Here is a 1,030,459-nt window from a genome sequence, read left to right on the forward strand (position 1 = left end):
TTAAATGGATGACAGCACCACAAAGGCATAATCCTGGCAGAAGCCTACAGATACTGGAAATCAGAAAGAAACATTGATCTGAAGTTACATTAATCTAACAAGCATCTTGAACAAATAAGCTGGTCCTGTTGCTTTTCAGTGGTCTCAAATGCACAGTTGACTAAGAGGCTCCTTTGGTTCCTTACTGGTCATTTTGCTGTAGCAATAACAACAGAGCAAGAAAATTAGTGACAAACTGACCTGAACGTGCCAAATGAAGCTGGTCGTTCATCCCTTTGCTGACTCACTGTGCACCTGTGAGTAGGCCACCAAGTCACTGTAATCTAACAAACAGAAGTGCTTACAGCAGGCTGCCTCACACTAGGAAGAAAAAATCCATTCACTCAGTAGGCAACAGAGTGAGTAGTGGTACCGTCCCTCCGGTTATTTGGGCTTTAACTCTTGTTTGGTTCTGTCCCCCTGTTAGTAATGGCTTGTGGAATTAAAAAAAAAAAAAGAGTAAACATTTAGAGTTAAGTTTAAGAACTAACTCTTATCACTGAAAAGCACTTTACAAGTTGGTTTTGGAACAACAAAGCACGCCTGACACTTTCATCTATAATACTGTTGTGGAATATGTACAAATAATTTATTAACCTCCTCAAACTACTGTTGACTGTAAAGGCTATTTGCCTTTCAAGACACAAGTCCTCCCCATTCTCATCCGTATCACTTTATTGACTTGTCTAGTCTCTCCAAAATGCTTGCAGACCATATATCCATAATTCTGACACTGCAAGAGCAGGCTGAAAACCAGCTTGTTTACTTTGCATTGGTAACAAAGGATCACAAATCAGACTGTTCTCAGAATTCTGTCTAGTCAAGTATTGAAAAAGGCGCATGACAAGTTTTTTAACAACATGTTGACACTAAGGCCCTGCATGATTTTTGCCCTTAAAGCCCCAGCATTTCTAACAGCGATACACTCCTGGTTGACTTAAACAAGGTGAAGTAAAGCATGAAATCAAAGGAAATTACGAGGGACCATTCCACGGTCAAACTGCATGCCATCTACGTACACACACTATACACAATAGGTTTTTAATGCATTACCCTTCTTGTAGCTCACCATCCCCTTACAGCAATTGAGTAATTGTGCAGTGCAGACTGTACAGTATTAAGTAGCTATGCTATAACTGCAAACAGGCAACATTGAACAGAAAACAATTGCTTACAGAGTACAGACACTGTTACTGTACCAACAATTAACAATACGCAGCAGTGAAGTTACCTTGTGACAGCTCACAAGGCTTGCATTTGGCAGTTAGCCCTGAGAAAACACTTTAATCAATCATAGGCTCAAACTGAAACCCTAGCACAGAATATCCCCAAACTGCACTTGCAGTTTTCACAGATTAATGACACTCCTTGACAGGAGCCTTGCCTACCTTGCCTCAAGTTCAAGTATCCTTAAAATAGGAACAAGAAGCAGAAAGGAGTTCAAAAATCCATATCTGAATTACGCTAGGGCATGAGAGGGAAGGTAGTAAACCAAAAAGGAACTACTTAAGACCCTCTTTCTTGTTATTTCACCATAATCACGTCATATGGTGCTCTAATTAGGGTACACAGAATACATATCCCAAAGAGGAGTTAAGAAAGCATATAAAGAAACACGCTTTTCAGCTGACTCTAGTCCTACCTGCTAGGCATGTCACATCATCAGATGACAGCTCCAACTCAGATTGTTCACTAGCTGTAAAGACACTGCGGGCCAAAGGCAAGCAATGTTCTGCTAACTCAGATTCCTGGAAAGGGCTTCCAAGGGAAAACTTTCACTGGCAAGAAAGATGGTTGAAGGTGAGTATGTCCTCCATGTTCCCCTACAGCAGGAAGGAGGCTCTCACGGAGCCTGGTGTACCTACCTGAGTCATACAGAAAAAAAGGCATATCTGTAGCAAGAGATGTGGACCAAGCACAATTTTATCCACTGTGTAAGAGCAAAACATCACACCATTCCTTCTTGAGAAGCCAAATAGCCCAAAGTCCAGCTGTAGTTGTGGCACATTTACCAAGTCAATAAAGCCGAGATGTTACCCCCTAAAGACTCAGAAATTATGCAGGGATCAAATGATTAAGGTCTAGATCTGCTACTGTCCTAGATACAGCTTTATTTTTAAGGACAAGACCACATATAGGTAAGGGGAAAAGACACTAAATGGATACTAACTTCTTCAGGGAAGGGGAGAGAAAAAGTATTTCCTATGGTCACATGAGAAAAATAAATCTGGCAAAGAAGAAAAAGTCATCATAAACGGAGGACAAAGGAATGCAGACAATCTAAAGACCTAATTCCGCCTACCTTCAAGGAATGGACCACGAATTAGACTTCAGCAAACAAGACATTAACCCATTGCAAGGTCACCTGTCACAGAATTTCATCCATCTTCACGTAAGTGGGGACAAATACCTGTCACTATTAATGCTGACTAAATTCAGCATTTGTTGCCAAGCCTGAGAAGTAGCAGTAGCCAATCCCCCCCCAAAAAAAAAACACAAAACAGCTTCTCAGCTACATAAAGGACATTTCTACACTGGAAGAACTCTAGAGTAGGCAGCTGCCTGGCAGATAGTCTAACCTGCACTGAGCACATGTGTTGCTGGTAAGGGTTTGGACCCTAGAGAACACGTACTCAACATGAAAAAACAATGGTTAACTGAAGTCAGAGGGAATTTGAGGTGGCTGTGACCTCTGCTCTTTCACAGGTTTTCTGCTGAAGTATCTTCAGAATTTCTGAGCCTAAGTACTTTCCCCACACCTGGAATAGTGACCAAGCTAACAAAATTGCACTGGGAATTAATTTTTCTAGCTTAATGGTAAATTAACAAATCTGGGGCCACCAGGGCTCACTTAATCTCATATAAGGAAAAACTACTTCAAGTCTACCCACCACAAGGCAGGAAAAAGAAAACATCATCATCTCCTATCTCACTGTTTTCCTGTCCTTGCTCAGCTACATTTCCATAGGATACAGCTCAGAAACAAGATAAATAGCTCCAGAGACCCAGGGTGGAGTGTGTTGAGACAGATGTGACTAAATGAGAAGGCAGCATCGCCACACAGCTCCTCTTTCTCACAGCTGCGTGTGAGTACTCTCTTTTTTCCTGAGAAAAGACTGGAAACTTCTGAAACTACTGACCTGTGGCTCATACCACTGAGCCGCTTGTTTGGTCGATGTCAGTCTGAGGCGAGATTCCCTGGCTCTTCCTGCATGGGCTCTGCAGCTGCTGGAAGACAACTCTGACAGGGTCTGTCAAATGGAAGCAGCGCAATCTCTGTATAAGGACTAGAGCAGGTAAAACAATCAAAGAGAAAGTTTCGAGCACAGTAGAAGAAAATGGGTATTGCTGTTTCTTTTCTCTTACACACTTTATGGGGACTACACAAAAAGCGAGCAAGTACACTTCCCTATATATTCCATTCTAACCTCACTGTAAGCAGCTCCACTGTATTTCCTCAAACCGAAGATACTGGTGACAATGTTCTCATGCTCCTGATGTATTTTAATTGCAAGAGTCTGAAAACTTGCCCGTTCAGGGTCTAAGTGTAGTGGAAAGGAAAAGATTAGACTTTATTAGAAAACTCATTTTTTCTCCAAACTACTTTCCCAGTTCTGAACATATAAGAACCAGAGAAAGTGCTCCAGGAACCTTGACCTTCCAGAGATGGGGGTGTCTGTCCTTTCAAAAGCTTGGACTTTTGCTCAATAACGAACAACTCACAACCAACACAGAATTAGTTTGAAAAACACAAAATTTAACACATTCTTACAAGCATCAGCATTTATAATTAGCATGTAACTAGACAGCAGAACACCTTATGGAGGTATACAAAGGGCTCTAAGGAGATACTTAAATAGTTGTACAATCAAAAGCACAACCTTGATTACTCTTGCTGGCCTGTGTTGTAAAGGAAGAAAACCAAAGGAGCCTGTTCATCTGCTTTGCCCTATTTAGTTAACTTTCTTAAGAGCATCATTGAAAAGATCACACAGGCATACATTTTTAGCTTGCAGAAACTAAAAGCTCCCTATTGCCATTGCTTAAATCCAAGTAAGAAGCAAAACTATATTACCAGTGAGACATTAAGATTCTTAACATCCATCAATTCTCTGATTACCAATTTAAAAAACCCTGAAATTTCTGTGCTTATGTGCTTACAGACGGCAGTAGCCTTTTAAATTTCCTTGGCACAAAAATAAAAGCTTTCTAAAATTAACTTTCTGCAACACTGTCCCTACTGCATCTCTGAGATAGTCCACCAAATACCTCTTAAAACTCGTGGAAGCACACCACTAGTCCTTATCAATTACACCAAGTGCGAGCAGCTACTGTTTTGCATAAGGTTTTGGAAATACAGAGCTGCCGTCACCACACGGTATTGCTGCTGTCCGCACTGGAAGAGGAACCCAGAGGCTGGCAGAAGAGTAGACGCTGCACGGGATGCCCCAGGCCACCAGCTCCGCTCACGCCCCTCACCACCCAGTCAGCACGTACCTCAGCCTCTGCAGAGACACGTCATTCTCAGAGCAGTACCAGGCAAAAAACTTTTGGCTCTGGCCACCTGCCTCGTGCTGGCGGCTATTTCCCAAGGCAAGACAGCTAGCTAGCAGCTCACAGGAGCTCCCACTGACACAGCTGGCCAGTTCCATCGCTGTCAACATCACAGCAGAGAGAAGAGAGAGTCAGTCTAAGAAAACGAGTGTTTAATCAGGAAACGAGAAGAGACAAGGGATAAGAAACTGATTACAGGAGAGTAATACCCCAGCCAAAAGAAACACGATTGTACAACTCCGAACGACCAGGATCAAAACGTCCTAAGAGCCAGGAGTGCCCAGTGAGGGACACTCTTGAGAAAGAGCCTGAGCACTTCTGGCAGCCTCCAGGCAGCTCAGAGCAGTCTTGGACTTTGACTGCCCCAGCTCCAGCCTCTGCCAGCAGCAGCTGCTGCAGAAAGCTGCAGAGGTGGCCCCGGCCCTGCTACTCCAGTCTCAGCTTCTCTCAGCAGGAGGTGCTGAAAGGAATGGAGGGAGCACTGGCTGTGCACGGCAGTCCCAGCCTCTCCCAACAGGAGATGGTGTGTGGAGTAAGAGAAGCCCATACAAAAACAAAAAAAAAAAGTTTACATATTTATAAATGCCAAAATAAATATTTAAGACAGACTCCCCCACCCCTCAAACACGTGCGTAATCACACTGCAGACTGCTCGCAGGACAGCCTCCAGGGGCTCAGGGAAAAAAGCAGTGACTACACCACAGGGCAGCCAGCTCGACTTCCTTCTCATTACCTGATGCCTCTGAAGCCTGCAACCCACTGGGAAGGTGGAGGAAGAGCGAGCAAAGCAGAGCGCCAACACGCAACAGTGCTGGAGAGGAATGTTATGGTATAAATACATCAAATCAGTGGTTTCCAACAAGTTAAAACTAAAATAAAAAAGACACCAGAAGGAAGGATGGTGTAAATGGAACTACAACTATGCAGGGCAAAGGGTTGTGTGTCCGTGGAGCTCCGCCCGCTGTCATGGTGAGAAGGTGGTCATTTCCAGAGACACCCTTTGCCACAGCTCCTTTGTCTGCTTGCTGCGCTTTAGGTTCTGGAGAATATCATTAAACTGCATCATGCCCACGGGAGTCAGGCAGAAGGCGCTTCTGGCGCTGCGGATGGCATTCACAAAGTCATCGTAGTCAGCTGGAATGAGATGGATCAGCCGGTGATGGATGTACTGGATGGGAACAGGGAAAAAGCCTTAAGGTATTTGCTCACCACCCGCAAGCTGGTGACATTCTTAGCAGGACTCAAGAGCTCCAAAGGTGATACGTCACGCGCTCACGTTACCCTGCGAGAGGTCCCGAGACTCAGAGGCTCTGACAGAGAGGAGAGTTAGCTCAACAGACAGTAGTGTTGTATCTTACATCCTAACGTGGCCAAGGCAGCTGCTGACCTCAGAGTACCAAATGCACCACACAGCATCAGCAAGCACTCTCTTCTTCATGAGCACCATTTGGTGGCGTAGTACAGAGCAAAAGGGTCAGCTAAAGCTCTGCTCCATTGCCCAGCAGCACCCAGCCCTCACACTGTTCGTTCTGCAGGTTACATGTGGGGACCCGGCACAGTCACTGGACATCATCTGCACTGAGGGGTATGGCAAGAGTGAGGTTTGCACTAAGTTGCTACAGAATACCTCTAGGGCCAGCACTCTGTCGTCACCTGCTACTTCCATCAGTTTATCAACTCAGGCTCCAAAATTGCCAGTCCAGCCTTTGAGAAATCTGTTTCCCTAATGGAGCTCAGTAAAACAGCTCAAGTGAAGAAGCTGTCATTGCCAGAAATACCAGCCAGGTGATAGGACAGCTAACCAAACCTGGACAGCATGTCTACAGAACCACCCTTATGGTCACTTATTCAGAGAAAAGGGTGTATGGAGGGTGTCCTGTTTACACCGTTTTAAGGAACAGGCAGCTGGCTCATGGAAACACATTTATCCTAGTAAAAAACTTGTAAAACCTGAGCTATCTCATCTGTACTGGTAGGTGACCAAGCTACTTCCCCTATTCATGCCAGCACTGGCACACCAGCCAGCCAGGGCTTTGTGATGTCGTGAAGACAGACTACAAAAGAGGAAAGAATAAAAAGGCTAGAAAGAGTTGGATAGGTGTCTTGAAAACAAAGCAAGGAAAAAGTTAAAAGACCTGTGTAGCTCTTGGAGTGAGAAAGAAAGAGGACAGGGAACGTAAAACCACTCCATCCAGTGTGGTGAGTGGCCTTAGAAGAATCAGCAGTGTGGCCCTCTGTATGCAGCCTCCACACAGGCAAGCTGTGCCCGCTGCAGTCCCTGCTGAGGGCGAGGCATGCATCAGGCAGCGCACCAGTTCAGCTACCAGTAACCAAGGCCCCTTCCCCTCTCTGCATGTGCACACGCGGACAGCTCCTGCAGGGCAGGCAGCTTTGCAGGGCAGGAAGACAGACCACAGATTACCTGCAAGTAGGCCTGCTGGCACCTCTGCACCAGCTGGTGGAAGGCTGGGGTGCGCAGGTGGTTGTGCACATGGGCAGGGTTGAGCCGCTGTAGAGCTTCCATGATGATCTCCTGCAGCACGAAAGGGCTCAGCACCCCTTTGGCTGCACCAACACAAAACTGATGCACGTAGTTTACACCTGCACAGGAAGGAGAGGTCAGAACAACGGTGTTAAGGTGAGAGACACTCAAAAAATCATGCACTTCCCAGCAAGAACCTGGACTTGGAACACCTTCTTCTCAGTGTAATGTATCCTCCCAGCAGGCTTAGGGAAGAGTCTAGCAAACTCATGGGGATAAGAGATTATTCTGATGCATCCATCAGGTCTGAGTAGAGACCAAGTACCACTCAGTCACTGATATTCCCAGCTGACCTGTCTTTAAAAAGAGATATGAAAGAAAACTGGTGTGGCAAGGTAACTACAGAGAAAAGAATGCACTGCACCTCCTCCTATCTCTTCCAGCCTCCCATCTAGGAAGCACCTGCAGCACCAGCACCCAAGTCTTGTGGATGCTGGAAGGAGATTCAAGCTTCCCCACTGCTGTCTGCAGTGGAGCTCCCTTGCAGCAGCAGCAGCAGTCATGCCACTAAGCAGGCTGTTTGTAGAGTTGCTTTTAAGTTCTTAGTGCTGATGAAAGAATTAAGAACATAAGAAGGAAAAAAAAAAGATCCAAGATAAAAGTGTAAGTAAAACAAATTCCCCCAAAAAAGGAAAGGAAAACCCAAATGTTTGGTGGGTTAAGCATCTATTCCTATAAAAGGTCTTCACAGAAGGCATAAATGCACACAAAGAAGAAAAGAATACCTCTGAGATAGCGGAAAGGGAAAAGAAAAGGTTATTGTTACAGAATGGAAGTTCTGAGCCCCGTCCAACCCCATGCATCCAGTGCCTCAAAATTCAATAGCAAGCCTACAGAACCCAAAAAAGGGAAGACTGCCAGGGTGAAAGAGCAGCAAGGATCTTCTGAAACCCTCAGAAATGGAATCAGACAGCAGGCTCACCCAGTCTTTGAAGTTCCACTCTTAGGAGAGCTTTTTTCCCCCCCGTGGTCCAAATCCCAAGAAGTGGATTTCTGCTGAAGTACTGCTCTGAGCCTTACCTAACTTTGCAGCTAACCCAAGGAGCCATTTTACATCCTCCGTGTAGGGTGGGCTGCGGGAGAAGTTGTTGGGATGGTCGTTGTGAGCTCTTCGGCCAAGCATCTCCAGAGCCAGCATCCCTGTGAGAGAGGGGCAGCCAGAGTCAAGCAGCACTTCTGCCCTGTAAGACTTAGTCTAGCACTTTACTCACTGCAACACCACCTCATTGGCCTGCCCTTCTCCAGCATAAAATTCCCTGGCTGCAAAAAGTCCACAGAGAAACAGAAGGCCCATCTTGGAGACTGTCACCAAAGGAAGCAGCTGGGTCTGCTCCAGGCTGGGAACGTGCACAGCCATCACAGCTCACAGAGCTGCCAAGAGACGCTCCACTGGGATCTACAGCAGGGTCCAGCTCCAAAGGCTGCACTACAAAAGTTGTCCGGAGAGCAACAGATTTGCTCCAAGTTTTGCAACAGAGAGGCTACTCAAATCAAACTACTTAGCTGCAAAGACAACAGGCCAACAGGGAGCTGCAGTAGCGTCAATCTGCAAACTTTTCACTCATTCTGTTACAGTTCCTCACACAAACTCTCCCATTTAAACAGCTTTAAAATACCGGCAGGTGCTATGTAATGCAAAAGCCTGTCTTGATCTTCCAGATCCTCTTCCCCCATCCCCTATTCTGTTACTTGGGCTATTAAATGCCTTTTATGGCTTACTGCTTACTGCTATGATGCTTCCCATGACATCTGCACCCCTTCCTTACTCAGACTTCCTTCTGACTCAGTACTTCCTTCTCTAGCTTTCAAAAAAAAAAAAACTCAGGCAACATCCAGGCAGTTTTTCTTCCATTTTCTTGCTGTTTCACTTCTTTTGCTGTCCTGCGCTGGCTTTGCTTATCCTAGGAGGCTTCCTCCTCCCTCCCCAAGTACCTGCTGGGTTGGACTGTGACCGTATCTGAGTAGCTCCCTGCAGTCTACGCTCAATGACAAACCCCACGACTGACTGACAGCCCTGTACCAGCGACACTGTAAGGCAGAGACAGTTTCCTCACAACCAGTGTGGCTGTGAGAACACCATTACATCCCCACGCTCCGTGTCAGTCTTCAACAACCTAGTTGGAGAGGCACAGGTCACATCCCTCTGTGCCTCTGAAGACTCAACTGGTGTTAAGTTAGAGGTGTGCCTGCACCATCTGTGAGCAGCAGGAACTGAACTCCACTGTTTCACACTGTCACAACTTCCACAACCACATCCTCAGAACGCCCTCCAGACTCCTTTAGAATACATCAGCTGAGAGGCAAGACTCTTCCCCGTTCTAACCCACTGAGCTTTCTCTTCTACTCTCATAGCTCTCAGCAGCAACTTTTCAACCTTCATAGCAAAGGAGGAAGGATTGCTATGCCTCCCTTATAAACTGGCTTTCCCCAGGTAGCTAGGATGCCATCGCCCCCAACAGGTGCAGTAGCGAATTACCAAACAAGAGTGAAAACCTGCAGCCCTGCCCTGAATCCCTCTGACGGGGCCATAGAAACCCACTTGGCCATCCTTACCAACTCGGTATGCGGAGTGGAGGTAGTGCAGACCCTGGGGGCTCACAGGCTGACTGTGCTGCTCATCCTCGGCAGGAAAACCCCCTGTAACAAGGGAGTTGGGCTGTGAGGACAGAGTTGTCAAGGAAGCCCCCTGAATCGCTGGGAACGTTGATCCTGCATGGACACTTCCTACTGAAGAGAGCAAAACAGCAGCATTAGGACCCACCACCAAGCCTAGGAGAAGGTTTACTTGGGCCGTCATCTCCCTCAACTGACCACCCCCTGCCAATGTACTGTCCTGTTCCCCTAAACAGAACAATACAGCAACTGAAAACCACAGACTTAAAACTGAAATACAAGGGGCTAAGAATATTTCTATTTTATTTGCAAGCAGGGCCTGAAGGGGGTCGATTTACACACTTGCCCATCTCTTCTGCAATATACCATGGACGTGCATATCATCCATGTTTTACATGTAAATAGAGGTATTGACTCCAAGGCCTTTGCTATTACTAAATGATGTTTGGTTCTGATTTCTTGTCTACGGAAACACACACGTGCACATCTACATCTGATGTGAAACTGCTGAGGAAAATCCCTGAGCCAGAACAGTATTAAGTCTCTCAAAGAAAGTCTAACATTGCAAAGTTCTTCCACTCCTGTTTAAGTCAGCTATGACTCCATCCAGATACTATGTGGGAAGAACATTACTGGAGGCTAGCTTCCAATCAAACCTTGTAAAGAACAGCTGTTGCACACACTGGCAGCAGTTATCTACAGTAAAAACTGCAAGGGAACTTGAGAAGGTTCTGTCACGTTCAGACAGTGAACTAATATGGGCAAATTCAAGGGAAATCACAGGAAAACCCATTACACATTGTACTACACAAGCTTGTATAGACAGCAGCTAACACTGAGCCAGTAAGCTGTATTCTGACAAGGGACTCGAGTTAATCTTTCTCTCTCAAGAAAGGCATGGAGAAGGAAAAACAAGGTTTTCTTGAGCATTTCAGAGCAGAGATGCTATTAGGTGGGTGCACATTGCCACTTGTATTTCACAGGTTCTCTGTGGTACTATTACACCATGGTAGTGGTAGTTCTCATGTGGTGCTACTACACATTTGGGCAATGCTCCAAATTCTGATTTCTCTCTTCCCCTGACCCCTCCAACATTTTTTTTAATGTTTACTAGTGAACAGCTGAATAACTGAGAACAATGTGCCTCCCAGGACAGATCTGTCTGACCTCCTCAGCCAAGCAAACACACAGTGCCAAACAATCCACAAAGTGGGGCAAAATCCACGCTGCATTTGACGTCTGGCCGAGGAGAAAAACCCACAAGAATGAGCTAAGCTGAACTGTTGCCAGAGCCTGAGCGTCACCATGTGCCTATGTACTCCAGGAACAGCAAAACCGTATTTTAAGAATTGAAAACAAGTTTCTGAAAACCATAAACAATGGCAAGTGGGAAGGGTGGGGTTGTTTTATTCTTTTGTTAGTGTAAGTGCTCTAGGATTAGTTAACACTTCTAGAAGATTCATAACTCTTACAGAAATGGCTTCTCATTGCTAAGAGTCACAGCATCAGCCTAGGACTAAGGCTGTCAGCAAAAGATACTCTTTATATCCTGAGGCCTTCAGGACTCTTGTATTTCCTTTTGCGGTGTCTTTTGGCATTGAAATTAAAGATAGCGCGCTTAAAAGTAACTGAAAAGGAATCCCCTTTCTCTTGATAATCTGGATATGAAGGAGGCCAGCACATCTCTTAAGTGTTTTCCCATATGCCAAGTTTTTAGAACCTAGTGAGTTGCAACACACTGATAGATAAACAAATTCATAAACAGACACATCATAGCCACTGCAGTTAGGGCATAACAGAGCCTGGGTCCAACCACAACTTGCTAGTGCAGAACCCCGTGGCAATGAGAACACGTCCACAACTCAGTCAACATATGCTGTTCCAGTGCTGCTCACTGCCTGATGATCTCCACCACCACTCAAGCCCCAACACAACGTGTGAGCAGTCGTTCAGACTGCCATTGCCATGACTGCCAAAACATCTGTCCTCTCTACAGAGGTTCCACGTTTCAGGTACCGGCTGCCTCAAATTCCTCAGGGCATGAAAGACACCTATTAATGCTACTGCCTGTTCATCTGATCCAAAGGAACCACTGCTCAAGATCATCTATGCTCACCTTGTCTTGAGGAGAGGCTGCTGAGGGGGAAAAAAATAACAAAGAGGGCTAAAGCTCTAGCAAGTTAGAGGTCAGAAGGGCCAGGACACCTCCAAACAGAGAGCTCAGTACTGGAAACGTATCTACACAGAAATTAAAGCTCCACTAGCTGAATCAGGCCCCATAATGAACCAGTACCCCTGAGCATGCACATCTTTAGGCTGGGGTGGATTTGTTCAGAACTTCTCAGAGCAATAACTCTGGTGCCAACCAACCAATGTTGGTGAGGAGCAGGACGTGGCTGGGGTACAGCTGTGAGGCTGTACCTCCTATGCTACGCCCAGTCCAGGGCTGTAACACTTACTCGCTACATTGGAAGACAGTGACAGTCCCGTCTCGCTGTGATAGGGATGCACCGCAATCTGCGTCATGGATGGGACTGGCACACCAGGGAATGACACTGCTGTAGCTGCCAGTGATGGCGTTGTTACCGAGTAAGGGTATTGAGCTCCTATGAACGCTGGATGGACACCCTAAAAAAGAAGATGAGCAACAGTCATGTCTACTCTATTTGACCATTTAGAAGTTCAAAACATGATGTCCCCACACAAAACCCAGAGCATGGGAAATCCAATCGTACAAGGAGGAGGAAGCTCAGTAAGCAGCACAGTAACTAACTTGCACCACATGACTATTACATCTGCTTGCTCTTCCTCCATTTAAATCTAATCTTTCCACAAACACATTCCAAGAACTTTCAAAAATAGGCAGAGGTTAAAATAACTTTTTTTAATTTTCCCTCTGTAGTTTCTATGTAGTGTCAAGATGACAAACTTTCTGTCAAGTGCCTTGCATATTCTGAGAAACTATAGGGCAATTAAAATTAAAAACTAGTGATATGTTATCTTTTGCTTTTTCCTGAGACATTACACGCGCCCACAGAAGGCTCCTTATCACCTCAAAAGCCAAGCTGGGAAGTCTAAATAGGTATCACAAATCAGCAAGTAAGTGAGCACAGAAGCCAGATCTCAAGCCACAGCAGGTCCTGCCCCACACTCTCCCCAGCCACAGATACTTCTGGCAGCAGTCACACAAAATTACTGTAAATAAACAAGCTACAGGCAAAACTCACCTGCGGGTATGCTGAGCCAGGCACTGGGAAGACAGCTGGACGCGGCATGTGCTGGATAGTGTGTCCGATATACTGGGGATTACAGGGAATGTGAGTCTGAAGGGTGGTGTAGGGGTGGAGGCCCTGCGTGTGTGTGTGCGCCATCGCCGGCCCTGCCATTGTGTGCTGCTGGTACATGGTTGACCCCACAGAGATCACTGGCATGACCGTTGCTGCTGCAGTCACTGCAGCTGCTACTGTTACAGTGGTCGGCTCAGTGGTCACCCGGTTGTCTGTCAACCCTCGTGTTGTTTCGGAGGCAGCCCGTGCACCGCTGGCGCTGCAGCCCGTGGCGCCTTCTCTCTGGGCCGGGGTCCCACCGACAGTCTGTTCATACAGCCAGTACCACTGGTGCGCTACTTCAAAGAGGACTTCTGGGTACACGCCACCTCCCTTCGCTGCCTCTTCTACTGCCATGCAGGCCTTTTCCAGCATCAGATTGTCCTGAGGGTGGTGAGAAAAAAGCAAAACCAGAGGTGAAGTGAAGAATGCAAACCCAGAAACAGAGGGCAAAACTACAAGCAGAGAGAAGTACAAGGCACTCTAAAATGACTGATGCTAAGGGGAGCAGCTAGATCACAACTATGCAGCAGAATAACCTCAGCTATTTATTAAGACAAACCCACAGAAATAAGACTAGGGCTATCCAGTAGCAGAGAGGGGCCCCCAAGTAACAGTATGTCCCTGATGCTGGCAGTCAGCTTGTGCTAGGTGGCCCCGATGCAATGCTCACCTGTTCCTTGCACTGCACCAGAGCCCTCTGGATCTCATTTGGGTTCAGGGCATGGGCATGGGGCAGGCAGCTGAGCGCCAGTTCAGCAGCCGCCCGCACCATGTTGGAGTCTCTGGCCCGCGAGGCTCTGTCTGCCAACGATGCCACCTCTGGGGGGGTCAGATGTCCATCCCAACACTCCACCAAGATGTTCAAGGCTGCGCTACCAATCTCCATAGCCTGCCCTAAGAGTACAAGAGAAGACTCTCACACTACTGACCGTACCCAACAAAATTCCTGCCAGCTCTCCCTCAAAAGGAGATGCACTCATTACTTCCTTCAGTACCAGCAACAGAGCCCAGTCACTCTTCTCACACTTCAAGTCAAATGTAGGCTCTTCCTCCCAAAACGCAGGGCAGGGAAGAGCTCTTGATAAGCCAGCAGAAAGTGAGGGTGCCATAATCAAAGTTAAGCTAAAGATGCATTTCAAACAGTGAGAGGAACTTGCTATAGTTGATTTTAGTACCCAGAAACCACAGCCTGGACTCTTGCTCTATTTCTCTCATGTCAGGAAAACGTGAATTTTCAAAGGTGTGTTTTTCAGGCTCTGGAAACCATGTGGGTAGAAAGCAGGCAGTAGGTCTGGGTACAAACAGGGAGGAGGAAAGTGAAATGCTGAACACAGTCAAAGAGCACACTCAAACTTGACAAATATCTTTCTCTTTGGCAGACCCCCAAAGGATAGGTTAAAACCAGTCTGTGTACCTCCCTTTCCAAAAACCTTCTGAGAAAGGTCTGTGGCTCGGAGGACTGAAGCAAAACACTGTGTATGTAAATCGCTGGTGCTCAGCTTGTGCTGCCAGCTGTGCCAGCAGCTTACACAACTCCCATAGCACATCATCATCATCACATTTGGGAATAAGCTCGTCCCCCACCCCTTCCTGCCCAAAAGCAAGCTTCCCGATGAAGTTCTGCTGTAACCTGTGATCCAGGAGACATGGGAGGAGTAAGTTCGAGAAAGCCAGTTGGGGGACACGAAGTTGTGCAGCCCTAGCGCATACAGCCCGATCTCAAAGGCGCAGAGGTGAAGGTTGCGGTGTGGTCCCTGGTGCCCACCACTGGAGGAAGGGTGGGTGAAGATGGAGGTACTGCTGTTTCCACCAGCTTTGATGAGGACTGTCTTGGCCAATTCAAAGTAGAAGTGAGCAGCTGCCTCTGACGGCTGGTTTGGAACATGAGGAGCATGGCTCTCCAGCCGCCTCCCTTTATACCTAGGGGAAAGGCACAGAGGAAACTTTCAGATAGCAACAATATTCCAAGTTCACTAACTTGGGTGCGGAGTTCCTATTTTAGGGTCCAGAGGAGACAAAGCAAACTCTCCCAAGGAAGTACTTCCTGATGCACACACGCCAGTTCTCTGACATCAGGCCTAGAGGTTGATTCTGTGCAGTGACACCACTCATTACCTGCCAACTTCCACAGTCTTTGCACGGGCTCCCCCACTGGCTCTCCTACTGCCACTGGAAGAGGAAGATCCCAGCGAATCACTCGAAGAACTGCTGATACTGTCACTGTCCTGTCCTCTGCCCCACGATGTTGTTGCCCACCCCCCACGTAGTGGTCGCCGACTGAGCGTTGGAGAACTGTCAGAGGTGGTTTCAGGAGCGCTGCTGTCAATGCTAGCCATGCCTACAACACCAGAACAAACACAGTACAGTCAGCAGGTAAACTTCTACCCACATCACCTACAGTCCCAACTAAGATCAGTCATGTCAGTGAGCATTTAACTTTGCAAACTAAAAGAGATTAAATCAGCCAGTTTGGCCACAGATAGCACTGACGTTTTACAGTTCTTGGACTAAAAAGCAGAACAGTCCAAGAACAATGTGTTTATTTCCTCCTTCGCATCGTCCCAGCCCCTCACTCCATCTGCCAAGCTTTATGGCAGAGTATAACAACAAGAAACAAATATACATACAAAGTTAGGTTCTACAGGTACCCTGCTGCAGAATTTATACAAAGATTTTTCATATCCTCTAGCCTCTAACTTACACCCTTCTGAAGAGGAGTGTGAGAGGCAGCAACTCCTCTGAATTTGTTTCTGTACACAGGAGGACAGTGCTCTGCTCCCAGAGCCCAACAAACATTCTGTTCCAGATACCTAATCTATCACCCGGAGTACAGCTGCTGTGAGAAAAGTATGCACATGGTAAACTGCAATTCAGAAAAAGGTGGGGAGGAAATCTATGGATCAAAACCTGTTCTGCCATACCAAACATCTCAGAGACAATCCTGTAGTACAGGAAAGGCTGAAAAGTGGAATGAAGTAGCAAGGGAACAACTGAAACCCCAGAGCAATGCCTAGCACGGCACTAGATGCTGTACGAATTGTCAGTTCCTACCTGTGTGTTTCTTCTTCTGTCTAACAGGTGAACCCCAGCATCTCCCGTTGTATCCACCTCGGTTTCCAAGGGCCAGACGACTGGGCACCTTTCCCTCTTGCTTCAGGACAGCAGACTCACCAGCTGGCTCACAGGGGGGCCTCTGAGAGCTCTCTGCATAAACAGGACAGTGACATGGTAAACATTATGGTTTGTTTCTGCATCTCTAAAACCAGATGTGGTCACTTCAGAAGTATAAATATGAAAAGAGTAATGCATTTTTAAAATGAGTGGTATTTATGAATAGGATTATCTCAATTTTCTTTCTTTATTAAGCATTTCATCAGATACCAGGCCAAGAACACTTAAGCTTAAATCAAGATTTGGAAAATTTGCTGCAATTGTGGACAAAGTTTTACAAGAAAAATGCTCCAGCAACCCTAACCTTATTGCATTTATCCTCAGTCATAACTGATCTTTTTGGGAACAGTTAAGAGAGCATCCACTTTCCAACAGATGTAATGCTTGCCAACGAAGAGCAAGCACAGATGGAAGAAAATCACACCCCATTTATCTCCTCTAATGACCTTCAGCAATCTTAGTTATTTATTTTGCATGAAGGCACCTGACTCAGTATGTGACTTTTTGAACACTGCACCTCTGATACAAACCTAAAAGATGGAAACACGGTAGTTTCATGGTAACTGGCTTACACAGCTGGGTCAAGATAGGAAAGCCTGAAAATTAGCTTGAATTTCTACATGAGTACAGAAATGGATTCAGCCAAACAACAGAGGAATGACAGTCTAGTAACTACCAAGCAGCCAGATGGTAACATAAAGTACATAAAGTCACTCTGACTACTTCTCAATACAGACAAGAACATAGCATAGCCCTTATAAATCACATCTTACCCTGTGCACTCTTCTCCACAAAGTTCTCAGGACTGCTCTGGACTGCTGGGCTTACACCAGGTTGCTGAGTGACAGAAGTCCCTGGAAGCTGCTGGATAGCTGCAGTGGACTGGGCTGCATGTTTGGAAGGAGATTTTTGATTTGCTACTGTAGGCTTGCTGGAGGAGTAGAAGGAACTCAGAGTCTGTGGCTTGTGAGTCTGACTCTCTCTGTCCAGGAGCTTGTCTAAAATCTTTAACAGCAAGGAAAAAACAAAGAAGAGCTTTCCAGGCAGGTAAGAGAACAGGCATTACACTACAAAATAGTGGGAAAGTATCAAACCAACTTCCAGGTGGACAACAAACTCCATTTGGTTGGAGAAAAATGATTCCTGCTTTCAAGAGAATAAACATCTTCTTGCACTAAACATCACCTATGCACAGTTGACAGCCATGTGGCCTGCACTGCTGAGGAAGCAATGCTTCATTTGTACTCAGTATTATCCCCCTTTTCACTTCAAAAAGCCATTGGCTTTATTTGGAAAGCATCCAAAACTCACAATACAGAAGTAATTCTGGCACATCAAGGACAGAACAGAGGACTCTATATTTAGTGCCAGTCATTATATGTTCTTGTTTAAGTCACTAAAATTCCGTGCTCATCATCCAAAAAACCCCATCATACCATTACTGAGGAACTGGCAAAGCTTTTTTAGATTTTCAAACACTAGAGAAATTGTTTTCCACTAATCTACAGTAACACTTTCTTATCCTTATTAATTACAGAATCGGGGAACAAGGCATGACCATGTATTTTAGGCTTGTCCGTTTCTACTGTTCACTTTCTACATGAAATAAACATCATGAGTGTGACAGAGCACTTATTTTTAATATTTAGTATCACAGTCTCCCTGTTATTCACTATAGCAGAGAAGACTAGCAAAAGAGCTTCTCCTTTAGGAGACAGAAAGACATTAATCATATTCTTTCCGGGTAGAAGTGCTTCTGAGTATAAAGTATTAAAAAAAATAATCCTGAAGCTTCAGCAGTTTTTGGTATTTTTGTTTTTCCTTTGGGGCATGGGGTGGGGAGGAGGGGCAGAACGGTACTCTCTCTTGTATGGAAAATTAAGGCACAGGTGGATTGAACTTGTAAATAGAAGAGGTGAGAGATTAACAAACAAAGGTTTTGCTAGATACACTGTTCAGCAAGGCAACATCCCTGCAGCAAAACAGAATCAATCCCCATACAACACACAGAGAGCACACGGAAAGCCCCTGGGACAAAGGACTTGTTTAGCAGGTAAGCGAAAGCGTTAAATACAGTCAGAAAGCATCCCTCAGCTGGAGCTTAAGAAGCCTTTGGTAAGAGTGCCTCTTCCAGGCCAATGCGCACTGTGCAGTCAGATTTTGCATCAGTGAGACAAGAAAAACACAATGTGGCTTGTAAACCATCAGTACATGACATAGCGACTTATGCTTACTGGAAAACTCTGCAATCCATCAAAATCCAAACATGGTTTGCTCTGCACCTCCCTCTCCCCTTTTAAAGGGAGGCTCACCTTCTTCAGCTTAGACTGATCATCCTTGTAAGTAATCATCAGGGCTAGTGCCAGATCACCTTTCTCCCTTCGGGTGCCTTCACACAACAGAGGATGTTCTGCTTCACTGACAGTTGTCTTCATGCCTACAGGCCAGAAAAGAGAGGGATGAAAAGACAAGTGAGCCCATGGGACTACACCACATCCTTAGCACTAGATATACACCTCAGACTATTTTATTCACCTCACTGTCAGGCAAAAGAAGAATTTTACCTATTCTACTGTTAACTTCAAAAACAGGTCATGAATAAACAGGAGCTGCTGTCTGTCCCCAGAATGCTCAGCTTGCTACAAGCGTCAGAGCAACCTGATCATAATATGCCATGAAAAAGAGCCCAGGTAAGTCCACTTCATCTTGAAATAAACTTTTCCAGTTTCTGCAGGTGTTACAGGCCAGCATTCCCTCACCATACAGAACTCATCTTTGCCCTTTCAGATAGGAGGCAACAGAGGGACAGGCCTTGTTTAACCCGTTCTACTCCTTCTTTTGCATGCAGCTTTAAAACAGGCATATACTATTATCAACATAATACATATAACCACCGCTTTGTTGCTGAAGCTGCTAAATGAGAGGCAGGAACCCAGTACATGATAATACTTGAGAGTACTTCTGCTAGTCTTTCACCATCTTTGTCTAACCTCTTCTGAAATGATTGCCTTTTGTTCTTTGAAACTACCCATCTCCATCAAAGCCTAGGCAATACTTCTTCCACAACAAAAGAGAAAGAAAGCTAAACTACACTCACTGCTTTAACATTCAAGTTCCTGTCCCATATCACCCCTCCATTTTTTACAGCTTTGCAAAGACACCTCAAATCTGATGTACAGAATTTTTCTGCATCTTGTTCTGATAAACTGTGCAAACCTTTAATTTTTGTACCAAACTGGAATAATCTCTCACCATCCAAAATGAGGCAGGATGCAGAACATGGATGAGGAAAAAACTTATATTGTAAAAGATTCTTACCAAGAGCAGCAACAGCTGCTTCAAAACCAAGCTCTTCATCTCCAGGCATTTCATTATTCCAATTACGACTTGGGGGTCTACAACCTGTAGGAGAAACCACTGAAAGGAGACAAGAGAATTAATGCTCAGCTTTCAGAACTAGGACCTCAGGGCAAAAGCTATTTCTGAACTCTCTGAATTTGCAGAGCTTCCAGTGGTCCTATTCCTAATCCTTTTATCAGTTCCAGAATCACATCACTGCCTTGTTCCCCCCCCCAACACACACACACTTTCTCTCTCTAAACTCAGAAGCCTCCAAACTAGCCAGGTATATGCCAAGTAAGTCATGTAATCCAACACTGTTGGGTTCTTTTTTTTAAATACTAGATTCATATTATCTTCCTCTGAATATAACCAGCATAAGAGCAGAAAAGTTAATCATTTTAACTATTTTACAAAAGCACACAAACAGTGCTGAAATATGCTAAGTTTCAAATGTAGGCAGAAGGAGAGAGAATTCTTATCTCCAGAGAAACATGGAAGGAAGAACAAGCAACAGTGTGGGAAGAATCACGATTAGGTTGCCTTATCCTGGAGACAGTTTCTCTTTGAAATCCTCTCAAGACCTGGAATCTCAGAAGGTTCCCTTTGCACATTCAAACCAATGCAGACAGTACCTGGAGTGCACAGGACATCAAATATAAAGCTAGCCAACATAAGAGGCAGGACTGGACGATAATCACATAATGTTCCTTCTCGGAGTTCTTCAGCTCTTCCTCGAATAGTATTCATCTCATTAGTGACCAAGGGAATCTTCTTCAAGAGAGCTACAATCTCAGACTCCTGATAAGCCAGCTTCACCTGGTTAGTATCCACAAAGAAAGAGAAGAAGGTGTCATCAGCGCCATTCTTCCCTATGCATATGTTGAAGTAAAACGATAGTATTGGATTATTGAATTACAATAGCTCTTAGCACCCAAGCCACCTTAACCATTCCCTCCGCAGTGAACACAGACATTCAAGTTTAATGCAAGTCTTGCCTCAGATTTATGCACAACCTCTGTTTTTACTCAAATTATTCATTCTTGAGCTGCATACAGAAAAATGCATCAGCTTTCATAGGAACATCAGGAGAAGTATTTGGCTAAGTCCCCGGAAAAGATGACTCACAATTATAGGAAAAAGCATGCTAAGTTAAGTAATACACCCATTAGAGACGAGGGATTGATTAGCAGCTGAATGGCATGGGGTGACATCGATGTGTATTAGCACACCAGGATGAAGACCTACTACATTTCACTACCCTGTGTCATTCCTGCATTCTCTCCATTTTTAACGTGTGAAAGTGATTGTTTTCTCTGCAACAGCTTGGGTAGCTAGTGACTGCCAATCTCACACTTAATCTTCTAATCAGACTGTAAGAAGTAGAGATAATCAGTGGAACAAGTGTACTTGGTGGATTACTAGCAATAATACACATCTCCAGGGACTGCTCAATCCTGCAAGGTGGCTGCAAATCACATAGACAAGGTCTTAATTGGACACTTCTCTTTCTAAACAGGAAGCCTAGCAGTAATCAGGCAGTGTCCAAAACAATATGCCTGCGCTGTGCACGTGCTCACAGGCCAACAAATGAAGTATCAGGTAAAGCAACAGTTTTCAAACATGAAACAATTACTCCAGTTCACCCTAAGGAATACACTTCAAACCACTTCACCAACACAAATACATACAATTCAGTTTACAAATGTCTTTTTCTTCCCTAGATTAGCTAATAAAACTGGAAACGTACATGTGTTTGAGATAACAACAACTAAACTGCTCCAATTGAAATAAAATATTCATAGAAGATATTGCCCTCATTTATTGTTCTCACATCTGTAACTTTGTTGAAATCATAGGCCTTTTGGCACTGAGGTCTGATCTTCCTTTCAATGGAGATAAACCCAGATGATATGATATTAGATAGATATTTCTAATATAGATATTAGAAATGATATTTCTAATCAAGTTTCTGGCAGATCAACGTGTGCTTGGGATTTGTGAACACCCCCTTTTGTCCCAGTGTACTCAATTTTAAGGAAACATATAAAAGCATAACCAAACTTCAATAGTTAAAATGGGAACCATATAAACATAAGCACTTAAGCAGCACAATATTTCTTATGGATACTGCCTTTTCAAAATGTTTTGTACCTCCAGAGCCTTGGTAGAAGCAGGTGGTCTCTGCAGCTCCAGAGCAAACATTCCTATTCGAAAGGCCAGGTTGTGGTACTCCAGCCGCTCACTCAACACAGTCAGCAGGAAAGCAGCTTTGGACAAGGTGTTGGTTGCCATCCAGGTCTGCTTGCTGGTTGATACTTTGTTCTTTTTGCCCTGTTTGAGGAGGGATTTGTAATCAAGATCAGGCACACGAATGACACCCAGAGGAGTTCAACCCAAAATCAGCATCAATAAAGGGCCTGGAATCACAGTAAATGCGAAATGCCTGGGAATGGTGTTGTACCCATCCCACACCTTCCTTCTACGTTACCCTCCACCCTTGAAACTAGACAAGTATTCTCTCTACCTTAGTTGGTGGCTGCTCCACTTTGAGATCCGGAGGGTTGGCTAACAAGTCCCTGGCAAGCTCTACAGTTAAGCGACATGCTTCATTGCTGTATCCATGTGCATACAGGGCCTCTGCGCAGGCAAACAGGATCTGTGAGAAAGAACAGATGGTAATATTCAAACCACATTCCCCCATGCTGGAGCCAGCCTGCTCAAACCACTTGTCTCAAAGCCTTTGCAAATATAATTCACAATTAACCTCAGCAGCGGGTGCTCCCAGAGAACTCCTTCCTCGGTCTTCACCTCTATACTTTTACAAGCTGACCTAAAAAGCCTTATCTCACATGATTAGGTCCCATCTTCCCTCCAATACTATAAGAGATCAGAGAATAACTCAAAGAATAGAATTCACATTGACTGACAATAACTGTTTCCATGCATCTCCATTTTGGCTGCTTGCTTATATAGGTGCAAACCCTAAACATATTTTGAGGTTACTACAGAAATGTGATACCATCTATTTATATCATCTCTTGCCTTCCAGAGAACTTCTGCTTACATAGCTGGATTTAATTTTTTCCTGCTGGGCATGCCTCAATCTTACTCATTATGAGTTTCAGCTCAGTCTTCACAGAATCACGGAATGGCTGAGATTGGAAAGGTCCCCTGGAGGTCACCTGGTCCAAGCCCCCTGCTCAAGCAGGGGACACCTAGAGCAGGTTGCCCAGAACCAGGTCCAGGCAGGTTGTGAAGATCTCCAAGGAGGGACACTCCACCAACCTCTCCAGACAACCTGCACCACCACTCAGTCACCCACAAACTATAGTGCTTCCTGATGTTTAGACAGAACCTCCTGTGTTCCAGTTCATGCCCACTGCCTCCTGTCCTAGCACTGGGCATCACTGAAAAGAGCCTGGCTCCATCTTCTTTGCACCTGTCTTCAGGTATTTATGGACATGGATAAGATCCCTCCTGAGCCTCCTCTTCTGTAGGCTGAACAGTCCCAGCTCTCTCAGCCTCTCCCCAGAGGAAAGGTGCTGCAATCCCTTCATCTTCATGGCCCTCCACTAGACTCTTTCCAGCATGTCCAGGTCTCTTTTGTACTGTGGGGGGGTGGGGTCCCCAGGCCAGACCAACACTGAGGAGAGAGGAAGGATCACCTCTCTTGACCTGCTGGCAATACTTTGCCAAACGCAGCCAAGAATATTGTTAGTCTTCTTAGTGACAAGGGCACACTGCTGACTTGTGTTCAACTTGGTGTCCTCCAGGACTCCTCAACCATATTCATAAAACTGCTTTCCAGCTGGGTAGCCCCCAGCATGAACTAGTGCCCAGGGTTGTTCCTCCCCAGCTGCAGGATTTTGCGGTTCTCCTTGCTAAATTCTGTGAGATTCTTGTCAGCCCACCTCTCCAGTCATTCAAGGTCCCTCTGGATGGCAACACGATCCTCTGGTTTACCCTGCACTACCCCTGTTTTCATGTCATCTGTGAATTTACTAGGGATGCACTCTACCCCATCATCCAGATCATCAATGAAGATTTTGAACAGGACTGGACCCAATACTGGCCTGTGGAGCATTATTCTACCATTTCCAAATGGCTAGAGGAAAAAGCAAGCATGTTTTGCGTACATGTGTAAGTTCTGGAGTGCGAGATGGAGCAGCTAAAACTGGACACATTTGGAGTGAGCACAGCAAAAGGGAATCAAACTTGAGAGAAACAGAGAAATGTGGTATCAATACATTAAGACTGTAGATAGCTTATGATAAAACGGGTTATGATGACTTTATAGTTAAGCACTTGCTATAACAACAGACTAGGTTAAGTGTGACAGTTGGGAGGATGGCAAGAACGTGATGTAATCAATACATGGAAAAATAACACAAAACAATGTTTTGAACTAGACTCAGCTCACCTCCATCCGGTTTTCCTGCTCCAGAGGCTTTATACCAGCAAATATATCCTGCTCCTCTTCATTTCCCCCTTCAGCTTTGTCATCATCTTCCTTGGCTACCTCTTGTGGATTCAGATAGTACACCTGGTAATCGTCTTCCTCTTCTCCATCGTCCCCTCCCCCTGCTGCACCATTCTCTCCTACTTCTTCTGGCTTCAGGCTCATACCGCCATTCTCGTCTGCAGAAGGCAGATCATCATCACCACTACACATTTCCCCCACAGGATCCTTGGTTGATTTCTTGGCTGTGGACCTGACACTTGGCTCAGGTCCCTCGGAGAAGTACACCCCGCCGTCCTCCTCAAAGGTATCCCTGTAGCTCCTGCTCAGAGGGCTTTCTGTAAAACTAAACGTGTTGCTGGCTTCTGCCCCCAGAGCCAAGCTGCTGTCATCCAGGCTCATCTCTGCTAAGTCTGGCTCCAGGGAGCTGTCCTCACTGCTCATGCGCCGTTTCCCACTATGTTTACTGGTCAAGCCTTTGCTCACTGGCAATTTGGCTTTTCCCACTGCAGTCTTGTACACAGCTTTATCACCTTCTGCTGAAAGTCGTCTCAGAACCCTCTGTGGCGTTTCAGACACAACTTTCCGCTTTCCAGTGAGTTCCTTTGGACGAACCGCTGGCTCCTGGGGAGAGGGCCGCAGCCGGTCCCCAGGCTGCAGACATGATCCCCCGGGCTCCTGTCCATGGGCTCTACCAGCCTCACAAGCAGTTTCTGCACACTGCAACCGGCAGCTCCTCTGCTGGATGGCCTTTACCCAACAGAATGAGTTCTTCTTGTCAGAGCTGCTGTAGGTGATCCCAGGAATGGGATAAGCTTCCTCCCAGTTGAAGTAACAGGCTTCCACAGCTGGCTTGAAACCCTGGAACAGCTTCTCCAGTGATTTCTTGTGCTGACCCCTCTTAACATTATCTATGACTTTCAGCTGCCACTGTCTGAGCTGTGAGCAAAGGTCCCTGCGCCTAAGAGAAGAAGTAAGAGGACAGGTTAGAAAGCAAACACAAAACACACCACCACCAAACTACCTCTTCACCCACAAAACACCTCCTCCTTTTGATCAGAAAACTCTTCTGCTGAATTGACTATAAACAACATTAATAAGAAGACAAGCTAAAAAAAGGAAACAGGTCTACTAACAATGAAGTCCTGAATAGGCCCATGACATAGAAACAAAATGCAAAGAGTGCCATCATGAAAACATGATACAATCTGGAAGGTTTAAAATGAAATGCCATCTGCCCTGATTATCTGCCTCAGATAGGGCATTAGTGATGTGAGCCTCAGCAGTCTCAGACCAGCAAGTGCCACAAGAAACTGCTGCAGGAATCATTAACTGAACTCAGCACAGGTGTGGCCTCACCTCAAGTACAGCATACAGTTTTGAGCACCACAATATAAAAAGGACATAAAACTATTAAAGAGCATCCAAAGGAGGGCTACCAAGATGGTGAAGGGTCCAGAGAGGAAGACATACGAGGAGCAGCTGAGGGCCCTTGGTTTGTTCAGCCCCGAGCAGAGCAGGCTGAGGGGAGGCCTCATGGCGGCCTGCAGCTCCCTCATGAGGGGAGCGGAGGGGCAGGTGCTGAGCTCTGCTCTCTGGGGACAACGACAGGACCTGAGGGAACGGCATGGAGCTGGGATGGGGAGGGTCAGGCTGGGGGTTAGGGAAAGGTTCTGCACCCAGAGGGTAGTCGGGCACTGGGACAGGCTCCCCAAGGTACTGGTCACGGCACCGAGCCAGCTGGAGTTCAAGCAGAGTTTGGACACTGCTCTCAGACATGTGGTTTGGCTTTGGGGTGGTGCTGTGTAGAGCCAGGAATTGGACTCCATGATCCTTGCAGCTCCTTTCCAACTTAGAATACTCTATGATTCTGTGACAAAACATTTTGCAGCAGCTGCGAAATGGCATTGTGAACAAATCCAGTCAAGACATTCAGAAGAACAACCTATACAGCCTGTCCAGAGAAGTACTATGGCAGATAGGATCACGTAATCTACCTCCTAGGCATGTATCTTTCTTCCCCGATACGCCTATCTAGAGCCCAGCAATTTAATTTAGGCTGTAGCAGGCTGTCCTCTGGAGACTGAACTATTGCAAACCATAGGCACAAAACAAGCAAAACAAATACGTAATTGATGTTTAAGCAACCGAGGAAGAAGCAAGCTAGAAGGCTTAAATTCACTTAAATTACACAGCAGGTAGTCCCATGTCCCATATTATCACAGGAAGAACAAAGCATTTCTGCATTTCACAGCTCTGAATCTCACATACGGCCTAAGCATACAAACCAGATAGTCTGAATGGATAACAATGTTTAGACAAACTAATTCAAGAAGTTTCTAGAAAGTCTTTTAGCTCTGCACCAAGTGTCTCAATCAACTGCCATGTTGTTTCTGTCACATCTAAGAGATTTGAGGTACAAGTCCAACACTTCAATCCACTCAGATTTCCTATCAAAAGCTAAAGAAAACCAAACAAAATCAAAATGGGGTGACCCAAATTAGGTGAAAAGGGTATTAGAACAAAATAAGCTCAACAGAATAGACTGCTTCTAGTTATCTAAAGAATTTAATTCTCAAGGGAGCAGGGCAGTGGGGCTTAACTGAGGAGAGAATTTTCAGAAGGAAAAAGGAGAGGGAATTATTCAGGAAAGGTAACTTAAGGTGGAGTACCCACAATGAATTCGGATTTAGGTAGCAAGTCTTCATATGATTCAATGGAAAGAACAGCAAGGATGGATAGAAGAAGGTTCTTTTGGTGACTATTAAAATGCCAAGAGAATAGGAAATCAAGCAGAAGTATTTCAATTATACATGAGCTCAAGTAGATCTGAGCAAATTTGAACTGCACCAGATAACTGGAATGTGAATGTATGTAGCACTATTACATACTTTATTAAAAGCCTTTTGTGGTTTTTCTATATGATTTGATTGATGTTTGTGTTTATTTTAAACCTCATTCCCAGTTTCCTACAATTTTTGACTTGTCTTCATCTGCTGTATTTACCTACTTCATACCGTAAACTTTACAAGACAGAAACTGCACATATTTAGTGTCCCTGGTGTACCTTGCAAGGATACGGCACTGTACTAATGTTATGCAACAATTCACCAAAAGCAAATGCTGTTCACGTGTGATTGTATTTAAAATACCATCCTGTTTTCATCTGTTCTGAAAAACTTTTTCTGACCATATATTTCACATTAGACTTTTTCAATATATTTAGCACCCTACACTTCACAGACTGCGTGTACTAAAAATATTATCACAATGCTGACCACAGTTTTTCAACGTGAGCCATCAATATCTCAACTGCTATTCAAGTTGTGCTACATAAAGTTGGCAGTGATTTACCAAGGCACAATCTGGTTCAGAAGCCTGCATAAGCTTGTCAGTATTTCCTCAGATGATTGAAAACACTGACAGAAAATAATACACCAGTGACACTGTTTGTCAATACACTGTAGAGAATAAGCTCCGTAAGTACACAGAAAGCAATAAATGGTTCATCTTGAAATAGACAATAGCAAAATACATTAAATTGCCAAACAGTTAAATTCAAAAAGCATTAAAATTTATTAGAAGCCTGTATTACCACTCAAATAAATGTTCTCCACTGGGACACTGAAATGCAGACATACACTCATGTGTAAAACAAAACTCCCAGAAAACAACAAATTATTCACACTACATGATGTTGCTAAAACTAAGCAGCAAAAGCAATTAAGTTAAAGGCAATCACAATGCTCTTCAGCCTTATATAGCACACGCTCCAAAAGGACTGGGTGACAGTTGAACAGTCAATGAGGTAATGATACAAACACAGGTCATCTACAGGAAAAAACTCCTGAGTGTATTTGCACGTGACAAAAATAAACGAGGACAGTATCCATTGGTTAAAGAGTTCTAGCTCCCATTAGATTATCTGACGTTGGTACTCACCTCTGTGGACTAATAGTTGGGTCTAGGACAGCCAGCCTCCAAAGAACTACCATCTCATCACACATACTCGCACAGGCATGAGCAGCTACTTCTGACTGGCCATTGCTGCGCCCAGTGTGGCCGCTAGCACTGCTGTGTGATGCAGACGTTCTCACACTGTACCACCAGCCGGTTATCTGCAGAAGAAAATGTTCAGTGGAGCTGTGTTGTGGTTAACATCCCACTCCTTGTTCTCACTTAACTACAATACCCACAAGGAAACAGAAGCTGAAGTTAGTACCATGTTTTCATTTGACTTCAAAATAGCTGAGAACATTAAAGCTGTATTGGTTTGTGAGAACTAAGGGCCTCATTTTTTTTTTCTGTTTGGAAGGCACATGCCCACAGAACAAAACAAAGCACTTGCAGGAGGTTCTCTTGCTAGAGGCCTTCACATCTGGAGGAAGAAAAGTGAACAAATGTAATAAATGAAGCATTTCCTTTCTCCTGCTTGAAGCTGAAGTATGTGATAAGGTAATAAGGAAACGTGCACTGCATTTTATATTAGAGTGAGATCAGTGTCCTAAACTGCCAAAGAAAACATTTTTCCCAATATTAATTACAAAAATATCAAAAAAATCACTACTTAGACCCATCAAAATATATTATCTACAACAACAACCAAAGAACTTGAGGTTCTATCACCCAACACATTTCTTTAGGCTTTATGAAAGTGACAGCTCATATGTGATGTACTTGTTTAGGAAAAAAATCATTACAATAAATCACCTTGACTGGCAGAAATCAGAACAAATTTGCGGAACAAAACAGTTCAGACTCCATATATCGGTGTTAAAAGGGTTGAGGTATTTCAGGGATACAGTGTTGCTGGGGCAACACTGAGCCAGAGCAAGAGCAAGCTACAACATAAGTTTAGTGTGGAGAAATATATGCCCATAATGAATATAGGCTGTTATCAAAAAAGTTATTTAGAGATGGATCGTACAGACATGTAGGATCAGTCATTGACTCAGCCTGATTCCCCAGAATTTTTTCCTCTGTAGCAAAGAGGCTCAGATACCTGTTCATAGTTGAGACACTGGTCAGTCAGAATCTCCAGCAAAGGAGCAGCATTGCTATCCCGTCTCTTAAACATCTCCCGCACGATAGAAAGCAGGTTCCAGATTCCCTCAGGCTCTCTTCCTCGCAGGGGACGCAGGAGACAGGCCCACTCAGCAGCAGCTGGTGGCTCCGTGGAAGAGAGGTACATTGAATTCACATCACTGTGGATAAAATAGAAGCGCAGGGATGAGAAAAAAATGAAATCAAGCAAAGTCACACAAAATCCTGAGTATATGCTATATCCAAAAGTATATTTGCATCTTAAATGGGACAGATATGCATAATTTAGAAGAGAGGACACATAATGAGACTGAGAAAACCGCACCATAAGGTACTGTGCAAATACAATGTGCTCTACTGAAGTAACACTGGACAACTGATGCAAAAATACAATCCAGAAAAGTTACCTCAAAACTAAGCATCCTTCATGCCACAGAATTGCGTAAGGGTACATACTATACAGTGAATAAGCTCACAGATTACATGAATATTACATTTTCCCTTCAGTAGGAAACAATTTACCTGAAAACAACAGGAGAGGGTCCACAGAATTTATGAAGGGTTTTCTTTATGTTGTCACTCAGAGTAGATTCATCTAAGTACCAGGTGCTTTGATCTGATGCAGAGGGTCCAGCAGTGGGATCTTGACACAAGAACACATACAAAGGTTTTGCAGATTTTAAAGAGATTCTCCTCTGTTGCCCAACCACAGAGATTATGATGAGCATACAAGCAGTGTTACCCAGTTTATTTCACCCATTTTCGAACTCACTATTCAGAAATATCTCAAAATGTTATTGTTACATTACCTGAACAACTGGCAACACTTACACAGGAGACGTGACTCCCATTTTAAAAAAAGCACAGCTAGCCAATTCAATGAACTTATTTTATCCCCCCTCTGTTCATCACTGCTAAAGCTACACCTGAAATACTGTATTCAGTTTTGAATCTTTCAGTCCAGGAATGATACTGAGAAACCAGATAGGAGATAGCAGAGGGATATGAAAACAGTGGGGGGAATGGAACACTGATCTGTGAAGACAGGCTGGGACTGTTCCAACTAAGAAAAAAAAGGTGAAGGGTTATCATTAACATCCTACAACTACTTGGAGTCACAAACTCTTATTAGCAGTGCAAGATAATAAAAATGGGGTACTTATAGTGGATAGTAGGAAAAAATTCTTGACCATTAGAGTAATGCAGTAGTACTGCAATACTCTGTAACTTCTCTGGTAACCAAGACTTAGCTAAGTTAGCCCAAGACCCATTTGAGGGTTGCCAATAATCTTGTTTCAAGTAGCAGGCTGGAGAAGTTCACTCCAACCAGCATTTCCAGGAGTCCATAATTAACACAGAGCTAAACAGAAAAATCTTCTGTTAGAAAAGGTGCACTGCCTGATGCTCCCTTCCCCTGCATATACTCCAAGGAGTCCATCACACTAACAATTTCTGGTAGCTGAACCACATGCATGCTTGTACTTACCCCTTTTACATGTACTTTGACCTCCACCTGCAATCCCAGGTAGTTTGTAACCCATCATTTCAAAAACTCAAAGCAATGGAAATACATCTGCTTCCTATCTTTAACACAAATTACTGAAATAACATATATCAAGGTTACCTGGGGCTCCACACACTGTGTTGATGGCAGTGGACTGAGAAGATAACAGCTCATCGAGCAAGCGCTGAGCAGTTGGAAGAATCTGCAAACATGAAGGAAACTTTCAATATATACAATATGCATAGTGTTTCTTACCCCAATATATGCAGCCAAATATTTGCCTGGATTTTCCCAACTGAAGGACTCTCACATCAGAAGTATCAAATACACAGTCATGTTTTCAGAAAGGACGGTAGAGGGTGCTAAAGATAATCCAACAGCAAACTAACTGTTAGACTTCCTTCTCTCCTTTCTCAAAGCAAACCTACATGCAAGACTTCCTTTCTATGCTCACACTCTAAGAAGTAAACAAAAGCATTGTAGGTTATTAGTTCCTTTCTCTTTTCTTGAGGAGGAGACAACGTACTGTGCTACTGCAGCCAGTTCTGGGCGATATGGAAGTGACTGTAGTCACGATCACCGTTTTCCTACACTTTGAATGTTCTTTATTTCATGTTCCAAAATTCATTTCACTAAAATAAACTAATAGGAACAGAGGAACAAACTGTAAGTTACATCTATACATAACTTTTCAGACAGCCTTTAGCTCATTTACCATGCCTTTAGCACAGAAACCACATACATGTATATATGGCTCAGCAGTAAACTAATAGAATCTCAGCACTAAATACCATCATAGCTACCGGCCAGTTCATAGCATAAGCAGATGAGACTCGCACCTGACAGCAAAATCCTGAGTAGACATACACATAATTTGGCCTTTTTGAAAGAAAAATGCATAGCAGAAAACAGTTCTTCCCTCACTTTCAATCTAAGTCTGGGCTGAGAGACCTTGGATCCATTTAGTCCGTATCATGCACACACTAACAACAGGTTGGGCATATAAAATAGTTCGGATTTAAATGACTTGCGGCAGAACATCCGATAACCCCCCACCTCTCCCTGCACAACTGTGGTTAAAGATCACATTTACTGTAAAGCAAGGAATATTCAATACACCATCATATTTGCAAATAACATGGACGCATCCAAACAGACAGAAGAAAACATTTCAGAAGGACATTTTACATTTCTACAAAATAGAATATAGGCCTTCCAATACCCAAAGGGGGCCTACAAGAAAGTTGGGGAGGTACCCTTTCTCAGGGAGTGTAGTGATAGGACAAGGAGTAATGGCTTTAAACTAAATGAAGGTAGATTTAGATTAGATATAAGGAAGAAATCCTTTACTCAGAGACTGGTGAGGCACTGGAACTGGTTGCCCAGAGAAGTTGTGGATGCCCCATCCCTGGAGGTGTTCAGGGTCAGTTTGGATGGAGCCCTTGCCAACCTGATCTAGTGGGTGGCATCCCTGTCTATGATAGAATGGTTGGAAATAGATGATCTTTAAGGTCCCTTTCAACTCAAGCCATTCTGTAACTCTGTGATGATCAGAATATATGAAGAATATATGTAGACAGAATATATGAAAGCATTATATCACACGCAATTCTCATGATCCTCAAGAAACTAGTAGTACCACTATGAACCTTTTAAAACCCTCCTTTTCAAACAGACTAGTGACATATGACTTTCAGATCTTAAGGAGAAAAGAAAAGCTTTGTCTTTTATGTAACAAAGCAAGAAGCACACACTGTTGGTGTTTAAATTTCAGCAACAAAAAACAGTTCTTTTCTTTTTTTTAATCATTTTCATATTATACGATCTCATAAGAAGATTACTATTTCTGTAGGAAAGTCAGGGGATGTTTTAGCAATGCAATATCTTAGTGTCCCAGGCACACTGTCATAATACAAATTCTAGGTGCACACTGACAGTATTGTAAGTCTTAGACATAATTAATACACACACTACCGAAATGTGACAGACTCATGTAGGCCAGCGTTTCTCAGCCTCATTTGGTTGAGCCATCATAAAAAGTTCCCAAACCCTTATATTCTTAATTTTAAAGCAAACATTTTGCAGTTACTTGTGTAATTTTATGCAATTTGAGCTAGCATTTTAGGCAGATTATAGAAATGACCTGACCTTAAATGGTGTAGATATTTAAGGAATAATAAAGCAGATTTTGCCTTTGACTAACAAAACATCACATCTATTACTTTGCATAACCCAAATGATTCTTTTGAATCAAGAGGCTGCATTGGGCAAAGTCAAAAGGTCACCAGTTGGGTACATTAGAAAGTACCTACCTAGGCTATGTATATACAGTGCATCCCTAGTGTAGCCTTCTCCATTTATCCATCCATAAAACACAAAAAGAATAACCTGTTTTATTCTGACCCATGTTTTTCACAACTGTGCTTTATTTTACTGGGTTCGAACTTTACTTCCACAAGCTAAGTGCACATTTATGCTAACATGAATCGACATCACTCTTCTTTCTTCTTTTAAGACACTTTTAATCTTTTATTTGACAACAGACAATTGTCAAATAATAGAATGGCAAGCTTGAAAAGGGCAAGAACTAAAAGCTTTTCCGGCAACTCACAATCAAATAGCATAACTGGTGATCTTGCAACAAAAGACATCACATAAATTCACCCAAAATAGCAATAACTCAATTTAACAAAAAATCAGTCCTATTGATCGTCCCAATTTACCTGTTGTGGAAGTTCGCTGATTAGGTACTGAGCAAATTTTTGCAATTGGTCTCTTTGTAGCCGAGACAAGGACTCAGAAACAGGTGCTCGTAAGCATACCGCAGATGCCTTAAGAAAGAAAAGGAGATATAAACTGTCATTACCAGGTCAGACATAATGAACCTGTGCCCAGTGAGCAGATAAAGTGTCATGAACAGTGGCCATGTTGATGCATATCATGCTTGGCCTTGGCAGACAATTCTTCCCCCCTGTAATTATGTGGAGTGTAGCAGATAAGATGCAAATAAGCTGTCTAAGTTTTATCAAAACTGTTTTTAAGAGTTTCTTGTCAAGGAAACTGCTTTAACAGCTGTGCTTAAGATCTGTTGTTGCTAGCAATTGCACAAATACTGGCAGGAATTTCACAAACAAACCTCTAAAATAGGACATTATTCTTTAAGCTTCTGGCAAAGCAACCGGCTCTGTAGGGGACCGTTTCACAGAATCACAACTGCCTCATTTATCTCATTTGAGATTTTGACTTCAATCTTAAAATCGCTCCTTCTCCGTATCTTAAAACAATAGATCATAAAACGAATACTAGTTTCTTAACCTTTTTCGATATACAGAAAAAAAGTACCCAAATGAAACACACATAAAATTTAAGCTGGAATCAGGAGAGAGCACTTTGGTAATAAAGATGCTTCTGATATTGATTTGTCTACCCAGAGCAATATCCCTTGGCTTGTATCTCACTAGTGTCAGCAGTCAGAATACACAAACATGAAAATGATTTCACTGTCACTTTCAGGTGGAAGAAAGGATCAAGGGAAAGGGTGATTTCTGTCTTACAGAGGATCCAAACTTTCTGAACATAAATAGTGTAATTTAGAATTTGTTTCCTACCCTCACTTTTAATATCCACTTTTTATAATGGAAGTCTTTCAAAGCAGAACCTATTTTTTTTGCCAATTCTCCTGCTCTGAGTACAAAAAGTATACTGATATTTGAATGAGACTACATCCAAGTATTAATTTAATCCTATTATGATTGTCCAGTGTGAAATGTAAACAAGCTTCAGGAGGTTATCAGCACTCATTTAAGAATCTGGAATTAATCATAAATAACCATGTTAGCTATAAAAGGTTCCGTAACAGCAGATAATCTTCTGTTTCCTTCAATCAACCAAGCTTAATCCTTCCTTAAGATATATTTCTCATTGCTTCCTAAAGACTGAAGAAATAAATCTGCATGCAAGTCTGAACCCTCAACTTCTGTGTCTCATGTCAATTCCACCTGTTTTCACCTGGAGTCCCTGCGCAAGAAGTACCTATTTTTCACTCTATGCAAGGCCATGCAGAATGCTAGCAGTCAAGTAAAATTATAAACGTACTGTTTGAAATCTACAAGTAAAAATGACACTTATCTGTCTCACTATGTGTGTAAGTGAACTGGTGGACATAAAGGCCAATTGTGATCAAAATGACTTCTTCTGCACTCTGAATGATCAAACAACCTCAAGAAAGAGCTTTCAAATCCCACATTTCCCAAGACTTTTAATAAAAGATTAAGTATTGGTGACCTTCCACTCCTGCAGACTGAAGAAAGAATGAGTAATTTTTGCATTGAAATGAGAAACAGGAAGGGTCCAAAAAGGACTCTGCATCTACTCCTAGCAATTTGTACATTATCAAAGGACATTCTGCAGTTTAGAGCCTCAGTCAATTCACACTGCAGACTGCAACTGTGAGTGCACATTTCCACAATCTGTAACCAAAAGGAGTGCCAAAAACAATTTCCCTAAAGAGAGTGCATGCTGCATAAAACGGTAATGACAAGAGACTCAGAGAAGAGGATACCTAGGGGAGAGTAGAAGTGTATTTAAAGGCCTACATTGTGTATCCGGAAGAGGCAGAGCGCCACGACGTGAGCACACCACTTGGCCCCAGCTCCGCAGGTACAGCTGCATGACGTGATCCTGCATCGGTCAAACATCACTGCCACGTTGTATGCACCTTTGGGTGGCACCATCTGTGGGGGTACCACAGTGGCGCTCAGATGGAAACCTGTTAAAATTCAAAAGTCAAAGGTTACTATACTGGTGCCTGGAAAACATATTCAGATAGCATGGAAATTTAGGTATGTGGCATTTAAACAGCAAAACTCTATGTCTAGCAATGACACCTACAAGTTAGTCTCTAGCACTCCTTTCTTCCCAATCAGCTGTGTATTAGCAGAAAAGCAAAACACATAGTAAAAGGTTTAAAATTACCAGATTTTAATATATTAATTTATATTTTACAAAGACAAGCAGGACCGGATAAAGCTAGCACTGGAAAGTGGGACTTTTTGATCACAGGGTCGAAGTCAGACTACACATATTTTAGGCATGATTACCACGTTTATGAACTCTAGCAATAATGCAAAAGAACAGGTTAGGTGGCTTCTTCAGAATTAGTTCCCACTCTATTAATTTTCACAATTCTGCAGTGAACTAAAGAAGGCAGCACTTACACCTGAACACTTACTGTCAAGTTGTGGCTTCACAGGCTACCAATTTCTCACAAATTATATACCTACTTGAAATTTTGCAAAACCCCACTTTTACAAACCCTGCACTCAGAAAACATACAAACAACACTTGCTTAGACTAAAATACCAAAAAAGGAAAATTTCAAAAATAACACTTAAAAGAATCCAGCCTCATTCATTTGTGATCAAACACACAAATTACGAACCTCATCTCAGGCAGGATAACAAAACACTTTAACAAGACTTGGCTTCGTATAACCTCATGTACAGTGCATACCAGTGGTACTCAAAACGAGGCTTCCTCTGCAGATATGATTATCCAAAGGCACACATATTACAAGCAGGAAAAGGCCATCAGGAGAATGAATCTCCTGTTTGTCTTTAAGGTTCCAATCACCAGTTCATCATCATTTATAGCAATGAATATCAGCCTCAAAACCTTTTCACCAGTCTTAAATTCAGTTTTAATGCAGCATGGAAAGCACAAAGCGTATCAAAGCTGCAACCAACATTCAGTCCAACAATCTACTTTAAGTGAAAAAATACGGCTTGTGACAAATGATTCAAACAGTTTCTCCATCATCAGCACAGGCAAGTACATTATCAACCCACACTACTGAACTTTTATTACGATATTGCGAGAATATTACAGTAACAGTGTTAAGAGTGCACATGACCTACTAAATCTCATTTAAAACAATGTGCAGTATTTCCTCCTCAAAATACAATCCCCATGCCAATACAAACTTGCTCTTACCTTACTTAACCTTTCTATTTCTCTTGTTCACCAGAATTAAAATCCTCTTCCTGATGTGGGTGATTATTTTGATTAGTACACATAATGCCACCCAAATTCTTCAGCCATTTTAGCAATTGGAACAGAATCAAAACAAAAGAAGGCATTCACCACAAAATTACTGCACTGCTTATTACTAGCTACAGTTCTATTTTGTATTCCACACTTGGATAATAGAACCCAAACAGTTCAGCTAGTCCTTCTGGTATACTAGAAGCATCTCAGACTAATGCCAAAATGCCCTAATTTTCACAAAAGCAAATTAAGCACTTCACAAATTGTAATTGCAGCAATTCTATTTCACCAAGAAAAAGAAGTATTCTAAAGGTGTTAGAGAAGAGTGGGTCACAGCTATGCACTCTTCTCAAGCTCCTACCGTGATTTTTTTATTTGCATATGAAGACAGCTAACTGATTAAAGGCAAAGAGGGAAGAATTAGTATAAAGAGAGACAAAGAAAACTTCAGGGCTTCAGCATGACCTATCACAAGCTTCAACTCAAACTGTAGCTTAATGAACATGTCTGCCACTGGCAATGCCAATTCAAGCAGATCCATCTGATCCCTTTGCACTGCCATGTTGCTGTACTGAACAACTGCTTGGGGGATGGCACAGGAAACTAATACCACAATTCAGTTCACTGCACAGCTTATACAAGTCTGAACCTGCAGAGACTGAAACGGTGGCAGTGAGGGAGACCATTCTGGACTCCCTACTCCAAAACTCCTGTTTAAAGAAATGGCCATCAAACTGTACTTGTTTACAGTCAAACTGCAACTATTTGCAGATCGCAGCTCTTACTTGCCTGCTTAAACATGAAGACAAGAATCATGCTCACTGCACCATGCACTTACTGACCCAGTTACCCCAAGGAGGTCACAAGGCCAAGGAGTGTTCTTCCCTCCCATTCACCCCCTGCACTCTCTATCTGGTACCAGCTTATCTACTCCATGCATAGCCGTACATTTTTAAAAACTGTCTAAACGTACCAGTAGCATTCATTCTACAACTGCACATAGCCCACCAAAAAAAAAAAAAAAAAAAGAGATGTATTTATTTCTATTCTTAGCTAGCTCCACTCCAGAAGACCTCACAAATGGGCTGCAGGCCAGAGGAATCGCTTTGTCACGAGTGTCACTACCATTTTTCTTAAATTCTCTGCACAGAGCAAGATTAGCGCTTCTGTGAAAGCATTTAGGCTTCTACACATAAAGTGCATCTTAGACTTCTTACAGGCACAACATTTACTACTTATAGAATCATTTGGGTTGGAAAAGATCTCTGAGATCAAGTCCAACAGTGAACCTATGCCTAGACCAAATTTGTCAAGCAGCCAGTACCAGCACTTCAGAAGGTATTCAGCTAGGATGCACTACACAACATGCCAGGAGCAATCTACTGCACTCATGAAGCAGGTCTTAGCACAGTGAAGAGGTAGCAGCATACTGTCGTCCGTGATATTCAATTAAGACACATGGTTTGATCAAACAGAAAAGCTAAAAAAAAATCAGCTGCTACCCAGACTAGGTCCCATGAAACACAGATGTCTTTTATTTGCTCCCCAGCTCCCTGGGCTGGAGCTGCAGCCCGTGGAGAGAATCATAGAATAGAATATCCTGAGTTGGAAGGGACCTATAAGGATCATCAAGTCCAACTCCTGGCACCACAACCCACACAGAGGAGCCCACACAGGAGCAGGGGATCTGGTGGGAGTTGTTGAATAGACAGTTCTCTGGGAGCTAAGGAGACCCTTTCTAGAGGAATCTGTTCCCAAAAGACAGACCCCATGGTATGGACCCATACTAGAGCAGCTCTTGAAGAGCTACAGCGTGTGGGAAGCCCACACAAGATCTGTTTGGGAAGGACAGCATCCCATGCGAGGGACCCCACGCTAGAGCAGGGGCCAAGAGTGACCCTGAAGGAGCAGCAGATGACGTGTTATGGACTGACCACAGCCCCATTCATCTGCACTGCTTAGGATAGGAGATAGAAGGGGGTAGATATAGGGGGGAAGGTGTTTTTAGTTTGCTTTTAGTTATTGCCTATTAAGAATTATCTCCTTACACATAGTCTGTTTTGCCTGTGACAGTAATTTGTGAGCAATCTCCCTGTCTTTATCACAGTCCTTGAGCCTTCTCCTATCGTATTTTCTCCCTCTCTTCCTTTGAGGAGCAGTAGCAAAAGAGCACTTGTGGTGAAGATTAGCTGCCCATCAGTGAAACCACCACAGAGAGAAGAGCACAAAGCACATTTCAACCTTTGTCCAACTGATCGTAAAATCACAATACACTGCTGACTCCTCCCAAAATCAAATCCCCTCTCAAATGGTTGCTTCATTTCCTACATTTATTTTAATGTTTGTCCATATATGAGATTCAAACTGCAACCACACACTGTAAAATCATTTACAGTAAACAAGTGAACTGACATCCACCCAACACGTACTGCCTCTCTTCTGAGCTGCTATTCAGAGAAAAAAATCCTTCCTTAGACAAAGTTCCTCTCCAAAGGAGGAAACAATGCTACTATTTAAACAAAGTTACTTCCTTCCCTTCCACACACAATCCTTTGTTAAGAAGTTCAGTTGCTGTATGCGTGGTCAAGAAGTTCCTCCCTTGTGTCGTTCACCACCCCCTCTTTTTCCTACTCCTTTCCTCCTCCCCCAAGCATAGGTTTTGAACTAACATTCCCAGACTTTGTTCATTTAAGTTTTTCCATACCTCCTTTCAATTTTAATTTATTACTGAAACAGGTTTTAAACACAGTCTTAGCATTGTGTATTAAATATTTTGCTCTTTTCCACTATTAAAGTCCCAGGAATTACTGAATTTCTGCCAGTTTCATTGTTAAGTCATTTTGTCTCAAACATTTGTCCTCCTGAAGTTCAGCCTTAAAGGGCTCTTACAGCATCTCAGTCCTGACGTCGGAGGTCTATGTAGGCAAAATTCAATTTTATTCTATATATCTCAGTTTTGTTGATGATGCAAAATTACTACCTGGTCTTACTGACAACTTTAATATACCTTAGGTATGAGGAAGTACTTCGCTTCTATTCCCAAGATGCCTGCTATCATTATTAGAGTTGCCCATTTCACATAACTCCTTCCTGTCTTATAGCTGTCACTAGAAAAACTAACTCAACATTATTCCTCACTTCAAAGGATTTCATGAAAAATCCAGAGTCCAGTTCCTTGTTTAAGATAAAATTAGTTTTCATAACTGTAAAATGTAAAATGAGCAAGGTAAGTGAGAAGGGATAAAACTCACTATCCAGCAACAGGGTTTTCTTTCTGCCTTAGTACTACAAGAGTAGCTGTATTATAAATACAATTCTTTTGCTATAAGAATAATATTTAAGACTTGTAAACTTCACTCTGCCATACATACATGTTAGGCAAGGCATTAATTGTATCAGACTACCAGAAAGCCAAGTTCCCTTTATTAATGAGAAATTTAAGCATTATGGAGACAAAAGCATTCTATTAAGTTTTTCCCAAAATGCTGAGGCAGATTAAGGATCTAATTTGTAGGACATTTCTGTCTTTTCACTCAATTTTACAGTTGAGTTGATTGATACTGAAATAAACATACTATTTTGCTCAACGCATTACAAAAATACATGTAGCACAGGGTCTAGGATACCAAAAAAGCTAGTTTTGAGACATGGTCATATCACTGGAGATATGGTTTGGTGAATCTGAAATGTATTGAGACATGAAACTGTAGAATTCTTACCTATCTGGAGAGGGTCTTTGACTGCCCTCACCCGGAAAAGCTGTTCCCCTCGTTGGAACTCATCTGCACTGCCATTTGCCAAACATGAGTACAACCTGTAAGAGATAAACATAACATATAAGATCATCTGTTTTTGAGAAGCTTCACATTACTATACTTTTGCATTTCTAACTTAGCTTTCAACAAATACTTACTATCTTCATCTTTAAGGTGAAATCTAGCTTTTTTTCTGTCATTTCTCTATTACACTTCAACCATAAAAACCATTAGTCTGTTCCTAACCAGGTTTGCATACAGCCACTGACATTTCTAGTAATTTCAACCTAAAGACTCTGGAATACAAATACATTCACAACCTAAAATCACTTCAGGGTCCAATGTTAGCAAGCAAAAGTAAAATTCCTATTTCTGGATGAGTTACCCACATGATCATCTGAGACTTTTACACCTGTGCTCATCAGAATAATGAGCATGTACAACCAGCACCTGGCTTGCTCTAGTCCATCACAGGTGATCTTCATAATTCTTTATATATCAGCACTTCTGACACCACCTCCCCCCACCTGATACCAGAATGTTAGGCACAAAAATCTAAGAATTATCAGGATGATTCTTTCCAGAAGACAATAATACCATACTTTCCCACAAAATTATGGATGCACATTTACACAGGTAGGCATCCTATAGTTGTTAAAAAAAAAAAAAAGCTTCAGCAAGTTACATTGCTAAAAGATCTAATAACAGAGTTTTTTTTGACTACGTGCTCAGACAATTTATGTGGAAACATAAGAAATATGATCATCTCCCTGGCTATATTCACTCTAACCACTGATGTACTCGGCAAATTCCTATTCTCCTACTTACACCAATAAAAAAGCTTGCACAACATGTAGAGATAGCCTTCCCCAATCATTTCTGAGCTCAGTTAAGTTCTAATTCAAGAAACAGATTCAAACTGGACAGAACACTACATAAGACTTATGAAAGGACAAAACTTTACAAACAGGTTTTTGTCAGCAAACTAAAGTGTGCATTTACACACAGAACATGCACGTGTATGTTTTCTTCCTGGGAAACATGCAGAGCAGCTCACCCCACAGTAAAAATCCGTATCATGGCACATCCCACATTAACCCATCCACATTTTACAAAATGCACATACCAACAGCAGGAGCAGTGGTCATACAGGACATTAAATGGACAGTAATTCTCTAGTGAAGAGAATTTTTCCATAAGACAATGAAGCAGAAACAGTATGCATTACCTAATATCTTCCTCATTTTCAGGGAAACTCCAGAAGGCGATCCGAAGCTGCAGTTGCTCAGGCACTGGAGGATAAACTTTCTCCACGACCTCGAATGGAATGTGAAATGCAACCTGCTTTGCAGACAGTTCCACCAATGGGATCACCAGCCCATCTGGCAAGACAAGAAACAAAATGCAATTAACCATTGAGAGAACTGAACTCAAGAGAGGCTAAAGAGATTGGAGCAGGCAGCTCTTCCACTTCCTCTCTTATCTCACCAAAGACCAATTTTGATAATACAGTAAATGCAGCACAGAAGTTTTCTGAAGAACTGCCTGCCAACTTTGTGTTTGTTTTCAGCCCCTACAAGGCATAGGTAGGAACACACTGATGAATATCCAGTCCTTCATCAGGACAGCTGCACTAGCCTGTATAGTGGATGTTGGTAACTCTAACTTTGTCTCCTGACAAAGCTAAAACCATTTAGTAAGACTTGTGGCAAGCAAATACTTCACATATTTTACAATATGGCAGCCAACATCCTGTGAACACCACATGATTACACAGAAAAGAACTAGTACAATGTATATGCACAAGAGAGCAATGGAAAGATTGTCCGGGAACCTTAGTGTTGACTTTTTGGTTACGTCCAGGATTTTGCTATTTGCAAGGCTTTCATTTAAAATAGAATTTTTGTTTTCACCCCTCTCCTCTACCTTTCTTCTATCTGTCTTTATATTTCACGTTCTTTACAAAAGCAACTGGGAATTCACATTTGTACACTGCTGACTACAGTGAACTTCTGAGGATCTTAACTAAGGGCATAAGAGCCTTCTATAAATAAAATTCATCACACTCTTTCTACCAAATTACTTTTTACATTTTTAAGCACAGATAAATATTTCTTATCATGAGGCTAAGGGAACCCTATGTTTCTGTTTTGCTCTGAGCTACATTACACTCTATAATGAAATACCAGGTTTATGTTCATAGAATCATAGAGTATCCTAAGTTGGAAGGGAGCCACAAGGATCATGGAGTCCAGTTCCTGGCTCTACACAGCACTACCCAAAAATCAAACCACGTGTCTGAGACCAATGTCCAAACTCTGCTTGAATTCTGTCAGGCTCGGTGCCGTGACCTGGGGAGCCGACTAGGAAAGGGGCCCCCCAGATGTGTTGCTTGTTAACAGAGAGGGTCTGGTGAAGTGGCTACTGGCAGCCATCTTGTGCACAGTCACCATGCGGTGGTTGAGTTTAAAATCTACCCTGGGGAGCCTGTCCCAGTGCCCGACCACCCTCTGGGTGCAGAACCTTTCCCTAACCCCCAGCCTGACCCTCCCCTGTCCCAGCTCCATGCCGTTCCCTCGGGTCCTGTCGCTGTCCCCAGAGAGCAGAGCTCAGCACCTGCCCCTCCGCTCCCCTTGTGAGGGAGCAGCAGGCCGCCATGAGGCCTCCCCTCAGCCTGCTCTGCTCAGGGCTGAACAAACCAAGGGCCCTCAGTTGCTCCTCATACGTCTTGCCCTCTAGGTACTAGATGGGTAACCTTATCTTAAAGGAAATGAAGAAACTTGAAGGAAATTTAGTTCATTAAACAGGACTTTTCCCCTCATCAACATGTGTTGGCTGTGACCAATGACCGCATTGTCTTTCAGGTATTTTTTAGTGACTCCCAGAATAACTTTCTCCATAACTTTACCAGGAACAGAAGTGATACTGACAGGCCTGTAATCATCAGGGTCTTCTTTCATGCCCTTCTTGTAAACTGGAACAATGTTTGCCAGCTTCCAGTTGACTGGGACCTCTCCAGATTCCCAAGACTCGGTAAGATCCGCCAGCTCTCCGAATAAGCTGATATGAGACCTATCGGGCCCCATAGACTTACGTGCACCCACCTAGAGCAGCAAATTTCCCACAAGTTTAGTGTTGCCTGCGAGTTTACTGTTCCCATAGTCACGGTCCTCCAGCTCAGGGCTCTGCCTCCTATCACCACAGATGTTAAACTCAACCACCACATGGTGACTGCGCACAAGATGGCCGCCAACCACCCCTTCACCAGACCCTCTCTGTTAACAAGCAGCACATTTGGGGGGGCCCCTTTCCTAGTCGGCTCCCTCAGTACCTGTACCAAGAAGCTATCACCAAGGTGTTTTAGCAATCTCCTGGGCCTGTTTTTATCATATCTGTGGGACATTCCCAGTTCACATCTGGCCAGTTAAAATCATCCATCAGAACAAGGTATCTAGAGGTATCTCATCTCTTAGTTCCTTTATGATTAATTTATTGGCATCATCCTGGCTGGGTGGCCTACAGAAGACTCCCACAACAACATCCACTTTATTTGCTTGTCCCTTAATCCTTTTCCACAGGCTTTCAACCATGCCATTGCCAGCAGCAAGCCCCTCCATTACACGCGGTGCCAACCCATGCCTCGCCTGCCCTGCCTGTCCCTTCAGAAAAGCCTGTAACCATGCATCCTAACACACCAGCCACAGCACTCTTCTAAGTTTTGCTTATGCCAATAACATCACAGCTCTCCATGCAAGGACCCCACTGCTTTACTGAGATCACCTCCTGTCCTACGGCAGCCTTGGTTCCCTGGCTTCCCGACCCTGTTGCCAAAAGCCTAATTAATAGAGTTTCAGGCATTCAGTGTTACATCTCTTCACCTCCCTAATCAGCTTCTTACCCACCCTTAGAAGCCAGCATGTAAACCAATCAGTCCCTCAGCTTCCCCTCTCCACTGGCCTCCACGCAACATATCCAGGGAGAGCTGCAGCCCTGATGTCGGCAATGCTTTCTCGCCCACTGCCCAGAGATGCCCTCCAGTCAGAGCAGCTGCAAACCAGAGAGGAAGGGAGAGGGCTTTGAAAATGCATGCACGCAGCAAAACAGCCAGCATCTCCCCCAGTACTGAACAGACCTGTCAAACAGTAGGATTACATAAATATGGAAAGAACATACAGTTTGCAAAAATCCACTTTTGTGACTTTTTGGTTGCAGTGAAATTGGATTCATTAGGCAGCATTCCCTTCTCACAGATAGAGTCTTTTACCTTCACAGCATTATTTCTCCATTGCCTGTGTTTTTTATTCTACATTCTATACGGAGCCTCTATTTTTTTCTGTAATCCCATCCACAAATGTGAAAGCAGCAGAATGTAAAATGAACAGTGATGGTAAAGTGGATTTTCCTTTTCTTTACAGCAAGGAGATAAAAAAGATCTGGTGGACAAGTCTTCTTATTTCCACTTTTGACAGCCAATGCACGTCAGTAAAATAATCACTATTTTTAATTAGTACAACACAATCATCTTAAATATCACTGCTGTTACTGCAGCAGTAGTAGATACAACAGAAGGTGCAAACTGAGGCACATTAATCCTTGAAATAACTCTGAGCAATGAAAGGAGAGGTAGTTTTTGTGGGTTTAACCACACTTTTTGTATAGAGGCACTTTATCCAAGTCTTTCATTACACAGTACTAAAAAAGAGGTAACGCCTACATGACCTCTACCCACAAAGGTATAACAATTGAAAAAAAAAGACTTCAGTATCATGTGAAATGTCTGTGCATTTTTTCAAAGAGCTGTATGACTACAAGTGGATGGTATTCCTTTTTACAGCTATTTGCTGCGGGTTGTGAAGGTCAGATTAGAAATGCTAAAGTCAGACTGGGTTGACAGAAAAACAGCAAAGCAAAAGCATTCTGCTTATTATTCTATCAGTATGCCTTAAAATACTCATGCCTAAAAATACTTTTCTTCATAGTTGCAATGGACTACTGCATACAATCAGTTACTAGGTCTCAGTAGTGCTAGCAGAGGAATAGTAGTACTAGGAGCACTAGTACGATCACTGCAATTACCCTCCACTCACCTCATTACACAGCATGACTGTTTTCTTTCAATCTAAACTAGCTCAAGAAAAATACTTTGACAACCATTACTGAAATTACCCCTCCTGAAAAAACATCTGTATTCCAAGTGGGAAAGAGAGATTGCTACTACACATAAGAAACACGTGCTTTCTGACGTATCAGACAACTTTGTAGCCCCTGATCTAACAATTTTCAGGACCTTTCTGTCAATAAGGCAGTAGTACTCAACCTCATCACAAGAACCCCACAGTGATTTCTTGCTGCTGCACGCTATGTCCATTCCCTGCCCACAGGGTACCTCACCCCAAAAAGGGAAGTCAAGAGTGAATAACCATCATTAGAGCAATTTATGTACTACATAGTGTACTTACAACTCTCATCTTTTCTCAAGTGCTTTTCAGACACCAGCAGGGAGTAGGATGGATAAATAGTCCTGACACCAGCAGGACCCTACTTCCAGCTGCTACTTTTCCCCACAGATCCCTGCCTCCCTCTCACAATCACATTATATATTAGCAAAAGGCTCCTTTGGACGAAATAACTTCCCCCTGTAGCCAGCGTCATCTGTTCTGCATCGTCTATCAAGATTTCATACTATGAGAAGAAATTGCAGCTTTACTGAGGAAGATGACTCACTTCAGCAGTGTTGTGTCAGCTCACAAACTTATATGCCTGCAAAACCCCTTGCCATGGTAGTCTTAAATTGATCACAGATGACAATGACTTTGGGACAAAAAAAATCCACTGTAACTGTATGGAAGTCAGCCCTATTTGAGGAGTCTGTTGAATTTACTCTGTAAGAAAGATACTGGGGGTGGTACCAGGCATCCCAGCACAAGTAGCACATGACTTTTAGAGCTTTTCTCTTCCTTGTCAAACACTTGTGCTACGTTAAGTGAAATGGACAAGTAGGAAAAGAAGACAGAGTATAGGAAATACAACTTAAGAGTTGTGTGTGAAAATGCAGAATACTGAAGCACTTTGGAATAAATCATAATGCTGGAGTATAACCATTTATAAACATGGCAGAGAATGGATATGAAATAAAATATTTTAGAGTGCTATGATGGGTAGACTCAGTCAAAAACAGTAAGACCAAAACAGATGAGACAATGTAGGCTAAACCAGATGCCAAACACACTTAAGTATTAATCTTTTAGAAACCTAATCAGGAAGAAAAATTCAGATGCTGTCATGGAAATCAGCAGTGGGGGAAAAAAGAAAAAAGAATTGAAACCTAAGCAAGCCCATTTTCTTCTAAGGATGGCCTTGCATATGACCAAAGAATTAAACATTGTGCTTTGGGAAGTGAAAATCATGATTTTCACAGAAGAGTCAATGGACCAGACAACAAGAGACCTCCTCATCTGCTCCAGTACAAGTCAGCCCATGACTTTAACAGAGTTACACAGTGAATTAAGGTAACCAGTTCACTCTGCATTGACCTCAGCTTTGTCAGCTGTTCTGTGTCAGTAGTAATCTGCAGAAGACAGCAGTAAACTAACCATCATAACATTGCTTCAACATGCATTCAGACATTCAGAGCACACAGCTTAGACCTCTTCAGAAAAAGGTGAAAGCATTAACACCTATTGGGGAAAAATAATCTGAAAAGCAATAGTCTTATATGTAAGGCCATGAATCTGTCTAAAATGGTTAATTTTCTATAAGGAAAAGAGCCATGGAGAACAAAGGGTAGAAGGTAACTGAAAAGTAGAAAATAAATTTTTAATGATACTTTCAGAATAGGTGAATTCACAGTAGCTAAGCTGGCACATACTGTGACTACTAAAATTGCAATGTTAAACTGCCCTAAGTTTCAAGGGGGGAGTCCCTAAGGTGAGAGAGACACTTACCTAGCACATGATTAGGCTTCCTGTGAAATCAGCTGGACAGCCCCAGCTAAGTGCTTAAATTAGACTCTGAATACTTTCTTTTGAGTCCTAAACAAAACGTTTTCCAAAAGTTTATCTCTAGATACACACATCTACTACTGGCGAATTCACACCTGCTTGTATCAAAAGGTATTATCAATAAGACAGACAAAAGGTACTCTCAAGTACTACATAAATACGTTTTGGGCAAGAACAAAAAATTAAAGTCTGCTAGCAAAGAAAAGGAGAAAGCATGCACTCAGAATGCAATGATAAAGACAGCAAAGAAGATTGCAAACAGTGTAAAAAATGGATACAGTAATGAAATCAAAGATGTAATGGAACATTGACACACTTGAACGATAAATCTACCTGAGGGAGAAGACTATTTTAAACTGTGAAGCACAATAGCAAGAATCTCGGCTTCCTCTTGGGAAGCAGACATGATTGCCCAAGCAGAACAAAGGAAACTCTTCAAGTCTTGGAAACATAAGCAACCCTCATCAATTCTGACCTACACATTAAATGACTATCAAAACCCAAAGTCCAGGTCTAGAAAAAAACTTGAGAGATCATCTAATCTGTACATCCTATCTGAGAGGCAGGACCAAACACATCTAAACCATTCTGAATAAATCACATCCCATCCATCTATTGTCATGTGAAACATGAGAACCATCCCACACTTTTTGCTACTGTTTCATGTGAATTACAGGTTTGATTTTTATCACAGTTTTCTAATAGCTATTATTATTCCTGCAGGGACAATAACAGTAACAGTAAAACCAACAACAAAACACAAAACAAAACAAAACAAACCCAGCCCCCAAACAGCTAATACAAGCTATTCACACACACATGCATTTTCACCAGTGGAAGAAAATTCTGTACCAGCAGGACTTACTGACACAGGTGTGCTACATTGCTTAACCTTTCCTAGTATAGGCAAGGCTGTAGGAATTGCAGCCAACACTTTTCATAAAAACTGATCATGTTCCAACTAAGCTATGTTTTCTTCAGTACAATAATAGAGTTTGCATGTCAAACAAGGAGAGGGAGAAGAAACTGCTTGAATAATCAGCAAAATAGGACCAAAGAGAATACAAAAGAGTTATCAAATGGAACTGAAACAAATTCAAGTTGGCCAAGCACGGAATGTTTTGTTATCTAATTACATTATTTCCATTGGGTTACTTTCAGTTGACACATGACCCTAAAAATAAACTATACGTACAAGTGAATAAATACAAATGCAAGTTAACAAATCTCGCAGTATGACATAAGACAGCACAAAGACAAGACTCATTGTCTTTTTACATATACCTTAAAGAAAATAGGGTGGCATTTTTAGCAGAACAAGTAAACTACATCATACGACATCTTAGGCTGCATTATCTTTTGAAAGATCAGTCTACAGCTTGATTTTATAGCTATCCCTAGCCCACATCTCACATTTCCTCTCACCTCTACCATTGGCCTCAGTCCAAAATGTAACACAGTGGAACAAAGTAATCCAACTATAGATAGAACAAGGAGATGGGGGAAATGAAGTGAGGCACTTCTGTTATCAAAAGAGAAAACGAGAAGAACAGAAAAACTAACAGAAAAAACAGAGTGCAATCTTGACTGGTGAAGGAGGTGTGTGTGGGCCCATTATAAAACTTGTTTTACAAACCTCTTTTTTTTTTAATGGTAAATATTACTTTCCTTTTTACAGGATTTGTCACGTAGAAAGATAAATCTGCCACTGTGGAATGCCACTTAGGCATTTAACTAAAATAAATCAAGCAGAAATACACATTAGTAAAGTGCCCCTTGACTTCAGGCAGTGACATAGTCTCTCTTATACCCCTTGAAACCAAAAAAAGTGCTGAGAACTCTCAAATACAGGCCAGCAGAGCAAGCCTTGCATTTACCTATAACATACCTAAAACAAACCTCTTCAAAAATGTTTGGTTTCTGACTGTTTTCTGTACATTTCTTTCCAAAATTCTGCTGTTTGTTTTACTTTAATCTCTATTTTTGCTTTCTAAAAATTTATTCTTGGTGTTAATATCTTTAAGAAGTACGTGCAAAGTCAATATATTCCTTTCTGTCTCCAACTTTGCAACAAACATCAAAAAACTCTGCCTTTGTCTTGAACTCTGTAATACTCTATGGTGAATGCTTTGAATGCACAGCTTTCCAAGGTGAACACTGCAGAATGAAACATGACCACTGAAATTAAAAATTTCTCTTCATTTTGAATAAAGGTTAGACCCAAACTATTTAGGCTATTAGTTATACTTCTTTCCTTATTATTGTTCCATTTTTCTGTATAATCAACACCCTACAAAAAGCAGGATATATGTATGTTGTTTTTATTTTAATAATCAAAATTCACTTCTGAACTGAGGATAAAACACACGGTACATTGCAAATGCCTGAAAACAGGATATATTCTCTTCCTTCAAAAGCATTTCTCATCCAAAGCTCCTTCCACAAGGCCCAGTTACTTTAGTCCTTTTTCCAAAGAAAAGGCATTCAGGTAGGAGCAGAACAATCTCAATGAGTAACAAACACACCACCACCACCACCACTCAGTTTTCTGTCACATTAACATTGTGCCCAAGCAGATCCCAGCCCTATAAAGTCATCAGAAAGGGAAGATCAGAAGTGTTGAACTAATGTACTTGCAGCCCACGGAAGCAGTAAGGATGCATTTCTGTCAGCTTGCTGGTTTGTGGCTTTCAATCACACACTTGTGAGACACGAAGCCAATACCTGTCCTGTACAACATCCAAACTTGAGGTCACACTATTAGAAAATACAGCACATCCATAATACGGTAGTACAGCACACATACAAATGGTAGAATATTAAGAGCATCCTGGAATAGTCTTGGGATAATGATCTTTGAAGCAAATTACCTAAGCACAGTTAAATGGAAGCTTCATGACTCAGTCACAAATGTAGCAGCTATGTTTCCAAACGAAAAACGGAAGAGTTCTTCTCCATAAGAGCTGAAGAGGTATTGCAGCCACTCTACTCTTTGCCAGAAAGACTTTGTGAAATATGAAATATTTGCCCACAACCACCAAGCTCCAAAAAAAGAAACTAAATATTTACAACATGATGCAACCAAAATAGCTAATAGTTTTAAACATATAGAAGAGAGAGAGGTAACAAACAAGCATTTTAAACAATAGCATTATTCACCTTTAAAAACCTATGCCAAAATGTGCCCAAGCTGGGGGAGGGAGGATTTAAGATAAAAGAGTTTAAACTAAATTGAACCGCTTGAGAAAATTTCATTGTAAAGGCTCAGAGGCAAACTGCTGGAGCAGCTATAAAGCTGTAATATGTAGTAAAAGAAAGATTAGTTAGACCTGTGCTTAGAATAGGCTATCTAATAAAGCACATTAGATAAAAAAGAAAAATCTCACTCAAGATGCCCTCTTTCAGGCTCATATGGTGATTCTTACAATTAGGAAGTCATTTCCCTCAAAAAATCACCACACTTTGCATTGTAATGACCTTTTGGAACCAGACAGCTGGTGTCTGGGCAGTTCACAGTGGACACGCACACACACACATCACGGATTGTTCCAGCACAATTGGAGCAAATTGGTGTTCTCAGTAGACATGCCAAAGACTGATCAAGCACAAAGAGTGTAACTTCTTGCCCCAAACAGCAGAGAAGAAACACAAACTGGCAAGCCGAGGGGTGTTGAAGCTGTGCTGTATTGTCACCCCACAGATGGGGCAATTCAGACCCCAAGACTGAACCAAGACCCTGCAATACCAGACCTGGACAACTTAATGGACACAAGAGGCTCCTCCACACACACCTCCCCACCCTAATCCAGGTCTAGCTTGACTACCTACGGCACGACGCAACCTGAGAAGCTGAAGATTCAGCATAATACTCGAATACTGTCTCCCCGCTGTCTTCAACTGGCATTCCCCTGTTTCAGATTAACAATTCCATGCCATCTTATGCAAAGGGGAAAAACCAATGTTGTTGCTTGTTGAAACCAAGCAAACCATAATATTGCTAAAAAGTAGGGGGTTCTTTTACTTACAGATTAAGAAACAAACGTGAAAATGCATGTTCCTGGCTCTTAAGCCAGTCAAGCAGTGTCAATCTTCAGAAAATAAGCAACTCCTTTACACTAGAACAGCTTTTATACCAAATAAAGGTTCAGCAATTTGTTTCTCAGATACTGCTTCAAACCAATTCTTCTGCACAACACCTCAGCATTAACAAGGCAGCTGCCTTGTTAATGCTGGATTTCTCCACTGGATTTCTGTTGAATAAGTGTTTTGTTAATATAATAATTTGTTTTGTTTTCAAGTGTCAGTAAGTTTAAACCTGCTAAGTCCTGCAGGTCTCCTTCTGGTCATCTGAATTATTAAAAAAAAAAAAAAAAAAAAAAAACTGACAAACTTACTTTACAATCATTTTTTATACTCGCTCTGCATGCATACAGAGCTAAATAAATAAATAAATAAATAACGGAGAGCAGCAGACTCTGGAAGAAACTCTTCAGTGGAATTCATCCATGCAAGTTGTTCAGATGCTGAGACAGAACAAGAAGGTTAGATGAAAAAATAGGTTTTAAGTGATGGAGAAGGTATGCTACAAACACTGCTGCTGATCGTTAATCAAGCTTGCTCAGAAAAGATGACTGAAAGGAGCATTCTGATTTGAGGGCCCCTTTTGTTTTGTTTCATTTTGAAAATGTTTTTGTACTTGTTAAAATATCCACATACTCAGAACAGGTTAGCAAGTGCAGCTAACATTTTAAAACCTTAATGGGATCAGTGTTAATAAGACTTTCTTATACCTCTCATTTCCCCCACCTAGAGTTATACAGCTCTGTCTGGTTTTCATAACCATTTTTTAGCAGTGAAATTACACTGAGAATAATGTGGTAGGGTAGCAAATGAGGAGATATATAACACCATGCTGAAAGCAAAAAGGAGAATTTGGGTGAACCTACATCAGGCTGAAGCCACAGAATGACATTTTAATGTACTAAATATTTGAGAAGTGGAACAAGTAACAGAACTTTTTCATTAGGGCATACTACATAACAATCAAGAGATCCATAGCCAAAAGCTTTTAAAAATACAAATAAATCCCAGATGGGCAGATTATGGTCAACAACTGGAAACCTCACATTTAACTGACAAACTGCAGCAACTATTACTATACTAATTTCATTGCAACCACAGTAACATTTTAAGAATAGCTATTTATTATTTTATCCAAAGCACAGGCTAATTTTATCACAAGAGGGTGTCCAATTCATCCTTAAAGTCTCTATTATCTGCAACAAAAGCCATAGCACAAAGTCAAATCTCAGCTCAATTTGGTTTCTGAAAATTGCTTAATACTGTGTCACAAACAGCTCATATAGGTAGCAAACATGCTACAAATATAAAAAATACCTGATTGCTCAAACTACCTTTTTGTTCCTGTATTCACACCTCATTTCAAAATCAAGTAAGTATATACATGTAGTTTGGCTAAATGTATAGACATATCCTGACAACATGACTTCTGTCTCTATGATTAGGAAGCAAGAAAGTATTTTTTCTTTAATGCAGATCTTAAAATACACCTGAACACCAAAAAATAACACTTTTGTTTGTTTTGCACATTCTAATAGATTTGCAAAATACAATACTCAATTACACTCTGGATTTCTGTTGAATAAGTGTTTTGTTAATATAATAATTTGTTTTGTTTTCAAGTGTCAGTAAGTTTAAACCTGCTAAGTCCTGCAGGTCTCCTTCTGGTCATCTGAATTATTAAAAAAAAAAAACAAAAAAACTGACAAACTTACTTTACAATCATTTTTTATACTCGCTCTGCATGCATACAGAGCTAAATAAATAAATCAATAAATAAATAAAACAGCTGACTTAACTTTGCTGTCAGAGAAGTAACATCACCACTGTCCTAAGACCAAATATAGAGACTGCAACCCAAAAAAAAAATTGTTAAAGAAGCCAAGAACCTAACTAGGTAGGGACCCTACATGCTCAACTCCTACTCATATTTGGAATCCTACATATTCTCCTACTTATATTCAATTCCTACTGGTGGCTGTTTCAATATTGGAGTGAGTTAAGAAGTATTTTATCTTGAGGTTATTGTTTTTAAAGTTACATCTTTGAAATCGTAAAGTGTTCAAGTATTAGGCCAACTCCTCAAAACACTTCCACAAGATTTCACTAAGCACAAAAAAAGCCAATGAGTCTTTATAATCCTATCCCATACCTGATAAGAGAACTAAACCTTAGAAGATGCATGATGTTTGTGTAAGGCCCAAGAGTCTGAACCTACTTCATGTCTAAATCAGTAAGAGTATACCAAAAATCCCACAGCCACGTCTCAGCTTCCCCTATAGAATTCTTCATTTCTCCCTGCTCTACAGCACCATCAGTCACCACCCACTGCCATATAAAACGCTTGTGACTTACCTTCAGAGCATTCTTCTGAGATGCTCTAGTTACCAGTACCCCTGCTTTTAATGCTAAAACAATGCTGAGAAGAACAAGCAACCACAGATGAATGCAGCGCCTACTTAGAATTGAACAGAACAATATAGTTCAGTTGGAAGGGACATAAAAACATTGAGTCCAACTGCCTGACCACTTCAAGGCTAACCAGAAGTTAAAGCAATTTATTGAGGGCATTATCAACATGCCTTTTGAACACTGACAGGCATGGGGCATCAGCCACCGGTGTTTAACCACCCTCAAATTTCTGTTGAATTTCTTGAGATTAGTGGGAAAATGGCTCTTTCTTCCTGCACTCTTTTCAAATTAGCCTTCTCCCTTGAGAATCAGAGTCCTTACCTCTGTGTCACACAGATGAGAGAACTGGAGAGACATGGACAGCAGGTTTAACATCCTCTGCCAGATCAGCTACTCAAATCATGTTGTCAGACATCCCAAACACAATTTTGCTTGAAACTTCCACAAAATGATTCAGAAACATCATCTCATCCCACAAAATATAGTGTCTACCATAATCCTACTGCAACAACAACCAGAGCAGTGACTGCTACTCTTATCACGACTTAATTAGAAGAAATTACAATTTAACCAAGTCATGTAGTACTGGCATTACCAGGGAAGATCTGGGGCAGTCTTAGGACTGCTGAACAGACCTAAACCAGAAGAAAAAGGCTGATGCTTTCTGCTACAGGACTTTTTAGAAAATGATGCAAGAAGCAGCTCCTCACAAGAAGAAGCTACAATGTGCATGAAGATGGAGACAAGCTTCTCAACACACTGTTTTGGAGCAGCTTGTTCACTTCTACCCCTCCCAACTTCATCTGTAGCTTCCTATGTCAGGGAGAATACTTTCAGAGACAAAATACCTGAAGGAATCCTCTCTTCAGGGCACTATGACATGATAATAAGAAAAATAATCACTTCTGTTCTGTTATTCCTTTTTTCACCACTAGTGACCTTGACTAAAGAATTCAGTATGTCCAAGTAACCTTTAAACGCCCTCTTGCACTTTCTAGGCTGAAGAAGAGCCACACATATGAAAACTTTTTCTACACTCCAAGGGTCAGCTGGCTGAAGAGCATTTACTTTCCTTCCTTACTAACTTGCCCTCATGTCCTTAAAGCATCATAGTTACACACTGTTCATATATTGGAAACCAGACCTCTAGGAAAGAACACTTGATTCAATCATCAGAACCTCTGGACAAGGCAAAGGTGGAAAGCTACACATTATATTTAATAACCAAAAAGATGTTTGATAGAGAAAGGGAGAGAGATAAAGGTGAAACCAAAATCCATGATTTCTAAACTCCAGGACAGAAAAACCTGAACTTTTCTCCATCATTAAAGTCGAACTCCTAAGATTCTAGTCACTTCAGTTCTGCCTCACAGTTCACAAACAATTTTGTTGCAAAAACATACAAAGTACCTAGAGAAAGCATCTGCTCTCAGCATATGTCAGAATCTCTCCAAACTCTCTCAAAACCAGATCAGAAAGGAAAGCTGTATTTTCCACTTAATTCTATTGCTTCACCTGTACAATGACTGTGAAAATCTTGTGCACAGAGCTGCGCTGATGAAATTGGAGTATCTGATGTTATGCTGATGCCTTGTGCGAGATTAGATCTATTTGTCTCTCCATAAGCTCTGAATCTCAAGAACAAAATGTCAGCAAGCTCTTTTCTCAACTCTCACCCACTCTAACATGATTGAGGTCCAAAAACTGTAATACCAGCATTAGGCAGGCAATGCAGCATTCACAACCTGACAACCTCCTCTGGAAATGCAGACAAGTAAGTTCTTAATCCAATCACCCATCACCCTTCTGTTTCCCTTCCTAAAGAAAAACGAAAAAAAAAAAGAACTCATTTCAAAAAAAGAGCAGCCTGGGCAAGCAACTGACAGCTGTTAGAAAACCTAAAATGAACAGCAGATTTTTGTAAAGAAAGACAGACAGTGCTACAAAACACTGTATTCATGCCAGTGCTGGCCAAGGTTTCACAACAAATTGGGCAGCTCGCATTCAGAATAACTCCGCAGCTGATGAAGCAGATCAGCTGCAGGCTGAGGCATTTTCCCGGCGCTGTTCCCCCTCGCGCCCCATGCAGAAGCACACTGCATAACCTGCATTGTGCATTCAGAGCACAGAGATCAAACGCCTTCTGTTTCCTGAAAGGAAGGCTCAGTGCCACCACTTATTTCCACTTCTGCCCCGCACAAAGTATTTTATAATCTCAGAATTCAAAATTAACCACTGCGGCCGACAACAAACAAGCAAGTTACAAAGACCACCAGGGAGCAGCTATTATGCTGAACACAGACAGTGGAAGACAAACACAAATCAAAAACCCAGACTGCAGCCCAGCTGAGCATCTGTACCCAGAAGTATTGATAGGTTTTCTAACGCTGCAAGGATGTCACACAAAACACCATGCAGCATGCAGCACTTAATGTGTTGCTCTCTACCATTAGCATCCATCCTGAAGTATTACATGCAAAATTAATCTCTAACCAGCTTTCTCCTATGCCTAAATCCCAGAGCGGTATCGCTTGGCCTCCAAACAAATGCACTGGCAAACACTGAGGCGCTACATTACTGAGCATTATCAGAATGAGATCAGGCCAATTTTATTGGGCTTATGGGAAAGTTGTTGGCTGAAAAGAACAGATCAAGGATGAGGCAATCTCATCTCTAGGGTGAAAAAAATTAATTAAACGTCTGTCAGAACTTAAAAGAAGACACCACCTTTTAGTATCACCAACGCAAAACCATTACAGGTTTAAAAAACTGTTTCCACAGACAAGAGCCAAAAGAAGTTAGATACCTAAATGTTTCAGAAAAACTCTCACCTGACTCCTATTTTTACCTCCTTTGGTTTTGTTAAAATCTCCCCCAATTCTAACCTTGGGTCTACAGCTTTATGGGAGGTTACAAAGCCCACTCAGTGCTATCCCTCAACTCTAGGGTCTCCCTCTGCAGCTGAGAGGTGCGGCACAGCAGCCCACGGCCGGCGCAAAGTGCTGCTGCAGGACACAAGCCCCCAAAGGCAGCAGCCCCCAGCCTTCCTCAAGCTCTCCATCCCTCAGCATTGCCATTTTTTTTCACTAGAAGTAAGGCATCTGTCTGATCATTCCTTGGTATCCTGCGGTTGGAAAAAGTTCCTCCTCTAACAAGAAATGACTTCTCTTCCACTTCCCTCCCCTCCCCTGGAGAGGGAACAACAGGGCGGAGAGGCCGCCTCGACACAAAGCTGAGTCTCGAGGAATACAGGAACAAGCCAGCAGCTACACAGTGTGCACAGAGGAACTAATGACAAGTACATCTATCATTTTCAGTACACAAAAATAATGACAAATGCAACACAAGAAAGCTATGAGGCACTGATTAAATACAATCCACTGCATGAATTTGCTTAGCCAGATGGGCAAGACCTTCCAAGGTATTTCCAACATCACAGGACTGAAGCAAAGCCAACCACCTTCTGAAAATGGCTGCAGAAGTCCTGAAGCATTTGCTGCTCATAACCAGTAAGGAAACACTAACTCCCTGCCCTTGAGAAGGTTAAGCAGCTTAGCTGACCCCGCACACGACCGCTTTAAAAGCAATCCATTAGTCAATGAAAACTTCCAAAGGCATTCAGGGTCACATACAACTAACGTATCCGTGTCAGATCGCCTTCCCTTCAAACCATGCACGAAAGTTATATGCAAGCATAAGCTGCAAATATTTTCACACCTGGCCCATCCAGCTAGCTCCGGCAAATGCATTTACAGCTGCTTTTCCCTTTTTCTCCCATCTCAGCATCTACTGACCTAAATATGAGGTAGCAAATGTAATTACACATAATATGCAGCAGAAACTGTAAACAGCTCAAGAGAATTATTAAGTGATGCCCTACAGACTTCACCAAGGTATTAGAGTCTCATAAGAAGTAGTCATTTCATTTGTAGAGCTATTAATTACATCTTTACTTACCAGCAGGACTACAATGAAGCTTAAATGTCAAATACTTAACAATAATTTTTACATCAGCCATCAGTGCTTCCTAAAAGCATGAAACTTAGGCATTCAAGCCATCATCAAGCTCTTCAATTAGCCTCTAACACGGATTAACAAGGATTCGTGTTTGTACACTCTCCAGAGGATGGGCCAGATGCAAATTTATCAAGTAAGAATTCCAGTACAGGGATATTACAAAGGAAAAAAATAAATAAAGGGTAAGTCTCAAGAATAACATTTTGTTAATACATGAAGTCAGACAAATTTGAACATCAGTTGAAATCTGTAAAAGCTGAAGCCCTTCAAACACAAGAAACAAGACATGGACAGATTCCGTAAGGTCATACAGCGTTCAATGTTCACAGCTTCAGCACATTTTTTTGTATTTCAAGAAAGAATCTGTCACATCCATTGGCAAGATGCCAGTAATAACGGTTCGGCTACACGTAGGCATTGTTTTAACGAATCCATCTAGAAGAGTCCAGATGGTAACTTGGCTGCATTCACTTTAAGGCCACCTCACTTTTTCCATTCTTGAATTCTGGCCAAGGAGACATGCTCAAAGCTGGATCTTTAATGATCTTTAGCCTCATGAACAAAAAAGCAGCAATTAACTTTTTGCACTAGTTTATCTGGAACAAAAAGTAAAACAGTAAGTCCCATACTAATTAGATTTTAAAATATCAGTGTTTTCATTTTCAGAGCTCCACAGTGCATTAATCCTATTTACCAGCACTTCTGGGTGGCAAAGAATGATCATCACCTACTCACATTTTTCCCCTCTCTAAATGAAGAGGAAGCCAGAATTGGTGGTGCAGGTGCTCACCAGCCCACCTCAGTAAATGTCTTAACTCGTGAGGTCTAAATATGGCTGGATGCCCTCCTGTAAATATTCTCATTGCTTGCAGACAAATTCCGTGTAACACTTCCTTTAGCACACAATCTACATTTTTGTAAAAAATGTGCACCTTTCTCCTATTTTTGGCAGGGTGTCTCTGACCTCCTTTTTCATTTTGTTGAATCTATTCTCCCTTCTCCTGCATGACAGCATCCAGATTTTCTCCCACGGGCAAACAGGATTTCTTCTGAAGACAGATTTTTTCATCCTCCCCCTATCTTATCCTTTCCCTTTCTCATACATGCCAATCTCATACCAAAAAAAAAAAAAAAAGGAGCTTGAAAGCTCTACTATTTGTCCCACAGCCACAAACTAAACCAAACTAGTGGACCAAAGAAAGGCATAAAAATCATCGAGGCATCAGGAAATAACAGTTGGGTCTGCTGCCTGCAGCAGCCAAATGAGGGTGTTACACATTTCTGTAAAGACACTATTCCTGCAACCTTTTCAGGATTCCCTCTTCTGTGAAAAGAGAATGTCTTAATTTCCAGTTTTTTTCAGTGCTGCCAATTTAACGACAGACTTTTATTTAAATAAAGAAAAATCAGCACAAAGATTTGCCCATTGAATATAATGCATCTTAAACATGTTTGACCTAGTTTATACTGTTCGATACTTACATTTTCTCCTTTTTTATGTTTTGTTGGAACAACCTAGGAGCACTAATAACTCATAAGACCAATACTATTTCATTAAAAACAGACACTTTTCACAGCATCATTTTTCTCAAAATATGCAATTCCAGACAAGTATAGCCTGAGAGTTCCTTTGTTTCATTATTTTAGAAGACATTATGTTTCCAGCTGTATGTAAGCAAACATAAATGAATTAAACATACCAAAACCAACAGACTTTCCATAAGCCCTGCCCTTAACTTTTAAAGCACCATCAAAAAATGTGGTCAAAGATACCAGTTTCAGTGTTTTCTGATACAAATGTCGGAAAACTAGTGGGCGACACAATCCATAGCCTTGCCAGAGTGTTACTGCCATTCCACAGATGAAGAAACCAAAAAGGACACATCAAAAACCACACAAATTCAAAGGAGTATGAGAATCTTCTGGTTGGTAACCCTATGCTTCTGGCCCCAGACTACAGGATCAGAGGAAGAAACTTAGAAAAGTGTGATATGGTACTTTAAAATTAGAACTATCATTTTAAATATTTTGTATATTACGCATCATTGTTCCTTAATCTTAAAAAAAAAATAAACCCAAGTGTTTTAAAGAGTTGATATATATGTGCTTTCAATTTTACTATTGGAGCGTTTAGACGGGGGTCGCAAAAGGGAAGGAGGGAGGAAAGCGCTTAATACAAATAAAGTGCATTAAAATAAAGTTGAAAATTAACATTTAGCCATGACACTTTTAAATTACCTTTACAACTGCTTTTTAGTCTTACATTTGTATAGGTGACAGAAAAAAAGCTGTTGGTAAAGAAAAAAAAATATCTTAAAGAGATGTCTACACTTTAAGAGCTAAAGTATAAATTTGTTTTGACTCTTTAACTTTTTACTTAAAGATATGAAAAAAAAAAGCATATCAAAACTAATTATAGATATTTTAAACAGACAAACATTTACTCCAAAACTTCATTAAAGTATGTAAAACATCTTTTGAAGCTGTACATTCCTTTCTTCCCCTGGAACAAAGTACTGTAACTAGGACACCAGACCATTAAAAGGAGACGGTTTCTGGTCCCAGTTTTACAACCGGCGCACAAAATGTTGGTCAATCACTGACGTCCATTTCTATTCCCTCAAAGGTATACTGCAGGAAGGGAAGAGGGGTTTTTTATCTGTTTATATAAAGATTACCCTATGACCCTTGCCATTTACTTGTATTTATTTATTTCGGGTTCATATTTATTAACATTCAACTGTGTTATTTTTTTCTCAACACACTGGAATAAGTTGCATCACTCAGCAACCACTGACTATCAATAACTTGCTATGGACAAGAAACCACTCTCCCACTCACTAAACCAAGTCACAGTAATATGTACACATTTCCCTTCAATTCTGTGCACGTTTAAAACATGTAAAGACACCTTTGTTACACTTGGGAGCTTGTAGAGTAACTTAACTCTTAACAAACTGGGCATCAAAACCAAGCGAAGGTTCATAAAGTAGGCTGTACAAAAAGCAGCTTTCTCAGTTACTCTGAAAATGAATATCCATTTAAGTATTTAAACCATTTCTAATCTGCTACCAAACTTTCATAGCTGTAATTACTGAATTTACGTTTGCTTAAAAATGAACTTTACCATAGTTACCACACAAGTTCATTCTTTTCTCACTTCTTCTTTTCTCACCAAAGACCCAAGAAATTTACACAGCACAAAAGGTGCTATTTTTCCATAAACAGGCTATGTTATGACTTCATTGCTGCTCCCCAAACAGAAGTGCAATTCCAGACTTGTAAACCTGCATATTAAACTACATTTAACCGGTGCCTCTTCAAACATAAAGATCATGCCACTATATTAAGCAACACCACTACAGAGTAAGAGGTGCATGAAGCTGACGATAGCCGAATGCAATTTATGAAGCTACCAGGCCACTTCTGCGTAGTGAACAAGCCTGCCTGGCTTCTGAAAGCTCCCACTGCTTTCTGAACTCAGCAACTTGCAAAAAGATCTCCAACGGTCAAGTGAAGAGTCACAAGGATTCACCCCCAGTGTGGGATGTTAACTCTTCAAAAGCAGACCCAGAAAATGCAGGTTTTGAAATTGAGTCATCTGCCTACAAATGAAGATGCATCTTGTGAGTAGCCAAGCTCTAATTTTAAATCTCCCAAGGTTTACATTAGGACAGGATTTACATCTTCTCCTGTACTTTTTAAGAATTATCAGGGGAAAAAGAAAAATCTGGTCTCTTTTGCTCCTGATATAATCAGCAACACTGCAGAAGCAGCAGCAACATTTTCAGTTTCATTCCCCACAGCTTCTCTGACGGGTGACCCCAGCCACACAGAGGGGGCATGGCTCAAAGCACCAGGCTCATGCAGTGGCTGTAAGGCACACAAAATTAGTCTCCCACTTGCTCTGCTTGCTTGCAGCACCAGATCATACAAATATTTAAACACATTAATTTAATGAAGAAAACAACTTTTGCTGTCAGCATTCAAAGATGTGACTTATGCAAGAAACACATGTATAAGCATTAAAAAAAGATGCTGTTTTAACAGCAGTTCTGGGTGAGGGCATTGAGTGCACCCTCAGTAAGTTTGCAGATGACACCAAGCTAGGTGTGTGTGTCGATCTGCTCGAGGGTAGGAAAGCTCTGCAGGAGGATCTGGATAGGCTGCACCGATGGGCTGAGGTCAACTGCATGAAGTTCAACAAGGCCAAGTGCCAGGTCCTGCACCTGGGGCGCAATAACCCCAAGCAGAACTACAGGCTGGGAGATGAGTGGTTGGAGAGCTGCCAGGCAGAGAAGGACCTGCGAGTATTGGTGGATAGTTGGCTGAATACAAGCCAGCAGTGTGCTCAGGTGGCCAAGAAGGCCAACAGCATCCTGGCTTGTATAAGAAGCAGTGTGGCCAGCAGGGCTAGGGCAGTGATTGTCCCCCTGTACTTAGCTCTGGTGAGGACGCACCTCAAGTACTGTGTTCAGTTTTGGGCCCCTTGTTACAAGAAGGTGCTCGAGAGAGTTCAGAGAAGGGCAACAAAGCTGGTGAGGGGCCTGGAGAACAAGTCCTATGAGGAGCGGCTGAGGGAGCTGGGCTTGTTCAGCCTGGAAAAGAGGAGGCTCAGGGGTGACCTTATCACTCTCTACAGGTACCTTAAAGGAAGCTGTAGCAAGGTGGGGGTTGGCCTGTTCTCCCACGTGCCTGGTGACAGGACGAGGGGGAATGGGCTAAAGTTGTGCCAGGGGTGTTTTAGGTTGGATATTAGGAAGAACTTCTTTACTGAGAGGGTTGTGAGACATTGAAATAGGCCGCCCAGGGAAGTGGTGGAGTCACCATCCCTGGAGGTCTTTAAAAGATGTTTAGATGTTGAACTTAGCGATATGGTCTAGTGGAGGACTTGTTAATGTTAGGTCAGAGGTTGGACTTGATGATCTCGAGGTCTCTTCCAACCTAGACAATTCTGTGATTCTGTGAACATGCATTGTTCTGGATAAAATAATCAATAAAAGACATTTGCAATTCATCGTCAAATGAGTTTGTCCAGATAACCACATACTTCAAACATGAAGTGTAGCTTGAGGTGTTTTTGTCTTCACTTTGTTTTTTACCTCAGGAAAGAGCTAGTTACTTACAGGTTAAAAACAAATAAAATAAATAAATAAAACTCACCCTCTGGCAATAAAGAACAGGTCAAAGAAGAATATGGTGGGAAGGATGTTGGATATAAAGACATGGATAAGAAACAAAGGAAGAGAGCATGATCCAGAGTCTAGAATCAAAGCTGAATCCTTGTCATTGCTTCCCTGGAGGTGAGCATGTCACAGAGAAGAACCCCTATAGCTTCAGTCCACCTGAAATTCAAACAGAGCATCTGGGATCTCTGGTCATTCAGCAACACAAGGTGAAAGGAGGGAGAAAACGAACACAAAAAGAAAAATCCATGGGAATCAGGAAGGTCTCCCAGTACAAAGATGAGACATTAAAATATGGAAAGAATGGGCAAGACTTCTCATGAGGAGAAGCTTATTTAAAGGAAGAGGTCAGAAGACAGCAAGAGAATTACACCATTTAAATTCGGCCATTTAAAATTGCAGTAGTAAAGGTACATCTTTTCCTGATAGCTTCTTTACGTGGATTCCCCAATTCCATTCCCGAAGAGAAGGGTACACACTTGCAGGTATCTCGAAAAGGCTCGGGAAAATGCAAAATAAGTGGCAAATGTGTGAGAGTCATTCAGCTTGTCATCCTTCCAAAAGGCAGAGGTATCACTGCTTTATGAAACAATCTTTTTGTTTAGTAGAAACTTCTAGACAGCTTCTGAAATCTGCATCCCCACTCCGAAGCAGTGCATTTAATTATGCCAATCAGTCTTGATAAATGGCAGTCTCCAGAGTTTCTTCAGCACCTTCAGCTCTAATGAATTGACATCACTTCTGCACCTTGCACAACCTCTGCACAACCCTCAACTTGGAACTTTTGCTGCCGCTATACAGTGAGTCAACACTACCAACCACTATGCATAATGGAATGGAGTACAAAAACAGGTGAAATCCACTTACTAGGGTGAAAAAATATAGAAAAACCTATTTTCTACTAAGAGCTAAGCCTTCACTTTCATGTTACCTTTCCTCTTTGGACAGCTGATCTCCACTCTTTTCATAAGCATTTGCAATATCTCTCACTAACTTTCAGATTTTTAATTCCTGTGAAGGAACTCATCAGGCAGCTATACACGTACAATACTCTTGCTTAATGGTTATTGTTTGTTTGTTTGTTTTTTTTTTAATGTTACCAGCGAACTTGGACATATTATAACAGATACTTGAGCTAAAACAGATTTGTCACATTATTTTACATTAAAAAACTCGCACAAATAAGATGCATTACATCTGTATCTCCCAGAAGTACAAGCTGATTACATAAGCTCCCTCTCAATACCAGAGGCACAAATAAAGTAGGAAAAAAATCAATTGTAGCTATAATACTCAGTAACAGTCAGCAACAAAACTGCAGCAAACCATGGAGTGTTCATTTCCAGCTTCCTCAGGCTCTGAGTGGATACTCTGGATGACACCAACACTCTTCTCAACAAAGAACAAGAGTCTGAAGAGCACAGTATAAATTTGAAAGAGAGTATGTTTTTTTCTTGTTTTGTTGTTGGGTTTAGTCTTTTGGTTTGTTTTTGATTTTGAATTGCTCTTTGAGCAAGGGTTAATTTTAATTTATTAAGCTGTTATTGGCAACTCTGAGAAAGAAGTATTGCTCTCTAAGCTGTTTATTCTTTATCCTTATAAATGAATGAAAATCAGTCGCTGCCATTTTTCCAGTGCAGACACTGTCCCAGCTTTGATCGGGTTGTCTCTCTAAAGTGATCACACCCTTACCTCAGGCTCTGCCTATTCTCTGCCAACCTTTCCCTCACTATGGCTTGTATTTTTGAGGCACTGTACCTGGTACTTAACACTGTGGGCATTCCTAACAGCTTGGAAGTATACAAATTTTCTGGGGCTGGATAACAATATTTTGTAGAAGATTACTGCCTGCATCAGTTCTTAGTGTAGTTTAAGAGGTTTTTGCCATACAGTATGCAACAGTTAAAGGAAAGAAAGAAAGATCAAGCTTTAGCACTATAATCACTATTGATTACAGTTTCAATGCAACTCATTATTACACTTCCAGTGTAAGCCAGTGTGAATAAATAAATGCAAACTGAGCAGAAAGTATTGTGAACACATTATTTAGCAATCCTACAGTATTTACAGCAACTTCTTAAGTGTTTGGTAAACATTGATGCTTCAGAAACTGTAAAAGACTAAGGGTGGGAAAAAGCTTAGACGCTTTCAAGAAGAAACAAAGGCGTGGTAGGTTTGGAGCGTACTTCAACACGCACTCTAAGACCTCTGTTGCAAAAATACTTATGTAATCACAACCGATGACAAAACCTTTGCAGGTACACCAGGATGACTTCAATTGCCAATGAAAAAAATGCAGCTATTTTTAAAAGTGAGAAGGGCAATCAGACAACCATACTGCCTCTCAGAATGGTTTCCAGGGAACAAAAGACTGTCTAGAAAATTGGGGAAATGGCAAAATCATTGGCAGAAAGGTGATAAATTGGTGAAATGTAGCTTGATATGGAAGAAAGTGAGTTAGAGCCATAAACCAACTTGAGGAAGCAGGCGCTTCTGAAAACGCTGCAAAGACATTGTTCTTCAAAACGTCGGTTCACATGAACTTCGGCGATGAATTCAGTCCTCCTGTTACTTTATTCAGGTAGTACAACTGCAAGCTTCTCATCAATGATGTATATAGTCAAATATATTACTAGAATTATCTCACTCAAAATGAAAACAGACAGGGTAAAAACAAGCAATCAAGGAAGCCTAGTGTGAGAAGAAGTCATTTCTAAAGCAGAGATACAAAATTATTTAGTAAGTTTTAAACGACTCTTGGTTTTCCCAGAACTGATATGTTTCGCTGAAATCTTGCCTGGGATTTCAGTACAGGTGAACCCATGGAAATTGTGAGGAGTCTCAAAATCCAAGGACATTAAGTGGACACAATGCATTCATCCTGTATATTATCAATCCTACATTTAAAAAGAAAACTCCTCTATAAAGTAACATGAGGAATTTATCACAAACCGGTAAAAATCAAGTTGAGGAAAAACGACCAGCTACAGTCCTATTTTTCTGACACAACTACTCAAGATACTTGATTTTACAAAGAATTCAGTTCCAAGGATCATATTAGAAAAAAACAGACATTTTTCATTATTTTCATTATAAGACCTTTCATTATTTTTTTCTAGCACATTGACAGAGTGCCTAACAAATAAGTAAATAGCTCAGCAGTGAACACTGTCTCTATTTGCAACAAGACTTATTGTTAAATTTGCTGTAAGCATAACCATAACACAGAGAACACTCAAGCACAAAGTAAAATGTTGCAAAAAGTAAAAAAGCTGTAAGTGGTGTGGATGGTGGTTTGTTAGTTTGTTTAAGAAGAATCCTCAGCCAGCAGCGCTTCCTTCAGTCTCAAGGGGATTCTCTTTGAACTAATTACAGAAGAATTGGACTCTCACAAAGACAAACTCAAAACAATTGAAAAAGCTAGAAATTGTCTCTATTACATAACTTGTCTGACTGATTCCAAATCAAAACACAGGCTGAGTTCCAAACTGGAGGAAAAGGCTAACAGATTATAGTTCCTCTTACTTTCCTGTAGCTTTTAAAATCGAAGCTCTCTGTGTCTAACCTCATTTCATGTTTGCATAGGCAGCTACATCACAGGCCACTGCAAAATGGTAAACTGTGGAAGTAAAAAACACACAAGCTGTACTTAGAATTATCACATTTTAGAAGACTCACTACAACTGACAGCCCCAGGATCCAGCAAGTTCTTGACAGAAACTATTTTTCTGACTGCAAAAAAAAATATCTCAAAAAGAGGTGTTAAAAATAGTTAAATTTGTACAGGCTTTCTGGAATCCAAACAGATCCCAGATGATGAAAGATTCCAAGCCAGAACGGACTCACTGGCAACATGCTGTGTATAGTAAAGTACCTGCATATTAGTAATACCATATGTGAACCCATAGAGTGGACAAATAATTATTTAGGTAGCAATCCATGTTCACACACCTCTCAAAATAACCCTGACCAGAGCCCTGGGACCGCCAGCAAATGCCTCAATAGCAGGCAACAGCATCCCTTCAGAATGTCTCTCTTGTTAGAGCAAAACTTTAGCACAAAGAAATTAAGTCTCCCTACAGATAAAACCTAAAAAGTATGAACCAAATACAAAAACCACAACCTTTGCCTACACAGGTCTGCAGAACCTGGAACAGCAACATCTCCACATGGTGTAAATAATGACAAGTATCACAACAGTGATGTTAGCTGCTTAGTTTCCCCTGTCAGGAAAGAGACCAAAGACTGCAATTATCTACAATCTATTGAAGCAATTTTCCATTTTAATGCAACAACTGGATGACAGTAGATAGAGGAATTGCTGCTTGCTTTTAATTCGGTCAAGAGAGCTAAAGGAAGTAGGCCAGGACCTAGAAAAACACAAAATCATACACCGAAGCACTGGAGAGCAGCCAACTAAAAGCACCACCACCTTTCCAAGTATCATTCTGACCTGCTGATCTCATACAAACCAGTTTCATACACCTCTGTTGAACTACAGATTTTCCGCAGCAGCACGTTGTCAAAACTTCAGCTCTTTTCAGACAAGTTAATATACACAACAAGGCTTAAAGCAACGCGAAGTTTACTGTGCCTGTCCCTTCCTTCTGCATCTCAGGATTTACACCTTTAAGAAAACAAACACAGTTCCAACACTGCTCACCCTCTTTACACCGTTAGGATGTTCCATATGAAAACCAGTGCAGCCCACCAGCAGGAGCAGATACAGAGCACTATTCAGCATTTCTCTCTCTCTTCCTTCCCCCCCCCACTTTTTTTTTAAAAAAAAAAAAAAAAAAAGTTTCCATCCCACCCTGAATTCTACTACTGACAAGTTGACAGATGCAGACAGTTTCCTATCTAGGAGCTGGGACAGTTCTAATCTTTATTAAAAATTTAGAACTTAAGCTACTCTGGAAAGCCTATGGTTAATGCAAAGTGTACTTTCTGGTCCTAATCCAGTGACAAGTGAACGTTTGTCCATAGCATAGCACTGCCAGATTTCAGCACAATTCATTATAAATTGCACTCTCTGTTCATGGAAGGCCAACATTCAGAAGAGAATGAAGCTTTGCAGTTCAGACAGGGAGATATTAACAAGGCAGCTGATGGTCACGAAGGTCAGCAGTAACAGGAAAAGTACTGATGCTGGACTGAAAAAAAGGCAGGAGATAAAAGGAAGAGCAGAAAGGGCTCGTGTAACTTCTGTTCACTGTATGTCTGGCCCTTCTGAGTGTAAATGCCACCTGAATTCTAGGGTCATAATGCATCACAATAAAAGACAAATTACATTTCAATTTAAATAAATAAATAAATAAATAAAATATTTAGTAGCTATACCATAATTATTTTTTTTTTAATTTCTAATGCTGTATATTTTTGTCTGCTATTAAAAAGACTTGTCAAAAAAAAAATAAATAAAACAACCGTTTTGAAGCTGACACACAGCAGTTTGCTCATTCCTTTGTCACAGACGTAAGGCCCTCTTGCTTTACTACAAAAGAAAGTTTCGAAGAAGATAGAAAAATAAAGAATGAGAAAAATAGATTGCTCTATACAAAGATGCCTGTACATGAGTAGTTTTACAGCAATTATAAAGACCTCTGTGAAACCTTTGTGTAACGCAATCAGTGCAGTTGGGAACCAACCTATGTATAATTATTTCCAAATATGTTTGTGGTTTGTTTACAGAAGGTTGTTTTTGGATTTCTGAGAGCAAGACAGAAAATCAACTCAGAAAAGCAGAAGTACAATCATACGGAGAAGAGGCAGATGAAGTCACCCAAAAGACTACTTTTTCGTAAGAACCCCAGTAAATTCCCAGTTTTGGTCTTTGTTCAAAAGTTAGCCTCACAACTAGCCTGCGTTTGACTTCTCTTTGCACCGCTGGTACTTCTGCAGATCTCCCAGCCCAGCAACGCCCCCTCACCCCACAGCTCCCACACGGCCAGCGCACAGCCCGGGGGCACCGTGTGACCTCACCTTTCATTTTGACAGTGGGAGAATTGGGTCCAGCTGATTGCTTCCTCCATCCTCTCCAGTTCTGGCAAAGGCTCTCGGCCTCAGAGATGAAGGAACAAAGAGAGTCCTCTTCAAAGTGATCAGAGTCTTCAAAGGAAAACCTCTCCCCGTCCTCCCACTCGGCAAACATGAGTTCCATCACATCCGACAAGCAACGTGGGGGAAAAAAAAAAAAAAAAAAAAAAAACAAACAGAAAGAGAAGTGCTGGCTTTAACAGGTGGATGGGCTGGAGGACTCGGTACCGCTGAAGATCTCGATCCCGTGCAGATCCCCACGCTACGGTTCCAGCAGAGACGGAGCGAGTGCAGTCTGGCCGCGGGAGAAGCAGGCAACCATCGCAACGTAACGGGCGCGTGTAGAAAATCCCGGGAGACAAGTTTCGTTTGGTTTAAAAAAAGTTGTTTTTTAGAAAAAAAAATAATAATAAAAACAAACACGAAGTGTGTGTCCGCGGCGTGTACGAGCCCGGCGGGGCTGCGCGGAGCCGCCTCAGCGCGCCCCGTCCCGTGCCCCCCGCGCCCCTCAGCCGGTGCCTGGCTCACTGCCGGGCCGCCCCGAGCCCCCCGGCAGCCCCGGGCCGGGGCAGCGCCGCCTGCGGGGCGGGGGCCAACTTCCCCCGGGCCGCCCGGCGCCGTTCAAACGCCCGCGGGGCGGGGGCGGGGGCAGGGGCAGCGCGGCCTCGGGGCGCCTCAGCACCGCCACCGGCACCGGCGGCCGTTGGGCAGCGGCTCCGGCCTCATGGGGGCGCGGGCGGCGGGCACAGCCCGGAGATAGGGGCCGGGGGGAGGGGGGGGGGGGGGCGGCCGCCGCCGCTGCCGCTGCCGCGCCCCGCGCTCCTAGGGGCCCATGGCCGCCGGGCCCCCGCGCGCGGACGCCCCCTCCCGTGCCCGGCCCGGCGGCGGCTCGCGGTGCTGGCGCGGTACCGGCGGCGGCGGCGGCGGCGGGTGGGTGCCCGGCGCGGGCACCAAGATGGCTCCGCGCTTCCCAGCTTCACCTGCGACACCCCCCCGCCAGCTGAGCCCCGCTTCCGCCGCCGCGCTTCCGGCTTCCGCCGCCAGGCGGCCGCGCGCGGCATGACGGGGGGGAGGGGGGAGCCCGGAGTGAGGCGCCCCTGAGAGGGTCCCGCGGTGTGGTGATGGGGGGGCGGGGGTCTCCTTTTTGCTGTTTTCCCTCTTTTTAGACAACCAAAGGGGATGGGGAAGCGCAGCTTGTGCTAAAACACCGCCTGCCCCCGGCATAGACCGCAGCTCGGGCACCCGAGGGGGAAAGGGCAGCCCCGCTCACCTGAAGGGAGGTGGGGGAAAGGCGGAGCCACGGGGCGCGCTGCTCCTCACACACAGCTGCTGGGAGAGAAAGCTGAGTACAGGGAAAGGAAATAAAACGTGAGGGGAGAACCGCTCCTACAGGAATAAGGAGAAGGAGCTGTATTGAAAAATAAAGAGTCAGACTGCACTGGGCTCTTGCCTCGGGCTAACACATCCCCGTTACCCCCAGCACAGCCCCGAGGGAAGGAGGCAGGGGGCTGGGGGGTGGGGGCGTGGAGCCTGAGCAACTCGGAGATTAAAAATAAAATACCGCCCAACCCAGTTACACGAGGAGTTAGGCTAGGTTTATGCATCATACCGGCTTTGAAAACAGGTCTTACAGTGAGCTTTTTCTAAAATTCTATTCTATTTCGGAGACCTATGTAATTGTTTCATTGTGAGAGTATGCTGCCGTCAACCCTAACGGTAAGTTTTCTCTATAAAGTGAGAAAGCGTCAGCTGAGCAACTGCAGGCTGGACCTGCATTTTCCTTCCTGTATTTGCGTGAGGAGAGGAGAGGAGAGGACTCACAGGAAAAAGAAGAGCTAAGGGAAACAGAATGAAGTATTAGGAAACTATTCCTAGAGCTAAGAGAAACTGAAGTGCTTTGTCTGGGAACAATTAGCATGTCACTCATCTCAATTCACCATAGTCCCTGATCAAAACATAAATAAATAAATAAAAATAGTTGATGAATCCTCATAGTGGGTCTCAAAAGATACCCCTTGGACCTGAAGGGAAACTACAATGCTTACCAGTATAGTATTTAAGATCTTGTACACAGAAATGTGCATTAATAAATGTCCATCAGCTGCAAAAAGTATGGTTACCTGTATAAATGTCAGATCCTTCAGTGCTTCCTACCAGTAAGGCAAAAGGGAGCAGTCCACAGTTTCTTAATCCTCAAATCTTTCTCCTAGAATTCATCTGACTTAATATGTTGCTTGTCCAAAGTGGCTGTTCTAAAAATACTTGCACAATTCCTTTAAGGGATCTTCCTGAGGAGATATCTGAGTTAACAGATACATGATAAATGTAGTCACTGCATGTCTTTTTACAGAAATCTTTTTTTTTTTTTTTTTTTTTTTTTTTTGCTAAATAAAGTCTTACAACACTAGTAGGCTCCCTGTTCTTTTTTCTCTGATTTTTTTTTTTTTTTTGCCAACAGGCTGCCTGTAAACATTTTTATTTCACAGGAAGAACTCATTCATAGTCATGCATACATGCATATGGCATATCTGAAGGATGGTATTATCCCTAATAGTCTGTTACACAAGAATGCATGTATTAAAACCTGTTAAAATCAATTCAGGAGCTCTGAAATTCACCTTTTGGGAGGGGAAGGGGTGTGGAGCCTAGAACCTGTTTTTCAGCTAGCCAGAAATACTATTAATTAACTATAGTTGCTGTAATTACCCTGTGAGCTAATGACAGTCAGTCAGGTAGTTAGGTAATTACTGTCCCTTTTTACGGTGTGCAGGGGCAAGCAGAAAATGCTATTCTTTAGAACCTAGTGATTTAGAGCTTCAAGCAGAGTAAAATGCTTTGCCCCTAGTTCTACAAAGTCAAATGTTTAGACCTTGGCTCCATAAAGATAACAATGACAGGATACTTAAACACAACAGCAGGGTGTCAAACACTGACTACTGATAAAAAGTTGTCTGAAGGAGTATCTTTATCAGTGTGACCTAGCTGGTACCCTATTCTTCTCCACGAACCTGAACATCACTACATCACTTCTCTCTCTCTCTCTCTCTCTCCTTTCTCTCTCCCTCTCTTTTTTTTTTTTCTTTTTTTTTTTTTTTTTTAAGTATCCTCTCAATTAAGAATTTACCAGAGCTGGGGCTTTGTTAAGCTCCTAGCACTCCTAGCAAATGACTTCCATTAAGACTAGCTGTCTCAAAATGCGATACAATAACTAGCCATTGAAAAAAATAAATAAATAAAACAATGCTAATCAACCCAAACCTGGCCTAAGTCATAGCCACGCTTGAAACAACAGTAGGTCACAGTGCAGAGTGCAACTCTGAAGATTTTCTTCAACTGTCTGATGAAGGATAATTTTCCTCAGACATAGCCCACAGCAATCTTACCAGACAGAGGTACCAGAGCTGTTTGGTTTGGGGAGGAAGGAATTCCCATGCATGGTCCAATATGACAATTTGCAGAAAGATACAGTTTGCCACAGACTCTGTGCTCGGATGCTTGTGTGGACACCTTAGGGACCTGAACCAATGCAGAGTACTGGTTCTAAGCTGGGCTCACAAGAGTACTGTCAATAATGAATTACTTGTACTCTGTTTCATGGCATGAGGAAGATTATCACTTCTTAAACTAAGATGCAGAAATAATTCCTAAATCCAACAGTATGTGGGTCTCCCCAGGTTCAAGGACAATTTGCATTCTCCAATGCAAAGAAAGAGGAATACCATGACAGAAGAGACTATAGAGGGGCAGAATCATACTTCCAATGTCAATTATCTGAATCAGATGCTACAAGAAGATGCTTAGCCTCTAGAAAGTATGCATACCACTACTCCAAGCATAAAAGCCTTGCTTAGTGGGTCCCTTCATTGATTTGGGAATTTGGAATGGTTCTGTTTTGTCTTGGTTTGTTTCTGGGTGTTCTGCCAAGCACCAGGCTCTTTGCCAAGCAGCAGCTCTCAGGCTCTTCACTCCCACCACTTCTGTCTGAGTGTGTACTTCTCCTGCATGCCGTGCTCCCAGGCTGGTGTCACGGCCATGGCTCCGCAGCCTGTCCAGCTGGGCAGGGCATGCCCACCACGCTCTCTCCTCAGCCTTGGTATGGCATCCAGTGCTGCCCTGCCCCAGGTGTTTCACATACCTTCTGTTGAACTTCCTGTGGCTGCTGCAGCTGACAACTCTTAAACAGATGAACAGACACATACACAGAAAGGACAAACTGAATTTCTACAGTAGGCACAACATTTCATATAACAAAGCAATGCCCTTTTACCACAGAGTCGCTGCCTGTTCCTCAGTGCTGAATACAGACAGAAAACAGAGGTAAAAATGACTTTTCCTCTTTTCACCATGTTACTGGCTGGTCAGACCTGGATATAAATGGCATCCTGACAGTTTTGGTGCTTCTCCCAAGACTTTTCCCCACATTGCAGCTAACCTTGGTGACAGGTTCTTCTTCCAAGGGACCTACTATACACATCCCCACAATGCAACAAAGCCAATGTCCCGTAGAGCGCTTGGCAGAAGGACAGAGGCAGGACACCATGCAAGCCAGGAACCAGGCAATATGCTGTACCACGTAACAGCAAGTTCTGTCTCATATGTCCCTTGCTAATCTGACAGAAAAGTTGTTGTGCACTGATACGCAGACAGATCAAATTTGTACTGCCAAATGAGCTGTTAGTGCACAGCATCAGCAGTAATTAGAGACACACACCTTACTGATAATGGCAGTTCTGATGGTTTACATCAAAAGCAGTCTGGGTCATGAGCTTTGATACACTGCAGAGAATCTCTGCCCTATGAGAAAGCAGAAATACCTGAAGGTATCACAATATTTTGTTGATTTTCATTGCATGAAAGAAGGGTTTCATTGCATTGCATGAAAGAAGGGTTTGACCTCCAGGAACAGTGCTTCACTAGTGAGGAAAAATGATTTAGAAAACGGTGGGAGTTAAATAGAATCTAAAAATACAGCTGAAATTTTGAAGTGTGTTTTGACAGCTGAAAGGAGATAAAAGTAGAGCAAACTAAGAAACTAAAGATTTTGTCCACAGAATGAAGAGATAACTAGAGGGAGATTCTGCACCCTGACATGACCTGTTGTAGGACGTGAAATAGCATTAATAGGCAGGGACATACTTATGGCGTAAGCCTAGTACTGCTCACTGGTATCTTTTGTCAACATTACATGCAACACAACACTATTAGCTCTTACCAGAATTCAGTAGAAAACACTAGTTGCAACAAGAAAAGACAGAGGACAGAAGACATGGTAAAAGCTTTACTAATGTGATGTACTTCAAATTATAAGGGGGCTTCAGCACATTATGTTTACCTACGTTAAACTGGAGCAATCCTAATTCACATTCCTTCTCCTTCCAGCTTTCATGTATCACAAGTTGCAGAAATTTCCAAATAAATCTTGTTTCCACTTTCTCAAACATCACAGGCTGAAAGCATGAAAGAGGTGATGAAAGTAGTGAGGCAAGCAAAGCAGGCAAACAAATTTGCACTTCTATCTTAAAACGTACATCAGGAGACTGAAAAAAAATATGTCTTCTGGCCTGTGCAGACCAGATTTGGGTGTGTTCTTTCTCTGGCCAACATGAGGGAATGCAGGGGTGATTGCTAGCTTCTCCTCGTCCTCAGGGCTATGGCTTGTAAAGGCACAGTTCATAAACACTCATTCATCTTTTTCCAGTCAATGTATTGCATGAGACAGGCATGCATTTTCACTTGTGGATCTCCCAAAAGACAGAAGCCATAGTCACTGCTGAGGAGGCCATGAAAAATAGTATCTGATGATTACATCAGTGCTCTGCTAGGACAGAAATTCAATAAGAAATTCTGCAGAGATGACAAAATTGCAACTAGGATGTTTTTTCCTTTACAGGGGTAGTACTTTTTTTTTTTTTTTAGCTTCCTTTTTGATTTCAGAGGAGTGAAATTACTGTTCAAAATTCTTTTGCATCTATTACATGCAATTTTCAGAATGCAGCATCTCATATTAGAAAGACAAGCACTCACACATACCCTGAAGCAGAATTTACATTTACATTTGTTTCCGGTCTTAAGGTCTCACCAGAGACTGAAAATCAAAGAGTCTGTGTTGCACCCCAGAACTGTCTGCTTTTCACTGAGTCACGTGGTACCCTACCAGTCACATCCAGTGTGTTTTTATTTCTCAATGCACAGAAAGTAAAACACATCCTTGGTATGGCTGGAATCTAACAGACTCAATAACAAATAAAGCACTCTTGAGATTTTATCACTGCTAATGCAATGAGACCCAGCTGTTCAGCTACATTCTGAATCTGCAAGACTTCATTGTCTTTCCACATGCAGCCATGCAATCAGAAATGACAAATAAAGGCAAATTTTTAAAGCACACGTATGGTTTTGTTTCCAAGTAAAACACTGGTTGTGCAGAATTGTGGTTCTTGTGCTCTGACATCATGACTGCAGATAATTTTTGTATCTTAAGTTCCTGTTCCTTGGAAAGTAACGGTGGTAGGACAGCAGTCTGCTTTGAAAAATTGCTTCTCCTACAAGATCACTGCTTCATGATATACCAAGCACTGTTAATAATAAATATCGAATACCTCCAGAGAAATCACAACCAACCACCATTATTATTTATTTCAAAGCATTGGGACTGGAGAGCAGATAGAACAAATATTGTTATAATACAAAATAAGGGACAGCGCACAGCCCATTCTCATTTGATCTGCGTTTAACTACACAAGTGCCTGTGCCAGAAGGACAGAGCTTTCTCAGACACTGAATACAGAAAAGCTGAAAGCAAAACTACCCTGAGGAATCAGAAGCACTGGAAAACAAGTTCCCTCCATTTGGATTGAGCAGTTTCCAATCTTTAGTTAATCCTATTCACAGGAGAGTTTGAACTGATAGCATCATAGGTTCTCTCTTTGAAATTGTATATAACGGGAACATATGCCTAATATTAAAGCCGTATTAAAAACGAATTCAGTATTTGTGAGATGAGTTACTGCTACATACATGGAAAATGGAGTCATTAGGGGGACACTTTGCAACAGCTGTTAACATTATTGTTATAATGCAGACTACAGTTGTGACTGAGGTCTCATGTACAAACTATTAAGCTTCAGAAAGCATAAGATGCTGTTTATAGATAATGATGTCTGTAAGGATTACTGAGCATAATTAGGCTGGCCTCTTGTATTTCAAAGGTTAGAAGTATATATTCCTCTTTCCCTTAGAGTAACCTATAGGAGCATTTGTTTTCTTTTTCACACTTTGTTCATTCTTCCACCATTGCCCAAACTGTCTGGTAGGATCTAATATGCAATGTAAATTCACAAATAAATTAAAGAAGCAGCACCGAGCTAAAAGGAACCACAAAGAGATGTTCTCCATTTCTCAGAGAAAAACAACTGTTAAACTGCTAGTTTGTTTGTTTTTTGTTTTAGACCACATTTGTATGTTTCCCCAGCAAAAGTGAAAAAAAAATGTGAAAGCAATAATCTCTCTGCCTTTTGCGGCTAACACATTTGATACCTCATTTATAGAAATTTAGCAATTGATAATGCAGTTTGTCTAGAGAAAGTATTACCCTAGCTAGTAGCGTTACATACTTGAAAGCTTCTTAAGTACTCTGAAAAGCAGGCATTAAGTCCCTAGCTTATTTTGATTTCAGTCTGCTGAGAAATGATCAAAGTTCCTAAATGTGATATTCCTTCTCTATCAACCTACAGTGTTTGAAATGAAAAATGTTAGTAAAAGGAAGAGGTGCTACATTCGGTGATTCTCAACATGCCTTTGCTGCAGATCTCACGTTTCTACATTTGTTGTTGAGGGTACAGACAGCTGACTAGTAAGTAAAGTCTTACTGTTAGGGAGACAAAGGATGTCCATTTATTCATATCAAGCCCAATATTCACTATTCTGCTATATATGTAAGCAAATCTTGGCTAGCAGAAATGATCCAGCAAACTTAGAGTAACCTTGCTCTACTTTATGTGCTTCTTAGATCTTCAGGAGAGGAAGCTTTCCACATGCTATGAAACCTGCTACTTTAGATAAAAGTGGCCATAGCAAAATTTGCACTGTGGGTGTCTCTCAGCACTTCAGTCTTTCAAAATATAAAGATTAGACACCTTAGTACTTAAATATTGGAATAACAGATGATTTTGAAGTGAAAGAACAGCACTATACAACATTAAATGGGTAGTAGCCTGTCCATTTCTGCACAGATATTCCTCAGGAAAATAATCTAACCTCAGAGTTAGTGATGTGACTTTTAATTTAAAAAATGTAATTAATGTTATATCCCATCAGAAGTTTAAGAAGCCAAGTCAATTCAATGTAAGGTTTTCTCTTAGTAAAAACGTTGTCTCTATGACCACATACCAGTACTCCATTTAAGAAAAACATACTTCAAGTTTTGTATTCACAAACACAGGTGAGGGTCAGTACTTTCTATGCTATGTATTGTTTAACTGGCCTCTTTTATGCAATGTTTGGGGGAGACATTAATACAAATACTGTGCAGTACACGATGACTGAAAATTACCTGGGCTGCTGTACCTTGGACCTCAGTCACTTTTCTGTTTCTGTAAAAAGTGAGAGAGAAAACATATTCCTTTTCTTAGACCTACTTGACAAAGCAGGATCTACTGCAGGGTGCTCAGTAAATACGAATCAGTTGACCTTTAAAATCATATGGATTCTTACAAGTAGAGTGCTTTTCTTTCTTTTTTACCTGCAAATGTCATAGACCAGATCCATTCAAGAAGCAAGCTCTTTGAACTAGATTTCTCCTCCATTAAGAGACTTAGGGAGCCTGGATTACATCAGCTGCTTCTATTTTCAGCTTTCTTCTCTAGGTAACTGACCAGTCTGTAGAAGGTACTGAAGGCTGTGAGCTGACTCAGAGTCTACTATCCTTTTTAGGCAGATCTTCCTTTCCAGCCATGTACCTGCAAAATGTCGTGACAAATTCCTGTAAATTCTGTCCAATAATTTAATGCATTTCCCAAAGTAATTTCACATCTTCTTGGGGTAATAAAAGTAGATTTGTAAAATTCTATTATTGCAATTGTCCTCTCAATCGGTGCTAAATCTAGCAACCTATACTTATTGAGGATAAATAGTAGGAATTTAATGAATAGAATCATGTGAATTGTTTATTTCACCAGGTATCTTGTGTGAGTAGACACTCCTGTTTCAACTGAGCAGGGTGCCCCAACTGAAGCAGCACATTCTGCACCCCTCCACCAAGTGTCAGCAACAAAATTGCATCAATTTAAACAAATTGGTAAACCCCCGTAACTACAAAGACAAACCCTGTATGACAATAAAGATTTCTCAAGTCTTAATCAACCTAGCTGTAGTTTAAATATTTGTAGAGTTGAAAAGGTTTCTGTTGAGACCTCACTATTTGTGCTGAATCACAGGACCCCCCTCTCCTTAGTCTTGCTGGAGATAATGAAATGGTCAGCCTAAAGTAAGAGAGCTTTTCTCTGGCGCGCTTGGTTACTGGTTCTATAAAAAATAATCAAACACCAAGCGTGCAGACATCTGAATAGTTCACTTGACCTCTCCTAAAGAGGTCTCTATCCCATGATTGGACGTTATAATCCTATTTGATCTCCAGCAAGCCTGTGCATGCAAGGGGGAGTGGAAAAATAGCAAGGAAGAAATAATCTTTAGAAGTACATTTTCTTCTTTGCAGCCAGCTCAATTTTATACAGGGCAGATTAATTAAACCACAAAGAAGAAAGTGTTTATTTTTGTTGTTGTTCAAAGGGCTTTTTGTTCTACTTTTGGGAAGGAAATAGCACAGAAATGTAAACTTTTTAAATGGTTTCTGCTGAGCTGTCCAGCTACATTTCCATCAAAAATCTCTCCCAAACTCTCTCCCATGACAGTGAGGGGCCTCACTACCAGGCTAGCATCCCATGCAACTGGGACAGCAAGTCACTGCTTGACCCCTCCTCATGGAAACACCTGACAGCTACCTGCTGCTGGCCTGGGAGCCACAGGGCTGGCATGGGCTTGAGTTGTCAACATGTTAGCCAGGGCTTCACAGCAGGATTAATTCGTTGCAATTTTAATTCCTGCCAGTTTGTTTCTCCCATGGGGCAGCAAGTTGGTGTGAGCCCAGCACTGAGCTACACCTGTTTCCAGCTCGGCCCTTTGAGCCCAAGCTGCCATAATGACTGTGGGAAGGCCAGCACAGATAGAAACTGAAGAAACAAGGCTTTTTGTTTGGCTGACAGCGGAGTAGCACAGCTTCTCTTCTGGTAAGGCTGATTCAAAGCAGCTGCCTCTTCCTTTCAAAAGACAGGGTAGCTTTGAAAATCTGTAAATGTAAAGGTGCCCTTTAGGTTTTGGCACAACGTGATGGATTTGGAAAGCGGGAAGGGAAAGATCAGGTGGTAGCATCAGAATTTCACCAAATGGCTAGGATTTGTCTGTCCTACTCCTGTCCCTATCAGCACCTCTTAAATTCAAGGTTTTTCTAAACATAAATGATTCTAGATGGATCGTCCACTACTTAAAGACCCACGTTGCCAGCTCTGCTTCCTCTTTTCACTTTCACACAAACACAATCCTATTGCAAATCCAATTCTCTTACCAGTGCTAGGTACTCCCCCCAGGGAAATGCCAGGTTTGTTAAAGAGTGGCACAGCATCCAGCCCAGCAGTCCAAGGTTGCCTGAGCAGCATGCCATCTTCCTCCATTAGAAAGAGGAATTAGTGTTCAAGATTTTTTTATTATTATTTTAATGTCAGTGGTAAAACCTGAATTCTTGTCTTCCTCCCTTAGTAACTCCAGTAGCTACGGTAGCTATCCTAGTTAGAAAACTGCATGTACTAAAGCCCTGTTTTCTCCTGATTTCTTACATTATTTTTGAAATAAAAAGTACCTTATAGCTGACGATCTGAAATGAGTATCCTCCTCCCAAGCCTTTGTACAACCTGAAGGCAAAAGTCAAGTTCTTTAATACAAAGTATGAGACCTGACAGACTTGGAACCTTAGCTTCAGTTTTGACATTGTTTAATTCCAAGCAGTGACTATGTGCTTTGGAACTTACTTGGTGAAACAGCTCTCACTGATGTTTGTAAGGCCGTCTAAAATGCACCCGACTCTGCTTCACCACTGATATGCGCCAGCTATTCTTGCAAAACCTCAGCCATGAGCTCTCAGCTTCTCACATGGAAGAGAGTAAATACAAGTAGGTGTACAACAACCCTAAGTACAAAATGAAGCAAGGGAGGTGTTAACCACAAACAGCTCTCTCTTCAGTGAGTGCCTACTGGTTCCCAACAGCAAGCTAAAGATGGTATGCACAAAAAATTATACGCTATAATACTTAGAGTCTGCAGGCATTGCTACACCAAGCCCCAGTCTAATCATAATGACTTGGGAAAAGTCACTGTAGCAGTCGGTGAGTTACTTTTCAAAGCAGGCGTTTTACACAACAATACAGATTTCAGCTTTTGCAGGGGGAGGACAACAATGTTCTTGCATCAGTGTTTCATTCAAATTGCATTTTGCTTCCATTTTTCCAAAGTTTGGCTTTGTTCCTTCAAGTGGTGATATATGAATCCTACCCTGGAAGGAGACAAGATCAAGTTTGTTCAAAACTAGTATGTAAAGATAACAATAGCAATGAATTATGAACCTGATACATAAAACTGTGTTGAGTTTTAAGTGCAATTAATTGCTTTGCTGATACCCTTCACTTGTTCCAAATGGCCATAAAACATGGCATTCAAAGAGCTGTTGCATTTCATTTTTATGGTAGCTAATATGATACTGACTTTATAACATTCTTACACATATTAAAACTATACCAAAAATAACATTAACACAAATAGTTAATTAGCATAATTCAGTGCTGAAAAAGAAAGAGAAAAAAAATATAACACCAAAAAAAAACACAAACTAAAACATGCCCTTGGAACAGGTTCCTTTATTAAAAATAAGACAGAGCCCCACACAGTCACAGTATAATCCATTTATTAACATATCTCATGAGCCATTGGTGTTGATCCAAGGGACTCAACAGTTTTGGCAACAGCCTGATTTTAGAGGTACTCAGTCCCCAGTTAGTAGAAAGGGGTTTTAATAGGACTGAGTGGGCTGAGTGTTCCTCCTCGATGTAGGGAATTAAACATTTTCTTGAATAATTAAAGCCCAAGACATTGGTCCAAGTCACAATGCCTCATTGCACAGGGAGCTGTCCCCAGCTGGTAACCACCAGGGGCTCTTCTGTTCCTGTGTCCACGTTCTCTAGGTACAAGAAACTCCCAGCAAATCTATCAATATGGTGTCACTTAAATACAGTTCATCTGCCAAAAGCTTTCCTCTGATTGTTGAAGATACACATAAAAAGTTGTCTTCAAGTGACTGATGGATCATCACAACTTCAGGATATTGGTTTCAGAAAGGAAGGCAGATAGACAAAAAGCAAGCCTAGTTCTCCTACCCCTGAGAACGCAAATATCCATGTTCCCGTCTCCTAACCAATCACTCCGCTAATACCTTTGAGGAACTGATCTACTATTCTCTGCTATAAAGGTACAAGGATTACAAGAGTAATTGACATTCTGTCCAGGTTCATAAACAGCTGCCTGATTAATTATAGCACAGAACAACTCCTAGAAATCCTCTGAACAGCATTCAACTGCACGAATAGGTTAAATCTTTAACCCAGCTTCAGCTGGCCAAAGCCTGGGTTGGTGTCAAGACAGGGCAGACGAGGGTACCCAGGTAGGCACTACAGGTCAGGGCAACACCAGCACTGGGTCAGCCTTCGCAGAGCACCAGGGCATTCTCTTAGGAAGAGGGGTAACGGGAGCATTAATAGCTGCTCCTTCGACACTTAACATACACACTACCTAGTCACCTGTCTTTCTCACACAGCCAGTGTGTACCACGTTGCTACAGGAACTTGTCTCACACAGCGTTCCCATGGCACAGTGCAGTTGCCAGAAAGAGTAACTGAGCTGTCAGCTCCTAGGAGCGCTGCCTCATTCCACTGACTAATGCTGCTAAGACAGACTGCCTCTGTCCTACAGGTATGTCAGCCAGGGCAACACTCCACACAGATCAGCAGGTGTTCTCTGCCCAGAGCTGCGTTATGCTCCACAGACATACCTACAGCAACTGCTCTGAGCTTAGAGGTGCTGCTGCACCTGCCAGAGACACAGGGTAAATTGACCTTGGCTGGTGTGCTCCCCATTGTAGCTGCCACCAAAACTATACCAGCAAGTTTAAAGTTATCTCCAGTATACATACGTAATATACATACAGTGCTGAAATCACTTACAGCATTGCCTACTATAGAAAACAGTACTGAAAATCATCAGCAGATTATTTTCTCAAACTGTATTCAGTTCTGGCTACCAAAGCTTAAACACCAGCAGAAAGAGAAGGCATGGAGAGATAGTTAGCATCTTATCAGATAGATGGACAGTTTGAGTTGAAGAGAAACAGAGAAGCCACAGTTTTAGGAAGGGAACTATCTGTAGAGTAAAAGATGACAATATAAAGCAAGGCCCCTTATTTCCACTTACAGCTGAGAACACATGGATAGATGGGATTCAATGAAAACAAAAGGCAATTCATTCTGGATCTATAAAAAGAAACAATGTGCTACAGAGTATAAAATGATATTGGTTCTCATTGCCAGAAAACACTGAGGCTTAGTTGGATTAAAGAAGAGATTAAACATTTATATGGAATATGAAATTTGGTTAGATTAAACATTTTTTAAAAAGTTAGGGAGATGAACTCTGACATTTAGGAAAATTTAAAAAAAATAGTGCACAGTGTTTGTGCAATACCTAGAAGGCTGAGTACTTGCACTTTTATTTTAATCATGATAGCAATGCAAGTGATTAACTTAAACGGGCCACAAAATTTCCCAAAAGAGAAGGCTGTTAAAACTTGCTCAGTAAAAATGCACACGCACTGTCCTTTGAAATGTCTGCTGCTGGGCAACATTAGGTACAAAATACAAGCCTGAGTGGCTGGGCGCTACTCATCCAACCAGACAATTCAGTAAGCCCAGCGGCAAAGTACGTTGAGTTTGGCTTGGGCTGCAAAGAGCGATAGTGGTGTTCTGAAACAGGTCAGGACAACTGAGGAGAGTATTTGCAGGCTTGCATACAGAACAAGTAAGGTGCAAAATTAGATGGAGATAAGATACTTCCTTCCCTCCTCCTGGCTCCTGCAGGACTCACAGAACATTAGCTACAATGATTCTCACAGCTTTCACGGTGACAAAATCCAAGAGAAATATTTTGGGTTGGAACATGGGAATCTCAGGTTACACTGCCAGGCCTGTCTCATACTTGTTATACGGTCATTTTTAATAACTCCTGAACGGCAACCAGTAGGCTTAAGGAAATAAACTTACAGTTTCAATCCTTTCTATATTTCTATGCCTCTTTGGGTTATAGGCATGAGCTGGAAGATCAAACCAGGTTAAGCTAGAGGTGTGACAGCACTCAAGGCACCTGCAGCATTCTGGTTTGGGAAGCTGACAGTTAAAGCCAAATCCCTTTCTATTCCCAAACAGATACTGCTACTGCTGGCGTGGAACTTGGGATTTAACGCCCTGCAAGACAAGAGGTCTGTAATGTAATTGTCCTCGGTCCTCCTGTTGTTTTAATTCCTGGGTGATAAGGAACAGTCTTCAGCTTATTTCTTAGGGACTCTCTGCCAGCAGGTGTAGGACAACTTAGCCAGCACGGAGCCAAGCAGGGCACTACTGAAGGACCAAACCTGGCTCTTCAGACAGGGTTATCAGCACAAGCCAACTGCAGACATTCAGCCCCACGAGAAGAGGCACCAACAGATCAGATCAGTCTCAAGTGCCAATTTGCAGGGGTTCTTACACTGCATGTTTTAGAGATTCCTATAATTCTTTTTCAAAGTAAAGTTTCCAAGCAGGATATTTAAACAGCCCATTGCAGCAGCTGTAACCCAACTGCCTTGTAATCTACTGGAGAGAGTAAATGCAACTGTTTGGTTTAACATTCACGCACAACAACCAGATACCTCGCCAGGTCAGCACCTTTAGATTAAGCTGCTTTATAGATGACAGATTAAAACTTTAGGCAATCACTGCTAGTTGAATCCAAGACAGTTTCTAGGATGCTGTCACCACCCGTCCAGTGAGATGACACGGCTAATCCACAGGCTGCACTCTGCCTTCCGTTCTCGCCTTGCTAATCCCTAGGTACCGAACACCTCGGTGCCTGGAGTCCACACCTCCCAGACAGCAGGCCAGTGTCTGACCCAATCAATGCCCACACCACGGTGCATGAGGGAGCCCCAAACATGCACATTTGGCACAAGTTCCACATGTCCCATACCATTTTATTAGGCCATGTTTGGATCATCAGTTATGCAGCAAAGCTGCTCCTGAACAGACTTTTCTCTGGCTTGGCCACACAGCTAGAACACACTGTTGTGCATTGCACAGCTGTTAACACACTTAGCCCCTCTATTTGTATATTTCTCTACGCACTCAAGAACAATAAGTTAGCTTCCAAAAGTAAGGAAGACCTAAGAGTAGGAAACTATTCACTTGTTTTGATAAGAGGGAAGGAAGAAATTGAAGTATTCAACAACCCCTGCTTTCTCTCAGTATTTTATCTGTTCAGGCTGAAAGGTCTGAGCCTAAACTATAGCTTAATGGCACTGCTCTCATACTCTTCAACCAGTTTACTTTCTCTGAGAGGAATGAGAAGAGAAATAGTGCAGAGAGAAGAGAGGAAGCATAGTCCAAAGGTTGCAAGAATAGCACACACTTCAGAAAAGCAGGAAGCTGCTTCGCAGCACACTTACTGTTTTACACCTCAAGCAAATTACTCACTCCTTGTGTTTGTTCTGTACCTATACCCCAGCGTATTCCCATGTTTCACGGGAGAACTGTGAACACAGAGATGTTAAAGACTAAGAGCACAAATAAAGGGCAGTTAATAACTATGATGACTAAGGTACCAAGAGAAAGTCCCTGCCATGCTGTTAAATTGTGTCAACACCTGTTTGAGATTAACATTATATTTGGATTTAAAGGAAAGTAACATGTCTTTTCAGCCTTTTGGGGTCACATTTTTAAATTATTCACAGTAATCATGAGGGCAAGAAAGCTGTTGTCTCTTAAAAATGAAGATTTACTCTCAAACAAACAACTGATTTCTGGAGACACTACTTTATGGAAAAACAAACAAACACCAAAGAATCACTATATTGAGAAAGCAGCAACAAAACCATAGCATCTGACAACCAGAAATGTGTGGCACGGGATTACAACTGGAGGGATAAGCACCTCTTAGGAGGGACAGACACTAAAGGAATCATGTTGCAGAGGATCTGCTATTCAGAAGTGAAAAGGTTCCCCCTAGAGATCTAACAAGGAAGGAAAAAGAATCCAACTGAGCCTGTTGATCAGCTCAGGTCAAATCTTCTGATTCCTGCAACTGAAGAGAGACACTTTATGAAAAAATATCTGAAGATTTCCACTATGCCAGAGCCTGTTGCCATCTCCGAGCATCTCACCTCCCCTTTCAGTGTTTTTCAAATGTTAAACATAGAAAAATTGGGTAATAGGTTTACTGAGACAGGCATCTCCAATTCTACCTTTTCTGTGAGCCAGGGCAAAGGAGTAACTGCAACTGCCTTACAGGACTTGGATGGTCAGAGCAACACAGACTTATTTGCCCTACCAGTGTACACCTGCTTTCTCTGCTCAGATATTTGGGAATAAAAGGAAACCAAAGAAAGAATCATCCATAACTGGTTTTCTCCCAGTTCTATATTAAAGTCTTTTCCCAGCGTCCAAATGACAACATAAACCTCCACCAGTCACAGGCCAGAAGCCACAGCCTTCAGCTGCTGCAGGGCAGAAGAACAGTACATTGAAGTTCCTAGGGCTCAGACATTTTCATTTTAGCTTGGTCACTTTCTTGATCCAGGGTACGTATTTGCTGACCTTTGTGTACACACCGGGGGAATCCTTTCGACCACAGCCATAACCCCAGGAAGTGATTCCCAAAATGATCCAACGTCCATTTGACCTCTGACACATGAGTGGGCCTCCACTGTCACCCTGGCAGCTGTCCACCCGTTTATCTTCAGAGAGGTTCCCGGCACAAATCATGCGGTTAGTGAACTTCTGTCCATAGCGGGCCTCACAATCTTCCCGGGGGAGAAGAGGCACCACCCCCTGCAGTAGTGTTCTCGAATAGGACTTCCCTGGAACAGAACAGATCAGCCAAACCAATTCACACATAGACAAGACGCAACCAAGAGCAACAGTTCTCAGCACAAAACCAGATATTTGTACATTTCGTGTCAAGAACGTGGCACAGAAATAGGCCAAACTCAGCATCTCTGAACCATCAGAACTTCAGAAAACAGTACTGCAAAGCCAGACCACAAAAAAGAAATCTAAGATCAAAGAAATGGGGAAGAGGTTAGAGAAAGAGGTTAGATCAAAGGATGAGTCTTACTCCTGGTTTTGCCAACAAGTAACTTGAACCTTGTGTAATTTATTTCACCTCTCTGAGCCTCCATTTCCTCCTCTATAAAACAAGGACAGTGTTTTCACAAGGGAATAAATGCAGTAACATTTGTGATGTGCTCACTCCTCAGATAAGTTTTGGAACATGTTTCAGAGGCATCCAAATATTATTCAAAGGGAGCTTACTTCATCTTTGGCCAGGCTTGTCTCTATTTGCTCTGATCTCTTTATTATCACAGACTTGGTCAGAACGTAAGGATCATGTGCTATATTACAGTATAAACTTTCTGTACCCAAGATTTACAGTAATTTACAGACTTACTGTAAGTTCACAAGGTAGTAGGTGACTCGTTTGGAAAGCTGGGTTTGTTGTGTGGGAGGGATTCTAGCCAGTAAGTCCCAGTACAGCTTAAGGGAGTCACATGGCTAAGTTGCTCCTTGATCCTTCCCAGGCACCCCAAAATGACTCCAAAGGCAAATGTATATTCTCAGTTAAACACTTGAGTAACAGCTAGAGAAACAGCTGGAAAGGATGGGTAAGGCCAAAATCAACATACAAGCCCCTGAGGCTATTTGCTTTTTGGCAGCAAGTCCTTCTAAACACAAGGATTTTCTCCAGTTACAGCAGCCCTAGAAAGGCCTCCTTTCCTAAATCCGTGTTTTGCATCTATGAACCCCAAGTGTGGAAGGACTGCTCAGCCAGTCACAAAGCTTTGTTTAGTGTTTAAAGCAGTCTCCAGACGAATGCATCCATGTAAGGACACCACCAATCCCAGCATTTTAAAACATCGCATTGAGAGAGCTAAGGATTTAGTAATTAATACTGTTTAGAATATTTCCTGCTTTCTTTTACCTAGGAAGCGTCATAGCAATGCAAGATGGCAGGCACAGGCTGTCTCAAACCTAGTGCAGAAACCAACATCAGAGCCCAGCTGTCCCTGGAGCAACATCCAGTGAGATTCAGTGACCTGGCTTCCAAGGAAGGTCAGCTACTGCACAGGAAGAACACTGTCTCAGGTATCTCCCCCTGCACATGCTCTTTATAAACAAGGTGGTCTGAGAAAGATTCTTTCCATTGCTGAGCTCCCACTACAACAGCAGGAGGTCATGGAAACACGAGGGCCTCCCTGAACAGTAGACAGGTTTTGTGCACCAGCTCTGCACAGGTTGTTGTCTAAAGGTTTTACAGTGGGTAAAAATGCATGTAGAAGAGGGGAGAAAGAGAGTACTATGACCAGGTGGCAGCATTCCTCTCTCCCACAACTTCAGAAGGATGCTATGGCTACTAAAACTTCCATCATGGGCAGATCCAAGACAGCTTCAAAAATCAGAAAACAGTGATCACTGCCACAAAAATCACCTTATTTCCTGTTCCTTGACACAGACAACAGGAGCATTAAGAACCTGGCCTTGGGTTGGGCAGATGTAAATTAATAGTGCATATAGACTCCTCAGTCCAGAATCCCCCAACCATCTTGCTCCTCAAAGCCCTGTCACTTACCTGTGTCTCCCCAGCCAGAGATGATGCAGGCTTGCCTGTTGACGTCAGACTTCTCTTTCCTATCAGGAAGGCAGACAGGCAGAACGTGGTGATTGAAGGAGAGACAGTGACCTTCTCTGCCCCGCATTCGGACCAGGGCAATGTCGTTATCATTGCTGCCGGCCCAGTAGTTCCTGTGGAGGACAATCCTCTCCACAGGCAGCTCCCTCTCAAACTCATCCTTCACACCTGTGTGGTAATCGCCTACCCGCAGCAGGTAGCGTCGTACATCAACACCAAACCTAGAGAAAAAGACAGGCAAGACCTTGATACTCTTACCAAGAGAGAAACAGACTGATCCAAGTCTCAATTGCTTTGAGACTGAACCACCTCCTCACAAACTGATAAAGCAGTGCCAGGTTCAGAACTGTGGGATCTCTTTAGCTGATGTGATAATGCCAGCTGTTGCAATCACTATCTACTACACACTGGATTTTTTTTTCCATAAAAAGGGCTACAGCAGTTGCAATAGGCTTACAGTCTTATCTTTTCACAGTTCCTTAAACCACAGGAAGAATGACAAAATGTTGGTTCCCTTTAAGTGTAAAACCTTGAAGTTAAGAAGGCAGGTGTAAGCAGTGAGGGCTAAAGCAAGCCTGTCATAAGACATCCCTGTAAGAGCTCCAAGATCACACATAACATAACCTGAAGGTTTTGGTTTAGAAACTTTTCCCATGTAGTTCCAGTGCACTGGGAGGTTAACCTCATTAGAGGTTATCTTGTTTGTCTTTGAGAATTCCTCAGGGCTCCCCACTCACAAACACACCTTTTGAAGCAGTGGGCTGCAGTCACTACCCAGCAGCTGCTGATCAGTGTTGCCCCACACAGCAGTCGGGTATCTCTATGAAAACCCTTCAGCCGCAGTGAGACCTGCCACGGCCAACCACCTCTGAAGAAGAAACAGAAGAATAAGCATCACATACACAGGAGCTGTTTTCTTTTCCCATTTGCTCTGCCCTATCTGGGCTCAGTTGGCATGCATTCTCCTCTAGATGGGCCCATTGGTACAAATGAAGTTCAAAAAGTCACAAGGGAAAATGTTTTAATAAATTCACCATCTGCCAGGCTATTTCCAGAGACTTTAGGAAGCTGGAACCAGTTCTAGCTTTTTCAGCAATTACCTGAGAGCCTTGTTTCCACCTATGATCCTTTTCTTGCGACGGTGAAGCAGACGCATGCCACACACACCAGACTCTGGACCTGCACAGCAAAGTTAGAACAGCTGGGTAGGTATCTTCAGCTTAAATATCAACAACTGCTGTCAAAGAGCCAAGATATCATTCTCCTTCCCTGAGGGCATTAATCTTCCTGGTAGCTGTCTGCATTGTGCTGTGCAAAGGAATTTACAGATTTGTTCCCAAAGCTTTCCTCAGTTTTAGTGGAGGTGTTTACCTCCAGTATTTGTAGTCTTATGCCAGGAATGGGACATCTACAGCTATTTCCTCGGTGCTCTAAAACCCAAAGTTTGCTTGTAGTTACTGCTCTAGGAAGGGTGTAATGACATAGCTCAAGGGGAGTTCTGAAGGGCCAAAGACCTGACACAAGGTAGAGCTCCTGAGAGTAGGCTGGAGCACTCTGTGCTTCTGAAAAGAGACAGCGAAAAAAAAGAAAAAAAAGAGTAGGAGGTGCAGGAGACTACATGCTTATTTTGTAGCTAAAGCTTCAGGGAAAAAAAAAAAAAAAAAAGAGAGAAAAACTACAGTGCAAAAGCATGCACAGATCCTACAGCTCAAGCTCCAGACTTCTCTGTAGAAAAAATGGGCATATCACCTGTTCTCCTCATATCTTGGACCTTCTCTTCCACATAGTCACAGATCACACCAGCATCTTCACTGTGCCAGCAGCCGTGAATCCCAGTGTCAGGCCTGCCACACTGTCCCAGGGTGTGCTCCACGCCACTGCATTCTACATTGTTCAGATGGATGGGCCCTTGGCCTTCACCAAAATAAGCCATTGCCCTGGCTTTTGCTGTACCACTGCAATGAGAGAGAGGGTGGCTAACCTGCAATAAGCGGGAGGCAGGTGAAACTCAGCACGTTTTAAGAGAAATGATATTTGTAGATCACTCCACACACAGACAGTAGCCCAGTACCTGCTGAAGGCAGCATGAGAATAGGATTCTAATCCCTCAAGCAGATACAGGTCTGCCAGAACTAAGAAATGAAGCTCCTGGCAACGGGCCCAGAAAGACACCGTTCCCCCCAAGAGTTATTTCTATCTGTAAGATGTACCTATCAGATCTCTTACCTGAAACCAAGTTGCCTGCAAACTACTGCAGCATCTCTGTCTGTCCAGCCATCATCACAGACGCTGCCCCACTGCCCATTCACAAATACTTCAACCCGTCCCTCCTTGGTGCTTTCTCCATCCACTAGCCGCACAGGAGGCCCTGCAAGAGAAAACACAGGGGTTGTTGCAAGCAAAAATACCAAAGGACACAAGGTGTCTAGAACTTGGGTTCTACAGGAAAAAACAAACCCTAGAGATCAGTAAGCTTAAAAAAAAGGGTGGTGTTGGAGGGTGGAGACCATATATGAAAACTATATCCCTCATTTCACCTTCTTGCTAAATCAGTAGACTGCATGCATATTAATTTATTTAATACACTCTGTAATTCATATTCTGAAAGCTGAGTAAAGACAAGAACAAGAACAGAAGGAAAGGTATTAAGTGCTTAGGCAAGAATGGACAAGCTTAAACATGCCTTGGAAATAAATCCATTAACTGATAAAACTACTGCATTATTCAAGGCAAGAAAAGGAGTTCTATGTCCAGGAAAAACAATAACAAAAAATTAGATGCTGCATATTTCAATGAAAAACAGCTGACAAATTGCAAAGTCTCCTGCAGTAGACAAAGCAAAGTCTATCAGGCCTCATAGAAACAAAATGTACAGTGCTAACTTAAGATAAATTTACAATTTGAATTAAGAGGGTGCCATCCAAAGAAGAGAGTGCCAGTAACCACACAACAGCCCCTAACATCTGAAGTCCTCTTGCCTTGACAAGGTGTGACAGTAGTGTAACTACATCAGTTGCCTGATGTGTCTAGTCAAAGGGTTCCCATGTTTCCATAGACATGGGGCTGAGGCATTTCATCAGGGAGCAATAGCACAGGAAGGCAGCCACCATTCCTCAGTTTCTCAGGTTTGTATTAGAGGCTGCCAACATAATTCTCTCCAGTTTCCATTTCTCTACAGGTCTGGCTGTACATCTGGTAGCAGAGCCACAGCTCTGTGGCTCTGCCCCCGAACAGCCAGGGCTCATTCCTACGAATCCTTCTCAGAAAGCAGTCTTCTCATTGAGCCTGCACAGGGAAAAGTCCCATATCTGCCAGAGTTTCCAAAGGAACAAACCAGCACGAGATACTTTCTTACTACCCAGAGCAAGATGCAAGACAAGTTACCCAGGCTGCCATCAGCGACTGTGTTGCTCTCAGGGGAGCAGCGGACCCCCACGTCCTCAGCGTGCGAGCAGTCGTGCTGCCCCCAGTTGCTATGGGGACAGTCCAGGAGGGAGAGCTCTGTCCCCACACAAGCCACATCATCCAGCAAGATCAAGCCTTGGCCAGCAGCGTAGTCCCCTTCAGAGGCCAGGGTAGCAGGACCACTAGAGGAAAGAAACAGAACACGACATCAGATTCATTACAACTAGCTAATCCCACAGAGGGGCCCAAGTTCAGACCCAAAGGGAAGCCAGGCAACTCCCCTACAGACATCAGCTCTGGTACTGGTGCCCTCCCTACCTAAGCTACTCAGTGACACACCGGCTGGCAGCCAAGCAGCTTGCACATCTCACCAACATCAGCTTTCAGGAAGGCCCAATCAGGCCATTAAGAAAATCCTTAACACTACACTTTTTTGTCCTGATGGTCTTCATTCAAGCACTGAAGCAGTTGATACAGTTTAGCTACAGAGCAAATGGGTAATAAAGTTTAGCTGACAGAGTAGACAGGCTGGGAGTGCTGAGCTGATATATCTGGAAATTTAAGGAGCCATAAAACAGTATCAAGCCTGTTATCTGCTTTCAAAACAGGTCAAAACAAGAGGTAACAAAGGTATCTTTTTCCTGGGAAAGTACGTGGACACCTAATAATTTTTCGTGAGTAAAACTGCATAATGGTAATAACCCTTCCACCAAAGACAGAATTCAAGGAAGTAATGTCTAGCCAAACCCATTAAAGAGACATGGAATCTAATCCTTGAAATTAGGAAGCACAGATACTACAAACACTCGGTCCTACCTGAAGCCCAGCTGCCTGCAGACCACCTGGGCACCAAGGTCTGTCCAGCCGTCATCACACACTGTGCCCCAGTCTCCGTTGTAATAAACTTCCACCCTGCCTTCGCTGGAGCTGCGACCACCAGCCAGCCTGACAGTACCCTCTGCAAGGGGTGGGAGAACAACAGACCAGAGCTCAGTAAGGGAGAAAAATAGGCTGAACCCCACTTCTGAAAACCCTCTACAGCCCACAAGAGGAAGAAACCAAAAGGCACAGATAGTTGTGGGTACTCAAAAAACAGACATCCCTCAGCCTTTCCATGCCACCTGTGGGAAGCAATGAGAACACCACCTAGGCTGGCTCTGATTCATTCCCACCTGTGTAATATGGCAGTAAGGCTGCATCTGGATGGCACAGAGCTGTAGGTATGTACCTGTGAAAGGGTCACAAGAGACCCCAGCATCTTCAATGTGGTCACAGTTTTGTTGTCCCCAGTCACTTTTCTTGCACTGGTCAAGTGAGAGTTCATTGCCTGAGCACTCCACTTCATCCAGCAGGATTGGGCCAGATCCCTGCCCAAAGTGAGCCCATGACAAGGCTTTTGGGTTCCCACTGCAAACAATATACACACATACGCTCAGTAAGGAAGGTCACTAGACTGACATCCTTCCATAAGTAATGTGTATTTCTGGCACAATGGTGTTGCCAATTGTTAACCAAAATGCCTTGATGGAAAGTCTTGTGATGAGACCTCCCAATACATAAAAAAATGTGTCCGTAACAAGAATGGTTCAGATACTTGAGAAATTCTGAGGACAACAATGCCTCAATCTCAATGACAGGAAAAACTGTCAAAGTTGGAAGGATTTCAAATTTGACTTAACTATTTTTAAACAATCCTGTGCCAATTTGGTTTTCAAGATTGCTCAGTATACAACAGCTCCCATGTTAAATGCTGGATGGCACAGAGAATGAGGCGTTCTCTTGCTTTCCCTGACTGAAGAGGATAGGGGCAGTCACTGAAACTGAAGATATTTAAACTTAATGACTGCAGTTCACCTATGGAAATCAACATGACAAGCTATCAATGAGGCCAAGAAGATATGCATTAGGACATGTATGTAAAACTCAGGAACAGGGATCAACACAAACAAGCCTTGGATAGGGATACACCAACTCTTTTATACAGCATAAACCCACAAAACTGACTGATTTTATACTGAATTAAGTACAAAATCCCTTTATAGGACGATTGAGGTTTTGTACCCTTTTCATAGAAAGGGCTGGTGCTATAGTGAAAGGAGATGCTCTCACATTCTTTATTCAAACTACTTCTGCTACTTCTGTTACCACTCCATGATGAACAGCAGGGAAATTACCTGAGTCCCAGCTGCCTACAAACCACTTCAGCATCCCGGTCATCCCACTGGTCATCACAGATGGTACCCCACTTGCCATCATGGTAAACCTCCACTCGCCCTTCAAAGCTCTCCTTTCCCCCAACTAAACGCAATGGGACACCTACACCTGTGTTGCAAAAAAGAAAAAGAGATCAAAGCAGAGCAAGACAGAGACAAAGCACATCCAGCAGTTGAGGTTGTAGAACTATTCACAAGCCAGAGGATCTGTTAGGATGCTCTCATCCCACCCTACCACATCCTCCCCTCCAAACCCCCCAGAAGCATCCATGACTGCATGCCACAGCATGGGGTGCAACTGGTCCACAGATAGCTCTTTAACTGGCTCCTACAATGACAAGGATGTTGCTATCTGAAAAAAAAATAATAATAATAAGAGGGGATGTGCTAATAAGCAACTGCTACGTTGCAATGATTTTAGAAGTGTGCCCACTTTGAGTATCTGGGATTGAGAAAAGAGAGATCATTTTCCACTGTAAGGAAATAATCTGCACAGCAGGTGAAAGTAGAACACGTTCCAATGATTTGCTCTCCACAGCTTCCTGACCTCAGATTTAGCATCTGATCAGTAACAGTGGATTTCAGGTAACATACACAGAAGAAACAGGTAATGAACCTCCCCTGGAGATTTACCTTCTGGAGGGACGCACATTGCCATAGCGCTTCCCTGGTTACAAGTTCCTGACACAGCTTCCTGATAGCCACATTGCAGCAGGACTTTCTCATCCCCATGGCAGTTTGCTGACTGCAGGTGCAGGGGAATAGGCCACAGTCCAGGATGACTCTTCTTTCCAGCTGTGCCAATCTCACTGGAATGGAGAATGCAACAGGATGATGAAACACTTATATTGCTTAAGTCACACTGTTTTCCAGCCCAGCTGTGGCATTTCACATCCAGTGAGCCCAGTTGACTGGGAGTGCATAATGGAGCGTCAATTTTCAGTCCAGTGGAAAAATTCAAACAAGCCCAAAGCAACTCCCCCTCTCCTTCCCCATGTAATCCATTCTGTCTTCCCACTTACAGCAGTGGAGTTGAGCTCAGAAACGGCACCCTCATTTGAGACTGAATGAATGAAACAACCTATCAACAGATTGTAACATGTCAGCACATCTAAATACCTGAATAAACTTTTTCTTTCTCTGTTAGTCTCATCTCCTTGTTGTTTGGAAGTTTGAATAAGTCCAAATAAGAGATTCCCTGAGAAGGTTCATAGTCTCAAAATCTCTAATAGATCAGTACAGTAATTCCAGCTTTTAATACTAAAAAGGGAATATGGTCACTCATCACAGACTCAAACACAAAGTTTCAGAAACTGTTTTAAAAAGTTCTTGCAAATGCTGATTGGGGTTGGGCAAAATCATGTGGAAAAAAAAAAAAAAAAAAAAAAGAAAATCTGGTAAAGGTCCTTGGTAAGCGGGCAATCAGCCCACAAAACAAACTTCTCTCTCAGCCAACGTATTATGCCAGAAGAACAGTAACAAAAGAGGTTGTTCTCTCAGAGACTGTATGTGCATGTAACACTTGCAACCATAATGAGGTTCTCACCTGAGACCTAGTTGCCTGCAGACAACACTGGCATCCCAGTCCGTCCAGTGGTCAGCACAGATGGTGCCCCAGAGTCCACCAAAGTAGAGCTCCACACTACTATCTTCAGCCAACCGCACAGCACCTTCAAAAAAAATAAATAAATAAAGGTTTGGACTTGGGTGTAGTTGAGCTGAGCTAAACCTGACTTCTCTCATTCTTGTTTTGGAGTGCTGTTACTGAAATGATCTGTATGTGCAGAAAGTGGCACCTCGACATGAGCACACAGCACACCTACACCTGTATCCTTCACTTTAACGAAGCCAAATTTGAAAGCACTTAATCAGGCGAGGGAAGAGACTTTGCTATTTCATTTATTATCTGTTCTGCAAAATGCAGTTAAAAGAAGGAGCATCAGAAAACAGGAGGACAAATGGAAGTGTTGCTCGTGAGTTGGTATATGGAGAGAGCTCAGCTCCTCCGCATGCCTCAAGATAAGCAGCAGTCCTTGTATTGGCACAGCCAGGACTTTTATAGTAAGTCTAGGACCCACCTTGCTGCAGAAGATTTACAAACCTGTCCACAGAATATTTGTCCTTGTTTTATTTGAACTGCTGCAATTATATGAGGAGAGCTCAGATATGGACACTTAAGGAGTAGGAGAAGGTTGTTTTCCACATAACTTCAACTGCTTTCAAAATGGCATAAGAAAAAGAAGTCTCTTTATATGAGAATTAAAACATTTATACAAGGCATTATGGCAGCTTAAATCAATTCCATACTATATACAGATGTTTTTCTCTCACACAGATTTGTTTTTAGTCCTAATTCATTTGACAATTTGGGACACTTAGTGTACTGTGCTTCTTTCATAGGGTATTATTTTATCTGCTACTTGCAAGTCTGTGCAGCACCCGTTTCTGGCCTGAACCCCTTGAGACAGTGTAGCCCAGGCTCTGGCAGAGATACCAAGCAGCTCTTACCCTGGTTACAGTCACAGTTAGCCCAGCCAATAGTCCCTGATGCAAGCCGGTAGAAGCACCAGGGTGTAGTTCCCCCTTCTGGGTTCCTGCAGTGGTTGTGGTCCCCTAAGCCACGGTCTGGGTACTGCTGCACATAGTCAGGGAAATCTGCCCAGTTCAGGCACTCTGCCCCAGCCTCAGTGACCGCCAGCGAGCCGTTGTAATACCCAAGAGGTCCGATGCCACACACGCTGGACACTGGGCACAGAAAGGAAGCTGTTAGCATAACATAAGGCATCTCACATGGAGGCACAAACAACACTGGACATACTGGCTGATTTCCTGAACCTCTTTTGTGTCTACAGTCTTGACTACTACTTGTGTGTTTGATTTCAGTTATATTGCTCTTTAAGGCAGCTGCTACAAGGATGTTTATATATACTATCTAAAACCCAAGTTGATCTGTAAAAAAAAAAAATGCATAGACCTTTAAAACATGATAAGTGTGGGCCCAAACATGGACTATTTGAAATAGTTCCCATTACTGATTATTTCAGTAGAGGTATTCCCTTTCTCTGGGCCAGCAGATGAGCCTGGCAGACTCTTTGCCTCTACCTGCTTTGGTACCTGAGTATGATACTCTTAAGTTTGATCCTAGGCTCTTCAAAAGATTTACTGCCTGTCTAAACTGATTACAACTAAGAAGAGTTTAAAATTATCTGTCATTTCTATAAAACAAGAAGGTGGGTACTGTACTTCACTGTATGTATGTTCCTTCTACATATTAACATATAACCTGGCTTGTCTGAACTTATAGGAAAGGAAAGGGAAAGGGAACCACTTTCAGTGGGGAGTGTAGAAGCCAATATTCTAGGCCAGTGCCTACATGAATTATCTTATGCAAAGAAACCCCAACAAATAATTAAATATGGTCGAGAGAGAGAGAAAGAAAAGAAAATTCATTATTCATGACCCTGAAATAAGAAATAGGGAAACCAGAATAAGATTGTGTGTGAAGGTGTGCTTTTTAAGTGTGCATAAAATGGGAAAAGACAACTCAGAAGTTGGTAACAGTTATAGTTCTATTCATTGAATATTCACTGAATAAACAAAAAGATTTCAGGAAATCCTTCTGCTGTAAAGACATGTAAGGCAAACAGCAGGAGTAACTGACAGCTAAAGGTTAGCTACAAGGGACAAAAGTGAGAGTTCCAGTTAGCTGTCTGGAAATCACACCGTGCTTCTTGGACTGACTGGGAACCTAAAAGGAGGGCATATGACAGGACAGTACTTACTAGGAGGAGCAAGCATGTAGAAAAGACTAAACAGAAAAACAGATGAAAGGAAAAGAATGTGGTAAAGGAAGAAAATTGCAAGAGTATTAGACATGAAGAAGAGAAAGAAGTCTGACCAAACCGGTGAAAGAGATAAACAGACATTGAGTTACACAGGAAAAAAGAAATGGCGGAAAGAAAGCAAAGAAGCCAGATAGCAGTGGTTCATCGTACCTGTAGTCTCAGCTCACCACTGCAGAAAAGAGTCTGCTTGATGACTGAATTAATAACTTCTTGTTCTTACCTGCACTCTGCAAATGGTTTTGGCTGGGCTGGGATCCCAGGAGAGCCTGGGAAAAGAAACAGAGCAAAAGCAGAGAGATGATTATCCGATGAAATAAACATGGGCATGTTCTGAAAGCAGCTCGGCCTTTTGCTGCTTTAGGCAAACACACCTTGGTAACCAGCCTCTTCCCTGTTCTCCCTATTGCTCTTCTTCAAACCCAATCACAGCTCTGCCCACTAACAACAACAAAAAAAAAAAGAATAATTACTGGCCTACAGAGATTTACCCTTGATCTAAGGGTAAATTTCATTTACAGGGCTCTGCTTGCTCTTTCCAGGGTTTCAGCCCCAATGCTCTGAGCAAACAGAATTGGAAGTCAGACTGAGATGCCTACGGAAAGAAAAGGTGGAAGAAAATCGTCGTTACCAGTAAGAAAAAATGAACAGCCATGCATTCTCTCTCCATGTAAAGGGTAAGCCATCTATGACCACACGAGTAAACAGATATATCTACCTGATGGGATGATGCTCCCAGGAATCCCTGTTAAAATAGTAATAAACATCCATATACGGAGTGGGAAGCATGTAAAGAAGAAAATCCAACATGGCTTTTTGAGGATTTTGTTTTTACTACATCAAAGTACGATACGTCCTATGGGATTATTACCCAAAGGTAGTAATATAACTAAAAACAAAGAATATGGAACAAAGAATTCCAGCATCCTGCCCAGCCCCAAAACTGCATTTCCTCTTGTAGGCAGTGTTTTGGGTGATTATAACTTGACTGTTGGTTGAGAGATAGGGATCTCCACTTCAACACCATTACATGGTATGCAGGCAGGTGCAGGATCTTCACAGACCCAGAGTGAAAAGAAGGAACTGTACGTGCTTCTGCTAGCTCTGTGTAGTTTAACTCTTTTCTAAATGCAGCTGCTTATGAACACACTTCTAATTCACAGAACAGAGGTGTGCATGTAAAGAAAACTGGCTATTGCAAATAGTTCTGTTTTTCTTCAAAATGCTGTAATTTTGCTTCTTTCAGCTTCACTTCTCCTTGGAAAAGGCTAAGAGCAAACTTTGGGAATTAAACCAAATCCACCTCTGGAGTAAGCCAGGACAGTCCCAACAGACAGCACACACCTCCTCATGGCTGATTTCATTTACAGATCGAGCTTATGAGTAACGGTCCAGCAGGTGTTGAGAACCACAGCCAAGCTTCACCATCATCCTCCAGAACTCAGAACGTGACACTGCATATTGAAAATGAATTCCTGACGCAGTTCAGGAACTGCACATCAGACCTCAGGTGCATGCACGCGAGGGGATGCACAGATAAAACAGTAATTAACTGCCAAAAGCCTATTCAGCCAAAAATCCATCTGTCTTCACGTATCCAGCTATTCTGAACCTACATTATGTTCTGTAAAACAGCAATGCTGAAGGACTCATCTGAGAATCTCAAAGCTCTCTGTAAAGAGAGGAAAGTGAGCTAAACTATGCTTTTGTGACTGTCCAAGATCACGCACAAGACAGGTGATCGAGGCATAATCCGGGTACCCTGACATCCGGCTTCTAGTGTACACTCGTACACACATATAAGCCTGCAAGAGACAGAGGGATTAATAACTGCCTATATGAACAACCAAACATCCTCTTCGTGGAGACTGACCATAAACAAAAGAACCGCATTCCAAGTAATATGCTTCTCTTTTAATTAAAAACTAGTTGCCAGTTTCTGTAGCAGTTTCCAAAATCCCTCAGTAGTCATCATCACCAAATTTTAGTGCACGCAACCTGTGCTGCAGTCACTGCCCCAGGTCTGGGTGGCTATAGATCATCAGTCCACAACAGCAATAGGGATAATCAGTCCATCAGTGAAGAACAGAAACAAAGGATCCTTCCTGCCAGGGTCACTGCAGTGCTTGAGTAACGTGGGGAACCTGAGCCAAAGCATCTGCAAGCCCTTGTGCATCTGCTTTGTTTCCTTTCCTGAATTTCATATGCAAAATGAAATAAATCCCTCCCCAAATCCTCAACCCTTCCCAGAGACCACAGCTGCCTAGATACTTGAGAAAACATATTCAGTGAGAACATGATCCACTCACAGTGATGATATTAAAAAAAAAAAAGCCATGTGACTTTTTACAAGCAGATAGAACAATAATTTCTTACCTCCCTGCTTCTGAGACAGGATAACAGACTCGAGAACTCTACCAAGAGCGTGAGTACTTTGGGAATCTTCATCCTTCCTGTTCAAAGTGGGCAGAAGCTCTTTCAAGCTTCACAGTCTCATTTTGCCGCTGGGCTCAGCTGCTGCCTCCTCTTCTTGCTCTCCAGCTCGGTTTCCCCAGGTGCAGGGCACTAGCTGCTACACATCGGAGGTAGTGGGATGCCTCTTTCATTTCTGCGTGGGGAAAGGGATGGAAGGGAAGGAATCAAAGTTCCCAAGAGCATCTTAAAATTTCACTGTCCTCTTCCTCTCCCCATCTCTTCTGCTTGATTCTTCTCCTCAGAAAGGGAAAAGGAAGGGAGAGAAATAAGGGAGGAGAACATGCCCCAGAATTTCTCTATCACCTTTAAAAACAGCAGGAGGCAAGCGCAGACGGGTAGGGCACAGCCCTCAGCTTGCTCCCGCACCTCAGCTGTCCCCTCCCTTTCGCTCGCTGTCCCAGCCTCTCGTTTTGCTGTGGGTATGCATTTCTCCTGAGTGCCAGCCTCCGCCTCTCCACTGCTGTCTGCCCAGCCGCTCTCTTCTCCTGAAATTCCTTCTTTCCACAGCTGACTCTTCCTTCCCTCCCGTAAGCACAAAGGCTGCAGCAGCAGCAGGGATCTGGGGCTTCCTCCTGCAACAGCTCCAGCAGTGAAACTGAAAAAGGAAACGGCTCGTACACGCACATTTGCCAGAGATTATACTTGTTGGAAGGAATCTGGACTTTATCCCCCCTCCGCTGCCTCCTTGATTAGCTGCTTGCAGCTTCCTGAGGTCAGACTTTCCTCAGGCTTGAACACAGGTAAACGGGTCCCAGAAAATTATTTTAAGAAGCTTCCAGATTTCCCCAGGAGAAAAAAAACAAGTGTCACAGCCCTCTCTAGGATGCATTCCCACTTTTCAGCTCTGCATCTTGTCATTAAGGGTATTGCCTCCAGAGATCTTTTTCATCAAGTGTCTTCTTGACCTTGGACTGTAACATGATTTTTTATTTGATTGGCTAGGGTGATTTCTAGAGGATTAATCATTATTTTATTGCTACGAATAATCTTATTTTTTCCAGCTTACTGCTCCTTCATATAAATTAGAGCTAAAGGCTATAACGGAAGTTTTAAACATTATTAAATCTAAGAAGGCTAATGCTCAATTTGAAGCTGTTCAATTTTTGATTTATATATTTTTTTAACATGTTCCCCATGCTGCTCCTCAGCTCAGTCTAATGAACATTTCCTACATTTATATTCTGATTATGGAGGGATTAACTCTTAGTGTTCTGCAGCATAACCCACAAAGGTCACCTTAAGAAATGAGCTCACTTCTGGCCAAACCTGCGGAAAAGCATTTCCAAAGACACCTTCAGCATAAAAACAAGAAACAGGCTGATACAAATCCATTGGCTTGATGAAAAGCCTCTTTTTTTCTTTTCCCACTTATTGCCCATTACTCACTTCACATGACAGTTTTGTGTTGCCTCATCTTTAGTCACTCATCAAATGCAATGAAATTCCACTACAGCTGGATCTTTCACAGGAGGACTGAGCAAGTGGTAGGAGGGAGCAGTTTCTTGAGTGGATTTGTACCACAGTGCATTCTGGACACGGTGGATTTGGCCAAGAATTACACTCAGTTAATTAGAAGCAAATCTCCTATATCCTATGATCCTCGTAGCTCAGGAGGCAGATGATCAGGTCAACAGAAGATGGAAATAGCTTAGATGCTATAGCATTCTGTAACTCTCAAGCAGCATTTGTAAAAAGGAGCAAAACAAAAAGCAAAGATGAGAATGTGTTGGAATTTTAGAACCACTTACTCCAGTGAAAACATGAGGAAAGGATGTACTACTAACAATAACAGAAAATCCACCAGCACTTAAAGAACTCCACTCCTTAGCCAGGAGTTTAGAGGTTTTTGATGCCACTTCAAAACTCACAAGATGATGCTCATCTATTTAACCCTTTAGAACTGGAAAGGAACAGATGCATTCAACCTCTATCTGACATGTACTAATTGAGTTTAGAACCTACAGCAAAAGCCTGTACTGGACTTCTCTCACAGTAGCTTGCTTCCCTCTTAAGTAAAGGCTTTTCTAGATATTTTGAAGTGATTTACTCAAAAGGAAAACACAGACCAGTGCACCAAAAGCAAGAGAAGTCCAAGTTTGTTATTCAGCGTCCTGATGAACAACAAACCATGCCAATATACACTGGTGTTTGCAGTAGTCTCCTCTATGGTGGGTCCTCTTTTGTAACTATTTCCTTCTTGCAAAGACCTCCCCCTGGTTTTCTTGCACTTCTAATGGCATTTCCTTGAGATGGATTTCAGATACAAAAAGAGCTTCTCATGGCTATGCATCTCTTCTTCTTTCCCTTATTTGCTTATACTCTGCTATGAGTCAAACAATATCAAAATATTTGCCTACACAGAAGGGTTTTGCTATTTAAGTGACCACAATTTTACATCTAGTTATACTGGCATCAGTTTTCTCTGGACTCTCTTAGCTTTAACAATTTCCGAGACACCACAAACTAACTTAGCCTTGTCTAAGACTGACCAAGAAGGAAATCATACCACTGTAACCATGGCACTTTAAATATGCTTTACTTCACCTCTAGATACATTACTTATTTAGAACTTTCCCATAAGTGCAAGTTTGAAGTAGCTGTGATTATCAAAGTCCACTAGTTAACATAAATCACCTTCTCGCCCTGATATAAGCATATTCTATAGTAACAATCTACAATTCCCAACAGTCTGTCTTTTTTGTTTGTGTTTTGTTTTCCAGATTATTCCATATAGACCCTTCCAAATCCAAAAAAAAAAAACAAAACACCTGCCTTCTAAAACAAATGTACATCTCAGGAATTAAACTCCTGAACTGGCAGGACTACTATTCATAGAACCCAGCTGAAGACCAAGTCTTCCCATTAAAGGTATATCTTAATCTCTCTAAGCTACAAAGAAAGTAATTTTGCTTGCCACATTAGGAATAAGAACAGGTCCAAGTCACTGACAAGACTGACTTGGCGCCAGGAACTGGGCCTTAGTGCTTTTGCTAGTCTCATAGCTGCATGTCCTCAGCGGAGAACGCAGGGCAAACATAATTAAGGATTAGAAACTGATGGAAGTGCACATCCCTCAACAGAGGTGGTTCTTTGCTTTCTCAAGTGATCATTTTAGTGAAAATGTCACTTATACAGAGCTGCTATCGGCTATTCTCTTGTGCATCTACTGAATTCTTGTTGGTAGCCAGTAGAAATTATTAATCCTTCTCAGCTTTGTTTGCAGACTAATTACAAAAGCACAATAAGTCTGTTTCTAACTGATAACTAAGGTGCAAATGGAGAAAGAAAAATATTTCTTAAATATAGAAATATAAACCTTATTCTGACCCTCTAAGGACATCAGGCATGCAGATACTGAAGGTTATCTGCTCAACAGAAAAACTAATCAATAGCCCATTTCCAACAGGAGTATTAGGGAGCAAAGGGTATTTTAAAAAGTCAGAATAATCATAGCTATTTTGCAAATCTAAGCAAACAAAACAAAAAATCAATAAATCTCCCTCTGGTTCTGGGCCTAGATGCCAGCCAGCCTAAAAAGAAATAAACAGTGGTATTAAATTATCTTTTTAAATTTCTTTGACTGTTAGGTCAAAAATGACAACTGCTTTAGATTAAATGTAGCTATTCTCTTTACATCTGTGTTTGTCAAGAGTTTCTGAAGATTTCCTACCCTTAAGCAGAGAGACTGAGGTCTGAAGTTCAGGAAAATCAAGAAAAAAAATAATCAGTATTTCCTCCGTAAGAGATCTTCAGTGAAACCCTAAAAGAAACAGCAATCATACACAGAGCTGGTAAAATATTCAGGCTATAAGGAACGAGAATAAGATCAAGGAATTCCAGCAGATTTGCTTCAATCCTGTAAATCCTACTTAGAAGGGTAGAACAGCTAGTCAGCTTTTGCATAATTCTTTCCCCACCATGCAGTCACGTACAGGTCTCCGCAGCAATTTTCTTAACCAGTGGGCTCAGCACCAGGAGCAACAGAACCTAGTTTTCTTTTATGACCCAGCAACAATATTATGGAGTGGTACAAGCCCTGAACTCAGAGTAGATGTTGTCACGTACTGCAGTTACACATAGTAACTATCAGTGGAATGACCCTAAATGTAAGCATGTCATGAAACATGTTTATACACCCAATATAAGCTTAACATGAGATGTGGAGAAACTGCAACTCAAATTACAAATGACAATCAGTAACATGAGTCTTTTTGGTTACTGCATGGGATTCTCAGCCAAAAGAGCTGCTTGAGTACTTTTTAAAGAAACTATAAAACCTGCGTATTTCAGATAAATGCATCTGAAAAGCATTCCCTTTCCTCCCTTCTTCCTCCAAATATACACATTCCTTTACTGACTGGAAAACCTTAGCATGGTAGTTTTAAGTTTACAGTAGGCATATAAAGAGTCAGGGAAAATAAAAACTGAACTTGAGAAGCTCACTGTGAAGCGGTAATAAACAAGACTTAGTGAGAATCTCAACTAGTGAGAACTGAGCAAAATTTCAGAAGTAAAAATACAACAAAAACGTATTACATTTGCTGTTACAGATTCTTACAAAATGATATGGTTCTCGACAGACACTACATTTGGTACATTTAGCACAGTTGCTAGCTTAAGAGGTGCCAAACTATACTTTATATTGTATTTTAATACAAAGAAAGAAAAGCTATCACCAATACAAGTGAATTTAGAATTAATTTGTTCCTAATTACCACCTTAGCTTGTCTCCTGCAAAAAGAAGAATTAGCAGGTAGCTCTCCTTCTCAGAGAGCATCTTACGGACTGAAAATACAATGTCATATAACAGAAGCATTTTCCCAAACTCAGGTGTGAATGTAATGTTCTTAGTGACCCCCGAGTCCTCCGAAGGCTCCATCTATGCCATGATAGCAACAGCACAGTAAATTACTCTCTGGGATAACCCACTAATGAACATTTAAGTAACACTCAATGGCAACTGCTTCAGTAACTTGAAAGCATACGCTTGAGCACGATTTACGTGATGAAGAGGTATAGACCTGGGGCTCCACAGAAGTCATCTTCAAGCCAACTACACATTCATAAAGTCTGCAGGTATCACATTCCCCATTTGACTGTTACTTTTTCTTTATGCTCCAAATAATTCATAACATAAATGGTTATATTGCTAGTTCTCTGGGGAACTGCATTTTTTTTTTAGTATCAATTGGGTACTGGTCCTTAAACTAGGACCTGTTTGCAGTTTTGTGTTACTTTAATGAAAAATAACAAAACTAACAGTTAATTATACAATTTCAGTATCAGTACATGCTTGAACTTTCCACATTTTAGCCATGCTGCCCCTCAAATAAACAATGGGGCATTTTGCTGTAGACTATTATTCACCCACACCGACCAACAGTCTTGTATTATTTTATTACAGTACAGACAACATTATCAATCTGACATGACACTGTACCTGCAATCAGAGGATCTAAATCACAAGCGTCTATATTAAAGCTATATTTCATCCTTACCAATATATTGTGTATTAGCAAGGTATTTTGCTGAAGATTTCTTTCTCGTTCTGCAGCCTTCTTGTACATCAGCAGGAATTAAAAAAATTTCAAGAGGAACCAAACTGTGTATAAATACCAGTACGAATATGAGTCACGGTGTTATTATCCATTTTAAGTTGGCCAAATCTCTGGGCCTGAATACTTACTGATAGCAGCTCCTAAGTTAGGCAAAAAACTTATATACAAAGAGAGGTCACCCTTTAACTTCAAAAATTTGTTTACACACATTCCTAGAAGATTTTATTTCACAGTGAGTACCTGACTCCACACTGCTGCTGGCTGGACAACTCACTGCAGAAATCCTTAAGACTGCAAGACCCAAGAACTTCATGCCAACAAACTCAGCCAATGGTCAAGAAGGCTGTTCTTCCACCCTGGAAACAAAGATGCTGTCGAGATCCACACAGCAGTGCTGACATATCACTTGATTTCAAACACTCACAGAACTGTATTTTTCACTTATTATCCAAAGACCCCATCTTTAATTGCTTGTCTGCAGTCCCTTTAAAAAAGCACATTATGCACAACGTGTGATATTAGGAAACCTCCTCAGGAGTTTGTTCACTTTGCTTGAAGTTAAGTTTCTCTGGGGTGACAGTGTCTTCTCATCCTCATTCTCCCTGCGCTCCTTCTGAAACAGGAAAAGAAAGCCCAGAATATTATCTCTGTTTATTTGCCACCTTAACACTCATTCTCATAGAGTGCTAATAATTGTATTGGAATGTTTATTTCAGAAGAACACTATTTCTTTAAGGAAAACGCATAATAACATTTGGCTAAATAATCACAAGGCTTTTAAAAAACAAATAGTCTTCTTTAAATTGTGAAATTAATAAATAACTAACATTTTGTGAAGATTATATCTTTCCATATTCTTAATTAAAAATATTATAATCTTATAATAGCAATACAAACATGTTTTACCTTTTACTTTCCAGTTTTCTATTTGTTTTTATTGTAATCTACCAAATAATTCAAGGACAATTTTTCATTTATGATGTCAAACTGCAGCACTAAAAAGCTATTTATTAAATGATGATCCTATTACTAAAAACATAAAAACTTGAAATCAGTTTAAGGACAAGTTTTGTACCTGTATCAACCTTTAGACTTTGCTTCAACAGTGTTGAAATTTTAGAGATTAAAAACTGGAGCATATTAAGAGAAATTAAGAGAGTTGGCCAACAGCAAATAAACTCTACTTCAAGAATTTGACAACACAGAAAGGACTGGATGTGACTATTGTTTTATCCCTAGTTATAACATACAAAACATCTAGTCCCCTCCTATGCTCCTTTATTTTAAGGAAATTCCAAATTCAAAAAGGAAGAGCTGTGTTCCTGATGTACATCATCCTGCATCTCTCCTACAGTTCAGCTGGCTTTAGCTCAAATCAAATTGTTCATGGAACACTTATTGTTGGTACACAAATACGACTTCTCTTCCTTTCCTACCACTAGCCCTAAAGAACACCAAATTGGCTTTAATTACTTCTGCCCTTGCCACGCAGTCATAGAACATCTGGATCTCCTTGGCGCAAGCTGTATCATTGAAGTCATTCTGCTTCCAGCAGGCCATCATTATTGACATCTCTGTAATGCAAGTTGCATCTAGAAGGGAAAAATAAAACAATGAAAGCTTAGGTATGCAAGATTTGATTCTAACATCCTCCACAGTACATAAATCTTCAAAGAGAAGTTTAAAATGAGGTAGAGGAAGATGAGAAAAAACAAAAGTGAAGTAAACAGCAGTATCTCATCATTGCTTCCATTAGAGAAGAAGTTCCTAGCACAAGGATTAACACAGTCAGAGCCATCTGGTTGTTACATTTTGATAAAGCATTTATGTTAACAATTCAAAGCGCTTTATATGCAGGACTTGCACATGGAATATTGTAAAATACAGACAGAGGGTTGGAGTAAGGGAAAATACTCTTTTCTAAACACCTCGTGCACAAATTCCACGGCACAAACTGGACCCCCTTGCCTGCTGAAATGCTCCTGGTCTTTTGTCCGACTTCCCAAGGGGATGCTGAACAGCTACCACACAATTTTTGTTTTGCGTTCTTCCTCTGCATTTCCTTAACGTTCAGCAAACGGAGCTATACCACAGCTTTCCCGCTGCAACATTTAGAAACCTTACAGAAGCGCCTCTCAGAGCACAGGGCGCTCCCCAGCAGGGGCCTGAGCACGCCCTGACACCACACGACCCTTCCCCTTCCCGGGCTGAGGCAGCGGGGCCACCTGCCAGGGACGAGGCTCGGGGACGCCGCGTTTTCCGGCCCCGCCGCCGGGAACTCACCGCCCGCCGTCTCCCTGCGGTTCGCCACCTGGTCGGCCAGCACCAGCGGCCGGGTGGGGCGGACGAGCGGGGGCCGCTTCTTCTGCCGCCACTGCCCGCTGACCCAGCGGCCCACCCAGGCCGGGTACGCGGGCGCCGCCATCTTGTGTGCGAGGGGCCGCCCCCGTGAGGCGGCGCAAGGCGGGCCCGTCACGGCGCCCTGAGGCAGGGCGAGTGAAGCCGCCTGTGGCGTGAGCGGGATTCTCCGTCCCAAAGTCCGTGAAAAAGTCAGCACCTCTTCGCAGTTTCTGTGCTACACGCTAACAGCTCCCCCAGTTCACACCTCCAACCCTTTTCGGCTGCAAACCCGCTGGGAATCATTTTTTGTGTTATTTTTAAAATAGTATTTTCTTAAGAGTCCAATTTTAAAAATACGAGAACGCATTTCCAAGTAAACATAAGTGATTTTGCTTTGTCCCCTTCAGAACCAGACTGGCATTTCTTCAGATCCAAATTCAAACACTGACTGGAAGTTCTGAAGCATTTTGGTAGGGAATATTTACATTTCTCTGCTTCCTTTTTTATTTTTTCCTGATAGTACAGGAAATGAGCTATATTTCTAGCTTGGCTACCAGTGGAAAAGAAAAACAAGCTGACACCTTCAAAACAGAGGGCTTGCATCCTGCAACTCTAAATGTCAGAAGTCTTTCAGCTCATCGCAGAGATGTCACTTCAGTGTTCAACATTCCCATTCTTGTGAGGTTGAGCTGCTCATATTTTGCCTCTTCTATTTACACCCCCTGATAAACACTTTTCTCTGCTGCATTTGACTGCTGTAATTACTAACATGCCTTCCACAAGAACAAAAGGGAAGCAGCAAATGTTAGGACGTAAGAGAAGTTGAGCTGCATTCACTGTAAATCAACCTCCCTTTTTCCAAATTACATTAGCTAATGGTGGCAGCACCTTCAGGTACATTCACCTTCAAAGGCTGATCTCTCTTTTAAATAATTTCAAGAAAAATAGGGGGGAAGCTGGGAAAGAGAAAGGCAAGCTACACAAGGAGAATTTTAATAGCTTCCTGCCACTTACTGCTCTCTGCATTATAAACTTTTTTCTTTTTTTGGCATTCAGCCTGGGAGTGGAGCATCAGCCTAAGAAATTCCCAAGACGCCAAAAAATGTATGCAATTGTCTGCACACCCCACACTGATGCGTCTGAAGCATGGCACAAACCTGCGTTTCAAAGGGAGAATGTAAAACCACAGAAGAGGCTTGATACCCAATAGCCAACTCTCCCTATAGCCTGTATTTTTTACAACTGTTATCACAGAGTCACAAACGGATGGAGCAGAAGTCCTGACTTTTCAGGAGAAGTCAGAAAAACAGTTATCTCAACAAACTGACCAGTGAACTCCACCGAAGTTTCACTGTGCATCCTGAGCACACACCTATAAAGAACATGTGAAATTCTAACTTTGTTTGCAGTTTTTCTTTACTTGAATGAGTATTATTAAAAGGTGAATCCTAGGCTGTGTTCCAGCTGAATTCAGTGTCAAAAACAAAATGAACCAGAGATGAAACTATTAGCACTAGATCTGAAAAGAAAATCTACAACACAACTGGAATAAGGGGCAGTTATGATGCTGCAATAAATGCATGCTAACAATGCAGTCCTAAAATACATTCAAGATATCATAACCACATCTTTCTGAACCGTTTGGATCCATCTTTCTTTGGGTAAATTTCTTGGGTAAATTCACCCAAGTTTACTCTTCCCATACAACCTCATAAAACCCTTGCCTATCACTATTTATTCTCAGTTATCTCACCCTGACCTCCTTAACCTCAATGTAAGCTGCCCTAGGGCATCTCAGTTTAATTGGAGGTGCCTTAACTTTTAACTAGCCCCACTAAGAGGTGCCTCACTTTAACTAACAGTAAAACTAACCAGTTTGCTAAGATTCCAGTCAGTTCAGACTTAGTCCTGTCCGCTGAGCTATTGTATTTGGATGTTACTAACACTTAATGCATTCATTAGCACAACGACAGAGGCAATTTCTTTCCTCATGTCACTCTCCCCACACTCCAATGCTAGCCTACCTTATCCTGAGCTATCTCAATCAGATCAGCCTCCCTGAACTACTTTGCTCACCTGATTAGATCTGAGCTGCCATCCCTAATCCCTGACTCCCAGACCTATTTTATTCCAGTCTGCGCTACTACAAGTTACCTGATGTCTCCTTATTTGCTCAGACATGTCTTTAAGTGTCATGGTCTGTTTTGATCCATTCCAAGATCCCCCAAGCCATCTCTAGCTGAGCCACTTCAGTATTAGATTGGTCTTTTCTGCAGGAAAGAGCGTATATAACAATAGAAATTAAGATGCCAGTCATGTCAGGGTTCTGGAACAAATCCTGCAGTTCCATTCCTCTCCACCCTTCCTAATCTTTTTGTAGGGCCATGTATCTCTCGCTGCCAGCTCTGAGACACTGAATCATAAGAGAAGAGCACTTTGTTATAGCTTGACATAGGCTTTGGCTCAGCTGGTCATATCACTAAAAGGATTTTGTCTCTGATTAATTTCAACTTGTCAGTAGAGGTCTCTGAGCAGAACTAAGGAAGTGGCCGCCCTGTATGTTTCCGATTAAATACAACTTCTCAGAAGGTGCCTGGAGATCCATCAACAACCTTAATTAAATCCAACCAAATTGATGACAGCTAATCATTAAGGGAGTGGCACTCTTGGGACAATGGGTGAAGAGTGGGTATGCAGGGATGGTATGGGGGACAGATGGCTGCTTGTCTAACACAGCAAAGCCTGTTTAAACAGTGATGTCCCCGATGGCAGTGTACCAATTCAATTTATTCTGTTCCTAGCCCTTAAGGAGTTATTTGTTCTTCCACCATCTACTGTTTCACAAGCCAGTTAAAATTACCTTCTGTCAAGATATGACTGGAGATTTTTTGCTCTGATTCTCCAAGCAGTTACATTTTGGAGACCATTTCCAGGCAAAACAGTTCATTCTTTTTTCTCCCCAAACATATACTTCCATTGTTGCTTGGCTCTTAAATTGTTTCATTCTACTTACCATCAAAAATGACCCATAAAACAGTTCAGTTCGAAAATTACTACAGTAAAAGAAATAGAAGTGTTTTTTTTTTTTTATTATTTTTATTTTTATTTTTTCCCTGAAATGGATTGCTGGATTTTTAACCTTCCATTGGACTTTTATTACTCCTTTCTCAAATTTCAAGATGCCATAAACTTATCCTACTTTTTCAAGTCAATTTTGAGACACAGCATCAATAGAATCTGCTGCTGTTTCATATAAGCAGTTACGAGGAGACAGCTATTTTTAGAACATTAATGCTAGCGAATAAAGCTGTCTTGGCAGCTTTGAAATCCTCCCTCTAGTCACACAGTAAACAGGCAAAATGCATGACAAGCAGTGAAGTGACTCACCCTGGCTGGTAGAGGCTTGCCAATGGGTTTACAAGGGTAATCTCTTTATCACCTTAGTATTTGATATCTTTGCTAAAATTCCTGATTAGTCTCAGTTGTGTTTTCATAAATATGGGCACCTGCACAGTAAGAACAGGATTAACATAGGGGGTTGTATACACCGCTCAGTCTGAGTATCATGTAATCCTCCTAGTAGTCACAACACAAGTGATGACATTCAGCCATTATCAAGCTGGTTTGGATTTAAAGCAGTGAAACGAGAAATCCACAAATAGCAGTCAAGAACTTACATAATACCTTTCTCCAAAATATTAATAGTTGCTGCAGTGACCTTCCTCCTTTACTGAATCCGGATATTTGCATTAGTAGAAAGATGACTAGGATCATAAACTGAATTCACTTTGGCTAAAGCTGGCAGTAGTCTTTAAATGTTACAGAACAATCCTTTCAAATGAATGATTATGTAAATCAATCTCAAATTCTTTATTCCTGAAATAATTCAGTCTTAAAGACACGCATTCTCAGAAAGAACACTTTGACCAAAGAGAAAGAAGAAAAAAAGAAAATAAAACCAGAAAAAAAAATATATCAAAATTAGAATCTAAGATTATCAAACAGTTACAAATATTGCACTTATAAGGGAGTATTTGTAGGGTAGTGGATATTCTTATTACAGTACTGGTGTAAGGTACAAGCAAAGTGGACAGTAACAAAATGCATATGCCCTTCTAGGCTATGAAAGCCAGATCCTCCTTCTGCCTCCTCCAAAAAAAAAAAAAGAGAGAGATGAAAGCAGAGTCCTGGTGGGAAGAACTACCATTATTCAGCATTTTTTAGTCCTTGGTGTCCAGAGAAGCAAAGGTTGGGAAGGTCAGTCAGCAGCCCAGAAAAGAACTGCAGCCACAACTCTTCAGCCACCTGGGAAGATTAGCGCTTCTCCTGCCACAGAAGAGTTTCCCTGGCAGGTACAGAAGTTATTCATACTACAAACTGGAAGAAGCATTTTAACCTTAATACTTGTGCACCACTTACAACAAATAAAAGACATTTAGTATACAAAAAAAAAAAAACAAACACTTTATAAATCACAAACATTAATTGTGACATATAGGAGAAGATACAGGTAGAACGATCTATTATTTCAAGAAAAATTCTGTAGGTACAAGAGAAACAAAGTTTGTGTGAATGTCATTGCTGTAGATTGGTACCTGATATTCATTACCTTCTGAGAAGTTCACCAATTGTGAGACTGCAAAAACAGTTAAATCTATGAAGATGGTGACTAAGAAGAGAAAGCTGTTGAAGTTGGCTTGTGACTAACACCTCTAAGTTGTATTCTGAAAGCTTTAGACAAAAAATAAGCAAACATTTGTAACAAAGTTACTTTATATCTATGCTACTTTTATACCAGCATTAGGAAGGAATGTTGCAATTAGAAATACTTGTCTTTGGCAACAGTCACAAAGCTCAAAGCAACAGCCTTCTGTAGAGGAAAAAAGACTGTAAAACAAAGAAACAAGCTTGTTGGACCGGGGGATACAATGTACTGAATACAGATAATAAACAATGGTGAAGGAATACTGGTGGTAAGGGTTTTGAATTAATTCATGAAGAAGAGTACCAAACAGTAGGTTTTTATCCAGGTTGCTAGCTACTCTTAAGTTTGTACACCGTATCTTCAACTTGACAATATGAAGATACTTGATCGTATCTTCAGTTGACAATAGTATGTTCATTTTGCTGTGAAGAAAGGTAAAGTGAGGGTATAGGACCTCGTTAATCAAAAACTAAACAAGTGTTATGATACACAGATGGTTGCTATTGATACTTAATACTGTTACTCCTGTAAGGACGATACATTAAATTCATCATGTCTAATTCTGGTAAAAGCAGAAAAAATATTAAAAAAAAAAAAAAAAACAGATGGGACTTGGTTGTTCGTCCCCCACTTCCAGATAATCTGCTTAAATTATAGGATAAAATAGCAAAAAGCAGAATGTGCTAGTACCTGGAATTTTTATTTTTATGTTTAGTACAAAAAGCAAGATCAGAATTTCTCCTCCTGCCTATCCCAACAAAACTTGGATCAGAAAGGGTTTTGAGATATCGGTAATTAAAGACAGTCAAACGGACCTGAATGATTTTCTATACAAATATGTGAAACAAAGAGAATCTGAAGTAACTCAAGACAAATTCAAACAATTTATTTAAATCTCACTAAGCTGTTCAGTAGAAGTTCCTATTCAGAACTAATGCAGCCTTAATTTGTTTTATCTTAATTTACTTCTCAAGCACTGTGACCACTTCAATCCTGAATACACCTATCTATAATCTTAATCTGATTTGAGTAATCTACTTTAAAAATTAATTCAGATAGATTCACTTAAGTATTCCTATATACCCTGAATACCTGAAAAAAGGAATATAAACTGGTGAAGGCATTTTGGCTGAAGAGACATTTCTTCTTATTATTATTATAGAAGGGAGATTGTAAAAAAGCAAATTTCTCCTTATTTTATACAAAAAAATCAGATGCATATTTTATGCTAAAGTCGTGCACTTTCCACATCTGCATGAACGCAGCAACAGTTGTAGATCTGCTCTGTCCCAGTGCCCATATTTTAACACTGCAACACTGTGGTATCATCTGAGAAGCACACACTGGGATGTATATCGTTACCTATGCTAGTATTGTATCTATACCTAGAATATTATGAATTTGAGAAAAAAAAAATAGATTAAGTGATCCATACACAGATAAGCAACAGATAATGGCTTAATTAGGGACAGAATGTGAATGCAGCCTGGTTCTCTACTTTTACTAATAGGCTTCAGGCTTGCCCTAGCAATGCATGAACTACCTTATAAAAATCAGCTAACAACATGGATTCTACACTTTCATTGCCAAAAATTTATCTTAGGCATGGATAAACTCTAGCTATTTAGTCAGTAGTTACTTCTGAACAGGGGGGGAGAAATGGGGAAAAAAAAGTACTATTGTGTCATTACAAACATTGCTGCAGTGTGACCTGTGATTTGAAATCCCTCACACTAAGGCAACTCATCTTCCTCCAGTGCAAAATCAATTTTTTCAGAAAGGTACCAGCATACCAGGGAACAGGGGATTGTATTTATTTTTGTAAGAGATACAGGCTATGCAGTAAAGAACATTTATGTGTCATCACTTACTTTTAGGAATTCCAGTCACAGACCAGGATCATAATGATTTAAGATTAGGTATAGATACAAAAACAATCTCACTGCTCTTGATTCTGATCATCCACCTCAGTACAGAAAGACTGCATGGTTTGTATCCAGACTGTAGAGACTATTGGAAAGGCACCATCCTTAAAAAGTATTTGTCTTTGCAGAAAGCTGCAGATACAGAAAAAAAAAAAAAAAAAATCAAAAGCCCCTGAACTGCTGGCATTAAGAAGAGAACAAGAAGTCAAGATTATAGCTGGGATTTCAGATTTTATGGAAACTTAGAAGCACCAAAGCATACTAATTCTACTGTGGTTCTGCACAATACCTTTCAAATACTTGGTTGAAAGTTGTGAGTTAAATAATTTAGTCTCTCATCCCATTTGTGTCACCTGGAAAGTTAGCAAAATAGGAAAATTAGCAAAATTAGCAGAAAGAAAATGACCTGCCTATAGGTATCCAGTTACCCTGAAAAAGCAGGAACATTTGAGGCACATTTACTTGGAGAGAAAAGTCTTTATTGCTGCAATTTCATAAGGCACAGCTGCTCTCCAAGGACATCAGTCTTTTATAATTCCTTTAATAAAAAAAGCTATTTGTTAATAGCAGGTAATAGTAAACTTTTATTGAGGAGAGTAAGTGGTGAAATATTTATTTAAAAAAAAAAAACAATGAGGATTTTGGATATAAAAAAGCCCCTGAAATAAGTTAGGGTACTTGAGCAGTCTGAAAACATGTTTCTCTGTAGTCACAGAAGCCACAGAGAAACTATACCAAATGCAAAATGAGAGTAAACTCTTCTTGTGCATCTTATGTAGACACCTGTACTTCAAGAGCACCTTCACACCACAGAGCTGAAATTCAAATAAAAGCAGTTGCTCACATCTCCAGAGATGAAATCCAACGACAACAGAGAACTACTCACTTCATGCACCAGAAAAACAGTGTCTGCAGGAGGCTTTTCTCCTACTTCAAGGCAAACATTTGGAGTGAAGTAAGAATTCTCAGTCTCAACTTTCAATGCAATTTTCAGATCAAGCTCTTATGAAGATGGGTCAGTGTTGCTTGGTCCTCTTGAGAAAAATCTCATGCATATAATCCCAAAATCTTCCCTGATGCGACTCATTCCGATGAATCATAGCAGTAAGGGCCTCACCCTGATCCAGGCTTTGCCAATAATCCTGCAGCCACATCTCTTTCCAACTGAAACACAAAAAGAGACATCACCATAAACCATTAAAAAAACAAAAGGGTCTGCAGCTGTAATAGCAGTAAGACCTTTTATTTTTTTTCTTTCACCTAGGAGGAAAACAGGCCCAAGGTCATGACAAAATGTGTTGTTTATGTGCCATTGTGCTCCAACTCACTTAAAGGAGCTTGCCATGAGAATTCACTACGAAAAACAAAGTTAATATTAGCTTCAGAGTATTTTAGAAATATCAGCAGTAACTGTAGAGTTAGCCAAAGCAACTAAAGTATTCATTGTTGAGAATAAAACCTCGTATTAAAATAAAATCTTACAGAGTCCTCATATGATTTTAAGAGTAGCTTTCCATGGCCAGTATGCATATTGCAGCAGTTAGACTAGGAATCACTCTTTTCGGACAAAACATTTAACAACTACAGAATTACAGCTAGTCATTACAAGCTCAGGTGATGCACGACAGAGAGAAAAATCTCCATGTCCCTCAACTGACTTTCTTCTTTATCTCCAGACCATGTGGCTAAATACATCATTTCTTTTTCAATGCACATATTCTTGAACATTTCATAGCACAGACAATGTCACAATTCCCGTCCCATTCATGATCTGGTGGACTACTGCTCTCATTTGTATTATATTGAGGTATAACAATAATTTAGCTAATAATTAATATCCTTCCTTCTTATGATTAACTGATTATCTTTTCTCCATTACAGCTGCTACCCAGCCATATCAAACCATCACATATTCCAGCAAGAAGGATCAAAGGTTATGTTCTTTTTAATTTGTCCATGAGAGTTGCCCAATACTTGTTAATTTATCTACAGAACTTTTGCTTCTCCTCCCAGTCACAGAAAAAAGTACAGCGCCTTCCACATTCACTCTAGACACCATATATTAAAGCAAGCATGACTGCACTGCCCAGAAGCAGATCTCACCCGTTATACTGGGAACAGCAAAAGAAATGCAGAACGCACATCAGTGGGACTTTCATTGTGAAGCAGCACACAACATGTATGCCATAGGAATTAGTTTTTGGGAGTCAACAGTGTCATCTACAGTGGGACATTTCTGCAGAGTACACCAACAAAGACCTCAAAATAAAGCTTTTAACATTGATTACCATGTGAAGGATCACAGACTGAGACTTACTTCTGCATACAAAAACGTCTGCCTACAGGTTCTTTTGTAAAATGAATCACTTGGACATACCATGAGATCACGCTACTTAACAACTAAATTCATTAACCTCTGTTCAAGGATTGCCAATATGAGTTATATGTTTTTTAGAGCACACATTAGGAAAGCAAGTATACTAGCATATGTCCTAGACACACGGATAAGAGGCAGCAGGTAACAGAAAAAATAAAATGTTCTGCAGCTGAATTCTATGGCAACACTGAAATAAATTCCAATATCCAAGTGAACACTTTGTCAAAAACATTAAATGAACACGACATTTTTCTTTTTACACTGCTCTTATTGTTTTTAAGAAACAAATTTTACTCTGATTCTGTAGCTTGAAAAAAAAAAGGTATACCAGGATGAACAGGACTGCACAAATATTCTGAAATTATCAACTACATCCACTGAAACACTATGACCATGAGCTAAGGATCTATCTTTAATATTGGTTGTTTTTTAAATTCTATTGCAAGGGACACCTTACACTGGCAAAGGTAATACCCTTCTAAGCTCTTTTTCTCTCATCCTAAATAAACTGTGACATCAACATAAAATAGAACTAGCAAAACTATGATGGTTTCAAAGTATTTCTTTATCAAAGGCACACTGGCTTCTCTGTTCTTGAGAGGATAAAAAAAGAAAGCGATACTGCAGATTAAAACTGTTTAGGTAACTAGAAAGGTGCTGTCACTTAGTCTTTTTAAATTTATCCTTGCAAATTCTCCACCTTTGGAAAATGAATCCATATCATGGAAACAAACAAAACATTTCTCTTCACAAAGGTGATGAGAAACCATTATCCAGTCCAAGAATAATTGCAGGTTCCAGTTCCTATTGAACAGATGTTCCAATCACAAGGAGCACCGGAACTCACTATTTTTTTGTACAAAGCAGACAAGAATTCAATAGATCATAGCTAACAACCTGTATCCTAACACATACAAATGGTTATTCCACAACATTTTTTACATTTATTTTGGTGTGAAGCCCAGAAGTCCAAACACAAGTGAGGCTGAAAGCATAAGGATCTAGGGAACACATCTCCACACTCGGAGCTAAGGACAGCAAGGTGAAGATAATAATTTGCTCTGGCTACATACTCTCAAGAGAGAGATTCTGTTAATTCAGCACATTTGTCAACACTAGAAACAAATTACATCCGTAAAATAAGAGTTAAAGCACATACAGATGTGCAGGGTAGCCATACTGTAATTAGGTACTAGTTCTAAAAATATAGAGACTTTAATTGCCTCTGTTATTTTCTGTTCCAGAAGCCTCCAGAGCCCAAAGTCACCCTGTATGTTTATAGTCAGACTTTATATATTGGTTATGAGACAGAAGCCACTGTACTTCGCTGGAAATCGTCTTAATCGTACCTCCGAAGGTACATAAACATTTACTTTTTTGGAGACATCTTATGTCTACAACGGTGGGAAAACAACATACTATGGTTCAGCGAGACACAGAAACCTCCATGGCATGCAGCTGTAGCTTCAGTTATGGACCAACTGTACAGAACTCCTTGCTGATAACGACTACACAGAACGATGGAGTATCTTAATTTGTACGTAAGTCACATAGACACCCATGCTATGTCTTCTAAGGTATTTCTCTACTGCCATCTGCTGCTCAAGGAAAAGAAAATTTATGAACAAGTAGAGAACACTCACTTTTATGGACTTTTATGGACTATGCAGGACACTGCACAGCACGTTATAAGGGAAAAGCACATTTTGCTATCAAAACTGAAAAAGGTATTGCTATATAAAAGCTCCAATAAATAAATCAGCCAACAGAAAACAAGAGATTACAAAGGCATTTATCAGATAATCAGAATTTTCAGGCCCTTTTTACCTACAAGTATAACTTATCAATTACTCAATATGGTAATTATTTGTATTGTGAAAAATGCTTTTTAGTGAAAGACATCACATGTTTTGTGGAATAGGAATTTCCTAAAACAAACAAACAAACAAACAAAAAAAAAAAACACCACCTGAATTACCTCTGTCTTATTTTCCTTTTTTTCATTTCAGTTGGCCATTTTTGAAAGCATCCAAACATATGAAGAAGCAGTTCCCTGCCCTTTCTTCTAATTACAAAATGCTTCATAATTTTGTGGATGGATAACCTAACAAAAACTTTTTTAGAGCTTTATATCCACGCAGAATTTATTTCTAGGTTACGGAGTACTTGAAATGATGGAGTCTACATTTTCATCATCTCTCTAACATTTTAATGCTCTCAAGTGGTTCAATACCTTGGTCTACAAAAATATTAACAAAGCTCTCAACTGATATAAGCTATGATAGAATATATTAACAACTTCTTTCTGGACAGGACATCAGATCTTTCCAGTATTTTCAAAAAGTCATTAATACTACAGTGGCACTAACAGCTGAAAATTAAAATCTTTGGTAACAGATTGGTAGCTATTGAACATACTGCAAGAAAGCTACAGCTGAGGGTTTAGCTTTATGATGGCTCAGAGAAAGGGAATTGCATACATTTGCATAATAGTCTAAAAGGACAGGAATCATTGCAGTTAAAGTGGAGAAAATGACGAACCTGGGGGATCTAGACATGTTATGCTAGTAATATGAACTATGAAAATCAAGTGCACTGTATTGGAAAATACTTGTCCTGGAAAACACTTGTCCTCCAAACAAACAAAAAGAAAAGGAAAGGAAAGCCAAAGGCAGACAAAGGATAACCAAATCACACAAGGTCACAGATCATTTGAACATATTACTAAGGGTCTCTCACATTCATCATTAAGCCACTAACCAACATTACCATTCAAGTCTCTTTTTCAGCTTCAGTGTAACACAACATGAGAACAACCATGCCACCCACAAGGCATAATATGAATTGTAACTGGAGATGTATTAAGAGATCCTTCAAGTGCCAAGCATCATTGAAAATTACAGCTGCTATTATTTAAAGCTTTTTTCTTCAAAAAGCATAATACTGGTACATTACCTGTCTCCTCCAGAGAGGTCTTCAACACTTCCAAACCCAGGGGTTGGCATAGGGCATCCCATGTGCTGGAAATGAGCTACACGAGGTCTAGGAGCTGGAACTTTCCCACGAGACTTTTTGTGTTCCTGCTCCTCTTTGATCCGGGCGTTCTCCCTGTCACAGACGAAACACTCGAAGCCATTCAGGTAGTTGGGCAAAGTCATGTCATTCACACCCCACTCCCGCCTCTCCAAGGTCTCTAACAAGAACTGGTTTTTGATTCCCCCGGGGTTTTTATACTCTAGATACTTCATGTATTCCTCTCCATTCTCATCCAGGAAATGAAGATACTTAGCCAGCTCTTGAGGGCTTTCAAAGTCATCTATAAGAATAATGGAGAGGTTGTTTGGCATCCAGTCCCGTACAGATGGGGAGCCTCGGTATACTGGGACAGCGCCCAAATGCATTGGACGCCACAGTTTTTCTGTCATGTAGTCATTACATATGGCATTCTCCAAGGCCAGGTGAAACTTGTACCTGGCAATAAAAGCCATAAATTCGGAATCTTCTGTAGTGGCTGTAGAAGTGTCTTTCAGTCGCTCACTGGGAAGCTCACGGTTATGCAGGCACTTCCCGTAAGAGTCAACCTAAAATAACAAGTCATCTTTACAAAAGGATTTTTTGCCCAGAGATTGTAGTCCTTATAAAATTCCTAATTTTGATCAGTTCCTAGCTACTTAGTTTAGCCTCACTTTCTCTCCAACTTCTTTCCGTTTTGAGTACTCTAGAGTCACAGTTGTCCTTTAACAGCTGTAGAAGAAAATGAACGCTCAGCTTCAAAAGTAGCACAAACTACACTACAGATAAGGCAGGGAGAAACACAGAAAAAAAATTAAAGAAAAATTGTACCTATTAGAGGATAGATCAGAAACTGAGAGATGAAGAAAGACATTCACCTTCCTCCATATTAATTTAAAAGTCATCTTTCTACTTAACAGAAATCCAGGGCTTTTCCAAACAGTGAATTCACACAGCTCCCTCAAATCCCAGAAAGTTGGCTAAAATATTTTCAATTTGTTAGACTGAAAAAATTTGATGGAGGGAGGTAGAAGAATAGCATCTAAAAATGAAAGACAGGATGCTTGATCTGGAGTCTGCTTTATACTTTGACAATGCAATTATATTTTTAAATGGTTTTGTCTTTTCTTCATTACTGAGCAAACGATAGAAAGAAATGAATCACTACCTTTGGAAACAGCAGAATTGGCTAGGAAAAGGATGTTTCAGATAAGGAGTAAAACCAGATGCTTTTTCCTTCATCTATTATCCTTCAGAATTTTTAAGAAAAAAGCATTAGACTTTTTCTACTTGAAAGAAACTGCATTATTTCAGTTCATGAAGCTACTCTCCATCAGCTGTGCCACAGCAGTGCAAATCACCATAGAATAACACAGTTCTACCAATGCAGGTGTGGAGCAGACTCTCAAAACACAGCAAATTTCTCATTACACGCTGATATTGTTAAATGCAAGCAAGGCTTGTAAACGGACAGCCTTCCTTTACACTAACTTCAAGCTCCTGGGATCTCAGGAACTTCTAGCAAGACTGATCTCATTCAGGCTTAGTACAACTTGCGACTGACGCCAAGTCTGGCCAACTCCGTGACTAACAACTACCATCAGGCCTACCTACTGCCATGCGGTGCAGTCTAGACCATGCTTTTGGGAGGCATACAACTAGTCTTTCTGTCCAGCTTGCAGTCGGCATGCTTCCCGTTACGACTCGCGTCTCGGCTAGAAACGAGGACAAACAAACCCCGTTAAAACGAGAACCTGCAGGCGGAGGGGGGCAGCCAGGTGGTGCCACAGCCTCCCCGCACGGCACCCACCTGGATGTACTTCATGAGCTCCCGCACGTAGCGGTCCCTGTCCGAGGGCACGTCGCAGTGGGACTGCATGTACAGCACGGGCCCGTAGCCCCGCCGCCGCCACGCGTCCTTCTCGGCCAGGGCCAGCGGCGGGCCCCGCAGGTAGGCGATGCTGGGCAGCCACTGCAGCGTGAGCGGGTAGTCCGACTCCCTGCGGAAGGTGGCCGTGTAGTTGAAGAGGCGGATGCCGGGCGGGTGCGAGAGCAGGTAGTTGTTCATGGGGGACTCCTCGTGGAACAGCGCCCACGTCTGGTGGGGCAGGCGGGGCAGCGGCGCCTCGTAGGCCCTGAAGTCGGTGCCGTAGAAGATGAGCGCCTTGGTGCGGCGGTGCCGCGCCACCCGCCGGCTGCGCGTGGCCAGGCAGGAGCCCCGCGGGCAGTCGATGCGCTCCGTGTCCCCGGGGAAGTGCGGGAAGAGGCTGCCGCTCCACCACAGCACGATGGGCAGCGCCTTGTTGCCCCGCGTGTCGTTGTTGCCCGGCCCGCGGTACGACGCCGCGGCCGCCACGACCGGGCCAGGGGGGCCGGCGGCCTGCGCCCAGCCCTCGGCCCCGCACGGCGCCTCGCCGCCCGCCTCCCCCTCCGCCGCCAGCACCCGCGGGCCGCCCCACGCCAGCGCCAGCGCCAGCCAGAGGCAGCCGGGCCCCCGCCGCGCCCCGCAGCCCCACATCGCCGCCTGCCCGGCCACGGCCGCCAGGAAACGGCCGCCGCGGCCCCGCCCGGAGCCGGCCTTCCGCCGGGAGCAGCGCGGGGAGCGGCCGCCAGGGGCGGCAGGAGCACGGCGGGGACCCGGGGAAGGGGCTGAGGGGGGCCCGCCAGGAGAGCTCTGCCTCTCGCAGCGGGGTGATGGGGGCAGCGAAATGTAAGGCCGGCCTGCTGAGGGTGTTGTGAAGCCTCCCTGCCTCCACCGTCCCTGCACCCCGCGGCGTGCTGCCAGCTCACCCAGCGATAGCAAAAACGCCTCCAGCTGCAGCTACGCGGCTCCGGCCCCAAGCAGGCACGCAGACACTGCAAGAAAGTACAGCGAGTGTTATCTCCAGCTGGCGGCCACAAAGGGCAAACAAAACATCGAGGAACAGAACGGCTGGCGGGGAGGAGCTACACCTCAGCGCAAAGGTCACTTAAGGTGCGCTTCTGTAGCAACCTGGGATAACTCGGTATTGAAATATTATCAAAATGGTAAATTTATATTTATATTTGGACTACATTATAAAAATCTAACAGAACAGTTCTAGATTTGCTAGTAATAGAAATGATAGAAGCTTCAAATTCGTTCCCTTAAGAGATAATTACAAGCATTGTGGGATCAGATCAAGTTTGATGTAGGCAATAAAGGACACCTATTAGTAGGGACACAAGCAGAGAAGCACTCTCTGTTTAAGGAACAGGCTAAAAATCCTGGAATATTCATGTTTTCTTTTGGGAAGGTTGGTCTTAACGCTGCTCAGACTTGATTCAGAAACATTATGGTCATCATATGGGTGCAGAAAGACTGCCCTGCATGCCACCCTCGTCAGCTCCACCACTCGCTCAGTCCCAGCACAACAGGGGCTCAATCCCAGTAGACATTGGCTCAGCAAGGCAATCTCCATACACACTGTACTACCACAAAGGTTCCTGCAAGCACAATTTACTCCAAAATTAATGTACAAGATGCACAAGGTCCATCATTATTGCAATGTATCTGTCCAGTAGTGCATTCTGAACATAATGCACAGTCTGTAGAAGAGACTAATCTGCAAAATATTCCATAGCAAACTAAGAAATTGGATGTTTCTAGCAATGACCGTCTTGTGCTTTCATACACACTGTTGCAAGGTTATCAATGAAGTGTACAGTATCAATGCTCTAGGCTACAGTCCAGTTGCACTGCCAGTTCAATCTGAACTTTATTTCTGCAATTAGTCAAAAAAAGAAGAAAAAAAATCAAACCCCAAGAAACAGGAGAAAAGAAAATCAGCTTCCCTGTTATCTTGACTCCAAAGTAGTAACTCTATTTCTCTGAAAAATGAAGACTGCAGAAGTCTTCAAGCTGGCCTTGTCACAAGGTAACAGCAATACTTTTCCAATTAGACAAAAAAAAAAAAAAGAACAGAAAAATGAAGTCTTTGCAAAATGAAAGTTCAGAAGGGGCAGAAAATTAAAACTGTTCATCTAAGCGAAGTAATACTGAGATTAAACAGCACCTTTTGTCTGTTGGCTCTTGCTGAATTTCTTACCGCCATTCACTGTAAATAAGAAAAAAAAGACTGAACCTGGTCAGCAGAAGATTGGATTGTAAAGGACCACTTAGCTAGACTTCAGCCCTTCCCATTTCCTCCCTCCCGCAAAATACAGGGTTTGGAAAAATAAGCAGTGTTTATTTACTAACAATGACATAAAATACATCTTAATATATTTTTATTTCTTTACAAATTAAAAGATGCATTGGAAAAAACAAGTGAAGAAAACAAAAGGTTCATTTATGATCTCATTTCCACCCCCACACCCCCCAATATTAATACTAGAAATTAGTATTTGTGGAAGTCTGTGGTTGCTGAGCCTTATATTCCTGGGAAGTTGTTTTTTCCCCCCCTCTGGTTAAAAATCCTCTAGATTTTGGGCTGGAGGCAACACATGGAGTAAAAAGTCAGCCACATTCATACAAAAATGAGGAAGGTTCTGTCATTTTGAAAGTTCCTCCATTACAATTTTCATACTCCCCTTTCTCTGTAGTGATGGGAGGGAAGACAAACTAGCAGCATTAGAAGAAAAATGGATTTATATACATGCTACAGTATATGGAACTAAAACCACAATCAAATATTTTTCTGATCTAAACAAGGACTTTCTTTTGAGATGTCAAGCCCAGGTCGTATCTCCTTTAATCCACCCACACTTTTTCCTCACACTTTTAGTACTATTGGTGGCTCAAACTCCTGGGTATTTTAGGAACACTTGGTAAGCGTTCAAGCTAAAATATACAAGCCCCCTTTCAGAAGTGAATAATCAAAGCCCTTAGGATTCTGAATTTGATTTACACTTGCTCCCTTTTCATAGGAGTCTTCTCATTCACCCTTGCAGAATGGAGTGGCAGAGTGGCCAAAATGGATGGACTAATCTGAGGTATTTTAGTTTAACAAACAGGCTTATAAAAAGGTTTTGTGCAAGCTGATCGCTAGGCTGAATGGGGGAGGGCATAAACATCCAGTGATGAAACTCTTCACTACGGCCCCGATCCTTTCCAGTAACTGAAATCAGGTACTTGCCATACCTAATACAGTACAGTCTAAATCTATTTTTGTATCCCCTTCCTTCTAAAACAGGGTCCAAAGCAGTCTCAAATTCGCATCAGTAAAACTCAAATTCCTGCTTGTTTGCTACGATTCAGAATAGCGTGGTTGAAAATGGCCATCTCCTTTTCATCCAGTTCCCACACATCACCTTGTTTAAAAGTATTTTCTGCTTAACCGTAAGAGGCTTTTGTTCCCACCACCATCTGGATAGACAGGTAAGCTCTGCAGAAGAAGAGAGGCCATGGAACATGGATCATGTAGGACATCACGGAGCTGTGCAATGAGAAGGAAAGGAGTCACCACTCACACCAACAGGAAGCTCTGACTCTACCCCTATGCTGTTCAGAAGCTAGTTATTGTTGTTCACTGAACTATTAATTCCTCCAGTACAGATCTGCACAGCAACTTATAGTACAGGGAAGATTGTGGAAAGAAATTTGCCCTCCTGCCTCCTGGCTTACCACTTATTTCTTTTTTCAAGGATTTCTGGTTCAGACAGCCACATGATACATTTGTGCTCTGCAATGTCACGTTTCCCTCTAAAAAGAAAAAGAGGCAAAATGTTTGGCTGCTTTAGCTACCATCACCTGACATGCCTCTTGTCCTCCCATCCTGCGCATCCTCTTCACACTTAGAGCATGCACACGCGCCCATACAAACACACAGCAACTACCAGAAATTTTGAAGAGTTATCGCTTTTTCACCCAATGTTGAATCATGTACAGTGAACTGAAAAAAACTACATTCATTACAACAGGATTAGCGAGCATGGGGGGGGGGGGTGAACTCCTGCCAAGCACAGGAAACAATTTAGATACAAGTAAAAGACCTGGTATCAAAGGCCTTTTTGTTTGTTTGTTTTTTTTAGCCCTCACCAGGAAAAAAGAAATTATCTCTCATATGGGACTGGGAAAGGTTGAAAGGATTTCTGCTTATGCAATGTGTATTAAAAATTATGGAATTGTACAGATTTCTACGTTGTCCTTTTTGAGGGCGCTGGGCCTTCTGATCAGGTCATTAGTGGAGGCTGAAATGTCACTGCTGAGTTCCAGCACCACTCCCTCCTCTAGCTCAGTAGCTGCCGAATCTCCTTGTGCATGTGACACAGGAAGTCCACATATGAAGCTCCCCCAGTCAGGCTCTTATCTTCCACCAAAAAGTGTTTGAAGAGCATTTCCAGCTTATCTTCTTGCTTCACAATTATTAACTGCAAACAAAAGCAATAGTGGATAGTTAACAGAACTAATGTTCCAGAGGAAAGAAAAAGAGAAAAAAATTAACTAGCTCAAAAAATCCAACAAAGATAACTAGAACCACTGCATATATTGCTTATGTGCTTTCACTTCTATAATTAAGTTGGATTAAGTCTCAGCCAAACTTAGAAGGAATTTACCGCATGGTATGTGGTTTGTGCAGTAGTATATTATGTCCGAAATAATTCTAGTTTCAGAACTACGTTAAACACAGAACTCCAAATCTAATACCTGAAGTTTTTTGAGATGCTTGAAAACTTATGTTTGAATCACAGTTTTAAGAGTAAATTCAGCATTAGCCTTTACATGAATAAGACTGGTATCACCTGCTCTGGTAAGAGTAACAGGGAAGGGGACTTAGAGCTATGAATGAGAGGCAACATTTTTACCTTCATGTAGCGGGATCTTTGCACCTGAAGCATGTCAACAATAGATCGTACTTTCTTTGAAAAGGGATTTTCCAAAACAGGCAGAGTATTCTGAAATTAAAAACATTCAATTCCCGTTAGACAAATAAATAGAGTGCAATTTAAAAGATCTCAGCAGTTTCACCATATTATGTAACATTACAAATATATTTACCACCACTAGCATACCATTTATTTGACCTCAGCTAATTAAAAGAAAATAAAACATAGCAACAGAAATGAAGGTCAGTTTTCAGTCCCATTTATGTATCACCTGTTCTCCTTACTGTCAGTGGAAATGTGGCTTGTCAAATAAAGCCAGCCAAAAAAATGTCAACATGCCCAGATGAGGGATGTCTCCATTAGTTTCACATATCTGCGCTTCTCATTATTAGTAAAAAGTAAATATCTTTAAATTTTTTCCCAACTTTCTTTCTCATTGTTTTAACTATTGAGTGATTATTATAGACAACATCTCCCACACTGTCACCCAGCTCACCAAAGTGCTGCTAATCTGACTGAAGGATGACACTCCAAAGAGGTTCTGGATCAGGCCTTGCTGCACATTCACTCCCACCCACACGAAGATGTTCAGCCCATTCTCCAGCAGGTATATGTCACCCTTGGAGAGACGTTCCTCTGAGTTGCGGATTGCTGCTGGTAAGGAGTCACTGTCAACATCTGCTTTGGTCTGTTTTAGAGTGAAGTAAAAAAAAGTCAAGGTTATAAAATAAAAACATTAAGTTCTGAAAATTTCTGCCACTAAGACCCCAGTGGTTTACCAATTGCTAGGACTCATAATACTGCAATAGCTCAGACTTAAGTATTCATTTTCTTAGCTTAGCTTTCTTACTGAACACGACACAGAAGCAGATTAGAAACTCTTGGTTAGCAAAAGAGAACAACAGATTGTTGTGAAAGTATTCTGTAGTTCCAATATTGCTTTCTGGAGCCAAATTGGTATTTACTGTTATTCCAGCAACTATGTTACTTAAAAGTGAGAATAGTAGGTGGATTTTCCCTGCAACAATTATAATTACTACATAAAATTACAAGATGGCTTAGGATTTTTGAAAGACTACTAAAGAATCAGAAGATTGTTGTCATGTGCTCACAGCTCAGAGAAGATCTCAGCAAATTCACAAGAGGCAGTAATGTACCTATCACTGAAAAGAACTAAATGACGTATCCCAACAGATGGCAGATCCCAAATACTTCTCAAATTACTTCCCACTGATAAAATACAAATGCCAGTCCTTAAGGTAAGTCAAGACAACAGCAAGTCTCCAGTGTTAAGAAACTGAATTACTCACCAGGGGCAAGAGCCTGGGGTAAAAGAAAACATTTGTTTCTGCCACATCCATGGATGTGACTAACTGGCGAATGTAGGCACGGTCATCTGTCGTGACCTCCGGACCAGGCTGAAGGACATCACTCTTCAACACACAGTTCAAGTACACAGGAAGCAGCTTCATGCATTCAGGGAGGATCAGCTGCAAGTCACAAGCAGACAGAAGTTGGCCAGCTCTCTTGCTGAATAAGTTTATGCTTGACAGAACAAAGCTTACATGAGCCAACAGTGTGGTTCATATGTGAGAAGTGAAACTGACAGTCTAATCATAATGTGGACCTGCAAAAATAGTGCAGAACTTCTCTGGAAGAAGCTTACAGTCCCTTTTAATACCTGAGCCCCTGGTTCAAATTTAAAGCATTAGTGTTTACCTGGCCAGCAGAAGATGGACTAGCACAGTTCTTTCGATAGCAAGCTAGGATCTGGGCACACTGGTTAATCAGTGCATCTCGGACAGTCTTTACTGGGCTGTTCAGAACTCCACGATATGCTGCACAGAAAGAGAGAAAAGAAATGGACAGCTATCAAAAGATGGCTCATGAACTGTAAAATAAACACTACTTCCATAAAACAAATCTAAGTTTTTGTTTTTTTTATAGTAATGAAAGAGATGAATTCCTACTGAAAACCTAAAGAAGCTCATTTACCCTCCTCTTATTACATATAGTTCTACTCTCCATCTCTCATATGCTTTAAAATACACTTAAAATAATAGGTACAAACAAGGTTAAGTAGAGTACAATACATACAAGTATTATATTTAACCCATATTCATGAACAAAGGCCACTGTTTCCTATTCTTTTGACTTCCCAATTTTTCCTCCAGGAATAACTAGACCAGTCCAAAAATAAATACAAACATGAATTCAGACAGCTTTCAATACAAACCTCTTAAAAATATAGATAAGATTTTGTAGGATGGATAAACCTACACCTTCTATCTGCACCTCTTGCCCTAAACAACAGTACTATGGGAAAGAGTACAAATCTGTGATAAGTGATTGAAACATCAGGATTGCCACCTGACACTTGATGCAAAAAGACTAAACAGGTGTCACTGAATGACAAGAGGCATTTTAGCACAGTTAGAGGTTATGTTTCTTGTTACCATATTTAGCCTTACCATATTTAGCCAAGTAATTGATGAGTGTGTCTGTCTCACAGTTTCGATAGAGGTCAGCAAGCTGTGTGCAACAGTTTAGTGAGAGGTTGTGAATGCGGAGTCGTCGCTGTCCGGCACAACTTGTATATAGCAAAGCACACTGCAAAAGACAAAAATGCCAAGATACAGGAAAGTGAGGTCCTGCTACGGTAAGAAAGGTGGGGTTTGAATATACTTCATTAAAAATCAGGATTCAGATGTCCAGACAAGAAAATTACGTAGAGGATTTGCACAATAACTTAAAAGCATATGCTAAGGATGAGTCAATGAAAGGTAACAGGCAGCAAATGCTAGCAGTTGTCTTCGAAGACAGATTGTGGATCGAAGCTGAGCTCTCAGGTCTCACTCTGAGACCGTGTATTCTGAAAGGTTAGGGATACAGGAAGTGACAGGAAGACTTTACAGTTCCTTGAGTGTCTAGTAATTCAGCTTTAGAGCGATAATCATCTGCAACTGGCACACTCCCACAGTTAGGCATTGGTTCTTGTTTTGACACATTCTTGTTGACATTTTTCAATTGTTAACTGCCTTCCTTCTTCTATGAAAGCCTTCACCCTCCCCTGCCTCACCTGAAGGAGTGCACCACTGTCTTCACTCAGTTTGTCATCATGCTTGAATTCCACTGTGATGGTTTTATCACAGTCCAAACCTGCCATCTCTACGTCAGTTGTGTTGCTCATATAGAAAGCTCCAAAAAAGTCAGTTGCTCGAATGCCTACAAAAGAAGGATACATGATAAATGAGCTGTGCTTTTCAACAGAATAAAAAGACAGCCTTTAGAGCCCTGAAAATCCTGTCACTAGGGACACTAATTATCTTGACAGATTTCAAAAGGAATCTTTGTTCAGTCTTGACAAAGTGCTTCAAGGTCAGAGCTTTAAGAGAGCTTTTTGCATAGTCTAGTCTCAAAAGGCTTAAATTAGGGGAAAAATCTGTTACTTCCCATGTGATATACTTGAAGTAGTGAATTTTTTAAGACTCATTCATGCTAACACCCACCTGTGCTTGTGCGTACTCTCATCACAGCATCAAATCCCACTTCTTTCTGGACATCTCTTCTCAAGTCATTTAGGAACCTATCCTGGTCTGTCTCCAGCTAAAACACAATCAGTAATTCAAGTTTCACCATAAATCACAATTAAAAAAAAAAAGATACACCACTTGCAGTTTTACCCTAAAAAATCAGCTCAGTGTCCTACTAATATAATGTCATGATAAAAGTTAACAGCATAGCTTGTTGCTCTTGTTCACAGAGATTGTGCAAAGACAAAGCTAACAAAATATTCTTGGTGAAAAACTCATTTTTTTTTTTTTTTTATCTCCAAAGAAGTATTTGTTTGCTATGATTTACACAACAAAAAAGAACTGGCAGCTAAAGAGCAACTTTTACTCAAATCAAATACGAGTCTGACTCAATGGAGCTCTTACCTGGAAATACGCATACTTATAAATGGAGCCTCCTGTCTGGTAAGTTACTATGCCTAGCGTTGCCACATCCAAATACTGGTTTGGAAATAGGAACAGATCCACACAGCAGCCTTGGGCCACACAGTCCTTAGCCAAGTTGTTGTAGAAGCTTGTCTGAGGTTGAAACAAAGTCTAAGAAAGGAAGTCAGATGTGAGATCAAAAGTTTGTGCTTAGAGAAGGAAAGCAAGAGGCAGATTATAATCACAGGAAAAAACACATTTAATGCTTCAAGTCTCCATTCTGCAAAATTCAGATTATATGACATCCTTCCTGACCCTGCCTTTGAAAATGACTGTAATGTCATAAAAATTACTACACATCTTGCATTAATCCTAAATTCTGCATGTTTACTTTAACACATCATCTATAGTACTTCATGCCGTGTAAGAATACAGATCTACTTCTTTTTCTTATACCAGAGCTATCCTTATGATATCAACTTTACACAACTGTGCCTGAGAACAGCCAATGAAGTGTAATGTTAAAAGATATTAACTGCGATGGTTACACTGCATGCTACCCTTGTCACTCTTTCAGTGATACTTCAGAGCTATTTTACCCTGTAAGGAGTATAATGTAGAAATGAATCAAAAGCATCATTATTACCTTCTCCTTATCTGTGTTGATTAGTTTCTTATCGTCCCTGTTCTTCAGCTTCCCTGGGGCCTCTGCAATGGGCAGAGAGGTGTGGAAAATGAAGAGCTTGCCAGCACACTCAGCTGCCTACAGAAGAGGGGGATGAAATTGCTCAAGTTAGAAACATTTAATAAAAGCATTTAGACCAAAATGTGATTCAAGGACACACATCCAAGCATCTTTATTACTTCATTTCTTCATGTCAAGAAGGTACTACACACAGGCTCAGTAATCACTTGGCTTTATCAATGGTACCCATCACAGAGAGCACAGCTTGATGATCTGTTACAGAAAAGGAAGTTTCAGTTCTACTGGACCTGTGCTAGTTCCATGGCAGGGAGAAGAGGTCTAGCTTCAAGGAGACAAAGAGCAGTAAATTCTCTAAAGGCAGGACTCAGCTACAAAAAGTTTTGCACAAATGAGTTAGATTGCTTTCAGCTACTGAATTTGTGGGAATAAGGTAAGTCACAGAAATGGAAAAGGATGTCATAATCTGACTTCCAAAAGATCATTAATTTTAAATCAATAGTCTATGTAGACTCCCACCAATGTTTAGTAGGTCATTTTTTCTGATACATAGAGTAAGCAATCAATTAGTAGTTCGAATTGCTTCTTGACTGAAGTAGTTACCAAACCTGAGTTTAGGGGAGACTTGTAAGGACTTATATGACAGACAAATGAAGTTGTAAGAACAGATTTGGTGGAATCATACAGGAAATCCATTCGATCAATACATACAAGTCTGAGTTAGATCACACATGCAATTACCTGAAGTACTAGAATGGAAGAACTTTTGGAAAATTTTACTGCTATATAATAAAATTTTACATATTGGTATGGACAACTTCAACAGATCGCACTCTCTCCTTTTATTTAAATTTATACCAGAGCTTCCAGCACAGGATTACAAAGACACTGTGTTACAGAACTCCTCCTAAATGATATGTGAAGGAGTTCAGCACCTGGTTTTAACACTGAAAGGTCTTTTCTGTAGGTTCTGGAAACTGGTCAAAGCAAAAACACTGCCATGTCACCAAGATTAGGCTTCATTTCTTGTATTCTCAGCAAAAATGCTTTAAAAAATTATATAGAGAAGAGATAGCTGGCTACATAGAACTGGAAGTACCTGCACTTTAATGGGCCAAGTAGAGAATGATGGAACATGAACTTCAGAGTACTCAGACTGAAAATTTGCTATGACAATGCATTTACCAACCTTCAATGCTTCCAGTCCTGCTTGAATCACAGGTCCAAAAACAGTTTCTGTTTCTCTTGTGTCTGCAAACATTTCTGGAATCTGGTCCAGCAAACTAGCAAGGAAAAAGGAGGAATTCAGGAAGAATCTATGTAAGTGGTAAAGCCACAGTTTTAGTTAGTTGTTGACCTGTGAGACTGAGGTGGTTTAAACACAAGTTCCTAACATGTATGTTTTCTGAAGATACTTTTTTTTTGTTTGTTTGTTTTAAACACAGTATTTGCCACCCATTGCTTATGCGTGAAAAACCTCATACTTCAATAGCTGTTTGTGCTCTTTTAATATATACCAACGCATATTGCTAGGTAAATTCTTAGGGAAGACTAGCAATACTTCACCTCTGTTTGCCAAACATCCAATGTGCTATTCAAAGATTAATAGACTTCATTCACAGATTTGTACTTGCTATTGTTAATGCACTACAGAACAGGCAGGCAATTTTCATTAACATGAACTGCGTCTAGTTCCCAAAACCTACTTAGCTACACACTATAGTTTAATTACAATTCAAGTGTAGTGTTAAATAGCTTGCCAAAATTTTATTAATTTCTTTCTTTCCTTCTAGATTTCACCTTTCCCTAACCTTCCCTAACCCTATTCAATTTTTCCATTGAACCAAAATCAGACACCATTGTTGTCTTCATTTATAATTTACTTGGGCATCTGTCTTAAAGATGACGATTCTGTATTCCTATAACTTTCATTCTCCACCATTTTGATTTTTTTTTTCCTCCCCTAGACAGACACTTCTGCACTAAATCCCATTAAATATAGCCTCTGCCAAGCTGGTCTGGAAGCCAAATAAACCCTTACACTCCATAAATTTTCCCATCCTCTCCTTTGTCGGTTTCATCTCAGAGAGTATAGACTTCTAGGCACTTAACACAACAAATAAACAGTGAACATGACACTTGTAAATGAAACACTTGAGTCTACCAAACAAAATGTTTACTCTGCACAACATAATTCAGTTTCTGTTACCTGACAATAACTGTCCTGGACTCGTTCACATTCACCAGGAAACCATCAAGGAGTGGCACAAACATGTCTGCCACATCTGAGACAACCATCATTTGCGGCTGCGCCAATGAGCTCTTCACGTTATAGAAGTGTAATACCTTGTTGTAAGTGACAAAGCCTACTCGAATGGCTGATTCTTCCATGTTTCCTTCTCTGTAAGAGACATACTTCTAAGTCGATCGCAAAATCATTACACAGAATACAACACAGTAAAGGGTAAAGGAGAAAATAAAAGGAAGGAAAAATCTTTCAGCTAGAAAAGTACTCAGATGTCCTGCTTGATCTCTTTGCAAACAAAAGCTTGACAGGGTTATCTTTTTTTTTTTATTTTTTTTTTAACCCCTGGCTTTTTTTAAAGGGAGAAAGTGAGTTTCCCCTGTTTTGACTGGCTACAATAGTACACATTATACATACCTGGGCAGGTAATCCAAGAGTGACTTTAATTCTTCACATATTAGCCTCACTAAGCCACTCTTCACAGCATTGTAAGACACATCAATCATGAAAATGAAAGCAGGTGGACTAGGAAATTTGTTATTCTGTGGAAGAAGGGGAAGAAGTCACATTAAGGTCATGTAACACAATCCACAACAGCTCTGTAACATGAACAAACAAATGCAGGTCAAAACTCTAACGGTACTCATATACTTTTCACTCATAAGTGATTGTTTCTTCGGATTACTTTCACATTCCTGCCCATCTAACAGAAATCTAAGTGCACTGTGCTTGAAATGCAGCGCTACCATGTACCCCGACAAATTTTGATATCTCTCAACAAACAGCAGATTACTTTAGTTTTTCTGAAAACGTTCGGGTTTTATTTAAAAGCATAACATAGTAATAAACATATACTACTGTACCTTGCAGTAGTCAACTGTTGCCAGAAACTCATAGGACCCCAATGATAACTCAGGTCGATCATAGAAGTCTACTCGCTTTCCCGTGTGATCCAAATGCTGGAAGTAGTGAGGTGGCACTGGGTAAGGAAAAAAACATGAAGTTCAGTGACAAACTATGATAAGCACTGTCACAGATGGTTCAAATAAAACTCCTGGAAAAATAGCTAGCTAGACTTCTGTGCTACCACGCAAGTATTACAAGAAATATTGATGCAATTAAGAGAATCATTACATCCAAAAAATAAAAATAGAAATAGTTCCTTTGGCCTTACGCACCAGGTGGCACATAACAGTCACTATTGTATTTTTCTTGAATCTTTTACATTCTGATTTTGTATTTCATATCAGAAAGGTCACTGCAACATGCACTTTGAGTTTTCCCGAGTGATTTAGTCCCAAGGAGAAATGTAGGTCTTGTAAAAGTACTAAGAAATGACTTGCAATAGCATTTGCAACAAGCTACAAGCTTCACTATTACTGAGACAGTTCAGACATACCAAAAAACTAAGCCCCTCTTTTTATTATGAGTTATTCAAAACAAAGTGCCAACAATTCAGAAGAACACTGTGATACTATTAACACTGTGTAAGTAAGCAGATATCACTCTCTACTCTCTAAGTACACATCCAGTACAAGCTAATTACTTGATTTCTTTTTCACAGAAAACAGGAATTGCTCTGAAGCATTAGGTACAACTACATTAGATTTTCACATCTCTTAAGAGGAAGCATGTTTTCTATTGATTTAGAAGAGCAGTGAAGATAAACTGGCATATATTGAATACTCCTATTCAACTGTAGCAGATTTACCTGCAATCTCATCTTTAAGCAGTGTCCAAACAGGCTTTGTGAGCAAGAAAAAAAATCCTAACTCATGCTACTAACTAGATATTCATCTCAATAACACAAATAATTTCTCAGAACACAATACATCATGCAACAAGTACCTCACATTAAAAGATTTGGTATGATGAAACTACAAAACGTAAGCACCTGCTTAATTTGAACATCATTTAATAACTGGGCAGTGAACGTGTTTTATTCATTTTTTTTCCCCAACAGTAAACACATTACAGCATAGCATACATTAGATATGACCGTAACATGATTAAGATTCATTTCTTCACATCTTTTTTTGAAGATCACTACAGTAGTGCCTATAGGATGGTTTTCAGAAGAAGCCTTACCCTCAGTGACACAGCTGCAGAAACAGCACTGGAACCTCCTTCCACCCTCAATAAACTGCATAAAAGGGCACATGTAGGCCTTGCACCTATTACACCGGACAGGACCAGATTCTCCATGATCTACTAAATAAGGAAGGGTCTGTGGAAACAGGAAAAAAAATCAAAAAGGTCACTTGATGATGAGAAAAAAGCAACCGCATATACTGCAAAGCTTAAAACTATTTCCTTGTAAATTGTATAGAATTTAGTATTTTTGGCAGCTGTGAGAGAGAATGCAGGGGAAGCCTAAACAAATATTTTACAAATATTTTTCAGCTCTAGCTGTTAACACAGTAGTTCCTTTGTGGGCTGCAGTCATTAACAGGCTATCCCACTTAGACACAAACAAGTACTCAGGCATGGTGCTGCACCACCTTACACAGTAGCCTGCTTGAGGAGCATGAGCTCTAGAAGGAAAGCCACGCTGCACAGCACAGATGGATCCCAAGTGAATACTGAAGACTGAAGCCATGCAAACAGTGGCTGTGATAACATCATGGGAGCGAACACCATTTCCACCTCACCCCAGGTTGATTTTTTTTAGAAGCAACTCTTTACCTCCTGTTTTTCCCTTGTAAAAAAACATTTTTTTTTGACAAAATAGAAGCCAGTCACTGCATTCCACAAATTCAAGAGTTTAAAGCATCTGGATTATCTTAAAAAATTTAAATGGTTAAAACTTCTTTTTCAAGTTCTCCATGAAATACAACATATCCGTATGTTCTGCTTGTCTTGACACCACATGTAATTTTAAAGGACTTGCTATCATTTAGTGATACCATTTCTCAACTATTACTGGCAAGATAGTCTTTTTGCAGCCAAACCAGAGGAAGATGCTTGGCAACTTCTTCAGCTTTTTAACCTCAGAATGAGCAAAAGCACTTTAAAATGATTAAGACAGAGCTTTCGCAAGCTGCAAGCTACATTCATAGTTCAAGACACCTTTCGGTAACTAAGAATCTAGCTCAAGATGTTTAATTACTTTTAAACTATGACATTTAAGGCGCCCAATCTTAATTCTTCCAGGCACCCTAAATCTCTGGTCATTTTCAACAAAGAATGTATTCCTTGAGCTTAAGTTGAACAAATGCCCTTGACACTTAATTCTTCTTCATGCTGCAGATGTATCAAATGTCTCATTCACCCCCACTAGTCATTTGTTGACAATACAATGGCTTTGCTGCCAGTTTGTCTCAGTTCCTACCCACTAGGCTGACCTCCTCTGAGGAAACAAAATTTCAAGTTTTCTGACTGCTAGGCAATATTAGTATTAAGTTTCCACACAATAAGCCTCTCCCCCTCTTACCCCCCTGCGAAAATAAGCAGTACTATACATAACTTGCTACTTACCACTTACTACCAGAAGGCACACATACTTCTTACTAGAACTCCCAAGTTTTGCTTTCTGAACTGTGCATTAACACAGGGCAAAAGCCCTGTATCTTGCAACCAGATGCTGAATTCTCGTAGGTTCTAGATTTATCCAGATGTTGCATTTTCAGCAGTCCTATTTTATTTATCCTCTTACCTCTGATACGTTAAACATTAGCTCTACTTACAGTCCTATTGCTCTCAGCAGCTGAGCCTACATATATCAGAAGGGCTCCTCCACAGGGAGTTTGCCCTTGCCATAAAAAACTTTCCACAATCTCCAGCACAATTTTCCAGTCCTAGAGATGTTTTTTCTGGATAATACAAGTGTTTGTTCAAAGCATAAACAAACCATGAGCGCTAATAGCTAGTTTGTGAAACTTGTCTGAAAATGCACCCCCAGGTTTCTCAAGTAAGATAACATTTGCCTATTGCTCTCCTTTTAAACTCCAGCCAAATACAGAAATTAATTTCACAACTCAGTTTTATCACAAGCTTATTTTCAGAATCCAAATCGTAGTTTAGGAACATTAGCCAAATGAAACAAAATCACCCTTAAACACTAGAGAATGTTCCTTCCTTCATGAGATGTTAAAGTCAAGTTTTACAAGGCAGAGAACACTGCAAACATACTAAAATTTCACAAGCATATTTGTCTTTATGTCACTGCTCTAAGTGAACTAATGCTACACAACACCCAGAGTATTTGCCATACTTTTAATACAGTTTCCAGCTCTCATTCTCAAAGCTTTTATCTATTCAGCAACCAAATACAGCAGGTAAAAGGCTGCCTAGCTAGCCACATATGACACCTAGAAGGAAACAAGCGGTGCACAGAGAAAGTGCAGAAATTCAAGTTCAGCAGAGCCTGAAACTCAGTCTCACGCTGTCTGCTATCCCACACAGTGATGTGCATGGACACAACATTAGGCAGCTTAACCAGCACTGCTTGATATATTCTCATCCAACTCCACAACTTGATATCCCAGAAAACACTATCAGTGATTTGTTACCATTTCAATACTGCAGACCAAGAAAGAAATTGAGATCAACTCAAAGCGCACACATTTATTAGCATCCTAGTATTTTGGTCATTTAGTCAGAATGATGCTTGACAGTTACTGCAAAAAAGAAAGCTGAGATTCTCATAGCAATCAAAATATTAAATGTTTTGAACACAACATTCTTCTGCCTTACAGATCTCTACCACACACTTGTGAAAGAACCAACATTTACCTAGACTTTGTTACTTAAACATGCCTACTGTTGAAAGTTAAACAAGGTTATCTGCAAAATAGCAACATCTAATAGCATTCTCCTGATGAGATCAGATTGCATACAGTGCGAGTGTGACTTCACAAACAGTTCTCACCTCATCTGGGGGTAGGGTAGCCAGCGGTTTTATGACAGCAGCTAGAGGAACTTGGGACTGTTTGGCCATATCTGACGTGCAGGGAATATTGTACGATGTACATCTTATATAGCGGGGGCTTGCGTTCCCTGGAGAACAAAGGAAAAAATGCCGACAAATTTCAGTAAAGTTTATATTAAGAACAGAAATCAAGATAGCTTCAGTTTTGCTGCTGAGTCACAGAATAAGAATGTATTTAAAAAAAAAAAAGACATAGAACTTAATTCCCAACCAAAAGCCTCTTTACAACTATGCATAATAAAAGCCTTTAACTCAAAACAAGTGAATTTGACTCCATATCAACTTAACATCTAAAGTATTCCCACCCCACTCTTTTTGCAGACTAAATCATACTATGGGCAAAGATCTCAACTCAGACATTTCTAATGTCTGATTTTGTAAGTCTGGCTGAAGAGCGAAGCACTTGATTACAGAATTGGATTCTGAAGTTTTAAGGGAGCTTAAGATCTCCAAATAAAGTCATGGGAAATAAAAAGATTAAATTCTTTCTCTAAAATCCATGAACCAAATAGCATCCCATACTTAAAAAAAATACACTGTTTCCAGTCCAACTCAAACAATACTACTAGTAAATTTCAGTTCTGACCTGAATGATTGAATGATTAAAGACAATTCCACCACTTTTTTAGGCTTGTGTTCATTGCTTGAATTCATTGTTAAAAATATTTTACCTTGATCCTTGACCAAGAAATTGGTAGTAACGAGCGGTGGGACCTGTCCTCTTACTCCAGTGACAAATGGTTCTGATCCACGGTTACTTCTGTCATCTTCAATCACTTGAATCTATGATCGAAGAAAACATCACACTGAAATCAAACCTCCAAAGATTAAAATACCATAAAATAACACACTTGCATCTGTAAGACAGTGGAAAGGGAACCTGAGGCAAACATCACTAGCTCTAAAAATAAGAGGTCTAAGGCAAGCAGGTTTTGTCAAGCAGTCACCTCTCAGTTGGATTTCAATTATTACTGAATGACTAACAATAAAATATAAATGGTATTTTCCCCAAGTATTGAGTAGTAGCATACTTTGTGTTTTAGGGAATAATCTGAACTCATAAAAAGCAAACTTAAGTCAAGAAAGGATTTTTTTGCTAGTGTTTCTGTTTACTAGTCCTAGCCAAATTAAAAACAGAAGCTTTTTTAAGCCTCAGGGTGAAGTTCTATACATGACCTGGATTTTCCTTTCTGTTGTGCTCCCAGTGCTTTTTCATAGCATGTGTTTATTTTCATCCACTGCAGCTCTCACCTGAAGACACGATTGCCAGCTGAACTGTAAATCTTTATTGCACTGTAGTGCTCAAGAATTTATGATTTGAATTCTGGGGATGCGGAAAGTGAAGTTTCACTAGAGCTGAAAATTATTCAAGCTTAAACTTCACAAAAGCAGAAAACAGCCAAAAAATGGTAAATTTCTTACAATTTCAATTTCTTCATTAATGCAAATGTACTTAAGAAAACAGAAATACATCAGTTTTACTTGACTAAAATATCCATAAGAACAGAAGATTATTCTTACACGTTTTTAACTACCTTTACCATTCCAGTGCTTGAATCTAAGCATGAAAGCCAGCAGCTGTCTTGCCACCAAACACACGTACCTTTGCTTAGAGTCAAATTGCAAAATGCAGAATTTTGCACAGCAAAACTTCTACCCTCTCACTATGGCTTCCAAGGAGCCAGCAAAAACACCACCCCCATAGCATGAGACTGACTTCTAGGATAAATCTAGTTCCATCTCAAAAGCCTACAGACTGATTGACATTTGTGACTTCACTGCTTGTAGCTGTTGTATGACCAAATTTGGTTAAACAAGGAAGAATTGATACAAGGGTCATTGCTTTTTTTTTTTCTTCCAATGCAAAAGGTAGCTGCTTTTTCTTTAGGTAGAGTTCTCTAGACATAACCATTCTATTTTCAAAATCAAAATGTAATGGTTATTTATGAGCACAGATAATGAAAGAATGTTTACGGCTCCCCGGACCTCATATTAGTCAACTAAGAGATTTACAGGAGTTAACATCCAAACAAAAATAGTTTCTCCTCAGTTTTAGAGTTTCAAAGCACTAGTCCAGTATCGGTATCAACACGAACTGTAATCAAGTTCTGCTTAGAACTGGTAGAAGACACGGCTACAAAGGCTCATGCTGTGTGTATGTTAACATGGCATGTGCTGTACGGACAATTATACTGATGGCTTACACTGAAAATGCCAGTTGGAATCTGACGGAGGTATTTTAAGGATCAGAAAAGTAAAGGGGAGACATTCTTCATGATCTGTTTCCGCAATGGTCTGCTTTCTATTGCCTCACCAGTCATTGCAGAAGAAAAGATTTTAAACAACCTCTTGTGGTGTTACGCTACTCATTTTGGTAAGGCAAACAGAAGACAGCAAGGAAAGGATAAAGGATTAATGATGGAGGGTTAGTAAGGTGAAAGTCAGATATCAGGCATGCACAGATGGTCACCAACACACAGACTACAATTGACATAGATACAGCACTTACTGGACTAGGAATTGCATCAGGGTCTATTCTGTGCCTGGGTTTCTGCTGGGGTGGCAGCTCATTAAGTTGCTTTATTTATTTATTTATTTTTTTAAATAAAGAGTGCCACAAAAAAAAAAAAAAAGAAAAGAGGAGAGAAGAGAAGAGAATAATAAAACAAAGAGTAACAGCGTTACTTCTCTCTACCCAAACTTGTAGCACTGGAATTAGGTATTTGGACATTGGTTCATGCAACAAGAAACACCACCTTCTGCAGCATTCACTGAACCTAAAAATGAGTCTTCAGGTTGTATTGGGCCTGGGCACCGAACACATTGCTAACAGACGTAGTGGCTCACGTGCTCACTTCGGTTAGAAATTGCGGATTTATGTTTTAAGAACATGCTGAAATGAAGGTAACTGATACAAGCCATTTGAGATTTCATTTAGTGGGAGAGAAGAGAAGCAGACAAGCAATTACAAGTTCATATATTCCACATAAAAAAATTTGCAGCCCCAAGCCTTGCATAAATCTGAAGTCTAAACAGCTCACCATTTCTGAATAGCAACAATTTTTGAACAGCAACAGTCAAGATCTCAGCTATAACTCACAACTACATTATTTTTTTATAGTTTTTAAGTAAACTGATTGTAAGCACTGTCCTGGAAATGCTTCCTGTTATCAAATGATTGTAGCCTTCTGAGACAACGGAACAGCATCAGGAGCAGTGGAAGGAAGAGAACAGCAGACTAGGGGCAACAATGCTCCCAGGCTTAGTATTACTCATCCTTGTCAGCCATCACACATCATTGCTCCTCTTTTCGCAGAGACTCCATTCCAAAAGATAGTTCTAATTTGAGAAGTTGCCCATATTTGACTGAAGCAGTGTCCTGACTTAATGACCCAAAGAAAGCTAACCAGATCTTTACAGAAAAAGGAAAGGAAAAGTACTACAACCATCTCCTATGAACCTTACTTTAAACCTGGAATATGCAGTTGATAGCTTGCCACCTCAAAAACAGCAATTAGTTCACCTTGGAAAGTAGTTAAGCAGGAATTCAGAAATGGTCAAGCAAGTATAATCAAAGCCCTGCAGGATTTCTAAAATATAAACCATAACATGGTACAGAAGACCAGCCGAGAAATTAGAGCAGTGACTTGCATATGCAATGCCTTTCTTTAGTCTTCTGGGCTTATTCATAACAAATGACTGAAGCTTGGATATACTGGAGAAAAGCAAACAGAAAAATATGCTGCTGTTCTTTGGAAGAAGAAACCTGCTTTCAGCTCTGGATTTTGTCAGTTCTGTTTAACATGAAGACACTATGGGAGAGTTCACACTTAAGAACAAAGTAGGCTTACAGGGCTAGGAATGGAATCTGGATCCAAGCGTTTTGGTGGCGGTGGTGGTCCAGGCTGACTTCCGTAATTTGGTGTTCCTGGATAAGCTCCTCCATAGTTTGGTTGGGGGCCCCTCACCTGTCCAAAGGAACCTTACAAGAAAGAGACAATGGAATCAAACATTAGCTAACATTAGGCAATTCCTCATCAAACACCTCCCATTTTTCCTGTCGTCATAAAAATAACAAAAAACAAGAAGCTACGACAGGAAACTACATGCTTTTCAGTCAATTAGGCTTAAATGCATTTGTCAATGTTTCAACTCAGTCTGACACAGTCTTCCTTAAAACCAGACGTAAAGAAACCTGTGTTTTAAGACAAACGTATCTAGTTTTAGAATATATTATTAAAGCATGCATTAAGATCATGTACTATGAATATTCAGGTTGAGCTGCAGAACTACCTAATAGAAAGTGCACACAGAACAGCCAAATAGCCAGCAGATGACCCATAATGCCTCAAACTCAAGTTATGCAAGGATTTCTCTCAGGCAGTTTTGTACTGCCTAAAAGCACAGTAGTAAGTTAGCACATGACAACTTCTTTTGTTTTGTAACTCATGGAAGTAATTTCACACCACTTTACACAATTCCAGTCAATTACGGAATAACGTCATGATTCACCCCACAAGTGTTTTTACAGTTCATAGCAATTTGGACAAATGTTTAAACAAGTAATTTACCTGGCCACTTGTGCAAGGCTGCACGTGGGGGGCAGGATTTTCAATCCTGACAGTTGCACATGATTACTTTATCCTAGCTATCTGAAAATGTTATTGATTAAAAATCAGCCAAAACTGTTTTATAATCCAGAAAGTTCAAATGATATTACTTCTAAGCACACAGGAATTGTAAAGGGTTTTACAAGGAGAAAAATACAGCTTTGTGAATTAAAGAAGAAAAAGTTGCAACTCCTTTTCAATGTATAACACCCCTCATACACAGTGTATATTCACACCCAGTGTGTATATTGTTAAAAACTATAATAATGATTTTCAGGATTTCAAATCTCTACTTTTGAAAGGACAAGGTTGCAGACATCAAATTTAAGTTTGTAGTACAAAAAATTGTGGTCCAATTGTAGTCTTATTGCACTAAGCATTGAACAATTTTTTAGCCAAGTGAACTAGTGTTCTTTTAATTTCATTAACCTGAATAAAACCTGCATGACAAACAGCTTAGAATGATAAATCCTACTCTTTGTCTTAGATTTGTCCTTCGCACCAAGGAAACGAGGGAAGCCCTGAAGTGTAGCCAGAAGCCTGCAAGTTACAAACCTGAAAGCTGTTTCTCAGTTTGCAGCACACGGAGAACACACCTAACTTACAATTCCTACCCTAGGAATACTCACCGTTCTGCTGCATTTGGTAACCTGGCTGAGGAGGATGAGTGGGAGGAGGTGGTCCATGGAGGCCACTCATGGGAGGCCCCGGGTGGGGCCCTGACAGAGTTGATGGAGGTGGTGGTGGTGAGGATACATGATTAGGCTGTGATGTTGGTGGTCCAGCAGCTGTCTGCCCAGGCAGCGGCGGGCCTGGCATGGTAGGTGGCCTTGGGGCACCTGTGGTAGGAGGATAAGAGGAAGGTCCAATCCCTGTAGAAGATGGAGGTGGAGCAAAACCAGGGACTTGAGTAGGCAGGCGCTGAGTTGATACTGGTTGACCAGAAAAGGGAGGCTGTGCCAAAGGAAGACCCTGAGACACACTGGGAGGAGGGGGTCCTTGGCTCGCAGTGTAAGGTGTGTAGAGACCAGATCCTGTTGCACTAAAGCTCCCTGAGACTGGGGGAACCGATGTTGGGGGACCTTTTAAGAAGAAAAGAGGACATTACCATCATTTTTTAATCCTCAAAATATTTAATTCCAAATAGATCACAGAAGACTCAAAACCCCTTCACTCTAGAGCATCTCAGCTGGTGCATATATATCATTTTCTTATCTTCAGATGGACATTCCGGTACTAACAGAGATAAACCTTAAGTAATCATACTCTTAAAATTCAAACAGCTAAGGGATCCGAAACTTGACAGTTCCTTCAATGCCTTCTTTCTCCCCCCTGCCATGTCCCCCACTTCAGAGTCTAAGCTGCGCATTTTCTATAACCTGAATGCATTTCGGGATTCAGGGACAGGAAACCTTACCATAGCCCAGTCCAGCTGGGGGAGGAGCAGAGGTTGAAGTACTGCCAATTGTCATCCCGGCCATGTGATTGCTGAGCTGCTGTACACTGGCTGGAGGGGGACCATATTGCTGGAACGTAGATGTCTGGCTGACAGGCACGGGTGCTGAGCCTGGCAGAAACGGCTGAGAAGTAGGCGGCCTGAGAGGGGAGAAGAGAATCTTCACTGGGTCCTCCATTATGCAAGCAGTTACAATTCCCCATGCCTTAGAAGTTGTTCTACCATATCAACACCAGCCGGTGTCAATAGCATACATAAACTAAAAACTGAGCACTATAGCTATGTTTCTGAAAAGTAATTACGTATTCTGCACGTGTCCAAACCCCTTTCATCATAAACATCTATTGTTTCTTAAAAACACAAAATTTATGTTTAAAATATTTTTTGTTAATTCCATTTTAGTTATCATAACAAATCAGAAATACTGCAAGGGAATCTACGGGGTAAGAAGCAATAGTGCCAGCACAGATATCTAAGAAGGCTCCGTTGTTCAAAGGATTTGGACTCTCCAGCCAAATCCTTTCTAGAAATCAGGAAATTCCTTATGGGAAAATGACTACCACAAAAAAAAGAAGTCTTTGGAGGAAAAGTGGCTTTAATCAACCAGTCACTGACCCATATCCTTCCATAAGCTTTTTATCTAAAAAGATTCCTATTTTCTATCAAATACCCTTCCTTACAGTAAAATGTTGATTCAAAACAATAAGAAAAAAAAGTCAATGCCCACCACAGCAAAAACAATGCATTTAGTTTGTTTTATAGCCTAAAAGGTCTAGACATAGCCTAGGTCTACCAAGGTAGGCCTTTGTTACAACTTTCTTTTCTTGTGCATACCTCTGCATTGGTGCTGTTGAAGCTGGAATCCCATTCTGCACATCTCCTTGTCCAAACGGACTGTACCCCAGGTGGCCAGAAGAAAGAGATGTTCCAGAGGTTGAAGGTGCTCTTACCGAACCTGCAGACATTAAAAAAAAGTCACAAATTATTCACAGAAACAAGGGCTTCAAACAGCTACCATGAAAAATCAGAGGAGGAAAAAAGCGCACAAGGAGTTTAGTGATGGCCAAATTGATGCATCAATATTCCTCCAGCAACTAATCATTTATACAACCATATTAGTAGAAGCAAAACTGAAAACAAGTATTTTTAGCCATTGTCACCAGTCACACCCCCACACAGATCAAGTACAAAATATGCACCATGGAGAGTTCTTCAAAAAAGAACTTCATCTTCTGACAAAGAACCAACCATGTTCTTGTCAGAAAGGCATTAGGTTCTTCCCCCTCCAAGTCCAGTTACTTTTTATCCAGAGTATGAAGAGTATTGTAGTGGTACCTAATGTTCATTACAGGTCAATTTTCTCTACTTGAGGGGTAAGCATGTTATGCAAATATTCAGTTTTGAAAAACTGAATTCTACCAGCTGTTTTTATACAGAGCATAGTGTGGGCCACCACAGGGGGCCAATCCCAGCCTCTTAAGGTTGGAGGGTAACAAGAATACTTCCTCATTTTTCAAAGTCAACTGGTTCAGTCACAGACCAAATGATTTGCTTCAGAATTAAGTTTCATCACTTTCAAGACCACACAATGCTGGATACAATGCCAAGAGATCAACAGCAGCATTTACTTCCAAAAAAAAAAAAAAAGAATATAAACTTCTATTTTAATAGTATTATATTAAAAAATGCTGTTAAATAGAACAGCCATGTGACCATGCCTGCTAACCACAATGGAACTTATTTCATGTATGGGGTACGGTTCAACACAGGTGACTCAAACACCTTAAACTGCGAGAAGACCAGAGCAGCCAATAGACACTGCTGTGTCTTCCAACAGCGTGACAAGTTCAGAAGGCACTCCGAAGCCTTCTTGTGAGGAACCATTATGAAATAGAAAACATGTAAGAGAAGCCAGTTCTCAATTCTATAGCATAAGTTACTCACCAAAGCATGAGGTTTCAACTCACATTTTTATCTTATCTGTTACATGTACATTTTAGGAAGCTTGTGGGAGTAAATTCAAGGAGTTAACTTGACTTTTTATGAATGACCAGTAGCTTTTGATTTTTTCCCCCTTTTGGTTTTAAGTTTTACTAAACCTCCTCCTGGTCTTCACTTTGAGATTCAGAACTCAATTTACAGATAAAATTATTATTTTTACATACCTTTATCTCATTAAACATTTTCTTTATATCACCTGTTAGAGCACAGCTGTCTTATTGTTCCTCTGGCCAAGCATCTCCTGATCCCTAACCATTTTTATGTTGTCACTTTCTGTGGTATTTGTATTTCTGAATGTCTTTTGTGACATTTTTTTCGTTAATATAATATACTTTCATTTGTTTCAAAACATTTCATTTCATAGTACATCTGAACTGTTTGGCATTGTCATCTTTTGTCTTCAAAAGCATACACTTTTTTTTTTTTTTTTTACATTAAGTTTACATACTTTTTCAGCTTTAACATGCATACAATTTGACAAACGCATGTTTAATTCAGAGAAAGTTTCAAAAGTCTTCTTTTTCTAGTCCTTGTCACAAACATACTCCTCTAACCATTAGCACAGACTGATCAAATAACCACTGGAAAAAAAATCACTTAAAGGGGTATGAATATCTAGTGGTTTATCATCTTAAGGTTCACTGCTCTTGAGGAATCTTGAGGTTCCTCTTCAATACCTTTGAGATACTGTCCTTACTCATCACAGACCTCAAAACAGAGGCAGATGACAGCATAACGGGAAATGCCTGTGATTTTACTCAAAGCCCTGAGACTATAAGAACTTGGCCCAGTTCTGCCTCCCTATTCTTCTAAACAAATAGACGCTGCTGGAAATAGCTCTTCCAAAATACCACTAGTTAGAAAGAAGGACAAATAATACGATTTCTTGAAATGTTTCTAGTTCTTGTATCTTCGTTGCTACCTCTGCAAAAACATTACTTTCTTCAACCCACAGCTTTTGAATCATAATTATTCCTAGCTTCTACGCTGTATCTAAAGAAGTAAAAACTTGTTTTCCCCTTAAGTTTAAACCCAAGCTATAGAGATCCCATGACTTTTAAGACCAAATTCCCCATAGCTGGGGAGATTCCTCATTTCTGCATTACAATGCTTTTATTTCAGACCTCACATTTTAGTTCTTTCCCAAGCAGGACACGACATTCTTTTAAACTAAGGCTTCTTGACAAAACCTGCAAGGACCAATTCAGGTTTTGAAATCAACCTTTAGAAAACAGTCACAAGTCAGTTTTTATCTATAAATCTGCAGGCATAAGGGATTTCTACTAGAATTATTTCTTCATATCCTATTCATGTTTTTGGAGTGCTGCCTACATATAGAGTTGGAAGAGTCCCATCCACCTCTGCCTGAATAATCAGGTACCCACACCTTTGAGATAAACATCCATGTTGAAAGGAAACTTGGCACAGAAGACAGTTAAGAGAACCAGAACCACCCCTTCCCCACAGTAGGAGTGGCACGCCACAAACGCTCCCACAGAAAGGACACCATTTACCTATGAAATTAGGTGCAAGAGAAGTGTCAGAGTTGAGAGAAACAGGAGAGCCCTTCGAAGGGAACCCCAAGGAAGGAAAATAACCTGGAAAGACAGAATACACCAGTAAATCAAGCCAGAGAGAAAGCACCGAGAGACAGTGTTTCCAATGCTGAGGACAGTCTGTTGTACAGAAAGCATCAGGTACACAAAATCCTTATCACATTTACTATTTATTCCTTACTCTATACTCCTCACTGTTCTACCACGTACACTACCAACACAGTTTATATATTAACATGAACACAAGTGTAAAAAGGATCATAAACTGAGTCTATGTATGATAATCCAGCAGCAACCTAACTGTCACTGGTATTCAGATAACTGTATTTGCACTTTCAACTGTACAGTCTCATCAAAAGCAAAACTGAGAGATTGAATGAAAAATTTGTGCAAAGTTGTCCTGGTTCTTCTCATAGCAGGAAGCTGCTGTTCTCAGCTAGCAGTGCAGTACTCCTCTTCTGTTCCTGAGCAACGCTAGCACCACTGGCACAACACTTCCATGTTTCCATCAGTTAGAGCTAGGGTTTGTCATGTAACTCAAACATGAACGCTCCCTGACTGAGGATGGCACCCGCTGCCAACACTTCGCCATTCAGTCCCTCCAAGCCCTTTTCACTGTGTTTTTTCCCCTCAAATACCCCCTTAAGACAAATATGTTGAGATCACAAAGTAGCATCAGCAGTTCTCCTTCTACCCCTTGGTGTTCTCTAAAGTCCTGTCACACTAGCACTTCTGAAATGAATTCTCTCCCCTCTACATTATGTAGTTACAACCCATTTTGCTGCGAAGACCTACAATGAACATAACATGATAAAGATGGGAGTAGAAACTGGCACTATCACCTGGCTGCTCTTTTTGTTTGTTAATGCACTGTTTGCCTCTTGTTTCTAGCTGAATCCTATATTCAGCAGCTAACAAAAGGTCAACTTCTGGTTATTGTGTTAGTGCTCAGAGTTTTACATTCCTTCCTTCTAAAGACAGGAATCCTGAATTTACAAGAGCAGGTACAAAATGTGCAACCTGACAACTGAGATTTGAGTCCAACTTCTCCCTATTCCTTCCATGGGGCAGGAAACACTACTTGGTTATTATCTACGCTGAGTGGCCAGAGTGCTCAAAGCTCTGCCTGCATCTTTCCAGGAAGCAGGATTTCTTTCCTCTGCCGAGCTCTGACTTTCATCACTTTTATAGGAATTCAAACCCTTTTTGAAACTAGATCAAAACCCATGGATTGAGAGTGCTGTTGGAAGAGATTCACCAGGAGAAGGGGAGGAACAGAATTAAAGAAAGAAGAGAAAGATGGAGCAAAACTGAGTAACACCAGTTCTTATGCATACCACATTTCTAGCTCCAACCAAAATAAAATAAAATAAAATCCAGGGTAACCACTTATCTCCCCTTGAAGTCTCTTCCTCAGTACACAAATTTTAGTCTCCCACTTGAGTTAGTTTCATTTCAGCAGTAGGCACTTTGGTTGTTCTGTCCTTCTCATTGACACAGAGACCATTAGCACACTCCTCCTTTCCTCAGAAAATCAATGCAAAAATGGACTATTTTCTCCTCTACATTTCTGATGTTAAAGTCACTGTTCATCTCTCAGTACAATTTAGGTACTCAAACACAAAAAACCTGAACAAGTGACACGATCCTGCAGAACCAAGGAAGTTCTGGAACACATTAGTATGCCCACATGTCTAAAAGCTTTCTATTGGTTTTAAAGATACTGGAGAAACTAGCTCTGAACATGCTTTCTATCCAGAGCTGTACATCTTAATCCTTCAAGACAGAGCACTAATCCTTCTACATGGTAATGTAACGAGGACTCTATTATAAATCTCTAAGTCATCAACCACTGCCCCTCAGCATGACCTCTTCAGGAATACTGTTCTGCTCAAGAGCTTCAGTACCATGGGGCAAGGACATGCAGAACAAAGCTAGGCCATGTTCCTCAACACGTTAATTTTATGAGTTATTAGGAAAAGAGTAAACCCCACTGAAACAGACAAGTGGCAGATCAATAACTTGAGCATATACAGAAAGAACACGATTTTTAACATCACGCAAGCTACATACAGAAGATAATTGCTACCATAAAAGCTAACAATAGGAATTATAAAGAAAAAATTCCACACGTAACAATTCACAGGTTATCAATCATTAAGTATTGACTGAGAAGTACCTTGTGGAGGGACTGGCTGTTGGTATCCTGGCACTGGACCATTATAAGCTCCATATTGCGCGTGAGGAACCCCTGGCAATGGCTGTCCTCCGTAGGCAGGCTGCTGGTATCCCTGATATCCAGGCTGAGGTTGCCCATAAGGAGGCCCTGTGTGAGTCTGCTGGTTTACACTCATTGTATTCACATCCCCAAACTAATCTCACCTGCAAAAAGGGGTGAAAAATGGCTTTTAGTAGACATAAAACCAAACTGGCCAACTTCTCTACTGTTTTCACAGAAATGAGAGATCCTGAGACACTAGTAATGTTAAAATGTTAACAGTAATTTACTCATGCACAGCAGTTTTTCAAGTAAGATAAATGCTTTATAAGAGCTAGAGAACAATATTCTCAGAGATTTTCCAACCAACTTACTCACTGTTCTATACTGGTTAGACTTCTGATCAACTTCTTAGAAAAAAAGATTGTCACTCCATATCAGATATTATCAAGCTCCCTCAGACACCTCACAAATTACTTCTGCCTCTAAAATCATCAGACCAACGAAAAACACATTTCATTACTTAGATGAAAGATTCCTTAACGTAACACTCCACGAGTTCACCCTTTAGCTCTATGCTACCCTGCTTCCTTGCTATAAGACAATATCCACACAGGCTGCTTCTTGAAGTGTTTGCAAGTACCTTGAACAGGGACAATGTAGAATTTTGAGATTTTTCAAACAGTAAATCATTTAAAGTCCTTACATACATAATTTTCAGAAACCTAGAATATTCCACAAGCAGCATGCTCATCTAAGAAAGATCTTTGAAATAGAAAAGCAGCACAGGCTAAGATGTCATTAAAGGAGTTATACGAAAGTGTAAGACTGGAAACAAAACATCAGAGACAGAAGATAAGTTTCTTAGCAAAGCTATGCAAGAGATCTTAATAGATGCATTCCCAAGCCCTCTAACTTTATAAAGAGAAAAATAGAAAGGACATTGGGAGACCCCAAACCAGGCAGGCAGTTCGTACAGCCATGGTACCAAGCAGACAGATAAGCTACAGGGCCCTTCACTTGGAAAGGGCCACACAAATGAGGCCCTCCGCTGGCAGGAGATTGCCTTGCAGTCTCAAGGACATTTTTGCATCCCCTGCTCTCCTTTGGATGCTCCATGTGTTGCTGTTACCCTTCAGCTAATGCTGTCTCTGCAGTAACAACGTAAACATACCTGTGTTTGGAGAGCAATTTGATTTATCAAAAAAGACTTCAGTTTATATAAAGACGCAAGCTTAAGTGAATAACTGTATTTGCCCCCAACCCCACGATGAACTTGCACATTAAAGATAAATAGTAAATCTTAACACAGAGGAGACAAATACATCTGCAACAGCCATCAGCCAATTGAGGTAAATCCCAGTGAGGAATCTGCAGCTTAACGCAAGCGGATAACAGACAGCCGAGCTGTTTTGCCTATTCATTGATTACAGGATGCCAACTAATGCTAAGGTTGACTTTTTACATTATCAAAAATATGATGCTTAAGTATTATTTCAACAACTGGCACAACAATTGTACACAAGGGTACTAAAGTAACTACAGACCTGTAAGAACCATCCATGTACAAATGAATTTTTTCAGATCCACATACATTATATGAAGAGAAAACATTTACATCAAAATCATCTATTTCTTTACAGAAGACAGCTAGCGTAATACCATGCATTCGATATTTAACCTCCCAGAGCTAGTAAATACAGTAAGTCTTAATGCTAAGCATGCCAATGCTTACTCTGAAAATGAGGTATTTAACTTTACATGAAAGGAAATGAAGTTTCATATCTGTTTTTCAAGCTGCACAGAGGCAGTGAGAAGGCTTTTGTCTAGAAAAACTTCTCTTTAATATTTAAAGGTAATTTACTGCTCAGAGTAACATATAATGCCATTTACAACAGCTTATTACACATTTTTTATCAGCCTGCCAAGTTTCTAAACATGCTTACAGCAAGCAAGAGGGTCACTGCTAAAAATTCAGGTTTCCCACTCCACCTTTGACTTAGTTCTGCAGAACAGTCTAACCTGAGCAGCCACGGGGCCACGAAATCTGGACTTTGGGACCAGCACCCTTCCCCAGCTCCCCTGAAGGTTAACCTCTTCCTCCCTGGGCAGGCAACTAGGACCAGATTGCACTCACACACCTACCCACATCCTTTTTCTGCCCACTGCAACCAGACAAGCAGGACAGCTCCTCCTGCAAAGCTGGGGGTTAAAGAAAGGGAGAACATGGCAGAAGATTGCTCTACCTAAGCAGCTCAGAACATATGGTCATGTTGAGGAAGGAGGGCTGCTTTCGCTTCTTCCTGCCCCTCACTATTTCTTTTTGGATTGTCTATGAGGAATTTGGCTTCCAGTCACTGTTCCTACAAACAGGTCCTTCTTCCAGGAAAAGCTGCAGTCTAAGCAGCAGCATCCTGCAGGACACCTCCTGAGCTACAATCATTAAGACACTCTACACATCACACTTACAAAACTCTGCAGGACTCAGCGTGGATATTCCTGAACATATCTCAGGGTTGCCCAAGCAATTGCAACAGGGCTAGAACAGCTCAATATTTAATTCTATTTCTATTCTAGCAAACAACTTCTGACTTTTTTTATTGTATTGTCTGCTTCTTGCTCTCTCCTCAGTAATACTGAAACCAAGAGGCAAGCTCATTTAATACAAACCTTCCAGAGAAAAACGTTTTGAGATAGACTCTATGTAAATTAGTACTAGGCAATTATCTCCTTTGTTGGGTTACAAAGTGCCCCAAATGAGAGGAAGGCAAGATACACCTCAAACCTTTAGCTGGCCACGTGACAGCCAGCACAGGCCAACCTCCACCACAACACAAGCTGACGCTTGCTCTGTAGCAGCAGAGGGTCAAAGAGGGAGCTGAACGGAAGAGGAAGACTCGAGAATTAGCTTGGTGTTGAAACTGCGGACAAGGCTGCTTCATTTATCTTGGCTGCTCAACCTGCTCTAAATGTAAGGCTTGTGGCACACTTGCTCATAACCGATGTGGAGTATCATGAAGGGCAGGGCCAGAAGTATCCACCTCTGAGAAGGCAGAAAAGAATTGTCACTGAATGAATCCATTTTCCCTCTCCCCCAGCACCAGTCATTTTTATCAAACAGCTTTCATTTTGCCTGCATCCAAAACTGTGTACATAAATTAGAAGCTGGTCACTCAAGGAGAAGTGGGAAAAGCGAGGATTTTATGCTCTATTTCTTATGACATGAAGAAAGGTGACAGAAAGAATGAAATACATACACCATACAGTGAGAAATGGAGAAAGCTGTCCCACTTGACGGAAGTACTGAGGACGTTCATTTGTACATGGTAACACATTACCAGAGCTAAGCCAAACGTAATGTTTTAAGATGCTATCGAACATCCTATTACTGCTCACAAGGTAGCGTACACAAAGATCCAATAACCAGGACTGATACGAGTGGTAAATACTATGACAACAAGTGGATGTTACTACAAATAACTCAAATAATTCTCTTGCAGAATATACAGCCGTCACTCTGCCATTTTCTTTTATTCCTCTGTACAAAGGCAGTTGACCATGCACATTTTGGTCAAAATAGTGTCAGTGCACACAGTCAAACTTTATACTGGGATACCGTTAAATAAGATTGACAACCAAAGCTGGTAAGCAGCAAACTGATGGGAGAAAAATACACAGTAATACTGGGAATAGATCTTACACTTCTGTAATGGTTTCTGTATTCCAAACAAAGACTACAGTTCAGTTTTTATGGCCTATTTAAAAAAAAAAAACAACTAGTGATTCACATGAGCGTTTCAATCAGCAAGTCTCCCCAGTCTTTGCAAACTGCAAGCTCATCTTTTTTTTTTTTGTTTGCATTCACTTAATTCCCTTTTGAAACTGAGATGCTTGATCTCATCAGTTCTTGACTGCTTTCTAAACCAAGTGCGTACAGTGAAATTCTTTTTCTCCAGAAAGATGTTAGTCCCTTTTTCACTGGTCCCAGAGAAATAAAAGCCTTGTTAGTTTCAACTTCTGGACTGACTTGATCTTTGTTTAAAAAAAAAAAATAAAAGAAGAGGATAGCACGGCCTGCTATGTTTTGCTGGACCTGAAGGAAATATGCCAACTTGATTTCTGACCACAGATACTAAAACCCCTTCCAGAAGATGGGACAGAAAGGCACAGTTGGCATCTCCACAGATCAATTCAGAGTATTACCTACAGGGCTTCTAAAGCATCTAGGCTGTAACTTTTTTGGAGACAAAGCAAAGTTGCACCATTCTCAGATCACTCTCCTGAAAGACAGACATCCTTCATTTTTTTCATCAGATACGATTTTATGATGTCCTCTACAAGCATTCACAGAACACTTGACTTCTCCTCAACTCCAAGAAGCTCCTGTCTTGTTTTTCTACAGAAAAACCTGGAAAAAAAAGTTCATATCCTGGAAACCAAAGACTGGCAATTGATCTGGAAGTACTCAGGCCGTTACAGCAGCATGCACTCCATACATTTGTCCAAAACAACCCAAGTGACACTACTGGAATTGACTCTCTGAGCCAACAACATGTGTTTTGACAGCTCACAAGAGGTGTAAGACATCTTGTTTTAAAAATAAGACTTTACAATTTAATGTCACCAGTGAAAGTCCAGAAGCCTCAGTATTCTCATCAAAGACTTTCAGGAAAACTAAAGAGAGTAGCTGCTAGAACCTCACTGACACAACAGGTTCTGGTGCAGAATTTTGGAGGCCAGTCCTTCGTGGACTGTTTTGAAAAGGTCTTTCAAACTATCATTCACTTCTGAGGTATGATCATTCCATGTTCTTCTAAGTAAGAGCCACCTTAAACCCTATTTTGTTAGATTGTTTCATCATCTTGGGCAAGGTCCAAGACAACATTTAAGTTACAAGAGCGCAGAAGTGGCTAAATATGGAATTTAAAAGTCTTAGTCTTTACCAGACTTTAAGCCTACCACTATTTCCAATCCCTATCATCATCACAAGAATTTTAAGTCAAAAAAAAATAAAAAATATATAAAACTGATTGAAGTTGAATGGTAGGACTGATTTACACCTCTACCTCTGGAATAAAGCCCTAAAAAAAAAAAAAAATCACAAACACTCAGTCACTGGCATTGCTCCTGAAAAGCAGTCCTGTAGGGGCAAAAGTCATTGGAAATTACACCTCAAAAAAAAGACGGTGAAAGATTTATCTCCTTCCTTAGCTTTAACTCCATGTACACGTTATGATGTGTGAAGTCATCTGACTCACTTTGGTGAACTCTGCACAAGTATAATCGATTAGGAAAAGTTGAAAGTTATTTAAAGTTTATAGAAGAGGCCAGAAGGAAGAACAAACAAACAGGTAAATAACTAGTAAGGCCAAAGGCTTATTATAATGGTGCACAACCTTTCTGCACATGCATTGTAACACTGCCTATTTTTCACCTAAAGCTTCTATACTCTGACTTCCTCTATGCAAACATGCATTACGCAATTCCCATCACTCGCAGGAAACCAGAAAATCTCACAATTAGCTTTTCCCGGTGCATGACTGCCCGGCTCATAGTTTAATGATTTCTGTGCTAACAATGAACCTCACTGAACACATAAAAACAAGCTTTCTCTTCATAACTCATTGCTGATGAAACCTAAATAACAAGAAACATCCACCTTGTCTGTTCTGTGAGACATTGTTGGTGATTATTTTCAGTCGTTCTTTGTACTTTGCCCTTCCTCAGCCAACTATCAATTCTTTCTTGGATTTTTGACCCTTCTGATAATAAATGTTACAGGAAGAAAATTTAGTTCTACAGTAAGTAGCAGAAGTAAACACTCAAAAAGGTACAAGCATTGAACAACTCATTAAAGAAATAATCCTCTACACATCTGCTCTCTGTAAGTATTCAGCTTTTAGCCACGACATTAGAACCTGTAGTGACTGTCCCAGCAAATTAAAAAGCAGTATTGCCTTCATCACCTTCCACTTCCCACTGTCTATAGCAAGAAAGGATTATTCTGAGTGGTGCAGCTTTAAGCAGAAAGGGGCAGTTCCAGGAGTGGGAACCTCTCCCACACAAAAATGGAGAGAGATGCTCGTACTTCTGCTGACAGCGTACAGCAAGCCTCCTCTAAGGGGGAGTTTTAGGCCAAATGTATTTCTAACAATCCCATAGCCAGAATACCTATTCTATGACAAGGGAAAAGAAAAAAACAAAATACATCAACCCCAAAGATCTGCAGGTCTATTCTGAACAACTCCACATTACTGAAGGCTAAGGCCTAAGACAGCACCTGCAACCAGCCACCTCGCTCTAGGGATGGGACTTGACACGGCACGTAAACGAAGCCTGGCCTTGTGCACTGTATGTCAGATGGCTGCTTCTCCCCTCTAACGTTTCCCCTAAACTTTTAGTGCAGTTTACTAAGGAACCCTGTGACAGAAAGAAACTAGAGCTGTTTGCTATGAAGCTACCATGTTAGCAGCTGAAAATTAATGCTGTGCATCAAACTGAAGATCTCTGTTTTTCGTGTTATTGTAAAAAACGATAACAACCCTGGCAGGTGCTCGTGATGTGGGTGCAAGCAGCCCACCCGTGCTCCTGCCGCAGCGCGGGGCAGCTCAGGCAGGGCTCAGGGCACGGCGTGAAGCTGCCAGGGGAGCCCCGCGGGTGCGGGCCCGCCACACGCACAAGCGGCGGATGCGGAGCTGCGGCCCGGGACCGGGGCAGCCGAGCCCCCCCCGCACCCCCAGCCCGGGGCAGCCCGCAGCAGCCCGGCGGCGGCCCGCAGCAGCCCGCCTCGGCCCGAGGCCCCGCCGGGCCGCCTCCCTTCCCTTCCCTTCCCTCGCCTCCCGCAGGCCGCCGAGCTCCGTCCCCGCGCCGCAGGAGCCCCTCAGCGCTGCCCGGCGCCGTGAGGGAGCGCGGGGCCCCCGCGGGAGCGCGGCGGGGCCGGGCGGGGCCGTGCGCGGAGGCAGCGCGGGGACGGAGCGGGCCCCACGCAGCGCCCCGCAGGCCCCGGCCCCGCAGCGGGGAGCTGTGGCCGCGCCTCAGGGCGCCCCCGCGGCCGCCCCCCGCCCGCCAGCCCCCCGCTCACCGCCGCTGCCGGTACCGGGGCCGCTGCCGCCGCCGGGCCCGCTTCCGGCCGCCGGCCCCGCCGCCCGCCGCCTGCCACGTCCGCACTCCCCGCCAACCCCCGGCCGCCGCCGCGCCCCGCCCGCCAGGGCCCGGATGCCGCGCACGCGCGCCGGTGCCGGCAGCGCGCAGGCGCGCGCCCCGCCCGCGGGCACGGCGCTGACGTCACGGCGGCCGCCGGGGCGCGGGGAGCGCCCCGCGATGGCGGCGGGCGGGGGGCGGCGGGGGCGGGGGGCCGGGGATGGAGCCGGGCGCGGAGCCGCTCCCCGGGCCGCGGGGCCGCGGAGGGGCCCCCAGCGGGCGGCGAGGCGCCGGCTGCCTGCCCCCGTTCGGCCTCGGGGCGGGCGCTGGCGCCTGCAGCCGCGGAGAGGTGTCCCCGAGGTGCCGCCCTGCCCCTGCCGCGGGGCTGTGCCGGGGGGCCGGGGACGTGAAGCGGCCGCCGAGCGGCCCCGTCCCGCCCCGCAGGTCAGGGCCGAGCTATTTTGAGCCCCGCTGCCGCGCTGGGGCCGCGGGCACGGGCTGAGATTGACGGCACACGTGTGCGGGACGGCGCTGGCCGCGGCCCAGCAGCAGCATCGGGTGTCCCGGCGGGGCGGGGCGGGTCCGGGGTGCGCGGAGCTGGGGGAGGCAGCGAGGAGAGGGGCTCGGGGGCAGCGGGGGGAGGCAGGGCCGGGGCGATGCTGCCTGCTGAGAGCCGCGCTCTGCCGGCGTTGGGGAGATAAAGGACCCGCAGCGCAGGAGCCATGGGAGCCGAGGAAGAAATGGTGATCACGCTGTCTGGAGGCGCCCCCTGGGGCTTCCGCCTGCAAGGGGGCTCTGAGCAGAAAAAGCCCCTCCAGGTGTCCAAGGTAGGACCGCAGGGTGCGAGCTGCGGGCAGGCTGTGCTCAGGGCAGCTGTGCCGAGCCGGGCAGCTCGCTGCCAGCAAGGACCGCGGGAGCTCCTTGCTGTGCCACAGCTCTGAAAGGGAAAACGGGGCAGTGGGCAGGCAGGGAGTGGGGTGGGGTACGGGTCCTGAAACGGTGCTACCGAGGCAGAAATAAAGAAGCGTCAGGGGAAGATCTGCTTGGTTTCTCAGGGCAGGTCGGATAGCGCACAGTTTGCACACAACCTGTGCAATGCCCCCAGTTGTCTGCAGAGATAGAGCAGCAGCGGCAGCCCAGGGAAAGGGCTCGCGTTCACATACAGAGGCTTCGGTGTTTGGGTAAGGCATCCAACGAAGTCAAAACCAACTGAAGTGAAAGCAACAGAAGCTGTATTTCAATGACACTGTCTGTAACACTTCATTATTTTCCAGCTTTCAAAATAGCTGTGCTTTTCTTAGGGGCTCTTACATTGCCGGAGCTTTCTCAATACAGTCTGAAGTATTTTTGATGCTCTAAGCAGCAAGTATGGGTTCACATTCAAGGACAGAAGGAAAACAGTTGTTTGGAAGAGTTGAAATAATAAAAAAGGAACAAATACGAACTTTGTGTTGCACTAATTTTGATTAACAGCTGTCCTTGTTTTCTTTACATAAAGATGACTGAGTAGGTTAAAAATTAAGGGAAAAAAAAAAAGTCCTGTGTTTATTAAGCTCCTAGCAGCTGCATTAGCTTTGACACAATGATATCTTGGGATGTCTCGCTGGAAGGCACCCAGCAGCAGGCATGAAAAAATGCTTTGCCCAGCCCTTTCTGTTTCCTTAAGTAGATTGTGGGTCTGACAGAGAATTTTAAAACGAAGTATTCTGTGCCCCCAGGTCAAGGAGTGTTCATCTGTAACAAACTGTTTGAATCCCCGCAGCTTGGCCCTGAAGTAGGCATTTCTTCCATAAATAAAGATTATCTGTAGGAAAACCAACATATTCAGAAAGCTTCAGGTGCTGAAGAGAAGGAATACCCTCGAAACAGGTATCTGGAATCGGTGGTTATTAGCAAAATGGGCTTTTCATTGGCCACATAAATTTTGCAGAATTGTTCTGACTCATTGTTTTCCTTCAATGGTCAAGAAACTGGAATTGGAAGAGGAAGGAGGTACTGAGTATCTTGTAAAGATTACTTGGGGAAGAACAGGAGCAAGAACTAGCCAGTGCCCAGACCAAGTTGCACCTTAAGGTGCCTGGAATATTGCTCCAGGATTAGTGGCACTTCCAGAAAGATATTAACTAAAACTAGCTTTCATCCCAAACTTGGTCTTGTACCTTAAGTCTAACAATGCAAATATATAAATGTATTTTCAATCTGAGGAAAAAAAAATGAAAATATAATTGATATAAATCCATTTGAGCATAAATCATTCTTCCTGTAGGACTGCTTTTATGATTATTGTTTGGGGCTATTATTAACCTGAATTTACTGGCATCCCAGTGACCATAAACACTCGCTGTTGTAGAGACAACACTGTTTAGTCAGTCTCCAAAGAAAGGCTTTATGGATGCTTACTGGGAACCTAGTAAGGTCCTATCTGATTGTAGAATGCTTAGAAGAGAATAAACCCCCAGAATTCAGGGCGTAGCCTGACTCCTCTGTTACCAGGTAGAGAGCTGAAGTTTGAATCTCAGGTTTTGTCTGAGTTGAAAGATCAACTCCTCATTCTTCTGCAGTTAGGATTCTGCTATTGACACCTGTAGGATGTAGCCTGGGCCAAAATGTTGACTGCAAAGCATCCGCCAAATCTCTAACATCATTAGCAGCGTCTGGATCTTCTGGGAGCCAAAGATGGGAATGGTCCCAGCACTAAGGAATCCTGACCAGGGACTGTGGCCATATGTTATCACACAGAAAAAGAGGGCGGTGTTGTGTTTGTTAAAGCTGTATTGGTTTGTTAGAGCTGGGACCCTTGAGTTGTGGATGTGCAGTTTGCCTCCATTCCATGATATCAGAGCCACTGCACAGCACTGGGACATGTGGTGTCAGAGGGAGGTGTCACTGAGACTGAGCCTGCCTCGCAGAGGTAAGGTCAAATAACAGAGTGTTTGTTAGCATGGTGAAGAACATGTTGTGCGTGCATGGAAAGACAGATTAGATAAATGAGAAGGGTCAATTAGTAAGCTAGTTGCTGTCAAAGAAAGGACTTGGGGAGAAAGAGAAGTTCTAAGCCAGGAAAACTTTGTCTTAGCAGAACAGAAATTGTTACTAGTGCTTTGGTTCTTAGAGCAAAATCTATTTGGACAGGATGGGGAAGAATAGAACAGGAACATGGATGAAACTGTAGAAAATATGAAAGAAGATGCAGACACGAATATCCTGGAGGTATCAGGAAACACTTGAGTGGATACAGTTGGGTGTCTCTGGGGATTCCAGTGCTGTCGTTTCAGGCAATTTCAACTTCTAGACTAGGAAAGTCACAGGAGTAGCACAAAGGAAAAATGCTTACCCTTGGATGTTGAATCAAATTGTTTCCCTATACCATTCTGGCTGAAGAAGAGCTAAGCAGATAAAAAACTTATTTGGGCCCAATGAGTGGAAATGAATCAGGTATAACAAGTTATATAGAAACGGTTTGCACTGTAGTTATGTAGAAATGCTGGAATTGCTATAACAGACAAGGTTAATGGGCAGTCCACCTCCTGCTTCCTGTCTCCTTTGTGTTTCTTGCAACACAGGTGTGTCAGAGGAAACTAAACTTCAGCAATGCACCTAATTTTCTAGTAACGCAATGCGGAGGAAAATTCTTTCACCCCCCAGCTGATTATCAGCATGCTCTATGAAGTACATGAGAATTGACAGTCCTGGTATTTTAGCCTATACATAAACAGATAATTATTTGTGAACAGCTGGTGTTACCTGTCTGATTAAATCTCAACTGTTTCCCAATGAAGATTCAATAACATCATGCAGTCAGACATTCCGAAGACTAAATGTTGCACAAAGTAGGATTTCCCATTTTGAGTCACTCTTTGTTGTATTACAAATCCATGGAAAACTCATTACCTTAAATGATCATTTTACACAGTCACAGTTCCTCTTGCCTTTCTTCTTTCTAATGTTTATATCATCATCTTGTTATTGTTTTTCCATATGGAAGATTATTATCAATCTGATTGATAGCAATCAAATGATCAATCACTTTAATTTCTGTTCTTGATATCTGTTATTTCTGAAAACTCTTTAAGCCTGTTGTATCCCTTCTCTTCCCTTCCCTTCCCTCAAGCCTCCCAGTGGGTATTGACGAAAAAGCTCAAGTTTAAATAACATAAGCAAGATTGAAATGCTAATATTATTTTCTACTGGTTACATGGTTCCAGATCTGTAACTGTGTATGTCTTTCCTTTTGTCATAAACTCTCCTACAAAAGCACACACTGAATGTTTTGTTCCACCCTAACAATCATTTGCAGTGTCTGTGTGCTAAAAAATGTCTGATGTGTGTATGAAGGATTGGTGGTACCATAACAGTTCAGTCTCGTAAAAACAGATGTGGAGATGTGGTAGTAGAGGGTGAGGCAAAAGAAGAAGCAAAAGAGAATTTATTAGTGTCTGGGGAACCCTCCATGGAAAAGAGTAGATGATTTTTAAATTAGAGTTATATTAAAATATCAACTTGGTAATGAGTAAGCTGAAAAAACAACAGACATTGATATGCTCAGCAGGCAGATACACAGCAGGATAAAAGATCAACAGAGGACATGAATAATTCTGCAGAAATTAGGAAGGGTTGAAATACGGGGAACTAGAGAAACAAATAAAGGGAAAATATAAGATTAAAGAACCCAAAAAGGAAAACAAAATCTCTATTCTGTTCATAGTTACAGCAATGTCCTTATAACTGAAATCAGTTGAACTACTGTGCTTTCACATTTAGCTTATTATCATTTGTAATGAATCTTTTAACTCTTACCCAGTGAAGCAGATAAAGGATAATGAGAATTCATGCTATCCCTTACCAAACCAAAGGTGACTTTGTATAGCTCAGTGGCTGTGTGGTAGCAACACAACACAGCAACACGACACAACAGATCTTTGGCCAGAAACAGTCAGCAGGGAAGAGAAAATAAGCTCAGAAGTAAGAAACAAAAAGTGTCCGTAGATGGTAAGATTTTTATTTTAGAAAAGCTGAGGAAAAAGCACATTTTCCTGAAATGCACAGCACACCTTGCGAGGGGAAGCCTTCATGATGAGAAGGTTCACCCACTCTGAAAAGAGCTTACAGTAATGGAGAGTAATACCATCAGGTCCTGGAGGATTTCTTTGCACTAACGGTATGTGCATCAAATGCACTTGAAACTAAATAAAATGTGAAATAGCTAGTCTGAGAAAAGTCGTAAGATACGACATAAGCATTAAATCCATCATCAGCCAAAGCAGAAACATAACATGGAGCTGTATTAGGGAAATGATTTTTAGGATCAACAGGGGTAGCTTTAAGATGGTACAAGTACATGTACTGCCTTTAGGGAGTTTTCTACAGAACAAGATTTATTCCATTAGAGGGAAACCTAGTTAATTACTATAAAAAGCAGCACGGAAGACACTTGTACCTCCAGCTTAGTCTGGTCCACAAGTACTACTGAAGAAATTAGTGGAAACTGGAAGCTTTCCAAGAGGTACTGATGGTAGAGGAGAGAGATCTGGGCATGTTAGTGCATCACAAGAGGATAACGAGCCAGCAAAATGATGCATTGCTGAGAAAAAGGCAAACGAGTGAGCCTCAGCTAAGCTGCATGTAACCAAAACATGAAGGCATTGATGTTGCTGTCTGATGTACGAGTGAGCATTCACTGGAATTACCACACCTATGGAGCCGGCCACTTTGAAAAAATATTAATTTCAGGTAGAGCAGCTATAGAAAAGGACAGGAGAGAAGGCTTCTTTCATCTAGCACAAAGGTTGAGAGATATGATTGCTGTCTACAAATAGATGTTGGGCAAACACCAGCAGCACTGTTCAAATATAGGACAGCATTGTCAACGATCAAGCGTGCACGGAAAGACCAGCAGTAACTAACCAGGGAGGCTCAGCAACAACTTTCCAATCCAGGCAAACAACTAAAAACCTCTTAAAATCAGGTTATGAGCTGGAGCAAACAGCCTGGCATGTGAAACAACAGAGGATTGGCCCTTTTAACTCAGGAGGCTTCTTTCAGTTCCCACTTCTGCACAAATACTCTGCAGCAATGGAGTGAATTGTTAGGGGAAGCAGTGGCCACGGGACTGGATAGCTATTAAAAGCAACAACTGTTTTGTCGTTTAAGAGCAGTTCATCACAACCTCCTTTTGACCTCTTTCTTACCAATCTCTACTTTCCTGTGTTTCTCTGCTGCAAATCCTCTGTCTCTACTGTCTCCTCTGCCAGACACAGAGAGCCCTGCTGCCATGTGCCGTGCCACTGCTCCCTGTGACGCATGGCCTGGCTGCTGTGTCCTGTTCGCCTTTGCTCGTGTGACATTATTCCTGCTGAAGGCTGCCAGCTCCATCCCAAATAGGGCTGATGGCTTGCAGACTCGCAAGCACTCTCTGCCTCTCCTCCGTACAGTGAAAGGTGGACAGGCAGGTCTATACCTGTTCCTGCAGACATTTAACGTCACATCCAGGAAGGTGTGGAAGGTGTGCCTGGCAGCCTTGCCTATAGCAGTCACTAATGCTGGCTTTGGAGGGCCGCATATGGCTGGCAGTGCTGTGGAAGGAGTTACTCAGGCAGTTTTGGGAGTGCTCCTGGACATGTTTTATGGCCTGTCAGTGCCTAGACAGGTGCCACCACTGGCTGCCAGTGAAGGAGAGCTGGCTGCAGCACTGGTGGGACTTTCAGAGGAGCCTGGCAGTCACTGTGTGCCCGAAGGACACAGGGCTTCAGGGCTGCTCCGCCGCTGAGGAGCTGCAAGCTCAGTGCAGCGCTGGGATGGCAGCAAGCGAGGTGCAGAGCTTGGAAGGAGAGCTCTGCCCTTCCCAGCATGAGGGGATAGGACCTCCAAGATAGTCATAGGAAGATGGCCTAAAGAGAAAATCATGCTATTGCAGCTACAAATCACCATTATTGATTTGTACATGTATCATCCAAGGATCTGATCCACAACTCCCTCTGTATCACCAGGGGCTTGGAGCTACCTGCAAGGAAGTAGCATTACACAGGCACTCCCTTTCAAACAAGCATGGAGAGCAGGCTGTGTGGATGGCAGGGATCACTGGTTATGCCATTCCCTACAAACTGTCTTTACTGTGGAGTACAGGATTGTGGTTTAGACCAAAAAGAGCTTTTATTCAGTGAAATGACACAGGAAATGCTAAGTGGCAGTATCTACTTATTTTAAAACAAGACTAGTAGGACTTCATAAATTCATTAACTTCACCCTAATGTAGGGTACTAGATATATCTTTTTCTCTCCAGAACACTAACTGAAAGATTGCTCTCCCATCTGACTGGGAAGCCTATGATAGTTAGAAAACAATTAGGAACTGAATTTTAGTCTACACTTGCTCTCAGCTAATCTTTAACCCTTGGTATAGTACTCCTCTCTCACTCCTCAAGCCATTTCACTCTGTTAAATCTTTTCTTTTCCCTGCGTACCTTCATGTTCCAAAAGGCATGATGAAGTCACACCTATGAAAAAATGGGATGTTGTCTTCTGGTCCTCCACACATTACTGTCCTGAATTTCTCCTCTGCCATGTGACCACAGCTGTGCTGCCTCATGCTTTTCGCTTTCACAGCTCATCAAAGACTTCTGCTTGAAGGACACTGTGACAAAAGCTTCCACTCTCCTCCTTGCAGAGATGAAGAGACTGGGCAGTTCTGTCCTTGCATCCTATTTATGCTGTAGCAGGCAGGAAGAATGTCTGTCAGATGACTGTCAGCAGCTGTGGGGAAACCACACGAGCTACACCTGTATGTGGTGTATTAAATGTGCCTGGGACTGCACTGGCACAGAGGCTTGCTGGTGTGGCATGGAGCAATATCTAGCAGTTAGAATTCTTCCCCTCTTCTGAATTGGGTGGCCACATGCAAGCTGTCCATAGGCAGTGCCCTGTTCTAGCTCCCAGACTGTGCCTGGGAATTGTTCAGGAGAGCACTACCTGGCCAGAGCCAAAGGTAGGACCAGGACCATTTCAACGGTTTGACAGTAACAGGCACTTTGCTGGCATTATTCAGCCTGCTACTGGTATGTTTCTGTGCCAAAGTCTCTCTGAATCCTTCAGGTGAAAGGGCTGCTTGTCTAATCCCTTTCTGTCCTGGCTGGTCCTGTCCTGGCCACAGAGCTGCAGAAGTGTGGTGCTCATCCGTATCAGACAACTTCAGAGAGGCTCTATTAAGGTTAATGAGTGCTGTCATTTGGTGCGGTAGCCCATACTTGAAAATACGATGAATGTTGTGTACAATAACTTCTTACAGACATGAGTTTTGACCTGGATTGTATCCTAATTCTACCAAAATAATAGCAGGTATGTCTTCTTCAAGTTGCTCCTACCTAAGTGTAATGCTTTGGAGGCATACATGTATTATACTTGAGACTGCAGCTGTTCAACAATAGACAGTAACTAAAAGTCCTCTGTTCTGAATAAGGGTTTTATTCAAAGTTTGTTAATCCTCACTGCACAGCACCAGCGCACAGTGCTAAGGTTGAGAGCATCTTGTTCTGGAGGACTGAAGCCATGTCTCTGGATGACTCTGCCCTGTGTTCAAGGCCCACTCACTCCTGTCCCAGCTCAGTGCCTGACACTGTAAAATGTTGGTAGCTGGATTTGCTTGTGAACATTTAATTCCCTTAGATTTCAATCCTAATATCTTTTACGTCATGAAGAGGAAGGTTGAACATCTAGAAAGAGATCTACATGAAATAGGTGAGCATGTTTCTTCTGAACACTCCCATCTCTTGTCCCAGCAGCTAGACATGAGCACCAGGACTCTTGCTTTTTGGTGTACCTATCTGTTCCTTCTGAATCCTTGCATCATACAAAAAAAAAAAAAAAAAACTTGATATCCTGCTGCTTCAGTCTGTTGAAAGCAAAATGCTTACCAAATACTTTTAGTATCTCTTGTAGTACATGTGGCATTATTCTTTGTCAGTGGTATAACACTTCACTCACTTTTCAGCTACTCTTCTATCAAGTAACAAAAGGCCACAGAGATAAAGCCTCTTTTTGTCTACCTGCAGTCAGCTCTGGTGAGGCACTTGTTCCCAGCAGCAAGCTCCACGCTAAACTCTGCTTAGGCAAAGAAGGTAGATTGTTTGGGGTTGTTTTCTGGTTTTCTCCCAGGTAATATCAGCACAAAATGTATTTTCAAGGTACTTGGTTTCAACAGACAGGCAAAACTAACAGCCCCCACTTGGCTGTGTTTGTTTTGCATCAGTTGTACCCACTGGTACAAATCAGAATTAGGCCCGGTGCACTGAAGATGTGTTCTCTTCCCAACACTAGGATAGCTATATCCTCACCAGTGCACTCCCTCTAGGTGGTAACAGACTAGAGGAGTCCTGTACACACTCAGTGGATTGTCTAGCACCAGCATCCTTTGCCACCACCAGGTTTCATCTCCAGACCCCTTGCCCAGAAACCACCCAATCTGTCCTTGTGCTCAAGATACCTTCTTTTACCACCCTGTCTTGCTGTATTTGTTTATCATTCCAGAAAATGTCTGTTTTCTCCCTTCTTTCTCTAGTTAAACACCTTCTGCTTAAGCTTCACTGTGGATGACCTTTGAAGTAGGTCTGCAGGGACAATGGACCTGCTTTACCAAGATGCAATGCAGTGGCACCTCTTAAACTGGAACAAGGTGTTAGGGCAGAAGTTATTGGAATGAAATAAAGACATGTAATTGTAATGGTTGGTGTAATTATAATAGGTTAGAGTAAATATTCTCCTCTAATAAAAATACAGCAGTAACACAAAGATGTGATGCTACTTGCATCCCTAACAGGCAAGGCATAGAAATAGTATCTTACTGGATCATTATGTTCAGATGGGCAGCTGAGAGAAAGAAATCTAAGAGTCAGAGCAAATGATTAGAAAAACCTTTTGATATCCAGGCTCCTGTCATTTACAGTTCAGTGTGAGTGTTTTCTCCGAGGTTACACAAAAACTCCTCCAGGCCTCCTGGATGCCAGTCTAGTGCCTTAACCACAGGGCTGTTTTTTTCCTTGCACAAATAAAGATTTGGCCCTGGCCCTGTAGGAAAACCAAACTGTTCCAGTAACCAAAATGATGTTAACACAGATGTGCTGAAAGAAGAGATGGAGGGTTTGCTTCTTCTCTTGCAGCTATCAGCTGCTGTGGTTGTGGTTCAGCTGAGCAGGAAGTGCTGGGAGGAGCAGACCCTGATGTTGCTTGGCTCTTCAGATCTTGCCTGAGTTCATTCCCCCTTGGTAATGCTTTGTATTGCTTCATACTACAACAAGGCAGCTCTTACCCCTCCTTGGGGACCCTGTGACATGACTACATTTCACTTCAGACTGGAAATAAAATGTGAATACTGCTGAATTGCCATAGGGTGCAACTACTCCGCTGTAGCTGCTGAGGGAAAGGGGGCAGCTATACAACTTGAGATGCAATCAGAGAGGGGAAGGAGAAAGACCACTTGTAGTCAACATCCAACTCTTACTTGGCCTGAGCTTGCTCAGCTGCTGCTGGGTGGATTTTAGTATAATGTAATTTGTCTTCCTGCTGTATGGATTGAGCTCTGCTGATGAGGGAGGTGTTGAGTGCCTTGGGGAGGCAAGGGCAAAGATGGCACGTACCTGTTAGATTCCTGAAAGGCACTGCGAACCACTTCTGATTACCCACAGCATCTTTCCTTTTTTTTTTTATGAGGAAGGGGTTGTGGCCAGTAGGGACGGTGGTTGCAGAGTTTCAGGACAGGTTCCCTGGGCTGTACTCAGGCAAGATGGGAAGCCACTGAGTTACTATCAGGACTACTCTATTATTAGCATCCCAGCGTGTGTTCACCCCCCACATACCACTACCTAAATATAGTCCATACTGAAGGACAGATGCTGCCGAGTTGCATCTGACCCCCTCCTCCCTTGCATTCCCGAAAGCTAGGCTGAATTCGCCCAAAACACGTCCAGTGAGCAGCGTGTCCTTTTGTCTCCTCAGGGCTGTGCTGAGAAAGCTCTGCTAGAGCCTCAGCCCAGTCCTAGCCTTCTCAGCCTCTCCCAGCACTGGCCTTCCCTTCAACACCATTTCTTCTTACTTGCTTTGTCATTTGTTGCTTTTGCTCTTCCTTTTTTGACCGCAGCTGCTTCTGTCCCTTCCCTCCTGTCTCATTCAATGTGATCAATTAGAGGAACAGGGCAATGTCATAAAGGCAAACAGGCATATATATGTGCACATACGTAGCCACTGTGGACAACCAAACCTCTCTGACAAGAGCTCTTCTGTCACAACAGAAGTCTTGGTGTGAGTGCAGGGAGCGGGACAATCTCCTGTGTCAGTGTATTTCATTACTTTGTCGTTCAGGTATTCTGTACTGTTTTGTATTTTGAGGAGCATGGATCAGTAAGGCCCTGACACTGGGATTCCTGAAACCCAGCTGAAACGTAAGCAGGACGTGTCTCCCAAGTGAGTCAAAGTGTGCAATGGGGAGGGGGTGGTGTCTACTGAGGTAAGGAGTGGAAGGTGTACCAGATAGGTAGGTAGAAGAGAATTTGTGGGGTTTTCCCCTACAAAGGGAGAGGCCAATCCTTGCAGATCGGGTAGTGTAATCCCCTGGAGCGACACCTTGCTTTCTCACAGTCCCTCACTGCTGCCTCTCACTTGCACAAGAAAGCGCTCAAGGGATCTGCTTCAGAAAGCAGAGAGGATTTCTCTTTGAAATCCCACTTGTCCCATCCCTACAGAAGGATTCCTTTCCCTCCTTTCCCCATCCGCTTCCACAGAGCTGCTGGGTGACACCGTCCTCCCTGTCTGCAGCCTGTGCAGAGCTCTGAGGCTGCTGGGCGCCCAGGAGAGGGCATCTTTCCGACATGGGCAGCGAGTGGCCGGGAGGGCAGCCTGACCTTCAGGGTGGGCAGCTGGCCTGGCCTGGTGCCCCGAGGGCTCACTGCTGCCCTCCCTGCGAGTGAGCCGTGAGCTGTGCAGGCTCCGGGCTGTCATTGAAGGGCTCCGCAGCACTGTGCTGGCACTCCTGTGAAGTAATGAAGCAGGCCTGCAGCCTGCTGACGTGGTTGTGCATTAGGTCCTGTCCTTTCTGTGGGGTGTGCTGTCTCCCTGCAGATTCATTCCCCTTCTGCCTTTAACCCCTTTGCTCTCCTCTCTGGCAAACGCAGTGGGGTGGGAGTTGTCATTAAAATGTGAGCAGGTTTCCCTCTGCCCCAGGGAAGCAGATTCACAAAGTTCCGGGGAAGGATTTATAAACCTGTGGGGACTGACAACCAGGAACACTGTCGTGCTATTTTCAGACTCTGAAGGTCTCTTCCTGGGCTGGACACTGGGCTTGTTTTCCCAAGGAGGAATGGGGACAGGGAGACCTCTCCTCCTGGATTACAGAGCTAGCTCGCAGCTCCTGCAGCAGCACTGCAGTAACTAGAGCTGCTTTCACCTGCAGACCTCCTGCCACCCTGGGAAAGGCTGAGCACAGACCAAGCCAGAGCTGCTGGGCCGGCACGTGTGCTAACCATAAAATACATGCACTGCCTGCCCACCTTGCTCTGCCCACATGGGGCAGCTAATGTCCCAGCAGCCTGCTCTGATCTAGGGGTGCTGAGGCACAGCAGGCACTGGCCTGGCAGTGCTGAGTGCTCCCGGCAGGTTCCTGCAGTGCCGAGGGACCAGGGGCTGGCGGGATGCTGGTGAGGCCGAGCAGCTCTGGGCTGGGTGGTCACAGCCCACGGCCAGCTGGTTTCAGTGAGCATGGAGGAGTATGATGGGATGTGAAGAATGCTCTCAGCACCTGCTGACAGTCTTTAACCCCCGCTTCCCTCGCTCCAAAACTGGGAGAGGTGCTCAGCAAGTGTGTTCCTATCCAGGGCTGAGCGCGAAGCACTTGGCGTGGAGCAGCAGTTGGCCTTCTGAGGAATACCAGGGGGACGTCTTCCTTCTGCCCTCCCTGCAGCCCCCTAACCCTCTGCATTAGCTGCGGTCTCAGTAGGCAGCACTGGAAAATGAGCCTGCTGTCCCCTCTCAGTTAGCAGCTGCACCTTGAGGGAGTGTCAGGAAGCAGCATTTGTACTGTTACAGCAGAAAAGTGGCTCTTCAGCAGTGGTTCATTACAGACCCACATGTTCTCATTCCTGGCTTTTATTAACAAGGAGGGAGATAAAGGCCTAAAATGACAGCGGCTGATGGATATGGCAGCTGGGATGAGAGAGTCCCTATTTTAAGCACAGAGGCAAAATTCGGGGTCAAGCTGGAGAGGCTACAGGGTGATAAAGTGCCAGTGAACGCACAGGCAACTCAGAGCATATCCCCCCTCTTTCCATCTTCTACCCCAGTACCTCCCAGTTCCGCTGACAGGCTGACCTGCAAGAAGTGCTGCTCTTGCCCCTCGGAGGATTAGGGCTGAGTCTGGTTGCTCAAGCAGCAAACTCTAAGATATGGGAGAAGGTGCCCTGCTGTGCATTACCTCTCTTCAGGGATCTGCGACAGTCTGTTCACTGCACCCCATTAAACAGCTCTGCACTGTTTAAGTCTCTCACTTAACTGTAAGATCTGAATAAAATTTCTAGAAGTATTTACAAAGTTAGTGCATTTAGGCCTGATTTGCCATCGTGCAGTGTTTTTCTCTGGAAATTCCAATATGCAAAATGAGTGCATTACGGGTGCTACAAGAAAACTGTCCTATTGCTACCTACATGGGTGAGCTCTGTGTTTTTGGGCTGAGTGGGCACTTGGTTTGCTTGCTTGCCCTAACAGAAACGCTAGACTGTGTTGTAGGTTTCAGTGAGTAGTTTAACTGAGATACAGGAGATAACTCGGATAACTGAGAACAGAAGGAAGAGGAAACACTTGGTATAAGATGGCCACAAGAGGCCAGGTTAGGGACGAGTCTGGAACTAGAGCCCCAGACTCCCTTCTCAGACAAAGCAACACATATCTCGCACAGCTCCTGTTAAGGCTAAAGATTTACTCCACATTTACTCTTGTGTAACAGGACACCAACGGCGTGATGCAGATGTCCAGAAATATATTGGCCAAAGCCGTTTGAGCAGGAATACCTGACAGCAGGAAGTGCCAGAAAGCCCCCTACTCTTCCTGATGTCAGCTTCCCCGAGGACGGCATCTACAGGGGCTGTTTGTGTGTCAGGGATCACACCACAGATTCACAGGAGGGGGTACAGCTGGAAGTGCTGACACGCAGCCACATACAGGAAAAGTCTGGAATAAGGAATTACCACAAGTGCAGATACTGAAAGGCACAGGGCCTGGTCCATCACAGTGGCAGCACAGTAGTCTTAGGCCTTATTTTATTCTTTCAGGGATAGAGCGACAAAAGGGTCAGCAGGAGACAAGCACCTGCACTGAAAAGCTGCTGTTCTTACTATCATCCCCATCCTCTCTGTTCTGTTTTTCCAGATCCGAAAGAGAAGCAAAGCATGCCGTGGAGGCCTGTGGGAAAATGATGTGCTAGTATCTATCAATGGCAAGTCGTGTGCCGGCCTCTCCCATGCTACTGCCATGCAGATCATCGACTCCTCCAACGGCACGCTCAACATCCGTGTGAAAAGGTAACTGCTTCCCCAGAGCCATGCTGAGACAGTGCAGGCAGCACAGCAGCTTCACCCAGCACAGCAGGCAGGAAGGAGGCAGGCAGGGAGCCTTTGGTTTCTCCATCCTGTGAGCCATCCTGGGAGTTCCCCATGGCTAACATGTGGCCAACCAAAAGTTCTCTGTGCTGCTCTCCTGAGTGCCTGGCAGTGGGGTTGAACTCATCCCGGATTTCCATGTCCCAGCCCCTTAGGCTGGAGGGAAATGCAGTGTGAGGACTGTGCTGCTAAGAATGAGCAATTTAGGCTACAACCAAACAGTTGCCATAGGGCAATTCAGCTCAGGAATTAACAGAGACACAGTTCATTCTGTAGAAATGGATTTGATGATGCATTGGATAACTGAGCCAAGACAAAGACAAAGGAAACACAGGCAGAAACACAAAGACAAAGGAAAACAAGAACATGTAGGCTCCTTCCCTTGGCTTCTGGGAAGGTGACGGTGCCTTCTGATGCGCTCTCCCTGTGCTGCTGTGATTAAGTGGGACAAGTGAGCCCTGAGCAAGGTGGCCAGAATAGCGCCTGGCTCCTTGCCGAGGCCTTATCTCACCCCACTGGAGCCCATCTGCAGCCTCAGGTGCCCCGGCAAATTCCTCTGGGCCAAAATCAGCACTCTTTGAATTAGCAAAGTGACAAAGGAAGGCTTCTCGTGGGGTGCATGGATCAGCCCTCGGGGAGCCAACACCAGATGGCTTGGGGATAACGTAGCTAGTCAATGAAGTTGGCTTCCTTCTGGGGTACTGGAGAATCATCAAATAGTGCTTCCTCATCACAGCGCTATTCTCACTCTACATCTACATTCCCAAGGAAAACACCAATTAGTTATTTTCAGAGAGGAGAGGTGGCTGCAGTATGCAGGGCTGTTGGTGTGGGATGTGTGTGAAGAGAGAAACAGAAAGATGGTGACCTGAACGGACAGGGCAGAACCACAGAAACTGGCTTAGAAGCAGCAATGATTTTCAGCTATTTGATCAAGTGTTTAAAGAAGAGGAAGGACTTCTTCGTTTTGCTTAGGGAGGTTTGTGTTTGCTCCCCAGTAAGAGTTCATAATACAAATATTATTTAAAAAAATAAACAGAGAAATTGTCCCACCCTTCGCTTCCAACAAGGCTTATACTTGATACACATATAAATTTTTCACAGTTCAGAGGCTAGATAAAAAAGAACTGGGATTCAAGTCACGAACTCCACAGCTTTACAGAGGCAATACTCTTCCTGGCTTCCCTGTATGCGTGCTCAAAAGGCAAATACGCGAGGCTCCCTTATAAACCCAACAAGCCCTGGTGACTCTGGCAAGGGCAGGAAGATTTTCCCCACCCCATCTCTGGGGTCCAGAATCAAACTGCCTTTGAACTCTGGGCTTGCTCCTGAGGAGAGGGAGGACAGAGCTGACTGGTTTCCCACCAGCAGAGCCAGTTCTCCCTCTGGCAGTCAGCAGTCGGACTGACTGCCCCAGTCTGTCCTGCTCCTACCCCAGCCGTCCTCCCAGCTGACTCACAGCATGGAGCTTGCTATGTCTAAGCCAAAGGCAAATGCCAGCACGGACTGGGCTGGCATGTCTGCAACGCAGTCGTCAAAACCAGACACTGGCAGCTAGCTTGTGAAGCAGCCCCGCAGTGAGCTGGCCACACATCTGACCTTTCTCACCAGCATGGTCCTGCCTCCACAGAGTGCTTGGCTCCTTTTCATAGAAGTATTTGCTATTTGCTCCCATCTAGAAGGCTGGGCAAGCAAACAGCACCTTCTTCCTTCAGATAACTAAACTGCTGGAGTGTTTTGGAGGATGCCCTGGTGTACAGAGCTGGCACAGCTCTAAGATGCAGTTCCAGCTGCAGGAGCAGCTGGGGAGCTGTGTGACGGCCAGGGCACCACCTCGCAGCCCTGCCTGGCAGGCTGAGTGGGCACGGCCAGCTGTGCTGAGGACTGCGTGCTGGGCAGGAATCTACCTCCCATGGAGAAATGCCTGGGAGCTGATTAAGCAAGCTGGGTAGATTTTTATGCTTTCAGGACGTTCTGATTTCCGAGTGTTTAACACCTGGTTTTCAAAGAGGTCATGAAGCAGAAAATCAGGATGAGAGCAAGTAGCTGATGTCAGACATGTGCCTGCCCTGTAGGTATCGATCTGTACCATGTGGAAGACACCTGAAACACCAGCTCAGCCCTTAGCCCTCCCTCTTCTCACGGCAGGGTTTTCTTCCAGCTCCCCACACCTCACTCACTGCTTTTCCTTCTCCTGCAGGATAGTTGGTGGGGACCAGACGGGCCCACGGCTGCAGCGCTCCCCTTCCCCGGGGCAGCGAGTGCTCTCCCCGCCGTCCCCGCTCAGCCCCCCGGCGCAGCTGCTGAGCTCCGGGCCGGCAGGAGCCCCGGCCACCACGCAGCCCCCGCAGCCCCGGAGGGCACCGCGGCACCTGGACAGCCTCACCTCCCCACCCGACAGCGAGGCCTACTACGGCGAGACCGACAGCGACGCCGACAATGTGGCCCAGGAGAAGCACCGCCGGGCCCGCAAGAAGAGCCCGCGCTCCCCGCCCGGCAGCACCAACAGCAAGGCGGACGTGCCCCAGGACGAGGTGTCCCTGTCCGAGCAGAGCGGCTACGAGAGCACGCCGGAGGCCGCCACGCAAGGGGGAGCTGAGGTGGCCAGCTCCGGCGGGGTGGCCAAGAGGGAGATCGCCTGCCCGCCCGGCAGCCGCACGGACACGCCGTTCTCAGAGAGCGATGGAGCGCTGCGGCCGCCCTCAGCCGAGGGCCGGGAGCCTTCCCCGGAGGCGATGCTCCTGCCCCATGCCACCAAGGCCATCCGAGCAGAGCGCCACCTCATCCCCATGGTGGGGCCCGTGGAGCACCCAGTTGATGAAGACCTGACCACCACGTACGCGGAGAAAGCCAAGCAGGCCAGTAAGTCCTCTGCACCCTGCCACTGCCCCACGTCCTCTTCCCGTGCTTGAGCTCCTTTCCAAAGCCTCACGCCTGCAAATGGCAAGTGGGTTAGCTCCTCAGCTTGGGAAGAAGCAAGAGTCGAGTCAGTCCTGCGCAGACAGGGGCCTCCTGTTGCAGCTTTGGCACCGGGGTCTAGATCACCCAAGGTGTCCCAAGCAACAGATGAGAGAAAGGGCCAGGGGTGCAGGAGTCACTTCTAGGAGCTGCAGCCACACAACTGTGCAGTGAGCCCTGGTAGAGCTGATGCCTTTCTAGAGGGGTACCCACAAGGGCAGGGGGGAGCTGGTCAGTCAGTTAATTCCAACAGGTCCTTGTAGGAAGTCGAGACCTTTCCAGGTGGGATAAAGCACTGAAGAATGTCATGTAGTACTTGGGTGATAGGCCTGAAGTGACCTTAACTGTGGATAGCTTTCCTGGTTTCTGCTACACGTTGTATTTCAAACCCAAACACGAAGGCAAGGTAAGATGTTATTTGACTTCACAGTTGTGAAGTCGAATATTATTGCTTTTGATTATGATTACCCAATAATATTAGATAAAAAGTACTCAATAGCTTTTGTCATAGGAGCATCTCAGTGCACGGTATGAGTGGCTAATGGACTTCTCTGAGCCTAGAAATAAAGCAGGTTTCAAACATCTGACTTAACTGAGGGACAGATTGGGAAGCTTAGGAAAGTTATCAGGCTGATTCAGATAAACCACCCAGATTCTCACTTCTCGTTCTCTGCTCCAAGTGCAAGGCATCTTTTCCCCAGACCAGCTAATATTGCAAGGCAGTTGGTAAGCCACTCCCTGCTCTTTTTCTTGGTTCTTTAGAGGTAACTTTCATACCCAGGCTGCATCCTTTGGGCAGGGCGCTGGCTTCCTGCTCTGCCCTGTACTGGGGGCACGGACTCAGCTGGGTGCCTTGCGTCAGGCCCCGCTAGGCAGTGCAACCGACCTGGTGCCTTGTGGGATTTCTTTCTAGTCTTCAGCACTCCCTTTCCTTGGGAGAGCAAAGAAAGCAGTGATTTCAGCCTCTGTGAGGATGAAGCTATTTTTTCCCCCTTTGAATAATGTACAAGCATGAGGTGAATGGTGAGAAAGGCATGTTCAGCTGCTCCCTGCCACCCGATAGTCCCAGCAGCGGATAAGCAATTGCTTTACATCAAGGCCTATTTCCATGGATAGCGTCAGCGCAGAAGGCTCCCAGGAAAGCCACGTATTTAATGCAGAGCATTTCTGATGGCAAAATAATACCCCATGGCAAAAGGTGATGCAACTCTATTGCCAGCTAGAGGTAGGGTTCCTAGAAGCATTACACACCGCGCTAATATTTTATTCTCCTATTACCCTTCCACCCCTCACCCCCCCCTTCTGGATTAGGTTTGGCCATGGGTGTCCTTATGTAAGAGCTGCTCTGTCGTGGATGGCAGTTCACATGGCCAGCTTGGCCTTTTCTTGGGTTAGGAATCTTGGCAGGAATGATGAAGGCAAAACTCAATGTCCTGATTGTGCTGGGGCACAGTACCCAATAAAAAAAAAAAAACACACAAAAGTGATCAGCAGCCAGTAACGCTGGGAAGGATGGAAGCAAGGAGAGAAAGATGGGAGGTGTTCGTTATGTGGGGAGCAGAGCTGAGGAGCACCTACATCTGCAATGAACCCAGGAGGGTGCAGGACCGAGGAGCTGCGCTGGCTCCTGGAGGGAGGCTGCCTGGTACCGGAGGTTCCCAGCACTGCACGTGGTGCCAGAAATTGGCCTTGCAAGGGTGCTGGGACATGCAATGGTTCCGCTCCTATGGTTGTGCCAGGCTCCCGCGGAGCCAGAGGAGTTTAAAGCTCTGTTTCTCTGCCCCTCCTTAGCAGTACCCAAAGCACAGCAGCCTGCTTGGGAGAGAGGGGCTCCTTGGTTTTGCTAAGCAGGAATGCAAAGCCAAGCTCATGGTTCAGAAGCTAAATAAGTTTTTAAAAACTGAGTCAAGTAAGGTAGGTGACTTGGACAATCGGTCATAGGAGCCCAGGACCTGATGTAGATGCAGTAGACAGGTGAGAACCATTCTGGCTACCAAATCAGATATCTGCCTTTTGGAGCACCACCTCTCTAAATATCCCAGTGCTCCTGCGCAGCACACCCTCCTTGCCTTGCCCTGACCTCCTCTTTGTCATGGCTCCCACCACTGCACCACAATATGAGTAATTCTTCTTGTTGGTTTGTTTGTTGGGAGTGTTAACTGGTTCCTCACCCTTTTCTTTCTGTAATGTACTCCTGCAGCTTTCTCTGCCTGCTGGGATGTTCTCTCCAATGCTAGGGGTATTTCTCTTGTCCTTTGTATTCACTCTTTTTTAACTTCTCATTGTCATTCCTAAGCTACATTCTCCCATTCCTACCTGTCCCTGCACCTCAGGCAAACAGAATTAGAGGTAAATTTCTGATCTGGGCTGATTGCCTACCATCCTTAAGAACATTAGTCAAACTACAAAATGCCCCCCACATTCCCCTCATTCTTTTTCCTGCCTTCACTATAAAGGACGATCAGTCTTTTATGGCCTGATTCTTACTGATTCCTTTTCTGTTAATTTGTGTCTGACTGACTCCAGTACACATCTTTTTCAACAAATCCACCAACTTTTGACAACTACAGTTGCTTTCCCTGCTTTTGCTAAGAGGATATAAATCACGTGGCCGTTGCCGGAGGTGACACTGATGTCTGTCACCTGCTCTGGCCTCAGTGCCACAGGAGCACACGGAGCTCACTCACTCACACGAGCCCAGGGTTTGACCCTGGGAGCAGAACACAGCATGGTGGCGAGTACAGACAGTGAAAGAGGATTTGGCAGTGGATGGGATGGAACAAAAGAAGCTCAGGGAGGAGGGGACAGCAGCTGATGGTGCCACCTTAGGATGCCCTGTGTGTAGGCAGCTGCTGTGCTGGGGCTCTCCTACCCTGGAAAGGGTGCAAGGGCTCAGAGCTCTTTCAGGCAACAGCCTGTGCAGTGAGGTGCGGGCCTGTCTCTCTCCAAAGTTCCTGCCCTCTCACAATTGGCACATTTTTGTTGACTCATTTTTTTCCATCGTGTGCGATAAGCACCTGCATCATCCCAGCTTCCCACAGGACACATGACTCTAATGTGCCTGCTCAAACCCACTCGGAGCATTGCTGATGCTGACTAGTGGGGCAGCGTGGGGAGCCACACACCTAAGTGGTGGGAATCTGAATGAGTTCCTGAAGGTCAGCAAAGAGCAGGGGGTTGTGGCAGGGAGATTCACACTACAGACATTACAAGCAATTGCTAGTGAGGACCCTTGGTTCCCAACAGCTCCTGCAGTGTCCCCCTCTGCACAAATGCTCACCCCCCTCTCAGAGGCTTGGGATCCTTCTGAAGCTAGGACCTCCTCTCCTCATCCACCCGTGCTCCTCGAGGTGCACTGTATTTTCACCCCCATCCCCAATCATCTGCAATGGGCTCAGATTTTCTCCCACCTGGCAATACCTATTGCTGGCAGAAGACAGGCATACCAGGACAGTGGTCTAGTCCTAACTTGCTATCACACTGTAGGAATTTGTGTCAGTGCAAGAAGTGCTTCAAAATATCTCAATTTAAACTTATCCACTGGACTATTTTTAGTTCCTAGGACTCAAGAGTCTTGCCATGTACGGCAAGGAAAGGGAGGGAAAAATGGGTGGGGAAATTTCCTCTTCTGCTTTATAAGGGCCTGGCTGTGGGTACACATTCATCAAAGTTACTACATTCCATATCAGAAAAGGAAATCCTTCTTGTTCAAAGCGGATGTATGGCAGCATCACTTGTGGAGATAGGATGCTTATAAATAAGTGGGCTATTCATTGGAGGGTCACACAGATTACCTCTTCTAACAGCACAGACACATTGCTCTGCAGAGTGTGCGAGCAACAAGCCAACTACCAGCCGATTACAATGCACACAGGCCACAGGAGCTGCGAAGAAGATAAAGTATCTGAATGGCAGTTTGAACTTACTGCACCACGTTCTCTACTTGCCTTTCACCTTTGACAACTGTGACTAATAACTGCATCGTTGGTAGGCTAGCTTCATGGTTTTGCAATTCACTGCAATGTAGAAGACCAGAAAGATCCCCATTCTACCTGCATAAAAGTAGAACAGAAAAACATTCTGCTCAGATCAGGAGATTAAAATTAATCACCTGAACTATTGATCTGACTGGAAGACTGTTGCTTGCAGTATGCAGTATTCAGTGCTGAATAACCCTTGGTCCTTGCTACTCAGTAAGCAGCCAGCCCCTAGGAAAACAAGAACAGCCTCTGTGGTTGAATCACGGATGGAGAGTCCGACCTCACTTCAGCATGCATTGAACTAGAAATTGCCTACACTTGGGAAATCAGTTCACATACGCTGGTGTATGCAATCTAGCTGCATGCCTTTCTGCCTTTGCTTATGAATCTATCACTTAGATCAGTCAGTTTTGAATTCTCTGCAGCTTGGAATGCTTGTATTAAAGAAGACAGCAGTGACATAAAGTGTGCATCTGGAGCTCCCTCCACCTAGTTTTAGGCTTGAGTATGTTACGTTTTCTACCAAAAGCACAGAGGTGATATTTTCAGACTGATGTATTAGTTGCTTGAGCAGAGATTGCCTGAAAATTTCTGGGTTCTGGGATTTTCAGAGCTCAGTTGAAAGAAATTGTAATGCAAACAGTCAACAAGAATTCCTCTCCCTGTCTAATTTTGTTTCGATCAGGTCTGAAAGTGATATGGGACTTGCTGAAAAGGTTGGGACAAGTAGGCAAAGCCACTCAGAGACAACACTGAAATGAGAAAAAATGATAGTGATGGGGGAGGGAGAAGCATTAAAGGGTGAGGCATAAAAGGACTTTGACAAGGGGTAATTAAGCAATAGGTCATTGCTCAACAAGAGTGAGAGAAAATTATAGTAGGAAGGAGAAAGCTGTGAACCTGACAAATATAATTCAGCAGTTTCCCTTAAATCCGTCGCAGGAAGGGAGATCTGTTTGTTGTGAAATCTGTAAAGCTGTCATCAGCGTATCTACTGCTCATGTTAACCAAGGATCTGGCCCTCAGTATACAAGAAAGAGGGGCAGGAATGAGGGGGAGAAGATTTGGCATAACTTGACACACTGAGTATACTGAAAAGGACAAGGCTGAATCATAGCCTCTGTACAGGTGAAATGTAAGGACTTAGTGAAAATTGTATTAGAACAACCCCCAGGTCTTTGTTAATACCCTGAGATAATGGGAAGGGACTCAGAAAAGGAGACCAAGAATAGCACCCTTCTTACAGGCATGGGCTGTGGAGATGACAAAAAAAAAATAAAAAAAAATTTAGCTTCAGTGAGGTGAATGAAGTAGTTCTTTTGAGCACACTTTGTGAGAAACAAAATGATCAGTAAAAAAAACATGGACTCAAAACAACAAAAGGACCCCGATCAGTGACCTGCTCAGTAAGGCAACATACTTTGTAGCTGAAAAACGAAGGTGGACACAGTGTATGTTGACTTCTACAAGATACCTGATATGGTTCTACATGACTTTTCCAACTAGAGAAATATGGGAGAGAAGGGACTACTGTAAGGTGACTACACAATTGGCTAAGTATAGAGCAGAAAACGTACCTATTAATGGCTCATGATGTCAGGGTAGCTAACTGGCTACGTTGGTAGTGGTGTTTCACTAGGCTTCTGAATCCAGTGGGACTACCTCTATATTTTCATCCATGGAGCTTTAAACACTAACGTATGTCAATCAAATGTCCTCTCCACCTCAATGTTATATGACTGGCAAAAAGACAGATGATTAAAAATCCCAACCCTCCTCTCTTCTGCCAGTGGATCTTGTCCTCTGGCAGCACCCAGACAGACCAGGCAGCGTGTGCTGAGGGGCACCCCAGAGCCCCTAAACTGCTGTTACTCAGAACTGGGACCTGGCTTGGACACCTTGCAGCTTTTCTCTGGTCTTTCTTCCCACAGAAACCCAGGTGTGTGGGGAACAGGGGGAGGGAGGCAGGTTATCTGGACTGAGGAGCTCAGAAGCGTTCCCAGGTCCACCACCATTGTCTTCGTATCTGCTTTTTGAACTGCAAATTCTTCCTAGTGAATCTTTTTAAATATTGTTGCTTCTCTTGAGTGTGTTGTACCTAGCAAGCAGTAACAGCAAATGGCAGCAATACCATTTTTAATGGATGGCCTGAGGATTCAGTGAGATTGCAGCATGTTAATCAGCAGATGACATAAAGCATGGCAAGTACGTACAGTTGTCTTGTGAAGGCTGGATTTTTAGAATGAGGTGGGAGCTTGACAGGGCACAGGAAGGGACTAAAATCAATTAGAAAACAAAATATATGACAAGTGCTACAGGACTAATCAAGTGCGCAGACCCAGATGGTGAACATATGCTTGCCTGTATTACCAGAGAGTGGATGCTGGAAATACTGAAGGACAAAGGGAAGATGAATCAGTACTGCAAACCTGCGAGCAGCAGAATGAACAGATCCTGGTGTCCTTTTAATTTATGTTTCATATTTGACATCTCATTCTCTCATGTCTACTAAATGCAAACCTGCCTGATGCTTCTCATATTCCAAATGGGAACTTACAATCTTTTCTGTGTGATCTTCAGTTTTTGGTGCCTAATGAAGACCACACTCTGGCTTTCTGCTTCCTATGGTGGGGTCTATCTCCTCTGTCTAGCCACCTATTTTCATGTAACTCATAGGAGGCTTCGTATCTTTGTGACTTCAGACTGAAATTAACAAATGAGCTCATAGGCGTCTAGGGTGAATCACATAAATCAAAAAACAGAGATGAAAACAACAACACAAAACCTGCAGTGTGACCACATAAACCTTTCTTAGGAAATCAGTCTAAAAATGCAAAGGACAGATTCACTACTACTTTCAACTTGCTGTCCTGGCAAAAAGAAAGCTCTCCTTTAGCAGTTTTGTTGTAGAAGGCTATGTAGGGAATATTCAGGGCCCAGGTGTGAGAGGGAAGCTGGCCATGTATGCTGCCTTTTGCTCTGAAGACACATTTCCCTCCAGCTCAGGAAAAAAAGTCAAACTCTCAATCAACTGAAGATTTTTTTGAGTGAACAAGCAGGATACCATGAGGCTAACACAGAGACAAATCGCTGCCATGCATAGCAATGTCTCTGAACCTTCTTAGCCTAGCAGGGTTCTTCAGTAGCAGTGTGAGAGTCAAAGAATGGCAAAGAATGGTAAAAAATCTACTAAGGGACTGAGCGCATTTTTTCTCATGGCTGTTGATTCCCCTGTTAAGAAGCTTGATTTCTGTCTTTCTAGCACCAGCAGATTGTAGTGGGGCAGTGTCTCACTAGTAACTCTTAAAATCAGTAGCCATTTAAGAAACTGCACTGGTTTCACAAGTACTTAACTGTACTTTTAACTCTAGCTACATGCTTAAGCGTTGCAGACTTCAGTACGACCACAGCATTTGTCTGTACTGTGCTAACTGGAGGTGAAGCCAGTATTCATCTTTTATATCATGCACAGCTTGTGTGACGGAAGTGTGCAAACATCCAAGAATGAGAAATAAGTTTTCTGTCCCAAGAGTTACAACGCTTCTTTTGAGTAAATGAATATATAGTCCTCTGCCATATTCTACAATTCAAACATTAGCTGTAGCTTGAAAGGCTGGCTTTCGACAGGGAAATACTTGGAAGGCCAATATAACCTATTCAAATCTTATTTTGAAAGGACTCCAGGTATGAAGAGCATGAGATGTCTATATCCTCTAATGACTTACTGAGATATTTGCAACATTAGCCATGGAAAAATGACCTTGCCCAACATAAATAGCTGGAAAAACAAAATTGAAGTTGATCCCATATGAAAAAAATAGTATTTCATCACACAGGAATAGCTTTTTTAATCTGAAATTAGTAACATGCTTATTTTCTGTGGTATTGGCTTTTCTAGAATTTGGTCTTTAGTAATAAAATTTACCAGCTTTATTTCCTAGTGAACATGAACAGTATCTGACATTGTGTAAGCCTCCTTGTTCAGAAGTTTTCTTGAGTATACATTACAATGCTTTCTTGTAGCGAGTCCTTATCTTCAAAAGTTTTTGCACTTCTCTTTACTGTAATTAGTAGCTTAGTTTATTCAACTTCAATTAAATTTAGTTAAATCAGTACATAGAAAAGTCTTTGAAGGCTTTGCCTGATGATTTTTGTGTGTGTGTGTGTGTATTACTTCAGCAGAATTTAATAGGAACAAAATTTGAGTGCTCTACAAATTAGCAAAAAGTTTTCTATAGAAATTGTCCACCACACCAGCAGAATGTAAGAGTTTTATAACCCTTCTCTTTACTCTCTTATCCATTCCATTTGAATGTTCTTATTAGAGATTTTTTCAGCACTGCAGAGCTATATTTTCATTTCCAATTGCATACTGCATGTATCAGATCTGACAAGGCTCTTTCAAAGAGACTGTATCCCTGTATGTGTAAGTTTTAACCAGGGAAGAAGCAACTGAGCCGCTTTCATTGCTCTTGCTGTAAAAACCTCTGTACGAGGCCTGTCAGGCCTCTCTTACAGCAACACTGCCTGCGGAAATTGGCTTTCTTGGCATTCAGCAGTGGTTAATGGATTTTAGGAGGCACGGTCAGACCTTCCTTTTTGTAGACTCACTAACACCTGAGATGGTATGCTCAAGTCCTGGGCTAAGGTACTGCTAGTGCTGTACGCCTGCTGTATGGGAGGATCACAGGACAGTGTCCCACAGCTGCAGCTCCGGGATTCGCTCCCAAGCCCTATTGCTCATGTACAGGAAGAGGCAGTAGGACAAGGCCTAGCCAAAGCATGGGAGATGCTGAGCAGCTCACAGGGCCACAGCTGTGGAGATGTGTAGGCTCCCAGCACCCTTTGTTCCCTTCCTCGTTGTCCACCCCAGTCCTTATTGTCATCAACTCATCTCTCATCACCGCTCAGTCTCCAGTGCTGGAGCGCTGCGTGGTACTGCCAAAACGCACTCCTTGCCTCCAAACCCTCTGTCGCCCTCCCTGGGCACAGCCACGCTCTTCATTATTGTAGGCAACAGCCTTTGCCACTTTAATTCAACTAAACCACTACAGGCACTGAGGATCCTAATGCTCCTCTGTTAAATATTCCTCAGTCCTGCCACACAACAGGAATCAGTGCCATGGACTGGTACTCCTCAGACATGAAACACAATTGATATACATAGGAAAAGAAAACCTCTCCTCCAACCTCTTTTGTTCTTTGTATTTGCCTGGAGCTGGGTGCTCTCTGAGGGTTTCAGAGAAGGAAAGTTGCTTTCCACTTGGCTGGGTTTCCCTGTTTACCACCCTGGACATGAGCACTGTGTTAGCCTTGTCTGTTTGCAGGACATTGAGGTGCTGCTTAGAAACAAAGCCTCTAACCTGAAGCTTGCACCACTGAAGCAGTAAGAGTAGAGATTTATTTTAATTTATTTTAAGAAAAAAAAAGAGAAGAGTTTCTCCTCCCAGGGAGTGGGGGAAAGAAGGAGGCTGTTTAAGTGCCAGGTGACAATGTCCATCACACTGCTCAGTGATGAAGCTAAGAAGGCAAAAATAGACCAAGTGACCTCATGGCTTTAGGCAGCAATGCCTATGAGACAAAAGAGAGGCTTTAAAAGGCTTGTGAAGCTGATAGCAAAGGGCTTGGACACCTCAGAGTTTTGGTTCTGCTCCAGCAGGGAACTGCTTTGCTTCTCTCTCATTGCCTCTCTCTGTTTATGGGGAGTTGTGAATTAAACGGGCTTTGTGACATGCCCAGCTCTCCAGGTCTGGACTCTGCCTTCTCAAGCTTGGATCAGCCTTATGCAGGTACAGATGTCTCCTCTTTCCTTTTTCTGTCCTTTTTTTTTATTTTCTTTTTCTTTTTCTTTTTCTTTCTTTTTTCTTTTTACTTTTTTTTTTTCTTTTTCTTTTTCTTTTTTTTTTTTCTTTTTACTTTTTTTTCTTTTTCTTTTTCTTTTTTTTTCTTCTTTTACTTCTTTTTCTTTTTCTTTTTCTTTTTTTCTTTCTCTTCTCTTCTCTTCTCTTCTCTTCTCTTCTCTTCTCTTCTCTTCTCTTCTCTTCTCTTCTCTTCTCTTCTCTTCTCTTCTCTTCTCTTCTCTTCTCTTCTCTTCTCTTCTCTTCTCTTCTCTTCTCTTCTCTTCTCTTCTCTTCTCTTCTCTTCTCTTCTCTTCTCTTCTCTTCTCTTCTCTTCTCTTCTCTTCTCTTCTCTTCTCTTCTCTTCTCTTCTCTTCTCCTTTCCTCTCCTCTCTTCCCCTTTTCTGTTTCCACTCCTCCCTTTTCCCAGTTCATTTCTCTATTCTGCTTTCACTCTCCTTTTTCTTCATCCTTTTTCTTCAGCAAGTCATTTTGGGACGATTTCTCTTTTCCTGTTTTTCTTAAACCATTGTGGGAGATTGTACCTTGAATACCATGATCATTTTTTCCGTTGGGAGAATGGGTGTAATTTGTTATGTGCTTTAGCCTTTATAAGAAGGGATGTAGGAAGAACAGAACAGAGAGGCAAGCTGCAGGTCCCAGAGGGCCTCAGTTTCCAGCTGCTTCAGAGCACAGAGTAGTTCAGAACAACTTGCTAAGGAAGCTGCACGTGGACATTAGTGCTGGGCCTGGCCCAAGAATTGGTTGAGGCATAACCAAGACCATCTGCTGTTCTATTTTCTCTAACTACAGTTGCTAGAGTTGGGCCCTTTCATGGCGCTCTGCTGCCAGAAGGGCTGCCCAGACACTCCCTTTGGACGGTGTAGCTCCCTGGATGTTAGCTCCTGATGCCAGAAATCTTCCTCTGAGTCACTCATGCAGAGTTGACATAGTCTGGACTTGATGTAGATTCTGTTGTGATGCTCTTCCTCCTTGTAAATTTAGAAGCAAAATAGGAGCCTGGTGAGGTGTAGTGACTGCATCCTTGTAGAAAGAAAGAAATCTCTCTTACTTCCTCCACTGTGAAAACCCCCAGACACAGGCATGCAGACTTCTAGGTGGAGTGGACAGACCTTCAGGGACTGGAACTCGTTTCCATCATGGGCAGCAGATCTTTGAGGGCAAGTCCTCAACTGTGCTGAAGAGCACTACATCTCCACAAAATCCTGAACGCTACATTCGTCTTGGTTCAGCTTAAATTTGGTATGTAAGGAAACTTTTGAAGACAGCCTTCACTCTCCAAGTGTAAATACAAATGGTGGGCCATTTTTTCAGGTCAGCACTGATTTTGCTTTTTCTTGTTTTCTGGGTGCAAAGGGGAAGAGCAGACTGAGCACCCAAGTAAGGGGATTTCAAACCAGAGAAGTCCCCTTGCTGACATCACAAGGCAGCAGCATGTGCTCTGGAATTGCTGCAGACCTTGAGACGAGTCTTTGTCTTTATCTTAAGCTTTGTGGAAGAATGACTGCTGTGCAGACCAACTCCTTATTTTTAGCATGGGGTAGGAGAGGGAGGCTATTTCTGCTGTGGTTAAGCTGGTGCAGTATGGAACAATGACATCTGCCACAACTGTGCAGCCCAGCCGGATTTTAGGGGACATCTGCAGCCCCCAGGAAAGCTGGTGTCCTTCCTAGCTAAGATCCCTCTCCCCTGCTGTCCCCAGTGCAAATAACTGCCACATTAGCTGGTCCCAATTGAATGGATGCTCTGTGATGAAACAAAATGAGATTCAAAGAGGACTGAGCAGCTTCCATCCTTTCTTGACCTAACCCCATCCACTAGCACTGCCTGCAGCTCTCCTATCCTGTCCTATCCTGTCCCGTCCTGTCCTATCCTGTCCTGTCCTCTCTTCCCCCCACCTTCAACAGGGCATAATTTTTTTCAGGGCAAGTGTAGTGCAAATTTCTCTCACTTGAACACCAATTCTAGGCAAGTTCCCGCTTTCCCTAGGGCAGCTGAGTTTGGTTTTCTGTTGAATCTTGCTCACCCCAACTTCCCTGCATGCCGGGCAAAGAACTCAGCGTTCCTCCCTGGGGCTTTAGTGTCCATTGGACTGGCAGAGCAGGTGGAAAATGATTATCCCGCCCTTTCATGCCAGCGTCCCAACAGGTGTTGGCTTTTCCAGGCAAGCCTGTGTAAGTGGATTCCTTCTGGCCTGGCTGATCAGTCGTGGAGGTCTGGGATTCTTGCTTGGGAGCAAATGCTCTGTTTCCTTGCTGGGCATGGGGCACAGGCAAGGGACTACAGCAAGGGTGAAAACCTGCCTCCTGCTGCTATGGGGCCGCTGCAGGGAGCAGCAAACAGCCCTACACACAGTGTTGCTGCAAGATAGTCACTGCAGGGCTCAGGCCCCGATTGTCCCTCTTGAGCTCTTTGTGACTCCAGTATCTTTGGAGTAAGGAGAGTTGACCTGTATGAACTTTTTTGACTGTGTTTTCAGGGAAAGAGAAAACTGAACATGGGTTTGTATCAGTAGGTCTTAAAGATACTATGAGCAAATGTTGGAAAGAAAAGGAAGGGCAGGGGGTGACAGTGTGCCTTCTTGTATGAGCACTCAAATACCTACAGCCGTATCGCTCTCCATCTCTGCCTGTCCAGCCTCTTGCTGAGCTCTGAGCTTGCCTCTCTTTGTCTCTTGCAGAGCTCCACCGCCACGAGAGCATCCAAGAGAAGAACGTGAAAGAAGCCAAAACCAAGTGCAGAACCATTGCCTCCCTGCTGACAGACGCACCAAACCCCCACTCCAAGGGGGTGTTGATGTTCAAGAAGCGCAGGCAGAGGGCCAAGAAGTACACACTGGTAAGCTTTGGCAGTGTCGACGAAGACCGCTCCTACGAGGAGGAAGACGGAGTTTTTCCAACCAGTGAGTCTGAATTTGATGAGGAAGGTTTCTCTGATGCCCGAAGCTTAACGAATAACTCAGACTGGGACAACACTTACCTGGACATTGAAAAGTCCAAGTCAGACTCTGAGCAGAAAGACGAGAAGCAAAAAGGTTTGAGTGAGGCCTCGGGTAAAGGAGCCCGCTTATTTGAGCAGCAGAGGGAACGTGCTGGGAAGTACACAGTAGAGAAAGTCCCTGCAGAGAAGGGCCCCCAGCTTGCCCCAGCTGTGCAGCCGCAGCCGGGCATGCTGAATGGAGAGATGCCTGTGCCCCAGAAGACAAGCAGCGTGCCCCTCAGCATCCACCTGGAAGGTGTGCCAGTGCTCAGCAAGCAGCCAGCCACTCTGCCCGCTCCGCTCCTGGCTCCCTCCAGCCCCACTGTCTTCCAGCCAGCCCCCGGCACCCCCGACCCCTTCTCTGCAAGCACAGCCAGTATGTTCAACAGATCCGCACGGCCCTTCACCCCTGGCTTTTCTGGCCAACGCCCAGCGACATCCTCCGTCATCTTCAGGCCATCTGCACCCAAAAAGCCCGCTGAAAGCCTGGGTGGGCAAAGCACGGCAGTTCCCCCTTTCTCGCCTCAGGCTCCAGGATCACCTGCCAGCGCCCCAGTTCCGGCACACCGCGGTGCAGTGAGCTCCTCCACATCTCTGTATATTCCCGCACCAGGAAGGCCAACACCACCGGTAGAATCACAGCCGAGAGCAGGAGGAAGCGCTCCAGAGGCTAAGCCTTCCACCAACACTGCCCGGACATCCACTGCCTCCATATTTCTATCAACTCCCTCAAAGCCAGGAGGGGAGGTGGCCTCTGCAGCGGCCCAGCCACGAGCCCCTGGAACAGCCTCCTCGTCTTTGTATATCAGCCCAGCGCCACCGCAGCACGTGGTGAGCAGCTCCCCGCTGCCAGCGCAGCCTTCTCCTGCCACCTCACCGGCGACGCCACGGCCTCCTTCCGAGCCCCTCACCTCCAGGGAGCAGAGGATCTCCGTGCCGGCTCCCCGCACAGGCATCCTGCAGGAGGCCCGTCGGCGGGGCAACAAGAAACCCATGTTCAGTAAGATTGAGGAGAAGAAGAAGAACTCACCCAACCCCGAGCTCCTGTCTCTGGTGCAGAACCTGGATGAGAAGCCAAAAGGTGACCACCCTGGGGCAGGCTTTGAGTCTGGGCCCGAAGAGGACTTCCTCAGCCTGGGCGCCGAGGCCTGCAATTTCATGCAGTCCTCTGGCCGCAAGTTCAAAACCCCACCTCCAGTGGCTCCGAAGCCTCAGCAGCAAGATGCTGGACTGGTAAATGGGGCCCACGACATGCCTCAGCTTAAGGGCAAAGGGGCAGAGCTCTTTGCCAAACGCCAGAGCCGCATGGACAAATTTGTGGTGGAGACAACGCCGAAGCTGGAGTCCAAGCCCAGGACCCCTTCTCCTTCCCCTTCTCTACCTTCATCCTGGAAATATTCACCCAACATCCGGGCCCCCCCTCCGATAGCTTACAACCCGATGCATTCCCCTTTCTATCCTCTGGCTGCCAGCAAGTCTCAGGCTAGCAAAGCAGAGAGCAAAGTGAAAAAGGCACCTGGCCAGAAATCAGGGCTCAAGGTCATCGATTTCATGCGCCATCAGCCCTACCAGCTAAAGTCAGCCATGTTCTGTTTTGGAGATCCCCCAAGCCCCAGCACGCAGGAGCCTCCTGCTCAGGCAGCCCCGCAGCCCGGCTCGTCCTTCCCTGCGGCTAAGCAGGTCCCGGTGAAAACAGCCAAGGCCCAGGAGATTCGTCGCTTCTCCACCCCGGCTCCCGCACCGGCCTCAGGCAGCATGGCACCCACCGTGCTCGTGCCCCGCTCGGCCACCACTCTGGATGAGCCTGTGTGGAGAACAGAAATGGCCTCTTCTGCCCCTGCTACCCCAGCGCCCTTCCAGGTGGAGCTCAGCCAGTCCCCTAAGCCATACCAGAGCTCCCCTGAGCTTGTTCAGGCGAGCCTGGGGCCTTCCCCAAACCCTGCCTCAGCCTCTCGGTTTCAGGTGGCCAGGCCCAAATTCTCAGCAGCCAGAACGGGGATGCAGGCCAACGTGTGGCGGCCGAGCTTTGGCCACCACTGAGGCAGGCGCTGCTACCATCCCATCCACAGCCCCACAGAGATAGTGCTCGTTTTGTCTTTCATGTCAGCTCAGTACATTGGGGTGAGTGATGTAAAATGAAGAAAAGAGAAAAAAAAAAATTGCTCCCCTTCTGCACCACCCTCTCCCCCAACCTCCCCTTGGTCTAAGATGGGCAGCTTCATGGCAAGGCTTACGGCTGTGGCTACAGATGGAGGAAGAATGTGGAGAGAGGGCACGTGTGGTACACAGGGACTGGGAACTCGACCGCACCAGCAAAACCCGTGTCTGGAGAGGGTGAATGGCAGGTGTGGTCTCAACGAGGACATGCAGTGGTTTCCTCCCAAGGTCTTTGGAGCCAACCCTGAATGGAGGGGCCTTGGCGGACAAGAGCCTTCCAGGAAGGACGGGTTGGAGACAGGATTACAAAACAGAAGTCCTACCTTCCCCATCAGACTGCTTTTCTGAGAGCCTGTGAGTCTGTACATAGGCACACCCCTACACACACAGCAGCAGTTAGCAGGGAGAGGAAGGAGAAGTGGGGCTCTGCCTTGGACACTTCTGCCAGATTTCCCTCCATGGGAAAGGAGGCAAGAGAGCAGAGTGGGGAGGTTTGCACATGCACAGGTAGGCAGTGTGTCCTGCACAGGAGGATGGTGATGTGTGCCTGTTCCTCTGGTCGCCAGGCGGGGACTGAACGAAGCAGTCATCCCAGCTGGTGCGAAACTCAGCCATCAGGTCTGGGAGCAGGTTGCCAGAGAGGTGTTGAATGGACTTGGTGGGGCTACCACAAATTCCCCACAGCAGGAGCTATCAATTTTTGGAGATACACAAAGGGCAAAGCTAAGCTCAGGCAGTGGCTGGTTAGCTCCAAGCAGTCCCTGCAGCATTAGTCTCACTGGAACAGGATGCAGATGCTGTAAGTATAAAGAAGGATTGTGTGGGAGAAGGTAAAGTTGGCTTTAAAAGGAGGCAGGATTGAATAAGCATTTGCATTTCAGCTTTTTGTTTAGTGGACAGAAGAGTGGCTAGATTGGAAATGGGTCTTGACATAAAACTTCCTGAAAACTCTCTGTTGAGCTGGAAAATGGAGCCCCTTTTACAGAGAGTCTCATCAGGAGAGTGGAGTACAGGGGAACAGAGTTACAAATGGAATTGCATGCTAAATGATTTAAGTATCCTCAAGACTGATTGATAAAAACGGAAGTGCTCTGAGATTCCCAGAGGATCAGCATTCTCTGACACACACATACAGAGCTCAGTTTGCTGGCAGTGCGGGGGAAGTAGGACTGGTTATTCTTTGATTGCCCCAGGCTAGCCTCAGACCTAATCCCTACACCAAAGGTATACAAGAAGAAAGCATTCCCTCTCCCAGGAAAGAATTCAGGATATCAGTAGGGCCTGTGCATGTGTGTGTGCCCATCACCTACACTCCAGTCTGCACAACCCCCTGACATTTGTTTTTCTGCCCTTGCTCCCCTTTCTGTGGAACCTCACAGAGTGGGCTGGAGAACCCAGCTAGCAACTCTAGTCCTGGACAAGCCTGAGAGGGAGGGAATGAGAGAAAAGGAAAAGCGATACACAATCCTGCCAGGTCCCTTTGAATCCTCTGTGTCTGGCTGGCCTCGCTCTGCAGGCCTGTGTTTGCAGTGCACATTGCTGGGAGCCCTGGAATGTAGGATGAGTGTGCTGGGCAGGGAGGAGGACAGCAGTGACACCTCTCTCGGAAGGCTATCAGCCATGGGAGAGGCTGGAGAAAAAAACTTAGGGCATGCCCTGAGTTAATAAGAAAAGGGGAGGTGCTGCACCTGGTTGTATGACAGAGGAGCAGTCGACCTCAAATGATGAGGTGACAGTCCATGTTCCTGGAAAGCCCTAGAGGGGAGGTCTTAGGAGACGTCATCACTGCAGAGTTAACTCAGATCACCAGAATCCACTTCACTGTGGGGGGGAGCAGCCACGCTACAAAACCTGACTTGGATGATTGCTTTCTCACTCATCCTGTGCTGCACTGAATTGCCATTGTTGCTGCACATATTGCCATGTGCTCTAGCAAGATGTCTGTCTGTAATTCTTCCCACAGAAAGAAGAAGGAGTCTTCCATTTTTCTAATTAACCTGTGGGGAGGAACTAAAGGACTGGCAGTGCTGCAAAAGTTTAGTCTGTAATCTCCTTGTGGAGTGCTGGCTGGCTGGCACTGACAGACCAGCTTGCCCAGGCTGAAAGCATCACTGAACTCAGGTGTAGAGAGGGGTTACGTGGACCAGAGAAAGGGTGTTCAGGATAATTCTGCAGTGAAGAAATAACCTCAGAAAGTCTGAATCTTACTCCAGTGTTCCTGACCCTCACGGACCTAAAAATCAAGTGTATTCAGGACCTGAGTGTCTCAGGAATTTATTCTGCCACTGGGAAGAAAAAAAATAAAATAAAATAAAAAATAAAATAGAGAGAAGTCTGTTTTTAGTATGTTCAGGAGATTGCATCTGGCCTGTATTTGGGTGGTGCTGCACCAGATCTCTAGGAGACACTGATGCAAGTCAAACAATGATGGCCAAACACTGTGGAATGTTACATGGCAGGACCTGAGTGCAGTAACTGGATTCGGCCCATAATTTCTGATAATGTAGTGGGCAGGAGATGAAAAAATGTTAGGTCTGATAGGAGAATTAATGCTAAACATCAGAGCAAGGAAAAGAATCGGGAGGCGAGGGATCCTGCATTTCACCTCTACCATCCTTGGTTCAAAACTAGGTTTGGAAGGAACGCTAGTTTGATGGCATCAGCCTCTCCCAGTCTTTTCTGGGTCCTGTGCTGAGGACAGAAGGGGCTCTGCAGTAGCAGAGGGTGCTGCAGATGAGGCCTACAGTGCTTGTGGAGTATCCCAAATAAGGCCTGTGGCTGCAAGTAGCATGAGATGAGAACTAATACTGAGATGCATCTGCTAAGCTATAGGGAAGAAACTTGCACAATTGCTGGCTTTGTGCAGCTCTGCTAGTGTCTGCTCATGAAAATAATGTGGCTGCCTGTTAGAAAGGTCACGGTTGAGGTTACAAGGAATACTTTTGAACCATCTAAGATTGTCTTGAGCCTCTCCAAATTCCTAATTCCTCAGCTGTTGAACAAGCACACATGTAAACAGTTGCTGGACAAGTTTTAGCTCCCACCTGCTAAGTTATGAGCTGCAGTGGTGTAGGCCAACCCCCAGTATCCCTTAGGTAAGCATTTGAAGACGTCTACATGGGCTCTGATTTAAAACGGCCTCCTCTCTAGCATGCTGCTGGTTCTACATTGCAGCTATGGCAATCCTGGGGGTTTATCTTGGCTTCTCTTCCCTCTGAATGTATGGCAACACTTGCCAGAGATAACCTCAAGTTCCTGTAGCAGCTGAGAGGAAGAATTTCGGAAGAGACTGGTGTGACGAGGAGTCACTGTTCACCAGATGCAGCACAGAATAACCCAAGATTGTTCCTCTGACAGAATTCACTCCCTTTCTGCTACCATCCAGCACACTCTACCAGACCCTCTTCTTAGAGGAGACTTGTCGGTGCTCTGAAGATGGGAGCCTCACAGCAGTGCTCTGGTGGAAGATGTGACCCCAGAAGGAGAACAGAGGTGGCGTCTCTGTTTATGGAAATACTTTTTTCCTTTTCTGTTTTGTCGTTTTTGCAATTTACAGTCACTTTCTATTTGTTTGTGCAGAAGAATAAACTTGTGATATGCACTTTACACGTGGCATTTTGTCACCTTCTTTGCTTAGCACTAAGAAAGGACTGCTGGGTACATCACATGCAGTTCGCCACCACCACAATCTATTACTACTGCTAAGACCAAGACAATATAAGGAGTCCAAAAGAAGATGGGATGTCCTGGTAATAAAAACACCTAAGCAAAACAATCAAAAATTAAGTGAGATATAAATTTTGGTGTAAAGGGTTATAAATCACTCACTGATAGGGCAAAGAAGAAATTTCCTTAGGGGCGGTGTCACAGCCTGGTGCTACAATCAGCTCTGCCCGTTCCTGTTCACCCTCAGCATAACCATTCATAGCCCTGCTCTGCTCCAGCCCAGTGGCTATGGCTAAAACAGAACAAAATCCAGACAGGAATTTACAGAGGTGCCAGCTAGAAACCTATCCCAACCACCTCTTCTTGTCCCAGTTATTGTGCAGATAGGATGTGTCAGTATGAAATCTGGCCCAGCAACCTGCTCTTGTCCTAGGCTGTCCCTGCCATAACAGTCCCTGTCCTAGCAAAAGATGGGTCCAAATTTTAACAGTGAAGGGATGGGACAAAACACCTAGCATAACCTAAAATTGATTTAGTCACCTTTTCCAGACTTAGCCTAAATCCTCATTTGTTAGCTCCTGAATCCCTGTTAAGGGATTCCTCTGCTATCCCCTGCTTATAAATCTGGTATTAACAACAGGTTGTCAGCTCCACTAAGTCCACATACAAACCCACATCGTACTACTACTCACTGTATTCTTAACATACTGAGAAATCAGGAAACCCAATCCAACAGAAAAACAAATACATCCCACTACATCCTCAGGCTCTAGCCCTGGGTCCTGAGAGGTTCATTGTGCTCAGTTTCAGACGAGTTTTGGCAGGCGTTACTTTTCCAGATGTATGTCACTCACAGATAGCAATTCCTGAGCATTGCAGGAGCTGCTGGGGTCAGCTGTAGGATTAGAATGCAGTCTGGACACTTGCCCAGGCACCGTTTTGGGGATGTTTCACAGATTAACTGCTAGGAGGCGTCCCTTACACAGTGTCTGGAGGTGGGTTTGGGGACTATCCAGCCTATTTCTGACTGATTTGTGGAAAGTAAAAAATGCAAAGGGGTAGCAATGTCTGCTGATACCAAACCTGAGCTTCAAGCCCAACCAGAAGTGCAGTTCCCAAAGAGATAAAACTACAGATGCACAAGCTGCAGATTAGGGCTGCATCTTGTTTTGCTTAATAAAGCTGACATAGTAGGATTACGAGCTACTCCAGATGGTTTGACACATTGCAGGACAGTTGTTGTGTCCAGGGCTATGATTAAATTCCATGTTAACCTCTACAACCTTCTCAAGTGAGAGTCATTTCTTCTCACAACAGACCGTGTCAGAAGGATCTGACAATCAGACTTTCAAATGTGGAGGGGGAGCCAGCCCTGAGACTACTGGCCCAAAGCAAAGCCAAAGGATTACTGAACCTTTGTTGGCAGGCTAGGGATGAACATGGACTCCAGTGAGCTCCTCAGAGAGTATTTTAAAAATAGAAAATAGTAAGGTGCCATGGGGGGGTACCTACCCCCAAAGACTTATGTTGGATGGAAGGAGAAGTGTCCAGCAAAGTGCAAAGCCAGGCAGGTATGTGACATGTGTGAAGAATAAGGATATTCCCAGGCACTACATACCTATAGCTGCAATGGCCACTAGATGTTGCCACTGTTCTCTAAATTATCCGGAGTTTTGGCATTCACCTGATGTGGTGTTAAACCTGGAGGGTTTAAAATCTTAGGGAATCCTTCCCTCCTAATCAACCTCTTTTGGCATTCACATATGGTGTTTCTTAATGCCACATACCAGAGGAGAAGACCAGTCTCATGCCGGGCAGTTTTGGCAGTGGGAGGCTTGCTGCGGCTTGGGGGGGATTCCTGGGTGGCAGCATGTGGGGCATGCAGGCAGACTGCCGGCGAGTAACACACCATAGGTACCCAGCTATTCCAACACACAGCTCTGTGATCAAATCCTACATCTTTCTGTCCCAGACCTATGCATCATCATCACCTAAGCCCATTTAATGGCAGGAGAGAGCTGGGTGTTAACTATTTGTCCTATTGTGTTGCTACAAGCTACTGACAAGTCTTCCTGCTGTCTGTGTAGAAGTGGAAGAGATTAGGCATATACAAAATATTTTAAAAGATCAATATATATATATATGTATTTCAAAATGAAAAGCAACCTCCCCCACAAAAGCCAACCCAAGAGCTTTGCATGTTCTTTTCAGGACAGATCAAATTGTGTTGAAATCTGCTGCTTACGAATATTTTCAGCACATAACAGTCCTGGGCTCCAGGGAGAAAGGGGAGCAAGGTGAATATTTAACTCCATATCTTTGGAAAACTAAAATGGTGAAGACTCTTTGCCAGACTGACTCTGCTTGCCAGATTTTCACATGATCAAAATGTGCTCAGGAGGCAGCCCTGCCGATGACTTTTGTCTTGGCTGCTACTTACGGCCATCTAGCACTATGGAATGAGACAGGTCTCATCTACTGTGCTTGAAATGATTTTCCAGACATCAACATTCCGAAGTTGCCTGTTTAAAATTAGGTGCATGGGAATTCAGCAGAAAAATAAACAACTTTTGAAGGTACAGGTCAGACAAAGCAAAGCATTGTGCAAGCTGTTCTTAAAGCCACTTAAGCAAAGCATATATTTGGAAAGAGGGAGGTAGTCGCAGTGAAATACAGACAGTCCCTTGTGTGATTAAAAACTCCTCTCTGAAGTGCTGAAATGTCCTGAAGGCAGGACAGGTACTATTACCACTGACCTAAGTGGAAGCTCCACTCTCAAGCAAGGACTGAATTTAGCCCCCATATCTCACTACAATCCAGGGGGAAAAAAAAAAAAAAAAAAGTAACTCATCAACCAAGTCTTGTAATGATTTACAAGCCTGAGCCTTGAGCATGAGTGGGTTACAAGATAAGAGTAAGAGCCCTACATTACTTCTTAGCTCTCCTGTTTTCATCCTATTACCGAAGGCAGGGCTATCAGACTGGGACAACACTACCCATGCAAAAAGCCACTGAACTGCTGAACCTGGCATCGTGGCAGGGCACAAGTGCCATCTCTGCTACGCCCGCCCAAGACATTTCTAGACTAGTGAACTACGTATTTCTATCTCTCAGGGAAACTGTGCAGAGAGAGGAGAATGAGCAGCATTTAGTTCTCAGCCTGGCAACTGAAAATGGAGCCATACGATTTTATTTGAAGCTAGAGTAGGAGGTGGGAATCTCAGTTAAAGATGTGCCTTGGTGCTTAAGTGTCAGACACAAGACTGCTTTATCCAAATCACCCTGTAAATCCTGGTGCCATACTAACAGAATAAACCCTCTCTTACATTCCCTCTGGGATCAAGGCTCCAGCTCCGTGCAGTACACACCAACAGCACCGTTAGGTCCCACACCTCACCCTGTGTATGGATACCTGCCTTCCCTTAACCCCACTTGTTTCTTACCCTTTGGGATGGGGATCCTCAGAGGAATCTGGTCTCCTGGAGGCATCTCATCCCGAATTGCCATCAGTGCCCAGTCCTTTCTGCTGGGCATGCCTGCCTGTATCCTGTCTGAGATTCACAGACACTGCACACCTTCCCTTCATCTCCTTCCTATTGCTTTTCCCTACTCTCTCTAGAGTTTTGTAAGAGGGTTTCCATCGATCTCCCACTAGTCTTGAGGCCCTCTCCTTCCATCCTGCACAGCTCTTCTGCATGCATCTGGACCATCTCTCCACTGGGATGGGAGGAAGCAGAGAAGCAGCAGGTCGTGCTGTGTGGTAGGGAAGAATAAACACATATTTCCCTGCTACAACATCTTCTAGAGCTACACCACGCCTCAAAACCCAACAGGTTTCCCTGTGATATCCATCTAGCACAGATTGTTCACCTAAGGTGTAATTTGTGCTCATGAAGGTGCTGGAGATGACTGGAGAAATAATATAGCAGCTAAAAAATGGTCTGAAAACAGCTGCTGGAGGCAAGCAGAGAGGAGGCAGAGTTTAGCATCGTTCCAGTGACTGCAGGAAGGTGCCGTATAATGGTAGCTGCACTTCTCAGCTTCCTACCTCATAATATAAATCACATTAATTCTTAGTTGATTACCAAAATGGAGGCAGAAACTTCTTAAATCTGAGGCAACTCTATCTCATGCCTTTGAGAAAGGAGAGGCAAAGGGCTGCTGATTTTGAGCAATTATCAGCACATCAAACTTTAGGCTAGGAGATGGCCATACGTGCCCTGATTCCAAGCAGGGTATAAAGGCAGTTTATTGCCCGTAGGTCCCTACTTCCTATTCACAGACAAAGGAGCGATGGTAGGGGTGTCGTTGGCATGCACAGAGCTACACAAAATGCAGGCAATCAACCCCATTTCTGCCATGAATCAGGAAATGAGTTTCCTTGCTCTCTGATCCTTCTGGGTCTCCCATACACATTGCACAGCTACTTCCTAAGACTCTCTAAATAGCTTTCCAGACTTTGTGGTTTTCTCACTACTTCTTGGTTCATGCATACGATCACTTTACTTCTGTGCCTTCAGATGCATTACTTGAATGCCTGGCATTTTAGGAATTGTGTATGAGAGCCTTGAGGAGGCCAAGCTGAATGATGGAGTGAGGAGGGGGCAGAAGAAACATGTAAATAAGAGCAAAACCCCAGAGAGTTTTTGAAGCATTGCTGAGAAACATGATATTGAGAAAGGATTACTAAAATGGAACAGGAGGAGGAAGAGGAATGCAATATTGATTTGAGTGAGGCACCTACGGGGTGCCTGGTCTTCCTGGGCACGGAGACAGCGACTGCAGGAGGCCCAAGGAGCAACCTTTTCCTTTCCCCTCTCCTCGGGGCCGGTGGCAGTGCTATCTGAGACCCTACGCTCCGGGCTGTCAGCTATTAATAACCGCAGGATGCCTGTGCAAGCAGACTTCAAGAGTCAAATTCACAGCACTCTGCATCAGCACTTTGTGCTGGGCAGAGCTTGCCTGCACCCAGGCCCCCTGGGCGAGCGGGGCTGCCGGACCAGCCTCCCCAGCAGCACCCAAGGACGGGCTGGGAGGAAGCAGCCCCCTGCCGAGCTGTGGGGCAGGCGCATGAGCCGAGCTGAGCGGGGCACTGCAAGCCTGAGGTGAGTTGACCTCGAAGCAAAATAGTTTAGGGCAGGGGCTGGAGAGGGTGAAAGCTAGGTTGCTTTGAAGCAAAACCAAGAAAATGACTGCTGCAAAGACTCATGCAGGAAAAGACAGAGGAGTTGCACTGAGGGATAAGGCTGAGGGGAGAAAAGGACAATTGTGGCCCTGGCTTTATGCATGGGACAGTGGGGAGGCTGGGGACTGAGGCTCCAGCAGCCTCCCCCGTGGTGGCGTAGCAAGAAGAGTCACGGTGTGGCTCTCAGCCCTGTCCATACTGAAGACCGTTGCCCTTTTCCTTACGTTAAACCACTTCCATGGAGCAGGTTTTCCACTCCCCAGTCCTGATGGACTAGTGAAGGACAGCAGAATGGGACAGCCTTGCCCTCACTGCTCCTCCGTAATGGGAGTGCTGGAAGGGCACGGCTCCCTATCAGTGCCAGCCCTTCCTCTCTTGCCCCAAGGAGACCACATTTGGGGCATGCAGATGATTTTCCCTGTGTTTTGGCAGTCTTGTGACCCATCAGATGGGCCATAACCTTCCAACCCCCCTGCCTCCTGGCAGCATTGCCCCTTTCCTGTCAAGCAGGGCCCGCTTCTTTTAAATAGCCAAGCAGATGTCCGTCTGCTCGAGGAGAATGTGCAGCACATGCTTTATGGCTGCACCTGCTTACGCTTGCTTTGGGAATACACCAGGATGGGCTCTTCTGCCATGTGAACTACATAGGCAGCATCTCAGGGAAAAGTAAAGCTTGGAAATCAGAAAGTAAAAATAATATCCATGAGAATATCTGCCAGTGTGATTGGAGCTGGTTTGGTGGGGCTGGGCTGCTTTAGCAGTTATCATCACCTCATCACATGAAAATCACGTTGCAAAAGGAGCAACAGTGGAATAAAACTGAAAAATACACAGAAGATAAAAATGTCTTGATCACATCAAGGGCAGCGCACAAGCTCCCAGAGCTAGTTGTTTGCTTGCTAGTTTATATATATATATGTGCTCATGGTTACATAAATATAACTCCTAGTTCAGTCTATTCAGTTCTGAAGTGTTAAGCAACTAAAGGTGCAAAGAGGCACAAGGATGGAGATGATCAGTTACTGTATTCCACTGAGGAAGCCAGTGGACCTTTGCTCTTTTTCATCTGTACTGCACTGTATTAGGTGAGGATCTGTCCCCCTGTATGCTGCTATTCGGGCACTGACAGTGCTAAAGCAAAGGCAAGACTTTGGCTCTACTCATGTTATGTGTGATAACCTCCAGAGGAACTGTGAAAAGCTGTCTGAAGTGAAATTGCTGAGATTTCTCCTAACTTTCCCTGACTTTGAAGCACACATCTTTTATCCTTTTGGGGACAAAGATGGAAAACAGTGTACCAGAAGAAATCTCCCTCTTCCTCTCCCCTACTCTCCAAAATGAAATGTGATAAGACCAATAAATAAGATACTGGTGCAAGTGACTTCAAACAACTTGGGTGAACAACTTTTCCTTCAACAAGCTTGCCTGTGCCTTCTTTCTCCAGCCCTTCTGTAACAAGTTAGAATTACATAGGGTTTCTTTTTTTTTTTTTCTTCCTTTTTTTTTTATTCCAATTTCAATAGAACTATCTAAACATCTAAACCAAACTAACACATTATTCAAAATGCTCCCAGATAACTCATGGGCAGACTCAACATCTTAATACCAAAGCATACATCACCACTGAATGATAACTGCCCGCTATTAGAGTATGTTATGGTAGTGAATTTTCAAACTGACGTTTTGTTACTCCAGCACAATGATGTAACAGAGCAGCACTGTGGCACACACAGGCTGGGAGACTGCTATGTTGTAATTATACTGTGTAGTTTGGATGGCAATGCCTCTGCTGTGACCAGTTGCCATATTTTGTGTCGTAATACTATGTCTCCAAAGAACAGCAGGATATTCTGCATAGGATGATACCATTTGCTACCTCTTCCATGTGGAAGGGATGGAAAAGAGCCTGTGTGTGAAATGAAGACCATGTGTCTCTTAACTGTAGATGGCAACTAAAAGAGAGGCAAGAGATAACTTCCAGTGTTTCATTCTCCATTTCCTTGTGTGTTTAGAGCAAAGCAGAGAACTCTTTGTGGGAATGCCCCTTGCAGGGACTCCTGCTCCTGTTAAAAGGAAAAAGTCCACTAAACTCATTGGGAAGCTGACACACGAAGGTAAGATATGCAAAACTGCACACATGAGAACTGTTTGGGTTCCAACTTAAATTTTAGCTTTCAAAATTTCACACCACATCTGACTGAACTCCTACAGCAAGATATGCATTGAACATACCAGGAGGTCACAACTATTACTAAAGAGCAGCCTTCAAGCACATCACATTCTGTAATGTTCTGTTAAATGTGTTGTATACACCATGTCAGTGTGAATGGAAAGAGAATATGATCATTTCTGGGCATCAATATTGCAGTGCCTGGTTATATTCTATGTTAATCTCTCTCTTGCAATCTTCGCCTCTTTTTCCTCTTTGTGAGAGAATTCCTTTGATTCCAGCACTCATTAGTGGAAAAAGGCAAAATCTCTCAGTGGGGTTAACACAGCAGGAAGAATATGACTTGGGACACTTCTCTTTCTACAGAATACATGTGTATTGGGTAGGGTGACTTTTAATTAAATGTGATATTTTCCTCTTTACTTTTAACAACATGGGAAAGGTTTTCAGAGGTTTTGTAAAGTAGTAATTCAGTGCTGGCCCTTTCTTCAGCTCCCGAAAAGGACTATTTAAACTTCTTTATTAGGGTACTTGTATTTATTTTTCTATTCATCCTAATCCTGCATTCATGTAAATGAGCAAGTAAAAATCCAATTTTCCATTAAAGGGCATTTCCTCTTGCCCTAGGACATAGTGTCAGATGTGACTGGCTTGCTTAAAAAAAAAAAAAAAAAAAGAAAAAAAAAGAGAATTTCTTCAAAGAACGTCTATTAAAATTAATGGGCTTATACTAATCTTATACCAGTTTAAGGAGGGAGATTTATTCTCTGTTGTAAATTATAAGTAGAGACAGATAAGTGGTCTTAACCTTACTTAATACAGACACATAATAAAAAAAAAGTAGAAAAGTTGCTTGTTTCAGGATGAAAAGCTTTAACCACATTTCTGCAAGATTTTTACACTGAAAATGTTTGAATCCATTGCTCTGACAGAGAATTGGGGGTACCAAATTATATGGAGAGGGACTTATCCAGTAAGCAGCCTATTGTCTTGAAGAGAAGGTCCACCACTTTTCCTTCCAGAAGTTCCCCTTAAAACAAACAAACATGATATAACTTCATTGAATCTTGCCATGGTTACAGAATAATGTTTAAACCAAAGCATGCCAGAATTGTCTTTGTTCACTGTGTGACAGCGTGATCTGAAGAGCTGACTGCCACTCATTTCAGTCCAGAGGAGGGGAGTATCAGGCAGTAACTGGATAAGCCAGGGGCACATTTTGAGGCAATACCAATAACTTCTGCTGCACTGAGGTGCTTCAGATGTGGCTACATGTAGAATACATGCACCCTTATGTCCTGATTCCAATCCACAGTAAATTTCACCCACCTATATAAAAAATTTCATCACTGCACAAAAAAAAAAAAAAAAAAAAAAAAAAAAAAAAAAAAAAAGTACATAGGTTATTTCCTAAAAACTTAATTTAGAAATTTAGAAGAGAATTTGGCTGCTTTGAAATCCCTGATGCTGGGAAGCAATGGACAAGAGAGCTGGACCAGAGCACTTCCTAAAGTGTCCTGTTTCATATGTTTTGTAGACATGCCACAAGAGGTATCCAAGCTGAACCTGGGGAAGAAGATCAGCATCCCCAGAGATGTGATGCTAGAAGAGCTTTCTCTCCTCACGAACAAAGGATCCAAGATGTTCAAATTACGACAGCTGAGGGTGGAGAAGTTCATTTATGAGAATAACCCTGATGCCTTCACTGACAATTCTGTGGTAGGTTGGAAATTAAAACCGCTCCATACCCCCAGGGGAAATAGGAATAGAAAGTGCCTGAGCTCGTCTCTGTCTGAATGCATGTGCATGGGCGAGGGGGGGATCCACTGGCAAAGGAGTGCAGAAAAATAAATATATATATAGGGACACACAAGTTTTATTTCCTTTTGGCAGCAGCATTATTTTCCTTTGGCAAATACTTTGGTATCACGCAGAAGCATGAGAAAAGCCAGTACTGAGTGAAGAGGGAGAACTGTGTGTACAGCAGGTGTTCATAGCTGCACAGGGCAGGACTAATTGTTGTTGTACACATTCCCTTATTTTTCTTTGCAAGATGGAAATGATCCAGTCAGGTCTGACTTCAGCACCAGTGGGTGCAGTTTTATTTTTAGCCTAGGATACACTTTTATTCTTCCTACTGTGCAGAGTCCTCTGCTCATTTTTGCAAGAAGCTCTGTAAATGAAAATTCAGACAGAAAGCTCTAAGATGATACTGCAGTATCTTCAGTTTACTTGCTAGAATCTATGGTTGTTTTTTTGTTTTGTTTTGTTTTTCTGGAGTATTTCCCTATAAGACATGGTATCTTGTTTTCCCCTTTCCCGTGAGATAGTTCTGTTAGCTAACCTTTGAACTTCTTTCTTCAGTAAGACCTTCTGAAGATACTTAAACGTTTACAAATGGAAACTTCCCTTTCATGTGATTGTCAGGAATTCAGTAAAACAAATAGAAAATATTTCAGGTTCACACACATTGTGATGCAGCATCTCATCTTCTGATGCTCTTTAAATTTTATTTGGTGTCGTTTTATCCCTTTATGGCATCTGTTTTCCAGTCCAGGGAAACTCAAGCAAAATAATAAAAGTCAAGCTGAAGTTAATGTTCTGTCAAATGAAAACATGCTATTTTTTAGCTCTCTGATGTTTTAAAAAGCAGCAAGTAGACCTTTGTAGTTGACTTCTAAAAATGACAATTTGGGAAGCAGGATGTGGAAAGATGCCTGAAATAAAAGAAATCATTAACATTGTCACAGTAGGTCAGACTGCAGATCAGGGATGACACACCAGAGATACAGCAAGTATATCTGGTGTTGTTGGACTTCGTGCAGTTTCTTCATCTCTTTGTGCCTTAGGCAGTTCCTCTCTTCAATTAGCTCCCTCCTAGAAGGGATGTCAGAATGACTGGTGTGTTGAACTTTGAACTCTCTGAATGAAAACCTTAGAGAAATGCAAGCTGTTTTTATAAATACTCAGCAATCTCAGAGCTCCTAAAATGTATGAGGGCCAACTTCATATGTCAGAGTCTGAAGACTGCAGTGAGGATCACAGGAGGAGTGAGAAAATAATAATGTATGGGAATAAAAAGGCTGAAATCAAAACGTTCAAAAAATTGAGAGTCCAATTAGAGAAATACAGTCAATGAGATGTGACAAACGAGCTCACTGGATATGCAAAACCGAGTATGAATAACTGGATATGCAAAAACAAAGAGGCCCTGAAGTATTAATAGAGACACTGGGTCCCTCCAAGACTTAGATTACAAAGGCTGAAGACAACCACTTACTCTCTGTTCACCGTTTTTCCTGTTTTGTTCTGTTTATTCATCCACACCTGACATTCACTCCATACCTGTTCTGTAGTGAACCTCTACATTTTTTTCTGCAAGAAAACCCCTGCTCCCCTGCTTTTTGAGCAAGACTGTTAAGACATTTTGCTGTGGAGATGTATTTGGGGGTTAGACAAGACCCTAGCAAGCCTAGGATTTTTTTCATGGCTTTGCTAAATGGCAACAACGGCAGAGGCTCCAAAGAGGAGCTGGTGCTCTGCTTTAGAATCCTCCATGACTCACTTTCAGGGCTCTCTTTTCTCCACACTCATGGTACAGGTAATGAATCAGTTGGTGCAGGAAGACTTCAGTCTGCCATACCGTCCTTGCACAGGGCCATTTTAGCAGGATTACAAACATGATTGTTACCATTTGCTGGCTGCTCTGTGTGCTCTGTGTGAGGGCTCTGCCAGGCTGCATCCACTGTTTCTGTGGATAACTGTTCTCATCATCACAGCCAGCATGAATTAGCACCTTTGCTGGCAGCCAGAGCAGCAAGAATAAAAGCTGAGAGATCTCAGCAACGAAGCAACCCCCTCAGAGGACTGGTTGCTATCAGGCAGCTAAAGGCAGCAGATCTGTGGCCTCACTGTTGTCTTCCAAACCATCAGGACAATGCCTGACCTTAGCACCAAATCACTTTATCAAAAAACCTTTTTGATTGCAATTTTTGATTAGTTCTCTATTCGTTTCCTTCCTTGCTCCTGGCTCTGCTCAAAGGAGGATACAGAAAAGAAGGCTTAAACAAAAAGGAACTGTGAGAGGAAGCTAATGGCAGAGCAGAGAATTCCTACTGCTTCTTCCAGTCACTTCCTCCTCTCAGTTAGTTTTCGTGTCCTTTGCTACCTGTCCCAAAGAAGTCCCTGTGCCTTCAAAGCTGTGGGACAGTGAAGGGATTTAAAGCTGCTGGTTTGGTTTTTGTTTGTATATCATGGATTCATTAACTGTCTGAAAAAGTTCTGAGGACAAAGCAGAGCAAGAAAGGGCTGGAATGGAGTACAGGTTGTTTCTTTCCCCCAGAAAAAGTAAGGTAATGTTATATAAAAACAGGACAAAGAGAAAGGTTATTAAAAATAATTCCAAACCATATAAGGGGTCCCAGAATAGCCTGTGCTAAAGCCATAAACCTTCCACACATGGGAAAAGATCTCAGCAGTCATGTGTCATTGATCTACCCTCCTGCTTCCCTCCTCCACCTCCTCCTCCTCCTCCACCCAAACAACCACCCTGGGCAACCAGGTCACTCTCCTTACTTGTAGCAGAGAAAACGTATGCATTGCATGTGCATAAATGCCAGACAGACCCACACAGAAGTGAGAACCTGCCACTCCCTCTCTTATCGCTGCTGTGGGCATCCAGTTAAAGGCAAACTGTAGCTAAATCCCAGTCAAAACAATTGAATGTTACTGATGTGAGCACAATGAAATGCACACAATGAATTGCTGTGTAGCAATTTTCAATATTGTCCCTCTTCTCTTGCAAGAATACAGTACAAGGGGATGTTTTTAGGAAGGACTGAGTCTGACACTTACAGCATAGTGGTATCTTGTCGAACAGGGAGAGTTCTTGTGAAGTTCTCCTTGTTTGGTACCATGAGCTGGGCTCTGCCTTGCCCTGGCTAATAACTAAAAGAAGGACTTCTTCTTCCTACCCCATGTTGTGCCATTCATATCGAAGAAACTGTGATTCAATCCATGCCTCTGAGGACATTATCGACCGCATAGTGGAGTTGCAAGATGCAATTTGTTACTGACTAAAGACCATTACAAAATCCTAGCTAGCTGTGGCTCTATTACTGTAGCATCTGACTGACCACAGCAGGAAGAAAATCACTACATCCATTTTTAAAGGTCAAACTGAGACATGGGGTATATTAATGAATCACCCAGTATCACAGAGAGGGGCTCATCTTACCTCTGGGTCTCCTAAATCCCATTTTACTGTTCAGAAATTAGATCAGTAGTTCACAGGCCTTTATTCCACTTCATAACACTAAGTTATTTGTTGTCAAATACATCAACATTGTGTGAAACTGCATTTCTTAGCCTTGTAGCTCCACTTGTTATTGCTGTAATTCATCTCAAGATCCCACTTGTGCTTTGGGAACCTCTGTCTAAGACCTTCCTGCTATCAGTTGATAGAAACTGAGAACAAAACCATAGTTATTCTTTTTGGATGTCGCTGGTATGATGTTTATCTTCTAGCGAGGATCCTTAAAAATAGTCTTTCTAATAGTCAAAATCTGTGGCCTGATTTGGGCTACATGCAGCAAACATCTTACAGAAAGACTTGATTTGTCTGTATTTTTTTTCTTTCTGCTTTACCTACCATATCTTAAATTTAAAGCACTAGGAAGGCAGCATAATATGTGAGGAGGCAATTATCAGCAGTAGTACATCAAAAAAAAATCAGCAACCACAAACAAAAAACCCACCTTGATACATTCTCAGAGTAGCCCACCAGTTAAACAGAGGCAGTTGCCATATCTTGGCAATGCTCGTAGGAAAACAAGCTGAGCAATACGTTGGTAGGTAATTTCTGTTGGACTTCAGGTCAGGAGGTCTTTTCAGATCAGTTAAGATTCCAAATGTGACACAAAACATAGGAAGTAAAAAACAGTTAACGAATTGGATTCCTGTTCTTCTGGACAATGGCGGGAGTTACTCTGCATTTTATTTTATTTTGCTGCTGAACAAGAACCCAGAGTAGTAAGCAGAAGTGGCAGGTAGAAAATGGAAGTGCTGAGGTTACAATGCCAGAAGTGGTGCATCACAACAGACAAAAGTACACAACCAACCTGCATCACAGATCTTACATGTTAAATAGCCAGACATGATACAGTATGTGAATGAGAGCATCCTCCATCCTTAGATGAAGGAACAGAAAAGTTATTGTGCAGTTATTATACTCAGTTTAAGGCACAAGCATGAGGTGAAAAATTCTTTCTCTAAGATTAAACAGCGAGTCAGAAGTAGAGCTGGAAATAGAAAGCAGGAGCTCAACCAACTAAACTATGCCTCTTGGGGGAACGTGATTAAAAAATAGCTTCAGATACTTTAACAGCTGAGATTACTTTTTATGTTCACCCTTTTTTAAAAAGTGAATCACAGGTTTAAGGTTGTGCAATGCCAAATTAAGGACCAATGGGCACTTCATTACCTTATTTTTGATAAAAACAGCAGGCACTCTTATGCAGTCAACCCTACTCTCATATTCAAGTGTCTGAATTTTAAACCACCCATCCCACCACTAAGGAACATTTGAGTGGCTGCTACTGAGAGGACGCGGTCATGGTAACTTCAGAAGTGTTAGTAACCACATAGGCATCAAGCCTTTGGGAAGCTCTTTATCGGTGAGGCGGAAATAGAAACACATTTGCTGGCCTCAATCATTTTCTTTAGGGCACAGTGAGGAGCTGACGGGGAGCACACGGTGTCTCCTCCTGGGGACTGCCTGCAGTGACGTCAGGGCCTTGAGATACTTAGAGATCTCAGCTCTATTAGCTGGATCATCTTTCATTATCTATTTTTCATGAGACACATGGAGCAGCCCTTGAGAATTCAGAATTAATCTGATCCAGGCACTCAGCCTGCAGGATCAGGCTCTTGCTAGTGATACCAACTTAAAAGACAAGAGCCCAAAATTTTTAGGCAAGCCAGGGGACTATGCATTACATGAACTTGCCACAACTGTTCTTCTCTTTGAGCAGATTTAGAGGTGTCCAGGGACTGACACTGCCCACTTCCTCCAGAAACACACAGACAAGGCAGACCTTACCACAGAGGGACAGCGATCTGTCCCCTGGGCAAAGTGGAGAGGGTTATCAGCCTTCTCAGTTGACACTCCTGGGCTCCTCTTCTGGGACTTCCACCAACAGGCTCAGTCAACCCCAACTGAGAAGTGGCTTTTGTGATGTGAATATGCATATATGTAAACCTCCACAACTTGTTACCAATGGCATGAGCCACGCATTCCACCCAAGTAAAATCTCTCTTCATTCCAAACACCCTGCCGAGAGGCATGCTGCAAATACCAAAGACAAAGCTGCACTTACCCAGCTTTGACTGCGTTAAGACTCCTGTTTGAGGTGCCGTTCCTGAGCAACACTGTCTTGGAGTGAGCTTGTTTGAAGCCAGCAAGGTTCAAGATTTCAAAAAGATGAATTTGCTGTTGCCTCCTGTTATATAAAAAGAGGATCTCTATGTAAATTAGTTAAGAAAATCCACTGTGATAGCCAAAAATAAAGAAAGCATGACTTTTATTCTAGCAGGTGAGTAGACTTGTGGTGTTGCATGGAAAACCCATGTTCCATGGGTCTTTCCTATCTGAATGGAAACGTCTCCTGAACATAGACCTAGTGGGTCCATGTAGAATCATGAACTAGGCTGAAGACCCAGCAACTGATTTCATTTGCAGCTAAATAGTATTTAAGTGTGGCTTTCCTGAGGCACACTTTGTGTTTCAGAAAAACTTCACTCCTGCTTAGTGATAATATTGCAATTTAAAATAACACAAGATGACAATGATGCCCCTTCCTGGCCACATCAAATACTGCTGTTGCACACAAGATCAAAGCAGCCCGTTTTACTGTAGCTCATGTTACGCTTATGCTTTGTGATTTATTCATTTATTTTTGGGGGGTGAAATTGAATGTAAGTTAGCAGAAGAAAAAAGAAATAAGTATTTAATTCTGAGGAATGGCACATAGCATGGGTGAAAGGAAAATAGATGCAAACACTGCCTTGAAATTACTGAGCAAATCAGTGGAAGCATTAACCTTCCACATATATTAGGCTTTGAGAATAACCTCATTCTGACCCCTACATGCCAACAACAACAAAATCCTTGTTTCAGGTTGCCTTTTTACAGTTACATGGCTCCCACACATAATTGAACAGATTGCCCTGCTAGATCCTGTGTACAGCTTAAGCTTCATGCTCACAATCCTCTCCCTTCTCAGTGCTTCCTGACATTCAGGGGAACATTATCTCCACTGTTCCTAAAAAGGGAATTCCCTGCAGCTAGGAGAAGGACAGACAGTCCCTAAAGGCCCTGGAGGCACCAGCTCTGCCACTTCAGCCTGCAGCTGGCTCCCTGCCTGGGTTGCAGCCTGGTGACCTGCTGTGAAACCCTGGACACTGTTGCTGGAGACACAGGGAGCAGAGGGTTAGATAATTCTGCCTAGAGCCTTGTGGGGTTTTCACTTCTCATCTATTTTTAGCTGACTGAACAGCTGGCCTTGGAAGCCTGTTTACAGCCTGGAAAGCTTCTTTTTGCTAAACTGTACTAGGTGTAAGAGCCCGGAGAAAGCCTTAACCCTTTGGGAGCCCTGAGATTGGCACCTCCCATAGACTGCCTGAGAGGAATTTAGAGAAGCAGAATTGCTGCATAAGGAAAGACAGATTCAGTCAGTTTCAGCTTTATTTCTGTTACATTTGTGTACCTATAGCCAATGCCCTAGTCCCACAGAAAAGACATAAACTAGGCTGCTATCTCTTTAGTGTAAATCTCAGCGTGTAAATACCTCTCTCTATGCAGACCTTCATATGTATGGAAGGCAGACATATTGGCAGTTACCTGGCAGGCTTTATGTTTTCACCGTTATCCCGTTGTTCTGGTGCCCTCTAACACTTAGCTCCCACATGAAACATTTTCTATTTCTTGTCCAGCTTGCTTTCTCACAGCTTGACCAATATATCTCTGCTTAGACCTTCAGCTGATCTAGCAAAAGCTGCATTTCCTTCCCTTGTATTTCATACTGATCACCACTGGGGACAGTACACAGAACCCCTCTTCTCACCCTGTTCATATAAAATGGCTATGAGGCGCGCATGAAAAAGTGTCCTTCAGTTGCCCTTGCTGATGTTCTGAAAGTGCTCCTATATTGAATAAAGAGAATAACTCACACAAAGTTCTGCCACGGGTTTTGTAATCAGGACAAGGCTGGTCAGACCACAGGGACTCAGGAGTACCAAGCCTGTAAGTGTGAACAGACTCTGCCCCGTAACAGTGACCTCTACTCTCTTTCTTTCTGCCCTAGGATCACTTTCAGAAGTTTATCCCACCGGGCGGGCATTACGGGGAAGATGCTGATAGCTATGCCCATGGGCGGATGGTAGGAGGAGTGACAGCAGGGCAGCACGGCTCTGGTAAGCAGCAATATTCCGCCGTTCCTGGAAGGCCTGGAAGCAAAGGAGGTCCTGGGGACGGCGAAGGGGAGCATGCAGGGGAATCAGCTGGAAGTGGTGGAGAAGGAGGTGATGGTACTGAGAAAGGCAAGTATCTCTCTGAAAGAGCAAGAAATAGATAAAGCTATCAGGGCTTGTGGCTGCGTTAATTTTAGGGACCAGTAAATGAATTTGAGTAACACCTCAATTCTTCCGAATTAAATTGCATTGCAAAGTCTAAAAAGTTGAATTGCCTTTAGCTTGACAATTTTGATTGCATGTTTCTGTGTTGCTCATTCATAAGCAAGAAGCAGAAATACCTGCCTTGGCTGAACAAAAGAAATGATGGGAAACTCCTGATTTGAGGTTGAGACAGCAGTACACGAGTAGGGAGCTCTACCTTCCCTTCCAAGGGTTTCATACTGACCAGTACTGGAGACAGTAGCAGTAGCTCTTTAGCTCAGCAGTCTGACCTGACGCATCAGTCGTGCATGTATCAATTCTAATTTCAAATCAAAGTTTTCATTTGAATGAACAGCACTTTGTGGATAATAGTAAGAAAGAAGCAGCAATATTTCTAAATGTTATCTGCTAATCAACACTAGTGAACTGAAGCAATATCTCTACGAGGCAGGGTATCTTTCACTGATTTTAGTCCTTGCATAATTTTACCTTCCATTTAGTTTGGCCAGAAGCCTCTGGAATCAAATCTCTTGTATGAAAATCAGCTGGTGAAATTGTTATTTTAACAGTTCCTATGGCATTTTAACAACAAAAAGCAAATTTGCTTGGGAACTGCGAACAGCTTCTGTAAATGACTTTGAGTGACTTGTAAAATCCAAGGTTTTTCATTTACATTCTGGAAGAGTGTGCATTTTATATCAAAATCTGCTTTGATATTTCGGGATATCCCCATGAAATATAAATCTGTGAAATGAGGTTAGCATTTTGCCTTGCATAAAAATTTCCCCTAAGGTAGCGGAAGAGATGATGTACCTAAGACATTTGTTCTTAGGGGAAGAGGTTTCTACCTGAGTAACCAGAGGGAACAATGAAAAACTAGCTTTCAAGTCTATGCTTTAATGCAAGTTCCTGGATGAGTGGCTCTTAGATTGTGGTACTTCTACTTTTGTGGATAATGATGGAAGTGGCCCACAACAGTTTCTTTTAAGAGAAATCTTACCATACATTCTGTGACTTGATCTAAGAGTTACAAAGGATCCAAAAAGACAAAGCTGATGTCCCAGTTTCAATAGTAGAGTATAGAAAGGTGTTGTATTTGGAGTACCTGTCATCTAACTTGAGTGTTTTACTTTCCTCTGTTTACAGATGGAAAGTCAGGAGGCAAAAAAGTCACTATATTTAAAACTTACATCTCCCCCTGGGAACGAGCGATGGGTATTAGCCCTGAGGATAAAAGTCAGTTGACCATTGACTTACTGTCCTACAGTCCCAAAGCTGATTTCCCCCATTACAAATCTTTTAACAGGTAAGTGTTCAGGGATATTGAATTCCATTTACTTTGCATGAAGAAAAACTACAGTAGCCCTGGACATAGCTCTCCTGTCTTGTGCAATGTAAATAAGTATTAGTTTCATGTCATTTTGCTTACTGCAATCTCCCGTGGATGAAAAGCTTGGAGGTCTACAAAGAGAAGACACGTTAAGAGCTACAGATTTGAATTCACCTTATGGATAGGAAGCCTATGTAGCAGGATAATACAACTTTAATCCTATTTCACTTTCTTTCTCCCCACATTTGACCAGGGAAATTTGGCATGCTACTACTTATTACTGCAGCCATTTAAATTTCAAGAGTTCAGGAAAAATACTTAACATCAGAAGCCATCAGTGCCTCCAGTACTTGAGATAAGAATTAGGATCTTCCTGCTGCTTCTGATAAGAATGAAAAGTTTGACAGATTTTCTAGTGCAGCATCAACTTTCTGTTAGCCTCTCTATTTTGCCACCTACTTACATAGCCTCAGGACATCATTACCCAGGACAAACCAAATTCCACTTGAGTCTGCAATAACACAGCCTTTGCCTCCAACATGTATGGGATACCAACAGGTGTGAAAGGTGTATGGTTTTACAGAGGTTGATGCAGCAGGGATTAAAGAAGTACACAGGAGCAGAGGGGATTTGTTTGTGGTTGTGTTTTTTTGTTTTGTTTTGTTTTTTAAATCATTTTTTTAGCACATAGGCAATGGTTATGTATGTATTTGGGTAGGATTTGTTGGCCAGTTAACTGCAACAGTTGTAAAATTTACATTCTCAATAAATTTATTTTCTAAGTCCCATTGTTTACCTATGTTCTGTGCGCTAACTCCATTTGTTTTCCTATGCCAGGACTGCCATGCCTTATGGGGGTTATGAGAAAGCAGCCAAACGGATGACTTTCAAGGTGCCTCAGTTTGATATTTGCCCTTTGCTTCCAGAATCTATCATGTTATATAATCAAAATTTCAGAAACAGACCCTCCTTCAACAGAACCCCAATACCTTGGATGCCTTCAGGAGAGTCCTCTGAGTATCATACTGAGGTCAATGTGCCAAGAAGTGGTGAAACAGAAGAGCTATAAATCCCTGCCCCCAAAGTCTTTCTGTTTATTTTTTTTTCTTCTTTTCAACCCTTTCTATTTGCAAGTTGATAGTAAGGAGGTGAAAAGTGCAATTCTAGTCCTGTGAGTCCTTCGTTTCTTTTGTCCTTAACCCTGACAAGCTCCTGGTAGCTTCTAAACTTAATCTTTGCTGTGATGTTAATCTGTATCAGAAACAGTTTAAGGGAAAGGAGCTTTTTATTCACCAGGGCATAAAAGGGCAAATTTAGAACAATTTTTTCTGTTTAGCAATGCTAAATGCTACCTGTCTGCTTCTTAATAAATTTGTTTTGTCATATATTAACAAGTAATAAAACATGAAGATGAAAAAAAAAATTTTTTTTCTCTTGAAAATACTGCTGAATCTATTTGGGGATTAGCAATAACAGAAGATTCAGTCTCACGAGTCTGCTGTCATGGGAAGAAAGATATGGGACTAACGGTCATAAGATAGGCAGGTATACATCAAGGTGGCTTGGATAAAGACCTTAAAACTGATGAAGAATGATTACTTTGTAAGGAAATGATACGGGTAATCATAATATCATCAGAGATAAACTAGCAAGTTGGTCTGTAAATGTAACAGACAGAATAAAGTATTCCAGTGTCACCTGAAATCTCCCAGTTCTCCACAGTATAACTCAGGTGATAGCTCAAGCACTTGTTTTTCATATAGACAGAACAAGAAGGCAATGGGCTGGGAGGAAACAGAGGCACACCCAAGTGAGATGCCTAAAGTTCCAGAGCAAGCAGTAAGAAGTCTTAACTACAACAGAAATACTTTGACACCCACTACAACCAATACTCAAATATGCAGCTTCAAAATCTATTCCATTTCTTGTAACAGTTGTATCGATGCCACACATACGGGCAGAAAGCCAGGCACTGTGGAAAACAAATGAAGAGCATTGTTTTTCTTCACAAAATGCTTTGTTTCATGGATTCTTGCATGGTGACACATAACATACAGACCACCGTTTTACCACTGTACCCTGGCTCAACCTGCACAGAGACTGGTTGGAATTTCCTGTCTGGATGTCTTCTTTGACTAAACAGCTGAACAGGACTAAACAGCTTATTTCCAGGGACAGTTTCCATTGAAGCACTTTTAATTTAGGAGTTTTACCCCCTTGTTTAGAAATCCATACAATTGGATATTTGATATTTATTTTTTGTATAGGTATGAGGTTGGGTTTATTACACCCCTCTAAAAGGGCCAGTCTGCCAGGGGTACCCTGAGATTTTTTAAAAATCATGCTAATGGCATTGAACTGCAGAAGTCATGACTGAGTACTTCCCCAACCATTCTGCTGAAATGGTTAGAGAACATTTATTATATGCCCTATTTAATGATTAAGACGTATCCATAACTCAGTTTTGTGATTAAATTTAAAAAGTGTTTAAGTTCCCCCAAAAAAGACTGAAAACAAAAGACTAAATTAAAAATAAGTAAATAAATAAGGAAGACTAAATAAAATAGATGCTCAAACATGCAGGAAAAGGTGAATGCAGAAATAGGACAGTGCTCTCTGGTGGTGTAGTTTCAAAGTTTTTGCATACAAGGGAGATGGCATCATTCAGCAAGTAGGTCAAAGGACTGGGTGTATTCCCAAAGCACTCTCTGGTTCATAAGGTTGGACAAGAATTTTTGTCTGTGTGTCTCTTTATCTCAAACCCTAAATGGAGATTGGAAGTGGCAATGTGCTCGGAATAAGTATTTATCATTACAAATTATTACTAATATTGCTGTAGTTCCTACTTGTAAGCTAAGAGGATCCTTCAGTTTTGGTAAATCAGCTTAATGAGGCATATAGCTCTTCTTTGCCAGAACACTTTCAATCTTAAATCCTGTCAAGCAGGATTTATGTGCTTTTGCTTCTAGTACAAAATGGGAAATCCTACACTTCACTTCTTAGAACAATTCAGACAACTACCATCTTGCTGTTTATACAGTTCAAAATATTCGCTAGTTTAGTCATTGTTCAAACTAATGCTAAAAGTGACAAAAATCAATAATCCAAATTCTGTCACAAAAATCATTGGTACATCTCTGTTAATTTCAGTGAGGCTTGCAGCTAATGTAATCAGTGCAGAAATTTGTCCAAAATGATCAAATATTTAAGAGAATGTAAGTAACTGCTTCTGCTCTTTGTTTTCCTTTGGCTATGATGTAGACTCAGGGGAATCTCCTATGTCAGAGAATTATTTATATGGGGAATAAGAGGATTTTATAAGATTTAATTACAGTGGATTTCCGCAACATACTGGAAGCTGCAGAATGGAAACTCAGTCATCTGATTTTAAGCAGGATCATAGTAGTCACAGACAAAAAAGACCTAACAAATTATTGAGCCCATCCTCTTGTACAGGCAGGATACGGTCCCCTCTTAGACGATGTACTGAACTGATTTTATCTTAACCTCATATTCCATGGAACGGCAGCCAAGAATGTGTTTAATAGAAAGGGGCTGACCCATGAAAAAAAGATTGGATAGAATTTTGTGACATTCTTCCATTTAGAACAAAAAGTTCTTACGTTTGTAGTTATTTACAGTGTCATTTTTAGGAATGCTATCTTGAAGTTTCCAGGCTCTGAAATGTTTCTCTCATGTAACACAACTTGTATGATGAAGAACTCAAGTCATACTGAAAACACATAAAAAAAGTAGTGCATACCTTTAATGTAGAAGAAAGGTGCTCAACGGATTTCAACGTTACTATCCACAAATATGCACTGATGTGTTTTAAAATCTATCTGAAGTTATATCTGATGGCATAAATTGTAAGGCAGGTAGTGGCACAGCTTTTCTGTGTTGAGCAGATCTTCTATTTGACTGCAATGTATTCCCTAATCAAAGGTTTTGCATCTCATAATAGACTGCCTCACATGAGCTGCTTGCCATTAGTGGTGATGATGAAATAATTTATACAACTAACATCTGGGAATTACATTTGATGCTGTTATTGACAGAGCATTTAGAGGAGATGGCTTTGTCATTAGGCTTAGGGGCTCTCAGATAAAATCTCGAACAGTTTCAGGCTGTTAGTAGAACACAGCTTTGTCTTGTTTGGCTTTTTAAAATCATCCTGTGAATACATAGTATGCATTCATTTTGCATTTATGTGCATACAAAACATTACATATTCATTTTACACACATACAAAATGTATGTATACATTTTACGCATTCACACCTCTTCTATACCGTGTGGGCATCAAACAGCGAGCCTGAAAACAATTGTTCTGCTATGGAGCAAAGAGGTTTACATGTGGCTGTCCCTGCACAGGGAGCACTGATTTGTGGTACAAGGCTTGAACATTCACTGCACTAAGGCTTTTTTCCTCCTCCATAGCTTGTCCTGCCAGAAGTATATGCTCTCTTCCACACAAGACTGACTGCCACAGGTGTGATCATCTGGCAAACATCCCACTTCCAAAGGACTGTCCCTTGGCACAGCAAGCTGCTGTGAGCACTTCTCTGGCAACTTATGGGGTCCACAGCTGCCCATCAGCAGCTTGTACGCTAACTCCTCTTGGATGCGTATTAGAAAAGTTTGCAAGCCAAACTGCTGGCTCAGAGCACATTAATACATTTATATGCAATCTCCTCCATGCCAAAGTCCTCAAATTGCAACTTACAAACTAGCTTAGACAAGTTGTGCGGTCTGTCTTGGAGGTGTGCCTGACTAGCACCACAGATAAGCAGAATTTGCAGACACATGCAGAAGCAAGATTGCACACATTTTGTGGAACCCTACAACTTTTTTGAACTGCTGAGTATATGGGATTCAAGACACTTAATTGTATTCATGGCATCATATATCTACTAGTAGAAGTATTTTCAGCTAGCATAATAAATTAGTAGCGCCTTTGCGGTGCAGCTCTTATTCTCTATGTATTTAACAGAGGGATTGTCATCTTCTCTCTGATGATCATCTCCTGCTTACAGTAGACCATAAATGATGCTCTAATGAGTCCAAGTACTTGCTCAGATATATATTGTGCTAATTAACATATGCAGCAAAGGGGAGAGAACCACATAAATCTCCCAGAAGGAATGCTTCTAAAGGCAACCTAAACTCCAGTCAGATTTAAAAAAAATCTCAGATGTAAACTCTCCCTTTAATTTTCAATTAAATGTTTTAGAAACATTACTTATTACATATCAAACCTTAAAATGTGTATTTTCTATTTTTTTTTTTTTTTCAAGAAAACATGCAGGCTGTTTTTCTTTTTTGTTCTGATTAACTATAAAAAATGTGCAAAGTTTTAGTTTTAAAAATCTGTTTTTAATTTAAAGCAAATTCCATCTGGTCTAATTTCAGAGAGAATTGGCACAGATAAATTTGCAGACAATGACCACTCTCCTCTAAAACCAAGAAAAGGTTAGAGGTATAGCTCCAGCCAAAGTTATAATGAACATTTTCAAAAGTCCACAGTGAACAAATAAATGTGTAAAATAAGGAGAGATTAATTTATGGTTATAAGTTATTATTTTAGCATCAAGCCAAAAGAGTTTTTCTTCTTTGCTTTTCTAACAGGACTTACTGGGAATGCTTATTTTTTGGAAATCTGAACAGGGAAGGCATGACATTATGAAAGGCTGATAAATGTCTAAACCCTTCCCTGGCGCAGACATGAGCCAAGGGCAGCACTGCTTTTTCACTCCAGGTCCCTACATTTGGAGCTGGGGAGAAGAAACAATACATGGAGGGCACTGAGGAATGAAAAAGGCTACCCACTAAGCAATGCTTTGTTTGTACCGCAAAGCATTTTTTGCATAACATCCCTCTACACAAAAGGGTAAATAAGGACTCTCCAGACTTTCCCTTCTCACTGGGGAAAGTTCCTGCCTTGAGCAGCAATCTCATTATACATCACTCACCACAGGGAAAACAAAGTGGCCCCTGGAAGGAGAATGAACAGAAAAATGAGAAACTGCCTGTTGGCCAGCCTAAGGACAATCTGTGGGCCATATCGCACAGGACCTCCCCTGCTCATAGATGCTGTACAAATTCAATTACACTGAAGAGTGCTTTAGTCTAACTCCACGGTGCCTGGCTCAGATGAATAATTACTTCCATATTCTATTATAAAAACAGCCATATTTTAATGGGCTGGAAGCTAGCATGGATTCAGGGCTTCATTATATCTGCTCTCTCTAAATGTTTCTCTTAATTATCTTTGGTCCCCAAGAGAGGGTTGAGGCCTTCCTTAGTTGCTCTCTCTACCAATATGCTTGGCTTGATTCCCAAAGCAAAAGACTGAAACGGGGTATAAAGTCACAACAAATAAGCAAGTATCTTTCCAAATGCATGAATATTTTTTGTATTATTTCAGTAGTGCTAGAGATGTCATGTTACCAATAGCAGACACCCGTACATACCATTCTAGTACACTCTAAGTGCAGAACAAAAAGTAGTTCCAGTCCTCCAGGCATACCTTATGCACCTGGTACACTATTGAAGGTATACATGAATTACCTGAAGTTGGAAATTCTGGCATACAGAAATAAATCTTTTAAATATATACCATTATGCATCAACTCACTTCTTACATGTAAAATGGGGCTCAACAACTCATTATAAAGAATTTCTTCCAGAACTTACAGAATTGGTGGCATGGCTCTGAGGACTGTTACAGCATCTCTGAGACCTTGGGAGCACTGAAATACAACAGCACAGAATAAAGTGCATTAGCCCTCATGTCTTTATGCTTCTTTTTGAGTAATTAATTACAGTTTATCCAGGTGGGTGTAATACTAGCATGGAGATACCAACTATTTGTGGGAACATGGACAGTTCAGGGACTGTCCACTCATTTTCAGTCTCTCTTCACACACACAGTCCTGAATTGATAGGAAATGAACTTGCTCCAGTGGGGTTGATATATTTTTTGGGTATCTCTGGAACTACTGCTGCCTCTGGCAGCATTTTACTGGTACGCTGTGGCGGTAACAGGAAAATCACATACCACAGCCAATGCAATCTGGTGAACGTGAGCTTAATATTAATCTTACACGTTGTCTAGTACTTAGAAAATCAAACCACAAATGTATACAAGAACTTATTTAAATTCTCCCGGACCTTGTGAAAGTCTAATTTACATCACTTGAATGGATGCTGCTGATGCTAGGGCTCTAACCTGTGAATAAATCCAGCTCTAGTGCTGACTACACCCAAACTTTTGGTGTAACTGGACGTTGCGGCCTGCTCCCTTCGGCCAGAGCCGCGTCCCACAGCGCTCACACACGGCGCTCCGCAGCCCCTGGGGGTTACACACGCTCTGCGAGCACGCTTATTTTCCCTCCACCAAGAAAAAAGCGTTTGTGCCCAGGCAGCTCTATGTAGCGAGCTCTGCTGAGGGCCCAGCTGTGAGGGTGAGGCTGCCCTGGACGTGACAGGAGCGGACGTGACAGGAGGGGACCCGCTGAGGGGACCCGCGGCCGCCGCCCCGTCCTGAGGGCAGGCGCCCGCTGCCCGCCGCCCCGCGGCGCTCTCGCGAGAGGAGGCGGCCGCCGGCGGCGCGGCCCGGGGCTGTGGCAGGCAAATGGCGGCTCTCGCGAGAGCGCGGGCGCGGCGGCTGCCCGTAGCTATAGCAGCGGGAGGAGGGCGGCCGGCGGCGGGGACGCGGCGCCGCCAGGTAGGGAGCGGCCGCCGCCAGGTGGGGACCGACCGCCGCCGGGTCCCGCTCGCCGCCCCTCAGCGGCTCCCCGAGGAGTTCCCCGCTCGGAGACTCGCGGGGTTCGCCGCCGCCTCTTCCTTCTCCCCCTGTCCCGTCCCCTCGGGGGTACCGCGGAGCCCCGGGGGTGGCGGCTCCCGCGGAGATCGGCACCCCGCTGACCGGCGGCTGCCGGCTCCTGCAGCCCGGGCTGGCGGGGAGGCTCTCGGCTGGAAGGCGCCGCTCGGCTCCGCTGCCCTGCTCGCTGCAGCGCAGCCCCAGGAAGGCGAAGTATGTATGATGTTTTTTTTTCTTTAAAACCAGCAGTTTTCCGCTTTTCCAGCATCTCATTTCGTTTGAAAGCCTCGGTTCGGCAGGAGGATTAGGGGTGGGGATGGGTGGGGGTTACCGGGGATGAGCGCCCTGCCGGTGCGCACACACCTCCTGTTGGCACCGGGGCTGCTGCCACATGGCACAGGGACCCGCGGAGATTTGGGGGGTTTGGAACAAATTCTCCCTGTTACGGTGCGTGGAGACAGCATGCGTGCCAAATTCGGGGCAGAATAACCATGCAGTTTGAAATAATGAAGTTTGTAAGGAAAACAAACCCCTCTGGGTTCGCGCTGCTCTTCAGGCTTTGGGACGTAAATCCCAGGCTGAAAGGGTTTGTGCTGCAATTCACCTAAAGTTCAATTGCAGTTTCGGGAAACAACAGCAAGGTAGAGCAGCGGGCTTATTTCTGGGAAGGAAAACGTTGCTGTGCAGAGAAGTCTGTTGAGTTAATATTTAACGGGAACGTGACAGCTTTTAAAAATGATGACCAAAATTGTAGTATGGACTCAAAAAAAATAATAATAATAAAGAAAAATGAGTCTTTAAAATCTATTCTTATTTAGAAAGTGGTGGAAATACTAATGCTTTTAGTAGACAGGCTACTCCTTAAATTCTGTTCCTTCACTTAATCGAGAGTATGTCTAATCAAGCACGCTGCGTATCGTTCATGCAGAACTAAACAGGAGGGTTTTCTTCCTCTGCTCTGTGGTGCCAGTCAGGAAGCCACAGGGTTCTTGGGGTGGGGTATGGGAGAAGGGTGTGCTTCATTTGTCCGGTACAAACTTAGAGGTATCTTAGAGAATTTAGAAATTTTACTGCTGATGACTGTGAAAGCATTTCAGTTCATCTCTTTCAGTCAGTGCAGGTAAAATTATATTGGTTCTTCTCTCTGTTCGGGGTTAATAGTCTATTTTGGTACTGTACTCACTAGTTCATTAAACAAGGGTAATGGGAATTTAAATCCTTCTTTATCCAGTCCTGATGTTGTTATTAGGCATTAAGCCTTCTTATGTGAATTTTCATGAAGAGTACATAAAAGAGAAAGTATTCTTGTTTTTCAGTTTTTGGTGCTTCATAAACAGCATTACTTAAAGATAGGTTATGTCCGCACTGATCAGAATTTAGGTTCCATTGTATCTGAGAGCTGGATAAGCATCAGTAGGAAGAACTGCTGTCCCAAATAATGTGCAGTGCAACTATGCAAAGTGCAGCAGGTGATACAAATGCAAACTGAGGCAGGAGGATGAAAGAGTAATAAAAAGCCACAGCTATTCATTTTTTGTGTGTGCATGACTTACTGTTCATAAAGAATAAAAGTGTGTCCTGTAATGGACATGCTTATTAACACTTGCAGAACTTATTAGTTGTTTCAGTTTTTCATGTAACATTCTGAAATGTAAATTACTTAAACGTTCTTCGGTTTCCTAACGTATATTCCCCTCACATTTATTCAAACATTTTTTTTTTTGTTCGCTGATATCCAACTTCTTGCCTTTGTCTAAACTTGGCATTTTAACTTCTTTCTTTTTATCAATAACAGCTGCAGTCACCCTTCCAACATTATTGTGTGTTTTCATCACTCAAGTTCGTTCTTGGCACAGATAACGCAGTACTTCATGGCAGAGAGGAGCAGCAAGAATCTTGCTACTGACTGTCAAGGAATTTTGATTTGTTTTGTACAAAAATCTCTCTATTGTTCCTTTTAACTGCAAGTGAAATTATAGGCTTAGTCTTTAAAATCTGGTCTTTATCTGTAGGGAGCCTCCTTTCCAAGGCTTGTACCCTGTGCGTGAGACTTCTATGAGAAACATCTCTTGGCTGCAGCCTGGACAGTTTTTAAATGATATTACACAACATGTAGGTCTCTTGACAAGCAAGTTGAGCAAGCAGTTTATTCCACTTCCATCTCTTCTCTGTGTTATATCACTTGATGCGTGGGATTTCTTGTGCTGTGTCCTGATGAAATTAAATTCTTAGGGGGATCTCACCAGGCCGTCTGTGGGACACGGGAGAAGTGCTTAGCTGAAATAGGGTCTCGCTTAGTTACGTGACTTTAATTTTGTAGCAGTGGACCACGTGCCATCTTCATGATCCCTGTGGGTCTCTTCCACCTCAGGATATTCAACTTGCTGAATTTAGATGCAGGCACTCAGTTGGGAAGTGAACTTCTTGTGGCTGTCTTAAAGTTAGTGGAAACATTCTGTTTCTGGAGTTGTTGGAAAAAGGAAGGAAAAACTTCAGTATGTTAGAAACAACTTAGTAGAAAACGAGAAGGCTGCCAGGAAGAGAGGAGGCTCTTTCATATGTTGATTTTTCAGCACTTCACAAGATCTGTGAGCTGTGCGTATTCTGTTACAGTCTTTAATGTACATGTAATGTTTTGTAAAAATTTGTAAAAATTCCAGTAGACTTTGTTGTGTGATACCCTAAATATTTGAAGTAAAGGTGATCATGAAGGTGCTACATTAAAACTTCGTGTCTATTCACCTCTGTAGCAGTTAGCATCCAGTAAACCTGCGGAGCACTTGCTGTGACTGTTGTCAAACTATTAAGAGGCAAAGGAAGAAGGGTTTTGAGGCTAAAAGCTTTTTTTTTTTTTTTTTTTTTTTCTTCAAATTATGAAAGCATGTGGAAAGTTATGCACTGTTCTGGACTAATCCGCAAATTTACTAACAAAGCTGTGAAGAAATACTTTAAAAACTGAAGTCCATGTTGTTCCTACAAACGTTGTTTATATGTTTTGGCTACAAATGCATTATAACAAAGTGGATGTTAAAGTTGGGATGTTCCTTTCAGAGGGCACTCTGACCATTTGCTTTGTAATCTTTAGACGTAGGAAATACATCTTTGAGTGAGATATCCAAAGAAATCTTTACGCAACACTAAAATTTTAGTTTCAAAGCATCCATGTTGGTGTGTCTTCTTCCTTGCCTTCTTCAGTATTAAAAGCCCTTAACACTGTCATAAAGAGGCAGTTATATTTGGGTGTCTGAGATGCAGAGGTTGTCTTTACCCATAGAATGATGTGCTACGGTGTAATTTTCACTGTTCCTCTGGCAATCCCTGCTCTGGAGATGGGGCCAGAGGAAGAAAGGTTACTTCTCTCTCTGTTCAAGTTTCAGTTACTTTGCTGGGGTGAAACTGTTTGCAAGAGTGCAAATTATAATGGTGAGTTTTGAGTTTGGTGAGAGCTGCACTAAGCCTGACAAATCAATTTGTAAAAGCCAGAGCTGTCGGATAGTAATAGCTTCCTTCATTACCAACCAGTTTAGTTTTGAACCAGTGACCCAGAGGTGAAAAGCTCATCATTCCATTACCCGCCCTCTGATCTATCCATATGTTCTCTTGTTTAAAGTCCCTGTAGTCCTCTTAAACACAACGTGCAGTAAATATCGAGCATCCTTTGCACTTGTGAATGCTGGAACACTGTCCATTCCAATTGCCTGCTGTGCATGTGAGGACACTGAAGTTAAATATAGCAACAATTTCTTACACTCTCTGGCTTTTCATGAGAAACCCTCGTACAAACCCAACCATATGGTAAAATCCAGCATTATCTTAAAACCATTAACAAGGAACCCATTGCTACCATTAACGGGAAAATGAATCCACAGTGCTAAGTGGCATCCTGGGAGTTATTAATAACCTCAGGCTGCTGCTAAGAAAATGAACGTAAATGAAATACATTAGCAGCTGAGTCATCACACCAGCACTTCTGCATGCTCTATACAGGTTTGTATTTATCTATGGAGGCTTTTTTCAGAGTGTATTATTGTTATTGTTGCATATCACCTTTTTTTTTTTTTTTTTTACTCTTCATTGAGTATCTACAGTGTGCTCAATGCTGTAAAAGCAGAATGGGGAAATGACTTCTGTTCCATAGATCTCATGAAATAAATTCTACAAAATGTTTGAAATAAGCGGATAGGAGAACGTAATCCATTTCCCCATTCATTCTGAGGTAAGGTGTTTCTAGGCAACCCACCTGATGGGAGGAGGTCAATAAATTTAATACTTGCCCATATTATTCTCATTTTTTAAGGCTATTAAAACAAGTTACTGTTTGTGGGTTTCAGTGAACTGCAGAAAGAGTGAAATTTACATTCCTCTGTATTTCAATTGTGTCTTTATCTCCTTATCTCTTTTCCTCCAGTCTTTAACCCCACTGTCTTCCATAACAAGAAACAGTGTTGTGGACATTCTGTACTGATTGAACTGCTGACAAATCAAATATGTAAGGGGTGAATTTTTCTACTTCCCCCTCACCAAAACTGCAAATTGGTTGTTTTTCCTTTACCTGACCATCAATTTTCATGTAGTCTGTAGGAATGTAATTACTTCTGTGATCTCTTGTTTCTTATTTCAAAATGTTGGAAATTGGATAATGGATTAAAGAGGTGTTGGAAGAAAACTGATACTGGTCAGATGTTCCTGCAGGCGAGAAAAATGTAATTTGCTGCCTCATTTATTACTGAAATGAGGCTTATATGATCATGTTGTCTAACATTTCCTTTGTCCCATTTGTTTTCTCCCTCTTTTTTTGGTCAGAGCACCCCACTTAAGAGTAACATCTTCCTCTTTTGCACAGCATTTCTGGTCCACAGGCTGTGATTAGTATCTGTTCTGTCACTTTTTGCCACTCCTTTGCATTTCACTCATTTTTTCAAGGTTTGTCATCAAAAGCAAAATGTCAAATGTCCTCTTATTTTTTTCAGTCAGAGGAATAGGGTTTTTAAACTTTAGACTTAAAACTATGAATGGTTCCTTCTTCTGAATGTCTCTCCAAGCCTGAAATGATACCATTTTATGTTGTGGATAAAACTTCACTGAATTGTAGTTGGCTGTAAAAGTGTGCCAGGCCATGAACCACAGTGATCTTTTCCTTAATTATTTTGCAGTATGCCCTGGCTTGTTATGTTCTGCCAGAATTCATTTGATGTGTGGATTTGGTCAAGCTTGCAGTCCTCAGATTTGAAGGCTGGAATTACTTTCCTGCTTTTGAAATTACTTTCCCCTGTCATCTGTAGCAGTTTGAATTTTTGGAGCTATAAAGCTCAGCTGCTTTCCCCGCCTGCTTAAATCGGGACAGTGAATGTGGGTTTATTGTAGGCATCTATTTTTAAAAAGTAGTTAAGCTCACGAAATGGTATAAACACCTCTTAGCACAAAGACTTTTCTTTTTTTTTTATGAGTGTGTACATTGCAAATAAGCAGTATGTAATTGCTGTTCCAAAGGTTAATTATACTAACGGCAGAAGCAGGTAGGATGATCTGTAATAAATAAAAAATGATCACGGATTAGTGTCTTGTCTAGAATTCTCTTTTATGGTGCAGTTTGGCTCATTCACATTTATACAGAAGCACGCGTCGCATACTGTGTGGGGGGAACAATTTGCAGATGAGATGTCTTTGGGGAAGAGGAAACTGCCTTTTATTTCTTTTTTTTTTCCTGTGCGCATGAAACTTGATTTGGCATTTCACACTCTTGAGCAGAGCCCAGCTAGTTTGTTAATTCTAACAGTTGGTAACATGTAAACTAGTATTTGTAGCAGACAATGTAATTCTTGTACGTTACACTTCTATGTGATTTATTACATTTTGACTTTTGAAAGTAATGAATGGGCTAAAAATATACGAGTGATTCAGATGTGGGAGACTGTTTGAAGAGGAGGATTCTCCTGTAAGTATTTCCACAAAATGTTAAAATAAATATATTCTGGGAAATAGTTAACCAATGAAGTGTCGCATAGCATAGCAAAACACTTTCTAATCCTCCTGCTGGTGTTCCTAGTGGAATGAATTTATAAATGGATCAATAAACAACAGCTAATGCACATTGGTACACGAGCTTTGCTATGACATGGAAACAGGTTAATGTCCTCACTAGATCTGCATGTTATTCAAGAAAATAGGTCACGGAAGGGAAAGAAAATAGGAATAAAAAATGTTAATTGTATATGTTGCCTGTTCTCTAAAGCTTTTTCATTATATTCTACCTGAGATGTGCAAATAAACACAGCGAAGTTTCATAAAACTTGCAATTAATAAAGTATAATGCTCTCTGTACTCTGTGTTCTCTATTATGAATATTATTATTGTTAGTAGCAAATCTATGCAGTCCTTATAGCGTAATAGATGATATCTGGAGAATTCATGTCAATATTGTTGAAGTATGGTTGTTTTTGTTTTTTTTTTTTTTTTTTAAAAAAAAAAAAGAGAGATGCCAATAAAGAACTTAGTTCCTTTTGATTCCGGATACTATGTAGATTTGAAATATAGATTTCATTACTTTTTTAAAAAAAGGAAACAGTGAAGGATGCAGTGTGAGCCTGACAGTGCTGCAGGATGAACAACAGTTTTTATTGAAATTGCTGTTTTTAAGGTCCTCCTAATTTGTTTAAATTCTCTAGACTAGACACTAATTTTTCTGTAAAGGCTTTTTAAAGCATTCTTTGAAATGCTTCTCTTAAAAATGCATTGGTTTAGGAAGGAATGGGCAGGTAGAGAATGTGACCTTCCTGTTAGCAGAAAGGTATTTATATCACTTACTCCTTTCAGATTGGTAGGTTTCAGACTGTGGGTTTGGTCTGGAAATAGTCATCTTTTGAGAAGAAATACATTTTGGTGTCTAAGTGCCTTTTCTTAAAGCAAAGGACTTCCTTTCTGGGAGACATAGAAAGGTAGTTAAACTTGGTAATTTAGTTCTGCAGTCAGTCCATTTACTGGTATTAATTTTCAGTTGTATCCGGCAATATCATTATCACATGAATCAAGCTGTGCTACTTCTCCATTGCCTTTCTTGGCTTGCTTTTTGCTTGTAGTCAGTTCTCCTCTGCCTGTCTGTCAGCTGTCACAGCAGCAGGCTGAAAAGATACCTGGGCAATTTCACTGTATGCATTCCTCTTGCTGGTAGGAACTGGCGATGTTCAGAGACAAAAGATGGTGGAGTCCTGTCAGCTCTACCAGAACAGAGAGCTTTTCTGTGTGAAGGGTACAGAGTGACATTTTCAAATTGAAGTTGCGTTGTCTGACTGTGTAGCACTGGGAATGCTTCTAGGTAGAAGCAGCAGTACTGGCAAGATCTTTTTCAGGAAAGGTATATGTGAGGTTTTGGGGGAGAAAAGGTGGAAAATATGACTCCTACAGTTTCATGCCCAACTGAATTGCTTCATTCTGCTGTAAAAGATACAGCAGAATTTTCAGCATCGGGCAATTTCAAGCATCAGTTACACATTTATATCACCTTTTTCTTCTGATAAAGGAGTTTGTGTACTGTTTGTACAGGAGTTAATCCATTGATAATGACATATCAATCCTTTAACCTTTGAGATACTGTATCTCATGTATGCACAGTAAATCAAGAAGTATGTAAGATTGTTTGAACAGGAATCCAAAGCTTAAAATAAGATTTCTAGTTAAACAAAAAATCTTTTAACAGCCGTGGATGCTTTTGTCATTTGGATTTTCACAGCAGTAAACATGAGATATCAGTCTACGTTGTTTTACCTCAGACTTAACTGTGCCTGGCTGGTTTGAAAATGGTATGCTAGTTGTGGTGCTTTTTCCTCATGTCTCTACCCGTCTGGTTTATTTTGATGGTATCACAACAGAAGTACAACAATACTGTAGGTTGTTTGTGGGCTTCCCTTCCTCTTCTTATTCCTGCTTGTCTGGAATTAATTTGAATAATGACATGAATGCTAAATGCCAGGGCCCATATTGTCATGCTAAGAGGTGAATTAATTACTATATACATGTTGTGTGGAATTGCTAATGGCTGTGAATGGCCTTAAATATTTAATCCACTCAAATTCCAGCGCTTACCTCAGTATAACAATGGCAACGCAGTTCTTGCTGAGCTCAGAGTTTTCAAAGGCAATTCCTGGTTTTCTGCATATCAGATTGACACTACTGTGTGATCCCTGCCCCTAGAGCTGATATGGGAGTGCCAGTAGGTCTCTATCTGAACTAGGACATAGCAATGTCTTCATTGGTCCAGTAACAGAGATAACCTCATTTGGTTTGAGAAAATTACTCCTGATTAGGCAGTAGGAACTTAGATCAGAAGCATGTGAAATATTTTACAAATTTATGAGCATAAACTAAAGCATGAGACATTCCAACTGGTAGTAAGAAACTTTTTTTTCCTCTTTTAGGACAATCTTGCGTTTTATTGAGAGGTGGTACAGTCTCCATCCTTAGCGGATTTCAGGAACCAACTGGGTAGCTTGATCTGATCTCATGCTCTGAGCATGAGCTTACCGTAGGCACTTCCTCTGAGGTCCTTTGTAGCCTTAATTGTTCTGTGATTGTGATTTACTTGTTCATCACATTCTTCTTTGGCTTTCTTATTACTGAACAGCATGAGCCGCTCATTTTGAGTGCTTGTTAAATTCTTTCCTGAAGAACAGACTCATGTGAGACTGGAAAATTAGAGGCACTGGCTGGGGAAGAACAGGAGTGGTGAGGAAGTATTGTACAACTGTCCTGAGTGGTGGCTGAGGCCATGGACAGATTAACTCCTGCCTTGAAGAATATTTTTGTGAGGATTTAATGTAGATTAAGCTGTTTTGCACACAGGATTTAACCAAACTATGAAGTTTCATGTTCTAGTTCTTAATAAATTACAGAGGAACCTGAGTGAGCAAACCATTTCTGTACAAGAACTGGAGGTTTCTGACACTTGGAACAAAATACTATTCAGGATAAATATCATCTGTTGGTCGGATATACCACACCATTGATATAGTGCACACAAAAATTAGAGCAAGAGACTCAGCACAATGCTTCTCCTAATAAAACTGAGACACAACTTATCTTAGGAGACCTATCTTAGGAGTTCAGCACAGCTTTTAAGCAGGGAGTCACCAAAGTACTGAATATATTTACCTGTTGCTGAGCTTGTTCCTTCCACTAACTGTTTTTTGGTATTAATGTTATAAACAAAGGCAAAAAGAGGCTAAAGATAATTTTTGTTTAATTGCAACCAGTTTGTGGGGAGACCTAACTGCAGAAATGTTCTGAAAGCATAGTGGTAGCAGTTTCTTTGCACTCCTTTTCAGATGGAAGAATTTAGATTTGTATTTAGAAAGTAACATAATTGATGTCTTTATAGTGTAATTATTACAGCTTTATGAAGAGGTTAATTCCAGCTGGAGGTTACAGAAGGGGTTGGGAAGGAAGAAACCTTACTTCTTCAGTAGTGATGTTTTTCTTAATGAAACTTGTCCTAGATTGACCTGAGGTCAGTTCTGTTCTAAGGACCCATTTTACATTTCAGCGTAAGCCTTTGGTGCTGGAGGCAGATCAGGTAGTTGGTTTTCACTTGGGCATTTTTAAGGGCAGCTCTAGGTTCAGGGCTTGTCTTTGCAGAGCTTTTGGTGCTGTGTGGCTGTGTTCTGCATGGGCACTGCCACGCGCATTGCTCTGCGGTGGGTGCTGGCGAGGCTTCCTGCTGGGAATGCGGACTGTGGTCAGGTAGGCAATAAATAGAATTTTAGTGTAGAAATTATTGTTTAAAACTTCCTGACTCTGCCTTTTCCTATTACTTAGGTGTGTAGTCATGTGGTTTTAATATTTCTGCCAAATACAAAGGGTATTTCCTTTGTTCTAAAAGTTAAAAAAAAATATATAAATAAATAAAAAAATATCCAACAACCTAATGAATGTGGAGGAGAGTATCATCAAACTAAATGACAACAACCTGTAAAGATAATTTGGAAAAATTCCTGGTCTTCTTCAGAAGGATGATAAACCCTCAGTCCATTTAATGAGAGATAGGATTTTACTTTGTCAGAGGTTCCCTGGCTCGGGACTTGACGGCTGTTACGCTGAGCAGATCTGTCCGTAACCATTCAGCTGACAAGCAGTTGTACTTTCTCGGAAGGAGCGCCGTGTGCCATGAGGTCCTTCTTGAACAAGGAGCCTGTTTGCAGCAGTAGCTGATAGGTAGCACTTCCCACTGCCCTACAGAAAGATTTTCTGTCCTCATGCTTCCTGAAAAATGTTGTTTTTTTCAATCAGCTTTCAGATATGATTTTATTATAGATCTAGTAAAATGATAATAATACTAATGGAGCACTGCACATGTAAGCCTAGACAGAACTAATGCTTCATCATTTGAATTCTGGCTTTTGAAACATGGGCAGTTGTACATTTCTATAATAATAGGATTTTCCTGAAGAAGCTAATGGTGAAATAGGTGCATGCATCAATTTTTTTTCTCATGTCTTTGCTTTTCAGAATAAATTATACCTGCAAAATCTAATTACTTAGTAGTTCTTGAAGTGCTCAGCACTATTTGCATGCTATAATTATCCAAATCACTTTAGAGAGGGAAAACAATATTCTTCTGTCTCAACAGCATTTACTTATGTCTTGATTTCTGAATTTGAAGGGAGAGGGGGAATTTGAGCATTTGTGTCTGTTTGCCTGTTATCTGCATTTTTCTTGGAAAAATCAATGTTAAATGCAGTGCCTTTCTCCAAGCTTGCTTGGACTTAATGTCACAACTTGTTTATCTCCTTGCCCTGTTGGCAGACTCTTTGAAGTCACGGTTTTGGAAATTGGAGTAAGAAAACTATACCAGTGCCAAAAACCGATGTGACATTTTAGTAAAGAAACATGTCTTCCTGAAGGAAATACCAGCATCTTTGTGTAGTTTCAAGGCAAAACAGTTTTGGAAATTCTTTTGTCATAAGGGAAATTTTTCCTGTTTCTCTAGGATTTCATCAGTATATACTGGTACTGGAGAAATTGTTTGGATTTTAAAGTAGGATGATGTAGAACAGCACTTGTCTTCTTAATGGTATCTGTTCTTCTGCTTGCACAGCTGGAGTACTCTCTGGTACAGCCAGAAGTTTCTCTGGAGAGAATTCCTTTGACATCAGCGGCTGTTGCAGCCTCAGACTACAACACGAGACTGGAGAAAAGGGTATTTTAATGGCTGCAGTCAGTCCTGTTTTCTTGTGCTGTGTAAGCTTCTTATTTGGGAATTGCCCACGGAATGAAGTAACAGGAAAATGCGTTTGCTGGTGCTGTCTGGCTTCTGGATGCAGCCAGGATGCCAGCATTGAAAGCTTTATGTTTGGAGTGATGTGGGTTTTGTGTCACTCAGCTGCATATATAGCTGCTATGTTTTGGTCAGAAATATAACTCTGCCCAGTAGCAGACCAAATCAGGTAGATTTGCTGGGCAAAGTATCAGCATGCATCTTTGAAATGGCATAAAATTGCAAGATGTACTAATAAAAAGCAACAATACCTATTACTTAAGTAACTGGGAGATAAGTTTCTGCACCTTGTGTGTTTGCACTTTATACAGGGCCTGCCTCTTTTAGGAAGCACGACGACATAGCTTGCTTACTGAGCTCCTCCAGACTCTTTGAAGTGAGGTGAAGAAAAATGCAGGGAAAAACACAGAACAACTTGTGTGGTATTCTTATTCTGGTAGTAGTCGATAAGGGGGTTTGGGATTCTCTTTCAGCTCACTTATTTTACATTTCTGAAGCTTTGAACTTGTACCACCCCATTTTATTCCCACTGGCTGCCTTCCAGTATCACTTCATTTTCTGCTTTTATGGGGTTATGTCCTCCTCCTTGCCCTTGGTTTTATGACAGAGTTGTAGCTGATGATTCTCTTAGTTTAGGTTTATGCTTGTTGCTACCAGGGTCCATATACTTGAACTTCATTTCATCCTTCCTTTATTGTCTTCCTGCATCGGTGAGCTGCTAGATGGCAACAGGGAGAATGGTTAATAAAGGCAGAAACTTTGCTTAGGGTCCCTGTCTGGTTGCCTTATTTAAAAATTTGTTCTTCGCCTGAGTCAACTCTTCCTTATTCTTTGTCCCCAGAAATCAATTGACAATTAATTCTTTCTCTTAGCTTTTATGCCTTTTTGTTTGCTAGGTAGTGTTTCTTATTATTTATTTTTCCAAGAAAGGCTTTTGGCTAGGGTTGCCTCATTCCTACTGGCCAAGCTGTATCAACTGTGACCTAAAGAAGTGCCTAGAGAAAGATTATAAAAACCAAGGCAAGTCTGGAATGTGTCTTCCGTTGTGTTTTGTTGTTGTTTGACTTTTAATCTTTCCAATGGGCAGTAGTTCAGGGATATCCTGAACTGAAACCTGCATCTAGACAGTAACTTGCAGTTGTTTCTGATGGGCATGTGCTCCATTAACAAACCTAACCTTTTTGATGCAAATGGTGTTTTGACTTAATCACCTTTCTGTGGTAGGGAATTCCACAATTCGTGATGTATTGTCAAGTTGTTTCTTTATACTTGTTTTTAAGCCTGTTACCTCATGACTTCTTTACTTTGCAGATTATTGTGAAATAATGCAGAACCACTCATAATTTTATAGGAAGGGAATCAGGAAAACAAATCTAATTCTTTTCATTTTCTTTTGCTATATATTTTTTGGCTCTATTTGAATATTTCTGGGCTGCGGTGGCAAGAATTATGAGAGAGCCAACCTTTAGAAGCATAGTGGCTTTATGCACAAAATACTTGTTAATTTTCTGTGCTCCAGGAAGGTCTCCATAAGGTCTGTATACAGGACTGTGTGATCTATGGTCTTTGATGCATACACATTTTTGCATGTTTATCAAAAGTGTTCGACTACAGCCTTGTTCTCTGTGGGGTAGGCCAGCCCTTACTGGGAGTAAATTTGTGCCTAATGATCCCGCAGTGCTCTGTGGGGTGGCGCTGCTTTTTAGGTTGCTGGTGGAAGGTGGTTTTAGCGAGACAGTATGTTGTCTAAGTTCTTCTGTCTTTGCCCTGGCTCCAGATTAATTCTTGCTGTGCCCAATTAAGCAGGGATAACGAACATCTGTGTCTGCAGAAGTAATAACACTGGCAAAAGTTGTTTACTCAGTAAAATATAAGCACATTTTTCAATAGAGCTATGGACACGATCTAATTTTCATAAATGCAATCAGTTTAAACTTTGCAGTTTCAAAGTATCCAGCTTTTAAGTTGCCAAACTGTTGACTCATCTAAGGGGAAGTAAATACAAATGAGAGCAGGTTGGCACCTTCGTTCATTGCTAAGCGCAGGCTCTTGCATAAGACAGGAGTATGCACTTTTTCATTTTGCTTTGTAATGCCTTTAGGTTCAGCTTATCTGTTCAAAGAACAAGTATGGGTGGGTTGATATTATGGAAAAGATGACAGCACTTAAAATTTTAGTGGAATGAAAACTGGGCCAATACAGCGTTAGTTTCCACTGTGTCTTTATTACCTCAGCTTCCATTCCAGCCTTCACTGTAAAATTGTGCCCTGCTGTTATGCAGGCTGAAATCTGATGGAATGAGAATCAGCTGTTTTCTATGGCACTGCTACGTTGTTTGTTGGGATGGATGATCAGAAACAAGGCTTTCCCCGGCGAGCTGGTGTCTGAGGATTTATTCGTCATCTTAGCTATGTAAGTAGGCAGCGTTCCTTTTACTGTTTGAAATTTCAAAGTAATTGAGATGAGCTCATTTCTCAGCATATTTTTCACCTTTTGTTTTTTTACTGTAATTCTGTTTTGAGTCTTTCAGTCCAGTGATTACAACAAATTTTCCTTTGGTAAGGTGTTACAGGTAGGCAGAACGGATGGACACAGAGGCTTGGCTTGTTGGAGGATATTACTGCTGAACCAGGAATAGATTTCAGGCATTCTGGCTGTTCCAGTGCTGTTACATCCCCGGTTCAGTGAGAACAGCATCCAGATCTTGCGCTGTCTGCCTTCTTACAGAAATAGTTCTAAAATCTGTTAACTTCTTCTTGTGGGGAAGAATGAAGTTCTTGGAGGATGTGCGAAGTAACATAATGAGACTGCATTACAATGAGTTCTTATGAACTAGCAGATAATTCTGCTAATGTCTCTTAAGAGCATATCTATACACAAGACAAGGTTAGATTTAATTCAGAAGGTGACCTGCATATTTCAGTCTTTTCAAGATATAGATTAATTAGCAGTGACTATTTCTTTTTACAGGTTCTGACTGCCTAGACAGGATGAAACTAAGCTACAACCAAGTGTAAACAAGCATTGTGAATACAGCTGAATACAGATAGTAGTACCCATTCCATTCCTGTTAGAGAATTGTTAAACTCAATGTGTATTTGGACTGAATTACGGTGCTGTTATGAATACAGCAGAGATGCTAATCATGAAGTAGATAGTGAACGAGATAGGAAAGAGCTCTAACGTTATCTTTAAACTTGGAAAAACATAAGGAGCCTGCATTGGTGTCTTTTTTGTTATTGTTATTTTTAATGGATGGAAATAACTGTGACATGAAGCAGCAGTGGAACTCACATCTGCAAAGTATGCCTCTTACCACGTTAATTTTCCTCAACACATTATGTTCTTGAGTTCCCAGTTGAAATTATTATGCTATGGAAGTAATAGAAATTCATCTATTTCATTTAAAAGAAAATCTAAACTGGTTGTTATTTAGTGTCACTTTCAAAATGTACTGAATGCCAGCCTAGTGCAAATTGGCCAGTACAGTGCTATCTAACAGTGATTAGTGTTCAATGTTGCTAGCAGGATCCATAAAAAGAACAGTTTCATTTGTAACATTCCTACTGGTTTCCAATACATTCATCTTTTTTTTTTTTTAGTGTGCCTCTAGCGCAAAAGAAAAAAACAACACACCAAATACCTCTAAAATCCTATCAGTGAAAGCCTGAATACTTGTCCTTAAAACATTGCTTCATTTGTCAAAATGTGGTTAGCTGTAAATCAGTGAACAGTTGCAATGTAAATCGTTTTTGGTTAGTATATTATCCAAAACTTCCCTTGAGCATCTATGCTCAGCTCACTAGTAGTTTATACTAACACATTTTGCTTCTCAGCATAATTGGACTAGAAGTGTATTAGTCAGTTCACACACTTGAGCTGATGGTCAGTGTCATGTTAAGTCATGATAAATCACTGTTTTAGCATCATTCTTCTGTGGTGGGCAAAACAGTATGTCTGGAATGGCTTTGTCCTCTTTAAAAGCATTAGTATTTGTACTATTAAATAGATAAATGAGATAATTCTCAAAAGTTAAATACTAAATTACCATCTTAACCTACACAGGTAGTTTTTTTCAGTCTTTTTCCTTTAATGTTAAACTTGTTAGATTCTCTGTGTTTTATGAATTATCACAAAACTATACAGTGTGCCAGATGAACTTTGGGCACCCGTTAGGAGAACTACGTAATGTTGAGATGCTTTTGTTATCCTAACCATTTTTATTAATTTACAACTGTGTAAAGCTGTCATACTTATTTTGTTACGTATGGCTAGGTATGAGTGTTTTTTTTTTTTTTTCAGTAAGGGGAACAACTAGAAGGTTTTGAGTGTGCTTAGTGTACACAGAAGACAACAAACAGTTCTCTGTTTTGTGTAATCATTGTATAACTCTTGTGAAAAGGAAATAAACAATTTGGGTGCATGATAAATACCCTACAGTACGCTTAGGAGAATGTAGGTATTAGTCATCTGGCAAAAATCAGCAGAGCTGCACCAGAGCTGCTGCTGTCTTTAAACTTTTTCTTCTTCTTGCTCTTTGTTGCTATTTTAAAATAATGAAATCAAACATTTAAATCTTAAGTTGCCACATAGCCATGTTCTATAATAAGACTCTATTATTATGTAGTTAGATTTTGGGCAATGACAGCAAGTAACATTTCTAAATGCAGTGGTGTAACAACGTAGGAATGTACTGAAGGCGCTCTGGTTTTGTGCACTGTGCTGTCAGAATAAATACATTGCTACAGCCAAAGCATCTGAAGTATCATCAGTGTCGGGTTGTAATCTGGTTTGTATTTGCAATCCTTGCTTTAGTATGTGTGTATGTGAATAAAGTACCCACACTGGCACATCCAGCCTGGCTGTGGGAGCCTAGTTAGGTGTACAGGGATGTTATATGGACACAAGCTATGCTGCAAATGGTCTGCTAATTGGGCTGCCCTGTAATTGGGCTGGTGTGGCTGCAGCTCTGGATTGCAGAGCTCTGGTTCTGTTAGTTTCACTGCCTTAATGCAGACTTTCTCTGGATGGCCTTTGAACTAGCAATTGCCACCTGGGCTGGAAGTACCTGCTGCTTGTTAAACCTTTGTGTGGGGCCTTTGCTGCCTGCAGACAGCTCTGCAGCACTGGTGCTTCGTGAGCAATCCTTGCCACTCGGTGTTCCTAGCTGCCTAAATATGCATGCTTCCGATGTGACTTTTATTATTATTTTTTTTGATAGGCAGCATAGTCATGTAAGATGAATGTGAGGCATGTACCATGAACGTGTTCTCAAAACATTAGCAGAAGAGGAACAGAAGTGAACAGCAGTTAGCACACGGAGAAAATAAAAAGCACAGAGGACGTTTAAGATGGATGGCAAGTCTGAAGCTAGCCTTCTGCATACTTCTTAGTATTTGGGTAGGTTGCTAGGTTGTACCTGATGAAATTCATCCTTTGACATATTAAAAAACAAACAAAAAAAACACACCACCCACCACCAAAAACATCCAAAAATTCGAACCCTCTTCCCCCCCTCAGTGCCCAGAGCTCCCTTAGTACCACTAGCTGTTATCTGAGATGCTGGAAGATTTGAAAATGAACAGGGCAGGCAGGGAAGGAGGAGACAGGAGATCATAGATTATTCTGTCTTCAGTGTTTTGAACAAATCCTTGTGCAGAATTCTTGCACACATTATCAGGCTTTGAGAGACAGCAAGAACATGAGTCACAACCACCACAAATATAGGAGGAGCAGATAGTTGTGCCAGTTTAATTTTCTTCTGTAACATGATAAGATCCGTGAATTGACGAGAAAAGAGCAAACATTAGTATTTTAATGTTTGTGAGGTCTCTGACACTGTTTCATGCAATAATCTTATAAAAAAGTGAAGAAACACGTCCTGAAAGGAAGTATGGTAGGGTAGGTGCGAGATGTGGATGACTGTGCCCAGTGGGTGGTTATTAATGATCGTCTGCCAGAATGAAATGGCTGTATTGAATGCGGATCCAGCACGGTCTGCTGGGTCTGTTCTCGTTCTGGTTCACTTCAGTGTTTTTGTTAATGACCTTGGTGATAGGATAGAAAGCGATTGTGCTTGCAAAATTCTTTCACTAAAAATGCCCCCTGAACTTGGAGGGAGTACAGATGGATAGAATACAAGTTTCCGAGTCAAAACCTGTTTGGAGGAAATTGAGAAAATCTTAGGAAATAAATAGAGGCAATTTGAAATTCTATGGAAATCACGAAATATGCAAAAATAGAGCAAGGAATAATTAAATAGAAGACAGCTCTCCACGATTCCTACTATTATAAGAGGACAAATGTTACATGAGGAGGGCTAAAAATAAGTACAGCCTGTAAAACATAGGAAATAAGCTTTTTATCTCAGAGAAGACCTCAGTTGAAGTATTGCAACTAGTTTGGGCAAACCCTTTGAGAAAATTCATTTCAGCTAAAAAGAAGCTGAGTAGTCAAATGATTTGAGGTCTGGAAAATGGGGCCAGATAGGAAAGGCAGAACTAATGAGAGTGGGGAAGAGAGAGGTGGTGCAAGCCCCAGGAAGAGAACTGCAGAGTGTTGCTGTTGTGTGTGTGTGTATAACATTATTTTAAAACCCATGCACCCTAGATATGGATGTTTCTTGACTATTTTTTCGTATTAGTGATTTAAAAAAATATTTTGTAAATGGAGATGACATACCCTGAGTCAGTATGCACCCGAGAAAGCTGTAGTGCAGCCAACCTGCCTGCTGCTGGTCTAACGCTTTGAAAGTCTCCCAAGTCAGTAGCCTTCATCTTGTTTGTGTTGGTACCTCATTCTGTAAGTACAAGGTATGCCATACAAGATTTTCAGCTCACTATTCCTACATTATGCCCTTGACAGGCATAGTTAATAGTTTTTTGTTTTTGTTTCTTCCTTATTTTCATAATGACTTCAGTTGTCAGTCCAGCACGTTGGGGACTCAACGTGTTATTATCATAAGAAAACGAGGAGTGTACTGTAGGTAATTGTTTTGTTTATGACAACTTTCCCAATATCCATTGTATATTTCTCCACTGAGAAATGAGCGCAGCCTCAGTTACCTGAGGCTGTAACATGTGTTGTTAGCATCCTTCAAGTCTGTATTTGCATTATTATACCCTAGAACACACTTCTTTAATCATCACAGTTGGAAATTACCTTGCTTTGCAATTTTAGTTCCTATTTCCTCAAAGAGGAATAAGCAATTGCATGAGTCAAAGCCAACAGCCTGTGTGCAGCATAGCAAGCCAAACCTGAATTCTGTGCCTGAGAGTGGAATTTGTGTCAGCTTCAAGCAATCTTTAATGGAGGTTTTTGTTTAAGTAAATATGAAGGAAATTCCATCATTTCAGTGTTTCTTCTCTAACTTACTATGTACTGCTTTCAGTTTACATTTTTGCCATTTTCATTTATGCTATTATTACTACGTTGCCATTTTGAGATGTTTCTGTTGTGGGAATGTGGAAGTTCAGACAGCTGGACAAGAGGTGATGAGCAGCCTTTAAATCACAGAATCACCTAGGTTGGAAGAGACCTCCAAGATCACCAAGTCCAACCTCTGACCTAACACTAACCAGTCCTCCACTAAACCATATCACTAAGCTCTACATCTAAATGTCTTTTAAAGACCTCCAGGGATGGTGACTCAACCACTTCGCTGGGCAGCCCATTCTAATGCCTAACAACAAGGGAGGTGTCTGACTGGGAAGCTTTAGGGGCCCAACATCTTGCAACATCCTATAATGTTTTTCCTTCTTCCCATATCTCGCTTTTGAAGCTGGATGTTTGTGTTCATGTTATCTGCAAAGGAAGTTATAGCTAGTATTGATTATTTAAATATGTTCATCACTGGCTTTCAAATTTCCAGACAAATATGTGGGGAAAAACTCACAAGTTTGTGCTTGTCCAAGCTCTGGTCATATTTAAATGGTATGCTTTTGAACCATGAAAACCAGCTTACTTTTAAGTCTTACTTTAAAAGTCTTACTTGAAATTAAAAATTTAGAGCTGCTTGTATGAATCTAGAAGTGATGTAGATACTTGGAGTGTGTGTGATCATTACTGTGGTGGAATGCAAGGTAACACCGTTTATTGCTGATGAACACTTGGTGATAAAAATTATCTTTGAAAAGTAAGCCAAAAAATGCTTAAGTCTCTGAGAATGCCAATAGTGTGTGCCGCTGGTATTGGAAGGATGAGACAACTATGTAGGAGGAATGTATAATAAGGATATACCATACTACAGAAAATGCAAGATGTTGCAACCTCATTAAGCAGCTCTAAGCAGCGCCGATGCTTCTGGGTGTGCGGTGGAAAAACAGGGCTAATGGAGGGGCTCGCGACGGCAGCGAAGGGTTGGTGCTGTGGCAAAGTTGTTCCCTGTGTTTCTGCCTCCCAGGCACCTAACCTAAGGGCAGGTTTCCATGCTTAATGTGCATTTTGGTGGATCAGTGAGGATATGAGATGGACAGAAATGCTAGTTGGTCAGAAAAAAAATGTTGCACTTATTAAAGGAAAAAAAAAAAAGGACTTAATGAGCAAATTCTTCTCCAGAACTCAGAATCCTTGCCAGTGTGAAAGAACAAATACAGTATTAATTGGATCCCAGCCTCTATTTCATTAAGCTGTATTTTGGAGATAGGACAACAAATAATTTAAGCATTTGAGTACTGTGGGACACACACGTGGGAAACCCCATGCTTTCACATTACCATGAAGACCTAAATGAGAAGCATAATTGCATGTTGCATCTCACCTATTGCTTTTGAAAGCAGGAGGAAATGTTTGTTTTAGCAATAGGTAGGTCAGAAAACTCAGGGCTTTCTTTTCAAGAGCTGGAATGCGGGTGCCTTAAATCATTTAGTTTTTCATGGAGTTGGACTTCTACCTCGCTTTGCTGCTTTAGAAAATCTCCCAAGTGAGCGCAGACCATCTGCCTTGTTGTTTGTGGTGCAGCATGTTGTACTTTCTGTGCTTAACTTAAGGAAAAGAAGGTAACTATTAACTTACGATTGACCAACTAAAGTTCCTCGCATCTCTCTTTGTTTGGGACAGGCAGGCTGCTGCCCACGTTGGGATGCTGGGCTAGGTTGTTGGAGGTTCTTTTCAACTACCTAGCATTTTTCTTTCTCTTTCTAGAGTTACAGCATTAAGATACATGATAGAAGCTTTGTTTGTAAGCATAAGTTAAAGTATGGTGTTATGAAGTCTCTGTTAGTACCATTACAATCCAAACATGCAATTTAGTGATGGCACAAAAAAAATCTCTTTTTTAAGCAATGGACTTGACTTCTGAATAAAATAGAGGAGGGCCAATGCTTAGTAGAGCAGAGGGTGCTGATACACTTCCAAAATGAGTTAGGCTTATTTTTGTTGTAAGTTCATTTGTTGTTTGAAAACACTGTAGGTGATTGATTGATTCATTGATTGATGTAAAAAATGGAGGCTAATGAGTATGTCCTGTGCAAATTGTTTAAATACTTGGAGTTTTCTAGTGCTGCCTGCTTTCTGCAGTACAGACCACAGTGCTAACCTCTACAGTTCTGTTACCCCTCAGCAGTATTTCCATGCAAGGATTTTTATGTGCATAAGCATGGACTATGAGACAGATACACCCATTTTCGGTGTAACATGGAGTTTGAACTCTCTCCTTGCAATAAAAGTAAATGGAACATCTTATGTTAGAAACCTCGTAGCTGGCGCTCTGAAATGGCATCTAATTTATTTAGGCTGATGACAGTTGGGAAAAAAATAAATCAATGTTCTTCACATAAAATTAGAATAAGGTCTATCTAGTAGTGATTTGGTCGTGATCTCGCTGTGCAAAACAGAGCCAAACTGTAATTTTAATTATTAAGATTTTAATATTAAGATTGCCAGTGGAAAGCTGTGTTGGATTAGAATACGTGTAATGTTGGTTTAATTTAATAGCTGCTTCTAGGGGAAAGCAACAGGAAGGCAACACAATGGTCTGGATAAGCAGGAGCACTGCAAACACGCTGCAGACAATAGCTGAGCTGTCAGCGGTGAAGAGCCGACTTCCAGGCTCCAACCCGAGCGGCGCAGCCGGCTGGGAGGGCGGGAGCTCGGTGATCAAAAGGACACCAGACAGGATGGGTAACAATCAACTGAGGTGGTGGTGTTTTTTTTTGTTTTTTTTTTTTTTTTTTTTTTTTTTTTTTTTTGTGACATTTAAAACTGAATAAAATGTATTTTAAAATGTATTTTCATTGAGGGTGAAAAATACAGCAATGTATTTAAATACATTTTGGACTACATTATCTTCAGAGGCCCCTTCCAGCCTTGGCCGTTCTGTGTAAATTCCACATTGAAAGCTATTGATAATTAAGGTAACTTCTTCTAAACATACTTAAAAATAAAACCTCGCTGCTTGTTTGCCACTAGTATTTCAGACAGTGAGATGCTGAATTGAAACCAGCACTAACAAATTACCAGCCTAGCTTTTGACAAGTGTTGTTTCTTGTAATTACAGTGTAGATGTAACAGTTTGATTGTGCCGTGCTGTTTCTCAGCTTAGAATGAAAGATGGAAAAGCAACTAAGGAAACTTTCTTGACTGTTTGAGTAATATCTTGGAGAGCTGAGGATGATACCTCCTAGTTGTAAAAGCGTTTAACATTTGGTGTTTACAACCAATACCTATTTAACTCAGATGCTTTAACTACTTAAAAAAATAATTAGAGCATTATCATATGACTTCTGTCCATGTACAGTCTGAAATTAGTATGGAAGGGAAATTCTGTTATTAGCAGACAGGGATGAACTGTTCTATAAATTCTATTTTAGAATTTCCCACACGTACCAATATTCCCATATCTTTTAGAAAAAAATTAGCATGAAAAAATGTTTAGACCTCTAAGTGCTTAAAAATGTCAGGGGAAAAAAAAACAAATAATATCTGTAGGGGGAAAAAGAGAGTTGAATGCCATGGGGGTATCTTACTAGGTGTATCTCTTCGCTGCACCTTCCCTGTTCCCTGGCAAGGAGCCGGGTTTCGGTGCGGGGCTGTGCTGCAGCGTCCCGAGGGGTGACCCCGCAGAGCCTGTACCTGCCCCCCGCCCCGCGGCCCCTTTAAGGCGCGACCTTCCCGCGCCGGTCAGGTGCGCGCCGGTGACGTCATGCAGCAGGAGGCGGGGCTTGCGCTGCCTCTCCCGCGCTCAGCGCGCCGCGGGAAACGGCGGCAGCTGCGCACGTGGGTGCGGGGCGGCACGGCCCGGGGCGGCCGCGGTGAGTGCGGGACAGGCACCGGGACGGGACGGGAGCACGGCCGGGGGCTGCCGGCGGCGGGGCGCGGGAGGTCCCCGTGTGGCTGCGGGTCCGCTGCAGCCTGGGTGGGTTTCCTCTGCGGCGTTACAGCGCCGTGCTCGCTGCCGTATCGCCACTTTCCTTACAACCGCGCTTTATTATTTGCAAACGTTTATTATTTGCGCGTTTTGCCTTCTGCCCGCACCTCTACCTGTTCCTCCGTACCGCGTCGGTTACGTTTATTTGTTGGAGCTGTTGCTGAGTTAGCAGGTGTACACCAGGCACTGCCTTCACTGCTGCTGCTGCTGCTCGGGGTGGTAAATCGTGCCGCGTACCTGCTGCCCTTGGTGGAGCTGCTGTTTTAACTACAGCTCACGGTACTTCGCTGAATGGAGGCAGTCCAAGATGCAGGAGTTTGGAGTACGAGGAGGGCTGTAAGGTGTTTCACAGCTGCCTCCCCCCCGTTGCCGATGGGAAGCTGGTAGGCTATTGCTGGAGGAGGTGATGTCTGTGCCCTCCACCAGCTAGGTGGGAATGCACAAGCTCACGCAGAACTCCCACCAAAGGAATCTTCCCGCGCCCAGGAGCTGCATTTGCTGGTTAAAGGCAAAGAATTGACAATGGCCTTTGTTGCGGCGTTTGCTTTTTCAATAAGGGCAGTAGGAACATTGAAATCTCTTTTTTAAAGATTCATTTAATCTCTGTGCTAATCAGACTCATACTCTACATCTTTCATTTCTGACCTCACGTGTTCACTTTTCACTAGGTATGTTTAAATTGCTGGAAATGAATACTAGAAAAAAATCTGCTCAGGGGAAATATTGGATGAAGATAAGTCTGGCAGAAGGACTTCTTATTGTCTTATGTAGCAGAAGGATGTGACAAAGTGAAGCAAGGCTTTCACAGATTTTTCTCTTGACTAGCTGAAGGTATCTCTGGTATTCTTATGCTAAAAATGTAGTCTGACTTCTCTTTAAGCCTTAAATTGAAAAGGCACAGGTCAGGTTCCAATCTCTTACCACATCTAATTTATTCCAAAGCAGACTTAGTTCCTAAATCTGCAGAGCAGGATTCTGGAGCAAGTCCTTATTAAAATAAAAATACTTTAATGTATGGCCACATGTAATTGTTGCAATACCTGCTATTTTTAGGTTTGGCCATATACCTAGGAATTCATCTTTCCTGCAGGTTTCTTTCAGCAGCTGCCTTGACAGTGTTTCAATCTAATCAGTATGCAACAGAAGATGTTTTTAGTGTCTATATTTAGCTGCTGATGTTCGTACTCTGCTTGGTATTCTGTATTGCTCTTTGCAGTGGGCATCCTGCACTGATAGATTGGCCTCATCCTGAGATCTACATTGTCCCAGTTGACTTGTATCAACAGTGGGCTTTCTAAGGGGCTAAGCATGTTAATCTGTCATGGTTTAAGACCAATGGAGTCTTTTTATTTGGATATATTAATGCATACTTGTGATTTGTGTGCTCCTCACATCTGGGGAAGAGGAACCTCTGAGTGTCACGTTGCTTTAGTGTTTAATACTAATTTTTTTACGCTACCTATGTAGAGAATACCGGTGTTCTGTCAGAAGCAGATTTGCAGTCTGAAGAGGTGATGCAATTTAGGTTGCCAGGCAAAGGTGAACAAATAAGTCATGCAGGACATATGAGAGGATTAGCCTACAGAGTGAAATCTGGTCAATTACTTTTCAACCTGAAAATCTCTTTAACTGCTAAGTATATTTTTTTTCACTACAGCACCTATTAGTGTGATGGATGTGACTTTCCATAGAAATTTGGCAAGTGGCTCATTGTTTTTTCTGGAAGCCCTTAGCCATTTCCCACCCTCCTTGAAAATGTTACTTTAAAGCTTGTTGATATTTCAGCATCTCAAGCCAATTTAATTTCACTAGCTGTGAAACAAACAGTAAAACTGTGTGGTTGTATATGCAGTTGGAAAAATCACTGGATTTTAAGCATCTGCAGAAGCTTTTGTAGGTGCATACAAATTGAAGAGATAGTGGCTGTTCTAATGAAACACATAGAAAACATTTCAAGATGGAAAGAAAGATAACGTAAATGCTGTTACTCCCTCTCTTTATAATAGCTCATTTTTTTATAGACGAATCAGTTTTATGAGTTGCAAATTACAGTTTGTTTTAAAATATTTATTCAGTGATTGGAGTGATTCCTGGAGTTGTATGTGTCATTGACTTGTTTTCAGCCCTTCAAATATTGCGTTATGGATTTGAATGCTTTGGGGAGTTCTGTGCCATACATCCTGACTGCGTGTCAGTCTGCCAAGGTTCAATTATAGGACAGACACTAAAAATAAGACACAGAGGAAAATAATTAGGGCAGGAAATGTAAAACAATCTAAGATAAAATTTTATGAGTCTGATTGCCTTCTTTGCAGCCACGTCTTTGTGATCTTCTCTTTTTCTGTTGTTAAAATAAGTGATACAAAAGTAAACTAATAAAGCCGCAGAACTAAAATATCAAAGGGAACAAACATGGAGGGTTTGCTGGAGAGCTTACTTTCTTTTTTGGTGTCATACGGATGTAAGTTCCCAAAGTGAATCTTCCACCTCCAATCTGTCATCTCCTTTTTTGTGTCAAATAAGAGCCTGAAAAGCATCAGTTTGAGTTGATGGAAGTGCTGAAACAATCTTGCAGAGTCTTCTTTCATAAGACATTTTTGCAAGCCTCAGTCAAGGACCACACCGTTGCAGAGATCCTGGTGTATCAAAGTTGGGTGCCTCAGTTTCGGGTCACAAACTTATCTAAGAACTTGATGCTGGGAAAAGCAGATATGGCTTTATTGCTCCATTTACTCTGAACCAATGCCATGTGCATGTTTTATGTGAGGAAAGGTATTTTCTCATTCCAGACCTGGTTAAACTGTAAATTAATTCTTTTGTGTCTCAGGGTCTTATCTACAGCACAGGAAATTCCTTTTCCTGTGAGGTAACAAATTTTGTGCCATGTCTTTTAGGTTGTAAAACAGTGATTCTTGTCTGCTCCACCTGTGCAGGTGACAGGAGGCTTGTCTGCGGCTTTGGTGTGGCATAGACTCATGCTCACTGAAAGGATTTGCTTGTGTGTTGTTAAAATAAAAATGGTTTGTTTGGTTAACAGGCATCTGTGAGCTAGTGTGTTGCTTCTTGTCGAAAAGACCTTTTACCATCTCTTTTTGATAGGATATTAATAAAATACTCTTTTGGCTCTGGTCCATGTACTGAAGTGGAAGTCGCAAAACCCAGGGTGGATTAAATGTAGCACGCTGCATTTTGCAGTCACTTAGATTAAGAGTGTAATGCAGTTGAGGTTTTTTTTTATTTGTTTTTGAGTGTAGTAGCAAGAAGAATGTAGTTATTTGTAGTATTTGTGGGGGTTCCTCGGTATCATAAGGAGTGGTACTTCGGTTCCTGCATGTGTTTCTTTAACCTTTGAACTGTGGCTGTTTTGTGGCCTCCCTTACCTCCCAGTGCTGCAGTTTGAATTACTGTGGAGCACTGGGTAGGAGTTCCTAGACCTAAGGATTTGAAGGATCTGCCAGCAGGGTCTGTTCGCTCAGAATGAGGTGCTCTGGCTATAATGCCAGAGCAATGTAATCCTGGTATTTCTTTTTTTCTTTTGAGTCATATGCCAAAAGGAAGACTGGTCTCAATGACGAGCTCTCTGCCTTCAACATATACACGAGAAAGAAGACAAGAGGAAAATATGAAGTATACGCAGACTGTTCTTAGGTTTAAAGTTGTAAATGGGCCAGCTTCATTAATCAAACGGTAAGCATCTGACAAGGAGTTGCAGTGATAGTGCTCTTGGTAGCCAAGGATTGGACTTGACATATCAAGGAATCCTTCCCGCTTCAGTGCTCCCAAGTGGATTTTTAAAGCTAGCTGAAGTTTTGGCTGAGACTACAGACAACAGTTTCTCAAACAATTCAGCTGGCACTACCTCTCTGAGGCATCCTACACAGATACTGTGAGGTGACGTAGGGAGCACTGAGGAACAGATATGACTGTATACAGGCCGGGGCCTGTATTTCCACCCACTGAGTGCTTTCCCTGACCTGGTTGTCTCCGGCCACTCGAACGCTTGTGTTGCCAGATGGGAACGGCTTGTGCAAGGATCAGAATGAGTGCTTGGGAGGCTGAAGGAAAGTGGAGGGCATAACAAGTACAGCCACACCTTAGCCACTCTCTGTATAACACGGTAGTCTTTCTGATCGTTTGTTGAGAACTACCAAAGCAATAGTATGCTCGATTGTTCTTCAGAAAAACTGAGGAACAGCAGAAAAGCTTTTTGTTCATCTTGCAATTTACAAATGACTTTAATAGCTCTAGGTAACCTGGTTTTAATAAAAGAATTGCTCAAAAGGCAAGGGAGAAAGCCATATGGGTTTTTATCAGTGACTCCGTTTGGCTTTAAGGCTATCTGACAGAGTAAACCATCCCTTTTTTTTTTTTTCCCCTCAGACAGTATTGAAACAGTTGTCCTGCCACGTGGAGAAGGTCAGCTGAGTCCAGCATATGTGTTTGCCTAATATTTTTGAACACATTGCCCTGAAGTTCGTTCAACTGTTGTTAGATTTTTCATTGGCTTTTTTCCTTCCTCTTGAAAAATGCACCACTGATACGGCAACACCAGCTCCCCTGCCTCAACCAGCCCTCCTCCCACCCCAAATAAATAAATCAAGAATTCTTGGTGGTCGCTGCTTTGTGTCCACTTCACTGAATTAACCTTTTTGACCTCTGCATTTTTCAATGAAGGGGGCAATCAGACTTCCTAAAATTCCAGGGGATGCATCCTGGAAGTCAACAAAACATTGGCTTGCTTATAACAAGGAGGCTGGAAAAGGTTAACCAGGGGGCTCATTTGCAGCAGTTGTTCTGAACTCATCTTTCCTGGAGAGCAGCTTGATGCTAACCTGATGCAGCTTTGCTGTGGCTGCTTCGGGAAGGGGCTGGGCTGGGCTGGGTGCTCTCCTCCCTGCTCAGCTGGTGCCAGGCTGCTCGCCCTGCAGGTGGCTCGCAGCAGGCTCCCTGCTGGTGCACTGCCTGGAAGCAGTGGGAGCGTGAGGCTGGGGAAGGTAAACAGCCTGACACCGCCTGGTGTTTCCCACACTGCGTGAAACCACCACACCTTAGTCTGTCACTGACTGCTGTGCAGGCATCCGAACGCAGATTGAGGAGCAGCTTTGTTATCTGGGTAAGGGAGTCTGACTGCAGGCCAATGCTTTCCATGTCTGTTTTCTGAATTCTGAGTGAACTAGCTGATGGAGGGAAAAAAAAACTATCATTCCTTTAGTAGTCTTGTGTTTTTTTCCGATTTTTTTCTATACTAATTTGTTCTGTGTACTGCTTAGCCTGAGCATAAGGGGATCAGAAGGGGCACGTGTTGGGAATGGATCCACCCTGGTAGCAGCTGTCAGGTTGGCATAGCTGTATCATGAAAACATGCTGTGAACTACCTATGCAAGAAATTAGCACGTTTCCAGGGTATCTTGACTGGTAGCAAAGATGATACGAGAAACTGCCCTAAGTCGTCTTTCTCTGTCTCTATCCCTGGCAGTTTGCTAGTCTCTGTTGGGTCAGTGAAGGCTGCTTACTGTAGGGCTGCTCTGTGTTCTGAACAACAGAAATCATAAAAGTAGTCCCCTTCAGAGCTTTATTTTCTAGTTATTTTTAACCCAGGATGTTCTCATGAAGCAGTTGGTAATGTGGTCCTATGCAGGCTGCCGTCTGCAGAACAGCAAGGCATGAGACCAGGATTGAGAGCTGTGAGAGGTGCTCAGGAACTTCTGGAACCAGCTCATGGAAGCCGGTCAGAAACTGCATCTGCAGCGTGGTGTGGAGTTCACTCCTTATCCTTCGCTCCTGACAAATGTCTCCATGTAGACAAACTTATGTTACTTAAACTATACTAAATGTGCTGACATTTAAAGCTCTACGAGTGGGAGTGCTGTGGTGGAAAATTTTTCAGGGGTGAAGGGAATGGCTAGCGTCGTCTTTGCTTGGTAGGAAGCAATGTGATCTGCGGTGGCAGAAGGGAGCTGAAATCCAGGGAGTTTGCAGATGCTGGGAGGAGGACTGTTCTCAGTATTCAAAATGAAAGCACATGCAGCTCTGTCATCTATACCTTGTTTCTAAAGATATTCTTTTTAACATATGCTTTTGTCGTTTTCTTAGACAATATCTGTTTATCTTGCCAACTGTGAATGGATGCTGCAGGCACACACATTTAATAGATGGGGTTGTCTGCAAATATGTTTGCTTCTCAGCTTATTGATCTTTAAAACAAACAGAAAAGCAAGGAATGGGGAGAGAGACTGTGCTTGTTTCTGTTGCTTTATCTTCACTCGTTTTCCTGCCTTATTTCAGTCTGAGGCAACTGTGTGGTTGACTGCATAATTGCCAGCATTGCTATCAGGTCTTAATAGCCCTAGGGTCTGCTATACTTGACTAGAGCTGTTTGAGGGTTTCTGTACTGTCCTAATTTAGGTGAAATGACATTGGAAGAGTGGGAACACTTTTTTTTTTCCCCTATTCTGTGCAGAAATATGGTAATTGCTATGAATTCCTTCTTTGTTTGGTGGCAGTGAGTCAGATGCTTAGATGGTATGTTTGGCAGAGCTCTTGCACTCCAGCGAGGGAAGTGTCCCTTGGCTTCTGGTGGGGCGTGGAACCCTGCTTGCTGCCTCAACTCTTTGGCCTCTGGCGGTAGGGAGTGAGGTCCTGGTTTCTGCCTGATGCAGAGGGATTTGTTCTAGCAGGAAAAGCCTTACCTGTTCCTTGCTGCTGCGCGATTTGTCAAGCTTGAGTTTTAGGTGTGACGGAAGCAGAAAGCAGGGCCGGTTCTAGAAATACTTCTCATGCTTTCTTTAGTTACTGAAACATTGAAGAACCGGATATTGTTTATATGGGTAACTGCAAGTTTCTGTGTAAAATGGCGTAAAAGTGGATGTTTGAAAAAGTCCTCAGTTTGATCCGTACTTCTGGTTGTTACTCAAGTACGTCTGGTCACTTGAAACATTTTAGGAGGAGCAGAGAATGGAGTTCTGGAATGATGGAGACTGAAGCTGAAACAAATTTGTAAGGACTGGTTCTGCAAATCCTTTGGTATTACAGATTTAGGTGCTCCTGCCGTGCCTTTTGGCCCACACTGCCTCAGCGAGGAAATCAGTGGAGCCACGTGAGGCTCTGTGCTCCGTGTGTGTCTGAGGAGCAATAGGCAAATGCTTCCTTCTGTGGGATAAGGAGGAGGAAGGGAACATAGAGACCAGTGTTTTCTCTGCAAGGGTGCTTGCCAACTTAAGGTCACTGAGCCCTGGACATGATACAGCTTAAGCAGATGGACTAGCTAACTCTTGGTAAGGAAACCTGCAGGTCCCAGTAATGGTGCAAGACACCAGGGAGGCTCAGTTGTTCTTCCCGTGTGATGAAAACGAGGATTTCTGGCTGGAAGAGGTCTGTGTTGATATTATAAACTGTACTTTTAAGTGTTTTGGCTTATTTGAAACAAGCTGTTTGAGGAACAAGTGCTATTGAGTTAACATGACGTACGCAACTGTAGAACATATTTTGAGCCCAGCGTGATTATTGAATATTGTACTAGGTTTTGTTCACAGTTGTGCCACTATTAGGACGCTTCAAAAATGATTTGGGATTTGCGTGGGCAAATCTAAAATCTGGGGGTAAGGAGAGCGTACAGAAGTATCATAAGATAAAACACTGCTTAGAGTATTGTGCTTTGCCACATATTTTTCCTTTCTTGCTCTTAATCCTGTTTTTATCTGACCAAACCTGCATCGTTATGGAATGACATAGTTAAAACTTGGCTCAGCCTATTCTATCCTGCAAGACTCGATTGTTTTTGAGGCGAAATGACTGAATTGTATTACAACTGCTTCCTTTTTACATTGTTTGTTTCTGTTAGGTAAATGGTCCCGGTGGGGATAGTATCTTCAGTACCTCGTATGGTCCAAGGCGTTACTATATTTCAATCTGATTCTGCTTGTTAGCATTATATTGTGCTAGGACAGAAAGACAATGGGGTGCATAGTTTTTTTTTGTAACATAACTGAAGTTTTCTTTTAAGTTGTTTTGTTATTGGATATGCACTGGAACTCCTCTTATCTGTGCTGTGCATGTGACCATGTCAGAAAAAGAAATGGATGCTGAATGTGGATGGCATCAGTGTCTCCCAGGAGCTGCGCTGTAAGAGTTTGAGAATCATCATGTAATGCTGATTCAGAGCTTAAGTAACTGAGCCTGTGGTAGGTTTCTGGGATAGAAAGCTGATTTTCTGGACAAGCTTCCTTTTTTTTTTTTTTTTTTCCTCTTGATTAACATCACTAGTTCTGAAACACATGAGATGGTTCCAGGAATTGTCCTGCAAGAATTGTTCTTTAAAAGACTGACTTAACGTTTGCATTGGAACCACGGTGCTCTAAACTGAGGGAACAAAGCTGATGCAATCTTTGAGTCCTCTCATTTGTTCTGTTCAATGGTTTCATGTCACTCCTGGTTATCAACCCCTCCTATGAGAAAACATCCTTCGTGTTTAAGTAAACAATTTGCAGGAACTTTGCCAGTTTGCTTGTCACATGCAGTTGAGGTGAGCCCTGCTTTGCAGAGGGTGCTGTAAATAGAAGTAATCCATTACAGCCCAGTCTCCTCTGCCTCCTCCCAGCCACATCTCTTTCATGAAGGGGGCTGTAAAACTTTCCTCCCTCTTTCATGGCCCTGTTTCCAAAGTGAATTGTTAGTAAGCAGGCTCTGGTCTTATCTCTGTTGGCAGAACTGCCTGCCTGGTAGGTGGCAGTGGGGGGGCAATGCTTTTCAAATGGGACTTTCCTGTGTTGACGGAGGCCCTTGGGTTTTTATGTTTTGTTTTAACAGCTTCCTATTGTTTGAATCTGCAGGTTGTCCCCTCCCACACTCTTCTAGCCCTTTCCTCCTCCCTTAAATAATTTTTCCATGTAAGTATTACTCAGAGCAGTTTCTCCAGTAGAATGTCCTCTGAGAGTTTTTTCAGCCTGCTCTGATCTCCAGCTTTTGTTGCAATACCGATGTGGAATTTACACAATAGAAACTGGCTTCTAAAGGTAGGTCTTCCTAATTTTGAAATCTGTTGTTTAAATTCAGCGTCGCCACTGTTGTGACTACTTTTTCTGATTAAATCTGAGTTTCACAGGAGTGCTCATCTATATATGCTACTGAGAAGTAGAAAATGCTGCTTTTCAGCGTGGACTGTCTTATTTCTGAGATGCAAAGAAGTAGCGTTGCTTCAGTTTGCCATTAATTTGCTTTTGAACATTCAGGCCGTACTTCCTAAATGCTGTTTCTATGTGTACATTTTACGTATGTTCTCAAGTGTGCTTGTCTGAAACGCACTCCCGAAGCCATAAGTTGCCTTGGGTCCATCATACCAGAGCTTTTGCTGACTAGTACTATCCGTAATAAATGCAAAGATGAAGCCAATCAAAATCCCTTTGCACCTTAACGTTTGTGGCAACTGGAAGGGATATTGGCAATTTGTTTCCTATGGTGGTTATTTTATAGTATAACTATGCCTAATCAGAAGCTCTTAAGCCTGCTTTTTTCATAATATGGATGCAGTTTTGTTTCCCACTACTCGTTAGCTTGAATTCTGTTTGAAAGAAAATTGGTAATAAAATGAGGTATTAAATATAGGTAGGACTTTTAAAATTATTTTTAATGTGTTGATTTGTGAAAGTAAGGACTTGCTTTGGCAGCTTTCCTGATTCCCTGCCTTTTGTTGAAGTGTCTCGTTTCCAAAATAAATACTAATTATTATGTGAATTCTGGAGCTCTACCATGATTGTTCCATACTTCTCATTGCTGCATCTTTCAGCATGAAATATATCTTTGTTTAAATTTGTAGATTTGGAGAATACACAAACCATTTTCATACATTTGGTGAGAGTAAACAGGCTTTAATTCCACCAAATGATAAATCTAGTTCTAAAATCCATCACTGGAGGTGGGGCAAACAGGAAAAAAAAGCTATATATCACTTCCACTGCTCATCATTCTTTATAATAAACAAATTCCAGTCTTTTTTTGAAGGAATACTTTTTTTTATAATCCCCCACATGTTTTAGGATGCCTGACATGGGTTGTAGCTGCTGAGGTAGGTCTCTGTTGGGTGGGTTGAGCTGATGTGGAGCTGAGCGTGGAAGCCTGTGCTCCTGCACACTGCCCGCTTCCCTTGTCCCCAGCTCCAACTTCTTGGCAAGGTAATTCAGCTCATTAAACTTGCAGGAAATAAAGCAAGCCCTTCTCCTCTTTTCCCATCCCCCTCAAAGTGCTTATTTTCTGAGCTGAATTTGCTCTTGTGATCCAGAGGGCAGGGATGTGGCCTGCCTGCCCATGAGCTCTGTGGTGGAGAGGGAAGTGTCCTCCCTGCTTTGGTGGCAGTGAGATTTCTGGTTCATTTGTCCATATAAAATGTCATCCCCAGAAGTCGCCTGTCCTCCCACAGATAGCAAGAACGCTGTATCACCACCTCTGGCTAATTGTACAGGAAGACAAGCATGAGCTTGCGTTTGATACAAGGTCAGATTTCCATTGCGTGATGAGCTGCTGAATGTGGAATTAGCCTGAAAGGACAGAGGCCAGCCCATCTGACGGTTTGCAGACTGAAGCACATCAGGGAGCTGCTTGCATTCATCTGCATTATTAAAAAGTTCAGTGGGTATTTCTTCCTAGCATGTTGGACTTCATGGGAGTTACAGAAGCCTTAGGAACGTTGTCATCGCTAATTATGCTTTTTCCTTGAAACAAAACACCAAAACCCAACACACTTTCAGTTCAAGAATCTCTTGCTTTAATGGAAAAGCATTCTGGACATAGTGTTTTATGTGTTTTGTCTTCATTTGTAATGTAGTTACACCTACAGGCTCAAGTCTCTGATTTAGGTGCCTTACAAAACAGAACAGGCTGATTCCAGCTTAGAGAGTTCCCACTGCAAGGCCAGAGAAACATGATAAACAGCTAGAAAAGTAAAGGAAACAGACTGTGGTGGCTGTCAGGATGAACAATGGCTTTGGCACACCTGCTGCCTAACTGCTGAGCTTTTCTATGCTTGGCAGGAAAGGAATGATTTGGAGGATAACAGAATAGCTTTGTAGATGTTTTTGGTATGTTTCCATCTTCTCCGGGGGAGGCAAAACAGAAGCACTTGCTTTTAAAGTCTAACAAATGGCTAGTGAAGGCTGGCATCATCAAATATGGGGGCAGGATTTAATCATGCTCTTAAAAATTGAGAAGTCAAGATTATGTTAGATGCAAAGGCCCTTAGAAGTGAATGCAGGGAGTGGTGTACTGTAGGAAGGGGGAATACTGCAATATAGTCAGAGCAGTGCGATGGAGAAAACTGTACTCTTACTGCACTTCTGAACAGATATAAACAGAAGGAAACTACTTTTATGCAAGAAAAAAGAGTAGGTTTCTTTAGTAATCAGGAAGCAAAATGAAGAGAGCTGGAACAAATGCATACGTGGGAAAATTTTTCAGTATGGCACAGTTCTCAGCTCTACCAAGAGCCAAGTGATGTTAATCAGTTGCTGTTAACTCCTGGGAGTTGTCACAGATGTGAGCTCTGGGATGAGATTACTTCTCCCAAGGAACAATGTGTCACAGCCATGGCATTTCACCCATTTTCCAGTTGCATCTTTTCATGTTCTGATGTTTTGAATCACAATAACAATCTTCTGATTGATGAATTAATACATGTATACTTCCACAAGTTTTCTTCAAGTTTTTAATGTACTTGGTTGCAGAAGAGGACGTATATTTCAATTCCTGTCAGTGAGTACCTGAGTCACCACAGTATATTGGAACTGGGGAACTTGAGGGGACTGGGAAGAAATGAGTGCTAAAAAGACAGAAGGATTTCTTTCTAGGCTAGCAGACAGAATGTACCCGACATCGCACATTTTGGATCAAGCTCAGAGTAGTTTAACTTCAAATGGATTGACTTTAGGCCTGCTTGGCCAGAAGTGTAAGAGTTTTCCAGGTCAGCCACTTGGTTGTGCGTGTGCATGCATATGTGTGTATGATTTATTAATCACAGAGGAAGGATGCACAGGCTCTTAATCTGGATAGAATATTTATGTTTTTTCCTGTGTCCCTTACAGGTGTGCATAAGGAAGCGGGAGATGTTGTAATGCTGGTGAAGCAATGCACAGCAAGAATAATGTTAAGTAACAGTGCGTGTGAATGCTTTCTTCTAGTATTGAAGGAGAATTCAGCAGTTGCGATTTCTCAACACAGCACTTATTGTGGTGTGATGTGGTGACTGAAAATACCATCATGGTGTGCTAACTCCGTGATAAGGGTAGCTTTTAGTAATGTTGCTTTTCCAGATGTCAGGTGATTGTTCTGTGAAGGCTGGTTATTCTGAGGGAGAGGGCTTGTAACAGAGCAGTATTTGTTTTTGCCTTTTCGCTGTCTTGCTGGTGTTCTGGATCTGCATTTGTTTTTGTATCAAGTTGCTAATCTTCCTCACACCCTGTTCTGGCAAGTGCAAGAGCCTCGTCCCCTCAGCAGCTTTTCCTCTTGCCAGCGTATTGTCTGGGGACTTGTGGGGAAACCGAGTTGCATTGTGCGGGTTACAATGCTTGGAGACCTGGGCCTGGAGCATATTGACGGGTCTTGTCTTAACAGGATTTGGCAAGAGTAGGTGTGGGCAACGTGAGGCTGAGCTGTTGGTGCAGTTGTGACTGGAAGGAGAAGGCTGTGCCCCGTGCCAGCTGCAGGCCGTGGGGCTGCTGTGGGCCGCAGCGAGCCCCAGGGACCACCATGGGCAGCTGTAGCAGTATGTGGAGCCCTCCGCAGGTTTGAGGGGCCTAAGCCTTCTGTGGAGAGACCCCAGAAGGATTTTAAGATTGACCAAGCCAAGTTTTATTTAAGTAAGAAATAGAAATTTAGCTTTTTAAAAAGAGAACTTCTAGGGAACTACACGGAGTAAAACAGAGCTGTGCTTGTTGTATACAACCTTCTTGTTGCCCACTGGCTCTGTTTCCTGGTCTGTCAGTCACTGAGTAGCCCCGTAGGTCTGTAAGAAATGCTGTGCTACGTCTGAGGCCAGCCCAGGCATCTCTGCCCTGTGGTACCTGCAGCCCCTGGAAGCCCCTCTCCTCTCAGCATCCTTGGTACCTCTCCCAGGGGGACAAGGCAAAACAGGGCTCTGTCCCTGCCCCTAAGGGAGCTGCATGGCACAGCCATATCTTAAAGGATCACAGGCACAGTTAGAAGCAAGAAAGTGAACACTTACATAAAACTGTGTCATCCCGAGACCAGACATGTCCCCGTCCCTTGCTGTGTGTGGTGGAGCGGAAGAGCCCTCGGAGCTGCTGTCGTGTCTTGCCTGAGCCCTTTCCCCAAAGCATCTCGTTCCCTGGGGTACTCTGAAGGAATGAGATGCCAGTTTAGGCTGGGTACTTCACTCTACAGGGGAGATAAAAGATGAACCCAGTACGCAGAATAACACAATTTAAAGCTCTGTGCTTCCTGCATTTCACCCATTCGGGGGTGCACTAAGAAAATGTGTAATCCTCTCTGCTTAACTTTGCAGTGAGGAGAGTGGTCTCTGGAAAGTTAGGGGGTTTCAGCCATGGGTGTTTTATTTTCAAAGTGATTTCATCAGTTAGTGTAGGATCAGTCTGAGGATATAACAGAAGTAACTGCTTGCTTTTCACCAAAAACCAAAGAAACAAAAACGCACTGTAGCAGCACTGAAATGGTCTAACCTCTCCTGAAAGAAGTTAAACTGTAACTCTTAAGGTCAGCATCCTTTTGTTTGTAGTCCAGGTTGAAATCTTGCCTGAAGTTCAGCAAGGTTGCGGTTTCCTCTAGCTCCTCTTTCAGCATTGAATTCAGTGGCTTAAAAACTTGTTGCCTGGGTACTTTGCAGGCCTGTAGGGCCAGGCCTCGCTTTTTTGTATGGGGGCACGTAATGTATCCTCAAGCTTGTTCTTTCTCATTGTGTTTTAAAATAACAATAACAAAGTTATTTAAGGGTATCTTTCCACAGCTATTGGTTGGTTAAAAGTATAACTTCTCAGGGCACTCAGAGAATTCTGTTTTAATTTCATATTTACCAGTTGTCTTTTAATTGCAAATGCAGGAACTTTTTAAATTGCCTCCTCACTTTCTTCTGCCCGTGCACAATCCACAAATAATGTGCAGAGATTGCTTTTGTGGTATCTACCTCCTCTTGAGCCCTTTCTGTTTTTTTTTTTTTTTTTTGTAGAGAGCTTCTGGTGCCACTCAGCAGTGTCATTTCGTTGCCAGGCAGAGCAAAAATAAATCAAAGCTGTTGACATCATTCTTCTTTTCCTCTACCCCAACACCCAACTAGTCTGTTCAGCTTGTGTTATAGTGCATTTGCACAGCTTCTGCTTCTGTGATCCATTAGGACAGAGCCTGCTTGTATTTTACAAGAGTCTCTTTCATGCTTTGTGGATCTCTCCAGGCCACAGCAGGACTCAGAATAATCCCTTTTGCATTTGGTAGTGTCACAGTATTTCTCTGGTAAAGATGAAATAATCTTTCAAAATGAAAAAAATAACATCTTCATGAGTCTATATTTGATGCAAGGTAATTTTCTCATGGTTTTTGTGTTTTAGAGAATGAACAGCGGCTTTTTTTTCCTGAGCAGATCACAAGATTCAAAGATGTTAGAATCTACAAGGGAAGAGTTGTATAAGTTTTTAAAATCTATGTGGAAGTAGTTACATAGTAGTAGCATCTGGTAAGGATAGTACAGATGATCTTAAAAATAAATGTATTAGAAACCTGAATTCAGATTTTTGCATTGAAGGAGGTTGGAGTTCTGTAAAAGTTTGTTTGGAAATCTTACAGCGTTACCTTGCTTCCAGTTCTAACATAAAATAAAGGAGTTGTGTGTCAGAAATCTTGTTTATAAGATATAATCTGTTTTGCACTCATAAAACCTTCATCAATGTGTGCTATTCATATTACGCAGTATTTTAGTTCCTGAAATGTATTTCTGACTAATATGCTATACGTGAAAGTCAAATAAAATAATTTGCCTGTTTTTTAGCCATCTACTGCAAATTTCACACAATGAAGTACATTAAACTGGATTTGAAGCTTTGTGTGGTTCGTTTTGTGTTGTTTTTTTTTTTTTTATTTTTATTTTCTTTACAACTGCTTGAGAAATAGATGCTGGGGCTTTTTGTCTTCCAAATATTTATTTTACTATATCTGTCAGAATGACTTATACCAGCATAAAGATGTTTTTTCACAAGAGGAAACTGCTGTGGGTATTATCGGCCAGATTTTTTTCATCAGCAGAATGGTCATGTTTTAAATGTGTTATGATTATGTTTATAGATAAGAAGATTTATACTAAGAATGCTTAGATCTGTTTTTATTGACCAGCTTATTAACAATCTATTATTTAAATTAATAGAATATCAGAATTTAGGCAAAATAAATTGCCTATTTGTAGGGCTTCTTAATGAGAGAAAAATTTCTGGTATTGGACATAGTAGTGCATCGTATTATACAGGGGCTCCTTTTCCGGGTTTGTGGGTATCATTGCATGACTTTGTATTTAGCTGCGAGTTCAGGGCTGTTGTGCATTCATTTGTCACTTATCCTCTGTTTTAAAACAGATCTGTGCAAAGTGGGCACTTGCTTTGAGACAGTAACAGGCAGGGCTGCAGCTGAAGAGAGGCACCACACGTCCATGACTGTCTGCTCAGGGGGCAGTGAGCCGGGCAGTTAGGCCTAATCCTGGGGTGCAAAGGCCTTGGGGAGAGGCTGTGTCAATGTATTGCAAATGCTCTGTTTGCCAGGGGGAGACCAGAGCCCTGTATGCAAGTTCTGAACACGAAGTTCGGAGGCTGGTTACGTCTACTTGCTTCCTATTTACAAAAGAAAAGAGTCACCAGCTTGTGAAAAGTGTCTTTTCCTCTGTAAATCCATCAATCAGATGTGTTATTTTGCTAGTTTACAGAAAACAGTGAATCAGGTCTCCTACTTTGATACAAAACAGTGAATCAGTCTTTGATTACTCCCTCTCTTTGCCTGTTCCAGACTGCTGGTAAGGTACAGGAGTATGTTTCCCCCAACTTGTTTGTTTGCTGTACTTTTCCCATATGCTAATTGCCACCAGGAGATGGGATGTTCTGATTCATTAGAAGTTTTTTCTTGTGATCTATTCAGGTGTTCTTCCTATCCAGGTTCTGAAGGTTTTGGTGATTTTTTGCAGAAAAATGCTTCCATTTACAAAGCGAAATCAAGCAAAATGGAATTTCTCTATTGTTAGTTATGCTTATTTCTCTAAACTAACAAATAATGATCTTAAAACCAAGTTAAGATTAAGTGCTTATGCATGTGCATGCACACTCGTGATTCTGCTCAAGTGTTATTTATAGTTCTACAGCACAGATGACTGCTTAAAAAAGAGGAAAAAGCAGCATATTGTGGATGCTGGGTGCATTGTTTTGTATCTATGTAGAACTACTAATCCATGCAATGCTCCGCAGTGCGGGAGCGCTTCTGCTTGTCAGTTTTAGCAAGGCAGGGAAAAAGATTTAAATGTTTAATACTGGAACAAGGCATAAACACCTTAAACTGCTGTTCTTTTTCTCCGCTCTGCTTATGCTTTATCTTCATGAGTTCCTCTGAACTGCTTCAGTTTGGCACCTTGGTATGTTACCAGTCCAGCAAGAAAGTGAGTGTTAGAAGCCATCCTGATAAGTGGTGACGGTGGGATGATTCACTGCATTTTGTGTTTCATCTAATAGGTTGAAAATAAGTATTACTTTAATATCCCAAACTATCCTGAGCTTAAGAAAAAATAGGGAGTAATTTCCTAAATGCATTTACTGTAAAGTGTGCTGCCTGGCCCCCAGCTGTTGATCGTGACAGAGGTGGGCATCGTGTCTGCCCACCCTCTGGAGATGTCCTCAGTAGGCAGTGGTGTCAAAAAGTCCATTGTGCCTCTGTACAGAGGAAGCAGTTTTCTTCCCTGGGGGTCTTTTTGCCTGAATGCTACCCGGGGAAGTCAGTGCCTTGCAGTGTTTAACTTTGAGGTTCTTAATACATCACTGCAAAGACTAATTTCCACCCAAAGGCTGTCCATCTGCCTGGTCAAAGTCTGTTGCTGCTTTCTGCATGTTCGTGCCTTTGCTTATTATGTGCTCTCTTTCCTTTGAAATTCAGCTGCTGGTGGTGCTGGAGTTTTTCTGCTTGCCTCTTTCCCTGGGAAGTACGTACCTTGCTTACCTGTGTTGGTTATTCTGTGTGAATGTATATGTATTAAGGCATTCATCTCTTTCAAACATTACTGGAATAGAGGTATAATGAAACAGGTTAGTGAAATAGAGGGATTTGTGGTGCTGTAATGTGAACAGCACGTGATTTAGGATTGATAGCTACTGACTTTTCCTTTAAGGAAGGAAAGGGGTATGAAGATTGATAGGAGAATTCATAGTTATGGCATGGTAGCTGTTCTAGAAAAGGCTGATTTTTTTCTGCAAATTTTTGTGGTGCTGCTTAACAGGAAAAGTCTGCAAGGTCAGGAAGAGTGGCAGCAGGGCTTTAAGATTTCAAGTTCTCAGTCATGAAGCCTTGTGTTACTGAATGCTATTGTAGGCACACTTTGGTCATTCTCAAGCTAGAATTTGCAAGTCAAAGCAGAAAACAATTGTTTTCCTGGGTCAGTAGTATTATTGGAAGAAGGATGAGATTATTTGCTTGTGAATAAAGGTGCCAAAAGACAAAGCTTTGAAATCTTGTTGCTCAGGCATATGGCTGTAAAACGCAGAATTTTGCAAAGAAAATTATTGTACTTGGAGTTTGAATTAAATACTGAATTAGTCTTGGAGTTCCCCCTTGGAAAGCCTAGGTAAAGTTTTAGGAGGGAAATAACTGGTAGCAGGAGGCTGTCTGGGCATCCGCTAGAATAAAACCCGAACTTTCCATTTCACCATATGGTTGACAGCTGTCCTGTTCCTATTTGTCATCATTTTCTATGTTAGACAGGATTGAACAGTGATGTTTTACTGATTTTTGAGCACTTGCATAACATTTGAAGCTGCTGCATTTTCCCTGCTTATCCTAACTCCCCAGATTCCATATGGAGTGGGATGAGAAGCTGGTTTCACTCTCCCTTTTCCGTTATGAAACGTCCAGCACCAAGTCTAACATGGATAATATAGGGCTTTTTTTTAAATGTAATCTTTGGGGAGTATTTATTTAGAAGGTGATATGAAACTTAGGGAAAGTACTTCAGAAATCCTCTTCCACGCAGTTGTATTCAGATGCCTGCTTTTCTTACCCTGTGCAGCAGTCTTAAAAGAGCTGGGCAACTGCAGAGTGAGGATCTGAAGGGAATGCAAATTATTCTGGAGTCTTATTTTGAAATTCTTTGGGTTTACTTCTGGCTAGATGACTTTGTTACCTATGTCTGTTCCTTCCCACTTCAAGTGTCAGAGAAAAGCTGTTGAGATAACAGCTCCTTTTGGTTGCATAAGAGAACGGGGGGGCAAGATGCTTCCCAAGGGGCTGGGGGGAGGACACCAAGCTGGGATCTGCCTGCCTCCATTCCCATCGGCTCTGCAGCAAACGCATGTGCTGGAAGTCCTGTGATGCATGAGATCACTGGTTATTAATATAGTGTTTTTGATATGAGTAAAGGTTTTATCTGGGGAGTGAAGTGTGTTTTGGCAATAAGCCCACACAAAGTAAATAACGTGGCCTTTGCGTCTCTGGCTATGACCTCACATCTCTTGTTGTTTGTCTTCCAACAGAAGCCCTTTATTGTTCGATTATCCCACATTGTGTTCCTAAAAACTGCAGTCTCTAACAAGAGAGGTGGTCCTGAAACTTCTAGATCATCTTGCAGGTGAAGTTGTATGTGAACAGAAAAGGCTGTGATGCTGGTTTTTATAAATAAACCCACAGCACTGAATACCTTTTTTATTGCAATATGCCTTTTAATGGTTGCCAGGTCTTTACTGGAAGGTTTTTAATAGCTTTTCCAATTGTTTGAGAGCCAGCTGATACTTTGGGTCCAGTTAACTGCTTTATGGAAGTCTAGACGTGGCTACCCTATTTTTCTTTCTCTGTAGCTATATGGGATAGATGCATATTTTTTCACTGTTTTGTACAGAAGTCTGCATGTTCCCAGGTTTGAACAGAAGACAGATGTTTCCCAGCTGATGTACTAATTCCAGGAAGGGCTGCAGAAATGACCACTGAGCCTCTGTAACCCTGCAGAAGCATCCCCAGGCAGCTGGGGATGAGCAGAGGATAGCTCCTTTTGAGCTACAGCAGGGGGAGATTTCCAGCCCTCCACCAACACTGAGCTGTCTGCAGTTCAAAGCCCATGGCTTTCTGCCACTTTTTTTTTTTTTTTTTAAACTAAGAGAGAGATGCTCTTCAAAGAGGTTTGGCTGACTGTTAGGCTTAAAATCAAATGGTCCGGATTAGATGAGTGTTCACAGTATTTCATTAGACTGTATTAAGACACAGTCCACTATAATTTTATAAAATGCTGGTAAGCACTTACGCTTGCTGCAAAGATTAAACCACCTTTATGCAATGTAAAGCTGTGCTTGACCTCAGCAGCTTGCAGAGTCTCACTTTTGGGTGTTTCTGCAGCACTCGGTCTCTCCACACCCCTTGTTGGTCTCAGTTGTTAACAGGAACATGGAGTGGGTTTGTTTTTTCCTGTTATCTGCTGGTTTGGAAAGTCAGTACAAGAATATATTTCTTCGTTTAAAAAGAGCACTCAGTTTTCTCTCTGTAGAAATATTAAGCTGTATTGCAGTGCAGAAATGCCAACGCTTCTGCTTCAGGGAGTGGTAATCCCAAGAAGCTTGGGCCCTTTCAGTGTCCTGCCTGCAGTTTCTTCTAGTGGTTCGTAGGCTGTACAAGTGGTAGTGCTTGAAATCACTGCAGTCTTTGTCAAGACCATACGGCAGCCTGGTTTGCTTGCTGTTCTGTTGAGACCCTTCCCCGTTGGCTTCCATTATCTTGGGGCAGGCTCTTGGATAAATGGCCTTCCTTGTGTCTGCTGAGAAACCTGCCGTGTTTGTCACGGCTTGTCATGCCCTCGTGCTGTAACAGAGCCCAGCTTTGAGTCTGGGGGAATTTTGTTTTTTATCTTTACTTGGAGATCATGTTGATGGCATTTACTAGCAAATTGTAGCCTAGCATCTGGGTAATTGCTGTGTATCTGGTAAGTGAACCACTTCCCTGGTGTCTAAAGGAACACTCATCTGAACTTCACAGAAACTCCCAATGTGTTTTCTGATGTGGTTCCTGGGAGCCAGCTGATACTCAGAGCTTTGTCATACCTTTACAATGCTTTGCAGACAAGGAATTGTGCAACAGCAGAATGAAAGATAAGAAAGACCGGTGTGAGTATGTCGTGGGCATCAGCTGTGCTGTCAGTTCCCAGTTCCACCCTGTAGGCAGAAGTAAGGTAAAGCCTTGTAATTAAGTTACCCGTTTAAGCGGAAGACTATAAAATGGGTGTAAGCTTGACAGCAAAAGCATTGCAGGCATTTTTCCTCTTTCTCCCAGCACAGCAATCAAGACTGAGGAAGAAGCGTGCATAAAGCAGAAAGATTTTTCTTTGTTGTCCCATTTGTGCTATCAGAAAGTTCTTGGGGATGGAGATGAATGGAAATGATTGTACTTCTCAGTAGTTACAGTATATCTTCTAGGTGCACAGAGAGATCTGCCCAGTATTCCCAGCTAGCTGCAGTTCTCAGAGAAGAGGCTCTCCAGAGGATGTGATCTCCTCTGGTACTGAGGCAGCTGGCTCTTCTCAGGGATATTAAGATCTCTGCACTGCTCACTCTTTACTTCATCTAGCCTTATGGCTATTAGGTAGTGAGTACTCAGTCTATCCCTCTTTTATCTCATCACCTTCAAGATTGAGCATAGGCTGAGGTACCAAGCTGGATATTTAGGGAGGTCTAACCTGTCAATGAAGGTCTTCATGTTGTTGAGCTCTGCGATTAAATATAATATAATTCATGTAGAAATTAGCCATTACTTGCATTGTTTCAGTTACACAGAGAAAGTTGCTGAGCCTCTGGTTGTGAGGGCGCTCCCCCTTGAGCCTTGGGATGGGGTAGGGGACAGGGGGCTGTTCCTCTGCATCTGCGCTGAAAGGGGACCCTGCTGGGAGCCAGCTGCGTGAGAGCTCCCACTGAAATGCATCATCTTGGACAATTATCTTCTGTGTTATGAAAACTATTGAAATAGGGGATTTCCAAGCCATTTTTCATCTGTTTATGCTTTCATAGTTGTTTTTAGTATGTGAAAGGACAGTTTATTCTCAACATGAGTTATCTGGTCTCTACTGCCTGAAAAGGTGGTAGGATCACAGGGGTGGGAAACACATTCTTTTCTGAAAACACCAATGTAGAAACACAAGTCACTAAAAATAAGTTCTGGACCTCTGCTCTTATCTAAGTGTGATAAATACTTAATTGGTGGCTTCAGCCGTACCTAGAACTAAATGGAAGCGTCTCCTTTCCTAATTTGGCTGTTTGAATTCAGCCTTGTGCCTGGAATGATTCATCGAGCAGGAGCCTAAAACGTATGGAGAGACATGAAGCTGAAGTAAGAGGAATGTGGCAATTTTTTATTTATTTTTTTTGCCTTAAAGCGAAGTAGAATAGTGGGACCACACCAGAGAAGGAAGGATACAACTTGAGATGCTACATTTGTGCGATGTGCAAATAAATATTAGAACGAATTGGGACCTGAACTCTTCTTTGGCACATCTGTGAGAGCCCTGTGCCCTGCTGTCCCAAGGACAGACTGTCAGGTTTCTTCAGGCCATAGGTACATGCTGAGCTGTGGCCAGCACTGCTCCGGGGGTAGACTGCTGGAGAGGCTACGTGAGTGCTGCTCCCATGCGCTGCTCTTGTCTGGGAGCCTGCTGCTGTCTGGGAGCCCTCCCTCCCTCCCCAAGGAAGCTCTTCCCAACAGCATGGAAGCTAGATGAATTTGAGGGAGAATTTAGAATGATAAGCTTCTGCTTTCTAGCTATATAATCTTTATAAATGATTTACTCTTTATTATAACAATTCTATTATGTCTGTGCAACTTTTCAGGGATCTAGTTAGCTTTACTTAATCATGCTGGCTGGATTACTTTTGTGCTTTATTCCAGTGAATAGCGTTCTTCATATGATAAACAAAACTCAAGTGCATTAGAAGCTTTTAGGCTGTCTGCGTCCATTCACTGTGTCTCTAAGATAACATTTTGAGTAATGAACCAAGAGCATCGTTTACGTTTTTGCATCTGGCACTCTTGTTTTGGTCATATTTCTGGACTAGTAAAGTTTCCAGCAATGAGAATCATCTGTTTTGTGTAGGAACTGTTTTCTCAGATCTGATAATGCCGTTCTTTTTTACTTCAAACTCACTTGCTTGGGGTCATGCCAGTATGCCACATGGAGCTACAGGTTTTGAGTAACTTTCATTTGTAATGTAAGAGCTATATGGAGCTGCACTTGTTGTGACCTATTATTAAAATGCTGGAGAAAGATGGGAAACCTTATTAGCAGTTGAGTTATAAGGGTTTTCCTTGTCCTATTAAAAAACTTTTCTTTTGTCCTTTGTAGGAGAACAGTTTTGCTCAAAAACTTCCTTAATCAGAAATAATATGTGAAAGTATTTTCTTCTCGCTTAACTATTCAGTTCTCTGAAGCACGTTGTGTGTATCATTGTGTTATTGTGATTTCATTTCAGAGAGTAAATTTGTTTTTCTTTAGTTTTGTGGTTGGGATCGTTTTCAAGCTCACACAATATCAGGGAGAAGTAGCGTGTTTGGAGAACACCTCTGCCTGCGGACAAGCTTGTGTGGCAGTGCCCTTCCGTTCCCTTACAAACCACTGGTGGTTTGTTTGTTGTTTTTTTTGTTTTTTTTTTTTTTTTTAATTATCTATTGTGAGTTGAAAATACAAGAGGCTTAGCTTTTTCTCTGGTGGTGGCTGTGTTGGTGGTGAAAGCAAAGCAGAATATTTTAATAGTGATGATTGCTCTTTTCCTTAAGTTCTTTTTTTTTTTCCTGCTTTTTGCTATCCTGTTTGTGATTTTCATGGTAGAACAGAGGATCCATATGAATATTGTCATACATATATTTTGGACTAATTAGGCTTCCATTTTGTAGCTCTTCTGTAGCGTTGGTAAGTTTATAGTGTTTGGTCAAGTGTGACACTGCCATTAATCTCCAGAGATGTGGTTCTGTCCTAACTGGGTGGTTACCTGATTACAGGCTTCCTGCTCATTCTCTTAGCTCTGCAACAGCCATCTAGCTAAATGAGCAGGCTGAACTTCTCCCTGTGAAAAATCACGGGGAAGGTAGGCTAAGAAGTCAGTTCTGCTAAGCCTTGTATAAATGTAAGAAGCTTGTGTGATTACTGCAAGAGTCCTGCCAGCTTGCAATACTCCTCTTGTGATGACAGGCAGAATACAAAGCTGCTAATTTGATTCTGGTCCCACAACAATAAAAACCAGTAGAAAAATGTATGCAGTTTGTAGTAACTGGACACTTTGGCTTGAAGACTTATAGCCCAGTTTGAGAGCAGAATCTTGAATTGAAGTTCATGAGTATTTACTCACTCCTGTGCTTCTGGGATGTCTTGTGGATTGTGTTTTCCATCTTCCCACAGGTGCTGTGGAAAGGGGATGGCAGAGTGCTTGGCTCAGGGACTTTCTGTGAGTTAGCACCAAGTCTGCCTACCTCAGCCCATTCCCAGGGCATCGTGCTCCTGGCTCTTGCAGCTCAGGCTTAGTGCTGCACCTATTGCAAGTAGCGTTGGTTTACAGAGGTTCTTAAATTGTTGCTTGAAAGTCAATTACCTCACACAGTGTGTTTGGCTCGTGATTCATTAAGGGATTGAGCAAAGAAAAGGGGGGTTGAGGCTGAAATTGCTTTGAAATGAAACCTGTATATGTTCAGTGCTCAGGAATGTTGCACGACTGGCATGATAATGGACTGTGTCTGCAGGCTTACAAGCACATCTGAAAATTTTGCATGGCATATTGGCAACTAGGAATAATATTCATCTGTATATTTTTGTTGTGTTACCTGATACCATGTGTTTGCCTGCCTTACAGCAACACTGAGACTTCGTTAATATTTGTAGAATTAGCTTAATAGAAGTACGAACAAAATATTACTAGCAGGGACTGGGTTAGGCTACTGTAAGACATCCATGGATGTTAAGGAAATCCTGTGTTTTGACAGAAGATGAATTACTTATCGTTGTGGTGAAGGTGAAAAATGTGCCTTTGCAGACACCCAGGGGTATATCTGTAAGGAGTTACACTCCTAATTATTTTTTGCTGATGCACAAATTTTGCATGTGCTTATTTTGTGGTGCAATTACTTCCTCAGAACACGTGGAATAGATCTGTCTTGTTCATGCTGGGTATATTCAGTTGTTCTGTTATTGATAATGGGGTAATCCTAAACCTCATTAACAGTGTCCCACAAAAATGCTATATGATTGGCTGTAAAGTAAATAGAGGTGGCAAAGAGGTGGGATACTCTTACAAGAAGTTTTTTTTTAATTACCATAAATTCTTGCAGTTTATAGGAATTTTTTAGAACAAATTCTTTTTTTTTTTTTTAATGTTCTCTGCAAGACAACGACAAAAGTGAGCTTAGGGTAGGAAGAGCAGTGTTTATTGAATGATGCTGATTTCTTCATAAGCATCAGTGTCTCCTAGAAGACATTGTATTATTCTGTGTACCTCAGTTAAGCAACTTTATATATATACGTGTGTGTGTGTATATATATATAAAATCATTGTCTATGGTTAATAAATCATGGAGAGTATTTTGTTTTGAAGACAGCTCTGGTCTTCTGAGTCAGTGCAGAGACTTGTCTTCATTTCAGTGTTCTATCAATGGAAAATCCCAATTCTAGTGTGGACAGTGTATTAACATCTATTCACAAAATACTCCCACTACTATCTGAAATACTAAGATCTTAAAGAAATATAATATTTAAGGATTGCAAAGGGTATGTATGAACACTGGCATGATAGTTGTGTGAATGTGTTTTCTCTTCTTAAATCTAACTTCCTTCTTAACTCTATTGACATAGGTCAGCCCTCCTGCTCTACCATGCTTTTCTTATAACTCTGCGTTCTTTTCCGTGTTATTTTATTTTTTGGGTGGAGGAGGGCTTATATTTTTTGCTTTGTCTCAGAAGATTCAGTGTATTGTGGGAGGTGAGGCAACACTGGTCTTGGCAGAACACCACAAAACCAAGAGAGTAATTAAATGACGCAAGCCTTTGATTATTTTTCTCTCTCAAGCTTTCTGGCACGGCTGGGCATTCCGATTGCAAAAGGAGGATCAGGAGGAGGAACTTCTAAAGATTGCACTCAGAATTAGAGGGACTGTATCAGACTCCTCGCTACTCTAAAGCTCGTCACTCTCAAGTTCTGGAGTTGCTGCTTTTTTCCTGTGAGGATAATGTCTCTTTCATCACCCAAGACAGAAGGAACTGAAAGGGAGCTGCAAAGACTTTGTTATGGTTTTGGTTTCAGTGCTCTCTTACTAATTGGATTTTTCCCGTCTTCTGTGGGAGGATTATAAAAGAATTAGAAAAACTGTTTTGGGGGGAGGGTGGAAGGGGGGCGGGAGGTAGCTGTTGTTTTTCTCCTCTTGATTCAGGGACCTCCTTAATCTGCCATTTGTTCCCTGAAGTCACTACCCACTTGGAAAAGGGAGAAACAGCATAACAGATGAACTTGCAAGACGATGGATTCCTTCCCTCTGCAAACTTTGTCTGTGGCTGCTTATAAAAGAGGGTTTTGCATATGTAAGCATCAAATGAAGACTAGCATCCTGGGCTGGATTTAAAAGAACCTGCTTCTGTCCTCAAGAAAAGATTAAATTGAATTTAAACTATAAATAACAGAATATTGGACGTTGTTCCAGTTCTGAATTTTGGTGAAAGAAAGGGAAGATCTGATCACGTGAAACACTGTACCAGCCAAAGCTTGTATGTTCTACAGCTAAAACTGGAAGATGTCTTGGAAAAGAAGTTACTTCTCTGTGGGTCGGGGGAATGTCCAGGGGATGTTTACTCCACGAAATACAACCTCAATAGCACCCAGTAAAGGTCTGAGCAATGAACCGGGACAGAACAGTTGTTTCCTGAACAGCGCGCTACAGGTAAGATCACAGAATGCAAACTGCTTTTGTCATCTCCTTCTGTCTATTGCAATACTTTCTGTGCTGTGCAGCGTGTACAGCCAGGCTTGACTGTGTAATTGTTTGTGAGTCTAGGTAGAAGAAAGCAAAGTTGGGAAATGCAGGTTAGCTGTGTTACAGACCAGCTCTGGGAATTTCCAGTTTTTCTTGGTGAAATTGACAGCATTTGTACAATCACATAGTGATTCCTTTCTGTGAAAACTTGTTATGTATCAACCAAAGGTGAACATGTGTAGAAAATTTATTTTAAAATAAGAGAATATTGAATAGGTTTCAGTATGTCTACTCCTAAAAGTAATTTTTTGATGACCCAAAGGGTTAATGATATCTGTACGGAATATTTTTACGCAGTCCAGTTTTCTTTAATTGCTGATTTGTAGTTTAGTTTACATATTTGAGTACTTACCTTTTGATTTAGAGAAAATAATTTTCCTCTGTCAAAATGTGGTGAAGTGGCTGCTCTGCTTGCATTGTCACTGTTTGCATATTTGGAATGGCTGTTTGAGTTTCGGCCCTTCTAGCTGAAGGGTTTCAAATCCTTTCCCCACTTCAGGCTCCTTCCCTTCATATGACTTGTTTGTGTAGCACAAGACTGGGTCACTGTGCCTTTTTCCATGAGAAAAATGAGCTGCTCAGATAGCTTCAGGCTTCAGGATAGCCTGGTGATACGAATAATACAAATGGAAACTCTTGTGACCCTCAAACAGCTTAATATGCCAGGAAGTACAGGACCGGGTACAAAGGAAAGTGCTCACAAGAAAAGTGGAGTTTCCAGTGATGTGCTGTATTGTTCTGTGAAGCTGTAAGGTGTAATCACCGGCTGCCTCCTGATGCTGAGTTAATCCGAGGTCAGAACTAAGCGGAGCCTAATGGCAGCCGCACAGCGTACAAGAAATAGCCAAGCCTGCGACCTGGCCTGCAGTGTGCTGCATAAGCCATTTCCTTCTGAAGCTCAAGAGAGATAGTATACCTAAAATATTTACAGTTAAAGCTGAATACAAATAAAACAGAAAACAAGATGATTACCATTTTGCAATAATATATACTTCTGTTTTTTCATCTTATTTTTAACATTGTGCGAGTCTGAGAGACTCTTGAATGTTGTTGCTCCTTACTATTAAGTATTTCTATAAACATTCAAGATAAACTCCAGAGGCAATTACATTTAAAAATTGGACTCGTTCCTAAATGTATTATTTCTTCTTTTTGTGAAGTCTGTAGTAGCTCTTCAGGAATGTTGTATGTAATCAGATGCTTCAAAGGTTTACATTGCCTCCCAGGCCCTTAAGTATTGGGAGAGTTTGAGTATAAACATACCCCTCACAATTCAGCAGGTTTGGAAACCTGACAGATTAAAGATTCTCTAAATGCATTGATTTCGTAATACAAGTTAAGGTAACATTTGGGTGCTATAACTTAGCTAACGAATTGTGAAAGCTAGCAACACTTCTTGAAAACAGTACAGTTTTCAGAATACTGCATTTTTCTAGTGCATTGTACTGGACCAGTTAATCAGAATTAGCTGTTTGGTTCCTCTGCTCCTGCTAACGAAGTGTTTAGTCAGTCACATGCCAGCCTCAACCTTCCCGTTCCGTCTGGAGCCTGGCACGGGGCGATTTAGGTCAGGGCTTCTTTCAACACAAGCCTCTGCCCCCTGCCAGGCTGGTGGGACTGAGGGCAGGGCTTGCAGGAGAGCCCAGTTGCTGTTAGCTGAGGTTGAAAGAGCAACCACGCTCAGCAACCACGAAGCTGACTGTGAAGCACCTCAAAGCAGTAATGTCACTTCTGTACATGTGGAAATTTAGATGCTTGCCCAAGGTTGCACAGGTTTGGTGGTAAAACAGCAATAAAGCTTGGTGCTATCGCAGCAAACTGCCTTGCACTGGTGCTAGAAGGGCGTACGAAGCCTGCTTGTTTTTATGTGCTGTGATCATTACCACAATAACTACCCACACTGCTTAGGGTTAGAAATCCACCGGTCATCAGAAGATGTAAATGCACTTAGTAAAGATAACAGTGGGCACAGGGAATTTTAGTCATTTATTGTTTTGATGTGGAAGATCTTGTTCATGTGTTGCTCCTTCTGACACGTGGCCTTTCTGCTCAGAACATTGAGGCTGCTGGGGAGGAGGAGTGAAGTGCCAAGGAGCTTACCTGCATGGCTGTTGGGGCTTCTGACAGCTCTGCTGAGGTTCGCAGTGTGGCCATGCGACTGCTCAATGTGGTCCAAGCACCAGGGAGCAGTCAGGGCACCTGCAGTTGGAGCCCGCAATGCCACACAGGCAAAGCAGCATGTTTTTAGCACGTGAAAAGAAACTGAGAGGTATGTCCTGCTCTAAATTAATTCCTGAGTATTACAGTTCTTGAGAAAGTAAGGTGAAAATACCAGCTTGCAGATAGCTAAGAGGCACACTATGTTAAAAGTGACATTCATTAACACTAATGTGCTTCTGGAATCGTTTAACATGCATTTTTAATCAAAGCTTTATGCAGCATATTCATAAAATCATTTGTGCTCCTCTTTGTGTTTCAGGTTCTCTGGCACCTGGACATTTTTCGTCGCAGTTTCCGACAAATCACGACGCACAAGTGTATGGGTGATTCTTGCATCTTCTGTGCTCTCAAGGTAAAGGTTGGAAATAAATTTCATTTATTTAAAAAAAAAGCGTAATATATCACCAATATTTAATTAACATGCATCTGTAAATTGGTGAGAGCAAAGGTGAATCTGATTAGTGGCTGGGTGATGATACTCATAGTGCTGTTCTTAAAATGTTCCACTACGTTGTGAAAATACTGTAGGTGAAGTTACAGATAAAAGGACTCTCATCAGTGAAGTGTGGATCATCATGAACCTCTGTGTTTGAAATGATCACTTCATGCAGAAAAACGTCTATTTTCTTTGTGTGTTTTTCTAATTTGTCATTTGGTTTATAAATATTTTATTGCTTATGGTTAATATGTTCTTCAGAATTTACCTTTCCTTCAGAGTTGCTTTAAATGTCAGCATGGAAGGCTTTTCTGTTCAAAGCTGTTGATTATGTAAGGCTAAAAGGTATTTTCTACTGTAAATATTGATGTTTGCATCAAAAGGCGCAACTCTTTGTGGTCTCAGTTTTAGAAAACATCAATTCTGGTTTTAAATGCTGATACAGTAACTGTCATAGATGCTGCCTGGACAGTCAGATATAGATACTAGTTCTGATTCCAAGTACTCTTGTGTACTTCCTACATCTCCCTTTGTTTCTACCCATTAATTTTTAGTGCTTCTGCTGTTTTGTTTTGGTTTGTGTCCTCTTAAATTCTGTAAACCCAGTGCTGCCTCTTATCTGGTGAGAGAAATGGACATAATCAAAACAGGATGAAAAAATCTACCTTTAGTTTTCCTGAGCAGTTATTTCTCTCTCTGAAATTGGTACTGAGATATTTTCTTTGATCACAAACGGATGGTAAAACTTAAGTAAATATTTAAATTCATTTTGGGAGAACTTAATGTAATATGAATTCTGTGTTCAGAAATGAAAAGGAGAGACAGCATGTCTTACCATATGGCAAAATAGAGAGTGCAAGGTTTAAATTAAGATCATTTGAAGTTCACAGGTGATGTACTATAACAGCTGTCTTGTTGCTGATAAGTGACTGTGAAGGTGAGAGACAGACTTGAAATGAGATATCCAGGAAGGTTTTTGATTGTTCTGAAGGGATTTTTCCATTGCAAAAGAACAGCAAAGAGGAGACTCTTAAGGCATGAAAGAGATAAGTAATTTCCTTTTGGAGGGGAATCTATATCAACACATCTGTTGAAATGAAGAGACAGGATGATATTTACAGTGGTATCTTCAGAAGAGGATGTTGTGGTAAGTAAGGAGCAGGATAGCACATCCAAAGTGAGAAATACAGCTATGCAGACAAATAAAAGAGATATTGAGTATATCCCCTTCCTTGTAGTGAAATGGCTGAGACAGACATGATCTGGTTTGAGTTTGTGAAGTTCAGCGGGATAAGTGATTTGAAGCTTGTTTTTTGGATCATTCCCTCAAGTATTGCCAGGTGATTGCTGGCATTCTTTGGTAGCTGAGGGCAGAGAGAAAAGGATTTGGGAAATGATGATCTCCGTAAATTTTTACTATTCTGGTGTTTAACCTAACAGTAGGATATGGCAAGGAGATACCAAAAGTCCGACAGGTTCTGTCATTTCACTGAAGGTCGAGTGAACTCTGAGGTGGAATTGCTTGGGCTAATAGAGATAGTAGTTGTCAAGTAGTTGTCAGTGCTCTCGTGTCAAGCCTTACTTGACACGAGAGCACTGAAAAAGGAGAGGAAAAAAGCCATGTGAAAGAGAAGATGAACATTTATCTATCTGGTATGGAAAAGTGAACTGTGAAACAAGATGCTTCTGGATTAGCAGTACCGGTACAAAAGAGCAAAGCACAAGCACTTCTATAAGACTGGAAGGTGGCAGAATCTCTGCAATATGTACTAAAAAGCATACATTGGGTCAGAACATGTTTCGTTTTGTTGATAAAATTCTTACTGCACATTTCAGCAAGACAGCAAAAGTGTGTCATTATAAACCTCTTAAGTGACAGGTAGAGCAGTAGAATTCACAAATCTCATGCCAGCAGCGATATGCCTACTTTGAAATTATGCAGCCTTTGAAAAAAATGCTGCTCTCTCTTCTTGCTCACAAGCATCTTTGAGGACTTTGGTTTGTTTCCTATCTGAAGATCCTACCAATGCCATCTTCAGCTGTAAGATGTTATAACACTTTAAGTTTTCAGCAAAGTCCTCGCATTGTGCTAAATCCCAAAGGTGTTTTTGCACGTTTTAGACAACTTAAATCGGGCTGCGTGTGGAATTGTAATAGCTCACAAAACTCGGTGCACAATGAAAACTTCTGAAGAAACGCATCAACAATCATGTGGACAAGTATTTCTGAATGTGGGCAGTAATGAGTACTTGACAAAGAAAAAAATTGAATTTCAGCAGGCTTTAATCCAAACCAGAATTATTATATATTTTCATCCTGCAGTCTGTTCTTTGTGGGAAATACCAGTGATCTACCCAAGCCTATTCTACAACCCTTTGAATGTTTACAGACACTTATTATAAAAGTATGCAAGAGAAAAATTGTGCAGGAATATGCTTGTAAGAAGTTACAGAACTGTCTTACTCCTGGTTCCTGTATGTTTATTAATTGAAAGCATCTCACAATTTTGTTTTTTCTCTGAGCAATGTGATGACAAGTTTCCACCGTAATTAAATTGTATAAAATGTTGATATTTGTACGTAAGTATTTGAAAAATTCCCTGATAATCAGTGTTACCAATTCAAATATTACAAAGATGTGTAATAAAGAGTGTAACTTGATTTGAAATTGGGGATGTAGCCCTCCCTCCCCCAAGAAGCAAAGAAAAGAACAACTACAGTACAATAAAACCTCCACTAACACCAGAGATGTTGCTTGTCTCACATGTGTGTAACTGAAAATGTGGGGATACTAAATAACAAAGGGATGCACCAGGCATAGCCCCAGACTACGGAGATAATTGCATTCATCTTCATAAACTCCTTAAGCAAAACAGTACATGAAAAACAAAAAATCCCAAAAGGCTGTTGAAAAGCATTTACTTGTCCTCTGCTGCCCTCTGGATAAGTCTTCTCTTTCTCTCCTGAAAATGTCAATGCTGCCTGGCACACACAGTACGTGTAAACTTGTATATGACAAATGGGATAATATGTGTAATACGTACCTATTACTGCAGGCATCACCAGGAGCGTTCTGTGTCCTGCTGCAGCAGGATCAGCCCTTCCCATCCTTGCTCATCTCCTCCCCTGCCCCGCTGTTCTTGCCTGCTCTGGAAGCCTCTAACTGTTGTCCTGCCAGGGTAATGGCAGCCTAGCCTCCAGCTCTTTGACATCCTGTTTCTCTTGAATCTTGCCTTAGGCTTTGCTAAGATGAGGGAGAAGATATGGCTGGATCCAGTGGGAAGCCAAGAATTTGGATCTCTATACCATGCGAAAATGTCCCATTAGGGTCTGGGGAGAGGTAACTAGCCTTGCATGCTATCAGGTGGAACTGCCCGAGATGCTGGCCAGAGCAAGCGAGGATGGAGCAGGACGCGTTTGCTTTTCTCCAAAGCATGCTGGCATGTTCTGATTCCAGCCTAGCTTGTGAAGGGGGCAGGACTTGGGGGAAATAGTCTATTTGCCACCCCTGCTCTCCGTTTGCCTTCGCAGGATACCTTCTGTGTTGGTCAGAGAGGGTTCGTGCTCCTTCCCCGATTGGAATGGTTGCCAAAGGAGACACTTCCCGTTGACTTCAGAGGAAGAGAGTCTTCACCAGGCTAAATTTAGCCTTTGAATAACACTAAAGTAGTTATTTTTTTCGTGCTTGCTTGGCTTGCTGCAGCTATTTCTAGGGATTCTGATGTCATGCACAGTATTTACTGTAAATGCTCAGCTAGTCCCATAAATATTATTTGATTTTAATTTACTTTATAAAATGAGGGATCGCAGGACAGTGATGTTTGTTACTGGATATCAAATCCCATTTTAGTTTTGTGCCACATTGAAGACATTTACTGCATAAATACTTGAAGTAATTTAAAAACTTGCTAAGCTACCTGGCTGTCTATGGCTACAAAGTGAGCCTTGAAATCCTTCCAGGCATCTGTTCGTTGGCCATTTTGAAGGAACATTGCATCAACGGCTGTAAAATACAAGGAAGAGCTGCAGAGACTGTACTGGAATCCCAAACACTGTTCCTTAAGATGTTGTGGCGTTATTCAAGGTTGTTTGTTTGTTTAGTACACTAGCTGTCCTTACCGCTGTGTCGTTTGCCTGCTGTAACACTGGAGCAGCTTTTTGATTTATTATTAATGTTGAAATCTACTGTGTTCTGTTTTGTTTTCCTTTTTCTAGAGCATGACTTTGCTGTGGTGTTTGTTTATTACAGCTGGAAGGGGGCAGGAAGGGGGAAATCCGTCCACTGTGCTGAGCATGCTACGGAGTTTGTTCTCCTTCCAGGGATTGTGCTGGGAGCTCTATAGTGCCAGGATATAGGACAGAGTGTTTTTTGTAGTTTGCAAGAAAGAATGCTCTATTGATTGATAAATTCCAACAGGGCTGTTCTTTTTTGTAATTCTGTCATGCAACAAAAACAGGAAGAATGTGAAATTTCTGCTTAGAAATGATTGTTTTCTAAGGCGAAAACTGAGAACAATAGGATATTGGAATGCTTAAAGAACTGGAATTGCAGTAATTCATGGGTCTGATTAGGTGCCTATTTGAAGGATTTGTTATGAAAAGTTCATGACATGACTGAGACAATAGGTTGGCTACAAAAATCTTGTTCTCTTCTTTTGTGCTTTTTTAGTATATCTTGGGCTACAGCAGTATCAAAAATACATATTGTAGAATAGACCATAAAAGAAAGGAATAAAGGAGGTTTAGGTTGATTGTTATCAGACTTGCAGGTTTTTGAAAGTGATGCAGAGACAAATAGGGTCAGAATTATTTGCACACCTGAAGGCAAATATAAGGAAATAATAAGGAAGAAGTTTGAGCTAGTGGAAATCAGGTAGGTGGAGGTGTATGTAGCTGGATGGGAGAAAAGGGAGTTTAGCAGCCAGAATTTCTGTTGAACCAGGTTGCTGTACTGAGCAGGAGGAGAGTGATGCTCTAGATGTGAGGTTAAGTATTGTAGACAAGAAAAAGCTTTAAAACAAAGAGCTTTCAATTGAGTTAGAGCAAGAATAGTATTGATATGTTGAGCAATGGGATAAGGATTGGCTATGTTAATATTTGTAGCTTTTACTAAAAGGCAGAACCTGTTAACATAGGAAATACTAAAGCATTTGGAGAGAATGTGTTTTGTTCTTTGAAACAAATGCGTGCTGCAGTGCTATCCACATCCAGAAGTAACTTCTGCTCAGTGCTGGAAGAGAATAATTGATTCTCAGAAGGCTGCCAAGGACAGGACTCAAATTTACAGTGCATGGACACTGATCTGATTCACTAGCTGTTGCCTGTTGTATTCAGTCATTAATTTATTTTTACGCCAGGCTGCTTCTACGTGCTGGGTTAAAAAGTCACTGGTAAACGTGCATCAAGTGGAGGGTTTGTTCCATCAGTCTGGTCAGATACATAGTGCAAATGTCACCGTACCCCCAAACTGAATACTTTGTTCCTAGGTGATTTCAATGATCTCTTAGACTGGGAATAGGGGGCAGGATTCACAGATATTTCAGCTTCACAACTTTAAAAATAAGTCTGAAACTTCAATCCCAGGGATTATCTCGAAGAATAATTACTGTCTTGTTTTCTAACCAAATGAAGCACAACTCATTTTATGATCTTTCATGCGAATTTCAGCAGTCTGAAACAAAGGCAAGTTTTAAATTCAGTAGTTCCATAATATCAGTTGTGTTCCTTATCTCAAGCCATAAATCTTCCTTTGAAGCTTTAGAAAGTTGGTATTGATCCCCAGACTTCCCAAAGTGGAGGAGGTGATTCCAGAAGATCACTGACTCTGCAAGCCCATGTTCTGACAGGTTGCAGAAGTGCAAACCTGTAGCAGAAAGGACAAGAAGCTTCCAGTTAGAAACTAGGGGGAAAAAAACCAAAACCCTTTTGAATGGCAATAAACCAGGTGAGACCTTAGAATAGATTGCCTGGGGTGGTTAAGGAATTTCCAGATTTGGCTGCATCTGACAGCAAGCTGGCCTAAGATCAGCTATGTGAAGAATATAGTTGATCTTGACTTAGTACTTGGGCATGGACCAGACGCAACGAGATGGGCTTCAGCAATTTATTTCTGTAAGGAACAGTTGTGCTTCCCAATTCTGCTGTCTGCGCTGTCCTTTCCAGACCTTTGCGGATCTGAAGGGAAGGAAATACAGAGAGAGACAGGCTTTTTTCTTTCTTTTTTTTTTAATAGAGACATCAGGAACGCAGTGTTACTAGAGTGCAAACTTCCTGGCTGAAATCCCTTTCTCATGCTCTTCTGTAATGGCTCATCCTAACATGCCAAGAACAGATCATCAGTATAAAAATCAAAGAAATGCAGTTAATTCAGTATTAGGAATTGCTCATGTTCTATGCTAAGCCAGTACATTTTTCTTTTTCAGTTCTGATGCCTTGATTTGTTTTCATTAAAACTAATAAAAATAGGAAAAGCTTAGCTTATTCATAAGGCTTTTAGTGGTGTCTCTTCATATTGTGGCTGTTAAGGATACTCTCAACTGTATTGGAATGTAGCCATTGCAAGAGAACTTTGGTGCAGTGAATATGCTAGTGGGGTTTTTGCTATCGGGAAGTTTGGAAGAGAATTAAGTTTGAATGTTTTGTATATGAAGCTATCATTAAGTTCCAGAAGCACTTGGAGAAAAGTTGTCATCAAAACTCCTGTAGCAGGACCAGCAGTGCTTTCCTGGTCTGCGCCCAGCTGGCTTTCAGACTGCATATGGAGCAAATGTTTAGTGGTTAACAGCGTAACTCGAGGGCAAGATCTGAAGTTAAGGAGAGAGATCCAACTTAGATAACTTAAAGTGATGAAACATCAGGAAATGCCACACCTGTCCATCTAAGGCTGAGAGACAAGACTGACCTGTTCTGAATAAAAGGGGAGCGAAGAGCCTATCTTGAAAAATGAAAAAAAGGGGAAACAACTCCCCTGTCTCCCTCTGCACCTCCCCAAGCAGAAAACAAACAAGACAAAAAAAAAACACCAAACCTTGTGCTCAAAGTGAGTTTGACTCCATTGCAGGTGCATTTAGGGCTTCCTACAAGCTGCTGTGTTGTGCTTCAAAGTGTTTTAAACTATGCTGTGCAAAGATAAAGTAAGATTTGATCATTGTTAGGTTACAATGCACAATTACTATTTTTAAAACATTTTAGTCCTCAAAATTTAAAGAAGACTATACCACTGAGTTCCATGTCATTACAAATCTTGAAAGACATTCTTCTATGTAGTCTTTTAGATAGCACTGGGAACTTCTGCAGCTTGATTTTATATATTAAAATTCTTTACAGCATTCTTTGTTACTGAATTATTTCTGTTCTGTGGTTGTGGTAACAAATTTCACAATTTTCTGCTATTGTATATAATGAAAGTTGTTCTGTTTGTTTTTATAATCTTTATTTTTAGTTGTGAAGGCTGCAATTTTGTAATGAAAAAAACAAACACCACAAAGCAGCAAAACTGCAGGATCTTATGGAATTAACTCTGAAACAGTTGCTTATAAGCATCAGGATCACATTTTTCTTTATTGAATCTGTGTTAACTAACAGGGTACGTTGCAGGTAAAAGTAGAGTATGCATTATTTTCTCAAAGATGGTTTTAGTCTGCTTGCTTGTTGGCTTCTGATCTTCCCTCATTAGAAGCCTGGGCTGATTCTCCCCCTGCCAAGCATTCAGAGTTATTTCAGAGCTCTCGTTGGAGCGAACGGGTCCTGTCCATCAGCTCCCCGAGTTAGGTTGCGTGCCAGCCGCTAGACAAGTGCATCAGTTTCCAGTTCTATGAAGTAAGACTGATGATAACCAGAATGAACATGTTTCTAAAGCACAGTCATGAATATTTTCAAGTGCTCCTAAATTGCTTAATGAAGTGTTCCAGTAGGATAGAACTATTTTTCACTGCTTTTGGTTTTTGAGGTTCACTGAAATGAAGAAATTTATTAAGGAAATGTGAAACTTGGCTCTGTTACCAGTGTGACAGAAATTGGAGTCAGGATTGTTACAGATAGAGACTGTCATTTTTGTATATGTGTGTATATATGAAAGGTAGCTGAGGAAAGGTGTTGTCTGTAACTCAAGAAGCGTGAGACTTCATTGCCTCACACCCTTCTCTTTGTTATCATTTTCCATTTCATTTTCCACTAATAAATGCAGTAATAGAAGAACAGCAGTCTTCAACACAATGGTCCCTCACCTATGAATAAGCACCATAAGCACTACCAAAATAAAATTTAAAATAAAAAGCAGTAAAGAGAGATGTGGGTTTGACCTGTGTGTCAGATCATGTCAGCGCTATAAATTGTGTGATTTCTACAGCCAGAGATGGAACAGACACAGAGGTTGGTTTGTTTGGGCTGTGCAATGACAGATGTGTTCTGCACTTTTTCAGCTTCTTCCAGGCAGATGAGGTGGCAGAGCTTGGCAAACCTTCTCGCAATTGACTATTCACTTTCTGATAAGAAACAAAGGTAGTTAAAGGAGAAAAAGGTTGAGGTTATTTATTTCCAATGAACGTTAATTCTCAGTATGTTGGGGAGAAGCTTTCCATAAGTAAGGGAAGTCCCCCAGGAATGAACATCGTTACAGATTCTCATGATCGATTTGAAAGAAAAATAAATCCTCAAACTGGTTTGAGACTAGCTTTCTCATTTTTGTTTGATTTGTTTAGAAGGTAGAGAAGCCAAGTAGTGTATAATTGAAGATGTTTTTTCTTTTTACTAGAGTAAGAGTAGTCTTCTTCTGAAGTCTTTAGGGAAGTTTTATAGGGGAATATTATAGGGAAATAGATGCAGAATTTTGCTACTGACGCTGCTGAAAATACTTGGTTGCCATATGAAATGAGGTAGGAAGAATAGAGTGTTGTAAGAGTAAGAATTGTCTGGAAATAAGGGCTAGAATTTTTGACTTAGACTGAGGATCTTGCATACAGATCTTTGTTTTTTGGGAGGGTGAAATGAAAATGAAATAACTGTTCAGAAGATCTCTTGGAGATTACATGTGCACACAGTTAAAGTGGGGTTTTAGTCAGCTGGGAATATGTGCTGGACTTTCATGTGTATAACCTGTGTTTAAGGTAATAATGCATCTCTATTAAACTACTTGTCCTTGCAAGTGATTACCCAGATGAGCTGTGAGTTGCGGGTATGAATATGCAGGTGTATGGCAGCAAAACAGCTGGCCATGTACTGGAGCTGCTATTCAGGTTGTGCCTTTTCTCCTCCTGTGTGCTGACCCAGGCATCATCCGATTCTTACTTGGGTAAGAATTTACTGGAAAGTAAATTCCTGCAAGATTACAAGCAACGCATTGTGGGCTGAGAAGTTTGGAAAAAGTTGAGTGAGAGGGAAACAGAAGTCACGTATAAGAAAGCTATTGGTGTGGAATATAAGAATCAAGAGGGAGAAATAGGAATAAAAAGTGTGGATGTTTTGATGTCTTGTATTTGCTCTGGGAGAAGGTCCAAGGGTGATTAATATAGAGGAAAATTTGCCCCTAGGCTCCCAACCCTTATTTCTTTGCAAATGTGCTCTTTGAAATGAAAGGAAGGGAAACACCACAGAGATAGATGTGGTTTCAAAGGAGAAACTCCTAGGACTGTCGCTTGTAGTCCCTGTGCAATACAAATACGTGTTGCTTGATCAAAGTGAGTTAAAGGTTTCTTGTTTCTTTTCAAACAATGTATTAGTCACGTGTTAGAAAAAATACCGTGACTAAACTATTTTTGTTTTTCTTATTAGAGTATCTTCAACCAGTTTCAATGTAGCAGTGAGAAGGTACTGCCTTCTGATGCCCTGCGTACTGCTCTTGCGAAGACGTTTCAGGATGAGCAACGGTTCCAGCTGGGCATCATGGATGATGCTGCTGAATGTTTTGTGAGTACAGTTGAAAGATGTTTTGAAGGCATAGATTCTTAATCAAATTGATTCTTAACCAAATCAATTCTTAATCCAAGTACAAGCATGCCAGATTTGCTACTGGATTTGAATCCTCTCAGGCAAAGCACCATTCAGAGTGGAGCCCTTTCTGTACATTACATCTTTCACTTCCTATACCTACCCAATTCGACAGTAGCACTGGAGGAAGTTATAGAAATGCTAAATTCATATAGCTGTTGTAGGTCTTCTCCTAGCCCTCTAACTGAGCTTATGATAACCCAAACTATCCCGTTTTGTAGAATACCATGACAGAGAATAATTGTCTAGAAAAACAGTATAGTTTAATAGGACTATTTAAAATGGAAATAGATCATGTCAATGAAACCTTGAAGTGAAATAAGGGAGGTGAGCCTATACAGGAGCCCCTGTCAACACAGCGGTGATAAATCTTTGTGTGTAGCCCAGCACATTAAAAGTGGTCTGTACATAGTAGAACATGGGAACTTCAGATTTTGTTCCTTTCTCGAGAAATCTAAATAGCCCATCTATTTATACAGGAAGAGTCCCCACAAGCATGTTAGGTTAACCATACTGGTACAAAGACATTTAAGAGTGGTAAGAGTTCTATTTTGAGGTTAAACTTTAAGGCAGAGATTATTCCATAGCTTTTCACTTGGTTAACGTTTTCAGCCCTAAGGACAGAGATTTAAATGGCAGAGGAAGAACTTAGGTATTAAAGTTCAAAGGAAGCAGTAGTAGGTCAGAGTTATTTTGCCTACCAATTAATTTTGACCTGGTTATCGAAGGCTTATCAACTATCCAGGCAACTTATGCTGGTGGTGGAAACTGCTGCTGGAGGAGGTGGCAGCAGCCTGATGTCACCAACAGATAATGTTGGCAACAACGGGAGGAGCAGAGGTCTTAGCGGAGAAGAAATCCTGGGAGCTTTAAAACAGGTGGAGTTGTCTAGAAAATGTTCAGAGCTTTTGTTTCATGTAGGACTTAGTCTGCCTCTTCATTTACTAGTTGTCCTTCACTTTTACAGAATGCAGATTAACCATATTTCAAACCCTTTGTGGAATACAGAAATTGGCTAGAGTTATTTGGTGTCGATGGGAAGTTATTTGCAACCAACTGATTTTAAAACTGCAGAGCTCCTGTACCTGTTACATTAGGTCATATCTACTAATTTTGATAATTGGACAGGATAATCAATGACAGAATCTTCAGAGGTACCTGTAAATAAATGGTTAACTGATACAGCATTTAAACTCAGATGTGGTAGCCATTTTCTCTTACAGCAAAGAAATGCCAAATCCCTTGTTTTCTAAGCAGGTTTGAAAAATTTGTCTTGTCTCTTTAAATAGTATTTATAACATTATACATTGCATCTGACGTGCTTTTGTGATTTATATTCTACTGATGTCTACATCTGAAATGACTTAATGCTTTTTCACTTCTCTCTTGGACTAGGAAAACCTGCTAATGCGAATTCACTTCCACATTGCGGACGAGACAAAGGAAGATATTTGCACTGCACCACATTGTGTTTCCCATCAGAAGTTTGCGATGACCTTGTTTGAACAGGTGAGGTGATGATGCATGTTGTATACAAATCACAAATTCTCAGTTTCACATTTTTCAATCCAAAGATATGCATTGCCATGGTATTAAAAAAAAAAAAGATGCATTTTCACAGCAATGCTCCCACTTGTGTTTTTAATCTTGTCGATATACTACTTTTTCATTCTCTTTAGTGTGTTTGTACCAGCTGTGGTGCCACCTCCGACCCATTACCTTTTATCCAGATGGTACATTATATCTCCACAACCTCACTTTGGTGAGTTGAGACTTTTTTTTTTTCACAGGGAAAAGAGCTTCTTATTTATACTAGTATTGTGATTTTATCTTTACCTTCAACACTAAATGTCAGGAATGTGGTTTGTTTGAAGTTGGAGGATATTTTATAACCATGATAAGGAGCATGAGGGCTTAGTGGAGCAGAAGTTATCAACTTAGGCATGGATCAGTGTGTCTTCTTGTTTACGATTCTGTATCCGACAACTCTAGTGCCAAGGACTCATGTATCTTTTAAAAGACCTTAGTATGTGAACAGGTGAGTTATGATAAGTGGGGGAAAAAAGCTGGAGAGGACCTTCGGATGCTTAGTCTGTCTTCCCATTCAAAACAGGGATAACCTCAAAGCCAAATCAGTCTGTTCAGGGTTTTGTTGAATTTGGGAAATGTTCGGGGACAGAAATTCCATGGTCTCTTCAGGTTACCTGCTCCAGAGCTTAACCGCTCTGTGAAACTTTTTCACTATTTTCCCCTTATCAACAGGGACAGTCTTCTTATGATAGGAGATAATCAAGTTGGTCATGTGTGGTTTGCCATTGGTAAATCCATGCTGACTGGTTTGACTTACCTTCTTGTCCATCTTATGCCTGGAGATGATTTCCAAGGGCATTTGGTCTACCTTTTCCCCAGATGGTAGAGCAAGATTGACCAGCCGTATTTAGTTCCTTGACTCCTCTTTCTTATTAATGTTGAAGATAGATATAGCACTTGCTTTTTAATAGTTGTTGGCATCATAACCTTTCATTAAAGGAGCTTTTGCTGCTCTAGTTCTGTTAGAATGCTGTTGAGTGAATGCTAGAAGAGATAAGTTGATTTTTCTCTTCCTTTAGTAAACTGCTCTTCAGTTACAGTCTGCCTAAACCTGATAGAGGTAGAATTCTGTTGTTCATTCCCGTCTCTAAATTTTGATTGGGATGAAAAACTGTGTGTGTTGGCCAGCATTAGAGAGCAAGCCTGAAAAGGTTGTCTTAAACTGCTAGTTGCTCTTCTCATTCAGATCTCTGTTAAAGGCTACTACTAGCAGTATATTAGGTGTAATGTAAAGCTAAGTTTCGTTCTCCCTTGTGGCTGCTACCTGCCATTCCACCGTGCTGTGCTTCTTTAAGTTACAGGCAGAGACTGTGTAGTAGAATATTATTTATTAGAATTGCATGAAAATAATTATGTAAATGGTATTCAGTGTTATATATAAAAAAATCTCAGTAACTCTTGAGTTGGATATTATTTTAAAAATACCAAGAAAAAATGTTTATCTACATCTTAAACTATGTTAGGGTTTAATGTCCTTTAACAGTCAGTCTTTTTATGTACTTATCTTTCTTTTAAACTGGACAGTGAAATCAATTAAATACTGTGCTATTTTTTGTCTAGTTTTCTCTGTAGGGATGTGCTTTACTGTGCTAACATCACTGTTGTGGTAGCCAAAGGGAAGCATTTTGAACAAATGCTTCATTTTGAAATTAAGTATTTCTCAAAATGCTAAAGCTTGTTTTTAAGGTGTAAATTTTAAGTCAAATCAGAAACCTTTTCTGTTTTTTAATATTTTTTTCTTCCATATTACTATAGCAAGTGACATAATTCACAGTTAATAATGGTGTTTTTTGTACTACATTAAATATAAAAAATGTTGTGTATTTTAAGGTTCTTCTTACATAATTTAAGGGCAACATTCTTGCTTAATGTGTTTTTTGTTCATTTTTATATTTTTGTTAACCTTTTGTTTCCCATCCTTTCTCTATACTAAAGCAATCAAGCTATTTGTATGCTGGAGAGACGAGAGAAACCCACTCCAGATATGTTCGGAGAGCTTCTGCAGAATGCCAGCACTATGGGAGACCTGAGAAACTGTCCAGTTAGTATGCTCAATTTTCTTATGAGGACAACAGACGGGACAGAAGAGAGTTAATAGATTACACTGACATATACCTTTTAATTCATGAGCATTTTCAAGATTTAGTTCATTGTAGTGATTGGGCTTGATTTTGGTACTTCTCAGTTACTCAACAAAGGAAATTAAAAACTGATGCTGTGTGCTTTCTTGTCTAGAGGTAAGTGCTAAGAATAGGCAAGGATATAGTGCTTGGATGGGGAATAAAAACAAATGTTTTTATTGAGCTAGGATCCACACAAAAAGGTGCTGAGAAAAACTTGGAAATGTTTACGTTGCCCACAGGGAATGTGCATGCAGTCTACTCCTGTTCAAGTCCGTATGGCTGCTAGAAGTACCTATAATATGTTTCCATTCAATCTCACTGAAACTTGGTGAGGACTCTAACACTAACATGAAGCAGCAATTGTCTGCTTTTATTGTATGAAGAAAGTTCTGGGATCTTATCTTAAGAAACAGAGATGACAAAGAATTTGGAAGCTGTATCTTTATATAGGAGATGTCTCTGTGTTGACAGTAGTTTAGATTATCTAGCTTTTTAGTAGTGTTCCCAAAATCTGTCCAGTTACTCTGGTGTGTTATTCTTTTCTGTGAAAGTAGGGTGTACCACCTGTAATAAGAGCATAGGAAAGAAAGTACTTACTTCTTGTAGAATCATCTCAGTAACACCATGCTATGACACAAATGTAACTACTCTTGTACCGGTTTTTGTAATTACATGTACAAGATTGATTGTTTTGCCTGGATGAAATTCCATTCAACTTCATCACTACTGTTCAGCTGGGATAAATTATACTGTTGACCACACTGTTGTTCTTGCATCATATAGCCAAAATGTTGGTCGGAGGCGAAGAGAAAAGAACAGCCACTTCTCACTGCCAGAGGATATTCCAACAGCAAGGGCTTGTAGGCTACACAGTGTACTTGCAAGAGCTATGTGAAAGGCAAAAACCACCACAGAAAATTTGAGGGAGTGCTGTTCTGGATTTCTGGCTGACATAATCCAGAGTATGGAGAAACTGACCAGAAAGCGTAGGTTATAGTTGTCATGAGTGATGATTGGAATTTAACTGACATAAATTCTTAAAAAGAATATGCATAACTGATAGCTATAGGTTACTGTTCCTAAAAATATTCCATTCTGCTATGCAGTAAAAGTCTGACAAAGTTCAGATGACTTAAGTCCTTATATCAGTTGGGTTGAAAAAAATACAAATAGTTTTGGGTAAGCATGAAGACATTTTTGTTTTTAAATCATAAGGGCTTGGTTTCTAAAACAGGAGTTTAATATTTTGTTCTACCTTCTAATTTAGGTATATTCAGATCTAGGGCATTAGGTAGTTATGCAAAAATAGTGATCATCAAACTTTTTTTTACATATTGATTAATAGGTAGGGCAGGAAACAGCTGCATAATTGCTGCTTTGTGTAATGCTACTGTTTGACATCTCAGGAGCCTGAAGTGAAGCAATACCAGGCTCTAACAGGAATAGCTTGTGTGCCTATTCCCTGAGGGTGGTGTAAGCATTTCCATTTTATGCCTGCCTGCCTCCCCCTTAGCCTTCTGTAGCTTGTAACTTTGAAACATTCACTTTTAGCCTCTATATAAATGTTAAATTCTGTTTTGGCTGTTGTCAAATAGTGGTTTACTTATGATTAAAAAAAAATAATAAACGCAAATAGATACTGTTTTATTGCTTAAGAGATTCACAAATCTTAGCTAATAACTAAAACAAGGAAAATTTGCTAGAAAGACATTCCTTGTCAAGGTGAGCTGCTTTGTATCTGAAATACTCAGTGGGGTAAAATTGCTTGCCAGCTGGCCCTTTCTGCCTCTTTGTTTCATCGCAAAATCTTATTGAGGCTTAGCTAAGGCTGGACTAATAAAGCTTCACTTGCATGACTTATTAGGATTCCATTACAAAAATTGCTTCTGTTAACTAGTTGAAACACAGGTGATGTCAATTTGAGCTGGTTTGGTTTTTTGTTTGGTTGGTTTTGGTGAGGTAATCCACAGGAGTGCTTGTACTTTATCCCTTACAAAACATGTGTGAACATAGTCATCTTAATATTAAAGCCTGATAAATACCTGTAACGTCAGTCTTCTACCCATAAAAGAAATGAACAAAAAAAAACAACCACACAAAACAAACCAAAATACCTCTAGCCTACTTTCTCATCATTGACTTGTCACTAAACTGAAACTTTTCCTTTTTATTTTCTTTTGGTTTTGCCTTTTTTTTTTTGATAATTGGGACTGAAATTCTGCTTACCTTTCTAGATTGTTGTGGGGAGGAAGCCTTTTGTGTTCTCTTCCAAAGTTGTAGTGTCAGGCATGACTATATTAAATGGTGAAACTGTTCCGTGCAGACATGAAAAACTATTCTCAGTAGGAAAATGTTTTTTCTGGAATCTTTTTCCAGAGGTGCCTGTATGACCTGCCATGGGGGGAAAGTGAGTTCTAAGAGACTTCTTCATAATTATCCTTAAAAATAAGACGACAATGTGCTCTTTGCTAAAATGACTGTGATAATTTCTTAATTCAGTAGGTGAACTTTTTTCATAATGCTTTAAAGATGCTGATAGTTCCAACAGATAATGGATAGGAAGGAACACTGAAGAAAATGTTAGCTTTAAAGGCAAATTTGTTAGCTTTAAAAGCAAGTTTCTCTCTGAAGAGCTTTTAAAACTAACAATATATTAAATAATGAGAATATAAAAATATATTCTTCATAATAAAGAATTGTTATAACTAATGTTATAATAAATGGAAAATGTTTATTTTCTATGTTTTTGTTTTAAATCCTCAGAGTAATTGTGGGGAAAAGATACGTATTCGTCGTGTGCTGATGAACTCTCCACAGATCATCACCATTGGCTTGGTTTGGGACTCGGACCACTCTGATCTGGCTGAGGATGTTATTCACAGTCTGGGCACTTGCCTTAAGCTGGGAGATGTGAGTTTTTTGTAATTTCACAGTGCCTAAAAGCATGCAACCTTTCTCGTGATAGTCTGTAGTGCTGGATTAAGAAAAATAAGTCACCACCTCTAATTTTTCAGCCTCTGAATAGAGGGCAGACCCAAAGATCTGGTCTGATTCTGAATGCTTCATAAAAACTGTGAAAGTACTAGTATAATCGCGTGTTTTCAGCTATGTGACATTAATGAGTAAGGTGCTTGAAAATAAGAGAAAATTACTTCAGAAAACAGTTCGAATTAAATACATAGAAGTGTGAGAGAAATTAGATTGCGGTTTGTGCTGGTTTCAATTAAAATACATTTGTACACTTTCCACTACAAAGAACAGAAGTTTATTACTTTTGAACATAAAATACAGTTTCTGTTTGTTTAAATCCTCTCTTTGTTTACACCTGTAGTTGTAACAAGGAGAAATAACTTATAACCAAGCAGTCTCTGAGAAATGGTGGGTGGCTGGCATTGTGTCACTGACTGATAGGTTAAATTAACTAGTGTATGGGATATGGAGCTTTATGTATCAGAGGATGCACTTATTCTACATCGGTTTGTTTTAGAGCTGAGTAATTCATATACTTAATCTTGACTGTGCCATATTCTAGCACTGAGATATTACATTAAAATACATGTACAGAAGAAGAAAACATCTAGTGCTTAGTGAACTAAAATCAGAGCAAGTTAATGGAAGTGTGGTTAAGAATGCATGGTACTTGCATAGTAAAGCAGTAACTCGCTAAAAAATGAGTCCAGTGCATTTTTAAATAAAACATGGTCAATTAGATTCAGAAAACGTTGTATGTGCCAAATTCTTTTGACCTACTGTTGTCTTCATTTCATCTTCTTTGCTTAAATTAAAATAAATGCCACTTGTTTACTGTCAGAACTGCTTTATTTCTACAAAGTGATGAGGAGTAACAGTCCTAAATGGTATTTCATATAATCAGCAAGCATAACAGAGTATATGGAGAATTTCTTCCAGTGCAGGGTAGTTTTGCTTGTATTCATTTTTAGAGTAGAACCACACTAGAAAATCTGAGAAGTTATCTATCACTATAAACATCTTTAAAGCATGGCCACAGTCTCCAAGACTGACTCAATTCTTGGGCATTTGGTGAGTTGATAGCAGTCTGTTCCTGGTCTGTGTCTCTAGGTTTGTTTAAACATTGATCTATTACTTTAGTCTTTGACTTGTTTTCTTAATCTAAGCAAAAACAACTGATGCCTCTCTTGTAGTACTTTAAGGCCTTGAGATGCAAAACAGTATATAAAATGCTGGGTATTTTATTGATTTCTGCTTTCATTTTTCTTATTTCCCTTCTTGAAGCTCTTCTTCAGAGTAACTGATGACAGAGCAAAACACTCAGAGCTGTATTTGGTGGGAATGATTTGTTACTATGGAAAGCATTATTCTACCTTCTTCTTCCAAACGAAAATCCGCAAATGGATGTACTTTGATGATGCTCATGTCAAGGAGGTAAGAAAGTAATGCTCAACAAATTCCTAAGAGATTATTTTTCTAACTAATTGTATACAAATCCATACTGTTCTTCAAAGATTTTGAGAAATCATGTGTGTTTTGCTACTCTAGTTCTCTAGCTCTGTACCTTTTTGTGAGCAAAGTAAAGCATTCACAGGAAAGCGTACCAGAAATCTCAGAAGCCCTATTCTTAGTTGTTCTGTTGGCTGCCAATCTTGCTTTCATGTTGTTGTTTGAACCCCCATTGTTTATTTGTGCACACAGTTGACGTGCTTCGCTTTCCCTTACTGATGAGTGGTGTTGCTATTTAGTGCCTGCTTTTGGAGTCGCTTGTTGAAGTATCTAGATGCCAGACTTCCGTGGTGGTTGCTGCCAACAACCAATTTTCTACTTGTTTGTCACTTTATTTTAATTCTCACCAAGCATGGGGTCCTTGACATTACAGATACCAGTGCTGGAATCTTGGCACAGTGTTACTACATCCCATTAGTTTGTTTTGCTTTACTTCACACCACTTTCCTTTTATTTCTTCTAGTCATGGAGGTACAAATATGAGAGAGGAAAACTGTCTGCTAGTTATGCCAAGTAGAATCTCGCAGGGAAAACTAATCTTTCTATTAGTTCAGTCACATTTATCTGCAGCAAAACTGCCAGGGATAGGTACTGCAGTGCTTCAGTTGAGTAACTGTGTATGGAGTAGATTTGTTAGAGCAGATGTTAAGCATATTAAGTGAAACCCATATTAGTATATGGGGAAGATTTTTGAGACGAATATGGCTATAATGATTGTTGCCTGGCTATCAGAATGCTTGTGGAGATTCTTCTAATAGCAGAACAGGTTCACACGCCAAAGTAGCTAGCTTTGAATTAAATTTGATGTCGTGTTGTAAATGCGATTTTTTTTAATTTTCATTTTGTTTATGCTGGTGGATGGATTAAGAAATTTTGTTAAATCTTTGGCTTTGACTGCTGCAAAACCAGAACAGTTCAAAGGACGAAAAGCTTTTTATTAAAAACAAAAATCCAACCCTCTAGAAAGGAAAGATTATTTTTGTGGTCATGTTTTTTTCAAAAATTATAATTTGTTTAGTCATAAGGAATATCTTGATTTTAGTTGAGTTGGTTCCTCTGTGTTCCAGATGTGTTCTTAGCTGGTGTCATAAATGGTGCCTTTTTTCTTAGATAAGGTGAGTCTCAGAGAAATGGAAATGCCTATTTTAAGAGGCAGTTTTGAGGTGTTTTCCAATACGTGACCACTGGTCAGAGCTTTCTTGATGATTCCTGTTCAATACTGGATATGGAAGGAGTTAAAGAATGTCAGAGGAGAAAAAATCGAACTCTGAAAGAAGGGGGGGAATAGACACTGTTATAGAAAACGTTGACAGTCTTTCTTGTGTTATCTTGTCGTTGTTTTCAAATCAGATTGGTCCAAAATGGAAAGATGTTGTGACAAAATGTATTAAGGGTCATTATCAGCCTTTGCTGCTGCTGTATGCAGATCCAAGAGGAACTCCCGTGTCAACACAAGACTTGCCACCCCAAGTGGATTTACAGCAATATAGCAGGACCTGCTATGATAGCGAAGACTCAGGTGAGCAGTCTGGACTGCAAGCTTATGCCTTATGCTGTAGTGTTGTGTGTGATCTATTTTTTTGTCTGTGTGTGTTTTTGTTAGTGCGGTCTTTGGTTGTCAAAGCTGATCTGAAGGACTTCCAGTATTTCACCTTTGAACTTCTCTTCTTTCAGTCTAAGACTCTGTTGATTGTTTGCGTAGTAAATGTTTCCAAAAAATGTTGGAGAAAAACTTTAAAAAAAAAAAAAAAAAAAAAAAAAAAAGCAGTGAAAGATCTGTTGTGGAGTGGAAGCAGAGAGGAACAATAAATGATGACTTCAAGGACTGGGTTCATAAATTCATAATCAGTTTTAACAGGAAGGGAATAATAGCTGAGTTGCACAAACTCATAGAAATGCAGAATTACTTTATCCCTAACTTCACTCCTGAATTTAATCTGTGAAATATGAACTGGTTTGTGGGAGACTAAAGGGAAAGGGATTGGTGAAGGCATATGCCTGTAGGTGATGATTACTTCTTAATTCTTCATGGTCTGTTTTGCATCAAAAAAGATTACAGCTGCAGATGTATAGCACTTTCTATCAAAGAGGCTTTCAACGTATCTCTGCTTCCTGAATCCTTTGTATTGTAGGTATTGCATTGAATCAGAAACGTCTGTCCTACTAAGGTGCTTCAGAGCTTAGACCGCTACCAACATGCTGAACAAAGTTCTGATGGGCTATTGGTTTACTGAATTTCTGTGATGGTTTTGGATGTTAAATGAGGCCTCTAGAGACGTTCTGAGAAAGACATGCAATTGCAATCTAGATAGGATGACGAATAGAAACTGGGTGTGGGCTTATTATAATGGTTTAGTAAAAGAATATGGTTTCTATTTTTGTATATTTGCGGAAAATATCCTGTGTCAGAGATGGGTTTACAGGTTGCCAAGAACAGCAAGGCAAGACTAAACCCAGAAATACAGTATTTTTCCAGAATTCTAGCCTATTTATACAGTGTAATTCCAGGAATATTTTATGTTTTTTGTGGACAATAGTTGACCAGGAAACATAAAATTAGCTAATCCGTAGAGAACATCTGTTATCTCCTTAGTTATGTGTTGACAATCTACTCATAATGAAGTAAATCTCCAACTCTTCTTAAAATAAATGCAAATAAAAGCAGAAGGAAGAAAACCTTCACTTCTTACTTGATGAGGTGCTTTACAATTCATAAATCTATCTTCCTGTTCTGAAGAAAACCAGGAAGTGGGGAGAGGGCCTTTGATGCTATCCATCAGTTGTGAGCATCTCTACAAGTATCAGGTCAATATATGCTATATATAAACTGACCTTGTGGTTCTGCTTTTTTTTTTCTCTCCATTAAATACCTAGCTAACACTACTTCTCAGTGTCTCCTCAGTATCTAATATTATTGTGTTCTAAAATGACCTCAGGAAGCTGAACATTAAAATACGTATACATAAAAAAAAAGTGCTTTCTTTCAAATTACAGTCAGAAGGTTGCAATGAGTAACCTGCTCTCTCATTTCAAAAACACTTGAGTTGCTCAGGCTTGCTTGTGTTGTCTGCAGTGCTCAACATCGATACAGAACTTCTGAAAGAATTTGTGAGATACTGTAGGTTGACGTGCCAGAAAAAATCATACTCTACATAATTCTCCAATCAAATATAAATGGATTGTTTTTTAGTCTCGTTGATATCCAGAGTTTTCTATCCTAAGCTAGCTTTTTAGAATGACCTTTTTGTCTCGCACTGAGTGTGAATACTTGAGGACTGCTCAGTGTTATCAAATATCCACAGCCCATAATTGAGAAATTAACTGAAATTGCTTATTCTTAAACTGTTGATCACAATATCGTACCTGAACTGTTGTTGATGGGTTCAGGTAAATGCATCTATTCACATCAAAATGTAATACCACAAATTGTGGAGGAAAGATTGTCGAAGATCCTGGTATGAAATGTGGAGCGAAGTCCAAATAATTTCTCTTAATGTTTTTGATTTTCTGCTGAATGGAGACTTCAGTTTATGAATTGTTCTTTACTACTCAGTTCCACAGCACTGATTCCTTTTTCCTATATTCGTTTTTCTTTCTGAAACTGTCATTTCCTGTAACAGGCTCTGTTCTGTATTTCCTTGGACTTTGAGATTTTTAACCAGTCAGGAAGTGGGGAGAATTTTGAGTGTAAAAGCTTTTACATTGCATGAAGTAGGACATCATCTTACAGGACTTGGTCTCAACAAAACTATGAGGCGGCCTCAGGCTTTGTGCAAAATGAACCATAATTTTCTTCTTCTTTATTTTTCTGCATTTTTTAGTTTCTCCACTGACAAACAAGTATGAAACAAACATTCTGTATATTCTGGAGTGTATGCAAAACATAAAATGGCCAACAGTCTCCCTGCTGTTCAGATTTTTACTTTTGTATAATGAAGGTGTTGGGAGGAGGTTGTCCTTTTCTTTTGTTTTAACAAATTTAAGTACTATACTGAAATTGAATCATGGTGGTTCATCCATTTCAGTATCCCAGTGGACCAGCACCAGCTTCTATAGAAGAAACAGTATGAAGTTCTAGATGGGCTTCTGCTTCATAATAGATAAAATGTTGTTATTATGACTTTTGGTGTTATTGTTATCTTTAATAATGTTTTGTTCTTGACTAGTTTTGTTAATTTCAGTGTGGTAGTAGTGTATACTTCGGTAGGCTAATTGACATAGTTTAATTTTGCATAATAAATAGATCTGATAAATTTCAAGTTACCAGAGAGAGAGAAATAAAGGTTTTAAGAGGTATGACACCCCTTTATCCTCCCAAAGGAGACAACTTTTCTGATAAGATGGGGTGTTCCAGGATTTGAACTTGTATATTAAGTACTCTGTTCTTCCAGTTAACTTATGTGTAGCTGCTTCTATTCTGTTCTGTAATTTGACATTACTTTCTTTACTAGGGAGAGAACCTTCCATCTCAAGTGATACCAGGACAGATTCCTCTACCGACAGCTATCCTTATAAACAGGCACACCATGAGTCTGTGGTCAGTCACTTCTCTTCCGACTCGCAGGGGACCGTCATCTACAATGTGGAGAATGATGCAGCTTCACAAAGCAGCAGGGATACAGGTAGCAGATACCATTATATCTGTGTAGTCATTGTCATTAAATATGATGAATACAGTGGAACCCCATGAAAATCTTTTAATGTAACCCGTAACAGAATAATGAGCAGTGCTTAGTATCCAGCATGGTTTTGGTTTGCAATGAACCATAGTATTGACAAAGATCTACGTAATTTTAACTGCTATTGACCTTTGTAGACTAGCATCTAGCCAGGTAAAAGTTTACAGATGCTATTTCTGTTATCCACTATCCACCTGCTCTTTGTGTCATACAAAATCCTGGAATCTAGAGTCTGTTGTGCAGTACCATTGTACAGTCTGGTAAGTGTTGTATGTGCGGTTAGTTCATTTCAGGAGTTGCAGCTGTCTGGGAAACGCACTTCCATCACCAGAATCTCACATACGTGGGTACTAAAGACTTCCTGTGTAAGTGGATGTTGTTAGTATTTACTGCACTAAGGAGGAGCATAAGATTTTCCTGTTCTCCTGCCTGTGCTGTGGAGACAAGTTGACCAAGCATTCACAATGGGAAGGAAGTCTGTCTTTATATTCCTTCAGGCAGCTGAACAGTCAGCCCAAAGACTAGTTGAAAAGAGGTTAGCTGGAAGTCTGAAGGCTTAAATCTGTATTACTCATGCCTAGTGACCCCAGTCAGTCTGTTCCTGTGTACGGTACTAACTTCAGTTCTCAAAAAGTAGTGCATGAGTCAAGGGCAGGCTTCTCAAGTGTCAGAAATGTGACCTACTAAATTCATTTGAAGTTATTTTATTGTGCCTTAAAAAAACTTTCTAAGATGACAAAACTGTTGAATCAGCAACTGTTGGTTGCAGCAGTGTCAACAGCTAACACACCACTATGTCCTTTTAGTTGCAAAATAGTTGCTGTCTTGTGATAATATATTTATCTTTAGTTCATTTGAAACCATCTATGTTGCAAGTATTTTTCACATCTAAACCTAGAAGAAAATGGTTTGGGTAGGCTTTCTTCAGTGCTTTTTCATTCTTCATCAAAAGTCTAAGCGATTGTAATTCATGGTTTTAGGTAATTTAAAGGTACTTTCAATGTTTTATGAAATATTTAGCACTGTAGGTTCTGGTATTTGTCCTCAGTAGAGTGTGAGAAAGAAGGGAAAGTTGAAGCAGAATTTGAGAGTGGTGAGGAAACACAATTTATGTTGAACTGAAGAGTTCTGAGAAGCCCAAACTGAAAATGCTAGCAGAGTGTTATTTATATAATCTATAAAAGTGGCAGGCAGTTGATTGAATTAGGTTCCTCCCTACAAAATTTGTCTCAAGCCTGTTTAAAAAAAAAAAAAAAAGACAGTAGTGAGATAGCCGCCAACATGTAAGCAAGTGAATTTCAACATATACCTTTGTTTTCTATAATTTTGTAGTAATATTCTCCTCTTTTTTTCTTTTTTCTCCTACTGATTCTGTCCTATGTTATTCCTCCAGCTCTAGCCCACCTCTCACTACCTAGTTTCAGTCATCCTCATCTTCCCTGATTCAGCCTTAGCTATAGTCAGTCTGTCCCCTTAGCTAGTCACCTGTCTGGACGTTTTTCCCTTTTATTTTTGCCTACCTAAAACCTTTCCAAAAAGCCAGTCTGCTGAATCATACAACTGCTTAGTCATCAAATGCTGATCTGTGGGGCTATAAAGAAGCCATCCACATTGACCTGTCAACTGTTGCTGCTATTGAGTAATTCTGGGCAAGAGCAGGATTCTTCATGTAATGGCCATTTACCCCACTACTGCAGCCCAGAATTTTATGGACCCTATCCCACATCGCCCTCCTGGGAAGGACCACCATTGGGTCTTATGACCTCAGACACCTGGGTTCTTCAGGATGAGGGCATGAAGAGTGGCTGCATGAGCACTCTCTTGCTCCTACCAACCTGTGCTGCTGAGAAAAAGTGCGTATTCTGGCTGCCCTATTCATGCAACTGAGTTTTGCAACGGAGTTTTTCTTGGGATGGAGTAGGGGACATTCTGTCTTAACCTGTTTGATTTCATTCTTTTCGCTTAGCATATTCTGTCCATTTTCCTCCTCACCCTCCAAAAACCAGAGACCACTACCACCAGAAAATGTTCCTTTGAACATTCCTTTGAATACCACTGTTTGCTTATAAAACTGTCCTACCCATGGAGGATGAGACATTTAGGAATGTGTTCAGCAATGGACACCTTTTTAGGTGTGTGATTAGGCACTCAGAAATCCTGGCCTTTTATTTTAATAAAAGAAATAAAATGTGTGAAGTTTTAGCTCATAGATCTGGTGCTACAATTCCTCTATTTATGCATTCCATTGGGTTTAGTCTTTGTTCCAGAGGGTCCAGGCAGAAACAACACAGTCAGTGTCCTGCAGACTTGTGGTTCTTGGTATCTCCTCTAAGGCTATAAAATGTTCAGTGAGAATATGACAAAATTTACAATTTATTAAATAAGGAGAAATATTTATGTACAGCAAGCAGCCTTTGTTCTGCAAGGCTAAGTTGTGTTCTTGCATTTGTCTGTGCAGACCCAAAGCTAACTCCAGCACCACTGAATATCTTTAAATAGTTTCTGTTACAGGACAAGAATACACTAACATAGTACTGGATATTAGCCAGTCATTCCTATCAGGTCGCAAACTTCGGGGAAAAATGTTTTGCTTCGGAGTACACAACTTCTCTAGTGAAGTGTAAGCTTCTTTTACCTTGTAGTGGTTCCTGTCAAGATAAAAGATACTGTTCTTTCAGTCCCTAGAAGAGGTATGACAGTACATGCTGTGGGGGGGGAAATTTCTCCCAAAGTGCTGACTGACTCATGCTCAATCACCTAAATGTCACACATCTTGTTTTCATTGCCAATGTTTCTCTTCTATTCCCTTAGTTCTTTTATGTATTCTTTTTTCCCCTAAAGATTTAGCTACAAAAATTACTCTCCAGTTTGCAAACTAATAGAAACACAATTCTTGCGTAGCTTGGTTTTTGTAGTCTGGACTCCTTCCCACTGATATTATAGTATCTCAATTGTAGTCAAAGTGAGTTATTTCTTCAACTGCTTAAAAGTATGATTTTTACTTTCAAAATCTGCTTTGAATATTGTTGATTTTTATGCTAATTTCTAGACAAGGGGTAGGCTCAGAAATGCCAACTGTGTAGTGTGGGGGCTGTTAATCCACTGTTGGGTAGTAGGGGTTTTTCTCTGCTGTCATCCTATACAAGGTGAAATTTGGTGATGTAAAGGCTAGAGAAGTCTTTGTAGCTTATTCATAAATTCCCTTCTTACCCTGCATCTCTGCTTGGGACTGCTCACGTGAGTAAAGCCATGCGTGTGTTTGTGCTTGCAGGCTTAGGACTGTGTGTGAGAACTGTAATGTTAAAAGAAATGGCAGTAGAGAAAACCTGTAATTAAATGTCATATACACTTAACTCACCTTTTATGTGAGGAAAAGGAGAACAAATTGTGTGCAAGAGAAAATGCTAGGACTTGGACACATGAGCAAGGGAGTAAGGGAACATTGTGTGTCAGCTGATTCGTGCTGATAATTTGTGTGTATGTTCTTAGTTTGTGGCAGATGTGAATTAGCTGGCGTAGCCCTTGAGAGCCAACTGAGGCTTCTTCATTGTGGCCTAAGCTAACTCAAATTACTTCTGCAAAGAGAACACAGTACAGAGAAGCAAATGGTGTGCAGTAATTTATTACTACATGCTGACTTGTTCATGTGTTTGAGCCTTCATTCAACAGACTAATGTCAAGCAAGCTGTCCTCAACTTTTTGTTGGTGGCTCTTAAAACTGACCAAGTATTCAGACAGCAAGAAAGTAACACCCTTAGAGTATTAGAAGACAAGGCATGCTCAACTGTTTCTGCTCCCTTTGGATATCTGTCACTAACCAGGGTCCTTGGAGGGGCTGTATTGTTTGTGACCTTAAAATACACCCCACCCGCAGGACAAAATGAGTAACTTCTGGATACGAAGTTATCCAAACCTGCCAGTTAGCATTGGAGCGTCTGCAGCTCCTAAGGAGGAGAGCCCTACTGTTTCAGCACAGAGAGCAATTGGTCCGAAGGCTCTTGTCATCTCAGATGTGTTCTTCTGTTCTTTCAGGGCACCTGACTGACAGTGAGTGTAATCAGAGGCATATTTCCAAAAAGGGCTCACTGGCAGACCGCAAAAGGAGTTCTAGCCGGTCTCGGCGAAAAGGAGATGAGGCTCAGTCATCAGGATACCACAGTGAAGGCAAGAAACATTATTTTATTTGAAATATCAATACCTTTCTAAATGTCTTTAAGATCCTCAGAGTGTATGTGCATTTCTTTTCTCGTTTTGTACATCATAGCATTTTGTCTTGTCTTTGCTTTTGTGTTTGTGTTTTTATTTTACTTTTCGAAGACTGTATGAAGATGCTGTGAGTAGGGCTGCTGGCTTAATCTGGAGTTATATTTGTGGCTGTTGCCCTCTCTTTTATAAAATGCAGGAGAAACCTTGAAAGAGAAACAAGCCCCCAGAGCTGCCCCCAAACCATCCAGCAGCACAAGCCGACTGAGGGAATTTAAAGAAACAGTGAGCAATATGATCCACAGCAGACCACAGCAAATTTCTCAAACCAACCAAAATTCCTCTCATGGAGGGAGTAGTACGGATCAGGCAGAAACACGGCCTTCAAAAAGCCTGTCATCTGCACATGCTCGAGACTGGGAAGTGGAGAGTACCAGTAGTGAGTCTAAATCCAGTTCATCTAGCAGGTACCGGCCAACCTGGAGACCCAAAAGAGAATCTCTGAATATAGACAGCATCTTCAGTAAAGACAAGAGGAAACATTGTGGCTACACACAGCTTAGTCCCTTCTCTGAAGAGGCAGGTAAGCAGTTGGAAAGAAAGATTTACTTACAAATATGTGGAATTTACGGTCTTCTACTCTTCCTTTTTAAGTTGAGAAGTGAAATTTTGAAGATGGCATGTAGGTTGGTGGTGATTCGTGTCCTTGAAGGCTAATTTCTCTGTGTATTTATGTTGCATGTGATATTTGTTTTCCGTGTAAAATTGTGTAAAATTTCACATATCGGGAAGTTTATAAGGGAAACTTTACTGTTCTTGCTACTTAAACAGACCCTGCGAAATATATGGAAGTTCATTGCTTGGAGTAGCTTTTTTATTGGTTATTTTTTCTGGCTCCTGCTATTTTAGCATGATTGCACAGGCTGGTGCAAGTACCTCATGCATTAGCACAGAGTTCCTTTTGTGAGTATAAGAGTAGCTAATGATGATTTATCTGGGACCATTTTGCTCTACAGCAAGTTCTGTAACTTGTATATAAAGACTTTGTCCTAGGCTTTGCAGGTTTTTTTGAAGGTAATGGAATCTCTTGTGAAACAATTTCAGGTATCTTTTGTTCCCCCTGCTTCCCTTTCCATGGTCTGCAAATGAATGTAACAGTTATTTTCCTCCTCTATCAAGAAGTGGATGCTCCTGAAACTGTAAAGGGTGTGGAGAGCAGGTGTTTACCCATTCCCACCTTTTATACTGTCATGCTACTGGAACTGCTACTCTCCTTTCTTAAGTGCTTAAAGGGGGACAGTGTGTGGATGAGAAGGGAGAGATTTGTGTGACTGGCAGCAGGATTGTGGTTAATGAGGACACCTGCAGAAATTCTGGAGTCTTGAGAGGGACAGGGACAACCGGAAGGAGCTAAAGGTTGAAAAGAATGGGGCAGCATGAAGGAACATCCATTTATAGGGAAGATGAAGGGAGAACACAGCTTCAAGAGCAGGAAACAAGGGGAGTAAACATGAGGCAAGTGGGAATGAAGTAAGATCAGCAAGGAAGAATTTAAAAAGTTTTCCAGTTGTCCTGTCCTACATGAATGACACAATGGATGAGCCTCATCAAATTGTAAATGGCAAAATGAAGTAAAAAGTGCAGCATCTGAAGTACATGTGACAGTACAATAACAAATATGAAGTGGAAATACTAAAGGCACAGTTGGGTATACTGTAAAAATGATTTTGGACAAATACGAGTTGTTACAGGGAGGAAGGGATTTTTCTTTCTGCAACTGATTGTTGCTTGGGGGGAATGTGGTAGCATTAAATGGGAGAGATTTGAAAATGAATTTGCTGAAGAGGTTATTGCTTCATGTTATCAGAAAAGTAATTTTTTTTTGATTCCTGTTGCTGATATTAAGTGATATTAAAGTGTTTCTGGTTTAAGTATAATTGAGAAGCGAAAATGTGTAGATGATTTGCTGTTAAGAAACTTGGATCTTCTACTAGGCTATATTCTTTTATCTCAACAGGTAAAGAGCTTATGGAGAATGAGGTGAAGGAACGTGCTGTTCAAGAAACAAGATCAAGCCAGTCAAACGTCAGATACAAACGTGGTGTACTAAGCCGTGGCACCCAGCATATGGTGGATCAACATCCTCATCTAATACAGAGAATGGAGTCTGGATATGAAAGCAGTGAGCGCAACAGTAACAGTCCAGTTAGTCTGGATATGCCCTTGTCTGAAAGCTCAAGCAACCACAGGTAGATTTTAACAAACTTCATTTTTGGAGTGAGATCTGTTTCTTTTTTGTTGTTACGTAATGACGTAGGACATTAAAAACAAAACAAAAGCAACAAGAAAGAGTGGTCTGAGCTTACAGTGCAAATTTATTGAGGCAAGGGAAATAAGCATCTGAGTGAGATTGATTCCTTTTCTTGTCGGTATATTGATAGCTTACTGCAAGTGAGGAGGAAATAAATGACGTTCAGTTGAATGAAGAATGTTAAAATGATGCATTTGAAATAGCCGTACAATTAGTCTCTGATTTGAAAACTCAAATATCAAACTTTGCATGTCCTTTGAACCATCTGATTGACCTTTTGATAAACCATTGTTTGATTTTTTTAATCTGTTTAGAAAATCAGAAATCAACAGTTGTATGACCCTGCCAGTTTGAAAAATTCACTGAAGTCTTGTAAGATATTTTGCAATATTTATATGCAAAAATAAATAGGCATCATAATGTGTTTCTCTCCTTGGCTTGGAGAGCTGATGCAGTCACAAACCAGGCATGTTTATAGCCAGAACAGTAGATTTTCAGCTGTTAAAAGTTGAAAACAGCTATCAGACCATGGTTTTAATATGCATTGGGTAGTCTTTGGAGTAGATTAGAATTATGGTCCCTTCCCCTTGTTTGCTTTCTCTTACTCTGTTTTTCCAAAGACTTTCCTGTGGTAGACTTTTTTTTTCCCCCATGAGGATATAAAAGTAAAATGTGAGTAAATATTTTTGTGATCATAGAAAATGCACACACAATTTCTCCTGAAGATAGTAGTAACATTGTGTACTGTAATTGTTCTCCTTTTGGAGGGATGTTCACATGAAACGGGCAGGTGGATTGGTTCCTGCTTGGCGCAGTATTCCCAAGTCTCATAGTAGCAGCATCCTGGAAGTGGAGTCTAATTCTTCAAGTGGGAGCTGGACAAACAGCGCACGCACCATTGGAAATGGTAGGATGTACATCTCAGTAGTTGTGGTTCCACAAGATAAATTGTACTGGAGTTGTTCTTTACTTTCTGGATGCTTTTCTTTACAGTGGAATTACGAGGAAGGGGAAATGAAACACTGAGCAATATAGCACAGTTTTACAAGATGTAACTTTGCTTTTCCAAAGGGGATTGTAAAAAACTTTATTGGAATATTCCTTTGATCATGTTGTTCTGGTATCTTTTTCAACAAAGATTGACTTAACTGATAAAGTTTTTTCCCTATTCTTTCCCATAATTCAGTGTTCTGCTGTCAGTGCAAAATGTCGTCTTGAGCATAACTGGTAATAACTACTGAAAAGAAGCTTGTAATGGTATACAGCATTGAAAATTGTCACAAGTGAGAGTGGATATTTACAGGATGTTTGGGCTAAAGCTGAGCTTTTCTGCAGATACACATTCTGATTATACTGAGCAAATACTTTATTCCAGAGAATGTCTGGGGAAGGGAGGAGGGGAGTTGCTTTCTGAACACAGGTCATAGTTGAAATGAGAGTGAAGACTAATTTCTTCTGTGCTGAGTAGAACATTGATAAGCTTTTTTTTCCTCCCATTTTTATCTGCTTCTGCACCTGGATGAAAACTATCTCAGTTGGAATCTGTTTTACTTTCTAAAGCTAATGATACAAATTACAGGCACAATAAAAAGTCTCAAGATTTCAGCAGCCATTTAGGGTTCTCTTCTGATGATTTGCTCTGTTCAAATTTGCTGTTTCTTGGGTCAGTGGATTAAAGAATGGACTGTGCTACAGGGGATCATGAAGCAACACTGCAATGATTCTACCAGAGTCACTGACGCAGAGAGGGGAATTTGAAACCGAATAGCTTGGGCAGGGTTTTAAAACTAAAATTTAACAAAGCAGAATTCATCTGAAATTCTGTAGCCTTCGTTTGGTCAGTATGCTATTTGCTAATGGCAGTTGTATTTTTCATTAACATTACTTGTCTGTTAATGGATACTTTGAGAGATTTTACTATCAAAAATATTTTTTTGGAAGGTGGGGAGATCTTTGGCCCTTTAAAGAGTGAACTGGATGAATTGCAAGAGGAGGTGGCAAGGAGAGCACATGAACAAGAACTGCGCAGGAAAAGAGAAAAGGAAATGGAGGCAGCAATGGGCTTTAATCCCCGTCCCAGCAGGTTCATGGATCTAGATGAACTGCAGAATCAGGGTAACCTTTTGAATGCAGTATATTTTGCAAGATTGTGGTGCTGAATTTTTTTTGAACCTTTGAACTTAATTTTCTACTATATGTCTCTCCCCACCCACCCAGTATTAGAATTTTGTATCTTCAGTTAGTGAAAGACCATCAATTTCAATCCTGTTGAATACAGAAAGCAATTTGTTATTTTAACCGAATTCTTTCTTGAATGTGAATATAACAAGATATTTCCTAATGTATAGTGTTTGTATATATTTACACCTTTACATTTTTATGTGTACTAGTGATACCTAGATTTAGCTATAAGGGTTCAACCAGCATCTTGGAATGAGCACTTTTTAGATGCCTCAGATCCACCTGCAGCGTAACTGGTTCACTTAGACCACCGTTTTGTTTTCGTTTCTGTCTGGTAGCACCACTGACCTAAGCAATTCTGCTTGTTTCTGCCCTTATACTTTCCACTCTCCCTCCCTGCTCAGCTGTGCAGCCGCAGCACAGGGGTGGGAACAAGTACTGGGGCAAGCTTATCTGGTCTAGTGTTGAAAATCTGAGCAGGGTTTGGCATACATACCTTTCAGAAGGGACAAGAATTGAGAAAAAACAAGAGTTAATATTTGGCTTTTTATTTTCTATTATGACTTTTCCAAGACTCCTCATGTTTCTGGCTGGGGATGGCAGCAGAAAGGGTTTAATTGGAATTTAATGGGAAGAATGGAACTGCAACAGAAGGAGCTTGGTGACAGGATTCACATGTAGCAACTTCTGTTTTATTCCTAGTTTCCATCAGCCAGTAAGGGGAGTCAGAGAAGATGGGGTGAACCAACTAGTGTAGCATGTAAGCATGGGGTTCTTGGTGGCCATCAGAGGCAAGGGGTCTGGTAAAATGCCTAGGCTCTGCCCTCCCAAACGACTGGGGCAATCCTACCAAGGCACTGTAGTCTCCTGTGTTGACAAGCTTCCTGAGACCCCTACGCTACTCTCCTACCTGGTGTAGGAGAGGAGAGCTAAGGTGCTGTTGTTGTACAGGACAGAAGTGAAGGATGGATAGGGGCACCCACAACAGTGCTAGCTGAGGGCACAATGCAGCCAGCACTCTGCAGCCCACGGCTGTGCCAGCTGCTCAGAGCCAGAATGTCACTGTATCAGTGGCAGCTGAAAAATAGGATCTTTATGAGAATGTCTCACTGAATGTTGTTATGGTTTGTGCTTTCAGTGAGCCACTAGGTTATCCTTTATGGTTCTGCTGTGACCTGCAAGTGGCCAGTTGACAAGTTATGATCTAACATAACAGATATCTTTTTATTAGTATAGTTTATTTTCGTAGCATAAATGATAATGATGTAAAAGTTGAAATGGGAACTTCTGTTCTTGAGCACGAGGATGTTGTCTTATTTGCTTTTCGTGCCCAAAGGGAATAGCACCGTTTTCCAAGAAACGGCCCCTCTTTGACCTCTTGTTGCATTAATTGGTAGAAGCAAAAATAGCTTGGGTTTTCATTGTTAGGAAGAAAGCGAACTAGAATAATGCTTAATCCAAAAAGACTTCAGTGCAATATTTGAGTTAGTTATTGACCTGAGAGCTGGGAAGGTATTCATTTGTTCCTTTTGAGCCTTTCCCCACCCCAGTCAGAGATGTAATTGCTTAACATTAACAGACTGCTTGATTGCCTGGAATGCTTGCTTGTACACAGAGCTCCAGAACACTTGTGACTCATTTTCCCCTCAAGTAAAATGCTAAACTCATGCAAAGAAAGCTAACTTTAGAATACTGGCCTTGCTTATGAGCCTCAGTAGCCTTGATTTTGAAACTGAATGTGCTGCTTAATTAACTCACTACTCTAACAGATCTCACTTCTCTCAGCAGTGATTGCTTTTCATAAGTTCTTTGGGATTTGCGTGTTTGCATTTGTACACAAGTGTGCTGGGGAGCAGGTCAGGCCATAGTGTGTGCTGTACAAGTTGGTCAAAAAGATATTGATGTTCCCTGTTGTAATGGAGACCTTCCAGAAAAGGAGCCCACCCCCAAATGAAACAGTCTATTATTGTTTTCTGTTTTCTCTGGCCTCATTTGTGTACGTTTTAGGATACAACTTGCATAATGTTTAATAGATGACACCAGCATGTCTGGGCATTTTCTCCTCTCAGAACTGGATGTTCTGATGCCAGGACACAGTGTCTCATCTTTCCCTGTTGTGTCTAAGGATGATTTATTCTTATTCTCCAGTGCTATTTTCTAAAGTGGTGTAAAAAGAATTACTGACTGATTTCCATATCTTTTCAGTTCCTTTCCCATGTTTTTCTTCTAAAGCTACGAGACCATTAGGTTTCCATAGTCTGTATGTCTCTTTCAGCAGTTGAGTGTATGCACTCGACACATTCATGGAACTATTTTTTGCATTCATACACGCATTGAAGTCTGAGTATTGTTCTGTGGATATCTCAGTAGGTTCAGTTTGAAGACATTTTGTATGGAAGTAATTGGATGTCTGAAGACACTGGATGTCTGATTTATTTTTTGATGAATTCTAAATTTAAGTTACTTCTAATTGATAGAAATCATCAGAATTAGCTCTGTAACATGTCCATGCTGCCTTTTTTTATACTAATTCAGACTGTTGAAAACAGTGTATTATGCAAATACAGGTCTCTGAAGTAAGCAAAGTTTGAGGGGAAAAAAAATGGCTTATATAGTTCTACTCTGTGTGTCAAGCATATCAGGGTGCTTAAGTTATACTCCTGCTTAGGAAAGTTTAGGTGTTACCATAGATGGCTTGGGATATGTGTAGCCCCTGCAAGAGGCCTGCTACCAATGAGTCAATGTGTGGAAGAATTTGACGATCACAAATGGGATGAGGGTAAACGAGGGTTCTGCACAGAATGAAACCAAAATGAAGGGTGCTGCCCATTGCAGGGAGGAATGATGACTTTGAGAAGTCCATGCAGGAGGCAGACTCAATCTTTGAAGAGTCGCTGAATCAGGAGCAGAAGGGGGATTGTGCTGCAGCTTTGGCTCTCTGTAACGAAGCTATATGTAAGTAACTAACCGCTTGAGCTATTGCGCTTTTGACAGTGCTAATATCTTAGAAAACTGTGAAATATTTAATCATGTTAAATTGTCAGGTTGTAATACAGGAATCCAGATGGTCTTTAGAAAGTGCTGGGTGACAAAATCTTTTTTTTTTTTCCAAGTATCTTGTTTTTGGGGTTGTAGTCCTATTCTTCTTCATCTCTGTATTTTCATGTTTGCATCTGTTTTTGTTGTTCTCTCCAGCGCTAAGGCGATAACAGCACTGGGATGTTGATGTGTCCTTTCTGGTGCTAAATGCTGCCTTTCAGCAAGCACCCCGTAGGTAACTCTTTGTGCCACTTGGCCCTCACTTAGCAGTTTTTCCCAATCCTCAGGCCAAATTACAAAGGGCATTAAGCTCCCCTGTTTCTCATGGAGGATGTAGCATAGGGAAGAAAACAGTAGCCTACTCTTTACATCCTTTGGATTAATAAAAAAATGAGCCTATGCTGTACCTAATGCTCAAGAAGAAAAGCAATAGGACATAGAAGTGCTTAAATGCATTGTGACCTTTGAGAATGTGTGCTATGTGATTTCTTTTTTTTTTTTTGGTCTTTTTCCATTATGACTGGCTGGCTGTCTCACCCCATGCTCCTCTCTGTCTGTATAGAATGGCTGCAGACAGGGTAGGCGGTTTCTGTGCATTTGTTGAAATTGAAATTGCCTCTTATGGGCTGCAGAATAAGGGGCAATATACAGCTATTGTGAAATCTCTCTTAGCTTTCATTCCAGCAAGGTATGTGCTGAATTTCAGATCCCAGCTTGGTATTCCTGCACATAAAGGGAGTCCCAGGTATGGAGCATACAGAAGGAGGAAAGATGAATGAAGCAGCAATGTGGTAGGGTTGGAAAGAGTCTGTGTCAAGGGGATGAGAAGTTGGGCTAAAACTTGATCAGTTTTTTCTTTTAACTTTATTTTGGTTTAGTTTCAATTAACTTGTTTGGACACCTGGCTAAGCTGAATGTGCATTAATGGAAACAGTAGCATCCTTGTGATCTCTTGTGTGGCAGTATTTGCATGGTCCATGTTTTATGTTTTGCTGCATCTTTTTTCTTTTTTTTTTCTTTTCAATTTTATTCCTTTTTTCTGTTTGTTTTTCTGCTATGTTTTCTTTTGCATTTTAGCTAAACTAAGACTTGCCATGCATGATGCCAGCTCTAGCACTCACAGCAGAGCCCTAGTCGATAAGAAGCTGCAAATCAGTATCCGAAAAGCCCGGAGCCTCCAGGATCGCATGCAGCACCAACAGCCATCGCAGCCGCTGCCGTCGCCAACCTGCCACCCACCACAGGGCGGCACCATGGCCCAGTCTACAAGGTAGTCCAAGTATATCACCTAGACCCAGATCTGAGCTGCACCTGAGCAGTGCAGTCTGAAAAACAGTAGCCAACTATATATATTCCCCTGGATAGTCCAAATCCTAGTGTTGTTCCTCATTACTTTATTCTTTAGGTTAAATCATATTTTAAGAGGGTCAGCTACCTTTTTTCTCCCCCTCCCCAATCTTTTTAGAATATAGTTCACTGTGCACGTGTTCAAAATGTGGGCTTTGACAGAGAATTGTAGCAGTCAGTGCCTTGCAGCATTGATTTTTGTGTACAGAGAGAAAGAATGTTAGATGATAACCTGGCCAGAGGGAGGGGTCTTAGGATATAACGTGCAACTCTTTACTATCAGGAGCACTTTGAGGGCCCAGTCAGTAAAAGACTGGACTATCATAGAAGTCTTGCTATAGCTGCTTTTATATTGGGAACAGTAACCAACATGTTATAGTGCACTGTAGTCTGAAAAACATCAGGTACACTGGTCTCTTCTTTCTAGTTCACTTCTGTAGTGGTGCTGTGGTACAGCTCTTGGATCTAGATCCTGATTCTGTCACCTTGACTTACTCTCCCTGATGCTCTGTCATTCTTCATTTTCCTTCTGTGCTTCCCAGCTTCCTGTAGCCTGGCCTAGCAGGCTCTTCAACATCTCTTCATGATTTTTTTCTTCCATATGAACTTCAACTCCAGCATAATTAACTCTGTGCTATAACTGATCCTTCTTACCCTCTTTAGCATGCAGTTTAACCCTTCTTTCTTCCCATGCCATTCCCTCCTAGCACTAGACCATCCCTGTCTTATTCTTAGGATGTTTCTTGAACTGTTACTTTTCTTTCCTTTCTCCTTTCTTATATGCTGTATTATCATAAACTTAGATGAAATCTCAGATGAGAATCTTTTCCTTTTCCTGTTTTTAAAATGCCACATACAGGTATATACTAAAACTCAATTAATTTACACACAGACAAGTTATAAATCATAATGTTCTTTTCCTGCAGTACCCAGATTGTATATAATGAGGGCTGATCATTTTGTCAATTAGGGGTCCCTTGTATTTTCCTTCAAATGAAAAATGCAGAGCCCCAGTTATGCATTTTGGCAGATTTTAAGAAAATTAAAAAAAAAAAAAAAACACAAAAAACTTCCTAAACTAATTTTGTTCATGTTGTGCTTGCTCTCTGCTGCGTTGTGAAAAGAACGGTACTTTTCCAAAAGTTGTATTGAACAAAATACTAATATCGCAGCCAGTGAAAAAAATCTACTCATAGCCAGAGTTTTGAACTCTTACTTTGATTTAAAAAAAAAAAAAAAGTTGTAGACAGTGCAAACCTTGCAATTAGTCGCAGACAAGGTCATTCTGCTATACACAACTAGGTCCTCATGATGTTAACTTCTATTTTATATGTCTCAAGGAGGAAGCAAAGCATTGATGTTACAGTTCCTTCAACTTCTCTGTTGGAGCTGTTTGTAGCCTATTGTCTCCTTACAGGGATGTGAACTTGGAACTGCTTTTTAGGTCTGCATATTTAAATGCTGAACTAAATGCAGAAAAATGCCAAGGACGTGTATGACCTAAGGACATAATTGTCTTACGTTGGTATATAAGAATACAAATTCTTATTTAGAAGTATACATAGAATGCAAATTATTGCAAAATAGTGGTTATATATTTAACATGAACTTTATTTAACCTGTTGGATATATATCTCAAAGCTGAGAATACAGTGATAACATGTGTGAGATTTCAACCTGTTCCTTCCATTTGTCAAGTTATTTTATGTGAAGTCACCTAGAGAGAGAGGACGTTATGGAAATATCAGTTCATACTCAGATCATGAACTTGTCCAAAGTATTTACCAAAAAATCTAAGATGTTAATGTTGGAAACCAATTTTATTTTATGTAAATGCTATTTTTACTATTCTTAAAATTATTCCTTCTCACACACTCAGTCTGCTGGTTAAAGTGCCTAGGGTGCTGTACAAGAATACTGTGAAAGTTTCTATAAAGCATAACTGTAGTAAAGTAATATTCAAAATATGAAATGGATTCAGCAGTTCAATTATAGTAGGAAATCAGACTTAGAAGCAAAGGACTAGCATGTATGTATCTACAGAATTTTAATAACAAGTCTTCATCATAATTCAGTTAGCAAAAAAAAAAAGTGTGTTTTGAGGAGTATATAGCATAGGGTAAGTTCTGCACCCTAGGGATAAACGTAAGCAATGACTACTGCTAATCATTTACCCTTCTGTGTGTTTTAGTGAACAGACTGGCCCGCTCCAAGTACTGCTGAGCCAGGAGGTACCACTGGAACCCAACAAAGAAGTGGAATTTGGGTCCAGTTCTTTCTTCCACCCACCTGCTTCCTGCCATGAATTGCACTCATCATTATATCCAGAGTCTTCCTCCCTGTCCCCTACTGAAAGCAATCCATCCAACAGGATATCTCCAAACTTCCAGTCTGCTTCTGCTGATTTTCATGACCAAGTTCCCTCTTTTCCCTATAGGCAAGGGTTGGCAGAGAGGCCTGCAAGAACTGAGAATGATGCCCACTATAGTGTGGAATTTATTGACACCACAGCCACAGGGCCAAAAGACTATAGGGAATGCTGCAGTAGCAGCAAGTTAGAAGAGGTTCATAGCATAACACCCATTCTCACACCTCAGTACAAATCCAAGGCTAACACAGTAAACTGTGGATCTTTGCCTACACTGTTGCACTGTCCACATCCACCACAAGCAGCATCTCCTGAAAAGGACAACCAGCGCAGTCCTTGTTCCAAACTTGCAAGCTCTCCAGTGCGACCCAGCATTGATCATTTAGGGGGCTATCATGCAATGACCCCTGCAACTTCATCCCCTTCACCGCAATGCTCCCTGGATCCTTTGCAGAAAACAAATAAGTACTCCAGAGCAAACAGCCATGAGATTTTATTACCCTCACAGGATGAACATGGCACAGCAGAAAGTTGCACATCTGAGGGTGTTAGTACAAAGGGACATGTTCGCTCCTTGGCAGAGCAGTTTCAGAAAATGCATGCAGTCTCCCAGAGAAAAGGTACTCATGAAAAAGGCTGGATTGCTGCAGTATGTCAGGATGAGAAGTCTCCAAAGTTAATACAAAAATCTTTCATCAACCCTTCACCCTCTGGTTACAGACAGCTAATCCATCAAAACCAAGAGAACAAAAACCAGTCTTCTGAAAAATTATATTCAACTGTGGATATTAGGGATGGGGTAGTTTCTTTGGAGGGTTTTAGTGCCCAGCATGTTGCTTCTAAGAGTGTTTGTGCTCACAGTGAAGAGCTGTGTAGAAGAGGTGGACAGAATATAGCAGACCCTGCATCCTACCTGGAAAGGCACTGTCATGATGGAGGAATGAAACAGGTGGATGATGGAGCTACTAGTAGCATGGTTGCCTCTATGCCTGTGGACCGTTGGGTGGATAATGTTACTAGGTATTACAGTTCTCAGAAGGATAATAAGAATACTGAATGGCTTCCTGTACCTGGGAGAAGTCCATCCCTTTCTGATCAGAGAGCAGTTGGAGATGACTTGAGCAGGATCCCAGTACATCTGCATCCACAGTGGAATCAAGACACAGAACAGGAGCTCTCAGAACTGGAATCTCTCTATCAGACTAGTCTGCAGGCATCTCAGGCCACTAGGCCTTTCTTGGGAAGACAGGACAGTGCTAGGTATCCATTTGACCAATCAGGTAAGAATGCTGCAGTTGTTTTTCTTGGTTGACCTGCCTATGTATTTCATTATAGTTGAAGGTGTATTTTTCAGTCAGTTTAATTAAAAGCAGAAAAATTTGTGCAAAGATGCAGAAAGATTCAGGTTGAGGATTCTGAAACCATTCTACCCATAGGGATAGAGAAGCACTGTGATCGTACTGTCTGGGGAGGCTGCAGTAGCTGTTGATCTTGCCAAGCAGCAATATCTGTTAGTGTCTTGTTATCTGGAAATAATCGATTCCTTTTTTCAAGTAGGGAGCCAGCTGTTTAGGTCAGGCTACTGAATTTTGCTGTTTGAGAATTCTGCATCACCTCTGCAATTCATTAAACTGTTCCTATGCCTGGAATGAATGTTCTCCAAACTTGTGAACTTTAACTGTAACTGTATTGTATTTGAGAGTTTAGTCTGTACATGGTTGAGGGGAATAACTTTTTTAGAAGTGTTACTAGGTCTATGAGAGTTGAACTTTTTTTTTTTTTTTTTGGCTAACGAACATATGCTTTAAGTTCTGGAAAAGGACTTGTGAAAGTGGCACTGAGGGTACGTGGTCTGTGCTAAGATCCTTGAGACCTTGTAGATGAGTTGGTACCAAAAGTAAACTAAGAGATTCTGGTGCTCTTGGTGAGAACAGCTCTGACATTGCTGGAGATACTCTGTTTGAGTGTGACGATAGCAGCCCAGTTCCACTTAAGCTGTTCTAATCTTCTGGGATAGGACAACATTGATTCTCGGCCTAGCACAAGTGAAACAAACTTCTTTTTGATCCATGGCTTTGTATCAGAGCTATGAATTTTCTGATCAAATGCAAAGCAGCCCAAAACTTGATGGATACCAAAGTATGTGCATGTACAAAATACATAGCAATATATACACAAGACAGGTTTCCCTATGCCCTGCAACTGTGGGGAGGGGTAGGAACCTCTGTTTTTCCTTGTAAATCAAGCCAGGCTGTGACCAGAGTGAATACCCTAGTAAGCTCTTGAACAGGCTTTTATACAACAGCTCAAATATTCCATGAAATTCTCATCTTACTTAGGATCAGGTCTGCCAGGAGAGTGTAAGCCATTTTTTTTTATTTTTTTTTTTTTTCCCAGAGTTAGGCAAGATCTCCCCACACAGATACTCTCTTGCATGGGCTTGGATTAGAAGGTCTCATGTGTTCCCTTTTAGCACACTCATTTGGGAACTTCTTTATAGAAACCTAGCAGGATAGAGTCCGCTTACTTTAATGTTAACCAGGGCCCCAGAATTCTGTCATGCCCTAGTTCTTATGCTAACACTTTTCTTGCCTGTTTTCCCACCACATCATGAGGGATGAGATACAGATATTTTTTTGAAGTTTGTGTTTGAGATTTTTGCTTCTTATTTGATGTGACTTTCAAATGCTTCTTCCTAAGCTCTGCAAATTCTGTTTTCAAACAAAATATCTATGTAATGAACTAGGTGAAAATCACCTGAGTAGATCTTGCACAGCGCTCTCTCTCTCTCTTAACTTGAATTACTTCTTCATTTGGAAATACAGTTTAAGCTTTCTATACCTTATCAACTGTTTTTATTAGACTTCTACATCCAAATTCACGGTGAAAATGCCGCTGAAGCTTTACTGGAGCTTTATAATGGAGAGTAAAAGCCCAAAGACCCAATCCTCCAAATGCCTCCCCTATGCAGAAAGGGTGTTGTTACCAGCCACCTCACTTTCCTTCCTTCATAGATAGATACCCTGTAACCATTTTTATTAGGCCATTGATCTACCTGTATATTTCTTGAGAAATCTTAGGATTATATCTGGTTGGCGGCACACTAAAATAAAAGTAACTGTAGTGATCTTTGTTATAAATAGCACTTTCAGCTGCTTAGCCAGAAGAATGAATGGCTGGCAAACTGTAGAGTTGGGTGGCCACAAGCAGATGGACATGTGGGGATCTTAAAAGATGGGTCTTGTTTATCCCAAGTAACTTCAGGTAACCATCTTGGTGGCTGATTTTCTGTCCATTGACAAAACCACAGCAAGGTTGAGGTGGGAATTGATCTCTCTGGAGATTTAGTCCAACCCTCCTGCCAAGCAGGGTCACCTAGAGCACATTGTGCAGGATGGCATCCAGGTGGGTTTTGAATATCTCCAGAGGAGACTCCCCAGCCTCTCTGGGCAACCTGTTCCAGTGCTCTGTCACTGTCACCCTCACAGTAAAGAAGTGTTTTCTCATATTTAGCTGGAACTTCTTTAGCCCCATAAACTATCTTACCTTTGTATCAACCAAGTACTGGTGTGCAGCTAAATCATTAAGTCTTAACTCTGTTAAATAGTTCAATTCCCTGTTCCCTAGAAACCCTGTAAAGGGGCAAATGAAACAGGAGTGAGTGTCTTGGACTCTCCCTTTGACAATGTTGGGAGTTAGCTTATGTATTGACCTTCCAGGAATTTGTGACTACTTCTCATTCTGTGTATTTAGCCTGTCTGTCTTCTGCCAAGATAGACAGAAATGTGACGTAATGTACAATTAAGCCCTGAGATTAACCATAACATTTTCTTTCCCAGTCTCTGCAAACCTGAATGTGAGGAAGCTGCATACTACAGCTGGCATGGGTCTCTCGAAAACCCCAACAGCAGAGATCGAGCGCAATCTGTATGGATCCGCTGTCTCTTCTGTCTCCAAGGTGATGACGTTTACTAAGGTGTGCTTAGGGAAGGGAAGGAAGCACTTTGTGCGAGTGAAAAAAGTTACAGTTGGGAGAAGTGGAATATATTTTAAAAAATAAAAGTAGTGGGATCATCAATACTAATATTAGAGAGAATTTTAAGTACAGTCTAGTTCAGAATTAATTAGTGGAAACATGAGCAATTCATGCTATGCGTAACTTGCATGCAATCACATTATCAAAATTCTGACTCCGAGATCACATACCCTCTGAGAAAACTTGAAGATCTAGTCTTTGAAAATGTTGGCTTTGTGTTCCAACTTAGGGTAACTTCTTCTGGATATTACCACTTACAGGGACAGAGTTTTTTTCGCATTTTTGACTGCGTCACTGCATGTTTTGATAGACAAGTGTTTAATGCTATATTTGCTGCAGTTGGTAGATGATCACCTCAGAGGGGAAGAAGATGCTTTTTTCTTTTTTTTTTTTTTCTGAGGAGAACCTGTTTAAATAACTGGCAGTTGCATATCAGTGTCTGTACATGAATATGTATTCATACAAGTATTTTGTGGGGGAAATCGTACTTTCTGTAGCAATTCCATACTCATTAAATGGTTTTGTTTATATAGAACAAGTGAAAAGAAAAAGAAAGAAAATAATCATTTTCCTTGCTAACATAAGATCAGTAAGCTTCCAGCACTCATCAAATAATCCTGGTGGGTTTTTAGTTATGAGGACTGTAGTACTTTACTGTATTTTGCTATAGAAAGAAATGGCTATAAAGGATAATATTTTTGATAATCAGATCCAGAAAGACCCAATTGCTTTAAGTTCTCAAGACTTCAATGAAGGATTTCAAAAGAGGAAAGGTCATGGAATTTCATTAAGCATTTCATTAAGAATTTCATTTCATAAGCAGTCTGTTAGATGTATATTGATCAATTCCCTATAATTATTACACAAAATTGATGTTACAGAAAGCCTTTTCTGAACTGTGTGATATTGTCTGCAGGTCACGTATACCAGAGAACATAGCAGGGAACCAGGCGAGGAGGAAATGTACAGTGCAGAGAATTTCCGTCGCATTGCTCGCAGTCTCAGTGGGACAGTTGTCTCGAACAGAGAAGAGACCTTGGTCTCTTCTCACAGTTTTGTAAGTAGAATGATGTGTAGCTTTAAAAAGAGGCATTATCTGCATGTACAGTTGCTGTTTTCTGTCTGTATTTAGTAGTTAATGAACAAGATGGCAGGCAACTTGAACAATAAGCCAAGGTGAAAGTTTGTCTTTGTGAATTTTGTTCTCTTTCTGGTAGAAGAATGAGCTTTTATTTAAATAACAAAGGCATTTTCTTCAGGAGTCATTGCAGAGTAATACTTGCTGTGGCTGGTAAGCACATGAGCTAATATTCCTTGCCCAGTATAAAAGGACATCCAGTATAATCTTTTCATTTGACATAGTAATTTTTCAATAACACTTCTAATAAAGCTTTGATCTTAAAAAAAAAAAAAAAAAAAAAAAAAAAAATTGCACTAGCCATAAGAAAGTTTTTGCTCTCCTGTGTGTATATACAGCAAGTGGCATTTTTAGCAAGCAAAGGTAAGCAAAAATGGGAGATGATTCTAGAATCGGTACATAACATGCAGCCAATTACATATAGGAAGTAACTAAGAATAGGTAGGGTTGATTTTTTTTCTCCTTTATCTCTGTTAAAGTAGTATAAACCAGTATAAAGTAGCATAACCAGCTATAATGTGAAGGTTTAGCTTGGATCTGTTTTTTGTTAAATATACTTAGATTTTTATTGGAAACCAACTGCAAAATAAATGTAGAAGAGTCTTAGTTGCAAGATCAGTCATGTAGACTGGCTGATGTGATTGTAACTTTCTGCTGCACACAGTAAGTTAAGCATATGTATGTAAAATTCTCAATGTTTGCTCCTCAGCATACTTTACTGAGATCTTTAATGCATACCTGGAGGTGCTGGCAGAAATGGTCAAAAACCTCTAGTTGTCCACCCCTCCCTCTGCTGAAGGTTTTTGTCCCCACAGCAGAAGAAGCCAAGAGGATGGCTGTCTGTCACCACTGTTGAAGTTAATCACTAGGCTCAAGTCAGTGGTGGCTCGTTATCGTGTTCAGTTACGCAATGATTGGGGAGAGGGTATGCATCCTATTTAGTCAGCACTGCTTTGGGGCGGGTAGCTTCTAACAGAGTGTACTGGTACAGTACTGGTAAATCCTTCAATTGCGCCAGGTAAATCTCTTCAGTCTTCAATCAGAGCTCTCAGTAAACCCTGCTAGAAAACAAGAAGGATCAGAAATACCCTTATTTGATTTTATGGCTTGTGTAGTATGGCATTTGAACTCTGACCTTCTGTTGATCTGTGGTTTCAATTTGCGAACCAAACCTTCATGATTAATTTGTGTGTTCTTTTTCTTCTTGGTATATTTCAATCTTGGTATATACCAAGTTTCTTTGACATATTTCTCCAGGTATATTCAAGTCAAATAGCTCGCCACTGCAGTAAAAGCCTTACTGGATTGGTGCAGATTTTATTTGTATTTCTTTTTCACATACAAATGCATGTCATTTTTTTTCCAGTAATTCATCCCTTTCCTTGGATCAGCACCATTGTTGCTTGATTCAGCCCAACTCTGTGTTTACTCATCATTTTGTTTTTTCTTCTCCTTTCTCATTTTATAAAAGGAAGCACCAAATATGAGGAAAATGCCAATGGAAACCAGCCACCGTTCTTCCAGCTCCACTTCCCTTCCTTTCCCCCACGATCCTCCTGTGTTTCCCTTTGATCCCCAGCACACCCCAAACCAGGTGCAGCACCTACCCCATGATGTACTGATGCCCAGCATGGTGGGCAAGGCACGTAAACCGTCAGGTAATCACAGGACTTTTCAACCTCCTTCATGATGAGAAATGTTGCTGAAATATGACTATGCAGGTCTTGTCTTTCATTATGATACTTCACCATCAGCCTGAATTCCTCCAGAAATTTGGAAGGATGAAACACATTCTTTTTCTCTTTCTCTGCCCTTGTGCATTGTCCACTTAGCACAGAATCACTGAACATAACAAAAATGAATTATCTTCATGGAAACATTATAGTTACTTTTAATATGAAATCATATTCACATTTTTGTGAGGAATTTTCTTTAGTGCTAAAATAGCAGTAAACCCCACCTTTTTTTGTCATGTATTAGAGTACTTCAACAAGCTGCTAGCTCCAGCAAATTACACATGTAATTGTGTTAATAGAAATAACTAACTCCTGCGTTTTTTTTCTATATGAATTAATTTCCCTGTGAAAGACATCAGAAACAATTTAATCTACCAGCATTGAGATACTTCGATGGGCTTCTCCTTGATGATGCAAGAGAGATGGCTATTAAAGAAATCTTTTGCCTTGTGAAGTTTCTGACGGTAACTGAAGTAATATAAGGAGGAAATGCAGAAAGGAAAGTGAATACTTAGGGTGCAATTAGCTTTCATTCAGAATTCCACGTCAACCATTAACTGGATGTATTACTGGTTTAGTTTATCTTCTGCTGCTGCATGTTGGCCACAGCTGGCAGTTCTGTGAGGAAGCAATAATACACAGAACGTAACTGAGCAACCTTTGTGTTTATTATCTTTCCGCAGGAGATCAGAAGAACGTCATCCAGAAACTTTTGGTTGTGCCTGACAGGGGTGAAGCTTTCCAAGGTGACGACTACCCAGGTGTGGCACTGAGCTACGGGAGTCTCCCTTGTGCACCCAGAGGCACCCTCTCCCAGGGGCAAAAGCCTCTTGTTAATCTGCCTTTAGGAGGTGGAGCATCAAATGTCTCTGGCCGTTGGCTGAACATGAGCTACCCTGCCAGACAAACAGCCACCTTACCAGATAAACGAACGGCGCTCTGGGGGAAACACGCCGGCCAGACAGGCAAGAGTTTACAGGAAGGCTTCTTCCAGCAGCCTTCGCAACATCAAATGCATGAGTCTTACGCCATCGGTTGCAGGCTGCCAGCCAGCACAGACTACAGCACTTTAAGAATGCCACATGAGCCTTCATGGGACCCCAGTGCCCCTCAAGGCTGTCCTGTGCCCCCTTCCTGTGTTAAGGCCCCGGGTCCGAGGAGAGTTGATATGCCCCCAGATGAAGACTGGCGACAAAACAGCTACACCCCTCAGCCGGGCAGAAGACGAATGCTGCCAGTGCATGTGAAAGATGGGACTTTTTCTTCTGCTTCGGAGACGCACAGAAACATGCTGGCTCGAGCAGCAACAGCTACTGGCACCATGCACAATAACGGCTGGTGAGGTCCTGTCCACTCTGTGCACCCTGATAAGTCACTGAACAGTCTATAGCTGTTGCTATAGTGTGGATTATGTGGAGACAGCAAACTCTTTCAATCAGTATCTGCCAGTTTTGTCTTAAAATGTAGCTATACGATATGTGGAAACTAATTGCACTGTATTTCTTTTCTGACACTACTGAACTGCTGTCTGGGTGGGGAATCTTAGCTATTATAGTCCTGGCCTCTCCTAGCAAGAAGTGCTGTAGGAATGGTAAATGTCAGGGGCACTGGTTTACGGGTAAGTTCAGAAGTATGTGCATGTTTTGAAGGAAGATGGCCATTAACGGGAAGACATTTTAAGGACTTTTTCATGACATGTAGCTTTGGTAAATTCTTTGTGTACAAAGCCAATCCTTTTGTTTTCCTCTCCTTCCTCACCTTGTTCCTTCATAGTGGAAAACAAAAACTAATCAACCTTCCAGGTTCTAGTAAATCTATGCTTGGTAGGCTGGCAGTTAGCAAACCAAACCTGATTTTCAGTGTGCTGAGATCTCAGGCAGAGATCACAGCTATAGCTGCTGCTGAGGAAGTGGTAGGGAAACATTGTTCATTGGTAAAACAGAATTTTCCCCACTTCCTTAAGGCAAACTAACAATGCTTCAAACAAAAGACTGTTAATGCTGCACGCTTAATTACACCATTGTAAACACAGAATAAGTTTTAACTATTTTAGTGTCAAACATACTTGCTTTTGTAAGTATTTTTCAAATAAATCTATGAAAATAGTTATATTCACCTGTTTATGAGCTTTATTTGCCTTTACTGATCAATTGGCCTGAAATTGCTGATTGATTTTCTTATACACTGAGTTACTTATTATACTTCATTTACAAAATGTATGTAATCAGTATTTAACTAGATTGAAGGATGTCATGAAGATGTAATTTTGTTCTAAATTTGATGTTTCACACTACTGTGCTTAACTTTCCCCTCATAACAGGCAGTAATTAACTGTCCTTTGAAAGGTGTTTTGAGATGTCTTGGGAGGGGTGTGGGGGGATGACAGTATAGAATCCGTACAAAATGAATGCACGTAGGATTCTTAATCTTGTACATAAGGGTCATTAGAAATGATTGGTGTAATGAGAAATCTCATTGTAATAAGAGTTGAAGTCATACTCTTGCAAATGCTTTCAGATGTAGTGGTTACAAGTGATGTAACAGTGCAAGTTTTAATACTTACATAAAAACTGGGACTGCAGACTCTGTCCTATCCCAGCCAGCCAGTGGAAGGTCTGGTCTGCCCTCTAGTGCATGGTTTTGCTCATCTGTTTTCAATGGTGTTCTAGGTTGAATCTTTTAATCTTCATTTCCAGTTAATTTCATGATTTGCACATGATACTTGAAATTTGATGAAATTTAATCTGTTCTTGCTGTTTAGGCTGAGATTGAGTTTCATTCACTTTACTGAATGTCATTTCTCAGTTTCTCCTTTCTAAATAATAGCTGTGATGTCTGTTATTGTTACAATTTGATGTAATTACATAGTTTTCAAGTGTGTGTTGGGGTTATGTGGTGCATTTCTCTTTACATAACTGCCCTCCACTAGCTTGGGGGCAGGACACAAACACTTCTTACACCCTACTATTCCTAAAACAAACAAACAAACAAAAAAAAACAACAAACAAAAAAACTTTTTCACAGAACATTTTAACCAGTTTAATATCTTGAAACTTTTGACAGTTCTACTGTTCTTTTTACTAATTATTTAAAGAAATGGAGCATTATTTTACTGAAACAGCTGTTTGATTAAGGTTCGTTTCCAAGCAGGTGGAACTGTTGGTCTCCTTGGCTCGACGTGGACACATGATAATGAGCTGCAAAGTTCCTAGCTGTAGAAGGTACAAGTCTGCTTATAGGAAGTAGCTCCAATGCAGAGGTGGATGGTTGCATCACACACAACTGATGGAAACATTCCTGTTGCAGCTGCAGCTTTCTTGTTGTACAAAGTTTATACAAATCATATCACTCTAGACAGCAGTCCCTGTTTATTTTCAGCTTTACTTATTAACCTTTAGCAGTCAAAGTTATAGTAGACCCAGGATCCAAATGAGGACATAGGTAGGTATTTGACACTTTGTGTGGTATACCTTTAAAAAAAAAAAATCAGGTCACAAAGTGAGGCTTAAGTAGCCTTGAACTCAATAATTACCTAAAACAGAAGTCCACTGAAACAAATCACAAAATCACACCTTAAAGAAGCAAAATGTAGAATGAAACATTTGCAAGTAAAGAAAATGTATATGCTTAGATTTTTATTAAAATATTATAATCCTAGCTACTGTGAAGGAGGAAGTACACTTCCAGATTGCTGTGCAGAATAATCCTGAGGTGAGGCAACTCATTTTAATCATACTACCACTGGTGTTATCCTTTTTTCTTTAAAAGGGAATTGTGTATTGTTTTTACTCTGTCATTGTAGTTCTAGCTACCAGGTTTCAAAATTGATTTGTAAATCACCTGTGTATATTAATTGCTTACTATGAAATTAACTGAACTAGAGGCCTGAAATGGACAAACTGGAACGTTAACCTCTGAAATATTTCCATATTGAGCAGTATGGTAATATATCAGTATAGAAACAAACTGAAGTAGATTCAGCAATACATTTAACCTGGGAGAGAACGTGAACCTGAAGAAATAACATCACTTCATTTGTAGCTCATGCCTGCAATCCTAGAGACATTAGTAAGTTAAGTGCAATTTGACTAACTGGTAGCTTTTCACTTTCTTTAGTGATATTTATTGGCTATTTGAACCCTACTAAATCAATTATGTATTAGTTAAATAGCTCATTAGAAATCACTGTTGTCCATAAGAAGGGTGAGGAGGAAGCTTCAACTAGGAATTCAGCAGCTATTTTGGAACAGTCCCTTAAAGCTTATAAACTTTGATGCAACGTAGCTGTGGTTTTCTTTCTAAAGTAACTGTCACTGGCTGCAGAGTAGGTTAGTGAATATAATTTAAGTTAAATTAAAAAAAACATCTTAAATACATATTTTGAAGTTAATTCCCATTCTCAAAAAAAAATCCTGGTATTTGATTTCTCAGTGTGTTGTAATTCATATGTAGACCTGGATTGTGGGGTGGGGAGGAAGAGCAAAACTAAAAAAAAACAGTGATTTGGTGTTATAGCAGTAGCAAATGTGTGTAAATACAGTTTTTTCTGTATGTGCAGAAGGAGCTACCTAGCAGTTATTTCTTTTCAAAGCAGCAGAGTATGTGCACGCTGTTTATAGAAATCATGTTCGGATCTGCTGAACATCTGATTTGTTCAAGTGGAGCATGTGCTGGAGGGACTTACCAGTCATTCAATTCAAGTGAACCGTGCTTTAGAGAAGTGAGCTACAGAAGCGTGAGGTATGTGCCTGGGCCTTCCTAAACAAAGGCTGCAGCACCCACATTAAAACACATGGTCTTTGGGAAGAGGGAAGGAACCGTTTAACTTTCTGTTTCTATTTTCTGTTTCTTAACACTGCTGACAGTGACGGTTAGGGAAAGAAGTATGAATAGTAGAGAGCGTTCCCAATGCATATTCTGCATTTCATGTCACTAACGCATTTACATATTTTTCGCAGTGGGCATGAACTCCACCTTTTTTCATGATTGACTAACCTGAACTAGGCACTGAAGTGAAGAATGAAAGGGAATATCTGTGCATCTTTTGGTGGAGGGGATCAGGGTGGAGGTGTGGGGAGAAGAGAAGGAAGGAAAAAAGCAGGGGTTGGGTGGATTGGAGATGGAGGAGAAATAGACGGATAGGTACAAGAACATTTATGCATTATGTCTCTTCACTCAGAAGTCTCCATCTTTTTGGAGAACACTTGGGCAATTCAGACAGACCCACTACTTTCTTTCAAGGGATGGATTCCTGGACAGAGCAGGTCCTTAGCACTGGTCTGCTGCTGAAGCTTTTGAGAAGGGAAGACTGTAGAGAGTAGGTGATGTTCTTTATAGGACTTTAATAATGTTCATGCAGCTGTAAGTTAAACTATGCAGAAACATATTACATACCTCTGCTGGATGTATAAATAGTCACTGGGCAAACAGTGTAATAATCAGGTTAGTGTTTATATCAGCTGAGGCAAAGACAAAATGTGCTTATATTTTTACAGATCCCTCACTTGCACTAGATGTGTTTTGGAATTGCCTATCACTGTGCTGTTTGCTGCTTAGCACTATGGGTAGCAAAAAGCAGAAGTTAGATTTCTATCACTGCATAGTTCAGAACCTTTTCAAGCCTAATTAGACATGTCTGCAGTGCTCCTTCCATACCAGTTCTACGATTACTTTCAACAATGGAATTAGCTTTTTAAAGCTTAGGAAATGTTTTAGAAGCACATTAGATTGGCTTTGTGTTGTTGTTGTTGTTTTTTTTTAATTATTTTATTTTTTTCATTAAATCCTATTGCACTACCATTGAAATTATTTTATATCTGCATCATTCTTCTATCAAGGAATTTTAACACTTGAAAATAAAGCCCCCTTAAAAAGTTTAAATATATATATATATATATTTAACTTATATATATATATATTTAATTTATATATATTTATATATATATATTTAATTTATATATATATATATATTTAATTTTTATATATATATATATGATGGAAAAATATCAGCTAAGACCAGTTACACAGTTGCTTCAGAACACTGCAGAATATGTTTTGTAGTATGTTTGTGGAAGCATATACAAATGGATGAGTTCAGCTGAAGAAATCTAAACTTCCTTAATGACATCAACAATTTTTTTTTTTTAGTATTCATGCTTGGGTGAGTGAACATTGAATAGACTGTTAATCTTCTTGCTCATTAGTGTATTTGTAAATTAACTTGAACTAGCTTTATTGCAGGATGTTTACCTTAAATTTAGGATGGCCTAGTCCCAGATAGAGAATCATAGGCTTTATGGGTGTATATGTTATTAATCAAAATAATTAAACATACCTGAGAAAAGTGAGTATAAATTACGCTGCATTTTAATAATCAAATCTGAGAATAATTTCATACTGTTAAAATGTAGTTTAACTTTTTTTTACTAGTCTGGCGAAGTGATTTTGATGATGGTCTACAGTTTCATATCATGTAATTTTTTTTACTCAGAATTTGTACTAATTGCTATGTGATTGTCTTTTGTGGGAATTCCAGACAACAACTGCTGATTAACTATACAAGGTTGCGTTAAGTAGATTAAAGCATATTAGAGCATGTGCATGTTAACATGCAATATGTGTGAAGTGTAAACAATATCTGAATGCAATTAACTTGCTTTGATTTATTAATCTTGACTTAGTAACTTTGGATTACTTGCTGAAATGCTGCACATAAAGCTAGTTTAATGAATGCTTGTTTCTTCCTCTCTTGTCTGACACGTTGATAAATATTTGTAGAGCATAGCTTATATGTTATTTGAAAAATTTCTGGGTTCTGCTTGCAGTGAGGCTACTTGTTTTATTACTTGAAAATAATTTGCTTTCAAAATCCAGTAATACCAACACAGCATACTAAACTTTTCAGTTTCTTATACAGGTTGACTGATTTTTATTTTTATTTTTTAATACAATATATGTTAGTTTAAATACAAATAAGTGTTATACCATTGAGTAAGCTACAAGTATTAGAAATCCAGTATGTATTCTTAAATATATTTAAGAAGAAATAACCAATTGTTCATGACCCCATGTATTAATTGTTTTGAATTGGGTGAAACAATCTGTAACTAAATTTTCCATTTGTTTTGGTAGTTCACAGTTTCTCCAGATAGATGAAAAAGGCTCCGTTGATGTTAAAGAACCATTTCAGCTCTATAGGCTGGTTTTGATGGACTTCCATTAGAGGCTTGAAAGAAGCGATGCTGTAGTTGATATAGCAGTTAGGTGTTTATGGTACCTTAATCATCCGAACATGGAGGAGGGTCATCTCAAGTGATTTTTCATAATAAACTGCTGATTTGAACACAATGATATAATTTATGTGAAGAGCCAAGACAGTGCAGATCAGAAAATAAATGTAAAAAAAATCTTCCTGCAGTTTGAAGGGGAAAAAAGCCCCTATCTCTTTAGTGGCTTTATAAATTTCTATTTGTATATAAACTTATTGGGACAAAATACATAGTAGAAAAGCTTTAATCATCATGTGGTATTATTCTGGGATATCCTTTTCTTCATTCATTTAACTATTAGTCATACCCTCAGGTTTTCCCATTTGTGAGGGTTATTTTTTGCACAATTTTATTTAAGCTATCCAGTCCCAATGGATCAATTAATTCTGATTAATGCATATTAATATTTAATGGTATTTGGTTTCAGTAGCTTGTTTAAAAAGTTGCAGAGGGGTAAGATGAAGGCATAGCTGCATGGGATTTGGGATTTCTCTTATCTATAGGACATCTTGTACATGGATCAACACGACTCATTGAAGTAGGAATTCTCAATTTTATATAATAGTTACATATTAAAACATTTTACATTATAGCTTACATATAGTAAAGCAAAGTGTTTTCTAATGATATTCTCCTATATGTAGGCCTGCTTACCTTTTAATACTTTGCCAGTTAAGTCTCATGCTTGTGAAGGCTTTAAAAAAAAAACACACCAGAGAGAACACAAAGGAGGGCAGCAAAAAGCAGAGTGAACTCAATTTTCAGAGTGAGTAGAGGTGACTGGCTCATAGTCTATTAATATCATCAAGGTAGTAAGATAAATGAAGAGAGGGAATTGCTTAGTCTCAGGTGGTAGGAGAAAGAGCAATAGCTTAAGGCTAAGGAAGGAAAAGTTTGAACTAGATAATAAGAGGGGGAAGGAATGCTTTAAGCAGAGCAGTTGAGCAATGTTTTGGGAAATCGAAGGAAGAGTTTGAGGTACCTTCACCTGAGAGGTGTGAGATTTAGAGTTGTGGCTGAAACATTTTGGTAAGAAAAACATCACCTAAAATTCTAGAGTCGAGCTATGCAGGTGGTGCAGGGTGGATTGCCTCAGCTTTTTTTTTATTTTGCATTTGTGATATGATGTCAAAAATGAGAGGGGCCTTGACCAGCTTTTAAAATGTAGCCTATTTCTGCAACCAGTTTATAGAGCTAACCAGAGAATGAAGGGAATGTGTAGGGAGTGCAATAGGCCAGAACTGTAGTAAAGTTGCTTGTAATTTATACTATAAAGTATCTGAGGACATTTTTTGCTTTTTAAGTCAGTGCAGTTTCTCAGTATCGGATGAACTGTAAAACCTTGTGGCCTTTTTTTTTTTTTTTTTTTTGGGGGGTGCCGGACAGCTACATTGCTGGCCAAAAAGTTTTCTTTGTCCATGATGACATACCATAGCAGCATGGAGAGGCCAAAAATAAAAAAAAAAAATCCATTCCCATTCCAAGTCATTAATTTGTCTGACATTGGCAACTAGTGTATTGCAGTGATGATCATTTTATGATGCTGGAGAAAATGGCCTAAGACTGTGCTTTCAGCGTTTTAGAATGATGCTGTTGTGTTATGGGCAATAAGGTTTGCCATAAAAACTGTCTTTGGACAGCAGGGAAATCTGATGTCTTCAGAGAAAACTTCACATTGAATACTTTACAGTATAGCAATGTGTCAAAATGTATTTAAAATGTGGCTTGTTCTGAGTCAGTCTCACAGTTTATATGAACCACAATACCATTTCTGGCAATTCAGAAAGGATGGTTTCTAACAGTCACTAGTGAGAGTCAACGAAATGGAACAACCTCTTAAAAGTTTTGAAGTTTCTCTTCATGTTATTCTCCTGCTTGTAGCACATCTTTCCTTCTCAGACCTGGTTTATCTCTGCAAGATTTGCTCTATGCATCTTTCTCCTGGGATCTGGAATATATCTCTCTCTCTCCTGTGATTCAATTTCTTTCTTAGAGTTTTCAAAAAGTCCTCGTTGGGTAATTAGATGATTCTGGGACATTGCATTGTGCCAGTTTTAAAGATATATGGCTGTTACAGTCAGAGGGGACTGTTCTGATCATCTGACCTCTTGCATGAGATGGATACAGAATTTCACAGTCATTTTTATGCCTAGCTTCTGTCTGAACTTAAACATCATTTGTTGTCTGAGGTGACTATTTACTTATTTTTTACTGTATCTTTTACTGTTTAGGTATCAGAAAATTCTAGGTTTTAATATAACACCTTTTTGTTTAACAAATAACTCTATTTCCCATGGTGTAGAAAAAGATGGATTGGCTTGATCTTTCCCTGTACTTCTTGCTGATTTTTTTTTTTTTCTCTGTAACAAAAGCAGTTGCTTAAAGCAGTAGTCCATTGCAGGCTAGAGGAAGATTTAGTATACCAGTTAGAATAGCAATTGGCCTTTTTTTTTTTTTAGGTATTAAAATGTGTGGAATGAAATGGCCACTTGGTGGCAAAGTGGAATGGGAAATAAAATGTAATTCTGTTTTTTTAGAAATGCTTTTGTCTGGCATTTATGAGAGAGATGTGGTAAACTGTTGAGTTTATAAAGGCACGTCGACTTTTACTTGCAAATCTGTGTTTCTATTTGTCATTGTGTTGCTAACTTCCTATAGCGATAACGCTATTTGTAGTTCATTGAAGACAAGCCATACAGAATCAAACAGCTTTGCTTTCACCATGAAGTTATGTTAGTTGAGCTAGGGCAATATGGATGCCCCTTCGAGAATCTCTAGCAGATTTAGAGATGACACAACATGAAAGCTTCAATGGTAAGCTAAAGGGCTTGGGCATAATTCTTTACTTCACAGAATCACAGAATTTCTAGGTTGGAAGAGACCTCAAGATCATCGAGTCCAACCTCTGACCTAACACTAACAGTCCCCACTAAACCATATCCCTAAGCTCTACATCTAAATGTCTTTTGAAGACCTCCAGGGATGGTGACTCCACCACTTCCCTGGGCAGACCGTTCCAATGTCTAACAACCCTTTTGGTAAAGAAGTTCTTCCTAACATCCAACCTAAAACTCCCCTGGTGCAACTTTAGCCCATTCCCCCTCGTCCTGTCACCAGGCACGTGGGAGCTTCTGTGTTTCTCACTAATACAGGTTTTGGCATTGTCCTAATGAAAAAGGCACTTCCTTTGTATTTTAATAAGGCAAGATGGAATATATTAAAACCAAAAAATGGACAACAATAAAAGCCCAAAGTAAACATGCTAGCTAACTTCTCTATCTGTTGTTATTCAAAAATAGTCATTCAAATTATTATTTTTAATGTTTTAAAGATACATGGTTTATAGGGAGACAATGCCATTCGTCAAGCCAACCTGATGTATTTGGGCAGTGGGGTACAGCAAGCTTTCTCTGGATGAGCCTTTTCCTCAGGTGCCAGGATAGCACTAGAAGCATTTCAGTTTGCAAGGCACTCTGGAAGCTCCTCCTGCCACACCATCAGAATAAAATAAAACTGTGCTAAGCTTTTTCCTCAACCAGTATTCTATCAGCTCCTTTTACTTCATACCCCAAGGGATAAAGAGGCATGTTGGCTGCAGGCTCATGAGAGAAGAGAGTAACTGAGAGGCATCTCTTTTTGCAGCAGCACTTCAGCTACAGAAGTAATTCCTGACAACACCCAGCAAGGTCTCAGGTTCCCTGTGTTCAGCATTGTATAGACAACTGAATTTATTTCAGCCTCTGTTTCACATTGTCAAACATTGAAACTGCATTTATTACTGAGCTTCTCTTGCTACTAAATTCACTGAACAACACTGAATTAATTCCCCCCCTCCCTCTTCCAGCAGATCTACTTTAAGCTAATTTTAAGTCAATTGGAGCAGTGTTTGCTTACTGCCCTTCCTCTCCTATGCTCTTGCTGCATATTCTGATCTTATGGGTATGGATGGTGCTGAAGCTAATGAGTTTTTTCCTATTTAAAAGCCATGCCCTTTAAATTGGTTGTACAATGACAGACATTTGCCAAACATGGGGTATGAAGTGGTAATTCCTACTACTGGAAAACATAATGGATAAATAATGGTTAAACGTAGAATAGTGGTCCAGGATTTCTTTTGTGATTCTCTGTCCCAGCTCTCTGTGTGCATGCACACATTTTACATGGAATTAATAAAGTTGTGTTTTCAAAAGCTGTGTTTTGAAGGCTTACATGTTCCATTAACAGATAAATAAGGACTATAATTGTGATTCTCTTAAATTTATCAACTGCTTCTCATGAGTGTGCCGGAGTGATTTGCTTATCAGAAGTTTGCTCATGTAATTTAAGAAAAGGAGGGGAGGGCACAATCAGATCAGCTTCCTGTATAAACTCTCAGTTTTGAGGTATTTTTGGTTGTCAACCATGAGCTTTTCATGCTGTACATGCCAGATACCTCCTGTCATCCTTGCTCTTGCCGTGTTCAGGTGGAAATGGAAAGCCCTCACAGGAGCCTGTTACTGATTTATTGTGTCAAGTGGGTACCACAACTCAATACATTTTACACATTTTCTTTATTAATAGTTCAAAGCAGCAACTCCATAGATAGAGAATGGTTTAAATCTTCCTTCCCCGTCACCGCTGCCCCCCTCGCCGTGCGGGGCCGCGGCCGCCTCACAAAATGGCTCCCCGCGCGCTGCCCGGCGCTGAGGGGCGGCCCCGCGGAGCTCTCCATGGTGGCCGCGGGGCCGGGCCGCGCCTCCCCTCCCCTCCCCGGCCCCCCGGCCTCGGCCTGGCCCCCTCGCGGCCCGCTGGCGGTGGCGGCGGGGGCGCTCCGTGCCGGCGGGGGCCGCGGCCGCGCCGCCCCTCCCCGCGGCGGAGGCGCCGCCCCGGCGGGGATCGTGCGGTGGCGCGGGGGAGTTTGGCCACGCTCCCTGCCGGCCGCGCTGGCGGCGCGGGGAGTTTCGCCACGCTCCCGTAGTCCCCTGGCGGGGCGGCGGCGCGGTGCATGCCGGGCCCGAGGCGGACCGACTGTCCCCTGGCTGCGCGAGGAGCTGCGAGCCGCGCCTGCCGCCATGTTCCGCCGGGGCCTGTAGGCGCCCCCAGCCCCGCCGCAACGCCCCGCGCCCCTCTCCCCGCCGGCCCGGGGGCGGAGGAGGCGGACGAAGGCGCCGCCGCGCCCAGCAGCAGCCGCCAGCGGAGCCCGGCAGCGCCCAGCGATGTCCGCCAAGGAGGGGAGCAAGGTGCTGCTGCTGCCGCCGCACGCCACCAGCGAGCGAGCCGTCAAGGGTGAGGCACCCCCGGCACGGCACCGGGGGGTGGGGGGGGGGATGGGGGACACGGTGCGGGGCCTCGGCCGGGGGTGGCGGGGGAGGCGGCCGCTGTGCGGGGCTCGGAGCCGCGCCGGGGCCTGTGGGGGCCGCACAGCCCGCGGGTGGGCTCCGTGGGCCCGCAGCCGGCCCCCCGCAGCCCCGGGGCCTGGCCCGGTTGTGCCCGCAGGCGGTGACAGCGCGGGGGGCAGGCGGGGGGGAGCCGCTGCCTCCGCTGCTGCTGCTGCTGCTGCTGCTGCTGGGTGTCGGCCTGGCGCTGCCGGTGCTGAGGAGGAAACTCGCCGTGGTCTGTTTCTTCCCGGCCTCCCCGGTGTCAGGGTCTCACGGGGAGGCGTTAAAGCCGAACGCTGTGCCTCGCAGAAGTGAAACGTCTGAGAGCAGATACAGCCCTGTCACACCAAGATGGTCATGGGGCCGTAGAACATGATCCGTGCTCCAGAGCATGCCGTGTGTCATCATAGCATTTTGAGGGGAATATTCCTTTGCACCTGAAGTGCTCTGAGCATTTCTTGCTAGGTCTACGTCTCCAGCAAAGAGGGTACCATTGGTTGCACTTTAAAGAATTCCTGGTTTTTGTTTACTCAAATTGCAGATATGCTCCCAGAGCTCTGATGTCACCCTGTATTTACCCATGACAGTGTGGACATCGGTGTGAGGCAGCAGACCTGGGCAATCAGAAATTCATGGCTGTATACAAAGCGGCCTGTTTTTCAGATCAGAATTCCAAAGAACACACAATCTAACCGATTTCACGGGAGAGGAGATCTGTTCGTTTAACTTAATAGGGGTTCTTGAGAAACAAAGAGGATGTTTTTGTCTTTAGCAAGGCTTAATCAGGGCCTTGGAATCCCATAGTATGTTTTGGAAATCAGCGTGTTTTCCAGTAGGCTGGAAACCTTCACTTGCAATAAGTTGTTACTCATTTTGGATTGCTTAACTTGTTGATTTGTTTGAACAAATTGCGAGAGTAAAAGTAGAAAATGGTAGAACTAGCCTACTAGGAGCTTGTATTAATTTGTGCTGTTGGTGTGAGACTGTTACTTTCACATACAGTATGGTGTTTGGACTTGCTGAATGCTTGTACCTTTACAGCAATCCCTTGTAACAAATCTAAGTTTCTCAAACAATGCAGGAGAGCTACTGGTAAGTGATTAGCTACTTCAGAGTGCACTGGAATACCTGCTGATTTCCCAAACCTTAATAGTTCAGCTTATTAAATGCTACCTATGCATCTGGTTGTTAAAAATGGTAGTTAAGACCTGCTTCATTCTGACAGGATTACAGCCTGGGGTTACAGTATTTCTTTGGACCTGGGTGTGTGGGATACAGAACTCTTGTAATCAGGCTTGATATCGTCATCTGACATAATTACAGCCAGTTAAACGTTCACATAGCACCATTTTTCTGTTCTTTCTGGTGACCTGTCCTGTCTAGAGCTATCATGCTGAATCACTGGTTTCTGGAGAAAGCCTGGCCAGCTGTGCGAAGCTGTCTGTGTTCCTTGTAGGAAGGACAGGTTTTTCCACCACCCCCCATGAGATGCAATGCAGTTTGAAATATTTTTTTAGACAGCAACCCCAGGGGTGCAAGATTGCAGGTTATGTCAGCGCTAAGCGGGAGTATCTATGCAACAGAAATACATTTGTTGAAAGCATGTTAAAATGTGACATCTCTGTTCACAAATAGATGTGTTACCTCTCACATACCAAGATATGTTCGCCATGCTCCTACCTATGGTATGGTGAACAGATCACAGATGGGCTGGTATGCTTTTAAAACAGGTGGGCCCTCTGCTTTTGTCAAGACAACGCTCTATAGCAGGGGACCTAAAAGTATTAATGTCTTTTAATGGAAACATGTGGACTGGGTGGGTTGCTGAAAGTGTTAAAGATGAATTTAAATGGTTAAATAATGCCATTTTACTTCTTGAATGTTTATAAATCATTGTTGAAATAGGTGATTTTTTTTCATAAGTATCAAGTTATTTATTGATAGGTACTGAAGAATTTATTTACTGTAATAAGTTTTTGAGATTCTTTTAAGGGAATAATTTTTCATCAAGAAAATAGAAAGCACTATAGGACAAAAATATATAGAGGTGTTCTGATTTTTTTTCATGCTGCCAGTTCTGTTTTCTGACTCTAGTTGCTGAGGCCTTTCATTTATAATATCTTAGGTCCTTGAGAACAGCTGCAGAACTTGGAAGACAAATGCGGTAACGTTACCTGGTGTGTCTGCGCCATAGAGTATTGGTCATTGTTTCAACTTTCATGGATTAGGTCTTCAACTTTCAGGTATTAGGTCTTCTGGGGAGGAAACATGAATTCAGGATTTAATGCTCACTGGTGTTTGCATTGTTTTATCTCTTGCTTTTATTTTAGCTTTATTTTTCTTCCTCTGTATTACTGGGAAAGGGGAAGAAGTAAGAAACCATCGAAGACAAGAGGCTGTGAGAAATTAAATCCTTAATCATTAATAATACGTGTTGGCAGAAATGAGCTAGAGATGCTCATCCAAGAAAAAAAATGGTTAAATTACTGTATCATCAGTAACTAATCTCTTCTAATAAGGAAGGGTAATAATTAGGATATGCCCTTCCCCATTATATTTTGACCTGTATATTTAGGTATTCATCAGAAGTGCGTGTGTCTGGAAGAGCACCGGAAATGTTATCAGGTATAATGCTCAACATTGGGCATATAGATAATAATATGATAATAAACATAATAATTATATGATAATAAATATAATAATGGTTTTAAATATGCAGTGTATGCAGTCTAGCTGTGTTGGGCTGGCATGCCTTCCACATACGAGTTGTATCATCACAGATCATTGGCTGCTTTTATTAAACGTATATAAAAAGCTCAAGCTGTCTCTGTTCATTTCTCAGTTAAAATGTAATTCGTACTTGAATTTTTTCTTACCAACTGATGGGTAGCTATAGAATTAAAATGTGTAAAGTCAGTTGGTGGCATTTGGTTCCCAAAAAATGTCTAGTGGCAAGGCTTTTGTTGCTGCCTTTAACAGAGATGAGGAAAGGTACATGTCTTCTGGATTCAGTGTTTTCTAAGGTGCCCTCTTCATCCTTGAAGAATGATGCTTAGCATTTCGTTGCCTTGTGGAAGTTAGCACTTTCCTCTATTATGTTCTGTCAAAATCACAGAAAAACCACCTTTTTAAACTGCCACTGATATTTAACTGCCGTATCTGGTTCTTTTCTTTTTTTTATGTTTTGTGATGATCCTGAAAATGGCAGGGGTGAGCCTTCTCTGGCGTTCCTTTGCATGAAAAGCACCTGGGCTTGTGTGACACACCTGTGAGTAGCTATGCGGCAACGTGGTGTTTGGAACACTGCTCTTTGTCTGCTAGAAATGTCTCACCAGGATTTGGGACACAATCTGGAGTGCCTTGTTGCTGAGCTTGTGGAGGTTTTTTGCTAAATTTGAAGATGGTGTCTGTTCTTCTGGAGACGGGAGGCTTCAGTGTTCCTTTGTTTTGGATAAAAGTCATGATGCAGTGTGGTTGGCAAACAGTCGTCGTAGTAACAAAATGATAACTTATTGAAGCAACTATTCAACGAACCCCTAAGAAAAGTAACCCATGATTTAGCCCTGAGCAGGATCATTAAGATAATTAAGATACCAATAGCTACTTTTTTTCCTGCTACATGGATGTCATTGTTAAAATAAATCACTGTAGTATTGAACTTCAAAATATGGAGTCTGAGTTAAAGAAAAAGAACCGGTAAAAGGATAAAGGTTTACAGACAACATGAAGACTGTTTAAAAAATATAGTAAAGGCACTTAGAGTGCCTTTATGCTGCTGGTTAGCAGTGATTCTGAAATAATCCAGGAAAGCAGGAGAGTAGAGAGAACATTAAGAAGTCATGCTTTGAAAAAACATCACAGTTTTTGGTCTGGGAGAGGAAATGGAATGGAACTGAATTTTGACAAGTTAGTGTTTGATTGGCCTTATACTTTCTTTTACATTTCCTGAGAGGGTAATTAGAGTGAATGAATCTTAAACAACAGCAACAAACTCAAACAAGCAAACAAACAAGAACAACATGTAAGCCTTAGTGTCAGTAGGGCCAGCTGGTGCTTGAGGTTTGGGACGGGAAGGCCGGAGCAGAAATCTGGCAGCTACTTTTGTCTGTGTTTGTTATGTAAAGACCTAACAACTCTTTCAGACAAGTCAATTTTTTTTTTTTTTTGCTGAATGGGACTGAAGAATTCTCACTGAAATGTAAGTGGTTTCAGAACATATCAACAATATGAGTGTTTAAAAAAAAAAAAAAAAAAGCCCAAGACCAGAAGATATTTTTCTAGTGGCACTAATGGAGTTCTTTGGGGTTTTTGAGTGCAAAATTGCTCATCTATTTTCCATAGCCTGTGGCATAACTCATCTTCTGAGTCTGAGAAATGGAGCACAGCAGCATTTTTAAAAAGCTCCAGATTGCGCTGAAGAGCTGTAGATCAGTAAGTTTAATTTAAGCAGACTCATAGCACTTGTGAAAGAGTAGACTAATTCAGTCCCTGGCGGAATATAGTATTAAAGAAGAGAAGGGATGGTTTTCATAGAAGGAAATCAAGAGAAATTGTTAGATTTTTTTTGCAGTAGCCAGTAGTCTGATTGATCCAGGCAAAACTGTTCATTGGGTACCCTCATCAGAGTCTTTAAAGTAAGCAAAAGAGGAAATGTCCTCTTTTGGATCAGAATTAATTGGGAAAGATAATAGGTAATAAACTTCCACGCTTGAGGGAGATTAACGTTTGTCTTCAGAAAACAGAGCAAATAGCAAAATAACACTTACTTGGGCTAGTTAACTTCCAGAGGTGTTTCAGAACGTTTTTGTTAGACCGAGTGACTAGGCAGCGAAGTTTAAGAGGCACTGTTGTGATAAACGCCAAGGAGCAGACACTACGAGGGAAAGAGCAGCCCTCGTTTTGGTGAGTGGGGAACTCAGGAAATAAATGGTAGGGTCCATATGGATAGTATTCAGAAAATACTAGCTTGGTGGCAGTTGAACAGGCTGATGGGAATTTAGAGTTTACTGGAAGATCATAGAATCAAAGAATGGTTTGGGTTGGAAGGGGCCTGAGAGCCCACCTAACTCCAACCCCCTGCCATGGGCAGGGACACCTCCCTCCAGACCAGGCTGGTGTCCCTGCCTATGGCAGGGGGGTTGGAATTAGATCAGTTTAGAGAAAGCACCATCATCAACTACATACATCTTGAGTTATATGTGCATCTTCAACAGTAGCGTGTAATTTTTGGTCCCCCTTCCTGCTTTTCTGCTTTTTCTAGAGGATATGTTCAGCAGAACAGAGTGTCTTTTATGCAGGGTGGAACTAAAAATTACAAATCTGAGACTTGGAAAAAGGGTAGATGAGTAGGGGGTGGTGTTGGATATTGCTTACATTGTGAGTGGTATTTAATGGAAAAGATTAATAGGTAACAACTGCTATTTTTGTCTCCCTGTGAAAAGGAGAAAAGCGGTACGTTTTTTCTGAAGTGAGTATAAAAGAAAGGTGAAACACTTTTTCATATAATGTACAGCTAAAATTCTGGAATTCATAGCAATTATATTCATTGAATGTGAAAAGTATAAATGTATCTATTGAGGGTCTGAGCAAAATACTGAAAAACAGTCCTACTTAGTGGTCATAAATATGATGACGCTTACCTCTAGAGGAAATCCTTAAACCACCCTGCTTGGAGAATGGAGTATGGTGAGGAAAAGCACTATGAATCCATCAGTGCCAGAATGACATTTAAGCACTAAATGGCCTTCAAGCATAGCACCCTATGGTCATTTTTATGGATTATCCTCCCATTAATGATACTCAGGCAAATAATATTTTTACTGAGATAAATTTTCAAGAGTATTAACCAAATTAATGGGAAAATTACACAGCATAGAAGGTATTATTATTAGGGCATATCAATTGTTTCATCTGAGACTTAAAATTTTATGGAACTTCTAAGGCTGCAAGTACATGCTATGTAGAAATAAAATAAATAGTGCCTGCGGTGCTTTTGTAAGGTTTCAAGGTTTACAGGGTCATTTTTCTTTGCTTTAAGAATTCTTGACATTGTAGCAAGAGACATGCCTTTAAAGAAACTTGAGTAAAGGGATAATTTTTGTGGCATTTAGGAATAATACCGTAATTCACGAGGAACTGACGTTGCTGAATCTGTGCTTTGTTGTTTGGGATGAATAGGGAAACTTGTATCTTTTGACGACTATTGATTTGAGCTTTCTGGTTCAAGTAGTAGATGGCTGCCCTGTGTTTGTGTTTAACTAATGTTTTCAAGGTTGCAGGTCCATAGACCATCTGGGATGTCTTCATGCCATTTCTTTTCAAATCTGTCCTGCCGAGTGCAAGAGGACAATTGGATCTATTCTGTCCTCATAGGAGTCATGGGTACTGCACTTCTTTGTTCGTTATAGATGTTGGCACAGAGGGGTGAAAGCTCCAGGGACAGGCTGGAAGATCATCTGGGAGTTAGGCTTTGTGCTTCTTCTGAATGTCAGTATGTAAATAGCCATGCTTTTATACAAACCAACACACGCACCTCTGCCACCCTTCCCTTCCCAGCCCCTCACGAAAGCCCACAGAACACAACCAAAGAACAGAAGGAAAAACAGGCTGTGGTGGTAATAAAACAGTTGGCAAAGTGAACGTTCCTGGCCCATCTTTACAGGACACCATAGTTGTGCCACTATGACGCATAGCATCCCTCTCCACAATCTGATACTTCACGTATACCTGCCACCAAGGCGTCGAGTTGTGTCCTTGCATTACGTTGGAAAGGCTTACACAAACACCGTGTCTGTGTTAGTAACCCTGGTAATGGGAACTGTGGCTTGATCTGTGAAACTAAAAACACTCTTAGAAAAATGAAAACTGGGCTGTTGGGCATGCTTTTACAGCCAAAGCTAGGTTTATGGAACATGTCATGGGGTCCTGATTATAGAGGAAAAATGGCTGGTTTTCTTTCAATGACAGAGAAAATAGTTCAGTTTTAAGGCCCAAGGAGCAGAAAATACTTTGGTTGTGGAAGCAGAGTACCTCGTACGGTTGGTCCCTGATGCTTTTTCCTACCATTTGTCTAGTGGCTTTGATCTCATCTTGTTTCATGAGCCTGTTCCAACAGAGTGCCTCTGATACAAGCCAGATTTAACCACCGTTATTAAAATGGGCATATGTATCAGTGTGCTTTAAATTTACAGTATCTACACGTTAGATTTTATTAGCAGCTACTGTTGTACTGTAGCAGTTACTAGGCAATGTGAGATCTGCTTTGGGTCTCGAAGTAGCGTGTTTGTGTTAGGTGCCATACTGCACCTCTCCACAGGGATTAGTATGTTGGGTGAAGTGCTATGCTAATGTAGCTTTGCTGCTTTTGAACCTCTTTACAATGTACTGCAAATATATCCATTCAGCTTGATGCTAACTCTTGAATCTATGTAACATGCTTTTTTGTAAGATAAAAACGTACCAGATGTTTCTAGAAAGTCTGCCTGTAGAATCAGGTTTAGAGAATTGTTTTTTTGCTTTTGATATCTCTGTTCTAAGTAGTACTGCAGTGTAAAGCAAGATCAGTTGTTTTCCTCTTTGCAAATACACGTGAATAGTAATAAAATAATCACAACCTTTTTGCTAACAAAAAAAGAAAAATTACCCACTTTTTTTTCTCCAGGTTTAGTGTTTAAGATTTTGAATCAATATACTTAAAATTACATCATCAATACATATTTTAAAAGCAAAATTGACTAATTTTGGCTAGTAAACAACAGTTTGTTTTAGAAAGTCCGGACTGTTGTTGTGAACCATGACATCACTGTTTTGACAAAGATCTCTACTTTTACTAATAGGACATAGTCTGTTATTTTGTACCACAGTGTGTACTGCTTTAGGGTTTCATCTCGAAATGCGTATCCATTGCTTAGCTTTGCAGGGAGTGGTAGAAGGGAATCCTTTAATGACCAGCACCATGTTATTTCCTTCGGGTAATTCCTCTTAATTACCATTCCGTTACAGTCCCAAGAGCACAGGTTATGAACAAAGACTTTGTAACATGGATTATATTTCTGTCTTGGAATACATCATGCTGCAATTCTTTTACCTTAGGCTATAACATTCTATTACTACTTCATCAAAGGTTTAATTAAACCCATTAGTTTGCAGAAATTGTCTAAATGCTTCAAAATTATCATACTTAACCTATTAAAATGTTATTTGTAATATTTTTTCAAAGGTGTGAGCTCTAATATATTAGCTATGTTAACTATTATTGAGACAAAAATTAAGTATGGATCTGAAAGAAATGTTTTTTATAGTAAGTCTTGCTGTTTTATTCCAGTTGGGTGGTGCAGATTAAACCTTTATTCTAAAAAATATCCTTCTTGAGCAATAGGAAATATATTTATATATATGTATATTGCAGAAAAGGATTCTTTTAAATTCGGAGGAACTGATTTTAAGACCGTTTTTTTCATGAGGCAAATAGAGCTTTATAGATGCCTAACTACTTCCGACAGTAACACGATTTGGGGGCATTAAGGATTACCGCTGGATATGCAGTTTTCATTTGAAATATAATTTCTGTAAATATATTAATTGAAATAATTTGATACAGTTTTTCCCAGACACTAGACAGAAACTTCTGCTTTCAGTGTCACAGAAAATGCAGCTTGCTAGTTGAACTCAACTACCAGTAGTTGTTAAAACAGAATTGTTTTTTGTGAGGATCTGATCTGAAAAATATTACGTGGACAGTAGAACTTTGTTAAGAGAAGAAAATTTCTCCTGCCTTGTGCTTAGAGCCCTTGCAGTATTTCACACCTGTCACAGGGATGACATTTCAGCACCATCTTCCTGAGTGCTGTGGCCGCTGGTAGGCCACAAATCCGAGCATTTTGCACAGGGGCAGAGAAGATCAGCTGGCCACAGGTGGTTCTCCCCCACACCCTGCTTCTACCAGAAGAGTCACCCAAAAGCGAGAAGGGTTGTCTTTCACTGAAGTAGGTCGTTATCCAGGAATGATGCTGGGACTAATGAAGCACAATTTCTGCAAAACTGAGTCTTTGTGTTGATCGGCTTTGGTCCTGGGAAGATACAATCTCTAATGCTTTTGTGACATTTAGGGCAGGAGAAGCCTACCTCATGAGTTGTCAGATATCTCATAAAAGGGTGAGCTCAACTTTGCGTTGCTGAAGGCACTCGTGGTCCCATCTCCTCAAAGGACCCGCCTGCTTTTATAAGCTTCCATGAACTTGACACCTGCCAACAGACGCCACGGCCCTGTTTTAGTAACTGGCTTTCTCACCTAGCGGCTCGTGTTGTGCGTGCTCGTTGGCACACATTCACAGCGCGTACGGTCGGGTACTCGCACCAGCTACGTTCAGGATGGACCTAGATTGAGAAGCACAAGTTCTCCGTCAGTCTTACGTGACTGGTTACCGGTGCCTCGTGTGACCTTTGTCGAGCTCAGCTCTCCAGGCTCTGCTCCTCCCTTTCTCCATCTGAACTTCAGAAAGCGTCGCTTCCTAGTTCTGGACAGTACTGTACAGTAATGGGCTCGTGCCAGTACCCCAGCGCTGGTGCCGGAATCCAGTCATGGAAACCATATCTGGCAAAACAAGAAAAGAAACAGACCTACTTCATTAGATAATACTTGATCTGCAGTTTACGTGGAGCAGATTTTGTGGCACAAATAGCATGTTATAGCACATGATTGTGGTACAAATAGCATGTTTAGAAAAAGGGGGGGAGTGTCTAAAAATAAATTGTGTTCAGATTAATATAAATTTCCAAACAGTAAAAAATAACATTAAGAGAATATAAAGATTGCAAAGTCAAGCTCAAAAAACAGTGGATGCTAGCATAGAGGTTGTATGGTCATAATTAAATGATGCTTCTAAAAGTGAATTACATTCCTGTCCTGCTGGAATGAGGGATTTCTCTTTTCAGAGACGGATTTCTGTTTGTAAATACTTGTTGTACATGGAACAGAAGTGGTTGTCTTCTGATTTCTTAAATACATTAAGCTTGTTAGCATTTGGGCTACATGGAATTTTAACACTTCCAAATGAAACCTGACTGATTACTAGAGAAGGCTGGAAGGAAAGGCATGCCGTTTACTTTTCTTAGTAAAATGTTTTATGTCCAAAAACAAAGTGCCAAACTTGTTCTACACTGTGTAATGTCAAGGCAAGTTTTTCAGCTTCTTCGGCTTATGAACCTCTTTATAAGAGGAAAAATAGACAATTATGCAGTTTATTTTCTAATATAATTTAGTTTCAGTGAGTATATGTATGTGATATATGCATCAGTTGTTTTATTGATGGATTTTTATTACAACAGAAAGGTAGCAATATGTTGCTAGTGATCTAGAAGTCAATTTAAATGAAGTCAGTGAATGCCTTAGTATTTAAGAATTGAATCTGGGGTGTAAAGTTTTACTTAAAAACTTAACTTTTACTAAAGTTTTACCCCCCAATTGTCTCCGACATTGTGTCTAGTATATGGACAGCCTCAACTCAGTTTAAATTCTTAGAGACAGTGCAACAGGAAAATAAAGAAAACAAGCTCAAAGAAGGATTTTCTATCCATAATGGTTATGCTGTAGGCACCCCAAATTACAGATTTTTCTGGTAGTATGAACTTGTTCTGTTGCTTAATCAGTGGTTTGACAGACCTTCAGGCTGTCAGAGTCCATCCTGCAGCCTTTTTGCCATTTGGGGGCTGAGGGAGTTGTTTTGCCTTCACCTTCTCCATTAATGCTGTCATACACCTCTGTTAGAGCCCCCCCCCCCCCCCTTAGTTTTCATGATTTTAGGCTGAAGAATTGTAGCTTACCTTATTCCTATAGCAGAAACCATTCTAACTTCTTGTTTTTCTTTGTTCTTTGAATATCTTTTAAATTATTCTTTCCCTTTTATAAGATGGGTGAGCCAGAAATACCTACTGGGCTTATCAGTGGCATAGTTGTATCTTTTGTTTTTGATTCCTTTGCTAATAACTGTTTGTTCTGTTGTTTGTTTGTTTGTTTTTTGACTTGTCAGTATAGAGTATTTTCATAGAACAATAGGAAGGACCTTGCTTTTGAATAGTAAGCTTATAATCTGTGATTTTTATGTGTAAGGGTATATTTGACTTCTTTCATTAATTCTCAATCATTCATATGTAATGTTTTTTTTCTTCGAGCCATTCAGTAGCATGATTTCTTCTGTAGGTCATCCTAACCTGCCCTATGCTTCATTGTCCAGACTATTTGTTGCCATCTGAAACCTGCAATCCTCCTCGAGTTACCTTTTTTTTTTTTTTTTTTCTCAGTGTAATTTACAAATATGTTAAATAGCACAAATCCTAGTGGGGCTAGGTAGTGAGCTTCCTTTCCATGTGCTGGCTATTACCTCCCTTTGATTACAGTCCTTTAAACAGCATTGTGTCCTTTTGTTGCTAGCTTTGCAGTTTTTCTTGTTTGTTAATTTGATTATTGAAGAGTCTTTGATGATGGACATATTTTAAAATGACTTTTGCAAGTCTGAGTGGATATTAAATGGATCTTATCCCCAATACTTGTTGAGACCTTCAGAGAAGGCCAGTGTATTTGGGAGAGATCATGTCTCTTTGAAAGGCAGTTTTGACTCTTCCAAATGTTATATATACTACTGTGCCGTCCAGCACAGTATATTTTATAGCTTCTATGAACTTGCATGTTATAGAGGTTAATTCTGTTAATACATACACAGATAATGCTATTCCGTCCAGCTTTTAATGATGTCATTGAGTTGATTGATTGAAAGACAAATTTGCTACTTTGCATAGCAGCTGTTCCATGATAGATCCAGTTCTGTTCCCTCTAGTTGGAGTATATATTTAGAATTGCATTGATATGACTAGTGTTTCTTCTTCTTAAATTTTAGCTGTCCCTTTTCCACCAACGCATCGCCTGACATCTGAAGAAGTTTTTGACACAGATGGAAAACCCAGGGTTGACATTTTGAAGAACCACTTGATAAAGGAAGGTCGAGTTGATGAAGAAATTGCACTTAGAATCATCAATGAGGGTGCTGCAATATTACGGAGGGAAAAAACTATGATAGAAGTTGAAGCTCCAATCACAGGTAATATTTCTAGATGATTTCGCTCATAATTAAATTAAAAAAACGGTCAGATTTTTTCACCAGTAAAATTTCTCTTAAAAATTGTTAGAATAAAAATTCTTTATAATCTTTTTGAATAATCTTCCACGATTTCATTTGCTTAGCAGTACTCATATGGTCTGAAAAAATATACTGCACATTATTGTGCAAAATGAAGGCATTAAACCTGTTAGGAAAAAATAGTGTAATCAGTATTATAATGACAAAAGAGAAAGTAGTTACATGCTGGTAAATTATGGATTTCTAATTCCTGTAATAGTGTAAATGGGAATAAGGACATCTCTGTGGAATAGAAAAGTGAGATCAGAATTATTATGAAATCTAAATACTTGAAGAGAAGCTAATTGCTGTTGTTTGAAGCAAATACTGTGACCTGGATTTCTGACTAAAAAACACACCTTGTAGTTGCCCTCTAGGTGAGAGTGACAACTGTTTGTAAAAGAGTTCTTCTGAGGGTAGTAGTTCTGGAAAGTATTGTAAGATTGTTTTGGCATCTTTAACACAACAGGACTAGACCCATTGTGATACAAAACTGCCTTTTGAGGTTTTGGGGGCTATTTTCCTAGTTGGACTAGTTCTGTTTCTGTTTGACCTGGATAATTACAGAATCACAGAAAGATGGTATTACTACTTTTATTTATAAATAATCCATACTTGTAGAAAATATTTTATATGACATAAATGTCAATTAAAATAATGCATGTAGATTTGATTTTTGTGTTCAAGTTGGCCAGTCTTTAGTTTGAATGTTATATCTTTGAAATGGACCTTTGTAAAATAAGTGTATCAAAAGCTTATTTTAGGGTATCAGCTTGTGTTAATTTGTTAGCATCAGGTAAATGAAAACATTTAAATAATAAGTCACTATTACTGACATTTTAAAGAAAATTAAACTGTTGAAATGGTAGAAATAACTAAATGAATGAACTGAGTCTCTTGATGCTCCAGATCATGCTCAAAAGTACAGTATTTTCCGTATGTTTAGAATTCTTATATTTCAGTTCATTCAGGTAGTTATCCTGAGTTACTGATGTATTGGAAGCTGAAAAAGGGGGAAAGTTCTTGCAGTGTTAGAGTAGAAATCTTAAGAAAAGTCACACACAAGAGGATATATTGTATTTGGTCTACTGTTTTATAGGTCACTGTGACAATTGGTTTGCTCCAAGGGAATAACAACCTTTCAAGTGTGCCATATCTGATATTTCTTTTCAAAATTAGAAGTATTTTTTCCCCCCAAATTTACTAATAAACACTGAGAAGTCAAAAGAGGCTGTTGGTAAGCTGATCAGTGACATTTTGCATCAACAGAAGGCATAGGCTCTTGAATGTCTGTTAATTGTTATCAGCAATACCTTCATGCAGAAACAAGAAAGTAGCTCCTGACTTCCATTGCACTGGAAATTCCTGTGGGAATGAGGAGTTAGGAGCACTTCTCTTCTATGTGATTATTTTCCTGATTGTGAGATGACCTGGCTTTGCTGCATGCTCTTCAAAGTCTTCCCATCTGCTATCTTTGGCACTTCTGCCTTAGGTTGCTGACCACTGATCTTGTCCTGTCTCATATTCTAAAAACACAAGAAAAGTCCACTGTTGAAATAGTGAACATGGTTATTTGAAGGAGAAAAGTAACTGAGCAAAGAGAAGATATGATGATATTAAAAGGTATGTTAGTCTGACTCAGAAACAAAGGCATATTCTCCCTGCTTTTTTCAGTCCCACGTGGACACAGCAAATTGTTGCAAAGCAGAGTCATAATACCTTTTTCAAATTCATACCAAGGCACATTCCTGAAGATAGATAAGGGGTTGGGGAGGACAGTAAAGAGCTGTTGACTGACAGCTTTCAAGACTTTGATGCTCAGTGCATTAACTGCTTTTGAGGAATATTCTGCAGTCAGCCAGATGCAAATCTGGTTATTATCTGTGTGGTCATAGGTAGTGAGAACAGTGTCTGAATGAAAAGCAGACGGTGAAGCTTCAAATCTTTGGTTATTCCTGTTTTATATATCTTTTTTCTCTTTATTAGAAGTACTTTGTAGCTGTTAACTATAACTTAGTAGCTTTTCTGTTAGATTTTTTTTTTTTAATTAATTTGAACAAAATTTTTGCTTGCAGTGTGTGGTGATATTCATGGCCAGTTCTTTGATCTAATGAAGCTGTTTGAAGTGGGAGGATCACCTGCTAACACAAGATACCTCTTCCTCGGTGACTATGTAGACAGAGGTTATTTTAGTATAGAGGTAACTGAATATATTAATCTGTTTTGTCCTAAATTTTTCTATAAGCACACCTTCATGGAGATTTTCAAATGAAATTTTAGGTCTGCTTTAACATGCGAATGTGTTCTTCTTTGCTGTGCTTTGTCCTAATACCAAGGCCTGCTTACAGGAGGATATTGACCAGCAGTTTGGACTGTCATCAGACTTACTCATTTTTCGTCCTATTTCTTTAGCTAGTTTTTTTTGTTTGTTTGTTTTGTGTTTTATTGTTGTTGCTGTGTTGTTGTTTTTTTTTTTTAAAGTTGAATTCTATAGCATTATTATACATAATTTTGTTTCTTTAGTAATATGCAGTAAGGTACATTTGTAAGTTTGGAGAAAGGTGAGTTATGACTGGGAGGTCTTTCTCTTTTATTAAAAATGTTTATCTGTACAAAGAAGACTCCTTTCACTTACATAATCAAATGTTATTTAATAATTATTAATATTTTTCTTTACTAAAATTCTGAGGGCCATTACAGATACTCCCGAAGGATGACATGTATCTGCCATTAAGATATGTTATATTATGGAGATATTCATGTATTCATACCAATTAGTTTCATAGCTATGATTTTTAGACTTTTCTGGAGCTAGCATGGAAATTTCCTTAGCTTGGGATCTTGTCAAAGATACCAGATCTATTAGAGTGGCTTAGCATTTGAAATAGTATTTTGCAAAGCATGGTGTATGAGACTTTATATTAAAATGGTACTGTTCTAATAATGCGTGTGTGTGTGTATACTATGAAGGACATGCACAGTATGTTTTGGGATTCTTAGGGATAGTAGACAGAAGATAGAGCAAGAATGATAGCCTCAGAATGTCATTTGTAAGGAAAAATTACAGCAGACATTCCCTATTTCATTTGATCCTCATGGCTTGTTCTTGATGATGACAAATAATGTAATTGTCCTTGAAAAGACATTTGCATAGCAGCAATGAACTATTGCAACAATGCAACAACTTTTCAGTCATTATAGTTAGGAAAAACTTTTGAGCGATGAACGTGCTTGAATATTTCAATAAGAACAGTCTCACTTTTTTTTTTCCTTCATGTGTTCATAATTTAATTTTTAATATAATATTTGGGATGCTAAATACACTTACAGAATACATAAAGATATGCTAAATATACTCTTGAAAACCCCTCCAAGGTTCTTAAAATGCTTGTCTCTCTTCGTTGGGATAATCTGTGTCTCTTTCCCAAAGTGACTATTGGAACATCAGTAAAGTACATGGCAGATTATCTGCATGAAGTTGAAATGCTGTAAGTACATGGAGGTTTGCATGTGCTTTGCGAACCTGTTGAGAAATTAAAAAATAGTATTCTAAAATCTTAAGGTCAGACTTTTGCCTCCAACTTTTTGCTTAAATAAAATAAGAAAAAACAAATCGTAGGTAACTTTTTGCTTGTTCATCTTTAACATTTATGAAATGTGAGTTAACCTCCAGGTTAAGTCTGAGACTGTTCACATATGGTCACTTCAGATTCTCTTTTAGTCCTTGGAAATGTAATACACTTTTGGTAAAATATTTTATTTTTCACAGAACAGAGAGGGTGAAACCTTCTTAAAATGTACAAAAACTGAAATTTGATTTTTTCACTAATAAATTCTTTAATCAGTCTGTTCTGAAACGACTTTAATTGCATTGATATTTTAGTAGTAAATAATTCCCAGTTAAACAAATGCCTTAACTCCTAATGGGAAGGATCACTTCGTGTTTCCATGGTTCTATAAGACGAATTGCTGGGACCACTATGAAGGTCTTCACATAAGTGTATGCAAGTTCTTTTTTTTTTTTCTGCACTGAAAGTAATGGATGATAAAGAACTCTGACATTAGTCTGTATGTAATAATAAAAGAGAAATACGTTGGTACAGGAACAGTTCAAAAATGGTCTTTGTTTACTTAGTAGGTATCATGCTTGAGAATATGGTAAATTTCAGCAATTTAATTAAATGTAGTATTTGTTTATTGAAAGGAAGGAACTGCTTTTCCACTCTTGTGTTACAAGTCTTTAAGGTTGCCAATATTTATAGTTTTTTCATACAGACTGACTCAAAACAGTTCACAATTGTGAAATTTGCCAAATTAGTTCACATATTCATCTGATGATAAGCAGTCATTTTATCACAAACCGATTATGCTTGCTGCTGGGAAATGGTTTTAAAGAGTCTGGGAATTTGCAAGACATCAAGATTTTGCAGTTACAAACACATTGGGGGAAAAATGGGTATGATTAGCAAAATAATTAATTTGCATATTTTTACTAAGATAAAAAATCAGTAATAGTTAATCTAAACTTCTCAATAGAAGTCATTGGTGTATTTGTATATATGTATGTATTGTTTTTAAAGTGTTCCTTTGTTTTCTTTCTTCCTTCATGTACTCATTGTACTACGCAAAAAAAGTTTGAAGAATGATACCTTCAGGGTTCTTGTATTGGTTGACAATATGGTAGTAATAACTTGTAGGTGACTTCAACGTGGTCCAGAACTACTGGGATTTTAATTTTTCTGTGCTCAGTTAAAAATACAAGTATCAAATTTGAAGATAAGAAATACATTTTGGGTGTTTAGGAATGACAGCGAAAACAAGCTCTAAACTTCAAAAATTGTGCGTGTTTCACAACACTGTTTGCTACTAATGTTGCAATGATAACAATACATGGAAACTTACATACTCCTTTGAATTTGGTGCTTGATCAGTGAATGAACAAGCAGCTTTCCAAGTTCTGGGAGGGTGGGGAGATCAACTCTGTCCATTCCTAGTTAAAAACACCCTAGCATGATGTTTTTTGTTCGTTTGTTTTCCTGTCTTTAGTAATAACTGTTTGCACTCCTTCTTACGCCAGTCTTTAGAATTATATTTTTGAAATCAGATTTTATGCACAAACACATACATTATCTAGATGAAGGAGTGTTTGGTAGTATAATTCTGTTGAATTTGACTTATTATTGATTGTCCAGTAAATACAAATATTTCTTCAGCATTCTGTGCATTGGTTCTTAGGAAAAGTAATAATTTTTGCAACTTGGGTCCAAAACCAGTGTGTTGATTCAGGGATGTAATGTTGTATTTCAGAATGGCACATTAAGGTGTACTTACATTTGAAGCTGTTAACATTCTTACTCAAAGTTCTGAGTAATAATAATTTTTAAAGTGTAATTTACTGTGTATCTTTGTTTTTCAACAGTGTGTGCTGTACTTATGGGTCCTGAAAATTCTCTATCCAAGCACATTATTTCTTTTGAGAGGCAACCATGAGTGCAGACACCTTACGGAGTATTTTACCTTTAAACAGGAATGTAAGTACTGTCTAAGAATGTACAATTAGCTTACTTCAAAGCTACTGATCTCTGGTCTCTCATTTTGCTTGAGAGGTGTTTGTTAGTTTAATCAAATTTTTGCAAACAAGTGGAATTACGTGAACTTTTACAAACCACTGACTTATGTAGAATTGCTTGATGGTAAGTAAGGCATTGGAGTGCAAGCATGAGAAGACTTGTATTTGTAATGATACATTATTGAGTACATTTTGATGCAACTTGTTTTTAAAATCCTTGAGAGAAGTAGGTTATTTTTTTTATCTTGGCTATAACCAGGAGCACAAAGTAAGTTGCTGTCCAGTATTGTGGAGCCAGCAAGAAAAATAACCCTGCTGCTGAATATTTTTTTCCATTTGGGAATTGACTTTAACTGTTCTTCTAAAATAACTCTTTTGGTGATGCAAGTTGCATCTTAAAATGCAACTTTAAAATATTTGTTTGTTTTAATATGTTTTAAGTGTTCATTTTGTGAGGTTGGCTCTTATATTTATCATCTACTAGATTACTTTTTCCATGGAACATGGAGATGAACATGGAATTCTTAACATTTTACATTTTCTTTCCTGCAGGTAAAATAAAGTACTCAGAAAGAGTCTATGATGCTTGTATGGAAGCTTTTGATTGTCTTCCCCTTGCTGCTCTTCTAAATCAACAGTTTCTTTGTGTTCATGGTGGACTCTCACCAGAAATTAATACACTAGATGACATTAGGAGAGTGAGTATTTTGTGCACTTGAAAATAAGTGGAAATACAGATATTTATGATGATATACAATTCATGTATGTGAAGTTGTCAATGTATTGGTTTCTGTTCTTGTCTGTTTTGACAGTGTAAATCGGGATCTGAAATTGAGACCAAAAGTTTTTAAGTATGATCCTGCTAAGCCTATCTAGCACATATTTCATTACTTGATCTCAGTTGGGACAGCTTAAACTGTTACAAAACACACACAAAAACCCTCAAAAATTCCACAGTCTCTTGAGATTTGTAGTGCATGTAAAGAGCTTCATATCCAATCTAAATAGTGTTTTTATTTCTTTCTAGATGAAAACTAGAGTTCTCATGGCTTTTAGAACTAAACTTGTAGAAGTTGTAGTCTTGAAATTGTTTGGTATATCAAACATCATATTTCATTTATGTTTCTTTGAAAAGTTTTTTTTTGCTTTTACTCTTTTGAACAAAAGGATTTTTCTCTTTTTTTGAAAGAGTATGAAATTGCAATATTTAGTAGAAAGTCAGATTGCTATTTAAAATGGTAAATTTGGCAGGCAATTAATTAACAGTTGTCGAATATTTTACATTGTAGTAAATGTGCTGAGTATATCACATAAATAATAATAATATATCACAAATAATAAGAATGAGAACAAGTTTTTAAAAATGAACAATGAAAACACTGAATAGTTTAATAGTAATTTAAAGGGAAGAAAGTTAGTGATGAAATAAGGTACCCATTTCTAATAAATTGGTTTCAGCTTGCATGGAGTGCTAAAGTCAAATGAAGATTGTATTGGATGCAAATTTTCAAGTTCAATTGCTTTTGTTTTTGTATAATCCTTTTCAACTTACTTTAGTTAACACAGCTGGCATCTTGAATAAAGGACACAGATCTTCTTCCAGGAAAGAGTATAGATATTTTTAAATTTTTGGAAAGCCGGCATCCAGCCTGACAGGAGTAATGTTTTGTTATATTGGATCTTATTTTCAAAATTTGGATTATTCAACGGGGGATAAAAAAAGATAACCAGGTGTTTGAGGACTGGAAATAAAACTGCTTGAGCAGAATCCCTGCCTTCCCTAGGTCATTCCTGCTAATGTCTTTGGAGGTCAGGTACTAGAGATGAGGGATGGGAGAAAAGAGTGCTTCATCTTATGTTGGATGAGTGCATGAGTGAGTTTTGTTTTCTTCCACGGTTCCTGGTGTGGAAAATATGTCGTGACGTATTTTCTAGTTTCCTAAATTCTAGGAGGAACTGTTGGATACCGGATAAGTTCTATTGAAAAACAGAACTTCTGAGGAGACCAAGAAAACAACAACAAAACTCTTTTGTCAGGCTTTTTGGACAGTCAGGTCTTACAAAACTTAAGATGTACACCTCTTCTGTAAAGATCCAGCTGCTCTAAAATCTTTATCGGTTGTACTGAGAACCTTTCCCCAAATATGCCATTGCTACTTGGTCAGAAAATGTGATAATATCTGTAATGGCTCTGTAGTCATTCAAGTACTGTTTCACTAAACAAAGAGAAATAAGAAAATTATACCTTCTTCATTAAAGATTCAAAAGGAAGAAGACAATAGTTTGTTTTATGTGTAATAGTAAAGATTGCTTTAGAACATTTGTGGGTATTCTGGTTTTAGATATATAGAGCAAGACCTCTAGTTAAGGAGTCTTGGTATAACTAATGATTTCCCATAAGATGACTTTTTCCCTACATATTGGAATATCTTCTATAATTTAATGAAGGAAATTGTGGTTTTAGTATATATGCAATATCTGAAAAATACAGAGAAAAAAGGGGCTATTGTGTTGCATTGTGTTCACAGAAGTTGGTTTTAGCAGCATGCAAAAGCAGAACCTTTTGAAGTGTGTGTCCAGTCTACAGTACATGACATTCTATCACCTTCAGTGGTTTGTTCTGTTGTAGATGTGAATTCACAGTTCTTTTACTTCATGAAATGAATTTTGGTACAAGAAACGGAGGCTATAAATAAAATAAAGGGTTGAAATTCTGAAAGTATTCCATAATGGGAAGTCTAATAGCTGCATTTGGCATAGATCTGATTAAGTTTTATGGCTTCCGTAAGATTATTAGTTTTATGTTTATGATGAACTTAAATGAAACTACTATTAAAAATAATCATAAGCCTTTTCATGCGCCGCTTATAGAAGATTTTACGTACAAAATGAGTTACAAAGTTCCTTTTGGCGAGTTGTGGAAGTTAAAATAGCTGCATCGTTTTCAGAAAAGGGGGAAGTATTTACAGAGTTCTAAAGGGAAGTACATAAGTTTGGAATCAAGTTTCAGTTTGCTGAATGAGTGTAACAAGCAAACTGTCCAGCAGCTGATAAACTTTTTTTGTAGACTTGAATAGGACATGAAATATGATTTTTGAAACTTAAACAGCAAGCATAACTTTATGCTTAATTTATTTTCTTTGGAATTATTTATCTGTGTCTGATCTTAATTGTTTTGGCAAGGTAGCTGGGAGTCTTGCCTGCTGTTACTCCTCTTCTACATAAGAGTGTACAAATAACAACGCTGCTATAGCAGTAGAGGGGTTTCTTACCAAGTCAGAATTTTCAAAAGCTGAAAGACAAAACAGAGTCTGAGTGTTAGAGAAACTTGTAATTTTGTATAAGCATTTTTCTGTTTTTCCTATTTTTTGTTCCTTTTGTGAGAGGTGTGAATGTATCCTTTGTATTTTGCTCCATGCATATCCAGATCAAGACCATTCCTGTTAGGATTAGTGACAGCTAAAGTGTAGTTGATAGCAGTTTAAAATATGAACAGTTGGTTCTAAGAAAATTTTGGAATTATAGGTGAGGATGGAAGAAAAAGTTTTATATGCATATGGAACAAGGTATGTGGAGGCCTATTTCAAAACGATGCAAATGTCAGAGAAAAGGGAAAAGTACATACCTAGTTTAGTTTCGTAGTATATAAATATTGATGGCTCCTTTTATTTTTTTCTGTCTTCATTTACTGTATTTTGTGTTTTCTTAGAAGTTTCTCTACTACTTGTGCTCCATTTTCTTTTTTTACTTCTCCCTTTCCTTGGAATTACAGGCTGTCCGGTTGTATCTTATTTTTAAATTCACCAGGTTTTTGTACTGACTTGGACCATTTCAGAGGCTGGAATGTCAACGGATTTCACTTAGAAATCTTACACAGCCAAGCAGAATGATGTGAGAAGAAAATGGTAGAAAAAGAGAGGAAGAATATTTACAAGCTCAGTGGTGTAAACGGCAAGATGTACTGAAGCAATTTGCATTTTCGAGGCAATATTAACATGTACAGAAATCTGTATGCATTGTGCAGAGAGAAGTGAGAAGGCAAAGCGAGTACATTGTGCCATTCTGAGGAGGTCTTAGCTCTTCTCACATTACAGATGAAAAGAAACATGGTCAGAGCTTTCTGGAAAGTAGCACAAATGAAACAAAGTCTGGAAAAACACTTTATAGAGCCACGTCCAATAGGATTGTGATTCATTTTTGTTTTAGTCTCAAGTCTTGCAACTAATCAAGTTTCAAAGTGTCAAGTAAACTTAAAAGGCAATTCTGTAGGGTTGGCCTGTACTTTTACAGGCTCTAGGTTACATTAGGATGAGTTATAAGCTTGTGTGTTTATGTGTGTGTGTGTATACATATATATGAAAATCTGCGTTGTATATTGCTTCTGATGAAAACCACGTTTATAAATGTAAGACAATGTTATTAGAACTGTTCCTAGGGCCATTTTTTGTTGTTTTTTAAAGAATCATCTGGTAACTCTTGGAAAAAGCAGTAGTCATCGGTTGGCAGCAGTTTCAGGAGCTGCATTAGAACTTGGCATACAATGATATTGTAAATTTATTTAAATTAAATAGGTGATGCGAAATGCTCGTTTTATATCTAGGAAAATACCATACACTTGTGATACAAGTGTGATGTGTGAAATGACTTCTGTAAACAACCAAGACAATTGTATACTATTGTAAGCCTTCTGGTTTATTAGCAGAAGTTCTTAATAAGGACAGATCTCCTCTGCAAACACGTATAGACTTCGGCTTCATCATCTGGCATAAGAACAGAAATCAGCATTAAGCAGCATAGGAGTCAACTCAAAAAAAAAAAAAAATCTGTATAGATGATTTTTTTTTTCTGAATGAAGTCTTATGTCAGTATTGACATTCAATAAGGTGATAAAACTACATGAATGAAATTATTGTTTTTGCTGGCGTACTCTTATTTACAGTAGAGGACAGCTGTCATAGTAGATATGACAGTAAAGCCTAACCAGCAAGATTGCTGCAAGTGCTTCTTATTTCCAAGAAACTGCAGGTTTATGAAACTTGAAGTAATCTGATTTTTATTCTCTGAAGTTCATTTACACAAATGTTATGTTTGTGTTGGTAGTGTGGTCACACATCTCTTTCAGATGTGTGACCGTCAATGTAGAGATTCTGTTTAGTTGATTTCATTTACACTGCCAAGACTACTGCTGAAACAGAATTCCATGGATCGTGACTCTAAGACTAATGATTGATACGAAAATGTCTAGATAAGGTTATCGGGTCTCTTAAAGAAGAGAGGCAAAGAGATTTTATTTTATTTTTTCCCTTTGAGTGACAAGATGATGGTAATTCTTTTGTTTAGTTCTTGTTGTGGCAGTAAGGCTTGATCAGTAAAGTGCCTTGAAATTTATGAGTGCACTCCTAGGCATCTCTTTATAATCCCTTACTTCTTTTCTGTGGTATTCTGAAATTTTCTTTTCTTTATTAATGTCTGTCTGCCACTCTTTACTGGCCTTCACATGATTTTTAGGGCTTTTAATATGTGATAGTTATCAGGAAAATTAGGTTAATTAAAACCTGTCTGTATCTTCAAGTATATGAAACTTCTCTGAAGGTCTTCTGCTTCAAAATTAAAGTATTTTTAATTTTCTGTTCCTTAATATATCTCCAAGGTTTTGCTATTCCTTAATTTGAGCATTCGTGTGGAGGTATGGTGCACTTCAGTATAGTAGCCTTGACTTCATAGTCCTAGTAAATTAATTTAGACTTAATTATTTTAGTGTGCATTAAAAAATGCTACCCATTTCTGTTTTAACACCAGATACAGCGATTGTTATTCTTGAATAAAATTGTGTCATTCTCAGTTACCTTAATCTTGCTTAGAAATATGTTAAGCTAATTTATATTGAGATTCTGCTTTGCTGTAGTCACAACATACTCAGAAATAGGTAATCATTAACAAGTGTTTTGAATTGACTTGTTCTTCATTAACTTTACTGCTGTCCACACTTAGAGAAACCTTAACCTGATTATTCTGATTTGATGTATGCAATCTGGGTTGAATAGAAGTGACATTTCCTTAAATTTTGAAATGTCTTGGGAAATATGCCGGTTTTTAGATGGTCTAGTGAGAGAGATGCTGATTTGATATGTATGTGAGTATATTTATTTTTTACAAGCTGACCTCCTTACTTCAAGAAATGTCTACATTATTGTTTCAAATGCTAAGAAAAAGTAGCTTGGGAGAGGTGTGTTGCTTGCAGCAGTGAAAACATTTTATTTATAATGTCTTCCTCTATCCATTTGGCTAAAGTCATAAGGAAAATCCTTGAAGAAAAACTCGAGAAAATTTGTTAGAAATGTTTTCTAGACTTTCAGCCTTCTACATTGCAGGAAACATCACTAAGCACAGAATTGAATCTTCCTTATTTAAATGCTTCTATTAGCTTCTAGACACAAATTTATTGCTGGAGGTTTAGAAACTTGATGGTTTAATCTACAGAAATTCAGGTACTTGCAGAAGTTGATGGACTGATTTCTTCAATCTGGAAGGAGTATTCCATGCCGGGTTTATCATCCAGTGTGCAAAATGTTAAACCACTGGACTTTTAATATTGAATAAATTCCAACAACAACTTCAGTTAATACCTGCCTTGCCATTATCTGGCAGGAATTTGTAAAGATCTGGACCTTTCCACTTATGTTACAGGTGGCAGCCTCGGGAGCTCTGATTTTCCAGGGCATGAGAGAGCTTGGCACTACTGCTGGTTCCATATTTGAATGGATTCCTATGGACCGTTAGACTCAAATTCACCAGGTGCTCACCAAACCTCCCTTCGAACCTGTCATGAAGAGTTAAGTGTTCTCTAGTACCATCAAAGTCATCTTCTTTGGTATGGGAGGTAAAGTGAGATAAATGCACTGTCCATCAAAGAACCGTTCCTACATTTCTTGGATAAAATCATCTTGTGAACAAACTCCAGCTACATAAAGATCAAATAAGCTTTACATTGAAACTGGGAAATCTCATTTCTGGGATGTCAAAGTTTGATTGAATGGTACTTAAACAGGGTATTTTCCTTTTACGTTAACAAATGTGCTGTCCTCCTTACCTCTGGCTCTTTTCACTGTGGTTACTAGTGATGTTACAGGCTGCTAGAGCAAGCATTTCCAAGTGGAAATCTGTTAAAAAAAAAAAAAAAAAAAAAAGGCAGCTAAAGGAAAGAAAAGCAAACAAACAAAGTCTCTCCCAAAATGCTTATGGCCCATTACAGCAGGGCTATATTTGAGAAATAAAGCCTGTATGAAAGAAGTCTAAGATGGCTATGTTAGTCATCTCTTCATTACATTTCTGAACAATCCCTTATGGAGATGGCTGTTTCAGGGGTTTGGTTTGGGTTTGAGTTTTTTGTATATATTTACTTTATTCTAGTCAGTGCTAATTATTCATGCTTTTCTTTTGCCATTCTTGTTTTCTGTACTGTTTCTCTTTGCTAATTCCTGGTAGTGTCTCCAGATTGGTAGATACGGCATGTGCATGAAAAAGGACCATCTAGTTCCTTGTCTGTAACTTGACTTTATATTACACATATCCATCAGTCTGGAATTTCTCTCTTTTCTCCTTACAACTAATAAATCCTATTGCTCTTAACAGGTTTGGTTCTTTTGGCATGCCTCTGCCTTATTTCATGACGAGGAGAGGAAAAAATATACAGAACCTATTTCTCTTTGATATGGTTGGGTTTTATTCTGTAAATGCTTGGTATTGATGGATATGTAGTCTAACAAATGTGTAAAACTTACAGATTTAATATTTAAAGAATCTTTATGCTCTTGCTTTTTCTCAAACAGTTAGATAGATTCAAAGAGCCTCCAGCATTTGGACCAATGTGTGACTTACTGTGGTCAGATCCTTCAGAAGATTTTGGAAATGAAAGTTCACCAGAGCACTTCAGTCACAATACGGTCAGAGGATGCTCATACTTTTATAGGTGAGAGTATACAAGGATCTATTTAATATGTTCATGCTAAGTCTTCCTGTGTATTTGATAGAGGGTTTCTTTTACTCACGATTGTTTTCATTTCACAGCTATCCAGCAGTTTGTGAATTTTTGCAAAATAATAATTTGTTGTCAATCATTAGAGCACACGAAGCACAAGATGCAGGGTAAGTACATTCCTTCAAGAAATTATTCACAGTGCAAAATATAAAAATAATTGCTTATTGCTGTAAGGTGTAAAATAATCTGTTTGGTTTTACAGTTATAGAATGTACAGGAAAAGTCAAACTACAGGGTTCCCATCATTAATAACAATTTTTTCAGCACCTAATTACCTTGATGTCTACAATAATAAAGGTAAGAACTTGTAATTAATATCTGTATGCAATGCTGAAATAAAAACGTGTTGTTAAAATAAATGTCTTACTACATAAGTCATCTAATGTCAACATTTTTCTGCCAGTTAAGAAATTAAAGGACCAAGAAATCCTGAATGAAAATTGTGTTGTGAAGTAACACACATGACATAAATTACAGTCTCATGTAAGAGTACCTTGGAGCTGACATGTGGGCAGAAGTTTCTGTTGTAAAAATTGTTGCTATTTAATACTTAAAAACGCATCACCTGGTGTTTTCCAGTCAGGCAAGGCTTTGCAGTGCTGTGAGTTTTCACTCCTCTGGTTGTCTTTAGTTTGTGAACTAAAGTAAGGAAGGGAGAAGGCACTGGTAAGTAGCATGTGCATGAGGTAGTTCATGTTGTGTATCATGGCATTTGAGAGTCTTTAATTATGGACAGAAGAAATTACATGTGGATGAAATCCAGGACAGTCAATTGTGGTAGGTACCTTGGTGAGGAAAGAGAAATGGACAAAACCCCCTGTGCTTATAAATAATAGGTAGTCACAGGGAAGAAAATAAGACATGGAAGATACATGTTCTGTGATCTTACAGGACAACAGTGGCTGTGTCTGGGAGATCAGGGAACAGCAAATATTGATCTAAATACTGATCACCTTTGGAAATGTTATTAGGGAGGTGTCAAACAATTTTTGTCCATACTCTGTTAGAGATGCAGTATAAAGTTGCACAGGAGACATGCTTAATAGTGCAGAGAAAGACATAAAAGTCAGAATTACAGAGAACTTAACTGTGAATGAATATTACTGAATATGATTTACTATACAATACATTGAATTTTCTCCCGCTCACCTCCGAAGAACTCTCACTCACCCAACCCATACCATTTATGTAGGGTGATTAACTGCATAGAGGGAAAGATGAGCTGTTGTTACTTGCATTTTAAAGTAAAGGAGCTTCAACTGTTTTTTTTTTTTTTTTTTTTATGTTTTTCCACCATCTTCGTGGATATCACTTTTTAAGAATCTTTTCCCCCTCAGCTATTCCCAGTGTAGTGCAAGCTTAAGTATGGAAAAGTGCAGTCAAGGCTTATTTAGCCTTGGAATGCTTTTTTTTTTTTTCCTGTTTTGTTTCTCTGCACTTTCTCCCTGATTTTTTTTTAGATTTCCCTGGCTTTATTCCACTCTGTAAGCCTGCATTCTGAGACTTCATGTTCCAGTGCGGGAAGACACATGCCAAGAGTAAAACCTGAGACTGGGCATGCTGCTGTTCTGAGTTAGGATTTTGTTTAAAATCCTTTTCAGGACTTCTTGAAATCATTGTTCATTGTAGACTTTTAATGGGATAGTACAGGACTAAACTGATAAGTAACAGTACTTTAAACTGCAGTAATCACAGTAAAATACAATCCAAAATTCTCCACTAGAAATCTATCATTTAAATACTGTGAAAGAAAGAGAATGGAGTATCTCTGCTTTTATTTTGTCTGTAGTATAAAAGTGTTTTTACATTTGTGATACTTGCAAGTTTTAAACAGTCTTTCCAAAATGTCTGAATTTTATTTTAGCTGCTGTATTAAAATATGAAAACAATGTGATGAATATTCGTCAGTTCAATTGTTCTCCTCATCCTTACTGGCTACCAAATTTTATGGATGTTTTTACATGGTCCTTGCCATTTGTTGGAGAAAAAGGTATGCAAGAGTTACACACCAAATTAATTTCTTTTCTGTATCTCCCAGTTTGTTGTTGTGAAGGGTTTATTTGTTTCCTTTTGTTTTTGTTTGGCTTGGGTTTTTTGTTTGTTTTAATATTTACCAAGTAAAGATTAATTTCATTATTTTTGTGAAGATGGTTATCTGCATTTGTCTTTATTGGGTAGACTTCCTGGATGCTTGATTAGGAAGAAAATTTGGTTGCTAAGCTGACCCTGATGAGGGTTTTTTTGGGACATAAAGATAATATGTGTGGGAAAAGGTAGACTGAAGTAAAACATGTCCTTCAGTTTTGGCTGTTTTCTTCAGCTGTTTCGGTCAAGATAACCTGGATCTAATAAAGGAAAAGTGTTAATACAAATTATAATTTCCATTGAGTGTATATATACCTGCATTGTTAGGATATACCTTTGAACTTCATTTGAAGTCAATATGAAAGGTGTTCATATTCTACAAAAGGCTAGGTTATATATAATAATTAATCTTGTATAGTTATAGGTGTAAACTATGTTGAGATGTTCCTGTAAAATTTTAATTTTATTAGGTAGCTATAACAGATTGACCTTCATTAAAATAACTCTTTTCAGTTATAATCTTTTCTTATAAAAGGTAATTTAGCACAGGTCCACTTTTTTCCCCTCTAGAGTTAATAACTCTAAATCTAGGACACTAGAACTCCAAGTAGTCCTCAGTTAAAAAGCAATGAGGTTAGAGGTTATTTGGGTCTATTTAAAATGTCTCCATGACAGGAACTACTCTTTTCATAAAGAAGATCTGGAAAGCTCTCTGTATTTCTTTGCAAAATACTCTAGAGATAATTCATTTAAGAGTCATACAGACCCAGGATTCTAGATTTGTTCATGTTGTCTTCATGTTGTCCTTAGTGAGCAGATACAAGCAAATAGCTTAGACATTTTTTATAATGGTTAGTCCTTTCAACATTTTTTTTGGTGATTTTTAAACTAAGGGACCTGATGTTTGAAAGGAGATTGTTTGTTTCTCTTGCCTGATGATGCAGTAAATAACCCTTTGCCATTGAAAATGTTAATGTTGTTTATTTTACTTTTGTATAATACTGGTAATGAGACACCAAGAACTATTAAGTAAGTTCCTCATTGCCCCACTGTATGCCTAAGACTGCTGGAATAATGGATCTTGTAATTTGTCATGATCTTTGGACACGTGCATACTTCAACTTTCAATGAAAGATATGGTGCCAATATTGTTTGGTCTACATTGAACAGATCAAAATAAGAATTATTTTTTGTACTTCTTCAGTAAAGTAGAGAGTAGCTTGCAAGAATGGTAACGAATAGCATAGCAGATAATGCCTGGACTGTATAAATTAGTCATGAATAAATGCAGACAAGAAATTACAAGGTTTTTAAACACCTGATTGAACTTCTGGAGTAAGTTACTAAGCCCTCTAGGAGGAAGGGGAAACTTAACTGTTTTAAGGAAAAGGCTGATGCATGTGTGAAAGATTGAGTGGTAGAATAAGGAGATTCCTGGAGGTAGAAAATGTAAGATTTTTGAAACAAGTTTGTGTATCCTCTATGTCAATGTTCAAGGAGAGTTTGAAAAGACACAGAGTTTGCACCATATTTATGCCATAATATTTTTCTGCTTCACTGCTTCTGCTAAATGCCTGCAGGTGCCAGAGATTAAATAGTTTTCACCTTTTATACCTAATTTTGAGCTGTCCAAATATTTTCCTATTTAAGTAAATTTTGCATAAAATTTACTTCAAATAAAGACTTACCCTGATGTAAAAATACTAATGCACAAGAAGAGAATTCTTATCTAAATGAACTCCTTGTAAGATAGGAGAGAAAGCTGTGCAGTGTTCTTTGGTAGGTGGTGTAATTTCTGGCTTTTTTTTTTTTTGTGAATTTTTAAAATTCTGTGACAGCGCACATCAAGAAAACCACATATTTTAGAGACTAAATTAGTGAGCAGAGTTTAGGAGGTGGGAAGTTCATTCACTACAGTTGCTGGTGACGAGTTACATCTTATATGCTTGGAAATATCTAAAATTCTTCAAGCAGTTAATTATTTTTTTTTCATATACAGTTACAGAAATGTTGGTGAATGTTTTGAGCATTTGTTCTGATGATGAACTGATGACAGAGGGAGAAGATCAATTTGACGGTAGGGATTAACTTTAGTGTTTTTTGGTTTTTGTTTTTTTAATGGAAAACACATGTGAAACAGTAATTGGCATAGTGGTACAATTTATTACCTGAAATTTGAAGAAAATTGCTGTCAAATTTTTCCTTAGGTGTTGAGAATTCTGGGGGAGGGAAGGGAAGGGAATTGTTTTTTCATGTTTGTCATCAAGAAGCAGTAATTGTATCCTTTGCAAAAAATCATACGTACTCTGTACTGAAAGCTGAAGCTTTGTGAAGAATTCCCAGAATTTGTTGGCACTTTATTTGAAAACATAACTAAACGTTAGTATTTAAAATGTACTAAACTTACTTTGCAGAACTACATCGTCTGATGTATACAATTAATAAACATCTAAATTGGACATTAATTATCTAGAATAAATTTATTATAAGCTCTTAATTTTCTTAATGATTGCTCTTCAGTGAAGAGTTGATAGAGGCAAAAACCAGATACAGTATTTCTTGTGGCAAAGTATATATAGACTATAGACTTGAAGTATGAAATGCGTTTAAATCTTGGTGTTTGAGCTTCAAGCATGATAGTTAGATCTGTGTGCATTGTATAACAAATATTCATGTAATAAATGGTAACATCTTGTAAACTATGATACAGTGGATTGTTAAGGAGATGTTTGCAATGAGATTAAGATGGTGATCAAGAGGTACATAGCATTGAGACAGTGCATCATACTTTTTTTTTTCCTACGGTAGTGCTTAACATCACACCTGAAAGTTTTTCAGACTTGCTTCATTCTGTCCAATAAGAGAATTAATTTGTTGGATGGTTTGATGACAGTGTAGGAAGAAGAAAAGTTTCAGCAGCCTTTGAGAAACACTAAAGATCATTTGTAAAGATATTAGAGATGTGGTCCAATTCTTAATGTTTAGCAGTTACTATGTTAAAATCTAGTAGCAGAATTGTGGTGTTCTAAAGTAGCTGTGTGTTTTATATAGGAATGCATTGGTTATGAGCCACTTGAACTTTGCTGTCATTTACATAAAAAATTAGAAATTGTTTCAAATGTGATTCTGCAAACAGTGAATTTGTTTTTGATGAAAGTAATCGTACTGAATTGAACATAAAACAATTATACCAAACATTTGCAGTATATAGTGTGTGGTGGTTTTCTGGGATGCTAGGATTTAGGTTGTCCAGTATAAAAGTACGCTCATCAGTTGATTGCATATGCCGTGTCTTACAGGCAATGCGGTACAATACAGTACAGCAGATGCAGTTTCCTAATTTGAATTATTTTTCTGTCTCTAACAATTTCTTTGCTTGGTGCGTATGTCTTAATGCCACCTAGGTACTGTCTATGCTTTATCTTTCTATGTGAATTATTTTTTTTAACTGTTGACTTTTCAAGCTTTCACTTGTTTATCATCAAATTTTAAAACACACTCTACAATTCCACTTCTTGTTCAAAGAAAACATTTTTAAGCGTTGCAATTTTCCATTTTCTTTTTTTTTTTTTTCACATTTCTTCTCCATTCCTTCCACTGCCAAGTTAAATATCTTTATTTTATTTGTCTCACTCACCTTTTTCTCCATCGTTCACTTCCTTTTTTTCTGGACTCTCCATCTGAAGAGCGACTCATATATGGCAATAAAAAAGGTACAGACCAGACAGAGTAGGAATGTTTTGAAATATGACTTCATAGAACCTGCTAGTACAAGTATTAATGCAGAAAATATCTTTGTGTTGAAAGACGTACAGCACTTTATTTTATTACCCGTTTTAATGGGATGTTTGTAAAGGTTTGTGAATTTTGTTATCAGAAGTCATATTCCAAGACATCTGTCTTTCTGTGCATGAATTTTTTCCTCCTTTCTTCCATTCCTTCTTTTTTTTTTTCTTTGTAGAATTTCATTCTCTTACCTATTTCTAAATCTTTATCTTTGGCCCTGCATGTGTAGGGAGCATTCAGTTGTCTGTCTTGATTTTTAATAATTTAGTTGTAAGCATTTTTTAAGATTGTGCATGGAATGTGTTTACAGTGTTCCAAAACCTGGCTTGTCTAGAACTTTAGTTTCCTTCAACTGAGATGTTAAAAAGATACTTTGTATGTGCAATTTTGAAAATGGTTTGATGCAAAATTTCAGAAGTTGTCTACTAATTTAAATTCATAGCATATCACCTGCTTTTCTGAAATCCCAGGGTAGATATTTAGAATTTTTCTGTGCAGGAAAATTCTTCTGACCATTACTTACCTAATAGTCAGTTTGCTCTCTGCATATATTTGCCACTTCAAGAGAGTACTTCTAGTATTTGGGAGTACATTTGGTTATAGGGATACTTGGAAAGTTTATATTAATTCTTTGGAGCATAATAGTATGAGCATTTCAGAACTTGTTTCTTGTGCAAGCATTAGGAATGGGCAATGGGAGAGTTCTTTGTCGGATCCCCTCTAATTTAGGGTGAGATCAAGACTTTCTTCTCCAGGCAGATGCTACTTGACTGTTCTCTGAACTAACCAGGATTCAGTGGCTAGATGTTGTGCAATGCTGCCTCCTGGAGTAATGCATTCTCCGTAATACCATAGACCAGCATTTCTCTTTTTATGGCATAGTGACCTGCCAGAGTAGAAATACGGGCCCTAGCACTGCCTGTAATCTTCTCACCCTGGATGTTACGGCTCTGCAGCAGTGTAGCCTTCAAGAAGTAGTTGTAGGTGGGAAGAAAACTGAGTGACTTGCATGGAAGGTGTATGGTCCCTTATCTGCCACTAACTTTGACAAAAACTCTGAAAAAGCTTTCTCATTCCAGATCATCAAGCTGTTATTTAATAGTGTTCAGAGAGAGAAAGTGAAAACATATAGAATATTAAAAAGTAACTTTTAAGCTGAGTTATTTTCAGTAAACATTGATTTTTTTTTTTATTCAGTCTATCCTCATTTTTTTCATTGGCTTCCTTTTTTTTCTTTTTTTTTTTTTGTTTGATGTCTGCAGTTCGTTAAAGTTGTTCTTTGTCTAAAAAAAAAAAATGTAACTCAGCAGCTTCTGGTTATATTTCATTTAAATGGATTAAGAGATTTGTTCTACCCCAGAATTCTTTCATCATGTTCATACAAAGGTCGTCTCTTCCTGTCTTCCTGCCTTTTTTTTCTTTGTCTCTACTACACGTTTTCCTTTTCGTGTGGATTTTTGTAGCTGTTGTTGTTTACCCCAATGTGCTCTTATCTTCTGTATTTCATTTGGTTTGGTGTTCAGGATTTGAAGTCCACTCACTCTTCTTCAACAGAAGGCCTTTTGCGTTCTTGAAGTGGTGGTCTGACAAGGTTGACTGTTGTGCTGTTTTGATATCTCCTCATCTGCCTATACTTTTTTAGGGGACCTGGGCTGTCCGCAAAAGGAAAGGAGGATGACTTTGACTATTATACATTGAACAAAACAAAAACCAGTGTTGAAGAAAGGCACTTCTGTTTTTATAATATCAGTGCAGGCAAAGGTAGCTTTCGTTCCAAACCCAAAGCCTCCTTTCAGAATTTTGTCTTCACTTTTATCTATCACAAATGGTATTTCTCTGCTCTGTGGAATATGCAGTATTTACTCCATATCTTTGGTATTTGTAATTTCTGCAAGTGATGCAAACCTAAGATGATATATAGAACATAGAATTAGTTGGTAAGGGAGGTAACACTGCAATTCTTTGGCATTTTATTTTGATTTTTAGTTCGTGCAGGTGTATGTTTTGGGAAGTTGACTTAAAAACCAGCAAATCAAAAACTGTTTTCTCATGGACAGCTGTGTAAGAATTAGCAACTATTTTTTTTTTTTGTGGCTTTAATATCTGGCTTCTGTATTGAGCTACATAGCTACGTCTTAATAAACACAGATGTCAGTGAATAATTTCATGCATAAAATTAGGCAGATGAATTATGATAGTTACTCTGTTGTAATGACAGTAATTTAGATGCTTGCTAGCTTTAGCAAATCATTGTGAACATCCTAAACTTTTTTTGTGTGTGTTTTGTGGACACAGAGGGTGATGATGGTTTTGGTGGTATTCTGAAGCCAGAATTTTATAATGTGGTGTTTTGTAAGTGTTTGGGTACTGGCCTCCTGTGAATAATACTGAATTTAAACAGTTGTATTGAATTTGATATGCTGTAAAATGGTGGCTTTGTAAATATCGATGAGCTTGAGACTCTCTCTTATTCCATTGAAAGTAGGTACAGCTGCAGCACGGAAAGAAATAATCAGAAACAAAATTCGTGCAATTGGCAAGATGGCAAGAGTCTTCTCTGTTCTCAGGTACTTGGGTGGTTTCTGCTTTCCTAAAACCCCTCTTAATCTGTATATTAGGAAAACAAATCTCTGTTCCACAGTAATAGATACCAAATGTTTTTCAAAGAGGTCACTGTGTATCAGAATCTTACTTTACATATCGATGCACCCCATCGATGTTGGTGTTTTTGTTAAAAAAATATTTTTAAGTTATTTTTGAGACATGCCCAGGCATTAACTGTAAGTGTTGGAAAGGCAACATACTGAAATCAAAAGTGTGAAGGAGAAGATCTGGGCTGGCTGGGAAAATTTCTGTCATAACTGAAAGTTCAGGACTTAGTTTGTTTGTGTTGTTTGTTGTTGTTGTTGTTTGGGGTGGGGGAAGGAGGAGGTTAGTTGCTGGTTTGGGACTCTCTTGTTTGTTTGCTTCCAGCTTTTAAAAATAACGTTTTCTCCTACTGATCTAGATTTAGAGATTTCATGATCACATTTACACAAAATAGAAGTAGTATGTTACAGTACGTGTATTGTGTGTGTGTGTGTGTAGCTTTCCACAGACTATAATTGTTCAAATAGGGATTATTTTTTTTGAAGTTGGTATCTCCTGAAGCACAGACACGTTCAGTGAAATTGTGGGTTGTTTTATGGCACTGAGTTATGCACAGTACCTCATGAGGCATTCAAAATTAATGGACCTGCATGCGAATAATTGCTTCTAAGTTATTTCAGAAGTAATCAGTGTTTATAACTCCTAGACAGGAAAGAATAGTATGGCATAGAAATATTTGTTGATGATTAAATTGAATTTGTTGTTGATTAAATTTGAATTCTTGTAAACCTTGACATGGATAAAGGACAGCAAAAACAGGCTGTCCCTTTCCCAGTTCCTTATTTTGCTTTAATACAGGTTTCATGAGCAGGTACTTAAGTTTTTTGTACTGTTTTTTCTTACACCAGGGAGGAGAGTGAAAGTGTGCTGACACTCAAGGGTTTGACTCCCACTGGAATGTTACCTAGTGGAGTGTTGGCCGGAGGACGACAGACCCTGCAAAGTGGTAATGATGTTATGCAACTTGCTGTGCCTCAGATGGACTGGGGCACATCTCACTCTTTTGCTAACACTACACATAATGCATGCAGGGAGTTTCTTATGCTTTTCAGTTCTTGTCTTAGCGGCTGAAATAAGCATAGTGTTATGTGTTAATCAGGCAATGTGAAATGGATACTTAACCAGGGTATAAAACTAAAAGCAATTGAGTTCAGCCGTGTCAGGCCACATTTTTCAGACTTCAAGCTTCCGTAGTTTACAATTTTTCAGGTGATGCAGATGTCTCAGGTGGAGTGACCTTATAAATCTGATATTAAGGTATTTGGTTGTTAAAGATACAAGAATTACAATGTAATTTTGCATCCTTACTTGTCTGCTTTCCATTAAAATGATTTTATTATGTATTAGTATTTTCATTGACGATATCAAATTCTCACTGATACTAATCTTAACAAACAACTACAGGCTGCAGAGTTCCATATTACACTCCATTGATAGATTGAAATGTGCTACGTTTTGTACCCTGGTAATTAATGCCAAAGTTTGTTCTCTATGTTGTTTGTCAAATGTTCTATGTATAATTGACCTCCCTGAATTGTCCTTGTAACATGCTGTTTCCTTCCTCTGCAGATGTAGCTGCTTTCTTAGATCTGTCTGTCTCTCTCTAGGTATAGATGTATGTCTGTATAAGTGTTAAAATTAAACCACTATCCCAGACACTTGTCTGTCTCTTGATGTAGAAGCAATGTTGTAGCACCTTGTTTTTGAGGTTTGCTGCATTTGCTGCTGCACATTGTCTGTGCATTTTGAACAATAATGTACTTGAAAAGTATTCAGTAATTGTTATAAAATCAGTTGAGAATAAAGGGATTGAATTTAAAACTTGTAAATAAATCAAAATAAAAGGGTGTTATTAAGTGTGCATATATTTTTTGCATGAAAATAAAAAGAACTCTATACAAAATATACCTGTAATCTGGCTCATTGAATATTTTGTAAAAGGCTTTTCTTTTTTTTTTAGTTTGTTGAATCATTGGATCATATTTTTCACAAGGCCCATAAACAATTAGCTAGGCTTAGGAAGAACACTGTGAGATTGTACCAAATATATTACAAAATGAAGTCCAGGTTTCTGTTCACAGCGGTGGATAACTAAAATATATCCATCTGAAACTGGACTTCCTATCAGCAGCACTCAACATAAATTATTCAATGACAAAAGATATATCAAAAGATATTTTTATTTGCCAATCTTAGGTTTTAATAGAACGTATAAAAATGTCATATTTGACCAATTAATTTTATAGCAGTTGAAAGACTGTGATATATTGATGTGCTGAATACCATTTTTTCCAAGAGTTGCTGCTTTTCTCATTTTGGGATTTAGGATATTTACGTGTATACTTTTAAATTTTCTATGTAGCGTTTTTTTGTTTTTAAACCCTTTCACTACATTTTCTATTAAACTATCAAAGCTGTTCTCTTATAGCTTTGAAACATGAATGTCACATTTTAAGTCATTTCTCAGTGGACATATAATGTCTGCAAGTAAGTTTATATGTCCAGTGTGTGTATGTGATTGTTTTGTGAATGTCTATAACAAGAAGTGATGTTTGTTTCCTAATTCATCCAACTTTTCCAAAAGCATATGTCCTAGTTTTAATTTTCATTGTTTAATAAGTTACTTTATATGCTTAAAAGAGTTTGTACTCCTCTCATTCATTTAAGAGATTTAAAACCATGTTGCATTGCAAATATTAGAGAGGATCAAACTGACTAGAAAATTTTTTTTAAATAAAACTTTGTACCGTTATTGAAAATGTGGGTCATTTGGAAAGTATGCAAAATGCATTTTGGATTTTTGTGGGTGTTTTTTTTTTTTTTTTACTAGAATTTTTAATGGCAATATTCCTTGAAGCATTACATTAATATACCTCATTTGTTTAATCATGTTGATTGTTCAAAATAACTCATGCTGTTAGTTCTCCTTAAATTGCAGTAACTTCTTTTTACCGATATGAATTCTACTGTCTCGTTTTTCAAAAAGAAGTTTTCAAATTTGCTATGCTCAACTGCAAAACTAAAAGTAAACCAAAAATAAAATAAAACTTTACTAATTGATACTTTACTAAGCCTTCACAATACCAGTGAATACATATTCTTGGCGAAATATGGTCACTGATAGCATAGTATGATTTTTGTATTACAAATTTTTAATTACTTCTTGAAGTATATTGTAGTGTGTTGATCAATATACTATCAATAACTTATCTCAAATCCCTAGATTTGGGAAAATAAATAATATTCATTGTCGTACTCTTTTTGCTTATCCTGTTTTATTCATGAAAAAATTCACGAAGATCTATGTGGGCTGTTTCCCAGTAAATCTCTAAGAAGCTGAGAAAGTTATAAGAAATTGGAGTGTATGTCTACATTCCTCTAGAGATCTGGGCGGAATTTTTTTTATCAGGCCAAAATATATGCAAACATTGCATATGTATTGCATTAATGGTGTCTTAGTTGCTCTGAATTGGATTATGTTCAGATCCAGCTTCATCTATTGGGGTAGTAAAATCTGAATTGGAATAGTATTTTATTTTGAAGCATCAGTAAGCACAATAAATTCTTAATGTCAATAACGTGTTTTGTGCTAAATCTTTGCCTATACCAATACTGTTTCAAGAATTTGTTCAACCATGCCTGCTGTCTTTGGTAAGATAGAGGCCATTCTCATAGGAGTGAAGCTTGTTGGCATTGATGGGATGCAGAGAAGGGCACCAAAAATGTTAATCAAATACAACTGCTTTATGGGAAATGGTTGAACAGATTCTTACTGCAAAAGAGAGAATTCTGAGGGTAAAATAGAAATTCTAACTGCAGTGAAAACATTAAACAAAGACAATTTTGAAAACCAGTGTAAAACTACATCCTATAGAAGGAGTCAATATCTGATTATTTTTTTTTTTTTAGAAACACGTGGATATATTTTTTGAAAAACAATCAAAAATTATTTCTAGAGAGCTTCATTTTACTAGGATAAAAATACACTTTGAGAGATTATAGCCTTTGATATGTCTCTATAAACTCTGGATTTATGGTTTTGATTAATTACATTACTTACGTTATAGAATCTCAAATGTTAATGACCACCCTTAAGTATCATTGCTTAGTGAACTATTAACTGAAATAATCAACCTTTGTTTAAAACAACAAAACCACCCTAAAAAGCCTTATTCAGCACGTAAAAAGCCACAAGCCTAAATTTAAAATTTTAATACTTCGACAGAAATCAGTTTAATTACACAAATACTTTTTGATCAGAGTCATTGCTAATGTTACTATTAGTCAGAGTGACAATGAGAATTTTTTTTTTGACTTTATATCAGATCTGTCTCCTAAGTAAAACAGGGCGAGAGTTGGAGTTGAGAATGGAAATGCTTAAAATTTGCTGGGAAAGTGAGAATTTTCAGAATGAAGAGTTCATGTTTATAAAATATATTAATATGATGCAGTATTTTTTCTAGATTTATGAGGATCTATCAAGGATATCATTTTAATTTAGAGGTACCTGCAAAAGAGAATCCAACAAAATTATATTCCAAATTGAGTTTTTACAGTGTGTTTTTTAAGTATTGTATTTTCCAGTCAGTTTGTTCTTTTATGTCAAGGTGGAAGTTATCTTTTCTTCAGTGCATTGTATATTCCAAGATATATTTTGGAGATAAGGTAGTGATAAAAGTAGAATGAATTAGGAGTAAATTTTAAAATCTGTATTATGAAGCTACATAATTTACAGAGATAAATTAGTATTCGTGATCTTTTCAGGAAAAGATTGAAAACAAAGACTTCACGGGTAACAGGAAATGGTGGAAAGAGGTGGTTTTTCTGATGTAGTTTTATATTTACATGGCAAATTGGTTATAGTATAAATATATGTATTTGGTAACTTTCTAAAATAATTATTTTTTACAAATTGAGAAAGCTTTTTCACTAATGTAAACATAAATAGTGATCTGTTCAAGTGGCTTTTTGATATAATTGGGATTCCCCTTGCCTCTTTAGATTTGCACAAGATTTTTTTATTTTTATTTTTTTTGGCAGCTGGGAATATGCAGTATGTAAAAATTAAAACACTGCATTACCCTTAACATATTCCATATTATTTTATTAGGAATTCAAGTTTTTTATTTTATTTTTTAGAGCATCTCAGTGGAAATGATAATTTGATGTAATAGGTTAAGGCAGAGTGTAGGCAGTTGACGATACATCTGCTGTGTCTGGTTTATGCTCAGTAGGAAACTAGAAGTACTAAGCTTTTAATTCACCTTAAAGAATTCTATTCTTCAGCACATACTAAGCACAAACCTAAATTTAAAATTTTCTTCTTATTAAAATTTTCTTAATTTAAATAGTTTGCCTAACACTTGCTTGAATACTCCTTAATGATATCCATTGTTATTAATCTGTATCAAGCACCACGCAAGTAGGTTTACAACTATGTATACAATTTTTTGTTAAAGAATATTATTTTATGAGATTAAGAGGCATGGTAAATAGTAGGGGAGGTAAAAAGTTGTTACCATTATTTAAATTTAGCTACTATTTAGATCTTAGTTATAAGTGGTTTATTTGTCTGGTCCAATAGAAGATGATTTTGCTATCCTAATAGCCTTATGTTATAGCTTTGACTTTAGATCTAAAACAATAAACAATGGAAAAATCTTACACCTACTACATTACAGCATTTGTCGTGGTTACTTAGTTCAAAAAACAGAGTAAACCAGGTTTTTATTCCTATCCACATAAAGTTATCCACCAAGACTGTTAAATCCAGAGCTCTTCCTGATCTAGACTTTGTTGTGGATTCAACTGAACAATTTATGAGGCTTTGTAAATATCACTTGCTAAATTTGTCTTTTATGGTTTGAATTTCACAGTTCAGTTCTCAGAGACACACATTTAAGCATAAAATACGGTGAGAAATTGAATGACTAGTTTAACCTCAGGGAGCTAGCCATAACAAGAAAAACATGTTATTAGAACACTGACAGTATTGTATTTATTGCATATTTCCTGGTAATTTAATGAAGCTCAGTAATATATTTTAATCATCAGAAAGGGTAATCTCATAGATTTTCTTTTTAACCATACCACAACTTTAACATTAGTTGAGATTTTATGTTGCTGCCTTTAAAATACATATATATATATATATTTTAGAAATGTGCATTTAAAACCATAAATGAAGTTCCAGTAATTAGTGTTTCTCTTGATATACTTTTAGTTGATAAATTGTAATAGTTAAAATGTAGGAGAAATTTCACTTTAAGATTAAAAACAACCCCCAAAACCTTAATTATAATTTTAAATAATTGTAATCTAATCTGGCGTAGCATACTATATTAAATTGATCATTGCCTTTTCTGCTATGCGATATTACACTCTTCATCTTTCTCATTCATTTTGCATGCATCTGCTCACTTCTGTACAGCCACTGTAGAGGCAATTGAGGCTGAAAAAGGTATGATCAGAGTCTTTGCCATTGGCAGAGATCTGTGGTGTCTGGGAGGGAATTCAAAAGTACTCTGTGTGGGTGTGTTTTACTTTCAACTTGCACAAGCAGAGATGAATCAACTGTATTGATTCATCCCTTTGACATGTAACATTCATTTCTGGCTTCAGGATGATGATTATCTTTTAATATTTTAGGGATATTCTTGGGGTTTGGGGTCTTTTGTTTGTTTTTACGAAATATGCAGTAGGTTTTGTATAATAGCATGTTGTGATATGTGGTGTTGTCTTGAAATCGTTAAAATGATAGTGTTTAGTGTGTTTTTTTTCTGCATTCAACTGCAAGGGTTTGTTGGAGGGGTGGGTTACCTGTTGAAGGAGGGTTATTTATGCATGCTTTTTTTCATAAAATCTATTTTTAATGGCTTTGAACGTAATTTTTAAATACTTCCTCTAACTGTTCTGGTAGTGCAAGACTTACAACTGTAATTTTTTCCCTATGGGTTTTGCACATAATTTGATGACCAAATTTATTTCCAGTATATAGGCTAACCTGCCAGTATAAGGCATATTAAATTCCATGGATTATCAGTGCTTCTGTGCTAAATAAGCTGTTGTATATACATCCTTTTTTAGCAGTGTTGAGTAAAATGCTATCCAATTATTTGGTATTCAAGTACTCAAATTCAGATTGTTGAAGTTTCTTCATAGACCCTTTAATTCCCTCTTGCTCTATATTCAATGAAGTGAATGACAAACAGCATAGCAATTGGGAGAGCTACCTTTGTGTGTATTCTGATTTGGTCACAAAGCACCATTTAATAACTGCATTGTTTGTTTTTTAATTAAGGAAGTCAGATGTCCAAAAATATAAACAAGGGCCATATTCTGTTCTCTCACACACGTGCAAGAGGTTCCGTTGTTGTGAGTGGAAAGCTGTACTTAAATCTCCAAAGAATTATTTCATCCCAAAGGCTTCAGTCTTACTATGTGGTCAACCATTTTCAGGTCTAAATTCAACTACAGACCTCATTCATTAAAATAATCAGTAGAAAAATAATGCCTATTTTCTATACGTATTTTAAATACATACGTATTTAAACGATTCCATTGTTTGAACAGAGTGCTAACCCAGTGATTGTGGTTGTGTCCATTTCCATCATCCACACGATTAGCACAGAATGTGATCCATATCCTGCAGTTTTGCCTGCATGAAAACTGCAGGATCAGGCCATCAACGTGTATGCAGGACATAAATCTCCTGGTACTTTTGTAACCCTTTGCTGCTTTGCCTCCACCGCACTTGCTGTGCTGCTTAGATCTTACTGACATTCCATTGAAGACAACGGGGATGTTAAAAGATGAGCCTGATGAACGTGGCAGCAGAAGCAATTGGTGCTTAGAGCTGGCCACACCAGGGACATGCAGAAGCAATCAAGTGGGCTTAAGCGCCTTGATTCCTACTTGCAGAATATTTGCCATACTTTGTTCTTTTTGTTATAAACCTAATGATAGCCATTGAACATATTAAGAGAGCAGATTAGCTTTTACCTAGTATAGATACAGAGCCACACATTTCTTTGGCTGATTTCTTACCTGTTTTTAAACATCATTTATTAGAAAAAGTATATGATTTCAACTTATTTTTCCATTACTGACATATCAAATTTGCATTTTGTTAAGCAATACGAGGATTCTCTCCGCAACATAAAATCTGCAGTTTTGAAGAAGCAAAAGGTTTGGATAGGATCAATGAGAGAATGCCACCAAGAAAAGATGCTCTTCAACAAGATGGTATTAATACTATAAACACAACAAATGCCAATGGAAACAATGGAACTGGCAACAACAATGCACAGTGACCACGTCAACTTCTGGTTTACTCACTTATGTCTTGCCTGAGAATTCCTAGATTACTGCTTTTTGATGTGACAACAGATGAAATAGCCAGGGGGATCAGCTGAAGCGACCACTTAGTAAGAGGTGGAAAACCATCTAACTTGATCCCGCTGAAGAAAAACCATCGTGCTTTTGAGACAACAGCCCCTCTCTTTACATGGTGACACGACCTCCTGGGAGCATGCTTCGTGGATTTACACACAGTCCATCGCTGGTTGCTGCATCTTCAGAAGAGATCTGAGGAGAGAATCGGGCTGTTATCACTAAAGCACATCTAGACTAGCATCTTACGCTTATTGTTGTCAACACTTTAAGTTTACAAATGGGATTTTCTTTCAGTAGAGGTAGCTCGTTTGTTTGTTTGTTTTTTTAAATCAGACTTTCAAATACAACCCTAAGAGCTAACTATTTATTAATGGACATCGGTTTCATGAAATGTCTTTAAAACAATAGATTAGAAAGGTCTTAAAATATCTGAGGCTGCAAAAACTGTATTTTAAATAGAAAAAAAATGCCAAAAAAATCTCAGTTGGTCATTCTGTAAAATGCTGACCTCAGGTTTACTCCTTAGATGTTGCTAATTCTATATTGTATTCACTGTATTTTTTAGTTACAGCTTATCAGAAGATTTCTATGTAGGAATGTTTATTACTTGAACACAGATTTTAAAAAATATTTAATTTAGAAACATTTTTGCCCAGCTTTTTCAAGACTCTTCCCCATCTTGAATTTTAAAAAAAAAATATTATATATACTAATTTTAAAAGTAAGAAAAATATGGAAGTGTTAATTTTAAGGTACTTTTAATTGAACTTTGTACATTGTTTAAGTAAATTTTGATTCATATCAAGTCTGTAAAGCTTGGCATTGTATTTTGTGTATGCATGTTTTCATTTTGCAAATATTTAATATATAGACCTATGATGTACATCTATAGGTTACGTAGATGTTATGGGTACTTTTACTTTATTGTGAGTATTACAGTTGCATAAATAGCTAGTAATCACTGGGCTGAATAGCTGCAAGCTTTTTATTATTTTTTAAGCTGCAAAGGAAATTGAAACTGTATTGGACATACTTTTTGTTCTAGGCAAAGCAGCGCGTAAGCAATTGCTCTGTTCAACTGCTAAGGCATTAGTGAAAGTGTAAACTTGAGACTGCATGTATTTTGATATCTACAGGACTGCTTGGTTAAAATAAAAATTGAAGCCCTGTGCTAATTTGTTCACAAATAATGGACTGTACTGATTGCCACTGTACTTTGTTACATATTTTGACATTTGCTACGTGTCCTTCTCATCCCCTGGAACACAACTTGAAACTTATGTCACTAGAGTTCATCTCCCTTTTTTTTTTTGTTTGCCATGAAGTACGATCTGTACATACCCCTGTCTAAGTTGGAAATTTTATGCATGTTCTGAACTATTCAAGTATTTTATAAACAGTAGCACACAATAAATTTTGTGCATGGGCTGCGGCTCTTATCATTGTGTATTGGTTTTATTTGGCATATTTAGGTCTAATCTGACTCTGACTCTGAAAATTGTTTTGAAATGAAATACTGTTCAAAACTTAAGCTATTGAAAATATAGCCTAGGAGGTGAGATTTAGCTTGCAAAGAACTAGTTTACCATAAATGCTATTTAATTAAAGTGTTACTCCTGATATTTTTTTCTTTTTGAGTTCTTTCTCATATACTAAGCACCTGAACATTTTCTGTGTGCTAGAGCAGACATCCATTGTTAGTTTGTACGGAGATGTAAGAACAGTGTTAGTTGTTTATAGAGAGGCTGTGAAGCACAGCCACATCTTGTATGTTGCTTTGACTTAGTGTTCAAGACACTAGTGAAGTGTGTTTGGACTGCTTTGGGGAGGGCTGTTTGTTTTGACAGTCAGCACAGTTATCTGATCTAGTCTTCTTGGTATATTGTCTTTGAAGTATGTAGGGCAAGCTGCTGAACAGGATGAGAATGAAGGTGAAAAAAATGTGACACTAGTGGGATTTTAATGTCTGATTTTACTTTATTGCAGATGTGTTCTGATTGGAAACTATTCTCAAAGTTTGTGTGCAGAAGATCAAGTCAAAAAATGGTAAGTTGTTTTTTTATGAAACAACCTCCATACTACTGAGCTGTACAGTCTATGTGTGATGTGATAGAGCAGACCAAACGCGAGCTACTGATGGCAAACATTATGATGGTACCTTCCTCCTTATAAGCACTAATGAAAACGTCTCAGCCTCACAAGACAGTATATCCATGATCTGATACTCAGATCTTAGTTCCCGTTACTATTCTGACTAGCTGGAATTGTGTACTCAGAAAAAATACAAATTCAGTCTGCGTGTGGAGCTCGCAGTGGTTGGAGAGAACAGCTTCTTGTCCAGCAGTCAGTGCTCTGATTCTCCAACAACAATCAGTTGTATGAGTAGTTGTTGCCAGGTATGAAGGCAGAGGTGCAGTAGAGGAAAATTTCTGGGCAATTTTTTTCAGCCTCTTCTCCTGCTGTGTACTTTTCATGTTGCCCTTTAAGCAAGCCCTCAGGTGACAGGATTGTGTCTGTGGACTTCCTCTGTTTAGGAAGCAAGTACTCATTTTTTGCTACTGTGTTTCTGAAAGGTGGAGCCTGCAGCTGTCTCTAATTCTTGTATTGTTGACGAGAAAAAAAAAAAAAAGTATCCTCCCTCCCAGAAAACCGTAAGTAGTTTTGCTTTAAATGTTTTCTGCTTTCGGTGTTTTAAGTGGGGGGAAGGCTGTGTGTGTCACCTGACTGTTCTTGGGTAGGAAGAGCAGAACGCTTGGAAGATAGCTTTGTGAGCTGAAGGATGCAAGCAGCAAAGTATGGCTGGTTCCTGGCTCGAGCTGGAGCAGTCACTGCTTTCCTGCTCCACTGCATGGGGCTCAGTGGGCACCCCCGGAGGGCCCAGGGACCTGGCCACGTCCTGCCCTGAGCTGCTGGATCTCAACAGCACCTGTAGTGCTGCGACATGCAATGAGAATTCACAGATGGCTGGGGACTGGGGGAGGTGTTCCGGCTGCTCTGAGAAATCTGAATGCATTTTAGTGAAACTGAAAAGCAGGCCTGAAAGTACAGAATGTGTTTGAGTGTGGTGTTCTGGGGTCATGCTAAAACAGGACTTGGTACTGTCGAGAAGCTTGCTGCCACCTGGTGAGCCAAATAGGGAAGATCAGCCTAATTTACATGCTCTGCTTGCATTTAGTTAAATGGTGAACATAATCTCACCATCTGAAATTACCTAGTGTTATATAATAGTTTTCCTTTCAAAGATAATTAAATTCCAAATTGTGAAATTGAAAAACTTAATTGTGAAGAAGATTGGTCTTTTTAGCAAAAAGACAAGTGTTTGGGATGGGGATGTTTTTTTCTTTGAGGTAGAATCCTGGTTTGAGTCTGAACAGTTTTTAAGAGGCATAGTCTCATAAATGGCTTTCTTTTTTCTAATGTTTAATCTTGAAACACCATTATGTTAGTTATATGTAAAAATTAGGCTGTTTCAGGGGCAGGATAGATAGTATTCTTCGTAATATTGTTCATTCTTCTCTTGCATCGCTTCATTCAATTTTTATTACCCATTTAATAATTCTTTATTAGTAGCATGTAAGGAAAATAACTTTTTGCCATAAAACATGTGAATGACATTAGGACATAGAAGTCTCTTCATCTGTTCATTTCCTTGTAGTGACAGCATGTATGATACAGATTGAATCAACATTCTGCTTTGCATGACAAATGCGTGGGGATATTTGAGTTGCATGAAAAGATGCAGGTGCATTAATACGCTTTAATTATTAAATTCAAAGTTTCTTCACATGTAAGGAAGTTTGCTCAAGATTAAAGAAACAAGAACCAAACCTCATGAGAGTCTTGGTTATGCTTGGAAGCCTATTGACATATAATTATATATAAACATATATATAAATTATATATATATATATATATATAAAAAACGTGTCTCTGTGTGTATATATATATACACTTGTATCTCACCGTGGATACTTGCACCAGTGATGACAAAAGTAATACGCAGTGGAATGTCCTTTAGTCTCCCCAAATCAACTTATCTGCGTCGTTCACATTTGGGTTATTTAGCTTTGATCTGACTCAGAAATTTTAAATGGGACTGTGTTTCTAAGTATAATATCAGAGAACACAGCTGTAGAGTGTTTTATATAAGTGAAGTACTTGAGTCTTTTTTTATAGTAGACTTGGTATCTGCCATTGTTTTGCAAAAACTTTTATGTACTTGGTGTGCATGAGTGAAAGGTTTTCCCTATTAGAATCAACCCTACTCTTGCTAGCTAATTCTGTTTGAGGACAACAAAAATAGAGCTATGCTGTTTATGTGAAGTTTCTATGTGTGTATATATATTTATTTATTTGTTTTACTTGATAAAGCATTGCTTAGAAATGTTAGGAAATACATTGTTAGCTGCTGGACTTCACAGCTGCCTGGGGACAGATTTGCTGTGGTTTTCGAAAAAACAAATGTACTGTCAAAGCTGTTTGTTTTTTTAATGCTATGAAACCATCCACATAGTCAATTGTATCATCTGTGTTGCTGTCACTTCCAGTTTGAATTTACACATGTTCTGTAGTGTTAGCATCTACTTACAGCAAATTACTGGACAATGAACAAACAGCATAACCGACTCCTTTACAAGGTGATTCTTCAAAATTAGGTTAGATTTTATTTTTTTTTTTCTGCCTTAATCACAATCATAACTAACTGCTAAACATAATTAACTTAAGAACTTAAATAGGGGGGTACAGTCAAATTCTGCTTAGGTACTTAAACAGTTAGTGTAATGTGACTTAAACTGAGCACTTGTTTTTTAGTATTAGCATGGAAGGACTTCAAAGAGGGCTTTTGTTAGAGAACCTGGCTGGGTTTTTGTAAAATGTTTTACGTCATCGCCTCAGGCTTTTTTGTAATCCATGGTTAGTTCAGCAGTTAAATTTAGATTTTTCAAGGAAGTCTAATTATGCAGGAGGTTGGCAGAGAGGAGATGGTTTTGTCTGGGCCAAAAGAACTAAGACTTAAGGCCAATAGACAAGATACATCTTTTATTATACAATAAAGAATATTATGTGCTGTAAATTTAAGGCAAGGGTAAGTGCAAAAAGCTTATTAAATCACCAAGAAGGCATCTTTGATTATATAATGTTTAAAATTACTCTTTTACGCCCAAGGGGTCAGTGTCTGCATAAAGCATGTTACATGTCCTCCAGTTTGTTTTAAAAATGAAAACCAACGAACAGATAATCCTCTTCTATTGACCAACAATTGCCAGTAGCAAACGCCTGTAATCACCACTTGTATCACTTGATATCATTGAAGCCAAAGTCTTCTGATACATTTGTGAGAACACCTGTTTAATTTGCACAAGATCGATCTGCAAAGAAAAAAAAAAAGCACAAAGCTTAAACATATGCATGATCTGAACTCTTAGACACTTACCCCTATCTCCCTCACAGACTATAGAATACCAGCCAAGGGTGTAATGTGCAACTGTGCACATTGTACAAGCCCTCAGTTCCCTCTACAGACAGATAAGCAGCTCCCAAAGCAGTCTTAACAGGTGCTCCTTGCTTTCAGAGAATCACAGAAAGGTTTGGGTTGGAAGGGATCTTAAAGTCCATCTGCTTCCAACCCCGCTGCCATGGGCAGGGATGCCTCCCACTAGACCAGGTTGCTCAAAGCCCCATCCAGCCTGGCCTTGAACACTTCTGCAACTCTCTGGGCAACCTGAGAACCTTACCTAACTTTGCTAGGACTGTAGTATCCTTAGTTCATGCAGTTGAACCTTTGGAGTTGAGATGCTTTTCTGCTACAGAGATGGGCAACCACATTTAGGAAGGTAGACATGTAATATCACTATTTAGCTAGAGATAATTAAACTACTATATGAAACCTGGCATTAAAACCAATTGTTTTGTTCATCCACATCTGAACCAGATGAAAGCTTTATTACAGTACATGATTTCTACAGCTGTGAAGGAGGGACTACATAGAAGGCTGGCTACATGTGAGGTCTACAGAGGAGAAAGTTTCTTACCTCGCTGCGAGTGACTATAATCCTGATGAGAGTGGAATCATCCGTGCCAGCTCCTTTCATAGAATAATAAAGTCTTTCTGCAAAAAAGGCTGGGCGATTTAAAGCACATTGCACTGCAATAAAGTATGTTTTTAGGATTAGTTCTAGTATAGTATGCTGTATGGTGATACCTAGCATGATGAAGTCAAGATTTATGCTGTAGACAGCTAGAGGTAGATATCAATAAAGATTCAATACTGTAGGTTACAGGAACTGCTTTATAAAGCTGAGTTTATTTTGTATCTGAACAAATCAGTTAACCCTTCACAAGAAAAGTTACAGTTATTACCAGTTAACTTGCCTAGAAGTGCTTTTGAAAGCTGGCTGAAACCTTAATTTACCAAATCTATGTACAGATCTTTTCTTTGGCTAGCTAGTACTAGGATATGAGGTATTCAACTTTTGGTCCATTGGTAGAGTCTCACTAGCAAAAGTACAAAGGTAAAAAGTTCTCATTCTCAAGTATCTGTGGAATTGATTTTGTTTCAGTTAGTTTCTTCCTTCTCAAAGCCTTTATTTTACATGATTTCAGAGGTGAATTTTTCCTGTAGAACTCTTTAGTAGAATATTATCTGGGAAGATTTTGTTTAATACAATAGGTTTTAATGGTTATGGCTGCAGAAATGCAGTCACTTTGTTAAGCATTGGTGGGACTTGGGCATGGAGTACTTGTTTCATTAGTAGTAAATCATACTGGTTCTCACTAACAGTGAATCATGATAAATTTGTAGTGCTTTAGTACAATAAGTCAGCAGGGAATAGCGAATAGCGAATTCAGAACAGCTATTCTATTTTGGTGACATTTGCTTTAGAAAATGCTGAACTTTTTGGAGTAGATGATGGTGGAGAAGAGAACTAGAAAGTAAATTGTGCCTAAAGGAGGTTCTTCTTGGTTCTGCACTCGTGTGGAGGTGGTTCAGCTGTCTGTGCTGAGGTGCCACACAACCAGCACCACTGCTCTGTTACACTGGTACTCACATAATTTTGCAGACTGCTGACACACACAACCACCAGCTCTAAACATTGACCCATTTCTGTGTAGTTACATGTCTTTCCAGAAAAGTGACAAGTAGTTTCTATGTAACCTTTCCTCATTTCAAACTGACTTCTTCAAACTAGATGCTTACTTTCTTCAAACTAAGTGCATAGTGAGTAATTTGAATAACTGAAGTTACTTTTGTATTAGTGGAGTCTCAGACTGTGTATCCATTTGCCATATGGACAGTGCTGAATTGGGTTCTTCTTCAATTACATTTAGAAGGTTTTATTGCCAAGGGATAAGGAGAGGGAAGAACGTATTACTTACAAATAGCCTTCAAGCCACGTTCCACGTTTCCAGAAAATTCTCGATCGATGCTGCTTAACAAATCACGATTAGCAATCTACAAATAAATTAGATTAACATGTGGATAGTGAAATGCAACAAGTGGAAACTTAATTCAAAAAATGCTGTACAAACTCATTTGAAATCAGTGAAGAACTCCTACCCTCGAGTATGCCTCAACTGTTGCTTTTAATTGGGGAAAACTTCTGCTTGCCAGAACCATATTAAAGCATGATTCATCAGTCCCAAGTTTTCCTTCTCCTGCTTGGTAAAGACGCTGAGCATCTTCTTGAGCTTTTTGATAATCCACATTTTGATTCTCATCCCGATTCCCCTAAAAGCAAAGATAGCAGATATTGAACATTGTTACATGGACAAGGCTATGTTTTAATTGCTTGAAGTGTAGACCCCGCACGCATATGTCCAAAGCTAGAAGTAGGGAGAGTAACACCAGTTTGAAATACATTACGTTGTTTTAAGGTTACGTTTTTGGTTTAATAATTCTTGTAAGTAGAAAATAGGACTTTTGGGCCACTTTTCTATCTGTAGTGTTTGGTTTAAGCTGTAGATATACTGTATACGTACTGGCACATAATTTTGCCTATACGTACCATCTCATAGGTCTAGTCTTTTTCAGGAGCTATGATCAATTCTCTGTTTTACTTAATAATGTAAGTTTTTCTCTTGATTTGTTTCTAGGCTTCAAGTTGCAAAGAATCTTCCCAAATGAACTAATGAATTATCTTACTGAATATGCACACCTGAAATATCTCAGGCTTTCTATTATATTTAGAATTTGCTAATTTCAAGTATGAATGTCTTTAAAAAGCACTTAGTATAGTTGTTATATGTCAAGTAGGGCTTGTGTGACATTTTATGTGCTTTGGGATTTGTTTGTTTTTTTTTTCTGCACAATGCATGGATGGATACTGCTAAATATACTGGCTGAGTAGGCTAAATACATGCTCTTAAATACTGTTGTGTCTGTAGCAGTTAATATTTAAATTATGTGGTTGTCAGTTACTGTAAAGTACTGGATTTATCGAAATAAAAATTAGCATGAGCTTCTCAAGCTTTGCTTTCTTGTGGATTTTGACTTTGTAATCCTAATACCTACTGAATAGCTGAACTTTCATAAAGGTAGAAGCAAACAAGATAGTCATAGAAATTCTAACAGCAAATAGGCAGACTTATCACAGAAATTTGGGAAGTTACATTTATTATGTATTTCTTCCTAAACTGCAACTTACTAATCTTCAACGCAAAAAAGAGCCCTATTAATGATACGAAATAAGCAGCCTTCAATGTTCAACTGAGTTCAGCAGCAGCACGTAACTAATTCTAGTTTTCTGAAGGGAGGGCTGCGATGTGACTTGGGAGGTAAGTTTTGGTTTACAGTGCCTCTAGGCTTGTTTGGGGGGTTCTCACAGATATTTTACCTACCATAAAGTTTATTGTATCAGTATTACCCAAATGATTTTGTTTATGCAAAAAAAGGAATAGTGTCTGGCTTTAACAGCAGCGTGGAACAATGGTTGTGCTATTTACAGTTTGATTGCATCTGCTCAGTAAACAAAAAAAAAAAAAAACACACACAAGTTCTCTGAGGTGAATAGGGTGCTCAATTAAGTCACTCAGATCATCATATAGAAAGGAAGCAACTCTTCCTTGAGGAGGGGCTGAGGTGTTTTGTCTTATCATTAGGGAATGTATTAGTAGTCTAGTGCTAAATTCTAACAAAACCTAGCTCTAGCTAAGCATGCACAGGCAATTCATTTACGGAGCAATTATAAACATATGCAAAGAGTGTATACCCATATCTTAACAAAGTAAGCAAGAAAAATTCAAGCTTACTTGGCACATAGATACAAGTAATCGTTCAAAGTGTCCAGAAGTGTCTGCTCTGATGTCTTGTTCGATATCCCTTCCAAATTCTGACTTATAGCAGTTCACTATGTCTCGTATTTCCTGGTTTGTCCTCGTGCAAAGGATCTCAATCAGCACTCTCTCCTGGGTGCCTACTCCCTGTAAGCAGAGGAAAAGAAGGTGTAACTGTAAAACGCCACCTACTTTTTGTTCTACTGTGGAGGAAGAAAAGCAGTCACCTGTAAATTTAAAACTCAATACAATCTACATTGTAAGAATGGTATTCTTGCAGTGTGAAAGCACCAAGTTTACTGTATGCTTACTTAAAAAGGAATGAAAATTTCCAAAACATTAAATTCTGCACTAGCTTAAGAAATACCCCACAACTGCACGCCCACAATGGTGACATCAGCCATGATAACAGGAAGAAGGTTTAGGAAGAAAATGAAGAAATTATTTGTCAGCCTTATTGTGGGAACATATCGGAGGAAGGCAGAGCCTTATCTCTTGCTTTAAAGGCTATTGTATGCATGTAAACCCTATCTTGATCAGTGTACAAGTGTGTTCCCCATTCCAAATGTGGCTGCTTCCTCAACACAGAGTGTCATCAGGAACTTTTCATAGATGCTTCCCTCTCAGGATAGAAATTAACTGGGTTCTGCGTACAGTCAGATCTTACTGGCGTGGCCCATTTCTATTCAAGCAAGGAGTAGATCTATGTGAGACTTCTAAGCAGTATTGTAATATAAATTAAAAAAAAAAAAAATAAAAGTTGAGTGCTTTTTGCCTCCAGTAAAGCTAGATCTCCATTTGTGCTCCATATTCTTTAGAGCTCCACATTCATACATGGGTTAAGTGACTTGTTTCCAGTAATCAGGCACTTGCTCGCTGCTGTAACTCAAGCAAGCAAGCTGGACATACCAGTTTACCTGAATGAAAAGTTTAATCCAAGTAGCTGATCTAAATTCCAGTGCAGTCTTAACACCTGAACGTGCATCACCTGACCTTAAGAAAATATTCTTTCATTTTTGTTCTGTTGAAAAACCTGAGATAATCCAAAAATATCTTTCTGTACCAGTGGCTTGTTCCCAGCAAGGAGAGGTATGTAAACTTCAATTTAAACAGTGGTTACAGCTTAAAAGCACCATGGCTCTTACTAGATTCTAGCAAAAAGTGACTAAGAGAGTGTCAGAGAACAAAATTCCATCCTGCAGCACTTCATCACCTGTGGTACATCTGCTGCAAATTGGCCAATCCTGCAAAACTTGGTCAGCACTGGGGCATAAAGCAGAAAATAATTTTAATCCCCAGTCTCTACATTTACTTTCCACCACAGCATTTTTCAACAATGCAGGGATCAGGTATTCTGTTCTCTTAGATGAGTGCTTTAAGATGGTTTTAACTATTTGTTCAGATGAGAACCGTACCTTCATCGCATGACGTAAACTCCAGGCGTCATAGTAGGTGCTAGGCATGAAGAGTGCTAGAATCAATTCTTCCACATTTCCACTTAACTCAGACTTCAGATCTTTAATTAAATCCTGTCCAATTATAAATATAAAAATTTAGTAATTATATAGTGTGGGGGCTAGAAAATATTTTGTGACACTGTTCAAGTGGCACAAACGTATCCCAAACCATCCACTTTGAGCAGCTGATGATCTTTTTGTGCTCCTGTTTGCTACAGCACATTGTTATCCCTACCATTCCCTATAAAGCACAGACATCGCTCCTTTCTATATGGATCATAAAAAAGGAAACAGGAGTTAGGTACCGGCCTGCACTTTTAAAATGAGCACAATGAGTGTAATAATGGCATGGCGCTGAATTACTCTAGCGAGCTAAGCCCTTGGTGTGGAATCACCACCATTCTCAACCAATTTCTCAGTTTGGTTCTTATGAGTGGAAAAAAAAATATTTTTGAGCTTGTTTGTGCACATGAAAAGCTCATTATTTTCAGACTAATACATAAACAGTTGATGCTTGATTATTTTCTTATCTAATAATCATAGCAAACTCAGAGAATCTGCTTGTTCAGTCAGGGTCCTAGCCAGACTCCCCTGTGCCCTCGCTTCTACCAGATATCAGAACAACACTGGTAAATAGCAGCTGTTCACCTGGTATGCAACAAAAAGTTAACCAAAAGAGGTGCATTTTAAAAGTGCCCCAAACCACTTCCCAGGACTAAAATGCAGTCAGGCAGTTATAGCAGCAGCTGAAAGTTTGTGGGTTTTTTTGTTTACTGATTCAAAGAGCTAGCAAACATACCTTGCCATACATAGTCTTGAAGGCTGCCTTGATTTTTTGCCTTTGATCATTGGAGCGGTTAGCTACAACATCGATGATAGCCTGCTCATCAGTTCCTTGAACACAGAAAGGCAATGTAAGAGCTTAATCATAGAATCCATGTGGTAATCCTTCCAACACTATGCATTTTATAATTGCCAGTTTGGGCATAGTTACCTAATACATGCATGAATATCAATTAGGTCAATTTACCAAATTTCCTATTTATCTTAGTCTATTAAATTGACCAAGTCATTTTGGAAGTGTGATTTTTGAGAAGATGAAATAGAAAATAAATAATAGAAAATAGAAAAAAAAAATACAGTAAAAACTGAAGCAAAAGACCAAATAGTCTTAGTAAGTTAGCCAAACAGAAATTTAAGTAGCTGTTGCTTACTTACCAAACCCCTTCATAGCTTTGCGCAGAATTTCTGCATCCCTGTTAGCATCAAAGTTTGGAGCAGCTTGAATTGTGCCCTGGGTATACTGAACCGTTGCTGCAGGCTGAAAATAAGAGCTGTGTTTAACTAGCTGTCCTGCACAATATAAATTAAAGTTAAAATCACAACTTTGGAGTCAGCGCTTCAGCAGAAATCACAGAATGGTTCGTTCCATGAGTTCACCATTTTTTCTAACCCAGAAGCAGGATGGCATTTAATTGTGTTCAACAGCTTGGGCCCACCAATGCCTTTATACAGTGGCATGGATGAGGATCGACATGATGAGTATACACAGGTACAGTGTTATGGTTTTGTTTGGGTTATATTCTGAGCGTAGCTGGGAGCTCTTGATGCAGAATACTCTGTACATTAACTTCATCTGCAAAGACATCTTTTTTGGTAAAGGACAGTTTGCTGCTTTCAAACCATTTGAGAATATAGGACTAATTTATACCCTTTCATATCAAACTCATTAAGAAAAGCTATATTAAAATGTCTGCATGCAAATATGCTTACATTTATTTTTTTCAAATTACAGAGGTGTAAATATGAATCCTATTGAAAGCAGTGGCAACAAATTACTTTTCTGTGTGGCCAAGATTGGTACTTTTTTTTTTTTTTTTTTGCCTTTAGCACAGCGTTCCTCTAAAATAACATCATGGAGGACCCAAATGCTGCAGTGAGTGACACAGTGCTTTCAGAACTTAATTACTTGAGTTTCCCCTTGCTCAAAATTGCCTCTCATAGCAGTTCTTCCTTGCATTATGGACAAGGACAATTATTGAACAATTGTTACTGAACAATGTGTAATGCTAACATCAAAATACATTTTCAGCCATCACATGTCCTTTCCTCTACGACATATCCCCAGCTCATATTCAGTCCTCCTCCCTACCCCCTGCCACACAACCAATTGTAAAGACACTGCTCTACCCCAGTAACAGCAAGGTGAAAAAAATACAGAAGCCACTTTAAGGTTGATTATAGAAGAAGATACAACACATACCAGACCAGGCATTGGTGACGGTGCTTGTCCACCACTATAGTCTATTGAAAATGAATTAAAGAACAAGATAAGAAATATAATTAATTCCTTTTATTATGTAAATGCTATCTAATCTGAAAATAAAGCCATTTACAGACTTGGTAAGTTACAGGTCTACCACTGCACAAAACCTGTTTGCTAAGGAACAGTAGTTTTAATGACCAGTAACTGAAGTTCTTGCCCTTGGGAACAATGGGAAGAAGTAATCACAGAAGCATTCTGGTATACACACTAGCAAGGGAATTCTAAAAATACTAAATTTACTGGTGGTGTGGGCGCTGGAAGGATCTCTCCTTATTAAATAGTACTATTCTTGACAAAAAACAATGTAGGCCATGCCAATGAAGAATGCATGTCCTGTGCTGTCTTGCAAAGTTGTATTACTCTGTTAAAATGTCTAACATATTAACAATAAATACTGAGAATTCATTGGTGCAAAAAGAACTGAAGGAATCTCATTTTGTGATCAAAAGCACTGTGAATACCAATGTTGCAACTACATTTATTATGCTAGAAGTTTATTTTTATCCATAGTACATATGTACAGTTATTTTTTTTAACAGCAGCTTAGTTATTAGAATCAGTGAAACAATGTTTAAAAGAAAGGTTTTGCTACTCTGAATTTCTTGCAGCCACAACTGACATGTTCTAGGATAAAAATGTTCTTAATGGTAACTGACTACTCAAAGTATAAAAAAAAAACTGCACTGTTTTTAAGCAATGGTGTGTATTCTCCTTTCCACTTCCCCCTCAATGCCCATGATCACCATGAACACAGAGCTGCTCAGATTCTGAAAAACACATCCATTTCTTTGAGATTAAGAGAGCAGCTAGATACTTGGTGAATGTTGCCTCTGGATTTCACAGTTCTGGTCAAATACTTGCAGTCTGAAGAACGACAAGCACCTAAATGACCACATCATGATCATTAACCAGTGACAGACGTCCCTTTTGGATGTAATGTATACAGATGGTTCTCATCTGCTCTTTACTGGTCTCATCAAGAAAGGTGGCAGGATGTGTACAGCATACAAACCTAGCTAAAAGTAGCAAAGATAAGGGCCTGTTTTGTTGCTACCTGTCTTGGGCTCTCCTAGTTTAACTTCGGATGCTTGAAGTATCTTAACATATGGCAGGGAAACAGCCACGTACCTGGAATTTGCGCTGGTCCACCTCCACCATAGCTTTGGACAGGAGGCTGGGGATAGCCACCAAAGGCAGGGCCAGCAGGAGGCACACCAAACCCAGGGCCTGCAGGGGCTAAGAGAAGATGGCAGATTTTAGCAAAAGAAATTTTGTAAGTGATTTCTGGCACAACATGAGCCAGGTTATTGAGCAGAGCTATGCAAGAGATTAATTTTCTTTTTCTGTGTGTGTGCAGTGGCCTAAAACCCAAAGGTATCAAGGCCCTGCTATCAGCATGCAAGTATTTATGCTAGATAGCAATCTGTCTAGCTGTCTAAATGCTGCTGCCTAAATTGATCACTGAACAAAGCTGCTTTTCATTACTACATCTACCAAGCACAAAGAACAGTTACAACAGAAATAACTCCCGAGTGGTGCTGTAACAAAGGACCTTACCTCCAGGGTAAGATGGCATTCCTCCAGCCTGGGGAGCTCCAGGGTAGCCCCCTGGGGCAGGATATCCCGCTGCCCCTGGATACCCAGCATTTGGTGGTGCCGCAGGGTAGGTCCCTCCTCCTGCAGGGGGGTATCCTGCAGGGTAGGTGTACTGACCAGCTGGCGGATAGACAGACTCCTGCCCTGTTGGCTGAAACACAAAGCCCAAAGATCTCTGTGTGCCCATTATCAGGATGCTAGAGTAAAAACTCTCAAAGTGTCCATGTATATAATGCTGTGATTAGATTTAGCTCTTAGGAACAGCATCAGTATTCCCTAAGCCTGGGTGTGGGCCTTCCGGATGGGTTCTCTTGCTCTTAAAAAACAGGTATTTAAAATCAGCTTTATAACACGTACCATATGGACTTAATACTTAGTGGAAACAGTCCTTACAAACAATAGAAGGGTGAGCCACACATTACGTACAGTACACACCCATTCTTGCATACAGAAAACACATAAAAAGCAAAATAGTAAAGTCTACCTCAGATGTTTTCCTCAGGTTTGGTTGCTCCAATATTTCTTAGCCCCAGATTACTGTGCCCATAGTACAGTGAGATCCACTTCCATAGCGGTAGTCTAACCTTTCTCAGCCTGACTCAACAAAAAGATTTTAATGGAATTTAAATTCACAAATCCAAAGTAAGGATCCCCAAAAGCCCTGCTGGGATGGCCATTATAGAAGGAAATCTTTCATATTGATTTTTTTGCACCAGTTATTGCTTTGGGCATCATGAGTAAGACTAGAAAACCTAGAATGACTCATCTAGCATTTAAAGGTTTTTTTTAAATTCATCCACTAAAGTTGGCTACATTTTAGATGCTAGCTTAAAAAAAAATAAAAAATAAAAATAAATCATACAATATAGTTAAAGTGGCAAGCAGGATAAATTACAGCTTTAGAGCTTTTCAGTATTTTAGCAGGATACAGTGAGCTCCATCCTTAAGTCTAGTTCAGTACAGCATAAAACAAACCATATAAAATTCCCACAATCACATTATCAGCACTGTACTAACAAAAGCATAGAGCTGCATCTAGCTTTGAAAAATGATGCAGGCATATCAAAAACACTGCAGTATCAGCCACACCTGATACGTTCCATCCGCCTGTGTTTTGTTGGAATATATAGTCCGTTCAGTCATGAGCTGAAGATGGAACAAAGTACTGTGGCTGAAGGATTGGGGGGGTCAAAGTCAAGCTACAGTGTCCTGTATCCTCAGAAAAATATTTACTTGGTGTTGTATGAAAGCTGCATACATGAGCTTGGATTGCTCAGCAGCTTTACTCTTCCTGAGTGTAATAGTCACTTAAGTTTGTTCAGCATCTCTGTAAATACTGTGATACGGGTACACATGTTATTTGGTAGAGACTGGTTCAGACAATACCTCTGATCCTGTACTTAAAGACCCTTCCATTTATGTAAGAACTACTGATACTTCAAAAAATTATTTGCTGAGATAGTTAGCTATAGAGAGAGAGAAAAAACAACCCACAAGACCAGGGCATCAGACCAAACCAGAACCAACCAACTGACCAAAAACCCTTCTGGAACAACAGGCAATATTAAAAAAATAGGTCATAAACTTCCTTCTTGGAATTCATGTGAGACAACTGTAGAGTCTCACTTGGGGATAGATATGTGGATGACAACAAAGACCATCATCTATAGCAAATACTTTATATGGACTAACAGCTGCTATTTACACACACACACAGCATGGTAAGAAGGGCTACTGACAGCACATAAATGCATTAGGAGTGCAGCACATTTAACAGCCATACTTACAGGATAGCCAGGGAAACCAGGGTAGCCAGAAGGGGGATAGCCTGGGTATGACATTCTGGAAAGAAAAAAAAAATTGTCAGGCACTGTAGATGAGTTTGCAGTAGCTATTTGCTGGCTAATTACCCGTGACATCACTTGAACAACGTGTTCAGTGCATTCGGTATTGCTAAGAGTATTTGTCAGCTACTAAACCACAAAACCTTTCCCTTTTCCATACACATGACAGCAGCAAGCAGGATTCCGAAGAGAACCATCATCAACTTTGCAATTAACTGCTGCCCTTAATTAGTGTCAAAGAGATACTGACACATGGTAAGAGACCTGACTCCCTAATAATTCTGAAATAGAGATTTTCAGACCTTGAAGTGCCAGCAGAAGGGGGCTGAGCCTCTGCCAGAATAGAGACGGAAGAGTCAGGCTAAAGTAGGTCTCAATTCTGTAACGCATCAAGCATTTCTCCTGTCAGCCTGCACTCCTCCATTCACAGGAATAGTTCTTGTGAGGAGAGTAGTTCCTTATCTATCCCAGAGAAAAGGATCATTCGATCATTTGTGGTCAACTGTTACCTGCTTTTGGCTATTCTGATCTGTGTGCACCGCTAAATGCAGACCAATGATTTAAAAGATCAAATAAAGTGATTAAAAATAACACACACAAAATTTACGCGAGCTGTTACAGGTATGACAGCAGGACAGCTTCACTATGCACATGTTAATGGCAAGCTCAAGCATGGGAGGACCATGGTGGTTGAGCAATCACAACTCAGTTACTTTGACCTTTAAGTCTCTTTCAAAATTCCACAGTTGTCTGACTCCTGCAAAGCACAGTGACTCAGACTTTCTGGTGTTGATGACATGGGACATCCTTTAAAATTAAACTGCACCAGATGCTGGTCAGTGCACCATGAAAAAGGCTTGCAAAGATCTAAATTTTTAGCTAAAATGAGTACTTAATGATAAGAAAGAAAACTCTATAAATGGAGGTTTATAATCTAAATGTTTTAGAATCATTAAGGTTGGAAAAGAAATTTAAAAAAAAACTATTAGCATAATACAAATTTACAGATAAGCAGTGCCAAAAAATGGGAGGAAAAGGTCAGACAAAAGAAGTAGCAAAGGTGCCTAGTTTTGAGCATGCATGCCTTTTAGTGTTTCATTGACTATTCTGCCAAGGAATGCCTCCGTGAGACATTCCTGTCTTGCATAAAGGTCGCTGAAGAAGGAAAGAGGCGGGGAACCTGCTGGAGGGGGAGATCCCAGCATGAAACCCACCTTCAGAGCAGCTCCTCAGTAACCCATGCATATCGTCACGTGTGTAAGAACTGCTTGGGCTGGGAAGGGAGGAAATCTTGTGTTTTTTTTTGTTGTTTGTTTTAAAATTGTTTAAAAATTAATTAAGCTGCTATTTTTAGAATTTATGAAGAGAAAGAGTGAATTTAGTCTCTCTACAAATACTTTATGCTGATGGAATTGTTTTTGTTTCTTACTTTAATACTATCGCCCTCGTGCTCAAACAAAACACCAAAATGAGGAAGCGTCCAGGCATGAGTTCAGCTTCCCAATTTCCACCACACATCATTTGTAATCCCTCAACATTATTTAATTTGTGTAGGAAATTTCTGTTTCCTGGTAGTAACTATTTGTTTTAGTCACATTTTTAATAGAGGGACCTGGGGAGTAGAAGCAGAACAGGCCAGAGATTGTCGACCATGTCCCCAACCAGTTGGGCAAGGAGTTTTGACGTCATTAGCCACACTACTAAACATCTACAAACTACTAATGGCAGGGGAAAAAATCCTGTTAATGCTAACGAGCCAGATTCCCTGATCAGGGACTGGGAGTTACTCCCTGCACGTTTATAAGACAGTATCTTAGCTGCATAAATCAAAGGAAATTGGATATATAACTACACATGTAATACAGTTAATGACTATTTATGTTTATAGTTACTTGGTGGCCAAAACAAATGGTTATGAAAGCAGTATTCCTACTGCATTGTACCATTAATTGCAGAAGAACTTATTGCCTGAAATATCTCAGATTTAATGTGGAAAACATTAAAACGTAGAGCAAGTTAGTTCAAACAAGAGCCAAAACAAACTTGTAGAACAGTACAACTATACGGTCACCTACTGATAAACTAGGATCATCTCTTAGAGGGGGTGAAGAACGGTATGAGGTGTACTTGTGGATCTATGCTTTGATCATAAACACCACTAATTGCTATTTGTTTCCCTAAGAGGAAACTCCTTAAACCAATGCCCGTACAGTATTTACTGCTGACAGCTATTTGAGTTGACTTTTGATTCTGGCTCTCAACAACACATTTCTTCTGGTATTTCTGTTACTTAAACACCAACTGTAACTCTATTCAGGAACAAGATGACTAGCAACACTTCCTCTGGATTTCAGTGCCACTCCTCTTGCTTAGAGGAAAATACTGCCCATAAAACTGAATATTAAAAAATAAAACCCCAAAACTTCTGTTTTTCAGCTTTATATAATTCAATTAAAGTTACACTGTTAGCAAAACAATAACACGTAAAACTTGAAGGTGTGCACAGTATCATTTCCCCTGTTATTACTTTCTTTGCTTTTCATAGTGCAAAATCAACAGCTGGTGACTGCAGGTCAGCTGTTTTGACAACTGTAAAAAGTTTAATTTGTATGTAAATGGGACCCAAATTAACCACCTGTGTACACTGATGACAAAGAGCACGCTAAAACTGCTTAACACCTTCCTTACTGTCACTGTTTCAGTTCCTTTTCTAGGATTTGGATAATTTGTGACCCAAATTCTTTTGGGAATGGCAGCGTTTCATTTAATCATCCCCCTCTACCCAGACCCCATCCCTATTTCTTATTTTGTGTTTGTAACTCAGGAGGACGACAAAATTTTTGTCAGTTTCCTTGATCGTTCTGGGCGGTACCTTCAGTGCCAAGCGGGGCTTTGAGACTCGCCTCAGGTACCCGAGTCTCTGAAGACCTTACAGTGCCCAGCCAGCAGTACTGACTGGAACAGCCTTCATACACACATGGAGAGGCACGAATTCCCTTACACAACACCAAGTACTTGATAACAAACCGCAGCTGCTCCCCTGGCTCACCGCCTCCCTCACAGCACCTGAGGCCGGGCCCGTTACCGCCCGCCCAGCCGCACCGCCTCAGCCTGTGGGGGCTCCCGGCACGCTGCTGGCCCAGCCGACCCCCGGCGTCCCAATTTTTGGTGTTTTTTTGGTCAGTTGGGCGGGGCGGGGGCGCTGCCTGCGCAACACCGGGCGGGCGGAGGAGGGCCCGGGGTGGGGACAGGAGGGGTGGGGACAGGGTGCGGGCAGGGCAGGGCAGGGCAGGGGGCTCGAATCAGCCCCGAACCCACCCCCGGCGTCTTTAAAGGACCCCCGGGGGCCGCCCCGCCCAGCTCTGCCCTGCCCTGCCCATGGGGCCAGGGGCCACCACCCGCCCGGGGCAGGGCAGGGCGGTCACGGAGCTCTGCGGGCTGCCCCCGGGGGTCCGCAGCTCCCTGGGCGCGGCGAGGCGAGGCACGGCCGCAGGAACCAGCCGCAGGTAGCAGCTGCTCTGGTTGCTCCTCCCGAGGAGAGCGGGGCTGCGGGGCGGGCCGGCTCCTTGCCCTGCCGAGCCCCCGAGGCTGTGGGGTCTCCCCGGGGTCCAGGGGGCTGATCCCGAGCCCGCCCGGAGGCGGCGGGGCCAGGCCGGGCTGCTGAAGGCGGGGGACGCGCGAGTCTCGTCAGCTGCCCGCATCCCACCCCCCCCCCCGCCGCCTCACCTGAGGGAAGCCGCGGAGCCGCCGGCTTCTGTCCCGCAGCCGCCCCGCAAAATGGAGGCTGTGGGGCCAGGCGGGGCCCGCCCCGCCCCCGCCACCGGGCCCGCCCCGCTGCCCGCGGGCAGGGCCGCCGCGCCCCGGCCCGGGCAAGCGGATCGCTGCGGTGCCGCCCCTGCTAACCCAGGACCCCTTTTCCCGTCCGTGCAGGCTCGCCCCGTGTCCCCGGAGGCGGCGGTATGCGCCCTCCTCCCTTGGAGCGGCGGGGAGGTAAGCGGCGGGCGGCGGTGCCGCGGGGGGGCTGCGTGAGGGAGGCGCTGCCGCCACACCTGAGCCCTCGGTCACCTGCCCGGCAGGCCGGGGGGGCGGCCTCGGAGCGACTTCCCCTTGGCACCGGTGCCGTGAAATCGCACCCTAGCGCGTGTGGCTTTGAAATAGGTCTGTTTGCTAGCAACACGAGAGGGTGCAGCTCAAATCGCTCGTCCGGTAGCTGGCAGTCAGTCAGCCAAGTCACCTAGACCCCCAGAACAGCGCAGTGGCAAAGCACAGCAAGGACTCCATCAGGCCTGCGGGAGTTCCTCTTTTCCTTAGAGTTACTCAAGATCTAGGTCCCAAGAAGGCATAAAGGTAGGACTGTCCTGACTAACACACCCCTTTCCCTAGGTGAAATCTCTATTGTTGTCACCTGTGTGTAACTAACTGCTGTGGGAAGTGCAGTCAGTGTTTTGTGTCTATTTTTAAGTCTATTGTAATGCTTATTCATATTATATTTAGCACAAACCCTACACACACGTATTCCTGTCTTTACCCTGTGGCTAATTGTAAGAGATTCTGACCAGCAAGGTACAGTTTATGAAGGATCCACCCATGCTGTTATGCAGTGGTTACTTGTGATTATTCAAAATAACTTCTTCCTACTCTTTATGATTAGCATATGTTAGCAGTTTAGAGACTATTAAAATGCAAACAATCTTATCCTGTAACCTTGTGTGGTACCTGAATGCTAGATGCCAAGTAAAGCCACTGTTCTCTTTGTCTGTAAAATAGCATTAGGTGCAGGCAGCAGAAAATAGGTGGCTAATAATTTACCATGCCTGCCCACTTCAAGTGAAAAGCACCTAAAAACATATAAAGAATCTAATATAAATGATTTATCTTCAGCAATATTGGGCTTTTATCTTCTTTGTCCAGAACACATCATGAACAGCTTTAAGAATTTAATCCTTACAGCATTTTTCAATTTATGCTTCTAGCAGATGTGTAGTATACTTTACCTCTGCTAAGCTCATTTCTTTCAGAATAGGTATATATTAAAATCCCTGTTTCCATAGGAACCAAACACACTTATAAAACACGATTCTTTATCTCTTGTATTTAGTGGACTGTTTGGATTTGAACTATTCAAGAAAGGAACCATCTGTTTTTACAAACAAGTGGGAAAAGAGTGAGAGAAAACAAAATAGCATACATCTGAAGAATCCCAATCTATGTTCAATGTGTTGCATGTGTGTTTGTTAACAGGAATATCTGGAATGACTTTTAAAGCATTGGAATGGGACCATTGTGGTCATCAAACTTCACTCTATATTCAAGAAAATCCATTGTCTTGTTACCACAGTTGGAGCTGTATGTATAGGAATGCTTCTTAAACTCCCTAGAGTCAAGAAAACCTCCCAGTTCTAGAAAAATCAAGTTCAGTAAAATAGGGAGACAAACTGTTGCTCTTCTCTTTTGTAATAGCCTTGCATCTTCTGCAAAGACATGATACTGGACAGAATTCTGGCCCAGAGGAACTTGTCTCAACTATATACTTGTACCGTGTGCTATCAGTACATACAAAACAAAACTCCCCCCCCCCCCCCAAGTAATTTATTGCCTGTAGCATAGGGCACTAAATGCATTGCTGCTTCTCAATGATGTGTATCCTGGTTGGAGTCCTTCACGCTTAATATAAAGCATTGCTTTTGATCTTATATTTTAGTCAGTACAGTTAAAGGGGAAAGTTTCCTATAGTTTGCAGTAAGCAACAAGATCTGGTCAGCTTTGAACCATGGGTCAAAGTATAACAAACCAACAGGATACTGCAGTGATCCAAGTCAAAGTTAAGTACTAAAGGTATTTTCCCTCTTACAGTACCTTGTGACTGCAGTAATTAAAATGCAGATAGTCGAAGTTAGCTGTTGAGTTAACCTCCTGTGTGAACAGGGAGCAGAGCAAGTGCAGTTCACTCCAGAAAATGTTTGGTTTGCTGAAATGAGAGTTACTACCCAGTGAGTCATGTTAGGACTCCACCCACTGTAGTCCAAACATCAGGGTTTCACGCAAACCTTACAACTGCCGTCAGGATCCGCAGTTCTGCTGGGTGGAACCACAGTAAAAACAGACACTTCATCCTTACTCAGAGCATGCAAGGAGAACAGCAGGTTGTTCTGCTAGATTACTTGAAATAGCATGTCCAACAATTTTCACCATTGATATTTTACTCCTTATGATTAAAACCATGTATTTCGGATTCGTTACTAATAAGTAGATGGCATCCATCCACAGGCTCAAAACATTTTGCAGCAGACTGAAGGATTTTGCCAAGAAACTTAAATGACTCAGCTGACATGGCAAAGTTAGTGACCTTCATCCCAGTATACTGAAATAATCAGCAAATGAAATTGTGATTCTGGCAGCAAGGATACTTTTTAAATATCAAATTGCAGATTACAAGTTTTATTTGTTACTTTCAACAACATAGAACACTTACTCTTATCTCCACTTTCCAAGGCTTACAACCAAACACAAAGATGTTCATGTTAAAGATGAATCACTGGACATGCTGGATCAGGCTGACACAACGTTTATTCTGAATGAGGAACTCAGTATAAGTCGCTTGGACTTGACAAGAAGAACCTATAATTAAACTAGAGAAGACAGAAATTAGCATGACCAAGGAGGAAGAATTTGAAAGTAAGCACAAAGGCCATGTTGAAAAAGGAATTTGTTGAATTCTGCTAAGTTGGTCTGGAATCAGTTCCAAGTTTTCTCTTGATGTGAGCACAGAAGTTCTTAAAAGTTAGGAACAAGCCAATGGTACCTGCGGATGAAACTGAAGTATCACCAATACTGAGAATAATCCAAACCAGCATAAGTATGGGGATTGTTGTAACATCTAGATTTGCTAATTAAGAAGTGCTGTAACGCCAGGTCATGCATTTAAACTAATAATTTCTATGGTAATTTGGAGTTCAACTTCAAGTGACAGCAGTGAAAGGATTAGGGTGGTGCTCAGCCATTGAAAATGACAGACACCAAGAGGCAAACAAGAAATTTCTAACAGGGAAGTATTATATATTCTTATATCCATTGATCTATACACTGATACAGGTATGGTCTGTACCAACAAGAAAGACTGAAAATAAGTTTAAAATGGGCAGCTAAATGAACAAAGCATAAACAGGGCAGGAGAAGAGAGGAGATGCAGCTTAATATGTTTAGTGTAGCAAAAGGAAGGCTGCTGCATGATGACTATCTATAACAGAAGATGTATAAATACCAGGAAGAATATGAAGTGAAATTTAATAAGGGCAAAGGGTATTTAGGTGTATTTAAAACAGATTTTAAGATGTGGTTGGTCAAAACAGGAAAGAACTGAATTCATGATTCGGGAAACTCCCTCTGAAGTAAAGCTAGTGGATACAGGGAACCAGAGGTGGCGACAATGAAGTAGTGGCTGTTAAATATACCACAACTAGCAACACAAACTTCTTTCTCTATTCAGAGAAATGCATAGCATTAGCCTTTTTCTTCCATCACGTGAATTTAGGATGTCAGACTGTAATTGCTTTTTTTTTTAGCCAACACAATGCAGTTCGCAAGGACTTACTTCAGATCTTAGTCTAATCCTACAGTCACCATTACTAGAATTGTTCTGTGCATCATCAGTCCTAAGTACTTTACAGATGTCATAGGAAACCTGACTGTTGCATCCTGCCTATCCACAAACTTCTCATGAAGAATCATCTAATTGTCATCTGCAAACCCTGCAGCATGACAGAGCAACAAGGAAGCTAATTACCATCATGCATCTGCGATTTCCATTGTGGTATACAACTTTTGTTTCTACTGCTGAAACTGTAATCATTTAAGAAATATTGTGGTTTTAATAAGGCATTTCTATTAGAGTTCGTCCAGCAAGTATTTATTTTGGTAAACTACACAGAGGACCTTCATGTGCTTGTGGATTTTACATTCGCTTGCTCAAAGAGGCAACCAAGCACAATCTTATACTAGGAAGATGTCAGAAAAAAAAAAGCATGTCTGTATGCTAATTAAACTGCAGGTTATCAGAGGTTACCATGCTCAATGAAAAGACAATTAACAAATAATTAACAATAAAATTAAAAAAATAATAATAACAATAGCTTTGTCAAAACTATTTGGAGAAATGCATCCTAAACAGAAAAGGAAGAAATGCCCCTAATAGATCCAAGGACTCAGTGATTTACAAATAATAGCAAATTAGAGCTTGAAATCCTTGATGTTTCTTGACTCCCAAGTTTTTTCCACCAGGTTACTTATGCAGTTTCAGGTTTTTAGATGAGATTCCCTACAGTGGAGCAATAGAAGACCTTTAGGATTTCTTGCCTAGATTTTCAAACTTCAGAGAAGGCAATGCCTCTTTCTTCAGCCTCCTAAGTAATAATGACACAGCACAGGCTTTACAATCAAGCAAAATGATGCATTACAATGTGCTTGCAATATTGTCCTTCACAAGAGTGGCCACTGAAATTTGAAAATTCTGCAAAGCAAGGTTTTTATTTGACTCACCCAGTAACTGAATGAATGGAATCAAATATAGCATTTTTAAGATGGCAACTGTTTTTCTACTCCGATTCTTTGTATTTGTCACTGTGACGTCTAGCATACAGCTGAACCTACAGATTATGGGCTCTTCTGACACGCCGGTTTTGCAGTGCATCATTCCACACAGGAAGAGACAGCTTCAATCCCTCGTAACGCATCATCGTTCATCTTCAGGTACTTGTAAAGACTGTGGCAAATTCCACAATATGTTTTCTATAAGTAATGATCACAAATTGATCTTTCTTCTCAGAACTTTGCATTTCGTACACAGCTGCTGACTAAATACAATAGCTGTTCAACTTGAAATCTTTCAACTCCGAATCTTTCTTACATGTTAATTTTCTTAACAGAGAATGACAAGAGTTTACTACAGAGGGACAGATCAGAGAAATAATATGCTTTTTTTCCTCTGCTTATTGCAATAGTTATCGGAGACCTATCCAGCTTTGCTGCTCATTCTTTTCCTCTATCTATTTCAAGGCTTATTTTAAAAAGAACACTGTGACCTGAAAAATGTGTGTAAGTGGCCAAAGATTGAATATTAAGCTTAAAGAAGAGAAACAAAACATCAGTGAGACCAGTAAAAACGAGGCAAGTTTTAACACATTTAATGCTCACTTTGAAAAGAGGTGAAATCTTTGCTGTGCTTTCAGTTTTCAGGTGCCTTGCCCTTGCAATTAGAAATTAGAATTTAGCACTGAACCACTCGGAATTCCCCAGATAGGAACAACTAGAACAGAATTTATAGATTTTTAATGGGTTTTTCACTTCTGGATGAATGTGGCAAATTTTGCACAAGGGTATTTGAGGTGAACACTGGTTTTGCAGCTTTCTCTATGATGTTTCTAATTCATTTATCAAAACAGACGTGTGCAAATGCATCAGAAATAGTCATTAGTACATAAGCATGAACAAGTATGTTGTAGAAGAGGGGTACTTCTACTGTATTAGGTGAATCCACTGCAGTACAGCTGAACAGACTACCAAAGATTTTATATTAGCTGAAATTGTAAAAAGTTACAAATCAGAATGGCTTTCCTTCTGTTAAAATTAATTCCAGGTGAAATAGGTTTGGGGGAAAAAATTGGAAGTTTCTGACCCAGCAGTACAAGGGTCATGGAACAGGGAATTCCTATTTGATGGCATCCCTCACCAAAGTATATTGCTGTGCTTTTCTTTTGCAAACAGGGAAATTCCAGTAGCAATGGTTTGTGAGGTTTTCTAGCCATATGAACTTAGTTGTTAGTTCAATTCTCCGAAGCCCTACTTTATGAGGGTGTAATTCCATTATACTTTATTTCCTTTCCTGAAGGATCAAATATGCATAGAAATAATAGAGCAATGTAAACTGAATCTGGTGTCTCATATCCCATCAATGAAGGCCATATATACAGCACCATTTATGAGCCAGTGACTGTTCTGTAGTCCCTCTGGAAAAGTGTATTATGTGCAGTGCAAGACGCCTCCCTGTGTGCTTTAAAAGTTAGGGGGAAAACACAGAAAGCTGCAGAATTTGAGATGACTTGCATCCACTTTAGTTTGCATTCCTGATACCATGTTATCCCCTCTTTCCTCCAAAAGGGGATTCATTATACAAAAAAAAGAACAGTTTTTTTTTCTGGACAGGTGTTCTTGCCAATAAAATTGAACCTTTATTTCAAATTCTTACAATAAAGCTGTATTTTGTAATACAAGTAAATAAACCCAGAAGACAAAAAATTCACTTATTCCATTTTAAGATTGTGGGCTCATCCAGTCTGCATGAGTTCCCATTCATTACCTGCACTGCTAGGGCTTTTTCAGGGAAGTAGAAATAAAGACATAAACCAAGTCATCTAGGTAATTAAGTTATGGTCCAAGGCAATTTGTACCACCACAGAAGTGATGATCTGCTCATTCTTGAGGCTTTTTGAAGGAAGGGTCGAGTGGCAGAAGTTTCTTTATAAACTCAGAAGTTTTTCATTGAGAGCAATCTGTGACTGCGTGAGGTTTGCCAAGTAGGTTACCATCAGCAGGTCCTGAGAGGAAGGGAAATAAAAGCAATGATCAGAAATATTAACAAAGATTATAGCCTATTATGGAGATGTGAATTTTTAACAGCTGTAAAGCAGTGTAAAATCAGCTACTGGAACTATTGCTGTCTTCAGTGTCCTGCCCTGAGGAATGCTTCCCTCACAGGAAGGAGGTTTTGGTATTCCTGGAACATGAGACACTACTTGTGAAAGTTTAACTCTGAGTTCATCCATGTTAACCAGGCAAGTCAAAGGGTATAAGCAAAATTAAAAATTATTTCTGGTCTTGCAGACTAAGGATGAACAACAGATTCAGAAACTTAGCCTTCTAAAAATCTGTGACAGAAATGAGGTAGCACACTAAAACCTTGCTCATGCTCTAAGTGTCATGTAATGAGACAAGAACTTCAGCTCAGGCAAAGTAAGGTGGCAAATCACCAATTATCCTTGAAATCTATAATGCATTAAGCTTGGTAATTCATATTTTCCTGCCACTCTAAAAAAACAATCAGCACTGCCTTTCAGATTACTTGCATAATTCATAAGTGCTTTTAAATTAATTCTCTCATTTGCAGTTGTCTTTAAATTATAATGAGCTCCTTCATCCACCTTCAGCTTTTAAAACATCAAATTAGAGACGAGAAAGGGCTGTATTTTCTATGAACATGTTGGTATGAAAGAGTAGTTTTGATCATAGACAAATCTGTGTCTGTAGGACAGATTTTCAAAATTACTGGCAATACACTGAAAAAATAAGACAACAAACTTACATTAATGTTGCTGTTTAGCATTGTCTCAAAGTCCTCTGCTGAAATCTTTGGCACCTGGTTAATAAGATCCATCAGGAAACGCCCAACAGTGTTGTCAGCAGCCACTTTGCCTGACTGAAATAAGAAAAAAAATTAGCGTAAGTAAAACTGTGAGTTTATGATCCAGAAAGAAAACATACAAAAAGAGAAAATAGATGTGTAATCGTATTATCAAACTTATCTGCTGGGTCATTAATAGTTGGCCTTACCAATACATCCTCTGCATACTGCAGCACCATAGTGAGGGTATCCTGAATCCTGGCTGAGGCTGACCCCACCTGTTGTAAATCACTGGACAAGCCAATCACTCGATTAGGGCTAAAACAGGTCTTCATGATAAGATCCACTGGAAGCAAAAGAAGGATCAGTAAGAAAACTGAATGCCACTGAAGAAAACTTAAATCCTTAACTTGTTGCAGATTTTTAGATGGTTAAGTAAGACTGTTTAATTCCCTGCGGAAAGGCAGTTTTACCAGGATTAAAAAAAGAAAAGTACTTGAACAGTGTCACAACAATGGTTAGAATCAAAATAGGAAGAAAACATTCACCTCCTATCCGCTCTGTATCATAATAAACATACTTCACTGTTAGAGGTGTGAACATCACGCCCATAGTTTTACCAGGGACTCCCATCGGGGCACTAGGAGAAAAGAAAAAGTTTTCAGTATTGACATATAAAAGAAAGGAAATATACTTCCATCCCAGTGATCTCTATTAGCACTGATGTCTGAGCAAGTGTTGGTTACTCATTCTCACTAAAATCAGCAATATGAAGACCCAGAATAAGTGAGGACAGAAAATCAATACAGGCGTATTATTAACTGCTCATTTTTATCTAAGAATATTCCTAGCTGGTCTGACATTTGTTGACATGACAACATGAAGCGCTAGGTGCTATCTTAGCCAGTTTCTTCTGGCTTGTACAGCGCTTATTTTTTCTATCCTGGAATACTCCATGCTCTTTGAGAAATCATTTAAGGGACAAACAAAAATTCAAGAACAAAACTCCGTATTATTATTGAGAGTATTTAAAGTTTGTTTATGCTTTCAGTATGGAAGATGTCATGGAACAGCTTTCTTTTTGAAGATGCACAGGCAGAAAGCAGAATGATTTCTGCTACAAGAAAGGCTGGGGTTTTATCTTGGAAGGAGGAGAGTTCTTCAACAAGTACGGGGAAGAACAGTGAGGTGGAATAGTTTCATTTCATAGTATCTAATCTCTATTATCAGTTGATAATTGCAAATGGAAGGGGATGAGGGGAAAAAAGACTGACCAATAAGATGTTCTTTCAATCACATTCTGATTGCACTAGAACTTGGACTGCTGAGCAGTAAGGCTCAGTGAATAAAGGCTAGCATTCAGAGTATGATGGAAGTTAATGACATTAATACTAGCTATATGAATCTTGTGAAGCGCCATGAATATGTTCAGAACACTGTTAATACCCAGTTTCCCACCCACAATGAGGAACCACCTTATGAAGGTTAAGTCTTTCAACGTATATACACTGGTCAAGACATTTCAGTGGGAAGAAAGCTATGATCTCTGGCTCAGTTATAGTTCAGCTACTGCACAGTATTGTCCAAAATAGAGGATGCTGCAGCCCACTAAGTTTCTCATTATTCTCATATGGTCTTTCTTGGTAATTCAGACAGCCCCTTCCCAGAGTACCTGACATAGGCTTTAATGCTCATGCGTGAATTCTGCAGACTTGTGTCCACAGTCAGGTGGATTGGATTGTGCGCTTCCCGGCTGTAATACTCGTGGATCAGGACAGAGTGTTCTGTGATGTCGTGACCTGTTGCATACCTTCAAAAAAGCAAACATTGAAGAGCCATTCTTCTAACATTCAAGTGCCCAGCATCTGGTATTTAACAGCTTTGTATCCTAAAACCCTAATTTCCAACCACTGAACTGCAGAGCGTAGTAAGTACAAGTGTTTTAACTAAGGAATTTTTAACTTTATGGCCAGCTGTCCAAGAGTTTTAGGATTCAGGCTGGGCACATGTATGCCCAAAATGTGCAAAGGTCTTTGTAGTACCATCCACAAGGAGTCCAGTCGTCATCAGACACTGAACAGTCAGTTATTGGTCACTATGCTCTGGACCAAACCTTTATTTCCTTGCAAACAGAAGCATGCCAAGCAAATTTGGACCACCCAAGTAGATCTTAAACAAATCACACATCTCTGTTCAGGAGGCAAGACTTGTTCATCTAGCTCCTTCAGCTGCTCTGCAATTAGCTTCCCACATACGCAGAAAAACTCCTGTCATTAGAAACGCACTTTGCCATGCCATTAAGAGGTTGCAGAGGAAGGTAGGAATTCTGTGCTTGCAGGATTTTGCTCCACAGGAACAGGATTAAGCTATTTTGTAGCATCAGAGAAGAGATGAAAAGCCTAACAAAGCTATCCACGCACACACACGCTTTGTCCCTATTGCACCCTACTGGACTTGCTTGGCATCACCAAGTCCTGCCACCTTTTCTCAGCATCCAGGTGCTCAGGGTGACATCAGACTCCTCATGAGGCCTTTGAAGCTAAACTCGAAGCTACTCTTTTATGTTCTTCACTCCAACCAGTCACCTCCCACAGTGCAGGCTACATTACAAGTGGCTAGGCAATAGCAGATCCACACAAGCATTCTCTTTATCACTTTTGTGATACTTTTTCTAGACCTAAGCAAAACCAAACCCTCCAGGACTCCAGATGTGTGTGTCCTGTTCTAAGTTATAGCACTTTTACAGCTGGCTGTCTAACAGGGGCTGTCCTGTGAGGAGGAGGAGGTATTTTGAGCAGCGCAGGGACTCTCTCAGAACTCACCAGCCCAGGATGATCTCGCTGGGCGACACCTTCTTGTGCAGCTCGTACATGTTCTTGGCGAACTCCATATCCACCGCCACCTGCAAAGCGGGACAGGGCCGGGTCACCCCTTTGCGGCCACGGGGGGCGCAGGGGGGGCAGCCCCGTCCCGCCCTACCTCATCCTCGGACTCGTTGTGCGGCACGGAGAAGCAGTTGGTCACCTCCACCGAGTGCTTGTCCACGGTGCCTGCGGGGAGAGGGCGCGCTCAGCGGGGGGCTGAGGGGCTCGGCGGCCGCCCCCCCTGCCCCCCTGTCCCCGTCCCCGCGGCGCTCACCCAGCAGCGTGCCGATGACCCGCGCCGCGCCCTCGTTGCGCCGCTCGAAGCTGTCGACGATGGAGGCGAGCACCACTGGGTGCAGCCGCACCACGCGCCCGCCGGGGAACGGGCCCGACAGCGCTGCGGACAGCGGCGGCGCGGGCTGGGGCTGAGGCTGGGGCTGAGGCGGCGGCGCCGGGGTTGGGGTCGGGGTTGAGGCCGGGGCCGGGGCCGGGGGGGCGGTGGCGGCGGCGGGGGGAGGCGCGGAGGGGGCGGGCGCGGCTGAGGCGGCTGCGGGGGGCGCCGCCGGCGGGCTGGGAGCCGGGGGGGCGGCGGGAGGCGCCGGGGCCGCAGCGGGTGCCGGAGCCGCCATTTTGCGAAAGAGAGAGGGCAGGAGGGGCGGCGGGATGGCGATTGGCTGAGCGGGGTGTCTGTCACGCAGCGCCGCGTTTCTATTGGGGGAACGGGTGCGCTAAGGACCGCCTTAGGTGAGGGTGGTGCTCCCGTTGGGGCCCAGCACGCTGCTGCGGATGGAGCATGGCCTTGGTCCCGCCCCCTCGGCGCCGGCAGCTTCTTTGATTGGGCCGTGGCTCGCGCCGCCTCCCTGCCCCTCAGCTCGCTCATTGGGCGGCGCCGCTCTTAACTCCCGTCCGTCAGCCTGAGGCACTCAGGCGGCGCTGCGCCAGCGCGCAGCGGCCGCAGGAGGGCGGGGGACGCGCTGCCGGTCCCTGGCCCGGCCCTATCCCAAGCCTGCCCCTGCCCGGCCTCGCTCAGAGCCTGCCTCACGCAGCCTCCGACGGCACTACGGGAACAGCAACAGCAGGTGGCTGCAGCGCTCGCTTTTCGCCCCTAGCGGTGCTTTCACTCGAGGCTGTTGGTGCTCCTGGGAGCGTCAGAGGAGCCAGCGGTCTCTCCCCCTGAATAAAATGCGCAGTGGGGTGAGGCTGTGCCAGCCAAAACCTGCATCAGCGCTCTGGCACTGCTGTGCCCGTCGTGTGGGGCTTTAAATAACCCAAAACATCTCCAGGGCGCTGTTCTGCAGGACAGAAGAGCGCAGAGGGGCTCCCACACCTCTGCTCCCTGTGGCTGGGTTCCCTCTTCAGCGCCTTCCCACATCACAAACTGTTTGAGCAGGGGGCTTCTCAGCTCCAGCTGGCTTCATTAGCTGAGGGACAAATCCCGCCAGGTGGTAAGCAGTTTCAACCTGACTACTGAAGCATATCGGGAGCAGCCCAATAAAAAGAAAATACTTCCTACTCATGCTAGCAATTTGGGGAACACCTGTAAAAGCCACGAAGGAGAGTAAATGCTAAAAACAAGCAGTTTAAATTTTTTCCTAAAAGTGCATCCCCTAGTGTGTGCACCTGTGAAAACTGGATCTCCTGTTAGGCTTTCACAGTGAACCCTTCACTTCCTATAGGCGTGCCCGGTCAAATTGCGTAAGGCGTTAAAACCTTCCTGCTCCAGGAGCTTTGGTGCGTCACTGAGAAGTTTAATGTGTGAGGCGTGCTTGCTAGAAAGCAGCTGTTTGATCTCGTTTTGTTTGCATCAAACTAAGCCTCAGCGCTTAATTTTGCATAGTCAGCGGAGAGTTCATGTGAAGTAAGCAAGTTCTTTAACATCTGCCCATTATATCTTCACATTGCCACCTTTAAAATTGGGCAACTTAATACACACCTGCAGCTGTGCTTTGAAACTGGCAACTGTGACACTCTTTGTTTAATACCTTGGCATCAAGCTGCTGGACAGCATGCCAGAGAGTGCATGTAGTGAGTTAGGATGGGTAGCCTTTATCTCCAAAGTCAAAGATCTGCGGTCGTGCAGAGCCTGCTTTGTACAAAGCTTGTATAAATCTTTCTGTCTAAGGGTAAGAAAATCAATCATGGGAGAGTGCTTGGAGCAAAGGCGTCCAAGCTATAAAACTGTTTTTCTTTGCTGAGTGACTGGTGAAAAATAGAGACCTTCATAATTAATATCGTTCTGTAAATGATCAGTGTACAGTCTGAGGGGAGCAGTTACCAGTGACGCATATTTGTGGTGCCAGTTGTTGAAAACCGTGTGTCCATCTCTGTGAGGCAATTAAGATGTTTGTATACCACCCCATTACAGTAAAATTAACATGTTTGTATACCACCCCATTACAATGAAGTCTGTCTGGAGGAGAACAGAAGACACATTGTCACATGAAAACGGATCAGTGTGATAACACAGGGCCTTCTGATTTTCCATTTTTCCTTGCTTGGTTTCCCTGCATCTGATTTTGACAATGAATATAATTAACCTTCTATCTAGCTTTCGTATGATTTCGCAGTCCTTATGTGTGACTGAGTCATGATTATTGCATATGCTGTTATGTCAGCTGCATTTTCACAGATGATATGTAATTTCTGTATCAGTGGCTATCTTCTCATCTTGCTTGTATTACTGGAAGCAGCAGCATCTCTTGCACTAGAGGAAAAAAAATATTGTGTTACAGGTAAAATAAAATATTTACAACTTATTTGACTTCTCATTTCAAGGCATAGTTTTATCTGGTTAGTTTCGTAGGATTAGATCTGGCACTTTTATTCTGCTATTAAAAAATAATTTTCTGTTGTGTCTAAGAAGTTAGGAGAGCCTTTCTGTCATTGCTGCCAAGAGAAAAGTCTGTCACTGAGCTTGACATACATTTCATGTAATCTTTCTTATTCTGGAAAAAAATAATATCAAATCTCATTTTCTGAATCGCTTTGGGGTCAAAGGAGGGAAGTCAGTTTTTCTTCTTGGGATCTCAAGTCTGTCTCCATCCTTCACTGTGCTCACAGAGCTCCCTCTTCACCTTCACTCACAGTCAAGTGGCCCCACTTGTGTTGTCTCTGGGTTATCTGTGTTTTTCAGGACCCAAATGTTCTACCATCTGTTCAGGCTTCCTTCTGTATAGGAAGTAGTGATGGGCAGTGGCCTCTCTTTGTTTAATTAAAAAAGGTAGTAGTTTTCTTGTTTAGTCTTCATGGAACATCTTACTCACCTGCTTCCCGTGCTTTTGGGATTGCTAGTAGATGAAAGGTGGTTGTTGGCAGCAGCCTAATTTCTAGCGTAATGGGTCAGCTGATTCATCTTTGTGTTAGCAAGAGGAATTCAAGCCCTTCCCCACATTTGCATAATGTTTTACAGGACTGCCTTAATTATCAGAGAAGAGAACAGGGAACTACTGAGGTAATGCTAGAGTGAAAACCCAAATACTACCAAAAAATAATGAGGTGTACTGTTAATTGCATACCACACTGATATAAAAATATCCCTTCTCTAAAGTTAGAGTGATAACGAAAGTTATCATCAGGTGTTCAAAAATAGCACACCGGAGACTGCTGTGTGCTTGTTAGTCACTATGCAGAAATACAGAAATCCAAGCTAAAATAGAAGTAACTTCACAGAATAACTGGCAGTGAAGAGTGACTGAGAGAAATGTATGCAAGCTGGCATATGTAGGGCAACAGATACTTTGTAGTTAGAGTTTTAAAGTCACTGAAGATGGGGAAATAGAGACACATATTGAACAAAGGATGTAGGTGGAAATTTAAAAAAAAAAAAAAAACAACAAAAAACAGAAACCCAAGCACTAGCAAACCCCGAGAAGTACAACATAATTGGCTGAGGCAAATGTTGACATTTTTAAATTGTAGAAATGTGTCCCCATGCCATTTATTTAGCTGTTCATTATTCTTGTATGTACCAAATCCTTTGCTTCTGATGGTGGGAGCTAAAACAAAACAAAACAAGAATATAATAAACAAAAAATAAGGTTGGAAAAGACCTCTAAGACCATCTGGTCTTAACTGTCCCCCAACCACCAATGTCACCCACTACACCATGTCCCTAAGTGCCATGGCCAACCTTTCCTTAAACACCCCCAGGGACAGAGACTCCACCACCTCTCTGAACAACCTGTTCCAATGCCAAACCATTCTTTGTAAGAAGAAATTTCTCCTAACTTCCAACCTGAAGAGGCTGTACAGTAACCCCCTCAGATATCAGTGAGAATATATCAGTAATAAGTTGGAGCAGGCTTTTCCTGAAAATAGAGTGGGTTTTGAAGTTTTGTTTGTTTGTTTGTGTGTACTTGTTTTTGTTTTACTTACTTATTATTATCACTTATTTATTATTTTATTTTATTTTTACATGATAGCCTGTTACCCAGGAGAAAAGGAAGTGGCACATTGTAGCACATTAAATTCTGACATGCAGGGTAAATGCTCCGTGTCTGGAGGAACAACCCAGAAATGAAAGAAAAAAGAAGGGGCGGGGGGAGGACCAGAAATACACTGAGAAAAATAAAAGAATCAACTGAATAAAAATGCAAAAAAGTGGAGAAAAGTAAAATGAAAATTTTTTTGTTAGTGAAAAACTGGAGGATTATTTAAAAAGGTTGCAATTAAATAAGAAATGACAAAGAAAGTTTAAAGTTTAGGAAGGAGAGACAGACAGGTATATGGACAAGAGAAATCTTTATTTATAGAAAGTGTGAGGTAACAGAAAATTCCAAGAAAATGGAGTACCTTCTGATAAGTGAGCGAGAAAAGCTGATACTAAATCCCAGTAAATGATTATAAACCTCTCATTTTCTAAATAGAGAAGGACATTTCAGAATAGCTGCCAAGGATAAATTCTGAAAAAAAAAAAATCATTTATTTCTTTGCCATATTTACATCTCTTTTGTATCAGAAAAAGATGCCACAGATTGCCTTGTTAAAAGGAGGAAAACTTGTTAAATGCAAAAAATAAAAAATTCTGAGCTGTTTCAAGGCACTGAAATGAGATGTAAGAAATTACTCCATGGCCCAGAGAACAGGAGCTGAGTTTGTAGGTTTGAGGGGTTCTGCCTCCTTGTTTTTTCTGGAGTTATAGTAAACCTAGTACTTCAATAAAGAATAGATTAAAAAAAAAAAAAAAAGTAATTTTGCACAATCAAATATATTCCTTGAATAGTTTAGAGAACAGTTCTCGTACTTTATCATCAGATATATCGTATCTTGAATAACTGCACTGTATTTTGAACTGTTAACTCTAATGTGTGTTGACTTTATCACTACACTTATCCCTAGCTGCGTTAGCTGCTTTTGCAAATGCTCTGAAATATCCTTAGATGGAGGGTCCTGGCTGTTTTAATGTCCTGGCCAAGACTGTATAATTCTCCAAGAATTAAGTCAAGGTGCTTAAAAGGGCAGTCTTTCATCCCCTCTTACCGGTGCTCTGTTCTGGCTGCAGGGTGTCCAAACACCCACGGCAGGCTCTAAGGCTGCTCAGATGGTGCTGGAGAAGCCAACAAGGCAGGATCCCTGCGCAGGCATTGCCCTGTAAGTCAAGTGCCATACCAGCATGTTGAGGAAAATCGGAACTAGTCAGTAGCGACACCCCAGCTTACACAGACACATTGCAAACATTTGCAGGAAGAGAGATGTTGCCAGAGCAGTTATCTGTGAGGCATTTGTCTTACTTTAGGCACTGTACAGACCATCATGAGGGCTTCAGATCCACTGAAGGAAAGGCACCAGGAACAGGCCTTGCCGTGTGTGCTGCTGCGCAGGCTTTGCTTTTGAGAATGCAGGAGAAGTGCCAGGAGGGAAGCGCGGAGATGCAACAAGGATTGCCTGTCTCTGCGTGTGTACAAGGGACAGGGAAGAGGAGCTCGGATTTGGGGAAGGTGAGGCTCGGTGGTGTACCCCTGCACCCTGCTGGCAGCTGGCCATGCCCATCATTGCTGGCAGGTGCTGTTTTGTCATCCGCAGACACCCGAACCACCACCTTTGTAATCACTTAACTCTGATTAATTAGTGACTTAACTCGGCCTGGTTTGAGGTGAGTTGTGTGAGTAGAAGTTTGTGCGTGGTGCTTTTGCCTCTCATATTTATTGTAGATGTTTCATGCCAGTTTCTTTCTTCAGTTTATAAAATTAAGGTAGGATCATGAGGTAGAATTAACTGAGGTGAAATTAATGTTTCTGTGGTGTTTCACAGAAAAATGGCACATGGGGCTGTAGGTATGGATGACATAGTGGTACAAGCCTGAGATGTGCTGTACAACCCCCGATTTAACTGAAATGTATGGTAATGAAAGGTATTTGGGGCCCTTGGTGAAAACACAGACTCTCCAGCTGCTTCAGGACATTCCAGCATCTGGATGATCTATGGCTGTGATTAGTTTCTGCTTTTGACTGAAATCATGCTCAGAGTCAGGTTTCAGGTCAGAGGCATGCTATCTACTGCTCGGGCTTAAAACTAAGAAAGAATGTGTTCGCACTGACCTCTCAAGGCAGTTACACACACTGCTTTGCAAGATCAAACTCGTGTCATGATATTACATTACATTCCTCCTGCCTACCCCCTGCAGTGAGAAGCAAAGAAAACCTAGATGTGATTCCTGGCTTTTCTTTTTTTCCTGTGTAACGCGGGGCAGAAGTGTGGCAGCGCTACTATCCTCGTGGTGTAATCGCACTGCGTGAGGCAGGCAGCCTTCAACACAGGGCCCCTTTGGCTGCTAACTTGCTGCTACTGTGCTTGGCTTGATCATGTTTGTAACAGAGCAGTGCCGGTGTCCTTGTGTACCTACTGACAGCCAAATAGAGTGAAATATAACGTCACTGATCGCAGATACGCATGGTAGTCCTTGTGCAGGCAGATTTCAAATATTAAACATTTTTCACACTTGTAACACTTAGTGCCATTTGTGGGAAAATGTAATCTCTTCCCTCCGGTCTCTTGGTTTTACAAAATAATTTTACAGCTCAGCTTTGCTTCTCTTATGAGCAAGCATGTCCTTTCCTTGGTGTCATTTACAGCTTGGGTCAAAGTCACCACTTTCCGTTCACTGGAGCCCAGACCAAAATCACACGTGACCCCAGAGGCCCTGAGCTGGGCCCTTGGGACTGGTGCTGCGAGCGGCGTCACTCAGCACAGCTTCTGCCTTGGTGTCTTGAGGTGGAACCTGCATACGAGGTGAAATAACTAGACTGGAAAATCTGAATTGCATTTCATGGGGTAGGGAAGCCTGCCTGGAGATGGAATGGCAAAAATCCTGCTATTTTGTGAGCTCCAAGGATTTTGTTTGCAAACTCTGAAGTGATTTTTACACCATTAATGTCTGACAGTGTTGTCTAGTTCCTTTTTTTTTTTTTTTTTTTAGTATAAAGCAGCTGCATCATGATAAATATGGGGGCAATGAGGGAGAAGGTGAGAAGATAATCATCTGCATACAGGAATGGGAGCTGAGGCAGTAAAATCTAGGGGACAGTTACGATATAGGAGCTTGGGAGACAGGAGGGCCCATTGCGTTTCTGTCACTGGCATCTTGGGTAGGAGCAAGTTGTCCATATAGCTGGAGCAGTGGCAGAAGCATGCTTTGGGCAGTATCCTAGCTCTTCTGACGTAGCATTTGATAACAGTTAGATAGTGTTATTCCGCTCCTATCTCTGCCACTGACTTTGGGGAAGTCATTTAACATTTATATCTCAGTTTTCCACTTCTGTCATACTGACTGATGATATTCGACTGGCTAAGTTTGCTTATAGGACACCCACAGACAGTCTTCAGAGGAAAGACAGGAAAGCCCTTGCTCTTTGAGGAGACAGCTTCGAGAGGAAGCTGGAGAGTGCATTTCCTGACCTAGAGACTGAACTTTGGAAAGGGAGGAAGCGTTCAACTAGCCTAGGGGAGAGGAGGAAAGTAGCTGTCTGTGCTGTTTTCTAATAATAAACAGAAGTAATTCTTTAGATGAGGTGAGTTCATGCTGCTGAGACCTCAGATATAGCAGCAAAATATGATTGTATTTTATATCAATCCTGTTCATCAGGAAAGCTGGGGCTGTGCTACAGTATTTGCAAGGGCTGCTTTTGCTAAATGCTGTCCCAGCCAATCAGTCTGGATCTGAAATGCCCCAAGCACTGGCATATAAATTCTCCTTCTATAATCTGTTTGCTAATCTGCCTTTCTGCATCAGAAAGCAAGATTCAGCACTGTCTGAGAGAGCTGCACAGGGCTGGTTGGACTGATCCGCACGAAGAGCTAAATTCCAAGCTGCTCAATACTCCAGCAGAGCCCCAAGCCTCTACCTCTCTGTTCAACCTGAGTTCCTGTGACAGGTAGAGGAGTACATGAACATAAGTAATTAGGCTGTTCCGGTGAGATATCCAGGCCCCTTCTGAAAAGTGAGATTTTGTTTGCAGATACAACTTCACAGATGATTTTGTACACACAGTGTAATTTGACCTGAAAACTTCATCATTTCCAGGGTGGGTTTTAGGTGTTCTGGGGATTTTCTGTTCTAATTCTCTCAAATATTTGCCATTTAATACTCTGGATTACATCCCTCTGCATATCTTTTTTGCATTGGAATAAATAACAAGAGCTGATCCATCACTGAAATACCAGCCCGGTCATTTGTTTCCAGAGCTGCCAGCAAGGCTGCCCTCTGCCAATGGCAGAATTTATGAGACATCCCTCTCCATGCCCCGTCATCCCTTAGCGAGCTCTGTCTAGAAATCTGTCCTTTTCATTCTCTGCCTTCTCAAATCTGCAGTGGATTCTGTCTCTCTTAAAAAATACTGTAAAACTTCCCTCCCGGATCCTTTTGTTGGTAGAATTTTTCCATACCAAATCTAAATATACTTCCCCACTTTAAAATGTGTTTCCAGGATCATACATTTCATCTGTATATGCCTTGGGATATTCTATGGAGCCTCTTAACAGATTGGTCCAATTTAGTAAGTACATGTTATCTGAAAGACCAGCCTTTTGCATTTACAATTGCTTGTCCCTTTTTAGCAAATCTGAGAGATAAATCCCTTCTTCATTTCTGAAACAAAAGATTTTTGAATGGTAGGAGAGGCCTACCCAGAAAAAGGCATTGTTTTGACTTCTTCATAAGGTGTCTCCCAAGGGCTCTGGATGGTAGGAGCATGTAGGTTTTGTAGCCTTGAGAAGTACTGTTTAATATTCATTCCTCTTATATCTCACTTGACATTTTAAAAATTGGGTAGCCAAAAAGTTACTAGGAGATATTTTTCTGATAACTTTAGGCCAAGGGACATACCATGGAATATTTACAGTTTATCTGTTTTTTAGATGACTGCCCATATCTGGAGCTTGGACTCCAGATATTCACTCCGTAGCCAGTGGTAAAATACGTACCCTCAGCAGGTGATTTGGGCACCTTGCTGCAGTCTAACGTAGATGCTCTCAGTTGCCCTCTGAAGGCAGTTGTCTTCCTGAGTGTTGGTTGTATGGAGAGTCTGCAGAGCCTACATGTCCGACGTAAGCATCCAATTGACCTGCTTCATACAAACTGTCGGAATGCAGTCCTAACCTGTGAAAAGAAGATTCCAGCATGAGACAAAGTACTGGGATTGCATAGACCCGAGGCCAGCTAGTGCTGGCCTGCAGGAGGGCAGCTCCATTCTGAATATTTGGGAAAGAGTGGGAGGCTGTGCTAACAGCTTGCTTTTCTGTTCTTGCTTCTGCACTCTGATCACCATATTCCAGTTCATTTATGCATTCTTTCTCATTCTGAGCAAGCCTGCTGCTATGGCTTCAAATGTCTGTAAAATACAGCTCAAAAAAAAAAAAAAGTATTATAAAAATATTATCTCTATTAATTATCTACTTTCGCAGGAAGGGTTTTGTTTGTTGCAATGTTGTTGTTTCCTTTGCTTATATTTTAAACAATTGAATGAGTGATTAGAAAAAGAAGAAGTAATGCTAAAGACTAGTTTTGAAGGTAGTATAGCATCTCTCCAGCAAATGAAAGTCTGGAACATTGGACAAGGAAACAGAAGCTCTCAGAGAAGTAGAGGTCAGACATATGTTATGCTCAGTGGAACTGAGTCAGATTTTTCCTCAGTCCCTGCACTCAGTCCCTGTATTGGCTGACATCACCTTCAGAGATACCTAGCGTGTAGGAAAAACTATGCTTAGGGGCACGGATGGAAATATTGGTCATTTGAATGTAGCCTGGAGTCTGTCTGCATCAGAAGAAGATATGGATCACAGCACCACCTTGCCTTGCAGAAGAATTATGGAGATAATTTTTTTAGTTTGTTAGAAGCTCAGATATTCTGTTCTGGGAGATATATGAGTACTCTAGATAAATAAAGGGAGTGAAAAAAGCTTCTCTGCAACATTTCTTCTTTAAAGCACTTCAGAGACTGGCAGTCTGCAACCTTTCATCAGTGTTTAAATTCAGTCTCTTGAAAAGAAAAGCATCTCGCTCTCTGTGGTAGTTTGCTGTTTCTCAGTTTGAAACCAACCCCCAGAGGGTTTCTTAAACAGCTGACCATTAAACACAGCAAAGAACAAAGATCAATTGAAAACACATTTAGATGCAGCTTCCTGGCCTGCTTTTAATTTATTTGAATGAGCACTGGGAATTATTACCATGGCTATTTTGGCCCTTTATTTGTTCCATAGTTTTTCATATAAACAATCAACTCCAGGGATGCCCAACCACTTTCTGGATTTATTTATTTTTTTAATATATATATTTAATCTTTTCCAAATATTCCCAAAGTTATCGAAGGATTATATTTTTAATGCAGAAAACATGTTAAATAGAAACATGTTACTGGAAACAGAACTATGCTTATGAGCCTAGAGGGACTTTGCAAGAAATTTGTTTTGCAAACAGAATTTGGGTTGTGGGACCTTAAATGTTCAGTAGCCTCCTGAGTCCGGGATCTGGATGATCATCTGCTCACCTGGAGCTCCACAGGCACGAAAGGATATATGGCTCCGAAGGGTTTGCAGTACAGATGGAAATAAGGAAGAGTCAGTGGTTTGCCTGAGTGTACTTGTGCCTATAGGGGGCAGGCAGGGAATCCTTAATGTAGCTTGTAGCAGCCTCTGGGCATGAAAACCCCTGAAGCATGTGCAGTTCTGTCCACGGCTGTTCTGAGACCTGAGCTCCTTTTGTTTAAGGTGTCATGCCACAGTATTGCCACCAGACCTGTGAGGCCAAACACATGGCTTTGTTGTGAGTCTTGCAATATTTGCTTGGTTTTGTTTCTGGGGTTTGCTTCTTTTTTATTTTTCTTTTTATTTTTTCCTTTTGAAAGGTTACAGGAATGCTAAAGTAAGTGATAATATTAGCTTTTAGATTTTTTATGGTTTTAATTCTCACCATTGCAAAGAAAATTATGCACATTATATCAAATTACTATTGCTTTGTCAATACGCAAAAACTTTCACACACTTCTTCAGATTTTAAAACCCCTTTCACAATTTTGGGGAGTTTTAGTTAGGATATTTGAAAACTTTGAAAGGATATTTGATATGTTGAAAGCTGATGGCAGTATAGCATCACTGTATCACTGTCAAGAAGAAAAAAACAACACACCAACATACATATGCAGTTAGACCAATGCATGGCAAATCCAGTGGAAGTGCAAGAAGCCCTAAGGCCATGTCAGCAGAGCAGCCTCTTTGGGTTAATACACTCTTCTCAGCGGGGCCACTTAATTTCTGTGCTCAGGCAGCTCTTATGTAGCGTGCCCAGGCTAACTTGCTCAACTAGCACAGCTGCCAGGTGATCCGTCATATACCATCTACAGCGAGTTTGGGGGCTGTGGACAAAAAGGGTGTGTATGGAACAAACTTCTTCATGTCTGTGGGAGCTTTGCACTTTTTTTACAGGTAGGCTCACAGAAATATGGATGTTGTTGGTTAAGACTGGCAGAGCTGTTGATGGTTGGCCACGGCAAGTTAGCAAAACTTTCCCTTGGTGTGCCTGTTACCCCTGGGTGCCTGTGGATGCCAGGACAGAGCTCTTCCAATTTTACTTAAGTTAGTGTTCAGTGTTTATCATCTTTGTACAGCATAGGAACTAGAATTATGTTTCCTGTGCAATAGTAGGCCTTTCCTAAAACTTAATTCTGACCACGGGTTCATAGCAGTACTGATTTGAGTGATTTAATTGTTGTTCAATGCATTTGTTTTGTCAGCTGAAGGCAAATTACAAGACACATGCTATGCAAACACAACATGGCTCTTAATTGTTTTAGGTGCTATGTCCAGCTGCTGTCACTGCAGGGGGAAATCATCTGGGTTTTGGGTAGAACTTTTGAAAGGTCCCAAGACTGCTCCAGTTAGGGAGAAATATACTGTCCTTTAATCAAATGTGAACCAGGGCTTCCAGGGACTGTAATAATGTCTCAAGTTGAACTTGGCTCTTTTGCAGCCCATCAAAAGAAGTCGTCCTTGACAAAAACAATATTTTAAATATCTGCTCACAAGCTCTGGAGCCAAAAGGTTGCTATTTCATTTGGCTAAATACCTTCCCAGGAACACGGCAGTCCTGAAGCTGAGCCAAAATAAGCCCCAGCAGATGCTTAGCCTAGAGAGCACTAGACTGAACAGCTAAAATTGTTGAAAGAATGGGAAGGACAGCCGGCCAGTTCTGCTCCTGATTTACCGTGTGGGCAAGCTTCATCTCTTCTGTCCCACTGCTCTGCCAGCTACAAGACTTCTCTGGTCTGCTTGCCACCTCACTTCAGCTTCTAGGGCTTAACCCAGTTCTTGCTGTAGTCTCCAACAGGCCTTCTGTACATGACAGCCGAGGAGTCCAATGTCATCCTTTCCTAATGGACTCTGTTTAGCTTGAATAGTGGGAACTCTTTGCATTAAGAGGTTCTGCTGTGGCTTTCCATTCCTGCTTTTCATAACGCATCTAACACTGGAGCTTGTAATAATAATAATCATCATCATCATCATCATCATCATCATCATCATCATCATCATCATCATCATCATCATCAGATGAGATTCAAGAACTGTGAAAGCTGTGCTACTTTGATAATTGAGATTGATCTACTTGGCTACACAGCTCTCCTTTCCTTCCCATTTGCTGGTTCTGGCCTTGTCAGTCCTCATAGGATGCTGTCTTTGTGCTCAGATCTGGTGAGAAACCTACTAACTTTCTTGGTGTGTTTTTTCTTAGTGCAACGTAAGGGTTTGGGACTCTGAGGCAAGGACAGAGCAGGACTGTGGTGGCCAGCAGCTGGATTGGTTTGGGTTGTTGTGGAAATACAGCCTGATGGTGCTATTCTAGGACAGTTTCTCTGAAACTGCAGCATAAGGACTTGGTCATTTACCAGGTCCTGGAAGTGAGGAGAGGTGAGGACAACCAAGCTGAACAGCTTTCCTGGGGCACAGAGATATTTGATCAATAACCAGAACTGTTCAGACTGGAGGCACAGATCTCACCAGGATCTAAGCAGCTAATCGCTGCGCTTCTGGAAACAGGCAGTCACTCTAGATAGCTTTGTTTGAGTTAAGAAATAGCAAGTGTCAGCGCTCAAGGCGAAAGCTAAATATATACTAGTTGTGCTTTGTGCTGCAACAGAGGCTGGGGCAGATTCTTATCTCGCTGACTTTGGGGTATGCTGGAAGAGGTCTTCTGTCTGGTGTAACTGATAGCAGGGTATCTTGTGAAATTGATGTTTTCTGGAGTTTGAGGGGAAGAGGAGTGGTGAGGAAAGAAGGGCAAGTGGCAAGGATACCAACCCTGTTCAAAAACATCTACATTCAAAGAAGCAGGTGGGTTTTGGTATGTGTGGCTCTATTTATTTAGACTAACTTTGGCACCGGGTTTCTTCCTCAGACAAAATTCAGAAGGAGCTTTGCCTTAACTGCTCCTGTGAAAGCTTTGCCCATGGAAATCGTATGTGATTAATGCTCCTTTATATAAACCCCAGCATGTCCGAATCTAAGGTAATCTTCCATAACTGTAACTCCAGAATCACAGAGGAGAATGGTGCTGGGAGAAAGACATAGATTGCTTCAAAATGGGAGTCATTTGCACTTAAAAATAGCCAGCGTATGCTTTGGCAGAAGCATGCTGTGCTCTTACAGGATACAACCAAAAAGAGGTTAGTGGCCAAGCAGTACTCATTGTGAACAGGAGATGTCCTTCAGAAGGTGCTGGCTCACCTTGTCTCCAGTAGCTTTTGTTGGGCAAAAGGGGTCCCAAAGGCACAGAGCTGGGGTTTTTGCAATCTGGGTAAATGAATATCCTGATAGTACTCTAATGAGGTGGCATAAGCAGGCAAAGTTCTCGGGAAGTCAGGACCCAGGGCAATACACTGAAAAGCTCAGCTTGACTAAGAGCATCTGACTCTCCTATAAGTCTGTAGTATGTAGCAGTGCTGGGTTACCAAGAGTGCATCTGAGGAAAGAGCCCTGCCAGAAAACTCTTGTTCCCTATGTTTCCTAGGGGTCAATTTGGGCACATCTTGAACAAGATTGCTGCACTGCAGACTGCTTGGTTTGTATGGTTTGGCTAGGGCTGCTGTTGGGGGATGTTTGAACTTTGATTCGCTCACTGGTCCAGATCTTGTGAGGTCTGGTAGAAGAGGTTTTCTCTGTCCTATGTTTAAAAAACCTTAGTGGTTTGTGGTAAAAACTGGAGTATTGGCTTCAGCTTCAAGTTAATGAAAGCGTAGCAACATGCCACAGGGTGCAGCAATTGACAGACGATATACTAAGAATTGTTCAGTTCCTGTGGAAGTGGGAATAAACCTCTGATACCTGGTATTAAAGAACTCCTACAAGTTTGGCTAAGGCTCTTCATTTAACAGTGCTGGGTCTAACACGTAAGTTAGCCATTCAGGTTCCATCTAGCAGAAGCTAGATGTGGTTGCTTTGGGGTAACTACAAGGAACTTTATCTTCAGAGAGGGACTTAACATAATCTGAAACCAGCTGTCTCTCTTTCAGGGTAGACAAAGTCACAACAAGAAAGAAATGCTGTTCATGGAATAGAAAATGCCATGGGGAAAAAAAAAATGTCTCAAGGAGCAGGCATGTCATTCTCTGTAATGGGATGCACATGTTTTTCCTCCAGTTTCTCTCTGACCTTGTGCAATATTTCAATTCAAAAAAAAAAAAAAAAAGCAACTCAATTGCTGAGATTAACTTCTTTGGTGTGTTTCAGGCAGTTTTGAGTGCTACCATGAAAAAGACATTCGCAATTCTCCAAGCACTTACTGCTGCTGTACAAAACCGGAGTACAAGCAATATTTATTCTTGAGCACTGTTAACTTGCAGTGTTTCTGGCACACAGGAAATCTTAGCTCATGCGTATACAAGTTCAGAATAGAACCACAGCTTGCAGCAATGTGAAAATCAGAAAATTTTACATGCCCCCTTGTAAATGGCAGCTGCTGACTGAAGTCACCTGTTTGCTTCTTACACAATGAGGTGCTGAGCAGCACAGAACAGCTGAACAGAATAGGGATGACTCCAGCTCTACCAGTGTCCTCTATGTCATTAATGTGATCTTACTTGAAGATGTGCTTGGGTTTCTCAGTTTTCTTGGACTTGAAATTGGCTCATAATTTAGCACAGATAAGTGCACTGGCAACTAGAAAGGAAATGGATGCAATAATACCTCTTACTTAGGACCTTATACCAGGGCTCTGTGATCCTCTTCTGCTCCCTTTTGTTGTTGTTGTGTGGGTTGGAAGTGAGAAGGGCAAGGACACAGATGAATTAAGAAACACAATGGCTGCTTTGTTCTTGCAGCTCCTAGCAAATTAGGGTATGCTTCTGAAAGTCTAGTATGACACAGATGAGACCAATTTGTTCTTCAGTTAAAGAAGATAAATAGCAAATGTTCCTGTAAGCTTTTTTTTCTGATCATGTTTATGCAATTTATCACATCTTTGTGATTTACAACCCTCCTGTAAGTGGAGGACAACATGTTTTAGGGTAGTGAAGTCCTTAGAGCTCTGGCAGCTGATTTTGATCCACCTAATAACAGAATTTCATCTGCTTTTGATTGATCCAAGACTTTTCCCATGTATGACAACGAGCTGCACTTGAAAGTCCTCAAAGCATTACTTCTGAAGTATTTTGTTTCCAGATAAACCTTTCTTTTTAAAGCTGGACTTACTCTTCTGAGTCTTCTAAGGTATTGATCAGGCTTCTGAACATGTTCTTTGAGCACTATACTAGTGAGAAAGGTAAAAGTGTTTTCTATAGAAAATTACACGATTATTTTTATCAAAAGCTGTCATACCTCCACCTGCCTGAATATGACATCAGGGTAAGTCAGCTGATGGTATAGCATTGAATAAAAAAACTCTTTCTTACTTAGGATGAATTGGAAGTGTTTGTTTTTTGTTGTTGTTGTTTTCATTTGTTTGTTTTAAATGGCATCATTTGTGTTGCATCCTCTGTTTTAGCTGAAGTTTCCTGTGCTTGGTTTTGCTGATGGGTTTAGTGGTATTTCTGTCCTACAGGAATAAATTAAAGTTTACCTCCCCTTATGATGTAAGTGGCCTCATGAGGTGGGACTTCAGGTCAGTATTAAGCTTTATTGGGAGGAAAAGAAGGTTGTGTATCAGCTCTTCAACTGCCTCTCCATATGACCGAGTCTGACTAGATGAAAATTGATGGCTTTATTTTGTAGTTGTTCTCAGGACTTCATGTGGGAAAGTGACCTTCTTTGTTGGGATTCCTTGCCTCTGACAGCTGTAAACACATAGCAAGTAAATATGAACTGCCACATTTAGTCGGTTTGGGTTTCTAGTCCAGTACCTTTCTCTCCATTAATACATACTTGCAATTCCTTCCAGGCCATTGCAAGGGGTGGGAAGACACTCTGCACCATGAAGGTGTCTTCCTTAAGGAATAAAAAAATGTTAGATGAAGAACCAAAACTAACATGAAATAACAAGCTCCTGAGTATGCCATCTGTTCCCCTTTCAAATAAAGGGATGTGGCTTAAGGACTGACTCCATGAGCATCTGAAGAATTGACAGATCCACCCTCAACCCAAACATCTCGGGGTGGTTCTCCTGTGCTCGGAGGGAGGGAACCAATTCCAGGAGAGCACTCCCCAGCGTGTTATGCAACCTGAGCATGCAGGCATTCAAAGCATTTCCCATAGGTGATCTTGATGTTTTCAACTCCCTAAGGAGGCCAGCCTTGGCCTCCACTTTGATGAACTCTGGCTGCCTTCCTGCTGTTTTGGGAGGTCAAGGGAGTGGCATCTAATCACTTCTGCAAAACCCTGTGTAACACCGTGGTGTGTGGCACTGTCGAGATCCCACAAGAAGGGATACTTGCACCAGATAGCAGTAAGGCAGAGCTGGCAAACAACAGTGAGCTGGAGGAGCTGGGAGTTTTGATCTGCAGCATACAGAGAGCCTTATGAGCTGTGCTTTCTGTGTGCAAGACTATGCTGTTTATTGATAAATATAGGTTTGATTTTTTAGGACAGATCTTGGAAGTATCATCAGATGTTTGAGACCACCAGTCAGCTCAGTGATCCTCATGTTTGTTGAGTGGGCATTTGATACAAAGATAAATACGGAAGGGCATTTACAGTGGAGAACACACAAGTGATAGTAGAAAGGTAGGGTTTTGCATCAACTCAGCATATCCGATACCATTGATTTGAAGATGTGTACCGTAGTTTTTCTTTCTAGCAGGCCGTCTGCCTTCTTGAGATGGAGAAGGACCCAAGTGTTTTCCAGAGAGCTGGGGGCTAGGAACAAGTCAGGAATTGGATGAAATGTGTCCAGTCTAATGGATAACTGATGGGGTGGGGGTGATACTAATGTTAAAACGTGAGAACTGAAGCATTCTGGGGATTGTCTGTAAAATTTCTGAATATATCAGGTGAGAAAAGCTCTAGTGGGAGGCCAGAGCAAAAGGGTAAGAAAAGAGATGAAAGAACTTGTAACTAATATCGCCTGTGTCTCTGGCTCCGGATGAACAGCAAGATCCAGATTCCATTGCTGTCGGGAATCTTTCAAATGTAAGAAAAAGAATCTGTGAAGAAGGAAGCACACAAAGCTGTAAGATGGTGGCATACTAAAATCCTTGCCACGGCTAAGAAATATGAAGTTGGTCTTAACATATCTACTTGCTAATTCCTCTTTTGAATTCTTGCTGCTCCTCGGAAAATTCTGCTTCTATCAATCAACTTCTTTATTCAGGAAAGCACTGTGTTTACAGTTCTGCAAAGAATTATCGTGGGTTTCCTGCAGGCTTGTAAACCAGCCATTTATTTCCTTTAGTCGTAATCTTATGCTTGCAAGAAAAAGGGTTTGGAGACTTGAAGTTAGGCTGAATTGTCTTCCTATTCCTTCAAAGCATGGTTGCAGGAGCTGTCTCTGCTTATTACTAGCTGACTGTGTTACCCTCAATGCTGTTTGCTTTGTCAGCTCTAGATGGGCTGCTCTTTCCCAGTTACTGTTGGACTGGAGATGGTAAGGGTCTGGCAAAATCACTTGAACAATGGTGTCTATTTAAATACCTGGATCTTACCACAAACTTCTCTTGATCATCTTGTAACCATAGGTCTGTATTTCCTATCTTCCCATCATATGCATAATTATAAGCTCTTTAGGATAGTGACTTTTCAGCTCATAAGGCTTTGAGGGCCACTCATGACCCTTAAGCATAGTATCAATGCTGTCACCAATAAAATGAACCGAAGTCATTGGCCACTGGCTCATTATTCAAGCCACGGAGCATGGTCAGAGCTGATACTTGCAGGGAACATATCCTAACTGAGCCCTTGGTGTAAAGCAAAGCACTATTTCTTGCTATTCTTGACATCAGCTCAATACTGTTATGGTGTGGTTTGTTTGTTGTTGTTTGTTTGATTGTTTTTCCAGCCAATATTATTTTGAAGGATGTTTCCTCTATTGTGTGTTTCATCACAGAGTACTCTGTTGCATTAGCAAGTCAAAAAAAAAAAAAAAAATCTAGCTCAAGTTTACTGTTCTGGAAATGCAATTTCTACTGGTATGAGCTAAAACTCTTCCAAAAATAACTGAGGGTTACATGGAATATACAGTTCCATATACAGTTCTGTTTTGACATTAGGTATATCTGGCATTATATGTTAATCTGAAAGATAACTGATCCAATTAAAGTAGCTCAACACCATCTCCAGCTGAGAGGAGGGAAAAAAAAAAAAACACACTATTTTTATACACTATAGCTCTTGGGCAACTTGGATTTGTGTCTTTTGGAACATTTTTTTTTTTAAGTTGGAGACCAGATGGAATTTTGGATCCCATTTGTTAAGTTTAAAATATGACTGAAAGGGCAAATCTGGCACGTAGGTTCTCTGTGTCTGCTGGTTCAGAACTTATTCATAAGAGTTCTTCTGAGAATCAATTCAGTAGCATTTTTGGAAAAATAATCTGATATTAATAGAATATTATACAATGAAACTATACATGGCTGATTCTGTACCTGACCGCTCCTTCATGCCCAGAATTTTTTTGGGCAATTGTCTGTGTGCTGAAATAACTGCCTGGAGAGGAAATTGGATAAATGTTTTCTGTCATGATACCTGTCTGAAAAGGGTCTGAGTCACTTACAGGGCGATATGGGACGCCTTCCATATAAATAGCAGTAGTTGCTGCAAAGCTGGTTGGGCATACTGGCAGGAGCTACGCAGTTAGGTGTGTTCTGCTGAGCACAAAATTGTTCAGAAAATCAAAGCAATTGCCGCAGAATGGAAAATTACTAAATAAGTGCACCATAGAAGACGTGAGGGTACAAACTTAGTATCTAGTCCTTCTCTTCATTCCTCATTTAATTTCCCCTTAGGGTGAGTACCAGTAAAGTTCAGTTTAAGTCATGAGCCCTAAATTTGTCAAAAGCACTTGAATAGAATATTCAATCAGTAAATATAGGTGACCTGAAAGACAGAGAAGATGGTTTGTGATAGGCATGTGAAAGGTCATATTGTTTAACCCTGCAATGGAGTTTGTGGTATTTGGGGTTGACCTTTCTCTTTTGGCAATGGAGAATATTTTCCAAAATAGGCACAAGCCAGAAAATTCCTACCCAGGAGCTCTCTGAGTTGAGTCCATTCCTAGCAAGGGCTCAGATTTAAAGCATCCAGTTTTGAGCTGTCTTGAGATAGAACTTCTTATTCTTTTCAGATGAGAAGTGGGGTTATTCTCTTGTAGTGAATTAAACAGTTGAAGAGAATTCTTATTCATATGTGTGTATATATATATATTTTTTTTTTCCTGGAGTTCTGAAGTCTATTGCTAAGTTGATGAATTGTCTCATTCATCCCCAATCACTTTTTCATTTCTGCCCTTCTCCACCACTACCCCTACCCCCCGCTCCCAAATGTCCAGATACTATTTTAATCATCATTTACCTAAAACCTATCTAGCTATGACCTTAGAAATACTGTTAGTACAACTGATTACAGTGCCAAACTCTGCAATAATTCTTTCTCCCTTCCCAGTTCAGATTAAAATAGGCAGTGCAGTGGCAGTGGGGAACATCTTGCATGCTTGACAGATACAGAATGGCATTTTGGTATGCTGGCTTACAGCAGGGCCAGGAGTTAACCTGGTTGGAATAATGGACAACCAGCAGAGTCAGAGATCCCCTTGATAGCAATCTGTTTCTGATGAAGGTCGTAAGGTTTTGCACGATACATTTGCTAAATAAATAAATAAACAAACAAATGCTGTGGCCCAATAGGCTGTTTGCTGCTTCCTACCACATGGAAGATTTGCATGCAGACTGCTTCCATGAGATAACATACAAGCAGAAAGAAGATGGTTTTCTTGTTTTACTCACCTTTTAAAAGCATCCTCTCAAGGGAATTATGGACGATGACTTTCAGAAAACAAGGAAAGCTTTGCTGCTGGTAGAAGAAATCAGAAGACAACAGATAGCAGAACTCTCTCATTAGCCAAGCTCAGTCTGTTTCTGGCTTTTCCCTGCATGTGTTTAGTCCTTGTCCCATTCTCTTTTGTCTCCCAGCTGTGGGACATGTGGGACTCATGGCATGACTTGAGCATTGATCTGAATACATAGTTCCCAGCCCTGTGTTCTTGTAAATCTGGCGTCCATTAACCACTGCCTAATGTGAGTTTTAATCCAGGACTGTAGATTACAGCCAGTGATAAACAAAATCCTTTCTCTTGGTGACTGGTAGGTAGTATTAAGTGATGGCAATGATACTCACCTGCTTGTCAAAAATAAAAAATAAAATAAAATAAAAATTAATCTTCTCTGTGGGCTCCTAACAGATGTAAATGGGGAATGTCTGGCTTGGTTGATATAATTACTGTTTGTTGTATAAACTCTGAAAACTGCTTATTGTTAGAGAAGAGGTGGGTGTAGCAATTATCCTCTAACAGGCTCTGTTAATTAAACAACAAAGATTTTGCCCAAAAAGGCAGTTAACAAACCAATACAAATGAGAAAGATTGGAGTTACAGGATCACTTCACTGTTTACAGCAAATATTTCTTAGCAGCAGAAGGTGGTGCCAGTGTCACTCTGTCATTTACGTTATGCAATGGGCAGCGCAGAAAACCGCCCAGGCTCAACAGGACCTGAAGCCATGGGTTCCTCAGGTGGCTACTTCTCTGCTGTTTGCTCCTCTGTCAGTAACTGGTTTGTTCGGTAGCACAGTGCTTTACGGGGCACGAAGCCAGAGGGTTCTCTGCTGCTTCCTGGAAACCTGATAGCCTGCGCTACTGACTTTATAGAGTTTGGTTCCTTCTTTTCTACACAGACTTCCCAACCATTTGTTCATTTGCATTCTGCCAGAAGATAACGCTCCTCCAGGCAGTTGAGACAATACTCTGCAGTGCGTAGTGCCAATGCAGAGAATGAGAGACTGCAGCTTCTCGTGAGCTGCTTTGGAAGAAGTCATGCATGTGTGTTGGAGAATTTTTACATTTTTGCAGGGAAAGGCTGTTGCAGAAGACCGCAGGACGCATCGCAGTACTCAGTGTAGTACATCACATGGTAATGACACTAAGTCATCACCAGATGTTTTAAGGTCTTCCTGGAAGACTGTTCCAGTGGTCTGTATATACTGCCTGAAAGGAGTTCAAAACCAGGCTGACAGTATATACATCTGAACTGCCCTTCTGCAGGCCAACATGAGTGTAAAATATATTTGAGAAGTAGCTTAAGTGGTAATTTGTTCTTGCTCTTTCTTATTTTTTCCTTTATCTTTAAGCTTTGCCTTATAAGTGTTATTGCAAGACAAAAACTGGAAAAGAAATTAGAAGGAAACACAGAAAAAGAGGCTAAGTGCTGAAGGTTGAGTAGCATTGCCATGCTGATTTCTATGCTTGCATAACATAGTCTGAAATGCTGGGAGCTGCTGTGTTCTTTGTGCTCTGTTTTTTTAACGTTGCACCTTGCGTAACAATATACATAACACGCAAATGCATAACATTGTTCATATACTGCAGTTTAAGGAAACTCCCATAGAATCGTGACTCCACTTAAGAGCAACAGGAATCCAACAAGTTGCTCTTTTTTTTTTTTTTTCCCCTCTCTCCCCTGTTTAACACTTCCCATAAAGGTGTTTAATTCTATTAAGAAAACTCTACCACTTGTGGATTTTTTTGATACCCCCTTTCCCTTTTCAGAGGGAAGAAGTAGCTGGAACTGTGAACACTTTAACTGATTACTGGTATGCAAAATCATCTCCTTTTCCCAGAAAAAATACTTGCAAACTCGTCATGCAGCATGAACTCCAGCTTGTTGTGATGGTAAAGTTGCCTTGTAACAGAGACGACCTTCTGTTCAATGGTTTCTACTGTTACCAGATTCAAGTATTTTTTACAGATTGAGGAGATGCTCTGCAGAGCCCTGAACTCCTAGATTTCTTTTTCATTCAAGGATCAAACACTTGCAGTATGTGGAGAAGGAGATTGACAGGGAGAGAAATGGCAATGTCAGACAAAAATATTTGTCGTGATTTAAATGTCAAAAATTATGTCAGGACTAAGTACTCCATTTAATCTACTGCCCATTTAAAATGATCAATGTCATTATTTTTCCAAAGCAATTGACCAGGTGGTTAAAGCATCATCTTGCTAAGTTCGCTAGCAACTACAGAATAATATCACGGTATAAAAGCACAAATTAGTGCTTGGCACAACAAAATTGATCTGCAAATTGTACATATTTATGAGGAATCATTCTCCTCACCCATCCCTAGTTCTGGGGAACATTTTTTCCAGTTTTGCAGTGCGATTTTGTCCTTGATTTTTGGTATTTAAATGACTGATGCTGCATGCAAAAATCTGAGCACAGAAATGTTGCTTTTGGAAGAATATCGTAGCTGAAATTGGAGAGTCACTGAACTAAAAAAGCCAGAGCAGACAAGGAAGGAACAAAACTGCTGAACCTTGGATTGGTTAGTGGAGTTTCCACTCTGTGCAAATAGAGCTGTCCCAGAAACTACTGTTCTGAACAGACTTCACAATGGGTCCCTACAGCTATAAAAAGGCCTGCGTGAAAAGCCCTGTATTTTAAGAAATATCTCTTATTCATATGCTAAATGAATGACTTAGCTGTTCAGTAGCTTGAACTTGTGCAGAAAAACATTAAGAAACATAGCTACTGAAAACAGTCTTCTCTTAGTGTGGATTTCAGCCTGAAAAAGTCTCATGTGTGATCTTAAAACTAATCATAACAAAGTGTTCCTCTTATGTTGTCTAACATCAATCATGGATGTCTTTGAGGCTTCTCTGTCAAAATTAAAGGTCAGGGTAGTATGTTTTGTACTTGTGACCCAGATAAGGAGATGGCATAACATGTACAAACTTCTGAAGAGGCTCTTTAATGAATATGTGAACAGCAGGTAGACACATATATCATAAATTTCCCAGGTGATAAGATGTCTGGGGCAGGGCTTGTTGGAGGCATGGATTTTCAATAGTTTCTCTGACTGGGCCAGAGTTTCAAGAGACCATCTTGAAATCTTTTGCCTGGGTCCAGAGGCTATCGATGGGAAAACTTTACCTCTGGGAGAATGGCTGGTACCAAGCCAACATGGTACCTGAGGAAAAGGTTTGGGGTGAAGTGGTAAAACTGGAAAATGAAATTGCGTTCTCCGAAGTCTGAGCTGAGCTGAGAGTCAGACTCTGAGGACACTCAGACTTTTACAGAAGTTTTGGAATGATGACATTACCGAATGTTTACTGAACCAAATGATGGAGCCTCTCTGGTGGCACTTGACTATGATCTCAAATTATAATTCAATTCACAAGCTTTAAATGTCTGGAAATTATGTGTGTGATGTCTATGTTGCCCCTTCTCCCCCGCACCCATGGGGATCTCTAAACCCTGTAGCTGAAGGGACTTTGAGTGTTTCCCACTAGATAGCAATATTCTTGTGCATTGGATAACTGCTCTCTACTTGCAGCTAAGCTCTTTAAGGATTAGTAAAATGACAGGCAAACTGTAATTATGCTACAAATACTAATTATTGGAAAAAATATGAAATTCTAATTTTAAGACTGCTAAATATTCAAAGCTGCTAAATATTGTTGTTGGGTTTGCTTTTTTTCCCCCAAGACTAAGCTTCAAATTAACTTCACTTTTAATTTAAGCAGCTTTATGAAACTGATTACATTATTTTGGAATTAAACTGGTAAGCTCTAATAGTTGAAAATAACTCATAGTTTGAAATCAGTGAAAACACTTGAATGGGGAGAAACAACCATAATTCCTTAAAGGGAGTACTCTTGCTGTAAAATATCCCCTAAAAGACGAGCGCTACCTTCTTATTTTTAAAGAAACACGCTTGTTTTAGAGCAACTGCTGGTGACTGACGTTGGTCTGGAGCCAGGCCTCAGGGAGCGCGGTGAATCCTTGTCTCTGCCACGAGCTCCCATGACCCCGGACTGCCAGCAGGTCCCTGGGAGGTGTAGACAAGCCCTGCCCACTGATGCTTCTTCAAGAAGAAAACGGGGAAAAGTAACAACAAACTACTGACCCCATTTACTTTTTAATTGTAGTTTAATGCTTTGCTCAAGTTCTGTTTAAAATCTTTGTAATTAAACACCACATGAAAAGAAAAGAGCCATATAATCCCTGCAACCCAGCAAAGCGCACTTCATATCCCAAAGAAGGAGACAACTGCATGTAAATTGATAGCCTATTAGGTTTTTCAAATGTGATCAGTAGCAGGAATTGGGATATAACCCATGTGGATTAACACTCCTGTCACCATAGTAACTTCAACTGAGTTTAGAACTGAAGCCTGCCCAAGAACACAGCCCAGGATGGTTCGTTAGCCTTGAGCCTTTATCTACGTGTAGTAGCTGTTCATAATGAATACGTGATGTGATTTCTTTTTGCCCTCCAACCTTCTATTAGCACTGCAAATGGGTTGTTTATGGTTTATTCTGCAGTTGTTCGAGCTGCTGAGGCTCCCTCCATACCAAAGGCCTGGTGTTGCAGGTATGATGTAGGGAGCCATAGGCTGCAATTCGGTATTTAGCTTTTGCTAAATGGGTTTGGTGGCCACTGCCCAACTTCAAGAATTCACATGTACCTAGCAGGTTATGCTCATTCATATACTGTTCATTCTTTAAAACTAATCTATACAACTGAGTTCACCAGCTACCACATCTCAGCTCCTAAACTGGATCTAGAGCTACCCTCTGTGCATAATTCAAAGGGTAGATGACAGCAAGAAGACCTTAAGTTTCTAGGATGGTGTTTTAAATCTTGTTGTCCTCTCATTGCTGTTTCTTCAGTGCTTGTTCAGCTCTGTGCATGTGCAAGTTAGATATCTACAGCTTTTGAGAGCGGCTACCAATATAGCATGCAGAGAAACATGTTGCTGAAGCCCACATTTATATCTGCCAGCTGGATCCTGGTGAGGAGGATGAAAGCCTGGTCTTCTACTCCCCTGTGGCGGGTGCTCTCTGTAGCCAGGTCTTTTGTCTTCAGAGCTGTTAACCTGATATGTCTTGTGCTAATGTCCTTTGACATAGAGATCTTACTGAACAGCTAGAGTATAAAACTAAAAACAAGTGGCTTAATGCAAGAGAGACTGTCAAAGCCTTCTTCAACTGAAAGTGAAGGGATATAAGACAGGAGTTGTGATGCAGACTGTAAATGGACCTCCAAGCCGCAACAAAAAAGTTATCCATAAGGATGTTTTATTCAAAACTTTGTTTAAAATTGCTATTTTAAGCAGTTTTGTCCTGGAGAAGCCTGAGACTTGGCATGAAAAGAGACAGCAAAATCTTTAAATGGTTACCAGACAGCCAGGCCTGGCTAATCCACATAGCTTTTAAAATCCCCTATTAGATTAATAGAAAAGCCTGTGTTGCTGACCTATTGGCTTGCTTACACTTTAAGCCTTTGGATACCTAAACATCTGGATGAGGCATCCTTGGGTTAATGAAGTCTCTGTGTAGTAATAGTTAACTGAATCCCTCTTTAACCTTTAGCCTGCTGTTTGACATATATCCGTGTGTGCCCAATACCTTGTGCTTGACCAAAATGTAATATATTTTTGAACTCCTATTAACAGATGTGAAAGCATATTTGAAACTGTACTGCCTTCTGCGCTGACTTCTCTGTCAAACTAAGTCTGATTCTTCAGTTTTCAGCATTTTGTGTCTTGTGAGATCTAGCTCTTTGCTGTTATTTTCAATGTGTACTTTTTCTAGGAGTGCTGTCTAGATTTAACTATTTATAACGGCCCTGTGATGTGCATTTTGGGTGTCCTTACCACTTACAGGAAACTAAGACTGGAGTATTATAACTGCATAACTGGTGCATGCAGTCTTGGGCTGTGTGCCAAAACCAAGAGAGGGCTGAGGGGCAGGGGGAAGCAGGAACGAGAAAGGTCACGTTCTCAGAATAAGTGGCTGCAAGCTGGCATAAATTTGGAAATTACATCTGCTTGTGCTAGTGATGAATTTGGCATGAAGTGGTTGCCAATTCTTTTCAATCTAGAATTTAGTTTTGTAGCCTTTGTGAATACCATGTAGGACTCCCATCTTGACTTCGTGAGTCTTACCTGCTTTGTTTCTTCAAAAATGATGGATTAAAAATGTTGGATGGCTAGGTTGGAAGGTTTGGAACGTGATTCCTTTGTTTAAAGGGGCTGAAATCCTAAAAACTCCTATTCTGGAGGTGAGATTTTAGTGTACTTGGTAGCTTTACTAGGGTTGTGTGTGTGCTCAGATTGCTGCTCAGACTGGCTCAGAAATAATAGTCACTGATGTAGTTCGGAAGTCCCAGCCTAAGAAGATGCCCTCTTTTAGGCACTCCATGAGCAGACATCGATAAGTTTAGGACTGTCTCTGTGATAAACCTGAAATGCTGTTAGGCTCTGAAGAGACTTCTGTGTCCTGAATAACGCTTCTCTTACAACACAGGAATTGGCTCGGACTTGGAGGTGCTTGGCATTTCACAACAAAGTGAAAATTAAGTGAATGAAACTATAGCAAGTAATAATTTAATAATGACTTTGTTTAAAAAAACAAAAAACATTGAAGCCATAGTTAACAGTTATGGTAGGAGATATCAGTCTGTTATGAGGCCATAGTTCCACCTATGACATGGACATGAGCCCAGAAAAAAAAATCAGGCTCCAGTATACAAACAATTGATGCAATTGAGTCTTTTTTTTCTTTATGGAGCCCTGCAGAAGACCTACAGTTTGCAAGAATGGGACATTGACTTTTTACTGTATGGAAGAGTTGTGACAGATATTCTCTTAGTACATTGCATCCTACTATTTACATGGATTTGATAATCTGCACAGCAGTAACAGTGGGTATTATGCATCCAGTCCTACTGGAGCTAGCAAGCCTGGACAAGTTTGTGTTGTGCTGTAGTTCTGCTGTGCCAACAGGAGAAGATTCAGAACCTTTTACTTGTCTGCAGTTGGGTTTCTTTCTCTTTTTGTCTTCCCCCCCCCCCCCCCCCAGCTGTTTAATTGACAGCCCAGCTGGTTACTGTGCCACAGAAGGGAATACAGTTCTGTAGAGCCCAGAACCCTACAACTGTTCCTAGACTTTATATTTGAATCCTTAGCAGTAGTGGAGTTGGGGTGTGAAGGGGAGTGGAATTACATAATTGCAAAACCAAAGATAATTGGAGTGACATTTCGTAAAATTATGAACTAGACTAATGGAAAACTGCAGATAAAAAAAAGGCAGGAGATGTACACAAAACCTGATCCCGTGGGAATCACTTTCCACAGTCCTCCCCTTTTGACAGTGCGTAAAGGGCAGGATCGTTGGTTGGTGTTAGTCATCCCAAAACTGGATCAGAAGAGCTGCAAAGATTGCCAGCTTAGGCTCTGACACAGCCCAGCTGCCTTCCAGCTTGCACTAGTGCCTGGCTTTGTGCAACTGATGCCACTTCTGTTAGCACAGGATATAAAAACGTGCGTGGCAGAAATAGGAAAATGCCACAACTTTCCTGCAAGAGTAAAGGATAGCACAAACAGACCAACAAACAAAAAAATGAACTGAAAAGCCTTGAATCTTACTGTACTTACTGTTTATTGGTATTTATCCTTTTGCTCACAAGAACGTTCCTGGAAAAAGAAGAATGAAATAATTGCAGAACGTGCTTGCTAGAGCACTTGTGCATGATTTTGTGTACTTGCTGTGGTTTGAGTCATGCAGTGAGCCACAAATGGGTACCATGTAGGTTAGGAGAATGAAAAAAAGATGGTGGGTGACTGACGTAAAACAGCCTCAAATTGGCTGCCTTAAAACTGCCAATTTATTCATGCTACTAGGAGCTCATGTAATGAATAAAGAGCACACTTCTAAACACAGTGTTCCTTTTTTATTTAACAATTTCATAAATGTTTGTTGGAGACTTCTGTTATAAGTAATTGCTTACATCAGTTTTCAAGCATGTTTTGCAAAATTAATTAGAACCATGACTTCACAGCGGAGTGCACTCAAAAATCTGAACCACAACAACTTTTGCAAATAGATCTATACTCTACATCTTCCCAATGCAGTTGATTGCTTTACAGAAATAGATTCACTGAATTAAACAGGTTCCTTTATAGAATAATGAAAGTACAGCCTAATGCTGGACTTCATTTAGAAAATGCTGCAAATGCATAGCTAGATACAGGCCTGGAAAGTCTGGTTGGGACAAGTGTTGCAAATATAAGGGGATGTGGGTCTGCTGAGGTCACTGGATCCCCTGCACTTACAACTTGCTATAAAACCTTTTTGTGCTGTCCATGCTTTTCACATAAAGTGCATCTAACAGTAGCATTACAAGCTTACTGCTACTTTGCCATCAGGTTGCTTCCTGACTGTAAAAATTGCTTTTAAATTCTCCAAAACTGCATCTTAATGAGAACAGACCTCTTACTTTATTTGGTCATAAAATATCTGTGCCCAAGAATGATGCAAAAGCTCTGAGAAAAATATTTACCTCCTTCATTGAGTTTCCCAGAATCTCATTTGCTTGCTCTTCTTTGCAGCTATGAAAAAGAAGCCTAAAAAAAGGGACATATTGTACTCAGCGCAGAGAAGAAAATTTCACAACAGACAAGGCCAGTGAAGATCAGTCACCATTTTTGTGCAAGTAGGTATAAACTTTGCCAGAATAAATGTGTGTTAGAGACTAAAAGAATTGTATGCTTCCTGTGGTACAACCTAATATACACGAAGTGGCAGCCACACAGCTCTTTACGGTCACATTGCTGGGCTGCTCCATGGTATTCAAAGTGTCCTTATCCAGCTCTGCCTGCAGTTGTGCAGCGTCACCCTTCCTTGCTTGGTCTTACACAAGCATGGCCAACTGCTTAAGATGATGTGAATGTTGCCTAGTAACATCCATGCATGGAGGAACTGTCAGAGTAGTCCCTGCAGGGATTACTGCCTTAAGGAGTGCTAGACTCAGGGAAAGCTTAAAGTGTGTGTTTTAAAAATACATGACTACATTAATATGCTTACTCATTCCTATACTTCTAACGTGAGGTAACACTGAGGTTCTGGTAACATGGAGATTGGCCTCATTATCTACAATATGCTGCTCAGATCGGCTCAGCAGTAGCAGTCACTGTATCATTATCTGTAATAAGGGTAAAATATTGGCTATTTTTGATGTTATCTTTTATTTGCAAAAGATGTTCAATCACTGCTATTGACATGAATCTTTAACTGCTGTCTTGTAGTAATTGCACAATGTAGTGGATTAATTTTTTTTTCTTGTCATCTGTAATTTTGCAAGTGGCAATTCTTTTCCCTGCTAAATGTGTTTCTAAGCATTTTAAATGTTAAAAAAGTGACTTGAATAAAATCCTAACTATAAAGCACCTTAGATTATCAGGTTGCTTTTTTCTGCTAAGCCATGATAATCACCTTGTACCACAGGATTGTCTCTCAAGAAGAAAATTATATTAAACATTTTGGCCTTGGTGAGTTCATAAGACCTGGCAGCTTGTGAAATTTTGTTAAACTGCACTTCAGAAAAAGCTTCTAAGCTGACCAGAGCTAAATTTTACAAAAAAAAAAACAAACAAACAGAAAAGTATAAAGTAATAGAAAAACTCTTCTTGGTATGATGAAGAAACAATTGAGGATTGAAAAGCTTGAGGAATTTTGAAAGGCAGATGATGACTAGATGAGGTAGCTGGGTTTAAAACCTACACAACTTTAACACTACTCTGTGCATGAGATATACAGTCAGTAATGTTTTCTAATCCATTGTTGTTATCGGGCTCTGAATTGGTCCTGTTTGTAGCCAGGCCATATCCTGCAGGGGAATTCTCAAGGTGGAGCCTCTGAAATAAGCCAGATTTTAGTTTCTGTCTAGCTCATGCAGCTGAATTTACCTCCTTATTTTAAAAATAATAATAATAAAAAAGGTTGTTCTTCAGCTATCTGCTGGGGATCCTAGTAACTGCCATTCAGAAATTCAATGAACTGAATATAGTTTTCTCAGTAAAACTGAGAATTTCTACAGTTAGTACAAATCTGGTGCAATTTAAAAAAATATATATGTGCTTATAGTTCATGGTTGTAGCTGAATTTGGCAGAGTGAAATATCTCACCATGGCAATGCAACCTAGATAGCTCAGACTAAAGCACAGACAGATAGTGGTGGTAGGCAGAAGTCAGCAAATTAAACTAGAAATGGTATGTAAGCTCTTAATGCTGTGAATAAATGAATGGCTGCAAAATGTGCCTAGAATGGAGTGAGCTTTATGTAGCTTGACATCTTTATATCATGCTTTCCCTCTAGTCCTCAAATAGTGAGTGGCCTCCTCCTCCTCCTGAGCAGTTCTTGAATCACAGTGGGAGAGCACAGGCCCTGTGGAAAGCATCATCGCTACCAGGTTAGGGGGTGCCAGCAGGTGGTCCCTGACAGGCTGAATCATCACAGTTGTGGCTTGGCTCTGGCAATTTTTCTTTGCCTAAATTGACGCTAGCCATGGGAAACCACACATTAATATTCTCGTTCAGCTTTGTGGTTTATCCCCAGCTACTAGCCTGCTGCCTCCAGAGGCAGATGTTCTGCAGTTGGAAGAGTAGGAGCTTAATGCACCTTTTGGAGCCTGCCTGTGTTTTTGTGCGACTTACACGCGCTCTGGGAGTCTTGGCCTCCAGCTACCAATAATGGTTTGTATCCAAAACACAGAGCAGAGGGCTCAGAACCATCAAACGAAGAATGCTGTGACTGATATGAGATGGGGCACCGGGGAAGCTGGCTGTGCGAGGCAGCTCAGGTTGCTCCACGGTTGTGCTTGGACACATTATGGAGAGGATGCAGTATGTGACGGAGGGGGGTCCTTTCCCTGGATCTGGTGGGATCAGGTTGGATGCCGTGGCAAAGATGCTGAAGCTGACTTTTAGCTCTCTCATGCTGTGGATTCTGGCTCTGATCCTCACTCAGACCCTTTGGACAAGTTCAGCCTATTAGTGCAGATTATGTTTAAGCTACTGGGAGTAAGGATTTTGTCTGCTGTCACTATGTTTTCCTTGCCTTGAACAGCAGTCCTGCAGAGAGCACAAATCCTTTTTTGTCTTGCTTTCTCTGAAACAAGATTACCTTTGTTTCACCCTGGGGTGAAGAACCTGACCCTTTTAAATGACTAATGGTGACCCAGACCTTCCCTTACCGGTACTTTCAGCATCTTCAGCGCTGTGTGCCATTTCCCAAACACCACACACACGGATTTACTAAATGTACCAAAGATGATAAATTTACTTGGGGAACTATTTCCAGCCCAGATCACAGTGTTGCTCTTATTTGCTGGTGGGCCTCTTTATTTCTTTGCCAACATTCCTGCATGTTTCTGGTTCTTATTTATTTATTTTTCTAATGCTGGTTTCCTCTCGTTAATCACTCCAAACCTATACAAAAGTGATTTTCTCGTGTTACGAGAAATCTCTTACAGGGCACGGACCTTATGTTACTTCCTGAATATTTAATAATCTCTTAATTAGACTATATATTAAACAGCAAAATACTTGCTTAGATCACTTACTATTTCTGTCTATGGCAAACTAGTATCTGCAAGCTGAGCCCTAGGGACTGATTCTGGCTAATCATATAGAGCATAAATCATAAGCAGCCTCCATGTAAGCTGCTTTGCAATACCTCAGTGTCTCAGCCTTGATAGGACCCTTCCCTGGAGGATGATCCAACACCTGCCTATTAAGTGTGAAAAGACAGGAGTATGTAAGGTAGATTCATTTGTCTCCCTCTTACCCAGCATAAAATGAGCTGGCAAGCTTAGATTTTTGGGAACCTGGTTTGGGACTAAAGATTTGGATTTTTTAGCATTTGGTGGCTGAAATACATGAAGCAATCCTTGCAGCAGAAATATGTCAGTTATAATTAAGCATCATCTGTACGTGTGTGGGGGAAAAGGACTGAAATGGGTGATTTAAGAGCAAGTTCCTCCCACACAGCATCTCCGAGTGAGCACGGGGGTGAGCTGTGCTGCACTGCAGTGTTTTTTACATCTTTTCTGTTTTGAGGACCCAAAAAGTGCTCAGGAAACAAATGAGAGTCTAACAGGAGGGGGGCTTGTGGGAAAGCAGTCTCAGGCCTTCTTATCCCACGCTGCAAATGTGTCAGTCTGTGAGGTTTGGCAAACTGTGTATGCATTGGGAGGATAGTCACTGAAATTTTGGGAACCAGTACTGGCAGAAGAGGTCACGTTGAGTTTTGTGGTTATTACTCAGTCATCTCTTTTTGAGGTTCTTGCAAGCAATTTTGGGGAGTAAAACTACGTTGCTTTTAAAATGCATCTTCTTATCCTTGAAGAGCAGGTATTTGGGGAAGGAAAAGGAGGAATATTGAGGGAAAGATCAATCTCATTCCCTTCACAAAACCTTCAGCGCTGCTTTTGGTTATGCCTGCTGAGCACTATGCACAGCGATTGAGTGTGCTCACTCCAGCTTTCAAGAGCAGAGAATAAACACTTGCAGCCTATTTACTCAGGAGGAACCTGTCTGCCAAGTGGAGCCACCTCCCTCCTTGGTTGTGTTTATGAAAACGCTGCTTAAATGGGGAGAAACAAGAGAAGAGCAAACAGATTCCTTGACCCACCCAGCACTTCTCCCTGCAGCACGGCCACTCCTGCTGTGTGGGATCCGTCACATGATGGGGAGATGCTGCTGGGAGCTGTTATTTTAAAATACTGGCAGCACATCCTCGGGTGGGACCACTCCGTCTCATATCTTCTTACATTCTCCTACTAGCTACTTCTCTTGTTTTATACCTCTTCTTGTTCTGGCTGTATGACCTATAACAACGTAATTCCTGCTTGTCCTCTGTCTGACTTTCTCATATGCCTTGAATAAGGGCTCTTGTGTGGATGGTGTGCCAAAGACCAGTCACCAAGTTTGACTCTTGTGAGTCTCCGGTACCCCTTCCTCCTCTGGCAAGGAAACAGTTACTCATCTCCAAAAGGCCTGGATGGCTTTCCACAGGGCATTAACCCACCTGCATGGGGCAGTCTGTGCTCAGCTGCATAAGGAGGCAGCGTAATTCCAACCGCAGATCATCTGTGCAAGGCGTGGTAAATGTCCTTGGGTGCCCTTGCTCCCTGGTACGGTAGCGTAGCCAGAACTTCAGTCAGACTGCAGGCTCCTGCCGCGTGCTGTGTAGCAGCTCGCAGTTCTCTCTGAGCCTGGCTCCAGGAGGTCCTGCCTTACCGTGTCCCCTTCCACTCACTGCACAGCAGCCTCCTTCCCTTTTATTGTTTGGGATGGCGGCTGTGTGTAGGCAGAGAAGTGACAAAGCATATGTGAGCCCTCACATTGTGTTTTTTCAGTGTCTTGCTGTTTTGAATGGTAGTTAACAATATTTGCAAAGCTTCTTGCTGTTACACAGGGTCGTTCCGTTCCAGTGAGGGACACCCACTGGTTCTTGCTGGGTGTTCAGAAACAATGCACTGGTCACAAAAGCATTTTGCTTTAGCAGTCGTTTCTGTTGGCTGGCCTGCTCGTGATAACATCTCCTGTCATGTACAAAGAGTGCTTGAGCTAAGGGCTTTAATATCTTGCGTGGTCAAGGTTTGTTTTAAGGGGTATAGTAGTTTATTTTTGGAAGGAACTGAGGAGCGGTCACATAGCATTGAACTCTCCTATCCTGTTTATCATCTCTGAGCCCAGCCCTTCTCCCAAAATGGGTTTTCAAGATGTAGCACTGTGCTTAACTACAAGATAAGATTTGGCAGGCAGTTTTCTGCCTTTGGAAAAGTATGGGTTGGCACAGGAGTTTGAAAATGACTAGAGGATAAACTACTTAGGCTAATTCACACCTAGAATCATATCACTGACTACTGAAATTCCTTTACAAGTGGATTTGTTCTCTTTTCCCCATGTGTTGCCATAGATCTGTTGGAGTGTGACTGCTCTGGCCAGGGAAAGGCTGATTAAGTCAAAGAAGGGCTGATTGATACCTTAGCTGAAAATACTTTTTTCTTTTTTTTCTTTTTTAATTGCTTGAATTTTCTTGTTCTTATGTATCTTGTCCTGTTTAGTGTTTTGCTTGCACTCATGGCAGAATCTCCTACACATGGCTTTTTCTGTAGTGCAGAAATGTGTGAGAGGAAGGTAGAGATAAAATTACTACTTGAGAGCTGTCTAAACTAGACTGATGGATACCAGCAACCCTAATTTGCAAAGTAATGGAGTTCAGAATAATCTAATTTAGTTGTCTGAGAACTATAATTTTTCTAGGCTCCTAGTTGTGTGCTCAAGCAGCACAACTTTAGGCTATAACAGAAACTCTGGTGTCCCTAAATGCCTTGCTTATATAGTTTCTCGAATGAATGCTGATAAGCAAGGCTGTAACAACCCAGGTGCTTAGGTCTATTGATGTTAATGAGACTTAAGGATGTTCTCAAGTGCCCTTCTTGAATTGGTGTCTGACTACTCCACAACTTTCCCAGAAATTGGATCCAAGTCAAGAGAACTAAGTAAACTCAAGTTGAGCAAAGCCTTACAACCTGCCTCAGTTGAGGGAGGGTGATGAATATTTATATTTGAGTGATGGGCCTAAGATAAGGAGTACAGAAGGCTGCAGTGTGTGCCCTAGTGCTGTAAAAGCATCTTTGAAAACATTACCAAAATCCCCTGCCCATCACTTTGACCAATCAATAGATATAGGGTAACCCTTTTGGTTTGGAGTGACAGTCATGCAGCATAAGCTAGCAGGGCTCCTCTTTGTATAGGCACATCTACAAATACTTATCTACAGTGTTTGAAATGGATCTTCCAATTTTTGAAGAAAAAAATCATTTTCTAATGTTCTAATCAAATTCTAGTCAAGTTTTGCTTCCCTTCTGTAGAAGATGTTGGCAAATGCATTTGAAATGGTAGTTGAGCTCTGTGCCAGCCACTGTGAACCTGTGAGCAGATGTTATCTAGCGAGGTTCTGAATTAATTGGACACCAGCTCTCTGAAAGACCTGTATCCTACAGGGCTGTTTTCTCAAATGTAATTAAGTGCTGAATGCAGATGGGAATAGGGCAGGAGAGAAGGCTAGGGTCGCAATGAACAAAGTGGTCTCCCTGGTTTGTGGCAAACAGTGTGCTAAAATTGGCCCAGCAAAAATTGTCTCTTTGTACCTTGCTCTAAAAGTTATCTGGACTGTTGCTGAGAACAGGAATTGTTGGTGTCCAGGCTTTGCTAACTTTCCCAGCTGCATTTCCGACAGGAGGAGCCGAGGAAGGAACAGCTGCAATTGTCCCATGCTGCAGAAGGATTCCCTCCCACAGGAGAAATCCCCTGCTGAGTGGATTCACTAGCATTTAAGCCTGCTTAGTGTCAGACATAAGGCAGCTGTAACAGCTTCAGAATTGGGTCTTTCAAAGATAACCCTTGGTGCAGAACAGCTGATTTCCAAGAAGTGGTGTCAGAATGCCTTTTTTGATGTTTGCCTTTCATGGATTTCAGTGTGTAGTCCTTGTGCATCCCATTAGGCATTACATATGTGGCTTGCAGTTGTCTATAATTAGCACAGTTAATCTGTAACCGTGAGGTTTCAGGGCCTTGTAAGTAGTACCATCTCTGACAGTAATGCTCTGCTGTCCCCAAAAAGGATTCATCTTTCTGGGTAGAGCGCTACATGAAATTACATCCTCTTTCTCAAACTGTATATCTAACTGTAAAGTCTCTTTCCATAGCTTAATGTACTGCCTTTGCCTTCTCATATCTTATGTGGATGTCGTATTCCTACCGGTGATGTAGGTAGCTAACCGTGCCTGCTACATGGGTATTTCACCTTGGTCTCTCCTTCCATCAGTCCCGGTGATCTCTTCTTTATTAAAAATAAATCGTATTGACTAGGTCTGTTTCACAAAGCATTAGCGAGATTACTGGCAGAAATGAAATGCAGAAGCAGTTGCTGTTTCTTCGAGAGGTCATGCTGGCCTGTTAGATGTGAGAAGCCCCCAGCAGTACCCTGTCATCCTTGCTGTTTAGGTACAGATCTTTGGGATTAGAAATGCTTAGCAGTGGCTTGATTTTAGGATAAGTGTAACTAAAATGAAAATATAAGGTTTATCCGTAGTGCAAAACTTCTGAACAAATCCACAGATTCTAGAAGACTGGTCAGAACAACCAAAATGCTGTGTTCTAAGTGCTGTAATTTTATTGTGGGTTTTGAACACCTAACATTTTACTGAGTCCTTGAACAACAGGTCATGTGGGTAAGAATTTTATCAACAAATTTCTGTTCCTTTTAATAAAATAAAACACTGTGGCATCTGTCCCAGCCAGAATTGTGGTAGTTGCTTTCCCTGCTGGAGGTCATCTTGTTCCATGAACAGAATATTTACTTAAGCATAGAAAATTCCTTCATGTTCCCTGATAGTTTGCCTGGAAAATAGCAGTAAAATCACAGTGCAAGCCATGTAATTACTGTGGTAGTAAACAGCAATATGATGCCCACACATTTCCTAGAATTTAATTCCTGTAAGCTTCTGATATGAAACACTTTGTAAAGCTGATCAACACATGCTAGATGAGAAGTTTCCAAACAGATGTTTGCTGTGACAGCACACGTAGCTATGGAAAGTCCACGGTGGATGGAGTCCTGGAGGCTGCGCTAGGGGTTACTTGGATCTGTGCAGGTTTTGCACAGTGTTCCTGGTGGCTTCATCTGAGAGATGCTGTGCTAGGCCTGGCCCAATGTGAAGGTCTGCAGGACAGTAAGTGTCATCCCACCTTTTGTCCTGTGAACTGTAAGGGAAACAAGCGTGGGGCAAAGGGACTTGCCTAAAGCCAGACTGCAGGTCTGTGACAACAATAAACTGCACATGGTGGTGGGAGAACTGCAGTGAGTCTCCTCTCCTCCTAGCTTATCTCTGAGATCTTTCATTACTGGGGGGGCGAGGGAGCAGATGGGGTTGCTATAGATCATTGGCTGCCCCGTTACCCAAACCAGTCAGCTTAAACACAGAGAGGGGACGTTTGGCTGATACAGCCACAGAAGTGCGTAGGAACAGCACAGCCAAGCTCCCAGCACAATCTGCTTGAAAGAAAGGCAGGTTTAGTGCTGAAGGTTTTATTTGGGCTGTATCTGTGCTAGCAAAATAGAAAGCTGTGTTCCTCTTTAAACAGCCTGACTAGGACTCCAGGTGTTCTTATCATGATGGTATCTAGCCTTATTTTGATAGCAGCATTGCTTAGGGCAACACAGGAAAGATTGCCGGTGGTATGAACTCTTATCACTGTTGAGCAGACCCAGGGTCATCCCTGCTGGGGAAAGCCATTCTCTGCAGCCTCCTGGGACACATTGCAAGAGGAAGAGGTTTGGTTTCTGGAACTCCCATAAAAGAAACTTTGCTAGCATTGACAAAGAGGTGTCAGACATCTCACCCTGCGGTGATTTTCTGTGTTGAAAGCCTCAGATGATTTTAAGCTGAGATTGAATATGCTCATTGGCAAAATTATAGAAGGTGTAGTGGGAAACTTCATGCCATCTATGCGACTCAGCAGTAACGACAGTCAGCTTATGTGGGGACAGATTCCCAGAGGCTCTATAAATAGCACAGCATTACATGGGCTGGAGCTGACTTACGCTCTCTGAGGATTTGGTTCCTTTTCTCTGGAAGACTGGGCTGTGAAGTTTCTGTCTAAGAGAAATTCTCTGCCTGTGGCAGCTGTGCTGCTGCAGCACTAACTTAGGCTAAGCAGTCACCTAGTAGCCCCTTGCGTAGGTGCAAGACACATTCACAAAGGGGAAACCCTGGCTTTGCCAAACCAGTACCTACCAGTTTGATGCACTGTAACCTTCACCTTCATCTCCCTCCACAGCTGATGCTGAAGCACCATGCACTGATGCATGAGTCAAGTTTCTTTTCCTCCGCCAGTTTTGAAATACTGTGCCAGTGTTCGTTCAAATTACTGCTGCTCTCATTCAGCTTGTGAAATTCACAGAAAATTTTAACAAATGCAAGCTTGCAAAGTGCTTTCCCCCCCCCCCCCGTCCATAACCAGCAGTTGGAGAACTAGGTTTCTTGCTAGGTGCTGTGCTAAGTATGGCTCATCACAAAGCAAACAGATTTGTGCTCGATCTGCTCTTCATGGCAATTGTTTTAGGAGGCTTGTGCTTGCTGTGAGAAGCCATGTTTGAGATATGACAGCTAACACAGTTTTTAAGCTGTCAAGTCCGGTCTTTAGGTGGTTTTTGGAATATAAAAGCATGTGTATAACAAACCTCTTCCCCTGAAACAAGATTGTATTTTAGATATTTATCTTTCCCATTCCTGTTGTATTTGAGAGACTTGTAGTCTTTACGTAGGAATTATCTGAGTGAAAACAAGGTGTGCATCCTGGAGATAGGTATGTGTGGCAATAGGCTGGGGGACTTTGCCTTTGATATTTGACTTCAAAATTAATTTTAAACCTGAGATGATGAAAATAGGCTAGCGCTGGAGCTTTCTAGCTTCTCAGCACTGGCTGAGAGATGGTACTATGAGACATGTGCTCTGCTTTCTCATCAAATGGCATTTCTGGGGAAGCTTCAATATTCCCCTTAATAAAAAGCTGCAGCTTTGTGTGATGTGACCTGAAGGCTGTGACAAGGCAACCCTTCACTCTGGCACCACCAGCTAGGGCTCTTATTGCAGCCTCCAGCAGAGGTGCTAATGAACAGAAATTTATTTCCTGAAGAACATTTTAGCACCTACCTTGAAACAGAAGAATCTGTGAGCAGAACAGTGTGTGAGATCTGCCTGTATTCACGGAAGGGTGAGAGGAAAGGAAAAAGAAGTGTCTGCCCCAACATTACAAGGGAGGGGTAAATCTTACCAGCATGATGCAGGGGGGGAAGTTGAGTCAGGGAAGGGCCTTTTCTGTTGTCACCCAAGAGGCGGTGGCAGATCAGTTTCATTTCCCTGTTCCACGTTACCTGTGCTGAACCCATCCTTGTGTGCTTTAAATCTCTCTAGTTACAAAACCAGGCAGGCCAAAATGTAGTTGAGATCCAGCTAAGTCATTCCCTTTGTCAGGGACACTAAATAAATTGAGAAAAATTGCTGAAGATGACTTCACTGATGTTGGGGTAGAAAAGAGGGGCAAAGGGAGAAAGTGAACATTTGGAGAAATCCTCATCCCTGATATTTTAAAATTAAAATCCGTATAATTTAACTATTTTCAAAAATTCTGCACACTGCAGACACTCAACATTTGTGAGGAAAGGCATACAAGTCCAAGAAAATTCCAACTGGGCACCGGCAATCAGCAGTCACTTAATCTTTACTCCTTGCATTTGCTGCTCTTCTTTTTCTTTTATTACTTCTTCCCCAGCACAGCTCTGTTTTTAATTTCCATGCTAGTGCATTCCTAATGTCATGTAAATAATGCTAGGGGACATGTTTCTACCTCACCACATTTAATTTATTTGACAGTTATGACACCGAGATACTTGATTTGTGCATTCAGAGTGTCAGTTTTAAATAAACATTTCTCATTTTAATACTTCGGAGAACGCTGTGAGTGTTACAACAACTCACTCACCAACACTGATTTTTGGAAACTACAGCCATCAAATTATCCCAATACACAGTCATAGAAAAAGAGCCTGCTATGTGCAATGATTTTTGCAAAATAAAACTATGAGCACATTTGGTTACAGTTTATGCTTTGCCTGTGTTTGCTGAGCTCTAGCTCAGGCTCACCAGAGCCTGCATGGTTTGAGGTTTGGGATCAGAGGCCAGGAAATACTTCTTGTAGCACGGCTGCTAGCTGACTGGCCTTGGACAAGTTTCATCTGCCTCTTCAAGGGCTTCCTTGTTTGTCAAGAATAATTAATAGATTCTTAGATTACCTGGGATTTCATGATTACGTGGAGATATTTGGAACACTGCAGTGACCTTGAGTTTTGAGGTGCAGAGCTAAGTACCCCTGTGTTTGTGTTTGGATAACAGGGATCTACAGCACTGACAACTTCTGAAAGAGAAAGATCTGATAACAGAACACAAAGAGAAGCCTACGTGTGATGGATCACTCGCACCTTGTGTGCTTGACCCTGCACCGTGTGGAATCTATTACCCTCTCCTTCTAAAGCAAAAAGAGCTCTCTGATGATGTTTAAGAAAAGAAAAAAAGAAAAAAGGAAAAAAAAAAAAAGGAAAAGAGAAAAGCAACCCCTCTGTGCTGAGCTCTTTGTGGATGCCTGGACGCAACAGGAAGAGAATGTAGAAAATGTTTGTCAGAAATGTGAATACATCCAGATGGCATAGATCTCATTTTTACAGGAATGGCAATCACACAGAGCAAGGGAATTTCCTTTAGGAGGGTCTGCAGGTAGATACAGAACAGTTTCTGTCAGAATAAAGGAAGTGCTGCTATGGAGAGCAGTGCTGTGAAAGAGCTTGTGTAAGGAAACCAGTCAGTGGAGGAAAGCAGACGTACCTTTTGGGACAGAAGGAAACCAGGAAAAAAAGAAAGGGGAAAGAAAACAGATGGAACATGGCATTTATATAAAAGCAATTAAGACGCTATCAGTTACTTGGCAACTGTATGGCTGTTTCTACTACAGGGAGGAAAAAGTGAGCACTTGCTGTTAGAGCTTTTCCCTTGGGATTCTTGAGGTTGTTATTACTTAAGTTCACGAACACCATGTGAGTTAGCAAAGGGGGCAGGGAAAATAGATGGACTTGGACTTTCAGGCACCCAGGACCTGCAAGGTCTTCCCTCACTGGAACTGGAGGGAGCAAATAATGTACGTTCCCCCAGGCTCCAATGAGTCTTTGGTTGTTCTGATTACCACACTAGTGCTGACTACACAGTAGTCAGAACCTCAGTCTTACTTCAATTCCAATAAAGTCCCTTAATAAATGTTTCTCTTAGCAGAATATCAAGTAGTAATAATAATAAAAAAAAAAGTAATATGACACACGAAAGCATGACAATTCTGTCAAGTAGAAATGTCAACAGCTTCTCTTAAATGCAAGTAAAACAAGCTTGCCAAAATTCTGATCACTTTATGGCATTAAAAAAAAAAAAACAAAAAAAAAACACCTTTGGATAAACACAATCTCCACAACTATGTCCTGACCTTTTCATAAAGTAACAGGACTGGTTTGCCAAGACTTCTTGTTGTTTTAGATGCCTTTGGTTTCCTGTCTTTTCTCGAGGGTAGAGCAAAAAGGTGGCATTTGAGGTGTGGAAGCTTTAGGCAGGATTCAGGTCAGGAATTTGTAGTCCTTGTGAGATGTGACTTTAGCTGCTTTTTGGTTCCAGGAAGAGAAAGTTGCCCTCAAATGAATCTTGGATTTTGTAGCACCTTGTAGTCTACAACTGGAAAAAGTATTAGCCATGTCCAAACTCCCATCTGACCCAACCTCAAAATAGCTGAGGGAGGGGACATTGCAGTTAGCATTTAGATTTACTCCATGGATGCATGGATTGCGTTACCAGTGCTGGCCTGGTTCCAGCTTGTGTGTGAGCCTTGTGCAGATCGGTGATGTACTCAGCAGGAGTTTGGACACACCAAACGGAGCAGGAACCTCCTGCTTCATACAACGCGCCCTGAATGCGGGAGAGAAGTGTGTGGGTTGGCAAAGCCCAAGGAGCTCCTGCTTCCTCCCACTCGTCTCCCTCCTTACAAGTGCTGAAGTCAGAGCTGGTCATTAACTAGCAATGTCAGATACCTGTTACTGGAAGAGTCTTTCTTGCCAGATCATTTCTACCGAGGCACTCCTTCTCTTCTTTGATTTTTATTTTTTTAAGGTAACGGTGTACCGTGGATATATTTCAAGCACAGTCGGCTTGTTTGAAGTTTCTCTTTGAAGAGCAGCACACTGCTCAAGCTGTAAAGCGTCACTTTCAGGAGTCAGATACATGCCCAGAAGCAGAATTTTTGTCTTGCAAAGAACAAGCTGGTTCTGTAGGTTAGCGTAATGCTGAAATGAGCCAGTGAGTGGCTCCTACAGCTGTGGTGTTTTATGCTTGGATTTTTATCTGCAATACATGGCAGTAAGGAGGGTGTGAAATTACTCTCCACCTGAAATCTAAGGAAATCAGTGAATAGGATTTTGCCTCCTCTTTCTCCACTGATGCAGAGAAATTGGGTGACAGTTTGCTAGATGGCCAAATGATACTTGAACGTCCTTTGATCACTCCCAGAGGCAGATGAAAGGCATGATGTCTGTCTGGCAGGCCTTTAGCAGGCTGGGACCCAGCCTTGGAAATTTGTCCTAGAACAGTGCTCATTGGGAATGTCAGATTTTGGCTTTTTAAACAGTAGGTCCTTTGGAACAAGCCTTTTCAGTGAACATATTTATTACAGAAGTAAGTAGTCTAAACATGTCTGTGTTTCACCCAGGACTTTATTATTCTCTGTAGTTATATTGCTGATGAGTTGAATGGCATAGTCAAAGGTTTGAGTCAGAGGGTCAGAGAAGGTAAATCCACTGTGAATGATGGAGTGTTTCTGCCAAAGACTTAGGAAGCAGACATTACCAGAAACTTGCCTGTTTTTTCTCACTTGTAGCAGTTAATTTACAAAGAGATATTATCTTTGTCTATAAAAGTTGCTCCAAAGGATTTTACTAGTAACCTAACTCCTAGCTGGGGTTTGGTAACCATTACCCATACTCAAACATGGTATTAGTGAAAGATACTATCTGGTTAAGTACCAAGTATTAAGTATTAAATTATATTGTATCAGATTGATTTCTCATGCACCTGGTTTCTTAACAATACATTAATATATACTGCTTTCATGGCTCTTCCAGTGGAAGTTGTTACTGTTTTCAGAACATGGGTGCTCATTGCTTCTTCAAGAAAAAGGAGGGAAAAAAAACAACAACCAACCAACCAACATGCTTGTTTAGATAGGATAAGTCGGAAAACATTTTGTTTTGAAAACAAAACAAAAATCATGTTTTACTAGAAAAATATCAGCTTTGGTACATATAACAAAGCCAGAGAAGCAATTTATTTTTCATAGCTAAAATTTCACCTTCTGTTTAATGCAATTACATTGGAATTCTTGTGTCTGCTTTGTACCATTGATATTTATCTCCTTGTTTGCTTTTTTCTGCTCAGGCACCTTTCCTATAGTGGGAGGGACTCCTTTACCGAACTTCAGCTACTCCCCAGCTGTCCTTCACAAGCCTCCTCAAGGCCTTTCTTTGCTGCACTGCCTACAAATCACTGTCACCTAGTAGCTTGGAGCTGGAGGCCATCTGTGACCATGGTGACTGCTGATTTATGGAAGCACACCCATCTTTGTTATTCACACCACCTTCTTGTACACATTTTCCCCTTAGTCACTGTATTTTTTCTTGTCTTGGGAACATGGAGTGCAAAGAGTCTGGGGTGGGAACTGCCTAAAGTAATGAATAAGAGGTGCAAAATAGATCAAGCAGAGCTTTGTGAAAAATATATTGAGAAATAATAATATGTTTGGAGTGCATATTTGTCAAAACAAGATTGTATCAAATATAATTACAGAGAAGGACATATCTACTGAGGTATGTAGGCCAGAATCACTGATCAAGCCAAAGACTGGAAGGACCATGGTGACATAACACTCACTATCATTAAATCTAGCCAAGCCTCAATCTAACTTGGTGTAGCCTTGAAGCCGTTCTGAATTTTCTTGTCTTTCATAGCTCTCAGGGTGCAGTTGTCTCCCAGGGCTCACCAGGGCTTTGACACTTTGGGACATGCATGTAAGCCCCCAGTGCTGGTAGCTGAGAAGAGGGCACAGTGTGACAGAGATTTCTCTGGTAGATTTGTCCTGTGTCTCCTCTGTCCTGGAGAATTCTCAAGGGACAAGTTAGAAGAGCTTTATGGCTGCCATGCCTCTCTGGAAAGAGGCCAAACATTTACCTTTTTATAAAACTATATTAAGGCAATCTAGGAATGGATGTAAGTGGGAAACACTTGAATCTATGTAAAAAAATACCTTGTTATATTCATCAGAAGATAAATAATATGGAAGACCCTGTATCTAGCAGGTATAAAATCAACTCATGTTAGTTCAAACATTTCAGAGATACATGCTATATTCAACAACGGGAGCCCAATCCTGCCACTGCTGAAGCAACAGTAGATGGTTGACATAGTCAGGACAGAATTCCCGAGCTGTTAAGTGAGGATTATTTATTTTTCATAGACTTATATGACATGTAATCTGTTCATTGCCCTTGTCCTGCCTTCTACATTTTTATACACCGTAGCATCAGTCTGAGATGATTTTGGTGGAAGAGGGTTTATATATGCACAGATCCGTGGCGCAGAATCAGCTTAACCTTTTTGATTTATTTCTCAAAGCTCTCCTGCATGTTTTCTGTCTTGATTTTCTTGTCAAAATGATTTAGTGCAAGTCTCTGGGGATGCCTGGTGCATTATGTGAAACTGGTGTTATTGTTGTCCTAGCAGACTCAAGCAAAGGACTGCTTTTTGTGGAACTGTTTCATGTTACATATGCTAATAATGTCAAACTTCTGAAGGAAATTCTCCTGGAACAAACTCAAGCTGCCTTTGCAAAGCAATCTCTTTAGTCTTCCCTGTAGTCCCCTTTTTTCTCTATTCCTTGCTTCCCCTGATGAGCTGTTTTTGGTTTGAGACTCTGCTGATTAATAGTTTCATCTCAGTGCTCTAATTTGAGCCTGATTTTCTAGCAAGGTGCTGAGTGCACTCTGTGAGTCAGTGGGAGTGGCTGGTATTCAGCACTTTTGCAAACCAGGACGCTTACCTCAATGCTTTAGTATGGTTTAGGAGCTTAATTTAGGCTCCTATTTTTATAAACCAGAATCGTGACATCCAAATATATTAACTGATGTGTTCTTTGAATAATTGCAGCTAGTATTTTTAAAAAAGGATGAAGTCACAGCCATTTTTAATGAGATTTGGATGTCCAGCTCCTGGAACTTCTCTGAAAATCCTGTCCTGTCCCTCTTGTTCCACACAGCTTAGGACTGGAAGGGATTTCTTTCCTCTGTGTATCAACTGAATATGCTGAATACGTGCTGTGTACCTCTGCTTGTCTGAAACTACCATGCCAGTGTAACTGGGACATGGTGATTGCCTTCAAATATGGGAACAATCAAAATGTATGGATTACTACAATTCTGGTTTCAGTATGTGAGTGTGCTGAATGTGCTTGGGAATGTAGAGGGGGAACAAGAAGGTAACAGTAAGGGTTTCCATGTTAAGCATTTCTCCAAGAGGTCCTGCAAATATTTGGTGCCACTGGCTCTCTCTTGCTGCATAACTCGATCCGATGAGCATGTCAGATCCTGAAACTTCAGCAAGCTTTTTGCAGGTGGTGGCTGAAGTGAGGTGCAAAACAAGACAGCCTTTGATAGGTGTATGAATTTGTAAGTGTATGAGGAACTGCTCACATAAATCCCTGTGCTGCCACAATGATTTATTATATGTGCAAACCTCAGAACATGGAAATGGAGCTGTCGCTGTGCTGGCTAATAGCTAGACCTGGAATGAATTAATACAATGTCATAATTCACTAAAGGAGCTCTGCTCATGCCACAGAACCAGAGAGTACAGTATGAGTGTTTTATTACCCAAGCAATGACCAGAGAGTACATAAACAAGCATGGAGTGTGTACAGCTCTTCTATGCACTGTCCTGCTTAATAATTTCTATGGCATTGTACTTCGGATTTAACTAAGTGCAATATAGGTGGTACTTGGATGAGAGATGTCAAGTAATACTAATTCATGCTTTATAGGATAACCTCTTCAAAAATAATGTTTGAGTTTTGTTTTAAATTACCTTTCCAGAGCTCTGCACTTCATACAAGTCCGTAAGTAAATACAACTATTTCCACTGCAATCCAGCTTTTGACAGCCCTTTTTGCCCTGCTACACAGAACATCCCACTTTTTTGCTCTGTCCTCAGCCCACTCCCTTGCCACTCAGACTGGACTCGCCCTGTGCCCCACCAGGAGCTGCTGTCCTGCCAATGACAGGGGACGCTGCTGGGTGCCAGGCTGGGGAGTCTGTTTTCTAAGGATGTCCTGTCCCACGCTTATACTTACAGTCTGGGCACTGTCCTCTCGAGCCATTTCAGTCGGTGCGGAAGCACTGCTGTCACACAGAGAAGGAGGTAGTACTCAAACTAATGAAAATATCCACCCTATGCAGCACTGTTCTCCATTAGTTGCAATTTCAGAGTGGTCTTTCACTAAGGTGTATTTCACTGGAGTGATTGCAATCCATCCTGGCTGAGAGACAGTGAATAATGTCTAAATTGAAAAGGAACAGCCTTTGCCCTTTGCTGCAAAAACTGATAAATATAAATGCCATTGACTACCACAACTGTTTGAATATGTCAAAGTAGACAAGAAGCTAAAAACATACAGCTAACTGCAAATACTAGTAGAAAAAAAAAAAAAATAGAAAGCAGACATAACTTCTGCCATTTCCTTTGACTGTTGTGTTTTGTTTTTTTTTTTTTTTTAATAATTATTTTTTTTATAATATACTATCATCTTCCCCACCTGAAGTGATGCACGTGGCCAGATGTCTCAAAATCTCTCCCATCTGAGCATTAGGAAAGCTGTATAAGGCAGGTGAAATACACAGAAACTCTGGAACTGGATGGCCTCATCATTCTTATCACAGCCACTAGCAGAGACAGTGAAGCGCTGTGGGCTGTGATGTGTAGAGAAGCTTGCCTGTGATATATATATTACTTATCCATGTATTTTCTACAGAGATTTTCAGGGAAAAAAAAAAAAGTATTTAATTCACAGTATTTCATACTTGGTCTGGTCAGGCAAAAGAAGGGAGAGAGATTTCAAGAATATTTCCTTCTGGTTTTAGGGTGCCCTGAGACTGACCAGCAGTACTGAATGATCTGTGAAGTAAAAGGCATAGGGCTGAGCTCTGCCTTCCAGTTCCCATGTTTATGTGGGGGGGATGGCTGCCTTGTGGGGCTGAGCTGGGCATAGCAAGCAAACTCAGCAGCTGTGAAAGCTCATCTTTTCTTCAGCTACACACGCACATAAACATAACACTTGGTGATACATGGAATAAGGACGTAGCAGGAGGAAGAAGACTACGATCAACAAGATGTGAACACTGCTGACCCCCAGCCTCATGTAGCATGTGATTCTGTACACATCTCTGTGTCCTTACACAGGTATTTTGTGGATGATTTGTGGGTATTTTTATGTGAAAGATGCATTCTGAAATGTTACATCACAGAATTCTGTGGGTTAACGTAAGGGATGGTATTTTTCTTAATCTCCTCTTATTTCTTTATCAAATACTGCTTGAATCTCTCTAATCTAGTAGTCCTGCTGTCAGTTTCAGAACTGCCATGAAGCTGATGCTTTTATGATGACCTTTCCAGATATTCTTATTTTTATTGTATTATAAATCCTGGTCATAATAAGCTCATTTAATTTGTTTTCTCTTACTTCTAAGAGTAGACACTATCTCTTTCTTCACTCTTGCAGTTGGTGTGAATGCATGATGAAACTGGAGAGGGATGCTTTGTTCTCCTCCATCCTGTGCCCCTTCCAAAGCTCCCCTGTGACTCGGGCAGTTCATTTATTTCCCAGTCCCCATTAATCATCGCCATGTGTGCATCATTCTGCAACACAAACTTTGGGCCATGCATGGCTGTTGAGCAAATGTGGCAGACAGACATGAGTTGCTGGTCATACTTCCCAGGGTGAGCAGACCACACACAGATACAACCGCCGGAGGCTGAGAAGTCAAAAGGGGCTGATAATATGGTATGGAACAGCTTTTTACAGTCCGAGGGAGAGCGGGAACTCTGACTCTTAGTTTTGCACAGAAACTGATTACAGAATGATTTATTTTAAAGAGAGATCAGGTCAGATCTCTGCTGATAGTATGTTCCTAGGAATCTATTTTAATGTGTAGCCAGCTTGAAGTGAACCTTATCAGTTTAAGTGGAGTTTCACAAGGGATTTGGTCTTTTGTTCTTTGAACTGAAGTATGCTTCACATAGGAGATGTAAATCTATCTACACATTCCAGGTTGTGTATAAGTAATGTTTAGCTGCTTTGAGATGTTCAGTTAGTTCCAGCATCTGAGTTGCTTAATTGTATGGTTCTTCTGGGTTTGTAATGTGCCTTGCTGCTGCAACAAAGAGGGAACAACAAAAAAAAACAACAAAATGCGGTGATGTAGCTATAAAAGAAATATATATATTATTTTTTTCATACAGCAAATATTTAAGGAGCAGAGCTTACTGTTGATGAATGTCACAGGTCAAGATTTAGCAAGATTGAAAGTGATGCTGGGTTTTATATGCCCCTCTATTACTCTGTCTAATCACAAAAACAGCAACAACAAAAATTATGAAAAGTTCCATGTTTCATGATGAAACCTGAAGTTTGTGACCATTTTAAGATGACAGCTAGTAAAGACATTAAAATACGAAGTTTTTACTAAACCTTTCTATGTTGCCAGTGATGGCTTGCCTGAAATCTGAGCCCTAGTATTTTCCTAGTACTGACTGTTTATTCTGCTACCACATCCCACTTACTTTTTATTTTCATATGTATATATTCCTGTCTAAGGGTTCCTGAAACCAAAGTAATAAATTTTAGTGAATTAAGCTTATATAAAAAAATATTAGCATTAACGTATCATGTGGCATGTCATCAATCCAATTCTCTATATAATTATTATTTGGAAAAGTTGTCTTCTCTTTCTCTTTCCTAATAGTAATAACCCAGATTGGTGCATGCATAAGAAGATATCATGTTTCATGAATATACACAGACTTATAAACATTTATAAAAGACAGAAAAAGGAATTTACAGAAGCATGCAGCATAAAATGAATAAGGAAGCGATAAAAGCTTTCCTAACTGTCAGTGCCTGCTTTGCATGCCTCCCTCGGGGCCTCTGGGGCATTGCAATTCAGCGTTGCCAAACTCTTACTTGTGGAGGGGCCTTTCTCAGTTTGGTCCCAATCCATCCATATTCTGAGATGAAGGTAACTCAGGTGCAGGGGTGATGTGCATAAAGCCACCAGGGACCTGTTCAGCACGTAGCTCGTGTGCTGTGTTGCGCCAGAGCAGCTTTGCCCAGTGCGAGCAGTTCCAGAGCACTGCCCTGCTTCGAGGCGTTATTAGCACTGATGGGATGTGTTCAGCAATGTCACGAGGTCTCTGCCAAGGACTGAATTGCATCATCTGTTGATTTTGTTGAAGACAAACCCAACACAGTGATCTGAAAGCACAGTTCACTCCTGTTCTGCCTCCCATGTCTCTGATGTGTTCGTTTTCCTTCTCCAAGCAAAGGCAGCTGTGCTGCAGTCTGTTTTGCCATAGCACGCTTGTTGGGGCCTTTGACTTTCTTGGTCCAGGTAAAAGAAACGTCTTGACTGAGCATCCCAAGACCTTTCTACACCTCAGGAACCTGGCCTGTTTGTATGGACACTGTTGTGCAGGCTGCCTTCTCTGCCCCAGCTATGCAGGAGAGCTCCAGTGCAGCTAGACATACGCAGTGTCACTCTGGTGTCTGCTTCCTCATGCTGTTAGAAGGAAAGGCAGGTCTTAAAACATGTAAGTTTGTACCCCACAGCTTGATCACCTGCAGTAATTATACCTTTGCTTTCTACAGCCTTTTTTTTTTTTTTTAATTCACTGTTGATAAAAGTATGGCTAGCTTTATGCCAGAGGTTTGGAAAACCTCTGGATGTCTCCTTTTCTACTTCTAGTCTGAGTTTTGAGACTTTTGGCAGCACAGCTTAGCCTACAATCCTGCTGCTGCGACTCAAAGTTATGACAGAAAACATTTCATAGCATAGTCATTAAGCGTGTTGCTAGCATCAGGTTTCAACATGTTCACAAATATTGCTCCATCAAAAATGCTGGCATCAGTGGCAGGAGTTGTACCTTGAGATTGAAAGATGATCTCTAGAGTAGCCATCAGATCACCATTCTTCTTTCCAAGGTGATCTTTTGTCCATCACATTTTTTCCTGAAAATCTTTGAAGTCTAATCCCCTAACACCTGATGCAGCAGGGTTTGTGTCATTGACAGAAGACAATTACCATCTAGTCCAGCAACTTCTATTTACGTGAAAAGTGCTTTCAAATTATGTTAACATCTGATATTTTCTGCAAACCACATACGGTGTGAACTGTTTCTGATTCTACTGCAGTAGTCTCTATTGCACTTTTGTCCTCCTGACAAAGACCATTTTTACCTGGTCAGTGAAGGCATAGGATGACTCCATGAATGCACCCAACTCACGAAGGGATGTGTAATTTTTATATTGTTTTGAAGCACTAGTAAGCTGGTAATAGACTTTCTCTATTATATGCAGTTAATTTTCCTTACCCACTGAGCACCTTTTACAGACTTTAGCTGCAATGAAATAACAGAGAAATGGATTAAATTTTCCAAGACCACATTTATTACAATCTGTTTATCATAACAGCCAACATTCAGGCAAATTAAATGTTCAGTAGAAGGCAGAGCAATTTCTTTAATCTGTGTAGCTTCAAGCATCACTAGAAGACAATGTTCACAAAGGATAATGATTTTTACATAATGCATTGTGTGCCTTGGGCATGAGAATATACATATGTACGTACATACTTGCATAGGTTTTTGCATAAGAATGTGTCTTGCAGGATTGTATTTCTCCATACCTTAGATTGTGGCTGTGCCTGGCTATCAAAATTGCTAGTAGCTGTGTCCTTATAGCAATCACAATAAAGCTCTCATAAATAAAAAGAAATAAATAAAGAAAAAAACAACGGTACTCTCTCTGGACACAGTGCTATAAACTGACATGTGGCTATGTTCTTAAAATGGTTGCCACAGCCAGTATGGATGCCATGAGTGGTCCTGATGCCATATCTGAATATATTTATTAAGTAAAGCCATATGACTGATGGTTTTAATATTTGTTGCATTTGCATATATTCACTTAGTTAATATGCAGAAGACAAAAATCTGTTCCCAAGCTTCTGGGCAATAGTGGCAATCAGACTACCTTGGCACTTGAGATTCATCATTGCAGTCCAGCATCTAAATCAGCACCCCAAGGCTTTGCCCAGCAGTCCCCAATGTTGTTATCGTACAGTCACTTCTGGAGTACATGTGCTAAAAGGTTCCTGGTCTGTTTGCCTTTGTCTGTCCCATCGGAGTCAGTCAAGCAAGGGGCCAGCTGAATAAGGAGGCTGCTTGTTCATTAAGAATGGTCTTGCAACAGTCTGAGCACAAAGGCAATAATACAAACACACCACTGAAATACTCCAGTAGTAACAATATCTGTCACTGTTTAACCCAGTGTGGTTTCATATCCATAATCCTTAGGTGGAAGCTCTATATTTCCCTCCTTCTGCTACGTTATGTTACATGCTTTAAAAAAAAAAAAAAATACAGTTTTATTTATCATAGATAAGGTTTGTCTTGATAACAGCTCGCGGACAAAAGCCTTAATACAGATAGGCTCGCAACTAATGGAAGTGCTGGGACTGTGAAATAAAACTGAGATTATACTAATGGCTTGCAGATAATGAGGGAAATTTTGAGGGTAATTCACATTTCTATTCACAAATTTTTATTCTGGAATATAAAAGCTGTCTCAATTTGAGTTAACAGAAAGGATCATGCCTTGCAGGCAGTGTCCACTGAAGAAGGGTTTGTGCACAGGACCTTAGACTGGGACTCAGAACAGCAGGGTTTCTGTCCCAGGTCTCTGGCTTGATTTTAGACTGTGCCAGCCATTTAATTTTCTGAGTCTCAGAAATAATGAGCTTTGCTTTCTGTCTGAAACTGCTTGAAAGCTACAGAGGAAAGGTGACTCCCAGCTTGGTCATTAAGGGTATCCCAAATTAAATAGCAGAAGTATTTCTATATGCTTATAAGATGCATGTCATAAAGATGTGGCTCTTTGATCCTTTGTGTGTTCAGTATAAAGCACTGACACTCCCAGTGGAGAGGTTTATTCAGTGAAAGCCCGGTGACTCAGGGTATGTCTTTAAGTAATTCTCCATAATTTGTATATGTTTATTTCAAACAAATGCTAGCACAATGACGTGAAATTAGCTAAGTATTTCAGAGCATTAGGGATTCTGTATACAGAGTGCATGTCTCACAGTTTTAAGCCTGAGATGGAGACAGACATAAATGGTGTAGCAGAACACAAATGTGAGGACTCAGAGTTTTGCTTGACCGCTTGTGAGAACCTAAAACATTGCTGCCCCCAGTTTCCCTTTTTGCCCCTCAGTTGGAATTAACTGCCCTGTAAAGGGGGTGCAGAGCAGGATGTGGGCTCTGTATGCATGAAGTATACCTCATGTACCACGGTCTCCCCTAGGACTCCAGTACTGGAATCCCAGCTCAAGCTACTTGGTCAGTCAGCTGCTGGGCCCATGCCTGAGGCTTGTGAATAACACTTAATTTACCTCAGAGGAATGGCGACTACTTGGAAGAGATGCTTTTTAGGACGTATGTAACAGATAGATTTAGGAATTAGAAGATAAAATGGATGAGTCAACAAGGCGTTACACTCAAATCAGCTGTGAGGGATGCAAAGGCCTGGTACTGAACCGAGTGCTGGAAGCGGGCTCCCCATGACGGGCTGGGGCACAGCAGGAGTTAGCAGCCCAGTGCTGGGGAGGTTTGTTGAAGGACAAGGAGCTGGAGTTACTCTTTTACCCTGGCCCTGGCATTGTGCAGGTTTCATGCTAAATGTCCACTCATTAGGATAAGAGGCTCTCCAAGTGGGAAGAGGACTATTTTGGGAGCTTAGGAGTGGAGAAGGGCTCTGCAGCGGGAAACAAGTCTCCCCGAGCATGTTTTGAGCTGGGCTTTTGAGTGAGGCTTTGCAGGTAGTGACTGTTTTTAGCCTAAGTTGTAAGGAGTGAGAGGGAGCACTCACGCCATTTTACTTCATTCTTTGACGGAAAAGAAACTAAAACAAACAAACAAACAAACAAAAACTGTCTCTCTAATAGCTGGGCTGTGAAAATTACCTCACTGATGACCCCAAAATGCCTTTAGAGCCTTTAAAGGAAAGCAGGATTATGATGATGATTATTATTATTACTTCAAATTCTGAGATATAAGTTTACCATTATTTATTAAGGTTCTTTATGCAAGATCAATCTGAACTTAGATGATCCTTAAGGGTCCCTTCCAACTCAGGATATTCTATGATTCTATGATAATGTTATATGCAAGCTGAAATTTCTATGATTAAGGAAAGATGAAGGAATCTTTTTTGTTTGTTTGTTTGTTTTGTTTGTTTGTTTTTCCTAACTTTTTTTTTTTTTTTTTTTTTTTTAACCTTAGGTTTATTTTGGGTTTTCCAGTCTGTATAATGTTCCTTCACACTGTAGATGTTTTAGGTTTTCTGTGAATGGAGAAAGATTTCCTCATTGCTGACAGAAATACAGTGAGAAAACAAATTAACTCCTAGCAGAGACTACTTTACTACTCTCTCAAACTGCATTTAAGACTCGAGTTTTCAAGTGGCAGTAGTGAAGAGTAAGTAAGCCTGGCAGTCAGTGCTGCTGAGTGAGAATCAACAAGTTGGGGCTCTGGGGATGGACCTTGGTCTAAAATATCACAAGCTTGGGCTGTCTTGCCATATGCATTTCCAAAGGCATTTAGATTCAGCACATCTCTTGGGTGGTTTCTGTTCGTACATTTGGGTTAAGAACAGGTGTAAAGAAATGCAAAGATGCAGAAATCCTAAAGGAAATAACAGATCTTTTCCAGATCTGTTCAGTTTAAGTTGTATTTATAATGAAAAATTAGGCTGCAGAATCTGGATTTGTATTTTATCCAAAGCAAACAGCCTTAAATGGTTCTGAATAAAGGATAAAATCTATCATCACCTGTACTTTTGCTCATCAATTTGTCCATGCCAACAACTAAATCTGTCTCTAAACCTATGTTCTTTCAGCAATTTCACTTTTCAGATGTGCCTGAAACAACACAGCTCGGCTTCTCATACCATTTTTATTTATTTATTTATTCACTCCCTTTCCCAGGGTGGATGGAGCAAGAAGGGACAGAAGAGGCCTTCCAGTTCTTCCTTGAGTGGAAGGGAAGAAATTGTCCTGAGTCACAGACAATTCCTGTTCTTTTAAGGTAGGAAAAATATGAAATCTTGGAAAGGGAGATCACAGGAAACACAGCTGATCCGACTGCATTTTTACAGGTAGTCATGGACATTGCACGGTCTTATTGATTGTTTTGCAGTTTCCTCAATATTGACTTTTGAGATCTGACACACTTGATGTATTGCCAAGCTTTAGTTTCTATCTAGAAAAATTATGTTGCTACCTTTAGAGAGGGAGGGGGAAAAGTCTTCTAACGTGAATGTGGTTGTTCCCTAGTTTAGATCTTATCATTCTTGAGGACTGGATTTCCCTATAGATTTTGAACAGAGATGAAAACATATCAGTTAAAGAAAAATATGTTTAGATTTCCTCAAACCAAATCCTGAAATGCACTTGGGCTCTCTTTGTGCTCTTTTAATGCTATTTATTATTATTTGCTCGCAAACATTCTGGTCGGTTGTCAGAACTATTCTTCACAACAAGCTGAAGTAACCATTATAATGCATTTATGGAAAGTACTTCAGGTTCATAAGTGATTACCATTTTTATGGAAAACCTTATTCTAAGCTTTATCTATATCTTATCAGGGAATACAACATTACCTGTTAAAATAATGAGCTGTGTTAAACTAACAAAGATGGCTTTGTATTTTGTGTGTGTACATGTGTATATATATTCATATATACAAATGACCCTGCACAGCCTGCCAGAAAAGAATCATTTGTTGAAGTGGTTTAATGATTAATTATGCCAGGCAGAAACATGCGCCCACACACCCTGTCACAACTGCACAGCAAGACATTGCCTTTGAGGAAGCATGGATTTCTTGCACATATGGTCTGCAATCAACTCAGCTGAATACAAACTTTCTTGAATTTCTGCGTTAGAGACAGGGAACATCTCTGTGGAAACTGGTATGCATGGCAGCCCTTGCTTGAAATGAAGGGGCAATGCCACAGGGGGGAGAAGTGTTTTGTACAAGGCTGTTGTCGTGGTTCCGCTCGAGTGGGCAGCCGAGCTCCACCACAGCCGCTCTCTCACTCCCCCTCCTCAAAGAGGAATGGGGAGAAAATATGTGAAAGGGGCTCAAGGATTGAGATAAGGACGAGAAAATCACGCAATAATTAGTGTAACGGGCAAACCAGACTCAGCATAAGAAGACAGATAGTAAGATTTATTGCTCATTACTAACAAGCTAGAGAAGTGAGAAACAAAGGACAGAAACCAAAAGCACCTTCCCCCCCATCCACCCTCTTCCACCTCCTCCCCCCGAGCGGCGCAGGGGAACAGGGGAATGGGGGTTATGGTCAGTCTACAGCACTTCTTCTCTGCCGCTCCTTCTCGGTCACTCTCGTCCCCTGAGCTGTGGGGTCCCACCCACGGGATGCAGTCCTTGATGAACTGATCCAGCGTGGGCTTCCCACAGGCAGCAGCTCTTCCAGAACTGCTCCAGATATGGGTCCGTACCACGGGGTCCATCCCTCAGGAGAAAACTGCTCCAACCTGGCTCCCCTACGGGCAGCAGCTCCTGCCAGATCACCTGCTCCTGCGTGGTCTCCTCTCCACGGGCTACAGGTCCGGCCCGGAATCTGCTCCGGCAGGGGTCTTCCACAGGCGGCAGCCTCCGTCGGTGCAGGGCCACCTGCTCCACCGTGGTCTCCTCCACGGGCTGCAGCGTGAAACCCTGCTCCACCGTGGTACTCCATGGGCTGCAGGGGGACATCCTGCTTCACCATGGTCCTCACCACAGGCCGCAGGGGACTTCTGCTCCGGCGCCTGGAGCACCTCTCCCCCTCCTTCTACACTGACCTTGGCACCTGCAAGGCTGTTTCTCACTCCCTTGACTCTCCCGGCTGCTGTGTGGCGCAGCGTTTTTTTTCCCTGTCTTAAATATGCTCTCACAGAGGCGCAAAACAACATCGCTTATTGGCTCAGATCTGGAAAACAACGGGGCCCTTCCCAAACATGGGGCGGCTTCTAGATCTTTCTCACAGAAACCACCCCTATGGCCCCCTGCTACCAAACCTTGCCACGTAAACCCACTACAGCTGTACACAGAAGTGATGGCAAAGCTAGAAACAGAGCAAGGTCTCTGAACACATAAGTCTGTATATCCTCCTCCATATCACCCTGTCTACCAGGCAGAGAGAGGAGTAGGCTGTGATGGTGGAAGCCAGTGCAGGAAAAGTCCAAATATCCCTCTGTTCAGAAGAAACCGTCTCAGTTGGCAGAGCCTGCTTGTTCCATTCACCTAGTTCCCAGCAAGAGAAGTGTTAAACCAGCACTGAGAGCCCTCATTCCTCCTGGGATTCAGCATATAACAACAGATGCCAAGGTTATCTTTGTCCTCTCTCTCCAGTGAGGCTCCAGAGCAAGCACAAACAGAACGTGGCTTTCTTCCCTTTTTCCTATCGATACCAACAAGAACCATATTTCTTTACTGTGATTCCATTTATATTTTGAAGAATAATGGTAGCAGAACTCTCTGGAGACTCTTAAATGGTTTTAAAGTAATTCTGAGTCTTTCAAGGACAAATAAGGGCTGCTAATAGAACAAGTGCAAATCTTTTTTTATAAGCATTCCTAGAAGACAATGGTATCTTTACTCTTCTCATATCAGCTGGAAGTCTGCAGCATTTATCATATCCAGTGCTGCAGACCACCAGGGTTGAAGACTGTGACACAAAATCCTTGTGTTGTTTGAGATCACCTCATAGGTGAGCCTTTCCAGAGAGCAGCTCCCCTCGTTAGTCTGTGAAAAATTGGTATAAATCACTGTAATCCCGATTTAATAATTTGAAATGATTCAGATGTAAAACCAGGGCAGTGCTGCGTAGTGGATACAAGGTGAGATCAGCATTAAGAAAGACTGGGATCACTGCTCTGCTCTGCCACTGGTTTGTTGGCTGGCCACGGTCATATTGCCACTCTGCCTCAGTTTCTCCATTTGTAAAAATGGAGGCAAGATTGTCACCTTACCTTGGCTCACCACAGATGTGGATGGAGGTCTATGATATAGATGAGGTGGATTCTGCCTTTTAATTTGCCTTTTATATTTGGGTCCTCACACTCTGCAGCTTTGTAGTTCACATCATCATTTCCTCCCTGCACTTTTCATACAAGACTAAATGGGAGAGTACTCCTCTTTTGATGGAAGCCCGTGTGCCTTAGCCAAGATACAAAGTCGACAGAAACAGCAGTGTGATGATGATCCAGGCCCATTCATCCTGACAGCAGAAACAAATGTGTCTCACTTTTGCTCTACCGTTCACTCAAGCAGAAAACAAAACAATAGAGATGGGAAAAGGTCTGAAAGAGCTGTCACAGAACAAGTGCACCATGCCAATAATTTAAAGGATTAAGAACCCCAAGCCACATGTACTGAGACAATAGCCGGGGCCATCCTGTTCACTGGGATCATGGATTAGAGGGATGTTTCATATCATTCTGTTTTTCTTTTCAGCTCTGATTGAACAAACATAGCCTGCATGCTCATAAATCCCTTGTTAGTAATGCAAAATTCAATACAATTTCCCTTTCACTACACTCTATGATTTTGCCTTTGGAAAATGTTGCAGTTGTTCTGTCTGGATGCCTTCACAGAATAAGCATGCCTTTGTGTCTGGTTCAAACAGTATGATGTTGAAGAGTAGCCCCGAAGAGGAGCCTGCTGTTGGTATACCTGCACTGAGGCTGTGAAGATGAGAGGCTGACCCTAGCTACATCACTTGATTCGCTTGTCTAAGCTGCTGTCTATTATGTGGGGTAGTTCACCTTCAAGGTGCACTTTTGCTCAGAAAATAGCTATGGAAATGTCATGCTTTGGGATCAGTGCTGTCAAAGATTTTGTTTTAAAAACATGTTTGTATTTTTAAATAATAAGATGTTTGTATTTTTAAATAATAAGATGCATGTTTAAATAAGATGGCATTCCGCTGTGCAATGTGTATATGGGTTTGAGTCAAGCAGGGATTTTTCTTCCTCTCCAATCACTGCCAGCAAGGTACTGGCAAGCGGTGTCCCGTCCAGTTCCCACTCAGGGCATCCCCCTCCCAGTACTTCATGGCAGCACTGAGCCTGTTTTTGCAAAGACCTGATGGGTGCCTTCTCCAACATAATCTAGAGGTACAGTTTGGGGAATGTAATGGTCAATCAGGTAAACCCTCATCATCATGATGATGATCACAAAAGTCTCACAGACTTCAATGACTTTGGAGTATTTGTGACTGTATATTTATCTGAATATTTATCATTTAGAAGGAACAATGATGTTGCATCTTTTGTGAGAGTACAGAAAAATTCAAGGGAGGTATCACAGCTCCTGCAACCTGAATGCAGACTCAAATGCAGATTCAGCTGTCTGTTGAATGTTTGTGTTTATATTTTTGTTCAAAAATTCAGAATTTCATTCTAAAAGGGGAGAAAAGCAAATGTGGTGAAGCTAAAGCCTTCCTAGTAAGAAAGATTCTGATCTGCTTTTGAGTGCTTTTTGTCTGTGTTGCACCGTAATCCGTTTATCTCTGTTTTCTCATAGCAGCTATTTAGCCATTACATTTATCTTGTTTCGGTGAGGGTATTTAGTTTAGAATTAAAATTCCAAAGCACCTGGGTAATGTCTCAAGGTTGCAAGTGTGGGACAGTCATTAAATTAGCACATGGGACAAACCCTTAAAAGAGCGAGATGGATGCCTGTCAGTTGGTGTCACCATGAAGACCATTAGATGTTTTTACAGGCCTTTAATTGAAGTATCAGTGCGAGCAGCCTCCTCCCTGTACTTGTCCTAGAAAGAAACCATTCAAGAGAAAAATAGAGCTCAGTCCTTGCCCTCTGGGGCAGTTTTACTGAAGATGGACATCATCACAGGGAATATTCATTCAGACTGAGCTGCCTCTGCTAAGCACCTTCAGACACTCAAACTCTATGACGAAACCTAGTGGGTAACCTCACCAGCAGCTTTATGATGAAAGATTCACTCCCTCTGCTAACGCAGCACCTCATGGGAAGAGCTGAGCTCACTTCCTAACAATTGACTGGCACTGCTTTGTACCCGCGTTCATGCTCTTTTCTCTCTGTGTCATCCTAGAAGTGAAATTGCAAGCTGCTAGTAACATAACAGTCAATGACAGGTCTTCAATACAGCAGGGGCACAAGCAGGAAGGCAGGCTTCCTCTTCCTGAGTGGAGTTTAGGGATGGGGCATTTCAAGAGACAAGCTTTTGCAGTTTCCAAAACTCTTAGCAGGTGGGCATCTGTAAATTAACCTGCTGACATCAGTAAGGTGCAAAGCCCTCTCCTATTACACAGGAAATGCTGGCTTCTCATGGACAGCCTGAATATATTTTGGTCTTTTACCCATATGAACTAAGTGGTGCAGGCTTGTTTTTCTGGGGATGCATCCTTGAAAGCTGTCTGCTCTAATTTAGGTAGATGTTCAGAAAAGCTTGACAGGTCTTGAAAACTGGGTTGTGTATGTAAGTATGCAGTCATAGTTTGTCCATGGTTTGACTTACAGCAGCCTGCTGCTGGAGGTAGGACGTTTGGTGGTCATTCCTCAGATGTCAGCGCTCAGCTCGAGTCCTAACAGACCTGTCTCCTCTGTTCCAAGCAAGAAAGACCATCACTCATGCATGCCTTGTGATCCTGTCATCTCATTTGTACTGATGCAGGTCCATAAAGCAGCTGTGTAATCTTTCTAAGGATTGTAGGAGTGTACACTGACAGTGAAGACACAAGGCCCAGGACCTCTAGCACTGAGAAGTGCTAATGAGGTAGAAGGGTATGGCCAGCTTCGCTTTGTGCCCCTCATGTATCTATCTGATATAAAGACCTGTCGTGTTTAGCACCTGTCTGCCTTCCCCACGCTGGAGCCTGTGACAGGACAGGTATTCTAGATCAGAGTTCGCATTCCTAGGTCCAGGGACAAACTAGCAAATTTACTGCTTAAATTGAAGGTCCTTGAGCTGGTCCATAGAAGCACTGTTTCAAGGCAGGCAAATAACCTTTACAGATCCTGACCAGGTCAAGAGAGATCAATGCTACAACAATTATCTGGCTGTATGTTGTTCTTGGGCTCACGCAAATTCACACATATTTTGCACTTCAGCAAATCCCTAAATCGAAAATGAGCACTTCAGGTGTTAGGTCAACCCCAGGGGGTTACCCTTGGGAAAATTCTCACAGACTGCTATCCCGACAACACAGGGAGTCTTTTGCAGGGGAGAGGGGGGAATCATTGAATAAAATCTCATCAGTTTTTTTCTCCTTGATGATATTCAGCGCGAGTACTGTGAAGTTTCGTGCCTATGTTGGTTCAATGGTTTTGGCAGGATGCCACAAATTTTATCGCCCTTCTCCCCATTGGGCGAGAGAGAAGCGGACAGGTGTGGCGAGCGCTTGCCCCGCAAGTTATTTTCTGCCCAAGCTGGATTTCAGATTTGGGATTTCCTGGCTGGCCGTCCTGCTCTGCGATTGCAGTCACGTCCCTCTCCCGTGGGGATTGCGAGAAGCGGAGGGCTGCTCAGCTCATCGCGGCAAACTTCCGCTCCCCATCTGGAAGGCAGAGAGCTTGCCTTTTGTATGGGTTCAGCTCCCTGAAACTAAGGAGATTTTTCCATCTGTCCTTGAGAGGTTAGTGGGCTTTTGAATGGGGCAAAGTCTGGTGCCGAACTTCCTTTGCATCTTCGGGCAATTGTAGCCAAAATACATTAGGTGTTTTCTCAGCTGGACAGATTGATGTCTACTTCATTTCTTCTGGCAATTGCTTTGAATTATTTGGGGATATTTTTGATTCATGGGTAGCAATCAAGTTAAGACAAGCTAGATTTCTGTACCTTTCAGCATATTGAAGGTAAAAAGAACTTTGAAGGAGAAAAAGAAAGAAAACAGAATTGTGAGTGCTGGAGAAAGGGATGCAAGATGTCATGGTAGTCTGGGGAAGATGAAATTCCCTCCGTGTCCACTGCGTTTCCTCCTTACACAAAGGAGCTCCAATCAGACCTAGCGTGGATTGATTCATTTCGGTGTTGTGTGCATGTGCTCTGCTCAGGACCGGCTGCCTTACCCTCACTTTAGGAGAGCACCTAGGCTGATGCCGTGCCTCTAAGCATGAACGGAGCCTAAATGGCAATACCGACCCTACGTAAAACAGGGTGAATGGGGCAGGGATCTGTTAGGGATTTCCCCTCTCTCTTTGATTTTTTATTTTTTTATTCTCTCCGGATGAAGCAGTCAGCAATGTACCGGTTCTCTCCTCGCCCTTCCTTCACCCCTTCCTCCTTGCCGTGTAACCCACATTAAACCCGGCGGCGGATGCACCGGAGCCCCCCTCACCCAGCACCGGTAAGCCCGCTCCTATCGCCCCCAGCCCCGCACCCCCGCTGCCCCCCCCGGCAACAGGTCGCCGGGGGCTGGAGCCCCACGGGTGGCTCTCCCCGCTCCCCAATTTTCATTTTAAAAATTTGATTTATTTATTATTTTTCCGACCCCCCCTCCCCTCCCCGGGTGCTGTGGCAGGGCCCGCTCGGTGCCGCGGGGGGGCGGAGGGAGGGGAGGCGGCGCCGATCGGCCCCCGCCTGCCGGGGAGAGCCGGGGCCGGGCCGGGCCGAGCCGGGAGAACCGAGGGCCGGGAGAACCGGGGACCGAGAGAGCCGGGACCGGGGGAGCCGCCGCCTGGGCTGCCCGGTAAGCAGCGCCGGGTGTCGGGCTGGCCGGGGGCGGCGGCCGGGGGCTGCCCTGGCTCCGCGCTTGCAATGTCTTTGGCTCCATTTTATTCCGGAGCTTATTTATAGCCATAAGGACTCGGTGTTCTTTAAAGGGCCGCTCTGCCGGGGGTGCCAGCCCCTCCGGGTGTAGGGCTGTAGATGTATGAGGTCGGCGTTACGCCGCGGGTTTTGCGCGCTGTGATTCACGCGGTGTTATTTGCAGGTTAAAGAGATCGCGGGTGCAGAGAAGTAGGTTTGGGAAGGACTTTCTCCTGCTTGAGAATTGAAACGGTATTCTTCCGTCGGTGGGAAGAGGGAGGAGAACGTAAGGCTGCCTTTAAAATTAAAGGCAATGCTCACGGGCATTTTTTGTGCGCCTTCGGACTCAGCAAACTGAGCGAGGCTGGCGTGGGGAGGCTGCGCCTCCTTGTCCCGGGAGAGCTGGGGCCAGGATGTATGCATTACAGTTGTTCATTCATCAGCGCCTGCGGATAATGCAATTACCAAGTCAGCAGCGCATGAGGGCTGCCCTGCGTGTGACACGCTGAGGGTACGGTACCTCGGGAACCCAACGCTTGCCATAGTTTGGGTAAAACAGGAGCTGGGGATGAAACCCTGGTGCTTGAGGTAGAGAAGCTGCTGGTTAGCCTTGGTCACTGTCACTTCTGAGGACTTGGATTTTGTGTGCTTCTATGCAGAGGTGTAAGTACCTTTTGTGATCTGCTCATAAGCAATTCAGGAGCAAAAAAGGATCACTGGCAGCTTCAGGTAGCCCCAGTGCTTGGTGAACGGTTTAGATGCTTGAGAATTCACAGTGGTTTAATTAAATTCTGTCACAAAAAGGGCTTCATTTGGCTCTCTGTTTTCTATTTACATTATCAGAGTCTGCAGCCCCGATATGGCTACCTCTCTCCTAAGTCATCTTGGAAAGAAAAAAAATCACCAGCATGATTGTCATGGACCTTATTTATTTATTAGGCTATTAGGGTAATGAAGAAAAGCCATGCATGCCCTGCTGTGCAGATCTCATTTCAGCAAAACTGCCTGTGCTCCTGCTGCTACCCATGTTTGATTTTTAACCAGTGAGTGCCCTGTGCTTGTGGCAGCGCCACGGCTGCTGTGCCTCCACGCGTGGCTACTGATCGCGGCTCCCTGGTCATGGGGATCAGAGTGGAGCCCACAGGATGCTGCTGGGGGTTGTTCTAAGCTCAATATGCTCTTCACCTTTCCATCCGAAAAGCAATGTTTGCTCGCTTGCAGTTTCAGCTTCTTTATTCTGCCCAGTACTGCTGTTCATGCTGCTGTTCCAGGACGATCTCTGGTACATTAGTAATTTGTTTTTATGAATTGTGCCACTGAAAGACTGCTCTCTTTGTGTCTGTTACTTCTGTGTCACAAAAAGGAAATGTTTGTCCTGGACAGCTTCTCTACCAAGAAGGTACTGGGAAGGCAAGGGGACGCTTAGCTTGCTCAAGGTTACCAGCAGAGGTACTGCCTCCTGAGTTGTAGGGACTGGACCATGTTGGTTCCGCTGCATATAGGTGCATACAGAAAACATACATATGTGTCACATTAGTGTCCCTGTTGACTCTCATTTCTTCTGTGTTCCTTTTTCTGGTACAGTAAGTATATTTATTACCTTAAAGATAATTCCGTTCTATAAAGCCAATAACATTGATAAAATCATAAAAAGACAGAAGTAGTTATATTTAGGCACTTGAAACACAGTGATTGTGCCTTCTTTGCAATGTATCAGATTTATTGCAAACATAAACACGCACAAACACACAAGCTCATGCCTGGCCTGTCTACAAGAAAGAAACAGTGCCCAGTAACTTGCACATGCCCAGAAGGCTAACCTAAAAGTCAAGAAGGTAAGAATTGTGTTTTCTCTGTGAATGCTATTTGCAGCTTCCTTTTTCTCCAACACATAGGTGGCTCAGAGAGTACAAATGTGAGGATTCCTCCAGAGGAAGGTCATGTGATGAGCAGGTCTCTTCTTGTGTTTTTTGTATGTAGGGGAGGGAAAGTATTTGGGGGGGTGTGAGGAAAAAGGAGAGCTCAGGGAAACTTCGAAGCACCTCGCAAATGTGGAGTGGCTGAGTTTACTGTTTTTGCAGAGGTTGAGTCTGGGAGAAAACCAAGAATGTTAAACCTTTGTCCAAGTTACATGTTCCGTGTTTAAGAATGTGCTCTGCGTATGTATGCTCAGGTGCATTCATGTGTGTGCAGGCACGCAGGTCTCTATTAAGAGATGGCAGCAGATGTTGGTCACAGAACGTATTTATTGATTGATTTGTTGCTATATCCAGTGTGATAATCAATTGATGAAACTAATAGAAAATGCTCTGTCTCAATGTTATCCTGCAGCAGAGAGCTATACCAGTTAATTACCTGTGCCTGTATGTTTCACGGGTGTTTTTTTTGAGTTTCCTGGTCTTTAACTTCATTAAATGCCTCTTTGTTCAGGTACAGAATAGGGCAGACAGGGAGACCAAAGCAGTGTTGTTAATGTTTTTATTTATTTTGTTTGAGCAAAGTCTGTGGTGTATGTCTCCTAAGATGGATGAACAGTCATTGTGAGTCCTTTGCAATGAGCCAGAGAGGTTCTGTTGGTCTAATCCTGAAGTCTTCAATCCCCTCCATAATCCCATTAACTTCTGTGGAGCTATATATGTGAATGAGCATTACGGAATTAGGTTGTACAGTATGTGTCATTTCTGGTGCAAGTGCTAAGACAGGGTCAACACTTTCATTGCTAAGCCTAATTTATGTCATAGCAGAGACTACCAGAAGAGTTGTAGAAAATGCTTGCACCTCTAAAAGTGAACAAGAAGTTTTCAACAGGGAAGCTTTTTTTTTTTTTTGTGAGATTTTTTGTTTTGGATTTATTTCCCACTGGGAAATGCACTGGCAGAAGGATAACATCCAGTGTTCCAACAATTATTATTTTTTTTGATTGAGGCCTTTGAAGTTCTTAGCCATGGGTAGGTTATTTTATTCATTGCTCTTATCATGCAAAAGAATATGCTGAGGCTTTTTCTTGCAGCTCAAGATTTCTGAAGTAGGAGTCTATCAAAAGACTGAGTTTTCAACAATGCTGAGTATCCAGATGCTTCCCTTCACATCTTTTGTTTTCCTTGAGTGATTGGCGCTTAATCTATATACCTAAATAGGCATTTATGAACCTGACCTTCAACTTCAGTGTGATTTCAGTCTCATTTCCTGTGCAGACCCTGTTCCTGTGCTGCTACCCTTCTCCGTGCAGGTTTTGGTCTGACTTGGTGTTGGGATCGGCTGGTGGAGAGGGTTCAGGTAATGATGATGCCATGTCTTCAGTCTCAGCTGAGACAGCATTTATCCAACCAAGCATGGAAGTAAAGGCAAAGGTGCTCCTGGAGATGTTCACAGAAGGCATTACACTACCACACACGCTCTGGTTCCTCAGAACTCCACTGTTCTTTCTGCATGAGGATTGGTCTCTGCCAAACTGCAGCATGGGTAGTGGTGCCTGGCCACACTGCAATAACACTGCTAACCAGGTGCAGTTATGCTTCATTCTGCTTCTTGCGTATGGGCGCTGAATGTTGCTAAAACGGACACTATGTGCCATCCCACAGATAAACGCTGTTTAAAAACTGGAAGGAGTAACACCTTTATATACATGTATACCTTCTCATGGTCTCACTAAGATGTCATGAAACATGATTAAATAATTTTGGATCCCCGTGTCATAGATGCTGTTCATTGGAATGTGCTTAGAAAAACAAATAGTATTAGATGAGAGTTATTAGGTAGAGGAACTGGTTTAGTGATGTGCTTTTCCAATCAGAAAATTCATATCTGAATTTGGGGTGTGAATGCCTATATGCCAGCCAGTGTCTTATTCTCTCTCTCTTTTTCCTTTACTTTCACACCTGTCCAATGTATACAGCGTAAACCCGTGTGTTTGGATTTCTTACCCATTCACAATAAGGGGAAACAATCTGAATTGATTTTCAAGTATTTTTGTCTTATATCCTGTGTTCAGTCCCTCTAGCATTACAGAATAGCACTAAATCTGTTTATCTACAGATGCCAGCATAGGCAGGCAACTTTGCCACCATTTTACAGCTGAGAAAAATGACATGTGGAGAGAAGAAGCAATTTCTACAAGAAATTATCTTTGATATCCACAGCCAATCTTGTAATAATTTATTGATGTTTGCCCTCTTAAAAAAAAACAATGCAAACTTTGAAGTGAGTAGGCTTATCTTAGAAAGCAAACTGTTGCTAAAATTATTCTTTGTTAGGATGACTACTGAAATAATTCCATTTCCTCTTATCCTGAGAACCAAGAGAAAACTACTCAGTGCTCTAATGGCTGGGATCTGCAATGTCTGTATCAAAATGAGTAAACAGGAAACACAGCAGCATGCATGAAAACAGTTTGCCTACAGGTTTGATTTATAGCTATTCTGGTCTTTCAAAGAATTGATTGTTTACATAATATCCATGAAATACACCCTAAGACCAGGAGACTCTTCTTGTCTTGAATAAACACAGTGGCACTCACTCACACAAACAGCAGAAGTTACCTTTCCTTAAATCAGAAGGAGCACAATTAAGCTGAAAGTAACTGTGTGGAAAGGGAGACTCATAAAAGAATGCAAGTCCATTTTAATTTGTTTCTATGTTTGTATTGATCCTAGCATGTAAAGATCAGAAGTAGCAGTTGTTATTATGGGTTTTGTGATTTCAGCCCACTTTCCAGAGCCCACAACATCTCTGTTACAAAGATCAGCAGCGGTCCTCTCACAGGAAGGCCAAGCCAAAGTCCTCACAGTCAAATGCCCTTTGCAATCATAGCCATGGCTCTTCCAGATCACGCAGGGCCAGATAGTCATGTGAGACCACAGGAGGGGAAGAGGCCAGATTTAGGGACTGTCTGCTTGGAATTTTGCCCAGCTGTGTCAATAGCAGCAACGACATGAAAGGTAGCCTTAGCCCTTGCCTAGCTCAGGTCAATCCCATAGTTCAGAAGAGCTGAAAAATAGCAATGATTCCTGTGTTGGAACAGAATCTGGTATGATGTGATGTCAGATTATAGCTATCATTATCCCAGAAATATTCAGATCAACTCATCCGAGAGTTTATACAGTATTTATGGTAGATCATGATATGTTCACAAAACTATCCCAGTCTAGGAAAATTTATAGGTATTAGCCATATATGGCTGGTGTTATTTAAACAACGGATAGTATTAGGTCATGCCAGGTCTGTTCTGCTCAACAGACAACTGTTTCCTACTCTTTGTGTTCATTTTTTGCAGTATGCTTTGAGCTAAGTGCTGTGATAAACTACTTGCAAGTGATTCTTCAAATAAGTTGTCTTTGCAGTGGTGGTTTTTGTAACTCTAATTTATAATTTTGTAGAATTTTGGGGAGGAAAGTGTTGCTCTTACAAATGGTTGCTTTTCTAAAATAATGGGTGGAATTTATTTGCACACAAACTACCTCTTATCCTTGTGGAAAGTCATTCTTGTGTTTGGGGAGGAGGTACTGAGGGAGCAACCAGTCATGCAGTACTGAGCTCCACAAGCACGTAGTGGATTTTGAAGTGTGGCTGGCTGTCTTTTGCTTAATTCCTCGTTGAGGCATGTTCGGTCATCATAAGAGGCAGCTCAGCCAGAGCTAGGTAAAAGGTGTAAAAATCAGGAAGACTAATGTGATCTGTCCATATCCACATTTTATGTTGGAGAATGACTGAGGTCCCAGATGCTGGGTAACCCGCCAGCACCAGGGATCTGACAATGCTGTCCCTTGCAAAGTCTGAATTCAGGGTGAGCTCAGGCTGCCTAAAAATCCTACCTGTCCTTGCTTCGGGTGATGTGAGGCTGAGGGGTATTTTCAAAGGATTCCCGCCTCATCTTACCCACCTGAAATCATTACTGCAAGGGTAGATGGTATGACTAGAGTCTGTACCACATCAGGTCTCCTCACAGTGCTGCCTGTGTCTGAGCTTTCTCTGGGAACACCAGCAGGGTCACTTGAGGCCCATCCTGAGGTTCCTTCCAGGAGGTGGTTTCACTGCTCTATACAACTACCAGGATACAATCTCTACCTCCAGAAGCCTTACAGAGGAACTTTGTATTAATTACAATGGAGCCCCCTCCCTCACGTACTGGGAGAGGTACTGCACATAGTATTCTGTACGTCATCTTAGACTTACCAGTCAAGTTTTGTGCTGCAAAGAAAATTATGATGAAATACTGCTTAGCACCCTGTACCAGCATAACGTGTCCCTGAAGAAGAAATCTTCTCAGAAATGCGTTGGGCACAAGTCAGCATCACAAAGACATTGGGAAAGAACACGTCACATGCTCAAACATGTTGGGTGACAGTTAAAAGCTACACATGCCCCAGACTTACAGCTTCAGAAAAAATGATTAGGTTTTGCAGTTTCTTCTGATGCAGTGTGACATTCAGAGGGCTAGAAATAGCACTCTGACAACACATTTTAATAGATGACTAGGTATTTAGTTTTATTTCTTCTCTTGAAAGGTCTGGCTGTGCTGTCAGTACAGCTAGTCTGAAAAGCTCTTGGGTTGATTAATTATTAAAAGAACCCTCTAAATATTTTACACCTTTATATTTTTTATCTTTTTATCTTATCTATTGATATTTTTCCTCTTCTAAGAGTTTACAACAGCAGAGGAAAACCTACTCACAGTATGCGCTAAGAACATGTGTGTCTCCCTATAAAAGATTCAAAAAGAACAAAGATTCTGTAAATATTTGTTTCCTTGCTGCATCCTTGCTTTAGTTTCTTCTTTCTCTCTTTCTGTACAGCCCCTCTCTGAGTCTGTTTTCTTGGGTAAGTAACCAAGGAAATGATTTTGTGGGTGGTGTTTTGTTTTTTTTTTTTCTAAAAAGAGATTTCTGTTGTACATTTGTATGTCCAGCAAAGTTATGCAAAGTGTTATGTGAATGTAGAATAAATGCAAATCCATGTGGCAGAAGAATTACTTTCTACAAGGTAAGATATACCAAGCAAGGGTGGCATGGTGTTGTAAGACCAGGTGAGACAAACATTCATGAAGAATTCTTAGTTTGGCTCCTCCCTTGCCATGCTGTTAGGCACCTGGCTCTTGGCTGTAGAGACTCACAACTCACATATATGCCAACTACACAAATGTGTGAAAAATCACAGAATCAGAGAACCCAAACCTGGAAATCACATTTCTTCAACATTGAGGATACTTGGAGCTGAACATAGTACCTTGTGCACATCAACAGCCTTTGCTTGCTGTTCTAGCATCTGGATTTTGCAAAGACTTGCACAAACTGTGTTGTGGTTCTCCTAAAAGCAGTGCTTGATTACATGTATTATGGCAGTGCTGTAACACAAACAACGTATGATTATAACTGTAAGGTGCTCTTGGTCTTTTTTTGCAGCAGGTCCTATTTTATTGCTTGGATTCAAACAGCATAGGCACCAACCAAGGGCAAAGTCCTCGTAACAATAGGCCTTGTGCAAATATGCCAGAGATGGCAACGAGCACACTTTTAGTCCAAATAAGTCAGAAGACTGGGAGTTGGAGGATTAGGAGGACAGAAGGGCAGAGAGCCATAGTGCTGCTGACATGGACTCCAGTGTGAGGACTGAGATGGAGCCTTGCAGGCTGATGCCTTTTCCTATCTGTGGCTTTGCAGCTTGACTTTGGTCTGTGACCTAGCATCCTTGGACAGTTTGTGTATTCAGTAGTGAGTCCTCTTCTGCCACAGACAGGTGAGACAAAACTAGCAGTAGAAAACCCATAGGCTTTCTGTCCTTTCTTTCTTATCAGTCTGTGTAGTTTTACAAGAGTTCTCCTATGAAATGAAGACTTTCATAAATAATACACGGCTCATTCAATCATGAGATACATTATCCATAGAAAAAATGACTGAAAGTACTTAGAAGAAGAAACTAACAACATCTTCACACAGAGATGGCTATCTGACTGTGAGACTGATACTCAGGATAGAACAGATCTTCAGGCCTGGATACACTTGGTCTTTATTAATGATGAGGTTTTTATTTAAAAAATTCTTAAAATATATATCATTTATAGCTTCAGTTTGCTGATCAATCTCTGGAAAACTATATTTAAAATAGCATCAATATTTTAATATTGATGCTATTAAAAATTATAGTGTTAATATTTTAATATTTTACTGAGCTTGTTTTATTAAAAATTATTTATATAGAGAAAAATGAAATGAAGAAAGCCCCCAAAGACTGTTTCATATTAGAGTTCCTGGGTCAATGTGTCTCTTTGTATAACAGATGGATGTGAATGGGGAAAATGACTGGCAATCAATCTTTTTGCTTATGATACTGAATGAGAGATTATTACAGTTACATCAGGCTGTTTATGTTTTATTTCTAATTAGCTGAGAAATGTGATGCACATATTTTTACGTGATGGTTATGATCTATAAAAATGCTAGTCTGTCTCTTGGTGCTAAAAACAAGCAGTAAGAATTCTATGAGAAATGGTATATCAAACAAATAAATATGCTGGAGATTCTTGGGTAAGAATCCATGGAAGGACAAAAGGGAATCCTGTTATTTAGCTCAGAAGGATGGAAAGTGGGATAGGCTGGGCAGTCAGGCATTCCACATAAAATCATTTTGTTAGGTGCAGGAAATGAAAGAGGCAGAGGTGTTCCTTCTCACTGCATCTGGCTTTAACTCGTGGCACTCCTGCCAGTAAGTCTTTTTCCTCGATTTACATATTTGGTACGTCTGTTTCTCTTTGGGTGGAATTTTGATTAAAAGGAACCCAAGTGTCTTGTTTTGCAATCAGGTTGCTGGCAGAATTAGGAGTACCTCAGCATCTCCACTTGACTCCTCTGTCTCCTGGCATCTCCTCCCTTGGAGGAAGGTTTATAACATTAATGGCTCTGATGTGCATAGTTGTGAAGTTGGGAGATAGCTGCTGGAGAGTCACCTGCTATTTTGTGAGGCCTTATTTAAGAGAGGGCAACAACTGTCTGCCATCTCCCAGCCTTCATTTTTGTTCTTTCTTGCTGTCTTGCTTTGTATTTTACTGGAACAAACAAGCTATGACAGCACTCAGATTTGCATATGTGTGCTCACTGAAAACCATAGTGTCAGGCATGCGCTCATTGTGTTGACCCAAACAAATGTTCTGCTGCTGATACTGCACTCAATAGAGCTCAGACACTGCGAGCTGTGGTGTGTGGTGACTCATGCTTCATCAGACTCTGCGAGCTGCCTTCCAGCCTCAGATTCTTCTTGCCAGCGCAAGGGACCCCAGACCTGATCCAAATGTACTGGAGTTGATGGAAACAATCTTGTTGGCTTCAGTGAACTAGATTCATCCAGGAAGGTTTTGGGCTGAGCCTCCGGACAGGATGTCAAATAAATTCTCCCTTTTGGTTTTTAAATTGGAATAAGTTGGCCTGGAATTAATCGGGAGTGAGAGAGAATGTAGAACCACTGCAGTGGCACTTCAGTTCTTTGTTCCTTTCAAGCAGTGCTGTAGGCTCAAAGGCTGGAAGCCCCTTACAGATGTCCCACAGTCGGCAGGGTTCACAGAAGTCCTGTCAAACACCACACCTCTGGCCCTGCGATTCTCCCTGATGGTGTGGAGGGCCTGTGCTGACAAGGGCTGGTGCAGGCAGAGTCCAGCCCGCAGGGAAGGCCCAGGCACCAGCGGTTCAGTGCTCGCTGGTGGTCTCAGGCCTCCACACATTCCTCAAGGGCAGTTAATGGAGGAGCTCTGGAGAGGGCCCAGGGCATTGCCAGCTCAGCACAGCAAGTGAGGACAATGTGGGCATCTCCACCTCTCCCTCCCAAAGCAAAGATGTTAGAAATTTCCCCAATCTTATTCTGTATGCACAACATTTACTTACTTTTTTGATTGTCACTAAAACTGAGTGGACTTTTGTTTTTTCCTTTTCCATTAAATATGAAGTGTCAGCTGTTTTTGTCAAATTTTGTCCTGCTTTTTTCTTAGATGCATTACTGTGTATTTTAGTTTGTTTGTTTTTAAAAAGGTAATTATTGTTTAAATTACAGAGCCTGGTATTCATAAAGACTCATAGGTCAGCCATATGAAATACTGTGACTAATTCATGGCATGCCCTTGTTCTCTTATTAAAGATTATAAGCCATTGGAGAGGAGAGATGATAGATGTTTCACTTAGTAGATTGTTCCTTTTATTTTACAGGAAGATTAAAATTTTATGACAAACGATTTCCTGTCTATCATAGTTTTTAGTTCTCTAGTAATATCTGTCAGTACTGTACCAGTTCTAGACCACTGGGTCCCCTATTTTTGTTACAAAGACAGAAAAGTCTGTAGGAATTTCAGGCTGATTATGGACTTTAATTGTGCACTAGTATGTTTCCTGTTACTTGAGGTAAAGCAAAATCACTGTTAGGGGATAGTTGCTCATGAATCTGCAATTGGATTCTGTCCAGGTTATATACACACATAAGTCAATTCAGAGAAGTTTTTACACGTGAAATCTAGCCATTGAAATGATTTTTTTTTATTTATTTATTTTTTTTTAAAAAGGGTAATTTTACATAGACTCATGACCTTCAAGAATATCATGCTGCTTCTCTGGCACATCAACTAAGACAAGAATTCAGTCACCTGGCAACAAAAGTCCTTCGTGAATCCCAAGGTATGAGTACAAGGGCACACCAGAGCCTTCTGCTCGCCTGCTAGCAGTGAGCGACAAATTCTGGCTTCTTGAGCTGCTGGATGCCAGAGACCTCCTTATTCTAGGCAACTTCTTGATGCTGAGTTAGTTAATGGCTGACAGTTAGCTTCTCAGACAAAACTTAATCCTGTGAAAAGTCTGCTTTACTTGGCATCCTGCCAAACCATGATCCGTCCTTGCATTAGTCAGAATTAATTAATTCTGTTTCTAATAGCTTAGTAAACTAAGGTCAAATCTGAGAATGCAATTCATTTTGTATTTGGGAAGGCTCCCACTGAAATGAAGACCATTCTGCATGAGTGAAGAGCCTTGGGATTATTGCCTTTCATTATCAAGGCTCTATCAGAAGTGAGTCACAGTTCTGTTACCTCCTCTTGTCATCACGTAGGTGCAGACAGAACGATAAAATTCATCTCCTGCAAGCTGTTGACTGCATGCAGGATAGATGCAGGGGAAAGCATTCGCCAGCAAGCCTAAGTGAGCCTGTCTCAGCACCCGTCCTTGTCTCCCCTTGACGTTATGCCCATGTTCTAGTTTGCACATGCTTTGGAACAGAGCTCCGTGAAGCACCTGTCATGCCTCTTGATGTGGTGTCTTTAATAGGGGAGGTTTCTATTTCCAGCTCTGTTACTGATATAGAGCAGGGTGACGGGTAAATTACACAACCTTCTTTTATGCTTCCACTCTCCCATCTATGATACGACTGGAGAATTTTTGCCTGCCAGTAAGTGTTGTGTTCTGCTGTACAGTAAGAACCTTGTTTTTTTTGTGCTGGTGCTCAAGGCTGTGATTTTTTGAGGTGGGCAGGGAGTGTTTTGTTCCATCGCTAATATTCAAATTTACGTGAAAACATAAATGATGCAGGAAGCAATGTTGATGGCTTAGTGCAAGGCAGTCCTGCTAGGTGCATGCTGATCGTGATACCATGATGAGTATGATGACTACATGGTGAGTAGTTAGGGAACTCATAAATGTGAGAAGGAGTTCTCACCATCTCTGCCTGGCACTTTGCAAGTGTACAGAGGCATTAATTCAGGTAATAGCCCATTTTTTGGATATGACATAGGGGCACAGTTCCCAGCATCCATTTTAACCTACCCCAGAAGCGTCTGGGTTCCCTGCAGTGAGTGGAGGAACTCCCCGCCTGTGGTTTGTGGGAGTGATTTTTGAGTCATTATAAGTGGAAAGTGCAGCAGATGTGTGAGACGCTATCTCCGGATTTAAAATTAAGAAAAAAAAAAAAAAAGTTGTCTTAATGATCTTCATTACCATAAGCTTCTGCTCTAAATATTGGAGCTTTCTACATTTTCTATTGTTCGGTCAGTATTTTATGCGAGTCCACTAATCACACGAGTTTTCAGAAGCCATGTGTGTGCTCTTTCATTTCTGTTTTGCTTTGCCTTCCATGAAGTGTTGAGATAAGCACTTTTATAGCCACTGAGTGGTTGTGGACCATATGTTCCTGTAAAAAGCTATCATTTCCCACTGAGGACTTCTGTTTCTATTAAGCCATTCTGGACGTGCTCTACATGCTGGAATACCTACTGACTTGACATGCTGCATTGTAACCCCAGCTCAGTACAGTACTGAGGCTGAGACTTCAACACAAAGCATAGCTCAAGTATTTAGAACCTAACCAAATCAGGATCTGAATCTGAATGAGGAAAAAATGACTTGTTTAGTTGTATGCAACAGAGAACACATACAGAAATTGTCCTGGCATGATCAAGGATAGAGGAGCATTGTTTATGCTCCTGAAACATCTAAGAGTGCAGGGGCACTGAGGCGGATACACAATGAAATAGAGGAACATCCATTCAGTCCACTAGATACCCTGGGTGTTAAAGAAATGAAATAACAGACTGTCACTTTCCCAAGTTGTTTTATACCTCAGAACACTTGCATGTCACATAAATGGCTTAAATTAATAAGTCCCATGCATCTTCCCAAGGTCCATATTGTTGCTATAGAAGAGCCAGTTTCATGAGTATCAGCCAAAGTGATTGCTAAGTTCACCCAGTATGCGCACAGCATTCACATCCTTCTGTGTGAATTACATGCTTGAGCCCTCCCAAAGTACCCATGTAATTTTACTCCATTTTTATTAGCATTATTCTAATAAGGGGTTACCAACCTATGCCTGAAAGGCTGTCTGCCTCTGCCTTTTTTTTTTTTTTCCCCCCAGCTAATTCAGAATCAAGCAGGGTTGTGGCTGTGATGGAATTAACTTTTTTTGTTGTTGTTGTTGTTGTGGCAGCTGCTTGCGTAGCATGTAATACAGATTTGGATTTACACTGAGGAAGGGGCTGTGCACAAAGCTCGCTCCAACTATTCAAGTAATGTGTGTAGTCTTCCTGCAGGCAAAATTGGGTTCTCGTGCATAAGAGCCCCAGTTATGGACGAGGAAACTATTGTGCTCTGTGCTGTCCCAACCAGAACAAAATAACAATCTGTCTTCAAAGAGTTCAGTCCAGGGACTGAACTGTCCATGGACAAGGAACACCAAAAAGATAAAATGTGTGTGCTTCTTCGTATTTCACTGTAGCCTTCTCTGGTTACTCTGATAAGTTATCCCAGCTCCATTTACTATAGAAGGAATCTACACAACAAGTCCTAGGTTGACTTTTGGATGCCCAAATTAGGAAAGCTGGAAGCACATAAGGCAAGGAGCACAAGGAAGCAGAAAACAAATACACTTAGCCTGGGGAGCAAGCAACTCAGCACACAGACTTCAGTCAGCTGATGTCTCATGCAACTGTTTTCTTTCCTTAATCTTAAAAAGATCAAAAGTGTCTAGGGTTTAAAATTGTATGTTTTTAGTCCAAAAAAATTTAGCTTGTTATGCAAATCTTATGATAAGTTCCCTTCATCCTACTTTAATATTTTATAAGATAACATAATTATGAATCTAACATTTGTATTTATCATATGAATGCAGAGCAGCTAAATGCCTGCTAGATGGTTGTCCTCAAGCAGATATTTTTATTTCTGTACCCCTTACTCCTCATATGCAAAGTGGATGAACTAAATGAATGAAATATTTAATGTCCTTCTGGGGATTTTTCAAGCTATCATTAAGTAATCTGTAAAGGATAAAAAGTACACGTGATATATTTTTTCCCCTGTTCAATATAAAAAATAGGCCAAAAGGGTCCCTCCCCCCCACCCCTTTTTTTTTTAACCTCTGGTCTTCTTCAATAGGAGAAGAAGCATTTCTCATTTCCTCTATTTATTTATTTGCTTCTGCCAGGGTGTATGATCATAACTGATTATCTGGTAGAATTATCTAAAGAATATTAAGAGAATGAAAACTAACTAACTGTCTAGGGAAGAGGTATTTTCATTCAGATTGCTTAAAAGTTTAATACAAACAAAACCCCCAAGCATTCAAGCACCTGAAAAAAAATACGGGAGAGAAGTTGTTCTTTTGTAGAATGTAATAGCTTGCTCAGATAGATGACTTAAGGAGCTCTAAGTCTACATCTAATACCTCTAAGGAAACTACAAAGTTCAAAATGATGATGAGATATTTTTAAATGAAAAGGGTAGGCAGCAAAAAAAAGTGTCCTGAACACTCTTTTGTCTCATTTTAAACAATTTTCAGACCCTTAAGTATTAGCAAAAGAGGATACAGAGCTTGAAAGGTCATCTTTTATGTATTTTACTGTAGAAGTCAATGTTAAGTAAATTAGACTGTTAAGCAAGATAATACTTATGTCAGTAAATATTAACTAAATATGTTGAACAAGTCTTTTTGTATGAAGTTAGTCAAGCCTCTGCTGTTTGCTCTAAGTGGAAAAAATTGTCTTTGAGTTGCAACTTTTTTTTTTCCCTCACCAGTCACACAGCTTCACAATTTCTGTGCCATTGAAAATGGAGGAGTTTAGAGAATATCCGTTTTTACTGCTGTTGATGATTTGTAATTACTCTGGCTTCAGGGAGTGATTCCATTTCTTTGTGTGTGAGGGTTTTCCTTTCATTTGATCAGGTCCTAATCATGGCACAGTGGTTGCTGTATAAAAGCTGACTTGAATAAAGGCTCAGTGCTTCTGTCGGTGTGCTGGTGTGACTGGGGGTGAGAGACGAACAAGGCTGGGAAGGAAGGGCTGGGGAGGCTGCTAGGCAGAGACTGTCTGGCAATACAGAGCAGGGTTGTTCTCCTTGCCTAGGAAACAAGATAAGTCATAAAGTCACACCCTGTCCTTTGGTTCCAGGCAGAAAACAAATGCTTGATTCCTGCTTTTCTCTTAGTTATCTCCACGTATCTTGTTAATGCCCTTGTGAATATGTCTTAAATCTTTCAGATTAGGTCTTTATTTTTATTTTATTTTATTTTTTTTTTAAGAAGGCTTCCAGATATATAGATTTGTTTTTCTCATTAGGTGTTTGGGATTGTGAAATACTTACAGTTTGTGATGGGCTGGTTTTGTGCACAGCAGCACTGGAGAGTTCAGGTTCCTGTTAAATACTGTATTGCGTTTGTATGTGGGTACACTCGGTACTCTGCAGGATACATGGGAGCCATTCACCTATGTATCCTAAGTTCTCTGCTGCCTTTGAAGTAGCTGCTAAGTATTCACTATCTCCTAGCTTAGGGATTGCTGCTTTAGGGGGAAGAGGGTGTGCTTGCCATCCTCACTGAGGAAGCACAAATGCAGTGTGCTGTGTTGCCCCAGGTAATGTGCGTGTTGTACTCAGCAAGGCTGCACAGTGTTACTGCACTAAGGTGCTCATTGTTTGCACAAGCTGTTGTTTTATAGATATTATGGGAAATATGTCTCTCAGTGTTTCACTGTGTGAGAGAAAGCAACTACAAGAAGATGACATTGAGAAGAATGCAGACTGCAAGAGGAGAATCCTAGATGAGTCTACAGCCTCAGCTCATCGCCAGATTGTTGATGCTTTCTTTTAAGAATGGATGAGGAGGTGATATGTTCTTCAGTAACTGGATCACTTTAAACTCAGGCTTAAGGTCCAGGCTACCTTAAGAATAGAGTTTTGACATGGATTTGAGCAAACTGTTCTCACTAGAGCTGCTCACACAGTAGTAGCAATATAGGTTGTTACTAACACTGGACCGTCCCAGCAAGGTGTGAATCTGAATTTCCTCTCCATCTGGGTTTGAGCTGGAGGTATCTGGAATAGTCAGGTTTAGATTTCATCCTTATAATTCTGTGTGTGTAAGTACCTGTTGCGTGAGACATGGGGTGTCCCACTGCATCAGTCAGTCCTTTTGGCCTTACAAACATTGTCATTGTGAGTTTGGAGTGATCATTAGTGTGTGTTTTCCTGTAGAATACAGTGCCTGTCCATTTTCTCTAAGGGAAAATGCTTTCAGTTATTTTTAGCTCATGCTTCAAGGAACCTTTGTATTCTACAGTATTGAAATATAGCCAATGACACCTGCAACAGAGGCAAAAAAGCCAATGTAATGCTAAAAACCTTTACATTTAGTTCGCTGAACCTGACATCATTTCACTCTGACTCATATTTCAAGATAATCAATCTATACTAGAATTTAAAGTCAGCATATTATTTGTATCGTCATGGTTTCTGTTTGGAACCTTAGGCATTGATTTTAGTATTTCCCCTCACGAGCAGGGTGCTGGTGAACTGTGAGGAGCTGAGTGGCAGTAAGAAATTGTTCAATGATCATGTAAAGTATCTACAGCAGTTCTGGACTTGCGTATGTGGGTATCTCCAGAGCTGATTCCCCAAAATGAGGTCTGAGCTCTCAGAATTCTCTGCTCTCAGAATTCCATTTTGTCTTCCTTCTTCTTTCACTAGCAAGGCTTGAACTAGCATCCTTCATCTGAGCATTTGCATTTATGTGGTATTTTAAAACTGAGATCAAAATTGGATGTCTCAGGCTCAAATGGTCAGACCTAAATTAGTTTATTAGTTATTGATGTTTCTCAGGCATTTAAAATGATTTAGTAGGTACTTCAGATGATTAAGTAAGGGTCCCTTTCTCCTACCCAACCTCCCTCTTAACTTCCTTGGAAAATAAAAAGTGAAGAGTTATTTCCATGGCAGTACTGAGGTGGTGGATTGTTTTTCCTCTGCAAAGCATCAGAGGAAATTTTCAGAGGAAAGCACCAAAATGCGATTTCTAAAAGCTTTGAACCCAAGAAGTAAAAATGAAATACTGATATATATATATATGTGTGTGTGTGTGTATTTTTCTCAGACAGGCTTATCAGTCTCTTAGCTATTACTCTGATGAATCTAGATGCAGGTTATTGAACAGATCCTGCTAATCATTTCCATGCATGCAGGTAGGCTTTGGCATAAAATGCCCACCCACTTTCTATCAGACGTGTTCTGTTGTGCCACAGCACGTGTTGTACTGTTTGCTCTCCCATGTGTTTCATAGGTGGCAATAAAACACGGGGGCTGGTGTTTAGAGAGAGGAGCTCTGAATCACTCTGTGCTTCTGATACCAGCTCTGGTGGAGTCCGACTGTCACATCGGACAAACTCCTTCATTCCTATGCCTCATGGCTCGTGAACCAAAAGTGCTGTGACAGGCAGGCGCCACAGGCCATGATGGATAGTTGTGGCGAAGCATCCCAGTTTCACGCCGTTGCTTGCTGCCTGAATTGAGACTCCCCAGCCCACAGGGCTGCTGGCATCCGTCAAAGGCCTGTGTTTCTGCTGAAGGCCACCCACCACTTTACGCTGTGCTTAAATCACACGTGAAACAGGGAGGAATGCTACCTATTCCAACAAATCCACCCCTGTGCCTATAGCATGAGTTGAAACACACTTCGATAAATGTTTGTGACGTGCTGTGGAGGCTTCAGCTACAACATGCTGCGGCAGGAAGCCCCAAGGGATGGGAATGGGTTCTAGAGGGTCCTAGAGGAAGGAGATGGATGTAGGGACAGGCTCTGTGGAGCACTGTGTTTCAAGTGGCTTTCTGTCTGTTTATTTTGGTGATTCTGTTTCTGTGTAAACCCACACAGTTCTTCTAGCAATTTTGATAGACTTATTTTCAGGCATTCAGTAAAGATTGTGAAGCAGAGCTAAGAGATATTTACAGTCTGTCTTTATGCAGTATGTTGCTGATCAACATTTTTCTTTTTTTTTCCCCCACTCTGCTCCCAGATAAAACGGGAATCGTGGTATACAGTGCACCAGGAAGTAGCGAGGGTTAATTACTCATCCCACAGTGCTTTCAATGTGTATAGAGTTCTTGACAGGGTTTTTATGTCTAAATACAGATTCTGCCTCTGATCTATGGTGAGGGCTGAAAGCAGGTACTCTGAAAAGCATCCGTCTGCATCTAAGTCATGCTGTCTGAGAGCTTTATGTAACTTTTGTTAAAAGTTTATTGCAACAACAGTGTGAGGACTTGAATCACCAGGGAGGTTGCTTGAAGAGTAGAAAGGGCAAAGCTATTCCACTTTTATCAAATGAGTAGGGCTGAAATTCTGCCTTTGCTTTGAGCGGGGCTCATGTTGTTTGGTGAAATATAAAGTAGATTATAGAAGTGTTTGTTATGAAAGATAAATTTATAATAAGTGTTGCATTCAATACATTTCCTTTTTAAGTAGAAACAATATAAAGAGCTTAATCCAGCACAGAATAAATCTCAGTTTTGTTGCACAGATTGTATAAAACTAGGCTGCTCTGCTCTACATTTGCCTTAAACTGTTTATGTTACCTAAAATGTCATTCCAGACGAGAGTTTGGCTTAGGACTGCAGTGAAAGCCATTTTATTCCATGTATGGACCTGGCCTCTCAAAGCTATTTTAGTGGGTAGCTAGAAAATGTTTTTTAGTGAGCCATAGTTTCATTTGTGTTTATGTGCATTGGCCAGTTTGATGAGGGAACTACATTGTTCTGCAATTCTGCTCTCTTTCAGGGAAGAGACAGGAATTTTCAGGTGCAGGCTGGTGTGTTTTTTTAAACACTTCATTTAAAAACACATTTCAAAATCACTGTGCTCTCAGTTTAGCTACTGAGGAATGAAACCCTTCTGTAACAAGAAGAGGGTATATTAAAAAACAACAACAAAAAAACACCACCACCACCACAAAAAAAAAAAGCTTAAATCCCCTGTTGGGGTGTTAATCAACATTGCCTTTAATATAACCAGACCATTTAAACCATTGCGAGCACTGGTTGCACCTTTCACATCTCAGCCTTCATAAACTCATTAATTACTCTTATTAGAACAAAATTATAAATGGGGTGAAGAATATCCACTAAACCAGCAGATACTCTTCATCAGTGAAATCGAGAGCCTTTATTTAAGCTGTTGTCCTTGTGATCACATTGTGGCACTTCTGCAGCAGTCCGATGTAAGGATATGGTGTAGATCTGTTCAGCTCCGGTAAGAGCAGCAGGGTATTTGCTCGCAGGACAGCTTCCCTTAGGGTGGATCCCCAAAGAGTGGTAAGGGAAGCCTATTTGTTTGACTGTATTTTTAATTCGGCATTATGCCATCCCAAAGAAATCATTTGGAGTCTTTTTATGGTCGAGGCATCATTCGGTGCTTGTTCAGAATACTTGTAGGTAATAACTGGTATGATGTGATCTTTTAACTTAGAGAAAATGTTTTAAAAGTGATGTATATGTATAATATTATATATAAGTATGCCACTGAATACTCATTTGAAAGTGCAGAACCAGCATCTTCTGCTGTAAGTAGCAAACAGCCATTATAATACAGCTACCTAGTTTTCTCCATATATTTTCTAATAGGTCCTTTATTCCTTCTGCAGAGGATTTACCTCTGGAATTAAAAGCCAAATTGCATGCCTGACAAGGCACTCAGGTGTTGCATTGTGACTACCAACCGCTGTCATCCGTTGTTATGATCTTTGTACTTTAAGTGACCTAGAGTCAGATTTTCAAAGGTATTTATTTGCTTAAGAGCCATTAGACTCTAAATGGGATTTCAGAATTGCCTAAGTAAATTAGGCTCCTAATTCACACTGTAGATCTGATTATGAGGCTCCATGTATTTGTAGGTGCCTAAACACCTTTGGATAGCTGCCTGCTGGATACTAGGAACTAGCCTGAAAGCAGGCTAGTTCCCTAGACTGAAAGGCAGTCCCTGAAGGCCATGAAACGTTGGTCAGAACGCAATAGTTTCAGATGGATTTTGAAATGAGTAGTATTTAAGTTACTGAAGATGTGAAAAGCTCTCGATTTTATTATTTATGTTTGTCTTCCAGAGCACTGAGTCACAAGCTTGAGTAAGCCCGTATTGTAGGGCTGGGCTGGAGTGAACGTGGGGCTGATAGGATGCAGACGTAGCCTATGCTCCTTCAGCATTAGTTGGTCTACAGTCTGGAGCCATTTCATGCTTCTTCCTATAAAAATTGATAAAGTCCTAGAAGAGGTGCTAGCAACAGTCAGAAAGATCCATGGACCTCAGCGTTCTTTATTGCCTTTCCTTGAATGATCACTTTCATTCAGCCTCAAGTTCCTGCAAAAGAAAGTTTATCCTTTGGATGTATGTTCAGTAGGCAGTTCTTTGGGAACTTCTGTTTGTTTCCAAAGAAATGTATTGAAAATGTTTTAAATTTATCCATTAAACCTAGTACTTCAAGTCATGTGGCAGTCTGACTTTTAAATATTTGGAATTAATATGATCATTACTGATTTCATATGTCTCAGAGCATTGTTACTAAGCTCTTAACAAACAATTAAGAAGGTTCTTGCACAAGAGAGAAGTTTCATTCCAAGCTCATTCTAAACTCAGCTAAGCAGTAAGTTGATCCAGCTCACCTATTCTCCGCTTCTGTGTCATGCCGACTTATATCAGTGTTGATATATGTGTATGAATATTCTGTGGGTTGAGAATCTTACGACCTACCTGGGATATCACTTTGGGCTATATGCAAATTCCAGTTATAGGTGTGCAACAGAGACATTATGTTACTGTCTTTCATAGATGGTATAAGGAGTTTTAGATAGTCTGAAATGCTCAGTGATGTCTTAAAAGTAAACGACAATGGACAAATTCCAAAAAACTGTTTTGTCTCAAAAACCAACTTTGAAAAGTCAAGACAAATTCCTTTCTTTCTTCAGCTGGGAATTTCACAGGTGCTGAAAGGCATGAAATTGTTGATAACAGTTGGGTTCCCAAATACCTTGAGCCTCTCTGAATATTTGGAGTAGGAGAAGTCAATAACACTCTTCTGAGAATGTACCAGATGGAGAAAATAAAACACCTGTTTTTGAACAGTGGTTTGCAAAAGGCTGCAAATAGAGCTGGGGAGACATTATTATACTCACAGTTGTAATGGCATGCTGCTGTCATTTGAAAATGCTGAAACTCTGTAATAAGCTGTTAAATGGAAGTCCATTAATATACCTTTTAAAGTTTTCCACTGCAGGTTCTTGAATGCGTCTGCCTCTTATTTTTTTGCTACAATAGGCAGTTTTTGTTTGTGCTGGCTTGAATACCAAGCACAGTTAGTTAATAAATATTTAATTGCCATTAATGCAGAGACTCTTGTTACATAGGAAATTATATTGTTCAAGAAAAGCCTCAGACCTGTCCTCATATTGGAAATGGAGTTCTAAATATTTATTCTAAGTCCACTTTTGGAAAGGTTGCTAGTTTATTCCAATTTAAATTATCTTTGAAATGGCTTGGTGTGAAAGCTCTATGTTCTACTGTGTTTTTCTTGTGATCATGATGGGAGTTGCCAGATTATTGAACTTGCTAAAAGGGGAAGGATCAAAATCAGGAAAAGTGTTGTGATGTTTGATTCTGTAAAGGTAAACAATCTCAAACCATCAGAAAAACTGATGTGCATCTTAATATCTAAACCCCCAAATGAATTTGTCCTTCAAGATGGTCGTTCTCTTCTGTATGCAGCAACAGGTTGCACTGTGGTTTGGCCAGTCTGGTTTACTGCTTAACAGGCATCAGGTTGCTTGTGGGTGTGGATAGTGAATTAGTGCAAAATCCCCACAAATAGGGCATTGAATGCTCAGACAAACAGTGTTTTGATAAATGACATTGTAGCTTGAGAGAAGAGTAACTCTGTTACATGAAATGATCTGTCCAATGTAACGATCTATCCATTTGATAGCATGCCTGGAGTGTCCTAAATATTATGTTTATTTGTTTGACAGGCATTTTGTTCTCCTACTGAGAGTTTGAATGGTTCATTGACAGTAGCAATTCATCTATGATAATCTACCTTGAAGCTGCGTGTGTGTGTGTGTGTGTGTGTTTTAGCTTTCATTAAAAATGAACTAAAATGATTTGTTGGGGAATCAGAATGAAATGCCATTTAGATTTAAAACACTTTAAGCAAAATTGCTTTTCATGCAAGTTCCTTTGTAATGTCTTGTTCTTTTCAGTGCTTTTTGTAGCACTATTCTCAGAGAGATGAGCTCACTAACAAACAAGAGACAGGGACTGTAAGATAAAAGTCTAAAGCCTTGATCAGATACCTCAGTGTGTGCTGTGGGAAATCTTTGTATCATGGAAAAAACTGTTTAAAAAAATAATTAAAAAAACCTAACACCCCATTGTTGTGAGATCTGTGGATATTATTCTTTGTGTACAGCCAAGAAAAAGATCCAGACTCAGGAAATGGTATTTAATTTTGTTTGTTGTCTTAGGATTTAAACTCCATGATCTTTTCTCAGCAGATACTGAGACAAAGGAAAGGAGACTAATTTTCAAAGTACCTTGTGGAGTTCCCTGAGACTGGTTTTCCCCAGGTCATTCAGTTTATCTGCTCTTTGACTAGGAAGACCAAAATGATAAGTTGTTGTCTACCACAGCCTGCGTGTTAACAGAGAGTGGGAAGGATGAAAAAATGTTGTTCCTCCTTTTTCTATATGGCTACATTTGATGGATCTAGCACTTCATAGGTGGGAAGAAAATCTGAAGTTATCTTTTAACTGCTGTTAAACAGTCAGGACCACAGATTCTATTCCTTAGCCTCTGAACAAAGGTAAGTTTAGTTTCTGCCCCAAAAAGCTTACAGTTCAACCAGACATTATAGGACATTTTATCTGTGGCCAAAGGAAAACGTCTTCGCTTACCAGTCTAGCTGAAGAATAGTATAATGAAGTGGCCTAAAACAATACAGTGTAATTCTGGCTTATGACATTGTTGAGTGCTTTTGCATACTCATAAACTATAGCAATGGCTGCTACTGAACCTCGCCTTATCTAATTTCGGCTCAGACATCTTCCAATTATTTTATTCTCATTTAATTTGACATATACATCCTGAATATAAGTCTAGCTACCTTTTGACCATCAACAAAGGCATTTCTGAATTAAAATGTTGTATCAGTTCACCAGTGCTAACTCAGCAAAGAAAGCTGTGTATATTGTGTGTCAAAAAAAAAAAAAAAAAACAAAAAAAAACAGCCAACCAAAAAAAAAATCTTTATTTGAAAGTCTTTTATCTTCTCTTGTTACCTTGGCTCATTTTGCAGTATATTTTGAGCATACATGTTACTGTGTGTGCATCCACAGTACAGATAAAATTATGGGTTGAAATATGGCTGTGCTTTTAGAATCAATTCTTCATGGCTTTTTTAAATGCCTCATTACAGGAAGAACATTTTAATTTCAGCTATGCGACAGATCTGTTCGACTTGTGCATACCACGGAAAAGACAGTAGTAAAGCAAAATGAGTTCAGGCCTCGTGGCTTTGAGAGCTTTCCGAGCAAGTGTAATGCTCCAGATTCTTGGTGCAGCAGTCCATGCTGAAATAAATAATGTTAGGAGGTTACATAAGGGAGGGTATTTCTTTATATATTAAATTCACTCAACAAATCACATTGACTTTGGGTTTCTTGTCAAATCACCAAACTTCTACAATGGTTTAAAAAAATGAGGAAAAATACTTTGTTAGAATGGCAGAAGTGTTATGTCCTAAGGAGTCAGGAAAAGCATATAAATGTTACATAATGTGTGTGGGTTTTTTTTAGCACTGTTACAGTAGCTTCTTCATTGTGACCAGAATTTGGTTATATCTTTCTAGCAAAATGCTAGATACGTTTCCACAGGGAATATGTTGTTCTTCTAACATTGAAGAAGCTTGTTGATTTTTTTATTTTTTTTTTAATGGAATAGCTGAGTCAGTTGTGGTTTAAATCCTGTGAAATGGTTGAAGCCTTTTTATTTGAGATATTGAACAATAAATGGCCCTTCTATTCAGATGGTCCCAAAGCAAAACATAGGAAATTCTAGCTGTGGTGGACTCCTGCCAAGCAAGGCACATACTAAAAGCTTTTTTTTTTTTTTTTTTTTTTTTTTTTTTTTTTTTTTAAATAAAATAAAAAGTTACCCAAATTTCACTCAAACCCAAATATCACTCACCAGAATGAACAATCTTAGCCAATGCATGAAACCAAAAATTCTTCTGACCATGAAAACTCTTCACATTAAACTTATAAATACTTTCTGTAGGTTAGATAACGCTGATGCACATTAAAGCACATTACAGTTTGTTTCCAGTGACTGCAATGTTTTGGAAAAATTCCAGTACAATATATTTAGCAAGTCACAAATTCCTTGAAATCGAAATGTGCTGCAGAGATAGCTCAACTTTGACAAAACGTTGACAGGATCCTAACTGCCAAACACATTTCCTGTCTGGGTGCCTGTCTGGTTCCTTGGTTGTCCATTTGCTGGCTTGCCTGGCCTCTGAGTCGCTGCCTTCGGGAGATCCTAAGTGTACCCTCTCTGAGCTCCAGGTGGCCAGGACCCCAACTTCCCCTGGACCTCTGCACCTTTTCTCAGAGAATGGATTAGGCTTGATACTCTTTCATTCTAAAGAAGAGGAAAAAATAATTCAAGATGGAAAATTTCCCTGTGAGTAAGAATTACCTTTTTGTGCACCGTTCTAGAAACATGCATCCTACTGGCACATAGGACAACTTAGGTATTGTATTCCTGCACGGCAGAATATTAACGCTATCCTTGCATTTTGGATTGTGGTGGGGGGGAAACACTGTGAAACAGAAAGATTTGTTCACATTGTTCAGAAAGCTTCCTTCAAAGGAAGCTGAACTCAGCTCTTCAGCCTTTAACGCTGGGTCACCCTGCTTTCCCTTACGAAACAAAACCGGTGTGATCTTCAGCACTGAAACCTTTCCACTGTATTCCTGCTGGCAGTCGTGGTGTTTGATGGTCTCTTTGGCTGTAATGGCATCGCTCATGTTGCGAAGTGGAACCTTCTTCTTCCCACTTGAGTGCTGGCTCCAGGTGCCCGTGTGGGTGTGCTGCTGCAGTTCTGGGTGATGGTATGAATTGTAACTAAATCAGAAGATCTGTTCCTGTGTACTTCAGCTATAAATACAGACATCTTGTTATGTGCTATGGTTCAGCCACATAATGCTCAAGAGAGGCAAGTGGGTGAAGTTGGGGGAGACTTCTACTTTCTTAGCTTTTAAACTAAAAACTGGTAGACTTAGATCGTATTTTCTTTATTGTTCTGTTTCTTATTTAGCTTTAACACAGCTTGGCAAAAACAGGAAACATCCACAGAAGTTGCTGACCTTATCTCCAGTAGCATTTCCCTTCCCTCAGCTGCACTAGTGCTCACAGCAGTTACAGCTGCTGATACTTTAATTGCTGCCTGGTGTCCTCTCCCTGTCAGCATGCTGGCATTATTATTCAGGAGTCCCAGCTGGTGGCCATGGGCCGCTAGGGCTAGCAGGAATACAGGCACAGCTGGTCTGGGTCACGTCCCTGCATCATTTAGTTTGTGAAAATTTCTGATGGCCTCCAGCTTGTGGTGGAAAGGATATAGCAGTTGAAAAGTATCTTTCATTATCGTAGACTAATTAGAGCTGTCCTGTCTTCCTGAGGGAATATGTACTAACACCCAGTAGTTACAGAAGATTAAAATCTGGCAGGAGTTATTGGGCTGAGGAGGAGGAGATGTGCTTGTTTCCGCCCCTATGTCCTTTAGCACCTTCTTATGCCTTAACGAAATGTAACTGGATGTAAAGAAAAGCTGTGAAAAATGAGAAAACATTCCCCATTCTTCAGAGTCTGTATAGCCAGCCCCCAACCGAGGCTACAAGTGTTTTCTTTCTCACTGTGGAAGTGTGATTACATGGCAGCCTTGCTCTTCATAATTTGGATATTTTTTTCCCTCCTTTTCTTCTCCTTCATTTTTATTTTGTTTCTCACTTGTGCTGCTGAGGCTGGTGCTATTTTGCCTGCATCTCTAGAGTGACAACAGGCTTTGCGTTTGTGCGCTCCTAATCGGAAGTGATGACAAGCCCTTGAACAGAGCACCGTTGCCCTTGTCCTCATGAAATATTTTATCCCCTCTGATATCATTGGACATGCAACCTTAATAAAGGCCAGTTTCTGCCATTGGATATGCATAGAAGCTGATCGCTGTTATCTTTGTGCAGGAACACCTCACAGTGACATCTGTGGCTGTGCTGAACACGATTTCCTCCATTTCATGGGAATAAGATGATGCTTGTGCATTATTAAAAGGGCCTAACAAGTTTCCTGGGGAGAGGATGTGAAGTGCAGTGTACAACAGTATTTATGTAATTAGCTCCTTGGGATTTTAATGAAAAATGCTGCTATTTTACAACCATAATTTTCATTTTCTGGCAGCCTCAGGGTAACAAGGAGACTGTAAATAGAACAGGGCCCCTAAACTGTTGTTTCTGAGAGGAAAAGTGGATGATGTTGCTGTCTTGAAGTGATGATTAGCTGCAATCTGATCAAGAGTTTAGTGTATAATTGTGAGGATTTATTGTTTTGTCATCACAGAGTCATTCGAAGGATGAGATATAGTGTGAAACTTTACCCTTGCCCCCCAACCCCCTTTTTCTTTCAGAATAGTTAAAGGAGATTCAGAAAATAAGCAGCAGGAGCTGAATCAGAATATGTATATTGCCTCTGACTTCCCACTGCACCCTTTTTCAAGTGGAATTAGGTCAGACACCTGGTCAGACACTGGGTCTCTTTTGATGGAGTGTGGGATTAAATCCTAAACAGACTTCGCCAAGGAATCTTTACATGTCTTACAGTATGCCTTGGACACTGTCATTATGTTATCTTCCACACATTTCAAATGCGTTGTGTGGTTCAGTCCTGTATGTTCTTCCTTCAGACCAAATTTTCAGGTCACCTGCAAAATGGTGACGATGGAGAATACAGGCTGAATGAGGCAGTCTGAAGGACTCCAGGGGGTTAGCTAAAACCTTGCTGGTGTCATTGTATTTTTTGACAAAGTTCTGTCTGTCTTGTGTCCCCAAAAGTCTGCAGGTGTGTTCTTGGCTTGTCATGATTGATCTGTTTTCCTTGAGTTGCAGCTATCTTACTGCAGCTTCGGAACAGCTTAGATCCTCTTGGTTCCAAGACAACTTCTGGGAGAGTTTCTCAGGTCAATGGCTTAGCGTCTCTTGCCCTTTTGCCTTCTCCCACAGAAAAGAAATATTCTAGTGACCTCAAAACTAATGCATTCCAGCATCTCTGGGTGGAGACACTCACATTTTTGGCAATGTAGTTTTGGAACGTTATTCTCCATTCATTCCCACCATCTTTAGGGATGCTTCTAGCAGAAGTTAGAACTTGGAAGCACCTGCTGGAAGCTAACTCCTCCAGAAACACCAGAGAGACAAATTTTGCTTTATATACCATAGTACCCCCAGTGAAGTCAAAACAGATTTCTGTCTGTACATAAAGGGAAAGCATGTCATCTTCTGACTAATTATGAACCTTTATCTGTACTGCCTTAATCAGCCCACTGAAGTTCATGTTTATTTATTGAAGTTTCTCATGATCTGTGGCTACTGCTATATGTCAGAAGTTCACAAACAAGTTTCACTGTGGCATTTCACATCTGAAATTTTCAAAAATTATTCTTTATTAAAAAAAAAAATGTTTGGCTTATTCCCCCTACATTATTGTAGTCTTTCCTTCCCAAATCTTTGGATATGATTATTGAGTTGAAACCAGTTCTTGCTCATACAAATAATCTTGCTTATCCAAATAAGTTGAATATGCCACTGTTATGAATATAAGGTTGTCTGCATTATCCTGGGATATATTTCATAAGGTTTGTTAAAAGTGACAAATAATTGGCTCTGCACTGAGATGGACAAAGGAATGTATTGGGTCTTGACATCGGTACATTTCCATTGCATGGGGTGAAGAGTCAAATCTGCAAGTTTAAGGTCCGGATTGTATAGTCTGTAAAGTATTCTTGTACATTTGTACTGAGTATTGTTTTACCTGAAACAATGTGAGGAATTGGACTAGTTACAATGCCTTATGTATCAAAGATATTGCATCTCATTCGTACCTACACTGATATAAATCTGGCGTAATACTCTTAGAGTGAAGGTGTTGGCTCCAGTGTAATGAAGATCAGAAGCTTGTATAGAATCTATCTGAGAGAAACTCAGATATATGAGGGCTTGAAATTGCAGTGCTGGTAAACAAAAGCAGATGGAAGTGAAGTAAAATTATGTGTTAGTATTGGTATTGTGGCATTACACTTTAAACTGGTGTAACACCATTAGCTTGAGAAGATACTTTCACTGTACCAGTTGAGGATCTGGTCTTTTGAGCCTATATATACTCCAATTAATGCTGCTAATATCATAATAAGTTATCTTAATTACTTCTAAAAATGTTATCTTCGTTTTCCAGATGGTGCCCTGGATATGATGGGAACTTGCCCACTCAATTTTGCCTTCCATGGGCTGATAACAATCTGTTTATAAAAGATTTAAAATCCTCTCTTCCTACATTCATGTTCTGCTTTGGCCTTGTTTATTCACAACTGAATGCCTCTGATTATTTTAGCTGTCATGTGCTCAGTATTTGATGCTTTGCATAGCAGAATTGGAATAAACTGACTGTGCTATAAGATGTTCAATGTATACTTAAAGCAATGGCCATTTAGCTATCTTATTTCCTTAACAATATTTTAAAGATTAATCACAGAGAGTGATATAAACCAAGAAAAAGATGGTGGAAATAGATCAGAAATTACATAGTTTTCCTGATGATGTTTGCTTGAAATTAATACTTTGTTAACTTGGTGCAGAATTCACAACAACCGCAAACAACTTGTTTTGTGATCAGATATGCAGGGCTAAACTTGCTGAGCCCATTTCTTGGTCTTTGATTAGTCTATAGCAAGCAGTCTAATGATTAATACCAGTGGCAGATGTGGCTATGTTTCCCTTGAGGTTTGAAGGCGTGGCTGCTCATTTGATAAACCCCAGACAGGGCTGGTGATTCAGTATTGTGTCGACTTCTAAGCAGCTCAACAACAGCCTCTGTCCCCCCAGTAGGGGACATCTGTGGGGAATCCCTGAAGCTCAGGCAGGTCTGCCTTGCCCATATGCAGCCTAAGACAGCTCCTCAGAAAGGGTTACCTGGTCACTGTGCAGGGGAGCAGACCTTTGCTGGGCCATGTTTATCAACAGTTATGCCTTGACTAAGTAAATAGGGCTTTTGAGCAAGGCTCAGATTTGATAACTGAAATAGTGCTGTTCACGCTTCAGCCTCAAGCATGAATTAAATTCCCCAAACTTGCACCTGAGAAGATGTCAGCAGATGAGTCTTGTTCCTGAAGGAATGGGTGTTGTCTTCTGTGCTATTTATTGTAGCACTTCGTGTATCCTCTGTACCTCCTTAGTTGTGTATATATGTTTTTAGTTACTTTCTAGGATGTATTTCACATTGCTTGGTCCTTTGTACATCAGCACGAAGAGATTAAATTTTGCCATTCTGACTGGGTGTTGTTCGGAGCAAGATGTACACTTGTTCCCAAGATGTACTCTCATCTTGTTCCCACTGGGGCGATTGTTTATACTGCTCACATAGTTGCTTGTCATTGTACCAAGAGATATGTAACTTTCTCTTTTTACCTAAAGGCAAAATTATTTTCTTACTGCATTACTTTGGGTAGTTTGGCTTTAGGTATAGATGTTTGATAACAGAGCAATTTTGGAACTGCTGAAATAAAAACAGTAAATAATTCGTAGCAGGTTTGATGCCATTGATTCCTGTTTTTCAGTGTTAAACTATTTGTTAGATAGCTTTAATTACATATAATTTTTCTATATGATGATTCATTTGTATTGTGATTGTTTCAGTCATGAGTCAAGATCTTCACATCCAGGCTTTCTACAAATGCAAAACAAACAGCCTATATTGCCCCTGGGGAAAAAAACAACCAACCAAACAAACAAACAAAAAAACTAACAAACAAAACCAACCAAACAAAAAAACTAACAAACAAAAAACACCTTAGACCTGCTTAGATCTGTCCTACTTTACATGTAGAACAAATGTGAAATTACTATTAAATACAGTTCCATTGGTTTTGAAAGTGGATTTTCATGCTAGCATCACAGAGAATGCATGAAGTCTGTTTTCTGTGCCATGTAGATATTCAGTATTACAGCCAGAGATGAGGAGACCATATGCAATGAACTGTCTGTCCCAGGTGACACAAAAGATTTCATTTGGCTGGGGGCTGCCTCAAGCCAACACAGGTGGTGTTCTTTCATTTACAATAGCTCCCTTTAAAATATAAATGATTGCATTTATAACATCAGCTCCTTTTCTCTCTTTAGAATACCCCTGCTCAAATTACATTACACATAACAAATGTTCTCACTCCCTTGAGAATTAGTTTAATTACTGATATAGGTGGGTAAAGGATATATTGTGTCTGAGATATTAATTTTACCATGCTTTAATTAAGAGGTCAAGTGTGAAAGGCTGCAGAACATCTTCAATTTAAAGGTGCTGAACAGAGTGTTGGAAGGATAGAAGGCTCTGACACTGTGAGGCTTTTACTGTCTGCAGGAGTATTGGTTTTCCTTCTGCATCTCATTACAGTGAAGTTTGCATCTGGAAAATACATGCCATCTTTCATTCAGTCATCATATTTTCTAACATTAAAGGCTTTTAAGTCCAGAGTGATCTGAGCACCAACACGATGTGGCTTTTGCCTTTCAAAGGTGATGGCTGCTCCTAAGTACCACTGGTTCCCATTAGAGCTGTCAGCATCACATTCTCTCAACCAGCGTGTTTGAAGAATGGGGCTGCAAATGTCCCATATCCCTGTGCTCTGGTAGTGGGGCATGAGGGGGATGTGAAGGGAGTATTCCCCAGAGGGTACCAAGTGCTGCCACTCGTGAACATCCAGTTGTTTCTTCCTTATGGCTTACTGTGAGTGTGAGTGGATTCCTTTCAGCATGGAATTTGAAAGTCTTGTTTCCTGCTAACTCAAAAATCAAGGAAATGGACTTGGAAAACATTCAGGAAGAAAGAAAGAAAAAATGAGGAGGCAGAAGGAAGGGATGTCTCATAACAAGATTACAGAAAACTAGACAGTAAGAGTGCCTTGCAATAGGGGGGACAGGACATCAAATGAGCGTGTTTTGCTTGCCTTGGAAGCTGCAGCAGCCATAGATAACTAGCTGTAGATAGGAACAGATGTTTGCTAGCCAGCAATTGAAAGTTTCCTCAAAAATTAACCTGTTACATGTTCAGAAAGACTAAGTGATGAAGTAGAGCAGTACTGTCACTCTCCAAACATCTGTAAAGAGGACAGATGATGATTTTTATTTACATCTTTTTCATCACTTACTGCCTATATGAAATGCTGACTTACTATGATGTTCTTGTGATGTGATATACAGAAAGTTTCTTTACAGAAACTTTTTTCCTCTTTATTTTATTTTTCTGTAGCTGTTTTCTGTGAGTAGTGGCTATTCTCCTTTTTACTTTTAAAGGACAGTAATGGTTCAGCTATGCCACTGCCTTCCTTTGTATCCCCGGAGGAAAACTGGTGTAATACTGGAAAAACACAGAGTTAAATATTTAACATGTAGTATTGAATGTTCTCGCTGAAAAAATCAGGAACACTTCCAAGCAGTGAAAGCAGACTTTCCTTTCCTGTAGTTAAGTTTTGCTGTTAACCTTCAAAACTACAGCTTGCTTGGTCATTATTTTAATGTGGTTAAACATTAAAAATCACGAGTCCTCTGTTTCTCAAGTGCTCTGACCAGGGCTGCTTCTCCTTTCCAGGTGATAGACTTAGTGGAAAAATCTCATGCAGAACATTAATGCTGAAACATATAATAAGTTTTTTTTCAAGGTAAGGGGCTGATATTTTTCCTCTGCACTTGAGCTTAGAAGTACAAGTTCAATGCTTGCTCTTTTAGTCAGAAAGGCAGTATTAATACATATTGTGATTTGGTATTGATGCTACAGTAACTCCTTTAGGCAAAATCAGAATAGCATTCCTATTGTGTTAGAACACACATAGCCGACCCCTTTCATATTTGCTGAGGACTTGACTTGTACTTTCAACAAATCTAAGAAGAAATATTAGCCTCTTAACAAATTTCTTCCTTGTCTTAACTGTGTTTACTGTAACTTGGCTTAACTCTGCTTTTTTTTTTTTTAATCTGGCAGCAGCAGGATTTTATATTAGATAATCTTTTTTGACTTGCATTGGAGTCTTTTTATCATTAACAGAGTTTCTAAATAACTTTTAATGGCAAAGTCTGCTGTGAGAGTGCATGAACTAGACACAACCTACTGTGCTTTCAGAGAGGCTTTTTATTTGTTTTTCATCTAATTCAAGATCTATTCAAATCTATTTCCCTCAGTAACTCATAATTTTCCAAAAAATCAACCTCTCACATGGAAAGCCCAGGAGGCTTTTGCCCATTGTGTACTTATCATCATCTCTCTTAACTCTTAATGTAGTAAGCAAAATGATTTTAGCTGTACAAAACTGTGGGTGCTCCCTAGGACAGGGATTAAAGTCCTGCTCCCATTAAGTCTACCAAAGTGCTACCCCAAGCCACAGCTGTAAATGTACTCTGAGGAAATGCCTCCTTTTCTGCTGCTGACTTGAAATGTCACTGCCAGTCTCTGTTGACATTTTATTTTTTTCTTTAAAAAAGGTGCACAAAGAATGTTTTTTCTCTCTTAGCAGAGTGATATGTTCAAAACACATATTTATTCTGTCTTCCTGATTGTCTCAGGTGTCATGACTTCTGCTTTCATTCACTGGGACTGGGAATCTCTGCTAAAGTTCAGGTCTTTGAAGAGCAGCTCAGGTATCAGCTTTGGTGAATCAGGATATCTAAAGCTTGTGGCCCTGAACTGGAAGGATTAGATTGGTTAATATACTATTTCTGGTGTGGTATTGTTGAAGCTTATGTCTGCATATGTAAAAATTATGCAAAGCAATAGAGTCCTACAGAAAGAAAAAAATGTTTTTTGTTGTTATTTTAATTCTGATTACTTGCACTTCTACAGTAGCATCACAAAGCAAGAGAGGTTTTGGCATTTGCATGAGGCACGTGCTTCTGCCCACAAACAGCCAGTAAGATAAGTCAATAAAAACAAGCCATGCAAGGCATGAATTGCTTAGAGGTAGAAGAGAGCTATTAGGCTATCTAGCCCTCCTGCATGCCAGTGAAGAATTGTTTCATTTGGATTGGCTTTAGAGGAGAGAAGAATAGCTGGGTAAAACATAGGATAGCATTTTCCCGTGTGACAGGGTGGAAGCCCCTCTGTGCTTCAGTTTTTACATTTGCATCTACCTTTGAACCTTATAAGCAGCAATAGCCCACAGAAATATTTTTTTTTTGACTTAAAGTATAACAACAGGTTGAACTGGGGCAGTTCTGATTGCACAGATGTGTGATTTTGCTCTGTGATGATTTTTTCTCATTGAAGAAGAACAAGAAGTAAAGGCAAAAATCTGTGAGTATGGTTAGCTATGAGAGTGCAAGTAAGTGTGTGTGTGTGTGTGTGTGTGTTTGACAGCTCTGTCCATGTTATACTAATTGTAAGAACAAAATGGCTACTCAGCCTGACCATGGGGGAAGGAATTTTACAAAGGCAACACATTGCAAAGAGAACAAAGGCCTCACTGCGTTGTGGCTCTGTGCAGCACACTGTTAATGCAAAGCAAGCTACCATTTCCTATTAAAGTAGTGTCTCACATTCGTGAGAGGTTGTAATGCGAAGTGATTTAACTTACTGGGAGCTGATGCATCTAGTTCTGGCACAGACATATGAGGTCTCTGTGGTCAAAAAGGCAGACAAACATGTTGGAGCTGGTGTTTTAAGCAGCTTCATCTGGTGACTGCACAGGGAATTGCAGGCACATTTGTTTCATTGCAATAATTTCTTGCATTATTCCCCCTTTTGTCTGTTATTGTTTCTTTACCAGTATTTGTGTTTGAATAGAAAAAGAATTCTGTGGTAAATTATGGGCATGTCCCACTTCTTTCCAGGCCTGACATGTTTATATATACAAAGAATTATGGATGAATTAAAGAGGACCAAAGAAGCTCAGAAATTCTTTGGAAAAGCTTGTCAGATTTTTAATTAATGGGCATGTAGCAGAGGGAATGAAATCTGTTGCTTAATACCATAATAGGCAGTGCAGCGCTTCTGCTTCTCTCTGTCATCCTTAACAGACGGATTTATTTTTGGTAATGAGACATTTATCTCCTTTGCATCTATTAAAAACCAATTCCAGTGTCAAAAATCAGTTGGAAATAATATGAAGAATGTTAGAGGTGAAATGTGTCTGTTTTTTTTGGATGTTTGTCAGAGGTCCGCCAAATCGCGAGGATCCCCTTTCACTTTGTTTTAGTGTATTTTTGCCTTGCTGCAATTTACATTTCCAGATCATTAAGATGTTATCTTGATTGCACCAAATAATTGTGTGAATATTTGGATTCTCTATAGAGGTGTAATAGAATTACTTGCAGGACAGTAATTAATATACTGTCAGCATAAGTGTTTTTCAACATTTTTTCTTTGTGTGGACCCTTAATTTTTTTTATTAGCCCCAGATCCCCCCAGTACCTGACTTAAGCCGCTTGGCAGCAGACTTGCTTTTCTTCATGCACAGAAAACCACTGAAAAATATCAGTGGTAAGCAGCAGCTTCATTCAGCTCACCTAGTGCCATGGAGAAGGAGTCCACACAGAAGTAATTGTGGTAAAAGTGCCCATTAGTAAAAATAAATAAATAAATAAACATATCGGTTCTGTATGCATTTCCTACCCTGATGCAAAGCAATTCAGTTTGGAAAGTATTTTCATACTTGTGGACTGGGTCATTAATGTCATATGTAAGCAGGTCTGTGAGCAGACCAGTTTTCTTTATCTGCCAATAGAGAAGCCTGTGTGGGCTCTAGATGAATGCAATGCATTTTTATAGGCATTTGTTTGAAATCCTGTGGGATTTATTAGATGCCCCCTAATAGATTTTCAAAATATACTATGACGTTCTGAGGGTGGGATATAATTTTCCTAGTGAGATCTGAAGTGCTTGACAACTGGTGAAAAAACAATTGCTTTCTTTTAGGTTTATAAATAAGCATTTTTTAAACAAACTGTTTGGTGCCTCTGTGCACTTCCATTTTGTTTGCAATAGAAGAGAGGAAATGGCCAGGATATCAGAAAGGCTTAGTGATACGAAATGACCTAAAAGCTTATTCCAGGAAGTTTATTTTCAGAAAGTGTTGAGTATTCAAACTTTGAGAACCCTTTAAAGTATTTGTGATTCACACCAGGCATTCCTTTCAGTCTTGGTTGATAAGCATCTTGTAAAGGTGATGTAAGACAAAATGGATTGATGCACAGAATGCCTTGACTTTTTAGCTGATAAAGTGCTAATTATAAGTAAAAACTGCAACCTCTCTAGTAACAGAACCACAGATAACAAATATTAAAAGGTTACTATTCCAGATGAGTTATTTCATCCAACTCCATGGGTGAAACATCTTTTCCATGGAAGAAATTGCATCCTTTGTGATTCTCTTCTGTACAGTACAAATCCTACAATTGTCCTTACCTACCCATTTCCTTCCATTCTTCCGTTCATGCATAAAAGTTATTCTCTTCATTTGGCTACTGCTGCAGCCTCTATTTCTATGTACTATAAACAGTGCTACCCTTTCTTCCCTCTGTCCTCCTACACACACTTTTGAACAGCTCTGGTTGCTAGGATTACAGTACTCATAAGGCTGGGGATGGGAAATGTCCCTTCGTCATCGGCTTCCTTTTGTGATCTTCTGTTCTTCTTTGCATTACTGACGTCATTTTTTCCAAAGGCATTTGTTGTAAGACCTCTCAGCAGCAGTGCTGTTGCTGCTGCTGCTGTGCTGCTCAATGCTCTTCCTGGCTTTTTGTTTGAAAGGCATGGAAAGTCGGTGACTAAGCTGGAGAAAATGACTTAATTTCATTCTGTGCTCTGAGTTGAACCTTCAGTGTCTTGTCTGGGGGCTATTTTAATTTGTGATGAAAAGGGGCAAGCACTCCAAAGCGGCAGAGGCAGTGACAGTTTTGTTTTCCCTCTCCTTCATCTCTGCTCCCCCACACTCAAGTTTTACAGACATGAATGCTGACTCTGTGGTGCATCACATACAGTGCAGAGCTGGGCATGTTTCTCCTTCACAAGAAGGTGTGTGGAAAATGATGGCCTTCATACTGCTACAAGTGGCACAGCAGCCATCCTTTGATGTGCAAGACTAATTTTTGCAGGGCAGAATTGAAATGGTGTTAGACTCTTGTGGGTAGCAGGATGGATATACATGCTCTTTGCTTTCTGACGTGTGCTTCTATTCCATGAGGGCACTGGTGTGTTTTGTTTTGTTTTGTTTTAATTTTTATTTTTAATTTAATTTCTGCTTTAAAGGCTTAACAGGGGTAGTAAAAGTATAGACTGGGAGGATGAACAGAGAGTGTGTGAAAAGCTCAAAGCCCATGGTCGAGGTTGGGTTGAGAGGAGGCAATGACGTGGAATAGTTATGAATGAGGTTTCTGCATGAGATGCAGGAAAGATTGCCCAGAATATATCTCATTGTACCTCCAGCAGCTTCCAGTATCATAATGTCTTTGTTCTTGGTATCCAGGATGTGCACTTTTGCTGTTAATACTTTGATATCCAAACATTTCCACCCTCGTAAGTAACTTAGAAAATTTACTTGAACCCTAAAATAGTGTCCCAGTCAGAACATATGTTCTGTACATTATTTATACTATTTAATTTAAAAGATAGTAATTCAGATATTTTACTTCATCTTTCTCAAGCTGTCTGGATGCTGCATGGCTGTCACATAAGCAGGTTAGACTGTTGGGCTTGCCAGAGAGGAAATTTATACATACTTTGCCCGCACCAGACCATTCTGCAGGGAGCAGGCAGCATCCTGGGCACTGTTTCTTCAAGCTGTAATCCAGCAGTTTGAAAGTAGAATTTGGTTGTGCTGTTACTGCCCTTCTGGCTGTTAGGAATGTAGTTGTAATATGTGCCTGATCCTCAGGGATATCTGTAGGAAGCATGTGTTCATGATTGAACTTAATTGGGCTCTCAAAGAATTTCTCCTCTGTGGCAAACGAGTGGAAATAACAGTCCTTTGGCATTCCAAATCAACATTAGATAAGAGTGGTTCATGTCAGAGTTGCTTATCTAATGGCAACACTAACTGTTACTGCTATTCATAATGTTGTGTGCTCCAGTTATACTTACGTGTTTTGCTGTCTTCTGGCAAGTGGAAAGTGTCAATTTCCTTGAATAACGTTCTTGGAATCAGGGCTTAAGTATTTTGCTTCATGTTGTCTATCTTTGGACTCTAGATTTTAGCCAAAACCATCCAATAGTTTTTCTTGAAATGAGGTCTGACTTTTGTTTATTACTATTTTCAGAAACATTTTTTTTTCTAAGTATGGCCAGGGATAGGGTGTGATTTGAGTCAAAAAGCTATTTTTGCAGGTAAACAATCCAAGTTTGACACATTACAGGTAGTGTGTGCTCAGCATTTCCTCCCTAGGTAAATTAATAGAAAAGAAAAATGTGTTGTACCTTTATGTTTTCCATAACAGCACTGGCATTAGAGCAAGAGTAAGTCAGATTATGATTTGAGTAGGCTTAGTTGACCCCACACCTAAAGGAAAGGCATTGGATAAGAGATTTGATCCCAAGTTAAGTTTAGGATAGAAAGAAAATATACGGGTGTGCCTTTTTTCTTTATTAGAGCTTTTCTGTAGGGATCTTAGATTGTCACAGCACCCAAGTAGGGTATAACAGCATTACTTTTCTCTTAAGAGGTAGTAAATGAGAAATGAAAAGCTGAATACCATGGAAAGACAGACAGCCAAGCTGGGCTGGCAAAAATGTGTCTGTTGGTGGAAGAGGCTTTAGGGTAACAGTGGTATCACACCATGTCTTACAGGTATACCCAGTAGTGTTATGGCATGGTTATGGGTTCCACTGTCCAATGTGGCGGGCTTGATGCATTGAATTGTGAGGAGAATGAGCCTCAGAACCTGAGGGTTGAGGTGTGTGCAGTGCCTCAGTCCTTGCTTCTGGGTTGATGCAACTGATGAGGTGGATTGGTTCCTGAGAGGAAGAAAGAGGTGGGAACACTTGAAGGATTTTACTTGCTCCCCAAAACAACACTGTTGAAAGGGATAAACTCCTCACTGACTGGCAAGGACATACCAATGAGTGCATCAACCTTACAACTGGGAAGGAAGAGCAGGACAGAAGAGACAGGCTGTCTCATGTGGAGCAGCTCCCCGGGGGCTTGCTAGTGCACAGGGCAGCAGGCGTGAGGGATCACTTGCCGGCGTAGGCCGGAGCCCTTCCCCCTGGCTGGAAGCGTGCTGGGGAGACTTTTTCTTCCTTCCATTTCTGGACTGCAACTATCCTGACAGAGATAGAACTTGTATGACGAGAAAGGGAAGTTTGGATATAATATATTCAGCTGAAGGAATACTTTTAGTCCTATAATGCCCTTCCTGCAGGGGAGAAGCTGGTGTCTTTTCCCCATCCAGAGGTAGCTATGGGCTACCACTTGAGAAGCAAAGAAAGAAGCAGGGAGGAGGTTTTCAGTTTTGAAAAGTGCCTACTTATATATTGCTAACTGACAGCTTTTCATTGGGAGTATACAGGACCCTTGTCATGGTCATAGCACGATGATGTTGCTAAACTGTGAGCTCTCCCCATCCCGAGGCTCTGTGGCAGGGGGACAGCTTGGAGTATAGGCCCTGCTCGTATCATCCGCACTGGACTTGGAGAGCAGCAGTTGAAATCTGCTGCTTTTTGGCGTTTCTGATTACTTGTCTATGGTGGTAACAGCAGAGAATGAATTTCCTATCTGCTGTCACTTGTTGAAGACATGTAGAGAATTGCCTGTTGTGGGCAGGGAAACGGATAGGTGAGTTCCCATTGTACAGCCTTAATGAGGTCAGAAAAGCCCAGAACCTAGAATTAAATTTTAGAATTTAGAATTCTAGGATTTAGAATTATTTTAGAATTTAGAATTCTAGGATTTAGAATTAAATCCTAGAATTAATTTTTAATAGAATCCTGAAATTTGAATCCTGAAAGCAGAACTTCTGCAGGGTTTAGATCTCACTGAAATGTTCTAGACAACTTTTGTAGATTTGTCTTTCTGGGCAGCTGTTTTCCCACTTGATTCTTAGGGAGATGTTCAGGAAGAGACAGGCAAGAGACAGAAGGAGGCACTTTTCTGAGAGACTGTAAGATGAGAAGCATCAGCATAGTGTCCACAGGAGAGAGCTGGCCCTGTATCCCACTGTATCCCTACTTGTGCATATCTACAAGCTGCATCCTCTGCCAGTAGGAAGACACCTGACCAAACAGCAATAGCCCCAACTGCAACACAGAAATCTCTCTTCATGAGAAGTTTTGTCTTAGTCCTGTCTCATGAGTATCTTTGTATTAAGTACAATGTAGTAAGAGTAGTGTTAAAACATTAGTATGCATCAATTAAGCTGCGATTTATGTGATGACCTGGGAGAATTCAACTGTTTACTGACTTTCGTGGTATTTTTAGGGTGTGTAGAACACTTGGAGATTTTCAAAGATGGTGAATAGAAGTTATCCTGTATGAGTTGAGTATTTTGCATTACTTCAACCTGCTCTGGAATCCAGTACCTTCTAGTTACCAAGCAAGCCTGTGTCTAATATATTAGATCAAAACATATTTCTGTTTCCAAATGCTAACAGCAGCACATTCAGTTCTCTGGATTTCAGCAGCTAAAGTGGGTGTTGCAGGAAGTTTGGCACTGTTTCTCTTTACAGAATAATAAACACAGATGATGTTGCTTTGGGTTTCACGTAGTCATGGAGGCTCTTTCCTCATAAAAGCATACTCATAGTCAAATGGTGACTTTTAGCTTTAAAAAAATAACAATACTAGTTGAAGTAGATAGGCTAGAAAAAATCATATAGATTTCTCACAGACCCCAGTGCCATGGTGGTTTCTTCTATTTTAGTCTAAGAGACTATTTTATAGTTCATTTTTCCAATAGATGCATTAGATTATTATATTGTAAAACACTTGCTGCTTTTCTCTTTTTCCAGGAGGAGGCCAGGGCATACCTGTGGAGCTGTGGCTTTTCTTTCTGCAAGCTCTGCCAAAGGTATGTACTTCATGCATTGTTACACTCCCCAGTATTCATCTCAAACACAGTATGGAAACTTTCAGTAAAGTGTCTTGCAAAGCCATTGGTAGAAGAATACTTGCTTGATTTTGAATGCAAATTTTAAACACCAGATATATGTCTTCCTCAGAGAGTTGCACTGAATTAGAACTAAGCTTGAGAAATCAAGTCAATCTGTACATCATTTACCACCCTGCTTGTACTGTCTACCGTGAATGATGTTAAAGACTGGGCTTTGTGGTAATGGGAAGACACTTGGTTTCAGAGGCTTCAGGACAAGAACCAAACTATATAGCATGTATGTATACGCTGACTTCAAAATCATGGCCAGTGTGTGTTGATTAACATGGTTCCCCAGGGTTATGCCCTAACTCACTCAGTTTTCACTCCTGGGCAAATACGAGACATAATGGAAGTGCTGTGTCCTTCACTTGCTGAATCTGAGAGTCTCCACAGACCTCTGTAAGGAGGTCTTGTTTTCTAATCAAGGACTGAATCAAGGTTGTACTGCTCCTCCTCAGCAGCTTGGTACCTGAAGCAGTTCTACCAGGAGAATTGCCTCAGGTGGAGAAAGTGCTTTCAGCAGATGTGTAAGATTTTGACCTAAAGATAGGATGGCAAAATAAATAAGAACCTGATGTTCAAAGGTTCAAAGCTGTTCCTGCTGTCTAGTTTGTTTTATAACTTGGAAGAATTGAAATAGCTTTTGTGGCGATAATTGTTAGCATATGATTACAGAGTTAAGAATAAAGAATCTTTTTTTTTTTTTTTTTTTTTTTCTATAAATGTTACTATGAAAGACCAGAATATAACTTCATATTTCCAGTTTTTCTGAACTAATGTAAATAACTCTGTAGTCTGGTTATTAGTTTCTATTTAATTCTATAGGATGTTGCAAAATGCCTGAGTAAAATTCCGTGGTTTGTAACAAACTCTAGATTTCCATGTGTCTGCTTTGTCAGCTTGGCAGTGTCTGCCCAGTAGCAGAGAAAGCAATGTTGGATGAGGAACAGTGGGACTGATTTATTTATTTATTTATTTATTTATTTATATATATATATATATTTATTTTTTTTTGCTTTTGAGCAGAGAGCAGGAAGTGGTGCCTTTGAACCATCACAATGCATAAGCTTTTACTGCTGCAGTTTGTGCTCCCCTCTGTACCTTCTAGCCCCACACCACTTCCCCCACGTCATTTTTAGTTGGGTACATGTAGAGAGGGTGCCCCAGTTCCTCAGTGAGCCATGGGCAGGGAATATGCTCAGTCTGCCTTTCAACATCCCAAGAAGCATGAATGGTTTCTAGTGCTGCATTTGGAAAGCCAGATATTCCGTGACCCTGTGTGAACTCACCAATGCTTTTCTCCCTCCATAGACCCCTCTTTTCAGTGTGGAAGAAAGAACTGAGAGTGATTCAGAACTAATTTACACAAAGTTTTCCCAAGTAATTCTCAACCACCCATGGGTTTTCCTGGAGGAGCAATATACAATAGGCTTTTGTCTCCAAATGGATTTATTTATTATTTTTGAATCTAAATGCCCAGCTTGACCCCGATCTTAAAGGTTTTTTTGTCTCTGAGGCATAGCAGTTAATCCTTGAAACCTTTTGAAGATGGGACTCTTCTGTGAATACATGAGGTATCATAAATCGTTAAGTACTAGAATTAATGCAAATTATTCTAATTATATCTGAGTCAGAGCTTGTTACATTTTAAATGAACTAGAGACAAAGCAAAGTGGTCATGAAAGAAGTTTTATAGTTTCTACAGAAATATATTTTTGTGAATTAGATATGGATTCCTTGACAAAAACAATGAGGTGGTGGAGGGGGAGGAGGGGGCAACAGGTTTGCAGTTCCTACAAGCTGTGAGCTCTAAATAAGCTGTGTAAAATTAGTTGTTAACTATTCATTTTAGCGATACATTTGGGTACTTGAAACCATATTCTTTAGAGGCAAAATAAAATAACTAACAGCTCTCAGTTTTATTTTCTTCACTTCAAATTACTTTGTGTTAAGCATGAAGGCATTGTACCACTTGTCCTCTTGTACCAAGAGGCTTACACTGTACTTAAAAGTGTTTTTTGATGGTCTCTGACTAGGCAGAATAAGAGAGTGGACTTTCAATGTGGTCTGTTTGAAGACCCTTCCTGTTTTAGTTTGATTGTAAGTATTTGGCCTCGTAGAACACAGCTTTCACATGTAAGCTCTGGTATTTGATGAGATGAAAAGTTAATGAAAATTATTATAGCTCCAGGGAATGCGTTTCTGATAACAGTTAGTATAGGCAGAGAACTGCAGCCAGTTTTTTTGCAAGAGCTGAATGCTTGCAACTGAGTGAGAATCTGTAAACAGTTGAGCTTCCAGTCATATGGGAGCAGATTTTCTGAAGTTTTTCAGTTCTGATCTTTCCAAATTCTATGCTGCTAGCTCATCTTCACTTAGGAGCCGCGCCTCTCTTTGCCCCTGCAATATTTCTAACTTGATAAATAGCAGACAACTTTCTTCCTAAACAGTTGTTGTCACTAAGATCTAAACCCTGAAAATTGTGCTTGTCACAGGTAAATAAACTTTGACTAGTACTGAAATCTTGTCATGCACAATTGTGAAAATGGGAGAAAAGGGGGTTCTTAGCTCATCCATGATGATATATCTGTGTTCCCTGCAATACTGCTTGGTCAAATCTACTTTTAAATTGCTACAGTGGTGGTTTATGAAACTGAAGAAACTATATAAAGTCCATGAGATATGCCTGTAATAGGATTTTTTCATAATAGAGTCATCTTCTGCATTTTAAACTGACTTCTCTTGGATACAGCTCCTTTTCTTTCCTACTGCCCACTGACAATTGTCAAATCTTCTTAATTCATCACTTAGTCAAATCTCTTTCAAGGATAAAATATCTTATTAGTGAAACTGTATAAAAATTCATAGGAAAAAGATCCGAACCCTAAGATGTGTTATTAGAGATAGATGGCTGGACAGGGGCCCCATTTCACTCCTCCTTTCAGAGCCCCCACAAGCATGCCACAGTAGCAATTCTTAATATATCCCTGGATTTCATGTCAACAGTGCACAAATTGTTGAGATGAAGGGATAAGACTTGTCATCACTAGCTTCACCATCAGTAGCAACCTGATACAGAGAGAACATGGGCAGAACAAACCCCAAAGATATCTATTTGTGCAGGTTGTGGAAATTTATGTTGCGGTTTGTCTCTATGAATGTTAACCTTAGGCTAGATGACATGAAGACCTGAGATGCTTGCTGCCCTATTGCATATTCTCCATTAGCATCACCATATTTTATTCATTGGCCCTGAGGCCAAGACATCATACATTCCCTGTTTGCTTGAGCATTCATTATTTGTGTGGTGTCAGTGATGAATCATCTGGCTCCTATTTGGTCCGTGAAATAAAAACTATGTGTCCGATCTGCTACTGGGTTTTCTCTTTCAGAATTATTTCTAACACAGGTTGTGATATACTCAAAGAAACATCACGCCAAGAGTGGAGTGGAGAATGGACAGAACCATTCTAGAGTCTTTAGCCAACATTAAAGAGGAAACAAAAATTTGAAATACTTCTTTAAAATTGTGTCATTGTGGAGGCCTGGATATAGATAACATCAAAGAGATAAAGCTCAGTGGCTGAAGCTGAGCCTACATCCATAGCACCAAGCTCTTGAGCTCTATGCTAATTCAAAACTGAAAAGAGGAGATATGGCCATTTCCAGTGCTATGATGGATGTTCATGGACCGTTTCAACTATTGCATCCTTTAACATTGAGACTGCAGTGTCACCAAACAGCTGCATTTATTTATTTATTTATTATTCCAGAAGCTTCTGACAGTCAGCAAGGATTGTATCCAAACAGTCTCAATGAGGAGTAGCGCACAGCTTGTTCCAGCAAATGCATTATTACCTATTAAACATTTATACAGCAGTATAAAGTTAGACGAGGATTCACAAACATAAATAAGACCTGTTCTTTGCACTGTAGAGCTCCCAGTCTAAATCATGCCCAGACGATGACATACAGCACAGCTGCTTGTAGGAGGAAGGGTGAGAACAGTTTGAAAGAAAAGTGATTTCTGAGAAGATGGTGACTGGAGAAGGGGATTTGCAAGTCTATGAAATAAAAAATGAAAAGGTGCAAAACAGTGAAAATAGGTTTAGGAGGTAGTAAGGAACAAAGAAGAAGTTGTTATAAGATAAATTTAACATTAAATAGATTGGAGAATTCACTGTTTTTATCATTTTTTCAACATTCAAGCTCGATGGGACACTCTTAAGTGGCTTTCTACCAACTTTCTCTGCATAATAGCAAAATGGAATAAAGTCTGTGGAAGTCTCTGTCTTGAAAAGCAATTAATATAATTTCTTTGGTTTACCCTGATCAAAACACGACAGTGTTCCTTCAATACCTATTGATCTTCTGAGCTTTGCACTTTATCCTGAACAAGCGCTCATTATGCTCCACCTGGGAAGCTTCTTTGTTTGCCTGGGAACTTCCAGTACTGGATTTATTCTCTCTAGGTTCATTCAATCTATGTTCCCTCTCAGCTTTTATTACTATTATTTTTCTTACAGCAGTATCAAGGAATTGAAAAATGAAGGGTTGTATAGATGCTTGTATCTGTTGTCTGGAGCCTGTCCTGTAAGGGAGCTACAGAAAACACTGCATGATTAGTCTAGTGAACTGTATGGGAAGAGAGAAATAATGGTAGTATTATCTGGGGCTGGCTCTAAGCAAACCTGTCTAGGGTACAGGTACTCTCTGGTCCCAAAAACCAGGCTGACTCCACTGGGGCACTGCTGACAGAAAGACTATATAAAACAGAGGGCTAGTTGGTGTTGAGAAAGGAGTGGCACCTTCCATAAGCATCAGTTTCTATTTTTCCTCTTTGCTCTGTTGACAGCATCAGGAGCAGCGGGGCTCCTCAGCAGCTTTGACACAGCCAGATCCATCATTCAGATGCATTCAATTTTGTCCATACTGCTGGGAAGCTTTTAGCCTGTTAAAACCAGCTAGTGCTAGTTCTTAGTAGTCCATACAAGTAATTTCATGGTAGTACTGTGAAATGATATAGGTTTCTGCAAATTTTATGTTACCTTGAGGTTTCATCTAAGATCTAGGCATGGTGCAAGTACAGTGAAAGACAATCGCCACTATGAGGAGAGTTCACTGTGAATATACAGACTCGCTATATGTAGCATTACAGACTTGCTATATGTAGCACTAATGTAGACTTTTGCCTGTTTTTGAAAAAGCAGAATATGAAGTGATTTAGCTGAAGTCATCGAGAGTCATCGACTCTGGGCAAGGCTGAAAATGAAACTAAAGTTTTTGCCTGGGGCTTCTCAGTGCCTACACACCCACCCATTATGTCCCCACAGTAAATCTGCGTGTGGCATTTGGAGAGGAAAATTTTTCTTTGCCCCAGGACTGCACTTAATGATCTCAGACCATTACTCTTTTTTCTCACTCCCACGGTCATTTTTAATACATGGCTATCAGAGGAGTTACTAAACATTTGGCTGAATGCAGCAATTTTTATCAGAGCGCTCATGGAATGTGAGAAATCACACGCTGGAGAGCTACTTGCACAGAGGCAGCGAATTCGGGAGCAAGCTGTCAGGAAAGGGACGTCCTGTCACCAGCTCTTGTACTCCGACACAGTTACCAGCAAAGTGAGCGGTCACACCATCCGTCCTGCCTGGCCGGCTCTGCCAGCTCAAGTCCATTTGTGAGCAGTGTAACAAAGGCCACGGTGGGGAGGACAGGCGCACAGACAGCATAGCTACTGGGTAGCTCCTGCCTGGGGCTGGGACCGGAGTGAGGGCTTTAAAGAACCAAGTCCATGTCAACAAGGACTTCATAGACTGTCTCCATGTAAGTCTCCATCTAGAGCTCTCTGCCCCTGGTTTGGGCAAAACCTGGGTGACTTAGTTTCATGTTTCAGAGAGCTTCATCTGATCCTTTGGAAGCTGCTAGAAATTCATAGTCTTATCTGCTGTTTGTGGCAGGGCTGACCGACCAGCCGACGTGGCACAGTTACGTGCTCCTTTGTAGGCTGACAGCACTTTCAGGATTTGGCCTAGGTGAGTAGTCCTGCATAGAGAAACATCATACTGCATGGGGAGCCATCTTTCCCCCAGCAAAACCTATCTCTACATAAGAGAAGCTAAATTTGTAATATCCTAAAGCTGGGATTACAGTATCCATCTGCTAAAGCGTGTTTCTTTTAGATTTAATTTAGGTAGCATAAGACTGTGAAACTGTCCTGAATTGGCTTGATATTGAAAGCAGTTTTGGAAACATGAAGCAGAGCAAAGGTAATTTGTGTAAAAGTATAGGGCCACTGCAGGCCCTGGTGCCAAGGACAGGGCTGGAGAGGGAAATGACACAGAGAAGGGGGATGGGGCACATGAGATATCCATAAACTGAAGATTTCTATTTCCAAATCACAGTTTAGTGGCAGCTAGAAAACAAGGGAAAGGCATAGAAAAGAAAGTGAAAAATAATTGAGATTATAAGTAATTCTGCTCTGCAAAATATTGCTAAGAAATTAAATTTCATTCCTGGAAAGAAAACAAAAAGTGCCAGACTAAAGCTGGTGATGTGGAGGTGAAATGGGAACCAAAGGCTGTGCCAACATTAAACCTTTTTTTTTCTTTCCCACATATTATCGCAGGGAAAAGTCAAAAAAAAAAAAAAGTTTTTCTCCTGTTCTGGAACCAAGCTGGGTAGATTGATAAAGCTTGTGCTATTTCAGGTTTGGATCTGAAAGATCAAGGAGATAAATTGTTACTTGCATGGGAACAAATAGGGGGGTGGAGAGAAAATAAAGGGTAAAGCACATGGGAAACATCTGCTCCGAGGAGGCTCTTTAGAAATAAGCTTCAGCAAGAGGGCAGGAGAAGCAGCTGTGCTGCTTGCAGGAGACCACCAGAGCTGCAATGACAAAGAGGATTGGAGAGGAGAGCTAGTGGTAAGGTTTCAACTAGACCTGAGAAACAGGCAGAGTAAGGACCTAGACCACAGCTTTGTGGCTGAGGTGCCTCTCTAGTCTAGACTGAAGGTGAAAATCTGGAGGGTGTGTGGGTAGTGCACTGCCTCTAACCCAGACCCAGCTCGGGGAAAGGTACAGGACACTGGATTTGTGCTGAAATGGTGCCTCCTTCGCAAAGAGGATCTTAGCACCCTGTAATCACGAGGGAACTGAGCTCTCTGGAGAACATCCAACCATCCAAAGAGGGATGGTGCTAGGTTAGGGCTTCCAGACTCTGCTTTTTGCTGTGTGAGAGGTTCTTTAGGTGACCTTGACCAGAGCACTTATGAGTAGATTCAGGTGTTTGGTTCCAACTCTTTAGAAGTGCCAGGTGCATTTCTCCAGACATACAGGCAATCCTACTTGTTCCCAAATGTTTGTCTTAACCAAACCTGACTTGTTCTCTTTGTTTCTACTTGGTAAAAGATTTCCAACTCTAAGAAATTTCACTTTAAGTTCTGTGGAGCTATCTTTTCATGACTAGTGTAAACTGATCCAACTCCTGGCTAGCACTGGTGAGGTAAATTGGGAACTGATCCAGCTAAAAACGTATCCATCAAATACAAAATGGTGCCTCACTGATGCAGGGAAGCTGCTTTGTGTCGTCTTAAGCAGGAGAGGTGCCCAGCTGCTGCTTTCCCAGAAGTGCTGATCAATTTCTTGTATGTGACTTTGAGGCTTCTGGTACTGAAGGCTTTTAGATTAAATAAATCAATGATCTGACCAATGGTGGCAACTCCCAGCTCCTGTTTTTTTCTGAAAAGTAAAAATTTTCCCTCCATTGCTAAAATTAAACTGTCTTTTTTTCTCATTGTCTGCTTTTTGTTTTTTTTTGCCTTTTTTTTTTTCCACATTGCTTTTGGGAGACAGATCCAAATCCCACTGAAAGCAATAATAGGATTCATGTTACTGATAGACTTTGGATCAGTAATAAACTCGGTTATTGTGCCTGGGGATTGTACTGTTTATACTCCCCAGCTCAGTCTCTATATCTCATAATGTATAATAAAAGATAAGTTGGAATAAAATTCATCCTATGTACCCAATTGTCTCTTATTACCATTTGAATTTATGGGAAGTCTTCCTACACTTAAAGACCACAATTGCCCTAGAATTGATCTAATCCCTATTTTCATAAATCTTTTTTTGGATGAAAGCACCTCAAAGTGCTCTACAATGACTGCTCAAACCATTCCAGTACAAGTCTTCCTGTGGTTGTGCTACAGCACCATTCCCATAATGAACCACAAGAAATGCAGTTGTGGGATTGCTTCCTTACTAGTTGAAAAGAACTATCCACAGATGGGAAGAGTTGCTAATACTGCATTTTGGTTTGGACTAATATTTTTTTCCAGGCTAGGTGGGCTGCAGAAGGAAAGAAAGACAAAACTTTCCATGAACCACAATAAAAATAAGTTTTGCCTCCCTGGTGAGAAGAGCCACTCCCAAAGCAGAATGCTTTTAGGGTGGGTGGGGAAGTTAGCTGGAAGGGAGAGGCTTTGTGCTCCAAAGAACAGATTCAGACCATCGAGGTTCTGTTCAGCATCTCTGATGCTTGGTTGCATTTCCTTAGCTTGCCAGATTTCTGAGTTAGGTCAATCTCCAGTTTTATACAGCATGTGCATTTTTTGGAAGAAACCTGAGACACTTGAGCCCTCTGTGCTCAGAATGAATATTAAAATATCCCATTGGACTTCCATATAAATTATTTTCCTTGGTCAAGAAAGATGCTGGGCATGGGCACCCTGCTAGTCTCTGTTGAGGAAGTGTTTATGTTTTTGAAAAGATTGCACTGCTGAGAAAAAGAATTAGGATATGTTAGGTTGAAAGTGGTGATTGAGAGTTTATCCAAAAGTACTGCACTTAAAGTCCAGGATCATGTTTGATTTTTAAGGAGAACAGATTTGCTTGCAGATGCTAGTTAAGGAGCAGTGGCCTTTCATTATCTGTTAGCTTCTGTGATGAGAGACCAGTTGGCATATAACTTGTCCACCAACAGCCTTTCAGTGGTCTTTGTCTCTGTGAAAGCACAAAGCTGTTTTTCAAGGTAGACTATAGAGATGGCTTGAAAAATTCAAATATGGCAAAATATGGGAAAGATCCTACGAGCCCCCTCATTATGTCATAGAAATGGTGGTCTAAAGCCAATCTGGGTATTGCTAAGATCACCAGGAATTTTCCAAAGATAATAGCATCACTAGTAAATCAGTGCGTGCCATTTCAGAACCAAAAACTGGAAAGTCATTGTTTTGATACATTTAGCCATCCAGTCTGTTTATATTGCAGCTTCTCTCTCTCTCTCAATATTTAATTTGAAGTAGTTATGAGTGTTTCCGGAAAGCAACGATTGCTAATGAAAACTGTAAAACAATGTGGCAAAAGAAGACCTTACATTTTAATGGCAGGATTAGCTGTGCTATGCTTTCAAAACCGGGAAAAAATATTTTTCACTTTTCAACTTGTAGATCAATTTTTTCCTTGAAAAACAATCTATAATTTCCCCTTCCTTCACCTGAATACCTTTGCTTTCCTTTCCTTTTCATTTCTTTGCTCCATCCAATGGAAGAGGGGTAAGGAGAACTTGGTAGAAACTTATGGATACACCTAAGCTATTGTATTACTTAAAAAAAAAAAAAGAGACAATACAAAAACTCTGAGGAACTGTACAGAAAATCTTACCAGGTTACAGTTGCTGCAATAAATTATATTAAGCTGCTTTAGACCATAATGCATGTATAATTCTTGCCAGCTGGGCATACAGAAGTCTGTATGGGTGGACCCTCAGACCCTCTAGTGACTCTCCTATCTGTACAAGTCCATGTGTTTGAAGGCTTTGTGCTAAGGCACTTGTTCAGAGGAGAACATAATTCACTGAACCACTGTCTCCCTCTGTAACACCTAAGGGACTTCCTATTCAGCTCTTGAATTGTCATAAGTCTGCTTATTTTAGTAGATTTTGGTGCAGTTGCTGTGTAAGGAGGAAAGTTCATGGATGTGAGCATCCAAGAACGTGTCCCATCAGTGTCCTGAGCTCTCATTCACCTACTGACCAAGTATCTGGCGGCACCTTGGCTGTTGGGATAAACTAGATTCCCCTGCCCTGTAGTTACATGGGTTACTCCATCACTACTTCCCTGAATGTCTTCTGCCAGGAGGTGTAGTTGCAACTACATGAAGGTAATGACATTTCCTCTGATCTTCTCTTGATTTACCATGTGACTCTTATTTAAAAGAGGGAAAGAAAGGGGGAATGGATGGAAATAGCATTTTTAGTCAAGCCTTGAAGAAGGGAAGGTAGGACCATATTTAGGAAAGGCAAATTTTCTCAAAGCGACTTTTAATTCTGTTGGTTCTCTAGCAGTAAGTGCATGGTAAAGTGAAAGAGAAAGGATGGACTTGTCAGGACACAGTAGTGAAGACAACTCAGGACCACAGTTTGCTTCCATGAATGGGTCAAAGACCAGGACCTGAAGATTGTTCGGGTGTTCCTCCTGTGCAGGAGGAAGGAGAACATCAGTTCTTGCTTTAGCTTCCCGTGCACTTGCTATGGAGGGGATGTTACTTGCTCTTCAGAACGGGTTAAGTGAGAGAGTATAGAGAGTATGGAACTAGGAAACAGAGTCTTGATGACATGGCTGTCTTCACCGTTTCTCAAGCTTAGCACTGAAACATATCTCAGAAGGCTCTTTCAATATCGGTGTGAAGCCTTGCACAGGAAGCACTCACTTTCTGAGGTAGACCAAAAGGTCTGTGATTTGATAATTTGCAACTTTCTGAGGTCTGTGATTTGATTCTGGTGATCTGATTTGTTTCTGGTGACCATGCTTCTTGCATGAGCAGGAAGGCTTGACCAGCCCAGGATTTAGAAACCACCTTTCGTTTCTAGAGGTGTTTTGCAGCCTAGAGGAACTGTCTGGCAAAGGTGGTAGCAGAGCTTTCTTTTGATATGAAAAAAAATCTGACAAAGAGAACAACAGTACCAGACCTTAGCCTGGAGATTGCTTACACGAGAAGTAACCAAAAATAGGCAGCATTTGAACTCTACGGTGTGTACGGAAGGCAGTAAATATTTATCCGTCCTTTCCTTCCCTTTGAAATAAACACTAAAGACTTCACTGTCATTCAGACAATCTCTGTTTCTATACTAACCCAGCTCTTTAAGGGAGACATCTATTTCCTATTACAACCATATAGAGGCCTTGAACTAAAATATTTTGCGTGCTTTTGCAGGCCTACAGGAAACATTAAACACACAAAGACAGACAAACAGCTCTTAAGTCCCAGTTTCAAATTAAGTGGAGAAGGGAAGCAGAGTTTGTGGCTGCTTTTCTCAGACCAAGTCTGAAAAGGATCTTGAGTCAATTGGTTTATTTTGCGTAGAAGTATCTTGTTTCTGAATATTAATTAACACCAGCTGTCGAACCAGCAAGAGCCAGTGGGCAGTTTCACCTTTTGCCACACAGTGAATGCTTGGCTACTACAAGTCTATTTTTAAAGTATGTCTCTCATTAAAAAAAAAAAAAAAAAGGAAAAAGGAAAAAGAAAAAAAGGAACCTTCATTGTCCAGCTCTTTGCTATAAGAACAGTCATTACCCAGTGATTGTCTGCTTGCCTTACATTGAAAACTGCCAACTGACAGTATATAAAAGTCACATATGTATTTAAATTAGCTTAGATGTTAAATATCAGATTTCACTACCAGAACGCGTTAGCTAGTGTAACTGTAGGCAAAGGGACAGAGAACAGAAAATAGGAAAAACGACTTCTGAAATCTGTTAGGGAAAAACTATTGGTGAGAAATTTTGCACATGAAGTGGTTATACTGGAGTGAATGATATAGCAGGGAAGAGACATAGGCAGCAATGTGAAAATCAGGACACTTTGGGTGCTGCCTTTGAGGAAGCACAAAGTCACCTCAGGCCAACTTTTAAGGGCAGTATCCAACTTTCTCAATTTGGTTAGTGGTCAGAATTTCTAAGTAGTTTGATACTTGGAATCTTAATGTACATAGTTAATGCCCTGTTTGTGAAGTAGACCTAATACTACTGACAATTTTCCATTAAGGGAAATTCACTGTAGTGAAAATTAGGTAAATGAGAATATACAACCACAGGTGTGGCTCAAAGATCCTCCTAATTCAGTCTGCTGTCTTGGCACTGACCAGTGTCACAGGTTTAGGGAAAGAGTTAATGTAGAAGGCAAATGCAAACTGCTACTTCACCTGAGGTATCTGCACCTTTTAGTAACTTGGGGCCAAAAACTTTCCAAGCTAAGTGTTTTAGCTTGGGATCATACCTTTTTTTTTTTTTTTTAATATATATATATTTCATTTTTGAGCTTGCTTACAGAGCAGAGAGCTCCACGACCTCCTGTGGCAATGAGGTTTGCAGTCCAGTTATGTACTCCATGAAAAGGTATGGTCCTTTGTTCTAAAACTTCTGCCTGTGGGTTTCTTTCAGTGCCACTTAGTTCTTGTGTTACCAGAAGGAATGAACCACCATTCCCAGAGTAGCAGATTTGATGCATTTCAAGATTTCATAGAGCTCTCTCATTTCCCCTCTGTCAACACTTTCTCAGACTGAAGAATCCTCACTTATTCAGCATTTCCTTGTCAAGAGACAGTTCTGGGTCTTTGATTGTTGTTACCCCCTTCTTGTCTTCCTTATCTAGTTTTAACTTCGAGGTGCTAATCTGTAAGTGGCACACTATCAATTCTAGATGTTGCAATTCATGAATTAGTACTTGCTGTTTGCTTGGGACTTCTTGGTGGGCAGTCATTCTAGATGAATGGAGTATTACATTACAGGCAGATTTAAGCCTCTGAAAGTGCACGCATACTCACACTAGTTCTTGTAGGGAGGAGAAGGAGGGTCTTTTAGGGATCTATTTCCCCTAATACAGTGCAATGATTTTGAAAATGGAGAGATAACTATCCAGTATGTTATATTAATTTCTGAGCTGAGTTAAAGACAGATTTCCTTTCCTTTCCTGTCCTGTCCTTTCCCATTGCAGACTAAGAATGAAATTAAGAAGAAAAAATGTTTTTCTTATAAAGATTCCAGAACTAAACTATTTTACACCCAGGAAACTTAATCAAAAACTGCCTGGACATCCTTTTCCTTTCTATGGCAGCTGTTTCCACTCTATATTTTAATGAGTGGGCTGAACTTAAACCTTTGGGGAAGGGCTTTCCTCTCCTTTCGCCCCCCCTCCTGGCATCGGTACGTAAAAGGCTGCACTACAGTATCGTGCTCTGTGCTTCTGGTGAATGAGTAAATGCCTGTGGCTGGACAGCCCAAAGGAAGGGCTACATCATGTTCTCAGCTGGTTAAGCTCCTTAATGCAAGCTTTTTAAAAATTTCCTGGATGTTCGTTTGACGTGATTTTGGCTGCAAGAAGTAAGTATTTAAAACCTCAGAAGATTTAAGACCTTTCCAATCTCTTCTAATTTTTCCCCTATAAATAACTTGTGGTGTATCTGTTGTCTTTGGAAGGAGATTCTGTTGGAGTTGTTTTATGTTACGTTTCCTGTTAACTGTTTGAATCTCTTCTGAGCGATTTAGAAATTCTTGCCTAATGTTGTACGCTGAGATTCACGGAGGGAAGTAGCTCAAATGGTGTTGTATGTGATGTGCAGTGGAGAGTATCGATTCCTTTTGGCTGTATAACTAAGTGGGACTTACTTATATCTACAGATGTTGTGTCCGAAATAGTTTTTTGAGTCTCCTTTTTCTTGCTTTTTCTCTGCCAGCTGAATGACTTTAAAAAACAGAATGTAAAAAGCCTGGCTGTGTAGTTTTGTTCAATGTCTAATCAGTCGCTCTCATTTGTGCTGAGAACATCTGCTTTGCAAGTTTCTGTCCGCTTCCACAGCAACACAATCATTTCTCTGTTTTCCGTATGCTTTCTCATACTGAGCAGAACTGAGAAAATGGTGAAAGCAGCAGTACTTCTGTGTTTCTTTCTTTTTTTTTTTTTTTTCTTCTGGTTTTCCTTCAGCACTAGATTACATTCACTAAACTCAGCAAATAGCAGAATTCCCTCTGGAGTACTGGGAAGCAGCCCAAGCTCGCTACAGTTGCGTTTCGCAGGACTATTCTTGTAGCAGGGTTTGCTTTTTTCTCTCTCTCTTTTATGGTGTGCTGAAATTCTTTCTGTTGTAGCTGCATTCCTGATTGATTCCATTCTCTGATGGGCGTCTTTTGCCTGTGAAATTTCCCCAAACGAACATCCTGAAACAAAAGCAAGACGGATGCCATGTGTATAACTGCAAGTTCAAGTTGAGAAGTTCTTAACTGAAACTGGGAATAAAATGAGTTCAACTTTAAGTCTTCTTAAGAGGTGCTAATTTGGGGCTGAAATTGCCTTAATTTATCAGAAAATTGAGGCTGACAGGGAGCCTTAGAAATTAAGTTTCTAAGGGCAGATGCAGGTCATTATGGGAATAGAATAAAACTGGAGAAAAAGATCAAAGATCCAGCCCAAATATCAGTCGCTATTCCTGCCTTACAGTCCAAGTGTCCACATACTCACACCGACTGGGACTTTTAAAATGAATTTTCCCATATTTATATCAGCATAACCAGAAGAATTAAATCTTAGGTCTCATGTAAATTGTTTTAACTGTGATAGGAATTACTGAGTCAAATCATTCAAATCATTTGGTGTGCTGCAGCTGGAACCATTTAGACCAGCCTCAATCTAGAACCAAACCCAAATGTTTGCTTTTAGGTAGATTGGGGTGATAACTGAAGATTGTAACCCTGTCTCTTTCTCCTGATTGTGGCTGGTTTTAATGCTTCCATGAGGTATATTTCATGCTTGCCAGCACCTTTCAAAGCACCCTGAGCAGCTTCCCAGTCCCCCCATCCGTGACTGGAGACAGCTGTTAGTGGTCTGAGCTCAGGAGGCTGAACAGAACTGAATGCTGTGCCTCATGTCCCTGTTAAGTTCTCCCAGATGATTTCCTTGAGATTTAAATACCAAGTTTGCTATTTTAGAGCATTCTGAGGCAAACTGTCCAGCAGAGGCAGACACTTAGAGCCAGAACCCAGAGCCTGGTTGCTAATAGCTGGTAAACTACCTTGTATAGAGCTTTCAGCCTGTCCTACAGGAGGATTCCCCTTGTAAGGCTCCTTTGAGGTGGCTGAATAGTCTCCCATTATAGAAAATCCTCTCTGTTATAACCTGCATGATAGCTTACTGTCCTGTACAGCTATCAGTTCCCGCCCAATGAGAGAGAAAATAACTGGGCACAGCAGCCTGGGAAGTCTAGCCTCCCTATGGCAGGTGAAAATTAGTTTTGGCAGTGAACTGGGGCTCACTAGGAGGAATAAGCTGAATACCTAGCTCTGCTGCACACAGTGTGATCTCTAGCATGTTATTTGATCCATCTGCATCAAGTTTCCCCACCTGTGAAAGTAATAATGCTTTATTTGTCTGTGTTGTTTGTATCGGCTCTGAACTAGTCTGATAAGGACTGCAGTCCTAAATGTACCTAGCACGTTAGGGATGGGATGTGACTGAACTATTAGATACTGCTCTAATAAAAACATTGAGATATGAAAACTGATTCTTTGAGGTAACTGCGTCATCAGCATGTATCCATATAGAAAGCATTTGCTGAACTAAATATCTGCTGCAAGCTTTATTGGGAAAGAATTGCATGTGTCACACAGCATATCTATTTTACTTTGATGTATTTCAATTAATTGGTAAAAGTGAGGTCTTGGTTTCTTATTTCTGATTTCAAGTTCTGGTAGTATCTGAATGGAGGCAAGCACAGATGTGTGTTGAATGTGCCCTGTGAGGCAGGCTGCAGTGATGTTTAGCACATGAATATGTTTTAATGTACCGTTCTAAATTATTTTTAGATTCCGTTGAAATCTGCTGGCTCTCTCTGTATGTGGTAAAGATACCCCAGGGCCAAAACTGCATAACTCAGGGGTGTCCTGTTGTACAAGAAACCCCATATAAAAAAAATCCTCCATTTCTGAATTCCAAAAACTGTATTATAAGCTTCCAAAACTCTTAAGACCTACTTAATTTTCAGAGAATAAACCATGAGAAACAGAGAAAAGCCTATTTCTTTTTGTTTACCTCTCATCATCTTGCCATGTTCGTGAGAAGCTTTTGGCACTCAAATCTGTGCTAACCTGTTTTGCAGCTCCCTCTCAGATGCTTCTTCAGAGTTTTTATTCTCACCGTGTCCTGATAATTTCTTTGTGACTTAATTGCTTTCAACTCTGTTGATTGCAGTGTTGAGGAAAAAAGAACAAATTGAGCAAATACTTGATAAACATAACAAATTTGAGCCCCCCTTACCAAGAAAGGAGGAGTAGGTAATATATAAAAAAAAAAAAACAAAAAAACTGTAGAGAACGTGTTTAAATATGATTTTCTGCATGGTGTGTGGCTCCTTAAAGATATATACCCTTAAAGATTATATACTTTATGAAGAATAGAGTATTATCTGTAACAATGTACTTAATTGTGGACAGTATATGTAGAAGGATTGTTATCCATGATGTACTGAAAATGTATGGGTGGATTTTGCCTTCAGTGTACTTGGTATTCTCACTCTTCTGAACTTATTCATGTTGTGAATTGGGGAGCGGTCGGAGTGGGAGAGAAGGTGGGGTTCTCAAGTGAAGTAATCATTAATGATGCCAATGGAAATCAAATGGCACTAGGAATCACTTTGGACCAGTTTTTCTCTGTGTTATTCATCCCAAATGCTTTTTGTAATTGGGTAAACACAGCCCTTCTGGTGGGGATCTGTGTGGCTGCAAGTGCTGGCATGGATCAGATGCCATAATGAGGACCAGAGGTTGGGTTTACAGCAGTAAAATTGAACTCCAGAGTAAATGTGTTTGGGATTTATGCTGGGTAGAGATGGGTAAGTGAAGTTTCTGCTGTTGAGAAATGCTGCTATGATTGAATAAATATTAGCCAGAGTATTTCAGGAGTATATAGCAAGTAAATGTCAAAATTCTGTTGTTTTGGGGGTAGGGAGGCTGAATAAGTGCATAGTTTGTACATGATATTGATTATCTCCTTTTCAAGCACTTAAAAATTGGTGGTTTTAGTCCTGGTTTTTAACTGAGAAAATGAGGTGCTGTGCAGAGGTAGCAGAAGGCAGGGAATAAAGCTCGGATTTCCTGAATCCCAGTTCATCAACAAACTCTTTGAGAATCCGAGTCCTGCCAAATTATCTTGAGGGAGGAAGCATGATGCTGAATTGTGATTACTTAGCAGCACTCTGGGAGCATCCTAAAAGGTTTGAAAGTTGACTGTTAACAGTCTGTTTTTCATACAGGTGAATCTTGCTGATGTGTGGCTACACATCTTCTAAAAGTATGGGGGGGAGAGGGGGGAGAGAGAGAGAAGAAAAAACATAAGCATTGATTTTATTTGCATATTACAGTAATACCAGGAGCAGGATATTGTCCCTGTTAAATCCCACATGCTCGTGGGTAATGTCATTTGGTTGTCTGAGCTTCCACACGACATCTCCTGGATCTTTCCTCAGCACATTGAGTTGTGATTTTGTTGTTGTTGGCATTTTCTCCCCCTCTGATATGCTTGTTTTTTTATAGGGAAGTTGAAGACTGCTGTAATACTCCCTCCATTAAGACAAGTACTGTGAAAAGAATTTGTAACTTTAAATTGTTAGAGCTTTTCATGTGATCAGCCACTCCTAAAAATGGCAAAACATCACTGTTTCATGCACGCTGAGGGGTTGTAAATAAGAAACTATCCAAAAATACTGTAGCTCTTGGCAGGCACTATAACATTTGGCAGGAAGTTTGTCTGCAGATAACACACAAGACTACTACTTTAAACGTTGGTTTCTTTTTCTCTTTGGTAAGATCAAAAGGTTTCCCACAGTTTTTGGCATAATTTGTATTTGAACTGTTTGGGGCACATTGTGTGTAATTAAGTTTAGGGACTTGTCCAAAACCTCAGATTGTCAGCTCCTACACATAAATGGTAACTCATCTATCACATCTTCAGTAGCAAGGGGGAGCAGGCTGTCTCAGAGCCATTTAAAATGCTTTGCTTTCATATTTGCCAAGTTCTTTTATTCTCTGTAGGTTTTAATGACTCAGACTCTGAAGTCTCTTCCATACATGGTTAAAGTGTAACTGCTGCTTGGAGGTGGAGGGGGAGGATGGAGGGAACAACTTACTAAACTGATAGCTTTAAACAAACTTGAGTGGTTTTCTCAAAACAGCATTTTGGTCCCCTCAAAGTCAGATGTGTACGTTCATATAGGGGGCATCTCCGTCTTAGCTTCCAGCATAGCTAATGGAAGTAGGTCCATGTACAGTGAATGCCATGGTGTTTGCATACAAGAGTAGCCAGCTTTAATTCTCCATCCAGGCCTATCTGAGCAAGGAGCCTCTTCTGAGGTGGTATTTCTCCCTTCAGCCTTTATGCCTTCATCTATCTCTTACACACACCCTAAAGAAATAACTTCACCACTGCCATCTAACAATGCACGCCTTAGTGCAGACAGCACTTGGGAGCAGGTCAGCAATGGATGGTTGGCAGAGCTGTCAGGTCACATGTCTTGCATCTGATTCTATTTTAAAAAAATCCTCCATAATTTAAAATGTGTGACTTACTGAGCCCTCTGCAAAGCAAGAAGTGTATTCAGGTGGGCTGGTTTGCAATATTGCTTGCTTGTGTCAGACGGAGTTGTCATTATTCTTCTCTGTTGCAAGCCTGTTGTGTCATATTGGTCAAACTATCAAGCTGTTGTGGGTAGGAATTTCAGAAGTATATAGCACAGTAAAATCTGTTCCCATTCAAGCTGATGGAGGCCCAATTCTTATTTCCACTAAGGTTTCATTATGCTGCTTGGCAAGGTCAGGATCCTTAAAACTAGGCTTTTTGCTCTGCCAGAGGAGTATAAAGGGACCTCATGCAAATGCAAATCTGGCCCTGGCAAATTTTCCATTGACTTCAGTGGAAGGAAAATTAAACAAACGTAGTGGCTTTCTTAAAATTTTGTTTTATTCTTCTTCGTTTCCTGACTGTTAAAATAGGCCTAATAACACATACTTATCTCATACAATTGCAGTAAAGCTAAATTAATGTTTGCACAGCCATCTGAAGTTGTCTGGTGCTATGTGAGTGTCAACTAGCAACACCAGCTTGAACTAATTTGTCTGCTAATCAGTGAAGTGTACATGGTATTTTTTTGTCTCCTTTAGAAACATTCCCAAATCCAAGTCATTTAGTTTTATGAAGAAAAACAAAGTATTGACTATGAATTGGAGAGCCTAAGACATGTTATGGACTTGCGATGTGGATGGTTGTTGTGCTGTGCTAACCGTGCTGCAGGTCACAAGACTGTTATTGGAAGCCAATTTCTTTCTGTCGTAACGCTGCAACAATCCATCATTTGCGCATGGCATTTTGTAACAGATCCTTGCTAAAGTTCACAAAGATACGAGGATCACTGTCTTCTAAATGCCACGGGTATTTTGCAGATAGATAATAAAGCATTTTGTTACTGAAATGAACTGCCTTTTCTTCTGCCGTTGACATTCTGAAGCTCAAATTAATACCACGCCCTGTAGCTCAGGATAACATCGCTCAATTTGTATTAAAGTGCTAACAGTAAATAAAAAATGTATTTTAGGGTGTTCTTGTTACATGATCTTGTTGTATGAGCAGTTGTTAGGTAATTTAAGAAACCACTATATTAAGTGTTGATTTAATATGAACACAGATTGCCATACTAAACAGATGCCTGTAAACCCTGTGATTGCAAGAAAAATCCTTGGTTACATGAGCAATTGCTTTGCTGTTGGTGAAATCGCTCATGAAAAGGCTGTTTGCATATGATGGTGCAAAATCACATCCTAAATACAGAATGCACCATGGCTATTCTGTGGAAGTGGGGGACTAGTTGAGTTGTAGGGCTTCTGCCTTCCCTTCAAATAAGTGAGTATGGTGCAAAGTTGATTGTGATCTAAAATCTTACTTCAGAAGACCTCATTTCACTTCTGTTCCTTAGTGCTGTCTCTGGATTTACATGATCAATAATGTACATAAATCTTTCATGGGCTTAATCTGTATTTCCTTTTTCTTGGTGGCATACTTAATCCCTTTCAATATTGAAATAAACAGGATCTGCCAGAACAGATTATTAAATACAGCTAACAATATTGACTTCTTTTGGAATGCAAATTGGTTCACCCATAGAAAAATTAACTGTGGTTTGTGAATATGGGTGTCGTAAAGTAGGCTGGAAATGGGTAAACCAGTGCTCTTCCAATAACTGTGCAGGTAGCTGAGAGGGCTCCTTACCATCTCAGATGCACAGTGCATGTAAAGCATCTTGTTTCTAAATGCATTATATTTTATCAGCTACAATATTTTATAACTGATACAGTTGTCCAGATCTCCCAGTATGCCAAATGGGCTGTATCCAGAAACCCCCCAGTGATGAACAGTCAGAGTAAGGCTGCAACCAGGGTGTGCATTTTCTCTGAGGAATCTAAACCCAAATCCTGCCTTAAGGAAAGGGCCCTGACCTCATCTGTATCAGAGCAGGGAGGGGTGCTGGGACTTTCGAGTCTCATTTGAGCACTCAAATGTACAACCCGTGTGGGATCTTTGGGAAGGTGAAAGTGTTAAGAAATTGTTGTTTTAATGCTCAAGACTTCCATCAAGGAACTGTAGGCATCTGGTTAGTGATCTTTAATGTCACAGGATCCCAAATACTCCATCATAGGCTGGTCTACATTTTAAGTACAACCCCACTTACAGTCTGGAATTGACACCTTCAGCTGTGGTATTTGTACTGTGTGGTTGTGTCCAAACCACATTGCTGTCAAAACACAAACCACAAGTTTAAAACCCACAGCTTGAGGTCTATTACAAGCTGACATGACCTGACTATGTATTTACTGTTCTTGTAGGAAAAGGCAACAGCTGTTTGTCTGTTCAATATTTCCTTTTTCTTTTTGTAAAGGGCTAAGTATCTACATGTAGCAGGGAAAGAGGGGAGCCCTCCAAAGAGGAGCTGCTGCTGGGGTGCCGTGACCTAGGTCTAGCTAGGTGCCATCATCTCAGCTGTTCCACCTGGGCCTGTGACAGGGGGCTTATTGCTGTGCTTACTAAGGTGAGGTAAATCTCTTAAACTGTGTTCCCAGGCTCTCTCTGTAGTTAGCAGACAAAGAACAGCACTGCTGTGGGGTGCTTCGTTCCAGCTTGTATGCCTGCCTTAGGACAGGATGACTTGTCCTCTGCAAGCCCTTATCACTGACTGCAGAGGTAATGGTCTAAAAGGCTGACATTTCTTTAGCTCTCCTGAGGTGAAGCGGATCCTGTCATTAAAGGATTATTTATCCTTTGTTTGTGCATGCGGAAATGTCCATTTTTAGAATCAACAGAATAGCAAATTGTTTTCATTGTTATCTTGAGTGAGGGTTATGTTTTACAAAGTTCGTTTGCAAGTCGCACTTTGACAATGCTTTTTGGAGGGGAAGGGGATGTGGATTCCTGCTGCTGAAGAGCACTGAGTGGCTGATCTTGTTGGGAAATAGAAAATAGAGGATTACAGAGAGATTACACCTGCAGCAGTCAGCAAGATCTAAAACTTCTGAAAAAATAACTCAGAGTTTAAGGCTACTAATGTTTCAGATGTGTGGTATGTTTGGTGGTTATTTAGAGCCAAATGGGATTTTACCTGTTTGCCTGTATGAAGTTGTTAACAAGGAACAGAGTTTTGCTCTGAATGTGTCACATAATTGTTGTGAAAACTTACTGTTATTTCTGAGGTCTCTAGTGTTCTGTCACTGTATTACTTTATTCCATGTGGCTCTTAAACTATCCCATAAATATTCTTATTATATGGAGGGCCATCCTTATATGTGCTGTGCACATAACACCTTTGCTTAAAGATAATAAATGAAAAGTTGCTACACCTTCTGTTTATTTTTTTACTTGCCTATCTTAACAGAGTAGGGGTTAGAAACTCTTCAGGTTTACCTACTTGTCTTTTTGTTCAGTAAATACTTGGCAGGCTGAAAAGAAAAAACTGCAGATCTGCGTGAAGATGAAAACTGAATGTCTGCAATGTGAAGGGAGTTCAGTTCTAGCAAAGAACAGAAGTGTCTGGAGGAAGTTAGGGACAAAGTTGAATCTGTCTAGCAAAGTGCAATGGCACTTGCTTGTTGTTTGCTGCCTCAGAAGCCATCTGCAACTGAAGTTTTATACATGCCTAAAGTTACAGTACTGCGTAATTCTGGTTAGTGACACTGATCATGTGCACAGAGTTACATAGCTGCAGGAGTATATTCTAGTTCTGTGGGTTTTTTGAAACCTGGACCTGCTGGAATCCAAGCTACACCAGGGATTCCTTAACAAACATTGCATGGAGAGATCCAGGTTTTTCTTTTGGCACAGGGGCTGGCATACTGTTTGTTTTCCTTCTGTCAGGGGTGGGAGAAAAGAGATGCAATACGATACTGTCTGTGCATGTCTTCTCTTTTTGGATTGATGGAAGAAAAAAAAGACTAATTTGATTGCCAAGTGCACTGAATTCCTTTAGTCACAGGCCTCATGTACCACGGGCAGAAGCAACATCAAATCTCACTTTGCAGATAGCAATGTCTACCTCGCTCTGACATGACCCAAGCTGTTTGCTGGTGGCACAGGTTTGGATAGAAGGTGCTGTCATGCATGTGTGGTGAGCTTCTCTTCACAAGGCACTGGGCAGCTCATCTGGGGGAGTCTTTTGTTCGCTCCTGGACCAGTTTCAAAATAGTGTTCTAGTGGGATGCTCACCGCACAGAGCAGCTCTCTTTGGAGTCATCCAGCTTCTGTTATGCTGTTTACATGCTTCTCCAGGCACATTTGTGGAGTGAGTGACTGTTGAAGGGTGTCAACACTTCATTGTACAAGCTTATTAATTAACTCTTAATATCTTGATTGTAGACATGAATTCCCAAATCACACTGGTTATTTAGAGAAACAGCGTGGAGAGGGCTTGCCCTTTTATTAAGGATTCCCTTTGTGGTTTGGGAGTCTACTGGCAACTGATTACACTGCAGACTCAGTACATGTGGCTGCTTGTGACTTCCTTGGGGACTTCAGAAAAGTCAGATCCTGCCTGTGCTCCAATTTCTGCATCAGTGGAATGGGAGCAACACTTGCATAGTCATAGTAATAGGGACTTCTTAGAGCTGCTGTGAAGTTGAGATGGCATGCTATAGAAATGCATCTTTTCTTTTTTTCTGACTGAAATGCAGCATTACCATTCCCCTTGTGGTTCTTGATATGAAGAGTAGACTGGGGCTTTTGTACCTATAGCAGTTCTCTTACTGCCTCACAGGACAGGTTCCTGCTATTTGTAACAGCATAGTTTCCATTTGCCATGACAGACTATTTCTAAGCTTTGCTCATAATTTAGGACTAGCTTATGTCACTTTATTTGTCTCTATAGATGCTTTCATCAGAAACTAAATCCAGATGCAGAGGGTTGGCAGCGGATCAGGTTGAACTACCCAAGGTTTTGCTGAGACTAAATAAGGCTTAAATATTTTTGTTCTGTTTCCTCTTCACCTTACTTATTATGCTGGCATCGAGAGAAGCATGTCTGCTTTCCTGAGTGCTGATCACCCTTGTGCATAGTCAGTAAGTGCTGTTAGCAATGTTTAAAATACAAGTGACTTGTTGATGCAAGAGAGAGACAGGGGTTTGAATTGCCAACCCTCCTTGTTTTGGCAAACCTATTAAGATGTCAAGTAGCTTGTATGGTGGACAGGGTTGGGAGACCTGCAGTAGCACAGCCCTGACATTTGGAGCTGGCAGCCAGCCCTGAAGGTAACAGTGCACTCGGTCTGTTCTCACAGCGATTCTCCTAAGAGGTCTATATCTGGTAAGATGCTGCTGCTGGCAATTTGCATGACAATTCAGACTAATTGCCAACAGCATTGTCACCTGCCACAATTTGTAATTAAATACTACCTCTCTGCATCTTTGGGTAATTACCATGTGGGTCATAAGATGTGCTATAACATACCACATTCAGTAAAGAGCATTATTTTAACTTTTGCCGTCTGCTTCCTAAAAAGCATTGATGGAAGCCAACTTTCTGCACGATGTGGCTACCTACACAGAAGATACCCTTAGTTTTCTGTGCACAGGAGCTGGGGGTGAGGGATGGCTTACACCCAGAGGGGTGTGTGTGACAATACCACTTCAGGGGCACTGGTAGCCCAGAAGGCCTCTTGGTAAAGCAGCTTGATATTGTCATTCTTTCAGAATAAAAGCCACAATCTCCAACCCCTCAGACTTTAGTCTTAGAGCAATAGAAAGTGCTGTTCTGATTCCTAGCAGTTGAGTCAGTGAAACAGCATGACTTGGCACCTAGTTATAGAAGAGGTTGGGGAGGGCTGTTGCTTGCCAAATATGCAAAGCGTTTCTGTGATTTACTTCAGCTAAGATGTGAAATACATCCCACTCAGTCTGGGCAAAGGAGGAACCCTGGGGCTAGCAAAGTGCAGGGATTTGAATGGCAAATAGAGATCGAAAAAAGCTGTAGACCCCCAAGGAGTTGCCTTGTCTCCTGCCTGCTGGAGGCCAGCCTGTGGTCATGAGAGCACTACCTCTGAACTGAAGCCCTAGAACAGCTCTGTAATGTGATGCAGTGTAAAGATGAGGTTCAGCATGAGATGAGAGTTCAGGCTTCTCTTGCCGAAGAGCCCCTGTAGTGCTTTGTTCAAAGGCAGATGCTATTGGAACTTCCTGGTGCAGTTAGGGCTTGTTGCTACTTTCCTGCTGGTAGGAAGATCTCTAATTTGTGATACAATTTAGTTATGCATAAAAGGATAAAATGCCAACTGTTCTGGTCTTGTTTTCTTAAAGCTATTACAGGAAACATCTCAAACACTGCAAGTTAATTAACTGCAGACGCTACTTAGTTACCACTATTAAATCTGTTGTATCGTCGTCTATATATGGACTTCTGCATTCTGAAAGCTGTAAGTTAGAATTTGTCCTTTTACTTATCTTAGGCTTGCTGAATACTTTCCCATGAATTATGCAAATGATAAGGAGAATAAAACAAGCCAGTATATATCCAAAGTTGGTTTACAGAAGTTAGTGAAGTAGAATTTCTTTGTATTTCAGAATAGTCTTCTTCCAGGAAACACACATACCAGTGACTTCAGTAAATCAGTCTTTTATGGAAGATCTCATCCTGTACCATTGAGATAATTCACTTTCTGTAGTCTAAACTGCATTAGAACATGTTTAGTCACTGACCTCTTCACTGAGCACATGTAGCATTCCTCTTTCCTTGTTCCTACATGACAATACTCTGATAGCAAAACAAGAGGGGATTAATTTGTACAAGAAGTTAGGCCCACATGAAATGTATGGCTGGTATGCTGTGACAGAAGTATGTGTACTGTGAATGTAAGTTATGGAAAAACTGCACCTTCTGGGTGCCGATGACCCCACCTCCCTCTTTCTTGAGAAAGAGAGGAGGAAAAAAACAAAACAAAACAAAAAAACAGTAGAATCCCAGTGCATGGATATAACTGCACTGACGTGAGCTTGGTAAAGTTGGTCTTGGATCTTGCTTCATCTCAGTAGATCTATTTTCCCCTCATCAGCTCCCTTCCTTTTTATGGGTCCTGTTGTGATAAAGATGACGCTCTTTGCACTCTGTTTCTTTCTTGTGGAGCTCAAGAATTCATTTACATACAGGTGCCTAATTTTTTTTTCTACAATGAAGCCTTAGGGATCTGCTTCACCTGAAAATCAGTAAATGTTTTGCCATGGAGTTTGTAAGTACGAGTCCTGAACTTAGATGATTTATCCTAATTGCATCATCAGCAAATGCAAGACGTGTGGTAAGTGCTGCCTCAATGGGGCTGTGAAAAGTGATGTGCTGAGCTCAGGACTTCTTCTGGTATGGAGGTGACTGGGGTGAAGAAAGCTGTATGAACAGTCTCTGTCTATTGAGCTATTTCCATGGCATGGATGTACCTTGGTGGTCAAGGTAGTGCATAGTGCTTCGAACTGTTAAAGAGTCTCCTTGGACCTGTCTTGTGGAGTCCTGGCTGGAAGGAAAATGAGAACAAAACCAAATAAGAGTTTGAAGTGTCTATCTTAATAAAATGTGGGAAAGGGGGAGAAAATTTTTCATAACTACTGTGAAAGCTTGTTCAGCTTCTCTTGGCACATGATACAGCTGGAAGTTTCTATACCATATGTGAGCCATGGGGAGTTTAGAATGAAATAGTTCTCCTTCTAAGGTCAGAATCTGTTTCAGAAGTGAAATATGTTAGCCATGAGCACACATTGCAAATAAATATAACAGTCGAACAGTCACCTTCACTGCTCTCAGGCCCTGTGGATTTTAGCAGCTGAATAATAAAGAACTGAGTCTGTAATGCTGGCTGCTGCTATTGATCTTTGGAATGGGAATGTCTTCCTAACTCTTTCCAGTCCTGTCATGCTGGAGCAGCCCTGTTTGCCCTGATCACAGGGAAATGTGGTGGAACAATGCTGCCTAACGCTTGCCGAGATCAGAAGTACAATGCAGGGGAAGTTCCCAAGATCCTGGCAGTTTAGCTAATGGACATCGCATGTCCTGTGGTTTGCTAACTAAACAGATGTTCACTTGCAAAAAGACAAGTGAGTACCTTGCTCTTTTTAGGACAAAACCAATAATGTTTGAACAAGTTGTTGAAAATATTTTGGCCAAGTGTCCTTATAACTAGCCCAGTTATGTTATAATAAAGCCAAGCTTTCTATTATCTGAATGGATGGGAAGGAAAAAGGTATTTGTCATCACATTATGGGCTAGATGTGAAGCAGTTGAGTTACAGATCTCCTGAAATGGGCTGCTTTTACTGTGAAGTTACATTCAAAAGGTCTGTCAGCCCCTGCTATTTGGATAAAACTGTCTGCTTGGGCCAAAGCATTCTCTGCTTTTGAATGAATGGCCAGGCTCTGCTTATCAGCCCCTTGGTTAGGTCAAGCAAGCTTATAGGGGAGTGTTTGCTGATTTCCCTGCCTCCATTAAAAGGAGCATAGGTAGAATTGATGGATGAGTGAAGGGGATGTGAAGAGAATTTATCCTTTCTCTGTTGGTATACTAGTTTCTGCACAGCACTGATGTGGTCTAGCTTCCATGAAGCTAAAATAGTAAAATGTGAAGAAGTGGAAGACAGTCTGCATGAGCTCTGGCATAGGGTTAGTACAGAATTCATCCAACCAAGATGTGGTCTCATAAATGGCAGCACTGTCTCAGAGTGAAAATGTTGACTTGGATTGAATGTATAAACATTTGTAAAGCCATCAGTAAGAGTAGTAGAACTTCACACAGCACTGAATAAGAAACAAGCTGGGTTTGATCTGGGTGTTTGATGTCAGAAAAGTTAGGCTTACATGTACTTCTTGGATTTTAACGTGTTTTCATGTTTTAAAAATAGAAAAATGGAACAATTGCATTTCAGTAACATTTTTGCAAATCACAAGATTACTGGATAACTTTCTCATAGCTCTGCAATGGTATCCTTCGTCCCTTTTTAAATTCTGCAACCATATTTGACTGTTTTGTCTGAGCTATCCTAGACATCTGTTGCATTTGTCAAGCACGTAGTCCTGTTGTCTCTTGGCTCCAACGTGTAATCTGGCATATCTTTTGTCTCTGACTTTTTTAATGATAAATCTGAAAAGTTTATAGTTCATTTGAGTATTTGTGAGGTGTCCTCATCTCTCAGATATTTAATGACCATATTAGGGAAGCTCTGAAAGCCCAGAGAACCTAGTTTATAGGAGTAGTTCTGAAAGTTTAGCATGCTTAGAGAATTTGAAAAACAACTTGACTTAATGGCTTGTATCTTATGCAGAGATGTAAACAACAGCCGAGTAATCAAAGCTTGGCTGATTCACCGACATGAGGGCTTTAATATCTCACAGGAGATACAAGAAACGTCTAGTTAATCATGTTCATGGGTAGCAACTATTCTGACAAGTGACCTCTTGGCCACTTGTAGAATACAAGTCTTCTTGGAGACTTCTACAAGACTTCTTAGAGAAGGAATGGTGAAAGAACAGGATGATGTACATACCTTTGTACCAAGTGACACCCCTAAAATGTTGGGGACCACCATCATGGTGCAGAATGAGAAAGTTATAACCACAATATGTGCTTTCTTGTAGATAGATTCTGTGATGTATTCTGCACAACCTGAGAAGGTATTCTCCATTCTTAACTGGATTAGCATGATGTCTCCCACCCCATGGGATATTTAGCTATGAAATGTATCTGCATCTGCATTTGGACAGAATCTCAATGCATAGAAGCACCTTCGATGGATGAATAGGATTGTCATGGTTAATTCATTATGAAACAGATAAGAATCTATTGGATTTTTTTTTAAAGTATACCAGGATTTTCTCTGCCACTTTGATTTTTTTTTTTTTTTCTTCTGAGCCTTTAATACATCTTTCAAACTTATTTTCTGTAGCCGCAAAGACGGCTTTGGTTGTTACATATTCATGTGTTTTTTAAAAGTAGAAATTAAGAAGGCAAGGACAAGAAAAAAAAAGTCTTCCTGTAAGAATGAAGATGCCTACTCTGCAAGGTGATGGTGCCATTACTGTGCTCCTCTGCCGTGGAAGTACAATGCTCACTGCTGCAGAAAGAGCAGATAGTTGTCAGCTCTGGAGGATGGTGCTTACAGCTTGGGCCTTCAAAGGTGATAAACAGTGCCTCTACAGGGAACTAAGTCTTCAGGAATGTGTGAAGTAAACAGTGCCTAAGCCTTGCGTGTATTTACATTAGGAATACCGATGTGAACACTTAATTGATCTCACCTGGAGACCCTGAGCAGCCTGTCTTGTGCCCTGGAGCACAGTGCTAAGGCAGCTATGTAGCAGCTAGCTCAGGGCTCATGCACATCTCTGCATTATGTAGAATAGACATTCCCAGAACACTTTAGTTGAAATATAAGATTCCTGGTTACTGCATAAGTTTCAGCAGCTCAGATCTTACAGGAAAAAAAAAAAACAGCCATCATAGGAATTGTGGTTCAAACACAGGAGTTGGCATGACTGGGCCTTTTGTATTCAGTTCACATCCTACTTTCAGCTTCTTACTGTGCTTTGACTTCACAAGGAAGAAAACCCCTGGGACAAGGGTACAAATTCTGTGTTGTGCCCACTGTGATGTAAACTGTGGAAGGCGTTGGACCCAAGGGGAGTTACTGCTTAGACTCTTACGCTGCCTTTTCACAGAGCTAGATAGGCTCTTGTGTTTCTCAAGTCAAAGCTAAGCAAGGCGTGTTCTCCTGGCATCAGAAGAAAAGGACAGAGCTTCCTGCCATACATTCATAAAGACAGATGGGGAAACAACGTCCCCTGTTAAATTTAACTCTCCCCTTTCTTGAGCTTTTGGAATTACTGGATATGTTAGACCTCAGTGTGAAGAGACTGAAGAAAACCTCTGACTTTGTCCAGGCTTGCTCTTTTTTTTTAGTGATGTTTGGCACCTGGCAGGATGCAGCAGCAATCTGAGACACTTTTTGCTTGGTGCCTGCACGTGGGAGAATGATGGAGTCCAACTGGGGGTTCCTAAATCCAGCATAACCAGGACCACTAGCATCATCCTGCCTCTAGAGCACTTGTGCAACGATCAAAGGGAAGCAGTGGCTCCTGAGAAATGTCACAAAGTATTTCAACAATTATTCTGCTTGGCATCTTTTCAGCTTCTTATTTTGGCACTCTCCTCTCTTGTCCTCTGGTTCTGGAGGTCTTTGCATTAAAATAGGATCTGTGTTTCCCAAAAGAGAATGGTCAGAGCATGCTGAGACGTCATGTGCTTTAACTTTGTCATTCTGCCACTTTAAATATTCTTGAATCATCATGGGCATTACCCCCTGCCCCAAATTAAGGGATTTCACTTAAAGAATCATGAGGGGTTTTTGTTTGTCATGAGAAAATACATTAGAATAAATTTAATTTGCCTCCTGGTTCCTGATCCATTCTGGTTGTTCAAGTCTTTCTCTTCATCATGTCAGTAACTTACTGTATGTGTTTTGGGGAGTTGTTTTTTCTATGTATTTTAGTTGAAAGCTGAGATTCTTGTGCAATCTTCTGCTTCCATCAGGTCAGGCTTTATGAAATCACACATTGTAAAATCTGACAACACCCTACTAGATGTGTGGTGCTCAGAGGTGTATCAAACTGGGAGATGGCATCTAGTGCTGTGCCCATTCTTAACTGAGAGATTTTATAATGTTTAGAGCAGATCATAATTTCTTACAGGCAATTCTGGACAGGTTCAAGCTTAGAGAATTCCCCAGAATATGCTTTAGTTAAAGACTGGATGCTAGAGCTATGTGAGAAGACTTCAGTATTTTTGCAATGACACTTTGGAACTAGTGCAGCTGCTAAACAGCGGAAGCTAAAAATCTGGACTGGTATTTTAGCACCAGGGCATCGTTGGAGACAGGGTGGTTTTTCAAGCCAGTTCACAAGAAATGAATCTCTGTCAAAGTCTGCATGCTTTGTGGTGGTCTGAGTATGAAGACCAAAGATGGAGTGTTTTGGTCTTCATCTTCATTCGTAGCAGCGGACTGAGTCATCGGTGGGACAGATTCTAGGGGGAGAAAGGCTGTTGATCTAAAGTAAGCAACTTGCTGCAGTGCTTGTTAGCTTTCCAGCTCGCTGGAGGAGTAGAAATAGCAGTTGCTGTACCAGACTTTTGCTGTAGGCTTTCTTCTTGGCATTGGTACAATCCAAAATTCTTCAGAAGAACTTGAATCAGTGTTCCCTCAGAGTCTGAGCGCCCATCTCACAAGACGATTTAAAGGCCAAACAGGAATTTTACATCCTTTCTAATTCTGACGATGACTTGGAAAATGCACACTCTGCCTGAAGGTGCAAATACAGGATGGCAAATGGAATAGAGAACGATGCCTTTGAGCTGATTATTTGTGTAACTCTTCATGTAGCTCTCCCAGCTGCAGGTATTATTTATGCTAATAAAATTATCTAATCCTTTCTGAAAGCCAGTACAACTCTAGTATCCGTCCTTGCCCTGTGGTAATAAATTCCTCAGACTGATTTTATGCTACTTTATTATAATTTTAATAAAAGAATATCAATTACATTTACTGCCTTTCTATAGCATGAAACAGGATAAATCAGCACATTCCAATCTTGCTTCACAATTATTCATTGCTTTACTTGTAGCCTGAAATCAATCAGCTTTTCTTCTTTGCTTCCATCTTTTCCAGCTAAATATTCCTCTAATCTTTCATTATAACCTCAATGTATGTTTGCTGCTTTTGGTCTCTCGAGCATTAATTTGACTCAGCTGTCTAATTTTTTTTTTGAAGTTCCCTGCTATTATTTAATTATACACTGGCTAGTGAGTCAGGTTTCTTGGGTGGCTGCTCCAAGGGTCTGCCTGGTCCTGGAGCACTGCAAATCTCAACCCAGGGAGTGATGTGGTCCCCAGGAGTTCAACAGCTTACAGGTGCCTGCTCTGGGGCTGCTCAGCCTTTGCTGTAGCAAACCTAGTTTTTCCATTCCTTGCTTTCTGTGCTTGAAATGAGCAGAAATTCTCCTAAAACATGTCTGTGGTGCAGCAGGGAGCTCCCCAGTCTAGCAGCAATCATAGCATCCTTGTAAACCCTTCCTGCATTTCCCCTTTCAGTATCCTGTAGCAGTACCCTGCAGTATATGGTAGATGTAACCCAGAGTGCTCTGAGAGCTTCTATTCGTTTGCTTTTTAAATTCCTTGAAAGGCTTCTTAGCAGAAAGTTTCTTATTGAGTTGTTTTCACCCATTGTAAGGGTGCCTTGCAATTAGTGTAACTGCAATTGTACCTGATGTCACTTTGCCAGCTACTTTGTCACTTGCTGTGTTCGAGCATAAGATGCAGAGTTGGCAGGGAATCTCCTGAGTATCTTTCACATAGCAATTACAATGAAATTTCTTTTGTGTTCTATATAACAGCATCAAAACAGCGTGAAGCTTAAAGAAATATGGAAATTCGAATTTATTCTTTAGAACAGGAAGCTTTTTTTTTTCTGTATTCCTGGTATAGACCCCTAGCATTTGTTCTTTTTGTCAGGAGCAGGTCATGTTTTAGATTAAAGATCTGAGCCTAATTTTCCTCAATTAGGAGAGCAACAAAGGGAAGAATATCCCTATTTACTAAGTCTCTGCAAAAATTAGGCAAATATATGAACAGATGTGTGCGAAGGTGTGTAAGCATGTGCACAGTTGAATGGAAGCAAGGAATGAGGCTTGCTGCCATAAGACACAGTTGTGGTTTTATTCCAACTTGGAACTTGCATAGAGAAGAAGCAGAGGGGCGTTTCTGTCAGTTACGCAGCTCTTGGTTGGTATATTTGTACTAGCTTCTCTGTGAGCTGATAGTGACCCTGTGCGATGCACTTTTCCTCTTCTCGTTTCCATCTGTTCATCTTTCCAGTTTCTCAAATGACTGGAAGCCTGCTATTGATTTTGAGATGCATCCTCGGTTTGATGTATATTTTATACAGTGACCTCATACTGGCAGAAAAAATGATTTCAGGACACTTTCAGCCTACCCTCAAATAAAAGGAGGATGTTTCCAAATCGCTGCAGTCTATTTGTAATCCTCTGGGAATAATTGAACTGAAAGAGAATCACTATGACCCTAGTGGTTATTGATCTCCACAGACTAGGTTCTTTTATTCATGGAAGAATTCAGCCACTTTACACCAAAATATAGAGGAAAGAGTATGATAGTCTTTCTCTTGGTGTATGCACAGCAGCACCAAATTGTAACAGTTGTTTCTGTCTAGCCTGTTGTGATTTCATTTGCAGGCAATGCAGTCACTGAATTAGATCCGACAGATTCTGCTCTGGCAACAAGACGTCTGCCTGCCATGCCCCATTGCTCCTGCAATCCATAGCAGAGCCCTCCCTATGCCATTCCACGGCTGTATTTCTCATTTCCATCTGTTTGTCATTCCATTGTTCCTCGAATCGTGGAGAGGCTGCTATTGCTTTTGAGATGTGTCATAAGCTCGTTGTAGGCATTTTCTTTCCTTTAATAGCCCCCTTTGCCAAGCAGTGCAGTTGAAGATACAGTAAGGGGAACTGACAACTTACTCCAGCTGTTCTGCTCAAGCAAATGCCAGTGGCTCTCCTGCGTGTCTCCCCGCTCCCGGTCCACATTGATTTTCTGTTTTTCTTGGCAGAAATTCTGAGGCCCATTATTACAGCCACTTAAAATTAAGGGGGCCTCTTCTCTTGAAGTGTTAGAACAAGAGAGGTTTTACCATTATGAGGATGAGGAAAATAAGTACTTGTACTTTAAAGGATTATTGATATAAAATCTAAGGCCAAGAAACTTATTCCTGTTCTGGATTCTGTATGCTTCATCTTTTCTGTGTTCATTGAGATAAAATTCATTACCACAGTTGTTAGCTATGAAAAATTATATTCACCATGGAGTTAACTCATGCGGCTGGATTTAAAGTCCCAGCTTTATTTATGGCCACTTAATGTTTCTCTCAACCAGTGAACAAAGATTTTGTATCCTAGGGCTTAAAGTGATTTGCAGGAAGGTCAGGTAGATATAGAAATGCAGTCTTTCTTGCACAGTGCTGTTGAGATGCAAAGGGAGGGAGGCTGTGGGAGCAAAAGGCTCCTGCTTTCCCTGGGGATGCTAGGTGCTGGTTGGGGCTGCAGTGTGAGTGCAGCAGGGCTGCAGCCTGCACAGGGCTCCTGCACCCCAGAGCTGTGGCTGCTGCCCCTCCCCAAGTGGAAATGCTGCTTCCTTATGGTTAATCTCTTCCTTATGGTTAACCTTCCCGTGTGCCCCACAGAGCTGTGGGTGGAGAATCACAGTCTGACTGCAGCATTTTCATCCTTGGCACCCAGCCCTTTGTGAGCGGTGTGGCACATGGTGAGGAAGGCATTTGCTGCCTCCTCTTTTCTGCTGGTGCCTCCTGCCCCAGTCCCCCTCTCCCAGGCAATTTTACTGTCTCAGCTGTTTTGAACCAAGAATGGTGGGCTTAACCTCAGTGAGATTTTGTTGTGCTTTTTTTTTTTTTTAATTCCCCACCCTTCCTGGTATATACTGGCTATTGAGTCTTAGACCTGTAATCGATGCTATGCCCAGAGGCCAAGTCACTGTGTATTTGACCCTTTGCCTTGGTCACTGACCCACATTTCATTCAAATGCATTGGTAAATAGTGACACTTCTTTTGTCTTTAATATTCCTGTACCAGACAGGGAAGATTAGAACTGCAGGTATCTCCTGCTATCTTGGGGCCTGGGCTGCCTGCCAGCTCTACTTGTTGAGGAGCAAGTGTTTAGTTTGAGAGTGAACAGTGTGACTCATTCTCCTCCTTGACATGCTTTAGTACATGTAATGAGTGGTGACTTACATGAGGATGCACTGAGGCTCTGCTGGAGCCGACTGAACTTGGGACACTTTAATCTCACATGTGGAAAGAGGAAATGAGTTAATCTGCAGTTAAATATAGAGGTGCTGAAAGAGGTGGGAGTGGGAGGGGGTGATTCTAATCTCATGTAGGTTGGGGTCAGGCAAGAGTAACCTCTGTATCTGGATGGTATTACTCTGCAGTAAGTCATACATCGCCTCTGCGGAGCTGACAATGTTAGCTAATGGAAAACGGAGACAAAGTGAGAATGCGCCCTGAGCTCTGGCGTCGCAGTGATACTGTTCTTTCAGTTCAATCTCTACATGGTGCTGACACTTTTTCTCTTTCAAGAGGTAACCACTGAATTACAGGGGTAGGCAACTGCACATTGCTGAAATTATATCTCGCGGACTAAATTTGAGAAGAGCTGATACACAGCCTTGGTTCTCTGTGACCATGAAGACGTACCATGACTTTGTTCCTTTATTTCGCAGTGTGCATTTTTCTGATTGTTCCTGTCCGCTGTATTGAGCTGGGGATGCAGAAGATTCAAGAAACCAGGCTTGTAGCACACAAGTTTTTCTTGTTCTAATGTGCTTTCCTGATCAAAGAAAAGTTCCTTGAAAGACAATGCTGTATCTGCCCTGTAGCTATCCCCTTCTCTTCTCCCTTTGTGTGCAAACGGGGTCTTAAACTCCACGTTAGACTGTGAGCTGCCACTGGGCATTCTCCACATCCAGCTTCCTGCCTATGCATTTGCTGGGAAGGCTGTGCTTTCGGACACGTTACTGGTGTATATTAGCTGCTTCCGAGCAATTTTTCTCTACAAGGCCTACCTAAAAGACTGCCATGCCTGAGCAGAGAAGGGTATTGTGTACTGAGCTGGCACTGCTGACCAGAAAGCGTGTGCTGCCCGCACCACTGGGGAAGAGGTGAAATGGATCTTGCTGACTCACTTGGGTGAGTAAAAGCAGGCCTTCAGACATAGGCTGAGCAAACCTGAGAGGAATTTCAGTGGCAGCTAAGTGTTGCTGCTTCTGAGAAAGCTTGAGCTAACGTGCTATGTGCCAACAGTGTTTCTTCAACACAGTTGAATCCCAAGTAGTCCGTGTAAGGAATTTGTGTTCGGAGATCACATACTATATAGGGCACGTTTGCTGAGCAGTAGGTGAGTGAAGCTACTGGTTTACATTAGCTCTTTGAGGTAAAAGGTCCATCAGTTAGAGAGTTTGGTTTCACATTGGAGAAAATCTAAGACAGCTTTTAGAGATCTGCCCTGGAATTTACTTGTGCCTTTTCTGTTGACCTCGCTGGGAATCCTATGCCTTTGCAGGGTTTGGCCTTGAATGCAGATTCATAATAATATCACTGTTCTTTTTACTCTTCCTTTTGGCCCAAAGCAGTTTTCTGTGAGTCATTCAGTCCATAGACCCTGAACACTGGTCATCTGATAGGGACTGGCCTGATGTCCACGAGCAGTCCATATAGGTGACATACAAACAGCTTGGTAAAATCTAACAAAAAGTTAACAGCCAATAACATTGGAGATGGTTTGTCAATAACAAGCTGATTCAGTCCTAACTATAATTAGCTAAAACGCATCCAGAATCTCATCTTTGCTGCATTAGCTAAGGACAGCATTTTTGTTGGATGTGACTTACTTAAACTAGAACTCACATGATGGAGTGGTGCAGATAGGATGCTTTTAAAAGATGCATTGATAGCTGTTCTTATCTGAACCACCAGTCTTATGATTTCCGGAGTTGAACATGACCATATGAGGCCATGGACAAAAGTAATTGCTCTGGCTGAAGATGTTACCCTCGTCTTCCCTTCCCTGCTCCTACTTGTTGCTATATTTGCTCACAGCTTTACCAGCTGCACAATGCACATGAGCGAAGTCTGCTAACCTGCAGCTGATGGGATGGTGACAGGCACCTTGTGATGGAAACACCTTCAGTCTCTCTAGCTAGGCCCAAAATATGGGTGTCTGCTTCCAGCTTTGGAAGCAGTATGGACTAGTGAAAAGCATTGTGCTGGGAGCCAGTTTCTTCCTGGCACTGATCCTGGTGTTATGTGATCGGGGTCAAATCACTCCTCATCTATGAATGTGTTTCCCCTTCATCCGTCTTGTCCGTTTAGATTCCTTGGAAAATGGACTGCCTGTTCTTATGCTGGACAATGGCGAAATAAAAATATTGTTATCCTGCTAATCTTAACAACTTCAAGCAGCTCTTTTCCGAAATGGCTGTAGAAATGGCCTTTAAATATGCGTATTGTTTTTTCTTTCCAAACCTTTGCTTTTCCATTGCAAAGCTGGCCCCACGCTGATGTGTTTGATTGTTTTCATTGCCATTGTACTTGCTTTGATTTTGCAGCTCAGTGCGCAAAGCACAGGGCCCTGGACAAACAACATGATGAAGTCAAGCAGGGTCAACCCCTTTCTCTTTTTACCTTGGAAACAATGTGGAACTCCCGGGTTTCTTTTGCTTGGCACCTTTAGTTCTTGGGCTTGAGGCTCTGTGTGTGTCTGCTGCCCTCCTGTCGTGCTCAGGTGTGAGATCACTTGGACAGGGTTTTTCCATTGCTGCCTAGGAGGGGACAGGAAGCTGTGCTGTCTGCTTTGTGGTTGCAGGGGCTCAAGCTGTGAAGAATGGAAAAAACAAAGGATAGCAGTGTGCTGAGGATGTGTCCATGTCTACAGTGGATCAGGTGTTACCTGGGCTCACATAGGCTTGTCTTGCTGGGTCATGCTTGGCTTCTGTTTGGGATAGTTTTCTCCTGTTTCTCACCTCTCCTTTCTGCTTTTGGCAATGTTCCTTTCTCCATGGAGATGTGGTTTGAGCAAGTGTGGCCTGTGGCCAGCCCTTTTAAGAAGTGCCAGGTTACTGGTTGTTGATCTGAGAAAGGGGAAAAAGAGCTGGACAGTTTGATTTTGTGCTACCATGGTATCATCAGGCATTGTAACAGCCCTCAGCATGAATAGAGCAGCTTTAAGAAACACTTTTGTAAAATCGTGGACCTTGCTACTTTTGTACTTGCTGCTCATTCCCATCTTGTTCCTGCTATCCCCTTCCTGTGTCTTGTGAAATGCCCCCTAATCCTGTCTTGGTACTGGGACCAGCTGAGGTTGTACTGCAGTGTGCCATAAGTAGCAGTGATTTAATGAATTAAGGATCGGAATGTTGTAAACTCAAGGAGTGTTTAGACTTCACCATCACTGTTGGATTTTTGTTTTAAATATTTTTTTTTTCTTCCCCTCAGTTTGCTTGATTTCAGCACTCCCCTCTTACATGGCCACATACACTCGAAGTGCCTGGGTGGGAGCCCTGGCGTGGTTACGTGCTCCTGTGTGCTGATTTTGTGGCTGGCCCAGTGGCTCAGTTGCTGTTGGGGGGCCTGGCAGCTGCTCACACAGGATCTGTCAAGTAGCTTTTGCACTATTCAGTGCAAAGTCTTCCAGCAGACTCCTTCAGTCGACTCCTCTGTTACAGCAGAGATCAAATTCTAACAGCACATAACACAGAATATGGCTGGAGTTTTAACATAATTAAAATGTTAAAATTCATCTCTGCACTGCTGGGTTCCCTAGTTTTGCTACCACTGGCAGGAAAGGATGTTTTGCCACTGACTATAGTGGGCACAGTGTTTGTCCAAGCTCAATCTTCTTGTCAATCCTAAATTGATTTTTACCAAAAATAATTTCCTATAGTCCTCCAGTAGCCAATGTGAGGCATATTTCCAAGGAGGAACTTTGAATGTTGAGCTGTCTCTTCAAGACTGTGACACTGAACTGACCACAGTTGGTGTTCCCGCATCTTCCTGTGCTCCGTGGCTGTGTGCCAGGTGGGAGCCTTCTCTAGAGCAGCTCCCAGCATCAGAGGAGATCCTATCAGTTGCTTTTTGTACCGCTTATTCTCTCCTCCCCCTCTCCACCTAGATGCTAGTCCTTGTGATGAGCAACACATTCTCTGCTTTGGGCAGCTTTTGGTAGCTGGGACTCAGGCCAGCTTCAGCCTTTTGCCAACTCACAAGGACAGGTCAGGTTGGAAGAGCAAACAAACAGCAGTTTGTGCCAGCATGGCAGCTCCTTGTCTCCCAGCAAAACCAGACTTGACCTTGTAACTGGAGTGTTAACTCTTTATAGGAAGCTGTCTTCCCAGTGCTATCAAATAATCAAGTGTGCTGCTTAATGTAGGGAGATATTTGGGTACTTTCATCTATACCTTTTTACCTGTTGGAGATGGAGGAATTAGTAGGCTGTCCTGGACAGAAAACTCTGATTTGTTTCATCTTGTCTTCCTAGAACTGCTCCAGTTTTATTGAAAAACTGTCCTGATTCTCCTAGGCTCATTCTTCAGGATGTCAGTGGTTCCTTAATGAAATCATGAGCTTCTTTGAAGTTATTACTGGCGCCTTGTGAGCATGTTCTGAGATGGCTCCCAAATACGATTGCTGCAATCTGACTTTTTACCTTCTGTTTTCTCTGTGCCGTGTTCATGTGCACCCTGTACGGTCACGAGTACATCCAACCTGCGAGGCTCGCTGGCTGACAGGCTGGTGTCATACCAGGCCCTTGGAGGATCTGGACCTGCATTGCTTGTCCAAGGAAACGTGATTCCACTGCCCTCAGAGCTTGGTTAAAGCACACATGGGGATTTGTTTAGTCTTCCAATGTGGGCATGTAACTTGGTCAGTTGGTCTCCCCAAGTTCTTTATAAAATTGTATACAGGCAAGTGCCAAGGAGGCAGCATGGGGGAAGAGGCTGAATTGCCCACTGGAGAACCCCCTTCTCCATTCAGTGCAGAAGAAACCTATGGAGACTGACTAGTTCAATGCCATAAATGACATGATTAAAGTTGAATGGTGTCAATATTTACCTTATAAATCAACCTGCAAAAACAGCTTACTAAAGCCAGGCTGCTGTTAATGTTATTGAGTGAAACAATAAAGCTGCACAGCCATCTATCAAATCAATGTCAAATCTGACCATTTAGATTTAATACTGGACTGGAGTTAAATTGTCACATTTAGTAACCATCAACCCACTAAAAGGGAATTTGTCCTCTGCAAATTCAGCCTCCATGGCTGTCTGTCTAGCTGTATACCCTAACCAAAGAATGTCTGAAGAGAAACTGATGTGTGTTTCTTAGTGCCTCTCCCCTTCTTTCTGAGGGTGTTTGCTCCTTGTGTCAGGGAGTTCCCATCTCACAGTTGTTGCTACCCCAACTCCCAGCCTAGGCTCTGTATCAGACAAGCCTATTCATGCATCAGGGATAGCTGAATAAGATATGTATTCACTCCTCTTTCTCTGCATTTTTGCGAACAAGTATATTAAATTAAGCTGATATCAGCAGTGATTTACATCAGTAAATAGACTGTAGGTTGTGGGGAGGCGTGAGTATTTCTGCTATTCAGCTGTCCTTGCTGCTTGGGGGGATCTCCAGCAGAAAGGCAGGAAAACGGATGTGGTTTCAGCCTTCCCTGGAGACAACCCAAAACATCAGTTCTCACATAGGGGATGATGCTATGATGTGGATCTGGGCAGCCTGCTGTTTATGCTAACTATGCTTCCTGCATGGTGAGTAGAGGGATTTTTTTTTCCTGAAAGTAATGCTATTTCTGTGAACAGCTGATTGCTTTGGTACAGACCTCTCTGTAGTTTTGTTGAGCAGCTGGACCAGTGGCACTCATCTTTTCTCCCCATTTACCTTTTGTAGGTATGTGCTGTAACAGAACAGTTGCATGTGAAGAGAAGCTGGAGTGGAAGTTACTGGCGGAGGATCCCATCCTTCTCAGCTGGGTCTGAAGAGTTCGTCGACTGTGGTGAGTACCCTGAAGGGAAGGGGATGGAGCACATGGCTTAGAGACCTAATCCTGACCTAGGGCACCAAAATTGTATCTATCGCTTTCTCACTTCAGCAGTGAAAGAGTTTTCTTCCTAGTAACAGTCTACTTGGGCTGTGCAGCAGAAAGCTGTGTTGGTCAGAGCACCACTGTATCATTTGGGGTTTATTGTAGGTGACCAATCAAAAGCTCCAGTGCTTGAAAAAGGATCAAGCTCCAAGTGCTATTTTGTGGTGACTCCTGGATGTATTTGATCCTTGCTGGAACTACGATGTTTTATCTAATTTACTTATTATATCTTTGGATATGTTTTCAAGTATGTTCCTCACTTGTTATCTGCACTTGTGATATCCTTTGTTGTCACCAGAATCAGAATAAACAGCAGATACTTTGTGACTTAGTCTAGGTCAAGAACATACAGTGGTGGTTATATTTTGGAATTGCAGTGAGAGCTGGGAGGGCCGCATCCAAGAAGCGGCAAATACAACTTCTTTGTGCTACATATATTTTACTCTCTAAAGAGACTGAAAGCATCAGGGGAGCAGTCTCTCCTGCCTCTACCCTTCCCTTTTTCTAGTGATCTCAAACTTCAGCTTGGTACGATCATCTTGACTCCTTCCCCATGTAACACTGTACCTGATGCTTATCTCTGTGCCAGAGTTGCATATATACTGACCCTATGATTCTCAAGGGTTGCTCATATCTCTCCTTTGGTCTGACTCTTCCTTTTTGCATAAGCTTATGGGAATGCGGGAGAGTACACACACACCATGCTAGTTTGCATTTATTGTTTAAGATCTAATTAGGGCACTGTATTATTTTTTTTTTTACCATGACCTGCAACCTAGGAGAACACAGTGGGTAAATCCTGATCATATCTTTTGCTGTTGTATGTGGAGGAGCATGGTGTGGAAAATGCTACTAAGCAACTCCAAGGCTAGACTAGATGTTGATTCTTTTCTTTCTCTCAAAAGAGAGTGAAACTACCTGTTAAAATATTAAGTGCATGCAGAGAACAGTTGCAGAGAATGCTAAAGGGCTGCTGTTCTCACTGGTGGCTGGATTTCCCAGGGCTTGCAGGTCAGTAGCTGTTGCCTTTCTCAGTTCCTTAATTCATTGCTTTGAGTGAAAGCTGAAGGTTATTCAGGATGCTGTGAAGTGCAAAAAGACCTCTTTCCACTACTTCACCTGACTATCTCTTAGAGGAAGATGTTGCACAAAACATAATTTTGGCTGCAGGCAGCTGATCACACCAGCTCTACCTGTGTTGCACTACAAAAGGGGTTTAAACAGTGCCATGCTGCACCAGAAACCAGAGCAGTAAAAGTGAGTTTGTAGAAAGCAGGAAAATGGCATTTTCATGTTTTCCATTGAACTTCTGGGAACAGATGGAGAGCTGATGAGGCAGAGATGCTGGAAGGGACAGTGTGTTTCAAATGTTTTCCTTAATGTCTTCCCAGTTTGCTCATAGACTCGTAGTTCTTGCTTATTCAGTACAGGGTAGTTAGTATACATGAGAACTTCAGTGCCCCAGAGCTCTCCTTGTGTTTTTTGGGCTGATGGACTTTTGACACAAAGGGTTGTGGGAGCAGCTCATGGCCTGATAGGCAACATCTTTTACTCCATTCCAAGCTTCCATGGCAAAGGGTCTGGACTTTCTGCATAATGACCCAGGAGTGTCTTGACTGAGCCCTGTACTGGCACTAATAGGCTAGTCCTGCCTTTCCAAACAGCCTTCTTGCTGTTATTTTTTAATCTATTTAGAAGCCAAGAAGAATCTAATCAGAGCCCAGCAGTGCACTCAACAGCAGTCATTATCATTACTTAGTCATCCAGTCGCTGTTTCTCTGCTCTGACAAGAAATATTGGAGCAGTGGAGAGGGCATGGGGGAAGATTATTTTTTTCTCTTAGACTTGAACCTCTTCATGGACACACTTTCAATAAACATATTCAGGTGTTCCCCTTAGAGGACAGATAAAAGTTCACTGATGCATTCAAAGCATTATGTGGCAGCCAGTTTGTGAGAGGAATCAATGAGATGGGGTCGTTAAACCTTTCTTAACTCCACAAGGCAGTGACTTGCTGTGAACTGTGAAATCTGATTATCCTCTCATTAGCTTTCATCATTACAAATGTAACTGGTTAATAATTCCAGCCAGCTGGCCAAGTTAGAGTCAAATGCAAATTTCTCTTCAGCCTGGTGTTTTGGGCTGGATCTCTGTTAATGACATATTCACTAAGTGCAGTGGGCAGAGCTGCTGGGACCAGATTTCCATGAATGCACAGGCTTCTCTACTGGAAAACACGTTGCCTCTTTTGGCTTTATGGTTGTGTTCCTGGAGAACAGTGAACCAGCTGGGGGTAGTCTGATTTGATATTCACTTGTCTTTAGCTATTAGGGTGCAGAGAAGATGCATTGTAGGAAAATACTGAGATGGGTAGACAGCACAGTCTGTGTTTTCTTTGTTGCTGCTTCTGCTAGTTTCTTTCTTTACTGTTCTACATCTCCTTTTTTACCCTGGACCAACATATAAAATCACTGTTGTTCAAATAGCCAGTAAGCTCATCTGCTGGCCTGGAAACTGTGCCAAATATCTGAGTATTTTGAGTCTGCAAAAAAGGTAAGAGGATTTTACAAAAAAAAAAAGCTTCCTTGCGTGTAATGTAGGAGATGATTTTCTCCTGATTCAACCTTAATGTTGATTCAAGCTCTACAGCACAAAGGTCAATAACACTGGTAAATAGCTAGCACTATTACACAGCTTTTAATATTGGTTGGGTTGTATTCTGTTACTTTCACAGCCAGCAGTACCTTTCATTAAATGTGGTGCTGGCTGGGTTAGTAAGGATCAAGGAGTCTGGACACTGGTTAGCTAAGCTTACTTTAAGAAGTGTCATCATTTTCTGCAGTAGGGGATCAGAGCCTGCATTCTCTTGCCACACACTCCAGTGATCACCGAGCCTAATCCACAAATCACAGTGCAAGTGTTGCTTCCACTTTGCCTGAATGGTAAGTGGCAATGTTGGGTACAAAGGGCTGGGGATGCTGATGTGCAGGTGAGGGTGCACGTTTCCTTGGTTGTATGGTGTAACTACCCCTAATTTCCTTAGGATTTGGGTAAGCATAGCTGAGTCCTAAGTTTTGTTTTTTTTTTCTCCTGCAATGTTGCATTTAGCAGGCCTTTAATTATACATGATCGCTGGGATCGAGATTAGTAACTATTCAAGGTAGATGGGCAAGGTTGTACTTTCTTTAATGCATGAGAGTTTAAATAGGAGAGCAGCTCAGTGGGATCTGGGAGAAACTGCTGCTAGGAGGCTGCTCAACAGCTGATCACTCCCTGCTTGTGTCAGCGTGACGCATTGCTTCACAAATCCTTCTGAGTCCTCAGTTCAGCAGGAGCCATGCCTCTCTCTGCAGGCTCTCTTAAGATGCTTCAGACCTGAGATCCTGATCAGCTGTAACCCTACCAGTTAGTAAGTCTGGCTGTTTTAAATACTCTTACAACATGTCCCTTATCTCCAACAGCCAGAAGGGACATGTAGTTCTTCAGTCCAGCAAGGAAGCCAATTTATGCCTTTTTTATTTTTCAGTTGTAAGAAACAATATTCTAGCTGTTGCTCTACAGGCTTAGCTGGGTACTTGCTTTCACTGTATTGATACGCAGGTTACTGTTACCAGCGCCTCTTGCTAGCTCTTAACTTCTGCCTTGCAAATTTGTTCCTACTAGCAGATTACATTCCTGTCTCAGGTTCCTAAAAGGCCTGTATATATCATTGTAAGGAGCCTTGCTCAGTCTCTGGTGACAGTCTGAACTCCTTTGTGCCACACAGATCAGCTGTAAGTGCTTCCTGAGTCCTTGTGCGATTGCACTGAGCTGGCTGGCAGGCTGCAGGGGCTGCTGGCTGCAGTGTTTCATTCTGTGGTGGCACTGGTTCCTTTAGCTTTCAGCTGGGGAGGTCTGAACCGTGGGCTTGAGGCTCGGGTCTGAGACATGCAAGGGCATCTAGGTGTTGGGAGCTTTGGGGCAAGCTAGGGCTCATCTCTGAGCAGAAGTGCTGTAAAACTATCCTAACCAGAACCTGAGAGGCTGTTTTGTAACTCAGCAGAAGCTCCAGCCCAGTAGGGCGAGGATTCCGGGTGAGTGATTTTGCTCGATAATGGTGCTGGGTGTAACTCTAGCAACAGCGTGTTATTTTGGCCAAGCTTTGCTGTGCAATTCAAACCCCAGTTTCTCAGAGGAAACTGAACTAAAAACATGAGCACGATGCAAGTTTGCTATTGTCTTCCATCTGCAGAACCAAATGAACTTTCACTTTTAATATCTCCTGGATCTATCAAAAGTACCTTCTTTTCTAAACTGCTTTTCATGGTTTCTCTTTGACCATGGAAGACCCAGCCCCATGGCACATCGGGGTGGCATAAAAGAACAAGCGTGGCTGTATGATGTTTATCAAAACAAACTATCAGTTGTGCAGCAGGCTTTCCAGGGTAGCTTATAATGAGAACAACCCACTCCCTCCTGTGACAGGATTTATGAATGGCTGTGACAGCAAAACAGATGTGATGAGGGTAGTCTTGTCCAGGGGCTAGAGCTGTGGTCCAGGACATTCTAGAACTGGTATCTGTCTCTGTTATGCCAAAGACCTCCTTGGTTAGTCTCTTTTGCTATTTCCTTCAGCTGTTGAAATAAAGACATGGTTATTGTGGGGAAATAATGTGGCAGTGGCTGTGCAGCACTAAGTTCTGGGATGTGTAATGGATACTACACTCTTGCTAGGGGTTGATGGTAAAACAGCAACAAAACTTCGTAAAGCTTTATATCTTTTAGTCAGGGCTGACGTCTGGGGGGCAGGGAACAAGATATTTGGCTCTGCTGCGCTTGCTGCCCAGTCCTCCCTTCACCCATGTGGAATAGCAATTTCTGTGAAAGTCCTTCAGTTTTCCATCCAAGTGTTTGTCTGTAGCAGAAACTCCTCTCTCCTTGCCAAGCTACTTGAAGGCTGTCTAGGCTGGTTCCTGCAAAGACCAGAAGTGTTTTGGACCCAATTCTTGACCTGAATTTACCAATCTGAATTTGGCTCTGGGCCAGCCCCTGGATCCTTCCCTACTTTGCTTCTCCAGAGCTGCCATTCTCTCATTGACTAGAGAGAATTATTTTACAGTATGGTTTCTGCTCTCTTGACACTTTAATCACAGTCACTGAAGACGAACTGTCAGAGGCTTGTTTATAACCCCCTGCTACACACAAGCAGGGCTCCCAGCTGATAGAAACTCTCATGTGGTCAGGCTCCAGAACAGACCTGAGGAGGAGATCAAGGAGGTTATCTTTGGGTAGTGAGGGAGGTCCCCTATTGTGCACTGTTGTATAAACAAGTTTGCTTCAAGTAATTGAAGCTGGTGATGATTGCAGAGTTTATTTTGGAGAATGTAGTGTTTTGCTTTGTGTGTTGTTTTTTTTTTTTTTTTTTTTTTTTCCTTGGCTTTCCTAGTTTACTGGTGAGAACAACTTTTTTCCCCCAGTTTGTTTTTTTGTTGTATTTTTGTAGAGGGGACAGTAGGGTCTGACCACTCGAACTTTTTTCTATCATCCTTTATTTTGACTGTTATGTCTAAAATATGTCTAAACCTTCCTCTACCACCTAAACCAAATATACCTGACTTAAGGGGCTGGAACCTAAACCTAGATTCAGACCTGAATTTGGGGTAGATGAAACCAAAACTCCAAATCCAAGCTCTCCCCAACATTAGTCTTTTGGGATTTGGTAATAAACACAGGCATGGAGCCCCTTTGTTTTTCTGTAATCAGATACTACCAGTGACATGGTCACATTGAGGTGTGGGATTGGTCTTTAAAAATAATAAATAAAAATAAAGTAGAACTTTCTGGCCTCTTCTGGCCCCTTGACCAGTTTACTGAATCAGAGCTATGCCTATATTGGATAATAAATGCTTCATTTGGTGGGGGATAGTTATTGTGATACCAAAAGGTATATTGGAGAGGGGGAAAAAGAACATCTTGTGTTGAATATCAGAATCTGTCAGCATTTCACAACACATTGGTAGGGGTTTATATGCATGGGTATTTGGAGACCTTTGTTCTGTGTCCTTCACTAACACTTTACTGAGAGTCTAAAGGTACAGTAAGTGTAGCAACCTCTGCTCTGTGTCCTTCTGCTATCAGCAACTCTTGCCATCAGTGTTGCTTTTTAGGTCTTGAGTGCTGAGCTGCCTGTCTTGCAGTGATTTTCAGTACGTTTTTTTCCAATTCCTAATTTTGGCAATAGATCAGTGCCTGTACGTGCATGTTTGAGGCATCAAAATCTGGAGACAGGCTGCAGGCAAAGACACTCCGGAGTGTCAGTCACAGAAGCCTGCAGTGCTTGAAGCTCTGGGTGCTGTGGTCTGGTGACAAAGACAGTACTGAGAGATCTGGGGCTCTCCTTCAAATTACTTCCCCTATTAAACTGCCAATTGGCCTTGCATGAACCAAACTCTAAGTTCTGGTTTCAGGAGGTCCTGTTCTCAGTTACTAGTTGTGTGGATGTTTGCTGTGGAAGGAGAGGTGATGCTGTGCTGCTATCACAGCATCCTCACCAAGAGGCAGAGCAGCCCCTTGCCCTCCTGAGAGCTGTCACCGCTTCCCCTGCAGTGTGTGCCTCGGGCTAAGGGGGAGCCAGGCTGTGCTGTGATGGGGTTGTTCCACACTTGGACATCCTAGTACAGCTTATGGCTCAAAAGGTTGCTAATGCCCCGTGGGGTGGCCATGCAAGTGATCAGTTTGTGTCACGTGAGGTGTTTATGCGACAAATCTGGGCTGCCAAGTGTGGAAACTTTAGCTGACCCTTCAGCTCCAACCCATTGAAATAAGATCTGTCATGTCTAGTACTAATGAAAATACCCCTCCCTTGACAAGCAGACGCTCCCTGGTTATTAAAGTGCTTTTTCAAGTACTTCCCCTGTACTTTAATCAAGTATTTCTTCAGGGTCTGCCTGTTGCTTCCCGTCCCCCTGCTACCACGGAGTGTCATCTCCCAACTTTCTCTCCTATCCCCAGCTCTGGAGCCACACACAGTCACTGTCTTGCATGATGACAGTGGCATGCGAGTGACAGGCAGGCTGGGTGGGGGTGGCTGCTGGTGAGCAAGCCTAGTGACAGGATGGTGTGACTAAGAACCAGCTGGCTAATTAAAGCACAGGAGGAGGAGGAGCAAAGTATTTAAGGGTGCCAGAGAGGGGGAGAGAGGCCTCCACAAATTTCTTGTTATACTTCTGCAGCCAAGTGACTGAGCAGCACAGTGAAAGGGTTCCTTAACTCGTTAGTGCCTCGTATGGTGTGAAATCAAGGGACTAAGAAAATGGCACCATTAACTGAAAAGTCTGAATCAAGGTAAGGGTACTATGTTTGTTCCCAGTTGGTTGAAGCTGGATCTCCTGGAGCTGCTGTGAGCTGAGCTCCCAGGACTTCACGTGGCACTGGCATCTGCTGACATTGCTGACATGCAGTGAGTGGGTAGGTCTGTTGGGGCACTACTAACTGATTTTGAAATTGCTTCTCTTGTTTGTGTAGGTATTTCCAGTTGCTGCTTGAAAAGAGAGGGGAGGTATCTAAAATGGGCTTGTGCTTACATGGGCTTGTGCTTTGTTTTGGAGGAACGGGCAGGTCCTCACCTCCATACCCAAATTCTTGCATCTTTCTCCTGACTAATTTTACGGGAAGGAGTAGTTGAGAGCGGTTCCTGAGAGCAGATTCCAAGGCTGTTGCTAAAATGAAAGTGAGAATGGATGTGGAACTCTCAGCAATAGGGAACTTGGTCACCTGAGGCTGGAAGAGTCAGGGAAGCAAGGATGAGGTTTGGTTTCTGGAATGTGACATCCTGCTACTTCTGGAGACACTTCAAGTGTTAGACCATTACTTAACCCAGCAGTTTTGTTTTCTCTCAACATTTTCAGTACTTAGCAGAGGAGGAATCACTGTGTCCCCATTTCAGCATGTTAGGTGGCTTTAGAGGCAGTGCTGTCCAGTGAGGTTAGCCAGCCAGGACTTCAGCCTGGACTCCCTGGCAGGTGTGGCTTTATTGCCTGGCCTGGGATGCGTGACAGTGACCAACCCTTCTGGGTTTTGCTGGGACCTTTTTGTGCCTGATATTCAGGTAGATGAACTGGTTCTGGGGGAATTTTTCCTGAGTAGCAGTGCCTCCAGCTTGGCAAAAGCTAAGGAGAATGACCCTGTCTAACTTCTAGTGCACCTCTGACAGGGCTATAGGTGGAGGTAGGGTATGCCCAAGTCCCCTTATGCGTAGCCTAAACTTAGCTTTTCCTGTGGCTTCTCGGAGGTCATTGCAGTTGTGTTTATATGAGAGCAACTTTCAAACTGGTTTTGCTTATTCTGAAGCCATCGTAAAACACCCATACAACTGACACACACACCTTGTTTGCACTGTGCTGGCTCAGTTAATTTCAGATATTGCGTGAAGAGGCTTGAATCTTCCCTCTGTGTGTAATAGTATCAGCTATATGGCTTGCAAGGTGTAGCTTAGTGTTCGTTTGTGCAGAGCTTGAAAACAGCTAGTGCTAGCAGAGGTTGGGAATAAAAATTGTTCAATATGGGTGCCAGTGTGAGCATTCAATACCAGTGCAACTCTTCTGCCTTACACAACTAGGAATCCCAGAATGTATCTGGGTTTGTATAGGGTGATCTGTAGCATTAAAGTTATCTGCTTTATATGTCCGAGGCACACAAGAATCTTTTCTCTACAAACATCTCACAAAAAAATAGGCTAGTGCAGATCTGAACTTTGTGACACTAGTCAGTCTCTAATTGATATTTCTACTTAATGCAACTTCCACTTATTTACTACTTCACTGTTTGGGAGCATATGACAGCAGTGAAAACAGCCATTGTAGTCTTCACTATACAAAATCATGCAAGAGAAGCTGCTGGATGTTGTTTAGATGATCTAATTAATTGTATTTACAGAATGCCATTCACTGTATTAAATGCGATGTAGTGTATGTGTGCCCCTCCATCCTGTGGTTGGCTGAATAGATCCATTGTTATACATAATTAGGGCTTCTGGAACTTGGGTTTGTTTATTTACAGCAATTGTTCAGCAGAGACACAAGTGGCCCCATATCAGAGGTGTACACAGAGCTGAGCACAGCACACAGCACCCCAGCTGCACAGGGCGTACAAGCAGTCTCAAACCAGATGGAACTCAATGAATCTTCTGTTTCTTCCAGCTGAAGTGTAAAACCAGCATCCTCGTGGCTAGGTGTGGTCAGTGCAGATTGCCCAAAAGATTTCCCTTTTGCAGAAAGGTAAATCTGGCGTTGAATTAATTTCCCCTTATTAAGTGTAAATTGTGGTTTCAGTAGCTATGTGTGCCCTGCTTGAGTTCCTGTGTCTCAGTTAAGTGTCCTGAACTGTCCCGGGTTGTGGCAGGCTGTTAAATCATTTGCTGCTTTCCCTCTGGAGCTGGCAATCTGAGAGCTGTGCCCAGAGAATTCCCATGCACAGGCTGCACGTGAGGTGTTAGCATACTTATCACAGATAAATCTGGGCAGAAAAGCCCATTTCTAATGTTCTCAGATGCCATGCCTTGGATCTACTGCTAAAATGAGTACAAGACTTTAAAATATTCCAGATTTTTTTTCTGTCTGAATCTGCGATGTACTGTGAGCTGCTTGGGCATATAGGTGTGACAAAAGCATTTGTTTCTTTAGTAGGCACAGATAATACCCAAGTTGCAGATAATGTCACTGTGATCTCAGCCACAAAATAAAAAAATAAAGGGTGGTCATGGCAGACTCAGGAGGAAGTCGAAGCCCAGTTACAGCGCATTTAAAAACCTATTGTCATAAGAAGAAATGTTTTTGACTGGAAAGCTGCTGATAAGAGCAGTTAACTTATTCAGAGGGAACCAGTGACCCACTGCATGTCAAGTTACTCATTTGTCTCCTCTGTGCCAAGCAACCCTCTGGACTGCTGTTTTACAAGCCCTGGATCTGTGGCTGAGCAGAAGGCTGATAGCTCGCTCAAGCAGGAGCCACCTTTGAGCCCCGAAACCCTGCAGGTATAAGCCCTCATCACTTAATGAGGGTTCAGCAGCTGATGAAATTTTTCCAGTCTGTTTCTTTACAAGGGAGTTCCCTGTAGACATCAAGTCACTGTCTGAACTAGCACAAATCGTATAGCTGTGTCTAGTAGGCAGGCCAGAATTAGAGTGGACCAAAGAAGCTGATCTGCATTTTAAACCTTGCCTTTTCAGCTCTTGGGCGTGCCAGCTGTAGGCTTTGCTCTGCTTCTGTGATATTAAGCAGAGTTTAGGGTTTGGACTGCCAACCTTTTAAAACCTACTGCTGTTTACTAGATTTTAATGAGCTGGATGACAACATGCAGACCAGTTGCTTTGGAAACATTTGTTTATGGGTTTGTGAAATGAAGGCTCTGAGGTGCAATCTCTTTCTGAAAATGCATGGAGGGGGGAGCACATGTGCTACTGAAACAGAAAAACAATGTTCATGCAAAACAGTGGAGTGCTAGCTGTTTGTAAACTAAATTTAGGCTGCAAGTCAGAAACTTTGTTCCAGCTATAAGAAAGGAGTTGTGGAGGCAGGCCATGTTACCAGTTTCAAGCTGGAACTTGAAATGTTCCTGCCCAGGATTGTATGACACAGTTGCCTGCAATAGCATGGGAGTAGGCTTTGATGACCCCAGAGATCCTTTTCTGCCCTGTGTTCCAAAGTGGTGACCTTGAACTCAGTTCAACTCAGGTTGTTGGTAAATTTTGTTTACTCTGAAGTTGGTGACTGGAAGATGACTTGATTCAAAAGCATCTGGTTTCTTAAAGCCACATCTCCTGGTTTACATTTCCTATTTGACTTTTCTTATCTATGCAGTGACATGCTACTGCTAAATTGCACAGAACTTGGCACATGCCCCAGATATACCCATTAGGAAGAAAACAAACAAGCACCATATTTAAAAAAAAAAAAAAAAGACAGCGATACTGCATATGAAATGTGCTATGCTTGTTTATTCCAACAGCTGTAAGTTCAATTATTTATAAGAACACACTATTTCAGCTTGTGTTCAGTGCTGCCATTTGTTTCATGTAGCTGAGCCTTTGCTGCTCTCTCTTTGCTGTTTTAACACTTGCTGAGGAGTGTGGGGCGGCTGTGTTGTTCAGAATCAGTATGACTCTTCTGTGTACTGCTTATTCATAGTCCTTTCATGACATTTATTCTTAGGAGCATAATGTCTTCTGAAGGGATGACAGAATGTTCTTTAACTCTTAAAATAAAAATGACAGCCAACACGTTTCTCTCTTATTTCAGGGTAAGAGAATAATGATACTTAGAGAGAGATGATTGCATGGGTTAACCTGCAGCTGCCTATTAGATTCTAGTTATTTTCTATTGCCACATTTCATGTGACAGTGTGAGAGGTGCAGCAGAGATGTACTTTCCAGAGACTTCCTTTAAACAGAACCTCCTGGTAGGAGACACTGGCTGCAACACAGCCCTTTGCCTTCTTTCCAGCTTTGGGAACCCATGTTGCCAGCACAGCTGGTTGAGCAGAGGATCTGGATCAGAAACACTGGTGACAATGTGAGAAAGGGTCTGAGCCAGGGACTAAAAGACTGAGTGCCATCAGTGATGTACAAAATCTGACGAGTTTTTGTGATTGCCGATCCTCCCTTAAGTCTGAAAGTCTCTCATTTTTCTAAAAGCCTTATCTCATAGATTATTTATACATAAGATTTTTTTCCTTTTAAATGCAGCCACTAAACTCCTAAAGCTCTTGTACATGGAGAGAAACTTTTGCAAATATAAAAACTCAAAACTGAGAAGCTAACGTAGGAGTCTGAGTCTCAGGGATTTAAGGGTCCTGTCTGATAAATCTTGAATGCTTGTGGTTAGCAATTGTTTTTAAATCCTAAGCAAGTCATCAAAGCTATCAGTAACAAGAGAAGAAACCAAAGGAAATTACTCTTCCCCACATGTACATTAGACCACCGAAAATAACCACCGCCTGTGACTCTTAGCTGAGATACCAGTGACTTAAGAGCGTGTGTCCTTACTTGGGACTATTAATGAGCTGTTTGTTACCTCTGGCCATTGCAGGGGGAGTACTTGAATGTTTAGAGCATGTGAGATAATCCAGAGACATGTTGCACAGCAGTAGTCACCACTTATCTGCATTCCTCCTAAATAGGGCTCTAAATCCGCTGTGCTGTGTTTCCACACCAAGTAGGGAAGGAGCTGCAGCCTTCGGAGAAATGTGCTGGGGTGAAAGGGAGGAAGGAGCCGTTGAACATCTGCCTAGATGCACGAGGGAACTGGCAAGGAGCTGGTGGACATTAAGTACAGACACTGGCATCTTCAGGACTACAGTTGCTGGCATATGCCCTTAGGAATTCATTACCTTTCATTGTGTTTTGAATGTTTGCAGCTTTGAAACCGTTGTTGCTACATCTGTCATATTTCAGGAAAGGCATGAAAGCCTGGCAAGGAGACAGGGGACTGCTGGTTACGTCAGGGAGCTGGAAGGAGATACTTGAGTGATTTTGTGTGTGTGTGGTTTGGTTTTTGTTTTGTGTGATCTGGCAGTACCAGTTTTCAGTTTCTAAGACTGACACGAGGGATCTCTTTCTGGTTCCTTTTGAATGGCTTAGTTACGAGGTGTGGGTGAGCATACTGCCCATGTCTATGGGACCAACTTCGCTGTGTCTATAGGAAGTTCTCTAGAGCAATTGGGAGCAGCAAGTGCTTCCAGATCCATCCCTTTTGCAGCCCGTGGGCAGGCTGTCTGGCTAACCTGGCAGAGATGCTCTGCCCAAGGATGCACCACCCAAATACTCGCAGAGCACTGACCTTGTGTGTACATCCCCAGGTGCTAGAGGGCAGCACTTTGCTGTGTGGGGGCCATGGAGCCAGACGTGCTCTGTCTGAACCATGTGTCTGGTCCCAAGAGCAGCCTTAGGCTACTCCATAAAATACAGCATGGATGTAACAGCACTTCAGTGTGTGGTTTAGATTAAGCATGTGGGAGACAGGTAGGAATAACTCTGTAGCCCTGATGCAAAAAGGCACTGAAGCATGTTCTCAACTTCAAACATGCACCATAATTTCCTCAATCTAAACAGCAGGTATTTCTACCTGTGTGCAGTGAATCTGCACAAAGAACTGCAAGTGACCTAAATCAACTTTAAAATCAACTTTAAAACTGAACCTCTGGAGTTACAGGAGTTGAAGCACTCTGGATTGTTTATGGTAACCCCCAGCCCTCTGAATCCATTCTTTGTAAGGGAACCTGTGTTAAGTGTGCATTCACTGGAGTGCTTGAGTAATGCTGATTGGCTTCACAGTTAATGAACGCTGAATGCTTGTTATTTTAATTGAATTCTGAAATCAGAATGGGGATATGTAGAAAAGTCATTTTTCTACATCTAGTACTAATGAGTTTGTACACCTTCATTTAATTTTAGAAAGCTTATTTCTGTAACTGCAACTTTATTTTTAATCTCAGATCACTTTTTGTGAGAAAGTAATTTGTTCTTTTAGGGCGAAAAAATTGAGGTTTATAGGTGTAGGGTTTCTTGGCCTCTCCTCAGTCTCCTCTGCTCTAGGCTGAACAAGCGAAGTGACTTCAACCACTTCTCATACATCTTGCTTTCTAGATCCTTCACCATCCTTGTAGCCCTTATTTTGACACTGACTGATAATTTTATACTGCGGTGCCCAAAACTGCACACAGTGCTCCAGGTGAGGTTGCACCAGGATGATCACTTCCCTCAACCAGCTGGCTGTGCTGTGCCTGCTGTACCCAGGATATGGTTGGTAGAAATCAAAGACAGATCCTGTATTGGCAGGCGAAGTAGGGCAGTGGGCCTTTAAGTTTCTGTTCAGGTGGTTTGAGACTGTACCCCCTGAACCCACCCACACTGTGTTCTGGTGGGATCAGCTCCAAGTTGGCTGTGTCTTGCTGAGCCTTCCCTGGTCCACGATATATATATCTTATGTGGACATTTTAATGAATAAAATAATTCAGTGATGGTAGCTCTTCATAGAGTGACATGCCTGGAGCCCAGGCATTTGGTAGTTTTACAGACTAGTCTGTTACTATATCTGTTTGTTTAATTTTCTTTGCTTTCCTTTTTGAGTATCTGTTGAACATGCTCATTATACTCTGGCTGATACAAAATGAATACCGGATAAGAATGGAGGGATTTCAGGCAAAAGGGCAAATTTACTTCCCTGAAGAAAATTTCTATCTCTTAAAAGTATTGTTGATTCCAGTTCTAGTAACAGGAAAACAAGTATCTCCAATTCTCTTCTTCAGCTTCTTGTTCCTAGCAGCTTGGAAGGAGAGAAGGTGGGGAAGGTGTTGTATCCCCTTTCTCCCATGTTTCACAGATTAGTGCCTTTTGGTTATGCACGATTGTACGGCTTGTGATACCTACTCCTATTCATGCCCTTGGATGCATTTAACTACCTGGAGTCACTCTTTTTTTTTTCTTTTAGAAAGTCAAAATGAAAGGGTCTCTAGGACCTTTAGAGAGTTAAGACATCCTGGCAAACATAGACATGTTTTGTAGACATGCTGTTCTTTCACTGTCGAGAGTAACATCAACAGTGTGATGCTGTGAAAGCTGTTAGGCTGCACACATCAAGTCCTGCTTGGAGTGGGTACTGGTAAGAGTAGGCTCCACAGTTGTCCCCTGTAGTTTCTCAGGACTCAAAATTGACTTTTCCAGTCCCAGGCTGATAGTTTTTCCTCTCGGGTTGGTGATTTCATTGCCTTTGGTTCCAGGAGGATTAAAGCTTCTAATTTTAAGTTTCATTTATTGGAGTCTGTTCCTAAAGATACCAGTAGCACTGCAGGACTGGAAATGGTTAGCACAGAAGTTAATATGCATTTCTACAAATGTCTCTTCTTCACTGTAACATCTTCCAGAGGAGAGGCTGACTTTGATATGAGCAGCAGATTGTCTTGAAATCTGGCAGTGGCCTAAGCTGAGGGTTTTATCTTAAAGATGGTCTCACTATGATTTTTTTTCTCCCTGAAAGTGATACACTTCATATGTTAGAAGCTAACCAGACTTGTAATTTTCCATATATAGACTTATGCTTTAATCAGTATCTCATGATTTGGTGTTGAGGATTCACTTTAAGGTTTGAAAGTAGTGCCTGTAATTGGGTGGAAATACTCATCAGTTTCTGATGATTATGAATAAAAATTGTAATTGCTGACTGACATAAATTTGTTTGGGTTTTGAACTAAATTTCTTGATGAAACTACAATTCTTACCTTGACTTTTGTAATGATTGTTCAGCATCGTATCTACTGCTGCCTGGGCAGGCATGAAAGAAATTAACCATTCTGTCTTTCACTTTAAACAGAGATAAACAAAATCCAGAAGTGAAAAGGGCAAGTCCTTCTGCCACAATGAGCTCTGGTAAGTCTGTTATTTTCTATTTGCAATCATTAGCCTACCTCTTCATTGATATATTCTTTTATTCTTCTTCTGCATCTTGGCAGGCAAAGCCCTGGCATCACAGAATGGTTTGGGTTGGAAGGGACCTTATAGACCATCTAGTTCCAACCACCTTGCCCCAGGCAGGGATGCCACCCACTAGGTCAGGTTGTCCAGGGCCCTATCCAACCTGGCCTCAAACACCTCCAGGGATGGGGCATCCACAGCATCTCTGGGCAACCTGTTCTAGTGCCTTACCGCCTGTGGAATAAAGGATTTGCTACTAACATCTAATCTAAATCTCCCCTCTTTTAAGTTTAAAGCTGGTATCCAATGTCCTATCACTATGCTCCCTGATAAAGAGTCCATCTCCAGCTTTATTGTAAACCCTCTTCAGGTACTGCAAGGCTACTATAAGGTCTCCCTGGAGCTTTTTCTTTGCCATGCTGAACAACACCAGCTCTCTCAGCCCTTTCTCATAAGAGAGGTGCTGCAGCTCTCTGAGGAAAATCTAAGGGAACCTAACTATTGGAGAAAGAATGGGGAGGCTTCTTAATAAATAGTGTCATGGATTGACCTTTGCTGTGTTAATTTGGCTTATAAAGCTCAAATAACTAGAAATATTTTGAGACAAGGTAGGTCCCTTCAGCTTCTTTTACTTTGTAATACAAGATTAGAATTCAAAATTATTGTGACTACTTGAAAAAATAAAAGATCTGAAAGAAGTGGGTATGTTTTAGTAGTGGTGAATGCAAAATTTGACATCTGGACAAGAAAAATCAGCTGCTCAAACAAAAATGAGGGAAGAGGAAATGGGGCTAGTTGGCAAGAGTAAAACTGCTGGGCTTGTCTAGGTAACAGGCAAGCCACAGTGAAAAACTAAAGCAGACACCATATTGAAATGCCATATGTAGGACCCATGGAATAATATTCTCGACTGATTTTAGCACTTTATCATGTCTCAGCGGGAGTATCATGTCCAATGTTTAGCACCACATTTTGATAAAAACATGAACCATTTGGAGACAGCCTAGAGGAATTATAGAAAACTAATCAGAAGTCTGAAAAACACGATCTGGGAATTTGAATTAAAAGTTGCTAAAACTTTTACAGCTTGTAAAACACTGGAGTAGACTGCTCTAGGGTGATACCATAAGTTTGTAAGAACTGTTCAGGCAAATGTTTGTCAGCAATGACAGAGGTAGAGTTGTTTCTGCCGTGGGTCAGGAATAGAGCATTAGATGACTTTTGCAGGTTCTTTCCAGCATTGTCTTCTGTGTTTCTCTGAATTCACAAAAGCCAGTTTTATTCATGTCAGCTGAGGACCCTGCAGGCTCACAACTCTCTTTTTCCGTAGAGAACATTGTGATCTTTATATTGGCCCTGAGTTCAGCAAATGTTTTCTCATTAAGCTGGATTTCACATTAAATTTCCTTCAAATCTCATATTTGAAATGGTGCAAAAGAGTTATCCCATCAGCTTTAAGAAGCAAGGCTTCAGTGTGAAAGATACTTGTAGCAAAAGGTGGCTGTTCTCTTTGTTCCCCTTGGGCCCAAAAGTCAGTAATTATTGGGAAATAGCAAAGCAGTCCACAGTGCCATAATGTAGCATGCAGCTTGAATACTGGGGATTGCAGGCCAGCTCCATTATCTTTGGGTTTCTACACACATCTGGCTGATGCAATAGTGAAGAGTATTTGCTTTTTCCCGTGCTAGAGTGTACATGTCCCGTTCAAAGCTGGAACATCACTGAGCTGGGTGCAATGTGCATGTATAGAGAGAGTCCCCGGTTAAAAGAGGCTGCAGTCCAAGTAGGCAAAGAGGAAGGAGAAACAGAGCTGTCATCCGAGGGAGATCTGTCTCCAAGCAACATCTCCTGAGACAGTAGGAATACTACCTAACTCCTGAATCAATAGCTCTGACCCATGGCATAGTCAGATTTTAAATTCAGTTGCAAATACTTTAACCCAGAAATAATCTGTTTCTTTGTTTGTCTTGCAGAACACAAAGAAATTGATGTTGCAAAAACTGTTGTGAATGGGCTTAGCAGCAATGGACAGGAAAAAGGTGGGTTAAGAGCTTCAGACGCACCTCTGCAGCTCCCCCTGCATGTCAACTGAGTGATGTGGTTGACTTCCTGGGCATTCACTGCAGCAGGGGTTTCCAAATTTAGTTTGCCTGGCGACTGATACAAGAAAGGCTTTGTTCTACAGCATGCCAGCAGCATTTTTTAGCTGAACAAGTGTTCTTTGTCTCTCAAGTAACAAAAGGTGGCAGGCTAGATTTGCATCTTTGTATATTTCCAGTGCTGTTTTGAAGAAATATGTGCACTGCCTGTGTTAATTGTCACCACCTGAGAATCCATATTTCAGTGTGTTTAGACATCATGGATTTTGGGGTACCTATGTATGAATCCTGCTCATTTCAGAGGGAGGTGAAGGTTTGAGCCCAGGATTAAAGAGCTGGAACTAACTGTTTAGGTAATGAAGAAATCTGTCATTAGCAACAAGGATTTTAAATCCCAGCTTACCTGAACAAACTGGTCATCACGTTAATGTCAACAGGTCTGAAGCGTGCTTTACAGCATTCAATATTGTATAACGATGGTGTGTGTTTTGGCACAGTGAAAGTATATGAGTGTATGGGTTGGTTGTCTGCAGGGTTCATTTCCTTTCTTTTCCTTTGATGCCTTTGTATAGTGGTTAGTATTTTGACTGCTTTGTAGATGGCTGAATTCCATCAGTTACTGAGCAGAACAGAATTAAGGTTTTTCCCCAAACTGTAGACTGTTTGGAGTTGGGATCTATTGTTTTCACAGGATTTGCAGTGCTCAGGGAGAAGCTTGGAGAACAGGGTTTGATTTGGGTTCCTTTTTTTAATACAAGTGGATTTAAAACCATCTCATCAAATAAAAATAACAATTTTATCTGGAGTTAGAAAAAACTCTTATCAAGCTCTTCTCCTATCCTCTTGCTTGAAATCCCTTTGCCAGGTTGAAATCTCTGCTTTCCAGTTTAGACTGGGACTAGAAAGATCCCCCAAGAGGGGGTGTACACACCATCCTGATGTCCATGCCTGCCTCAAAGTGGCCCAGCACTGAGAATTGGTGTGTTAAATATTAGTAATGTAGTTCTTGCTCCTGATTATGCAGGCCTGAAGGAGGTGGAAAGAAGGGAGCACCTGGCATTTTCCTGTCAATACTTGCAGAAAACTAGCAGGTTTTAAAGGAGAAAATTCTGGCTCTACAGAAATCAACGGTACAATTCATTACTCTTGTGGAGCTGTGACTTAAAAGGTGTTTATCTTGGCAGGTCTTGTTAAGCTTTACCAATGAGTAGGGTGTTTTTTGTTGTCGTTTCTAATAGTTCTACATTAGTAGCAATAAAGAGTTGGAGAGGAAGTAGCAGGTATTCTGGAGAGTTTTGCAACAATTGCTAGCACTTTGCACAGTGTAATATGATTTTCCCCTGTGTTACTATGCCTGGCATAATTAGTATGCAAAATGGTGAAGTGCAGTAGAAACTTTTAATTCTTAAACTGATATTTATTTCTGAACTGGGTATTTGATGCTGCACTCTGTCATGAGAGTGTTTTCAGTATTATTTTGTGTTTCTCTACTCTCTGTTGAACTTGTAAAGCACGTGCCATAAAATCCAGAATTTATGTAATGCGCTAGTTTAATTATCCACTCTGAACTTCTCAATCTTTGTGTTTTTTTCACTTTAACTGAGCCGTTTTAACATTGACTTAATATTTTTATTTTTTTGCATGTAGTGTGTCTCAGCAAAATGATTACACTAAAAGTTTTTGATGGCTTCTAAAAACTAATGCTTCCAGATTCTCATCCCCTGCAGCGCAGTGGCAGTCAGCAGTTAGTGGACTCAGTAAGCAGTTCTGCACACTGCATAAAACAGACACGTCCTGATTTAGGACAAGCGAAGGGATATTTTTAACGGTTGCATCAGTGCTCTCTGGACTGCTTTTGTATTTGAAATTTCCTGCTATTGTGTCTCCAAGTACATTAGAAATTTTTGTGGCATGCTTCCCAAACTCTGTTCTTCCCTTTTGGATGTGCCATTTACACTTTTGTGTTTGCAGCTGTTGATGTCCCTTTATATACACGCTCTATTTCTGCCGTTAAAATAATCCCTGTGAAGAAAGTGAAAACTTCTCCTCACCTAGTGCTGCCTACAGGTATCTTCTCCCCACCCCAGCCTCTCCTCCCCTCCCCCCCCCCCCCCGCATTAGTTGGCCATCCATCATCTTTCTCTCTGTCTGTCTGTCTCCTTCTCTCTCTCTTTCTCTGCTTCACCCACATGCTTTGGCTAGTTTTCAGCTTCATCCTTCTCACTGTTTCCAGAGCTGTGGATTTCATCAGTAGGTAATAAAGTTAGCTCCTGACGGCACAATGCACTGTTCTCAATTATGCTGCTCTTCTGCAGACATAATTGTGTCTACTTGAATCTGGGATCGTAGTAAGCCCTTCTACTAATGCTTGGTTATGAATGATATTGTTAGTACAGCCTCATTGTGAAAGGAGCTCCTGATGAATCAAAGAATATTTCCTGCCTATCTTTTAGTTTTTATGAAAGTAAACAGACATCTGTGCGCACGCTGACTTTATCCATGTAAAGAATCTGTAAATAAGGATGTCAGGCTCTGTTATACCCGCCGCCCCCAAGCACATGTTTTCCTGCTAAAAGTACAAAATTATTTTTGTACTCTGCTGGATTTGGACAGTCGTGCTAGGTTAGCTGATACTGCTTGTCTCTTCTGATCTGCCACACATGTTTTGCTGTACGAAGTACAGGGCTGATGTCCTCATGTTTGTTAACATCTGGTGGACTCCTGTAATGAGAGATCTGGATATTTGTTTTATTTTTCACCTAAATTGTGAGGGAATTCAACATCTTAGTTGTTTGTCTTGCTTTCCCAAAGTGAAATAGTCTGACAACTTTATTTTCAACCCTTTTTAAAACACACTGATTTTTTTGAGTTCAGACTTTTTTTTCCAAACTCTTACTGCTTTGATTTATAATACATTTGTAATTTGTTATATTACAGTGAAGTGCTTTGGTAGTATCCCATGAGAATTTCTATTAACTTGATTGGTTTCTTAATATTCCTATTTTGTTGAGTCACTGTTTTCAAACACAACTTCTAGTGGAAAATTCTTGGCAGATTACATCTATATCTGGATTTTTGAAAACTCAAAGTTCAGAGATGGTCAGATCTGATGAGAGAAATCCAGTCCCATCTCTTAGTTTTTTTATGGTAAGCTTAAGAGACTAGCTAGTGCATGTTTTTCTTCACACCATGGTAGACCTTGTAAAAGTGTTGTTTTATGGACCCTGAAGGTTAGAACTATGCATTTGAGTATTCACTCATCAATGATGATTTGACTACTGTTTATCCAGTTACCTCTGGAAGAATAATGAGTAGCAATATACTATTGCTGTTAATAACAGTAGCTGAGATCATACCTGACACCTCACCAAATCACAATGTATGTACAATATTTGTTGCAAAACAGCCCAGCAAACGTGATAAAAGATGCCTGATGCAAACAAGGAGAGTGTGCAGCATTAACCAAACAAGCGAAATAGTAGAGCCAAATCACAGGGGAGAGCTTCAGGATCCAGCTATAGTTCAGTGCTGGCTTTTGGGTGTGGGCCTCAGTCCCTTGTGCAAGCTGCTGGTATTTGCTGGACAGCACAGGTGAAGTCTTCCATGTCCTGCTAAAACATCTCTCCTCAATCTCTACGGAGGGGTCAGTCCTCTATTGGACTCTATAGTCCTCTAATTTTTCTCTATTGTCAAGGGTCCTGCCACCCGAAACTTAGTATCTAAATGGAGTACAGAAATGACAAGAGGAGTCAGGCACAGAGCACTTGCTGTTTTTTTCCTGGACTAATAGTCCATGGTCAATTCCAGGGCCCTTTTCCTCCAATATAACAGAGACACTTCTATTTGTGGTGAGCTCTAGGTGTTTTTTTTCTCTCTCCAGTGCATGTGAAGGGTATATAGGGGAAGAATGTAGAACAACAGCAACCCTTTACTCTGTGGATGTCTGAATCAGGTGTGGTGACTCCCAGCAATATATCTATGCCTCGGTCAAAGTACTCTTGAAAATGGATTCACAGAGCTTAAACCTTGGTACTCTGGTTTGAATATGAGTCCAAAGAGTCCTGAGGCTGCGTGTTGTGCTGTGTGGATGTGAAATGTAGCCAGAAATAGTGTCCTGTACAAGAGCATTTCCTAACCTTGTTCTGCATCCAGTTCTTCAGGACTTTTTCAGAAACGATAACTTTGGGTAGCAGATTCACGTGTAGGACTACAGGAAAGGTGGAATAAGTAGGGAATCAGGATATTTTCTATCAGTACAGCCTTTACTTAATTTGCAACATTGAGGCAGCCTCTAGAGGGGCAAAACTATCCACACAGACCTATTAAATGCTTCTCGGTCAGAGAAGTCACTTTCTATTTCAACAGCCATGTGGGTGACCTTAAAGCGTGGTCAGTTGTGTGGTATGAGGGTGAAGTTGGCATACATCAGCAACATTTGCTAAGTGTGGATCTGCTACCTGAAACTGCTTTTTGAGAAAGCCCTAAAGCATTGGAAGCCCAAGTAAAAGCCTTCACCATGGTGATTCCGGTGACAGTCTTTTCCCTTACTGCTCTTGTCCACCTCTGCTCTTGGTGTTTCATTACGTTGTGGCAGTGTTCTGCAACCGTGGCAGAGGTGTCGTCATGGTCTGCAGGCATGATGTGGATGTAGTTGGGCATTGTCTTATTGATGTCAGCCAGGCGATGCAGTTTTGCAGTAAGCACGAGCTGTTATTTGGGCAGCAAGCAGCAGCTTTTGCCCCCTCTGTCCAGTCTGGAGGCATAACTGTCACTATAATAACACTTCCTAAAGAGCAGCTGCATTCCTCCTGGGGCATAGGGAGAATAATCCTCACCCTGTAAAGTTAAAAATCATCATGTTGTCACTTGTGCAACACAGCACATCCTCAGAACACCTTCAGGCTCCATGTGTGTTGTCATGGTAGGACAAGCGCTTCTGTTTAGGTAGGTCAAAATGAGAAGTCTGGCAGCTGCAGGGGCAGTAATAGTGCATAAGAAAGGGAGGTGATGTGTTTTGCTATGGAAGTAGCTTGGGTAAGTAAGAGTCTCTTTAGGCTTATTGTTTCTACAGATATGTTAAGGAAACAACTCTCCGGAAAGGTTTTTAAATAAGGGTAAGAAGATAACAAACTTGAACTTCAAGGATAATGAATAGGATGACAGGGAAAAAACCCAAACCATGGACTGAAATGCACAAGGCTAAGCGTGCACTGAAGCTGTGCTGAATCAGGCCTTAGCCAGAAAGCTGGCGTGACCTGGTGTTGTGCTCCACAGGGTGATCTAAGCAGGTATGTTAAATCTCCTACTTTAGTGATTTGGGTTCCTGTGTCAAAAAACTGCAATACTACCATGAAATGGGAGGAGATGGCAAGGAGGTAGCTTGCATTGTCCTGCTGTTAGATTGTATTTGGCATAGTTGCAAGACTTTGTCCTCCAGTAGGCCTAAGTCTTTTTCAGTCCAGCACAAAAGGAATTTTTAAGGCCTTAGCATGAAAATCCTGTTGCTTTATACCACTGTGACATCCCTACAGAACCTACAGAAAAGTCTTGGGTATAATTGTGTCCTGCTAATTCATGCAAAGCAGGCCTAATAAAGCAAGTGGACTCATTAAATTTGGTTCAAACACTCATGCTTTTTTCCTCCTCTCTTAGCTCTGTTACACTGGCTCAGAACTTATTTCTACATTCATCAGTTACTTGAATACAAAACTGCTTTGATTTCTCAATGCTTTAAATCCAGAGCTAATCTTCATCAACATAAACATTACTAGATCAAGTCACCCAAAGACAGCCATGCTAAAAATACTCCATAGAGCTCTGATGGCTTCTAATAGTTTTCATCTAATATCTCTTTCAATGTGTCTCCTCTGGGCCTGTGCATTTCCTGTAGAAATGGATCCCACTAGAGTCTGCAGCGGAAAAGGAGCTGTGACCCTCCGGGCATCTCCGGCCTATGAAGAGAATCAGAATCTCTCTTCACCGTGTCCTCAGGATGCTGAGCAACCTGAAAGTAAGTGTAGTGGGTGCGAGGTTAACTGGAATATGTTACCTCATGGTAAGCTCATATGAGGTCAGTCCAGAGTCCTGGGAAGGTGTTGTTGTTTAACTTTTAAACTAAGACTTAAAGCCCCAGATCCTGTACTAGTCAGAAACCTCTTGTAAGACCCAGACCAGCAGAGGGAGATGAAGTCCTGCAGTCTCCTAGAACAGGTTTCATGACCACTCACTCTTTGTCTATAGCTTGTTTACAGCTCCCTTTCGCTGTCAGGAGCAGCAAAAAATCTCAGCTGGTTGGTATTCTTTAGTTCTGTTTTCCTGGCAGGCTCCTATCCACCTCCTTTTATCCCAAGCCAAGGTGGACCAGAAAGAGGCTGGGTGGTGCTGCTGCCACCACAGCATTCACTTGGGTTGTCAAGGCAGCAGGGATGGCATCCCAGACAGGCAGTGTCGCCACAGAGTTCTGCCATCGTTCAATAGCAGACGTGTAATTACTTAATTGTAGGAGACAGGCAAAGCATAATAAACCTGTCCAGTGTTGTGGGTCTGGCAGAGAGGATGAACTCCCAAAGGCAAGATGCTGTTAAGGGGAAAGAGGGGGTCGAACTTGCTCCTGAAAGCAAAACACACATCATTTCTGGATGCATTGTTGTAGGAAGGGTGATTCCATTAATTCCAGCCTCAATGTGCCACTTTCTGCTCTGTCTTCTCCTCCCCCTTCTGCTCCACCTATGACCTCCCCTCTTTTCATGCTTGCCATTCCCTATTTCTTCATTCCTGCCCCCCACCATTGCCTCACTCCTTTCTGCTGATGGCTTCATAAATTTCCTGCAGCCTGAATGGCAATGAGCCTATTACTATGGAAATGAGATCATTAATACTACTTTTGCTTACTCTCTCAGTCACTTTATGAAATGTACTTTGGAGCTGGAAGTCCTTTTTGCATGTAACTCGAACAGCAAAATGACTAGCAGGGGGAGAGTCAGTGGGGAAGAACCCAGTGGGAGGTGGGTAAATAGTTGATGAGACTAAAGCATCTGTCTGCAGGGACTCGGTTGTAAAGTGACGTTGTATTTTATTTTTTTTAATCCTCTTCATATGTGTGCCCTTAGTCATCAAAACCTGATCTGTTTGCTGGCAGTCCTCTCCCCCTGTTAATCATACACAGTGATGTTGACAAGGGTAGATATCTCTTCATAGGCTCTATTAGGGCTGAATACGGGGTCCCTGTATTTCCAGTAATGTGTGGTGTTTGGACTTAAAAGCTGCAGCTTTAGAAACTAGCTAGCTGGGCTGCCTTTTTGCCTCCGAAATAAGAATGTCAATGAACAATTGTTTCTTCATTGCTCTGAATGAATTGCCTTGTGTTTACAAAGGTCAGAAACAAGGAGGGCATCATGTTTAGGACTGGTCTCTATGGTAATTAGGCAGCCCTGTCAGAGAGCATTTTATGTGTGAAATGAAGTAATTTGACTCTTAACTTCAGTTGGTACATGTTTTCCGTAAATGTAACAGTTTATTTCTTCCCCCCCCACCCCTTTCTTTTCCTTTATGCTTATCCTCCTCCCCCATCTCTTCTACCCCTCTTTTCTGTGAAATGCCTAGGTCTGGAGCCAGAAAACACAGAAACAGGTACAAACATTGGCTGCATTTGTTGTTGCTTTCTTGGAAGTATTTCTTGTTGACTGGAAAAAAAAAAAATCCCCTCCTTTCACTCATTCTGTAGCTGGAGGGAATCCTCTGTGATCTGACTTTCTTCCTTCTGCTTCTAGATGATTGGAGGTCATCATCTACTACTGATGCCAATGGGGATGCCCAACCGTCTTCTCTGGCTGCCAAGGGCTACAGGAGTGTGCGTCCAAACCTTTCCTCAGACAGCAAGCCACAGGTAAGCCTTTCTTCTGCGGCTCTGAGGGTGATCTTCTGGGTTCAAGCACTCATTTCATGGTCAGGAGTCCTGGGTTGAACTCCAAGCTTTGCTGCAGACTTGGGTAAGTTGCCATGCCTCAGTTTTTCCTACCTGTCAAACGGGGACAATGCTGATGTCAGCAGAATGCTGTGGAGCTTTTGTGTTCAGACAGACCACAGTGTTTCCTTGGTGGATGAAGAAGGATAACAATGCTATTTCTTTGCAAGAAAAAGGTGAAGTAGCCATCTATTAGTCTGTCTTTTGTGTTGGTTTATTTCCTGCTGCAGACTGAAAGCAAAGATAGACAGGATATTAAAACAAGTTACTGGGGAAATACCCTTCAGTTTTAATGCTGTAACAGATACAAGCCTTCTAAGGCTATCAAGGGAAAGGTTATTTGAACCCTAAGATAAATTGCTGAAATGAATCTATTAAAAGAGGTGTAACTTCATCCTTTTTCTTCTGGGTGGTTGGTCTGTAGAGAAGCAGTCTGATAAGGAAGCCCTTTGTTAGAAGCTGCTTTCTTGTATGAAATGGAGTCCCTTGGAAGTCCCTTTGTCTCCTAGCAGGGTGACTGCTCCCATCATCAGGGACCTGTAGCAATGCTACAGAACAGACACCATTCTTGAAATTGTAAGTGAAAGTGGAATATGGCGCAGCTCAGAAGATGATGGGGAAGGGAGCAGCACCCTAATGAAGAGGTCCATTTACTGTCTGATATTTACAGCTGTAGTCACTTACTGATCTTGTTGATGAACAGACAGAGCACTGATGCAGTTGGTAGTTCTTACAGAAGTCACAAGGACTATTGTCTGAAGAGAGATGAAATGGAACAAAATGGAAAAAGGAAATTGCAGGTAGTAAATTAGTATTTCCTGATACCATACAGTGATAACAGGAGGCTTAGCCCAATCATTTAGGGAAATACTGTGGCAATTTGAATTCTTGCAAACTGAAGCTACTTTCCTTAAGGAACCAAAAAAGATGAGCCTCTTCCAAAACCAGAAGCCCTTCAAAAGGAGCACCTACCAACTCACTTCTGCAGTCCTTGCACATCAGGGATGAGGATGAAAGAGGAGTAGCATGAGTTCAGTAGATCATGAGACAGTAGCTGCAGTTTTATGAAACTATTCTAAACCTATATCCATGTAACAAGAATATATGCTGGTCCCAATTCATCCTGCTGTGTGGATGAATTTTAAAGGTGATATTCTTTCAGATTTGGATGTTGTCAGCTGTTAAGGCATCTTAATTCTCTGCTTTTTTTTTTTGTGTGTGTGTGTGCATTTTAAACTATTTTAGCAGTGATTTAGCCAGTCTTAGCCCATAAAGATACAACAATGGTGTGTAAGTGTAAAACCTCCTTTTATAGTCTCCAGAGGGTTAATTTGCAGGAATGCAGGGAGCTACTGTTCACTAGGCTGGTGTTTTAGTTCTATTCTTTTCAGTAGTTCATTAGTTTTGGCTACTGGCAACAAAGCAAAAAAAAAAAAAAAAAAAAAAAAAAAAAAACAACTTTCTATTGCATTGTTACTTTACTTCAGAACAATCTGGATTTCAGCAAAAATTCACTGTGATTGGAATTAGAGTTTCAATCAGCAGGCAGTTATGGAGTACCAATATGTTGCAAAGTACCAAAAAACAGTAAAGCTGCTCCCCTAACCCTTACTCCGCTTTCTCACCCCTATCTTGGTTCTGGAGACAAATTATGATCTCAGTTTCTCAAGAAACTTTAATTGTTCTGGTTTTGTCAAGAGCATTTTTAAGACGGAAAAGTCCTGAAGAAAACTTAAGAGCCAGTTTTTCAGTGGGATAAATGCTGACTTTTTACTTAGTCATCTGTGACAATCCATTGTGTTCACAAGATGTTTGCTTTCAATAGCCCTGGCAAAACTGCGTAACATTCATCTTCTGGCGATGCACTTAATGTGAAGCAGAGATGGGCTAGAGCTCTGAATTCAGCTTTGTGATTCAGATGTACCCAGTGCTGGAAAGCATGTGGTTACAGAGACATGAGCCAGGGTTTAGTTCGCCAGGATGTTAGATCTTAATTCAGCAGTGTGTAGGCAGGGCCTTGAGATCTGAGTAATGCTTGTGTGCTGCAGTGAGCAGTGCTGAGAGAGGCTGTGTGAGTTGATGTATGTGGATGAGTTCTGCGCTGGCCTTCCAGATACTGTATTTGCTTTTTGTTCTTGCTATATTAAAACCTGCTTAACCCAAGTCTAATGACCGAATTCATTCTTCAAATTTATTTTTTCCCTCCTTTTTCTTTTCATTTTGTGCTGCTTCTTCTATCCCTCTGTTGCTTCTTGACTCTGCCTGGGCAGGCCCTTCCTCCTCCCCGTCCCCCTCTTCCCAAAGAGGAAAGCTTTGCATGGCGTCCTCGCACTGACACTAAAGTGACCAACCTGCTGCCGGTGCCCATCATGGACTGCGTGTACCTGAATGCGCCCAAGCCTTATGCGCAGCGTGCATCACCAAATGCCAGTGCACGGAGTTACTTCTCATCACCCACCCCCTATGGGGCAGTCCCCAGTGGGAAGCAAGGCTTGCCAGCAGGGCATTTTTCTTCAGGTTCCAGAGATGAGGTGCATGCTGGGCAGCCACTCTCGGAAAGTTGCTCCTTGTCAAATGCATCATCCATACAACGCAGCTCTGACAGGGCAGATCCCAGTAGTAAGGCTGGAATGAATTCCAGTCATGAGACGAAGGCGGATAAAAAGGTCACCAGACTATATGTAGCTTGTTTATCTAACAACACTTGCTCGGCCGCATCTGAAAATTCCACTGGCACCACACATGACCCAGCAGCCAGCACCAGTTTGGGTGCTGAGCTCACTCAGGCACCAGCCACCGATATTGTTTCCTCTGTACCGGGAAAAGCTCTTCCTGCTCCTTCTCCTCCTCCTATTCCTCCCAGGCCGTACTTTTACATTGTCCTCAATAAAGACGCAGTTAGTTATGGTGCGGGCCAGCCTTCCTGGACTCAGTCATCACCTCCGCAAGCTTTGAGGGACAAAGTGCTAGAGCCCCAGAGCACAGCTGCCGCAGAGGACAGAATGAGAAAAGAGCCTTACCTTACTCAGCAGCGGCAGCCGCCGTACAAGGCAATGGGACGCAGCATGGTACATGTTTTCTCTGTAACCTTGTTTTCTTTCAGCCACGTGAACGGTTCTTTAATTCATTGTAATGTTCCCTTAATGCTTTATCCCCCTCCTTCCTAATTTCTGAGCATCTGATATGCCACCTGAGTCTTGTGGTCTTCCACTTGATAATATTTAACACTCTGTGCCCCCCAACATTGATCTGTGTGTTTGTGTGTGTGTGTGTGTTGTTTGCAGGGGGTTGGGTTGGACTGGCTAGGATCTTGCTATTTTAGGAAGGTGTAAAAGGATGAAACTCTGTAATGGGATGGTTAGTGCTTCTCAAGGGATGGGTGAGTGCAGCACTGTTTTGTGGTTTGATTTAGCCTCACTGCAAATGACAGGAGAGAGGGGTGGTGAGGGGAAGGAAGATATATTTTTATTATTTATTATTATTATTTTTTGCAAGAAGTTGTGTGTGTGTGTTCATGGAGGCCAAGGCCAAAAGACTGAAGAAGTATGTTTCCCTAGGGAAAGAAAATCTGCTGGGGCTTTATATCGTTTTGGGTGCATCTTTGCATGACACTATATGGCTGCGTTAGACTAAAGTACCGGTCTTCCCCATTGCATAACAACACCTTGTTTCCTACAGGATGCCACTGCCACCACCACAACTCAGCCTGGAGTTATAGTAGTCCCCCTCCTCCAGGTTAATCCAGACAGACAGCAAGAAGGCAGCTCCAGCACTCCACCACCGCCTCTGGTTCCTTTCGGGCAAGGCTCCGTATTCCCTGAGACTGTTTCTCCTGGCACACCCTTGACTTTTCCGACTTTAGATGATTTCATTCCCCCACATCTCCAGAGGGGTCTCCACCATAACCAAGCACCCTCTCCATCTGACACATTGCCCTCTGCTTACCCGAAACTGCCATTCTTCTCATCACCACCTTCACTTGTCCCTCCGGTAACGGGGGCTTTGCACAGGGGCTTGAAGCCTGAAATCACTGGAGTCATCTCACGTACAGTAAGCTTGCCAAGTACCCTCCTCACCCTTTTCCTAAATTTATATACCCAGATAAAAATGACTTTCTCCTTGGCATACTAAACTTGAGAGGAGTGATGACTCACTCCCTGCTAGCAGCATGACAACTGAAACCTTGTTTACGTCCTGTGCTAGTGCATGCATGTTGCCTGCCTTGTGCAGCTTTGAACTTATTGACTTCTCCTACATGACATTTGACTGTCTACCTTTGTGTCCATTCTGCTAGGTGATACATATCTTAAGAGTCTTCACCAGAATTATCTGAGAATAATTAACTGTGTAAACAGAATAGCTGCGACTAACTGATCTCTTCAGGCTCTTTTAATAGCATCATTAATTGTGTTTCAATAACATTTGAAGTAGCGACAGCAGACCAGTTAAAGGTTAGGGCTGGCTTTCTGTTCCACTTAGAGCCACGAGACTGTATGGTGTCTACGCAAATTCCTGCTGAAGGCAGTGTAAGATTGCCGGTATTCAATGACCTAGAAGCAATAATATCAGTTACTGAGCTAAGACTCTACCAAGTACGTAGGCACCATGGGATAGATCAGGGGAGAGTATCTGTTCAGTTTGGAATTCCGTCTTTCACGGAAGTCTTCACAGTTTTCAAAATGTACTGCAATAATTTCAGCTTGAACTTTACTGCTTTCTTCCTGGGTTATTTTTTTTACAAGCTCATCACCTTCTTTTAAAAAGTCTTTAGGAATAAGGAGGAAAATGGCTGTAAGTTAAAGTTGCAGAACAGGAGGGAAAAAAAAAAAAACTGACCCTCCTCCCTCCTTGTAGAGAAAGTCTTGAAACAGCCAGATCTCTTATATGGCAGCTTGAGGGCAAGTAAGCAGCTCAGCAAATGTTCCCTTCTCTTAGGATGGTACTTCCTTTACTTTCTTTGGCCTTTGAATCTATATTCAAACATGTGCCCTGAACAGGCATATGGGGACAGGGCACAAAGGGAAAAAAACAACCAAGGATGATTTTTTTTATTATTTATTTATTTTTTTTTAAGTTTTTAGCATTGGACTTTCTGCTCCTGCTGGAATCAATGGGCTTTTATTGTTGAGAATAGTAGAAGTATTTTTATGGAGCCTGTCTGCAGGCATCAGAAAAATTCGGCAGGCATCCAAATCATAGGGGAGTAGTAGAAATTTTTTTCTACCTGGCTTTCATATGATGAGTTTTGAAATGTTATTTTCATGCATTCTTACTTCAGGCATGCGGCCAGAGAGCTGTTTTCCACAGTGATTTAAGTGGTCTTTGTTCACCTAGATTGGTGACTTAACTGGGACTCCTAAGCTTAGATCTAAACTCCCCTTTTCTTTTTAGGATTCTTTGTATGTTAGTTATCAAGATGAAGCTCAAGCATATCTCTCCTCCCTCTCCTAGATTGCATTGCTGAGAATATTGTCCCAACCAGTGAAATAGGGCAAAATGTCTCTTAGACCCTTATTTCTGAAGACTGTTGGTTAGAAACCTTCTATTCTGTCCTTACGAAATGTCTATTGGCTGATCAAGATGCTTCTTGGAGCAACATAGCTCTATCCAGCCTACCCTTCTCCTCTAGGCTGGACTGACTGTAGATGCTTCTTCAGATTACAGCAAATTCTTGGTATGATTTGTCTCTGATCTCTGGCCCAGGCTCAGCCCCTTATCTGATCCTGTAAGTCCTTTCCACTGACACTGGTGGGTGTGAAGGGCACTGACTTGCACATAGCTGTAAACACCAGGAGAAAGGATTCTTCTGGAGTAATAGTCTGTCTATTGATTTTTATTTTTTTTCAACAGTGATTAAAATCCCCCTGAATGCTCAGCTCCATTTCACACACCAGTAGCCTGCAGCATTCCAATCTGATGATGGAATAGTAGAAGTGCAGAAATTTGGTACACCATTATTCCACATTCACTCTGATTAGATGCTTATTCCCCCTTAACTTTAATTGTAATCGTGTGTCCAGATTCCTCAAGAAGCTTTGAAAAATCTCAGCCTAAACTGGTGCATGCATTCTTATGCCATCACCCCTTCTTTATCTTTTCCCCTTACTGTCAACAAAAGCTTTATATTCTTGGACTGAGAGTTTTCAAAGATGAACTAGTTTTTAAAGTCTCCCTGTGGCCACAATTTGTATTTCTACAGAACAACCAGAGCTGTGGTGATACTAAAGGTGGGTTTGAAATTAATAAACAATGGAGCTGGATGCATTAGGAAAGCAAGAGCAGCTTGCTAAACATGTTCCAGCAGCAAAGCCATGTTGAGTATCTTCCTTGCAAGAATCCTGCTATTTATGCTCTGTTTTGTTTTGTTTTGTTTTTCATGATTTTAACCATGTAGATGTGTCGCGGTCTCCTGAGCGATGGTGCTAACCTAATTTCCTGGACCTTCTTTACCATACCAGCGGCAGTAATAATGTTTCACTCCAGAACTGCATGAGTTTTGCATGCTTGACTTATTGCAATGAAAGGAATTCTTTTAAAACAACTTCCCTCCCCCCCCCCCAAAAAAAAATGTTTGTGTGTGTATGTATCAGGGGAAGGGTGTCTGCATCTTTCCCCACAACCAGATTATTTTTTTTTTTTTGCACCCTGTGTTTGCTTCAGGAAGCAGAATTAATTTAGTGCCTTCTTTTGGGGTTGGAGTTGTGAAACCCAACGCCAAAGAACCGTAGTACTGCCTTAGCAAACTAATCACGTTAACAAGGAGCAGGGTACATATGTGAAGCAAGGTAATGCTCGTGCTTACGCCTCTTTTTACTAAAACTTGCTGTGATTATGCTTATCGTTCAGTCTAAAATGGCTTTTTTCTTCAGATTTTCCCAGTGTTGTAATTTTCCTGCATGCTAATGGTATGTTGCTCTACTTTTCAGGACCCAGGTCCTGTGCTAAATGAAGTGTCCCAGCCTAGCACTGGCACTGACTACTCAACCTCCTTCACGTCAATCAACAAGTCATCATCTGCCTATCCCTCTACCACAATCGTCAATCCCACTATTGTCCTCTTGCAGCACAATCGAGGTAAGGAGACTTCAAGATAGGTATTTGGACTCAAACTGAGTAATCTGTTAAACTGCAAGAAACTGGAGAACGTGTGTGCCATGGACAGTGAAGTCCATGCTACTACGAGATAATAAAGCTGCCTTCATGAATTGTAGTGACCAGAGCATACAATACAGAGGTGAGGGGCAATGCCTACTTTTTCTACTTAGAACCTGTAGATCAGAAACCACTCTGACATTGAAGGAAAGGTCTGTAACTGGACATGTGTATAAGCTATGGCAAGTTGCATTTTCCAAAGAAAAAAAAAATATATCAGAAAATAAAGGAAAGTCCTGCACTCATCTCCTTTTAATCAGTCTAATTAAAAGCATTCATTGGTCCATTCATTTGTGTTTCTCAAGGTATTTTATTTTTTTCTTCAATGCCTTTGTAAAACAGTCTTCTGTCTTTGGCTCCAAAGATAGTGTCCTCACTGTAGCCCAGCTGATTGTATCACTCATGTAAGTAGATTATATCTTTTCTGCTAGCATCTGAAGCAGCTTTGTTTATGCCCTCCTGAATGAGGGTGCCTAGATTCCCAAATGTTTTATCTGTATCGAGAGGAGAGAACATTATCTGAGGCAGCCATTTTATCTCAAATCTTTTTTTTGCCTTCCTTAAGCAGGGATATTTTTAGTAGGTTTTTGGTATTAAATCTGGACTATTTTGAAGCATGTGCCAAACAAGAATATTTTCTCTCTGTAGATCTTAAGAGCACAAGGGACAAACTCGTATAATACAATGGTCCATATACACACTGGTGTTGAGACAAGTGATGTCAAGTTGTTCTCTTGATCAATTACCTTCACAAACAAAAATTTGTTCTGTCTTGAATGTCTTGCCTCTGACCATCAGCCCTCATGATACTGTAGCCTGATATATTGAAGAGCTTCTCTTACGACGTTTTTTGACAGTGTATAGATCACAACTTGATAAGCAACATGACTGAGCTATGGTATCTGTATTCTGATGCATGTTTTCCAGTCTTTATTAATCAAACCTGTAATTTGCAAGAATCATATTGAGCTGGTTTGACAAGGCACCTTAATCATCAATCTGTATCAACTGATGCTGTACGTGCCATGCCGTTTTCAATAATAAAATCTTGTATTAGTCATTACGATATATTCTTTTCCTGGGATTACTGTCAACGTGACAGACATCTGGCAGTCACATTTATGCTTCTCAAATATTATCACATCTACCTTCTTCCTGTCCTGTGGACTTTCCTTTGTATTCCAAATCATACTGAGAATGAATGTCAACAGTCCAGCAAGCTGCCCTTCCTGAAAACGCTTTATTTAGAAAACTGTTCTGAAAGTCTTCAGTACAATTTACATGAGCATGCTGATTTTCAAGCAGATGACCTCAGTTGTTGTCATTCAGCACGGACCTTAGGTACTGTTGAAGTGGAAAGCATTTCTCCACCAGGCAGTAGGACGTCAGACTTTTTTTCTTCATCCCCTCCTCAAAATACAGAATGTAAATAATGATTGTATGCATCATCCCTCTTATAGGCAGCCCTCTTACAAGCAGTTCCAGTATGCCTATTTGGTAAAATACCAAGACTATCACTAGGTTTCTGTTTATTCTTCATGAACCTTGAATTCTCTTGATGAGTCTTCTTGAACATTCTGTGACTTTTCACTTCCATTGTCATCTTGTACTTTCTAGCATGTATTATTTACTCATAGGTATGTTTTCTTACTTTTCTATCAATGCATTAAGAGTTTCTCAGTTACTTATGCTTCCTCTCCTATCTAGACTTTATTCCAGCATAACATTAAGACTTTTTTTTTGTAGTGTAACTGATGTGTTTTTTAAGTGGTTCTTAGATTTTAGTGATCTTCTGTGTTTTTCCCCTGGCTGACATGATTCATATTTGGTTTCATCTTTATGGATCTTATCCATTCAAAGCTGTTTTGGTCTAATGGCACATAACATTTTTATTGGATTATGGTTCCCCTTCCCCTGATAGTTAATTATATTTTGTTCTCAAATCAATTTCTTTATGTCAAGAACAGGCTTAATATAAATTCCTCTTATGTGCTATGAATACCCTTAGAGTTAGAAATTTCAAGGTAGTCTGAATGCTGGTAGTCTGAAGTCTCCAGTAGTTCAGTTAGTCTTCCTGATGAATAATGTGTGTTTTTTTTCTCTTCAGTAGATTATTGATTAATCTTTCAGGAGCTTGTTATCTTATTCTTTGGAGGGACAGTTGTAGCAAATATCACCTACTGTCCTATCTTATACTTTATTTGCTAGTTCATTAATATATAAGCATGTAAGATACTTCGCTTTGGTGCTATAAAAGTCTTAGAAACAGGTAATGATTTTTGAAGCACAGAAGATACTTCATATCCTCTCTTTTTTTTGTCTGCTTGATCTTGGTAAGTCATGATGAGAGATCTGTTTGTTTCTACCGGATTTCAGTGATACCAACTGGTATTACTGACAGCAATGCGAACAATACCATTAATGCTTATAAACAAATCATTTCACATCCTCTAGTTCATTCCTAGCACCAAAGTAAGAATTTCTTCCCTTCACAGTTGTTGGTGCCTTGATCATTTTTTCTTGACATAATTTTTCAATAAATCTACTCAAATATTTGTTTCCTCTTCCCCCTTTTGTTATTGGTTTCAAATGTTAGTCTCTTCCACTGCTCCTCTGGGAACTCTCAAGGCATGTTTAATCATTCCTTTACTATTGCCAGCAGTTATATTCCTCTACTCAGCCCTTTCTCTGAGAGGCTTACAAGTCTTTGGCCTTTGCCTACGATCCTGGAACACAAGATCAAGGATAAAATCCTCATTAGCAGGTGTGGACCTGGGGCTACAAGCTGATTTTGGTCAGGTGGGAGAGTGAAATAGCAGGTACCTCCCCCTCCTCAGCTTCTATCTATCAACAGCTCTCTTCCCTAGTCAGAGACACCAGTGAAGAGAAAACCCACACTTCAGATAAATACATTATTTTTTTTCATGAAAATTCTATTCATCCATGATATTCTCTCCCCCGTGGAAGAAGAGACAGGGAGGAACTCTCTAGCATGGATCTTTAAAACACCATTTTTTTTGCCAGAAGACCTTAGTGACTGAACACAGTTCTCTTCAGCAATATCAGTGACCGAAGCTAAGATCATCCTTGCATCCTTTCTCCTCTCTCATAATACACAAGACTGACTCCTGATGGCCTGCATGGAAGAGCAAACCCTGCAGTAGGTGATTCCCATCTATTTATTGGCTTCAGATTGCAAACCCTTTCTTGTCCTAATTGCACACAGTCAAATGTTGACAACTATCACATGAGCATAATGCACGCAAGCAGCTTGCCCTTGGTGGTTAACAGAGCAAAAACACTGGGATTAAAGAACAAAGTTCATACGTATTGGCAAGGGATCTGCCCTTAATGAAGAGACATATCGTCCTCCCTTGCTAAGTTGCTCCATTTAGTATAAATGTCCATTGAAGGTAGGTTCTGCTAGTAAACAACATACAACTGGAGGATGTGTTTTACCTACTACACAGGGGTAGACATTGCATGGCATGATTTATTATGAATATTTAACAGGTGTGATTAATATATTCAAGTTTTGGTATCTTTGCATTAACTCTATGAGCATTCAAGAGTGTTTGCATTTTGTATGTCAGTAAAATAGCTTCTTTTCAAATGTCTTTTGTGTTGGTTGACTGGATTGATCGCTGGGGAGCGGGTAGAGCAGAGAACGTAGATCTAAGAATCCTTTCTTTATTCCTAGCCATGACTTGGACAAGTCATTTGGGCATCCATTAGAAAGCAGTTCCGAGTGTCAGCTTCACGGTGGTGAAACTGTGGAAGCTGCCACAAATGTCTAGTCTGGGAACTCAGAGATAGAAGGCCCTAAAACAGTGATCATTCTGAAACTGTGGCTGGGGGCAAATCACTCAGTCTGTGGCACAGTAGTGTGTGATGAGACTCAGCACACCAACAGTGGCTTGGTCCTTTCCTATATCCCTACAACATGCTACAGCATTATTGTTTTAAAATGTACTTAATGGTAACAGTTACTTATCAAGTTGTTTGACTGAGAGTCTATTATTTTTAAAATTGTCTCCTGTCCAACTTTTTCCATTCTCTCTATTAAAAAATAAAAAACAAAAAACACCTCTTTGCAAATGTATTGGTCACTGCATCATAAGATGTGTGTTATCCACGAGGCTGCTGTGTGGAGAAGAGGCTGTGGATTGTCACTTTGGCAGGGTATTTGAAAACAGATTCTCTCCAGCAGCTGCTGCTGTTCTGTCTACAGCATATTTCTTGCCTGTCAGAAGTGCAGCACCAGAGCACTTGCTGTTTGTCTCACCCATTTGTTCTGTATTTCTTTTTGTTTTGTTTCTTCCTTTACCACAGAACAGCAAAAAAGGCTTAGTAGCCTGGCAGGTATGATGTGAAAGGTCTACTACCTCCCAACTGCTGCCTCTGCTGGAGCAAAGCTGCTCCTTCAGCTCTGTTAGCTTGTGGAGTACCTTGAGCAAGCACACGTCCTGGGAACTGTAACAATAAATAAATGTTTGTCCTGGTTTTGTCTAGATCACTGAAATGTCTGATTCCAGTCTCTTCGAATGTTACTCTCTGGACATGCTAATATACTTAGGTCCTAAATTATTAGTTTTTCTCCTTAAAACATAAAACCCTTTAAAACATTAAAAATAAAAATACAAGGAAGCCACTACTCTGTGCTCTGGCTCTGCTGTGGGGGACCAGGTCTAGCAGGGTGTGCAGAGCCTGCCCCTAAGGCAGGTGCAGACCTAGTCTGACTTCTTCCACCAGCCTCCTCTGGCTGCTGCACCAGCACCAGCCTGTCCCTCTTCTATGCTGCCCCCTATTGAGGTGATGGGCTGCCCCCAGCTGTCTCCCTGCTCCCTCCCTTGGTGGTGCCAAGTGGACACCGCTCAGCTGTGAGTTTAATGCTGGCCTGCAAGCCCAGACAGAGGTTTCCTGTTGGTTTTCTCTTTCACAAGGTGTTTCCCTTCATGATCAGGAACTATTTTTTTTCTAATTCTCTAAACTAGAGCTAACTCATGGTGCAGCTTGTTCTGGCCCAAATGATCCTTGATCTGCAAATGAAGCCTGTTTTGTACAGCTGGGCCTGCACCTGCTCTCAGTGTGTCCAAACAAGCACAAAAAATGTGCTGCCTGCCACCTCGTCCCCCTGCTTCTCACGTATTCTTGGTCATAGTGGTAAAACTGTTGCTGCATGACCCCATATTGATGATGCTGCTCTGGAAAAGGATGGCTCGGGTGCCATGGGATGTACTACGTGGTGCAGCCTGGTTATCTGTATGGTCAGGCACCAGATTTGGCTATTTGATTTTTAAATACCTCAGAGCCTGGTATATACCTCCACCAGTACTTATGAAATCATCAGAGCTGTGGCAAATAGTTCAGTGTGGAATTTAGCTGTTAATTCTTCCAGTTGTAGGGGAACAAACCAAGCACTTCATATAAAATAGCCCTTTGCACCAGGAACATAGAAGGACCGAAAGTGCATCTGCATTCCCAGGGAAGGGAAACAGGATGAAAAAGCTAAACAAGGATTTAATTAATGTTTTGTCCCATTTTGACCTTTCTTAAATGTTATTTAATTTTTTTTTAAGAGGAAGAAGACAAAGATTGGTGATTTCAAGCCAATCACTCAAACGCAAGTCCTTCAAGTACAGAGTTTCACAGGACAGAATTGTGTTTGCTCGGGGTACCAATAGACCAAAGCTTTGTTATGCATGAGCTTTTCCTCTGCTAACTGCCTCTTTCATTTTCTTTCACCTTTAATGGCTTTGGGCAGCATGGTGATGTGCATGTAAATAAACCCACTTTCTCTCTCTTCAATGCATGCAGTGATGTAAAAAGGATAGGACCCAGCAAAGCCTTGATGAGGCAGACTGTGAAATCACAGATGTGCACAGACATGCACACAGAAAAAGTTTTCAGCAGAGCCTAAGGATTGCAGTGCTGCAGCTCTCCAGAGCATAGCAGATCTTCAGAGCAGTGTGAGCTCCCTTAGTTCCTTGCCCAGGGGTGCTGGTGCTTGCTACTACCTATGGCTGTCAGTCAGGCAGCATCAAGGGATTCCAGGTGGAAGCAAAGCAGGCTGCAGCAATTAGTTGTTTGCCCTCATAGTGAGGAATCGTGCATATGCTAACCAAGAGTACAATTTGTTGTTTGCAAATTCTGATTAGGGCACAAAGATGACCTGGAAATATCACATACTGACTGTAACAAATAGGATTGTCAGGCAGGTGAGTGCAAGCTGTTAAAAAATAGTGCCTCACTACCACGTGGGATGCTCTGGATGCTCTGTTAGATTGAAATCACCAGCAGAAAAAGTTGTGAAGAATGAGATTACGGAGTTGCTAATTAGACCAAAAAAGCAGTCTCCAAAACCAAATATCTCTTGTCCTACATAATAGCTGAGCCTATCTCGAGGTGTGTGAAGGTGACTACCACAGAGATGCTAACCTGCTTTTGCTCATACCGAATATTTTCTTGGTAGATTCCTTCAGTCCATCTGCTGGCCACAGCAGATGGTGACGCAGTCTGTCTCATCAACTATTTGCTAGGATTTTTGCCTTAAAAAATGTGAAATACAGCGAGGTGGTAGAATGCTGGAATGAGATGATAATCTCCTGTTTTCATTTCCAGATTCAGTGCCAGACAGACTAGTTTCTGATAAAGTAGATTTGGGACTCACACGGGACAAGCCAGTTCAGGAGATAGCGCCAAGTGAAAAGAGGGCAATGGAGGAGAAGAGAAGAATTGTCAGGAGCCCTCAGCACATGCCTGATACCTCCATTGACGATATTGGCATTCCACTGAGGGTAAGACAACGCTGGACGAGTGATCACTGCAAAAATGGGGGCCAGCTTCTGCCTGTCGTGAGACTTACGGAATTCCCTAAAGCTGCAGGGGCTGCAAAGATAGAAGATGTAATTCTAGTTCCAGCATATCTTATTACCAGCTTTGTTATCAATAACATGTTTCAGCTGTATCAGGTTAAAAAAATAAATATGATCATCTCTTTTCATCCTACTTGAGAATATTGTTCATTCACTGCTAGCAGCTGAGGGAGAGAGATTAATCTTGCATTATTTTAACCATCTTAAAGGCAGTTATCTCTTCTAAACAGCATGTGTAAGTTCCTTCAGTGATTGGGGAAATCATAATGAAAACAACAACTCATTCTTACAACTAGTGTCTGGAGTGACTTGAGCACTATGTGTGTCTGACTGTCCATTGGATACAGAGGAAATTGGCATATATGACTAAACTAGGCAAAGTGTCTACTTTTAGATGAATATAATAAAATTGGATTGTAGTGGATAATCTTCTGCACAATATGAAGTTCTACACAGGCTAGAACATAACCCCTAAAGAACTTTCAAAGTATTATCAAAGTATTATTAAGCTAGAGCAAAGCCTGTAGCTTCATTAGATACAAAATTCTATGTGAGAGTGAAATTACTCATATTTTATTATAACCTTGATTTTCAGGTAAACATAATAAATAAACTAGGAATCAGGGTTCTAACCATACTGCTGCTGCAAGATTTGTTGTTGTTTTTTTTTTTTTTTTTTTAGAAAAAAAGCTTTGAAGTGCTGGTAGAATTCATGTCTGTGATTATTTATTTGCGTATTTATTTTTCTGATAGAATACAGACAGATCGAAGGACTGGTACAAGACGATGTTCAAACAGATCCACAAGCTAAACAGAGGTACTGTAAAACAGATATTTTTATTTACTTCAAAAGACCATCATAACAACACTTTGTTTCAGATATGTGAAGAATTGTACTATGGATGATCAATAAAAGCCTTTTATGTTAACTAGTATTTACTCTGCACCACAGAACACAACCAATGTATTTAACATCTCCGGAGACAAAGGTGAAAAAATAGTGAAGTCCAAAGAAATGTCTGAGTTATTCTGAGGTATACTGCAGTGCCTTCATGAAATACGAGTGCTGTTTGAGAACCGAAATCAGAAGGCTGTCATTAATTTCATACTTAGAGAAAACAGATTCCTGAACTTCATCTTTAGCAGCTGACCCTCCCTGCCCCTGACACTTCTAGGAAGTCTTCTCTGAAACAGCACTGTACACAAGAGAACTTTTTACACTTTAAAGCTTTAGTACCTGCCTAATAAAGCTTGGTTTGAGGCACACTGGAACCAATGGAAAGATTTGCATTGATTTGGGGGAGTTCAGAATCTGAATTCTCTCTTCAAAACCTCAGATTTTCTTCTTTCAAAATTCAAAATTGTGGTAAGCTCTTGCAAACATCATCATGGTGTGTTCTCAACGAATCCACTACTTTGAGGCACTTCTGTGCCTGGCTGCTGATACATTCACATTTTCTTCTGTGTGAGAAATGGCTGCAGTAGTGTTTGCAGACTGAACGCTCTGACCAGCCTGATATCCAGGCAAATGCAATTCAGAACTGCGCTTACATAACAAACCCTATAGCATGCAAAACTGGAGCTGTATTTGCCACTGCAGATGCTGTGATGGTGAGCTTTATGCATATATAGGCACTGCATTGTATTGGATGGAATGAGAAAGAGTTGAACAATTTCCTCCTCCCAGCGCTCCTAACAGAGGTTCTTCAGCTCAGCCAGAGCCTGTCCTTCAGGATGTAGAGAATGAGCTCAGTACTTTCTGCCTCCAGGATCTCCCCCAGGGCCTCTACATGCAAGGCAGCAATGAGCAAGAAAGCATCTGGGTAGTTTTATGCTGTAATGTCAGCATGTGAGAGACTGTTCTGCAGCTTGTGTGGATACTTGTCTCTCCATTCTTCCCCTTTAAATCTTTACTCTCTGTTCTTTTTTTAAACCATGTTCCTCTCCTTAGACACTCCTGAAGAAAACCCTTATTGCCCTACCTACATATTTCCTGAACTTCCTGAAATCCAGCAAAAACCTGAAGGTACCAGAAGCTTAGTCAGAGTGTATGTTGTCTCGTGCTTTGAGTTAACTGTACTATAGCACCGTAATAGTAACTAGATTCAGGTTCTAGATTTCTGTTATCCATTTGTTACACTAGCTGGAAATTCAGTTATGCCCAGCATACCTTCTCGTGTGATGCATAAAATAACTAAATCTTTGCTAATCCATTAATCTTTTTAAAAGTACAATGATGTTTACACAAGTGTTATTAAAGTAAACGATAAAACCATCTGGTGGTAGGAAATTGGGGGATGAAGCAGAACCTCCGCTTCACTGTGGATAGTCTCAAAATCCACTGCTTTTCTCTGCTGCAGAAGACAATCCTTATTCTCCTACATACCAGTTTCCTGCGTCTACTCCTAGCCCTATCTCTGAAGGTAAAAATAAAGGACCCTATATATTTTTCTGCACAAATGCTGCCTTGTCCATTTATTTTCTTCCTGGAGTTTTTTCTAGTTGCTGAGCATTATCCTGCATCATAATTATTTGCTGCACTCTAAGCATTGCCTTGACTGTATGCCGCCTTTTGGCTTTGCAGTGCTCCTCTGGCTTTCTAAATAGTAGTTGACTAATGCTGCAGACCTGGGGTTTGCTTGGTTTTATGCGCTTATCAGTTGTACTTAGCCATGTGTGTGCAGTGATTATTTAACATGCCTAAAACGCTGACATACATGTAAAGATGCGGTTTAACTGAGATTTATTCTGCCCCCCCCCCCCCCTTAAATCAATATGTTTCTTTAATTATTCACTTATGTTTTTAACTATTAACACAGTAATAGGGCCAGACCAAAATTCCACTGAAGTCTGGTGAAATGACTGCTTGCTTCAGTGGGTTTTGGATCAGTCCCTTGATGTAGTCCTTTAAAATAAATATAACTTAGTAATACGGGTTCAGGGCTGGTCTTATGTGCACTGGCATATCTAGGCAAGGACAGATTTTGACAGTCTCATCAGCATATATTGCAACTTGTAACACTGTAGTTACACCAGCTTCCTCATGTGCCCAGCAGATTCTTTTAAACTTCAAGTACAACCTAGAATCCTTTGTCAGTCATGTTTCAGGGATGATGGAATTGTATTTACTGTCATGACAACCCTATAACCATGTACACGTGTATGAAAATACTGATATATGAAAAACATTGGAATCTGCTGCATATATTGGGCATACAGATGTTTCCTGATTCGAAATTTGTTGGTGGTGACAGCCTTGTTGGCTTGGTGTTTTGCTATTTCTTTGGATCCTGCAATTTAGGAACTTGCCTATTTAGCCTGTGCCTCAAGCCAACCCTAGTGAGACTGTTAATTAACCATTTTATTCAGTGTTTGTATTAAACATTTGGTGGGTACTGTGTAAAAAAAAAAAAAAAAAAAAAAAAAAAAAGCATTCAACCTGGGTTCCAGCTGAGATGCTCAAAGAACAGGAGATGTAAGGTGCATTTCAGTGTGACAATGAATATGGACTAGTGTCATAGAGGTATCTAATATGTTTATTTCTTGGTGAAACCTGCAGGTGAAGAGTCTTGTCTAGCAAATCACAATGTAGTGTAAATCATCTTCTGTTGGCAGAATGGCATTTCGGTATGGATGAGAGAGAAACAAAGAGCCTCAATAACTAGTTGCTAAAGGAATTTTACAGTGATTCAATTTTCTTGTTTGTAATGAAGTTTGAGAATTCATTTTACTCTTGTCTGAACTAACGTAGTTTGCAAACCCAATGATCTTAGTGTATTAAAAGTCTGGTTTCCCATAAATGTCCCCTATGCACTTACAAATGTGCAGATGAAAGTAATTTGCTGGTTTAGGTAGTTGAAATTTTATTGGACCGAATGCTTGCTCTTTATTCTCAATACATTGGGAAATGCTTCTCTAACACACACTTGGATTCCTTTGTCGATAAGGAATCCAGAATATCTAATGACATAGCAGGGTTGAAGTCCATGTTTCATGTTATATGAAAGATATAGATAACATTTTATCTATTATGTTATCTATATATCTTAGAAAAAAGTGATTATTTGAAAGTGATGCATTCAAGTGCAGAGTGCTTATACACAGAGTGGTTGAAATCTCGAGCCTCAAATTTCATTCAATCTAAGCGTCATAGTCTTTTTGCTTTGGGTTGATGATCTAAAAACACTAAGCTTTGTGTTTCTCTTTAAAATACCTTCAAAGTTTAAGGATATTGAAATCTAGAGATTTTGGCCAACCAAAAAAATATCCCCCCAGTTGTTTTTTTCTTTTCAAAAAAGGAAAAACTACAGATTTGCTAGAAAGGGGAGCTGTCTCTTTTCACAAAGAAGAAACATATTTTGAAAGTACAAACTGGTGATACCCAGCACCAGTAAGGAGCGTCCCATACATAAAATGCAGCTCTGAGAAGCAGGAGATCTTATTCTAATGTTCATCTCTGGTTTACTCTTTAAACTTTATTGAGTCATTCCAGTTTTCTGTGTTTTAGTATTCATTGTTGTAAAAGGGGAGAAAACACAGATATTATTCTTCAAAAGGTACTTGAAGAGATAAAACATTATACCTGTCTTCCTTATTGTAGATATTAAAATATTTGCAATTGGAATCTTGCATTTATCTGAAGTGATCTTTTTTCCTGTTTTTCCTATCTGAATGATAATCAATAACAAATATTGATATTTCTCTTCAAGTAAGTAGATCGATTTTTCATTGATCACTAACGTTAAATACAAGAACTGAATGGGTGCGAAGATATTTTTAGATATGTTTACATGTTTTTGTAGGGACAGACAGTGGCTTACCGAGTATTTTGCTACCTGAATAAACCCATCTTTTATATGGGAATAGCAGTCAACTTTTTCAACAATTCGGTATAATAACATAAAGTAGATCAATATTTATTTTCTGTCATTTAGGTCTAAATCATGGAAATTGGCCTGAAAATTGTCCTTCATTACTTTTTTAGCCTGAAGGTTATAATAAGCACTGAAGAATCAATAACCATCCGCTTGGAACTTAAACCTTCAGTTTAATTCATTCACCACGAGAACTCAACATAGGAGCTAAGAGTTAAGACTTCTTTGAGCCTTTCTGAAAGGCTCGATTAAGCCACAAGTGCAAGCTGAGGTCAGCTGTATTAGCCAAATTGTTTTTCCAGGGGATGAAGTTGGGTGAAGCAGCTCCTTGACGTCCTTCTTGAGAGAGAAGCTGCAGATTGTTTCAATCTGTTGATTGACATCACTAAGTTCATGTGACACTTGTATAGTATAATCTTTTCTTTGTATATTTCTGTTTTTCTGTATTTTTCTCTGACACTTTTAGTTGTTTATTCACAGAGATAATAGTAATACCTTTGCTTGCAGTTCTCTTTACAGTCATTGCATTATATTTTCCTGCATTTTGCCTTGAAATCCTGTACATATCTCATGTATATTTCCTGGCTAGTTTGAACCTCATCTATAAAGAAAGGTGATGGGCTTCTGGGTCTACTTTCCAGTTTTGAGCCCAACTCCCCCTGCTACTATATGTGGTTCATTGAGGATTTACTCCAAAGCATGCTGAAGAGGGTGGAAAGATAGTGCTAGGCTTTTGATCAAGCCAGAAATACTCTTTAGGATGATGTTCACTGCTAGCCCTTATAGAGCTGCTTGAACATCTCAATTACATTATCTAGGTGTATCTTTCTTATTTAAAACGTAAGCTCTTCAGACCAGGACAGTCTCTTGGTCCAAGTAACGTTCCTGGCACAATACACACATGTATATCCGTGCTTAAAAGATAATCTGAGTATGTGAACATCAGTTTGGTGTGCTACTTAATACAAGGAAGATGGCCCACTGATTATCATGTGTGATTGAGAGCAGGACTCCTCAGACCTATTACTGTGTCTAACACTTGATGAGTAATTTTAGGTATATACTTCATCTTTTAGATCCTTGATTTATCTTTCAGCTTTTGATAAAGTGGATCTAATAACACTTGCTCTAGAGGTGTTTTGTGACAAAAAGTGATTATTTTTAAAGTGCTTTGAGAGACTGGAGAAAGGTATTAGTGTAAGTACAACATTAATATTTATATCTCATCTATAAATTATTTTTACATGCAATCTAAACCTCAAAAAGATTTTTCTTTTTTTAGGATCCTCTTTGTGGTAAGTATTGGGCAGATTACTCTCAAATTATGTCTTAGTATAATACAAATCATGTATTAGTATAAGAAATGAAAAGGGTCTCTGATGCTTCTCTGGAGCTTTTTCATCTCATTTGCAAAATGCTTTTGTCTTTCAGATGAAGATTCTGATTCATACTCTCCTCGTTATTCCTATTCTGACGATAGTAAGTAATTCAGATTTCTTATGTAATCTTTCAAACATAAGGGGTATAAAGGATATATTTGTTGGCCTCCCAACCTGTTCACTAACATTCCTGTATTTGATTTACTCTACAGCCAGAAGCCAGCCTTCAGTTCCCCGCTCCAAGAGTGAGATGGACAATATTGACTCGGAGAAGGTGTTTAAGAGGTCTGCCACTTTGCCATTGCCAAACCGTTCTTCATCGCGGAAGTCAAGCCCAGAAAGGTGACCTAAACTAAGATATGTTTGGATCAGTACTGGAAGAATCTCTGAAAGCTGTAAATGGGAAGGGAACAAAGGTGAAGGGTGGAGGATCTAGGTCCACAAGTCCAGTTAAACTTTTTGGGGAGGTAGAAGTGTAGTTTCAATTCAGATTATTCTACCAGGCACCAATGAACTTCTTTATTGTCATAGTGCAGTCACCCATTGCAAGTCTCTCTGTGGTTGTATTTGGTTGTTACCAGGCATCGCACCCTCTGTTAGATAGGTAGCTTCCTGCTGGGGTGAGGAGTGTTTCCTGGATGTCATGTCTATACAGTACCTACCACAGGAGCACAGCGGAAGATCTCTGCTCAGTGTGACACTGTAAAGGCACCTCAGAATACAAGCAAATAGCAATAATTGCAGAGGAAAAGCATTTGAATTTATGTTGAGCCTTTTCTATACTATTCTTCTCTGAGAAGTCCCACCCACATGGACTTTATTGGAAGCAGGTTCTAGTTAGGTGTGTCATTTCTGATATTTCAGTATTACTTCTATTCTGATCTTTTGTTTTGTTTGTTACCATGTATTTTAAACCTCATTGTAACAGCAAAGAATATATTTACCAAATGAAGGAAAAAAAGTGGGCAATGAATATTTAATGTCCTGCAGAATTCTCCCCGCTTTGAATATACTACTTTTTGGGAAGGCGCTGGACATCATAGGATATGGACACTACATGTGTTATGACTGATACTGTCTGAACTGTGCCAGTGTGTATACAGAACAAAATTATAGTTGTTTGGATAGATAATGGACTATTTCTACAAGCTATAATTTACAAGCTATTTTTACAAATGTCAGTCAGAGATAATGGGTTCTTATCTGTAGAAAAGACCATTTCTTGGACCTCAGAGTGCCACCAGAGTCAAGAGCAGTTCCAGGTACTGCACAGTAGTCAGTTAATCAGTGACATGACCAAAAAGAAGGGATTTAGCAAAATGAGATTTTATCTGAGTTCTGCTCAAAACTTGGATGTGTTGGTACTTTTGAGTTTAGTTGAAGTCCATTATTAAGCTATTTCCAATCAGAAAAGATGTGAAAGTCTGGCAGTTTATTGAAAGTACAAGGAAGAAGCCCTTATGTTCCAGTGGTTTCAGTATTTGAGTTCTGTCAAACTCTGTCTGCTGTAGAAAAACAACTACATGTTCAGAGCCCTATCTGAACTGGGCCTCTTGCAGCAGGTTTCTTTCCTAGATGAAAGAAGTACCCTGATTAAACCAGGATTAACAGGGGAAGGCGTCTGTCAAAAGAAAGTATTTGTCTCCGTGGAAACCACAGCGTTTTGTGTTAATTGATCTTTCTTTCCTCAGGACTGACTGGGAGCCTCCAGACAAGAAGGTGGACACTAGAAAATACCGTGCGGAGCCCAGGAGCATTTATGACTATCAGCCAGGAAAGTCCTCAGTTCTGAACAGCGAAAAGATGGTAATGTTTGTCTTATCCTACTCTGTACCTTGATCCCATTAATGTAATACACTCCCTGAGTGCTTGTCCAGTTCCATTCCAATATGACTCCTTATGTTCGCATTGCAGTGCTCATGTGGTGTATTTCCTGTATATTTTGTTTAGAAAACTGTTTTGCATAACTTCTTAACATTGTCTCTCTCTATAAAGCAAGATCCAGGGTGACTGAGAGGCTTCTTTACTTTTGGACATGTTGTTTTCTGTGTTAAGTATGGATCACTAACCCTAGTTTTTAATCCATGTTTGACACTGACCTCTTCAGCAGCTGTTTTGCCAGTTGTACTTTTTCTAGGGCACAGCAGTAGGGTTCAAGGAATTATACAACAAAGCAGAATGGTTCAATTTATGTGTTCCTCTGATGCCATTAGCTTTAAACACCAAAAAAAGTAATTTTTAGAGTGCCTGTAATGTGCTTTAGGGGATGCTTCTGAGGTGCCCTTGGCTGCTTTATTCCTCAGCCATGGCTGGGGTGGCAAAACTGAATGTGAGCAGGCTCCCCAGCTACACAGGTGCATAACCTGGAGTACTAAGTGAAGTGTTACCGATTTCAGTTTGAGTTAGTGAGTTTGCCGTCAGTTTTGATGGCTAGGAGACATCATTCTGCAGGCTTAACTAGGAAGACTTGGCACGGGGCAAGGCAGAGAGGTGGTGCTAACCTCAGCCAGTCCTGCATAAATCACCACAAATCAGTATCCTTCAGGCTACAAGTTCAATACTGTAAGCACTTGAGTGGGGTTATTAGTGAATAGCCGGTTTGTTATATAAAGATGTAATTGTTCGATATAGGCATTAATTTAAAGGATTTGATTGGAAGTGCTAATTGCATGTGGGATTCCAAATGTAAACCGGACTCTATGCCTTAATAGCTCAGACATTGATCTATACATGGAGTAGGTAGATGAAAGATCCTGAACGATCCTGAAAAACATACCATGGATTTTGTGCTGAAACACAAGCATTATACAGCAGTTTAAATCAATAGAAACGTAAGAATCAAGTCTGATCTGGGACATGGTGTTTCTTATTACTGTGTCTTTTTTCCCTCCAAGTGCAATCAAGGTCCATCAGTTTTTAAAGATCCTGAAACCAACTTCTTTTCATACCTGTGTCCCTTCATTGACTTCAGTGAAGTTGCTCCTGGTTGGAGCATGATCTAGTCCGATTGAAGTAGGCAATGGATTACTCCCTTAATTGTGATGGGAGCTGCCTCTGCCCAGTACAAAAAGAGCAAGTGAGAAGTGGTTTGAACATAGTATGACTACTCCATTCCTGCAGCCCATCCTGGAGCAAGATTTCTGCTGACTTCAGTGGCAGTTTTGTCTCATGATAAACAGCCAAGATTAAACCTTGTGGCAAAAGGCCTGCTGCATCTGTGTATTTAAGCCTTTGCAAAAATTCTGATCTCACCAGTGGCACTGTTTACATGTTCAGACTTCATAGAGTATTTAATTGAGCTGTTGAATCAGAATCTAAAAGCCATGAACAGGATCATCATCAACATAATTGAAAAAAATTGTACAGAGCTCATCAAAGTTGAGAAGAATGTGATAGCTGTATTACTTCCAATGTTATTTTTTGAGCTTTAATTTCAAGCAATAGAAAGAAACATCTTGAAATAGTGGCTTTGTGGTCTCCATCAGTCTCATTAAATACAACAGTAATATGCTGTTTAGCAACTAGATCTTTTTTTGTTTTTCTGAAGAGGCTGCAGATTTGTGGATATCTGCTAGTAATCACACCCAGAGCTGTGGCTATCAGAATCCCCCATCATATGAAGCATTGGGACAGACTTTGTTTTGTATGATCAAAAGGGAATTTTCTTTTCAACTGTACTGTTTTCTGTCCTGTCTGATTTCCCTTCATTTTAGTTTTTTCTGATTCTCTAACATTTATTTGTGCAGAAACAAGTAATAATGTCTCTCTCTCTGTGTCCCTTCAGAAATTTCAGAAATGCTCTCTGTCTGACCTGTGTCCCCTTTGTTTTAGAAAACCACCTTTCATGCTGTTTGCAGTGTATAGAACAGGGTTTCTCACATATTCATGTACTGTTAAAGATGCAGTATTTTTCTCTATTTGATTTGTGTCTCACTGAAACTGCCTTTTTTTAAACCAAAGGATGATTTTAAAAAGTTCAAGAAGTACATGCAGCTTTGGTCTTAGTGGAATTGTCTGATAGTAGGACTGAGGGACTGGTTGACTCCCAGCTCTTCCATTGAGTCTCCCTGTGACTCTGGGCAAGCTGCATAATCTCTCTGTGTAGGTCTCCTGATCTGTAAAATGGAATTCATTCATATTCATGTCTCTCACAATGATGCCATTAGGCTTAACTGATGTTTGCAAAGCAGTCCGTGGCTTTTGTGAGAGAGGTGCTATAGAAATTCTAAATTATAAGGCTAAATATCGGCATTTTAGAATGGAAACCATGGGATCTGCATCTTTAACAGTCCCTTTCCGTGTATTCTTTGCATAATGTTATCCTTCTCTTTCTTCCATTCCCCTGTCACCAACTCCTTTAGACTCGGGATATAAGCCCAGAAGAGATAGATTTAAAGAATGAACCTTGGTATAAATTCTTTTCGGAATTGGAGTTTGGGAAACCGGTAAGTTTGATAGTTGCAGTGACCAATAAAATCAACCTACCATTTTTTTTCTTTTTTCTTTCTTTCTTTCCTTCTTTTTTTATTATTATTATTATTTTTAATTATTGTCACATCTCTTGCTAGGCCCTAAACCTGGAACAGCTGTTTTACTCATTTAAAAATGTGATTGTTCATAACATCATTCTGGTGTTGATGTAAAACAGCTATTGTGTGACTGCTTTAAAGTACTTTGAAACCATTTACCAACACTCCCCACTTTCCAGCTATATTTACCAAGAAGGCAAATTTTTTTTACACCACAGTTCAAGCTCCATTTTTATTGTTAACAGTAGCAGTAACGTCCCGTTCTTACTAATGAAAGTCTTCTTTCAATGCTCTTATTCTCTTTCTCTTCCTAAAAATATTTGGGATAGCTTTAATTCAAAGTGAATCACTCATTTATTTCTGGCCTTGGTTTGCAAGCTATAGATAAGTAATTTCCAGCTATCCATAACAGATTATAACCCCACTTCCTGCTCCTTTCATTATGCACTTAGCTGCCCGTTGTCTGGGTGCATCAGTCTGTTTGAGCAGCCCCGACCATTCCTTGAAACCAAAGGAGTTTGAGAACAGTGTGCTTTCTTTTCAAATGGAGCTCTGTTGCTATGCATGAAAAAGCGTAGCCTTGATTTCTTACTCAGGAAAAGGATGAAGCAAAGCTTAATTATTTGAATTATTTGTCAAAGGACCTTTCTGATGGAGGAACACATCAGTGGTGAGGGCTACCTGCAGAAAAAAAGAGGTAGTGGACTTTGAGAATCAGGCCACAAAATGCTACCCTGATTAAATGCTCTGCATTTCATTATTAAATACTGTTTAATAATCTGTTCTTACTGCACCAGAGGGTCAGCATCAGCCTTTCACATTTATTCAAGTGTAGCAGCGATTTCTCCTTTCTCCTTGAGGTCAGTTGTCAAATGCTCGTGCACTCCACTTTTGAGCACTGCTGGGATTTCCTTCCAAAACAAAAACATTTTAGGGTTCAGTACTGGCTTCAAAGGCTATTGAACGTGGACACCAGAGGGCAGACTTTCTTTAAACCGAAGCTTTGCTCACACTTCTCAAGAAAGTGACAAAATTCCTCTGCACAGAATATAGCTGCCTGAATTTGGATACCTAGTCTGCTCACATCATAGAAATAATGTAATTTCTACTGAAAAACAGACATGATTGGTGTCTGGATGTTCCACTCTGTGTTTCAGCACATACTGTTTCAGCATTACATCAGGCACTTTAATTGAGGATGCCATCTCAGACTTCTATAGATAGCTGCTCTTGAACCTGACAAATTCAGCAAAGCTCCATCTGAGCTCAGTGGCCAGAGCCAGCAGAGTACTCTTTATGGAGTACTGTGAACTGTGCTCAGTTCAGCCATGAGAGGACCAGATTTTTGTTACGTGGTTAGGCACAGAGCATTTCAAGTGACATCTGCTAGGGCCTGTGATTTTCAAAAATTCTGTTTGAATAAGCTTCCCCCCACTAGTGCTGCAGAAAGCTTGCTGAAAGCACAGGATTCTTATGAGGCTGTGGTATTGCTCCCCGAACACACCAGAATGACCATGAATAGGGATTTACATTGAGGAAAGCACGTGCACTTCCTAGGGCAGCCAAAGCAATGCTCTGCTTGTCCAGCATCCCAGATGCATTTCTAGGCAGATCTACGGACATGCAGCCAGGGAGATCACTCTGCAGCATGGATGATTTTCCAGGGTGCTGCTGATACTGAATTCCCACAGGTTTCTTTCTTCTTCCTCCTGACTGTGACTTCACAGCTCCATGAAGCCCCCCAAAAAAAACCTGATGGTCAATAAGTCTAGAGCTCAGTTGCCTTCTGTTGTGATTGTGGGCACTTTTCTCCTAGCCCCTCCTGGGATGGCACTGAGCAAGCTCTTTTCTATTAACAAAGAAGCAGGGGGTTGGAGAAAAAGGGTCTGTGTCCTGTCTTCTTACCTCCTACCCTCCACATCTCAAACCTAAATCTTTGTAGCACCATCTTACCTATTCACCTGCAGCTGCTGATCTTATAGATAAGAAATAGGGATTTACAGTGTTTGCAATCCCCACGGTGGCTGTCCAAGTTTAGAAGTGGATCTAATTCACACTACAGATCCAGGCTGTACAGAAACCTGAAGGACTTTGGACCAAGACCTGAGCATTGTAGCTCAGTCTTACCTTTGATGGACTGACACCGGGAGATTCTCTGTCAGAGATGCTTTGATAAAATAGTTATATAAGCCAGTATGGACATACATACAGGGTGAAGTTGAGCTTGCCAACCAACAAAGGTTATTTTTGTTTGGAAACACAGAGTAAACATATTTTGATTTCACAAAGTAATAACAAAGTCTGTTTGAGCTTATCGGTGAAGTGCATGTTTGATCAGAGACGGTTATCATGGCATTATTTGGATATGACAAAGGTCTTACATTTTGAATATTCCTTCCCGATATATTTACATGTATATAAAACAGGAAAAATCCTATTTTGAAATAGGAGCCTTTTCCTGTAGAATATATTTTAAATAACTTGTTTCCAAACTTCACTATCTCCAATGAAAAAAAAAAAAACAAACAAAAACCACCACAAACACCCCCCTCCTCCAAAATAGAAAAATAGAAAATAACAACTCTGCGTTCTCATTGCCCCACAATGCCAACACTGGAAATTCAGCCATTTGTTCACATGGTATGTATTCAGAGTCTGCCGGGGGTGGGAAAGATACCTCCCTTTTCTTTATCAAAGGCCCTTGTTTTACCCTTTCCTTTTGAAAAGAAGAATGAGCAAAACAAACGCTTTTTATGACCATGTGTTTTTTTCCTTGTTTTGCTTTGTGTTTTTTTTTCTTTTATTATTTTTTTTCCTTTTTTTTGTGTGTGTTACGAATGCTTTAACCACCAGCTGTGGGCTCCTCCTAGAGAGTCCAAAATGCCCTAGAGCACCTTGAAAAAATAAAACTGTCCTCAAACATTGCTGAAAACAACCCCTCCCTGACTTGCATGTATGCTCCCTTTTACCTCCCATGATCTCCTGATATTTGTGCTAGAGTGGTTTTATCCCTCTCTCTCTCTCTTTCTCTGTTGTTGTTGGTTTTTTTTTTATATATATATATAATTTCTTTTCAGTGTTGATGCAAAACCCCTATTGTATTCCCTCTCTGTTCTAATCCAGTTTCCATATTCTCTGTGATGTCTTTCCTTATCTTCATTTCCTCATTTCCTTCCTCTGCTTTCCATCAGCCTCCAAAAAAGATTTGGGATTATACTCCTGGAGATTGCTCTATCCTTACTAGAGAGGATAGAAAGGTAATTGTGTCTCGCATACGTTGTACTACAGCATCCAGTGCGTATGTATGTGTGTATGTGGATTTATTTCTTTATTTCTTTCGTAGCACTGCTTGGGTTTTGTGTGCTTGTGATTTTTTTTTTTTTAATTGGGCTTCAGCTCATTAGCCTAACAAGTAGCTAGTGAATTGATTTAATAAACAATTCTCAAAAACATAATCAACAGTAGTTTAGAGTGGTGGTTTTGCTATCTGACTTGCAATGATAATTATACTAACATACTATTGAATATTGTTACAGTATCTTTTTTTTTTTTTACAGGTGGGTTTTATAACTTTATGGTTTGTAGAAGTAGATTCTAGTAGGCCTGCTGTGCATCTTTTAATTTTGGATCTTAAATGCCTAAATCAATTTCCTCTGTAATGATTGAAATGTGATTAATTACTAGTGAATTTCTGTGTATTGTCCATACCATCTTTGTCTTTTTCAATTAAAAAGGCTCGCTTATTTTTTTTTCAAAATTAACATTCCTTTGGTTTCCCCTAACCCTAAGCATTATTTTCCCATTCTTCTTCTCCTTCTTTAACCAGACTGATCTAGAAAAAGACCTCTACCTCTACCAGACTGAGTTAGAGGCAGATTTAGAAAAAATGGAGAAGCTTTATAAAGCGCCACATAAAAAGCCACAGAAGGTATTTCCTATTCTTTTCATGCTGCCAATCCCTGTTTCCAAACTCTCTGCTCTAATCTATTCACTGCTGGATGATTATTAAATGAGGTTGGGATAAATAATGGTTCTGACCATTCTGACTGCATGGCTTGCTGTGTCGCTGTCAGAAATAATAGAATGTGATGCTGAGAATCCGGCTTGAAATCCATTTCAGATACAGTGATTTCCTCTCCCCCCATTCCCTTTCAGCTGTCCTCCACCCCCACCCACCCCTTTCCCCCTTCAGGGTTTTGAGTTCGGTGTCTGCAAAAAAAAAAAAAACTCTCTATTTTTCACATGAATAGGCAGCAGCAATCAGATTAAAATTCTTGGTTGGTGTCACGTCATCATCTCGTGCCTTTCAAGCGTGTTGCCATCAACCCTCCCTTCGTACAAACCCTGCTGCTCCCTGCTAGGAGCGCATGCCTACCCAAGATTTGAATATTCCCAAGAGATTTTGCACAATTTTCCTTACGCTGCACCTTGTCATGGCCTTCTAGGGCAGGTCAGCTGCTGCTGCTGGTCCGAGGGTCTGCAGGACTTGAACCGTGAAATGACAGATTAATTTGGTAACACGCCATTTTTTCCCTTTGTTGTTGGCTTTTTTTTTTTTTTTAAGCTGCAGCATTTCACCAGGACTTGAAAAAGCTTCTTTTCCAAACACAAGATTTGCTTTTTATTTTTTTATTTTTATTTTTTTTTCCTACGTAGGAATCCTCAGGTAGATGAGAGGAGACCTAGTGCAGCATTTCTTTTTAAATTGTCATCAATTTTTTAAATAAGCATACCTAGGAAGTGTTAGATGGATTTAAAGCAAGCGGATAAGAACTGGCTTTTGCTATTGAACCTGTGCAGCTGGCATTGCTTCTCTTAAGTAAGGAAACTGAACTGAAACATTGCTTTTCTTGTTAGTGCTTTGATATTCATCTGAACGCTTAGGAATGTATTGTGCTGCGGAAATGTAATGTACCTTTAAAGCAAAGGCGGGCAGTGACTGGTTGGGGGAAAAGCTTGGGGAAATAATTATGAGCATGTCTCCTGGTCCTGGCCCAGCTGGTTATCTCTTCTTGCTTTTGGCTTTACGCACAATGACTCATTGGCAGACAAAAGAATAGGCGCTGCAAAAAGGCATCGGCTGTGCTAAAAACCTGTCACTGCCCTGATGGAACTCAGGAAAATTGTCGCTTTTCTGCAGACATTGACAGCTTAAATTGCATTTAGACTTAAACTTCAATGTCTCATAAAGGCTAATATTCAAGCAATAAATGGAAAATTACTTAAGCAAGCCTTTTTCTTTCTCCTTGTGTATAAGTGGATATCAATGATTCCTTTGTTTGGACTTTTGCAGAATACAGCAGGTGTTACTCCTCTGGAAACTTCCACAGACCATTCTTCCTAGTAAGTTTTCAAATTGCTTTTTGATGTCTCTCGTACAGTCTGAGGGCATGTGGGGCAGGGTTTAGGGTGTTGGAAATGGGCTGGCTTTATTTTTTGGTGATGGATATAGCCAGCCATATATCCCATGAGAATTATGTGTGTGCTTTAGATGAATCCAGATACTCCGTCTGCTCTTTGATCTTGAATTAATTTTGAAGTGATTACTTAAGTGATTGCATTGTCTAGTTAAGAATTGCTATTGTGCCTAGGCAGCTACTTTCAAAAAATCAAACGGAATCTTAACTCTGTCTTTATGAAACTGCATGAAGCCACAGCCTATTTGCAAACAACTTTATTGCCTGGAGGGGAAAAAAAAAAAAAGTTCCTTGTGTATGGCAGATTGGTTCCTGTTAGAAGTTTCCAGTTATGCATTCCAGAGAAAAAGGATGCTGTTGATGAAACACAATAATTTTCTAGTTTCCAGGAAGGGAAAGGTAGTTGCAGTTGCAATATTTCTCAGATCCAGTGTGGCACTGGTTTTCTGGCTGAATACTTAATATAACAGTGAACTCTGTCTAAATGAGTTATACATTGAACTGGTTCATTTTGAAAGAGGAAGAGAAAAAAATCGAGGGCAATATGCTGAGTTGTCCATGTAACTGGACTAGGTGCATCGCATTTCTCATAGACACAATCTCCCCTGCATGCATGGATTATTAGGAAAGGCACTCTCTCCTCCAGACACCCATTGACATAATTTTGTTCATTGTTCCTATGACTTTTTAGTTTTGTTTTGGTAGGGAGAGAACAATAAAATACATGGAAATCCCAGAGATTAGCATAAAAGGATAGCTTATATTTGCCAAAGACTGGTAAGAATCCTCAAATCCTGACTGTCCCCCAAGTGTTACAAAAGCTGTGAATCTTCTGTTTGTTTTTGCTAGGCAGGCCAGCTTTGCTCTCCTGCATTCAAGTCATCTTATAGAGCCCATGTTAGTTGCTACTGATGGTTGTAGGAGCTGTTCTGGACCTTGAAAGCTGCATCTGTACATACAGAATTAATATTTACAACTCAAGTCAAGGAAATTACCCTTCAGCTAAAAGCTGTGCATAATGCACAATGCACCAAAAGCTGTGCATAAGCATGTGCATAATGTATATGTGTTATCATACATTTTAAAGCCATCTTACCTCTACTTTTCATTACACAGAACAGCATTCTGTTCTGCAAGGCATCTCTCCCCTGTGCACAGACTGATCTGTTAGCAAAGGCCAAGGTTTCCACCCATGGCAGCACTGTCTGTGCCCTTTCTGATACCATGCAAAGCATTCAGGAGTGCCAACGTCTGTGCTGGCAGATGAGAAGCAACCTGGGTAGGGTGGGAATGGGAGGAAACAGAGAGGGCTGATGAAGTCATACATTCTTCCCTAGCCTGCTTATAGAGAACATGAAGAAGAGCTATCTGGAGTTTATTGCTTTTTTTTTTTTCTTTCTTTCTTCTCTCTTTGGTGTTGCTCTTCCCTCTGCTCACCTGATTCTAACCTTCTTGCAGACTGCCCCAGCTCTTAAATACAGCTGGCTGGCCCTGTCGGGGAAGAAACCAGTATAGGGACTCCTTTGCCAAGTACCTCCTCTCTCTGCCCTACGTGCTTTCCCAAAGCAGTGAAATTATTTTAACCCTTTGTTTTTAACAACTGGGCTCAAGTGCTCTCACATCTCAGGTGAGGAACCTCAAGGCAGTCATGGGTCCCTGCAGCAGCTGGCAGGGTTTCCTTAGGAACCTGACAAATAGAGGCACTGGAGTAACATGCACGAGACAGAACAGCTCTGTAGCTATGGTTGTGGCTCAGGCCCTTGCTTCTATTTGAGCATTGCCTAGGTAGAAGTGGTGACATTATTCCATTTCTCTTTAGTGGCGTTTTTCACAAGCCCTTTCACTTCAGAAAATAATTGATGGGACTGCATATGACCTGATTTTCCTTGTCCGGAAACTAAAATCTTCTTTGTGATCCAGACATTGTGTAATTCCACCCCCATAGCCAGTCCTCTGATGTGTTTGAAAGCTTTCTCTTTACCCTGTAACTACAGTGTTCATCCAAAATAACCAGATGCACGTACAAATTTAGCCACAACAAGCAGGCTTAACCACAAGCATTTCCACACTCTCAGAAATTTGAATCACCCCTGGACATCACAGTGAAAAGAAGCTTTCAAAAGTTTCCGTGATTTGGCAAAAAACTTTTTTTTGTTTGTTTGGTTTTGTTTTAACTTTCTAGCAGACATGCTTTGGCCTCAGAATAGCTTTGTGTGTGAGACTGCATCTTATTCCAAAGAGCCTGGTTGAGCATGTACAAGGACTGGTATTGGATGAGCTCAGCTTTTAGGAAAACACAGTCTGCCTGATTGTTCAGCAAATCTTTTGCACCTGGGAAAAACATTCATACCATGAAATAATTGTTTTTTGTTTGGTTTGGTTTTCTTTTTTAGAGAGAATACAGTGAAATTTAGAAATCATGTGGGAGGTTACTGGTTCTGTTTCAGGACAGGGGAAAGGGATTTGTAATAACTCTTCACTATTTAAGGGCCTAAGAAATTACAGTTGTGCCCACTTTTAACATATACTTCAGAATCCAGCATTTTGTTTGTATGTCTGCATGGTAGACCTAGAGTCTCTGACTTCGTATTTCCTCTACTGCAAGCTTGAGGCAAAGCTGAGCAGAATTGTGCCTGTCTGGGAAATTTCGCTGGTGTTTAAACAGTAGTGTCTGTAGCCCAGTGCTTGTGCTTCTCTGCACAGTCCCTCACTGATTGGCTTGGAAAATTGCTCTGGGAGTCTTGGTTTATAATGTTGGCTGGGAGGCCAAACTGGTTGAGATGAATTCCTGAGCAGCTGTGCTTTGTAACCAGGGGACAGGAATGGCTGGCGTTTAAGAAGAGAGGGCTAGAGCTGGAAAATGTATGTGCTACTGCTAGCTAGCCACTGAATTTCTGTATGTTTGCAAGGACATCATGCATTTGCTCTGTGACCCCGTTGTCTCATCTGTAAAATAAAGGAGGAATGCTTTCCTGCCTCCTGTTTTCTGGGGGATTGGGCTGGGAGAGTTCCCTCAGGTGGAGAATGTTGTGGTAGTGCAATACTTGCAGCACTATTGCAATGTACTCATAACCTCCTCATTCAGCATCAGTTCTTCATGCACAGTCCATTTTGGGTTTATAAGTGTGGTTTTCTCTTTCATTGCATGAAGCTCTCAGCAAACAGAAGTGACCCACTGACGTTCTTTGCTGTTTTTCTGTTTTGCAAACTGTTTTCCAGCTCCACGTATTCTCCCAGCTACCACGCAGCGAAGAGGGAGACAGAATCAGCACCAGGGGACTTTGCTGGCTTGGAGAATGAAAGACAGATTTACAAGAGTGTGCTGGAAGGTGGAGATATCCCGTTCCAGGGGCTGAGTGGTCTCAAGCGACCTTCTAGCTCTGCTTCCACAAAAGGTAGGCGGTCAGGGTCCTAACCTGACCTTTGTTCTGAACAAAGTGTCAAAAGTCTGGTGATATGGGGCAAACTCTGCAGGGTTTAGAGTCCTATTCAAGCCAGTCAAGGTTTCCTCTGTCCTTCCTCTTTGCCATCCCTGGTTTTCTCTCTTTTTATCTCTCAGACTACACTGGCCAGTATTTTTCATGACCCCTTTATCTGATCCAGGTTCCTCTTCTTACCAGGAACCAGCTCTCTCCCTCCTGCACCTCAGCCACATTCCACACCCTCCTGTTCTTCTTCCAGGCTGCTCAGGCTGGCCTTGCTGTCCATCTGCTCCCACTGCCTTGTCATGCTAGAGCCCTTCCCTGCCTTTCCTGCTCTTCCTGCTGGGGGGGTCTCAGCAGGCCACACCATGGCTGCTGGCCTGGCCACCCTGGCGTAGCCAGCACCATGTGCTCCGCAGCCTCCTGCCTGCGAGGGTTGTACAGAGAATGCACAGGACATTGAACCAGCAACACCCTGCAGTCTCTGAGGCACCAAGACAGCAGAGGCTGCTGCATTCTCCTCCCCCTTCCTCCCCCCATCGTGGACTTTCAAGAAGATTAGGTCAAGGAAGAGTCTGACTCCCATCAGGGAGTTATACTGGGGAATGTGTCCCTGAGCCAACTTCAACCTAAAAATGGATTGAAATGGGGAGAGGACAGGGGAAGGAATGCTTTGGGTTTCTGAACTGCTCTCCCTAAAAATAGTGCATCACACCAAAAAGGTCTCTGTCTCCATCTTCCAGCTGTTTTTCAGTGTTATGTCCGGCCTATAGGGCAAGGAGTCAAACTGGAGATGAACAAAAAAAAATCTGGTCAAACAGTAATTGTTTCCCAAACTGCAGTTGAACCTGAATGGTTATTTTGACAGTTTAATTTGAACTCAGATTGGAAACAGACCTAAAAAAATGCAGTCACAGCTCAGCTCAGTCTGGATCTGATGTCAAAAAAATGTTCTTATTTGACTTCTTGATTTTTAAAGCAAACACAGGCCACACCATGCTGTCTGAAGCACACTCAGCTTATTCCTGGTATGGGAAATCTCTAAGCAAGCAGGTCTTTGACCAGGCCAGCTAATGTGGCATGCTTGTGCTTGCACAGTCAGCCCTTGATTTTCTTCTCCCTCTCAGGAATAAACTCTGTGGCACACACTGTGGTGAGACGCACTATGGTGTAGGTGTGATTACAGGCTTGGTACATTACGCCATTTTTGCAATGTTAGTGCCTCTGCATTCGTGCTGACACCCTGATCCTGCCCAGAGTTCAGCCGCCCTTTTCCATAGTGCCACAGCTCCCCTGGAAGCTGATGATGCTCAGCACTTTTTAGGAGGGTACCTTGAAAGTGCAACAGGCCTGTTTCTGGCCAAGCCTCTCAGCTTAGAAACATTAGCAGCACTTCACCTACTCCTGTAAGTGCAGCTTGTTGTGCGGTGTCTTCCTGCTTTTCTTTATGTTTTGGAACTTTGTTTCTTTAAAGTGCATTGTATGAAATCCAAGCATGTTCTCTCTCCTTTCTCAATAGCTTTCTAGCACTTAAGCTAACAGGTTGTATTTATTTTATTCTGCATGCTTACCAGTGGATCGTAAAGGTGGGAATGCTCATATGACTGCACCCTCTTCAGTTAATAGCCGAACCTTTAACGCTAGTCATACCGGTATGTTAGGTCACTCATGTAAAAATAAGAAGCCCTTATCAGCTGCAAAAGCCTGCATTACTGAAATCCTCCCTTCCAAATTCAAACCCAAACTAGCAGCTCCAGCTGCTCTTGTGCAGGACAAGAAGGGTATCTTGCTATCTCATGAGAAAGCTCAAAGCTGCGAAAACCTTCGTAGCTCCATTGCCTTGTTTGATAATAAAAAAGCTTTTATGGTAGACATAGGGGAAAGCATAGAAGACATGTTGATGAAGTCGAAGCAGGAGTATGCCATCAAATCTGGCAGTACCATGAGCCTACAGGAGTATGGCACCAACTCTAGGAAAGGCTACCTGTTCCCTGCCTCCAGGAAGAGCGGGATGGAGTTCACAATGCTGTATAAAGACATGCACCAGATCAACCGGTCCAGGATCAATTTGAGCACAGTCTCTTCCTGCAGCGTGAGAGACATCGCGTCTCAGTTTGAGAATGAAGCAAAGGACAGGATGGAGCACAGCCTTAGTCGAGAGGATTCAGAGCAGATCCCCAAACACACCGTTTCCTCCCGTATCAGTGCCTTTGAGCAGCTGATCCAGAGATCCCGATCAATGCCCGCGCTTGATTTTTCTACCGGACCAAGCAAGTTCACCACTTCTCTCCAATCTAAAACTTGTCTGAGTTCTGCCTACTCCGCAGAGTTTCTTCTGGATTTGCCAAAAACACACCGAGAAGAGAAGGATGCCACCAGCTTGGCAGACAAATCCTCCCGCTCCTGCAGCAATGTGGAGGACACAGCTTCAGATGTCAGTGATGCCATCCCTATGGACACACTTTCAGTATGCACAGATGAGATAGATCTCCTCTCAAACGCATCCAATGACAGTGGTGGCAGCAGCAGCAACCTCAACGGACCTCAGAAGCATAAAATCAACAGGTGCAAAGGCACATGCCCAGCTTCCTACACCAGGTTCACTACCATCCGAAGGCATGAGCAGCAGCAGGCCTCCAGGAACCCTGATTCCAAAGGGGATATCTTTGGGGACAGACACACACTCCCCAGAAATGTCTACCTGATGAGCCCACTCCCCTTCCGATTGAAAAAACCCTTCCAACACAAGTCCAGCAGGACTCCACCCCCAGGCTGCCTGGAAACCCAAGCAATGCCCAGGCCCGACAGCCCGGATGACCCCATACAGCTGCAGGGGAGCACAGGAGATGAGAGTCACCACTCCCAGCACAGACTGTGCTCCAGAAGCAGGCCGCTGGCTCCCAGGCGCCTGTCTTCCTTTGACATTGTGGAGAGGCTTAGCTATTTCCCCACCAGGGGATCTAGCCGAGATAGCTCCATGGGCCGGTCTGGTACTCCTGACTCCTTACACAATGGGAACCCAGTCCCATATGCTCTATATCACAGCTTGGACACAAACAACAACCCGCAAAGTGAACTTGGGACGTACCTAGGAGGTGGCTTTTTGTGTTCTTTACCAGTGTCCCTTCATCTGTCTTCTTGCTTTCCTTTCTCCTCCCCTTTTATTCCACAATCCCTGCATTTTTACCCCCCATCTTTGCACCCCCTGACTCTCTATTTTTTATTTTATTTTATTTTTTCTGGTATGTCTAATGTCCTTTGCGTGTCTTGCTGAGCATTTTTGTTCAGGACATATTAACAGCTGCACTTCTGAGAAACGATTTCTGCTGCCTTTCTAATCACATCGTGTTCAGTTGGTCTCAAGCAGCTCCTGGGATGCAAGAATCTCAACATGAGTTATTTCTAGTCCTATATCATTTGCAGACATGGGAGTATAAAACAAACCCAGATGATTTGCTATAAGGAGCAGTTTCTCAAGGTCATGTTGTGTGTGTGTGTGTTTGTGTGTGTGTGTGTGTGTGTGTGTATGTGTGTTAAACTTTTCTCAGCAGTAAAATGCCAAATCATATTTTGATGGCAGCAAATCTTTTCTTCACAAAGTCCTTCTGTGTTTTTACTCTTTCCCGTACCTTTATTTTCTTCCTGGTTTTGGATCTTTGTTAACAAGTATAGTCCAAAAGGGAAAAAAATGAAAATGGTTAAATTATCAACATCTGATTGGCAATTTGGTAAATGACAATTGAGAATCCTTACCGTTGTAATGGAAGCAAATTTTTAAAATATATTTATTTTTTTCCTTTCTGGTTATGCTAGATAAATCCATCTGTATTTTAACTTCCTTATGTTGTTTCGAAGTAGATTCAGAATCACCAAGGCATTTTGCACCATTTGATTACATGGAAACTCCTGAAGAAATTCTCCGCAGACGCTATGATGATAAAGAGGTAATAATGCCTTCTTTTATGGCCTAGTAACAGTTGCGGCAGCTCTACATGCAAGAAATAAAGCAGTAATTCTTTTAGAAGGACAACTTATATGTGCATTGATACGTATATTGGAAGTTATAGCAAAAAGGTAGACCCAGTATATTTTATTTTTAACACTACTTTTGCCACTAATTTACTGTATAATGTGTAGTCCAGTTTAGCTTTTATTCAAAAGGAACCTGATAGTTCTTATCAATTGCACAAAACAATATGTGGGGGCTTTAAAAATGTATAAAGACTGGAGAGGTATGTGAGATGCGGTATAACACCTCGGTACTTGCAGATAAAGCTGAAATGGTATTTCTACAAGTGAATTATATTTTTATTGTTCTTCACGAAAGCCACCTGAGTCAGTATTAATCAAGCTGGTCAGAAAGGGTTTATTTTCATGCAAGAGTCCTCAGGTTTTGAATAACAAATGTAAGGCGTATCAAGCCACCAGGAAGTGTGAAGCTTTTCCCCAATGCAGATTAGAATTCTTTGACATCTCAAATTGTCAACAGAATGTATCTGCCCTTTTTGAAATGGCTAGGTGATGTATGGACAAGCTGAAATACTAAGAGAGCAACAAAGGATGTTCAGCACTGACTGTATTCAAGTTGGGTTAAAGAAATTATAAAGTGATTGCGTTCTAGGGAGCTTGTTTAATAAATAAAAATAAAACCAAGTAACAATTTTACTGAAGAATCATGTTACCTTTCTGAGTTCAAATTATGTTTGTGTGGGTTTTGAAATGTGTGTAAAATCTGTTCTTAATTCCAATGTGAAAAATATACCTTTAGCTTTCTTCTCCCATGAAACAGTAATCCCCCCACTGCCAAAAGCCAGCAAGAAAGCTCATGTAAGAGCAAAACTCTGAGTTCACTGAGACATGCTGGCTTCAAATTATAAAATCATTCAGTTGGAAGGGACCTACAAAGGTCATCAACTTCAACTGCCAAATGAGTTACCAAAGAACATAACTCTTCAGCCTACAGTCAGCCCCAAAACATGCAAGAACCCTTCTGCATGGTTCTCGAGAATTCTCATTTCCATTAATGTGCCAGAGCCTAAAGAAGTCCAAAATATTTCTGTGGGGTTTGTTTATTTTATGAAGTGTGTTACATGAACCCAAAAGGAAGTATGGAAGAATCTGATACCTGAAGGTGGGTTAGGCACTCTCCCAAGCTCCTTTCAAAGCTCAGAGGGGTTTGGTGCCTCAACTTACCTGTGGATCTGATTCAGGTCTCTTGGAAGTCGAGAGAAACTCCTTATTGGTTGGAGGGGGTGTTGCATCAGCCCCCTGCATTATCAGCAAGCTTACAATTTTCTTAGAAGTTCCCAAGACCTGGCCAAAACTTAGAAAACCTCATTGACTTCCATCAGTGTTGGATCAGATCCACTGTATGAGCTGGATTGCTGTTATGTGATAAAGGGAATGTACTTTTGTGCTTGCTAAACCAAAGGGTATTGTGTAGTTAGTAGAATCAGTGTTTTATGTTGAACTGTAAAGTTCCAGCTTTTTGCTGGGACCTGAGGAATTTTATTTAAGTCACATTTGTGGCAGCTTTCAAATGGCCTTAACTAGATAATTTACTGCCCATTTTATGCAATTTTATGGCAGAAACTTTTAGAGGACCAGAGACGGCTTAAACGTGAGCAAGAAGAAGCTGATATTGCAGCTAGAAGGCACACAGGGGTTATTCCAACGCACCATCAGTTTATCACTAATGAACGATTTGGGGACCTCCTAAATGTAGACGATACAGCAAAGAGGAAATCTGGGTCAGAGGTCTGTTTTAGTTACCTCAGTCTGCTGCTTGACCCAAAGCAATATTTGCCTCTCACAATGTTGTGCTGTAGGCCAACATTAGCTCTTCAGAGAATGTCGTTTGTTTTTTTTATCCCTTTTCCCCTTTCCCATTCTGGCTTCATTTAGAACTGCTTTGACTCTTGTGCCTGGTAATTTAATAGATACCTCTATACCAAGCTGCATATGTTAAAGCATGCCTGCTGAGAATTGCTGGTGCACACCTGTGATGCATGCCTTTAAATATCAGCTACTTGTAGTAAATCAAAGGCATTCTACATCCTTTGCATCATATTGCTACATCGCCTTCTTGTCTGTGCCTTATGCTTAGAAACTTCATGTCTTGTTGATTCTGGCCATGCGACTGTTTCATAGTTGTTGTTGTTTTTTAAAAAAAATAAAAAATAGATTGTTTCTTCTCCTATCTAAAGATGCTTAATGTCCTTGGGAAAAAAATGGAAAAAAAAATGGTCTCAGCATGTTCCACTGAGTACAACCTGGTTAGCCTTTCAGAAAGAGACAAAGGAGGAGATAGATGTATTTTATTTTTTTTTCATGAGCCCGAGGCAGTTCTCCCTAGACTCTCCCTGGATGCTAGGCCAGGTGTGCTGGCCACATGCTATCTCCTGCCTTACAGATTGCTGCTGTGGCAATTTACAGCTCCTGTGTTTCCCCAGAGGTGCAGCACAGTGGCAGTGGGTGAGGTGGTCACCATGTGGATGGAGTACATTTGTCTGCCCCTTGTTTACATAGCTTCAAATGCAGTTGTGCCATATAAATGCATCTACTTCTTATTTTATGCTTCATTACCAAAATGACTTTTAAATTGTCTGAGTATTCAGTAGCTATTAGAAAAACAACCAGCTAAATCATGTTTTGAAGCCCAGGCCTGCTGTCAACATGTCCTCTTTGGCTTTTTAGCCACTGAAGATGTTTTTTATGTACAGGCTTGATTTATTCATACTTCCTCCTCACCTTCGTCTCTTTGCTACCAATCCATAATTTTTTTATTTTTTTTCCCCAGCTGGTTAATTTTGCTTTCTGATTCAGACACTGAGGGGAATTTTTTTCGAGTCCCGGTAACTGTAGTTACTGGAGCAGCTCTTGCTAACCCGGGTTAGCAAGAAAATTTAAACGTTTACTGCTGTTAAATCCATTTTCTTTAGAGCATTAATTATGGTTATACCAAAAGTGTTATACCACTTTTTGTCTTGGTAAGGGAGACCCATCCAGCATATATGGACTGTCATACCAGTTGCACACCAGCTTGTAGCAAAATACCTGCATTCAACATCCTTCCCTAGACTAATGGTAGCTATAGAAGAGTTTGGGTTGTTTTTCCTTAGAAGAGGATGGAAAACCTAATTATTATCTTAATGTGCTAATTATTATCTTTTTTTATCTCTAGATGAGACCTGCTAGAGCCAAGTTTGACTTTAAAGCGCAGACGCTGAAGTGAGTATAGCTTGTTACTATTGCTTTTGGTGTTCTTCCTCTGTCTTTTCCCCTAGGATGCAGCATTTATGAAGTTTCATGCCATTGGATTTGAGTGTATCTTTCAGGCAACTCAGTTGAAACAAAGTGCACAATATGGCAGGTGAAAGTAATACGAATCTTGCAGGTCATAGCCTGTAATGGTCCTTTAGGAAAATGTCTTCTTTCTCAGGGTCAGCAAGAGATTTAAACAGGTGCCTAGTTCAAATCATGTAGCTGGGCCTTTGACTCAGGATTTTCCTGATTCAGGAACTGTAAGGATACAGACTGGTCACTGCTCCCCTGGTATCTGTGGAAAAAACAGCAGATGTTTCTAGTGGCATTGTACCTTCAAACTCTGTTGTGGTCCTTGTGATGAATCAAACAAGAACAAGAACCTTACTTTTTGCATTTGCCTTTTCATGAACCTGGAGAGTCTCTCATTTTAACATTGCTAAGGAGGGGAGAAAGAAAAGCAGATTTCAGTGAAGGAGCAGCTGTTTTCCTTCTCAGGTGCTAACGCCCTGGGATGGTTTTGTTATATATTCTATAGGTGATGATTTGTAATGATTTACACAACATCTCCCCAGGACCTGTAATAAAACTGAAGCAAATGTAAGGATTAACTGATGTATCCCTATAGGAGAACATACCAGAGTACCAAACAAAAACAAAGCAGAGCTCATGAAAATCATGGTAAGAAAGGCTGGGTTTTCTTGTGAGGACCCATGTAGTAGGTTTATAAGCCTAGTACAAGCTTCCCACAGTGGTTGTTCCTCAAGGTGCAGATATTGATAATTTTAGCACTGAAGACTCTGGGTTGAAATCCCAGTTTTTAGGCCAGGTGAAGTCAGTGGTTGTACTGGCTGACCATATGCATAATAAGGATCAACATTTGTGTGTGAGAGAGGTCATCTAATCATCAAATTAGTTTCCATTAAAATCATGTGTCCTTTTTGAAGGCTCTTGTGTAATGCCTGTTTTCAAAACAGGAATTGAGCACAACTTTCAGTCCTTCCATATCCAACACAGAAACCAGCCAGTGGCATCTGTTGCTTGAGTTTGACCCCAATCCTGCTGGGAGGTTGTGTGGTCAGTAGGGCCCTCATAGGTCTGCTTTTTTGACACAATCCAAAAGAACAAGAGAGTCCTTGCACATTGCAGTGTGAACAGGATAATAATTCTCAGCATGTAGCTTTCACTTTGGTTAGAGTGTGGTGTATCAACAGGGCTGATGCAGATCTTGGTACCTATGAGTTGCTGGACAGTTAACACATCTGATCTCCAGTGATACTCTGATGGAGTGCTTGTGTTGTTAACAGGGAACTTCCTCTGCAAAAAGGAGATATTGTTTACATTTACAAGCAGATTGACCAGAACTGGTATGAAGGTGAACACCATGGCAGAGTTGGCATCTTCCCACGATCATACATAGAGGTAGCTGCAAATGTTCTCTTTTCTCACTCCCTTTCTCCAGTGACCACTTCATGAACTTTTCGCATGTTTATCACTTGATTTTGTTTGTTCATTCTAGCTCCTTCCACCAGCTGAGAAAGCTCAGCCCAAAAAGCCATCACCATTGCAAGTATTGGAATATGGAGATGCCATTGCTAAGTTCAACTTCAATGGGGACACCCAAGTGGAAATGTCCTTCAGAAAGGTGGGATTTCTGTTGTGCTGTTGAATTGAACCCAGACAAAAGGTTTTTTTTATGCTAGCAACTTGCAATTTCCAAATGAAAGCTACAATAAGATCAAGTGTTTAGTGGTCTGATCCCCCCCAGTGGAGATGCATACAGTCATATGAAAATGGTGATTTGACAAGAAGAAAGCTGTTTTCCCCTTCTTTTACTCTACAAGCTACATTGTTAAGCACAGGCAGGCAAGGTTCTGTGGTGCTGGAGTGACTGCCTACATTTGATTGCAGAGTCAGAGAATAGGAATGGGTTGTGGAATGGCTGTTCAGAGCAGTCAGGCATATTTATGGAGAAATGCTATTTAATCTCTCAACCAACTCAAGTTTTTTGATGATCAATTTAGATCTTGTCAGCCTTCTTTTCATTATCAGTGAAGGTGGCACTTGTAGTTTATATTAAGAGTCTGGAAGTCACTTCATTTGTCAGCAAAACATGAGAGATCATACAGACACCTAGTTTAAACTGCAGATTGGTGCTTACTCCCTGTACACCTCATATCCCTAAAGGTCTCACAGTTATTCAATTTTTTTATGTGGCTTTAGTACATATAGTCTTGAAAACATGAGGTAAGTGTAACTGAGTCTGTAGGCAGCATGAAAGAGCACCAGAAGATCTGCATCTCCTTCTCTGAACAGACAAGTATCATTGCCACCCAGGGGTTAGTGTAAGAACCACATGATTTGGGAATAAGGGAGAGCCACAGATTATTTTAAATCATCTGCAGCAAGATTAAAAGCGTAATATGCTTTGGAATGATCATATGTTAATATGTTGAAGTCAGAACTCCATTGCCATTCTTTCGACAGGGTGAAAGGATCACATTGATTCGACGAGTGGATGAGAATTGGTATGAAGGAAGAATCCCTGGCACCAGTCGCCAAGGCATCTTCCCCGTCACTTACGTGGAAGTACTCAAACGGCCAGTGGTCAAGAATGCCATTGATTATCCAGACCCACCTATGTCCCTCTCTCCTAACCGCAGCATGACAGCTTCACCACAGGTATTTAGACTGGCTGCAGCCAGTTACTGCACCTTGTGGAACAGAGGGATGTTGCCATTATTGTGCAGGAAACAATAGGTGGGAAAAGATCTAGCTAACACTAGTAATCTGCACAGAAAAGCCCTTGTGCTCCCTGCAGTATGCTGAAACTGTTGTTCCTGCAGTATGCAGGAAAAGGTGATGTTTCATTTACCAGAAAGGTTAATGAATGGGTAATTTGGGGATTTGGAGACTCAGTTTTTCTTCTCTGATCTGTAGCTTGAATTCAAGCCAGGGCGAAAGGGCTATAGTTAATAGCCATCCAAATAAGTTTCACTGCCAAAGATGGAATGAATCGGTGATCCAACCTCTCCTGAGTGGGTGTTTACAGGCCTCCACTGTGATGAGTGGATTTTTTATTATGATTATTAAAAGAGCATTATCATGGACTGTTATGTGCCATAGGAGCTGTTACTATGGATCCCAGTCGGTTTGAATTGTGCCATACCTTTACTCCAAAATGTTCCAGATCAGGACCAAGATTTTAGGAGACAAGGTCACGAGGGTGTGCTGCAGTATTTGCAACTCTTGCTAAATGAGCTCAAGTTTAGAGAGCAGACCTCTCTGGGATCTCTCATGATTTCACTGTAAACCATACTACAGTTCAAACCAGAAATCAAAATAGCAGCAGATAACTGCATGGGGAATGTGGGAATCCCAGAATGTTTGCCATGGAAAAGGTGTCAGGGAGGCAGTGAGTCTTTAAATCCCTTTGTTTTGCTCTCATTCTGCAAATACTCACACTTTCGAAGGTCAGCATACATGTCGAGGATGTATCTGTGAGGTTCTGGTGCATCCCTTTTCTCACTTGGGACTGAAGTAAGGTTGTTCTGAGGTCGAGACTGCAAGGAATGAAAGTTAAGAATTGGGATGAGGAGGAGGGGATGTACAGTACAGGACAGAAGGGAAAGACTTCTGTGACTCGAGCCTGGAGTTTGTGTGGATTGTCCCTAAAAGGGGTGGTTTTATTCTTACCTCCTGTGTAAGGAGGAGAGGCTTGTTGCTTCTTTGGGGTTCCCTGTGAAAGTGGTCCCCAGATGCATTTTTCTATTTGAGCTTGGCAGTCTCTTTGTACCTGTGGCCCGTCTGCCACCAGCTCTCTGCAAGCTCTTCTCCCTTTGGTGGAAGGGATTGTAACCAACTTTCTTTGGTTTCCTTTCCTATTCCTTTGATTCCTTCTTAGTAAAGCAGTTCTCTTCCATACTTTTCCACCTGACTTGGCAGAGAACTGAGAAACAATCTAATCAGTGCTAACGTAGTTGATCTCACTGATGTTGCTGATAGTAACAGCCTAGGGCAGAATTTGGTCCTGTGCTCTACCTTTATAAACATAGGACTTTAATCATCCAGAGTCCAAATAGCCATAGCAGGTTTTTTTTTTGATCCGTTTCTCCTCCATGGCTTCAGCAATGCAATTTTCTTGAGGAGCAGGCGTTACTCATTGTAGGGTTGGATAAAGTCAAAATTCAATGCAGCAATGAATTCTGACTGGTTTCATAATGTGAGCTGCTGAAGTCCTGGGTATTACTGCCAGGCCAGTCAAACGCTATGTTGCTATCCCGGATGATGGCTTCAACTGCTCCCTGAGGGACTTGGGGCATATGGTAAGAAGTGTAAGATCTTCCACAAGGCATTTTGTGTCTGGAATACTGGTAAAGACTGGGGAAATGTATTAGGAGCACAGATGAGGACTGGACTCTGTGGTTGGGGTAGCTGTGGACAGCACGTTCTCTGACAGGGTGCGCCTGTCCGTGGAAAACTACACACATGCTTGATCACAGATCTGCTCCTCTCCATGCTCGCTCACTCTCCTTTTACTTTTGCTCAGTTGCTTTGTATTTTCCTTTCTTATTTTTGTTCATTTCTTTCTTTTTCTCTTCTGCTTTTGTCTCCTTCAAGTCTCCCAGCTCTGAGCTGCTCCATACACCAACTCCTCCGCCTTTGCCTTTCGCACGCCGCGCCTTATCTCCAGAGGTGCAGGCGGTCACATCCGAGTGGATTGCTCTGACCGTGGGAGTGTCTCCTAGCACCACTCCTGCCATAACTCCTCCATTGCCTCCTCCGCCTGAAGCCTCCCTCCCTCACACTGACTCTCTCGCGCCTTCTGCTGCAGCCAGCCCTTCCCCCTCGGTCAGCCTCCACCACTCTCATCTCTCGGGCTCCTCGACTCCCAGGTCCATTAAATCCCCATTGCCCTCTTATTCATCCAGGCCTCAGTCCTCCGCTCGCAGTTCCTATCAGGCCACTCCGCAGAGCGAAGAAAAGTTTGTTGGCTCCCCGTCTCCCGGCGCGAGCTACTCTAACTCCCCTCGCTGGGCAGGTGGGAGCCCTGAAAGCGTCCTCGCAGAGCAGCGTGGCACCCCTGGCAGCCAAGCCTGGCTCCAGAAGACCAGAGAGGGCAGCAGTAACCCCGAGCAGGGTTCCTATGCTGGCCCCAAGATCTCTGTTGAGCGCTGCCTGAAACCGTCCCAGCTAGACATGCGTGTGAGCCCAGAAAAGAGACCTCTGAGTTCCTATGAGGACAACCAGTTGTGTCAGGAGCTAATGGCTATTGTGCAGGGAGGTAAAGCAGAGAAAAGAGGCGTGAGGAAAGGTGATCTGGGAAAGTTTCAAAGCGGGGAAAATAAGGTACTTCTCCTGCATGTGTGTGCACTGCTCTGAATCCCTGATTTTACCAGTGTGTTGGGGTTTGTGCTGCTCTGCTGGCCACACAAAGCCAGTGGCTGCCACGTGTCCTGTTGGTGACTGTAAGACCTTCATCCAGGATTCACCAGTGGCATTCACTGGACAGCAGGTCAAAAAATTTTAGAACAGGGCTCAGGAGTAGTGTAGTGAGAATTATTCTAGAGTAGATAATAGCACAGGACTGACTCAATTGGTCCTGTCTAAAGAGGTGACTGTCCCAGACAGTGGCTGTTATCAGATGTGTCAGATCATAGAATCACAGAATGGTTTGGGTTGGAAGGGACCTTAAACATCATCTAGTTCCAGCCCCCCTGCCACGGCAGGGACACCTCCCACTAAATCAGGTTGCTCAAAGTCCCATCCAACCTAGATTGGATAAAAGTATCACACAGGCCTCATGCCCCTGTAATTCACCACATAGAATACAGGCAATTATTTGATATTCAAAGATTTTCCAGTGTGCAATGGACCATCTTTGGTAATGGGATTTATTTCTTCCCCTTTAATGCAAGCACTTCCTGTGAATGTCAGCCTGGCCTGTGGAATCACAAAAACGATTCCTTGCTGTGGAAGTGCAGGATGGTTGATGGTGGAGTCTGTGCATTAGTGAGCTTTAGTTTTGGATGTGCAAGACTAACTCATGGAGGTTTGCTTCTTATCTGTGCTTTGAGTGGAATTTATTAATTTTGCATATCCAAAATGCTGTGACATAGTCCAGCCCCAAATGCGAATTAGACCAAGTGTTATTTTCCCCCAAGAGTATTTAGGTATGTTATTAGAAGGAACACAGGGGAACCCTCTAGTGGTTTCTACATCTTCTGCCCGCAGTCTTCTGCCTTACTTTGCAGCCCTCAGTTGGCTTGGTGTCCGTTGTGGGCTACAGCCACCCAAAAGACGTGAGAGCATCCTCATGCTACCTTGTACAGGAGTGGGAGTTTTGAGAGCTCAACATCATAGTGTTATAAGTAGCTTCTTGAATGCAATGTGGTAGCCTCCTTGGCATGCCCTATCTGGCCGATGTTAAATAATGAAGGACTGTGGTTTCTAAGATGACACATTTCACACTGGGAAATCTTAGGACAAATTGCTTGATTTCTGCTTGAATCATAACCAGAAGCATATTGAAAGCTGTGTAAAATCTATGCTGTTTACCATCTGGATATATTTTTAGCAGCATTTTCTACAGGCGTAACTTGCATGTTTAAAACAGAATGAGGTGGTGAGTTCAGACAAACCAGCTAGGAAACTGCACCTGCCCTTGCATGGAGTTCAGTTTGCTGTGTGTGCATCAAATTTTACTGCATAGCAAATGCTCTTATCACTAGGAGTGATTGTGATAAGAGTGCATGTGCCAAGCTGACCAACTTTTCTTTTCTTCAAAAGACTGCAGACTCAAAAGCATTCTCTTCATCTGCTCCTCTCTCTTCCTCTGCCCTCTCTTCCTCTACTGTCACAACACAGCCACCTCCCAGACATACACGCAGAGTCAATAAGCCACAGGTAATCATCTTTGCTGATTACTCTTCCATTACCGAGAGTTGTTTCCATGCCACGACATTGTTTTGTCATATGTTTATCCATTCACTGATTCAACAGATGAGGTATTTCTCCTGCCATTTAAGTAAGCATTTTCATTAAATAAATAAATAAATAAATAAAATAAAATAAAATAATTTTAAACAATTTCCAGGCTGTGCAGAAGGACAGGTATGAGCAAAATCTTCAGCTGGTGCAAACCCACATAGCTTTGCAAGTCAGTGGGTTTCTGCCAGTTTGCACCAGCTGATCTGATTTTCTGTTCTTTCAAAGGATTAACTTAGGACCTTTCAGTTCCTCAGCTGTTGATAGGTTCTGACCTTGCATTCCTACAGCTTGATTTCATTGCAAGGCAGTATCAGTGCTTTGTTAGCAGGAACAATATAATGTAAGGTACTTTGGTTCCGCTTTTGTTTAACCACCTGAGATCAGGATTCAGGGCTTGAGTGTCTCAGAGCTGGGATGAGGCACGCTCAGGTTGGTATCAGCTGTGCTGGGACCTGTCGCAGCCTCTCAGGTAGGATAGCTGTAGTTCAGAGGTTCTCAGCTCAGCTGCTGAGAGCTACAGTCATCTTTAAAGAGGGGCACAGCAGTGTCTGTGTGCAGTAACCAGCTCGGCCTCAGCACTGTGTGGTGGCTCTTCCCGGCTCCAGGAAGGAGCAATGCTTCTGGTGACTCCTCAGTCTTTCCAGGCAACTCCCACACGATGGCGATGTTTGAAACAAAATGCTCAGAATCAGCAAAAAACGGACTGAGGTTGGAGCAGCGGGTTTGGGGGCAGCACTCATGGCTTGGTCAGTGAATCAAGCAATTGCTCACACAGAATGAGTTTGGGAAAGAGATGCCAATTATACTTATTTTCTTGATTGCTTTCTGAGAGAGAGATCCAGTTTTAACCCTGAAGTTTCCCTGTGTCCTTTACTCACCTCATTTCCCATGCTGACTAGCGTGCACTTCTATTTTGGGTGTCACACCTGGATGTAACAGGACTCCATGGCCTTTTTTTTTTGGAGTTGAAGTCAAGCCAAAATTTATGTTATGTGCCTTGACAATCGGCCCATTGTCAGTGTCAAGTTAAAATTGTTTGACAGTCAGTAGTCTTGGCCTCCTTTCCAGCTCTGAGCCTACAGCTATTTAGGGAGCAGGAGTGGGATTTATATGTGCAAATGACTTTCCCATCACCTGCATGGCCCATACAGAGGCTGATACCTTCAGCAGAACTGCTGCTAATCCCCTAGGGGCCTTCTCAAAAGTCTGTTGTCTTTTCATTGATTGTAATCAAATGAGAAGAGCATTTAGTAGACATGGAAACGAGACATTGCAGACATTGGGCAGGCAGGGCTGTGTCTTCATGAGCAGCTGGACGAGGGTCCTTTGCCCTGGCAGTGTGAGGAGTCTCAGTCTGGGGACAGCCTGCTCCTTTCTGCTTGTGCAGAGGCAGGCAGAGATGTGAGTAATTTCACTCAGTTTGTGCTGGCAAAAAGGAGAGGAGTGGCAGAACAGGCCTGCTCAGGCATCAGCACAGACCAGCTATGCTGTGTTGATTACTTAGCACTGCCTCCATGGTAAGCTTTTACCCCCACCCAGTGGTTTGCTGCTGCTGCACTGGTCCAGCACCACAAGGCTGGTTATCCAAGCCACAGCTGCACATCCTGCAGCAGGCACTGGCACCTCACACACAGTGGAGATTCATTTTTCTGCTGTAGACACAACCTTTAGCTCCTGCTCCTGGGGCCAGGGAGTATTTGTGTTAACTCTGACAGCCTTTAGGTCAGGCTGCTGTGCACTGCAGCTTTTTCAGCATCCTTTGTGAGAGCTCTTGGGCCAGCTTTCCCCTCACTCCCACTGGAGCTGGGGTTTGGCATGTGCAGCAGTTTTCCTGAGCAGTCCTCCCTGCTCATGGTTCTCTGTCCACGTGCAGGAACGTTGCTGCTGCTGTGTGCTTGTCTCTGAGGGATGCCAATTTGTCTGCCTTCGTCCGTCTGTCTTGTTGGTCTGTTCTGCTTAGCTTTCTTTGCTCATGTGGTCCTTTTAACTCCCACCAGAAAAGGATTGGAAGACAACACATAAACAAGAGCTGCAACAGGTAGACACCCCACTGATGACCCTTGATTCTGCTAGGAGTGTGGTGAAAGCACTATTGAGTAGCCCCAGGATCTTTCTTCCTAACAGTAAACACCTGTCTGGAGACTCCTGCAGGCTCTTAACATGGAACATCTTTCTGGTATTCCCACAGACCTGTGGTGCTCCTTAGATCCGTTCTCAGACCCCATATGAGATGGAAACAGCGGCCAGCTGTGCTTCAGAACCGACTGTCTTGCATATTTGTGTAGTCTGGAGACAGAGACACTTAAGCATCTGCTTAGTCTTAACAAAGCACTTAGTGTGACTGAGAGGGTAGCACTTGGGTTGTCCTGATGGTTCGCGAATGCTTTGTCACTTGTAGGGCCCTCAGTTTAACTGCAGCAGCTGCAGGACTGGATCAGCTTTTTGGGGGAACCCCTGTGTTTTGTGCTTCCAAGGTACCAGGAAAGGGAACGTGGCCAAGTTTCTGATGTTAGTAGGCTGTGTCTGCTGGTATTACAGATATAAGCCAGTACCATGGAGCATTCAGAAGTAGTGCTAATTTTTTAGCTCTCAAGTAATTAATTTAATTCAGAGTTATTAATGCTTTTTAGAGAAAAGCTGGCCAGGGAGTTCACAAATAATCAGTGAGAAATGGACCATGCGGTCTTAAGGAGCTCATGGAGCAATTCCAGCTGTCAATGTATTAGTAAGGAGCAAGGAAGCACTTTCTTGAATTTTAAAAAATCGTTCTTACAGCTGTCTCTCACCTCAGACTGGAAATTGGTTTTCCCAGCTACTTTACCACCTGTGTTAGTCTGATCACATCGGATTTGATGCACTATATTCAGTTGCTCTGCACAACATTAATTTTAAACTTCTAATTATTCTGTTAACCTTTCAGGGCTGATGACAGACAGGCAGAAATGACTTCCAGAAATTCTGTCATTATTTCAGGCTTTGAAGACAAATTCCACTGCAATTATCCCATCCCGATGACATTTTATTTTCTCTCTACAGAAATATGCACAGTAATAGGACATTGTGTCTTAGGGCAGTGATCCCAGATCCCAGCCCCAGGCAGCACAGCTGATTAAGGGGGCGTTGTTGTGGGGTTGGGTTGGCTCGGACTGGGTCACAGTCCTTGAGAAAACAGACAGCTCTTTTGGAACCATGCCCATTGTATTAGAGGTCCGAGATGTGGTTCAGAGGAGCTCTGAGAACGGGAAGTAGGCAGGGATGAGCTTATCACCCCACGCTTATCCAAACTCCTTGAGCATGCTTGTGCTGAAGGTGTCGCAAAACATCTTTATCCTCTGCTTCTGCTCTGTGTCAGGATGCCATGAGAAAGCAAGCCTTTCCCTAAAACTGCGCTGCAGCCACATCTTTGAGAGCACAGGATGACAGAAGGGCACTGTTGAAGTAAAGAGGAGGAGGGAAAGCATAAATTTGAGGCATTTGGGTGGAATATTATACTGAGTGATCACAGAGGAAGGCAACGTTCTGTATCTTATCTGGTCCGGTTTGCTAATCAGTACTGCACGGACTGTTAGAACTGGACTAGTTCAGGCGTCCCATTTACTAGAGCACACACACAGCATTCCCCTTGCTTTCAGTAGGTGTTTGAATCTACAAAAGCATGCAAAACTAGGCTCTGGATATCTGTGTGACTGTCTCAGTGACAGTCCCCTTCCCCATAAAACCTCCACCCCCTTAAAGCCTGGTTTTCCTTGCTGTGCCCTAGGACATGTGAACTCCTGTGAAGAGGTGTGGCTAGGGAGGAAGGCAGAGTCAAAGGTGGTGGTGTTTGGAGCTGAGTTTTCACTCAAGGCCTCCTCTGACCTGGAGGAGCTCTGCCTTGTTTGGGGAATTAACAGAGCAGTTTGCATCCTCACGTGGTACAAGCTAGAGTGATGTTGGTGATGGGGCTACACTGCATTGTGCTTTTTGAGGACCTGAACTGGTCTTTTTCTTTTCTTTTTTTTTTTTTTTTTTAAGAAGCAAGCAAGTTCTCTCCTGTGTCAAAGTCACTGAGAATTTTTCTAAAACCAGCAGCAGATTCCTCTCAGTGAGTTTGATGCACTCAAGCACGTGCTTCTGTCCTTGTTTTTCACCCCTACAGGAATGCAACATGATGCTGTGTATCATTTCTGGTTGTAGTTGTGTCCATAATCTTCCAGCTCATCCTCTCAGTCCCTGCTCTAAGCTTCTGTTTCGCTGTCACCTTCCTCTTTGCAGCATCCTGTGTGCTGCATTGCTGTAGTCCTAATGTTTAAATGAAAGACCTTGTTGTCCAAAAAGAGTGGTGTTGGGGTGGGGAGGGGAGGAGTTGTTCTTTTTCTTTTGTTGTCTGCACACCATTTATTTATTTATTTTTAATTCTGACCAGTATGACATCTGCTAAAATGTCTTCCTTATCATTTGCTTGGTGATCACACAGCCTTCCCACCATTCATTGAGAGCTGGACCAGATCTCACAGAGTCTGAAAAGAGCTATGTGGTAAGGCCACTGTTTAAATCAGATGTGTAGTCCTAGCCTCTCTTCACCCAGGCAGAAACATCTCAGTAGAGTATAATATGCCAGCACCATTTTTAGCTGCAAAGTAGGTACATTTTTATCTATTTACGTTGTCTTGTTTGCAACGGAAGCGGGGAATTTAGCACTTAGAAAAACTGCCATATTCAACAAGAAGGTGGGCTAATTGTGCTGCCAATCCCTGGATATAAGCTAAATGAAGCCAAATGCATGAATGGAGCAGCCCACCTTGTGGTCTTGAACTGACTTCATAGCATTTTTAATGATGCCACTGCAGAACTAATTGCAACCTCTTATGCTGCTGCTTTTTAAAATATATGTATATGTATTTGTGACAAATCTTCAAACTAAATGCCAAATTCTTCTGTATCTTGCCTGTTTTTCCATGCTTACACCTGGATCCCTTCTGCACTCCACTACCTGGATGTTTACCTGGATCTACAACTTTTTTCTTTTTTTTTTTTTTTTTAACTGGACTTATGTACTGCATCTGGAATGTCCCATCTCTTCCTGTCTATATTTTCCCCTCCCTCCCCCCTGTTGACTGTTCTTTGGGTGTTCTTGGATGTCAATGCTGCCTACCACGCAGGAAGCTGTTTGCAATGAGATCATAAACATTGCAGAAAAGTCTGTTCATTACTGCAGTACTATTTCTCAGCCTCTTGACTCTCGCCACAAGGTGACCTCTAATGACAATAAACCATCTCTCATCATTTCTCAGCAACCTCAAGCACAGCAGCAAGGAGCCAGCCCTGACAGAAGTCATACACCACGAGACATGTAAGTCCTTTTGGCTCCTGTTTCTCTCAGGAGCCTTGTCTCTCACTGGTGGTGAAGGTGGGGTGGTGTGAAAGCTTCAGCATCTCAGGGGTTACATTCAAATAATGGGAAAGTGACAGCTTTTTTTTGAAGAACAAAAAGAGCCACATGATCATAGTGAGAATTCTAAAACTGGGACCTTTTCGTCTGTATACCACCTGAAGCAATGACCTCATGATCCAAGACTGGATCGCCTTTGGGCTCTTGATTCATGCTGCTTACAGAGGCTCTCTCACTGCCTTTGTATCTGAAGCTGGAGGTGAATTAGCATCCAGTAGCTACACCTGGCTCATACGGCATGAATCGTTATGTTCATCCCTTTTCTTAGCTTCTCACAGCACAGTGAGCAGTCCCAACACCAGCCACCTCATGCATTGTTGGCTAGGTCCAGGGGAAAGTATCTGGTTTAATGATCTGAGAGACTGAGGCTGAGATCTTCAGTGGTTTCTGTTGGATTTAAACCTGAAGCTGCCATTAATCTCAATGGTGTGTTTCACTGTCGGTTTTGAGAGCAGTAACCTGCACTGTGCACTGGTGACTGAAGTTCACTGACAATTGGCTCCTAAAATGAGTCTTTACTTCCCCCAGCCTCCTCATGGAGAATTGAAAGTCTCACATCAGCTTTATTTTCACTCCCCACAGCCAGGGGACCCAAGCATCCACCAAATTTGCCCAGAAATTTCTTAACAAAAGGATGTCAGAAAAATCGAACAGCTAACGTGTGCTATTTTTCTGGTTTCAGAGTTAGCTACCAAGCCCTCTACAGCTACACTCCTCAGAACGATGATGAGCTGGAACTGAGGGATGGTGATATTGTCGATGTCATGGAGAAATGTGATGATGGCTGGTTTGTGGGTGAGTGTGACACTTGGCAGGCAGCAGGGCTCTTTGAGATGCAGATGAGCGATTTTGCAGAGCATCTAGAAGATGCTTTCATCTGAAGAATCAAAAGAGGGTGAAAAAAATCAACTCAACTTTTTTGGTGGTTTCTCATCTTTTCACACCAAGAACGTTAAAATTAGGCTGCAGGATGATGGAACTTCGTTTTCTTCGCTAGCTGTCTAGATTTTCCTTTTTGTGCCTTTGATTTCCCTTTTCCTCCTGATCCTCCTTGCTCACACAGATAGCAGAGCAGCAGAGGGAACCAAGGAAAGCTGGATTTCTGTATCTTTTCCAAAGCTGAGGGAGCTATGATGAGTTACAGAAAGTGGCAAGTAGGGGACAGAGGGAACACTTGTATGGGAGTTGCAGTCCCTGGAAACCCAGCCTCATTTGTAGATGTGAATTTAGCAAAATCTAGCCCTGTATCTTCAAATAGTCAAGTCTGGACAGTGCTATCTGTCTCAGCAGTGCAAATCTAGGCTCACCCTTGGTTGTTGAGGAAGATTAGCTCATCTGAACTGCTAGGAGTTTGGCTTCTAGACTATAGGCCCAGAAGCTTTCACCAGCACCCTATCCATTGTTAAAAGGAAAGATCAAAGATGATGATTAGCAGAACTAGTTCTGATCTCTTCTATACCAAAAGGCTCTTTGGCCCAGACTCCTATTTATTTTAGAAAGCAATGCCTGGAAACAGAAAGGGCTGCCCTCTCAACCTTGTTATACCCCTAAATCTTCCTTGCATGGCTCTGTCTTACTCTGGCTTCCGTGTGTTTTATTTTGCTACAGGTACGTCCAGGAGAACAAGGCAATTCGGCACCTTCCCAGGCAACTACGTGAAGCTTCTGTACCTGTAAAGTAACAGCGATCCCACAGTCACAAAGATGGGGTTGTTTTCCAGGTGGTGTTTTTAATCAGCAATGAAAGAGACAATTTATGAATGTAATAGACAGGAGACAAAGTGTTAGGAGGATGTGGTTATGTGGTACAGTATTGAGTTGAATGTGCAGCCCTGCTTCCACTGATTCAGGGTATGATTTGTTTGCTGAAGAAGAGACAGTTTCTAGTTTACAGTGCTGCCTTTGTGTATTCTTCTCCCCTGCCCAGCAAGAGTTCTGGTGATAATCTTAATTTGTATGGAGTACTTTACCTCTGAGAAGGCTTCAGGGAAGCAAATGGTATAGGTTTTGTTTGTGTGTTGAGAAATGATAGTGCTTTTGGAAAGTACGCAGCCTTGCAGCTGCTCCCTTTCACTGGCAAGGTTCAGGAAGGTCAGGCTTTCTGCCTTGCTGGAGACTTACTCTGCTCTGCCTTCCATTTCCACAGAAAACCTTTCCTTTATGTCATGCACCTTAAGACCCAGCACAGGCAGAGGATAGTTGGTATGGTTTAACTGCAGAGCTCTGAGTGGAAAAGGAGTTTGGGACTGGTATTTAATCTGGAGAGGTCAGCCAAAACATACTGCAAATGCGCAAAAAGCCCAAACCCCTTCATATACGTAACATATTACCTACTTCTGCAGGGTTTTTTCTTTTGTGCAGGGTGTGTGTGTGCGAGTGTATTGTGTGCATCAAAACAAACCTTTTTTAAAGAGAAATCAGCCTGTTTTTGAAATCTATCTGCACAAAGACTAGAACCAATAAACAAAACATCAGTGAGAGCAAATCCTACTTCTGAGTCCTATGGCTGGTCAATTTCTCTGCTTCTCCTGTCCTGTTGGTAGCCCTAGAGGATTTGAAGCATGCTCTTTGGGATGAAGACTTTGCTTTTTTCCTGGCATTAAATTTTAGTGGCGTTGATAAATCTGAGCAACGTGTCATTGAGGGTGCCTTTTTTTGGGGGTGGGGGTGGGAGGGAGGTGGTTGACAATGTTGATGCTAGATCTCTGATAAATACACGCATTTTGGCCACCTCTTAGTCAGACAAAAAAAGTCTAATCCATTTGGAAAGCTGTGTTTCCAACGGTTATTACCAGTTACAGAGATTTGTATTTCCTTGAGAAAAAAAAAAAAAAAAACATGGCTTGCCTGTGTGCTTGCCTGTAAACCCACTAAGAATACTCTTTTGATAGACATTTTGTTATTAAGAAAAAGCATAAACAAAACCAGTTCTCTCAGACTCTGCTTCCTACAGTTACCATACAAATAGCAAAGGGTTAGATTGCTATTTTGTCATAAGCCGTATTTAATAATATAAAATGCCTATTTTTATGCTGATGCTTTTATACAGATTTATTAAGAATAACTACAACTAACTGTTAGCACGACTTGCAATATGTTTTGATAAATTAGCCATGCTCCTGGGTTTAAAATCAAGTAGGCTTGTCTTCCGCCTAGGTCAGCGGAAGAGAAGACTCGGTGTCTCAGAAGTTTGACTGTAAATATGTATATTTAACTTTGTACAGACAATGTACTTACCTTGTATAGAAAAATAATTTAAACACATTGAGTGAAGGGAGGAAACGAAAGGCAGTTGTGAAAGGTTGGGATTTTTTCCACTTTTATTTAAATGATGGAATTCCATGTGTGTTCACATAGAGTTTTAGCACAAAATATCCACTATGAAAAGGTTTCAAATATGACACAAAGTACCACTGTTTTGTTTTTTTCTACAGGACATATCATTAATCCTGCATCTTATTTATGGGTTTGTTTTTCTGCTTTGGGTTTGTCCTCCAGTTATTTGCAGCAATATTTAGACCTGTTGTTAAGATTGGATAACACCAAATTAATCTATCCAGCAAGTTAACACGATGATACTGACTGTATATAACCTACTCATGTAAAGGTTTATTTTCAGTTCTTGCTCTTGCCATTTTAAGTTGCGCACACACACGCGCGCACACACACACACCCCACAACTTATTTTTGTGTTGATTTTTGTTTCTTATTGCAGTGGATTACTATTTGATGATTAATAAATGGAAGTATTGAATTACTACTGTGTTTCTTGTACAGATTATTAAATAAAGCCTATTCCTGCTGTTCCTGTAGCAATGCACTTTTGTACCAAAGCCCCACTGTGTGGCTGTGGCCACACTGAGTGGTAGATGTCTGCCTCAGGTCTTCCCTAGCATCCTGCACCTCCACATCCTGCTTTTCTTAATGATTAAGAAAACTAGGTCTAAAAATGCTGATGAGAAGGCTATGTCCTTAACATGCATCTGCCACCTGAGGCAGGCCCTTGCTCCAGGGTCCTGCACCTGGTCACCAATGTCCTGGTTCAGTGGCTGCTTTGATACTTTTCTGTGCCACTTGTAGAGCATCTTGTGATTTCATACTTAATAAAAGGTGCTTTTAAACCTCACCCTTGGCTTTGTACCTGAGCAGTCCTGCAGACCCTGCTCTTCGGTGTCAGCAGCACTGCAGGCAGGGGCTGGGGGCTGCGAGCCTTGGGCAGCAGGTCCGCTCCTCAGCTGGCTGCTCCTCCGTGTCCGAGCCTTACCCCCTGCACTTACAGTAGCTCCAGCTAGATCAGCCCATTAATTATGTGTACAGCTCATAGGAAAGCTTTTAACTTTAATTCAAGTGCTGGAGGTTGTGGCTTCACTGCTGAATGAACTGAGTGATTAAATGAACGATGAATTGAATCACGCTGTGCTGGATCCCTGCTGGAGGTGGTGCGCCTACGTAGATGTGTACGTGATGTTGCACGTGGTGCGGTGGGCGGCAGTAAGCTGAGGGCAATAACTGACGTCTGTAAGGGGGGGATTGCTCGTGATCACTGTCTCCTGGATAATTAATCCTAGCAAGTGCCTCAGCCTCGCTTGCTGACCTGTATGAAGAATTCCTTCTTTTGTTGGTGATGCCACCCGTAAGGGTACCGGGAAAAAAAACAATAAAAGCAGCATCCTGCCTAAAGCAGGGGCTAATCAGAGCTAAACCAGTGAACACATAATCCCCTTGCCAGGCTCCACTCGCACTCAGCAGCTCCCAGAGGCGTGTCCCTCCCTTTGGGAAACCGCAAAACTCATCTCCCCGGCCACCATTAGGTTTCAGAGTTAACACGGCAGCTCCCCGAGGCGGGACGAGCCCCGTTTGCCCCGGAGGTGCCGCACCGGGGCACTCTCGCCTGCGGCTGGGTGGTGCCGCGGGGTTCAGCAGCTCCGGCACCAGCAGCTCCGCACCGCGGCCGCCGCTCCGCCTCCGGGGCCGGCCACGGCTCAGCCCTTCTCCTCCTGCCCGGGGCCGCGGGGCCGGGAGCCCGGGGCGGGCCGGGGCGGGCCGGGGGCGGGCCGAGCCGTGCCGAGCCGAGCCGAGCCGAGCCGAGCCGTGCCGGTGGTGCCGGGCTGTGCGGCGAGGTGCACATGGGGACGCTCCGCATCGTGCTGCAGGGCCCCGGGCCCTGGGGTTTCCGCCTGGTGGGCGGCCGGGACTTCGAGCAGCCCCTCACCATCTCTCGGGTAGGGCTCGGCGGGGCCGGGGTGGTGGCGGGGGGGGGACACAGGGGCTGCCCGGGACCCCTGGAGGCTGGCACGGCTCGGCTCGGAGCGGCAGCGGGTCCGCGGGAGGGGAGCCGGGGCTGACAGGTGGCTGCCGGTGCCGAGATGGGGTTGGTCACACAGCCAGGTGTCTGTGGGGGTCTTTTCCTTTTCTCCCCCGTTTTTCTCTATATGATTTTGGACGATCTGGGAGAAATCCGCGGCAGCCGGTGCCCGTGCCGGGGAGCTGCCCCCGCTGCGGGACCGGCCGCTTTGGCTTGCCTTGTATAGCTACAGGAGCAGCCTTTGTTTACAGGAGCCGCACTGACCTCTGCAAGCCTCTCCCTGCTTCTGTTGCAAGCCCTTCTTACCCCCACTTAAGGAAAAATTGGGAAACGTCAGTTAAAAGTTTCACATCCAAACGGTTTCAGAGCTGTAACTTAACTTGCCTCTCTCTGCTCCAGACGGCAAAACTTGAGGGCTCCTTGCGGCTGCCCTGCTCCCACCTGCACCCCGCTGTCACCGCCTGCGGGTGCTCACGTCCTGTGGTGCTCTGGCAAAGAGCTGGGCCCTGCCCCGAGCTGCTTGCCACACACCCATGAAAAGTGGGGCCGTGTGCGCCCATCTCTTCGTGCTGGGGACAACGCACCCCAAGCCACCCGTTACTTCACGTGGGGTGCCCTGCTCAGCATCCCATCGGGGCTGCCCGCGGTTCTCCCTCTGATGTCATGGAAATGTCCGATACATCCCACTTCCCACGGCCCTTCCTCACCTGGGGCCATTGGGATTTGAAGGCAGTGCAGAACTGGGATCAGGCCACCGCATTCTGTGAATCCCTCTGAGGGTGGCAAAAACTTGAGATTTTTCTAAATGCCTCCTGTCCTGGGATCCCCCGCCGCTGGTCCTGCTGCCGGGCTGCAGGATGGCAGCGCTGGCGAGGTCAGACCCACAGCGGGGGGGCCGTTATTAATTTTCCCTCTGTTCTCCTTCAATTGCAGTCATAACGCCACATTCCTGTAAAGCATTTGTTTGGGACATGAAAGTAGGTTTAGCGTAGGGGAAGTGATATTTAGTACATTGTTATGGTAATTGCTGCCATTTCCTTCCAGCGAGAGACTCAGGCAGCACTATGTCTGAAGTTCCACCTCGCTGCTCCTACCTCTTCTCCATGACTGTCTGTGCCAGCGCTCATGGTCGCATACCAAGGGATGTAGATCAGCAAAGCGGCAAAAATAACTGCCTCGTGAGAAATTGGTTGTGACCCTGGAGACTGAAATGTAGTAAAATAGCCTTTCTGGTTTTGGTGACGAAAACGCTGACAATTGGCAGCTCCTCTGACATTGTTAATTCACCCTCCAAGCCTTCAAACCATTAATCTTTCCTGTGGTTCACTCTGAAGGCTGCTGGGTTTCTCCCCTTGGCTTAGTGACAAAGCTCTCAGCGAGCTCCCCCCTTCATGTAAAAAAGGGTTGTGAGGGCTTCGGTCCCACCAAGGTGCGAGGTGGGGGGGCAAGCTGAGGTGAACAGGAGGGAGGGGAGTGTGATGAGAGCATTGCCTGCAGCAGGGAGGGTGCGGTGCGGCTGTCCCTCCCCAGCAGTGTTATGTTTGCTCTGTGCTGCAGCATGTAAGTCGTGGGGCCGTGGCACAGGCATGCCCAGAGGGTTGCGTCCATCTGCCCATGGGCTTGAGCTGGGTGTCTTACACCTCCCTGTGAACCAAGGTGCCTACGTTCAGCCTGTGTTGCCTGTCAGCAGCTCAGATTTGGCCTCTGCTGACCCTCAGGGTGAGCTGTTCAGCTGGTCTTGGTATTTATGGCCCTCATCACCATTGTACCTCAGCGCCTTACCACTGGCTTTTATCTTCGCAACCTGTGACTGCTGCAAGGGGGGCTTATCCCAGTCCTGCTGGTGGGAGGCAGCACTGTTTGAGATGTAAACATGAATTGTTGGAGCCTGGAGCCTCAATCTCAGGGCCAAGTGGGGAGCAGTGGTGCCATGGACATGGGAACCGACAGAGCCACCAGGCTGTGAGCTCCCAGCTGGCAGTGGCTGTATGGCACCAATGTCCTGTTGTGTTTTACAAGAGTAGCAGATGAAAGATAACTGTATTTCCACAGCTGCTCTTGTCCTGTCTTTCATTACTTCCCTAACTCCCTTTCCACTTGAACTGTGTGTTTGCCACTACCTCAGGCTCAAATGCTTCAGGAGCATCTTCTGGTGCAAACGCTCCTGGTTCCTAGGTTGGTTCCTAGGTTGTATTGGACCAGTCTGCCCAGGAAGAGCCAAACATGGGAATTTCCCAAGTGCTCCACGTGTGACTTTCTTGTGGATCTCCAGTTTCTTTCAGAGGAATGCTTCATAGGCATTCCTGGCTTACGTTTCTTTTAAAAAAATGTAGGGTTATGGTGGACATTTTATTTCAATCTTTGCTCAGAACAAGCATTGTGTTGGTCAGTGTAATGAACCTGAGACCAAAGCCTGCAGGATTCGCTTGCAGGAGTAGGCAAGACCGTTGTCTTTATCACCCTTTGGGTGATAGCAGCAGTGAGCCCATGGGGCAGAGCTTTTCCCAGCTCCTGCCTGAGCTGTGGACTGACGTGTTACAGGATGGTGGTGATGGTGGGGCTGCCCTAAATTCCTGTGAGACCAGCAGGGCTGGCAGAGGAAGCAAGCAGCTGCATAGTGAGACAGCTGATAAAGCTGCACAGATAACAGACCCCATCCCCCTCTGTCCTTCAGGTAATACGAGCTCTTTCCTGTTAGTTTGCATTTTATGTTGATAAACACTGGATTTCTGTTTGCACTTGAATATACACATGGAACTGTTCCATAAGCCCTGCTCTTGAACTAAATTTATATTTTGTACTAGTGGTGTGTTGATCTTTCATGGCTGACGCAAAATACAGGTAAAAGGGAGTTTTGATTTACACTTTGTCAGGCCAAGAATCCCCAGCCCCACTGAGGAGTGATGTCTGCCATAATCTGTGGTGCTGGCCAAAGCCAGAGCACCGCATTATCCACATTTTGGTATGAAACTGAGCATTTTCCCATTGAAAGAGTGGTTTAAAGACAACCTAGTTCTGCAGATATAGTAAAGACCTGAACGCCCAACATTACGCATGTTGCTGATTTCAACAACAGTGACAGGAATTCATCCATGCTCGGTCTGATATTTCATCTACTCATCACAGAGGTGTTTGAACATCTCTGGATTTATAGCATGTATAGAACTGGAAGGTAATCAGATGTTGGTTCCTTACACCCAGAGACGTGACTCAGTGCTAAAACCAGGCCCAATGGCCTAAAGTCAGACGCCGAACTAAGTGCCTGGGGTGTGAAGCTGTCGGGTTTGGCTTGGCACTGTCACACACACAGAGGGGGAGCGGCGCCAGCCCAAAACCCGCGTGAGGGGGTGTGAGTCGGATTACCTCATGGTATCGTGTGTGTGTGTGGCAGGCAGTGACTCGTGAGATACCCGGGGCTCCTAGGCTGCCAGGCGGGAGGAGACATGGCTGGCTGGGATTTTCAGGGGTGTGGGGAGGGGCGTGAAGCTGAACCACAGCAAAATGGCGGGCTGACATGGTACGTGGGGGTGATCTGCCCAGCGCATGCCTGAGCATTTGCTGTGCATGCCGGGGAAGAGCCGTCCCCCTGTCCTCTCCTCAGGCCGCATCACGTCTGACAGGCCTGCCCTGGGCGGAGGTGGCCCTGGTGGATTTGGTGTGGGTGCTGCAGATGCAGATTTCGGTTGCCCCTCTGCTCCCCTCTTGCCTAGCGGCCTGAGCAGGAGCAGCCACGCCGTGCTCAGCCCCATAGCGCTGCCTGCACAGCTCATGGTGCTGGGAACACCCCTGTCTTCTGTGCAGCATCCTGCGCTCTCAAGGGCAGCCAGGCGCCAAGTCACTACCTGCCAAACCAAGCACCAAAACTTCCCCGCTCGCCTCCCTGCAGCTGCTGGGAGTTGATGGCTGCCAGCTCCCCCAGACGTTTCCATTTTCACTCACACTTAGCACAGAAATGGATATCTGTCTGTTCCCATCCTGTTCTCCTGCCCCACGGGACTGCTGCGTGCCCCACATCATGGCAGGGATGCTCGCCCTGTTGGGCCTTGGGGCACCCCTGGGCAGGGGTTGTAAAATGCTTTGGGTTTTAAGGGTGCTACATCAAAATAACTGCAGCAAATGGATTTTTTAATTTTTTTTTTTTATTTTCAGTATAAACAGGGAAGGATTTTTTTTTTCATTGTAAACACGGAAATTGAGAGAGGCCTAAACTGCATAAACAATTGATGCAGTTCTGGACCATGACACAGTATCTTAGATGGTTGCTGATTACACCACATCTTGTTTTATTTAGAGGATGAAATAAACCATCAGGAAAGGCTCAGCTGATGAGCAGCATTCTGTAATGTTTTGAGCCCTTGTAAGAAAACTTTATACTTCTGTGGTTGTGTTCTTGTTCTTTTTTTTTTTTTTTTTTTTAAATACAGAGCACATTACAAAATGAGCTGTGGGAATGCGCAGCCTCCAGCATTACTCCTGTGCAATGCAGGGAGTCTGACCCACGTTTTGCATTGCCTTCCTGAGGTCAGCCCTCTCCACACGGTGTCTGATGCCTTCCCTTTTCTGTGTTGAGAATCCCCTGGGTGAGCCCTGGGCTGGGCAGTGTCTGACCGCAGCAGTGCACGGGGTGGTGGCAGCCTGGAAGAGCAATCTCCTGGAGCTGCTTTAAGGAACCAGCCCGTGGCCCCCCTCCCTTAAAAAGAGCAGGGGTGGGGAACGTGCCTGCCTGCATTTTCTCATAGCCTCTGATCTCTGCTGACCCAGCTGCATGCTTTTGCTGAGAGAAGCTGTGGCTGCTTAGCATAATGCTCCGGTGCTGAGTACATTACTCATGGTAAAACAGCAGTGTGCGCGGGTGGGGAGGATTAAACAATGTCAGGGATGTCTCGTCACTGGTGGCCTTATAAGTATGTTGCTGCACGTCTGTTCTGTCCAGCAGGGATGCAGCTGGATTTTCCTCTCCAGCACAGATAGGTGCTGTTAATCCAGATCTCTTCCCTCACTGTTGTTCTTAATTTTCTTGTTTTCTTATCTCTTCATCGCTTCTTGAGATGTGTGTCTAGGTGTGGAGTGATGGGTGGTGCCGAAGGCTGTAGGGTCTGTGAGAAACTGCAGAGGTTTGATGGAGTAAGCAAGCAGCGTGCCTGAATGGATAGGGAGAAGGGCAGAAAGGGCACTGAATTTCAGACCTGCCCATATGTCTTGACTCACTCTGAGCTGCTTTATGCAGCATTTTGTTCATGCTTCCCACCCTTCCTCTGTCTCGTTTGCTGCGGGCAGCAGCTTTCCCTTAATAATCCCACTGCTTCTTCTCGGATCCTTGCCTGCAGAAGGAAAGGAGATGCCGTGTATCTCTGCAAAGGGCTCACAAGGCTTGCTAGAGAGTATGTATGGAGTTAATTGCAGCAAATGTAAAGTGTGGTTGTGTTTGGCTAGCTCTGGGACAGACAGAGGTTTTATAAAGAGGGCCTTGGAGCTGGGTAAGCAGCCAAATACGTCTCATTCCCTCTGCTAAATCAAAGCATTTTCTCTCCTAGTGCAAATGCTCTTTCCCAAAGATACTAGCTGAGGGATTAACATGTCACAGCCCAGACCTTTGCTGGCTGCCTGGCCCCCAGTGCAAGGGAGTGACAGCAGGAAAACCACCTGGGAGTCTGAAACGTAGACTTTGCAAAATCCCCGTGGTGTTGGCAAGGTGGAGCCCAAAGCATGTGCACTGGGAAGGCAGAGTGGGGCCAGGTGGTGCCCATGGACACAAAACCTCACTTTATAGTATGACAAAAGAGGGTATTTTTTTTTCCCAGCCATACCAACCCTGAATCTGAGGGACCACTTCAAAAGGAGGGGTCCAAGCATACATTCATTACTTCAGTATAAATGTCATAATCAAGCCCATGGATGATGGGGCTTCTTCTGTACTCTGGCAAATGAGTCTGAGCTGCTTCTTAGTTTTACGGAGCTGGTGTCAGGGGCCTGGTTGGATGGTCTGGTTGTAAGTGACTGGATTATTGCAGTAGTAGCCCAGGTTACGTTGGACAGGAAGATCTTGCCTGTCACATCTCCAGCCGCACACCCTCCCCACCTCCAGAGGTGGGTCTTTGGAGGGTGAAGTTGCTCCTGGCCCAGTTGCTGGAGGACTGCCCCTGCAAGCTGGGCCTGTTCCCATGTCACAACTGGCATTTCTTGTGGCAACTGCTTGACACAAGACAGCTTCGCTTGCATGGATGGATCCAAGCCATATACCTACACCAGCCAGCCAGCATCGTTGATGTTTCCATGGGCAACACCTAAAAAACAGTTGAGCTCTGGGACCTATTTCAGGTACAATATCACACAGTACTGCCAGCGTGTCTTAGCATTATTGTCTGCTCAACAGTGGAATGACCTAATGGCAAAGTCTTACACAATTGCACTTGAGCAAGCACCGGGAGGTAGGGCATGGCTTGCTTCCAAAGGAAGCCTCAGGGCATGATGTTACAGGATGTGCAGAGCTTTATTCATCCCATGTAGTGTCCTGAGGGCCTGTGGTGCGGCACGTCCCCTCTGCCAGAGGCTGCCGGACCCAGTGCGGAAGCCAGCTGGGAGCAGTTTTGAAGGAGGCAGGAGGCTCAGCCTTTGTACAAGATGTAACTTGTGCAGTCGTGCTTACAGGTTTTGCTCCTCGCAGCATCTTTCAGCCCTCCTCGCCCTCCCACACAGAGGTGCAGCTGCATCCCATGGTGTGTGAGGTGGCTGTGCCACCATCCCCTCCATTCTCCCAGGCTGCTGCTCTGATGTCGGTCGAGAAGGGAGAAGGAGGAGAGGCTGGTGCAGAGCTTTAGGTGGTCTGAGAGGAGCAAAGCAGGGTCAGGCAGTGCAGCATGGATGCCCTTGTGCAGCTTGTGAGCCTGTAGGCTGTTCATTTTTGGAGTCCTTGTTGGGTTGTGCAAGCTGGTCAGTAGCTGCCAGTGCTCTGAGCACCCTGCCTGCCACACTGCCACGGCCCAGGGAGGGACACCACACAAAGGCAGAAAAAGGTCCTTGTTTAATAACTGCTAGCTTTCTGCTATCTTGACGCTAACTGGCAGGTGAGCACCTCTCAAAAGCAGCACTGAGATGAGAACAGACCATGCTGCAAGGGGGGAGGGAGCATCATTAGTAGTTATTAATCATGCTAAAAGGCTGGGGGATGGGTTCCCTGCGGTGCTGAGCTCTTGTGTAGGCACGTTTGCTGTGAGCAGTCCTGGCAGAGAGCATGAGCTGGATGTTGCAGGGAAATGGTTTGTGGAAGGTTACATTTCAGGGCAAGTTATTTCAAGAACTGGAGCTGGGTGTTTAAGCAAGTTTCCTTTTGGCAAGTTTGCTTATCTTCTTCATTACTGTGCATCCTTGTGGCTTCCCCTTAGGGGAGAGGTTTGCAGGGTACCTAATGGGTGTAATCACCAGCTCTTATCTGATGGAGATCAGCACTCAAATTTCAAATTCCTCTGAAGTGGACACAGAAGAGGAACCGCAAGCCCAGGCAAAGCACTGAGGTGTTTCTGCGGGTGCCACTCTTTCATTCTGGTGGTTTTTGGGGTTTCTCCAGGAGGATTCAGTATCAGTGTCCAGCTCAGCTGCTCCTTGTGGTCCAGGATCGTTTCCAGCAGCCTGCCAAATGCTGCATAGGCTGTCGGTCTTTAAATACAAGCTATATGGCTGAGCCTTCAGCAGCGTGCCAGTGGTGGTGTTAATCCAGCGTTATTCTTGACCACTTCGTAGCCTTGTCTGATTGAAAATGAATCACGGTAATTGTGTGCTGAGCTCAGCGCTCTTCATGGGGTTGAGTAATGTGCCCCTCTCCTGTCTCGGACAGTGGAGGAAATAAAGGCACTGAGAAGGGACTAGGTAAAAGCCCAGCGACAAGAGCAGGACCCACAATGTGTCTCCTGCAAGCTCCCTCTGCTGTAATGGTGTCTTCAGGGATCTGTCTCACAGCTTCTCAAGCAGCAGCTCCCAAATCCCATGGGACTGGTGGCCACAGATTTTCTCTGTCCACCTGGTGCCTTGTCTGGGCTTTCCGTTAGCACTTCCTCTGTTCACAGTCTGCTTACAGCATTACAAGCGGGGAGCAGGTAGACAGGCACTGTTTGTTGACCCCTCCGAAGGTCCTGGGGTTAATGTTGAGCACCTTAGCCAAGTTGGACATCCGTGATACGCATCTGTGTCCTTCCCTTTTCCATAAATTAATGACTTAGCAGAGAGGTGGAAAAAAAAAAAAAAAGCATCTTGTCATCTTCCTTCTGGTTAGGGAAAATATCCCACTGCAGCTGTGAGGGGATGTGCTGAATAGCCTCATTTTTGGCCCAGGGAAAGCAGTGATTGCAGATAATGGGTGACACCTCTAGGAAGAGAACATTTCCCTAGGGGGAATGGTTTGCCATCCTGTCCCACCTTAGGAGCACTCTAAATCTTCTGAACAGTGTTTATTTATGCCTGACAGTCCTGCTGGGTTTGCTCAGCTGCTTTCCAGCATGCTGAAACCTAGCACGAATGTGTAGAAAGAATACCAGTTGCAACGGACTCATAAATGAGGTGTGTCCCAGCTGCAAGGCATGTTTTAGTTGGAGAAGGGTGGAAGCAGTCCACCCTTCTCATTTCCTCTGCCTGTTAAATAATTGATGAAAGCCCACATTAATCATGATGCCCCTCCCACAAAGTCATTAACACTGCACAAAATCTTACATAGCAACTGCAAAGCCACCAGCAAATGTGACGTTCTTCACCTTCAACCCTGGCAATAATTTTTCCCCAAAGAGGTCTTGGTTGTTAAGAGGACACCTCTTTAGCAGAAATAGAGAAAAGTGAATGAGCTCTTCACTTGACTAGCTTGAAAATGCCAAGTTTTAGCGGGGATCTTTTTTTTTCACAAGGAGTACTATACCAGTGGCATTGCTGCATCATGTCTTCTGTCTGGGATCTCAGCAGATTACCCTGAGCTCCTTCCCATCCCTCATTTCTCAGGCAGAGCACAGCAGCTCTTTAGCAGTGCCATAGTATATCTGGGAAGCAAAACAAGCATGAAGAGGAAAGGGAGGTGCAATATGGCAGAATGTATCAAGGTGAGGTCAGACTGGGAGGCTGGGGATCATGCTGCCAATTTTTCAGATAGTACTGTCAGATTGTGCTTTAAAGATGAGGTTTGTGATGCCTTTCTGCCTCCCCTTCTGCTTGTTAGATCAAGCACTGCTTTGGAATTGATCGCACTGTAGTCAGTGAGTCTGCTCCACCTGCCCCTGGGCTGAACCAGCTTACTAAAGATGCAATCCAAAATCTTGTGCCCAAACCTTTTTCCCAAGGAAGGAACCAAACGAGATTGTGATGCAGATGAAGGTGTTTATGATTAGCATTGACTCAAATTCTCTCTCTCTTTTCTGGCATCTCTTTCCTTAGAGGCTTGGGCTACCTTGCTTTTCTCAGCACCCTCTGCTTTGGAGAGCACTTCTCTGTCCAGCAAAGAACAGAGTTGCTTCCTCTGTTGTTACTCTCTATTACAAAGCCAGTTGCTTCAAATGAAAATAAAATTTTTTGCCATTTACCTGTCTCTTGCCTGCTAAATCTCTATCTGTGGGTGCCAAAACAGAATCCTGATCCCAATTTTAATAGAGTTGGTTTTCTAAAAGACCTGTATCCATATAGATTTCTGCTGAGATTTGCTTTCATTAGTTTTTACCTCCTTGCTTCCAGGTACCATCAAGAGAAGCCCTGAGTGCTGCAGCTGCTTTTCAGATGTCTCTTGGAAAGTGGCTCTCTGGACAGTCCATTCACTCATTTTGTCTTCTCGCAGGTGACTCCAGGTAGCAAAGCTGCAACAGCCAACTTGTGTATAGGCGACCAGATCATAGCCATTGATGGCGTGAACACAGATAACATGACGCACCTCGAGGCGCAGAACAAAATCAAGGGCTGCGCAGACGAGCTAACCCTGACGGTCAGCAGGTAGGTCGCCTGGTGAGACTGGGGACAGGGACAAGGAGGGAGGTGGAGTGGACAGTAGCTGTGTTTTGGTTTGACCTCCCTGGCTGGTTTGTTTAATTTGACCTCTTAGTGCTTTGTCTGGCCAGGCACTGAATGGCAAGGGGGAACTGCATTTCAGCCTTTAATCCTAGTGCTGCTTGCATTTGCTGCACTTTGACCTTATGAAAACAAATTTCCCTGTGAGAAATCGGCTGATAATTTGTGGCAGAGTCTGTCAGCCTGCTCTGTGGCTCCTGACAGCAAGAACTCCAAGATAGGTCTCACAAAAACTTCACTCATAGCAGAGGAGGTGTGACCAGAGATGACCTTTCTTCCTGTTGCATGAATTTAGCAGTTAAAATACATGGCTGTGTGCTGTCCAAGCTATTAGTTATCTAGGTTTTGCCACTCACAGATTCAGAAAGATTGAGCATTTTGGAGTCTCTTGATCCAGCTTCTTAAAAGTACTGGGGCCTGGCATTTCAGGGGTGCAGGGGATTTACCCGAATTGCAGCCACAGGTACCAGCTTCAAGGCAGGGGAAGCACAAAAGCATGCCCTAAGTGACACGGTAGCTCAGTTGCTGCGGCTCTCCTGTGATAAGGGAACTCTTTCTGTAGCTTGCACAGGGGCAGCAGTTCAGCAGGCATTTCCCAGTTCAGGAAGAAGTGATGGGCCTTGGCCAAAACAAGCCTGACAATTCATCGAGGGAGTTCACAGAGGGAAGACCCGAGCAGAGGAAGGCAGTGTGAATGGGTGGTGAGCATTACAGCAGCGTGTTAGCCCCAGCATTTCTCATGCTCGCCCCTAGCTTGGCAGCCTGTAGTGTTCCTGTGGGGGAGTGCTTCTTGTCTGCCCCCAAATATCCGGCTTCTAGATCTTAGCAAGCCAGTGCTGCCTGGTTCTGGATGGGAGAGGGGAGAGGGGAGAGGAAGAGGGAGAGCCTGTGGGCAAGCTCACTCTTACCAGTCATGAGTCTGGAAAATGTGTTTGCAAATGTTCATTATCAAGTCATTAGCTTTATAGCCACTCAATGCGTGTTTTTTCAGCCTTGGATGTGGAAGCTGCCCAGAGGGAGATTTCTGTGCAGCTGTGTAAAGCCACGCAGGAGCTTTGAGTTAAAACTCAAGACTGTCTTTAAATGTGGAAGCATGAAGAGTGTGGTAGACCCTGCTGCTTTACTGACCAGCAAGTACCAATGACAAAATGGCCAAGGAGAGTGTAAAGACTGCAAGGATGTGAAAAAAGCAGTGATCTAACTACTCATCCACCCCAGGGTTTGATATTTCTGCCCATTACTTGGTATGAAATCCATTTCAGGTAGTTCCAGGGAACTTTAAGTCTTTGGTCCTCCTCATTTTTTGGGACTAAAATTCTGCTTAGGGAATCGCTTACTTGTTTGGAGATTTGATAGCTGCTAGAGATGTGTTTCTATCAGGAATATGATACTACAGGATGCTTTCTCAGAGGAGAAAGCTCTGCTTTAATGCCAAAAGACAGACATGTGCATCATGCTGTCCTTCCTGGTTGTTCTCTGTTGAGGATATTTTATCCCAAGCTCTGAGCTGTCCCCTTCTGGGCCCCTGTAACTGCATCTCTTTGTCCACCTGGCTTTGTAGGTAGTTGTGTATGAAAACAAAAGGATATCACTTGTGCTTCAACACTGCCAGCTCCTGGGTCAGGTCTCCATGCTCTGCAGTCGTGGCTTGTTAGTTGGTCCCTTGTGCCAAGCAGCCGTGCTGGCCAGGGCTCCAGGTCTGACGGCAGCAGCTCCACGGGCTGGGCGGCACTGCAGCTGGTGCTGCCGGTGTGCCCAGCTGTGCCGGGTTTCTGGAGAGAGAAATTTTCCAGTCCTTCATTTTACTCATCATCATAGAGATGTCTTGTGAAAGAAGAAACCTTTATTGATTATTAATTTGATAGCTGATTAATTTTAAATGATTTCTTTGAGAGCCAGGTGTGCAAAATGCTGTCAGATCTGCATTTGGGGTGGCAGCAGAGACGGGCCAAGAGGGATTTTACAGACACGGGTTGGAGCTTACATTGGGAATTTTATTTCCACAAAGGGATATTACCACTGTGACAATGAGGACATACCTTGTGAATGCTGAAAATGCAAGTGTTCAAGAGGAGATGGGATGAATTCATGCAAATAAAACCTGTAAAGGCTAGTATGTACCACAGTAGTATCTCTGCTGCAGAAAGCCCCTAAGCTGCAAAGACCTGAAGGCTGGGAGCATTTTGGGGAAGTATGGGGCTATGCTTGTCCTGTTCTTGTGCCTCTTCCCCAGGCCTAAACAAACCTTATGTGCACTCAGCATCTATGCAACCCTCTTTGCTTTTAATGGTAGCTGAGTGGTTAAAATGTCCTTATCTTTGGCTGCACTAATGATTATTTAAGAGAAATGTAAATGCAGAGAACCAAAAGGACTTAAACACTTCTGGTAAAGGAAATGCTGTTTGCACTGTGTACTTGATTGCAAATATCAACAGCATTCCAATGTTTCCTGTTTCGGTATTTTCCTTAACGATGGTAGCAGTCCAAAAATATTTCAGATCAGATTGTAGGCAGGAAATCTAGTCTAACACATGTCACTGTTAAAAATGGATTGAATTTCTAGCAGAAGAAAACATGCCTGGTCTGCTTTTTTCACCCAAAGGGGCAAATTTATTGGTGAAAATCTGTTTATTTCCTAGGATTTAGAACCAGCCACAAATTGTTTTCTCTGAATGTGCCTCTCTAAGTGGCACTGCCAGGTGCTTTGCTGCCTGACATGTGAACAGAACTGGAAAGGTCTGCCTTCTGCCTTGGAAGCAGTTGTTTTACAATGTTGGCACACACACCAAATTCCTGCTGGACTTTGCATCTCCAGCAGATCTCTGCTCTCTTCTCAGCCTGTTTGTTCCTTCGTTTTGCTTTTTATTTCAGGCTAGAGAGTCCTCTTAGAATCATAGTTCACAAAAAATGGAGGTAAAATTTCCATTATTTTCTTCATCAGTGTGCGGTCAAGCTCTGCATGGTGGTTTTCTTTGGTACACATAGAAAGACCAACCTACAGCAGACTTTGCACTTCAGTTAATTCAGAACCACCCAGTTGCTAAAGCAAGAAATTTCACAGGCAGGGTTGTGAGCCTCTTGGCTTTGCAGAAAAAAGGAAGTTTGGGATCTTAAATCTTTGGGAAGACCTCTTTTTTTTTTTTATTTTTTTTTCCAGTGACTGTGTGTACCTCAGCACTGACAGTATAGGGTCAAGCAAAGTGTTGCCCTTGGCTGCCACCCTCCCAAGTGCACCACTGATTTTCCTTTGACAGAGGTAAGCAGCGACATGTCCAGCAGCCTGGAGAATGCTGTCAGCTTGCTTTGGAAGCTTAATGAATTTGGGGAAATAAACTCACTTTGTTGAGAGAGGTCTCAAGACAGGAAGGCTTAAAAACAAAACTCACCTGATATCCAAAAGGTCCAACATCACCCATGTCACTGGTAATGCTCACGAGGAATTTGGCACCCAGCTCTATGGCGGTAGCTACAGATGGATAAGAGCAGACAAATGCTCATTCCAGTTGCAGTACAGGTGAAAGTAATCTCTAAAAGAAAAGGCTTTTTGCCCATGTCACCAAGTGTGTAATGGATCTGTGCTCATATGCAGCCATGAGCAACTCAAAGGTAAACTGTTTATTTATGTTTGGTGAACAAAAAAGAAATATTCCTACAGCGAGCCTGCCCTTCTTTTGTGTCTGGAGGCAGGTTGGGGTGGTAACAGGAGAGGAATATTTGTGAAAAGGGATTGCAAATGTAATCTCTTTTTCTGCTCCTGCTGTCCTTTTCTTCAAATATCCAGCTGCTCTTCTGCACCTCCGCTGCCAGCATATGATATATTGATACACCTTTTCTTTGTTTGCAAAACAGTCTGTTACTCTGCTAAGAGTGATGCCAAGGAATGAAGCTATGCATTTTTTTCTTTGAAAACTGCTCAGATCAGAGAAGTCAGATGTCCTAACAGCAGATGTTAAGTGCATTGTCAAAAAGGATCGTGTGTAGATGCTTATGGAGAAGGAGTGAAGGGCAGGGGAGAGAGAGAAAATGCCATCTGGGCTTTACTCGGTAGGCATGGCTGCACCCCCGCTGCAGGAAGCTCCCCATCCTCACTCTGCTTGTCCCCTGTGCTCGGCTGTGGCTGCACAAAGCCACAATAGGCTCGAGGTTGCTTTCTGGGAAGTCTGCAGAGTTTGTTGACTCATTTAGGCTTGCTTTTTGCTTCCCTGCCAGCAAGAGTTTTCCAGCTCTGTCATCTTGCTAATAATGCTCGTGGCCCTGGGAAGGGCCGGTGCTGTGCAGCAGCTATATAAGGCCATGCACACCGACAGCTCGCCCTGCTGCTCCCCAGCCCTCGCAGGTGCCCGCCAGCAGCTTTTACCAGTGATGGGGGCACTCAAAGGCATTTTGGCAAGTCAAGCCTGGCTTTTGAGGTGTTGTTACAGCCTCTTTGGGAAGGCAAAAGCTGGCAACGCTGCAGCTGGCTGGTGGAAGAGCAGTGTGAGCAGCCAGGTGTGCCTTGTCCTCCTCCATGCTGCGATGAAAGGGCTCGTGGTGCTCCTCTGGTGCTGCTACTGAAGCCAGAGTTGCCCTTTTGCTTTTAGTGGCAGTATGAAGTGAAATAAGAAATTAATTCGGGACCTCTTGTCTCAAGGAAATTGTGACTAGCATTGCTGTTCGAGACGGTTTCGCTTGCCAAAGCGAATTTGTCCATTAATGGAGGGCTTGCTAAAAGAGTCTGCTGGTGTTTAAATCCAAGGGCACGTACTTCCATAGCTAACAGGCTGAGTAAACAGGTACCTTCCCGGTAGCCTGAAAGCTCCTGTAGTTAGTCACTAAAGCTGTTAAAATGCCTGCCTAAAACCCTGGGGGCTGTTGAAAGAGGAATTGCCTAATCCTTTCCTTGTTTTTCAGCCGTCAAACCTTCTGATGTGCAAGAAACTTTTCAGTATTTAGGGGTTTAGTTGCTACTTGGGTAAATTAGTTGTGTCCATTCCCGTGTTTGAAACGGGAATGTAAATGTGCCTCTGCCCTGCAGAAGTTACTTACGCAGTTCCTGGCTACAGAATTAGACCCTCATTTTCCAGCACTGAAATTTCCCTTGAAGCTATGGCCCAGCCCTGCACGCAAACCCCATTGATAGCAAAATGTAGCCTCTTGTGATGTTTATATTATACCGTGTTCGAGCCAAGCTTCTTGAAAAATGTTGTATTTCACAAATACCTCTCCACATTCTTGCCTTGACTTGCATGCAGTTTCCTTCCTCTCCTTCCTACCAGTACCTTCCCATCCAAGCTAACCTCAGACAAATTTTCTAATCTTGGGTCTTGTTTTCTGCCTGGATGGAACAGCAAATGCATGGCTCACTCCCTGGCCCTGCCTTGGTTGCTCACTGTCCTGTGGTGAGGAAACAGCACAGAAGTGTAAACTGCAAACACGATGAAGTTTGTCTATTTGCATGCCCACTATTAATTTGTCTGGCAGTTGTCCCTGGGCTTGTTTGACTGTCATGTTTTTGTCTTCTCTTTTCACTGTTCAAATGTCACTCTCTGTTGGCGTCCCTTTTGCTGGAATTTAGAGGAGAAACCATGTTATAAAATAAATTTGGATTTGAGCTAGCCACTCCAACAGCTGATTCCAGCTTCACATAAACGATACAAGCACATGCAGATATGACAGAGATATGACGTCTAACCAATCCACCCGACTCATGTCTCGTACCTGTACTTCCCAGCCTTACAGAAATCAAGTTCTGGGTCAGAAATGGGACATAGGTGAGTGTTTGGGTGCTTGTCCTCTTTTTCCTGCCATGCTTCAGTACAAATGCAGACGCGGATGGCAGGAGCATAGGCAGGAGACCGTGGCCAAGAGCTGGGATCACAGCTCCACGGGTGGTGTGGTGGGACAGGACACGTACTGTACTGGCCCCTCCAGGCAGGGCATCCACAGCAAAGCTGCCTCCTCTTTGCTGGGGCCATAAATGGGTGTTGAGAGAGCAAGTGAGGGGCTCTGTGACAGCTGTTGTAAAGACTAAGGGAAGCTTTGTCCTCCTGGCCTTAGAGGGACAACCGTGCCGGCTATTTAACCTTTCTGTTTGGATAACTTTTAAGCTGAATTGAAAGTAAAGCCTGGAGTGACCTTGCTGCTTCCATTTATATCCAGTGACAGACTGGAATGGCAGCAGGCTGGGAATCAAACTGGGGCTTTTTGCCTCGCTATTAAAAAAGGGAGAAAAATCTGGTCAGAAACCCAAATTTGGCTGTGGTAACTAACCCAAGGTGCCTCCCAAAAGCTGGAGACCAACGCGCTCTGCCACCTCCAATGCACCGAGCCAGGGCAATGGGACGAGAGCAAGCACCCAGGGACCTGAAGGGAGGTTTCTGCTCTGTGCTCATACACAGGCCTGCTCTGAGATTAAATCCACAGTCTAAAAAAGGCTTTTCGGTGCTTCTGAAATCTGGTAATGTTAACCTGCTGCAAGAGAAAGTACTGCCTGGAAAATACTAGTGAGAATTGGCACCAGGGCTACCTCATACTAGAAATCAGCTGAAGTGTTTAATGCTTTCTGAACTGCTCTTTTATCTCCAGCCAGCGTCCACTTGCTTGCAGCCTGGCTGGCAGGGTATTTGATTTCCATATGCTTTGCTGTGTCCCCTGTATTTCCAGAAGAGGTGAAAACCCAGTCACATGTGATCTGCAAGCATTTCCAAAGAGTAAGGCTTTGCTCTGCTCAATGGGCTGCTCCCCTCTGTGCAAATACAAGTCTTCAAGTGCAAAAAGCAACCATCTGAGAGGTGTCTGTGACTTTGTTATGCTTGATAGCTGTCATCTGAGTAAAGCTGCTGGTTCCTCTGGCCCCTTAAAGCACTGGTGGCTAGAAGTAAGGTGGGAATGACTGTTTTACACTCACCTGGGGTGTTGTGCATCCAGCAACAGCAGCTGTTGGGGCAAGATAATGATCAGATTGTCATAGAGTTGACCCCATGCAGCTCTTACATCCATAGTTGTCAGTCTATGTGTTCTCCAGAGCATCAGATGCCAGGATTTGGGTGAAGTAGGCTGTGGGCTATTGGTGCTGCAGCTGTGCCCACAGGATGCAATAGCCCAGAGGCAAAGGTTTGCTCTGCCTGACTCATGGTGTGTAAAGCCTACCATCAGGTGTGACCTGTGTCTGTGAAGTTTCCTGAGAAAGGAGGTACAGCAGGTACAGTACAGCAGGATTTCGTCAAGGCTTCTTCTGTGTAAAGTCCAGAGTGCAATAGCTAATAGGTAAATAAACGTCCTATAAAAAATTTCTTCCTTGAGTAAGAGTGGTGGCTCCCACCTCCTCCCACTGAGCTACCCTCTGGGTGTTAAGCATTAAAATACTATTTATGCAGCAAGTGTCTGGAGTATACACGTGTATCACAGGCTTTTTTGCTTGATTTTATTTTAAAATGTACTGACATTGGAGGGCTTTTAGAGAAATGAGGTAGACGAGAATTAATTTATTGTGGGTAGCTCTACACCCTGCTTCTCTAGCCCTGTCAGTTTTATAAGCCTTTTCTGTTTAAAGTATCTTTCCAGTTGCCCAGTTAATTCTCAGTGGAAACATTCCTGTTTTGCTAACTAAGAACTTAAACTGTAGCTGGCCCTGGCCCCACAGATATCTGGGAAGAACATCTATCTGCAGTTGCAGAGTCACGAAGTTGCGGGATCTGCTGTCAAAACAGGACATGGCTTTCAAAATTAATCCTAAGAGTTTATCAGCTATCTAGTTGCTGCACCGTGCAATGTGTAACATCGAACAATAGGTTTCATTCAGCAATTCTACAGCAACTCGTTCCCTACTATTAAAAAGTTTGCAAAAATAGCACTGTTTGGTCCCTCCTCGATGCTAGCTGCTCTCTGTAGGTCCGAGAAACTTAGGTAGCATGTGTTTCCCATAATATATCTCAAGCAAATCTAAGCTTAATCCTTAATTCTCCCTCACTGCTTGCTTGTCTGCTGTTCTGTGGGGCATAGCAAAACTCCAGAATGATGATGGCAGAAGTGATTGGCTTTGGTCAGAGGTCTTGATTTGTGTTTCAGGCCTCTGTGAGTAATTGGGTCAGACCACAGAGCAGCAAAGGTTATGCAGACTTTCCCTTGGACACATTATGTCGTCTCAGTTCTTAGTCCCATTGCAGACTTTGACCCATTTTTTCATAACTTCCAAACATTTCTGTTTGCTCTGCATGGATACCACTACATAAATAAGGAAATTCTGGAGACCCAAACCAAGAAACATTTCCGGCAGCTCAACTTCAAGAACAAAATGTTCTCTGTGTATTCAATACAGACAAGAATCGTTCCATTTCCCTGCTACCCATAAAAGCTGAAACACGCAGTAATTTGAATTGTCCCACTTAGTTAAAGGATCTGCATCCCAGGGGTATTTCCAGCTTCTGCTGTTGGGTGACTCCCAGCTCTACTGCCTGGGCTGGAGCCCGTGCTTGTTGTGTCGCCAGTGGAGTCCCAAAGGACGAGCCAGGGCAGTCGCTGCTGAGATCCTGTCTTGCTCCAAGGACCTCTTACAGCATTACTCAGCCATCCGAATTATGTACCTGGAATGAGGCTCTAGTATGGATTCCCTCTAGTATGGTAGTGCTGCATACAAAATTCTGGGGGAGATGTTTTTAGCTGATGAACTTCAAATCCTTTAATAACAATAATGTTGCTCTGTGATGGAAATAGGTTAACTATTGAAAATTCATGTGTTGCAGGACAGAATCAAAAGTCTGGTCACCACTTGTAAATGAAGAGGGGAAGACGCATCCTTATAAGATGAATCTGGCCTCCCAGCCCCAGGTAAGTAAGAGTATCTGCATGTTCCCATTCCCGCTTACTCCTGGCTGGCTTTGGAGCAGTTTCTGGCCTGATTCTCCAAGGAGTCAAGCATGTGTCACTCCACTGGTCACACTGGGGACAGCGCGTGCCCCTTACCTCCCTTGGAAACCTGCAGAGACAGACAGACAGACATGGTCAGAGCTAGTCGGATACCTCGCCGCAGGTAAGCTGCTTGGGCTGGAGGTGGTGTCTCCTGCCATGTGCATGCTCACACCTGTCACAGGGCACACAGAAGGCACTGTGGAGGTGTGGCTCAATAAATCATCACTACCGTTGTGAAGCCTGTTGATTTTCATAGATAAGAAAGGTCTCGAGAGGAGAGTAAGGTGATTTGCAATGTTTTCTGGTTTTGCTTTTCTTTTTTTTCCTCTTCCTAATAGACTCTTATCAGCAGTCTAGCCCTGGAAAAAGTGGAAGAGAAATATACCAGCCTTCTATATTTTTATCTGTGTGGCAGATCTTGCAACTCCTTTCTAGGAGATTGGTTCTGTAAACTGTTGGTAGCCTTGCTTCATCGGTCTGCTGCCTCTGTCAAGTAAACGTAGTAATAACAGTGACCTGTGCAAGGGCATTGCCTGGGCTAGGCTCGGAAGATTACACTGCAGAAATCTACAGCTGTGCTAAAATCAAAGGCATTGCTCTGGATTTCACTGGGGTAATGACTTGGATTCTGGCCCTAGCACATTTCCCCTGTGAGTCTTTCTAGCAAAATGAGTAAAGAGAAAAATAGTTTGACTCTGCGATTAATTAAGTGCTAATATGTCTGTTTGGGATGGAAAGGACCCGAACCTAAAGTAGCATGTGTGCAGCAATGCCCAGCCCAGACCTTGGCTTGGGATCGATCCATGCTCCTTTTCACACCAAGCTGCTGTGTGTTACTTGGCTTGAGAGCGTGGTGCTGCATTCTGCAGGTATTTCATGACTTAGCCAAGGCACAGTGCGAGACTGAGCTGTTTGGACTTAGGTTGGGCTGGGGCCTGCAGTGACACTTGCCTGTGACACTGTTGAGCTGGGATCTGCTCTGCATCTTCTGCTCCGAAGATGCTCTGCTGCAAACCTCAAGACTGTGGGACCAACTCTTGCCAAAGGAGTGCGGAACAGGCTCCCCTGCAAGGCTGCAGAGGGCTGTTGTTTAAACAGCGTGTTTTGGGAAAGGTGGATAACCCACAGCCTTTGAAAATAACCTCATCTAGTGCTCTCATAAAAGGCAAAGATAGCTCAGTGCCCTGCTGGTGCTTCATCTTGGAACACAACAGAATTTGTCTTGGTGCTTTGTAAAACCCAGTGTTGGCTGGTGAATCTGACTGTGCAGCTGCTTTATGGCATGATTTCACTGCTCACTAAATCTCCCTGAAGCACTCTATTTTGAATAGAACCAGCAGTGAGTTTCTCCAGAACTCAGTGTTGAAGGACTCCAAACTCCAACACACAGAGAAAATTCATGCTTCTGAAGTGCAACTCAAGCAACGCTACAGGGCAAAGGAAGAGGTAGTCCAGCCACAGTGTCTGTGCCTGTTGTCAGCTGAAGCAGAAACTTCACCTCGACCTGTAGAAATCAAAGTGAGAGCCTTCAGTGGCTTTCAGTATGTATATGTACTGCAGCCCTGCTTCTCCTGAGTGATCCTTGGATCGATGTTGGCAGAAATCAGGAAGAACTAGATGTAGAAATCACCTGATGCCTGGATCTGAACAGAGATAAAGGCTGTAGCCCAAAAATCTAAAACTAGGCCACCAACCTGATAAGGACCTGTGTTCATTTCAATGTGCTCAGCAGAACTAAGTGAGAAAAAGCCCTGTAAAAGCATCCTCTCCTACAGCTTTGTGCAGGTCCTTACCATGGTGCGGGACTGGATGGGACCCTGAGTACTGGGGGAGGCAGTGGATTTCCCTGCTTAGACCCCCCCAGCTTGGAGGGAGCTTCTGAGCAGCAGAGGATTCAGCAGGAGACCTCACCCTGGAGACCAAGACTCTAACCCAGGCATTAACCAGAATTTAGCTAAATGTTCACCCTTTCTCCCACCCTGGAATTAAACATGGGGCACTATACATGCCAGGAGGAACTTAACTTGGCTCACGAAGCTGAGTTACCTGCTGCAAGGCACCTGCTGCTGCAGCCCCCCTGCCATCAGCCACCGCACCACCACCACCCCCCTTTTCCCTCAGTCCAGCCTAGGTCACTGGACAGACATCTGCCACTGGTCAAACATTACACACAGGCTATTTTAATCCCCTGATATCGCCTCTTACTTTAACTCATTTGCTCTGGCATGTTTAACCCTAATCAATAGTTCTTTAGTCAGCTGTCCTCGGGGGCACTTCAGAGTGCTGGCTGCGTATGAGTCAGCCCTTGACTGCCTGGGGGAGCCTGCTGCAACTCTGGAAGAAACAAGGGTGTGAGGAACTAATCTTAACTCTTGTCTTTGGCTTGCAAGTCATGCTTTGCTTCCTAAAGTCCGAGTAAATGGCATCGCAAAGATCAGACGGCACAGGATTCATCAATAGCCCTGGCTGCAGGGTGCATTCCTGTTAAACCCTAGCCTTAGCCCTATCCCTGGCTCTGGTTCTGGCTGCTGTGTAGATACCCTGATGCTGCCAGCTTGCAAGTGTGACATGACTGCATCTGTGATACCCACCCTTAACTGACCTCAGCAGAGAATTTGGAGAGAAACTGACTGTAGCAAGATTCCTGTTACAAACCTTGTGTCTAAGCAGGGACCCCTGTTTTAGTCTGGCACTAGGAGCCACCTGTCGCCTGAAAATTAGGCTCTAAGCCCTTGTTATGGTTGATGCTAGGAGAGATTTACATGTATTTCCCGGTGTAAAAGCAACCCTGGTGTCAAGCTCAAACCTGGTGTCAAGCTCCCATAGAACTCTTGCCTTTTTTCCCTTTATTTTGAAAACAAAGCCAATTAAGTCATCTGTGGTGGCCTATGTGAGTGATTCTTGCTGGTGCGTGGAGCTTGGGGCTTTCCTTCACGTGGGCGTGGACTGGAGCAGAGGAATTTAGCAGTGTGAGCTGTTCGGCTCATGTCTCCAAACCACAAGCTGCCATTTACCCTTCCTGCTCCACAGTGCCTCAACATCTTAGTCTGCTGTGCCGAGGGAAAGTGGCATGAACACCACCAAATGTTAAGGTGTGCTCTTTTGTTTTTTTTAATGTACACCCATTTCCTTTTTCAGTAGCTGAGTGCAGCAGGGAAGAATTAGTGGCGAGGGCTGTCTGCTCGCAGCATGATGTCAGCGCAGCGTGCTGACTTCTGCCAGATCCGTGGTGAGCCCTTGGCCGCATTTCTCTGGGGCTGCATCTTTGCAGCATGCCCAGAGCCCTCAGCCAAGCTTGCTGCAAAGCAGCAGCAGCGTGCAGAAGGTGCTGTGCCTGTATACCAGCATGGCAAACTGGTAGGAATTTCCCCACAAAGGTGCCGATCTCATTTCCCAACAGAGCTGTTAGAAGTTGTGAGTGGAGCTGACTCTTCGAAGGCAGTGCTGTCTGAGCTGTTTAGTTTTTTTTCTAGCTGCCTCGCCAGTGAAAACAACCCATGTGCTTTCCTTGGCAGCTGCCTTATACAGAGCACTTATTAATTCACTTACCAAAGAAAATAAGACACACTGAGTCCAAGTAGTTCATTTATGGCCTGATCCAGGGTCCTCTGAAGATGTTTCTCATAGTTTTCGCACACAGCCCTTTGCATGCAGAAACATCATCATATATGTAAATAGAGTTACTGAAGACTCAAAAAAAAAAAAAAAAAAAAAAAGGTTTTAAAGCCTTTGCTGAAGAGATTAGGCTGCAATTATTCAAATAAGTTCCACACTTTCTTAAAATGAGGTTCTCTTTGATGTTGCTCCTAAAATTCACCATCTAAACTGAAACTTCTCACAGTATTTGTCCACCTTTTTTTCCTGTTCCCATTTTATTTGTGCAGTTAAATAACTTAAGTCTTTGCAAATGATCTTACAAAAGAAATTATTATTTTTTTTTTGTCAAGAACTCTATGACTAAATAGACATTAAGATCTCTGTTTCCACACGTTTTACTATTTGAAATAGGCTTTTTGTTTACTGCTGTAGTCCTGTTAGAGGCTGATACTTGGTGAAATGCTGCGTCTGTCTGTGGAAGTATTTTCCCTTACTTGGAATGCAACTTCAAGATGCTTCTAAGGGCCTTTGGAAAAAAAAAAAAAAAAAAAAAAAAAAGACATTCCACAACCTCCCATGCATTCCCCTAAGTCCTGAATCCTAAGACTGACTTCATTGTCTGTGCTGATCTTTGCAAATGAAAGAGCTACAGCCTTATTATTGTTTCATTACCATTATCTTTATCTTTCTAAATTAATTTAAACCGAGGCAAGAGTGATGACAAAATCACATTTCATCAAAAGGTGCAGCAGCCTGTCAGTCGTGATGGCTCAGGGGCTGAACAAGCTTTGTTTTGGATGTGGCTATGGCTACATCAGGGGAAGGAAATGACGAGACTTCTTCGTATATTTACTCAATTATTTCACTTGCACTTCTCACCCACATCATGAGGGCGATCACTCAGTGTCATTTTCCCATCAAGAGCTTTTCCTCACCGTGGTGGGAAAGATTAAAATAATGTCTGCCTGTCCCTTCTGCTTAACTTTTTTTGATAAAAATTTAAATGAAAAAAATTGTAATGAGGGAGAACAACTTATTCTGGTGACTAAGGTGATTAGTGGCCAGTTTTCGTGGCACTGGCCAGAGATGAGGATAACTTGGAACTGCCACACTCTGGTAACCTGGCCTGGGCATTAAGCTCCAGAGCCATGGGCTGCTGTGCGTGGCTGTGTTGCCTGTTGGTAAAATGAACCATAAAACTTGTTATCCCTCAGGCTGTGCCAGATTCGGACTCTCTGGGAGAAGATTTGTCTTTTTCCTGTGTTTGTATGACACTGAGGTCAATGGGGCCGAGGTCTCTGTTTGCTCTGGGTGAGCTCATGTAGGAAGTGAGCCGAGAGAAACCAGTTTTGAGGGTGGTCAACACCAGGACTGTCTCCAAAAAAAGCTGAAAGCTCTCGGTTTGATACCACCTCTTTTTAACCACGAAAGATACGGGCTTTTAAACTCAAGAATGCTCTTTAAAAAAAAAAAAAGAGAGAAATAACATCCAGACATGTAGCCAGGGGAGTTCTGGAGGTGAATCATGGTACTTGTGGGATGGCAGGAACAGACAGCTGCTTCTGTCCTCCCGAGGCTTCTTGAGAGAGTGCCTGCCCTGTCCCTGTCCCCGTCCCCATCGCTGTCCTTGCCGAGTGATGTCATTGTTTCCGCCTTGTGTATTTTATCTCCTTGGATACAGAGAAGGCTGGGGCTATAGAAACTGGGTGTGTGGCTGGCCTGGCCTTTGATAAGGCCTTGCATGCGTGGGCAATGTATGAAGCAATAGGTATATAAAGTAACAAAGTATGGTGACCCGCTGTTTTCGGTTAAAAGGCGTTACCGCATGGATGTGGAATGCTTTGGGGACTCGGAGGGAGAGGATGTGGGAAGCCAGCCTTGTTGTTTTACCCCCCTACAATAACAAAGCCCCAGACCCTTCCTAATTTCTAATCAGATTTCAAAGCATTGCAGAAGATTTTTTCCATAGCTGAAAAAACCCCAAACAATAACAGAGGGAGAGGTGAAAATGAAGGCATTCCTCCTTGCAGCTGCAGCTGGTGGGATGCAGCATCAGCTGGAGCTTGCCGTGAAGATGTCCTCTGCAGAGGTGTTGCTGTGTTTGGCTGATGTGCTCCATGGGCACGATGCAGCTTTCGCTCCCTGCACGGCATTGTGAGGGCAAGGACGGGGCTGGGCAGTTTGGCTGCCGGTCGCTGCTCTCCTTCCCCACCCAGAACATGACTGGAGTGCTCTCCTTTGCTGAGGTTTGGTCAGGGGCCCATTTTCTTCGAGCTGAGTAAACAGTTGGACTGAGAAACGTTTAATCGTGTTTCCTCTTGGCGTGGCTCTCGAGGCGCACGCGCTGGCATCGTCTGCCCCGAGCCTCCGTTTCTGCAGCCCGGTGAGGTCGACGGCTTGGCCGGCTCGCTGCGCTGCTCTGGGGCCTGCAGGGCTGCTGTTGCTGAACTTGCTGGGTGCTTTTTTTTTTTTCCCAATTTGTACTGTAAAATCAGAGCGAGTCCCTTGAGCTCCACTGACACTATGACCTGGAGCTTCAGACAGTGCCTCAAGTGGCCTTCAGTCATGATTCAGCATCCGAGATGAGTGGCAGGGGAAGCAGCCAGCCGTGCCACCAGAGCAGGCACAGCCGAGGGGATTTCACAGGCTCGGGCGTCCCCGAGCGTGGCCTGGCGCGAGCAGGAGGAAGGGGCCATTGTTCTCCCAGATAATTCCCCATGACGCCGGCGCGGTAGGAAATGCTGAGCCGCTTCCTGCCCCGGCACAGGGATGTTGTCCCCGTCCCCGCAGCTGGCACCGAAGTGGCTGGTGGCTCCCTGCCCGGAATAGGCTGCCCCAAAATCCCATCCGGCAGGAGACCTGTGCATATGAACTAGAACCAGGGTCCTACGAACCTTGTTGGTTGTGTGGCTTCTTTTCTCTCTGAAAGCCCACGTCATTTTGAAAGGAAAGCAAGACGGGACTGCTCTAAATTCAGAAGCGTGCTGACAGAGATGTCTGTGCAGTTGCTGGTAGGTTTTACCCTGTTCTGCCACCCTCCACCTCCATGAAGACACAGTTCAGGAAAGTATTGGCCACACTCCTCTGTGCTATGGAGAAAGAAAGAGCGGGTCAAGCCCTGCATTTCCGTGTGTCTGGCTGCTGGCTTGCCTCCGCAAGCAGAGCATCGCTTGCTGTGCTCTTGCAGGCCGTGCTCCCGCTGGGGATGCTGCACATGATGCCTCTTTCCCCCTCTTGGGTTGGTTCTGGGAGATCTGCAGCTGCAGAGATGCTGCAGACCCCAAACATTTCAACTGCCTAAATCTGGCACTGCCCCAACGCAAGTACACACAGCATCCTGGTGGTTTTGTGCTAACATTTTTTTGCTTGCCTGCTGGTGGTCAGGTGCTTGGGAGTGCCACATTTCTGATTTTTTTTTTCCAGTGTTAAATCAGAGATCCTCACATAAACAAATGATCTCAGGAGCTGGGGCTTTCACAAAACTAATGCCCAACACAGGGCCTGGTTGGCAAGTCTGGCAAATCACTATGTAAATATATTTGACAGTGAGAAGAAGTTATCTTTTCATCTTGGTTTTGGTACATGAAAGCACTTGTTCTTTGCAAATTCCTTCCACAGCTCAAGCAGAAAAAGCAGCACAGCACAACAGGAAGCACTGGAGAATTTGGATTATCCAAACGCCCTTTATAATGTTATTGCTCTTGTGATATTGTCTGTAGGCTCTCAGGTTACAGACTTACATTCTTCCTGAGATGGGATTTTTCTAACCTAATCTTCAGACACCACCTTCAGCCCAGCTATCTCTATTTAAGCTACTTTAAACTGCCTTAAAGTCTCCTGTGGACCTTAGCCATGAGTGCTGCTACAGATGACACTTCTGGAAGCTTCATTTATGGACTTGGTTGCCATTACACAACAGGGGGCCACAAGTGGGCCAAAATCCCCAGTGTGGCTTCTGTGCCCAAGCACAACTTGCAGTTCATGGAGTCAAGGCACTTACATGATTGCAGTCTCTTTTCTCCATCTGGCTGCCTATTCTCTCAAAGCTTGTAGGAGCTTAACCATCCTTGAGGCCTATGTCACTCTGTCACAGTGATCTGGGCTTGGCTGACAGATTCAGAAGTCCTTGGTGGGGTGGAAACACGCCCACATGCATACAAAGCATGTAATTGAGATGCCTTACTTCCTTAGGAAACCAGATCTTTTTAAAAAAAAAATACCCTAAATGACTTCCCTTTCTGTAATTCTTGGTTAGTAGTTAAATGTTTCCATAATACAGATTGTGACATGATTTAAACTTTGAGCCTATGTGACCTAAAAGTATAACCCCTTTGTCCTAAAACTCCTGCCTCTGTCTTTCATTAAACCAGCTGCTCATACACACAGCATATCCCCTCTCCGGCTTGCGGCCTCTGAATAGAGTTCTAACATGTGCGCTTAATGCTGATAAAAGAGCACTGATACTTTTCCCCATGGTGTGATTTACATGCTGAAGTAATGATTATTTTTTGCTAATATCCACAGTTTCTGCCATGGGAAAGACTATTTTTATGAGCCCTGTTATGTGCTTTGAATGAGATTGTAACAAAGAGAGATTAGCTAATTACTCCAGGGTCTTTCTTCCTTCGGTGTGTGGGAAAGTTTTGTGGCTGACTTCCATTTGTGTTGGCCAAAAAGCCGTGGGAGAGCAGTCCTGCCACCCCACACCTGAACTTCTCGAGCTGCCCTACTGATTTCAAATGGTTTGTGACTCATGAGTGAGTTTGGACCTAAGCTCCTCTTCTGTAAGGGGTCCTGTGCTGCACCTGATGTGTGCCATGGAGCACGATGACTCCCAGCTGTAAGTTTGGGAAGGCAAGCCAGCTGCAGAAGGAAATCTGGGGGCATATAAGTGATTTAAAGGAAAATCTGTAGGGGAATTTAGTCATACTTGTTTCTAACGAGTGTTTATTCTGTAACTATAGCTCTATCAAATAAGTGCCGTGAGACGTTCAAAGGGCAGCGAAGGATCACATCATGGCTGTCGAAGGCAGTGTGTATACGGAGTGGGAGGGAAACCGGTTGTGGTAATTAGGGCTGGGAGCTGGGAGCCCAGCATGCTGAGAAGGGCCCTGTTTCATCCTGTGCCATTGGGCGTTAGCCCTGTAACGAAGCCATTCCCAGCCTCTGGCTGGAACATTTCAAAATGCACATTTTGGTGCCATCTGTTTGCCCTGGCTATTTCAGCTTCCTCTGTGAACTTTCTTCTGCCTCCTCTCTTGAGGCCCCATTAAGCTCACCTTGCTTTGGTCAAGGAGGAACAAGCCCCGGCTGTCCTTAGCTCTGCCCCAGGGCTGCAATTCCCAGACTCTGAACTAGAGCTGGGGTTACAAAATTTCCCCTTTTTGTTAGCGATTTGGAAGAGTCTTGTGTCACGTCTAATTTAACTTGGATTTGGCCACTAAAGTATCCACTAATGCCTCTGGAAGCCTCTGGTTTGCTGTAAACCCAGAACATCTGGGTGATTTCTGGTACTAAAGAAGTCTCTGGTCTTGTCAAGGCATTTAGCTGTCACTGCCTCTGGACAATGCTTTGTTTAACATGAATCATCTTCCCACCTTTACCGTGGCAATTTCTTGTCCAGAGAGAACAAAGTTGTTCATGAAAGACAGCTGTGAACTCCTGTCTCCAATGAAGGCACAGACATACTCCAGAGTATTTGTAGCCATGACAAATCCCTTCTTTTGGGCTGCCACTGAAGAGTGTTCCTCCTTCTGCCCCTCATCTCCACTTTCCCATAGAATTCCTGCTTCCAGAAATTGCAAAGAATACTTACAATCTGTAGTCTTGTGTGAGAAGGTGGGTCTGTGGTTTGCAGAGCTCCCAGGCGTGTGGCAGCTGGAGCTAATTGCTCTGGCCATATTTCTGAGCTCTTTCTTTCCCGGTGCATCACCTCCAAAACCTCCTAAGTGCCAGCCCAAGGAAGGGTATGTTGACTAACCAGGAGGGGGACGGGGACCCTGCTGATGTCTGGAGGACCCTCACCAGCTTTGGTGGTCTGGTCTGGGGTGGTGTGAGCCTCAGGTGACACCACGTGCCTTGCAGCAGCTGCTCGCACCATGCTGCCCGCCACGTCCCACCCGCACGCCTGAGCACCTCTGATTTGTGCCTTTGCTCCTTTGCATGCAGGAAATAAGGCACATAGGAAGCGCACACAACCGGAGCGCGGTCCCCTTCACTGCTGCCACGGCTTCTGCCCCCAAAGTGATCACTGCTCAGTACAACAGCCCGGCGGGCCTCTACTCCTCAGAAAACATCCAGACCTTCAACAATGCCGTGGAGTCAAAGACATCTCCCGGGGCCCCCGAGCCTAGCAAGCCGTAAGTATTGCCCTCACCTCTCCCTCCCTGCCCGGCCTGGGGGAGGCTCGCTGGCAGGGTCCCAGTTTAATCCAAAAAGCTCTCTTTCAGGACAGAGGCAGCAAGACGTGGCACCCAGGGGCAGGGCTCAGAGGAGCAGGGAGCGTTTCGTGCAGTGCGGGAATGAAATTAACGCTCTTGTCTTTCTTTGTTTAGCAGAGACCGACGCAGTTTCCGCGTGCGTTCAGCATGACATACCAGCCCTCTGGTCTGAACAGGTGCCTGACAGCTTGTTATAAGCGCTTTGTACACTCGGCGTCTTGTTTTGGCTGTGTGGGCAGTGCGGGGCAGGAAGGGTACGGCTAGCGCAGGAAGCACGTCCGTCCGTCCCGGCTCCCGGCTGGCCCAGCGTTCACAGACAGGCTCGGATCTTTCTATTTTTATTATCAAACTCAGTTTGTCACACCAGTTTTAAAAGTAGCTTAAGCTTTTATACCTGTATGAGTGATTTTATGTATGGGACTGAAAATGGTCCCAACCTTGAAAGGTTTGTGGTTGCACCTGAGCTTTGCCAAGACCAGGGCTTTTTCCCAGAGGTCCAAGGTTCCTTTTTTTTTTTTTTTTTCTTTCTTTAATAGAAGCTATAAACCAGAAGCCAGAAGCTTTCTGAAATCTTTCTGGCTGTGTTGCTGAACTGCCCCAAGTCTCTGTATAGCAGTACCCAGCTGCCTGGAAGACTTTGGCTACTTCTAAAACAAAAGCTGCAAGACCAAGCTTTTGGAGATATTTGACTAAATTTCTCACTTGTGACTAAGGAGACAAAAGTAACTTGAGACACTGCTTTTGCAGGGTACAAAGCGTTGTTTAATACAAGCATGGAAAGTTTTCTTGGCTGAAACCAGTTTCTTGCCCAGCTAGCAGCATGGGCTTTTCTGGGCAGAGCAATGGTGCTGCAGCTGGTGGACAGGGTAATGGGTATTCACTCCTCATTTCCTTCTGGTAGACCTCAGTGGCCTCATTCAAGAGCTGAGTCAAGGCAGAGCAGGGACAAGGGAAATCTGGCTTTGTGTTAACCTGCTGGGACCACTTGGCAGTCAAATTCCACCTCTGGACTAGCCTAGAGTCCCCTCCAGTTGAGAGTGCTCCCTGGAAGCCAAGACTATTTGACAATTAATTTGTCAGTGAGGCTAATAAATTGTAGGGTTTGGTCTCAGAGCAGATGGGGAGGGCAGGACAAAGCCATAGCACTGAGCATGGCCATTTTGGTATTGGACTTGATATTGCTGCTCAGTGGGATGCCCAGGCCAGCTTTGGGTAGGGCAGAAGTGAAAGTGTCATGCCTAGATAGTGGGACCATGGATTCGTGCTCACCCATGCTGCCGTCTTCATTGCTTCTGTAAGTGGAGTGGCTGCAAGTGGTGTGACTGCGTTTTGCTTTGTGTGTGGACACACCTGGAGTGTGAGACTGGTGTCCCAGCGTCAGCTAGAAGCTTTTAATGTAAAGTGATGTATTCAGTGGTGTATCCCTCCGGCACAAGCAACAGGTGGTGTTCTGTTTATGTCACTTGGTGTATTTGGTTTAGCTCTTCTTTAACTACTTCCTTCTTTCCCTTTCTTCCTCCTCTGCCACTTTCGCTCGATTCCACCACATAAAAAACAAACACCTCAAACAAACACAACTCGCACTGCCCATCCCACGTGGGCACCCGTGCCTGCAGCCGCCCATCGCCGACGAGCGCGCAGCAGGCTCCCTTCGCCACCGTCTATAACCCCCTGCAGTCGCCCGGCATGGAGCAGCAGCGCAGGCACAGCCCCTCCAGCCAGGTCCGCGTGGGGCCGGAGCAGTTGAAGCACGCGGCCCAGGTCTGCCCCAAAAGCCCCGTGGAGGTGGAGGTGCCAGGACTGAAGGTGCTGCACGTGCAGTTCAATTCTCCCCTGCAGCTCTATTCGCAGAGCAACATCCTGGATTCCCTGCAGGGGCAGATCTCCTCCGTCAGCCCCGATTTCCCCAGGTAACCTGCCTGCTGCCTCTGCGGCCAGCGCAGCGCATCTGCTCATCCGCATCTTGGTGTCCACGAGTGCCTCGTCCCTGTCTGTGGCTCACAGCATTGGTGGTCACAAGAAACCAGCGGTTACATTTCGCCTTCCCAAGGGCAGTGCATGACACCACGGGAGCTTTCTCTGCATCGTGTCTGTGTCCAGCGCCGTGACGAGCACCAAAACATCATGTCAGCCTGCCCACGTGTCTGTTACTCCATGCAGCAGGGAGCTCAGTGGTTTTCCTGGAGGAGTTGCTTGCAGCAGACAGATTTGGGGGTGCAGGGCATCTTATCCTGAAAGCTAGTCGTTCTCCTGGCCCAAAAGGGCTGTTGCTGGGTGCTGCTGCACATCTGCACAGTGAGCTGTGGCTTTCCTTTCTTTGTCTGTGCCACAGGTGTGCACTGGCCTGTGAGGAGTGTTTCATTTCTGTGTGATGCAGGTGCCCACAGGTCTCCCTCTTTGGCTGATAATGCTCCAGAGTTTAGCACAGCCGAGGTGGGACCAGGTGTGTGAAGGACCCAGGCTCTTGGGACTCTTTTTGCCCATTAGAGGATGCTTGATGTGCTCTGAAGGCTGCAGGACATGGGGAGAGCCTCAGCACCACAAGGCCTCGGTGCTCTTTGGTGGTTGCTCTTTGTGGCGGTTTGGGACTGTGCCTCTAAATGACAGCCCATGGGGTTTTACAGGGAGGACTTTGGTATTGAGACATGAAGCACAAGGCACACTCTGCCATCTTGTGGGATGGCTCCAGCCAGAGCTGGACTGTTCAGAGGAGGTGAACCTTCAGCAGTTCCCCCGTACATTACCGAGTGTCTTGCTGCCGTGTGGCCAGGGAGCTGCTTGTCTTCATCCCGTGTGTTTGACTCATAGCTCCTTGGCTGCTCCCAGTCCCCTGTGGCCCCTGGGCATCCACGGCCAGGCTTTGCCATTTGACAGCAGCCAAGTGATAATGGGAAGCTGTGGATTTGCTCCCATGTTGTTTCTCAGCCTAGTTATTTGCAGCAAGTCACTGCTCAGGCCTGTGGTCAGTGCTGAGCTCTCCAGGAGCTGGCACACTGCTGGCTGTCTTTTGCTGTGCCAGAGAGCTGATGCCTGCTAACAAAGGAACCCCAGGCATCAGCAGTTGTTTTGTGGCACAGGCAAGTACGAAACCTTCCTGAAGGCTGACTTTAAGACCCCTGTAAACTTTACAAAATGTCCTAACATAAAATAGTAAAATCGCATTAGTAATGAATATGCTGTGCTTCCCTGAAGATGCTGTACAACGCTGTCTTTGTGGCTTTTATTACCATTTTCCTGCCAATTTTCAAAGCTCAGTAATCCAGCATTATTCCTTCAGTGTTGCAAGTTGCCTGGGGCAGAAGCAGTGAAATCCAGCAACAGTTGCTGGAGTTTGAAGTCCAGTAAAGGTGGCTGAAGCTGTCCCCTGCAAAATTGCTGTGTCAGGGTACTCCTGTGCTTGAGCAACGACGCCAGCTTGTGGTGTTTGCCGCAGGTGGAGTGCCTGGGTGACAGCAGGTACCATGCGTCTGCTGACATAGGGATACTTGTTATCCTGCATGCTCTACATTCATTTGTCCCTGCCCATTCTAAAGATGTACTTGTATGTGCTTTGTTTAGATTTTCTTCAAGTAGTGCAGCCTTCTTCCCTGACAAGTGGAGGTGTTTCACTCTCTAGGGTTTGAGGTTTTTTTAATGTAGCTTTTCTGAAGTCTTGTACATGCAAGTGTATCTGTCTGGGAGAGCTGATCTGTATGTTTTGCACACTATCACAATGCATGGTTGAAATGTGATGGCTCTGTTTGACTCTTGTGCTCGTTAAGATGATTTAGCCTTTGCTTTTCAAATGCATGTTTGTGAAACGTTCTCAGTATGCACATTGTAAGGACAGGCTTCTTGTCCAATGTTTTTGTAGGTAGACAGAGTAGAGGCAGTATATCAGTTTATGTAAGAGGAATGTAATATGGAGCATGTATTCATTTGGGATAACTTGGGCCATTTTCCATGTAATTGAAATATTATTTTATATCGGGTGAGACGCTTCAGTAAACGAGATTCAGGCTTCAAGAGTTCAACTACTTGCAAGTCTAATGTGCTTCCTGCTCCAGTGAGAATTACTGAAGATGGAAACATTTTATGAACTAATTGTTTATGGAAATAGCATTGTATAGCATGTGCAATGATTATACCTCTGATGCTTCGAGAGTTCATTCTGCAGAGTACCTCCCAGATGACTCAATTGCACATTGGCATGGAAAGTCTGCAGTCGCCTCCTCATGAAAAAGATTTCCTCCTTCAATTCAGTCTGAACTTCAGGATGTTTATGTACATGTCAGGCAATCACAGGGTGCAGGAATAGTGAAACCCAATAGAGCATTTACTTTTATATGACTGTGTTATGTAATTGAGCCATCAGAGGAGACTTGTCAGTTTTTACCTCATTTTTCCAGAGACGTTTTATTCCATCCACAGAACACTTGGATGGGAGGAACCTCCCATGCCACGTAGTACAAGACCTACCCCAGCATTTCATCCATTTAAGCCACTGATTTAAACTAGTAGACAGTAGATATTTGTCCAGACTTCTGTTAAATTCTTCAGTGCAGAGCTTGCTCACCTGTCCACAGCAATCCATGGCATTTCGGAGTCTTGTCTGCTGGAAAGCTTTTCCCAAGGGATACTCTGAATATCCTCCTGCAGATCAATCCCATGGTTTGTCCTGTACCTACTGGACATGGAGAACATCCAAACTATTGCCTCTGGCATCTTTATATATATTTTTTCCCTTGAGGACCCTGCTGGTGGCACAGTGACCACAGGTTCAGCTCCAGTGTGGAGCAACCCTGTGCAGTAGCACTGCAAGCTCTAGGCTTAGGATGCAAGTCGCTCGTGACATGAGTGGCAGCAGCAGTGCCTCAGAAAGCAGTTGAAATGTGGGCTTAGTCTTAGCAGGCAGAAATCTCTCCTTGCTCTTGACGTGCTCATTAACTCCAGTTAATAGGCTGTGATTATGGGTTTCCACCTAGAAAACGGAAATAATAATGCCCACTTGAAAACCACAGAGAACTCTTTCCAATCAGAGGATCTTTTTAGCTGCATCCTACAGCTGTTACTGTGTGAAGGTGGCCTTCAGGACCAATTCAGAGTATACTTGCAAATATTTTTTTGACAGAATAAAGCATACTGAATTTGAAAATCACAGCAGCTTAAGGTAGCAGTCTCAGGTGGTTTGTGCATGTGGGGACCATGCAGTAATGACACAGCTACCATGTGGGATTCCCATCCCGGCACATTCGTTCTTTATTTTCCTGGTTCCTGGACAGGAAGGTTTAGTTTCTGGAGCACACAGCAGTTGTGAAGCTGGGGGAACACATAGAGGCTGGCTGGGGGCAGTGGGCAAGGACCCACTGACAGTGGGGCGTGCGGGTGGCCCAGTGCCTCAATCCCACCGGGGCTGCAGCTGTCTTGTGCAAGCACGTCCAGCACCTCCATGTCTCATGGCATCCTGTTCTGCCTTCATTTTGCACGTTCATTTCTCAGTCATATGATGCATCGTGATGGTTTTGCTGGAGGAGTTGGCTTTAGTTTTCAGCCATTTAACAAGCCTGTACTCTGTTTCATCCTCAGTTTAGATCAGCACAACCAGCCCCCGGGCAGTATCGTCATAGACAGAGAATCTGAGGTTTACAAGATGCTCCAAGAGAACCAAGAGTCGCATGAGCCACCCAGGCAATCGGCTTCCTTCCTGGTGCTGCAAGAGATTTTGGAGTCAGAAGAGAAAGGTAAGCCCTTGCTGCACACCTAACCTGGGTGTGCTCTTCCCTTTTGACATTTCTTCAGCTGTATACAGTGTCTCAGAGTAACACCTGAAACTTTGTTCTCCTTTCTCAGCTGTTGCTTCTTCAAGATAACATGTGTAGATGGTTTCAAAAAAAAACAACCTACAGACCCTTTCACTAACTTTACTCTTTTAAATTTCTTTTCCTTGGTTCTTTTCAGCGTCTGTGGGCCTATTATTGTTGCTCATTCATTGACTGAGGGCTAAAGAAATAAACCCCTGCAATGTTTATTTGTCAAGAAGGAATTCTAAAAGTTACAAAAACCCTTCTACACTTTCTAAAGTTTTGCCCCTCTAGGGTAATATTCACTGATTAAGGAACATCTTAGAGTCAAGACTTCTAAAGGTACCACGAGATAGCACTATTTAGTGAGTCCTAGAGCTTCTGGTCTCCATCCCTCTACACAAGAAAGAGATCGACTTCTGCAGCTGAATGTAAAAATTTGGAAACTGAGTTACAGCAATCAGTTCACAGCTTTGAACCTCTGAAACTTCACGCTACTTGGCACTCTTGATCTGACATCTGGACTAGTATAGTTCAAGGCTATAGACTTATAGATAAAAACTCTGATTAACTTAGGTGGGAGCCAAATCATACTCCCTTCTCCCCTTAAATAGAATAAAATAAACAAATAATTAGGAAAAGAATTCAAAGAATGACTTTTTTCCCCCTTTAGACCAGTTGAGACTTTGTCTGTTGTGTTATTAGCTTGGCAGAGGAACATTCAATTTCATCCAACAAAAGCCTGGTGCCGAGATACTCACCAGAAGGGGAAACAGCTCAGCCAAGTGCTCTTAGGTCTGAGTGATCTGTAAGGGAACAGCAAAATGAAGGAAGTAAGGAAATTATAGGAAGAAAGAAACCAGGATTTCGGAGTCTTTAATCTGATATTAAAATACCTACCTGAAAGCATCTGTTAAATTGTGAGTGTTTGCAGCTCGCCCCTCAGAGTTCAGCTCCTGCAAGGAAGGGACTGGAGGAGCCAGCACTTCTCATGCCTCCGAGGTCCTCCCCCGTGCCTAGTAGTGCTGAAGAAGATAAGAAGCAAAAGCCTCTCTATTTTATCAGGCTTTGAAGATTTGCAGCATTACTGGGATTCTCTGGCACGAGGTTTGCCTGCCTGATCACAGGCCGGGATAGGCTTGGGCACTGCTCCACAGTGAGCTGTAATCACCCGTGCAGAGCGGGGTTACACAGCCCCAGAGGAGACAGTGCCCCAGCCGCGCCACTCGCCCCGACTCAAACACCGCTGCTGCTGACTGATAACATCCATGGTGATAAACAGCACCCTTGTGGGATGCTTCCCGGAGCCTGTCTTCAGGCAATGTCTTGCGTGCAGCAGCAGGGAGCTGTCATCTCCCCAGCTGGGGCTGGTCCCCAGGGTGTGGGCTGCGCTGAGCCGCACCAGCTGGGAGGACCTGGGGTCTGTGTGTGGGCGCTGGTGCATGGAGGCACGGCGGCTGCTCGCTGTTTAGACTTGAGCCTGCACGCTGAGGCTTAGGGTGTTTGGCAAGGTGGAACAGGTTATATTTCCTGTGGGTATTTTATTAAGCTGATTCTCTTAGAGAGATTTAAAAATGTGCTGTCAGTGTTATTGGTGTGAACAAAGTGCTGTTTGAAGCAGAGGGAACGAGCAGGGGTGATAGAGTAGAGCCTGAAAATGGGGCTGCTGCCCTTCCCAGCAAGGGTCACCTGCAGTGATGGTAAAGGGGGCCAGGTGCTTGCTGGCGTGGTTGAAGGGTCCATGGACTCCTGTCCCCATTAGGGCATTGCACTTCTGGGGCAGCATCTCAGCACTGAGCTCCTTCAAGTCCCTGGGCTAAATGCTGAGGCACATCAGAAGTGACTGTAAGCTCAGCCTGGAGTGTGCTGTGTGGGGCTGCACGAGGCAATGCAGTGGTACTTGGGCTTGGTGACAGGAATGTGGGATGGGTAGTGCCCCAAATTTTCCCCTCAGTTCATCTGTTGGAGGCCCTGCCCTGGACTGCAACATGTCCCAGAACGTGCTGGTCACCAGGGTGAGCTTCTATGGGATTCTTTGTCCCTTTCCACCACTAACAATGGGTGCAGTTTGATGTTGGCTTGGTGCTAGGCTGAGGGGTTTTGTCAGCCTTCCCCTCTGAGGTGGCACATGCCTGCCCATCAGCCTCCTCTGTTCCTGGTGAAACGTCGTGGGAGCCTCCACAGCCCTCCTTCCCTTCCTGCCTGGTATTGAACCTCTTGCAAAAGTCATACAGATAAGGCTAGTTGTACCGATCGTGTCATTTTGTAAGAGGCTGCTTTTACACTGCAGATGTTTGAAGGCTTGCCTCCTATCCTGCATCTAGGATCCACTGCCTGTAGGCACCCAGGTCAGCAGATGTCTCTTGTGAAGGTCCTGCAGAACATCCCTGCCCCAGAGAGGTTGCACTAGGGAGGTGCCATCCCTGGAGCATGCCACACACCCTGTGTCCCTGCAACAACAAGGGGTTCGTTAAACAAATCCTCCAGGAGTTGTGGGGGAGTCAGCTCCATCCTACAGCAGACGGCAGAGTGGAAAAAGGCTTTGACAGGCCTCCTTGTCTGCCAGGACACCCATCTCCATTTTCTGAACCCAAATCTGGCCATCAGCTTGACTCTGAGTGGGTGCTCAGGACATGGCAGGCAGGCTCTGGTGTTGCTGAGGCTGGAGCTGAGGCTTTGCTTTGCTTTGTGTCTCTGTGCATGCAAGATACATTAGCTGATGTCCAAAGGGCTTTGAAGATGAGACGGGGCAGAAGCTCATCTTACTGCCCACAACCTCAGGCCCTCAGTTTTCCAGGGCCAGGCTAAGCTGTGTCCCTTCTCTCCTTCCTCCTCACACACCCTAAATGCCTTGCCTCCTTCCCATGCATGAATCCCTGCCTCAGAGCTGGTGTTGAAGGACCTCACCCCTCCCTAGCAGACTATCTGCTTGGGAGGAGAGCCTACAGCCACGCATCTCACATGCTCTGAAGCACTCTCCTTCCACCCCCAGGAGACCCCACCAAACCATCTGGATTTAGGAGCGTCAAGGCCCCCACCACAAAGGTGGCCTCATCGATTGGGAATGCCCAGAAGCTGCCCATGTGCGACAAGTGTGGATCTGGCATTGTGTAAGTAAGCCTGTCCCTGTCCCAGGCACCCCGTGTGCCTGCGCACACCTCACCTCTCACCTCCAGCGTGCCCAGGAGCCGGCCCAGGCATGTTGGTTCTCACCAGCTTTGGTAGCGCTCACCCTGCAAATCCCTGCAGCAAGGCGGAGTTGGGTTTCCCTCTACAGATCTGTATCAAAGCACGTCCCTGTGAGACAACCCCCGGTGCAGTTATGGCTGCAGTGTTTCTCTTCCTGCCTGAATCCTGTTTATAGTGCTCAGAAACAAACTGACCTTTCCCTTCAGGGACAGTATTTAATGATTTTCACGTTTTGGTGCTCCCAGCAATACAGCAGCGCAGTGCCCTGGCAGTCAGAGGCAATGTGGACTGGGAGAGCTGCCTTCTGCTCCCTGCTCTGCTGCAGGACAGCACATCTCTGCTGTGCCGAGGCAAAATTAATTTTTGTTGCCCGTGTAAGGGTACATCTGACTTGTAGCACAGCAAGGACGATACAGAGCTTCTGTACTGTGTGACAGCACAAGGGAAAGAGCCCGTGTCTTTTATAAACCCTCTAGTTTCTCAACCACTAGTTCTTCTTCACTCATTTTCTCCTTCAGTTCCCTGCAACCCCCTTAGCTTAGCAGCGGGCTCCAGCAGCCGAGTGCTGGGAGCCCCCTGCACCGCCATGGACAAACTCAGATTTCTCCTGTGTGATCAGACTGTCACACTGCTTCCTGAGACCCGGGGCGCTGTAACTGCGTGGTCCTCACACACCTCCATCACCAAGGACCAGCAGAGTCATTACAGAGGCAATCTGTAGGCTGTAAATGTGAATCTGACACAAATCCTACAATTATTCTGTCAGCTAGGGGGATCTGGAGGGAAAGCACAGGACAGGCCCATGAATAGCTGTAAAAACAAACGAATTACGGAAAATATAGGTGGCTGCTGAAACAAAATCATACTCCTGGCAACCTGTGCTGCTGCTGGTGCTAGCTAGCAAGTTGCTATGTGGTTTCTCTTGTCAAGTGTTGGGTCAAGCTGTGAGGGTTTCCAGTCAGACTGGCCCATGCTGTGTGGGACCGCTGCTCCTGAACAGCAGCACCTGAGGCTGGGGCCAGGAGCTGGACACCCTGTGCTCCTGCCTTGGCATCGCAGTCGCTAGCAGTGTCCCCACTGTTGGTGCTGGCAGTTGTTCCTGGGTTTGTTCTGGAAACCAGTAGTTGTCGACCCACATGGATTTTGTTCCCCACACAATGGCCAAGCTGCTCCCCTCATTTCATCCCAGGCCTCTGAAGGCCGGTGGGCCGCCTTCGGAATCACCACAGTGATTCATGCCGCCACAGGTGGTAGGATTGGCCCTGTGAAATTTAGGGAGATTAGGGAAATTCAGGCTAGGATATGCTTTCCAGAGCAGGGCTCCCCTGCTGGGTATAACTGATCTGTCAGCAGCAGCTCGAGCAGAGGCAGGGTGTATTTGGGAAGATGGTCGCCTGTCAGACCCGGAGGGGGTTAGGCCTGTGTGAGGTGGCTGGGGTGGGGACAGCGCTGGCGTGTGCCCGGTGCTGAGGGTGCCGGTTCCTTCCCCAGAGGCGTGTTTGTGAAGATCCGGGACAAGCAGCGTCACCCCGAGTGCTATGTGTGCAGCGACTGCGGCACCAACCTCAAGCAGAAAGGACACTTCTTCGTGGAAGACCAAATCTACTGCGAGAAGCACGCGCGGGAGCGGGTGGTTCCCCCAGAGGGCTACGAGGTGGTCACCGTCTTCCCCAAGTAACTGCGCTGCTGCGGGGCCAGCGTGGATGGTTTCTCCTCTGCTGCTCTTCCTTGGAAAGTGTCGCCCTTGCCCTCTTGCCGAATCCTGTTTGCAATAAGGAATGCTAGGCACGGCTTTGAATTTCCTTGCCACATTAATCCTCCCGTCTGTTCACGCGAGGTGTCACTAATCATTCAACATTCTTTTCATCTTCTCTTTCACATTTTTTTTTAATACACAGATTTTTATGTTTTTTCCTCCTCCTTTGTGCTGCCAATTGCACAGGAAGATTGGAAGCCAATGTCAGATCACAGCCCCACCATGTCCCAGTTATTTGCCTTCTGTTTGCATTCAATAAACGGGGTGACTCCACCAGGTGGCTGTGTCCACTTTCTCCTGGACTGGGCTTCCTGGGTGCCTGATGGAGGTGCCCAGCATGTGGCTGTGCCTGCTCTGGGGAGCAGCGGGAGGGAATTGCTGAACTGGGGCACAATAGCCTCACGTATCGCCCAGCTGCTGCCAGACCCCCAGACATTCAGGATGCTGCCTTTCCAAAAATTAGTAAACAAACCACCACAACATCACAAGCCTCTTCTTAGGTAAGGCTGACCTGCCACTAAGACTCTGCCTCCAACTGTCCGGATCAACTGCGCAGCTTTTTTGGTGGGTTGGGGATGGGAATAATTCACAAACCCAACTAAATTTAGCTCCTCTCCTCAGGCTCCTTCTATGGGCAGTGGTGAGCGAGCAATGACGGAATAGCTCGGCCGGCATCCTCAGCTGGCTCATCCCTGGGGATAGGCCGGCTTGTCTGTGCTGCTGGTGCGTGCACGTGCATACACACACAGCTCCTGATACTAACACAGGTAGCTTTATTTTCAGGGTGAGGGTGGGATTTAGTTATTTATTTATTTATGGCCTGCCTTAGCGACATTTTCCCTCAGTGCTGTTACAGAGTTAGTACCTTCCCTTCCACTGCGCATTTTTCCCAGGGAAATTATGTCTCTCTGATGCTGTACTGGCCAGTGCAGATGGGCTGGGAAGGAGCCTGGTCAGTCACAGCATCACCTTCCTGAGTGCTGGTTGCCAGGCTTGAGCAGGACACAGTCCACATGTTCACTGCAAAGTACTGCTCACAGGTATGGGAACGTCCCAGGTATTCAGTTCAGGTCCCACCACAGGGACATTAAACTGAAGGTTCTGATACCTTCATGCTCAGACCTAGCCCTGGCAAGGAACTGTGGCTTCCCCAGCAGGGCAAACTCCTCGTTGCCCACTTTCTCAGTGGGCTGCTGGCTATACACCATGTGTGGCTGCATGTTTGCCTCATGGGGCAAAAATGCTGGCCATGGGCTCCCTCTGTTGTACTGCACACTGACACCAGCACTCCGCCTGTGCCCTGCAGGCTGTGCAAAGTCCCTAAATCTTTCCACACCGTATAACGCCCGTCAGCAAAAAGCGGCTGGCTCCAGCTAACCTCGCGAGCTGGCTCTTGCAGAGAGCCTGAGCCATGCCCGGTATTTCCCCAGCCCCAGCCCCTCGCTGTAAACAGACAACAAGCACTGCTTTGTCCCAGGCCGCATGCTTTATCACCCAGCCGAGCTCCTGCGGCGAAGGTTGGCGGTGCTGCTGGGAAAACACTGATTGTGCGGGGCCTGACGCACGAGCCGGGAACTACAAAAGGTTTGTGGGCCAGCTCTGGAAGTGGAGGTTTCTAATGCAGATACCAGTGTTGATCCAATTTATTACTATGGGAACAGGCTGGCCAAGGCAGCCTACATTCATTGCTCAGGGAGGACTTTGCTCACTCTCTGCTGTAGCTCATTGGAAAAAGGAATGCGTTCATTTTTTATGATGCAGCCCAAAATATTTGGCAACTGCAGCATTCACTGTAGTCTGACTTTCCAAATTCCTCTTGAGTTTAGCAGTTGGCATCTGGAGTTTGTCAACAATAAAAAAATAGGCAAAGTGGGGTCAAGCCTGCAACACTGAGCCGCCTACTCAAAAAGTATAAAAATAAAGCAAGAAATACGTAAAAGATTCCAATTTAAAGCGTCGGGCAGTTTGAAACTGAGCTAGCATCTTCCCAGAGAGGGACTGGTTCCCGTGGGTGTGCAGCCCAGCACAGTCTATCATTTTGACAGACTACTTGGGTTTTTGGTTGCGGCCTCTCCCTGCTGCTGCCACATCGCCCTTTCTCCTCATGCCCTGCTGCTCCCTGCTGGCTTGCAGGGCCCTCCTAGGCACAGCACATTGAACTGGAAACCTGCAGGTAGAAAAGGGCTGCAAAAGTCTCAGAGCATAATCAAGCCCAGCAGCATAATGAAGACAGACCTCTTACTGTCGTTCCCCCCCCCCAGCCAACATGCAAGCTGGAGCAGCATGGCCAGTTGCTCCAGCTTGCACATTTAAATTTCATTTGCTAATGGCATTCTGATAAGCACAGAGATTCTCGTCATGGTGAGGGCTTGCCAGCTCAAGCAACATGTTTGCTAGGCAGGTAAGTAAAAATACCTGAGTGGTGGTATGTGCTAATTTATTCAAGTTCTGGTGAAATGCCATTAAGGAGAATCTAATGCATGAGATAAATTCACCACATGCATTTTCTTACGTTATCACCTGGAAAAGCCACCAGCAGTTTCTCTCCCCGCCCAGCTTCCAGATAAGAATATGAGCTGCTCATCAGCTAAAAATAAAAAAAAAATCTGCATGTAGACAAACAGTAGGAACAGGCAAGCAGAGATGCCAGCTTTCCAGCCCCTGCATTTGGTCTCAAACAACACAGACATCTCCCACACACTCCCAATAGGAGGAACAATAGTTGAATGTATTAGGGTGCAGCATGTGACAAGAAGCACTGCTTCCAAATCGCCAGGACACACCTATGCATCAAGAATTTGTCTTTATCAACTATGTTTTAAAATATTTTTTTCCCTCTAATGGCCAACCAAGAGGACGTTACTTCATCCAAAACATTTTAAAGCTGTTAGCCTCAGTCATCCCCTCCACTGTCCAAGCACCCTTACATTACCATTACCACATTTACTTGTGTATCTCCTCCACCTCTGGAAAAGAAGGCTGCTTTCTGAAACACCAGAAAGTGTGTCCCAGCTTATAGACATTCAGGGCACAAATGTTCAACTGCTTTGAGCAGCTGCGGGGTACCTGCAAAATTCAGGTGAGTAGCAAGCATTAAAACTGTTCTTGACTGTTGGCATAAGAAAGGCAAGGTCATGCCAAGAAGATACCATGTTTGCTTTCATCAACTATATTCTCAGTACTTTGGGAGCCAAAAAAAAAAAAAAGAAAAAAAAGAGAATCGGGCTCTTCTAAGTGCAAAACTTGGCATTGCTTTTACCTTCTGGAAGTGGGCTAAAAAAAGCAGTCACACCTCTGCAAAGCAAGTCTCTAAATAACACATCACTGAACAGTGAACACATTTCACTAATACTACCCTTAGTCTTAATACTAGCTTATGCATCCTTAGGTAGCAAGCAGTTATGACTAAATCCTAGCTGTGCTAGTGTATGGGTTAGAAATAGTTGTTCATTTTTATTTCCTATCATACAGTCCTGCCGTGACAGCCACATAGCTGTGCTGGTTGATCACAGTAAATTAGTCTTCTAAAATTGGGTAAGCTTGTGTGGAAGCAGTTATGTCAGTTTTAATAAAAACTGTTGCAATGATTCCATTTAGATTCTATCGTATGCCTATCATTTACTCTCAGTTCCTGTGGTAGGTCTTTACTAGCATAAAACAAGGCATAAGAGACTAGGATGGCAGCTCAGCAAATATAAGGAACACACGGAGACAACACAGGTTGGACTTTGTGTTAGTCAGGATAATAAGTAACTGAACAAAAACTTGAAAACTTCAGTCTTCAATAACTGCAGATGAAGCACAGCTTTCAACAGGCAAAAGTCAAAGCCAGCATACCCATTAACAGTTATTTGTTTATCTTACTTCTGTAAGGCACCATGTATTTTGTGTGAGTATAAAATAACTCCACATCAGCTAACATATTACTCCCAATGGAGAACATGAATTCCCTACTTCTGAGGTGGCACTCACCTGGTGTTTATGTCTCATCTACAAATGATCATAAAGCAACAAGAAAGTAGTTTCCAATAGTTTGATGAATTAAGTAGTTTATTCTGAAACATTACCCATGCCTTAGTATAACTAGTGTAACTGCAACTGTGACAGCTCCAGCTGCAATGCCATAACTGCCATTTCCCATTAAGCCTAAAAGACATTTCACAAAGCATAATACAGTTTAAAAGCTGATGCCCATGTTGAAAAATATTGCCTGCAGCTGTCTGTTAGAGGATAGATATGCAATTAGTTATATACTTCACCTGCTTTATTATCTACTTCCCCTCCTGTCACTCCTGGAATAAAACCAGGCTTCCCGCTGATTTGGAATTTGAATTCCTGTCTTTTCTGCCCCAGTATAGTCTCAGACTGACCCTTGCCGAGAGTTAGTCCTTGGTCTTCCACATATCCACACATTCTCCTCCTTCCAGTACCCAGAGCTCCCTCTACATACTTTAGAGGCCAGTCAATAGATAATTGCTGTCTGCAGCAGGAAACCTTACAGTTTTGTTTGGGTACTCTTAGCTCCCTCATTTTAGAGGTTTATTATAGTTGGGTGTTATTTTGATGTGTGAAATGGGCTAAAGGGTTACACGAATAGAGAAAAAGTGAATAATAAGATTTTTAAATAAGCAAAGCCTAGGTGGTATCCATGTCAAAAAACCTGCAATGCTTCGGACAAACCAGACATTTATTTATTTATCAAAATAATTTGCAGAAGTTAAAAAAAAAAACAAAACAGAAGCTGTAACAAAGGCATATGCTCTTTCCCTTCCAAATAAAATCGTAACACCGTATTTAAAAAAAAAAAGTGTTTTAGGACTTCCACAGGAAGATTTTACACAAGTTTGCCAGTTTTTATCACTGATCACAAAAGCTAGCTGAAAATGTGAAACACGCTCATTCTCTTAATCCTTTATCAGAGGCTAACAAAGCTACAAACATGAAACTATAACAAGCATTACACTTTAGAACATGTTAACATTCTTTGAAAGAACTGAGGGATTTGAAAAAGGCCATGAAGAGTCAGCATAAAGGATCAGTACGTATAATGACATCTCTGAGAGCTGATGTCAGTCATGTTTGTCATGTAAGACAACAGGCCATTTGCACGTTAAAAGACACATTCTGCATTGGAATCCGATGATTCCTCCAAGACCTTGAAGACACCCACTTTTTCCTTCTTAATTGCTTCAGGAGTTTTCATTTGATCTAGAATTTAAAAAAAACAACCAATAGGTGAATTGTCTGCAACCTTTCTTTTCAAGTACAGCAATGCAAAGTGAAAAGTCATATATACTCTTATTTCATCTGGATTTGAAAATCAAGTTGATAGATCATTTTGCTCCTTCATAACCACTCAGCAACTAAAAGTTCGTGCTTGAAAATATTTTACAGTTGTGTATCAAATTCTGCTTACAGTGGATAAGAAAAAAGAAGCAACCATTATAAAATATGATGCCTGCTAATAACACCACAAAAAAATGACACCTTTTCCAACCTGAAAGGACAAATCTGATTATTTCATAGCTGGAACTTGTAAAGATAAAAATGGATTATATTGTGTCAGCACATCACGAACCATTTCTATATCAACAGTACATTAAAATATTCTTTAGATAAACCAGGAGAAATTTCCAAGTGTAGTAACTGTTCTCTTCTCCTCAGGCAAGTTATTTTACTCAAAATTCACATACCATATGTATTTAAGACTACCTACGAATTATTTATTAATTCTATAATGACTGTTTTTTCTTCTGTATCTATGTTTGGAGTCTCATCTCTCCTTTATTTCCTTCATCATCTTATATCTAATGTTTAGAGAAACTAGAAGTTCTAATAAACTATTTCTCAGTAGAATTAAGGTTTTTATAGTATCTTTGTCTGGTCTATTTACAAAAACAGATGACTGAATTTTTTTTTCCCACCCAAAAAATATTTGATCTACGGACAAGGCATGGTAACCCTCAAAGTTTATTTTTGTCTCCTTTAAGTTTTACTAGGCTATATTTTGAATTATGAAAGTATCAAAATAGGTTTTCAAATAGGTTCACTGAAATAAGCTTTTTTTTCCTGAGAATGACTTCTACTTTGACCAATTACAGCAACTTGCAGGGAAAATTTCTTTGCAAAACATCTGCTTTTCCTTTACAGTATGTATGCTTGGGGCACACTATGCATGAATGAGGTTTTCTGGAATACTTTTGTCAAAGTCAGCCTCTTCACCAGATCCTATTGGAAACATCAGCCTTGGGGCCAAAGTGTCTTTCTTCACATGTACAACAGTTGTGGGGAAGTGAAGCTGACTATTTTCTACATATAAAGAATCTTAAAAATATTATTTACTGTCTAACATAAGAGATGGATGAGAATTCTGACTTACCAATAAGATCGCTTCTATCCAAGAGTAACTCAAGGTCTTTATCACTGATTACTTTTTCTTTAGATCCTTTAACCTCTCTGTTGAAGAAGAAACACTCTCTCAATACAGATAAAAGTGCGTAAGAGTTAATGAAGCACAGAAGTCAGTTTTCCACATAGCAGAATCCCTAGGACATTCTTTTCACTCTGAAGACCCGCTTTGTAAAACATGAGAACTATTGACAGCTGCTTGCAAGCTGCAAGTTACAGACTTAATGGTCAACAAAAAAAGTAAAGTTTTACATACCTTTCATAGTCTCTGGATTTCAGTAATTCTAGTAATTCCTGAGGGTCCAGACAGCTCTTTGACTGTGCAAGGCCAGATTTGCCACCTTTAAACTGATCTGTAGAAAGTAGAAATTTTAAGTAGAGACAGAAACAAATTCCATAAACTGTTACAACAATTCTAGGCACAGATGGAACAAATCTACTTTTGCATATTGAGGCTAATTCTATGTTTCATTGTTTCAGCCCTGAACTAAACACACCTTAAGCTAATAGGCTAACTGGTCAAAAAAACCAGAGGTGCACGAGAAGTTTACATGCAGGCCTTTCACCTTCTAGCTGTAGTATGCAGAAAACTGATTGAAACACCAATTCACCATGCACACACACACACACAGCAGAAAAGCCATTAGTTCTACTTACAGTAAAAAGATTGCAAATAAAGTTAGATGGTAGGTGCTGAAGTTTGTTCGCTTTGTAATGTAAGCTGGTTGGAACAAAGTAAGCAGCATTAACCACAAGACAGGAAATATAAGAAGGATAATGTTGTTCCACTGTAGGAACTCCTTCAATTTAATAATTTTACAGAAATGACAAAATACATCTGATAGCATAGTTTCTTCAAGAAACCAAATTAACAGTTATCACAATGTCAGCACCAACATTCAAAAAGTTATACAAGATTATTTATTACCTTGCTAAATCTAAGCATGGATGAAGCTAAGCTCGGTCTGTGCACTGCAAGGCCTCCTGTCCCGTGCCAAGCTTCCCCAGTTTTTATTAACACATGTACCCATTTCACAGCAAGTCTTCCTCATACCCTTTTATCAGCCTTACTGCTGTTTTTTCCTGTGTCTCTTTCTCAGAATACCTTCCCACACCTCTCCCCATCTTCCTCCAAGGACTAGCTGTTTCTCAGCAAAGTGCAAATCAAATGAGAGTTCCAGAGAGGTTAGGGCTATACAATTTCTCTCCTGCTGTGACACACAGGACCCAGGTCACATCCCACATTGGTAGTGATGGAATTTCTCCCTTTACTCATTTGGATAAGTTTTCAGAGTTTCACAAACTATACGGCTGTACAGATCTTGGGCTGTAATAGTGACATAGAGAAAGCTACAGGAAATGCACATTACATAAATTAGAGTTTACGTGCATCACTTCATCTTAGTCTAACATCTACTAAGTTAACTAAAATCGTGCTGGTTCTCACAGTTACCTAGGCATGTTTCTATAAGAAAACAGAAACAAGACAGAAGGCACAACATAGTGCTGAGCTCAACAGAAACACAGCTTTGCAATATATTTCAATCCTTCAGGTCTGGTACTTGTACTGTACACCCTACATAGTTGAAACCATTGAAAGGTCTGACAGACATGCAGACTTTATGATATTACTTCCTCATTCATTCCTCAATTTCTGATAACTTCTAAGTATTCAGAATTACAGGATACATTACATCACCTTTGCAATTACTGAATGAGCCCCAAAGGCTCCTGCAGGGAACATTCCTACTGACAGGCTTCACCAAAAGCTAGCCAGATAAACATTCAACTCGCTGCAAAACCAAAGACACAACCCTTGCTGCTCAGTCTCCTTCCTGTACACTGCCTAGCCCTAGTTCCCACTGCTACTTTAGCATATGGCAGTCATCTAAACGTTTGAGTCCATCTGCTTTGTGGGCTGATGGCATTAGCTCCTCTAGAGAAAAGTCAGATGGCAGTCCTAACAGTCACATGAAGACAGCAGTTACAAAAAGGCTAGGACAAAGGAAGTACTGAACCATTAGCCAACATCATCCAAACAATCCACAGCTTAGTCATGACAAACACCATGCAGTAGACAGTTGCAGGTGTGGCCTTTCTGCCCCCCTTCTGCCTTTCCAAAACACTGTGGTATTTTTTTCCCCCTTTATATACTACAAGATGTTTTTAAATCCTACAAGTTTAATACACAGCTAATTACATGTATTGTCAGAGGTTGCAAGATTTTTTTTCCCTCCCCAACTGAGCTTACTGTTTGGAAAATGCTATAGCAAGCTAGCATCCAAATATAACGCAGAGTATGCTACAGAAGCAGAGCAGGATTCCTACAGCACTTAAACAAAACAAATTTACCCCAAAAGAGAAGCTTTACCCCAAACTTTTTTAAAGACACTTTAGTATGACCAGCTAGATGATCTAGAACACAAGAATCACCATTGTTCTGCAAACACAGACACAAAAAAGAGGACTATGGTGCCATTCAGCACAGGTTAATTGCCCCAGAAGAGGGCTTATTCTACTGTGGTTATAACAGACTATTCTTAAGTTTAGAAAGACAAATGCAGAAAGGATTCTGAAATTTTCTAGTGATTTTACAGGTCTAAGACTTGCAGTCTCAGCCACATTCACTAGGAACTCACAGAAACCAGCTTCATATAGTCCCTGCTTATTTTACCAATTTTAATTGAATGCTCCCTATTCAAGCAAGTTTGCCAGTGCAGCTAGAAAACCTATTGATAAACTTCGTATCATTAAACACAGCTTTAAATATCATTAGGTAAGCCTACTGCTTCAGATGAAGAATTGTTATAAGCTAAACTGCAAGCAATATGGCAATTTTTGTCTGCTTTTCCATTTATATTCTGATTCATTTAATTTGGTTATAAGAAAAAAGACAGTCAGCTCAGACTTGTCACTCACTCCCAGCCTTGACATTTTCCATCCTAGAATTCTAAAACATTTGGGTTGAACAAAGTATCATCTTGCTGACAAGCTGCTACCAAGCCCCAAAGCTGTACTCCCTCATTGCCTGTTTTTACTTTTATTTATTCCAGGCAGACTCAACAACCCATCACTTTTTTTTTTCTAAATTACCTACCAGTAAAGTAGTATTAATAACATGGTAACCCCTGAAATAATACAAGTGCTTTCCTTTAATTTGCTGTAGAAGTTATCTGTAATACGTCTAAGAACGCATTTTGAGGAGCAGTTTTATATAGCCATTTTTGGAAGGATGAAGCTATTCGTGTTTGAGGAAAAAATACTGGAGTCTCAAAACAGAGGAGAGGTCTCCAAGATTTGAAGAAGCAACACATGCTTAATGGAAGGCATAAGAGGATACTAACTTTTGTGGATAATCAGCTTCTCCAACTTCCTCTTGGCAGCAGCTCTCTCCACAATCTTCTGATCGATTGTGTTTGCTGTCACAAGACGATAGACAACCACTGGTTTTGTCTGGCCAATTCTATGACACCTGTCTTGGGCCTGTAAGTCCGACTGGGGGTTCTGAGGAGATAAGAAAACCAAGTTAGAGAAAAGCTAACAGTGCAGCTTTTTAAATGCTACCACAGGCAGCATTTTCAGTCAGTGAGCTGAGTCACAGCTGAAGCAAACATCAGGGCAGCTATTGTATAATAAAACCGTACATCTCTTCGCTCTTAAAACATGCCCGTGCCAAGCTCTGCTGGTATAGCTACACAGCCAGAGCAACCGAGCTAGCTTGACTGCTTCATTATATGCTGCAGTTTTCAACAGATTAACTTTTTTTGTATCGAAAATGTAGCCAAGGTTGTTGTTACATTCAAATTACAAATAATAACTTAGAAAAAAAGAAATGCAAATAAAATAGTAACAGAAACCAAAAAATGCTCCTACTTTTGGTATAACCCAGGGGACAAACATGCTGGTTTTGCAAACCAGCTCTAACATTGTTTGAGAAGCTATTTTCAAATCAGGCTGTATATTTAACATATAACATGGTAGCATACATGGCTTATATTGTCATTATGTAATACATCATTGAATAACAAAATGCCCCACACCATAATGGCTTACTAAACAATTATCGAAAGCATCCGTAAAGAAAGCATTTTACGACATCATTAGGTAGAGTCTGTCAACATACCCAGTCACTATCGTATATGATAACTGTATCTGCCGCAGTTAGGTTAATGCCCAAGCCTCCAGCTCTTGTACTCACTAAGAACAGGAAGACTTCAGGGTCATTATTAAATCGATGCATCTGGAAGAGAATAAGACTATTACAAAACAGCAGATTGATCAAACAAAACATATCCAACATTTTATTTAAAAAAAAAAATCCACGTCTGTAATTTAAAATGTAAACAGGTAGAATATAATACATGCTGCCAGAGGCAAACTAAAGTTTTAAGAGACATTTTGTGCATCTGGGACGGGGCAAGAGCAAGAAGTAAAACAACTGTATTTTCTTATCTGCCAATTTTAGTCAATGTTAGTCAATGAGCTGTCCAACACAGAGTGCAGATAACTACAGTAACATAATCCCAGTCACATTTACCCCCACGTAATCTACCATCCAGAGCAATCTAAAATTCTGATGCCATCTTGACTCTAACTTCCAGCCTCCTTGTATATCACCTTTTCTTATTTCAAAACTAAGAACAACTTTCTCAACTTCTACTCAGCATCTAACCTACTTTCATAGCAAGATCCTTCCAAGCATCATTAGAACTCCTACCAGGTCTACGAGCAGTTAAATCTGTTCTCTTGTTCTGCACCTACACCACTCTGTGGTAGGCACTGAAGCCAGGAACAGAGAGGAAAAGAATCAAATTGGACCAGACCAGAACCTTTAAAACTTGCTGCACTTATCCATTGCTCCCATGGCTTTCTTGAGCCACCCGTTGCTGTTTATGCAGCTGAAACAGTGAGAACCTAATGCCAAGACATTTTAACTGTATACTAAAAAACCTAACAGACAAAAAAATATCATGCTTAACACAGATACTTCAATGAAGGGAAAAAATAATAAAAGTCGCAGGAGACAGAAGATGGATGTAACTGCATGTCTTCTCATAAGAGGAAGTACCATATGCAATTCTTAACCCACGAATGAAACACAACATCTCGACTTCAAAATACAGACATATTAGCAGGCATGTTCTGGTTACATTTTCTCTATCAAATATATGTGCTCGGATGCATGCGCTACTTTGAACTTCTCTTGTACCTCTTGGGCCTGCATTGGGTCTATCTGCACTCAGGTTTCATTTTACACCAAGATTCCCTCTAGCTTCCAAATCATTTTGTAGAATACAGAAGCTGATCTCCAAGTGACTCTTCCTCCAAAGCACGGTTTGCTGGATACATATTACTAAATGAAGTAATGTTCCAACTCACCTCTTGTTACCCTGAGAGGCTGTTCTTTCTCAACTGAGCTATGCATACCCTGCTGGGAGTTTTCATTGGAAGGGAATAAGGTTCTCCTTGCTCAAGCATGTAAACACCTGATTTCTTCAGATTTTTACAGCTGTACACTTCTACATTGATTTTTTTATTTCTTTTAACTCCCCTACAACAATCAAACGTCCAAAAGCAAGGCACAGAATGCCTCTTTTCAAAAGTTTCAACCACATCATAGGATAAAAATTTGTGAGGAGGTGAAAAGCAGCAATACAGAGTAAAAGTGTGCATGTCAGATCACAAAACAGTATAGAACAGTACGAAATTCATACTCTCCAAAAGCCATTCACATTCTATTTGCTGACAATTTACAATCACATAACTGCGTAATTAACTCCTAAAAACGCCTAGAAACCAGCAGCACAAAATTTTACCTGCTTCATGTAAGTCACATTGCTAGTTAGCCTTCTGTCTTTCAGAATCATTTTTAACAACAGTAACTTAAATGTTGAGGGGTGTGGCTATCCTCAGCCACGTTGTGGCAGAGAAAAAACAGTGCAAACAAAAGCAGTTTGAGCTAGATGATCAGCAAGTCACTGTTTTTCCTTATCTGCATAAATACTGGTACATACTTGCAAGATCATACTGCAACTGCAGCACATCGCCTAGATACATTCTGTGTTCTTCTTCCACACTCTGTATGTATTGCTTTTTCATATCCCTGCCAATCCTCAAAGCTTTTCCAAAACCACCCTACGTGGCTGCCCTTCATGACAAATACGTGCCTCAACAGTAAGGCATTCTGTGATCTTTTCATTACAAGCATGCAAGAACGAAGGATTACACTGTAATGAATCCATGTTTACTTTCAGGCTGAAGTTACAAGTGTGCACCTAGGTACACAACACCACTTCCTGGAAATCTATTCTTATCTACTCTAACACCTATTTGGTGTTAGACTTGCAGCACACTCCCACAGACACTGGTATAACACCCTGGACACCAGGAAACAATAGGGCCAGGGGTAACACTGGGATTAGCACCTGTTGCAATCTGCATAAATTGCATACTTTACATCTGGGCAACAAGAATACATGAGCATTGTGGTGGTTTTACTCAGGTGGGCAGCCGAGCTCCACCACAACCGCTCTCTCACTCCCCCTCTCCTCAAAGAGGAAGGGGGAGAAAATACAACACAGAGAACTTGAGGTTTGAGATGAGAAAGGTTTAATTAAAGGGAAAGGGAATGGGGAGAGAAAGAAACAAAAGAAAAAGTAAGTCTGCGTGGAAACACAGAGAGAGGGAAAAACAATTATTCTCTACTTCCCATTAACGAGCGATGTTTGGCCACATCCTGGGAAGCAGGGCCTCAAAACGTGTAGTGGTTGTTCAGGAGGAACAGCCCCCTCCCCCACGAGAGCCTCCCTTTTTTATTGCTGAGTGTGACATCAGGCGTTATGGGATATCCCTTTGGTTGGCTTAGGTCAGCTGCCCTGGCGATGTCCCCTCCCCATCACTCACCCACCCCCAGCCTGCTGGCTCTTGGGGGCTTGGAAGGAGTCCTGATGCTGTGCCAGCACTACGCAGCAATAGGCACAACACTGGAGTGACACCAGTGTTGTTCCAGCTATGAGTGCAGAGCACAGCACCGTGTGGGCTGCTCCAGGGAAAAGGTGACTCCAGCTCAGACAAACCCAACACAAGCATTCGTCATTCTAGGCATACCAGGATGTTGTTTGGTAACGTATTTCACTACTTCAGTGTTTCTCAACTGCAGTTTTTAAAGCAGCAGCAAGAACATCAGTTTTCAACACAGATGTCTGTTGCCTGTTGAAGACTAAATGCTGTGCAAAGTCTCATTCCAATGTCACATTAACAGGCACATTTTGGTAACAGGCTCAAAGGACATGAGCATGTACTTACATTTTCTTCTCTGTCTGAGTAAGACATAGACCCATCCAATCGACTAAATTTGAAGTCTCTCAAATAGCAGTAATCCATCAAGATGTCAAGCATTAGAGTCATTTGTGAGAACAACAAGACCTAAAAAAAACCAAGAAGATTCCTTAGTACCATTTTTGGTTATCAAGAGACAACTGTGCCAAAAAGAAAAATTGGTTTTACCTTATGTCCTCTCTTTTTCAATTCTGGAAGCATCCGGTCCAAGAGAAGGAACTTGCCTGAATTCTTTACTAAATCTTCATCAACCTTAGAAGAGGGGGAAAAAGGGGAGAAGCAGTTGTACATTAGAAGGAAGGATGCCAAAGGCTTTCATCATTCAGAAGCATCAACAAATGCTTACTGAAATAAACTTGTAAAATCCTTTCAACTAAAAGCCATAATATTGAAATTGACAAATTGCAAAGTAAGCCGAATCAATTAAATCATGATGAAATTAAATCAAACCCCACTGTTTTATATGCCCAAATATTTTTTTTAGATGAATTAACTTTCATCCCATTTCTGGAAGGAAAAAAGTCATGAAGGTTTCTCTCTTCACATGGAAAAGTAGTTTCTTTCCCAGCTTATATCAGTGGTAATTCATGCATGAGGCTTCCACCTGCTGGAGACAAGGAAGCACTAGCTGAACAAGCTACAGGTACTAGCTCCTGCAAGTGTGAAACAATCTGTTTTCTACATGCTAGCATGGTGTTACCTTCTTTTATGCACTGACCTTGCATTGATAAACCTTAACAGTTTTCTCCACAGTGCAGCCAAATCTGTTAACCACACACCAACCAGGAAACACGCCTACAAGGGCCTACAAACTTCATTTAGAAGTGTACAAACAAAGCAACTTCAAGTTGATTGAGCTTTCCTTTAACTCAAAGTACTTTCCATTTTCCTATATTACCAGTTACCTTGTCTAGATTAAACTGCCAATTGGTCTTTATGATGTACTTCCATTGGACTTTCTCCCTTTCAAGGCATAGATCTGATGCTGTAAACTGAAGTAGACGATCCTCTTGTACTTGTCTGCCCTTAGCACCTCACTCTTAAAAACTTCCATCATACCTTTTGCAGTGTTTACAGTCTACATCATGAACAGTTCACAAACATCAGCATTTTTAGTTTGGAAAATAAGCCTTTTTGAGGACAGCTTAAGGCAGACCCTAAAACAGCTTGAATAAGCAGAAGCCAGCTATTGTTTTAGCTCAATAACTTGCTTCCAGCAGATGAGTGCCTTCATAATGGAGAACACCACAGTATTGCTTACTACAGAGGCTAAAGACACAGAAGCTTGAACTGCTCTTTGCAACTGCTGCTTCAAATAATGATTCAGTCACATGCTGGAATTCAGTAGGGAGGCATATGTAAATACATTGTAAAGGTCATTCCTAACTGCTGTCAGCTCATGATCTATTGCTTCTAAATGCCTAGAATAATTCCTCTTCTAATCCTTTTAATATACGTACCTTGAATTGTTGCGTAGCAGGGTCCAATGGGTATTCAATAAGATAGGGGTGATTACAGCATTTCCTCAGTAACATCATAATATTCTGTAGTTTAAGGTTCACCTCCGAATCCATGGGCATGCTCACTTCTACCACCGGCCTTGAAAGACGTGCCATCTTATTAGTATAGAAAGTGTTACAGAAAAAAATACACACCCCCTCCCCAGAATAATAAATAAAATAGAAAGCAAGATTCACTTGCTGTGTCAAACTTCTTTTAAACTCCTCACAGTTAATAAAGCTAATACCAGAGAAGACTTCCTTTAGTGTCACGCTTGACACTAAAGGCACTAGAGTTTGCAACTATTGGTTTAAAATACAGAAGGATGGTAAAGTCGTAATCAGAAGCAAAAAAATGAAACAGAAAAGGGAACTCTGAAACTGTCATATCTCCCACTGAACAGTACGTGAACTACTCCAAAATCAGCTCTTGGCCTATCCCAGTTCAGCCACATAACACACTGCAGGATTCTACTACAGCTCTTTTGCTCTTTCCAAACCTAAGAACTATATCCAGCATAAGGGAACCATGCATGTCATAACACTAACACAAGCAAACATTTAATACCCATTCTTTCAGAGTACACTGGACTAAAAATCTAACAAAATAAATACAGTTGAGCCCTGTAATTTAAGCCCAATCCTGGCTTTCCTTTTGCCCAAAGGAGTTCCAACCAATTTAGAGCCACCAACAGATCTTGTCAAACTCAGGATTACTCAGCACCCTCAGTCTTGGTCCTCCATTCTGATCATAATCACCAAGCAGGAAGTGAGCTGCACATGTCACAAACACAGCAGTAACCATACTGGCTATTTGGGTTCTAGCTCTCAGATTTAAACTTAGTTTAAACCTAAGTTTTAAACCTAAGTTTTTATTTTATAAAACTTAGCAAGTAAATCAGTTATCCCTTTACTCCAGTCCTGAGACCAAACTTTGTTTCAAGTATTCCTGAGGAACTCTGCAAAAGTCTGGGAGTTAACTGTAATTAATACGTCGATGTTATCCCTTGTCCTATCATTGAGTCAATGAAAGATACAGCTGACACAAATGTAACTGAACAACATAGACAAAAGTTTTACCTGAACTTCGCAAAGGGTGCAAGAATTTAGCAGTAAAATCATATAAGCAAAGCTCTGAAGGAATCTTAAGAGGACAATACTCAGTACAACAAAAAAAGATATTCTTTTATAGCAGGTACCTCTCTTTTTCCACTTCCTCTTGCATTTTGCTGATCAATTTTTCCAAGTCATCAGGTGAACCATTATGTTCTTCACAATAATCAACCAGTTTTCGACTACGGCGTTTTGGTCGGCCTGTTGGACTCAACTCTATTACTTCTTCCTGTGGGAAACAGCATTGTCATCAACAGCAGATAGCTCCAAATTCAAAGGCCTGTGCAGACTCAAGAATTCTCAATCCTGAAAAGAGGTCTCAGCAACATGCTCCATCTAATACTTAGTTTCTGCAGCTGTAAATTTTGTTAAGCAGAAAGAGTGGCCCAAACTCCAAAGTTTGGGCCACTCCAAAACTCTAAACTGCTCAATTTTCAAAAGCTGCATTAGTACCATACTGATTTCACAGCAGAAACTGTCAGTTCAATTAAAACTGTCTTTTTCCACTAAGCTACAAGCAACCAAAAGCACACTAACACTCACGTATTACCAGTTCTGTGACCACAGAGGCCAGTCACATCAACTGTCACTGAAACGCTGAAAGGGTCAGGCTCAAAATGTAAGCAAACAACATTTTGGTTACACTAGTAATGAAGCAATGTCAGCGTGGTTTTGCTTATAAACCATTAATAGCAAGCACATTTCTAACACCCGTATCAGTAGATACCTCGTTATTTCCAAGCAGTTTCCTAATGGTGCGATTTACAATGGCAGTATAGAATGTTTCTTGCTTCTTTGCCAGGGGCGCGTATACCACAACTTCTCGTTTCGGAGGAACCTCAAGAGCAACATCAGATTTCAGTCTTCTCAGTAAGAAAGGCGTCAGAATCTGAAATGTTGAGCAGTTGTGTTATAATTACTCAAAGCTCTCAACAGGGCTAGTTAAAAGAAAAAGACATACAAATAAGTTTACTAATAAAACATTATTTTTACAATTTAAACTAAGGGATGTAATCTGCAGAGCTCCACGCTTCATTTTTAAATAGAGATGCCTGCTCCAAAACTTTTACACACATACTGGTCATGTGTGTTAAAAGAAAAACCAAACCCCACGTCTATGGACATGTTAAAAATTGTCTTTAATAAGGGTTGCAGGCCTTTCAAATAATTTTCATAAATGAAAGTAATCTTATTACAAATTAGCTCATTTTGCTTGTTATATTTCTTCAACTTATTCCAGGATAGCCATAAACTTTTAAAAGCAATATATAAGTTGCCATCAACAATCATATCTAAAAAACATAAATCGCATCTCACACCATCAGCTTACAATGGGAAAATGTGTTTTGAAAGCACTTACTTTCCCCTCCACCACTCCTTAAAAAACATTTTGAATGTTAGCTTTGTTTTGCCTTTGAAGAGAAGCAAGTTATAAAACTAGTTTGTTAAAAGGCTTTCTGTTCAACACCTCAGAGCTGCATAAATTCTCTCAAAGTTATATTTCCACAAGTTCAATACACAAATTAAATCTTTTGGCAGACTGAAGTAAGCAACAGCAATTAAGTTTAACTGAACTCAGTTCAGTTCCAAGAACAAAAAAGAGTCTTTATCAAAGAAGTACATTGTTCCTTTCAGCATTTATAAACGCCTTAAATATTGGAGGAAAAAAAAAGGAGATACCTAAGTGTAGAAGTGCCACAATAAAAGCCTCAGGATCAGAAATCAGATCCACAAACAAGATTTTGGTACACTTCATAATAATGGTCAATGTCAGAAATAAACCACGAAAAAATAACACAAAAAAATGAAAACCTGATGTAGCATATGCAAGATGTTTTGCTCCCTTTCTTTAGCAATGATGTCTTCGGCAGTTTCTGTAATGCTGGTAATGTCAAACCATGATTCAAAACTATAAAAACAAAACAAAAAAAGGAATAGCTTGTTTCATAGCTATGATTCTCCTTCCTTATATAACTATGCTATTTTTCTTCTCATCCTGTGATTTAAGGAAACAAAGCACTGGTATCTATCACGTACAAAGGGTGAACAAGAGACATTTCTGAAACATACCCGTCAATTCACATGCTTGAGATTTTAAAATCAATCAATAAAAATACCTGTATTAGTTTGAATATTCACTATGATCAATTATATTCAACGTAGTCTGTAGCTTTTTTCCAAATTTTGACTAAATTCAAATTTGACTGGTTTTGGCAATGTTCCTGACCTCCCTGTACTGCTTCATGAAAGCATCAGTCTCCCATGGGTCCTATGTTTGACAGCCTCACACAACTGTCTGTAACACCTTACAAAATCTCAAGCAACTCCAGACACTTATGATCAGACAACCATCTCCCGTCTCCCCCCAGTGCCCATGTCTTAGTTCAGAATTGAATTTCCACTACCCATGGAGCTGACAATTGCTTCCTTCCTTTCTGAAACTACTAGTGTGAAGACAACACACATTTCAAAGTCTTTATAACCAGATGATTATACCAAATTACAACCATATCATAAAAGAACTCTTTAAAGGCTGATAGAAGTTTAATTATTAAAGAGTAAGAATAATGCCCAAACAGAACAAAGGGGGATCATTCTTTTTTAAGCAGACTGCAACTCACCTTTTCAAATCATCAAACACATCTGGCAACAGGAAGTTAAGCAACGACCAAAGTTCTGCCAAGTTGTTTTGCAGGGGGGTACCAGTCAACAGCAGTTTATTGTCTGCATTAAATCGTTTCAATTCTCTGATAAGGCGGCAGTTCATATTTTTAATCCTGTGACCTTCATCTACTATCAGGTATTTCCAAAAGCAGTTCTACAAACAAGAAACAATATTTCAGTAAATCTTAGCTCACTCCATCAAAATGTGCCCAATGAGCAGCACTAGTAAGACTGCCTGATCTTGACCATTAGAAAGATTCTATTTGCTTGTTTCTCACTTTGTCAGACTGGAAGAGCAGAGTCCAAACAGTTTATGCTTCACAATGACTGCATTTAGTTTTGATGATTACAGTGAAAACTTCTACAAGAAGCTCTTCTCACTGAAGCAACCACTCTATTATTAACTCTGTTACTTATATAAAAAGGAAAACTTTTCTCCAAGTGTCTCCCCTCCATTACCTACAGAGAGATAATGGGGAAAAAGCTGTAATATGTTAATTACAACTGTGTTGTAATTATCTGCTTGCTTCACTTTTTAAAACAGCATTCTATTTGAAGAATTTCTCAAAAAAAAAAAAAAAGAGCCATTTCTACCAAAGAAACATATCACAGCAGAACTGAATGCCAATATAGCTGCTGCAGTATAACACTCATTGAACAAGCAGCATGTAGGATTTTGTGTTTGTTTTTTTGTTGTTGTTGTTTGGTTTTTGTTTTTTTGTTTTTTTTAAGTGTATACTCAAAAGCACTGCCATTAGTGATGAGGCAGCATTCCACCTGTCACAGGATTTTCAGTAGAACGTAGATACCTGCAGGGCATTTCTGTCTCGCATTGCGATTTCAAAGGAAGTAATGACCACAGGATGGATTTGCAGTGATCCTTGTCGCACATGAATTTTTCGAACCAGTTTACGACGTTCCTGCTGAGCTCCATGATACAGCATTATTGGAATCTGAAAGAAATAAGACTTTTAAGTGAGCTTAATTCAACTGACTTCAAACGGCAAACCTCACAGGTAATAGAAATAATTAGCTTAGTTACAAGAAGGCTGTAAATACATAGTAAGACATAGCGTACTGTGTGCTAACAACATAAAGAACTATAGTTAACTTGATGTTCTATATAGAGAATGTTTTGATGCAAATAATTAAAACTAAGAACCGAGGTAGGAATTTTAAAAAATAGTTCTGTTAGACCCGAGGAAGAAAAACCTTTGTTTCTCTTACCTCTGGAGTAAATCTTTTGAATTCAGACATCCAATTTGGAAGAGTAGACAAAGGACCACATACTAAGAAGGGACCAGGGACTCCTCGCTCCACCATCAGTGCTATTGTTGCAATACACTGGATTGTCTTCCCCAACCCCATTTCATCAGCTAAAATGCCGTTGATACCATTTTCCCAAAGCATCTGCACACACAAAGAAAAATACATAAGCATAGATTAACTATCACACCTTAGGAGCAACAAACATCCATAGGAATGTAACATCTGTGGAAACTCTCTACTGGGCACATTCTATATTGGAGGTGAATAAGATTTCTCCATGATGAAAATAAAACACCAGCATCTTGTAAACCCCAGACTGTCATACGTAGGGTAATGTGCTTTGAGCAAGTTAATTGCCTGACTAGGAGGAAAAAAAAAGAACAGTATCAAAGGAAAGGATGTGAATTATCGTTATATCAAAAGCACTTCAACAGCAAATATACCTCACAATACTCTGACTTCTACTCATCCTGATACTAAATTATTCCCGTAACTTCCATTTCCAAAAGACCAAGTTACTGTGTTTCAGTTTTATCTTTTCAAGTAGCTTTTATAGCCATGGCTACTTCAGCATAGGAAAAAGGTGCAATACCTGACCAATGTTGCCTGCTGTTCTGGCAAAAACTTGTGCAAACATTGCCTATTTCAACAAGTGACAGAGCAACTTCTCACAACAGAACAGAAAGGAAGTGCCCTTTGACTATTCTATCTACTATTCTTAAAGGTTACGAGTGATGGTCCAACAACAGAAGCCGTTTATTCCCCCAGTACAGGCCAGCCTCCCTCACGCACTTCCCAGAGACAGAACAGAATGAGTGAGTTTAGTGGCACTCACTTGTGAGATGAGTTGAAGCCTGTTAAAACAGGATATACATGCTTGTGGGAGCAAGAAAAAAAAAAGGAAATAGGAGATCATCAGCAGAAGGAAAGTTAGTTCTGCATGATTCTGACAAGAACAAAAAAAAGTTGTTCTAAATATGGCTTACAAGCAAGAACAGGGAAAAAATACAATAAAAGAAATGCCCACATACATAAGTTTCACTGGCTTTTGAAATCAAATGTTAAAGACAAAACAATTTAAAGACATTATGCTAATACCACTAGTTAAGAGTCCATAATGCAGAGAATTAAAAGCTTATTTGTGTTAGGTTTTTAAAAGGCTCATCTTGCAGGCCTAAGGGGCCAGGTATTCAAGTCCTTGAAAGAGGAAAAACAGTAAGACTGTCCCTCAAGTTAAGTATGCATAGACCTACTGCTTTCACAAAGCACTTATAAGAAGAGACTGAAAGGACAGTTGAGTTGAACGTGAAAATAGATGAAGAAAGGAAAGGTGGAGAACACCAACCAAGAAGCTTATAGAAGTCTTTACAGGGTGGGGAGGATATTTGGGTTTGTAACTTTCTATTTGTGGACTGGCAACTTTTTTCATTATATAAGAATCTGGTGTTATATAACCAAAAATTTCTAGTCTCTTCCCCTTTGTTTCTGTCTCCAGCCAGCAACACATTCAATTTTGTAAACAATTGCTCCTTACCCTTAGCCACTCCATGCCTTCCACCTGGTACCACCTCATGACACCTCCAGTAAAAATCTTTGGCTGTTGAAAAGGCACTGGTTGTCCATTAAATTTCCGTACTGGATCAAGGAATTGCTTGGCACTGTGTCGTACAGCTTGACACAATCTATCCTTAATGACACTATTTGAGTCTCCATTTTTCTGCAGGTCTTCTGGACACAGGTTATCAGAAGAGCTTTCATCCTATAGAGGAAAGTTCAACGAACATGTGACAAATGGCATACTTTAACAAAACCCAGCTAAGACATACTTATGCCAGGTGCTGAAACTTCTGGCAAATTTCTGCAAGCCTGTTATTATGTAGCAAAACAAGTGAGCCCTTGACACAAAGACTGAGTAACTGTCAATGAAAGAGTAGAATTTATTTTTAGGATTAGTATCACCACAAAAGCAGAAGTAACTATGCAAAATTTCAATACCTTACTGGCATCCTTTACTCCTTTGGAACTGAAGACCAGTGATAGCTTCCAGAACAATTAGGCTATTCTACCCATGAAAGCAAGCAGACATAAAACCTTGCCAAGAGGCTGACATTTAATGCAGCAATTTCTTTTCTGTAAGTGGATTCTAGATAATATTAGAAAGTAGTATATAGTACTGTGCTTGTAGTTCTTAAGCCACAGTAGAAGCAAAAGAGGCCACACCTTTTGTCTCCACAATTTAAATGCTTAAAAATGGCTGCATCTTAAGTAAGGTTTTATATACTAGCACAAGCATTTCTTTAGTAAATTATTTCCTTCATTTTTGAAAACTACAGTAAAATTCAGAAGTTTTCACCTGTTATGTAAGAATAGGTGTTTAAGTGCATTTACTTGCACCATGCTTTAAAACTTCTAACTCAGAACTACAATACATAGCTCAAAGATATTTATTTACAAGAAAAGTTTAAAGATATGCTATAAAGTATAAAATGTCCTCCCTCCCTTTGGGCTTAACACACAAACCATAAGAACACGTTGACAACATACCTGATTTTCCACTTTACTTTTTTTTGCCACTGACAAGATTTCCTGCAAGAAAAAAAAAAATACACTTATGTGCTTTTCAACTTTAAAGGCTACTACAATTTGTATTTCAAGAAATCTTTTAATTGAAGAGCATTTACATACTTGAAGCAAATTTCCATACATCATCTAACATATGTGACTGTAAGAAGGCAACACATCAGCAGATGTATTTTGATTACAAAAGATAATTTAATACATCTTCACAGCTTGCCTCCCCTAAAATTTAAGAAAAGCATTTGGATTCTGCAGGTCCGACAACACTGCTTATTATATAGAATTTTGCTGGGAGGAAGTCATACCTTACAGGTAGGCTACTGTTGGCTGTCAGTCAATAATTTCTGACAATAACATATAAGAATGCATTGCTCCAAAATACAGATGTCACACAGTGATAGCCTCACCAGTTAAAATCTGAGCAACAAAAACCCAAACAAATCCATTTACAAATACAGCCTACCTCTTTGGACATAATTTCTGAGATGTTGTATGTTCCGTCTTCTCTTCCTCTCTTCTTTTTTGCAGCTATAAGATAACATTTGAGTTTATACAACACATCAAATGTTAAAGAAACTGAAAACACCAGTACTGACTAAAGGCAGAACCTAATACTTTACCTGATTTCTCCTCTTTGCCATCCGCTGGACTTTGACCCTAGAAAATAAATACAGAAAGATGATCATCATCTCATGCATGTCTAACTATCATGGCACAAATGAGAGAAATATGCAATCCAACTTCAAGCATTGTCTTGGAAATCTTTTTGAAAGACTTACTATTATGTAGTTTATAAGAAGTATAGCAGAAGTAGTTACTGTTTATCTTTTTCAACCTTGCTTTATTTGGTATGCCAGCATTTAGCCTACTGAGTAAGACGAGCAATCATTCATAAAAAAAACAAAAAACAAAAAACAACTCAACTAAAAGGCAACCCCCACAAGGCAAATCCAAATTTCCTTGAATGAAAAATTACAGAATCACAGAATGGTTTGGGTTGGAAGGGACCTTAAAGATCATCTAATTCCAACCTCCCTGCCATTGGCAGGGGGGCCTCCCCCTAGACCAGGTTGCTAAATGCCACATCCAACCTGGCCTTAAGAACTTCCAGGGACAGGGCATCCACAGCTTCTATGGGGAACCTGTGCCAGTGACTCACCACCCTCATAGTAAGCAATTTCTCCCTTATATCTAATCTAAACCCACACTTTTTAGTTTAAAGCCACTACTCCTTGTCCTATCACTATACTCCCTGACAAAGAGTCCTTCACCAGCTATCTTCTAGTACCTAAAGGGGGCCTATAAGACAACTCCACATCTCCCTGGAGCCTTTTCTTCTCCAGGCTAGTACGTCTTAGGGCTCTCTTCTCCAGGCTCAACAACAACTGCAATCGTCTCAGCCTGTCTTCAAAAGAGAGGTGCTCCAGCCCTCTGATCATCCTTACGGGACATGCTGGACATGCTGTAATATAATAGGTCCTTATTATACTGAGGGCCCAATTAGTCAGAAAAGTCTCCTTAGTAGGACTGTCATGCTATGTGATTTTTGAGTAGATTTAAACAGTCTTACTATGGTTAAAAATATGGTACAATAGATCTTACTGCAAGTCAAATGCTGGGTAAGTCTAACTTTAGCTACCTTGACCAGATGATCAAAATTGACATGGCAATTTGACAGACTTATAGCAAAGACAAGCTGCGTAAAACCTCTAGTTAATCTCACCTTTGCAGATTTTAACATCATCTCTCTCTTTTTTTCTAACTTCTCTTTCCTTCTCTGTTCCTGAAAAAACAAACAAAAAGACACATTTCTTGTATTTAAATGACACTCACAAGAGAACTATCCATTATAGAAATAAAAACAGATGCAGATTACATTGGTAATGTAGACTGCTGTGTACTCTACAGACTTGGAGTGTTTTAGCAGTCTCAGTAAAAGCCTCTATGCTGACATTGTTAAAAATCATAAAACAGAACTTGGGCATGTAAGTGCAACTGCTCTGAATTGCTTGTCAGTGACTACTTTAAACATTTTCAAATACAGTAATTTAAGAAGATGCCAACAAAAATATACCCAATTGCAAACTCCTGTAGAGATCACATTTACTACAGCAAGTTTTCCATGTGTGTATCTTCCCTTTAACTTCTACGAGTTACCACTTGTGTTCACTGTCAAACAGAATGCAATGTAAGTAGCCTACAATGCCTTTAAGGAAGAAATGCTTTCATATCTTTAAGAATCTAAGATTTTCATTTCATCTATTATTTTTACTTGCTGAAAGCAAAAGGACTTCGGGGAAAAAGAAAGATAAGGAACCTTTATAACTATCAGATGGAGCAGTAAAACTTAATATTGAAATAGGCATTCTATCATTGTAGTAATCATGAATTTGAGCTGACAATAGACACTAGAGAAGTATTTTAGAAAGGATGTTTCTGCAGCTTGTCAAGTATCACTTTTCTGAGCACGTGATTATCCTGAATCTTTTCTTGAGATTCTTCCTCCCTCAGGCTCAAAATCTCACAAGTTTGTACGTACAAGGACAATTAAGAAAGTAAAGACAAAGCCAGATGTGAACTCAGCAACTCATAGATTTAAAAAGCAGAACACAAAACCATTTCATGGAAGCTCTTGTTTGGGAACAGCATGGTCTGAGATCACTGTAATTTATGTTTGTCCTACATTATCACCCTGAAGACAAGCCTCATCCTCAGCCTTCAGTAATCAACAAAACCAGGCTGCACAACTTCTACATGTCAATTCTTTGCATCCTTCTGTCCTCCTTACAGGTTTTCTAGTTTCCTTAAATTTCGTCTTATCTCTCAGGCCAACAGAAAAATTGTAAAGACATCACCACTACCTTTACACTGTGATTAAAATTCATGCTCTTTCCAGACTGATTTGTATATAAATTTATAGGACAAACTCTGAATATTATGTAAAGCACCACCTCATTCCCGGGCAGTATCTTCCGTAGCTTCTCGGCAGAACTGAAGCAAGAAAGCAAGTGACAGTTCATCTTAAGAATCCCCACCACAGAGAATACACTTACCTCCAGTTGTTGCTGTTCCATTTTGGTTAGCAAGAACTTTGAGTAAATGTTGCTTTTTTCAAGCAAATGCTGAAGCCTCTTATACCGCATATCACTTGACTCCCTGTCCCAAGAAGTGCGAGCCTGGCCAACACAAAAAGAGGTCAAGTATTTAAAGATGCTTCAAATTTAATGCCTTACACATAAGGGTTCTTTTAGAGGATAATCACAATTGTCTCACACCCGTGCAAGCTTTTACTCTTTGAGTCATTATACATTTATAATACATGGATGTACTGACCCATACATCTCTCTCTATGAAGCACTTGCTGCAAGATCAGTGTAACTAAGGGATGGATTCACTTGCACATGTAAACAGCTCTGCAGAATATACCTGCTTCCAGTGCAACAGCACAAAGCATTCAAGGGCTTAAAGAAGTCTGATCTCTGATTTGTAGATTTAGAGTTAAAAGGAAATCTAAGTTTATTCATAGCCTGCAAAATCTGGGTTAAAAAAAAAAATAAATCACGTTTCAATTCAGCAGTTTCATAAGTAGTAACTGGGACACTTCTGTATACCATCTGCACAGAGGTAGTTTTTCATTAGCAAGATATTCAGGTGGCTACAAAGTCATTAGTGCTTGATTTACAGTGGCCAAGTGAATTCCCAGTGTGAAAACAGCAACTTCTCTTTGTTTTACTTACAAAATCCAAGTGCTTGAATTGCCACTATTTTTAAAAAAGGATACCTGTTGAATTAGTCAAGACTGTATAATTGATCAAGACTTCTCCAAAAAGTAAAAGAGCGTTCACCCTGCAGCCGTCACATAAAATAAATTGCCTGTTAGGTGGAGACTTGCCTGTTAGATGGAGATGTCAAGGAAGTGAAAAGGTATAAATTAGCATCTCCAAGAGAAACCCAGGAAACACAAGATGCAGAGCTTTACAAGATGCTTATCTGTGCCATTGCCTTCAGAAGGAACACTGGGGGAAGGGCACACAGAGACAGAAAAGCAAGAGAATTTTCTGGAACTAAATAGATTAATAGGTAGTGAAAAGAGTAATATTAGCTGACTGAGAGGAGAAACTGCAAAAAAATCAGGGTTTCTTCATCCCCAAAAATCACACTTTTCCACTAATGGTACGCCATGTCATCCTTATAAGTAGCAATCTCTCTATTTGTTTGTGAGCGGAAGATGTATCTCCAAGTGTTCCTTGGGGGCTATGTGACCTTCTTGCAAATTCTCCATAAAGGTTTTGTTTGCTACTGCTCTCCTCATTCCAGGTATTTTCCTTCAGGCAGAATGTACCTGAGTCCAGGAAAACCAACCCTTGATGGCAATGCCAAGAAACAATATAAGCGAAACTGAAGTACTTCATTCATTGAGGTGGTATTACTCAATTCCTGTTGGTGTGGAACCCAGCTTCTTTCCGTTAGTTACTTTATCTGAAGGACTTCATCCTTTGAAGGAACCTCCAAGCCTCAACAAGGTTGTTTTTATACCTGTTATATTGACCATGGCAAAACTGCCACTCATTTTTCATCACTCTACATTCTCAAATATTTGCATTGTGGTATTTTGCTCTTAGACCACAAAAAGAGCAAGTGACTCATTTGTTGAACTGCACAAGTCACCTGGCAAGGGGATTGCAGAAGTGACAAACATAAAAAAAGAAACAAAACAGGAGCTTCAAAAAGATCAACTGTCCCCAGGATGCCAATAAGTCTGAGTTCAGTGACATGGGTAATCTCCCTTGGTCCGGCAGACCCCTGAGCACAGAGCGAAGGCATGGTAGAAACACAGGAACAACACCCTTGTTAGAGGTAAGCTCTGCAGACCCTTAAGAAATTGAAAGAATAGTGAGTGGCAAAAAAACTCAACCACCTCCACCACAACAACATAAAAAGGAAATACAAAGCAGTATCATATTACAGTTGTGACACCTAAGTGGCTGGTTGTGAAAGAAAGTTGTCCTTTTCTCAATATTTCCTGTGCAATGAGATGTTTACTCTACACGAGTTTCCTCCTTATCTCCAAAAGGATTCTCCAAAAGGATTGCCATCAGATTTTCAGTTCCAAGGCAGATCAAGGAATACCTGAAGAAAAGTTCAGCCAGGCTCTATCATGAGTTATTGTCTGCAAGAAAGATGACTATGAGACTTCTGGGAGAATGAAGTAATAAATAAAGTAATACTTTCTAACCACAGAATCACAATGTTGCAGCCTAAAAACGTACTTAGTAAACAAAAATCTTTTTTCAGTAAAGACAGAAAGAGGAGATGAAATTGGTTCCAGGCCTTAGAAGCTGTATTTTTCATCTCCCTAAAGTAACATTTCAACCTGCAGCTACCATTCTCCTGTGGGCTGTTCAGTACAAAGGCAGATGGTTGAGCAAAAGGAATAATGTGACAGATGGGGGGGATTTCTCAGGTGTTTTGAGTAGCAGCATTAGCTTCTTGGAAAAAAATCTCAGGAGAGCATTTGGGATGTGTGTTCTTCCACACTTACGTTGCCTTATGCCTGAAGCAGAGTGCCTTTTATTTCTGGCACGCTGGTACCGTGATGATTTGCGCCAGCAGTGCCGAAGCACCCTGTTTTCGGGCTGTCTCCCCAAAACAGATTCGTAACACCAGCACTCGCAAACACCCAGCGCAGGAGAAATAGGAGCCAAACACAGCCGTGACCGTGCCAGATGTGCTAGGGAGGCTTCACCTCCCGGGGGCTGCTCCACACACGCCCACCCGGCAGGCAGGCGGCAGCCCCCGCTCCCCGCTCACCTTCTCCAGCATCTGCCGCTCCTTCTCCAGCCCCGCCGCCTCCAGCTGCTCCTCCTCCGCCAGCATGGCCGGCGTGATCACCGCCTGCTCGCCCATCTCGGCTCCCGGCGACTCTGCAACGACGGCACGGTTACCGCGGGGCCCGTCCCTGCCCGTCCCGTCCCGTCCCGTCCCGTCCCACCCGGTCCCTGCCCGCCCCGCCCCGGTGCCGCCCCGGTGCCGTCCCGGCGCCCACCGCCGCTGCCGCCCGCGCTCCGTGCCGGCATGGCGCGCCCTGCACCGGCTCCGCCGCGCGCCGCCCGCCTCGCGAGACCAAAAACCGCGCGCTCAGCGGGCCGCGCGAGATGGCGCCGAGCTCTCGCGAGGTGGGGGCGGCTCCCGAAATGGCTTCCGCGAGGGGGCCCGCCCCTGTCACGGGGAAGGGCCCCACAGAAACGCCCCGCTCGCCCCGGGCGTGTCAGTTGGTTCCTGTCCCCGCAGACACGTGTGTTTCATACAATCACAGAATCGTTAGGGTTGGAAAAGCCCTCCAAGATCACCTGGTCCAACCATCGCCCTGCCACCAGTCACCCGCTGCACCGTGTCCCCAAGCACCACGTCCAACCTCTCCCTGAACGCCCCCAGGGACGGTGACTCCACCATTGCCTTGGACGCTTCTCGTCTGTGCCACGAGAGGGCAGGGGAACGCTTAAAACCGAGCGAGAGCTGCACCGCCACCGCCACCACTGATGGAAAACCTTTCCCGCTGCGTAGATTGCATTCAAGTAAATATTTCTGGTGTTGAGAACACAAACACTGCAGCTTGACCCCAAAAACACCAGCTGTCAAAATAGCTCTGGGCTTATCTCATCACCTCCGATCCAAAAAAAATACTGTGCTAGCAATATCTCACACCTGACCGTCTGAGGGGTCACTAGTTTAAACTCCAAACACATGGGGAGCGGAGCTCCCGGCTCTGAAAGAGACTTGGGAAGGGAGAAAAGGGGCAGAGAGAAGCAGCAGCAGAACAAACAACTCCAGTAACAACTGAGGTGGATGGCATTCTTCTCATTCCCAGGCCTTAGAGGCTAATTCTGGATGTTGTAATGCGGTTTATGGAAAAGTGATTCTGTTTTGCAAGACATAGTTTGGAGGCTAGCACGAGATGGTTCTACACTGACATGAGGAAATGTTAACAGGGAAGAATGTTATTAACCCCTAATAAAGTATTTTACTGGCATTGTGGCAAATGAACGCAGCCTTTTTCAAGATTCTAGTTCACTTTCCACTATTCTCAAGACATCACAATAAATAAACAAACAAAACTTTTATTTTTTAAGGTATCTTCCATTCTGTGAGGCTTTAAAATACTTACTAAACTATATTGTTAGAGTAATCACCTAGACTACTGCAGAAATGCAGCCCAGCTGGAACATAGTGGTGGCTTAAGAGACTCCCAGCACCAGTTCCAGGCAGGAACCAAGGATGAAGGTGCCATAAGAGCTTCAGGAGCACTTGGGAAAATGAAATTGCGAAGATTTTGATTGGGATATAAATGTTAACACCTCTGCTTCTTAAAACAAACAAGCCACTAAAAGATCTGCACAATTTAATTCACATACCTTATCAAAATAAGCCTCCCAGTACAATACTTAACACAATCCAAATTTTCCATCTCACTCCTGTATCCATACATGTTACTTTGTAATATATTAAAACTAGCTTAGAATTGTAAGACTGAGCTGCCTTACATCAGATTATCACTTTGAATCAGACAATTTTGTTTCATCTGTTTCTGCTGTGCCCAATACTGTGGCAGTAAGCTTTTTGGGGCAAGGGGATGTGCTGGCAGGTAGAGAGGCTATGGCTCAAGGTGGCCTCCTCCCCTTGCACTCCTCAGCATCATGATTGCCATCCCTTTCACAAAGAGGGACATTCGGATGTCTTATACCCACAAAACTTGATGCAGTGAAAGACTCCTTGTAAAGCGTGCCTTTCAAAAGCTATATTAGGCAAATGCTGTGAGGTGTTAAATGGGCAGAGCTGGTAGGCCCTTCCAGAAGTGCAGCAGGATCCAGAAAATGGTGTTTTCATGGCATAGATCTCCATTCACCGTAAAGCCCAGGCAAAGAGCCTGTAACATGTAACCTCTATCCAGAAGAAATGTCTTTTATCCCAGTAGTTGTTGACTTGTTACTGAGGTGTAGAAAGTTGCCGGTTCATCACCTTTCGTTTTGGAAGATGAACGTCCCTTGTAACACACCTGGACATTTACACAGTATAAGGCAAGGTGCAGAGAAAGATGAACCTAGAGGCACAGAGGGGGATGGGGGAAATTACAGTGCAAGAGAGGAGATAAGAGTTAGAAAAATGCAGATTGTAAACAAAGACAGTTCTGTTCTCAGGTCAGCCAAGTGGCTGCCGCTAAGACACAGTAACCCTAGGCTGTCACCTTTGAAATTTACTTGTCGCTCTGGTATGCAACACAAGAATGTGTGCTGTTTCATCATGTTCCATGCCTACACGCTTTTCCTAATAAATTTATTCCAAACTGTAAAAGCAGTGCCTTGTACTAATTGCCCTGCCTGCTGAAGGACCAAAAGGGAAGCTGAGACTTTGAAATAAGCTGTTTTTCTCTAGATGAGAAAAGTGAGAAATATAGATTCAGGACATTTGTCCTACTCATTCACAATGTATGTACAAAGCTTTCCTACTCCCGAACACATAAGCACTTTGGAACCTGCATACTGGCAGATAGCAGTGGCATTCCTTAGGTTTGCTCACTGGTCTTCAAATCTCCTGTCCTCAGCGCTGCTAGCATGCAGCAGCAAAGACACCCTGGTAGCCCTCTCCCTCTCCCTCTCTCCTCCCCTCCCCTCCCCTCTCCTCCTACAGCTAAAAGAAATACTGTAATAGGAGCCACTTCTCCATCCACAACTACCATTTTTTATGTGGTAAAAATATCAGTGGTCACCAAGATTAGTGGATTAGCAGGTGTAACTAAATTTCCTTTACCTAGAGTTAAACATTCAGCTGGGAGGCCGTTTAGAAATGACCTGGGGGCTCAGATGTTACTCGGCATGCTATATGTGCAGTAACGCTAGATGGCTGCACAGCCTCCGAGAAGGGGCTCTTGCCTTCAAGTTCAATTACGTAGCTTGTGCACCCAAAACATGCAAGGTGAGATGTGTTGATGAGTGAGGCAGGAGCCTGTTTGTGCGCAATCCCCTCTGTAGTAGCAGTAAACTAGTTCTCCTCTGAGCTGGCAGCCAGAGCTGCAGGGTACTAGGAACAGTGTTTGCTGATGGCTGGACTGAAGCTCTTCTCCAAATGACAAAAATATCGTGCTGCAGTGAAGCAGCCTTCCTCCAGATTTGCTCCATCTCCACCAGCAGGAGCTGAACCACGTAAAAAGCAGCACCTGAGACACCCATTTCCAAGCTGGTCTTTCGAGTAACCTGAAATCCCCATAGCTGCAGAGAAAAGGGTGGGGTGTGCAGAGAGAAGCAGAAACCTCCATGGGCAGGACACCTTTAAAATACACCTTTAATCAGGTGTATTTGTTTGTTTACAAAGACATCTAAATAACACCACCCACCATTCTGTACTTCAACATCTCAAGATTTTTCTGCATACATCTCACAGTTTTCTAGCTTCTGCTGCAGCATGCAGCCCAGACAAACCAGAGCAGGATTAAGGTTGTCAGGGATAAGGATTGATAACGTAGTTCAGCAGGTAAGCAGTTCTCTTGGAGGGCAGGACCCTCCCTCAAAAAAGCTGCTGCAAAAGTGGCAAAAAAAAAAAAAAAAATCACCATGTTCATCTGACCATTACAGTCAGCTCTTAGCCCGGTGCTTGAATACAGACCGTATTCGTGCATTGCTTAAAAGATTGCTTGTATTCACTATGATTAAATCTGGGTGTTACAGCACTTTCACTTGTAACTTAGAATACGATGTCTGTTAAGAAATGACAGTTTTATCCAGCTCATCACCTGGTCCAAATCTTTCAAGTGTAAGCTCTGCCAGCAATGAATTTCCTGACTTATAATCAGGTAACTGTAACAAAATCCTCTCCTAGTTTCTCTGACCACAAATGCCTACCTCTGCAATGATTTGTGGCTGTGCTTTCAGACAGGCACCAACTTTGTACATGACTGTATGAGAAGCAGAACTCATCCCGATAACCTGCTACAAAACTCCAGGCTGTTCTTACCTGATGCAAACACATGCTAGGATAAGAGCTTAAAGCCTCATTTCCAGCCATCCCAGGAGTACAAGGTGTATCCAAACCCCAGAAAGCATCCAATTTAGTTGGTCCCTAAACCATCTCCTTGCTTTTGTCTGCCAGAAATGAAAACATTACTGGTGAGGCAGAGAGGGAGAGCACAGCCTAAGATCTGTGGGGAGTTTGCAGGCTGTTTCTAAGGGATCTAGAAAAATGATCACAGGGTGCAACTTTGCGATTGCTGCACTGCAACCTATAGAGGTACAGGTCCAGAGAGCCTTCTCCTGCATTTGTACACACCAGCCCCCTGCTTCTCCTCATGGTCTGAGTCAACTCTGACCAGGAAAGATTACATTTTTGAGCTGTCACATGAGACAATGACCTCTAAGTCATGGTAAAAAAAACCTGTTGTGAAATGTTTGCTGGCAGGCAAAGGGGGAACACAAACATCGGTAGGCCGAATGTACCAAACACGCAGGCTGAGAGCTTGGTACAGGCTGAGAGCACAGAGAGAGGAGACACACATGTGCAGGCATACACCAGCACTGACAGCATGCGAGTCTGTTCCAAGCACCATCCATCCGTGGGCAGCACACCAGTTCCTTCTTCTGTGGCTTTTGATCACTGATTCAGTCCCATCGCATGACAGCTGGTTTGCCTGAGATGACCAGTCTAGTTCTTTTGTAACTCCTTCAGAAGTAGGCTAGCATACAAGCTTTATCAGCAGGAAAATGTTCTCTACCCATCCATTTGTCATAACAAACATGAGGAAATGCTGCATTATTAGCCAGACCATGGTTTAACCCTGCAGTAAAGAGGACCAGAATCACATTGACATCACCCTGTGAGCCACACCACAGCCATGGTGGAAAGAGACCTTTTGGTGCCATTGAGAACCTTTTCCTAGGGCACAGACAACACCTTTACCAAGCTCAGACTATCAGGGGAATGTACATTATACATGCTTTTCCTGCAACTGTACTTATAAATGTAATTTACTTGAGCTTTGTAATACAGACAGGGCACAAAATTCACTTGGTTCACAGCTTGCAGAGAGCAAATGGAAGTTACTATCTCATTTGAAATCCCATTCCTTCAGATTCCTTCCAGTTTTTCAATGAGTCAGAAGGGGCTTGTACCCGGCAAGACAACACTGACCTCCCGCAGCAGGCAGTGATGTACCCAGAGCCACTCTTCAGCCCGTTAAGTCCACTAGGTGCCAGAGATAAGGGACCAGGGAACCAAAAATGGCTCCCTGCAACCTGGGTGGGGTGCAGAGCTCAGCCCGTAATGTATGCTTTTAGCATATCTTCGAAGAAGTGAAACTCCCTTCCCTCACACTCACCGCAGCACAAAGGCATTTTGAATCCTACAAAAGGTATGCCAGAAAGCAAATTTCTTGCCAGCAATAAAGAAAATGAGGAATGTAATGTAGCTGGTCTGTTGGGCTCAAAGGGGGAGATGATTAATCACCAGTGAGGGAGTATGACTGTAGAGGGCAAGTCAGCGTCTCTGAGTATTTTGTTTTTCCTCCCCTCATCTCTTTCTCCTTTTAAAATGAATTTTAAGGTATTGTTTACAGTGGAGTCCTCTCTGCATGCTTTGGCATCTTGTCTGAATTCAGCAAGTCCCACCATCTCTGCCAGCATTCAGAAAACACCAGTCAACAAGATAGAGCCTTCCTTGAAGACAAACATGGGAACTTCTCTCAGAAGATTTTATGCTGTGATCTTCATCTTGAAAAGGCAGAAATGCTAACAAAGACAGTGGTTTTCATTGAAAGGAAGGTAGTTTTCATTGGTAGCTTTGATAAAAAAAGTTTACCTACAGCTGCCTCTCTTGTGCAAACCCCCTCTTTAACCTCTGTGCTGGCTGCATAAGCAGAGCTCCCACAAGGACCTATAGATGCATCTAACTACTATGGACCTCACAGAACAGAGTGATGCTGGGTAAGAGATGATGCACTACAGACCAAGTGAGCTCACCCTCTGAGGGGCAAGTCTGTAGCATCCTAGGGTGCTGTGCAATGTAACACCAGTCCTTGGGGGCTAGCACTGACCTTTCTCTTTTCCTGAAGCACCAAATATTGGCACTCGGACCAAAGCAGGAATCACCAGAAGCTGTGAAGTTGGAGACACTACTGTGCAACTCATACAAGCACAGATCATCAGTCATTACAGTACTCTGGTCACGTGGAAACAACACAGGATCAATAAATCTGGCTTGCAGCAAAAAGCCAAAGAAATCTGAGCATTGTGGACGTACATAAATAGGTGCCAGACAGGAAGGCTTAGGACATATTGTACAGACTATTTGTAAAGACACGTTCCTGGTGTTCTGAGTCCATAAATAACGTTTGCTAAAAAGTATTAGGTGCCTTCCCCAAGGGCTGCCAGAAAAATAAAATAAAAAAAAAGCAGACCAGAAGGAGCTTAGGCACATTCCAGTTTGGGGAGGAGCAAGAGGCTGCAAAGACATCTCTAGCAGACTTATTACGGTACCTTTATGATATGTTTGTCTTTTCTTACCCGGAGGGCAAGGGTGGGGGAAATACGATTCCTCGCACTGACTATGGTGGGGTTTGAATGCTGTATGGGTACAGACAGCACTCTTTTCTGTTTGAGCCACTCCTGCAAAGGTGTCTTGAGCTGGACTGACAGCAGCCAGAGGGGGTTCTGGCAGCTGCTCATATCCCAGGGAAGTGAGAGGTATGTGAACCCGTCACATCAAACCCCGGAGAAAAGCAGGAGGAGCAAGGAGAGTGTTTGGATCTGTGCAAACAAATCTTTTCTCGCTCCAGCCCTGTTTACAAAGTTGATCCAGGGCAAAGCATCACCCCTTCAACCCAAACAAAGAAGCATGATGCAGAGAGTACCACATATCTGCCAATGTCCCTGCTGTGATCCTGCATGGGCCTTGAAGCACTCACAGTGAAAGAAATGGATCATGACAATAAAGGAGAGTTTTATTTGCCTTATCGTCATATGCCCAGAAACTCCCATGAAAACTCTGCAGACTCCCAGTGCTGCTTCCCCAAACGCCTGTGCCTCAGGCCCAGGCTTGGTTACCCCTTTAATCCTGTGCAGGAGATCCAAGATCAAAGTTGGTGGGACTTGGTTTTGTTGCAGCTGTTCCCAGCACCGTGCCTGGAATTTGGACAGCCGCTGGTTTGCATTCCTCAGCCATGGGGCAGCTAGATCTGACACTTCAGCGTTAACCCCTGGGTTTGGCATGGATTATGGACTGGAGTTTGCCTCCTGAAAACTCCCCTGCTAGGTGGAAGACGGCCTTCACTGCGGTACCTTGGGCAGCTACACAGTTAAATGCTGTTTGGCCCATGGGCAGCAACATCTCAGTGCCAAAGGAAGCGATCCCTACACAATCAGGAATCTTGTGGGATGGAAGGTGATCTATAACTGTCTGTTATGTTATCCCCGGGAGAGGGGGAAGAGAACTGAAAACATCAAACATTTACTGGAAAAAACAAGACCAGCCCTGTATTTAATCAAAACATTTTGTTTTGTTCCATTTGTAATCATTTCCATCCAATGAGCAAATACTTTAGTAATGAAAATGACAGTTTTCTTCCACAGGCAAACAAAATAAGTATTCGTGTCAGCTCGCCTACAATGCCACAGCGAAGGTGACATTTTTAATGCTGTGTTGAAACTTTCTTTACTTGTATTCCAGTAATACTAAAGGCATCAATTTAGGTTTAACAATCCATTGTATTCAGTGCTGGAGGCTCTTGTTCGGGTGGTGGTGGGAAAACCAACCATTTGTGGGAAAGAAGCTGAAGTGACACTTCGTCTTCCCCTGAAGTCCATGAGAACATGACTGAATGTGCCCACAGGACTCCGAGCAAGGCAGTGCTTCCTAGCAGATGAGTACCAACCTGAGAGCCCGGGGGAGTTAAGTCTTTTGCCAGCAATGTTGGTACCCTGCATTCTTTATTGGAAACATTACTTACTGCTGGTAAAAGGGAAACAGGTAAAAAAAATCCCTATTCCTGTACAGGACTTGATCTTATACTCAAAGGACAATCACAAAATAGAAGCAATGAATTGCAGGTAGCTCTGTTTTAGTTTATGGAGACTTCATAGCAGCCAAAAGCTCTCCGTATGTTGTCCTTAATTATCATAGGTCCCTAAAGAGTTAGGAACAGTTAATGCAGATTTCCTATGACACCTGACTCCCCTCCCCTTTCTGTGCCTCAGGTACCTGAACTCTGTATTCCCCCTGAAAATAAATAAATACAAATAAATGGAAATAACCGTATAGACTTTCTCTGCAAAACACATTGAGATCTACTGGTGAAAAAAGGCTCCCTGTTTTCATATACTGGGATATTCCTCCTCACTCTGCCCCTACTCCCTGAGCCCTCTCAGGCAGTGATCAGCAATCACAGTTGCATTTTCCTGGCCAGAAGAGGCCAACCATTTTCTCTCTGCTACCAGCTGACTTTGTTGTCCAAGTGAAAAGGGAGATGTAACTCACAGGCATCTCCTCTTGCTTTGACGTGGTTCTTTGCCCAAGCCCACCATGCGCGTTTCTGCACCATTATGGTGTAAGCCCTGCTTCCTTGTGCTGTCTCTGCACCTCACCCATCCATCCAAACGTGGTTTTTGTGCCCTCGAGCAACTCTACGGAGGAGTCAGCATCTGCCAACTGTGGTTTAATACTAATTAATGCAGGCTCCTCGCCATGTTCTGCTCCAGCTCACAACAACAGCGCACTGATCACACACATCTTTTTCACTGGCACATCTTATTACCCCAAGATCAAAATATCTCACTGAAATCCAGCTGCAGCACAGAGTTCAGCCACCTTTCCCAGGGTGGTGTGGCAGTGTTGGCACCTCCTGAAGGAGCAGGAGTTTCTGCTGAAGACAGCAAGACATTGTGAGTACACGTGGTGATAGGAAAGGAGCAGCTGGTTTGGGGAAAAGGAGGAGGGCTTTGAAGAGCCACAGGCTCTTCAAACCACCTGGGAACACTGCCTGGGAAGCAACCCTGCAAAGATCGGGAGGCCTTTTTGCTGGCTGGTTGGATGGAGCAAGAACGGGGGTGCAATGCTTTCCCTTGCTGGCACCCAGATGGCAAGGGAGGGGAGGTTACTCCTTTTTTTTGCGAGGAGAAACCAGGGTGGCCATAGCCCACTTGGCAGACCAGATCTTCACCCAAATACCAGGATGAAATCACAACTTTTGTCTGAGACATTCAGACCTGCTGGTACCAAACATCCCATTACTCATCAAGAGCTCCACCTTGTCCTCCCTTTGGGTACTGCTGACATTGTGAAATCTTTCCTCACCACAGCTCTTTCCACACAGTATTTTCTGTGCCAGCAACAAAGTCTGGTCTGGGAGGCCAGGAAATCTACAGAGCACCCTCCTTCTAATACTTTTAGCTAAATGTATGATGGTCTGCAAGAAACTGAGAGTTTAAATTGATCAGTTGACTGCAAAAATTTAGGATCTATGCCAAAGAATCCTCTATAAACTCTAGGTAAATCAGAGTCGAGCGCTAACTACAATCTCTAGCCTGCCTAGCTCTGTCTGTCCTATGTTTCACTGACTTGCTCCACTCACAGCTTTAAAGTTTGCCCGTGTTTCTCCTAGAGCTTTCTCAAAGTGTTTCTGAGCTACTAAATCCCAGTTTGATTTAAATCTCTTTAAAAGTCCAGTTGTTCGGATACAGGGCTTTGGTTATTTTCATGTTTCATAACCACCTGATCATTAGCTCGCATGCGTGGGGATGAGATGATGCAGACTCGCTTGTACATTTGCATCATGATGGATTTTCTCTAATAGTATTTTTTTTTACAATTCTAAAGGTCGTGAGACATTGCGAGCATGAATTTACATATCCATAAAGGTTAAGGCCAGGAGGTGTATCAGTCAACAGAGTACATCGACCACCAAGAGAGGATAGTATATGAAGACAGAAGCCAGGGATGTTCAGAGTTAAGGAATATTTTTATTCCAAGTGGACAAACACGTAACGCTACCTGCAAGGCTTGCTGATAAGGATGTGCAGACGCTTGGGTTAGTGCTGGAGCCAGAAACGTTACACCAGATCTGACAGGGCTGTGGCTCCAGCAGCACGGCAGTGCTCAGCACAGCTCAGCCCGCTCCCCTGCTGCAACGCAACCACTCGCCATGCCCCGAGCTTTCCTGTGCTGGGGAATTACACTGCTCCACCTGTGTGACTCAGGCACGATCATTTTAGGAGGTATCAGCCAACAAAAGCACAATGACAGCATCTCTAACTCATTACTGCAGATACTGTTAAAGCAGCTAGTGAGAGCAACACAGATAACAAGTGGCTCTGAAAACCTTTTAAATGACCAAGAGCTCTCTCTTTAAGAAAATAGTCTCTAAGGTACAAGCACACAAACCTGTGCTACCTGCACAGGAACTTGCACAACTTATGCACCTCCACCAGCCTTCATCTTTGCTTGGGCCAAGTCATCCACAAACACAAGGACAACAGCAACAGAGGCTTGTTATTTCTGAGGGTGCTGGTGCCCAGGGCAAATGTCTGCCTGCAGCACACTGCCCTCTGTGCCTGCCATCAGGGATGGCTGGAGGCACACTGGCCAGATATCTGCTGTTGAAGTGGGACACCCCTCAGTAGAGCAGTTCTCTGGCATCTCAGCTGAGGGACCCTAACCTCCCTCACCTCCTCTTTTCCCTGGGTTGCTCCTTCCCCTTCCCTCCACGAGTCCTCCCCCAGCCTTATCACATTCCCTCCATTCCTCTCATCGCCCTCCTCTCTGCTTGCCTCCGAGGTCCTGCCAGCCCTGCCATGGGGCCTCCAGGTCCCTTGCTTGCACCTCTCACATTGGGTTCATGGATGCCACAGTGACAGGGTGGGGAAACCCAACCCTCCCACAGCTCTGAAGACCATATACACTCTCTACCCACCTTTGCTGTGCAAAGTACCACATAACCCCCCGATTCTCGATGCTATCTCTTTGCCATAACTCAGTTTCCATAAACTCTCCTCCATTTATCCCTCACTGAAGCACGCTTATCTTATCTTGCAAGCCCGACTTGACACCAGGCAGTTTGGTGTTTATATGAAAAAAGGGTTCGGCTTTCACAACAGTTCAGCAGCCACAAGCAGAGCTAGATCTTCAGAACAGCTTAGCCTGCATTTTTGGGCACTAAAAGTTGCAGCCAGCTCTTCCCAGAGGGCTCGCTGTAATGGCGTGCTTTGAAAACACAGCTTTAAACATCCCCAAAACAGTTAGATGTGGGGCCTTTGTTGTAAAATCAGACTCCAGCCAGGTGCCTCCCTGCAGCCAAGCATAACTGGAGTCTGCTCTGCAGCCCTTGCAACCTTTCCCTTGTTCCTCTGCCTTCTGAGCTTATATGAACACGGGCTACCAGGGCAAATACGAGCCTAGCCCCCACCTGCTTCTGATTTTGACAGACGCGAACTTGACTGATGCAGTTTACAAACTTGGGACAATATTTTATTGTGTCTTTGCCTGTTCCGTCATATTAAAACTAACTCAGGAGCGAGCAAATTGTGCTGTGGGACTGCAAATCACTGACATTGAAGGCTGGGTCACCTGGAGGTCAGTATTCACTCTTGCTCTCTCTCTCTCTCTTTTTTTTTTTTTTCTGTTAAGAGCACTGCCAGCAACTCTTTGGAAGGCACCAAAGAAAGCAAACTGTCCTTGTACAAATACAGAAATACATATGCCCATTATTTTTACCTGGCATGGAAAAATGCATGTTTTTTCCTCATCAGCTCAGTTCCCTTGGCTTTAAGTGAAGGGTTGTTACACAGCGACTGTTTTGTTGTATAACAGCTTGGTGACATCAGTCCTCCACACTATAAGTTGCAGAGTGCTGTGGGGTCATGAAGTGATGCATCACAAATCTTCTGTTATTTCAGGATACGGAAATGTCTCTCAAGCACTGCATATAGACTACGGATTCATCACGAGCCAACCTGGAAATTTCAGTCTGAATGGCAGTCTTAAATTAGAAGCACAGGGAAGTGTGCAGTGGAATAGCAGACTGTCTCCATTCACCCCACACTAAACAGGAATACCAAGAGAAGCAGAGATTTATAGATAAAAGCACAAGTACCACTGCTAAGACAGAAGTTACAGAAGTCCTGGTCCCAAACCCCTGAAAATCCTTGGTAGTATTTCATCTCCTTTAGTGGACTTGGATCCGGTCTGGACAGAAAGTATCACCAGTGTTCCCCATCCAGACCTAGAAGAGCCCTGCTCTGGGGTTAGTTTGAAGAGGGAAAAAATGTCTCTTTACGATGAACTTTCCGGTGTTACTCTGGACAGCAGTGGTCACTCACTGCTCATAGAAACACCGAGTTCAGTGCAGACTCACAGCTTTTATGCCCAGGCACCTTTAGAGAGGAGACTCATTTCACCTCTTTTCACAGGCAGAAAGATGAAAAGTAGAGCTATGGACTACCGTGCTCAGGAGGCAGGTGCTCAATGCTTGTGCCAAATTTGAGCTCCTGTGCCCTTTCCACTGCGTGAAAGAGGTGCTAGATGTGGGGCCACATAACAGCACACACCTGCTGCTTGCACGCAGTCATGTACACAGACCATGGCGTAAGGTCCAGAGTCACGTTACCGACTTGATTTCACAAACAGTGGAGCCAGAGATATCCTCCGGGATGTCCAGAGGAAATACACACCCAAGAACTGGATATCAGGGCTGTACACAAATGAAAGAGCACTGATCTGGCTTCAGCAAGAGAGTTTTTAAATAACAGCTTTGCAGAAACAGATGCTATTTGTAAAGTATGTCCTGGGGTTATCCAGACAAGTCTTTGGCTACTGAATACCACACCACCAAGGACAGTTGTTTTCAACCTTTTTCGGTCTGGGAAGCCCTGTAAATTTTTATGGTGGAGATGAGGTCTTGTGAAGCATATTTAAACCCACTCACAGTCAGCCTGATTTCCACAGTTACTTCTGACTACCAGAGTCACTAGGTCTACAGGAACTGGCACACACTGCTCCTGGCTTACCTTTTGGTATCTCTTTTAGTGGAAAAGTCCATGGAGCAACTTGGTGTGCTCATGGACAAGGATCTCCATTGCTGCCCTGAGCAGTGCCGATCATCTCGCTTCTGACCAGGTTTGCTGCAGCTCTTGGTTCTCAGTTTTCTTCTGGAGGAGCACAACAATGTATGCCCCCTCCAAGTGGTCAACTCTGTAATCGAGCTGTGAAAGTATAATTATGAGCACAATTAAGGTGAAATATAGCTCTATTGAAGTTGGTGGGAGTTTTATTATTAACTAAAGTTTCACCTCTGTGTTTCGGGTGGATAGCTATCCCATTCGAGGAAAGAGGTGATTATTTAATCAAAACAACATTTATAATGCAATGCCTCTGTCATATTCAAGCCTTCAGGACATGTTTACTTTAATCAGTTCTAATTAAATCGCTACACAAGAAAAATATTTAGTTCTCCCGATGTGTGTACATATATTCCGGGGAAGCAGACCTCATGAATTGCTATTTGTACTGCTTTAAACTCAGGTGATGTGCTTAGCAAGTCACACGCCTAACTCTTGTCTTGCACTCCACTGAAACAGATTGCTTTAAAATGGGAGTGAGTGGTTCCAAGCTAAAGCAACTGCAGCATTTACAACAATGCAGCATTTACAATGAGACAAAGGATTGCCAGACTCTCAGACCTGGTAATTGCAAGGTTTAAACAGCACTTTCACAGTCCACAGGATTTTCAAGGGATAAAAATCAAGCAAACAACAACCAGGCTGAGGGATGCTTGGGACACTAGCACTCACCAGTGCTGGCCATGGTGTTGGCAAACACTGTGGAGAGGGGAAAAGGAGGTCAAAAGCACCTCTTCTGAGCCCTGGGAGCCCCTCCCTGTCACCTCTTCCTTGATTTCATGGTGGGAAACTCCCTGCCCCTGTGCTCTCTGATCTCTTCTGTCACGGTGCCCTGGTTTCCCATCTAGCTTTACCAGTCTCCTCTCGACAAAGCTGAGCACAAAGCTCTGCAGCAGGTCCAGAGTGCTCAGCTAGGGCTTTGCAAAGGAGAAGGCTGCCCGCAGCCATGCACCCAGCCCCAGTGAGCTATGCTGGCATGCCCCAACCCTTGCCTCACCCTCACCCCCTGTGTATTCTGGGGCACACCTGAATGTGAGGTCAGGCGTGATGTCCCACACTCCGGTGGGATGGTCTCAGTGACATGGCCCACAGGAGCACAGCTGGGCCCAGCTTTGGGACACACTGACAGTCCCTGTGACACACAGCTGTGGCAGTGCTCCTCCTAGGAAAACCCTGGGGGTTGGCACCCCTCGTACCAAGGGGTGCTGCCAGGTGCTTGGTGTGAGCAGGCTCAGGTCCCCCCGGGGCAGGGCAATGGCTCACAGCCCACTCAGGACATGCAGGTCCCAGCAGAAAAACAAGGTGCCTCCCTCTCCAACCTGCCCTTCCCTCCCTCCCGAGGGGCTGCCCCACTCCTCAGGCACCTCTGCTGCTCTTCCCCCCCCTCGCCAGCTCCCCAGCCTCCTCTCCCAGCACCCATATACTCAAACATACCTGCTCCGGGATCCCAGCTTTGTAGCCTTCTCTGCTCATGGTGGTGAGCAGTGAGCAGCAGGGGCAAATAGGGCAGCAGGGTGGCAGCTTTCTTCCTCCTCTGTGGTTCAGTAGCAGTGACTGCGCGAAGGACAGAGAAGGTGCAGAGGGGCTTTGCTTGTACAGGCAGGCTTTGCTCCTTCTGAGTTTTGCTGCATTTATCAGATTCCTTGATCAGAGAACAAATGTTGCAATGCATCTAGATGGAGCAGGTCTCGCAGGGGTTAACACACTGCTGCTGAGGGCCACTTGCTGTCCCAGCAGGCTATTTTTTGCACCGTAAGGACATTGCAGTGAAACAACTTCCTCTTTTCTGACCCCAAACCTTCACCTGGGCAGGCTGTACACGTGCAGGCCACTGCCAAGTTAGCTGGAGAACCATTTCACAGGAAACTGGGGTCTTTTGGAAACTTCTCCCTACAGGAACACAAATGTCATGCATTTCCTCCTCAAACAACCCCTCTCTTTTTGATCTTTTGACCATGCCCTCGACCCAGCTCTTGTCTGAGGGGCTGCTGGCTGAGGCAGCATGGGCTGCAACAATCCGTGCAAAGCAAAGATAGGCAAAAGTTAAGGCAAAGAGCAGCCCCTGATGGTCTCCTGATGGGGACAGGTCTAAGCCAACCCTGAAGGCTGCTGCACAAACTGTCCCCTCCCTGCTCTTCCTCTGCTGATGGGGAGCCCCCAACAGCATGACATTACATCCCCCATTCTCTCCCACTTGTCACATAGATCCAGTCCCAAAACCTTGCTTGCACCAGGATGAAGGACAACGCATTCCAGCTGGGGAGCTGATGGCATTGCACAGGGTCCTTCTGTGCCACGCTGCAGGTGCACAAACCCAGCCAGGAGGCAGTCGAGCAACCTGTCCAGATCTGTCCTTTAAATAAGGGTCAGGGAACAGGATGGAAAATAATGTCTGATATACGCATATGATGAAAGGTTGACAATTATTTCATTGTGTGCATCAGTAAGAAAACCACAGCAACAATGATACTGGAATCTGTTTTTCTTTACCATGAATAATTTGCACCAGGTGGAGGGGTCCCTTGCATGCACGAAAATTTCTGTGATTTGGGGGCTGTGTACCTTGAAGAAGAAGGGTCCTGAAACTACCTACAAAAATCCTGTTCTGCCAGACAAGCTACAGCAGCGGGAGATGAAGTTATTTGCACAGGGGACTTGCCTAAAGCAAAACAGCAGAGGAACACCTGTCCCACCCATGTAAAGCTGCACACACTCAGGGCTCTGCCCTGCCACTGCTTAATTTGGTTTTTGGAGAGTTTTTCGAAGAAAAGATCACGTTTGACAGTCAACCCCCTTTGCAACTGCAGAGCCTCTCAGCAGACACTGTAAGTCACTTACTGTGGAAGATCTGGGGGGGGATTTCAACCGTTGTTGCACAAGTTGGTTTCAAAAGTCACCTCTAAATACAGATGTCTTGCTTTCCAAGAGCCTAACTTGGGAATCATACTACAAAAGGCAGATTTTGCCTGGCATTTTAATCTGAAGAGCCTGAGGAGCTCAGCAAAGACTGGGCAACCCTGGGAAGCTCACGCCTCTGCTGTAGGGAAGTGCCCTCTGCTCTCAAGTCGCTTCCTACCAGCCCCAAGTCTCACGAAGTTGACAAGAGAGATAGGATGCAGCTGTACGCCCGGGGGATCCAGAGACACAACAGCTCTCCACACTCGGGGACTTCTCTGGGTGGAGAGTTTTCTTATGGGTAAGGAAACCGATGCGTCCATCAGAAACCAAGCTGATGCTGACTAAGAGGTTTTTCCTCTTCCTCTTACATCCTCTGCAGCTCGAGAGGGAATTTCCTGCCCAGTTGCGATTTGGAGAACCCATCCCACACACTCAGCACATGGATGGACAGGAAGGAGCCCTGGCACAGGGTCCAGGCCAGTGCTGGCAGCTCACAGCATCCCCAGAAGGCGCCTGGCAGCAGCTGAGCAGCCTGCTTACCTCTCCGGCTGGTTCCATTTTAATGCTAATATGCAAATAACCTATGCTGGAAAATAGAAAAAAAAACACAAATCTTATTAAAAAAAAAAAAAAGTTATGCTACTAAGATTTGTTAAGTGCAGACAAAAATAACCATGCGAAACAGCTAACAATAGCTTTATGGGGCCCGCTAGACTCTGAACACCGTCATACGTTGTGTCAACAAAGGGCACTTCCAGTAGTAATTGTCAGTTGCATACACGCACACACACCCTCTCATAAGAGCACCTAGAGCATTAAAATCTTGCACTCATTTCCAGCCATTTTCACTCCAAGTTTTGCCCTAGCCCAGGGCTGGAGTGCTTGGCCTGCGTGCACTCCAGAGGATGTTCTATTCCTGTTCAAAAGCTGTCACTGGATTCTTTTATTTATTATATTTTGTTGGCCCCAAGCATTTGCTGAACACAGGGAGGTAAACTGAGCTTAGAAACAGCCAGCTTGAGACTATCAACCTGGTTTTCTGACAGCATCGAACTTGTTGCTCACTGTGTATTAGAAACATTTCTCTGGTAATAAGACCCCAGAACTGCAGAACCCAGATCACAAGACATTTCTGAAAATGCTGGATGTAATCCTCAGTAACTCTCAGGTTTGGTCTGAGCTGAAAGTAACTTAAAGGGATGTCTTCTGGAGAAGGGCTGGGTAGGAGAAGCCTCGCAAAGATGAAAAAGCACTCCATATACCTATTAAAAAGGGAAAGTCCCGTGCAATAATTATTGTATGCATTTAGTCCTGCCCAGAGCACTTTGAATTGCAACTGTACAAAGACATCAGCACAGTAATTATTTTTTTTTTTTGCTTTTTTTTCTTTTTCATCTCCAAACTACTTACTTAAAAAAAGTAAGATTCTGGGTAGTATAGAAATATGCTCAGCAGTGTATAAAACAGTGGAGGTCTATGGCAGGAAGAAAGCAGTGTGCAAACTGAGTCAGGGAAGGTATATGACATGCCCTCAGAGGTGAGAAGGCAATGTTTTGTTGCCACATCCTTCTGCCTGCTACTGAGTTCAGCCTAAGGCACCTGCAATTCTCCTTCCACTCCAACAATTTAATGCACTGACACCATCTCTTCATCCTGGAAAATACGTTATGTGAGTGGGTGCGCAACACCTACCACCATCTGAAAGCTGGCACCATTTGCAACATGAGGCCAAAGAATGGGAAATTCATTTTAAACACTGTAAAGCAACAGGCACTTTATCATCTACTGTAGCTATTAAGGCTACCTTAAGCCAGAGTTCAGATCTACCCAAAAGCAATACCCTGTTTTTGTTCCTACAAAAGTCTCTAACCGAAGAACACCTCACAGCAGGATGAAGAAGAGGCCACCACAAACAGTCCCAGCTCTCTCTCTCCTGAAAGTCACCAGGGCCACAGCCTCCCCAGCTGTTCCACCCAAACACTCCACATCTGCATGTGGCAGGGGGTTTCAGAGAGGAAAACCCCTGCACCAGGTGGGTTACACATGGACCTCCTTCCCCAAGTGACCTTATGGCCTCTCCATCTCACCAGCCTTGGATGTGACCCTCTTTTGCTTTACCAAAAAAAAACAGGAGCAGGTGCTAGATGCTGAGAGCCGTAAGGACAGGATAAAGGTGTTAGATGAAGCCTGCAAGCACACCGTCCCACCTCAGCAGGGGAGCAGGGTACAGCACAATGGATCTCTCAGCCTGGGGAGGAGGGATGTTCTGCTGGGTGATGGGAGTTTGGGAGCAATAAAATAATGCAATACATCACAATCAGCAAGCCTTACTACAGCAAAAAGTCGATTCACTTCAGCAAAAGTTGATTCACTTCAGCTGGTATCTGGCCATTTGTTTCAGAGGCATGGGATGAGGAGTGCTGGGAGTGTAGGGAGGGGCGGCTGGACTGGATCTCCCCTGACAGCTCCCTTCCCGCTGCCTTCCTCATGGCACTGGTAGCAGGGCTGGTTCACTGTAGGGCCGGTCCCAGGCCGATCCAGCCCTAGGTAACACCACTGTCTCTGCTGTCTGCATGGGGCCGCTGATCCTGTCCACTGACCTGGGCTGGTTTAACCGGCAGGGCAGCACGTTTCCAGCTGACAGTGCTGGAGTCAGCACAAGTCTGGATGGGAGAGTAATGCAGGGATGGGCACTCTTAGCAGACAGACCCCATATCGATTATGGGGCTGTTGCTCATAGGGAGCTTGTAATGCTCAAATCTAGCTCAGAAGTAATTTGTTGTGTGTGCTAACAGAGCACGAGCAGGGCTGGCTCCTGGCACAGCACTGTGGTGTATGCAGCCGTGCCCAGGGCACACCAGAGCCCTGCATGTTTAAAGCTCACTGCACCGGGGTGGCACCATGAACTTGCACATAGAAGCTCATGTTTGGGGCCGTCCTGCCATGTCCCTCACCACTCTTTCCCATAGCTTGCAGCCCGAGGTACGATCAAGGCAGAGTTTTGCAATATGAATGCACAAAACCTGGAATTTAAATGGGAGAGGAGAGAAATGGGAGAGGGAGAGAAGAGGAGCCCACTCCTCTCTCGCTCCTCCCCACCCAGAGCATTCCAGCCTTTCCTTTCCTGCCACTTGAGAGGGGGGTTGTTTATTGACATTATGCAAGTGCTGAAATATTTTGCCTTTTGCTTCTCTCCCGTCTTCTCTTCCTCCTCCCCCCTCCCTCCTCTGGGGGTTGCAAAGGTAGTTCAAACCCCTCCAGTCATCTCGGCTTATCAGCCGAGGGAGATGCATTCCTCAGGGCTGCTCCCTTTATAAGCCGCTGCTGGCCGCCCGCCCGCCGCTCCGCAGCCCTCGCCGAGAACCCAGCTCCGCTCCCGGCCATGCCCTAGCCCGGACCCCCGACCCCCGGCCCCGGAGGGGGGGGACTCTCCGCACCCCGGCGACGATGCCTCCACCACCGGCCCCGTCCCGGCGCTGAGGCCGGCGGCATGTTCAGCTGGCACCGGAGCTTCGCGCTGGCAGCGCCCTGGAGGCGAGGTGAGCCCGGCCGCCCCCCGCGGCACACCCCCGGCCCCGCTCCTCCCTCCCGGCCGGGGCCGCCCGGGCGGTGCCCGGCCCGCTGCGGGCAGCACGGCCCTGCCCGCCCCGCCGCCGGCCCGATGCTGCGCTCGCTGCTCTCCGGCTGCCTCTGTCCCCACGCAGGTAAGGCGGCCCCGACGGCTGCTGCCCCCGGCCCCGCAGGGAAGGACCCGGCTCTCCCTTCAGGAGAGGCTGCTGTGGCAGCTGGGAGCAGAGAGGGGCTCCTGAGAGGCAGGGGTGTCCCGGCTGCGAGAGGATGAGGGAGGGCAAACTGCTTCGGGAGAGGGGAAGGAAGATGGGATCAGCACCCGCAGGGGCTGCGTGCACCCTGTCTCCTCGGGCATCTCAGGAAGGCGAGGCAGAGCAGCTCTGCCCTCAGCGCTGCATGCCTGCCACCGCTCCGGGCATCAGCTCACGCATCCCCATCCAACGGGGATTGCCACCGGGCTGAGCGGTTTTATTCTACTCGCTCCCTCCTCTTCGATGGAGTTGAGGTGACCCGGGCAGAGAAGGCATCTTTGGCCCCACTGTGGACGAGTTGTAACTTTGTGAGTCTGTCAGATGATGTAGTCTCAGCCTTTTTCAGGCACAATAGGTCAAAGCGCATTTTATCTCTCAGCCAGTTCTGTAGGCTTTGAGAGCAGAATCCCCTTGGCATTCTTGCGTGCCCATCAGCTCGGCTTGTACCAGCTGGAAGCAGAGCGTGTGGTTTGTCCCCACTGACATGGCTGCAGTGCATTGGTTTGCTTGGCACGGAGGTGGCTGCGGTTTGCCAGGGTCTCAGCAGACTGTGCTGCGCAACAGCAGGACGGTAAAGATGTTGCAAGGCACCGTGTTGGAGTGATTTTGCTGCCCGGGGTTCTGACTTCCCATCTGCATGCTGAACTTGGACTGCTCCAGGGCAGGGAGCTCCTGGGGAGCCACCGCAACTGCTGTGCCAGTGGGCATCTCCCCGGTGCAAAGGGCTGGCTCGAACAGAAAGCTGCTCTAGAGCAGCGCTCTGTGAAAGCGCTCCAGCTTTGCCACAAGATGCAGAGAGTGTTTGAAGAGATGCCTTTTTACAGAATGGTGGAAACTGAGCTTTTTTTTTTTCCCCTGGGTGTTACTTGGCCATGAACTTGTTTCCCAGTGGTATAGCACAGACCTCCCAGAAGGGTTGGGAGAGGAAAGGAAGCTTGTTCTTCCACATGGAAGTGTCCCTCATCACCCAGACAGCCCTATTGCCATGGGGTTGCTAGAGGACTTGGTAAGGGGAACAGACTAATCATACAGGGCACAGAGGAATCAAAAAGAGATTCAGCTAGAATCTAAGAACAAAATAAGGAGGGCACTCTCTAATCACCTCATCTGGAAAGGGACATCAAATACTATTTCCATCCCAGTTTGGGCCCCCTCTCTATGTGGAAAGAGCCAAGAATTTGCCGTTTCTTGCAAGTTTTGTGGCAGGAACTTTAAAGTTGCAGATAGAAATGCAGCTTAGGAGACAGAATACAATCCAAATAATGTTTTCAGAATGGCAGCTCAATACCAGAGGTATAGGCTGGATCTGGCTCCCATTGTTGGGAAAGCTGCTGGAACAGAGGGTATGAGGGTGACAGGACCTCTCCTAACAGAGAATTGCAGCTAATGCAGCTGCAGGGTGCTGCATCACCTGCCTCTCCTTGTCATCTGGCCCCAGTGAAAGCAACAAAACCAAGAATCCTCACCACTGTTACTGTCACCATAAGATTTGAGACATCACCTTTGGTACGGTTATACCTGCCTACTGCTACCTTGTTTGAGCTGAAGAAGCTTTCCAGGGTTTTACCTAGGGACACCAATGGCTGCGCATGAAGAATGGGTTAATAGCTCCTGTGACCTTTCTGACACCATTCGTGAGTTCCTTTGACTTCAGCAGAAGCATTGGGGTCTTAATGACTTTAGTCTGTAGGGCTATTGAACAATTGTTTATCCAGGCTTATTATAGGCAATAAAACCTGAATTACTACATACCTGTCATCCCTGGGGGGCAAGTTCCATCCCTGCAGAGGGCCTCCTGTCTCCCAGCACGTTTCTGGCCAAATACACCTTTATGATATGAGGTGGCTTGAAAAATCAGACAGGAAGGGAAAGGTCTTCTAATTTAAGCAGTTTTGCCAAGGTGTTTTCATTTTCTACTCAGATGCATTATCAAACTGCATGCTAGATAACTAGTTACGTTGCTGTTATGCTTGGCTGTTTGTGAAATACAGAGGTAGAAATAACTATACAAATTGCATACTGTTACTATAGTAATAGTTTAATAATTATAATTGTATACTATTAATGTGTAAAATACACTAATATTAATGCATTAAATATATTAATATAAAATATTAAATATACTAACAAGCATATACTGTTACTACACTATCATAACAGTATTCAAATTGTATACTATTACTACTATGTATATAATACTGTAAAGATACTGGCCTGTTTCCTTCTGTCACATTCCCACATGAAGGGACACAGGACATATCAGCAGTTGTCACAGCTCTGATGAGGTAAAGGTTAGTTTCTGCAGTGTCCCCAGTCAAGGAGGCCAGAACATTTATGCAAGACGATTTCTGATATTTCATCCTAGAGACAGCTATCTGAATGTGAAGAAGTTCACCAGGAAGGCATTGTACCTACAAGACTTCCCAGTGTTTAGACCTGCGCCGTAGGTTGGAGATCTTTCCTCTGTGCTAGCCTCCAGTACCTGCAGTTAGCCTATTATCTACTCCTAGCAGATCCAGGGGCAAGATAAAAAGTAATAATAATAAAATAAAAATCTGTTTTGAATCTCCCTCATGAAGGAGGGCACAGGAGTGGCCATGGAGAACTATTCACAGGTCTTTAGCAAGAGCTGTGATCCTCCCTGACGGAGCCTCCCCAGAAAGCCCCACAGGTGCCTGCTGGAGCTGAGCCACCCCCTCCCCAGGAGCAATTATGAGGCAGAGCATGGAGGATTTAGGCAGGGATCCTGTGCACTGGAATTCCCCTTGGCCCGATTTCTCTTCTGGGCTGCGTATTGAGAGAAATAAATTGCAAGGGAAATGCAGCAATGAGTGGGTGATGCTCTTTAGCTGGTGCTATGCACGAGGTCAGGTGTCAGCCTAAGAATGGTGGCTGCCAGCCTGCACAAGCACCTGATAAACCAGGTGGCCAGTGGGGACCTGCTGGGCCTCAGCACTCTGCCAGAGGTCACTAATTTATCAGACCTGTTGCCCTGTTTCAAAAACTTAACAGGTCACTTGGAATCAATAGGAGCAAGCAGTAAAAATGTCAAGTGGCCTCACTATTTGGAAAACCATTTCCTCTTTAGTTCCCCCAACTATATCCATCAGTAAACAATCCATCTCCAGCTCATTGCTCCTCAAATGCCTGAAAACAGCTATCATTATCTCCTCCTCTTCCAAAACATACATATTAAAGCAATGAACGCCTCTTCAGAGTCCTTGAACCCTGTTATCTTTCTCACAGCATTTATTTTATATGGAATCATCATTACCTGCTGCAGCTCTGGGGTTATCTGTAATGTCTCTGGTCACATTATATTACAAAACTATCATCCAGAGGAACTTCATACACTTAACTAATAGTGACATTGGAGAGCACCTCAAAACCAAACAACCCAAGAACTTTCTGTTCAAGGAAGGACTGTTCAAGATATCAGCTTGGTCATAAACTTTCCTTTACACTTGACATTTCTAACTAATCAAACTGTATTTATATTCCCAAAAAATTCAAATGCAGCTGAATATAAATACAAATTCTGAGAACCAGGTCTATCACTCAAACATTCAGCTACCACATGGGAATACATTCTTCTGCAAATATGGGTTTTGCAGTTACACACACACACGTCTTCCCCCACCCCTGAAAAAAAAAAAAAAAAAAAATTCAAGCCTTCACAGATTTCCACCCCTGCAGACAGAGGTTGTAACTGGTGAGCTGAGGCCACAACACCTTTCCAGAAGCTCTCCTAGAACTTCCAAGACTCCAGATCACCCTAATTGCTTAGGAAAAGCCCTTGCTCAGAGCAGGCAGCCCAAGACACAGCACTGTGCTCACTGACTAGCTTTGCTTGAAAGACTTGGGAATGCAGACTGAATGCAGAAACTTTGTGCCCAGTAGCACCCCCGGCATCACCAAGACTAGGATCTGGCCTTCAACAGACATCAGGAGGTGGGGAAATTCTCACCCTATGGGAGTTGATGGAAAAACTTCATAGAGCTAGATTTCCTTCTCAGAAGGTCAATCAGGGAGTGGCTGCTGCTTGTTTTTCCCAACAGCCTAAGAGCGATCCAATTTTTCTAAGTACAAGACTCCCATCCATGCATCAACACAGGACTGTGCGAGCGAAGCCATTGCCCAGCTGCAGAAGTAACAGCTCCCACGCACCCTGCGTCAGGGCCAGCTGGTGGGCCAGGGCTCAGAAGGAGGTGACAACCCAGCCCCACCTCCCAGCACATATGGTGGAAGAGTCAGCAGCAAAAAATGCCTATTGTTTCAGAAAGGAAGTGACCCTTTTCTCTTAAATGCTGGGAAATTGAAACCTCATCACTGGTAAGGAAAAAAAGAAATCCCCTCTTTGCAGTGAAAGGGAAATGCCACCTGAGCTGTGCTGCCAGCAACATTAGAGAACATAGCAGGCAACAGAGCTGGGGGGAGGCTGTAAAGGAAGGAAAATGATGGAATGTGAGGACTGAGAGGGAGAGTCAGCCTTTCATTTCCAGGTCATGAGCGTGACTCCACTTGGTACTCAGTGCTGCCTTGTGATTCTTCTCAAGCTGGTACAAAGTGGTTATCTCTTAGTGTGTTACCTGGAGACCCCAGCCCTATCACTGGACAAGACTGAACCTTTGGCACCACTGGAGATAGAGAGGGGTTACTACACAGGCTGTGTTGGTCCTCTGTGCAGTGCCTAAAGAGAAAAAAAGCCTTTTATGTTTTCTTTAGCAGTGCTCAGAGGTGAGCAGACTGGTGGGTCTGACTTTGGTCGTCCTTTGCTGGGCAGCTGTGCACAATTCCTGCTGCTCCAATGACCCAAGTCATTGGCAACGCTCTTTGTTCCTGGTGCTCTGCTCCCTGTGGCACACTACAAGCCTTCCAGACTTGGATCTAGAGAGAGTTGTGTGTCTTGTGGTAGGCAGGAGTGGAAGAGGCTCCCTGAGCACCTCAGGACTGCTCAGCTCACACCTCTGCCTAGGACTGCCAGCCTCAAAAACCCTGCCAGCACCACACACTGTAGAAGGGTTTGTTCTGCCCATGAACCTTGCAGTAGCTCTCGGGACAAGCAGAGGGCTTTGATGCCTCTAACACTGCTGTCACTTGTAGCACAAGTGCAGAGAGAGACAAACCAAGCATGGCTCCAGCTGTGTCAGTGCACAAATCAGGGTGAACATTTTGAGAAGACAGACGGACACAGATCAGAAGGGAGGAAAGCAGCACCATATGGTTTACAGCATAGTATGATCAGAAGCATTTACACCATGCCAGCTTCTCTGGAAGTTTTGTACTAACACTAGCAGCAGTCACCCCACTAACAGCCTGGCCTCTTCCATCATCGGTCCTTCTACTAGCCTGATAATGCTATGATACGAGTCAGTACATCAGAGGCAAAGGCACAAAGACAAAACAGAAAAGACTAGACTTTGACTTCAAATATTTTGGAGTACAGGGATATAAACGCAGGCTGCTGTTTACTAGAAGGTTTGGAGCTTTCACAGGAGTTGGGTCTGGGCAGGACTGGGAATGCCTAGGAGTTTTGTCTAGACAGTTGTCTGTGTGTTTTTCTTACATGTAGCTTACTTGGGATAAAGAAATTGCTTGAAAGCATTTTCATGCTTAGACACCCATCCTCCTTCCTTAGGTCAAAGATCTCTGGATTAATGTACTAGGCTGTGCCCTGGCAGCTGCTGGTTATTGTGAAACAGGAAAAATGCACTTGGATTTAAACCTCCAAGGAAAGGAAAGCTCTGGGACTTAAACCCCCAAGGAAAGGAAAGAGGATGTGAGAGTAATCATCTCTGAAGGATTTAAGCCTCTCTGCCAGGCTTTGCTAACTGCCAACAGAGAAGTATCCTAGAAAGCAATTTGGAAGTGAAGCAAAGCAAAGTTCTAGAGATGTAGCTGGGTACATCAGCTCCTTTTGCTCCCTACCAGTTACCTCCAGATATTAGCTGCTGCACTGTTACTGCCTCCCTACTAGGGGGAAGCAGCCTTATCCTCCAGTTCTGCAAGTGCAGGAAGCCCAGCAACTTGCCCAAGGTTATACATCATCAGTCACTGTCATTTATAGATGTATTACAACCCAGAGAATGCTGTTTATCTCTAGTGCAATTAAAGAGCCATATAATCCCTTGAGAGGGCTACCAAGCAAGTAGCACAAGTTAACCTGAGACAACACTTGGCCTGGGCACGCATTGCCAGAGATGCTGCAGGAAGCTATATTGATTCCTAAACATGCACACACAGCTCCGTTCCCTCCAGCACTGCCTCACCAGCATCCCAGCCAGCTGTCTGAACGCTGGATCTTATGGTACCTTATCCCTACCCCAGCAGGGGTGTAGAAAACCAGCCTGAGGAAGGGAAGCAAAGCAAAACAAAACATCTTGGCTGATTTCCCAGGGAGCAGCAGTGTCAAAGCTGGCCAGCTTTCAGCACAAGTAAATACATCTTACCAGCTTTAATGCCACCCTTCAGCTCTCTGAAGTGCTTGACACCTTCTTTCAGAAGCCGCTGCACAGCCCCGTAACTCTACCCCCGCAGCATGCTCCAGCCAGCACCAAGCAGGAGGCCACCTGCCCAGCTTTGCTCAGGCCCCTTGGGTGTTGTTGGACAAAACACTGGCAGGCTAACATCTCATCTCAAAGTAACTACCACAACTTTGTTAGGACCCCACCTAATGAGCTAATTTATAGCAGCTGATGGTCAGGCCATTTTTTTTTTTTTTTGTATGTTGCACAGGTGAACTTTAATTGCACCATTCTAGGCTTTGTTGGCACCAGGTTTCAAAGAGCTGAGCATTGTTGTTAGCCTCTTTCAAGATCTGTAGCAGAAACAGTCTGCATCTTGGAAGGCCCATGGCTTAGAGTCCATAACCCAGTCAACAAAGAGGAATAAGAGACTATTACTTATGTGAGATGAAGCAAGAACTCCAGTTTCAGGTTGCTGCCTTTATCACAGCTGATCTCTGCAGTAACATGGATGACCTTGCTGATCATGGGAAAGTATCATTGAATGAATGAGGATCAGGTGCCTAAACATGTTGCAAAATCCTGCTGTCTTTTGCATCCATTCTAAACTTGTGGTGGAAGATGATTACATTTTGCATCATCACAAGGGGCTGGGAGGATAAATCAGAAATAAATCAAGCACTGTGGTTACAGGGCCTGTCAGTGACAAGATCAATGGCTTGCAGCCTACAAGAGATAAACAATAAATTGTTGTGAAACTATTTGATATTGCTAATGGTCATGGAATGGGGGCAACTTTCTCAGCTCTGGAGCTGGTGGAATTGAGGGGACCTTCTCACGAGGGTCAGGGCGTTCATCTCTTTTTTATTTTTTCTGTCTCCACCAAACTTTGCAGCTCACATTGCAGCTTTGGTATTCATAAGAGATAGGAATTAAAGCATCTGACATCTCCTTCTGTAAGCAGCAAGACCTCACGTTATTACGCTGCTTCCTGATTTCAGACAAAGAAATATTTGTGTAGGCCAGGGTGAAACCGGTTAAGCAAGAAAAAAAAGGGGCAGGTTGAAAGACAGTGAGAGAATCTCCAATCAAACGAGAACATGGCATGATTAATAAGAGAAGGCAATCAGATCCTGTGGGAATAGAGTACTACTGCGTTCAGTCATTCCTGGTAGGAATGACAGCTGCATGATATGCTCTTAAAAAGAAAACCATTCCATTGGCAATGTCTTTCTCTTGTCACCCGTCTCAACAATGCTCTGGCGTTGCATTGCTGACAGTCCAGCACTGACTCAAATGTGGCTCTTTGCAGTGGAGAGATGCCTGTGAATGCTGTCAAGGGAAGTGAGCATAGGTCTGTATTGGATAAACAAGATCTTTTATGAGGGGTTAAAAGCACTACATGCTCATAGAAAGCCCCAAAGTATTCCCATCAGATAGGAGTCTTTGTCACTCTCAGCCTTTTTGAAAATCCAGTGTGAAATATTAAATCTGTGTCTGCCAATGAGAAGTGAAGGGCATGTTTCAGTGGTGTTCCAAGAAATTCTTAAGATCAAATAGAAGGAATATTTAAATAAAGTAGAAAATGACTCATATAATAGCTAGCTTGGACTTGATGAGTAAAATTCTCTCGTTTGCTGACACTGCGGAAAGCAAGCTGGAGGAGGGAAGGCTGGAAAATGGGTTGTTTCAGAAACAGGATTTTTTCTGGGTTCCCATGAAGGAAGGCTGCACAGAGCAGAACTCCCTTCCACTGGGCTCCAGAATTTTCTACCTGCTTAGGGACAGTTACGCTACCAGGAGTGAGTTTCTAAAGCAGCTGCAGGTTTGATGCTAGGCAAAAAGGAAGGAAGGTAGGAGAGGGGATTGAAAGGAAATGAAGTAGGAAGTAAGATATCCTGAAGTGTGTGCACATTGTAGCCCTCCGAGGTACCCTGGATCAGATGGTAATAAGGGCTCAGGATTCTGCTCTGTGAAATGCTAGGTCCAGAAAAACTGTGAAAAAACCTGGGGCCAGATATTCAGCTCACGTAGGTCAGCCTTTCATCCAGAAGCTGTTCAACACTTCATCCACATCACTGCATAAAATAGTTGTGATGTGGAAATGCGTCGTCTTTGCCCACGTGCAAAAACTCATGAACAAAGCTGCTCCCATGCCCTTTCTCTTTAAAGGGAAGGTAAGAGTTCATTTAAAGAAATGACTTCATAGATAAAGCCATGCAGGGACTACAAAAGATCTACAATGCCTCATTTACTTTTCCTATCAGTACTTGCTTTTCATCACCTGTGTGTGTGCAGAGCACTACTGACCAAACAGTTTGCAAATTACTTGTTGCAATCTGAAATCCACTCAAATCTCCAGAAATACACATTTAGTTTTGCACATTTTTTTCTGCTGCTGCCTCAGAATACATAAATACAGAAATAGTTTAGCCTTAAATTAATGTATTGTGCTTATCTGTGTCTGCATGCAAGTAATCACTAAAATTCATGTGACTTTTTGTACTGTTTCCTACCTACCTACTAAATCAGAACTCTGTGCATTTGTAACCCTCCCCCGAAGGACACAGAGTCTGTGAAACAAAACACTTCTGTTACAGCAAAGTCTACAAGAAAGTCTCATATAGCTTAAGAAAAACAAACCAGGGCTGCCCCCTTCTACTGCGTTACTATATAGACAGTTTTCAATCCCACATCCCTCAGGCAATGCAGTATAGATTAGACTGAGCTTTGCAGCCCCTTGTGACTTTCTACTTGTTTTCCTTTATGCAGGTAAGAAGAGCCCACCTGCTGAGGACAAAGTAGTGCTAACACACATGAAGATATTGACCAACGAAGGAATTCAGAACCCAGCGCTAACACCAGAGACCCCCACTGATGCAGCCTGCACCGAAGAGCCCCATCTCCCTGGTGCCAGCCTCCCCCAGGACTGCCAGGGAAGTCCCAATGCTGTGGCCCCGGAGGCAGACCCAGACTGTGCAGATGCCCCGGCAGGCACAGACTATGTAGCCACACTGCCTGACCTCAGCACCTTCGAGTCCAAGTGCCAGCTTCACAGATTCTCCAAATTTGAGTCTGAGGACTCAGGGGTCGAATTGCCAAGTGGGGCTAATTCTCCATCGACGCCAACAGGTTCAGAGAAGAGCTTTGTGCTTCACAACAGAGACTCATTTTGCGACTCGGGCGTGCTTAGCACCTCTTCGTCCCCAGAAATTGACCATCTGATAACGAGAACATGTAAAGAACGTGCCAGAAAAGTCAGTCACCAAGGTCCAGAGAGTGAAAAGCAAGCTGAGTACTACAGCCAGGAGTCTGATGCTGTGCAGGTTCCCACAGCTCCCCTTGACAACTTCAGTGTCCCTCAGGAAGAAGAAAATCCTGGTGAACATTTTGACCAGAGCGAAAGGCAATCTCTGGAAAAGGAACCTGCACCAGAGATGGACCTACCCAGGGAAAGCACTCTTCCCACCCCAGATCCTGTAGAAGAGCCAAAGACTATTGCTGACAACTACCCAGAGAGCTTTGGCAGCATGCAAGACCTTCAGATCCCTGGGCATCCACTGAAGAAGTACCCCACAAGTGACAGCCTGGATGAATACATGGATGAATGCTGTCGACTGAGTGAGGTAAGGAAGTCGAACTGAATCTTGTAGCTAGGCCTGTCCAAATACCTCCGTCAGAGTGCTGTTATCTGTCTCAGGTCAGGACACGTCTGAGTTAGAAAATCTCCCCTGAAACTGCTGTGAGCAGCAAATTGTGGCAGTTGATGTTTAAGGTCTCTTTTCACAGCAGTGAAATTCTGAAGTGATTCCCGTGTAGTCTCTAGGTAAGGATGACTAACAGTTCAGGAGGGTCTGATGTTTTCAAAAAGCTTTAGATTAAAGCATGTGCTTGCGTCTGTGCTTCAAGTGAAAACTGTAAGGTAAGTCACCTTGCAGAGCCACACCAGCTCTGATACATGGGGTGGGAGCAGAACACAGTTTCAAGGTCAGGTTATTCCTGTTCCTGGGAAAAGCTGAATGGGCGCTCTGGGGCTCTGAAGTTTGGGAATAATTCATCTAAAGGGTAGTTCATTTCTGTCCAGGTCTGAAGCTGTCTCAAGAGCCAGCCCTTGAATATTGAGTGGACAGGGATTTAATGTATAAATTCAAATCTTTGCTGGGGTAGAGCTGGAGCTCCCGCTTTGCTTTGCTAGAACAGCTGTGATGGAAACTCTTGTGTTCAGAGACTGACCTAACCGCAAAGACATAATATTTCCAGCAGTTGTCCTACTCCAGACTAGCTCTTTCTCCATTAACCAGGTACACTGTGCAACACACAGGAGAATAAAATGCCCTCTGTGCCCCCGCTCCCACACTGAATGCTGGCAAGCGCTCAGGCCAGAGCTGTGCCCAGAGCCCCACACAGGCACGCTGACAGATTGCAGGCCTGCTGCTGCAGGGGTTCCAGAAGCCAGTGACAGAAAGATCTCACTGGGGGGTTAATGCCTGACTAAGAGCCAGACCAAAGTCCCCATGGGCAGAGGGAAAGGAGAGGGCAGGCTAGGTGCAGAGGGACACACGAAACAGTGCATAATGGTGACTTTTCCAGACAGATACAGCACGCTGCTCTTCTCTCTGCTGCTCGTTTTCCTTCTGCATCAGAGCAACGGGGTGTACCACTCACATTTTCTTTTTTCACTTTGAGAGGGAAGAAAGAGGTCAGAAAGATGTGATGTACTGAAGTCTTGGATCCTAAATATGTGTTTAAGCATTCTAGCTGCCTCCTGTTTTAGAGGGCATTAGGTGCTTGGATGCCTTAAAGAAAGCCAGTATTTCCTGTGTTTTGGGAAACTGCAATTTCTGATGGCTTAACCTGAAAGATGACACAGGGAGCAGCTGCCAGAAAGTGCCACCCCAAGCCCCCCGAGAGGCAGGACGTGTTAGAGGCACTGCCGAGGGAGCCGCTCCATGGCTCACATCAGGCCTGGAGATGCAGCCTGGAGGATCAGAATTTGGGGCCATGTTTCTGGGCATGCCCAGCCATTGCTTCCCATCCAGGGTAACAGCGATGGATTGGAAGGCAGAGAGAGCCAAGTGAGAGGTGTTGCTGTGCACATGATGAGTGTATTTCACCATGACCTCTGCCCAGGCCCTGAACCACGAGGTGATGGCCACCCTCTCCAGCAGGCTAAACCCTCCCAAGCAGTGAGGAAGGTCAGAGATAGCAGGCCTGTCTCCCTTAACACTAAGTGTCTGGGCAGCACAAGCATGCATGATCAAACTGAGCACCCTCTTCTTCCCCAGAGCTGTCTCACTTTTTGGGGGAGGTGGGAGGAAGAGACTTTGCATGGTTCCCAGACAGCAACCTGGCCTTCTGACAGATGGTTCAGAAAAGATTGGAGCAAGAGACTTTGAACACAAGGAGACTTTTTATGAAGTTACCCAAATTCTCCGTTGCTCTCTGGAGGGCTTGCAGCTAACTTGATCTCATCCAACAGCTCTGGCTGCCCATGAAATTCCTTTAAATCCCATGCGAAATGGAGACTCAGTTTCCCAAAGCAGAGCATTTAAATAAACAAAAGAATAAATTAGAAAGAGGCTGAAGAGGAAATGAAGGCTTGGTGGCTTATCTCCCCTCCTTTTTAATATCCTCACTGGCTGAGCGCTAAAGCTCTGTGCCCCAGAGCACTTTTCTGTGTTTGTTTTCTGAGCTGTATAAATACAGCTGTGACCTGGACACCAGGGAAGCTTGCCCCTCTTCACAGAGCCCCTCCAGGCTGCTGTATCTCAGGAGCAGCACTCTGCTGACTGCTGGGATGACAGGCAATGCCCAGTGCCCAGTGCTGCTGCTGCTGTGGTTTGTGCCTCAGCGACAGGGACAGCAACAGAGCTTTGTGCCCTCTCTAAACCTGCACAAGGTTTTCCTGTCCTTGCTGTCATGCAGTTGTTCTGTTGATCATGCAACAGAGGCAGGGTGAGACCCAGATGGTCCTCTATCCATGTACCTTGGTTTGCCCCAGCTGAGGCTCTGCTCCAGGCTGACACAGCGGTTTTCACATGTTCCTGTCACCTGTCCAAGATACAACACGGTTGTTAGGAGCCAACCTTTTCTGTGTGTCCCTGAGACCCTGCCAGTCAATGGAAATGCAGTCAGTGTTGTCTAAAAGACAGCAGGCTAGTACAAAGTATTCCCACTCCGCTTGGCAAACAGCATGCCCCTTCAAATTAATTCCCAGTGCATTAAATTTGTATTGATATAAACCAGTGCAAGCACTCTTGCCTGTCTATTTAATGCCAGGTGAAAGTATTATTTAATTATAGGTGAATTATTAAGTCCCAAGCACCAGGAGTGCAGATGAGTTTCCCCGACCCCACTGGCTGTGGCAATGGCACTGAGTTTACCGGCATGCTGCCGCCCAGCAAGGAGGCAGTGCTGGATGAGGACGGCCCCTGACATCCTCCAGCCTCCCTCGCTGCTGAGGCTGCTTCTGAGAGAAGGGGAGGGAAAATGCTGAAAGAGAGAGGCTGGAAAAGACCAAACGTTTTGGTGGTTTAGATTCATTTGGTGAATGGGTTTGGCTTAAAATATACATCACACCATTTCAGTCTGGCACTTCTTAAACAAATCTTTCTGATCTTTTATTTTGTACTGTCATTATTTTGAAATGTGTCTACATTTAAAAAGATGAAAGAGAGTGGAAGCTGTTAAACAACAAATGAAAGAACTTTGAAGCCTAAATAAAAGCATTTCCTTTTAAGCCAAATGAAATGTTTTGGGTCAGTTTGAAGACGCATAGCTTTTGATGCTTTTGCTTTGCAAACACTTCCTTGCATTTCATAAAGTTTACATTTAAAGTCAGCCCAGACCCCTAGAAGAAGAGACAGGGTGGGAGCACTGTCGTCACTAAATGGAAAAATAAATAAAAATAAAAAAAAGGCTATTAATCACATAGCATTAATTATCCTTGTCCAAAGAAGTCAAAATACTTCTCTGGAGAGCGGCATGGTTCAGGGGAAGGATACAACAAGCTGTGACGCTCTGCCCTGTGCGTGCCATACGGAGGAAACCAGAAGCTATCAGCCAGCATGACCACTCCTGGACATCAGGGTGGAGCAGTCAGAAATATACAGCACGATCCCTCTTTTTCCTGTTATTCACAAGCCTCGTGGTGCTGTCAGCTCCCACTGACAAATGTTTCCCGCTCAGCCTATGGCGTCACTGATCAGTCACCCCAAGCCCAAAATGTGCATTGTGTGATTACATTCCTCAGCTGTTGGCACGTTCACTGCATGCCATCCTTGCTGGCCATGCCAACATGGTGTGGGAGAGCGGGTAGGGATTTCTGGGAGGATGAAGCACTGAGAGAAAGCAACGAACATCCAGGAACCTAAGTCACTGCAAGGAATATTGGCGAGCTCTCATCTGAATGAAGCAAGTCCCACCACCAGCTCCAGCTGTTGCTGCCAGGTCCAGCGCAGAGCTGTTTTCCGTCAAGCCCAACTGAAGAAACACATCAAAGCAACAGATCAGGACTGCGATCTGGCAGGACAGAGTGCCGAGTAGATGATCAGTAACAAAGATTTTTATTACATCTCAGTTGGGCACGGGACTGGTAAACATCTGTCTTTCCTGCAGTTCCCACTGAACTTCATACCTCTGTAGTGACCAGGTACAGCAGCAAGACAGAGGGACTCTGGTGACTTCAGAAGTGTGGTTTTATACCAGTCAAAATACTGGCTCTAGATAAGAGCTAAAGTTGCCACTACATACGTTGACTCTGTATTTTTAGGCTTCCTATGAAATATGTGAGCTAGCAGAGCTGTGAGGATTTATTGCTAACTGAGCAGGGCTCTGTGTGCTAAAAACCTGTCCCCAAAACTTAGGTGAGTACTCACAAGGGCAGAGATCTTCAGTATCTTCAGTTCCCTTAACTCCATAGGGTCAAATCCTTAGGAGCAGCACAGTATGGCTGAGGGCCTTGCCATCCTTTTTTTTCAGCTGAGGTCTGGTTCCCTCTGATGTACCTGAAAGCAAAAGCTGGCACCTATTTATACATTACATTGTTGCTTTCCTATTGCAGCTTTAACCATCTGATTTTTAAGTTCTGCCTACCTCATCCTCTGCATCTTCACCTTCAAAAAAGTAGGTGAGATGATTTTCCTTCTCAATAGGTTTCAGGTACCCCAAAATGGGTACATGGCTTTTGTTCCAATACTACTTAACAATCTCCATATGGGGAATGGGAAAAATGTCATCCCCATTAGGTGAATGTTTTGGGAAGCTTGTTTTGGGAGGACAGAGGCAGAAAGGGACTCCTCCTGGAAAATGTTTGCAGTTTTCCTGTGGTAGCTCCCCCTCAACTTCAAGCATAAAACTCTGATAGCTGCTGAGAGGAAAATATTCAGACCAGTAAGTGACAGAGCAGGTTCTGTGCTGCACATGGTATGACCAGAAGATAGGGATGTGTAGGTGTTTCCAGTCTACAGAACAAAAGGGTCCAGGAAGAGTCCCTGGAAAGGCCTTTTCTGAGGGCAACCCCCTCATTTTGGGGGCATCCTGCCAAATGACACAAATTTTCTGTGTTGAATGCCTGCCATGTCTGAGCAATCCCGATGCTAACGGGCATTGTGGCAGGGCAAGCAAGGTGAAGCATCTCTTTAAAAGCTTTTACCCTTGCATGCTGACCACAGAGATGGCTGGCCCTACAGGGATCGGCAAGCACTGCTGGCTCTGCCTGGTTGTCCTTCTGCTCATTTGCACTTGCTGGGATCACTGCAACAAAAAGCAAATTAATTCCCTATTAAATAGCCCAAACTTCCTGCCCTGAGCATCCTCTGAAGGAGGGCTGTGAGATGGGGAAATGGGGTTCTCTAGCAGAAGGGGAACAGTTAAATGTGCAGAAAGAGGGTACAGTGTGTCAGAAAGCCTACATTTTCAAGGGGAACGAGGAACTTCTGACTACCCATTTTGGGGCAGCTTAGAAAAGCCAAATTTTCAGAAGCTGACACGTACTTTCTGAAAAACCTTCTCCTGAAGCTGTGCACGCCAGAGCCACTAACTGCTTTCAGATACTTGAGGAACAGCATAGTGGAGTCCAGCTCTTCCCAGTGGGTGCCAGCTGGGCTCTGTTCCCCCTGCAAGCCCTAGGATGGATCCTTTCCTGCAGCACTGGTACACCAAGGGCTCAGTTCTGCGGCTGTGACCTCTGTCCTGCCGCCGCTCCTACAGGCGCTGCCCGAGGAGCACTGAAGTTATAAATGTGAGGGGCAGACCGGCTCGGAGTTACTGTAGCTTTTCATATGATTTCATGTGACCTCTGTCCCAGCTTCAGACACAAAAGCATCTGGACATAATAATGCCTATTTATAAACAACATTGTATCATCATTTGTTTAAAGAGAAGTAAATCCTAATGCTGATTATTTTTGAACGCACCATGAGCTTTCTGACATAATGAAAAGACAGGAAGAGTCCCAAGGCTGGCATTTCCCCAAAAATGTAGATTGTTGTGGGAAAGGAGACAGAGTAGGCTTCCTGCTTTTGTAGAGGGAACTTATTTTTTGAAGTAAGATAAACTTAGAGTACTGCTTTTGTAAAGACTGAGGCTTATTTTACTTACCGATATCACACGCACGCCAGCAAGCAGCGCCAAGGTGGAAGTGAGACGCTGTCCGTATTTGCTAGCAGCAAATAGCTGTCCATATTTGCCCTGCCTGTGCACGGGCCCATCCATACATACCATGCAGTAGGGTCTCACCTGTTTGTAGGGGTGCTGTCACCAGGAAAAAAAAAATAAAAACCTGGGAGGCTCTCACAAGGTTTCCCTCATTTCCCTCAGTGTCAGCCTGTGATCAGTCCCTCTGATGGAGCTTCTTGTGGGCTAATTTAGAGAAGAGCCGTGAGCCAGCAATGTACAGCTCAGTACGATCACAACCAAAGCTCCTTGCAGGTGAAAGCCTGAGAGTCTTTACCCCAGCCCACACAACCACAAGGAGCTGGTAAGGACTGCCCTGCCTCAGCGCCCTAGCCCAAGCTGTGTTGTCATTGCAGGTGAACCAAGGGAACAGCAAGGCCCTGGGATCAGGCCTGGGATACCTGGAACACATCTGCCAACTGATAGAGAAGATTGGGCAGCTGCAGGAGCACAACCTGCGGCTCCAGAAGCAGGTCTGCAGCTTGCAGAAAGAGCAGAAGATGAGCCAGCTAAAAGAGGTAAGCAGACACCAGAAAATCTTTCATTAAATGATATAACTCAAGGCCCACATGCAGTTTCAAGTCCATCTAAGAGATGATGCTAACTTACTTGACCCCTTACCCACCTGGGCTGGGTGTTCTGGTCTTCAGGGAACCTCTGCCCACCATGGTGGGCTCAGCTTCCCTTAGGTCAGCCTTCTTGTTCCTTTTTGCTCTCAGATGTCCTAGTTGCCATTTGCTTGCCTCTGGTGAGTTACAGAGTCCCCTCACCTCAGGCAATGGACAGCTCAGTTGGTAGCTTTTGCTTCTCTGCAGTTGAAAACTTCCCAAGAAGGCACCTCCTTCTGTCAGTGCTATCAAAACAAAATGTTTCCATGGACCTCCCTAGCAATTGCATTTTGAATTAAAAGCTCTTTCTTTTCCTTCTGATTTCAAGCTGTCAAAATCCCAGAATTTTCCACAAAATGGATACAATAGGAAGTAGTGGCGGTACCACTGCCCACCACTGCCCAACCCTGATGCTCCCTTTCCCTCCCTGCTCTTCTGAGCTGCTAAATGAAAGTCTCTTGACATGAACATCTCAGTGTTCCCATTTGTCTTTTTTTTTTTTTTTTAAGAGAGCCAGAGCTAGCTGTGGAATTTGATTTAAATTTTCAAATCATTTCATCTTCCTCCTAAACAGCATTTTTTTTTTTTTAGCCCCTGCATACTCTGTTCAGCTCCACCCCACCTTTTATTCTCGGGTCCTTTTCTTTGGCCACTTACACTAGGTTTCCAGCTTTTTGCCACCCCCCACTTTTTCCCTTTGTATTTTTTGTATCACCCCCAAAGGAACAGAAGGGGTTTGTCACACTCAGCTATCTCATCCCCACCATGCTGTGGTGACTCTTTCATTCTGCTGACAGCATCGTTCCTCCCCTGGTGCTGCTCTCCCACCTGCTGGGGCTGGATCTGCAGTAGGTGACCGACTCCTCAGAGCCAAAGCCAAGTCATGAGTCAGGTTGCAGAACAGCGTAGCCTGTCATTTCCATGTACCCATCTCTGATTCTCAGAGGAATGCAGCCTCCTACATAGAGCCTGGGAATTGTTAGCACATTTCCTGAAGCTCTACAACTGAGTCATTGCTCAAAGTAACTCTTCCAAGCTGAAAATTCAGGGTCAAATCCTCATCTGGTGTAAAGGCCTCCTCCTCCCCAGCTCCCACTGAAATGAAAGGCACTGTTCTTTCACGTAAATATTTAAAACCGGTCTTTTCAGTATTTTCCAAGGTCTCTCACCACAGCCTTCTCAACTGCACAAGTCTCATGATACTCAGCAGGGAATTGGACCCCTGACTATAACACTCAGCACTTGCTCTACCAAATGGTGCTGTCTCTCTTGGGTATCCTTGTAATGCCTGTGTGCCTGCTTCTCCTATATCCAAGTAGCTCTCAATCATTTCCTTTTTCAGTCCCATAGCATCTCTGTGTAGAAGAGAACCACTACTACTCTCATTTGCCATGGGAGATGGTGGTTGCTGTCCACATCACAATCTGGGGGGCATTCTCAGGTTACTTTCCAAACCACATTCACTCTCCATGCAGAGTGAGAGCATAGAAAGGTTTCCATGCCCAGGAAAGACACAACACATTCCCAGCACAGAAATGGGTTACTGGGGTAATAAGAGCTGGTTTGGGGGATGAACAGAAACTGATGATATTTCCAGAAACACTCAGACTATGCAGGTTCCTAAAGCTGACAGAGCTATACTGGTTTATTCTATAAAGCACCAGGCAGTCTGTAACACCAAAAGCTGATAGCAGTCCATAGCTTGCAGGACTGGCCTTCATCAGGTAGGATGACTGAAAACTTCAAACATTTGAGAAACCTTTTGTCATAACTCTCCTAAGCATGTCTTGCCCAGAGAAGTAGTTAATCTTTTGCAAAATTCTGTGCAGAACACAGCTTTTACCAAAGGAACCATGGATTAAAAAAAGAAAAAAAAAAAAAAGTGTTGATCCTGGGATGTACAGGGAGCACATACTCCACATCCTTTGCTTCAAAAGGAAGTGCTCAATGCCATAGGCCAAAAGCAACATATTTAATCAGATTTTCAAAGCACTCGTCAAAGGCATAGGTACTGCAAAGTGCCATGCTGCTGTGGCAACTTATCCAAATGACATATTACATTAAATCTGTCAATCACTTGTGGGTCTAAACTGGTGTTGGCTTGTCCAAGTTCCAACACAGTTTGATTCTCTTTCCGCTTTGACTGTACAAAGCTGTCCTTTGCTTTCTGCCCTCCTAAACTCTTGCACAACATGATCATGCAAATCTGAAAATCTCCCCTTTCCACCACATCAGCTACAGAAGTACACCAGCTAAAGTACCACATACAGTGAATGTTTGATAACACATAAGCAAACTGACCTCCCATCAATAAAAATACAAGATACTGTTGTCTGTGCGTGTTCCAAATCAAATAACATTATCATAAAATGTGAGTCACTGTTATAATCGATTTGTTTATTTACACAATTGCCTCAGCTGAGCAGCTATGTGTTTAGAAACTTGTCTTCAGCTTTTTCTGGGAAACAAACCCAAAAGATGCCGAGTACCAGGCAATTCAAGGCAAACACCAACGAACCCATGAAAACTCTTGCATTACTGCCTCCAGGCTGCTCAGTTTTTTAGGGAGTAAAATTGTTTGTCTGGGTCTTGGGACAAGGCTGAGCTGGGATACTTGCAATTTGTCTGAGCCATTGCATTGCCCATTACCTTCAGCTGCTGCAGCCTGAAAGTCTGCATGCTTTCTTCTTGTCTGGTGTAGGAGTACCTCATGCAGCATTGCTCCTGCGGAGCTGCCAGCGTGTTCCTCAACTCGTACCAAGACATGAAGACATTTTTCGCAGGAAGAAGCAGACCTCACAGCCTCTTGGTTCAGACGGGAAACCCTTCTGATCTTTCCATCATCCCAGAAATAGGAGCCAACACCGAAAAGCTGAGCAGCTGCAGTGGTGAGTTCGACTGCCTCTAACCTGCCCTCGTGCTTGTCACCAGCTGGTGAGATAAGCTGACCAGCAGCTTCCTTTTTCCTACGACAGACAGATGGGAATAGAGCAAAGTGTCAGCTTCCCAGCTAAGGCTTAGTTCCACTAAGAGGTGCTTTTTAAAATACTTTGTCTACATCTAGGATTACTCCTTCATGTGTGAAGCAGGACTTCTTGCCCACTGTAGCTGTGGCTACAGATATTGGGACAAATACGTTATCAAATGTCACTCTCTTTTGGAAACTTGGCATACCTGCCTGAATCCATTAGTGTAAGTCCTCCATGTGGCTGTAAAATCCTCCCAGCTGGGATGTGATTTTATCTAAGGTGGAAAGCCTTACACCTGTTATTAGTCTCCTACCCTCTCAAGCAGGCACAGAACACGCTCCTGGAGGATGACTTACTCTATAGACCATGTGGAAATAAGCCCCAGCTGCAAGGCTTGGAACCAGAGACCAACTTTTCCAGAAAGCTGAGAAAAAGTAGGCTAAGACTACTGACAATAAAACCAGCTGGAAAGTCTGTATCCAACATTAGATGTGAATCAGCCCACTAAATGAGGCTGATTAGTTCATTTCAAACCCTGGACTTAAGCCTGCCTTCATACCTGGTGAAACACCACATCAACACCTCCTAACGGGACTGATTCGCTGTAAATGTCCTTTGGGATCTCTAGTGCTGAGCACTTCTTTCAGGGAAGAAACTCTTCCCTGACAGTTTCAGAGCAGGCCCAGAAAGAAAATAAGACCTTGAGGAAGCCATTAGAAAGTTTGCCCTGGCCAGACACTTGTTTGAATCATTTCCCTTCTTTGCACTAAAGCATGTCATGAAGACACAAAAGGTTTCATCCCATCAGGAAGTCCTAAGGGGTTTCATCCAGTTTTGCCAGCACTGTCCAAAGGCTGTCCTAGCAGGACACTGCTGAGAAATGTGAGCAAGCCCTTGTGTTTCACTGCAGGAAGTGAGAGATACCCGGAATCAGGAAACAGCCAGCCAATGTCGGGGCTCAGGAAGCTGTCAAACAATAGGAACAACAAGGAGAATGAGTTCACAGAAGCTGGTAGCATGGCTGAGGGGCAGGCTTTTCCGTCAAAGGACCCTGCAGCCCGAAAGGTGAGTGATAAGCTTGGAGCCAGGCTCCGAGTGGGGTCGGTGGGGGAAGCAGGGAGAAGTTCTGCTCACGCAAGTGCAGAGCAAGGTACCAGGAGAACAGGCCAACATTGCCTGCTCCCAACCAGAGCTGGGGCTGCGTGGGCCATGGTGCTCTGTATGTATCTGATCTCAGGCTTAAATAATGATGAAGGATATGCTGATGGGGCAAGAAAGGCACAGAACAGGTACCTGGTGCAGGGGAAAGAAGCACTGCAGGCAGCAACATGGGCTTTACCCCTCACTAACTCCAGGTAGTTTGATGCATGAAGTCAGTTGTAAGAGCCTTCACTACTGCTGCTAACAAGGATAAACCAAGCACACATTCATTACCATATAAAAAATTCTGTGTCAGTCCATAGCTGGCAAAACTTACTGCCAGACTGGCTGCATATCAGTGTAATTAACAGCAGCCCCCAAAGCTTGTTTCAGGGAAACCCTATCGCTGAATTCCAAGGAAGCCAGGACGAATGTTTTTCCTCTCCCTCTCTTTCCCATTGTTTGTGGCTGTCTCAGCACTTTGCTGTTCCAGTGGGGATCAGAAGTGCTAAAATGCCAGGGCAGAAGCCCTAATCAGAGTATTCCCAGCTCTACAGGAAAAAGGAAGGAGTAGGTCTCTCATGGGAAAGACTTTCTCATGAAGTTTCCACCCAAAGTTGCAAATGGGTTGTGAACATTTGGATGGTCTTCAGGAACCCAGTCAAAGATGAATCCTGAAAGGTGCTCAGTGCTTGTGTCTAGCAAAGCTCTGGCTTTTAGCATTATTTCATGCATCACAGTCCCATGATGGCTTCACAGGACTGCAGAATCAAGATCCACACTCCTTAAGCTGAATCTTAGCACTGTTTTCTTACACCACACCCTGGTATTGTTGCTCCTGCATTTTGTACTCTCAGCATGAAGTGCCCCATTTCCTTCTACAGCTGCAGCACTGTATGGGGGTCCTGCCACACCAATCAAGGTGCTATATACACGAACTGACAGTCTAAATACAAAAGAGAGGCAAAAGGTAAAGGAAACAAAATTGTCATGCACATGTGAGGGACAGAACCACAAAGGGATAGAGGACTTGAATAAGGCCATGGGTGAAGCCTAGGGCAGAGCTGAGAACAGAGCCCAGCCTGTTCCCAGCACTGTGAGGTGGTCTCACTGTCATGTTATTTACCAGTTTATTTCCCTTTGTTTTTAGGGTCTGGACACCAGCAAGAACTGCTTGGTATGTAATACCTTTCTGAAATGTATTTCACTTGTATCTGCTTTGTCATGGAGAAAGCCTCTGAAGCACACAGCATTTCACAAAAACAAAAAAGAGCTTCACTGACCCCCAAAGTTTACTATCAAAGTAACAGACGGCATGTGTCCTTAGTGTGACTTACTGCACTCTGTCCGTTGTTCTCCCGCTTCCACTGTAGGCACCAGCTAGCTAGCCTTCAGGAACAGGCAACTGCTTAGGCTTCCTCTGATGTTAGCAGTGCTGGCTCGTCTGGGACACCAGCACAGCAAGTGAACTGCTGAGGCCTTCAAAGCTCTCATTAATCCTAGTAACAAACACAAAGATTTGATATTTCCACGAGTAAACAGTCCCACTTACTGGCAATTAACTCAATAGCACAAAAACCAGTGGTGCAGTTTTCAGCTGAGCTGCTGACCTCATCTGAAGCTTTGAACTGAAAACTTAGCAGAGCCTCAGGAATTACTGCAATAGCTGCCAAGCTGTGCTTTGAGGTGCCCACAACTCACAGAGCAATGGCTCTACTGCTGGCACAGTAGGAAGGCACTTCAAGACAGGGCAAGACAATGCCCCAAATGTGACAATGCCACTGAGAACTTCACTGAAATGGGCACTGACATCATTTCTGCTCATCACGTTAGCCCTAGAACATGATCTTTTTCACTCTGTTCCCAGGGTTTTCAACCATTATTTTAGGAAATTTAAAACAATATAGAAAAAAGAAATTGAAAAAATTTAATACATGGTTACTTCTGAATTCATGAGTCTAAATGAGTTCACTCCTAAGAGAGCAAACATTAGGGAGAGCCTCATGAGAATCCCTGACCTCCTGATAATCACTATTAGCATTTCAAATGTAAGTGCCCTATAGCTGTGGCTTGCAGACGTGACACAGAAACAAAGGCCTGATCTCTTCTAATTCATGGTCCGCAAAAAAAAAGTTGACACCTTTAAAAGGGCTGATACCAAGGCACCTGGCCTAACAGAAAGGAGAAGAGAGCCAAGCTGCTTTTTTTGGGTTGTTTGCTATGTAAAGCTACTGCCCCCCCACCTCTGCCTCCTGGGGTGCATATAAGTAGGTAGAAAACCAAACAACTTTTCTTTTCCTTTAGTACAGTATAACAATAAGGTAAAACGTGCCTTTAGGCAGCTACTCAACACTCTCCAGTGAAGTGCTCTCACTCTCTGCAATGTGAAGTCAGAAGGAACAGCTGGGCCCTAGGCACAGAAATGATATGGGACAAATACAAGAAGGGCACTACTACTGATGGGTGACCCATCCTGTTCCACTGTGCCCCGTGTAGGTACAGGCTGGCTATGAGGCTCCGCTGCAGGGTATTAAAATCTTCTTTGTGAGACCTAACCCCAGGCAACCTAGGCTGAATTAAAAATAAGGTTCTTCCCATCTCTCCAAAATAAAGCAGCTGAAAGCATGGCACCATATGCACTGGTGAGCTGCAAAACCGGGGAGTCCCAGCCCTGCACCAGCTCTGTCAGGAGTGAGGCTCTTGCTAGGGACATATTCTGAGTGGGAAGCCCTTCCCATCACCCTGGAGTACCCAAAGTATTGTAAGGTGGCCAGCAACCTCCCTCTGGTCCTTCAAGTTATGGTTTCTTTTTGCTCCCTAGGGTGAGAGCCATGCTTGGGGGAGAATGAGAGATCTCATGAGGAAGACACGACTGCGAAACCAGAGCAAGCTGGGGCTGTCCTCTGCTGCTCTGAAGAGGTCGTGCCCACAGTTGTACAGGTAAGGCAGGGCTGCGGGAGGATTTCACTTGGTGATGAGAGGAGCTGGTGAGAGATTTACCTTTGGTTGTTGTGTTTTTCTGAGCAGAAGACCCCTCCTTACCTTCTCTCTGTTACGGATGGGGATCCTGGCCAGCACATTTGCTTCCTTAGTGCCCAGGCACTCTAAAATCCCACCTGATGTTACCTGTGTGAGAATAATGGAGACATTCGGGTACCCAAAAGGAGGTGCTCACCCCCACTCACCACCAGCCAGAGCCATTCCATCGCCTAACTACTATTTTTGTTAGGAGATCTGTGCTGGTCCCTCAGGGAATTTTGTCTGCTGGGCTGGTCATATCCTGGCACCTGAGCTGTACAGCACCGTGTCTGTCGGAGATGACAACAGCACCAACAGCCACCCATTGCACAGATACTCTGTGTGCTTGCCAAGTCCTCCCAGCTGGCCTGCTGGATTTGTGGTATTTGTGTACATAAGCGGGTAACAGGAAGAGCTTGGGTATCTTATTCACCAAAGCAGGAGCATTACATAGAGAACTGGGCACCTCCCTGTGTTTTTTCAGCTGAGGTTTCAGTAACCTTGAGGGGAACAGCTTGGATGTGCTTAAGCCCTCCTCGGGTTTTAGAGGGGGCGATGGTGGGGAAACGGCAGTTGTTTAAGCACTCAGGAATGTCCCATTGTTCCCCCTTGGATGGCCTGTTCCTACCTTACAAGGCTCATAAGGGAATTGGGAATCTTGTAATTACAGCTGGGGGAAAAAAAGAAAAAAAAACACCTCTGCAGTTCATGGAGTGATTTTTCCAGCTGGGAAAAGCTTAGTTGGGGCCCAAACACACGTAACAGGCAAGCTTCCTCCCATTGTTTGGGAAACTGAAAGAAACACAAAGCAGAAAGAGATCAAACAGTTCTATCTAAAATAGATGGTGAACCAGCTGGGGAAAACATTCAAACTCTTGTGAACCTTCCCTCTTAAATATGAAAAACTGAGACTTTATTTGGGCTTCAGAAAAGTCCTGTCGCTGTAACCTCCTGCTTGGCCTTTCCTCTGAAGGGCTGACGATGCTGCCAGGGCTCCTTGCCTGACAATTACAGGCTAGATAAATCAATGCTCTCACACAAAAAGGCCACCCCAGTAGCTCTTAAATCTCTTTTGTTATTCTTGCATGCATATAGAACGACTAAAACTGTCATGGGAAGGCTGGAGAATGAGACTCCAAAGAGAAATTTCTTTACCTGGCTGGAACTGACCTTCAAGACCCAAAGATCTTGCACACTGAATTTTCCAGACTGCTTCCTTTAGCTGATAAATGGCTTTCTCTGACACATCCGCATACACTCCTTGCTCATGCCCCTTAAATTCCTCTATTCCCTCTTCTTCTCTTAGCTCTGTTCTCTATTTGCTCTTGCCTTGCTGATCTGGTGGGAGGTGTCCCTGCCTACAGCAGGGACTTGGAATTAGGTGAGCTTTAAGGCCCCTTCCAACCAAACCCATTCTGTGATTCCAGCCCATGTCCAGCAGTAGCAATGCATTGACATTGGGCTTTTCACTGGTGCCTGGAAAAGTTGGGCACCTTGCTCCAATAGCATTTTGGGTACCTAGCTACACTGACTCATTTAAAATAGAAGGTTAAGCCTTTGTGGATCAATGACAGCCCTGTAAATGCTGCTGGATAGAAAGCCAGGTGCTTCCTACGGTAGTACCTGTCTACAGCTCTTGGCAAAGCAAGCGTTGAAGCCCTGATAGTCTCAGCATTTAAAGCCACTGTCTTTGTTACAATTTATGAAACATGTTTGTCCTGGCTCCTGGTCCTGTTTGTACACACAGGCATACAGAATTGGCTGGCTTTTGCTTACCCAGGCTTCCTCAGGCTTGGAGACATCGCATGAGGTCTTGAACTGGAGCAGGCAGGAGCCCAGTGTCCTGTATTAGCATATAGCTCTGAAGGAAGCAGAGATTTGTTGCTTTTGACACTCGGTCCCACTTGAGTCATTCAGGCAATTAGAGAAAGTCTCTTTGTTTTTGTTTTTGTAACTAGGTCAAAGCAAATCCCCTTTCATGCTCCCACTCTGTTTATGATGAATGATCTGCTCCAGGGTGGTGTTTTTTTGTGCTTGTTTTTTTTTTTTTTTCTTTTTTTTTCTTTCTTTTAAAAACATCCACAAAAGAATTCTTATAGTAGAGAGAGAATTTGGTTCTTTCAGAGGGAGAGATGGGGGCCTGCCAAGGTAAACACACTGGCACAAGACTCAGTGGTTTCTCACACATTGTTTCAAACATGCTCAGGTTTTCATTTCATTTTCTTTTTCCTGCTAGCATTTATACTACCTCAAAGCAAAGTCTGTTCTGTACAGAGGGCCAGAACAAGCTGATGAATTTCTTGATCACAGTGTTATGAACAGCACGCAGACATGGATCTGACACACAGCAGAAAAGTAGATTTCTTCCTCAAGTCATTGCAGAATATAGGTTAGAGGTTGGACTCGATGATCTTGAGGTCTCTTCCAACCTAGAAATTCTGTGATTCTCTAATTCTGTGATTCTGTGAATGAACCCTCCACAAAGAGCAAGCAGCTTACTTCCAGCTCAAATAACCCTCAAGAAAATAATATTTCACTTTCCACTGTGACTGGCTTTAGTGACATAAGACTGTTTTCAAATGGTAGTTGAGCATCAGAAGGTCAAATATTCACCTTCATTAAATAATCACACAGTCTGCTGCTGTTCCGAACAGAACAGAGAAGCCAGCCTAGTCTGTGAAAGCTGGGCAGCAAGTTCTGCTGGAGCCCACCTTGATAAATTTAGCTCATTTATTGCCAGTCTATCTGACTCTACTAAATGCATGTGAAGTTGTCTCTAGCTAGATTGATGTTGCTACCAATCCCCAGAACTCCAGGGCAAGCTGGAGTGCTCCTTTAATTAATTAATTAATTTTTCCTTATTTTTCCCAGCTCCCTTTGAGGACAGAGGAGACTTTTAGTCCCCTGCTGCTCATCCTGACTGCAGCTGAGAAGCAGCCTGGCCCAGCACTTGTTCTTATCCCAGCCATCTTGATAAAAGCAGTTGAGCTCAGGAGCTTCACTGATGCTATCCCACAGTCCCTTGCTAGGGCAGGATCTAATTTAGGAAGCTTTGGACAATCCCAGCCTGGCATTCCTGTTCAGACACATCCATCTATTTATCTATGGGAGTTGCAGCTTTAAGGTAGCTGCGTGGGCTTGAGCTAACCTCAAGTTACACTATCTTTCGTGGTAAGGATGTTAGTTTCAACGTGACAGCCACGGAAAGCTCAGAGCTGTATGACAACTACTCGGTGGTTAGGGCAAAGTGAGTGAGGAAGGGCAGCACAACTCCAACATGACAAAACCCTGTTCAGAACTACCCAGCATGAAGGCTGAAAAAATCCTTAGAGCTTGCAGACACAGGTTTGAAGACTGCTCTTCAGAGGAAAGGTTACTACCAAGGGAGATCTCAGTGTTCAGAGGCAGCCAAAGGATTAAAGAAAATCATCAAGGTACAAATGGGGCCATTTCACTGCAAAAGACATATGTCAATGAAACAAAAATACTACAACATTTAGATTAGAAAGAAAATAAATTAGTAGCTACAAAATAAAAGTCTGCACCACATCAGTTGTAGCTTTGACTTGAACAATTTTTCAAGTTGAAGATAGCTATTAGTTGTTATCTATCCATAAATAGCTTTGAATAGATTTGAAGTAGTGCATTAAAAAAAGCTCACAGCTCCTCTTTCTTAAACAACAGTTGTTTTTATAAAGGTTAAAAAAAGCTTTTTCAAGAGGTATCTCTTTCCTAAGTCCTGGAGGCCTAAGCTCAAACCAAACAGGATGTCTTGCACTTGGAAGCAATAAATAATGAACAAAAGAATTAAGATGGGGACAGTCCACAGCAGTTAGCTTAGTCCTGTTCTTTAAAATCCTTTATTTCCTATTTACTCCTTCAGGCCAGAATTTTTAACTTCCCTGTGACGTTTGCCCACCAGTCTCTTCCCTGACCTCTAGCTAGGCAGAAAACAGATTTTGTGTGTTTTGTGTGTTTTTTTGTTTTGTTTTGTTTTGTTTTCCCCTCCTTCTGGATGCTGCCACAAGTACCTGGACAGCATCTGTTTCGGAATTTCTGACTGGTGAGGGGGAAAGCTGCTCTGGGTGCTGCTTGGACATTGGGTACAGATGCATGGCCTATTAATACTAAAAGCACCACCATGTGTTCTGACTGCCGTCAACTTTAATTGTATTTTTTTATTTGTTAAGGCCAGATATTACGACTTCAGAGCTGAGGAAAACTGAGAGAAACTCCATGATCGTTCTGGGGCAAAACACGAAGAATGAAAACATATGGCCTTTCTGATAACCTCAATCAAATGGAACAAGGTAAAATAGGTAAAGCAGCAGGTCTTGCTCTTTTTTTTTTCCTCTTTTCTTTTTTGTCTCCACACAGCACAGAAATAACACAGTTCTGTTCCTTCATCCAAACATCCTCCAGCATGCAAAGGCAGGAACAGGACAGATTCTTGAAGTTCAAACTGACTGGCCCATATACCTTTGTATTAATGGAAGACATCTCACCTTCCCTCCTTCCCTTTTTTAAGGCAGTCAATTTAAGGCAACCATAGTCATTTAGTCTGTATCACACAGCTGTTTTGCATTGCACAAAGAAGTGCATCAGAAAATTCAATTATCTGCACTCAGTCAGAAGGGCCCCAAATAATAAGCCAACCACATGTCTTGGGAAACCATCTGCCCATTATCAAAACAGACTCATCCTCATCTTCCATCTCAACTCAGCCCACTGAGTAAATGCAGAGAACCCCTTTCTTATCTCTCACGTTCACAATGTGTTTCTGTTTCAGAAAGGAGAAGCGAGAGCAGCAATGGACACAAAATTGAAAAGTCTGGGGTTGCTTTGTGCACCATGCATCCTCCAGCTGTTGACAGAGCAACTCTGACTTGAGCGCTGAAAGGGAAAGAAGGAAGGGGGAGGTGAAGAAAGGTCCGAGGACAGGCACGTGCTCAGCTACATACGGCTTCACTCCTGAAACTGAAATATACATGCAGAATCAGGCAGCAGACAAAAACTGCAGCCCACATCTTGGCAGTATAATCAGCAGAGACTTTTAAATGAGATTTGGTAACTGTTCTTCCTATCTGGGTCCAGAACAGAACTACCCAAAATGCTGAAGCTTTTAAGTTGTCATTGCTTTGTGGGGACCACCTCCAGCTGAAATAAACTTAATCCTCACAGTAGACAGCAGCATCCCAGGGGGTGCTAGGTGCTGCTGGGATGGGCAGCTACATTCCTGTGGGGGTTCAACTTGCCATCTGCTTGTCCCCAGCAGAGTTCCTTCCTTCAGAGCAGCGTCCTGCTAGCTCTGCAGTTTTACTCAAATCCAACAGGAAAAAAAAAAAAAACAATTTTTTTTCAGGTCCCTTCCCAAATCCACCACCAACTTCTACCTCCCTGGGGCTGCACCTTCTGCAACCCTTGACTTCAGTAGCAACCTATGCAGAAGTCACTATATCGAGTAGCTCTGCAGAAACAGGCCTTTTGAGAGATGGGAGGGCACACCAAGGGCAGCACCTTGCCCACCTGACAGCCCAGCTCCCCAACAGGCCAAGATACTCATCTTCTCAAAGAGCAGAGCTGCAAGGATGAGTAGTTCAAATATATACATCCTCTATAATCTGTGCCTTTTTCCCCAGGGCTGTTCTTTTGGGTCTGTTAACTTCTGTGTAACGCTGTGGCCCTGCTTGGTGGCTGCCTTATTGCTGTGTGCCCACTGATCTGACTCAGAGGACAGACAGCACCTGCTTCTGAAGGTCCCATGGGAGCAGTGAACTGCTCACCAGCTCTTATTGGTAGTAGCACAACAATTCATGCACATGGAGTAAAGATTCAAATAAGCCAACTTAGCCTCTTATTAAAGGATATTCTACTGCCCTAAGTTGTAATGTAATTGCAAGTCAAACAATTGTTGTTTAAAATGCCTTCCAATCCATTCTTCCCTGTGAATGGAGATTTGAAACTGGCAGGAGTGGGTAAGTTTCACCAAGCTTAGCCTTTCAGTAGCAGGTGCTTCCCTTTGCTCACCCAGATCAGCTGGAGCCCCTGAAGTCCTCAAAGCGGACTTCAAATCCAGAGCAGGATTCCTCCTGAGATGCAGAGTACCCCAGCCCCAGAAGGCTGGTCTGGTCCCAGGTCTAGTAGCAGGTGGTAACATGAGGCAAAGAGCTGCGGCTCACTGGAAAAACAGGTCACCCTTGCTCAGCACACCTACAGTTCACAGGTGAAGTTCATTGTGATTGTTGTTACTTATCTCAAAAACAAATATACAAACAGGTCCATGCTGACTCAGTTAGCACCCTAAAAAAAAGGTGCTGCATATAATATTTCAGTTGTCCTTAGTTGTAGCTGCTGTTGTGAGACTTGGTTATTCACTGTATATCTTGCTAGCTTCACCCAAAGCTAGAAAGATTTATAACTTGATTATTCTGTGAATAGTCTGTATAACTCCATAAATACAGGGGGCTAAAAATCCTGCCTTAACTTACACCCTCCTTCATCCCTCCAGCTTTACAGAGGCCATGAGGAATGTGAATCAGTGCAGAACTGGACTTTTTTTAAGACAGTCATGGACTGGTATTTCCCCATTCCCCCACCCCATTCATTTTTAGTTTTTTTAATAAGAAACTAGCACTCTAATTACAGCATTATATTAAATATATTCATGTATTTTCAGAAATATTTATAACATGTAACATACTGTATAGTTCTCCACTCCAAGCTATGCTTGTATTACAATGTAATAAGTTTAATAATAAAAAGCACCACTTACAAAATAACCAGTTTCAGATGTTTTATTGGTGAACACCAATAAATAAATGCATGAATAAAAGCATGATCTTGGCCTCACCACAGCTGCAATGATAGAGGGAGTTTGGCAGCACTGACCCTATGCTCCATACCACATAGTTGTACAGCTGAACTAAAAGTGTTGTGGGTCACTGTAGGCATTGTTTTAGACCCCTTCAGATGAAGGAAAGCTGTTCCGTTCAGGAGGGTGGCACAGCCTGTGACTGAGACACAGGCTGAGGACAAGCAGCCCTGAGGCCAGTCAGTGCGTGTTATCTCCATTCACAGTAAGCTAGAGAAGGTGCTGACACAAGGAATCAGATGCACTTAAAGAAAGCAAATCAAGGAGAATAAGTGAGACCCAGCAAAGGAGAGGAAACACCTAGAGAGGAAAAAAAAAAAACAAAGCCTGAAGTCCCACCACTCTGAGTCAGTTCAGCAACCCATGGAGGGCAGCAGAGTATTTAGGCAGGGACTGTCCTCTCCTCAACCAACCGCCCTGCACCTTATCATAAGCTTTCTGCACAAGTACTGCATGCCTTACAGATGCATGGGAAGGCTCCAGTAGGAGCCCAGAACATGCTTGTAGATATCAGCTAGCACATGCAATTAAGAGCAGTGCAAGAGGACCCTGACTGGTGTACTGAAGAGGTGTGGCAAGCACTATTCCTTCAATTGCCCAGATAATTAACATTACAGGCTGCCAAACACTGATCATGAGGCACATTATGAGTTCATGCACTGCTTTGCCAGACAGAGCTCCACCTGTACCAAAACCATTTAACTGCAAGAGGCACTCCCTAAAGGAGGAAGGTATTGGACCTATCCCCAGCTGATGATTTCTCCAGCCTGTGATACCACCCACTCACTCCCACAAAACTTAGAGGAGAATATCATCTGCTCTTGTCCTAACTAGAGTCAGGAAAAGAAGTCAGGACTAAGAGCATTTACTGTCCTGTCCTAGAGATGCCAGGAGAGAGCAGTTCTACTGAAAAAGACAGCTTAAACTTAAAAATGATAGAGCAGCTATATGGCTATAGGGAGGACTATATGCCCCCCAAGAGACAGAGCACATGCAGAATCTGCTTTGCATTAGTTTCATAGCAGTCATGCTCAGTCTTTGAGAGGAACCAAGATAAGCATTTTAGAAGTACTTACCAAAGGCTAGCTTAGCCACTGACAAACACAGACCCCACCCAGCATCGCTCCTGGTTCAGCCTGCAGCTTCCCAGGGCACAACAGGGGCTCCTTCTTGACAAGAGGAGAGTTAACACCAATTCCAGAACAGCCAGAAAGCAAGATGCATTTATCTCAAGAGCATTTGGAAAGCTCTTGCAAGAAAAAAAGTTACATCCAGGGCTTACCCCGTTCCACTTCTCATGCCCCAGGCCAAGCAGAAGGAGATACCCACAGACAGACTGTTTGGGAGCCACTTTATTGCAGTGCATTGACTTCATGTGCTACAGGCACCTTCCTCCACCTCAGCACAGAAGCCACTACCACCACCACAGTTGCCACAGCAGCAAAGCCAAGAGCCCAGGGGGCTGCAGCAAGCACAGCTGCTCCTGTAGGGGAAACAAAGCTCTGGTTAAGAGAGAAAACAGCCCTCTTACCCAGCCTGACTGTGCTCCATACTTACTGAGGCTATCCACAGCAGCTCCTTGTCTTAGCTCATTCTGGAGGAAGATAACAGGGCCTTTGCTGGAGACATGGGAAGCACCATCCTGGATGTTATGGTCAGCACTCCTCTTACCCCCTGTGGAATAGCAGGAAAGTTTTAGGTGACAAGATGACTAAACTATGAAGGTCAGCACACTTTGTCCAGCTCGCCTTCTCACCACATGGCCAAGTCTTCTGCATGAGTCAGAACAGAGTTAAGTCTGAAGACCCCCTATCTTTTTGCCATGAGGGCAAGAGCCCTTCCTCAGTGGAAATGAGCAGGAAGGGCCTGCCAAGCTGTACCAGGGATCCAGCCCATTGCACATGGGCCCTACTCACTAGCTGGGAGCCCAGACCCCTGCTGCCCCTCTGGATGGGGATGCAGTAAGGCTAGGACACTTACTGGCTCCAGCAGGACAAGTGGTGGTGCAAGACTCCTGCACAGACCGGTGGCACACTGAGGCACTGCAGTGCAGGTACACCTAGAAAGGGGACATAGCCTTGAATCACCCAGTATCTGTGGGCAGATATCTCAGTGTGGTACATTGATCTGACCAGCGGCTAAACACCCACATACCACTTGCTCACCCAGCAGGACAGGGAGAGAAGTAGAAGAGCAGAACCAAGGAAGCTTGTGGCTTAAGAGGAAAAAGTTTAATAAGTGGAGGAAGTGGGAGCAGAGAAAACAAAAACTAAATGACAGGTGATACAAAGGCAATTCCTCACACACCCCTTCCCACAGTGGGAGGGAAGTCCAGCCAGTGTCTGAACAGTAGACTAATCAGAAAAATCCCTGCAGTTTTCATTCCTGAGCATGTTGTCATGTAGTATTGAATATCCCCTTGGCCAATTGGGTCAGCTATATGAGCTGACCTCCCTGCTTCTAGGCTACTCCATACCTGCTTGGTTGGATTTGGTGAACATCACCTAAGTACTATGGAGCTAGATTCAGTCCAGATACCTCCCAGGTACCAAAAGGACAAGAAGAGTCTCAGACATGAAAGAGTTTATTGTTCACATATTACTTGCTCAGGAAGGAGCTAAGCAACCAATACACCATCTTACCAGTCCAGAGAGCATCTCTTGGGAAATGGAGTCCACAAAGGTGAATGTGTAGAGGGTGAAACGCTGGTAATGCAATGGGAACTGTAGTCCTGAGGCAATACTCAGAGGCACCAGCTGTGTTTGATAGTTGTCCCCTGCATAAGGGCACCTAAGAAAGGGCCAGAAATTTAAGTGCATATCACTCCCCTGATCCCCAAAGCTATTTACAATATACTTACCCATCCACCAACACAGGCCACTGCATCTGTTGGTGGGGATTGATACTTGGAGTGGCCCAGCAGTGGTGCAGGACCAGAACCAGCTCAGGGTCTGTTCTCTGAAGGATCCTAACTTCAACATAAACAGGGTCTCTCAGAGCCTTCACAACAGGATAGTCACTGTCAGTGTAGTAGGAACTATAGCTTTTATCTGGTAGAGAAGAAACAAGTCATTTTAGAGCACGAATAATCAGACAGAGCATGTCCTTCATAGTTATATCATTAAGTCCCTAGTGGGGCAGGGGAAAAGCAGTACCCATTAGGAATCCCTTAATACCCAGTGAAGACCAGAGTCCCACCCCAAGAAGCTAGAGCAAGTAGCATGGTCCTCATACCTGAAGCAACACGCAGCTCCAAGGACAGAGAACCCGGCTGGGACACGGCAGGGAGTGGTGGCAGCGTGAAGACCTGAACACTCAAGGGGATGAAGTTCCCAGTGATCAAGTAACTACAGCGGACATGTAGCCTGGTAGAACAGGAACACCCCAAGTCAAGCAAGTTCACTCTGATGCTGAGTATCTACCTTTCTCCAAGGCTGCAACCTAATTATCTCCTTTAGTTATATTCCCAGTCTCCCCTCCAACACTTCCTTTTACCTACTAGAAGTTCCCTGGAGTTCAGACTGGAATCTGTAGTGTCACTGGTCAGCAACAGCTTTACTTCTAACTTACTAATTTACTTCTTCTTTTCCTTCTAATCAGGGACACGCCAGTCCCTACCCTACACCAGTGTCCCTGTTGTGAGCTCAGAACTTGCAACAAGCAAGAACGCCTCCAGGAAGGCTGCACATAGCAGCAGTCCCAGCTCCAGAACGTTACCTGAAAGTGCTGTCCCTAGTGACAGAGCCAAGGCTCCCAGTCCTCACATCCCTGGATGCCACCAACTCATTCTCATACACAGCGTGGTCTCCAGTGACCTGCAACAACAGACCAGGCACTGTGGCTGCAGTAAAGCCAGGCTGCAGAACAGTGCTTGGCCTCCAGAAGCCTGTAGGGTGCCCACTAAACAGCCAAAGCCGCCTCAGGCTTCTCCAGGTCTATCTGGAGCTCGCAGTCCTGCCTGGTGACAGCTGCAGCTCTTACCTGAAAAGTAGTGCCACAGGCAGAAAGTGGGAACTGGTACACAACAAAGGCACTGTTCTCCACTACAGGGGTGCAGCCAGCACTGGGCCCACTGGCCAGATGCACAGAGTCCAGGATAACAGGTGGCAGGGTCACATCCCGAGAGACAGCAATGGAAAACTGGCCATCTGGTGTGCAGTGAGCTGTCACTGGAGGAAAACAGCTTTGAGTTCAGGGAGAAACAGCCCTACACATTACAGCAGAGACAAGAGCAGCAAGTACTGCAGGTCCTCCTGCCTCTAATCCCCAGAGCACACACTGAGCACAACAACGTGCAACTGCAGCCAGCTCTATAGATTTGTGCCCCACAGTAACACTGATCCTGGCCCTAAAGCCAGCTCTGTTGCAATAATCAAAGCGACTGGACGCTTCCATGAGGCAGTATCCTTGACAGCCAAAACCACAACCCTAAGCCACCTGTGGGCCTGCTATGCACCAACCCTGCTCTGCCAAGGAAAGGAAGCTTCCCAGCCAGCAGCTCCTCCAGGAGGGGAGAACAGGGGCCTACACTTACCCGTGTTGCCATAGTAGCAAGTCTTCACCCTGTCCCTGGGGTTGTAACAACAGCCCCGTGCTTCACAGTCTCCCTGGCTGACAGGGGAGGAGGCACAGGGCAGCCGGTCCTGGCTGCGGACAGCAGAGCAGACACTGCTGCTTGGGGCATCCAGGGCTGCAAGAGGTAGCATAAGTTTTCAGAAAGAGCACAGGAACAGTAGGGGTATGTGTGTGTGTGTGACAAAAACACAGAGGGCAGTGGTGTAAGCTGTCCTGATGACTCTGCATATAAGTCAAGGGAAGTTTCAAGGACTCAGGTGAGAGTCAAACACATGGCCCAGAGCTGGCTGAGGCACAAGTGCCCAGCAAGCTGGGCTCCTGCATCCGCATCCTTCCCCAGGGAGTCTCCTGGGCAGCCATGAGCTCCCCTTCCCAACCCCAGGCTGACTTGGAGCAGCCACTAGGCACAGGCAGGGTTTCCTAAGGAGCTGTCAGAGTCTTACCAGGAAGGTCCACAGGGCACCTGACCAGCTTCTCTTCCTGAAGAACCCTTTGCCCAGTTGCATCTGTGCCTTCAAGCCCCACAATCATGAGGTAGTTGCCATCCTGGGGGAGAACCACACCAGTCAGGGCAGCCAAAGCAGCAGTAAAGACCAGCCCCAGCAGGGTCCCTGGGGTCACTCACCCATTCAAAGACATAGCAGCTGGTGTAGGAGACTGACACTTTCCTGGAGCCATCTGGAGCCCCCAAAACCCAGAGCCCACAGCCAGAGTCATTGTGCAGGGCATGTGCCTTCCCCTCAGTGTCTAGAGGAAAAGCAGACAGCAGCAGGGGCTTCAGCATGCCACACTAAAGACAGGGACCTGCAATAACCCCAACTTTCTGTAGGAAACAGGGGCCCAACCAGCAGAGGAACACAAGGGAACCCAGCAGCCAGGGCCACCTAAACCTTGCCCACGAGGGCTGGGTCTTATCATTAGCTCCCAAGTCACGCACAAAGCACCGAAGCTGTTAGCACTTCACATCATAGCCAGCCCTTCTCTTCTCATTTCAGCCATACCTCTGCACTGTGTAAAGACAGCAGCAGCCAGAAGGCCCCTTGACATCGCTCTCACTTACCCCAAGCAGTCAGCACAAAGGAAACATTCCCTTCCCAGCCCACGGGTAAGGTGAGCTGCAAGCTATCTTGACCACAAGCCAGCAGGCCAGGTTCATCAAGAAAGCTACCCTGAGACCCCACAACCAAAGCAAAGGGACCAAGCAACCCCCAGAAGAACAGAGCTCCACACACAGGCCTAGCCTGCCCTACAACACCCATCCTGCTCTCCTGCTGAGGACCATGAAGCACCTGCTCCTAGTCTGGCCTTTTAAGTTGTGGAGCCAGCTGGGACCACCAATTCCTGGCGTGTCCAGGTGGACCCAGCCCAGCAGTTTAACACCTTCTATTGCTCTCACCTGGCTCTGAATTGGTCACAGGCTGTTTGCATCCCTTCCAGCAAACCAACAGGTAGGAGCTGAGCTTATGTCAAGAGATGTGTTTGCGTTCACATCACAGAGCTGAGCGTGGCTCATCCGTGCAATTTACTCTGGAGCCTCAGAAGAGCCTTCAAACTCCTTTTCTGACCCTGACTTCTTCCCATCACCAGAAGAATCCAGGAGATGTGCCCATCCAGGAGATGTACCTTCTTTTCCCCATGGACCCTACTGCTGCTTTGATTACTTATTACACCACAGAAGTGCAAAAAGCCAAGTGTCAATGCTCTTTTTCTCTTTTAAAGGTGCCACTGCTTCAAATGCTAGACACAGGGTGCTGACATGGAAGCACAGAACAATGCTCCACATGAAACCTCTGGAAAACTAGGAAGCTCAGGGAGCTTTGCACAAGCAAAAAGAGGCGATGCCCTTGAATACTCCCAACTCTGGACTGCAGCCCTCTTTGCAGTGCAGCTTGTGTGGGGATAGCTGCAGGACTGTTCCAGGGCAGGCTGTTGGGTGACAGGCCCATGCACTCTGTGGGACATTGACCCTCAGAAGCTGACTGGTTTCCTTTGGGAAGCCTAAAATGGCCCAGAAACACAGATAAGGGTGAACCTCCGTGATCCCAGGGAACATTTTGCCTGCCAGTACCCACTGCCTGCCCATAACTGCAATGCATCTCACACCCTCGCACATACAGTCTTTCCCTTGCAACATGTCAGCTCTTCTGCTCTCGGACTAAAAGTACTGCTCCACAAAGCACAAGACCTTCTCAGCAATATTGCACAGCTGGGATTGAGGGAATGGATCCTGACAGGCTGCCTGCTTTTGAGCAGCGCTCATGAACTACTCGTGCCCTCCCCAGCACCTCCTGGGCACTGGGCAGCCATGGTGGAGAGGCACTGGGGAAAACATTTGGACTTTGGCAGGGAGGGAAGCTTCAACCTCAGCTAGCACCCTTCTCCACAAAAGGCTGGTCCAGATGATCTTTCAAAGTCCCTTCTAATGTGGACTGCTGTATAAGCCTGTGATCTCTGTAGAAAATGATGTCATATGGAGAGGTGTGCCAAGAAACCTTGCCCAAGTCTCACAGCCACTGTGAACACCTGAATGGTGTACTCGACTGGATTATTTGCTGATAATTAGGATAACGAAAACAAATAAATAAAGTACTTTGGAGTTAAAGAGACAGTTTTCATTAAATTTTAACTCGCCAATAGTTTGTTTATGCCAATAGGAAAAATATTTACAGGTACTTGAAGAAAACTCAATTTGAAAAAACAGCTGGAGTGCTGTAGACTCACCACAGCAATACCTGTGCTGAGAACAGTTTCAGTTAAGTTCCCTTCCCCAGTTTTGGCTCCCCAAAAGCGAGCCTTTGGACCTTTGGGACTCTAGTGCCAGTTGATGGAGGGGTACTCAGCACTGCCATATCCCCTCAGCTTGAGATGCCAAACCCCAGATATGATCTCCTCACCTTCACACTAAATAAAAGACTGTCCACCCAACCTCTTGGAAGATGAGAGCCAAGGCTACAGCCTGCAGTATTGTGCAGATCAGCTGTTCACAGAGGTGTACCACAGTTGACACACTGCCCCCAGAAGCCAAAAGGCATCTGCAGACAGTAGGGATGACATCAGAAGATCACAAACTAGCTTGAACTTATTGGCAATAATCAGATACCAGTCTATAAGAAGTGAAAAGAGTTTAAAAAAGAAAAACAAGTAAAGATAAAAATATTAAAACATTTTAGAAAGATAAGCAAATTATTGCACCTATGTTAGAGAGCAAGGATGACTTAAAAACTCATAGGTAAGCTATTGAAATTTTTGCAGGGGGTGGAGACCTTCACTAGCATCTCTGAGTGAAGGCAAAACTCACATGAATGTGCTGCTGCACCGCAAACCCAGCACACTCCGACCAAGCATCCAGTTCACCCAGGCCCTCAGCTAATTCCCACCAAGTCACCCATCCCCTAACCTCGTTGGATGAGATCTGTCAGCTTGCAAGAGTCACAGATTTTCTGGGCAGCCTGTTCCACTATCCAACCACCTTCATCATGAGGAATTTCTTCCTTAGATCTACTCTAAATCTTTCAATTTAAAACCATTACCTCTTGTACTACCGCTGCACACCCTGGTAAAGAGTTTCTCTCCATCTTGCTTGTGACCCAACCTCCTTTAAGTACTGGAAGGTCACTATAAGGCATCCCTGGAACCTTCTCTACTTTAGGTTAAGTAACCCCAAATCTTCCTAGGAGAGGTGCTCCAGCCCTCTGATCATCCCCGTGGCTCTGCTCTGGTCCCACTCCAACAGGTCCATGTCTCCCTTGCGCTGGAGCCCCCAGGGCTGAATGCAGCACTCCATGGGGGGTGTCATGAGTGGAGAATAGAGAGGGAGAATTGCCTCCCTTCACCGATTGGCCACATTTCCTGTGACAGCCCAGGAGATGACTGGATTTCTGTGCTGCAAGTGCACACTGCCAGCTCACATCGAGATTTTCATACACCAGTACCTGCAAGTCATTCTCCAAAGGGCTGCTCTCAACCTGTTCACCACCTAGTCTGCTCTGGTGTTTGGAATTGCCCCAGCCCAGGCGCAGGACCTCGCACTTGGCCTTGTTGAACTTCCCGAGATTTACATGGGCCCACCTCTCAATGTCAGTGTCCCTCTGGATGGCATCCCTTCCCTCTAGAGTTTCCACTGCACCACTCAGCTGGCATCAGCCACAGACTTGCTGAGGGTGCACCCATCAAACATTAACAAAAGAATAACTTATTTTGATGATGCCATGCTCCAGAAGTAGGTTGGGTGCACGTTTTTGTCTTTGCAACTGCAAACTGTTTCTCAGTTTGCACTAACCTTTACCCAGTCTCTCACAAGTTCACCTCTTTCTTAGCCTGGGAACCCATTCCCTAGAAGCCCTCTCAAGTTCTTGATTACTCTCTTCTCTACCTCCTCATCTCCCTCTTTCTCTCCTTTACAAAAGCTTGAAGAGGTCAGAGTCTCAAGGTCCCTTTTCATACGTCTCTCTTCTAGCAGGCCCTTTGTTGTCTATCACCATGCCCGGAGACCTTTCTGCCTGTGCTAGGTGGATATGTTATACCTTCCTCTCTTGTGAGGCCATACCATCCCCTAGGGAGAGAAACTGAGGCACTTGCTTTGATCACAAGACAACACATCCGTGTGTTCAGCATGCTGCCTGCAGTGTGACCTCCCCTGCTAGCACCAGGAAGCCTTCAGGAACAAGCAGGGATGGCTGTCCCCACTGAGAACTAACGCAAACAATGCTGAAGAATGGGAAACCCACACGGCACCGAGGTACGCGGAAGGTGCTCTCATAACAGCAAATTTCTGGGAGCACCTCAAGTGGAACGCCCAGCCCATACTATTATCTCCATAACAATGAAGTTTAAGTGAAACAAATCAAGTATTACAAGCACGTTTTTAACTTAATCTCTGTTGGCCTCTGCAGTTGCTTGAGAGGAGGTGTGTTGTTAATGACCAATTAACTTTGGAGAAGTTCAGTCCTGGTTTCGCAACACGGCAGTCTCAAACGATTGACTAGTAACATTGGATAACTCAGCCACGTGATCAAAAACGTGATGTTGACCTAACAGAGCAGAGCTCTTCAGTATATAAGCTCAGGCTTGGCAGCCCAACTCAATTCCTCCTTAGCCTCTCAAGCTCTCCTCCACCGGGAAAATGGAGCTGCTGGGGGCAGCATCTGTTGTCCTCCTGGTTTGTGTTGTTTGCCTGCTCAACATCGCAAGATGGAAAATCAGGTCTGGAAAGGGGAAGATGCCTCCAGGACCAGCTCCTCTTCCCATCCTAGGAAATCTGCTGCAGGTGAAACCAAAGGACTTAGCCAAAACCCTTGAGAAGGTAAGGACTCTCTTTTTCCCCTCGGTTTCTTCTGTGGGTGAGAAGTGTGTGTGCTCTGTGCATGGGGACAACATGTGGCTATAGCCTGATGACTGCCAACCCCGGAGGAGCAGAAAAGCCATGGGGATCTCAGCTGTCGTCGTCCCCTCTCCCCCCCGCTCTCACCCTTGCTTGGGATCTGATGGCTGACTGACATTTGCCATGAGAGGACCAGATCTTAACCCTGTTGGTCTGTGAGGCTGCACTGCCCGCAGAACAATGCAGCGGTGTGGTCACTTTTCAACTCCTCCTCTCTACATGGCTGTGTTCTCTCTTGCATTTTGACAGCTCAGCAAAGAGTATGGGCCAGTTTTCACAGTGCACCTGGGCACTGATCCAGTGGTGGTGCTGTGTGGACATGACGTGGTAAAAGAAGCCTTGATTGATCGTGGGGATGAGTTTGCTGCCAGAGGAAGGATGCCACTGGGAGACCGGGCTAACGAAGGATTAGGTATGTTCACTGACTGAGCTCCTCCGGAGGCTAAGGGAAGGGCTGAGGACAGGGTATGCATGGGACATCCCAGGGTATGCAGGGTATGTGGCAGGGTATGCATGGGACATCCCATGCACAAGGACAGACTGAGTGATGTGGGGGGGTCCCACCTGCAGAACGGCAGGCAGGGCAGCCTGCAACTGCTGGCTTCCACCACCCAAAGAGGATTTCTAAGAAATGGGGCTCGATTTATCTCACTGATGCACAGTGGAAAGGCAAGCAGCAACAGCCTCAGGCTGCAGCTCAGGAAGTTCTGTGTGGATGTGAGGGATGAATTGTTCGCAAGGAGGTTGGGGATGTGCTGGAGAAGGCCAAAAGCAGGCAGCTGGACTGCGGGACCTCCAGAGGTTGTCTCCAGACCACCGTACTCTGAGATGCTATGTCATTGGTATCTACAGGGCTAGGATTCACTGTCATCATGAGTTTCCATTTATCTTACATCCAGCGCACCAAAGTCAGGTCTTCGCTCTTTCTTTTTCCTCTGCAGGCATTATTTTCAGCAACAACGAGGGGTGGCTACATGTCCGTCGGTTTGCTCTCAGCACTCTGCGCAACTTTGGGATGGGGAAGAGGAGCATTGAAGAGAGGATCCAAGAGGAAGCCGAGCACTTGCTTGAAGAGCTCAGAAAAACAAAGAGTATAGTCTACTTTTAATATAGTTTATTAAAAAAAAAAAAAAAAGACTGCATTTAGGGAGCCCACATTCTTAAGGATAAGCTGTGGAGTCTCCATCCTTAGAGGTATTCAGAAGGTGTCTGGACATGGTCCTGGGCAAGTGGTTCTAGAAGGGGATGGACAAGATGATTTCCAGAGGTTTGCCAACCATTTTGTGATTCTGTGAATTGATGTTCCCATGCATTTGGTCTTTGCAACAGCTGCCCCTCGTTACAAAGCACTGTGAGTTTCCACTAACCTGTGAGTTTCCACTAACCACCAGAGGTCAGGTTACCCACAGTAGCTGTAGGTTTTTAGGTTTTGCCTTTTTTTGTCATTTCTTTCTTAATGGCTTATAACTTTTCTGAACTCACAGAAATGCCCTTCGACCCAACATTTATGCTGAGCTGCACCGTCTCCAATGTCATATGCTCCATTATCTTTGGGAAACGATATGACTATAAAGACAAGAAGTTCCTGTCTCTGATGAACAACATGAACAACATCTTTGAGATGCTCAGCTCCCGCTGGGGACAGGTACCTTCAGCAACTATTTCACAGTGGTGACATTCCCCCAGGGGAGCAGGAGGCTTCCCTCCCAACGAAGTCTCACTTCAACCTTCAAACCAGGACCCATCAATGTTCTGCTGCTCAAGAGCAAGAAACACCCTTGCACGTGCAGCTGGTTTTGCCAGCTCAGTGTAGCTTCTCCCTAGTCCTAACCACTCTTTTTCTCCACTTCTGAGAATTCTACTAAGACCTCCTCTTTCTTTCCTTCCAGCTATACCAGATGTTCCCAGAGATCCTGGATTACTTCCCTGGCCCACACAACAGAATATTCAAAGAAATTGATGCTGTAAAAGCATTTGTAGCAGAGGAAGTGAAGACGCACCAAGCCTACCTGGATCCCAGCTCTCCTCAGGATTTCATTGACTGCTTTCTCAGCAAAATGCAGGAGGTAAGGAGAGAGCACACAGCCCCAGCTCATCCCCAAACACCCTTTCCTTTCCTAACTAATACAAATATTGGGATATCCCCTTGTGAGGGCTGAACACAAGCAACTGGTCTGTGCAAGTGGAAAGGCACTGACAACACCCCTGATGTGATGGGTTGATGTGACAACACCCCTTACAGCTGGTGGTCTGCACACTCTGCATTCATTACCCACAGCTGCTTGGAAACCAAGACCTACAACTGCTTGCAGCAAAACACAGGGGCATCTGCAGGCTGGTCTTGCAGCTCTTGCACTGGAAAGCAGTTGGCACAGCAAGGGCAAGCAGACGGCTATATACCTAACATACAGTGTGCAGTTCAAAGAAGGCTGCTCTGGGGTCTTGCTTACTGCACAGAGAGAGCATTGAAATGTCCCACATGGCTGCCGCACCTTCTCAGAGAAATGCAACAGCTCTGGGTGGAAAGTAGGGCCCAGGATGACACAAGAAAGGGCCCTTTTCTCAGTTCAACTAGAGAAATAACCCAGCCTTTTCTCTAGGAAAAAGACAATCCCAATTCCAGCTTCCACTTGAAGAACCTGATAACCACAGTCTTTGACTTGTTCATTGGTGGAACTGAGACGACTAGCACCACCTTAAGATATGGGTTTCTGCTTCTTCTCAAGTACCCGCATATACAAGGTACCACTCTATGATCTCTTCTCCTCTAGCCATTCCCTTGGGCTGGACACAGATCCAATGCTACTGCCTTTTCAACTTTTCTTCTCTCATATTCTACCTGAATGGGCAAAGTCCTTGTATGCTCATACCCCTCAAGGGCCATTACACATCCCTCAGCTTCACTGGCCATCAACAGCAAATGCATCCCCTCATCAGCGAGGGATTTGGCTGTGTCCACATCTTTCTCTCTCTCAGTACTCCTATTTAGCCAAGTTTGTTATAAGGGCATTGTTTGCACAGGCTGCAGTGGAGTTGCTTTCCAGACAACACCAAAATCAATATAACTGCTCCCATCATTTGCTAGCAAATCCATGAGGTTTGTGGACAGCTTAGGACAAGCTGTTTGAGTGGGTTTGGCTTTATTCACCCATCTTATGGTTTGTGCTTCTCTTGACAGAGAAAGTTCAAGAAGAGATTGACCGGGTCGTAGGACGATCACGAAGACCTTGTGTGGCTGACCGGACCCAGATGCCCTACACAGATGCAGTGGCCCATGAAATCCAGCGCTTTATCACCCTCATCCCCTTGAGCGTCCCTCATGCTGTGACCAAAGACATCTACTTCAGAGAGCATTTCATTCCCAAGGTTAGTGGGCAAGCTCCCTCAAGTCCAGCAACAAGGTGGCAGCATGCTTGCTCTCAGGCTTTCGGTTACAAGCCAGAAGCTAGAAATGCTGTGACCTGACCATGTCAGCACCTGGGCCTTCATAGAGTTTTCCTCAGATCCCCAGGCTGCTGTAGCATACCTGCAATTCTTGTTGCTGTCCCCTGGGCTGAGACTGGAACACTAGGTCTGCCCAATACCTCTGCTCACTTGCTCTGTGGGTTGACCTATCAGTAGAAACATGCTGAGCTCACAAAAAAACAGAGCAGTGTCTCCTCGCAAAGGCAGCAAAGCTGGGGAACTGCTCACTGCCATCTGGGGGAGCCTGGGCATCTCCTTGGAGGCAGAGTCAGTCTGTGGTTATTGAGAGCAAAGAGACCCCAAGGCAAAACGTGATGGAAACTGTATTTACATTAAGATGAATGAACACAACCTGTTTGCCCTGTTCTCACAAGCTTACTGAGGCAATCGTTGTCGGCCACTCCCAGAGGTTTGGTCTGGACCACTGCAGTGATGCTCATGTTACTTCCCATCTTCTGAGGGACCACAAACACTGGGGGAACAGCAACATGGGGCCTCTTGGCGTCACGATTTTCATCTGTCAGTGTAAAACCAAGACAGCACCCAGGGAACTAGCAGAGTCCAGCTTCTAGCAGAGTGCTCTTTTGTCATCACTTCTGGATCATTTATCCTGTTCCCCAGTCAGGGGCTGCTCAGAAAGTAAGAAGAAAGAGGATGGAGGCAGGAAAAAATTGTCAGAAGAGAAGAGAGCTACAATCTTGTGTGCTTTTCAGGGCTCACACAAAAGAAGGAACATTGTACATCTACAAGTTCATTATAGTGAAACACCAAGAAAGAAGAATTAGGTGGGGTGTCCCCAAACAACCAGAGAAAGGAGAGGATAAATGGGCTGAAACAGAAAGGGAACACAGGAGGGGCAGCCAGAACAACTGTCTATGCTGTAACATCTAGCAGGGCCTCCCTAAATGTGCCTCTCCAAAGAGAGAGTCCCCAAAGGGCCGCTGAAGGCTCTGAGAGGATTGCACCAGTCAGCTCAGCCTTAACTTGACAGGCAGTTGGGTTAAGTGACCTAAGTCACCTCCCCTTCACTTCTGCTCTTCTTGTCTTACTGCAGGGCACCACAATCTTCCCCGTCCTCAGTTCTGTGCTGTATAACAGCAAGGAGTTCCCAAACCCACATGAGTTTAATCCTGGACACTTCTTGAATGAGAACGGCACCTTTAGGAAGAGTGAACTCTTCATGCCCTTCTCAGCAGGTAACACACAGGCTCCCTCTCCCAGGAGCTGCTGTCCTCCCCTGGGGGAACCACCCTGCTTTTTCCCATAACTCCTGCTCCCCAGGTGGTCCTGCCACTAGATGTGGTCCCTGGGGCTCGCTGCTCTCTGTGTACGTCCTCTCTGCTGTTCCTTCCCACCCACATCAGCCCTCTCTTTTGGGGGCTTTTTAGAACTCCTACTGGGAGCTGCCACTCTTTCTGGGCACCTTTAAGTAGGCTACTCGCAACCACTCACCTACCAGCAGCCCCAACCCTCCTCTTTCTCACCCACGCTGTGTCACCTCACTCTCTCGACCTCTCCACGTGATGCCTCCTCCACCCTCCAGGCTTCTCCTGTTCTTCTTTCACACACCCAGTCAGTCACCTCCCTGCTGCTATTTACTAGCTGCACCTAGTAAACAAAGCTGCATAGCACGTAGGCCTAGCACAAACTCCAACCCACACAGCAGCACCTGCTCAGCGCTATTTGTTGTCTTTACTTCCAGGGAAGCGAATATGCCCTGGAGAGGGCCTGGCACGCATGGAAATATTCTTGTTCCTGACCACCATCTTGCAGAACTTCACCTTGAAGGCTGTCCTCAAGCCTGAGGAGCTCAGCATAACCCCTACACTGAGTGGATTAGGAAACGTTCCTCCCTCTTACCAGCTCTGTGCTCTTCCCCGCTGAAGGGCACGAAACCTCTGTGCGGTGTTCCCTAGCCCATCTAGTCCTCTATATCTCTACGCCTCTACTAAATCCAATGACAGGAGTATTGGCTCACCTACACAACACCTCCAGGAAGATCGCTCCCAGAGTCCCAGGCTCTTCAAACCACTGACACTGTGTGTGCTCACTGAAGGTGCAGAAGTCCCACTGAACAGCCAAATGGCTTACAAACAGGGCTCCTGTGGCTGCCCACGACCTGCAGCACGTGTCCCACTGAGGGCAGCATGCTCTGCTGATGGACAGTATGGTACGTGTACATTAACAGCCCAATAAAGAAAAATCTATTTATGAGGCCTTGAGCTGCTGCTTTCTTTGGGTTGGGGCTGTCCCCGCAGCAACTGCTCGACTGCAGAGCAGGTCACAGTGCCTGTGGCCACGGCGCTGCCAGAAGAGCTGACCTTCCCAGGGCGAAAACCCCTGCCTGCTTCAGCACCAGATTGCTGCTGCTGCCTGCAAGGAACCCTGCCAGCCCTGCAGTCCGCAGAAGAACAGCGGCAGCAACCCTCTTTGTGATGGTTTTACCGTGCTGGGCAGCTAAACCCCACAACCGCTCTCTCACTCCCCCTCCTTTAGATGAGGAGGGGGAGAAGTAAAGCAAAGAACAACTCATGGGTTGAGATAAGGATAATTTAATTAAAGGGAAATAATAATTACAATTAAATAAAGACTACCATGAACTAAGCAATTTAACTAAGGCGAAATAAAAAGGGAAAGGGGAAAAGGGAGGGGAAAAGGAAAAATAAAAAGAAGGGAGGAAAACAAACAAACAAAATAAATGAAGGCTATATGGAAGTGCAGAGGAAAGAAATTACTCTCTACTTCCCACAAATGAGCGATGATTGACCACGTCCTTGAAGCAAGGCCTCAATGCACGCAGCCAGCGTTCAAGAGGAGGACCGGCGTTTTCTCAACGAGAGCCCTCCCCTCTTCTTCCTGTTTCCACCTTTTATTGCTGAGTTTGACATCACATGCTATGGAATATCCCTTTGACTGGTTTAGGTCAGCTGCCCTAGTGATGTTTCTCTCCTCCCTTTTGGCCCACCCCCTAGGAGGGTTAGAGAGAGGCCCAATGCTGTGCCACTGCTGCTCAGCAGTAGACACAACACTGGTGTGATAACACTGCTGTTCCAGCTACAAGTACAGAGTACGGCACTGTATGGGCTGCTGCCGGGAAAGTTAACATTCCAGCCAGACCCAGTACACTCTAGGATGACAGCACTCCTCCATTCACGGGCTGAAGCTCTGGCTACTTTCAATGCTGTGCCCCTTTGGTGGGACCTCTGCCTCCGCCTGGGTGCCCCTCTCATTCCTAGGGTACTCCATGGCCCAGCCTTTCCACAGGCAGGGAGCATCTTCCCTATGGCTCCTCTTTCTTCCCAAAGCATTTTCCAACACAACCCTGCCTGTCACCGTGGCCACCCAGCATCCTCGCATGAATCAAGATGGGGCTGCAGAGGAGACCATTTCTCTGAACGGTGTCTCTTACCGAAATCACAGGAGAATAAACATTCCTACTTCACCTCCCAGCTGAAATACCTTTTGTAGGGGCACAGAGAAAATAGTGTGAGTGAGACACCACTGTGGGTAAGGATTAGCCGAGAACTAAGGGAAATTGCCAACCCTGGAGCTAAAGTCAGCAGCTGGAACTTCACTGCCTCCAGTTTTCTTGGGCTTATCATTTCACCTCATTTACAGTCTCGTCTCCTTCTGTAAAATGAAAACAAGGGTTCATTCATGTTTTCCCAGGCAGTTGTGAGGAGCTCAAGAACCTGACCGATGGGGATTCCAGCAAACACTCTAGTTGTTCACTCTACTATCACTACAAGGATTTAGATGTTCTTTATTAAAATAAATTAAATTCAGGAGAACAGCAAGACCACCTCTCCCACAGCACTTTGTTACTTTCGAAGTGGGGGGAATCTCATTTTGCTTCCATATCTCAGAGGCATAATTCCAAAGAGGTTCTTTCCCACACAGCCAAACAGCCACTGTTTGGTGCTTTTCTCTCAGTGAAAGGGAGGATGATTTTCATAAATGTATTCCACCACAGGTGGCTCTCTTCTGGGCTTATTCATCCTTGGGGGCTTTGCCTGTGCTTGGATGTCTGGTCTGAAGTGTTTTTGTTGATCCATCATGGTCAGATAAAAGTCCTAGAAGCAAAAGATTATTTCTGTGATGGCTGTAACAAAGTACTCAGGCTACAGAGAATACAGTGCATGAGAATTCCTGCCTTTCTTTGGAAATGGTTGGCAGTATTTTGAAGAAAATGTATTTGCTCATATTTCAGGTTCATTCCTCCCTTCATTTTTGCCCATGCAGGATGCAGCTGTAATACCTGTGTACTCTAAAAACAATGGCAATGTATTGCTGGCCTCTCATCTGAGATTGCATCGGACAGACATACAGCTAGAAACAGCAGTAGTGTAGGAGCCACAGGCAAGCATGGGGGGAGAGCTTTCCATGAAGTCTCTATTATTTGTCTAGGGCTACCCTTAAAGCCAGTCCTTTGTTGAGTAACTCACTCGGAAGCCCGTGTGCTACAGTAAGAATCAGTTAACAGATGACTTACATCTGGAGGTCTGGGAGGAGATCGTTCATATTCGTGTTCTTCCCGTATCTCAGGACACCCACTTGTCTGAAGAGATGAGCAGAAAGAGTGACAAACACCACCTCAGAATCGCTTTCACTACATCATCCTAAATCCACCTGGTTCCCTTTAATGCAGGGGAAAACACTCACTTGCACAATTACACACAGAGAAAACAAAACAAATCAAAAAAACATTAACCAACAACAACAACATGGAAACTACCTCCCTCAGTACTGTTACAGGTTTCTTTCTGAAGTAAGAAAACAATGAGCCATGCAAGCCCTAGAGCTGGTTAAAACACCTATAAAAGTGGTAGGGGGAGGAAAGGGCCACAGAACTGTCAGTGTTTGGTTGCCACAATGCTTCCTGATTTTCCTCTTCCGTGGACACATGAATGCTTTTTCACCCCAGAGGAACAAGGCAGGGTACTACACAACCCCCTCGCTCTACCCCACCAATGGGGAGGTGGGCATTTAAACCCACCCCATGGGCTGGAACAGAGAAAAAGTTGACCACATAGTATGAAACGATGCAGCAGTGTTTTGGGAACTAAATAACACTATTTTGTAGTCAGAGGATTCCTAAACGAATGATTTCCTGTAGCAAATAACAAGAGAAATCCACTGAACAACAAGGATGAGAGATTCTTTGTTTACTTCCTGCTAGTTAACAGACCACTTGGCAGTAACTCTCCCATATTTTCACATGAATTTCTCTTTTATCTTTATGATCCTGTAACTCCTAAGCAGAGCAGTGACGCTTTGTGGGTAGGGGTGCCTAGGGGTTTGGTCTTGAACATCCTAAGAGCTGCAGAAGGTACTGAATCAGAACTCTGATGTAGAGGACTAGGCTCGGAAGTGGCAAGGCATCCAGGAGATGGAAGGTATTTACCTGCTTCCATCTGAAGTTTGACCACTGGAGAACACAGACCACTGCCAAGATGACTGCAAGGACCAAGGCCAGGAAGCTGGGTATCCCTGCAGCTACTCCAACCACCCAGGGCTGGTACTACCTCACAAAGAAAGAGAATCAGGTCAAACGCATGCATGGTGATCCTTTAATGCTGTGCTCAGTAGCAGAGTGTGGGGCTAGCATGCAACAAGGATAGCCAATGTGAGAGACAAAACTGCAGCCCTGGGCCACAACAGCGGCATCTAGCCCAGCTGCACCGCACATGGGAATGGACAAAGGTAGCAAAGATTTGATTTTAGAGGGAAAATGTTCCGTGTAAACAATCACATTAAATAACGAAGCAAAGTCTTACCCCATTACAATCTGCTTGGGCAGCTGTGTTTCCTGTTGTAGTTGCAGAAGTCTAGAAATAAGATGGTTAAAGAACATTGCGAAAATATATTTCATATAAAGCAAACATGGACAGAGGCTAAGCAAGCAGTTGCAAGACTTCAATAACAGCACATGGTAGGTAACCCACGGAGAACTTGGCTGCACCCTGAGGTTGTGGCCTGTGAGTGCCAGTCATAAGCAAGAACCCAGACTTTGGTCCTTCCAGCAATGGCTCTGCCTGGAAGGAATACATGTTCTTCCTCAGAAAGGGGCTTAGGGCTGGAAAAAAAAAAGCGTACGCAGGAAATAAGCACAAATATATGCCAGAGAAAGCTGGACTCTGAAGGGAAAGCAGCAAAAAGGGTAGCAGGAAGCCCCCAAAAATGATGTGCTTTTGCAACAGGCTGCTCTTTGTCCCTGCCACATCATCTGCCTGCTTGGCCTTCCCTCAAGCATCAGTCAGTGGAGGGTGCTGCACACTCTGCCTGGGTTCACAGAAGCAATGCGTGTAGTGCAGGGCCCTGAAAACTGCGTGTAACCCAAAACAAAACCCTCTGGATTTTTCTAGCCATTGAAAAATGTCCCACCCGGCTCCAAAGGCAGCTGAGGCCCCACGACATGAAAGCCTATCACACAGTGATGGTGGCAAGCGCATCGCTTGTTATTCCCTTGCCCACACTGACCCACCGCCTGCAGCTGACAGCTCATGCAGGAAAACACTGCAAACATACTGGATTTGCCCATTTCTAAATAAACGAGAAAACAGGCACAAAGGCAGGATTGGGGGTTCTGTAAGCATCTCACCTGTCCTTATTGCTACAATATAAGGTCAGTGGCGTTAGGACAGCATGTCAGAGAAGATCCCCAGCAGCCGCCCACCCGTAACAGCACCTCCTTCTCTTCTGGAACTTCTCTTCCAGAACTTCCCCAGCTCCTATATGCACCACAGTGCTGAGTAGGCAATAGATCTTCATCCTATGCAGTGTACTTACTGTTGTGTTGTAAAAGGGTTTGGAAAACGTTGTTGTCTGAAGAGAAATAACAAATAAGAATAAAAAATAAAGAACAGAATTGAGTATCAGGTGCCCTGACCATCTGTGGGAGTGGGCAGGGATATTTCCGAAGTGACTGCAGGTGACGGCATGAGAATATACCGATGTGATCTGAATATTAAGTTGTGATAGTTATTCCAGAGAAAACAAAGAGCATGTCGTACTATTTAAGAAAGCAATACAAATAAACAAACTTGAACCGGTTTACTGGAATTGCTTACGCCATGCAGAGCCTCCTCTGAGTAGTCGGGGATTATCGTGCAAGGAGCTCACCCCGGCAGCTAGCTCCCAGCGAGGGAGGACAAGGCTGTTTGTCCCCACAGTGGCTGGGGAGCTACAGGAAAGTGGCAGCTTGTAAGACAGCACGCACCTCCACCTGCAGCCTCTGAGCCCCAGACCAGCTGCAGTTCCTGCTCTTTTTGATTCAGACAGATGAAAAAAAGACACTAACTCCTTCCTGACTAAATTGTTTCCCCAGGCAGAACAAGAGCTGTTTGGTGATGTTTTGCTGCCTGGGGCAGCTGGGATACAGACACTACCATTCTAGGAGGAATGCAGAAAGAGGCTTGGAGAAAGCTAAAAGCTGCTCTCAGTCTCTCTTGCTGGTGTAGCTGTACTGTTGGAAGCAGCACTGAGTCCATTATATGGTGAGCTCTGTGGGCAGCTGAGGCCGCCTGTAGGGACCCGTGCTACTGACAGTGCTGGGAAGGGAAGCTTAGCTTTGGGGCTGGCAATGAGGGCAAGCAGTGCAGAAGCTTTTCCCTCCTCTTCTTTAATCCACAGGAAGCAACTCTGTTAAGACATGTAGGTTCAATGTTATTACCGAACCCTGGTCAGCACCAGAAACACATTGGAGTTAAATAAAATGGAGCGAAAGAGCAAATCTGCTGAGATTTCCCCTGGAACTGATGTGGAAGGGGACAGGAGAAGACTGAAAGGGAGCTTCTCTTTGCATCCACCAAAAGCCAGTAGGGAGGGAGCTGGCAGAAAGCTGCCCTTTTTCTGCCTGCAGGAAGTTCTGCTGCCATGCCCTGAGTTGGGCATGGTTATTTCAGATCAGGGAGGTCAAAGCATGCCAATAAAAGTCTGGGCATTGCAGTTTATGGAGAAGGAAGACTCGGAACGCAAGCAAGCTGAGAGAGATTTGGCTCTTCAGTCTCAGCCCAGTCTGAGTCCTGTGGTCTAGGAGCAGGACACATCACTGGGCATGACGGATCATAATGCTCATTGAGAGGTCCAGAACTGATCCTCCCACTACAGACTGCAGCTGGAGGCATGTTCAGAACTATGGCCTTTACAGGCAGGCCGTGGACATTGAACTGGAAGTATAACCTTTCAACAGCTTGTCGTAGGGACTGCAGATGCTGGGAAATGCCTCTGAGCAGACCCAGTTAACAACTGGTCACCAAGTGAGAAGGATTGATTTCTTCCTAACTCCCCAGAGGCCCAGGTACCGCTGCAGCCAGGCTGCCAGCTGGGAATGAAACACAACAGAGATGTTCTCACACGAACTTTCTATTGTGCATTCTTTGAGCTTCCTCACTGACACATACCTTTCTGAACAGCTGACCTGTTAATGTTTGAGCTTGGATATTTATCTCTTGGGTATTTATCTTCTCTGAAGCTGTACATTTATTTTATTTCCTTCTTCTCGGTGAAAGACCGTACACTTAATGGACTTCGTGATTATTTCCAGGACCGTGCATATGCAGGTTAAATCAAAGTCTGAAGAGAAGGAGCCACACAGAATGTGTTGTTTACCTCTGTTCACCTCTCTGTGCTCAAGGTATTTGTGAAACGAGATCTGTGTGTGCAGTTGACTGTTGACAAAATTAAGTTGCCAGCTAGCAACAGGTCTATTTGTTCCTTGCAATAACCTGACTGGTAGCCCTTGATTTGAGTAGAAATGCTTTTCCTAGCTTATTTAATCCTAGTTTCAGACCGGGGGTAAAGACTTAATCCCTTAACACTTGAGGACAGAAAGTATAAAGTAAGCCCTTATTTAAAGGAAAAGCCTGGTTCTGCACTGGAGCAAGACACAGAACTAGCCCGTTTCTCTCAAGTGTACAAGAGCTTAAAGCAATTGTCTCCAGTCAGTCCCAAAAAAAATATAAGTATGGAAATTTGTACACTAACCATTGTGAAAGGATCTTTACAAGTAAATTACTGTTGACTTCCAATGTATAAATACTTCTAGTTGTCTCAGCTGAAAATCCTGATCTGCCTGCTCTGAAATTTCAAAACTTAAAGTGAACATAATTCAACATAGTGGTTGCAGACAAATGCCTGCAGTGCCCCTGCTTTTGTTTGCCGATTGCCCAGATTACTCGAGCATGATGTTTACAGGGCTCTGAGTGTCAGTGACCTGACGTGAGTTGGGTAGATTTCCCTGCAGCATTAACTACAGGAGCTACTGCCTGCCGAGGGCACATCCTGGGCAAGAGAAAGCTTTATACTGCAGTTTAGCTTAAAACAGAAAACAACACAACCATGCTTCCGCTTTGCCCCAACTGCCCAACACCAGGTGACACCTCCAGGACAGAAAAGCTGGGATAGACACTAAAACCCAGTCAGGCGTCAGAAAGCATTGGTTGCACAACAGGGAAATGCAGAGATAGCAGAAGGGCCAGCTTGACTGACTCGGTTGGGGCAGAGAACAGGAGGGCTGAATGCTCCCAGGGAGCGTTCCACCAAACACCTGAGCGTTCCCATGGCCTCACCTCTCTTGCCCGGACCGCTCACCCGAGTTCATCCATCAACCGAGAGAGACAGCACGGCTCCCACTCACCATTTCGCTCTCCGCCCCGAGAAATCCCTGCACGCGCTAACAGCTGACCGTCCGGCTCCAGGTTAGCACTCCTTTTAAGACACGCTTCTCTTCCTGCTAAAAAACAAACTGCAGACCTGTAAAGAGGAAGAGACGATGGCGTTTCTGTCAGGGTGAGTCAAGTAACCTGGCTGGGTCCCAGCACACCTGGTAAAGCAGCTCCTCTGCCGGGGGCAGAGTCTGGCCAGCACACGGAAAGCTGAGCTTCAGGGCACTGAGGACTCCACCTCTTCTTTTATCTGCCTTATGGCAAGCAAAAGTGCTCCTGGCTCAGATGATGTGTTTAATACGTACCAGAGCCCAGCCTGAGGGGAATCCTACTTTTATTCTCTAAGGCTAACACCTTGTCTGACAGAGCACGCTTACTGGGAATGCCAGGACAAAGTGGAGGATTTCTGCCAGCTTCTTTCATGCCTGATGCTGAGACCAAGGGCTCTCTGCTGTGGACAACCTTCTCTGTCTCAACTGTGGTGTACCACTGAATTCATGCTTTTAGAGGATGAAGCATCTCCTGGCAGACAACAGATATTCACTTCAGCATCTCACACATGGTGACTGGACGGTTCTTGGGCACTTTCTGGAACATTAAGTGCTGTCTCTTAAAATGAGGCTTGGCCATTTCCCACAGCACTGGTAGCTGGCAATCAGAGCGGAAAGAGAAATTAAAGGACAATGCTATTTGAACCACAGGGAATATATATATAAGCCTGTGAAAGGTCCCCACACGTACAACAGACAGATCATGTACACAGTGAGAACATACCTTGCTGCAACTGCAGATGTCAGTGTTTCTCCATGAGCTGCTGCGTTGGTTCATATTCCATCTTCTATTTTACCTCCCATTCCCCACCGGCTTCCCTTGGTCTGCATCGTTTCCAATGCTTCAACATTGCTTCAGCCCATAACCGTCTATGTGACTGAAGGCTTCCTGGCCCTCATTTTGGAAATCATGTCTACCAAGTGACTTGACTGTCAGCATCCAGGCTCATTCCAGAGTCATGCTGTGCAACACCACTCTGGTGCAAGAGGCTGCACGGGGATGCTCATTCCTTACTGTGTTTCTGTTGCTGCTCTGCCTTTGGAAGCAGCTGGGAGGAAATTCAGTCACTATGAAGTTCTGAGTGGCCCTGACACACACCACAGGAAGCATACGGGGTGGTGGGACATGCATGAACTGGGTATGTGTTGGGGGAATAACACAGATATGATCCTTAAGGAAGCACGACAGGCATCAAGCAGAGGACAAAAAGAGGAAGAAAAGCATCTTACGTGCTGCTTGGCTACCAAACATTTTGCTGCTACCGTGGGAGTGTAGACCACAAGGCTGCAGTAAGGAACACCTGCCTTATGCTCATCCTGCTGTCCTTTACACACGAGTTTCACGTCCCAGAGACTGTGGGACCTGCTGCTGAAGGCTCTACCCTGTAGAGCACTATATGAGCTTTCTCTTTTGAAATCTACTTATGGACTAATTTCCACATCCATGTTTATCACTCTAGATCTACATCCCAGATCACTAAAGGATCAGCACAGAACACAAGACAATGATGTAGCCTTTGGCTGACCAAGTGTCACTGCTTAAGTGTCCTTCTGATTCCCAAAACCAAGATCAAGTGGAGGCTACTTTCTGCAGTCAGGAAATCCCACCCACTATTAGCTGCGGACACATCAGAAACAAGAAATGTATTGAGAAATTCTCTCCCCTCGACAATGTGGTAAACGCATGCATACAACAGAACATGCAGCTGAATCCAGTCTTTAATGAATGCAGAGACTCATTCTGCACATGTACATTTTGATTGCCCCCACACCCTCCCTCTCCCTCTAAAAAAAATTATTTTAGTTAGTCAAAGGTAAAACCACACGAAGACCAGAATGTGTATATACACCTTAGAGGGTCTCACTTTTTTTTTCCTTAAGAAACTTTCACACATTTAGAATTATTGACTGTCAAGCCCAGTCAGTACAGCAGAAATATTCCACACAGATCATTGGTTGAAACGTACAGTACAACAGTTGTGAGTACACTGTCACAAGAGACACCTGCTTGAATGGTAACAAGTGCAGTAGATCCATCAAACCCTATTGCAACAAACCAGAGCACTGAATACAGTCTGAGAAAGATGAGAAAATATCGGAACAGAGAGCACAGATGTTAAAGTACACAAGAAGCTTCTACAGTAACTTCTCTCCAGAGTCATTACTCCCATTAGAGAGCCAGGAAATCTGAACTGCTGCTCGCCACCTGGAACTTTCCTTCTGCTTCACAGCGACTGGCATCAGGCTTTTATTTCCAGACCTGAGTCACTGCACTTTTGCTTGAATGGGGGCAAGGAAGACACCCCGGCTAGCAGACCTCACTTTCCCAGACCTGTATGGACAAACAGCTTGAGACAAAAAGCCTTGCCTGTAAAAAGCCCACACAAAATGAAAACAGAAACAAAACAGAGCTAGAAAAACAAACAGAAAAAACATGGTTTTATGCAGTCTGCAGGAAAGCTATAGTCAATGGATCGGTATTGGTCACATGACAATTAATTAAGGCTTTGACTACCGGTCTTCTACATGCACATTTTATATACATACAACCGTGTGTGTGTGTATAAATTATTTTATTTTTCTTGTTCTAAGCAAGAAAATATTTTCATGCATTTGCTTCCCATAGTATTCACAATACTTGGATCGTATTCTGTTCAAGGACTTCTGGAGAGGGATGGGTCAATTTGCTATCCATCTGGAAAAGGCCTCACCTCCAGAAAGGTCATTGGTGCCTGACAGTGGCGCTGGCCCCCCACTTCACAGTCATACACCCAAGCAGAAGGTGTCACCCCAGAGCCTGACAGTACATTGGTTCTGTAAACATAGTAATCCTTGGATTATAAATACTTTATTAAAGCTAACATACCTCAGCTTTTAGCTCATAATTGCCCATGAGTGCCTTAATGAAATAGACACCTAAAGAGAACTTCCCCATACCATTTCAACCTCACAATCCACGATAACCAAGACAATAAATAGATAGAAGGAGCAGAAAATGCATTCACACAGCTCATGTACAGGATGCTTAGGAAATGTCACCTAGAGACAGGGTATTCAAGAGACCGAGACTTCTCTCAGCTCAAGCTAAGTCTTCACTCAGCCCCACGGGAAGCTGTGCAAAATACAATGATTATGCCCTGACAGATATGATTAGAAGACAATTTTTGGTCCTGGGTATGTTAACAAGAGAGGGTCAAGCTAATGAGTTCAGAGGCAAACTTTTGTGACTGGATTTAGTTTTAGTTACAGAAAGTGCTGTACACTGCTTTAGGCCAGGTGCACAGAAGCTTAAAAAAAGACAAAGATCACAGTTAAATGTCTCAGTCTTCAGATGGGGAATGTCTGAAAGGAGCAGTCACATTACTTTCTCATATGCAGTGCATCCTGAAATTTGGTATTATGTATCGGGCGTGAAAGCCTTTCTTGTTAATGGTGTCATCTGTGTGAAACCGAATCATGATGGAATCCCCTGCAGAGTAGATTTCTTCCAGAGGCTGCAGAAAAGGAAGACTGAGTGCACTCTTTCCGGCTTGGGTACTTGTCAGGCCAGTTTGGACTGCTCATCATTCCCTCTGCACTGCTCAGCTTATGCTCACAACCAGCTTGAGAAAAACAGAGGGAGATCATGAGACAGAGGAATCAAGGTAGGTCTCATACAGGAACTGCATCACTGAAATGGCCTACATGCTTCTTCCCGCCCACTGAGACCCTAAGCATGGCAGAACTAGGGGAGGCTTTGGTCACTGGAGAAAGTCTTTCAGGATTACTGCCCAATTCTGCTGGGTTTGTCCCCAGGAAGGCCTATATGTTTGGCATCCCCTGGTGCAGCCGCACTAGCTGGCTGAGTTAACTGGTCAGCTGGTGAAAGAAACCAGTTTATTCCCCTGGGCCCCATTAACCTCATCTGCACCCTCACTCCCAAATGTGTTCTCCTGCTCCTCTGTCTCCTCTGCCCTGCTCCCGGTGACACGGTCTCCAACCCTGCCACCGTGTTGACTGGGAAAAGGATGGAGCTGAAAACAAGCCCTGTTTTTCCTTCCCCAAAGTAGTTTTGCAGCTAGCAGGGGCTTTTTCAGGGCCCCAGACTGGTACGGCACTTGGCAGCACAAACTAGCTTCCAACATAGGCCTGAAGCACTCTTTGTGTTTGTGGTAGCTCATCTTTCCTGACTGCAGAGAGCAGGGACCTACCTTCTTTACAATTGTGGCCATTTTCATGCAGCATAAAGCCATTTCTGCACTGGCATACGTAGCTTCCAAAAGTGTTGATACATTCATGCTGGCAACCACCATTGTCTTTGGAGCATTCGTCCTTGTCTGGGCAAGATCAAACCAATAAATACTGAGTTGCCAGTGAGAAGCAGACTACCGCCGTCACCAGCCTTGAACCCCATATCCAGACTGGGGAATACAAACACAAGCCTCCAACCCCTATTGCTGGATTCGTCCAGTCACCACCTTATTAACCCATACAGAGTTTTCTTCAACTGTTTCTCATTCCATAAGATGCATCACAAAAGTGCATTACATAGCGCAGGTTTTGAATTATTAAAGACTCCTTATCTAAAAGAAACCTACAGCAACACCTCTTTCTTTTCAAATAGGGACCAGGATAGGAATCACACAAATTCACTAGCCTAGAAAAAAGTCTGCTGGTCAATCTCTGCATTTTCAAGTTTGTAAAGGCTCTGATGAGCCTCTGTCTTCAGGATGCTCTTTTCAAGAGCACAAGCAAACAGAGAAGATAATCTAAGGTATGAGCTGCTATCTGAAGCTGAAAAAAGAAGACTATTCTTAATGACACCAGAGACAGAGAGAATTTCTAGGACCGGGTTCCCCTTTGCTTCCATTGAGGAGGGACAAGAAGCACACACCTGCCAAGAAGAGGCATTGGACTCAGAACAGAGCATTTCAGAGAGAGGGGACAGGGGCTTGACTGACAGGGAAAGAAAATATCCATATACGCATACACACTCCTCATTTCCCTTAATTCTCTTTTGTCAGTGTTCTTAGCCCATTCCCTTGTTGCCCTAGTCTTCCAGCAGGAATGTGTTTATTGGAATAGTAGGGTTTCCATTTAATTTAGGTAAAATAATGAATCCCACCTTATTCAAGAGCCTAGTGGTATTGAATGAACTTCAGCAGCTTCCCAAATTAAGGAAGAGCGATTTCCAGAGGAGGAAGTGAAACCTGAATGCTTTGTTCAGAACCCATCCTGTCCTTGGCAGGGCAGAGAATGGGCTCTTTTCATGGTTATTTGCTTTATCCTTGAAGAACTACCTCTTTATTCATTTCTATTTTCTTTCAAAGGCAGCCCTAGGGAAGGGAGGGATGGGACACCTATTAAGGATGGAGAACACCTACTATTTTGCAAAACTGGCTGAGGAAAGAAGTCCATTTATAACAGAACAACGTTAATTCTCCACTCCCTGGAGAAAGAAGATTCAGACTTCAAGCAGAACAATCAGCATTACTGGCCTATTATACCAAGGGTCGGGAAACAACCAGAAGCTCCACCAGCAAGTCAGGCTCCTCTGGCTTGTACCCGAAGGATTTACCCAGTCCCAAGTTAGCCAATAGTCACACTTCTGAGATGCAGGGGTTGTTACGTACATCATTGCCTTCCAGATCAAACACTTCAAACTGCAGAGAGATCCGGTATTGAGCTGGAGCTACCACCTGCCAGATGCAGTTTTGTTAGTAGGATATTCCTTGGGCCATCCAGGGCTAGTAATGGTCCCGTTGAGCTTGGTGATGAAGCCCCCACAGGCAGCTGGAGAGGCCATAAATGAACACAAGGTTTGCTTAGTTTTATTCAGACACAGAGCAGGCCATGCTGTTAGCTGGGAAATGAGTCAGACCCCAACTGGTGGCACATTTCAAATCCCAGCCTGCAGAACAGGTAGAAAATGTTAGGAGTTGCAGAGAAGGCAGAAACCTTACCTGCTACAAACCATCAGTGAAACACACAGCCAGGTAGCAGCCCTACGAGTCACTTAAACTGTGTCATATTGAACTGTATTTTACTCTACAGCCTTGGGCTTACCATGGATCACTTGATTTAACATGCACAATACAGTTGTAATGGTCAGCTTAGTAAATGCAACCACACGCAGTCTGACAAACCTTATTAAGCTTAACAGGAAGGATTAGAGGACAATGGAATCTCCTCGGGAAGACACTCCTGTCAGCTCTTTGGTGGCTTATTTCAAGCAGACTGCATTTTCACCAGGGAAAATTGAAGGTAAAATCAGAGACTTAGCTTTACTCTCTCATGTCCTTTAAAAATTCAGGACATCTCAGGTCCACCCTCGAGAGAGGGAATGGTTTTTAACCTTAAAGAAATTGACCTCGGTTTGCTCTTTTGATGCAAAGTTCTACTTGTTACAATGCATTTTTTCCGTGCTGTTTCTTTGGAGTAATGAGATATGGCCAGATCTTCAAAATCCACGAGGTTAAAATCCTCTGTGCTTTGTTCCTGGCATAATATTGCATTTAGAGAATTAACACAAGGGGGCAGCTTCAATGCAAAGAAGTGCAGCAAGTGTTTTATGGACTTGATAGAGCAAAGAGTAATATGAAATCAAGAGTGTCGTAGAACCTAACAAAACAAAAATTGCACAAAGCATTTGGAGTTTCACCCAAACTTTCCAACTCCTTTGCTTATTACTCTTAGCACCTCACAAGTTTTAGCAGAGGTAGAACAACCACCTCATCTGGGGGACAATGTGGTTGCATTTACATTTCCCTCCATCAGAGTGGGCAACGCTGTCTAGGCTATCTACCCACACAAACCACCTGTGTTCTGCACGAGAGCAGGTAGCAGTGACAGAAAGGGGAGCCCCACTGTCCTTTCCACAGATCTGCACCTGCTGCTGTCTGCTCCGTAACAAAGACATGCTCTGCGCTGAGAAGGCAGGATAGCATTAGGCATCCAGCCTAAGGAAGCCAGACCAGGAGCTTTAGCTGTCAGCTTCCAATGTTCCCCCTACCCCACGTGGTGTATCATGGGAGATCTGCTCTGACCAAGGACAACAGTTTTTAGAGGGATTTAGCAGTAGACAGAAACACAGAATTTCTAGGTTGGAAGAGACCTCAAGATCATCGAGTCCAACCTCTGACCTAATGCTGACAGTCCTCCACTAAACCATATCCCTAAGCTCTACATCTAAACGTCTTTTAAAGACCTCCAGGGATGGTGACTCCACCACCTCCCTGGGCAGCCCGTTCCAATGCCTCACAACCCTTTCAGTAAAGAAGTTCTTCCTAACATCCAACCTAAAACTCTCCAGGCACAACTTTAGCCCATTCCCCCTCGTCCTGTCACCAGGCACATGGGAGAACAGACCAACCCCCACCTCACTACAGCCTCCTTTAAGGTGTCTGTAGAGAGCAATAAGGTCACCCCTGAGCCTCCTCTTTCTCCAGGCTGAACAAGCGCAGCTCCCTCGGCCACTCCTCATAGGACTTGTTCTCCAGGCCCCTCACCAGCTTTGTCACCCTTCTCTGGACTCTCTCGAGCACCTCCACGTCCTTCTTGTAGCGAGGGGTCCAAAACTGAACACAGCACTCAAGGTGCGGCCTCACCAGAGCTGAGTACAGGGGGACAATCACTTCTCTAGCCCTGCTGGCCACACTGCTTCTTATACAAGCCAGGATGCCGTTGGCCTTCTTGGCCACCTGAGCACTCTGCTGGCTCATATTCAGCCGACTGTCCACCATCACTCCCAGGTCCTTCTCCGCCTGGCAGCTTTCCAACCACTCATCTCCCAGCCTGTAGCTCTGCTTGGGATTATTGCGCCCCAGGTGCAGGACCCGGCACTTGGCCTTGTTGGACTTCATGCAGTTGACCTCAGCCCATCGGTGCAGCCTATCCAGATCCTCCTGCAGAGCCTTCCTACCCTCAAGCAGATCGACACACACACCTAACTTGGTGTCATCTGCAAACTTACTGAGGGTGCACTCAATGCCCTCGTCCAGATCATCGATGAAGATATTAAAGAGGACGGGCCCAGCACCGAGCCCTGGGGGACGCCACTAGTGACCAGCCTCCAACTGGATTTGACTCCATTCACCACGACTCTTTGGGCCTGGCTATCCAGCCAGTTTCTAACCCAACGAAGCATACGCCAGTCCAAGCCAAGAGCAGCCAGTTTCTTGAGGAGAATGCTGTGGGAAACTGTGACAAAAGCCTTGCTGAAGTCAAGGCAGACCACATCCACAGCCTTTCCCTCATCCACCACGCGCGTCACTTTGTCATAGAAGGAGGTGAGGTTTGTCAAGAAGGACCTGCCTTTCATAAACTCATGCTGACTGGGCCTGATCACCTGCTTGCCCTGCAAGTGCCACGTGATGACTCCTAAGATAATCTGCTCCATGAGCTTCCCTGGCACTGAGGTCAAACTGACAGGCCTATAGTTCCCCGGGTCAGCCCTCCGGCCCTTCTGGTAGATGAGCATCACATTTGCTAGCCACCAGCCAACCGGGACCTCCCCCGATAGCCAGGACTGTTGATAAATGATGGATAGGAGCTTGACCAGCTCCTCTGCCAGTTCTCTCAGTACCCTCAGGTGGATCCCATCCAGCCCCATCGACTTGCGCACATCCAAGTGCCGTAGCAGGTCGCCAACCATTTCTTCATGGATAGTGAGGGCCACATTGTGCTCCCCATCCCCTTCCGCCAGCTCAAGGTACTGGGTATCCAGAGAACAACTGGTATTGCCGCTGAAGACTGAGGCAAAGAAAGCATTAAGCACCTCCGCCTTCTCCTCATCTATTGTAACAAGGTTTCCCCCCCGCATCCAGTAAAGGATGCAGATTCTCCTTAGTCCTCCGTTTTGCACTGATGTATTTGTAAAAAGATTGTTTGTTGTCTTTAACAGCAGTAGCCGCATCGAGCTCCAGATGAGCTTTGGCCTTTCTAATTTTGTCCCTGCACAGCCTTGTAACATCCTTATAGTCCTCCTCAGTGGCCCGCCCTTTTTTCCCCCCTAAAGATTATAAACCCTCTTTTTTTCTCCTAAACTCAAGCTGCAACTCTGTTGAGCCAGGCCAGTCTTCTTCCACACAGCCTCATCTTTGGGCACGTGGGGACAGACCGCTCCTGCGCTATTAAGATTTCCTTCTCGAAGAGCACCCAGCCTTCCTGGACCCCTCTGCCCTTCAGAACCACCTCCCAAGGGACTCTGCCAACCAGTGTCCTGAGCAGCTCAAAGTCAGCCCTCCAGAAGTCCAATACAGCAGTTTTACTGGTCCCCTTCCTGGCCTCGCCGAGAATAGACAACTCCACCATTCTGTGGTCACTCTGCCCAAGACAGCTTCCAACCACCACATCTATCACCAGTCCTTCTCTGTTTGTGAAGAGAAGGTCTAGCAGGAAAACAGGGAGAGCGGTGTCAGGCCCCGAGGCAGGCCTCGAACCTGTGACCCTGAAGGCTCCTGCCCAGGTAGGACGGGGTTATGTGAGCACCTCTTGCCACTGGGCTAATGACACCTCCACCCAAGGGGGATGAAGCTCAACACTCAAGGGGGATGAAGCTCCCAGTGATCAAGTAACTACAGCGGACATGTAGCCTGGTAGAACAGGAACACCCCAAGTCAAGCAAGTTCACTCTGATGCTGAGTATCTACCTTTCTCCAAGGCTGCAACCTAATTATCTCCGTAAGTTAATTATATTCCCAGTCTCCCCACCAACACTTCCTTTTACCTACCAGAAGTTCCCTGGAGTTCAGATGGGAATCTGTAGCGTCACTAATCAGCAACAGCTTTACTCCTCCCTCTAATCAGGGACGTGCCAGTCCCTACCCTACACCAGTGTCCCTGTTGTGAGCTCAGAACTTGCAACAAGCAAGAACGCCTCCAGGAAGGCTGCACATAGCAGCAGTCCCAGCTCCAGAACGTTACCTGAAAGTGCTGTCCCTAGTGACAGAGCCAAGGCTCCCAGTCCTCACATCCCTGGATGCCACCAACTCATTCTCATACACAGCGTGGTCTCCAGTGACCTGCAACAACAGACCAGGCACTGTGGCTGCAGTAAAGCCAGGCTGCAGAACAGTGCTTGGCCTCCAGAAGCCTGTAGGGTGCCCACTAAACAGCCAAAGCCGCCTCAGGCTTCTCCAGGTCTATCTGGAGCTCGCAGTCCTGCCTGGTGACAGCTGCAGCTCTTACCTGAAAAGTAGTGCCACAGGCAGAAAGTGGGAACTGGTACACAACAAAGGCACTGTTCTCCACTACAGGGGTGCAGCCAGCACTGGGCCCACTGGCCAGATGCACAGAGTCCAGGATAACAGGTGGCAGGGTCACATCCCGAGAGACAGCAATGGAAAACTGGCCATCTGGTGTGCAGTGAGCTGTCACTGGAGGAAAACAGTCAGCTTTGAGTTCAGGGAGAAACAGCCCTACACATTACAGCAGAGACAAGAGCAGCAAGTACTGCAGGTCCTCCTGCCTCTAATCCCCAGAGCACACACTGAGCACAACAACGTGCAACTGCAGCCAGCTCTATAGACTTGTGCCCCACAGTAACACTGATCCTGGCCCTAAAGCCAGCTCTGTTGCAATAATCAAAGCGACTGGACACTTCCATGAGGCAGTATCCTTGACAGCCAAAACCACAACCCTAAGCCACCTGTGGGCCTGCTATGCACCAACCCTGCTCTGCCAAGGAAAGGAAGCTTCCCAGCCAGCAGCTCCTCCAGGAGGGGAGAACAGGGGCCTACACTTACCCGTGTTGCCATAGTAGCAAGTCTTCACCCTGTCCCTGGGGTTGTAACAACAGCCCCGTGCTTCACAGTCTCCCTGGCTGACAGGGGAGGAGGCACAGGGCAGCCGGTCCTGGCTGCGGACAGCAGAGCAGACACTGCTGCTTGGGGCATCCAGGGCTGCAAGAGGTAGCATAAGTTTTCAGAAAGAGCACAGGAACAGTAGGGGTATGTGTGTGTGTGACAAAAACACAGAGGGCAGTGGTGTAAGCTGTCCTGATGACTCTGCATATAAGTCAAGGGAAGTTTCAAGGACTCAGGTGAGAGTCAAACACATGGCCCAGAGCTGGCTGAGGCACAAGTGCCCAGCAAGCTGGGCTCCTGCATCCGCATCCTTCCCCAGGGAGTCTCCTGGGCAGCCATGAGCTCCCCTTCCCAACCCCAGGCTGACTTGGAGCAGCCACTAGGCACAGGCAGGGTTTCCTAAGGAGCTGTCAGAGTCTTACCAGGAAGGTCCACAGGGCACCTGAGCAGCTTCTCTTCCTGAAGAACCCTTTGCCCAGTTGCATCTGTGCCTTCAAGCCCCACAATCATGAGGTAGTTGCCATCCTGGGGGAGAACCACACCAGTCAGGGCAGCCAGAGCAGCAGTAAGCACAGCCCCAGCACGGTCCCTGGGGTCACTCACCCATTCAAAGACATAGCAGCTGGTGTAGGAGACTGACACTTTCCTGGAGCCATCTGGAGCCCCCAAAACCCAGAGCCCACAGCCAGAGTCATTGTGCAGGGCATGTGCCTTCCCCTCAGTGTCTAGAGGAAAAGCAGACAGCAGCAGGGGCTTCAGCATGCCACACCAAAGACAGGGACCTGCAATAACGCCAACTTTCTGTAGGAAACAGGGGCCCAACCAGCAGAGGAACACAAGGGAACCCAGCAGCCAGGGCCACCTAAACCTTGCCCACGAGGGCTGGGTCTTATCATCAGCTCCCAAGTCACGCACAAAGCACCGAAGCTGTTAGCACTTCACATCATAGCCAGCCCTTCTCTTCTCATTCCAGCCATACCTCTGCACTGTGTAAAGACAGCAGCAGCCAGAAGGCCCCTTGACATCGCTCTCACTTACCCCAAGCAGTCAGCACAAAGGAAACATTCCCTTCCCAGCCCACGGGTAAGGTGAGCTGCAAGCTATCTTGACCACAAGCCAGCAGGCCAGGTTCATCAAGAAAGCTACCCTGAGACCCCACAACCAAAGCAAAGGGACCAAGCAACCCCCAGAAGAACAGAGCTCCACACACAGGCCTAGCCTGCCCTACAACACCCATCCTGCTCTCCTGCTGAGGACCATGAAGCACCTGCTCCTAGTCTGGCCTTTTAAGTTGTGGAGCCAGCTGGGACCACCAATTCCTGGCGTGTCCAGGTGGACCCAGCCCAGCAGTTTAACACCTTCTATTGCTCTCACCTGGCTCTGAATTGGTCACAGGCTGTTTGCATCCCTTCCAGCAAACCAACAGGTAGGAGCTGAGCTTATGTCAAGAGATGTGTTTGCGTTCACATCACAGAGCTGAGCGTGGCTCATCCGTGCAATTTACTCTGGAGCCTCAGAAGAGCCTTCAAACTCCTTTTCTGACCCTGACTTCTTCCCATCACCAGAAGAATCCAGGAGATGTGCCCATCCAGGAGATGTACCTTCTTTTCCCCATGGACCCTACTGCTGCTTTGATTACTTATTACACCACAGAAGTGCAAAAAGCCAAGTGTCAATGCTCTTTTTCTCTTTTAAAGGTGCCACTGCTTCAAATGCTAGACACAGGGTGCTGACATGGAAGCACAGAACAATGCTCCACATGAAACCTCTGGAAAACTAGGAAGCTCAGGGAGCTTTGCACAAGCAAAAAGAGGCGATGCCCTTGAATACTCCCAACTCTGGACTGCAGCCCTCTTTGCAGTGCAGCTTGTGTGGGGATAGCTGCAGGACTGTTCCAGGGCAGGCTGTTGGGTGACAGGCCCATGCACTCTGTGGGACATTGACCCTCAGAAGCTGACTGGTTTCCTTTGGGAAGCCTAAAATGGCCCAGAAACACAGATAAGGGTGAACCTCCGTGATCCCAGGGAACATTTTGCCTGCCAGTACCCACTGCCTGCCCATAAATGCAATGCATCTCACACCCTCGCACATACAGTCTTTCCCTTGCAACATGTCAGCCCTTCTGCTCTCGGACTAAAAGTACTGCTCCACAAAGCACAAGACCTTCTCAGCAGCTTTGCACAGCTGGGATTGAGGGAATGGATCCTGACAGGCTGCCTGCTTTTGAGCAGCCCTCATGAACTACTCGTGCCCTCCCCAGCACCTCCTGGGCACTGGGCAGCCATGGTGGAGAGGCACTGGGGAAAACATTTGGACTTTGGCAGGGAGGGAAGCTTCAACCTCAGCTAGCACCCTTTTCCACAAAAGGCTGGTCCAGATGATCTTTCAAAGTCCCTTCTAATGTGGACTGCTGTATAAGCCTGTGATCTCTGTAGAAACTGATGTCATACGGAGAGGTGTGCCAAGAAACCTTGCCCAAGTCTCACAGCCACTGTGAACACCTGAATGGTGTACTTGACTGGATTATTTGCTGATAATTAGGATAACGAAAACAAATAAATAAAGTACTTTGGAGTTAAAGAGACAGTTTTCATTAAATTTTAACTCGCCAATAGTTTGTTTATGCCAATAGGAAAAATATTTACAGGTACTTGAAGAAAACTTGATTTGAAAAAACAGCTGGAGTGCTGTCGACTCACCACAGCAATACCTGTGCTGAGAACAGTTTCAGTTAAGTTCCCTTCCCCAGTTTTGGCTCCCCAAAAGCGAGCCTTTGGACCTTTGGGACTCTAGTGCCAGTTGATGGAGGGGTACTCAGCACTGCCATATCCCCTCAGCTTGAGATGCCAAACCCCAGATATGATCTCCTCACCTTCACACTAAATAAAAGACTGTCCACCCAACCTCTTGGAAGATGAGAGCCAAGGCTACAGCCTGCAGCATTGTGCAGATCAGCTGTTCACAGAGGTGTACCACAGTTGACACACTGTCCCCAGAAGCCAAAAGGCATCTGCAGACAGCAGGGATATCCACACGGAGCATCCTGTGGAAGAGGAGTGCTGGCTGCATAGTGGGCACGGGTGGCACTGGCAGTGTCACCTTCTGAACCAAGGTCCAAGAAGAAAAGGAGCAGACAGGAAGCCTGCAAGAGAATCTGCATAGTTATGCTATTTTCTTCAAGCTTAAGCTTTATTTTAGAAAGAAGAGGCAAAGCTATGACACTGTTAGCCCTTTATTTGAAAATCCCAAATGCCTGCCACCAAAGGATTTAAGACAAAGTTCCTGGAGAAGATGGAGGGAGGGGCTTTGAGCTTGGCTTCCCTGCACTTTCACGTGGATGGAGAGGAACAACCAGCCCTGCGTACTCATGGCTTCTGCAAGTAGAAGCAAGCACCCAGAAAATAGTGTCACTTGGATGACATGAAAATGCCCATGGCTTCCCTCGGGCAAAGGTCGGTGTGACTAATTGTCTGAGTTTTCCTGCCTTGTAAATCCTCAGTGTGTCTGCCGGGGGTGGGGATATTTGGAATACACTGATTTCATCTTGATTAAAAATAAAAGAGAGAGAAAGAGAGAGAGAGAAACCTTGAAAATATTTCTGCTGGGGAATATTTTGCCTAAAATATACAAACTGTGAGGCAGAACTGAGAAATGAACCCTTCCTCCCAGGAACAGAAGAACTTTACAGAAAAGGTGACGGAGTCATGAACTAGCAGCAGAGAGGCCACATGCAGCAGGGCGAACTCCCGTGAACTCCACTGTCACTGGCTAGACGTCCTTAGACACACATAAACTTCCATGAACTGCCCTGGCAAGGCCTGAGCTGATACAGCAGATGAGATCAGAAGATCACAAACTAGCTTGAACTTATTGGCAATAATCAGATACCAGTCTATAAGAAGTGAAAAGAGTTTAAAAAAGAAAAACAAGTAAAGATAAAAATATTAAAACATTTTAGAAAGATAAGCAAATTATTGCACCTATGTTAGAGAGCAAGGATGACTTAAAAACTCATAGGTAAGCTATTGAAATTTTTGCAGGGGGTGGAGACCTTCACTAGCATCTCTGAGTGAAGGCAAAACTCACATGAATGTGCTGCTGCACCGCAAACCCAGCACACTCCGACCAAGCATCCAGTTCACCCAGGCCCTCAGCTAATTCCCACCAAGTCACCCATCCCCTAACCTCGTTGGATGAGATCTGTCAGCTTGCAAGAGTCACAGATTTTCTGGGCAGCCTGTTCCACTATCCAACCACCTTCATCATGAGGAATTTCTTCCTTAGATCTACTCTAGCCTTCAGGAACAAGCAGGGATGGCTGTCCCCACTGAGAACTAACGCAAACAATGCTGAAGAATGGGAAACCCACACGGCACCGAGGTACACGGAAGGTGCTCTCATAACAGCAAATTTCTGGGAGCACCTCAAGTGGAACGCCCAGCCCATACTATTATCTCCATAACAATGAAGTTTAAGTGAAACAAATCAGGTCTTATGAGCACATTTTTAACTTAAACTCCGTTGGCCTCTGCAGTTGCTTGAGAGGAGGTGTTGTCGTTAATGACCAATTAACTTTGGAGAAGTTCAGTCCTGGTTTCGCAACACAGCAGTCTCAAATGATTTACTAGTAACATTGGATAACTCAGCCACGTGATCAAAAACGTGATGTTGACCTAACAGAGCAGAGCTCTTCAGTATATAAGCTCAGGCTTGGCAGCCCAACTCAATTCCTCCTTAGCCTCTCAAGCTCTCCTCCACCGGGAAAATGGAGCTGCTGGGGGCAGCATCTGTTGTCCTCCTGGTTTGTGTTGTTTGCCTGCTCAACGTCGCAAGATGGAAAATCAGGTCTGGAAAGGGGAAGATGCCTCCAGGACCAGCTCCTCTTCCCATCCTAGGGAATCTGCTGCAGGTGAAACCAAGGGACTTAACCAAAACCCTTGAGAAGGTAAGGACTCTCTTTTTCCCCTCGGTTTCTTCTGGGGGTGAGAAGTGTGTGTGCTCTGTGCATGGGGACAACATGTGGCTATAGCCTGATGACTGCCAACCCCGGAGGAGCAGAAAAGCCATGGGGATCTCAGCTGTCGTCGTCCCCTCTCCCCCCCGCTCTCACCCTTGCTTAGGATCTGATGGCTGACTGACATTTGCCATGAGAGGACCAGATCTTAACCCTGTTGGTCTGTGAGGCTGCACTGCCCGCAGAACAATGCAGCGGTGTGGTCACTTTTCAACTCCTCCTCTCTACATGGCTGTGTTCTCTCTTGCATTTTGACAGCTCAGCAAAGAGTATGGGCCAGTTTTCACAGTGCACCTGGGCACTGATCCAGTGGTGGTGCTGTGTGGACATGACGTGGTAAAAGAAGCCTTGATTGATCGTGGGGATGAGTTTGCTGCCAGAGGAAGGATGCCACTGGGAGACCGGGCTAACGAAGGATTAGGTATGTTCACTGACTGAGCTCCTCCTGAGGCTAAGGGAAGGGCTGACGACAAGTGTGGCAGGGTATGCATGGGGCACACCATGCACAAGGACATGAGTGACATGGGGGGGTCCCACCTGCAGAACGGCAGGCAGGGCAGCCTGCAACTGCTGGCTTCCACCACCCAAAGAGGATTTCTAAGAAATGGGGCTCGATTTATCTCACTGATGCACAGTGGAAAGGCAAGCAGCAACAGCCTCAGGCTGCAGCACAGGAAGTTCTGTGTGGATGTGAGGGATGAATTGTTCGCAAGGAGGTTGGGGATGTGCTGGAGAAGGCCAAAAGCAGGCAGCTGGACTGCAGGACCTCCAGAGGTTGTCTCCAGACCACCGTACTCTGAGATGCTATGTCATTGGTATCTACAGGGCTAGGATTCACTGTCATCATGAGTCTCCATTTATCTTACATCCAGCGCACCAAAGTCAGGTCTTCCCTCTTTCTTCTTCCTCTGCAGGCATTATTTTCAGCAACAACGAGGGGTGGCTACATGTCCGTCGGTTTGCTCTCACCACTCTGCGCAACTTTGGGATGGGGAAGAGGAGCATTGAAGAGAGGATCCAAGAGGAAGCCGAGCACTTGCTTGAAGAGCTCAGAAAAACAAAGAGTATAGTCTACTTTTAATATAGTTTATTTAAGAAAAAAAAAAAGAAAAAGAAAAAAAAAAGACTGCATTTAGGGAGCCCACGTTCTTAAGCATAAGCTGTGGAGTCTCCATCCTTAGAGGTATTCAGAAGGTGTCTGGACATGGTCCTGGGCAAGTGGTTCTAGAAGGGGATGGACAAGATGATTTCCAGAGGTTTGCCAACCATTTTGTGATTCTGTGAATTGATGTTCCCATGCATTTGGTCTTTGCAACAGCTGCCCCTCGTCACAAAGCAGTTAATAATTCCATGATTATGTGCTGTACTTTTTGAAGAACCCTTCTGTGTCAATAAGGCACTGTGAGTTTCCACTAACCTGTGAGTTTCCACTAACCACCAGAGGTCAGGTTACCCACAGTAGCTGTATGTTTTTAGGTTTTGCCTTTTTTTTGTGATTTCTTTTTTAATGGCTTATAATTTTTCTGAACTCACAGAAATGCCCTTCGACCCAACATTTATGCTGGGCTGCACAGTCTCCAATGTCATATGCTCCGTTATCTTTGGGAAACGATATGACTATAAAGACAAGAAGTTTCTGTCTCTGGTGAACAACATGAACAACATCTTTGAGATGCTCAGCTCCCGCTGGGGACAGGTACCTTCAGCAACTATTTCACAGTGATGACATTCCCCCAGGGGAGCAGGAGGCTTCCCTCCCAACGAAGTCTCACTTCAACCTTCAAACCAGGACCCATCAATGTTCTGCTGCTCAAGAGCAAGAAACACCCTTGCACGTGCAGCTGCTTTTGCCAGCTCAGTGCAGCTTCTCCCTAGTCCTAACCCCTCTTTTTCTCCACCTCTGAGATTCCTACTAAGACCTCCTCTTTCTTTCCTTCCAGCTATACCAGATGTTCCCAGAGATCCTGTATTACTTCCCTGGCCCACACAACAGAATATTCAAAGAAGTTGATGCTGTAAAAGCCTTTATAGCAGAGGAAGCGAAGACACACCAAGCCTACCTGGATCCCAGCTCTCCTCAGGATTTCATTGACTGCTTTCTCAGCAAAATGCAGGAGGTAAGGAGAGAGCACACAGCCCCAGCTCATCCCCAAACACCCTTTCCTTTCCTAACTAATACAAATATTGGGATATCCCCTTGCGAGGGCTGAACACAAGCAACTGGTCTGTGCAAGTGGAAAGGCACTGACAACACCCCTGATGTGATGGGTTGATGTGACAACACCCCTTAGAGCTAGTGGTCTGCACACTCTGCATTCATTACCCACAGCTGCTTGGACACCAAGACCTACAACTGCTTGCAGCAAAACACAGGGGCATCTGCAGGCTGGTCTTGCAGCTCTTGCACTGGAAAGCAGTTGGCACAGCAAGGGCAAGCAGACGGCTATATACCTAACACACAGTGTGCAGTTCAAAGAAGGCTGCTCTGGGGTCTTGCTTACTGCACAGAGAGAGCATTGAAATGTCCCACATGGCTGCCGCACCTTCTCAGAGAAATGCAACAGCTCTGGGTGGAAAGTAGGGCCCAGGATGACACAAGAAAGGGCCCTTTTCTCAGTTCAACTAGAGAAATAACCCAGCCTTTTCTCTAGGAAAAAGACAATCCCAATTCCAGCTTCCACTTGAAGAACCTGATAGCCACAGTCTTTGACTTGTTCACTGCTGGAACTGAGACGACTAGCACCACCTTAAGATATGGGTTTCTGCTTCTTCTCAAGTACCCGCATATACAAGGTACCACTCTATGATCTCTTCTCCTCTAGCCATTCCCTTGGGCTGGACACAGATCCAATGCTACTGCCTTTTCAACTTTTCTTCTCTCATATTCTACCTGAATGGGCAAAGTCCTTGTATGCTCATACCCCTCAAGGGCCATTACACATCCCTCAGCTTCACTGGCCATCAACAGCAAATGCATCCCCTCATCAGCGAGGGATTTGGCTGTGTCCACATCTTTCTCTCTCGGTACTCCTATTTAGCCAAGTTTGTTATAAGGGCATTGTTTGCACAGGCTGCAGTGGAGTTGCTTTCCAGACAACACCAAAATCAATATAACTGCTCCCATCATTTGCTAGCAAATCCATGAGGTTTGTGGACAGCTTAGGACAAGCTGTTTGAGTGGGTTTGGCTTTATTCACCCATCTTATGGTTTGTGCTTCTCTTGACAGAGAAAGTTCAAGAAGAGATTGACCGGGTCGTAGGACGATCACGAAGACCTTGTGTGGCTGACCGGGCCCAGATGCCCTACACAGATGCAGTGGCCCATGAAATCCAGCGCTTTATCACCCTCATCCCCTTGAGCGTCCCTCATGCTGTGACCAAAGACATCTACTTCAGAGAGCATTTCATTCCCAAGGTTAGTGGGCAAGCTCCCTCAAGTCCAGCAACAAGGTGGCAGCATGCTTGCTCTCAGGCTTTCGGTTACAAGCCAGAAGCTAGAAATGCTGTGACCTGACCATGTCAGCACCTGGGCCTTCATAGAGTTTTCCTCAGATCCCCAGGCTGCTGTAGCATACCTGCAATTCTTGTTGCTGTCCCCTGGGCTGAGACTGGAACACTAGGTCTGCCCAACACCTCTGCTCACTTGCTCTGTGGGTTGACCTATCAGTAGAAACATGCTGAGCTCACAAAAAAACAGAGCAGTGTCTCCTCACAAAGGCAGCAAAGCTGGGGAACTGCTCACTGCCATCTGGGGGAGCCTGGGCATCTCCTTGGAGGCAGAGTCAGTCTGTGGTTATTGAGAGCAAAGAGACCCCAAGGCAAAACGTGATGGAAACTGTATTTACATTCAGATGAATGAACACAACCTGTTTGCTCTGTTCTTACACACTTACTGAGGCAATCGTTGTTGGCCACTCCCAGAGACAGCCTGATAGGCTAGGGCAGCCCATGGCCTGGTTTGGTCTGCACCACTGCAGTGATGCTCATGTTACTTCCCATCTTTTGAGGGACCACAAACACTGGGGGAACAGCAACATGGGGCCTCTTGGCGTCACGATTTTCATCTGTCAGCGTAAAACCAAGACAGCACCCAGGGAACTAGCAGAGTCCAGCTTCTAGCAGAGCGCTCTTTTGTCATCACTTCTGGATCATTTATCCTGTTCCCCACTCAGGGGCTGCTCAGAAAGTAAGAAGAAAGAGGATGGAGGCAGGAAAAAATTGTCAGAAGAGAAGAGAGCTACAATCTTGTGTGCTTTTCAGGGCTCACACAAAAGAAGGAACATTGTACATCTACAAGTTCATTATAGTGAAACACCAAGAAAGAAGAATTAGGTGGGGTGTCCCCAAACAACCAGAGAAAGGAGAGGATAAATGGGCTGAAACAGAAAGGGAACACAGGAGGGGCAGCCAGAACAACTGTCTATGCTGTAACATCTAGCAGGGCCTCCCTAAATGTGCCTCTCCAAAGGGATAGTCCCCAAAGGGCCGCTGAAGGCTCTGAGAGGATTGCACCAGTCAGCTCAGCCTTAACTTGACAGGCAGTTGGGTTAAGTGACCTAAGTCACCTCCCCTTCACTTCTGCTCTTCTTGTCTTACTGCAGGGCACCACAATCTTCCCCGTCCTCAGTTCTGTGCTGTATAACAGCAAGGAGTTCCCAAACCCACATGAGTTTAATCCTGGACACTTCTTGAATGAGAACGGCACCTTTAGGAAGAGTGAACTCTTCATGCCCTTCTCAGCAGGTAACACACAGGCTCCCTCTCCCAGGAGCTGCTGTCCTCCCCTGGGGGAACCACCCTGCTTTTTCCCATAACTCCTGCTCCCCAGGTGGTCCTGCCACTAGATGTGGTCCCTGGGGCTCGCTGCTCTCTGTGTACGTCCTCTCTGCTGTTCCTTCCCACCCACATCAGCCCTCTCTTTTGGGGGCTTTTTAGAACTCCTACTGGGAGCTGCCACTCTTTCTGGGCACCTTTAAGTAGGCTACTCGCAACCACTCACCTACCAGCAGCCCCAACCCTCCTCTTTCTCACCCACGCTGTGTCACCTCACTCTCTCGACCTCTCCACGTGATGCCTCCTCCACCCTCCAGGCTTCTCCTGTTCTTCTTTCACACACCCAGTCAGTCACCTCCCTGCTGCTATTTACTAGCTGCACCTAGTAAACAAAGCTGCATAGCACGTAGGCCTAGCACAAACTCCAACCCACACAGCAGCACCTGCTCAGCGCTATTTGTTGTCTTTACTTCCAGGGAAGCGAATATGCCCTGGAGAGGGCCTGGCACGCATGGAAATATTCTTGTTCCTGACCACCATCTTGCAGAACTTCACCTTGAAGGCTGTCCTCAAGCCTGAGGAGCTCAGCATAACCCCTACACTGAGTGGATTAGGAAACGTTCCTCCCTCTTACCAGCTCTGTGCTCTTCCCCGCTGAAGGGCACGAAACCTCTGTGCGGTGTTCCCTAGCCCATCTAGTCCTCTATATCTCTACGCCTCTACTAAATCCAATGACAGGAGTATTGGCTCACCTACACAACACCTCCAGGAAGATCGCTCCCAGAGTCCCAGGCTCTTCAAACCACTGACACTGTGTGTGCTCACTGAAGGTGCAGAAGTCCCACTGAACAGCCAAATGGCTTACAAACAGGGCTCCTGTGGCTGCCCACGACCTGCAGCACGTGTCCCACTGAGGGCAGCATGCTCTGCTGATGGACAGTATGGTACGTGTACATTAACAGCCCAATAAAGAAAAATCTATTTATGAGGCCTTGAGCTGCTGCTTTCTTTGGGTTGGGGCTGTCCCCGCAGCAACTGCTCGACTGCAGAGCAGGTCACAGTGCCTGTGGCCACGGCGCTGCCAGAAGAGCTGACCTTCCCAGGGCGAAAACCCCTGCCTGCTTCAGCACCAGATTGCTGCTGCTGCCTGCAAGGAACCCTGCCAGCCCTGCAGTCCGCAGAAGAACAGCGGCAGCAACCCTCTTTGTGATGGTTTTACCGTGCTGGGCAGCTAAACCCCACAACCGCTCTCTCACTCCCCCTCCTTTAGATGAGGAGGGGGAGAAGTAAAGCAAAGAACAACTCATGGGTTGAGATAAGGATAATTTAATTAAAGGGAAATAATAATTACAATTAAATAAAGACTACCATGAACTAAGCAATTTAACTAAGGCGAAATAAAAAGGGAAAGGGGAAAAGGGAGGGGAAAAGGAAAAATAAAAAGAAGGGAGGAAAACAAACAAACAAAATAAATGAAGGCTATATGGAAGTGCAGAGGAAAGAAATTACTCTCTACTTCCCACAAATGAGCGATGATTGACCACGTCCTTGAAGCAAGGCCTCAATGCACGCAGCCAGCGTTCAAGAGGAGGACCGGCGTTTTCTCAACGAGAGCCCTCCCCTCTTCTTCCTGTTTCCACCTTTTATTGCTGAGTTTGACATCACATGCTATGGAATATCCCTTTGACTGGTTTAGGTCAGCTGCCCTAGTGATGTTTCTCTCCTCCCTTTTGGCCCACCCCCTAGGAGGGTTAGAGAGAGGCCCAATGCTGTGCCACTGCTGCTCAGCAGTAGACACAACACTGGTGTGATAACACTGCTGTTCCAGCTACAAGTACAGAGTACGGCACTGTATGGGCTGCTGCCGGGAAAGTTAACATTCCAGCCAGACCCAGTACACTCTAGGATGACAGCACTCCTCCATTCACGGGCTGAAGCTCTGGCTACTTTCAATGCTGTGCCCCTTTGGTGGGACCTCTGCCTCCGCCTGGGTGCCCCTCTCATTCCTAGGGTACTCCATGGCCCAGCCTTTCCACAGGCAGGGAGCATCTTCCCTATGGCTCCTCTTTCTTCCCAAAGCATTTTCCAACACAACCCTGCCTGTCACCGTGGCCACCCAGCATCCTCGCATGAATCAAGATGGGGCTGCAGAGGAGACCATTTCTCTGAACGGTGTCTCTTACCGAAATCACAGGAGAATAAACATTCCTACTTCACCTCCCAGCTGAAATACCTTTTGTAGGGGCACAGAGAAAATAGTGTGAGTGAGACACCACTGTGGGTAAGGATTAGCCGAGAACTAAGGGAAATTGCCAACCCTGGAGCTAAAGTCAGCAGCTGGAACTTCACTGCCTCCAGTTTTCTTGGGCTTATCATTTCACCTCATTTACAGTCTCGTCTCCTTCTGTAAAATGAAAACAAGGGTTCATTCATGTTTTCCCAGGCAGTTGTGAGGAGCTCAAGAACCTGACCGATGGGGATTCCAGCAAACACTCTAGTTGTTCACTCTACTATCACTACAAGGATTTAGATGTTCTTTATTAAAATAAATTAAATTCAGGAGAACAGCAAGACCACCTCTCCCACAGCACTTTGTTACTTTTGAAATGGGGGGAATCTCATTTTGCTTCCATATCTCAGAGGCATAATTCCAAAGAGGTTCTTTCCCACACAGCCAAACAGCCACTGTTTGGTGCTTTTCTCTCAGTGAAAGGGAGGATGATTTTCATAAATGTATTCCACCACAGGTGGCTCTCTTCTGGGCTTATTCATCCTTGGGGGCTTTGCCTGTGCTTGGATGTCTGGTCTGAAGTGTTTTTGTTGATCCATCATGGTCAGATAAAAGTCCTAGAAGCAAAAGATTATTTCTGTGTTGGCTGTAACAAAGTACTCAGGCTACAGAGAATACAGTGCATGAGAATTCCTGCCTTTCTTTGGAAATGGTTGGCAGTATTTTGAAGAAAATGTATTTGCTCATATTTCAGGTTCATTCCTCCCTTCATTTTTGCCCATGCAGGATGCAGCTGTAATACCTGTGTACTCTAAAAACAATGGCAATCTATTGCTGGCCCCTCATCTGAGTTTGCATCGGACAGACATACAGCTAGAAACAGCAGTAGTGTAGGAGACACAGGCAAGCATGGGGAGAGAGCTTTCTATGAAGTCTCTATTATTTGTCTAGGGCTACCCTTAAAGCCAGTCCTTTGTTGAGTAACTCACTCGGAAGCCCGTGTGCTACAGTAAGAATCAGTTAACAGATGACTTACATCTGGAGGTCTGGGAGGAGATCGTTCATATTCATGTTCTTCCCGTATCTCAGGACACCCACTTGTCTGAAGAGATGAGCAGAAAGAGTGACAAACACCACCTCTCTACAATTCACCAACAACAGTGCAAGAAGTCCAGAGCAGGGAAAAAATGTTCTGTTACCAAACTGCTCAGAACTCAGAACATACTCGGGGCATAAATAACCACATGGAATAGTATCTAACAATCTAAGCTGGACGTCAAAATGATTTTTCATCTGGGACAATCACACAGGCCACTTGATGCCAGCCCATGGGAATTACCTTGTAGCAGTGAACCCCTGATGCCCAAGAATCGCTTTCACTACATCATCCTAAATCCACCTGGTTCCCTTTAATACAGGGGAAAACACTCACTTGCACAATTACACACAGAGAAAACAAAACAAATCAAAAAAACATTAACCAACAACAACAACATGGAAACTACCTCCCTCAGTACTGTTACAGGTTTCTTTCTGAAGTAAGAAAACAATGAGCCATGCAAGCCCTAGAGCTGGTTAAAACACCTATAAAAGTGGTAGGGGGAGGAAAGGGCCACAGAACTGTCAGTGTTTGGTTGCCACAATGCTTCCTGATTTTCCTCTTCCGTGGACACGTGAATGCTTTTTCACCCCAGAGGAACAAGGCAGGGTACTACACAACCCCCTCGCTCTACCCCACCAATGGGGAGGTGGGCATTTAAACCCACCCCATGGGCTGGAACAGAGAAAAAGTTGACCACATAGTATGAAACGATGCAGCAGTGTTTTGGGAACTAAATAACACTATTTTGTAGTCAGAGGATTCCTAAACGAATGATTTCCTGTAGCAAATAACAAGAGAAATCCACTGAACAACAAGGATGAGAGATTCTTTGTTTACTTCCTGCTAGTTAACAGACCACTTGGCAGTAACTCTCCCATATTTTCACATGAATTTCTCTTTTATCTTTATGATCCTGTAACTCCTAAGCAGAGCAGTGACGCTTTGTGGGTAGGGGTGCCTAGGGGTTTGGTCTTGAACATCCTAAGAGCTGCAGAAGGTACTGAATCAGAACTCTGATGTAGAGGACTAGGCTCGGAAGTGGCAAGGCATCCAGGAGATGGAAGGTATTTACCTGCTTCCATCTGAAGTTTGACCACTGGAGAACACAGACCACTGCCAAGATGACTGCAAGGACCAAGGCCAGGAAGCTGGGTATCCCTGCAGCTACTCCAACCACCCAGGGCTGGTACTACCTCACAAAGAAAGAGAATCAGGTCAAACGCATGCATGGTGATCCTTTAATGCTGTGCTCAGTAGCAGAGTGTGGGGCTAGCATGCAACAAGGATAGCCAATGTGAGAGACAAAACTGCAGCCCTGGGCCACAACAGCGGCATCTAGCCCAGCTGCACCGCACATGGGAATGGACAAAGGTAGCAAAGATTTGATTTTAGAGGGAAAATGTTCCGTGTAAACAATCACATTAAATAACGAAGCAAAGTCTTACCCCATTACAATCTGCTTGGGCAGCTGTGTTTCCTGTTGTAGTTGCAGAAGTCTAGAAATAAGATGGTTAAAGAACATTGCGAAAATATATTTCATATAAAGCAAACATGGACAGAGGCTAAGCAAGCAGTTGCAAGACTTCAATAACAGCACATGGTAGGTAACCCACGGAGAACTTGGCTGCACCCTGAGGTTGTGGCCTGTGAGTGCCAGTCATAAGCAAGAACCCAGACTTTGGTCCTTCCAGCAATGGCTCTGCCTGGAAGGAATACATGTTCTTCCTCAGAAAGGGGCTTAGGGCTGGAAAAAAAAAAGCGTACGCAGGAAATAAGCACAAATATATGCCAGAGAAAGCTGGACTCTGAAGGGAAAGCAGCAAAAAGGGTAGCAGGAAGCCCCCAAAAATGATGTGCTTTTGCAACAGGCTGCTCTTTGTCCCTGCCACATCATCTGCCTGCTTGGCCTTCCCTCAAGCATCAGTCAGTGGAGGGTGCTGCACACTCTGCCTGGGTTCACAGAAGCAATGCGTGTAGTGCAGGGCCCTGAAAACTGCGTGTAACCCAAAACAAAACCCTCTGGATTTTTCTAGCCATTGAAAAATGTCCCACCCGGCTCCAAAGGCAGCTGAGGCCCCACGACATGAAAGCCTATCACACAGTGATGGTGGCAAGCGCATCGCTTGTTATTCCCTTGCCCACACTGACCCACCGCCTGCAGCTGACAGCTCATGCAGGAAAACACTGCAAACATACTGGATTTGCCCATTTCTAAATAAACGAGAAAACAGGCACAAAGGCAGGATTGGGGGTTCTGTAAGCATCTCACCTGTCCTTATTGCTACAATATAAGGTCAGTGGCGTTAGGACAGCATGTCAGAGAAGATCCCCAGCAGCCGCCCACCCGTAACAGCACCTCCTTCTCTTCTGGAACTTCTCTTCCAGAACTTCCCCAGCTCCTATATGCACCACAGTGCTGAGTAGGCAATAGATCTTCATCCTATGCAGTGTACTTACTGTTGTGTTGTAAAAGGGTTTGGAAAACGTTGTTGTCTGAAGAGAAATAACAAATAAGAATAAAAAATAAAGAACAGAATTGAGTATCAGGTGCCCTGACCATCTGTGGGAGTGGGCAGGGATATTTCCGAAGTGACTGCAGGTGACGGCATGAGAATATACCGATGTGATCTGAATATTAAGTTGTGATAGTTATTCCAGAGAAAACAAAGAGCATGTCGTACTATTTAAGAAAGCAATACAAATAAACAAACTTGAACCGGTTTACTGGAATTGCTTACGCCATGCAGAGCCTCCTCTGAGTAGTCGGGGATTATCGTGCAAGGAGCTCACCCCGGCAGCTAGCTCCCAGCGAGGGAGGACAAGGCTGTTTGTCCCCACAGTGGCTGGGGAGCTACAGGAAAGTGGCAGCTTGTAAGACAGCACGCACCTCCACCTGCAGCCTCTGAGCCCCAGACCAGCTGCAGTTCCTGCTCTTTTTGATTCAGACAGATGAAAAAAAGACACTAACTCCTTCCTGACTAAATTGTTTCCCCAGGCAGAACAAGAGCTGTTTGGTGATGTTTTGCTGCCTGGGGCAGCTGGGATACAGACACTACCATTCTAGGAGGAATGCAGAAAGAGGCTTGGAGAAAGCTAAAAGCTGCTCTCAGTCTCTCTTGCTGGTGTAGCTGTACTGTTGGAAGCAGCACTGAGTCCATTATATGGTGAGCTCTGTGGGCAGCTGAGGCCGCCTGTAGGGACCCGTGCTACTGACAGTGCTGGGAAGGGAAGCTTAGCTTTGGGGCTGGCAATGAGGGCAAGCAGTGCAGAAGCTTTTCCCTCCTCTTCTTTAATCCACAGGAAGCAACTCTGTTAAGACATGTAGGTTCAATGTTATTACCGAACCCTGGTCAGCACCAGAAACACATTGGAGTTAAATAAAATGGAGCGAAAGAGCAAATCTGCTGAGATTTCCCCTGGAACTGATGTGGAAGGGGACAGGAGAAGACTGAAAGGGAGCTTCTCTTTGCATCCACCAAAAGCCAGTAGGGAGGGAGCTGGCAGAAAGCTGCCCTTTTTCTGCCTGCAGGAAGTTCTGCTGCCATGCCCTGAGTTGGGCATGGTTATTTCAGATCAGGGAGGTCAAAGCATGCCAATAAAAGTCTGGGCATTGCAGTTTATGGAGAAGGAAGACTCGGAACGCAAGCAAGCTGAGAGAGATTTGGCTCTTCAGTCTCAGCCCAGTCTGAGTCCTGTGGTCTAGGAGCAGGACACATCACTGGGCATGACGGATCATAATGCTCATTGAGAGGTCCAGAACTGATCCTCCCACTACAGACTGCAGCTGGAGGCATGTTCAGAACTATGGCCTTTACAGGCAGGCCGTGGACATTGAACTGGAAGTATAACCTTTCAACAGCTTGTCGTAGGGACTGCAGATGCTGGGAAATGCCTCTGAGCAGACCCAGTTAACAACTGGTCACCAAGTGAGAAGGATTGATTTCTTCCTAACTCCCCAGAGGCCCAGGTACCGCTGCAGCCAGGCTGCCAGCTGGGAATGAAACACAACAGAGATGTTCTCACACGAACTTTCTATTGTGCATTCTTTGAGCTTCCTCACTGACACATACCTTTCTGAACAGCTGACCTGTTAATGTTTGAGCTTGGATATTTATCTCTTGGGTATTTATCTTCTCTGAAGCTGTACATTTATTTTATTTCCTTCTTCTCGGTGAAAGACCGTACACTTAATGGACTTCGTGATTATTTCCAGGACCGTGCATATGCAGGTTAAATCAAAGTCTGAAGAGAAGGAGCCACACAGAATGTGTTGTTTACCTCTGTTCACCTCTCTGTGCTCAAGGTATTTGTGAAACGAGATCTGTGTGTGCAGTTGACTGTTGACAAAATTAAGTTGCCAGCTAGCAACAGGTCTATTTGTTCCTTGCAATAACCTGACTGGTAGCCCTTGATTTGAGTAGAAATGCTTTTCCTAGCTTATTTAATCCTAGTTTCAGACCGGGGGTAAAGACTTAATCCCTTAACACTTGAGGACAGAAAGTATAAAGTAAGCCCTTATTTAAAGGAAAAGCCTGGTTCTGCACTGGAGCAAGACACAGAACTAGCCCGTTTCTCTCAAGTGTACAAGAGCTTAAAGCAATTGTCTCCAGTCAGTCCCCAAAAAAATATAAGTATGGAAATTTGTACACTAACCATTGTGAAAGGATCTTTACAAGTAAATTACTGTTGACTTCCAATGTATAAATACTTCTAGTTGTCTCAGCTGAAAATCCTGATCTGCCTGCTCTGAAATTTCAAAACTTAAAGTGAACATAATTCAACATAGTGGTTGCAGACAAATGCCTGCAGTGCCCCTGCTTTTGTTTGCCGATTGCCCAGATTACTCGAGCATGATGTTTACAGGGCTCTGAGTGTCAGTGACCTGACGTGAGTTGGGTAGATTTCCCTGCAGCATTAACTACAGGAGCTACTGCCTGCCGAGGGCACATCCTGGGCAAGAGAAAGCTTTATACTGCAGTTTAGCTTAAAACAGAAAACAACACAACCATGCTTCCGCTTTGCCCCAACTGCCCAACACCAGGTGACACCTCCAGGACAGAAAAGCTGGGATAGACACTAAAACCCAGTCAGGCGTCAGAAAGCATTGGTTGCACAACAGGGAAATGCAGAGATAGCAGAAGGGCCAGCTTGACTGACTCGGTTGGGGCAGAGAACAGGAGGGCTGAATGCTCCCAGGGAGCGTTCCACCAAACACCTGAGCGTTCCCATGGCCTCACCTCTCTTGCCCGGACCGCTCACCCGAGTTCATCCATCAACCGAGAGAGACAGCACGGCTCCCACTCACCATTTCGCTCTCCGCCCCGAGAAATCCCTGCACGCGCTAACAGCTGACCGTCCGGCTCCAGGTTAGCACTCCTTTTAAGACACGCTTCTCTTCCTGCTAAAAAACAAACTGCAGACCTGTAAAGAGGAAGAGACGATGGCGTTTCTGTCAGGGTGAGTCAAGTAACCTGGCTGGGTCCCAGCACACCTGGTAAAGCAGCTCCTCTGCCGGGGGCAGAGTCTGGCCAGCACACGGAAAGCTGAGCTTCAGGGCACTGAGGACTCCACCTCTTCTTTTATCTGCCTTATGGCAAGCAAAAGTGCTCCTGGCTCAGATGATGTGTTTAATACGTACCAGAGCCCAGCCTGAGGGGAATCCTACTTTTATTCTCTAAGGCTAACACCTTGTCTGACAGAGCACGCTTACTGGGAATGCCAGGACAAAGTGGAGGATTTCTGCCAGCTTCTTTCATGCCTGATGCTGAGACCAAGGGCTCTCTGCTGTGGACAACCTTCTCTGTCTCAACTGTGGTGTACCACTGAATTCATGCTTTTAGAGGATGAAGCATCTCCTGGCAGACAACAGATATTCACTTCAGCATCTCACACACGGTGACTGGACGGTTCTTGGGCACTTTCTGGAACATTAAGTGCTGTCTCTTAAAATGAGGCTTGGCCATTTCCCACAGCACTGGTAGCTGGCAATCAGAGCGGAAAGAGAAATTAAAGGACAATGCTATTTGAACCACAGGGAATATATATATAAGCCTGTGAAAGGTCCCCACATGTACAACAGACAGATCATGTACACAGTGAGAACATACCTTGCTGCAACTGCAGATGTCAGTGTTTCTCCATGAGCTGCTGCATTGGTTCATATTCCATCTTCTATTTTACCTCCCATTCCCCACCGGCTTCCCTTGGTCTGCATCGTTTCCAATGCTTCAACATTGCTTCAGCCCATAACCGTCTATGTGACTGAAGGCTTCCTGGCCCTCATTTTGGAAATCATGTCTACCAAGTGACTTGACTGTCAGCATCCAGGCTCATTCCAGAGTCATGCAGTGCAACACCACTCTGGTGCAAGAGGCTGCACGGGGATGCTCATTCCTTACTGTGTTTCTGTTGCTGCTCTGCCTTTGGAAGCAGCTGGGAGGAAATTCAGTCACTATGAAGTTCTGAGTGGCCCTGACACACACCACAGGAAGCATACGGGGTGGTGGGACATGCATGAACTGGGTATGTGTTGGGGGAATAACACAGATACGATCCTTAAGGAAGCACGACAGGCATCAAGCAGAGGGCAAAAAGAGGAAGAAAAGCATCTTACGTGCTGCTTGGCTACCGGACATTTTGCTGCTACAGTGGGAGTGTAGACCACAAGGCTGCAGTAAGGAACACCTGCCTTATGCTCATCCTGCTGTCCTTTACACATGAGTTTCACGTCCCAGACCTGCTGCTGAAGGCTCAATGATGTAGCCTTTGGCTGACCAAGTGTCACTGCCTAAGTGTCCTTCTGATTCCCAAAACCAAGATCAAGTGAAGGCTACTTTCTGCAGACAGGAAATCCCACCCACTATTAGCAGCGGACACATCAGAAACAAGAAATGTATTGAGAAATTCTCTCCCCTCGACAACGTGGTAAACGCATGCATACAACAGAACATGCAACTGAATCCAGTCTTTAATGAATGCAGAGATTCATTCTGCACATGTACATTTTGATTGCCCCCACACCCTCCCTCTCCCTCTAAAAAAAATTATTTTAGTTAGTCAAAGGTAAAACCACACGAAGACCAGAATGTGTATATACACCTTAGAGGGTCTCACTTTTTTTTTCCTTAAGAAACTTTCACACATTTAGAATTATTGACTGTCAAGCCCAGTCAGTACAGCAGAAATATTCCACACAGATCATTGGTTGAAACATACAGTACAACAGTTGTGAGTACACTGTCACAAGAGACACCTGCTTGAATGGTAACAAGTGCAGTAGATCCATCAAACCCTATTGCAACAAACCAGAGCACTGAATACAGTCTGAGAAAGATGAGAAAATATCGGAACAGAGAGCACAGATGTTAAAGTACACAGGAAGCTTCTACAGTAACTTCTCTCCAGAGTCATTACTCCCATTAGACAGCTAGGAAATCTGAACTGCTGCTCGCCACCTGGAACTTCTGCTTCACAGGGACTGGCGTCTGGCTTTTATTTCCAGACCTGAGTCACTGCACTTTTGCTTGAATGGGGGCAAGGAAGACACCCCGGCTAGCAGACCTCACTTTCCCAGACCTGTATGGACAAACAGCTTGAGACAAAAGGCCTTGCCTGTAAAAAGCCCACACAAAATGAAAACAGAAACAAAACAGAGCTAGAAAAACAAACAGAAATAACATGGTTTTATGCAGTCTGCAGGAAAGCTATAGTCAATGGATCGGTATTGGTCACATGACAATTAATTAAGGCTTTGACTACCGGTCTTCTACATGCACATTTTATATACATACAACTGTGTGTGTGTGTATAAATTATTTTATTTTTCTTGTTCTAAGCAAGAAAATATTTTCATGCATTTGCTTCCCATAGTATTCACAATACTTGGATCATATTCTGTTCAAGGACTTCTGGAGAGGGATGGGTCAATTTGCTATCCATCTGGAAAAGGCCTCACCTCCAGAAAGGTCATTGGTGCCTGACAGTGGCGCTGGCCCCCCACTTCACAGTCATACACCCAAGCAGAAGGTGTCACCCCAGAGCCTGACAGTACATTGGTTCTGTAAACATAGTAATCCTTGGATTATAAATACTTTATTAAAGCTAATACCTCAGCTTTTAGCTCATAATTGCCCATGAGTGCCTTAATGAAATATTCAGAATACAATCTTTTTTTTTCCTCCCATAACAGTTCAATTCCAGTGCTTCCCCACAAAGCACATTTTTCCCTACTTTTTCCCAAAGAAGTGCCAAGCTATCTGTTAATTATGCAAGTCCATGGTGCAGTAGCTTCCACATATATAATTAACTGCAACATAGAGCACATCTCAGACTTATAGCTCAAAGTGCTTAATTCATCATCTCGCACGCATGCCCGGGCTGTAGGACTGCTATGAAGCTAATAGACCGGGTCATGGGCTAGCAAAGAACGGAGAAGCAGCAGAAATCAGCAGAGCTCTTCCATTCCTCACCCTGTGCCTGCAGCATGCACATATTTGACAGGTTCCCAGAGTTCACCAGAACTGACCTGCAGCATGGCCTGTGTTCCTCTGCCTCAGGAACAACCAGTGACACTATGCTAAGATACTCTGTCCAATTCTGACTCAGTGTGTCCTTCTGTGCGATGCTCTGGCTAGCCGATGTCGCAGAGCACCCCCAGGTAGCTGTGGGGAGCTCTGGGGAGAGCAACTCAGACAGCTGTGAAAAAGAAGGGCTCACAAAAAAGTGGTACTAAGGAACAACAGGAGTGTGGAATGGAAGCAGCATAAAGAAGACGGGGAAAGCAAACACGGGTGGAGTGAGGAGAGACTTCTTATTTAAGAGAAGGCCTGGACTGCTGCCACAGCCCTCTGAGCTGCCTTGCCTGGTAGTGTAATGGGAGCAGGCTGCCAGCATTCCAGTTCCTAAGCTTTGCCACCATCACACATTCATGCCCTGCCTCCTACCGAAGCACTGCCCTGCCAGCCACAGCCTTTCATTTGGCCACTGCCTGGAAGTACGTCCATTCAACACATACTGTGACAATTACTGCAGATCAGGCACTGGGCACTTCTTGTTCATTGTGGTCCAAGCAGCTAGCAGCCCTAAACAGACCGTCCTCGTACCATTTCCTACCTCTCAAGCCACGATAACCAAGACAATAAATAGAAGGGATAGAAGGAGCCATGGAATTTGGAGTCCTGGCCATCTGGTTGTTCACTTATTGCACAGAGTATTTTGTAGGGGAGAGTGGGTAGTCCCCAAGGTCCTTTGAGAAAATCCTACCGGGTGGCTGTCCTCATCATCTGCTCCAGAAAATGCATTCACACAGCTCATGTACAGGATGCTTAGGAAATGTCACCTAGACACAGGATATTCAAGAGACCGAGACTTCTCTCAGCTCAAGCTAAGTCTTCACTCAACCCCACGGGAAGCTGTGCAAAATACAATGATTATGCCCTGACAGATATGATTAGAAGACAATTTTTGGTCCTGGGTATGTTAACAAGAGAGGGTCAAGCTAATGAGTTCAGAGGCAAACTTTTGTGACTGGATTTAGTTTTAGTTACAGAAAATGCTGTACACTGCTTTAGGCCAGGTGCACAGAAGCTTAAAAAAAGACAAAGATCACAGTTAAATGTCTCAGTCTTCAGATGGGGAATGTCTGAAAGGAGCAGTCACATTACTTTCTCATATGCAGTGCATCCTGAAATTTGGTACTTATGTATCGGGCGTGAAAGCCTTTCTTGTTAATGGTGTCATCTGTGTGAAACCGAATCATGATGGAATCCCCTGCAGAGTAGATTTCTTCCAGAGGCTGCAGAAAAGGAAGACCAAAAAAAATGAGAGAGAGAGAACATAGATCGGTCAAGTTTGCATGCTAAATAACTGCATTGCAATACCAGAGTTCAAGATCACAGTGAAGACAGACTGGCCAGAAAACAAAAATACTGAGAACTCAGTACCTCCTGCCCTGCCTGCTTTCCTGAGCATATACCCTTGCTCTTTGCATGCATGCCTTTTAACATGTGACGACTGATGCCAGTCCATTCTACAATCCCAGTTCTTCCGGTTGGTTTTGGTAGGTCACATTCACAGGACTCCCTCGACATTCTTGTTCCAGTCTTCTGAGTATGCTCTAATTTGTCCTAATCTTTTCAGGAAATGACACAATGCCAAGTGGACCCTGTAGGCAGCTGAGGCCCTTCCAGGGTCGATTAGCAGCAAAATAACTTAGCCATATATCTTACAAGCAAACTGGTGATTTCCCTCGCTGTTGTGTCCTGCTATAACCTCCCTGTGCTTCTCTGCAGGACTGATGCTTCCCCACCACTCTGTTTGACAGCATGCAGGTAGGTGATTACTGCCCCCCTGTCCTGAACTTCTCCGCACCAATCTGCTATGCCTTTGTTTTCCAGACCATTTCCCCAGTTTGCACAGGCTGGTGTGACACACGGGCTGCCTGATTGTTTCTCTTTAAATTCAATAAGCACATTCTCAATTCCGGAGTCACTTCTGTTAAAGGGGGACACAGATAACAATTTAGGGGACAGGACACCATCCCGGAGTCGACAAACGGCTCCACCCTTCACTCTCTCCAGAGCATGACTGCGATGTACCTTGGCTGCAGGCAGGAAGTAACTGAGGATTAAACCAGTCTCTGGAAGTAGTTTCTTACTTTCACACAATGCTTTTGGGGCCAGGCTAGGGCACAGCAATGCAGCAGTCCCATGCTGATTGCACACAGCCCTAGCTTAGCAAGGGAAAGCCAGCTGGAAAGGTTCTCAGACCAACTCTGTATAGCAGATAAAATGACCGTAATCTTTACCAAGAGGGGAAGAAGCAAAACACAGACACACAAGGCATTCTCATCACCAATTTGTGACTGCTGACCCTCTCCCAAAAAGGACACGAGTTCCCTTCTTTCCCACCTCCAGCCAGCACTGTGAATTCCCCATCACTATGGCTTACCCCTGAACCACAGAAGCGTCCGAGGCGGGGTGCAGTGCTGTCGTAACCATCGTAGATCTCCATGTAGTCGTACCCACAGTCAGCTTCTTCCTCGACCTCAAATGTCTGGAATATCAGCTCCACCCCATAACCATCTTCAGCTACAATCACCCAGTCACAGTTGGCTTGACCTGGATAGTTGTTGTCCCCAAACTGAGCATGGGAATACAGCTCCTTAGTTTGTACTTCAGCCTTTAAGAGCCCGCCACACACTGAAGGAAGAAAGGGCACAAAACAGTCTCCTCAAAGGCCCTACCTCATGACAAAGACTTGCCATCCCGCTTTTGGGCCATCTGTGGGAAAAGAAAACCTCCAGCACACGTACAACAGGGAAGGTAACTAACCACTGCACCCGATTAAGACAAAACAGTGAAGTCTTCAGTCATCCACGAAGCCAATGACCCACATAATATAGAGGAGCCTGATCCTTTTGGTTTCCCTGTTGCCAGTGAGGAAGATGCCTCTCACATGCACTGCTGCTCAGTCTGCTTCCTTCATTTATTGGCAAAGGTTTCAGAAAAGTGAACCTTGACACAACACACCCACCTCTGGGCTGCCACAAATAGAAGACCAAGTTTGCTGTGTCCATTCACAGCACATCTCTACTTCCACCATAACCAATCTGGTATACGCTCATTCCGTGTGTGGGCCAATATACCTGAGCAGCATCCCTTGCTAAGCTAAGCTGTATCACCTCATTTTCTGAGGATGGATGAGGAACAGATGCGGCTGCTGCTCAACCAACCATCTTCAATTTAAACAAGGGAAGATGAGTAGGAACACCTGATGTCAGTAGACCTCTCAGCTAGCATCTATGGTATGGTGCCAGCAATGGTCTGAGAGCTGGTTAGCACAATTTACAACCAAATAAAACCCACGCTAAGCTCCTTTTGCAAAAAAGTGGGTCTGATCTTCACTGGTAAACAACACAGTGAGATCTGATGACATCTCATCACACTGGGATATTGGCAGGGAATCAGCTTACCTGTGCTGTGTTTTGCCTGGAAACCTTTTCTTTGCACAGAAGCATCAGAGTAAAACCTAAGGAACATCTTGTTGGTAGAAGCTACCACAGGGTCTGGTTTCTTGCTGCCACAGAAGCGACCGAGGATAGGTGACTTGCTGTTGGGCCCATCATACATTTCCAAGTGGTCATAGGCACATTCTTGGTGCTGTTCAATCTCAAACTCATTGAAGATCTACAGCAAGAATAAGGAAAATGACAGAGACACTTACAATTCTGAGCATGTTTCTCCCCTGGCACTCCCATTCTCTGGTCACTCACTACTTTCACTCGGTGGCCAGATGTCGCAGAGATATTCCAGGTGCACTCTTTCCGGCTTGGGTACTTGTCAGGCCAGTTTGGACTGCTCATCATTCCCTCTGCACTGCTCAGCTTATGCTCACAACCAGCTTGAGAAAAACAGAGGGAGATCATGAGACAGAGGCATCAAGGTAGGTCTCATACAGGAACTGCATCACTGAAATGGCCTACATGCTTCTTCCCGCCCACTGAGACCCTAAGCATGGCAGAACTAGGGGAGGCTTTGGTCACTGGAGAAAGTCTTTCAGGATTACTGCCCAATTCTGCTGGGTTTGTCCCCAGGAAGGCCTATATGTTTGGCATCCCCTGGTGCAGCCGCACTAGCTGGCTGAGTTAACTGGTCAGCTGGTGAAAGAAACCAGTTTATTCCCCTGGGCCCCATTAACCTCACCTGCACCCTCACTCCCAAATGTGTTCTCCTGCTCCTCTGTCTCCTCTGCCCTGCTCCCGGTCACACGGTCTCCAACCCTGCCACCGTGTTGACTGGGAAAAGGATGGAGCTGAAAACAAGCCCTGTTTTTCCTTCCCCAAAGTAGTTTTGCAGCTAGCAGGGGCTTTTTCAGGGCCCCAGACTGGTACGGCACTTGGCAGCACAAACTAGCTTCCAACATAGGCCTGAAGCACTCTTTGTGTTTGTGGTAGCTCATCTTTCCTGACTGCAGAGAGCAGGGACCTACCTTCTTTACAATCGTGGCCATTTTCATGCAGCATAAAGCCATTTCTGCACTGGCATACGTAGCTTCCAAAAGTGTTGATACATTCATGCTGGCAACCACCATTGTCTTTGGAGCATTCGTCCTTGTCTGGGCAAGATCAAACCAATAAATACTGAGTTGCCAGTGAGAAGCAGACTACCGCCGTCACCAGCCTTGAACCCCACATCCAGACTGGGGAATACAAACACAAGCCTCCAACCCCTATTGCTGGATTAGTCCAGTCACCACCTTATTAGCCCATACAGAGTTTTCTTCAACCGGTTTTCATTCCATAAGATGTATCACAAAAGTGCATTACATAACGCAGGTTTTGAATTATTAAAGACTCCTTATCTAAAAGAAACCTAGAGCAACACCTCTTTCTTTTCAAATAGGGACCAGGATAGGAATCACATAGACACATACCAGAGAAGAAGTGGACTTTGAATCCTTTCTTGGATACCGTGTTGTCTGATTTGAATTCCAGTCTCATGTTGTTGCCGTATGATGTGATTACTTCGGGCTTCTCTGAGCCACAGAATTTGCCATGCAGCTTGGAGTCAGAAGCCAACCCACTACGAACCTCAACATAGTCGTATTTACACACCTGCCAAGAAGAGGCATTGGACTCAGAATAGAGCATTTCAGAGAGAGGGGACAGGGGCTTGACTGACAGGGAAAGAAAATATCCATATACGCATACACACTCCTCATTTCCCTTAATTCTCTTTTGTCAGTGTTCTTAGCCCATTCCCTTGTTGCCCTAGTCTTCCAGCAGGACTGTGTTTATTGGAATAGTAGGGTTTCCATTTAATTTAGGTAAAATAATGAATCCTACCTTATTCAAGAGCCTAGTGGTATTGAATGAACTTCAGCAGCTTCCCAAATTAAGGAAGAGCGATTTCCAGAGGAGGAAGTGAAACCTGAATGCTTTGTTCAGAACCCATCCTGTCCTTGGCAGGGCAGAGAACGGGCTCTTTTCATGGTTATTTGCTTTACCCTTGAAGAACGACCTCTCTACTCATTTCTATTTTCTCACAAAGGCAGCCCTAGGGAAGGGAGGAATGGGACACCTATTAAGGATGGAGAACACCTACTATTTTGCAAAACTGGCTGAGGAAAGAAGTCCATTTATAACAGAACAACGTTAATTCTCCACTCCCTGGAGAAAGAAGATTCAGACTTCAAGGAGAACAATCAGCATTACTGGCCTATTATACCAAGGGTCGGGAAACAACCAGAAGCTCCACCAGCAAGTCAGGCTCCTCTGGCTTGTACCCGAAGGATTTACCCAGTCCCAAGTTAGCCAATAGTCACACTTCTGAGATGCAGGGGTTGTTACGTACATCATTGCCTTCCAGATCAAACACTTCAAACTGCAGAGAGATCCGGTATTGAGCTGGAGCTACCACCTGCCAGATGCAGTTTTTGTTAGTAGGATATTCCTTGGGCCATCCAGGGCTAGTAATGGTCCCGTTGAGCTTGGTGATGAAGCCCCCACAGGCAGCTGGAGAGGCAATAAATGAACACAAGGTTTGCTTAGTTTTATTCAGACACAGAGCTGACATAATTTTGCATTAAGAGAATTAACACAAGGGAGCAGCTTCAATGCAAAGAAGTGCAGCAAGTGTTTTATGGACTTGATAGAGCAAAGAGTAATATGAATTCAAGAGTGTCATAGAACCTAACAAAACAAAAATTGCACAAAGCATTTGGAGTTTCACCCAAACTTTCCAACTCCTTTGCTTATTACTCTTAGCACCTCACAAGTTTTAGCAGAGGTAGAACAACCACTTCATCTGGGGGACAATGTGGTCGCATTTACATTTCCCTCCATCAGAGTGGGCAACGCTGTCTAGGCTATCTACCCACACAAACCACCCGTGTTCTGCATGAGCGCAGGTAGCAGTGACAGAAAGGGGAGCCCCACTGTCCTTTCCACAGATCTGCACCTGCTGCTGTCTGCTCCGTAACAAAGACATGCTCTGCGCTGAGAAGGCAGGATAGCATTAGGCATCCAGCCTAAGGAAGCCAGACCAGGAGCTTTAGCTGTCAGCTTCCAATGTTCCCCCTACCCCACGTGGTGTATCATGGGAGATCTGCTCTGACCAAGGACAACAGTTTTTAGAGGGATTTATCAGTAAACAATCACTCTATTTTCAGTTTTTCTCACTAAACTTAATGTTAACAAAAATAACTTTGGAGGGAGTTGATGGGGAGGTGGGATAAACAGAACCAGAGATGTTGGAGGGAAAAGGAGAATCATCTCCAAGCTTGTTCAATTCCTTTGTTATCTGTAGTACCCACCCTACGGAGAGATGCCTCAATCTCTACATCACCCACCTTCACAGCTCCTTTTATCAGCTGTCAACTCATAGCCAGGCTCGCAGGTGCACTTGTAGCTGCCCAGTGTGTTCTCACAGTGCTGCTCACACCCACCATTATCCGGCAGAGAACATTCATCCATCTCTGTCAGGAGAAAACCAGAACAAGTCACACTTCCCTCACATTCCTCAGGCAACACTTTTGGACAGAAGGATAGTACATAGAGGTTTCGTTTTCTGGTTTCTGTTTGTGGATTCACTATGAACAAAGTAGAGCATTCCTTTGTTGCTCCACACTTGGACACAGTATAATAGCTTCTAATCTGGCTGTTAAATTATGTGCTTGAGAGGAAAGAGAGGTGTTCTCTCCTACAATCATAAAACAAACAAACAAACAAACAAACAAAAAACTGTAAATAGTCTTCACAATGGGAGGGACATGAATTCTCACGTCCTGGCCACGGGCAGCTATATTTCACTAAGTATTGTCTTTCCACTAATATTTGCCATCAGGTAGAAAGGCACAACATGAGCATAAGTCAAACACATCGCAACTAATACTTTAACCATGTACAGAATATGTATATGTATGCTTCAGTGATATAAACAACCTGTTACCAAAACGAAGATAAGTAACGAAGCACAACCTTAGAGCTTTCCCTTGAGATATACACGAAAGGTTGGACAAGAAGTAATTGCTCTTCATATCTTCTTGACATTCTCTCTCGGACATGATCAATGACTTACCCTCTCTGAGCTGCTTGCAGGTTTATTTTCTCTGAGAAGTTAGAAGTTACCACTGCAACTTGTCACAAGGCATAAATTTAAAATCAATTTTTGTTTTGTTTTAAGCTGAGTTATTTTCTTTCAGTGTTGTAAGACATGTGATTTATGCTCTATTTCTTTCATAGTATATTTGGGCAAAGCTGACCCATTGGCTCAATCAGGTATGGATGGTAGTCTGAGTGCCTGCAGAGACATCCAATTTGTTCATTTATTTTGTTCAGGGAGTGGCTGGTACTCGCACAACATCCCTCTGGATATGGAGGTAGCCTGCAGACTTCAGATCCCAGCTTGGGATTCCACACAGACTATGGGTATGTCTACCCAGCTTTCGCAAACTATCATCAGCTCTGCCCAAAGTGCAAGCTGGCTAGAAAATGTGTAACTGCAGCTACTGTGGTGCTTAGCCCAAGCAAAGACACTTATGCTCCTCAGCTGGACTGACTAGCAGGGACTCAGCAACACCCTTAACATCCACAAACTGCATTGTTCTTGTTCACACATGCAAGTTTGAGCAGACTTTGCAAATTCTAGTCTGCCAGCAAAAATTGCACAGACAATACCCATGTCTGCACCTGTACTAACAATTCACTCTAAGCAGTTTTATACTCCTGCCAAAATCACCCTGCACTACCAGCTCCTGAAAGAACCCAACATGTCTTGAGGAAGAAATACTATCTGTATCTCTATGGAACCTGAGAAATTTAACCCAGGCACTCTGAGAATTGTCCAGGGACTGGAATGAAACATCACAGTATTTGTCAGTGATCTTGTAAACACCCTTAATACAAAGCCACAAGTCGAATTAGAAATAAATAAAGGACTTATGCAATCCAAATATTGGCATTGCAGCTATTAGGTACTACCTCACAGCAACTGCATCAGTTTATTTTCATCAAGGTATATTGCATCAGGGTATTTTCCCAAATAGTTATATATTTGGTTTCTGCCTCTATCAAGCCACCAGGGTGCTGGTAAAGAACCATGGCTTGGATTCAGCTCTTAAGAAAAATCTTTGTCTTCATTCGCATCTTCCTGAAAAGGATCTCAGATTAGGAACATGTTTGTTTCTAAAAGCATTCTAAAATTTTCATTGGGATTCTACTTATATTTCAATTTACCTTCTTTCCAACAGATACTTTTGGAATAGAACTAAAGCAGAGGGTTATTTTTAACACTCTTTATACAGTACTAATGCCTTCTTTGAAAATATCAGGATCCCCTGCCACAAATAAATGGGGGTCACATTCAATCTAGTGGAGTAGTGTGTGATAATTTTCTGAAAGACTACGTAACAAGTGAAAATAAGATCACAGGCTAATACCTGTGTTACTCCACACAAGGTGCTAGTGTCTGTGTTCGTGATGACCCATCAAAGAAAGGCTGCCCTTTTTTGAGGGTGATCATGAGTAAGGTGATGTTCATGCCTCATCATCAAACCTTTCTATACACTCAAAGCAACTTGTGTATAGACTTGATTTTGGCAGTTGTACAGATAAGTCGAAAAGCTTTTAACTGAAAGCAGATAAAATGCTAACTTCAGTTTGGCAGTAGGTTAGGGGATGAGTGGTCCCCAAGTTCAACCTTGAGAGGTACCAGAGATCACATACCTTTAAAGAAATTTGCTGCAAAGCCTGCTTTATTGATGGTTGCATCAGATGTAAACTTCATCCATACTTTATTTGAGCTGGACTTGATATCTGCTGGCTTCTCATAGCCACAGAATTGACCGATCAATGGGCTGTATTCAGTGAGGCCATCTCGGATCTCCAGGTAGTCATAGGAACATGTGTCATGCCATTCAATCTGCAAATAGAAAAGGGTGGGCCTGTAGCTCATTAGCATGACAGCTGAGTCAGGATCGCTACCCAGTTAGACACTGGCCAGAGATCAGCTTTGAAAGCAGCATTCCAAACTGGTCACAACGAGCTGCATATCTCATGGCTGCTGTCACTCCTGTAGCTGAAATCACATTCAAACACGGATACATCTCAGGTTTACAACTATTTCATGGCTACCCTCCAGTGAAACTCAGTCCTTGACTTTTTCCATGACAAGCTATTTTTTCATGAGAAGCTCTAAGTAATAGAGAAGAGCAACTACAAACAAATGTGCTCAAGGAATAGCCTTGGGGTTACAGTCAGGGAGTAGTGGTGTCAGCTCTTTCTTGGACAATCACAGTAAGGGTGCACAAGCCACAGCAACCACTCCTGACTGTGACTAACACATTAGTAGCGAGAAATAGATCATCAATCACTTATGAGCGTAAGAAATCCTATAATAGTAGAAAATCTTTTTGAGCTTTTCAAGGACTCTGCCATTTGGAAGTGTGATGTTTCTTTGGATAGTCACAAACACCCTGGAATCTGCCAAGTCCCAGTAACACCAATGGGAGGTTTTTGCTTGGATTGTGAACATTCAGTTTCATTTGACCAGAGTGAAGTATTAAGCACTCGTGAATCCCCTACTTAACATAATCAGCAATTTTGTGCCCCTTCTTATTCTTCCTATCTGGACTAACAGTTTTTGAAAACTCATCATATTTTAAACTTGGCTTCAAAATTTCTGAGCAAACTTCTGGTGAGGATAAATAATGGTCTGAACTTTTTTTAAAAAAATCTTTAAGTTAGTATTATTATTTATATTACTTCCCTTTTAATTTTAAAGGACCTAAAGAGCTGAAACAATATCTATTCAAGAGCTTACAATGCCATTTCTCACCTCAAAGGCTTGGAACGTGATTCCTATGTGAAAGCCCTCAGAAACTGTGATCTTCCATATGCACTCTTTGGAAGGTCTGTAGTCATCTGGGTAATTAGGAGATTGGATCTGGCCAGCATCTTTGTGAATTTCTCCACCACAAATAGCTTCATAAAAAACAAGCATCAAAAACATGACATTGCAGGGGTAAAGCCTGCTCCATAGTTAGCATTCTTCCTCATTCAAATCTGAATCAGTAACACTTCTTGCACAAAGGCAACACAAATGTCATGGCAGGTTTTAAAAATCTAACATTATGTCTTTAATAGCATCTCCGGTTGTGCTGTACCAACCTCTTTAGAAGCCGAACTCACTGAGACAAAGAATTTTATGGATTTGTGTGTTTCACACTCTAGGTCACCTCCATAACTGCTTAACACCTACAATCAGTAATAAGGACCACGAAAAGATGGAAGGAAAAAAACAAAAACAAACAAACAAACAAAAACAACAACAACAACAAAAAACGAACAGCTGCAAATCTAATCCAACCACAAGATGGCAGTATTAACAAGCGTGAGTTGAGCTGTTCACCAAAAAACTATCATGCTGACTCCGTGCATGAAAAATTAAGTTTGTGCTAGATGAAAAAATGAATAAAGATCAAGACCAAGAACAGATAACTTAATACAAAATCTGTTTTCATACAAAAATAGAAGAGACCTCAAAGACAATAGCAATTCAGCATAGTGGCAAGCAGGAGAGATGCCTGAAAACCGAAAGAAAGCATCACCCCAGTCTTCAAAAAGGGCAAGAAAGAGAACCCAGAGAACTTCAGGCCAGTCAGCCTCTCCTCAGTCCCTGGAAAGGTGATGGAAAAACTTATCCTGGAGGAATCTTTAAGCATGTGGAAGACAAGAAGGTGATCAGGACTAGTCAGCATAATAGATTCACCAGAGGGAAATCACGCTTAACCAACCTAATTGCCTTCTGTGATGGGACAACTGGCTGGACAGATGACAGAACAGTGGATGTTGTCTGCCTGGACTTCAGCAAGACTTTTGACACCATCTCCCATGACATCCTCATAGGCAAGCTCAGTCAGTGCAGGCTGGATGAGTGGATGGTGAGTTGGACTGAGAACTGGCTGGATGGCAGGTCTCAGTAGGATGTCATGAGCGGCAGTCTAGTTAGAGACCTATAGCTAGTGGTGTCCACCAGGGGTCAATACTGGGTCTGGTATTGTTTAACTGAGTGATAAATTAAACCAGTGACTTGGATGAATGAATAGAGTGCCTCCTCAGCAGGTTTGCTGAATATACAAAACAGGAAGAAGTAGCTGATACTGCAGAGTGCTGTGCTGCTATTCGGAAGGATCTCAACAGGCTGGAGAGATGGGCAGACAGGAACCTCTTGGAATTTAACAAAGGCAAGTGCAAGGTCCTGCATCTGGAGGGAGTTAGCTGTGCGGATATGAGCCTTCTTACGTCCTAAAAATTGCTTACAGCGGGTAACATTGTCTTGGTTTTGTTTTGTGAGTTGCTGATATTTAACTGCAACCTATTTAAAAGAAGCACTTCACTAGTGCAGTGCTACCTTCTTTCTTAGAGAATCAGAGCTAAGGCACAACCAAGTAGCTGCACCTGAAATTCAGCTGCAGAACACAATTCAGATTGTAGTTCAAGGTCACATATTCAGAGCTACAAGTGGTGCTAGAACCTCCGAGGCACCCTTTAGTGAACTGTATTCCCACCTAACAGAAAGAGGACTACAAGAGCCAAAAAAAGTGACAGTCTTTTTTCTTTTTTTAATGGCTATAAAACTGTCAGCCTGCAAACAGTTTTTTCTCTACCCATGGCAGTAGTTCACACTAATATTCAGTTAAGTGGTTAACTGTACTGGAAGAGTTTAACTGCTAAATTAAAAGAACATCTGTTGACAGAGCCTGAGAAGGCAATAACAATGATAAATTTGAGGCTGCCAGCAGTCCTATAGGACAAAACCACCAGCATCTTCTCCATTTTGAATATAACAAAAGAAAAGGAACAATATGACTGAAAAAATGAGGACATTTTCACTAAACTGACTTCCTGTCTTTTACTGTACAATAATTCTACCATTACCTGGCTATGTGCTTCTACCTCTTTTCTCCCATCTATTTAAAACCTTAGAGACAAGAACTGGAGGAATCTAATCCAAAAATCAGTCCTCACCCACAGAACTCCCAGCAAAGTTTGAATGCATGGAAGTTTAGATGCACTCCCAGAAAAGAAGAGGACAGAGAAGCAGTGGTAAGACCCACCTTTACTTTTCAATATGTGACGGAGAAGAGTTCAAAAGAAAAAGAGTAACTAACAACAATGCAGAAAACTTTACAACAAAAATTAACAGAAAATTAAAGACTTCAGAGCAGTCTCTCTTGGAAATCAAAATTACCCTTATTGCCTAGACACAGAAGTCATAAAGCATCCAAACTACTTGACAATGAAGGCAAGAAACAAGCTATTATCTATCTGCAGTTGAATCAGAGGGAAATTGAGATTGTGGAGGATTTTTGGAAACTCTCCCACTTCAGCAAATAAAATATCCAGAGAGATGCAGACAATCTCATTACCTGCTCCTCTAACAAGATGAGGCTGAGTTAAGAAAAGAAAAGTGGGCCATCACTGCTACAAACTGGCTTCCACAAGTCATAATCTGTACTTGCTCTCAGAATTGGCAATAGATTTCCCACCTTTCCAAAGGGAAGTTGCCTACAGGAAAGGATTACACAGAAAGCTGAAACCCTGAAGAAGCAGGAAAATATGAACAGTCAGAGGGACGCAAAGTCTGACCCACTAGATACACATACCATTTCCATTTGCTCTCCTCAGAAATTAAGTGAAACAATTATTGCTCATCTTTAATGAACCTATAGGGGTCACTTATTCATTAATAGGATATACGGACAGTTATCCAAAGAAAATGAAGTTTTGCAAACTGACTTTTGGTTGTAGCAAATACATACATACATATATACATATGTATATATATAAAAGAACACTTCAATATCATGTATCAATATAAACCATGATGCCATATGAACACACATCATGAAGAACAGAGAAGTTGCTTCCCAAGAACATTCCTTGTGTTTCTTTTTTCTTTCAAAGTTAGAGCAGACACAGTGGGTTATCCTCCAGTGCAAAGAACTAAGCTGACTGGCCCACAAAAGCAATAAACCTAAACAAAACAGTCTATTAGAGACCCACTAATATGATCACTTCTCATTCATGTGAACTACCATAAAAGGGGTGTTACAAACTGCATGGTCCAGGCAATAGCTGCTTCTCAGGAGAAACATAAAAATCAAGCAAGCTACCTCTGCCTCTGGCCAACAATTCCTGCAGAAAACAGACACTTCTTCCGTGTAAAGTATGTGCCAACCCCACTCTGTTGTGAAGTCCTGATATGCTTTATTTGCACCTCTCCAACAGTCCTGCATTTTCTTTCCTTTCCTCTGTTAATATCATTATTCATGAGTATATTGGAAGCCCAGTGCTGAGTGTCCAATGTCATGCTTGTTCCTGCAGCTGCAGAAAGATGATGTATCATTGGTACCATTCCACTCAAACTCACTACTGCTGAGGACACTGGTACTTCTAAGCAAATGCCTGTTGCTCAGAGAACAATGAAAGCTTTTAATATATCTTAGAACTGTTATTGTCAAAAATAAGCATATATGGAAAGAGGATGTTACTAGTGACTTTGCTCCTCCTTTGAAGCAGTCTCAGCATTCCAGCGTCATGCAAACTTTGAAAGTACCTGATCTGCAGAAAATGTGTCATGCTAATTTCTAATCTTCTGTAAGTAAAACACAAGGGAGAAACCAAAGCACAGGCTTTGCATTTGAGTTAAGCAAAAAAACACCAACAAAATAAGCTGCATTAAGTGATGTAAAGCATATGGCCTAAAACAGAACTTTGTTAAATTACTAGAAGCAACCCTTGCTACATATAACAAGGCTGCTTGCAGAGGCTGCTTAGGGCAAACAGCACCCTGGCTTATGAGCAGAAGCCATCACCCTGTGTTGCTATCCTATTCTCCAGAAAAAATGTGACGATCTAGTTGGAAGATCCATATCTTGGTCTGCTGAAACAATCCACAAATTCTGACAATTCCCATAAAAGCAAGAGTGGGTTCTGTGTCTAACTACACGGTGAAGCTGAACTCCTAGTGACTCCATAAATCCCTGCATCCTGTTCTGACTGCTCCATGCAATGCAACATACTTCTAGCTAGAGGCTGTACCTTCATAGACCACAAAGAAGCCTTTGCCCAGGATGTTACTGCTGCTCCGGAACTCAATCCACAGCCTGCTGTCCGTGGAGATTACTGGATCAGGGATCTTGTCACCACAAAATCTACCTAGAAGGCAGGAAAGAGACGATCAAGATCTCCTGGCTGACTGGCAGCACACCTACTGGTAGCAGGCACCGGTGGTTCTAGGAAGCAAAGAGAATCTGTGGTTAAAGGAGCAGTGCTTGTGTAAAACACCCTTTCACTCCCACCACGTATACTTTTGAATGAGTTTCTCTTTTTTCCCCATTAATTTTAATTCTCTTCAATTATTAAATAGAGATTTCCTTCAGCTGGGAGGAGAATCCAGTAGTCATAGATTCAGCTTTTGTTGCCCTGTTAAGTTCAAAGGGGTCCTTGTTGTAATTACATGATTGGACAAATGAGCTGACAAAGGTGGAGAACCATTCCCTGTCGTTCTGGAGAGGACATTAGGGAATACCCTTTCCACCTGTTAAACCTTGGACACTCCTTCAGCTATTTGCACCCAAGACCAAATTGTCCAAGTCAAACCAAGGGTGGGATGTGGCTAAGAGGATTATGTGGAATCCCTAAAGAACCATCTAACACAGCTCATCCTGTTACTGGTGCTAAAAATCCCTTATCTCATCCTCTGGTCTTACTCCTCCAGTAAACCTACTTCTTTCAGGTTAAACCTTCATAGCCGTTCAATCTCTTTCCCATTCAGTATCTTTGTGACCAAGAGCCTTTTTGGTCCATCACGCACTCTGCCATGAGCTCTCTAGTATGCATCAGCACTGGTATATATCTGAAACCCTCAGCAATGGACAATCCTAAAACAGAACAGCTGCAAAAGGCCTCTGCCAAAACAGCCCAAAACACCTCAACAACCCTCAGTTCTAGTGTTCCTCTGCCTGTCTCACCCAGAAGCTCCCCAGGGAAACAGAGCAAACACTAAGTATGCACAAAGAGCACATACTGCAAACACAGTTCTTCACTTCAGCTGACACCAGCAGGTCTATGTGCTGAAGGCCTTGGCACCTTGTCCGACTGAATTCCCAGTAGGAGTTTGACAGGGGCAGAGAGCAGTTACTTAGGTTAAAATTCAGTCGGAACAGTAGTGATAAGGATCCTTAAAATTCAGTCAGGACAGTAGTGATAAGGATCCTGATCCTGGCCTTGTGAAACCAGACAATTTTTCTTTCCTTTGAAAACCCTCAATTGGGTGAAAACCTGGTTAATGCCTTACTGGCAAGACAACACCTTAGTTTCCACTAGCAGACTGTATTAGTGGTTCCCTACAGTGGATAAAGAGATGGATTTTTTGAGTTCTACTGACCGACTGGCAGAGAAGATTGTGACTTTCCTGTGTATGCAGGGAGGAACGGTTGGCATGAATCTTGTGCACTAGAAGCCAAGAGGCCCCCTGTGTAGTTGTCTGCCCTTAATCAGCTGTTGCCACTTTTGTCTCTGCCTGCCTCATCTTCACCATTTGGCAGCCTCAGGAAGCTGATGACCTTCAGGGATGCAAGAGTTCTGCCCCCGTGACAGGCCGGTCAGGGCAAATGAGAATGCACAGAAAGAGAGTTGCGAACTTCGCTTCTCTCCAATAGCAGTTTCAACTTTTTCCCCTTGTGGAGTCCCTCACTCAAATATTAGTCTACACCTGAGCTATACTCAGCTGTTCTATTCTGAGCCTCTGTGCCCCACAGCTGCCCAGCACTGCTGGGGAAGCATGCCACAGGCCTGCAGCATAACAATAGCATCTCCCATCTCCACTCCCAGATACTAACAAAGAGCATCAGTGCTGCAAAGCTCCTTCCTCTAGGGTCACTGAGCAACTGCCTCCTGGATTTATACGTTCAGTTTAACACGGGTGTCAAGGAGAGGAAACGCAGATGAGGAACTAGAATGATCAAGCTCCTCAGAGCATGATAAAGGGCCCATTCATAAAAAGTTATATACTATTTAAAGGTTGGGTTTTCACACACTTCCCTGGGAAAATATGCAGCGCACATGTACTTTTTTTTTTTTCTTTGCAAGAAGTCCATGCTTTCACAATTCACACTAATCCCCCTCCCCGCCCCCTGCTGAATTGCCGTCTGTCTGCCTCTTCCGAGCTAATTTCATGGGCTCAGCCCCTTGCGGGAGCTGTGGCCACTCAAGCAGTGTCTCATTCCAGATGGAAACACTCACAAGTACACCTGCATGAAGGTGACAGGGAGGTGGCTTGGCTTCTGAAATACCTTCAAATTACTCCACAGAAAAAAATAAATAACGGGGACCTAAGTTAAAGCCACTGGAGCAATGTTACCTGATACATGTGCAGCAGAAAACAATAGCTGCTACCAACCCCAAAACAAACAGGAAGCAATAAAAACAGCAGCCAACTCCGTGCTGAAACACAGGCCCATAGAAACCTCTAGAGAGCAGTACAGCTCCAGCCTAAGAACTTCATTCTGTATTACAGCTGGAATTTCCCATGGGGCTAAGGTGAGCGCGGCTCCTAAACTTCCATCACCCCATTGACCTCACGCTAGCACAGATATGTGCTGCAGCACTGGGCACAGCACCTCTAATGCAGCGGGTGATGCTACACAAGCTGATTGCTTCTTTACTTTCGGGTGGAAGTAACTGTTTGCATGTAAGGACACTGAAGTGAGAAGGTCAGGATCAGAGCCAGTGGCAAAGCTGGGAAAAGTAAGAGGGAACTTTGACTTTAATGCATGGCCAGTGCACTGCCTGTACACAGCCTCCTTCCAGGTAAACCAGCTCGTTTATGGTGTTTTGTTTGTTTGTTTGCTCTGTTGGTTTTTTCCCCCCGCAATAAGCTTGAAGTAGAACACACAAAATGCAATTAATATGAAACAGCTACTCACCCAGTAATGGAGCCTTCCTCCAGTAGCCATCACGCACCTCCACATAATCATACCAGCAAAGGCGACTTTTAAATAAATCCATTGACGTGAAATTCAACATAATCTGAAAGAACAGATTTTTCTTTGGAATAGGAACTATTTTAAAACGAAGATCCTATAGACTACATGCTTCATCTTTGCTACAGCGTGTATGTGAGTAAGCAGGAAAAAATAGTTGGACAACTGGTTGGAGTTTTAAATCAGCTTTCCTTGAAAAAAGAAGGCTTTTCAAGGAATTTTAATTATACTGTACAGTACATTACAGAAGACAGCATTTTGCTATCCATTCTGTAATTCACACAGTCACTGCTCCACAGTTACTAAAATGCTACTAAGAGAGACATTTTTTTTAAAATTAAAAACAGAATCCTTGGTTTTGATTAATGCAAATATTATGGAGACACACATTTCCCCAAAACACATGTTTGGGGTTTATTCCCTCATATAAATGTTTCCACTAATAAACAGCTGATTTTGCTGACAAGCTTCCACGTTCTGACACTTACATTCACATAATCACTGTGATACAATTATGTTCACTGGCTTTACAGAACAGAGTTCAGCAAGAAAACGTTATCCTGCTTGTCTCCTTCTCTGTAACAAGGATTACTGGCCTTGCTCTGGGCCTAAGGAAGTCACGGGATGGGATGTATTTGTGGCATTTTTGTCTTTGCACAATTTGACCCTCATGTTAATTTATGTATATTGTCTGCCACAGAAGTTGTTTCAAAACCTGGCCTGCTCTTGGTACCTTTTCCTCCTTGCAAAGTTCTCCCTGAAGCCAACGGGGAAGACTCAAAACAAGTAAGCTCTGCTTTCCTTTGTTCATTTGAGTCTCAGTCCTAAGCATGTCTTAAGGGTGGTCCTCAGCAAAGCTGCTCTGCTAAGAAGCTCCCAAGCCGGAACATGAATTATTGCAGCCTGGTACGACATGAAAGGCTGAGGGGCTGGCATTAGTGGATTAAGGAAAGGTTTCATTTTCACAGGAAGATCAGTAACACAAAAGGAACTGGAAAGTGGACAGAGCAGCTAACCAATGTAGAGCTGGCCTCAGCATTTCAAGGCTGGGAGCAGGGGTCCCCTGACAGGGATGTTATGCTCGTATGACAGGGGCAGACCCCTGCTGTCACTCATGACTCCTCAGCTCCCTGCAGGGCCCCATCTTGCTGGTCCATTTTACTTAACTCATCTGACCAGCATTATGTTTGAAAGGTAATTTCCTCAGCTCTCAACTCAATCAGATATACCAGGTGGCACTCTGAGTCGCTGAGGAAACTGTCCAGGCAGGGTCTAACTGTGATTTGAGAGAAGGGATCAGAGATCACAGCCCAAACCTGCAAGGGGGCTCTGTTCCAGAATTACCTCTTCTAAGGACCGCATATTCCTGATCCCATCTCTGGGAGGACAACAACAGCACCCAGGAGCCTTTCCAGGCTTCCTCCCTGCACTCCATGCATGCAGAGATGTGCAGCACAATCTTTTGGCAGCTACTAAAACTGTTATCACAGGCAAAAACACACATGCAGAAGTGCAGAGTATACTTTGTCCTTGTGTGGCACCTACCTTCTCCCCTGGGGTCACCGAGATTCTCCAGACACAGTGGGAATAGGAGGGGTAGCCGTTTGGAAAGCCAGGGGCTGAGAAATTCCCTGTTGTATCCTGCAAGGTCTCTCCACAAGCTACGAGAGAGGAGAAAAATAACAAAACAGCAAAAGGAGTGACTCTGAAGGATACTGGGGTCTAATGCAATGTTTGCAGATGGCTGCTAGGTGGAGGTTGGTGGCTTGTAGTCTAAGGATGTTCATTCATGGTACTGGCACAAGGTCAGCTACCACGTGAGACCTCACCAAAGAGGCATGATGTGAAATTTGTCAGGGTTCCTAGGGTAGAAGATTATAAGTAAAAGGACACAGGAGAAACAACTTTTAAAAAGGCACACTTCCTTCATCTTTACACACAACAGCACTTTCAAGGTTTCAGTCCTACTGACAAATATCTCATCCACTGATAGAACAAAAAATAATAGCCTATTCCACCTTGCAACCCCAAGATTACTGCCAGCAAATCTGTTTTCTCTTATTACCCACTTCTCTGTGAAGTTCACCCTAGTTTACCACTGTTAAGTGTCTTTTGGGTTAAAACATTGTAAAAAAAAAAAAAAAAAAAAAAGCATGGCAAACACCAGTAACACCAGACTTGTCTGTCCACCATCTACCCTGGTGTCACACAGCACAGGATAAAATACAAACACCGCAGCTCACTCTGCTGTCCTGCTGCAGCTGACGAAATGTAGATCCCAGAGTGACTTCTGGTAAGCAAATAGTTTGCATGCATTCCTTTAGGGAACTGCAGCTTCCAAGATGTGGGAAAGCAACAGCTAATTGTAGTTCCTGTTCTCTGCGCCTGGAGAACTTCACTGGAGCAAGGAATGACCGTGTATATGCCCAGAGCAGCTGACTGCCTAGGTTGCAGAATCACACGTATCAAAGTTCCTATCCCCATCCTTGAGAATACGTACTAGGCACATGCAAACACCCATTCCAAGGAGTGGAGACGTTAGCTTGCCTACTTTCAGGTTGTTTTCCTAACATCATAAACCACTGATGTTATAAAGCTCCCCTTGAGCTGCAGCTTGGTTTCCTCAGCAATAGCAAGGAAGCTTCCAAAAATCCCTTGTTAAGCAGCAGTCCTTTAAAAGATCTGACAAGACCGAACATCTGGCTCCCTTTCTCATGGAAATGTCAGGGGATGTTCCTCGGCCTCATGCTATCACACAGTCACTAATTTTTCAGCCATGATCACTATTAGATGGGCGGATCGGAAGCTGGAGGTGAAAAGAGACCCATCCCATTCAAAAAGTTTAATATCTTTAAAAAGGAGAGAGGGAGTCACGTAGGCCAGAATTTCTTAATTTCCCTGAAGTACTTTGACCCACAGTTTGACATGTCAGACTAGATGAACAAAGGGCAGGGACACAAAAGTGTTTTATTTTGTTCAACCAAGCAGCTCCTAGGGTTGCTCTGGAAGGTAAGTCACTACTAGGAACAAATTGCACATATTTCAAGGCACAGGTCAGTATGGGTTTTTCCTGTCAGGAAAGCCAAAGGTATTTAAAACTACTAGAAAGAAGCACCACTGAGGAAAACAGGCAGGAAAATACATACATCTGCCCTATAGAAAGAAGCAAATAAATGAGAGTTCAAAACCTGCACCCTGCTCCCTCCTCAGGTTGGAGCCCTGAGAACTTCCCTTACCATTATGCAACTACAAAGGAGCATTGCACAGCAAGATTTAGTTTCAAAGTACCCTGCAGAAATAGCTTCTCTCTCCCCAGACTCTCCCAGCATGGTAATGTCATCTCTAATCTTCAGGTGGGCAGAGGTGGGCTGGTGGTAAAAGGCCTGCATGTACTGGAGAAGAAATCTGGACAATTATTTTCAGAACAAACACACTTGTTTCCTTTCCATCTCTTGAAAAGATGCAGCACATTGTTATCTGTGGCATAATCTGTTAGGATCTATTTCCAGTTTCCAGGATGCTCCTGGGACTCTTAGGCAGGAAAAACATAATGGCCCAACAAATAAATATCTCAATACTTAGTCTGGAGTGGCCAACAGCTTAGGATTGTTTTAAGAATGCCAATATCTGACAAGGTGTCTCAGTAAACAGGGGATTCCAAGTACACAACTCACCAAGGTATACAGATGTTCTTTTTCTCTGCTCAAAAATCTATCTAAACAAAGCTGTCCCCATGAAGTTATAAAGAAACTAGGAACACACACTATATTATCATAATGACACAGGATAAAGAAGACTGCTATGCTGAACCACAGGGAAGATTTCTGACAGCCCAGACCTAGTTCTCCTAAGTGTAATTACACAGTAACTGGAAAGAATGTGTAATTACGGAGCAGGTACTAACACATCTACTACCCAAACACTATTCTGCTAAAGAGTCATGACCTAGCTAACTATCTACATGTTGCAGAGGAGGCTCTCCAGACATGCTGGGAGAGGCTGGCCTTTCAGTGGAGAGGAAGGTGATTGCCTGCACGTGCTGGGGGAATCAGGATACTAAGAAGCAACACATACCTAGGTGTGGAGCAGTCTGTCGCAGAGGACACCAATAAGCATTACAAATGTACTCTGCTTAGTATCAAAGAAGACAAGAGGTCCAATAAGATTAGTGCTTGGTGCTTCTGGGATCCAAGAAACTGAGCCAAGGTGTTTTTTGCACGTGATTAAGAGGCTAATGCACACCCAAGCTGCTAGAAAGGAATGGAGGTGAAAACCAAAGCAGAAGAGGTGAATACTTCAAAACTCATTTGTAAATGAAGTATTTGAGAAGCAAGCACTTACTGTTCTCCAGTACATCTTTTTGAAAATTCACAGGGCATTGGATGGGATAACAATTCAGGACCATTCTCAATGTATAACCATTCTACAGATAACAGAGCCATACGGGCCTGTTTCCTTTAGCACTGTACAAAATAGCAGGACAGGCTTTTATAGTGACTATATTCATCAAAGCCTCTACTATGCAGCCATATCAAAACCAGCATTTACTGCAGTAGAATTCATCTTGCCTTTCAGAAATTCCTTCAGCAAATTTCATCCGGTTCCACCTGGCTTGGCACTAACTTTAACCCAGCAGGTGTAAGCTTCAGGGAATTAAAAGCAATTTAAAACAGCAAAGTTTTAGACAGAAAAGTTAAGACAGCCCAAAATGTAGCAGCCAAAAGTCTAATGAGTTGGAAAGCCATGTCTCTTATAATAGACAACAGTCATTCTGGCTCGTACTAGTGCACGCTTGTAACTCTTCTTCCATCATTCTAGATTTTTTTGGCAGTGGGGATTCAGACAGATACTCTCTTACTAAACAGGAAACCACCTGTCGTTCAACTCCTGGATCATGTGGCTGTACTTCACCTAAAAGTCCTCAGCTTGACTACTGAACAAAGTTGTCCTTAACCAATTATCTCAGTCAGATCCTGCTCGAACATATAACCAAGCCCCTTGGTTTTGAACTCCTGAGCTTTGCATTTTGCAGAAGAACATTTTCCAAGCTACAGATTCAAAGTGCAGCTGCAGATGCCTGTTTCATTAAAAATACTGCACCCCTTCTCTTCAAATACAACCTGTGTATAAATTTTGACGTGAAACAAAACAAACAAAACAATAGATATTTGAAAAAGTTGGTTTAGTAGGCTTAAAGCTCTGATCATTCTGCTGCCAAATATTTTCTGAACAGAAATAACCCCTCTGCTAAGTTTTGTGGAAAAAAAAAAAAAAAAAACAACACAAAACAAAACAAGTTTTTACTTTGCAAGTAGAAATCTTGAGACTCAGAAGGGTCCTCTTTTTTAAAAAAAGTTGCTTCATAGCTTTTAGTTTGACTTTAACCTCAGGCCAAAAGCAGCTTTTCAGTTTGCCTCAAGAAACCTGAATTTGTAGTCAATGCTTCCAGCTAAGAGGCTGAAAAGTCTAACTTGATTAAGTCTGACTCAATCAAAAACGTAGTGCAAGGCATCCCTATTTATTCATTTATTTTTGGAGTATTCTAACAACACAATCCCTAAAGCAAATTGAGGTAATTTTTCTAGAACTTCATCTTCTTCAGCCAAAAGGGGATTTACTTGAAAAAAATATGATTTGTAAAAAGAAAAAAAAATTGTTAATTAAGATTAGCACACCCAGGAAAAGTTACATCCCTCACTATAAACTAAGCAGTGATCCCCAAACATCATGGACCCTGAAGTACTGCTGATCCTCACAATTTATTCTAGACCCTTATGAACCCATATTCTCTGATCTATACCTAGAGAAGACATATACCTAGAGAGAGGATTTGCACACCAACTACAGACCATTTTCTGTGGCTTTTCAGCACAGATCAGTGCTAGCCAGCTGTTAACTTACGATATGACTTTGTATACCAGTAAAACTTCTCTCTCCTTCCCACCTTCTCCCCTCTCCCTGTTATATGCTTATCCTAGGCAGATTAACCTTTTGTTCTGTTTAGCACACACTGATCTGGGAAAGGTTTACGATCAATCGAAGCCATTCTCAATCAGATCGATATGCTGGCCAGACTCACCCACTTGGATAAACTTCCCAACCACACTTGGAAAAGTCCTTTTTTCCCTCCCTGCATTATTAAAAATGTTAAGAGTCATTCTGCAAAACTAGGGCAACTCTCTCATTATCTAGTGTCTTCTCATAGATGTTCTGCTACCAGCAGATACTCAGAGCTAGTTAAATTTTCTCCCTCCAACCATAACACCTTCCATGCTACATCTGTTCTCATTTGCTGCAGTCCACGACACAGGTGCCAGACAGTGCCATCTTTCCTTGAAGCATCTCTTTACATCCTGATATTCTACTTGTTCTTAAGTCTGGAAGGATTCTCCTCTGAAATCTGTTTTTCTCTGTTGATCTATTCAGCTAAAACTGTTGCATAAGCCTTTACTAACATCTCCAATTTAAAAGGATTCTTTTATTCTGGTGGATAAATTTAGTCTCTAAATCATAGCTGTGACACCAATGCTCCTTTTGCCAATCTTTGCAGACTTCAGATAAAGCAGGATTCAGACTATCTGTCTTTAGTATTCATATACATTTAGATAGGTTCTCAATCAAAGCTCTTCCCAGTCTATCACATCTTCTGCAGCAGAAAGAAGGATGCAACCCTCCCCTCAGCAGTCCAAAGCAACAGCTTCTAGTACCTGGCTGTTTCAAAAATCTTTGAGCTGTCTTCCATGTTACTCCTAAAGACTTAGTGCAACACACACCATAACCACTTAGGATTTCATTAAAGCTCTCCCTTGGGACAACACCTATATAAAAAATCAACAGTTTGACAGCTGGTATGAGGAGACTCCAACCTACCAGATACCAAAGCCCTAAAACAGGAATACTGGCAAAGTACTAATAGGAGACACACGTTAGACAAGATCAGTTCTCCCACAGCTTCAGCTTGAAGCACTGGATGGCCTACATTTCCTGAGTCCTTTCATCAAAGAGATTGTTAACATGCTCTTGAACTCCCATGCTTTTCAGCATTGTCTATGATAAAGCAGGAGCTCTTCCCACAAGCCATATTTACCTGGGCACTTGTACAACTTCCTCGCCTGAGCAATGTCTCCCTGACTCAGGCGAATACGCTGACCAATAGTTGGCCGGACCCCATTATCATCACGACGGGGAAGGATGGTGTCGAGGAAAACCCCTCTAAAGGGAAGAACAGAGAGACAAAGAGTAGTGAAGTAAGAAAAGTGACACAATGCACAGAAAGCTATCCTGGCAGGCCTCCCACGCCATTTCCTTGTAAGTATCCCATGCTAACAAGAAAGAGTAATATGGATTTTAACAACTGCATGTCTTGAGGTGGCCCTCTCCCTATCACAGATAGCTTCCAAATGTACAGGCAAGTCTGCTAAGCCAGTAAATTATTTTGATATATCAGAATTGCCACTGTTTGGTGCTTCAGCATAGACACATCCATTGCCATAAATCAGAAAAAGCAATGAAATATTCTTGCAGAAGGTTCATGGCACATCTGGCTTAGCAGGAGCACAGATTGGACACATGAGCAGAGGGAAGGGCTGTTTGTTCAGTAGCAAGTGGGGTTGGACCAGCAGTGGCTGTGGTTGCCACAGATGAGAAACAGATCGAGTGCTCTACCTTTGTTCTGCATGAGTTTCCAGGCTAATAACTCCATTTGTCTCTGCCTTTTTTCCCTTGCTACTATTTCTTCCACATCGTACTTCATACTTGGGAGCTCTCTACTGCACTTCTGATCTCAGTCCAGCAAAGGATTTAAGCTCAGGCCTCACTTCCATCCAAATGCAAAGTCAATGCACACATACAAGAGCCTGCACGCAAGAGAACATTAAGGCTGCACAGCTAATGTAGGAGGGAAGAATCAGAAAATGGAATGCCAGGTTGGTAAAAATTGAAGCTCTAGTAGTCAGGCTGTCCGGTTCACAGGAGCCATTTCACCGCATCCCTGAATGTCTGATGGGCCTTACAGTGCCAATGCTAACAATGAGTTTGAAGCTTCGGCATCAGCTCCGTGATGCAGTTCTCTTTCTGAAGGAATGAATACTAGTTCACAGAGTCAAAGGAAAAAGTCAGGGCAGAAGCAGTAATTTTAGTGCTGCAAGTCCTGATATAAGAGTCTTCAGGTATGGGTTAAGCTTATTCATTGGGCTGCTCAGCTGAGTAAGGACATCAAGAAGTTTCAGATAGTTTTTGCTGTGGCTTAATTTTAAATAAATACTGCAAGCAGAGTATGCAGATCACAGCTGTCCAAAGCTGTAGTTAGCATTCTTGAACAGAAAATATCATTCAATTAAACATATTTTGTGGGAAAAAAATCTTTTGTAAATATTCAATTTGACAGAAGAAATAGAGGGGAAGGAATTTAATCTGCTTAAGAAATGAATCGACTCTTGCAAGGAAGGGTTTTGTGTTTTTTTTTTTTTTTTTTTCCCAGCGGTATGAAAATTCCTGATCGGCAATATAATCAGTGCTTACGAGCTCTGAGGTAAGCCCATCAAATGTTGATTGACAAATTCAGGCTGGCGTTCTACAAGCCAGCTGCATGCTTCAATCTGAATTTATTTATGTATCAAAAATAAATACTCCAATTCCAGAAACAACATGAACACAGAGGCAGATCAATCTGCTCATGGTAATTTTGCAAGCCATCTCTGGAGTTCATAAAAGAACTCGGCATGTGGCAGGGACATAGTTCTGTGGCAGTGAAAGGCTTTCTGCTGATTCCCAGGCTCAACCAGTGAGGACTAACAAAGTTTTACTGAGTAACCACCACTTGTGCACGTAAACCTTTGGTTCTTTTGACCATTCCAGCCCACACAACTGCATACACATAGCCTCCAGCCTCCTGCACATAACATACATCTAGGGTATTGCTCACACAAAGCAAACAACCCACAACTACAAATTACCTTGTGATCCCTTATTACCTGCCAAACACATTTTCTTCGAGAAGGATGTACCCTAGGCTGGGGCAGGAAGATTTAAGGTTTCACTTTTTTCCACCAACTGAATTTTGTACTCCCCTCACAAGCATTGCTGAACACAGCTCTAAGGAGGCAATATTCCTATCATTTCACAGTTGAACTGAGAACAAAGGAGAGTCTTTCTGGCCTAAACCTCATAGGTTCCAGCAGTTCCATGCTGCCCAACCAAACCCCATTTGGTTAGCGATACTGATGATGTTAAGATGCATGTTTAGTAAGTGTCTCTAAGAGCACCAATACTTTGCTTCACAAATTAATAAACACCAAGCAGATACCATTAAACAAAGCAGTTCAGGCAGTATAACATCAGAACCATTCTTGAATAAGATACCTAACCTCTTCTTCCAGACTGAGGAAGAGAACCAGAATACCATATGCCCCTTTCTCGTGATGTGAAGGCATACATGTAGGCAGAGCATGCACTAGTTGCCCAATGCATTGGTTAAGTCAAGCACAACCCACCACCGCTATCAGCTGAGAATGACAGAGTTTCAGTAGAGATGCTCTACTGAAAAGTCATTAAGATTCCTAAGAGTCTTTAAGATTCACGTAGCACCACAAATGTGTTATGCAAATATCATGAAGTTATCAACTAATCTTGAGAAATGCTGATAATTCACTGTCCCATCTGAGGTCAATAGAGACAGGTGTTTTAACCACCACTCAAGGAAGCATATATTTAATGCAGGTTAAGCACCCAACTTTAGACAGCTACAGTTTGTTCCTACTCTGTAGTTACAACCCAATCTGAATAAGAGAGACAACATAACCCTACTTCATACAGTAAAACCTGTGGAGGTTATAAGTGCGGAGGATTAGGACGGTGTGTTGCAAATACATGAAGAAGATTCCCCTTGCCTTGCAGACAGTGCTTCCTGCATCCAGACTCCAACAGAAGCTTCGCAGAAAAACAGAGCCATGTGCTGTAACTCCAGGACGTACTGCCATGCCTACTACCAAGATGCTTACTGAACTAAGGTAATCCACTATTTGCTTAGGAGTCTAAAGATTTAAACTCTCTTATTGTTAGACTGCCATTTGTAGATCTTGAAAGCAATAACAGAAATTGTTTTATGAGACAGCAAAATTCAACATAATTTGCTTCCATGTTTGTAAAGAATGCACCGGGAAATAAAAGCCACATTTTTCAAAAGCACCATTGGAAGCAATTTCCACTGCTAGGGCTCATTGTGTCTCAGAAAAACTGTACATTTCTGTCCTAGGCACAAAGATTAGAATAAAAATGGCCTAGGAATTGCAGCAGTATTTGAACATGTGAAACACCACATGATTTGTTATCACCAGTATTCACTAGGAGTTATAAGCAACAAAGAGTTGTGCTGACTGCTATGTAGGAGCTGCTTCAAGACAATGCGTTGCAGGTGCAGCTTTAGAGACTCTTGTGCCAGATTATTCATAATCCTTCATGTTCTCCTCATTCATATGTTGTTCTCCACTGGTATGGTGCTCATACCATCTTTTTCCTACATGGACTTTCTATAGTCTGCTGATGTATTAACCTGCTACAGTCCTTCTTTTTACAAGGTTATGCAGCGTCTCTCACATCTAGCTACTAGGAATAATGAACCTTGCTAGAACTTAGTGTCTTCATGGGCTCTATGCCTTTGTTAGTTGCAGTTGTCTAATACCTGTAAAATTCAGTAAGGTGGGAACGAGACATGCACACACTCACAAATCTGTATCCATGCTCATTGGTCAAAGCAAGCGTCATTCCCCCAGGTCAGCAGATCTCAAGACAGGCTTTGGTAAAATAAAAGCCTGTTCCCAGCACTGCCTATTTACCCTGAAAGCACAATCAGCCCACAGATCCACTTAGTGCTCAGTTCAATTACTGCACAAAGATTGGTACTGGGGTGAGGGTGGGTCACAGAGACAAAAGACTTAAAGAAAACAGACTTAAAAATCCTATTAAGCACCAATTTAAATTTAGAAGGACTCTTGCCATTTTTATCCCTTTTTGGCCCAGCAGTGTTCTGAAGGACCCTGGTTTTCAAGAGAGACAGACTCAAAGGTATCCACAATATAAATGGCAGTAATAACTTAATCCTGCTTTTGTGCAAGACAATTCCGACCATTTAGAGCCTAGCGAATGCTGGAAGGATCTAGCAGATGCCTCAAGGGAAGAAAAATTGTTTGCTTTGGGTATCTGATCCAAAGAAATCTCTAAAGGCTCCAAAGCACCCTTGCCCAGCCACCATCTCCTCCTGCCAGAACAAGCAACACTTTAGCAAGTTTGATAATTTCCCCCTGGTTGATGCAAAGTTTGAGAAACAAAAGCACAAAACAATAGGCTCAGTACTCCCATACAGCTGGCAAATAAAATAAAAAAGCCCCAAAGGCATATTTAATTTCAGCAACAAAAAAGCTCTTGAGAGCATGAATATTTGGGCTCTACCTCTCATCCCCTTCACTTGGGATATATCATGAAGGAAAGCTCCTTTTCTATTTATGGAAAAACCTTCAAAGAGTAGCAAAATGGAGCTGGTCATCCAGTAGCTCTCATTCCAAATCCAGGACATAAATAAGTATACTAATTTCACCTCACCACACCTTCCCAGTAGAGCTCTCTGCTCAGAAAATGGGCTGCATCTGGAGGGACGACATGGGAGTTAAGGGCAAATAACATCCCACAAAGAAATTGGCCAATTAGCTGGGTCAGGAATGGGACTGAAAAGTACTTCATGAGCAACCCAATCACACAGAATTACAAAGTTGCAAGGCTATGATCTAGAACACATACACAAATGGTTAAAAATACCCAAGCAATTAAAAATCATGACGTATAGTTTCAAGTCCTTGGCAAAGTTGCTGGGGGCTCAGAAGGCAATATTGTAACTCAAAAGCAAGAGCTGCACAACCATGAGATTCAAAGCTGATTTTAGCATTATCCCCTTGCTAAAATCAGATACACACACATACACGCTGGCTGGGAAGGCTGCAAAACATGCTAACACAGCTTTGGAAAGTCTCTCGGATTACCAGTACTAGGTGAATACAGTAAGCAGGGAAAAAACAGTAGTCTGCAATAACTCTCTTCACATACCTTGCTTTTTCAAACAGGTATTTCTCCAGGTATTCTACACAGCTAATGATGACTGCTAAAAATAGTAGTAAGGACAGATAGTCTATAATTCTCACCTGGAGAATGTGTTCCTAGCATAGTGCATGATGCTGTCAAAGTCGTAAGTCTCTCCCAGCGAGTTCACTTCCCCAGCTTCCATCTTTAAAAAGTTGTACTCCTGACCTGTGTTACCATACAAAGTGAAAAAAAAAATCAGTTAAAAAGTTAAAAAAAAAATCCTTCCTGATCTAAGAATCTAGAATTAAAGGAATACCCTCCTACATTCCAACAGTTCTAGCCGGACATCCAAAATCTCAATTTGTTCAACTATTTTGGCCCTTATTCTAGGGAAGGACTAGCAGTATTTTTATTTCATCCCAGCTCACAGACCACTAGGGTTTTGCATAAGCCCAGCAAGGAAGATGATTTCCACCCAGCCAAAAGCAAAGCAGAATAACCAGAAGTGCCATTTTACCTTGCTGTATATTCTCCCTGATGATTGTAACATGCTGGTCTCTGTCAGGCCGTGTGTGCTCATGCCAGAAACCTACCACATGACCCAGCTCATGAGCCACAATCCCAAATTTGTCACAGTTCTTTCCAATGGATATGGCCTGAGGGCCCCCACCTCGGCGGCCCACATATGAGCAGCATCTGGAAAAGAAAACCCGAAAACCCATACAGGTCATCACTGAATTGGGAGCGTCTGAGACAGGGACAGGCCAGCAGTTTCATACACTACATGTACTTAAATGTGCAAGTGTGTGTATATATATATATATACAGATATATATATATGTATGCATGCACACAGTTGTATGTGTATGTGTATCTAGAAAGAAATAATTGCATGTCTGTAAAAATGCATACATTCACCTTAAGTGTTATCCTAAGAAAAGAATTCATAAAGGACAGATTCCCCCCATATTTATTCTGACCAGAGATAGACTTACAAAGCCATATAATGAAAGGCATGTTTGCAACATAGCTTCAGGGAATGTATGTATTGCTTACCCACATGTTCTGTATGTGAACACTATGAAACTCTCTTCATCAGTTCTCTCCACAAATGTCACACAAGTGTGCTTCTCCCAGTGCCTCATAGCTTGCTTGAAGATAGCTCTTTGGGTTCCTGAAATATAAATCCAAGAATAGCAAACAGTGAAGGCCTGGCTTTCAAGAAAATCTCTAACAGACGTTATAGGAATAGGGGTACAGTCAACCTTTCCAATAGTCAATCCCATACCTGTAGACATCTACAGGAATCTGGAACCCTATTTCTACTTCTGCACTAACTTACTGTATCATATTTTTCTCTCTTTCTGTGTTTGATGAATTAATGGTTCTAATTAAACAGGCTACAAACTTGATTAAGCACATCAGTGTTTCTTCATAAAAAAATGTCACCTCATCAGGTAAAGGTCACTCTGGCATAGCTGCTGAGTATTCTGCTTTGTGCACCAGTTACTCAGTGGCATGCTGCAACATAAAATCACCATGCACGGCTTTCAAGGCCCAGGAGTCTCACATCACTGCTACATGTGCTCTACAAAACGGAGGCAAAACTATTGCCAGATAATTTATCTTTAAAATCAGAACCAAAAGCAGTATTGTAGCTAGAGGCGGAGTGGTCTGAGGGCTGTGTAAGAAGGCAGAGATACACTGCTGGTCTGTGCTTGAACTCAGGGACAAATCAGGAGTTGAACAGGAAGACGCCTGCAAGAAGGGTATTGTGCCTGGCTCACACTAGCAAGAAGACAGGCGACAACACTTTGCCTCCCCAGGGAGCAGGATACTGGCAGTGGTCACTCAGCTGCTTCCAGAACAGTCACACAGACAGCCAGAAAGTGATGCCCCAGACATGGCTCCAGGAGGCCTCACTACAGTACTGTCTCTCCAACATAGCCTCTGGGATACACAGGGCTACAGAGTAAGCTGCCACTCTCAAGAAAGACTAAAATGTGGGGAAAGGCCAGAAGTACATTGAAAAAGTACAAGGAATGCAGAGACGAGTTTCACAGGGGACGCTTATCTGAGACAAAACACCAAGCTGAGTGTAAGATAGAACTGTACTACTGCGAGAGCTGCTTCTTACAGTCACCCAAAAGGAAGGATGGTGTCACCTTCTCTGGATGGTTAGGGCAGTGGGACACACACAATATAGAGAAAACTCTCTTGTCAGACTCTGAAGGATGTGGATGTCTATTCTCCGACAAATTTGTGGGAAACCTGTAGCTAACAGGCTACTCAATATCCTGCTAAGTTACACATGCCATTCCTTTTTTATGAGGTGAACAGACCTTCCCATTAGGGCTTCATGGACTCCTAGCAGAAGCTTGGGTGCCAGAATGAGACAGGATCTTAGTGAACTTGTTAAGGAGGTCCTGAGGATCACCCCTAACTGGCAGGAGGAGCAGGACTGGGGAGGTAACCCCACACTGTACAAAAGCGGTTCCCACACTGCCCTGCTCTTCCAGCTGCAGAGAGGGTCCCTTTCTGGGAACACGGGGTGTAACTGTAGTTCACAGATGCCGGTCCCTGAAGCAATCAAGAAAAGCAACCAAGTCACCCAGTTATTTCTTGGACTCCAAGAGGAGAACCATCTCTCCGCACACTTCCATCTCAGGCTTCCACAGCGCACAATTCCTTGTGCAATCACACGCTCACCACCCTGCCTCAGCAAAAATGTTCCCCAAAACCCAAGCCATTTGTGGGAAAACTGCTCCCGAGATCTCTTACACATTTTGTGACACTCACCTGAGCAAACAGGAATCAACATTTTCACTACTGACCTGTGAAATTTCCTCCGATCACGTAGGGGATGACTCCCCCTGGCCAGATCCTCTCAGCCCTGGATGTGGTTGCCCTGCGCACTCTGGGAGAGGGTTGTGTATCCATCCCTGACTCATCTTTATATTCCTCCTCCTTCGGTCTCCTCACGAGCGTTGTGTTCTGCCTGCCGTCTGCAAGACAGAGTGGCAACACCATTTAAATCCTCTTTAGTTCCATGTGCAGCCCTCAGGTAATACCCTGGAGCTTTAGAAAAAGAAAAACAGAAAAGGCAAGATGTTAAACCAAACCAGAAGCCATAGCCAGATTTGCCAGTGATTTATTTGGGACTTGGCGACAATTAATCTGTGGAAACCTGGCCCGTCTTGTCATGGACTCTCACTATGCACTATGACAAACCTATTCTCCCAGAAAGGTGTAAAGGGCTGTCTTGGGCTACCTGCTCTCTCAAATAGCAGCACTCTCTCAATACAGGAAACATATACAGATTGAACAGGTGATCACTGCTGGAGGAGGGATGTTTAAGGTGGAAAAGTTGATGCATTCTATACCTAGTAAAAATCTCCTTGCTGAACCTCTTCGTTTTAATGAAAAGGAGCAATAATGTAAGAAGAAAAACTGAACTGGTATCTCATTTCTTGCTCTGAAGAGGCAACTCTGCTGACAGTGGCTCCTCGGTGCTGGCAGGCCTTTTTGAAGCTCCAAGAGGAGAGATCTAAAATCCAGCTGCGGTCTTGTGATTCGTATAGAAATCATCAAGACTGGCTACAGCTTTGTTTCTCCAGTCAGGGCCATGGGCTGATGGGTTGTGAAAAAACACCAGCCCCGCTGAGCCCTTCCTCCTGTGATTAGAGGGGCTGCTGTGAGTGTCTTCTCCTATTCATCCCGCCAGCAGAAACACAGGTAAAGCAAACCGCTACTGTCAAGGCTGAAGGGACCAAAACAATTGGAAGGAAATAGAGGCAGTGCAAAGGAATGGAAGGAATGAACTTCAAACCCTTCCTCCTGTTTCATCAGGCCCTGCCCTTCCGGCTAGAGGGCTTGCTCTCAGCTGTAGGACAAGGCTGGAAATTTGCCTTTTGTTCCATTTAACTCTGGAGCCCCTCCCCAGCATGCTGGCTGCACCAGCCACTTCAGAAGTTCTCCCATCCTCAAACCAGCTGCTGGACCCTGCAAGGCAGATGCTCCACTGTTGCAGGGTTCCCACAATTAAATAAGAACTGCCCTTCCCTTGTTTGCATACATCTATCCCACAAAGGTACAGCTGGGGCCTTAGAAGGGCACAGCTGCCCTCTGAAACTCACTCAGGGCTCTCTCAGACTCTTCTGGCTAGCAGAGGCAGCTCAGGTTCATTCTGACAGCAGCACCAGCCAACCTCTAAGGCGAAACAGCGAGGTAGAAGCAACCAACACAGCTTTGCAAGCAGAAGCATCTTTCTCAAGTGCTCTTGCCCACTGCTTCACTACCTTAGGCCTGCCAACTGTTCCGGGGATGTGAGCAGCCCTGACATGGGACTATAGTACTGGGCTCATGAACAGGACATGCCCCCCCACAGACTGACCTGCTGTGTGGTCTCTCTGCTTTAGTGCCTCTGTCTACAAGGGGGAAACACCAATCCCTCCTACACACAGTGGTCACAAATGTCTTGTACAGAGCACGGCAACCCTGTGGGAATACCTGAAATATTGCAGGTTTGGACTGATCCTGTAAGCAATACCCTCCCTACAAGAGTGGGAAAAAAACAACTGCAAAACTCGGCCTGGGTGATCTCCCAGCTTCAGGGGAACAGAAGCTTAAATGAGTTTAGCTGAAACATCCCAACAGCAAGAAGCAGCCAGCTAGCATTACACACTCTGCTTTGGAGACAAATTGTTTTGCTGCCCAGTAACACTTGTGGCCACCTATATGCATTGGGTATGGCTGGGATGGAGTTAATTTTCTTAATAGCAGCCCATATGGTGCTGCTATGGATTTGTGGCTATAATAGCGCTGATAACACACCAATGGCCTGGCTATTGCTGAATGGTGCTTGCACTGTGTCAAGGCTTTCTTTTTCTCACTCTGCTGAGCCCTCTCCACCCAAGTGAGTAGGCGTGGTGTAGGATGCAGCTGGGACAGCTGACTCAAATTAGTCTAAACGATATTTCATACCATCTGACACCATGCTCAGCAATAAAACTGCAGGGTTTTGTATTCCAAGGTAGCCATTGCTCAGAAACTGGCTGAGCATTACTCTGCTTGTGTTAGGGGGTGAGTGAGTGCTTTTACATCACTTGTTCATTTGTTGTTGTTTTGTGTTCTCCCCCCCGGCCCCTTTCCTTCACTTCTTAAACTGTCTTAATCTTAACCAATGAGTTCTCTTGCTTTTGCTCTTCCTGTTCTCTCCCCCATCCAACTGGGGGAGAGGGAATTGAGTGAGCTCAAGTGTGGATGCTTGGGTCAACCCACCACACCATGAAAGGCAAACCCACCCTTGCAGAGAGTCCACCAACACCAACAAATGCACCAATACAGATGCCTGGGAAGGGCTGGTCTCCCAGGCATGGAGTCACATGCCTATACACAGGACAAAGCTTTGTTTTACAGAGGATAAAATAGTAAACAAAAGATACCCAAAGGTCTGGGTGGGGTACCACATTACCCTTTTTAACTGCTTTCTTACTGTCGGTTGAAGTGGCATTCTCGCTTGGCGCAACATACTGTTCTCCAAGGCCTCCTGCAAAAGAAAAAGAGGAGAGACATCTGGTGAGTATACAGTCAGAACTCTGACACAGGAAGGACAACTGCTGTCAGTGAGGCCATTTGTGTGTCTGCTGGCCACAGAAACTGGCTGCTTTACCTGTACAGGGAGCAGGAATTAAAAACCTGATAACACTGGGCTCTTTTCCTGGATATCTTCCTAGACTACAATGGTACCTTTCAACTCATAATCACCCTGTACCTCAGTTTCCCCATATACTGAAAATGCAAAAAGTCTCTTCTAGGGAAGCCTTTCCATTCTGCACATTCCAACTTAGGAAAACCACAGACACCAAAGAGCAGCTATACACAGCACAGAAGCCTGGGCAACAAGCCACTGAAGACACAGAAACAACATGGAAAATCAACCCGGCATCTCTTTGGCAGGAAAGCTCTCCATGTTACTGTAGCAGGAAGAAAAATTCAAAAATCATGCTTAGGGTCAAAGAGCACAACACGAGACAACGAGATGTATAACACAAATAAAATGTGCTTTGGGACTACATCCACTGCCTTAAGCAGTGCCTCTAACACTGTCCTTGTTGTCACCCTCCCTCATTTCCCACCCTAGTATCATGGGTCCCTTGGGAGAAGAAGGGACTGGCCTGATCTCTGCAGAAGTATCAGCAAGAGCAAGCTTCTATAGTCTTGGTGGCAAGGTGAAGTAGGAAGAACATGATCAACCATCAGATGCAGCAAGGGGGATACTGTTACTCATGCAGCACTGCTGCACCCAGTGTAGATGCTTCAAGAGAGATGTCCCACTTTCAAGAGAGCTGGAAATGTTCCATTGCATGTAACAGTCTAGTTTTGCCAGCTGGAAGATACTCTGCTCTGGAGCTGGCTTCTTGCAAAACCTCCTCCACCCCCTCCAAGTAGGCAAGGACACGGGGAAAGGTACATCTCTGACACCTGGGAGGAAGGCTTCAAATTCTATCCCCCCAATATTATATTACAAGAACTAATTAGCATACCAGGAAAGGCATGATTCGAAGAGAGCAATAAAATGAACCAGAGGAAAATAAAATACCCAGACTCTCAGCTGACTATAGGTTAAAGCTTCCTGGTCCAAGAGACACACTAAATCAGGGAATTGTCTCCCAAAGGAAGTGCCATAATTTAACAGAGCTTGACTGGACAAAAGCCACTAGATGTGTGAACAGGAACAAGCCTGATTCAACAAGATGGATTGCTCTGAACTCTATCACTCTTTTCCAGCCCCAATGTCCCATCCTAAGATTTCCCTTTGTTTTCTTTCATACCCAGTCCTTGTCACTTCCTTAAGCCCAAGCTCAACAAAAGTTCCTCTTCTTAGTTAAATTTTACATCCCCAGGACTTTTCACCCTCCCAAAGTACGCTATTCTTCACACAACATCCCATTGCATTTAAAGGAAACCTCAACCAGCCATTCACCACCAGAATTATTAACGTATGTGGGTTTTGCTGAAGCAAAGGATAATTTCGTATTTCTAAACAAATGCAGCTTGCAGTCACAAACAGATTGCTTCTTAATTGAAATTGGGAGGTGAATTATATGGTGAATTAGGAAAAAAGAACAACTCTGCATTGAGTGAATTGTTCCCCTAAAAGGGAACTGCATGGGATTGAATTGCAAATGATGGCACCAAACCCTGCAGCCGGGCCCCTTCTCCTGCACCCAGGCTGCTGACCTCTGCCGTGCAGCAGTGTCATTTGCACAGACTGCTTTTCCAAGCTGTGAACACATTCTTTCCCAGAGATCAGTGCAAGCCTTGGTTTCTTATGCAAAGGAGATGTTTGAATAAACGAGTGTGACTAATGAAATCTAAAACATCTTTGCATATTTTGTCTCATTGTAGCCCATGAAACGGGAAAGCGCTACACAAAAGCCAGATATGGGTGCACAGATACACCAGATATTTTCAAACATTACTAATCGCACTAGGACAGCCAGGGAGCACCCACACCCTTCTCTCCCCCAGGGGTATTTTGAAATCATATTTGAGAATTTTGGAAGACACTCTTCTGATTCTGATTGGGCTTTTAAATATCTCCTATCCTTATGATACCTAAACACATCCATCCCAAAGATTAAAGTGACTTGACAGACATTTAATCCTCTCTCCTTATTCTTCCCAAGAGAAGGATAGTGCATGATAGTGGCAGGACAAAGATAAGTCACTGGCATGTTATCAATAAAGTCAAGAAACGTACCTTGTGTCTGGAAGCAACTGCACATAGACTGCAGGCAATGTGTGGGTCCTGTTGCTCCCTCAACAAGTCCCTGAAGTTGCACCTTTCTGTCAGACTATTCTGTCACATCAGAGAGCAGAGTGGATTCCAGCCATCACTGCTCCAGAGCATGAAATGCCCATGTATGCATTTAAGCCTATTATCACTAGAAACATTGAAAGGGAGAATGCAAATTTTCAGTTTGATGCAATGCCCTGTATAGTAATAAAAAGGCAGACCTGATCTACTACTTACAGTAACCTTTAGTAACATAAGCAAAAGAGGGCTGACTTTTTTTGTTTTTTAATGTATATCCAGCAGTTATCAAGCCCTCTAAAATCACTTTCATCCTCAGTACTTCCTACCTGTTGCTGTGCCAGACCAGCCATCACACTGGTTTGATGGCTATAGATGGCTGGTATAGATCACAAATCTATAGATTTTGTTTGATCATGCCTCTGTGTAGGGAGCTGTACTAAATCCTCAATGTTCTTTTAGCTCCCACACTTATGATTCTCTCCTTCCTAACGATTTGTAGGAATTAACAACCCCAGCTGAGCATTGCTGGACTCCCTTGCTCGATAACTTAGCTCCTGTGCACAGCCTGACAAAGACACAAAAGATTCTCCTCCCAGGCTGGAATATTTCACCTTCAGCCTAGAGTGCACTTGCATGACAATTCATTTTTCTATTCCCCACAGACCAGCACTGCCAAGGGAGCTTGCTTCCAGTAGCTTAAATGCACTGTAAGTCTGAGTTAAATCCACCATGCTTACAATCATGGCTGAAGAACAGGTGCCTAAATTGTTTGTAAAAACTACAGAGGCAGCTTGAGGTGATATGTAAGGGTCCAGTGAAGCAGAAAGCAGCAGGCTGTGGCATTGTCGGAAAGAAAGCAGTTTCTCCCCCTCTTCCAGAAGAGAAAAATGAAAACCCAATTTTGTTTAAAGGAGTCCAAGTTGCTCAGCTGGGACCAAAATAAAAGGCAGCAGATTAAGAGAAAGCGAGCACAAAGTATGCCAAGAGTTGGATAAAACTGTACTATTTGCAGTTTCCTTCTGCGACTAGCACAGGCAAAAAGACATGTAATCCAAACAAAGAGCAGAAGCAGACTCCATACAGTATCCATAATGCCCACAGGAGAGGTTGGGACAAGGAGGACACCTTAGTAATTTGTTTGAACTGTAAATTTGTCTTCTACCAGATGCCAGTTAGGGTTGAGAATATATTTATTGTTGCATGCATTCTGCTTTTTTGTTTGTTTGTTGTAAAATGCAAGTAGACTGAACTACAGAAGACAGGGTGATGAGATCCCTTGCAAAATAAAAATTCCATGCTTCCTTCCACTTGATCAAAAAGCATGAAGGCCTTGTTGTTTAACAAAGGTGAGGAAAGCCAGGCAAAGCAGCTAAGCAGTCTGCTAATTAGGACACAAGCTGTGGGCCTGAAAATACACTCCACCGTCCTATTGAGGGTGCACACTGTATAATACCCCCATAACACTGCAAAACTGCTTGAGAGGCTGCTGTAACAACACCTGTATTCAAGTTTTTATCTGAAAAGTTTTATCTGAAAACTAGTTCAGAGTCCGTTCAGTTACCCACTAAGCAAAATTACTAGAACCTTAATTTTCAGACTACGTTTATCTAGAATTTTAGTTTAAAACCCAATGATAGTCAAGAAGAATTGTAGGTGTCTGAAAACTTGCAGATTGAGAACACAAAATGTTCCTACATGGGCAGCTGGATGAGATGAAGCTCCAACATCTCCCTTTTTTCCAAGATGAAAGAACAGATAATGTCCAGATCAAGCCCTCTCACCTTCAATGCAGTTCCACCCCAGGATAATTTTTTCTCTCCAGACCTCTCTCAACCATGTTCACTGGATATCCTCTTCTTTCTCTGGCTGCTTTTCATACAGGGGAAGGGCTACATAGCTGAACTTGGGCAGTAGATTCAACCACTACGCTTGTCACCTCCATCAAGGACAAAGGACTCTCCAGTGAGCCCTGGTGACTTTGCCAGTCTCTCCTGCTTTTGTAATTCAGCAAAGAACTTGACTGTACAGATAATTATCTGGTCTCACGTGAACTGAACCTCAGCAAGACTTTTTAATATGTCTTATGGTGGAGGAAAAGCCATTTCAGAGCTCAGGCAAAATCAAGGAAAAATGCATCATAAATTCAAAAAAAGATTTACAATTTAATCTCCCCTCCTCATGCCTTAAAACTCTTCGCTTTAATAGTTTTATTCAACACGTGTGTTAGTCACACACCATAGCTTAGAGTTTGGATTTCAAACAGAGGCTACAATGAAGCATCAAAATATAAAATGAGAAGTATAGGTAACATTAAGCACCCATCTCTTTTCAGAGTTTTAGTTCTGGTAAACTCTGTCATATTATGACCATCAGGGAAGCTTCTAAAAGCATAGGGTAAGACAAATGATGTTACATGCTGCTTTTTAATTTCCTCATTAACCAGTGGTCAACAACTTTTTAGTGGTCATAGAATCATAGAATCATAGAATATCCTGAGTTGGAAGGGACCCTTAAGGATCATCAAGTCCAACTCTTGACACCGCACAGGTCTACCCAAGTTCAGACCATGTGACTAAGTGCACAGTCCAGTCTCTTCTTAAATTCAGTCAGGCTCGGTGCAGTGACCACTTCCCTGGGGAGCCTGTTCCAGTGTGCAACCACCCTCTCTGTGAAGAACCCCCTCCTGATGTCCAGCCTAAACTTCCCCTGCCTCAGCTTAACTCCGTTCCCACGGGTCCTGTCGCTGGTGTTAATGGAGAAAAGGTCTCCTGCCTCTCGACACCCCCTTACGAGGAAGTTGTAGACTGCGATGAGGTCTCCCCTCAGCCTCCTCTTCTCCAGGCTGAACAGGCCCAGTGCCCTCAGCTGTTCCTCGTACGTCTTCCCCAAAAAGTCAACAACTTTTTGTGTCAACAACACAAAACCCTTTATTGCACTGGATTTTCTAACCACAGAGAAAGTGATGATTTTATTAAAACAAGCTCTGTTGGGAAAATGCATTCAGAATGTAGAACAGATGTTTCCCAGAACTGGTAGAGTCTATAGAAAAACCTTTTCATAAACCCCAGGGCCCTGGAGATCTAAGCAAATGATTTGAGATAGATCCTTTACCATTTCCTGTCAGTGGAATAGCTGACGTTCCCTCAATTTACTTAAGAAAAAATAAAGTAAAGAGGAAAAGATTTCCGAACTCCAAATTCCCTTCAGGAATCTGTTTTTCTTATTCAGAGTAAGCTGACTAGCTGCAGTAACTCAGGAGAGTCCCGAGGTTCAGAGGTTTGACAAGCAGGTGTGTCATGTCCACGTCAGCTCTGCAAATGCTCGTGCAGGAACAAGACACCAGCCTGCCAGAAAAGTTCACAAGAAGGGAAAGGTGATCACAGATAAGTAAATGCAGAAAACATGAGCTGTAAAGCACTTAATGTGTCCTTCTGCTGGCCATCCTCTGCAGGCAGAGCAGAAGCACCGGCAGCATCACTCCCCAACACCCTGTGTTTTCCCTGGGCACTTCTGGGTTTTCTGGAAGTGGCTGCATCACTTTTACACTGTGACGCATCTTCTATTTTTAAAGAAGGTGTTGCAAGGAGTGGAAGAATCTGAACTGACCTCTTCACCAGTCCTTCAACGGAGAGTCAGTGCTGAAAGGAGCAATACTCTCTGGAGACTGGGAAGGACTGAGAAGAATGGAAGAGGGCCTTTTCCTGCAGGCTATTACCAACCACCTCTTTCCCTTGGGGTAAAAAAGGGACAGACAGATGGGAGAGAAAAGAAAGCAAGCAAGCTACAGCCTGTTTCTTCCAGTGAGAGTCCTGCAAGGTTTTTTAACTCAAAAAACTCAGCCAAGTGAAAATGAAAGGCCAAAATGAGGACACAACTACTTCTACCACATGCATGTCTCTGCTGCACAACCAGGTTTGCAAACCCAGCATGCAATCTCTCCCCTTCAACACATCAAAGCAGCAACATGTAGCACCAACTATGCTCTGTTGCATTAGATTTCCTGTGAATCCAAACAATCAAGTTCTGTTTCTAACAGGTGCCTGCTTCTCCATGACAACCTTCTTGATTCACAATAATACTCCTCTTACCTGTCTCTCCTTTGAAAGTACAGGAAAACAGAAGCGAACCCCCAGGTGTTAAGGAAATGGTAAGAGCTGGCTGGGGTTCATCCAATGCTGTTCTGGTGGGCAGTACAAAACCTCCTGGCCCCCTCCTGTTAACATCCCTTTCCCTCTGACCTGCATAATCTAATTGCTTCAGCCTTTCTGTGCTCTCTTGCAGCATCCCCCTGCTCCATTCCAGCTGTGGGCTCCCAGGCACAGCCAGCCAGCTCTCCTCCCACTGAGCCCTTCTAATCCTTTTGTTTTCCCCTTACCTTGTTTATACTGGATAACAATTAACTCTAAATGAAAACATTACACTGGAAGCTGAATTTTGTTTAAAAGCAATTAAAACTCCTTCCACGGAGAACGTGTGGTGCAAGCACAGGGTACTTTCTTCCAGACTGCCTTCTGCCTGGATATTCAAACACTCCCAGTCCTGTAGCTTCTCAGAGAGTTTTTGATGCCTTCTGCTCCCTGATGGGGTCTGTGCCATAGCTAACAGACGGATGAGGACCCTAAGCAGATACAGCAGTAGAGACACTCCATTTGCTTGGTTACCTACCAGCTCAAGCAGAGCTTGTTTAAAGGACACCCCTGACTGGGTGGGAAACTGAGGAATGAGCCAGCACAGAGGCCATAGGGCAAGTGGGGCCTGGCTCGGGGCTCAAAAGGCTTTGGGAGTTTTAGGTTGGATGTTAAGAAGAACTTCTTTACCGAAAGGGTTGCTAGACATTGGAACGGGCTGCCCAGGGAAGTAGTGGAGTCACCACCCCTGGAGATCTTTAAAAGATGTTTAGATGTAGAGCTTAGGGATATGGTTTAGTGGGGACTGTTAGTGTTAGGTCAGAGGTTGGACTCGATGATCTTGAGGTCTCTTCCAACCTAGAAATCCTGTGATTCTGTGGGAGCACAGATGTGGCTGCCGTTGGGTAGCCTCAGGTCAATTCCAGCCCCACACCCAGCAGACCCCTGCCTGCACCCCAGCTGTGAGCCGTAGAACCAGGAGCTGCTCAGCCAGGGCACCAGCCTCCCCAGTGGGCACCCAGGGAAGCTCTGCAGGCCAGGGGGAGCGAGACCATGACAGGCAGCAAGTGGAGCAGGAGCTACACCTGAGCCAGCAACTCCAGGTGGCATGCAGATAAAGGAGCCCAAAGAAGGCCTGAACCTGAGAAAGAGCTTCTCTGAGCATGGGGCTAACCATTTGGGCATGGATTTCTGTTGCTGCTGTTGCAAGGCCAGGAGCTGGTACCTCAGCAGGTCACAGACCAAAAGCAGCACTGCCTCAGGAGCACAAGACCTACATTTTCACAGTGGACCTATGCACGACGCCACTCTGCTCCAGGTGCCATCTCTCAGCTCCTTGGTGAAACAGATGTCTGAACCGTTTGCAGTCATTAAAAAAACAGCAGGGGAGTTGGGGTGTAAGTGGCAAAGTGAACTTTCTTCACCACAGCACACTGCCGCACTGAGAGCTGCTGGCAGAGAAGTTACCCAACCTGGCCCAGGGACAGCTGCACTTCAGTGCAAGAATCAAATTGGTAGAAAAGCAACTCTCAGACCTCTACATCTCTGCCACAAACCGACTCGAGGATTCAGCAACTCCATCAGTTTCAAGAACAGCAGTGAATCCCCCCAACAGACACAGCTTTCTAAATCTCACACTATCTTCTCTGCAGAACAGCTCTAGGAAGTGAAACAGCAGGATAAGCTGAATATTTCCTTTTGCCTGTGATCTTTGCCCCAGAGAAACTTGTTACCCATTCCCCAGGGCTGTTCAAGTCACCATCTGGCCTCAGAACTGCAGCGGCAAACACAGCACAGCATTTCAGCCTAAAACTAATTTGCTTTCTTTCCCCACTTGACAGCTGAATAAATACTTTGTCCTTGCCATTTGAAAAGGGGAGCTGCAGTGAAGGTTTTTTTTTTTTTTGTCCACTGTAGCTACAAACGCCAGCCTTCTTTCCAAATTAGGCCTGAACAACCAGCTTGAGGCAAACACATTTATTCCACAAACCTAACTCCTTTCTGTTCACAATCAACCATGAGCAGTTTACAACTTTTTCTAATTTATTTGTTATTTTCTATTATTCATCAAGTCATTTTGGCTGCTGATTGTTTCTTGGACCTGCCAGCTATTTCACTGAATGGGGTAAGCAACTTTTATTTTGTGGGCACAGCAACATCCCTGCTTTAAAGGAAAGAGCCTGAAGTTCAGAGCATCCAAGCTAGCCTCCCAGAGTTACCATCCTGCAATGGCTCCTCTCATAGCTTCTTAGATCTTAGTCTTTCACTGACCATTCCTATCTCCAAATTCAATTGCTAGGCCACTCATAGAAATGACAAAGAAGCATACACAGTTGAGGCAAATTCAATTTTTAATTTGAGCAAGTGTTCAAGGAAATTAGGCACTTGCCCAGCTCTGAAACAAATGCATGAGTTAGGCAATTCCACAGTTATTGGCTAAGCGCTGTCGAATTTTACAATTAGGGTAATGGATTTAACTTCCAATGTAATTTCCATATGGATAAACCAATCTCCTCAAGTACATTTGCCCATGTGTTCCCAGCATCACAGTTAATTAATATAAATCTATTTAATAACCTCCACTTAAACACAAAAGACTATTCAGACTCTTCTGGCACCAGTAAAAGGAACAGTCTCCCAGTGTGTTACACCAGCTGTAGACAAGACCTAAAGAAAATTTAATTAAGAGCGATCAAGAGCAAGACAGTTGCAAACAGCAATCAGATGTTATAAATGCTCTACATGGTGACTACCCCAGCTCCTTAAAAGATTAATAATGCCATCTTGCACCAACTTCCAGGTACCCGAGACCTCGCCAAAACAGAACCTGGGGGATGGACAAAGCTGTGGGGCTGGGAGCCAAAGACAGGCAAAGCCAAGCAGGTAGCAACAGGGATTTGGCACTGCCTGTGCAGTGACAGTGTGTGACAGCTACTGCTCTGATCTGCAGCTATGCCCAAATCGGGTGATGGCACCACAGTGAACACAGAGCTATAGAAACAGGCTGCTTGGAAGCAGCTTGGACTACAGCATCAATGTATACAGTTTTTGCAGTTGCATTTGGGTGCTTAAAGTAAGTTAACTGCTCACTAACAAAATCTAAACTTACTGATTTCTGATATTCAGCATTTGACCAGAGTGATATTGAGTTGTCATCTTCCTGGTTTATTTCTGAAAGAAGCATATGAATTAGATTCATAGGGTAAATACTACCAAAGTTACCACTAAGAGTGGATAAGTAATATATCTGGGAAAAGAAATAGCTGGGGAATTTTGTTACAATGCCATTTGTTAACAGCATTTTAATTTGAGCAAAATTTCAGAGCTCAAAATCATTTAAAAAAAAAAAGAAAGAAAAACCTATGAAAAGCTGAGTGTTGAGTGCAAAACAAAATTGAAACTAATTATTTTGACAGGTGGGAGAAATTCAGAAAACTTGATTTCAGGGTACAATGTATTTCCAAAACAAACTTTGTCGTGTATGTGACCAGTTGCCATCAGGAACCTAGACAAGAGGGAAAACAAAAACAAAACAAAACAAAATCTTACTCCAAGGGGGACACAGAGCAAGTAGCAGGGCTGTGTTGTTCAGGTTCTGCTCTGGAAAGGGCCAAATGGTATGCTGACTTACTGCTTGGGACCTTCTTTAGTCTGTCCTACAGGACATTTATCACATTTATCACAAGCGAAGGGGGAAGAGGAGATAGACTTTTATTTCTCTTGTCGTGAGTGAAGCATTTCTCTGTTTGTCATAAACTGAGTTTGGAATACCACAGCCCACTGCATGAAGGAACACCACAACGCCTGTCCTAAGCGGTTCTGAAGTAAAGTGTCATCCTGGAAATTCCCTAGTTCAAAGAAAATCAGATCCCACGTACCTTTTAGCGCAACAGGTGGAATACCTCTTGTTACTACATATACACATCACAAGCAGCATCTCACTGCCCAGGGAGTCATCGGCAGTCTTCCATTAACATCTGATGTTGACTCAAACATTATTTAGTACTTAAGGACCACTCTCTTACCCCATCATACTTCAAGGACACATAGGGACTGTACAAACCACAGCCTCAAAGTGGTACCACCAACAAACAAACAAAAAAAAAACAACACACGCACTTGTGAAGCAAGGGTAAGGGAACACTAAGACAGCATTTACCAGCATGTGAAAGCTCACCACAGGTATCCCTTAAGGAGAGCTTCTTAGGAGGCAGCTAAGGAGAAGAATTAACTCTCTTTGGTAAATAGAAGAAGGAAGAACCTGTATTAACCTGTAATGGAAGACCAAATGCACAGGACCCTGTCTGAGCAGGGGGCAAAGTGAAACTGCCCCATGAGGAAGGAGAATACTGTATTCAGGGCAAGGGGCTACAGAGGACTGAAGTAAGACAGGGAATCTCTAGAGCAGGAAAGCTGAATGTGCAACACACAGGAGCTCACAGAGCAAGGAAGTCAGAAGAATCACTTGAACATACAAGGGCAAAGCAAAGAAATGAGCTGCTGCTCTGCACCTCCCTTGTGCTCCCACATTAAACCACTAATGGAATTCTTCCTTACTGGAAGCAAACAGTGCAGAAAGGATAAAACAGCACAGACAAAAGCACAAAGCTGGCCTGTGGTGTGCTTTTGGAAGTATCAGCTGCAAGGCCTTCCAGAGCAGAATCTGTTCCTGTGAACTGAGCCGCAGCTCACTGGACGGCCAAGAACATATCACCAGCGCTCTAGACCTGAAGCTTGTGGGATCACCCCACAGACACTGCCTGCCTGACAGACAAATCCCACAGGTACGAGACTGGCAGACTATGTTCCTATGACTAGCAAAAGGGCATCCCCCAGCAATTAGAAAGAAAAATCTCCCTCAACATGTTCCCAAAAGGACTACAAGATGGCACTCAAGAAACAAAGAAAAAGAGACGCATTTGGAGTGAAAGTATCAACCCTAAAGATTAGTATTTGTTATCAGTACAGCCTTACACACAGGAGGAATTAGAAGGTTCATCAGCTACAGCCAAGGGTCACGAGGCTATCACGTTTATGCTGGAGAAAATCTGGTAGGTTTCAGAAGGCTGCAACAGGCTTGTAAGATTCTGGGATCACAGAAAATAAAAACAAAAACAAAACAAACAAACAAACAAAAAAAAAAAAGCACAGTATCTGCTTTTCTGCAAAGAAAAGTTGACTGGCTTACTGCACAAAAAAATGAGCACTCAGCCCTAGAGGATTTATCCAATTCTTCCAAAGCAGAACTCTTGCCCTGCCTTTGTAAAACTACATAACTATGGAAAATTCATTTCATGGTTGCCTTCTCTGGTAAAACCCCTGACTGAATGGACTCAGAAAGGTGAACGTTGGGGCTAGTCATGGAAAAATCATTTGGCACAGCTAAACAAACTTTATCATCAGGCCAAGCATCAGGCATGTGCCACCTACTTTTCCACAGAATGGGCTGAGACTCCTCTTCCTTTTCAGAGACTGCATGGACTGCAAAGAGATATCCCTAGCATGCATATCACATTGCGGAAAACTGAAAGGAAGTATAGACACAGATGAACTGAGCCCTCAGACAGCTCTCCCAAAATAAAGATGTTCCTCTACCCATATAAGAGGAAGCAGCCTTCACCAAAGATTTCCCAGTGGAAGAGCTCTCAGATGTGAGTTATACCACATGTATAGTATTTGTGTTGCTCCTGGCCAGTCATGGTAAACACAGCTCAGATCTTCCCTGGAATATCAGTCAATCACATCTCACAATACCTTCAGCTCCTAAACTAAGCAATCTCTCCCAACGTGAAGCAGTGGAAGTCCTGCTTGTGACTGCTTTGAACACCTCAAGCATGCCACTGGTGAAGAAGTCTTATTCTCCAGTCTGAGGCTAAACAATATAGCTCTTAGAAGGAGAGCTGCACTGTAGTAAAAGGTCCTGCAAACGATCCAAATTTATGTGGGAATTAATGCCTTGTCTCAGTAATGTAACCAGAGAGAAGTGAAATATGTTTCAGCGGCTGCCAACCCACCACACTTTGAAAGGAAAGCTGCTATGCAACTAGAAAAGCACTGCAGTCATCCCCCCTGCAGCATGCAAACCTTCTAGGTATGCACTTCCACAGCACCGCACAGTCCTGTGTTCCCTTCCAGATTTCTTCAGGGTTTGCCTCCATACCCCAAAGCAGTTTATGCACAGTACTTGCCATGAGCAAGTCCTGAAACAGAAAAAGTCCTGTGAAACAGGGTGAAACAAGGTGACCACAGACATCCCAAAACACACACAAAAAAAGAAAAGCAGTCTGCTGTAGATGTGGGCCTTGTGCAGAGCTGGTAAAAGTATCTACTGTGCTGCTTCACAACATGCTCAAGAACAGCAAAGCTGTGCAAAAAAAAGTGTGCCAACAAACCAGCTCCCTGCTATTATTAATAGAAAGTTTAATTCAGAACTCCTCTTTGCTTAATTCACCAGAGAATAACTTGCTTGCACTGTGCTCATGAATTTGATACCAGAGCCTCCAGCCATTCGTGGCAGCCCCTGTCACAACACGAGTTATTAAATACCTTACATGGTTCAAAGGCAGTTCCCACTGTTATTTCAGTAAAATCCCTGAGATCATACATACCCCCGTTCTGACCACACTGTTATCTGAAGTATTACCTATTCTATCCCATGAAGATGCTCTATAAATCCTTCCTGAAACTGATCTGTGCAAGTGCGAAAGCTTCATCAAGGCCTTCAAGCCATGAGCCTAAAAATCTCTCAGTATCAGAGGCCAAGAAAACCTAGTTTGAGTGTTCTTGAAAAGCATTCTTGGCTGCAGCAGGATGTAGTCACTGCCTCAGCAGCAAGTCTAACACAGCGTGGTAGCACTGAGGGCAGCCAGACTCCCATGTCTTCTGATTTGCCAAAGTAGAACAAACACGAGACAGACTTGCCCCTTCTCACCCACAGGGGTGCCTTTCAGGACTTGAAGTTGCCTCAGTGATACAGAAATCAGGAGAAAGAGATAATATACCAGTAAATTCCACTTAATCCCTAAACTGCCTGAAAAGACTTAAATTAGGCCGTTAAGATTAAATAGGCACATCATTCCCAAGGCACAGCAAGAAAAGAAAAGGCCTTCTTCCTCTGTGACTAATGCTTCAGCAAATAAAGCAATACAGCAAAGATGATCACTTTGCACCTGAGGACTTGATCTGAGCGACTGTGCATTTTCACAGCCTGCCAGTGGACTTTCTTGTTTCCCCACCTTTCAAAGCCATCAGTGGGTTTCAGCAGCACAGGAATCCTCAAACCTTAGACTCAAATTTCTTCTGAACGATTGATATTGTAAAGCAAGTCTTTTCAATAAACTTAAAAATCTATAAGACTTTTCAAAACCATAAGCTGTTGGATATTTTTTCATCAAAATTATAAGGAGTTGGTGAAGGACATGCTGAGAATAGCACCCACTGGCAGATCTCCAGACACTTTATTTGTTTCATTATGTTTTGAACCATTACTGTATCTCTGCTGGACTAAATCCTAAGGGTATCCACTTCAACACTATCCCATGAGAACAACTGATTTTCATAGCGAACACGACATGCAGACTTCATCCCACAGAGGCAGGAAGGCAGCTATCAAACATTCTAAATGCAAAATAACACTTTCCCTTTACCAAAATCCCTTTTCCTTTTTCACCCCTTTAGCTGCAAACCATTTTAGGGAGAAGGGAGAAATTTCCTGTTTGGCATATTTTTATATGGCATTACATGTTGTAGTAACAGGAGGGTACGGAGGACACAATTTGGCCTACAGAATCTCTACTAGCATAAAAAGCAACAAACAAAAAGAACACATGCAATTCTATGACCTTAGGACCTAGGTTCAAAGGAGAGCAGCTAATAGAGGGAGGAAAGAAACTACACTGGATATTTAGAATTGGGAATAAATCTTCAGGAAAATCCTGAAAGGGTCTAGATGAGAAAGGAACTAGTTGGTAGTTATGAGCTATCTTGTAAGAGTATGTCTTGTGGCATTCACTCAGAGTTCATCTGCACCATTTGCAAAAACTCTCTATTAACTCACAGCTCAGAGTTTTAACTGAGCGGACGGAGATCAGCACACATACTCCACAAAACCTGCTTGGATTAAATGGGCTACAATTAGCTATAGACTGTCATCGTGCCTGTCTTTCCCTCTACAGAGCCTGAAGAAAACCCCACTGCTACAGAAGTATCTGAGAATGATGCTTTGCATGCAAGATGCTATTGATACTGCCTTCTGCAGTATTCAGTTGCCTCACTTGTGCTCTCCCTAACAAATGCTTGAAAAGGAAGCTCCTTTGGAACAAATATGGTTTAGTGGAGGACTTGTTAGCTTTAGGTCAGAGGTTAGACTTGACAATCTCGGGGGTCTCTTCCAAACTAGATGATTCTGTGATTCTGTGAAAGGAGACTCCCCGTGTGAATAAAGGACTTTCATGTCATAGTCTTGACATGTACTTTAAATACATAAAACAAGAGGTGCAATTTCCTGTGTAATGCCAATTCCCTGCATGACCACTCACACAAAAAAATCGAGGCACACTGGACAGAGACATCCAGACAAGGCCATCATTACTGGAGCTCTGAAGCAAGGTACCAAGCTGGGTACCAAAGCAAAAGCTACCCCTAACTGTAAGCCACATGTGACCATTCTTCAAGGGGACCTCCAGAGAGTTCTCAGCCAATGTCCCTCAAGGGAAAGGAATTGCGATCCTGCTCTGTAACTCCACCAGGAGGACAATGTTACTTGGTCCCAGACACAGGCAATGAAACACTAGCTCTAATGTTTACTGAGAAAATGCTCAGGGACAGTGAACTTCAAAGCATCCCATTCTCACACATGCCAAAACAAGGGCAAAGATGCTTCAGCAAAATAAAAAGCATCCCATTCTCAAGTAGGTTTACAAGCTTTAAGGGTCTAAATTTCTGCAAGGAGGAAATTAATGCAGGAACCAAGGTTTGAGCACCTCCATGCTGAAATTAAGCTCAGCACAGAGCTCTGCAGCAGAAGCCAGGCTGTCCTCAGACCAGATTCTCTGCCTCTTTCTCAAAGACCTAGAGAAGTGCACTAGCTATCTTTCTAGACAGGATACTAGAAGGCGGCAAAGGGGAACTGGAATGGGAAACCTTTCCACATCTGGAAGTTTCATCCCTTATGAGCCAACACACAGCCTTTACAAAAATAGATCATCTGCAGGTAGATCTAGGTTAACTGGAGAAGGCTGTCCCTCATCACTCATCAGGGCATGCAAACTGCATTCTTCCTCTGGAGCCTGCAACAAGCTCATAGAGTGTATGCCTACAAACAGCCCAAGAGTGTTAAGTAGCACTTTTTTCACCCCTCCTCCCACTCCTCTCAGCTAAACAACATTTTCTGGGGACAAGGAAACAACACAGGGAAAGAAGAATGCCTGGCCTAATAGCTTGTTCAGAACTGCAGCTCCCAGATACGAAGAGCCTGTGTGTCTGTACATACGTATTAAGTACTTCCTCCACTATACAACTAATCCGATTAGCAGCTTTAGGAAATTCTGAAATGTTATAATTCAAGGGGTCCCACTCATAAAAGGTCTTAGACTGTTTCTGTACAGAGGTTGCATTCTTCCCACTGGAAATAAAAGAGCAGAGAGCAAGACTTTCTCCCAGGGAAGAATGGGTCCCAATCCCCACCATGCTTATGTAGACCACCCTCTTACAATTCACAAGAGTGTCAAGTAAGTCCCACAGGAGAAGAATCAACCCTTCCTGCCCCTGTTGAGAGCCCCCTTGCAGGGCAGGTGAATACAGAAAACCCTCTATGTGTACTCTGCAGAAAGCTAAGCTCACTGTGACAGTCACAGGGGCTGGCCATTTGTCAGCTCGCACTTCCAAGGGTTGAAAGCTAGCACGATGAATGAAACCTGCTGGAGATGAGGACAGGGCCAAATGAGCACTACAACACAATACCCCTATGCAGTGCATCTCATGATGCACCAACTTTGCCTCAGGCAATAACGGGTGCTGGGAATACACTAGCCTAACTACACAACAGGAGACACGGTTGTTGGAGACCAGTGGGTTATAAAATTCAGTTAAGTTGCTAGTTTGTCCAGCATAAGTGCTGAGCACAAAAAATGTGTGTGATTTGACAACTAAAAAAAACCACCACAGCAAACTGACACATTCAAACACCACTTGGATTTGCTTCTCCAGCACTTTCATCTAACTTCAGAAACTGACAAAGGGACATGGAAGAGATGAATGCTGCCTGTCCCACCTACTTAATCCTCATTTTTTGACTTACCTTCTGCTCTGAAGGCAACCAGCTTCTAATCACTTATCACCTGAGAATACATCGCAGCTCAAAACATGACATGAATAGGCTAAGTGACACGACTACGCAGGATAATGGCACTTACAGGGAACAATCAGTAATATAAAGAAACATGCAGACCTCCTCTGCCCAGAATTTCAGCATCAGCATAAGTTTAAACTAGATATGCTGACATCAAAACTACATATCTGTGTTGGGTGATGGATGTCATCTTTCACACTTGTTCCAAGAGGAAGCTAGAGCACTGAACAGAACCTACCCAGGGCTTAGATACTCTTAGATACTCCTAACCAAAGGTAGGCAGCCACAAAGATACAGAACCAACTGCCAGTTCTTATGAATGATACAACATGAGCACATGGGTCAGCTGAACAAAACACTGATTTGAGTCTCAACTTTTCACAGTACTAACCTAAGAGCATAACAGCACAGAAAGAAAAAGGTTGTCCTGGCCTGCCCTGTCTCCAGTCCCACTGGTGTCTCTCACAGTTCAGATTTCCAACCATTTCTCTCTTGCCATCATAAAGAGGAGCAGAAGTAATGATACTGAGGGAAGTCCCTCACAGCCTTCAAACCATTTGCAGTGTTTCAGAGACTGTTGAGATGGATTCAAAGCAGAAATTCTGACTCACGTAACAACTCTGGTCTGGCACAAAAACTGAGTATACATAAGAGCTGTGTAGGGGCAGAGCGCAACATAAGCATATGTTACCCCACCTATCAGCTTTTTAAAAAATCACAATGATTGTTAACCAATGACGATTGCATCATCACTTCAAGGGTAGCCTGTATACTAGACTTCAATAGGTTTCACTTAGGTAAAAAGCTGAAAAAATACATTATTCCACTAAGATCACACATTAAAAAGGAAGGGAGGGCAGGGCAGTAAGAGTTGAATCGAGTGCCAAACTGACTGTCCCTACTTCAAACACATTTCCTTCCAAATTTGTAGAGATAGATCCTCATAGGAAGAGAAGAGTGCTGTAAATTTTAAACCCTTCTCCCTCAGGCCAGATAGAAAGGCTGCATCACTGCCCTCTATGCGCATCATGATTCTGGTTTTACTTAACAAATTTCAGAGTTGGATCCCACCCTCAGCCACATAACTAAGCTCCCTCTACATGCACTTCCTTGCCTGTGCGAAGAAGCATCATGAGTGACGGGGAACTCCTTTCTACTGAACAACAAAACCAGGGGAAAGAAGGCATCGCCACCTCTGGGCTGCCCTTACCTGAAGTGTGTCTTGCGTTGCCATCTGAGTGCTTTCTTAAGTCAACAGTTCTGTCTATTTGAAACAGCTTCAGATCATCTTCATCTAAAGCGATATCTCCCCAAAAGGCAGCTGGAGAGAAACAAACTGCAATTAGTTTAGTTTTATTTTGGAAGGAAAGTATAATTCCTATGAGGCCCATACCATACTGCACCTCAAAGGCGATTACTCAATGGACCAGAAAAAGGCAATAATATATAGTAGCAGTTTTAAAAGTACAGAGAGAGTAGACATAGTGGAGGCCAGGTGACAGTATTTAAAATGAGCCACTGTGCAGACGCACAGGGAGGAGCTGATTAGCAGAGATGCCTCCTGTTAGTCTTGTTACAGGCCTGGCTGTACCAGGCCGTAAGGTGGTACTGGTCACTGCACATTAAAGCCTACACAGGGGCAATTACTGACATTTCCCTAGTTAGTGTGAAGGAGTGAACTACATTGCAGCTCAGGTTCTGACTGAGACATTGCATCCTCACCATCCCCAGGCTAACAGTTAAGACAAGAGGAAAAACACAAAGCACTCAAGCTCATCAGTGCAAATGTAAAGGCTACAGCATCAGCCTGTAGGACCTACTACACATGGTTAGCGCTCAGACACACTGCGCTGGTCTAAAGCCAAGCGGAGAGCCAGCCCACCATTTCCACTTGGCTGGAGAAACATCGGTTATTTGTCCCCTTGAGGTTAGTTAACCTGATCTAAGTTTGCAGAGTTTTTAATTTTGTAAAAATCCTTGGGTTTCAGCCAAAAGCCATGAAAATAAACAAACTGATACCTCAACACTCACAGCTCAAAGGAATAGATTGGAAACCTTTTGAGTAAAAAAAATAAATGATAATGCTGGAATACAGATGATGCTGCACAGTGTACAGTTACCGTTTGTGGAATTTCAACAAAGGAAGCACAGATGATGAAGCAGTTCACTAAACGGAACAGATCCTTCAGAGATAACAATCAGGTTATGAACAGTTAAAACTCAGAGCCTGCATAAGCTGATGAAAAAGAAAAACAGCAAATTAATCTCTGGTACAGTTCAAGAGAACTCAGGATATCAGACAAGTGGCAATGCTGAGTTGTCTCAACAGTGAATGGGATGGAAACTCTTTTGTTGTCAAACAACACAACTTTTACACTCCTGGGGAAAAAAAGTGTCCCATTGCTATGCTAGCAGCAGCAAAGTATGTTAGGTCTGAGAAACCAGTGAGCTTTACTTGTCATTTCACTTTTACTGCCAGGATCAATTGAAATTTGGGCGTTTGTCTGTATATCAAAAATCAGCAGTTGGATCTCTGGCAAATGAATTTTAAAGAGTTAACTCAGAGAGTTAGTACAGCAAAAGCTCCAGAAGAGGCCATAGTCAGTGCAGGCAAGCCTACGTGCTAACTGGCATCAGTTATAACGAGGATGGAGCCTACACAAACACACAGCTCATGCTCTCCCCAATGCCTTGGCAACCCAAGTCCTCCCACAGAACAGAGAAGAACCTAAAATACTGTCAGCTCACCACCAGCTAACCAAGAGTGTGCCAACCAGTGTGGCCATGAGGCAGGCTGATTGACAATGACCAGTGAAAGGAACAGGGACACAACATTCCTGTGACTACAGTTTGAAGACATTTTATCCATATGGAGAAGTGACTTGCTCAGGACAATGCAGAGTCAAGGGGCAGAGATGCAAACAGCATCCCATGTCATCCAGTTCCTTCCCCAGCCACATTTATACCGGCCAACTAGATCACTATTATACTGGCCAACCAGGTATCATTCCCACCCTAATACAAGCCAATAGCATAATTTCATCCCCAGCCTAACTTCCACCACAGATTTTTTCAGGATCAGGTAGTCCACGCCAAAACACAGTTTTCAAGGCAAAGCTGCAGCAAGGATTTACGCAAAGGAATTGTTACATTTTCCTTCCCAATACAAGGCAGCAGTTTTCTCCCAACCCCAGCAAAGGATTCTCTTTCTGTTACAAAGCCATACATCATCCTGAAAGATGGCCCACAACAAAAGCTGAATTTCCCTAGCATTTATTTCCAGCTCTCTGTAGTCCCAGCATGCTCAAGGGGAACCATGATTTATCACAGTCTCAAGCCAGCTGAAAAACTTTCCTTACTGGAAGTTCTGGCTGGGAATGCTGCACTGCAACTTCTCCGCTCAAAGGCTCCTTCCTAAAGGCAGGCAAGCCATAAAGATGCTTGCTTCCACCCCAAGGGAGCTGTCCCACAGGAAAGCCCAAGTATTTTATTTTAAAGGGTCACAAGTTCAGAGACTGCTAGCAAATGAAATCTCTCAAAGCATCCCTTCTGATTTCCTTTATCAATGTCTCCTTTTTAATTTAATGTGGGAGGATTTCCAAAAGAGAAAACAAAAACAAACAAAAAATTAAAATCTCCAAACAGCGGGATAACAAACTTGGAAACCAGTATTTCTCTTGGCAGGAATCTCTGCAGTGTACAGCCAGGTGCAAACTCTTAACACTCAGTGCAATAGCATGCCAGCTTTTGTTTAAGATGAAGCATTAATCGTGCTGGATAGTAAGAACAGAGCAGCTCTTACTGATGCTGATGCAGCCAATATGACAGACTTTGCTTCCATGCTGGACTAGTAGTCAGCACCAACTACCCAGAACGTTTAACCTTTGAGCATATGCAACTGGAGAGCACGTGTCTGTTGGGGCAAAGGGGAAGTATGAACATATTTAGCAGATAAATCCACCATCCACAAAAAAAGCGGTCTCGTAAATTGACTTCATTTTCAGTACATTTTCCCCCAGGAGAACATACTGAATACCCACACGCTGGCGTTTGCATTTGTGTCCTAACCACAGAGGCACCATGGCACCTGGAAGAAAAACACCTCTTTCTGGTCAGAGGGAAGGCCGAACAGCTTCTTCTTGTGCTTCACACACAGGCACAGAGTCTGAACCCAGCAATGTCTTCGCAGCCCATTTTCCACAATAACACGTCTGGAGGACTCTTAGCATTTTCTGACTTCAGAGCAATGTGACTGTACAAAGCATCTTCCTTCTAATATCTTTAACTCTCTTCCCTGACCTATTTCTTCTCACAATGCTCCCAAGCAATTCCTTTCTCCCACTTCCTTCACTTTCTCCTTTCCCTAGTTTTGAGTCAGACTTGGAATTCAGGGGAAAAAAATAATTTTGATGTATCTTATGAGAATTCAATACAAAAATGTTCATAACAGTTTAAAATATTCATTTTCCATGAAACTGTGCTTCATCCAGGCCTTTTAATGAAATTCCTTTCCTTTCTATTTTTCTTTTTTCCAAAAGCAGCAAGTAGAAAAAAAAATACAAAAGAAAAGCTTCTGGTATTCAACCATAAACTTAAATAACATTGTTCCTAAAAATAAACATCAAAACAAAATGCAATGTTACAATTTGTTAAAAGCAGGCTGGTCTCTAAGACTTCGAGAAAAATACCTAGGGACAGCTATCCTTAGCCCCAACCAATGCCAGCTCCAAGTTTACACAAGTATATGAAAGCCACTTGAGTTGTCAGAATAATTTAACTCCATGCTTGAGAAACATCATCCCGTGTCTGTGTTTGAACTGATCTCCAGCCACCAACCATGACTAGAAGAAAAACTTTCACCCATGTGCCTGCAATGACCCCCTGTAGGAAGACCCCATTCCAGCACCAATGGATCAGCATAGCCTGCAGATTTACCCTGATGACAGGGATCTACAAAGCAGTTGGCCTCTGGACACCACGGGAGACCACAGGAATTTTCTTTGAAGCACCCATCAGGAACAGCTGTGACATTCACAGAGAACCAGGCCTTGGAAACGGGCATACTCTGCCTGCCAAGAAAACTCCCCCCATCCCACTGCATCTCGGATACAGACTCACTGACGGAAGCTGTATTAAGAAAAGGAAGTTTTAGATGCTGAATGGGATCTGAACCTCAACTGAGGACTCTGCCCTATGAGTTGAGTCAAAGGAATCTTCTTTCTGTGGGGACAGAGGCATGCTAAGCTCATGTATGCCATCAGCCCAAGGGCCTAGTCCGAACTTGCAGCCATCTGGCACAGCTCGTGCTGACAGACTTCATCGCAGTTATTCCAGTGCAGCTTTTTTGCTGGAAGGACTTTACTCTTGCCCAGCAGATTTCCTACAGTGCAGCATAGCAATGAGCACAGAAAACAAATAGCTACGTGAACCCAAACAGATGCCTCACACTTGTTTCAGCAATGCTCATGACTCAAACTCAGTTTCTGCTCGTGTCCACAAGCACTGTGTGTAAATGAAACCTGCATTCACAAGAAGGAACGCTTCACGACTACTTGAGTATGTGCGTGTCAGTGCAAAACATCCAAAGAAGATGTGTTTGCACAATTAATCCTGGCATTTCCAATTCTGTGGCCATCAACAGATGCAAGTGTCAGGCAGCCCAAGCAGCAGACTCAACTGTGTCACCCAAGTCATGAGCTACACCAGCTGCTTGCGGCTCACACCGCAACCAAAGGATGTGCTCTTAACAACCCCCCCAAGACCAATCCCACATGTATTTCGAAGGGGCAATATTTGTCCCTGCACAGACCTATTTCCCTCCTGTTGTTCCAGAGCTGATTGAACCTTATCAGAATAGCACCAGGGAAAGCCAGTGTCCCACCTCGGCAACAAGAGCTACAGGCAAGGAGTGCTGGGTACATGCACACACAGGTAGGTAATAATGAGGGTCATCTCCTGGCACACTATGGTTATTGGTTCACTGGCAAAAACAAGTTACTTATAAGCATTTGCTGACTTCCAGCCTGACAGGTCTGAGTACTGGGAAATTAAATTTTCAGGGCTGGCCATGCTTTCATTAGGGCTAACACTCTGCAGTCTAGCAATAAGTAAGTAAATCAACAGATCAAAGTGAGTTTCCAGCACATCCATATTTCTTTCTCTTTGCACGCTGACGTGCAGGAAGATCGGTCTGCTGCTGCTGCACTACGTGCTGACCCAGGAACCAGTAGGAAAGTATTCTGATGTATGCTGAGAAAGATTCATACCTTAAAAAAGAAAAAAACTCAACACATTCCTTTGGGCAAAGTAACAACTGTGTCAAAGAGAAGAGCAATGCCTCAAAATAAGGCAGAAACCAGTGAAAGAAAAGTGAAAAAGATCCTAAACACAGACTTTGGAAACAGGGCCAGACCTATTTCCAAAGCTGAAGGATGGCTTTGGAAATTGCCAAAGGATGAAAAACAAGCAACAGCAATGGTTACTAGAAAAGCATCCAGACCACTACATTCAGCTGTTATGCTTTTATCTGCATCAGCTTGTTTCTACTCAGTAGGAATAATCAGAAATTTCCCATTGGCTAGCTTTAGGGATAAACTGACCCGAAGGCTCTGGCTGTAAACTAGTCCACATAACAAGGGTGTCTAGAGCCAGAGCTGCTGTCTGGCACAAGCATGGTTCCTCAGCAACAGAGACTCAACAATTCACTTTCCAGTAAGCAGAAGTTCCCCTGCCCAGGGATCACATTTCATTTCAGAGACACGGTTTGTGGAAGAGTGACTAAGAACATGTTCCACTTCTAAATTACCGCAAATAACTTCGAGAACATCAAAACATCCTGGGAATCAGAGTCTGAAGCCCTGTTCAGACTTTCGCAGAAATTTGAACTGCCTGAATTATCACGTGCAGTGTTTCCACAGCACCCTCTCTTGGGAAGTTATCTGCAGGAGACAGAACGAGGCCAGAAATTCCAATTCATGGATTTCCTTTCCTGGAAGGCAATGATGCTATAATGATCAAATACTTTTGGCTTGAATTTGTCCAAGGCTGAAAGCATATATGTGATCCTACATAAATACATGCTTTAAGGAATGATACATACTCTCTCTTGGCTAAACGATACATTATTTTAACACAGAACTGAAAAATTCAATGGCATGAATTGTACTGCTTGCCAAAATTAGGTTAGGAGAAAGATCTTTTCCTTGTAATAGTCATAACTCTCCTGCTGCTGGCTGCTTCCTCTCTCAAGGCCTATATATTTTGCACATCTACATGGCACTCACTTCTGCCCAGAGATCTATGAATCCATTCTTGGTACAGTGAGCAACACAGGAGACCATAAGTGAACACAGAACAGAAAATCTGTGCCACAAACAGCAAAGCAGCTCCCTCTATGGGCTCTTAAATGGTTAAACACCCATCTCTTCATAAAAGAGTACTGCAGGAGGATGTTCATTGCCTAATACTTCACAGCACTTACAGGTTTCAGGATGCTACTTCCCTGTAATGCAGTATGCAAACCCCAAGGGTCTGGCTTAACCCCTCATGTTTCCATGCAAAGGAAATTGAGCTATGTGACCTTAATACCATTCTTGCACTCTGCTTGCTTCTCTAGTTGACTGTGCAGAGAAAAAAGGGAGGACAGGGGGAGGCAAGAGGGGAAAAATCCCCCATGATTTGTCAACTTCATGTAATTTAACCAACTCAGCCATTGTTTCTTCTGTCCCAGCTGGTATAAGAAGTGCCATACCCAATACTTACAGTAAGCTGCAACCACTTTTTCATCTTCTTTGTGTAGTCAATTACATTTGGTTTTAGGAACACCTTGTGCTGGCCTTGCTTCAAGAGACCATTAAACACAAACATATTTTTTTAAACAAATAAGTTATTTTCTGCAGCATCTCACAGGCAGGTGCTATCAGCCATCACAGCCGTAATGCACAACAAGCAGAGCTTGGACATGGCCATGGCACACAAGTTGCCAATACGGGCTAGAGCTGCTGCATCCAATTAATCTAAAGCCTCAGCCTGCACTACATCTCTCAGCCCTGCACTAGTGAGCATATTCAGTAATTTATGACAGAAATCAACAGAGAAAACAGGCTTCCAGGATTGGCAGACCTACTGGGCAGATAGCAGAGCCTTCCCTTTATAACAGCTCAGTATGTAGAAACTCCCTCTTACACCACAAGTTGTTTAGACACCCCTAGAGAAGAATGGCACTGCTACTTTTCAGGACAAGAATAGGAAGCTTTGTAACCAGCCCAGTTCAAGGCAAGTGTTGGCATGAAACCAAATTAAGATCTCAACGGGAAAATTCAGGAGAAAATGTTATAGTCACTGATAGGTAGGAGCTGGCAGCTTGGGCTGCATTTTGGTTTACAGGAGTTGGTTCCTTCTGAAACTCCATGAATGCAAAACCCTGGTGTCTCCAAAGCCTAATCCAGAAAGGCAGAGAGAAAGTAACATGCAGTTGTCCCAATAAGCAGCCAGTGCAACAGCAGGAAAAACCTCTCAGGGAGTTAGCATTGATCAAGTACAGTATTTCATTAAAATAAAGGGACACACACAGCAACTGGATCATGCTAGCAGTGAAAGGGAAGCCGTACACTCTTCCCTCTCTGTTTCAGAAAGCAGTTTTAGTCTCTTATGGCTTTGTCATGCCCTGTTCAAAAATTATGCTAACTAACTAAAAGTCAGCAGATGGAGACAAGAGAAGTAGGCTCCAGCCACCACCATCCCCTGCCAACACCTACACCTTGCGGTGCACACAGCTCCCAACCACAGCGGAAGTGGGAGCCAGGAACCAAAACCACCAGCAGAAAAAAGCATTTTGTGGTCAGATCCTAAATGATAGGCCCCATAAACAGCACGGTGGCACTTGACAAAGATACTCTACTTGATAGAGGCAGCACCTTTTCCCTCCATCTCTACTTCACCTTCCCCAAGTGCATATGAAATGTTCCTCACTAGCTCACCCTGCAAGGCAGCAAGGCTGGCTTGGAAACACAGCAAATACAGCACCACATCAGCTGCCCTTTAAGAGCTGGAGAAGGCAAGGTTCTGGGTAATGAAATCCAAGCGTGCCTTTGTCAATTAGCTATGGAGAAAGCCATACCACACAAGCCCCATCTCACACCCTCCATCATTTTTGCTGCTCAATATAACTTTAATTAATCCTTCCTTTGGCAATTTGAAGGAAGGGTGAGCACGCTGCAAACACCCACTGAGTATTAAATTGATTTCCTGTTTTATAGTCTTCTTTCCCTCCCTATAGGCCCAGATATGATTTGCGGCCCTTCACTTGGAGGCTTTTTTTCCATGCTAATATAATCCAAAGCCCCAAGCAACAATCACATCCAGCAATGTAACACTTTGCAGTCGGGTACTTCAGCCCAGCTTCTGCCAGCCCAGAGCAGATTCTCTCTTGCCCCTTTCCTCCCCACACTGCAAAGATTCAAATCAACCACCTTATCTCCAGCATTTTTACTTCCCAAACTGGCAAAGAAGTTGTCCCCAGTAGCTAAGCAATTTTCCTCCCCATACGTTTCCAGTAGCAGCACATCTTAATTACCAAAGTGCTATGGGAAAGCCCATTCCACTTGCAAACACAATCTCCTGCCTGAGGTACCAGGCTGGGCTACTGCTCCAGACACCAACATAAAAGTGGAAGGTAGGAACACCAAGTTCAGATGAGCTCCCCAATACCTCCACCTACCTTTAAAAAGAGACACCACCCCACCTTGGGCTTGTAGGACTGAAAGCAGGGCCCTTAGCGGCAAGCATACTCTAGTCCACAAGCCAAGTTTGGGTTAGACAGGAAAAGGACAGTCTGGTGCAGTCCAGCATTGCTCAACGGAACAAGCTCTTTTCAACAGGCCCTTCCCCTCCACCTTGTGAGGTCTGTCGAAGGTGGGATGCCACAAAGGATGCCCTTGAGCTCCCTGGAGGAGGCAGGAACAGGGCATTTACACGTAGTTAAGCCTTGTGGACTCATCTCCACCATCACCTAAGGGCAGGCACACATGCAGGGATTGGGTGCCAGCAGTTTCTGACTCAGGTGTTTCTGACTCATGGGAATTGTCCTGGATATATTCCTTGAAATGAAGTTGAGGAATAGCAACCTTAGAGATGCAGAAGAAAATTTAAAATTAAAACTGCTGCAACCCCAAGTTTGACTTGGACAGGTTCAGTAACTAAGCACTTCAACCATTAGACATTTCACCAGTAATGACCACAAAGCAAAGTGAACCATTACAGCTTATTTAACTGCAACATTTGGGGAGGGGTGTTCTTCCTTCAGGTGGCACCTTTCTTGCCAAAAAATGACGCTTTTCCCTGACACACTAGGTATCCAAACCTCAGTGTTTCCACCCACTTGGAGCCCCAAGCAATGCAGCAGGGGAACAGGTGATCCTAAGCAGACATACAGGAAATATACTACCAAATGCTCCCACGTAGAAGAAATTAGTTCATTGAAGAAATGAACAGGAACAGAACCATTAGCTTAGTAACATCCTGAGAAAAAAGAAGGTAACTGCTTAAGCCTGCTTGGAGCAAACCTCAGGGCAGGCTAACAATTTAAAATCACAGTGCTGGATGAAAGGGGATAGTCCATGATAGATCACATCTATTCAAGGGCCAGACAAGGAAAGCAAACAGGCTCATTTTTACTCATCGTTCTTTATCTACCAACACCAGGAGAGGAGTGTTGCAGCACTGTTGGAGGAACGCAAAGAAATGGACAGCAGGCAGGAAAGAAATGGGAACCATTTATGGAGGAAAGCTAATTTGAGCTGTTTACAGATTTCCCCTCTGAGCTCGGGGATGGAAGGGTGGCAGGGGGGTGGTTTCAGCCATTAAAAATACAACGTGAGAATCCATTAATTTTCCATAGAAACAATGTCGTCATAGAAGCGAGACAAATCTGATCAGTCATGCAAATGTGCTGATGTTAAATTCTCAGGCCTGGGTGGGGAATTTTGATTGCCAAAAACACAACAATGAAAAGATCAGAATGAGATTAGCAGCCAGAATGGCTGCAGCACTGAATGGCATCGTGGGGGTAAGGCGTGTACCCCAAAACACCCCCAGACTATACTGAAGTTTGTGCCCTAAACCAGGCATAGGTGTCCCAGCAGAAAATATGAAAACAAAAACAAACAAACAAAAAATAAATAAATAAAAAATCCATCCTTGTATGAGATCTCAGGAAACGGGCAGATGTCACATTCCTGCTCTGCAAACCAGCAAGAACCGTCAGAGACCACTGCGCTCACCGCAGGCAATAAAAGGCTCAGCAACCCCACAGCACTGGGACTCTTGAAAGCTGTTAAATCACAGTGCCAAGAAAAACCAAGAGGTTTTCACAACAGGGGAAACAGGTGACTGTGTTGTAGCTTAACCCAGCAAAACACTAAGCACCACAAGTTTAGGAGAGAAACCAAGGAAGCAGGTTGGTCACAAAAGACACCAGCACTGTCTCAGGCACATGCTGAGCTGAGATGCAGTGTGAAACGTGGCATTTGCACTGCATTGTTAAAGGGCAAAAGACAAAAAATCCACAAAAGGAGCCCAGCAGATGTTACCTCCTTTCCCCTCTTCCCTTTAAAATCAAACTGCACAAACACTCTCCAGAGGGAGATACTATGCATGGAAAATTATAGCAGCACCCCAAGCAGGAAGAGTGGAAATCACTCACCCCGGCAGCAGAGTACAGCAGTTCCTTGTGAAAAATCAAGCCACCATCCTGGAGTGGCTTCAACACAAGCATTTAAAAATAACCTTGAAAATGAAGCGCTCCACCCCCTACAGTATGCAAAACATTACTAGAGTAATGCATGTGGCAAGGATGCTCCCGGATAGGTCTCACCACTGGCAAAAACAACTCAAAGAAACATGAACAAAACCAAAAAAGGAAAGGTCAAAACACAAGAGGTGTTTCACCCACGTTTACCCACAAGCCAAAATATCAGCATTTGTCGCAGAGAAGATATTAAACAGATGTTTGGCCCACCTGTTAAGTTTAAAAACAAGTTGTTTCTACATTTGGACAAGTTTACCACCTGTGCTGCAGTGAATTCTGGGCACCTTTCTACAGAACCTCTGTTCTGGTCCCAGGCTGAGCTCCCAGAGGCGAGTACAACACATGGAAGTTTTCTTTGTGCTCCACACCACCAATTCATCTAGAAACAGGCATTGGCAAAATAACTCACCTTGACCACAGAAACCTGGCCTGCACCACCATGTAATCCAAACAGGTTTTTCACAGATGGAAGAATTCTACAGGATGTAGTGATGCTCCAGACTTGAACCACACTGCTAGCTCAGCGTGGCACAGCCCGGAGTACCAGCTGCTGTGAGGGACACTAGGTTCAGGGAAACAACTAGAGCCCCCTAAAACACCTCAGACCTCTCTGGTAATTCCCTGCATGTTTTAAACTCCTATAATCAATTCAGAAAAAAATGGTGATTGTATTTTAATGTTTAATAAACAGGATCTCTTACTTCCCCTTCTGCCACTCATAAGCCTTGTCAGCAGCCTGTTCAAACACCTCTCTGGATTTGTACCTTTAGACATACATGTGGGAAGGCATCTAGTCACCCAGCCCAGCTCAGCCCTCATTACGTCTACTTTGTGGTGGCAAGCATTACAAGACTGTCAGCAGCACACCCATGAATTAACGTTTTACTGTACAAACATCCCCGCACGGCACACAAAATCAGTGGTGCCATTGTAGGAGTGCTTCCTGCCACAGCCTTCCTTTGACCAGGATGGTTCCTGCTGATGCCCCAAAACCTACTTCCTTTTCAGTCAGCCCTAACATCACTCATCCCAGAGCTCTTTTACTGTTTCTTTGCCCACTGGTGAACCCCATGCCATAAACTCTCCCAGTCTTGTCTTCCAGTGTTGCTGACCTACAGTTAAACTCAGCCACGCAAACACCCACAACAACCATCACTGCAGTCTCAGCAGCTCCCACCTTAGTCTATTCCTTAACAGTTGGCACACGTAAAGTCAATCTTACTATTCAAAGCCACTTTTATTGTTCCAGCCATAGACACCACAGGGAGCACATAAGGCTGTGCAGCAACACAATCCTGTGTACAGAGCTCCACGAGTTCAGAGGCTGTCACAGGTCCAGTTACAGAGGGATCAGTTTGGGTGCAGTTTCTCCCCACACAAAATTTCTCTTAGGATGCATATTCAAAAGCCACAGCAGTCATGATGTTCTGCTTTCTTCAACAAGGTCTTGTAGCCCTCTGATTACTCAGATGGCTCAAAAAGGCAGAGAATTATGCTCTGATCAAACCTCCAAGCTTTAAACTATTCTGTTGATAAACTAGCGTACAGGTGGAGGACACGAGCAGGACAGCCATGGACCATACAGCCTTCCGTTCACACAACTGATCCTGCGCCAGCAGTGAGCCATCAGGAAGGTAGCGAAGGATCAAGTGCCGTTACATCCATCCATCTTATTTACGCAGTAGATCCCTGCGAGAAGTTGGTCATTCTCAATGTCTGGTTCTCTGTTTCACTCCCAGCACTTAACTACATGCGGGTGAGGACATGCTCCCCACTCCACAAGCAAGCCAGCTGCACCCTTCACTCGCTCAAGCATGAATGACAAAAGCCTGCTCAAGAATATGCATCTGTTTCACGTATGGCTCATAGGACTGATTTAAACAGTTTCCATATGTTGCCAAAAAACTGTGACCGAATGCCACTTACAAATAAATGGGTAGATTGTCTGGCTTCCACAGAGAAAGGTTTTATCACGCAGCTCTGAGCAACAGCTCCTTTGTTCCCCGGTGTGCCTGGGCTTCTCCAGTGCCTATCGCAGTCCAGTGCTGCTGACTGCTCTAAATGCTGCCTCCTACCGGGATCCACCACTGCAGCAACACGCACAGAGCTGGAGCCAGCAGACTTTGGAGAAGACCTGTAATGAACACCTAAGCAGGTGAAGGAGGTCTATCAATTCGCACAGTGCAAGCACAGTGCTCCTGGTTCCAAAGTAGTTACTCATGGGACAGGCGTGTTTTCTGCCCAGCCCTCATCCAGGCACTACCACTGGGTGCTAGGCTGTAGCTGTTACAGTTCCCTGAAGCATAAATGAGGCTCTGAGACTCCGTGTAAGCTAGAATTTTATGTTTCAACATCTTGCTGTACATCTGAAATTAGGATCTCACTTTCATTGCAACCGCTGTGGCTTCCTGCTCAGATCCATCCTGGCAGCAGGTCATTTGTCATGTTCCAGCTAGACCACGTCCAAACTAAGTCTGTAGTTGGGTGGACAGGCAGACTGAGCAGATAGGTAAGGACTTCACTCAGGGTCACTGCTCTCCTAAAAATAGATCTGGTCAGGGACCTAGACAATAAATATCTGCTTGAAAACGCAGGGGAGGCTACTAAAATGATTTAACAATTCAAAGGGGAAAGGGAAATAGATGCCAGTATTTTGCCTGTCAATAATGGCATGTACTTGTACCCTAAGAAAGTGCAATGCACAACCTGCATCCACTGCAATAATCCCTGCACAGTAAAATCTGCATTATTTCTTTAGACAAAGCTTGTTGAATTAGGCCTCAAACAGATGTCCCAAAGAGTCCTCCAAAGATATATTTCTCAAGATGCCCTGAAAAAGCAAAGCATTTTTTCTCACAGAAGCCAAAGCAGAAATGGATGTCCCAGCTCCTCGATCCAGTGCTTCATACACAAGACAGACCACCTGCTGTTGGGTGGCATTCGGATACTAGTTACCTTCCCTCCTGAGGCTAAAGGATTTCAAGTCCTTGTCACTTCACAAGTGAGTCATGCTACCAAAGGGCAGGCAGACCAAGCAACCACAGTTCACATGCACAATGGGCTTTTTTCCATTGTCCAAGGCAAGGAGATTCACATTCACCAAAGCTATCCTACTCCTACACCTAGTGGCCGTCCTGAAGCATCTCCTTCCTTTTTGGGGAAGCTGTCAGGGACGAGACATGGTTAACAAAGTCTCCCTCAAATCTGACATACAGTGCAGCACATAAAAAATTACTCATGCGACTGATTCACATGGTTTCCGTAATTCATAAATTCCTTTGCATAAAGGAGAGGCATCAGATTTGCACATAACTGATCCAGACAGCTGCAGATTTCCATAGGCACTAAGTGCCTGGAGGCAGAAGCCACTCCTCATGTAATCCCATTAAACAGATGGAATGAATGAAAATGCTGTGCAATTCAGCATGCCAGTGGCAGCCACCTCTGCTTTCTCCACTAGTAGTGTGGGGTCTTCAGTTCAGGATCTTTCCTTGGGTCCAAGTTACGGGAGAAACTTCATGCCCTGAACTCTGCAGGGAGCCTGGAGCACATGAAATTGTGAAGCTATAGTAAGGAAAAGCTGCCCTCAGAGAGTGCTAGAAACATACCCAGGTTGTCCATTACAGTCTGTCTCATCACAGTGAGATGTAGCTTTTGGGAATATTACTTCAGAAAACACAAGTCTTCTCAGGAATGGAAATGAGTACACTGGAGATTCTGTACAGAAGGAAAATCAGCTCATGGCCACCTGAAAAGGCAAGGTGGAATTCATACCAAATATCATTGTTCATCATTCCAGACCCAAACTGGAATCAAAGGCTCTGAAGCCAGAAGGATCTCAGGTGGAAGTTGTTGGCCATTTAAAGGCCCATCATGACAAACCACGTTCTATCACATCACAGCAGATATCAAGAGTCAGTAGGACTACTTATTACAATAAGTAATTTGAAGGATGCATTGTTACTCACAAGGTTACATTAAATACACAACCCCAAATGGGCACCACAACCACTTGTGCTGGCCAGCCCTCTCTGAAAGACTCCGGCTGAGTCCCGTACATTAGCCCAGTCCTTTCCATGTCAGAGCTCAGCTTCCTCCCTTGTGGTAGCAAGCACTTCAGCAAATAACCCATATGCTCCCATGTTAAACACCCAGAAAAGCACAAAGGTGGTAAGCATCCTTGCAAAGCCTGGTGCCACAGCTCGCTTAAGAACATGTAGGAGCACTGATGCAGAGCATCAGCATGCACTGCCATGGTACCACTCAGCTGTCTAAAAGACAGAAGCTTTTTCATCCTTGCTCACTGTGCACGTCCCAAGCTCTGCAAGAGAAGAGAAAGGATCCCAGTCATCATCAGTCTGCTTCACCCCAGAGCTGGATCAATTCCAGAGGCAGCGTAATGCAATCATATAACTAGTGACTATCACTACACATAAACAGGGCTGGATTGGATGTGCAAAAGAAACTTCAGTTTTCACATTTTCCAGCCTTAATAAAATGTCTTCACAATGAAGACAACTTCTTCCCCTGACAAGATGCTCGTGCCCTCCGGATAGCAAACAGTCTTGTGTCAGGAGTGTGCCTGGCTTTGAAGTGGGAGGTTGCAGTTTGACAAAAGCAGAGGGCAAAGGGGAGAGGGCCCAGAGCTGCCACAAGACAGCTGCCAGAATTTAACACTGCCAGCAAGGTCTCTCTGCATTAGCCTTGTTCCGAGGCAGTGAAGCCATTTGTTGGCTCAAGCTCTAAAAACAATTCCCATTCCCAAGCAGACCAATGTCAGGAAAAAATCCAGCCCAAAGAACTGCAAACTAAAAACTGGTTCCAGTTTCCCACAGCTGTAAGTGAGACCTTGTCAGGGGCACTCCTGGATATCTGCAGAAGACAGTCAGCAGCCCCACTGGAAAGCCCCATGTTATCATCTACTAAGGTAGCTGAAAGGATGAGCAGGGATAGGTACCCAGTCCCAGCCACCTCCCCGTGCACGGATCCATCTCCTCATGGAAACACACATGCTGCTCCCAGCTTACCAGCTCGGGGAGCAGGATCCCAGTGCCAGTTCCACATCAGCAGAAAACAGAAAGTAAGCAGATTCCAGAAAGGCAGCCCCCATTAAAAAAAAAAAAAGCTTTCCAGCTACTGACTATTCTAACCACCCAGTAGCAAGTACCAGCAGATCTCCCACCCCGCTCCTGTCAGTTATTCCTCTGCAGCTCCATCACCAACACAACTTTTAATCTACCAAATGCCAGTGCCTCCCTGCATGGTACGCACCTGTACTTCTATATTAACCTCAGCTGAGAGTAGTGAAGAACCACTTGTTTATCACCCAGACAGCTTCACACCACATCACCCGCAAGCACTTCCCACCTCTGCTCCTTCAGAGGTACTGGGAATCCCCCAACAAGAGCAGAGTTAGGCCATGATACGAACTAATTGTTCTCTCAGGAGGTCAGCAGCAAAGGCAGGATGTCCTTCCCTGAAAGCCTTGCCATCACGAACTGAAGGTACTTTTTGAAACCATGCCTCAGGCTACAAAACTCACTAAACAAAAAAAATCTAATGAAGTAACAAAAGCTTCAAACTCCCAGTACAAGATGCCCAGATACTGCAGTGGTGAGCAAGTGAGTACATTCCCTCTGGATTCCTACACCATCCTTCCATCACCACCCACCACAGATTGTTAGACACTTCCCTGAAGAGCACAGGCAAGGGGGGAGAAATGACTCCAGGCATCCCCTCTCCGTTGTATGCGAGATAATGAGCACATTCAAAACTACCCCTCAAACAATTTCTGAATGGTCCACTACTCACCTGGAAAATCTGCTGCAGGGATGTACTAAACAACTTCCATGGGGTGTGGAGCATGGCTACTACTCCCCTGAACACATCCTCTCTATTTCAATAGCCACTGACTGTGGAATCCATAAAGAAAAGATTTTCTTGCAATAGCAAAGGATGAGTATTTTACACTATTAAAAAGAGCTGGGCATGGAATTTTCATTGAGCACCTTTTATAAAAAGATATGATGTAGTCATCTCTCTGGGAACATCCCACAGTAGAACATATGATATGCTGGGCACTGAATGGCAGGGCGAGGAATGCAAGCAAAGAAGGAATAATGTGGTTATTCCACAGCTTCCAGCCAGAAAACTACCAAACATACAGAACCACAGATCAGTCTTCACGTCTGGAAAGTTTCTCCAATTCCTTCCCACTTTTATTCTGACCCAGCTCAGAGAGTGACAATAACAGGCTGGATTGTTCTTGCCAAACCCTGTAGCAGCACAAATGGCTTCAGAAATGAAGGAGGTGTTCAGAAGATTTCGCTTTGCAAGGCCCAACTTCCAGGCAGTGACAGGGCAAGAGAGAAAATGCAAGGCTGAAATAACCCCCAGACACATTCAGCTCGCTCAAAGCTTCCAGCAGGGGGATTTAGCCAAAGCTTAAAGCAGTTCTCTGTGACTCTTTGTCACAGGAGTGTAGGTACAAACAAACAGGAGCTGGGACAAAGGGAGTCAACACACATTTTATTAGTAAAAAGTTAATCGGCTTAAAGTGTGCAACTAAATAAGCAAAGCTTACATTAAAGTGACCCGCCACGAAAAGATGCCATGGAAATAAAGTTATAGGAAATACAATATAGTCTCTATGTTCTTTTGTAATCCAATGTAATAAATATTCATGATTCTGGGTTAATGGGGTACCCAGCTCGCAGCCACCACAATAGTTTTTTGTTTATTCTCAAGACCATGAACTTTGGAACCATGAACCTAAATTTCAGGACTTTGCATTCATGCATGTTAGCAAAACGCAGGGTAAGGCAGGGGGATGGAGACAAAGCCAGGACCTTGGCTTGTGTCAGTGCAAAGGAGGTTGCTGGCAGGTTTTTGATAATGAGTAACAAGAACCCCAAAAGGCACCAGACTTTATCTGGTTTATCTGTCACCCTCCCTGCCTCAGTGGCAGCAGAAGATTGAAAGAAGAACCACCAGCAACACAACCCCATCCTTCACCTCCAGTCTCTCCAGGACATGGATGACCCCGCAGTTTCTGTCTCCAGAGGGAACAGCACCCTCAGGCCAGCCCTCGAGGACGTAGCGGTTGCCTGCATCACACAGCAGCATCGCAGAGCAGAGGTCCACTCCTCATGCAGGACAGACCTGAACACCCCTAATCACAATCCCTTGAGCCTCCATAGTGATTGAAAGGGCATTCTGGAAACAGTCCTGCAGGGACTGCTCACCCAGCTCCACTCCAGCACTCACAAGGGATAGCAAGTATCCCTCCCAAGCATATTTTAGAGTCCCAAACCTCCTTAGCCATCAGTTGCTCCCTTGATGGTGACTTCTGCTGACAACAACAGTGCCAGCTTTCCCCGTTTTGCTATGAGACCTCCCAACTCCACATACCTTCTTATCCTCCAAAGACAGCCCTTTTCCAAACACACACACACACACACACACACACACACACACACAAAATATCCATGGCTACCTTGCCAGACTCTCACATAAAGTTCAGAAACATCAGTCACACAGCAGTTTGGGGAGTTTTAGTCAAAAATGCTCCTGTGAATCAAATCCTGTATCACAACATCTTACACCAAAGAAATATTCTTGGTTGACAGATGTCTTTAGCCATTACCACATGCAAGACCAATCTCCAATAAAATACTTTCTTGTACTACAGAGAAATGTCCTCCAAAATAGCCAGTATTAGCCTATTTTTAATTGGCTATTTTAAGGAAATTACAGACTAAGATTTGGATATGAATAGGAACTGTTCTTCATGCATCTTCCTTTAGCACAACCTAAGTGACAAGCCTTGCTGTAGTGAGTTTTATTTCTCTTTGGACAGAGGTCCTAATTCTGATCGGCTGAACCTGAGCAGCAGCAGGACAGGCAGCATAAAGGCCAACCATTTCTGCACAATACAGCTTCTTGTAATAAAACAAACACCTAAAGGAAACAACAATGTTCCCCTAGATTTTAAGTTTTTGACACTTGAGTTGCAATATTTCTATATGGGGCTACCATAAATTATTCAGACGTAAAAAAGAGGAATTTAGCAAGAACTGCTAAAGCTAATAAATTAATATGAAAAGTGAAAGTGTATTTTTGGAAGGGACACTATTTCTCCAACTAGTTACTTACTGAAATATCTATGAGTCTGCCTCAAACCACAGAAAGGCTCTGTCTAGAAGTCAAATACATCAGTAAATAGCAGCAGCCTTCTCAAAGCTGAGGAAACCTGCCCAGAGAGCATATATTTAGCATTTACCTCTGTAATACTTTATATTTGAAATAGCTGCATTAGTCGTACACAGGAAAAGTGGAACTTGCCGGGAAGAAAACATTTTCTACAACCTTTTTGTGAAATTCTGCACAGAATGTCCTGTTCTTCCTGGGACACAGGAAGGCATCCCCACGTCCTCCTCCAGCCTGCAGGTGAGACAAGAGATTGCAAGCGCATGGCCAAGCACAGCACTGGATGCCACTTGTGCTCACGACTCTGGACCCTTTTGGGTCCAGCCCTGCTCTTCAAATCTGCAAAGATTCAGCTCTGAAAGCAGAGATGTAGCTGTAAAGTGCACAGGCACAGCCTCAGGACCCAGCAGTCAGCGCTGCCTAGGAAGACAGGAAGAGCAGGCGCAGTACATTCGAGGGTCCCTATTTCACACATAGCTCTAAACCCCACAGCAAACACGTTACACCTTCGCCAGGAGATTCATAATTACAATGTATGAAGAGGGCAAAAGGATATAAAGGGCTCTTTGCTGTCAAGAAAAAAGACAGCAGCCAGGAGATTTTAATCCTAGTGTCAACATCCCATTACTAAACAGCAGTTTACCTTAACAGAAAAGCTTTCCAAGAAAAGGCAGAACTTCAGCAATGGCCTTAGGAGATCCCAGCTCTCTGCCCAGGAAACAAAAACACAACACAGAATATCACATATCACCTCCTAACTGAAGCATGACAAAGAAGAGAATATATGGCAGAAGAGGCCAAAGAGGGGAAAAACAGAAATCAATAGGATCTAACAGAGCGTGACAGAAAATCACTTCCCCCATAAAAAGAGGTTACTTGCCAGGTTAATGAATCTTTTCTGTTCTGTACTTAGACACCCAGGAAATGGAAAGGGTCACAGGAGCAGTGTGGGTGGGAATGCAATCCCTAGAACATGCTTTCAAGAACAATCAAAGGTTAGAGATTAAATCCAGGCAGCGTTCAACTGCACAGCACATCAGCATCTTAATACAAGGGCCAGCTGCAGCTCAGAGTGTCACTGAGCAAAATACACTTCCAACATCAGCAGTATAGCAAATAACAGGCTCCTCTTCCACTGCAAAAGCAGCCCAACAGGCCACCCCAGCTCCCCCCGAGAGTGACCCCCAAGAACTGGAGCACCTCTGCTTTTCCAGGTCAGCAGGGACAAAACAAAGTGGACTATAGGCCTCTAATCAGAGTAACTTCAATGGAACCACAAAAAAAAAAAAAAAAAAAAAAAAAAAGCCCACAGGAGAATTTGCACTGTGCAAATAACTCAGAAAGCTCTTGGCCCAGCAGCCAAAACTTCTCAAAATTCACTTGTAGTGAAAGAGCCGTGCCTTTCTCTTGTCAGGAATACACAGGCAGCAGGTAAACCAACACAGAAGTGTGTGGTTAACAGCAGCATACAAGATCTGGTGGCCACAGAAGCCTAAATTAGAGCTCTAGAGTATCAAACGCATTGATACTCCACAGCCAGGTGCATATAACTTGGAGCTACAACTTCTATTGCCTGGAGCCCTACAAAGAGGTTCCATTAAGGAACTGCAGACCCTTGCTGTCTTGTCACTCCTCCGCCTGTATCTAGCTTGAGCTACTTACAATGGGCCACCTGAGGAACAGTCTCACTTAAGCCCAAGATACTCAGTAAGGGAAATGCAGGTGCATGATTTCCATCCTTTCCAAGGTCCCCTAACTTGCAGATCACTATATTAGGTTTCCCCACTGCCTGCCAGCTCCTTAGCCTGGCAGGATCATTTACCCACTGCTGCTTCAGTCTGGGGTCCAGCAGCACAGCTCAAATTCCTTTGTCATGCAGCTACCCAAGGTTTTCCTGCAGCAGTTGCCTCCTTTTCTGTGCACTACCCATCTTCTGCAACAGAGACATGGGCAATGCAGCCAGAAGTCCCCTTTGTTACCCATATTTGGTGCAGTCTTGGAATAGGCACAGAGTTCCAGAGCTGCACATCATTTAGGTCTCCCTTCTTGCCCAAGGATTGCCCAAGGAGCTACACTACAAGCTTGAAAGTAGACTTAATTCTGGCAGCCTAGTGCATCTAATTATTTTGAAACCTGGAGAATTTTAAAGCAAAACCAAAGCCTTAAGGAACAAATACCTTCATCACACAGCATCCTGCCAACACACACACCAGTGCAGACAGTCCTGCCCTTCCACAGCAGTTATCTCCCACTGGAGCAGGGAGAGCCCCTTCTGTTACGTACAGACAATGCTTGTGGAAGACAGGGCACAGTCTGTAAATAAGTCTCCTCCAAATCCTGTTCTCTGCAAGGAACAAACAATCCCCAGCAGGTCTGACCTGAAATTCTGTGTGAAAAATGCTAACCAAACCATATAATTTTGGTGACGTTCTAAGCAAATTAAAACACTGTTGATTAGAAAACACTATTATTGCAGGCAATGTTAACTAAATTCATAGTTGTGCTGATGAGGCATAGGAGACTGGTAACACCTGCTGCTATGACATGAGAACTGGAGAAAAGTAATTCTCAGCAATGTCCAGGATGCATCAATCAGTTTATGATATGGAGACAAAGGGACTCAACAGTACTCCAACACTAATTCTGAACAGAAAGAGATGAAATACTCCGTGGACTTGGACTTCTGTTTTATGGTTATGAACTTCTGGTATGTTTTTCTCTGGAAATAGTTTGGAGTTTGTGGATGGGGAGGTGAAACAGATGCTGTGTTGTTCGGGTGCTGACATTTGCGTGAATGCCTCGAGAGGGCATGAATTTCTATTTGGGTCTAAAGCTGAGCTGATTCACGAACCAACAGCAGCTGCTGGTCTTTGACAATCTGCATTAGTCAAACCAGAGGGTGATTTACCAGTGGCTGGGGTTTAGTGTGGGCTTCCTTCATAACTCACAGTTAAACATTTTTCTCCATTCCAAGCTGGGCTGACACAAACTGGCTGAGAAAGAGCAATCAATCATTGACAGTTGTTTAATCAAAGGCCTCTTTGCACATTTAAGCAGTTTCTATTGACAGAGACCCTTCCTGTTCAGGAAGTGGGGATCTGAACATCAAAGTATACCCACCAGTTGAGATCAGCATTTTCAGGGAGCACAGCTACAACAAAAGGGATAAAAAGCAGAAAACCTGAGTAGCTGAATCAAAACAACAACCAGTTTCTACTCAGTCATCCATCCTTTCTGAGTCCTGAAAGCACATTTCATCACCAGGTGAAAGCAGTTTTGTTGCAGGTTCATACCTGCAATACACACGATCCAGGACAACGAGGTCATTCACTGTCAGAGGTACCTCCTTCCTTCTAAGTTTGCCTGTCTCCAAAAACAGCATACAGACCCCCCATCAGGTCAGCGTTCTTCCCAGTCCCAGCACCATCACTTTGGTACAGACAGGTGCCAGGCCAATCATTTCTCTGGACTCTGTGGGAAACAGGAGCCTGGCAAAGCAGCCCACATACCACAGCAAATGGCCTTTTCCACAGAACAAGTTCATTAAGTGCAACGCAACAGGTAAAAGCACACCATAGCACAGGGCTGCTGTGAAGGTGAGCAAAGATGTAAGAACCTACAGATGAGAGGAAAAATGGCTTGAGTTGCTGCTGGGACAGGGGAAAGGAGAGGGTACCCCACAAACACAGACTGAGGCAGAAAACACCTCACAATGCCTGAGATGGAAAGGAGAGAAGCAACTGCTTCTGGAAGGGAGTTAAGAGAGCTTTGAGAGCTTTGTGGACTTTTGAAGCCTGGAAGACATGCAGCATAGTTTCTAAATTCCTTTGGCTGGGGCTTTATGACTACTCATTTTATGGAACACCTGAGGAATGAGCTGTCCTCATTGATCAAACCTGCACAGGTTACAGTCAAGGGCATACACCTGTGAACTGCACTAAGACTGCAATGTTCAATAAAAGCTCTACAAGTTCTTTGTAGAAAAATATTCATGACAACTCCAAACATTTCTTCCCCGCTCTACCAGCCTTCCTTTTGGAAATAAAAGTCCTATGTGCTATGTTTGCCCATCCCTTGTCCCGTCCATTGCTAAATCTTGAGGTGTAAGTATACCACTAAGTGTTAAATCTCATGCAGGACAAACAGATCCAACATAATCCCAAGAAGTATCAAAGATCAAGTGTGATTTTTTTCAGATACCGAGAAGACAGCTAAATGGTGGGAAGACTCCAAACCCAGATTTCAAGAGTTTCTTTGCCCAGTGATCGTAAGGTTTTGCTCTCAAATTCCCCACACCAATGGATTCTCTACCTGGGAACTTCAAGCTGCAAGAAAATGGTTAGTGGTTATTTTTACTTTAAGCCTCAGCCATCAGCTTGTGCTTGGCTACGATTATAACAGAAGCTACCATAAATCTTCCCTTTAAGGAGGAAGTTTCTGCCACAGCTCTACCCCACTGCAAAGTGGAGCCTCCCCAACAGCAAACAGGTATCTCACTGAACGCATATAAACACCGAGTGCCCACAGTAGTCTTCACCCACCTGTTTTCCTGTTCTTTAACTGCTGTCACCTCCCCAAAGCAGGTAAATTAAAGACTGAATAGCCTGTTCTCTCATTCTTTCCCAGACCACCCAAAAAGACTCACTCAACTTCCTCCTTGGGGTTTTAACCCTTCCTGCGACCTGCTGAAGAAAGAAACAGAAGGGGGCATGATTGCTTGTGACAGCTTGCTGCTTCCTCTGTAAATTTCTGCATCAGCATCAAGGAATCCACAGGCTGGGTTCTCTTCTCTCTCACACCTCAAAGCACACATGTAAGTACTGATGTCAAAAAAAGGAAGGATAGAAACTATTTTTTGGAAGCCCATGTGGCTTCAAATGCCAGAAGACCTGTATTCAGCTGCCAGCCCTGCCACCTTGACTTGTTGACTGCCCTTGGGTAAGTCATCAACTCCCACCACCACCTTCTAAGATTCAGAGCCAGAGACACCAGTACCTGCACCGCAGCACTGGGCTTTCCACGCCAGCTCGGAGGCTTCAAAGCTTTATAGGAAAATCAGGAAGATGTAAATGAGATTGCTCCATGGGAATCTGGGATTCCCAAGCAAACAGCGGGTTAGCAAATGCTCTGCCAGTGCTCACATCACTGCCAAAACCAGAAAGGGACATCTTGCAAGAACACGGGAAAGCCCTGATTGAGAGTCAGGCTTACGCTCACATCTGTCACTTGAGGACCTGCAGGGTCCCAGGGGGAGTGGGCTGGATCCACCGGGTAGACTGCAAAGAGCTTTCAAGTTTCCCTGCTAATGTGATGGATCCATGCTCCAACACAGAAAACAGCATCTGCATTGCACTCAAAACCTGAGCAATATTCATGAAACCTGGACTTCACAGAGTCCCCCCTCCCCTTTCCCATTTGATTAGCCCCCCAGGGCTTTCAGTTCCTAACAGCAAATTCCTCAGCTTCCCACAGAAATGTCTGCATGTGACTTCAGATGTTTATACCACAACTCAAATGAAATTCACTGCCTCCAGAACAAAAGGCACTGTGCCTTTACAGAGGAGAGCTAGGAGGAACAGAATGAAAGCAAAGTACAATTTACATCTCCCTCTGAGAAATTCACTCTGAGCAGAACTCAGTCAAGGCTTAAGACCTCTGATGTGGGACTTTCAGAATCCAGTGGATCAAATCAGCAGGTGGAGCAGGAAGAGACACTTAACAGTGGTATCCTGTGACCAGGCAAACTAGCATCCACTCTTGAGGGGGCAACAGTTTAGTAGGAGAAGCTGCTCTATCACTGACAAATTGCAATTGCTTTTCTAACAACTTTTCAACTGATAAAGAAATGGAGGAGAGGGAACTACTGCCAAGTTCTCCAGAGACCCTTCGCACTTATTGCCTTTGTTCCTTCCTTCCAAACTCACATCCCCAACACTCTGCAAAAGCCCTAGGGACAAATTCACTTTTCTGATGCCATCTTCATGTTTTGCTGTCTCCCTACGCCAGGTTCTGCCTGCTCAAGAGCATGGCAAGCAGTTACTCCATGATCCATGAGCTGGACCCTCTGAGCAGCAGATCCTAAGCACACATCAGGCTTATGACATTTTTCCATCTACAGAAGGGATCTGGGCAGGAACCTTTGTACCCTTCCCCTTGAAAAGCCCCAGTGACATGACACAACACTCAGCAAAACCCACAAAGCAGAGTAAGCACTGTCATCTCCCCTGGCAACCCCAACCAACTGTACAGTCCTACCTCAATTCCCCCTTTACCATTCGTTCACACACTTTGCCCTCTCCTCCTACCCTATGAAAAAGGCAGGAAAGCAGCGACAGATTATGAAAAGGAAAACTTGGGTGGCTGGAGTTTGAGACTGAGCAGCAGTGGAGTTATGACACATCAAATGAGTCCTGGTAACTGGACAGGTTTATATTAGCAGCTCAGTAGCTGCAGTGATTCCCGAGGTTAGCACACTGTGCAATCTGTCCTGCCTGGCTGCTGGAGATTATTACATCCTTAGCTAGTGCAACAGAGGGGAGCGTATGCCAGGCTTTTCACTCACAGTCTAGTTGATGAACCATCAACAGTCTGCACTCAACCTCAGGGCATGAGCTGCAGGGGTGAGGAACTGGCAAGCTTTCACTTCTTAACCTGCCAGATCTAAATCCATCACAGCCTCTGGGTCACAGCCACTAGCCTGCATCAAAGGAGAAGTAAAGCACTATAGTTTTAACAGCTCTGGAAAACATGTAAGCAGAGTAGCAGCTTGTCTTTGCAATGGGCTGAGTCTGCATACAATCTGCAGCCACAGGACTGTACGCAGGAGGCTGTGACTACTGACACTGGAAATACCTCTGCAAGTCACACGGTGCCAGCTTTGTATCCAAAGACCATCAAAAAGTTGCCTTCACAAAGTATCTGGCATCTGAGCTGTTCACAGTAGGGTCTGCAATCATCGTCCTCTTGCAGGTCATTCTTCTAGATAAATATTGACATTGTCTTGCTGATGTAGAAACTCAGGCCCCAGGAAGTTAAGGAGACCACTCACTGCTATGGCATATCAGGAACGGAGCTCAAAGACTTCATGTGTAATCATTAGACAACTGCACCTACACAGCCCATCTTGGAGGGCTGACTCCATTAGAGGTGTCTTCACCTCACCTCATTTACAGAAGTGCATCTCTTCTCTCATTAACTGGCTGGACTAACCCTTTGGGATGATGTTTTCAGCACAGAACCCATGTTTGGGTCTGTTAATGGTCTAAAACTGGAAGATGAAGAATGTGAATGCAAAGCAGGGGGAGGAGGAAAGGCAGTGTCTAACAAGTCCATGTGGTAAAAGTCCTGCTTGCTTTATTTTTGAGCTGACTTCAAAAACCAGAGCCATTCAGTGTACAGAGACAGGTACATGGCATGTAAGGAAGGTCTTGCAGCCAAAGTGCTCTGCACTTCAGTTTGGGCTGAAACAGCTCACATGGAGACAAACTGTATTAGAGAGCCATAACATGCAGCCTGTCAGGACAGACCGAAAAAGCCAGTCACACAGTCTACAGAAAAGACAACTGAGACACAAGAAACACAGGAACAAACAGTGCTCACAGGTGAAAAGGGCTGCAGCAAAGCAGAAGGCACAGTACTGTCAATCACACCCATACAGATTGGGTGAGAAAGCCAGACTTAAAACGCAGTATTGGAGCCCCAGGTTAGACAATAGGAAAGCCAAAATTGTGCTGGACTTGGCTGCCTGGGAGCATCCATAGACGTTTGCCAGCACTGCTGCAAACACCAGTCTGGTCTTGGCTCAAGAAAGGAACTGTGACCTCCAGAGGTCTTGTTCACTCCTTTCTTTCTGTTGGAAAGACACTGGAAAAGTATTAGAGACAAACACTGATAAGTCAGAATATAAAGCTAGTTTCTGCAATTCATCCAGACTGAATTGAATTGACAGGAATAACACACAAAATGTTTATTTGCCAACCACGAGAGAAGTGAGGATGTACAATGAAGGGAGGCTGCTGGTGGTGGTCCGGGCTCTCCTCTGTGTACGTGCAGCAGTGACAGGTGGAGAGCCTGGAAGATGGGGGAACTGCAGGAGAAAGAATGGGTCTCACAGCAACGCAGGTTGGATTTTTTTTTTCCCGTTTCTGCTACAGGTTCACTGTATGATGCAGGTGAGTTAATTAAAGTAAAGGCTCTCTATGTGGTCCTTGAAGGAGCATTCCCCATCCTCTGCATACCTGACCTAACACACCTCTAGGCACACTGGCAGTGATACTGAGCAGTCCCAAGAGCAAATGAGGCAGACTGCAAATGATGCCACACTTTCGAGCAGAAGGAGCAGGTAAGACTTTTCCAGATGGGAAGACCGAAGACATGCACCTTCAGCTCCCCAGGTCTGCTCCACAGCCATGGCACCAGCGCCTAGCTCCACTGGAAGGGAGAGGTGAGTTCATCACCACTTCAGAAGTAGGCACAAAGACAGGAAAAGCATGAATAAAAATATACACACATCACATCACAAATCATTTGCTGGTCGTGGAACGTTTTGTGCAAGCCACACTGGAGAGAGGAGGGCTGAGATGAATTTTGGGATGAAATGTACCGCTCGTAACGCAGAGCAGCCAAACGGTTTGCAGTGCGAGGCAGAGGGGCTCCGATGGATGCTGCCTGGACAGAGCTCGGGTGTGTGACCGGATCCAGCCACGAGCACCCCGCAAACGGGTGGGGGACGGCTGCTAACAGGGGAGCGACCGGCAGGGAACGCTAGGGAAAAGCCGGGGGAGCATCGGGGGGCCAAGTCCCAACTCTGCAGAGAGACCGGGAGCACGGCACACAAAGAAACTCCTTCCCAGGCACGGGCAGGGGGCTGTGCACCAAGTTCTCTGCGAGCAGAGCGTGAGCGGCGCGGGGCCGGTGCCCAGCTTCCCGGCGGGGAAGCAGCGAGGGAAACACAACGCGAGTTACCCCGTCCGGGAACGCTGCGAGCGGCGAAGGGAGCTGCGGGGGCACCAGAGGGGAGTCCCGGCGAGGTGAGCCCGGCGGCGGAGCCACCTGCCGGACCAGCCCCGTCCCGCCCCGTCCCGTCCCAGCTCGCCTACCGGCTTTGCAGGGGTCCCGGTACTCCGCCGGCTCCTCCTGCGACGGCTCCAGCTGCCGGGCGGACAGCGCTGCCCCCCGGCCGGCCGGCCCCGGGGCGGGCAGGAGGAGAAGCGACAGCAGCAGGCGGCGGAGCGGGGCTGCCCCGCGGCCCATGGCGGTGGCACGGCGCGGCTGCCCGGGCTGCGGGCACTGCACGGCGCCAGCAGCCCCGCGCCCGCCCCTGCCGGCCGGCCCGCCGCCGCCGGCCGCTCTGCCGCGGGCGGGCGGTGAGCGGGGGGGGGGGCACCGCCCGGCCCCGTCCCGGCTGGCCCCCGCCGCCGTCACTCAGGCGCCGCCGGCCAATGCCGCCCGCGCCCGGCGCGGACGCCCCGCCCACCCCGTACGCCCCCCGGGGCGGGAGGGTCCCCGGGGGGCTCCCCTCAGGCAGCCCGCGCTGCGCCGCGCCCCCCAACGGCCGCCCCGCGCGCCCCAACGGCCGCTCCTCAGAGCCTCAGGGCGCTGTGGGGAAAGGCGGCTGCCCGCGGGCTGAGGAGCGCCTCGTCCGAAGGAAGGGGCACGCCAAGTCCCTAGTCGAGGGACTTCGTTTAAAGTCGAGGCGTTTCCTCTGAGGAAGAGGTGTGGGAGGGGGGATTCCTCGAGAGGAAGGCAGGACGAAGCAGCAGGAGATGCATCCAGCCCCCTCCTTCCTTCAGTGGCACCGCTGCAGCTTTCGGGTGCGCTCTGTGCCCTCTGGAGCACGTACAGCATGGCCTGGGGAAAGCAGACGGCCCGTGCGAGGTGTATAAAAGCCTCAGGGCAGCCTCTGCTCCGTCAGGGTCACCACAGCAGGAGGTTCCTGTCACGGCTCGCTCTGGCTCTCCCCTGTCCTCCTGCCACACAGCAGGAGTGGCGTCAGCGAGCAGGGAGCGCTGACACGTCTACAGGCTCCACACAAGGTTCTCGAGGTGAACCACCGTCTCTTCTGATATAACTCTGCTTTGTCAGCAGCTACGTCCAAGCTCCCACAGCAGCATCCACCAGTACCATTTCCCATTGCAGCTGCCCTGTGGATCGCGTGCACAAGTTTTCTGCACCTGGTGGAAAGCCTGCCAGGTGAAGGCTAACAGCCAGCTGGGAGCACCAACAAGGAGGCGCTCACAAATTAACTCCTTTCCACTCCAAGCATCACGTTCTCCACCTGCCTTCTGTATCAGGCAGCACTAAGACAAGGTATCCCACCTCCACATGGATAGCTACTCAGGGAAAGGTCAAGAAAGGAAGAAAAAAAAGTCACATATACAACTACCAGCAAAGGCTTAGAGGTTCCGGCAAAAGCACTCTAAAAATCTTTAAAGCATGAGTCATTTCTGCACACCTGATGAATGTGATCCTTCCCTCTGCACCAGAAATGCCCCGAAGAAAACTTCTAACACATATTTTTCTGTCTACTCTGCATTTTCGAAGGGCTGTTATCAAGGCAATGGCAGTCAGGTGTTCACCAACACCTCAGAATCTTTCTCATTGTCTTTGGAACATGATGGGAGGTGGAGCAAGCTGGCCATTTACTCTGTGGTCCTGATCAACACAGCAACCAGGCAACAGCCCGCAGCGACAGCCAGAACCTGCATGCAGATTAACATGAAAGGTTCCAGCAATAGCTGGGCAACTCAGCAAAAGACACGCCACTTTTCCTCCACTTTGTGCTCCTGAGACAGTCCCGGAGAATCAGAAGAGAAACGTGAAGGACAGGGACCAATAGGTGGGGGAGCATGGGTCACTCCCCAGGGAAAGCCCAGGCTACTCCCGGGCCCGTTGCTCACAGAGCAGATGGAGAAAACACACATGGGAAAGGTCTTGTTTGCACTGGAAGAATGAAACATGCCTTTCCTGTACTGATCTTGGCAAGATGAGGCAAAAACACGTATAAGAGAAACAAACTTCAATGCACTGGGACTTCCTGGTAACCAGCCCTTCGCTCCTCACTGATGATCAGCAGAATGGGGCTGTAATACCAAATCCACCTGTTGAGATCAAGCTTGGAGAATAAGGTCACTTTGGAGAGGAACCCTAAATGAACTCATGCCCTCATCAAACTCATGAAGATTTGATGACCTGTTTGGTGATGAGTGTCCTGAACAGAAGCAATGAAAAAAAGGAGGCTAATTTTTGGAAACTATTCCAGCACTGGAGAGCCACAGCGAGGACAGAGGGGAACACAGTAGCCAGCTTCAAATATGTAAAGGAAGAAGCAGCATCAGCTGCATCAAGGAAGATTTAGGTTTCAGGCAAGATTTCTAGCAGTAAAATGGGGAAGCCCTGGAGCAGATTGCCATGAAGAACAAAGGTAGGCTGTAGTTTTGTTTGTTTGTTTTAAGAGGAAAATAGTAAAAAATCCACAAGAATAAGCTTTGTGAGCTAACCAGATCCCCATCTCCCACGTTTTATACTGTTCATACGCTAACAACTTTTACTGTATTATCTTGCTATTTTCTACAACATTTTCAGACAAAGAGTATTAATATCTTTTAAAGAAAGGCTGATGTGCATGCTTTAGAGGGACTCTCGATTCCTATGAGATGAGAACACCGGGCTAGCTGCTCCTTTCTCTCTTCTCTGTAGAGGAGGTTCCAGCAGCATTACTTTCTGAGTACTGTGGGAAGTTGGAAAATAAAATCTTGGGCACTTGCAGGGGTTGATCGACAGGTTCTCTGATCAGCATCATGAATCAGCAGAGCAAGCTCTGCACTTGTCAGCAGTGGGGAGATTTGGACTGTCACCCACTGAAAAGAACAAAACCTTTTCAATGCATGGAAATTGCTGACCTCTTCCAGGATGACAACCTATGTAGGGGAGCCTGAGCTCTTCTGCATATAGAAGTTCTATTATATACGTAGATGGAGTATACAAGAGGACATCTTACAGCTTTGAAGGAGGGAACAAAATAAATTGTCTTTTTAATCATGCAGTTGGAATGAGCTCATGAGAGAATTCAAAAAAGAGCCTGTTACTATTATCCCCACGTAAATGAAATTCCCCCACTACAGCAGACTCTTTCTGGAAAGCCATTCCCCAACACGAGAGCAACACAACCTTTCTAGAAATGGCTCTCAGTAACAATCACTGCATTTTGCAACTGGCAGCCAAAGCAGTGCACACAGGATAACAACTGCTAAGCGTTCAGAGGACTGGTTTATGTCATCTTGGTTGGAGGTGCCTCATCAGTGCAAATAAGGAACAAAAATCCCTGTGAAAGCTTTTTTTTTTTTATTTAATCTGAGCTGTTAAAACAGTTGGCAAAGTTACACATAGGCAGTGCAACTCGTGACAGCAATAGTTAAATATCTGAAAACAACACAATCTATATCCATCACTGTCAAAGACAGTCTTTCCCTTCGCGCTCAGAATTCCCCCCCTTCCCAATGCATGCAAACAAAATCCACCATCTTTTCAAGCCTCGCTGAACAAGAATGCACACAGCTTGTTTTGAACAGCATCCATGAGCAAAGCTATGTGGGAGCCACTTAGCATTGATGGACTATCTCTGCACACAAAATGTCCTGAGGCCAAAACACAGAAGTTTGTTAGTTTTTCCACAAGACCTGCTTCTTGCCGCTTGCCAACACTTGGGTCCATCAAATCTAACAAAGTGACTAAGGCACTTTGCAGCTTGTCTCACTGTTAGTTCCTTTACTTCCTCCAGCTTTACAAGCAGATTTCCTTTCCTGGTCTCAGCTCCCCGAACACACAAAGATTTTCTTCTTCCATTTATATCACCACTACAAGGGCGTGAAGCCCTGGAGAGATGGAGCTCATTTCTCTTCCCTCTGCATTTCCAGTACCCTCTCCCTTCTGTTTAGAAATTTATTTGCCTCCTTTTTGGTAGGAAACAACCACTGCTGCAGCTTGAACCTGATGTGCATTGCTTCCTACAGGCACTGCTGAGCACTCTGCAGATGCACCACTATCCCTCTGCTTCATGACACTGTATCACAGGTTAATTTAGCCTGTTAATATCACTTCAGGCTTCCCACACGATGAAGCCTGTCCTCTTTTATCCCATTTCCTCTTGCCCATTTCCTCCATCTGGTTTTATCTACCAATCTATTGCTTTAGACCCCCATTATCGCTCCAGGAGCTGACCCCTCCTAGGACACCCTTTCTTCATTAGTTTGGCCAGTGTCATTGACAAATCCAGATGATAAAATGGAAGTATCACAAAGGTCACTATTGATCCCTGCTACCTCTTCCTTCCTTCCACCCCTCATTTAGTCATTCCTGCTATAGGATAGGGGTGGGCTGTTCTTTTTTCAAGTTTACTGCATTACCACCCAGCAAATACCTCACTTAAGCTTAAATGATTCATTGCCCAAAAGGAATCTTTAAAGGTGCTGACACATATCTGCTGAAATATGTTCCAGGGGTTCTGAAATCTGCCATACAAGACAGCTCCCTGCACACAGAGCTGTTAGCAATTCAACAGAAATGTATCGACGTAGCCCAACATAGACACAAGCAGTGACATTTCTTCAGGAAGTTAGGAGTAAGTAACTCACATTTGGAAAAAATCATTTTTGTTCTCCAAAATAGCAGCAGACAGTAGTTTAAGTTATCCCAACTGGAAAAAAAAAATATAAAATTCCCATTGTGACTGCAGTCCTTAAACTCCGTGAGGAAAAGCAAATTACCAACTGAGGCATTTTTGAGATGTACTGAGACAAGCTGTGGGAGTCAGGAGGAGAAATCTGTCTTATCTGAAGTACGAATTTTGGCTTGACCACTGTTTCCCAAACTGAGGTATGTGAAATGATGTTCCATTAATTCACTTAACATCTATTTCCAGGGTTCACACAGGAGTCAGCTGTGTTTGGAAAGCTCTGAGCAGTTGGTGATTTTGGTGGTGTCTGCTGCAATGTTAAACAGGAGAGCATGGGAACACCTTTGGAAAAGCATCTGCCGAGTTCAAAACTCTGGAAGATGAATCCATTGGTCTTTCCAAAGAACAGCCTGTATTTTGCTACAGGAAAACTTCTGTCAGACATTTTTTCCCTCTTTCCTAAAGGATGGGATAGTTGCATTTATCTGCTCACCCACAGGCACCTCTTAGTGTTTGATAGCACGTGCTACCTGAGTTTAGAGTGACTGCATTTGCCAAAAAAGCTTTGGTAATGCTTCATGAAGAATTGCCATAGAGAAGCCTCCCAATCACAGTTTCTGCATGTGGATTTATCTATAGTAGCATCTGCAAGGAAATCACACACCTGGCCACAGTACAGACCATGCAGACATTTCATCTAATTAGGCAAACAATCCTTTAGGTTCATCTTACATGTTGCGCTTTACACTGCTAGAATCAGAAATAGCCATTTCCTTTTCCATTATTTATTTTGCTATACATACCATTAAAAAGAAGTGTTACATTACAGAGTCAGACAACGGTAGGTGTTTGCATTCATTCACTTCCTGATGGTGAGATAAAAAAAAAAAAAATCAACTCGAAATCAACTTTCAGATGAGCAACTCAGATTACTAGAAGTGATTTTGTAGAGTCCGAATGCAGAACTTAAGTAACTTAATTGCACCTCTTCAACTTTTTATTGTAAAAATCACTTGAAAAAGCATCATCTTTGATTCTTGCAGGTAAATGTGCGTCTGTAAAACTGCCAGATCTCTTTTTAATATAAACTGGTTCATCATAATGCTCGCTGTTTTGCACCAGACATTAGGTGGGAAATGAGAAAATGTCCTCCCCATTTTTGCAACTATACCTCTTTAGCAAAGCAAGGAAAAGCCTCAGGCTAAGCTAATACCGAAATGCAATGGATAGGATATACCATACTCTCAGCCCAGTAAAGTGATATGGCTAAACCAAGACTGTAGCGATTCAGAATCAAATAACTGAGTAACATGAACTCGAAGGGAGCATTACATCTCTAGTAGCCCAGAAAACAACCATGCCTTGTCTAATGCTTTAGTATATCACACAGTTCCAAAACATTTGACACAAACCTTTGAGAAATGAGCCACACACAAAAGCTTCCTTGAGTTCAGTATTGCATGATGTTCTCAGCCATGTTTAGAAGTTTCACAAAAAGTTCCCATCACTCTCAAAATTTTTCATAAACCAAGTACAAGCTTGCCACTCAGTGTCTTCAGGAAAGAAAAAAAAAATCATAGCATGCTAATTACAACACTTTTTTTCCTAGTTTGCTCAGCTTTTCAGATAGTACTAGAGACTGAACTTTTGGGCTCAGACCCAGCATAGTATTTCAAGTTTACAGTGCATAAATCTTATCAAGGTAACTATTGCATTGCATGGGTAAGTATGCCTCATGGTATTAGAAAAGTTTATTTCTAAGTAAAGGCTATTTCTTAACAGAAAAAAAAATAGTTTGGTATTTTGTTTATTGCACGAGCTGCCAACGCTAAAAATGCACATATTTTCTGGAAGGCAGTCACGCAAAGCTAGCTGAAGGATAAACGTGAACTTGAATAGTCGATATGCTTTGGAATGTTCCAAAGCCCAAGGTCATGAAGGAAATCTTCGGTCTAGAATGTAAGGAAAGTTTCTACAGGTTTTCTTTTGATAAGAAGTAAAGCCTTGGCACAACAGAGCCTCCAGACATGTGTGACATATATTTCAGAATTGTGTTAGTAGGAAAATTAACCCTCCCATCAGCCACAAATATTTGTAACAACTAACACCCCCGCCAACCCCCCTGGCTTCATTTGTACTACACATTGCAAATGAAAGCCCAGCAGCATGGTGAACACACTGATGAAAATAAGAAGGCAGCAATTGATATGGGGCTGGGGCACATGATACTGGAACTAAAAATTTGTCTCCAGAGGCTCGTCTTTGAAAGAGACTAGTCCACTCAATAAAGCAACTTTTATCCTTTTCCCAGCTGGGTTTCTGCCCTTTAAAAGCAATTCTGTCCAGTAACTGCTCAAATTTATTGAAACTGCAGAAAGCCTTACAAGATTCATGAATTCTCACAGCATCTTTCCCCCACCCCCATGGCCCTCCCCTCCCCCCCCCCCCCCCCCAAAGAAAACAAACCAAAAAAACACCAAAAAACACCCAACACCATAACAATGTAACTAGCCATGAAAGTAAATGCAGTAACAGCCCCTTGCCATAACTGAAAAGAAACCTCCTGGATAAAACTGCAAGATGTAAACAATACTAGTGCTATTTGTAAAACTTGCATGCTGATGCATCTCCTCACAAAACTGGGAGAATTTTCTCACTGAAATTATTTAGAAAAAAAAAAGTGGTCCTTTGAAGGGTTCATTTCTACATTTCTGCCTTTCAAAAATGGCACCAAAACATATATATATATATTTTTTTTTTTTTTTTCAAAAAGATACTACCAAAGAATGCAAGCTGTGAATGCGTTGCTTCAAAATTTTGAAGAGGGGCTTTATTGCAACAAAATTTTAACAATAGCAGTGGTTTTTATGACTTCAGTGTTAACCCTGTTAAGAGATACTTGGTTTAGCCTGCTGGTTCAGGAGAAGTGCCAACAGCCATTGCAGGACTGCCACTACCACAGTGCTAGGAAAGACTGAAGGGATCCAGAGGATGGAATCCTTGTCCAATCCAGTGCCCCAACTGACTCTTAATTAAAGCATATGCTTAAGAACTAATTAATTAAACTACAAGCTTAAGAATTAATTCAATATAAGGGGACCCCTCAATTAACTCTAGCTCCAACTACTCAGTTTACTTGCCCACAGACTGCAGAAATGGCTTTTTTCCTGAGCTTATACTTTTCTGACACATTTCAGGAGTAATTGCTGATGCAGTCACACTTATGCAACTCTGCTGTCTTCGGTAAAGCTGCCTACATATCCTTCATCGGGCAAATTGGCTGGATGCTGTTGATGCTGAAGCCAGAGCAAAACATAACCCTGAGTTACCTGTGCAGTGATGATGGTGATAAGAAACACAAATCTTCACAAAAGCTAGTAGATGCCCCTTGATAAAAATATTTTAAAAACATGTTACCAATTTTACCCAGTTTTATAACACACAAAATATTAATGGTATATATATATTTAATATCTGAAACTTGTGAAAAGTACTCCTACACTATTGTACAGAAAGTAATGTGTGCCCTTTACACACTTTGGAATGTAAATCTGGAGAGGAATTAATAGACAATTTGTTTCAAAATGTTCAGACATCAGAAAAGAGCATAATGTAGTATTTATTTGCAGTCTCCATTACATCCAATCCAGTGTTTATGCACTTCTCATACAGAAAGTACCAGAGGTGCTTTCTGCATGTACTCTGCCACAACATATAAGATTTTGAATTGTATTTATCTAAAGCATTGGATCAATACTGGCTATTACTACACAACTATTTGCTCAATTCTCTGGCCCCAGAAATAGGAGAAGCACTGAACGGCCAGCTGCGGAGTCATCAAAAGCTTCAATTCAAGAACCAGAAAATCCTAAGAAACAACCATGGAAATAAGAGTGTTGTCTGTAACATCTTTATTTCTTCCATAAAAGAGGAAGGACTACATCATCTAAGCAGAGAACTTCCAAATTCTATGAAGCAAGATGGTTCACACCATATCCACATTTTTTTGGGGGGTGCAAATAAATGGCCTTACCCCAAACAGCAACCATAGAGACAAGCTGTTCAAAACTGGTCACATTTCACACTCCTTCAGAAACCAAAAGAAAGGGGGAAAGCAAAGTCAAACCCCAACTTATTCATGTGCTACGGTGGAATTACAAAAATGTCAATTATTTCAGCACAGTACTTCTCCAGAGGAACGTGCTTGCAGAAAGAAAAGCAATGCCTGTGCAGTAAGTATCTTTTCAATGTCACTTTAAAAGCTATACAATCCTATCTGGATATGCAAAAGCTAATAATGCCAGAGGATAGAGAAAGCAAGTAGGCAGCCCACCGTTCTGTGGCATTAAAAAGTGATTAAATGAAATTCACAAACCATTTAGTGACATTTCTGATAGACTAATCACATAGCAGTGCTCTAAATAGAGAAACAGACCCATTATCAAAATATTCCCTTTAAAAAACTTGTATCTCAGAGGAGTACTTAATGTATTTATTGTGTGGAGATAATGGCTTCTCACTTTAGATTTACAAGAACATGGATGAAAAGAGGGCTTCTCCCATCCATATGCACTAGCAAGAACGAGTACAAACCCCATTTTTTGCTTTAGGTCTCCATGTTTCAGAACAAAGGAAAACTAACTGTTGATACAGTTTATGAGCCCATCTCAAAATCAGTCTGTACTTTAAAAAGAATTATCTTCTGTTAAATGGCACAGTGTTCAGCTACTGACACCAACCATTCACTTGAAACAAAACTTATTTTCTGAGAGATTGGTTAAAATTGGCCAAGAAAATCAGAGCTTCAGAGCTGAAAGCTCAGATATGTTACAGAAGCTATATACAGCAGGATGCATCGCTTCTCAGTATTAACTGTAAGTTCAGTTCCCCCACTCCCCAACCCACCCCTGCAGAAGCAGGGTTGTTTCTCATTGTGGCTACTGCATTATCAATGCTTTTTATGGAGACAATACAGGACTAATCAATACAACCACTTTGCTCGTTTTTTAAATTCAGGAAGTTGCCTTCTCTGTGGCTGGTGCTGTATTTCAGACAGCCACACTGATAAAAACATCCTGATATGGCAGATGCCCCCTCCCACCATCCCCCCCCAAAAAAAACAAACAAACAAACAAACAAACAAAAAACCACCAAATCCATCAAGCCAAGTGGCTCTTAAATCTGTCACAAACACACGGGATTTTTCTAGCTAATACAGTGCATAATTAACAGTCATCTTAGAAAGACTTAACTTTATTTGCCCATTTATTTCAGTCTGTGCTTACCCCTTTTCTCAGTACACTAGCTGGATCACAAAACATACTTCTCTACATATAATTCAGCCAAGAAGAATCTTTTTGGGCTGGTCATCCACTTTGGAGCTGTATTGTACAATACAGTTGCAAGCAAATTCTGAGTTCAAAGTGTGGGGCTTTGATATTTGAAACCCATACTAATATCATATGCAGAAATTGGCATTCAGTGGTATTGCCTTTTCAAACACTTTCAACTGCAAACTCATCTATTTCCACAATCAGAATATTTTTGTCTGAAAAGTTTATTTTAGTTTTCTGAACACTCTAAAGCAACTGTGCTTTTGATGTTACAAGTGTCCAGATAGGATTAACAAAAATTAAAATGTTCTAAATTACAAATTTAATTCCTGTAAGAGCTTCAGAAAGGAAAAGGAACAGAAAAGCATGACATACACACATTGTGAAGAAACCCCAACTTTTCATGCAATGGCAGGCAAGATGTAAAAAGCCACCCAAATTCACACATTTTTTACACCGAATCATCAGAAAAGTACTCTGTAGTAAATCTGTACATCCAAATACATTTGGGATCTACACCTAAGTTACATTATTTAATGTTATATACACTTATTACCCCTTGTATGTCTAAAGGAAAATTCTCATTCAAACCCAAACCAAAAAAAAAAATAAAAAATATGCAAGACTAACTTGGAAAGAAAAGGAGAATCACTTTAGACATTCAGTTAAAATGTTGGTTTTGTTTTAATCTAGACCTCAGAGTGTTTATTAAAAAACAAACAATCCTCTTCATTTAACATTTTGCTTTCTAACTGTACAGTAAATTGCATTGCAGAGAACATACCCCGTCTTCAAACTGTATTTTCTTTGGATGGATTTAAGATGTAGCTGGATATTACTTTAAAGATAAATAAAGGGAAGTTGGTCCAACTAGAACAATAGCTGATATATTACATGCAGGTGGGTTTTTTTATATATTTTTAAATTATTTTTTAAACAAATGTGTAGGGTATAGTTGATACTGCAAATAAACCCAAAAGCACCTGGATTCAAAATATAAAACATACCTCCTATCCTGGCAATGGCAGTAAAAATCAGAAAAGTAATCTTTCTGGAACAGCATTTTTACATAATTTAGAAATGTTAAGTACCAGGAAGACTACTAATCAAGTAGTTTTAGCAGCCAAGTTTCCCTCTTTTTATTGAATGGAACAAATGCTTTAAATAAACTGTTTGTCCTCTTCACTGAAGAGAGCTAGTCTATTCATCTTTAACGAGCTAGGTTTTTTTTCCTTATTTTTTTTTTGGGAAGATTAGCCACGTACTGTAGTAATGCCTACTGCATATAATCCAAGCATTTGCTGTGAACAGTTGGAGAAAGCAGTCAGTAAGAACCTAGGATCAATGAAATAGATGTTACTTTAAGCCATCCACAAAATGGAGACCCATATAGTGCCCAGTGTTAAAACCCAAATCTCTTCTCGCGCTTTTTGTTGTGCAAGTTCATCCCCCTGAAAACAGGAACTGATCCATAGTTCAATTTTCTTATTTCCTTAGTCAATTTTCACATTAGTGTAGATTTTACGAACAAAGGCACTTGTTCCCATGTAACCAATAGCTCCTGCAAAACAAACAGAAAATGTTGAATATGTTAGAGAGCTGATCACAATAAATCAGAAATAACACGCACACACTTAAAGTCACATAAAATCATGCACCCTGCAAACAGAAAATTATTTACCTGCAATATTTTTCTCAAATTCCAATTATCCCTGCTCCCAGTGAATGTCTGGCAAGAACTCCCCTAGCCTAGCAAACTAAATCTATTAAGCCATCTTACCAAGAGGCCATGCTCACTTGGCCTCGATAAATATAGCGGCTCCCCCACTGCTGCCAATAAGCAGGTCCCTTTTTCTGAACAGAGGGTAAAAAACATACAATCACCCACTCTGCAGGGAAGGTGGATGGGAGGGCGGGTTTTTATTAGAAGTTGCATGCCTTCTGGATGAGTGTTTTATTGGCAGATGGCTTTTTCCTTCCCACAAGGCACAAACAATAATAGATCCCCATCCCAGGAGCCTTAAACTCCAAGGAGGTCTGTACAAAGAGATTAAACTAGTAGCAGTTAGTAGTTAAAGGAAATTGCAACCTGTGGTTTTCAAATTAGTAAGAGTCATGAGCAGATTATGCATTGTCACAGCAGTAGTAAAAGAACAGGTCACTGCGTTTTTGATAGGGGCAACAGTTTATGCTAAATCCAAAATACTGCAGCACTAAGGACACCTGGAAATTTAAAAAAAAAAAAAAAAAAGTACAGGACCAAGACCTCTTCTCAGAAAGAGATTCAGCAGCCTACTGGTGAAACCCAGAACCTGTTTTGCCAGGCTGATTAAGCATCCTTGTCAAACAATGCCTGAAGTGAACTGTCCGGTGCTTTTCTTTCAGCTACCTTGGCTGACCACAGAATTATTTAGAACTGGAACAATTCTTTAAATCCTGGGGATTGCTCAGGTAATTCATGAGTCCAGCCATTAAACCTGCACAGAATTCTGGTTTTCAGACCCCCAAAGCCCAACATTCACGTGAAGTCAGGAGATCTGCACAAAGCAAACCTGCTGAATGATTCCAGTGCCGCTGGAATAATAAAGAGCCTATACAGTCAGTCTGTGTTGTTGCATGGCATTGCAAGCAGTGTAAGATATCACGATAATCATTCCACTAGTCAGAGAATGAAGTACTTGTATTACAAACTTGGACAAAGTAGAGTCCAATTAAAATTAATACAGTGCATGCAAGATCAGGTTGCTGCTCAAAAGCAAGTGTGCTGAGGATGCAGCAGAGAGGAAGCCTGGCAATGACATGCAGAGGTGACATAAGCTTGGAGTCAAACAGAAGCACACAGGCTGTTCTGTAGACTGTGGAGAAACTCATTTTCTGTTGCAGGCAGCAAACCGACAAAATAAGGGCACCGGACGCCTGTTTTAAGACATCACTTTTTGCCTATTAAAGCAGCTACTGTGAATGGATCCAATGCTCATTTCAGATCCTAAAATCAGGTGCATCATAGAACTTGTTCTTTGAGGATATCTCTAGTAATGTGATGCCAGATACTACAGACATTTAGGAGAGCAAAGCACTAATAGCGGTTCATTTGGGATCTGTAGAATGTGTGCATGAAATGGAAGTGAGAGGGAAGAGTAGAGAGCAGCAGTCACAGGAGACCACAGCTCTGAACTCCATAAACAAGTCACAACCCATCCTGAACCACAGCAGCCTTATCCGTGAAGTACCAGTCATGGCCATGTCCAAGCCAGCAATTAATCCTCAAGGCTACTTCACAGGAGTCGAGTAAAAGTAGGGGAAGGGTGAGGAACACTAGACAATGATGACAAACAATTAAGGAATGCCCTCCTGAGACAAATGCAGGCTTGTTTAAATATAAAAGCAATCACATTGATTATTTTTTAATCACCTGATAAGGTGCTTTAATTTGGTTCTAGCCTACATAGGTTTAGCAGAAATAGACTGTAAGCGTATTTCAGCAGAACAAGCCTTTAAATGAACAGAACCCAAAAGAATCCAAATAGCAAGGAAGAGCAGCTGCAAAGAAATCATAGATTATTTCCCATCTATTATTTCAAGCCAATTAGCACTTACTACAGCTGTGTCTTTGTAAGCATGTAAGCTTTTCAAACATCCTTCAGTCATACGTACAGTATTATCTGGATGCCAATGTGCAGTATTGCAAAAGACCATTCTATACTACTTAATTCCTAAGCCATACACTGAGTTCATGAATCAATTTTGTTCTCTGGCACTAAGAGGCAAGTATGAGAAGCTCAAAAGATTTGGAAGTTCTCATGGCTCCCTACTGTCCAGTCCCTGGGCTTAGATGCTCTGTAGAGGGCAGAAAACTTTGGATCAAAGCATCCCACTGCATGTGGGATTTGAGTTCTGTAAGCATAACCAGAAACACTGAAAATAGAGTTGGAAAATACTAGCTTACTGCCTTGGTCCGAACTAGTTTGCTGTATATCCAGCTGTATAATACTGAACCTGCTAAGTTACATGAGCATCCAAAGCACAGCTCTACACACTTTCACCGGAGATATAGTCACTATGCAATTGTGCAGCGTGTGCTGACACGTCGTTAGATCTCAATGACAGCAAGTTCACTGGACAAATGCTTTTTGATAGGGATTTTTTTTTCTTCCCCCAGCATGCTGAAAATATGAGTTCTCAGTAAAAAGGAATCTCACGGCTTCTCTTCCAACACAATTAAAGAAGAAAAAGGAAAAGAAAAATCTCAATACAGTTGTAGAAATCAGATTTCATACATACAAGTATGTTCTGATTCTGAATAAATTTAGAATTTGTTCCAATATTCTATCAGGTAGTGTCCTACCATGACAGAAAAGCATTTTACAACCTTCCTTTTCCATGTTAAAAAGAACACAAAACATTTTAATTACTGGAACTGGTGGGCAAGCTTGGCTTCTGCATCACAGACGTTTTAATCAATACCAGCCTGAGCACTTTATAAAGAAAAGATTAGAGCTGAAAAGTATAAGCCTATTAAAGAAAAAAAATGGCTGCAAGACTACCAGAACAGCAGGGAAGTCTTGTAATGTGCCAAGAACCCAATGAGGCAAGATTAGATTTCATGAGAGAAATGGGTAACAGGTACTCGGCAGCTAAGAGCTGATTCCTTCCCTCCCCTGTTGAAAAAGCATAGTAAAATTACCCTCCAGGGATGGGTCTCAAATATCTAACTGAGAGAAAGGCTTCCACTAGAGGCTATAGGACTATTCACTGGTAGGAAGGGAAGTATTAAATAAGGATCATACTTGAAAAGCAAGTAATATCATAGGAAAGTGCAAAAGAACAAAGTAGCACTTTGACTTCCTGACTATGACTTCCTGAAAGTCATAAAGCAAAGACTAAAAACAAAGCTAACAAGTAAATAAGCATGCATGGCTTCATCAGATGACTTCCATGCCAAGAGAGATGTTTTCCTCTAAACATCTCTCAAAACAGTATCTTAAAAAAGCAATGAAACCCAGCTGCACACAGGAGCACTTTGTGTTCTCTTCACCTGTGGATATTCCAATATTCATTTTTCAAACGCTGTCTTGAGGTTTCAGTCCTTTCTGGACTGTCACCCTCACATATACATGTCACAGGACGCAGAAGGCAGCGCCATCAGCATTGCACCACCGATAGCTTATTGTGTGTACCTAGGTCCTTGTCTGAGAGCAACGGTAAAAACTCAAAACCAAAAAAAAAATTAACATGGACTCAACTAAAAATTGGAACTTTGAAGAATTTAGATTGCATTAAAAATGTAACCTATTACTGTATTCTTGCCCAATACTGAGTCTTTCAACATTGCATGAAGGCTGAAATTCTCTGCACAATACATAAATGTTCTTCCTTAAAATTTAAAATCAATTATCAGAAGACACAGTCTATGGAAAACTTCTATATTATGTAGGAATGAAGTATAAACAGAGAAATGTAAGTTTAATATTAACGATTGTACACTTTTTTGAGCAGATCTTGCACCACATACATACTCCACCAAAGCCAGAAACATGACAGTCTGAAAATTCTGATAGAAAAATTTCAGTATATTTGAAACTTACCACACATTATTCCCAAAGCTGTGCTAAATACTGCCATATAACCGAAGTAAAATGATGTTTGAAACAAGCCATACATCCTGAAAAAGAGAGGAAATTATGCTAGTTATTTTTCCTCATCTTTCTCAATACGTTTGTCTTTGACAATATGGCAATCTGATATTCAAGAAAGAAAACTACCACTTACTTTGTCTTGAAAAAGTAGTAGTAAAAGGAGTACATGTAAACATATATCGCAGTTGATGCAGCGGAAAGAAAGCTTGTCCATTGCCTGAAAGTAAACATGCATGCCCATCATACATCTAAACCAAAAATCTTCCCAAGAAAACGCACAATGCACTAAAAACTTGTCCTAAAAACAAAACATCTTTGTTCTATATATTTATTTAACGAAATCTACATGTCTGCTAGAGGTGCCAAAAGCTTCCATTGCAACATCTGTCACTAATATCAGTGATGACCCTTCTTTATATTCCTTCGTGCCTCAGCATATTTTTTATGCATATATACATGCATGGACAGATGTGCACTCACTGAGAAATCTCCTGGATAGAAAGGGTCCGAGAATTGCTTTTATTTCCTACAGCTAAAATCTGTTTGTGGGATACTTTGAAAAGACCTGTCTACACTGACGAGACATAGCTTTTCCATAATACTTTCACAGTCTGTTCAACTAAGCAAATAACAGAATACTTACCACCTGTAATCCTCTGCATTTAGCAGGAAATAGGTACAAACGATAGTCACACAAACTGTCACAATGCAGAGGATAACCAGAACCAACATCATAAAGCCATAAACATAGTAGATCTTATAAGCCCAGAATGAAGTAAAAATGAAATACCTGTAGAGAGCAAACAAAATATGCAGATGATATTGTAATTGTACTTAAATTATTTTTAAATTAAATGGAGAAATCTCTGACAAACTCACATTTCAATAAAAATTGATCCAAAAGGAAGAATTCCACCTAGGCAAACAATAACAGCCGGTTCCATGAACCTGAAAGACATTAAAACTAGTTTAGGGACCATTTTATTCTTTTATTTATAAACATATTAAGACATATAACCAGGAAAATAACATGGATTAATTAATAGGATGTCATGTATGGGTAGGAGGAGTCCTTCTTGGGGGAAATAAACAAACATAAGGCTCACACTTCTTTACAGGTCTACGGTCAAGAATCTAACCAGTCTTACCAACTAAGAAAGGATCTCTTTTGCCTGAAAAGGGCCTAAACAATCAAACCCCGTAACATCCACCAGCCTTCAATGAAGACAGTAAAAACTCAGTGCTGTTGATGACCACAGATACTGCAATGAAAATTTCAGAGCAATGCTTATATAATTAAGAACCAGTGTTCATTTTAATGCTATACTGAGTCATAAGCACATGGCTAAAAATTGATACTCAGCTACCCACAGATGGTCCTGTCACTTACTAAAGGTGATCTCTGCCCAGTACTTGCAATGATGCTGAATCTAGCTAGCAACCTGTGACTTCATTTACAGCTTCTTTTATTGTTTACTTGAAGACTTGTCTAAATTGGTGGTGAGGACTTTCACTTTCTTCATGAAAAGCATCTTATTTCTTTTAATCTGTCATCCTGATCCCGCAAAATCCATCAGATTCCCAAGACACATGCCACAATATAAATCAAATATAAATCAAATCCTAGCATGTGAGCTGCACAACCTGCCACTAATGAGAGACTAAGTGTGCTGCACTTCCTGGTTACTGTGGGTGTACACATTTCAATGCCCCCTTAACACTCTGTTCCATTCCTCTTAACAGGAAAAGCAAGAAAAATATATTAAAAATTTCCTCTGAGGATACTTTCATTTCCACAGCTTGCTGCTTCCATCACTGAAATAAATCAGTAGTAAAAAATGACTGCATTCAAATTCGCCAAAAAATGAAGACTACTTTTTGAGAACCAGAACTCCTTTACATAGACTTCAAAAATAATTAATTCACAATTCAAACTGTATAGTTCAAGTATTTTAGGCTCTGTGCCATCAACAAAAGTGCAGAAGAGCACTGCAAGCTTCTCCTTACCTTCACCCTGCAAATATATCTCAGCTTGAACACGGAAGCCATTAAACAGAACAGGTATGCCTCTAAGGCACATTCGATCCTAAATCTGTAAGAGGCATTAACTAAAGAGGAGAGGTTCAGTTTCAAGATACCCGTATCAGAACTGACTTGGAATCATCACTTTTACCTAAGAGACCGAAGAAAGAGTACCTAAGGCCAAATGTAAACCAGTGATCCAGAACCGCTACAACTATTAACCATTACCTGCTCATGGTGCTTTTATCCAACAGAAAAAAAAAAAAAAAAAAGAAAATCTCTGTACAGGAAATCTCTGTACAGGTATTCTTCCAGGTACACCTCAAATTAAATAAAAAAGTTACTTTAGAAAGGCTTTTAATGATCACACCTGAAATGTCATTTTAAATGAATACATCTAGTTAAGATGCACAGTTGTCTTTACCATTTTTTCTCTGGTATGGGACGAGGCACTGCATTGACACGACACGGAAAATTAGGTTGTCCCGACAGATTTCTGCCAAGAATCGTACCAACGAGGTTCAGTGGAAGAATGACAAAGAAACAAATGCAGCATACTGCCACCTGTAAATGAAAAATAAAATAATATTTTTTTTAAAAAAGGTATAAAAAGATGAAAGAAGATAACCAATATATCCTGTATATATTAGTCCTTAGTAGTTATTGCTGCAGAATCATACTCCTTGGTTATGAAGAATTAGTCAATATATGTCTACTTTATTGAAGTATTTATTTCCTAAGAAACTTCAGAGTAGATGTTATTAAAAAGTTTTAAGGTTGTTTTCTTATATCAATTCAGGAAACGGAACTATTATAGATTTATTTTTTTAAAAACTGTTTTTCCTCTAATCATTACATTCAATACATCAAAAAGGAATGCAACTGAAATTTTCATGGTGCTTTGTCAGCTTCTCTTAACTTTTGCAGATTTATCCCTCGGACTTACCATCTAGCAGTCAGGCAGTTACATACATAATTACGACAAATACAGGTACGAGATTTTCAATCCAAGCCACAAAAAGAAACCCAAACAAGAATTGTGAAGCCATGTCAGAATGCTACCAATCAAAATTTGGGGTTTGACTTTTTCCAACCAACCAGGTAATTAAGAGCTGCCAAAAATACAAATGACCACAAGTATGCAAAAATACTCAGTTCAGCAGCACAATGGCCCTACTTACATGCAAAGATTAGGTTTACACACAACAAGCAAAGTCAAGCCAATGTTCCTGTGCTATGCAATGAAACATCCTCCTTAGAAGTTTATCATGAGGTTTTTTTTTCAACATATCTATGTAGTTCTGCTATTCCTGGAAGGCAATACGTTTTTATCTTCCAAAACAGGATAATTTTAAATGTTTAGCAAGAAATACTCTCAAATCTTTAGTGCAAAATGAATTAGCGTCAAGTATTTTGTTAACTTTTTGCGTCGAGGAGTTGTACTACATTAGCTCAACACAAACTTTACATTAAGTCAATCACATGAGTTTAAGGTAACATCTGACAAAACAGAGTGAGTTATTCCTCTGTTACTGACTTGCATACTATCACTAGCCTGGGCCAGACGTGAATGGAAAACATTGCCTGGGGTCAGATGGAGCAAGATTTTATGCTTCTCAGAAGGGATACACTAAACAGGTGGTCAATGAGCAGAAACGCTCTCCAGACTGCTCTGTACTTCTTGGGGATGTTTTTAAAGCATTACATCATCAGCCACTAAAACCTGAAGCTTCAGCAGTAAATAAGGAGAAACTAAGTAGCATTTATACTTGGCAATAATAAAGCAGATTTTATACATTTAATACACATTTAATATCTCCCATTTATCATCTTCCATTACTGGAAAAACACAAGCAAACAAGCACAATTTCTTAGGTAGGCCACTGAGGTCACTTAAGAATGAATCACAAAAGCATATAAATCACTTAATGGATGCAGACCCTGCACTTGGAAGCTACTCAATCTAAAAGAATGAGTAGATGAGAATTTTCAGAGAAAAATGCCAAGAACTATGAAATAAAGAACAACATATTGAGTGCCACATTTACTAAAACCCTTTAAAAGCCCTTCAACATAACAGGACAAGAGAAGCACTACCACAAAAATAAATAACATTCTGAAATCACTACTAAATAAACTTGAACGGATCTTGACTAAAAAATCTCAGCTTGTCTGAGCCGTAGGGGGAAGAATAACATTCACGAATTAAGGCCTGGACAGGATCCAAAGAATTTCCGAGCTGACCATATTGAAACCATTTCCATTTCAAGAAGAGGTTGCTCTGCATCCTGCGTGCACAGGGCGCGGTGGGCTGGCTCTGTCCATGGTGCTCCCCACACGTGCTGGCACGTAGGCTTCAGGCCTGGCTCAAACACAAAGCTCAGCAGCAGCGGGGCTGGGCATCCACACGACTCATCCAGTTAGAACCGCCCTTTACAGTGCCGTTATCAAAGTGTTCACAGCTTCACTTCTGGATCTTAGAAATAGCCTTTGGCTGGGGATACTGGTAGAGAGCAAATCCACTATTCTACTGTAGAAAGAAACTATCCAGCAACAGCCTTGAATTCCAAGCTCAAACCTCCAAGCCTGTAATTGTTTGTCTTGCACAATTCATCTACCAGAGAATCTGCATGGAAATAATATAACCTCAGGGAAGGAATCATCCAGGTTTTATTGCTTATCTAGCAGACTCAGAGAGGAGGAAAGGCAGTCAGTAGCATCCCACTCCATTAACACTAACTACAGAGCTAAGTGCCTTCAAACCAGGTGGGCAAGGAGCAGGCCCAACTTCCTCCTGCTGGGCATGGTTGTTGTCTGGGAGACTGACTCACCAGCAGCACTGAAACCTAAAAACTGTTTACCTACATAAAAACAAGCCAGGACAGACCAATGCTCCTTGAATAATGGCTTCAGTAAGTACTGCCAACCTGTCCCCAGTACAGCTGCAGTTGGCATACATCAGAAAAATTGAGTGCTTGTGGTTTCACTATCAGATCAGCCAAGCCATGACTGATGATGTTATACTATCTTCCATTCTACTCGGTTGAAAAATGAAGACATTTCAGACAGAACACGTAGAACCTTTGGTGAGATCTAGTAAGCAGCACTAAGATAAACCAGTGCTTTGTTAAACAACGCACTGTCTGTCTTAACGCAATGCTGCGTTCTGAGGACAGTTGCATTTGGAGTATGCTTTTCTCCTAGAGTCACTAAGGAGTCTAAAAATCATCTGAGATGATTTTGCAGTACAAAGAAGGACAAACCAAATGAGGAATGGGAAGGCTCTGCAATGTCTCCCACTTATACCTGTCTCTGACAGGCTGTCCAAGCTGATGTTCTGTCTTCTGAAATAACCCTCCCCTGGTGAAAGCAACGTGCAAGTCTTACAAGGTTGGCCAAAACAACCGGTGTTGTTTAGTCAACACACACTGCTGATGTGTGCCTTCTTTCTTGCTCTCTCTCAACTCACCGTCTGACCCCCAAGGTAGCCTACCTGCTCAGACTGATGCTTGCTGAAAATTACTTTCTTCATTCCTGGCAGTAACAGTCTTCTCTGGATGTGAGAGATGACTGGAGAAAACCAGTTTTTTTTGCTTCTGCCATTTCAGGCATATTCCTTTAAATTTTAGATCTGAGGTGAAAACAATACTCCCTCCCAAATTAAAGGGGTATTGCGTGTTGCCACAGATTGCTTAGGGCAGTGATGATGCAGACTGGGCAATGCCTAAGCCTAGAGAGTGTAAAGCCTATCTGAAGCAAACACAAGGTAGTAGGGTAAATAAGTATCTTATCTGAAACAAACAAACAAACAAACAAACAAAAAAAAAACTGAAGAAGAATGATTTCTGCTTCACGACCTTCAAAGAATGAGATTACAATGGCAAGAGGAGCTCAGCTGGTCTCTGGTTCACCATCACAAATGGTAAGAGGAAACGGAGGAACGATCAACACAGAGGCATGCTCTGCCTTCCCACAGAAGCGCCTCCTGGCAGAGGGAGACTGAAGTTTGTTTTTTTTAATTTTTAAAATGAATCAATAATAGCAGGCAGAGGTGTGGGAATTAGGTCTTAATGCGCCTTTTAAGAGAAGTATTATTGTAACATCATCCAAGAGAAATTCAGGGAACGGTGTTACCTACCATTTCAGAAAACACAAATTATGTGAACAGACAGATCTACAACATCTGAAATCCCAGTTTTTCAGTGAAAAAGCAAGCACACATTCTCCAAAATCCATAAAAATAAAGGCAAATTACAGGAGTTTTTCTACCAAGCCTGTACATTAAAACATACTTATTTCATCCACTGCATTTTTTGTTTTATAAAATATCTTATTAATAAATCAATATGTGACTTCGGTTGGAGGGGGGAAGAATATTTACTGCCCTCTACACACTGAATGTGTAGAATTCGGTTTTCCTTATTTGAAAGGAAACATTGTTGAGAAGAATATAATTTATGTTTTGAGTGCTATGTGTTTCGTATTTTCTGACAACTGTAGATTAAACTTCATTCAAAGGTGATAATTAAAATTTTTATGAGCATATCTAATATTAAACAGCTACTGGCAGGCTGCGGTGCCTTGACTGCTTAATGCACAAAGGAGACAAGCAATAAAAATTAACTGTCAAAGCAGCAGCTTGATCTTTACTGTCATTTACCAAAAATGCACCATCAGACAGCATGAAACTCTCCCGCAGTACAGAGGTACAAAATCTGTACAGTGAAACAGTTTTCTACACAAAATCTGCCAAGACATCACACACAACAAGAAAATAGAAGGCTTCAAAACACAGTGTTATTAATTTTATTACAACTATATTGCTAATCTAGGGTGCTACTTTGTGTAAAGAACAGAACTGTAAAAAATGTAGTAAAAAAATTAAGCTGTATCTATTTCAGCATAGATGTGTTTTTTGACAAAGATTCCACAGTCATTTTCAAGCAATCTGAAGAATCAGTCCACTAAATGTACATTACTAGATTTTCCTTCCTTCTTTCTTTCTATTTTTAACCAAGAGTATTTCAGCCAGATCATTTTCTGATCTGGCTCAATGCACGAAAACCTGTGGTGATATCAGGTCGACCATTTTCAGTGGCAGCCAATACTCAACTTAAAGCTGTCAGAGATGGCTGCAGCCTGGATTAAGCTATCTGTCAGAGGAAACCTTTCTAGTTTATACAAGGTGTAAATGATGCAAACACTAGGGTATTGATCCCAAGAAAAATTCTGTGTGAATAACCTTATTTAATTAAATCATTAAAAATGCATACTGGAATGGTACCCATACAGGAACCAATTGCTCAAACAAAACAAAAATGGTACAATCTAAATAGTTTAATATAAGCCGTTGGGATTCTGCAGTCAGAATATTAGTCACACTAGCCATAATGAGAATCTTTAAATTATGTCTTACATAGAACAACGTATCCAGTCACAACTTGTGAAATGCCAGCATTAAGGCGGCCTCTTTAAATTCTATCATGGTGTACTCTACAGAAATTCTGCATTACTTAATAAGTAATTCTCAATTATTTTTACTCAATGAATAATTTTGCCCAGGGAGGTAACAGAATCACCATCCCGGCAGGTGTTTAAGAAAAGGCTGGGCATGGTACTGAGGAACATGCTTTAGTGGGCAATATTGGTGGTTGAGGGACAGTTGGACCAGATGATCTTGGAAGTCTTTCCCAGCCTTAATGATTCCATGATTCTTTTCTAAGTATTTTTGTGTAGGACAACCATCACATTCCTTGTAAAAGTAAAGAGCTCATTTCACGTGCCACTTTTAAAATTATTTCAATTGTCCCGTGATCCATTTTCTGTTTATAATTCAAACACAACAAAATAGAAAAATGATCATTACATTGAAAATACTTGCAAAGAATCAACAGAAGTTAAGCCGAGGTGTACAACACCTTCAGAAGAACTCCATGTTCAGCAGTGATGTGATATTTTAAACAAAAAAAAAAAGCAACTCCAAAATAACAAAGATTGGACTCCAAAGAATTGAACTGCACTCACTCTGTGTCTATAAGGACAAAGAGATGAAATAAAACAGGTTTTTATATCAATTTCATATGCCTAGGGATTTAGAAGTGTTAAACCATTAGGTTTTAAAAAACTCTCATATTTGAATAAGATCTGTCACATTGTTTACTGTATTTTGAAGGAAAAGGCAACAAAGATATCCCAGGGAAAAAATTAAAGCCTTTGTTCCTTCTCACAGAATATTTCCCAGCATAATGTTTGTAACAGTGCAGCTTGCATGTATATCCAAAAGGGCTACATGCAGAGACAAGATTGACAAACGATTTCACAAACAAACTCTGGATCTTCCCAGTACCTACAACATCTTTCAGGAGATTCTAGACATCAGGAGTAGAGATACTCCAGGTGGACAAAGCTCTGATGTTCTAAACAGACTGAAATGATAGTGACATGTATGAAGGTCCTGAAAGGCCCAATCAATCTGAGCATTTAAATACAAAATGCAGAAGAGCATATACCAGGCAGATCGCAGTAGCCACTGCATGTTAGCTTGGTCACCTCGGTTTGACAGCACTATCAGCTGTTCTTGCCTACCTTCAACAGAAAAATCTGTCTTGAGGGAGGGATTAAGTCACAGAGAAGAGACTGATCCTACAGGTTCACTGGCAAAAAGCAATATGAAACGGCAAAGCACAGGATGCTATATTTAAGCATAGAGTTTTAGCAACCTTTTAGCTCGGTGATTCTTTTCAAACTCAGTATCTGCTTTTTCCAGTTTTACAGTACTGGAGCAAAAATGGTTAATTCTTGCCAGCAACTAAATCAAGAAGGGTGGCTTCAAGACGTTCCAGGACAAATTAAGTCATTTCTGAGTTTAGTATATTTAGCTGACAGAGATTTTACTTCCCGAAAACAAGAAATCAGCAGCGAATTGTGGAAGATTAACTACATTAAAAACAAAGGCAGAAAGATACAAAGGTATCTTATCCACGTAGCTAGAAACCTTCCAGGGGACTTCAGACTGAAGCACAACATGGTAATTTCAAACAATTTTCATTGCCTTCTACAAACCAGCTTCATTAGTTAATTCAAAATCATTAGAGCATTATTTATTCTGATGAAGTTTCCAATCCATAACCCACTCCTACTAAAAGTTTGCTAACTCCACTGAAGTTTTATGACCAGTTATAATGATTCAAACACTCATAAAACCTTGAGATCATTAAAATCACTATGTATAAAGAGTCCTAACATCCCAATTAAGTGACCCTTGAAGATTTATATTCCCATTTGCTTTTACACATACATGTTTCCATGATCTTAAAATACAAGTCAGTTGAACAGATTTACAAGACAAACTTCAACCCAGGTGGAATTCCCTTCCCTCAGCAATTCTGTGCTCCAAATGGGAATACAAGTGAGAAATCTGATATCACAAATGCTTGCTCAGCAGTAAAACAGAGCCTCTTTACACATGTCAGAGATCACTGTTGTAAACCTTTCTGACAGTACTGTACATGGCTGCAAGCTTAGGAAAGATAAACCAATACAATATTCCTTTGGGGCACAGACCAATTAATAATAGCAGACAACGATAAAATTTTAACCTAACTACATGGAGAACCTCAAAAATTATGCAAAAAGTTTATGCACATTTAACTTGATTTTGTACTTAATAGTTTTATAACAACTAATTCAATAAATGTATAAATTTTTCTACGTAGGCAGGCACTAAAAATACTACTACTGAGGAAGTAACTATAACTAGCACAAACGTGAAAAGTAATGACTATTTCATCCAAAAAAGTTATTTTGTATTTTTTGTATTGCATTGTAGCTTATAGCCAGTTTGCACTGGTAATCCAGAAAAAAATCAAGTTACTAACTTTCCATGCTGTACGTCAGATTGACACAGAATGAAGATTAAACAGAAAGCAGAAGTGCCATTTTAAGCAGAGAGGACTGTTGCTGGCACCCAGTAGCTGTAGTGATTGAAACAAATTATACTTGAAGAACTTAAAACCCTCTCAGAATACATTTCTAACTAGAAAGCCAAAGCTATGACTCACAATTGTATTTTGATTAAGAAGTAGTTTTCTTGTGTCTTACAGTGGTGTTTAAATTCTCCATTAAAATGACTCACCATGGTTCCAAATGGTATAGCTCTTGAAGCATGATAATAGATGGCAATGAAGTTAATGAAGAAGGCAGTTCCACACACCATTGCCGGAATAAGAAAAGCTCCAATGAACATCTGCTTTATCCATCGCCTTCCTGTAAGAAAGAACATGCCAATGGAATTGGTAACTTTTTAAACAAAATACCAGCAAGCTCTTCAGAATTCAGGTGTTTATTTCCTCTCCCCCAAAAGATAAAAAAAAAAAAAAAAAGTAACAACACACAAGGATACAAAAGCCAAGACTTAACTAACAGTTTTATTTGGCTCTTGGAAACTTCCAAGATGCAGCACATTAATCAATTTATTAGGCCAGGTGAAAAGACAAGAGAAAGAGATAGTGTGCTCCCTTTCTGGCTGGGAGCATATGCTGACTAAGCTGGCCAAAGAAACTGCGGTATGAAACATAAGAGTGTATTCGGGCTACAGATTAGCAGTGACAGAGATAGCAGAACCTGTACACGCCCCAGTATTACAGCAGCACTGAAGGAGAGCTCTGCAGTGCTCTGGGGACAGCTTACTAGTACAACTGCTTTCAGGTAACACCTGCTCCAGGTTGTCTTCACCCAACTGTGCTGACTCCATATATACGGGATGCATTAAAGAACTGCCTATCCTTGGTATAAAGCAAAACACCACAGCACTTAACATACAGCAAAACTGAGCTGTGGTATCTTCGATAGCAGAAAAGTTAGAAGGAAAACTATTTCTAAGACCCAGAAATTAAGGAAACAGCAACACTTGTCAGTAGTTATTACCATATATGTTGAGCTCTTCGGGGAGCTCTAAACCAAAGCACCTCTTGTACAATACCTTAAGAATTTTCATTCTGTATTCCCTTCACCTTCTAAGCTCTTAAATACCATATATATTTTTTAATTATGCAGAACACAGATGCACTGAATAGAAAACAGCCAGAAAAAACAGCACACACTTTTCAAGACCATCACATACATTTTCACCATGAGCCAACATAATAGCATTTCACTGTTTATTACATTTGATCTAGAGACAAAATGCAAACCTGGCTCAACTGTAGAGCAAAGTACAACATTTTAGATCAATAACTGATTTACCTACAAATCATTAGGTTGATACATACAACACATGAATATAGACATCTAACCTCCAAACTCAGAATGGATTTCAGTACAGTTGACACTGAGTACTAATATGTTGTGTTAAGGAGGTAAATATTTTTTGCAAACTCACCAGAATTATTTTCCCTAAAGCACTGTAGAAGATAATAGATATTGATTAGCCTCTCATTGCTGCGTAGGGAATGGATGAAGCTAGTGGAACTACAAGGATGCCATTAGTCAGAACTCAGAGAGGTATGGTAGGAAGCACCTGAATACACACTGTCCAAATCTGTTATGTCACTTTTGTTGGGTTTCTGTTCTCTACCAATACTCATTTTCAATTTGCTATGTACAAAGAAAAGCACATACTGAAAAGGAGAAGAATCTCCTTCAAAAAGTTGCTATAAACACTTTTCCCTGCTCGTAATTAATTAGCTAGTAGACACTGTACACTCATCCTTTCGGTGTTAGTAAACATAAACCCAACAGTACCCATTGAGGAGGGCTATGTAGCAGTCATCTGGAGATGATGTGAGCTGCTTAACAGCATATGTTACAGAAGAGGGAGAGACTGCATTACTCTCTGGATGTCATGACGCAAGCATAACTATATGAAAGAGTATAACAAGCAATTCATAAAAGATACAACTGCTAATAGCTCTTATTACCTTTAATAGCACTTATTACCTTTAAATTAACCAAATAGTTCAGCTATCTGTAGTTAGAATACACAGCCAATATGGAATAGAAAATAACATGATAGTTATATATTCAAAATATTTTCTATCTTAATGGATTCCATCTGAATGACCTAACTCCAAGAAGATACTTCTATACCAGTGTAAATCGGAAAACATTTCCATTTAACAACATACCAAAAATGCTGAAACATGAAAACAATTTACCTCCTTGTCTAGCATAAAGACTTCCTCCAAAATATCCATTCACTGGGGATGTTGCAGCATAAACAAATATAGCTGTACTAAGCATTGATCCTCTCCTGCAAGAAGTGATTTAATAAATGAAACAGAAAAGCAAACAGGACTAGAGCAAAATTTAAAGTGTGCAAGTTTAGCTTATTATAAGTTAATAAAAAAACTAGTAGTTTCATGTAATATGAAAATTAAAAATCAAGTGAATAAGTTGTAGAACCTAAATAAAAATGAGAACTATTTGTATTCAAAGCTTCTGGACAAATCTAATTCAATCCGGAAAACAGAGGTGCAGCATACAACATTCTTTCCTAATCTGCATTTAATTTTCAGTGGAATTAAGTACAAAGTCTCAACTCAGACCAAAATACACTTGCATTTTGATTTACATTAAGAACTATTTAATATTAAGCGTAAGATTCAACTACTGCAGATAAAAGTTACTCTTTGCTTAGTATCAAGGCCAATGTTAACAAAAATAGACCAATTCTGAATGATGTTTCTGCCATCCCTCAGAAATTAACTTGTAAGACTGGAAGTATTCATCTTACAGAAAATTAGAAAACCTGATTTAGAAACTATAATGAAGCCACAAATCAGCATGGAGTAGTCAAATCAGAAGAGTTTAGATATTTTGAAATTATCGCCTCATTAAATGAGGAAGCACTCATTTTGGCATATCTTCTGAATCTTTACAGGCGAAAGCTAATAATTTTAAATTATAAAAACCATCCCAAAACACATTTTTAAAATGATATCTAAGAATAGCTAGACATGTTATTCATGAATAGAGCTACTTCCCCACATCCCACTGCTATCCTTTGGTAGCAAAAAGCAGCAGAAGAATTTCAATTTGCTGTATTATCTCCCCATTAGTTGCTCTGAGAGATTCCAGACTATTGGTATCTTGGCTTCTGAAGAAAAATTACTGGATGCCTGCCTTACTCAAAGAAGCAATCCTAGTCATTTTTCATGACTGGAATAAGCAAACTAAGTAAATATACTGCTGGTGACACGCACTCTAAAGGGATAGTACAGTAACATTTGTTTGTTAAAAAAAATAAACATTTCTATTTAAGAAAACTGATATATTTTGTATTGAAAAAGCTACCATTTTTCTGTTTTAAAAAGTTAGAGACCAGCTTTAACAGCTCTCCTGATTTAAGCCACTTTGGAAACACACAAAAAAACCCAGAAGATCAAGCACAATTTGAAGTAACGTGTAAACACAGGCTACCCATAAAGTGACCAGCAGATGCTCATCTAAAATTATCTCAAAATTTCTTATTCTCAAAAGTTACTCACTTATGTTTTAAATATTCTAATGGCAAAGTTGCTCAAAATATAATCCAGTATTAATAAATTAGTAGCTGACGTGATCAAGTTCCATTGAGAGGCTTTTAGCTGGTATCAGGTGCCTGGCTTCTAAGAGTTTTAACAGACTTGAAGAACATTGATAGGCAATCACTCTGTACTTCTGGTTTACAGCATTTTCTAGCTTGCCCTGCTACTTTCCTCAACATACAAATTCTTTGTATGAGGTTTGGTCAAGTGCTCAGTTATACACACAGAACTGAATTCAGTAGGAAAGTAATAAAAAGACCTATTGCAATAAAAGATCAAGTATACATAATTTTAAAAATTATTGTTCTGATGCCTTTTACAATTGCTATTGCTAATGCACAGCTTCACTATAGTGCACAAACATTCTGAAATAGTCTCAATCCCTCTCTTAAAGGGCCAATATGCTGTACAATTTAAAATGTATATAATCCTACCCAGAAATATGACAAATGGGACCAAAAAGAGAATAACACCCTATGAAAAATTAAAATATGCCAAGATACTGACTACAGAGTACATCGGTAAACATGGCATTAAAAGGCAGCTAAATTCAAAACAAGAGTTCTCTCTAGTGGTATATCAGAAGTATTACAGCTTGCTAAACCAATGGTTACAGGTGATACATATGCAAGGGAATGGGAAAAAGAACTCATACAGAAAAAAAAAAAAAACAACAAACCACAACTTTTCTCCTGTTTCCAAAATCAAAAGCAAGGTAGAGAACTAGGTGAACCATAATTGGTGTGTTTAATTGAAACTGGAGTACAGCTTTTTGTTTTTAAGAAAGTTGCCTCCAGTCAGGACCAAAGACCACCTGCTGTTGGAGACTTTGCATGCAACACTGGCTGAGAAGCATCTGATTCAAAAAACGTAAGAGATTAAATCTCTAGTCGTGAGAGTTGTGTATAAAATTGACCTAATGCATTGTCACAGTAAACTCATACTACAGTCTTTACAGAACGGGGAAAAAAAAAAAAAGCAAGGCAGGAAAATGCTGTCACTCCAGATGAAAACAGTAGTGAAAACAAGTACCTTCTAACACTTATTTCCCAAATAATCTACCAGCAATGCTGCAGAGGAACAAACTACAGTTTCATAATGTCATTTGAAAAAGCTTAACAAAGTTAAAGGAGATCAAGTCATGTGATGATAGTAAAACAAAATGTCACAAAATCTTAAAAGAACTCCCCTAAATACTACTATGGATAATTTGCTAAAAACCCTTGAACACTTCTTCCAGACCAGTTAAGACATTAATTTTTGTAATTATTTTGTTCATTTAATCATTTATATGTGGGAGGCACAGCATAATTACACTTACTCTGTGTATAAATCCTCTATCATTGCAACGACAATGACTATAAGAGACACAGCAAAAATCTGACAACCAGAACCAATAAGCGATGAAAATATTAGAGGATGACTGGATGGTCTAAAAACGTCTCCATGGACCTGCTTCCACCCATACTCATCACCTAGATCTCTGTCCTAGGAACAACAACAACAAAAAATTAAGTCTAGTCATCACAATCAATGACAAACACACAAGCTAATCACATATTAAAGGTTTGATTTAGTAAAGCAACTTCAAGTGTAAGCATGACTTTCCTTCTAGATGCGATGCATTCAAGCGAGATGTTTACTCTTCAGATGCTTATTAAGATGCTAAAAATTACCATCTAAATGCAGGACACAGTAAATTCTATTAGATTACCTCCCTGCCTCCAAAATCCTCTGAAGCGCTTAGAAGTAAAAGCAGGCTTCTATTACAGAGTCTGTATGGACCCCATTTAATCTAAGTGTGAGTATGAACATTAACAGAGTGACTACAGACAGGATTCCAGGTTGCAACCTAGGAGTATGTTACAAAGAAAACCATTAACACTTCCAAGACACACGTGGGGAGCTTTCTGTCTACCCAAAGAAAGCCATTCAATTGCAGCTAACACAATAAACATATGAAGAGAAATTAGTAAGCCTGAAATAAAAATGTCAATGCAGATCTTACCATATCATCCATCTCTTCTTCCTTGCTGTATCTTGCATAATCTTTTCTTAAAGTTCTCATTAATATCATAGACACTAGGCCAACCAGAAAGATCACCATCATGAAAGAATTGAAAATTGAAAACCAGTGAATCTACAAAAAGAAAACACATCCTGAAGGTTCAGAACCATAAATGTGTTTCAAATTTGTTCCAATACAGGTATATCACTGATTAACAGAACAGCTTATCAGTATGAGCTAAATAAGCAACACTAATGTAAGCAACACTGGATTTGCATAGTCCACTAATGCCCCACTAAAACTGGCCTGTGAAACACCATACAAAGCTTTTCAACAGCCAAACTTCCCCATGACCAAGGTACCACAGTTTAGTTAAGCACCAGCAAAGTTTGAACAACTCCATGCATGCATGTTTCCTTGGGCAAACTAAAGGCAACACAATGTACTGCTGCCTTCCTAACGAGGTTTGCATTAGTAAAAGGTATGTTCACAATCAGAAAACCAACAAACATTTCCTTTGCACAGGGCCAAAGTATGGCCTCTGACAAGCATGCTTTCTATTTTTTATCAAGCTCCACACAGAATGTAAAACTTCTAATTTTAGCAAGAAGTGTAGCTCAGTATACAACCCTTAAGGAGATTGCAATAACAGGTTTAAACCATCACAACTGTTATCAACTGGTTTGGGCTAATCCTTTTTGCTTTGCATTTACTTCAGTCAGAATTGTACATACCGTAGTTATTCAACTGACAAGCAGTGGAGTTGTACAGTTTTGTCCCTGAAGTTTCATCACTCCTGAGTGTGTGAATGTATCTACTTGAATTGCCTAGTATCTGCTGCACACTTGAAGTTTGCATGCAGACATTTACTGAAGCACTAAAGAAAACTGGAGCCACCCTATTTAAGCAACGTAGCTACCATTTAAAACATACATTCTTAGACCTGCCTGTCTTGTTCTTGTTGTCCCAAAACATCTTACCATTAATACAGTAGTCCAGTAGGCTCCAGTCTGCATCAGTACATCAGACTAACAAGAATTAAATTTCACAACATCAAGTAAATAGAGGAACATTTCTTTGCCAGCTGCTGAATGGGATGAAAACCTCAGATTTACAGGCCAGAAAGACATGAGGAACAATAAACAGGGGAAATAATTAACCTGAAGATTTTTTATTTTATTAAATAACCCTCCATTGCCTAGTAGCTCTATGCCTTATCAGCTGAGGTTCTTCAGGTCTGTTCAAAAAGAGTTGTTGTTGCAGTCCTGGATTCTACATAGAAAGCTTCTACATTGCTTACTGTACTTCAATTGAAGTACCAGAGTGCTACTTCAATTAAGTTAATTTTGTAATCCTCAAGCAGTTTACAACACAGCAATATTGAGTTTAAGGAGTCCAGCACAATTAAGCTTTTTGTAGAACTGAAAGCACGTTGGATGGCCAATGTTTCAATCACAGAATTAAATTCAAAGTGTTTCTGAATAAAATCTTTCACAAAGAGTTCCAACATTCACTTCATGATTAGATTTGTGATTGCCTATCACAAACCTGTGATTGTTTCAGGTTATGTTTTTATATTAAAAAAGTACAGCTTCCCACCTCTGTGCCACCCAAATGCCATTTCACAAATGTGCAAAGGGAAAAGGAGGCAGAAGCCAGCTTGCCAGAGCATACAACAGGCAAGCAATTTAAAGAAAAAGTAACCCTAAACCCAAAAATGCTCCTTTCTAAAAATTGCAAACCACCTTTTGGCCTGAATTCAGAACAGCAAGGTGATGGGTGATTTCAGGAAGTTTAACAATACAGTGCGTGATGATATATATCTGCTTCAGTGCAGAAGACAATTCAAACCTAAAATAAGAATGCAATTAAAAAAAAAACACACCACACAACCAGGACACTGAGGGAATAAATGTAAGGTCCAGAAATAAATTCATCACAGGTTGCTTCAAACTGGTCGCCCTAACTCATTTTCTCCTTAGAATAACAGTAATGGGAGCAGACATAAAAAAAAAAAAAAAATCTATGACATCTTCTGAACTAACACACCCATTTTAGAGGGTTGTTTTGTAAGGTTGTCTTAGAACAATACATACTCTGTGCTGAAAGAAAGATGGGTCAAGGTACTTGTCAAATCTGTCTTCAAATTTCACATCTGACTTCTTCCATTTCACCTAAAAAGAGAAAAAAATTACACTTGAGAAGCTTGTTATAATATTCAGTTATACCCACATGCAGAAACTCAAAACAAATTTCTTAAATCATCCAGTTTGGATGTTTTTCTGAAGATTGCTTTCTGACTGCAGGCTTTCTCAACATTTCCACGTACTGACTGGTACAGAAAGAGGCTTGTGGAGAACGTTACCACTGTTGCAACGAGTGATGAAAACTTCCTCTACTTCTGCTACCCCCATAGCAGGTGAAATCCATCTTGCTGCTATGCACTGAAACTGGTATTCAATGATATCAGCATCTTGTACTCAAATTCTCTGAGTACAGTGCCAAAGAAAAAAAGAAGCAGTCCAGCAGAAGTGAAGGAGATGAGAAAATTTAAGATTTAAAACAGATGCCAAGAAGAAATAAGAAGGGCATAAACTGAGATACAAGGAGCCTGGATGGAAACTGGATAAAAGGGTTCAAGGTGGACCCAAAAAAGACAGCCATTAAAATTTTGAAAGCTACAAGCTAAAAAGCTGCCACCTAAAATCTTTAAGGCCACATCATTCTGCAAAGTAAACACTTCAGTTAGCAATGAACAAGGCTGAAAACAATTGCAAAAGTATACGTTTATGGCCATACTATCACAGAGTAGCACCATATATTACTGCTGTAAATTATTCCCTAAGCTCCACAAAGCACTGCTTTGGATTTGGAAGTGTTAACTGTGCTGATGAAGTTGTTAATATGGTACAAAAAGTATTTTTCAGAATCCTTCACTAGGTTGTTTTTATTCAATTTCTAAATGCAATTCCAGAAATTAAATATAAATCTACGCTAATATTTTTTCAAAAGCATGCTGAGATTAAGAAACATCATGATTTTTATTGTTCATGAAACTAATGCAACTCTGTTTTGCATATTTTAAATACACAATAAGCATCTATCTTTTCTAGAAGATGCTTTCTTACTCACTATAGAAGAAAGCTTACAAGCATAGCTGAATACCCCTATCACTCACCACAGTCCTGTGACATACTAAAACTGAAAGAGATTACACACACTCTGGGGTATGATATTAATGTTATCAATTCAAATTACATCATGTTTCAAGATTAACAGCTCAAAACTTTGAGCACTGTTCAGTACCACTTTAAATAGACACCTTTCTCATTACAGTATCTGCCATTAAGTAGCACTGCTTAGATTAAGTCCACCAGAGATGATTCATGAATCAAACACCACATGTGTGCCAGCCCAGCAACTGTCCAGTGGTGCCAAAAGAGATGGGAAGATAAGTCTTGAGCTCTGTACACCAGAAGTATCTAAAAGAAACATCTAATGCAACTTTAATTACTGACGGCTACTCAGCACTGTCCAGCTCCAAATTAAGAGAGCAAATGGAAATTTTCATGATGCTGGTGGTATTTGAAATAGAAAATTGCAAAAATTCTACTGCCTATTTTGCAGCAGGAACTTAACTCGAGAAAGCACAGATAAAAACAACTACCTGCGCTTCAAACAGTACAACTTACTCAAAATAAGGCAAGTATAATAGCGGCAAGAATATTCTCTGAAATAATCTTACGCTGGCATCTACTTCAACATTCTGTAGAAAAACAATGCATTAAGAACTAGTTTCTGTATATGTGTGGTGAACATAAGAGAAGTAATCCATTAGAGATTTAAGTAATGTCAAATAATCAAGGAAGAAGGGAAAAAAAATAAATCATTATCACAGATCAGCAAACACAATTGATTCATTACCTTTTATCATAACAATTCAATACAAAAGCAGAAGGCTTCAAAGAAAACTTTATAAATAAGGCAATACAAATAAGATAAATTTCTACTGCAACTGCAAAATAAATACTAACTGCCAGCAAAATACAAAGGTTTATAGTGGGTTTTGCTCCTAGCTCAGAATCCAGCTCAAGTTTATGTTGCAGATGTTCCAAACATTAAGGAATTGTGTAGCTTCTTTATGGTCCCCTACAGTTCTAGATTCCATATCTTTTTGGACATCTTCCTTTCCTACCAAAGCACTTTTCTTCAGAATATAGAAGCTTTGGTAGGTTTGAAGTACTTCAAAAACACACATTTTATATTTACTCTTAATAAACCTACTGAGATTTTTCAGTAATGAAAAAAATATTAGAATTAGTGCAGACGAATCTTCCTCTAATATAACTTTACAGCCATACATAGCTGTAGGTACACAAGTAACTATTTTAAAGCTCTTTTACCATGTAAAGTTTCTTATTACACATGCATCACCAGATTACTTACTGAATACGACATCTGGATTTTTGTGTTTGGCACCAGTTTCACCTTTCCTTCACTGGTCAGGTTGACATCCACAATTCTATTGCCATTGTAACCAATTTCAAGTTTTTTGTAAGTCCAAAGGTAATAATCTTCCCCGTTTTCATCTGCTTCTCCAACAATACCTGTACAGGAAACAAGTTTAAGCATCTATTACAGGTATGCTTTTCAAAAATTATGTAATTATGCTTAAAAATATAGATTACAAAAGTTTTGGCAGCTATAAAATAATATTACTACAGTAAAAAGAGAACACAGAGACCTTATAAAAAGCGAACACAGAGACCTTATGTTCCTTCTATCAACTGTGATTGAAGGTGTGGTCCATGTATTGAAGTCACCTGCAAGAAGCCCTTTGCAGCGGCATTAAAACATCAAAGCACACAGCTACAAACATTGCACAAGCAACAAAAGAATTAGTAACAATTCCTCTGATTTAATAGACTTCTTTATGGACTTCTCACCTGAAGAAGAACTAACTGAACACAAATTTAAATTCCATGAATACAAGTGAGTCCCAGACTTCCATATTTTTTCATCTCCTTGTTCAGTCTATCCCTTCACTCACTCCCCTTCCTTTTCAGAACTCTGCTTTCATTCTCTGCTCCTCAGTTGATCCCCCAGAACACACTTTTTGCTCTCACTTGCACACAAGTTTCTGATAGTTTCCCAAAAAACACAGTTCCCGACTACTCTCTGTTACTTTCACTAAAAAAAATATTGAAGAAATCATTTACTTGAAGATTTTTGGTCACCTCCAATGTTGACCACTGCTCAGAAGCTCCTGAAACAGATCTCACTCGTTAGCCATGATTAAGTTATTTTTCAATAATTTACTGCAAAATGAATAATCTACTATAGAAAAATTCCAGAGAATGAAGAAATCAAGCAGTCATTATCTTTAAATGTTAAGAACACCATAGAGAAGATGACATACAAGATGGAAACCCACAATAAAAGCACCCAAGATATACAAAGACCAGGATGGGGAGAGAGAGTAAGTAGGTGAAGGACATGAAACAGGTTACAACAAAGAAGCAGGTGTGAAGGAATGGCACTTATGTGTTACATGCACTTTTATTTTTCAAGGAGGTATTTTCTGTTGTATTTTTCACTCATGCTCATCTGTCAGAATTGCCTCGTATATGCCACACGCATGAAGCAGTTTGCCAGTTTGTGCCTATGCCATACAGCCTAACACCTGGCGCACCATCTGTTCCCATGGCAGTATCCAGAACTGTGACACTACAGATCTGCACCGCTTAAAGGACATTCTGATCAACTGCTGCACCTGAAGGAGTGAACTCATACACTGCTCCATATACTTCAGGAGATGTCCTGAAACAGACAAGCCTAGCTACTCCACTGCGGGACAGCAGCACAGGAGAAAACAGAAAACTGAACAGTTTTATCTGAATGCACTTAAATAGAGTTAGCTGCGCTTTTCAGGTCAAAACATAAAGTGCAATCCTTCCAAAGCCTTCAAACAGCAGTGTGAAGTCATTAAGTCACCAACTACTAAGAAAGGTATTTCACACCTGGACATGATTGAAAGTAGAGTACTCCTTACTGGGTGTTCTGAGGGCTTCCTAAGGATAATGTCAAACATTAATGGTTGTGCATATGTCACACTGACTTTGACATTAGTAAGCCTTACTAAGGTAGAAAACCATGAAGAACACACATCATGAATTTAACTCAAGTTTTCAGGAGACAGAAGAGCACTACAAAACTATCTGGATGAGCCCAGAAAAGATGATACCCAGAGCCCATGTGTTTGTAAGCTGTAGCACTAGGAATGACTTCTAGCACATAGAGAGCACAATACTGAAGAACATTAAAAATAACAGATTCACATTAAAATGGATTTTTCAGTTTAGATCATTAAAATCGTAAGTTTGTGGAAAGTTTAGTAAGTATATTTGTTGTTCAGTATTTGAGCTGACAAAAAAAAATTCAAAAACAAAACGAGAAAAATTAGTCAAAAAAAGTTTTTGAGACCAGCCACACATGGTTCCGGCTTAGCATCCATCACCCTTGGGCAGTCTAAAGCTGCCGCCAATCTATGAAAATCTATTGCTTTTTTTCCCCCCTCCTCCTGAAAGGTCAAAAACATTAAAAAAAAATATTGTAGCAATAACTGTCATTCATGCATACTTTTAAAAAAGCCTTCCAGAAGTTGTCCAAGAAGCACAGTAAAGGCTACTGATTAATTAGGACCTTGTCACAGAGCTGTTACACACACTAGGCAAACCAGCTGAAAAGAACTAAGATGGTACAAGTCCTTCTGTCAGACACTCTAACATATCTCTTAAAAAGAGGTAAAAATAAAGAAGTAAGAGACTTCCTGACTAACAGATAAATAAAGCTCTAGCATTTCTGGCTGGGACTCAAAAGTCAGTCACTTTCTAAAAACAACTGAAATTGTAAGGAAGAGCTAAAAAAAGAAACCCAGCTTCTGTCAGAATGGAGAAATGATGGGTAGCATCATTCAGCATACTACTGATCAAAGGACTTCTACTATTAGGTTTAAATTGTATTTTTGTAGGTGTTGTGGGGTTTCATATCTTTCTCATAACGCAGGCAACAAAAACCTTACTGTAACAGCGTTTTGTGGTGCTTTTCCTTTCCCTTCAGTTTACATCAACAACAGGGAGGTTAGAGTGTGGGATGTTTGGTTGATCACTATTACTGTAAAGTACAGAGTGTAATGTGCAGAGCTTTCTTTACTAGGATTCTGACTAGGTACAGGGGAGTGACAAAAACAGAGAGCTTATGAGACAACGACAGTAAGGCCACATAAAACTGATACAACACACAAGCACTTCTAGACCAGATTAATAATACTCAGCAAGATCAATTTTAAGAACTGCACGGGAACATATGAAATAAAACCATTCCGTATAACCACTGACTGCACATGCAAAGCTGTTAAAAGCCACAAGATTACCATATAAGTAAATCAAACAGACCTTGTGTTATTAACACATTGAGGAACTACCAAAATAACACTGAGACAATGTTTTACAGAAGTTGTGATTCATGAACACGCTAACATGGACCTTATCTTTGACCTATCTAATTACCATTACTTGAACCTTTAAAAGAATTCAACCCTAAGAATTTAGTATTATTAAATCAGTAGCTGAGAAACAAAACTGGCTTTCGCTGCTTGTGTAGTTCGTTAGTACTTGTCACCCATCTCTTCTTTCAAAGCAATAACCCTTTAACTCATTTGTATTATTTGGTTACATAAATTCTACGTGCTTGTGAGTTTCTTGTAATGAAGCTTATTCATCGATGACTTCACAAAACCCACTAGCACAGTGGGTTGTCATCCTGTAGCTGCAATCAAGTTGTTAGTGCACATCACTCACCCCATATCGGCAAGTCATCAATATACATCTGGTACCAATAGTGATTTTTGATAGCATACACAAAGGCATCTCTTCTTCCTTTGTCCAAGTCAATTTCACAGTAAGTAGTCTGCATTACATCGTCTGAAAAAAAAAAAATAAAGCACTGTTAATGATTTATTAATGAGCTGGCTCAAAACGAACACAAACCAAGCAGATGGAAGAATGGGCACTGCTGGAGTCTTTAACTCCTCTTGGCTATGTTCAAGTAGGTAACAGAAAAGGACATTTAGAACAGAACCATTAAAGCAATTACACGACTGTTCTTGTAATTCTACCTTTCCATATGAAGAAGCTTCCCACTGACTGGATAAGGAAAGGTTTCAAAGTATCCTTGTGCTATTTTACCTGCACAGGATGAAGATCCATTTGCTGATGGTAGCTTTATCTGGACATATAGATCCTGAGAACACTTACTTTAACAAAAGCTATGAAATTAATAACAAATAGATAAAACTATAGACAATATTCACTCTCCATTTTAATATTTCCAGGCTCATTGACTGTCCCCATCGGCACTAGGAATACTGTTCATTATAAAGTAAAGTATTTTAAAGTTCTGAGCAATTTCAAGAAGATAGCATACAGAAAGAAACAAAGCAATCAGGATAAAGATAGAAGAAAAAAATACAGAAAACAAAAGTAGGAACAATGCAAAGAATGCACAAGAGGCTGCATTTGGAAATTAAAAAAATCCACCCCTTCAAGCCAGAAAGTTATTTTTCAGCGTCTACAAATCAGAAGCAATGCGGTTAACAGCCATGTTTTCACACCTCAATTTCCTTTTCAAGAGAAACAGAACAAAAGGGCTCATATCTATAAGAACTCAGGCAGCAATGGATTTAGAGATAAAAAATAACAGCTGCTTCTACGTGAATATTTTGCTCTCCAAATAGTAAAAAATAAAGTGAATGTAAACAAATACCAGCTTCCAGCTCTCTCCTTTGTTATCACTGAGAACTGGGATCTATCCCTAGTAGACAGTATTAATTTGAGCCCCAAATAAAGCTCTATTTGGTGTCAAAATTCAGCTTACTCAAGCTCTCCTACACACCACTACGAAGTTTAACAAGAAAACAATCACCTATACAGAAAAAAAAAAAAAAACACTGATAAATAGAATATTTCCAACTCAAAATACTATCTCTGATATCAAGAATTTGTGAAAACAAAAGTATGGACAGTAACTCCGGTCAAGCAAATCTAATGGCAAGACAGTAAGAAATCAACCAACAGCAGTCCTGCACAGTTGGAGTAATTTCCTGTAGCCCTGGAGAAAATAGTGCCACTGGCTATTCTGGACTGGATGCAACTCCTTCTCCTATTTCCTATGGAAACATTAACATTTTCCATTTTTAGTTCTTCCAAGATGTAACGAATGCATTCTAAGTCTCATATGTACACTGAAGAAAAAATTGTTTTTCCAAATTGACACATTAGACAAACATTTTACTGCTCTGAAGACATTTAGAAGGCTGGGAACAAAGAGAAAAACAAAATCATTCAAGCCAGCATTCTGAAGCATCTGTGGGTTATGCCTTCAAGATCCATACAGGTACATTCAGGAGAGGAAAGCCACTAAAGCTGGCACTACAGTGGGAAAAGACTTCGAAATCCAGGCCTCAATTTGCATTTATACCACTGTTGAGCTGCATCCTATCCTTTTTGGACGACATTAACAAAAAATAAAAAATAAAAAAAAATACACACAACCAAGCCTGTCTTTGGCATTTTTTCACTTTAACAGGTTTTTGAGTCACCTTGACATTAGTCAAAGAACAACAAAAAAAAAGATAATGCCTACTTTCTGGATTTGTTGCTAAGTAGGGATTAATTTTTTCCATAATACTTGGCATTTTATTTTCCCTCTCTAGCAGTTTCATGCTATAATCAAGTAACACACAGCCCCTTTCTAATGTTAGATCTTATAGTATTCTTCAACACAGAGAGGTTCAACACACACGAATTAAAATAGGGTGAAGTTACTTCAAAAAGATCAACTGGTAGAGCCTGTTAAATGAAGCACTGCAGAGTGCCAGAGCCTGAGCTGGGGAAAGCGGTATGGGCCAGGTTATTTTTAAGCAGCTCTCTCTCCTGCCTGTACATTCACCAAAAAGCCACACAAACAGCTGAACCAGCACACAGGAAGGGGAGCAAGTGCTACTACTAAAATAAAATCACATGAACTACACACATATATACTCTGTTGAGAGACTTTTCCCATTTTAGCCTGAATACAGCAGCCTTTGTTTGCAGTTATTAACTAAAACAAATCTGGCATTAGATTATAAGACAATGCCAAGTTCTGCCGTGGGCTTTCAGACCCTAGGATTTTGCTTTTTTGCTAACTGAAATGAGCCATTCTGCATCTAATATCTAATCCTGGGGGATGTAAATACTGGGTTTTGCTGCTGTAAAAAAATAAATAAATAAATAAATAAATAAAATACTTTGAAACATCATTTGAAGGGAAATGATGGCACTGATGTCCGACCTAGGCTGCAGATAGCAGCATGTCACCAAAAAGCTGCCGTCCTCCATTTTTGTGGATTTTTCCTTCCAGCATCTGGAACACCAAGAAGCCCTCACAGCAATAAAACAATCAGCTGTTGATCAACCATGTTACAAGTTAATCCAGTGCACACACACGAAAAGCCAGTAGAATTATTCCAAACAACCTCATTTAATTCTTGCAAAACACATGCATGATTTTAACAGCAGACATTTCACTCTCAGCCACACTACGCAGTCCAGGTCCTCCCGCCTCCCCTAAAACTCCTCCAGGAAGCCAAAGGCAAAGGGAGCGAGGAGAACTGCGCCAGCCGGCAGGATCGCTGAGCTGTGATTCACAGAGCTGCAGCATCACTTCAGTTGGAAAAGACCTCCATGATCATCAAGTCCAACCACCCACCTAGCACTGCAAAGACTACCACCAAACTACGTCCCTAAGCACCACAGCCACACCTTTTCAATACCTCCAGGGACACTGACTGAACTATTTCCCTGCGCAGCCCGCTCCAATGCCTCACAACCCTTTCAGTGAAGGCATTTTTTCCTAATATCCAACATAAGCCTCCCCTCGCACAACTTAAGGGTGTTTCTTCTTATCCTATAACTTGTTGCTTGGGAGAAACCTTTTTTATTTTTAATTACAGGACAGGATTAGACAGCTACACTTAAGCCCACTGGGTGAAATGATTAAATAAAAGTAGCTTAGAAGGTCATTCAGCGGCTGTGGAAGCAACTTTATCAGACCTTGAGTTTTGCCTTTGTTAGATACTTTTTAATCCAAGTTATGGTTGTAAAAGGAATGTGAAGTTTGAGACTGATACTGTATAGTGCCTACCTCATGGATGCCAAAGAGGTAACATGTGCAGGTTCACTAACATCAGTAGTACAATAACAAAGTTTTACATAATAATGAAAGCAAAATATATTAACAAAAGGAGGTACACTTACACCAGATCTCAAATTTCCATAAATCTGATCTAATTAGGATTCATTCAGATGCATAAACTAGACATATAAACCATATAAAGCCCTCTACCTGCCCATCTCCTAGTACACTGAACATCACCCTGAAGACCTGTCACATTCTCTAGAGGTGACACAGAAGAGAAGTTTTGGAAAAGGAGTTCTTACTCAGAAGTACAGTAACTTAATAACATTTCTAAATAAGTGCAAAATTTCGGTATGTTAAAAAAATCCTTTCCCCTTTAAATTCATCTCTAATTGGTAATGTACTAATGGCAATGTCAAACAATAATTTTCTAATTGAAGCTGCTATGAAGGCAATGTTCAATATGTTTAATAATTCACTAGGTCTCAGGTGTAACGTGTAGAAGATGTCAATTGAAATGCTTGAATAAAGAACTTGACATATTACATGGAAAACATCATTACTCTAGATTTAGCTTGACAAGAGAATTAAGCTAACCAAAACCCTAAAGGTTTATTACAAGGTAAGCGTGTGTTGTTAATTTACTTTCTTCACAAAAATATTTATACAGATTTGAGACCTACAATAAAACCCCAACACTGTCCATATTTGTAACCAAAGGGAAATCCAGCTATCCTGTATGGCCACAGGTGTCCTTTCAGATGACATCTGCAAATGCAACAAGGAACACTACTTCATGGATTCCTGGTTACCCTGTAGATCTGTCCCACCAGTCACCACTGTGAGCATCCAAGTGCAAACCTCCCTTTCTGGCAGGATACACTCCTGCAGAGCCTTGATTTTGCAGCTTCTTATTCTGTTCCAGAAATACTGACAAGCTCCACTGATTCGACTGACAGTTTTATTTATCCAGTCTGTAGTACTTCAGTTACTGACAGCTGCATCCTAAATAATCCTTTGAATGTGATGAACAAGATGCAGTTTCACATTTACCTGTTACTGCAGTCAAGTCAAACTCTGATGACAAGAAAGGAACTCATTTTTATTTGTTTTTAAATTAAAGTTCAGTCACCTTAGTTCAACTTATTTTTGTGTAAGAAAACAGGTGTTATGTACCTTTCTTCCAACTGTTAAATGAAAGTTACTGAAGCAAGCATCTTAATTTCTTAATTATTGAAGTCTTTTACAGAAGTATTTGAGAATTATTCACAGAAGAATGGATTTGCCTAATGCTTTGCTTCTGCATATTTGTCTCAGAAGTGGCAGAAAACATTCTGGAAAGATAAACTACATAAAATTTCATGCTATAAGGTGGTTAGAAGAGGAGGCAAAAGATGAACTGAAAATTTCATCTGTTTTATCTGTTCTCAGGAAGAACAAGAAGATTGTGCTTCACAAGCCTAACCCAGCCTCACTGCTGCACATACTTGCGATACAGCAGAGGCTCGAGCTTTTTTGCACCTCTGGAGAAGAAACTTCTCCAAGCATCTCAGCCAGCTCCTGATATTGAATCAGTCCTTCCCTCAATATCGTCTCAGCACTTCCACTATAAAAACAGACTACTAATTACTACTTCCAGGTCCATAAGGAAAGAGGCAGGCCCAGGACAGACGTGCCAAGCATTGAGAAGCAGCCCAATCTGCTGCAGTAGTCCCAGGCTTGCACTGGCAAAAAGTTGATAATGACAGGGGAATAAATTAGTCATGGCTAATGATCAGAAAATAAATCGGGGGAAAAAATGGTGAAATAAACCTTACTTTGTTTTAGGAATAGGATGGAGAAAGTGCCACCACTCCTAACAGTATTTATGTCTTTTCAGTCTGGTGCTGCATCCAGGGAGTACACTTGTCCCTGAAATAACACAATCTCTTCGCAGAGATGTAGCAATTGGAGGCAGCAAAAAATTAGACATAACCAGCTGTAAAAATAAATATTTATCGTATTCTGTCAACAGAAGCTTTGCTTAATTTTCACAGCCACGTTGAACTGCTGCCAGTTGCCCTCTGTTCTTTCCAATTTGTTTCTGAACATATTCTATGAGCTCTGACATGAAAGCTATTTCCCTCACACTGATTAAAGTTTTCAGCAGGCTACAAATCTTGCAGATCAGAAACAGGAATATTTTCTACTGTTTGTGCAGGCACAGTTCAATTCTTGAAGGAAAGATTCAACTCTGAATTCCTTTAATACAGAGATGCAATCACTTATATCTTAAAACTTTTTGAAGTGTTCGTGATTTTAACCAACTTTTTCTTTTTTACTTTATTTATCCACCTTACAACACAAGTATAATCAAGTCTCTTATTTTGGAGATGCCAAGTTTAGGATAAAACTTTTGCAACCTACAGAAATTAAGTCCCATGCAAAGACCGAGCAAATGGTCAGACTTGAGACATTATGCTTACATTCTCCATCCAGTTAAGCATTGTTGATGCAATGAAGCATAGCCTTCAAGGTTTAAAACAAAAAGTATCTAAGATGCATGCACAGACTCCCAAATTGGATTAAATATATAAATGTTACATTCAATATACACAAAATGAATCTATTGTTACTTATATTGGTACTTATAGCACTGCCAGTTACAGTATTTGGAAAGACTTTGGGTACCAAAGAACACAGACCAGAGAAGTTCTGCAGTAGAAGTCTCATTCAATAACACCAAGAAATAGATCTGCAAGAAATTGGAGCCAACGTGATAGCACAGAAGTATTTGCCAAAGGTATTTAAAACAAGGCAGTAAACAGACAGACGTAATAATTAACTTATTAGAGAAGAACTTTGAGTTCTTGAGTACTTGCTCCTCCTTTCCAATTGCTGAGGGTTTAGAAGTATTCAATGTGACAGAAAAAAATTGTGTTGTCAGAATTGATAATTGCAGAATATTAATTCCAGTAAATATACTTTTAATCACTCATATGCAGAAAGCTTAGTTTAACTCTATAAAACATAATCAGTTATTTCAGAAGCATGCATCTGCTGCAAGCACCTTCCTTAAGGGGCGTTGTAAACTTTGTAAATTGAAAAGCAAACAGGAGCAGGCAGCCTTGCAGGGCATTAGAAGCAACGATGAGAAAGCCACTCAGTTGCTGGCGACAGCAGACTTCCAGTTCTTCTAACTCAAAAATCAGGTTTTACGGGCTCATTTTTTTTTAAAAGCAACTAAATGCGTTTTCAATTGCTCACCTTTAAATTTGATGTCAAGACCACTAAATTCCAATTCAACTCCTTGAAGTGCTTCTCCTAATGTTTCATGGTAATGGCTGATGCTTTTTTTTGATCCCACACAGAAAGGGAGAGAGAAGTACTTGTATGTTTCTTGGCGATTGTGGTAGGGTCCAACTGTATTCATCCATAGAACAACTTCCTCTTTATCTTGATACTGAAAAATAAAGTTATTGAGTTAGATGAGAAGCCCAGCAGCAATAAAGATATTCTAGAATCTCATTCATGTAACTATCAAAGCAGGACACTCGATCACAAGCAATGGTTTCATTTAAAGACAGCCTGGTGATTTTTTTTTTTTTGGGGGGGGGGGGGGGGGGGGGGATGTGACAGAAGTGATAGGACAAGATTTTCAGCCGGCTTTCCTCTAAAATATTTAGCTGAGAGACTACCCCTAAAGTATCAGAAGAGGGGAATTCATAACACAAATTTGAAAGAGAAGCAGAAGATGCAGTGAGACGAAGTGGAGAAAAGCAGAAGCCTCAAACATAAATAAACTTTTTATAAGTTTTGGGGCAACATTCATCAGTCAAACGCAAAACTCTATGCATTTCCACTGAGACACAGGAAGTATCAAATGATTTGTTAAACAAAATATTAGCAAGCAAATCAGGCAATCTACCCACGGTGACAAGTATACTTTATTTTCCTAAAATGCAACTCCTTTTCATTTCTGTGCTGGCAGGAATTACATTCAAAACTCCCAGAAGCACGCAACGCCTTACAGGAAGCTCTAAAACTCAACTGTGGCATACCTACAGTAGCCAAGAAACAAAACGGTCAGACAGAGGGACTGTATCTTGATACATTTCCAGCATGCTCACAGTGAAAAACCAGACCAGCCAGGCATCTGGTGGTTGCCATGAAATTCTTTGTGGGAACAACCACCCTTAACTTTCCACAGCTTCTGTCAGCCAGTAAAACATTCCTTGGCTAGGAGCCAGTTTGTTTTTTTTTTTTTTCCAATGTAAGACCTTGAAAACAGTCCTTAAATCCATTCGTCTATCAATATTCCAATACTGCCTGAATCCAAGAGAACGAAGTGATTTGCAATCGCTACTTGCACTACATCTGACTGCATGTGAACGAGGTGCCAGGTTTGCCAAATATTACAAAGCCTCAGCCAACACAACTCCTTCACCTACTGTAAGTTCAACAGATGAGGAGGCAGTGACCTAACCGCTCAGGCAGAAAGGAAATACTTGTAGCTGTACACACCTCCAAACACGCTTACCATACAGATCCCGATTATTTTTAAGTACAGAAGAATAAAGTACTATTTTAAGACCAATTTACAAATGCCAAACACACTGGAGAAGAAAAGAAAGTCAACTGTTAACTAGCATTAACTATTTCACAAATCGCAACTGAAACACTCAAGGCAGCTCTCCATTTCGCCCTAACAAATGAGTGAAGGATCTTCACCTCCACTTACTCTGAATAACCACTGTCATACCAACAGGTTAACCCAGAAATAATTAGCTGCTCTTGGGATGCAATAAATTCTTCAGGTGAAGTGTTTAAAAGCTGCAGTCAAAGATTTATACAAGCATATTTTGTGAAATAATTTTATTCTTTTAAACAGATGTCTCCTCAATTACAAGCCTCATCTTTCTTCACAAAGATGCACTGTCTCATGTGAGTGATCACGAAGAAATTTTCGAGACCTTCCTAATTTCATTCTGAGCAGCAGCCGAGGTAAAGCACTCATCAAACCCAGCCGTGAAAGGCACGCACATGCTGCGGAGCAATTCTGAAGGGTAAAGAACATCAGTAAGGGAGAACAGAAAAAGTAAAGAGCACAGCAAGAGAAAGTAGACATTCCTCCTCTTTGCCAGCAACCAGAAGGGTTATACTAGTGCAGCTCATTTGTCCAACTTCCAGCAGAGGCTGGGAGAGAAGGAAAAAAGGAAATTTAGTTCCAGCCCCCTCAGCAGCAGATAGTGGAATTGGCACCACGGTACTGCCTTTAGCTCTTGCCAGTGCAGCAAGGGACAAGTTGGTCCATACCTCTACCTCTTTCCTGTTGTTCTGCTTAGACATCTTTTGCTTCTCCCTCTGGCAGCTGCAGAATGTATTTACAGCCCTTTCTCAAAATAGTCCTAGCTTGTCAAGCCCCCAGTCTAGCATTATTCCTTGTAATGCAACAGCTTATGTGCAAAGTGAGCTATGTCTCTGCACATCCCTCAGTAAGGGAATGTGACAGCATTCGTAGCTCAGTGAGTTCATCTGTGACAGCGCCTGGAAGAAGACAACGCTGACCGCTGTTTTACTCAGCTGCTTGCTTCTGGGTTGCTTCAGAGTGAGTTGGGAACCCTCCATCCCAGCACAGCTCAAGAGGAAGTTGTGCAGGACAGCTACACCAAAGAACAAGACACGTCAGCCTTCCCAGGCTGTACCTCACCGACATCAGCTACAGCAATTCACAGTCCCTCGGGTGCCCCCACTGCCCTTCCAAACCAAAAGGGTTCCAGTAAGAAAGACAAGCCTAAGTGCCTTCAGTCTGAATTTGGGGGGGTGGCGGCTAGTAGAAAAATCAAATGGATTTTCTGTTCTCTGTATTTGCTGGATTATGCTCAATTATAAGGATGAGCTTTCAGGTTTAAATGCGCCTTCCTGTTAGCCATCTGTGACCTCATTTAAACAAAATATGCAAAGGACAGCTAGCAGTGTCTAGTACGGCACGTCTTCCACCCCGGCAGCTGAAGTCCCCAGTTATAGGCAGTGAGCTTCCCTCTAAAGAAAAACATAGAAGTGATCAGAGACACACGAAAGGAAACATCTCTGCCATTTCAAGGAAGTCCACACCTTGGGCAGCCACAACATCGCACCTTCAAATGTCTAATGAAGCCTATCTTCGTCCCGCAGCCCAAAGAACAAAGATAATAATGGCAGACCGCTGAATTATCTTCTGGAGCTCGGTTGCTTTCCCACATCAGAAATTTGTCCATCCATTTTTCTCTGCAATGTGTATTGCCAACCTTCCTGAACCAAGTTCTTCTTTTACTTCATGGTTTCCTGTTGTATAAAACACATCTTCCCTTGGCTGCAGAAGCCCTGGCAGTCAAGGGACAGGCAGTCACAAAGTCCCAGTGAAGCCTATTATCACTTTCTCACTCTTTAAATAGCAGAAGATGCAAGAGGATGTATCCGTGGCTAGTTCTACAACCCTTTTTTTTTTTTTAAGTGGTAATGTTATTTGCTGGCAGGAAACTCAGGCCTGCCAGTGTTCAAGGTTTTTTTTTTTTTTTGCATTTTGCCTTTACAGTGTCAAAGTGCCTACAACAAGTAATAGTGGCAAAGCACTTACAGGGAAGCAAGTCTTATTTGGACGAGAGAATCTTCTAGTACTGTTCTGTCACCGCTATACGACGACTCCTCGGGTTGGAGAAGCACCATCTTTCATCTTGGCAGAAAATACATACTGAAATAACTGTTCTCGTTTCACCAGAAACCTGCCAGCCAGACACACTAGACAAAATGATCAAACAGAACCCTGAAATTTTCCTTTTTCTGTTCCGATATTGGCCAATGAACAACTGTTTGGCTGTTCCCTCTGAGCTTTGAGCACAGCAGAGCAAATCAAAATCCTATAACTTTCTGTTAACCCTAACAGACAAGTCAGCAATAGTGCATAGTCCATACCAATAAGATAGGATGAAGAGTCTAATGATATTTTCTTAACAATTGTTATACAGCAACATAAAACCTGCGTAACCAACTGCAAGTGTGACAGATGCCTTCTCTTCTGCTACACAACCAGCAAGGAAATACTGCAATTCACTGAGATTCCTCCAAGCCCCAGAAGACAAGCAAGCAGTATCAGGAACTCCCTATCAATACAGGCACAGAACGAACAAAAGAGGAAGTCAACTACAATGTGCGAGAACACCCACGTCAAGTGTCCAACAAGTTAAATTCACCAAAACTAGGCGTCTTCTTAGGAGACTTAAATGGAAACTTCTTGCCCCCGTTACACATACAGCAAGTGCTTTTAAGTCACTGCTTGACCCGTCATTGCTACAGGTCCTCTAAAAAAGAAATAAACATTCTGACAGCCAGGTGGTGGAGGACCAACCTGCGCCTCAAGCATAACCATGTACCAGCTACAGCCACCACCACAGCTGGGGACCCATCTTCCAGGGCAGCATGGGATGGTCCTGCCTGTGCAGAGATCTTGTACACGTGCAGGCCACAACTGCCCTGAGCCCATCCCACCTGCACCAAGGCAGCACGCTGACATTCCAGTCCCCTGCTGAATATTCAACAGGCGTGAAGCCGGCACACTCTGCACTCAAGCGCCGACTCCCATTAATTGAGAGCACAACTACTGAATGCTCAGGTCTGCGTGCCACCTTGAAGCTTACTGCAAAGACAACTTCCATACACCTGTATGGTTTTACAGCCATTCAAACACGGCAATGCTGAGACCACCTTCAGCACAGGACACATTTCTTTCTCGCAGGGCACTCGCGATCTGGAACACAATTTCTCGTTCTCTTTGCACAACTGTAGAAATTAGCAGAGAAGCCCTAGAAATAAACAATTTACCCCATAAAACAATTAAGTCAGTAAATGAAAGGCTGCATAAAACAGTATAAGACTGGTAGGTTACTGATCTTTTTAAAGCATTAGAAACACTTTACAAAAACTGCTGGAGGCACAAAGAGGATTACAATTACCAAAACTTATGTGATGATTCAGCAGAATGATTCCAAAGCAAGACTGTTCCCTTCAGATACACTGCAATTTTACTCCTTTTCTCAGGTTAAAGTTTGGAGTGAGGTTTCCCAGAAAGCAGTGCCTGAAATACTAGCACTTATTTCAGGGAAAAAAGGACCAACGTTATCTGCTACTGGCAGAGCAAACCTGCAGAGCAAAAAGCAGGGCAGGAAATAATAGAGGCAGCAAGTAAGACTCAATCAGCGACTAATATCCTGGGCTTCTAGCACCCGGTACCTTGGATATTCTGTCAGGCATTGTCATAATGTGCAACTGCAGTTCGTATCCACAGTCAATTAAGCTGTGGATTTCAGCCTCGTGCTCTCCTTCAGATGGAACAAGTTATTTCTAGCAACATCTTCATGTTTCCTTATGACTTTTAGAGCTCACCAAAGCATGGCTACAATGGTACAGCAGCACAGCCCGAACTCCTGTACAAGCAGTCCTTTCCTGTTACCCTTCCTAGACACACGGGGCTGCTCGGGCACACCTCGTCCTGCCTCTGTGACACTCCTTCCACCTCTTCAAAATGGAACCGCAAGAGCTTCAAAAAGGAACCAGGCTGCTCTGCCTGTCTACATGCAGCTTTGTTTGCAAAGACGTACTTTACCTGCATGGAAGTGTTTCCTACAGCATTTCTCCAACAGACAGTTTACAGACACTGTACAAATTTTGTAACTTTGTGTGTTAATTTTAAAGAAGATTTACAGTCTCAGGGCTTTAATGTAACTCTATCAGGTTGAAAGTTCAAGAAAAATACTGTTCGCAGTCATTACAAATTAAGCCTATGCTGAATATCAAAAAGCTATCTTGTATTTATTTTTCACTATTTGTCATTTATTTCCATGCCTACAAAGCATTAATAACTAAATTGCAGCAATATTGACATGCTACCTACTCCCTAGACCATTCCAGCAAAACAAAAGCCTTCAGGTATTGCAGAGTGTTCTTATAGTTTATCATCAACTCCACCACGTCTGGTAACAGAAGCCGTGAAAGCAAGGAGCACACAGAAGCCAACAATCCTAAACCAACAACCCTGCCCCAGCAGGATCAGATGGCAGTGTGATAAGGCCACGACAGCTCATCGCTACTCTCGCTTCCACAAGCGCACAGCCAAGAGTCAACAAATGGAACAATTATCAGGATACAGGCAAAAAGCAGTTCTCCTCAATGTCTTCAAAAATGACTTGGATGTAGGCCTAGAAGGTGTTCTGAGTATGTTTGCAGATGACACTAAACTGGGAGGAGCTGCTGACTCCCCTGAGGACAAAGAGGCCTTGGAGAGAAATCCTGACAGACCAAAGGGCTGGGATATCACCGACTGTATGAAGCTCAACAAAAGCAAGCGCTGGATTCTGCACCTGGGACGAGACAACCCTGGCTGTATGTAGAGACTGGGGGATGAGAGGCTGGAGAGCAGCCCCACAGAGAGGGATCTGGCAGTTCTCATCAACAGCAAGCTGAACAGGAGTCACCAGTGTGCCCAGGCAGCCAGAAGGGCCAGCTGTACGTGGGGTGCTGAGCTCTGCTCTCTGGGGACAGCGACAGGACCCGAGGGAATGGCATGGAGCTGGGACAGGGGAGGGTCAGGCTGGGGGTTAGGGAAAGGTTCTGCACACAGAGGTGGTCAGGCACTGGGACAGGCTCCTCAAGGAAGTGGTTATGGCACGGAGCCAAGCAGTGTTTGGACAACACTCTTGGATAGTTTGTTTTTGGGGTGGTGCTATGTGGAGCCAGGAGTTGGACTCTGTGATCCTTGCGGGTCCCTCCCAACTCAGGATATTCCGTGATATTCTCTGACGTGACACACTCCAAAGCGCAAATACAAGTTGAAGAATCAGCAGGCAAGTTTTCAGCTTCTGATAAATTGTTCTGTGATGGTCTGAAGTTATGCTGATATCTTTTGATAACAAAGATTTTAAAAGCTGTGTCAAACCTCGATTTCCTCTTTACTTACTATGGATTTTAAGCAGCCATATCTTTATCATATAATTGTATTTACACTACTCTTTCTCTAAAGAAATGTGTACATTGCTTTTAAAGACATATATATAAAAATAAAGCATGCTTTTTCATAGTTTTAGTTATTGATCCAGTATGGCTGTGCGCACCCAATAACTGCAGAAACACCACCACTACTTATTTTTAAGTAGTAGCAGGACGCTAAGTCCTAGAGCTTAACGTGGAGTCCTCTATTACACAACCACCTTTTAGAATATTTACTTCTGTAGCCCTACAGTTATAAAATAAAGGATGCAGATAAAACATTAATAGCCAATTGGAGTATCATATACAGAAACACATTATAGCTGATAAATTATTATAGGAGCAGTAAAGGAACTAAAAATTAACCTGCTAACACAGAGCATCGAGCACTTAAGGTAGTACTTCCAATTAAGCACGCTGCAGATAGGTAAAACACTGCACATCTGCAGGGGAAATTAAAAACTGGGGCAAGATACAACGACACCTCTTGACCCCCACACAGCCAGGTGCTCGGGAGCCGCACATGGAAGGATTAACAGGGAATCAGCAACCTGTAACGCTGTGCACTGCGTGCAGGTGGACTGGATCCTTAAGTCAGTGTGCTGATTCAGACTTAGTAACTTTCACTACTATTTCCCCTCCGCTTCCCAAAGAGCAAGCAGAGCCTCCAAAACGTAACCGAGCACTTCGATTACACGCAGATACCTCTTCCAAGCACAGTCAGTTTCAAACCTGAAAATCCACGGACATGCAGTATCCAAAAAACACTTCCTCTGGTTTCAATATCTAGAAACGCGTGTGCTACCAGAACACCTCTTTGTGCTTCATTTACACAATTAGTGCTTCCACACCAATCTCCGCAGAGTATTAAAGTTTCATAGCGACTGCCCGACCACAGCCTTCCAAAAAAAGCTAACCGTCCTCTTCCACCAGCTATTTCTGACCCCTCATGTGACGTTACTAAACTGGACATCACGCGAACAAGAACGCTAACCCGAGACAGAGCTACGATCTTAGGGATTTCAGTAATTTAGATGAAAAATTGACCGATTTTAGGAAGGAATCTGTAAGCTCCATTGTGAGCCGTTTAGGTGGTTACTCAGAAGAGCTAAAGCTGCTAAAAGAAACCACTTTTGGAGAGACATCTGGAAGGAGAGACCGATGGATGTACCGCTGGGTGGGTGCAGCGCTCGGCTCCCTGTGCCAAACGAGCCGAGCAGCGCCCTGCTGGGAGCCCCCCCGCGAGCCCTGCCCCCGGGCCCCTCAGACACCGCCGTTCCCTCACACAGCCCCGAGCGCCCCTCAGGCGGCGGCAGGGCCCGGCCCGGCCCGGCCCGGGGAGGCCGCGCGGCCCCTGCCCGGCCCGGCCCTGCCCTGCCCCCCCCCCGCCGCCCCTCACCGTGTGCTCGTGCTCGTCGGCGCGTGCGCGCGGCGGGCAGAGCAGCAGGAGCGCGGCGGCCGCGCGCAGCAGCAGCAGCGGGAGCGGGTGCGGGAGCGGGCGCGGCCCGGCCGCCGCCATCTCGGGCCTCGGCGTCCCCGCCAGGAAGCAAGGCCCCGCCGCCCGGCCGGCCCCAGCGCCCCGCCGCCAACGCCACTTCCGCTCCGCCCGGCCACGTCATCCGCGCCGCGGGGCGGAAGGAGCGCGGCGGGGCGGGGGCCGCGGGGCCGGGCGGCAGGGGCGGGGCGGGGTGGGGCGGCCCCGTCATGGCGGCTCCTGCGCCTCAGCGGGACTCGCGGGGTGCCGGCCCCACGGCAGTAACCCCGACATCCCTGCACAGCCTGTGTCAGCAGTATGAACTCACACGTGCACACCTGCAGTCCCCTGTTTCACTAGCAGCAAGGTCCGCTTAGAAGAAATATTCCTCACACCCCACTGAAACCCCTGTTTGCATTAAAAAATAAATAGGAGAACCCAGGCTGCCTGGCTTATGCCATGTGCTTCCCTCCAGTCACTGCAACTCGGCCCAAAACCGAGTGGAGCACCCCTGGGAGGCAGAGGGGCTTCGGTGTCTCCGTAAATTCGGCACTTAAACCGAATTTATGGTTTCGGTATCTCTGTAAAATTCGGCACTCTGGGTCACCAGCGGGGCCAGCCAGAGCCAGCTGCTGCAGGGCACACCATGAACAGCAAACACGGCCCCGGCCAGCCAGCTGCCGCCTGAGCTCCGGCACTGCTCAGTGCCCAGACAGGTGGCAAGGCCGTTTACTCTTTACCAGCAATTTTATTATCTGCTCAGTCCTTGAGCTCCGATCCTAGGTGAAACAGTTTTGTTTCCTCTCCCCAAGCATGTTCATGCATAGTCACAGGCAGTTTTCTTCTCTGGTCTCTTCTGAGCTTTCATTTCAGTGCATTGCTCGCCCTAGGTGGTGGCGATACACGCCACACGCTCCTCCAGCACAACTAGAGTCTACAGCTACAAGGACTCTACTCAGCAAGCTGTAAGAGGGGAAAGCAATTAAACGAAATGAAACCAACTCGGAACAGGGACTTGGGCAGCTCAGAAGGTGCATCTTTGCTGATCTGCAAAAGCCATGCCTACACCCCAACCATCTACGTGCATTTTAGAGTGAAGTTGTTTTATTGCTGTTCCTTTTCTCCTTGACAGGGTGACAGTTCTGCTGTGACTGCCGGGCAGCAATTTGCCCAACTAATCCAGGAAGATTTACAGCTAGACAGTGAGAAAGGAATGCCCGAGACTACAGCTTCATCTTGGATCTTTCCCCTTTCACAGTGCAAAAGGGATGTGAACAGAGCACTGTTTCTGTTTTAAGACTTCTCGGCCTCGCTGATCCCAGCTCACCTCCCCTCCCAACCAGAGCCTTGGTAGCATTTGGTTTTGTATTATAGCTCAGTTCAGACTGAGAAAGGATCTAAGCTGCAACAGGGAGAGTGACCAAAAGGCTACACTTTATACACATTTCAGCTATTTGGATGTAAACTGTCTTGCTGCTGGCAGTACTAGCAATACAAATCCAGTCTACGGCCAAGTTAACAGGATTATGCAAAGGCAAATGCTCAGATACAGTTCAGATAAATCCTTCTCAGAGAAGACATTCAGCTATTGCATACAGGGGGTGCAGAATTAAAAGTCATGCAGGAGAAAACAGCCCTGGGCTGCTTCAGTCCAACAGCTCTGAAAGGAAATCTTCTGTATGACACCCATATTTTGCTCTTCACCTCCTGCCTTATTCAAGCTTTCCCGTTATGCTACATTTCTGCCTTAAGTTGAGCCTGGCAAACGTGGAAGCAAAGTCCTGCCAAATTGCAGTTACAATCTCTGGGGCACAGCTGCAGCCAGACCTAAAAAGATGGGGAACCTTTGAACAAAATCAGGGAGCTATGTGCAAACCAAGTACACGTGACAGCTGAAGAGAATCAAACTGTTAACCTTCATCCTTTATTTCTTATATCCCTGCTTCTTTCACTTATCCATGGTACCAGCTTCTTTATTTCAGCACCAAAACCTCCTTCCCTGCTTCCAATTTGACTGAACAGTGCTAGGAATCATGTTGTTTCTAGAAAGGCAGAGGAAGGCAGCTCCCACCTCACCATCCTCCTGGCTACGGTGACCAAAGAGCAAACCGTCAGTAAGAGCTTGAACTGTCAGTGAAGAAGGCACTGAGGTCCTCTGAAAAAAAAAGAAAATGAAATCCTCTTCATCAACAGGCCTCCAGTAAGTACCCAGCCTGCGTCCTCACAAAAGGAGAGGCTATGTGAACTGTACTTGGAACACAGCCCGTGGCTTTCAACATGTGGATGACATCTAGCTTACGCCTATCCCCATGCGAGCTTCCACCTTCCCTCAGTGCTGCCTGAGTCACGGTTGGCCTCCGTCACTCCTGCAGCTCCCCGTGCTGGCTTCACCCCGCTGCAAGAGCACGGAGCTACAACTCTAGTGCCTGCTCTGCTACAGAGCAAGAGAAGCTTACATGAGCAGATGGAAACTATGCATCTCTCAGGGGAAACAGCTTGAAAACCAAGTCAGCAACACGTCTTAATGCTCTACCCTGAATGTTGTCTTGCAGAATTCCCATCTATGTCACTCATGGACAACTGGAGACCCAGACGTGTCCCCCAAGGGTCAGGATATGCATAGAAGATTGCAAAGCCTTAGAAAAAGCCTACTTTAATGATCCCAGCCCCTTCGGACGAGGAATCAAAATTAATTTCTGCTTTATGTGCTTTCTATGCTTGGCACATGGAGCCCAACCAGGAAACTCTCCTTAAGTGTCCAAGTCCTCCAGCAGAAAAGGCTGGACACAGCTGTTGCTGATTCACACTGCCAGAGCAGAGCAAGCAAAGCCCAGCCCCCAGACAGCATTCCTGCTTCCACAGAAGTATTTGTGAGGTGTGAACATCTATAACTGGAGAGCTGCTGTATTATTCCAGGACATGAAGTGAAAGGTCTTCATAATGCTACAATGAACATGTGCAGGAGATACAGAACAAAGCAGCGCTGCCTCTTCTTTCCCCTTAATTTGAGAGATCAGTCAGATGATTTCAAGGAACAATAACCCCCACCATGGTCTAAGTACAGCTGTTTTGACACAGCAAATCCCTTACCAGCTGCCTTGGGAATTTTCACGGCAAATGTGTCACATGCTGCACCTTGTTAATGTCTGTCCTCTTCAGGGAGGGACAGGGAAAGGCATTTTCAAGAGTGTATGAAAAACACATTCTTAAATAAAGATAACTTTTCATCCTCCTATGGTTTAATGAATACTGGAAGGAGATTCTAAATTTTCTGGAATTTCAATGTGTCTCCACACAAAATGTTACACCAAACAGCAATGCATTCATCTGTTCCTGCTGTAACGAGTGTTCTTCAAACACAGTCTTTAAAATGATTGTCTTTACTTTTTGAAGCATGTTTTCCAGTAAAGCCTTTGCACATTGTATCGAAGGCTTTGTTGACAATGCTTATCAGGATTTAGTTTCTAAAAGGACAAGCTCTTTCTTGATCAAAAGGAAACTCCGTGTTGCTGCAGGGCTGCCAAGACATACAGCAGTGTTCTCTTTTCCAACCATGACTTTTCCTTGAAGTCTCAGAGCATGAAAATTCTTCTAAATAAAAAAGTTGTAGAAGGCCAAAAAGTCTCAATGAAAATCATGGGTAAAGTCACCAGAACTTTAGACAGGGAGAAAGGGAAGCAAACATTTGGCTCCCAATTATAAATAATTTAAGACAACCCCAAAAATATCTGTACAAATACACACATACAAACAGAAAAATCTCATATTCCACAGATGTTGAGAGATTCAGCGACCTCTTGGGGGCACAGGTGGAGGATAAAGGCCTTCAGAGCTTATAGGCCTATAAAAAGACAGAATACAAATGCATTAAAAAAGTAACAGAGAACAGGGTTCTGGAACAAACTGCATGCAGGAACATTGTACCTAATAATGCTGTACAAACAAGAGTCATACAAGAAGAAAAGCAGGCTATCAGTGACTCAGCAATACAACTGATGCCAAGGTGCTAGAGCCCTGTTCCTGACCAAGTTACTTCTGCTCCTACTTTGCAATAATTCTACCATTACTTGGAGGAGATGGCATAATGCTTGTTTGGAATAAAACTTCCATATTATAGTAGCTTTTTTTTCCCCCTGAAGACTAGTCAAAGAGCAATAGGAAAAGAGCAAAAGGTTCAAAATATGTTTATATTTACTCAAACTAAATATAAATTCTAGCTGTATTCTTGAGAGAAGCCAAGGCAAAACACAGAACTTACAGTTTCCACACATCATTAATGACTTTTAACAGTAGAAGCATTGTATTAACATCTACTCTTAAATAAACTTGTAGTGGTTGGAATAAAGGAATGTTTGCAAGGTATTTAAATTTGTGGTGGCCTGACCAAATCAATGCAACACTCCAACCCCTTCCCCAACACTTATCAGACTAGTGAGGTTCTTTGAGGCCAATCACACAGTACGCTTTGGAGAGCTCTGAAATTTAGAAAAATAAACCTCATAAGAATGGCAAAAGGGAATTCCCCCTGGACCACGTTTAGTATATTCTGAGAGGATTTTCTCAAGAGGGTCAGACCTCAACCTGTGGCACGTACAGGATGCTATTCGAGCTGGGTCAGACTCACTATGGACGCGCAGTGTGTCTCGGCAGTGCTGCCCACTACCGGGGGTGCGAGAACCACAGCAGTTGCATTGCAATAGGCAGGTTACCAACGGGAAACCATTTTCACCAGGTATTACAGACGAGAAGGAAGGACCTTAGTGTTCCTTAGCAGTGTTTGTTTCCACTTCATAGCCTGTCAGGCCTTGTTGAGGAGACGTTTGCTTCCTGCCTTAATTTCTACCCAGTGCTTCCCTATTGATTCTCTGAAAGCTTCCGTTTGAGCTGCATTTCAGCTTTACCTGCTTGCACCTCGAGGAGGCACTCTAGGAGGCCTTTCAGGCAGCGGGAGGGGCAGCCTCTCTGCTTGGTGGGCAACGGGGCTGCGGCTCCTACTTGCTTCTGAGATTTCATTGTCCTAAAAAGAAATAAATAATATATATATTTTTTAAAGTACATCAGGATCCAAGTGATTCTGAAACACACTTCTTTGTCCCTAAAGCACGCATTTTCCTCAGTGTCCAAGTTGGCACGTAGCTTCTGGACTGGACTACTTCGTATATGCAGATATGGGAACAATGCAATGGAGAGTAAAGACACGTGTTATTAGTAACGTGTCTGTATGTTATATTTTGTGAAATAAGATAAACTAGGCCTGGCTACAGCTTGTGAGTCACCTTTGGTAGCAAAATTTCTAAGCGGTTGACACTAACAGCATAGAGTGCAGTTCAGACAGGTCTGAACTAAGTACAGAAACAGCAGAAGAGGATGTTCAAAATAGGTTAGAAACCACCAGCAGAATTTGGTTTTTGTTAGCCTCAAAACAGAAGTGGCTACATTTAGACATTTCCACGAATGCACTGGCATTCCTGAGCTCTTTTTCTTCTGTATATAGACAAAAACATATTTTTAAGATCAGCAGATATATATAGCTGAGATGAAAGCTTACCTCACTGTCCCCTTCCATCCCACTACTGACGCTCAGTATGCTCCGAGTGCTGGAGCGGTTACTCGCGCTACCTAGTGTCAGTAAGCAAGAGAAAAAAAGTTTATTAAATCCTGGTGATTTAGCTGCAAATCACTAACTCAGCTCCTTGTAACCTCATGCATACCTCTTCCACACATTATTTAATGCTTGTTTAGATAAAATTGTCTCCACTCATATTTTTTCATATATTCAGGATCCAAATAACTGCATTTCATACAACACAGCTTTGAATTCATTCTAGCAGATTTCTCCCCTGCCTAAGTCCAGGCTTCTGGTAAATACTCAACCATAATCTAACTGAAAGGATTCAGTGCCGATATCAGGTTGCCAGTCAGGTAAATATTTTCACAAGTGTTACACGCTCAACTCCTATATATTTAAATTATCAGTCCCCATGTCCCTTAACTTCATGGAGGTGGATGGCTAAGGGCACTGTCACACATGAATTTCTGCAATAACCGACTGCTTGAGAGGCTGTCTTTCCCAATAGCTGTTCACCACCTCCTCTCTAAGGATGTCTACTCACCACAGGAATATTGTTAGTCTATTTCAGAGCTAAGACTGACACATTTGATCAAACTACCTTCAGCAACCATTTATGCAAACCTATTTAACTTGCATAGACTCAGAGTAGGGAATATCTTTGCAGTCAGTCATGCTACCTCTGAAGGGGACAACAGCTCACAAATATATCTAACACTGCTATGGCTGGTTTCAGTCATAAATATGTAATGTTCTATAGGGTTTTACAATACTGAGACATTAATGTTCAGAAACCTACTCATTGAAATGAAGGCTAGAGAGGGTTTCTCATAATACACAGTCCTTTCCCATCCTTGCTCAGGTAAATGTTATTATCAGCTGGTCCAAACAGCATTTAGTGCACTAAGTATCACGTTAGAATCTGTTTTTGCAATCATAGCATGGAAGACAGCCAAGCTACACACTGAACTCTGCAGGGTCTTTAACAATTCTCACACAACCACTTATATGCTAGGCTCAGCTGCCTCTGGCACCTACTTCAGATGTGTGCCAGCTATATCTTGACAAGAGCCACAAAGGTGAGTAACCTCACTGAGAGTCAGTGTTCCTTTCAGAGGACCAAAATGATCTTAATGATTTCTGTGAAAATTGCTCAGTCTGAAGACACAGTGAGAATGCAAGGATTTAATTTGCACAGATTAAACCTAATAAAAAACAAATATAATAAAGATGTCCAGAGCATCCAAGAGACTCAAGAGTTCAGGTCCCAAAGCAACCAATGAAAAATGCAGTCCTTTATCTATAACAATTGAGGAAATGACAAGTAGCAACACGCAGGTTCCCAGCCTGCAATACGGCTACACCCTTCAGGCCAGAACAGCATGCGGCCTGCTGGGAGTCACAGCAAGGGATCATACTTTTTCTCTACAAAAGCAGCTGCCATCTACTTTTAAGAGCTGGAGACGGGGGATACACTTTCCTTGGGAAGGCTCAAGGGAACCCTTTCGCCCAGCTTTCAGGTTTTCCTCCCATAGAAATGCAGACACAAGTGTGCCCAAACCCCTTGATGAAACTGGAGTTGCTTTTACAGCTTTGAGAACAGTTGGTGTGCAGGGTTCAGGGTGGCAGCATCAGCACTGGGATTCAGCAACAGAAGTCCTGACCCTGAGGGGTGACAATCAAGGTTTGCTTACTTGTTGTGCTGGACGTGCTTTCTGTTTTCCAGTCTCCTCGCTTTATCTCCTTTTTTGGTGGGAAAACATTTTTCCTAGGGGTGTATTCATATATGCCACATTCTGGTTTCCCAAGAGTGTTATGAGAATGTCGAATGGGTACTGTAATTTCCAAATCTAGGAGAGAAAATGGGAATAAACAGCTGAAAATCATCTACATGAGTCTAGCCTCCATGAGACAGCTTCAAACCCCAAAACACACACAGTTGTGTAAGGGTGATCATAACTGTATATAAACAAATCAAAATTCACTCTACAGGTGTCGACATCCTTTTCTCAGTCTGGGAAACTGAGTAAAGCAGCTTCCTCATGTTTTACTCAACAGGCACACAAATGTGAGTATTAACATATCACATAAGTACAATACAGAGACGTCTGCTTTAAGAACCAGTTAATATTGGCCGCTGCTTCACTACCAGAGAATGCCAGAATCAGAGGTTGTTACCTGTACTTTTGCCTGATTTTTGCTTCTCCATTTGCCTCCTGGTTATGCTGTCTCGTAGCCGTTTCAGATTTTCCTAAAAATATCACAAGACATTCTTTTCAGACTTTGGATAAAGGAGGATAAACAGCTTTCTGACTATACCAGTAACATATTTCAGCTAACTTTGCAACCAAGCTGCAACAAAGCCTGCTAGACCAGGCTGAAGTCCAAACCATGTGAAATCATCTATTCCCTTCAGAAATCCTCCTTTCAGAAGGCAAGCTTTTTCAGATGTTTATTGTGTATGTTCAGGTCAAGTTCACAGACTCACTGGTAGTTGCAGATAAGCAGCATATTTGGTTTAGAATTCCCTCTATTTTCTGTCTCTGCTATTACACTGGCATGGAAACAGGAGACACGTTCAAGTAACTGCGCGGTCCTTTCTGTACTAATGAACAGGTAATAATGACTGTGGGGACAGAGAAGGCTGCTGCACATCAGAGCATGACAGACAATGAGAGAAATGAGGATGCTCCCACTGAAGCAACAACGGATACCTGAAAACATAACTGGAAACAAAGTGTGGCAGCATACTGCAGCTTACAGTAAGGAAAGGTGGGGAGGTGGAGGGGAAAGGAAACAGCTTGTAAAACGTAAAAATTAAGAAGTTCTTGAATAGGTGGAGAAGCAGAAGGAACAATAGCTGTACCACAAGGCAGGATCTGTAGCAGACCTTGAAAGGTGCTCATGGGATAGGCCTCAGAGCACGCAACTTCCTCTCTGCTACAGAGATGTACTAGAGCCTTCGTTATTGAAGAAGGGGTTTCCCATGACTGTTTCTGTTTAGAGAGGACCCTTCCAGGTGAGAAGAACTAAAGTCTTGGCTTTGTCCTGACAGCTACCAGAACAGTATCACACACTGGAGACCAGCACCTCGAGCGCTGGGGCAGACTCTGCCACCACATGAACAAAAGGCTCCGAAAGAAGCAGGCAGTGCTTTTGAAGAGGGAGCTCCAACCTAACATGAGAGTGGAAACGTTAAAATGTGACTGCTAGTTCCCAGTCATTATGTTGCTGCTGCCAACACAATGATGCCCTCATTCAGTTGAGCACCCAAACAGTGCACTTTCACCCATGACTTTTACTTTGCCCAGCTCCAAAGAACAGGCAGTCCTGGAAGCTTTAGCAATGAAAGCCATCAATCATTCTGCCTTTTAAAGAACCTGAAGAAGCATCAGACTATTTACAAGACAGGAGTTTAACGACAATACATCATTTGGGACACACAGTCTTCACTGAACTGAAATAGATGCAAACTGACAACCCAAATGTTCATTCACAGAAGTCCCTGCCACCAGGTAGGTGCTAGGTGAAAAGAAAGGTAATTTAGCCAACTTTATTTGGGTCTAATTGCTAGTATACAGATCTTCATGTTAGAAAGACTAAAAATATTACTGCAAGATAAACAGACCTGTAAAACAGCTATCTGCTTGCTGCTGCATAGGAGCAGAGCCTCCTGTGTCAGGAGAGAACTCTACTGGCTGGGGGACTGTGTTGGGAGTCTTCCTGCTCCAACCAGAAAAGAAGTGTACCCACACTGAACTGCTTCAGATACATACGTAAAGAGTGTTGACTTTCTTAAACAGTGGAATAAGTCCGTACCTGCTGGAACCGAAATGATTCTGATCTCTTTTTCTGGTTCAGTTGCCACTCCTTAAAGTGAAGTACAGCTTCATCAACGTTGAGTATGCCCATTTTCACTTGTTCCTGTAACGTAATCAGCTGCCGCTGACCTGGGGTTTTCATTCCAGCAAATGGATCATATATACTTGATTGAGACAGGTCTCTTACAGGCCTGACTATTGTCTCTGAAAAGAGAACAACAGTGAAAACATCACTGAACTTGTGGCATCTGCCCTCTTCACTGAATGCAAAGCAATTCAAGCAGCTTTGATGTAGCAGAGATGCCAAAAGGTTAATATTAGAGACTGAATGTTTCCCTAACTATAAGAGTATTTTGTCCACATGCCATCCTGCTGTTGGTCAGGACTAAAAAATCTGAGAGGTAGCATTGTGTGCAAATACATCCTTGTGATAATCTCTGTTCTTAAAAAAAAAACACACATAATTTAACTGAACAGTACCAAAGGTCCTCCTTAAAGCACTCTGCTTCCTCACCTCAAAAGTCTCACTTCTGCACCCTCTGTAATCCATAAAACAGTATTTCACCTTTGCAATTAGAAAGCTAGACTTCCTAGATAGCATGTAGTATAACTCCAGAAACAGTTGAAAACTCATCCTACTGATGCTGGCCCTTTGCAACTCATTTACAACATAAGGAGTACCCAACTCAGGAGATAAAAGCACAGGTGCAATTCCTAGCACTCTGATAATGCACAGGATAAGAAACTAAAAAATAAGGTCACAGTTTTGAAAGTGCAGAGATCAATGGGAAGCAGTTCAATACAGGTTAAATCTCAGGAAATAATGATCAACAGGCAGTGACTATATTCAGAAGAGGAACATCAGGTTGACGAGGCAATGTGGATCAAAACATAAAAAAGGGACTTCAATGATCATTAAAATCCTGACTGAGGATAAACTCTGAGACAGCAGATATGTATTGTATGAGATAAAAGAGTACCCATCACACTCGGCAGATATAAAAAGTTCCCAATGTCACATAAGGTCGGGTCATTCATATGGGACTATTATCCCCAGAGTCTTACAAAACAGCCTTATCTGTCACATACACATCTCACTTAAAGCTACCTCAGATTTGCTTTTGGATTATTTGAAAGATTTTCAGGATGAACCTCTGACTTACCTTTCTTCATCTTTCCTCTAGAGACATAGAGATTCTCAGGTCTTTGTGCTTTCTGTGCAAAAACTGTAAAAAAAAAATAAAAAAAAAATACAACCACTCTTCAGACACTGAACACATCTCAGGAAAACAGAAATAGCGTGAATGAATATGGGAAGCATATTATCATATTCAATTCTGCACCACGTTACAGCTTCTGTTAAGTCCTATTGGACCCCATTAAGTCCATAGGAGAATAGGCTAATGAGCTGCACAGTAAAACTCCCTTTCTGTTGTCCTCAAAGAATATAGCTCAGCCATCTCTGAGAGAAATCTGAAAATACTTTCTCATAGCAAAGTAATAGGAGGAAGGAGGAGTCACTGAAATTACTTTCCCATACTTGACTGGAGTTCTTGTTAGCAGGATTGTGAAATACGACCAAATTTTCACAAAGTGCCTAGGAAACTAAGAGGCAGTTCTCTTTAAATCCAATTAAGCCCTATCTCAGAATGAGGTATTGTCCTATACAAATGCTACAAATCAGTGATACTGTTACAGAGCAGCAATTTCTCAATTTATTAGCTTGATCATGTCCTTACAATATCAGAATCTTTCCTATTTAGTCGGATTTATTTATAGTGGCTGGGGGCAATCTGTTATCTTATTGCTTTCGTTATGAACAATCATAGGCCAAGACCTCAGGATAAAAAAAAATAAAACATTTTCAGCATAGACAGAAAATGAAAAGCAGACCTGAAACTAGATCACAAAGGTAATCCAGCTTTTATGGGCTCAGAAAGACTCTAGAGCCAAATAATCAAAGGGTCACAGAAGCCACAGGTAGACTTTCTTGGTGTTTATTTGGCAACTGGAGCCTACATCAGGGCCGTTCTACAGTTGACTGTTCTACAGTTCAGGTCCTGGTACCCAACTCACTTTTGGAGATGTACAGCTCATTATCTGGCTGTGGAGAGCTGGATTCTGGTCTTGGAACAGGAACTGGAGGTCTGCTGGCCATTTCCTGTGGAAAAGGATCTTGTTCCACTGAATAATATAGGTCTTCACCACAACGCTGGTAAACTCCTTCCTCTGAATCTGGCGCATCCATGCTACCACCTAAAACAGAATAGACTTTGTAAGCAAACTGGCCACGTCACTGAACACCAGATCCCTCCAGATGTACCATATACCACATTCTTAATAAGAATGACCATTTCTTAGGCAAACATACCCAGTTTTGCAGTGAATTGATGTGCTAAGGGTCTTCAAAACAGGACTAGATAAAGTCACTAATATCTTGTAGTATTTAAGTGTTTGCAGTGTTTGCTACTAAGCCACTTTGCTACTAAGCCAGTTAAAAAAAAAAAAAGCAAAAAACAGTAGAAAGTCTCATAAGTGTCTTTAAGTACTAACACCAGTAGGTTTCTAAGTTCCAGTTAATAACATGTCACAGTAGTTAACAAATCAAATAGAGCACTGGCTTCCAAAAGCTACCTGGGTCATCTACAGAGTACAACAGGGACTTATTTTGTTTGAAACAAGCAATTGCTATCAGCTGACAGTATACTTGATCTCAGAACAATGTCTCAGAAGGAGCTGGATGCATGTATTTGCGCTTAACAAGTCCCAGTTACCATTATACCACCTCATCATCTCCATTCTATTCTCACTTCCAAATTCACTGCAAATTCATCAAGTGCTGCCATACCCAATTTAACAGTTAGTTTTCTCTGTATGTTGCCAAATTACTGACTCAAGATCATAGAAAGAATTAAGAGCCCCTGGACTAACTGCCTCCTCTGTTATCAAGTCAGAAGTAAACAACCTAACTGCTGGACTTAGTGTCCTTCAGTGACTGATGCCGGTACACCTGACTGAGTCAATGCAAAGGAACTGACAGAGCACCGGTGTTGGCATGGGAAACAGAACAAGATGTTAAAGGACAGACTTAATCTTGCTCTGAGTCCATTTGTGTCACCCATGAGAAGCGAGTCTGGATCTTATGGAACCTGGTGAGTCAGGAAAAGGCTTGGATGACCCAATCATGCACAGTAGGAACAGCCCAAAGAAGGTCTGGGAGCCAGAAGTTCTTTTCCTCTTTCCAGGCTGCTGTATTCAAGTAGATGGACTTATGAATAAAGCATCTGCATTAAAATTCATATCTAGCTTATGCTGCTCTACTTTATACTTTGCCCTTGTTTATGAGGGGAACCTGCACCAGATCAGGACACCAGAATTAATTCCCTTCACAAAGATAGGTACAAAGACAGCCATTCCTGAATAGATATCAACCATGTTTGCACCCATAGGTTAGCAGACACTGGAACAAGAAGTCACTCTTATTTCTTGTGAAGAAATTCACCACATTTCTGAAGTCACCTCACAAGCTTCACAGGCTGCTTTTACTGTTGTGTCTCATTTATACCCACTAAAGCAAGGCTGTCCATATCATATGGTGAAGATTAGCTCCTACGCTTAACAGATCAAGGAGAAACCTCAAGTTCAACTGTGCTGTTCCCCTCCCTTTCCAAATAGGTCTCACCTTCTAAAAACTTGCGTAGCATCGAGTCTTTTGTATTTAGAGAAATTTCATCTCTGGCAGTTGGAGTGTCTGGCTTGGACTGAAGCATCTCTACATCTGAAAAAAATCAGAAACGTGACCTTGTTGATTATGCCCTTAAACACATGGAACAATATAATATGACATATTTCTGACTGAAATTTCATTTTATGGTGAAAATCAAAGACTAAACCAGACAACTGACAAGACAGTTGCCTCAAAAAAGGCTCATAAATTGCTACGTACAGTTCACCCTGCACAAATCTTTGCCAGCTGCCTGACACATGCTTGAGGAAGACAGATGTGACTAACATTGCTTGGTGAGAACTTCTGACAAGGCTCCAAAGCAGACACTCCTGGGAGGCCAAAATTGGTGCAAACTTCATGAATTTCCCAAACCAGACATTATAGGCCATCTGTTCATAACACACAAGATACCTTTTGTTTGGTACTCAATAAAAATGAAAACAGCTGGATGAGTTAACCAGCTGGACTGGAAGGTGTTTAGACAGTCAAGTAATAACTTACTATGGAGAAAGAAGTGACAACAATAAGATACTTTGTGAGGTCTTTGTTTTGCAATGAAGGATTCTGATTTAAAAACAAAAAGAAGTAACACCAACTTAACTGCACTCTAAAACTAATCCTGAAACCCTATGATGATAAAAAGTTAGGTTCACATGTTTCTAATAATATTAAAAGCAAGAGGGATATAAAAGAATTGTTGAGGCATATTGCAAAATATCAATTACCATGTAAATTGGATGGTTTGGATTAACTGAGAATAGAAAATAGCACTCTGGATTACATGATGGTTCCTGTAAAGCTGAGGAGACTAAGTAAATGCTAACAATACACTACCAAGATTTTGCTTTCTTAGAATGTTTTGGTTTTCTTTTTTTTTTTTGGTTGTGGGTTTGTTGTTTTTTTTTGATTGTTTGGTTTTCCGGTTAAAGACTCATTGTCAAAGGACCCAGTTATGGCTGCAAGAATGTGCCCAACCTCGCTTTAATCTCGCAGGTATACCTTCCGTACAGTCACAGCAATGCTGCATGCTGTGTGGATTAACCACATCAGCAGTTTCTTAGAGCTCTACAGTTCATATGCCAGTTTCATGCTGCTGAAGTTAATCTGCTCGCCACCAACCTAATTTAAAGTTCACTTAATATTGCTACGCTACACAAGCACAGATTTGGCCTTTGAGCACGGTAAAGAATCAGCATTACAAACCTGTATTTTCCCTATAATTTTTCTACCTTGCAGCCAAACGTGATTATTATTTTTAACATAGCTTTTAGAAACAAACCTGGAGCAAGTATAAGCCCTGAGCAAAGCCAATACTTTATGGATTTGGGGGCAGAACAGAATTTGACAGGTGTGCAAAGTTCCTTTGATTCTCTATGGAATGAGCAGTATCCTCCCCATTTTGGCTGTGCTCAACATAATTACTAAACCAGCAGAGCAACAGGATACTGAAGGCTTTGTTTTCTATTACTGTATTAAACACAGTTAAATTTATGAACCAGTTAGTTTCACTTAATAGATATGATTGTGACCTTTATACTCTCTGGCACATGGGGCTGTCTTGCATACAGATAAGCTCAAAGATCTCACTTGTGTACCAAAAATTAAAAGAAATTCTGAACTTCTCCACTGACACCTTCTGTTCCACTTGCTGCAAAACCAGGACAGTGGGACAAAAGTGACAAGGAAGCAAGCACAAAACTGGGTATCACAGTCAGGAAAGATCCCCAGATCCTCCTGAGGCATTTGGGTAATGCTGTTCTGAAGGGCTAGTGGGAAGAAAGGAAAGATGAGAGTTCCTAGATGTCAGTCTTCAGAATTTAGTAACTAAAATATATTTTTTCAAAGAGACTCTTAGTTTCTCTTTGCTGGGTTTAAGACTTCAGAAGGGATCTCAACCGATGTGCAGCAAGACATACAGAAGATGTGTTATGACCTACTGACCCTTCACTAGAGCCAAAATAGGCTTATGTGGGCATCCTTTAGAAAGTAATCATATCCTTTCCCCCTTTAAGCGTTTGTAAACAATAGAAGTTAAGTACTCCTGGACATGAAGAAAACTTACTCTGTAAAGAGACCAGTCCTTTATTAACTAAGACAAAGGCTTCAATGTGTCAGTACAAATCACACCCCAGATGTTTTTAAGAAGTTATATTTTACTGCAGAATTCCCACAGTTTGTTCAAGGAAAACTAGGCTGCTGTTTCTTGCATTAAGTGAGGAAAAAGTGAAAGTCAATGAGGACAGTGTTAAAAACCTGGTCTCAAGAGAATAAAAATATTGGGGGAAGGAGTAGAATAAGGGCATCACAACTACTATGTACTATTGAGGTTTTGAAGACCTGCAAATTATGGGACAATAGGTTTTATTCAGTTGAAACTCTGAAGGATAAAGGATGAAATTCACACTAAATCTGAATGTCCACACAGTTCATAGATATGGAAACAGCACGTGGAGTCAGGACTTGTTTCCACCAGCCCTTTGCCACTGCCAGCGACTGACCTTGGATAGAGGAAATACAACCTGTTTCTCCAGATAAAATGTCACAGCAAACTTCAGCCTTACAGTTGGAAAGTCAGCTTAGAAGGTAAAGCAGCACATGAAAGATACTAGAGAAGGTTATAAGGCATGGTAACACTCCATACTCTAGAGGATTCCTTTTGTTCAAACTAATCAGGTGTTTCAAACACTTCTGAACACACACACAGAAACATGACAGTTTAATTTTCACATGAATCAAACAGGTTTTCAAGACTTTTTCAAGAGTCCTTGCTCCCAGAGCCTCGCCTCTACACTGAGCTCTAGCATACTCAAAAATACTGTTTTGTAAAATTCAGGAGGTGCTGGTGAGAGGAAAGTAGAAAAAGCAAAGCTCTTCATCTGATGCTGTAGTTCATACCACCAGATAGATACGATGGAGATAACTTCCCCTTCTTGTTATTCAACTGCTGTTATAGTGTGTGAGTGACCCACCCATTTACCTGCAACCCGCACCAACCTAGAGCAAATTCCACTCGTACTCAAGAAAATTATGTTTGACATTACAGGTATTTGAAAAGGTAATAAAAGGGAAGTGCTCTTCTGAAGCAGGAATGATTACCGTTGATAATAAGAAATTAAATAAGACAATTCAATCTAACTTAAAAAAAAAATAAAGCAAACAAGGTAGTAGCAGAAACTAGTAAGTTTCCAGTGATTTAGTTAGGAGTACTTTATGAATTACACTGCTCAAGGTATTAAGACCTATCTGACAAAGAATACCCCTCTCCAGCAGAAGGGGAGGCAGTGTATTACTATAGATGAAGAAAATCTTTTCCATTTTTTAAACCCATTATTTATCCCAAAGCTAACAGGGACAATTAGCAACTCAAAACAGCTACGTGCAACCTTCATGCAGCACCACTTTAGGCAAAGCTAGTCCTTGTACAGCTTCTTCACTCTATGTTTCCCCAGCATCAAAAGCAGATAGGAAAAAAATGCATTAAAAAAGTGGGATGAAAAATACAAGAACTGGCAGAACACTCCAGCATCTAAATATTTGCTACTACTTTTAACTCATTACAACGGCTCCAGTCCTGCATTACCTTGTTTTCATATCAGTTTCTGCTAGGCTAATTGACTTAGTGGCACCAACCTTCTTTTGATCAGTCTCCAAAAAACTGGTGGAAGCACATTCTGATCACAATAACTGGGCACACTGCCACAGTATGTCTACATTTAAAAAAAGCCCAAGTATTGTCCTCTAGACCACAACTGTAATCACTTACACAAGGGCTATTCTGACCTGCAGAAAGTACCTCAGTAAGAGCTGTTTACTATTTCCCAGGAAGCTTTTTGTCCTCAGAAAACAGTACAGAAAATTGAAGTTTGTATTTGTGATGTCAGTCCTAAGCCAGCCAGCACTCCCACTAATTTTAGTGGGAGTTTACCTCTGTGCTGGTATTCTAAATAATGTTGAAACTCCTTCAGTTTGAGGGAACAAGACCAATTGTGGAACATGGTGCCTGTTTAACCTTTACCTGTTATGACACAGGCACCTGTTATGGCATATTAGGCACCATTCAGACAAGCTGTAAATATTCATCAGGCAAAGACTAACAGACTACATATAAATACAGGTATTTTCTGTAAAAGACTCCTGAGTGGAAAGTGACAAAGAAGTATGCACAGGAGCAATAAGTTGGGAGATCTCCAGAAAAAGCAGGGAACACTCATTGCCCTTGCTAAGTGTTACAAATAAGCCATATAGCACATCTATCCAACATTTTAATACAGACTTATCCAGCCATGCTTTCTAGTACAGAAGTCGTAAATATCTACTTCAGAGTCAAGCTTGGGTTTTTACCTCTCCAGTCCTACTAGCCCTGCAGAGCCCACAGCATGTGTAAACACCAGGAAAAGTTTCTGGTGCTGACCCTAAAGACCTCTACCACACTACTGATGTAGCTGCTCTTGCAGAAGGGTCCCCTGAAGGGCAGTGGCCTGCTGGGCTTTCACTGCTAAAGAAGCCTAAGAAAAGCAGACTGACTTAGGCTTTGAATGCACAACTTTCCTATCCCTAGGCAGCCAATTCATTAGCTCTCCATTTCCATGCCTGTCAGCCAAGCAGGCTGTTTTCCGTATTCCATTCTAAACAGCAGCCAAGCTCCTTCCTAAGATCTGCCAGAGTAAGTGGGAGCAGAAAAACCTGTATTCTTGAACAATAAACTTAGCGTAGTTTGACAGAAATGGGCAAGAATACACATATGTAAGGAATTCAGGTGGCACACAGAGAGGTGGTGATCTTCAGCAGGGAAGAAGCCAGGGTCATAGAACAATTAGCTCTTCCACCAACAGTCTACAGAACTGGCAAATAGTTTTCTTAACAGCAAGCAATTCTGATCTAAATCTGAACCAATATGAAGACATTTCAGAGAGGCTTTTCAAAGTCCAGTTGAAGAAGTGGTAAATTACAGGGAGTTTGACTTGCATTCATGGAAGAGAGGAATACCCCCCTTCATAGTGTCTGGGATTTCTAGATTTTTGAGGAGTGGAAGACAACAGGTTGGTCTCGGTGGTTTTAAGCACATTTTCCCCCCTCTGCAGAATTATTCTATCAACTCCATTCAGAGATGCACTGACTGCAGCAGAGCTTCTGAATATCTGGAAACTCCCACCCTCTTACTGTGGACAACAGCAGCTTTGTTCCATAGGAGTACAACTGCCCTTACTGCTTATTCACCACCTGAAGGCACAATAATCCTGGTTTTGACAGCAACAAAACTAACCCCACAGTAGCCGAACAAAATTTAGCAGAGAGGTATATATGATTTCAGGCAGAGAACAGAGTTTTCTGGTCTCCACGACCAATAAAAATGTGTTTTATAGCATTGTTTAATCTAAAAGAGAAGAAAAACAACCCATGACAGATAGAGTCTATAAGCAAAAGTGTTTCAGCAGGAAAAGCTTTTCTCCCAAGGCAATACACTTAAAGTTGCAGAAACATTGGAAGCCCTTAGGTGGGTACTTAAACTATAATAAGCTACACTTTCTGCTTATCATGGGAACGATAAAATGTAGCAGCGGGTTGAAGCAAGACCAAGAAGGAAGATAAGAACAGCAAATTTACAATTGCTTAACATAAGTACTTAACTTTATATTTGCAAACAGCCTCACTGAATGTTAATAGTGAGAAAGTTAAACAGCTGCATATTTACCAGAATTAGCTCTACGTTTTCATCAGTAAACAAGGTGAATTAGGATCATGATTTTTCAGTTTCTATCCTTTTAGAACACATTTCTAGATGTTCATTTTCCTTTGTTCCTAAGCTGCTGAGGTAGAAGCTCAACTCACGTTTGAAATCTTTCAGTGTTTCACAGTTGTAAGTAAAATTACATCTTGCACAGTGTTGTCTTCCACTAAGTCAGTGTCTCTACATCTCAGAGGGATCTCAGGAGGGAGAAATGGGAAACAAAAGAAACTTTCTCTTCCAAATGCTACATCAGTTGCTCAGGATTCAGACAGTCTTCAAAACACTGAGGAAATGGCTCTTGACCATGTACCCTGGCAACCACAGAAATCCTTAGGGCAATTTTATCAGCCAGCCAATGCCAAAACCAGAGCATGGCTTCCTTACCGTGATATCAGAAAAGCTATAACCAGCCCTCACTCTGAAACTCAACCAGGGCACTATTATTGTATAAGAGAGACAGAGCAGCTGAGGCTTCTAAACCCAGAATATCACAGTGATTATACATACAAAGGTCTTCTGGGGCACCCGGGACAAATCCAGCCATGGATTCGTATAGCTCTTCATCGGAGCCAGGATTCAAGGAACACTTCATTAACAGGTCGGTGGAAAGATGAGCCATGGACTCATAAACAGACTCATCCTCTTCACCTTGCATTAGCTCTTCCTTAATGTGACTCTTCAGCATATCTGCTGTTTCCTAGAGAGAAAAAGAGTCCAAGAAAAAAAAAAAAAAAGCTAATTTAAATAAAAAATATGGAGAATCAATGCAAAACAAAACATTTTTCTCCCACCACTGATGGAAAGAAACCTTCCAAGAGTAGCCCATTCCCAAAGACTAAGGCTTCTCAAAGGAATTTAATCTCCATTACAGCTGTTTGGGGCCAGCCTTCAGGATCTACGCTGTAACACTAGGTAACAAAGGTGAAGCAAAGAGGTTCTAAAACATTCAGAATAGCCAGTATTATTTTTCTGTCCATCAATTTCATTTTCTACCTGACATCTTCGAGCTCCTGGAACATGAGCAAAGTTCATTCTAAAATTACAACGGTTTGTCAAATGTTATTTTGGTGTAAGCGTAGCTTACATGACCATAAGGGGGAAAACTTGCCGCATGTGGAGCGCTTTCAAGAAGGCAAAGTTTTAGCTTTGCTGTAGATTCAGTTTCAATTTCTTGGCACTAGCAGCAGCACGTAACACACACAGTGGGAGTCCACAGACCACCTTTTTTTTGGTAAGACTAACAGGAAACCTCACAGCAAGCAGCTGCTCATGCAATATGGGCAACTTTCGATTCACAGGACAGCAGAACTCTCTCATACATTTGCCACATGAGGGGAGAAAAGAAAAGGTATGGAGGGCAGTGCTGACCTTTACCAAACACCACAGGAGAGCAAAATGAAAATCTTCATCCCGGCTTCCTTACCAAGCTCCTACTATGTCACAAGCTCAGACATCTTAACTGGTTGCAATACTACAAGACATTCTTCTATCCACAACCATCACCTCATTGGCCTTCATCCATGGGGCATGTGTCAAAACTGTCCACACATGCTTCCGTTCACAGCCAAAATGGGTCAGTAGCTCACGTAATGCTTTAGGGAGGTGAAGAGGAACTTTTGCCAGACATAAAACGAGGTGAGTAAGGGGGTTACTAGGATTTTCAGATATCCATATTAGTACTCCTTCTAAACCCACAGCGCTCCTAGTCGCTACCCTGCTGTGGACACACTGGTGCAGATTATTTCTGTGCTATTATTTCTGGTGCTAAATTGCACAGATAGTTTGAAGGCTAGTAAGCAGGACCTACTCTTAACATAGCTCTGTCACTCTGCTGGTAAAGAAAACATGGGAGGAACACAGTACAGCAATAAAGTTGAAAGGACTTCCTGAGCATCTCTCTTACCCCAACGCAAAGATTTTAATCATAGTTTACAGTTTCTGTAGCCTTCCTGATCTCAGGACAGGATATGACCTTTATTTAGCTCTGATATATAACCCTAAATTTATCTTCCTATCACGAAGCAAGTCCCTAGTCTAAGAACTACCCATACCACCAAAATAGGGCTTAAATACTGCTGTAATAGACTGGCATACTTATCTCCCACCATTCAGGCAACTGCTAGGGACAACTACGTACACCATTTCAACAAAAAGTAAAGGCAGATAAAATCTAGTCAGTAATTTGGGGTTCTGGACAACCTTATCTAGTGGGTGGCATCCCTGCCTATGGTGGGGAGGAGAGGGGGTGTCCACATCATAATCTGGAAGAAGTCAGGGTGCTGTTTGCTGGGGTGGCTCAAAGGAGAACTGAATTGTGAATTGAGCTCCCACAGCAAGAACAAGTGGGGAATGGACAGATACCCCAACAGAGGAAAAAATGCATTTCATGTAGAACAAAGATCAACCGTGAATGATCTGATAATCAGATTGTACTATGACTGATCAGAGTACCTCAGACTGTACCTTCCCAAACATATTCAGTTCCCATAGTACCTCCTAAAGTAAGTGGGATGAAGGGGCTGTAGTTTTGCCAAGATCAGAGATTAGAAGAATACAACAGACACCATGTGGCTGCAGAAACATCATTAGATGGTTGAACAATAAGGAAATCCAGCATGGCAGGCTCTGCTTCCATCTTATTTGTTCTGTTGAAAAGCCGTAAGAACTTTCATGGCTCCAGAGGTGAAATCAACCCTCCCACATGGAAGCTTTCATGGTAGCTGGGCATCTACTCCCTACCACACCACTTTGTACCTCAGCACTCCTGGTCCCACAACACTTTCAGTGCCAAGCTTGGTGCCACTGCCCAAACCTGCTGAAAGAACAAAGAAGGATTGCTGCTCCCTCTTACCACATATTCATCAATGAATTGCCGGAGGTCCTTAAAGCCATGCTTTTCTGCAATTGTGTTTGGATAGTGGCCATATTTGTTGGCCACACTATATGCCTGCAGTGCTCCAGGGCATGTCAGCAGCAAAGCGGTGAGGTTTTTCAGCCCATATCTTGCAGAAAAGTGAAGCAGCGTTGGCAATTCCTCATCCCTCTGATCTGTGAGAAGAGATGTCTGTTAGAATCTAAGCTTCTTTCTAGCAGCAGCAGAGACAGCAGATGAGAAACAGACTTCCTAGCAAACGCACCAACCAAAGCAGGTTTGAAAACCCTGAAAAGCTCCACATTTCACTCTGCACAAGTGAACTACCTGAGGTATCTAGCATATCCCCACATTTGATTGCTATGGTCTGTAATGGGGAATCTGGCACTGTACTAGCTGCATGTACGTAGGATCACAGGTTCAGAAGGAGCTCTTTAATCATCGTTCCAGTACGTTCCAGCTGCTGTAAGGAACCAAATCATGGTACCACACCGATCCAACTGCCAAGTGCCCACCGTGCACCTTAGAACAGACTCATGGGGTAGGGGGAAAAAGGACTGTGCTGGGGAAAAATACCGCACGGGACTGGAAGAATAAGTGAGAAAGTAAGGGAAACATTTCTGGGGGCATCATCTTTTCACTTTGTGGTTGAAGCTGTCTACATAGCTGTATCTGCCACGCTATAATAAAGTGAGACAGACACGTAATAAAAAGGGACACACAACCAGCTCTAGACATAATCTGAAATTTAGCTTCCTGGCTGAGATTCAAAACTTGAGACAGCCTGTGCAGGTACACAGTTCAGTATTAAGGTGCTCCAAGGAAAAACTACTGATACAGATGAAGTTTCAAAAGAAAACAAAAATATTTCAACTTGCTTGTCATCATATCGTTTTCTTCCAGCTGGTTGATTCCAAATAGGTGTAAGCCACTGGCAGGAATGTTCTTCTTCAGTGACTCTGTCAACAATTTGTCCAGTGCTTCTATGCTGTATGGCACAATTTTAAAGGCCTAGAAATAGATGGAAAGTGATTTTGCTTGGTTAAGTCTAGAGAGTCATTTAAGATGAGACTTGAAGGGTGATGTAGTAAGTTTTATTTATTTAGAATATATCAGGAAACAATATGCATAGACACTGAGGGTGGCAATGTTTACATAAACAAGGAACATGAAGAACTTCATGGTCCAACAGAGTATGATTAATCTAAACAGGTAAGAACTACAAACTCCACAACAAGACAGAGTGCAAGGTGAAAGTCACTCATGTAACTGGAAGCATGGAAGACTTATTTCCTACTTCCTTGACGGGCATAATCTCACTTTTGAAGCTGCTCCAGTGAAGTGTCACTCATGCTCTAAGTATGAATAGGTCAATTTTGAATTGCCCTGGTGTACACCCTGGCTTTTGGACTAGTGCTTAGTCAAAGACTGTGAAGCATGCCTTTACCCCAAGAAGGAGCACAGCCCAGTACCAGCTGCTCCTTAACTTGAATTAAAAAGGAGGTGAAAGACAGTCTCCTCTGCCCCAGGCATGCTGGTGATTAACACTGCTCTCTGTAGGCTTCTGCTATATAGCTAATCAGGGATATGGAGGCAGAAAGCACAGACAACGGATCTGGAGAACTTGCTTGTGCAAGCTTTACCACTGTAACAGGGCTCAGGTACCCTAACTGGGCAAAATATGATACGAGAACTGAGGACAGGCTTTAAAGAAATAGAACTATTTGTTTATTCTTAGTACTTATTTTACCCTTCTTCAGTCAGCTAGTGTAAACTTTGTTACATTTTCACAACTTTTGCAAAAACCCTTTGGTACAAATTTCCAAACATTTTATGCGATACTTTCTACTGTATCAAGTTCTGTCACCTTAATCTTTTCAAATCAAAGTCTAAACATGGGTGTTGACTGATAGTATTTTCTTTGTTAGTTGAATGGCCTGAATTGCCTTAGCTAACTATTTGTTCCAGATACCATAAAAGTACCTGTGCTTTTGTTCTAAGGGGATTTTTAGGGACCTTCTCATAGCCCTAACAACTTTGCATTTCTGCATTTCAGAAAAGCAAGGGTGCTTGCCACAAGGTAGCTCATGTCCACCTATCTACTCTTTGAGAAGAGCTGGTTTCCAAAGCAGCCGTTTGCTAGAGTTGTTACCTGGCACATGAACTGTACTGGGTTGGCTGCATTTGCGAGCAGACTGCTGATTTCCTCCATGTCGGTATGGTAGGTGACGCTCGTTTCTCCCACCATCAAGTCCCCTGAGTATATCTTTAGAGGCACTGTCCCAGAGGTTAAATCTTTGAAAGAAAAGAAAAGAAATCACATTTAAGAACTAACAATGGGAACAAGTCTTCATCAAATGCTCCAAGTATAGGAGGAAACTGGAGATACTGTCAACTGGATACCAAAATAGTTTCTGTTGTATACAGTTCAAAAGTCACACAAAAGAAAGGTGATGATGTTCATCTGAATACCAGGCAGGAAAGTACTTTGGAACAGCCTCCTTCATAGGCATGTCAAAGCATATCACCTGACCTTCTAGGTCATTTGCTAACCCTAGTCTGGACCACTAATGGTAACAGTACTCCACCTCAAATTACAGAACCTCAGCCCTCTCCACATCTGGCTTGGGATTTCGCATCCCCTCTCAGTCTCACTACTCTCTGAGTGAAATCAGCTTAGAAGATTTCAGCTTTGCAAGTTTACACAGGCACAGGATTTCTCTCTTACATGCAACTTGGGAGCTTCCTAATATTTTACCCAGTATGTACTCATAGGTCTGAGCTCTGAAGCACACGTATTTTGAATCCCACTGAAATTAATCTTTCCCTGTCTATATGCCTGGCTGTAACAACTAAGCAACCAATGTCACACCTGAAAGGAATTCTAAATGTATTTGTTAGAAACTGCAGAGCTAAAATATATGTACACTGCATCAAAGTGAAAGTCAGGCTTATAATTCAAAGTGCATGTTAGTTTCCAGGTACATGTTTAAGTCAGAAGTCTTGATTTAGGACAGATTAAACTGAACATCTGTATGTGGCTGAGGTAGTTTTCCTTAGACCCATCCACTTGATTGACTTCTTCAGAGTTGCTGTAATGGCTGTTAGCGTCTATTCCCAGACCTAATACATTGACTCTTCACGAACACAGACCACAGTAGGTTAAATAAAATAATCCTGGGAAACCACTATCACTAAAAAGATCAGAAATCTTGCCCCTAAAGGTTACTGAATGCAAAGTTTAGACAACTCAAGCTTTTGTAAGTGTAAATATCTAGAATGACAGAACACATCTGAATTAAGACAAGCTACGATAAACAGCTTCATCTCTAATCACACAGAGATCATGACACATTAAACATGTACTGTTATAATCATGCAGTTATTTACCAGCACTTACCTTCTCTTCATGCCTGCCAATACTAACATACTGGTAATACTAACACATAATTAAGTTCAAAGTGCTATACAAGCTGTAATCTTTCCTCAGAACTCCGACTAAGTTTTTTCCACATTGCAACCCCACCACTGCTGCCAGGAAAACAGAGATCCCGAGCAGCAGTCTCCTCAGTTCCATACCACCAAAGCATCACAGATGAGAATTCAAGTTCAAGATTTCCTGGTGTCAGTGTTTCCCACACTGCAACCTCCACCCTTACACCCCTGACACTTCTCAGGACAGGTAGGTTGGGATAGAAAGGAAACAATGAGGTGGGAAGGTGGGAATTCAAATCTCAGCCCGGCTTACTTGGAGCTTCCACGGAGATTGTGTACTCATTCTCCATCTCAGCCAGCACACACACAGACGATGCATTCTCTGGAGAGAATTCCACTTCAGTTTTCACTTTGCTATCTAGTCTACATTTCATGATAATATAAATAGTGGTCTGCACCTAAGAGAGAAAGGCATTAGAATATGTAGTTTAACAATACAAGAACACTTATTTTAAGCCCCCTTTCCAGGGATTTTGTTGTTATTGCGACTAACAAGTTAACATCTGTCATTTCCACAGTCTTGAATGATTTTCAGTAACATCTTCCAGTCACTGAGTTAACTAGGCAGGCGGCTTCTGTTACAGCTTGCACCAGCACAAATACAGACATTAAGCTGATAAAAACTCTGTGATGCTATATTTATAATCTGATTTACTTTCAACCACAGCGGCCTCTTCCCTCAAGCAGCACAGCCCCATTTTGAACAGACACAAAGGAAGAAACTTAAAATTAAAATTCACATATTCTGGAGATACAACAACCTTATCCAATTATTTTTTATTTTATCTACCTGTGTAGCATGGGTCTTTAGCCAGAGCTTTGTTTAAAAGGCAAGAATTTCAGGTCTGCAAAATTTTCATTGGCCCTATGTTTAACAGTTCAGTTATTACATTACCTGTAATAAAATGTATGAGATAGCTGAAGTCCTTCATTTGGCCTGAGACTTGTCTAGTCTCTACTTATGTGAATTATGAAAGTGAATTCCTGGACCAGATTCTCAGTTCTGAAAACTAGGAGATTTCCTGGGTTGTGCTTTGTGGCAGCCCTTCATACTGCAAATGTTGTACTGCTCAGCCGTCACCCAGTCAGGTTTTCAAAGATCACCAAAGGCCTGACTTGTGGCCACTTACATGGCTATATTAGATTCTACAATAACTAACCTGAGAGAAGCCTGAAGAGACTTTCTTGTCCACAAACTTAAGCTGAACATAACGATCCATACCTGGGCCAATGAAAGCAGCCCAGCAGCAACAGAAAACTCAAACAATTCAAGACGGAGTAGAGTCATCTTCCGCAACTCTCATATAACGATTTATTGACTTCATTCCTAGCTGCTCCTTACCATGCTGCAGCTAAGGTATTTATCCTGAACTCAAAACACAGACAAGCCACAGCAAAGGAGTTTTACCTACCTCAACATCATTGTAAAGTATATTTTATTAATATCACAGAATGATTTGGGTTGGAAAGGACCTTAAAAATCATCTAGTTCCATACACACACACAGACCCCTGCCATGGGCAGGGACACCTCCCACTAGACCAGGTTGCCCAAAGCCCCATCCAACTTGGCCTTGAACAATTCCAGGGATGGGGCATGTCTGTTGCTACCACTGCCACCCGTCAACTGCACTAGAGAAATTCACAGACTCACAGAATCATCTAGGTTGGAAGAGATCCCCTAGCCCAACCTCTGACCTAACACTAACAAGTCCTCCACTAAATCCCTCCATCAAGGAAGCAAAAATACTCAACCAAGTCTTGGAAACACATGCAGTGAATTCACAAATAGATGCCCGGTATATACAAGGGGACAGCACTATTCCCGTGAACAAGCAAATAAAGCTGATACCAAAAATTCCAGGTACCGTGTTCTCTGTGTTATGTCAACAACTGTGTAAACATTTAAAGCATTCCAACAGTCTGCTGACTTCCCAAACCACCCTTGCTGTGAACAAGTCACAAGCCACACACACCACAGAGGGAACAAACTGTTTCGGTAAGGATACTTCCTAAAATGACCATTCCTTCCTTTCACCTTTCCCTCTTCCCCAAGAGAATGCTATCCCACGTCAAGAGCAGATTATGTCTAAAGTCCAAGGCACATATTCATAGACTACTGAATAATCCAACACTGAACATCCACGACTCTTGCTACAGGCTCAGATGCACCTCAAACGCAGCACGCTGAAAGGTACACACTAACACTACAAAATAAATCCATCTACCTAACTACAGGACGTGCTGTTTCGCTGTCACACACTGAGCTCTTGCCAAGGCAGAAACGAGGTTCTAATAGCCATTTGCAAGCTTGTTACTCCCCCTCCTCTTTCCCTGCCGGTTTACTTCTGGTTTCACTTCAAGGTGTGGTCAACAGCATTTGAGTTCCTTTCCAAAGCCAGGAGACAGACTGTTTCTACCAAATTTGAGCTATTATGTTTGTTTTTTTCAAGTTTCTCTGTACAGCACAAAGGTCAGGTTCTAAGTAAAAGCAGAGGATCCCCAAATTACACTGCCTTAACTGGTGCTTCTAGAAAAAGCACAAAGCTCCTAAGAGTTGGCAAAACTGATATGGACGAAAGAAAAAAATAAAACAGTGCTTCATTTCAGTGCACTGAAGCATGAGTCCGCCCCTGGCAGGGGGGCAGAGGAGGAAATAATGTAAAGCAGCAGTCACACTGCAGTGGAGCTTTGCTAAACTGTTAGATGAAGTTTCCTCTGACAGCCAGACCCTCCTACACCAGTGCCTCACATCTCAAAACTATGCAATGAAAGCCCAGCCACTCTGACTGAAAAGTACACTACAGAGGAGGTAGAGACAGTGGTGCCATACACTTCTCTCCCAGTGAATGGTATTAGTTTTTTCCATCTGACACAACGCAAGGCTAAGAAATGTAATTTTTCAGACAGGAAGCCATGATCCCAGCTCTTTGAAGTCACTTGCAGGACGTGCACCAGAACTGCCATACTAGATTGCATCTAGGCTCTGAAGTTGTCTCATTACCACCACCTTACTCCACTTTGCACCCCTAAATGTCACCAGAACATAAAATGGGGAGTCAAGAGTGTGAACTTGCCTCATAACACGCAAGACAAGCAGCTATATTAGTGACACTATCCATCAGTAAGTGACATTGCAGCCTGGATGATAGCAGACACTGCGTATTACCAAGCTATTTCTGGGCCTAGGGAACTGAGCTCTTAGAACTGAGACACTGAGGACAGGGAGCTGAATGGGACAGAAAAAGAATTATGGACTGCTTTCCAGGCCTGTAAAGCTGCCCACTACAGAGTAGCATAATGTGTTGCACCAGCACACAACAAGAACACAGCCCACGGAGTGGCCATACAGTACCCCACAGCGTATGCGGTCAGGCTGCACCACCGGATGGTCCGCAGTGCTCGTGGATGATCCATGCTCTTCGTTCATGGCAAGGCTGCAGGAGTAAACTGGGTTCTTCTCGTCTTCTGTTTCTGTGTCAGTCACAGAGTCACAGCCCGAGTCTAAAATAAAGCATATAGAGTTCTATTACATCGTTTCCATTTGCTGAAAATGCACGGATACATATACATCAATCCTAGGAAACAGCCACAGAGGCCAGGTGGAACTTGCAACAGTTCTCAAACCGATGTTTAGAAATGGGGATCTAGTTGAAGAAAGGGAAACTACAGAGTTTCCTCATTTATTCCGTTAAGGGGACTGCTGGGGAACGTTCAGAAAGACACAAAAGTGCTAGAGTAGCACTGAACATGCTTACAAAACAAACACAAAGCCACTCCCTGATGAGATGGATACTCCCTTTCTCTCATTAGGTAGGAAAATAAGTATCTTAATGTCTGGTGTCAAAGTGATCAGCAAATGTGGAGGACTGTTAGCGTTAGGTCAGAGGTTGGACTCGATGATCTTGAGGTCTCTTCCAACCTAGAAATTCTGTGATTCTGTGATTCTGTAAATGGACTCATCTGATTCCAGCTGCACTCTCAGTGCACTGCAGAATAGGCAACAACCTTTAAAGTCCTCCTCTCCTAAAGTAAATGAAGATCTACTTTTATTTCAGCAGTATCTTTACTTTTCTGGACCCTGCTTGCACTGCTTACTCCGACTCCTAAGTTTACTGTAATGTTGATAAAATACAACATGAGGCAATAGTCTGAAGGGATCCTACTACGCAAGCAAGTATAAGCTCCTGTAACTATACAAGAGTGAACTTGAAACATATCAGAGCCTTCTCCTGGAAGAATCACAGCAGTCTACCCAAATAAGCCCAAGAGAAGTAAACACATGTAACTCCACAATCTGCATGTACAAAACATCGTTCTCCTTCCTGATTCACAGTAACGCCATAGATGTTTTATTGATGGAAGACCAAACACTTGCACACAAAAAGGATAGCAAAAAATAACATATACGAGAGTTATCCTACCCTGCCAGGAAATATTTTCCCCAGCTGCAGAAAGGAAATAGACACATTTGCATTTAGTTAGTAGAAAGATTCTTTTAAAATCTGGTTTCTACCTCAAATCATACCTTTTTTTTTTCCCATTTTCCCAAAACATGGGGTAAAAGTCCCCATGACAACTTTCTTTTGTCAGAAGACTAGCATGAATTCTTAAGCCTACCTACAATAGGCAAAAAAATTCCATTCAAATTTTGGAAAACTGTGAAGCAATGAAAAATTTAAGACAATATTTTGGAAATTTTTCTTTTATTTACTACTTACGCATCTGTAAAGAGCAATACAAATTATTTGCCCCCAAAATTCCAAGAACATCATTTCCAAAAATGAAGACCGCCAAAAATTTATTAAAGCGGGCTTCTGTTAGGATGTCAGGTCCTGTTAGTCTCACACAGTGAACAAGAGTGAGTCAGAAATTTAAGTCTAGACTTCTTCCTTATTATAATAACTAAAGATTGAAACTTAGGATATTTGAAATTGTCACACATTTTTTAAATGTATTTTAAAGTATTTTCTACACATTTGAACAGGATTTTATGAACTACACAGATGTGACTGTGCTTTTAATTGACGAGTTTCAAGTCACAAAAGGTTAGCAAATTATTCAGCTGAAGGTTTGGTCACAGAGTCACACACACACTTAACTTTAAGCTCGTGATTCATTCTACATAGCAAGTATAACCACAATGCTGCTTTAATATTTGCTGTAGAAAGACCAGAGCCAAAAATCTGCAGCCCTAAAGTCCAAGTAAGGCACCACTACCAATATCAGTATTTCTTAAACATAGAACAGTGTGTGTCAATAAGACATGGAGATTTTAAAACAGCACCAATGCAAATTTGCAGATTTGCCAGAGAAGAAACTACTTTGACACAGGGCTACGTACTGAAGATCTTACGGATTTTCAGGCTGCATCAAAAAGTATTACAGAAAATGGTCTGAGGTTTTAAATTCCTTAACTCAATATGTTGATTATCATCCAAAGTTATCAGCTGCAGAAGCCAGATCTCAGTTTTGGGAACCCTTGTCCTGGGAAAAGGTGGGCTGCTCCCATCTGGGAGAGCCAGGCTGCCCAGTTGCACAGGAGAAAATTAAAGCAGTAGTCCCACATCCTGCCCTTGCATGACTGCAATCACTTGAGGTGTTTGGCATATGCAGAGCAAGGCAGCATATCCCTTTAGGAGGAGAAGAGGCAACTGTTACAGAATTGAATCTTATCTCTTGGTTATTTCCAGTATGACTAAATCAGAAAGACTAAGCACATCACAGATAACAGAACCAACAATGACCAGACTAGGAACATGTTAATATTTCTGAATCATAAGCACAAGCTGCTAGGATCCTTACCCTAAGCACACCATCCCCACTCCTTAATATGGAGCCATCGGTGTGGTAATTTGCCCAACATATGGTCTGTGTCAGAGGAAAGAAAACCTACAGCTGTGGATCTCAGCTACAACATCTAAAGTAAGCATGCATGAGAGAGAACAAGCCTCCAGGCCTCTGCTTTCCTGACATTATTTAACACTGGTAAATAATTAGCAGGACAACTACAGGAGTCTGCACTTGAGCTGTTGAAGAAGTTCCGGCATTGCTAGATCCCATCTTGAACTTCTGCTTTCCTGTAACAGAGTTGAGTGCCTGGAGGTCATACGTAAGAACAGAGCTGTTAGGTAATATGGGAAAAAGCACTGTTAATCAGTAATTAGATTAACAGCTGACGGAACAAGCGCTGGGGTTTTGGGTATGAATTATTCATCTGTTTTCTTCATTCAGAAAATTCTGAAATTGTAAGTCACCAACTTCCCCAATAAGCAGCGAAGTGATGCCATGGCCACCTCGCAGGTTCCAGTCACACGCCATCTTATGAACATGCAAGGAAACTGTGCCATTACATTCAGTAATACCCATGCTCTAAAGTGACATGCTGTTAGATCAGGCCTCCTTCTCACTCAGATACTTGGCTAACGACAACCCATTTGCATATAAAGATTCAGCAATTATACCGCTGTAACTGGAGCCAGGTTAGACCGGCCATCACTGAGATCAGACACATTAGAAAGTGATGAGAATAATACCTGAATTGAGCTTCTCCATGAGCAGCTGCTGTAGGTCAACAGCTTGTGGTTATAAAAGGCTCTGCCTTCACTGGAAGCCCTTTCTATTCCCCTTTAAAAGAAGGCTACCTCAGGCCACGCCTGACAGTGTCTGCAATACTCATGAGAATAGCAGCTAGAGGAAATGCGGTCCAAGAAACCCAACCACATTTCCCTTCGAAGACTGTGCTCCCCACCAGGAAACATCAGTAGCTCCGCTGCAGAGCGCAGCCCACACAGCCCCTTATGTCCATCCTGCCGGGCTCCCCACGCAGCTTCCCTGCTGGAACTCACCCCTGGGAAACACAGGCATGGCCACGTGCTTCACGAGCCTTTTAGCAGCTCTAGAAACCAGCACAAAGCAGCCAGTTATTTTGATATTTTGCTGTACAGAGCACGGAGCTTGCTCTGTCATCCACTTCCTCCTGGCCAAGCTGCGTGGAGCTGACAGCTGTGGTTTCTCAGAAGTCAGCCCTGACACCACAGGACATGTGAGTGCTTGGATGCAGTCAGCAGCCTGCCCTGGCCGCTTTGCCATCCAGATACCAAGGCAAACGGCATGACCGAGCAACTCCTTGTCCTTGCAAGTTCTGCATGTGTAGACTTCCCCCTCACCAGCACCTGTCTGTCAACCAGCTCACCGGCAGAGGAGACTGGTTTTCACAAGACCTCCAACTTTCACCTTGGTATACCTACAGCAAGACAGAAGACCTTCAGAGAGCTTCTGCTGTCATCCAAGACTTACTGCTGGTCAGCTTCCTCTTCCAAACATGAAGGAGGACACTAAGACTGCAAGTAACACCAGCTGCCTTTGCAAGAAGCAGGCAAAGTCCTGATAAACAAGTCGGAGGAGCAGGGAAAGTTATCTCGCATCATGCTAACCTCAAGGTCCCTGCTTTCCTCAAAAGAAACACATTCAGGCAGTATTTTGTGATAACCCCTCACACCAGGTTATACCATAGCAACACTTCCCTTCTCAACAGAGTGAAGAGAAGCATGCAGAAAAGCAGCAGGTGAGGACAAAAACTCAGCACAGGAAATAGGACTTTGTAAAACTGCCTCTACAAAATCACTTACGTATGGAACATCTCCATATGTATGGAACATCTCCCCCTCCTCTCCAAACACCACCCCAAGCAGCTTGTTGTTTAAATCTCCAAGCACAGCACCTAAAACCAGATTCTCAGTTCTACAAAGCAAGTGGTCACATTTTATTTGTGGTTATATTTCCAACCCCCCCTCCCCTCCCCAAGGAAACAAAGCTTATTTTGCTATGCCAAGATTTGCTTGAGCAACTGTGCATAGCCACACATGCCCATCTCTTAGGGAAGTTGGTTTCGTACTACGAACACGACCGGGTTTATCAGAGACCTGCCGACAGGACCGATGCTTCAGCAAACTGAGAAGCCAGTAGGTAAAGTTGTGTTTACCCCTGTAACCTCCTAAGACAACATACACCCTTAACACTTGAGAGCACACATTACTCCACAGCTCCTCTATGAATCACATCTAACTTCAAGAAACGCTTTTCCCTTATTGTATTTTAAAAGTAAAAACATGAAACTGAAAGAGCAAATCTCTTTGCAACAGAGTGCAAGAAGCTTTCATGACCTTCATTAATGTTTAACCCAAGTGAATTAATCTGTTCACTTTTCCTGTCTCAGTGTTCCCAACTGCTGCTCCCAGGTTATTTTTTAAAATTTCTTCTTTGAAATGAGCAAGTATTTGGAGAAAGTTGTGTCACCGAAAGAATGCCAAGGGCAATTCCATGTCCCTGCAGTAAATGCTGGAAGGTAGGGATGAGAAAGTGCCCAGTAAATGCCATACCAGGGTTGCATTGTTCTGACAACAGTAAGATTAAGAATGGAAAGTCTGAAAAGCAGAAACACAGAAAAGAGAGCAAGAGAAAAAATACCAGACTAGAAAAGAGTAATAAAATAAAATCTCCAGCACACCGAGAATCAGCAGAGAACAGGAAGACAATGTATAGGATCAAAAGCACCTTCTGGGGGATTATTCTAGTTTAGGGACAAATGTCAGCAGTAACTTCCAGTTGGCTGTTTGGACTAGGTTGAGCTTCTAATTAGTGTTGTATGTTGGTGAATAATTAAAAAATTGTGTGTTTACATGATGGTCCTGACTTTGATCCCATTGTACTGCAGACACAAAGCCCATTGCTTCTCCTTTCCAAACACTACAATCAATTCCCAAGTCCAGACAGACAAAGGCATGAGTTTGTCAGACACTGCGAGTGATGAAGCACTGTCAGCAACAAAGCAACCGTGATCAGACACGTACATAACCACTGCACCTCACTTGGCATTCCCTGGCCTGCAGAAGCACAGACCAGAACCCCACATGGGAAGTCCTTCCTGCACTAGTGAAAGACGGAGGTGGGAGCCGTATTAACAAGCAGCTGGAATTCTTGTCATGGATCCAGTGTCTCAGAAGCAACAGCTGGAAAACTGCTTACCACACGGCATCTGCCCCAGCAAGGCTCCTCAGGCTCCTCTGCTCATTCTCTAGATGGGTCTGAGATAGCAACGACTCCTACACTGCCACATGCAAGGCCTTAGGGAATGCAAGGGTCTCCCTCCAACCCCACTAACAGGAAAACACTGCCCCAGTATAGACCCCTCAAAATATTGTTTGGAGACAGTGTGCAAAATTCTGCTCGTAGAAACATCAGGTGACCTTTCAGAGTCATGGAGAGGAACTGTCATCTCCTATTGCCTAACAAAGCATGAGCAAAAACACTGCTCCTGTAGCGCTGGTACTTGACCAGAAAAGATTGTTTTGGTTCAAATGTATACCTCACTTCAGAGAGTAATCACTAAACTTGGCTTAGAAAGTTTGCTAAACTGCAAAAACAAAGTGTGCACTTGTCTGGAGGACAGATGTTCACAACAGAAAAAGCTACAGCAGTTTAAAATACAATTGCACCCACCACGGCCCTCCTCCCTTCTCCTGCTTCCCCTTCTTGTCTTTACTTTCACCAGAGGCTGGGGCCCACGCAGCGGAGCCAGTGGAAAAGAACGTGTCTGGCTGCGTCACTGAAACGCAAGACCAGGATCTTTGCTTGAGCAGCTGACAACTGGGGAGTTAAGCCAAGTTGCCAGCCCTTGAACTTCAAGACGAGAAGGAATTTTCATACATTTCATTCATACCTCCTGCAAAGATAGTGGCCTGCCAGCTCATGGTGAAATGCACAGTCCTTATTACAACACACAAGATATATCTGCTGCAGCTTATCTGACCTCATCTGCCTTGAGCTCAAAGTGTGCCTGGCTATGACAGTTCAGAAATTGCAAGCCAGCTCATTGTAATTCTCTGAGCTTTTAGTTAGCTTGAGGGTCTCACAAGCCTAGTGTTCAATTTGTTACAGGATTAAGTACATAAACCTAAAGACCGAACTGGGGTGCAGGGGAACAGGACAGAGACATCTTCTGCGGAAGATGCAGAGCTCTGACCACCCAGACAACAGGCACCATGTACCTGACCAAAATCTCAAGAAAGAAGGGCTGGGATGGTGTGCTTCAAACACCTGTGCCAGGAGGAGGCCAGATGTACTGAAGAAGTGTACGCATGGTGGAGGATTTTTGAGGACGCTGAAATCACATTACATCAGTCACAGACTCAAGTCGGTGCTCCTGAGCTACCACATGTGAGAAACATGAAAATCCAACTTGCTGATTAATTATCCTTGCTTCAGTTTAAGCACAATGTACAACACTCACACAACAGAAAAGACTGTCCACATAAAAGACCAACGGGGTGACAGTCCACCTAAGAGCTGGGTAGCTACTTTGGAAACATCCCACCAAGAGAACATCGCTTGGCTGGGTTTAAATCTACTGAAGCCACTTGGAGAACCACTCCATCAGACTACTCCTGACAGAGCAGTCCTGCCCCTTCTCTCTTCTACATATGGTCTCTTGGAATACCACCACCCCTGCAGCCCACACCAAATTACCCAGCTAGTTAGCCAGAACAAAGGTGGGGATGGGGCAGACGATGCGGAGGTCATCCTATGACACTGATGGACCCTACCCATGAGAAACTCAAGACTCACCAGTATCCTCAAGTCAATTTTGAAAAATTTGTCCAAAGTTTTCTGTGGTAATGATGAATCCATCACAATCCTACCAAATGCAAACCTAGGAGCAAGACAAATGCTAAGTGCGCAACAAAGGTCTCTGAAACAACCTGAGGTCTGCTCCACACATCTCTTCAGACCTGCTCTATAAAGCAGGTTTGTTTTGACCACAAACTTCTGCAAAGATTTTGCAGAAATAACTTCAGCTGTTTCAAACTTGGAAGAAGCCATTAGCAATGGTCACCGGGCTTTTATTTTAAGCACATTTTAAAGCCTCACAGCCCAAGTTGGAGGATATTTAAAATTAGCCTTAGCTTCCACCTTGAAGCAACCTGTGGGGAGGTCATTACAAATACAGGCTATACAGAAATAAGGTTTGGCACATTTGTGATGTGTATGAAGTTTATTACATCCTGATGCTTCCCAACCATGCTGATTTCTGTACTTGACAAGTTCTGGACTATCATTTCTTTGCTCCCATCTAGAAAGGCAGTAGGCACCTATGCTTGTCTGTTTGAATCCCATTCTGTCATGGAAGACAAGACGCGAGGTGTTGCTTTTAATGTGCATAAACCAAGAGTTTCTGAAGCACCTTGATGACAAACAACACAGCCATCCTGTAACTGGGAAGGCTCTTTCAACCGCCTGACCCTGTTTTCTACAGATGGATAAGAACATCTATGCATTTCTCCCAGCATCTCTTGGGGGCTTAGCTGAGGTTTCTGTTTGCTTTAAGCAGCTCTCTGATGTATCTGTTTCCAGCACCAGTCATTTATAGCTACACTAGCATCTGCAAGGAAGGGCACGATAACAGTATGCTCTCTCAACCTTAACTCCTGTGCAAGTGTCACAGTTTCCCCTCCCTGACAGGCGCTGAGAACCAGCCAGGCTGCAGAGCTCCCATATAATGAAGCAGACTCTCATTATGCTCAGAGGGCTGACTAATACATCACCTGTTCCTCTTCAATGAGCAGGGTCAGAGAAGCGTGTCTTCTATTTCAACACAATATAGCAGAGAAAAATACACTTTTAAGTATTCACTTAATTTTGCCCCTTCAAGGGGGAAAAAAGATTCAAGGGAGGGAGTGAGAGCTGCAGTACAACAATCATGTTACCTTCCGTCTCCATGGCCACTCTCACAGGCTGGCAGAAATAAAAGTTGGATGCAATCCTCTGTGTGAGGACTACTCAGAACATGTTCCTCCCCAGAGCACCTACAGCCAGAAGTGAACAGCAAGCGGTGCCCAGCTTCACACCTCTGTCCCTTTAGGGTATGCGCACTGACTGCTGGCCCTTCCTACCTCCAGCTGGTTTCCTTTAGAGCACTCCAGACATCCAAACAGCCTCCGAAGATGCAAGTGGAGATCACAAAATTGGCACGGGCATCCATGTCCAATCTGCAGCTGCCAGAACTTCCCAAGTGCCAAAATGGATCTTGCATAGAACAGCTACTGCATGCTTTGGACTGGAAACTCTGCAGGCACCCTGTGAGGATGTGGGAATCAGCTGCTGAGGACTATACAATGGGAAGATCTTGTACAGACAAGCAATGATCCTCCAGCAGAGTTTTAAAAGAACACTGCAGTTAAATCTGCAGAAACTGGGGTCTGCTCACAAATTGGAGCATCAGAGATAGGGTATTAGATCCCAGGTGTCAAATTAACTCACATATCTCTTTTTGGCTGCTTTATACCTAGGATTTGTCCTTTAAGGGGGTCACAAAACTTCCTCATGAAGTACTTGACCTTACCATGCCTCCTCCTAACAAGATTCCCCTCTGCAGTCAGTATTCCTAGGCAAAAGGCTTAATGGCCATGCCTTATGAAACACATCAAGCAGCACAGGCAAGAGTTGCTAAAGCAAGCTGTATAAGCAGTGGAAATCACAGGACCCAACTTCTTGCAGAAGCATGTTTCCATGCAATGGGAACGGACCTGTGAAGAGGGAGCGAGGCTGTATTTCCTAGTTTACAGCATCCCCTTGCCTGCTGCTTTACTTGCAAGTCTCAGCATGAGGGTGACAGAGGGGTCCTGAGTGCAGCACTACTGGCCAGAAGCAGACACAGCACACCAGGTACAATAGCTGCTACGGTCAGAGAAATCATCTACCAGCTCCACTGCACAACGGAGACACCCAGAATTCAGCAAACTGTTGCAATAGGCACCTGAGAGAAGACCAACACTGCCCAGTGCTGAAGTGCGCAGCTCTGGTACTGGCTAGTGCCAGTTGTGGTTTCTAGTGAGGAGTTGCCCTTAAAAGTATTCAATGCGAGGTAATATTTTGAAGGGATACACCTTATATAAAGGGGAGGGGATGGGGAAAGAATGTTCAAATTTATCCACAAAAGCCCCAGACTGTTCTTTTGGATTACAGTATCTGCTTTGCCATTCCTCAGGACATCTGAAGTAAAAGGGTAACATATCAGCTAACACTGGCTGTCACTGTGCTTGCTGTGAAACAGATACAAGGCAAAGCAGGCCACAAGTGCATCCAGGCCTAACACGGAGCTTGTCAGAGCAATCAAAGGAATGAACCCTGACACGCTTCCACAGGGAGACTACTGGTCAACAAGCTGCTCCAGGAAAAGCTGCCTTTGGACAGAAACCAAGACAGGTAACAAGTAGGAATACGTGTCACCGCTAGACAGATCACCTGGCATGACCACCAGAAATAGCGGGAAGGCAGAACAGTTCCTGCCAGACTTAAAAACTCATTGTGAACATAAATGGTAGCAATGAGCAAAAGCTAACAACCCAGCAATCACAGAAGCGTCGGGCTGAAACCAGTCCCCCCTGTACAACCACTTCAACCCCATGGGTTGAAAAATATCTAATGCATCTGCCCAACCTGACCTCAAACCCTAAGTATCCTATTCCAAGGTTATTTTAGCTTTATAGTTTGAGTCTGGCACAGGACTACAAAGATGATTAGGGACTGGAGCATCTTTCATACACAAAGGAGCCATAAGAGCTGGGACTCCCCAGCCTAGAGATGAGGTTTGGAGGGATCTTATCAGAAGACAGACTCTGAGGGGCTAAACTGCATGAAATACTACCTGAACACAAGAAAACACTTTCCCCACACACACACTGTAAAGGTGGTCAAACATCAGAATAGGTTGCCCAGAGAGATTGTAGTCTCCTTCTGCAGCAATATCCAAAACCTGACTGACCGCACGTGGTCCTGGGCAACTGCTCTGACTACGCTTGAACATGGAGTTTGGACTAGAAGATCTCAAGAGGTCCCTTCCAACCTCAACAATTCTGATATATGTTCTTAAGGTTCATTCATGGTTTCACCAATGCAAGAGGAGAAACCCAGGAAATTAATTCAGTTCCTTGTCATGTACAGGACCGAGAGTGATAACAGTTTTTGTGGTTTCTGTTATGCCATTTCCCTCCCAACAGATAAATGAGGCCATTTATAGCATCTCCTTCTCTTCCCTGCAATGCCAATGAGCCTCTTACTAGGTGGAGCAACATTACAGCTCTTCTGGATCTACGGGGCCCCAACAGAAGTTTTCACCTTCCTTCTAGCTGCCCACTGTCCTTCATATTCACCACACACTTCCTAACAGCCACTTCTGATCCTCCTGTTTTGCAAGAAGTTTGCTAGTACTGATCTCTCCTTCTCACCCATCTCATTGCACCAGAATTCAGCTCTGCCAAGGCTGTACCTGTCCATCAACAGCATGGTTCACAACTGCTGTTAACATCCAGATATCACTTTAATATTCTCAGGCAGCTGTTAACTTCCCTAGGATTTTACCTGCAAGAGGTTTGCTTAGGCACTGAAAGTTCAAAGCCACTGATTAATTAGCAAACATTTTGGAAATGTAGGCTTAGAAAGCAGGACATTTCAAAAATTTTAAGACAAAGGTTGGGGCTGAAATAAACTAGATAAATCTAAATGTGTGTAATAGAAAACAGATGTCAGTTGAGTTATGTGAACACACAGGAGAAAGAGAAAGACTCCAGCTACAAGGCACAGATTCCCAGCTGGTGCTCAATGCACGTGCATTGTACAGCGTGGTGTCACCAGCCAGACAAAACGGTTTGAGTAGCAGGCTGGTTGCTGCGCCCTGGCTGGTGATTACACCCTGCCAGAACGAAGCTGGCTTGTGCAGTGCCACCCTGAGCTTTTTCATGTCCTTAGCACAGTTAGTGTAGAGCACAGCCTGAAAGACTTCCCCACAACCAAGAGGGCTTGCAAACAGAAACCTTAGGGTCTCTGTAGTTTGCCACAACTGAGAAACTAAAGCAACAACTGCTCTGTCTACAAGGCAGCAAGAATCGGCATCAGCACACAGTTTGTTCTCAACAAGGTTAGATGAATGCTTCCTCATTTCTGACTTTGTACTGAACTAATAAAAATTAAAATAGCTTTCAGCGTGTGATGTCTGCGGGTGGCCTGTTCCCATGATGCACTAAATAAGCCACAGCCTAACAGCTGTGCAAGAGGCAACAGCACAGCCTGAACAGGGCCAACACACAGGCTATGGAGAAGTATTTGTCCCCGCTGTGTCCTGTGTCACACAGTCCACTTACTCAGGATTGAGCTATGAGGAAGCTGAACTGAGTCCTTTTTGCTTTAGTCTTGGTTTTTTACTGTGTGCTGACACTGCTGTTAGAAGTACTGGTGAATGCCTGTGGAAAGAATCGCTTTGAGAGGAAGACACAGAGACATGTTATTTCAAACATGGTCATAAACTTTCTTTGCTAAATGCTGTAGGAAGGAAGAGATGTCTTTCTTGGGAAAAGTTCAGCCTGCTGTAGAGAATGGACTTAACAGACCTCCTATGAAGCCTTCATCTAAAACCTTAACAGTGAAGTGCTGAGAGCAGAGCACAGGCCGTGTTTCTTTATGGGAGAGGGCAGCCACCACAAACACCCATACTTTATGTCTCTCATGCTGGAGTTGGCTACAGCCAAACTGTAACGCAGATGCTAATTTTATAGTACCAGCCAAGAAGAAAGTTTTCACAGTTTCACCCAAAAAGGGATCTATGTACACCTGGGGTTGTCTTCTCTGCAGGGGAAGTGTCAGAGCATTTGCATTTGAGGCCATTCACAAAACTTGGTCTGCAGGATCGCAGGAGGGGGGAGGTCACCCAGTTCCTCTTTCCTCACCATGGCAGAACTGCATAAATTCATCCAAATGCTTTTACCATAAAACCAGCCTATTTTAAGTAGGTTTTCCCCTTACAAGAGTCAGTGACAGGGGACTGCTTGCCTTGGCAATTGCTCTGATGTGCATGATGAAACTGCTTGACATTGCCCAACCTGTGTGCAGCTGACAGCTCATACCAGGGAGGCCTTCTGTAACAGTAAGAAAAGTCCAGAAATTCTGACTGTGTATACATTTTCCAGATATACTAAAGCCAGTGTAAGATCTTTATATGTTCCTTCCTTTCTGCATATAGAGAAAATAAGCTGAGTTATTTGTTACACAGAAACAACAACAAAAATCCAAAGTTCCCTTTAAAAACACTATTTACATGTAGCTAAAGCACTCCAAAGAAGCTGTATCACAGATGTATGGCAGCCAGACCCACAACACAGTCCTTCCCTGGCTGCTCAGACAGGGCAGTGCTGCCAGCAGGACCCACCTCTGCTCCTCTTCCAGGGTGGTCTCTCAAGTGCCAGGAGCACCAGCACCCAGGTCCCTTGGGTGCAGCCCCCCCATGCCAAGTGGCAGGCAGCTGTACAGGGAAAGAGCTAGCTTACCTCTAGAGAGCCACGTGTTAAAGTGCAGGACAGCAGGTCAGCTTAATGCAACTCACTGAGTGCATCAGACATCAAAAAGAGTGGAGGCTGCTGTCCACTTGACAAGGCTCTGCGTTCAGCGTACCACCACGGGCAGATAGACTTTCTGGGCACAGAAGTCAGATCATGCACGCTTCCCTTTGACAAACACAGCTTCTCCATACAGAGTGGTTGCTGATCCAGAGCAGTTTCTAGATGATCTATTCCATGCCTGTCCCCTCCCCTCCACCTCAAGTTCTCTTTGAATTTTAATGCGTCCCGAACAAGCAAGAAGGGTGAAAACCTCTCACTAACAGGGATCCAGCTGGCTATGAGAGATCTCCTGCCCCAGCCACTCCATCTAACGAAGGACACAGACACTCGTGCTTCCCACTCCACTTGCAGCCATGGAAGCAGGAGGCTGTCCTCAGCCCCATGCTGTGCTTTGTGCACTCAGAACCCCATAACCCAGAGAGGAAGAGGCTGGTGAGAGCTGGCTCTGGGAATAGATTTCAGGATCAACATCCCTTTGTGCTCACACATCCTTCAGCTATTAGAATTTACTCTTGCTCTGACCATAATTTAACTAATAGTTAGTCCCTAGTAATTATGAGTGATTAACACTCGTAGTCTAGGGAGATGCTATTTAAAAATCCCTAACTCTGAAAGGCACATATATATATATAAAAACAACAAAAAAGAAAGAAACAAATAAAATGCTCACATTGTGTTCTAGGCCAAAGTTTGAAGGAAAAGAGCAGAAAACTTTGGCTTTTGCCAGAAAGTGTCAAAAAAGTGATTTTAATCTCTGGTCAGCTTTATTTGTTTATAAAGCACAAATCTTCAGGCACTATTTTCTGTCTTCTTTCAGTCCGAAAGGAAGGGAGACAGGCTGCTTGAGGCCTAGGTTATCCATCAGGAAACAAAGGCAGTTTAGGGTTATTGGAAAAGGGGACGCAGGGTTTAGTTTATGCAGGTTGTTAAATGGTACTAGGAAACATCTGTTGTGACCTGGTCACCTTATAATATCATCTCCTGCACAAACCCTAAGTTGTGTTTTTTCAGGGGGACTGTTTTGGCCAAGATCATGACTTTCAAAATTTATTTTTACTGTGTGAATTTTGTCATCACAATCATTCCTCCCATTATCCCAGCATAAAGCCCCTTTGTATGCACAACACCAGCTGTACAAAAAGACTGCACTATTTCATTTATGCCACTAACTGCAAATAAATCCTAATCCAAGATGCAGTCACAGGACTTCAATCTTGCTAAGACTAACAAGGAACACTGTAACCCTAAATATGGCAGTATCAGAAAAACATCTTAACCAGCATTAGACTCCCTGGAGCTCTCTGCCTTCATCTCTACACAAGCTATGAAAAAGGAGCTCCACACATCCCTCTGGAGTTCAGACTCGATTAAAATTCAGTGCATTGGCATCTCTAGTCTCCAGCTGTTAATATTTTTGTGCTAGTAACTCCTCTGTGCATATTATGAGGTGATCAGTTTCAGACCGGTTGGGTTATTTTTAAAGCCATCAGTGCAATGCTTCAACTTACCTCTCGTATTTCATCATAGGTAACAAACTCAGCTTTTGCCAGAATGGCGCTGTCTCTGACTTCAAACTGAGTGCTAGAGAATACTTGTTGGATAACCTTATTTTGGTTCTGGTATGACATTTAAGTTTGAAGGAAAAGCAGTTTTCCCTTGATTGGAGTCAATAAACTCCAGGGCACAATATTTACAGGCAGAATTTCAAGATGCTCAGCTTTAAATTTTCCTTTTACATTTAAAACCAGTTATGATACACAAATTCAGAGGTTCTCTGAGAGTCACTGGTGATCTCTCCTGAATTAGGGACCAACTGGCCACATACATGAAGAACAGATTGAAGAACTTTCTAGTTTACACTGGCTGTGCAATTTAGTTTTCTATTTCAGAAAAATACATTGCAAGATTTAAAATAAGGATGAACAGTATCGTATGTATCCCTCCTCCAACCCCAGATCACAAAGCCCAGCTCCCCATGTGCTACCTTACCTTCTGAAATAGCCTTCTTGACAGCTTCTAGGTAAGCATCGGGCTCATCGTCATACGTGAGTTCTTGCCACTGATACCAGTCCTCGAAAAAGGTCAAATAGTCATCACAGTCCGTAACACCGCAGTACAGCTTGACTACTTTGTGTGGGGGCCATAAAGCTTCCTGAAGGCTTTGCAGGACAGGAGGATAATAAAAACTCTGCACCAGCTCCACAGATAGCAAGACGATGATGCTCCGACTTTTGGCGAACAGGTCCAGCTCCTGCTGGGAGATGGCAGAGTCGCCCTCCAGCTGGTAGCTCAGAATCCGATGCTTTCGGATGTGCCGAGTAGAGAGGAAGAGGTCCCGAAGGTACTGACACCATTCGGTGGCGTCACTTGCATACACAATCAGCACATCATATCCTCCGTGAGTTCCTGTACAGGTGCAGACCATTATGGAGAAGAGGATTAAACACAAAGCACAAACTGACCCTCAGTTTTACAGGAAAACGTCTGCAGTACTACCTCTGTAATTCGCGTAAGAAGCTCCAGAACACTTTCAGAGCACAGTAGATGCATCTAAAGTGAGCAGGTGTTCACAGCCACAGAGCAACTCGAAGGGTGTCTCAACTCCTACTCACACTTAGCCCACTAAATCTGAAGTAGTTTTTTCATTCTCAAAAACCTTTAGTGAAGAAGGGGATTTCCTGTGTAGTTTCAAGCGAAACAAACCACACGTGGAAATTTTCAGATGTAAAGCGTATCAATAGGGAAAAGAATGAAGAGCAAAAAAAATCGGCATGAAAGGAGAGTTCATCTTTGGGTGAGAAGTGGAATCGTTTTAGGCAACCTCAGATGCTCTGTAGCCCATTACATGTTCCAGTGGAGAACGCACTAAATGCGGTGCACCTAAAATAAGAGAGGCCTTCATTTAAGTGAGGTCTCAGTGCTCACAGGAAGTCACGATGGCTTCCATGGTGTTAGATATTTTGCTCTCATTGCAGCAGAAAGCAAACTCTCTGTAAGGTAGATGTGCAGCTGAAGGATACGCCAGCCCCAGTGCTTGTAACACAACAATCCCATTGTTCAGGCTTCAAACACTTTGCAAGCTTCAATTGAAACTCCAGAACTGCCAAACAAAAGTTTCCTGACCTGTCTGGAATGAAAGCCCCTCTCCTTGGAGGGAAATAATACAATAGTGGCAGTTATAACAGCCTGACATACACTCAACATTGACTTATTCAATGCCTCTCTAGAGGTATCTGCTAACTACACCCTCCTGCATTTCTGTGCTCTGGATTAAAGGCCCTTTAAAAACTTCTTCCTGTTTGCTGCAAAAATCACATGCGGATTGAACCAATACGACACGATGCAGTGCCATCCCCATAAATCCCAAGAAAGTTCTGAAGTTTAAGTTTAATTTCTCCCTTCACCTGTGAAGAAGTTTACTCAGATTTGAGGATTATGGCTCTGGTCCTGGGGCAAATTTCAATGCTGAGCATTTCAAATGTCATTAGCGAACTGCCTTCTAATTCCAGTTGGACTGGATGTGCCAACATTTCCAGCCCATCTCCATCCAGAAGCAAGCAAACAAAGACAGATTTTGCTAATTAAAGTAGAAGGCAATGCCTAAAATTTGGCATGCCAAGAAGAGCATCTGCAAAGAGTGAATTTACCAAAATTGAAGATTACATTTTTGCAGTCACCTTATTAAAATTCAATCAAAATTGAACAGCCTCCAAAGACTCCCTTCTGCACCTTCCCCAGAACCCTCAGTACAGTTGTAAGAAAGACTGAAATGACATCTCGACTATTGCACCACAGCTCCAAACCATACAGATACGAACTTAAAACTGTGGTTGAGCAGAAGTGATGCAGTTGAAAAGTACAGCCCAGAGATGGGATCTATGCTCGGAAGGCTGATGGCTTAGCTATCAAGAGTATAGGCACTGCAGTTCAGCAGTATTTGGTGGGATTGCTGCATGTTTCGGAATGAACACAGCTCTCAAACCCCAGATGGAATCTTGTAGGAGAAAGCAACCTCAGTGAAGTGGATCCAGTAAATTCGTAAAACAGACAAACAAGACCCAAAGCCTGGGAACCTTTAGGTTAAAAGAACAGAACCACTGAAAAAAAAAAGGCTTTCATGCCAGCAAGAACACCACTATCATCAAAATATTGCTTTTGGCTAAGCAACGCCTCACAAGGACAACAGAAACAGAAAAACAAAACAGAATTCAGAGATCGATTGTTTTATTCTACAAAAGGGAGAACCACCAGAGACTTCTGCTTCTACAGCCCTATGCTGAGGTACCTGCGGTAGTCGGATGGAGTCGGACCTGCTCTGCTCCTGGGAGCAGGGAGGGGGGGAAGTAAGATCCTGAGGCATGGGGTGGGGGAACATTGAACACCCCCCAGCACCACAGTTTTGGGAGATGCACAGCTGCTCTCTCAGGTGTGCCCAGGGCTCCTGAAGTCCTGCCCTCAAGCTTTCTGGAAGGCACCTACCTCCAGGCTCTGGGCAGCAGCCTCCAGGGCATTTTAACAGTGTGCAAAATAGAGCACCTAATCCTACCCTGTGTGTTTAAAAAGAGCACAGCTTTGGCAATTACACTTGTTAGCAAACAGCCCCCTCAGCAGTCTTTCAACAAAAGGAAGCAGCCATGCTGAGGGTGGGTGCGCTCGGGAAGCCGGTCATTTTACACCCTGACAGCGCTGCCGGGTGCTGCAGGAAGCCTCCCTTCTCCAGCAGGTATGCAGACAGTGTGAACTGGACAGGCTCTCTGCAAGCTCCCTGCCAGCATTTACACCCCAAGATAACATCACCCAGCGCATGCAGCCTGTACACCCAGGAGAAACAAACTTCACCCAGTGTGTAGGAAAAGTAGTGATCTAGAGCAGGAGTGCTGCTCTGGGCACGCCGTTCCCCACAGAGCTGTGCCAGAGCTCCTCAAGCTGCCTTGCCTCAAGCCCTACAGCCTTTTGCTCACGCCTCAGAAAAACTGCGGAACAACAGTCTTTAAAAGGGGAACTGCAAAACAAAATTACTGACTCTGCTAGTAGAGCCAAGGAAATTATCTTGGTTCATAAGCAAAAACACTGGGTCGTGAAGAGCCAAGTAAGCTTAAGTCAGCAGATGGGACCATTTCAAAGAAAACATAAATGTAGACTTACTTTCAATTGCAACATACCCCTTTTTTTATTTTATTTTATTTTTAATTACATGAGACTCACTTTCCTGGATCATGCTATTTCTGTCCAATCAAGTATATCCCTTTGCAGCACCAACTAGTGTCTAGTCCTCGGGGACTAGTCCTCATGTGACAAATGGAGAATGCAGAATGTCTGGGGGAGTCCCTCCCCAGCTTGTGACACACCAGTTACAGTAAGAACTTGCAGAGCACACTTCAAAGCATGAAAAATAAAGCATAAATAAACTGCCAATTGTACACACAAGGAAATCCCTATGTGAACCCCAAGCATATTGTTAACCCTGAACTCGGGTGCTTTGATGATGCACTCAGCAGGCTGATTTTGGACAAACAAGCACGAGGAAGCCTTCCATTCAAGAACAGCATATGCATTAGCAAGACAAAGAAAGATCTGTGCCAGCCAACTGTTTCAAAAATCTTTAACACACACGTGTAATCTTGTTTGAATATCAGCAATACCTCACTTCTGCATTCCCAAGCTTAGGGTATGAGTGATTTTTGCTTCTTTGCTTACAAAATGTCAGCAACATTAACAACATTGCAGGGCATGATTAACTATTTCATGGAAAATCATCCAGGTGTGGTTCTGTTGCAGTTTACAATGATAAAACAATCTTTGGACTCCTTTCCAGCTGTAACTCCCTTATTAATGCTTAGCTGCACGCTCAGTTATACAGCACTGACGTAAGACTGCTGTGATTATGAACTAGCACCGTAGAAATGTCTAAGCTCTCTAACTGGGACTGACAGACTAAATAGCACGGAGAAAGCAAGATACGCAGCTTCCCTTTAGTTTATGAACTGCACGTGAAATAGAAAGGAATAAATCACTTAAGTCAAAACCTCCAGAGGCTGGTGGCAAGAGAAGAAAAGTATCCTAAAGCGACCGACTGTATCACAGCCTCATAGTCCCTCTGAGAAAGAAATTAATCTTTGCACCGTGGTTAGGAGTAGTGAGGCGACAATCTCTGATCTAAGAATAAACATGAGATAGCAATTTATGGCAATATTAAAAGATTCTGATTACCTCGTGGAAGATCCTAAGTACTGCTGAAAGAGCTAGAGAACACCGCAGGAAGCGGGGTGGATCAGCTCTGGGTAAGACTACACCTTGCTCACTTAACACTTCCCAACTTTGAATCTAAATCCCTGCAGTTGTTACCACCCACTGCTTCATTGTGCAAGCCAAAATGTTTCAGCTTTTACAGTGTACAGATCATAAGTAGCTTTCCATTATATTTCTGTGTCCAATAAAGGAAATTCAAGGCCTCTTAACATTGCACAGCTTCTCTACGTCACTTTGCTCATCCCCTTCCTACGCAGACCATGACTTCTTATGGTCCAACAACCACAATGGGTTAAAAAAAATGGCAGATAAATCCTTTAATCCAACTCAGAAGATCTTATCTAGTGCCATGTTAGCCAGTTTTCATCTGCTAAATCAAATCTGCCTCAAATTCTGACTAAATGAAGAAGTACACAGCCCGTTATCAACATCATCAATTTGCTTTGGCACGCATGTGCATGGAAGGTATAAGAATATACAGAGTCCAAACCCGTGACAGAGGGGGATGCACTTCTTATCAAAACCAATTTCTTACTGTATAAATTAAACTCAACCCAAGGTGTCTTAAAAATCCAATTCTTAAATGAGAGAGACCTCCCCAGGAGGTACGAGGAGCCGCTGGTAGGCCACTCAAAGAAGCCCGCTGTACCTTTCTGACAGCGGTGCCTGAGGTGTGTGCATTTAAGTGATGTAGGAGGAAATGAACGCATCCTTCACCTAGCTGGAATGCATAACAAAGTAACAATGATCACACGCAGTAATTATTAACGTGCAACCGTCTGGAATGGAAAACCTTCACTTTAGACCTCTGCAAACAAGCAAGAGGAAATAGAAACAAACTAGATAAGTTTGGTGAAGACTGCTTCTGTGATAGGAACGTGAGATTTGCATTACGATACACTAACCTGAGGTCGTTCTACTTTTGAGCCTCTCTGAAATCATCTTCTGTTTTTAGGGAGAAAAGTAGTTTTGCCCACAAGTCTCCCGAGGTCCCCGTTTAGCTTATTTTACATCACCAGGAGACATGCGTCAGTGAAACCCCACCGTTACTTCACACCCCGCGAATGGCACGCTTTTCCTTTTTTAGCTAAAACGCACCCGCTTCCCCGCAAAGAGGGGAACTTGCAGAGTGGGCACCAGCCAGATTACACAACGCGGGTCCAACCCCTCTCCCTCTGGAGTTTGCTCTTGTCCATTAACCCCGCGTGTGCAAGCCAAACCCTTTCCCTGGCACCGACCCAGCGCAGCTTGCTTGCCGTCCCGTGCCACAGCGCAGCAAGCCGTACCCCAAAGAGAGCTCAGGCACTTTTGGGGAAGAAATGCGAGCCGAGAAACCTCTCCGCAGAGCCGGGGAAGGTCCCTGGGGCTTGGCCGAGCCCTGCGGCACCTGCCGAGCTGCAGCCAAGCGGAGCGCGGCGAGGCGGAGCGCAGCGCAGCCCGGCCACAGCCCCCAGCCCCTTCCCCTTCTCCCCAGGAGGGACCCCCCCAGCTCCTCCACCCCCCTCCGCGGCACCTACCGGGGGCCGTCATGGTGCGGGCGGCCGGGGCCGGGGCCGCTCCCGGTGCCCGGCGGGCGGCAGCGCTCGGGGCCGGCCCAGCCGCGGCCGCTTCCTCGGGCCGGCCGGCGGCTGCCTCTGCCCGCCCCGCCCCGACAGCGCCGCCCCGGCTCCAGCCCCGGGCAGGGGTTTCGGGGCCAGGTGCTGCCGGGCTCCGGTTTGCCAAGTCCTGCGGGGCTGCTCCGGGATGCTCCGGGAGAGAGCGCTGCCTGCGGCTCCTCTGCGGGGAGAGAAGGGGGAAAGGGCAGGTGGAAGGGGAGTGGTAAGGGCGAGGAGACGGTCAGAAGTGGAGAAGAGGAGGAGGGAGCACAGCAAACAAGCGGTGAGCACAGCTCGGTGCCCTAACTCGGATTTACTCCGGTCCACAGGACTACGCTCGTGTTTGAGAGCAGAGAAAATGGGCAGCGGAAAGGCTCCGCTGGAGTTCGCAGCACAGCCTGTCCCCGAGACAAACCACCAGGGGCTGCCTCGCTGATTATTTCAGGTTATTCCCTTGCAAACTCAGAAAAAAAAAAGCCAGCTGCACAGCTTGGCATCCAGAAACACTTCTTGTTGCACTCCAGTATGCAAAACCAGATTCCCTTGCGATCTGGGAAAGAAAGTCCCACCCAGGCTGTGCGTGTAGCTGAATGTCACGAACACCAACCCTACAGCACATCCGTCAGCTACCTGCACACGGTAAGGAGCCAAGCCTGTTTCCTACTAATCAACTCCATCTTTAAAGTTAGATTAAACTCTCCTGCTACCTCCAAATCATTCTTCAACCAAAGCCTAATATAAGCTTACACAAAACTACACGCCACAGCCTGTCTTCCAAAAACTGGCAGTTTGCTGCTACAGTAAGTGTGAGGATAAAATCCCTGACGATACAGCCTTACGAGAAACTTAGGGCACGTGGAGAAGAAAGCAGCACTTTCCCAAACAAATCCCAAAAATATACAATAGAATAAAGAACAGCTGGGTGCTGTAGAAATGAGCCACTACAGAATGCACTTCTGGTTTAAGAAAGGGACAAAAACTTATCAGTTGGAAGCTAGAGTTTCTATCCGAATTCCTTGAATGTTATGGAATAATACTCTATACTAGAAAATAGATAAAAGTAAAATAGATGGATAAGCATGTATGTCCATCATGACTGTTCCACGCTATTTCCCTTGTCAAGCTGTGCATCTTTTAACTCCCAGAATAAAACATTAAAAGATTACCTCAAAACCAACTCTCTGATACTAGATTAGGATTTCAATATACTCTTTGGAATCAACTTTTAAATTCTTTCTCCCTTTGCTAGCCCTTTGTATGACACTGCCAGGCTTTAGAATCAGCTTCTTGCTCCATGAGAACCCATGGGACTCCTCCCTATGCACCAGTGTCACTTGGGGTGCTGAGTATTTTATTTAATCAATGCAAAGCTCACAGGAAACCTCTGTAGCCACTAAAGGAAAATTAATATGCCTCCCCAAAGGACTTTAGGTGAAGTAACTGTCAGCGCATTGTTTCAGCAACCTTTACAACAACCTCCACCTGAAAAAAAATAAATAAATATGACAACTAGATGCTTTATACATTAGGAATCAAAACATGCAGGTCTCACTTCAAGGCATGGAAGAAGAATTTGCGGGTTGGGAAAAAGCAAGAAATGCCTTATTGCTCTGCTGATGAAGAGCCAGGTCATCTCTCCGCATTCTCTGGGTCTCAGCCCTCATGCACTGACTGCAGCTCCATGCACAGTAGCATGCTATATCAAATTTCTCCTCTTCTATAAAGAAAAACAAATCTCAACTTTAATTCAGACAAAACCTGAGCCCTGCTGAACTACGTTTTTTTGTTAGGAACCTGCATGATCTGCTCCTCCCACACTGGAACAGCACTACCCCTTAACCCACCCTGCAACGTAAGAGCTGAGATGTCACCCTGGACTTATAAAGCACATCCGACAATTCACCACAGGATGTATGTTATTACCTCCAGTTCCCCTGTGGGTGACAAACCCCTGATCTTGATGCTTCTAATTCTGTGATTTCTGCCTTACCTACTGCCACATTTCCACTACAGCACCAACTCAAGCTACGCTTGACAGGAAGACATATGTCACTTTGTCTTTCCTGAAAATCTGTCCCACAAAATCCACCACACAGAGGTCAGTTCTCGTAGCTGGTTGAATTGCTGGAGCTGCTGCTCAAACCCCCAGTGCACTGATGTTAGAGGCAATTTGATTTGAGTACTTGGTAGGGAAACAGGACAGGCTCAGCTGATGACTCTCATGGCAGACAGGTACACGTCACTCCCTAACACCTATAAAACGGGAAGGCTCTTCTCTTGCCTCCCTTGTGTTCTGGGAAACCTGCTCTAATCCATCTGCTCTGAGATCCCATAAAGGCAATAGAAAGAAACTTTGTCTATAAAAAGTCACACTTTATCTTTCAGTACTGAAAACACAGCTAGTAGTCTCCCTGACTCCCCACAGCAGACTCAGATAACAGGACTTAAACTAAGAACACTTTACTAGCAACGACTGTGCCTCTTCCTTTCTAACACAAACAAGCACAAAACTTGTGCTGAGTTTCACAGGTGAAGCTTCTGGATGCGTCTTACAGTCCCAAATAAGGAGGAACTGTAAAATCTGAGAGGAAAAAGCAGATCCTGGAAAGTTTCTTTTCTGCAACATAAATCTGAGCAATCCCATATGTTATATGGGCAGACCACAACAGGAGCAGCCAAGGGAAAAAAATAAACAAACAAACAAACAACAACAAAAAAAAACACTTAATGAATAAGCCTTCAACTTAATAGCATTTCTCACAGGGGCATTTAGTACGATGGGAGGTTACATCACAGTAATACACAAGGTGCTTTTTGCTCCCTAACTGTACAAGACCAGCACCTGGCAGATCCACTAGTTTAAAGCCACAGCGCTACACATCAGCTGAATTAAATTTCCTCCTTATCAGGGCCCTGAGCACGCCAACAGCCCACTGTTGTCCTGACCAGCCCCACCTGTGACACCCACCCCACCTTTGAGCCCAGGAGCTCCATTTAAGCTCTACACCTGACCCTTTAGTGCTTGCTTAGACTATTTCTGCGGGCATATCTGCTGCGAGCTTTATCCCTAGTAAGGCTGGGGATATGTTTGTGTAGCCTTACAGTCCTCTTACACTCACAGCGTTATAGTCCCCTACTAACCAGCCCAGCGCCTGCCCCCTGCCGGCGGCCGGGCGTGTGAGGCCAGCCCCTTCCTCCCCTCCCCACCTCCCTCCCTCCCTCCCCTCACACACACACAAGATGGCGGCGGCGCCTGCCCCGCGGGCGGAGCCCTCCCCTCCCCTCCCTCCCCTCCCCGTGTCCCCGCTTTCCGGCGCTGCGCGCGCAGGCGGCACGTGTTGGCGCAGCATGGCGGCGCGGCGCGCGGTGCCCAGCGACCTGTTCCCGCTGGTGCTCGGCTTCCTGCGCGAGCACCGCTTCGAGGCGGCCGCGCGCGCCTTCGCCCGGGAGGCGGCGGCGGTGAGTGAGGGGGGGCGGGGGGGCGTAAAGAAAGGGGGGGGGCTGGCGGCTCCGTGAGGGGCGCTGAGCGCTGTCTGTGTGCGTGTCCCCCCGCAGAAGGAGCAGGACCCCAACCACGCCTCGCTGCTGGACATCTTCAGCTACTGGCTGCAGTGAGTGGGGGGCGCGGAGGGGCGGGGGGTGCCGGGGGGGGTGCCGGGGGGGCGGTGGGAGCGCTGCCGTTCGCCTTCCCGCAGGTCCCCCGCCGCCAAGAAAAGGAAACTCGTCCCCAACGGAGCCCGCGCCAAGGGGAAGGCGGCCTCCAGCAGCGAGGAGAGCTCCAGCGAGGAGGAGGAGGACGAGGCGCCCCCGGCCAAGAAGCCAGGTGAGGGGTGGGGAGGGCTCTGGCTGAAGCCTCTGCGTGGTCTGCACGCACACCTCGGCTCTCCGACTCACCTGGAGTCGTTCAGGGCCCTTACAAAGGACTGGGTTTGTGTCCTGGTCTTGTTTCTGGTAAACTTCTTGCCTGTGGTTCCCGTTAGCGGTATGCGTTCATCCTAGGTAAGTGTGAGCTCTTCATCCACGTGTAGCTTAATCAGAGCCTTAGCACAGCATTACACTGCTCTTTCATTTGTCTGTGTTTATATATATATATATGGAAGTTGTACAGGGCCAATTAACGTTCTCTCAGTTTGTAGGGGCTCTCTTTATGTGGGGTGTTCTTTTTCTGATAGATGTTCACATTTAAATGCGTAAGAATGAATGAATCTATAACTGTTTCTGTCTTCTTGCCTACACCTGTTTTGGAAGCTCTTGCTGTATGTTACTTGACAAACAAAAACTGAAGATCAGTGTTACGGGGTTCAGACATCATTTACTGAACTCGGTATATTCTTTTGACCTGATGTACAGGATATGTGTGTGTGAAAGTTGTGAATTAGCTTACTAGTTAGCATGCTGTCCTTTATTTGCAGCTAATGCAACAGCTGTCACCAAGGCAAAAGCAGTTCCTTCAGCCAAGAAGGCAGAAAGCAGCAGCGAGGACTCCAGTGATGATTCAGACTCAGAGGAGGAGGAGAAGCCAGCAAAGGTCAGCCTCTAGCTGCTTTAATGCATACTTGATAATGATCAATAATAGCAAATTTGACCAGCAAAATTTTCTCTGAAATGGAGCTCGCTTTTCCTGTACTGTGAAGGGCATAGACTGCTGCAGGTGCAACATAATAAGATGCTTTTATTTTTCTAGAGGAAGGTTTTTAAAACCATGAGAACAAGTTAGACTTCTTTGTATGCATTTATAAAATAAGAATCTTCCTTTTTTACTTGCTGCAGTTACAGTTTTGAGAAGTAGAGGCAAGAAAAATGGTGTCATACTTCAGGAGACAAAACAGGGTTACTTATTGTATTCAGTCTTCAAACTAATCAGGACCCCAGAGGGAAAGAACACAGCACCAACCTCAAATCTCCCTCATTTTGAAGAGTCAGAACTGGAGACTGAAGAAGCAAAGGAAGCCTTCCATGGACTTCTGGGAGGCTTCCCAGAGCAAAGCCATTATCCAGAGATTTTTTTCAAACAGTAACCGTTAGGCAGTGAGATTTCCAGCTGTTTGTACTTCCTATATATGTCCTATTTATTAGCCTCTTATTCTTTGCTCTGCTACAAAACTTAATCAGTTTTCTTCCTTTTGTTTAGAAAGGTGCAAAACCTGCAGCAAAACCTGCAGCAAAACCAGCTGTAACCAAAACCCAGCCTCAGAAGAAAGCAGAGAGCTCCAGCTCTGACTCAAGCAGCTCAGAAGAAGAAGCAGCAGCACCAAAAAAAGAGCCACCAAAAAAAGAGCCACCAAAAGCAGCAACACCTAAAGCAGGTACCTCCTTAGTTATGTATGGTGAGTCTGACTAGACAAAGTACAGGGCGGACTGATGGAGATTATACCTACATGCTAAGACATGTTAACATAGTCTGAAAGTCTGTTGTCCCAGCTGTTTGTACTCCAGCACAGTCTGCTTCCAATGTGGGTCAGGTGTAGAACTGATTGCAAATAAAACTTCAGGTCACAAATGCTGTATTGTTGCCATAAGTAGCTGCAGTCAGCAACCCTAACTGCTAATGTTGTGCTTTTATCTCAGTGTCTTCAGCTCTGCTTTTTATGTGAAGAAAGTTTAAATTTAGTCTTTGTTCCTGGAACTTCTAGTCAGCTAAAATGGATGTTTTTCTGTAAAATGTCTCTAAACTAAAAGGGTAAAGCAAAAGCTTCACAGTACTGCCTTGTTTCCTATTGACTTTTCTTGTTTTTTATCTACAACACCTTATGCTATACTGAATGCAATTACTCCTCATCTCCCAGAACATATTTTCTAGTATACCTTTATATTTTTCTCAAAAGGAAGTAAAGCTGCTCAGGCAACCACCAAGGTGGTCAATGGAAAAGCACCAAGCAGCAGCAGTAGCAGCAGTAGTGAAGATTCTGATGAGGAAAAAGCTGCACCGAAGAAGGTAAATTAGATTGTCAAAGACTTAACGAAGACTGTAGAGATGTAGTAATACTGGGTATATCTTTGGCTTTCTGGAACTGAAACGATTAGGTTAGAGACTGCATAGATGCTGAGTGCAGCTTTTATGGCTCTTATACAGCTTTTTTCCTTTCTGTAGTGGGATTGTGTTCTCTCTATGCCCTGGCTTTCCTCTGCTACTTTCTACAGAAGACATCTTGTATCTTGAATATATTGTAGTCTCCATTATATGTTCACTTTTGCATGAATCCTTTGTGCTTAGCTACCTGTAACATTGGGTTTTCTTCTAGAGAATGTTTAAAAGTATTTCCTGCAACTCTATGCCCAGGATTTTCTGTAATATGATTTTAAGTGTATTTCTTTTCTCCTTGCGATAAGGTTGTTCCCAAGAAACCTCCACCCAAACCTGTAGCCACACAGGCATGTCCAGGAAAAAACAAACCTGCCCCTGCTAAGGAAAGTTCCAGTAGTGAAGACTCTTCTGACAGCTCAGATGATGAAAAGCAACCTGCAAAAAAAAAGCCAAAGTCTGGTAAGCGCTTAACACTGTTACTGCTATGTGGGAGGGTACTTCCCGCAGGACAGCAGGACTACCAGCTGCCAGCCACAGGCAAATCTTGCTGTCCCCAAGCATCTAAGCAGTGGTAGTATCATGAAGCAGAAAGAACAGATTTTTTTGTGTATGCTAAGTTTAAAATTCAGACCCATCTTCAGTAAAGGATGGGGAATGGGAGAGATTCCGATGCTGCTTGCTTTACTGCATATTTTCTGTTCAAATGGTCTTGGACCATCTATCTGCAAGGATTTGGGAGGTAATTTCTGTGGTTTGGTTATTCTGTAACTGCAGCACTTGAAGCTATTTTTATTTTTCCCTGAAGTATCCAGGGCTGTTAGGTTGTAGTTCAGTGGATGGCCTAAATGGGCGTATGTCCAATCTAGTGTAGCACTTCTCGGATTTCAGTAGAGAGCTGATCAGAGTGGAGGATCAAGCATTGAAACTCAAGTCTGGTGCTCTAACCAGAGGACTTGAGAAAGTAGCAAAAGAAGACTAGCAACAATTGAAATCTGTATTTTTTCTGAAAGGTTGGAAATGCAAGCTCTCCTTCTTCCAAAAGAGGAGAAGACTTCCTCAGAGATAGTAGGGTCAGCTGAAACCATAAGAGGGGAATTAAACTCACAGTAGAAGCGGTGTGTAGCAGTGGAGCAGGTGTAACCTTTCAAATTATAAGCAGAATTATATAAAATTATATACAGAAGAGGAGTAGATGGAACCAAGTAGCGGAAGTGTTTTATTCTAACTATAACAAATGAACGTGCTGCTTGTATTACCATACAGGCATCTAATGCTGTCTCTGTCTAGGTCAGTACAGTGCTGTACCACCTCCTCAAGCTGCGCAGACAAAGAAAGGCCTTACCAAGGCTCCAGTGAAGAAGGCTGAGAGCAGTGACTCCTCAGACAGTAGCGATGAGGCAGAGCAGGTGCCCCCAAAGGGAGGAACAGGTATGTTGTGAGGAGCAGAGACTGCAGAGGAAGTATTGTGTGATGCAGTCAGTGCCCTGTCAGTCTCTTGGCTTCCTTGAAAAAGCTATATGATGGATCTGTGTTGCTATTTGTTTCTCTGGGAGATTGGGTAATTTGAAGCTGTCTCACACATATCACTGTATGAGCTCTGGATATGAGCTGTGCAAACTGGGTTATTCAGTTTGAGAAGTTATTGGGATCTGGTTTAGCCAGAATGAGCCAGATCCATTAGTGTAGCTGGCCACGTCCTTGCTTGGCTTCTGATATGCTGTCTGAATGACTGGTGTACTGAATAGGGAGCTTTCTGGAAAGGTTTGGACTTCGGGACAAAGGTTTGGTGTGGATGTGGCCTATTAACGTTAGACTTGCTCTTGCAGGCAAAGCAGCAGTAGCCAAAACAACCCCTGTCCCCCAAAACAAAGCTGTGACTACCAAGAAGGCGGAATCCAGTTCAGACAGTGATTCAGGTAATTTTAACAAACAGTTTTGCTTTCTGCTAATGTTTGCATTGGCCAAGTTGGTGTGCAGTGGTATATCTGCAAAGGTCTTCAGCATATGAGCTTGACAGCTTTGCAGTCTCCATAGCTAACAAGGTCTGAAATTGAAAAGCAGCCTGCATCACAGAGCAGAGCTTGACTGTGAGGCACCAGCTGAGACCATGTTGTTAGGTTGATGTTGTGCAGCAGCTAAACACCACACAGCTGTTTGCTCACCCTCCTCCCTCCCTCTCTGGGATGGGGGAGAGAACTGGGTAAGTGAAGCCTGTGAGTTGAGATAAAGACAGTTTATTAAGACAGCAAAATAATAATGACAATAATAATGACGATGGTAATAGTACTACTACTAATGTGTATGAAACAAATGATGCACAATGCAGTTGCTCACCACCTGCTGACCAATGTCCAGTCTAACCCTGAACAGTCCGGCCCCCTCCCCCCAGCTAGCCACCCCTATGTATTGTTTAGCATGATGTCAGATGGGATGGAATACCCCTTTGGCCAGTTTGGGCCAGCTGTCCTGGGTCTGTCCCCTCCCAGCTCTTGCTTCACCCCCAGCCTGCCCGCTGGCAGGACAGAGTGAGAAGCTGGAATGTCCTTGGCTTGGTGTAAGCACTGCTCTGCAACAAAACATCAGGATGTTATCAGTACTCTTCTCATCCTAAGCCAAAACATAGCACCCTACCAGCTACTAGGAGGAAAATGAAGTCTGTCCTAACTGAAACTAGGACAGTTGAGAGGGTGGGAGCATCATGCTTAAAAAGTTTACCCAGGAAGGTTTGTGGTTACTCTTTTTGAGGATCCGTATCTTAAGCTTTTCACTCTGCTATACCATTATGGGCTTTGGGAGAAGTTCTGGAAATGAAAAAATACTACCACAGTATCAACTTCAAAACAGACTCAAAAGCTGCCTTCCAATACTGCCCTAGAAATACAGGACAGCATGCTTTGTATCTTCTGTTGATCAGGTTTAGGGTTTGCAATGCTGTATTTCACACACGGGCTCCCTATGCAATACGCTTTTCCCCAGACGTTTAGGGGTCTCGTGGTTCTTGTATCTCAAAATCCGTAATGCCACAGCAGGGGCTGTGGGTGATAGCAGCCTGTCTGTCTGCTGGCAGTAGACTGTAGGGCCTTTCACAAGTAGCAGGAGTTCTTTGTGTGTTTTCTGGTTTTGTTGCATATTTTTTTCAGAAGTTAACAGTGATCTGTTTACTGTTGTGAAGAAGGTGTTCAGAAATGTTGGAATAGATCAGGCGTAGTATTCCAGATTGCTGTGAATGAAGTATTTGCAGAAATTTCCAGTCCCTTGGAATACTAAGCACATCTGACATAAGAAATAGAAAACTAAAAAGAGATACTGATCTGTTGTCTCCTCGCTGTATTGTCTCTTTTGACAATTCTCTCTTCTAATTTCTTGCCTGTTCTCTGATCCTTAGTACTTTTCTCAGTTTCTTCTCCCTGAGCTGGTTTTTGATGGTATCTGTACTGCTACAGTTCCTTATCCCATACCTATTCTCCTGTGTTATTCTCTAAATATCTGCTGCTTTCTGCGTGCATTAATGAAGAACTTAAACTTCTTATTTCCACTTCTCCCAAAAAAGAAAGGCAAATGCCGTCCCCTGCCCACTCATCAAATACTGCTTATTGCCAGTTACCTAGTGTCTCAGTGTTAGGCAACCAGTTTTGCTTTTTATTTTTCCACGAGTTATGCACATGTCATTGCTCAAATAACTTGCACCATAAGATTATTAACTGGAGGCATGTCCTTTTGTTTAGATTCTAGCTCTGAAGATGAGAAGAAGGTAGTGAGTAAGCCCCCAGCTAAACAACCTCTGGTAAAGAACGCTTCCAAACCAGCAAAAGCAGTTGTCAAGCCTGGACAAGCAAAGAAGGACTCCAGTTCCTCCTCAGAGAGCTCAGGTATTGGGATAGAAGGAAAAAAATTACTGCCTGCATGTTGTGCTTTCCTAAATCTGTGTTTCTAGTCTGGATATGAGGCTGCAGTTGGGCAGGGAATACCCACTGCAGTGTTTCGAGCAGCTAGAGAAGTGCACTGTGTCAGCATTGAATTTGTTGCTGTCGTGTTGAATAGGGCTGAGTCTTGAATTTTGATTCCTGTTGTAGATTCTGATAGCTCTGACAAGAAGACCCCTGTGAAGCCCACAGCTAAAGCAGCAACCCCTGCGGCAAAGAAGCCACAACCTACTGCAAAGAAAGCGCAAAGTAGCTCTGATTCAGATAGCAGCTCCAGCAGCTCTGAGGATGAGAAAAAGAAGAAAGCCCCTCCGGCTAAATCAGCTGTCAAAGCAACTAAGCCAGTGTCCAAACCTACCCCAGCGCCCAAAAAAGCAAGCAGTTCTGACTCTGAGAGCTCAAGCAGTGAGGAGGAAAAGAAGCCAGCAGCGAAACCAGCCAGCAAATCTCCAGGGGCAGCAAAAGCGACTGTGGGGAAGAAGACGGCTGCTTCTAGCAGTAGTAGCAGCTCATCTGATAGTTCCAGTGAAGAGGATGAGAAACCCAAAAAGGCAGGGAAAGGGGCACAGAACAGTTCTAAGACCACTCCCTCCACAGAAAAAGCAAAAGTATCCACACCAACAGCAAACAATGCGAAGTCTAAGCCAGCAGATGACAGCAGTAGCAGCAGTGAAAGCAGCTCTGAAGAGGAGAAAGGAAAAGCAAATGGAGGTATTAGTCTGGGAACTGGGTCTGTTGGTCAGTGTGTTACTGAGCTAAACATCAGTGGGAGCCATTCTTAAACAGTGTTTAGTCTGCTTTGTGTATCCTATTATAACTACCAGTGCAGTACAGAGGGGGAAGGACCAGTGATTTTGTTCCTTTCTGTCTGTATTATATATCTGCTGGCAATGGAACGTGTGATAACATGGAGCACTCTTCTCCACGGTTGTTGCTGGTTGCCATTTGTGCATAGAGATTGGCAGACTACTGGAGGGCCTTTATCTATGCTGTGAATGGGACACCACAAGCGTCCCAGTGCACAATCTTCCTCCATTCAGGAGGGAAACCACTTTGAATGCAGTAGTGGAGTGCTTGAGTATATACATGATGACTCTGAGAACTGGCAAATTTTAGCTGATAGAACTTTGAGTTCACTAAGTCATTAATATAAAAGTAATTATTCATTAGGATAAGATGGAAAAATCCTTGCTGCCCCAGGATAGCAATTGGTGTTTGTTTTCTTGGTGGGATAATGCAGGGACTGACCCTCACATGTCTCAGCACTGCATTTTGGGGGAGAGATGCTGTTACCTTTCCCAACACTGCAGTTACTCCCTTTTCAGTTTTACTGCTCTACATCTAACAGGCATGATCGGGAAGAAACGGAAGAGGGAAGATGTTCAGGAGTCAGAGACACCAGACAGTAAAAAGGCAAAGATCAAAACCAAAACACCACACACCGTTCCTAAGGTGAAACGGGTGAGTGTGGGCAGACTGATGACTAGTAGGAGAGGCGTCCTTGCCTACTGAACCAATAGTGTGTTGTTTTTTTTTTTTTTTGTGGGATTTTTTCTTTTGGGTGGAGCCCACAGAAATTACTTATATTTTTTGTCCCTTTCTCAAGCACTTGAATCTTGTCTGGAGAAGCCTAGGTAACGCACATATGTGCGTAGTGTTATTCTGGCAAAGGTTGATTGGATGTGCTTGTCCCTGTGCTGCTTGATCTGAAGAACAGAAGGGATTACAAATCTGAGAAATGGCTAAGGATTGAGGTGACCTGTACAGAGCTCCATATTTGCAGGGCAAGGAGGGAAGGAGCCTGTCACCAAGGGTATGCACTTACTGTATCTCATTTTCTTTAACAGGCAGCTTCTCCTTTTCGACGTGTAAGAGAAGAAGAAATTGAAGTGGATGCCCGCGTTGCTGATAACTCATTTGATGCAAAGGTATGGCTAGGTAGTGCTCGGAGTGCTAACACTTGACCTCTGCAGATATAGGTCACCAGAGCAGCCTTGGTGTGCTTTTGGGCAGTCTTCTGGTGGGAACTTTTTCCACCAGGAGGTGCTGTTAGGAAGTGCATTGAGCACTGCCACGAGGTGCATAGGAGTGGTGTCAGTTCTAGTGATCCTGCACTGGCACTTGCTGGGCAGGATGATGTGCAAAGCATTGCCTTTACTCTACTCATGAGTATTGACATGAATTTCTTCTTCTTCCCCTTCATCTCTCACAGAAAGGAGCAGCTGGTGACTGGGGAGAAAAGGCTAACAATATCCTGAAATTCACTAAGGGCAAATCTTTTCGTCATGAGAAGACTAAGAAAAAACGAGGCAGCTACTGTGGAGGCACTATATCAACTCAAGTCAATTCAGTCAAGTTTGAAAGTGACTGAGAATGTTTGGGTATTTGTAAACCGTCGGCTCACCAGAATCGCTTGGATGGGCATGTGGATGTTATGGACATCAGTGAGCCGTCCTGGAATGCCACCTTCCACAGCCCCTTGCGGAGCAGGAAGTTCCAGTATGGGGATATGGGAGAGTGGTCGGACGTTACCCCCCTGTATTTCTAATTCTGGTTTAGGCCCCTAACGTGGAACCATTGAGCTGGTGTTATTGGATGCCACTAGGGTGACCTCCAAGTTTTAATTTTTTTATAGTCTTATTTTAGAAGGCTGACTGATTTTTTTTTTCCTTTCAATTTCTTGTCCATCTAGTAAAGAAAACTTATTTCCCTGTAACTTAACCTGTTTCTGTTTCAGGTAGTTTTAATCAGATGAGAAATTACAAGCATTGGAAAACTTCTTACAGTAAGAATAACTCATTTGAACACTGTGGCTGTAATCCCCATCCCCATCTGACATTTCAAATTTATAGTTGCAGTATGGCAGGATTTCGCTTTTGTTTCCTTCTCCTACAGTTTCACATTGCTGCAAATTCTTAACTTCCTCTTCCCTCCATTCCTGTTGAGGCTACTAACTAGACCAGTTAAAGGAGCAGAGTATAGACACACCTGGGTAGCTGAGGAATCACATGGCTTGGAGTTACAAGTTGGGTGCTATTGTCAAAAAGGACAAGGTCTTCAGTACTGCTTATGCTGGGAATGTAGCCGGGGATTGAAGATAGCAAAAGGTAGGTTATCATATTTGAAGAAGTCTTTAGGTCTTTAGTGGGAGTGCTTAAGGAGACAGAAGAAACAAGGTCCTTTTTTTTTTTTTTTTTTTTTTAAACCTAGCTCTGCTTATTGCTGTGAGGTTTCTTTTCTCTTGGAAGCTTAGACTGCGGTGTGGCACTACTCCATGTTCTCTGAGCATATAATGTGCCAGCTTATGGTTACTCAGCAATGTGCCATACAGCTTGTTAGTTGATGAGATGAATGTAACATTGATGCCTTAAATTTCTTTACTGAGTTGGATCACTTGTTCTCTGAACTGTTTTTACCTGTAAAATCCCTTTGAGGAATTAAAATGTCAGTTTCCATAGCACTGTGGCAAATAAAGTTTATTGTTGCAAGGCTTGAAGTGTTAGCTTCAAGCACTAATTCTGTATGGCAAATGAGATCTCAAGTTAAGTAACTTGCAGCTTAAACTGAGATTTCATGAGCAACTGTGATAATTTAAAGGCTTGCTGCTGTTGAGAGGTCTTGCTTTCCCTCCAGTTGTGTGACTGCCCTCCTTACTATTTCTAGTAAACTCACAATTTAAAAAGTAATATATATCCCCGAACTATGTTATTTTTGTAAGGTGAGTTAAGTTAAAATTAACTTACAGAGCATTATGCTGAGCACATAGCCAGGATAAATTGAACAGTGGTAAAGCATATTTGGGAAAAAGGGTAGTGGGATGTGAGATCTCACCCCATCTTGTGAGATTGCCAGCCACTAAGAGGTTATGTTGGGCCTTATTTCCATGTTTCCATTCACTCCCAGAAGGGTGCCGATAATGAGAGCCCTGTTGTTAGAGGAAGACGCATTTGTGTGCAAAGCAATGGCTCATAATTGAGGGTTGGCTGAGAGTGATGAGACAACCCCATACACAAACACCGCAACTTGTTTCGATGAACATTTTTCAGGACTTCCCCTCAAGCTTGCACAATCAGACTGGTTGTTGGATTCTAGGCAACAATGCAGAGGGAGCCAGGGGAGACCCTGGTTATTACAAAGAGCTCAAAGTTGGAGGCCAAAGGAAGGTGGGAAGAGTACTTCTCTGTCTGTGCTGGGGTTTTGAACTAAATACAGCTTATAATTTGTCATTTGTCCTTTTTTCTTCAATCTTTATCTTTGTAACTGTCAAAGGAAACTTTTAAACAAAACTAATGTTTTGGGGGTATTTTATGTGTGAGCACAGAAGTGTCTCAGAAAATAAAGATTGCTGCCTTTGTAATCTGTGTGGATCTGACAGTTAAAGGTGTGGAATAGAAAAAAGGGGAGGGAAGGATGAATGTTGAGCTGTGTAGCTATGCTCTATCTCAAAGGTGAACTGGGAAGTCTGACTACATCTGTCTACAACTAATTCTTGTCTCCTAATTTATGCACTGACATGGCTGTAACAAAAATGAAAGGTGGCCTGTGCAAGTGGCTGCAGGAAATTTGGAGAAAACAGGAGTTGGATATTTACTTACACCAAGACAAGTTCAGGCTTCTTGAGTCACTTCCCACTAGAATAACAAGTCAGCTCTTCTGCAACGCTGCTGCCAAAGTAGCTTAATGGTATCTGCCATACAACATGGGTAGCAACAACTTGTGGGAGTAAGAACTCATAGGCACAACTCAAACTCTGTGTCTACCTGGTTAAAGATGCGGTGTTTCCTTTGATCCCTTCCTGCTCTGTGCAGGGTAAGGAAACTCCCTAATAAGTAGGGCCTGGTGGAGGTGTTGAGCACTATGATGCTTGTTTTTCCCTTGTGCTATACCTCTAGGGAAAAGCTGGGATGAGCAGAAGTGCCAGGTTGATAGGATGTCAGTCCATAATTAAGGGCATCCATCAGTTAATCCCCCTGCCTTAGGGGAGCCACAGCTCGCCACCTGGACTGTGCTGCAGGAGAAGGTGTAATGCTCTCAGCAGCACCTGCAGAGAGTGCCACTGGTCATGCTGAAAACAAGCACCTGGGTGCTGGGAGGGAAAGGCGTTGTGAGACCTCCAAAGCTGTGTGCTCTGTGACCTGTCTGACAGCCCTAAGGCGGGACCGTGCCCTTCACAGCTTGTGCCGAGCCGCGGTTAATGCTGCACTGGGCGGCGGGGCCAGCCCCTTCTGCTGCCCTGGGCCCCCTCCTGCTGCCGGTGCCGTCGCCCCTCGCCCACCCGCAGGCCCGGGGCAGCCTCCGGCGGGCGGGCCCGGCCCTGCTCCGCCCCGCTCAGCCTCTGGGGCTGGGTTTGGGGCCGCCCCGCCCGGCGCCGGCCGGCATGAAAGGGGCCGGGCTCTGCGGCGGCGCTGGGGCCGGCTCTGGGTGCAGGTGGGTGCCGGGACGGGGCCGCGAGGGGCGCGGGGCTGGGGTCTGCGGGGCTGGGCAGGGTTAGCCCTGGGTGCCCCAGCCCAGGTTTTTGGGTGCTGCTGCGCTGACTCGCTTCGTGCTCCCCAGGTGAGCCTCCCCTCCTCTCCCCTCCCCTCCTGCCCCCTCTCCCTCGGCATCCCCCCCCGGCTGTGCCTGGCCGGGTTTCGCCCCTGCCGCCCGCCCGGAGCCCGGCAGGCTCCTGTGTGTGCGGGGGGCGTCGCTGCTGGTGCGGGAGATGAGCCTTATCTCTGCTCCTCGGCTCCTCAACGCTGCGTTAAATGCGATCGGACCCGTCTGGCAGGGCTTTATCAGTCCCTCGCGCTTCCTACACAGGTTTCACAACCTTCCGCGGCGCTTAGTGCCGTCTGGCTTTCACCGCGCTGCTTCCCTGCAGGAGAAGCTGAGATGGCAGGGCAGGAGCTGGAAGCTCTCTCCACAGCCCCTCCAAAGTTTGCTTCTCTAAAGTTTGCTGGGTGCTCTCGTAGCTCTCTGGTTTTCTCCGCAGTCTCGAGAACTCGTTAAACCTGACTGCCATATGGACATAACCCGCTCTTAAGGCCAAAATGCACTGAGCTGTGCTGTGCGCTCACTTCAAGGTCTGTGGCCCTCATGAATATTTGGAAATGGCCCCTGGCCTGTCTGTCTCTGGCACCTGGGGATTACAAGTTATGCTCCTGAATGCTTCCGTGCTGCAGACCTGAGAGAGCTCGCAAAGAGCACGGCAGCTGCTTCTGTGTCTTGCAGCCGTGTCGCAAGCAGGAGGAAAGCTGTCCTGAAGAGCCCGGTGGTGTTACAAACCATCTCTGACCCCTCCAGAAGACAACTGGGAAGCCTGGGGGTGTGGGGTGGGGGAAATCTGTCCTACCGCCCGGCCAGACTCAGTGCGTGATGAGAGGCCAGGCGTGGAAGCAGGTGCATGGTGTCAGACACCGCCCACCAGCTCAAGCTCTTGAAGATATTTCTAGTTTCAAATGCCCGATGAGCTGACATACTGATTTTAATTTATTTTCTGTTGTTACGGATCAGCTATTTTCTTTAGTACCACGGCTCCCTGGCTGTGACCAATGGACTGCCAACCTGCTGCTGGCCCACGTGTTCCCACCTCGCCTGTAGAGCTTCCTCTACACAGCTCTGGTCATCCAGAAAGGATGTTGAAGGCTGCTCAAGGTCCTATAAATTTCAAACTGATTCAGGACTACCTAACTCCCCGTCCAAAATGGACGAGGCTGAGCAGAGTGCTTCTGATGCTGTTGTCTGGAAGCAGTAGGACTGAGGGTGGTGCAGGGGACGTTTTTTCTGACCATCATTAACCTGATGGCTCATGTGGTTGCCTCTTCTGGTCTTTTTGGGACCTGGTCTTTGTTCATTCTTTGTTTTTCGTGTGGGCTGCCATGAAGATATCGAATGAAAAATTCTAGGAAGGTACACTGTTTTGAGCGGACAACATGTGCACTGCTCACTCTATATATGAACAATATTTAAGAAAAATCAGGGCTATAAGCTGTGTAGGAAGGCTTATATTTGAAGGGATTTTTTCCCTTGCTTACTGTTTTTAATACTAAAACTCTACTATTCCAGTGTTATTTACCCAGCTGACCATGGTGAAGTAGAAGGTTGTGACAACCCCAAAACAGAGCACAGAAGCCCACCAAGCACTGGGTTGTGTTAGATGGTTATACTTCCCTGCTTCAACCTATGTTTTTATTGAGTTTATTTTACTATATCTTCACTGTATCTTCTAGGCTTGTACTAGAGATCCCCCCCCTAGCTGCACCTGCTGGTGGTGTGACATCGTCCTGCAGTGGCAGCGTTGCTCTCCGAGCTGCATACCTGCCTGCCTGCACGGAGTTTTCATTTCCATAAATTAGCCACAACCGGGTTGGCCGTCATTAACTCGATGGTAGCAGATGGTGCTGTTTTCTCTGGATCACACCCAGTAGAGGAGGCAAACTTTGGTTTCTTGTGCCAGGAAGAGTTTTGAGTGTCCTGGTGAAGATGTCTTTTCCTCTTGGCTTCAAATGAATTGTGCTGCTTTGTTAACTCTTGAGAAGCTTACAGGGAAAACATTTGTTCTGACTGTGGGCAAGAGCTAGATGGAGACTACAAGGCAGGTAAGGAAATAATTTGGCCCCGTGAATATGGGTTTCCAAGTTAGTGGGCAGGAACCAGGCAATACAAAACGCTGGAGGAGGAGAAGAGATGTAAAAGGCAGTTTCTTTGCTATGGGGTCTCTGTTCACTGCTCTTTCTTCACTGGCATCTCTACCTGGACTGCTTGTTGTCAGAGATTTTAGTACTTCACTCTAAAAAAAAGACATCTGAGTTCAAGAAATCTCTGTCTTTAGAGCTGTGCATGTTCAGTTACTTCACTTCAGTTAAACTGATAAAATCATCCATTAATATCAGACACCTTCCTTGTCAAACATGTTAAACAGGGCAAAGCCAAGGGGCAAATTTCTGCCCAGTTAGATGTTTCTTGGGGGGTTCAGGTGCCTTTCTTCTCTCTTCTCACCAATGCTCCCTTTCCACTGCTGCACCTGGAAACCTAAAGCATCTGTGGCACAGCCACCTTAACAGTGTTCTTGAACCAGCTGTGCACAGCCCAAAAGCAGGTGTAGGTGGCTGGGCTGCAGCCAGTACTGTCCTGGCTATGATACCTGCTGGTGCCTTTCTGGGAATGGGCAGTGCAGGGATGTGCTCTGGTGGTTTTGAGCTGGGGCAGGAAAAAAGGTCCCTTCCCACAGCCTGACATCCTCCCACCACTTGGGAAGACTTACAGCCTTCTTGTTGGCTGGGCAGGGAGAAGGGATTCCCAGCACCTCTAGGGATTGCTCTGGGCAGGTCTTCACTTTTCTCGTTGAGCTTCTGTTCCCTTCTCTTCAGGCTCTCACCTGTGCCTCCATCCTCCTGGAGCTCTTGCTCTGTTGGTCCATACACAGCCTTACCATCTGCTTGCGTTTTTGGTGTTTCTCTTCACTCCTACAGGCACAGCTGGCCCTGGATGAGAGTCCAAGCACTGGCAGTAGTTGCCTTTGAAACAAGGTAGGGTCCCAGTTAGCAGCTGCTCTGTGTTTCTTTGACATGGCCCTGCCTATCTGGGACTGGAAAGCAGTGGGCAGAAATATCCAGCTGCCGAAGGGAGTCTGGAGGTTGTATTTAGTAGGATTGTATTTAGGACTTTCTTTCTTGCCTCTTAATTGATCAAGTTAATGGTGGAGAAGCTGGCAGAAAATCTTGGTCCCAATTCTGCATTACCACATTACCACAGCCCTTTTTGGGCTTAGTATGTGAGGCCATCCAAAATCCACTTATAATTGTTCCCATTATAACTTCTTCCCCGCACCCTTCCCAGCAAGTCTGAACTGGGTCCTCAGGACACAGCTCTGCTTCTGACTGTTCCCAAATAATTATCAGGCAATTCTTCTCCCAAAATAATGTGAGGTGTGGGTGAGGCGAGTTCGCTTCCAGTGATGTAGCAACAGCCCTTACACAACAGGAGTGCTGGGTGTTTCTCCCAGCTGGGATGGGGTGACAGCTGTAGGAGTGTGACTAAGGGGCGTCGCTGTGCCGCCGCTGTTGCGCATTGGCTCTGGGGCTGCTTTCTGGGTTTGCTCTCTTCCACCCCATCAGTCCTGGCACCTCTTCCATCCCTTTCCGCTGATCCTCCCTGCCCTCCCACGGCCGATGTGTCACTGGTGTGGTGACTGGTGGGGCAGCTCTCCATCCTGACCCTTCCTGCGCTCTCTGGGGCTGAGGTTTCTCTCTGGGAGCCTTGCTGTGGTACGGGCTTTCTCCTGCCCTGTCTGCACTGAGCAAAGTGCCTTGCAAGGGCTAAAAGCAGAGGGTGCCTCTCTGCATCCCCTCTGGGCTCTGCGGGCCTCCCGGGGAGCTTGCACAGACAGCAAGGGCTGGGAGGCAGTCAGTCAGCTGTTCTGGGAGGCAGAAACAGTGATAAAATCCAGCTGTGCTGGTTCTGTAGTGGTACCTGGGGATGGAGCATGGGTGTCCCAGCTGGTGCTCTGACCCAGCAGGGCTCTGCTAGTTGCTCTCCCTCTCTGATTCTCTGCAAGTCAGTCTGCCAGTTTTTGAGCCTTAGACGCAGATTGGCACAGAGAAGTGGCTCTGCATTTACAGAAAATGCACCTGACGTGCTCTAGTATTTGAGTTTTGTGTTTTCTTTCTTTTCTTTTTTTTTTTTTTTCCCTCTCAGTGGTCAACTCCATACTGCTCTCTCCTCTCTCACCTTATGAGCATCTGGCTTGCTGCTACATTCCCAGTTCTTAGTTGCCCAAGTCCGTGACCGAGGCTTCTATCCTATATTAATGACATGTTTCTCTCCTTGCAGTGATGAAGATGAAGGTGCTACCATGTCCTGCTGCTCTTCTCCTTGTGGTGGCTGCGTTCGGTCTGGAGCCGTGTCACTGTGCCAAGGTGCTGATCATGCCCACCATAGTCTTCGACAGCCACTTGCGAGTCTTCATGCGGGTGGCAGAGGCGCTGGCTGACCGGGGCCACGACCCCGTGCTGCTCCTCCACGAGGGTCGGGACGTGGAAACCTACCTGCCCGCCTTCCGCATCCAGAGGTACTGGGGCATCTTCAGCACGCAGAGCGCGGACGCCTGGGTGCAGGAGAAGATAAAGCGTGTCTTCCAAGGGAAGATGACCTCTCTGGAGATGTTCTCCTTTTTGGAAAAGTACCTGGAAAACTGTGACCTGGTGCTGGGAAACAATACCCTCCTGCAGAAACTCCAGCATGAGCACTTTGACCTCCTGTTGGTGGACCCCAATGAGATGTGTGGCTTTATCCTGGCTCACATCCTGCACGTCAAATATGCTGTGATCTCCACTGGTTTCTGGTTCCCAGCGGAGATTGGCGCCACGTCCCCCATTGCCTATGTTCCTGAGTTCAACTCCCTGATGACTGACAGGATGGGCTTCTTCGGCAGGACTTGGAACCTCCTGGTCTACGTGATCACTCGCGTGGCCACAAAGCTGGTCATCCTGCCCAAGTTTGAACGTCTCATGGAGAAGCACAGGGTGGAGCCCAAGACGTCCATGCTGGACCTTGTCCATGGAACTAGCCTCTTCTTCCTCTGCAACGACGTGGTGCTGGACTTTCCCCGGCCAACGCTCCCCCATGTCATTTTCACAGGGGGGATCCTTGCTGAGCCTGCAAAGCCCCTTCCAGTGGTAAGTGCAGGAAAGCTTTGAGCCATGATCGTATATTAACCTGTGGGGAGGTACTTGGTGCAAATCTTCTTTTGAAGAGCCTTATAAATGCCATGTGAAGCTGCATTTTGGCACCTGTGTGTAGCGAGGAGATGGGGAGCACTGAGGACTGGGGGGGTTGCAGGGAGATTATAGTTAATTTGTCCACCCTGAAGTAGGAGTCAGCTGCACTCTCTGTAAAATGGTGTGGGAAGTGCTGTGATGGTAGTGTTGCCTCTGAGACTTGAACATGAGTAGGCTGGTTGTTTCTACATTCAAAGAGGAAATAGGAAGAACAATTAGTCTTTATTTCTTCATCACTGGTTTAAGTCAATCCAGAATTTCTTCCTTAGTTCAGTTTCTTGCAGGGTATTTCTGCCCTCAAGCTTGTAGTCTTAAGAACCCCTAAGGGAGAGCTGTGTTTCTCCTCTCATTGAATTCAGCATGGAGTGCCAAAGTGTACAAAACTGAAGTGTATTGTCCTCTCTTCCTTAAGTGGCAACCCTGAGGGAAACTCCCCAGGCATCCCAGAGGCTTTCTCCGGTCTGTACCTCACTATCCTCAGTAAAGATGAAGAAGGACAAGCCCTTAAAGCCTTCAAAGGAAGACAATTTTGGAATGGAGCAGTACCTGTATACTATTCCTCCCATTGCTTTAGCACTTTTACAAATGCTGTGGGGAAATAGACTTGGATAATGACTCCGAGGCAGTTGGGTAGTCGTGGTGTCCCAGCCAAGGGGCTGAAATAGAGATAAGATTCAAGTTTCAAATGATATGGGATCTGTCTAGATCTCCGACGGCAGCTTTAGTCAAGACTGTGGATGCCATTTTTTTTTTGCAGTTAAAAGGAAAAAGCGAGTTTAGGTGCTTTGGAGCAGGAGTTCTCCAGATGCGTATGGTTGCACATTACCCTTTCCCGTGTGGCACAGCGTGCAGGTAATGTAACGCATGTAGGGTGCTCCAAAGGCTGTGTCAGAGTGTCTGCCTCACAGGTCTTGCAAAACACCAGCTTGGTCCAACCTGGCTGCATACACGCCTGCCTTATAAAGAAGGGAGTTGCTTGCTGTGGCATTACTCATGTGCTTCATGGCTTCAAGAACAGAGCCGAAGGCGCCTAGGGGAAGAGCGATGGAGATAAGTCCAGAGCCCTGCAGTAGGCGGTGGCTGTTGTGCTAGCAGGCAGGTATGCCTGTGCCCAGGGTACAGGATGCCGACAGAAGAGAGGGCCTTGGTAGGTCTAGGTGTAGCGTAAGGCATTTCCACAGAAGCTGGGTTATATAATTAACGTATTTATTTCCTCATATTTGAAATGTTGTGGCTGAGAGTCCCTTTAATTAGGGCATGGTGGAATATAGATACGTATTTGAGAGATGGTGAGAGTCTCTGGTGGTCAACCATGCCTCCCTTGGCAACTCTGAAGTTGTTTCTGAAAGCCTGATTATAATAGATAATGTAATCACCTGCTTTATGAGTCATTATAGCTTTATCAAGCAAAGCCAAACGAGAACTTTCTCTTCTTTTTCAGTTCTAGCAGTTGTATTGCTCGAAAGAAAATCAGAGATTCAAGAGCATGGAGAAACCAAAACCCCTTAGATGAAATAATCTTGACTTTTTTGTTGTTGTGTTGATTTTTGGGCTTCTTAAGCTCTTCTGCAAAGAAAGGCTTGAGTCCCTGAAGCATCTAACAGAGGACAAACATAAAGCACATTTCATTTTTACTCTCTGGGGATAACTCCTCTGTACCGGTACTCAACCTTGTAGAGTACTACTAATAAAATACTCTAGATTAATCATCTTATTTTTCTCCTTTAAAAACAGAATTAATTTGTTGTTGTTGCTTTGGGATTTTTTGCCCTTAAGTCTTCTACAGTGTTCATATTCAAAGGCACTTTAAGAAACTTTCCTAGAATGCCACTGACTGTGAGCTGATACGTGGGAAGCTTGAAGCAGGACAGAAAGCATGACAAAAGAGGCTCAGCCTACCCTGGCATAAAAGGGAATTCTTTGTTTTTACTCCTCAGCAGGTGTGCTGGCTGATTTCTTCTCCTCCAGCCTCCTACCTTCCTGCCAGTCAAAAGGAGTGAGGACTCCTCCTAGATACACACCTGCATGTAGCATCTTGGGAAGCCTCTAGCCTACACCTAGAGACCCTGGCAGGCCTCCTGCCTTAGCATGCTGATGGAAAACAGCCTTAATATTTTCACTCCAGCTCCCTGAGGAGCTCTGGCTGCACCTATGTGGGCCCTATGTTTTCAGAGCCCTCCTTACCAAGGAGTAACTGGGTCATCTTCAAAGCTGTATTACAAAATGCACGTTTTAGACACCTCTGCGTGGAGTGCCCAAGCTCAGCTTTTTGCTCGAGTAACGCCTGCCTGTCTGGCTGCAGAAATCACATCAGTTTTAGCATCTCCCTGGTCAGAAACGCTTAGGTTTGTGCTCCATATAGATTTGGCTTCATCCTCTTCATAGACAGCTTTCTGCTGGCAGAGGCTACAGGGGAAGGGCCTTTCTCCAGCAAGACTTCAAGGCATCTGTGTGTGTGTTTTGCCTGCAGGGTCTGCGTCTCTGGGTGGAAGCAGCAGATGCAGGTGTTGTTGTTGTCTCCTTTGGCATCGGGATCCGAGCTCTTCCAAACGACCTGGTGGAGAAGATGGCTGGCGCGTTTGCCCGCCTCCCACAGAGGGTGGTGTGGAGGTGAGGAGGGGATGGGATTCCTCATAACTCCAGTTGGATGACAATCAGACAGTTTGCTTTCCATCTCTTGATCTGATTGAATTTATAATTGTTATAAATTGTTATAATTACGTTGTGTGTGTTTTTCTTTTCCTGTTTTTTTTTATCTTTATCTCTTCCCATAGATACTTCGGACAGAAGCCAAGAAACCTGGGTGAGAATACACTGATGATGGGGTGGCTGCCCCAGAACGACCTGCTAGGTAAGGCAGGGCTGAGTGTGTATGAGCGTGTGTATGTGTTTGAGCGTGTGTGTACCACTAGCAACATCTCTGGAGTTTAGTCCAAACCACAGCAAGATCATACAAGGAAAACAGCACCTGTGTGGGTCTAAGTCTCTTGCTTGTTGTGAGTCTGATCTGTAAGTAGTATGGTCCTCACCTAGGGCCTGTTTGAAGCTGTATCTTGGCACTTACTTCCCTTGCTCTCCAGGTTCTGCCTTGTGTGTTTTGGGCTGCTGTGTTTCTGAAGGATAACGTGAATGTTCATCCTCTGTGCTCAGCATGTTTGGTTTTCCCTAAGCACACATCCACGCTATGTCTTGAAGAAGCCACCAGTAGCCCTGTTTCAGCATGGAAGGCACTGACCTGCTGCTGTTTCTTTGACTGCAGGTCATCCCAATGTGAAAGCCTTCGTCAGCCACTGCGGGATGAATGGCATATTCGAGGCAATTTATCACGGTGTGCCGGTGGTGGGATTCCCTTTCTATGGGGACCAGTTTGACATCATGACCAGAGTGCAGGCAAAGGGCATGGGTATCCTCATGGACTGGAGCAGTGTGAGAGAAGAGGATCTTTACCAGGCTGTCGTCACGGTTATCTCTGACCCCAGGTGAGCCATGCAGCTGCATTAAGCAGTTCCTTGGTATGGGCTGCACATAGGGATTGATGCCTTTGTGGCATCCCCCATATAGCCTCTGGACCAAGCAGAGTTGCAAATATTGCTCAGCTGGCCAGACATGTTAGTGCCTTGTAATCCTGAGATGTTTGCAGGAAGATATACTCCAACATTTGCTGTGAGAGAGCATGATCTAGCCCTGTTTGGCTTTGACTGTAATTTTCTTAGAAAGCTTTCTGAGATGCAGAGGCACAAACCTCTTTCATTTTAATGCCAGCCTGTTATCAGGTAAAATGAGATTGTATCCTTCGCTTGTGATTTCCTTGGTCTTGTCCAAAAAGCTTTCTGTAGAAACAGTTATCTGCAGCCTATGGGCTGCAGATAATGCTTCATCCATTGCTTCTCAAAACAAGGCTTTTCCCCTTTCCTAGATTTGTTGCAGCACAGTGACACGGGGCTCCCACTAATATAACGCATGCAACTGTTAGTGCTTGAAGTGCTGTCAAAGAGCTTGATTTTTTTTTTTTTTTAATTTTAATCAACTCATCTATTGACCACAGAGTAAGTCGTTAAGGTGTTCCACTCAGTAGCAAAGTATTTGGCCAGTTACCAAACAACTGATCGCTGCCTGATGCTGGGTGAGACCTTCTGCTGCAAACTCCCTTCAAAAAGCCTTGATCCATCAGAAACCACTGAGCAGTCATCTTAACAAGGAACTTAGGAACTGAACTGCCAGCCTTGTTAACAAAACAGTAAAATGCACTCTGGCTTGTGCTGCCATGGCTAATGATTGCCATCAGAGTGGCTTTTAGAGGCAGATGTGAAATGAATCTTGGAGTAAATGTGCCACACCCCTAAGCTATCACCTGGGACTTGAAGGCACCACTGAATCAGACCGCTTCTTAGCTATGAGGCCCCTGTCAGATTGACGATTTCTTGTCTTCCTTTGCAGTTACAGAAAAGCAGCTAAGCTCATCTCAGCCCTGCACCTGGACAAACCAATGCATGCTCTCAACAGGACAGTGTACTGGCTGGAGTACCTCCTTCGTCATGATGGGGCACCTTACCTTCGCCCCGCTGTCTACGACCTCTCCTTATATGAGTACTTCTGCTTGGACATCTTGGCTCTTCTCTTGCTCTGCCTGGCCAGCATTGGATTTGTGCTCTACAAGTCTGTGTTGTGGTACAGGAGGAAGAGGGCCAGCCCTGTCTATCAGAATGGCAACTGCATGAAAGGCCACTTCACAGAAGAGAAGAAGTTGCAGTAGTGGCTCAGCATGTTCCAGGGCACATCCCTTCACTGTGAAACGAACTGCTGCCGTGCCAAGAAATGTACGGCACGCAGGCACAGAGAGAGGCGAAAGATCAGCAGGTCTGGATGAGAAGAGCCGGGGGGAGGGAGGTGTATTGCAAAGGCCTGTGTGCACACCTCTGTGTACAGCACCTGTGGGCGGGGACGCGAATTCAGGCATGGGTGGAAGCACTTGGCCAGGATGCTGGGAATGGGGCATGGGTAGGTAGACTTCCAGGGAGGAGTGCGAGTTGTTCCCTTTTTATTGCACGTTGGTTTAGATGCTAGTGTTGCTCTTCTGGCTTTTTGGATCTCTGGGGAGGCTCTGGAGGTAGGAATAGCGTTTCATGTGTGGCAGACAGTGCTTCTCCTCTGGCTTGTCACCAAGACCCCTGAGAGTCAGGATTCCTTTATATGCAGGTGAGGACTGGAGGTAGAGCTGTGGACAGGGAAGGGCACTGAAAGTATTGCTTAAAAGAAAACGAAACCGGTCTGTTTAAAGTTCTGTGGGTAAATGTTGTTCTTCCTGCTTCCATCAACCCTCTGCAATCTTGTTTGTGTTTGAGCTAAATTATTATTATTTTTTTTAAATAAAGTTATATTCATTCCCCTGGGTGGTAGTGCTCCAGTGTCTGTTTAATGTGAACCTCTGGTCCTTGTAACAGGAGGTCATTCAAGCAGACTCACATGGTTTTCCCTTCATATCACTGCTACAGTCTCCACGTACCTCTAGACCCCTACAAACCTCTGTCAGCAATTCCTCTTGGCCTTCTCCCAGGGTTTCATGCGGTGCCTTCCCTCCTCTGCCTGTACATAACACACCCATGCCCATGGAGTCTCCAAACCTGTGATAAAAGAAGAATTTGGAACAGATGCCAAGTGCTAGGACCACAGGAAGAGCAGCCAGCAACTTGGAGAGCTGATCACAGGCAATGGGGCATGCAGCCTGCTTATAGAAGCAACAAGCTCTGCTCTTTCTGAAGAAAGCATTCCTCATTTCAACATGTGCAGGCGTGCTCTTGTCCCCCTCAGGGTCATGGTGTGGAGTGATACCCACGTGTTTTTACTCACCCTGGGCTCTAAGACAAACCCACGCCTGGGTGCAGTTGCACAACCTACCCGCAGCACTGGCTGATGGTCTGACTGGTGATGCCCCACACCGAGGGTTGATGGCTGTGCTCTTGGATGTGGCTCATTTCCAGGCTCTGCTCCTGCTTTTGCATGTGCTTCTCATTCCAAAGCAGGTGCTGTGTATAACCTCTCAAGCAGCAGTTTGGCTGGGCTCCTGGGATGCCCTGGGTTGGGACAGTGCCCAGCTCTGACTCAGTGGTTTCTCTGATGCTTGGCAGTGCAACGTTCCCTCCCCAGCCCTCAGCTTGCAGTGGTGCTGTAGCAAAAAATGTTTTGGACAAGATTCCTGTTTGCTGTCTAGGATGGGTGAGAACAGCCCATAGACCTAAGCTGCTGCTGTATTTCCTGGAATTTCTTGCTGTTTCCTGGGATACCCACACCTGGCTGTAGTCAGGGGTGAGCTTGGTGAGCTGTTGCTCTGGCTTTGTAGCAGCCCTAGGTGGCTTCATGCCTCAGAGCCAAGGGCATGGACAGGGGAGATTAGAGCAAGGTGAGCTACAAACAAACGGGGAGGAGGGAAAAAGCAGGAGTTGTAGATAGGTGGCAGAAACAGTGGCTACATGGCACCTTTCTGCCTCTGAGTTGGAATTTCAAGATTGGTAGTTTTTTGGAGAAAAATATATATTGGTGCAAGTTCTGCAGCACGGCTGCTGGTTGCCCTGTGGTGGCTTTGTCATCATCTACCAGCGGGTGAGCATGGAGAAGGGGCAGGGTGTTTTGCTCAGTTCCTTCTTCTTTCTGGGGAGGAAAAGGGAGACTATTAATTCAGCCTACATGAGGGTCTGCCTGTTTAGATCAGGCTGAATATAGAAAATGATTTGGGAGGTTTGTGGCTTGGTGAGCTTAAAGAGAAGAAGAAACAATGGCACTATGGCCTGATGGGGCCAGAGACCTAGACCTTGTTTTGCTTTCAAGAGCAGGGAGATGTTTGTGGCCCAAGGAGCCTGTGCAGGGTTACAAAAACCTGAGTGTTTTCCAGTTTCCTGAGAATGATGCTGTCTTGCTGTTTACACATTCAGAAAGAAGTTCTAGCCAGAAAAAAATGAGAATATAGCTCCAGATGCAACATTAACACGCTGCCTCCTACTAGCTATATCCTGAAATCCTTAAGCTTTTCATGACTACGCTCATTTCCAAACATACAGCAGAGTTAGGAGGCGTGTCTAGCCAGAGAGTTGAAATATATATGCTTATTAAAAGATGGTTCAAAAACCTGGTGAGAAAGCTACTTTTAGTGAAGTAAAGCACAAACCCATGCAAGGATCTCATGACTAGGAAGTGGTCATTCAAAAAGCACCCTAAAAGGAAGTGTCTTCTCCAGGGAGAGCTGTATTTGGGGTTTGAAACGGCCAGGAGGTGTTCTTGGAGTTGTAGGGTGGTTCTCTGAAACTATTTGTATAGCTCCATAAAGTTTTTCCAGTTTTGCTTTATTCCTATCCTCTAACTCTTCTGTGTTCCTGCTGAAAGCACAGCTTTCTCTCTTTGGTTTTCTCCATGTTATTCTTCTTGGTATTCAGTGTTGAATATTGAAGGAAACTGTGACACAGCCTGGAGCTGTTTTTTAAGTCCAAATATTAATAATAAGCAGCCTGTCACACACGTGTGGTCAAAACCCATATCAGGGGGAAAAGACGGGGGTGCGCTCTGCCCCTCAGGCAGCGCTGGTGCCTCTCTCTGGGCAAGATGTGCAACCCCAGGTTACATGTGTGCCAGGTCAGGTAACTTAGCATTAAAACCATGGTTTGTGATGCACCAAGCAGGCAACGAGCCCCTCCTTTTTTCATCCTCAAGGAGAAGTAGGATATGACTCAACACTTTCCCCAAGGCTGCTGAGGCCTCACCCAGGAGCTGCAACCCCAGCTGAGGCCCGTACAGCACCAAACTCTCTTCTGCCCCTGCTTCTGTCTCTTAGCAAGGCATGGGGAGCCCGAGCACCAGCTGGAGTGCCAGCTGCCTCCCCATGCCCACAAAACCCCACGAGGGCCCGGTGTGGCTGTGCAGACAGGGAGGCAGGGGGAGCGAGCCAGCTGGCTTTTCAGGTTGCCCCAGCCCCATGGGCTGGTGGAGAACATGGGGCCCTGTGAGCAGAGCTGGCCCAGCGCCGGAGACACCCTGGGGATGCAGGCAGGCACGTTTTCCAGGGATCAGCACCAGGCTGGTGTGAGGGAAAGCCTCTTCAGCCCCTGCATGTCCGTGTGGGGGTGGGTCCTCATGTGCCCTCCATCAGCATCCCTGTGGGACAGCCTGTCCCCGGCCTGCAGCCGGCCACGTCAGCTCCATGGCTGGTTTTTCCAGCCTGGGAAGGTGGCGGCTCCAAAGTAGGTCAACAAAATTTGGCTAATCAAGGGGAGCCGTCTCCCTCTGCAGGTGAGTGTGAAGTCACCCTGGCCGTGGGAGGATCGCGGCAAGGACGGCTCCTTGAAGGCTCCGGGATTTTGACTCATTCCATCATTAAATGGCAGTGAGCAAAGAGCATCGGGTGAAGAAGCTTCCTTGCACCTCTGTGCCAGCAGATCTTTCTGGCTGGTGCAGGAGCCTGGGCATGGCTCAGCCCCAGCCACTTGCCCACCATGGGCTGGCTCTGCCCATGGACCTCTCCCCAGGGGTCCCCATACCCTTTTTTGATCCTCTTGAGGATGCAGGCAATGCCTTCCTTGGATGCTTCTCCTTGTTCTTTCCAACCTCATCCTTTCTAAGCCCTTCATCCATTCCCACTCATCTTCCTCTCAATAGCCTCTTCAAACCAATTGCTGGGTTTGGCTGGGCTAAACTAAATTTCTGAAAAGCCTCTTATGTACGGCTGCTCAGTCACAGGCACAAGCATTGCTAAGGCTGTGGTTTTAACTCTTAAGCTATCTGGGTATTTAGTCTCAGAGTAATAAAGGAAAGCAATTAAGGACTTTATTGCTCCTAGGCCATTAGCAAAAGCTTGTTCTCATGCTCCCCACCTTCTGTCTGAGCCTGCTAACCCCCAGCAAGGCCCTTCTACCCACTGTTATTAAAGACCATGTGGGATGCAGCTGGGGCTGATTCCTTCTGGGCTTTTTGCAGGTAGCCTTGGTGCTAGCAGTAGCAGTTATGCCTGTATTGTATTCCTCCTAAGGAGAACTTTTGAATTATAATTTAACATAAGGCCTTTGTATCAGTGTTATGATAGTGCTGCCATTGGCTAACCTAATCCCTGTCCTAATTAATAAGTGCTCCTGTAAGGCAAGCTCTTCTGAAATGGGTTCTGATGTAAAACTTGCTGATTTCAGTATGAAGCTTTACAGCAAAGAGATTTCTTCTCTTATTGGTAGTTCTGGAAGACTAGAATGAGCCTGCTTGATTGTGAAGACGTAAGCGTGTTCAAAGTGGGACATAGAACCAGTTAACAACAGTTTAAAGGAAACAAGATGATTTTTTGTATTTATCAAATCTGAGAGAATGAAGAGGTTTGGAGGACAGTGGGTAACCAGAATGTTTGTGGGCATGGGCAGCCCTGTATATTTGATGTCTGTTGTTAGGAAAGCGAATCAAGAATTGAAAAACAATAGCTAAACTGTTCTTGGAAGCACCCTAGGTTAACCTGCATATCTTGGGAAAGCAAAACAAAATAAAACACACATTATATGTTCTGTAAGTAGTAAACAGTATTATAATTCAAATTACATGAGTTCAACAGAGGCTTCAGCTGGAGTTAAGCTTCAGTGCCCTTTGTGCTAAGCCTTGGGTGAGGTGGACTCTCAGTAATGGTGGATTTGGGACTCTAGTCAGTGAAGCTTCTTAATGACTATGCACTGAACCCACCAATCACATGTGGGGTTTTCTATTAAGGCCAGTCTTTTTAAAATCTAAACTAATAGCAAAGAAGTGTTGAGTAGTCAATTTTCATTAAAAACAAAGTGACGAGAAGCTGAGTGCCTCAGTGAAAATAGAAGATGGGCCAGCCATTTTTATTGCTAAAAAGAAATTGCTTTGCTTTTTTCTTTCTTGCTTTTGCCCCCTGGATTGGCAGAGTGAGGGATGGTACTGAAGATCTGTGTGTTGGCAGGAGATGCGTTAACAAAGCTGAGTAACCACAGATAGTAAAATAATTAGCAGAGTCAGGATCAGGGCTAGGGGAGTACTTCTTTCTCATTCAGCCTTAATTCCTCTGATTTAAATTGGTAACATTTTAGTCCCATTTCTGTTGCCAGCATTTTGCTTTCTAAAACTTGCTGAACCTTCGTTTTGTGCTCTTTGCTTTGTCTGAGACTCTGTAGTCTTGATGGACTTCAGCTGGAGAAGTCATTTTATCTGTGTCTGGTGTCAGTGTAACTTCTGCTAACTGTGAGCCCAGACCCCTTATGTGAGCAGAAGAACAGTGAGGTGAAAAGGGGCTGATGCTGAGCCATCAGCAAGGTCTGGCTGTGTGAATACCAGGGGATACTCTGGCTCTGCAAAACAGGAGGTTTTGTGTTTAGGGTCTGAGAATGAAAGGTGAAAAGCTTTTATGTACCATGACCAATGTAGATGACCACTCATGATGGCAATTTGGTTAATGAGTCTCTTGTTACTGTGCTGTGGTTTGTTTTACTCTCATTCAAAGCACTGAGCGTGTTCTGGCTGGGGAAAAAAAAAAAAAAAGTCTGAATGTTGTATACAAAGCCTCTCTCTAATGAGTAGTTCAGAAAATACAAATAGGTGCATATGTGCATTCCTGTAGATGTTCTTAACTCAGCCTGGGTTTTGAGATTTCTCTGATGAAGAAGTAGCTGATTGGGTTGTTTAAAGGACACCTTCAATCTTGATCAGAAGTCCTTCAATAGGATTTTTGGTTCAAGAAGCTGGCCCATTTGTTAGGTAGTCAGGTGTACCTGGTCTCCTTCAGCCTCTGTGAATTTCCAGCTGTGAAAACAGACAGTGGCAAATTAAACTGACAAACTGGTCAGGTTCACCAGACTCTGAATATGCATTCTGCTGCTGTTTTCAGGCTGGAGTTTGAAAACATAGCAGCTCTATGCAAAACCTCAGCCACTCGTTCTGTTCACTCACCTTAATCATTGCTTACAAATACACCAAGCTTACATACAGGCTTCAAAGAACAGAAGGCTGTGTAAATGGCGCACACTACTACACTGCCACTGAGAGAGCTCCATAGAGGTGATTTTTGTCATCAGTGTTTCACATGGGATTTGCAGCTCTTGGTTTAGAGTAAAGAAGCTGCTCTGACAGCATTCATCCCGAGAGCAATTGCTGATTGTGACATCTTTAGATTCACCTGATGATTCACCTGATTTAGATTCTCCTGATGTCACCATCACTTTTGTGTAACCCTTAGGACATTTGCTATCCCTTATATTATTATCTCTTTGGAGTATTTTGCAGTGGTAAGAGCAACTAGGTCAAAAGTAACTTGCAGTACTAGTAAGGATTCCAGATGGTGCCTTCTGAGAAGGCTCCTCCTTACATTCAGTGAATCTGCTTTGGTTTTGTCCTGTTTGGGAAGCAGTCTTGAATGGCAGTGAGTTCCACAGAAGCAGTCTTTTGGAGGACAAATGCATCAAAGAGGAAATACTTTGCTAGCTTTCTGTAAAACTGTTCAGCTTTCAGATCTCCAACTTTCTTGATTATCATACACAACCTTCAGAAGGTCTGTACGAAATGCTGTGCAGGGAGGCTCTGATACAGATATGGGGGCTTCTTCTCGTGGCTGTGTCTTTCTGGGGCAAAGAGACCTTGTGGCTGAGTCGTGTCTTTTAGTGACTGCCAGCCAACACTGTCTAGGGAGCTGCAAGGCAGGACTATTTCCTCTGGCACTGCGCAGAAGTAAAAAACTTTGAACTGTTTGTATTGGCCTGAGACTGGGGAAGCAGAAGGAAGAGAGGGATGGCCTGCTTGCAAGGAGCAGGGGATCCTCTGTCCTCCTTGGGCCTGAACCCCCTGTTTCTCCCAGAGGAAAAAGGCTCAGGGAGGAGCACAGCCGGTCTCCTCCCTGCCTTTGCTTCCAAGAAGTGAAGAGCTCCACGCACTGGGTGATGCCTTCCTGCACATTCACAGGCTTCTGCTCCCCTCTAATGGCCAAGGAGGTGAGAGGCCCTTGCTGGAGACCGTGCTCTCAGGGCTCTGGTGCCAGAGGGTGCCTGTGTCACCCAGCTCTGCTGGGCATCTCTGAATCCTCCGAGTCAGCGATTCCTGCTGCCTACACCAGTGGATGAAGCCCTCTGACTCTGATATTTACTGGGTAGCCCTTCTCTCGGGTGGGAAACAAGTCATGTCCAGCACCTGCATCTCACCCAAACAGCCACAAGACATCTCCTGCAGACTGGTGCTTATGAGGCCTCGATGTACCTGGTAATGTGTGTTTGTATGCTCAGAGCTTTGGTGTTAAGAGAGCTCCTCTGTTTATTGTGTTGTATGATCTGCTCTTGCCTTTTTTTTAAATAAAATAAAAATAATAAAAAAGCTGTTCATTGCTGCCTACATTTTGTTTTGAATATCATTTTGAAATGCCAAAAATGTAAGTAAGATCTCATTTTACATCAGCATTTAAGGATTATGTGGGCATAAGCTTTGCATTAGCTGAATGCTAGCATAGTACTCAGGGTAATTCTTCTAGCATCTTCTGACAAACTCTTTGTTGCAACGTGTTTTAAATGCATTTTTAAAAAAGATTCGTTTTCAAAGTTAGGGAGTCTGCCAGGAGCAGCCATTTGTTTCCTTATCCTCACCATTCCACCCACTTCAACTGTATAGGTGTAACAAAGTCATGGTTTGCCTGCCGTGCTCTCTCTCTTGGTGTAAAAAGGCATTTTGATAATTTTTGATCACAAAGGTTGTTCTTTGCTTTCATAGTGTGATGGAGAAGCTGCCCTGGGATAGCTCACAGTAGTACAAGGCAGTTAGCTCTCTTGGGTCAAGACTGTGTCCAGCTAATGATCAATAATACCCTGCCACTCTTATGCAAGTGATTTTATCTGTGATGTTAATGATAAGAGAAGTCCTTGGCAGAAAGCAGGTGAGATGATTGTCTGGAGATCTGCATTGGCTAACTGAAATAGCACTACTCTGTAGTAAGTTAATAAACACCCCAAGATTTCACATCCAGACCATTACACAAAAGATTCAACGGGGATGGGTCTGGGGTTGTTTCCTCTTTGGCTCAAAGGTGACCTGCTATCAAAGCGTGCCACTGCATCACCCACGCACCCATTAGGGACAGCTCAGGTCGCCCCTGCCCGAGGGGAAGGATGGCAGTACCTGCCCACGGCCAGTTTCTTGGAGTGGCCGATGTGGAGCGGAGTCTAACAGGAGTTTAACAGGTGGAGTGGCTCGGGCATAGGCAGCTGTTTCTCCACATCCTTCCATGCCACATGCAAGCAAAAGCTTTTCCTGTGTAAAGTGTAGCATCATCTTTTTCAACAAACAAACAAAAATTAGTAGCTTTTGACCATGGCAGCTAAAGATTGGAGTGCAGGAGAACTCAGCAAAGTATTATTACACAATTCTTGTAAAGAGAGACATGACTGTGAGGGCTATGTTCCTGGAAAGATGATGCCCGAATTGCAAGCTCAGGTACAGCTGGCTCAGCAAGCCCTCTCACTGTGCAGATGCAGCCCAATTTTATACATACTGAGCAAATGATCGGTCTTGGCAAGGCTTCAGAAGATGTTTCAGTTTTCAGACAATGGCCTAGGAAACCACTAGGGCTTCGAGTGCCCAGCACAGAGATAACTGGGTGCAGGTTCCCCGCAGGCTGCATGTCTGTGTGTGATTTGGGTGCCAGTGCCACCGGAGGAGCCCGCACCATGGCGGGGAGTTACGTACCCGCTGGCTGCATCGGTGCCTTGGTTTTGGGTGCGGTGCCATCTGTGGGGCAGCCAAACCGCCCCAGCTCTGGGGGCTGTGTAGGGGTTTCCTGAGGGAAATGGTGGGAGATGGAGGACCGCCGGGTGCCCGAGGGGGCCGGCTCCAGCTCCGCCTCGGTCCCCGACGGCACCCAGCCGGGCGGAGCCGGGGCCGCCCCGGGGCGGTGCCGGTGCCCGGGGGGGGACGCGGGGCTTGGCACGGCTCGGCACGGCTCGGAACAGCACGGCACGGCTCGGAACAGGCGGCATGGCGCTGGGCTTCAACCTGTCGGCGCTGCCGCCGCTGCGGGAGTACGAGGTGGAGCGGAGCTTCGACGAGCGGGAGGCGCTGGGCTGGATGCGGGACAACTGGTGGGTGAGCGCCCGGCGGCGGGGCTCGTCCTGCTGGGAGAGCCGCTCGGCTCCCTGCCTGCCCTCAATGTGCCATTGTTCCCCCCGCGGCAAAGGAGACGGCAGCGAGCAGCCTCCTCGCCATCACCGCGGGGCTCTTGTTTGAGCTGTTTCTTCGCTGGTTGCTTTGGGGATTTCTTGCTCTACCCCTTCGTGCCCATCCGCACAGAAGCGAGCTGAGTAATAGAGGACCACACCAGGTTTAGCTGTATCTCCTCCTTAAGCTTTCTCCACCTTTTGAAGTGCCAGGGGCAGATCTTGTTTACTTTTCTTGTTGCTCACCGTCAGGGTTTGCAGTTTTATTTCCCTCGTAACACCTTTAACAAATACACCTCCGCAGCCTGTCCCTTTCCTTGCAGAGGAACCCCCAGCAAGCCACCTCGCTTCTCACAATGCCTTGCTTGTTTGCTGGGCTTGCTTCGTAGCCCATCCACGTGATGCTCTTGACTTGCTGCTGTTTTTCTGTTCCTAGAGCTCAGGGTTGACTCTCTTACCCTAAGTAAATGTATTTGGGCTTTCCATTTAGGCCAGATGTTCTCAGCACTTGCATTTAATCACTGATGGCTATATTGATCGCTCTCCTGCTTCCAGCAGTGCTAGGCACCTGTGCAGTTCTGTATTTTGGGGTGCACAGCCTGTTAGGTGCTTGAGCACCAGGAGAAAGGGCAATTTTCCCTTTCTCAGCCTTCCCTCCAGCTGGAGGAAGCCTTTCTCTCTGCATTTTTTCCCCTTTACATGTGATACTTCTGATTGTGTTAGGCTGAAAACCTCTGTGGATGAAATCTGAAAGGAATAGAGCCTGGCCCCAGCTGAAACATCGTCATACCCTTGGCTTCAGGGGCAAAAAGCAAAATTTGGGTGCAGGAGCAGCGATTGTAATGGGACAGAGGGACGTGGTGGCTCAGAGGTGGGGCTGCAGTGGAACAGTCTGGGATCTGCAGCTTTAACAGCCCGTGGGCTGGAGGAGGGAGGATGGAGGACGGGTCAGAGGGCTGCTCAGGCAGAGCTTTGTGCCTCTGCGTGGGGCTCGCAGCTGCTGGCACAGCAGGGAGGCCTGGAGGAGGGCAGGCTCGCCCCAAAGGGATCTCACTGGTGGCCAGCCTGGGCTTCCAGAGGGCAGCAGGCTCGCTCCCTGTGCAGCTTCACCCCACTGGCGAGCAGCTCACGGGCCGGGAAGGGGAAGGGGCAAGGTACAAAGGTGGGAGTGCAGTGACCCAGTCTGGCACTAGCTGCTTGTTTAGGAGCTGCCTAACTGCTGGAGAGCAGGGCTAAGAAACCAGCTCTCACCTGACCTAGTGTCCTTCATGTCACTGCCCCGAGTGCCCCTTATGGCCAGAGTATGTCATGGGGTGAGGGCAGCTAGAGGGCTTCAAGAGCCCGCTTGGATGTTTGCACAGCGCTCCTGTGGCTCTTAAGCGTGGGGTACCTGGTGCAGCTGTGGGTTGGGCAGGAGACCCGGATGGTGCTGGGAACCCAATATCCCTTCCTCTTTGCAACCTGTTTTGATGGCACGTGCCCCTGAGAAAGCCACATGGTGCTTGAGAAGATGGGCTGGTCTGTAGCGAACACAGGCTGTCAGGGGCCAAACCCAGGCACTTACCAGCCACAAGCTGTTATGAGGAGGGCTGGGGACCTCACAGCAGGCTGCTGGCTGGATTTCCCACACTGTCACGTAGAGAATGGCACAGTAATGGGTTTGCTGGCTGGAGCTGGGCTCCTGAGTCCATGGGGTTGTGATTTCTTAGGATAAATATTCATCAGAGCGGGTGCCCTTCTCCGAGGAGGAAAGGACTGGAAGTGCAGAACAGCTCCCTGGAGCCCCTTTACCCACATTAATGAGATGTGGTTGCCCAAACTGACTTAAGGTTGCTCTGTAGCTTACTCAAGTTGTGGCTTGTGTTCCAGGAATGTCTGAGCCCAAATTAGCTGGTGCTCTGCTCCTTCCCCTAGTGTACCAGCAGGAAGATTAGCTCCTGCAGCCACGCCTCACTTCCTTGGTAAGCGTAAGTTTTGAAGGAGGCTTGACCACTTCCCTGGAGTATGTGGAAACCTTCCTTGCCCTTTTGCTTTTCTCAGTGGCAGTGTGGGCAGAGCTTGTTCCAGTGCTCAGGGTCATCCACTCATTGAACTTGTGCCGCTCTGTCAGACACACTGCCATGAACTCTTGTCGCTGGGCTCTGGGCTGCCAAACCTGCACCAGCCAAGGTCTCATCCGTGTACCTGCTCCTCTGGGACTCTGCTGCTCGCCCTGTGTGCGATAGTCAGGCTGTCAGGGCCAGGCTGCAGCTGTGGGTCTGTCCCTCTGCTTCCTTCTCTTCCCAGTGTCATTTGCCCCACGGCACAATGCAGCACTGCTGCAGCTGGGGGGCACAGCCTGCAGCTCAGCATGTGCCCCACGATGGGCCTCTGGCATGACCCAAGGTGTGTAAAGGAACAAAACGCATCCACCTGTCAGCTTGGGGTCCTGCCCGCAGCTTGCCACATCCTTGTCCTGCTGCGTCCCACAGGGGCCTCCTGGCTGTGGCAGCTCCCTTTCTCCTCTCTCATCCCCAGGGTTTAACTTGCTCCCTGGCAGGAGATGTTTTATTTCTTGGGGAGAGCTCTGCCGGGGCTGTCAAAGTCATGCTGCAAACGAGACACCAGTCTGGCTCTTTCTTTCCCTGATTTCTCCCTCTGCTTTCCTTGCAGGCAGAAGTCCTTCTTCTTCTCTGCAGCTTATGTGATGCTGATCTTTGGAACCCAGCACTTCATGAAGGAGCGGAGGGGCTACAAGCTGCGCGCACCACTGACCCTGTGGTCCCTCGGGCTGGCCTTGTTCAGGTAAGAGCCTGGCACTACCTGCCAAGTTCTAGCTCTGATTTCTTTAAAAAAATAAATAAATAAAATTAAATTCCCCCATGCAAGAGAGGAACATCCATCTAAAATAGTTTTTTGGTGCTGGCTCGCTGCAGTGACAGTGAGAATGCTGCAGCCCATGCTCTGTAATTAAGCAGGTGGACTCCACGTCTCCAACATTGCCCTCATCTCCACACCTCTTCAGGCTGGGTGGAGAGAACAAAACAAGATGAATACCTTGCTGCACATGAACTCCAGAGCAGGCTCTCTGCCCATGTGTGCTAGTCGGCTGCGGTCAAGTCTAAGGGTCACTGGTTGCCCTCGTGGCAGTGGTCTGTAAAATCACAACTTGTGTGGACAGAGGGGTCAGGAAATGACCCCTCGTGGCCTGTTTCGAGATGAGCTTACGCAAATGAAATGTGCAGGCTGATAGCAAAGAAAAGGTGTTTTGTTTTTTTTTCCTTGTAATCTGCTAAATTATAGGAACTGCCCACTAATGGAGGCTGTAAATGGTAAAAGCATACCTGGATTCAAAAGAGAACTAAATAAGTATCTCTTGACAGATTCTTGTTCTTTTTCTTGTGAAATGTGAAGACCTCATCTAAGGCCTGGGGACCATGAACCGCAGGCTGGTAGAAAATGTGAGAGGAAATGGGGACAGAAAGGATGACTTTGCCCTGTTTGTGTTCTCCCTGGGCATGCACCGTTGGCCTCTGTTAAGAGACAGGATACCAGCACAGCTGCCCCCCTGTTAGACCAAACGCGGCAGTTCTCACCCTTGCATGCCTTCTCAAGCAGTGGAAGCAAAGGATGTATGAGAGGGAGTGCTCTTTGCTGCTCAGCCCTCCTGCTGCTGCTGTGGGATGCAACAGTTTGTTCAGACATCCCTGAGGCTGCCCTGAGCCAGATGGAGTTAGCCAAACGTTCCTGGGTGCAGAGCTGCACAAGGGTCCTGTGGTGAGTTGGGCACAGCCTTCAGATCTCTGTTTTTCTTGCAGTGCCATAGGCTCCCATCGGACCTGGAAGCACATGGCCTCCATCGCGTCTTCCATGGGATTCAAGCAGTCGGTGTGTGATCAGTCCTTCTACGTCCACCACATCTCTAAGTTTTGGGCCTACTTATTTGCACTGAGCAAAGTCCTGGAACTGGGTGAGTCTGAAACCTCCCCCTGTGCAATGTGCTCAGAGCTCCTTCGCTTTTATAGGTAGTTATTTTTTTTCACAGGTGTCTGTCCAAACACTACTCAGAGAAGGGGGCTGTCTAACCTTGCACACTGCTCATTTTCTTGCTTCCTGTTGCTCAACCCTGTACATCGTCATGTCATCCCTCTGCAGGGATGCAGCCCGGGGTTATTGCCCTGGTTTCAGCCCCCCAGGCCAACAGGCGATTCTGCAGTGGGAAGCCTGCGGCCAGGGGGCAGCGGCAGGCAGGGCAGTGCTGGGGGCACCTGAGCAGCCCGTGGGGATTTCTCACATCGGCCCTGCAGGAGCTTTCTTTGCTGGAGCAGGAATTGCTGGAAAGTCTGTGGCAATGTTTTGGTTGGCAGGTGCCAAGTCTGTTAGAAGGAAAAGCACTTGCAGCACTGCACAGAAGGGTTGAATGTGTCGGTGGAAAGTTTCTTCCCTACAAACCATGGGTGCTTACATGGGCTTTATTGGTACAGACACATCCAATGTGAAGCTAGGTTTTGGTGGGCTCAAACCAGGGGATGTCTTTAGCATTGCAGCTCACTCATTCTGCTTCACCTGAAAACGTGCACACCTGCTGTGATTTACCTGACTAACGATGCACCTCTCCTCTGTCCCAAGGCGACACCGTGTTCATCGTTCTCCGGAAGCAGAAGCTCATCTTCCTCCACTGGTACCACCACATCGCCACTCTCATCTATGCCTGGTACGCCTACAAGGAGATGGTGCCTGGCGGCGGCTGGTTCACCGTCATGAACTTCAGCGTGCACACGTTCATGTACTCCTACTACTCCGTGCGAGCTGCGGGCTTTCGGGTGCCCCGCTACATCGCCATGACCATCACCGTTTCACAGATCCTGCAGATGCTGATAGCCTTAATAGTGAATGTCTTGCTTGTCTTTTGGATGGAGGATAAGGTCTGCCCTGTCACCTGGTCAAACATTTCCATTTCATTCCTGATGTACTTCAGTTACTTGGTGCTCTTCTGCAACTTCTTCTTCAAGGCTTACCTGACGGGCACCCAGAAATCAAAGGGGGAATAAAACTGGGGAGGGAGGAATTGGCTGGGGTGGAGGGAGGGAGAGGGAAGGAGGAACTTTTAATTCCTGGCTGGAGCTCAGGCACCTGATGGGGCTGGGGTGATGAGGGTCGCTGTGGATGAAAGCCTTCAGATTAACTTGAGCAGTGACCTCTGGCCTGTCCTTGCAGCAGTGACTTCCCAGAGGGGGATGTGGGTTGTCAGGCTGGCAGTGCCAGGACAGGGGTGTAGTCGGGGGCTGGAGACCCTCTTGCCCATAGCTCACTGTGCCCTGGGCAGGCAGCAGAGCCTGAGTGGCCGCTCTTCACCCCAGCTGCTCACAGAGCACAGAAATTGTCACTGAAAAGCAACACCAACCTCTGAGCTGAGCCCTGGTAATGCCTGGTTTAATGCCTTATGTGATCTGCTGTAAATGCTAAACGCACCGACACAGGTCGAAACACCACCTCCTGTCCGGCTGCACCCAGAAGCACATCAACGTTAGCGGCTGCCACCCCGAGGGTCACCGAGCGGTGTGACCTGGCTGGCTGCTGCCGGGGAGCTGAGCGGAGCCAGCCCTGGCTGGCCCGCGGAGCGAGGCACTGCCCCGGTCACCCCGAGGGACAGCCCCGGGCTGGGAGGCAGCAGGGTCCGAAAACTCAGGGTGCATTGGGAACTGCTGCTGTAACGTGTAAAAATGACTAATAAATGCTGTTGTGTATGGGTTGATTATCTGATACCTTTTTCATGCCTGGGCTGTGGGAGAAGCATTGCTCTCCCCATCTGCATCCTGCTGCTTGGCCACAGCCAGGTACCGGCAGGCTGTCCCTTTGTGCTCCCTCTTCTGCAGTCAGGGGCAGCTGGACCTGCTGCCTTGCTCTTTTTGCTCATCACCGTGAAACTGGGAATAATCATGATAAAAGCAAAAATGAGGTGTTTGTGTTACCAGCAGACCCAACCACGTGGCTGTTTGAGGAGCCCGTGCTATATCCACAGAACCTTGGAGCCTGAGCCCGTCCCTGGGTGGCAGCAGCCGCTAGGTGACACCACCTCACCTGCTTTTACAGGGGGCTGCCAGGGGGCTGCGGGATGGGGCCGTGCTGCGGTGGCCCTGGGTGGGGACAGCCCAGCAGGGGGCTTTGCTGCTGGAGGGCACCCCTGGCAGGGACAGCTCGCCCGAGCCGGCTCCCGGCAGCACCACGCTGCTGCTGACCCCACGTAGCCAGCAAAAGCTTTGGGCTGCAAG

General features: G+C 42.8%; 25 protein-coding genes and 2 long non-coding RNA genes across 131 annotated transcripts; 12 read left to right on the forward strand and 15 right to left on the reverse strand.

Annotated features, from left to right (window-relative positions):
* Positions 1–4,724: 4,724 nt before the first annotated feature.
* Positions 4,725–70,130, reverse strand: ZSWIM8 (zinc finger SWIM-type containing 8). Of its 3 annotated transcripts, XM_068689475.1 has the most exons (26): positions 69,075–70,130; positions 41,625–41,778; positions 40,361–40,455; positions 35,192–35,364; positions 33,320–33,427; positions 30,717–30,798; positions 29,615–29,735; positions 29,052–29,253; positions 27,992–28,167; positions 24,011–25,010; positions 22,115–22,246; positions 21,742–21,921; positions 20,223–20,406; positions 19,567–19,665; positions 18,561–18,685; positions 17,022–17,253; positions 16,129–16,281; positions 15,193–15,415; positions 14,708–14,997; positions 13,748–13,971; positions 12,976–13,458; positions 12,208–12,376; positions 9,689–9,862; positions 8,156–8,275; positions 7,016–7,194; positions 4,725–5,761 (listed from the first exon to the last, which is right to left on the reverse strand). In XM_068689475.1, exons 1-26 carry the CDS (start codon positions 69,250–69,252, stop codon positions 5,558–5,560), a joined length of 5,460 nt encoding a protein of 1,819 aa, XP_068545576.1. In that variant the 5' UTR covers positions 69,253–70,130; the 3' UTR covers positions 4,725–5,557. The 3 variants fall into 3 exon arrangements, with proteins under 3 accessions (XP_068545576.1, XP_068545577.1, XP_068545578.1); XM_068689476.1 differs by lacking the exon at positions 9,689–9,862; XM_068689477.1 differs by lacking the exons at positions 8,156–8,275; positions 9,689–9,862.
* A 10,938-nt stretch (positions 70,131–81,068) lies between these two features.
* Positions 81,069–105,374, reverse strand: LOC137859925 (neurotrypsin-like). Its single transcript, XM_068689492.1, has 16 exons — positions 100,453–105,374; positions 100,051–100,282; positions 97,898–97,943; positions 96,341–96,577; positions 95,379–95,502; positions 94,466–94,641; positions 93,794–93,941; positions 92,848–93,026; positions 92,436–92,577; positions 91,599–91,801; positions 90,441–90,582; positions 89,964–90,169; positions 89,315–89,393; positions 88,960–89,082; positions 88,155–88,435; positions 81,069–86,385 (listed from the first exon to the last, which is right to left on the reverse strand). Exons 2-16 carry the CDS (start codon positions 100,120–100,122, stop codon positions 86,075–86,077), a joined length of 2,469 nt encoding a protein of 822 aa, XP_068545593.1. The 5' UTR covers positions 100,123–100,282; positions 100,453–105,374; the 3' UTR covers positions 81,069–86,074.
* Positions 105,375–105,527: 153 nt separating this feature from the next.
* On the reverse strand, positions 105,528–108,169 carry CHCHD1 (coiled-coil-helix-coiled-coil-helix domain containing 1). The gene is made up of 3 exons (XM_068689494.1): positions 107,991–108,169; positions 107,181–107,299; positions 105,528–106,320 (listed from the first exon to the last, which is right to left on the reverse strand). Exons 1-3 carry the CDS (start codon positions 108,130–108,132, stop codon positions 106,207–106,209), a joined length of 375 nt encoding a protein of 124 aa, XP_068545595.1. The 5' UTR covers positions 108,133–108,169; the 3' UTR covers positions 105,528–106,206.
* A 3,724-nt stretch (positions 108,170–111,893) lies between these two features.
* On the reverse strand, positions 111,894–122,897 carry FUT11 (fucosyltransferase 11). Of its 5 annotated transcripts, XR_011098665.1 has the most exons (5): positions 121,877–122,897; positions 120,010–120,635; positions 115,564–115,841; positions 114,967–115,030; positions 111,894–114,809 (listed from the first exon to the last, which is right to left on the reverse strand). XR_011098665.1 is itself a non-coding variant. In XM_068689493.1 (3 exons), the coding sequence occupies exons 1-3, from the start codon at positions 122,582–122,584 to the stop codon at positions 115,694–115,696; spliced, it is 1,482 nt and encodes a 493-aa protein (XP_068545594.1). In that variant the 5' UTR covers positions 122,585–122,897; the 3' UTR covers positions 111,894–115,693. The 5 variants fall into 5 exon arrangements, 1 of the variants encoding a protein (XP_068545594.1); XR_011098666.1 differs by lacking the exon at positions 114,967–115,030; XR_011098664.1 differs by having other exon boundaries at positions 111,894–115,030.
* Positions 122,898–124,297: 1,400 nt separating this feature from the next.
* On the reverse strand, positions 124,298–157,735 carry SEC24C (SEC24 homolog C, COPII coat complex component). Of its 5 annotated transcripts, none has more exons than XM_068689489.1 (25): positions 157,591–157,735; positions 150,471–150,673; positions 148,250–148,333; positions 145,569–145,689; positions 144,696–144,874; positions 143,908–144,117; positions 142,520–142,650; positions 141,178–141,246; positions 139,340–139,451; positions 138,609–138,736; positions 135,827–135,965; positions 134,602–134,717; positions 134,156–134,280; positions 133,703–133,894; positions 132,683–132,776; positions 131,437–131,553; positions 130,791–130,961; positions 130,362–130,458; positions 129,932–130,077; positions 129,324–129,462; positions 128,572–128,690; positions 128,163–128,342; positions 127,349–127,540; positions 126,832–126,921; positions 124,298–126,396 (listed from the first exon to the last, which is right to left on the reverse strand). In XM_068689489.1, exons 2-25 carry the CDS (start codon positions 150,643–150,645, stop codon positions 126,256–126,258), a joined length of 3,267 nt encoding a protein of 1,088 aa, XP_068545590.1. In that variant the 5' UTR covers positions 150,646–150,673; positions 157,591–157,735; the 3' UTR covers positions 124,298–126,255. The 5 variants fall into 5 exon arrangements, with proteins under 5 accessions (XP_068545590.1, XP_068545585.1, XP_068545586.1 ...); XM_068689484.1 differs by having other exon boundaries at positions 143,908–144,360; XM_068689485.1 differs by having other exon boundaries at positions 143,908–144,360; positions 157,606–157,734.
* Positions 157,736–157,874: 139 nt separating this feature from the next.
* Positions 157,875–192,543, forward strand: SYNPO2L (synaptopodin 2 like). Of its 2 annotated transcripts, none has more exons than XM_068689490.1 (4): positions 157,875–158,476; positions 172,050–172,201; positions 174,480–175,141; positions 187,756–192,543. In XM_068689490.1, the coding sequence occupies exons 1-4, from the start codon at positions 158,372–158,374 to the stop codon at positions 190,092–190,094; spliced, it is 3,258 nt and encodes a 1,085-aa protein (XP_068545591.1). In that variant the 5' UTR covers positions 157,875–158,371; the 3' UTR covers positions 190,095–192,543. The 2 variants fall into 2 exon arrangements, with proteins under 2 accessions (XP_068545591.1, XP_068545592.1); XM_068689491.1 differs by lacking the exon at positions 157,875–158,476 and adding an exon at positions 160,539–160,560.
* A 6,242-nt stretch (positions 192,544–198,785) lies between these two features.
* MYOZ1 (myozenin 1) lies at positions 198,786–213,657 on the forward strand. 2 transcript variants are annotated; one of them, XM_068689655.1, is made up of 6 exons: positions 198,786–198,982; positions 201,075–201,176; positions 202,770–202,951; positions 210,595–210,829; positions 212,051–212,210; positions 213,072–213,657. In XM_068689655.1, the coding sequence occupies exons 2-6, from the start codon at positions 201,101–201,103 to the stop codon at positions 213,301–213,303; spliced, it is 885 nt and encodes a 294-aa protein (XP_068545756.1). In that variant the 5' UTR covers positions 198,786–198,982; positions 201,075–201,100; the 3' UTR covers positions 213,304–213,657. The 2 variants fall into 2 exon arrangements, with proteins under 2 accessions (XP_068545756.1, XP_068545757.1); XM_068689656.1 differs by lacking the exon at positions 201,075–201,176 and having other exon boundaries at positions 198,787–198,982.
* On the reverse strand, positions 207,224–219,818 carry LOC137859970 (uncharacterized). The gene is made up of 4 exons (XR_011098694.1): positions 219,466–219,818; positions 218,931–218,986; positions 214,127–214,206; positions 207,224–208,731 (listed from the first exon to the last, which is right to left on the reverse strand). It is a non-coding gene; the product is annotated as an uncharacterized lncRNA (long non-coding RNA).
* A 124-nt stretch (positions 219,819–219,942) lies between these two features.
* Positions 219,943–318,893, forward strand: USP54 (ubiquitin specific peptidase 54). Of its 10 annotated transcripts, none has more exons than XM_068689645.1 (24): positions 219,944–220,272; positions 267,956–268,820; positions 271,393–271,485; positions 281,337–281,471; positions 282,948–283,061; positions 283,232–283,314; positions 285,078–285,183; positions 288,029–288,175; positions 289,520–289,669; positions 291,095–291,263; positions 294,196–294,366; positions 298,456–298,587; positions 298,826–299,209; positions 300,644–300,875; positions 301,705–301,844; positions 302,879–303,052; positions 305,954–306,073; positions 306,864–306,902; positions 307,235–307,427; positions 309,696–311,152; positions 313,712–313,830; positions 314,825–314,965; positions 316,518–316,704; positions 317,466–318,893. In XM_068689645.1, the coding sequence occupies exons 2-24, from the start codon at positions 268,674–268,676 to the stop codon at positions 318,122–318,124; spliced, it is 5,292 nt and encodes a 1,763-aa protein (XP_068545746.1). In that variant the 5' UTR covers positions 219,944–220,272; positions 267,956–268,673; the 3' UTR covers positions 318,125–318,893. The 10 variants fall into 10 exon arrangements, with proteins under 10 accessions (XP_068545755.1, XP_068545746.1, XP_068545753.1 ...); XM_068689649.1 differs by lacking the exon at positions 219,944–220,272 and adding an exon at positions 233,715–233,737; XM_068689647.1 differs by lacking the exon at positions 219,944–220,272 and adding an exon at positions 242,443–242,574.
* A 9,965-nt stretch (positions 318,894–328,858) lies between these two features.
* Positions 328,859–380,565, forward strand: PPP3CB (protein phosphatase 3 catalytic subunit beta). Of its 9 annotated transcripts, none has more exons than XR_011098683.1 (16): positions 328,859–329,315; positions 341,299–341,499; positions 343,653–343,777; positions 346,997–347,108; positions 347,699–347,844; positions 354,976–355,115; positions 355,214–355,291; positions 355,387–355,481; positions 357,049–357,174; positions 359,269–359,346; positions 360,956–360,982; positions 363,538–363,622; positions 364,553–364,650; positions 374,085–374,144; positions 374,672–374,749; positions 378,031–380,565. XR_011098683.1 is itself a non-coding variant. In XM_068689590.1 (15 exons), exons 1-15 carry the CDS (start codon positions 329,246–329,248, stop codon positions 372,014–372,016), a joined length of 1,590 nt encoding a protein of 529 aa, XP_068545691.1. In that variant the 5' UTR covers positions 328,860–329,245; the 3' UTR covers positions 372,017–373,537. The 9 variants fall into 9 exon arrangements, 7 of the variants coding, with proteins under 7 accessions (XP_068545691.1, XP_068545695.1, XP_068545694.1 ...); XR_011098682.1 differs by having other exon boundaries at positions 380,193–380,565; XM_068689590.1 differs by lacking the exons at positions 374,085–374,144; positions 374,672–374,749; positions 378,031–380,565 and adding exons at positions 370,135–370,164; positions 371,838–373,537 and having other exon boundaries at positions 328,860–329,315.
* On the reverse strand, positions 377,120–392,450 carry ANXA7 (annexin A7). Its single transcript, XM_068689598.1, has 13 exons — positions 392,321–392,450; positions 388,538–388,592; positions 386,712–386,901; positions 386,283–386,390; positions 385,092–385,132; positions 384,047–384,149; positions 383,628–383,722; positions 382,787–382,900; positions 381,348–381,518; positions 379,657–379,827; positions 379,476–379,551; positions 378,131–378,243; positions 377,120–377,467 (listed from the first exon to the last, which is right to left on the reverse strand). Exons 2-13 carry the CDS (start codon positions 388,589–388,591, stop codon positions 377,345–377,347), a joined length of 1,359 nt encoding a protein of 452 aa, XP_068545699.1. The 5' UTR covers position 388,592; positions 392,321–392,450; the 3' UTR covers positions 377,120–377,344.
* On the forward strand, positions 392,445–628,765 carry SORBS1 (sorbin and SH3 domain containing 1). Of its 50 annotated transcripts, none has more exons than XM_068689539.1 (41): positions 392,451–392,584; positions 395,087–397,339; positions 432,361–432,464; positions 457,827–457,926; positions 505,694–505,752; positions 545,978–546,083; positions 561,515–561,570; positions 563,589–563,654; positions 565,686–565,781; positions 569,605–569,724; positions 571,317–571,343; positions 571,484–571,599; positions 573,948–574,745; positions 575,356–575,727; positions 578,604–578,751; positions 583,162–583,191; positions 585,451–585,626; positions 586,458–586,521; positions 587,656–587,730; positions 588,065–588,127; positions 592,010–592,057; positions 592,170–592,299; positions 593,649–593,763; positions 596,319–596,402; positions 599,678–599,743; positions 600,313–600,414; positions 601,780–601,829; positions 605,123–605,298; positions 606,900–608,420; positions 609,184–609,269; positions 610,915–611,082; positions 612,509–612,555; positions 613,896–614,010; positions 614,108–614,233; positions 615,076–615,270; positions 617,209–617,937; positions 619,378–619,494; positions 624,035–624,094; positions 624,720–624,910; positions 625,692–625,804; positions 626,618–628,765. In XM_068689539.1, exons 7-41 carry the CDS (start codon positions 561,561–561,563, stop codon positions 626,683–626,685), a joined length of 6,468 nt encoding a protein of 2,155 aa, XP_068545640.1. In that variant the 5' UTR covers positions 392,451–392,584; positions 395,087–397,339; positions 432,361–432,464; positions 457,827–457,926; positions 505,694–505,752; positions 545,978–546,083; positions 561,515–561,560; the 3' UTR covers positions 626,686–628,765. The 50 variants fall into 50 exon arrangements, with proteins under 50 accessions (XP_068545645.1, XP_068545640.1, XP_068545642.1 ...); XM_068689541.1 differs by having other exon boundaries at positions 397,224–397,339; XM_068689544.1 differs by lacking the exon at positions 395,087–397,339 and having other exon boundaries at positions 392,445–392,584.
* Positions 398,795–403,494, reverse strand: EIF3F (eukaryotic translation initiation factor 3 subunit F). The gene is made up of 8 exons (XM_068689603.1): positions 403,125–403,494; positions 402,966–403,036; positions 402,809–402,888; positions 401,659–401,796; positions 400,535–400,626; positions 400,196–400,332; positions 399,948–400,061; positions 398,795–399,183 (listed from the first exon to the last, which is right to left on the reverse strand). Exons 1-8 carry the CDS (start codon positions 403,477–403,479, stop codon positions 399,106–399,108), a joined length of 1,065 nt encoding a protein of 354 aa, XP_068545704.1. The 5' UTR covers positions 403,480–403,494; the 3' UTR covers positions 398,795–399,105.
* A 1,259-nt stretch (positions 628,766–630,024) lies between the features above and the next one.
* On the forward strand, positions 630,025–670,263 carry PDLIM1 (PDZ and LIM domain 1). 4 transcript variants are annotated; one of them, XM_068689599.1, is made up of 8 exons: positions 630,032–630,230; positions 640,116–640,267; positions 649,063–649,147; positions 659,380–659,441; positions 660,882–661,175; positions 664,831–664,985; positions 668,038–668,155; positions 669,726–670,263. In XM_068689599.1, the coding sequence occupies exons 1-8, from the start codon at positions 630,135–630,137 to the stop codon at positions 669,910–669,912; spliced, it is 1,149 nt and encodes a 382-aa protein (XP_068545700.1). In that variant the 5' UTR covers positions 630,032–630,134; the 3' UTR covers positions 669,913–670,263. The 4 variants fall into 4 exon arrangements, with proteins under 4 accessions (XP_068545702.1, XP_068545700.1, XP_068545703.1 ...); XM_068689601.1 differs by lacking the exon at positions 668,038–668,155 and having other exon boundaries at positions 630,025–630,230; positions 669,726–669,872; XM_068689602.1 differs by lacking the exon at positions 660,882–661,175 and having other exon boundaries at positions 630,038–630,230.
* A 3,746-nt stretch (positions 670,264–674,009) lies between these two features.
* HELLS (helicase, lymphoid specific) lies at positions 674,010–699,315 on the reverse strand. 4 transcript variants are annotated; one of them, XM_068689586.1, is made up of 22 exons: positions 699,209–699,315; positions 698,670–698,782; positions 695,912–696,034; positions 694,582–694,641; positions 693,479–693,515; positions 693,322–693,386; positions 692,826–692,867; positions 691,816–692,040; positions 690,240–690,422; positions 689,822–689,965; positions 688,970–689,166; positions 688,161–688,257; positions 687,076–687,237; positions 686,435–686,577; positions 685,197–685,335; positions 683,905–683,988; positions 683,704–683,823; positions 680,522–680,638; positions 679,743–679,902; positions 676,655–676,751; positions 676,370–676,446; positions 674,010–675,198 (listed from the first exon to the last, which is right to left on the reverse strand). In XM_068689586.1, the coding sequence occupies exons 1-22, from the start codon at positions 699,309–699,311 to the stop codon at positions 675,101–675,103; spliced, it is 2,586 nt and encodes an 861-aa protein (XP_068545687.1). In that variant the 5' UTR covers positions 699,312–699,315; the 3' UTR covers positions 674,010–675,100. The 4 variants fall into 4 exon arrangements, with proteins under 4 accessions (XP_068545687.1, XP_068545689.1, XP_068545688.1 ...); XM_068689588.1 differs by lacking the exon at positions 699,209–699,315 and adding an exon at positions 698,905–699,064; XM_068689587.1 differs by lacking the exon at positions 692,826–692,867.
* Positions 699,316–718,039: 18,724 nt separating this feature from the next.
* LOC137859259 (uncharacterized) lies at positions 718,040–749,378 on the forward strand. 3 transcript variants are annotated; one of them, XM_068688160.1, is made up of 9 exons: positions 718,040–718,443; positions 727,962–728,815; positions 735,221–735,382; positions 738,174–738,360; positions 739,352–739,506; positions 740,732–740,758; positions 742,403–742,521; positions 746,790–746,918; positions 747,389–749,378. In XM_068688160.1, the coding sequence occupies exons 1-8, from the start codon at positions 718,395–718,397 to the stop codon at positions 746,884–746,886; spliced, it is 1,650 nt and encodes a 549-aa protein (XP_068544261.1). In that variant the 5' UTR covers positions 718,040–718,394; the 3' UTR covers positions 746,887–746,918; positions 747,389–749,378. The 3 variants fall into 3 exon arrangements, with proteins under 3 accessions (XP_068544261.1, XP_068544260.1, XP_068544262.1); XM_068688159.1 differs by having other exon boundaries at positions 718,041–718,443; positions 746,790–746,909; XM_068688161.1 differs by lacking the exon at positions 718,040–718,443 and adding an exon at positions 718,454–718,608 and having other exon boundaries at positions 746,790–746,909.
* On the reverse strand, positions 718,827–725,400 carry LOC137859260 (uncharacterized). The gene is made up of 4 exons (XR_011098214.1): positions 725,175–725,400; positions 720,940–721,086; positions 720,478–720,570; positions 718,827–719,629 (listed from the first exon to the last, which is right to left on the reverse strand). It is a non-coding gene; the product is annotated as an uncharacterized lncRNA (long non-coding RNA).
* A 1,426-nt stretch (positions 749,379–750,804) lies between the features above and the next one.
* ZP4 (zona pellucida glycoprotein 4) lies at positions 750,805–755,340 on the reverse strand. The gene is made up of 12 exons (XM_068688158.1): positions 755,106–755,340; positions 754,671–754,792; positions 754,489–754,591; positions 754,005–754,160; positions 753,452–753,639; positions 753,188–753,285; positions 752,705–752,835; positions 752,331–752,520; positions 752,113–752,260; positions 751,451–751,529; positions 751,028–751,144; positions 750,805–750,953 (listed from the first exon to the last, which is right to left on the reverse strand). Exons 1-12 carry the CDS (start codon positions 755,302–755,304, stop codon positions 750,823–750,825), a joined length of 1,662 nt encoding a protein of 553 aa, XP_068544259.1. The 5' UTR covers positions 755,305–755,340; the 3' UTR covers positions 750,805–750,822.
* A 3,776-nt stretch (positions 755,341–759,116) lies between these two features.
* Positions 759,117–765,101, forward strand: LOC137859213 (cytochrome P450 2C9-like). The gene is made up of 9 exons (XM_068688000.1): positions 759,117–759,347; positions 759,675–759,837; positions 760,367–760,516; positions 760,910–761,070; positions 761,315–761,491; positions 762,026–762,167; positions 762,604–762,791; positions 763,945–764,086; positions 764,593–765,101. Exons 1-9 carry the CDS (start codon positions 759,168–759,170, stop codon positions 764,772–764,774), a joined length of 1,485 nt encoding a protein of 494 aa, XP_068544101.1. The 5' UTR covers positions 759,117–759,167; the 3' UTR covers positions 764,775–765,101.
* A 10,389-nt stretch (positions 765,102–775,490) lies between these two features.
* On the reverse strand, positions 775,491–784,661 carry LOC137859215 (zona pellucida sperm-binding protein 4-like). Of its 4 annotated transcripts, none has more exons than XM_068688005.1 (7): positions 784,428–784,661; positions 783,993–784,114; positions 783,812–783,914; positions 783,330–783,485; positions 782,773–782,960; positions 782,509–782,606; positions 775,491–776,207 (listed from the first exon to the last, which is right to left on the reverse strand). In XM_068688005.1, exons 1-7 carry the CDS (start codon positions 784,624–784,626, stop codon positions 776,198–776,200), a joined length of 876 nt encoding a protein of 291 aa, XP_068544106.1. In that variant the 5' UTR covers positions 784,627–784,661; the 3' UTR covers positions 775,491–776,197. The 4 variants fall into 4 exon arrangements, with proteins under 4 accessions (XP_068544106.1, XP_068544105.1, XP_068544103.1 ...); XM_068688004.1 differs by lacking the exon at positions 775,491–776,207 and adding an exon at positions 778,317–778,377; XM_068688002.1 differs by lacking the exon at positions 775,491–776,207 and adding an exon at positions 778,429–778,495.
* Positions 784,662–788,101: 3,440 nt separating this feature from the next.
* Positions 788,102–794,161, forward strand: LOC137859214 (cytochrome P450 2C19-like). The gene is made up of 9 exons (XM_068688001.1): positions 788,102–788,334; positions 788,662–788,824; positions 789,318–789,467; positions 789,939–790,099; positions 790,344–790,520; positions 791,055–791,196; positions 791,631–791,818; positions 793,005–793,146; positions 793,653–794,161. The coding sequence occupies exons 1-9, from the start codon at positions 788,155–788,157 to the stop codon at positions 793,832–793,834; spliced, it is 1,485 nt and encodes a 494-aa protein (XP_068544102.1). The 5' UTR covers positions 788,102–788,154; the 3' UTR covers positions 793,835–794,161.
* Positions 794,162–803,281: 9,120 nt separating this feature from the next.
* TLL2 (tolloid like 2) lies at positions 803,282–886,271 on the reverse strand. 6 transcript variants are annotated; one of them, XM_068687994.1, is made up of 21 exons: positions 886,033–886,271; positions 858,131–858,241; positions 840,118–840,171; positions 837,458–837,628; positions 835,680–835,797; positions 835,141–835,319; positions 834,743–834,848; positions 829,642–829,766; positions 824,100–824,215; positions 822,498–822,600; positions 819,610–819,726; positions 815,342–815,487; positions 814,231–814,426; positions 811,857–811,982; positions 810,860–811,020; positions 809,940–810,120; positions 809,496–809,621; positions 808,780–808,907; positions 808,480–808,693; positions 807,456–807,706; positions 803,282–806,301 (listed from the first exon to the last, which is right to left on the reverse strand). In XM_068687994.1, the coding sequence occupies exons 1-21, from the start codon at positions 886,184–886,186 to the stop codon at positions 806,167–806,169; spliced, it is 3,018 nt and encodes a 1,005-aa protein (XP_068544095.1). In that variant the 5' UTR covers positions 886,187–886,271; the 3' UTR covers positions 803,282–806,166. The 6 variants fall into 6 exon arrangements, with proteins under 6 accessions (XP_068544095.1, XP_068544094.1, XP_068544098.1 ...); XM_068687993.1 differs by having other exon boundaries at positions 840,097–840,171; XM_068687997.1 differs by lacking the exon at positions 858,131–858,241.
* A 9,874-nt stretch (positions 886,272–896,145) lies between these two features.
* LOC137859952 (transmembrane 9 superfamily member 3-like) lies at positions 896,146–940,085 on the reverse strand. The gene is given in 16 exon segments (XM_068689616.1): positions 896,146–897,500; positions 901,525–901,601; positions 901,709–901,792; positions 902,219–902,365; positions 902,455–902,523; positions 904,022–904,161; positions 911,732–911,862; positions 913,752–913,846; positions 916,444–916,610; positions 917,131–917,262; positions 919,227–919,304; positions 921,577–921,737; positions 924,990–925,112; positions 931,615–931,810; positions 939,764–939,944; positions 939,946–940,085. Coding segments are annotated over 16 exon segments (1,974 nt in total). The 5' UTR covers positions 940,071–940,085; the 3' UTR covers positions 896,146–897,432.
* A 2,970-nt stretch (positions 940,086–943,055) lies between these two features.
* On the reverse strand, positions 943,056–989,705 carry PIK3AP1 (phosphoinositide-3-kinase adaptor protein 1). 5 transcript variants are annotated; one of them, XM_068689611.1, is made up of 18 exons: positions 988,652–988,703; positions 983,487–983,903; positions 968,405–968,553; positions 965,304–965,448; positions 963,708–963,850; positions 962,434–962,566; positions 961,535–961,731; positions 959,191–959,380; positions 952,911–953,006; positions 951,305–951,484; positions 950,392–950,454; positions 949,227–949,432; positions 947,586–947,658; positions 947,102–947,257; positions 945,387–945,457; positions 944,740–944,855; positions 943,587–943,679; positions 943,056–943,429 (listed from the first exon to the last, which is right to left on the reverse strand). In XM_068689611.1, the coding sequence occupies exons 1-17, from the start codon at positions 988,686–988,688 to the stop codon at positions 943,625–943,627; spliced, it is 2,427 nt and encodes an 808-aa protein (XP_068545712.1). In that variant the 5' UTR covers positions 988,689–988,703; the 3' UTR covers positions 943,056–943,429; positions 943,587–943,624. The 5 variants fall into 5 exon arrangements, with proteins under 5 accessions (XP_068545712.1, XP_068545713.1, XP_068545711.1 ...); XM_068689612.1 differs by lacking the exon at positions 988,652–988,703 and adding an exon at positions 989,264–989,705 and having other exon boundaries at positions 943,056–943,679; XM_068689610.1 differs by having other exon boundaries at positions 943,056–943,679.
* A 2,935-nt stretch (positions 989,706–992,640) lies between these two features.
* On the forward strand, positions 992,641–1,003,646 carry NOLC1 (nucleolar and coiled-body phosphoprotein 1). Of its 2 annotated transcripts, XM_068688264.1 has the most exons (14): positions 992,641–992,800; positions 992,897–992,952; positions 993,037–993,164; positions 993,754–993,869; positions 994,473–994,647; positions 995,167–995,276; positions 995,672–995,825; positions 996,654–996,794; positions 997,193–997,282; positions 999,092–999,235; positions 999,440–1,000,000; positions 1,000,638–1,000,750; positions 1,001,137–1,001,217; positions 1,001,502–1,003,646. In XM_068688264.1, the coding sequence occupies exons 1-14, from the start codon at positions 992,690–992,692 to the stop codon at positions 1,001,658–1,001,660; spliced, it is 2,139 nt and encodes a 712-aa protein (XP_068544365.1). In that variant the 5' UTR covers positions 992,641–992,689; the 3' UTR covers positions 1,001,661–1,003,646. The 2 variants fall into 2 exon arrangements, with proteins under 2 accessions (XP_068544365.1, XP_068544366.1); XM_068688265.1 differs by lacking the exon at positions 1,000,638–1,000,750 and having other exon boundaries at positions 1,001,502–1,001,640.
* Positions 1,003,647–1,004,600: 954 nt separating this feature from the next.
* Positions 1,004,601–1,015,436, forward strand: LOC137859562 (2-hydroxyacylsphingosine 1-beta-galactosyltransferase-like). 6 transcript variants are annotated; one of them, XM_068688780.1, is made up of 6 exons: positions 1,004,601–1,004,716; positions 1,009,100–1,009,944; positions 1,012,517–1,012,656; positions 1,012,821–1,012,897; positions 1,013,306–1,013,525; positions 1,014,484–1,015,436. In XM_068688780.1, the coding sequence occupies exons 2-6, from the start codon at positions 1,009,102–1,009,104 to the stop codon at positions 1,014,797–1,014,799; spliced, it is 1,596 nt and encodes a 531-aa protein (XP_068544881.1). In that variant the 5' UTR covers positions 1,004,601–1,004,716; positions 1,009,100–1,009,101; the 3' UTR covers positions 1,014,800–1,015,436. The 6 variants fall into 6 exon arrangements, with proteins under 6 accessions (XP_068544881.1, XP_068544882.1, XP_068544883.1 ...); XM_068688781.1 differs by having other exon boundaries at positions 1,004,707–1,004,842; XM_068688782.1 differs by lacking the exon at positions 1,004,601–1,004,716 and adding an exon at positions 1,006,670–1,006,866.
* Positions 1,015,437–1,023,960: 8,524 nt separating this feature from the next.
* Positions 1,023,961–1,029,942, forward strand: ELOVL3 (ELOVL fatty acid elongase 3). Its single transcript, XM_068689617.1, has 4 exons — positions 1,023,961–1,024,133; positions 1,026,861–1,026,992; positions 1,028,006–1,028,157; positions 1,028,817–1,029,942. Exons 1-4 carry the CDS (start codon positions 1,024,030–1,024,032, stop codon positions 1,029,236–1,029,238), a joined length of 810 nt encoding a protein of 269 aa, XP_068545718.1. The 5' UTR covers positions 1,023,961–1,024,029; the 3' UTR covers positions 1,029,239–1,029,942.
* The last annotated feature ends 517 nt before the right edge of the window (positions 1,029,943–1,030,459 follow it).

This window comes from Anas acuta, chromosome 7 (assembly GCF_963932015.1).
Source record: "Anas acuta chromosome 7, bAnaAcu1.1, whole genome shotgun sequence".
NCBI classification, from domain to species: Eukaryota; Metazoa; Chordata; class Aves; order Anseriformes; family Anatidae; genus Anas; species Anas acuta.

Excerpts from the sequence above, each read along its gene's own strand:
- LOC137859562 (XM_068688779.1), top strand. Across the intron at positions 1,009,945-1,012,516 it reads CTGCAAAGCCCCTTCCAGTG|GGTCTGCGTCTCTGGGTGGA; the intron begins GTAAGTGCAGGA and ends TTTTGCCTGCAG. Across the intron at positions 1,012,657-1,012,820 it reads CCACAGAGGGTGGTGTGGAG|ATACTTCGGACAGAAGCCAA; the intron begins GTGAGGAGGGGA and ends CTCTTCCCATAG.
- EIF3F (XM_068689603.1), bottom strand. The coding sequence starts at position 403,479 with ATGGCGGCTCCGGCACCCGCTGCGGCCCCGGCGCCTCCCGCCGCCCCC. Across the intron at positions 402,889-402,965 it reads ACAACGAGTCCGAGGATGAG|GTGGCGGTGGATATGGAGTT; the intron begins GTAGGGCGGGAC and ends CCCGCTTTGCAG. Across the intron at positions 399,184-399,947 it reads TGCTAAACAGCAACATTAAT|GACCTGCTGATGGTAACCTA; the intron begins GTAAGTTTGTTG and ends CCTTCCTCTCAG.
- LOC137859215 (XM_068688002.1), bottom strand. The coding sequence starts at position 784,626 with ATGGGTGTTGTAGGGCAGGCTAGGCCTGTGTGTGGAGCTCTGTTCTTC. Across the intron at positions 782,961-783,329 it reads TTGCTACTATGGCAACACGG|TGACAGCTCACTGCACACCA; the intron begins GTAAGTGTAGGC and ends GTTTTCCTCCAG. Across the intron at positions 782,607-782,772 it reads CCTGTGGCACTACTTTTCAG|GTCACTGGAGACCACGCTGT; the intron begins GTAAGAGCTGCA and ends CTGTTGTTGCAG.
- ELOVL3 (XM_068689617.1), top strand. The coding sequence starts at position 1,024,030 with ATGGCGCTGGGCTTCAACCTGTCGGCGCTGCCGCCGCTGCGGGAGTAC. Across the intron at positions 1,024,134-1,026,860 it reads GGCTGGATGCGGGACAACTG|GCAGAAGTCCTTCTTCTTCT; the intron begins GTGGGTGAGCGC and ends CTTTCCTTGCAG. Across the intron at positions 1,026,993-1,028,005 it reads CTCGGGCTGGCCTTGTTCAG|TGCCATAGGCTCCCATCGGA; the intron begins GTAAGAGCCTGG and ends TTTTTCTTGCAG.
- LOC137859259 (XM_068688160.1), top strand. The coding sequence starts at position 718,395 with ATGTTCAGCTGGCACCGGAGCTTCGCGCTGGCAGCGCCCTGGAGGCGA. Across the intron at positions 738,361-739,351 it reads AAAGCTGAGCAGCTGCAGTG|GAAGTGAGAGATACCCGGAA; the intron begins GTGAGTTCGACT and ends GTTTCACTGCAG. Across the intron at positions 742,522-746,789 it reads TCGTGCCCACAGTTGTACAG|GCCAGATATTACGACTTCAG; the intron begins GTAAGGCAGGGC and ends TTATTTGTTAAG.
- USP54 (XM_068689645.1), top strand. The coding sequence starts at position 268,674 with ATGTCTTGGAAAAGAAGTTACTTCTCTGTGGGTCGGGGGAATGTCCAG. Across the intron at positions 288,176-289,519 it reads CTTGCCTTAAGCTGGGAGAT|CTCTTCTTCAGAGTAACTGA; the intron begins GTGAGTTTTTTG and ends CCCTTCTTGAAG. Across the intron at positions 291,264-294,195 it reads CTATGATAGCGAAGACTCAG|GGAGAGAACCTTCCATCTCA; the intron begins GTGAGCAGTCTG and ends TTTCTTTACTAG.
- LOC137859214 (XM_068688001.1), top strand. The coding sequence starts at position 788,155 with ATGGAGCTGCTGGGGGCAGCATCTGTTGTCCTCCTGGTTTGTGTTGTT. Across the intron at positions 789,468-789,938 it reads AGAGCTCAGAAAAACAAAGA|AAATGCCCTTCGACCCAACA; the intron begins GTATAGTCTACT and ends CTGAACTCACAG. Across the intron at positions 793,147-793,652 it reads CTTCATGCCCTTCTCAGCAG|GGAAGCGAATATGCCCTGGA; the intron begins GTAACACACAGG and ends CTTTACTTCCAG.
- HELLS (XM_068689586.1), bottom strand. The coding sequence starts at position 699,311 with ATGGTGGAGTCACCGTCCCTGGGGGCGTTCAGGGAGAGGTTGGACGTG. Across the intron at positions 694,642-695,911 it reads TGGAACAGCAACAACTGGAG|GAACAGAGAAGGAAAGAGAA; the intron begins GTAAGTGTATTC and ends TTGTTTTTTCAG. Across the intron at positions 676,447-676,654 it reads AAATCCAGAGACTATGAAAG|AGAGGTTAAAGGATCTAAAG; the intron begins GTATGTAAAACT and ends CTTCTTCAACAG.
- CHCHD1 (XM_068689494.1), bottom strand. The coding sequence starts at position 108,132 with ATGGCGGCGCCCGCGTACCCGGCCTGGGTGGGCCGCTGGGTCAGCGGG. Across the intron at positions 107,300-107,990 it reads CCGCAGGGAGACGGCGGGCG|ATGCAACTTGCATTACAGAG; the intron begins GTGAGTTCCCGG and ends TTTCCCTTCTAG. Across the intron at positions 106,321-107,180 it reads ACTGCGTGGCAAGGGCAGAA|AAGGAGCGCAGGGAGAATGA; the intron begins GTAATTAAAGCC and ends TTCCTGTTTCAG.
- ANXA7 (XM_068689598.1), bottom strand. The coding sequence starts at position 388,591 with ATGTCATACCCAGGCTATCCCCCTTCTGGCTACCCTGGTTTCCCTGGC. Across the intron at positions 383,723-384,046 it reads CAAAGCTATGAAGGGGTTTG|GAACTGATGAGCAGGCTATC; the intron begins GTAAGTAAGCAA and ends TCTGTGTTCAAG. Across the intron at positions 381,519-382,786 it reads GTTTACGTCATGCGATGAAG|GGAGTAGGCACCCAGGAGAG; the intron begins GTACGGTTCTCA and ends CTCTGCTTACAG.
- ZSWIM8 (XM_068689475.1), bottom strand. The coding sequence starts at position 69,252 with ATGGAACTCATGTTTGCCGAGTGGGAGGACGGGGAGAGGTTTTCCTTT. Across the intron at positions 41,779-69,074 it reads TCCCACTGTCAAAATGAAAG|ATGGGCTGGTGATCCCATTG; the intron begins GTGAGGTCACAC and ends TTGTCTTGCCAG. Across the intron at positions 9,863-12,207 it reads ACTGTCTTCCAATGTAGCGA|TAGGAAGTGTCCATGCAGGA; the intron begins GTAAGTGTTACA and ends TGCTCTCTTCAG.
- SEC24C (XM_068689484.1), bottom strand. The coding sequence starts at position 150,645 with ATGAGTGTAAACCAGCAGACTCACACAGGGCCTCCTTATGGGCAACCT. Across the intron at positions 134,718-135,826 it reads CTGCAGCTGTGTCACTGAGG|TGCCACCTCACTACTTCCAG; the intron begins GTAAGGCTTCTT and ends TTCCTTACCCAG. Across the intron at positions 132,777-133,702 it reads TCCAGGACAGTTATTGTCAG|TTTGCTGGACCAGATTCCAG; the intron begins GTAACAGAAACT and ends TTTCCTTGCTAG.
- PPP3CB (XM_068689590.1), top strand. The coding sequence starts at position 329,246 with ATGTCCGCCAAGGAGGGGAGCAAGGTGCTGCTGCTGCCGCCGCACGCC. Across the intron at positions 355,482-357,048 it reads TGATGTCTACAATAATAAAG|CTGCTGTATTAAAATATGAA; the intron begins GTAAGAACTTGT and ends ATTTTATTTTAG. Across the intron at positions 360,983-363,537 it reads CATATATGGCAATAAAAAAG|TAGGTACAGCTGCAGCACGG; the intron begins GTACAGACCAGA and ends TTCCATTGAAAG.
- LOC137859925 (XM_068689492.1), bottom strand. The coding sequence starts at position 100,122 with ATGAAGATTCCCAAAGTACTCACGCTCTTGGTAGAGTTCTCGAGTCTG. Across the intron at positions 92,578-92,847 it reads CTCTTGTGACCCTTTCACAG|AGGGTACTGTCAGGCTGGCT; the intron begins GTACATACCTAC and ends CACCCCTTGCAG. Across the intron at positions 89,394-89,963 it reads CCAAGATATGAGGAGAACAG|GTCCAGAGTCTGGTGTGTGT; the intron begins GTGATATGCCCA and ends TTTGCTGTGCAG.
- NOLC1 (XM_068688264.1), top strand. The coding sequence starts at position 992,690 with ATGGCGGCGCGGCGCGCGGTGCCCAGCGACCTGTTCCCGCTGGTGCTC. Across the intron at positions 992,801-992,896 it reads TCGCCCGGGAGGCGGCGGCG|AAGGAGCAGGACCCCAACCA; the intron begins GTGAGTGAGGGG and ends GTCCCCCCGCAG. Across the intron at positions 999,236-999,439 it reads TTCCTCCTCAGAGAGCTCAG|ATTCTGATAGCTCTGACAAG; the intron begins GTATTGGGATAG and ends TTCCTGTTGTAG.
- PDLIM1 (XM_068689599.1), top strand. The coding sequence starts at position 630,135 with ATGGGGACGCTCCGCATCGTGCTGCAGGGCCCCGGGCCCTGGGGTTTC. Across the intron at positions 640,268-649,062 it reads CTAACCCTGACGGTCAGCAG|GACAGAATCAAAAGTCTGGT; the intron begins GTAGGTCGCCTG and ends CATGTGTTGCAG. Across the intron at positions 661,176-664,830 it reads GTCAGCCCCGATTTCCCCAG|TTTAGATCAGCACAACCAGC; the intron begins GTAACCTGCCTG and ends TTTCATCCTCAG.
- FUT11 (XM_068689493.1), bottom strand. The coding sequence starts at position 122,584 with ATGTGGGGCTGCGGGGCGCGGCGGGGGCCCGGCTGCCTCTGGCTGGCG. Across the intron at positions 120,636-121,876 it reads AGCTCATGAAGTACATCCAG|GTTGACTCTTACGGGAAGTG; the intron begins GTGGGTGCCGTG and ends TTGTTATTTTAG. Across the intron at positions 115,842-120,009 it reads GACCTCTCTGGAGGAGACAG|TTGGAAAGAGATGTGGCTGC; the intron begins GTAATGTACCAG and ends TTTGTGTTTCAG.
- MYOZ1 (XM_068689655.1), top strand. The coding sequence starts at position 201,101 with ATGCCCCTTGCAGGGACTCCTGCTCCTGTTAAAAGGAAAAAGTCCACT. Across the intron at positions 202,952-210,594 it reads CCTTCACTGACAATTCTGTG|GATCACTTTCAGAAGTTTAT; the intron begins GTAGGTTGGAAA and ends TTTCTGCCCTAG. Across the intron at positions 212,211-213,071 it reads CATTACAAATCTTTTAACAG|GACTGCCATGCCTTATGGGG; the intron begins GTAAGTGTTCAG and ends TTCCTATGCCAG.
- SORBS1 (XM_068689531.1), top strand. The coding sequence starts at position 553,465 with ATGGCACCATTAACTGAAAAGTCTGAATCAAG. Across the intron at positions 608,421-609,183 it reads ACTTGGGACGTACCTAGGAG|ATTCAGAATCACCAAGGCAT; the intron begins GTGGCTTTTTGT and ends GTTTCGAAGTAG. Across the intron at positions 619,495-624,034 it reads GCAGAGTCAATAAGCCACAG|CCTTCCCACCATTCATTGAG; the intron begins GTAATCATCTTT and ends GTGATCACACAG.
- PIK3AP1 (XM_068689611.1), bottom strand. The coding sequence starts at position 988,688 with ATGATTTCAGAGAGGCTCAAAAGTAGAACGACCTCAG. Across the intron at positions 963,851-965,303 it reads AATCTCCGTGGAAGCTCCAA|ATTTAACCTCTGGGACAGTG; the intron begins GTAAGCCGGGCT and ends TTTCTTTCAAAG. Across the intron at positions 943,680-944,739 it reads CCTCCTCGAGGTGCAAGCAG|GCCTATAAGCTCTGAAGGCC; the intron begins GTAAAGCTGAAA and ends GTCTTTTTATAG.
- LOC137859213 (XM_068688000.1), top strand. The coding sequence starts at position 759,168 with ATGGAGCTGCTGGGGGCAGCATCTGTTGTCCTCCTGGTTTGTGTTGTT. Across the intron at positions 759,838-760,366 it reads CCGGGCTAACGAAGGATTAG|GCATTATTTTCAGCAACAAC; the intron begins GTATGTTCACTG and ends TTTCCTCTGCAG. Across the intron at positions 761,492-762,025 it reads TTCTCAGCAAAATGCAGGAG|GAAAAAGACAATCCCAATTC; the intron begins GTAAGGAGAGAG and ends CCTTTTCTCTAG.
- TLL2 (XM_068687993.1), bottom strand. The coding sequence starts at position 886,186 with ATGGGCCGCGGGGCAGCCCCGCTCCGCCGCCTGCTGCTGTCGCTTCTC. Across the intron at positions 858,242-886,032 it reads CCGGGACCCCTGCAAAGCCG|CTGCCTTTTGGGGAGATATC; the intron begins GTAGGCGAGCTG and ends GTTTCTCTCCAG. Across the intron at positions 807,707-808,479 it reads CCAGGCAAAACACAGCACAG|TGTGTGGCGGGCTCTTAAAG; the intron begins GTAAGCTGATTC and ends TTCTTCCTTCAG.
- SYNPO2L (XM_068689490.1), top strand. The coding sequence starts at position 158,372 with ATGGGAGCCGAGGAAGAAATGGTGATCACGCTGTCTGGAGGCGCCCCC. Across the intron at positions 158,477-172,049 it reads AGCCCCTCCAGGTGTCCAAG|ATCCGAAAGAGAAGCAAAGC; the intron begins GTAGGACCGCAG and ends CTGTTTTTCCAG. Across the intron at positions 175,142-187,755 it reads GGAGAAAGCCAAGCAGGCCA|AGCTCCACCGCCACGAGAGC; the intron begins GTAAGTCCTCTG and ends TGTCTCTTGCAG.
- ZP4 (XM_068688158.1), bottom strand. The coding sequence starts at position 755,304 with ATGGGTGTTGTAGGGCAGGCTAGGCCTGTGTGTGGAGCTCTGTTCTTC. Across the intron at positions 754,793-755,105 it reads CTTTGTGCTGACTGCTTGGG|ACACTGAGGGGAAGGCACAT; the intron begins GTAAGTGAGAGC and ends CTTTTCCTCTAG. Across the intron at positions 754,592-754,670 it reads GCTGCTATGTCTTTGAATGG|GATGGCAACTACCTCATGAT; the intron begins GTGAGTGACCCC and ends GTTCTCCCCCAG.